This window comes from Schistocerca serialis, chromosome 6 (assembly GCF_023864345.2).
Source record: "Schistocerca serialis cubense isolate TAMUIC-IGC-003099 chromosome 6, iqSchSeri2.2, whole genome shotgun sequence".
NCBI lineage: Eukaryota > Metazoa > Arthropoda > Insecta > Orthoptera > Acrididae > Schistocerca > Schistocerca serialis.
In genome coordinates this window covers 532,234,532-533,209,900 of record NC_064643.1, presented here as the reverse complement: position 1 = coordinate 533,209,900, position 975,369 = coordinate 532,234,532, and the positions used below count along the sequence as shown (strand labels likewise).

General features: G+C 42.5%; 3 protein-coding genes across 5 annotated transcripts; 2 read left to right on the top strand and 1 right to left on the bottom strand.

Moving 5' to 3' along the window:
- Positions 1 to 143,577: 143,577 nt before the first annotated feature.
- LOC126485137 (protein mono-ADP-ribosyltransferase PARP16) lies at positions 143,578 to 186,428 on the bottom strand. Its single transcript, XM_050108788.1, has 6 exons — positions 185,249 to 186,428; positions 175,198 to 175,347; positions 160,127 to 160,330; positions 155,358 to 155,532; positions 154,855 to 155,011; positions 143,578 to 143,965 (listed from the first exon to the last, which is right to left on the bottom strand). The coding sequence occupies exons 1-6, from the start codon at positions 185,525 to 185,527 to the stop codon at positions 143,803 to 143,805; spliced, it is 1,128 nt and encodes a 375-aa protein (XP_049964745.1). The 5' UTR covers positions 185,528 to 186,428; the 3' UTR covers positions 143,578 to 143,802.
- A 35-nt stretch (positions 186,429 to 186,463) lies between these two features.
- Positions 186,464 to 722,553, top strand: LOC126485136 (aryl hydrocarbon receptor nuclear translocator homolog). Of its 3 annotated transcripts, XM_050108787.1 has the most exons (13): positions 186,464 to 186,674; positions 187,547 to 187,595; positions 510,846 to 510,926; positions 554,272 to 554,432; positions 677,615 to 677,787; positions 681,216 to 681,363; positions 681,872 to 682,066; positions 682,974 to 683,102; positions 684,526 to 684,684; positions 692,891 to 693,041; positions 706,977 to 707,143; positions 711,772 to 712,116; positions 718,817 to 722,552. In XM_050108787.1, exons 1-13 carry the CDS (start codon positions 186,644 to 186,646, stop codon positions 719,041 to 719,043), a joined length of 2,016 nt encoding a protein of 671 aa, XP_049964744.1. In that variant the 5' UTR covers positions 186,464 to 186,643; the 3' UTR covers positions 719,044 to 722,552. The 3 variants fall into 3 exon arrangements, with proteins under 3 accessions (XP_049964744.1, XP_049964743.1, XP_049964742.1); XM_050108786.1 differs by lacking the exons at positions 186,464 to 186,674; positions 187,547 to 187,595 and adding an exon at positions 241,407 to 241,668 and having other exon boundaries at positions 711,775 to 712,116; positions 718,817 to 722,553; XM_050108785.1 differs by lacking the exons at positions 186,464 to 186,674; positions 187,547 to 187,595 and adding an exon at positions 241,407 to 241,668 and having other exon boundaries at positions 718,817 to 722,553.
- A 139,377-nt stretch (positions 722,554 to 861,930) lies between these two features.
- On the top strand, positions 861,931 to 902,226 carry LOC126484434 (uncharacterized). The gene is made up of 5 exons (XM_050107951.1): positions 861,931 to 862,183; positions 869,982 to 870,376; positions 890,772 to 890,906; positions 900,142 to 900,302; positions 901,897 to 902,226. Exons 2-5 carry the CDS (start codon positions 870,004 to 870,006, stop codon positions 902,026 to 902,028), a joined length of 801 nt encoding a protein of 266 aa, XP_049963908.1. The 5' UTR covers positions 861,931 to 862,183; positions 869,982 to 870,003; the 3' UTR covers positions 902,029 to 902,226.
- The last annotated feature ends 73,143 nt before the right edge of the window (positions 902,227 to 975,369 follow it).

Here is a 975,369-nt window from a genome sequence, read left to right as displayed (position 1 = left end):
CGCACTATCGGGTGTCAACGCCTTTCCACCACGTTCAGAGCCTGCGGTTGAGTGTGCCGTCGTCTTCTTGTGTCACGTACGCTGGCTGTAGCCTCTCTATAGATACTATCTTGTTGGGTAGCACTTCCTTTCCGTCGTTGAAATTTGCAGGGCGATAATTTCGTCGTTGGCGGCCGACACCGTCACTTATCTGCCGCTTTTGGCATCTGGATACCCGCGTGGTTGTTCGCACTTCTTAGGCTGCGTTCACGGCGGCACTTCGCTATAGTTCGCCCGATAACATCGCCCGACAGCGTGGTCACAGTGCGTCCGATCTCCTTCGTCAGTTTTTGGCGGGGTCAAGAAGGTTAGGTTCGGTTAGAATCTATTCTATGTACGAATTAGATCCGATTTTAAGCTCTTAGAACGAAATGCATTCCAAGAAGTCTCTGTCCTGTCTCGAAAATAACAGGCGAGCACCGTGTACTCTGTCCTCAGTTATCGTAGTAACCAGGCACGTTTTATGAATATATGAATTGAAGGGAGAAATCTGTTACATACTCTATATGACTTGGGGTGGCCTTGAAAAGCAAGTTACAAACACTATGTTTCGCCGTATTTATTGTGAAGAGGTACATTAGTTAACATTCAATGATTGTCATCTGTTATAGTGTGAAAGACGAGCACAAGGTTTAGCACACAGTCTAATATAACAGTCGCGACACTCCCTGCTGTAAAGTTGTTACAGTTCGACAGATGGAGCGACACTAGCGCTTCAAGCGGCGAGTAAGGTGAACGTCAGACGGGTCGTAAGCATAATGTTTGTTTTGCATCCATTTCCCGCGTAATTTACGAAATATTTGAGTTATTTTCTTGCCTCCAAGGGTTTGTGTGGTATCAGTAGGCATACATGTTTCTAAAAATGTTTCTAAAATAAGCGCAAGTATGGGCAAAAACCGTGAATCGAGTGGCAAGCTTCAACACGTTCGTGAAGAAACACTTGAGACGTTGGATAGAACTGCAGCTTACCACGTTGATATCAAAAGATTATAAACACACAGATTCACACGTAAGAAGCACAGACAAGTACCTCTACATGCAAAAGCGATCGACAGCTCATTTATCGTTCCGTAGGCCTACCGTGTTTGTCATTGCCGTCGTCTGTTGCCACAAGTACGACCTTCATCTTTATGTTATTCTAAGTGGGGCAAGCAACTGCCGAATAGCGGGAGAAATATGTTGAAAACATTATGATGAGCTGATTTGATTACATTACATTTCATGCAAAACGAAATATTTGAATAATTTTCAAACAATCTGTCAGTGAATAACGCGCTAACAAAGTAGTGTCATCACACGAAAGAAGCTAAGTGACTAACAACAGAAGTGAATGAAATACATACCAAACATTACGCTTTTGTAAGACACGAACAACTGCATTTAATCTAACCACTTCATCGTCAAAGCAGGTCTGTGTTGACGATTCACACGAATCTGGCACTGATACATGGAGAGCTGAACTGACTGCTTCTGTGTCATAGGACTGTTTTACAACTTAAGATGGATTATCGAATCTTTGTGGCAGTTTCCTCTTCATAGTCAGTTGAGGTGGCTTATTTGGAATGTCAAACAGTGTGGGTACTGCATTCCACACGGATTTATTGTTGCCTGCGTTCATGAACTGGTTTTGTTCGAAATGTAGCGAACAAAACCTAATATTATTATACAGGTAAACTGGGTGTTTTTTCATAAGGTCTTCTCGTCTGATACTAACTAGCTATTTTCTGCTCCTAAAACGAAACATTAATCATTGATACACATGTAGTTTGCAAGTCAATCTCGACATTACAGTTTAGTAACATGATCCTTAGGAATCCTAAAAAAACAGCCGTGGTGTCTTCTTCCTGTTCTTGCTGCAATTTATTGCGCTACAAACGTCCCGCTTGTAAAAACCATTGTAGAAATCAAAATAAACAACCACTATTCGCTTTCACGATCGCGCCGAACTCACAGTTTAAGTTACTGGCCGCTTGAGGCGCTGCTGGCGCGGTAGGAAACAAAATCGAGGCGAGATGTCGCGAGTGTTATGTTAGACTGTGGTTTAGCATAAGATACTCCGAACACCTAAAGCACTGAAAGGTGGAAATACATACCGTCCGCCACATTTACAAAACCACTTCATATAACAGAATCTCTATCCCATTGGCATTTAAACGCTAGTGAGCAGTAAATAATAATTTGTAGACAGGCATGCCAACCTACCGCAATCCAAAGAAGATCCACTACAGGAACTACAAGCATAAGATACGCTACCCTTCCGACCTGAACAAATTATTTTTTGGCGTTACAGTTTACGCCTAAAATTTACAATACAGATTTTGCCTACTTGTGGTTTCCAGTTAACGTGCGATTTCAGTCCATAGATTCCGAACTATATGCCGAGTATGATATTTTCATTCTCAGGATGCCACAACCTCATTCTTCCTTGGACTAAATTTATCAGGCTGGCCGGAGTGGACGAGCGGTTCTAGGCGCTACAGTCTGGAGCCGTGTGACCGCTACGGTCGCAGGTTCGAATCCTGCCTCGGGCATGGATGTGTGTGATGTCCTTAGGTTAGTTAGGTTTAAGTAGTTCTAAGTTCTAGGGGACTGATGATCTCAGCAGTTAAGTGCCATAGTGCTCAGAGCCATTTGAACCATTTTTTTAAATTTATCAGTTTCTCACAGTCTATATTTCTTGGGTGAGAACCTTGGTCAGTTTGACTGAAGAAAACAAACTGATTTGAATTTCACCGATTATCGTCCGAAGTCTGTACGTTCGGGCGATGGTATCGTCTACAGTGTGACCGCGCACGTTATGGCGTACTGATTTGGAAACATCGGTCGTCTTCGGCCGATGTCGGTCGTCGGCGGAATCCATCGATATCGGTGACCACAGCCTCATCAGCCCGCTTCACCGAACCTGCCGTGACACGAACACCACGCTACCGAATTCTCCCTGCTCGTAAGAGGCTTGCAATCTTACTGTTGAGAAAACCGTGCCTCCCTCGGGTGCCGACTAGCGATGAATTCTTCCTCTGACATGGTGAAGCGGCGCTGTACGAGGCTCACGGGCTGCGAGCCCACTGCTTCGCACTGGGCTTCAGTAGTCTCGGACGAAACGAGGCCGTGACGACACCGCACGGGCCGGGCTGGGTCTCCTGCGGAGTGCGACAGGCCGTGTTGCGCTCTCAGCCCTTGAAGTCAGTCCGGCCCCACAGGCTGACAGCGAACTGCTTTGCAATGGGCAATAGACTGCCGGAGGAAGCGAGGCCGTGACGTCACCACGCGAGCCAGGCTGCTCCGCACAGTATTTTGAAGATGCTTACAATAATTTTGCCGTTTATTCCCACAATTGGGAAGAAATACATTATCTTTAATTTATGTAATTTTATTTCACAAATGAAATTTTTCTGTAACAATTTAATGAAAACTACACGTCGTGGGTGTCGCCTCTATAATTAGAGCTATGTTGGGAAGAACGTTTCATTTAACACTCGCAACTCTGTGACGTAACTACAGCATCTACACGGCGCTGCCATGTCGTAAGGCTCAGCTTAATCTTTATTACCGTTACCTACTTGATTTTTTTACTAATTTTAGCATAGCAAGGTTTCTGAAACTAGTTACAGTTTTCGTACTATCTGAAGCTGGAATATGACGAAATCAATTGTAAGAAATGTCGCGTCGTACTTGTATTTGGATTGAAAAAAACTGTAATTACTGTTCCATTGCTGGTGTCTGGCGTTGTGCACTCGCAAAAATTTGCTTCTGTTGGCGAAAGTTGTTGGTTTGGCTCCCTGTGTACATAAGACTTTTAAGTAATGATCATTTTTCCGATGTTGTATGCATTACGATTGGTTGTTTCACGTGGGGGGAGCGGACCAAACGCCGAGGTAACCGGTCCCATCGGATTAGGGAAGGAGGTCGGCCGTGCCCTTTAAAAGGAACCACCATCCCACCATTTGCCTGAAGCGATTTAGGGTCAAAACAGAAAACTTAAATCGTGATGGCCAGAGGCGGGTGTGAACCGTCGTCCTCCCGAATGCGAGTCCAGTGTGCTCACCTCTGCGCCGCCTCGCTCGGTATAAAAAAAAAAAAAAAAAAAAAAAAAAAAAAAAAAAAAAAAAAGGAGAATTCAGGGCATCTACATCTACATCACACGCCGCAAGCCACATAATGTTGTGTGATTATGTGTGGCGGAGGGTACTTTCGGTACCACTCTCTGATCCCTCCAACCCTGTTCCACTCGCGAGTAGTGCGTGGGAAGAATGAATGTCGGTAAATCTCTGTATTGGCTCTAATTTTTTCAATTTTCTCCTCGTGATCAATATTCGAGATGTATATGGGGGGAAGTAACACGTTGTCCGACTCCTCCTGAAAAGTACTGTCCCGAAATTTCAATTGTAAATCTCTCCGTGATGCACAACACCAGTGGAGTTTGTTTAGCATCTCCGTAACGCTCTCTTGCCAGCTAAACGATCCCGTGATGAAACGCGCCGCTCTCCGTGGAGGGTAGGGGTTGTTTGGGGGAAGAGACCAAACAGCGAGGTCATCGACCTCATCGGATTAGGGAAGGATGGAGAAGGAAGTCGGCCGTGCCCTTTCAAAGGAACCATCCTAGCATTTGCCTGGAGCGATTTAGGGAAATCACGGAAAACCTAAATCAGGATGACCGGACGCGGGATTGAACCGTCGTCCTCCCGAATGCGAATGCAGTGTGCTAACTACTGCGCCACCTCGCTCGGTGCTCTTCGTGGATCTTCTCTATATCCTCTAACAGACCTACGTGATATGGATCCCAGATAGATGAACAATACTCAAGAATCGGGCAAACAAGCGCCTTATAAGCCACTTCTTCCGTGGATGAGTTACATTTCCTTAAGATTCTTCCAATGAATCTGAGGTTGGTATCTGCTTTTCCCATTATCTGTTTTATGTGGACATGCCACTTAAGGTCGTTCTGATAATTACGCATAGATATTTTACGGCAGACACTGTCTCCAGCTGTTTGTCATCAATAGTGTAGCTGTACAGTTGTGGATTTCTTTTCCTATGTATGCGCAATATGTTACAATTATTTACCTGTGGTACTCCGGATATTACCTTTACATCTGTCGATTTTGTTCCGTTAAGAGTGACGTGTTGAGTTCTATCTGCAAGAAAGTCTTGAATCTAATCGCAAGTCTGTTCCGATACTCTGTAAGCTCTTACTTTTTTTCATTAAACGACGTTGCGGGACGGTGTCAAATGCCTTATTGAAATCAGGAAAGACGGCATCAACCTAAGCACCGCTGTCCACTGGATCTCATGGATGAACAGAGCGAGATGAATTTCGAAGGATCTCTGCGAAATCTATGTTGATTTTTATAGAGGAGATGTTCATTTTCAAATAGCGTCATAATTCTTGAGCATAAAACATGTTCCATAATTGTACAACAGATTGACGTCAACGATATAGGTCTGTAATTGTGTGGATCTGTCTTACAGCCTTTCTTCAAAACTGAGATGACCGTTTTTTTTTCCAGTCGTTCGGTGCCTTTCGTTGCACAAGCGATCTACAATAAATTACTGCTAGAAGGGGAGCAAGTTCTCTCGCATAATCTTTACAGAATCTTATAGGTATCTCATCTGGTCCTGAGACCTTCCTACTACTAAGCGATTGTAGCTGCTTTTCAATTCCGCGATCGGTTATCTCAATATCTGCCATTTCGACATTCGTACGACGATTTTTAAGGTGGGACAGTGTTACGATCTTCCGCGGTGAAACAACTTTGGAAGACTGAATTCAGTATTTCGGCCTTCTCTGTGTTATCTTCGGTTTCGGTGCCGGTGTGGTCGCTGAGAGAATGAATATATGATTTTGACCCATTTACTGATTTTACAAACGACCAAACTCTCTCAGGGTTTCTACTCAGATCGATTGACAACGTATTACTCTCAAAATCATTGCTTCCTTACGCTTCGCTCAGCTTTTGATTTTAGCTAGGTTTTTACTTCTCTTGAATCTGGGATGAAGTGCTCTTTGTTTATGCAGTGCTTTTCTAACACGACTTTTAAACCATGGTGGATCTTTCCCATCCCTTAAAGTGGTATTGGAACGTACATGCCTAGGGCATACTGAACGATGCCTTTGAATTTTTTCCATTTGTTCTCCACATCTTTGTCCTCATCGCCGAATATTTGATGCTGACTGATGAGATGTTCTGAAATTTGTATACTGTCACCATTGCTGAGCAAACATATCTTCCTACCTTTCTTACAATCCCTTGAAGGACCCGTCGTCATAGATGCTGTCACAGCCTTATGATCACTGATAACTTCCTCTACGTTAGAGAGATGTAGCTTTTACGACTGACCAAGCTACCAATATTATCGCTGCTCTTCGTGGATATTTTAGACTGAATTGTTCTTGTCACATACTGAACACAGTGCTAAGAAATACGTTAAATGTGCAATATGTCATCCAATTGCCCACAATTTCATTTCTTTCTGACTGCAGTGACGGAACTTGTGGCATTTGCAAAGCAAAGTTGACTAGTTCGTAGCCTAGATAAACAGTGGAGGAAATGAACGACATTCACTGGAACACTCAGTTGCCCATGCTTGAATCGATGCAAAGGTGGTACTCGGTATTATGTAAACAGCTCTCTGATAAATGAGAAACAGAGAGAATAGGACTGACATCATGTTGACGAAAAAACTGATTGCTGTTCTGAAGGTATGTATGCAGTCGTGTTCTTATATTAAATGGTGTTCTTCAGCACGTAAATTGTTGCAGTAATTATAAAGCAGGGATTTTTCTTATACCTCTTCAAGGTGACCTCGAAAGAACTGGAAACGGAAAAATCACCTACACTGCACCTCCTGTTGCCATGGAATGGCTCTGAGCACTATGGGACTCAACTGCTGAGGTCATTAGTCTGTTGCCATGGAATATGACACTCCTGAAACACTTAAGTAAAGAACCTCAGAACGGTGAAGCCTCTGAAATAAACTTGCGAATCCGCCTGAAAAATGACACCACGAGCTGGCACTTTCCTGTGGGCAACACTTCGCCATCTGAAAAAAATCGTTCAGATGGCTCTGAGCACTATGGGACTTAACTTCTAAGGTCATCAGTCCCCTAGAACTTAGAACTACTTAAACGTAACTAGCCTAAGGACATCACACACATCCATGCCCGAGGCAGGATTCGAACATGCGACCGTAGCGGTCGCGCGGTTCCAGACTGTAGCGCCTAGAACCGCTCGGCTACACTGGCCGGCTTTGGCCATCTGAAAATGGAGTCAATCTCAGAGGCGTGAAGTGATTGGAGAGATAAAGCATACAATTCACAAACTAGTACATCAATAACTTCGACTGAGCAGTCACAAAAGGACACTTCCTTATGAAGCGCCGTCTACACAACAAAACTAAATTCGGCCGCAGGAAAGGCGCCCGCCTCAGGTATATTCTCACATGAAGAATAGTCAAATATACGCGAAATATTTGTCAGTCTGTCCAGGTAGAACCTGAGAGCAACTTTGGCAAAGTCTTCAAACGCTGGAATGTAATTCAAATATTTTTAAGAACGGAACATTCGGTTTTTTTTCAGTAGTTCTTTCACATTTAGATGGTTTGCCAAACAGTATACTAAAGTCTTTGTTTTACCACCATGAACAAAAGTATATAAGTTTGCTTTGTGGGCAGATTGACGATCATTCGACTCCCACAGATGAGTTTGGTTCAAATGGTTCAAATGGCTCTGAGCACTATGGGACTTAACATCTATCGTCATCAGTCCCCTAGAACTTAGAACTACTTAAACCTAACTAACCTAAGGACATCACACAACACCCAGTCATCACGAGGCAGAGAAAATCCCTGACCCCGCCGGGAATCGAACCCGGGAACCCGGGCGCTGGAAGCGAGAACGCTACCGCACGACCACGAGCTGCGGACATTTTCAGTTTTCTTTTGCACAAAAACAAAATGCTTTGACACGGTAATAAACCGATTCACAGGAAAATTAGACATTCAGTATCTACTTTAAGGCAGTCGCAACAACACTCAGAAGTTTTGCTCTTATTTCTGTTTATTTGTTCGATCCAGCAGGGTAAACAATGCTTCTTTTTGGCAGATTCAGGTACTACCAGTGTCAGAACATTTCATTGTACTGGTCTATTAGTTGTCGGAGTCGAAACCTAATTTACGCGTCTAATGCCCGAGAAATCTATGCGAATGCAACACAGAGTTTTGATTATAATGAACATTTTCAAATATCGTGTAGGGCCCCCGCGCGCATGCAGAAATGCCGCAACACGTGGTATGGACCCGACTAATCTCTGAAGTAGTGCTGGAGGGAACCGACACCACCAATCCTGCAGGGCTGACCATAAATCAGTAAGAGTACGACAGGGGGGGGGGGGGGGGGGGATCTTCATGTCTGAGGAGTTTGGTGGACAGCAGAAGTGTTTAAGCTCAGAAGAGTGTTTCTGGAGCCACTCTGTAGCAATTCTGGACGTGAGGGGTGTCACATTGTCCTGTTGGAATTGCTCAAGTCAGTCGGAATGCACAATGGTGGACATGAATGGATGCAGGTGATCACACAGGATGCTTACGTCCGTGTCACCTACCAGAGTCGTACCTAGACTTGTCAGGGGCCCCATATCACTCCAACTGGACACGCCCCATACCATTACAGAGCCTTCACCAGCTGAAACAGTCCCCTGCTCCATGGATTCATGAGGTTGTCTGCAGACCCGTACACGTCCATCCACTCGATACAATTTGAAATAAGACTCGTCCTACCAGGCAAAATGTTTCCAGTCATCAACAGTCCAATGTCAATGTTGACGGGCCTAGACGAGGCGTAAAGCTTTGTGTCATGCAGTCATCAAGGGTACACGAATTGGTCTTCGGCTCCGAAAGCCCATATCGCTGATGTTTCGTTGAACGGTTCGCACGCTGACACTCGTTGATTGCCCAGCATTGAAATCTGCAGCAATTTGCGGAATGGTTGCACTTCTGTCACGATGAACGTTTCTCTCTTCTTGCATAATATTTTTCCGGCCGCAGCGATGTTGGAGGTTTGCTTTTTTACTGGATTGCTGATATTCACGGTTCACTCCTGAAATGGTCGTACAGGGAAATCCCCACTTCATTGCTACCTCGGAGATGGTGTGTCGCATCGCTCGTGTGCTGACTGTAACACCACATTCAGACTCAATTAAATCTTGACAACCTATCGTTGTAGCAGCAGTAACCGATCTAACAACTACACCAGACACTTGTTGTCTTATAAAGGCGTTGCCGACAGCAGCGCTGTATTCTGCCTGTTTACATATCTCTGTATTTGAATATGCATGACTATACCAGTTACTTTGGAGCTTCTGTTTATTAGCACTTGCGTGTATACAATTAAAAAGCAAACACCATTTCAAAACTTGCTTCGAACAAATTGTTGAACAATTATTAGGATGCATCGTGTAAAATGAAACTATTTTAGCATAGAAAAATATTTCGGACCGGCAGTTTCGTGTTACATGCTTTTCACGGTTTGAAGGGAAATCCCTCTCTGAGAGGAGGTAACAGCAGGTATATGATGATAGAGCTCGGTACGTAGCGCAGAATGTAGAGGGTGGTCCATTGATCGTGACCGGGCCAAATATCTCACGAAATAAGCATGAAACGAAAAAACTATAAAGAATGAAACTTGTCTAGCTTTAAGGGGGAAACCAGGTGGCTGCCATAGGTCAAACGGATATCAACTGCGTTTTTTAAAGTAGGAACCCCAATTTTTTATTACATATTCGTGTAGTACGTAAAGAAATATGAATGTTTTAGTTGGACCACTTTATTCGCTTTGTGATTGATGGCGCTGTAATAGTCACAAACGTATAAGTACGTGGTATCATGTAACATTTCGCCAGTGCGGACGGTATTTGCTTCGTGATACATTACCCGTGTTAAAATGGACCGTTTACCAATTGCGGAAAAGGTCGATATCGTGTTTATGTACTGCTATTGTGATCAAAATGCCCAACGGCCGTGTGCTATGTATGCTGCTCGGTATACTGGACGACATCATCCAAGTGTCCGGACCGTTCGCCGGATAGTTACGTTATTTAAGGAAATAGGAAGTGTTCAGCCACGTGTGAAACGTCAACCACGACCTGCAACAAATGATGATGCTCAAGTAGGTGTTTTAGCTGCTGTCGCGGCTAATCAGCACATCAGTAGCAGACAAATTGCGCGAGAATCGGGAATCCCGGAAATGTCAGTGTTGAGAATGCTACATCAACATCGATTGCACACGTAGCATATTTCTATGCACCGGGAATGGCATGGCGACGACATTGAACGTCGTGTACAGTTCTGCCACTGGGCACAAGAGAAATTACGGGACAATGACAGAGTTTTTGCATGCGTTCTATTTAGCGACGAAGCGTCATTCACCAACAGCGGTAACGTAAACCGACATAATATGCACTACTGGGCAACGGAAATTCCATGATGGCTGCGACAAGTGGAACATCAACGACCTTGGCGGGTTAATGTATGGAGCGGCATTATGGGAGGAAGGATAACTGGCCCCCATTTTATCGATGGTAATCTAAATGGTGCAATGTATGCTGATTTCCTACGTAATGTTCTACCGATGTTACTACAAGATGTTTCACTGCATGGCAGAATGGCGATGTACTTCCAACATGATGGATGTCGGCACATAGCTCGCGTGCAGTTGAAGCAGTATTAAATAGCATATTTCATGACAGGTGGATTGGTCGTCGAAGTACCATACCATGGCCCGCACGTTCACCGGATCTGACGTTCCCGGATTTCTTTCTGTGGGGAAAGTTGAAGGATATTTGCTATCGTGATCCACCGACAACGCCTGACAACGAGCGTCAGCGAATTGTCAATGCATGTGCGAACATTACGGAAGGCGAACTACTCGCTGTCGAGAGGAATGTCGTAACACGTATTGCCAAATGCTTTGAGGTTGACGGACATCATTTTGAGCATTTATTGTATTAATGTGGTATTTACAGGTAATCGCGCTGTAACAGCATTCGTTCTCAGAAATGATAAGTTCACAAAGGTACATGTATCACATTGGAACAACCGAAAGAAAATGTTGGAACGTATCTACGTTCTGTATTTTAATTTAAAACACCTACCTGTTACCAACTGTTCGTCTAAAATTGTAAGCCATATGTTTGTGACAATTACAGCGCCATCTATCATAAAGCGAAAAAAGCAGTCCAACTAAAACATTCATATTTCTTTACGTACTACACGAATATGTAATAAAAATGGGAGTTGCTATTTAAAAAAACGCAGTTGATATCCGTTTGACCTATGGCAGCGCCATCTAGCGGGCCAACCATAGCGCCATCTCGTTTCCCTCTTCAAGCTAGACAAGTTTAGTTCTTTGTAGTTTTTTCGTTTGACTTTTATTTCGTGAGATATTTGGCCCGGTCACGATCAATGGAGCACCCTGTATATTTGATAGGACGCCCAGCCCATTCCAGCCGAGTGCTGCGGCATCCAGTGCGGCCGCGTCAGCTGAGGAAATCAGGACGTGGGCGGACAGAGCTGCGCTGTGGGCCGCCGCTAAGTCTCTCAAGGTTGCAAACAATTTGTCGTCTTCTTTTTTCGTCTCTACACGCGCGGCTTCCGCTTTCAACTGTCCTGTGCTGCCCTCACGGGATATATCCTCCGATGCCCATTAACTGCAGCGCAGTTCCTTTGTACTGGTGTTGTTGGTGAAAACTGCAAGATGGCGTCAGTCTTTTTCTCTCATTCTGACAGCAACAGATCATCGTGGGCTGCCAGCACTAGTTCGATATTTATCGGAAGACGGTTGAGCCAAATGATACGTAATGTTTCATCCGAATGTAAGCTATGCCCTGTTAAGTTGTGAAAATGTAGGAATTCTGACGAGTACGATCTCGTACTAAAGACGCTGCATGCGTTCCTTCTTGGACATTAGCGAGCGTTTAATTACTGTGTCTTTGAAGGTTTCGCAAGACTGCTCAAGAACTAGCTTCGTGATGTCGGCTTGCGCTACCTTTACTAGCTTTCGGTCCATATTGCAGAAAATATAGCTTAACTTGTCGCTGTCATTGATTGCATTATGTTGCTGGAAAATTTTCTCCCTCTTATCAACCATTCTTTTCGTAGGATATTCCAAAATTTCGGCGAACCCAGTGTTGCAGTCGTGCTTCTTGTTGGCGTAATAAAATCGTTCATTTGTGAAGTAGCCGACAGGACGCTCGTCTCTTCACATTTTCCGTCATCGTCGTGTTAAAGTGGCTTTGTTTGTTGTTGGTAGTGTAGTCTTCTTCTTCTTAGCTCGGGGTCAACAATGTAGCAGTTCTCTATTTTCTGTAACAACTAGATTATTGATTGGTATCGAACCAAAAACTGTGCATCTATTTTATCTTGAAAACAGCATCAGAGCCTTTACAACTAGTAAATACAAAGAATAAATGTAAGCGCTGAACTCGTTGGTCGTATCAAAACCGTCTCTGGACTACTGTCGACTGTCGACATCCACATCCACGGTAAATCGTCGCCATCTGTGTAACGTTGAAGTGAACAGCGCGTAAAAAATTATTTCTGCACTGTTAAATTCGTTTACTAGTTAGTAATCACATTCAGACAGAGTCGTAGTTGACAATATTGTAAGCCATATCACGAAATCGTCTGTACTTGTCGCCCTTGTGTCACAATGTTCTAGGGCGTACCGAGGAGAGAGCGGTACCTCTTGCTACTTCCACGGTAAATGGCGAAATAATTTAAAGATTTCGCGTCAAATAGCTGTGAGTACACTTGCTACTTTTCAATATCCATTACGTGTTCTGAGTTCTTTCAACTGGCCTTAATGTTAAGTCACATAGTGCTCAGAGCCATTTTAAATGGCCTTAAACGGTTACGTCTGTGTACGTATTTAGATGGGCAGGATGTCAGTTCGGTTTGTGAAGATATATATACATTTTTCCCACATGTTTTAAGCTGCTTTTTTTCATAAAAAAATTCTTTATTAACAAAACCATTATAATCATACAAGTTAACCCACTTCCTTAATGCATTAGTGGGTCATAACAGTTATACATTTATGTTAAGTTTGCAGCTAGTTTTAGTTTTAATAAGTGAGCTACAGTTATTAACAACAATGGGCATTTAATATCTAACATCTACTGTTTATACCTAATTCCTATAACTACTTTAATCTGTATATATTCTGCAGCGCCACATGTGTGCCAGTGAAAAGATATAAACCTACTTGATCTGCCTTGCTCTTCGAGCTAATCCCGAAGAGCATGCCCCTGGCACTGGGCGGGCCTCGATGTTAAATTCGCTGCAGTTCCTATCGTAACTTCCTATAACTAAGTCCTACAAACTAACTTATCCTACGTCTTATCGGGTGTGTGTCACAATCGGTGGTGTTGACCCCCACTCCCCCTAATCCTGCACGTGGCGGATTCCAACTGAGATGAAGTCGGCCAGTCCACGCACAGGCAGCATGGGAACAGAGATCTTGGACGCAATCGGTGGTTATTGTCATTATTATTATTTAATGTATCTCTCTTAAGTATTCAGCTAGGACTTTTCGAGATACCTCGTTAGCCAATGTGTTTAACGTCTGAAAAGTTTCTTCTCGTCTGAGTAGTTGGTATGTGTCATAGTTGGGTAGTCTGTCTCGTAGTGTGTTTGCGATATCATTGAAGAGGGGACATTCGTAAACTACATGCTCGGGTGTACCCTCCGGATTGCCACAGTCACACGCTGGTGTAGCCCTCTTCCCAAATCGACATAAATATGTCGGACAGGGTCCATGGCCAGTGAGAAAGTGGATCAAACCTCTTGTAGGCTCAAAGTATTTCAGTTCCAGGCGTTCCATTACATCAGGTATAAACTGGAAAGTTCTGCGTCCAGCCTCTTCTGCTTCCCAGGATTCCTGCCAGAGCTCCTCCCCTCTTTTCCTTATTTCTCTTTTATCCCCCACCCTAATACCCATGATATCTACGATCTTCTCGTAATTTCCCTTTTTTGCCCAATACCAAGCCGCCTGTTCTCTTATCTTTATGTCCAGAGGGCAGAGCCCCATTATAAATAATAGGCCCCCCCCTGGAGATGTTCTATAGGCACCCACAGCTCTTAATACCATGCTTCTCTGGACCCTTCTCACTGCCATCGCGGGCACAACCCTCGTGAGCCTATGCGCCCAGACTCCCGAGCCATAGTCCCCAACTGAGGTTAGGATGCTATTATGATAGAGTCTAATTAGGTGTGGAGGAAGATGGAGTCTTTTATGGCCTATTGAAATGAGGTTATTTAATGTCTGAAGGGCTCTCTGGGTGACAGTATCAATGTTTTCCGAAACTCCACTTCTCATCAATGATAACTCCTAGGTAGCGTGTCTCACGTCGTCGGAGAACTGGTGAACCGTCTATTCTGACAGTCGGATTTCTAATAAGATGTCCTTTTAGCAACAGGTAAGTGGATTTGCTGGGCGATATCGTCATTTTAGTCGTGTGGCACCACTGTTGGAGTTTGTCTAAAGCTGTCTCTATTTTCGGTTCAATGTCTTCGCGGCTACGGCCACCAACCAACAGGAGGAGGTCATCCGCGTAGGCTATCACCTCTAGCACCTCATCACTTTGTTGTAGTCTGTCTAATAAAGGCTCCATATGGATGTCCCAGAAGAGGGGTCCTAAGACGGAACCTTGGGGACATCCTTTGGTAATTATCTTTCCAACTCTTTCGCTAGAGGATGATAGCCAGACCTCCCGATCCTTGCAATAGCTCCTCAGGCAACCGTATAGCGGCCCTGGACACTCTTTCTCCCGCAAGCAGGAGAAGAGCGAAGGCCACCACAGATTGTCGAAGGCGCCACTGATGTCAACCATGATGCCAACCACGTATTTGTGCGGGGTCGAGCCACAGACCTTAGCCGCCAGGGCGATTGCATCAGATGCCGACCGCCCCGGCCTGAACCCGAACTGCCTGTCACTCATCCCGCACATCACTCGGTGTGCTGTCAATCTGTCAGCCAGCAATTTCTCCAGTATTTTGCCAAATACATCCAGCAAGCGAATCGGCCTGTAAGATTTCACTTCTGCGGGGTCCTTGTCTGGTCCTTTCTTTATAATAACTACATTTGCCGTTTTGCAGCTCTTTGGGATTTTTTCTGTCTCAGGCATTCATTATACAGATGTGTTAATGGCGCAGTCAGCTGAGGCGCCAGAAACTGCACCACTTCCGCCACAATGCCGTCTGGCCCAGGTGCTTTTCCTTTTTGCAGTGGGTAGACAGCCGTATCATTAATGTATGCTTCTTGGTCTTCATCTCTGAGTTGCTTCTGCCCCTCTGTCTCCCCATCTCAAAGTGTGTAGGATCTTTGGTGGTGTTAACTCTGCCGCGTGAAGCGTGGGCAGAACAGTCGGAGTCTGGCGGGAGTAGCGAGTGGAGCAGGTGTGTTGTGTGACGCTCCCGCGAGTTGCCGCGCTTTCGGGGTTTGGCAGCATGTAACTGCGCTCGACTCGCGATGATAGTTTCTGACATGGTGTCGCGGACGGGAAGCATTAGCTGGCGCACATCAAGAGCCCGTTTCGCCTGGTGACCGTGTCGAGAAGAAGGCGCGCCAACATCCAGCTTCTGCAACAGCGACGGCCGACAATGAGTGACTGTCGCCACCTCCTCGATCGACGGCTTCGAACCTTCAATCAACCAACAAGGAAGACTGGAAGCACGTAAAGTTTTAGAACTGTATGGCAGACCTCAGCTTTTAATCTTGTTCCATTTGCCTCGCAAAATTACAGCAACTTAGCATGAACCTTTGTTGCTCATTGTCCCAATTGCATTGCCAAGCAGGGTCCCTTCCTTTTCCGAAATGAACCCGAGTGTCGTTGAAATTCAAACGCCAGCATAATTCCATTTCACTGCTTTAATTTCAAAGTTCAGTTAAAGTCTCAGAGCTGGCTACAATATTCAGATTACACAAGCACGAATTAAGAGTGCGAGCTTTGTTACCGTATTTTAGCTTACCTGTGACTGCAGCTCAGCTTGGTACGTACTAAATTTTACTATTGTTAATAGTTCAGAATCATTTAATTCAAGTTCAAAGTTAAATCTCTTGTTTCTAAATTGCGTAGAGTCAAGTTGCTTTTGAAATGATTGTTGAGTTAGTCCAAGACTAACCGTATTTTACTGGATTTCGATGTGCTTCAGAAAGAAAGCTCACTATTAACTTCAGTCACTAAATTAACTTTCGATTTTCCGGTTTTATTAATTCTTTTGCTAAATTAAGTCAGAGTGTAGCGAAATTTATTACTTCTGACAAACTTTCAGTTTTCACACTACACGTGTCAACCTTCAGTTGCCACGCTTCTAGTGTTAATTATATGTGTAATAACCTTTCTTTTTCAGTTACTATAGTAATTGTCCTTAGGACTGGCGACCGTGATTTCCCCCAAATCTCAAATATCTAATTACCGCTAGTTAATTGTTAACGTAACGGCCGCACATTTACTTTCTTTATTATCATTACCCCTTTTCAAAATTAATTTCCACCAGTTTCATTTGGGATTTTTTCTGTCTAAGGCATTCATTATACAGATGTGTTAATGGCGCAGTCAGCTGAGGCGCCAGAAACTGCACCACTTCCGCCACAATGCCGTCTGGCCCAGGTGCTTTTCCTTTTTGCAGTGGGTAGACAGCCGTATCATTAATGTATGCTTCTTGGTCTTCATCTCTGAGTTGCTTCTGCCCCTCTGTCTCCCCATCTGCATTGTCGTCAGGCAACAGGGACCGGAGGAGGACCCCCGCAGTCTCCTGCCAGGACTCCGTCATCCTGTCCCCGTACCTGACTGTTGATAGCTCCAGAGGAGAGCGGATTTTTTTCTCTCACCAACTTATATGGAAGCCCCCATGGGTCCATGACTAGTTGGTTGAGCACAAAGTTTTCCCAGCTTCTCATCCTGACTGCACGCAGTTCCTTTTGGAATTTCCGCTTTTCCTCCCTGTATAGCAACTGCCACCATTGTCGTTCCTGCCAGACGACACTGCGCTGGTAGTGCCTCCTCAGCCTTCTGACAGATTGACGCAGTTCTCCTAGTTCAGCAGACCATGGTGACGGAGAGGCCGCCATGGCCCTCCTCCTAGTTGGTACAGCAGCCCTCACCGCTCTTGTCACTGCGTTCACCAGTTCCTCCACTCTCTGGTCTATGTCCATGTCCAGATGCATGTCACCTTCCGGTGATGGAGGAATGTCACACTCCCTCGCTAGGCGTTCCCAGTCGGCTCTTCTGTAATTTAGTTGTACTTCCCACCCCGTGGCCCAGCGGCACTCTCTTTCTCCTAAGGTGAAAGTTATTAGATTGTGATCGCTTGTGGTGGCATTCTCTGTGACTCTCCAGTTTTGAAGATTGTTAGCTGTGTTTGGAGTTACAAGGGTGACATCAATATTTGTGCCCTGTCCTCCTCCTGCAGCGTAGGTAGGAGGATTGTCAGGCCTGTTGGCCACCACAAGTTGTGATGCCATAATAAGTTCCTCGACTTTTTCACCATTAGCATCTCTTGTGCCACTGTACCGCAGGGGGGATTTTGCATTAATGTCGGCTGTTATTACAACTTTTCTTCCCCGCAACGCTGTGGTAACTCTCGCTAGGTGGTCTATGTAATGTTCTATGTTGTCCCCATACTGAAAATACATGTTTATGAGAGTTATGATTCCCATAGGGGATTGAAGCTCCACGACTTTACAGTGACTAGTTGTGAACTGTGAGAGTGTGGTGACTCTCAGAAGTTTATTTGTGATTATAATCGCTGCCTTCGGGTCATCCCCTCTGCTGACTATTTGCCAGCTCGCAGCAGCAAAAGCTATTTTCCCAGCCAGGGAGTATGGCTCCTGCAGACAGAGTACATCAAGTCTCCTCTCCTCCATCTCCCTTCGGAGCTCCTGCATTACGAGTCTGCTGTTGTGAGTGTTAAGCTGTCCAATAGTTATTTTTGTCATTAGGGGAAGTACGTATGTATTCGGTCATGTGGCCAGGTCTTACTCCAGTCGAATGCAAGTCGTCCATGTGCTATTACTGATTGTTGGTAAATGTCGTCGAGATCAAATTTCTCACCTCGTCTTTCGAACACTTTCTTGAGCAGGTCTCGCAAGGCTCCGAAGTCGGTGGGGAGATTCACTGATTTTAGCTGGATTCTGTCAACAGCCTCCATAACCGAGAAGGTTATCTTCCTGCCGTCTTCATGTCCTACACGGACCACATGTCGTAAGGCAGTGGTCAGGGTAGCCGGCTGCTCCAGTCTAGATAGTTGCATGGTGTACTCCAAGTTGGGGTACACCCTAACCGGGTCGACCGGTGGTAGTCTAACTATTGGTGTGCCTTGTATAGTGGGGCTCATGCTTGAGCTTGTCACTATGTTTTCTTGAATAGGTTGTTTGTTTGTATTATTGTCTTTAGAAGTTGTCACAGCTACAGGATGCCCTTGCCGTTGTTGGTGTAGTTTCGGCTTTGTTCCCCGGCTTCCAGAGGAGAGAGTTTCAGCCATGAGGGGGAGATTGGTCTGTATACCTATGTCCATTGTTGGAAATTCAGTTTGTATAGCTTTGTCTTTTGTTTCAATTTTAGTGGCGCCCGAAAGCGACCTCAAAAAATCCTCGAATCTATTTGCCCTCATGGCATCCCTCCTCCTTTTGCTCGGGGACTTTCGCTTTGGTGTCCTGTTCGGTATGCCGGGCTCAACCATAATCAGTTCTGGAGATTAATCTCTGCTCCAACATTCTGTATGTCGGGCAATTCCTGCCTGTGGCTCCGCAAGACTTTTTCCCTCGAGTCGTGCATGGTATGCAAACTGCCGCCGCCTTGCAGTCCTTGCGGCTGTGACCGTTTTCCCCACACTTAGTGCACGCCGGATCCCTGGTGCACAGCCTTAAGATGTGATCCAAGTCACCACAGTTGTGGCAACGAGGTACCACGACATAATCCCTTGTGTTGATGGCATGAAAACCAACATATAGTCTGCCCATTGTTGTTATGTTCTTCCACATTGGCGTTGATACTTCGGCGACGTGATGAACAACATCACGACCCCGTGGCCCAGTCTTAAATTTTAACTTAAAGCAGCTCTTAAATTCTTCTTCATTTATTTCATCAAAGTTTTGTTGTCTAATTGTTTCTAGGAGTTCTTCATTTGTCATGATCGTGGGAACGTCATATAGTATGACGACAGGATTTCTTTTTCTCGGTGGTTCACATTTAACCACCGAGTTCAGTTTCTGGTTATTCAACAGTTTGTCTTTGTCTACCTCGGAGGCAACTTCGACTATAACAGAATTTCTGCTCGGTTTTACCTTTTTAATTCTGATTTTGTCTTTAACGGGGTCTATGTTTTTTGTAAATAGTTCTTGTATTTTCTTGACGCTTGTATCCTGCCCAGGCAGTGTCCTGAGGAAGACTGTTGTATCTGTTCTTTTTGTCAATTTATCAATAGTGTCTCTGGTCGTGCTTTGTGGGCGCTTAGTGGGCGCTTGCGCGGCCACGGCCGCCCACGTCTTTGCTGGTTGCCTCCTTAATCTGTCATTTTCCTTTTCAAGTTCTTCCACCCTACCTTCAAGTTTAGCGTGGGCAATAGCCCATGCTGCCAGCTCGTTTTTGATGATGGCAAGTCCAGCTTGGCTTATCTTGCCATTCTTTATTTGTTGCTCCATGAGCGACGTGATTCTGGAATATATCTGCATTACTGACTCATTCTCTGCCTGTCCCTGCTCGTCCTGGGGAGAGGGATCAGGCGCAGCGGAAGCCCGTTGAGGCGCACACGAATCACTCGTTTCATTTGTAGCCATGATTACAACGAGTGATGAAAAAGGTGGGAGCCCGTCTCTTGCCCCGGACCGGCTCCTCTGGCATGGGGGGGGGGGGGGGGGGCGGGGACTTCTGCAGCTCGCCCACCGACCTCGTCCCTAGGTCAAGGGCACTTCCGAGCTGCTGGGTTCAACGCACCGTTGCCAGTGCACTGGTCCCCCTCGGTAACCCCGTCATCGACGATTTCACGCGACGCTCCTCGGCAACTGCACCCCGCACTCCGGAGAGGCGGATGCACCTCTCGCCCTTCGCCGCCTACTTGCCCGAGTTTCCACCTCTCGGCCAAGGACCCACTCCTGCTCAGGTGGCGGGCCGGTCCCCCAGACGTTCGGCGGTCTGGACCCATCTAACCTGGCCCAGGCGATGTCACCACCTCCTGGGTTTGGCAGAACACGCCCCGGTTACCCAGGGGCGCGGTGAAGCGCCCTTGCCGACTCGCGCCGTGATCCCACGCCGACAAACGAGATCGCCGGCATGCAGAGCACGTGCTGGTCTGTGCCCTGCGAACAGAAGGGACTGGTGTTCGGTCCCTCGACACAGCTCCCCCTGTGCCACGCACCCTTCGCTTTCGCATCGGCTTGGGTCGCAGCTCTCCCTTTTGGCGCAAGGCAGAATGCCGAGCTTAACATCTGGCACCACGGGAAGGCGGAAAGAGCCACTTGGGAAGGAGAGGCTATGAGAGACGCATCACGTCCCGGAGTGAGTACTGCCGCGGCACACCCGACTGGAAGCGATACGCCCCAGTGCGAGCTTCCGTGCCTTACGGCGCGCCGGCGACGGGCAGGCCCGTGCCGAAACGCGCCGTCAAGCGACTGACCTCACGCCAGACTGCTTATTTGTAAGGTAGGTTATTAAAATACACTCCTGGAAATGGAAAAAAGAACACATTGACACCGGTGTGTCAGACCCACCATACTTGCTCCGGACACTGCGAGAGGGCTGTACAAGCAATGATCACACGCACGGCACAGCGGACACACCAGGAACCGCGGTGTTGGCCGTCGAATGGCGCTAGCTGCGCAGCATTTGTGCAACGCCGCCGTCAGTGTCAGCCAGTTTGCCGTGGCATACGGAGCTCCATCGCAGTCTTCAACACTGGTAGCATGCCGCGACAGCGTGGACGTGAACTGTATGTGCAGTTGACGGACTTTGAGCGAGGGCGTATAGTGGGCATGCGGGAGGCCGGGTGGACGTACCGCCGAATTGCTCAACACGTGGGGCGTGAGGTCTCCACAGTACATCGATGTTGTCACCAGTGGTCGGCGGAAGGTGCACGTGCCCGTCGACCTGGGACCGGACCGCAGCGACGCACGGATGCACGCCAAGACCGTAGGATCCTACGCAGTGCCGTAGGGGACCGCACCGCCACTTCCCAGCAAATTAGGGACACTGTTGCTCCTGGGGTATCGGCGAGGACCATTCGCAACCGTCTCCATGAAGCTGGGCTACGGTCCCGCACACCGTTAGGCCGTCTTCCGCTCACGCCCCAACATCGTGCAGCCCGCCTCCAGTGGTGTCTGCCAATGATGGTCGTATGCGTGTTTGGCGCCGTGCAGGTGAGCGCCACAATCAGGACTGCATACGACCGAGGCACACAGGGCCAACACCCGGCATCATGGTGTGGGGAGCGATCTCCTACACTGGCCGTACACCACTGGTGATCGTCGAGGGGACACTGAATAGTGCACGGTACATCCAAACCGTCATCGAACCCATCGTTCTACCATTCCTAGACCGGCAAGGGAACTTGCTGTTCCAACAGGACAATGCACGTCCGCATGTATCCCGTGCCACCCAACGTGCTCTAGAAGGTGTAAGTCAACTACCCTGGCCAGCAAGATCTCCGGATCTGTCCCCCATTGAGCATGTTTGGGACTGGATGAAGCATCGTCTCACGCGGTCTGCACGTCCAGCACGAACGCTGGTCCAACTGAGGCGCCAGGTGGAAATGGCATGGAAAGCCGTTCCACAGGACTACATCCAGCATCTCTACGATCGTCTCCATGGGAGAATAGCAGCCTGCATTGCTGCGAAAGGTGGATATACACTGTACTAGTGCCGACATTGTGCATGCTCTGTTGCCTGTGTCTATGTGCCTGTGGTTCTGTCAGTGTGATCATGTGATGTATCTGACCCCAGGAATGTGTCAGTAAAGTTTCCCCTTCCTGGGACAATGAATTCACGGTGTTCTTATTTCAATTTCCGGGAGTGTAGCTACCTGTGGTGTCACCACCAGACACCACACTTGCTAGATGGTAGCCTTTAAATCGGCCGCGGTCCGTTAGTATACGTCCGACCCGCGTGTCGCCACTATCAGTGATTGCAGACCAAGCGCCGCCACACGGCAGGTCTAGTCTAGAGAGACTCCCTAGCACTCGCCCCACAGTGTCATCCAACGAGGAGTACCGCGCGGTGATGGACGCCATCTGCAAAGATGGCCTCCTGTGCTACACGCACCCCTCCGAGCCGCTCAAACTTCTGAAGGTGGTATTCCGCCACCTTCCCTTCAAGTTTGGTGCGGACTACCTTCGAGAGGAGCTAGAGGACATGGGCTTCGGCGTCCGGTCCACCGGACTGAAGAAGTCTCCACGCACGCACCGCGACATGCCGCTGTAACAGGTTGTCCTCGCTGACAACCTGGAAAACCGGAAGATTTTCCACGTGCAGCGGGTCGGCCGGGTCAAGGTCGCGGTGGAACCTCTCCGGGCCAAAGGCAAGAGGGCCCAGTGCTTTTCCTGCCAGAGGCTCGACCACGTCTTCCGCTACTGCTCCATGTTGCCCCGCTGCGTCAAGTGCGCGGGACAGCACGAGAGCAAGTCCTGTGGGCTTGCTAGGGAAGAAAAGCCGACGTGCTGCAACTGCGGCGGCACGCACGTTGCCAGCTACAGAGGCTGTTCGGCCTTTAAAAGGGGCCGAAATCAACAGAGGGGAGGGGCTGCTCCTTCTCGTACGGTGCACCCGTCCACCAGCTTTGCTGCCGCCGCCAAGGGCGGACTATCAGCCTCCACCACCCGCAGTTCGGAACAGGTGGCGGGCGAGACGCAGCAACCGACCGCACCGTCCACGGCTTCGCCCGTGGGGGTGGCACGCAGAGCGCGCGGGTTGCCGCCACGCGCAGGCGTCGCCGGCGCGCGGGCCGGGCCACACCTGCCGCTGCACTACGGACTGCCGACGACACTCTGCCGCAGCAGAGGACGGCACCCGTGCTGCGCCGCAACCGCGACCGGCTGCCGATGCTCCACGGCAGTCGTCTACTACGGAGCGGCCGCAACCGGCCGCCCCAGTGGCGGAGGCCGCCCCAGCGGCCTCCACCGCCCCCTCGGCCACCGACGCAGCCGAGCTCCGATCGCTCTTGCGGTCGTTGAGCCGGCTGCTCGAGCAACTCCCGGTGCTCGTCACCGCGGTCACGTCGGCCCTTCAGGCCGGCGTTGCAACTCCACCGCGCCATGGATAATCGCCATATCCGTGGCCTCACCGTTTGCGCTTTCAATGCAAACAGTTTGGTCCCCCAGCAAGGGGAATTCAGGGAGTTCTTGCGCGACGAGGCAATTGACATCTGCCTCGTGTGCGAGACCTTCCTGAAGCCAGGAATACACGTCAAAGTGGCCAACTATCGGTGTTACCGCACCGACAGGTTGACCCACGGCGGCGGGACGGCTACTTATACCAAGGCGTCCCTGAAACATCATGAAGTTCAGCTACCGCCCCTCGCTGCAGTGGAGGCCACTGGGGTGGTTGTCACCACGACGGCGGGGGTCATCACCTTCGTTGCGGCCTACAGGCCGCCGAGGGGACTGCTTCAGGAGGCGGACTTCGACGCCCTGCTGGCACTGCGCGGGAAAGTCTTCATTGCGGATGACTTGAATGCCAAGCACCCGCAATGGAACTCCCGCATCACCAACGCCAGCGGCCGCCGCCTCCTTTGCGCCACACCACGTCTCGGCGCGATAGTACTGGGGCCTTACGACCACACTGTCTTCCCCCACCGCGGCCAGCCAGATGTGCTCGACATCGCCGTGCTCAAAGGTGTTGGGCACTTCACATCTGCCACCGTTAGATGCGCCATGTCGTCCGATCACCTCCCGGTGGTCTTCGACATGGACGTCATCGGTGCATCTATGCCGTCACACAACTTCCGTGGCATAGACGAGGCACGCTTTCGTGACGAGGTCCTAGACCGCCTCGAGGGCGCGCCAGATCCCGCTGTGCAAGGGGCTGACGAAGCGTTGGCCTTCTTCACGCGGCACACACTGGCTGCAGCGGAGGCGGCCACCCCCCAGGCGGCCGGGACGGCCGCGAGAGATGTCGCGCCAACTCCCGCCGCACATCCTAGAGGCGATCACAAACAAGAATCGCCTCTTCCGGGAGTGGCAGCTCACACGGCTGCCAGAGACGAAGCGCCGCCTCAACAGGGCGCGGCGCGAGATTCGGGCCGCCATCGACGAACATCGAAATCGGGACTGGGCGGGCCTTGTGGCCACCCTAACAACGACCGATGGTAGTGCTTGGCGGACCGCCAAGCGTTTCCTTCGTCGTCGCCGGCGAGTCCCGCCTCTCCATACGGGTGCGAACGGTGTCTGCGAGCCAGATGCGAAAGCCAGCATCCTCGCGGAAACGTTCACGGAAAATTTTCAACCCGCTGATTGTGTGGCCGATCCCGACCACGTCCGTCAGGTGGAGGACCGCCTGCCGGTTTTCCTCGCTGCATGGGAGGAAGACGACTCGATCGAGCTAATCACAGCTGAGGAAGTGGATCTGCAGCTCCGTCGACTCAACCCGAAGAAGGCGAGTGGCACGGATGGTGTCACCAACTGCCTGTTGAGGATGCTACCGCCGGAGGTACACCAATCTCTGGCGGACATCTTTAACAGCATCCTCCGCTCTGGGACCTTCCCTTCCCCGTGGAAACATGCAGAAGTGGTTCCCATCCCCAAGAGTGGCAAGGATCCACGCCAGGCAGCGAACTACCGGCCGATCAGTCTGCTCCCGTCCCTCTCAAAAGTGTTTGAGAGGTTGTACGTGGAGCGGCTGCTGCGCCACGTGACGGAACAGCAACTCATTTCCGAGGAGCAGTTTGGGTTCCGGAGCGGCCACTCTACCACGCAGCAGCTGTTGCGCCTCGTGGAGCAGGCGATGCGAGCGCTGGAGACGTGGGAGTACCTAGGGGCGGTGCTTCTCGACGTCTCCAAGGTCTTCGACTGCGTGTGGCACGACGGCCTCGTGTACAAACTTTTTGTGCACGGGGTACCGACGTCGCACGTGGTCCTGCTGCGCTCGTATCTCTCGGGACGCACATTCCACGTCCGAGCAGACGGAGGCACTTCCACCGACCGGCAGATTCGAGCGGGAGTGCCGTAGGGGTCGGTCCTCGGCCCCCTGCTGTACTCCCTGTACACCGCCGACGCCCCGCGGGTGGCACGCGTGGAGTTGGCCCTTTACGCCGACGACACGGCGTTGTTCACCCGCAGCATGAACGCGGCCGAGATGCGCCGCCGCCTCCAGCTCGGATGTGACGTCCTGGGCGCCTGGTCCACGAAATGGCGCTTAAAGTTCAACGCTGCGAAGAGTCAGGCTGTCATCTTCAGCAGAAAGAGGCTGCCGCCGGACCTACCGCCGATCACGATCATGGGGGGCCCCATCCCATGGTTGCGGACCGGCAAATACCTCGGGGTGACGTTGGACAGGCACCTGACGTGGACGTCCGACACTTCAGAGGGCGGGCAGTGGGGCGCCTTCGTGCGCTTTACCCACTGCTCAACCCTTCATCGACACTTCCTCCACGCCACGGCCTCCCCATGTATCTGTCCCTTGTCCGGCCGGTACTGGAATACGCGGCCGTGGTGTGGGGTAACGCGGCAGCGACGCACATTGCGACGCTCCAACGCGTGCAAAATAGGGCGCTGCGACTTGCGCTCCACAAGCCGCCTCGCTACCCGACGAGGCTACTACATGAGGAAGCAGGCATCCCTTTCCTGCGGGATCGCTTCCGGCAAATCGCCAGAGTGTTCTACAGCAATGCAGAACACTCTGGCAGCCGCCTGATTCGTGGTCTGGGCCAACACGTCCACCACAGGCCAACAACACGCTGGCCCGACCTACTGCGAGAGTAGTCTTCTCTTGCAGCCCGATATAGAAACAAAGGGCGTCACAATCAACGATACCCAGTGAGGACAGCTCAACACGTTAGGTCCCACTGCACCCCTCAGAGGTCAACGCAGGAACAGCAGCTCCGCTGCTTACACTGCCCACACACCTGGCAGAGTTTTAGAGCGAAGCGAAGCGAAGCAGTTGTACAGCCGACTTTGCTAGCGATGGTTCACAGTCTACTTACGTTCTCATTTGCACAGACGACAGTTTAGCATAGCCTTCAGCTACGTCATTTGCTACGACCTAGCAAGGCCCCATATTCAGTTACTATAATCTGAACAGATAATATTGTGAATCATGAACCGTCAAGAGCGACGTTCATCATTAATGGATTAAAGTTAAGTATCAAACTAATTACGTCCGCTTTCTGAATTCTAACTCCTTGGCATGTTCCAGACCTCACGTCAGTATAGTCCTTCCCTCCTCACTCCAGCCTGCGTGAGCTAAAACACGTGCATTTCGGCCTCCAATCGTAACACGGTGTTGGCTCTTCTGCCAATACAACACTACCAACCACTAATTTAAAGATGTTTTTGTTTAACACGTATTAATGTTCCTCTCCTTTACCAGTTTCGAACTTTTGTTCATCATGAGATGTTGCATTACAGGATGAACTGCTAATTAGATGTGAGCTGTGCCCTATCATGAAAATATATTAACTGATAAATAATCATAAAGGAAATGAAGATAAATAAAATTTCGAAGTTTCTTACTAGCTGTTTAGTACAATTACATTCGGTAAGTGTATCTTGATAGCTCTGAAGACTTGTGCTAAATAACTATTATTCAGTTTTCATATTTTATTCAACTTCATTTTCTTTATGAATGATTACCAGTTAATACTCTTTTGACAATGGGGCAACATAGCACACAAAACAACCCACATCTAATTAGCAGTTCATCCTGTAATGCAGCCATCTGATGATGTGCGGAATTTGAAACCAGTAATGATAGGAACAATAAAAGGTGTCGAACAAAAAGTCTTTAAATTAGTGGTTGATAGCTGTTTTTATAACACATCTTATAGTACAGACTCGGCGCTTTTACAAGTGTCAGCTACTGTCAAAATATCTTTTTACTTATTCATCTTTAATAACAAATAATTGCCTGCCATAATGATAACGTTTCTGGTGTTGTGAGGAGGAGGAGGTGGGGGATTAGGTGTGCTGTGTCTATGGTGGAGATTATCACTATGATTCATTTTTAAAGAATGAGCATTACGCGTTACAGGAGCTTCCAGATATGCATTTAATTTGTGGAGAAACTGTGTTTTTGAAATCAGAGAGAACTGGGCAAGGTCCTCGAGAGGCAACTATTCCACCAGTAGAATTTGACAAGATCATATTGGGTTGCATGGGAGAAAATTCATCAACAAGAACTCATCAGTTTCCTGCCAACTGCATACATTGAAGGATACAGTACTGGTGAAGCAAAGAGTAGACCTCAGTATTAAACTATGTGCACAACCAATTACACCCATGTCAAAAACAACGTGTGCTAACAATGGGAACAAATGCTCCTAAACCAGAGCGCAGGTCTATCGATGGATTACGTTGCAGTGCGTTCACTGAGACTGGCAGTCATCACTTTCAACAATTGCTGTGAGCATAATTTGTTCCTCTGTGGTGTGAGTTACCGATAACAATAAAAACGTTCAATTTGGAAAGGATAGATACTACTCGCCACATAGAGGTGGTGCTGAGTCTCAGACATGCACAATAAAAAAGAATACAAAAAAATTTAAGCTTTTAGACAAAGTTCTTCCTCAGAAGTACAGCTCTCACACATTCACACAGGAACAACAACATATACTGCAGGTACTGTCTCTGGGTACTAAGGCCCAGTTGCGACTGCATCTGATGTGAGCAGCAATCTGCAGGGTGGATGGTGGGGTAAGCAGGAGGCATGTGGCAGGGAGGGGGAGGGATGACAGGATAGGGGTCGGGGAAGAGGCGAGTGCTGCCTGTGGGAGCATGAAGGGACATGGCGGGCACAGGATAAGGCCTTTAGGTACAGCATTGGTAGGCTGTGCTGGGACGGGAGGGGGGCATTGTAGGTAGGGGAGGATGGGGCGGAGGAGAGACAAGAAGAGAAAAGGAATGGACTTGTAAGTGCAGTGACAGTGTATAAGGAGTGTGTGTATACTGTAGTGGGAGCAGGGAATGGGATAGGCAAATGGAGGGCAGGAACTTGTGAAGGTTGAGGGCAGTTGGGTTGTGGGAGCGATGGATATGTTGCAGGGAGAGTTTCCACCTGCAAATGGAGGGCAGGAGCTTGTGAAGGTTGAGGGCAGTTGGATTGTGGGAACGATGGATATGATGCAGGGAGAGTTTCCATCTGCACGGGCTGTGAAGCAGTGATTGAAGTGAAGCACATCATCTTGGGCGGCATGTTCGGTAAAGTGGTGGTGCGGCTGTCACTTGGCCACAGTTTAGTTGTGCCCATTCATGTAGACAGACAACTCGCTAGTAATCATGGCCATGTAGAATGCAGCACAGTGGTTGTAGCTAAGTTAGTAGATCACATGGCTGCTTTCACAAGAAGCCCTGCCTTTGATGGGCTAGGGGATGCCGGTGACAAGACTGGAACAGGTGGTAACGGAGGGATGTGTGGGACAGGTTTTGCATCTGAGTCTATTAAAGGGATATGAGCTATGAGGCAAAGGATTGTGAGCAGGGATGGAATAGGAACAGACAAGGATATTGCATAGTTTGGGTGTGTGGCGGAAATCACTGTGGGAGGGTTGGGGAGGATATTTCTCATTTCAGAGCAATCAGAATCTTGGCAGAGAATGTGATTCAGTTGTTCCAGTTCTGGGTGGTGCTGAGTCATGAAAGGTATGCTCCTTTGTGGCCAGACAGTGTACATGTGGGGGATAATAGGTGATTATGGAGACAAAGCAAGGAAATTATGTTTCAGACAAATTGGGGAGAGTAACTTCAGTCTGTGAAGGTCTCACTGAGACGCTTGGCATATTTAGAGAGGGACTCCATAACCACTACAGATGCCACGATCACAGATGGCTAGGCTTGTATGGAAGGGTCTCCTTTGTATGGAAAAGATGGAAGCTGTCAAAGACGAGCTATTGTTGGTGCTTGGTAGTTTTGATATGGATAGAGATACTAATGTAGCCACACTTGAGGTGGAGGTGGACACTGAGGAAGGTGACTTGTTGGACTGTGAAGAACCAGGTGAAGTGAATAGGGGAGAAAGTGTTGAGGTTGTGAAGGAAAGCGGGTAGGGTGCACTCAACCTCAGTCTAGATCATGAAGATGTCTTCAGTGAATTTGAGCCAGATGAAGGATTTTGGACTCTGAGTGGTTAGGAAGGGTCCCTCTAGATGGCCCATGAACTGATTAGCATAGGATAGCGCCTAGCAGATGCCTGTTGCTTTACAATAGATTTGTTTTCGGTGATGCCTCCAAAGGAGAGGTATTTATGGATGAAGATATAGCTGGCCATGCAGACCAGGGAGGAGTTTGTATGTCTGCAGTCTGTTGGGCACTGGAAAAGTTAGTGTTCAGTAGTGGCAAGGCCATGGGCATTGGGGTTCAAAAAATGGTTCAAATGGCTCTGAGCACTATGGGACTTAACGTCTAAGGTCATCAGTCCCCTAGAACTTAGAACTACTTAAACCTAACTAACCTAAGGACATTACAAGGACATTACACACATCCATGCCCGAGGCAGGATTCGAACCTGCGACCGTAGTGGTCACGCCGCTCCAGACTGTAGCGCCTAGAACCGCTCGGCCACCCCGGCCGGCGGGCATTGGGGATGTCAGTGTAGAGTGAGGTGGCATCAGCACAGGCCAGCAGGGTAAGGGAACAGAAACTGTGTGTAGTCAGTGGAGGAAACGGTTGGTATCTTTTAAATGCGAAGGTAAGTTATGGGTAACAGGCTCAAGAAGTTGATCTGAAAGGGCAGAGATTCCCTCTGTGGTGGCGCAGTAATCAACTAAAATGGTGTAACCTTGGTGGTCACATTTATGAAATTTAGATATTGTGTAGAAAGAAGAAGGATGGAATGCAGGGAGTGATGAGAGTGAGGAGAAAGATAAAGTTCAGTGGAAAGGTTCTGGCATGGACTTGAGGATTTGAGGAAGGACTGGAGAACCTACTGGACTCTAGGCTAATGAACTGGCGTCACTGTGGCAGAGCTTGTAGATAGATGTATCTATATAGATAACATTCCATCAGAATTTCTAAAATCATTGGGGGAAGTGGCAACAAAACGACTATTCACGTTGATGTGTAGAATATATGAGTCTGGCGATAAACCATCTGACTTTTGGAAAAGCATCATCCACACAATTCCGAAGACGGCAAGAGCTGACAAGTGCGAGAATTATCGCACAATCAGCTTAACAGCTCATGCATCGAAGCTGCTTACAAGAATAATATACAGAAGAATGGAAAAGAAAATTCAAAATGCGCTAGATGACGAACACTTTGGCTTTAGGGAAAGTAAAGGGACGAGAGAGGCAATTCTGACGTTACGGCTAATAATGGAAGCAAGGCTAAAGAAAAATCAAGACACTTTCATAGGATTTGTCTACCTGGAAAAAGCGTTCGACAATATAAAATGGTGCAAGCTGTTCGAGATTCTGAAAAAAATAGGGGTAAGCTATAGGGAGAGACGGGTCATATACAATATGGACAACAACCAAGGGGGAATAATAAGAGTGGACGATCAAGAACGAAGTGCTCGTATTAAGAAGGGTGTAAGACAAGGCTGTAGCCTTTCGTCCCTACTCTTCAATCTGTACATCGAGGAAGCAATGATGGAAATAAAAGAAAGGTTCAGGAGTGGAATTAAAATACAAGGTGAAAGGATATCAATGATACGATTCGCTGATGACATTGCTATCCTGAGTGAAAGTGAAGAAGAATTAAATGATCTGCTGAACGGAATGAACAGTCTAATGAGTACACAGTATAGTTTGAGAGTAAATTGGAGAAAGACGAAGGTAATGAGAAGTAGTAGAAATGAGAACAGCGAGAACCTGTTGTAGCTTCTAAATTTGTTGTCTGAGTGCGTGTTCAACATCTGTTTCCTGTGTGTTGATGGTGTTTGGCTCAGACCTACTCGCGAGCTCTACCTCAGCCCTATTGCTAATTCTTTGCCTGGAACGCCGCGGACGTACAGCTCGCGGGGGGCCGGCCTGCTCTCGGTCGGGCCCCTGCGTCTGAGGCCCTGGGTCTTCATCGTTCCCTTCGCTATCCATTCTATCCCCAGCTATTCCAGGGAGGCTGTCCTGAGTCCTATTTCGCCCTGTCAACCTATCGACACGACAATTCCGCAATACGTTCACAACGGTGCGATGTAAAAACGCCGCCCCTTTGTGACCGTCACACAGCTCGCGCTGCTCGGCGCCCGATGGACTGCCTGGTTGGTTCAGAATTATCGTGATAAACTTGATGTTTTCTTGTCATTTGGATTAAATATTCTGAATTATTCTCACTCAGGGATGACACAGAGGTAGCACGTTTATGGTTCTGAGTCCAGGAAGCTCGTTACAATGGGAACTGCAGTTTACTTCGCCATACACGCTGAAAAAGGTTTAGCCATCATCGGGACAACAAGTGAGCGATGTTCGATGCACTTGTATGCAAGCATAGCGGTGAAATGTTTGCCCTTCACGCGTAGTAGTTGCGTTAGTTTTCGTTCTAATCCCACTCGTGACAAGATTTTTACCTCTTCTGTGAAAAAGTCACAAGCAGGCAGCAAAGAATACGGTATTGCAGTGCTTGTGCTATTTCGAATTACGATGCAAAATTGCACAACACAAAGACTGCAATGTCGTATTTAACCGCCGACACCAGGCAAGTGACTTTCCCTGAACGGGAATATATGTAGTGGATGTACGAGTACACGCTGTAGACACATGGTTCACAACATACGGAGGTATGCGTGGGGCCGCAAATCGTGCTCCGATAGCTAAACGATAAGGCGATCACTCCCGTATCAGCGGGAAATCCGAGTTCGTGTCCTGGTCCGGCACTAATTTTCTTTGTTGTCGTTCCATTATACAGCTGATAGCTGTCCATATTCACAGCTGCGAATACATCTCAGGCATTCAGTGAAGAAATCCTAGGATAACTTCTTCCCATATGCTTTGCCGCTACCTTGATTCAGTGCCCCGTAGATGTGAAGGTGAAAAACTTCCTGAATTGCACATTTGTTAGTGCCTGCTTTTTCTGCTTTTGTCAATTGCACTTCTAAATTGTGGCATTGGACGATTTGTTAGTTGGGTTTTGTTATGTATCTACCACTACTCCTATATTTGCATACTTTCCTGTAACGCTACTTCCGTATGACTGTGGACTGAACGTATACAAAGACCGTTTCGAAGCCGATAGTACGTAATATCCTACTAACTCGTGCCAATTTGGGATGCTTTGTGTTTATTAAAAGATACTTTTTCCATAACTTTATAATGAAAATCTGTATTTTATTTGTATTAGTACGATGCATAGGCCGGCCAGAGTGGCCGTGCGGTTCTAGGCGAAAGAGTCTGGAGCCGAGCGACCGCTCCGGTCGCAGGTTCGAATCCTGCCTCGGGCATGGATGTGTGTGATGTCCTTAGGTTAGTTAGGTTTAATTAGTTCTAAGTTCTAGGCGACTGATGACCTCAGAAGTTAAGTCGCATAGTGCTCAGAGCCATTTGAACCTTTGAACGGTGCATAGTACGAGTAAATAACGTTTAGTTTACTGAACACTGTAGATAAACACAAAAGATAAATAAATCAGACGCAGTGTAGTCTCCCACATTATTTACACTGAAGCGCCAGAGAAACTGGTATAGGCCTGCATATTCAAATACAGAGATATGCAAACAGGCAGAATACGGCCCTGAGGTTGGCAACGACTACATAAGACAACAAGTGTGTGGCGCAGTTGATAGATTGGATACTGCTGCTAAAATGGCGGGTTATCAAGATTTAAGTGAGTTTGAACGTGGTGTTATAGTCGACGCACGAGTGATGGACACAGAATCTCCGAGGTAGTGGCCGCGCTGTATATCCACGCGGTCTCAGGCTCCTTGTCACGGTTCGCGTGGCTCCACCCCGTCGGAGATTCGAGTCCTCCCTCTGGCATGGGTGTGTGTGTGATGTCCTTAGCGTAAGTTAGTTTAAGTTAGATCAAGTAGTGTGTAAGCCTAGGGACCGATGACCTCAACAGTTTGGTTCCATAGGAACTTGCCACAAATATCCAAAAAATTTTCAAAAATGGGTCAAATGGCTCTGATCACTATGCGACTTCTGAGGTCATCAGTCGCCTAGAACTTAGAACTAATTAAACCTAACTAACCTAAGGACATCACACACATCCATGCCCGAGGCAGGATTCGAACCTGCGACCGTAGCGGTCGCTCGGCTCCAAACTGTAGCGCCTAGAACCGCACGGCAACTCCGGCCGGCAAAAATTTTTCCGAGATAGCGATGAAGTGGGGATTCTCCCGTACGACCATTTCACGAGTGTACCGTGAATATCAGCAATCCGGTAAAACATCAAATTTCCGATATCGCTGTGGCCGAAAAAATAATCTGCAAAAACGGAGCCAACGATGACTGAAGAGAATCGTTCAACGTGACAGAAATGCAACCCTTCCGCCAATTGCTGCAGATTTCTATGCTGGGCTATCAACAAGTGACATCGGGCGAACCATTCAACGAAACATCGTCGATATGGGATTTCAGACCCGAAGGCCCATTCGCGTTCTCTTGATGACTGCACGACACAAGCCTTTACGCCTCGCCTGGAGCCGTCAACACGTACATCGGACTGTTGATGACTGGAAACATGCTGCCTGGTAAAACGAGTCTCGTTTCAAATTGTGTCGAGCAGATGCACGTGTAGGGGTACGGAGACAACCTCATGAATCCATAGACCCTGCATGTCAGCAGGCGACTGTTCAAGCTGGTGGAGACTCTGTAATGGTGTGGGGCGTGTGCAGTTGGAGTGATATGGGACCCCTGATACGTCCAGATACAGCTCTGACAGGTGACACATGCGTAAGCATCCTGTATGATCACCAGCTTTGGAGGACTTACGGTCAAATAAGGCAGAAGGGATAGATAACATTCCATCAGAATTTCTAAAATCATTGGGGAAAGTGGCAACAAAACGATTATTCACGTTGGTGTGTAGAATATATGAGTCTGGAGATACTCCATTTGACTTTCGGAAAAGCATCATCCACACAATTCCGAAGACGGCAAGAGCTGACAAGTGCGAGAATTATCGCACAATCAGCTTAACAGCTCATGCATCGAAGCTGCTTACAAGAATAATATACAGAAGAATGAAAAAGAAAATTGAGAATGCGCTAGGTGACGATCAGTTTGGCTTTAGGAAAAGTAAAGGGACGAGAGAGGCAATTCTGACGTTACGGCTAATAATGGAAGCAAGGCTAAAGAAAAATCAAGACACTTTCATAGGATTTGTCGACCTGGAAAAAGCGTTCGACAATATAAAATGGTGCAAGCTGTTCGAGATTCTGAAAAAAGTAGGGGTAAGCTATAGGGAAAGACGGGTCATATACAATATGGACAACAACCAAGAGGGAATAATAAGAGTGGACGATCAAGAACGAAGTGCTCGTATTAAGAAGGGTGTAAGACAAGGCTGTAGCCTTTCGTCCCTACTCTTCAATCTGTACATCGAGGAAGCAATGATGGAAATAAAAGAAAGGTTCAGGAGTGGAATTAAAACACAAGGTGAAAGGATATCAATGATACGATTCGCTGATGACATTGCTATCCTGAGTGAAAGTGAAGAAGAATTAAATGGTCTGCTGAACGGAATGAACAGTCTAATGAGTACACAGTATAGTTTGAGAGTAAATCGGAGAAAGACGAAGGTAATGAGAAGTAGTAGAAATGAGAACAGCGAGAAACTTAACATCAGGATTGGTGGTCACGAAGTCAATGAAGTTAAGGAATTCTGCTACCTAGGGAGTAAAATAACCAATGACGGACGGAGCAAGGAGGACATCAAAAGCAGACTCGCTATGGCAAAAAAGGCATTTCTGGCCAAGAGAAGTCTACTAATATCAAATACCGACGTTAATTTGAGGAAGAAATTTCTGGGGATGTATGTCTGGAGTACAGCATTGTATGGTAGTGAAACATGGACTGTGGGAAAACCGGAACAGAAGAGAATCGAAGCATTTGAGATGTGGTGCTACAGACGAATGTTGAAAATTAGGTGGACTGATAAGGTAAGGAATGAAGAGGTTCTACGCAGAATCGGAGAGGAAAGGAATATGTGGAAAACACTGATAAGGAGAAGGGACAGGATGATAGGACATCTGCTAAGACATCAGGGAATGACTTCCATGGTACTAGAGGGAGCTGTAGAGGGCAAAAACTGTAGAGGAAGACAGAGATTAGAACACGTCAAGCAAATAATTGAGGACGTAGGTTCCAAGTGCTACTCTGAGATGAAGAGGTTAGCACAGGAAAGGAATTCGTGGCGGGCCGCATCAAACCAGAACGGATGACAAAAAAAAAAAAAAAAAATCACCTGCATCCATTCATGTCCATTGTGCATTCCGACGGACTCGGGCAATTCTAACGGGACAATGCATCACCTGACTCGTCCAGAAGTGCTACATAGTCGCTGCAGGAACACTCTTCTGAGTTTAAACGCTTCCATTAGACACCACACTCTCCAGAAACGAACATTATTGATCATATCTGGGAAGCCTTGCAATGTGCTGTTCAGGAGGGATCTCTACTCCCTCGTACTCTTACGGATTTATAGACTGTCCTGCAGGATTCATGGTGTCAGTTCCCTCCAACACTACTTTAGACATTAGTCGAGTACTAGCCACGTCGTGTTCCGACAGTTTTGCATACTCACGAGGGCCCTACACGATATTAGGCAGGTGTACCAGTTTCTTTCACTCTTCAGTATGAAATAGTCTCAGAATATTCGGATAGTTTTTCGACTTGACGCGTATAGCAATATGTTGATAGCACTTCGTCTCCTTCTATGTTATGCTATGTTAACAGATAGTAAAGATGGGCAGTTCAACACAATGATGAGGCGAAGGGCTTGCGAATTCTGTCACGGGCTGTACCTTGTGTTACACCCTTTAATCTATGCATATCTTTCCTGCTGATCATTGCTTCTTTCACGAGCCTTTCTTCCTCTCTGAGGCTTTTATGTGACCTGATATCTGTTAATAACTGTGACAGCCTTCCTAATTTGTAGCAATGTGCCCCTCATAATATCATAATTTCATTTCTTACTTTGCAGTCTATGACTCTAACTTTTTGCCATTTCGTCTTGGTACCACGTGACTGCTTAGTGTTCCACAGCCTACATGGACATCTGCATATTGTACAAAATCCGCAAACAACCTTATGGTGAGTCGCGGAGGATACCTTGCACTACAACTAGTAATTTCCTCTCGTGTCCCACTCGCAAATAGAGTGAGGGAAAACTAGTGTCTAGAAGACCCCATACGAGCCCTAATTCCTAACATCTTATCTTTAAGGTCCTTACGCGAAATGTACGTTGACGGCAGTGGAACTGTTTTGCAGTTAGCCTCAAATGCTGATTCTCTAAATTTGCGCAATAGCACCTTGGAGAAAAAGTATCGTCTTCCCTCGAGGAACACGATTAGCAATGTCTCATTGCATTGGGGTCTAATGCGCCCATATCGATTTTACCTGTAACATTTCAGTGTTTTACAGTACCGTTCTTGATAAGCTCATCTTTTGCACTTTTCACAAATGGTTATTGTTTCACATTCGGCTTCCATGTGCTCTGGTTTATGGCAGTGATAAGAAAAGTTCTGGGACCTGTTGGCTTCTTCTACTTTCATGGTTATCGCTACACGTTGGCTTCCCACAGTCTCTAGACACGTGACCCCTCTGCCCACGTTTTCCTCGTGTGCCACTTCGATGTTCAAATTCTTAACGATTCCTTCTCTGTAGCTGACACTTATCTTTCATGGACACTAACACGTTTTCCTCTTGCAATGCCACTTCCAATGTGTTATCTAAGCTAATTTGTTCTCCCCAGCTTTGTACAATTGTCTGAATCCTTTCGATTGCTGTACCCTGTATGAAGCCAGTGCGTCCTACCACTCATACCAGTTCTAATGCTCCTTGAAATTGTGCCGCCCCTGTCACTGTCTTAACGATTTCCATAATTCATCTGTTCGATTTCCCATCAAGCAGCTGTTCCCATGAGTGTTGTCTGGAAAGAAACACCCTACAGGTGTAAAAGTAAATGGTGAACTCATGGAAATAATTTTCTTCTAAGGTTACCATGACTTGTTCCCAATTGTGTCAACTGCTGTGGATTTGCTAGTACCTGTCAGGTCACCGAAGTTAAGCACTGTAGGGCGTAGCCAGTATTTGGATGTCTGACTGTCCAGGTACAATGCATAATTTTACCTTTTCCTTTAAGGCAGGAGAGGTGGTGGCATAAAGTTCCTGATCACCAGCCTTTGCGCCAATGTCCTGGAGTGTTTCATGAAGTGAGGGTATGCAACACTGTTGGCGGTGATCCGTCTGTCGGATGGGGACGGTAGGCTTGGCAGCCCCCTTGTTGCTATTTGAGAGGGGTAGGCTATGTGCTGGCACCAGCTTTCAACCTCTCCGTTCTCTCATCATCTTCAAGACGACCCCCCTCCCCCACACCACACACACACACACACACACACACACACACACACACACACACACATATATATATATATATATATATATATATATATATATATATATATATATATATATATATATATATATAGTGATCCATTTATCTTGACCGCCCTAAATAACTGTTTGTTCACATGCATATATTGCTGGTCGCTGTGGTCAAGTGGTTCTAGGAGCTTCAGTCCAGAACCGCGCTGCTACTATGGTCGCAGGTTCGAATCCTGCCTCGGGCATGGATGTGTGTGATGTCCTTAGGTTAGTTAGGTTTAAGTAGTTCTAAGCCTAGGGGACTGATGACCTCAGATGTTAAGTTCCACAGTGCTTAGAGCCATTTGATTTGAACCAGATGCATATTCCAAAATGTTTCAAGCAAATGTTCTTTAGCCGTCAGGGGGACATCAATCAGCATGATTGCCTTCGTTGTAGCTTTGTTTTTTTTACAAAGATATAAACAGCGGTATGGCTTTTTTAAATGGCACCCTGTATTTTTTATTCGGTAATTCATTTCCTCTCCTAAATGCCTATTCAAAAATGTATCACAGTGTACCATTCACTGAAACACAACGTAATTAATTACATAACACAACACTGACGTTGACGCTCCCAGCATGTAGTGCAGCACGTTGATGTGGTCCATTAGCCCGAGTACCTGCACTAAACGCTGGGAACGTCAACGTCAGTGTTGTGTTATGTAATTAATTACGTTGTGTTTCAGTGAATGGTACACTGTGATACATTTTTGAATAGGCATTTAGGAGAGGAAATGAATCACCGAATAAAAGATACAGGGTGCCATTTAAAAAAGCCAAACCGCTGTTTATATCTTTGTAAAAAAAACAAAGTTACAACGAAGGCAATCATGCTGATTGATGTCCCCCTGACGGCTAAAGAACATTTGCTTGAAACATTTTGTAATTTGCATCTGGACAAATAGTTATTTAGGGTGGTCAAGATATATATGTATTAGAGTCACATTAAACACATACTCTTACCCATGCGACTCTCACACTTCTGGAAGGAAAGGTGCGTGCAGACGCAAACATAACAAAAACCTTTCCAAATAAGCAGCTGGACCTGTTATTCTGGATCTCCCAGCCATTCGTGCCATACAACTTTACCTTTTTCCCCCAATTATTGATTCTATCACAGACGGTTATTTCGCTCTAGCTTCTCCTGTAATTTTAGACCTGATATACTGAAACAGCAACAAACTCCCTAAGTTCGGATTTAGCCTCATAAAATGGCTTATTTAGTAATGCAAGAGCATCTTTTACACTGATGACCCTAACGTCTAAACTACTGCCTAAAGACATCTTACATTAATACAATGTTATATACAGAGCTTAAAACTATTGCTGTTGTCACTTACCTGAACTCTGTGCGTTGCTGGTGCTGAAGTTCTGCTGGTTTCTCTTGTAGTTTCTGCTATAATATATGGAACTCAGATTTGTAACAGTCTTACTGCACCAGCATCGAAGTGTCACTCTGCAGTGACATCGAGACTTGGCTGTCTTACCGCTACTCCTTCAACTGCTTCCAGGTAATGACTCTTCTAACACATGGTACCAAGTCCCACTGTGCTGGCCGCTCTTCTAAAGATCTTCATATGGTGCGAAATGTTTCCAAAACATTCTGGCTGGTTCGTATGTATTTCTTCTGCTGGTTACAGTGACCTTGGTACGTCAAGACTACCCTGAGGTGTTTTTTCTCGCCAACAGTTACAGCCCGGCCGCTTTTTGGTTAGCTGTCGCTATGTTCTGACACCCTTCCTGGTGCCTACCAACACCACGCCTGTGTGTTGTCTTATACTACGAGGGTTGCTCAGAAAACAATGCACCGCATTTTTTTTCTCAGCCGAAAGCAATGCTACGAATGCGAAACGTTACATATGTATTATTCGAAGTCTCTTGAGTGAGTTTCCGTCACTTCCGGCAGATAGCGTAGCTGCAGGAAAGCTTCAAAATGGTGTTACAAGCAACATGCTGCCATTAAATTTCTCACTATAGAGAAAGAAAATGTGGGGAATATTCACAAAAGCTCGTGAAAAGTCTGTGGAGCATCTGCTGACGACATAAATACAGTTAGTCGCTGGGCACGGAGGGTGAGGTCATTAGAAGGCGAGTCGGCGGAGCTCCACGATTTGCAGCAATTGGGGAGACCATCCATGGCTGTCTCAACTGACATGTTGCAGCGAGATGATGATGTCATTCGCGGCAACAGATGCATTCGTGGAAGACATTTTGAGGACGATGAGGAGATTCATAGAGTGAAGAACTGGCTCCGCCACCACGACAAGGAATGGTACCGAAAGGGCATACACGCCCTTGTTTCGCACTGGAGAAAGGCCATAGAACGGGATGGAAATTAAATGGAAAAATAGGATGTGTAGATAAAACACCATTCTTTTGTATGTGTAATTCTCATTATGTTCAATAAAGAATCGTTGAAGAAAAGACGCGGTGCATTCTTTCTGAGCAACCCTCGTACTAAATAAAGTTTCTTTCTTTTCCTAGTACCCTGAAAAATCAAGAGGTACACACTCAGTCATCTGTGGTATCACACCTTGAACCAACACCATTCTTCTACAGTTCCAATCCGGAAGTTGACAGAGAATCAGTGCTGGTGATTTGAATTAATGTTGTGCATGGAATTTTGTCATTTCAGACATGGGCCAACAACAAACAAGGGCACTTGATGAAAATCTTCGTATTCATAGCTTTTAGCTCAGTCTGCACAGTGTTAATTCTTCACTTGGGACGAATTGCGTGACACATTCCACTTGTTATTGCTTCTCCATGGCTTGATCAGCCTGATGTCAGTTTTGACATTGCCAAGACACCTTCAAGGGAATTACAATTTTGTGATGCTACTGATGCTTTAAAAAACACCATTCAGCTGAACATATTTACTCTTACAAGATAAATAATTTGACAACATGCGAAGACCAATAAAATGGCTTCTGAACACTCGTTGGTTGTCCTTGTATAGGGCTGTCCGAAACTCCTTGGGTCAAAATTATGCGGATGGCACAGAATCCTAAATAATGTAATAATAATAAAGTAAGAAAGTAACTGGTGGCAATGAAAACTTAATTTTTAAATAGCGGAAACTACAGGATGGAAAAGCCCCAGAGTCCCTGCTCAAGCACGCACCTTATTGGTATTTAATCCAGTTTTCACCTACTGCCCTCTCCCGTTGACATTCGACCCCCTCGCCTGCACCCTGCTCTATTATCGCCTGCCGGTCTCTGTGGCCGAACGGTTCTAGGCGCTTCAGTCCGGAACCGCGCTGCTGCTACGGTCGCAGGTTCAAATCCTGCCACGGGCGTGGATGTGTGTGATGTCCTTAGGTTAGTTAGGATTAAGTAGTTCTAAATCTAGGGAACTGATGATTTCAGATGTTAAGTCCCATGGTGCTTAGAGCCATTTGAACCATTTTTATTATCGTCTTTTTATTTATTACATTTATCACTTTGATCTCATTCCGTTTTCAGGTCGATTTTATTTCGTTTGCAGTTTTCACTACGGGTCCTACTTGCCCAGATCTCATCTTTCCTCTCAATATGTCATTCATTTCGTTCTTTTATGGTTTTCCCATGTGATTATACGTAATTTTACATATTTTTAGGCGTTTTCATCTTCCACTATGGCAGGCCGCGGTGATCGAGCGGTTCTAGGCGCTACAGTCCGGAACCACGCGGCTGCTACGGGCACAGGTTCGAATCCTGCCTCGGGCATGGATGTATGTGATGTCGTTAGGTCCACATATTCCTTTCCTCTCCGATTCTGCGTAGAACCTCCTCATTCCTTACCTTATCAGTCCACCTAATTTTCAACATTCGTCTATAGCACCACATCTCAAATGCTTCGATTCTCTTCTGTTCCGGTTTTCCCACAGTCCATGTTTCACTACCATACAATGCTGTACTCCAGACATACATCCTCAGAAATTTCTTCCTCAAATTAACGTCGGTATTTGATATTAGTAGACTTCTCTTGGCCAGAAATGCCTTTTTTGCCATAGCGAGTCTGCTTTTGATGTCCTCCTTGCTCCGTCCATCATTGGTTATTTTACTGCCTAGGTAGCAGAATTCCTTAACTTCATTGACTTCGTGACCACCAATCCTGATGTTAAGTTTCTCGCTGTTCTCATTTCTACTACTTCTCATTACCTTCGTCTTTCTCCGATTTACTCTCAAACCATACTGTGTACTCATTAGACTGTTCATTCCGTTCAGCAGATCATTTAATTCTTCTTCACTTTCACTCAGGATAGCAATGTCATCAGCGAATCGTATCATTGATATCCTTTCACCTTGTATTTTAATTCCACTCATGAACCTTTCTTTTATTTCCATCATTGCTTCCTCGATGTACAGATTGAAGAGTAGGGACGAAAGGCTACAGCCTTGTCTTACACCCTTCTTAATACGAGCACTTCGTTCTTGATCGTCCACTCTTATTATTCCCCCTTGGTTGTTGTACATATTGTATATGACCCGTCTCTCCCTATAGCTTACCCCTACTTTTTTCAGAATCTCGAACAGCTTGCACCATTTTATATTGTCGAACGCTTTTTCCAGGTCGACAAATCCTATGAAAGTGTCTTGATTTTTCTTTAGCCTTGCTGTCCGCCCCGGTAGCTGAGTGGTCAGCGTGACAGACTGTCAATACTAAGGGCCCGGGTTCGATTCCCGGCTGGGTCGAAAATTTTCTCCGCTCAGGGACTGGGTGTTGTGTTGTCCTAATCATCATCATTTCATCCCCATCGACGCGCAGGTTGCCGAAGTGGCGTCAAATCGAAAGACTTGCACCAGGCGAACGGTCTACCCGACGGGAGGCCCTAGCCACACGACATTTCCATTTATTTAGCCTTGCTTCCATTATTAGCCGTAACGTCAGAATTGCCTCTCTCGTCCCTTTACTTTCCCTAAAGCCAAAGTGTTCGTCATCTAGCGCATTTTGAATTTTCTTTTCCATTCTTCTGCATATTATTCTTGTAAGCAGCTTCGATGCATGAGCTGTTAAGCTGATTGTGCGATAATTCTCGCACTTGTCAGCTCTTGCCGTCTTCGGAATTGTGTGGATGATGCTTTTCCGAAAGTCAAATGGAGTATCTCCAGACTCATATATTCTACACACCAACGTGAATAGTCGTTTTGTTGCCACTTTCCCCAATGATTTTAGAAATTCTGATGGAATGTTATCTATCCCTTCTGCCTTATTTGACCGTAAGTCCTCCAAAGCTGGTGATCATACAGGATGCTTACGCATGTGTCACCTGTCAGAGCTGTATCTGGACGTATCAGGGGTCCCATATCACTCCAACTGCACACGCCCCACACCATTACAGAGTCTCCACCAGCTTGAACAGTCGCCTGCTGACATGCAGGGTCTATGGATTCATGAGGTTGTCTCCGTACCCCTACACGTGCATCTGCTCGACACAATTTGAAACGAGACTCGTTTTACCAGGCAGCATGTTTCCAGTCATCAACAGTCCGATGTACGTGTTGACGGCTCCAGGCGAGGCGTAAAGGCTTGTGTCGTGCAGACATCAAGAGAACGCGAATGGGCCTTCGGGTCTGAAATCCCATATCGACGATGTTTCGTTGAATGGTTCGCCCGATGACACTTGTTGATAGCCCAGCATAGAAATCTGCAGCAATTGGCGGAAGGGTTGCATTTCTGTCACGTTGAACGATTCTTTTCAGTCGTCGTTGGCTCCGTTTTTGCAGATTATTTTTTCGGCCACAGCGACATCGGAAATTTGATGTTTTACCGGATTGCTGATATTCACGGTACACTCGTGAGAATCCCCACTTCATCGCTATCTCGGAAAAATTTTTGCCGGCCGGAGTGGCCGTGCGGTTCTAGGCGCTACAGTTTGGAGCCGAGCGACCGCTACGGTCGCAGGTTCGAATCCTGCCTCGGGCATGGATGTGTGTGATGTCCTTAGGTTAGTTAGGTTTAATTAGTTCTAAGTTCTAGGCGACTGATGACCTCAGAAGTCGCATAGTGATCAGAGCCATTTGAACCATTTTTGAAAAATTTTTGGATATTTGTGGCAAGTTCCTATGGAACCAAACTGCTGAGGTCATCGGTCCCTTGGCTTACACACTACTTGATCTAACTTAAACTAACTTACGCTAAGGACATCACACACACACCCATGCCAGAGGGAGGACTCGAATCTCCGACGGGGTGGAGCCACGCGAACCGTGACAAGGAGCCTGAGACCGCGTGGATATACAGCGCGGCCACTACCTCGGAGATTCTGTGTCCATCACTCGTGCGTCGACTATAACACCACGTTCAAACTCACTTAAATCTTGATAACCCGCCATTTTAGCAGCAGTATCCAATCTATCAACTGCGCCACACACTTGTTGTCTTATGTAGTCGTTGCCTACCTCAGGGCCGTATTCTGCCTGTTTGCATATCTCTGTACTTGAATATGCAGGCCTATACCAGTTTCTCTGGCGCTTCAGTGTAAATAATGTGGGAGACTACACTGCGTCTGATTTATTTATCTTTTGTGTTTATCTACAGTGTTCAGTAAACTAAACGTTATTTACTCGTACTATGCACCGTTCAAAGGTTCAAATGGCTCTGAGCACTATGCGACTTAACTTCTGAGGTCATCAGTCGCCTAGAACTTCGAACTAATTAAATCTAACTGATCTAAGGACATCACACACATCCATGCCCGAGGCAGGATTCGAACCTGCGACCGGAGCGGTCGCTCGGCTCCAGACTGTAGCGCCTTGAACCGCACGGCCGCTCCGGCCGGCCTATGCACCGTACTAATACAGATAAACTACAGGTTTTCATTATAAAGTTATGGAAAAAGTATCTTTTAATGAACACAAAGCATCCCAAATTGGCACGAGTTAGTAGGATATTACGTACTATCGGCTTCGAAACGGTCTTTGTATACGTTCAGTCCACAGTCATACGGAAGTAGCGTTACAGGAAAGTATGCAAATATAGGAGTAGTGGTAGATACATAACAAAACCCAACTAACAAATCGTCCATTGCCACAATTTAGAAGTGCAATTGACAAAAGCAGAAAAAGCAGGCACTAACAAATGTGCAATTCAGGAAGTTTTTCACCTTCACATCTACGGGGCACTGAATCAAGGTAGCGGCAAAGCATATGGGAAGAAGTTATCCTAGGATTTCTTTACTGAATACCTGAGATGTATTCGCAGCTGTGAATATGGACAGCTATCAGCTGTATAATGGAACGACAACAAAGAAAATTAGTGCCGGACCAGGACACGAACTCGGATTTCCCGCTGATACGGGAGTGATCGCCTTATCGTTTAGCTATCGGAGCACGATTTGCGGCCCCACGCATACCTTCGTATGTTGTGAACCATGTGTCTACAGCGTGTACTCGTACATCCATTACATATATTCCCGTTCAGGGAAAGTCACTTGCCTGGTGTCGGCGGTTAAATACGACATTGCAGTCTTTGTGTTGTGCAATTTTGCATCGTAATTCGAAATAGCACAAGCACTGCAATATCGTATTCTTTGCTGCCTGCTTGTGACTTTTTCACAGAAGAGGTAAAAATCTTGTCACGAGTGGGATTAGAACGAAAACTAACGCAACTACTACGCGTGAAGGGCAAACATTTCACCGCTATGCTTGCATACAAGTGCATCGAACATCGCTCCCTTGTTGTCCCGATGATGGCTAAAACTTTTTCAGCGTGTATGGCGAAGTAAACTGCAGTTCCCATTGTAACGAGCTTCCTGGACCCAGAACCATAAACGTGCTACCTCTGTGTCATCCCTAAGTGAGAATAATTCAGAATATTTAATCCAAATGACAAGAAAACACCAAGTTTATCACGATAATTCTGAACCAACCAGGCAGTCCATCGGGCGCCGAGCAGCGCGAGCTGTGTGACGGTCACAAAGGGGCGGCATTTTTACATCGCACCGTTGTGAACGTATTGCGGAATTGTCGTGTCGATAGGCTGACAGGGCGAAATAGGACTCCGGAGAGCCTCCCTGGAATAGCTGGGGATAGAATGGATAGCGAAGGGAACGATGAAGACCCAGGGCCTCAGACGCAGGGGCCCGACCGAGAGCAGGCCGGCCCCCCGCGAGCTGTACGTCCGCGGCGTTCCAGGCAAAGAATTAGCAATAGGGCTGAGGTAGAGCTCGCGAGTAGGTCTGAGCCAAACACCACCAACACACAGGAAACAGATGTCGAACACGCACTCAGACAACAAATTCAGAAGCTACAACAGGCACAACAAGACAGCAAGATGGCGATTTCCCGCAAAAACCAACCAACCAATGACGACGCACCACGACAGGACACAGAGTAAATCTCGACAAATGAAGACACAAATCAAACATACGACGAGGGCAATATTTCACAGTACTACCGTTCTTCAGAATCTGAGTCATCTGAGCAAGAAGACATGGAACAAGACGATGGGGAAGGGGATTTTCAAACTCCCCCCCTCGGAAAACAGCAAAACGGAAGAACACTGAAGACGATACAGCACCGCACAAACAATTCACCATTCACACAGAAAACCGATTTGAACCTCTCTCACCTCCAACACAACGAAGCAATAGTACAAGAAATCCAGCAACTGCATCCCAACCAACCCCATCATCATCAAACGCACCTCAAGCCATCCCAAAGAAACCAAGGATCCCGCCCGTTACTATCCAATACAAAGGCCACTACCTAACGCTCAACGCAGCATTGAAAAAGCAAATGGAAGGACCAATACAGGCTATCTGTAAAGGAGACACTATCAAGTATGACTTTGACTCAATGAAAGGCCAACGGACAGCACTCGACTTCTTTCATCACCACAACATTTCCAACTTTACTCATCAACCGCAAAGTGAAAGGCACCTGAAAGTAGTGATAAAAGGTTTACCAGAAACAGTCACAGAAGCAGAAGTAGACAAGGACTTACGATACCTCAACTTCAAGCCAAGAAACGTTCACCAATACAAGAAAAGAGACAATACTACAAAACATTTAAGACCCATGGATGTCTTCTGCGTAACACTTGACAGAAAACCTGAAAACGACGCCATTTACCACGTCCGCTACATACTTGACACGAATGTGACAATTGAATCTTATCAAAACAAAGACGGTCCACACAATGTAAAAAGTGTCAGGCATTCTTTCACACCGCAAACTATTGTTCTATGCCAACTCGCTGTGTCCGCTGCGGTGGCGCCCATAGAGCAAGAGAATGCAGCCTCCCAGTAAATGCTACATCACACAGCGAAAACTGCAATCAAGATGGCCACCCCGCGTCCTTTCGCGGCTGTGAAGAATTCCAAAAAGCAATACGCATTTACCAAGCCCAACGACCAAGAACCACCACTCCAGCAGTAGCAACAATTCAACAAGCCATAAAGAACACACCAATGCCAACTCCAGCCGAAGCCAGCCGCGGAGGGCGCAAAACATGGGCAAATCTCCAGACAAATCAGGAATCACCCTCAACTACCCAGACACAACAGGCACCAAATTCAACCTCAAACCAAACAACTGGACCTGCTTCCTTCCTCAACTTCCTGAACCATATTAAAAACTTCTGGAAAAATACACAGTGGACGAATATCATATCAATCATCACCACCACATTTCAGTAAATTATGACTGCACCAGACATACTATCAAAAATAATGGCAATTGTTGGTGGAGTAATGAAATTCTTTGGTACCGACAATGAAAATTAGACCTACGAAGAACAAAACCTTCGTTTTTGTAACTTTAACGCCTCAGGACTACACAACAAAAAAGACCTATTAAATGAATTCATAGAAGAAAACAAGATCGACATACTATTTGTCACTGAAACACGTTTACGTCCAACACAATCTTTTAAACTCAGGAATATGGTATGCCACCGAACAGACCGAACCAACCGAAGGGAGGCGGAACGGCCATCTTCATTCGCTCACATATACGACACAATCCTGAAATTACGCCACAAATAATATCATTAGAAGCCACAATAGTTAAAATAGAAACAGTACAAGGAAAAATAACCCTGGTGGCTGCATACCTCAGCCCCAGAGCAATATTCGAAGAAAACGACTTGCTACAAATATTTGATAACAACAACAAAATCTTACTGGCCGGTGACTTAAATGCAAAAAACACCACGTGGAATGCCCGACGAAACAATGCACGCGGAAACACACTATATAACCTACAAGGACGACTGAATGCTGCAATTTCCGCTCCTGAAAATATTACCCACATACCATTCAATCACCGCCACCAACCGGAAGTCTTAGATATCTGCATAACCAAGAACCTCGATCCCGACCTACATCTCCGAACCTTTCAAGATCTCACCTCCGACCATCTACCTGTAATCGGCCACATCGGTAACGCAATAGAACCGCCTCACCCACGACACAAAACCACAATAAATTGGGACCAATTCCAGAGATGGCAAAACAATAACATTCGTCCCACACTAGACCTAACAACTACACAAAAAATAGAAGAAGCCATCGGCTCTCTAACAGACAAAATTAAAACAGCCTATCAGAAAGCATCTACAACTAACATATTTCCTGAAACAAACGTTCACACTCTGCCACCACTTATACAAGATCTCAAGTACCTCAAAAACGCAGCTAGACGCCAATGGCTCCAAACACGCAATCCGAAAGATAGAAGACAATTAAACAGACTCAAAAAACAAATAGATCACCGTGTACAAGAATGGAGAGCCGAAGTCTGGGAAGACCGTATGAGCACCCTGCAACTCCGAAACAAAGACGATTGGAAGCTAATCAAAAACCTGCGACGCACAAAAACACACAAACCGGCATTACTGCACAATAACAACCTCATCTTCGACGCCTTCAGACAGGCAGAACTATTTGCAGCCACCTACGAACAACAAAATACAATAGAACTTCAAGGAAACCAACAACCTGACATACTGCAATATCAACAACATGTGACAGCTACAGCCCAGAATTATACGTCAGACACCACCTCGCGATCTACCAGAACTAACCACTCCTGCTGAAATAAAAACAATTATCAACCGACTCGGCACAAACTCCGCTCCTGGACCGGACCTCATCTCCAACATTCAACTCCAGAACCTGCCTAGAAAGCTCTTAGTCCTTCTGACCAGAATCATCAACGCCTGTCTAATCAACCATTATTTCCCACAAGCATGGAATATCTCCAAAATAGTACCTATCCCAAAACCTGGATAGGACCTGAAACAACCACATAATTACAGACCGATAAGCCTACTCCCAACGATGTCAAAGCTCCTGGAACGCATCCTGCTCCCAAGAATTCGACAACCATTACTTGACGGCAACATCATCCGACAATCCGACAAGAACAATTTGCATTCCAAGAAAAACTGTCAGCAGAACTCCAGATCCTCCGTATTACAGAATGTATTACTAAAAACATGAACCTCTCCAAGTATACAGCCGCAGTTTTTCTAGACGTTGAGAAAGCATGCGATAATGTATGGAAGGACAACCTTGACACGAAACTAAAAGACCAGACCGACGTACCTGAATGCTACATCTAAATGATTGACAGTTTTTTACACGACCGGAGATGCTTTGTACAGATAGATAGCAAACGATCAGCACACAAAGTACTACAGGAAGGTATACCGCGGCGTTCGGTACTTTCGCCAACCCTATTCACCGTACATGTAAACGACATCCCGAAAACAGAAACCTCGACAATAGCGCAATTCGCAGACGATACAGCACTTCTAGAAACGCACAGACGACTATCAACAACAATAAATAGACTACAAAAACAAGTTGATCACACAGAAAAATGGGCCAAACTAAACAAGATCAAAATAAACCCAGAGAAGACAGTCGCCATCATATTTACACGCCGTCGACCACAAACCCACGACCACATCGAGTTAAACAGAACGCAAATACCATGGACAATATCAGTAAAATACCTTGGCGTAACAATAGACAATAAAATGTTATTCAAGCAACACATAGAACAAAAACGACAACGCATATCAAGAACCATCCACGCAATTTACCCTCTTCTGGCCAGCAAAGAAATGTTTCAAAGAACAAAACTAAACATATACAAAGCCATAGTCCAACCAATGATGCTCTACGGCTGCTCGTCGTGGGGCATAACCAGTAAAACCAACAGGAAACCACTTCAGACACTTCAAAACAGATGCTTAAAGCTCATTCTTAACGCCCCATGATACACGAAGAACTAAACATGCCGACAGTGGACAACCAAATCAACACCTCCTCAAGAAGACTCATCGAAAAAATAGAAAGGCTCAGACCTACCAGACAACAATTACAAGAATTGGCAACTGTAGAACCAGCCCTTTGGCATAAAATAAGAGTTCCGCTATCCGTATTACAATACAACTAAGAACCAAGATGCAAATCAATCGGAAAGACCACAACAGAACAACGAAGCAACAATAAGTATATACAAAATACCAAGACTGTGGGCCTCAAGGACCAATAAACTGTGCCCAAAGGCTCTCAAATGAAGACAAGGTGTCCCATTTTTGTTTCAAATAAATGGTGTCCCCAGTAAGAAAACCTACCCCGCACACTTGAGGGACCAACCTCCTCCGGAGGTAGAGCCCTTGCCAACGAAAAAAAAAAAAAAAAAAAAAACCAGGCAGTCACATACTTGCCAAACGCATTCCACAATGTTACCAATTCTCCATTAGACTAGCGACAGGCGGGTTGCAGCTGCTCAGCCTATGTGAATCTTGAGCTAGTTGGCACAGTCTCCAAAGACGTGGTGTTGCCAGTTGCCACTGCATCCACTGAGAGCAGAAACACCTACTGTAGATGCGTGAGTTCTATTCGCACTTTTGTAACTGTGGTTTGGGTCTAAAGTGTAGTTACGAATAATATTCAGATGCATCGACTGCAACCTGAACATCATAAATAAAGAGCAGGGAAAATTATTTTGGAGGATCTCCTCTTCCGTAACTGTCCTAGACAGTGTTGTTTTTCTACAATAAGTGAACTGCAAACTGAAAAATTCATTGACTGGAAGTAGTTCACTTGTTAATCATCACCAGAAGCTGTTAACATTAAAAGTAAGTGACATTGATATTAATATCACGAAAAAGAAGCAGTTGTGATGAGAATGTGAAATAAGAAACAAAATGTGCCATCAGTAATGTGTCGAATATGTCAAACTTAACCAAAACCGTCATTCATTCCGTAAAATTCAAAGAGACAAAAAATATCGTCTAATCGTAAGGACTACAGTACATTTGCTGATGATGCTTCGTCAAAAACGGTGAAAAGCGCCTGATGAATGAGCTCTCCCGTTTTCAGACAGCTTAAGACAAAGAGGAACCAAAGGAAGAAGAAAATATTACACTAGGTGAGAGTGAGGCGGAATTTCTATGCATTATCTCGCTGTTGGCGCATTATTGCTCGTAGTTTACTCCTCGCTTGCTTCACACTAACGACAGTAGTGTAGTAATGTGGTTTCTGACATTATTTTCTGGCGTGCTGACCTCGTCGATGACGTTTTTGGTGAGTTATGGAATTCTCTGCCTCATCCCCTCGTCTCGTCACCGACGTCAACTGCGCTATGCATAAAATGGCGCGAAATTCGAATTTTGGCAGCAAATTCAAATTTTAGTGGGAAATCAAAAAAATAGCCTAATTGTGCTAGTATGTTCCCTGTAGAAGTAGGATTGTTGTTATAAGTATAAACTGAGGGGAATTCAACTGGTGCATTGTCATGATGGCTGACATGGAATACTGGGACAGATTATGACATCAGAAACCAAGACTTGGAATATGAGCACCACCGTAACTATGTCGTCAGGTTCCAAGATGGCTGACCTGGAATACAAGATGGCGGCTGGAGCATACTCATGCAGCACCATCACATTATAATCCAGTTCAGACCTTTTGGGGTATTTGTGACAGTGTAGAATTTCCACATACTGGCCTAGACATGAGATACTGGAACATACAAGCCCAGAGCTGAAATATTGGCCATGGATCTATGAAGTCACAACCAGCTCAAATCTTTTGGGCTTCTTCTTCTTCTTCTTCTTCACGAATGGGTCACTTAGGACCACGCGTAATCAACATTTGTTGGCCTTCCTTTTCGCCCAGTATTCCTTCATAAGCAACGAATGGGCTAACTTTCGTTGCATAGACCACGTATGTTAGTTAGTTTTTCTCTCTTCTTCCTCAAAACCCCGCGTGTTTGTGATTTTTATGATTTCATTTCTGTCATGTAGATTTGGAGACCCTAATTCTCTCAAGTCATTTTCTGTCTGTTTGTACCAGTTCGGTCTTGTAGTTTTGGCCTTTAAAATGTATGGATTTTGTGAGTTAACCTGTTTGAGTCCATTCTTTCTAAATACCCCACGACTTGGATTCTTCTCATGCACATTGTGTCTGTTATTTTGGAGATATTTTTATATATTTCTGCATTGGGTTTTGGATAATGCACACCATCTTTAGTTCTTGGTCCTAGGATTTTCCTCATTATTTTACGTTCTTTCACTTCTAATTCTCCTTTTAGTGTTCTGTGTTGAATGTTTAGTGTTTCAGATGCGTAGAGAGCTTCGGGTTTAATTACTGTTGGGTAGTGTCGTATTTTGCAGTTCCACAAGAGACTCTTTTTGTTGTAAACGTTTTTGGTAACTGAAACGCCGTCTCCATTTTCTGGACTCTTGATCTGACAGATTTCTTTTCATTACAATTGTCTGCAATCCATTCACCTAAATATTTAAATTCTTTTACTTGAGAGATGTAGTTATTGCCAATTTTAAGATCAGAAGGTGCATCTTTGATGTCAGTCATAAATTTTGTTTTTTCAAATGAAATTTGTAATCCTATTTTTGCTGCCTGCTCTTGTAATAATTCCAGCTGTTTCTGTGCATCGGTAATGTCTTTTAGGCTATTTTTATAACAGTGAAAAATACCAGCATACTGGGCCAAGCTTGAGATACTGGCTCAGTCCTACCCTCACCCCCCACACCCCATGAACACTACAGGGCCAATGCTGTGCCACTGCCTCTCAGTAACTGATGGGTCCACGCTAGGCCGCCATCACCCCATGGTCAGCATCCCCTGCAGTCTGCGTGCACCACGCCAGCCACAAGTGCATAGCCAGTATAGGGTGCTACTGCTGTTGTCGAGCTGTAGGCACTGCAGCCAACGAATACCACTGCCCTACCTGGTATTCTCTCTGCAGAACTATTGTTATGTCCACCCTCTGTCCGTCTGACTTTCAGGTATATGTGCTCAGTTTTCGACACTTTCGCACCCCTCCATATAGAAGGGACACAGGTAATGCAGAGGGCCTATTGGAAAAAAAACTGAAAACTTGATGCACGTGTCTCTCCTTATAGTAAAGTATTTGAAGTGTAAATGCATCCCTTCTTATAGAAAAGACAAGTGCAATACAGATGTAACTGCGCATTGTGTGTGTGTGTGTGTGTGTGTGTGTGTGTGTGTGTGTGTGTGTGTGTGTGTGTATGTAATGACATGGTTGAAAGAAGGAAAACAAATGACTATAGTTGAAAAGATAGATTTATCTGTTTGTCAAAATAGATGGTGATTGCTGTAACTACCAATTTTATGTGTGTGTTGCTTCATAGTTTGTGCATGAAGTTTGCGCTTGGTTCAGCCACTAGAGGCCGCCTTAGTAGTTAGATTTTGTAGGTTCTGGAGCACTAGACCAATCTTATAAAAAATAAAAAATTACTCATTAAAATTCGCAATTTTTTATTTTCCGTAAGTTTGATCTAATGATCCAGAACCTACGAAATCTAACTGCTATCCCTTTTATCGAATAATAATGCAATATAATATAATACAATAATAACTATAATAAAAAATCATTTATCTTGCATACATTTCCCATAGGTGAATGTAATGTAAATAAATAAATTAGGTAATTAGCTATTATTTTTAAAAAAAGCATTTTTACAACATTTTCTTAGCCCCAAAAAATGTCCTATTTTCGACTTTTGTGAAAAACGCGTTTTTGAAAATTATTTTTAAAACAAATTTTTAAAAAAGCATTTTTATATCTTTTTCTTAGCCCCAAAAAATGTCCTATTTTTGACTTTTGTGAAAAACGTGTTTTTTAAATTTATATTAAAGAATAAGTATATAAAATTATTTATTTTCTGCTTTAGCAGCCATAAGATTAATATGAGCTGTTGTTTGTAAATGTTTTTTGAGATAACACTTATTTACAGTTTTACCACATTTACAAGTAACTTTAATTTTACTACATTCCTTGCAACATTCTTTACATACATATTTATATTCACCTGTTCGATATTTATCTTTATGAAATTCATCAATACTTTTTTAAATCATACATTCACTACACTGTCTTAATTGTGGCTTGGCACAGCCTAAAGACTGCTTTAGCTGTCGCTTAGTGTTGTTCATTTAAAGAACATAATTTTTTTTTCACTATCTGTGTTTTGGACTTCTCTGACCCTATCTACACAGCACTACACGAAGACTAATTTCTGAATTAACAGAACTGCTTCTTTTATTCGGGCTGTTTTTAAGTACATAGGCGAGTGTGTTGGATATTTTAGCCAAATGGCTAGCACTTTCCACACAAATACGTTATAATGACCTTTGATATGCACACTCTCATTGGTCAACGACTGTGTGAAGTTTGGCTGAAGTAAAGGAGCTTGAAGAATGTATATATAGTTGAAGTTATACTAACAAAGTATCTTCTAAAAATCAACTTCTTCATCAATTTATTTAAGGCTCAAATTCATTATTTTCTTAACATTATTCCATTTTAAAATTGGAGAAAAGCCTGAACAATTGATTAATGTGATTTGAACAACAAAATTAGATACAAAAAATAGAGAAAATTACATCTAAAGTGAAGCATGTTCCCAAGTTATAAATAACTGAACTTTTTTTAATCATACATTCACTACACTGTCTTAATTGTGGCTTGGCACAGCCTAAAGACTGCTTTAGCTATCGCTTAGTGTTATTCATTTAAAGAATATAATTTTTTTTCACTATCTGTGTTTTGGACTTCTCTGACCCTATGTACACAGCGCTACACGAAGACTAATTTCTGAATTAACAGAACTGCTTCTTTTATTCGGGATGTTTTTAAGTACGCAGGCGAGTGTGTCGACAGAAGTTGGAATCTAGTTAGTTCAAACTACTTTTCACAGATGTCTCTACAGGTCTCAAAGTACAGCTCGAAACATATAAAATGCAACAAGTGGATAGCTTGAAACATATAAAATGCAACAAACCCAATTTTTTGTTTTAAAATGCAACAAACTGAATTTTTTCTTCAAATACGTTCATCCCATACTCACAGTAGGCCATACAAAGAATTTCAGCAAAATAACTTAATAAACAAAAAAGTTTATTTTCATGACTCAGCACTTTTTGACTTTACATTAAGTGACGATTTCTCAGTCAAATTTTAACCTATTTTGAAAATTCAAAGTGCTAACATAATCTACATAAAAATATCTATCTACAAAAAATATAATAAAATCTATTATAAATCATTTAATAAGTAAGATACTAAAATTTTCAGTTTTTATTTTTTCTATCTTTCTTAAAATGTTTCAGAAATGTATATCAGCAAGAAGTTAACACTTTTATAAATTTTTTAAGTTTCTCATTCATTTATATAGAAGCAAATGTTAATAATTAAAAATTTTCAGTAAGAAATCTATGTTGTGCATCGTATGTAAGACTCTTTTTGCCATACATAATTAACATAAGCAAGTGTATCATTTGGAATTTTATGATTAAAAGTTGTACAAAGTTTCATAGTAGTTTTCTGTGTAGTTAGAACATTCTTTCTGTGGTGTCACCGCCAGACACCACACTTACTATGTGGTAGCCTTTAAATCGGCCGCGGTCCGTTAGTATACGTCGGAACCGCGTGTCGCCACTATCAGTGATTGCAGACCGAGCGCCGCCACACGGCAGGTCTAGAGAGACTTCCTAGCACTCGCCCCAGTTGTTCGACCGACTTTGCTAGCGATGGTTCACTGACAAAATACGCTCTCATTTGCCGAGACGATAGTTAGCATAGCCTTCAGCTACGTCATTTGCTACGACCTAGCAAGGCGCCATTACCAGTTACTATTGATACTGTGAAGTATGTACCGTCCAGAGCGACGTTCACCATTAATGGATTAAAGTTAAGTATTCCACCAGCTACGTCCGTTTTTTCTAAATTCTAATTTCCTTGTTCTGTTCCAGACTTCACGCCAGCCTGCGTGAGCTAAAACGCGTGCCTTTCGGCTTCCTCTAGTAACACGGTGTTGGCTCTCCTGCCAACCACAACATTGGCGACGTGGCAACACTGTGTTCTTAACTATACTGCCCTGATTTACTTGTGTAATGGCTTCGCCACCATCTCCAGATCTACTGTCCGAATTTTATCGCTTACAGGATCAGCAGACGCAGGCCTTACTGGATGACGTTGGACAGCTCGTCCAGGGTCAACGTGCAATGCAAAACGCCGCTCCACCGCTAACGCAGCCACAACATGCAGTTGCACCAACTTTTCGTCCTTTTGATGCTGCACTGGAAAGCTGGATGGAGTGGTCACGCCAATTTGGATTCCATCTCACCGCCTACAGAATTCAAGGTAATGAGCGGCAACTGTTTTTGTTGCCTTCGGTCGGCATACAAACGTACCGTGTGATAGTCAAATTATTTCCCCGACGCGATGTAGCAACTCTGTCCTACTACGAAATTTTGTCTGCATTAGATGCATATTTCAAAGAATCAGTCAATGTAGTTGCCAAACGGTATACCTTCTTTCGTACAAAACATACGGCAGGTCAGACTAATCGGGAGTGGGTTCAACCTTGCAAGGCCTTACTCGGGATTGTGCTTTTGAGTGTCAATGTGGACTCCCTTATTCAGATACTATGGTACGTGATGCAATTGCACAGAACGTTTCTGATGTTCATATAAGGGAACAGATTTTGAAACTAGTCAGTCCCTCCCTTCAACAAGTAATGGACATATTGGATCGGCAGGACACACTTGACTTTGCTCAGGAATCATTTGAAACTTTGCCACCCGTGTGTCAGGTTAACCGGCCCGCCGGGCGAGCTGCGCGGAACAGTAAACAACCCTCGCGCCTGGCCGCGCCGCTGCCGCCAGGCTCTCCGCCACGTGTACTGCGCCGGCAAGCAAATGCAGTGCTAAAATCATGCCCGTGGTGTGCTACTAGACATTCGCGTGAGAGTTGCCCGTCACGCCAAGCTATTTGCGTTTACTGTAATAAAAAAGGACATGTTCAGAGTGTTTGCCAGAAAAAGCTCAGAACGGAAGATCAAAACCATTCCAGGCCCTTTGTTTCACGCCAGAATCGGAATCGAACCAAGGATACTCAGGCTCGCAAAACTTCGCCCATGGAAATTCATGTAGTTCATTCCACTCCGTCCAGTGCCACTCTCTCTAACTGTGACTGTGTTCATCCCACAAATAGTGTGCATCGACATCGCTGGAACTCCCGTCAAGTTGCAAGTGCTTTTGTACCAGTGTCAGTTCGTGTTGCATGAGACAGTTGCTCTTGTCGTCAGCAGGACAATAAACTTTTTGTGGACTTGGACATTAACGGCAAAGTGATACCATTCCAGCTCGATACCGGGGCTGCAGTTTCACTGATCAATCAAGACACTTACAAACTACTGGGCACACCTCCGTTGCGTGCCGCAACTGTGAAGTTAACTAGCTATTCAGGTCAAGAGATCCCTGTGTTAGGACAGTGCAACCTTCATGCAACATACAAGGGACAAACAAAACTTGTGTCATTTTACGTCCTTCGTTCTTCTTCTGCAGTGAACTTGTTTGGTTTCGATTTATTTCAGTTGTTTTTAACTGGTCTGTAGTAAATCAGGTCCTATCAGTGAACCAGACTGTGCCTTCCAACAGTGTTTCTCGTCTATGTGAATAATTTGCAGACATTTTGCACCGGGCCTCAGTTGCGCTAAGAACTATAAAGCACATTTGGACCTGAAAGTGAATGTGCAACCGAAATTTTTCAGGGCGCGCAATGTTCCCCACGCATTGCGTGATGAGGTCGCAAAAACATTACACGATTTGGAATCACAAGGTGTAATTGAACGTGTGCAGGCTTCTCTCTGGGCATCACCCTTAGTAATTTTGCCAAAACCTTCCGGAAAATTGAGACTTTGAGTGGACTTCAAGGCAACAGTGAATTCACAACTAGTGACTGCAACTTTTCCTTTACCCCACCCGGAAGATCTTTTTGACAAACTGTGCCCGGGTAAATATTTTTCGAAGTTGGACCTAGCAGATGCGTACTTGCAAATACCGGTGGACGAAGAATCCCAGCGCGTTTTGGTGGTTAACACGCATCTTGGTTTGTATCGATTCAAACGACTGCCATTCAGGTGTGCATCCGCCCCCACATTGTTTCAGCAATATCTACAAACTGTTTGTGCGTCGGTCCCTACTGCAGCAAACTATCTGGACGATATTGTGATCTCCGGAAAGACGGAAAAAGAACATTTAGCCAATCTCAGAACATTATTTCAGGTCTTACGACAAAATGGTCTTCGCTTGCGGAAGGACAAATGTGTGTTTTTTGCTCGTGACTTGCCCTACCTGGGACATGTACCCAATGCCCAAGGCATACATCCCAGTCCAGAGCACCTCCGTGCCATACAAGACTTGCCTTCGCTGCAGAATTTGAAGCAGCTACAGAGTGTGCTGGGATAAATTACCTATTATCACAGATATGTGCCGCATGCCTCTTCCATTTCAGCTCTGCTTCATCGCTTATGCCGTAAAGGTGTTCCATTCGTCTGAACGACGGAATGCGAACGCGCCTTTCACCAGTTGAAATCGGCGTTGCTTTCCAATACTTGCCTTACGCCATTCGATCCCCAGAAGCCCCTTTTGTTGATGGTGGATGCATCGGATTTCGGGATCAGTGCTGTGCTTGCACACAAAAATGGATCGCACGATCGCCCTATTGCCTTTGCGTCCAAATTGCTCTCGTCTGCGCAAAGAAATTATTCACAGATCGAGAAGGAAGCATTGGCTCTCGTATTTGGTGTTACAAAGTTTCATGATTTCTTGTATGGTCGTCACTTTACCATCATCACAGACCACAAAACTTTGACATCGCTTTTTCATCCGACCAAGCCTGTACCTCCACGTACAGCGCAGAAATTCATTCGCTGGTCTATTTTCCTCTCGCAGTACCGCTACGTTATCTTGTATCGGTCCACTGCTAAGCACAGAAACGCCGATGCGTTGTCCCATTTGCCTGTTGCTGAGGATAGAGCATTTGATTCTTCCGAACTTGCTTGCATGTTCATTGATTCGGAAACTGATGACGTGGTCGAATCGTTTCCGATTGATTTTCGTCGTGTAGCTACAGCCACAGCTGCCGACCCTATCCTTGCTACCGTTCTGCGTTTTGTTGCTATGCAATGGCCCTTGTCAAAGTCACGGATCGGGGATCCGTTGGTTCGCCGATTTTTTGCTCACCAGGAGAGACTTTTTGTACAACCTGGTGTTTTGCTGTTGCGTTCAGATAATGATCAGTCCGGGGTCGTGGTACCACGTTCGTTACAGTCCTCTGTCTTACAGCTTCTCCACCAAGGACATTGGGGTATAATGAGAACGAAATAACTTGCTCGTCAGCACTGTACTTGGTTCGGAATCGATGCCGCGATTACGAATATGTGCTCTTCTTGCATGGTGTGTGCCGAACAACAATCAACACCACCGCGGAAATTCTTTGCATGGCCAAAAGCCACTTCCCCTTGGCAACGCTTACACATCGATTTTGCTGGCCCATTCTGGAATGCTCGATGGTTGGTTGCGGTAGATTCATTCAGTAATTTTTCTTTTGTTGTCCGGATGTCTTCCATGACGTCATCTGCCACCATCCAAGCATTATCCGCTATCTTTTGCATCGAAGGTCTTCCACAGACTATTGTTTCCGACAATGGCCCACAATTCATGTCTGCAGAATTTCAGTCATTCTGCAAGGCCAATGGTATTCAACATCTGACGTCCGCGCCGTTTTCGCCACAGTCAAACGGTGCAGCTGAACGATTGGTCAGGACTTTCAAGTCACAGATGTTGAAGTTGACAGAGTCACATTCTTGGGAGGACGCATTATTGCTCTTTTTGTCCTCGTATTTCTCTCAGCCTGAGATGGTCACTCACCAGCTGAGTTGCTCCATGGTCGCCCTCATCGAACCTTGATGTCTTTGCTACATCCGCCGCATCAGGTTCCTGTGCAGCGGCAGACACCTGCTTTTGCTCCAGTCGAGGTTGTCTCCTACCGCCGCTATCGAGGTTCACGGCGTTGGCTCGAAGGGCGCATTATTCGCTGCCTCGGCCGCGCTATGTATCTGGTTTTGGGGGCCTCTGGTGAGGTGCGTCGCCATCTCAATCCGCTGCGCCTCTGTCGTCGCACGGGATCTGCCGCTCCCCGTCTGCTTTCAGTGACGGTGCCGTCCGGTCACCGCCCTGGGGACCCATCTACTGGCTCGCCTTGGCCCCAGGTGTTACCGACGCTGCCTACCATTTTGCCCCATGGCGACGCGCCGCCGCCGCCGCCGCCGCCTGTTCTCCCGCCGGCGACGCCCGCAGTGGACACGTCACTGCAACCACCAGGCGCCTTCCTGGGTCACGCGCCGCCGATCGCTTCCCGTGACCAGTTGTCCTCTGACATGGAACTCTTGCCTGCTCCGGACCGTATGTCGTCTTCGCCCTTCAGGTGCCCCGGCCCAATGGAGGTCGACCCTTCGGCCCCTCTTGTCTCTCCGCGGGCGCATACACCGCATGTTGGCGTGCACCCTGGAGCAGGTTTTCAGGCGTTTCCTAGCTCCCCGCGGTCCGAATGGCAGGGTGCGGGTGGCACAGCCTCGCCTGTTGTTAGTCTCCCAACCTCGTCGCATACGTCAACATGGGGTCCTCCCCACGGTGGACGGAAGCCTTATGCCACAACCGTACGCCGATTTGCGGGGGAGGAATGTGGTGTCACCACCAGACACCACACTTGCTAGGTGGTAGCCTTTAAATCGACCGCGGTCCATTAGTATACGTCGGACCCGCGTGTCGCCACTATCAGTGATTGCAGACCGAGCGCCGCCACACGGCAGGTCTAGAGAGACTTCCTAGCACTCGCCCCAGTTGTTCAACCGACTTAGCTAGCGATGGTTCACTGACAAAATACACTCTCATTTGCCGAGACGATAGTTAGCATAGCCTTCAGCTACGTCATTTGCTACGACCTAGCAAGGCGCCATTTCAGTTACTATTGATACTGTGAAGCATGTACCGCCCAGAGCGATGTTGACCATTAATGGATTAAAGTTAAGTATTCCACCAGCTACGTCCGTTTTTTCTAAATTCTAATTTCCATGTCCTGTTCCAGACCTCACGCAAGCCTGCGTGAGCTAAAGCGCATGCCTTTCGGCTTCCACTAGTAACATGGTGTTGGCTCTCCTGCCAACCACAACACTTTCTGCATGTCATATTATATTACATAAATTGGATAATTATTTGTAAAACTAAATGGACTAATATCAATATCTGATTTTAGTAAAGTAATTCTTTTAAAATCAAGAAATGCATCATATGCTTTAAGAAAATTATTTGGCGGATTAATATTCCACATTTCTGGAGGAAAAACTTCATTTCTACCATTTTTTAAATAAATATTCTGTAGATTAAGATGATCAAATAATGACGGATCAACTAATTGATTATTTTTACGATTTGTTTGAAATGTAACAAATACAAATTATGGAATATCAAATTCTGTAGAGTTATAGTAATTTGTTATATCTAGTTCAAAATTGTTTTTACCACATAATCCGGCAACTTCTTGTGTTTGAAGTTCATAAAAAGAAATAGGAATTTTCGTATTTTTAAGAATAATTTCACATTGTTCAACTAGTACAAGAATTTACATAGATTCTATAATATATTTACCTTCTTTAGGAAGAGTATCTCTTATTTCGATTTCAGCATCATTTTTATCAGACCAATGAAGAATTATGTCTCCAGAAGATGAACTACGTGTAAAAATATCCTTCCCATATAATTTCTCTATAATCTTTAAGAAATCCACCAAGTAACTATAATGTATAAAGTAGTTCATTTCTTTTACTATTTATTTTTCCCGTATTAATTATATGTCCTTCTAAACTTATTTTGTCAGTAACAGATGAAGTTAGATGAAGTAAAACAGATGAAGAAATAAAAGGATGTTCAATTCTAGATAAAATATTATTTCCTTTCTTTATCGTTATAAAATCAAACAGTTTCGCTACATAATTATCAATTAATTTTTTGTTTGATTTTCCATTATAAGTTGGATAATCTATGCCATTATTTCCAATAATACTAAAATTCATGTATAATTGTGCAAGATTTGGATGAAGCCAACCATGACCAATATTTACACTCCTGGAAATTGAAATAAGAACACCGTGAATTCATTGTCCCAGGAAGGGGAAACTTTGTTGACACATTCCTGGGGTCAGATACATCACATGATCACACAGACAGAACCACAGGCACATAGACACAGGCAACAGAGCATGCACAATGTCGGCACTAGTACAGTGTATATCCACCTTTCGCAGCAATGCAGGCTGCTATTCTCCCATGGAGACGATCGTAGAGATGCTGGATGTAGTCCTGTGGAACGGCTTGCCATGCCATTTCCACCTGGCGCCTCAGTTGGACCAGCGTTCGTGCTGGACGTGCAGACCGCGTGAGACGACGCTTCATCCAGTCCCAAACATGCTCAATGGGGGACAGATCTGGAGATCTTGCTGGCCAGGGTAGTTGACTTACACCTTCTAGAGCACGTTGGGTGGCACGGGATACATGCGGACGTGCATTGTCCTGTTGGAACAGCAAGTTCCCTTGCCGGTCTTGGAATGGTAGAAAGATGGGTTCGATGACGGTTTGGATGTACCGTGCACTATTCAGTGTCCCCTCGACGATCACCAGTGGTGTACGGCCAGTGTAGGAGATCGCTCCCCACACCATGATGCCGGGTGTTGGCCCTGTGTGCCTCGGTCGTATGCAGTCCTGATTGTGGCGCTCACCTGCACGGCGCCAAACACGCATACGACCATCATTGGCACCAAGGCAGAAGCGACTCTCACCGCTGAAGACGACACGTCTCCATTCGTCCCTCCATTCACGCCTGTCGCGACACCACTGGAGGCGGGCTGCACGATGTTGGGGCGTGAGCGGAAGACGGCCTAACGGTGTGCGGGACCGTAGCCCAGCTTCATGGAGACGGTTGCGAATGGTCCTCGCCGATACCCCAGGAGCAACAGTGTCCCTAATTTGCTGGGAAGTGGCGGTGCGGTCCCCTACTGCACTGCGTAGGATCCTACGGTCTTGGCGTGCATCCGTGCGTCGCTGCGGTCCAGTCCCAGGTCGACGGGCACGTGCACCTTCCGCCGACCACTGGCGACAACATCGATGTACTGTGGAGACCTCACGCCCCACGTGTTGAGCAATTCGGCGGTACGTCCACCCGGCCTCCCGTATGCCCAGTATACGCCCTCGCTCAAAGTCCGTCAACTGCACATACGGTTCACATCCACACTGTCGCGGCATGCTACCAGTGTTAAAGACTGCGATGGAGCTCCGTATGCCACGGCAAACTGGCTGACACTGACGGCGGCGGTGCACAAATGCTGCGCAGCTAGCGCCATTTGACGGCCAACACCGCGGTTCCTGGTGTGTCCGCTGTGCCGTGCGTGTGATCATTGCTTGTACAGCCCTCTCGCAGTGTCTGGAGCAAGTATGGTGGGTCTGACACACCGGTGTCAATGTGTTCTTTTTTCCATTTCCAGGAGTGTATTTCAATTTCAGTATCTTTGTTAGGAACATTTAAATTATTTTTAGTTTTCTCATTCACAGGAAATGAATAGAATTGATAACTTTCTATTTTATTCATGTGGCAGTCTAAGATTGTTTTAACAGTTACTTATTTATTAAGGAAAAATTTATTAGTGTCAGCAAAGCAGACTTCAGTCTGCGACTAAGATATTTCTAAAACAACTATTACAGTAACACCATTAAAATCAATTAAATTATCATTTTCATCAGTTATAATAACTACTAAATCTTGAATTGTATCAAAAATAGGAACATTTGCAGGATATTTTGTTTCATAAATTATCGGTCCACCAAATTCTGCATGATGTTTAAATGAAGCAATAATATTAGTTTCTTTATCAAAATGATCATTATGTTTTACATACATTCCATCAGCAAGATTAAAATTTATATTTATTAATTGAAAAGGAATTATTTTAGGAACATCTTTAGCTACAGCTTTTTCATTAGGTAAAATAATTTGATTACTAAAACCAAGTAAACTTCCAATACTATCTTCTATATCCATATATAATTTTACATCACTTTCAATAACAATTCTGTTTAAAATTTCATCTGCTTTAATGAGTATATCAGGCTTTTTCGAATGAATAAATTTCTCTAAATTTTTAAAACTATATTGACCTATAAGAATTTCTATTGTTTCACCATCACAATAAAGTTTATTATTTTTTGTTGTGAGATTTGGCGTTAAAAACGTTGAATAAAAACCAACTAATGAAACATTAGCGTAACTATAATGTATTGGAACTGTTAATCTTTTTCTAAGTATTGAAGATTTATCTCTAAGTTGAAATAATCTACTGATTTAGTACTGAAAAAAATTATTAAATAAATGAATAAAACAGATTGGGAACCTAAAGTAAGGATTCCAGAAAATAAGTTAAAAAACAAACATGGTAAACTTTTACCAAATTCTATTAGATGTGCGACAATTGGACCAAGTGGTTGTGGAAAAACAATATTAATGATTGATAATTATATTTTAGCTACAGGATGGTTAAATTAGAATAAAATTAAACATTTATATATTTATTCAAAAAGTTTAGATCAACTAAAATATCAAGAATTTGTTATACAATGTAAAAAAAATTGAAGATAAAATTAATGAAAATATTGTTAGTTTTATTGAAAATAACGTAGAAATTATTCCTTTAGATGAATGTGAAGATAATTCAGTTGTGGTATTCGATGATTTCATTTTAGAAAATCATGATATTGTAAGAGAATACTTTACTAAGAGGCATACACAAAGGTATAAATTGCTTTTATTTAGCTCAAACTTATTCGAAAATACCTGAACAGTTAGTTAGACAGAATCTAAATTTTTTAAATATCTGTCGGGTTCAGCTAAACTGGTGGCTGTCCGACCTTTGCTTAACGTGATTCAGAAGAATGAAGACCTTCAGTTGAGCAACAATATCTTTATTGCAAGCGCGTATCTGACGACGCCCGGCATGCATGGACAGATCGGAGCTATAAAATTTGCTTCCGGCCTATACAGAGGATCCTTAATCCTCGGAAACTTCCATAGTTAGGAGAGGAAACAGTACTCGTCCACACAAGTCAGGAGGCACGGAACTACTCACTAACTCAAAAAACAAGGAATAATAACAATAAACAGAACGTATATAAAAGCTAGAAAACACAGCGCCTCTAGAGGCTGAGCGCGGAACTACACTGACGTCGTGTACAGTAATTACGACCGCACAGCACTGCACTGACACACGCGCACAGCACACAAACACACACACACACAGGCGAGCTCGAATTAGCGCGCGGGAGCGTCGCTACATCAGCCCCCCGGGCGGAAGCGGAGCGTCGGCGTCGAGATACCGCGCCGGAAAGTGCACCCGACGTCCAGAACGGGTCGTCCTCGTCGGAGGAGGAGGAACAACGTCAGGAGGCGGATGTTGTGCTGCGTTGGGCGGCGGATGTTGAAGAGCCGGCGCCGGAGATGTGGTGTCAGTGTCTGGAACAGCGGTAGATGGATGCCTACGACGAGGTGCCGCTAGTGGGGTGTCAGGAAAAACATACGCTGGTTTAACCCGATTCAACGCAACAGTCGTGGTTTTGCCGTTCATTAGGATATCCATGGTGTGGGCACTGCGCCGTAGCACGTCATATGGACCAGAATAAGGAGCTTGTAGAGGCGTTTTAACGCCCTCAGTGCGGAGCATGACGTGACGACATTGTTCCAGGTCCTGGTGCACGAAAGTGGGCGGCTTGCCATGACGTGTGGCTTTTGGAGGGCGAATCTTTGATACATGGTCCTTCAATCGTCACAAGAAATCCGGCTGGCCAGTAGCAACTGTCTCTGTGGCATCAGCGTCTACAAAGTCACCAGGAAGTCGCAGTGTTTCTCCATAAACCAGTTCTGCCGCTGACGACCCCAGGTCTGGTTTGAAAGTCGTCCATAAGCCTAACAAGACCACTGGTAGTGCGGTTGTCTAGGTTTCTTCGTGGCACATCAGCGCGGCCCTCAAACAACGGTGCCTGCATTCGATCATTCCGTTGCTTGTGGTCTTATGGTGGGTGTAACCACAAAACTTGGCCAGCTGTGAGGACAGGTCTGATTCAAATTGCCATCGGCGGTCAGTGGTAATATGTAGTGGGCATCCAAATCTTGCCAACCAAGTCATTGCAAAAGCGGAAGCTAATGTGTCTGCTGTGATATTATCCACCGGCACTGCCTCCGGCCAACGTGTAAAACGGTCGATCATTGTAAACAGATATCTTTGCCCGTTCGAAGGTGGAAGTGGTCCGACTACATCTAAACGAACGTGGGCAAACCGGGCGGTGGTATCCGGAAAATCGCCGATCGGTGCGTGTACATGGCGGTTAATCTTGCAGCGTTGGCACTGAAGACAAGATTGGACCCACTCGCGGCAGTCTTTTTGCATGCCTGGCCACACGAAACGTTGCCATACTAGGCGGAATGTCGGGCGTACCCCGGGATGGCACAATCTATGTACTATATCAAAGGCTTGTCTTCTAAAAGCCGGCGTCAGAAAGGGACGAGGTCGGCCGCGAGAAACGTCGCAGTATAGCCGTGGATCTTCCCCCGGAACATCAACGAGTTTCAGTTGCAATGCAGAAGCCGTGTCTTTAACATAGGAAAGGAGTTCTTCGTCGTCTCTCTGTGCCTGTGCCAGTGCAGGGAAGTCTATGGTACTGGAAACACTGCTGATCCGTGAAAGGCAATCCGCAACAATGTTGTCGATCCCAGAAATATGTCTAATGTCGGTAGTAAACTGGGCCACGAACTCAAGGTGATGAAATTGAGGGGGAGAGCAGTTGACACTATTCCGACGGAAGGCGAACGTGAGTGGCTTGTGGTCTGTATATCGTGAAAGTTCGCGCTTCCACTTGGGGGGCGAAAATATTTCACTGCCTGGTATACTGCCAGGAGCTCACGGTCATATGTGCTCCATTTTCTCTGTGCAGGCGAAAGCTTGTGGGAATAATACGCCAGTGGCTGCCATGCGTTGTCGGACCATTGTTGTAACGCGGCACCGATCGCCGTCTGGCTCGCATCTACAACAATTGCTAATGGCGCGTCGAGCCGTGGGTGTGCGAGAAGCGCCGCTACGGCCATGCTCCTCTTTGTTGCCTCGAACGCAGAACACATGTCCTCTGTCCACTGTATCAGAGACTTGCTATTTACTTTAGGGCCTGATAATGCCGCCGTCAAAGGTTCCTGCAACTCCGCAGCGTGAGGAAGGTGTCGTCGATAAAAATTGAGCATCCCCAAAAAACGACGTAATTCTTTGATCGTAGTTGGTCGGGGTAGCTCCAAGATAGCGTCCACCTTCTCCGACAGAGGAAGAGAGCCTTCAGCAGAAATCTTATGGCCAAGAAATGTCACCTCAGACTGCCCAAATACACACTTGTCCACGTTCAAGACGACACCGTAACGCTCCAATCGCTCGAAAATCTCTCGCAGATGTTGTCGGTGTTGATCGCGGTCAGCAGAGAACACTAACACATCGTCCAGGTAGGCGAAACAGAACGGCTGCCCCTGGAGAACCGAGTCTATAAACCTTGCGTAAACCGAAAGTCATAAATTTGCTTTCAAATAAACCGAAGGGCGTTATTATTGCAGTCTTTGGAATGTCGTCATTGGCCACCGGAATCTGTGTATACGCTTTAGCGCAGTCCATAACTGTGAACACCGTGGCACCATGTAGAGCATGATTATAATCCCTCAGTAACGGAACGGGATATCTGTCCGGCACTGCTCGCGCGTTAAGCGCACGGTAGTCACCGCATGGGCGCCAAGCTCCACCCTTCTTCGGAACAAGATGTAATGCGGAGGACCACGGGCTCTTAGATGGCCGCATTATGCCCTCGCGAATCATGGCGTCAAATTCTGCCTTCGCTATCTTCAGTCGGTCCGGAGCGAGACGCCTAGGTCGGCATACTACTGGGGGACCATCCGTCGTTTGAATGTGATGCACCGTGTCATGTGGTATGAACCTGGGAGCGCCGGGCGGCCTGGTCAAGTTCGGATAGTTAAGCAGTAATTCAGTGTACTCACCCTCCGTAATATGGACCAGCTTGGCACTGTGCGTTGCAGTGTTGCGAGGGAAACCCGTGATTGCTAAGCCAGTGACGCTGTCTACCAAGCGTGCGTTCGCGACGTCCGGCAGCAGGTGGTAGTGCCCGAAGAGATCAGCCCCGACGATCGCCTACGTGACGTCAGCCACTGTAAAATTCCACTCGTACGCGCGACGTAGGCCGAGATTAAGCTCCATCCTCTGTGTGCCATATGTTGCGATGGAAGAATTGTTGGCAGCCGTCAGACGGAAGGCAGTTGGCGGCCGGCAACGATGTATGGCTGTTCGTGGTATGATACTCAGGTCCGACCCAGTGTCTATTAAAAACTTAACTCCGGAACTCCTATCGGTAACGAACAGGCGCTTGGAGGATAACTGGCAGTCGGTTGCGCCTATTGTCGACCGCCGGTGGCGTTTGGGTGCGAGCATGGCGATGTGCACTTCCTTGCCTGATCGCCGAATCGTCGGTGGTACCAGCACAACGGTACCTCGCCTTGCGGAGTGGTAGTACCGCCGGAAGATCTGCTTCTCGAACGCTGCCGTCTGTATCGGCTTCTTCTATTATTGTCGTCGTCACGTGCCAGCAGCGCACTGACCTGGGCGAACAAAAGCTTAACCTTGGCAGCGAGAGACTCATGGCCGGCTCGTGGTACAGACGCGGTACTGTTTGCACTGTTATCCAACGCCGTGGCTGCGCTGACTGGAGCCGGTGTGATCGCGTCCTGAATCCGGTCTGCTAGCTGCGCCTCGTCATCCAGCGGCATGTCCGTCTGTGAGGCGATTATGGCTTTTATTTGCGGCGTCAACCTACTGCTCCACAGCGTTCTGAGCAGACTGTCTGGCACACTAACGGTGTCAACTTTGCTGCGTAGATGTCGCAGGGATTGAGAAGGCTTCCTGTCGCCAATTTCTTCCTGTGTCAGAACCTGACTTATCCGGTCCTCTTGCGACGCGGCCACCCGTCGAATCAACTCTTATTTTAGCCTGGCATAAGCTCCAGCCTCGGGCGGTGCTGTGATTATGTCCTGCACCTCGGCTGCATAACGTTGGTCGAGTTGGCTCACAATCAGCACAAATTTAGTTGCTTCGACCGTTATTCCAGCGCAGCTAAAACTTGCCTCTGCCTGCGCGATCCAGAGTACCGGGTTGTCGGGCCAGAACGGCAGCAAACGGACTGCAATCCTGGAGACGGCCTGCTGTTCGGTCATTATGTGCTCGTTACTTACATAGCTCATGGCTGTGTCTTCTTAATCATGTCGGTCTCTGCTTGAATCACGTCGGGCTCTGCTTGAATCACGTTGGGGTCACCACTTGTCAGGTTCAGCTAAACTGGTGGCTGTCCGACCTTTGCTTAACGTGATTCAGAAGAATGAAGACCTTCAGTTGAGCAACAATATCTTTATTGCGAGCGCGTGTCTGACGACGCCCGGCATGCATGGACAGATCGGAGCTATAAAATTTGCTTCCGGCCTATACAGAGGATCCTTAATCCTCGGAAACTTCCGTAGTTAGGTGAGGAAACAGTACTCGTCCACACAAATCAGGAGGCACGGAACTACTCACTAACTCAAAAAACAAGGACTAATAACAATAAACAGAACGTATATAAAAGCTAGAAAACACAGCGCCACTAGAGACTGAGCGCGGAACTACACTGACGTCGTGTACAGTAATGATGACCGCACAGCACTGCACTGACACACGCGCACAGCACACAAACACACACACACCGGCGAGCTTGAATTAGCGCGCGGGAGCGTCGCTACATATCTTTAGACAATATGATACAAATTTAAATCATATTTATCATGAATTTGTTGGTGGAGATTTAAGTTTGATAATCTTAAAGAAATGTGTAGTAAATGTTGGAATGATGAGTTTGGATTTTTCACAATATATATGTCTAGAAAACCAAATGAAGGTAAGTTTAGAAATAAAATACAACATTTAATAAATGTTTAATTATTTTTGTCTATAATAAATGGACACTTTAAAAAATGATATTACATATCTATTAGACAATGATGATGGAGATTTACATGATCATATAAATGAACTTAAAGAAGCTCTTGATTACTTTAATAAATATGAAAAATCACAAAAAGTGGACTCAATTTATGGTCAACATTATACAGATTGTTCATGGTCTAACGATAATGCTACATGTGGACCAAACATTTGTGGTTGTTATTATTATGATAAATGTGTAAAGAAAATGCGTTATCTTATCAATTTTTAAAAACATGAACATGAACATAAACATAAACATAAACATAAAAGTAACATAAACATAAACATAAATGTAAACATTATCATTAAACATAAATGTAAACATAAAGTTAAATGTTAAACATAAAAGTTAAACATAAACATAATTAATGTTTTTTCTTCCTTAATAAATGTTTGCAAAGTATGATGAAAAAGTTATTAAACAAGCTAAACAAAATAAAAAGAAAGCTGAAGAATTAAAAGAATAATTTAAGCTATGGAAAAAGCAATGAAGAACAGAATATGAAAAATATTAAAAGGAAGATCGAGCTGTTATTGATGCTATTGAAAAAGTAAAATAAGGTATTTAAAGGATTAGGAGATAATGTTCTGTAAGCAATTGAAGAAAATAGAGAAGTTGAAAAACAAAAGATTCCATATCATCATCATATAGAAGATTTTGGAGATTTATCATAAATTAAACCATTAAAAGATTCGTCTGATGATATTCCTGGAAAATATGATTATACATTAAATCAATCAGAAATTCAAGATGTATTAAATAAATATCACCAAGAAAAAGAATCAAGTAGTCATCAAAATGAAAATAAAAAGATAAATGAAACTAAAAAGATAAATGTTAGTGAAAGAATGTTAAAGTATTTTAATCATAGTGAAGATAAAGTTTTTGGTTTAAAACCTGTTGGCATGTTTAAAAATGTTGGTAATTTACCTATTGTATTCAGTGGAGATTAATCAAAAATTGGTGAAAAAACATATGACAGTACAGATGGATTAATGAGACTTCTAACTGAAAAACAAATTACAATAGATGATATGAATGAAAAATTCGATGGTGTAGATTTATCAAATTATATAGATACATTATATAATTGTATTCTGATAATAATCCAAATAAAATAAGATCAAGTAAAGGTAATAAATATAAATACTTATTAAAAGAAATTGTTAATGATTATTTTCCAAACTTAAGGAGAAATTCAACTATACATTCTTCAAATTTTAGTTCTCCAGAACGAAAAGGTAAAGGTTTATTTAAAAAATATACAGATAAATCTATTCAATATGTTTGGATGAATGATGTTAGACTATTAATTGATAGACTAGCAGTAATTCATGGTGAAGAACCAGCTGGAATAAAAATTATCATAATGAAAAAGTTAGTATTGCACAAATGTTAACAAATAAATTTAGTGATTTTTTAATTGATAATCCAAAAGGAATTCCATATTGAATTAGATTTTTAAATAATCTTCCACATACATTTTGGAAAAGTGATAAATATGGAAAAGGATTAGTAAATACTTTAATTACCAAATTGCCATTTGAAATGCGTCTTCCTGGTTATAATTATTGTGGTCCAGATACAAAATTAGGAGAAAGATTAGTTAAAGGTGATGAAGGTATATATCCATTAGATGAAGCTTGTAAATAACATGATATTGGTTATAGAGATAATAAAGATTAAGTAAAAGGACATGAACTTCAGTTAGCTGCAAAAGAAAAAATGTATTCAGATGATGCTTTACTTGGTGAAAAAGTGGCAGCAGTTAGAGGAATAATGTATGTAAAACGAAAATTAGGTATGGGAATTAATATTAATCAAAATGGTTGGGGATTATAATTTTAAAAAAATCTTTATTAAATTTTTAACTATTTAAATGAATAACTTCACAATTGATTATAGTTTGCTACCTAGTGGCAAAACTAAACCAAAATCAATCAAATTAAAGTAAAATAATGAACAATTAAATGCAATTGAACCATTTTTAACAGATGTTCAAAAAAGAAAGAAAGAAAAGAAAGTAGGTGGAAACTTACTTATTACTTTAGGTATTCCTGTTGTTAAAAAAATTATTGAATATTTAACAAAAAAGAGAGATGGTAAAGATTAACACAACATGAAGGCGGATTTTTACCATTATTATTAGCTGCATTGTCATATTTAGCAACAATTGGTTCTTTAGCTGGTGGATCAGCAGCAATTGCAAATGCAGTTATAAACAAGAAGAAAGCAGATAAAGAATTAGAAGAACAAAAAAGACATAACTTAGAAATGGAAAAGAAAGCTGGAACTCGCATAAGGAAAACAAATAAATTTCGAAATAGTAATTAATAAATATCCTAATGCATTAAGTAATTTTGATACAGAAAACCTTACTATAAATTAAAATTAAACACTTTCATGGTGTATATATGATTGATGAATTACCAAATAAGCCATTTAAAATTGAATGTTGTATATTTAATTTAGATACATCTGATAATCCTGGTACACATGGGATTTGCTATTATAAATATGAAGATAAAAAATATATTTTTGATTCATTTGGTGGTAATATACCAAAACAATTAGACAACTATTTAGGAAAGAACGAACTATATTAAAGTACAGAAAGAATTCAATGAAGTAATATGTGGTCATTTGTGTCTTTTTGTTTTAAAATTGCTTTGTGAAAATATAATTTTAATGATATTTTAGATTTAATAAATTGACATTTATTATATTTGGTAAAATAATTTAAAATTGAATGAATTTTTTATCTATATAAATGGAAAATCATACTTCACATGATTATCATATTAATTGTCTAAAGTGTAAATAAATGGACATTTTTTGATATGAGATACATTTCTTTAAAAAAAGTGAACTTGTAGTTAATACATTCGATCTAGAAAAAATTGAAAATATGCAATTAAACAATTTCAAAAAGACTTAATGCTATTCTTAAAGTGACTAAAGGATATATCCGTTTTAAAAATTGAAGACTTGCTAAAGTAAATGATCCAATTGATGCAAAAGATGTAGTTAACAAACAATACTTAGAAAAACATTATGTTACAAAACCTGAATACACAAACATTTTAAAAGAATTTAATAATTATTTATCAAAAAAATAGAAAAATTTTTTTCAGATTATAACACAAAAACAGATTTAACTTCATACTTAGAACAGTTAAGTAATCTGAAAGAAAAATTATATGATAAATAAATAATTGAATTTACTTTTCCAACAGCTAATAAACTAAAAATGTATCAATTTGAATATCTTTTCATACTTAAAAGAATTATTTCTCTTGGTAAACATACAAACGGATATTTAGACTTTGATGATTTTGATGTAATGTAGCTAATAAGGAATTTTCAAATAAATAATAATAATCAATCAATAATTGTACACAAGTCAAGTTTTTTTTGTAGAATTAAAAGATTCTGTCAAAGATTCTTTTAAAACTTTTCCAGTCGATGTAAAGTTAATTATATTAGGCGAAATAATTTAAAATTTAATGAATTTTTTATCTATATAAATGGAAAATAATACTTCACATGATTATCATATTTATTGTCTAAAGTGTAAAAAATTTTTGTAAGTGCTGGTGAAGGCTTAAATAATATTCGTGAAAATATAATTAATGAATTACATAAACCAATGAGAAAGAATTTTAGAAGAAGAAATGTTTTTTCTTTTAGTATAGACGATTTGTGGCAAGCTGATTTAGTTGAAATGGATTCAGGTAATCTAAAATGTATTTCTAAAATAAATAAAGGATATAAATATTTATTGACTGTTATTGATGTCTTTTCATAATATGGTTGGGCTGTTCCTATTAAAGATAAAACAGCTAAAAATATAGTTAATGCTTTTCAAAAAAATTTCATAGATAGCCAACCAAATAATTTAGAAACAAATAATGGTAAAGAAGTCTATAACAGGGAATTTAAAGAATTAATGAAAAAAATATAATCTTAATCATTATTCGACTTTTTCAGAATTAAAAGCATCTGTTGTTGAACGTTTTAACAGAACACTTAAAGAAAAGTTGTGGAAGAAATTTCCTTTACAATGAAATTATAAATGCGTAAATTTAGTTAAAGATCTAATTGATGAAAATAATAACTTAAAACATTCTACAATAAAATGAAGCCAATAGAAGTAAATGAAAAAAATTTAAAAATAGGTAACATTGTGTATAATGAGGAAGCTAAATTTAAAAAAGGTGATAAAGTTAGAATTAGTAAACTTAAAGGACATTTTGAAAATGGATATACAGCTAATTGGACAACAGATGTATTTGAAATTGAAGATGTTATTTATTCTAATCCACTTACATTTAACTAAAAGATTTAAGGGAAAGTTTTATGAACAAGAATTACAGAAAACGAAATATCCAGATGTATACTTAGTTGAAAAAGTTTTAATAAAGAAAGATATTAAAGGTTATGTTAAATGCTTAGGTTTTGATATTTCACACAATAGTTGGGTAAATGAAGATACAGTTATTTTATAGTAGTTCAGTTTGATTAAGACCAATTAAATCATGAATCAATTGTTCTTGTGTATAGTTATTCAAATTATTGAAATAGTACATATGACAGTCAATCCTTAAATTTTCTTTCATTCTTTGATATAGATTTATTGAATTAGGATTATAATTAAAGCTTAACATTTCTTCACAATTTGGATGTCTATCTTCGATTTTATATAGTTGTTTCTGTAAATGTTTATGTTGTGTTCTAATGACATAATAAAAATATTCACATTCATCATAAATTAATTTTAAAAGAATGAATGTTGGTCTTAAGTTTTCGATAATTGTTTAGGGAACATGTAGTAACAAATTATTTATTTCTTCATTTTTTTTATCTATTATTTCCAAAACCATCTTAACTGTTTCTCTTAAATTTTCGATTTGTCTTTTATCCAGTATACGTGTTTCATTTCAAGATTCTATTTGATATTTATAATCATCAATCATCTCTTTTCCAATCTTATATTCACCATGTTTTCTAACTGATGGTAAAACTTCATGTGTAATCGATCTTTTAAATTGTTTAGCTCCTACTTTTTTAGACGAAAGAATAAGAGAAATAACCCAGACTCATTACGAAGTATTGAAGATCTTTCATTATTTTTAAACCCCAGGAATTTACCAGGTTTAGATAAATGTTCATATTTTACTTTATCATCAATATCACCATGTTTTCTAATTGCATCGTCAGTATCTTTATACTCTAACATCTGTGCAACGTATTTTGCTTTAAACCATGGATTATTTTCTTCATCAACAAGATAAAAAACATGTTTATTGTTGTATGTAAGCTTGTTGTTGAGCATATCTACAATCGATTCCATTTAAAAAAAATATTTTTTATTAGTTTTGCGAAAAATAATCATTGTGCGAAATTTTTAGTTTGTAATTATGATCAAATTAAATTGTAAAATGAAAATAACGTTATGTATTTTATCATTTTTTAATTCTATTTAAATGAAGATACTTCTGTTATTACTGTTTGTGAAAATAATAGTAGCTGCAACAGGCTTAGAACTGCAAAAGAACAAGGTAGCTAAATATTTAAAAGATATTGGTTACTTAGATATTTCACCAGAAACTGAAATAACCCAAGTCAGTGATTAATTATTAAGAGAATCATGAATGTTATTTCAATTAACACGCAATCTTGAGGTTACTGGTGAATTAAATGAAGAAACGTTATGTTTTATGAACAAACCAAGATGTGGTGTAAAAGATTCATTTGATAGTTATAGAACTAGTATGTATAAATTGAATAAAAAGAATATAAAATGGGATTATAAAGGAGCAAATAAAAGAGTATTGAAATTAACAAATCCAGCTTTTAATTTATGGCAGAAATATAGTAGTATTCAGTTTATTCATAATATTAATGATCCTGATATTTTAATTACAGGTGAAAGACGATTACATTTATATGTATTTAATGGTCAACATTGTCCAAAGGAGTTAGATGGAAAAGGAAATGTGTTACATCATGCTCTTTTTCCAAATAGGAATAATGATCCAAGAAGAAATACATGTGGATAAAGAAGAAAACTAGTACTTGGAACTTGATAAAAAATACACCAAAATATCAAACAAGTCTATTTGAAGTTTTAGTACATGAAATTGGTCATGCATTAGGTTTAGACCATTCAGATGATTTTGAATCAATAATGTATCATTATTATAAATGTTCACATTTACAATTATCTCAAGATGATATTGATGCTATTAAAAGTTTATATGGAACACAAACAACAACAACAACCTAAACTATTACTACTACTACTACTACTACTACTACTACTACTATGTCACCAAAATCAATTGAACCATTTGAATCAAATGTGAACTTAAGAAATTTGATCATTTGCAAATGAAATTTGTTTTTTTTTAAATAAGTGGGTTTCGATAAATGAGATTAAATTACAATTATTAACTAATTGGTTAACATTTTTACCACAAGGTTTACAGAAAATAGATGGAATATATCAAAGACAAAGTGGTGAAATTGTAATATTTATAGACAATTTGTTTTATGTGGTAGATTTACACACATTACAATTAATTTCAGGATATCCTACTATAGGATTGCGTAAAAAAATTTATTGAATGGTATAGTAAACACTTATTCAGGTAGAACATTTTTATTCTTTAACGAAAATATTTATGTAGAATTAGATGAATGAACTTTTACATACAAATCATGAGGAACTATAACTAGAAAATTTCCGGGATTACCACCAAAAATGAATTCTGCGTTTAGATACACAAGTGGTTTGTTGTATTTTTTTCAAAGATGATACATTCTATGAATACAGCGAATTTACAAAAAAAGTAGTTAGAGATGGTACAAATGATTTATCTTTATTTGTTATTGATTGTCTCAAATTATATGAATTAATTCCTAAAGTAATAAATATATTGAAAGATACAGTACAAAAATTAGAGAATTTAACTTTTTTATAAATCTAATAAAATTATTTCTTATAAATGAAGAACCAAAATGAAATGCAATCTAAAAAAAAAGATATTTATGAACTAATTGAGTTATGTGAAAAAGATATTGTTGTCCTATTTGTTTCAGTAATGAAAATAACAATCGATTTATTAAAACAAGCTGCAAGCATATTTTTCATAAAGAATGTATTGATGAAAGTTTAAGGAAAAAAGAAAATTGTTCACTTTGTAGAAGTATTATTAAAAATAAAGACCCAACATTACAAGATATATTAGCTTCACTCTATTCTTTACCATTAACTACTAGCTCTTTTGATCCCTTATTTGATAGAAATCGTCATTTTAGAAATCAGGACTACGGATCTGATGATGATCAGTGGTGACGATTAGTTTTAAAATAAATTATATGAATAATTTAAAATTAAAAAATTTACTTTTTTACAATTCAAATAAATTTTTTTCTATATGAATGGAGCACCATCAAGTTCTACAAGACTGTTCCCCAAAAACTAAATTTCGTAAGTATTGTAATGCAGAGAAATCAATTGATAATTTCATTATACAAAAGTATACAAAAGATCGTTATAGAACTATATGTAGACCATGTTTAAATAAATATCATGTAGAAAATTATAATAAAAATCGAATTCCTCATGTATGTGGAAAAAGTGTTGCTAAATATTATTTTCAAGAACACTTAAGACGAAATCCAAGTGAAGAACATACAAAAATGGAAAATGAAGAAAAATCTAAATCTACGATGAATAATGAAGAAGTTATAAAAGAAGAAAAAAGAAATGTAAAATTTGCCTAGAAAAATAAAGATTTAAATTATTTTTATATAAATCCATCACATAAAGATAAATATAATAATAAATGTAAGAAATGTACTTTAGCATATATTAAGAATAAGAAAACTTAAACTTTAAATAGTAATCGTTTATGATTAATTATCTATCCATCTATTAAATAATTATAATTTTTATTTAAAAAAATTAACATTTACAAAGCTAATGAATTTTTTTGGATAAATAGTAGAGCAAACTCATTGTTAAAATAATTATTTAAAAACTAATTGATTGTTAAACTAAATAATAAACAAATTATTTAAAAAGTAATTGATCATAAAACTGAATAATAAACTAATTCTCTTTTTGATTAATTATTGAATAATAATAATCCTTATCTATACATTATCATTTGATTAAAAAAAAATATTTTTTACAAACCTAATAAATTTTTTTGGAATAAGTAGAAGAGCAAAATGGAAAGTAACATTGCTGCTCAACTAGAACAACTCGCTAATCAACTACAACTTCCTCTTGTAAGACTTCGTGAATGTTGTAGAATAAAAAATTTATAGGGAAATTCAAGTTTACGTAAAGCTGACTTAATTAGATTTCCTATTAGTAATCATTTAATTATTATTAGTAATCGTCCTAATATTGTTAGAAGAAATACACCTGTAGTCAGTGAAAATAATAGAAATATTGTTAAATATAATACGTCTAAAAAAAGTGAAAATTATAAAAATTATTTAGCTGAAGAAAGTAAAAAATTTTTAACATAACGTTAATATTTACATACCTGAACACAGTTCTAAGACTGCGACAGCTCTCACTGAAGAAGTAAGTGATAATCAAACACATATTGTTAAAAATAATAAAGCTGAACCCAGTGAAAATCATTGGAAAAAGTTACCATTTTATGATAAAGAAGATAAACTATTAAAAGGAATGTTTCCATTTTCTACAAATATATTTGTAAAAACAAAAGATAGAAAACAATTAATGAGTAATTAGTTAAAAAGACATTTGGAAGCAGATTACGAACTATAAATTATATAATATGGATGCACTTGATCCTGATCATTTCTTAAATGCAGTAAAAACAAAAATTTTTAAGATTGTAGAAAGACTATTTGAAAGTACATCATGGTGTAAAGATAAATTTTAATTTATATTGTGAATATAAACTACAAACAGATGAAACAAATAATAAAGTTCAAGAATTTGGATAACAAACACCAATCTATACTATTTTAACAGAAAAAGTAATTTAATAAAAATTTCAAATGTGGTAAAAGAAATATTTTAGAGAATATATCTAATTTTCAATCACAGGGATCTGGATGGTCATTAAATCTAATAATTGGTTTACAATTAGCAATTAACAAATATGTTCCACTAAATCTTACATTGATTTACCAGGTAATATTAAAAATAAAAAACCATGTATTAATGTGAAAAATAATGATCAAAAATGTTTTCTGTGGTCTATAAAATCAGCTTTGTTTCCTGTAGATGATCATTCTGATAGAATAACAAAACATAAAAATATTGGTATTGGTCATGACAAAAAACCTGAAAATATTGTATTTCCTGTACTAGTTGATCATATTCCAAAAATAGAAAAAATAATTAATGTATCTATTAATGTTTATTCATTTGATGATGAAGATCAAAATTATGAAGTGTATCTGTTGAAAATAACAAAATCTAAAAAAGAAATACATGTAAATCTATTTAAAGAAAGTTAATAATTCACATTATTGTTATATAAAAATTTATCTAGACTTGTATCAAGTCGAATTACCAAAAATGAAACAGTAAAATTTATATGTCATTTAAGTGTCCTACATCTTTATAGTAAAGAAATATTAGATGAACACACAAAAAATTGTTTAAATAATAAACCATTAACAGTTGAAATGCCAGGTGAAGGAGAATATGTATATTTTCAAAATTATAAATTTACACAAAAAGTTCCATTTCTTATTTATGCTGATTTTGAAAATTTACTTTTAAAGATGGATAATTGTGAACCATATCCCGAAACACCATATACAATGAAATATCAAAAACATGAACCAAGTCGATTTTGTTATTATATTAAATATATATATATATATATGGAAATTATAAAGATCCTGTTGTTTATAGAGGACCAAATTGCCACAAAAAATTTATAGAATGTATAGAACAAGATGTTGATGATATTGGTTGAATTTATTCTGAAATTGAAGAAATGAAACCACTTACACTTGATGAAATAAAATGTTTCATAAATCTACAATTTGTAGACTATGTAAATGCCCTTATACAAAAATGAATAAAAAATGTCATCATGATCATTTAACTGGAAAATATTTTGCTCAATTATGTAATAATTGTAATTTAAAACTATGACAACCTGATTTTGTACCTACCTATTTACGTAATTTATGTGGCTATGATTCACATCTTTTTGTAAAGGAACTTGGTTATGATAATAAAGATATAGAACAATACCGAATAATGAAAATAAATATACTACTTTTAGTAAACATACAAAAACTTTAAAATTGAGATTTGTTGATAGATTTAGATTTTTGGCTTCTTCACTTGATAAACTTTCATCGAATTTCAAGAAAAGTCAGTTAAAAATATTAAAAACTATGTTTCTCCAGAATTATTTAACTTAGTAATTAGAAAAGGTTTTATCCATATGATTACATGGATTCTTGGAAGAAATTTGAAGAATTACAGTTACCAACAAAAGAAAAATTGTATAGTGAATTAAATGATTGTGACATAAGTGATGAAGATATGAACATGCAAAATTAGTTTGGGAAAAATTAAATATTAAAAATCTTTGTGAACATCATGATTTATATCTTAAAACTGATGTATTATTGTTAAGTAATGTTTTTTGAAAATTTTAGAAAAACATGTATAAATACATGTGATTTGGATCCAGCTTGGTATTTTACAGCACCAGATTTATCTTGGGATGCAATGTGAAAAATTACTGCCAAAAACGTGAATTATTATATGACTATGAAATGATTCTAATGGTTGAAAAAGGAATAAGAGGTGGAATTTCACAATGTTGAAAAGATATGTAAAAGCAAATAATAAATATTTAAAAGATTATAATAATAAGGAAATATCAAATTATATAATACATCTAGATGCAAATGATTTATATGGTTATGCTATGAATCAATATTTACTGTATGGCGAATTTAGGGATGAACCGAATAATTTTAATTCTACAAAAATAAGTGAAATGTCAAACAATAGTCAAGATGGATATATATTTGAAGTAGATCTAGCATATCCAAACGAATTACATGATTTACATAAAGATTTACAGCTAGCTCCTGCATCAAAACTTGTTCCAGGTACAAATGAATGTAAATTAATAACTAGTTTAGACAAAAAACATAATTATATAGTATATTATAGGAATCTTAAACAATATTTATCTTTAGGAATGAAACTTACAAAAATACTTAAAGTTTTAAAATTTAGACAATCTAATTGGTTAAGGAAGTATTTAGATCTAAACATACAATTAAGAACAAGAGCCACAAATGATTTTGAAACAAATTTCTTGAAATTAATCAATAATTCTGTTTTTTGTAAAACAATGGAAAATGTAAGAAATAGACAAGATATTAAATTAGTTTCAGATAGTAAAGTAGGTGATGAACTTGTAGCTAAGCCAAACATTAAACATAGAACTATATTTACTGAAAATCTAGCTGCTATTCATATGAATAAATCTAAAATAAATGTTAATAAACCTATCTTGATTTATCTAAAGAATTGATGTACGATTTTTACTATAGAGTTATGAAACCTAAGTATGGAGCAAATATTGAATTATGTTATCAAGATACAGACAGTTATATTTACAATATTAAAACCGAAGATTTCTACAAAGATTTGAAATCAATGATTGATTATTTTGATAGAAGTGATTATGCAACAGATAATATATATAATAGACCACAAGTAAACAAGGATATTCTTGGTAAAATGATAGATGAATGTAATGGAAAAATAAAGGAAGAATTTTGTGGTTTAAGATCAAAGATGTATGCTTATAAAGTTGGTGACAAAATAGAAAACAAATATAAAGGAATTAAAAATGTGTTGTTAAAAACAAAATAAGTTTAGAGGTTTATAAAGATTGTTTGTTTAACAATATAGAACAATATAGAAAATTTAATTAAATTAACAGTGAAAAACATGAAATATATACAATTCAAGCAAACAAAAAAGCCTAAGTCATGTTTTAGAAAAGAGAATAGATACATTACCATATGGTCATTACTCATTATTGAAAATCTAATAAATAATTATTATATATATGATTCTGATAAAATTTATTCTATTATGGAGACTATAATCAAGAAGCTTAATGATATTAGTGTCTCAAAAGAGATTAAAAAAATAACTGAACTAGAGATTAATGTTTTATATAATGTTACTGACTGTGAATATTTAAATACTAGACATGGAGAAAAAATATGTATGGAACTTCATAATGATTTCAAAGTTATTTTACCAGATTGATATTACAAATTAATTGATCATTTGGAACTTGAAATAATTAAAAAAGGACAAATGAAACTGAAATATAAAGGAATGAGGAAACTTAAATATAGAAATAATGAATTTCTTTATATAGTTTTCACAATGTAAAAAATTTACTTCTGTTAACTAAAACATTTACTTATTCACAATGTGAAATTATTGTTTCTCATTAATTTTATTTTATTTAAATTAACAACACCAAGCGACAGCTAAAGCAGTTTTTTGGCTGTGCCAAGCCACAATTAATACAGTGTAGTGAAAGTATGATTAAAAAAGTATTGTCGAATTTCATAAAGATACATGTTGAACAGGTGGATATAAATATGTATGTAAAGAATGTTGCAAGGAACGTAGCAAAATTAAAGTTACTTGTAAATGTGGTAAAACTGTAAATAAGTGTTATCTCAACATACATTGACAAACAACAGCTCATAATAATCTTATGGCTGTTAAAGCAGAAAATAAATAATTTTATGTACTTATTCTTTAATATAAATTTAAAAAACAAGTTTTTCACAAATGTCAAAAATAGGATATTTTTGGGGCTAAGAAAAAGATGTGAAAAATGCTTTTTTAAAAATTTGTTTTAAAAATAAATTTAGAAAACGCTTTTTTCACAAAAGTCAAAAATATAACATTTTTTGGGGTTAAGAAAATGTTATAAAAATGCTGTTTAAAAGATAATAGTTAATTACCTAATTTACGTATATACATTACATTCACCTATGGGAAATGCAAGATAAATGATTTTTTTATTATAGTTATTATTATATTATATTATATTTTATTATTATTAGGTAAAAGGGACAGTAGTTCGATTTTGTAGGTACTGGATCATTAGATCAATTTATGGAAAATAAAAACTTGCGAGTGTTAGCGAGTAATTTTTTATTTTTTATAAGATTGGTCTAGTGGTCCAGAACCTACAAAATTTAACTACTCACCTTCCCTGCTAATATGACAGCAGTTGCAACTAATGTCTCAAGGCTCTCCTGGCCACTTGTGTATTGCTAATTGTATTGTACCTTTTCTTCCATGTGTGTGTACTGTTCGAGCAATAAATTACAATGTTCTTTGGTTAGAGCACTTTTAGCGATGAGGATGGTAGACTCGACTCTACATGTCCTAGTTCATTCATTGTTCCTTTGAATTTAATTTCAGTGGACCAAGTGCTTAAATCTCTTCTCGAGCATCAACAGGCACTGACAGTTGCTATTTCCAGTTTAACAACTACAATGGCACAACCTGTGACACCAACAACAACATATCCGCCATCTTTCCCTGCTAGCAACGATGCAATAGATTATTGGGGTGCTTACGAAAAACGCCTGCACCCACATTTACAAGAATATGGGGTAACAGATGTAAACTTGTGCAAGGACCTTTTTTGGTCGTGGATTTTACCCCATGAGTATCAGTTGTTGTGTCAGCTCGCCCCCTTACAAGAAACTTCAAGTCTTCCTTTCAGTCAGAAGTATGAGATGGTTTCTACCTATTACTGTTACTACTGTTTGTGTGGAGTTTTACCACTGCCAAAACAGTCATACAGGGTATGGGCAGCAGAACTACATGGGCTTAGCCATTGTCATAATGTTGTGACGAATGTTCATAGGGAACCCTATGTAGATCAAACAGTTTATGATGCAATCATACGTTTTGCTCCTGATAGAGAAGCTTGAGATCAAGCTCTACAGTGTTAAAATCCTATGCTTACGGAAGTATTGCACATAGATCAGTCATTTGAAGTTTCATGAGCTACATATATTCAGATAGAAACCTGGTCCAAAGTTTCAAAAATCAATTACTGACACCCCTCCCACCATGCAGTTAGTTTGCAAGGGAACATAGATGCAGTACAGCAGACATCTCAGTATCGTATTGATTATGTTTATTTGCAACAACTGTCTGCATCACAATAGTGGGAGCCTCATGCTCCGCTACCGTCAAGCCCATACTGTTTCATTCAACACGAACGGACTGCGTGCCCCAAACAGTGGGCAACACGTAATAGGTACTATAATAAGGGCCATATTCCTTCTGTGTGTAACTCCTTTCCAAACATAAGTGGCGATGAAACGAACACGGGTGTGAAGAGTCTGTCTGCAGTGACAGTGTGTCAAAGTGTCTTAGAGCAAGCTATGCATTGAAGTATGTGTGTTTAACAAACCACTGAGAATGCAGGTGGACATGAGAGCAGTAGCAAGGTTGGTTAACTCTCAGACTTACGTGTCATGGAGGCTGATGAGTTAGAACAAACAACAGATTGCCATTTTCGGATAATTTTTTGCACCAGTGTTGTAGAATGCTGTGGTTCATTCACTAACACTCCTAGTAGCGGAGAATGCTTTTCCATCGATGGCGAAAAGTGCATTTGGTCTCTGATCAAGTTCCTTATCAACAGTTATATGCTCTCTCTGTGAAATTTTCCTCTTTGTTTTTTCCAGGCTTGGACTGTGCAACAGAATTTCAGATTTATATTGTGATGAAGTCTGCCTGCCCCTGTTTTTTTTTTCAGGGCCACCCAGTTTCAGTAACTTTATGGGACAAATAAAAACAGAACTGGATCGTCTTCAGTCTCTTGATGTTACTCGACGTATTCCTTCCAAAGACTGGTCAAGATCAGTGGTGATAGACAAAAAACCTACTAGTAAATTACGGCTTTGCGGTGATCTTAAAAACTCTATTAATATGCAGTCAATCATCGATACCTATCCTTTGCCGTGTCCTCACAACCCGTTAACAAAATTAGCAGAAGCGTATTTACAGATGCCGCTTGAAGTGGAATCTAAACACCTTGTAGTTATTAGTACCTCATTTGGGCTTTATCAATACCACCATTTTCCTTTTGGTGTGGCAAGTACACCAGCTATTTTTCGACACTTTTTAGATCAACTTATTGTCATGGTTTCTGGTTGTATCAACTATTTAGATGATATAGTAGTGTCTGGTGCCCATACAGAGGAACATTTGCAGAACCTTCATGCTCTGTTTCCTGCTTTACTCTCTGCAGGACTAAAGTGCAGTTCAGACAAGACATAGTTTGTTCAACCATCCATTTTTTATTTAGGTTTTGAAGTATTGCAGGCTGGCTTTAAACCCTTGCGCCAGCATATTGATGGTATTGCCATGCTGCCACACACCACATCCATCAAGGAATTACAGTCATTTTTAGGACAAATTTGCATACTACTACCAATTCATACCAGTTGCTGCTACTGTGGTGCAAATACACCATGCTTTAGTGCATAAAGATGTTCCTTTCCACAGATCTCTGGCTTGTTACTGGCCATTCAGCTTGTTGAAAACTGATCTGCTTTCAGCTGGTCCACCACCTTGTATTAGCTACAGATGTATCTTAGTTGGGCCTTGGTGCTGTCCTTGCTCATAAGTAAGCGGATGGATCTGAACGCTCTATTGCATATGCTTCTAAATCTTTAAATTCAGCCCAAAAGAGTTATTCTCAGATAGAGAAAGTGGCTTTGGCGATCATGTGTGCTCTAAAAATTTCATATTTTTTTCTATACAAGTCTAAATTTCACCTGATCTCAAATCAAAAACCACTTATGTCTCACTTTAACCCTTCGGTGTCTTTACAGGACACAGCTGCACATTGCTCACAGTGGTGGGTTCTTTTCCTGTCACAATACAATTATGAGATCATTTTCGACATATGGGGCAACATGTAATCGATGACGCCTTGTCACGTTTATTGATTGGCCTGGATCAAGAGTTTGATCAAAAGGAATTACTCTGTTTTCATTTAGACATGGAAGCTCAAAATGCTGTTGATGGTTTTCCTATTATTAACACTACAACTGCAGCTATGGTAGCCGCAAATCCTGCTTTAAGTAAAGTTGTTTGTTTTGTAGAACACAGCTGGCCGGGCAAGCCTCCAGACCATGCTTCTGACCCTTTCAGAAATTATTTTGCACTACAAAATCGGCTTTTTGTTTGGGATGGAGTACTGCTGTCGGCTACAGAGGACACTGTTTCCAAGGTTGTAGTACCATCCACCCTTCAGCATTATGCTATACGTTTATTGCATGTGCAGCATTGTGTTGTATCCTCATTTCCACTGTAGTGTTTTGCCACGAGGGATTAGCTGAGTGGTCTAAGGCGCTGCAATCATGGGCTGTGCGGATAGTCCTCGCAGAGGTTCGAGTCCTCCCTCGGGCACGGGTCTGTGTGTTTGTCCTTAGGATAATTTAGATTAAGTAGTGTGTAAGCTTATGAACTGATGACCTTAGCAGTTAAGTCCCATAAGATTTCACACAAATTTGAAATTTTTTTGTAGAGTTTTGTACCAAAGGGATCAAGGTAGAAGATGTTGTTTGGTGGCGGGTATCCCCTCTATAACACAACTGCACACGTGTATTAACAGGGTTCTTTATTTACTTGAACGGATAGCTGCTACTTAACTTTATCAGCGTCCTTGTGTTGTGGTATAAGCTCTTCAATATTAGTCCTTCTTAGCCTCACTGTTGGTGAAGCACAAGTCCCACTATGTGATGAATGACAGACGCGAAACTGGAGTGCGAGTTGGTGCGACAGTGATGGAGCTAGTGAGTGAGTGACTGCGATAGTGCCTGAGAATGAGACAGTGAGCTAGTAATTGAGACTGAGACAGAGCTCTCCCGTCAGTGGTGGCGATCTAAATACTTGCGGTCGAGAGGGCATGGCGAGTCTGTCTTTGGCCTCTCTCCTGATAGGCGCGCTTGATCCGGCGCCTTCTATCGATCTTCTTGCTACATCTATGCCGACCAGTGCGCGCCGGCCAGAGTGACCGAGCGGTTCTAGGCGTTACAGTCTGGAACCGCGCGACCGCTACGGTCGCAGATTCGAATCCTGCCTCGGGCATGGCTGTGAGTGATGTCCTTAGGTTAGTTAGGTTTAAGTAGTTCTAAGTTCTAGGGGACTGATGACCTCAGAAATTAATTCCCATAGTGCTCAGAGCCATTTAAACCATTTGAAGCAGCCTGAGTTGTTGCAGTCTGCCTAAAATGTGCCACCCATCACGCAGTCCCCGATCTTCTTTGTCACCGTGGCCAGATCCATAGCAGCCTTTGGAATGAATTCACGTCGATTTTGCGTGACCTTTTTTTGAATTTCTGCTGGCTTCTTGTACTTAATGCCTGTTCTAAGTTTCCATCTGTAGTGCATTCTTTGCTTCTGCAGCAGCAACAAATTCAGCTTAGTCAAAAGTATCTGCAATGGAATGTCTTCCATGTACGCCACTTACAGGTAATGGCCTCCAGTTCATATATCATGAATTTGATGATTTTTTACAAGAAAGTCGTGTTCGACATGTCACAGTGCCTTCGTTCCGCCCTCAATCGAATAGGGAAGCAGAATATCAGTATAACCATTTAAGACTCAGAAAAAATACGTTTCGCAAGCATCACTGGAAGTAGCTCTTTGATGGTTCCTCAGTTATTATAGGTACACCCTTGTTGGTGATAAGAGTCCAGCAGATCTGTTGTATGGTCATCGGCTCTGGACTATACTACATCATCTTAAGCCAGCGCAAGGCCATCTGCTGGCACTTGCACTGCAATGCTTCATTCCTGTCACAGGTTTGGGCTCGCAAGTCTGGTCACCGACGAAAATAGATGCCAGCAGTACAGAGAGTACCCATGGTCAACACTTTTGTATCATCCACAGGGCTTAGGGGAGCACCTCTCAACACTTCAGCCAGCTACAATCCCGCATGGACAGCTGCACAACAGGAGCACCTCCACCACTACCACGTCCTCAGTTTGCCTGGCCATCGAGGCTGATACTCTCGCCTTCTCCGCCACTTCTGTCAACGTTCTCAAAACTGTCTCCTCTGCTGTACGTGCCCCCTTCAGCTGTCAGGGACCACGGTGGAACCCTGGCTCCTGTGTTGTCACAGCCGACACATCTGCTGCTGCCACTTCCACCACAGTAGGCCACCTTCCTCCCTGAGGATCGACTTGGAACTATAAATGGAAGTGTCACCTTTCCTATGATGTGGCCTCTCACATGAGGGCAAGCAAGGTACCTATCTGCACTCATGCCACTTTCGCCCCTACACACAGGTGGCGCTGTGTTACAAGTATCAACAACCAATGTCAACCACACAAGAAATTGGCGTGAGCACAGTTCTCACTTCTTTGGAAAGGTAGAGGAGTGCTGTATTTACCAGTTATGTACATGCGCCACTTAGTACTTCACATGCGAAATTTTTTCTTGGTTCAGCCACTAGATGCCACCTGGGCTGCTGGTATGACAGCAGTTACACATGAGTATTGGGGCAAGGGCGATATGACGCCAAAGTACCATTATCCAAGATGGCGGCGATGACGTCACCCAACCCCATGGGGGGTATGACGCCAAAGTACTGTTATCCAAGATGGCGGCGATGACGTCAGCTGATGACTCAAGTACTGTTATCCAAGATGGTGGGAAAGTGCCATGCCCCTTGCCATGACCCCTCCTGCCATGCCCCCCCCCCCCTGGGTGGGAAGTTCAAATTCCATCAGAACAATGCAACCTCCATTAACAAGAAAATGGCAGGAAAGAAAGGTCGCTTAGGTTACCTCCACTAACCTAAGTCATCAGACCATCACCTCATCCTAGGAACTGGCGCCAAGTTTGAATTTTGGCAGGAAGATAGGTCAATTGGGCTATCTCTACTAAGCTAAGAAAATGGAGTGTAAGAAAGGACACTTGGGCTACCTCCACTAGCCTAATTCACCTAACTGTCACCTCGTCCCAGGAAATGGGAGGAAGTTTGAATTTTGGCAGTAAAGAAAGGTCACTTGGGCTAACTCTACTGGCCAAAGAAAATGGCAGGAAAGAAAGGGCAGTTCCACTAACCTAAGTCACCCAACCACCACCTTCTATTAGTAGGGATTGGTTGGGGAGAGGACTTGACTAGTGCTGGACATAAGCCTTTATTTAAACAATTTCATGTAGTACAGCCATCCAGTGTGTTCACCACGAGATCCGGTAGCCAACTGACTTAGTACACTGAGGGCACTCTCATCCATGATGTAATCCAAGATGGCGGTCATGACGTCAGCTGATGAAGCAAGTACCATTATCCAAGATGGAGGGAAACTGTATTCACCACAAGGTCTGGGTGTATTACACAGTACCACCACCAGAGAACACTGTAATCCAGTCCATGACATAATCCAAGATGGTGGGGGAAAATGGTGGGAAATAGTGTGCTCACCACAAGGTATGGACCTAGTACACACTATTATCACCAGAGGGCACTGTTGTCCATTCTGTGACATAACCCAAGATGACTGTCTGGAGGCGAAAATCACTCATCCTGTGCTGGGCTGCTGGAGAGATTAAGGAGTGTATTTTATTTATTTTGGAACAATTTATTTAGGGATGGATCTGAGACAGTATATTCATCAAACTGATACGAAACACATGTTCTGATGTGCTTGGGGTCAAGTTACACAGCTGACATACCTGGAGACTACTCCTAAATAACGCTCTGCAGACACACAAACAAATCCTAAATTACCTAAATAATTTCAGTACAGACATGCAAACTGTTGCTAAATAAGACAGTACACTGATGTGCAGACACGAAATCAACTCCTAACCTCTCCAAATAACCCATAGCACAGCTTACAGACTCACTCACAAAATAATGCAATAGACACGCGCAGATGCCACCAGCCGCCCCCTGTCCGCTGGACTGCACAGGAGGCTAGTGGCAGCCCCCACGAAGTGACGTGGCCATCAACTGCCAAGCCATGCACAGGTGCCCGTTCAGGTCCCTCAAGCATGAGGTGGCGGCATCCCTTTCATACTCAATACCTGACATATTGCTCTCGAAATACGTGATCACCCAAGCACCATTGCTGATGCAAACTCACATGAGTGAAGATCCATTTGCAGAGTGCAGATGCTCCAAGGGTGCATGTATGTAGACTCCATCTAAAAGACTGCCCAAACATGCTTGCTAATCGTCAACTTTCGAAATCATGCACTGCACACCCATTAACAAAATAATAAAACATACACCTAAACAATTACTAAGTCCTGAAACCATATTGCATATCTAACACTCACAGCGCTTAAACAGCAGGAAAAAATCCAGTGCACAAACACTCAGTGCATGTAAAAAACACTTCCAAACTATCATCAAGCACAGATATCAACCAGTGCGAGCCAGCGCAGGAGCGTGTGTTATACTGACATCACATGTCTGTCTATCTAAATATGCACCAAGTCATTCTCAGAGCCGCATGCATGTGTAAACGCTCTCTCTACCTACGGTCCAGCGAAGACCTAATTGCCTAGCGACTCACCCTCACAGACATTGTGGAAATCGTTACCAGAATATCACAGGGTCCTTTGTTCCTCACATTCCTAACGGAACATGCGAACTGTGTCTAGCTGTGCCTGCATACCCAGTGTGGCTCATGTTTCACAGTGGAATGTTTGTCCCGGTATCAATATATCACTCAGAAACGTTAAACGTTCACACAGATAAAATTCTGTGCACAATTACGAAAACATCCTTAATCATAAAAGCATTCTCCTTGTTTGGAAACAGATCACTATCTAAGCACAGATGGGGGCGATTCAGAACAGTTACGCAAACAGAGTTCGAAGCACTGTCATACAGAAGAGAAAAAAGTGTCATGAATTTTCACTATCCTACAGCTACAGGTCTGGAGATGTCCTAATGCCACAATGGCGGATGAGTGACAGCATCCCCACCAGAGATGGATGGTTGCTTCAACTTGTCTTTGAACACTTGCTTTCTCAAAACTTTCTGTACATACCTTGCCTTCATCTTGTTCAAATCAGTTTACAGACGCTCCTACGTCCTGTCACAAAAGATGTCTTGTGAATGAATCTAGCATTATGATTGGTTCTTATCGAATTTACCTTCCAAATTATTGATGCTGCAGATGTGGAAGCACCATCCACCTTTTTTCTTATTCCTGCAGACGAGACTTTCAGTGGAAAAAAAACTATTTTACACAGATAGCCATATTGCACCGTCAATTAAACCTTGCTTGCTAGAGTATCATGCCATTTTCGCTGTATTTCTCGATATCAAACACAAATCAATATCGCTTGCATAGCAGTACCGCTCAAGCGATATAATTCCAAAGATATAGACTGGAAATTATTTCTCTAGAGACCCGAAACTTTAGCTAGGTGGAGCGTGCTGTAAACCACTAACTAGAAACTTGTCACATCTGCGAAGACATTTACTTGGAAACTCCAAAAAAAATAGAGAAAACTGATATTTCCACTCGCGAATACCGATGTTGGTGATGTAGCAGATCCCAAAACACCCCTATAATTTACAAAGTCAACTAAGGTGTTTCTCATGTCTAGAGAACCGGCAAACGTGTCTTCCACATGCTAGATGCACACACCACAATCGATCTTCTCTCATCTAAATAAAGGCGCGAAATGTGCAGATGCAGTCAACCAAACAATTTACACGCGATCACGAAAGTTATCCAACACATACTAAGTATTAGTTCGCTATTCTGTGGCCTAGAGGACAACACAGTTAATTCATCTACATTCCTACACACCAATGGGCCTCTCCAGTCTGACAGCTCCAACCGTTAATGGGAAACGTGAATCACCACCGCACAGGTCAATGGCGCTGTGGGCTGAGCAAGCACAGGTAGAATCAGCATCCAAAGGAATCGGACACATATATATTTTATCCCTGTACTTACAACCAAATGTTAAGATCGCAGTCTCAGTTGAACGACATTCAACAATGTGCGAAGTATCGGAAATACACCCTCTGGACAGCTGTGGCTCTGGGAATTCTTATGGCTTGGGATACTCTTCCCTTTGCTATCACGGTACACGATACATGGTACACTCCTTCACCTGTTTTAAGGCCATAAGCGATGGTATGCACTCTTCTTTGACCAATGCCACAAAGCTTCCTGAAGAAAGCAGTTCACTTCATTTGAATAAACCTAAAAAGCATTAAATGTAGCAATTACAATGTTATTCCTCTAACACGTTTTATAAATCATAAATTTCACGATTTTTTACGTACATCATACTGCACTGTTAGAGCAGTTGGTCTGTTTTTCGGATCATTCCGTACTCTCCTGCACTTAGGACTGCTCACATTGAGAAGTAAGGAAAGCCTTTTATCTTGTTCCTTTTTGTCCGCTTTAGCAAACACTACCCTTTTAGTTTTTTGAAGGCTGTTAACAGGAATCTAACAACAGCAAAAGCGTCCTACTTTATGCTGGCGAAGAGGTTCGAAGCTCATATGCGGTGAGGATCCTTATCCCGATATCTGACAATAAAAAATTACAAGAGAAATAATTATACAGGTAAGTAGAAATAAGATTAATTTTGTATAGCTTTGCAATAACAGTAATTTTATTACTCTTTGCTCTTACCTGTTTTCATACTCTAATTACCTTTTTGATTTGCTATTCATTCATTTTATCGTTCCACGATTCATTTCCTCTCCAACAGTCACACATTCACCCGCTATAATACTCTGCATCTTAGCACAACAACGTTTTTACGTCTGACTTCTATTAGTCTAACAGACAGAATGATAAACGTTTCTGCACAATAATGCTGTAATACTGAAAATGAGTATTAACTGGTTATTATTGGTCAGTTAAGGGGTTTTGCTTTAGTCCAACAGTCTTACATTGTAGCCAACATAGCTTAATAAAATCAAATAAAGGCAACTGTTGAATTTAATGCAGTTTGATTCAATCATACTAGAGGACAAAATGCTATTTGTTGCATCTGCTACTTTTCGGCGTTCTTTTTGAAGGTGTTAAATGCGTTTGGACACAATTTGATTGCAGGATTGTGTAGTGTGGGTAATACAATACTGGATTTCATATCAGACTCAATTTTGTCCACCAGTGGACATAATGCATTTTGAAAATTTGCTCCTCAAATAGGTATCGTTGAAAATCAAAGGCCTGACCGCCATGTAATCGTTTCTTAGTGGGGTCATGGTACTGTTGTTAGCCTAGTTTTGTTAGAACCGAAAGAACCTGGCAGACTAAATTCCCATTGTAGCAAAATCAAATGCATCCATACCTAACGTTGTTACATAACTGTAAATCGGGCATTCGCAGTAAATATTAATTTATTGTTATTATTATTATTATTATTATTATTATTATCATTACGATAACGCCACCGCAACTGAGGAAACAGTAACAGACCTTACCTCGAAGCTGCCATTATGAAAAGAGGTTTCACGGACCACAGTTTGTGAAACGATACTATAGAGTAACACTTTCATACTGCTGTAATCAGACTACGAGAAGTCCACACGCACTTGGGGGAGGCAACTGTTTTTCCAATAAATATCCATCAAAGGTTATTAACTTGAGTTTTCTGCATGTTAGTTTGTCTCTCGCAGTAACGAGTAGTATTTGGTATGTTCTGCCTGTTACAATATGAAGAAGAACAAGCACTGTCTCACACTAGTCTCCAACTCTGAATAACGTATCTGATCGCATATAATTGCAATATGTAATAACTGATATTTTCTGTCTGTCAAGATATAAATAAGAACAAGCACTGCCTTGCAGTTGTCTGCAGTCATGGTTAAGATATTCGATTCTGTGTTGTCGCTACAAGTTCCAAACATAACGCTTGGCTCTGAAAGCAAAAGGAACCAGAAGTTGTTAGAAAGGCCTAACATATAGAGAGGTAGGCTGTACTGATTGATTTGCAAAGATATACAGCCACCATAAGATACCTCTTCAAATAAAGTTAAGCTATTAGTAAAATAAACTGGTCCTAAATTGAATCCATATTCACTTCTTACAAATCAAAACTTATCCTCTGTGTTACAGATTCATCTGTGTTTAGCATCCTGGGAGACTTTCTCCCTCTCACTCTGTTAAACGTAACTTAGCAGGCCTCATGATAAAAATATTGTCATCAAAATGCTGATTGTGCTATGCAGACCACACCCAACCTGGTGACACCAACTGTGCATCCATATGATAGTTTTTCTTTTTCCAAAACTATGTCTTCTCGACTTGATGGTGAACCATCTCAGTTAGATGTTTATGTCCATGAGTGTCTGCACATCGTCCACCTCACTGATGGTGAAAGAATGGACCAGCCAAATTACAGGCTAATATCCTAACATTGGTTTCCTTAAGAATCCTTTAACATATTATCAGTTCGAATATAATTTATTTTTTTTAGTCCGAGAAGCATATGTCCATGAATCACCATGTCTAGCAAGAATCGCTCGTGCGAAACTCAACTTTCGCTTCTCTCACATGATATACTGCAAACTATGGACGAAGGGCAACAGGTAAATTCCATATTTCTAGATTTCTGGAAAGCATCTGACATGTTGCCCCATTGCAGGCTCTTAAAAAGAGTGTGGGCATATGGAATAGTTCACAGATGTGTGAGTGTCTCAAAGACTTCTGAGTTACACAACCCAGTATGTTGTCCTCGGCGGCGAGTGTTCATCAGGGACAAGGGTATCGTCATGAGTACCCCCAGGGAAGTGTAATAGGATCGCTATTATTCTCTGTGTACATAAACGACTTGGCACACAGGAAGTGCAGCTATCTGTAGTTGTTTGCTGATGATGGTGTGGTGTTCGGTAAGGTGCCACAGTTGGTGACTGTAACGGGATACAAGATGACTTAGACAAAATTTCTAGTTGGTGTGATGAATAGCAGCTAGCTCTAAATGTACAAAGATGTAAATTAATTCAGATGAGTACGAACCGTAATGTTCGGATACAGCGTTAGTAGTGCACTGTTTGACACAGTTATATATTTCGGTGTAATGTTGCAGATCGATATGAAATGAAGAACGATTCTACTGCCTCCAACATATGTTGTGCCTAACGACTACAAAGATGACATACAAGAAATTAGGGCTCATACGGACGCATATGACAGTTGTTTTTACCTCTCTCTGTTTACGAGAGGAATAGGAAAGGAACTGAGTAATGGTGACATGGGGTATCCTCCGTCTCATGCCATACGGTGGATTGCGAAGTATCTATAAGGATGTAGTCATACAATTCCGCGGCCAGCACGATTGCCAGATCTCACTCGCATGGACTTTTTTCATATGCAGTTGGCACATGAAGCCTTTGTAAAAAGTGAAGACGAACAGGCCGATAAGGCTCTTCCTGACTTCCTCTTTGTACAATAGACAGTAGGTACATTTAAGAGAGTACAGCAAAACTGTTTGTGCCTTATGCAAGTACTGAGACTGGCATTCCTCATTTTGAACACTGGTTAGGAGGTCAGTTTAGCTAAGAGCTAAGTCGTTGCTATAAGATGAAAGTTTTGTCAATAAAAACCTAAATATTAACTCCTGAGAATTAGTTCCTTATCTCGAAATACAGTACTTCAAATCCTTTATCACCTCATTTGAATCAAGGCAGTCGCCATCAAACTGCGGTCCAAATCAAGTATTCGTGTGGCTCATGGCTCTCAGCCTATTTCATAGCGACGGTTTTTAGCAACAAGTATCTGCAGCCCGACGACTTGTCTGCTGTACTGATAATATTGTTTGCAGGGCACTGTGTAGAGTTATCATTAAAATTTGAGAACAACATTAGGCAACTGAATATTATCACTTTCGTATAAACGAGTTAAGCAGCAAACGGAACTTGCTGAGGTACTGCAGCTACAATGCGAGCTGTGCATTGAAGGCATCGCTCACTTGTCGCCGGGGCGAGCCTTCAACTTAACCGTTGTCGGCCTTCATTTTCTGAAATGAACCTCTTGAAAAATAAATATTGTAACCGGTTGTCCAGTCATTTTGAGTACTGCATGCAGTCGAAAGCACTCAAATATAGACATCAAAAAATGTACACCATCACATGTCACGTTAGTTAAGATTTTTTTGTACATTAGTTGGTTTTGCAATTAGAATGAATAAAAATCCAGATTCAAGAATGAACCTGTAGCTTTCTTGTACAGACTCTGGCATATGAAGGGCATCGGAAATGAACAGGCTCATCGGATTTTTGTTGTTTTGCAAGTTTGAGATTAGTGGCATTAAAATGGGTTTATGTGGCCATTTGAATAATGTAACATAATTTTTTAATGATGCAATTGCCTGATCTTGTATTAGAGGCCTTTGAAATCAACTCTAAAAACAAAATACACTGATCCCAGACTCGTTTTTGATTGTGACTCAAAATGATCAAATTACTAGTGTGTCCCTTTCTCTCCTGCACCCTTCATTTGCACCTGTCGAGAGATATGAACATTTGATTTGATTTGATTTGATTTGGTCCCATTTGATTACATTTTGTACAAAGTGTGTACTTGTAATATAGGACAAGTCAACTCTATTTATTACAATTTAATGCATCAAAGTGTCAATACTTTTAATAATGTTGCACACATTTTTCACCCATTTTTCGGCCCTGAAAATTATTTACATTATTACTCATATATACATTATACTCATATTTACATTCCTCTCTCAGTATTCGTGTTGTCATGTTATATACGTATCATAATATGTTCTATTAGCTTCAATACCTCTATAATAGCAATAGTAGCATTTTTCATTCATTGATACATACACTATGTGATCAAAACTATATAGACACCTTCGTGGCACCTTCCATCGGTAATTCTGGAATTCAGTGTGGTGTTGGCCCACCCTTACCCTTGATGACAGCTTCCACTCTCACAGGCATACATTCAGTCAGGTGCTGGAAGATATCTTCAGGAATGGCAGCCCATTCATCATGGAGTGCTGCCCTGAGGAGAGGTATCGATGTTAGTCAGTGAGGCCTCGCACAAAGTCAGCATTACAAAACATCCCGAAGGTGTTCTATAGTATTCAGGTCAGGACTGTGCAGGCCAGTCCATTACAGGGATGTTACTGTCGTGTAACTACTCCACCACAGGCAATGCATTATGAACAGGTGATCAATCATGTCGAAAGACACAATCGCCATCTCTGCTCGCTCTTCAACAGCGGGAAGCAAGCAAAACAACAAGGGGTGCAAGCATCCTCTATGAAAAACACGACCACACCATAACACCACCACCTCTGAATTTTACTGTTGGCACTACACATTCTGGCAGATCACATTCACCAGGCATTCACCATACTCACACCCTGCCATCTGATCGCCACATTGTGTACCGTGATTCGTTACTCCACACTACGTGTTTCCACTGTTCAACCATCCAATGTTTATGCTCCTTATACCAAGCGAGGTGTCGTTTGGCATTTACTGGCGTGATGTGTGGCTTATGAGCAGCCACTTGACTATGAAATCCAAGTTTTCTCACCTCCCGCCTAACTGTCATAGTATTTGCAATGGATCCTGATGCAATTTTGAATTCTTGTGTCATGGTCTGGACAGATGACTGCCTATTACACTTTATGACCCTCTTCAACTGTCAGCGGTCTCTGTCAGTCAACAGACGAGGTCAGCCTGTATGCTTTTGTGCTGTACATGTCCCTTCACGTTTCCACTTCACTATCATATCAGAATCAGTGAACCTAGGCATGTTTAGAAGTGTGGAAATCTCGCATACAGACATATGACACAAGTGACACCGAATCACCTGACACGTTCGAAATCCATAAGTTCCGATGAACGCCCCATTTTGCTCTCTCACGATGTCTATTGACTACTGAAGTCACTGATATGGAGTACCTGGTAGTACAGGGCCTAACAACTGGCCAGTTTTGAGCGCGAGTACTCGCGTCTGCTCAGGCACGTGCTCGTGAGCAGGTGCAAGGTCGCGGAGTAGGGAGGGAGGGGAAATGCGCACGCAAGTTTGAATAGGGCCGCAGCGTGCCTATTGAATTCGCGCCGACTGTGTAACGTTTAAAGTACTACTATCAGCTCTAACAGTCACTTCGCTGGTTACGAATCATGTCAAGTCGCCGTTGTGTAACCCCAACCATGCTTTCGCAGTTCAACCCCCAATAGGAGGAATTGTATCTGTTTACAGAAAAAGATGGTGTTGCAAAATGTTTAGTATGTCAGAAAACGCTGAATTCTTTTAGGAAATTTAATTTGCTGCGACATTATACACTCCTGGAAATTGAAATAAGAACACTGTGAATTCATTGCCCCAGGAAGGGGAAACTTTATTGACACATTCCTGGGGTCAGATACATCACATGATCACACTGACAGAACCACAGGCACATAGACACAGGCAACAGAGCATGCACAATGTCGGCACTAGTACAGTGTATATCCACCTTTCGCAGCAATGCAGGCTGCTATTCTCCCATGGAGACGATCGTAGAGATGCTGGATGTAGTCCTGTGGAACGGCTTGCCATGCCATTTCCACCTGGCGCCTCAGTTGGACCAGCGTTCGTGCTGGACGTGCAGACCGCCTGAGACGACGCTTCATCCAGTCCCAAACATGCTCAATGGGGGACAGATCCGGAGATCTTGCTGGCCAGGGTAGTTGACTTACACCTTCTAGAGCACGTTGGGTGGCACGGGATACATGCGGACGTGCATTGTCCTGTTGGAACAGCAAGTTCCCTTGCCAGTCTAGGAATGGTAGAACGATGGGTTCGATGACGGTTTGGATGTACCGTGCACTATTCAGTGTCCCCTCGACGATCACCAGTGGTGTACGGCCAGTGTAGGAGATCGCTCCCCACACCATGATGCCGGGTGTTGGCCCTGTGTGCCTCGGTTGTATGCAGTCCTGATTGTGGCGCTCACCTGCACGGCGCCAAACACGCATACGACCATCATTGGCACCAAGGCAGAAGCGACTCTCATCGCTGAAGACGACACGTCTCCATTCGTCCCTCCATTCACGCCTGTCGCGACACCACTGGAGGCGGGCTGCACGATGTTGGGGCGTGAGCAGAAGACGGCCTAACGGTGTGCGGGACCGTAGCCCAGCTTCATGGAGACGGTTGCGAATGGTCCTCGCCGATACCCCAGGAGCAACAGTGTCCCTAATTTGCTGGGAAGTGGCGGTGCGGTCCCCTACGGCACTGCGTAGGATCCTACGGTCTTGGCGTGCATCCGTGCGTCGCTGCGGTCCGGTCCCAGGTCGACGGGCACGTGCACCTTCTGCCGACCACTGGCGACAACATCGATGTACTGTGGACACCTCACGCCCCACGTGTTGAGCAATTCGGCGGTACGTCCACCCGGCCTCCCGCATGCCCACTATACGCCCTCGCTCAAAGTCCGTCAACTGCACATACGGTTCACGTCCACGCTGTCGCGGCATGCTACCATTGTTAAAGACTGCGATGGAGCTCCGTATGCCACGGCAAACTGGCTGACACTGACGGCGGCAGTGCACAAATGCTGCGCAGCTAGCGCCATTCGACGGCCAACACCGCGGTTCCTGGTGTGTCCGCTGTGCCGTGCGTGTGATCATTGCTTGTACAGCCCTCTCGCAGTGTCCAGAGCAAGTATGGTGGGTCTGACACACCGGTGTCAATGTGTTCTTTTTTCCATTTCCAGGAGTGTATGTCGTACCACGCGAAAGACTACGGGAGTGGAAAATGTGATGGACCAGATCGTGCACAGGAAGTTATTAAACTTAAAAGAAAGCTATCCGAAGAAGATCTGGACGACGAAGAAAAATCAACTGAGGCAGCTCTCAGAGTGAGTTACGAAATTGCTTTGCTTTTAGCAAAATCCCTGCGCCCCTTCACTATGGCGATTTAATAAAAGTATGTTTGGTAGTTGCAGCGGAACATTTGAGTCCATTTCAAGTTGAATAGTTTCGGATTGTGCCATTATCTCACATGGCCATTATGCGTCGCATACAGGACATGGCAGACGACGTCCAGAGCCAGCTTGCAAATATCTGTAAAGATTTTATGGCGTATTGTCTAGCTCTGGACGAAAGTGTTGATATCACTAGAACAGCGCAGCTTGCCATATTTATTAGAGGTGTTAATAGAGATCTTCAGGTGAGGGAGGAGCTCCTCAATGTAGTAGCCATGAAGAACACTACAACCGGAGGTGATATTTTAAGTAGTGTCGAAGAAAGTGTTGAAAATATAGGACTGTCGTGGAATTCTTTAGTTTCAGTGTCTACAGACGGCGCACCAGCGATGACAGGGAAAAAGTCAGGTTTCGTTGCACTGTTGAAGGAGAAAATGCAAAAACCATCCGTGCTGAATGAAATAATGGGCGTTCACTTTGTGATCCACCAGCAAAACTTATGTGCAAAGAGTATCACTCTAAAAAATGTGATAAGTGTTGTTGTTCGTACAACCAATTATATAAGGAAGCATGGGCTACAACACAGGCAATTTAAAAGATATCTTGAGCATGAAAGCCAGTATGGTAGCCTGCCTTATTACAGCGAGGTCCGCTGGCTTAGTCGTGGCGAATTATTAAATCGATTTTTTTGCCTATTAGATGGGATAAATATGTTCAAGGAAATAAATAACACGTGTGTCCCTGAATTGAAAGAGCCTTCATGGAAATGTGATCTCGCGTTCTTAGCAGATTTAACTAGCCATCTGAATGCTTTGAACATTTCACTACAAGGTAAAGATTTGCTAATTACTCATTTCATAGATCGAACACGAGCTTTTAAAATGAAATTGACACTTTGGGCGAGTCAACTGGAAACAGGAAATCTAGCTCATTTTCCTAAATTATCATCCGTGGAAGATGTCCACAAAGACTGTGAACGTTATTCACATAGTTTAGTTGCCCTTAAGGAAGAATTTGATCAACACTTTCAAGATCTGACAGCACTAGACAGTGATTTTGATCTGTTCTCCTCTCCATATTCAGCGAATATTGAAGAGATTCGTACTGAGCTGCAACTAGAAATTATTGACCTCCAGTGTGACAGAGAATACAGAGACAAATTTCAGAACAAGAAAAACATTTTGGAATTCTACAGACACTTCCCTCAGGATAGATTTCCTCATTTGCACAAATTGGCGGCTACAATAATATCAATGTTCGGTTCCACGTATGTTTGTGAACAACTGTTCTCTGCAATGAAATGTAACAAGGTGCGCCTGAGAAACGCATTGTCTGATCGAAATTTAAACTGCACGGTGCGCCTACAATGCACAAGAACAATTACTCCGAACATAGACGCAATTGTAAAGAGCAAAAAGTACAAGATAACCGGGAATCCCACACTTCAGTGACATCTTTTATTGTGTAACAGTTCACAAATTAATACGAATGTAGAGGCATAAACTAAGCTAATAAAATTATGTGGCATGTGTACATTCTCCTTTATTTGTTTCATTTGTCGCAGTAATAATTTGTGAGTGATATCCCTGCAGGTGGCCGCAGATTTACATTGACTGGCAGCAGCTGTTGTGTGCCCCACGTGACTCTCCCCACTCTCCGCTCTGGTCCGGTAGTGGGGGTAACGTGCTCGCGCTGCTCCGTGCTCGTGCCTTGCTACTCATAGATTGCTCCGCGAGCACGTATGTTGTGAAGCCCTGTGGTAGTAGGTGCCAGCACAATGCACCTGATATGATAAACGTATGTTTTTGGCTGTGTCCGAATACTTTTGGTCACATACATACTCATCTACACTATAAAATTCTTTTTCTATCAAATAATCCATTAAAAGCTTTTTGAAATTTCTTTTTGCTCACATTGTCCTGCAAACTCTTTGGGAGGCACTTTATGAGTTTGAAACCTGAGTATCAAGGACGTTTTTCAGCCACTCTCAGTCAGTCTTGTATAATTCTCAGTGGGCCTTTATTTCTTGTTTCATGTGTATGAACATCTGCATTTCTTTCAGGTACTGCATTTCCTTTAATCAATTATATTATTGTTTCATAAATGTATAGAGATGGAAATGTCAATATTTTTAGAGTATGTGAAACTGTTCTGCAGGAGTCTCTTCGTTTCTCGTTCAAGATGGTCCTAATAGCCTTTTCTTGCAATGTAAATATTCTTATTGTAGTTTTGCTGCTGGAATTTCCCCAAACAGTAATTCTATATTGTATGTATGCCTCAAGTAGAGCATGGTACACTGTACATAGAAGCTCCTTGCTGGCATAATGTGCAAACTGTTTCATAACACATATTGCAGTGATAAATTTACAGCAAACATTATCTACAGGGTGGTCCATATGAAGTTTTGGACGAGATTATCTCGAAAACTATGCATTGAGTAAAATTAATGAGTAAGACAAGCTCGTAATCTCAAAGGGGGACATCAAATGACACTACACGACCCCCAGCCCCCACCCCATTGGGTGGCGTGGGGGGCAACTTTTAAATCGTAAATGGAAATCCCAATTTTTTATTGCAGATTCGGATTCTCCATAAAAAAGTAATCAAGTTTTGTCTGAAACATGTTTAAACCATTGACAGATGGCACTGAAATCGAGGAAAATTAAAATTGGAAATTACTCCAATTTATTTAGAATGGTCTGAGGACTCATCAAACCGATACGAAATGTGAACAAATTCCGTCTTTACGCCAAATTAAGCTATTTTTTTACAAAATGTATCCTACCCGCCACAGTTTTTGATGGAGGGAGGCGGAATGGTATTAAAATCTCGTTAGGGAACTATTCACAATTGCATTACTCACCCGACTGTGGCAGTACCGTGGCCAAACTGCAAACTATGGCGCAGTATAAGGTCGATGCAATGCGATCAGATGCCACTTCACTTTCAGATTGTGAACCGTAAACATCAACCGACAAAAGTAAATTATTCTTTAGCGAAACATGGCTCAGAGTCCTCCTACAGAGATTGTTGATATGATGTTAATTTTAGGTGAATTCCATAACAATTACGCTGCAGCTGCACAATTGTATGTGGATTGATTCCCAAACATACAACATCCAAGCGAAAACATTATTCGAAATTACACTCAACGAGCTCGAAATGGATACATGCACTGTCCACCTCATCATTACGAATACAATGAAAATGACACTCGGACCATTGCCATTCTGGATACCGAAATCAACTGTTTTGAGGATTTTGGAGGCATATAAATATCATGTGCATCATATCACACTGACACTGGCGTTAACGCCGAGAGATATGCGAATATGCGTGCATTTCTGCCAATGGGCCTTGGAAATGATGAGTTGACGATTTTTTTTAGATACGTTATGTTCGCCAACGAAGCCACATTCAAAAACAATGGCGAATTAAATCGTCATGATTGTCATTATTGTTCCCCTGTCAGTCCACACTGGCACCGACCTGTTGACAATCAACACAAATGGTCGTTAATGGTCTGGTGTGGAATTTTAAATGGTTACATGATAGGACCATATTTTTTTGACCAGCATGTTACTGGGGAATCTTATTTACAACTTCTCCACGATGATTTGTTGGAGCTAATGGAAGATGCTGATTTAGGAACTAGGCAATGAATGTGGTTCCAACAGGACGGAGCAGCTCCCCATTATGCTAAAAATGTGCAGAACGTTTTAAATTTACGGTACCCTGGTCGGTGGATAGGATGCGGTGGACCAAATCAGTGGCCTCCACATTCACCAGACCTTACATCTCCTGATTTTTTCTGACAGCCCACAACCTGAAAAGATATGGAGCAATGCATTCGAAGAGCATGTGCAGCCATACCACGGGATGTGCTGCTCAAAACTGTGGACAACTTTAGCAGACAATTGACTTTATGCATTGGAGCAAATGAGGATAATTTTGAACACTTCCTTTATGGGCAAATCATTAATTAATCACCCACAAATTGTGAAAGGCAAGGGGACTCTCACTAATGAAGCGCCCCAACATGTGAGAGGCAGGACCCACACTAATGAAGCACCCCAACAAGTGAGAGGCAAGGGGACTCACACTAATGATGCACCCCAACATGTGAGAGGCAAGAGGACACACACTACTGAAGCACCCCATGGGAACATCATTCTACTAAGTCCATGTCGTCGTGCCTGGGTAACGCTAAAAGTAGGATACAGTACATTTTGTACAAAAGTAGCTTAATTTGGCGTAACGAAAGAATTGGTACACATTTTTTTATCGATTTGATGCGTCCTTCCCCAGTCACTCAAAATAAATCAGAGTTCTTCCACAATTGTAATTTTTCTCGATCTCAGCGCCATCGGTCAATGGTTTAAAAAATGTTTCAGACAAAACTTTATTACTTTTTATAGAGAATCCGAATCTGCAATAAAAATGGGTGTTTCCATTTAGGATTTAAATGTTGCCCCCCACCCCACCCAAGGGAGCAGGGACTGGAGATCACAAGTAGTATCATTTGACGTTCCTCTTTGAGCTTATGAACTTGTCTTACCCACTGTTTTTATCCGATGTGTAGTTTTCGAGATAATCTCATCCAAAACTTCAAATGGACCACCCTGTATATGTTGACTCTACAGGAGCTTATTGTCAACTGTAATTCCCAAAACTTTAAGTGTGATAACTTCTTCTAGTCTTGTTTCATCTGTGAATATGTCTGTGTGTTCTTCGTTTTCTCAGTTTGTGAACACCATGAACATGGTCTTTTTTTAGATTTAAAATCATGTCATTTTGTATAAGCCACTGTGCTGTCCTATTTATTAACACAAACGCACTTCAGATTTTTTTCTACATTCATTAGTGTCATGTCATCTGCATATAGTATTTTTTTATCTTCCTCACTGACATCAATATTGTTTACAAATAGGTTGAACAGAAGTGTGCCAAGTACAGATCCTTGAGACACTCTGTACTTAATAATTCTGATGTCAGATCTGCATCCAGTTTCTGTTTCCACATACTGCTTTCTGTTGCTGATGTATGATTTTATCTACTTGACTGCATGTCCACTAACACCATAGCTTTCAAGTTTTTTAATACGTGTCTTATGGGCGATTGTGTTAAACGCTTTAGACAAGTCCAGAAACACAGCAGACACAGAGTTTCTTTTGTCTAATCCATCTGTAAAGGATTCTGTCAGGCTTGAGATGGCGGTTTCTGTAGATTTCCCTTTTTGGAAACCATGTTGTGCTGGAACCAGAATACTGTGTTTCTCCAGGAATTTGTTCAACCTACTATGCATGAGCATTTCTAGTATCTTTGAGACACCAGAAATTAAAGACACTGGTCTACAGTTTTTTGGATCATTTATGTCTCCTTTCTTAAATATTGGTACTACTTTGCTTACTTTTAATTTTTCTGGGAATACTCTTCCTCTAAATGAGCAGTTTGCAATATCCAAAAGAGGTTTAATTATTACTTCATTCACACGTTTTACTAAATAATTTTATTTACTTCATCTCCTGCAGACTTTTTGAGTTATAATTTCTGGGTTATTTTTATGAGTTCTGTTTTGTCCCTGGTTCCAGGAACATTGATTGGGATGGTTAGCCAAGTGCTAAAGCGTGCTTTGGGCACTGATGATTTGTTTGGCATCTATAAAGTTGTTTAGTATATTAGCAAATTTTTGTTCCATCTGTAACTATGTTGTCATCAGTTCTCATTGACTTAATAAAATTGCAGTTTTTTTACACTTTTTTGTCCATATCTTTCACTGTTGATTATATCCCATGTTGTTTTACTTTTTTTTTAATTTGTATCACTCTGTTTAATGAAATGGCTTTTGCTTCTCTTATTAATTGCCTGCACTACTTCTGATATTGTTTATATGTCTCCATTTTCCCTGCTTGTCTGAGTTCCTTCACTCTAGTCCTGAGTTCAGTTATTTCTTTTGTAATACATTTCTTACTGTGACCCTGCTTTTTCTGATAGGCTACTCTGGGGAAGACTACATGAAAGTGATGTATTAGTGTGTTAAGAAAAGCATATACTTTCCATTTGTACCTTGTGCTTGCATTGTTTTGGCCCATTCTTCTTTCCTCAGTGTTGTTTTGAAAATATTTGTGTTTTGCACATTGACAATCCTGACTTCTTTCTTATCTTGCATTTCTTCTGCTTTTGAGCTCCTATTATGTGAATTATTAACCCCTGATGGTCAGAGACAGCTGTCTGTAGAAATTTTGCTTCACATTTACTATTTTCAATATTTGTGATTATGTTGTTAATGATGGTGTGACTATGATTAGTCAGTCTTGTAGGGATATCTATTATTGTTTTCATAATACACTTATTTATTGTCTCTTTCAATTTTTGTTTTGGTTTTTATTCTTTACCTATATCTACGTTATAGTCTCCACCTATTATAGCAACTTTCATTTTAATCTTCATTGATAATTTTTCTAATTTTTTCTAAAATTCTGTAATATTGTCACTTGGGGACCTGCATACACAGATAATTCTGAGCTCTTCATTCATTACACCAGCAACTGCAAAATCTTTTTCTATGGAAGCTGGAAGGTTTACATATTTACAGTATTCATTACCTTGTAGACTTAAAATGTTCTTCTTGTATATAGAAACACCTCCATCTTAATGTTTTGCTCTACAGAAATAATTAATCAAATCATAGTCTCTCATTATTAGGCCGCTACATTCTGCTTCATTTAGCACATGCTCACTGACGCATAATATATCCAGTTGTGTTTCATTCAGAACCAGGTCCACTTCAATTTTTTGTCTTGCCTAAGTACTGAATATTTGGTACAAGATTCTAACGTTTTTGTTCTGTTTATGAGTCCTGGGTTGCTGAATATCAATTTTAGTTGGAGCCTGATATGTGACTGTGCTGTATTCATCATCATCATCATCATTATTATTATTATTATTTCCTTTCTCAGACGTTATGTCTGGTTAAAAATGGGAAGTGCCGCGGATCTTGATCAAGTGTGACTTCCTTTTAACTGTACAGTATATGTTACATTTAGGAACTTTCAGGTAATTGAACATGTATCAATAATTACAGACTTCTGTAGTTGTATGTATATGTTTGGATGTAGCTGTATTGGGTTGATGTACTGGTGGATACTGTGTGGTATGACTCCTGTAGTTGATAGTATAATTGGTACAACGTCAACTTTATCCTGATGCCACATGTCCTTGACTTCCTCAGCCAGTTGGATGTATTTCTCAACTTTTTCTCGTGTTTTCTTCTGGATATTTGTTGTATTGGGTATGGATATTTTGATTAGTTGTGTTAATTTCTTCTTTTTATTGGTGAGTATGATGTCAGGTTTGTTATGTGGTGTTGTTTTATCTGTTATAATGGTTCTGTTCCAGTATAATTTGTATCACTCATTCTCCAGTACATTTTGTGGTGCATACTTGTATGTGGGAACGTGTTGTTTTAATAGTTTAGTTTTAATAGTTTATGTTGTATGGCAAGTTGTTGATGTATTATTTTTGCTACATTGTCATGTCTTCTGGGGTATTCTGTATTTGCTAGTATTGTACATCCGCTTGTGATGTGATCTACTGTTTCTATTTGTTGTTTGCAAAGTCTGCATTTATCTGTTGTGGTATTGGGATCTTTAATAATATGCTTGCTGTAATATCTGGTGTTTATTGCTTGATCCTGTACTGCAATCATGAATCCTTCCATCTCACTGTATATATTGCTTTTTCTTAGCCATGTGTTGGATGCATCTTGATCGATGTGTGGCTGTGTTAGATGATACAGGTGCTTGCCATGTAGTGTTTTCTTTTTCCAATTTACTTTCTTTGTATCTGTTGAAGTTATGTGATCCAAAGGGTTGTAGAAGTGGTTATGAAATTGCAATGGTGTAGCCAATGTATTTATGTGAGTGATTGCTTTGTGTATTTTGCTAGTTTCTGCTCATTCTATAAAGAATTTTCTTAAATGTAGGTTTTTTTTGTCAATAAATCCCCTTTCTCCTTCCTTTCTGCTTGATGTGAATCTTTCAGTTGCTGAATGTATGTGATGTATTCTATATTTGTGGCATTGTGATTGTGTAAGTGTATTGAGTGCTTCTAGGTCTGTGTTACTCCATTTCACTACTCCAAATGAGTAGGTCAATATTGGTATAGCATAAGTATTTATAGCTTTTGTCTTGTTTCTTGCTGTTATTTCTGTTTTCAGTATTTTTGTTAGTCTTTGTCTATATTTTTCTTTTAGTTCTTCTTTAATATTTGTATTATCTATTCCTATTTTTTGACTGTATCCTAGATATTTATAGGCATCTGTTTTTTCCATCGCTTCTATGCAGTCGCTGTGGTTATCCAATATGTAATCATCTTGTTTAGTGTGTTTTCCCTTGACTATGCTATTTTTCTTACATTTGTCTGTTCCAAAAGCCATATTTATATCATTGCTGAATATTTCTGTTATCTTTAGTAATTGGTTGAGTTGTTGATTTGTTGCTGCCAGTAGTTTTAGATCATCCATGTATAGCAAATGTGTGATTTTGTGAAGGTATGTTCCAGTAATATTGTATCCATAATTTGTATTATTTAGCATGTTGGATAGTGGGTTCAGAGCAAGCCAGAACCAGAAAGGACTTAATGAATCTCCTTGGTATATTCCACGCTTAATCTGTATTGGCTGTGATGTGATATTATTTGAATTTGTTTGGATATTAAGTGTGGTTTTCCAATTTTTCATTACTATGTTTAGGAACTGTATCAATTTAGGATCTACTTTGTATATTTCCAATATTTGTAGTAACCGTGAGTGGGGTACACTATCAAAAGCTTTTTGGTAATCAATGTATGCATAGTGTAGCGACCTTTGTTTAGTTTTAGCTTGATATGTCACCTCTGCATCCACTATTAGTTGCTCTTTACATCCTCGTGCTCCTTTGCAACAGCCTTTTTGTTCTTCATTTATAATTTTGTTCTGTGTTGTGTCATTAATTTCTGTGTAATGACTGAAGTTAATATTTTGTATGTTGTCGGTAGGCATGTTATGGGGCGATATTTAGCTGGGTTTGCTGTGTCTGCTTGATCTTTAGGTTTCAGATAAGTTATTCCATGTGTAAGTGTATCAGGGAATGTGTATGGGTCTGCAATGTACCTGTTAAATAATTTAGTTAGATGTGAATGTGTTGAGGTGAATTATTATTATTATATTATTATTATTTATCTTGCCCTTCTCTTTTGTTGGCTGTGAAATAAATCTTTTTGCTAAATAGTGGGGAACTGCTCATTCTGTGAAGTCCACATTGCTTTCCTTTCTATTTGTTCAACTTTTGAAGTTGTTGGTTGTATGCTTTGATGTGCTTTTTGTGGTGCTGTGTCTGATGGCTCCTTTATTACATTTAATCCACTCTCAGTTGTTTCTGTTAACACATTGTTATTTCCCTGTTTTTTCAGTGTTTGTTCCAATACTGTTGTTAATACTGTATCTGCTATTTTTTGTTGATTCAGTGTGGTCTCTCTCATTGTTAAAATGTGATGGTCCAGTTTTTCTATCTTCCTGGTTTTTTTTTTTTTATTCAACAGACGATTCCCCTACTTCTGGTATGATGGTTACTACCATGTTGTTTCCCCATGACTATTGTCTGCTTTTTGGTTGTTATTGCATACTTTAATTCTCTGCATAGTTTCTTTCTTCCTCTGTTGTTTATATGCCCTCCTTGCAATGTGAAATCTTATCTTCTAAGGAATCTATTTACATCTAGTACTGTGGCATGATTGTATTGTTCGCCTGCTGTTACAATGTACTTGTTCAGCTGATATATGACAATTTGTCTGCACCCTGTCTCGCTGTTATGGAGTAGTACACAGTATCACTCTTGTGTATAACATATTTCTGATTAACTCTTCTATAGCATTTCTGAAAATATGTCTTCTTTCAGTTTCTGCTGCCATTTGATACAGCACAGACTGTTAGTGTCTTTTCCTAGGTGTTTAATTTTACTATGAATGTCTCTTGTAAATTCGTTAAATAATGTGACTGGTTGAACAAAGGATGTTACACAGAGCGTTTCTTGTGATAACTCATTTTACAGGCTTGCACAGTTTCTGCTGTTTTCGTGAGTCAACATAAGAACTTCGGTTCCTGGCATACCTGTATTACATTTATTCCTGGTTCCTTTCGCTGCTAATTCGATTCTTTTTGTGCAATATTTACCTTTACTGGGACGTGTGATGTAACAATTATCGGAACATTCAGCAGTGTCGCTGTTTTGTTTTTTTTCTTTTGTAAATTTGGTCTACATTTTCAGTCATCTGAACGAATCGACGCACTGTTTGTCGCACTCATACAGTTTGTTCTTCTAGAGCCTTCAAGCTATCAGTAAGATTTGCAATTAGAGCATCCACTCGCGAAATTTCGTCTTTCATTTGTTGTCAGGAAATTTCTTCATGAGTATTTCCTTGTACCATTTTATTGTCTATTTGTTTAGTTTCGAGCCGTTGATTTCGTTCTGTGCCTTATGCTGACCAATTTACATACCGTGCATTACCTGGAATACTGGTACTGTTGTGTTTTCATTTCCATTTCGTTTGTGCACTTTAAACATATAGTTCAGAATTGTACTACACACTTATTTGAAAGGTTTTCGCTAGTACATACACTGATTTATATTTACACTGCGTCCACACTTCATACAAATTTCACTAGCTTGGTATGGTAAACTCTCTTAACAGCAAAAATTTCATCTCTAGGCTTGATTCTTTTCTAATTTATTTTCGCAGATTTAACTATATTGACAGTATTATTTCGCTAAGCACTTGCTATCTTGGTTTGTTTCATTATACAGAATGTCCGAAAAGTCTTTCCCTGATTACATAAATTGATAACTCAGGCTAGAAGTAAGATACAAATATGACACTGGTGTCTAATTGTTTACAAACTATCAAAGTTTCTTTCACACGTGAGTACACTTCCACATGAGCACCCTTGGTAGCACGTAGCACATCTAGGCGATATTCAATTTTCATCCACACATTAGCCAACATCACTGGAGGGATCGATTCAACAACTGTGGTTATCCATTGCCGCAGGGTTTCAAGATCTGGCATACGTGTTCGGTAGAACTCATCCTTGATATAATCCCATAAAAAGAAGTCTAATGGGGTTACGTCAGGAGAGCGTGGAGGCCAAACCGTTGGTCCATCATGACCAATCCATTGCCCAGGAAAGGTCATATCGAGATAGGCACGGGCGTCCAAACCCCAATGAGGCGGTGCACCGTCTTGCTGAAACAAGACATCGGTGTGATACTGAAGCAGCTGAGGAACAGCATACAGTTGCAACATGTCCAGATATACTGTGGATGTGATGGTAGGTAGCCTCAGCGCAGAAGAATGGCCTGATAATTCGATTGTGCAATAGCGCACACCAAACATTCACCTTTGGGCTGCCTCTGGTGCACTCCATGACCTCGCCAGGGGTTGTGGACCCCAAATGCGCACATTATGGCGATTCACTGCTCCACTGACAAAAAAGGTCGCTTTGTCGGAAAAGGCAATTCGTCTGAGATAACCATCATCATCCTCAATACATGATAGCATTTCGACTGCAAAGTCGTATCGACGTGTACTGTCATTGGGCAACAAGGCCTGAATGATTTGCACTTTTTATGCAATAAACACTTGTGTAAAATGTCAGGGAGAGAGCTTTTTGGCATCTGTAATTCACGAGACCCTGCGCACCGATTTCTTCGGACTTCACAGAAAAGACTGCCTTACAGCTTCCACCCTGTCTGCTGAGGTTCTTGGTCGACCAGACCTCAGAAGGTCAGCAACCCATCCTGTGTTCTTAAACATCTCATACCAGGCTTTAATGCTCTTGACATCAGGTGGATTCCTTCCAAATGTTGTCTGGAAGTGTCCCTGCACTGTGGTTGGTGATCGTGTCTCATGGTACCACAGGACACACTGTGCCTTCTCCTCATTGGTTAACATGGCTTCTTGGTCACTGCACCTTATCCACTACTTACGTACTGCGAACCTAAAACAGAAAAAAACTTTGATTGTTGTAAACAATTCGACACAAGTTTCATATTTGTATTTTACTTCTAGCCTGAGTTATCAATTTATGTAATCAGGGAAAGACTTTTCGGACACCCTGTATTTAACTGCTGCTACTTCCTCCTTTCCTCTATTTTTGTAATAATATGACGTACAATACACTTAGGAGCACTGTAAAAACCGCGACATCTGTATATAATACCTATTTTTCACTCTTTATGTTTATATTTGAAGTGCTAACACACACTCGCAATTTGTAGCGTCCGGAATTTTAAAGACTACGTAAGTCAGGTGAGTTTTCTTTTCAAAAAGATATGGTGGATTGGACTCAGAATATAATATGCCGATCTAACTTTCTTTTAATTTACTGAAAACTGATCATCAACACTTTACTTTCTACACTCATAAACATGCCGGGAGTAATTCTGTTGATGAAGGATCCTGGCATTGGCTGAAGCTACCACAACGATTATTCCATTCAGGATTAACTCTCGACTCCCACAAATACTAATTACACACTTGATTGTTGTCAAAGTGGCACTTGCCAACTAATGACTACCGACTCCCATGGATAAGCTATGTCCCATAAAATCTAATTTTTGTAAGACCAATGCACAGCGACTTAGAATTTTTACTCACTGTATTGCGTATGTGGCTGATCATTGTCAATAACTGAAAAATAATTTTGTTCAATGAAGGATTTAGTTTGAATGGTAAGTATTTATTCATCAGTTTCGAAAATACATTTCTGTTTGTTACAAGTGTTAACATTTGATATCTTCAGAACAAGGATAACTGATGTATATCCGAATCTGGTAAGGAATAAATTCTTACCATCTGCAACTGTTGACTGTACCTGATTCCTTCGACAAATCAAAAATATACTGGAAGAATTTTAGTAGATGAGCAAAACATTGGCCGATCACCTCACAGGTGAACCCTTGATAAAGGGGCAGACTTGTTGTTGCAGGGTGAGAGGACGTGACAGGGGGAATGTATTTTTTTCCTCTTTTCTTACAGTGTTGACAACTTGTGGTCGTGTGCACCTCGTAGCAATCACCTGCTGTGATATAAATTTCAAACAAAAGTAACATGATTTGTGAATGCACATTATAGAGATGGTCAGCATCAAATGTGGTGCACATTTGTAGCACGGAATATGAAATAAAATTAAGGCTGTTGTAATACAGTGCAATCAGTAGAAGAAAAATTAAACACATGTACAGTTAATACACATATGTGATTGTGCCTCATGTGACATAATGCATTTATATACAAGTACAAACCTATCATTCCCTAGTTTGTCAGACTAGTCTATTGGGGGCTCATGACATTCTGATCCATGTAGGTTACCTAGTAATAATAATAAGATCGATACATATGAGGCCCCACACTATCAGTACTGGCTCTTGAGCAAAAAAGTTGGGCAACCATTGCACCCTTATAAGCCAGAGCTTGTCAGGCTAGAGCGTTCACACTGAGCAGCAGCAATAGCTATGCAATGCACGCCATATCATGGCAAAGCTCTGTTATGTACTTGTTCCAATCATTTATTAAGTAGGACAAAGAATGGAAATCCACCATCATCCCTAGTAGCGCCACAAGTGCCCCAGTAACACAATAATTCTTATTTCCAGGTAGTAAGTCACTGATGTACCAAAATGGCTAAGTAAAAATGAACATGAACAGTCACAACTGCAAGAAACTTCTTTTTTATGAGGTAGCCAGTTTTGTTCTGTTTTAGACCATCTTCACACTGAAATATGTAAATACAATAGAATTACAGGGATGTAGTAATATATAAAATGCATCTGACACAACAAATAATAAAAGAAGAAATTACGCCTATGATGGTAGATGGTGGCTTGAACAAAGCGATTCCGTCTTTTTTTTTCTTTTTTTTTTTTTTTCGGGCGCAAAAAAACAACTGGGGTCATACGTGCCCAAGTCAAAACTATAAAACACGAACGCAGAGAGGAGTTAAACGACTACACGTCAGTCCTAGTGGACAGAATAGGAGACAGCTAAAAACAGGCTAATGGAAAAAGGGCTAAAAAACAGCATGCAGAAATGGAGGTCCAAAACTAAAAATTAAACGGTCTTCGCCATATTGCTTCGGTGGATGAAAAGTAAAACGCGGTTGACAGCCTGTGCGTATTCGCTCAAACGACTGATAAATCAGACAGCGAACCCAAGCTGTGATGAAAATTGTTAAAAAAAAAAAAGAGCATTCCAGCAGAAAATGGCAGACAGTTAAAATTTGGGTGCAATGTGTACAAAGTGGTGCACTGGCGCCAGTTAACAAATAACAATGGCTAAAAAGGCAGTGCCCAACACGCCGCCAGCAGAGGGTGGGACAGCCGAGAGGAGGTCATCCAAGACACTGGGAGAGGCTTAATTAGCCGAAGCTTATTCCTGTGAAGGGAGGACCATTGGTGATGCCAAATGTACACCAACTCTTGACAGACGGCAACATAAAGATCACGGGAGGGAATACAGGTACTCACAGGCTGAGGTATGAGGACTGCAGCCTTGGCAGCTGCGTCAGCAGCCTTGTTTTCCGGCAAATCGACATGACCAGGGACCCACAGAAACATGACACTGGCCTCCCGAAGAGTGAGCAAGTGACAGTTTTCCTGGGCCTGCTGCACTAAGGGACGAGCAGTGTACAGTGCACATAGACTTTGGAGGGTACTGAGCAAGTCTGAGCAGAGGACACAATTGGAAAGGCTGTGTCGCCGGATGTACTCCATGGCCTGATACAAGGCGAAGAGCTTGGCTGAAAATACTGAGGAGTGTGCCAGAAGCTGATTTCGACAGACCACGGGTGACAATGACGAAGGCACACCCTACCCTGTGGTCAATCAAAGAGCCATCAGTTTAGACAAAGGCACCATCGTGAAGTTCCATGTGAAGGGCATGAAACTGGAGGCGATAGACCGATGCTGGAGTAGTGTCCTTAAGAAGCGAATGAAGGCCAAGGTTAACATGGGCCGCTTCACGAAGCTGAAGTGGTGAAGGGTTCACACCCACTGAGAGAGTTGCAGGTAGTGTGAAGTCACAGTAGCCACCACAGCAAGTGGTGAAAGTGGACTCCAGGAGGAAAAAGAGAAGAGGGACGAGCCCCATTCTGACAATCAAAGGAATCATCAAAGTAGGAAGCATAGGAGGGGGATGGCCATGCATGGCAGACAAATGGCATGCATACCTGTTGAGGACAAAGTCACGGTGTTGGCCAGTGGGAGTTCAGCAGCTTCAGCATACAGACTCTCAACCGTGCTGGTGTAAAAGGCACTTGTGGCCAAACGGATGTCATGATCGTGGATAGACGCATAAACAAAGCACCCATAGTTGAGTTTCGAACAGACAATGGACTGGTACAAACAGAGGAGGGTGGTTCGATCAGCACCCCAGCAAATACCATTGAGGACATGTAGGAGATAGAGGGACTGCGTACAACGGGCTGCCAGGTAAGACACATGGGAGGACTAAGGGAGTTTCCTATCGAGCATGAGCCCCAGAAAGTTTCAACGAACGGAAGGGCAACAGGCCCAAGATATAGAGATGGTGGGAGAAATCATTTGTGCCGCCAGAAATTCAAACAGATGGTTTTGTCAGGGGAAAAGCGAAACCCATTGTCGATGCTCCAGGTATAAAGACGATCAAGACAGCGCTGAAGGTGCCACTCAGTGAGACAGGTTGTGGAGACCTGCAATTGATGGGAAAATCGTTTACAAATAGAGAGCCGGAGATGCCGGGCAGGAGACAGGACATTATAGGGTTAATGCCGATGTCAAAGAGGACGACGCACAGGACGGAACCTTGAAGCACATCCTTTTTCTGGATAAAGGTGTCCAACAAGGCAGAACCCACACGCACCTTCAAAACTCGGTCTTGTAAAAATGCCGAAAGAAAACAGGGCAGGCACCCACAGAAGCCCCACGTGTAAAGAGTATGGAGGATACCAGTTCTCTAGCAGGAGTCGTAGGCCTTCTCCAAATCGAAAAACACGGCCACAGTCTGGGATATCAGCAGAAAACCATTCATGACATCGGTGGACAAAGTAACAAGATGGTCAACTGTAGAACGCTGTACTCTAAATCCACACTGTACATTCGTTAGTAAATGTTGAGACTCGAGCCACCACACCAGCTGAGCATGAATCATACGTTCCATCACCTTGCAAACGCAGCTGGTAAGAGAGATGGGACGGTAGCTAGGAGGAAAGTTTTTGTACTTGCCGGGCCTTAGGTATGGGTACGACCCTGGCTTCACACCAGCATCCGGGAAATGTGTTCTCTACCCATATGCGGTTATACTGTTAAGCAGAAAATGCTTGCCCACAAGAGAAAGGTGCTGCAAAATCGGAATGTGGATGGCGTCTGGCCCTGGGGTGGAGGATCGGAATGAATTGAGAGCTTCCTCATAGTGAAGGCGGCACTGTAGCACTCATGATTCAGAGAACAGAAGGGTTTCGCCCAAGCCTCCTCCACTTGTTTATGATGGAGGAAGGCAGGGTGATAGTGCGAAGAGCTCGAAACTTCCGCAAAATAGTGGCCCAAGATGTTGGAGGTAGCAACAGGGTCCACAATAACATCGCCTGCTACTGTCAAGCCAGAAATTGGGGAATGGATCTTGGTCCCAGAGAGCTGTCAGAGGTTGGCCCAGACGACAGAGGAAGAGGTGGGATTGTTAGAATAACTAGTGAATGAAAGCCAGCTAGCTCATTTGCAATCCCGAAGGACGTGACGACACTTTGCACGCATTTGTTTATTATGAATGCAGTTTGCTATCGCAGGATGACAGTTAAAAACGCGGAGAGCACGTCCCTATGCGCAAATTGCATCGCAGCATGTCTTAGTTCACCAAGGGACTGGAACATGACATGGTAAAGAGGAAGTGTGAAGAATGGAATGTTCTGCAGCAGTAAGGATAACATCAGTAACATAGTCCACCTGGTCATCACAACTGGGGACATCTTGTTCTTCGGTCGACAGGGAAAAGTAAAGCTGCCAGTCAGCCTTAGTAAGCTGCTATTTGGGCGTGCATGTGGATGGGGTAGTAGTCAGCAAATGGAGAGCACACAGGAAATGGTCGCTCGAGTAGGAGTCAGAAAGAACAGACTACTCACGATAATGGGCAAGCTGGGCAGTGCAAAAGGATAGGTCCAAATGGGAATAAAAGTGGGTGCTCCAGTGTTAAAGCAGAAGAGGTTGAGTTGGTTACGGTCAGCCAAGAGGGCACCTCTCTGAAAGGTCCTGGGAGAACCCCAGAGGGGATCATGCGCATTACAAAGTAGCAAAAATGGGGGAGGTAGATGCCCAATAAGCTGAAGGAGGTCTGCCCTGATAACATCAAAGGACGAAGGTACATAAATGGTACAGAGAGAAAAAATCAGGCGGGAAAGGAAAAGGCGAACGGCAACAGCTTGAAGACGGGTACTCATGGAGATTGGTTGACTATGAAGGTCATCCCGTATGAGCAGCATAATGCCCCCACGAGACGGAATGCCGACCTCGGGGGGAAGGTCAACACGAATTGGTAAGTAATGTGAAAGCTCAAAGCAGTCGTAAGGGCGCAATTGCGTTTCCTGAAGGCAGAGTACAAGGGGATGCTGTGATGCCAAAAGCAGCGGTAAATCCTCTTTGTGGGACCAGAGGCCAGGAACGTTCCATTGGTGGAAGAGATGGAGAGGTGTCAACTTGGCGGCTGCCGAGTGACAGCCAGTGTAGAGTTGCAACTACAGGGCACAGGAGCAGGGGGATCCTGCTCCATGGGGTCCACAGAAGCAATGGCTTGCTTGTGCGGTTGGTCCGTAGAGTCCAACGCTGAAAAATGGTTGATGGTGCGTACCAGCGAGACAGAGGCCAGCCTGGCTAAGGTAGCACATGGCAACACTGTTGAACAGGATCTTCGAGTTGGCGAAGGAGAAGACTGTTTGCCTTTAGCGGACTTCTACGAGCCTTTCCGGCTAGAGGATGGTTCAAATGGCTCTGAGCACTATGGGACTCAACTGCTGCGGTCATTAGTCCCCTAGAACTTAGAACTAGTTAAACTTAACTAACCTAAGCACATCACAAACATCCATGCCCGAGGCAGGATTCGAACCTGCGACCGTAGCAGTCTTGCGGTTCCAGACTGCAGCGCCTTTAACCGCACGGCCACTTCGGCCGGCTCCGGCTAGAGGAAGACTCGGATGATGTTTGGCTGGAGGGACGGAGGAAGTCTACATAGGAGTACTCCTTCTGTCCTTTCCTGCCTACTGGTTGTGTAGCCAGTGGCTTCCCCCCCTTGAGGCGAGAGTTTGACAGTTTTGAGCTGTGCGTGGGTCATGTTCCTGCCATCATGTATTTTACACCCTGTTTTTAATTTACTTCCACCTCACTACATTAATTTTAATTACTACTGTCCTGAGTTGCTGCTTTGGCTCACCGTGAGCGCGATATATCCCCTCTCATAGTATCTTTGTTCGACTGCTATTACTTCCCAGCCGTAAGAGAGTTTGGGTTGTGAGAACGGGTCTGCCAGTCAGTCTGAACGCGTCTGGAGCGCAGTCCGGACTTGCCAGTTGGGGAGTTGCAATGCGGCACTAGTGCAGTTGGGTTGGAGCAGTGAGTTCTGCGCCGACATGGCTCGACCGACCATTGCCGCCACGCAAAACTTGAGCCGGGCCACGGTCTTGGTGGATTGTCAGTTAGTCGTCCTACTAAACGACGCATTTTGACTCGCCGATCGTTCATGAGTCGGCTGTGTGTGTGTGTGTGTGTGTGTGTGTGTGTGTGTGTGTGTGTGTCCACGCGCGTGCATCGACTCACAATTTGTCTTCGTGCGTGCTTAGTTACTGTTGGGTATCGTTCACGCCTTCATGCAGTGTTTGTCAGGTTGTGTGCGTAGTCGGTGTTATGTCCACTGACGACTATTTCAGATGTCTGCATTCTGCGGGAGTCAGTCGGTTGCTGCAGACGAGGGAAGTTATCTTCGTGCGGTGCAGTCGGATGGGTCCGCTGACAGTCCCTGCGGACTGTCGGAGCGTGTGTGGAGATGTCCGATCGCCACGAGCTTCGTGGTTTGCCGACCCAGGGCGTCAAAGTTGAGTAGTGGTTTCAACAACCCAAGCCACGTCCATTCATGTTGTGGTGGTTTGTTTCAGTGGTTCGCTGTTGGGGGAGTTTTCCTCTGAGTAACACTGAGTGTTTCTATTGCTGAAATTTAGTTGCCATGCAGTGCAATTAACTATATTGGTTGACCACAATTCGAGTACACCAGCGGAATTTTCTGCTAACTGCTAAGAAGAGCAATGTAGCTGTTACTTAAATACACGGCACTCTGTCCACTGCACACCAAATTACATCACCTGTAGCCAATCAGGCATACAGGACATCAAACAGCTGTTACAATAAATTACTGTGTATATAAAATTGTCACACGAAAGCTAGCTAATAACAGATGAAGAAATAGGTGCCTTATATTACGTAAAGTAATTGATACAAACAACATTACGTCAATCTGTGATAAAAATATATAAATCATAATCTCTTGTGAGAAATTAGCCATCGGTGGGGATTTATTGCAAATTCGTAGATTGTATGGCAGCAAAGATGGAGGTTATGCGATGCTAATCATTCCCATGGAGACAGCGTGTTCGTTGAGAGCTGCAATAGTGGCTGGATGTCAAATACATACTGGCATGCTGGTCGATATGTAAAAATGCATGCAAGTATAGTGTTTTGGTCTTAGATCATAGTGCCGGTGAAGATACTGCTTGACCAACGCCATTTTTTGTCATGGAAAGAGCATGGAGGTGACGATGTGCACGTTTTACAGGAGCCAACTTCAATGTTGCAACAGCGACTATTGTTAGCAACTATTGGCATGTAAGTAAGACGACTTTTTGTAATGGAATTTTAAGGAATGACTGAACAGCTATGTTTGACAGTTTTTTAAACTTCAGTTTTCTTATGCTCATTTTTTTATGTCTGACTACCTTGATGGTTCAATTAGATTTTGTGACATACTTCTTTTTATGTAACTTACATGCAGTTTTTTCCTTTTTTATGCTTTAGGGATTATACTTTGTTATCTTGTTAGTCCCCCCACGAACCATGGGCCATGCCGTTGGTGGAGAGACTCGCGTGCCTCAGAGATACAGATAGCCGTACCGTAGGTGCAACCACAATGGAGGGGTATCTGCTGAGAGGCCAGCCAAACATGTGGTTCCTGAAGAGGAGCAGCAGCCTTTTCAGTAGTTTCAGGGGCAAAAGTCTGGATGATTGACTGATCTGGCCTTGTAACACTAACAAAAATTGCCTTGCTGTGCTGGTACTGCGAACGGCTGAAAGCAAGGGGAAACTACAGCCATAATTTTTCCCGAGGGCATGCAGCTTTACTGTTGGGATAAATTATGATGGCATCCTCTTGGGTAAAATATTCCGGAGGTAAAATAGTCCCCCCATTCGGATCTCCGAGCGGGGACTGCTCAGGAGGATGTTGTCATCAGGAGAAAGAAAACAGGCGTTCCACAGGTCGGAGCCTAGAATGTCAGATCCCTTAATCGGGCAGGTAGGTTAGAAAATTTGAAAAGGGAAATGGATAGGTTAATGTTAGATATAGTGGGAATTCATGAAGTTCGGTGGCAGGAGGAACAAGACTTATGGTGAGGTGAACATAGGGTTGTAAATACAAAATCAAATAGGGGTAATGCAAGAATAGGTATATTAATGAATAGGAAAATAGGAATGTGGGTAAGCTATTAGAAACAGCATAGTGAACGCATTATTGTAGCCAAGATAGATACGAAGCCCACGCCTACCACAGTAGTACAAGTTTATATGCCAACTAGCTCCGCAGATGACGAAGAGATTGATGAAATGTATAATGAGATAAAAGAAATTACTCAGATAGTGAAGGGAGACAAAAATTTAATAGTCATGGGTGACTGGAACTCAATAGTAGGAAAAGGAAGAGAAGGAAACGTAGTAGGTGAATATGGAATCATAAAAGAAGGTTGTATACATGGAAGAAGCCTGGAGATAGGGGAAGGTCTCAGATAGATTATGTAATGGTAAGACAGAGATTCAGGAACCAGGTTTTAAACCGAAAGACATTTCCAGAGGCAGATGTGGACTCTAACCACAATCTATTGGATATGAACTGTAGATTAAAACTGACGAAACTGCAAAAAGGTGGGAATTTGAGGAGATGGGACATGGATAAACAGAAAGAACCAGAGGTTGTAGAGAGCTACATGGAGAGCATTAGGGAACAATTGACAAGAATGTGGGAAAGAAATACAGTAGAGGAAGAATGGGTAGCTTTGAGAGATGAAGTAGTGAAGGCAGCAGACGATCAAGTAGGTACAAAGACGAGGGCTAATAGAAATCCTTGGGTAACATAAGACAGATTGAATTTAACTGATGAAAGGAGAAAATATAAAAATGCAGTAAATGAAGCAGGCAAAAAGGAATAAAAACGTCTCAAAAATGAGATCGATAGGAAGTGCAAAATGGCTAAGCAGGGATGGCTAGAGCACAAATGTAATATCAAAAGCTCACATGGAAACCCAGTTCTAACCAAAGAAGGGAAAGCAGAAAGGTGGAAGGAGTATATAGAGGGTCTATACAAGGGCGATGTACTTGAGGCCAATATTATGGAAATGTAAGAGGATGTAGATGAAGATGAAATGGGAGATACGATACTGCGTGAAGAGTTTGACAGAGCACTGAAAGACCTGAGCTGCAAAAAGGGAGTAGACAACATTCCATTAGAACTACTGACAGCCTTGGAAGAGCCAGGCCTAACAAAACTCTACCATCTAGTGAGCAAGATGTATGAGACAGATGGAATACCCTCAGACTTCAAGAAGAATACAATAATTCCAATCCCAAAGAAAACAGGTGTTGACAGACGTGAAAATTACTGAACTATCAGTTTAATAACCCATGGCTGCAAAATACTAACACGAATTCCTTACAGATGAATGGAGAAACTGGAAGAAGCCAACCTCGGGGAAGATCAGTTTGGATTCCGTAGAAATGTTGGAACACGTGAGGCAATACTGACCTTACGACTTATCTTAGAAAACAGATTAAGGAAAGGCAAACCTACATTTCTAGCATTTGTAGACTTAGAGAAAGCTTTTGACAATGTCGACTGGAATACTCCCTTTCAAATTCTGAAGGTGGCAGGGGTAAAATACAGGGAGCGAAAGGCTATTTACAATTTGTACAGAAACCAGATGGCAGTTATACGAGTCGAGGGGCATGAAAGGGAAGCAGTGGTTGAGAAGGGAGTGAGACAGAGTTGTAGCCTCTCCCCGAAGTTATTCAATCTGTATATTGAGTAAGCAATAAAGGAAACAAAAGAAAAATTTGGAGTAGGTATTAAAATCCAGGGAGAAGAAATAAAAGCTTTGAGGTTTGCCGATGACATTGTAATTCTGTCAAGAGACAGCAAAGGACTTGGAAGAGCAGCTGAACGGACTGGACAGTGTCTTGAAAGGAGGATATAAGATGAACATCAACAAAAGCAAAACGAGGATAATGGAATGTAGTCGAATTAAATTGGGTGATGCTGAGGGAATTAGATTAGGAAATGAGACACTTGAAGTAGTAAATGAGTTTTGCTATTTGGGGAGCAAAACAACTGACAATGGTCGAAGTAGAGGGGATACAAAATGTAGACTAGCAATGGCAAGGAAAGCGTTTCTGAAGAAGAAAAATTTGTTAACATCGAGTATAGATTTAAATGTCAGGAAGTCGTTACTGGAAGTATTTGTATGGAGTGCAGCTATGTATGGAAGTGAAATGTGGACGATAAATAGTTTAGACAAGAAGAGAACAGAAGCTTTCGAAATGTGGTGTTACAGAAGAATGCTGAAGATTAGATGGGTAGATCACATATCTAATGGGGAGGTATTGTACAGAATTGGAGAGAAGAGAAATTTGTGGCATAATTTGACTAGAAGAAGGGATCGGTTGGTACTGCATATTCTGAGGCATCAAGGGATCACCAATTTAGTATTGCAGGGAAGCGTGGAGAGTCAAAATCATAGATGGAGACCAAGAGATGAATACACTAGATTCAGAAGGATGTAGGTTGCAGTAGGTATTGTGAGATGAAGATGGTGGTGGTCGTGGTTGTTGGGATGTGTAAGGGGGACTAAACAGCTAAGGTCATCAGTCCAGGGAGATGAAGAAGCTTGGACAGGATAGAGTAGCATGGAGAGCTGCATCAAACCAGTCTCTGGACTGAAGACCACAACAATAATGTGTAAGCTTTATTTTATGTATTGCTACATTCTGTCTAATTCTATTGTATGTACATATTTCAGTGTGAGGTCTGAAGATGTCTAAAACAGACAGAAACCGGTAACCACATTATTTTTTAAAAAACAATAATGTTTCTTGCCGTTGTGACTGTTCATGTTCATTTTTAAGTAATAAAAAATTGCTGTTCTCCAAGAGAAATGTTCTCAATAATTAAAGTGGCTTAAGTTGAAATTGTACCAAATATTCTAGAATAGTGTTTTACATGTCACCCCCCTTCCTACCATTCACCCAACCCCACCCCTAAAAGTTAAATGCCATCTGCATTGTTGACAATAAGTCTAACAACCCTGAAAATTGAGGCTTAAACACTAATATAATTAGTTTTCAATCAGTTTTAGATACCACATCCTTCATAACTACACCATACCTCTAATGGTGTCTAAAGTTTTTTTTCCCTGCAGCTAGCAATGCAAATACATACCAAACTTGGTTGAAATTGTCCCCTGAACATTATAAAGTTATGCTTACATGTAACCACTCTCTCACCTCAAAGCATCTTTTCCGCAGCAGTTAGCTCAGTTTTGTCGAAATTTCTCCATCTGTTCCAGAGACTAAGTTTTACCACAACCCACACCCATTGGAGTCTAAATGTTACTGAAACTGTCACCGATTACTCTAGCAACCACAAAAGCTATGGATTCCACACAGATGCAATTATTCTTATAAGTCTCACCTCTCATTCTCCCACACCCCTCCTCAGGATGCTGGGGAATTCCTTTACCAACAGTATATTTTTCTAAATACTACATAATTCTCAAGTGGCCATCATGCAGTTTTAATATTCAACTAAAAAAGCACAGGCAATGACCATGAAACTTTGTGATGGTCCTCTGCATACTAACATGAAAATGCAACATACCTCTTGTTGTGGCAGTCTGCATTTTTGCTGCTCAGAAACATTCCACCTTGAAAATAACCTCATCATTCTGGAAGTACTTGTCATGCAATGGTTGCTACATCTGAGGTAGAAGTCATGGTTGTGTCACAGGAATATTGAGAGTGAGGCAAAATTGTATAGCCTAAATAAGCAGCATTTGTGACCGTGTCCCATAGCAGTATGATCTGGGGTGTTGCCGTTGAGCATTGCCCTATAGCAGCCCAGAAACACTCAGCATCATATTGCCGAATGGTGGATTGGTCTTTGTCTTTTTACAGTGATAAACATTTGCATGGTTTGCTTTGCTCATTTGTCTTGAAGATTAAAGTGAAATGCCCAGCAACTGTCCACACTGATTAGATGGCTAAGAAGTCATCTGGACAGGCCTAATGCAGCTGCAATATTTACACTGCTACCTCGGTAGGGCAAGCTTTTTGAATCAGTCACAAAATCCAGTGGGCAGCGATCTTTGTCTGTGCAAAGTGCGTGTAAGATTTTGAAAACTTTTCTGTGGTTTAATCAAAATATCCGCGGGTGTACTGCCGGTCTACAGTGTCCAACGGGCACAATATTTCGGCGATCATACATGTCGCCATCATCAGGTGAACTGACGGACTGAGCTCCTGTGAACATGCTGGCATGGAGATCCGTACGCTATGGCTGCTCAGAGGGAACTGGGTTCTGTCACAGTGGCGGCCAATTTAAATAACCTCCGCCCGCGGCACGCTCCCTCCGCTGTCCGCGCCCCCCGCCACGGTCGCGCGGTGGAACAGATTGCGACGGCATCTGAGATGACGTCGGAGTGATGGCTCTGTCCGCCGTGGTCGTCACAACTATACATTTGCTAGATTTACTCTTGACTAACCCAGTCGCTGGTTCCCAAGTCTCGCTAAGATTATAGTCACAGTCACAGTTTATGAGGTCGTCATTGGTGTGAATTTCGATGGCCTCTCTAACAACACTGTCCCAGTATCTCGACGTCTGTACCAGAATCCTCGTGCGTTCATACTCCATAGTGTGATTTTCCGACAAACAATGTTCAGCGACCGCTGACTTGCTTGGATACATCAGCCGAGTGTGCCTCTGGTGTTCACAGCATCGATCCTCGACGGTACGCATCGTGTGACCAATATACGACTTGCCACATTGACACGGAATCTGATACACGCCGGCCTTCCTCAAACCGAGGTCACCTTTGGCGCTCCCCACCAGTGCACGAGTTTTATTTGGAGGACAAAAAACAGTTACGACCCGGTGTTTCTTCAAAGGGGAAACTCAAGAATCTTTCTGTGGCTTATTTTCACTTTTTCCACTATTTCCTAGATATTTATACGCCGGACTTTTGAGTACCAGGACCTCCCCTTCTCTTGTTGTTTCTGGTTCTTTACAGAGAGGTGGTCTACCATTCCATTTTTTTTGTTGGGAGTCCAAGACCAGCCAGCAACAAAGGGTGGTCAGAACTGAGGTACAGCAGCCACAGCAGCAGTGCAGGCATGTCAATGCCAATGCTGTCTCCAGATGGATGAGAACAGTAGAGCTCACTCACTGGCTATGAATGGACTGTTTTATTATGTACAGTCTCGTATCCAATCCACAGGTTCACGGGTTGTCTTATTCTCTAACAGGCCCAGTCACTGGCAAGCTTTGTGGCTGGTAATGGTAAGCAGTTATGTCACAATTGAGAGTAGGAGATGCTGGGGTAGTATGCAGCCATCGGGAGGGGCTTTGCTGTCCATGACAGTGCATGAGGCAGCGTGACAGTCACCTGCAATGAGCAGTCACCAAGAGGTGCTTGTTCCAGGGGGCAGTTCAACTCTCCCAGGGTATTTCGGTGCCATGTCACACACTGTCAGCCACAAAATCAACAACCACATGGCTCAGCATGCAACTTAAGGTAAGTGGGAAGACCTTAATTTACAATTTACTTGGGTGTAATGGAGAGAGACGACAGTGACAAAAGCAGCCTATTAGAGACCATGAGTGAAGCTAGTAGTGTTAAGCCAATTGATGAGACTGCAAGGAAGGACATAAATATGGATATGCTTCATAATGCATCAGTGGAATCACAATTTCAAGGATGGAGTATAAACAGTAATGACACTGAGATAGAGGGCCTACCTGATTGGTTTTGGGAAATAGCGAAGGTCCTTACAGTATATAGAAATGATATGAAAGTTAACTATCAGTCATTTACCAAAAACATTGAAACTAAATTGGACACTAGAATTAGAGTTTAGTTAGGCTCTAGTATTGCAGAGCTGAAGATTGATAATTAAGAACTGAGAACTAGTGAAATTGATAATTAAGAACTGAGAACTAGTGAAATTCTAAGACCTCTAAACCTATCATATAGATTTAAAATCTGACATGGAGACCCAAATGCAGGGAATCAAAAAGGGAGTCAAGGAGGAGTTGGGTTCTGTGCAACATCTTATTGAGGAGCACCAGCTCGAAGTATATAGACAACATCGGGGTCAGTTTCAGCAGTTCAAGGGAGAATTATCAGAGACCATTCATGATTTGCACAGTAAGACTATGGAGAGATCTGATAAGTGGGTAAAACAATTAGTACCACCCAAAATGAAGAATTCTAGTGAAATAGTGAGGAAGCAACACTCAGAGTTGATGGGAACACTGAATATTTTCTGAAGCAATTAAATGTGGTTGCGTTGGAAAGAGCGGTGATGACAGAAGCTAAATTGCTACGACAAACTGAAGGAATAGCAACTAGGGTAGAAACTCAAATTCAAGAGATGAGATGAAAAAATTACAATGGGGTTCCAAATACCACAACAAATTTAAGAAAATGTGTCTGCTCAGTGGAATCTTTTAAAGAGAATTAAGGTGTACAAGTGAGATTACTGAAGTGCATGATAATCGTAGTCCTAGGCATGATAAATGTTTAAGTTGTAATGAATATGCTGATGAAGATTTGAGTTTGGAGTTCACTCATGGTTAGGGAGTTTCTTACCAGTAGAGATGTTTATATGTGCACTAGCGTAAGTTTATTTTTTATTTTTATTTTTTTTACTACTCGCAATTGGGAGAATGAAATTTATTAGTAATAGAGGTTATGTAATGACATACACTCTACATTATTTAGTTGAGACATATATTCTTGTAAGAAATGAATGGTTTAATGATGAAGCAAAGAGAGACCTCAGGAGGCTATAGAAGACTGGGTTGCGGACACCTAAGAATCGTTACAGATGCAATGTGACTCAAGCTAACCAGTTGTCAAACTGCTGGAGAAAGGCGTGTGGTTTATTTTAAAGCTGTAGGCTGAATTTTATGATTTTATTTATTTTTATTAATTGCCTGAGGCTCTATAGTCTTGTTACTTGTTTATTTACTGGTTGTTTAAAGCTAAAGAAGAGGTTTCCAACAATATGGCGAACAAAGTGAGTGGCACTTTCCATTGTCACGAATTGGTTATCAGATTAAGATTAGATTAAGGAAGCGAAATACAGAGTGTGTCAAAACAAATCATCTAATTTTAAAATATCGTTAACTATTGAGTTTTAAATGGTTCTCACTATGTAGCAGCAGTGAGCGCCTCCTCCAGTTCTAGTAAAAATGGTGTTGGGACAACAGAAAGCATTTTGTGTTCTACATCTTGCAGTAACTGTTCAGTGTGACTTTCGCACTACATATTATTTGGCTCCTGCGGCACCCCAGAGCATTAGACAATGGAAAGAGCAATTCTGAGAAAACAGGTTGATGTGTAATGGCAAATCGACATGCCGTCCTCAAGCGTCTGACACAGATGTCAAATGCATCCACCATAATTTCACAAAAAGCCCACAGAAATCCATTCGCTGTGCAGTTCAACATGCCCCCGATGTCTGTCTGGCCTGTGTTGCGCCGACGTTTACACATGGAACCTTAAAAAATTCAGCTACTGCAAGCTCTTCATGAAGGTGACAAACAACAATGTGTGGAGCTCTGTAGTTTCATTCTTGGCAAGATGGAGGATGAAAGTTTTCTTCTACACTTAGTGTTTAGTGACGAGGCAACATTCCATCTAAATGGAAAGGTGAGCCATCATGATGTGAGAATATGGGGTATGGAACAACCACATTAAGTTGTACAACATGAGAGGGAGTATCCAAAACTTAATATAATTTGTGCAGTTTCATGGAAAAAGGCGTATTGTCCATCTTTCTTTGCTGAGAACACTGTTACAGGAAGCACATTTGCTTGAGAACTTTCTTTTCCCACAGTTGGAGACTGATTCAAATGACTTGATTTACCAACAGGATGGGGCACTGCCACATTTGGAAGTGCAGGAATTTTTAAATCACAGGATTACTGAACAATGGACAGGTCACACTGGACCAAACGAGTCAGCCTCACATTGCTGTCCTCCAAGGACACCCGACCTGATTGTATGTGATTATTTCTTGTGGTTTTTTTTTTTAAATGATTCTGTTTATGTTCCTCTGTTACCAACAACAATGAAAGCACAGAGAAATCGCATAACAGCAGCTGTGGAAGCTGTAACATGCTCCCTTTGACATATGCCACAGATATGAAGGAGGATATTGAACACCTATGAAAAGGTATGAAAAAGAACTTTTCACGTTTCCTGTTCATCATAAAACAAAATTTATTGTATATGTTTATTAGTTTCAAAAATATAGATGTGCCACATCATATGATTCTTTTTGATACACCCTGTATTAGGTAAATGATGCAATTAGCCATTGTGGCGTGTAGGGTGGTGTTTTCGTAGAAGACTACACCAAACACGAGTTGACTCAATTTTTGTGACAAAAATTACAATGAGAACTACATTGGGAATTATTTCATATTATATTTCTCTCATCTGGCTTCGGCTGAAAGAGACTGTAGTCGTGGGTGAGAGTTAGGTGTGTTTGTGTGTGTGTGTGTGTGTGTGTGTGTGTGTGTGTGTGTGTGTGTGTCATCCATTTTTGACAAAGGCCTCATTCGCCCAAAAGACTCAGCATATCTGCTCTATTTTTCACGGAAAATCGGGTATGGAAACGTTGGTTATGTATCGGCAAGCCTATACAACGATAATTGCCTGTCAAAAGCCCAGGTTTACAAGAGGGTGAAGACGCCTGTCGACCAGCAAAACAGATGAAAACATCAACTGTGTGCATGTTTTATTGAATGCTAACTGTCAGATGAGTGTCAGGATGATAACAAACAATCTCGGACTTGATAAAATTACAGTGCACAACATCATCACCAAAGAATTGGTGATGAGGAAGATCTGCGCCAAGATGCTCTTGAAGATTTTGTCAGACTCTCAAAAGCAAGCACGTGTGGATACCTGCCAAGGCAATCTCCAGAGCCTTGAAGCTGATGTGGAATCGTTAGAAACGTTATCACTGGAGAAGAAAACTGTGTGTTTCAGTATGACTCAGAGACAAAGCGAATGAGTGCTGAATGAAACACCGCAGCATCTCATAGTCCAAAACAGGATCGCATGAACAAGTCGAAGGTGAAAGCCATGCTGATTGTGTTTTTCGACATCAGGGATGTAGTTCATCATGAGTTTGTGCCCCGAGGCCAAACTGTCAGTGGTGCTTTTTATTGCAAAGGGCTCAAGAGACTGGAAGCCAAGGTCTATCGCATGAGGCCACCCATCGCCAATGATTGGAAGCTGCATCATGACAACGCGCAGAGCCACACCTGCTTCAAGGAAGGCCAAGAAAGGGATTCCAATGATTCCCCAGCCCTGCTACAGTCCCAATGCGGTCTTGTCAGACTTTTTTTGTTTTGTTTACCAAACTAAAAATTTCCCTGAAAGGACACCGTCATGGAACCCTGGAGGAGGTCCACGCCACCTTGATGAGGGCTTTGAAGGCCATCACGGACTCAGTGTTTGAAGTGTGAAAATCTCACATGCAGTGAGCTGTTGACTCTCAAGGATCAAACATTGAAGAGTACTAAGTGGTTGTAGCGATATCTACAATACATTTTGATTTACAATCTCAGTCTCACTACTTTTTATGCAAACCCTGTATATTACATAGTGTGTAAGAAGACTGTCAGAGGGCCAATGATTTTCAGTTCTGGCTGATGCCAGAAGATGAATGAAGACTTGTGGTCTTAATTAATTTGAAATAAGTTAGTGATTCAGTAAGATAAGAAGAAATCGAGAATAACTATCATGTGAAATGTTTGAAAGTATCTAGATGTGACAATGTATACCAAATAGAAGATGAATGAATATGCCAGGATAATTAATGTTTGGTGTGTGATGCAAGTGCATCACTATATACTAATTTAGCAAGTAACAATATAAGAAATTATTAGTAGAAAATGTATATTACAGGGTATAAGACACGGGTCCCTGGACACACTGATAACGAATACCCAAATCTACATACGGGAACGAAATATTGCTATGTAATTTTGTTACAAGACTTGGAATTAGTGTGTAAGGGAGAGATATACCATACCTACACTGAGACTGAGTTACGATGAAGGATTATGATTATTATAAGTTAAGACAGACTAATAATGGTTGCATAAGTGAAATGAAAACAGAAGATGTTTATTTACTACGTGTGCTAATTTAATTTATGATTATAGAAGGCAACAGAGCAATTTTTTGGGGGTGTATATCCTTAATGGAAAGGCAGTGGAATATGACGCGAGAGTGTGATTATGTAAATAGCTTCCTTTGTGGAGTACTCTTAAGACTGTGTCATTAAGGTTAGTTACCATGAACGTATAGGGAAGAGATAAGGAAGATTAAATGACTAGAGGATACAGTACAAAATGCCTAGATGACAGACACCTGAAGAAGTCGACACTGCTGACCTCTACAGGTGGTAGCAGTGCTGACTCAGCTGTCACCAAGATGTCATTTCGTCTAGGCACCAAGGTGTGTAATGGACCACTTATGTTGGCAGTCTTAAATTACTTTACCTGGAAGCCGTGCAACGTCGGCACGCAATGATGTGGAGTTATATAGACAGCTGCAAGGGAAACCACTGTTCGAACAAGGGGGATTTTCATTGTGTTAATAGAAATTGATATCCAGGGTGAACATTAATAAAACCGACAAACTGCAGGGACAGATTCCTGGCTGGAAATGTAGGGAAATATGTCCTATAAATGTGTGTCCAGAAATGCATCATTGCCACAGTAAATGGTGCTTACAAACGAAAGATCCTTTGACCATGAGCTGTGCATTCATTGTATATTGCAGGCTGTATGATTGACGCAGCTTACTGTAAACAGCAGAATGGTATGGTATTTATGTCGGGAACAAGCCGAGACAATGTTTGTGTATGGCCAAGCAGATGGAAACTGCCAAGAAGCAGCATGGCTATACCAAAACAAGTACCCTCACAGACACCAACCGTGTCATACAACATTTCAAGGCCTTCTTCGGTATTTGTGTGATCATGCGTCCTTTCAGACGAATGTGCAGGGAGGCAACGGACTGTGTGTACACCAGATTTGGAGGACTGGGTTCTACAGAATATACTGCCTCTTAACTGTTTCCATTGGCTTGGCAGTACACAAACACCATTTGTTGCCGACATGAATACACACCATTCTGCTATTTATGATATGCTGCATCAGTCACACAGCCCGCAACACACAAGGTACACATGACACATGGTCAGACCAACTTTCATTCATCAGTGCCATCTACTGTGGCAATGGTGCATTTTTGGACACATGTTCAAAAGACCATCTTTCTTCCACTTCCAGTCAGAAATATGTCCTTGTAGTTTGTCAGTTTTATTAATATTCACCCTGTATGTTGCAGGAAGTGTTTCCCAGTTCGTTATAACTAAACTGAGGGGATTCCAAGTGTGGCAGTGTGGGCTGTATTCATCGCAGGATCCGGAAACATCATGGGTATGTTAATTAATCAGTGCACTCACGGAGCATGCTGAATAATAGTTCCACTTTCTGCCACCAGGTGAAAATATGAACTATAAGCAGTCAGAGTGTGTGTGTGTGTGTGTGTGTGTGTGTGTGTGGGGGGGGGGGGGGGGGTGCGCGCGCAAGAAAAGGGAAGGAACTCAAACACACGATAACAGTTGTTCTGGCACATGTATTAGTATATGGTCATAAGTTACAACATGCTCAATATGGTCTCCCGACTCAGCAACATGCTGCATCTGTAGTATGGCACGGTTGACAGCTGCTCACAGCCTGTCCAGTGCAATCTGAGAGAGACGTCATTGTATGTTATCCTTTGGATCAGGAAGAGATGGGACACATCCTTGAAAGAATGATGTGGGAAGTGTCACACACACACACACACACACACACACACACACACACACACACACACACAAACGTAACTCTCACACACACGACTGCAGTCTCAGGCAACTGAACCCACACTGCAGGCAGCAGCATGATGGGAGTAACGACTGGGTGGGGGTAAGGAGGAAGCTATGGCAGGGAGGGGGAGGGATAGTATGGTGGAATGGAACAGGAAAGGAGCTGGATGGGTGGGGACAATGACTAACGAAGGTTGAGAGCAGGAGGGTTACGGGAATGTAGGACATAATGCAGGGGAATTTCCCACCCGCACAATTCAGAATAGCTGGTGTTGGTGGGAAGGATCCATATGGCACAGGCTGTGAAGCAGTCATTGAAATAGTGTCATGTTTGGCAACGTGCTCAGCAACAGGGTGGTCCAATCATGTGGAAAGACAGCTTGCTGGTTGTGATACCCACATAGAATACAGCACAGTGGTTGCAGCTTAGCTTGTAGATCACATGATTGGTTTCACAGGTAGCCCTGCCTTTGATGGGATAGGTGATGTTTGTGACTGGAATGGAGCAGATGGTGGTGGGAGGATGTATGGGACATGTCTTACATCCAGGTCTATTGCGGGGGTATGAGCCATGAGGTAAGGGGTTGGGAGCAGAGGTTGTGTAGAGATCGACGAGTATGTGTGTAAGTTTGGTGGACGGCAGAATACCACTGTTGTTGGAAGGGTGGGAAGGGTGGGAAGGATAGTGGGCAGGACATTTCTTATTTGAGGGCTATGAAATCCCAAATTCCTGGAACCCATAACACACATCGAAACTCTTGCCCTTCCGAAACTAAAGCAACATTCACAATGCCATCTCAAAAAGCTCTCCACCCTGCTCACTTCCTACTTCCACCTTGGAGTACCATTGCCCACCACCTCTACAACAACCTCCGAACTTCTCCCACACCACCGCATAGCTGACAAACCCTGTCTCACAGACATACTAAAATTTACCTCACCCTCCAAAATTCACTCCCACCACTGCACAGAATCCAGAACCTAAACAGACCTGAAACACAATCATGAACCTTTCCTCCAGATGCCTTAGCCCTACAGAAATATCAGTCCTTTCCAAAGGCCTCACTTTGCCCCATTCCCATATTCAATCATGTGCGACTTGTTAACGACCTCCTCTCCTTCTCCTGGTGCCTACAGTGGAAACATTTTTTCGCCATAAACCCTACCAATCAGACTCAACCAAATACCACAATGTCAAGCCTTACCTAACTCAGTTCACTCCTCTATCCAACTGTGATCCACCCCCACTGGCCCCAAATCACCCTCTGTTAACTTTCCAGAATTTCTTAACCTCGAACCCTGCCTCACCATCATTCCCCAAATCCCTCAACATGCAGACTAACCTTACATCTGAAGAAAGAACCGCAGTCCACCATTTAAAAACTGATCCTGATCTTACAATCCTACCTGCGGACAAAGGCTCCACCACTGTCGTTTTGAACCACAAGAATTACCTGGCAGAAGGACTCCGCCAGCTGCCAGATACAGGGTTGACATAAGTTTCTCCAAGTGGAATACCCTGATATTTCTCTGATTTCCATACAAGTTACAGCATTTTTCCATGATAAAATTTGAGATCTCAAGAGTAAGTAAAGATATAAGTTTCCAAAAAATGTAAATTTCTACATGTGTGAACAAAAATCTGAAGTACTAACATCAACATCTTTCGTAATGAACTGTTTTTGGATAAAGAAAGCAAGCCAAGTGGTATATGTGTTTCATTGAGACCAATGATTTTCATTTATTTCAAAAAAACGAAACACATTTGGTGAAAAAAATACGCATTTCATTGGAGTCGCAAGACAGATTTAAAATAACTTCACTGATTACAGAAATAACCTCAGAAAAAAGTAGGCTTCTTGATAGAAGTGTGTAAGTTGGGGAAGAGTTGTGTAAATGACACTATAGGTGACCGCGAATAAAATGTTGGTTCTAATATGTTCGTTACTTTTGGTTATTACTCGCTGTGTTACATCTATTATTTTACAGCTATTGTGCAACTTTTCTTTAAAGAAATACATGAGTACACAGCATACAAACAGCCAGTGACTGCCACAATTTTTTTCTTCTGATCGCCCATGCTTTCTAACGCTTTCTAACATATAAACTACTTTTGAAGTGCCAAAATGTACTAGAATAAATGTCTAAAATGCCACCCTGTACAATGTACTTGCAGTGAGGCAGCTGCATTTCCTGAAACCCATCACCTGTGGCGAGGAGCAGCATAGTCCTGGATCCACACACAAAACACGAAAATCTGCTGCATTACGCCATGCAAAAACCGACCCAGCCTGCGGGCAGATCGGTGAGACTAGACCCGACAGGCAGGGCCCGCACATTAGTGGGAAACTATGGGCTTTAGATCAGCAAGCCCAATCTGTTAGAGACACCCACAGAAATAGCTTGCGGTTTTGGCCCATCTTGGAAGTCCACTTGTGTGGTCAGCTATTCACATATCACAGACACTATGTTGATGAAATGACACCGCAGCAATCAATCCATGCAACAGATAACATGTGCAAATACACAGTCAATACTAATGAGAACAGGTAGCAACCCACCGTAAAGATTATTGCTGAGCCACATAGAAAAGACAATTACTTTCTCACAACTAAATTTTTGTACATAGCTTTTGTCAGGAAACGAGAGCGCACATACATTCACACAATCACTCAGACTCAACTCATGCACACATGACGGCAGTCTCCGGCCACTACATCTCCAGTCTCTGAGAATCAGATCCAAACAAACTACTTGTCGTGCCTCCCTGCCTCTTGTTGGCAGCTTCTAGGCTAGTGGGAAGAAATGGTAGCAGCAATGACTGCAAGATGAGGGGAGTGATAGAAAGAGAAAAAGCGCGAAGAATGAGAGCGTACGGAAGTGGAGCACGTACTCAGCTTCAGTAAACAAGCCATTTTTTCTACTGAGACAAAAATATATTTTTTCCAGTGTTTCTTTTGAATTTCTCTGATACATTTGAAATTCCCTGATTTCCAGAATTTGTGGCAACCCTGGATACATCCACCTACAAACCTTGCCTAGTGACCCCATTCTAAAAATCCAACAGCATCTCCAGTCACTCCGAAAATCCTTAGGCCCATCGCAGAGCCTCTCCCTGGAGATCATTTCTCTGCTCATCCCTACCAACCCCCACATTCCCACCTTTTACATGCTTCCTAAAGTCCATAAATCCAACCACCCAGGAAGTCCCATTGTGGCCGTTTTCTGTGCCCCCACTGAGAGAATCTCTGCTCTCCTAGACCGACACCTTAAACATATTACCCGCAACCTACTCTCATATATAAAAGATACCAATCATTTCCTCCACCATCTCTCCACATTCCGGTCCCTTAACCGCACGGTGCCCTGCTTGTCACTATTGACGCCACCTGCCTTTAGATCAGCAAGCCCAATCTCACTAACATCCCTAATGCCCATGGCCTTACCACTATTGAACACTACCTTTCCCAACGCCCAACAGATACCAAACCAATAACCTCCTTCTTAGTCACCATGACCAACTATAGCCTAACCCACAATTACTTCTCCTATGAAGGCATTACCTACAAACAAATCTGGGGTACGGCTATGGGCACCCGCATGCCACCATCCCATGTCAACCTATGGGCCATCTAGAGGAAACCTTCCAAAGCACCCAGAATCCTAAATCCCTCATCTGGTTCAGATTCACTGATGACATTTTGGCGACCTGGATTGAGGGTGAGAACACCACACCCACATTCCTCCAGAACCTCAACTTTTCCCCCCATTTGCTTCACCTCGTCCTACTCAACCAAACAAGCTACCTTCCTAGATGTTCACCTCCACCTCAAAGATTGCTACATCAGTACCTTTGTCCATATCAAACATACTAACCATCAGCAATACCTCTATTTTGACAGCTGCCACCCATTACATACCAAGAAGTCCCTTCCGTACAGCCTAGCTATCCCTGGTCATCACATCTGCAGTGACGAATGGTTCCTCTCGGAAATATACCGAGGGTCTCACTGAAGCCTTCACAGACTGTAATTATCTTCCCAATCTTGTACAGAAACAAATCTCCTGTGCCTTATCTGTCCAGTCTCCCACCATCTCTCAAAGTTCCACCGCCGGCCACAGAGGATCATTTCCCTCATAACTCAGTACCACCCAGGACTGGAGCAAATTAATTACATTCTCCACCAGGTTTTCGACTACCTCTCATCATGCTCTGAAATGAGAAATGTCCTGCCCACTATCGTTCCCATACCTCCCACAGTGTTATTCCACCATCCACCAAACCTATACAATATACTCGTCCATCCGTAACAACCCCTGCTTCAGATCCCTTAACTCATGGCTCATACCTCTCTAATAGACTTAGATGCAAAACCTGTCCCATACATCCTCCCACCACCACCTACTCTAGTCCAGTCACAAACATCACCTGTCCCATCAAAGGCAGGACTACCTGTGAAACCAGTCATGTGATCTACAAGCTAAGCTGCAACCACTGTGCTGTATTCTATGTGGGCATCACCACAAACAAGCTGTCTGTACACATGAATGGCCATCAACAAACCATGGCCAAGAAACAACTGGACAACCCTGTTGCTTAGCATTCTACCAAACAAGACATCCGTCATTTCAATAATTGCTTCACAGCCTCTGCCATATGGATCCCTCCCACCAACACCAGCTTTTCTGAATTGTGCAGGTGGGAAATTCCCCTGCAATATATCCTACATTCCCATAACCCTCCTGGCCTCAACCTTTATTAGTCATTGTCCTCATCCATCCAGCCCCTTCCCTGTTCCCATTCCTACTGTGACTCAGCATCTCCACTATATGGTAAGTAGTGACTTTCCTGTTGCATTCCAGCCTTGATTTTCCATTGTTTGAAAAATTAAAAAAGTTTTTCACACTCAATGTGGCTACGACACTGAACAAAATCTGTCTCCAGCCTATTCTGAAGTCACCACCTTGACTGCAACCACAACTCTCACACTGAAGACCTCACATCACTGACACATCTTCCTTATGTAGCATGGCCGACATCACACTTCCCTGCTCGTCACAATGAAATTTACTTCTATGGCCATTGCTCAAATATTGCAGATAAAACATTAAAATTACGAATATATAAATATAGCACTCTTTCTAGACTACAAATTACTTTATAAATCTATCAGTCCCCTCATTATTTAAAAAAAACACACATTAAAATATTTTTGCAACATTTGTTTACACAGAAGTGGTCAGTTATTCCAAGTTGTCTTTCCACAACCCTACACCTAACGCACTCAAAATTTACAATATTTGCGGCATACTCACATGACAAAAGCCTTTATTAATAATCAATTTAAATAAATTTAGTATAATTATTAAAAACACTGAAAACTGTAAAATAACTAACATAGGACTCGTTTAATGGATGTGCATACAATGTGCTGACTTCATACTACGTGTTACTGTGGAGATTAATTTGTTTAACTGTAAAACTGTTTATTGCTGGCAATGTTAAAACTATTTAGTGTATCATGGTACCGTCCTGACAGGTTATATTATAACCAGTAGATTTCCTTAACCATCTAGTTAGAGTTCGTAGCACCTGCAGTTCTCATACAATTAATTGGTTAAGGAATTAGTGTGAATGACAATTACTCTTGAGTAACTGGCATAGTTTTTGGTGTACAGAAACATTCTAAGTAGCAATGGAATTATCTCACAAGTGCTCTCAAATCAGTAGCTTTGGAATTAATGTAATGTTAAAGGATCTAGTGATTATGAATATCCAGGACTTTAAGACATATTTCATTTCAGTAAGTGTTCTTGCCATCACACCCCTTCTGTTTCATGTGGGCTTATGCGACACATTTTTGCAGCAGGGAAATACTTTGTGTGTTGTGTCAGTCTCATCTTTCCAATTACCTGAAACCCAGTAGCTGTGCTTAAGTTCCAACCCTTGAGCTAGACCAACACCACACCAAATGACAGATGCACATTTAAACATTAGAACTCCAGTCTAAGGCCTCAGCATTTGTTATCTTACAAACATTAATGAAAACCCAAGCAAATTCTGATCTTACATAAAATAACTTAGCAGATCAAAGAAGTCTACTCAGTGGCTCACTGACTTGTCTGACATGGCAATAAACGAGAACAAAAGAAAAGCTGCAGCTTTAAATTTTATGTTGAAGGAGATCATTTATGCAGGAGAATCAGACAGACATACAAACATTTAACCATTGCACAGACTCCTTTATTGAGGACATAGAAATAAATATCCCTTGTGTTGAGATGCTACTGATAAAGTTGAAAATAAGTCACCAGGTGCCGATGGCATCCCAATTTGGCTTTACGAAAAGTTGTCTTCGATCTTGACCCCTACACAGCTACCATTTATTGTGTATCTCTCATCCAACAAAGTCCCAAGCAACCAGAGAAACCCACAGGTGACTCATGTATAAAAGACAGATAAAAGAAAGGACCTAGAAAATTACAGACCTATATCATCAACTTCAGTTTGCTGCAGATTCTTGAGCATAATCTAAGTTCAAATATAATAAATTTCCTTAAGACAGAAAATCTTCTGTCCATATATTAGACCAGATTTAGAAAGCATCACTTGTGTGAATCCCTAAGGCTGCCCTTTTCTCATACACATACCCTTTTTATGAAATACTATTGAGAAATTTAAAATTTAGGGAACGGGCATTTGCAGGTGACTGTAGAATGATTCTGTTGCCACTAACATACATTTTGCTTAAAAGAGACACAAAAATAAGACAAATTAGAGCTTGTACAGAGGCATACTGGCAGTTGTTTTCTTCGCGCTATTTGCTAGTGAAACAGGAAAGGAAAAGACCAGAAAGGGTACAAGATGCCCTCTGCCATGCACCGTAAGGTGATGTGAAGAGTATGGATGTAGACATAGGACCTTGTTCACATATGTTCCTGGTTTGATGAACACTCAGGGACTCAATCACTTCCCAACTGGCACACTAAATTACCTATCCTCATCACACAGAAAATAACAGATTATTTGGAGCATAATGAATAAAAAAAATAAGAATGCGGATAAGCTGCTACAAACAACATAGTGAACGCATTATTGTGGCCAAGATAGACATGAAGCCCACGCGTACTACAGTAGTACAAGTTTATATGCCAACTAGCTCGGCAGATAATGAAGAAATTGATGAAAAGTATGATGAAATAAAAGAAATTATTCAGGTAGTGAAGGGCGACAAAAATTCAATAGTCATGGGTGACTGGAATTCGAGAGTAGGAAAAGGGAGAGAAGGAAACATAGTAGGTGAATATGGATTGGGGGGAAGAAATGAAAGAGGAGGCCGTCTGGTAGAATTTTGCACAGATCATAACTTAATCATAGCTAACACTTGGTTCAAGAGTCATAAAAGAAGGTTGTATACATGGAAGAATCCTGGAGATACTAGAAGGTATCAGATAGATTATATAATGGTAAGACAGAGATTTAGGAACCAGGTTTTAAATTGTAAGACATTTCCAGGGGCAGATGTGAATTCTGACCACAATCTATTGGTTATGAACTGCAGATTGAAACTGAAGAAACTGCAAAAAGGTGGGAATTTAAGGAAATGGGACCTGGATAAACTGACTAAACCAGAGGTTGTACAGAGTTTCAGGGAGAGCATAAAGGGAACAATTGACAGCAATGGGGGAAATAAGTACAGTAGAAGAAGAATGGGTAGCTCTGAGGGATGAAGTAGTGAAGGCAGCAGAGGATCAAGTAGGTAAAAAGACGAGGGCTAGTAGAACTCCTTGGGTAACAGAAGAAATATTGAATTTAACTGATGAAAGGAGAAAATATAAAAATGCAGTAAATGAAGCGGGCAAAAGGGAATACAAACGTCTCAAAAAAGAGATCGACAGGAAGTGCAAAATGGCTAAGCAGGGATGGTTAGAGGACAAATGTAAGGATGTAGAGGCTCATCTCACTAGGGGTAACATAGATACTGCCTACAGGAAAATTAAAGAGACCTTTGGAGAAAAGAGCACCACTTGTATGAATATCAAGAGCTCAGATGGAAACCCAGTTCTAACCAAAGAAGGGAAAGCAGAAAGGTGGAAGGAGTATATAGAGCGTCTATACAAGGGCGATGCACTTGAGGACAATATTATGGAAAGGGAAGAGGATGTAGATGAAGATGAAATGGGAGATACGATACTGCATGAAGAGTTTGACAGAGCACTGAAAGACCTAAGTCGAAATAAGGCCCCGGGAGTAGACAACATTCCATTAGAACTACTGATGGCCTTGGGAGAGCCAGTCCTGACAAAACTCTACCATCTGGTGAGCAAGATGTATGAGACAGACAAAATACCCTCAGACTTAAAGAATAATATAATAATTCCAATCCCAAAGAAAGCAGGTGTTGACAGATGTAAAAATTACCGAACTATCAGTTTAATAAGTCACAGCTGCAAAATACTAATACGAAATCTTTACACATGAATGGGAAAACTGGTAGAAGCCGACCTCGGGGAAGATCAGTTTGGATTCCGTACAAATATTGGAACACGTGAGGCAATACTGACCCTACGACTTATCTTAGAAGAAAGATTAAGGAAAGGCAAACCTACGTTTCTAGCATTTGTAGACTTAGAGAAAGCTTTTGACAATGTTTGTGGAATATTCTCTTTCAAATTCCAAAGGTGGCAGGGGTAAAATACAGGGAGCGAAAGGCTATTTACAATTTGTACAGAAACCAGATGGCAGTTATAAGAGTCGAGGGACATGAAAGGGAAGCAGTGGTTGGGAAGGGAGAGAGACAGGGTTGTAGCCTCTCCCCGATGTTATTCAATCTGTATATTGAGCAAGCAATAAAGGAAACAAAAGAAAAATTTGGAGTAGGTATTAAAATCCAGGGAGAAGAAATAAAAGCTTTGAGGTTTGCCGATGACATTGTAATTCTGTCAAGAGACAGCAAAGGACTTGGAAGAGCAGCTGAACGGACTGGACAGTGTCTTGAAAGGAGGATATAAGATGAACATCAACAAAAGCAAAACGAGGATAATGGAATGTAGTCGAATTAAGTCGGGTGATGCTGAGGGCATTAGATTAGGAAATGAGACACTTAAAGTAGTAAAGGAGTTTTGCTATTTGGGGAGCAAAATAACTGACGATGGTCGAAGTAGAGGGGATACAAAATGTAGACTAGCAATGGCAAGGAAAGCGTTTCTGAAGAAGAAAAATTTGTTAACATCGAGTATAGATTTAAGTGGCAGGAAGTCGTTTCTGAAAGTATTTGTATGGAGTGTAGTCATGTATGGAAGTGAAACATGGACAATAAATAGATTGGACAAGAAGAGAATAGGGACCGATGACCGTTGCAGTCTGGTCCCTTTAACCCCACAAACCAACCAACCAAGAAGAGAATAGAAGCTTTCGAAATGTGGAGTTACACAAGAATGCTGAAGATTAAATGGGTAGATCACATAACTAATGAGGTGGTAATGAATAGAATTGGGGAGCAATGGAGCAATCAACACCCTGCAGTTAGATATCACTATGGGGCCAAATCAACAAGTGGCTTTAATGGGATACGGCACACATGAACAAATTTGTGGACACTCTTCCTCATCAAACTGTGGCTGTTGTCAAGGCCAGGAGTGATGTTATGTGCTACTAGCGAACCCAGCAATTGTTAAATACGTTTGGGAATTAAACGTATGTCCTGATCTTCTTTTCTCCCTCTATCTGTCCATCTTCTCCACACCCGCACTTTGTCTACCTTCTCCTCCTCCTCCTCCTCCTCCTCCTCTTCCTCCCCCCCCCTCCTCCTCCTCTCTGTGTCCATCACCCGCTCCCACGAGATCATCTCCTCTTTCCCTCCATGTCCATTCCCCTCCTCTTCCTCTGTGTGTCATCTCCTCTTCCCTCCTCTCTCTGTCCATCTCCCCTTTGCCTCTCTCTATGTCCATTCCTCCCCCCCCCCCCCTCCTGTCCATCCCCTCTTCCTTCCTCTCTCTGACTGTGAGTCTCATTTATTGTTTTTGCAAATTCATAATCCATACTAGTATTCCAATCATAAGTCAACTGAGATACAGAAAATGTTGTTACAATATTTCTGAAATATAAGCAATGAGAGAGAACATACTGGTAGAACCAATCTGTCTGATTGCATGGAATAAACGAAAACCACACAACATCATAGCAGAGCACAGCACAGCATTTTCTTTCTCACAGTATCGCATGTAGGACTAATTTTTGTTAGTCACAAAACATTAGTGCTACTAAAGGAGACTTAACTGGTAAAATAATTCTCAGTTCTTAAAGTTCACTAAAATACTGTACCTTAAAAATTCCTTAGTCTACTTTCTGTTATCTTGATCCATGCAGGCCATTAGCAAAACATTTAGGTAAAAAAAAAAAGGGAGATGACACCTGAGTCTATGTAGAACTCACCTTGGTTCTAAAACATCACAACAGTACTCAGTTAAATAAATCAATCAGTACTTCATAAAACAATAGTACATAAATGTGCATAAAAACAGTGAAAAATATATAACTCACCTGACATCTAGTGTCATGTTGCAGAAACACCCTGCTCAATGCTGCCACAGAGTTAGTTTAGCTACTGAATTCGACAGAGGGTTAGAAACCAGGATAACACAAGTAATCAATGCAAGAAATGAGAGACACACACATTAGAGTATTAATCAAAGAAACAATGCATTAAAACATTAAGCACTGTGACTGTACTGAGATCAATATTTTAAAAATTCTCATCAGTGTTAATGTTGTTAAAAAAATATGGGTCAATAATTAGTTAAATGTCTTTCCAGTATGAAAAGTTTGTACTCTTCACTTCACAATATATACATGAATTTATAAAAAACAGAATTTGAAGAATGCCTGCACTCCGACACTCTAGATATTTCAGTGTCACAACATGTAACAATCACAAAGCTTCACTTGAAGTATACACACAAATTGCACTTCACTTATTATATTACACCTTTAATCATAATAAAATACAACTTTTTATGTATATCACAAATATTCAACTCCAATTCCAGTTGGGTCGACGAAATAGTAGTCTCAGGTGCCTCTGAAGAACCTGATTGTTGGAGAGACCAACAGATACGAGGAGGATGCAGTAGCCCATAATAAATGTGAGTAACTTATGATTCTGTACCCATGATGTTATGCCAGTCCAGCCAACCCTGCACATTGTTGAATGTAAATATTACATGTATTGTTCTATGTTCACAAATATACATTACAAGAATAAAATACAACAATTTACAAATTCTACTAAGGGTATGTCAGAAAACCATCTCCTTAAATGCAAATCATTTAAAGAAGAAAGCATGTGAAACTTGTGGAGTGCTGAGAGAGAGTTGGCAGCTGCAAACTAAGACTTGAAATTATAACTATGTATTAATCAATTAATTCATTTTTTAATCTGAAGTGTCTATGATCATAAATTGTATTTTTTATTTTTTGTGTGTTGGAGGAAAACGGTATCATAATGTTACACGAAATGCATGTAAGAAATAGTCAGAGGTATGAGTAATTTATCAATAATTATAAATGAGAACTTCTGCAAAAAGGAGAGTAATATGTCCACCCAGTTGTTGTTACTATTATCTTGTACCGATTTAAAAAAAAATAATGATGCTCCTCAGAAAAAATGTTTATTAAAATATTGATTGGGGTTGGCTCAGGGCAGAATATACTCCTGCTCAGAATAAAATAAACAGGTGAGTTGTACATCAGCTAACTACTGACGAGTTGGCATGACCACCATTACAGTAAAACACAAACTGATGGTAACATACCACCTAATGGAATAGCAGTGATCTTAAGGTTGGTTGATTTAAAAGAGGGGGGAGGGGTGACCAAACTGCTAGGTCATCAATCCCTCGTTCTGATTAAAACAATTCCAAAAAGGTGGGAGTAAAATAATCAAGACATACAAAACACGGCTGGAAGAAAGGAGAAAACCACAAGAATGACAGAAGGGCAACAAATGCTAAAATGGCCAGAATCGGACAAGAAAACCACAGAGAGATGCAAAAAACATGTAGAAGAGATCAAAACAAGAGAATAAAAAGGAGAAGCCAACCACTCTGTAACACAGTAAAACCTCCATCCTAAAAGCACTAGGATGGAGGACACAGAGGGACAAAGGACATGCACTAAAACTTAGATCAAATGATAAAACTGACATAAAACTAAAGCTGCTGTTGAGGCATTGTCACCAAACACCAAAGGTAGGGTGCTGGGAAAGTTAAAAGTCCGCCACAGAGTGGCTAAAAGTAGGCAGTCCAGCAAGAGGTGGACGACTGTCATTTGTGAGCCACAGTGACACCAAGGTGGGTCCTCGCGACAGAGGAGGTAACCATGCATTAGCCATATATGGCCAATGCGGAGCTGGCAGAGGACAACTGATTCCCTGCGAGAGGACTGCATGGAAGACTTCCACACATTCGTAGTCTCCTTAATGACACACAGTTTGTTGTACGTACTGTTATGCCCATTCTGTCTCCCAAAGCCAAAAAAACCTGCAGAGTATGACAAAACGCATGTCAGTTTCGGAGATACCCGTCTCCAGAAGCGATTTCCGCATAGCCCATCTGGCCAACCTGTCAGCAAGTTCGTTGCCTGGAATTCTGACATGTCCTGTGGTCCACACAAACACCACTAAACGACAGGACCGTTCCAGGGCATAGATGGACTCCTGAACGGACACTCCCAAAGGATGGCGAGGGTAGCACTGGTCGACAGCTTGTAGGCTGCTCAAGGAGTCAGTACACAGGAGAAATGACTCAAGGCACGAGTGTATGAGCTCAAGAGCATGAGATATGGCCGCCAGCTCTGCAGTGAAAACACAGCAGCCATATGTGACCATCAGCCATCGAGTCATCAATGTAAACCACTTCATAGCCCTGGTACATGTCAAGAATCGAAAGGAATTTATGGCGGAGAGCCGCAGGGTTAACGGAGTCCTTAGGGCCATGCAAAAGGTCCAGAAGAATCTGCGGCCTAGGTGTACACCATGGAGGTGTACATGAATGGACTTCGAGAAGAGGTGGTAACGGGAAGGATTCCAGTTCAGACAGAAGAGACTGGACGCGAACGGCAATCGTAAGCCCTGACCTGGGCTGCCAATGTGGGAGATGGGGAAAGGAGACGGTAATTTGGATGTGCAGGGCAACTAAGAACGAGTGCAACGTAACTGGCGAGCAGTTGTGCACGCCTAACCTTCAATGGAGGGACTCTGGCCTTCACCAGGACACTGGTCACTGGACTCGTAAAAGCTGCCATCACTAGGCAAACGCCACAGTGGTGCACTGGGTCAAGTAAATGCAATGCTGAGGGCACCACCACTCCGTAAACCAGACTCCCATAGTCAAGGTCTGATTGAACAAGGGCTCAGAAGAGCTGCAGCAGTGTAGAGCAATATGCTCCCCAGTTGGTGTTGCTCAGGCAGTGGATGGCATTGAGGTGATGCTAGCACTTTCGCTTCAGCTGACGAAGGTGAGGTAGCCAAGTCAATAGGGCATCAGAAACCAGTCCTAAGAATCATATGTCTCCACTACAGTGAGCGAATCGTAATTAAGCTTAAGTTCTGGTTCTGGGTGAACAGTGTGACGCCAACAGAAATGCATGACACACGACTTCGCGGCTGAAAACTGAAAGCCACAGGATAGAGTCTATGACTGCGCCTTGAGAATGGCTCCTTTTAGGTGCCGCTCAGCAACACCAGTACTGGAGGAGCAGTACGAAATGCAGAAGCCATCTGCATACAGAGAAGGGGAGACCGATGGCCCTACACCTGCTGCCAGACCGTTAATAGCCACAAAAAATAGACACTCAATCAGAACCCTGCAGAACACCATTCTCCTGAATACAGGGGGAACTATGGAAAGTACAGAGCGACAGGAAGTTCTGCATAAAAATCTGAAGCGGGCCCCGGAGACCCCGCTCATACAATGTGGCAAGGATATGATGTCGCCTGGTTGTGTCGTATGCTTTACGTAAGTCAAAAAAGATGGCAACCAGATGTTGGCATCTGGAAAAGGCTGTTCAGATGGCAGACTCAAGGGAAACAAGATTATCAGTGGTAGAGCGACCCTGGCGGAAGCCACCCTGACATGGAGCCAGTAGTCCACGTGACTCCAGGACCCAACCCAACCGCTGACACACCATGAGTTCCAGCAGCTTGCAAAGAAAGTTGGTGAGGCTGATGGGCCAGTAGCTATCCACATCAAGCAGGTTTTGACCGGGTTTGAGGACCAGAATGATGGTGCTCTCCCGCCATTGTGATGGAAAGATGCCATCGCACCAGATCTTGTTGAAGATGATGAAGAGATGTCGCTTGTAGTCAGACGAGAGATGTTTAATCAGCTGACTGTGCATCTGATCCAGCCCAGGAGCTGTGTCGGGGCAATGTGCAACGGTGCTGAGGAGCTCCCACTCTGTAAATGGGCGTTATAGGATTCACTGTGGCGTATAGTGAACGAGAGGACTTTCCTTTCCATTCGCCATTTGAGGGTACGAAATACTGGAGGGTAGCTCTCCGTCACAGAGGCTCGAGCACAGTACTCAGCAAAGTGCTCGACAATCACGTTTGCATCGGTAGATAACACGCCATTGATCGTAATTCCAGGGACACCTGTTGGGGTCAGGTACCCAAAAAAACGTGTGTGATCTTCGTCCAGAATTGGGAAGGTGACGTATGGCACCCAATGGTCGAGATGTATCTCTCCCAACACTTCTGTTTCCATTGTTTTATAAGCTGGTGAACACGGGCACAGAGCTGCTTAAAGGCTATTAACTGCTCCACAGAAGGATGCCGCTTATGTCGCAGTACAGCTCACCAACGCTCTAATTGTCTCAGCGACTTCCAGCACCCACCAAGGGACTGTCTTTCGCCAAGGGCACCGTAAAGAACAAGAGATTACATTTTCCGCAGCAGAAACAATTGTTGTAGTGACCTGCTCAACATCAATGGCACCATGCAGGGGAGATTCAGCGGTGACAGCAGATGTGAAGGCTTCCCAGTCTGCTTTGTTTAAAGCCCATCTGGGTAGGTGTCCATGGGCATGGTGCTAGGGGAGTGACAGAAAGATGGGGAAGTTGTCACTACCACACAGATCATCATGTGCTCTCCAGTAGATAAATGGGAGAAGGCCAGGACTGCAAAGCGAGAGATCAATGGCCAAATATGTGCCATGTGCCACACTGAAATGTGTGGGGGCACCTGTATTTAACTCGACCTCTGCCACCCCTTGTCCAGTAAGCATGGTGCCACCCCACAGGGGTTATGGGTGTTAAAATCTCTTAATATTAGGAAAGGTTTAGGGAGTTGATCAATCAGTGCAGCCAATTCGTTCAAGGGTACTACCATCTGGAGGAAGATATACATTGCAGACAGTTATTTCCTGCATCGTCCTTATCCTGACAGCTACAGCTTCAAGAGGGGTTTGAAGGGGCACAGGTTCACAACACACTGAGTTCAGGACATAGATGCAAACTCCACCTGACACTCTATTATAGTTGCTACGGTTCCTATAATATCCCTTATAGCCACGGAGGACAGTGGTGCGCATTGCCAGGAACCAGTTTTCCTGGAGGGCAATGCACAAAGCAGGTGTAAAGCTTAACAGTTGCCATAGCTCAGCCAGGTGGTTGAAGAAACTGCCGCAATTTCAGTGGAGGATTATGTGATCGTGAGACTGGGAACCTCAGGGTCACCTGCTGCCATCAGATGAGTACCTGTGCGATTGTCATCCACTCTGTCTGAGGGCCTCATCCTCAGACACAGAGCTTGTAGGTAGTGGTGGTGTGTGTGCGCGCCACTGCAGTGCCTTTGTTCTGTGGGGTCTTTTTCTTTTTAGGTTTCTCTCACTGCTCCTTAGGTTTGTCTGCCTGAGAGGGCTTCATTGATTCAGTCTCGAGGACTGAGGAGGACCATGAAGCCCTACCTGTGGTTGCTTCAGGCACTGGCGGTTGTCAGCTTTGCCTCTGGTAGAAACCTGGGAAGGGAGTGACCCAAGGGATCCCTTTCTGGCGAGAGAAGCCGAAGACTTACACTTCTCCGACTGAAAAATGGGGACAGATGTCCCCGATGGTTGGGGTGTGTGTGTGTGTGGGGGGTGGGGGGGGGGGGGGTGAGGGGGGGGGGCAGGTGGAGTCTGACGGCTCTGAGAGCCAACTGTATGCGGCGGAATGGAAGATGGTAGAACTGCTAACGTAGTGGCAGCGTAGGTTGATGTCATATGCACAGGATGCCTCCCATATTTTCTCTTAGCCTCAGTGTAGGTCAGTCGGTCCAGGGTCTTGTATTCCATTATTTTTCTTTCTTTCTTGAGAATCCTGCAGTCTCGGGAGCTAGGCAAATGGTGCTCTCCACAGTTGACATAGATGGTAGGTGGGGCACAGGGAGTATTGGAATGTGACAGATGTCCACAATCCCGACAGGTAATGCTGGAAGTACAGCGGGAAGACATATGGCCAAACTTCCATCACTTGAAGCACCACATCGGAGGAGGGATATATGGCTTTACGTCACAGTGGTAGACCATCACGTTGACCTTCTCGGGTAACATGTCGCCCTCGAAGGTCAAGATGAAGGCACCGGTGGAAACCTGATTATCCCTCGGACCCCGGTGGAAGCATCAGACAAAATGGACACCTTGCCACTCTAAATTGGTGTGCAGCTCATCATCAAGACTGCAAAAGGAGGTCCCTGTGAAATACGACACCCTGGACCATATTTAAGCTCTTATGGGGCATGATGGAAACAGAAACATCCCTCAGTTTGTCACAGACAAGGAGTGCCCATGACTGGCCAGAGGATGCTGTTTTGATCAAGACCAACCCTGACCGAATTTTGGACAAGACCCCCACCTCCCCAAATTAGTCCTCTAAACGCTCCACAAAAAACTGAGATTTCATTGACAAGAAAGAGTCCCCATCAACTCTCTTACATACGACGTACCGGGGTGAATAAGCTTCACTGCCGTTCTTAGCCTGGCGTTCCTCCCATGGTATGGCCAGGAGGGGAGGGGGGGGGGAGGGGGGGGGACAATTTGGGGTTGTATTTCTTAGCATTGAAGTTAGGCCTTGACCACTTAGAGACTGCTGGTGTTTCACCATCAGCAAGAGATGACGTGCTATGCTTCATGGCGTGTCATCTGCCCTGATGCCACCCACTCCAACCAGGGGCCACCCCCACGGGTGCCACCCAGGTGCAGCAAAGGCCACCTGGCAGGATGGCCATTGCTGGGAGTCCCGATGCCCCAGGATGACGCGCATCTACTCCTTGGCATATGTGCATCACATAAAGGCCGTAACGTGTTAAGACTCCTTTTAGTCACCTCTTACGACAGGCAGGAATACCTCGGGCCTATTCTAAACTGCGGACCCGAAGGGGGGGAGCAGTGATCTTAAAATACTGGATGAGATAGGAAATGGTGAGAGGCAACAAAATTGATGGTGAAATTATAAAAGGTAGTGTTTCATTGCATTTGTTCTGGAGAACAAACAACAATTATATAACATACAGTCAGTGTTATGAAGAAGAATGTTTACTGAAGTACCTTTTGCAGCATACAATTCTTCTTGTTCTGCTGCTGTGTATTTTTTAATTTCACCACTACATCATCTTTATTGGATGCAGTTAATTATTTATTTAAACAACTGAAGAAATATACCATATTTGGTGAGATTAGCTCGGCTTGATTAAAATCATCATTTGTGGAATGCAAGGCATCAAATGACTAACAAAATAATACAGGGCTATTACAAATGATTGAAGCGATTTCATAAATTCACTGTAGCTCCATTCATTGACATATGGTCACGACACACTACAGATACGTAGCAAAACTCATAAAGTTTTGTTCGGGTGAAGTCGCACTTCAGGTTTCTGCCGCCAAAGCGCTCGAGAGCATAGTGAGACAAAATGGCGACAGGAGCCGAGAAAGCGTATGTCGTGCTTGAAATGCACTCACATCAGTCAGTCATAACAGTGCAACGACACTTCAGGACGAAGTTCAACAAAGATCCACCAGCTGCTAACTCCATTCGGCGATGGTATGCGCAGTTTAAAGCTTCTGGATGCCTCTGTAAGGGGAAACCAACGGGTCGGCCTGCAGTGAGCGAAGAAACGGTTGAACGTGTGCGGGCAAGTTTCACGCGTAGCCCGCAGAAGTCGACGAATAAAGCAAGTAGGGAGCTAAACGTACCACAGCCGACGGTTTGGAAAATCTTACGGAAAAGGCTAAAGCAGAAGCCTTACCGTTTACAATTGTTACAAGCCCTGACACCCGATGACAAAGTCAAACGCTTTGAATTTTCGGCGTGGTTGCAACAGCTCATGGAAGAGGATGCGTTCAGTGCGAAACTTGTTTTCAGTGATGAAGCAATATTTTTTCTTAATGGTGAAGTGAACAGACACAATGTGCGAATCTGGGCGGTAGAGAATCCTCACGCATTCGTACAGCAAATTCGCAATTCACCAAAAGTTAACGTGTTTTGTGCAATCTCACGGTTTAAAGTTTACGGCCCCTTTTTCTTCTGCGTAAAAAACGCTACAGGACACGTGTATCTGGACATGCTGGAAAATTGGCTCATGCCACAACTGGAGACCGACAGCGTTGACTTCATCTTTCAACCGGATGTTGCTCCACCACACTTCCATCATGATGTTCGGCATTTCTTAAACAGGAGATTGGAAAACCGATGGATCGGTCGTGGTGGAGATCATGATCAGCAATTCATGTCATGGCCTCCACGTTCTCCCGACTTAACCCCATGTGATTTCTTTCTGTGGGGTTATGTGAAAGATTCAGTGTTTAAACCTCCTCTACCAAGAAACGTGCCAGAACTGCGAGCTCGCATCAACGATGCTTTTGAACTCATTGATGGGGACATGCTGCGCCGAGTGTGGGAGGAACTTGATTATCGGCTTGATGTCTGCAGAATCACTAAAGGGGGCACATATCGAACATTTGTGAATGCCTAAAAAAACTTTGAGTTTCTGTATGTGTGTGCAAAGCATTGTGAAAATATCTCAAATAATAAAGTTATTGTAGAGCTGTGAAATCGCTTCAATCATTTGTAATAACCCTGTATTTAATGATCAAGGAGCTTGCCACAAACAGAGGTGATAATTTCTATCACTTAAACAATGGACATGACAGTTACACCAGCTGAATTTTGTATAGATGGAAAGATACACTGATTGATAGAATTTCAGATTTTCAATTTGACTTCTACGATATTGTACTAAGAAATCACGTGACCCTACTTCTATTGGAACATGTTCTATTGCAAAATGTTACGTCAATGATGTGACGACTGGAACAGTAGTTATTGGGTGGATCCATATGATGGGTTGACATCTGTATTTTTCACAATGATATTTCATTAGCTAAGTGAGTAGGTGATACAACATTACTTTGAACAGATGGCAACCAGTTTGAAGAGCGTATTTATTATTCAGGGCACAACAATGGGTAGTTAAAGGTAAAGCACTGGATGTGATTCAGCTGTTCCAGAACATGGTTGTACTTCATAATAAAGGCAATGGTTGTTATGGACTGATTAACAAGTGTATACAAAACATTTGGAGCATGCAGCCTGTCGTCCATTTACAAAAAGCAGTGCTTGTATGCAAAGGCCCCTTCATGATCTTCAACATAATGGTAAGAGGACTCGTCAGCATTGCAGATATGTCAACAGATGGCACACCATATGATAGGGACTTTTTCCTAAGGAAAACTAAGTAACACACTGGTGTTGCATATTGGCGTATGTCTGTTTCTTTCATACTTTAACTATGTTCTCATAATAACATCTTTCATAAAAACTGATCACCTACGTGGCAGTGGAAGAGTAGCTTGCAAAAGCCACTAACTTGCTCTCTGTCAGAAAATGTTGTGTACCAAACCTGACACAAAATAAACAAGAGTGACATTGCAAATGTATGTGCTTACCAAATATGTTCAAAGCTAGAATCCTTTGAGTCCACACACATTTGCATTTGTTCCTCCCACAGCTCAAAGGCATTTCTGCATTGAGTTTACCATTAGGTTGTATAGTGGGTCTGCTGCTGACTCCTTCCAGTAAAGCACAAGAACACACCTGCCACTGAGTTAATCCATATGGGCAAACTCTGCTACCACATAAATACGCAGTTCACAATTTAAGAACACACATACCGTATTTACTCGAATCTAAGCCACACTTTTTTTCCGGTTTTTGTAATCCAAAAAACCGCCTGCAGCTTAGAATCGAGTGCAATGGAAGCGGAAGTTCTGAAAAATGTTGGTAGGTGCCCCCACAACTAACTTCTGCCGTTGAATATATGTAGCGCTACACAGGCATGCTTTGTAGGCACAAAGATAAATACTGGCGCCAAAACCTCTGCGTCAGTAAATAAATTTTTTAAAAAAGGTGGAAGACGAGCTTTTTTTCTCCTCCCCGAGTTTCGACCACCGCATTTTCAAACATTATCCAACGAAGCAAATACAAATTCCGTATTGTTCATCTTCGAATGTAGCAGAATTTCAATGTAATACCGAAATCCGACTGGCAAGACTGTTACGGATGTTTGTCAATATGGCCAACTCTACGTTCTGAATTTTTTCCTACCTGTGAGAAGAGATGGTTGCTAATAGGAACCTGATGAAATATGAATCACATGCAGCATTCTCTTCACCATAAGAATAATACAAATATAAACATTTTGCCATATATTCTTTCATGTTTGCTGCTAACTCATTTAAATCCTGTCTGCCTAACAAACTACGAAACCAGAGTGAGACAACAGCAAACGCGGAAGAATATACATATCATGTCATGTTTACATTCATATTATTCTTATGCCTAATAGTGATACAGTCAGAAATGAAGCACGGCAACTGACTAGATTTTGAAATCCGAGATGACTAATTTCTGTGCAGAATTTAATGTACTAAAGAAACGGCCACAAAGATTTTTCAAACGGAGAAAAATTTTCGCCTAACTCTCGTTCAGAGCATGTTCTATCATGCGCAGTCTATTATTTGGTTCTTGTTGATCATTATCAAAGAAAGCAGCAGTGTAAAGCAAAATAAGCAATTGATTCAAACCAGATGAACCACGCGAAAAAGGAAGCGTTCCCCTATGAATACGGACGGAGCGCCTGACGCATAGCAATGGCTACCTGGTAAAGCTTAACTGCAAAGCTTACGATTCGAACCAAACTACTGTAGCTGTATCGTCATTCATTCGACCTAAATTGTGTCTCATATTACAATGGACCAACTTTGTTTCGATTTGGAGGTGCAGCCTAAAACTTTTCTCTCCCCTCGAATTTCGAGTCTCAAATTTCACGTGCGGCTTAGATTCGGGAATTTTTTTTCCCTTTATTTCGAGTCTCATTTTTCAGGTGCGGCTTAGATTCGAGTGCGGCTTAGATCCGAGTAAATACGGTACACTAATATACCATAGCCTGTAGTGCCCTAGTAATACTAAGCATTCTTGTTTGTTTTTGTAGGATATAACATGAGCGGATGCTGTTGTCAGCATCTTTTAGAGTGCATTATTCAGTGCTATATTACTCTAACTTTGACTGTCATAGAAAATCCCAGATCCTCTGAACTGTGTGTACTCTTAAAAGCAACTGTAACGCCTAGGAATTCTTAAACCTCAAAGATGTGTGCTCCACTTATAAAATTACTAGAGCAGTACTTCTACAGCGGAATGGTTGCATACATGCTGCAAACATCAAGGCCACTTCTTTGCAAGAGATACCTCCTGTTTCCCCTATTTGCCAAGTTTACTCAGTGTATCTCAACTATGACACCCATTCAAAACTAGTTTAATTTGATCACTTCATGAATGGAGCTTTTTCTCAGTGTCAGGCACTTAACTACATGATTATTTTGGGCATGTAGTAATGGTTTATTCCTCTGTGTTACTGTATGCCATATATAGACTGTTTCGCTATTTCCAGCGATTTTTTCATATAATCTCAATTTTCAGGAACATACAGTAGAATAATGCCAACAAATATAACAATTCTACACAGTTAAATCTCACATATACTACCTACCTTTCTGGTGACGCTTGTGGTTTATTGTACACCAGTAAGTAACGCACTCTGACAAGATCACTGTTTGTCACCAATATATATTTTTCAGGCACTTCTCCACCAATGCTATCGGGTGGTGCCTTTTGTTTTTTGCGAGAAGGTGCTGCTGCTGCTCCTGCTGCAACAATAAAAGATCAAGGTCAAAAAATGAGCTCATTAAATCAATAACACTGTATACGTAAGTTGTTGGATATTTCTTGTCAACATGTTGGTTAAATTATGTGACAATAAATTATTTTTAACTTTGAAGAAAACGGTAAATGTATCAATCACATTGCTTGTACAACTACCTACCACTTATAACTATTCTGGGGGAGAGGTGAAAATATCTGGATGCTATAGTTAATAAGCGTCATTGGACGTAGCTTATAATTCAATATTTCCATTTACAGATTACAATGTATTATTCTTAAACATAATGCTATGCATATAGACATATACCAACACCTGTCAGTTTAACGTACATTTATTGACTGGCCGTGGATAATGTACATCAGGATGGTCAATAGCTTCACAAAGAGCTACAATACTCAGAGATGGCCCTAGTATACTCTTTCCCCACCCGTAGCCAGTTGGACTGTATGGAAGGCTCATTGACATTTCAGTAGACAGATAAATTCCAGAACCAAACAGCGAGTTCTGCAACAAGAAAACGCTGGTTTTAATTATGTGGAAACTTATTTCAATTTAACAGTATGAACTGTAGCAAGAAAGCACAACAGTACCAACCTTATTTAACTGTTGGTGGCAAACGTTGAAGCATTAGCTACATTTTACAAATATCTGACACACAATAAGTATAGGTTTTGAATCATGGGAATAAGGTAGGTGAAATCATTATTTAATTCTCATTGTTTTCTATAATCTACAATGACATTTTTAATCTATGCTAATTTTCGGAAAATTTATAGGAATTTTTTCTTGCATGAAAACTCATAGGCTCTGACAAATGTTTTGGTAAAACAGCCTCCAAGTGTTACATCATCTGGCTTTACACTTTATTTCAGTTGGACTAATGCTGTTATCTTCTAACAATAACAATGACTACGGTCTTAAACAAAATGAGTAATTTATTGTTAACAAGACAGTAGCTGAGCAAATGCTGAGAAATTATGACAGTGTACATGATAACATACCATAGCAAATGTCTTAAAGAACAAATATCTTAGAAGTGAAACTGCTCTTGGCTTATACATAGTGTAATGAGCAGCAGTGCTGCTTTGCCAACTTTCTACTGGTCTGTACAGACTTACATTTTTCTTCTAATATTGTCCTGAAACCAAAGTGCAACTTTTTCGCATCTACAGTTAATATGGCAGTTCTTACACAGGGACAAAGAGGTGCATATCTCCAAATTTTAAAACTCAATACCATTTTCCACTAAATCAATACTTACCTGCCAATGTTTTCACTACTTGTTCCATACACACATGGAACACGTATTAATCAGAATGTGACAGTGTAACCAACCAAATTATTGCAGCAAGAAAATGTGTACATGTTTAATTTTTTTAACTTCCAAATAAACATTAATAATCCAGCTCTGAATTAAAATGGTACCCAATGGGACATGAAGAAATCAGGAAAGCATAAATCAAGTATGCTCCTTTTGTCAGAATTCGCCTTTACTACTACTACTACTACTACTACTACTACTACTTGTATAATGACAGGTTTTCTAAATTATGGTTCTGCAGAAAACTGCCGAAAGAAAGCTGAGCTCCCGATCGATCCAGCTGTATATGTTACAATCTGTGACCAAGCTTCGTAGCATATCATGCTGTTAAGGGTGGAGATTGCTGCTGGTCTGAAGGCATTGGCTTTTGTCACACACTTTCCAGTATATCATTAAATGTGAACTGAACCAAAATAGTGACTTGTCAGCTCTCTACCTCAAAAACCACCAACCTCTCACAGCTTTTAACATCAACTGAAATGCTGCATTTCGAAGGCTTCTATGAAATGACTGAATACTGATAGGTAGTAAAAGTAAAATGTAGCAATGCTGACGAAGTAATTTCTATCAGTAGAGCAGTTACATCCGTGTAGCTCCATTACTTCTGACTTTCATTGAAAGCTCAAATTTTCACTGATAATTACAAGTGCTCCTGTGGACTGATAAACAGAAAATGTAATTTTATATGAAACTTTAAGAAGGAAGGTACTTTGATAGTTATTTAAATCCATTTTGTAATCTTTTATGAATAGCGGGTGAACGAGTGCACATTTCCAGACTTCGGGAAGTTTTCTGTCAACCAATTCTGTCATGATTTGTGTGAGTTCTCTAACAGAATTTGGTTTCAAGTCTATAGACACTTGAGAGTTCCCGTACAGTGTAAATAACACTAAAAAATTTCTAAGTTCTGAGCACTGATGCTCAAAATAAATCAATGTCCAGCAGACAGAGAACAAACACAATTCCCAGTTGCTTCTTATACCACAAAAGAGCAGTCCAATGAAAACTGAACACCAATCACAAGTGGGCCATGGAATGATTCCAAGCAGAAGTAACCACCACAGTGTTACGACATTTATGCCACTGGGAGATGAGATGATCAATTCCTGCTTTACAGAATGCTGTCAGCCACTGACAGATCCGCTACCAAACCCATCCTTGGATTTCCTTGTCGCACTGAAACCAAAATCCATGCATGTCTTTCTTCAGGTCATCAAACATGTTAAATTTCCAAGGTGAAAGATCCAGGCTGTAGGGAGGATGCTGTAGTGTTTCCCAACCAAATAGTCTTCATTTGATTGGAAGTGTGGGGGGCAGGAATTATTGCGACTTCCTCCTCCGACTGCAGAGGACCTCTGCTCATCGAGCTCAATCATGGAATCACAACCAATGTGCAGTGCTCTGAAGACACTTTGCACGAACTGTGACACACCATAAAGTCAAAACTCCCACGAATGCTGACATACAGAATCACCCTGTTGATTCATATCACCCGTCCCCACACTACCAATCAGATGAAGTCTATGCTTTAGCGATTTGGTTGTGAAGCACTGCAACATCCTCTGCACAGCCTGGATCTTTCACTATGTAATTTTCGCATCTTCAGCAACATAAAAGAAAGACATGTGGCCAATGGTTTCAGTCAGTCAAAGAAGTGCAAGAGTGGGCGAGGTTGTGGTTCTGTCAGCGGTCAACCACGTTCTACAAAACAGGAACTGATTATCTTGTCTCCCAGTGGGATAAATGTCTTAACACATGTGGAGATTACTTTTCGGTGGAATCATTCCATGATCCTGTTGCTGTCAGTGTTCGGTTTTCATCTGACTGCCCACCTTTCTTTCTATAACAGCTCACACAAAGTCATCCCCTGAGTGGGTAGCAAATAACCAATTTTGGGGATAAGAGTTTTTCTTACATTGTGTACTGCATCAGTTTGGTTTGGTTTCTTCAGTTTTCCTTCTAAACGTACAGACGTCCAAGTCTTTTCTAGTTTAGTCGTTTTTTTGCATTATCTCTTTGGTAAATTTTTTTTTATAGCACAAAGTTATTACAGTTTTGCTTCAATAGTCATGGGTCTGTTAAATGTGGTATGCCCTTACCTTCCTCAGAACTGACTTACCCAGCCAGTCTGGGGGTCTACAGTTCAAAGTAGACTCTGAACCATGATGTAACTCTGCAATTTACAGATTAACAAACACGGTTAGATGTGAAAGAACTGATAATTAACAGATAAAAAATTCTTGGTCAGTGGAGGGGTTAAGAGACTGAACAGAGAAGTCATCAGTGCCTAAGCCAAGAGATAGATCTCTGGAGGGAGTTATGTCTTGAAATTTGATCAAATTACGATGTGGGAGTGGTAAAATTGAGGCACTGGAAGCAATATTGATGCCAGAGCTGGGAAATAATTAAAGGACGTAAAAGTATATGGGACAGTCTAGTATGCAGGTTAGAACTGACATGGGCTCCTCTAGGAGGTATACCCACATCTGACCCCTGCCAACCCAATTAAGGGCTAAGACAGTTACAAAGTAAAGAATGCCTTTTAACTGGGAGGATATGTTACAGCCAAAGGGAGAAAGCCAAAAACGATGTAATGAGCATCAGTTGTACTGACAATAATAAAATAAGGTGAGAAAAATAATCACATCAGTAGATGCGTGAGTGAGGACAACATGTGGCAACTCAGCACGCTGGACACCACCCCCCTCACAGCTGTCCCACCAGCGATCTGTTACAGCCAACATGTTAAAGATGGGAACAGCACTCACTATTTTCGAGGAAGTATAAAAACCTATTCACCTGTGGGGTGGGTGGCGTATTGTGGGAAAACACATTATAAGTAGGTTAGGCAGACCTCCAACCTAGGGCCTTCACATGCACTTCAACTGGAACACAGACCTGAGAGCAGATGTCAGTGGGTTGATGCTCCTTGTACGCAAAATGAATCCAATAAGTTAGATGATTAGGAAATTTTTGCATAGTGACTGCATAAGTGAGCAAGAGTTCCTACCACTAGGAATGAAGAGGGAAGACCCCTGCTTCAGCAAGGAGACTGCCAACGGGACTGGTCAGGAAGACACCAGTGTCCAGTCGTATTTTACAACAATGGACTGGGTCCAACAGTTTCGTGGCTGAAGGTCTCACTGAGCCATAAATCTGGCAACCACAGTCCAACTGGAATGAGACCAGAGCCCAGTAAATATGGACAAGAGTAGCACAATCTGCATCCTAAGAATTGTATGCAATGAAGCAGAAACCATTAAGCTTTCACATGCATGTAACGTTTACTTGATGAATACAGAGCAGCCATGCCAGCTTTTTTTCAAAGAAGAGTCTCAAAAATCAGGACTGTGAAACAACATCTAAGCACTTGGTACCCAAGTACAGTTCTGGATCCAGATAGATGATGGTACCACAACAGAAATGCACAACGCGTTTTTGCAGGAGAGACTTGGAAGCCACACTTATTATTAAATTGTTTATATGTTTATCTCTATGCTCAACATTTTACATTATCTTAATGATTCCTTCTTTAATTGTCCAGTATGATCCGGGCTGGTTACAGTTTCATTACAAGCGTATAAAAGCAATTCAGCTTAATGTTTGAAAGTTTATTTGTAAATATGGATTATGTAGTACGTATACCACCCAAAACTGACTGGCAATGCTTCCTGTGCTAAGGTATTCCTTGTGATATGAAACAAAAGTTATAAACACATTTTAAAAAAATAAACTGCAGTACAAAAGAGGTCATTAAACAAATGTCACAAAACAGACCTTATTTAATAACTGTTGCAAGCCATACTGAACAATGGAGTAGAAATTCTCAAGTCGGCTGCCATGAAAGGCAAACAATGTTTTCCTCCCTGCTGACAGGTCGGACCAAGCTTCTCTTGCTGCTTCACTCAAGGTGACAGAGAAAATATGAGCAGGTGGTTCATATGGTATATCACACTTCACCAGTGATAATACTGAAGAAAACTGTAAATAATAGAAAATGTCTTACTCATCATCTATGCAATATAAATAATAGAAAACTTCTTACTCATAGTGCATGCAATACACTTACAAAACTTTCTTTAAAATCTACATAATAAAGTGGAATAAATAACAAATATAAAGGCTATTGTTGACCTTTCGCACTTAAACTACTTTCCAAGTATAAGTAATGCATTCTCACTTCTCACATACTGTATATGCAATGCCAAGGCAGGGGGGGGGGGGGGGGGGGGGGTCCTTTGAATATATTCACATTTTGATATTTATTTTCACATTAAGCCTCTCCCCGGTGTTATTCAATCTGTATATTGAGCAAGCAGTAAAGGAAACAAAAGAAAAATTCGGAGTAGGTATTAAAATCCATCTTACTACAATTATTGTATTACCATCAACTACAATATTTTAAGGTATATTATTTAAAATGTTTATACTGCCAGTCCCCCCCATGAACCATGGACCTTGCCGTTGGTGGGGAGGCTTGCGTGCCTCAGCGATACAGATATAGCCGTACCGTAGGTGCAACCACAACGGAGGGGTATCTGTTGAGAGGCCAGACACACGTGTGGTTCCTGAAGAGGGGCAGCAGCCTTTTCAGTAGTTGCAAGGGCAACAGTCTGGATGATTGACTGATTTGGCCTTGTAACAATAACCAAAACGGCCTTGCTGTGCTGGTACTGCGAATGGCTGAAAGCAAGGGGAAACTACGGCCGTAATTTTTCCTGAGGGCATGCAGCTTTACTGTATGATTAAATGATGATGGCGTCCTCTTGGCTAAAATATTCCGAAGGTAAAATAGTCCCCCATTCGGATCTCCGGGCGGGGACTACTCAAGAGGATGTCGTTATCAGGAGAAAGAAAACTGGCGTTCTACGGATCGGAGCGTGGAATGTCAGATCCCTTAATCGGACAGGTAGGTTAGAAAATTTAAAAAGGGAAATGGATAGGTTAAAGTCAGATATAGTGGGAATTAGTGAAATTCGGTGGCAGGAGGAACAAGACTTCTGGTCAGGTGACTACAGGGTTATAAACACAAAGTCAACTAGGGGTAATGCAGGAGTAGGTTTAATAATGAATAGGAAAATAGGAATGCGGGTAAGCTACTACAAACAGCATAGTGAACGCATTATTGTGGCCAAGATAGATACGAAGCCCACACCTACTACAGTAGTACAAGTTTATATGCCAACTAGCTCTGCAGATGACGAAGAAATTGAAGAAATGTATGATGAAATAAAAGAAATTATTCAGATAGTGAAGGGAGACGAAAATTTAATAGTCATGGGTGACTGGAATTCGAGTGTAGGAAAAGGAAGAGAAGGAAACATAGTAGGTGAATATGGATTGGGGCTAAGAAATGAAAGAGGAAGCCGCCTGGTAGAATTTTGCACAGAGCACAACTTAATCATAGCTAACACTTGGTTTAAGAATCATGATAGAAGGTTGTACACATGGAAGAACCCTGGAGATACTAAAAGGTATCAGATAGATTATATAATGATAAGACAGAGATTTAGGAACCAGGTTTTAAATTGTAAGACATTTCCAGGGGCAGGTGTGGACTCTGACCACAATGTATTGGTTATGACCTGTAGATTAAAACTGAAGAAACTGCAAAAAGGTGGGAATTTAAGGAGATGGGACCTGGATAAACTGAAAGAACCAGAGGTTGTACAGAGTTTCAGGGAGAGCATAAGGGAACAATTGACAGAAACGGGGAAAAGAAATACAATAGAAGAAGAATGGGTAGCTTTGAGGGATGAAATAGTGAAGGCAGCAGAGGATCAAGTAGGTAAAAAGATGAGGGCTAGTACAAATCCTTGGGTAACAGAAGAAATATTGAATTTAATTGATGAAAGGAGAAAATATAAAAATGCAGTAAATGAAGCAGGCAAAAAGGAATACAAACGTCTCAAAAACGAGATCTACAGGAAGTGCAAAATGGCTAAGCAGGGATGGCTAGAGGACAAATGTAAGGATGTAGAGGCTTATCTCACTAGGGGTAAGATAGATACTGCCTACAGGAAAATTAAAGAGACCTTTGGAGATAAGAGAACCACTTGTATGAACATCAAGAGTTCAGATGGAAACCCAGTTCTAAGCAAAGAAGGGAAAGCAGAAAGGTGGAAGGAGTATATAGAGCGTCTACACAAGGGCGATGTACTTGAGGACAATATTATGGAAATGAAAGAGGATGTAGATGAAGATGAAATGGGAGATACGATACTGTGTGAAGAGTTTGACAGAGCACTGAAAGACCTGAGTCGAAACAAGGCCCCCGGAGTAGACAATATTCCATTGGAACTACTGACGGCCGTGGGAGAGCCAGTCCTGACAAAACTCTACCATCTGGTAAGCAAGATGTATGAAACAGGCGAAATACCCTCAGACTTCAAGAAGAATATAATAATTCCAATCCCAAAGAAAGCAGGTGTTGACAGATGTGAAAATTACCGAACTATCAGTTTAATAAGCCACAGCTGCAAAATACTAACACGAATTCTTTACAGACGAATGGAAAAACTAGTAGAAGCCGACCTCGGGGAAGATCAGTTTGGATTCCGTAGAAATACTGGAACACGTGAGGCAATTCTGACCTTACGACTTATCTTAGAAGAAAGATTAAGGAAAGGCAAACCTACGTTTCTAGCATTTGTAGACTTACAGAAAGCTTTTGACAATGTTGATTGGAATACTCTGTTTCAAATTCTAAAGGTGGCAGGGGTAAAACACAGGGAGCGAAAGGCTATTTACAATTTGTACAGAAACCAGATGGCAGTTATAAGAGTCGAGGGACATGAAAGGGAAGCAGTGGTTGGAAAGGGAGTAAGACAGGGTTGTAGCCTCTCCCCGGTGTTATTCAATGTGTATATTGAGCAAGCAGTAAAGGAAACAAAAGAAAAATTCGGAGTAGGTATTAAAATCCATGGAGAAGAAATAAAAACTTTGAGGTTCGCCGATGACATTGTAATTCTGTCAGAGACACCAAAGGAGTTGGAAGAGCAGTTGAACGGAATGGACAGTGTCTTGAAGGGAGGATATAAGATGAACATCAACAAAAGCAAAACGAGGATAATGGAATGTAGCCGAATTAAGTCGGGTGATGTTGAGGGTATTAGATTAGGAAATGAGACACTTAAAGCAGTAAAGGAGTTTTGCTATTTGGGGAGCAAAATAACTGATGATGGTTGAAGTAGAGAGGATATAAAATGTAGACTGGCAACGGCAAGGAAAGCGTTTCTGAAGAAGAGAAATTTGTTAACTTCGAGTATAGATTTAAATGTCAGGAAGTCATTTCTGAAAGTATTTGTATGGAGTGCAGCCATGTATGGAAGTGAAACATGGACGGTAAATAGTTTGGACAAGAAGAGAATAGAAGCTTTCGAAATGTGGTGCTACAGAAGAATGCTGAAGATTAGATGGGTAGATCACATAACTAATGAGGAAGTATTGAATAGGATTGGGGAGAAGAGAAGCTTGTGGCACAGCTTGACCAGTAGAAGGGATCGGTTGGTAGGACATGTTCTGAGGCATCAAGGGATCACCAATTTAGTATTGGAGGGCAGTGTGGAGGGTAAAAATCGTAGGGGGAGACCAAGAGATGAATACACTAAGCAGATTCAGAAGGATGTAGGGTGCAGTAGGTACTGGGAGATGAAGAAGCTTGCACAGGATAGAGTAGCATGGAGAGCTGCATCAAACCAGTCTCAGGACTGAAGATCACAACAACAACATACTGCCAGTGCAATGACATTAATGCAATTTCAAGGTAGAGCCTGTCTGATTTAACAACATAGACACTAATTTTACTGTCTTTCTTAGCTAAAAGTTTGTGCTCATAATCCCACTGCACATGGATAATTTTGTTTCATAAATACGAATGTTGGGTCTGGAATTAGGCAGTGCAAAGTTACAGTAAAATGAGGAAATTTTAGCGTAAGAAGATTATTCAGAACTACCTGCTAATCACATTATCGCTTAGTGCAAGATTATCTCCTTTGAAATATGCTATTGGGAAACTACAAATTTCTGTGAACATATGCAGCAATCCACATGTTACTACACTTTGCTGCCACTAACGCGACACATATCACACAATTTACGTAGCGTGCCATTTGGATGCTCCAGGTCCAGTGTCTCAATTGCCTGCAGCCGAGAGCCAGTGGCCCCAGGTGGGCAAATGCACTTTATACTGCTGTGCACCAGCTCTGGCTGACAGTCTGTACCTGTCACCAGTCTGTAAGTATCAACAAGCCTGCATTCATCACTCACCTCTATGTATCTGTATTTAGTCATCTCTTGCCTGTACCTGTTCTGTACACTGTCACTCGTTGACCTGATAACCATTAAATTGTCACTCCACGGCCTAATAAACTGTGGATTTCATCTAGTTGCATTTTTCATTGTGTTCCGAAGTCACATCACAAGTGGCGGCAAGTCAAGCTTTGGTCCTTTCCTGTGCTCCACTTAGAAACTTGTGCGAGCACAACTTTGGTGATTGTTTTTTCCTGTGCTTCTACAACAAAAGCAACTACATATGGCTGCCTTTGACCACTTCATGGCTACACTGACAGTACAGATTCCACTGTTTTTCAGTGCGCCATCACAGTCTTCCTCCACCTGACGACAATTCTACAAATTGGCAAGTCTCTACCACAGATTGGAAAGTCTCTGCCACATGACTCTGCCTCCAATTCCATCACATTTCGGGTTTGGCAAGCTTCTGCCTACAGCTCCACCAACACTCTGTCGTCTTTCGAGTAATGGACATGGACACTGGTAGCATTTTGTTTTTGTTATGGCCTCCTTTTCAGGAATGACCTGCTCCTGCTCCTCTGTTACGTTCATTGGCTTCCTTTTCAGGACCAGGCCTTCCTCTCTTCATTGTAGTAGACCGTTTCAGGATACGGCCTTCCTCTCTTAGTTGTTCTGTTCAGAGGCCTCCTTTTCAGGACCAGGTCTCCATCTCTTCATTCATTAGCCCCCTTTTCAAGACTGGCTATGCTTTTCCCTGTAGTCATACTGTGCCTGCAGTATTCTTCTCATTGCTCAGGCACCCTGACTTTTTCCAAGTTACACACTCCACTGCATCAGTCCCAGTGTCCTTTTCTTTCACGAACCCCATCACATCCAATGATCTCACCATGTTTCAGGGATGCAATGCCCTACCTCACGCCCAACAAAGTCATTCGTCAGTGCATTCCTTCTTGTTGGGATTCGTCCTTGACTGCCGTTTTAATCAAAGCGGTGAGGGATGGCATGGTCGCTTTTCGTGGAACACATCAGATCGGCACAACAAGCCTGCCAGGTGAAGAGGAAACTGCTGCAAACCCAGCCAGGAAACCTTGCTGCAATGGACAACTCCACCGTCAACAATGACGAAGACAGCACCACGAACACTTCCCTCTTGCTTTGTAAAATATGAGAGAGCTGCATGTGGACACCGGAGCAGCTGTTTCACGCTTCAACTCACAACCACATGCTTGGCTGGGCTCCCTATCAGGTCCCATCAAACACTGTCTGACAAGCTACACTAAATAATATTTTCCTATTCTTGGTTGTGGCCTCCCACAATCCACAATTGGCACCACAATCCACAATTGGCACCACAAACAGTACCTTGTGACAGTATCCTTATCACTTTTGTTGAACATTTTTCAGGCATTTGTTGGTTGTTTGATGCCCTCCATTCTTCCTTATCTTATTTACTGTTTGTCTACTGTAGTAGATGCAACTTTCGCGGCACTGTCATACATTTTTTTGGTCGAAGGCTTCCCTTGTACAGTGATTTTTTGGCTCATTTTCTTTTACGATTCTTGCTTCCACCACAACATCCAATACCCTCACAGTTCCCTACGGCAGCACATCGCCCCAGCTGTGCCCGCCCACCTTCCTGCCGGTGAATCACCCTCGTGCAGACAACACAGTAAGGCATCTCAATGCCTCTTCCAATGACACGGGCACCTATTCTGCTGCAGGCACCTCCTGCAGTGACACGGCTGCCCCCTCACCAGCTGCAGGGCCTCCTGCACAGACACAGTCACCTCTCACCCCAATGTAGATGATTTATGCAATGATGCGGGTACCTCCAGGTAACTCCGCCACCACCCCAGACACCTCCTACACTGCCACATGCACCTCCTGCTCCTCCGCAGGTGCCATCTGCACCTAAGTGGCCACCTCTTACCCTACAGAGGCACCTCGAGCACCTATGTGGACTCCTCCCACACTGATCCAGGCACCTCCTGTACCAAAGCGGGCACCTCCCACACTGACATGGGCACCTCCAGCTTGAGGATGGGTGCCTGCTGCTTCCTGCCAGTGCTGCCTAACCTCCCACTGGACACCACAGCTCCCCATCTTATGAAACCTAGGGATGACTCTTGCCTAGTGTTGCTGGGGTCATCCACCGGACTTTCCTAGAGGGGAGAAAGGTGCAGGGCCACACTCCATGCACTACCACCCCTGCTCACACGTCCAGGACAACTGCTTCTGACACTATGGATGTGTCATCCATCAGCATATCGTAAGGGAATGGGAATCTGGTCACTCTTCCCACCCAAGGAAGGAGGGGTGTAGTAACCATACTGTGGTATGTGGTACACATACTGTGGTACACATCACTGTGGTACACTACTACTGTGGTACACATCACACAGTTTAAGTAGTGTGCCGTTCAGCTGCTCCAGATCCCCACCAGAGGTCACCAATCATGGTCCAGCACCCAAGTCACCTGCAGCAGAAAGCCAGCATCCCCTGGTGTGCAAATGCTCTTTATACTGACGTGCATGGGCTATAGCTGGCACTCTGTACCTGTCACCAGTCTGTAAATGTCAACAAGTTAGTAATAGTCAATTGTGTGTACCTGTCTATCTGTAATCATCTCTAGTCTGTACCTGTTCTGTACCCTGTCATTCCATGACCTGTAAAATTTAAAATTTTCCCGGTGAATCAACAGTTCAAAGAGATTTTGGGCTTGCAGCTGGTCGCCGTAAACTTCATTGCATGATATTTCGGCTGGACAACTGCCAGCCATCTTCAGGTGAGCCGAATGAGGACTGACGAAGACATTGTCCGCTCTGTCTTATATAGTGTGCTGACCGTATTGCCACGCATGCACTGAAGTCGCAGAGACTGAAGGACCACATTGCCCAGCGACAGCGCCCTCACTGGTGAAACTGCAACACTCAGCTGCCTTCAGTATTGTCGCTGGCTGCAGCTATCGATGTCTTCTGGCATCTTCGCCTCTAGCAAATTTCGGAGAGACAGGATTCCACGTGTTATTCAATTGGTAACCACTGTCATGGTTCATTAGATTTCCCGCGATGTATATTTCAACGGATTCTTTGATAATGGGTCTCAAAAAGTTTTTGCTGAGGCCAAAATCGAAGTTTTATCGTACTCCATTGAATGTCGGTTGGAAATACAATGTTGTGCAATTGCAGACTTACTGGGTGGCAGTAGGCAAGTGCAACGTTGATGATCCGTACAACGCTCTTCCACTGTACGCGTTGTCTGTCCTATATAGGCCATACCACATTGACACAGAATTTTGTAAATTCCCACCTTCTGCAGTAACAAATCATCCTTCATCGATCCCAGCAAATCCGAAATCGTAGAAGGTGGACGAAAAACCACTTTCACATGAAAATTATTAAGAATCCACGCTATTTTGAAGGAGATATTTCCAATGAAGGGAAGAAAAGCTAGGGACTTGGTTAGTGCGTTCTCCTCTTTATCCACTTCCCGGTTCCTGGCTCTAGTTGAGAAGGCCCTGTTAATTTGCCAGGTCGAGTATCCATTGTCTCTGAACACCGTCCTCAAATGTTCAAGTTCCTTGGGCAAATTCTCTGCATCTGACACTGTATGTGCTCTGTGAACAAGGGTTTGAAGTACACTCATGGTTTGGGATGGGTGATGGCAACTTGAAGAATGCAAGTACAAATCAGTGTGTGTGGGCTTACGATAAACAGAATGTCCCACTGAGCCGTCACTCTTCCGTTTAACCAAAACATCCAGGAATGGAAGGAAACCATTTTTCTCTAGTTCCAGAGTACATCAAATATTCTCATGGATGGAGTTAAGACGATGAAAAAATTCCATTAACTATTCTTCTCCATGGGGCCACACTATGAAAGTATCATTGACATATCTCAAAAAGAGGTTGGCTTACAAACTGCTGATTCAAGTGCTCTTTCCTCAAAATCCTCCATAAAAAGCTTAGCCACCAGAGGAGACCGAGGAGGAAAGAGCATGTCGAAACAAAGCAGTGATGTCCGATTCAAACTGTTGACCAATTAGCGTCACGGAATCCGCAAGAGGTACTTTTGTGGAAAGGGAAACTACATCAGAACTCACTATAAGATCGAACTACTTAAATGGACAGCCCTCAGTCTATTGATAAAATCAGCAGAGTTCCACATATGATGTGAACATTTGCCAACAAATGGTCTCAGCAAAGATTTTTTTTTTATTTTATTTATTTATTTATTTATTTTTTTTAATGGTTTTAGGGCGCAAAACTGCTACGGTCATTAGCGCCCAGTCTATGACTTAGGAAAAGGCAGAAATGGGAACGAAACTTAAAAAATTGGAGAAACTAAAAATAGAAGGAAAGCTTAAAAAACCACTATAGAAAGGGGTTGTTGTCCCCAAAAAGAGCTTCAAATGACTGACGTCAACTCACTGGCACTAATAAACTCGAGAAGGCGATCGGCTGAGCGCGTGTCATCTGCTAAAATGGAAGATATATCAGCCGACAGCTGTAGACGGACGCGTAACGGAGTAAAATAGGGGCACTCAAGTAAAAGGTGTCTTACCGTCCACAGCTGAGAGCAGTAGGGACAGAGTGGGGGAGGATCACCACTTAAAAGATGTCGATGGCTAAAAAGACAGTGACCCATCCAGAGTCTAGTTAAAATTACCTCCTCCCAACGATACATTCGGGAGCAAGAGGTCCAAGCACAGGGAAGAGCTTTCACGTCCCGCAATTTATTATTGGGAAGTGTCGACCAATGTGCGTGTCATAAAAGAGCAACATGACGACATAAAACACCCCGTAGATCGGCGAAGGGAATCATGCGAATAGCTGGCTGAAGAAGAGAGACTGCAGCCTTGGCCGCTATATCGGCCGCCTCATTTCCACAGATACCAACATGTCCTGGGATCCAGAGGAACGCCACAGAGACGCCCCCCACGTGGAGCAAGTGGAGGCAGTCCTGAATCCGGTGGATCAGAGGGTGGACAGGGTAGAGAGCTTGGAGACTGAGGAGAGAGCTGAGAGAATCTGAACAGATAACATACTGTATCTGCTGATGGCGACGGATGTATTGGACAGCTGGAGAACAGCGTAAAGCTCCGCAGTATAAACCGAACACTGGTCGGAAAATTGCAAGACCATTGCCTATTGGAAAATTAGAGAGACCTTTGGAGAAAAGAAAACCACCTCTATGAATATCAAATCAGCTGGAAAATCAGACCTAACCAAAGAGGGGAAAGCAGAAAGGTGGAAGTAGTATATAGAGGGTCAATAAAAGGGCGATGTACTTGAGGGCAATATCGTGGAAGTGGAAGAGGATGTAGATGAAGGTGAATTGGGAGATATGATACTGCGTGAAGAATTTGACAGACCACTGAAAGACTGAAGTCGAAACAAGGGCCCGGGAGTAGACAACATTCCATTGGAACTACTGACAGCTTCGGGAGAACCAGCCATGACAAAGCTCTACCATCTGATGAACAAGATGTATGAGACAGGCGAAATACCCTCAGACTGCAAGAAGAATATAATAATTCCAATCCCAAAGAAAGCAGGTGTTGACAGGTCTGTAAATTACCAAACTATCAGTTGGGTGAGTCACAGGTGCAAAATACTAACATGAATTTTTTACAGACGAATGGAAAAACTGGTAGACGCCAACCTCGGGGAAGGTCAGTTTGGATTCCATAGAAATGCTGGAACACACGAGGCAATACTGACCCTACGACTTATCTTAGAAAATAGATTAAGGAAAAGCAAACCTACATTTTTAGCATTTGTAGATGTAGAGAAAGGTTTTGACAATGTAGACTGGAATACTCTCTTTCAAATTCTGGAGGTGGCAGGGGTAAAATACAGGGAGTGAAAGGCTATTTACAATTTGTACACAAACCAGATGGCAGTAATAGGAGTCAAGGGGCATGAAAGGGAAGCAGCAGTGGAGAAGGCAGTGAGACAGAGTTATATGCTATCCCTGATGTTCAGTCTGTACATTGAACAATAAGTAAAAGAAACTAAAGAAAAATTTGGAACAAGAATTAAAATCCAGGGAGAAGAAATAAAAACCTTGAGATTTGCTGCTGATATTGTAATTCTGTCAGAGATGGCAAAGGACCTGGAAGAGCAGTTGAATGGAATGGAGAGGATCTTGAAAGGAAGATATAAGATGAACATGAAAAAAGCAAAACAAGGATCACAGAATGTAGTCAAATTATATTAAGTGATGCTGAGGGAATTAGATTAGGAAGTGAGGCACTTAAAGTAGTAGAGGAGTTGTGCTATTTGGGCAGCAAAATAACTGATGATGGTTGAAATAGAGAGGATTTAAAATGTAGACTGGTGATGGCAAGGAAAGTGTTTCTGAAGAAGAGAAATTTGTTAACATTGAGTATGGATCTAACCATCAGGAATTCTTTCCTTGAAGTATTTGTTTGGAGTGTTGGCATGTATGGACGTGAAATGTGGACGATTAACAGTTTAGACAATCTAGAATAGAAGCATTTGAAATGTGGTACTGCGCCGTAAAGACACGCCTCAGTGTTGGCGTGGCACCCAGTTGACAGTGGCCCAATATTCTTCTGCTATGTCCTTCTTTGGCTGCCCTACAACTTCATCTTCGGTTGCCGGACTCATTATCATTGATTTTAGCAGACAACGCCTCATTGGCTGATTTGGTTTTACGTATCATCTGTGAGGGTGGGTTTTATCATTCGATCTGAGTTTTAGCACCTGTTCTTTGTCCCTCTGTGTCCTTCATCCTAGTGCTTTTAGGGTAAGGTTTTAATGTGTTGCAGGGTGGCTGACTTTTCCTTTTTATTTTCGTGGTTGGCCAGCCACTGTAATCTGCTTCCTTGTTTTACTCTCTTCTAACTGTTTCTTGCATCTCTCTGTTGTTCTCTTGTCCTCTTTTGTTCCTTTCAGTGTTCGTTGTCTTCCTTCGTTCTTGTGGTCTTTTCTTTCTTTCCGTTTTTGTGTTATATGTCTTGTTTATTTTATTCTCACTTTTGGCATTGTTTTATTAGGAACAAGGGATCGCTGAGCTCGTAGTTTGGTCCCTTCCCCCCTCTTACCAACCAACCAACCACCTGGTCGCCACTCCCACCATGTGCTGCTGCTCGCAGTCTGACTTCAGCAGCCAGAGATTATGGTGTGTGTGTGTGTGTGTGTGTGTGTGTGTGTGTGTGTGTGTGTGTGTGTGTGTGTGAGAGAGAGAGAGAGAGAGAGAGAGAGAGAGAGAGAGAGAGAGAGAGACAGACAGTGTGTGAGTGAGTGCGCACACATGCATGTGTATTTTCGACTAAGGCCTAGTTGACCGAAAGCACACTTTTTGACGGGCTTTGTGTTGTTCTTATCTGGGACTCAGCATCTCTGCTGTAATTTTTTGAATCATTTACTGTAACATACTTCATTTTAGACTGGCTGGGAGAGAAATGGAAAAAGAAGCAAAAACTGGCATGCTGTGCAAAGCAACATCCTGGCTCCTGGAGAGTATGACATGACTAATTGTTCATTTTGTCCAGATGTTGCATAATTATGTAGGTGTACCTTGTTATCATTGTCATGGTGTAGGTGCCAAGAAATTTGGCCCACTTAAGGGCATTTTCACCAGAAGTGTTCACTTGAGATCTTGAAAATTGGTAAATGATGGATTCCAGTAACTATGGCACACATTTTATTATAATGTAGTTGAATAGATAAAGCGGCAGAAGGAGAACACACACATAAAAAAAGATTTTAGTTGTGCAAATTAGTTGTGCAATGGTCTTATCCCTAGTGTTATTTGTCCTCTAGCCATTCCTGCTTAGCCATTTTACACTTCCTGTTGATCTAATTTTTGAGACATTGGTTTTCCTTTTCACTTGCTTCAATTACTGGATTTTTATATTTTCTCCTTTCATCAATTACATTCAATATCTGGTGTGTTCTCCAAGGATTTCTATTAGGCCTCATCTTTCTACCTATTTGAACCTCTGCTGCCGTCACTATTTCATCTCTTAAAGATACACATTCTTCTTCTACTGTATTCTTATCCCCTGTTCTTGTCAACTCTTCCCTAATGCTCCTTCTAAAACTATCAACAACCTCTGGTTCTTTCAGTTTATCCAGGTCCCATCTTCTTAAATTTTTACCTTTTTGCAATTTCTTCAGCTTTAATCTACAGTTGGTAAACAATAAATTGTTCATAAACAATAAATTGTAGTAAGAGTCCACATCTGCCCCAGGAAATGTCTTACATTTTAAAACCTGGTTCGTCTCTGTCTTACCATTATATAATCTATCTGAAACCTTCCGTTGTCTCCAGGCCTCTTCCACATATACAACCTCCTTTCATGATTCTTACACAAAGTGTCAGTGATAATTAACTTATGCTTATGCTCCGTACAAAATTCTACCACGCAGCTTCCTCTTTCATTCCTTACACCCAATCCTATACCCTTAAAAACCCATATTAAAACTATAAGCAGAGTGTTAATCTTGTTTTATTTTGAACTGTCTAAGCTGTAGGCCTGTCAAGTATCCAGGGGTGGTACTTACTCCACCCATTTTAAAAGATGGTATGTCTGTGACACCAAGTCACTTGAGATATTCCTTCGTATAGAGAGAATGTCAGATCTCCACTGTACGAAGTTTTAGTCCCAATACCAATAACAAGATGTTTGGAAATGGACCTCACTTTGTATGTCACACCATGTGGAGTTCTTGCTAAATGGTAAGAGGTGGCTCACCAGCCTCTGCACAGAGGCTACGAATAGGACTGGTTTGGTAGGCCCCAGGGGCAAGTCTAATGTCTTCATGGAGACAGCATCCAACTTACTATTTAAAGAATAGCTATCTGATACATACACTATGCTGCCAAAGTCACATCACATGCAGAAAAAGGTGCTATACAATGTGATCAGACTGGACTGATCTGCCCTCCTTCCCACTCGATTCTTACCACAATGACATTTTACGATGTTTAGTGCCTTCAGACATTTCACATCATTGAAATGTGGCAGCCATGTTATTCTCTGACTAACAATAATGCTCAAGAATAACACTGCAGTCTTAAAATCCAAGATGGTGCCCTCATCTGAATTTCTGATAACACAAAAGACTGATGTGAACAATTAAAATAAACACAAAGAAAACTCCAGGAGGAAATAATGAAAATATTATGAAAAGGGTAGTTGGTACTCACCATATAGCACAGAAGCTTCCTTGCTGACAGTTTCTTAGTTGTGCCTATATGCGACTCAGCATCTCCGCTATATGGTGAGTAGCAACTATCCTTTTCATAATAATGTTAAACCACAAACAGTTTTTTTTTCTCCGTAGAGAATTAAAACCAATAGTATTCGCCTAATCCTCCACCCTGCTAGGGTTCAGCTATAGTTGCCATATAGTATTTATGAGACGGGAGAAAGAACAGAATGCCACAAAATCATCCACAAATAAGGAATTTTTGACTGGGTTCCTTGTGGAAGAGGTACTACTGACTGCTACAACAAAAAGGATGATGCTCTGAAGACTGCACTGAGGAACACCATTCTGCAGAGGGAATTGGTTGGAGTGCATAGCACCAACTCGATACCAAAGTACCATTCAGCAATGAAGGATCACAGCAATGTGGAGAGACACCCACAGAAGTCCCACTTATGAAGCTGATGGGCAACATTATGCTTTCTCCAGATTGAAGACGATACCAATAAACTGCCGTTTGCCTAGGAATGACTGTTGCATCACTTCTTCCATGTGGAATAGGTCATCTAGCGTGGACTGGTATTTCCGAAACCAAGATTGGCTGCTTAACCTCCTGGTTTCAAGAATCCTCACTAGCTGTTGGTTTAACATTTGCTCAAAGGTCTTTCCTATACAGGTAGCAAGCACAGCACCCCTACAACTAATTAGAGATAAACTGTACTTCCCTGGATTCAGAATTGCCTCCTGCCATGGATCTGGACAGTAGCCTTCACCCCATATCTTTTTGAGGTGGCATAGGAGAAAACCTGTGCCTCCACATTTAGGTGTTGTAGCACGACATATGAATCCGAACGGATCCTGGAGCAGTGAAATGTGCAGTAGCTAGCCCAGTCTGCCATACTAACACTATGTTTTCTTACAAGTCACTGGCACTTGGATCCATTAACATGTGTAGACATGAGGATGTGGAATGAATGATATTTTCTTTCAATGACAACATTACACCAATTTTGACTTCATTTGCCACAGTGCCTAGAACACTTTGAATAACTCTTTTAATTGCTATATTGTATGGTTACAGGGAAGTGGCTGACAGATTGTGGACTTAAATCACAGAATAAGGGAACAGGAGAAAAAGGGGAAAAGAGACAGAATACACAAGACAGCGAATTTGACAACAAATACAAGCCAGAAGAAAGAAATTAGAATGATAATGTCTTGAGAGGAATAGTTTTACTTTGCTCCCTTTCATCGCTAACAGATAAACAAATATTCCTCAATGAAATAAATGAAATCACTTATTATGAATCAGTCGCATAAATATTCAATTCAAGGATAAACACGCAAGCAATATGACACTTTGTTAGTGATACAATTACAAACCACTATGGTAAAAGTAAACTAAACAAACCTGTTTTTTTGGTATACGTTTAAGTTGTTGTGTCCCTTTGAGAACCCAGTGGAGAAGATCAACAATATTTGGATCTAACTGGTGAACGTCAGGATCTTTTAGGATCTGAGACAGCAATTTCAGTGATGGCGTACGATCAACAACATCTCTCTGAAAAAAGGTTTCTTGTTAGTTACTTTATGTTTTGAAGAAAAGTAATGTTTCATAACAGAATTTATGATATGACAGCATCAGCACATTTTTTTAAAAAAAATTAAATAAGTAAACGTTACAGATGATTCTATATACCTACACTAATGCCTGAAGAACAGTCGGTGTCTGGTCACACTAGTGATGTGTTCATACAATTTCACTTTGAAGCACAAAACAAATAAAAACCAGTTGAAATTTATACTTTATATAAATTCACTTATTTCCCTAATGCTTGAGTTCACAGCCTTAAACAGACTAGAACCACATGAGTGCAAGATTACATATTTGTGTTACATATTTCAGTTGGTTCTATGTGTGAGCATAGTTACTGGGTATTTGTTTTGTAGTGTAATTTGTATTGCCGGCCAGTGTGGCCGAACGGTTCTAGGCGCTACAGTCTGGAACCGCGAGACCACTACGGTCTGGAACCGCGAGACCGCTACGGTCGCAGGTTCGAATCCTGCCTCGGGCATGGATGTGTGTGATGTCCTTAGGTTAGTTAGGTTTAAGTAGTTCTAAGTTCTAGGGGACTGATGACCTCCCATGTTAAGTCCCATAGTGCTCAGAGCCATTTGAACCATTTTTGTAATTTGTATTCAACTGTATCGATGATGTGTTTCAAACATACCTTGGTATATTCTCTTTATTTTCGACTTCATACACAATTTAGTAGAACACGTACAATCATACACACAAGTACACTTTTAAAATTTTAAATGACAGTTTGGTTCAAATTGAGCAATAGGGATTAATAAAGTACCTTACACAAGTAACACAGAACCTCAACAGGACCATAACTTCTTATAACTGCATCACCCACCCCACATGACACAACCCCTCACCTCAGTACACCTGTTGAACTGCAATCCTGGCATTATGTATTCAGCTGTGTGTCTTTGTTGTGGTGGCAGTGGCTGTCACCGCTATTTTGTCTGAGGCTGCAACACAGCCAAGCTCATTAGCAGCCATAAAATTATTAATCAGTTTTGTGTATATTTATTAAGACAGGTCTCATGTATAAAAGTGATTGATGTTTTATAAGCGGAGGACGTTGATGAAAAAACACACTATTTCAAAAATGCACCAAATCCACAGTTTTGGAGATGTTTCAATGAAATTTTGTACCACACTTTACAGGAAAGTAACACATTTACATATAAAATCCTTTGATTATATACATATTCATCTATTTTTTAAATGAAGTTTTATTTTCAAAAAATAATTTATGTTCCTTTTTCTCAGAAAGTATTCAAGAGATTTCTACAAAAATTTCTCTGTTTCATCTCTTTATACGTTGTAAGCTTCTCTCATGAGTTTTTTGGAATAGGTACACTTGTAGAATTTTCATATTTTTTTAATTATAATTCCACAAGTACAATTTTAAATTCATGCAAAATTTCAAGCACTTTGCCCCATCTCAGATTGCAATCAGAATTTCAAAATTTGCTCTTGAGACATTTATTAGGTTTACAGAAATGTGTGTACAAAATTTCATAATTCTAGCATTAATAGAAGCTGAGGAAAAGGTACATAAACTTTTAAAAAATAAACTTTTCTGGAAAAGCAATTTAAAGTTCAACCAAACTTTTTCCCTTATGTCACTTCTTCAGAAGGCACCACATTTGTACTCTGGGTCATCTTTCCCTTCAAGGCTTCTCTTCAGGATTCTTGTTGTCTGTCTTCTTTCCTTTACCAGGTCTTCAACTGACTTTTCAGCTGCAGAGACGTGCTGTAAATCTATTTTTCTCAGGATGTCTTGAGTAAAATTTCCTATCTTGAAGCCCATTCTTTCTAATACCTTCATCCTCCTGACATTCCCATCATTAAATACAATAACTGCATCATAAGTTGCAATTCTGACAACTGCAGCAGATGCAAATGTGTTTTTAGGGCATCGTTTCCATATGAGTGAACTTAGAGACTCATTTGGATTTTGGGTTTTGCCACGAACACACTTTTTGAAAAGTGCAGGATCAGCCAAAGATGATCTATAAAACCAAAGAGTACGTGTATCACGGTCTTCTAGATGTATGCCGTACATGTTTGGTTGAAAGTAATACACAGGTCACTGAGCTGGTATTGAAGTGCTGCTTCAAAATGTGCGCGTGGCATGGAGGCCGCATCACACTTTTAATTAATTTTCAGGCACTTCAGATGCGATTTCAACATTGAAACTTTGGGAACTTATTGTTCACGAGTTGTATTAACAAATAAAAAATAAATTGAAAATTGACAGATTTGGTCAATTTCATCAACATCCCCCCTTAAGGCTTTACTAAATATCTGAACTATTATTTGATAGGCCAGTAACTATATGCAAAAAAAGAGCCTGAGTATGAAAAAAATAGGGGAGAGATGAAACCTTTTGAAATAGCTTCAGTTTGATGTTTTAGCTAACATATTAAAAGTCACCGAAGCTTCAGGCTGTGGAATTGGGGTTAAAACGTCATCAGTATGGTTGCCACAAGAATTTCTATAGTAATTTTTAAACAGCTATAAACTCCCATATAATAAACACAAAAAGGTAGTTTTTGCACCAAATTATAGAGAAATAGTTGAAAAATGTCTATGTAGCAATATCTAACATATATCTAAAATTTCTTCTGAGTTATATTGACAAAAAAATAAATAAATAAATAAATAAAAAATAAAATAAATTTAAAAAAATCAGTTTTTCAACCGTTTTCGAAGTTTGTCTATTAATAACTAGGTAGTTATGCAACATAATGACAGTGTTATTTCATTAACTATGTAACACATTCTTAGAGCTGTAAACCAATACCAACACATTTTCACTATCATTAATAATAACAGAGTTATCTGAATTTATTTACTGTAAGGTGTGGTTATTCACTAGCCAGACTGATTTTGTAGTAGAATTTTCCTACATTTTCTCAAGCAGATATTTTTAGATCTTATGTTAAGAGTTTCTATTATATATGAATAGTCTCCAGTGATAGGGAAAGACATGTTTAGTTCATCACTGCAGTATTCCTCAAGAAGGCATATGAATATCTTAAACAACAGGCAAAAGGGTGTTAATGAAATTTGTGTTGAAAGGCTGCTTTCACAGCAATGAGTTTGGGGACTTTGTTGTTTAACTGGAACCTGATACTGAGACTACCACTCGGGATTTTCCTATTTGTTGCCTTTATTATTGAACTAACAAATCTGTGCATACAAGGACCTTTAAAATGTCCACAATATTTTATCGCTTTTGATTTCTAAGTTGAAAAACTATGAATAAACTTAAAATTTATTTGTGTTGGTGTGTTGCTATGTATACTTTAAATGCAGGTGTATACAGTATCTAAAATAAATGATGCTCCTTTTGCATCTTTCATGTTTCTGAGTAACTGGTCAATTATTTTGCATTGTGGATATGGAAGAGATGTGCCTTATTTGCAATGAGACCTTGCTGTCACAAGAAGAAACAGTAACTGCTACTCATGATATCAAAACTCTAGTGGAAAGCAGTCTACAGTGTATACATGGATTACTGAAAAAACTGGAGAGTGTTGCAGCTGTCCAGGTACATGTGAACTAGCGTAGAAACTACATGCGTCTGAGGAGTATTGTGACTTGACGAAGGCCTTACTGGCTGAAACCTGTATTTGTGACAGTCCTGTTTTTGCAACTATCTGCGAATCAGCATCTCCACTACATGGTGAGTAGCAACTTTCCTTTTCATTAGCTCTAATTTTAGCCACCAGGTGCAAGGCTGGCACTGATACTGAAAGGTAGACGTATAGAAATATTTCCACCTGGAATCGGTTAGGAACAGAATATGGGCAGAAAAGATCAAAAAGGTGAGAAATACATAATGTTCATTTTATTTTCAATCGCCACTAACATAATTTTGTTCAATATGAGCATCAGAGACGTCAACGAGATGCTATACAGATCCGTATTTGCACCTTGGGGCCAGTATAAATCGGTTCTGCATTAATGCATTAGCCCATCTACCAAGTTTCACTGCCATACAACAATTACACAGCCCATTCTGGACCTCAGTGAGTAGCTGCACTTTAATTACAACCACCTGGTATATGCCTGAAATAGGGGCATTCACCATCTTGACATTATGGGTCAAAGCTGACAGACAGTACCGCAATCTTATGTTGCCCATAACAAACTAATGACCCTAAAAATGTGAGTATCATTAAGAAAGAGATTTATTGCAGATGTTAAGTATAGGAGAAGCATGGTCAAACCACTGTCTGACCATATAAGACACAATTTCCTAAATTACTTAACATTCCTTAAATATGACTAAGAGCAAAAATAAAAATCTCAAACAATTCCAATTATTATGATGTTAATACTGCTATACATGAGAAAGAATGCTGCATACTATTCCTGCAGAACTTATAAAATCTGTTGACTGAACACAAATGTGTATGCATTATATTATTTAGGCTGGGAGGCAACAATTTTCAAAGGTGCTGGGTGCTTTCTTGTTTTCTGGTTTATTTAGCACACATTCATTTTTCTATATCCTACAATATCACATTTTGTAGCAATTCTGTAGATTCATGATGAATTTTCTTATTCTAGAAAAGAACGTTCCAAACAATTTGCAGAGTTACTTCACAATCTGTGTGCAAGCCATTGCACTTAAATAAAGGTGTATAGCACTTTGCAAGTTTCCTTAACAGGCTTACGGCAGAAATGAGTCCCCCAAGTTGAAAAGTTTCCTCGTGGCACATTCCTTTCATTCTGTCCAATGTTCTCTGCAGCAGTTTTCCCTGAATTACATACAGAATCATTCTATGGCCAAGTAAGCTTTGGCTCACTTGGTGTCACAGACCCCAATACATCATATAAAATCAATCAGAAAACGCACAAGAGGAAGATCACAAGGCCGATCACAGCAAAACTAATAATGTTTCTAGATGCAAGGAAATATCGAGGACAGCATTGAAATCTCGAGCAGATCAGAACCTAGTTTCCTTGACCTGTTATGCCAATGTGTCAAATAACAGAAGGTGATTTCCCAAAATAATGACATATGTTACACTGGTCAATACATGTGAAATCCACCAATAAAAAAATAAAATTTGAACCTTTATGATTCAGAATTTCAGTTATTTCATTTTATTCTATCTATTAGAATGAGATAAAATTCAGAATTAATGATTTTGTTGGCCAATTTCATTTCTGATGTACCATACTCATTTTTAAATTTTCTGAAATTGTCTGATTTTTAGCACATTTTTAACCATAAAAATGGCCATATCTCAAGAACTATTTGACATACAGACTCAACATTTATATTATTTTGTTCACTTTATTATATGCTTTAAAAATATGTGCTACTTGGCCAACTCCATTTTAATGCTAAATTTTCCCAAACCAAAAGTTTTTTTTTAATTTAAAAAACAGTACATTAGTCATACATTATTTGTTAATACAGAATGAAATTTTCACTCTACAGCGGAGTGTGCGCTGATATGAAACTTCCTGGCAGATTAAAACTGTGTGCCGGACCGAGACTCGAACTCGGGACCTTTGCCTTCCACGGGCAAGTGCTCTACCGACTGAGCTACCCAAGCACGACTCACGTCCCTTCATCACAGCTTTAATTCCGCCAGTACCGCGTCTCCTACCTTCCAAACTTTACAGAAGCTCTTCTGCGAACCTTGCAGAACAAGCATTCCTGAAAGAAAGGATATTGCGGAGACATGGCTTAGCCACAGCCTGGGGGATGTTTCTAGAATGAAATTGTCACTCTACAGCAGAGTGTGCGCTGATATGAAACTTCCTGGCAGATTAAAACTGTGTTTATTTGTTAATATGTATGACAAATTTTATGATAGTGTTCCAAAGGGAACAGACTGAAATTCTATTTCACTACAATTGCCACCTGTACCTCAGCTGCACAAGGTTTACAGCTGGTTCATAAAAACTACAATTACAAGGAAATTAGAGAGTATTAATTAACCACTCTTAGGTTCATCATTTTAAAATTTTACTAAACCATGCTTAATAACAATTAACACAAATAATCTAATGGATAGTACACCTTTTTCACTTTACATAACTTGATTTATGTAACTGTTCATATTTATAGAACAACAGAAAATATATGTATTACCAATATGTACAAAAACATTCATTTCCACTGACAGTAACTGTTCTTGTCATATTCCAACATGTACATTCTACTTTTTATTAGACAATCAAGCACCTTAAATTGTGTCACTGGCACATTTTTGCCATTTTGTCACATGAAGATGTTCATATACAGTTAAACAAGTGGCATAATAAATGCACCTAACTAGGTGGTTTTCTTCACACATGTATTAATCAGATGTGAAAGCATAGCATGACTCAATATTACCTTTCGCCAAATTGTTTGAATGGATAAAGCACGTATGTTATCAGTCACTTTTTCTATGTGACAAATGATGTGCATGCAATATAAAAAAGGAGACTGGCAAAAAGATTTTATAAAGCCACAGCAGTCACAGAGAGAAGGATTATGCATTTATTCCTATGAGAAAAGCCAAAGGTTAAGCAAAAATTGTTTCTGATTTTAAGGATTTTGATGCTATAAAATTCAAATACATCCAGGTGCAGTGTCACGCTTCTGAACAGATTACAGGGCTTATTGCTTGTGCCTATGACAACACACAGTATATCACTTCATCATGAGATGAAAAAGGAGAAGTAAACCTTTTATTTACGCATCCTTGCGGATCAGCACTGTCTTTTTCCTAACAAAGATGACCAGATAATTTGACTGTACCAAAAAAAATTCACACTTTGTAAATTAAATCCCACAACTGTCAATGGAAGAACAAACCTATTAAATAAAGAACTGCAAAAAGTCTCCCAGATTATATTGGAAAAAGACATGTTGTTACATCAGTAATTTATCATCACTGCTCAGGAGAACTAGGTTGTCTTATTTGAAAGAAAACAGCGATACATAATTCAACTTTAAAAATATTGTTCCTGGATGACCATCTCAAGTTGCAGATGAGTGAAAAGTTTATCACTGGAAGGCATTCAAATAACACACTGTTACATATAACAGCTACACCACTGTTTAATTAAAAATAATACTGATTAACATGAATGTATTTTTAAAATTGAGGTATAATTAAGTGAATTATTCAGTCTTTTTTGAGCATGTGTTGTAATAGTGAAAAAATATTTTCATTTTAATGTGAAAAAGCCAAATCTGAATTTCAATATGTGTGTTTAATTATAATGATGCAAAAAAACCAATAGTCACTACATAAAAATCAATGATTTGACAGCCTTCTGTGTTTCGAACTTTAAGGTTTGCATGACAACTTAGAAGGAAGTCCAACAGACTATGTACCAGTTTCTGCGTTTAGCAGTAAAATGAAATTTATATGAATATACGCTATGTGATCAAAAGTATCTGGACACCGCCAAAAACACGTTTTCCATATTAGGCGCATTGTGCTGCCACCTACTGCCAGGTACTCCATTTCAGTGTCCTCAGTAGTCATTATACATCATTGAGAGTGCAGAATGGGGACTCCGCGGAACTCATGGACTTCGAAAAGTGGTCAGGTCATTAGGTGTCACTCGTGTCCTACGTCTGTACATGAGATTTCCACACTCGTGAACATCCCTAGGTCCACTGTTTACGATGTGGAAACATGAAGGGACACGTACAGCACAAAAGCGGACAGGCCAAAGTCTTCTGTTGGCTGACAGAGACCACTGACAGTTGAAGAAGGTCGTAATGTGTGTTAAGCAGACGTCTATCCAGACCATCACACAGGAATTCCAAACTGCATCAGGATCCACTGCAATTACTATGACAGTTAGATGGGAGGTGAATAAACTTGGATTTCTTGGTTGAGCGCCGGTAAATGCAAAAACAACACCTCGCTTGGTGTAAGGAGCATAAACATTGGACAAATGAACAGTGGAAAAACGTGTGGAGTGACAAATCACAGTACAAAATGTGGCAACTCAATGGCAGGGTCTGGGTATGGCGAATGTCTGGTGCACGTCATCTGCCAGCGTGTGTAGTGCCAACAGTAAAATTCGGATGCGGTGGTGTTATGATGTTGTCATATTTTTCATGGAGGAGGCTTGCACTCCTTGTTGTTTTGCATAGCACTATCATAGCACAGGCCTACATTGATGTTTTAAGCACCTTCTTGGTTCTCACTGTTGAAGAACAATTCGGGGATGATGATTGCAGCTTTCAACATGATCGAACACCTGTTCACAATGCACAGCCTGTGGCAGATTGGTTACACAACAATAACATCCCTGTAATGGGCTGACCTGCACAGAGCCCTGACCTAAATGCTACAGAACACCTTTGGGATGTTTTGGAATGCCAACTTTGTGCCAGGTTCACCAACCGACATCGAAACCTATACTCAGTGCAGCACTCTGTGAAGAAAGGGCTGCCATTCCCCAAGAAACCTTCCAGCACCTGATTGAATGTATGTCTGCGAGTGTGAAAGCTGTCATCAAGGCTAAGGGTGGACCAACGCCACATTGAATTCCAGCATTACCGATGGAGGGCACCACGAACTTGTGAGCCATTTTCAGACAGGTGTCTGGATATTTTTGATCATATGGTGGATGTTACCATGGGAATATCAATATGATATTTGTCACACACGTGAACAAAAATATACAACTAATGTACCTTTTTCAATAAATAAATCTGATTTTGAAATTTCCAAAAATTAACAAAAGCCTGATTTGGGAAAATTGTGCACTATTATGAATATCATCAAGTAGCAAATACTTTTAAAGCTTGTATGAAACTAAATAATGTGGTGTAAGTTTTAGTTTTGCAAGTCAAATAGCTTTTGAGAAATTGTGATTTTAATGTTTTAACAACCAACAAAATACAAAATTATGTAAGCTTTAAAAATTAATAACTCAAAAATGAAAGGTCCAAAAGATTTTTAGTTTTGATTTTTTCTGCAAACAACTACCAATACAAATGTACAAAAAAAATTCAGAATCTGAGACATCAAAGATCAGACAAAGTTTGTTTCACAATTTGTAGATTGGTCCAAAGTAGGCTACTACCAATCCACAAATGAACATGCAAATAAATCATGTTTATTTGCATATGGCCTCCCCATCCTAGCCTCTTGATGGCAGTCAATAAAGGAACTGAGAACATAATAAAAATTCACAGTCCCTTCCACCAAGCAGAAGCATTGCATTATAAGGTGATCATTCACATGCATAGAACTGAACTAAGAATTGCTTGGGGACAAGAAGGGAATCAAAAAAGTCTACTAAAATTGTTAATGGGCCCTTCTATTCTTCTTCTAGGCATATGTAGCCTATCTATATGGGATGTACTTATTTCAAGAATATAACTGCAGGTCTCAGGTTCAAACATGCAGAAGCAGCATACAGAGTAGCTGATAAGGTCTTAAATTAGATAATTGCAGACAGCTGTCTTACAATCATGTAAAAACCCACATTATGCACTACTACAACTTTTCTTTTTACAATGTAGTCGCTAAACAAGACATTCTACAACACTCTTTTCAGCATGCAGCAGTACATTGAACTAATGTATTTTGATTAAATTACAAAGCAGTTTTAAACCCACTAAACCAATAGCCTTTCTTCATACGTGCGGGCATAAATTGCAAAATATATAAATTATCCGGGAAAGCTCTCAGAATGACTCAACAATTCAATACGATTCGCTTCCTGTCAGTGGCATTTACCACACACATTCTATTTCCTCATACATTCTACTTATTTCGTATTTAAACTGCTTTATGGTTTATTAAGAGTTTGAAATAATCTTCAACAATGTACTACTTCCTAATGAGTATGTTCTTGAGCAACCTTAACATTACACACAAAAATAAATACGTACCAATGAATCAATGTCTTTACTGTCTTCTTTAAGGAACTTCGGAGGGAAAGGTTTGAGACAAGTGTCATGCCTGTAATGTTGACAAGCAGCCACAAATAAACTCCATTTCACGTCCGCTGCTAATAAATCTTTTTCCAATAAGAGTCTAAGACTAGCCAGTTTCTTATCCGCAACTGTAGCATCGTTTTCAGACTCTGGAGCATCGTCTTTCGGCACTTCAGCAGGAGGAATATCTAACGCTGATTCTGCGGGGACATGTTCAGCCTCGCTCTTCTCCATGAGAAATTACTAGTTTCGATAAATGAAACTTCTATTGGGCAATTTTGTTAACTCGGTATGGCTTGTTATGTATAGTAAGGCAAACTTTCACATTGCAACAGGATTTTTATGCACCCAAACACAATTTGATGACCTCACTATCGATTTTGATAATAAACATCCAACGAAGATTTCAAAATGCCAACATTGTATCGCTGCAATACTGCCAAAGAGAATCTGTTCTACAAATTCTTTGCATATCCGAACCATATATCAGTGGCCTAAGTAGATTATACATTTTTAGTATCCATATTCCGTCCAATGCATGAAGTTAAAATTTTAAATTATGCCAATTTTCGTACTAATCTGTTTAGTATATCCCACAGCAACAATGACTTGTATCGATGACAGTTTTAATGTTTTGACATTAAAACTGTTTATTACCAGATTATCATCTCTGTCGAACCTGCCTACTTGGAACAAACGCTTGATTCATACTGATACAACGGAGGAGATGTCAATGAAAGCAGCTGGTTCACTTAGTGTGATTGTAGGCTAGATTTAAACGAACACTAATATGCTACGTAGAACACAGACGGACTTTTCTTGCTATAATGCAAAGGAAAGGTGAGAACGCTTGCTTCCCTGTCTTATATGAAATATGAGGTAAAGTAAGATATACAATGGAAGGAACAGGGAAATCCTTACTGGTTTCAACTCGTGAGGAGGAACAGGAAAATGAATTGACTGAAAAGTAATAACTGCGATGCGCGGGCTGGACTTTTGTGTTTTGCTAACATCCATAAAAACAACTTTCGTCTGACTGCGGTTCTGCATGGTATTATTTGCCCCGATTTCGAGCCTCCTACTATAACACGTCCCTAACCTTATACATTCTAACCTGTCAAAACAAACCCTTGCTCTTGGTTATGACCAAAGATGGCGCATTTGATCGTGTGTTCTCGGAAATCCACGGTAAACACGAGAAATGAATATGGCCTCCATGTTGCTGTAAACAATGTTTTTGACTTTTTAGGCGTTTATAGTGTGTGCTTTTCAAATCGTTCTGCTTGAAGGATTTGTAAGTGTTCGTGAGTTTCGAAGAACATCATTACTGACGCATGCATACGAAGTCAGATGTCCGCATTAACTACTCATTCTGTACCAGGTAAGATACTTTAATGCAGACGTCCTTGATTGTTGTGAAATTAAAATATGTTTCAATAATATTAAAGTTGCTTTAAGGGAAAATAAGATACTTGGAAGGTTTCTGTAGCTTACACTACCCTGCTAAAAATGTGGACCTGAAAAGCTGCATTGTACCGAAGCATGCTGTTACGGGATTGTGGTAGTGTCACCACATTATGTTTCAGCTTGTGAAAACATTAGGTCGTTAATGTTTTCATATGCTGTTTATATATCTATCAGGTTTGAAGTTTATGCCACGTCCTCTTACCTGTATTTTACATTTTTTTACGGATTTCCATTCTCTCGGAGAAGAAAATCTGACATGAGTAACGAAAGCCCTCCTGTCAAACAGGAACATAGTTGGTTAAGGCATTTGAGAATTAAGGTATTCATTTATGCGGATAGGCGTATTGGTCATGTTAATTTTCTCCATCTTTAGCGAGCAGAGTCAGAAAATAATTGTATCTGAAGTGTACAAATTGGGTGCAGTTCATAAAGTGGCAGATTTGTGATTGTAATGTTCTTGGTCGAAAATAATTAGTAACTTATAGGATTTATAAGAGTGACCGACATAATGCACCAAACAAAGTCGAAATCTTCGTTACGGCAATACATCTTGGCGTACAGTCATGTCGGTGTGTAGTCAATTTTATTAATATGTTTCATCGTAGTTGAATTCGATGGGCACATCGTCGGTCGTGAAATTAACAGAAAAAATTATAATCTCTTTGTCACATGTGTTCTAATAAGAGATAAGCTGATATCGTGTGAGAGGTTGCATGCAATTTTCTTATCAGCTGTTCGACGATGAGCACCAAGTAATAGTCTGTTGCACGCTTTTTCTTTTTGCAGGGACTGACCCTACCAAGGTCATCCAGAAACGTCGTGCTGGCTCAATAGGGTAAGTAAACATTAAAAGAGTGTGAAGACTTGACACAACTTTGTTGACAGTACTTTTGCTATCGCATTAACAATTCTCTTCATGATTTCACAACTTTATCCACGGTCCCTACTCAGTTATGCAGTGGAAATATTTTTTTCCTTTTTCTACCTCGCATCTGCAGTTATTTCTCAAATTAAAAATACGATGCGGTAATAAACTCCTATAGGAGGACGAGCAATAGTAACATTGGAACCTCCTGTACATTTCCATCTTCCCACTGTGGTTTCTACTTTCGCCGCAAGGTCGCGCGTTAAGACTCCAGCTGTTCTTGAAGGTAGATGGCGCGTGCATTCGCATGGCAATTGGCAATGTGTAGTGGAAATGAATCCATCAACTTCCGTTATCGCTGTGTAACCATTGTACTTACGAAGGTACTCCTGTTATAGGGTATAAGATTCTTCCTCAACCGGCATTCATCTTCTATCCGTCAGTGTTTCGTGTAAGAATTTATTTTGTGTTCAGATGCCTGTGACATAGATATTTCTCCACAACACAATGTAACGCGTTGTCAGACGTACTTACATGTTGCGGAGTTAAAATGTTTTCAGAACAACCAAAGGCTGCATACATTGTGATAGCATAAGTATCGAAGACTATGTAAATTGCAGAACTTTAACGAAGAATAATTGCGAAGCTGCAGACTATGTGACAAACTTGCGACGAATCACTTCATTTCAAAATTCAGCGTTGAAGGAGTGCGTGAAGGAGGCTTTCTCTTTAACAAAGGCCGACCAAGTAGTGCATCATATCTCCCGCTCACTGCCAAAAAAGGTTAGAAAAAGGAGTTGTCGTGTGTATTTTATTATTGTGGTTAATTGTGGATACAAAGGGTTATGAAAAATAATGTTATTGAAAATGTAAACCTGGTATAAAATCTATTACTGCAAAATAAAACTATTTTTCAACTGTCAGACATTGAATCGCTGCTGCAAAAAAAGGTGTAATAATCGGTAACCGCTTTTCAATGATTTGTTTCTTTTTTCAGTAAACAATTTAGTTCTGGACTAAATCTTTCACTTAATGTAGCGCGTTTTATAATCTTGTGATAACTGTACAGCAGTCTTATGGAACTAAAATAAACATGTAGCCCACCTCGATGATGTGCAGCATAGCTTCGTCCAGAGTACGAGGTAAAATAGCAAAAACATGTAAATTTAAATGATAACAGCCTGTATGATTCTTAAGTGTACCTATCAAACGTTAAACTTCAGTAAAACAAAAGTGATAAAAGTATAAAACAGAACACAGTGTATGGTAACTCAATCATGTGACGTACCATGTATGAAAGCAACAGGCGTGCAAAGCAAAATAATTATACAATCTTCTTTCAGCAGCTTTTTTTCCTGTTTCTTTCACGCTTCCTCATCGAAATGAGCTAGCATTCATTCTGTAAAGACACCCATGAACACATGTCAATCGGAAAAGAAAATCGTAACAGAAATGTATGCGGCTTACTGACGAGGCTCGGCAGATTTAGAAATAATTCAGTGAAATGAAAACAATAATGGAATGAAACAGAACGTATGTATAGAATTGTTTTACTGTTATCATGTTCACACCATGTAAGTTCGTGTTTGAACATGCCAGCAATGCCACGAACGACTTAATGACTGCGAGGTGCCAGAGAAGCGGAACAGTCGTTACAGTCTGTGTGAGGATGATCAAGAAACGTATTTAGTGACTGTGTGAGGATGGTCAAGAAGCGTATATCAGTGTCTGAGAAAAGAACAATCGACGCCATGTGCAGCATCCTAATTAAGTGTGATAGCCGACTCGTGAAAGAAAAAAAGAAGCAAAATTAACAGAGTTGAGAGCTGCAGTACAGACGACTGCGAGGAGGAGACAGTTTCGAGTGAGTAAGTTGCCCCCTCCCCCCAAGCTCTCAGGGAATGGAAACCACATATCATAGTCAGGAATTATTCTTTCAAGAAAATGATTTAAAAGTCGACATTACATGGATTTTTAACAGGATCGGAAATGGTACTTTTTACGGTTACTTACAGGTTGCCATTGGTCTTCCAGAATATTAAGATACGCCATAACCCAAGGTCTTGCCCTTCCTCCCTAAAAATTGTCGTAGGGCATCCTTGACTTTAAGCTGTGTTTGAAGCTAAACGGTATGTATCATAATTAACAGCGAAAACTCACTGCGTGTAATTAGGGCCGGCCGCTGTGGACGAGCGGTTATAGGCGCTTCAGTCTGGAACCGCGCGACCGCTACGGTCGCAGGTTCGAAACCTGCCTCGGGCATGGATGTGTGTGATGTCCTTAGGTTAGTTAGGTTTAAGTAGTTCCAAGTTCCAGGGGACTGATGACCGTAGATGTTAAGTCCCATAGTGCTCAGAGCCATTTGATTTTTTTTTTTTTTTTGGGGGGGGGGGGATTATACGATATAGAAGCAGACACGTTCCAATAAACATAGGTCTGCAAACGAGCTCTTTGCGAGAAAAATTGGTTCAAATGGCTCTGAGCACTATGGGACTTAACATCTATGGTCATCAGTCCCCTAGAACTTAGAAGTACTTAAACCTAACTAACCTAAGGACATCACACAACACCCAGTCATCACGAGGCAGAGAAAATCCCTGACCCTGCCGGGAATCGAACCCGGGCGTGGGAAGCGAGAACGCTACCGCACGACCACGAGCTACGGACATTGCGAGAATAAATGACAGTGTGTGAGTTCAAGGAGTCCTTGAATTCAGTATGATATGTTTTCCTAGTTAGTACAAATATGTTTGAAATGTGGGCTTTTCAATTAAGTCTTGTAATTGAGGTGCAAATGCCCATTTTATACCTTAACAAGAAATACAGTGCTACTTTAGCGCGATAGTTGCCAAAGTTCGCTGTACGCTCAAAGAATCTGTTCCACGAGTCATCCTTGCATTGGGACGCAATACGGCACTCTCGTTTCTGCGATGAGTTACGAATTCGTTCAAGCACCGTCGGATCATCACATTTCGCTTCTCCAGTTCTTCAACAGTACCAACGGGAGTGCTGTACACTTCACTTTTGATGTCACCCTAGACTGAAAAATCCAGAGGACTGAGAGTGGGGGCCATGGTACGGGGGCCCTGCTCGACCTATCCTTCACGGAACGTATTGGCGCGTTAGACATCTTAAGTCCGCAGATAACTGTACAAGTGCCCTCATCACGCATGTACCACATTCCCAAACAGTGGGCCATCGACATCTAGATCCATACTACGCAAACCACCGCGAAGTGCATAGCAGAGGGTACTTCACATTGTACCAGTTATCAGGGTTTATTCCCGTTCTATTCACCGGAAAAATGATTGAATGCCTCTGTGCATGCAGTAATTATTCTAATCTTATCCAGCGATCCATATGTGAGCGATACGTAGAGGGTTACGGTATGTTCCTGGAGTCATCACTTACAGCCAGTTCTTGAAACTTTGTTAGTAGAGTTTCTTATGTTAATTTACGTCTGTCGACAAGAATCTGGCAGTTTAGTTTCTTCTGCATCACTGTAATACTCTCTAACAAGTACAATAAACATGTGGCCATTCATGCTGCCGTTCTCTGTACACGTTCAATATCCCCCACCATTCTATTTGGTATGGGTCCCACATACTTGACAAGTATTCTAGGATGGGTCGCGCCAGTAATTAGTAAGCAATCGCCTTTGCAGATTGGTTGCACTTCCAATAAACCGAAGTCTACCACCTGCCTTACCCTATGTGATCATTCCATTTCATATCCTTACAAAGTGCTACACCCAGGTATTTGTATGAGGTGGGCGATTCCAACAGTGACTCATTGATATTATAGTCACAGGATACTATGTTTTTTAGTTTTACGAAGGGCACAATTTTACAGTTTTGAACATTTAAAGGAAGCTACCAATCTTTGCATACTTTGAATGCTTATCGAGATCTGACTGAATATTTATGCAACTTCTTTTGGACAGTACTTCATTATAGATTACCGCATCATCTCCAAAAAGCCTAAGATTGCTATTAATATTGTCTGCAAGATCGTTAATATAAAACATGAACGTCAAGTTCCCTGGAGCGCACCCGAAATTACTTCTACATCTGACGACGACTGTCCATACAAGATAACATGCTGTATCCTCCTTACCAGAAAGCCCTCATTGCAGTCACAACTTTCACTTGCTACCCCAAATTACCGTACTTTCGACAATAAGTGTCGATGTGGTACTGAGTCAAATGCTTTTCGGAAATCAAGAAATACCGCATCTACCGGACTGTCTTGATCCGAAGTTTTCAGTATGTCATGTGATAAAAGTGCGAGTTGGTTTCACGTGATGGCTCTTTTCGGAATCCACGCTGGTTGCCATTGAGGAGGTCATTCTCGTTCGAAACACCCCATAAGTTTGAGTTCAGAAAATGTTCTGGGATTCTACAGCAGATCGATGTCATTGTCGAAGGTCATGACTGAAATGGCGACTTAGGCCCTAATCAAAAAATTTACGTTTTAGATACATTAGCACTAACTAGGATACGACCACAGGTGTCAGTTTTCGCTGCTAATTATAATACGCCTTGTTTAAAGGACCAGCGTGTGTACGTCAAAGAGTATTTTTGTTTGTACAATCGCACGAAAAGGCATTTAGAAATATTTCTAAACTACATGGCACATCTCACACTTGCTTCAAGTACCCTACGTTGTCAAGCAGCTATGCATGGGTCCTTCCAGCTGTCTTAACCACGGTATAAGTATCCGAGTTACAGAAGTTCTTATCTTTTGTAATTGTTTCAGGGCCCTCAAGAGAATCCTCGCTGTTCGCGACGAACTGACAACTTCTGGCGGGTCTGATTTGGAGCATTAGTTTTTAAAATCTCCCATTGCTATAAGGGTTCATAAATCTAATCTTTTAAAGTTTGAAAGAGCAACGAAATCAGCTATACAGCGAAAGATTTTCGTAACGAGATTCTAAATTTTGTCGTTTATGATTACTTCTAATTGTATATTTGACCTGGAGCGTCGACACGAATGCGAAATTTATAAAATGACGTTTCCAGAATGTTAATAAAAACCACGATTGTTGTCATTACGTGTGAGTTTATTACACCACAAACGGTCTTGTTTTAAATGAACACGTTCAGGTGACGAAATACAACAACACGCAGCGCTTTGCTGGACGTTTATTCAGTTGTGGAAGCAAATGATCAAGATTATTTACTCTTTCTCGTCTTTAGCGACGATGTTGTTCCATTGTTTATTGGCACGACGCGTTTTGACAGCAGGCTGCCTAACTATTAAGGTGCGTTTACACTGCCATTTGTATCGGCACATGTATGAGATACATGTATATGCGATTTTGCGACATGTATCGCGACTTGTATGAGTTGACAAGTATCAACCTTATACGTGTATGAGCGTGCGTTTACACTGGTTGATATGTATCACTGTGCGATAGCTTTCGACGACGATTTGGAAGATTTCACGTTTTTATGTGCTGGTACACTTGCTCTTTTGGAAGATGATAGGAAGAAAAGGCGGAGGAAGCGTAGATGGTGGCAGAGAGAGTTTCTCGCGAATTAACGCTAAAGGATGGCGCATATTTTAGAAATTATGTTAGGATGAGTATGGAGGATTTCCGCGGTTTGTTATCACTTGTGGCTCCTCTTGTGTCCAAAAGCAACACAAACTTTCGGGAAGCGATTCCACCAGAGGATCAGTTGGCAGTAACACTCCGTTTTTTGGCCACTGGGGATTCCTCTTGAAACGAAGATTTCATTACAAAACATTTGCATTGTCGCGCGATTGCTAATGCCAACGTCTCACACACGATTGTCGGCATCCGTTGTCAACATTATCACGCGAGGCCGCCGGAATAATAGCAAAAAATTGATATACGTGCCAGATGCATGAAAAAATTGTAGAATGTATTACATACTCTGATATATATAAAACTTTTACCTTCACTTTCCAAACTTGCACAATGGCCTCGCAAACACGAAGAATAATGTTGCATATGGCACTTTTTGATGTTCTATGCAGGTACATTAACGTCGAAACGATAGTCGGCACCTCCAAAACTCAGCCGCCAACGAGCCTGGTACTACGCATGCGCTAATCATCAAAATAAGCGGCAGGCGACAAGACGACAGGAAATGATAGTACTGGGCATGCGCGAGTTCTTCAAATGTCGCTCATACATGTCGCGTATATGGCCAAAAAGCGATATACAAAATGTATACGCGACATGTATGAGCTCGAGGGTCCGCATACAAGTTCCGTGAATTTTTGTATGAGGTGATGTATCGCGACATGTCAAATTGACATGTCGCTCATACATGTCGCGATACATGTATCCCAGTGTAAACGTACCTTTACTTATACGTTAGTTGTTAATTACAAATTCATGAGAAGCGTGAAAAGATTTTTTGCTGTGTGTAGCAGTGAGACAATGTTCCGAAATGTTACTGCCTCTGTGCAAAAGGCATAATTTATATAATCTCATTGACACTTTTACTTACATGTCGTGCGAATATATCATTATCTGGCACACGGAGCGCAGAACAAGCACAACAGCATTACGTCACACTTTCTCATACATTTATTGACACGAGAAATTGTAAAGTAATGTCGTTGTGTTTGCTCTTCTACTTTGCAAAATATGTTAATGATCTCTCCTGAAGTGGGAGTTATTTCTGACACTCCCTTGATACCGTGGTTATGTTGTCCAGATTGCAGTGAATCACTGTTTGTCTTCCGCTTATCCAGATGCAGCTAAAACCAGTGTACCGACGAAAAAGCGAATCGGCTTGCTTTAATAGGGACTTTCACGTCCACCAGCGAACAGCAAGCTCGTGTCGTTAGTTTTATGGATAACTGTAATCGCCGGTTCCGACTGTCAGAACACAGTAATCAAGCACTGGAGATGAGGCTCCTGATGCCGTTAGCAAATTATCAGCTTCAGAAACGCAGAGGAAAGAGAAATTAGAGGAAATTAGGAGTTCTTGCCGTCGCAAATGAGTTCGTGATGTACCCGAAAAAATAGTCAAGCCCGTTTTCGTTCACCAAACTAACAGTGTATGCCGAGACACAAAAAATCGGTTAGTGGTGAGAGGGTGTGGTAGAAGTATTTTACTTGTTAGTGCAGCTGACGTCGCATTCACAAACTTTGCATGGTGTTAAATGTTTCTGCGGACAAATATTTTTGGAGCCACTTTGTTATTGAACGAGTCGCTGTCTGTGGTATACTGCTGTGTCAAAATATTATGACCACTCCCACTGCGACGTTGGATGCCTCCTGGTGGCGTTGCGGGCATGTTATGTGGTAGCCAAAGTACAAGCGTATGTAAGCGGAACAGACGCGGACTGGGGATCACTAGCAAAGGTAAGAGCTGAAATTGGGGAAATGCATTGAAATAAGCAATTTTGACAAAGGGCAGATTATTACGAGGGCGAGTCAAATGAAAACCTTAAATTTGTAATAACACATCGAAATTTCGCGCCGTTATCCTGTAAGTTGGTAAGCGTGCTACAAACAGCGTGCAGAATGGCCTGTGTGTGATAGCATACTGCAGATGCACACATACCGTCTCAGTATCAGTATAAAGATGGCCGCACCACTTGCGACATGCACCGGGGAAGAACAGTGTTCTGTTATTCGGTTTTTGCGTAGTGAAGGTGCGAAACATATTGAAATTCATCGACGAACGAAGGTTCTGTACGGTGATGCATGTTTGTCACAGCAGCAAGTCTACGAGTGGAGTAGGAAGTTTGCAAAAGGTGTAACTTCAGTGGAAGATGCTCCTCGTCCAGGTCAGGCACAATGAGCTATGACTCCACAGAACGTTGCAGCAGTTGAAGCCATAGTGAAGGAAAACCGTCGAGTGACACTGAATGACATTGCAGCATGTTTACAGATTAGTCATGGGTCAGCACACCATACTGTGCATGATGTGCTCCAGTTTCACAAAGTGTCTGCAACATGGGTGCCACGGCAGCTGACTCCTGAAATGAGAGAACGACGTGTTGATGCTTGTGAAGAACTTCTTCTGCGCTTTGAACGAGAAATTGATGGCTTCCTTGCAAGAATCGTTACAGGGGACGAAACCAGGGTTCACTTACAACAACCGGAAACGAAAAGAGCGAGCAAGGAATGGCGCCATCCCTCATCACCAAAACCACATAAGTTTCGGACAGAACCATCAGCAGGGAAGGTTATGCTGACTCTCTTTTGGGACGAAAAGGGCGTCATTTTGGAGCATTACATGCCTAGAGGACCACTGGCACCAGTGAATTATACACAGATCTCCTAAAAAATCAACTGCGGCCTGCAATCAAATCAAAGCGACGTGGATTGCTGTCAGCAGGTGTCCTTTTGCAACATGACAATGCAAGGCCCCACACTGCCCTTACAATAGTTGCAACAATCACAGACCTGCTTTTTGAGTGTCTTCCTCATCCACCATACTCACCAGACCTTGCCCCAAATGATTTCCATATGTTTGGACCACTCAAAGACGCAATGGGAGGAAAAAAGTTCCGTTCTGATGAAGAGGTACACCATGCGGTGGATGAGTGGTTGCGCGGACTACCAAAAGAATTTTTTTTTTCTAAAGGAATTTATGCACTTTTTAAGCGCTGGAGGACTTGCGTTGAGCGTGGGGGAGATTATGTTGAAAAGTGATACAGCTTTGTACCACTTCTGCTCAATAAATAATATTTTTTAAAAATATTTAAGGTTTTCATTTGACTCACCCTCGTATCACGCAAGCTTGTGAACGAGTATCTCGAAAACGGCAAAGCTGGTCGAATGTTCACGTGCTACTATCATGAGCATCTACGAAAAGAGGTAGAAGATGGTCGGACATCCACGACTCGTCACAGAACGTGGTGTTCGGAGGCTAATCTGCTCGGTGAAGTAGCGCAGTCGGTGATCTGTGGCATCTCTGCCGAAGGAGTTCAAAGCTGGTGCATTTACAAGTGTTTCGGAGTAAACCGTTCATCGTACATTGTTGAACATGGAGATCCGCAGCAGACAATCCCTACGTGTTTACGTGTCGTCCCAACGGCATCGGCAGTTGCGATTGCATTGGGCACGGGGACATCGGGATTCCACCGTCGATCAATGGAAACGTGTCGGCTCTTCGGGTGAATCACATTTTTACTACACTAGCTCGATGGTCCTCTCCACAAACGCCATCATCGAGCTGAACGACGGCTCAAAACGTCTCTAATGACCTCATTGTCGGCGGGACGTTAAACACTAAACTCCTCCTCCAAATGGCTCGCTATCGGGCGCCATCACCGCACCGCGTACGCAGATCAGCGGTCCGTTGTATTACATGACCGGTGCGTAGACATCTAATGCCACTTACCTCCACAACATACCAACAGACAGTCGGATCCCTGATGCGCAGAATCAGGGATGTATTTCGTTCCAAAGCCGGGCAAACAAGCTATTAAGAAGGTGATTAGTGTTTTGGGTCATCAGTGTACATTTTACAGGTAAAAGTGCACCAAATTTCTGTACTTCGTGAAAGAATGATTTGTTTCTACTGGTGGTACATATCCAACGTGGATGCTGACAATATATAATTACGTACGACATTGATATACATTTCCCAATTTGCTCTTGGATACCTGCCCATCCTAAATTATAAAGTCTCTTGAATGCCGTACAATCCACTATGGTTCCGGCACAATCATACCACACACGTCCTCCACAAGATTATCAACTTCTTTCCTTGAACTCTCATCGTTTCCGAATCGTATTTAACCCTGGGGCAATGTCAATTCTGTAAGATTTGTTTCTCTTTCGTGTCATCTAAAGCACACATCTTATTCTGTATCACGCGAGGCTTCGACGGGCTTTGTTTTCTGATCAAAGAGAATCGCATCCACGTCTATACGTCGTATTAGCTACCGTCACTTTTTTCCCTTTTGTTTTCGAATATCAGGGCTCTGTTATCGGTAATATACATACTCCCAGATCCAGCCATTTACTTACACCACCGACAGCACACAACAGCATTCGTATCACTAGCTCAGTGCCAAGAGAATAACTCCTCTCCATCAATATACTTAATTATTTTCATCGTCTGAGAATCGTCTTTTACCCTTCTTAAAACTACGCTTGTTTCTAGAAATATAATTTATTTTATATTTTTAAAAACCGGAGACGTCAGAGCATTAGTATGACCGGTGACACACGCCTACCTTAAAAGCACGGAGGGACCGGTCCAGCGTTCATAGTAATGCACTTTTAAGACGAAATAAAAAAGACGCACCACGAAGGAATTATCCGAATTGGACGGAAATCGATAGATGTGTTAAACATGTACAGACAAAGAAATGATTAAAATTTCAGAAAAAAGGATCATTTACTCAAGAGAGAAAGAGCTTCACAATCTGAGCTAGTCAATAACGGGTTGGTCCACCTCTGGCCCTTATGCAAACAGTTATTCGGCTTGGCATTGATTGACAGAGTTGTTGGATGCTCTCATGAGGAATACAATGCCAAATTTTGTCCAGTTGGCCCATTAGATCGTCAAAATCCCAAGGTAGTTGGACGCTCAAAGCTTTCTCAATTTAGGAGAGATCCGGCGACCTTGCTGGCCAAGGTAGGGGTGGCTAGCACGAAGACAAGCAGTAGAAACGTTCTCCGTGGGCGGTGGAGGGGGAGGGGGGCATTATCTTCCTGGAACGTAAGCCCGGGATGATTTGCTATGAGAGGGAACAAAACGAGACGTGGAAAAATCGTCAACTTAACGCTGTGCTGTGAGGATGCTGCGGATGACAACCAAAGGAATCCTGCTATGAAAAGAAATTGCACCCCAGACCATCACTCCTCGTTGTCAGGACTAGTTTTCTGCTTGGAATCTCACTGCTTGTGGTGGACTTCTCTTCACTGATGAGTCCAGTTTCTAATTGACCCCCGACGACCTTCTGTTGTCACAGAAGTTTGTCGCCTATAGTGCGTTTGTTGTTATCGATTAAATACACTGTCTGCCAAAAACAGCTAAAGCACCCGGAAGGGGAGGAGGAAACGAAATGAAACTTAACGGTTTGAGAGGTTATGTCATGATGTTATTTCAGTTATTACAAAATCGAGTTAAATTTACACAGAACTTGGAAGTATGAACCCGCTGATCAGTATGACGTTACACCCCCTCTAGCCTGTATGTATGCATTATGGGACGTGGCGGAGGTTACGCTGTACCACTACCAGTCATTTCCTTTCCTGTTACACTCGAAAATGAAGCAAAGGAAAAACGACTGTCGATATGCCTCCCTAAGAGCCATAATTTGTCGTATCTTTTCTTCGTGCTCCTTTAGCGCAACATATGTTGGAGGCAGTAGAGTCGCTCTGCAGTCAGCTTCAAATGCCGGTCTCCGTTACTGGGTGTTGTCATCATCATCATCATCATCATCATCTCATCCCATCGACGCGCAAGTCGCCGAAGTGGCGTCAACTCAAAAGACTTGCACCAGGCGACCGGTCTGGCCGACGGGAGGCCCTAGCCACGCGACAATTCATATCTAAATTTTCTCAGTAATGCTCCTCGGAAAGAATGTCGCCTTCCCTCCAGCGATGCGTATTTGAGCTCCCGAAGCATGTCCGTAACACGTGTTGTTCAAACCTACCAGTAACGAATCTAGCAGCCCGCTTCTAAATTGCTTCCATGTCTCTCTTTAATCCGACTTGTTACGGATCCAAACACTCGAGCAATACTTAAGAACAGGTCGCACTATCGTCCTACATGCGGTCTGCTTTACAGATGAGCCACACTTTCGTAGAATTCTCCCAATACGCCGAAGTCGACCACTCGCCTTCCCTACCACCCTCATCACGCGGTTGTTTCATTTCATATCGCTTTGCAGCGTTACACCCAGATATTTAAATGACGTGACTGTGTCAAGCAGGACACTAATAATGCTGTATCCGAACATTACGTGTTTGTTTTTCATACTCATGCGCCATTTTTCTGCTAGCTGCCATTCATCACACCAACTAGAAATTTTGTCCAAGTCATCTTGTAACATCCTACAGTCACTCAAGTTCGACACCTCACCGTACACCACAGCATCATCAGCGAACAACTGCAGATTGCTGCCTTTCCCGTCCACCAAATCATATCTGTATATAGAGAATAATAGTGTCCCTATCACACTACCCTGGGCCACTCCTGACGATACCCTTGCCTCGGATAAACACTCGCCGTCGAGGACAACATACTGGGTTCTGTAACTATCACATATCTGTGAACCTATTCCATATCCTCGTGCCTTCTTTCACAGCCTGCAATAGGGCGCACTGTCGGACACTTTCCGGAAACCTAGGAATATGGAATCTGCCTGTTGCCCTTCATCCATAGTTCGCAGTATATCATCTGAGCAAAGGACAAGCTGAGCTTCGCACGAGCGATACTTTCTGAAACCATAAGATTCTCGGTCTCAAAAAAAATTATTTTATTCGAGGTGAGAATGTGTCAAAGGATTCTGCAGCAGACCAATGTTAGGTGTATTGGTCTGTAATTTTGCGGGTCTGTTCTTTTGCCTTTCTTATATACAGGAATCACCTGTGCCTTTTTCCAGTCGTGTGGGACTTTGCGCTGGGCGAGAGATTCACGGAAATGCAAGATACGCAAGGGGCCAATGCTATAGACTCTCTTTAAAAGCCAAATTGGGATTCCATCCGTAGCTGCTGACTTATTTGTTTTCAACTCTTTCAGTTGTTTCTCTACGCCAGTGATGCTTATTACTGTGTCATCTATTCCATACGCGAAGTGTGTCATATGTCCGTTCTGTCGTTTCTTGAAGCAAGCCAACCCAAACTGTTGTAACTGGTCTTTGACGTACGGGTTACTAGCAATGGAACGGAGTTGACGTCCCAGCTCGTCCCAAACATGTTTTATCGGGAACAGATATGGGGATCTTGCTGGTCATGGGACTACATCAGTATCACGAAGCCAGTTGGTACAGACGCATACGATGTATGGGCGAGCTTTGTCATGAAAAAATGGCACCACAATACTGTCGCATGAAATGTAGCACATGAGGATGCGGGACATGTCTGACATAACGTTGTGCTGTCTGAGTTCCCTCAATCAACACCAGCTGTTATCTGAAGTCATAACCGATGGTTATCCACACCATGATGTCAGGATTAACTCCGCTGTGCCTCTTCAGAACGTAGGAAGTATGGGACCCCCCTCTAGGTTACCACCTCACAGGCCGACAGTGGTCATCCTGGGTAGCGCAGAACCGCGATTCATCACAGTGTAACGCCATTCATCAGTAGCCTGTGTTTCCCGGTCGCGATACCACTTCAAGCGCATCTACATATACATCCGCATCATACTCCGCAAGCCACCTAATGGTGTGTGGCGGAGGGTACTTTCGGCGCCACTCTCTGATCCCTCCAACCCTGCTCCACTCGTGAATAGTGCGTGGGAAGAATGATTGTCGGTAAGCCTCTGTGTCGGCCCTAATCTCTCGAATTTTCTCCTCGTGGTCAATACGCGAGATCTATGTGGGGGGAAGTAATATGTTGTCTGACTCCTCCTGAAAAGTGCTGTCCCGAAATTTCAGCTGTGAATCTCTCCGTGATTCACAACGCCTCTCTCGTAACGTCTGCCAGTGGAGTTTGTTTAGCATCTCCGTAACGCTCTCTCGCCAGCTAAACGATCCCGTGACGAAACGCGCCGCTCTTCGTCGGATCTTCTCTACCTCCTCTATCAGTCCTACCTGATAGGGATCCCAGATAGATGAACAATACTCAAGAATCGGGCGAACAAGCGCCTTATAAGCCATAACTTTCGTGGATGAGTTACATTCCTTTAAGATTCTTCCGACGAATCTGAGTCTGGTGTCTGCTTTTCTCGCTATCTGTTTTATATGGTCATCCCACTTTAGGTCGCTCTGAATAGTTAGGCCCAGATATTTTACGGCATACGCTGTCTCCAGCTGTTTGTCATCAATAGGGTAGCTGTATAGTAGTGGATTTCTTTTCCTATGTATGCGCAACATGTTACATTTATTCACGTTCAGAGTCAACTGCCAGAGTCTTCACCATTCATCAATTCTTTGCAGGTCATTCTCCAAATTCTTACTATCTTCTGGCGTTGCTACGTTGGCATAGACAACTGCATCATTTGTGAATAGCCTTAAAGAGCTCCCGACGCTTTGTACTAGATAATATATATATATCGTAGACAGCAACGGTCTTATCACACTTCCCTATGGTACTCCGGATATTACATTTACATCATCTACATGGATACTCTGCAAATCACATTTAAGTACGTGGCAGACGGTTCTTCGAGCCACCTTCACAATTCTCTATTATTCCAATCTCGTATAGCGCGCGGGGAGAAAGCACACCTATATCTTTCCGAACGAGCTCCGATTTCCCTTATTTTATCGTGGTGATCGTTTCTCCCTATGTAGGTCGGTGTCAACAAAATATCTTCGCATTCGGAGGAGAAAGTTGATGATTGGAATTTTGTGAGAAGATTCCGTCGCAACGAAAAACGCCTTTCTTTTAATGATGTCCAGCCCAAATCCTGTATCATTTCTGTGACACACTCTCCCATATTTCGCGATAATACAAAACGTGCTGCCCTTCTTTGAACTTTTTCGATTTACTCCATCAGTCCTATCCGGTGAGGATCCCACACCGCGCAGCAGTATGCTAAAAGAGGACGGACAGGCGTAGTGTAGGCAGTCTCCTTGTTAAGACCTGTTACATTTTCGAAGTTTCCTGCCAATAAAACGCAGTCTTTGGTTAACCTTCCCCACAACATTTTCTATGTGCTCCTTCCAATTTAAGTTGTTCGTAATTGCATTACCTAAGTATTTAGTTGAATTTACGGCTTTTAGATTAGACTGATTTATAGTGTAAATCTGTCGATTTGGTTCCGCTAAGAGCGACCTGTTATGTTCTATCTGCAAGAAAGTCTTGAATCCTACCGCAGGACTGCTCTGGTACTCCGTATGCTCGTATTGTTTTCATTAAACGGCAGTGCGGAACGGAGTCAAATGCCTTACTGAAATCAAGGAACACGGCATCAACCTGAGCGGCGTTGCCCACTGCGCTGTGGATCTCATGAAGGAACAGAGCGAGCTGAGTTTCGCATGATCTCTGTTTGCGGAATCCATGTTGATTTTTATAGAGGTATAGAGGAGATGTTCATTTTCCAAGAACGTCATAATTCTTGGGCATAAAACATGTTCCATAATTCTATAACAGATTGACCTCAACGATATAGGTCTATAATTGTGAGGATCTGTCTTACGGCCTGTCTTTAAAACGGGAATGAACTGCGCTTTTTTCCAGTCTTTAGATACCTTTCGTTGCACAAGCGAATTACGGTAAATTGCTGCTAGAAGGGGAACAAGTTCTTTCGCATAATCTTTATAGAATCTTATAGGTATCTCATCTGGTCCAGAAGCCTTTCCACTATTAAGCGATTGTAGCTGCTTTTCAATTCCGCGATTGGTTATCTCAGTGTCTGCCATTTCGATGTTCGTACGACAATTGAAAGGAGGGGCAGTGTTACGACCTTCCGCCGTTTGTGTCGTGGTGTTGACGGCAACCTAAGCGTGGGACGGTAATGCCCTAGTACGGCTGCTGCTAGTCCCCGACCAGTGGTGCGGGGTGACACAGAACAATGTGCTTGATGCACAGTACGGCGATCGTCAGACTTCATCAACCGAAACCTTGAAGAGGAGTATGCCCGTTCTCACATTCCCATGCAGTCCAACATCAGACCACTGGTGCGTCCATATGTTTCGCAAACACGGATACGGCACGGTTCGACTAGCTGGCCAAACGGAGACCCACAACGAGGGTACTTTTACTTTGTCAAGTACTGGTAATGTCCCACGCAAGCACGTAGCATCTCTTGTGTTCTTCACAGTGATCGCTCATCATCTGACGCTGTTCACACTTCTTATATACATCATCAGACCTGGTGACAACCGTAGTGCTCTCTGGCGGCCGTTCATCCTTCACAGGGAATTGCAGCTCTAATCATTTACGTTCGTGTAGGAAGTTCCACTGACATCCGACCTTGTCTTTTGGGTCTTCATATTTTTTTGTCAGTTACGGGAAGATTCTAGCTGAAACTCAGAGATTATATTATCTGTTACTGCCAAAAGGCTACCAGATTCGCTATTCCAACCGACAGTCGTCTGTATTATCAACAGCGTTATGCCTTCCTGTCACATTTTCTTAATGTTTAGATACTAATTTTACTAGCAAGGGAACCTCCCCATCGCACCCCCCTCAGATTTAGTTATAATTTGGCACAGTGGATAGGCCTTGAAAAACTGAACACAGATCAATCGAGAAAACAGGAAGAAGTGGAACTATGAAAAAATAAGCAAAATATACAAACTGAGTAGTCCATGGGCGACATAGGCAACATTAAGGATGACGTGAGCACAAGAGCGCCGTGGTCCTGTGGTTAGCGTGAGCATCTGCGAAGCGAGAGGTCCTTGTTTCAAGTCTTCCCTCAAGCGAAAAGTTTACTTACTTTATTTTTGCAAAGTTATGATCTGTCCGTTCGTTCATTGACGTCTCTGTTAACTGTAATAAGTTTAGTGTCTGTGTTTTGCGACCGCACCGCAAAACCGTGCGATTAGTAGACGAAAGGACGTGCCTCTCCAATGGGAACCGAAAACATTTGATCGCAAGGTCATAGGTCAACCGATTCCTCCACAGGAAAACAAGTCTGATACATTCTACACGACACTGGTGACGGCGTGTGCGTCACGTGACAGGAGTATGTTGTCGATCCACCTAACTTGCACACTTGGCGAATGGGTAAAAAGATTCTTCTACCTTGCCCGATTTAGGTTTTCTTGTGGATGTGGTAATCACTCCCAAAAAAGTGGTGAAAACATAAGAGTGTGTCACATAAACTGCAACAAATGAATGCAACAGTTTCACAGTCGCACAGTTTTCTCTGTGCTCTGTCAAAACATATGTTTTTAACGTTTTCAAATTTTTCCGTGTGTAGACCGTCAAACCCTGCATATGTCCAAGCAAATCTGAACATGTCCTGGAATTTTGGAGAGCGAAGTTGATTATGTGTGAGTGCCTGAACTCTGATAATTGCCTGAAAATAAAAAATTAAACTTTTCACTCGAGGGAAGACTTGAACCAAGGACCTCTCGTTCCATAGCTGCTCACGCTAACCACGGGACCACGGCGCTCCTGAGCTCACATGATCCTAAATGTTGCCTATCATACGCATGGGCTACTCAGTTTGTATATTTTGCTTATTTTTTCATGGTTCCACACAACTTTTTCCTGTTTTCTCGATTGATCTGTGTTCAGTTTTTCAAGGCCTATCTACTGTGCCAACTTATAACTAAATCTGAAGGGGGGTGCGATGGGGAGGTTCCCTTGTAAGGTTTGAAGCTCCTCTTTTCGTTCTTCCGTGTTTGTGATTTAAAAACTGGCTTGTTTTGGAAATCAGCGTCAATTAGTTTATTTTTATATTTACCCAGACATATTTCGACACCAATGTGTCATCTTCTGCCGGCCGAAGTGGCCGAGCGGTCCTAGGCGCTGCAGTCTGGAACCGCGCTACCGCTACGGTCGCAGGTTCGAATCCTGCCTCGGGCATTGATGTGTGTGATGTTCGTAGGTTAGTTAGGTTTAAATAGTTCTAAGTTCTAGGGGACTGATGACCTCAGAATTTAAGTCCCATAGTGCTCAGAGCCATTTGAACCAATTTTTTTTGTCATCTCCTGTGGATCAAATTTTTATTTCTTAAAATTACATCGCTAACTGAACTGTATTATTGTACATCGATTTTAGTGCTCGTTTTCATCGTTTTTTTTTGACAGCATGTCATCAGCAAAATTTTCCATCCTGTTTCGTATCCCTGGTTGTTGTCCCAATCAGCTGCTATTGTTTTCATTAACTTTTTCACAAATTTCCGCTCGCTACATCACCTCAGATGCACTTACACAAAATGTGGCGAAATGTGATCTGAGCAGACACTTCTGACAACACACTCAGTGAGAGGTGTCATGTTTATAGTTTAACGTAGGAGTTCATTCAAGAGTTTCGCACCTGGACACCAAACATTTCCATTCCCCTTACAGACCAAGTGTCACGTAAGTTCTCCTTTTTTTTCCTACGTGAGGTTAAATCGACTTGCTTGCGCTGAACAACAACGCAAATCTGCGGGTTATCCGTGTCTTCGTTGATGATGGGTGTTAGTGGTATAGGCAATCACATTTGCATGTTCAGCGAGACCCTGTTATAATCAACCAGACGATGTTGCACACACCCCAAAATATATCCTATGTCAAATGACGACGCCTGCATTTCCTGTGAATTAAATATAACGGAAAATTTAAAAAATTACCACTGGGTGTTCCACACTTCCAGTAAGCGTGGTCTCAATCAAGCGTTGAATGTTGGCAAATGCAGCTATTTCTGAGAAATGACAGCGCACTCGTAACCACTCACATGTTGTTGGATCATTCCGCTAGAGGAGGAAACGGTGTCAGTGGACAGTGTCCTGTTGATTTGATTTTATTGGCCTTTAGTTTACACCACATAGCCAACTCATACTTTGCTGATATTGATAGAAAATTAGTGGTTCAAAAAATGTGTGTGAAATCTTATGGAACTTAACTGCTAAGGTCATCAGTCCCTAATCACACACACTACTTAAACTAAATTGTCCTAAGGACAAACACACACACACACACCCATGCCCGAGGGAGGACTTGAACCTCCGCCGGGACCAGCCGCGCAGTCCATGACTGCAGCGAGGCCCAGACCGCTCGGCTAATACCGCGCGGCAAAATTAGTGGTACAATAATTGTTTGCTTGTATGCACACACACCTTATAGACCTAGTTACAGACCAGTAACATAATAATAATAATTGTGAAATCAAGTGTTAATGCTTTTGTGAAGTCCATTGTCTGCATCAATAGTGAATCTGTGCAACACGTAGAAAAGTGTGTGATCTTGCGTTGCTAATAAAGCCACCACGCAGGTTGGCAATGGATGACCAGTCTTCACAAGCTAGTTCTTGTAAAAGAATTGTAGCACGTCAGTGTAGTCCGGAGTACTCAAAGAAAAGGTGATCTGCGCCCTCTTCTTCTCCACAAGAGCTGAAAGGTGTCTCTACCGTGTGCAGCCTGTGAAGATGTTACGGAAACGTCCGTAGTTAAATTTGAGTGTCGTTATTAAAGAGGCGAAGTGTCTGGGCATTGAATTTGTAAGAGTATTCGTGGAGTAGGGGACCGACGGGTCAACTGTCGCGTTGCATGGCGTAAATAGTTGTGTCCTATTCTTAACGTGGTGAGCATTATTTCTTTCCATCGGTGTGATTCGCAACATCTGATTGTTTGATTGATCGCTACTTATTGTTTACCGCCTCAAATCTCGCGCCCTTGCAAAATGGTTCAAACGGCTCTGAGCACTATGGGACTTAACTTCTGAGGTCATTAGTCCCCTAGAACTTAGAACTACTTAAACCTAACTAACCTAAGGACATCACACACATCCATACCCGAGGCAGGATTCGAACCTGCGACCGTAGTTGTCGCGCGGTTCCAGACTGAAGCGCCTAGAACCGCTCAGCCACAACGGCCGGCTAAAGTGCAGTTGTTGAGGAAATAATGGCCTTAGTAAGGCGTGTACTGCGAGCTCATGACCGTTTGGTTAGCGGTGGTTACTGCGTGTTAACTAAATACCGACGAGCTACAGGGCAGATTTCAGTAAGTTGCCGACTCGAAAATGCTTCAGCGAACAATGTCCGGAAGAAGACGTAGTCATTCTCCTCAACATTCGATCTTGTAGCGCTATCGAACTAGACTGTATCTCTTTAATTACTAAAATAGACATTTTTTAAAAGTCTACCGGCACGTACAGTGCCTATACCACTGAAAACTAGGAGAAATGACGTAGACAAATAATGGGTTAGGAAACCATTGCAGTGACGTATGATCCTTCTGACCTACAACCTTTAGGTCTTCGTATACTTCGGTATCATAACTTTTTAGTTGTTCCAGAGGGGTAATATATCAGTTTCGGTACACAGTATTTTAATTCATTGTTAAATATGCTGACACACGGGCAGTTCTCAACGTAGCTGGAAATCTGCCCACCGTCCTAGCCGACAACTAAACCAGTAGAACACGCATTTTAAAATTTTGTGACGCCTTGAGCCTCTACTTGGAAATGCTTGGGAGAGGTTACAGTGAGTTCCTAGTGGATAGCTCGGCCCTTGTTTTGTATTAAGTCGTCAGCTGTCCACATACAACAGGCGGTTTTAGCTTTTATGTAGGTGTGTGTCGTTCCAAGTAGCATCTCAAGGCAGGGTCAATACATTTTTCTTCAACAAAGAAGACGCCAGTGTGAGTGAAGACTCAGTTTTACCATCTTCTGTGGAAACAGCGAGCTGAATATTTAAAGCGAGAGAGAGATTTTTCTTTTTTGAGGGGAGGGGGGGGGGCGGATTTACGAATCAGTGAATAGATAACGGACTTACGTTAGAATGTAATTTTCGGAATACATTGTTTTTTTTAACTCCATGTGTTAAAAGATGACTGGATAAATGATATCAGAACTTCTAGGCCCTTACCGTCATTAATTGACAGTACACTGTTCCAGTGTCCCTAGACCATTGTGGTGAGTAGGAGCCACAAGCTTATGTTCATTTCTTACCAGTAGTGGAGACTAACATTATGTGATCAGTTCTCGTTTTCTTTATAGCAATGATTTTCCATCCATAATCATAAGTTCTTCATTGTAATATAGCGTTCCATCTACTGAAAAGAACGAGCGTACTCAGATTTGGTAGCATCGACAGAGGACTCGTACGTCGACCTACATACAAAATCATTCCACTGTTTGAAGTGATTACAATATTCCACGTTCATGAACCAAATATTTCAGTTCAGCATCATGTGACTAGGTCTGCTGCCAGCGTTACCTCGTCAGCGTAGCACCGACTTCAGGAAAGACTAGCAAAAAAGGACAACGGTGAATGCTCCCGGTACGTGACCGCATAAGGTGCATGAGCCGTTCAACTCTCCGGTAACAGTGCCAGCTGAAATGAGAACATCAGGGACTGAACACGAAATGTGCTGTGCGCCGAGAGGATTATGGGATTTATGCAGAGATGTCAGACTTTCAGCCCAGGAGGGGCGAAATCCATATTCCAGCCACGCCAAGGTGTAATCCGCACCAGACAACGATTTTTCCCGATTTGAGGGTAAGCCGGTCTTTCCCCGTCATAAACCGGCAGCACGTTACCGCGGCTCAGAGCGAGAGCTTTCTCTGTCGGAACTCAAGGGCAGTTTGACCGGTGAGCTCGCGTTGGCCTTCCGGACAGCATGGCTTTCCCTCAATTTCGTTTGTGCTTATCCTTAGGTAGCGAGGTGACACGTATCTTAAAAAGCTATGGATTTTTTTTGGCAAATGCTCTAATAGAGAGTACTAAAAAGATGCTCATAATCTGCGTTTGCTCAGCACTTCGTAGCAACGATGAAACAGTTATCATATCATTCATTCATTTTCGATGTTATGTATAGGCCGTAGCGCAGTAAGAGTAGTTCATTTTTAGTACAAGTGAAAGCATACGTTTTAGCACGTTTATAAGCCCGACATCTTTTGCACGAGGAGACAATTATTTCTAAAGCACATTGTTAATGTAGTACCCTCTATGCTTGCGGACTATAGCTCATATCAGATAGAGTGCTGATTATTCAGATTTGTGGCACAACACTGGTCATTGTATTTCCCTCTTGATTTTAAATTGCTTGTCCAGAGTAGTCTGCACTCAATTTCCGAATTGACAACTGTATTACCTTTTGTATTCTAGGAAGTAGAGTGACATAAAACTTTATAGCTGGCGTGCAGCCACATATCCTTTTGTTCTCACGTGTGATTAGCGAAACAACTGAAGTATGTGAGTTACTGCGTTAATTACAGCGTAGGACTACCTGTAGTTTATTGTGCAGTTTTGATTCACCACGGAGTGGATACAAGCAACCCACGACTTGTTAGCGGAAGATTTTTCTATCAATTAGCGTGTAGATAAACACTTAGCGTCAGCAAAACTACGAAGGATTCTTTGCTCTAAAATAGACGATAACTAGTCAACAATGTAAGGTGGCTGGACGGTTTAGGGAGATGATGTAGCTCAGTCGGTTGTTCACCAAGCTGCGCTTGACAGAGATGGCGTATACTTCGAGGTTTTGTCACCTTGGCAGGCTTCAGACAGCAAAAAAGAAAGATTTCTGTTGTTTGTTCAGGCACCTAACTGAAAGGAACTTCTTCCTTCACGCCCATCGTAATTTTTTCTTTCCGTTGACATCTGCTCTACGTTCTGTAGAATATAGTGCGTAGTTGTGTTTTTTTTTATGCAAAGGTACAGCTGAAATGGAATGCGATACCAAAGCATCGCCTATCCTTTCACCAAGGAGGCCGTAGAGCGTAGAACTTTCATGGAGAGTGGTACATGAGTGATTTGATACGTCTGGTAAATTTCCATGAAAGAATGCTACATTTTTGTTACCCCTTCATGGTTGATGAACTTGATTATTCCAAGGATCGTATAAAGAATGTCAGCAATGTACAGCGTTCAGTTCATTGTTGACAGTCGTTGGAAAATGGAGAAACCGAGTTTCGTGTTGTTATTAAACATTTTCGTTTGAAGGGTTGGACTGCCACACAAATCAAAACAGAATTGGATGAAGTTCACGCGGACTGTGCACTATGATTGAAGACAATTTTCTTTAGGATTAATGAATTTAAACGTGGTCAGATAAGCACTGAAGAAGAAGTGCGAGTCGGCCGTCCAATTGAGGTCACTATAAAAGTAAACCATTGACAAAAAAAATTCATGAGATTGCCTAGAATGTAGCTACTCAACTGAGCGAGTGCAAATATCCTGTACAGAGAATCGGCTATGAAGAAGCTGTGTGCGAAATGGGTACCGCGACTGCTAATTGTCGACCAAAAGCACATCTGGCACACAATTTCAACACAGTGTCGGGCAATGTTTAATCGCAATCCGCAAGATTCTTTACCCGGATTTGGGACTATTTATGCAAACTGGATCCATCATTACACATCAGAGTCAAAACTGCAGTCAAAACAATGGACAGAGGCTGGTAAAAGTGCACCGAAGAAGACAAAGACCATTTTGCCAACTGGTAAGGCGATGGGCACTGTTTTTGAGACTGCCAAGGAATAATCATCATAGATTACCTGGACAAAGGCAGAACCATAACTGGAGCCTATTATGCTTCGTTGTTGAATCGTTTGAAACGTGCATTGGCTAAAACAAGACCAAGGCTGGCACACAAAATAATACTCTTGCACCATTATAATGCACCATCCTACACATCTGCGAAAATAATTGCAAAAAGTGCAAGAACTGGCCTTTGAATTGGTTCCTCATCACCAGACTTAGAGCCCGCAGCTCGTGGTCGTGCGGTAGCGTTCTCGCTTCCCACGCCCGGGTTCCCGGGTTCGATTCCCGGCGGAGTCAGGGATTTTCTCTGCCTCGTGATGGCTGGGTGTTGTGTGCTGTCCTTAGGTTAGTTAGGTTTAAGTAGTTCTAAGCTCTAGGGGACCGATGACCATAGTTGTTAAGTCCCATAGCGCTCAGAGGCATTTGAACCATTTGAACCAGACTTAGCCTTAGCCCCAAGTGACTTCTTCTTGTTCCCTAACTTGAAACTTAAGCTTACTGTGAAGAAATTTTCATCAAATCTGGAAGTGATAGTTGTAGTCAACGAGTATTTTGCAGTGTCTGAAAAACCAGTTTTTCTGCTGGGATGAAAAAGCTGGAGGATCGCTGGACCAAGTGTATATCCCTCAAAGCAAATTTTGTCGAGGAGCAAGGTGAATTGTTTACGAAACAATCATTTTTCTTTGATTTTTTACCAATCTTAACCGTCCTCGTAGAACATGCCTCGCTGATAACAACAGGCTAAATGCTACGGCCCTTCGACAATATATGTTATGTGCGACAGTTACAGAGACCAAAAAACAAAGAAGACATCATCATCCGTTACTTATATCTAGCGTGAGGTATTTGCTTCAAATGGGATATTAATGAACATTTGACGCAGATTGACTTGATGTATTTCGTACGGGTCTGATCAACTGTTACGTGCCTGAAAAAAAAAGGAAAAAAAAACCGGAATTTGTGATTGAGTAAATCCAGACCCGTGCACTGTGTCCTCATCCTTAACAGACAGAATTTATTTTGAGCATCTGTAGATAGTATCCGAGTTAAAGACTAGGGGTGTACATCCGGAGTACGTCACATTATAGAAAGGTATAGAGGATATATTTGAACCTCTATGAAATGGGACGGAGACGTAAGATAAGTTTATTGGCAGGCCTTGCGGAAGACTTGGATTTGTTGGAAGAGCCGAAAAATGTCGGTGTGCTTCTGTTAATGGAAATCGCACACAAGACGCTAATTCAACCTGTTATGGAATACTGCTTCAGCAGTTGGAGATCGGAATCCGTATCAAGTAGCACGATAGAAAAAATCAAACGAATTCAGAGACGCGCTGCTAGGTTCGCAAAACGTTGGTACAGTACATACGAAAGTGTTACAGATAAGCTCTGGGAATATAAATGGGAACATTTAGTAAAAAGGCGAAATTTTTCTAGCAAAACCCTGTTAGGTGAATTTAGGGAATTGGAGTCGAAGAAGACTGCTGCCAGTATCGTATATCTCGCATAGAGCCCATAAGAGAGAAATAAGATGGATTAGGGCGACTACAGAGACTTACAGTTGTTTACTCCACGCACACTATGTGAATTAAATAGTATAAAATTTCGTAATATTGGTACTTCACCACACGTTGTACAGCGTATAGTGGAAAAAATCTGTTGTGTCCATCTTCTCACCTAATTTTCTGTTTGCATTATACAAAAGCGAATCAAGAAGAAAAACGTAGCTCGTGCCATTAGGAAGAAGACAAGAGCAGCAAAAAATACTCGAGGCAGATGATATGAAGTTTAAGAGATTTCACCACGTCAAATACTTGGTATATTGGCTTAGCAGCAACAACAGTATAGAAATGTACATCGAAGACAGAATAGCAATGGGAATGAAATGCATGTATTCCCTCAGTGAGACGCACAGCTCGAAATCAATATCAGCGAATACTAAGATGAGAATATGTAACACAATGACACGCCCAGCGGTCAAGTACTATCCAGAAACCTGAAGCATGATTGTGAACGAGAAAAGGAAAAAACTATTAATATTTGAAAGAAGAGTGGGGACGGATTTTAGATAAAGTAGAGCGGAAAAGGAGGAAGAATGAGGAAATCTATCTATTCATGCAACAGCCAACAACCCTACATTAGCCGATGAGCAAAAGAATGTAGTGGGCGGGACGTGTAGCCCCTATGCCAAAAGAAAGATAGGTGAAGAAAGCACTTGAGGGGAACCAAATACCAGACGCCTCATAGAACGAACAAGGCAGCGCTGGATGGACTACCTGGCGAAGGACATGGCAGCCCTGTGGACTGGAGACACCTATAGGAACCGGCCGCTGTGGCCGAGCGGTTGTAGGCGCTTCAGTCCGGAACCACGCGCCTGCCACGGTCGCAAGCACGAATCCTGCCTCGGGCATGGATGTGTGTGATGTCCTTAGGTTAGTTAGGTTTAAGTAGTTCTAGGGGACTGATGACCTCAGATGTTAAGTCCCATAGTGCTTAGAGCATTTTGAACACCTGTATGAACCGAGCAAGAAACAGAACGGCATGGAGGCAGTTTGTGGAAGCAGCATGTGGTTTGCAGGGACCGTGACCGCTGGATTATCCAGTTACATTTATGATCTTCACACTGTCCCCCTCTCCCTAAAGTAAATGTGTATTGGTGTGTGTGCAGCATATACGATATCTCTCTCTCTCTCTCTCTCTCTCTCTCTCTCTCTCTCTGTATCTCTGTCTCTATCTCCCCTTTTTTTTAGTAACCTCCTGATATCCATCACATATCCATTGTTATCTAGCCTTCCTGCATTTCCCGTTAATTTCATTTCTGCGTGACCTTTATTGTTGCTGTTCACTTCCAATATTTTTACGTTTTCGTAAATTCTGTATTAATTTCATGACTGTCTGTTTATTGCCTTTTTGAGTCCTGGTACGTTTTGTACTGAATTTAGTACCCACATTTTAATGTCATTGAATCAGTTTTACTCTCTCGCGTCTTTATTCCTTTTGGCAAGACAGGTTTGAGATTTCGGTTCCTTGATTTTGCTTAGTTTCCAACGTATCATGTACTTTCTACTTGACATTCAGGTAGAATTTAAGTTAATGTTTACTAGATTTAGATCAGTGTTGTAGTCTGTAAGTTGACTCCAAATATTTTGTTTTACCAAAATACAGTCAATCTCATATCTTCTTTGGTCCCCTTGAAATGTTGCGCATGTGCTTTCTTCTCAAGGAGTTCTCGAGAAATGTATTCACAAAGAACGGGGCTTGGTAGCGCTCTAGTAAGACAGTGGACTCGTATTCGGAATCTAGGATGATTCCTTTCAAAGCCGGCTGCGGTGGTCGTGCGGTTCTAGGCGCTTCAGTCCGGAGCCGCGGGACTGCTACGGTCGCAGGTTCGATTCCTGCCTCGGGTATGGATGTGTGTGATGTCCTTAGTTTAGTTAGGTTTAAGTAGTTCTAAGTTCTAGGGGACTGATGACCTAAGATGTTAAGTCCCATAGTGCTCAGAGCCATTTGATTCCTTTCAAAAGGCATGGCCGATTTCCTTCTAATCTTTTCCAAATACGAACTTGTACTCCGTTTCTAATGACCTCATCGTCGAAGTTAATCTTCTTCCTTTCTTATTCGCAAAGTCTAACCCGTGCTTTTATTAGTAATATGGCACTTTTTACCTGATCTGAATCGCCCACACGTTTTCGTTGTTATTTTGGTCGTCATACGTAAGGTTGGTATGATTCAGTGGCTTTTGCTAGCTAATTAATCTCTGTAGTTCAGGGTGTGTACGACTGGGACAACCGGGAAATACGGGAAAAATCTGGGGATTTTTTTCATCCGGGAATTTCTTAGAATTCCAACTTCCTGTAATTTTGACTGGTAAGAACTGATACTCCAACAAAGACAGCTACTGCAAAATAATATTACAGCAATAAAAGATAAATGAGAGAATAACGCCAAAATAGAACTTTAGTTGCAAGTAAAATGCACCATTTATCGCAAAAATGTAAGGTGCACACACAAGCGTCCGCCGACAACAAAAACGCTTTAGGACGAAGACTATGGAGTATTTCGTTGCAAATAACTGCTTTCAATGAGCGTGACGTTACAACTGTTTACATTTCTAATAGGTCACGGGAAAACAGCGAATATTGGTCTCCGAAAAGTTTCTTCCGTAATAAATTTCCGTTTACACAAGATGAATACGTGTGACAATGTGCGATGAATTTCTTAAGTCACGGAGCATTTGAATCTCATTCAAAACACTTTGAGAATGGGCCACGTAGAAAAATTTCGGGCTCAGAACATCAGCCATTTATGCCATTATTTAAAATTTAGCGGCACTTTTGTGTTTACTGCATCTTAAAGAGTAACACACGCTTGAACAGGCCAAGCGCGCAAGGCTAGTTTTTCATATTTACTTTAGTTCTTTGATAGATTACAAATTATGCAGTAACGATGGCAAAAAGTATAATTATCCTTCAAAATGTTCCAGGTGAATTCTTGAGCAATTTCACACGTAATTGGCTTTTCTATGGAAAAGTCAAAGTGCTGGATAGAGCATTTGTTCAGCCAAGCAACCCACGAAATGTTTGGGTCACAGCAGTGAAATTTATAATAGTGCTTGTCAGAAATAATCAGGTACTGCAATTTAAGTTGTGCTCTTAGGATCTGGCATAACCACATAAGACAGCAAAAAAATTTTGCCCACCAGTGTTACATGTGAAAGCTTAGCTTTTCTTGTAGCTGTACTCTGTGTATATTAATTTACACCATTAACTCCTCCTGCCTGTGTGTTCGCGCAACTTGACAGTGATATTGCTATTGGCTCACAGCATCACATTTCGTATGCTCTGAATATCTGGTGTCATTGGCTGGCGAATCACGTGACATGAGCTACAAGTGGCTGACAATAGCGCATTGCAATCTCGATTTCAGTGCTTCGGAACCTACCTGCTGCATTTGGTGGACTTCATATTTAAACTCCTATACGAAAATAAGCAGTGTACATGTTGCCACGCATTAAAGATCTTCCCAAAACACTTTTTTTCTGGGTTTCGTTACCTTAAGCGCCGGGATGTTCTACGCCAGTGTATAAAACATTTAACAGCCAAAGGAATTGTAAGCTCTACAGCTCTAAAGGAAAGTATACTGTCACTTAACACTTAAAAATGTAATTTTACCAGGACATAGTGTAGTTTCATTCGGGAAAAAGTGTATTTTTAAACCGGAAATAAATCGTGATTGTGTTTCTTCTCCGCGTCTACACCCTGTAGTATTTTAGTATGGCGCCGTGCATCCATGGCTGTGAATACAAGCGTTCAGGGGTCATAGAATGGAGTTCTACAGATCTCAGTTGTAGATGTGTGTTACCCCATCCCATGCTACAAGCACATGCACGCAGTAACCGCAGATCGCTGGCTAGAAGTGGAGTCATGAGGACTTCCTTCATGGCATCACACATTTCACGATCGGGGAGAGATCGAGTGGTTTGGCTGGCCATGGCAGAGTATCCACAGCAGCAAGGCACGTTGGGGACGTGAGGACAAGGGTTGTGCTGTTGAAATAGGACATAACGGAGTACACACATTTCATACACAGCACTAACCGAACACTATTGGATCCTTTTGCAAATGACTCCATTCAGCACCGCATATACAGTTATTAAAATCCCGGTGATCAGCGTACATAAACTTCGCACGACATTGCGTGAAGCCGAATTTTAGATAGTAGGCTGCAGTTCATCGATGCAACTGAGTCACCAGGGTTGTTGTTGTTGTTGTTGTTGTTGTGGTCTTCAGTCCCGAGACTGGTTTGATGCAGCTCTCCATGCTACTCTATCCTGTGCAAGCTTCTTCATCTCCCAGTACCCGCTGCAATATACATCCTTCTGAATCTGCTTAGTATATTTATCTCTTGGCCTTCCTCTACTATTTTTACCCTCCACGCTGCCCTCCAATACTAAGTTGGTGATCCCTTGATGCCTCAGAACACATCCTACCAACCGATCCCTTCTTCTAATCAATTTGTGCCACAAATTTCTCTTCTCCCCATTTCTATTCAGTACCTCCTCATTAGTTATGGGATCTACCCATCTAATCTTCAGCATTCTTCTGTAACACCACATTTCGAAAGATTCTATTCTCTTCTTGTCTAAACTATTTATCGTCCACGTTTCACTTCCATACATGGCTACACTCCATAGAAATAGTTTCAGAAACGACTTCCTGTCACTTAAATTTATACTCGATGTTAACAAATCTCTCTTCTTCAGAAACGCTTTCCTTGCCATTGCCAGTCTACATTTTATATCCTCTCTACTTCGACCATCACCAGTTACTTTGCTCCCCAAATAGCAGAACTCCTTTGCTACTTTAAGTGTCTCATTTCCTAATCTAATTCCCTCAGCGTCACCCGACTTAATTCGACTACATTCCATTATCCTCGTTTTGCTTTTGTTGATGTTCATATTATATCCTCCTTGCAGGACATTGTCCATTCCGTTCAATTGCTCTTCCAGGGTAATAACAATAATTACTAACACAGTGTAACGGTGTAGGGCAAGTCATAGGTTCGGATCTCGTCAAATACAGTGAAGTTTTTTTATTTCTAAATTTAATCAAAATACCCTGATTATTTTTTATCCAATTAATTGGTTTAACGTTTTTTTTTAATCCCAAATACTTTGCTACTTCATTTTCATCATCGTACTGCCTTTTTTATTTACTCGTATATTTCTCTGTATCGTTCGGTTTTCGTTTGGAACCTCCCTGTGTCGCCTATAGTCTACAACCAAGTGCCAAGGAGGACTGCTCGTCAGTTAGTAACGTGGCAGCACGTGTAACCTGTGTCAGGACAGTTTCAAGTAACCAATGAGAGCGAGTAATTACAGTTTGCCTTTAGCACTGAAACTTAAGTTTTGCTGCCTCTAGTTTGCTCGTGAACAGAGTGATAGTGATTTTAGTTCTGCTGCAGATTGTTGACCGCCGTTTTATCGGATACATTGCACACCAGAAGCTGTGGCTTCAAAACGCGTCGTCTGCCGCATTTCAGTCATTGGTCTCTTAAAATCAGCTGTTCACAGAGGACCTCGCATTTCTGTCACATTTCGGCGGCGGCTCCGCGTTACACATTAACAGCATTTGTGAAGTGATCCGCCGTGTTAGTGTGTCGCCTATAACCGAGCGGTAGCTTGCAGCCGATGTGGCAACACTGTAGCGGCAAGTGACAGACGTCAACTGGCAAGTAATATTAATCGGACTATAGCGCTTACAGCAGGATGTTGCAGAGAAGGCAGAACAGCCCGCTGATTGGCCCCTGTCGTTGCCGCAGGATCTGTTCCCTCGTGGTAGACAATTCGTCGGTTCTCCCACTTTGTGGCGCTTGTCGGACGCCCAAATCCCGAATGTCGCGCATTCGTGCCTTCTTGTGCCTATTGTCGCCAGTGGTGGTATCCGTACACTCGGTCTGGAGACAGCAAATCCCGGTGCACTCGGCTAGCCTCGGGTCTGCAGGTCATAGCGCTTCCTGGTGGCAAACAGCGAAAGCTTACGTTCTCCTTTAGGACCAGGAACTGTTTGATTCATTCCGCGCTAAATTCAAAATTGTTGATTACTGTAGTTCTTAATCTCGTGTAAGTTGTCACGATCTCCACAATGTGTGAAATGCCTAAGCCAATTATGCCGTTTTTAGGACCTACAGTTTACTTCACAAAAAATTCCTCGAAAATACACCCCACGATTTAGCACGAAGTGAAGTTTATATTCTCCCCAAACTCCAAATAATTATTTCGTGAGAAATTATTTTAACTGACTAATTCAATATGTTTTTGGGTATAGAGGATTACGCAGGTAGATTGGTCTGAATCCCTTGTTTATCGCCGATGTCTGCGCAAACACAATGAATACTGATTTCCTTCGCCAACGTGGAGCTAAATTTGTTCTCTAAGTAGCGGAGCTTTATGTACTTCTCTCGAGAAGTTCATATCAAGCTACCCCAGTTTACGAGTAGCCATATGGTTTTGTGTAACATTCCTTTCAACGGCTTGAATGTGCCAACAGCGCAAAGACTGTAATTGCATTTCATAATCCTGGAGGTGGAGAAGTAGTTTATTAGTGTACTGAACTGGAATGGAGAATCAAAAACAGCTGTAACTTTTTGTGATTATGCCAGTTAGCTTAATGAGTCTGTTATTAGAGCAAGATATACACAATTCCAGTGTTTATGTACTTTTTATAAGTGTTTGAACTATTTAGACAATTGAACGAATTGTTTCTGTTGTCCATAGTCGCAATAGTAGTAGCATAGAAAATTTCCTTTCTGAAGTGTTTGGATGAAGGAATTGCCTGAAGTTACACTATGTTGCAGGGATTCAGGTTCATTTATATTAAGACCAATTTATTACAACTGTCTGTGCTGACTGATAATAAATAAAAAGCAAATGAAAATTGCCACTGATAATAGCAGTGAGTTAAAAAAGTGAACTCAATTTTTACAAGGAGAACCCTGATAAAATATGTGACATTAGTTTCGCTGATACCATGTATAACCTTTTAAAGGTCTCAGAAACTAGATTTTTTCAATTGCGCATACTGCAAATGAGACATTCTGTATGAGATTCTTCAAATAAATAACTTTTTTGTTTCATCAGTTTCGATTTTTATGAAATTTTGTATAACTTACACACATGAGAAGCCTGATATTTAATATGTGGGAAGAAGAACGTTGTGGCATCGTTCTTTCCATAATTTTCTTTAGTAGCAAGTTTGAGGCACTCAAGATTACAGGTCAGGGAAAATAATCTTGAAATGTAATTTGCAGTAACGTCATGCAGGTTAAACAGAATCCTGTATTTCTCAGCTTCCCAAACGATTTTCACTCTCCTAAAGTAAAGGAAAAAGTTCGAAAGAACTGTTAAGTTTTACGTAAATTTTGATTATCGTGCCTGTATCTTGGACAGTTTGGCGATATAAACTTTTATTACTGCCCTATGTTGCAGTACACAAATTTGGACTATATTTTTTCCTTTTTCGAATTGAAAGTTCCATTAAACTTAGAAGTGTATACCAGGATCACTCTGACCCTAGAGCTTTCTGTTTGTTACTGTGCATGAACCACTGCACATACACAGCCCACTGCCACCATGTCAATTTAGCATTGAGTGAGACCTAGTAGAGGACGGACGTTCCGAGTTGTGAGATAGTGTTGTCTGATTAACTTGACAGAAACATTTTTTTTAAAGGGTCATTGTGACCCTGGAGTACACATTGTGTAAATGTTCGGTCGTTGAGCGTGAAGTTCATATATATTAAAATGGTGAATGGGAATGACATTTTTACTAACGGAAGATGCTACATGGAAAGCACTGTGAGAAGAACTCAATCGTGAAAGTGACATAAGTGAATTTCGTGATGAAGGTGATTCTGAAGCTGATGCTCCTGCACCAGTTATGGACCATGCCGAAACTCATCAGACTGCCGAATCTTCAGACAGTAATGAAGAAAATACAGTCGTGCACGGGAAGAACGGTCCTTTTTGGAATACAGTTGCCCTTGCCCCTTGTAGAACAAGCCTGTCAGCTACCGGTAACATTGTAGTCCATATTCCAAGGGAGTGAAAATAATGAATGAACGGATCTTACAAATAACTGAGAAAACCTCAAAATAATCCTGTACTATATGCATTTCATTAAATGAATACCGTATTCTCCTAATTGAACCGCAAATAACATCTTTAGATCCGTACCATTTTCCAGTTTCTTCATTGAAAACTTTCCATGACAGCCTTTACGTAGGTCGAATTTTGGATGCAATAATGCTGATTGGGAAAGAGGTGAAATAAAATGCACTTAGTATATGAGAGTCCAATTTCATTATTGAATATTCGTCTTCTGGCAATTTATTCAATTGAGGGTCAGCGTGAGCCTGGTGTACACTACTAGGTTTAATATAAACAAACGCACAATAACCAAAAAAACGCAGACAGTACGCAGAGTACTGTTAAGCTTTCGCTGTCTGACACAGGAAAGCGCTACGATCTGTAAAACCCGAGGCCAGCCGATCGGCCCACCCGACTGGCATCAAGCTTTGCTGTCAGTAGACACCGGAGTGGCGGGCAGTACGACTGTTCGACCACCCAGCCTCCCACAGTTCCACAATGCCCCACCCCCGCCACCCCCCTGAACTCGTCTAGCTGGGACGCCCGCTGTCAAAGGTGTCGCCTGTGCATATTGCTCATTCAGATGACACTCTAGCCGCTGACTGTGCTCGCTGTCATGCTGGAGCCCTCTTATATCAACCGGTGGACAGAAATTCACGGCACTACCCACGCTTCCCAAATGTGCAATCGATTGTACAAAAGCAAACATTGGCAAAGCTGCAACATACCCAATCAGTTTGCAATGGGTCGGTTGGGTCCTTCTGGATGTAGCTTTTTTTATGGCGATGAGTGTACATTAAAAAAGGATCCAATGAGAGCATGCCCGTCACTGACCCACTCTCTGTCTGAAAAAACGTTATCACAATTATGTGCTCCTGCAGATTTCACGTGTATTCTGAGAGGCACAGACCACACGAGCCGCAAGCAGCCTGCCGCTGATCTGACGGCTGCCCACCACTCACCGTACATTCTTGTAAACTGTTTGTTAATCATTTGTGCACTGTGTAATCGTGCAGAAGACTTCGTGACCAAAGCAAATAGGTTTTGAACCTGCCATGAAATTTATGATTCTAACAATTAATTTCCCAAAAACCTCATGGTTTCGGTCACAACCGGTTTTAAACTTCCCTTAAGATGTTGGCAATGCATACGGCGATTCGATTTTTTACACAGAAATAAGACGGCTAAGTTGCGATAAAACGCAGGAGCGGTTTCGGAAATTAATTCATGAAACCGTAATTTTCATTTCAGGAAAGAATAGAAACAAACAGCCTATCTCTGAGTTAAAAAATACGAATTGGTAATGGTGACTCAGCATTTCTGACTGACGTTACCAAGCAGTTATATACCTTAAATTGGAGGCTTCAAGGCTAAAGTCAACTCATAACGCAACTATATGCCCCTATTATGTTTTTTCTGTATACATTCATGTTTCAAACTCGACTGAATTCGAGCTGTTATGTCAATTTTACTAACTATAAGGAAGTGTCAGAACAGTTGAAGGCCAACTTTGAAGTTACATACAACGAGCCTTCAAGGCCCGTTTCAGTAATTTTCACGAGGAGGGGGGAAGAGATTACTGTTTAACACCCCGTCGACAACGAGGTCACTAGAGACGAAGCACAAACTCGTATTAGGGAAGGATGAGGAAGGAAATCAGCCTTACTGTTATCAAGGGGGCCATTCCGGCATTTGCGTTAAGCAGTTTAGGGAAATTACGGAAAACCTAAATCAGGATGGTCGGACGTGGGTTTGAGCCGTTGTCTTCCCGAATGCGAGTCCAGTGTGCTAACCAGTGTGCTACCTCGCTCGCTTACTGTTTTTCACAAGATAAAGCCATTGCTCGATTTATTTAGCAACTTTTTTGCCTGTTTATCTGAGAAAGCGCCCGAAATAGTGCAGCTAAAACTTATCGACATGCAAAATGATGGAACACTGTGAATTACCCTTGACGAATAAAGCTGTTGAATTTCTATCATTATATCGATGGAAACAATTATTAGTTATTGGTACATAACGTATTAAAATGCGATAACCCCTTTGCATCAACTTATATATGTAATCAAACTTTTTCCACAGTGAACATTAACAAAACAAAATATAGGAACCACTTGACGAACGACAATTTAGAGGCAGTTTTGCACTTGTCTTCGACAAAAATTGAACCAAACATCAAAGCGATTGTGAAATCTAATAGAACGTCATGTTTCAAATTCGGTTGAGTAAATAATGTTACTGTAAAAATACGTTGTTGTTATTATGTTCGTTAAATAACACCGATATTTGTGAAGGAAATGTGAGCTAATTATGTATAAGGAATCTTTTTTTCGCTCTTGCGTAGCCACCGTGAGGGGCTTGCGTCGCGCAATACTAGCAGGTCTGTACATACCTGCTGTAAATGGTTATACTGAATTATCTTAGATTTCTGTCCATTGTGCAATAAATACGTCTGTAAATTACAAAAAATTGTGTCTGTTGAAACCAGAGTTCTTATTTATAACGCTCTCTAAAAACTTTTCTTTCTGAATTTTAAATTACTGTAACGCTTCTAGTTATTTCCCTGTAGTTTCTTTAGAGGCGTGCCTGTTGACACGAAATACTGCATTATGGACAGAGGCGCATAAGATAAGAGACTTCCGAGAAGTTTACAAGTAACGCCGGCTTGTTGAATCGTACGGTGGTCCTGCCAGATAGGGCAGAGCTGCTAGATCTTACTCGGAAAGTTCGCGGTTCTCGGAAGCGTATCCGATTCCTCTTTGTTCCCGAGAACAACATTCTTGATTCTTAGGAGTTGGCGACTGTGGCCATCAGTAATTTGACAAGACGTTGGGGTCTGATGCATTCCTCTGACAAAGAGGAGTATGTTTCCGCAGATTGTCTTTGCTGTACTCGTAGTATTTTCGATAACTTCGGATACATCATGACCAGGAAGAATATGAATTTCGTTGCTGCTTGTTTCACTCGCGGCAGTTTTAAGCTGTCCTACGTTCCTCCCTAACTATAGACTGGGAAATCGCCACGCATTGGGAAAGAAACAACCAAATATTTATTTCGTCCTTCATTTTCTAATCAGACTGAAATGAAAATAACATAAATATTGCAGAAAAGACTTATATTACATTCATAAGAAAGTCTCAGCATGTCCGAAAAACGCTAAGACGAAAAAAAAATTGCATAAAGCGGGATGCGAACGTACTGTCTTCGACTCTGTAATCCACGTCTTTATCCACTTCACTACGACGAAGGTATGGGTTTTCCGTCTTTTGCGATGGCTATAATAGTATCTATCGGAGGCTTATATCGTTGATGCATAATTACTGGAGATTGCGCTGTACCGAAACTACGGTAGTAAATGGTAGGATTACCGGTAGTAAGGTAGCGTTCGTAGGAAAAAAACATAAATGAATGTGTGAGAGGGAAACTGGGAGCCAACGACTTCTCGTTGTTTATTATTTGTTCGTTGTTTGTTTTGCATGTTATTAGGACAACACATCGTTCAGTGTTAGTCCATTGTGTACTTTATATCCTCATGGAATACAAATTCCATTTCATAAGTAATAAAGATGGGTTGATGGCGTAACTTCCCCGATTTTACGTAACCCAAGGACTTACTTGTGGTGCGAGTACAGCTTATTGACAAATGCGAAAGTTGTTTATAAATTACAAACACGTTTTATATAAGTTCGAAGAAGTATTGAAGCGATGTTTGACATATTTTTGTTTTGGTTTTTTTTATTTTACCTATTTTCTGAGAAAATCGCGTTTTCCAACGCAGTGTGATATATCTGTAGTTTTTTATGTATTATTTTTACTATAACATCCTCCTGTTTCATGTTACAAATCAACAATTTTCGAAAAAACCTGAATTAAACATTGATAATTTCAGTTTTGCTATAAACAAAGTTCAAAATTCAAAACCATCGTACAATATGCATTAGATAAGTATGTGCCAAGCAAGATCGTAAGAGATGGAAAAGAGCCACCGTGGTACAACAACCGAGTTAGAAAACTGCTACGGAAGCAAAGGGAACTTCGCAGTAAACATAAACATAACCAAAGCCTTGCAGACAAACAAAAATTTTCAATGAATTCGAAAGTAAAGTTCTATGTACTGACTGCAGAAAATCCTAAGAAATGTTGGTCTTATGTCAAAGCGGTAGGTGGATCAAAACAAAATGTCCAGACGGTCTGTGACCAAAATGGTACTGAAACAGAGGATGACAGACTAAAGGCCGAAATACTAAATGTCTTTTTCCAAAGCTGTTTCACACAGGACTGCACTGTAGTTCCTTTTCTAGATTGTCACACAGATGACAAAATGGTAGATATCGAAATAGATGACAGAGGGATAGAAAAAACTATTAAAATCGCTCAAAACAGGAAAGGCCGCTGGACCTGATGCGATACCAGTTCGATTTTACACAGAGTACGCGAAGGAACTAGCCCCCCTTCTTACAGCAATGTACCTTAGGTCTCTAGAAGAGCGTAGCGTTCCAAAAGATTGGTAAAGGGCTCAGGTCATCCCCGTTTTCAAGAAGGGACGTCGAACAGATGTGCAGAACTATTGACCTATATCTCTAACGTCGATCAGTTGTAGAATTTTGCAACACACGTATTATGTTCGAGTATAATGACTTTTCTGGAGACTAGAAATCTACTCTGTAGGATTCAGCATGAGTTTCGAAAAAGACGATCGTGTGAAACCCAGCTCGCGCTATTCGTCCATGAGACTCAGAGGGCCATAGACACGGGTTCCCAGGTAGATGCCGTGTTTCTTGACTTCCGCAAGGCATTTGATACAGTTCCGCACAGTCGTTTAATGAACAAAGTAAGAGCATATGGACTGTCAGACCAATTGTGTGATTAGATTGAAGAGTTCCTAGATAACAGAACGCAGCATGTCATTCTCAATGGAGAGAAGTCTTCTGAAGAAGAGTGATTTCAGGTGTGCCGGAGGGGAGTGTCGTAGGACCGTTGCTATTCGCAATACATATAAAGGACCTTGTGGATAACATCGGAAGTTCACTGAGGCTTTTTGCGGATGATGCAGTAGTATATCGAGAGGTTGTAACAATGGAAAATTGTACTGAAATGCAGGAGGACCTGCAACGTATTGTCGCATGGTGCAGGGAATGGCAATTGAATCTCAATGTGGACAAGAGTAATGTGTTGCGAATACATAAAAAGAAAGATAAAAAATATGGTTCAAATAGTTCTGGGTACTATGGGACTCAACATCTGAGGTCATCAGTCCCCTAGAACTTAGAACTACTTAAACCTAACTAACCTAAGGACATCACACACATCCATGCCCGAGGCAGGATTCGAACCTGCGACCGTAGCGGTCACGCGGTTCCAAACTGAAGCGCCTAGAACCGCACGGCCACACCGGACGGCAAATAAAGATCCTTTATCATTTAGCTACAGTATAGCAGGTCAGCAACTGGAAGCAGTTAATCCCATAAATTATCTGGGAGTACGCATTAGAAGGGATTTAAAATGGAATGGCCATATAAAATTAATCGTCAGTAAAGCAGATTCATTGGAAGAATCCTAAGGAAATGCAATCCAAAAACAAAGGAAGTAGGTTGTTGGCCCACTGCTTGAATACTGCTCACGGTGTGGGATCCGTACCAGATAGGGTTTATAGAAGAGATAGAGAAGATCCAACGGAGAGCAGCGCGCTTCGTTACAGGATCATTTAGTAATCGCGAAAGCGTTACGGAGATGATAGATAAACTCCAGTGGAAGACCCTGCAAGAGAGACGCTCAGTAGCTCGGTACGGGCTTTTATTGAAGTTTCGAGAACATACCTTCGCCGAGGAGTCAAGCAGTATATTGTTCGCTCCTACGTGTATCTCGCGAAGAGACCATGAGGATAAAATAAGAGAGATTAGAGCCCACAGAGAGGCATACCGACAATCTTTCTTTCCACGAACAGTACGAGACGGGAATAGAAGGGGAAGCGATAGAGGTACTCAAGGTACCCTCCGCCACACACCGTCAGGTGGCTTGCGGAGTATGGATGTAGATGTAGAAACACTGTTTATCTATACGCAACAGACTGGACGATAACCATGTAAAACAAAAATGTTCCGTAGGTTGCATGGCCCTTTATATACGCTTTATAAACCACTCAACTCCTAGACAGTTTATCGTTTCCGGTTTCTAGCGGAACCTAGTAAGACATTGATCGCGTAGATAAAGAAAGCGATCGTTATGGGGTACGCCCGACAGGCATACAACACAACTAACGTATAAAAAAAATGGTTCAAATGGCTCTGAGCACTATGGGACTTAACAGCTGTGGTCATCAGTCCCCTAGAACTTAGAACTACTTAAACCTAACTAACCTAAGGACATCACATACATCCATGCCCGAGGCAGGATTCGAACCCGCGACCGTAGCAGTCGCAACTAACGTATAGATAACGCGTGTACGACCTTAACTCACCAAGGCTACTAGGAAAAACTACCTTAGTGTACGTTTACTTACGATACTCAGCGGTAGACTACAGTAGTTTTACAACTCCAGTCATTACTGACATTTACTTATAAGGATGACAGGTTAGTAATAAATCTTCAGTGCGCTGTTGCCTCAAAGCAGCATACCAGTAGACTAGGGTCTTTGGAACACGAGTGCAGCAAAATGTACTCCTTTTTGTGAGAGGATTATAAGGTCCCAGCGCGTACTGTAATGTGACGTCTCTCGAGGCTCGCTGGCGGGCCGCCACGTGAGTCACAGCCAGCGCAGAGTCCAGCTCGCGGCGGCCGTTGGGCAAGCTCGCGCCTGCGCCGCGCCGCGGCGCGCCACACGGCGCCTCTCTTGCGCAATTGGCCGGCCGCGGCAGGTCTGCTCCGTTCCGTTCTGTCCGCCGCTGGCCCACCGCCCGACGATGCGTCGCCTTCGCTTGCGACATCGCGCCCCGCCGTTCCGAGCTGCGAAAGTGACTGACGGCGGCGCGCGAGCTGGCACACTTGTCAACAGCCTGCGATCTTGCAGCTTTCTCACCTCTCTTGCTGCGACAGTACTCACCAAGATGACAAAAGTCATTGGGTAGCGATATGCGCAGATTTTATTTATTTATTTTTAGAGTCCAGCACATAAAATAATTACAAAAACTGATAAGTATTGATTCACATAAATTTGCAAAATTAAATATATACAGTAGTATTTATGACACAGATTCAAAAATGTGTACAAACAAGCAGCAGATAAACAAGCAGCAAGATGATTACATTTTTTGACGAACCCAGTATTCGGCGGTTACCACAGCAGTTTCGCTGGCTGCAGCAGGATCACAGATAGTGCATGAAGCCGGTAGGTTCTTGCAGACTAGCAGATGTTGTTCGTCCTGTACGTCACCACACGGACAAGTTTCCTCCTCGTTACTGAAGCCCTACTTCCTGAGGTTGGCTTTGCACCTTGACACCCCAACTCTCAGTCTGTTCAAAGTCTTCCAAGTCACGTATGACAGGTGTGATCCTTCGGCTATTTCCTCCTTGACCGTTACGTGATTGTCTTCAACTAGGGAGTCTCCCCAAAGCTCCTCTCTGCGAATTCTGGGAGGTGAACGAATTGCCACAGTTTTGTGTAGGAAGCTTTTTCTTTTCCTCAGTCTTGGCTGTTGAGGGTCATGTCCGAACAAAGGATGTCTAGGGTCGATTTCTTGTTTCTTCTTCTCCACTTCTGTTGCAGCTTGCCTTAGAATGCGTGGCGGTGCTATACCCATAATTTGGTACAGCTTATTGGCAGGAGCAAGTCGTAACCAGCCTGTTACAGTGCATCCTGTCTCTTTCAGGGCTGTATCTACATGTTTAGCATGTGCACAGTTTTGCCAGATAAAGATGGCTGTAGTTCGCGTATGCAAGGTATAAAAGGCCAGTGCATTGGCGGATCTGTCATTTGAACTCATGTGATTTATTTGAAAAGGTTTCCGACGTAATCGTGGTCGCACGACGGGAATTAACAGACGTCGATCAATGGTAGTTGGAAACATTCAATTGGGAGGTTACTCTAGATTTCCATTCCGGAAATCGTTTGGGAATTCAGTATTCCGAGATCCATAGTGTCAAGAGTGTGCCGAGAATACCAAATTACGGGCATTACCTTTCACCACGGACAACGCAGTGGCCGACGGCCTTCACTTAACGATAGAGGGTCTAGCGGTTTTAGGCGCTCAGTCCGGAACCGCGCGACTGCTACGGTCGCAGGTTCGAATCCTGCCTCGGGCATGGATGTGTGTGATGTCCTTAGGTTAGTTAGGTTTAAGTAGTTCTAAGTTCTAGGGGACTGATGACCACAGCAGTTAAGTCCCATAGTGCTCAGAGCCATTTGAACCATTTTAACGACAGAGAGCAGTGGCGTTTGTTGTCAGTGCTAACAGACAAGCAACACTGCGTGAAATAACCGCAGAAATCAACTTGGGACATATGACGAACGTATCCGTTAGGACAGTACGGCGAAATTTGGCGTTAACGGACTATGGCAACAGACGACCGAAGTGAGTGACTTCACTAACAGCACGACATTGCCAACAGCGCCACTCCTGGGCTCGTGACCGTATCGTTTCGATCATAGACGACTGAAAAACCGTGGCCTGGTCAGATGGTAAGAACTTATAGTAGGATTCGAGTGAGGTGCTGACCCCACGAAGCCATGGACCCAATTTTTCCACAAGATACAGCTTATGGTGGTTCCATAATGGAACATGCTCGCGTTCTTTGATCGACTTTATGGGGGGAGGGGGGGAGGTCATGTTTCATTCTTCTTCTGAAAGCTGCTGTTGCTAAAAAAAGGCGTTCATTGATGTCCCTAATCTTAAGGAGAAATAGAGTTTTGCGTGGTCACTTCTGGCTTGAGATAGAAGTTACCCTAAAATTGCAACTGATGCGAGAACAAACATGTTATGTCCACAGGCATCACATTTTCCAAGGCATCTCATTCCTGGTAAAACTTCAGGACTTAACCCAATTTGGGAGGCAGAATCTCGATTATTCAATTCAGCTTTTATCACCCGGAAAAAAATATTGCTCACCTTATGACCGACCATCCACCATGCTTTTGCATAGGCGTCGCAGCCGGCCGAAGTGGCCGTGCGGTTAAAGGCGCTGCAGTCTGGAACCGCAAGACCGCTACGGTCAGAGGTTCGAATCCTGCCTCGGGCATGGATGTGTGTGATGTCCTTAGGTTAGTTAGGTTTAAGTAGTTCTAAGTTCTAGGGGACTGATGACCACAGCAGTTAAGTCCCATAGTGCTCAGAGCCATTTGAACCATTTTAACGACAGAGAGCAGTGGCGTTTGTTGTCAGTGCTAACAGACAAGCAACACTGCGTGAAATAACCGCAGAAATCAACTTGGGACATATGACGAACGTATCCGTTAGGACAGTACGGCGAAATTTGGCGTTAACGGACTATGGCAACAGACGACCGAAGTGAGTGACTTCACTAACAGCACGACATTGCCAACAGCGCCACTCCTGGGCTCGTGACCGTATCGTTTCGATCATAGACGACTGAAAAACCGTGGCCTGGTCAGATGGTAAGAACTTATAGTAGGATTCGAGTGAGGTGCTGACCCCACGAAGCCATGGACCCAATTTTTCCACAAGATACAGCTTATGGTGGTTCCATAATGGAACATGCTCGCGTTCTTTGATCGACTTTATGGGGGGGGGAGGTCATGTTTCATTCTTCTTCTGAAAGCTGCTGTTGCTAAAAAAAGGCGTTCATTGATGTCCCTAATCTTAAGGAGAAATAGAGTTTTGCGTGGTCACTTCTGGCTTGAGATAGAAGTTACCCTAAAATTGCAACTGATACGAGAACAAACATGTTATGTCCACAGGCATCACATTTTCCAAGGCATCTCATTCCTGGTAAAACTTCAGGACTTAACCCAATTTGGGAGGCAGAATCTCCACTATTCAATTCAGCTTTTATCACCCGGAAAAAAATATTTCTCACCTTATGACCGACCATCCACCATGCTTTTGCATAGGCGTCGCAGCCGGCCGAAGTGGCCGTGCGGTTAAAGGCGCTGCAGTCTGTAACCGCAAGACCGCTACGGTCGCAGGTTCGAATCCTGCCTCGGGCATGGATGTTTGTGATGTCCTTAGGTTAGTTAGGTTTAGGTAGGTCTAAGTTCTAGGGGACTAATGACCTCAGCAGTTGACTCCCATAGTGCTCAGAGCCATTTGAACCATAGGCGTCGCGTCACACACTGACGCTTCATATGTTTTCCACGAATTCTACGAAGAAACATTCAACAATGGCTTCCAAATACCTCAAACTTAGATTCATCCGTGAATAACACTTTCGACCATTGCTGCACGCTCTAATTCTTATGTTACTACGCTAACCGCAACTTTTCAACTTATTTTGTTTGTGTAATAAAGATTTTGGTCGCTGTACACCCCTTTAAACCGTGTTCACGAAGACGACGGTGCACTGTTGAGACGCACTGTTGGATCTGCTCGCATACTGTTTACTTCGTAACAAATTTCATGTGCAGTGCGAGCCCTTTGAAGTTTACTCTGTACACATATAAACTGATATTCCCTGTCCGATGTTACTCGGGGTCTTGCAGATCGCGAGACATTTGCATTGGCACCATTTTTGCCTGAACAGCTACAATGTATAGACGATTATAGATTGGGCTGTCCAACTTTTGTTGCTATTGTCGTACTAGAACAGCCTTCATGATCCAGAGTTACAATTAAGGCACGTGTTCCAATTCCAGCTTTCTGCTTTTGCCCTGTTAGGAGGTAACATGGTACAGGAGGTAATATGGTATGAATTTGATTAGGTATACTAACATACCGCTAGACAGTGTACTGTAAAGTAATGCAAACTGATTGCTAAACAGGCAGCTGAAGGAGTGAGACCTATTCAAACGGCACCGTCTTATGTAACGGCATGTCAGTGTTTTGGATACTCATCAGCGCCGTTCTAAGTGAGCAATCAGTCAAACACAGAACAGAGGTGCTTAGTCTTTACACGTTTCTATTGTTTTATTATTGGAACAGTATTCAAAACGAAATTCCTGATTTAATCACAAATCCATAGTTGTAGTAGCTGATCGAAATTTCTGATCTGTAGTGAATGTGAAGTGGGAAAGTTTATTTATAAATTTACAAGCTCGACAGTTTCGACTCCGTTAACCTTGCATGGAATGGCAGATCATAAGGCTGTTATGGTACAGTACTATGTGTGTTAAAAGGAATGTCAAGAAACATATTTCTACTAAGCAAATGAAGCAGGAAACAGATTGCAGATAATCTTTGCGGATCACATCAAACATTCATCGCTGGGGACAAAGATGTAGATTATTTTTCCCCGTGGGGTTACATTGAATCATTATACGAAACCCCAGTAGAAATTGAATGGGAAATAATTGAAAGGGTCTTAATTATCTGCCCCATTATACAACAGACTATAATGATATTTGTCAGAAGCCGCAAAATTGTATGTGCATTTGTAATGCATGCATTGATGATGATGATGATGATGATGATGATGATGATGTTTGGTTTGTGGGGCGCTCAACTGCGCGGTTATCAGCGCCCGTACAAATTCTCAACCTTTGCTCAGTCCAGTCTTGCCAGTTTCATGAATGATGATGAAATGATGAGGACAGCACAAACACCCAGTCATCTCGAAGCAGGTACATGCATTGAACAGTTGCTATCAGCTTACATTATTGCTATTAGTTGGAGATTGGTTATAGCTATGAAAAATTAAATATTTGTTTTGATCATTATCTCAAATTCTCAATTTAGTGTTCTATACCATCTGCATAATTTTGATCTAAAGGTTTGGGACACGCTGTGCAACCGGCTATGACAACCCGGAAAATTCATCCAAAGTCTGTCATGTCTTGGTGAAAGAACGGAGAACGCTTCTGGATCAGATTGCCAAAGTGGAGGTCGTGCTTTGCAACGTCAGCACTCTACTCTGGGTGTAAAGAAGCATCTTAATACCACTGTTAACATAATTGCATAGATGTCCCAGAGACTAATGGTCTACTGGCAGCTTTGCATTGCAAATTCATCTTCAAAGAACATTGTAGCAGCCTGTTTTTTATTCACGAACACGACCGTTATATCCTTGCACAGTAACTCTCGGTTCACAGTTTCAATTGTAATATTCAGTTTACTGTAAAAATTAAATCTTAGACATTGTTTTATATGACCAATATTGGTTGCACGTTTGCTCGATACTGATTAGTAATAAAATAAATTATTATGCAGTCTTAGCTGATATTTTATTGAAAATTGTGTTCTTCCAATACATATAAGCTGCATAACACCGAGTGTGTAAAACTTACTTTTCTATATGTAGCAGCTAGTGTGGCTGATGTTGGCCAAGTCCGTTTTGTAATGTTCAACTACATGTTTTTATTGTTGTTCTTGTTTCTCTCATTTGCGCATGCTTTGCATGTATTAAGCAGTTCGGCCAGTAATGAAAATACGTTTTATTTTGCATGTATCATTTTTTTCGTATTACTGTTTAAAATACACTTATGTGAGGTTAAATTAAAAATAGATGTGTTGGAGGACCACAGCTGGTGTAGACTCTGTGGTACAAAATTGGTGACACCAGACGTAGTACTTGCCGTCTAAGTGACAGTCTCGGACAGGGTTGATAAGGAACAAGTTCCCAGAGCTAGACGAATATGAAACACTCCACCTGTGGAAACGGTATTAACATCAGGTTAGGCGCGTATCACCATCTCCAGGTTCATATGTAGCCATAACTGCTGCTACCGGATTCAGTCGCACTTGTGGATTACAGGAATCACTGTCGACTGTCTAGCAGTGGATAAGCTTGTAGATGGATTGCAGTGATGCACATCACTCGCCACTTCAGCACATTTAGAGCCTCCCCTCCCCGTCAGTACTACACAGCCACACGTGGGCAGCCACGCACCTAAAAAAATTTCAAAGCTTTGGTATATCAAAGCCGATTATCATTAGCTTACATCTGCTAACCGCAGATCACAGGATACAGATATTAGGATAGGCACAGCAATGCAGTTACTGGATGCCCGAGACACGACAGAATATGGCTGTCGTGGATGAATCTGGTGCAGGTTTGCATTAACATTAAACAAGTACACGATATTGTGCATTTTCTCGCGGAAAGTGATATCCCCGTATGGTATGGAGGGGATAGCAAACGCGAGCAAAAGGATGTGCACAATATATAATATATGTGTATCATTAGATGGCATTTACAGACCAGACTTTATTATCCAACCTCTATATAACGTTCGTTGCAATGTTACTTTATGAAGCACCAAAGCGGACATACATAATGAATTGGTAGACAGTTTCCAAGTGTCGGCACAGTTTGTGTGAAGCCAGAACTTAAGCTGCCTGTGTTTAATCTGAATTGGCTCCAGCGACGGCAATATCTACATCTACATCTACATTTATACTCCGCAAGCCACCCAACGGTGTGTGGCGGAGGGCACTTTACGTGCCACTGTCATTACCTCCCTTTCCTGTTCCACTCGCGCATGGTTCGCGTGAATAACGACTGCCGGAAAGCCACCGTGCGCGCTCTAATCTCTCTAATTTTACATTCGTGATCTCCTTGGGATGTATAAGTAGGGGGAAGCAATATATTCGATACCTCATCCAGAAACGCATCCTCTCGAAACCTGGGCAGCAAGCTACACCTCGATGCAGAGCGCCTCTCTTGCAGAGTCTGCCACTTGAGTTTGCTAAGCATCTCCGTAACGCTATCACGCTTACCAAATAACCCTGTGACGAAACGCGCCGCTCTTCTTTGGATCTTCTCTATCTCCTCTGTCAACCCTACCTGGTAGGGATCCCACACTGATGAGCAGTACTCAAGTATAGGCCGAACGACTGTTTTGTAAGCCACCTCCTTTGTTGATGGACTACATTTTCTAAGGACTCTCCCAATTAATCTCACCTGGCACCTTCTTGACCAGAGTCTTGACTACGATGAAAGGAGGTTAGTGCCGCTGATAAGGGCATAGGCAGCCATTTCGTCTCTCTAAGTTTCAGTCAGGTTGCATTGAGTGATTAATCCACAGTATTGCCCAATGGCCGCGAGTAGGGTCGAGACTTGAATTTCCCTTGCCTCTGTGGATTACGGCTCCGATGTGTAGTTGAATGCAAATTTGCATTGTATTTTACCAGTTTTTTCGCATGTCTTGTTATCCTTCAAAGTTCAGGAGAATGGACATAGACTAACACTGGTAGCCTCTCAAGAGATGTGTGTTTGAGGGTTCTTGGTACTGCTCTTATTGTGTCCTTTACCTGATGAGTGAATTCGTTGAGTGAAATCATCTTCCAGCATCTCTCACAGTTAATGAGACGGTCCCGCGCCGATCAGCAACATATTGTCTTTTCTGATGAGTCACAACATGAAAGGACTATATCATCTTACGCTAATGTCAAAAAGTCAGGCATAATCAAGAAATGAAAGTAGAGTTTTGTAAAAAGAATGGTGGGGAGATTATAGAACTAGTTATAGTTTAATCATGAGACATATAAGAATAAACATGTAATTAAAGAAGTTCTGCAACCGAACGTCCATGTAAAAATAGAAATTAAAGATATGCTTATCTCTAGCCTACTCATATGCTTCACAGTGAGAAGCTTCACGAGCTCTATTGACAATCGATCCCTTTTCTGAGAACGAGTCGTAAATGGTCTTTAAATGGTCCGGTTATAATTACTTCCCATAAAACTCCAACACGTGATCCTCGCTGATGAGACCATGCGGTGTATATCTTCACTTTCTCTAAATTCATTCAACAGAGCAGCTCGATGCTGATGGGTATTAACGTCCATGAAGAGAAAGTCTGGTTTGAAACGTAGTCCTCCAGAATGCGAGTCCGAGGTACTAACCACTGAGCCGCTTCGCTCGGTGTTGAAAGTAAAAGCGGCTGGGTGCGAAAATTATCGCACAATCGGTTTAGCATTGCAGGAATATTTTATCGAAGGATAGCAGGTAAAATGGAACGCAGATTAGGGGAGGAACAGTTTTGTTTTAAAAGATCTATTATGTTTTCTCCACTTTCGTATTTCTAACTTTCAGAATTCTTGAATGTCCGCCCGTGTCACGACGCGGTTCCTCCTCGATACTTCGGCAAGCAGACCCGTTACGATCTTCGATTGGACCCTGATGACCGGCGGAGCGGTAGTCATCAGGGACCACCTAAAAATGGCAGCGAGACTGTTCGATATCGCGAAGGAATAACTACGTAACCGGGGACAGCCGACAATTCTGCTAAACCCACTGCGGTTAATAGCAGACGTCAGATTTTGGAAGAAAAAAAAACGAGCATAGCGCTCGTATATTTGGAAAAGGCAGGTGATAGCGTAGAATGGAATCAATTTTTTGCATTCTTTGGCATGGAGATATCAACTACACAAACGCGAAGCAGGCTGGAGTAATTAGCATTGATGGAATAATAAAGAGGCCAGACTCAGGAGAAGTGAGAGACACGATTGCCGTGTGTCAATACTGCTCTTTGATTTGTATATAGAAGAGGTCTTGAGTGATATAAAGGACTGTCTCTATGTGGAACTCGTTTGTCATGGACAAAAAATCAGTCACACATTTCGTTGATGACACAGCAGTGGTCGATCGAAATGAACAGGAACTGATCTGGGTGGGGTGGAACGGGACGAGTGCTAGCTGATAGCTGTAATATGCCCATGTTGTGTGGTTAACAGTTAAACTAGGACAATAATCTCCTGAAGAGGTGGACGAATTTTGCTATCTCAGAAGTAGAACAGATTCTTTAAAAAATGAAGATGCAAAAAAGGTCTAAAAGCAAGAACTGAACAAGGAAAAATGTCTTCCTGTAAACAGAACATTTAAAAATATGAAACTTTGTTTGCTGTTTGAGTCTTTCCGGATGTAGTAACTGCTTCATTGGTTCACGGGCGTCGCGTCGGATAATGTTGTAGAAGCTGCACAATATTTCAACTAGACAGCTGCTCGTTATCTTCAGGTGCTTAGTGCAATGGCTCGCCAATATATACGCTGACTCGCTAGAAAAGCGCAGGCGCAAGGAGTGGAGTTATAACTTCATCGTAGAAATAAGATGCTGCAGGTAAGAGAATAATAGCGTTTCCCTAATTTCGGCAGGATGAAGGATTTACTGCAGGACTCAGCGTATCGTCGTCCCCAGAAGGATCCAACTGACGCAATACAACGGAAGTCATCCGCGCTCCTCAAATCCAAACAGTTTGCTGAACTTCTTAAAAAGAACTTAAGAATATAAGCGCCAGTTCCATCACGACTTTATGGGCTGCCTAAGATCCATAAGGAAGGGGATCCACTTCGTCCCATCGTGAACAGTATCGGAGCAAATCATATGGCTTCTCTTCTAAGCTCACTGGTAGGAAAATGTGAACATCACATTCGAAACCGGAAGATTTTATAGAAGACCGACTTTGCGTCTCGTATCAGCTGACGTATTAGTGAGTGCCTTTGGTGGATTCATTACAACTTACGGGAACTAAGTTGGAGGAGGATATCTTACATCAATTGAAACATGTGCTTACCTCAATTTTCATTTAGCGAACAATATTTTGAGCAGACTGACGGTGTTGCTATGGATAGGCCTTTGTCTCCCATTGTAGCCAACCTTTTTACGAAGACTTCGAGGAAAAAGCACTTTAAAAAAATGGTTCAAATGGCTCTGAGCACTAAGGGACTTAACTTCTGAGGTCATCAGTCCCCTAGAACTTAGAACTACTTCGATCGCGCGGTTCCACACTGTGGAGCCTAAAACCGCTCAGCCATTCCTGCCAGCAAGAAAGCACTTCAGTCAGCCATGTTGAAACCTAAACATTTCTGGAGATATGTGGACGACACACTGTTGTAGTTTGACCACACGGAGCAGCGCGCTTCCTGGATTTCGGAAACACCTTACCTCCCTCCATCCAAGCATTTGTTCACCATGGAATTGGTGCGCAGAAAAGAATGTTTTTGGGTCGTAATGTGTTTCGTAAACCGACTCATGCTGACCTATATCTACGAGCTACCGTCGCCCATCTCAACGCAGTGGCATGTTACGGACTCTCGTTCGTAGAGCTAGAATTATATCAGATGCAGGGAGCTTATCAGCAGAGCATAGCCATCTTCGCTCTGTATATGTACAAAACGGGTACTCTGATAAAAAGATTCGTAACGGATTTAAACTTGCACGCACTAAAGCTCAAGAAGAGCTAGAAGTAACGGAGAACTTCACAAGGATTGTTTTTCTACCGTACGTTGGCAGTGTGTCCTTTAAGATTGGCAGGCTGTTCAGAAAACATAAAATAAAATTTGTCTTCCACCCTCCAGCGCGAGTGCAAACTATGCTGGATTCTGTTACAGACAACCTAAATCTAAGGATACTAGTGATATATAAAATCCCTTGTCCGTGTGGGAAATGATACATTGGCCAGACGTGTCGCGCTGTTAAGGATAGATCCCTGAACATAGTCGTCATACCAGTCTGTATCAGCTAGAAAAGTCTGCTGTGGCTGAACACTTTTCTTGACACGGGACACGGCGTGAAGTACGGAGAGACAAAGATCCTTTTGTCCGCTTCCACGTACTGGGACTCCTTCGTTAAAGAAGCAGTCGAAATACGTATAAGAACCAATAGAACCACGGGATTTCTCCTCAGCAAGGCATGGGAACCAGCATTGACGGTACTAAGGCATCGCCGGCCGCAGACGAACGAATCCGAGTCAACACAGGCGGAGAATCAGAGTCCGCAAACTTAAACTGGGTGCCAACACACTACCCGCGCGCACGCTGGGCTGGTATTTACGGCCGCGCTTTTCCCGCGCCGCGAATGCGAAGACCGGACTCGTTTCACCGGCAGGGGCACTGGATGTCTCCTTGCTCTGTGATTCGTCTACGATGATGCTATAGCCCCACCCCTTGGCGCCTGCGCTTTTCTAGCGCATCAGCGTATATATTGATGAGCCATTGCAGCAACACGTTAGGAAGCGCCTGAAGATGACGAGCGGCTGTCTCGTTGAAATAACGTGCAGCTTCCACGTTATCCGACGCGATGCCCGTGGGCCAATGAAGCATAAAACCTCATACTTGAAAAAAAAACTTCATGAGAAATTTGGATTGGATCACAGACCTGCATGGGCGTCATAGGGGATGACAGAAATTAAACCACAAGAAACCTCTGACCATGAGACTGTTGAAGATCATGATTGATCGAGTAAATTATGAAGACGCTGTACAACGAGTAATAAATTTAATGAAACGAAGAGGTACCATAGAATGCCTGGACACGTATTACGGTAATAAACTTAATGAAACGGAGAGGTAGAATGCCGGACACGCATTATGACATGAATTGTTGCTGAAAACAATAGTTTAATTGATAGTAGAGGAGAAAACTCACTCGGAAAATAGTTCAGTTGAAGGTAGATGGCAAGACTGTTAGGGACAGCTCTAGATATGAATACAATAGGCGAGATGCGGTTGTTATACCGAAATATAAGAGGGTACCTGGAAAGCGATAAGTAGGGAGAACATCGAACCAGTTTTAGGGCTGATGACAAAAACAAATTTATTCAGACGTTTGTATTTGCGTAAATTCGTGGAAAAAATTACGAAAATCAGATTGTGATATTTGTATCAGCGATAAAACGAATGAGTTTATCCTATTTCGGTATACATTTATATTTAAACGACGATTTTGATAGACTATCTCAAATGGTTGTTCGTGTAATTTTTACTCTTTTAGTTATGCAAAATGTTAGCATTGTCGTACAGTGGAAAGAAGCCACAAAGCGACTTTGTCCGCAGCTATGATAAATTTCTGGAATAATAAGTTGCCGCACTTGTGACTGCACTGTGCAACAATTGTTTTTGTAGCACCTTGTACCGTGTCTAGCATTCGAAAGTCTAGCCATTCACATACTGCTTCTAAACTGTGTGACGTAGACAAGTACGCCGATTGTAATCCTCGTTTGTGCGGGTGACAGGCGATACTCTACACTTGAGAATGGCAACACAGCCGAAACTGCGTATAGTGAACAGTATAAGAGGTTGGTTTAATCCTAACAATAACAGCCAGTACAGCAAACTGATATCATTCAAGTAACCACAAATCATTTACCTTCACGCCACCAGAAAGAATCATACTGAGAATCATCATCATTCTAATCCGTTTATAATCCACTGCTGGATATACCCCTCTTTCAGACTTAGCCGTATATTACGATCTTCAGCATCTCATATACACGTTTGTCTTGGTTGTTCCTTTATGAACTGCTCGCCCGCTTGTTGTTTTCAGTTATGAAGTGCTCGCCCGCTTGTTGTTTTCAGTTGTCCTAACTATGAAAAGTTGTCAACTGTTTCTGTGACTTCGTCATTAATCTTATGCTATTTTCTATCGGGACACTGATTATAAATTATTTAATCTTAATTGTAATTAATCCGTGGGCCTACTTTGCTTTGTTCAGTTACTAAACTTTTTGCTGAAGTTCGCCTGGATTCGAAGCAAACAAAACAATATTGTCACCCACATATCGAAGGTGGTTCAAGTAAGATCCGTTTATGCTTACTCCTTCTTCCTTGTAGCTTCATGATTTGGAGTCCTCTTCCAAGGCTGCAGAAAAGGTATAAAAAGATTGAAAACTGCTTTTGGGCAGTAATTGTTGATTAATTTATGCGCTCAGATATTTGCATAAAATCGAGAATAGTGAGTTTGCTTGGCCATAAATTCTCTCTCTCTCTCTCTTTTACACACACACACACACACAGAGAGAGAGAGAGAGAGAGAGAACAGAAATGGGAAATGAACGGACGTGAGTTTTCAGCGTGTACTTCGTTGGGTGGTGGTAAGTTCCTATGGGACCAAACTGCTGAGGTCATCGTGCTGCAGACCACGCGACTACGCCGCGCGGCATACTTCGTTAGGTTCACGGTGTTGCACTGCAAAGCGGGACATCCGTGTTCAAGTCTTACTGATGCCCCTTCTCTCTCTCTCTCTCTCTCTCTCCACGAAATTATGAACTTCCTGTCCGGCCATTGACTTGTCTGTTCTCTTCTGTAGTCTTGGCAATTATACTACACACTGGTTATAGAATATGAGCCATATGGTAAGAATATGTTACCGTCACAAGTAAATGTGATGAATAGCGAGAGCAGATGAGATGCCACGTAGACCTCTCACAGAAATGAAAATAGCAAATAAACGGGTGCGACCGATGTTATAACATAGGAATTCAAGAGTCAAAACATCCCCAACGGAGCGCAAGACTTAAAACTTGTGGTTCTTATGTAGAACAAATTGGAGGTACGTATGTCCGGAGATCTCTTCCTTACACCTCGCTGCTGCAAACGGATGTACACCACAAAACAGACACAAATTTGAATACAGCGAACAGACACGTCAACAAAAAAGAAAAGGAAAAAAAGGACACGAGGGAGATATGAACAGGCCCCCTTCACTGTCCAACACCGTGACCACATAACTACGACGTCGCGGCTCTTCAGATTTGCTCGATGTGACATATCTTGAGCTTGGGCCGTTCGCTGTTTCAGTATCGCTTCTTTTTCCACATTTCGGTACAGTTTATTCGTGTTTTCATACTTGATCTGTGTTCAGTTTTTGACGGGCCATCCACTGTGCCATCCTACCACTAAATCTGAGGGGGGTGCGATGAGGAATTTCCCTGTGTCAGTAATCGCCCAAGAATACAGAAACTTTACTTTGGTGCTAGAGGCTTCAGGAAGTCGACTGCAAGCGCAGCGCAGCGACAGCGCGCCTTCTGGCCGCTCGTGTAGTTGGCAGCAACGCCGGAGTCAGGTTGGCGGGCGTGCGGGTGGCCGGCGTGGCGTATTGTTGCGGAAGGTTGGCAGCATTGCTGCGGGCGTCGCGCCTCGGGCAGCAGCCCGACCCTTCCCCAGTGTGAGCGCGGCCGCGTCGGCGGTCAGACATAACGCGTGACTGTGTCGTATCGTATGTTAGTGATACGCGAGTGCGAGTGCGTGTGCGCGCCATGTACTCGTACAGCGCGGCAGCTGCTGCCGCCGCGGCAGCCGCCGCCGCCTCTGGGGCCGTGCCGCCCCCTCTGCCGCCGCTGCCCTACGCCGGCTATCAGCTGCAGCCGCCCCCGGCGCAGCCTCCCGCCCCTCAACAGCCGCCGCTGTCACCGGGAAGCGTCGCTTCCAAAAGACGCAGGTGCGCGCGCCACGCCGCCCTCACTGTCGAAGCCAATGCATTCGTTGTGTACCGTTATAATTGACCGTGCCTCGTGTCAAGTGCACACTGTGTAGAACGCCGACTATGGTGTACAGCTACCTTTATAATGTTTCTGTTGAAAATTTATGCTAAAAATTGATTAACGTTCGACAAAAGTCGCAGCGTCTCTACCGTTTCTCGTCTACCTGAAAGACAGCGATAGAGATTTCCATTTGTGAAATGTTGCACGAGTGATGACAATCCATTTGTCAGAAAAGTTCACGCCTTTCTATTTATGGACAGCGTTTTTAGAGTTTCGCTGCGGATCTGTCAGTGAATTGCTGATGAGATTGCTGGTGTCCGATTTTCATTTCATAACAGAAGACAGAAGGAACGAGGTAATGGTCCAGACGTCGGTTAAATTTAGGATTTTTTCCAACGTAGCCGGCAGAAGTGTTTCCGTGGTTGTTACGGAAAACCTGTTGCGAAATTTTAAAAACATTATTTTCATACTTTCCTCTCCACATTCCAGTATGATTTACATATTATGCAACAAGTAAATTACATCGCGGCATCTTCCCATTACGCGAAGCAACATGTGTTAAATCTTTTACTGATCACTGTACGACATGAAATGACTCGGTTGTGTCTGGTAGGAGTCTCCTACAACTGGCCAGGGACACACTTCGACAAAAAAATATTCCTTCGTGTCTTTATTACTGCGTGCAATATCCTCACTTCTATCTAAAAGTAGTCCATTAGTATAGAAAAAATTAATTATTTCGCATTATCTTCATTGTTAGTTGAAATGAATTCTGTCGCAATATATTCATTGTTAGTTGCTAGGAGTATTGACCATCAGTTACTACCTACATAGGATGGTTTACCGAGTCTTCAGACTCGCAAAATCGTCAGTGGCCAATTCCAGTATAAATTATGTATTCGGAAGTCGTCTACAAAAGAAGTAATTTTTCTTCGGGCGAAAGCTTTATTGTACCGAATGTGGGCAGATTAAATTGATTTTTGTTGAATTGGCTGCCACTCTTTGTTTGCTTCCACTTCAGCTTCTGGTTGAGATAGGATGATTTTGGTGTTTTACGTTACTGTGCCCACTAAATTACGTTTTCGTCACTCCCTTGCAGTATTTGTTAAAGACAGTTTCTTACAGCTAATCCCGTTTGATTCTGAATCGACTTAACGGCCTCGCGTATCTCCATCCGCTGTTTCATCTTTCTCAGTTTCGATTCCTTGTTAATATTAGGAAAATGTGAACCAATAGAGAGGCTGCGTTTTGAGTCTGGCTTCTAAATACTTGAATATGAATTTTTCTGTTAGCTTCTCGTGTAATAAAAGTCTTACCTCTTCCATTATTTCATTGCATGACCACAACAAGTCACGTGTCAGTGTGAATTGAATAAAATGGCCATATTTTGATGTAGGAAGCCTCAGTTTATTTTCTCCTCCGATAAACTTTTAGACGCTACGCACTTGAGCACTAGTGTAATGGAGGAAAATTTCGAGAACCGGACTTTGAAGCTGACTGGAGAACGATTCTACACCCGCCATCATAAATTTCGCGTTAGGACCACGAAGACAAGACACGACAAATCTGGACTAGTACGGAGGCACGCAGACAGATGTTTTTCCCTCGCTCTATTTGCGACTGGAGCAGGAAAGGAAATGTATAGGGTACCCTCCACCACGCACCAGACGGCTTACGGAAAATGTCTATAGATGTAGAACTCATAGCTAATAAGTTGCTAGCAGTTTTCCACACTCTCTGAGTCTATAATTTAATCTTGGCTGAGGCCCAACAATGAACTGGATTCGGCCGCTCGTCTTCCGTCTCGTAGGTCAACTCTTGGCATTTCGCTTCTTAATGCATCGCGTTCGCTTTCCCACTTACGAGTGGACGGTTAATTTTTTGAAACATTGACTTCAGGAAGGTTCCGATAGCGCACTTCTTTTTCCGCTTAGTTTCCGTTGCTGTTTTGTTGAAAATATGTATCCAAGTTCGAAGTGACTGGAGTATATAAATGAAGCACCCTCACAAGATTGATCAAAACAAACTGCAAAACGATTTAGAAAAAATATCTGAATGGTGCGAAAAGTGGCAGTTGACCCTAAATAACGAAAAGTGTCAGGTCATCCACATGAGTACTAAAAGGAACTCGTTAAACTTCGGTCACACGATAAATCAGTCTAATCTAAAAGCCGTAAATTCAACTAAATACCTTGGTATTACAATTACGAACAACCTAAATGGGAAAGAGCACATAAAAATGTTGTGGGGAAGGCTAACCAAAGGCTGCGTTTTATTGGCAGGACACTTAGAAAACGTAACAGACCTACTAAGGAGACTGCCTACACTAAGAATACTGCTGCGCGGTGTCGGATCCTTACCAGATAGGACTGACGGTGTACATCGAAAAAGTTCAAAGAAAGGCAGCATGTTTTCTATTATGGCAAAATATGGGAGAGAGTGTCACAGGAATGATACAGGATTTGGGCTGGAAATCATTAAAAGAAAGGCGTTTTTCGTTGCGACGGAATCTTCTCACGAAATTCCTATCACCAACTTTCTCCTCCGAATGCGAAAATATTTTGTTGACACCGACCTACATAGGGCGGAACGATCACCACGATAAAATAAGGAAAATCAGAACTCGTACAGAAAGATATAGGTGTTCATTCTTTCCGCGCGCTATACGAGATTGGAATAATAGAGAATTGTGAAGATGGTTCGATGAACCCTCTGCCAGCTACTTAAATGTGATTTCCAGAGTATCCATGTAGATGTAGAACGTTTCAGCATTTTTCAACTAGACTAATGTCACGTCCCCTAAAGATTTAAATTAATCACTCAAATCGAATACTTTCCTGCGCTGAATTGTGCAAGTTGGAATCTTTGAGCATAAATTTGTAGAAGGTAAAAGTTTTCGTGGTTTGGTCGGTCTCTGATGTGTGAGGTATTCCTAACGGCATTTTTGAAAAAAGTCTCACTTTTTGGAATTTTAAATGCTCGTCATGTGTCATGGAAAGATTTTCCGTGATGCAATCGGGTACCAGGATGTTGTAATGTGTAGGCTTCAAAGTTAAGCAGGCTTGCAGCAGACGGCTGCTGCCCGACAATTTCAGTTTTTGTCACCTGTTGCTGACTGCAGTTAAGTACCAAATAACGTGATATAAATCTGCTGCTTACGTATTTTTTATGTTTAAAACCTCAAGTAACGTGGGTGCAACTATCCAGCGAACAGTTGCTTGAGCCAAAATTGAAACTGAGACTCAAATGATAATGATGAAAGTCCTGCCTTGCACCGAATTTCTAATCACAGTTTTCTGGTGTTTTTCTCTCAGACATGTCAAAAATTTGAGTTATAAGTCAGTAAGCATAATGAATACAGACAGCTTGTTTTTTCTAATAACAGGATCGTTTCTCCTGAAAGCTGTTGCGTTTTGTGAGCTATGTAGTGCTGAGTGTAAACGGAATTGTTTGTAATACATGGAGTGGACAATCTTATTTAGTTTCTACGATGATGACTTCTCGCGTCAACCTGTGCAATGAACAGCTGACTCTTGTTCCTCGAACTAATTGTAATCTGTCCCTATTCACAGCCATCATAACTGACAACGTCCTTGAGCCAATAAGGGTATTCAAATGGGTGTTTTGCTACCGAGCCACTTCTGCAGCAGGGGGTGACAAAGGCAACCTCCTAAACAGTTATAGATTCTACAGTATTGTACTCTCCTTTTAAGTCACTTGTTATTTTCGTGAGAGTTGTGTCAGAGTTTTCTTTTGTCAGATCTTGTCATATTGTGTCCTCGAGGTGAGGGCTTAGATTGTTCTGAAACATTTAGAGAGCTGTCTCCTTGAGACAGACTTTTCACTTCAATTAGGTATACGTTGTTCTCTGATGGTATATTAACTTCTGTCAGTACTTTTTTCTATTCTAGGAACGAATTCTACCTTTTGCCTTACTTGATGTAGGATGTCCTGTAAAAGAAACGCCTCTAGACTGGCGCCTTCAGTCTGGAATCGCGCGACCGCTACGGTCGCAGGTTCGAATCCTGCCTCGGGCAGGCATGGAAGTGTGTGATCTCCTTAAGTTAGTTAGTTTTAAGTAAAGCTAAGTTCTAGGGCACTGATGACCTCAGATGTTAAGTCCCATAGTGCTCAGAGCCATTTTTAGTCTGGCGCCTGTTCCTGTGGTATGTCGGTGCCATTGGGAACAGTTCTGCACTACACTTTTTAACTTTCTATATTTACTATTAACTTAGAGCCATATTAGTCTGAGTCCAATCCAAAGATACCTCCATTTTAGTTTCTACGAAAATGCAGTGGCGGTTGACTTGCCCACATAAGCGGGTATAAACAAACTGAAAGCTCTGCATCATTATGATTAAACACTGTGGAAGACTATTTTGTCAGTGATGCAAAACATCATGAAATGGGATCAGTCTCGTCTGCTTTGATTGTGTCATGTTGCTAGCGAAAGCTCACTGGTAACGAGTTAATGAGGACACATACGGTAGACGAACTCTGTGTGCGTGTAGTGAGATATATCTGGCTGATGTGGCAAGTAAGACGAGATACGCATTCGTTACCCAGTGCTTAATGAGAACTCTCACATTCTTAGAAATTTCCTGAGGTAGTGATTACTATCGCCAGTTTGTATCGTCAACGATATCCCGCAGCTCGTCATAGCATCAGGCCTGCTGTTCATCTTGTTAACCCTAAAAAAATGCGTGATGAACATTGCCCTGAGCCAATGGACGCCGCCATAGGTTACGGTGGCCACAGGGTACGGCAAGTGATTTGGTGACTGGCGACGGCTAATGGTGTCGTTTTATTTGCAATCACTTAAAGAGGTGGCCACACATCCTGCAGGTAACTATTCTGTTTCTGCGTGCAGTGTAGAGGATCATACCGTATGAAACTCGCTTCTGTAGCCGAGACCAGTAACTCCCGTTAGTACGCTAGCGCTCAACCTGAAGCGTCTGGTTCTAATCCAGGCAGTGAAAAAAAAAAATAGTTACCGAGATTTGCCCAGTAATGGGCGGCGGAGATGACAGAATGCAGTCCCTGGTATGTGATGTGTGCCAGTGAGCTGGATTAAACTCCAAACGTCTCCGCAGTTCCCATGAAGTGGAAGCATTGATGGTGGTTAGTTCTTTGTATGGGGCCGTTAAGCTCGGATGTTTCTTTGGTGCTGTTTAAGAGACCTGCGTACCGTCACCAGGCATCACTTTATAATTTTAGTATTGCAATATAGTTAATCAAGTAACTACAAAACTCGGAATGTGCCGGTGGTACGCTAATTTACAGATTGAGATTTCTTCCAGTGGTTGATACTCCAATAACTACTTTGTACGCACCATTTTCTTCTGACCCCATGACCCCGCATCAGGCGTCCTTTCATGCTTAGCTCGGTGCAGCCCTCTACTACTAACAACCAGTCCGCTTCATCTGGTCTTCATATCTACTACCAACTAATCCCGCCACCATTTACTGATAACTAAAATTATGGGCCAAAATAATGATTACTGCCCACCGCGAGGCCGAATTGCGCCTGGTGGCACTGCGTGCATCTGACATGGTAAAGAAAGTACGTAGGCGTATCACAGATGAGTGACGAATCGTTCTAGCGGCTATACGGGTGACAATCCGTTGGCATAAGCGACTATTACAAAGGGCAGGTACAGAGGTTGGACAAAAATATAAAAACACAGCGAGATATGCGTGGTTGAATGTAAATCCCGAGCCTGCGGGTTGCGCTCAAATATTTGACCACAAACGGCACCTCATAACGTGGCAAGTGTCAGTCGTGGTCAGAACAGTGTTTTTTGTAGTTGTGAGTGCATTGTGTCGCAGCTAAGTGAATTCGATCATAGGCAGTTGTTGGTGCTCATATGGTCGGTGCTTCCGTAATAAAGGTAGCCATGATCAATGTTTCAAGAGGACCAGTGTCTAAGATTTTTACAGTACTAACTGTTACCTGCGGCTGCGCTTGCATGTCAGTTATCGTGGGTAAGTAAGCTATTGTACATGCAGTAACGTCAGCTGCCCTCACTCTCCTCTCCGTCCAGGTAAGCACAGTATAGCCGAGTAGTGCATGCAGACAGCTGTGGGTATATTCACATAATACCTTCCCATAGATAACTTCCAACAAAGTCGATTTGACGTCTTATGGGAGGAAGTTTTTAATTAACATTTTTCCAAACTTACTCCTGTCTGCGTCGATGGGTAATTCCTGTAAATTGGGTACTGAAACACTTTTTGGCTTAAAAAAGCTATGGAGTGGGCGAGGGATTTTTCTCCCTTGTAACATGCTATACTCAAATACAAATGCACATAATGCCACGGAGGTTCTGTGTCGGGCACAAATGTTGGCGGTAACGTGTCGAGTGGACCACAAGGCCATGAGGTTCAAAAATGGTTCAAATGGCTCTGAGCACTATGGGACTTAACATCTGAGGTCATCAGTCCCCTAGAACTTGAAACTACTGAAACCTAGCTAACCTAAGGACATCACACACATCCATGCCCGAGGCAGGATTCGATCCTGCGACCGTAGCGGTCGTGCGGTTCCAGCCTAGAACCGCTCGGCCACACTGGCCGGCTGACCATGAGGTGTTCATGCACATCAGTACTTTTGTTATGATGAGTAATGGTGACAATACTAAAATCAGATCTGAAGTTTCTGAAACAAACGGACGAAGAAAGAAATTTAGTTCGATGCAGCGCAAATTTTATAATATTTATACATGCAATAACGTCAGCTGCCCTCCCGTGTTACCCGCGGCTGCGATCGCATATCATAATCAAATGCAGCCTCGCTAAAAGTCTCGCACGTTCTGCATACAAAGGCACGACGTCTCTGTTTATCATACAGCGTTTATATGACGCCTTTGCTGCAAGTACTCAGGTGTCTCACAAGCTGTAAGATACACGTGACACTTGGTGGCTAAAATGCGACGCACTTGTGACTAACATGAGTATCGAGATATGAATTAAACGCGTTGAAGATCATTTAAGCATTGTATTTATTATGTTGAATGGTATTGTGTGGAACATTTTCACAAATATGGTAACGTTAGAAAGTCACACAGTAAATAGCTTTTTGAGAGAGAAAGTAGATCTACTTATTACGCGTTATATCCTTCAAATTAGTAAATTTCTTTTACCTCATGCTTTCTAAAGTAGCCTGTGTTATTCCTCAGCAATCATGCTATGTGCATACCAGATTTCATCAAAATCGGTTCAGCGATTTAGTCGTGGAAGCTCAACAGACAGAGTTACGAGGAAAGCAGAAAAACATCATCCACGATGTTACAGTGCGGACGAAAACGTGTATGTGGAGTGATCGTGATTGACGGTCATTAAAGAGGATTGTGGCGAAAAATAAAGGGACGACGGCTGCAAAAGTCACATCAGAACTGGATGTCGCACTCGCGAACCCTGTTCAGAACTACTCATCAGTGATACAAATGCCCACAACAGGAAAATGTGGTGCCAGAGCCATAAACGTGCAGTATGGAGCAATGGAAGAAAGTCATTTGGGCAAGTGAGTCTTGTTTCATACTGTTTCCAACTCCTGGCCGACTTTAGGTCCCGAGAGCGAAACGAGGTGAGAGTTCGGTGATTTGGGCTGCCACATCGTGATATTTCGTGGGTTCATAGTTACTCTCCAAAGTTCGTTACTGCCAAGGATTATGTGAGCATTTTGGCTTATCAGGTCCATCACAAGGTACAATGCAAGTTTCCCAATGGTGATGCTGCGTTCCAAGAAAACAGGTCCCCGACCGACACAGCTTGCAGCGTCTAGTACTGGTTTTGTGGGATGAATTGTCGTAGTTTTCCGGGCCACCACCGTCACCAGATCACGATATTATTGAGAATTTAGGGCCTACTTTGGAGAGAAGGGTGCATGATGATGAGTCTTGTTTCACACTGTTTCCAACTTCTAGCTGAGTTTAGGTCCCAGGATCGAAACGAGGTGAGAGTTCGGTGATTTGGGCTGCCACATCGTGATATTTCGTGGGCTCATGGTTACTTTGTAAAGTTCGTCACTGCCAAGGATTATGTGAGCATTTTGGCGTATCAGGTCCATCACAAGGTACAATGCATGTTTCCCAATGGTGATGCTGCGTTCCAAGAAAACAGGTCCCCGACTGACACAGCTTGCATCGTCTAGTACTGGTTTTGTGGGCTGAATTGTCGCAGTTTTTCAGGCCACCACCGCCACCAGATCACAATATTGTTGAACAATTACCGCCTACTTTGGAGAGAAGGGTGCATGATCGGTATCCACCTCTATCCTCGTTATCTGGAATTGCCACTACTTTGCAGATAGATTCTCTTATTAAACACCCTACGGTACGTGTATTTATCCACGACTGGAATCTGTTTTCAATGCCAATGAGTTTCCTACACCATATTAAGCATTAAAATGTGTAATATTTTTGGCGTTTCCATATTTTTATCCATCCCCTGTACTCTTGGCTCGGCTCTTTGGAAGAATATCTCGGAAATGGTGAAGCCTGTTGCTGCTGTGAGAATCAGTGAAAGGTAATTAAATAATTCACGTTTATTGTTACACCAGGTCGACAGTCGTCTCCGGACACCTTGTCAAATGGTTCAAATGGCTCTAAGCACTATGGGACTTAACATCTGAGGTCATAGTCCCCTAGACTTAGAACTACTTAAACCTAACTAACCTAAGGACATCACATACATCCATGCCCGAGGCAGGATTCGAACCTGCGGCCGTAGCAGCAGCGCGGTTCCGGACTGAAGCGCCTAGAACCGCTCAGTCACAGCGGCCGGCGACACCTTGTCATCCCAGGCAAACGGCACCTTTTAAAGGTGCACCGCGCCCCGGACGTAAGCCGTCAGGGGCGGTATTATGCTATAGGGAACACTCGCCTGAGCTGCCAAGGAGTCTGCGGTAATAATCGAAGGCCTCATGACAACTGTGGGCTAAGCGAACATTATTGCGAACTGCCTGCATCCTTTCACGCTTGATGTCTTCCCAGATGGCGCAGTGGTATCTTCTAACAGGATAGAGTGTCATGTTACAACACTAGAACCACGCTATAGTTGTTTTTAGGAGCAAGATAGTGGACTCATCTTGACGTTCAGGCCACCAAATTCGCTTAATCTGAACATGAGGGATCACGTCTGGGACGCTATGGTGCACCAACTCCATGCTCACAAACCACCGACACGCAGCTCACAGAAATTGCGCGGCCTGTGCAGTGACATCTGTTGCCACATACCACCGGAAACTTAGCCATGGACTTGTAGAATCAGTGCCCCACTGAATCGCATCGGTATTGAGTTCCAGAGGCGGACCAGCCCGCTGTTATGCAGGAAGTCATACTATTTTGGCACTTTATGTTGTAAATACTCACGACTTACCGCAATTCGTTGTGTATAATGTTCCATTTTATTCTCTTCCGGTAAGTCTTCCATTATGTAGTTTTCTTTTATCACACATCGACAGTGGTATATGCGAGATTTCGTCTGTAGACAAACTGTGCACTTATGTGCCAAAGTATTAAATGCAACTGCAGTGAGTCGACCAGTATTCACATAAGCTAATTGCGACATCAGGTCTTGGGCGACATGTCTTACCATTGGATGAAGAAAAGCAAGTACACGAGGATGAAAGAACATTCGAGACATTCTGTCAGTCAAAGCAAAAAGTGGGAAACACTGTACATACGATGTACGTTCTGGGGGATATGTTTATGAACTGAATATGCAGCTAGCTCATGATTCTTGAAATTTGTCTCCGAGGGAAATTGTATCAGCTAGCTCATGATTCTTGAAATTTGTCTCCGAGGGAAATTGTAAAAGTTCATCGATCCACGTAGAAAACTATCAGTGCTGTAGGGTGACGGCCTTTCTATGCCATTAGCGTTGTTGGAAACACGAGACACTACAGTCTTGGAAAAGAAAGTTACTTATAGTATTTCCATCTGTGTCATGTAATAAACTTGGTTCTGCTTTGCTTGATGGCGCGCACTCGAGTTTCTCTTTTTGCGCTGGTCATGTCAAACGGCGTCACGTACGGATTATTTCACGGAACTGCTCGGGTCCTTGCACTTTACTTTCTAGGTGTCGAAAAAGTAGTACGAAATGACGCCACACATAAATGTGGTTAGTGAAAGCAGATATCGAATGTTAGGACTTTGTGGATTGTTGTTACGGCCGGGATGAATCAGACGATTATCTGCATTGCTACATGTAGTCTGACTGATACGTTGGAACAACACTGTCTCCGATTACGAAACAAAAAATCGTCAGATTTTTAGTAGTAGTTTTCATTCGTATGCTGTTTTGTCTCGCCACTGCTAGACCTTTACAGGCAGGATGAATCGTAGTGTGGTGTTTCACTGATAGTCGGTCGAAGCGACGCGTCGTGTGAGCATTTCCGGCTAGCAGTTGTCTTCGGCAAAGATCACAGATAGCAGTGAGTGCTGATATAAGCGCTCGACATTCTCGATCGATAATCAAACGAAAAGATGTCATGTATATATGCAGGCTGAAACTACAAATGAAAACTTATACCAAGGCCAGGTTTCGAACACGGGTCTCCTGCTCACTACGCAGATGTCCTAACCACTACCCAAGCACGCCTCCCTCATCAATCGAAATTTCCATTCTCGCCTGAACCCAGTTGGTATTCCACCTAAATAAACTGTAACAACATTGTGCAGGGTGACAGACGGGAGACGGACGGTTTTTAATGAAATAATACTCAGCCAACTTTAATGCATGTTTATTTACACAAAATCAAAGCTCATTTTTTGCCATTTTAGTTAACAAAGTTATTTGGGAAAAATAATGTCGTCAAGGTGATGTCCCATCATTTCGAATGCAGGACTCAAGTCTCTTATCAAAATCGTCCATCACATGGACTAAAATCTCTGCAGGGGTGACAGCAATTTCTTGAATGATTACATTCTTCAACTCGTCCAAATTTCGTGGTTTGTGGTTATAGACACAGTTCTTAAGATACCTCCACAGAAAAAAAGTCACATACTGACAAGTCGGGAGACCCGGTAGGCCAAGGAACTTTGCCAAAATGTGAGATAATCCGGCCAGGAAACATGCGTCTAAGAACTATCATTGAAGTGTTTGCGGTGTGCGATGTTGCCGCATCCTGCTGGAACCAAACGCGTTTTAAAGGGATTCGTCGTCTTCTTAGTTTTGGTTTCAAGAATGTTTCAAGCATACGAATGTAACGAACCGAATTAACAGTAACTGTGGCCCCGTTCTCTTAAAAAAAAAATAAGGTCCAACAATGCCAAAAGAGCCAAAATACACCAGACTGTTACTTTTTCTGAATTTAGAGGACGCTGGTGGATAAGGTGTGAATGCTCTGGAGCCCAGTAATGTAGGTTCTGCTTATTCACGGTCCCGTTTAAATGAAAATGAGCTTCATCGCTCATCAATTAAATTTCATTTTCATTCGATCCCAAAATCACTTGGATTCTGTAAGCGAAGTCTTCTCATACAGCAAAACCAGTTTCCTTAAGTTGTTGGACAATGAGCATTTTGTAGGGATGGAATTTTAATTCTTTATGCAAAATTCGTGTAACCTATTCACAATTGATTCGTAACTCATTAGCATGACGTCTAGCTGACCGTCCTGGGCTTCAGACTGCCTCTTGCCTTACCCTTTCAACATTTTCTGGTGTCTTTACTCTGCGCCTCGGGCCAGGATGCTTCTTATCCAGTATGTTTCCAGTTGATCTGAAGTTTTCCACCCATCTGAGGATTGTGTTACGGCTCGGAACAGCTCCATGTCGACCGACTTTAAACCGCGCACGAAACAATCGCTGTGTAGCAATAATAGATTCACCACTTTTCACGAAACTGTCATAGACAAACACTCGACGTTGCAAGTCCCTCTGCCCCATAGTGACTGAGTAAATGAAATGGCGTCTTGTGTGGATCAGAACTATCCCCATCACGACCACCTCCCACCACCGCGCCCTCAGTACTACGCAGTTCAAAACCGTCCGTCTCCCATGTTCACCCTGTATTTAGGGGGAATACCAAGTGGGTTGAGGCGTGAATAGGAATTTGGATTGAGGACGGGGGCGTGCTAGGGTAGTTGGCGTAGATGTGCAGATCCTCTGTGCCAGGGTGGCGTAGTGGTTAGTGCATCTGCCCAGTGAGCAGGAGACCGGGTTCGAATCCTGACCGTGGACAAAATTTCATTCGTCGTTTCAGTCTGCATATTTACATCGCAGAAGTTCGAGAGTTAAAAAGGTCTCTGAAAACATGTAGTTTCATTTGAGAAAAGATGTCGCTTCAGTCTTACACTCGTCTCGTACTGGGGAATGTCTGCATCGTTATCGGCGGACCTTCACAGGTTGTGTGAGTCACAGAGTCACATTTCGCTGATAGCCGCTTGAGACGACGCAACGAGGAGCGTCGTGTGCTTCCGGGCAGCAGCTGTTTGGCGTCATGCTGCTGACGTGAGCGCTCCGATCCTAAGGCCGCAGCGCACGTGCTGGAGACGCTCGAGTCTCAGGAACAAGATCGAAGGATCGCCTATAACACGTATAGATTCCGTATGATTTTACGTGTCGACGTTTAATTTCGCTTCGTTTCTCTTGCGCTCTGACGTTGCTCACAGTTCACATTTTTCGCTCTCGAGTAGAGAATCGACGTACAGGAAAACAGAAAAATGTGTTTCATTTCCTCTCCATATCACGTCCGGTGATAGACTAGTAACGCCCCTCCATGAACTGCAATTGTAAAATAAATCCTGAAATTGGGTAAGAAGAACGTGCTACCTTTGTGAGTAATTAAAAACTCTATCTTTCATATGCATTTTACATGTTTTTGTGACGTGTAACGAAAACAACAGTAGGCTGGTGTTTCGTGTAAAATAATAGGGAAACTAATACACTATGTGATCAAAAGTATGCAGACACCCTCAAAAACATACGTTTTTCATATTAGTTGCACTGTGCTGCGACCTACTGCCAGGTACTCCTTATCAGCGACCCCAGTGAGAGAGCAGAATGGGGTGCTACGCGGAACTCACGGACTTCGAACATGGTCGGATGATTGGGTGTCACTTGTATCATATGTCTGTACGCGAGATTTCCACACTCCTAAACGTTCCTAGGTCCACTGTTTCCGATGTGATAGTGAAGGGACACGTGCAGCACAAAAGCGTACAGGCCGACGTCCTCTGTTAACTGACAGAGACCGCCGACAGTTGAAGAGGGTCGTAATGTGTAATAGGCAGACATCTGTCCAGACCATCACACAGGAATTCCAAACTGCATCAGGATCCACTGCAAGTATTGTGTCAGTAGGCTGGAGGTGAGAAATCTTGGATTTCATGGTCGAGTGGCTGCTGATAAGCCATACATCACGCCGATAAATGCCAAACGACGCCTCGCTTGGCATAAGGAGCGTAAAAATCGGTCGATTGAACAGTGATAAGACGTCGTGTGGAGTGACAAATCACGGTACACAATGTGGCGATCCGATGGCAGGGTGTGGGTGTGACGAATGCCCGGTGAACGTCATCTGCCAGCGTGTTTAGTGCCAACAGTAAAATTCGGAGGCGTTGGTGTTATGGTGCGGTCGTGTTTTTCGATGGAGGGGGCTTGCACCCGTTGTTGTTTTGCGTGGCCTACCACAGCACAGGCCTACATTGATGTTTTAAGAATCTTCTTTCTTCCCCCTGTTGAAGAACAATTCGGGAATAGCTATTCCATCTTTCAACACGATCGAGCACTTGTTCATAATGCATGGCCTGTGGCGGAGTGCTTACACGACAATAACATCCCTCTAATAGAGTCCTGACCTGAAACCTATAGAACACCTTTGGGATGTTTTGGAACGCCGACTTCATGCCAGGCCTTACCGAGCGACGTCGATACCTCTCCGCAGTGCAGCCTTCCGTGAAGAATGGGCTGCCATTCCCCATGAAACCTCCCAGCACCTGATTGAATGTATGCCTTCGAGAGTGGAAGCTGTCATTACGGCCAAGGGTGGGCCAACACCATATTGAATTCCAGCATTACCGATGGAGGGCGCCATGAACTTGTAAATCATTTTTAGCCAGGTGTCCGGATACTTTTGATCATATAGAGTAACTTTGCCCTTGGATCTGTGAATGTCCACTCCTAATATTGCAATGAAAAACCTGTTAATGCACTGTTAAAGTGTAGCTGTAAGCACTATGCAAAAAAGAAACACTAACAAGGGAACATCCCCATCGCACCCCCCTCAGATTTAGTTATAAGTTGGCACAGTGGATAGGCCTTGAAAAACTGAACACAGATCGATAGAGAAAACAGGAAGAAGTTGTGTGGAACTATGAAAAAATAAGCAAAATATACAAACTGGGTCGTCTGTGTGTAATATAGGCAATATTAAGGGCAGTATTGGTCGAAGAGCGCCGTGATCCCGTGGTTAGTGTGAACAGCTGCAGAACGAGAGGTCTTCTGTTCAAATCTTCCCTCGACCGAAAATTTTAACTTTTTATTTTCAGTTTATGTGAAAAACTCTTATGTTTTCATCACTTTTTTTGGAGTGATTATTACATCCACAAGAAAACCTAAATCGGGCAAGGTAGAAGAATCTTTTCACCCATTCGCCAAGTGTACTAGTTAGGTGGGTCGACAACATATTCCTGTCATGTGACGCACATGCTGTCACCAGTGTCGTATACAAAATATCAGATGTGTTTTCCTGTGGAGGAATCGGTTGACCTATCAAATGTTTTCGGTTCCCATTGGAGAGGCACGTCCTTTCGTCAACTAATCACACAGTTTTGCGGTGCGGTCGCAAAACACAGACACTAAACTTATTACAGTGAACAGAGACGTCAATGAACGAACGGACAGCTCATAACTTTGCGAAAATAAAGAAAGCAAAATTTTCACTCGAGGGCAGATTTGAACCAAGGACCTCTCGTTCCGCAGCTGTTCACGCTAACCACGGGACCACGGCGCTCCTCGCCTCACATTGCCCTGAAAATTGCCTATCTTACGCATGGACGACCCAGTTTGTATATTTTGCTTATTTTTTCATAGTTCCACACAACTTCTTCCTGTTTTCTCGATTGATCTGTGTTCAGTTTTTCAAGGCCTATCAACTGTGCCAACTTATAACTAAATCTGAGGGGGGTGCGATGGGGATGTTCCCTTGTAAGCACAACTCTGTATAACGAGTTGCCATAAACTTGAGTGTGGCGCGACGTGGAGAGTTGCGGCCAAACGCCAATACATACCCTTTGTTACTGGGGACTGGAAAGAGATATGGCTCCCGTCCCAGTGTTAAAAACAGTTGCCATGTGTTAGCTACAATTCATACACAGTAAAGTATTACCTAAAATGAACCAAACGTAAATTGGCCAGCGACAAATTTTTCAGTGTAAACTTTTCGAAAGACGCGCGATGTTTTCTTATTTTCGGAGTAGCGTGTAAACTATGAGCAATTAGGAAAAGAGAGCCAATTCAGTGTCCGGCTGCGATATATAAGAAAGAGTCCGTCTGCTGTTGGAGGAGACACTCCGCTCGTGTGGCTCCTGCCTTAAAATTTAGCGCCAGCACACTGCCCGCACGCGCTGGTCTGCAATTTGCGGCCACGCTTTTCCCGCGTCGCGCATTCGAAGACGTGGCCAAGGGGGCCCTGGATGTCGCTGTGATCTATGATCCGGCTACTGTGACGTCACAGCCCCATTCCTTGGCGCCTGCGCTTTTCTGGCTAGCCAGCGCATATATTGGCGAGCCACTGCAGCGACACGTCACCAAGCACGTGAAGATGGCTAGCAGCCGTTTCACTGAAATATTGTGCAGCTTTCACATTCGACGCCCGTCATCGAATGAAGCAGTTATTACGTCGCAAAATTCTCGAACAGCTCATTCGAAATAGATGTTGTTCTGGCAGCTGTTGCTCATAATCCACATATTAGCTCCTGAGAAATTGAGAATGACTGGAGTAAGTGAACACATTGTTGTTCGCATCTTGCGTGCAAACAGCTTCCATCCGTATCATGTGTCACCCACTCCACCAAAATGTTAACCAGTGCCATTGTAGAAGATGTGTGGAATTCTGTCGCTCGGTTTTGTTGCGACATCTGGACAATAATTTCTTTCGTCAGAGATCTCTCTTTACCGATGAAGCTACCTTTACAAATAATAAAAAGCTGAATGTAAGAAATATGTATTATTAGGCCGCTGAGAATACACTGGATGAGGCAGGTTGAACGTCAGAGACAGTGGAGTGTGAACGTGTGGTGCGAGATTATTTGAGATTACGTGATTGTCCCCCGTAATTCATTGAAGAAAGCGTATCGAGTAGAAGTATGTACAATTTTTTACCGAAGTGATCCCAGCCTACATAGAGAAAGTGCCACGTGAAGTACGTGTATGTGTGTTGCGCCAGTACGATGGCTAGCTCACTACTCGCTTGTGGCTAGGAAAGCGCTCAGCCATTTCCTTCAAGGTCGCAGAGCAGAACGTGAAGACTTTATTAGTTGGCTCACACATTCACCTGATGTGACGTAAACTCAAAAATGAAATTTTTGCACGAGCTCCACTGAACCAAGAGGATTTAAAACACCCCATTCTTGCAGCATGTGAAATAATATCAATGGAATCTCTTCAGCCTGTCCAGAGCTCATTGTGCTAGTGGCTGAAAACCTGTATTGCAGAAATCAGTGGGCATTTCGAACCCTTGATGAAGTGCATATGACCACATTGTTTTGTGATTTCCTTTCTTGTTGCTGTTTCAGTTTTCCAACGCGTGCATCCTGACATTAAACTCATGAAGCGAAGCTATTATTTAACATTTCCAACCCATGTTTTACAAATCCATTCAGTTTTTGAGGTGTTCCTTTCCTTAAAGGCCTTGGCGGAAACAAGAGCAGAATTATTACGCTTATATGCCACTCCTTTGCCTTCTAGTTGGTGTGTCGATCCAACCAGATGCAGCCAGATGTAATCAGTATCCATTTTAAATTAAACTTTTCCCCATATTCCGCTTAGACTATCTTGAGCTGCGTCAAGCCGTTCAAAACAGATAAATCATAAATTCCGAATGCTGTAATTTCTCCAGAATGACGAATCGGATTTTGAAGAGTGAAACGTCGTTGTATTCGTCTCACTTCTGTTTTAGAACTACAATAGTAGCAGCAGAAACTAGTATAGCTCCATTTGAAAATCCGAAGTTAATAGCGATATCTCTGTAATTAATATATGTTTGAGAAGAGACTAACCGACATTTAACTGAGGAATTTCGCACAGTTCGTGTGAGGGAAAATAGAATTGTGATACTGTATCGTAAACGGTTCCGGGAGTAGATGAATTGAACAGCTTAGAATCACGCTGTCTGTAGGAATGGGTAAGAAGGGGTAAGATGCTCACGACTAAGGCGATAGGAGCTGTTTTTATTGAACGTCTCTTGGTACGAATGAGTTTTGGAGTAGCTACATATTTTTATGCGGCACAAACGAGAGTGCGGCAATCTGTTTAAAAGGTTAAATAACGGTAATAGTGGTGAGAAGGTCGTCGGAATAATCAGTCATTTGCCAGTCCTCCGAGAAAGAATATTGACGCTAGTAGAGCTTCGTGGATAATTTGAGGTTGAATTCATCGCAAATATTTTTGTAGTGGAGGATTAAATATTGCCGAGGATTAAATATTGCCAAGGTAGTTAATGCCGCATCTCATTACTCATTTTAGGACATTTCAGAGCTGTTTGCAAGCTACCCAAAGATAGTCTCAAATTCGAATAACAAGGGACATTCCACAACACTGGACAGAAACTATGTTAGTGTCCCCCTGAAGTGACGAAAGTGAAATATTTCATCGTGATTTAGTAAACACCTGAGTGACGTTCACTGCACCACAGCTCCTCTCAGACGCATAGACAGTGTACGCTGTTAGGTGTGAAGGAGTCCGTTCCCTTGTGGATCGTGCTGCTCTAGGGAAAATAATTGGCGATGGCGCAGGCAGATTTGGAAAACCTCGCGCACAAAATAGAGAAGCAGCCCTTCCATTATAGCAAACCGTGCCGTAAAGTAAGAGCTTATCGGTGTTTTCACAGGAACTGTAGTGTGCCATCCCTAACGGATAGCTCTATCTCACGAGCTGTTCGCGTTACTTGTTCCACACTCACGAGGTTCGGTCCTGTTACGACACAGCCAGTGTTGCGCTACACGTCGTGCAGTTCTAGGTTTGACAACTCGCCAGCCCACTTCCCTTTATTCCGTGTGTGTCCAGTCAACCAGGCTGTAATGGACCTGGTGTGTAGTGGAAAACGTTTTATATGAGATCTGTGGTTTCTGAAGGTATAAGAATTCAGTGCCATTTAGAAATAAAGTTTTGTGACGGTCTCGGGATGCATTTCGAGAACTATACAGGGTGTGTCAAAAAGGACTACACAACTTTGGTTCAAAAATGGTTCAAATGGCTCTGAGCACTATGAGACTTAACTTCTGAGGTCATCAGTCCCCTAGAACTTAGAACTACTTAAACCTAACTAACCTAAGGACATCACACACATCCATGCCCGAGGCAGGATTCGAACCTGCGACCGTTGCGGTCGCGCGGTTCCAGACTGAAGTGCCTAGAACCGCTCGGTCACACTAGCCGGCTACACAACTTTGGAATGATGCAGAAATTTATTGAGATAACTTACAGAAAAAGTAGATGTGTCTTTTTGTAGCAAACAACCTCAAGTTCCACTTAAAAGTGTCAAGTGTCATGTTAGCTTGATGTTACTACCATTTGTGATTCGGTTCGGCAAACACCCCACCCATAATCAATCCCCCGCCCGCATTCGTTGTATCAAATCGCGTAACTTGTGCAGCGGCGGCGTAGATTCGATTTTTGAGATCAGCTAAATTGTAGGCCTGCTTCGAGGTTCTGTAGCGTATTCGGTGAGAATTTACGCTGAACAGTTATTGCACGCTCCGCGCCAGTGGCACATTTTTACTGTGCACTACGCTGGTGCTCCTGGTGGCGGAAAGGAGTTCTGATGTACTACGTGAATCAAACTAAAGGTCGGTAGCTGCAGAATGACACATCTACCGGTTCTGTAAGTTACCTCAGTATATTTCTAAATCATTCCTAAGCTGGAATGTCCTTTTTGACTCACTCTGTAGTATTGTCGGCTTTCAATACACTGATTCAGAAATGGACGACAAAGTAAAATGATAAGAAACTGAAAATTGCCACAGACCTTCTTGAGTACTGACAGTAGCAGGTCGGTGCGGATAAGTAGATAACTTCCCTCTAGTATTTGGGAACAGTGCAACTCGTAGGCACTGTTCTCGTTAGTCTATTTGTCTTCGCATTAGACGTTTTGTAACTAATGCTTCTTATTTTTCGTATACGGGAGAAGAAAATAAAATAGGAATTAAGCGTCCCATTCAAAGTTACGACTTGGCCAACAATGGGAAAAGAAATTGGGCGTGTTCTTTTCAAACGAACCACCCTTGCATATTCCTTAAGTGATTTATGAAAACAAAGGAAAGCTAACTCTTGCGGTCCGGACGCGGATTGCAGCACATGCCGGTCACTTCAGGGCGGTCTTTGCATTTGGCACGAAACACATCAAAAAATGGTTCAAATAGCTGTAAGCACTATGGGACGTAACATCTGAGGTCATCAGTCCCCTAGAACTTAGAACTACTTAAACCTAACTAATCTAAGGACATCACACACATCCATGCCCGAGGCAGGATTCGAACCTGCGACCGTAGCAGCTGCGCGGATCCGGACTGAAGCGCCTAGAACTTCTCGGCCACTGCGGCGGCTCGAAACACTTCTTTTGAATGCTGTTGTATTCACATGATAGTTTCCTGCAGTAAGGGGACCTGACGGCACTTTGCTGGAACTTTCTGCTATTCTATTCTAAATCAAATTCCTACGTATAGAACTGTATGAGTAAGAACTTCAAGCCTTCGCATTCATTGAATATATGAGAATTTCATACCGATGTGTCGCGAAATCTTATGACAACTTCCAATTTTTTTTGCCGGGTTTCCTGGATTAACCTGGAATGGTAGCACTGACGATTTCCAGTAAGTATTTGTCCATTATACTAACTGTTGTAATTTAGGTTTTTCGGCATTAATAAATACTTTATCGGTATGAGGTGCTTAACAGCTGTTAATTTGTTTTAAACTGTGCGATAATTTACATAGTCTGTATTAATGTCAACCATTGACGTTTTGATATACAAATAACTGAGATCCGTATTTTGCTACCACCATAACATCTTCGTTGCATGAAGTACTCACTACGCATGCTTGCTTTCGCTAGGAACAGGTCTGCCGGCGGCGGCAGAAGTCGCATTTAGTCGTAACTGTCCGGCTGCTGTCACGTTTGCCGTATTCCTGACAGTTAAGCGTAGCGTTTACGGTACGAGATGAAGGCAGTTTTCTTGCATGACGTTCTCTTTTCGTATTTCAAGCAGTATATACTTACGTAGTACTTCTTTATATTGGCTGCCTAATCTTTAATATTTACGAAACGTTTCTTTGCGCTCACATGTTCTTTTTCTCGTTTCGTGTAAAGTGACTCGTTAGCTTGCGGATTGCCGTTTCTGTAAATGAAGCACTTCACATCCAAAATATAGTCAAGAGACGAGACAGGTATTAATGTAAATCAATTACTGAATGCAATATATTGAGCATGTGACTTATTTTCTGCTGATAGATATTGGAAACGCCGAGGTAAAGTGACAAGATTGACCCGTAGGTGTTGCTGCTCTTCCTTCTGACATTAGACGCATCCCAGTCAGCGGATACCCCTCTGAACGCGTTCTGTGGAACGCCAGGCAGTCAGTCAGCACCATTTTCTTTCCAAATATGTCAGTCCAAACAGGCCTCAGAATTTCGGTCATTTCACAGGAGGTTCAAATGGTTCAAATGGCTCTGAGCACTATGGGACTTAACTGCTGTGGTCATCAATCCCCTAGAACTTAGAACTAGTTAAACCTAACTAACCTAAGGACATCACAAACATCCATGCCCGAGGCAGGATTCGAACCTGCGACCGTAGCGGTCTTGCGGTTCCAGACTGCAGTGCCTTTAACCGCACGGCCACTTTTCACAGGAGGGTTTCCGTGGAAGTTACCTGTGTTCGTGTGCGTAGGTCGTCCAGAAAATAACGCCTTTTTTTTTTAATCCAACAGCAATGTTGCTAATTCGAAACGTTCGGTATGAATTATATGAAATTTCGTGAGGGCACGCGCGAAGTTTCCGATTCCTCCCACAGACAGCATACGAGGGGCGTTTGAAAAGTTCGTGCAAAAATAAAAACTACTTACGTGTTTGGAGTAAACCTTTTTTATTTTTCAACATAGTCTCCTTTCAGACATATAAACTTCGTCCAACGCTGTTCTAATTTGTTGATCCCTTCTGCAAACTAGTTATTAGTTGCTGCAGTCACCTCCTCGTTTGAATAACATCTTTGCCCCGGAAGCCATTTCTTCAAATTGGGGAACAAATAGTAGTCCGAGGGAGCCAAGTATGGAGATATGGGGGATGTGAAACGAGTTAGAATCCTATTTCCAATAATTTTGCTACCAGAACTGCTGAGGTGTGTGCTGGTGCATTGTCGTGGTGGAAAAGGACTTATTTACGGTCCAATCGCCGGCGTTTTCTTGCAGCTCGGTTTTCAGACGGTTCAGTAACGATGAATAATATGCTCCTGTAATAGTTTTACCCTTTTCCAGATAGTCGATGAGGACTATCCCTTGCGAATCCCAAAAGACAATCGCAATAACTTTCCGGCCAAAGGACTGGTCTTGACCTTTTTTATTGCAGATTCTCCCTTGCTAACCCATTGTTGAGATTGTTGTTTGGTCTCAGGAGTATAGTAATGTATCAATGTTTCATCCACAGTGACGAAACGACGCTTAAAGTCCTGCGGATTTTTCCTGAACAGCTGCACACCATCCTTGCAACACTTAACACGATTCCGTTTTTGGTGAAGCGTGAGCAATCGCGGAGCCCATCTTGCGTATAGCTTTCTCATGTCCAAATGTTTATGCAAAATATTATGTATCCGTTCATTCGAGATGTCCACAGCACTATAGTTGAATTCTTTTATCTTGGCGGCTCGCGCATGCCCGCCCAGACGCGGGAGAGTGCTGCGTTGCCAGTTGCACACGACGCACGCGCCAATAGAAGCAGCGCCATAGTATAGCTAGTTTGCAAGCTTACGTTTAAGGGGGGAGCGCGCAGTTCATGAAGTAAAGCCACCACGGCCGCATTAACCCTTTCGCTGTTACAAAGACGTGCTCCCTGCATTCCGCGCTGTGCGCGATTTTGTCACTGCACTGCTCGCCTGTGCAGACACATGGTGTTCCCACTGCTTTGACACACTTATCATTCGATTCCACAAAAACTATTTGGCCCAAAAATTAGATTTTTACATGTCTTCTTGACTGATACCTTCCCCCCATAAATGACTTAATTTTGTTTCGATGTTCAACGCAGTTATTATGCAGCATTAAATGTAGTAAACCATTGCACGAACTTTTGAAGAGTTTGCTTTAAAATAAAGCCAAACGCGTCCTGTGTAAATAAAACTTTTATTACAGTCGCGAAAGACGGAATATTTCTCAATATTACATACGACACCTGTGTGGTACTTAAATTAAATGAGATATTGTTATACAGTAAATTTTATATGAAATTTAGGTATCTTGTCCACATTTCATTCTCAAGATTGTGGCAACTAAAATCGACCATACGGAAAGTATACGCTATGGACTTCTACCTCTGCAAACTCTTCAAAATTTCGTGCAATGGTTTACTACATTTAATGCTGCATAATAACTGCGTTGAACATCGAAACAAAATTAAGTCATTTATGGGGGGAAGGTATCAGTCAAGAAGACGTGTAAAAATCAAATTTTTGGGCCAAATAGTTTTTGTGAAATCGAATGATAAGTGTGTCAAAGCAGTGGGAACACCATGTGTCTGCACAGGCGAGCAGTGCAGTGATGACAAAATTGCGCACAGCGCGGAATGCGGGGAGCACGTGTCTGCAGCAGCGAAAGGGTTAATGAAGATACAAAGCACTAGAAATTTCAAAAAATTGCATTCAAACGAATATAATTCATGAAGTAAGGCACTTCGATATTGTTTTTAAATAATTAAAATATTAAGTTCCGCACAAGGTTTGAACTCATTACCTTTCACGTAGAAGTCCAACACCTTAACCATTACGCTAACGCAGATCGTCTGCCTACAGAACACAGGAGGAGTCACAACACGTTACGCAAAATACTGACAAACACTTTTGGTATGACTATGAATGATTCACGCTTCGTCGAAGTACAATAGGAAATAAACAATTACCGCTCTTCTTTAGTGCGAAAAAGCGGTTCGTGAGATTGATACAAACACCTTTCCTTCCTATCGCCTGAATTAGGAGTCTTATTGCTTGATTGGTTTAATTAATTAATAGAATATGAAGCAATTGGTATAAAGAACGCTTTTTCCAAACTTTCTATAAAAGAAAGTCTGCTATCAAGACATTGCTTTTGTTCTATTACTTTATTTATGACTGAACGTTTCTAATACTGAAGACACTCGTCCATGCTATGCACTGCAGTCGAGATCTGGCAACGTCGTCCTCTGTTCATTGGCTGACTGTGTTTTGTGACGTCAGATGCGCAGAACGAACCTAAACTCGGCCGCCAACATAAATGACGCGCACTTTAGTAATGTCATGTACCTTAACTCTTCTGTCATCCATCTCCATATCATGGATTTTATCAATGATTTCTGGAGTCGTAACCTGCTCAGGGCGTCCAGAACGTTGAGCATCACTTGTGCCCATATGGTCACTCCGAAAATTTTGAAACCACTTATAAACTGTTCTAATCGAAGGTGCAGAGTCACCATAATGTTTATCAAGCTTCTCTTTAGTCTCCTGAAGCGTTCTGCCTTTGATAAAGTAATGTTTAATCACCACACGAAATTATTTTTCGTCCATTATTTGACAGCCGCTCGACTTAGTTGATTCATACGAATGCCAAACACAAAGAAATAGACCAATATGGCTGAAACTTGGTGTGCATTCTTTCCAAAGATGCTACTAAACATGACCTCGATACGCGCCGGTGCTGCCATCTCTCGGACTTTGCACGGACTCGTAGCTGTAATAATGTGTCAGAATGTCGTATATAAGTGATATAGCGTATGTTACGGTCTATAGGACGCACTTTTTTCTTCGAAAAATTTGCTCAAAAATTCAGGTGCGTCTTATACTTGAAATTAATATAAAACGTCCTTAGTTAGATTTAAAATTCCCGGCAGTTTTAAAAATGGCCCATGATGCGTCATTGCAGTCTACGGTGCCAATGAACTTGAATTGAAAGTGGTTTGTATTATCTGTACAATATTTTTGTTAGTAACTAGTTACGTAGTGGAAAAAAATGAAAGTATTCATATAATGCGGGCGCTAAATTGAAAGTAATAGTATTGCAGAAGAACGTGGAAACAGAGCAGCATTTTGGCCCTACACCAACAGAAATGACCATTCACGATTGGCGGGCTAGTACAAAAAAAAAAGAGGAAAAATAAATGTACAAATAGAGGACTGAACGTAAAAAGGCCAAAAGTAGAAGATGAAACTTTCAGGAACTCTAAAGATCAGTTCGGTTGTATAAACTAGGATTTTTTTTAGTCTGGCTAGGCAATCTAATGTTAATAATGTTATTTTTTTTAAAATTCTTAAAAATTAAAATGCTTCTTATAGTCCATAGCGTCTTATACTGCGTAAAATGGTTCCTATACTGGAAACGACCGAGTGGAAAGTTACAAGGGAAAGCCATTCTGATACCTCTGACAGTGGAACACGTGTACCGGTACTGTCGTTGTTAAGATTGTAGGGAGGCAACGTTCACAGTTGGCACTGTGGACCAGAACAAGAAAAAAAGTCTAGAGCTATGAGCAGTTGTTCAATAGAGGAGATGTGTTCCACATTAGCGAAGATGAACTTTGCTTTATCGACTCTCAGTTTTAGTGGTAAAGGCTCTCGTATACAATCAAAGGCTGGTGACAAAACATTCGCTAACTTTGTGCGGAGGTCTCTGAACATGCATTTAGTCATTAGGAAGTTTTCTAGCTCCAGAGTGTTAGAATGTAATAATGTTCCACCAGTGATGACGCGCTCTGAAGAAAAAGTGGGAAGAGATCTAGGTGACTGTAATAAAAACAGGTTGGCAGTCATTAATTTCCGTGATAATGGTTTTGAACACCTTTTATTGAAGAATCAACTCTTCGTCGTGCTTCTCTTCGTTATGTGTTCACTCTCTATATTAAAATGATGAAGGAGGCATTGGTAACCACACTTAATCGCGTTGAAGAAATCGTAACCGTTAATTTGCAGGAAAAAGTCGTTTAAAATACGTTCAGAAAACTGAATGTAATAGGGCTTGCAACGTCAAGTCAGGCCTAATCTATAAGCACGATATTGAATGATTGTCACCACATTTGTATGCGACACAACTTAAGGAAACTTCGGGAAACAGTGTCAAGGACGTTGTATCTTTGTTTGTTGACAGAAAAAGTATGAAAGTTTCTGACTGATTAGAACTGTGTGCCGTGCCGGGATTCGAACCCGGAACCTCGCATTTCGCGGACAATGCAATGCCAGGAAGTTTGAAAATAACTACACTACGCAGCAGAATAAAATATTCTTCAAGGAGTGCTAAACCAACAAAGTAGACAGGAAACTTCCTGGCAGACTAAAACTGTATGCTGGACCGAGACTCGAACTCGGGACCTTTGCCTTTCGCGGGCAAGTGCTCTACCATCTGAGCTCCCCAAGCACGACTCAAACCCCGCCCTCACAGCTTTACTTCCGCCAGTACCTCGTCTCCTACTTTCCAAACTTCACAGAAACTCTCCTGCGAACCTTGCAGACCTAGCACTCCTGGAAGAAAGGATATTGCGGAGACATGGCTTAGCCACAGCCTGGGGGATGTTTCCAGAATGATATTTTCACTCTGCAGCGGAGTGTGCGCTGATATGAAACTTCCTGGCAGATTAAAACTGTGTGCTGTACCGGGACTCGAAAGGCAAAGGCCCGAGTTCGAGTCTCGGTCCAGCACACAGTTCTAATCTGCCAGGAAGTTTCATATCAGCGCACACTCCGCTGCAGAGTGAAAACATCATTCTGAAAGTAGACAGGAGTTCTTCAGTGAAGAGTGGAGTGTAGGGGAGCGGTGCTGATGGAAGTAAAGTTGTGGGAGGTGAGTTACGCTAGGATAGTTCAGTCAGTATAAGACCATTGTTCGGGAAATTAAGGTTGTGGGTTAGACACCCAGTCCTGTACACACCTGCCAGAAAGTTTCGAAACAGAAGCAAAGCCCCCTGAAGAATGAAAGATTACTTCCGGAAAGTTGTCAGGATGAGATTGTCGATAGTGTGGGGAAAGGCCCGGGAAGAATTTGGGTGGGGTGCTGGCGAAGGAAGAGAAGAGCTAGAGCGACTGGTAGGCTAGGCTGCCATGGCCAGGTGTGCTGGGCGCGCGCGGCCTTGCGCTGCCGGCTGCGGCCCGTTGTTGGCGGCGCGGGCGCACGCGCCACGTCTTGTTTGGGCGGCCGGCACGTTCCGCGCACAACACGCGCCACCTCAGAGCTGACGTTGGCCGCGCCGCTCTCGCCTCCGCCAGCCCTGCCTGAACCGCGTCACGTGTTGCGAACGTGACGTCATCAGCTAAGAGACGCGTCTTCCTGTATGCGATTCAGTCGACTCTTGCTAACTGAAGCCTCGATATATATAATTTGTCGATTAATCGAACTAAAGTTCGTTTAAAATTACTTCATAGTTGACGTCAGTCACTTGGCTCTACATTTTTGCCACATCTACTACCGCTCGGTTAAAGGCGACTCGCAAACACTTACTCCGTAAGTAATGAAATGCTGTTCATTTAAGGCAGAGCAGTGTTGGACGCTGTTGCCATCAGTCATGGCGGGAACGCGAGACACTTTTTGTAGCCTTGAAATTGCACTCGTGCCCGAACGTAACCACAACCTCTTGATATACAGTGTATCCAAGAAAACGGCGGACAGGAATCTGCGGCAGAACTATTAATCACTCTCGCTTTGCTCACGACGATTAAATCTGCCCTCTACGAACAAACTTAAGACAAAAAAAAAGTTTCAGCGGTAAAAGCCAAGTACACTACTGGCCATTAAAATTGCTACACCACGAAGATGACATGCTACAGACGCGAAATTTAACCGACAGGAAGAAGATGCCGTGATATGCAAATGATTAGCTTTTCAGAGCATTCACACAAGGTTGTCGCCGGTGACGACACCTAAAACGTGCTGACATGAGGAGAGTTTCCAACCGATTTCTCATACACAAATAGCAGATGACCGGCGTTGCCTGGTGAAACGTTGTTGTGATGCCTCGTGTAAGGAGGAGAAATACGTACCATCACGTTTCCGACTTTGATAAAGGTCGGATTGTAGCCTATGGCGATTGCGGTTTATCGTATCGCGACAATGCTGCTCGCGTTGGTCGAGATCCAATGACTGTTAGCATAATATGGAATTGGTGGGTTCAGGAGGGTAATACGGAACGCCTCGTATCACTAGCAGTCGAGATGACAGGCATCTTATCCTCATGGCTGTAACGGATCGTGCAGCCACGTCTCGATCCCTGAGTCAACAGATGGGGACGTTTGCAAGACAACAACCATCTGCACGAACATTCGACGACGTTTGCAGCAGCATGGACTATCAGCTCGGAGACCACGGCTGCGGTTACCCTTGACACTGCATCACAGACAGGAGCGCCTGCCTGGTGTACTCAGCGACGAACCTGGGTGCACGAATTTTTTCGGATGAATCCAGGTTCTGTTTACAGCATCATGATGGTCGCATCCGTGTTTGGCGACATCGCGATGAACGCACATTGGAAGCGTGTATTCGTCATCGCCATACTGCCATATCACCCGGCGTGATGGTACGGGGTGCCATTGGTTACACGTCTCGGTCACCTCTTGTTCGCATTGGCGGCACATTGAACAGTGGACGTTACATTTAAGATGTGTTAGGACCCGTGGTTCTACCCTTCATTCGATCCCTGCGAAATCCTACATTTCTGCAGGATAATGCACGACCTCATGTTGCAGGTCCTGTACTGGCCTTTCTGGATACAGAAAATATTCGACTGCTGCCCTGGCCAGCACATTCTCCAGATCTCTCACCAATTGAAAACGTCTAGTCAATGATGGCCGAGCAACTGGCTCGTCACAATACGCCAGTTACTACTCTTGATGAACTGTGGTATCGTGTTGAAGCTGCATGGGCAGCTGTACCTGTACACGCCATCCAAGTCTGTTTGACTCAATGCCCAGAGGTGAACGTTCTGGGTACTGATTTCTCAGAATCTATGCACCCAAATTGCGTGAAAATGTAATCACATGTCAGTTCTAGTATAATATATTTGTCCAATGAATACCTGTTTATCATCTGCATTTCTTCTTTGTGTAGCAATTTTAATTACCAGTAGTGTAATACTTTCCGCTTTTGCTATGCGAGCTGACGCGATACCGACCGATGAGCGGTCCCGGTTGTATCTGATTGACTGGTTGTATGCGACACAAGCCGATTCTTATGATTCCATAAGAAAGAAGATTGATGGGAAGAAAAATAATAGCAAATTAAAAAATCAGCTTACGGTGAAATAGATGCCACAAAAGATTGAAAATAAAAGAAGATCGAAATCAACTAACAAAAATAAATAATAATAATCAGTCGTTTAGTAAATATTTAAAAAAAAAAAAGATTATCACATGGCGATATTCAAGCACGCATCCTTAGGTACCGCAAACTATTAGTTTAAACACCGCGTAACGGTATACCTAAGGTTGCCAGAATTTGTTGCTAGCAAACCGGGACGTTTCTCTAAAATTAACTACAAAGGCCATAAATTCGTGAATCATAAACCGGGACTAAGAGGAAGAATGACTTAGGAGCATCATACAACTTCTTTACTCTCTCTGCCAACATCAAACAAAGGTAACCAACTTGTTTTTGTATGTGACAACAATGCATGACACTCGATGTCCACAAACTCACAAAACGTCTTTAGACGCTCCATTCGTATTGTGTGTATGGAGAAGTAAAAGTTCAGATATGAAGGTTTCTACGTCAACACTCATCGCGTCAGCGGCTGTCTTGGCAGCATTGTGCAATTGTGAGCAGGGCAGTCAACTCCTAAACGATTTTCGTTTAGACTTCACCTTTCCGTCTAGCAAATACATTGTTTGTACCTGCTCGTCGCAATTCTCTAAAATTACTGTCAGCATTGTCACTGCAAAATGCAACACACTTACTCTTATCATTTTTATTTTCTTCTAATACCGTAATGCAGTACGTACTTACTGTAGAGGCGGTTTCAGTTGGCAGCGAAACTAATTTAAGCAATTTCCCTTGAATGCCATTCTGAGGAGGAAAATATTGAACAATTAATGGAAATATTTTTTCAGCTTTGTGATTAATCGCATCTGTAGCTATTGAATAATAGCGGACCAGTGGACGTCGTCGCATATTTATTTGACAGTGTCACGTGCCAAAATTGCTTTCAGAAGTGCTGTTGTTTTGGTTCTGCCCACTCTTTGCTGACAAAATCGTTAAAAAGATTGGAGCTTAGCCCAGAAGTACAGTCTGCAGATTTTAAATACATATGATGTGTAACGGTATGATAACACATTTTTAATTGCGCTGCTGCTACTGATAGGCTGTGTTTTGATGACTTTGAAATAAAAAGGTCTTTTTTTTTACGTGCTAGCTGAGCACGTTTGATTTATGCTTTTGATTGCCTAAATGATCTGTAACATCTGCCCTTCCTCCATGTGAAGTGGAAACATAGGACTTACATAATCCACATTCCACTTCATAATCATGTATTATGCTTTTGATGAAAGACCATTCTTCTGTATATTTGTCTTGAAAGGAACACTTTCGCTTTGGAATTTGGAGCTCACTTCACACACACACGCAAATATGAACTAAGCACAATGACCCTCGGACAGAGAATAACATAGTTGCTACCTATTAACTGAAATAAATCCCAAGACAAGAGTTAATAATAGAAAGATGCGCTACGCTCAGTAAAGGCCCTTGATGCAACGATGAAACAAAAATCATTTTGCTTAACAGTGACAGTTAAAATACAAATCCACGCCAGCATTTGTATGTATTTGGCATCACAAAACCGAAAGCAGTATTCGGGACGCTCATTTTTTAAATCCGAAACCGGGACTGTCCCGGAAAACTGAGAAGTCTGGCAACCCTAAGAATACCTTCACATTGTTGTAAAATATTTATTTATCTATAGAACCAGTTGTAACGATCAATTTCTGCTTTCAAAATGTTCTGTTTTACACCATGTCGTGTGAAGTTTACCTACTGTAGGCCGCTGTCTGTGATTATTTTCGAATATGTGAAGCCAAATCACGTCATATGCGAAAGAATTTATTAAGTTTTGGCTAATGGTGTGCACAAAATGTGCGGATTTCGGTACCAACGCTTTGTTTGTATATTTGTGTTGTTTTGGGCGTATTTATCATGTGTGAAGAAATCCGAAATAAAATTATCGAATTCAGGATCCAAACACAAGGAAAAAAGCAAGACAAGGAATTGTAAGTTAACTGACAATTTGTTGTGACAGTTTGACAACGGCGAACAGTTCCTGACTTAGAGCGGTCGATTGGAGGAAGACACCTCCAACACGTGAAGTATCAGCTATCAAGTAATTTTAACAGACCGTAGCTGTCTGCTCCGTCGAAAAGCATTTTGATAAATCGAATTACTCCTACGTGTTTTGGTACATACTATAAATGGAAGAAACCGTCGTTACAGCCCGTCTCGCAAACACTCGTAATTCGTGATTCGAAGTCAGCAGCTATATAACATTCGCTAATTCGAATTGTTTCGTCAATTGTTTCGATAATTATTTTGTCTTCCGACGCTTCACGACACTCCTTCATTTTATCTAGAATGCATAACTTATTACAGAGCGTCCAAATTGTAACGAAGACTTCAAAGAAGTACGATCTTGACAGAAAAGAAGCAGGTTATTGAGGCCGTAGAACGTGCAGTGGGAGAACTTGTGAGCGTTTATTACAGTTTATTCAACACGGAAAAATCCATGAAGCTGAATTTCTCTTAGGTATTCTTGAAAAATTATTAAGTATCTCGTTTGAAATGTTTAAATAAAAAGTGGACCAGATGCGAGTAGGTCTCGCACACTGAGGGTTCCGCACAGACTTAATTATGTATGAAGACAGTTCATCCATTTCGGGAATCGAGAACCTCGACGATTTTTGACTGTTATCGACATTCATACTTGCAAGATATCGGTTCCAGACATTTCAGCACTTTCGAGGAGACGCCAATGGGAAGTAACCCATAGGTTTTAGTGAGCCATTGTACGAGTATTAAAATATGCGACATAATTGGCCATGTCTCTTAGTTACGTTGACTTTTAGGCTTCGTTTTATTACATTCCCAAGGGACTATGGACATTAGTAAGTGACATACATTTCGACTTTTTTGGACGGAGAAAAAAATGGTACTCTAAGGGTTCCGTTTTTACCGACTGAGGTGGTGGTGGTGAGGTCCCATACTCAGAGGAGCGTAGGGGACGATGCGGGAGACCCGCACCGCCAACTAGGCAAGGTCCTAGCGGAGGTGGTGTGCCGTTGCCTTCCTCCGACCGCAACGGGGATGAATGATGATGATGAAAACGACTCAACATCTAGTCATCTCGAGGGAGGCAAAATCCCTGACCCCGCGTGGAATCGAACCCGGGACCCGTGCGCGGGAAGCTTGAAGGCTACCTCAAGACCACGAGCTGCGGACACCGCCTGAGGTACGGGACCATAAAAGTAGCTAAGTAGGTAAAAAAGAATTAACTTACTTTTGAGTTGAGTTGTTCTGTCACCCGTATTTATATTCCTATCCGCGAAGTATGTAAGGACAACCATTTGGAAAGAATTGCATCCCGGAACATTATTGCGACTCCAGATATTTGTTGATATGTGCTCCGACGACTCTGTGAGAGTGTTGTAATTTGACTCAGTATGTAGTACATTTATTTGCAAGAAGCTATGGAGAAATCTAGGTCGCGCTACGGTCGCAGGTTCGAATCCTGCATCGGGCATGGATGTGTGTGATGTCCTTAGGTTTAAGTAGTTCTAAGTTCTAGGAGACTGATGACATCAGATGTTAAGTCCCATAGTGCTCAGAGCCATTTGAACCATTTGAAAAACTAGATCGATGACAACAGTCATAACTTCGTAGAAGTCTGTTAGAGAAGTGGAACCTGTTCTTCATATCTCGTATCTTCTGCTCTTTGGCGCAACGTCGCAATGTTTGCGAAATCAGTCAGCAAGATGTGCCCGAAAATCAAGTAGATATTCGGCAATCATCGTCCACGGAATATTTTCATCGTCCTAAAGTTTAGTACCATCCTCAGAAATTGTGTAGAAAGTATCAGGAGACTAGCTCTAATAATGATCGGTAGGCACTGCCGTAACTTCAACCTATTTTTGTGTTTGTGTGGGGATTCAGTCCAACTAAACGAAATCACAATCACTCACAGAACGAAACCTGCCGTATAGTGCAGCAAATGCGAAATTGAAAATTAATGAGACATATAGTCTACGGTTAGTACTAGTCTCATCGGATCAGAAAATTATGACGAAAACAGGTGATGGGACCGAAAGTGGTTGAAGGTATATTTGTTTGTTTTCAATGCTAGAATCTTGTGGTGTTAGACCATTTCGTTTATAACGTGTCACCAAACTTAACGGGAGTGTTTATGGTATGGTAGTTCCGGATAGTAAATTTCACGCATGTTCAAATGGCTCTGAGCACTACGCGACTTAACTTCTAAGGTCATCAGTCGCCTAGAACTTAGAACTAATTAAACCTAACTAACCTAAGGACATCACACACATCCATGCCCGAGGCAGGATTCGAACCTGTGACCGTAGCGGTCGCTCGGCTCCAGACTGTAGCGCCTAGAACCGCACGGCCACTCCGGCCGGCTTCACGCATGTGTGCGTCGTCCTGCTACTCGTGGAGATCCGGTAAGCTCCAGTTACAAGGGCAGCCCACGCATCCCGTATCGCCTTTTCAGCCCGACAGCCACTTCATCGTCCCTCCGGCGGAAGCGCAGATGATACTCGCTGTGTGAACCGTGCCCGTGTTCGTGCTCTGTAGTCGCGTATTCTTACAAAAAGTCATCTTGCTTTCCTTTAAGCTGTGGCGGCTTCTTGATATTAAATTCCTTGAGTAGCAATGATACTCTCGCGTATAAATAGTTGTGCTCACTGATTGTGTATCGTTTCAGGCTAGTAAATGGCATAAACCGCACACTCTGATGATTTATTAGCAAGTGCATAGAGTGTAAATATGCTGATACATAAGCGAAGTTTCCATAAGTCAGTATGGCGATTCGAGGATTTTCGTTTCCAAAGCCTGTGATATTTTCCCTTACCTATGTCTCATCCTAACGTGTGCTCCAATTTAATGTACTAGTTCTCGTCGGACACTGAACCTTACTTTTTTTTTCACCCGAAGTAAAACACGTTCTATTTTAATTGCGTTCCAGCTGACACTATATAAATCTTCTCTTTCTCACAGACTTGACTGCCGTATTGTTTATGTCCACCTTTCTTGTTTACCACAGTAAATCATTACGTATTTACGTGTTAAACGTTACTAACTTAGCGAATGTTCATTAAGACCGTGGAAAGCTACAGTTTTTGTACATTGTGGCTCAAATGTCCCGGTATATCTTTGTATCTAAAAGATCACTTTCATATGTACTGAGTACTATCTCTGAACCCCTGGGTGTTCTTCCACTGATTCTACATGGGCAGTAAATGTTTTGGCAAATGCCTTCTTCCCGCGCCTTTCAGTGTAGCATCTGTAGCACGTTTCATCGGTCTGTGCAGTAGTACCTAAATATTTGCTTCTTGTGACTGATGCTATTTTGTGGAAAATGACACTGCGGCTGCCTGAAAATGCTGTCTCTGTGGATTCTTCCCGGAAGAAAAAACTGCAACCAGCCATTGTTATTTCTGAACAAAACATACGCCGCTTATGGCTATCGATATACTCTGAAGAGCCAAAGAAATAGGTACTCCTGCGTAATATCGTGTAAGGCCCACGTGAGCACGCAGAAGTGCTGCAAAACGAGGTGGCAAGGACTCGGCTAATGTCTTAAGTAGTGCTGGAGGGAATTGACACCATGAATCCTGCAGGCCTGGCCATAAATCCGTCAGAGTACGAGGGGACGGAGATCTCTGCTGAACAGCAACGTACATGTCTGGTGCGTTTGGTGGCCAGCAGAAGTGTTTAAACTCAGAAGAGTGTTCCGGGAACCACTCTGTAGCAATTCTGGGCTTGTGGGATGTCGCATTGTCCCGCCGGAACTGCACAAGTCCGTCAGAATGCACAAAAAAATGGCTCTGAGCTTTATGGGACTTAACTTCTGAGGTCATCAGTCCTCTAGAACTTAGAACTACTTAAACCTAACTAACCTAAGGACAGCACACACATCCATGCCCGAGGCAGGATTCGAACCTGCGACCGTAGCGGCCGCGCGGTTCCAGACTGTAGCGCCTAGAACCGATCGGCCACACCGGCCGACTCAGAATGCACAATGGACATGAATGGATGTAAGTGATCAGACAGGATGCTTACGTACGTGTCATCTGTCAGAGTCGTATCTTGACGTATCAGGGATCCCAACTACACACGCCTCATACTATTGCACTGCCTCCACAAGCTTGAACCGTCCCCTGCTGACGTGTCGGTCCTTGGATTCATAAGATTGTCTCCGTACCCGTACTCGTCCATCCGCTCGATACAAATTGAAACGAGACTCGTCCGACCAGGCAACATGTTTCCAGTCATCAGCATTCCAGTGACGGAGTTCACGGGTCCAGGCGAGGCGCAAAATTTTTTGGAAATTTGTGATTAGGTCGTATGGGACCAAACTGCTGAGATCATCGGTCCCTAAGCTTACACGCTACTTCAACTAACTTACGCTAAGGACAACACACACTCCCAGGCCCGAGGGAGGACTCGAACCTCCGATGGGAGGAGCCGCACGAACCGTGACAAGGCGCCTCAAACCGTTCGGCTACCCCATGCAATCATGAAGGGTACACGAGTGGGCCTTCGGCTCCGAAAGCCCATATCGATGATGTTTCGTTGAATGGTTCGTATGCTGACACTTTTTGATAGTACAGCATTGAAATCTGTAGCAGTTTGTGGAAGGGTTGCACTTCTTTCACGTTGAACGATTCTCTTCAATCGTCGTTGGTCCCGTTCTTCAAATGGTTCAAATGGCTCTGAGCACCATGGGACTTAACTTCTGTGGTCATCAGTCCACTAGAACTTAGAACTACTTAAACCTAACTAACCTAAGCAGGATTCGAACCTGCGACCGTAGCGGTCGCGCGGTTCCAGACTGTGGCGCCTAGAACCGCTCGGCCACGTTCCCGTTCTTGCTGGATCTTTTTCCCGCCGCAGCGATTCGGAGATTTGGTGTTTTACCGGATTCCTGATATTCACGGTACACTCGTGCAGTGGTCATACGGGAAAATCCTCACTTCATCGTTACCTCGGAGATGCTGTGTAGCATCGCTCGTGCACCGACTATAACACCACGTTCAAACTCACTCAAATCTTGATAACCTGCCATTGTAACAGCAGTAACCGACCTAACAACTGCGCCAGACACTTGCTGTCTTACATAGGCGTTGCCGACCGCAGCGCCATATTCTGCCTGTTTACGTATCTCTGTATTTGACTACGCGTGCCTATACTAGTTTCTTTGGTGCATCAGTGTAGTTATAGCTGCGACTGCATTTTCAGCAATTTAAAATTGTGAATTATATACAAGGTGTTTGAAAACTCGACGACCTTCAGAAATGGATTCTAGCATATATCAAGAAGAAAAAAATCTAGTAAACATGGTACCGAAAATGCGTACCTTAAGAGCTATGAGCACTTGCTCATCTTGGCTACTGTAAAACCCATCTTTCCTACTGACCAAATGCTCATAGCTCTTAAGGTGTGCATTTTAGAGCCCGTGTTCACCCGATTTTTTTGATTCTTATTTTGGTCCATTCTGCCTCTTCCCAAAATATGGAAAGGAAAGAGCTTGCAATAGAAGGGATTTGCTTCACGATGTCGAACATGAAGAGTTACACACAGTTCTTAAAATACGCATGTAGAACCCATGTTCATTAGACTTTTTTTCGTTGTTGTTATATGAGGAATACATTCCTGAAGTTTGCCGCCGAGTTTTGAAACACCCCGTGTACTACGAATACCAGGGTACGCGTTAGTAATATTACTAGCAAATAAAAAGGTTAAGAATCCATCTGATGACATTTGCAGTTAAAACTAATAACTATACTGACGGAAAAAATCGCTATACCAATGTAGAGTAATGAAATTTCGGTAGTACATTTGTCTAGGTGACGTATTTAAGCGATTAACATAGCAAGATCACACGTTAATGTAAGGGCGAGGAAAGCTATTGCAGATGTGAAATGATGGCACATTAATAACTGGAGTAACGGCCAGAATGTTGAATGCGTGCACGCAAACGTGCATGTATTGCGTTGTACAGGTGGCGGATGTCAGTTTGTAGGATGGAGTTCAGTGTCTGTAACACTTGGTCGGTCAGTACAGGAATGGTTAATGCTGTTTGTGGATGACGCTTGTTTTGTAATCCGATGATGTCCTTTATGTTCTCGATTGGAGACATATTTGGTGATCGAGCAGGTTAAGGCAACATGTCGACGCTCTGTAGAGCATGTAGGGTTACATCAGCGGTATGTGGGGAGCGTTAAATTGTGGGAAAACACTCCCTGAAGTGCTGTCCGTGAATGGCAGAACAAAAGGTCGAACCTCGAGATTGACGGACGACCTCACATTCGGGTGCATGGAGTTACCGCGAGAGTACGTCTACTCCTGCTGCCACACGAAATCGCACCCCGAACCATAACTCCAGGTGTAGGTCGAGTGTGTCTAGTACGCAGACAGGTTGGTTGCAGGCCCTCAGCTGGCCTCCCCCTAACCAATACACGGTCTTCACTGGCACAGAGGCAGAATCAATTTTCATCAGAAAACACAACAGAGCACCACTCTGCCCTCCAACGAGCTCTCGCGTAACACCACCGAAGCCGCAGATGGCGGTGATTTGGGATGATGATGATGATGATGTTTGGTTTGTGAGGCGCTCAACTGCGCGGTCATCAGCGCCCGTACAAAGACCCAATTTTTACACAGTCCAAGTTTTTTTATACAATCCTACCTAGTCACCGTCACGAATGATGATGATGATGATGATGAAATGATGAGGACAACACAAACACCCAATCCCCGGGCAAAGAAAATCCCCAACCCGACTGGGAATCGAACCCGGGATCCCGTGATCCAGAGACAGCAACGTAGCCACTAGACCACGAGCTGCGGACGCGGTGGTTTGGGGGTCAGCGAAATGCGCGCCACTGGCTTGGAGCTGCCCTTGAAGTAACCGAATTGTAACATTTCGTGCGTCACTATGGTGCCAACTGTTTCCCAGATTACTGCTGTAGATGCAGTACGACGTGCCAGAGCCACACGCCGTACACGTTGATCTTCCCTCACTGTAGTGCTACCGCGTGGTTCAGAGACCGGTCTTGTTCCGTACATTCTCGTGAACACCGCTGCCAAAAGTCATGTACACTGGCTACATCCCTCGCAAGTCATTCTGCAATATCGTAGAAGGAACATCCGGCTTCTCGTAGCTCTATTACACGACCTCGTTCAAACTCAGTGAGGTTTTATAATTGCGTCTTTGTCGCCGTAAAGGCGTTCTTGACTGACACCAACCCATCACGTCCAATATTAAAGGTAACTAACACTCACTATCATGTATTCAAAGTAAACCTTCTTTGCATCCTCATAGTGGCGCTGCTAGCGTCAGTCATCTGCTACTGGCGCGAAATCTGAATAGACATCTTTCAGATGTAGAAACATGCCTACCATCTTCCTTGTATGCCGCACAACTCCTTCTTGGTGCTGCGATTCTTTGGTTTCTTTTTTTCCGTCAGTGTATAACGACAGAAAGTATATAAAGGCTGTGGCTCTTTCCAAAACGAAATCATCTATTGTAAAAAATATATTCAGCTATCTGAATACGTATCTTCGTACATTTTTTTCACGATGGGTGCCACAGCCATAAACTTATTACACCTAAAGCCGAATTTTACTACTCGGCTGTTCTGATTAAGAATCGTTTCTCTTTCCAGAAATTAGATACGACATTTTAAGCCATTATCCAGTGAATCTGTATTTTTTTAAAAAAAAAGGGCCACTACATTACCGCTACAGTTTGACAGGAACGGACGGACTTGCATCATCTCAGTATTCTGCCATTTTATATGTACTATGTAACAGTCTTTCCGTTAGGCGACGTTCACACCATTCTCTAAACACTCAGTAGCAGCTTAAAAAGCCGAAACTAAGGAGAAGTCTAAATAAATACAGCCTAAGGGGGAAAATGCCGTCGTCATTTAACGAACCTGTCGGTTTGAAACCGACAACGCCGCTGTTTCGCTATAAATAGAATAATTAACAGTGGCTGATTGCTGCTTGCCACGTATGTTGTGACTAACATTAATTACTGTTCCAGACGGCAAACACGGACAATTTAGGAAGTTATCCTCCATTTGTTTACACTGAATCATTTACTGATAATCTTCAAGACTTTTTGCATTTCCATGAATGCGCAAGGTGATTTTTTTTTATGTTGACAAACTGACAGGGCACATCGGGCATACGACAAGGATCAGTAATCACATAGGGACAGAGGGAGTCCGCAGCTCGTGGTCGTGCGGTAGCGTTCTCGCTTCCCGCGCCCGGGTTCCCGGGTTCGATTCCCGGCGGGGTCAGGGATTTCCTCTGCCTCGTGATGACTGGGTGTTGTGTGATGTCCTTAGGTTAGTTAGTTTTAAGTAGTTCTAAGTTCTAGGGGACTGATGACCATAGATGTTAAGTCCCATAGTGCTCAGAGCCATTTGAACAAAAGAGACAGAGGGTCGCAAAAGCCACCAGAGGGCGCTACGGTCACGTGCGGGCTGCCATCGTCATACTCTTTAATTGGGGCGTACATTCTTCCGGACCGAGGGGCTTGATTTGGTGGAGATGACTAAACAGCGAGGTCATCGGTCTCATCGGATTAGGGAAGGAAGTCAGTCGTGCCCTTTTAAAGGAATCATCCCGGCATTTGCCTGAACCGATTTAGGGAAATCACGGAAAACTTCATTCAGGATGGCCGGACGCGGTATTGAACCGTCGTCCTCCCGAATGCGAGTCCAGTGTGCTGACCACTGCCCCACCTGGCTCGGTCTTCCGCACCGACTTGATGGTCACAAGTATCTCGTATTCCTGCGAGAGGTTCTACCAGACATGCTAAATGATGTTGCATGCCATTCGTCGCCGCATTCGATTTCAGCACGACAGAGCTCTCGCATTTCAGCGAACAAGTGGGGGCACATCTTTAGGCAATCTTTCCCGACCGCTAGATTGGTCGTGGTGGGGCAGTCGCATGGCCACCACGATCACCCGATCTGTTCCCAATCGATTTATTCCTGTGGCGGTATCTGAAGGGCCTTGTGTATAAAACACCTGTTACATCAACGGAGGACCACACACACACACACACACACACACACACACACACACACAAAACTTCGAGTATCTCCTGAAATGGACGTCCATTTTTAGCATGTGACTAAATAACTGCAACGGCATTTAGTAACCTCGGATGACTATTGCGACCCCTGGTTCCTGTGTGATCATAGATCTGTTATACGTCCGATGCGCCATGTCAGGTTGTAAACTTTTTTTTTTTTTTTTTTTTTTTTTTTCCCACCACGGAACAATTTCACAGAGCTGCTGACGTGATCTACTAATTCATTTACCATCATAGTGAATAGTGAAATTCGCCGCGCGGGATTAGACGAGCGGTCTGAGGCGCTGCAGTCATGGCCTGTGCGGCTGGTCCCGGCGGAGGTTCGAGTCCTCCCTCGGGCATGGGTGTGTGTGTGTGTGTGTGTGTGTGTGTTTGTCCTTAGGATAATTTAGGTTAACTAGTGTGTAAGTTTAGAGACTGATGACCTTAGCGGTTAAGTCCCATAAGATTTCACACCATTTGAACATTTAAAATAAAAAAATAGTGAAATTCTTTACCTATTGGGAACGCACAGATCAAATTTCACTTCTAAAATGTTCCTGAAATCTTATGGGACTTAACTGCTAAGGTCATCAGTCGGCTTCACTTCTAACTATGACGCTTTATTGAAGGTGAGGGGCTCAGCCCTGTGCCCTAGGGAGCCACCAGTATCTGATCGGTATTCTTTAGGAACATAGATTGTTTCTTTAGCTACATTGTGGGATTGTTTGAAGAAGTTGGGTCTTATAACTTATTTGCGCCCTTCCGCACCTTTGTGCGGCGACAGTATTCTCTCTCAGACCTATAACGACAGTTTACGATATGAATATGGGCTCCTAGTGTCAACTGGCTGACAGCAGCTGGCGGTTCTGTGTACAGTAACGTCACGCTCGACCTTGGTTCCAGTTGCACTTGCATGCTGAGCTGCCAGCGGTGGTGCAACAAGTAGGAGTCGTAGACGGAGCGTCCACTTGGGCTAGCTCACGGTCCCGGTGGAATATTCAGATGACATCTCAGTCAGAGAATAGTGCCTTGTCCGCCCATCTCTTAGTACCGTTTTAAAACTGCGTTACAAACGAGAGTTACGCATTTCCTTGTTCATTTAGTCCCAGTCATGCATCAATTTGTATCGCTTGGTATTATTGAAGACATGTTTTCTCCAAGGGTATAGCTTTCTTGTCGCTACAGATATATTGAAAAATCTTTACACCATTGTGGCCTTGGAAATGGTTACTTATTTGGGGAAAGGAAAATATTGATGTTAGAGAGTTAGGGCAATTATAAGTGTGTAACAAAAAAACCTTACCGCAAGTATCAGCTTCCAAAAATACGATACGAGATGCATAGAATGTATGTTGTACAAAATCAGTTTCACTATGCATCTTCTACACAAACCTAATGCATCTTCGATGGACGAGCTCCCAACCTTCCCCACCGATTCTTACACTTTGAAATTATTTCCTGGTGGCTTCGTCCACTGCTCTCGATTTTCTTTGCATTTCGTATCAGAGTGATAGTTCCTTGCTCCAACTCTGAAGAAAGTCAAACAAGTTTTGAGTAGGCTACTATGCTGAAGTACAGGTTACATGACTTGTACAATCAATAATCGCCGATGTTCCCACATAGCCTAACGTGATTGGAATTCGTTGATTCAGGATTTCGGCAGGAAGAACAAACGGGTGGCTGTTCTGCATTGCAACCTGGCCATTTCTGCATATCCACTCTTTCAAATATAAGGAACTGGGTGATCTCTTAATCAAATGTGAGGCACTGAGAACAGGCATTGAACATGTCGAGAGGCGTATAAATTCAAGTTCCTATAGGAACTGGTTATGCGAGCGAATTCAAATATAAAGATATGGTTTTCATCTATCGCCTAACAAATTACGAAATGTTGTGGATCGCTTAAAATTAGTGTTAGTAGGAGTGTAGCAGGGAATTCGTTACGGAACGTGGCACCATGTACTGTCGGTATCACTCTGGATGCTGTGGAGAAAAGTCTGAAGACTTTGCTCATGTGCTATTCGGGTAGGTAACCTTTGGCAGAAAATATGTTAGAACATGGGCATCGAATTATCTCTCATATTGCCTTTGTCGTTACTAAGAGAAACTACTTCTGAGCAAGGGTGTACTCAGCAAGGGGTAGCTGCCCCACTCCGCCTCCCTGGAAGGAAAAATCTTCACGAAACGTACCCTCATAATACCCTAGCAAACAAAGACTTATCATTTCCACATCAAATCGAAGAAAACAGAATATAATGTTCATTAACTAGTAACAACGGTACCCAGAGTCGTGAAATTTATCGTCGCCAAAAAACATGAGGTGCATTCTCCACCCCCCACCCCAGTCGCAGCATTGGTCCTTGGTACACTCTTGCATCCGGGATGGTCACTTCAGTGCTACATTTATAAAATAGGACAGCAGTCAGTATGCTCCAATTAAGTCTACTTCGGGCACAGCCAAACCGCAGTTGAACTGAGGTCTGTAGGAAAGAAAAAAATACCTTGCACGGCTGTGACGAAGGTACCAGCACGTGAAGCTTTGTAACACTGTTTTAGAAGACACAGCCGTCAGCCACAGGGCTGTGAACACCACCCGACGGTGGCGAAGAACAACACGGCCGTATAATTTTGGACTAACGTGTATACTTTCCAAAATTCATCTGTAAACGGGTAAACCACGACTGTTCGCCGTGAGGTTGAACACGACCGTGCTATACTGCTTGATCTAGAAGTATATGTATAAAAGTAGCTGCTAGCAGCTTGGTGCTAGTTTTACAAAAAGACCTGGGCTGTTAGTGTAACAAGGAAAATGTCTGTATATACATCCATACTCACCAAACCGCTATGAAGTGCGTGGCACAGGGTACTTCTCATTGTACCACTTGTTAGAGCTTCTTTCCGTTCCATTCATATGTACTTAAACTCCTCCGTGCTTAGTCTAACGTTGTTTCGCACATTTATCACTTGCTGCAAAAGTTATTCTTGAATCTATGTGAGTAGGCTTTCGCAGGATAGGAGGCGTGTACCTTAAGATGTCTAGCAGTGTATGTTTCTGCAGCATCTCCGTGACTCGCTCCCAGCAAATCTGTGACCATTTGTGCTGACCTTTGTATCCCTGTTAACACTATTTGGAACGAATTGCAGATTCCTGAACAGTTGTCTAAGATGGATCCCAGTAGCGTTTTTTACGCAAGCTCTTTGTGTAGATTGATTGTATTTTCCCAGTATCCTTCCGGTGAACCGGCTCCTGCTTTACCTATGACTGTGCCCATGTGATAAGTGTACGCACAGAATACCGTGTCCGGTAGATGCGAAACGGTAGGGCACGTATGGGGGGAATAGTAGTTATGGGGTTTGAAGGCGGGGCTGTACGGGAAATGCCGAACGCTGGAGGGGAAGTGCCATTCTAAGACTACGCTCAATTTAAAAAAAAAAAATGTGAAATAGAGCCCCTCCACGCTCACACTTGCATGGTGACCATTCAAGATGATTTGCTGTCACCTCTAGTGTGGCTAGCGTCTGGAAAGAATTCCGCTGAAAATGTAGCAATTTATTTTCGCTTGGCTTGTTAACCATTTGTAGCTTTCAGAGAAGCGTCATGAGTGGTGAATTTTGAGTAAATCATACACTTTCCTCTGTTTCTATGTTAAAATTTGCTTCTTCTGCCAAAACACAGCGAAGTTTACGCAGTGTCGTCTCACTAACATGGTGTGCAAAAGCAATTGTGAGGGGATTCTTAAACAGTGATTTAGTAAGTGACGAACTGAGGAAAAGCAATGATAATAGCTTATGAAAAAGCACATCTTCGGCACAGAAATCAACGTGTAATGACTTCACTTACGTTGTTCTAAAACCCATAGCATTTCTCCTTTCACCAGCTGTCGATGGCACTTACCATTCTTTCACCGAAAAAGTCCGTAGTTACGGGAATAACACAGTGGATAATGAAGTTGTGAATAAAAATCATGGGGCGAAATACTGTCTTCTTTATGTGCTGTCATTTGTCAAGATCTGATTTCGATATCTCAGATCATTTATGAAATGTGAGGAATGTTGTGTATATTTCACACTGGCATTATCGCTGCTGCGCGCGATCGCAAACGAATGTGCTACATCACAAATTTCATGTGGGTTATGCAATATGCACCAAACGCAAAATCGTTGAGACCCCTATTTTTATTGCAAACTTTTTCGAATTTCACATAGTGTCTTACTTGCAAATGTCACAGTAAGTGCCACCATTAACGAAATTATGGGCACATTATAAAGAAGCTGGCGTATAAAGTATAAGTAATGCAAAAATGAAATTTTTTACTGAATAGTTTCTGTAAAATCGTTTGAGAAAGCTATTCTGTCAGCGCCGACCGGCGGAAAGGGGCAAAACGCTGTCGGCCTCCCCTTTCGAACAGACGAATGAACTTGTCCAGCTCTTCAGACGAAAATTGGTCACTGCGCATCAGCCCCTGTCCTGTGCGTACTCTACCAGCCAACAGGTTGTTACGGTGGGTGTTCGTATAAGTCGATGGATTGTAGTTCTGACCCAGTGATATTGTAGACAGAGGATATTACGTTTTTTCGTGTTGTGGTGTGCACAATTGTAAATTTCTAAACATTTAAATCAAGTTGTGAATCTATGCACCACTTTGAAATATCATGAACATGTAGAGAGATTTTCTGAACGCTGGCTATTAATGAGGGGCAGCTACACTGACTTGCGTTCAGCCGTATCTGTATGAGGCCATCTTGGGTAATTCTGCACTCTCTTTCCTGACGAAGCACGACCCCATGGATTAATATTAATTCTGTGACTCTCCGTAGGCTACTTTTAAGAAGAGTCTGGGACGTGATGTCAGCCCGCATCTCGTGGTCGTGCGGTAGCGTTCTCGCTTCCCACGCCCGGGTTCCCGGGTTCGATTCCCGGCGGGGTCAGGGATTTTTCTCTGCCTCGTGATGGCTGGGTGTTGTGTGCTGTCCTTAGGTTAGTTAGGTTTAAGTAGTTCTAAGTTCTAGGGGACTGATGACCATAGATGTTAAGTCCCATAGTGCTCAGAGCCATTTGAACGTGATATCAGTCGCCTATTCAAAATCACTGCTGCAGATTCTCTGCTTTGTGGATCACGGCTACAAAGTCTTCATCTAGTATTGGTCGGCAAAACGTAGATCAAGGCTGAGCAATTCATCGTAATTGAATGTTAATGTCCGTCCGTTGCTATTGTTTCCAACGATAATGCTCAGTACACAAGCACGTTAAAGAGCGCAACTGTCGAAGTAATGCCTCTGATTCTTTTCAAAATGAACTACTTGAACTACTGTTGTATTTGTAGCTTTAGTACAGAAGTCAAACTATCTTTTACAGCCCTACGCCAGACTATTTTCATTTCATTTATTAAATTTCATTTATCATAATTAGTAAATGACAAAGATATGATTGTTCATAATTTTATGTCGTATTGAAATCAGCAATGATTTACTGAAGCATAATGATTATTCCGATGTTTATGTATTCACCACACTTCAAATGGGCTCACACGTTTTAACAGACTCACACAATACTAATACATATTTTTTACATCACAACATCTCACATTCGTTTTATTTCTCGTCATTGATATCGTATTACAGTATGCCATGTATTTCGAATAAGCAGTTCCTTAGCGTGAAGTTATCGCGGCGAACGACAAACGGACTGACTCGATTTTTAATACAAGACGTTAATCTTTCAGTGTGAACAAAGTTACCTTTTTGGCGATTAATTAACTCAGGGTCCGCCCCCGGTAGCTGAGTGATCAGCGTGACGGAATGCTAATCCAAAGGGCCTGGGTTCGATTCCCGGCTGGGTCGGAGAACTTCTCCGCTCAGGGACTGATGTTGTGTTGTCCCAATCATCATCATTTCATCCCCATCGACACGCAAGTCGCCGAAGTGGCGTCAAATCGAAAGACTTGCACCAGGCGTACGGTCTACCCGACGGGAGGCCCTCGTCACACGACATTTCCATTATTAACTCAGGAAACAAATGCAGTGACGGCGGTTCTTCTTTCGGGACTGTCGGTTCTGTGTCAACGAAGTCAGACATTGAGCACGTAACACCCGCATCGTAAATTTCGTCGTCGTTGTTTTTGTTTCCGCTCGTACGTGGAACTAACAAAACAAAGCATGCGGTAGTATTTAACACGATCTAACCGTATTTACATGAATAACAGTTGTTACCATATAGCGTAATGCGCTTTCGAGGACGTGCTGTAGTCTTGATAAATATCGGCACAACGAGAATATGATGTGTACTCCCTACCAATGTGTGTCCTCCACTCACAGATCATCGTACTTCCTTTAAGAAGCGTCGTTGTGGTACTCGTTCACATGTTTCTTCGTGGCCTTCAAGGTACCATTTACGGAAAGAGCTATTCGGGTTTCAAGTGACCGTATATTCGGAATCCGTGTTTCTTGGCGAGGAGGAAATTAAGAAATGGCTCTGAGCACTATGGGACTTAACTTCTGAGGTCATCAGTCTCCTAGAACTTAGAACTACTTAAACCTAACCGACCTAAGGACATCACACACATCCATGCCCGAGGCAGGATTCGAACCTGCGACCGTAGCGGTCGCGCGGTTCCTGACTGTAGCGCCTAGAACCGCTCGGCCACTTTGGCCGGCGGAAGTTAAGAGATATGGGGATGTGTGTGAGCTATGGTTTTACAAGAGCGACTTTCTGTTCAAAATCTACTACTGGGAAGTGCATGCGCCTTTCGTGCCTACGTATAAGTCAGCAACAAACCACGACGCGAGTATGCGTATGACGTCAATAATCGATAGATTGTGCTGAAAGTCAAGTTCTAAATTTCGGAGTATGCTGCACACTGCGCGTGCGCAGAGACAAGGGACTATGGCGGCGTCTACTAACATCGGAAGTTATAACCTATTGGGTTCGAGCTCCTATTACAGAAATTGATTTTGTTCTTCCGTGTCTCGTTAATCTTTACTCAGTTGTTTTCCTTGTTTTCGTGGCAATTGAAAGTTGCAGAAGGTCCTGCTATTTCTTCCTACTACTGTTCGTCCAGTCTACAAGAGAGACGAAAATCTGAGAGCAAAAAATCACTTACGTTTTGCAGAGAAAAAAAACCTACACTGCACATAAATAAGAAATTCTATAGATAAAGTTGTTATTGAAAACTGTTTCAACAGTAAAAAGGTAAAAATTGTTGGTCAAGAAAATTAATTTTCGTTGTTTGGCAATTAGCAAGAAAACAAGATACAAAGGATCAAGCTAAAAGGCGCTATTTACTGCGTTCTACATATTGTCTGATGTGTTCGCTAGTATATATTTTCCCTACCAAATAAATGTATATCTTCTGAAATGTTTGGATGGCACTTGCTATTCTTTCAGTCATCAGGAATGTGAACAATTTATCGCACGACATTTGACGAGAATTTCCACTTTGAATTCTGATTTGGTCATTAATAAACCCTGTTATCATTGCTTGTTCCTATAGTTTATTACTATATTTCGATTTTTCTGTAAAAAAGATAGGCCCTCATAACCTCGCTTTACGGCAAGTGAAAGAGAGAGATAGATAGCGAGAGTGATTTACGTGTGTATAACAAAACTCTTCCTTCGAAAATTTCCTTTCTTCATACCTCCTCCGTGTTACCACAGGTGACGTGTAACTGCTCTCATTTGTGCTAAAACTGCGGTACACGCGAGGTGCCTTGTTGCTTCCAACGCTCCGAGTGGAATGCATGAAGTTCTGAATAATATTAACCAACCTGCAGTTTTCTGTAGTTGTCCCCTGCACAGAGAACAGCACGTAGGTCGTGAATCCGCCGTGTTGAGGCTGTGATACAGTTAGCGAGGAACTATATTGCACAAATAATTAAATTTTGAACTGGTTTGTTTAAAAGGAATGCCACTCGCTTTTTATTAGCAGAATACGAGAAACTGCACTATTATAGTCCACTTCATGAAACACAAGTAATTACCATTCTTCACAGTTTCACAGAAAATAAACAAAATAATAAAGTGCGTATAAGCGTATTCACTACCAAATTGTTCTTAGTTACATGTTCAGATAATCAGAGACTGCTAATTAAGTGACTTTTCCTGGCAGATTGAAACCGTGTGCCGGACCGAGACTCGATCTCGGGACCTTTGCCTTTCGCAGGCTAGCGCCCTACCATCTGAGCTACCCAAGCACGACTCACGACCCGTCCTCACAGCTTCAATTCTGCCAGTACCTCGTCTCCTAACTTGCAGTTAAGTTCTTAACCAATACACACCGCGTCAGGCATCATGTCTGTCCTCCCGAGACGCTGATCGAGCTCTGCTCTAACAGCCGAAATCACATCGTCTGCCTTTTGGGTTAGCAATTGAATGATAGCCTGCTATTGAGGGGTGCTTCTACACGAAATGCAAGTAAATTCACTGTTTAGTTTTTCTAATATTAATAATAGAAGTCCTTTCATTTTAGCGCGCTACTTCCCAAGAGAGTAGCCAGTCGCGGAGAGGGACCATAATTTAGGCAGCCGCTCACACGATACACGTACGGAATAAACCATCTGTTAGGCTGGTATTACACTATCAAATTTCTTTGTCAAAGATTTGATCAAAGATGTGATAAAATATTCCGTCAAATATATTTGACAAAGATCTTTGACGTAGCGCTGGAAGGGGTATTACACTATCATATTTTTCGTCAAAGTTCAAGATGGCTGACAACAACAACTTGTTATTAACCGCAGCAGTTGCATGTGCCACAATTGCACTGTGTGCACATGCGGAAGAGAAGCGGGTGTAAAAAAGGAAACATACCTGGGTGAAGCCGTGGGTTTTACGACGACACGATAAAAGCATTCAACAAAACGTGTTACGTGAGCTTATAGTGAAGGACGTCAAGTCGTACATCAATTAGGCCCTACTTAAGAATGGATGAGCATACATTTCTGTATGTGCTCAGTGAAGTGTATCCTCATATCACAAAGCACAATATTCACTTAAGAACTGCTACATCTGCAGAAGACAGGCTCACTGTAACACTCCGATTCCTTGCTACAGGAGAGGGTTAGGTTAGGTTATGTTAGGTCAGGTCAGGTCTGGTCTCCAATCTTCTTTATCTATTTTTGTATTAAGGGTGCCTCACGTTGTAAAGCGCCTCATCAGCTTCATACATCTCTATTAATTTTGCAGTTGTCAGCACACACCAATTGTATTTACCGGCAATGTTTATAAAAACACTACAGACGGCAGAACGCTGCAGCGTTGCTAGCGCTCCATGTGGTAACATGCCACATTGCAGTGAACAGAAGACAAGCGACTTCTTTGATCAAATCTACAGCGAGGCCCTAGATTCGATCAAATATTGGACGACATTTGACAAAGTTCGCTATTATACCATCAAATATCTTTGACAAAGATTTTTGACAAAGAAATTTGATAGTGTAATACCGGCCTTACCGGCACCTCACACGACATTACGTCATATTCCCACTGCTGCCTTCTCAACTGCTCCGGGGAGAGCTTCTTGCAGCTGGATATGATTGCTGTAAAGCTAGGAATATTTTACGACTTTCCCCATTGAGTTGCCCAACAGTTCAGCAGGCAGCTCTCACACTCAAAACACCGGCTGTTTTGGCGCTGACCTGTAAACGAAAACAGACGAGACTTGGCACGGGAATAAAACGCCAAGGACGCTGCAGTACGCACTTGTCTCGAATGTCAGTTGAGACAAGAAAATCGATCGTGTGAAAGGGACTTTAGAAAACTGTCAACCACGGTTGTGTCCTGTGTGATACGTAATGAGACGGTTTTGTGTGTGGCGCGTTTTGGTCGGCACGATCAGCCGGCGTCGGAGGGCGCAGATTTGGCAGACGGCGCGAGTCGGCGTGGGGCCGATCAGCGGGAGTACGCGGTGCCGGCTGGCTGGGCATTGTTCTCTGTGCAGTGCCGGGTTCCCACGGCGTACATCCGGCAACGCGGCGTGGCGCGGCGCGGTGCGGAGCGGCCGCTGTTCCGCTCGGACAGGCAGGCAGGCGGGCGGGCGGGCTGGCTGGCTGGCTGGGCGAGCGCCGGCCGGCCCTCCTGCAGCGCCACCTCGCGCATTGTTGCGGCCACGCGGCTTCTGGCGGTTCCGTCGTGTTAATTGCGCAAGGGACGTCGAAGTCGCACCTCAGTCTCATTGCTTGCCCTTCCTTCAAAGGGAATCTGCAGGCAAACATTCAAAATTTTTGACATTTTGCAAAACAGCGCCTAAAGTATTCTCCATTCTTTCCTGGACAAATTAGCATCTAACGTGTCTTTGTGACGTTTGAAGTATTTTATTTTTAATTTTACTGTATTACTTGCGTATGTCCGAAACTACCCAATTTCGAACTTGCGTCTCTTTATATACGAATCTAAAACGTGTAGTTTATTTGAATCAATAGGAAAGTGTGGAGTTAAAGAAACTGGAATTCAATGGACACACACAAAAAAGTGAATGGGCACACGCCTCGTAAAATTAAAACAAACTCATCGCACCACTCATTGCCAGGCGGTAGGTCACGGAGTGGTTCACTGACCGATAGAACAGTAGGTCAACTAAAGCAGTATTATGGAATGGCCAGCAAGTATACCGGAAAATGATTCAGAAAATATGATGAAAGCAGACTTGGCCTCAAAATTTTCACCAACTCTCGGCTGACAAAAAACTGATACATTCACTTTGCTCACATGGATCTGGTATAAATCTCGGAAGGCTGAAGTTTCGGGAGTGTATTTTGAAAACAAGAACTCTGTTCCTGAAGCGGTTCTTGAAGGCCATCGAGCGGATTAATAAGAGCCCAGCTCACCCAGACCTGATCCGAAAGCTAGCAATATAAGTGCCTACCAGGTGTAGAAGTATGAAACCGGAATTTGGTTGCAATTATTACACGTCTGTTGTTTGAAACTGATAAACAATATTTTATTCAAATTAGTCTCCTTTGCTATTTATACATTTCTCTCACCTCTCCGGTACGCTATGAATGCCACACACAAAAAAAAAAAAAACAATTGTTCTTCTTTTGAAATTAACCAGTCAGGGAGTCATTTTCGTACATTTTCAAACGAACTGAGTTCAGCGACAGATTGTCCCATTGATGCAAATAGATGCCGGCCGCGTTGGACGAGCGGTTCTAGGCGCTTCAGTCCGTAACCGCGCTGCTGCTACGGTCACAGGTTCGAATCCCGCCTCGGTCATGGCTATGTGTGATGTCCTTAGGTTAGTTAGGTTTAAGTAGTTCTAAGTCTAGGGAACTGATGACCTCAGATGTTAAGTCCCATAGTGCTTGGAGCCATTTTGAATGTAAATAGACGATAATCGGATGGAGCAAAGTCAGGAGAATAAGCCGCACGTCCTAGTATTTCCCAACTGAACGCCTCGATCGTTTCCCTGACCCATTTTGCTGAGTGTGATGGGGCGTTCGTTATCATTGAGCAGTATGTCTTTTGTTGCCTTTTTTCCTTATTCCGGTCGTTTTTCACGTAATGCTCGATTTAAATCGATCATTTGCTGTTGGTAGTGACCAGCGTTAACGGTTTCACCAGGTTTTAGCAGCTCATAATAGATGTCACCCTTCTGATCCCACCAAACACAGAGCATAGTCGTCTTTCCAAAGGGATTTGGTCTTGCAGTGGATGTTGATGGTTTGTCTGGATTCACCCATGATTTACGACGCTTAGGATTCTCAAAATATATCCATTTTTCATCATCTGTCACTATTCGATGGAGAAACGACTTTCTTTTGCATCTGGCGAGCAGCATTTCACAAATGGTCTTTCGATTTGCTTGCTGTCTTTCATTCAGTTCATGCAGAACCCATCGTGACCACTTTCTGCAGCTTTCCGATAGCTTTCAATCTAAGAGAAACGGCTTTCTGCGTCACATTCAATTGTTCTGCGAGTTCATGTTGAGTTTGAGTAGCATCTTCATCCAATAAAGCCTGCAATTTGTTGTCTTCTAACGTCTTCGGTGGTTTCCCTCGCACATTGTTTCTCACGTGAAAAGGACCACTTTTTAATTTTTTGAACCACTCGAAACACTTCGTTTTCCTAAGAGCATGTTCGCCGAAAGCTTCGATGCGATCCTGCAGCAGTTGTCTTCCAGTGATAATAGAAAACCAATACTGTCCGCAAATCGTAGCTCGTAGGCACAAAACTCGACATATTTACGGGTTTGAAACAGATGTCGATGTATATGGACTTGGGTTACTGTGCGTTGACATTCGTCGTCAACCGTTACAGGAAGCAGAAGGCGCTGCAGACGCGGTCTCACGGCCGTACAGTGATGGCTAGCACTATCTGTAGTGAAATTCCGGTTTCATACTTCTACACCTAGTACAAGGCGGACTCAACATCGCAAAGAGTCTTTCAATAATATTATCTGGATGAGAGTGCCAAAAAATGATTTTAGGGTTAAATAGACTGAAAAGGAACGTTAGTGGGAACTGTGTTAACATTTAATGATGAATATATGGAGAGAATTAGAGTTCTATCTCGTCTTAACATCACCCAAGGCTGTCATTCTGAAGAGGCGTAGTGTGCAGCCGAGTTCACCACCAAAGGAGCAAGGTCAACCAGAAGGAAGAAGCTTTTAGAGAAGGAGGGTGGCAAAGATGATGGGATGCTGACTATGCTGCTGGGTGCTTTAGAGCCTTAATTTAAAAATATGAGTGAAATTTTATAATTTTAAACGCGATTTTCTCTAAGTGAGTTTTTTTATACTTATGTACCTGTGTATCAAAAACTACTTGTGATAGCTACGTGAAACTTTGTGACTTGTTTTATACTGTACCTACTAAAGCACCATCATAATACTGATTTGAATAGGTGTGAATCTAGGGGCTTGCATGTACAAATATTCACAGTAAAAATGGCATAGTTAAAATTATATCTCTGTTTTTGTATATTATCTCTTAATTATGCTTCAGTTGACATAAATAACATGCATAACGTACCTATAAAAATTTTAGATTCTATTCTTCATTAGTTCCAGAGTTAAAAGTACACAAACTTGCCGTACTTAACATAGACCACATCGGGCCTGCAAACTTCCCTTTAGTGGCTTCTAGACTGGCAACAATGCTGTACAATGTCGACATCGCTGTCGATAAGATAGAAGGTTGTGCAATATGTTGTACAATATATTGACGGCTCTGCTGAAATTAGATTTTTACTGCGCAAACTCGTTGTACTGTACGATGACTGGCTAATATTGTATATCTTTGCCAGTTCAACCCCGTGTGCCAGACTTTATTTTGTGCGGTTACTTGTGTAAACCGAACTGTGGAGATCACTTCGAAAGCTGCGCAGCATTCATTCATTTTAGATTTATGGTAAGTCCATCGACGTTTGCTATCTTGTGGCGTGTAAAACCAAGCTCGTTTAGTAAATATCGTAAGAAAACCCAGCAGTACGATCAGTTGTCGAAGTACAGGGAAACGTATCGGGAAATCATTTTCTCTCAGGGCAGTGTGTTAGCTCTGTTGCTGTTAAATATATACACAAACGACCAGCGAACGCATCACAATGGCATGCAGTTTACATATCGTCGCTAGGCAATGAAAACTTCGTAACTCAAATTGGTCAATTTTTACAGGAGAAACAAAAAACTAATTATTGAAATCACATGGGGACCTGATTAGTCAAATGTAGTGGTTTCTGCTACACAATATGGATCCGGTCATTGGTACATAAGACTTTATTGTGCACTTCAAATTGTCTTCCTGTTTTTGGAGTTACGTTTTAAAAAGTACTCACTTAAAGTTTGCATTATTTGTGTATTATGAAGCATCTGTAAGGTTACATTATTACAGATATACAGTGAAATGAATAATTTCACATTGATCAAAATATTGGAATCTGGATGTTAATAAATTACAGTGTTTAAAAAACAGAAACGATGTTGTTAACTTTAATTAAAATTTTATTACTGTAAACATTTGTGCAGTTTATTAACATTTATTATTATTACTATTACTGCTACTATCACAATCACAGTCATAGGTGGCTGTAAAGAAGTTTATTTTCGGCTGCATTTTTTTTAGGCACGGACATGTTCTCTCATTACAAATGTGAGGCAGTGTGTCATAAAATGAATGCACATCCTTTGGAAGGACCAGCTTTAATTGTTGCAAATGCGTTAACTTTTCTGCCCTGATCTTTAGTGGTGAACTGTAGAGAGGGGCACTGTAAATAAACTGGGTATATTTGACATCCTTCTTAGAAGTGGTTCCCACGTATCGCTGAATTTCCATTTATATTCCATTTTTCCGGAGGGATCATACTTGAGACAACGGTTATCAGTCACTATTGGATCCCCAATCTTGGATCCTGGCTGAATAGACGAATACGAGAGTTTATCATAGGACTTAAAAAACGTGTGGTCCAAATAATTGACAACATAAGGTCTAGGACTTTGTCTTGCGGTAGTACAAACTTCTACATAGTCAGCAGGAGTATAAATGTGTCTGTTTTTTAACTTCCTTTTTACGGTGGAGTGCATAGAAATACACTCCATTTGAGTGTGACCTTTCTCCAGAAATTTTTGCACTATTGTAATGCCTTTCTGATTGGTGAGATGAGCCAGTGCATTACTCATGACTGAGCTTCGATTCTGGTACGTGCATTCGTTGCTATAGAAAATAGCTTCTGAATATTTTTGGACATACGCTTCTATAAAATGCACGAGTATATTGGCAAATTCCGAAGCTGTTAGTCCACCTTCACTCTCTTGCCAAAGGTAAAAATAACCATCGTTACTTTTTAAATCATAGATGGTAAAGTTGTGGACCTTCAGTTTGCTTTTATAGTATAGTGCAGATGCTTTTAGTCTGGGAGAAAGCAGAAGTGTTTGAAGGTCCATAGTAAAACACTCTAGCTGGTCCTAATTTATCACCATTTTTCGCTTCCCTTGCCTCAGTTTTTCGGGCCATATGCAAAGAGTATTCATTGGCTGAGAGATTGCCTGTCTGGTGAGAACAACAAAGATCGCATTGGTCCTTTTTAGGCATAAATAAGTTAAGATTATTTTCATCGAATACCTCGCAGAACTGTTTGTAAGCAGCTGGGATTTGTCCTCTTTTCTTGCAAAATTCTATATATACCCTATGTAGTTCTGATTTACTCTGCCAGTTAGGTTCCAAGTAGAGTTTTGTGGAAGAACGACGGCAGTGATGCGATTCCAGTTTCGGCAACTCAGCAAAAAAACATCTGACGCTGATTGTCGTCCACTTGAAACTTTCGTTGGTCTCCTGCATTTGAGGCCCGTCTGCAAGCGTTCTTCCTGATGCACTAGATGCCCATGTTCTGACACTCCATTCGCCTAACCACAAAGTATTCAGAAACATAGTCTTGCAGACAGTTTTTCTCTGTCCTATTACAAAATTGTAATATAGTGTGTTAGAACGGTGAGATTTATTAGATTCTGAATTATTTCTTTTAACTGGAACAGAGTAGACATGGCTTCACCCAAGACATCCTGCCAGAAATGATTAAATATTAGCTGTCTCTGCTCTTCTGTAATATCCTTGCAATTCCTGTTCCGATTTAAGGAAGAATGTTTTCAAGTACATCGTGGTTTCATTTCCCTCCTCCTTCTGCTCATTGTTGGTCTCTTTTTGCCAAACTCATCTTTTTGCATTCCTAACTAATCCTGTCCCCTCATACGTTTCTCTTCTTGCAAACTTTGAAGTGATTGATTGCTTTTCCTTTTACGGCGCCGCTTAGTACTTTTTACTCCCACATCAACTTCGTCATCGTCGTCTTCTGTGCTGTTGTTACTGCTATGGTCATTTTTGTTTTTATCTGGATCATACACATCACTACTGCCACTGGAGATTATCATCCTCGCTGATGTGTTCGAAAAGACTTTCAAACTCAGAAGTGGAATCCGCCTCTGTATTGGCTTCTTTTTGCGCATTATCTGTAGTGTAAACCAGAATGTCATCAATTATATTCAAATAATTTAATCACCTCAACTTTCAAACAAGGATCTTACTTGAAGTTACAGCAATATAAACTACGGTTTGCCTTCATTTTGTAGGTCTACTCTTTCTTTTGGTGGAGGACAAGGAGGAACCTGACTAGAATCTTCTTCCGGTGATTGTATACAATATGACCCGTTGTCGGCTTGTTTCACAAGGTGAAGAGTGAATTTACTTTTTTTACCCATAGCTGAAAACAAAGTAGTTAATGTAGAATGTATAGGATTCTGTGAAGTTCTAAAATTAAAACCTCGTATGTACCGAGTGCAGTCTACTTTACGCGCGATGAAAAACTCATAAATCAACATTGTATTTAACGAGGTCATTATTAATTCTGTATATTAAAATACAATACATAACTATACCTAGAAATACTAACACGTACCTGTAGCAATAAAGCAGTGTTCGGTCTGTCAGTCAAAAAGGTTACTATCCACATCAAAAAACGTTTTAATGTCGGAGCATGTGTTCGCCCTGCACACTAACAATGGCGATTACCGGAGATGCGAGGTTTACAGCACAAACTACATATCGCTGGAGATGTGAGTTTTTCATTATTGCCGCTAGATGGCGACACCGTACAACTTGAAGAAGGAAGGTTTCAACAGGCTATTTGGCATAGTTGTCTACATTTGGTACTGGAGTTACGTGGATTTCATTGTCAGATGGAGTTACGAGGTTTTTCATTGCCTGGCGACGATATGCTGATGACACGGCCGCGGCTTCCCAACTAACCACCTTCGAGGAAGTGGAGGAGAAATTAACCAGCAACTTGGAAATACTGGGCGATTACTATAACTGAAATCACCAAAGATGCAAGTTTGCAGTTTGCACCTGAGAGTAAGGAAGCCAAAAGAAAACCCCATGTGAGTTGGAAAGGGCAAGAGCTAGGCTATTGTTACTCTCCCAAATACTCAAGCGGTAGGATGGACAGAACTCTTGTCATTTAAACAGCTCTATGTGGGCACTAAGCAAAAGGCCTGTGCTAGGAGTGATATCATTTGTAAACTGACTAACACAAACTGGGGTGCTGACCCACAAATGTTTCGAACAATAGCCGTTGCACTCAGTTTGTCGGTAGCTGTGTATACCGCGCCTGTGTAGATTAATTCGGCCCACGTGAAACTCATTGATGTGGCCGTAAATGAGTCATCTCGCATCATATCAGGATGGTCGAGGCCCACACCGACAGAGAAGAACTATCCTCTCATAGGGATAGCTTCCCCCCAGTATACGGCGGCAAGTAGCTGCCGAGATGGAAAAGAAGAAACAGATGATAGATAATCGTCAACCTCTACACGCCAGGCAGCAACAGCAGGCTGCTTCCCTCAAGAAAGAAACTTCAGCTATGGAAGGAGGCAACACCAAATCCTACCCTGGAGCTGAAGCGGCTGTAAGTAACAGATTCTTCGAGGCTCTCAACAGGCTGAGGACTAGCGTCTCATATTGCAAGTATAACCTTGCCAGTTCGATGGGGAAACCAGTATGTGACTGTGGGAATGTCCAAACGGATGACCACCTTCTGACATGTCCGAACCTCAGCACAAGCTGTACTCCGTAAGATTTGCAATTAACTAATGATAATGCCTCTGTTCCTGTAACAGATAGATGCAATATCCGTACGCTGCCCTAAATCTGATACCATATTCGTATATTAGCTGATTTTTGCTTCTTCAGTTGCACTTGTCGTATACAGAACGTTAACGAACGGTCGTCCTTACATTTTTACTCCTCCCTCAAAATAGTGCCCAGTGTCAGTCGCCAAAAATGAGTAATTGACATTCTCTTTCCTCACTCGAGTGAAACGATCACTCAGTTTCATAAAATGAAATGTCAGTTCTGACATTTGGACATTTAAGACTGAATTGGCGTATAATATGATGGTGTCCGTTCATTTGTCGCCCAAAACACTATGCAGATGGCATAGCGACATTGAATAAGAGATGCTCGCCTACTTCTAATTTTCGGCGTCGTTTTAGTTTCTTGTCCACGAGAGGAAATTTCGATAATGTCCAAAAAGCTCAGTATGTGATTCACAACATGGGTCCCTGACTTAATGCGTCATGTAATGCTGTCGGTGACAGTAAGATGCAAAGAGGCAGTGTAGTCCGAGGGTGACAAAAAATATAAAGAAAAGTTATAGCGCCAGTTAACGCCATGTAGGTAGGCAACACAACTTCAAACACAGCTCAGTCTGATGTGACTCTGCAAATTAATTTGTCTAGTTAGGTAAAAACACAGCAGGCTACGAGAAATAACTGCACTCAAAATTGGTAAAAAAATACTACATAGTAGGAGCTGTAAGCTTACCACTATTTACCAAGGTATGTGTGCATCAGGTTTATTTTTTTTTTTTCCAATTGGGAACCATCTTGCCCCACTTCGAAATTCGCCGAGAATTGTCTGTAATGAAAGAGTTTCACCATGCTCCGTCCGGAATTGGAAGAAAGTTATATACGAGGAACCAACATGAGGATGCCTCTTGCAGTGTGATACACGATCAATAGCTCTGAGGCATTTTCATTAGACAGCTCATTAGATACAGCGATATTAGTTTACCGCTGTATACATAAACAAAATAAAAATTTAATGATTTTTTCACGGTAGTTAGTTTTGATCAGGATGTCACCACGAAATAGCTCATTGTATATTTTATTGTTACTACCAGTGTCCTAGAACATTTTGAGCACAGTCAGCGTAAAAAAATCGTTACTGTACAGGAGAACTTTGCTGATTACTCATTATTGGAAATACCCTCAGGGAGTTATTTTATTTATTTATTGCCAAATTATAGACCTTTTACCTGATCTTTAAAACAGGTCGTACATCTTACAATTTTCGTTTTTCATCTTTTCATTAGGGAGTTAGAGAGACATGTAATAAAAATATATCAGATCCTTTTAAGACAAACTGCATGGTGTGTCCTCAAGTTTCTGTTGTTATCGCGGCTGGCCATTTATTCTTCGACGTGTGACGTGGCGCGTAATTATTGTTGCTCTACTGCTTCCAGGTTGGTTGCTCTTGGCGCAGACTGATATCTTGGCCGTTACCCATCTCAAATGCATTCGTCGGTGTGAAAAAGGGCAGCCATTCTTCATTTCTCTCTCTCTCTCTCTCTCTCTCTCTCTCTCTCTCTCTCACACACACACACACACACACACACACACACTCTCACTCTCACTCATCTATTCATCTATCAATTGTGTGGGGCACTTGTGACCGTTGTTCGCCCTCATATGCAGGCGAGACAAAGAGCGACAATTCTCCGCCTCTCAGCGTTATCTATCAGGCGAAAGATTTGGTCTATCGTTGGGTAGAGATGCCAGCATCTCATATGCGAAGGAGAGAGACGATGCCGGGTAATCGTAGACATGGGCGGTCAGTGCGCCCTCTGAGCACAGCTTTTATCTCGCTCTCGGACGAATAGTTCACCCGAGCTGACCGCCGTTACCAGATAACGCGAGACGGTGGCGGCGATAGTTCCCACTTCGGCAGCTGCCTGGCGAGTCGCCTATGACAACAGAGACGATTACATACAGTTATGGAAATAAGTATTCATACAGTAGGTGGTGACAAACTACGATGGTGTTGGGATAGTAAATCACCCACAGCGCCGATAGGAATAAGTACGATGATAAAGCGTCAGATAACCATTTTCTTGCTAATGAAGCTTCCCGTATGCCATGAATCTAATCTGGGAAAATAAAATATGTTACACTCCGCACGGTGTACGATTGGGCAAAATGTATTCATACAGCGGACTACTTTCAACCAAACAAACGGCTGACGCAGCCCCGGAGTGCATGCCACACTTGTGCAGTCGTGAGGCGCCCGTGAAGCAACAGCACGTCGGACGTGGGTACCGTGGAACAGCAAGCAGTATGGGCCGCTAGGGGAAGGAAACGACCATTGAGGAACGAAACGTCGTTGTCGCCCAATATCTTCAACACAAGTCGTATACCGAAATTGCGAACATCATAGGACGAAGCCGAGCGACTGTGCATTCTATCATTAAGCGATATAGGGACAGACATGTAGTAATAAACAGTGAACGACACGGTCGTCCACAGAAGCTTACAACAAGAGAGACCGGAATGCTACTAAGAATCATCAAGAAAAACCCGAAAACTACAGCGTTGGCACTATCCGCATATGTACACGGCCACTTCCGAAAGGACATCACTCCAAGGGCAGTTCGTACCATTCTCAATCGTTCGGGCTACAGAGCCAGGGTCCCGAGACGAAAGCCCTACATCAGCAAAAAGAACAGGAAGTGGCGGATGGAATTCGCGAAACAGCATGTATCCAAGACAGCAGACTTCTGGGATACTGTATTGTTTAGTGATGAAAGCAAATTTAATATCGTGCACAATGATGGTAGGATCTTGGTCTGCTGAAGACCGAATACAGACCTCGACCGAAAAAATATTCGACCCACGGTGAAGCACTGAGGTGGTGGAGTGATGGTATGGGGCTGTATGTCAGCCTCCGGTGTCGGAAAATTAGTGTTTGTGGAAGGTACCATGGACAGATTTGTGTATATGAACATTCTCAAACAGAACTTACAACAGAGTGTTGACGCCTTGGGTTTTCCTAGAAATTATTACTTCCAACAGGACAATGATCCCAAACATACGGCGCAAATTGTCCGGCTGTGGTTGCTCTACAACACTCCACACACTCTTAAAACACCAGCTCAAGAGTCCGGACCTGAATCCTATCGAACACTTGTGGAGTGAGCTGGAGACACGAGTGAGAAAACACGACATCCGTAGTAAGGCCTCTTTGAAAGAGGCTCTCCTTCGAGAATGGGAAGGTATCACGTCGAAAACTAGAAGAAAATTGGTCCATTCCATGACACGGAGGTTGCGAGAAGGAATACATCGGGAGGGTAAGCATACGAAGTGTTAAACATGTTCTGGCTTTGTTAGAAGTGTCATTTTCTGTTGGTGTATGAATACTTAATTCCCAGCGCAGTAGAGAACTTCGCAGACGTTTTTGTATTTTGTTTTGTAAAGGCTTGTTCATTCTCGTTCTATATACCAGCATAGCTGCATTGGCGACTGGCCAATGTGTATAGTGCATATCCAATTAGTGTTTTTGGTTTCGTATTATCAATAAAGGCAGTTTACTTTTCCACGCTCTACTGTATGAATACTTATTTCCATTACTGTACGTGATTGCACCTCTCATTTTTTTTGTTTGTTTTAAATAAAGGGCTTGCCCCTATCTGTTTCCAATTGTGTACAGCGTAAATTTGGCGCTGTGTTGTATGTGTACATACCTGTATTTTTTTCCACCGTTATTTTCAAGTATACTATAATCCTGTAGTGTCAGACTCCTCAAGGCAGTCTTACAACGATGTAGCGCAAAGACAAGCTGCTCACGAACTTAGTCCATAGTAAGATCATATTTGTTGTAGTGTGCTAGTTGTTTAACAAGGGATGGCGGTGTATTGTTAAAATATCGCTCTGTTCTAACTGTTTGACGTGGGATATCAAAGTATTTGTTTGAAATGTATTGTTTAACATTTTAAGTCTCGTACATAAGTGTGTCCTAGACTGTCTTGAAAAGTGTGAGAAAATCGGCGATATGGCAGCAAATTATCCCAAATTTGTTAATAACAATATGAGATGGTCATACTTTGGAGTGCTTACAGAAAATGCCATTGTTAGGAATACAGTATGACATCACGTGTTAATAATGCAGAGACTTAGTATGTAGCATTAGGTTATTTGTTTAAATAACGCACTGTGGTAATTGTTGAACATTAAAAGTTTCATATTTACATGTCTCTTTCGATCACGATCTTAAAAAGTGGATATTTGGAATACTGGGAGAGCAAGGGAGAGACATTGGCAAAAAAAGTAACAAATTACCCCAAAATAACAATAGGAGTTGGTCATACATTGGAGCACTCACAGAAAACGCCGTGACATCATTAAATTATTGTAATTCAGCCATATCCCTTCAGATTTCCCATTCACACACTGTAATGGTACAGTGTCTGACATTGTAAATTAAAATAATATTTAGTTCAATTTTTTAAGTATGATGCTACCACTTCATGTTGATCCTTTCACTACGGTGCACAGATCTCGGATGACGATGCTCACACAATCAACGAGCTGCTCGTTCAAGACCTGAAGGCCCGACGGACGTCTGCCGGCCATCATATCATCCACTGCCTTGTGCCGTCATACGGATTTGGAATGGAGGGGCATGTGGTCGGCACACCGCACCGCACTTCCAGCCGTTTTTCAGACGTTCCAAACCGGGGAGGCACTACTTTTTCATCAAGTAACTCCTAATTGGCGTCACGATGCTAAGTGCACGCTGTATCAGTGCTCCCGCCAAGGAAAAATGGTTGGCAGTACTTTGAATCGAACCCATGTCTTCTTCTGTGGAGGCTGCCACACAGTTGGGCTAGAGGAAAGGCGAAGACGAGGGAAATTTGTTTTCTCCCATTTTTAAGTCTTTATATTGGCTTAGGTCAGTTAGCGGGAGGGTGACCTTGATTTTTGGGCCAAAACCCGCACAAAACCAGATGACAGGAGACAGTGGCTGCGGCAGCAGTCCCTTCGACAGCTATTTAGCGAGTTGCGTACGACAATAGAAACGATACTAAGAGTTGTCGGTGTTTTTTGGTACACCACGTACACACGCGTTCATGCTTATAAAAAACATTGAATCGGTTACAGGCACAAATACGGAGAAAGCTTCTTAGTTAACCACCTTTGACTATGGACGTATTTTGTTGTCCGGTCATGTGTATGTCAGTGTTATTCGTCGAAGATTCACATGTTGGCATTAGGAGAACTGGATGAAAGATGGAAAACCATTTGAAACTTCCTGGCACACTAAAACTGTGTGCCGAACCGAGAATCGAACTCGGGACCTTTGCCTTTCGCGGGTAAGTGCTCTACCAACTGAGCTACCCAAGCACGACTCACGACCCGTCCTCACAGCTTCAATTCTGCCAAGTACCTCGTCTCCTACAGTTGGTAGAGCACTTGCCCGCGAAAGGCAAAGGTCCCGAGTTCTAGTCTCGGTTCGGCACACAGTTTTAATTTGCGAGGAAGTTTCATATAGCGCACACTCCGCTGCAGAGTGAAAATCTCATTCAGGAAAACCATTTGTAAACCACATTACGTTCGACGTACGTGCCTCATTGAAGAACGCGAATAGCGGAATGTTGTTGCTGCTCCGTCTCGTGGCTTGATTAATAGTGGAGTACATTGCTAGTGTAGGAACAGTAATTCGGAACATTGTTACCATTAAGATCGTCACCGGGCGACCCATTCGTTCAAAACAACGCCGTTAGTGCCCATTATACAGTACAACTAGGCATGTCAAGGGCATGCTGTATTTCGGGAGACGCCAGCTTGACACGAACGACACACTGGCAGAGGTGGTGCAATGATTACGCCATCGCATTAGAGAGAAGCGGGGCCCAAATTCCCGACCAGCCACCCTCGTTTAAGTTTTCTGTTTCCAAAAATCACGTAAAGCGAATGTTTGGAGGATTTATTTGTAAAAGCTCACGGCCGAATTAATACACCGTTGTTGTTTTGTCCGAGCGAATTTGTCAGTACCCGGTGACCACGTCATGGAGGTTTAATGCCGTATCGGCGTCAAGCTCATTACAGAGTGAGCATGCGCTCCGATTTTGAAACGAAGGGGAAGCATATCGCCCCTGCCCATTTTTCTGTTGAACCATCTCAACATTTGCCTTGACCCATTTACGAAAATCATGGGAAACGCAAATCTTCCTGTTCCTCAGAAATGCGAGTCCAAGGAAGCTACGTCAGTATTATTGCTACGGAGCTGCATCGGTTCACGTCTGACGTCTTATCCACCAAACATGTCATTTTCTAGCATGACAGTTGTTCATGCTACGAATCACAATCGCGCCGGTGTGATTTTCGGGACGAATAAGTTTAATTCTAATTGATCACAGAAAAGAAACCACCACATCGCATCGTCTGGAATTGTAGCTCTATTGTGTGGGAATTCGTTGTAGAGTACCCGCAAGCATGCCACGACGAACTGCAGCTTCTTACGTACCGTACCAAGACAAAGATGATGTACAGTTCTTCTTTTGCGGCAAATTAAATTTAAGGCGTGCAGCCGCTGATACTCCATTTCTTCAACTGAAATTATGGCCGTATGCTTTTCGGCCATATTACGAAATAGGCGACAGACTGAAGCTACAGTTTGTCGAACATGTTATTTATATCACAGAAGCACCAGAGACTTGTAATGTGACGTAGTTTTATTCAAAATAGCGTTGTTTTAGATCTGGATGATTGTTTGTTTGTGTCACTGTCATCTGTAACTTGTTATATCGTAAATTCTGTTAGCCAATGGCCTTGCCGCAGTAGTAACACCGATTCCCTTCAGATCACCGAAGTTAAGCGCTGTCGGTCTGGGCTAGCACTAGGATGCGGTCTGCCGAGCGCTGTTGGCAAACCGGTGCAGTCAGCCCTTGTGAGGCAAACTGAGGAGCTACTTGATTGAGAAGTAGCGGTGTGCTGACCACATGCCCCTCCATCTCCGCATTCAGTGACGCCTATGGCCGGTATTACACTATCAAATTTCTTTGTCAAAGATTTGATCAAAGATGTGATCAAATATTCCGTCAAATATATTTGACAAAGATCTTTGACGTAGCGCTAGAAGGGGTTTTACACTGCCATCAAATTTTTCGTCAAAGTTCAAGATGGCTGACAACAACTTGTTATTAACCGCAGCAGTTGCACGTACCGCAATTGCGTTGTGTGCACATGCGGAAAAGAAGTGGAAGAAAAAAAGGAACCATACATACGAGGTTGACAGTCTTAAATTCCTGGGATTACAACTTGATAATAAATTCTGTTGGGAGGAGCACACCACAGAACTGCAGAAACGCCTTAACAAATCTGTATTTGCAATTCGAGTGTTAATAGCAGACATAGGCAACATAAAAATGAAAAAGCTTGCATACTTTGCCTACTTCATTCCATAATGTCATATGGGATAATATTTTGGGGTAAATCTTCAAGTCAAACGAAAGTTTTCAGAGTCCAAAAGCGTGTAATACGTATTATTTGTGGAGTAAATTCACGGACGTCCTGCACAAACCTCTTCAAAGAACTGGTTATATTAACTACTGCCTCTCAGTATGTTTACTCCTTAATGAAATTTGTCCTAAATAATATATCTCTTTTTCCAACAAACAGCTCAGTTCATACATAAAATACCAGGAACAAAAATGATCTGCACAAGGACGTAAAAGCACTTACTTAAGTTCAAAAATGGGTCCACTACTCAGGAACACTCATCTTCAATAATTTGCCAGCAAACATAAAAAATTTAGTTACAAATAGAGATTAGTTTAAAAGGAGCCTGAAAGACTTACTAGTGGCCAACTCATTCTACTCCATTGACGAAATTTTTAATAGAAACAAATGATGTATTTATTCATACTATTAGTATTGTTATTTCAGCTTTAAAAAATTGACATGTTTCACATCCACAAGGATCTCCTCAGCACGGATCTATGGAACGAAAAACTAATCTAATCTGGGTGAAGCCGTGGGTTTTACGACGACACGATAAAAGCATTTAACAAAACTTGTTACGTGAGCTTACAATGGATGACGTCAAGTCGTACATCAATTAGGCCCTACTTAAGAATGGATGAGCATACATTTCTGTATGTGCTCAGTGAAGTGTATCCTCATATCACAAAGCACAATATTCACTTAAGAACTGCCCATCTTAAGAAGACAGGCTCAGTGTAACACTCCGATTCCTTGCTACAGGAGAGTGTTATGTTATGTTAGGTTAGGTTAGGTCAGGTCAAGTCTCCAATCTTCTTAATCTATTTTTGTATTCAGGTTTCCTCACGTTCTAAAGCGCCTCATCAGCTTCATACATCTCTATTAATTTTGTAGTTGTCGGCACACACCAATTGTATTTACCGGCAATGTTTATAAAAACACTACAGACGACAGAACGCTACAGCGATGCTAGCGCTCCATGTGGTAACATGTCACATTGCAGTGAAGTGTGAACAGAAGACAAGCGATTTCTTTGATCAAATCTACAGCGAGGCCCTAGATTTGACAAAATATTGGACGACATTTGACAAAGTTCCTATTACACCATCAAATATCTTTGACAAAGAAATTTGATAGTGTAATACCGGCCTATGGGCGGAGGATGACACGGCGAACGGTAGCAATCGTTGGGCCTTCATGGCCTGTTCGGGCGGAGTTTAGTTAAACTGTCTGTTAAGAGTGGAGATAAATCATCGGTTTTCTCAAGGATAAGGATGTTGTGTAAACAGTTACTGGTATTCTTCTTCAGTCACCTCTGGTTTTATTTTAAAACCACAACAGCATTCAATGGTCATGTCATCGCCACTAAGTCTGTGGAGCAAGCCCGTGACTCGCTATTGGTAGGTGGAGTACAGGCTTTCTTCGCCGCGCCAGTAGTGATGGCAAAAAGGGGGGGGGGGGGGGGTGAGCGTCCCATCACACTGGCTGCCTTTCACCTCCGAGAAAGGTCTCATATACTCATTTTATAGCCGACTCAGTGGACCCGAGGCCGTCTTGGATGGACTGGAACGAGGAAAAGTCCTCGCTCCTGTTCGGGATTGAACCAGGGACTTCCAGGACTGGAGTCCAGTGCTCTGCCCGCTAGTCCACGCCACAAAATATGTTCACACTGTTGAATTTGTTTGTGACGTATACATGTGTTGTCTGTTTGGCAGACAAAACTGTACAGGGTGGCTGTGTGTCGTCTTATGTGAATATCTGGGCGAATACGATTGCTGTATGCCGTCATCGCGAGCTCAACGTGTTTGTCACTACACACTTTCCAGTACTAAAACATGTCCGCCTCCGCGGCAGAATTCCATGTGACGGGCCCGGGTTCGATTCCGGGCTGGGTCGGAATTTGCTCCGCTCGGGGACAGGGTGTTGTGTTGGATTCATCATCATTTCATCTTCATCGACACGCAAGTCGCCGAAGTGGCGTCAGGCGAAAAGACTTGCACCAGGCGACCTACCTACCCGAGGGGAGTCCCTAGACACACGACATCTCATTTCAGTACTAAATAATTCTAAAATAAAATAAAACAAAGTTCTGGACTAATGGTGTGAAAACATTCGCAGTTCTTAACAAGTAATCCATAATGGACGACTTCTAACACACAAATCAGTTTATTGGGCGAAGCAGAAGACGTTTTCAGACTTCTTGTTAATATGTGTGTAGATGGATGGCTCGCCTAGAGCAGTGGTGGTCAGCTTGGTCCCCACCGCCCGCTACTGGGCGTTACCGGTTCATGATGGGGAAGAAGTGGTAGGGGTTTTAAACATATTTTCATTAGTTTTGCATGAAATGTTGGAGCACTTGAGGCAATACTGCCCCTACGACTTATCTTAGAAAATAGATTAAGGAAAGGCAAACCTAAGTTTCTAGCATTTGTAGACTTAGAGAAAGCTTTTGACAATGTTGACTGGCATACTCTCTTTCAAATTCTGAAGGTGGCAGGGGTAATATTACAGGGAGCGAAAGGTTATTTACAATTTGTACAGAAACCAGATGGCAGTTATAAGGGTCGAGGGGCATGAACGAGAAGCAGTGGTTGGGGAGGGAGTGAGACAGGGTTCTAGCCTATCCCCGATGTTATTCAATCTGTATATTGAGCAAGCAGTAAAGGAAAAAAAGGGAAAAAAAATCGGAGTAGGAATTAAAATACACGGAGAAGAAATAAAAACTTTGAGGTTCAGCGATGACATTGTAATTCTGCCAGAGACAGCAAAGGACCTGGAAGAGCAGCTGAACGGAATGGACAGTGTCTTGAAAGGATGATATAAGATGAACATCAACAAAAGCAAAACGAGGCTAGTGGAATGTAGTCGAATTAAATCGGGTGATGCTAAGGGCATTAGATTAGAAAATGAGACGCTTAAAGTAGTAAAGGAGTTTTGCTATTTGGGGAGACAAATAACTGATGATGGTGGAAGTAGAGAGGATAAAAAATGTAGACTGGCAATGGCAAGGAAAGCGTTTCTGAAGAAGAGAAATTTGTTAACATCGAGTATAGATGTAAGTGTCAGGAAGTCGTTTCTGAAAGTATTTGTATGGAGTGTAGCCATGTATGGAAGTGAAACATGGACGATAAATAGTTTGGACAAGAAGAGAATAGAAGCTTTTGAGATGTGGTGCTACAGAAGAATGCTGAAGATTAGATGGGTAGATCACATAACTAATGAGGAGGTATTGAATAGGATTGGGGAGGAGTTTGTGGCACAACTGCCGGCCGGAGTGGCCGAGCAGTTAAAGGCGCTACAGTCTGGAACCGCACGACCGCTACGGTCGCAGGTTCGAATCCTGCCTCGGGTATGGATGTGTGTGATGTCCTTCGGTTAGTTAGGTTTAAGTAGTTCTAAGTTCTAGGGGACTTATGACCACAGCAGTTGAGTCCCATAGTGCTCAGAGCCATTTGAACCATATTTTTTTGTGGCACAACTTGACTAGAAGAAAGGATCGGTTGGTAGGACATGTTCTGAGGCGTCAAGGGATCACCAATTTAGTATTGGAGGACAGCGGGGAGGGTAAAAATCGTAGAGGGAGACCAAGAGATGAATACACTAAACAGATTCAGAAGGATGTAGGTTGCAGTAGGTACTGGGAGATGAAGAAGCTTGCACAGGATAGAGTAGCATGGAGAGCTGCATCAAACCACAACAGAGACTGAAGACCACAACAACAACAAATTTTTTATAAAGCATTTGATAAGTAAAATTATTATATTCTTCACGTTTCTATAACTGTAATTTATAAAATCTATAAAGTAGAATTAATTCATACTCTATAAATCACCGTTACTGTGGATCAGGATGGATTGTTAGAAAATTTTACTATTAACAGAGATAAAAAAGTGGGTGGTAGGTAAAAAAGGTTGACTACCCCTGGCGTAGAAGCTACAGCACTCGCGTCCGCATTGATGACCTCGCCACTGCCAGTGCGGTCACAGGTATACAACAGCTATAAATATTCGTCAGCATACTGGCTCTGGCTACACATTCCATCCGCGCTGGAATATCGATGCACTGCAGTAACGTCTTTGTGAATTGATCAAAGAATACGCTGGATTCCATGCGCGCTGGGTTCCATGCGCGCTGGATTCCATGCGTTGTCCAGGATATCTCTGTTGGTATTTGTTGAGAATGCTCTACTGATTAGTGTCAGAATACGACTTCCACCCAAGGCTTGTTTTGGCTGGCTGTGTTAAGTTTCTCGGGTTGGTTGAGAATTCTGCCACCTCGATAAGATAAACTGATTTGTATGTCGGATAATATGACCGGAATTCTGTTCTTTCAGTTTTACTGCTGAGACAGAATAAGAACGAAGAGTGTTATAGAGCTGTTGTTTTTAACCAAAAGCGGCCTGAAAACAAGCAACATAGATGGCTGTATTTACATAGACTGAAGTAGGTCAGTCTTAGAAATAATAAAAATACTGTAATGATGATGATGATGATGATGATGATATTGGCGCAGATTATAACACACAGCTCAGTCAGCACTTGTAGGATGCACTTCCCCTAAAAGTAACAGTAGGAAGTTCCACGTAAATACGTATCTATTTTTAATATGATTTCTGCTAACATGTGTTTTTTTACTACTATAACGATCCATTGCTGCTCTTCATCCTGAGTATAGAACTACACGCAGTGGTGGTCACACATATGCGTAGAGCATTTCTGGAGATAGTTACTGCTTCTCTGAAACTTTAAAAAAATGGATCAAATGGCTCTGAGCACTATGGGACTTAACTTCTGAGGTCATCAGTCCCCTAGAACTTAGAACTACTTAAACCTAACTAACCTAAGGACATCACACACATCCATGCCCGAGGCAGGATTCGAACCTGCGACCGTAGCGGTCTCGCGGTTCCGGACTGCAGCGCCTAGAATCGCACGGCCACTTGGGCCGGCGCTACTTATAGAGGCGTTGCAGCGTAGCATTTGGCATACGAGAATGACCTGCAGGAGGTTATGGATTCTAATTTCGTCAGATGCTTCAAAACTTTTCATTTTTAAATAATTATTTTTTTAATTTGTGGTAATAATTATAGAAATGACTTTGATCATTATTTTTATTCATTTAATTGCTTTAAATGTATTTTTTTAATTTTTTGATCTTCTACCACATTTATTTTCTCTTATTTTTTATTCCAAACATTCTGTTTTCATTTGGAATCTTTGTGCATGTGATTTTAATTATTTTCTGTAACAATATTTAAGCGTTTTAAAATGCTAATCTATCGATTAAAAACGAAAACACGAAATAATTTATGTATATTGATTATGCAACGGTGTCAGAAAATGTATTTTTCGTTACGTACAAGATGTAAATTTTGTGGGTTGTATTCGCCATAAAAACATTGGAAATATAAATTCCTGTTGTACTATGGACAAAATAACACAGCTGAAGATTTAAACGAAAAAAGGGATTATAAGTAAGTGCGTAAAATGAGGAATAGAACTAATGAATGCATTTACATGGACGAAAATGTAATTAATACTATGATTAAAATTATGTTACAAAGGGTTAGAAATTTTTAAAAAAAAATTACAATTTGAAGCACATGGCAGGATTTGAACCCACAACCTTCTGGACGCCATGCTCGTATACTAATCACCACGCTTCATCTCAGTACGTAGAAAAGTGTATATTAAGTCTCTAAAACATCACGCAAAATTGCTATTCTTTTTCTTGGTTACTCGCAAGCGGGGATCCACCAGGGTTAATGGCTGCAGGGTGTAATACCAGGGATCCTAACCTATATCACCTTATAGATGGTTTCAGAAACTGGAACCCAGCGCAGGGGTGATTTGATACAGCTCCCTGCGCCAATCTGTTTTGTTCAAGCTTCTTCATCTCTGCAGGACATTGTAATGTACACCCGCTTGAAACGTTTTATAGTGGTCAAGGCTTGGTCTTCCTCTATAGCTGTTACCCCCTTCCATTTCCCTCCACAACAAAATTGGAGATGCCTTAGGATATGTGGTACTAAACGATCCCCTCTATTACTCAAGTTAGTACCACCTGCTTAGTTACCCGATATACCCTCTTATCTTCAGCATTATTTTGTAGCACCGCAAGTAAATAATTCGTGTTCGCATTTTGCAGCCTTTAGGTACTTGCGTGATAAGGCTGATTGTGGCTGTGAGTCATTGATCATGTACACAGAGGCCTCCAGGCTATTAATTTCCGTGAGGTACGTAAATTAATGTTTTTCAGCGTTTCCTATCTTTTTTTGTCAGTTCTTGCATTAAGTTATTAATGTATCAAGATCTGAACTGGTGTTTACAGTATTTTAATCGGATGAAACTTCCTGAACAAATAGAGTCCATGATAACATGTCTGTTCTTCATATTATTCGAGAATCGTATACGTTCCAGCGGACTATTTCTGTGAAACACGTTAATCTCCCCACAAAGACGACAGTAAAGTTGGAAGTACGCGACCAACTGAAAACCGTACCGTTAATTACGTGCTGTGCTTCGGCAATTCCCCCGATCGCGGAGCGGTGCGGCGCGGCCGCACTCGCGATGCGAGTTGCGTGTCTCGCGGCGCGGCTGCCGGGCGCTGTTCCTTTCAGCGGCAGCTGCGTGTCGCGTGTAGGGAGCCAGGAATGCCTTTGTTGCGGGCCTGGCACCCGCAGCCGCGGCTTGGCTCGTGACTGTCGCCTGGAAATGGGCCCGCTCCACACAACGGTACCTCTCTGCACACCGAAGGACGCTCGCCGGCTGCGGCCGTCGCTCGGAGACAGCCGCGGCGTGGCTCTCCACGTCATTAGGCCTGCTGATTGGGTCCGTAGCGTGCGGAAACACGGGACCTCAGAGACGGGAATTTTATTCAGTGAGGAACTGGATAAGAGTTCCCAAAAGGACACTCCATGCTAACCAGCTCAGGTTCCCAAAAAATCAACCGTGCGAAACATAGCTAGCGCTTTTCTCACATGATCTGAAAGCCACAGATCACTACAGTCTGTTGGATGCAGTATTTATTGTCTTATGGAAAGCATTTGACTTGGTCGCACGTACGGCTATTAACAACAGCACGATTACATTATAGAATGTGACTGGATTGAGGATTTCTTTTAGGGGGGGGGGGGGGGGCGCATGATGCTATCTCGGATGCACGGATGTAGAAGTAATTTCAGGTGTACCCGATGGAAGTGTTGTCGGACCCTTGTTACTCAGCCGGCCGCGGTGGTCTCGCGGTTCTAGGCGCGCAGTCCGGAACCGTGAGACTGTTACGGTCGCAGGTTCGAATCCTGCCTCGGGCATGGATGTGTGTGATGTCCTTAGGTTAGTTAGGTTTAAGTAGTTCTAAGTTCTAGGGGACTGATAACCACAGCAGTTGAGTCCCATAGTGCTCAGAGCCATTTTGAACCTTGTTACTCATATATTTTACAGGGTTAACATTCATAAAACCGACAAGCTGCAGGGAAATGCATCTTTGTCACGGTAGATGGCGCTGATGAACGAGAATTCGTCTGACCACGTGCCGTATGTTCCTTCCGTGTTGCAAACTGTGTGATTGATGCTGCGTACTGTAAGTCGGGTGATGCTGAGGGAATTAGATTAGGAAATGAGACGCTTAAAGTAGTAAAGGAGTTTAGCCATTTGGGGAGCAAAATAACTGATGATGGTCGAAGTAAAGAAGATATAAAATGTAGACTGGCAATGGCAAGGAAAGCGTATCTAAAGAAGAGAAATTTGTTAACATCGAGTATAGATTTAAGTGTGAGGAAGGCGTTTCTGAACGTATTTGTATGGAGTGTAGCCATGTATGGAGGTGAAACATGGACGATAAATAGTTTAGACAAGAAGAGAATAGAAGCTTTCGAAATGTGGTGCTACAGAAGAATGCTGAAGATTAGATGAGTAGATCACATAACTAATGAGGAAGTATTGAATAGAATTGGGGAGAAGAGGAGTTTGTGGCACAACTTGACAAAAAGAAGGGACCGGTTGGTAGGACATGTTCTGAGGCATCAAGGGATCACAAATTTAGCATTTGAGGGCAGCGTGGAGGGTAAAAATCGTAGAGGGAGACCAAGAGATGAATACACAAAGCAGATTCAGAAGGATGTAGGCTGCAGTACGTACTGGGAGATGAAGAAGCTTGCACAGGATAGAGTAGCATGGAGAGCTGCATCAAACCAGTCTCAGGACTGAAGACCACAACAACAACAACAACTGTAAGCATCACAATGGTCCGGTATTCGTGTAGAGAACAAGCCGAGATGGTGTTTGTGTGCGGCCAAGCAGATGGAAACGTCGAGTGACAGCACGGCTGTACCAAAACAAGTATCCTCATAGACTCCAACCACATCACACAGTATTTCAAGCCCTTTTTGGACGTTTGTGTGGTCATAGGTCGTTTCAGACAGACGACCGTGCAGGGAGGTGGCGGACTGTGCGTACATCAGATTTGGAGGACAGGGCTCTACAGGATATTGAGACTTAACCTAGTACTTGCTTCAGGCAAGTGGCCCGCCAATATAGTGTAAGCCAAAGTACGATTACGCGCATCCTGCATGACAACCGCAACTATCGCTATCACCTGCAACGTGTGCAAGGATTATCAGTAGCGGACGTGATGCAGTTCTGTACTGTGTTCCAGGACGATTTGTGTCGTTGCACGCACACCGTCCATTTCCGGACACATGTTCATAGGACCTTTTTTCCTTCATTTCTAATCAGAAATCTGTCTCTGCAGTTTGTCGGTTTTGCTAACGTACAACCTGTATAAACGAGTTGGCAGACAATAGTAATAGTAACTTTTTGCACACGATGCAATTACTTATAATGAAGACACAAAGGAATTAAAGACATTAGATACCTTGGGCATTGTTTTATATCAGTGGGGCAAGTTGAAAATATGCTTCAGGACGAGATTCGAACCCATGTCTCCTGCTTACTAGGCAGATGCGCCAACCAGTACGCCCTGTAGACACACTGGTCACTACAACTACACAGACTTCCATAGCACGGCTCCAGTCAAACCCAAATTCTCAACTTATAGCACACATTACTGATGTAGTGCTCTTGCGCTTTAGCCTCATTACTCACTACATCTCGCTGGTTCCCGTAAGTCGTAAGAGTTCGAGCTTCATGTGCATCTGCACCGAAGGTATCCTTGACCGTCATCGCCGTAATTATAGATGTGGTATCTGTCCTACAGAACATGTCCGAAAGAACAGACACCATTTTAATGCTGCAGCCACTATGAATCAAGACACTAAGGAATTAAAGACAGTAGCTATCAGTGGGCTTGGATTTATATCAATGGGGCAAGTTGAAAGTTTGTGCCGGACCGGACCGAACCGGGATTCGAAACCGTATGGCGTAGTGGCCTATGCATCTGCCTAGTAAGCAGGAACTCGGGTTGCAATTCCAGCCCGGCAGAAATTTTCAACTTCCCCCATTGGTATAAATCAGTGCCCACTGGCAGCAAATGCCTTTTAATTCCTTTGTGTCTTGATTCATAGTGGCCTCAGGCTCAAATTTATAATGAAGTTCTATCTGAAAGAAAAGCTGCACAAACATCGATTGACACCTTTATAAGAAGTGAGAGTGGCGCAAAGATTTAAACGTTGTGAAGTGTCTATTTGCACGCTTCACAGAACGCAACAAGGAAATATGGTATGGCTAAAACAACAGTAAGTTACAGTTGGAATCAGTCGATTGTTACAAACACCTGTGTGTAAAAGTTATGGAGTATAAAATCGAACGATCACGTAGACTCAGTCGTAGGTATGGCAGGTGGCAGTCTTCGGTTCATTGGCAGGACATTTGGAAAATACAATCAAAGAAGACTGCTTACCAATCACTTGTGCCTCCCAGCTTAGTATACTGTCGACATTATTATGAAAATGACAGATTGCTTCTCACCATATAGAAAAACCGTTGAATTCCAGACAGACGCAACAAAAGGACTAAAATACATTTCAGCTTTCAGCGAGAAGGCGTTTTTCTAGAGTAGAAAACTCATACACAAGCACAAATCGCACATCCGCGACCACTGTGTGGCTGGTTCAGCCAGGGTGGCCAGTGTGTTTTGTGCTTGTTTGTGTTTCCTACTTTAGAAGAACGCCTTTTGGCCGAAAGCCTGATTGTACAGCAGTCTTTTCGTTGTGCCTGTCTGCAAGTCAACGGCTCCTCTGTGTGGTGAGTAGCGATCTATGCTTTTCATAATGGTATCGGTTTCCATCCTCGGTACGTTGAACGTTTACAATGAATGGCTGCATGAATGGTCACAAGCGTGTTTGACTCAATGAAGAATGTAACGGAAATTCCGAACACGCCAATTATCCTGTAAGAACCTGCTTAAAAAGTTTCGAGAACTTGTTTTAAGTGAAGAATCTGGAGATATTATTCATACTCCAACATATCATTTCCGTAGGGACACTGAAAAAAAGTTTAATTACGGCACGCACGGAGGCATTTAAGCATTTTCTTCCCGCAGTCCATACGCGGTTGGCACGGAAGGAAACCGTAACATGATGTTATCATACTAAGTATCCTTTGCCAAGCACTACACAGTGGTTTGCAGAATATGTAGTCCGTGAGCCCAAAAATTGTCGAGACTGGATTAATAAGAAGTAGAGGAACGTTAAAATGTTTTCAAGGTTCAAAAAATGGTTCAAATGGCTCTGAGCCCTATGGGACTTAACTAATGATGTCATCAGTGCCCTAGAACTTAGAACTACTTAAACCTAACTAACCTAAGGACATCACACACATCCATGCCCGAGGCAGGATTCGAACCTGCGATCGTAGCGGTCGCGCGGTTCCAGACTGTAGCGCCTAGAACCGCTCGGCCACTCTGGCCGGCTGTTTTCAAGGCTTCAGGTGTTGTACAGTCTCTCCCCACTTGGGGAGGAGAAGGAGATTAGTGTTTAACGTCCCGTCATTACAGACACAGCACAAGCTCGCATTAGGGAAGGATGAAGAAGGAAAGCGGCCGTGTCCTTTCGAAGGAACCATGCCGGCATTTGCCTTAAGGTACTTCCGGCAATCACGGAAAGCGTAAATCTGGACGGCCGGACGCGGGATTGAACCGTCGTCCTCCCGAATGTGACTCCAGTGTGCTAACCACTGCGCTACCCTACTCGGTCTCTCCTGCTGGAGTACAAAGCACAGAATTTTCATACAACGTTATGAAACTCTCAGGGAAGTCCTTGTTCGTGATGTTCAACTCGTGCGTCACATTGCCTTGAAAATCGGTACGTCGTCATAGCGTGTACCCCTTATGTGAATTTCCGCGCTTTGTCGTTGTGTGGTAGGTGCATATTGATAATAGCGAGTCTCGTCACCGGTGACGCACTTTATCCAGAAAAGAGTTGACCAAGTCGTGCATTTTAATCAAGTCGCGTCTCTGTTTTTGTTCGGGAGACAAAATGTGCGGGGCCAACTTTGCACAAACTTTGCCCATCTTTTTGAGAAAATTTGATTTAGAAATGTTGCTCCATTGCGATTTGCGACAACACCGTTGATAACTTACGGTTATACATGCAGTACTTAACAGTATCTGCTCACCACTGACTCGTCGAATGCACATAGTGTTATTTACAGTGTAGTTAGTTCTAGGTACCAACATAGGTACTGCGCTGACGTCGCTTATAGTCAAGAAATAAAATCAGTGTTGAAACTTTTTAGATGGACGTTGTATGTAAATGTACAATAGAGGGATGTAGAATAGGGCAGACAAATGCAATACAAGGTGTTCCAGAAGGAATGGTCAATATCACCTACATGCAGAAACGATCCTGCGTAGCAAGAAAGTCTAGTAAACATGGTCTCTAAAATGCATGCCTTTAAGGGCTATGAGCACTTGTTCATCTTCACTGAGGTGAGTCACACCTCTTCTTCTGAACAAGGACTCATAGCTCTGAAGATATGCATTTTAGAGACCATGTTTACTAAGACTTTATTGTTTCGCATGATCGTTAAAAATATCTATCATATCCGTGAATACTGGCCATTCCACCTGAGACACCCTTTATTTTGGAGTGAGGACTGCACCTAGGATCTGTGCTGATGGGACACGACGACTTGCTAGTTTGGCGGTGAATATCGAAATAGTTTTGGGCTCATACATGGCAAGTTTCTACGGCGTGTTTCACTACCGAACCTTTCAACTCCTTGTGGAGTGTAAAGACGAAGATAGTTGATTTTCAAACATAAACAAGCACAGCAAGAAAAATGACACTCAAAATAAGTAGGTGACCAATTAGTAGCAAGATCGGTAGAGGAAGGTGTGGTAAAGTGACCAGGAAGAGGAAAGTGGCCATTGCATATTTTTTTACTCTCAACAGCGCTGCTGCTTGCCGAGAAGTGGTGGGTCAAGTTCCAATATACGTTCATCGCCATTGTTAGTGAGATTGAGACTGACAGAGGAAGCTTGTTTCGTTATTTTTTTAGAAGAAAACTTTTTTCTTTTGAGTCATCCGATGTTTCGTAAGTCATTTATATTATTGTTGTTACCTCATTTGCAGGGAGAGTAATAATTTTTTTTACAAAACCTGTATAAACAACGTATTTTTGGCGTACAAATGTAGTTCCTTGTTATTTGTTTCAGTTTAATAGTTTCTTCTGTGGATCACTGATGCCGACATGGCGTCCGATCGGAAAAAGTGGCCATTCTACACGTCGGGAAAAGTGGCCAAAGTGTTCACCACAGTAAGAGTTAATTACTTGCAAAAAAGCACACACAATACAGTATACAAAACTGATTTCTAAACCCTCTTATATACAAAGCATCTATCCTCTGCAATTTTATCCCTTTGTAACAATTCTGAATTAATTAAGTAATATTATTTAAAACCGTCTCAGTTCTGTTGTACTTGGCCTCATACAAAAATCTGATTGAAAACGGTCTGCTGCATTCGGTTGGTATTTCTTTCGTAAAGGCGCCTAGAAAATGTGTCCGTAAATCAGAAAAACAAACATGGGATCCTGTTGCGATGGCATTGCCGACATTACTCGCTTACGTACGGAAAATTGGTCGCTTTGTAAGCCTTCAGAAAAATGCATGTATTTCAGTATCTTCTTTTTCAGTTAAAAATATGTCCGCAGCTCGTGGTCTTGCGGTAGCGTTCTCGCTTCCCACGCACGGGGTCCCGGTTTCGATTCCCGGCGGGGTCAGGGATTTTCACCAGCCTCGAGATGACTGGGCGTTGTTGTGTCGTCTTCATCACGATCATTCATCCCCATTACGGTCGGAGGAAGGCAATGGCAAACGACCTCCGCTAGGACCTTGCGGTGTGGGTCTCCTCAGAGTATGGGACCTCATCATCACTTAAAAATATTTAGTGTGATAGAATATGTAGATTCAAAATAAGTAAATGGTAAGCCATCAGTAACCATGGTGGAAAGTGAAATTATAATTGAATGTCCACTTTAAAACCCCTCTCCCCGCCACAATCGTTCTTGTGTGCCCAAGTGTCGCCCTACACGCCCTACAGTGTCAATATTGGCTCTTAAGGAAGGGAAAAAAGTTTCGACCACTGCACTAGATATTGGTCAGTGTCCGTTACATGCTCTAGTTTTCTTCAGTGTGCTACTGAATAATTTGTCTTTATGCGAGACTGTATACTAATTCCGATTGCGAAGACTTTTTTGGGTGGAATGGGGGGGGGGGGGGAGTCAGCTGTCTGGGTACTATCTTTTCGTACATGCTGTTCGTTACGTAGAGGGTGCACACGATTCCTCTGCACTTAACAGATGGTTTCGCCGAACGGTGTGCTGCAGTCGTAAGGCACTGAACTAGCGTTCGGAGGCAGTCATTAGAACGTTGTATGATACAAAAAGAAAAGAGGAAAGATACACGAGTACCTACTTTCACATTTTGTACTGTAAAGAAAAATACGAGAGATAATGAGAACCAGAGAAACATATTTTATTTTCGTCTCGTTTGTTTCCTTTAAACCAAACGATATATCGACGATATTGACTACTGTCCCAGAGGAGCGGACTTTTGAGCCACCGTCCGTCCATCCATATTTAGGTTTGGCTTGGTTACCGTAAATCGCGGGAGACGAGTCTGGGATGGTTCCTTCAGCAAGGCCGCGATGCACTGACGAGGAGCAGTTTCCCTCTAATGACTTTGACTTCTGCTGTTCGTTAAAGTGTGCCTACCTTGCAATTCCACGTTTATTTTTCAATGTCCATTGTTAATATACAGCTCGACATCTTCTTTCACCACTCGATCACATGGACACAATGTACTGGAACATAAGCGATTTTATCTTTTATTCTTTCTAACGTGAATACAGCTCATCGAGCAACGTGAGAAAGTGGTGAAGATACTCAGCTCGCATTCGAGCGGACGACGGACCAAATCCCTGTTCGGCCACTCAGTTTTAAGATTTTCATGGTTTCCATAAATCGCTTCAGATAAATGCCTGAATAATTGTGACCCATTTCCTTCCGAAGTCCGTCTCTAATGACATCGTCGTCGACGGGGTGTTCAACCATAATCTTTCTTTAACCTTCCTTTCGAATGCAATTCGAAGTTATCAAACGGTGAAGAAATATATAGACATGAACAACACTTGCCTTTTCTTAAATGTGAAAGTTTGAGTGTGTGTGTGTGTGTGTGTGTGTGTGTGTGTGTGTGTGTGTGTGTGTGTGTGTGCGTGCGTGTGCGTGTGCGAGAGAGAGAGAGAGAGAGAGAGAGAGAGAGAGAGAGAGAGACTCCTTCACGCTGAAACGACTGGACGGATTTGGATGTAATTAGGAATGGAGATAGCTTATGCCCTGACTTAACTAATAGGCTGCGTCATATACAGGATGTTCAAAAACAGTGTCGAATACTTTAAGAGGTGGAAGCACTCATCAAAACAAGAAAAGTAAGTCCAGTAAACATGGGTCCGGAAACACAGACTTTCCGGCATAAAAACGTGTATATAGCAAGAGCTGCGCGATGCTTGGTTGCGGATATTGACACAGTCGCTGCATTGGCTCTCCGTCAGATGTGTCGGTAGGGTATTATGATGTCTTATCCAAAGTACTGTATCTACCATTAGGTGGTCTGCAGTCAGCCGTGTGGTTCGAGTCGTGTTGTAGGCTGCGTTAGTTTTCGTCGTGTTTGTATTCCTTATAGTTACTGTCAACCCAGGGTACGTATCGTGATGTTCTACCTTCTTCCAAACGCGGACTCATGTATGTATTTTCTGTTATTACGCTGTTTGTACATACAAATGGTGTAGTACATTTACATTTTCTCTCTTCTACTACTTGTTAGCAAAGAAAGCCGGCTAATTGACAAGTGAAATGGCGTATATGACATTCTGCTATGGTTTAGAAAATGGACGTAGCCTGCGAGCCCGTGCCCTGTACGCTGAAAAATATCCACAGCGCAGAGTGCCCTCTAATAAGCTGTTCGGTAGACTTTTCCAGCGTCTGAGGGACAGACACCCTTCCACTTCGGAAGACTGACAGTGGAAGGTCCCGCACAGTCCGCACGCCTGACATGGAGGAGTCCCTGGGACCAGTGTGCAACGATTAGCAGCAGCAGGAGGCGTGTCTCACTCTCTTGCCTGACGTATACTTCACGAACAATTGCTGTATCCGTTTCATCTGAAGCTCGTCCAGGTCTTAAGGCCACAGGACCATCATGGCAGACAGCGGTTCCGTCCATGGCTGTTGCAGAAGCGTGCCGCAGATCCACTGTTCATATCCATGATTTTATTTATCGACGAGGCGGGGTTCACAAGAGATGGTGTTGTGAATTTCCATAACCAGCATGTATAGACAGCTGTAAATCCCCAAGCAGTTTAGGCAAGAGGGCATCAACACCGATTTTCAATCAACGTATGGGCAAGGGTACTTGGCAGTAGATTAACAGTGCCATAGGTGCTACCACAAACGCTAATTGCGGCGCGTTATCTGGACTTTCTCATTAATGTATTGCCTGTCTTGCTGGAGGTGTTCCTTTGCAGCAAATGTGGTTCATGCGCACAAGCACTCTTTAGTCACAGTGAGCGCGAACATCTGACGCAGGGATTTCAGGACAACTGGCCGAGGGAGGGAGGACACACCTTGGCCTGCTCGTTCCCTAGACCTCAGTCCGCTAGACTTTCGTTTATGAGGACACGTGAAGGAATTAGTCCACGCCACGCCAATCAACGATGTGCGGATACTACAGGGTCGGGTCTTCAATGCGTACCAGCAGGTACAGCAATAACTGGGTATACTTCAAAGGGTGCGTCATTCATTACGCCGGAGGGCAGAGGGGTGCATTGCCATGAATGGACGCTACGTTGAACACCTCTTGTAAACACAGATTCGTCGCAGAAAGTATGCATTTCCGGATTTATGTTTCTTGGATTCATTTTTCTTGTTTCGATGAGTACTACCACCCGTCAAAGTATTCGACACTTTTTTTGAACACACTGTATACATATCTATCAAAGGGACGGGGGTGATTAAGGAGTGTAGTACACGACGCGCGAATACCCATACTTTATTCATCCAGTATTTGAGAATGAGAGCACTTAGTGATTTGCAACAAACTACACATATTATCAAACCTTCAGGAATCGTTTTCTCGCTGACAGCCCCCACAAAATGAGAAAAGGAAACAAAGTTTATCGTCTACTACATCTACGCTGTTCGTGCAGTAAAATTGCCCATAAAGCTTGACGTTTTAATTTCTAACTTCTTCACTATTATCTGCATTCGTAACACATTTCGCAGACAGTGTCCACATAGGCCGCTGAATGTAGCTAGAAAAATCTGTCATTGTACGACTCACAGTTCAGTAGATACGACGTTATAAGCACTGACATGTGTGAACAATTGCCGCATAGGCGTGATAGTTTTAATTTTTTACTTCTATACTACACTCCTGGAAATTGAAATAAGAACACCGTGAATTCATTGTCCCAGGAAGGGGAAACTTTATTGACACATTCCTGGGGTCAGATACATCACATGATCACACTGACAGAACCACAGGCACATCGACACAGGCAACAGAGCATGCACAATGTCGGCACTAGTACAGTGTATATCCACCTTTCGCAGCAATGCAGGCTGCTATTCTCCCATGGAGACGATCGTAGAGATGCTGGATGTAGTCCTGTGGAACGGCTTGCCATGCCATTTCCACCTGGCGCCTCAGTTGGACCAGCGTTCGTGCTGGACGTGCAGACCGCGTGAGACGACGCTTCATCCAGTCCCAAACATGCTCAATGGGGGACAGATCCGGAGATCTTGCTGGCCAGGGTAGTTGACTTACACCTTCTATAGCACGTTGGGTGGCACGGGATACATGCGGACGTGCATTGTCCTGTTGGAACAGCAAGTTCCCTTGCCGGTCTAGGAATGGTAGAACGATGGGTTCGATGACGGTTTGGATGTACCGTGCACTATTCAGTGTCCCCTCGACGATCACCAGTGGTGTACGGCCAGTGTAGGAGATCGCTCCCCACACCATGATGCCAGGTGTTGGCCCTGTGTGCCTCGGTCGTATGCAGTCCTGATTGTGGCGCTCACCTGCACGGCGCCAAACACGCATACGACCATCATTGGCACCAAGGCAGAAGCGACTCTCATCGCTGAAGACGACACGTCTCCATTCGTCCCTCCATTCACGCCTGTCGCGACACCACTGGAGGCGGGCTGCACGATGTTGGGGCGTGAGCGGAAGACGGCCTAACGGTGTGCGGGACCGTAGCCCAGCTTCATGGAGACGGTTGCGAATGGTCCTTGCCGATACCCCAGGAGCAACAGTGTCCCTAATTTGCTGGGAAGTGGCGGTGCGGTCCCCTACGGCACTGCGTAGGATCCTACGGTCTTGGCGTGCATCCGTGCGTCGCTGCGGTCCGGTCCCAGGTCGACGGGCACGTGCACCTTCCGCCGACCACTGGCGACAACATCGATGTACTGTGGAGACCTCACGCCCCACGTGTTGAGCAATTCGGCGGTACGTCCACCCGGCCTCCCGCATACCCACTATACGTCCTCTCTCAAAGTCCGTCAACTGCACATACGGTTCACGTCCACGCTGTCGCGGCATGCTACCAGTGTTAAAGACTGCGATGGAGCTCCGTATGCCACGGCAAACTGGCTGACACTGACGGCGGCGGTGCACAAATGCTGCGCAGCTAGCGCCATTCGACGGCCAACACCGCGGTTCCTGGTGTGTCCGCTGTGCCGTGCGTGTGATCATTGCTTGTACAGCCCTCTCGCAGTGTGCGGAGCAAGTATGGTGGGTCTGACACACCGGTGTCAATGTGTTCTTTTTTCCATTTCCAGGAGTGTATTAACTCTATTCATAACATATTCCGCAGACAGAAGCGCCACATACACATACACACACACAAACACACACACACACACTGGATGAGCCTGCAAAATTATGTCATTCTACGGCACATAGTACAGGTGAAACGACGTCATAAACATTCATCTGCGTGAAAATAAAACTGCAGGTCGAAATTCGCTAAAGGTACAGGTGAAATATGTGTACAGATATATGTGAAGTAGATTTGACATGTGCTTACGCGGGCAAAGCAACGGGTAAAAAGCTCGTCCTAAAATCCCGGAACGACATATTATTTGCGACCTGGAAACAAATAATTGTGGGGGCAAGAACTTCCAGCTGCCTGTTGGGGTGGGTGTGATAACGTGGGGAGAGAAAGGGATAGGAGGTGATGGGCATACAGACAGGGTCAAGGAAGAGATGGACTAATAGAAGATTGGAATAAACGGCGGGTACTCAGCTATCTGTACATATACGCAGAGAACAAGAAACCTCAGAATGTTGGTCTTCTCGTGCTAAGCATCTCACAAACAGTCGTAAAATTATTCTTTTTCTGGCACATTCTGTAATTCGCTATTCGATCGCATAAAAATATTTTCCGTGAAATAAACGGGTGAGTTGCGAGCGACATGAGTTCTGTCAGCTTTTCCCAGTGCCTCTCTCGCCCTCTCCCTCCTGCCCTGTCCAACCCCATCCCCTCTCCTTTCTCTTTTGCCCCTAACGTTTGATGGGCCGCAAGTGGCTCGAACCTCAATACCTCAACAGATAACTTTTGTGATGGCGCATACCCGTGGATAGTGTGTTTCAGAATTAACAATTTTTTATATAAATTACTGTTTAACCGTGGGTAACATCGCGGGGCGCAGCTAGTGTCAAATAAATTTAAGAAATTTTCTTAGAATGTGCAAAGTTTCGCAGCACAAAATGATTCGTGTCTGCATTTATGCTCCCCAGACGGATGCAGACATTATCGTACTAGCGAAAATTTTGCTACACCATAAATTTCTGCGTATACAAATAAATTTGTCTAATATTCAGTCAACTAACTCAGTGCTTATGCCTTTGACATTCCCAATACACATCTGTTGCCTTAATTCCTTCGGTACTGCTTAAAATTTATATTGTCGTTCTGGTGCATACATGATGGGTATACTACAGTGACTGTGAAATTATGACCGTCGAAGTGAAGATCTACATCATATAATTTCATTGTGCATTGAGAAGTCAAGAGAACCGTGTTTGGAATATTGCTGTACGGATATTTCACCACACATTTAGAACTAGTTCAATACCTACACGATAAGGCGTCTTACTTTATTCTCACTTACAACTGTGAGGCATTTGCGGATGTTATAGAATCTGTAGAACCACTCATTGTATGGTTGGGAGAGGTGCAACTATCACTTTGTAAACGTAAAAACCACTAACACATTAGGCCTTAGACCTCCTCTGGCCCACAGCTGCCTACATGACATTCCAAGGAGCGATGTCTGACTGTGGCTCATGTGATAAGAATCAACTTTTTTATATAATATTTTCATTAAATAGTTTCGCTTTCTAAGACGTGTACGTGCTCAAAACTGCTTAAAATCACCAAAATGATGCTTATGTCGGAGATTGTTTCCTATTTCGAACATGAAGACGTGATATTGTACCATCATGTGACTCTTTCGAATAGGAGGTAATAATACGAGAGTATGATATAAATTGGAAATTGTGTGGGAATCGTTTCGACGAAATGTGTCAGTAGGTGAATACTCTCCCAGTTCCTGCGTATTGAGAATTTTCATTCATTCGTTAACATCACGGTTAATTTAGCGGGATCTGTGCGCAATAACTTCATTGCATCTCCACAGGAGGAAGTTTTCAATACGTGAATATTGTGATGTGGAGCATCCTTGCGACGAGAGGCCGGGCGCAGCTGTTGGGGAAGCCCAAGTCCTCACTGCTTTGTGTCCAGATCTCTTAAGTGCGTTCCCATTGTGCAGGAAGACACTCACTTCCTTCGAACCGTTAGGCTTCATTCCTCACCAGTTTTCAAGGGAAACTATGTGTCATTTTTATCGATTACTCAGTTCATTGAAGCTTAAGCAACAAATCGATCTGGGACATTTGAACACTTCTTAATCCGCTCGATTCGACTGTTGGTGATTTGATTGCGAAATGGAAACGTGAAGGGACAACCACTGCTAAATCAAGACCACGCAGACTTCTGATTGACAGGGAGCCTCGTGCATTGCGGAAAGAGACTAAAAAAATTGCATGCAACCAACGGAGGGAATCACTCGCGAGTTCCAAAATGCTACCAACAGTCCACCTAGCACACTTAGCGCAATGACTGTGTATAGGAAGTCAGTGCTAAGCGACGCTTAAGCTGGTGTAAAGAGCGACGCCAGTGGACAGTAGATGATAAGAAACGAGTGATTTGGAATAACGAATCGCGTTATACCCTCTGACAATTCGTTGGGAAAGTTTGGGTTTGGTGAATGCCTTGAGAACATTACCTGCAATAAGTGTAGTGCCAATAGTGAGTAAGAAGGTGGTGGTATTAATAGTATGGGTTGTTTTTCGTGCTTAGGGTGTGACATCCTTATTGCGCTTAAGAAACTGGAAATACTGAAGGCGATGAACACATTTTACAGTATCGTGTACTGCGTACATTCGAGGCACAGTTCGAAGACGATCAGTGTTTTTATCAGCATGCCAGTGCACGCTGTCATAAAGCAACATCTGTGAGGTAATGGTTTGAGGACAATAGCATTCCTGAAATGGTATGGCCTGCCCAGAATCCCGACTCGAACACAGTCGAACACTAATAGGTGTGCCGGCCGGTGTGGCCGAGCCGTTCTAGGCGCTTCAGTCTGGAACCGCACGACCGCTATGGTCGCAGGTTCGAATCATGCCTCGGGCATGGATGTGTGTGATGTCCTTGGGTTAGTTAGGTTTAAGTTGTTCTAAGTTCTAGGGGACTGATGACCTCAGATGTTGAGTCCCATAGTGCTCAGAGCCATTTGAACTAATAAGTGTCCAGAAACTTTTGATCACATATGGTGTGCGTAGTCAACACAGTGAAAATTCTAAAAACACGATCAAGACAGTTGAATAAAAAATGCCTGAAAAACATTCAAGTACCCACAACTAAATTTTTAGCAGTGTTGGAACAAAAACCACTGCAAGAATATGATTGTAAGAATATGAAAGATCATAATTTTGTGCGTTTGCACTATCCACAACAGTAGGAAGGATCAGAAAAGTCACAGACAGACTATTGACGTACGGAAGTTAACCTCTCTCTCTCTTTTAATATATACACTGAAGCGCAAGAGAAACTGGTGTAGGCTTGCATATTCAAATACAGAAAGATATAAACAGTCTGAATACGGCGCTGCGATCGGCAACGGCCATATAAGACAACAAGTGTCTGGCGAGTTGTTATGTCGGTTACTGCTGCTACAATGGCAGGTCATAAAGATTTAAGTGAGTTTGAACGTGGTGTTATAGTCGGCGCACGAGCGATAGGACACAGCATCTCCGAGGTAGCGATGAAGTGGGGATTTTCCCGTGCGACCATTTCACGAGTGTACGGTGAATATCAGGAATCCGGTAAAGCATCAAATCTACGTCATTGCTGCGGCCGGGGAAAGATCCTGCAAAAAAAGGGACCAACGATGACTGAAGAGAATTGTTTGACGTGACAGAATTGCAACCCTTCCGCAAATTACTGCAGATTTCAGTGCAGAGCCAGCAACAAGTGTCAACGTGCGAATCATCCAACGAAACATCATCGATATGGGCTTTCGGAGCCGAAGGCCGACTCGTGTTCCGTCGATGATTGCACGGCACAAATCTTTACGCCTCACCTGAGCACGTCAACACCGACATTGGACTGTTGATAACTGGAAAGGTATTGCTTGGTCGTACGAGTTTGGTTTCAAATTGTATCGAGCTGATGGACGTGTACGAGTATGGTGACAACCTCATGGATCCATGGACCCTGCATGTCAGCAGGGGACTGTTAAAGCTGGTAGAGGCTCTGTGATGGTGTGGAGGTTGTGCAGTTGGATTGATACGTCTCTGACAGGTGACACGTACAGAAGCATTCTGTCTGTTCACCTGCATCCATTCATGTCCATTCTGCATTCCGACGCATTTCGGCAACTCCGCGACACACCACATGTCTAGAATTGCTACAGAGTGGCCCCAGGAACACTCTTCAGAGTTTAAACACTTCCGCTGGTCACCAAACTCCCCAGACACGAACATTATTGAGCATATCTGGGATGCCTAGCAACGTGCTGTTCAGAAAAGATCTCCACCCCCTCGTACTCTTACGAATTTATGGACAGCCCTGCTGGATTCATGGTGTCAGTTCATTCCAGCACTACTTCAGACGAGTCCATGCAACGTCGTGTTGCGGCTTTTCCGCGTGCTCACGGGGACGCTACACGATATTAGCAGGTGTACCAGTTTGTTTGGCTCTTCAGTGTGTATATATACACTGCTCAAAACGATTAGGGGATGAGTTTACTTGAGGTTTACATGGATTTTACGTAGAGCGAGGCACCACGGGGCTACCATAATAGTGAAACAGTCATTCGCGTTGTCCTCTAATAGGGTGTGTGATCACCTCGGACGGCCAGTACGGTTGCACACCTTCCTGGCATGGACAGTATGAGGTTATAAATCAGCTCTTGAGGGATATTTGGCCATTCTTCCATAAGTGCAATATTTAGCGCTGCACTCATGTGGGAGGTGCTGGTCTGGCTGCAATGCGTCTGCCATGTGCATCCCAGACATGCAAAATCGGCTTTAAGTCCGGTGAACAAGCTGGCTGCTCCATTCCTTCAATTCTCTCAGCTTCAAGCATGTTGTCCACCAGTGCAACTCTGGGGGAACGAGCGTTATCGTCCAACAGAAGGAACGCATCTCCTATGGCACCAGCGTAGAGCACAACAAGAAGTCGAAGGATCTCGTCTCTATACCACTGAGCAGTCAAAGCGCCATTCGGAACGGCGTAGATGGCCGTATGTCCACCAATACTGACTCCTGCCCACGCCATTCGTCCACCACCGTGATACGGTGATGTTTCCTGTACATAAGCAGGATTGTTCGGAGTTCCACGTTCTCTCCAGATAAGGGAACGACAGTTGTCCGGCTGAACACAAAAATGTTGACTCATCTGTGAACAGCACCCGGCGCCATGCGTTGCGACTCCAATCCTGATGGTCCCGTGATGTACCTTCTCCCGTTTTCTGCTGACTAAGTGGTGTCGTGGTTTTAATGGGACACACACCATAGGCCTCCGAGCATAGAGGTCACATTTCCGAAGGCGGTTTCGGACTGTTTATGTTGATATTGCGCGACCTGTTGCTACCTGGAGGGTGCGATGCAGCTGAGTTGCATTCAACCTCCTGTCTCGACGGGCTGTTAACCGGAGATAACGGTCATCTCTGCTGGAAGATCTTGGCTTTGCCTTCTTGTAACGGTTCCTGTTGTCTGAAATCGCGTCCAGGTCCTGGAAATAACACGTTGAGACACTCCAATAGCTCCAGCCACCTCCTACTGTGTCTGTCTCGCTTCCAACCGTCCTATGGCTCTCCATGCCATAGCTTCGTGTAAGTCACGTTGTTATTGCATTGCACTACCTGCTCACTACACTGTCTGAATCCAACTGCTTGTGCAATTCGTTTGGTAAACACAAGTCAACACCAACCCCCTCTGCAGCTACTTTCCGGTATTACCACTATCTCGGTGACCGTAATGCTGTTGTCTCCACTCCGTAGAACCGACGGAAAGAGGTCGAACCATTTTAGTTCATTCCGCCGATACAGTACTTCAGAACCTAGATATCTCAACTGATCCCCTAATTGTTTTGACCAGTGTAGAACGTAAGATACGGTTCAATGTGTATTTAACGAATGTTTCAGGAGGGAGTGCTCCTTATAGGACGGAAGTTGAAAATACGCGACTTGCTCAATACTCTTCGAGCACCAATTGCCGTTCGTAGCAAAGACGCAAGCATTTTCGACTCTCCCACAGCTCAATTGCATTTTCATTAGCCATAATTACGGCTGTACACCAGTTAGTTCACTGATTCATTAGTTTGTTTTCCTGTCTCTCCTTGCTATTCCCAACTTGCTTCTGTCCATTGTTCAATGAGCGACCATCAGAGTTTGAGTAGTTTTTATATTAAAAGTCCAGGTCTCACTCCAGTAATGCAGAACTGGTAACACAAACTGATCGTAAACTTATCGTTTCAGACACATCTGAGCTGTAGTTCTGAAAACCTTGCTAATTTACAAGAAGTACTCCAGGCCATTTTTACTGTTCAGTTGGTGTCTTTGCTGTGCATCCAGTCGTCTTCAATTACCGTAAATTTAAAAACCCACCAACCGGTTTTGTAAATTCATTCTTTATTTCTGTAGCTTTCTTTTCTATGTGTTCATTGTATATTATCTTACTGTTATTGTAACTGATTTGCGAAACTACTTTCAAACAGCCTTTATTAAGCCCTTCCTTTCGTTGTTGTTTATCTGCACTTGAGTTAAACAAAACTCTGTAGTCAGCAGAAGGAAGATGTTTCAATTGGGTCCATTAACCTTTAATCCTTCTTCAGTTTCTTATTTCAAGCATTTGATAACTTTCTAGTATCCTGATAAGTTGGCATATATTTTAGGAAAGTGGGGTTCATCTGTAAAGGAGACTGCATGTATTACGCTAGTGCGACCTAATCTTGAGTACTGTTTTAGTGTTTGGGATCAAGACATCGAAGCAATTCAGGGGCGGGCTGCTAGATTTGTCACCGATAGGTTCGTACAACACGCAAGTGTTACGGAGATGCTTCGGGAATTAACTGGGAATCCCTGGAGGGAAGGAGACGCTCCTTTCGATAAATACTATTGAGAAGATTTAGAGTATCGGCGTTTGAAGCTGTCTGCAGAACGATTTTGCTGCTGGCAACATACATTGCTCATAAGGACAACGAACATAACATTCGAAAAATTAGGGCTCATCCGGGGGCGTACAGACTGTCATTTTTCCTTCGCTCTATTTGCGAGTGGGACAGGTAAGGAAATGACTAGTAGTGATACCTGATACCCTCCGCAACATTTCATTGAAACTTAGTAAAACGTTATCGAAATTTGTGAATCCTAGACAAAATGGTAACTCCTAATCATTGCTCTGTTGCGTTATTTTATATAGTTGCAAATGGTCCATTGTACTATATCCACTTGTCATGCGTGTTTATTTTCATCATTAAAACCTTTTTTTTCAGTTCGGTTGGTGATAATTTTAATGAATATTTTTGTTCATTCCGGAAGAAAGCAGGTGGATCTTAGTTTTTTTAAACGTTTTGTCTCATTTCTTGCGAAGTAGAAAAATTACACTTTATTACAATTTCGGAGAATTGTCCTTTCTCTCACAAACATTCTGTTTACAGAATATTGTGCTACTGTCGTAGCTTTTAATCCCAACTTCTGATACATCGGAGGATGAAATACACTCCTGGAAATTGAAATAAGAACACCGTGAATTCATTGTCCCAGGAAGGGGAAACTTTATTGACACATTCCTGGGGTCAGATACATCACATGATCACACTGACAGAACCACAGGCACATAAACACAGGCAACAGAGCATGCACAATGTCGGCACTAGTACAGTGTATATCCACCTTTCGCAGCAATGCAGGCTGCTATTCTCCCATGGGGACGATCGTAGAGATGCTGGATGTAGTCCTGTGGAACGGCTTGCCATGCCATTTCCACCTGGCGCCTCAGTTGGACCAGCGTTCGTGCTGGACGTGCAGACCGCGTGAGACGACGCTTCATCCAGTCCCAAACATGCTCAATGGGGGACAGATCCGGAGATCTTGCTGGCCAGGGTAGTTGACTTACACCTCCTAGAGCACGTTGGGTGGCACGGGATACATGCGGACGTGCATTGTCCTGTTGGAACAGCAAGTTCCCTTGCCGGTCTAGGAATGGTAGAACGATGGGTTCGATGACGGTTTGGATGTACCGTGCACTATTCAGTGTCCCCTCGACGATCACCAGTGGTGTACGGCCAGTGTAGGAGATCGCTCCCCACACCATGATGCCGGGTGTTGGCCCTGTGTGCCTCGGTCGTATGCAGTCCTGATTGTGGCGCTCACCTGCACGGCGCCAAACACGCATACGACCATCATTGGCACCAAGGCAGAAGCGACTCTCATCGCTGAAGACGACACGTCTCCATTCGTCCCTCCATTCACGCCTGTCGCGACACCACTGGAGGCGGGCTGCACGATGTTGGGGCGTGATCAGAAGACGGCCTAACGGTGTGCGGGACCGTAGCCCAGCTTCATGGAGACGGTTGCGAATGGTCCTCGCCGATACCCCAGGAGCAACAGTGTCCCTAATTTGCTGGGAAGTGGCGGTGCGGTCCCCTACGGCACTGCGTAGGATCCTACGGTCTTGGCGTGCATCCGTGCGTCGCTGCGGTCCGGTCCCAGGTCGACGGGCACGTGCACCTTCCGCCGACCACTGGCGACAACATCGATGTACTGTGGAGACCTCACGCCCCACGTGTTGAGCAATTCGGCGGTACGTCCACCCGGCCTCCCGCATGCCCACTATACGCCCTCGCTCAAAGTCCGTCAACTGCACATACGGTTCACGTCCACGCTGTCGCGGCATGCTACCAGTGTTAAAGACTGCGATGGAGCTCCGTATGCCACGGCAAACTGGCTGACACTGACGGCGGCGGTGCACAAATGCTGCGCAGCTAGCGCCATTCGACGGCCAACACCGCGGTTCCTGGTGTGTCCGCTGTGCCGTGCGTGTGATCATTGCTTGTACAGCCCTCTCGCAGTGTCCGGAGCAACTATGGTGGGTCTGACACACCGGTGTCAATGTGTTCTTTTTTCCATTTCCAGGAGTGTAGTTTGCATTCTTCCTGAATCACGATGAATAATTATCATCAGGTCATGGGGTGAGATGATCAGGTACACAGTTGATGCATCCATTGGGCTTCAGGTCGGAGCTTTGAGTTCGCCATTTCAGCAAGTCCTTTGTGGACAGAGAACGCTGGTGCGTCAAAGACCGCATTCATAACTGTTGCACAGAGTGGGATGCACGTTGCCATTTAAAATATTCTCAAGAACATCCGGGTTTCTTTTAGTATAGACCAAAAGTAATAGTTCTAGTTCAGAGTAGGTAAACCGACCCCCGACCATCTGTCAACATCCACTGACTTTTTGCGCTCATCACGTTCACACTCGTGTAGATGCCTATCATCAGGCATTCGTCAGGACCACGCACTCTCATCATTGTGCCACGTAAGGTACCGTTACTTCTTGTTGTCCGGAGACTGGTTTGATACTGTTCTCCACGCTAGTCTACGGGTAGTACACGTTGAATATGAAATACAGGAATGTGAAGGAAAGGGTTGGGTGGGAAACCAGTGACTTCCAGCTACAAAGGGTATTGTGGAAATAGCATGGCAAAAGTTGAAAATTTGTGCCAGACCGGAACTCGAAGCAGGATATACGGCTTCTCATGAGCGGTTGCCTTAACCGCCTCGACCATTCGGACACAGGTCTCTGGCCGACCCAAATTTCCAACGTATCGGAAGCTGCAATGCAGCATCTCTCGTCCATTACTCCTCTACTGGCAAACTATTGATTCCGGTATCAATTCCGACGATATTAGTGCACTGAAGCAAACGTGACGGAGCCGTCACAAGTGTCTATTCTGTCGGACATGCTTTTGCATCCCTGATCTACCGCGTCTCATTAGCAGTTACCTTAACGGCTTGATGTTCATCTTATTTTATTTCTTTCAGCGGCTCTTCCAAGTCCTTTGCTGTCCCGGACAGAACTACAATGCCGTCAGCAAACCTCAAAAGCTTTAGTGCATCTTACTGTTTTCGCGGGGCAATGTCGGCTGTATTAAATTTCGGGTTTGCAGTTACATAAATTCCGCTGTTTCTTTTAATATTTCGGCCGTATACCGTTGAGCCACCTTCAGAGTGTGCCGAATGACTGACGCTACAGCACTGACTCAGTCCTTCTGAAGTGACAGATCGCGCCACTGCGCATGCAGTCACAAATACACAGGCACCAAGGACGTTGATCGGCGGCAACGAAGTACACACAACGTGAAGTACGTAGATCTGTGGAACGGTCAATCCACGCTGGGAAGTCAAGGTATTACTGTCAACTGCACTATGGCTACGTATTTGCTAGTTTATTAAAGAACGCGCCGGATTCCACAGCTTGTCCAAACTCTGTTAATTAAATTCGTCGCTATCGAATTTCAATAGCTTCTCTCAACACAGAGTCCCTAAAAGATGAAAAATTGCTCCAGTATGGTAACTTGTACATCAAAATTGAAAAATTCAAAATGGCCGATCCAGTGTGGCGAAAAGAATTCTGAAAAAATTAATGAAGTGGACAGAAGATGTTTTCGGAGAACATTTGAAGTTTTAATGGTAAACTTATTACAAAACTTGCTCCATTAACGCAAAAAATAGTAACAAAAATTGAAAAGTTTGATTCCATGGGCTAATCATGTCAGAGGTTGAGTGCGAACCCACAGTCGCATGTCCATATACAGTTTTTAATGTTTTAAAATGTTTGTACTGAAGATGGCCAGACTTGATCGAAATCTAGTTATGCAATAAACGTCATTTGCGACTGATGCTGAACGCTTCAGCACTTGGAAAATGAAAAGTTTCATAATAAGTCTTCTTAACTTTCTTCTTTTTGGGCTTCATGGTCTTTATCTTCATATCCTTCTTTATCTTTTTCTTCGCTGACATAGGTATCCTCTTCATCACCTGCAGCATGTATCTAGAGGGCAACGACGACAAAATTTCCACTTTCCTCAGAGATGGTTTCCGCAAAGAAGGACGTGTAGGGACCGGTTGTAGCCCCAAGTCTCCGGAACACATTCTTCATATTTTTCATGCGAGAAGACTTTCGAGGAAAGTTTATGCGATATTTCCTAATGAACTTGTTTGTTGATACCTGCGCGTCTTCCGACACCTGACAGATTAGTAAAAGTGTAGAAGCAATTACGTATGTCCGGTTCGTGGATCAACAATTTATGGGCTCTTGTTGGCATATTGTACCGTGAGTATTCTTTAACATAATGCCTGGCTATTGCAATTGCATAGCTTCAAAACGTTTCGGCGTCAGTTTCAGTTTTCTGGGCGTCAATAGCGGTATTTTGCAACTGTGCTTAAAAATGGCTCAATGCCAGATTTGCGGTTAGTAGTTCGTTTTTAATGCTGATTCGCGAAGATATTACTGATGAATACGAAATGAAAAAGAAGGCGGAATGTCGTGAAATCCAGAACTTATCTTTCTTTTTTTTTCTCTCGTTTTACAGTTTTCTTGCCCTTAAGTAATGATTAAATAATGAAATAAGTGCTTGTAATTAAGTACATACATTCTGAAATAGTCCCATTTAAAAATAAAAAAATGGTCTGATTTCACTGAATAAAAATATTTCATCCTAACGCCTAGTACTTTCCCAGTCAGGGTAGCTCGGCGGGCGGCACACAAATGGATGCCGCGTTGGAACTGAAAACAACCTTCGGAAGAAACAGCTATCCGCTTCTAAGACGGGTATTCAGTATCTCCAACATTACTCTAGCCAGTTGTTTAAAAGAAATTTCTTAACTCCAAACTTCTTTTTTATTTGTGGCTACTTTTCGGGATTCTGACCAAATGTGCGACGCTGAATTCCGACGTTTTCAAACAAAAAGGAACTGACCAGCATTACTACAGTGCTCTGCCACAGGCGATTTATTGGGCTGTATGGGCTGGGTGCACCTACGGTGTTCGGTGCACCTTCCATGGACTGTACGACTCTTCTGTCCGGTGTATGAAAGGCCACACTCGCAGGAGATCGTGGAAGCACCTGGCTTCCGTAACATCAAATCATCCTTAACGGAATCCAATAGTCCGTCTTCGTTGTAAGGGATAAATCACTTTACTTTGCGCTTGCGGAGGATCCACCCTATTTTTGGCGAGGGTTTCGCACATATGACAGAGAAACCATGGACTAAATCTTTCTTTGCTTCTTCTGTATTATTTATACCCACCTTCGGTTTCATTCGTAGCTTCTTACTTAGCGCCGAACCAAGACATCAATAAATGAAAGGCATCCCTTCTTTTCGATTTCCGTTGTTCATGAATACATTCAAATGGCTTAAGGATTCTTCATCATGGGGCCCCACTACAAACGTGTCGTCAACATTTCTCCAAAATGCTGTGGCTTAAGCTAGGAGATTCTAGCGCGAAAGTTACTGGCAAAAGTTTTGATAAAGAGATTTCAGCGTTGTTCAAACATATTATGAACTCGACTTACTTTCTATTTCGTAACGAATTTTTTGAACAGAGTGGCGGGTGTCATCGTCGGTAGTCCATTTTCGCTCTTGGTGACCAATTTGTTTATGGAGGGCTTCGAGGCCATTGTCACCCTTGGTGACCAGAGTGTTTATGGAGGGCATAATTCCCCTTCTGAAACACGGCGCCAATATTAACAAAGAGCGGTACATCGACACCTCGCCAAATACACATATATAAAAAAAGTTTTGCATCACCCCAATTTCCAGAACCCCTGAAGATAGATGTTGAAGTGGATATTGTATCGCAGACACAGTCCCTCTGACTGTTCAGAGATGTCGCTAAACCCGCCCAAAGACGTAAAGAACAATGCATGAGCAGCGCCTATTAGACGGAGGGGGTCCGACAGTCGATCAGTTCCAGTCATTCCACCAGGAAGAGGTACACGGCTCGTGTTGTCTGTAGTTCAACCGTGCCTAGACGGTCAATACTGCGGTTCGATCGCGTTTTACTTTGTGCCAGGAAGGGCTCTCAACAAGGGAAGTGCCCAGGAGTCTCGGAATGAACCAAAACTATGTTGTTCGGACATGGAGAAGATACACAGAGACAGGAACTTCCGAAGACATGCCTCGCTCAGGCCACCCAAGGGCTACTACTGCAGTGAATGACAGCTACCTACGGATTGTGGCTCGGAGGAAACCTGACAGCAACGCCACCACGTTGAATAATGCTTTTCGTGCAGCCACAGGACGTCGTGTTACGACTCAAACTGTACATAATATGCTGCATGATGCGCAACTTCATTCCCGTCGTCCATGGCGAGGTTTATTTTTGCAACTACGACACCATGCAGCGCTGTACAGAAGAGCCCAACAGCATGTCGAATGGACCGCTCAGGATTAGAATCACGTTCTCTTCACTTACGAGTGTCGTATATTCCTTCAACCAGACAATCATCGGAGACGTGTTTGGAGGCAACCCGGTCAGGCTGATCGCCTTAGACACACTGTCCAGTGAGTGCAGCGAGGTGGAGGTTCCTTCATGTTTTGGGGTGGCATTATGTGGGGCCGACGTATGCCGCTGGTGGTCATGGAAGGCGCCGTAACAACTGTATGATACATGAATGCCATCCTCCTACCGATAGTGCAACCATATTGGCGAGGCATTCGTCTTCATGGACAATGCGCGCCCCCATCGTGTACATCTTGTGAATGACTTCCTTCAGGATAACGATATCGCTTGATTAGAGTGGCCAGCATGTTTTCCAAACATGGACCCTATTGAACATGTCTGGGATAGATTGAAAAGGGCTGTTTATGGACAACGTGACCCAGAAACCACTCTGAGGTATCTACGCTGAATTTCCGTTGAGGAGTGGGACAATCTGGACTAACACTGCCTTGATAAACTTGTGGACAGTATGCCACGACGAATACAGGCATGCATAAATGCAAGAGGACGTGCTACTGGGTATTAGAGGTACCGGTGTGTACAGCAATCTGGACCACCACCTCTGAAGGTCTCGGCGTATGGTGGTACAGCATGGAATGTGTGGTTTTCATGAGCAATAAATGGGCGGAAATGATGTTTATGTTGATCTCAGTTCCAATTTTCTGTACAGGTTCCGAAACTCTTGGAACCGAGGTGATGCAATACTTTTTTTGATGTGTGTATAAACACGCTATGAAGTCTAAACGCCGAGGAGTGTTGACGGGGTACATTATTCTGTTGTAGGACAATGCCACCCACATGTTGTCATAGTTGTTTCGACTACGCTGCAGCTGGGAAGCCCTTACACATCCTCCATACAGTCCCGATGTCTCCCCAGCGATTTCCAAATTTTTGGAGCCCTGATGGAAGACATTCGTGGCCGTCTATTTGCTTCGGACAAAGAGCTGCACGCCTCGGTGCAAACATGATTCCATAGGCAGCCGTAAACATTTTTCCATGAAGGCATTCACCGTGTTGTCTCGCAGTGGGATAAATTTATTAACAGTTATTGCGATTGCCTTTGGAATAATAAACAGTTTACTTACTGTTTCCCGTCTGTCTCGTTGTCATTTCACAGCCCTTTACAATAAGCATTACTCGACATCTTCATCCTTGTCTACTCGCTTTTCATTCTATAGCATAAGTCCAAGTTGCGGTAATCACGTCCATAGCGATTCGCGCATTTGTCACCACAATATGCGGGTCAGATAAATGAAATGATCGGATGGCATTATCGGCTTGGGGTTGTTCGATCACCTGGTGCACTCTTTCTATTTGACACCGTTCCGGCGACTTGGTGCGCGACAGTGAAGTGAGGTAAAATAATTAGCACAACACATACATCCAGTACCCGACCGAAGAAAGTCTCCGACCGTGCCAGGAATCGAACGCGAGTCAGCGCCGCGAAACACTAGACCACGAGCTGCGGCGTAGCGTATTGAAGCAGGTCAAAGATAATCATTATGATTGTTTTACCAGTAACTGAAGTCGGCTGAGCACCCACGTTTGCTATAACACACGAGCAACACTGCTCAAAGCAAGTAGCCGTTGATCCTATATAGGACATTAAACTGTGTAATTTGTTCAATTTACTCTGAAATCAGACTACGACGATATGTGCTCCGATAGAGTATAACGCTCAGTGATGTGATTATGTAGTGGTGTGTAATTAGTCTGTCTGGTTCACGACGTGATTCAACAAATTTAGTAATAAAACTAAACCAGAGATGCTGCAATCGGCCACCGCTTCTTCGTATCTACTTGCCATGGAATTAATGAGATAATATAACTGATAGTTCTCGAGAAAAGCACACTAGAAGTGTCATGAGAGGCGTAGACGTAGATTCAATAGGCTTTGAAAGCAGGCCCCATGTTATTCGACAGGATTCAAGTCCGTAGAGCACTGTGCTCGTCATCATCGTCTTGAGATCTTTTCCAAGAAAAGGAAAAGATTGTCATTGACATCAACATCCAAACTGCGGCAGAGTAAAGGGACACCAAGAACTCTCTACATGAAGTGACATTTTCTGTCTAGTCTGTTATGAAATGCAGTTATTTATTGACGATCGCGATTTCGGCTACTCGCAAGTAATAGCTCACCATTAGGTGTGTCATTGCATATGCGTAAGAGAACATAGCGAAGGCAGTGGAGGGGCATGTAGATAAAAAGACGAGGGCTACTAGAAATCCTTGGGTAACACAAGAGATGATGAAAAGAGAAGCTATAAAAATGCGGCAAATGAAGCAGGTGAAAGCGAATACAAACGTCTAAAACCAGCCCTAAGCAATAAAGGAAAAGCAGAAACATCGAAGGAGTATGTGAAGGGAAGTAGAGGAAAGGTCCCTAATACGAGACACACTTTTGTAAACCCATTTGATAGACTTAAAAGTAAGTGCAATTGTATTTTTTATGATGATAATAACATCTTGCATTATTTAATTTTATCATACAATTATCGTATTTGCAATAATAAACAATCTTTCAGAGTAGTTATTAAATCTTCACAAAGAAGGCATTTCGTTGAAATGAGATCGAGGTTTCCCAATATGAGACAGTAATAATATTTTGCTTTAATTATTTTATTACTGAATAATGACATATGAATATACAATTTTTACATGTTCATTCATTTATGTTATCCTTCACTCACTTCACACTACTTAGGTTTATATTAACGACATCCGGGGCAAACAAAATTGTCTTCTCTGACACCGCAATCTTCGTGAGCCCAGCGATATCGTTTCGTACACTGTGCCCATTTCTCCCAGTGTTTGTCTTCCGAAAAGCGCCCAGTACAGAACAGACACTCTGCGTCATCGTCATCACTGCTGTCTGAATCCCCACTGTCATCAAGATGGACATCGGATGCCGAGTCACTAGACGATTCTTTTGCTTTAGGTCTACGATTTGAAGATTTTCTACTCTTCTCCCCAAATAACTTTCTGGCTGCTTTCTTAGCTTCAGCCTCTGATTTCTTCTGTTTAGATTCTTGCAGTTGCTTCACATAAGGAGTTGAGGTTAGTAACGCAGCAGAGCACGAACGCGATGTTTGACCTATTTGACTATCTCCAGGTGGTTTTGCGATGTGTGGGAGAGATCTGATGTCTGCCGGGCTGACAGATTGACCATCACCGTCAGTAGTTTCATTTTCGTTTTTGGCATCTCTTTCTTGAAGAGCGTCAACATGGCGATGAGCTGAAAATTCATGTTCGCGTGCTTTATCTAACACATCGAGATTCTTTGTGTGGGAATAATGCCCATCAAGAATCAAAATGACAAGGTCATTTGAAGATGGCTTTACATGACTCACAAAATGATCAAACCACTAAGTAAAAATGTGAGTTTGTAGCCAGCCACTTGGATGACAAGCTGATATTGATCCTGCAGTTGCACCGTCTATCAATTCCTGCCTGATATTCTTCCTTGGGAAGACGATTAGTGGTGGAACATAAGTGCCAGCAGCGTTCATACACGTTACAACTGTGATGAGAATTCCCATTTCTGCTGAAGTCAAGGCAACAACTTGTCTCTTCCCTTTCATAGCAATAACCTTGCTGTGTTTGTGCTGCACAGACGTCACCCCAATTTCGTCAACATTGAAGACTCGATGCGGGTTATGCTTGACTTTAGATAGCACAGATTCGTAAATATCAAAAAATCTCCCCACATTCTCTGGAGTGAAAGCTTTCACTCTTGCTGCTGCAAGACCCTGAGGAGTTCTCATTGATAAAATGGGATGTCTCTTAAGGAAAGCTCGGAGCCATTTCTTTCCTGATGAAGCGTTTTCTGAACTGAAGGGATTCTTCAGCCTATTCCTGACAGCTAACTGGAAGGCCATGCTTCGTATGTCCTTAAATTTAAGAGCATAAAATCGCTCTTCCATTACAAGGCAGTATTTCACTAGTTCATCTTCCAGTTGAGATGAGGGAACAGGCCTTCTGCCAAGATTAACACCAACGAGCTTCTCGGTTATACGAGTTTTATCCTTCACATACCTTTCCAAACTACATTTTGGCACAGCAAAAACTTTTGACTTTTGAGGCTTTTAAGTACCCCATTTCGCCATTTCTCACACATGTAATGGCACGAACCATGGTGTCTTTTTCCTACGTTTTCCTTTTAGACGCCAGTGCCATGTACAAAGAATAAATACAATAATCAGACATACTTCTTAAAGGACTTCAACTACTATGATTTTATTTGTTAGATTTTTTTTATAAGTACTGTGCACGGAGTACTTTGAATTTGGAGTAATATTGATCAACTTCTGAGAAAACTATTGCCTTGCAGAAAAGTTCCAGAAAACATTCCAATTTCTGATCATAAGACTAGTCAAAGTAATCCCTGTTTATGATAATTTAATCGAATTAAAATAAACGCAGTAGCCAAAATTTTACTACAATAATGATAAAATATTGTTATCTCATTATAGTATAGCGTAAATTACTTATAACAAATCGTGAGAGAAGGAGTTCCCCCAATATGCGATAGGTATCGTAATATGCGACACTGTCGCGTATTTGGATCCCCATACTATCGCATATTAGGAATTTCGCCGTCTTACAAAAGAATCACGCACTTGCTAACAACGTTCGTTGGGAAATGAACCTAATTGTCAATAATTATAGGTAATACCGTCACAAATAACAACAATAAAAGAGTGCAGTAATATCCACTCAGCTTTAAGCTGAAATATTGTCTTAACACCGATGTCGCACAAACTCCAAACACAAGAAATTTTGTATCAACCCCTACGTACTGTGTCTGGCTCAACTATGGCGTCCTACTCGCTGTGTCGTCGTCCGGCACGCAACAGACGTGTTTCAGAAACTCTCCACCAGAGTGCAAACCCTAACATGAGCACAGCGGGGGTGTCTCATTTTAGGGAACTATCGCATAATAGGCACCTTTCCTCTATTATAGAAATGGAAGAGAACGTAGATGAAGATGGGATGGGAGATATAATACTGCGTGAAGAATTTGACAGAGCATTGAAAGACCTAAGGCGAAACCAGGCCTCGGGAGTAGACAAAATTCCGTTGTAGCTTGGGAGAGCCATTCATGACAGAACTCTTCTGTCTTATGAACCAGATATATGTGACAGGCGAAATACCCTCACATTTCAAAAAGGATATAATAATTCCAGTCCGAAAGGAAGCAGATGCCGACAGATGCGAAAATTATCGAACTATCAGTTTAATAAGTCATTGTTGCAAAATACTAACACGAATTCTTTACAGAAGAGTGGGTAAACCAGTAGAAGCCGACGTCGTGAAAGATCAGTTTGGGTTCCGGGAAATGTAGGAACACGCGAGGCAATAGTAGTAAATCTGCGTTTGTAGACTACGATAAAGCTTTTGATAATGTTGACTGGAATACTCTCTTTGAAATTCTGAAAGTAGCAGGGGTAAAGTATAGGGAGCGAAAGGGTATTTACTACTTGTACAGAAACCAATCGACACTTATAAGAATCGAGAGACATGAAAGGGAGGCAGAGGTTGAAAAGGGAGTGCGACGGAGTTTGTAGCTTATCTCCGATGTCATTCAGTCCGTACATTGTACAAGAAATTAAGGAAACCAAGGAAAAATTTGGAGCAGGAATTAAAGTTCGCGGAAAAGAAATAAAAACTTTAAGGTTTGCCGATGACGTTGTAATTCTGTCATAGACAGCAAAGAACTTAGAATAGCAGTTGTACGGAATGGACTTTGTCTGGAAAGGAGGAAGGATGTAAGATGAACGTCAACAAAAGAAAACTAGGACAATGGAATGTAGTGGAATTAAACTAGATGATGCTACAGGAATTAGATTAGGAAACGAGGCACTTACAGTTATTGTTGTTGTGGTCTTCAGTCCTGAGACTGGTTTGGTGCAGCTCTCCATGCTACTCTATCCTGTGCAAGCTTCTTCATCTCCCAGCAACTACTGCAACCTACATCCTTCTGAATCTGCTTAGTGTATTCATCTCTTGGTCTCCCTCTACGATTTTTACCCTCCACGCTGCCCTCCAGTACTAAATTGGTGATCCCTTGTTGCCTCAGAACATGTCCTACCAACCGATCCCTTCTTCTAGTCAAGTTGTGCCACAAACTTCTCTTCTCCCCAATCCTATTCAATACCTCCTCATTAGTTATGTGATCTACCCATCTAATCTTCAGCATTCTTCTGTAGCCCCACATCTCAAAAGCTTCTATTCTCTTCTTGTCCAAACTATTTATCGTCCATGTTTCACTTCCATACATGGCTACACTCCATACAAATACTTTCAGAAACGACTTCCTGACACTTACATCTATACTCGATGTTAACAAATTTCTCTTCTTCAGAAATGCCTTCCTTGCCATTGCCAGTCCACATTTTATATCCTCTCTACTTCGACCATCATCAGTTATTTTGCTCCCCAAATAGCAAAATTCCTTTACTACTTTAAGTGTCTCATTTCCTAATCTAATTCCCTCAGCATCACACGACTTAATTCGACTACATTCCATTATCCTCGTTTTGGTCTTGTTGATGTTCACCTTATATCCTCCTTTCAAGACACTATCCATTCTGTTCAACTGCTCTTCCAAGTCCGTTGCTGTCTCTGACAGAATTACAATGTCATCGGCGAACTTCAAAGTTTTTATTTCTTCTCCATGGATTTTAATACCTACTCCAAATTTTTCTTTTGTTTCCTTCACTGCTTGCTCAATATACAGATTGAATAACATCGGGGAGAGGCTACAACCCTGTCTCACTCCCTTCCCAACCATTGCTTCCTTGTGTCCCTCGACTCTTATAACTGCCATCTGGTTTATGTACAAATTGTAAATAGCCTTTCGCTCCCTGTAATATTACCCCTGCCACCTTCAGAATTTGAAAGAGAGTATTCTAGTCAACATTGTCAAAAGCTTTCTCTAAGTCTACAAATGCTAGAAATGTAGGTTTGCCTTTCCTTAATCTACCTTCTAAAATAAGTCGTAGGGTCAGTATTGCCTCACGTGTTCCAATATTTCTACGGAATCCAAACTGATCTTTCCCGGGGTTGGTTTCTACTAGTTTTTCCATTCATCTGTAAAGAATTCGCGTTAGTATTTTGCAGCCGTGACTTACAGTAGTAGATGAGTTTTGCTATTTGGGGAACAAAATAACATGATGACCGAAGTAGAGAAGATATAAAATGTAGACTGGCAATGGCAAGAAAAGCGTTTCTGAAGAAGAGAAATTTGTTATTATCGAGTATAGATTTAAGAATCACGAAGTCTTTTCTGAAAGTATGTATATGGAGTGTAGTCATGTATGGAAGTGAAACGTGGACAATGAACAGTTTACGCAAGAAGGGAAGAGCTCATGTAAGTAATGGTAAGGTACGGAATAGAATTGGAGAGAAAAGAAATTTGTGACACAATCTGACTAGAAGAAAGGATTGGTTGTAGTACACGTTGTGAGACGTCAGGGGATCACCAGTTTAGTACTGGAGCGAAGTGTGGGGGAGGGGGGCTAAAAATCATAGAGGAGAGCAAGAGACAAGTGCACTAAGCAGATTCAGAAGGATGTAGGCTTTCACAGGTTAGAGTAGCATGGAGAGCTGCATCAAACAAATCTTCGGACTAAAGACCACAACAAAACAAGAGAACATCGCCGTCGTATCAACTGTATTTTCGTGTCACAAGACTAGAAAACCAGGATTTCACGCCATCAATAAAAAAGGCGTAGCTAGTGCTTGAGATAGCACAATAGCCGAAATCACTATCGTAAATAAAGACATTTAACATCAGCTCATGCGGAAACGTTGGCATTTTAAAAATACTGTATCACTGTGGACGCAAATGAGCAGAACATTACTTCCATATTACGTGGACGGTCCGTCACTGCTGATTTCTGCACATTACATCAGTCCGCTATCACGTTGTAGGAGAATTTCAGGCACACAATTATGAGATTGACCAATCAAAAAGATGTGCGTGTTCGTGCCGAGAAAAAAAATAGGGTTCTTATGGCGTTGCAGTAGACGATACTCGATCCAGTAGCCAAATAGAAAAATATTCTCAGATAATTTTACCCGTTTGCGGAAGAAAAACGAGAAGAAAGAAGACTAAATGCAAAGACATATTGAACGCTACTAGTAAAATATTCCCAGACCTCGAGTCTTTGCTTGTTAATATTTTTATGCAATCAGCGCCAACAAAGAAAACATTTCTCCGTCACAGAAGCGAAACTCTTTTAATCGATGTATGAAAATTACGTAGGAAAAGAATTGCTTATGGCAGTATTAGATAACTTATCCCTCGCTGCAGAAGTGCTGCTGATCGATGAATTCTTGCTCGTTTGAAATGCGTAAATAAGAAGAGCGACGACATACTAAAGATGAGAGTGTCGCCATGTAATTTTACTTAATGCTCACAGAGATTAAAAGAAACACGATGTCTACCAAATTATATCGCTAGTCACAGTACCATCATCATCCGTGAGTGGTGGTCGAAGGGATGATACGGATCTGATGCTGCGCAACGCATTATAACGTTATTTATATTATTCTACATAAATTTATCATACATATATTGAGATTCAGTCTGTATAATCAGATACATCGGCGTATGTGTTGCTTAGAAGTATCGTCTTATTGTACGGTGGCAGATTTTCCGTAGTATTATAGAATGTTAAACTGAAAGTAATATCGTCCGTAGCATGTTTTGGTCCAATGTGACCGAAGGATGATTTAAGAATGCAGAGATAAGCTACACGTCTTTTCTCGGCTACGAACGTTAAAAGTTTCCATTGGTTACTGTCCTTGGACACTTGGAATATAATTATAAAGGTTTAGAGATAATAAGGCGACATTGCGTGCAGGAATTTCGCTGCTTCGTCAGTGGCTGTGTGGCTGGCGTCTTCGCGACCGTCGTAGTAGGATTGGCGGTGCCAGCGACGGCGGCAGTGGTGGGGGCGGGCCCAGGCGATGGCGGCGGCAACCCACGCCTGCCGCCATTGGCCACAGGTCGGCGATGGGCGGACTGACGGTTGCAGAGACACGCCCCTCACACCACACGCGTGCAGGCACGTGTCTCAGTCGAAAACGAACCTTCTTATTAGTTCAAGAAGAGGGACAAAAAAGTTACGACCGCGATTAGGACTCGTACACACAAGCAGTCCGCTGCGTTCCCAACAATTAGGCAGTGCGGTTTTCCGGCTGCGCGATATGTTTGTTGCACTCTTCACAGCGTCAGTTTTATTTATCGTATTACAGGGTATTATTATGTAATGAAAAACTCTTGCACGAAGTTATTGCATGGTCTAGAATGTCTCGCTGATGCTCCAAGACGGACCCGACACTTTTCTGTTTGAAATGAAAGTAGTTGCATATCCTGTGGTTTGTACGGATTCTGTTTGCTGTCCTCCACTTAAAGTTTGGGCAGCTCGAAGCCAGCTAGTTTAATAAAGGTGTTTACATCTGTTTGTACTTGTGGAGGTGATTGCTGGACCTATATTTGCTGTCATTTATGGCGTACGATAAATACTTATTAAATAAGTTCAGCATCATTTTTTATTGCACGTTGGCTGAATTTTACCCTGTCAGTACTACATTGGATGTAGTACTGAATGGGAAGCTCGGGGTTCTAAATGGTTCAAATGGGTCAGAGCACTATGGGACTTAACTACTGAGGTCATCAGCCCCCTAGAACTTAGAACTGCTTAAACCTAACTAACCTAAGGACATCATACACATCCATGCCCGAGGCAGGATTCGAACCTGCGGCCGCAACGGTGGCGCGGTTCCTAACTTTGGCGCCTAGAACCGCTCGGCCACTCCGGCCGGCAGCTCGGGGTTAATCCATTATCTTAAACTTTTGTATCATAGCTTCCTGCCTTCTGAATCCAGTTGGAGAGATATGGCTCAGAGTAGGGAGCCAGTAAGTGGGTGTAGTTTATAAACGGTATGTGATCGTATTCCCTGTTGTATTATGTGTGTATCGAGCTTATTGATTTGGTTGCTGTTTAAGTGCGCAGGAGCTTACTATTTTGCTGTACTATACACAAATTCCAATGCATAGCAGTGGAGCTTTGCAACAGTTGATCCGCTAATGGTACCACATTTGCTTCAGATATTGTTCCTAATGCGAACATTGGCCGTCTGCGATGGGTCGAGATTCTGACTATTGGAACGTGAGGACATAGATACATTATCTGTCATTCCTGTAGCAGTATTAACGTATGTGGCGACTCGAACTCAGCCCATGTAAAACAAAATGCTTGTGTTGCCATGTCAATAACAGTCAGGCCAACTGCCAACTGCAAAGGGAATCCGTAAAATATAACCCTCAATGTTAGTGTCACTGGCATATTTCAGCGCAGATCTTGTAGAAAACTATACTTACAAGGGAACCTCCCCATCGCATCCCCCTCAGATTTATTTATAAGTTGGCATAGTGGATAGGCCTTGAAAAACTGAACACAGATCAATCGAGAAAACAGGAAGAAGTTGTGTGGAACTATGAAAAATTAAGCAAAATATACAAACCGAGTAGTCCATGTGCAAGGTAAGCAACATCAAGGAGAGCTTCAACTCAGAAGCGCCGTGGTTAGCGTGAGCAGCTGCGGAACGAGAGGTTCTAGGTTCAAATCCACCTTCGAGCGAAAAGTATAATTTTTTTATTTTCAGACAATTATCAAAGTTCAGGCACTCACACATAATCAACTTCGCTCTCCAAAATTCCAGGACATTTTCAGATTTGCTTGGACATAGGCAGGATTTGACGGTCTACACACGGAAAAATTTGAAACATATGTTTTGACAGAGCACAGGGGAAAGTGAGCGACTGCGAAACTGTTGGATTCATTTGTTGCAGTTTATGTGACAAACTCTTATGTTTTCATCACTTTTTGGGAGTAATTATCACATCCACGAGAAAACCTAAACCAGGCAACGTAGAAGAATGTTTTTACCCATTCGCCAAGTGTACAAGTTAGGTGGGTCGACAACATATTCCTGTCATGTAACGCACATGCCGTGACCAGTGTTGTATAGAATATATCAGACGTGTTTTCCTGTGGAGGAATCGGTTGACCTATGACCTTGCGATCAAATGTTTTCGGTTCCCATTGGAGAGGCACGTCCTTTCATCTACTAATCGCACGGTTTCGCGGTGCGGTCGCAAAACACAGACACTAAACTTATTACAGTGAACAGAGACGTCAATGAACGAATGGACAGATCATAACTTTGCCAAAATGAAGAAAAACTTTTCGCTGGAGGGGAGACTTGAACCAAGGATCTCTCGTTCGGCATTGCTCACGCTAACCACGGGACCACGGCGCTCCTGAGCTGAGGTTGTCCTTCATGTTGCCTATCTTCGCATGGACTACTCAGTTTGTATATTTTGCTTATTTTTTTCATAGTTCCACACAACTTCTTCCCGTTTCCTCGATTGATCTGTGTTCAGTTTTTCAAGGCCTATCCACTGTGCCAACTTATAACTAAATCTGAGGGGGGTGCGATGGGGAGGTTCCCTTGTTAATATCATGACACTTATTGCATGCTGAGAACGGAGAATCAAAAACCGGCCAGTATTAACTTGTTTCGCTCAGTGCCAACCTTTTTATCAAACAGTTCTATTCACAGTAGCGTTGTGAAGTAGTATTTCGTTTCCTGAAGCTACAAGATTTAAGTGATGAAATGTTTACTAGTTGCATGGTTCCTACTTATATACACACGAGAGGCTGAAAACTATTTTCTGACATTCACAAAAATCCTGTTTATTGTAGTACAGGGGATAAGTTAATTGATTTATGTAACAGGAAAATATTTATACTTTTCAAAATCTGATGCTAGATCTGCACTTCCCAAATGCGCGGTGAAGTATTTTTGAAAAGAAGAATTTTAGTCCACTCGTATTTTTATGTGATTCTCAACGATATGTTTGTATCTGCATGTTGTCAACAGCGTCCGTGTTGCTTTGTATTGTAAGCCCATGTAATGATACAAAAAAACAAGTAAAATTAAGTTTGTTCATTCGTCCAGAACTGATTGTCGCATGAATCACACCGAGCATTCCCCCAATCACTGCAATTGCAAGACACATACATGCCATAATTAAACCTTCTGTTTTTGTGTATATGCGTAAGTCAGGAATCCAGCAGCAAATCTTCCAGTCGACACGAAAATAGAATAAATCTTGAAAGACACCTCCTAACCTTACCAGAAAATTACCACAGATACAAAAGAAAGCCTGAAAAGAAGCCACTACTAAATGACCAAATGACTAACAACTCACTGTTCACACCGACTGATCCTGTTTTAATAGAAAGTAATCTCAATAGATGATCACAAAATCTCATTTCTCTCTCAAGTATATAAATGAAAAATAAAAGTATTAAAAATAAATGAGGGAGTAAATAAATAGTAATTAAAAAACGAAACACACACACACACACACACACACACACACACACACACACACACACACAGAGAGAGAGAGAGAGAGAGAGAGAGAGAGAGTTGACATCAGCACACACATAGTTAAAAAAAATGAAAGCAAAACCTGAGAAGGTTGGTAACACTTACGGAAACAAATAGCACTGTGGACACAGAAAGTGGCAGTTGCAGTGCTATATTTTGAAAACAGTGACATCAAGGAAAATGGCGCACTTTCAACCAGGTTGCAACATGAGAGGAAGCTCTTTGTGTTACAAGTAATGAATTAGACGCTGACGTGTTAGTACTTTATCATTGTATTGTAAAAACTTCTGTGAAATGTTTGAAATGTTGGTACACAAGTTAAACAAAAAAGCTTAATGTGCTGCTTGCAAAAGGCGTTTTTCTTTTGAACTACTGCAATTATTTTCCCTTTTAAAATCTGAAAATCCAAGAGAAGAAAACCTACCGTATTTTCGGAGCCATCGAAATTCTCAAAGTTGAGGCGTTGAGAAAATGGTTTATGTGCTAACTTGGTTTATTTTGCTCACCAAGATACTTAACAGTATTACCATTTGCTTTCGATAACTGTACTGCACCACGTTCTTGTCACTTGTCTCGTGGCAGTAGACCACCGAGGAATTGAAATGCAGTCGGTAACTTCTAATTACTGAAATAGTCTATTTTTATTAGGTAGATCTGAGTTGAGAGAACTTTACAGTAGTATCATATATTGTGAGAAATATGAAAACTATTTGACAGATCTGAGTTGAGAGAAATACGAAAACTATTTGACATTACTTTTGTAGACACGATCGTCAGCATATATCTTTCTTACGGTGAATATTTTACAACGTCTCAGGCTAGCTTTGTCGTATTTATTTGTCAAACTATCGGGATTTTTGAGTTCAAAAGGTGGGCGTGCAATAGGTACTGTTGCTGAGTCAGGAAGCCGCTATGTATAAAGAATGTCATCATCGAAGGCGTTACCTAATAGTTATCTTAATTTAAGTCTGACGTAAGAGTACTTCCAGCCGACATCTCGGAAAAAAAGCACTATAGCCTCGGTTACACTTTATGGGTGGTTCCCTAACGCGCTAGCTTCTTGACGCTGCAACTACTTTCCTCATGGAAATCAGTGTAACTTATTTACCTTATAAATATTTTATACCTAGATAAAAATTATCATAAACGAGCTAGCTGTGTTCAAAGCTCGAAGCTCCGTGGTAGAATATGTATAGCTAATTCCAGTTGTAAACTACGCATCTGTGCGCTTTTATTGATCGGTCATTGCGCCCTGCTCCTAATTATATGATCTCGGTTTGACCTACCCCTATGGGCACTGCTTAATTTTATGTTCTTAATGACATAGGGTCGTCGTGCAAACTTATGGACAAATAACTAGAATTGTAGCTTCACTAATACTTTCCACTAAATCAGTTGTTACTTATGATAAGTAGGCTGAGCGATATGTAAGAGTACGACATAGTAGATAATAGTTCATTTACTCAAACTTTCTTTGAAATAGAGTTTTATGTGATCAATAATGTGCTGACAAATGAATAAGTGTTTTTCTCTTACAGGTGAGTGCCCATATCGTGTCGTTACTGCGTACTTACGTAAGTAAAGATAACCAGCAATCTTGTGACCTATTAACAGTACTTGTAACAAAAAAAAAGGCAGTCGAGTAGTTGCTTATTTCTCGTAGCACACACAAATGATTTGGTGGGAAAACATCTCTAACTAAAATTTAAATAACTGCAAAGTACCATATCTGCAGGAATAATGTGCACGCGCTTATGTTACAGGGATCTAATAAAAAGAATGGAATAGAACACAGTATTGTTCGTATAAGAGTGTCTCATGCCTGCTACATTCCGTTTTAATAACCTTCAATCACTTAAATGCATTGTATTAAATGCATAAATGCAATTTCGCAAGTGCGAAATCTGTTAATGTAGAGAGGACATTCGCACCGGCTGGCTTGCCGGATGTAGCTATCCTTACTTCGGATTTTTCGGATATTATCAGGAAATTTCAGAGAAGTTGCTGCCCGTCATTAGAATATGAAATGAAGTAATTCCATATAATGTGCGTTTATTATTTTCGGTATGTGTTTCACTCTGAATTTCCTAGTTTCATATTTTATTTAAATATGTTTTTATATCTTAGGGTACGTATTATGACATTCATTGCTACCTTTTTGGGTGCGACTTTTTAGCGACGTGAGGCAAGAGACGGGACATGCTGTCACAGTACTAATTTTGGTTGTGTCCCGGAGCCTTCATGAAGCGTAAACATCTTTAGTTTTTTAAGCCGCCATGCTCACAGTGTTACCACAGTAGGCGTTTCTCGCAACATGTTGAATTGTGCTTTAATAATTCAAAATAGCATAGCTTTTTGTCCTATACAGTCGTTAGCGCGAGTGTTAAAGATTACTGTAAGCAGCCATCGTCTCTCTCCACAACACGCAGCCTGTACCTCAGTGTTTCGAGTTTTGGCTTTCGCAATGAGTTCAGCACAGATGGTACGGGCAGATGTTCGCTTGTTCACCAGCGACGACTCTAAGCTGGGGAGTTTACAGGGCCAAGCCCAGCTGCTCTGCGACACTGTCAGAGACCACTCTGCCGCCCACATAGCTTGTGGCGCCCAGGGTTTACTCGCGACCTTTCTTCTTGTCCCCGTAGGATGCATTTACGGCGGACAGTGCCATCCTAAGGTGACACTGCGAACATGGGAAACCTCTCGGCGTTAAATTCACAGTAAATGTAAATGTCGTGTGACTAGGGCCTCCCGTCGGGTAGACCGCTCACCGGGTGCAAGTCTTTCGATTTGACGCCACTTCGGCGACTTGCGCGTCGATGGGGATGAAATGATGATGATTAGGACAACACAAGACCCAGTCCGTAAGCGGAGAAAATCTCCGACACAACCGGGAATCGAACCCGGGCCCTTAGGAGTGACATTCCGTCGCGCCGACCACTCAGCTACCGGGGGCGGGCAATTCACACTCAACCATTTATTAAATGAAACCGTTTTCCCTGCAAGGGTGCTTTTATTGTACAGATTATTTTTTAAATTTTTAGTGTCAGCATCACATTTGGCCAAATACTCGTTCTCAAGTGCACCATCGTCGGACGACTGTACTATCAGACAATGTTTGTTTTGATGGATCGCTTGCAGGAGGAAAGCGATCCCCGCAGCCAGTCGCAAACAAAGCAAAGCAGAAATAGAATTTTTCAGTATTGCTCCTATCAATTCCCAGTTGCTAGTAAGCTGATATTAATGATTGTCAGGTTATCGTTGCATGTGCGTAACTGAATAAATGCAATTTAAGTTTTGGCAGACGCGTTGCACTTTAATTTATAGAGACGTTTTCAGTTTCCTGAAGTTCACACACATTTTCACGTAAATGCAGCACATTATTTTTAAATATGGTACCGTTGTACATACAAGTTACAAAACAGTTCTGGCTCTGGCACTTTTTTGCTCAGCTGATCAAACCTACTTAAGTAGGTCCTGCTTCCACATAAATAAACACGATGGGATAATTTTCACACTTTCCCTACGTACTTATGTGACTTAAATTTTAAAAGTGCAGTTTACCAACATAGTGAAAACACGAAGTATTACATTCCTTTACTACCTGTTCCCTGAATTTAAGGATACAGAATTAAAGTAGTTGCACTCAGGTACCAAAATTAAGTAGACTATGTGTTACTGAAATGTACACCGATTGGCCAAACATTATGACTACCGCCCACCGCGTAGGATGCCGCCTGTTGGCGCTGTGGCACGTGACGCGATAACAAGAAAGAGTATGTAAGCGGAGCAGTCACGGACGGGATCACCCTAGCGATGATATGGGCTGCAAATTGGGAAATTCATTGAGATAAGCTACTTTGCCGAAGAACAGATTATTATTACGCAGAGCCTGTGAACGAATATCACGATAACGCCGAAGCTGGTCAAATGTTCACGTGCTACTATCATGAGCATCTACGGAAAGAGGTAGATCACCGGTGAAGGCGCTAAATGGTTGATGTCCAGCACTCTTCACAGAACGTGGGGTTTGGAGCCTTGTCTGCTCTGTAAAGTGGGTAGACAGTAACTTGTGGCATCTCTGCCGAAAGAGCAGAATGCTTGTGCACGCAATTGTGTTTTGGAGCACACCGTTCATCGTGCATAGTTGAACGTGGAGCTCCGCAGCAAACAACCCTACGTGTTCACATGTTGATCCACGAATCATTAGCTACGACTGCAGTGGGCGCAGGACCATCGGCATTCGGCCGTCGGTCGTGAAACGTGTCGGCTCCGGGTGAACAACATTTTTGGTGCACTAAGTCGATGGCCGCTTCCCAAACGCCGTCATCGAGGTGAACGGCGGCTCGAAACGTGAAGCACACCACGTACGCAGGCTGCTGGGAGCAGTGTTTTCGCTATGGGAGACATTCTCCTGCGCTCGCATGGGACGTTTGGTGGTAATCAAAGACACGCTGACAGCTGCGAACCACTTGCATCCATTTTTGCTTGATGTCTTCCCCGACGGCGATGTCATCTTTCAGCGGTATAATTGTCCGTATCTCGGAGCCAGAGCCGTGCTACAGTGGTCTGAAGAATAAATATTATAGTGAGCTCACGTTGATGTCTCGGCGACTAAATTATTCGCGTGATATAAATCGTATGGAACCCATCTGGATCCCTATCGGGCGCCATCACCACATATGCGAATCAGCAGCCCATTCTTTACGCGGATTACATTACATGTAAAGCCACATACTTCCACAATCTTACCAACAAAATATAGGATCCTTGATGCACAGCATCAGTGATGTGTTTCGTTCCAAAAACAGACAAACAAGTTGTTAAGCAGGTGGTCATAATGTTTTAGCTCATCAATGTATGTGAACTACCTGGTTTTTACTGATGACAGTTTACTGTTTGCCTCATGTGCGGATAATATCTAAACAACAAATATAATTTAATAGAGCAGGTTTGAAATAATCCCGGAAGAGAGCTATAACAGTATTAAAACAATTTGTAATCAATACATCGAAGAGAATAGCACAAATTAAACACTCAAAGAACTATTTGCCAAGTTTCTTCTGTTCCTACGTCAGATGAAAACAACGACTGAATTCGAAGCGAAAGAAATGACGTTGAATCCTTTTGAAACACTAAAGAGCGTTTTCAAAATTAAGCTTTTTACGTGTCTTTAGTCGATAGTTCGCAACCAGTGTGTATTACCCGTTTTGGCTTCTGGACATTTAATGTGCAAACCAGTCCATAACTGAGGGCTGCTAAATGATAAGTGAACAGCTGCATTTCGAAACTTACTAGGAGAGACAGGGAACAAAATGAATTAAACGGACTGGAGTTGAGGACGTCGTTATTACTGTCATTAAAATGAAATGGAGTTTGAGTGGAATAGGTTGCCAGCGAATGAGTGATAGATGGACGAAGGTAGTTCTTTACTGAATTCCAATAGAGAACAGAAAGGACCAACGCGTCTTACCACATGCGACTGCCAACCACAATGGGTACTGACCTTTACACTGCTGTTACGTCGGGGGCAACAACGCTATTTGGAATGTAATGCGTAGATAACAGTGGAAGAAAGAATGGTTAGCTGGCAGGTATATTTAGTAGCTGGGGAGTAGACATGTCCAGATGATATTAGCTGAGCAGGTAATATGGCATTGACTTCATACGGCTTCGGACAACCAAGTAGAAAATTTAGAGAACTGGGACAGAATTAAATTTTTCGAGATACGTTAGGCGTAGGATATGCATATATCGAAATTTTTAAAATTAGTGTCTTTTCACTTTGTTACCTTGAATATAAAGATACTGAACTTCGTGTCATTCAAAGTTAAACTTTTCAGTGAACCAGTGAAATTAAAGGACCAGTCAGGTGATAAATACAAACATAATCTGTCATTGAAGAGCCCTTTTAAACAACTTATGAACTCATAAATACATTCACAGGTTTGGTAGTTCAGAGAACTTAGAACTAACTGGAGTGAAAAGTAACCAACAATTTTTAGTTATTCTTATAGTGTTTCGGCTGTTTGTTTCTTACATTTTACACATCCCAATAAAAAATGCGTGATGTCACCTGCAACTGTACAGTAATCGAAACGGGGAGGTTACTAATTGTAACCTACGTTTTTGTTGGTAGCTATGTGCCCTGCTCTTAATCTCGTAATGGTAGCTATCTCCTCCCTCTTAAGAAACCATGGAGTATAAAGTATGTGTTAGGAGATAAGTTAGTGCCAAGTTCCTTGAAGATAATGTCCTTGTTACATAATGATGACCTTCCTTCTTTTGCCCTACATGCAAGCCGTCGATAGTCAACACAGTGCAGAAGGGATATTAATATATGGGTGCGAATCGTTGCACGTTCCTGGCGAGCTGGTCTGTGTGTTCGTTGCCTCTTTCGCCGATGTTGTCCGTACCCAGTTGAAACACGTCGATATATATAGAGAGATCTTAGGATCTCGAAAGAGATCTTAGAAAGCTGTGGACAAAATAGACTGCAGTTGTCCCAGAAACTGCTTACGCAAGGAACAGCGGAGCGCACATAAACTCGGCACATATCAGGACCCTGTCGACTTTCATGAGGGACAGTGATAAAGGGTTTTCCTCGAAAAATTCAAGCTGTGAGAACTGAACTTGGTGACGTTTTAGCCCTTCTCAGCGTATTCGCCCTACAGTGCAACGCATTTTTGCCAACGATGGGTGACTTGGCGGATATCATTGTTCTAGAAATCTGCATTTTGAGCGTTCAGAAAACGTTGCAGAGCTTTCAGAAAACGTTGCAACTTCAAAAATCACCTCGTCGTTATTCTGAAAACGCCACCCACTCAATGATTTCTTCATCCAGGAAAGAGGGAGGAGATCAGCTTGATACCACGTCAGAAGAATACGGGAGAGAGGCAAAATATTATAGCCCAAAGAATCACCGTGTGTGTGTCCTGTGCAGGATGAGCTGGGGCGGTGGTGGAGAGAACACGCACCCTGGGACAGCTTTCTGCGTCTCGCCAGTCTCCTGTAACGTCGTCAGATTTCAGTGGCGTGCTACTGTAGTCCAGGAGGCAGGTAGGCCTACATTGGACCTTAACAAAAGGTTCGAATTCTTTTTAACTTTTACTATATTGTATGTAGTTTGACTTCGTGTAGAATCCAAATTTTCGACGTCGAGGACCTTGTGCTAACTCGAGAGTAGTCGAAAAATCGCAAAATTTTGACATTTTTTTGTTTATTTCTGTAATTTTTTCTGATGCCCCCTGGAACAAAAAGTACCATGACCCTACTTGCAGAGCGTTAAATTTTCTACAGTTTGCACTGGTTACATGTACGTTTTACATCATATACATACCAACGCACGGAGCTCCAAACGAACGACAAAATTATTAAAAGAAACTGCCAAAAAGACAGGCTTTCGAATTATATTTTAATTGTACTATTTTTGTTAAAGGGATAAGTGTTGTGGCCTCAAATGGTCAACATTTAACAGCAACAGTAATAACACTCCACTCCCCCCCCCCCCGGTCTCTACCCCTGTTCTGTGTGGGATGCTCTTTTCTGCTAAAATTGCATAAAAATGGTAAAACAAACAAGTTCTTCATGGTAGTGCTTCTAATTTTCAGTGTTTAACAACCCGAACAACACTCTTTCCCCGTCTTTAGTGATTCAGTATAGATATAAAAAGTACACAGAAAGACGCAATTTTTGATATGTACAGTGCATATTATATAAAAATTTCCGTTACATTCAATGCAAAGTCATGACTTACCAGAAAAATATATTTTTCAAAAATTCAAATCACTTCTGATTAAAAAACGAACAACGGAATAAAAAATCACTCAAAAGAAGTTAACGCTTCTTTGGTTCAGATTGGAACCAGATTGGGCACCAGCTTCTTCCTCCACAGCGATGATGTTGCCAGTTCAGAGTTTCGTAACCCGACTCAGTCCGCCTCCGTAATTGAGCCGGTCAACGTAGATGGCTGCTATGGGGAGGATGCGTGTTCGATTCCAATACTAGATTTTTTGTTGGTGGATGGACTGGTACAGCGTGCACTCAGGCTCGTGATGTTGATTGAGAGCTACTTGACAGAGTAGTAGCGGCTGCACCGTCTGGAAAGTCGGCGAATTGCAAGGAGAGCGGTGTGTTGACCACATGTCTCTCCATGGCGCATCCGCTTGACACCGCAAGGCAGAGGACGCCAGGTGGCCGGTCGACTTCCCTTATGCCTTCACATCCTGGACGAGGAGCTTGTAACCCCCCACCCCAGCATCCTCCGTATTGGGATCCTGTCCGGGTGAATTCTCGCAAGCAAGGGCACAACAATATTTCCAACCAAACTGGTAGAATCATTTCTTTCGTAACAGCCATGTCTGTACTTGTAGGTAGGGACAAAGTAAAATGCTGAGGAGCGTGTCGGGTAGGCGGCAATGTCGCGAATCGGAATTTTGGTTTTGCCACAGATTCAGAGAATTGTTGGTAACGAAGGTCGTCCATTGTATCTGCGATCATGTAACCACTGCACAGTGTCACAAGAAACCAGCTTCAGGAATTTGGAGTGATGTTGCGTCACAATACGAAATTAGCACCTAAGACAGCCAGAGAAAGGTTGTCTTGTAAACAGTATTAACTTCCCTTTTCCAAAGGGAACTGAAGTTGTGTCATACCTGCTAAATGACATTAGCTCGTTTCGCGGGCTACGGTGGATATTCAGGAAACCATACAATCAGCTTCTCAGTATCGAGATTAACCCCGGTTACCACGCAAGATCTCATATCTACACATTGTTCAGATGTTCCTGAATATAACTCAATGAACATCTCTGTTTGTTCGGAGACACACATCGTTTCGACGCGTCCGACGTACAGAATACAGCCCCACATTCATTAAGCTTTAAACTTTTTCAGTAGGGTACACATGCAGAAGTACTGAAACAATATGGTAACAGTAGGACCACAATACTAAGTGAGTAAGTCCCGTTTTCAACAACTACGCAGACGGGGATGGAAGACGGTGAGAGGAGGATGAAGAGCATCGACGTCTTCGGGTCCCACAAGGACAGCCCAGCGGTCCATGTTGTTACCGACCCCACGAATGCCAGGAAAAATTAATACGGGGCGCGGTTCCGGGTTAATAAACGCTGCCATTACAGCCACGTTTCCCATATAAGTTATAACGCCGAAACCTGCATTTTTGCAGTTTCTTTCCGTGGAAGTTCTGTATTTGGTAAGAATCGCATGTAAACAGACGTTTAAGATGTTCAAATTGGAGGATATTTAACGCTCTACAAGAATAGTCGAAATACTTTTAATCGTAGAACTCAGGGAGAAAGTTAAAGACAAACAATTGCAAAATGTGCCAAAATTGCACGGTTTTTCGGTTCCCACCTAATAACCAAAGGGTTCTCATGGTCGAAAACGGAATCTAGATTATCTTACAGACCACCTGCGTACAACGCACTAAAAGTTAAAAAAAGTCGTACCTTTTGTACCGAAATCCCTCTTTCTTATTAATACCTATCGACTTAAATATGTCGCTGCTGTTTGCCCTCTAAGAGCGGAACCGTTGAGCACCGCGCCAGAGCAGTACCGAAAAACACTCAACACCATCTTACGCTGTGGTGGCTGAGTACTCACCTTTCGGCGGTGCTATTAATTTATTTTATGAAGTGTGATCGCATCAGAAACATACACCACAGCTTACAGATTATCACAAACATTAAGATATATGCTCCAAAGAGATAGGTACTGTGTCATTTTCTACTAACATTTAATGGCATTGGCTAATTGTATGCTACACAAATACATATTAAATACACTATATGGTCAAAAGTATCCGGGCACCTGGCTGGAAATGACTTACAAGTTCGTGGCACCCTCCATCGGTAATGCTGGAATTCAATATGGTGTTGGCCCACCCTTGGCCCTGATGATAGCTTCCACTCTCGAAGGCATACGTTCAATCAGGTGCTGGAAGGTTTCTTGGGGAGTGGCAGCTCTTTCTTTACGGCGTGCTGCACTGAGGAAAGGTATCGATGTCGGTCCGTTAGGCCTGGCACGAAGTCGGCGTTCCAAAGCATCCCAAAGGTTTTCTATAGGATTCAGGTCAGGACTCTGTGCTGGCCAATCCATTCATTACAGGGATGTTATTGTCGTGTCACCACTCCGCCTCAAGCCGTGCATTATGAACAGGTGCTCGATCGTATTGAAAGATGCAATCGCCATCCCCGAATTGCTCTCTAACAGTGGGAAGCAAGAGGGTGCCTAAAACATCATTGTAGGCATGTGCTGTGATAGCGCCACGCAAAACAACAAGGTGTGCTAGCCCTCTTCATGAAAAACACGACCACACCATAACACCACCACCTCCGAATTTTACTGTTGGCACTACACACACTTGCAGATGACGTTCAGTCGCCAATACTCACACCTGCCATCGGATCTCCACATTGTTCAGTCGTCCGATGTTTACGCTCCGGAGACCAAGCGAAACGTCGTTTGGCATTTACCGGCGTGATGTGTGGCGTATGAGCAGCCGCTCGGCCATGAAATCCAAGGTTTCTCACCTCCCGCCTGACTGTCATAGTACTTACAGTGGATCGTGATGCAGTTTGGAATTCCTGTGTGATGGTCTGGATAGATGTCTGCCTATTATACATTATGACCCTCTTCAACCGTCGGCGGTCTGTGTCAGTCAACAGACGAGGTCGTCCTGTACACTTTTGTACTGTACGTGTCCCTTCACGTTTCCACTTCACTATCACATCGGAAACAGTGGACCTAGGGATGTTTAGGAGTGTTGAAATCTCGCGTACAGACGTATGACACAAGAGACACCCAATCACCTGACCATGTTCGAAGTCCGTGAGTTCCGCGGAGCGCCCCATTCTGCTCTCTCACGATGTCTAATGACTATTGAGGTCGCTGAATCCACATGCTTCCACTGCATGCTATGCTCCTCTGTCTTTTTGTCTTAATGATACAGCAAGCGTTCGTCCATGGTGATCAGCGACTAAAGGAGTCATCTGGATTGGCCTGACACAGCTGCCTCGATTCGACGGCCATTTTGAGTGGGTGGCAGCATCTACATCTACATCTACATCTACATTGATACTCCGCAAGCCACCCAACGGTGTGTGGCGGAGGGCACTTTACGTGCCACTGTCATTACCTCCCTTTCCTGTTCCAGTCGCGTATGGTTCGCGGGAAGAACGATTGTCTGAAAGCCTCCGTGCGCGCTCTAATCTCTCTAATTTTACATTCGTGATCTCCTCGGGAGGTATAAGTAGGGGGAAGCAATATATTCGATACCTCATCCAGAAACGCACCCTCTCGAAACCTGGCGAGCAAGCTACACCGCGATGCAGAGCGCCTCTCTTGCAGAGTCTGCCACTTGAGTTTATTAAACATCTCCGTAACGCTATCACGGTTACCAAATAACCCTGTGACGAAACGCGCCGCTCTTCTTTGGATCTTCTCTACCTCCTCCGTCAGACCGATCTGGTACGGATCCCACACTGATGAGCAATACTCAAGTATGGGTCGAACGAGTGTTTTGTAAGCCACCTCCTTTGTTGATGGACTACATTTTCTAAGCACTCTCCCAATGAATCTCAACCTGGTACCCGCCTTACCAACAATTAATTTTATATGATCATTCCACTTCAAATCGTTCCGCACGCATACTCCCAGATATTTTACAGAAGTAACTGTTACCAGTGTTTGTTCCGCTATCATATAATCATACAATAAAGGATCCTTCTTTCTATGTATTCGCAATACATTACATTTGTCTATGTTAAGGGTCAGTTGCCACTCCCTGGCCGAGCAGTGAAGGAACCCATGTTCAAAATGTCATACAAGACGTTGAAAATTGATCCATCACTAATTTTCCCTTTTTACTTTGTTGTTGTTGTTGTTGTTGTTGTTGTGGTCTTCAGTCCAGAGGCTGGTTTGATGCAGCTCTCCATGCTACTCTATCCTGTGCAAGCTTTTTCATCTCCCAGTACCTACTGCAATCTACATCCTTCTGAATCTGTTTAGTGTATTCATCTCTTGGTCTCCCTCTACGATTTTTACCCTCCACGCTGCCCTCCAATACTAAATTGGTGATCCCTTGATGCCTCAGAATATGTCCTACCAACCGATCCCTTCTCTACTCAAGTTGTGCCACAAATTTCTCTTCTCCCCAATTCTGTTCAATACCTCCTCATTAGTTATGCGATCGAGCCATCTAATCTTCAGCATTCTTCTGTAGCACCACATTTCGAAAGCTTCTATTCTCTTCTTGTCTAAACTATTTATCGTCCACGTTTCACTTCCATACATGGCTACACTCCATACAAATACTCTCAGAAACGACTTCCTTACACTTAAATCTATACTTACGTTATTACTTCGAATGTGATGTGTCGGTCTTCGAGCACCAGAGGCTGCACTTCTCATGTGATTCTCGGCCCTCCACAGAGAGATGGTCTGCCACTTCCTTCTTTTTCATTGTTATTTGACAGAACTGGAAGCGTTCGGACACCTAATGGCTCTGTTAGTGATAGTGGATTTGTGCCATACACTTTACCAACTCAGTAGGCATATGGAACATCCGCAACTGAGCATTATACCACAGTTTGAAAATATCACTACAGTTGTAAAGTTCTTTTACTTAGAACACGACCGGTTTCGGCCTCTTATATTCCCATCTTCAGGTGTAGTTAGTGTCGTACTATGACCCCGAGCGCTGCGGTGGACTATTACAAGACGCGGTGTATTACCAGCGAGCGCGAGGTCCGTGGTCTGCGCTTGCTGGTAATACACTGCGTCCTCTAATAGTCCGCTACGACCGCAGCATGAACTAACTGCACCTGAAGATAGCGTATGAGAGACCGAAACCGGTCGTGTTCTAAATACAAGAACCTTACAACTGTATCGGTATTTTCAACCTCTGGCCAGTATGGATTGTTGCAGCATTCTTCTCTTTCAGAGAGAGCGAAGTGGCGCAGTGGTTAGCACTCTGGAGTCGCATTCGGGAGGACGTCGGCTCAAACCCGCATCCAGCCTTCCAGCTTTAGGTTTTCCGTGACTCCCCCAAATCGCTCTAGGCAAATGCCGCGATGGTTTCATTGAAAGGGCACGGCCCATGTCCTTCCCCATCCTTGACACGAGACAAGCTTGTGCTCCGTCTCTAATGACCTCGACGTCGAAGGGACGTTAAACACCATCTTTCTTCTTTCCTTTTCTCTTTTAGACGCAGAAAACGAATTACCAAACGACGCTTCACATAACAGTGGGCTGCCCCTTGTGTTTTGACTCTTCCAGCGGCACAATACACTGAGCTAACAAAAGTCTTGGGACACCTCCTAATATCTTGCCGGACCTCCTTTTGCCCGGCGTATTGCATCAGAATGATGTGACATGGCCTCAATAAGTCGTTGGAAGCCCCTGCAGAAATATTGAGCCATGATACTTTTGTAGTCGACCATAATTGTGAAAGTGTTGCCGGTGCAGGATTTTGTGCACGAACTGACTTCTCCGTTATATCCCATAAATGTTCGATGAGATTAATGTCGGACGATATAGGTGACCAAATCATTCGCTCGAATTGTGCAGAATGTTATTCGAATCAATTGCAAGCGGTTGTGGCCCGGCGATAGGGCGCATTGTCATCCATAAAAATTCCATCGTTGTTTAGGAACAAATGGTCTCCAAGTAGCCGAACATAACCCTTTCCAGTCAATGGTCGGCTCAATTGGACTGGAGAACCCAGTTCATTCCATGTAAACACAGCCCATACCATTATGCAGTCACCACCAGCTTGCAGAGTGCCTTGTTGACAACTTGGGCCCAACGCATTGTGGGGTCTGCGCCACACTCGATCCCTACCATCAGCTCTTAACAACTGAAATCGGGACTTATCCGACCAAGCCACGGTTTTGCAGTCGTCTACGGTCCAGCCGATATGGTTACGTGCCCAGCAGAGGCCCTGCAGGCGATGTCGTGCTGTTAGTAAAGGCACTTGGCGGCGGTCGTCTGCTGCCGTAGCTCATTAACGCCATATTTCCCCGCACGGTCCTAACGCATACGTTTGCCGTAGGTCCCACATAGATTTCTGCAGTTATTTCACGCAGTGTTACTTGTCTGTTAGCACTGACAACTGTACGCAATCGCCGCTGCTCTCGGTCGTTAACTGCTGGCCGTCGGTCACTGCGTTGCCCATGGTGAGAACTAATGCCTGAAGTGTGGTACTTTCGGCATGCTCTTGACACTGTAGATCTCGGAATATTGAATTCCGTTACGATTTCCGAAATGGAATGTCCAATGGGTCTAGCACCAACTACCGTTCCGCGTTCAAAGTCTAGTAACTCCCTTCGTACGGGCATAACCACTTCGGAAACCTTTTCACACGAATCACCTGAGTACAAATGACAGCTTCGTCAATGCACTGCCCTTTCATAGCTCTGTGTATGCGATACTACCACAGCCTGTATGTGTGCATACCGCTATCCTGTGACTTTGTCACCTCCGTGTAAGGTATTGTGGCGCGGTGATTTTCATGTGCACGAGGACTGCAGACAAGATGCAGCAAGGAAACATAGGCTTCAGCTGATAATTAAGACTTTGTGACTACCCCTCGTAGCCCTAGTATTTTATGGCATGGAAGATTGCAAATAACTGAACTGTGTTAGAACAGGCGTGTCTGTGAGTAGAACAGCACATCACTGACTTCCGTTGCCATCGCGTTGTTGTGCGGCCTGGCCGGGCAGGTCACGGCGCAGCGGCGATTGTTGTGTTGGCGGCTTATCTGGCAGCTGTCGTTAATGAGGCCGGGATCGATTGTCGCAGAGGCACAGGCAGAGCAGGCTGCATATCGAGCGAGCGGCAGCAGGTCGGCCGCGCGACGTCTCGGCGCCACACACCGCCGCTCGCTCACCAATTAGCCGGGCCCCCTGCTGCCGCCCAACGCTAAGCGCCGCCACCCGGCTCGGCATTCGTATTTCGCGGTCACTCCTCAGGCACAGTTTAGCTGTCATTATTGCCAAGACGCAAATTCGATCGCTGAGCATAAAATCTAGAACGCTCTTGACAGATTGAAATGGCACGGGCTTACCGCGCTGGAAAGGTATGCAGTTCCCTTTGGATTTTTTCCCCCTACTTCACTAAATAATTCCCGCCCCACGTCCATCCGTGCTCACTGTGAGACGAGGCGATCTTGAAGTTTAGGGGTGCAGTGTGAGATCGGTACGCCGCTTACGCTGTAGGAGGTACTCTCGACGAATATCACGTCGCACAACTGTAACTAAATTGCACCTGCTGAAAAGGAGAACGCTAACCGCGATTTGTTGCTATCTTATCACTATCTCGATTCGATGCACATTGAATGATGAATGAGCGAATTAGCCTGTTGCACCAGGCAGGCACCTACCAGCAGACAAATGATCGACATGGCTGGCGCGAAGGTGAACCTATACTTCCGACGTGTAAGTTAAAATGTATCCAAAGTTTCTATCTTCATTCATCGACAAGAACTACACGGGGTGGACAAAAACATGGGAACACCAAAAACACATTACCATGTTTCATATGGTGTACCAAACCCCTCTGCCATCCAGAACAACTTCCAGTCGCTCCGGCATGGATAAATAAATGTTCTTTATGGTCTTCAAACGAATCTTGTACCATTTTTTTCCTGCAAAATAGTGGTAAGTTCAGGTAACAATGATTGATGTGGATAGCGATCAAGCACCCTTCTGTCCAAAGGTTCAACGGTATTGAGTTCTGGTGATTGCGGTAGAGACGTGAGATGCGACGATTTATCCTGGAGCTCACAAACCAGTCCTGGACGATGATAACTGTATGAAAAGTGGCCCTCTAGTCTTGGGACACAGCATCACGATTGGGGAACAAACATTGTACCTTGCGGTGTACCTGATCAGCCCGAATAGTCACATAGTCCTTGACAGTAATGTGATTCTGCAGAGTAACCATGGTTCCCATGAAGTACCACGATGTAGCTGCCCAAATCATCACCGAATTCCCACCATGCTTCACCCTTGCGACGTAAACTCGTCCAGAAGTTGGAAACCGTGCGAAACAAGACACATCTGACCAAACGACTTCCTTCCCTTGCTCCATAACCCAGGTTTTGTGGCTTCGGCACCACGTTTTCCCGTTACGGGGAATTTGCATCACTGGTGAATGGTTTTGAAATTCCGGCTCGTCTGCAGTTCGTTGCTTATGGAGCTCCTTTGTGTTGTTTTGGCACTGACAGCGTTCGCGAGTGCGACATTCAGTTCTGCAGTGACTTTTGAAAACTCTTTCCCTTGTTTTTCTTCATAACCTTCTTCTCATGACCGTCTGTCATGATTATTCAAAACAAACTTTCTTCCGCATTGTGACTTAGCGGATGATGTTTTTCCGCTTTTCTTGTATGCGGTATAAATCTTCGATATTGTGTCTTTTGAAACACCAAATACTTCGGCCACCTTGGCCACGGACGTGTCCACGATAGACGCACAAACAATTTTCCACGTCATTCCTGTGCAAAATACTTTGTAGTCAAGACAGCCGAAGCCTGGGTATATTTACTGTATAAAGAATATTTATAAGCAATTTGCTTATAAATGAAACACACCTGAAGCGGTTTTATCTTCAATTTTGTTCCTACATAATGCACGCACAATTACAGAGAACAATGTTGCGACCACGACTGACACCTGCAATGAATTGAGGACATTGCACACCTGCTGTTCATGGTCAAATACGGCAGCGCAACGTGCAAGCTCGGCTAGTATCTGCATTTATACACAAGCATGCGTGTTCACATATTTTTGTCCAGTCCCTAGAGTCTTGTGAAATGGGAAGAGTCTTTTGAAACACGCCGCATTTATGTGTGCTTTTGGGTTTTACAGTGTAAGATGACAGTGTGAATGGTATCGCGATCAGAAGGAAGTATTCTAGTAGAAACGCTAAAATCCCCGTGATCCGTTTTAATATAGTGTGACATGCATTATAATTGACTGTATTTCCGCAGAGAGCTTCCGAATCACTTCCTTTGTGTGACTACGCTCTTGTAATCATCAAGTTACCATCTCTCTATGTTGTATAGACACCACACGCCATTAATTTAAAAAAATGTAGATGATGATGAGTTATATTTGAGCCATAAAGTATACCACAGAAATTTGTGTGGGAGGTATACATAAGATGAGGGCGTGTTCCACGAAGTTTAATATCAGAGAGATTTATAATATTGAACGAATGCATCAGCTCGTCACACTGTGCCACGGGAAACCTAAAATCAGAACGGGGATTGGTCTTTGCTTCTCCAGAGTAAGAGTTCTGTGTTTTAAGCCAGTGCTCCGCCTCTCTGTTGTCTCGAGGCTGGAACGCTAGGCTATTATATAAATAGTATAGAAACTCAAATCAGTTCATGACACATGCCTGATATATCATTCTGTAGAACAGTGCCCGTGAAATGTAAAGATTTGCATATTATTTACTGAGTTAATATGTAATGTGGGTCAGCAGGCATTTGACTTCATAATGTGTGTGTTGCCCTGTAGTTTGTATTGCATTCGGGCAGTCTCCGGTATTCCGCTTTGAATTGTACTAATCAGTGAAATGGTAGGTGATGATAGCGTGGATCATTACTACAGGGCCTTACGCAAATTTGTCTTTTCCTGCTCGTAAGGTTTGTCAGTCTCAGCGGTAAGATCGTTTGGTTATTTACGCCTCATGCAGCATTGAACCTTTAAATAAAATCTTCTCCAGCGGCCAAAATACTGATATGAACGTTATTGCTGTCGTACACTGAGTTATGGCCACCGCCTCACTACTTAAGTTGCTCTCCTTCCGGCCAGAGAATAGTTAGCCGGGCTTTTCGTAGCACAGTTCGTTCCTAGTCTGTAGCAAGACGGTCACGTGTCTCTCTTGGTGCTGTCATTACTACACTGAGCCTGATATCCCAAAAACTGGTTACTGTGTTTCAAAATATGAACCACGAGGCTAAACACCTATGCTCTCTAAATGTTCCAGCGGGAATGGTCGGAGGAATGTGGTTAACATATATAAGTAATTTAGAAGTTACTGATTTATGATTCTTTATTCTAAAAAAAGCAAGATGGAATTAATTTGACATTTTATGTATGTTATCGATCGTGTGATAGTCACTTCTTGAGCCGCATTGATACGTGCTAAATCCCTGCTGTAGAACACCGTTGCATAGTCTGTATCCATAATACCTTATAACGCTCCCCCCCCCCCCCAAAAAAAAAAAAATTGTAATTGCCTATGGGACTGGCTATGTGAATAACTTAAGTAGGCCTAGTGTCTGTCTGGGATTGGGATGTTTTTAATTGATTTGGCTCTCAAGAACTCATTCATGTGGACACCAAGTTGTGTTACATCTTGCACCAAAATCATGTTTAAAAAGTTAATTCTTTCTTGTTCTTGGTATGGACTGACAGTGAAGTATAAGGAATAGTTCTCGTGAGTGTGTGGTAATTTCTGTAAATCCATTCAAGGTACCAAACGCCGGCAGAGTTTTAATATATAAAACGTTCAGTTGTTGAGGAAATAATGGCCTTAGTAAGGCGTGTACTGCGAGCTCATGATCGTTTGATTAACGGTGATTACTGCATGTTAACTAAATACCGAAAAGCTACCAGGCAGATTTCAATAAGTTGCCGGCACGAAAATGCTTCAGCGAACAATGTCCGGAAGAAGACTTAGTCATTCGCCTCAACATTAGATCTTGTAGCGTTACCGAACAAGACTGTATCTCTTTAATTACTAAAATAGGCATTTCTAAAATTCTACCGTCACGTACAATGCCTGTCCCACTGAAAACTAGGAGAAATGACGTAGAAAAATAATGGGTTAGGAAACCATTGTGGTTACATTAGATGTGCAGTCCTCATACGTAATTTCTTAAGCTTTGTAAAAAGAAGAAAAATTTAAAAAAAATAGTAACGAAGGTAGAGATGTTTTGTTGTGGATCGCAGTCGTCATTCGGAGCAAGACGACGACGGTATCAGCTCAGGAAAACGAATTGTGACAACGGACGTGGAGTAACAGGTCTAAACTGCTGCTTATGGCGGTTTCGGATTCGGTGGTCCACAGTGTATGTCACTTTGCAGCCCCAAATCATTTCAAGAAGTTAAACATAGCTCTAGTTTCGTAGTTGCTAAAGAATTTTAAGGCATAGAGTTAGAAGTTGAATAATCACAGAATCCACATTACTGAGCAACTTTTGAATCTTCAATAAAGAAAGTAATATGTTTCCCTATTTTTGTTGGAATGTACGCTCTCCAAATTTCAACTTAACGTCTACCACTGGAGTTTGTTTGAGCATCTCTAACGCTCTCTCTCTCTCTCTCTCTCTCTCTCTCTCTCTCTCTCCCTCTCTCTTCTATTAATCCAAATAAATTTCAGTAATGCCTGATGTGTCTTGGAAACTTCTTTCGTCTATGAATTACGTTTGCTTAAGATTCTTGTAATGATTATCAGCCTAGCGTCCGCGTGTGCTACAGTTTGTTTTACGTGTTCGTTCCACTTTAGGTCTTCCATAGTTATTTTATGGTAATTACTCCTTCCAGTGATATGTCGGTAATAATAAAGCCGTAAGGCATGAATGGCTGAGAGACCCCGAAGGGCTAGTTCAGCCACTTCATTGGAAAGGTTTTGGTTTTTCTTTTATATATATATATATATATATATATATATATATATATATATATATATATATATATATATATATATATATCCTCCGCGCTCGCAGTCACCTTCCCTCGCGAAATATGAGAGCTGTTTGTGTAAGTGCATCTGTTTAATGTATATAGCTGTAATGGTGTGTGTGTTTCGTGTTGGTGTTGGGGATGATGAGACAAGGGAGAGGGTGAACACCAAGGGGCCACCGAGCTTAACTTCCCCATCTAACGGATCCAACAGTGTCGCATTGGACATTGCGAATAGATTTGGAATTTAATCGAGGACATTGGTGCAAGGAGTGGTGATCAGGGGCTTTATGCCAACACCCCTCCTGTCCCCTCTGTGATGAAAGTAAAGGGTAAAATTGTCAATAGCTCGCGGCATACCCGGACTGTCAACTAGCCAAGTAATGGCAACGCTCAACGGTGCTTAATCTGGGTGATCTGAAGGGGACCGGTGTATCCACCTCTGCAATAACGTAATCTAACAGTAGTGGGCTTCTTGACGTGTTTATTCGCAATACGTTACATTTATTTACGTTCAGGATGAACTACCATGCATCAATCATCGATCCTGTGCAGGCCCTCCTTTAATCGTTACAGTCCTCTGGTGTTGCTACATCCCAATGGGCTTCAGCGCCTGCGAATGGCATCATGGAGCTTCCAAAGCGGTATACTTAGTAGCAGCCCCATAAAGTTTCATTGGGGTACTCCTGAACTTACCTTTACATCTGTCGATTCTGTTCTGTTATGAACAACGTGTTGAGTTCCATTTGGTTCAAATGGTTCAAATGGCTCTGAGCACTATGCGACTTAACTTCTGAGGTCATCAGTCGCCTAGAACTTAGAACTGATTAAACCTAACTAACCTAAGGACATCACACACATCCATGCCCGAGGTAGGATTCGAACCTGCGACCGTAGCGGTCGCTCCGTTCCAGACTGTAGTGCCTAGAACCGCACGGCCACTCCGGCCAGCTAGTTCCATTTGCAATGAAATCCTGAATGCAGTCAAATATTCTGGACCGATGCTGGGTAAGCTCTTATTTTGTTCCACCAACGACAGTGCGGAGCCGCATCGAATGCATTCCTGAAGTCAAGGTACACGGCATAAACCTGAGCGCCGATGTCTCATGACGCTCTGGATCTCAGGGACGGACAGAGCGAGCTGCATTTCGAAAGAGCTCTATTTGCGTGTTCCTTGTTGATTTTTAGGGTTCTGTGCCTTAGTCTGACAAACGGAACCCTTACTGGAGTGCTTTGTTGTCTGTCTGTTTGTCTGGTCAACTGTTACGACGGCTTTTCTCAGGAGCGAGTAGACGTATCAAGTTGAAATTTATGCCACATTCTGAGGTCAGTGGTCACTTGACGGTGTAAACATTTTAAGCTTCTAAGTTAATTCAGTCAGAAGATACAGCCTTTTATGTGACATATTTCGATCCTCGCAAAACTACTCATTAAAACTTATAAAGTACTTCCCGATGACCTAGAATCATCAAATATGGCAAGAAGCAAGGTTTCACAGTACATATAAAGGGAAAAAATCCGAAAATTTTTAATTTGTAATTATATCACACGAAAAAATATTTCTTTTGTCATTTGTTGTCCGACTTCAGACTTGAAATTAAAACATTCTCGTAGGTCTTGGAATCCCTGGGACCGATATCTTGCCACTATCAGTGTCGATAACAAGCAAAAATTGTCAATATCCTCGATTCCCGGAATGGCTAAACTGTCTACATACATATTTAAATTTGTACGGAACACTTAGTGCACGAATTCTATACGCACCAGCCCAGTTTTTATAAAGGAAATTTCCGTTCTCCAAAAACGTCATAGTACGTGAGCGCAGAAAGTGTTACACAAATCTAGAACAGAGAATATAAGGATATAATTATGTACACAACATATACGGCTACGCGTTGTGTCAGCGTCGGAGCCTTGAGGCAGGTTGGCGCTTCGGCCGTCGGGCCGGCGCGGCGGCGGACTGTTTGGAGGTGGCGTGCTTTTCACGGCGCGCTTGTTGTGGGCGAGATGCTATCGGCGCGCCTGCTCGCTCACTCACCAGCCGGCCGCCACGTCAGGTCGATAATTGAAACACACAGGGCGGCCGCGGCTTCGGGAACCGCCTGCACGCGACGCTGCCGCTGCGTCCTCTTTGTGCGCCGTCGCTGTTTCGCTTCCTGCCGAGCCCGCCGATGAAGTCGTCAGCCTACGCAGCTCACTCTGTACGCGACGCAGGACCGTACTGGCGCACGCGCGAGCTGACTGCACACCGCCGGCGCTGCAACATGCTCGTTCAGAGGAGAACGGCCGATAATCCTGTGAGAGTGATAAACAGACCAGCCACGGACAGAATTACTTGCGAGTCTAAACGTGGCGTATTAGAGCAACTGTGCCACTGAAGACAAGTAACAGTCTGTCCAAACATCACTATCATTTCACTACGCTTTCGGGAACTGTGTTCAATTAAATGGAACGCCTGACACTATCGTGAAGGGAAACTCATCGAAATTTGTTACGAACAAAATATACGGGGGGTTTATTCTTACTAACTTTTAATAGCCCTTGAAGCGGCGTAGGTGACGCTGAGACAATTAATATAAGATACATCGGGTCGCAGTTGTCGGAAAATTCACATCTACATCGATACCACGCAATCCACCGTACCCTACTTCGCAATCCACTCACGTACCACTACTAGTCGTTCCCTTTCCTGTGCCACTCGCAAATAGAACGAGGGAGAAACGACTGTCTATATGCCTCGGTATGAGCGCCAATTTCTCGTATCTTATATTCGTGGTTCTTACGCTCAGTGTACATTAACGGCAGTAGAATCGTTAGGCAGTCAGCTTCAAATGCAGGTTCGCTAAATCTTCTCAGTAGTATTCCTCGAAAAGAATGTCGCCTCCCCTCCATGGATTCCCATCTGAGTTCCCGAAGCATCTCCGTAACACTCGCATGTTATTCAAGCCAACCAGTAACAAATCTAGCAGCCCGCCTGTGAATTGATTCGTCTTGCTTCTCGGCTCTGGCAGGCATTGTTTTTTGCGCTGTGGCATGCAGTTATATGTTTCCGTTGAGGTAAGATTTATTATTTTGTTCACCGATCTTGCGGTGTCCGCCAATTCATTGCAAAGAACAGTATAACAAAAACCTACTGAATCGCGTCATAAGTATACAAGCATCGTCTTCAGAATTGCGTCGTTACCAGTAAATGGCCCACGTTCTCTACGCTAGTCGGTAAACCAAAAATAAGAGTGACAAAATGAAAGAAACACAAAATGAGAAAATCTTTTACAAAGTTACTTCAGCCGCTATTCTAAGTACCAACACTCCAGGGACCTTCTATGTACGTAGGTAAACAATCATGAAATAAAGTGAGATACGAAAATATAGAATGAACATAAATTCCACTGAAAAAAATTTTTTCTGAGCATTTTGGTAGAAGGCCCCCCGTTTTCTCCTATACCTCGTTACAAAGTAATTGCATTTCTTTTGGTTCTTTCCTCCCCCAACCCTGTCCCATTTATTTTGCATCTGTAGTGGCTGAACATTTCTGCCCAGCAGAGCGAATTCAGGTGGTGTTAATCGTACGTTAAGAGTGATACACAGCAATATTCGTAGGTTTACTGGTGAAAGAGTTGAGCGAAACGATCGACGCTATGCAGAGCTGTTCCTGCAGCGTTGGCAACAACACCACAATACTTTTGCGTTACACCGTGTTTTGTGTACTACGTTTTGGTCTTGCATATTGCAAAAAGTGGTTCAAATGGCTCTGAGCACTATGGGACTTAACATCTCAAGTCATCAGTCCCCTAGAACTTAGAACTACTTAAACCTAACTAACCTAAGAACATCACACACATCCATGCCCGAGGCAGGATTCGAACCTGCGACCGTAGCGGTCGCGCGGTTCCGGACTGGTGCGCCTAGAACCGCTCGGCCACACCGGTCGGCCTGCATATTACAAGCTTTATGACTGTTATCAAGGTATTTTCACAGAAACTAAGATAACTAGAGTAAGGAGCACATGAAGTCTTAATTAACTTATAACCATGTAACAAGCCACAGGAGATAATGGTCCTCTTCACCAAAATACTTTAAAAAATCCCGAACAACCTTAGAAATTGTGTCGGTGGAGTTAGGATTCACTCTACAAATGTAATAACAGTAAAAGAATATTCAGTTTACACTGCAGTTAAGTGGTGACGTTGTGGAATCCAACAATCGGAAATTCGTGTCCGTGAGTGGTCATAAGCCATGGACATCGTTAATACTGCCAGACGTTGCAAGTAATCATATGAATCTTTAACTGTTTGGGTAATGTTCACTTCAAGTAGTACTCAAAAGAATGCACATGATGTTATATCCAACTTTACCCAAGTACCCTTTTTGTGAAGATATCACTTTAAAGACGACAAGGAGACGCTTCAGTCGACGTTTTTGAACAAATTACAAAAACCACTTGTAGAATTTTTTTGTATTAACCGCATGTCCAGTTCGCAACTACTTGTCTATAATCTTACAAAAGCAAATAATTTTCCCGAATGTAACGTTGGGACCCGGAATGCATGCACACAATCACTTAAAAGTCTTCTAGCATTGGTTAAAATTTCTGTGTCTCAAGACATGACTTGCCAATGGGACAATAACTTTGGAATTTGGTACTGTGATCGCTAGTCGTTTTAAGGTAAAACAGAGCACACAGATGCCTAACAGTGTTTTGAATTTTCTATTCTTTAATGCAAACATTCTGTTTGCGATAAGCGAAAGAGAGTGTGCTAAGTTCATAATAAGCTGTGCTATTTGTCTCACATTCGTGTGCATTCGTTGTCGCACATGTGAATAGTTTCATTTAGTACAATTTTAATGAATACTTTCCGGCCGTTGAGCCCGAGCGGTTCTAGGTGCTTCAGATTGGAACCGCTACGGTCGCAGGTTCGAATCCTGACTCCGCTATGGATGTGTGTGATGTCCTTAGGTTAGTTAGGTTTAAGTAGTTCTAAGTTCTAGGGGACTGATGACCTCAGAAGTTAACTACCATAGTGCTCAGAGCCATTTGAACAGTTTGAATGAATATTTGGTGAGATGAGAGCTGCACTCCTAACAAGGGAACCTCCCCATCGCACCCCCCTCAGATTTAGTTATAAGTTGGCACAGTTAATAGGCCTTGAAAAACTGAACACAGATCAATCGAGGAAACAAGAAGAAGTTGTGTAGAACTATGAAAAAAATAAGTAAAATACAAAAAGTGAGCAGTCCATGCGCAACATAGGCAACAATCTAGGAACCTCCGTGGTAAGGAGCGCCGCGGTCCTGTGGGTAGCGTGAGCAACTGCGGAGCGAGAGGTCCTTGGTTCAAGTCTTCCCGCGAGACAAAATTTTATTTTATTTATTTTTGCAAAGTTACAATCTGTCCGTTCGTTCATTGACGTCTCTGTTCACTGTAATAAGATTAATGTCTGTGTTTTGCGACCGCACCGCAAAACCGTGCGATTAGTAGCCGAAAGGACGTGCCTCTCCAATGGGAACCGAAAACATTTGATCGCAAGGTCATAGGTCAACCTCCACAGGAAAACACGTCTGATATATTCTATACGACACTGGTGACGGCATATGCGTCACATGACAGGAATATGTTGTCGACCCATCTAACTTGTACCCTTGGCGAATGGGTAAAAAGATTCTTCTACCTTGCCCGATTTAGGTTTTCTTGTGGATGTGATAATCACTCCCAAAAGTGATGAAAACATAAGAATTTGTCACATAAACTTCAACAAATGAATGCAACAGTTTCACAGTCGCACAGTGCTCTGTCAAAACATAAGTTTTTAACTTTTTCAAATTTTTCCGTGTGTAGACCGTCAAATCCTGCATATGTCCAAGCAAATCTGAACATGTCCTGGAATTTTGGAGAGCGAAGTTGATTATGTGTGAGTGCCTGAACTTTGATAATTGTCTGAAAATCAAAAATCAAACTTTTTACCTGAGGGAAGACTTGAACCAAGGACCTCTCGTTCCACAGTTGCAAACGCTAACCACCTTTTTTTTATCTCGTTTTGTTCGTTGCACCTGCTCGGGGCGGACGTCGCAAGACACCCGTTTCAGTTCGTCGTTGATCCATTAACTAAGTTTTTTTTTTTTTATTACAGAGGGCAGCTAACCCTCTGACCGAACACGCTGAGCTACCGTGCCGGCTGTCCACTGGACCACGGCGCTCTTAGGTTCTTCATCACCTTGATGTTGCTTATGTTGCACATGGACTACTCGGTTTGTATATGCTCATTTTTTTATAGTTCCACACAACTTCTTCCTGTTTTCTCGATTGATCTGTGTTCAGCTTTTCAAGGCCTATCCACTGTACCAACTTATAACTAAATCTGAGGGGGGTGCGATGGGGAGGTTCCCTTGTAAGATTCACACAGTCATACAAGACAGACCCTGTCGGAGTGTTTTCGTCGTGAATAACAGCCCCATTACTCGTTTCAATGTCGTACTTAAATCATCAGACTGCTGCAGTTCATTAGTGTCCTTAGTTGTGTAGCACTTCTGCACTATAGCACATCGAGTAGCAACTCTGCCCAGCGGTTTTTTCTCTCAATTTGTACTCTTAGAGTGAAACGCCACTTAGTTCCTACTTTATTCTTTCGTAACAAATTGGCAGTATAATTCATAACGAGACTTTCGTAATGAAAATAGGTAATAATGTATGTACAGAATTTAGTATAATTTTTTTCGGCACCTTCTGTTGTTTCATACGGCACATAAAAGTGATAATGATAGTAACTAATATCTAATAACTTGAATACAACGTAGTAATGTTCCACAACAATATTTGTTAGTTCGTTATGAACCGACTTTGGGCTTCTTAGGCCATCGCCAGATAACGTAATGCTGAGCAGATAGTCCATACAACTTCAGCAAGAATTTATAGCTGTACAAAGCATGCTGTACAAAGATAAGTGACATTTTATGACTAAATCGATACAAAACACAAGCACGAAGTAATACTTAAAGCGGCACTGAACAAATAAATCTTATGTTACAGTACATTTAAATATTAAAACTATGTGAGTGTATAAAACAGAAATGTTCCACTAGTGAGTAATGGCATAGGCTACTATGTCATATGGACAAATATGGGAGGGGAAGATATAACAAGCTTATTAGCTAATGATGATATGAATAACAACTGGCTGCTACTTTAATAAGAGTCGGTAATGGAATTGTGTTTGGTCGTTAAGGACCAGCTCAGGATTCTTTGATTGGTTTTTATTAATGGCCAGACTTTCAAGTAATGTTAGTTTTCTGCCTTTAGTTCGTTTATGGAGAACTTCACATTTCACATCATATGAATGACATTTATTAAGAGCATGTTCAGCAAAGTTAGAATCTTTGTTTCTCAATCTGTAACTCCTTTCATGCTCAATCAGTCTAATTGTTATAACCCTACGTGATTGACGTACATATAATTTGCCGCACAGATTTCAGGAAGTTCTATAAATTCCACTCGGTTCTAAAGGTGGAATCTTATCTTTCTTGTTGAACAGAAGGTGGGCAACAGTATTCCCTGTGAAAAAAGCTGAAGTATATTTCCTGGGTTTTAGTTTCCTGGCAAGAAGCTGTGAAGTCCTACCCACATGTAGCATGGGGGCCCATTTGCTATCACTGTGATTTTGTGCTGTCTTAGGTGAATAAAGGAGAGCTTTTATTCTCTGTTTCTTCTTTTTACTGAGTGTATTGTCGATCAGTATAGGACTGGGGTGACTAATTTTTGTTGTCTGGAGTGCTTTTTTCGTAGCTAAGTTAACTTATTTAAGGCAAATGCTTTTCAGAGCATAGCTGGCCGATACTTCTTTCTTCAAAAACTAGGGCGTCGGTAGGGAAATCGGAGTGAGTCAGCGTGCTGTCCTCGCCGTGTGTTTTAGCGCTCTGGTGACAGCCATTGAGTAAGTGTGACCTGGCGACGTACGTGTCCAGGCGGTCGCCGTGACTCGCTCAAGGCTGTGGCTGTTGGGCTCGAACCCGGAACTCCGCCACCGCCGCGCTGAGGCGTGTTCCACATATGGCGGTAACGTTTCGTGGATTGGGGAGTCACGTGCTGTGTTACAGTACAATAAAATGTTATCCAATGTCAATCGCACTTCTCCTTTCGCCTCTCCAAGCTTTTAAAGACTGGCCACCTATAATATTGGGCCCAGTTTCGACACGAGCTTGTGTGGTTCCGCTGATGCAGCAGTAAACGCAGAGAGACAGATACCAGCGTTCTAGTACTGGCCCGACACACATTTGGCAGTGCACCTTCCTCTTCTTTTCTATGACACTACTGGTGGCTGATCACTCGAAACAGGACGTACCGTAAATTGCCTAGAAGTTAAGACCCAAGGTAGAACGACCACTTAAAACGAATCATAAGAAGGGCTTGAGGTTCAGTTGAATATATTGAGGAAATAACATTTTTTCGTAAAAAAAGTGGCCTACAGAGCACTTGGTCGATTTATTCTGGAGCGTTTAAGACTACTGTACAGAGGTTTTCTTTCAGTGACACGCCACACACTGACCGGTCTATCCGCTCTTACAGACTGCGATTTTCGATAAGGATCACTGGTACAAACACTTTGTTGCCCATGGTAGTGGACTCAGGAGCTAATGATTTGCTCCGAATCGAGGCATACTCACGGTACAACATGGACTCAACGGCAAGTGAAAAGTCAGCAAACAAAGTGTCCATGCGTAGGGTACCCACGATCAGCCCGGGATCATCTGCACTGATATGCGCCGCTTGCCCATCCGTTGGACTGTGACGCCGATGGACAGTAAAAGGTCGGATGACACGCCGAACTATTCAGTTCTCTGTGGCGACAGCTGCGATCTGCCTTCGATCCTCTGCTGCTCATGAATGTAAGTTAGAGAAAGTAATACCTATTTCTTGCCTCGTATTGGATCGTAGTATCTAGAAATTTTGAGAATAAGACTTCAGAGATGAATACCTCCCTTCTTTTAGAGCAATTCTGTGTCGCGATCGCGACGACTGTAAACAAACCTCTAAAAGCGCACAGCTCTTCTCTCAGTCTTCTCTATCGGTCCCGTTAATCGGACTTCTTAGAAGTCCCAGACCAAAGAACAGTAATCAAGAATTGATCGAAAAACTGTTTTGGCAGAGAGAGCTCATTCGTGGATAATTTCTTTTAGAATATTCCAGATAAATCTCAGTTTGGCACCTCCATTCCCCACGACTAGATTTACGAAGTGTTTCCAAACCACTCCTGACTTTTATTCCTATAGACTGGAGTGTTGTGACTGGACTGGAGTGTTGTGACTGATCCTGTGTAGTCAGCCGATATCAGGTGTGTTCACGTTCATTACACTCTTTTCACCAAGCGCTGACCATCCTAAAGTCTTCATGCATTTCGTAACAAAAAATTATACTATTGGAAGTAGTTAACTTAAGTTTCTTCAGCGCCGGTGTTTGAATCGGTTCGGTAGTCGTGACCTCAGTTCTTAGATACGAACATCCATTTTCTGCCACGCCTGTTGGTCTGTAGACGGTAGCGTTGTGACCATTCGTTTGGGAAAACTGCAGTCGAGGCCAACGTGTAACGTGGTGCGGGCCTTCTATACACACTACAGACTACTTGCTGCGACCTGTGATACATGAGCGTCTCCGGTTGTATCAGCAAGGAAATGAATCAGTGGGATAGGTTATTTTATACCTTTGTAAATATTGAACTGTGGATTATGCCGCAGTCTTTCGCCACGAAGTTTTTTTCTCGTACATTTTGTCTATGTATTTTTTGCGCATTGATATTTACCTTCGAATTTAGTTTTCGTACTGGAATGCTCACAACAGTTACAACTGAATCGCCAGCACATCGAAAGATGTAGCCCATAGTGAGACATTAACGTGCCTCCGGAAGAAAAGGAGTCAGTGAAAGATGTTGCGAGCGAATGGTTCGAATGGCTCTGAGCACTATGCGACTTAACTTCTGAGGTCATCAGTCGCCTAGAACTTAGAACTAATTGAACCTAACTAACCGAAGGACATCACACACATCCATGCCCGAGGCAGGATTCGAACCTGCGATCGTAGCGGTCTCTCGGCTTCAGACTGTAGCGCCCAGAACCGCACAGCCACTCCGGCCGGCCTGCGAGCGAATGACAGGGTAGTGTATGACAATGAAACAATAGACCTTACACTATAGCGTAATAATCAGTGCGTCGAACCTAAATAACAAGTTTAACGAAGATATGAGACGGTTAATTAGTAGGAGACAGGTTTAATCATTTCGGGTGGCTTACTTGTGCCGACGGCTGTATAAATCCTCGATACTGTTCGGTCTGTCACTTGTGGCGTGCACGCTAATGGAGCACAGATACGGGTATTGTCGCGCACTTAGCTATCGCGTCACGTACCTGGGCTGATTCAGCATTTCGCCGTTCGAATGGCTGCTTCCACCACACGTCACGCCTGCTGCAAACAAATAACTACTTCGGTTGGGTTGCATCATAAAACAGTCATCCCGAGTCACTCAGTAGTAATTGCTCTGTGTCACATACTGTCACGAAACTCTACTCGTAGTTGCACTGTCTGTGATCTTAAGTATTGTTACAGTTACGTGATAAATTTTGTGACAAAATTTCACAAGTTTGCTGACCGTGATTGTTACATCGATGCATGCTCACAGTGTACGAAACAAGTACCAATTTTCCACGACGTCGTGATATAGGATCGAATACGGCTCTGTTGTTTTGTGTCTGTCTACAGCAGTAGCGATTCCCACCGAGCGAGATAGCGCTGTAGTTAAGACCCTGGACTTGAATTGGGGAGGACGGCAGTTGAAGCGCCTGTCCGGTAATCCAGATTTAAGTATTCTGAGATTTTCCTAAATCGTATAAGGTAAATGCAGCTTTAAAAGAACACTGCCGAGTTTCTCCCCCCATCCGAAATGTCGGGGCTAGTGTTCCGTATCTGATGGCTTTGTCGTCGACGGGGCGTTAACCCCAAATCTCAGAATTTTTTCTTCTTTTCGGAGTTCCTACTCACGACGATTCGTAAAATAGTCCCGTTGGTCGCACTAGCTCTTTATAAATGCGGATAAATGCGAAGCCTTGTGCACACGAAAGGCGCTGCGCACAAAAGAGCGGCACAGAACAGCGCAGAATGGAGCAATGTGTTCCTGGGTGACAACCTTTAATATTTAACATCCTACAAGTATTTAGTGGCAACACTAAGAAGCTATAAGAAATTGAAAGACCGTGTAAAATTAGTTTAATGCAGCGCACCACCGGCCGCGCCGCTCAAAACCAAGAGGTTTAGCGTCCGGTGTGGACGACAAACCGTGCCGCTTTGCGCAACAGCGAACAAGTCCTGCGCTGTGTCGGTACATCAGAGGAAATGGTTCTTTGGTGCGCGGCTCCGTTTGGATGGCGTTTCTCGATTTCCATTTTTATTGGTGCGCGCGCGCGCGCTCCCACACGGTGGAACATTGTTGCACACTACGAACACTCTGCTACATTCTGCGCTATTCTCTGCTGCTCAGCGCCACGCGCTCGTGCGTGGCACAACGTTGTGCGACGCGGCGTGTCTGGTGTGTACGCGTCTTTAGACAAAGCGAATAGAAGATTTAGTATTTGTTGAAGGGTTCTGAGAAAATGCCATACATCTTTTAGAGCATCTCATACCAACAGTAGTGCGAGCGATTAAGAGGGTTGTTCCAGCGTATTGGGTTGTTATCAAGGGGACATGACAACAGACATCAAAGTAACTGAGGGACACGCTGCTAGGGTCGTAGCAGGTCGGTATAGCCCATCCGAATCTATAACAGTACTCTCGGGGAAATTAAATGGGAATACTTGCGAAAGAGGCGACATAGTTCTCATGATATCCCTTTGAGAAAATTGGCTTGGACAATATTGGAAGAGGACTATGTGACGATTATGCTGATGCCACCATCGTAAGTCTCGCATAGTATTCACTGGAATAAGATGTGAGGCATGTAGACAGTCATTTTCCCTCTCTTAATACGCGCCCCTCTCTTAATACCCGAATGGAATAGGATAGAAAATCGCACTGCGTGATGGCTTTTACAGTATACAGGGTTAAAATTATTTAAAGCGACAAACTCTGAGAGGTTGCACAGGACACTGAAACAAGTATTTTTTTAATGTCTTATTTTCCTGTGAGGTTTTTTTAAACAGGTAGAGGGAGCTTTCTGCGGATGAAAATTAATTAAACTAACAAACTCTGGGAGGTTGCATGGTACAACGAAAAAGCTTTTTGTAACATGTTTTCCTGTGAGGACAAAAAGTAACACAAACAGGTTATAATTCTTTATTACGAAGAGACAACGACATTAACACAACACACTTACTTCAATTACATAAGAGGCTCTAAAATGCCTCCACTTGTAAGCAGAGGTTACACCTGTGGGTTATGTTCTGTCTAATAAGATCAAAGGCTGCAGGAGTGTCCGTAATTCCTACTGCTGCTGCTACTATCTGGGCAACCACGTCCTCTTATTCAACACGAATTTTGCAAACAAATTTGCACGTCTCCCGTCACACAAGAAGTCCAGAGGAGTCAAATCAGGGAATCGAGTAGTAATCCATGGTACACGACCGCCATCAAAAAATGTTCAAATGTGTGTTAAATCTTATGGGACTTAACTGCGAAGGTCATAAGTCCCAAAGCTTACACACTACTTAACCTAAATTATCCTAAGGACAAACACACACACCCATGCCCGAGGGAGGACTCGAACCTCCGCCGGGACCAGCCGCCAGTCCATGACTGCAGCGCCTCAGACCGCTCGGCTAATCCTGAGCGACCGACCGCCATCACCAAACCAGTTTTCCCAACTGTCGGTTGAGGAATCGACGCACAAGACGACCGGAATGTGCCGGCGCTCCGTCATGCTGGAAGCACAAGCGCTGTCTTGTAGCGCGTGGCATGTCATCTAGCAATTCTGGCTATTCTCTAGCGAAAAAATTTAATAATGGCTCTCATTTAAGGGTTAAGGAAGGAGATATGGCCCAACTAAAGTCACTAGCTACAACCTCTCACACGTTCACGTAGAACCACAACTGATGAGTGCGAACAAATCTGGCATGTCCGTTAATCTCACTTAAAACGGGGGAATTGTGGATGTTGAGCACCAATCACGCCCGAACGTTGCTTCATCTGTAAACAGCACAGAAGACGGAAATGTAGGCTGCACTTGACAGTGTTCCGGGTACCACCGCAAAACCCTTGCTTTGAGTGGATAACCATCTGGTTCCAGGTTGCGGACACGCTGTAAGTCAAATGGATTAACAGCTGCCGATAAAGGGTGTTTCTTACAGTCGTCTGATTCGTCCCCATGTTATGCACAAGTGCACGAGTGCTGTGAACGATTACCCCCTTTACAGGATTGAAAAATGGTCACAGGTAATTATGACACTAGAGAAAAGAATTGGTTTTGGTGTCGGTGCAACCTACCAGAGTTCGTCGGTTTGAATAATGTTGACACAGTATGTACAGGGTGATTGTTACTAACTTTTAAAAAACGACGAATTGACGTAGATGACATTGATACAAGTCATTTGACATATATGGGGACTCAAAAATCGGTAAGGGCTCTAAAAGTGGTAAATGTGACATCACCAGATGACGAACCTCACCGGACGTGCAGCGGTTGGGCTCGTCGAGTATACACTCGCTGGTAGGAGGCGGAGCTACACGTCGATGCACAACGACGCAGGTTTCAAACACCTTTTCTAAATGTGATCTGTCGCAAACGTGGAAGTTAGAAATTTCTGTCGTCGCTGCAGCCAAGCAAAAGCTGTTAACGTTTTGTGTTTCTTTCTCTTTGTCTCTTCCTTTTTTCTTCGTCCCTTCTTTTTTTGTTTACAGGCATTATGTAGTAAAGAAAACGTAGGTTGTTTATTGTTAACGCCGCAGTTCGGAAGCTTATACCAATTACTTGTGACGCGATGCGGTAGTTTTTTGTTGTACTGTACTTTGCGGAGACTGCAAGACCTGTTAATAAAGTAATAAATCTTATCTCAATGTAAACACTTAATTGTATAACGCAATGAAAAAAATTATTGCCTGCCAGACACAAGACTCGAATCCTGGGATGCACTCACTAAAGCCCCGGAGCCACACCGACGTGAATACTTGACTCGGTTGGGGACGATCAGGTGCGAAATACCGATAGGCTCAACCGCTGTTCGTGCGGCGACGTACGTCATCTGACAACTTCACATTTTCAACATTTATCAAGCACTTTCAGGGCATTGACCGACATTTGCGGCCCCATGTGTCTTCAAATAACTTGTCTCAGCGTCAACTCCGTCACTTCGGAGGTTTTTAAATTTTAATGACATTCACTCTAATTAGGGGTTGAATCGTCCGCCGCCATGTAGTAGCTCCAATCGAAAAATGCTGGGATAAATCGAACAGAACTGCCACCGAAATGCAGATGAATGAGTTTTGAGTCACAGTCCAGGGTATTGTTTTTTAAACTTTTGTCGTACTAATAACTTCGATTGATCATCTTTTCCCAATGTGTCGAGTAATTGGTTTGCAGCCTCGGTAGGATTCTGTAGCTACAATCAATCACTCGGAATGTCCAGGGATGAGAGATGTTCGAGTGGAGTAGAATGCGAGAGCAGCAGGAGCGCGGCGCACGGCTCGGTCTTGTCTCGGCGCGGCCAGCGGCTCGGGGCTGGGCCGCCGCCTGATAAGCTGGCACGCGAGGCCTCCATTCCCGCGGAATAAACAAAAAAGCGACATCTGATACGCCGCGCACATAAATTTCCCCATTATGTGGCAACCTGCGCCCCGGGGACGCCCGCACTGCCACAAAAGCCGGACCTGCGTTCTGAGCGGAAGCGGCGCCGCAGTGAGTGACCTGCACTGCCACTGCGGAGCTGACCGGCTGTTCTGGGCGTTCGCCCATCTGGAAGTGGCTAACAAGTTTCATGTCTCACAGATTGTCGAATAAGTCTGTTAATTTGATGTTGCGGCCTCCTATCGATCAGTTAATATAAAAATAGCTATTACGTGCTCTAGAGTGTCAGTGGTGTGATTGTGAAGACTATGCGCAGACCCACGTGCTGATGGCCAGGGACCTTCGGGCAGTGCGGAGGTGGCTATAAAAAATCGTATGAAACCAGCGGAAGGACTCACTCGTGAGTTCCAGTGTGCTATCAGTCATCCGATCACAGTGACTGTGCGGAGGGAGTTTAAAAGAGTGGCGTACAGTGGTCGAACAGCTCCTCATAAGCCACTCATTTCTGTAGTCAGTGCTAATTAACGCTTGACATGGTGCAAAGAGCGACGCCACAGGACAGTGGATGATTGCAAACAAGTGATTTATAGTTGCAATCCGTTGGAATGGATGGATTTGACGAAAGCCTGGTCAACGTTACCTGCCATCATGTGTAGTGTGAACTACGAAGGAGATGGTGTAACGGTGTGGGATGTTCTTTGTGCTAGGGGTTGTGGTCCCCTTATTGCTCCTAAGAGAACCGCAAATGCGAAAGGATATGAACACATTTTACACCATTGTGTACTGCGTACAGTGGGGGAACAGTTCGAAACAATGATTGTATCATTACAATGAACACTGTCGTAGAGAACCATCTGTGAAGCAGTGGTTTGTGGACAATATCATTCGTGAAATGGACTGACGTGCCCACATTTCCGTCGTGAACCCAAATGAACACCTTTGCGATGAATTAGAATGACGGTTTCGCTCTATGCCCAAGCGGCCAACGTCACTTCCTTTTCCGGTTTCAGGTCTTGAGGAAGAATGGGCCGCCGCTCCTCACAGATACCTTCCAGGCAATATTGGCGTGCCTACGTTGTTTCAGAAGTACGACGCGTTGCGGTGACTACAGCCATTATAAAATTAAAATTCATGAATTATATTCGCAGCTGTATAATGGAATGACGAAAATTAGAAAGCCGGCCGGGGTGACCGAGCGATTCTAGGCGCTACAATCTCGTACCGCGCGACCGCTACGTCGCAGGTTCGAATCCTGCCTCAGGCATGGATGTGTGTGATGCCCTTAGGTTAGTTAGGTTAAAGTAGTTCTAAGTTCTAGGGGACCGATGACCTCAGAAGTTAAGTCCCATAGTGCTCAGAGCCATTTGAACCATTTTTTTTGAAAATTAGAATTTGTGCCGGACAGGGATTCGAACCCCGATTTCACGCTTATCGCGAGCGGTTGCATTACCACTGTGCTACCCAAGCACGACTCACGGTCAAACCGAAACTTCCGTATGTCGTCAACCACGTGTCTACAATCTGCACTCGTACAATCATTATGTATATTCTCGTAAAAGAGAGAGACATTTTTTTAGTTGAAAGTCCGTTGTCAGCGGATAAATACGCATATCCGAAGGAACATTGCATCGTACTTCTGAAACAGCTCAGGGACTGCAATGTCATATTTATCCGCCGGCACGAGGCTGCGACTTTCAAATAAAATACACTCCTGGAAATGGAAAAAAGAACACATTGACACCGGTGTGTCAGACCCACCATACTTGCTCCGGACACTGCGAGAGGGCTGTACATGCAATGATCACACGCAAGGCACAGCGGACACACCAGGAACCGCGGTGTTGGCCGTCGAATGGCGCTAGCTGCGCAGCATTTGTGCACCGCCGCCGTCAGTGTCAGCCAGTTTGCCGTGGCATACGGAGCTCCATCGCAGTCTTTAACACTGGTAGCATGCCGCGACAGCGTGGACGTGAACCGTATGTGCAGTTGACGGACTTTGAGCGAGGGCGTATAGTGGGCATGCGGGAGGCCGGGTGGACGTACCGCCGAATTGCTCAACACGTGGGGCGTGAGGTCTCCACAGTACATCGATGTTGTCGCCAGTGGTCGGCGGAAGGTGCACGTGCCCGTCGACCTGGGACCGGACCGCAGCGACGCACGGATGCACGCCAAGACCGTAGGATCCTACGCAGTGCCGTAGGGGACCGCACCGCCACTTCCCAGCAAATTAGGGACACTGTTGCTCCTGGGGTATCGGCGAGGACCATTCGCAACCGTCTCCATGAAGCTGGGCTACGGTCCCGCACACCGTTAGGCCGTCTTCCGCTCACGCCCCAACATCGTGCAGCCCGCCTCCAGTGGTGTCGCGACAGGCGTGAATGGGGGGACGAATGGAGACGTGTCGTCTTCAGCGATGTCGCTTCTGCCTTGGTGCCAATGATGGTCGTATGCGTGTTTGGCGCCGTGCAGGTGAGCGCCACAATCAGGACTGCATACGACCGAGGCACACAGGGCCAACACCCGGCATCATGGTGTGGGGAGCGATCTCCTACACTGGCCGTACACCACTGGTGATCGTCGAGGGGACACTGAATAGTGCACGGTACATCCAAACCGTCATCGAACCCATCGTTCTACAATTCCTAGACCGGCAAGGGAACTTGCTGTTCCAACAGGACAATGCACGTCCGCATGTATCCCGTGCGACCCAACGTGTTCTAGAAGGTGTAAGTCAGCTACCCTGGCCAGCAAGATCTCCGGATCTGTCCCCCATTGAGCATGTTTGGGACTGGATGAAGCGTCGTCTCACGCGGTCTGCACGTCCAGCACGAACGCTGGTCCAACTGAGGCGCCAGGTGGAAATGGCATGGCAAGCCGTTCCACAGGACTACATCCAGCATCTCTACGATCATCTCCATGGGAGAATAGCAGCCTGCATTGCTGCGAAAGGTGGATATACACTGTACTAGTGCCGACATTGTGCATGCTCTGTTGCCTGTGTCTATGTGCCTGTGGTTCTGTCAGTGTGATCATGTGATGTATCTGACCCCAGGAATGTGTCAATAAAGTTTCCCCTTCCTGGGACAATGAATTCACGGTGTTCTTATTTCAATTTCCAGGAGTGTATACCCCTTGTACGAGACTTACATAATATGGATATGGGTACAAGTTGTGACGCAGGAACGACGAGGTATCTAAGTTCGGGTCTGGCCGTGAGTCGTGCACGATAACCAAAGCGGTTAAGGCGACAGTAGGCGTAAAGCGGGAAAACGCGTGTTCGAAATCCGTTCCGTCACAAATTTACACTTTCGTGATTCCATTATACACCTCATGCCTGTCCATATTCGCAACTGCGAATACATTTCATGTATCTAGATTTTGATTTTCAGCGATTTCCCTAAATAGCTTAAGGCAGTTACAGAAATGGTTCCTTCGAAAAAGACGTGACCGATTTCTTCCTCCGTAGTTCCGTGTCTCTAATGACCTTGTTGTCGGGCGGACGTTGAAGTATAATCTTCTTTCCTTTTAATTGCACGGCGTACCAGACTTTGTCATTCAGCGAAACGTCACAGAACCTAAACCAGTTCACATCCGTGTATAGTCCCACTTAGACCAACACAACTACACTACTGGCAATTAAAACTGCTACACCAAGAGGAAATGCGGATGATAAACGGGTATTCATTGGACAAGTATATTATACTAGAACTGATATGTGATTACATTTTCACGCAATTTGGGTGCATAGATCCTGAGAAATCAGTACCCAGAGCAACCACCTCTGGCCGTAATAACGGCCTTGATACGCTTGGGCATTGAGTCAAACAGAGCTTGGATGGCGTCTTCAATAGGTGAGAGATCTGGATAGTGTGCTGGCCAGGGCAGCAGTCGAACATTTTCTGTATCCAGAACTGCAACAAGCGGTCGTGCATTATCCCCCTGAAATGCAGGGTTTCGCAGGGATGGAATTAAGGGTAGAGCGACAGGTCTTAACACATCTGAAATGTAACGTCCACTGTTCAAAGTGCCGTCAATGCGTACAAGAGGTGACCGAGACGTGTAACCAATGGCACCCCATACCATCACGCCGGGTGATACGCCAGTATGTCTATAACGAATACACGCATCCAATGTGCGTTCACCGCGATGTCGCCAAACACGGACACGACCATCATGATGCTGTAAACAGAACCTGGATTCATCCGAAAAAATGACGTTTTGCCATTCTTGCACCCAGGTTCGCCGTTGAGTACACCATCGCAGGCGCTCCTCTCTGTTGATGCAGCGTCAAGGGCAACCGCAGCCATGGTCTCCGAGCTTATAGTCCATGCTGCTGCAAACGTCGTCGAACTGTTCGTGCAGATGGCGGTTGTCTTGCAAACGTCCCCATCTGTTGACTCAGGGATCGAGACGTGGCTGCACGATCCGTTACAGCCATGCGGATAAGATGCCTGTCATCTCGACTGCCAGTGATACGAGGCCGTTGGGATCCAGCACGGCGTTCCGTATTACCTTCCTGAACCCACCGATTCCATATTCTGCTAACAGTCATTGGATGTCGACCAACGCGAGCAGCAATGTCGCGATACGATAAACCGCAATCGCTGTGGGCTACAATCCGACGTTTATCAAAGTTGGAAACGTGATGGTACGCATTTCTCCTCCTTACACGATGCATCACAACAACGTTTCACCAGGCAACGCCGGTCAATTGCTGTTTGTGTATGAGAAATCGGTTGGAAACTTTCGTCGTGTCGGCACGTAGTAGGTGTCGCCACCGGCGCCAACCTTGTGTGAATGCTCTGAAAAGCTAATCATTTGCGTATCACTGCATCTTCTTCCTGTCGGTTAAATTTCGCGTCTATAGCACGTCATCTTCGTGGTGTAGCAATTTTAAGGACGAGTAGTGTATATGCAGCCGCAATAAAAACACAAATGAACGCGTTCAGAAACGCTTTTAATCTCGGACAAACATTTATTTGAATCGTGCTTTCAGTTTCTCCTTGATCTGGCAAAGAGAATGAAATCAAGAAAGTTCTAAGAAGAGGTGGTGTGCTCGGTGGCGCGGATGGCGGTCCACGTGGCGGCGGAGGCGGCGGCAGACGGCGACCACGTGCTCCCGGCTGGCGGAAAGACTGCAGATGAGGCGGGCGTGCCGGCGCCGGGCGCGCGGGGATCAGCGCCGCGGACACCTGCTGCGCGCTCGCGTGCCCGCTGTTTGGGGACGCATTACAATTACCGTCCGCGCTAAGCCCGCGCTTCATAAACGGCACGTAGCGGCGCGCCGTCCGTGATCCGGGGCCGTCTCTCCCGGCATCACCAACAATACCGACAAAAAGTATTAAGTCCGGCACCCCATAATTTTAGTGTTTTGCAATTAGTTCACGTAATTGTCTGCTACATGGTACATTATTATGCGACCCGAGAAAAGGCGTATGTTGCCAACTGACATTGGCGGATGGCGCAAACTGGGGCTGTTTTTGTACAAAGTAGAAGTAAGAAACTGTTTGTGACACATCCATAAGGGCGAGAATCGGGTAACAACAAGCAGAGTAGACAAACAGCTGCAGCGTCCAATTTGCTGTCGACTTTCTGTGTACTGACTGAAGATTCAAATACATTACTGGCCATAAAAATTACTACACCACGAAGATGACGTGCTACAGACGCGAAATTTAACCGATAGGAAGAAGATGCTGTGACATGGAAATGATTAGCTTTTCAGAGCATTCACACAAGGTTGGCGCCGGTGGCGACACCTACTACGTGCTGACACGACGAAAGTTTCCAACCGATTTCTCATACACAGACAGCAGTTGACTGGCGTTGCCTGTGGTGAAATGTTGTTGTGATGCCTCGTGTAGGGAGGAGAAATGAGTACCATCACGTTTCCAACTTTGATAAAGGTCGGATTGTAGCCTATCGCGATTGCGGTTTGTCGTATCGCGACATTGCTGCTCGCGTTGGTCGACATCCAATGACTGTTAGCAGAATATGGAATCGGTGGGTTCAGGAGGGTAATACGGAACGCCGTGCTGGATCCCAACGGGCTCATATCACTGGCAGTTGAGATGACAGGCATCTTATCCGCACGGCTGTAACGGATCGTGCAGCCACGTCTCGATCCCTGAGTCAACAGATGGGGACGATTGCAAGACAACAACCATCTGCACGAACAGTTCGACGATGTTTGCAGCAGCATGGACTATCAGCTCGGAGACCATGGCTGCGGTTACCCTTGACGCTGCATCACAGGAGTGCCTGCGATGGTGTGCTCAACGACGAACCTGGGTGCACGAATGGCAAAACGTCATTTTTTCGGATGAATCCAGGTTCTGTTTACAGCATCATGATGGTCGCATGCATGTTTGACGACATCACGGTGAACGCACATTGGAAGCGTGTATTCGTTATAGCCATACTGGCGTATCACCCGGCGTGATGGTATGGGGTGCCATTGGTTACACGTCTCGGTCACCTCTTGTTCGCATTGACGGCACTTTGAACGGTGGACGTTACATTTCAGATGTGTTACTACCCGTGGCTCTACCCTTCATTCGATCCCTGTGAAACCCTACATTTCAGCACTATAATGCACAACCGCATGTTGCAGGTCCTGTGCGGCCTTTTTGGATACAGAAAATGTTCGATTGCTGCCCTGGCCAGCATATTCTCCAGATCTCACCAATTGAAAACGTCTGGTCAATGAAAGCCGAGCAACTGGCTCGCCACAAACTCTTGATGAACTGTAGTATCGTGTTGAAGGTGCGTGGGCATCTTTACTTGTACACTCCATCCAAGCTCTGTTTGACGCAATGCCCAGGCGTATCAAGGCTGTTATTACGGCTAGAGGTGGTTGTTCTGGGTACTGATTTCTCAGGATCTATGCACTCAAATTGCGTGAAAATATAATAACATGTCTGTTCTAGTATAATATATATGTCCAATGAATACCCGTCTATCATCTGCATTTCTTCTTGGTGTAGCAATTTTAATCGCCAGTAGTGTATGTATCACGCTAATTGAAGATGGGTGAAAGCACGAAACGCGTAATAATTTACGTACGAATACATAACAAAATTGCTCATTGCTGTATTTATTGCCGGCCGTTGTGGCCGAGCGGTTCTAGGCGCTACAGTCTGGAACCGCGCGACCGCTACTGTCGCAGGTTCGAATCCTGCCTCGGGCATGGATGTGTGTGATGTCCTTAGGTTAGTTAGGTTTAAGTAGTTCTAAGTTCTAGGAGACTGATGACCTCAGAAGTTAAGTCCCATAGTGCTCAGAGCCATTTGAAACATTTTTTGCTGTATTTATTAAAATAATATATTTCACAGCTAGTAAAATTGATAAATTAGTGTCGTACGTTGTGTTTATGACATGCAGTAGCTAATCATCTTTCTCATCCTAGGCAACAGCATTTTCGAAGCTGCATAGTTATGATCGGGCGATATTCGAGCCCACTACGTCATGAGCGAGAAATAAAGCTCTATTGAAACTTCAAGATTACCTGTTGTTGTTGTGGTCTTCAGTCCTGAGACTGGTTTGATGCAGCTCTCCATGCTACTCTATCCTGTGCAAGCTTCTTCATCTCCCAGTACCTACTGCAGCCTACATCCTTCAGAATCTGCTTAGTGTATTCATCTCTTGGTCTCCCTCTACGATTTTTACCCTCCACGCTGCCCTCCAATACTAAATTGGTGGTCCCTCGATGTCTCAGAACATGTCTTACCAACCGATCCCTTCTTCTAGTCAAGTTGTGCCACAAGCTCCTCTTCTCCCCAATTCTATCCAATACCTCCTCATTAGTTATGTGATCTACCCATCTAATCTTTAGCATTCTTCTGTAGCACCACATTTCGAAAGCTTCTATTCCCTTCTTGTCTAAAATATTTATCGTCCACGTTTCATTTCCATACATGGCTACACTCCATACAAATACTTTCAGAGACGACTTCCTGACATTTAAATCTGTACTCGATGTCAACAAATTTTTATTCTTCAGAAACGCTTTCCTTCCCATTGCCAGTCTACATTTTATATCCTCTCTACTTCGACCATCATCAGTTATTTTGCTCCCCAAATAGCAAAACTCCTTTACTACTTTAAGTGTCTCATTTCCTAATCTAATTCCTTCAGCATCACCCGACTTAATTCGATTACATTCCATTATCCTCGTTTTGCTTTTGTTGATGATCATCTTATACCCTCTTTTCAAGACACTGTACATTCCGTTCAACTGCTCTTCCAAGTCCTTTGCTGTCTCTGACAGAATTACAATGTCATCGGCGAACCTCAAAGTTTTTATTTCTTCTCCATGGATTTTAATACATACCCTGAACTTTTCTTTTGTTTCCTTTACTGCTTGCTCAATATACAGATTGAATAACATTGGGGAGAGGCTACAACCCTGTCTCACTCCCTTCCCAACCACTGCATCCCTTTCATGTCCCTCGACTCTCATAACTGCCATCTGCTTTCTGTACAAATTGTAAATGGCCTTTCGCTCCCTGTATTTTACCCCTGCCACCTTCAGAATTTGAAAGAGAGCATTCCAGTCAACGTTGTCAAAAGCTTTCCCTAAGTCTACAAATGCTAGAAACGTAGGTTTGTCTTTCCTTAACTTCTATGATAAGTCGTAAGGTCAGTATTCCCTCACGTGTTCCAACATTTCTACGGAATCCAAATTGATCTTCCCCGAGGTTGGCTTCTATCAGTTTTTCCATTCGTCTGTAAAGAATTCGCGTTAGTATTTTGCAGCTGTGACTTATAAAAACTGATAGTTCGGTAATTTTCACATCTGTCAACACCTGCTTTGTTTGAGATTACCTATACGCTTCTAAATCAACGTAGTATACGTAGCGTAGTCACAGTCATCAGAAATTAAAGTTATGTTTTCAGTGTATTTTTGAAAGTAGATATCTGCTGTCTTGGTAAACATTGAAATCTCCGCGCCACGTACGAGGTACTCTAAAATCCCCCTTACGTCAGTAAACATACCGTTTCCATGCTATAACTATTTGAGAAAATGTTGATGACGCTACCACGTTTACAAGTAATTTTTTAGAGGTGATCAAATACATCATTTGTTTTACAACTCCACTCATTAATAACCAAAGAAACAGAAACACAACTTCATGAGTTTTGGCAAACGCTGTTGTTTACTATGCGCCGTCTCCTTCGAGTAACAGTCACATCTGCTGACGGTGAAGGTATCCTTTCTCGAAGCGTTGCGTAAATGAGGCGAAACACGTATGCGATTGAGTCGAACGTTGTGGAGAACGATCTCGATAAAGGCGATGAGCGGCTCTTCCATTACCGTGAGCTTCGCCATACAGAAGGATCACGTCGGTGTATTCTGCAAAACGTGTACCCAACCGTGTTGCTCTAACATTCACAGACACGTGAACGAGGCTCGAGCGAAGTCAGATTGGCGAGATACACGTCAAATGACATCAGCCGATCTGAGGTAAGGGTCCCCCACCGTGTCTACCCTGTTGCATTGCTACCTATCAAACATATTTTCAAACGATACGTTTCCGAACAAGGGTTCAAATTCATGATTTGTTTACTCAGTCCCCTCTACACGTCCTAGAAGTTTGTAAGGATAATGTTCGAGCACCATGTATAAAGCACTGCAGAAGATGAAAATTTGGTTGCACGACAGAAAAAAAATTTCAGGATAAAAACCAAATCGTGCACCAAACATTTAGATTATTCATATGAGGTTCAAGTAACATAGGTATCAAAATTTCCTATTTGCGAGCTGGCTTCAGATTTCTTTGGTATTGGCCACGGAGCGGCAACTGATACTAGGTGATCCAGGCTTGAAGTAATCATAGAAACAAATGGTCATCCGCGGGCCGAAAACTGTCGACATCCTTCTCTGCTCGGTGTTTGATAAAGTTTAAGGGCTTTCAGTTTTCTGCTAGCGTCTATTACTATACTAGTCAGTATGTAAACTGTCACCAAGCAGAAGGTTGGTTTCAACATCACAGTGCTTTATTAGACACGGTCCTATTGGAAGGGGTATGCTAGGTTTGCCCTTGGCTCCCTCCGACCTTTGAGCTTAACCATTGAGCAATAAAGGGACATGTCGTTCAGCGTGAACTCCGTACTAGGGTGCAACTCGGCATTTTTCACGTTGCCAAACATAGAAAGAAGTGATAAGTGACAGTTAAAAGTCCTTGTAATGAACTGCGATCGAACCCCCAGACACTTAGACCCTAGTGTGATACCGATCCACCTAGCTAACCGTGCTCAAATTCTATACCTATCGAGGTGGTGCAGTGTTGAAGGCTTGCATATGGGAGGATGGATACGGTCACCCTCGCGTTTTCCCATGCAGTCCAACATAGGGCGACTGCCCTACAAATCTAATTAGTGTACGATTCTACCGGGTGGCAAATCGAGAACCATGATGAGGCTTCTTTCAAAATTCTTGTCAAGTGCTTGTAACGCTGTTATAGACGAGTACACGGCGTGTGCGTGTCCTTCACAGTGATACTCAACATATGGCGCCGTTCACGCCATTTATATACACTACCACAATTAACACAAAGTACGAACAACACTGATGTTCTCTGGTCGCCGTTCTACCTGTCACAGAAAATTGCAACTTTATTCTTGATGCTTCACTTTTTATGGGAGATGGTGTATCAACTTGGACGGCCGCGGTGGTCGTGCGGTTCTAGGTGCTGCAGTCCGGAACCGCGGGACTGCTACGGTCGCAGGTTCGAATCCTGCCTCGGGCATGGATGTGTGTGATGTCCTTAGGTTAGTTAGGTTTAAGTAGTTCTAAGTTCTAGGGGACTGATGACCTAAGATGTTAAGTCCCATAGTGCTCAGAGCCATTTTGTATCAACTTGGCTCTCTGTTTAGATGTATCAATGTTTCCCTAATCGTCCACCATATTCAGTATTTTTATGAATGGGGGAATCGTACAAACAAAAATAGAATTCCTCTTCGTCCTACCAGTGCCTTCTGTTCTGTATTTTTATGAAGCCGTAATCGCAAAACCAAGGATGGAATGTCTCTGCTAGGGAATAGGTGCAGTAATTCTTCTGCAGTGATTTATGTGTCACTATTATCAAGCAATTGCTCTGTGACTATTGGAAAATCGTTGTGAAGAATGGGACAGAGGCGAAATACTGTTGCAAGAATAAAGACCGTTGCAGAATTGTTTCAAAGAGACCGACTAGCGGCTGGTTAGCATGCAAACCTGTTGCATTGGCGCCGAATAGCAACTGGCGTGAAAGCCGTACTATGTAAAGTCGCGTGGTTGCACTATAGAAGAGGTCATTTTAACTGCCATTGTAAGCTGGTCTTTCCTTCCTTTAATCGAACGTCATATAGTCTCCTAACTATTGTTGAAATTAAGGTCACGCGGGATTAAAGTTCTTTTAAGTATGTAAGAGAGAATCAAATGCTTATACTACTCAAACATGTTTCTGTAATAAATGTATTAGCGGAAGAGTCACTTGCTATGAGTAGTGCAGGGTACCAATGGTGGTGTTGAGGACGAGCAAGGCTGAGTAACTGGCCGCAGAGTATCGTCATTAAAGAGCGCACGTGCCGGCGGCCACGCCCTTTCTGGCTCCGGACAGTGACTGCCACAGTCTAAATATCGCAGTGGCTTTTCTTGTCCCCGTCACAGTGTTGATATGCACGGTGATTCACCTTTTCCAAGTGAGAGAGGTACTCCAGTAATGAATCGTTATGGAATGTAAATCTGTGATTTTTCCCATAATGGTTTAACAACACTGTGACTGTATTATATAAAAGGTATTTCAGAAACATCCATCCGATTTCACAAGACTATGTCTTCTAGATGTATGAAGATACAAACCGGGGCAAATTTTAACTTACGCATCGAAAGTAAAAGCTTACATTGGCTCTGGTTGTGAGTCGCCGGACCTTGTGGCTGCAGGTAGGGGTCACGCTCGTTCATTACCCAATTTTCATCGAGCCGAAATGGTGACAACACAGCAGCAAAAGGCATTTTACTTTCTCTGTCTCCACACAGGCAGTTACATTTCAATTACGGGGCGTGCCGATGTCGTTTTGCATCATTGGTCGACTAGGTCACCTGAGGTGACGATATGTCATTTACTTTGTGGTGGTTCGTGAAAACCTTCGTCTTTGTGCTTCCCTTTCCAAAGAGTGAGTTGTAGGCTGCGTAGTAATAACAGTTCATGCAGTACCTAACTCCAGACATGTTCGCAATAGTGTGGGACGAGGTTGAATGTCCGGTGGAGGGCACATTCAACATTTGTGAAAGGTAAATAAAAACTTTGGTCCTAAACATAATTGTAAAATCCATCCCAGCATTTGCCTGAAGCGATTTAGGGAAATTACGTGAAAGCTAAATGAATGCGAGTCTAGTGTGCTAACCACTGCGCCACCTCGCTCGGTCCCAAGTTTTTATCTTCATTCATGTGGAAGATATAGTCTTGAAAAATCGTACGAATCTTCTTGAAACATCCTGTACATCACTGAGAGGAGATGGGGGAACCCACAATCAGTTTTTTTTTTTTTTTTTGTTACTGCAAATACTTCGTCGAGTATTCTCACGTCACACTTTCTACGATACCAGCAAGTGAATTAACTGTAATTTTAGCCATAATTTACCGCAGATGCCTTTAGTGTAAAACTACTGCCGTTTGTGGGAAGAGAGCACCCACACGGAAAAAGACAACAGTCGTGGACCATTGTAATGTTTCACATAACTTTCTATGTGAAAGAATTCAAAAGATAATCCCCTCCTTTTTAAAAATGGCCTTTTCTGTAGCGTTTAACATCGATTTTTAAAACATAGATCGTATGAAACTCAACTAGCGATTTTTACACATGAAATTTTTCGAGGTAAGTGTATGGATTCAGTTTATTGATTTGGTAAATTTATTTTCCTGGGTACCACACTGACGCCTGTTAACAAAAGCCTTTTCACAGGGAGAGATTAGCACAATATATTCTGGGTGGAGAGTCATCTTCAGACATAGCAGTAATGTCAGTATTGCTCTAGGGAATGAGATACAACCTCTGAAATCGGCGTTTGGGCATTTTGGCTGCATTTATTTAGACGTCTTTTTCGTGGCTTTGTAAGCTATTATCCAGTTTTTAGCCAGAGGAAGGTGCCATAATACTATTGTTGCTCGGTGTATTTAAAGCGAGAAAAATTTCGTACGTATTGCAGTTGTGCTAGTCAAACACTGGATAATGGCTTAAAAGTCCAAACTAGTCGTCATGGAGGTATAAATAAATGCAGCGTAGCGGAAGAATACCGCCTACACGTAGTAAATTTACGGCTAACGCATCCACTACGAAGAAAATCTGTTGTTCATGTTTTATACAAGTGAAAAGCGGATGACTTTAGTTGCGAAGTAAGATTCTGATTATGCATTAATGACATGCAGTGGGAGTCAAGTTACACAAATCTTCGACCCCGCGAATTCAGTGGAGTTCAAGTGCTAAGATTTTCAGTATTACACTTTTTAGGTCCGTACAATGGACCTGATTATAGACATTACATGAAATCTTTGCAGTTTTATAGGTGAGAGTCAACAAAACTGCGTGCCTATGGAATATCGCCTCAGTTGTGCGCCTGGATTCGTGATTTCCGGTCTGAAAGGTCACATTTCGTAGCAACAGAAGTAATATCCGGCGTTCCCCAAGGAAGTGTTATATGCCCTCTATTATTCCTCATCTATATTAACGATATAGGAGACAATCTTTGTAGCCGTCTTAGATTGTCTGCAGGTGGTGATGTCATTTACCGTCTTGTAAAGTCATCAGATGACCAAAACGAGTTGCATAATGATTTAGATGAGATATTCTATGGTGCGAAAAGTGGCAGTTGACCCTGAATAAAGAAAAGTGTGAAGTTATTCACATGAGAACTAAAAGAAATCAGCTAAATTTCGATTACGCGATGAGTCACACAAATCTGAAGGCTGTGAATTCAACGAAATACTTAAGGATTACAGTTAACGAATAACCTAAATTGGAACGATCACATAGATGATGTTGTGGGTAGAGCAAACCAAAGACATCGGTCTCATCGGATTAGGGAAGGATGGGGAATGAAGTCGGCCGTGCCCTTGCAAAGGAACTATCCCGGCATTTGCCTTCATTGGCAGAAGACTTACAAGGTGCAACAGGCTACTAAAGAGACTGCTTACACCACTCTTGTCTGCCCTATTCTGTAGTATTGCTGTGCGGTGTGGGATCTGCATCAGGTGAGACTGACGGATGGCGTCGAAAAAGTGCAAAGAAGGGCGACTCGTTTTGTATTGTCACGAAATAGGAATGATACGCGAATTGGAGTGGCAATCATTAAAACATAGGCGTTTTTCGTTGCGACGGGATCTTCTCATGAAATTTCAATGACCAGTTTTCTCTTCCGATTGCGAAAACATTCTGTTAGCACCCACTTACATAGGGAGAAATGATAATTACGATAAAATAAGAGAAATCGGGGCGCACACAGAAAAATTTAAGTGCTCGTTTTCCCCACGCGCCGTTCGAGAGTGGAACGTTAGAGAGACAGCTTGAAGGTGGTTCATTGAACCCTCTGCCAGGCATTTTATTGTGAATAGCAGAGTAATCACGTAGATGTAGATGTTTTAGCATTCGGGGGAGAAAGTTATTCACTGAAAGTTCGTGGGAAGATATCGCCGCAGTGAAAACGCCTTTGCAAATCATTAGATTGCCACCCCGACTCGTTTATCATATCCGTGGCACTGTCTGCCCTATTTCACGACAATACAAAACTGACTGTCCTTTCAACTTTATGTCCTTCATCAACCCTTCTGGTAAGGATCCCATACTGCGCAGAAGCACTCCAGAAGAAGACGGACAGTCGTAGTGTACACATCTCGTCAGTAGATCTGTTACATGTTCTAATTGTTCTGCCAATAAAAAGCAGTTTTGGCTTGCCTTTCCCACAATATTATCTGTGTGATAGATCCAATTTAAGTTGTTCGTGACTGTAATTGAGGGTTGATTTTGTAGAGGATACCAAACTGCGAGGCCTTCGGTCTCATCGAATTAGGGAAGGATGGGGAATGAAGTCGGCCATGCCCTTGCAAAGGAACCATCCCGGCATTTGCCTGAAGCGATTTAGGGAAATCACGGAAAACCTAAATCAGGATGGCCAAACGCGGGATTGAACCGTCGTCCTCCCGCATGCGTGTCCAGTGTGCTAACCACTGCGCCACTCGCTCGGTGACTGTAATTCCCAGGTATGTAGTTGAATTGACAGCCTTTAAATTCGACCTCACGTAATTTATTTTTCAGGGTCAGTTGCCGTCATACTGTGCTGTCCAGATAACTGATGGTAATTACATGAATCACCAACGCTGAGATCTGTGGTGCTTGAGTAGCATCTCCGCCTTGTTAGCGTAGGTTACGAGGGCGTGTCTGGCTTCGTGCTAGTGTGTGATTTTAGAGCTGTCGGAGAATTACTTTGTAATTAATAGAATAAATTGAATGCGAAGTTTGCATATCTTTTATTTCATTTTTGATTAAGCGTGTTGGAGGACCATGTATTTATGAAGTAGGAGAAGGTGATTAATGCTTGCTCGAGTGCGATAGTGACGTCCTCCCACCCTCCCCTCTCCCTCCCCCCCCTCACACACACACACACACACACACACAGATATATATATATATATATATATATATATATATATATATATATATATATATATATATATATACACTCCTGGAAATGGAAAAAAGAACACATTGACACCGGTGTGTCAGACCCACCATACTTGCTCCGGACACTGCGAGAGGGCTGTACATGCAATGATCACACGCAAGGCACAGCGGACACACCAGGAACCGCGGTGTTGGCCGTCGAATGGCGCTAGCTGCGCAGCATTTGTGCACCGCCGCCGTCAGTGTCAGCCAGTTTGCCGTGGCATACGGAGCTCCATCGCAGTCTTTAACACTGGTAGCATGCCGCGACAGCGTGGACGTGAACCGTATGTGCAGTTGACGGACTTTGAGCGAGGGCGTATAGTGGGCATGCGGGAGGCCGGGTGGACGTACCGCCGAATTGCTCAACACGTGGGGCGTGAGGTCTCCACAGTACATCGATGTTGTCGCCAGTGGTCGGCGGAAGGTGCACGTGCCCGTCGACCTGGGACCGGACCGCAGCGACGCACGGATGCACGCCAAGACCGTAGGATCCTACGCAGTGCCGTAGGGGACCGCACCGCCACTTCCCAGCAAATTAGGGACACTGTTGCTCCTGGGGTATCGGCGAGGACCATTCGCAACCGTCTCCATGAAGCTGGGCTACGGTCCCGCACACCGTTAGGCCGTCTTCCGCTCACGCCCCAACATCGTGCAGCCCGCCTCCAGTGGTGTCGCGACAGGCGTGAATGGGGGGACGAATGGAGACGTGTCGTCTTCAGCGATGTCGCTTCTGCCTTGGTGCCAATGATGGTCGTATGCGTGTTTGGCGCCGTGCAGGTGAGCGCCACAATCAGGACTGCATACGACCGAGGCACACAGGGCCAACACCCGGCATCATGGTGTGGGGAGCGATCTCCTACACTGGCCGTACACCACTGGTGAGGGGACACTGAATAGTGCACGGTACATCCAAACCGTCATCGAACCCATCGTTCTACCATTCCTAGACCGGCAAGGGAACTTGCTGTTCCAACAGGACAATGCACGTCCGCATGTATCCCGTGCCACCCAACGTGCTCTAGAAGGTGTAAGTCAACTACCCTGGCCAGCAAGATCTCCGGATCTGTCCCCCATTGAGCATGTTTGGGACTGGATGAAGCGTCGTCTCACGCGGTCTGCACGTCCAGCACGAACGCTGGTCCAACTGAGGCGCCAGGTGGAAATGGCATGGCAAGCCGTTTCACAGGACTACATCCAGCATCTCTACGATCGTCTCCATGGGAGAATAGCAGCCTGCATTGCTGCGAAAGGTGGATATACACTGTTGTACTAGTGCCGACATTGTGCATGCTCTGTTGCCTGTGTGTATGTGCCTTTGGTTCTGTCAGTGTGATCATGTGATGTATCTGACCCCAGGAATGTGTCAATAAAGTTTCCCCTTCCTGGGACAATGAATTCACGGTGTTCTTATTTCAATTTCCAGGAGTATATATATATATATATATATATATATATATATATATATATATATATATATATATATATATATATATATATATATATAAACAAATGAAATTTTGATTGTCGTGGTAGACCGTTCTGCATCGTAACACGAGGTGTACGTCGTCGTGGACAGTTTTTGGTCCATGTTTAATACAGTTCATTATGACACTGTGATCCTTGCTTTGTTATTGGTTAGGCAATTTCTAATTTCGTTATGAATTTTCAATTGCTAACATTAACTTCATGTGGAATAGCGTTTACTTTTGTAGTTGTATCTTCAGATTCAACTCATTCTTAGCTCTCTAACACAATTCATCATAAACTTCAACTATTGGGCAATAAATATTTGCATTTCTCGTAATATAATTATAAAAACTTAACGACAAAAAAAAAAGATTTAAAAAAAAGTTTCTCTTGGAGACTAATATAGAATAGATGGGTCGTATGAAATAAGTTTGTAAAAATGTAGATAATCATTTACGTTTGGGAAAGAAACATTTTTTGTACACAAAATGCAATTCAGAAGTTGCTCTTAATTTAAATTCTTAATAGAATTACTTACCAGTAACAGAAAAATAATTTGATGTGATGACAAATCTGTTAACTTCAAATTAAATGCTCTAAATTTAAACTCTATTACTTACCAGTGACAGAAAAATAATTTGCTTTGATAACAAATCTGTTGCGTTTATTAACTTCAAATCAAATGCTATACAATATTTTGGTGTTCATCAAGCCCTGTAAAAGGAAGTTGCTATTAAGGACAAGGGAAGTATTAGGGATGTACAATCGCTAGCAGCGTTTGTGTGTTGAAAGTTGTCATTTTTTCATTTATATTTCTTTTAAACTTAGTTGTGTTGTCTAACATGTAACATTTATCAGCAGCAGAGTAACGCAGCTTTTAAAAAGAGTTTCCTGGTTACTGAAACGTAGAAAACAAGTGAGAAATTAGACGTATTCTGCGTTTTCAGCCCTGCAGACGTGACTCTGCTGGCGCTATAATTGACAGTATTAGCTACGGGATCATCCACGGACTATAATTGCAGGGACTAGAGGGTGAGCACGGTCGGCGTAACAGTAGTTTACGCCACTAGCCGTGCGCTCGTTACGTTAAGTTGGGCAGCGGGTCCCGTGGGCCGGGTGCAGGCCTGCGGCAGAGCGAGGCACGCGCGCTTGCGGTCTGCGGTCGGCCGCGAGTCGGCGCCTAGACGCCGCGCCGTGTCACCGCGTCCGTCCGCCAGATACGGCACGTCCCACCTGCTGGCCCGCCGCCCTCTTAAACCAAACTAGTGCCAGTTTGTCTCGTTGTCAGTCATGTAAAGATGCACAAGGCAGTGGCCAGTTGAGAATTTTTTTCCCCTTTGCGAGCAACAGAACCCCTGTATTACTGTCGTAGGGTCATTAGGTAGTCCCCTGAACATGAAATTAGTGTGCAATACACTACCAGAGACCACGACCAACTACTTAGAAAACGCGGAGCAAGAATCCTCCCGCGTGGTCATAGTTATTGTGAGCCCCTGGCTGTGTACAGAGAAAGCCCCGGGCGCCGGCGCCACGCCACGGCTCGCCTCGGCACTTTCTCGCCAGTTATGTGGGTTACTTACGGCGGCACATCGCCACCGCCACAGCCGTCCAGCCCTTCCTATCTCCTCAGACATTTGACGATAGACCGTAGATAGATACACTGTGATGACAAGTCGTGGGATACCTCCAACTATTGTGTCTGACCTGTTTTTGCTCGCCCCTAGTGCAGCAACTCGACGTGGCACGAGTCATGAGATACCTTCTAACGTCGTGTCGGACCTCCTTTTGCCCGTCCTAGTGCAGAAACTTGACATGACATGCACTCAACAAGTTGTTGGAAATATTGAGTCGTGCTGCCTTTGTAGCTGTCCATAATTGCGAAATTGTTGCTGGTGCAAGATTTTGTGCACGAACTGACCTCTCAATTATGTCCCATAAATGTTCGATGAGATTCATGTCGGGCCAACTAGTGGCCAAATCATTCTCTCGAATTGCCCCGAGTGTTCTTCAAACCAGTCGCGCACAGTTCTGGCCCGGTGACACGTTTGGTAACATGACGTCCATGAATGGATGCAAATGGTCTGCAAGCAGCCGAACATAACCATTTACGGGCAATGATTGGTTCAGTTGACCAGTTATTCCATGTAAACATAGCCCAAACCATTATGGAGGCACCTCAGCTTGTCCAGTGCCTTGTTGTCCGTGCCTTCGAGAGGTCTGCTTCACACTCGAACCCTACCATCAGCTCTTACCAACTTGGGACTCGTCTGACCAGGCCATGGTTTTCCAGTCGTCTAGCGTCCAGCCGATATGGCCATGAGTCCAGGACAGGCGCTGCAGGAGATTATGTGCTATTGGCAAAGACACTCGCGTAGGTCGTCTGCAAGCATGGCCCATTAAGGTCACATTTCGTTGTACGTCCCATATTGATTTCATCGGTTATTCACGATGTGTTGCTTGTCTGTTAGCGTAGACAACTCTACACAAACGCCGCTGTAGTTAAGTGAAGGCGTTGTCCGTGGTGAGAGGTAATGCCTGAAATTTGGTGTCGTCGGCACATTCTTTGGCACTGTGGATCTCGGAATATTGAATTCTGTAACTATTTCCGAAACGGAATGTCCTATGCGCCAACTACGATTCCGCATTCATTGTTTGTTATCCCCGTCGTGCGGCTATACTTGCGCCGAAAACCTTTCCACACGAATGACCTGAGTACAAACGACAATTCCGCCATTGCACTGCCTTTTTATACCTTGTGTGCGCAATATAACCGCCGTATGTATACGTGAATCTGTATCCCATCATTTCGGTCACCTCAATGTATAGACTGCGGATGCTCCACTATCTCTGCCGTGCAGCTGTCTGAAAACAACATCTGTGTCACGTGCCGGGTGGAATAAACGCGAGTAACCCGTTGTCTCCTGTTGACAGATGTGTTGGCGCAGTTTTTCTCATGTATGACAGAAATCGAGCTCTGTTTTTGAAAACTGAGTTCCGCACAAAGAAGTACATAAAATTTTCTGTATATCCCCAGGCGTAAGTACGACGAACCATGTTCTAATTGACCGAGGACATTGTGGAGAGAGCCCGCATCTCGTGGTCGTGCGGTAGCGTTCTCGCTTCCCACGCCCGGGTTCCCGGGTTCGATTCCCGGCGGGGTCAGGGATTTTCTCTACCTCGTGATGGCTGGGTGTTGTGTGCTGTCCTTAGGTTAGTTAGGCTTAAGTAGTTCTAAGTTCTAGGGGACTTATGACCACAGCAGTTGAGTCCCATAGTGCTCAGAGCCATCGTGGAGAGTAGTCATGGAGATTTTTCCGACGGAAGCTGTAGTAGAGCGTTGAAGTTATCAGTGATGCGAGTTTAAAATTTGTGCCGATGCGTGTTGAAAATTTGTGCCGGACGAGGATCGGCACAAATTTTCAACTCGCATCACTGATAACTTCAACGCTGTACTACAGCTTCTCTAAAACGGTTGCTTTAACTGTCTCGGCCATCTGGACACGTTCCCCGGCCGACCCGTATTCCCAACACGCCATACACCAATGCAGCACATCTCTTCTCGTACCTCTCGGTCGCAGCGCGACCTGAACACGTTGAACATGTACGAAGCTTTCTTGGGGTAGATATGAATCCGATCTTTTTTCAAACTACGTCTGAAACTGTCTACCAGGTGGCGAATTAATGCTTAAAGCATGGTCCGCTTTGACAAGAATAAATCGGAAGGTCAAATAGTGAGGCAGCGCTGTTAAGATAAAATAGGAGAACGCCTCACGGTATAAAAAGATCTCCTACATGACTAGAACAAACTTTCGGAAGATGCAAGAATAGTTTATTACTAGGCGATATGTAACACAAGCTCATGAAGAAGAAGAAACGGGAACACCAAAAAAGTGCCGGCCGGTGTGACCGTGCGGCTCTAGGCGCTTCAGTCTGGAACCGCGTGACCGCTACGGTCGCAGGTTCGAATCCTGCCTCGGGCATGGATATGTGTGATGTCCTTAGGTTAGTTAGGTTTAAGTAGTTCTAAGTTCTAGGGGACTGATGACCACAGATGTTGTCCCATTGTGCTCAGAGCCATTTGAACCAAAAAAGTCGGTTGATAGCCATCGAAGCATCAAAGTCGCCATGCTCCTTCTTCCAGGCCTCAGGATTTACCATAGCCGTCTACAACGACGTGCATTCCTTCTAACGAAGTAGGCTAGTGAAGTGGTACCACAATTTTATCCCTTTAGTGGTGGAATTAAAAAATGCCGAAACATGTATCTTTTATTTTCTGATTGAGAAACCAAATACCAACTTTTGTAGTTCTAGCTTCAAAATTCCCATAACAGCAACATACTTTCAAAAAGCCTTTCGTCCCGTAATTCACCCTCTAGGGAGTGGAATTTCGGACAGTGCCTTCTTAAACGATGTCAAAAGTATAAGATTCATACCCTCTCCAAACTAAGTTTTTGCCCTTAGCGGTTTGGGCTGGGCGACGACGAGCCAGTGAATCAGTTTGACTCGTATTTCATCCCCATAGCGGTTGAATTTTCAAAAAAACAGTGGTTCAGGTGGTTTTTCATCTTAAATCGATAAGCCAAACAGCAATTTTTAAAAATGCTTTCGCTATGAAATATTTTCATAAAACGTTCCATCCCCTATTTCACAACCCTTAGGGGTTGAATATCCAAAAACAGTGACATGCGTATTTTTTACTTCAAACAGAAAAAACATACAAATTTTCGTATATTTAGCTTCAAAAATGCTTGCACAATGAAATATTTCCATAAAAATTTCATCTCCCATTTCACCCCATGCGGTAAAATTTCCAAAAACAGGGAAACACTTTTTTAAATTTCTAACAGAGAAGCCAAATTTAGATTTTTGTAGATGTGGCTTTAAAAATGCTTTCATAATAAAATATTTTTATAAAATATCTCATTCGCTATTTCATCACCTTAGGGTTTCAGTTTCAAAAAAACACTGAAATACATATTTTTTTATTTGTAACTGAGAAGTCAAATACCAATATTCATAGATGTAGCTTTATAAATACTTTGGTAGTCCTTTAATAATGATACATTTTCAAAAAAAGCTTTCACCGACTATTTCACTCCCATAGGGTTAAATGTCCAAAAACGTTGAAACACGTATCCTTTATTTCTGACCTAGAAACCAAATACTAATTTTTGAAGGTCTAGCTTGAAAATTACCTTAATAGAGCGACATATGACATTTAAAAAAGAGAAACCTTCGTCCCCTATTTCACCCCCTTAGGATTGAAATTTCGAAAAATCCCGTTGTTAAACGACGCCTACATTATAAGATCAACACCTCCAAATTTTAAATTTTTAGCCTGGGCGATCATGAGTCAGTCACTGAGTCAGCCAGTCAGGACACTGTGTTTTATATTTAGAGATCATTAAGGAATTAGCTTCTTTCGTGACACTTGAACCGTCGGATGATATCTTTCAGCTTGTAAGATCTCGTGCCTGAACTTCCAAATCATATTCCTGCTCATTCGCTCTCGTTGCTGCTCGTTTGGTGGTCGTGCAAAGATAACTAAAGACAATCAATTCCTTGTTACAAAATTTGTATCACGATGTGAATAATTTTCTTCACGTGTGCACGGTATGTCTCATCATGCATGGAAATCACCGTCACATGTAGCGCTACGTCGTGCCTTGCCCTCCAGTGTACTCTGCACTTGTAATTGCTCAGCACAACTGATTGTACTGGCTGCATGTCAACGCTTTGTTCGAAAATGTGCCAGCGTCGCACCCGGCCCACATTTCGCTTCTCGTGCTACACGCACTGAATGGCCGAAAGCCGTGGGAAAGCGCCGGATGTGATGATCGTCGGATGCTGGAAGCCTGTTCGGTGAATTTGCCTCCGCACAGTCGTTGTAGAAATGTGTTCTTTACGCCCCCTATTCAAGTCGGCGTCGATCTGTTCAAAAATGTGTGTGAAATCTTATGGGACTTAACTGCTAAGGTCATCAGTCTCTAAGCTTACACAGTACTTAACCTAAATTATCCTAAGGACAAACGTACACACCTATGCCAAAGGGAGGACTCGAACCTCCGCCGGGACCAGCCGCACAGTCCATGACTGCAGCGCCCCAGACCGCTCGGCTAATCCCGCGCGCGGCCGTCGATCTGTCTATGACATTGGGCCGTCGATCGCCCTGCATAGCTCTGTGGATGTGCGTCTAAACACTTGTGGTCACCATTTCTGCCTTTTGCAGAAGCATTGTCTCTTCGTTGCTGAAAATCGGCCGTAGATACTGCTAAGCTCGGAAAGCTGAATTCTTGTGGAATCTCTGATACGCTGTACGAGCGCATCCTGCACCGATTACCATCCCTCGTTTAAAGTCTGTTATCTTGCGACTTGCTGCCATGTTCACTGCACACTGCCTGTAACAGACTCCTCAGATACGGTGTCCACACTCACTCCATACGCCGCATCTAGCAGCAACATCCGGGTGTCATAAACCGCACGTTTTCCCCTCCTGTGACTTACGGCCTCTCTGTTTCAATCGGAGTGTTCTCTGTGCAGGGTTTCCAAACTCTTTCTCTGCAGAGTTTCCAATCCCTTTCGCTCGAATTTACAGTAATGTTTCTCCCAATTAAAATTCAAAATATTCCAACTGTGACCGTCATAGATGCAAACAAAGGCTTCAGCCGGCCGTGGTGGCCGAGCGGTTCTAGGCGCTTCAGTTCGGAACCGCGCGACTGCTACGGTCGCAGGTTCGAATCCTGCGTCGGGCATGGATGTGTGTGATATCCTTAGGTTAGTTAGGTTTAAGTTTTTCTAAGTTCTAGGGGTCTGGTGACCTCCCATAGTGCTCAGAGACGTTTGAACCATTTGAACAAAGGCTTCCCCATGGACACATGGCTGTCGGTACTGCTTTGAAACTATCAAGAAGCCTCTAGTCTGTGCCATCACGATGTGGGAAACTTTGCCACTTCAGCAATAGAGAAATAGTTAGTCTGACGATTGGCGTTTCTTCTACGAATTAAATAGTATGTCAGCAGTCACACCGACATCGTAACTGAAGTATTTGCTTTGTGAATAAGAAAAAAGGGGCGTTCGTTTAATTTCCTGTTTTGGTGACTTACCCAGGAAAGAGACAAGTAGAGTCGCAAGATTTTGAGAAGGTTCGTTATTAGTAAAGCGATAATTTGGTCTCGAGGTTGCTCTAATACGCACAGCGTGAACGTCACATCCTGTTCACATGGCTAGAATTTCATTCTCAAGCGGTCAGTTATTAACATCTTCGTCTTTCAGTTCATGCTGTTTTGCCTGATTTTTTGCAAAACTTTCAGGACCTTCAGTCACTAAATACTTTGATGTTTTCCATGCTTGAAATTGTCTGCTACTATAATATTTTGACTTAAAATTCAAGGGATGTGTAAGACGTTTTGCTTTGTGCTTTATTATTGTGTTTCAGAAGCTCGAAAAGCGTATCCTCAGTTCGATGATTTTAATCTCATGCCTACGTCCAGGACTGGTAAAACAAACTGTACAGCTAGATGCAGTCAATTTTAAAATTGCAAAGCCCATTTCCCTGCACTGAAACTACATTTATAACGAAACTGCCTGGCAATTTAAAACTGTGTACCGTACCGAGACACGAAGTCTGGATCTTTGTCTTTTCGGGCAAATGCTGTAGCTAGTTCTAATCATCCCCCCAGCTGTGGCTATGTCATGTTTCCACAGTATCCTTTCTCCCAGGAGTGCTAGTCCTGCAAGTCTCACAGGAAAACTTTGGTGAAGTTTTGAAGGTAGAGACAAGGTACTGGCGGAAGTACGGGTTGTGAGTCGTGCTTGGGTAGCTCAGCGATAGAACAACTGCCCGCGAAAGGTAAAGGTCCCGAGTTCGAAAGTCCTTGCGGCGCACACTCGGCTGCAGAATGAAAATTCATTCTAGATACAACTGTACAATTAGAAAAGGGAACTTGTTAGAAGTGTTTGTATCGACTATGTTCATTTAAACAGAGCTGATCAGAACATTTTTCAGTTTGAGCAAGCATGTATGTATTAAGTTTCTTTGTATTTTTCGCATTAAGTAGAAAACGGTTCAGTTTATAGTTATTACATTTGGCATTACGAAAAATGTTGTGATATACTATACAGGCAGGAACGCAGCCAGCATGTCCTTTATTACGAGACATTATAAGCTGGATGAATAATTATGTTGAAAAAATCGTACTCCAAGGAAAATGTGAATTTAGGTAGTCTGTAATATTTATCTGTCGTTAAGTGTCATCCACGAGAATATCTTACCACACCAATAGGAGTATTAAACAGATACTTGGCGATGTTTTATCGACTGCGCGCCTTGTTAGATGTTTTGGCAGCAGCTTCGGATGGTTAACAAAGAAGCTATCTTTGTAAGCGTAGCACTATCAAAACACCAGGGTTGCGTAAATGCCAGTGATTGTGGACGCACTGGGTTTACGACCTGCTGTTTTCGAGTTCTCATGGTATACTTTCTGTCGATCTTCTGCAAAACGATATATTCAGCACTTCTTTCCAGTTCGCTCATTTCGTATCTGCAAACAACTGGGTTGCATGCTTAAAAGGAATGACTATATTTACTTTTATTCGAGAAATCTGCCACCAAAGACTTCAAACTCTACTGGACAACGTGTATTTTGTAACAATGTTAGCGATTTTTTGCAGTGGGGAAAAAAAAACAGCTTGATAATGTCTAAACAGGGTTAGCGACGTCGAACCTGGCAAAATTTTCCATATAACGTCGGGAGCGCATCTTTGTGAAACTATTGCCATAAAATTACAGAGACGAGCGCGGCGACCTATGTGCATTTAGAATAACTTGCCCCAGATAATATCTTTTATGCTAAGGAGCGCAGTTGCTAATTAAATTAACTGAAGATAATGATTTCCTTTCAGAGCCACACCAAAGTTAAATTCCTATCCATGGCTGGCTACGCCAGATTCAGATTTGCAATGGAGCTCGTTTTTTTTACGGGGTGAAGTCAGGATGTAAAATTAGAAACTTTAAAAGTACCGTAACGCCACCAATGTGTTAAGTATATATGTTGTACTGCAGAAACTACGCTGTAGTGAAGTGGTCTTCATGTGGTATTGTAAGATACAATGTTATTTATAACAAAATTTAAGGTCACATGTTTTAATGTTTGCTACAGTACAGATCAAAAAAATGGCTCTGAGCACTATGGGACTTAACTTCTGAGGTCATCAGTCCTCTAGAACTTAGAACTACTTAAACCTAACTAACATAAGGACATCACACACATCCATGCCCGAGGCAGGATTCGAACCTGCGACCGTAGCGGTTGCGCGGTTCCAGACTGAAGCGCCTAGAACCACTCGGCCACACCGGCCGGCCAGTACAGATCATGAACGAGCTTTTATTCTAACGAGTACAATAGATCAGTAAGTGTGAAGCAGGAAATTAAATTTTCTATACCTTGCTTTTCTCAAACTGTCGCTACAAAATTGACGTTGTTCTACTCGCTCGAAAAATGACCGTAGTTCTACAACGGTGTATTTCCGACCTGTGGTTAACTGGAGAAATTTGTTCGAGTTGATCGCGTTGTTTTTGTACACCCTGGATTTTGAATTTTGCCATCTCGCAGTGTATCCACTGAACTCCATACTGCCCAAATGACTCGGTAATCACTGTGAGCAGACGCGGAGAGCCCAACACTAGAACCAGCCAGAAACAGCGGCGCTTGATGTGGTGGTAGGCGTGGCCCGCCGAGTTTGGACAGGGCTGGCGGCGGACGCGGTTCGCGTGCCCGCGGGCGCACGCACGCTCGTTTTAACTGCATAACTCACTCGCCGCCATTGATGCTTCCCTCCGTCTCATTAGCGGGCAGGCGCTAGGTGCGAATAACCCGCGCTCGTGCCGTGTCCTTACGCCTTGTCATAGATTACGCACCTTACCGCTCTGCGTGCCACGCTGACTGTGTACGTGTCACATATTCCACGTTTATCCCTCCTAGAATGCGACCGGGGACTAGTACTTATCCATCAATCGAACTATTAAACAAACTATATTTTTTTTATTTACAAGTGTAATGTAGATTCTCATGATTTCATCTGCCAAGGCTGTGACGGAATTTTCGTACGGCCTCGTAAAGTGTAAAAATAAGAACTCTTTTCAGTTCCTATCACGCCATCTTTGTCGATGTTATTAGAGAGGGGGTAGTAGTTCAGTTGAACAACAGCGGTATCTTGTTGAAGGTATAATCATAGTATTGACTTGAAGTGATTTTAAAAAAGCGATTAAAACATTTAGTTTTAAAACAAACGAACTAGTGCGAATTGGACTTGTGCTCTGAGGGTTTCCCACTAACTTGATTATGTGTATAGATAGTCATTTATAGGTTTTGATAAGTGAGTTTGCCAGTGACATAAATGGCCGTATCTTTCGATTGCATTGACTTGGAAGCTTATATTTTCTACACCGCCAAGGGGTTGTTAACTCCACACCTCAAGCCGTTCCTTATACAAAGGTGTCTTAACAAACAGACGGACATCAAGGTGATCATATAAGGGTTCCATTTTTACAGATTGAGGTACGGAACCCCAAAAAGGAAAAATATGAGTTACATTCAAAAAGTTTCGGCCTGACAGAGAAAACACATGAATTCAAACATAGTTACTTATTTTTATTTCTCAACGTAATCACCTATTTGCAAACTAGCTTTGTGAAGAAACAAAAAACTGCTGCTTTCTTCCTAGATCTGAGCCACAGCATACGACACAGTCTGAAATTCTAATGAAACTGGTCAGGATACTCCCTGAAAAGAAAAATCCTTCCATTGGACAATATGCTGAGTAACCGCATGTTTAAAGTGTACTGCGACCACATGCTGAGTAAATTCCACAAACTATAAAACGGGCAGCTTCAATGTTTTGTTCTTTCTCCTTCACTGTTCGGTCTTTATATTCACTACCTGCTAGAAGTTTTGTCCCGCGAACTTATGGATGGTGTTCGAAAAAAGGTCGAATATTTTGAATGGTGTTAGTAACGATCAAAAAATGGTTCAAATGGCTCTGAGCACTACGGGACTCAACTGCTGAGGTCATTAGTCCCCTAGAACTTAGAACTAGTTAAACCTAACTAACCAAAGGACATCACAAACATCCATGTCCGAGGCAGGATTCGAACCTGCGACCGTAGCGGTCTTGCGGGTCCAGACTGCAGCGCCTTTAACGGCACGGCCACTTCGGCCGGCTAGTAACGATCAAAACAAAAAAAAGAAACCCAATAGGCATAGGCTGTGAGCACTTACTGATATTCGCTACTGTTAATCACGTCTCTTCTAATAAACAAGTTCTCATAGCTCTGAAGGTATGCATTTTAGAACCCGTGTTCACTGAACATTTTTCTTGTTTTGTGTCCATACTACTTCCTTCCAAAATATGGAAAGCAAAGAGCTTGCAGTAGAAAAGATGTGTTTCACAGTAGCGAAAATGAACAAATGCTGACAGCTCCTAAGGCATGCATTTTAGAGGCGATGTTTATTGGACTTTTTTTTTAGTTTTGATAGTTACTACCACCTCTCAAAATGTTCGACGCTTTTTTTTATTTTTTTTAGCACCCTATATGCGCCGTTAACAACTGTGTAGTGACCCAACGGTTATTTTATAGCATTCAAGAGTGCTTAAAAAGTGGCGTATTTACATTTTTACAATTTTTTGAATGTTCATTTTTACTGTCTTCCCGAATGTTCTCGAGTGACCTGGGATCTTCGCAGAAAACAAATGAAGATAAAACCATGCGAAGAGAGCATTTTTCAGCTAGTTAATAGTTAAATAGCAGAAGAGGAACAAGAATTTCAGTTTACAGGTCAGAGGTATAAGAGACTGCTGGGGTGCGCGTCAACAAGACTGAAGTAGAATTCACGTTGTGCGATTTCGGCCAAATTAGATCCAGCCTATCCGATGATGATGGCCACGGCTTAGCAGAATCATACATATAGGATCGGTAACATCTGATGACGGTGCTACTGACACAGGCGTTACGCCGGCCGGTGTGGCCGAGTGGTTCTAGGCGCTTCAGTCTGGAACCGCGCGACCGCTACGGTCGGAGGTTCGAATCCTGCCTCGGGCATGGATGTGTGTGATGTCCTTAGGTTAGTTAGGTTTAAGTAGTTCTTAGTTCTAGGGGACTGATGACCTCACATGTTAAGTCCCATAGTGCTCAGAGCCATTTGAACCATTTTGAACACAGGCTTTACTCATTTGGGTAACCACAATAAGTGTCACACGCCTACTGGAATCTCGTATGACTGAAAAGTGCCCATTCGAATGAAAGACGATGTATAAAAACAAAACATTACACTAGTGTTGAGGTAAGAACTACTTTCAGCAGAGATGCGCGTTTTACTATGATTATTCGAACTCACGTGTAGGTGTAAGATCCATAATGAATGCGTGAAAGATAGTTTGAAAATAACACCAGTTGCCTTATCAGATTATATAATCGCTCATGAGATGGTAAGGCATGTTATCCAGACCAAACAATTACGCCATGAAGAAACGTTTCCGTCACTGCGTGTAGGAGAGCAAGAAGCACATTCTTAGCGATCTCGCCATTTGCAGAATGGACGTAAAGAAGAGGGTTGAACGAACAGGATGCATACCAACGAAGCAGCTCGCGCCTTAAGATTAGAAAACTCGATCCTGTACAACGTAACTGTGAGAAAAAGAAGAAAGAGAAAAAGAAGAATAATAATAACAGGAACAACAACATACATACCTAAAAAACAAACATTAATGTCAAACGGCTCCGTCCTTTTAATGCCCTCAGCAAAATAAAATTTGTCCAGCTGTGCATCATTAGACTCTGTCTCAGCTTTAGCGTCACCATTTGATTTGAATGTGAATGTTAATCCTCGAAACGATTTCAAACAAGATTATCCTTTAGTCTGTCGAGTACTGAAGAATAGAAGTGTTACTCACCCATGACGATTTTGCATTTGTGGGGATAAGTCTGTGAGTACCACGCGGTGAGAACCCCAGAAAACGGTAGCCATGATTTCTCCTGCAGGTGGAAACGTTTTTGATTTATTTGATGGAACTTCACCTTCTGTCACCCACTTCTTGACTGCACATCCGTCTCAGATATGCAATGATGAATCGATATTTTATCGGTTGTTATGAGATTTTAGTGAAACCCACTGATATGACGTTTAAACAAGTTCACACACAAGGGAGGAATGTCCATTCATATGCGTTTTAGCCTATGGTCGACAAACGTGAGTTGTATCGATGGAGCGGAAATACTTGTCATGAATTAACTTCGTACCACGAACCAGCTCCATCGATACCACTCACGTTTGTCAACCATAGGCTGGGCGCTGCCCAGCAAGTGTCGGCGAGCTCGTGTTCATTAATCGACAATACATGAGCACGGAATTGTGAATTTATGCCCGAATTGTATCGATAGTGCAAGTTAATGGACCTGTTGAGAGCTCATCTTCTTCAATCGCGCTTTAAATTCATCGAAAAGGAAGCGGGATAATCCTCAAATGTCTGAAACAACTCTTTTTTTATATATGTTTACCATATACATAGTCATCAAAGTACTTTCATCAAAGCTTGTAATTAAACTTGATCTATTCTTCAGGAAGATCCCATAACTTGATCGTTTACGCGATCCCCTCATTGAATTAGTAACCGACTAACCCGGTTCGTGGTTTCACAGTCTCAGCTAGAGGTGGCTTATCTAACGGTTTCCAGGGGCAACAAAAACTTGATTAACAGTATTTCATATAATTAGTGACATAATTTAAAAGTGTTAGATGTTCCCATAATCTACCCATTAAGAGGTATAATCGTATATATACTGCGAATATGTCTTGAGACATCATAGCACGCTACGTGCAAATTACGACTGTATTCAGCTAGTATTCAGAATGGGAGCACTTAGCTGCTTCCAACAATTTTAAATACGATTTTAAACCATTATGAAACTTTTTCTCGCTGACACCCACAACAAAATGTTGAAAGGAAAAAGTTTATCACTTGCTACTTTTTCGCTGTTCTTACAGTAAAACTTCAGCATCAGGCATGACGTTTTAGTTTATTAGTTATTTACTACTAACTCTATTCGAAACACATTTTGCAGACAGTGTCCAAATAATACAACTGAATATACCTGCAAAATTACCTCATCGCACGACACACAGTTCAGGGGACAGTCTGTCGTGGACACGTAGGTGCTTGAAATACTAGCTTTTGCTTAAAATGGAGCGCAAATTACATTTATACCGCGTTTCGTAATGAGAGCACTGCGATTTCCAACAACTTAAGGCATAATTTAGAACCTTTTATAAATTTTTTCTCGGTTACGTTGCTAACGACTCATCTCTAACACATTAACTCAATTGTAAAGTAATCTGACGTCTGCAGCGATTTATACAATGGACTTCGATTCTCTCGAGACTCTGTGGTTTACTGGTAAAAGCAACTAAACATTGATCTGGGCCAACTAATGATCCTGTTTTCTTATCCTGTTTTCAGTTTTCTTTCTGCTCCGTATCATTCTCGTTCTGTTCGAGAACATTCTCCGTCCATGACGAGGACAGGATTTCCGAGTTTTGGACACTCCACTTCATTGTGTCAACTGTCGGCAATTCTGGCAGAGGATGTGTTAGAAATATGGCTCTCTCGTAAAAGTACCTGACTGTCTTACCTTCGTTGGATCGTTGCTTCCAGTGGTGTTGTTATATTCTATTATCTAAATCACAGTTTCGTCTCTCGCCGTCATACGAAAAAGAGCGAAATCCTCCACATAACAAACATTAGTACTGTATGTGGGTACATTCACGTTACTCGAAATGCATTTGCTGCCTTCTCTGTTGCTGCTGACCGACAATAGGCCGTTTTGATGAACCGCCCTCTAGCCGGAATGTTGACTAGTTGATACGTGTGTCGTCGGATCCCGCCGCATGACAGGCAGACAGCTGTTACCGCGCGGACAAGAGAGCAGTTCCAGGTAGACTTAACATCTAATGAAATAGGTTAAACTACAATGACTGGTTTAAACCGCTTAAACTACGGAGTTAGTTTGTTACTCTCGGCCATTGCAAAAAACGCTTACTTATGAGTTTGTCTAGAAGGAACAGAGGACCAGCGGAAAACGTCTTGTCTGTATGCCACTACGCGCGGCTACAATGGCTGGCAAAGGCAAGTTCCCGCCAAGAGCACCCAACACAGCAAAACTTACCCTACTCGTAGAGGATACGTACGCTCGGCCAAACTTTCCTTACGATATAATAGATGTGGCCTACTTGTTGTAATTGATTACTTACGGTATGATAAAATCTTCTCGGGTTGACAGCCGAGTCTATGCGTTGTTCTCCAGCAACGTTTCAGCAAGTTACTTGCTTGCCATCTTCAGGCAAACGTTGCTGGAGAACGACGCGTTGACTCGGCTGTCAACCCAGCAAGATTTTGTCATCGAGGTTCTCCGAGATAGCCTGTGTTCTCTTACTTACGGTATATTTAACAGAGGCAGCACTAATCTGTCTGTTAAGATGTCAGGATAAGTACGGGCACTAAGAATCACTGGTAAAAGGAATCGTCTAGCGCGAGTGTCCGAAGTGGACTGAAAAAAAAGAGGCTATATCGGTTACTAATTCCTTGTGGTTAGAGATGGTCCGCGGCTCGTGGTCGTGCGGTAGCGTTCTCGCTTTCCCACGCGCGGGTTCCCGGGTTCGATTCCCGGCGGGGTCAGGGATTTCCTCTGCCTCGTGATGACTGGGTGTTGTGTGCTGTCCTTAGGTTAGTTAGGTTTAAGTAGTTCTAAGTTCTAGGGGACTGATGACCATAGATGTTAAGTCCCATAGTGCTCAGAGCCATTTGAACCATTTTTTAGTTAGGTTTAAGTAGTTCTAAGTTCTAGGGGACTGATGACCGTAGATGTTGTCCCATAGTGCTCAGAGCCATTTGAACCATTTTTTTGGTTAGAGATGGGAGCAGTGGCAGGTATCGATGCCGTGGTCGCCACGGGCAGGGCATCCGGCTGACCGCGCGCCTCTGGGCCCGCGCTGGGCGCTGTGGCAACGCTGGGCGCCAGCCGCCCGCCGCCGCCGCCGCCCATGACGTCACCGCGCGCTGCTCACCACATCCTGCTGCTACCGCCCGGCAGCCACTGGCGGCGCTCCCGCGTCCCGGCGCTCGGCGTCCGCCCAGACAGTCTGGCTGCGGCCTCTCTGCACGTGACTCGGCAGCTTCTGCTCACCTCTCACACTCTTCGCACTTCCCTGGGACCACCACAAACTGTCCAAAATTGTTTGTCAGGACTGATAAAGTATGTCATGTACGATGTGGTCAACGCCTTCACCACACTGAAGGCTCTGCTTCCGCTTGGCCGTTACTCGCATAGATTCTGGACGCATTCACTGAGTCACTGCTTGCGCTACTGTTTCCAAGTCGATACTCAGCTTTTCGTACGAAAAGACGATGATCCGACAGTCTGATAATATCTCTGACATTTTTATCTTTTTAGACAGCATATGAGTTAGAAATATAATGTCTGTTTACAGCAAACCGCTTAGTGATTATTAAATGCTGGGGAGAAAATTAAAGTTAGGGAAGAAGAAATAAAGATTATACACTGAAGCGCCAAAGAAACTCATATAGGCATACGTATTCAAATACAAAGATATGTTAACAGGCAGAATAGGGCGCTGCGGTCGGCAACGCCTATATTAGACATCAAGGGTCTGACGCAGTTGTTAGATCGGTTACTGCTGCTGCAATGACAGGTTATCAAGATTTAAGTGAGTTTGAACTTGGTGTTATAGTCGGCGCACGAACGATGGGACAGAGCATCTCGGAGGTAGCGATGAAGTTGGGACTTTCCTGATGAAGTTGGGTTTTCTAGTACGACCATTTCACGACTGTACCGTGAATATGAGGAATCCGGTAAAACATCAATTCTCCGACATCGCTGCGGGCGGAAAAAGATCCTGCAGGTACGGGACCAATGACGACTGAAGAGAATCGTTCAATGTGACAGAAGTGCAACCATTCCGCAAATTGCTGCAGATTTCAATGCAGGGTCATCAACAAGTGTCGGCGTGCGAACCATTCAACGACCTTGCTGACTACACGACACAAAACTTTACACCTCGCCTGGGCCCGTCAACACCGACATTGGACTGTTGATCTCTGGAAGCATATTGGCTGGTCGTACGAGTCTCTTTTCAAATTGAATCGAGCGGATGGACGTGTACGACTGCGGAAACAACCTCATGAATCCATGGACCCTCTGCATGTCAGCAGAGGCTCTGTAATGGGTTGGGGGACGTATGCAGTTGGAGTGATACGAGACCCCTGATACGTCTAGATACAACATGTGACACGTATGTAAGCATTCTGTCTAATCGCCTGCATCCATTCATGTCCATTGTGCATTTCCACGGACTTGGGAAACTCCAGCATTAAAATGCGACACCCCACATGTCCAGAATTGCTACAGAGTGGCTCCAGGAGCACTATTCTGAGTTTAAACGCTTCCGCTGGCCACCGGACTCCCCAGACATGCACATTGTTGAGCATATCTAGGATGCCTTGCAACGTGCTATTCAAAAGAGATCTCCACACCCTCGTACTCTTACGGATTTATGGACAGCCCTGAAGGATTCATGGTGTCGTTTCCCTACGGCACTACTTCAGACATGCCACGTCGTTTTTGCGGCACTTCTGCGTGTTCGCGGGGGCCTTGCGCGAAACTAAGCAGTTGCACCAGTTTTTTTTTTTTTTTTTTCTCTTCAGTGTATATGTTTGACATTGCGTCAGTCCATGGGGGGCGATCTGAAAGTTGTGTTACTCTTGAAGAATCAAGTTTGCCAAGATCACTAGCATATCTTTTTATTCCTATGACCGGTTTCTATAGATCTACGCCATCATTGTGGTGTCAGTCAATTGGAGTATGCTGAGACATCAGCACAACATGTTGTATATTGTAATTGTGTGTTATTTTAATTGTGATATGCTGATGTCCCTTGCCACTTTTGTTGCAATTTGGCGCAACATCACTATCTGACTTTCAGTGATGTAACAAGCATGTACGTGTAATAATGTTACAAGATCCACGACAGGGTAGATCTGTTGAAACCGGTCGTCATAATAAAAAGAATTGCTAGCGATCTTGCCAAATTTGATTCTTCAAGAATAGTATACAGGAATAAAGACTTCCAGGTTGGCCAACGAGTATATAATTCTGTCAGAGACAGCAAGGGACTTGAAATAACATTTGAGTGGAATTGATAATTGCCCGCATCTCGTGGTCGTGCGGTAGCGTTCTCGCTTCCCGCGCCCGGGTTCCCGGGTTCGATTCCCGGCGGGGTCAGGGATTTTCTCTGCCTCGTGATGACTGGGTGTTGTATGATGTCCTTAGGTTAGTTAGGTTTAAGTAGTTCTAAGTTCTAGGGGACTGATGACCATAGCTGTTAAGTCCCATAGTGCTCATAGCCATTTGAACCATTTTTTGAATTGATATTTTTTCGAAAAGAGCTTATAAGATAAACATGGAATATAGTCCAGGTAAATCATCCGAAGATTAGGATATTTGATTAGGAAATTAGACTCCAAATGTGGTGACGAGTTTCCCTATTTGAGCAGCAAAATAACCGATAATGCCCAGAGTAGAGAGGATATAAAATGTAGACCGGCAATAGCAAGAAAAGCATTTCTGACAAAGAGAAATCACCAAATATTAATTTAATTGGTAGGAAGTCTGATGTATTGGTATTTATGTGGAGTGTACCATTGTATGGCATTGAAACGTGGACAACAAAGCAGTTCAGATAAGAAGAGAATAGAAATGTGCTGCTGCAGAAAAATGTTGAAGATTAGGTGGGTAGATCGAATGGTAGTGGGAAAGTACTGAATCGAAATGGAGGAAAAAAATTATGCAATTACCTAACAAAAAAGGATCGCTTATAGTTAATGCTTCTTTGTGTTATTGTTTTCGTGTAAATGCGTAACTGATACGATATTAAATCATTTACAAATTGGCTTTTGTTCCGTTGGTACTTGCCCTCCTCCCTATTAAAAGTTACCGAGCGAGTAGCCGCATTGGCGAGCTCTCTGTACTGGCATTCGGGAGGACAACGATTCAGATCCCCGGCCGGCCATCCAGATTTAGGTTTTCCTTGACTTCCCTAAATCGCCCTGGCAAATGCCGGAATGGTTCCTTCCAAAAGCTCACGGCCGATTTCGTTCCGCATTGTTTCGTAATACGACCTTGTGCTCCACCTCTCTAATGACCACGCTGTGGATGCAACGTTAAACTCTTAATTTCTTTCCATTTTCTGTTAAATTTTAGAGTGCTTGGTTCAAATGGCTCTGAGCACTATGGGACTTAACATCTGAGGTCATCAGTCCCTTAGACCTGAGGCTATCAGTTCCTTAGACTTAGAACTACTTAAACCTAACTAACCTAAGGACATCACACACATCCATGCCCGAGGCAGGATTCGAACGTGCGACCGTAGCAGCAGCGCGGTTCCGGACTGAAGCGCCTAGAACCTCTCGGCCACAACGGTCGGCAAATTTTAGAGTGCCTCTGCAGTCTACTATAGGCGGCTGTCAAGATTTCTAGCTGTTTTTTTCGGAACTTTTATGTAGAAATTTGCTTTCAATATAATAACTCTTAGTTCGTTATTGTGCTTGGTTTTTTTAAGGACTCATAATTTCTTTTCTTCTCCTTTCTTAAAACTTTTTTAAACATCTTTGCATGATCGATATTGAGGTTTGTGTCGCTGTCAGTGGCTGTCAATCCCTCTGAGTAGTGTTGTTATGGTAAACATTGTGCCCATACGACCTTTACTGGACAATTTCCGTGCTCACGAGATAGCCTCGCTACCTCGAAAAGCGGAGGTCATGGGTTCGAGTCCCGCCTCGGCCCTGGGTGCGGGCCTTAATTGAGCATACGCTATATGTTAGGTCTTAATTCTGCTTACTCTACGTGTTAGTGTTTTTCAGTTCAGAGGTGGAACTCATAACGGTGCGAATAAACGTATATGTGTGTGATTGCTTATCAGATAACGGACCCGACTGACTGCACAAATATATCTATGAAAACCATTCGAGTTTATTGCATCGCTTAAAATAATTAAAAAAGCGTAAAACATTATCGTTAGTCAGTTACATCATTATGTGAGGTGACCAAACTTTCCAGTTTGAACTTAGCGACAAATAGGCCTACATTATTTAAATGTTTAGTGATCCAGATAAGTCATGTGTACTAAGAGCTCCACGGAGTTAGAACGATAGTGAATGATGGTCAGTTTTGTTGTCCACTGTTTGATGTATTCTCCGTTGATTAAATGCTGGTAAATATGGTCTCGTCTGTCTTTTTGTGCTTCAGCATTTGATTTTACATTGTTTTGATTTTAGCGACGTCTGTCATACCATAAAGTTACAGGATAGCAGTCACGGTAACAGTAACTTCGAAACAGGACTCGTTTTCGGGAGGATCGCATTTCAGATTACGTGCGGGCATCCCGATTTTGCTTTCCGTAGATCCATTAAATCACTTGAACTGGCATCGATGCGTAATTATGATAATGCACTGTACAAATTCCCCCCTTGACTCTTTATAAGAATTTTCATAGCTGTTGCATCACACTGAGATACAAAATTAGACGATTATAACGCTCATTGGTGCTTTTTTTATCCCACTGTTGTTTAGTATAATTTACTTGTTCGTGAACCGTAGGGCGCAGCACGTTAGCTTGCGGGACAAGGAGGTGAACCACAGCCGGATCGATTCCGCGCGGCGGATTATCGACCGTGGCTGGTGCACCAGCCAGCCAGAAAGTGTTTTTGGCGGTTTACCACGTTCGTTTAGACATATGCTGGGCTGATCCCTACATTCCTCTTCAGAAAATACAATACGCAAATAGTTAAACTACAATAAAACGCAGAACAAAGTTTTCACAGTTTACAGACAGGTGACGCACACGACGTCTCTGTCTTAGGAAACTGGCGGCTGCGGTGTCAGGCAGGGCATCTGGCCGCAGAGCTGAATAAAATAAAATTGCCATGTCATTGAGCGTATCGGAGCCCCTACTTGACGGGATTAACAATATCTAAAAGAAGAGAATTGTTTTGTATAATATCGTTACGTTTTGCGTAGTGGCAGAGGGCGATATTTACAAGGACTCGAGCGCTTGCTGACCAAACTTAAGAAGTCAGTACTCTTTAAAGCAGAAATACGACGCACCACGAAGAAATTATGGCTCTGAGCACTATGGGACTCAACTGCTGAGGTCATTAGTCCCCTAGAACTTAGAACTAGTTAAACCTAACTAACCTAAGGACATCACAAACATCCATGCCCGAGGCAGGATTCGAATCTGCGACCGTAGCGGTCTTGCGGTTCCAGACTGCAGCGCCTTTAAGCGCACGGCCACTTCGGCCGGCACGAAGAAATTATCCGTATGTGATGGAAACCGTTGATGCAATATACGTGTACAGAAAAACAAATGATTACAATTTCAGAAAAATTGCATGATTTATTAAAGAGAAAGGGCTTGTGTTCAACGCAGTTGTCACTGCTTTTATCAGTAATGCCTGCTGGGTCAATTAGATGTTGAGCGCCAGGCCCTTCTGGTCCATTTCCGTGGTGGCTGAGAGAGAACCCATCGGCCGGCGCGGCACAAACTGCAGGCGCCGACCGCTGGCCTCCAGATAGTGAGCCCAGTATCGGGCTGACCCGGGGTCAGCGGCGCTTCCTTTTTGCCCGCTTACGACTTTTATTTCCCAGGGGAGGGGGCACTTTGGGCGGCATCTAGCTCGTGATTGGCCGCTACGGTTTTCAGCGGAGCGTCACGAAACGCCGGCCGGTGCTCGCTCGTGGCCTCGTGCGCCGCGCGGGGGCGTTGATCCTGAACCGCTCGGTGAGAAAGCGGGCACTACCACGCTGCCCGCTGCCCTCTGCCGCCGCTGCCCTGTTTTTACTCGGCCGGCGCCGTGGGAATCCGGAGCCACACCGTGTCCCTCTTCACATGTGCCTCCCTACTCAATCATTTCTCCATTGGGTACTTTGTAGGAAGAAGCAACATCGTTCGGGATACTCCTTAATTACCAGAAAAATGCAACCGCGCGAAATGTTGTTTGCAAGCAGACACACTTCCAGCGCGCGACACGTGATCGAAGTGACGCACGGCATGAGGCATATCGATAGTAATGTGCGCTAAAAGATACGCTGGGAAGTTTGCGACATGAATACCAAGATGTATCCGTGGTTGATCTTGTTTTAATACTGAGGATAACAGATTTAAAGGTGAAGTATTGAATTTATCATTTAAAAATGTACGTAAGCCAGAGAATAACACCCTACTACAGTGTTACCGCCCCGCAGAATCACAATTGAAAGATCTAAGCACCCCTGGTACTCAGTACTCAATATGTTGACAAGGCGTATTCCAAAACTAGATCCGTTTGGTCGTAGAAAAAAATAAGCTCATTTGAAAAGGTTTTTATTGACAATGGTATTTTACTACATATCTACTTTACTTCCCGACGTAATCGCCGTTCACATATATACACTTTCTTTAGCGATGCACCAGCTTCTTTGAACCCTCTACAAAGAAGGCTGCCGCCTGGGAATTGAACCAGTTGGTAGCACGAGCCCTAAGTTCATCGTTGTTTTCAAATCGTTGTCCACCCAGCCAGTTTTTGAAATGCGACAAGAGAAAATAGGCGCTTTATGCAAGGTCGGGACTCTACGGAGTGTGCTCAAAACGTTCTCAACGAAAATCTTGAATCTTCTCCTTAGTTTTGGCAGCGGTGTGAAGGCGTGCGTTGCCCAGGAGGAGGATTATGCCAGACAACTTTTGATGGATTTTGGATCACACTTCTCAGTTTGGTTAGCGTCTTACGGTATGCGTCAGCTGTAACTGTTGATCCGCAGTTCATGAAATCAATCAGAAGGAAAACGGTAGCCGTCATTTTTCGATTCGAGACCAGATATTACTTCAACTTCTGTGGTTTGAGTGAACTTGAATGGCGCCATTACATAGTGTTTTGTTTCGATTCCTCGTCGGTGGGCGATATCCACGTGTCGTCGCCCGTAACAATGTGGGAAAACGAATCATTCCCGTCTTGTCTGTATCGCTCCAAAAACTGTCCTGCACTATGCGTTCTTTGCTTTTTGTGATCACCCTGAGCATTTTACCTACTTCGCACACAGTGTGTGATATTCAAGCTGTTGAGTAACAATCCTGCCGGCTGGTGTGGCCGAGCGGTTCTAGGCGCTTCATATTGGAACCGCGCGACCGCTACGGTCGCAGGTTCGACTCCTGCCTCGGACATGTATGTGTGTGATGTCCTTAGGTTAGTTAGGTTTAAGTAGTTCTAAGTTCTAGGGGACTGATGACCTCAGATGTTAAGTCCCATAGTGCTCAGAGCCATTTGAACCATCATAAATCGCAGTGACTTCAACATAGTTATTGTCTTTGAATGATAGCGTCATTCTGTTCATCCCATTACGTATTTCTTTCAGTTCCTTTCTGTACTGTACTTACTGTAGCAGTTCTTTCTGTGTGTGGTCCATATTTCATGGAACTCTGTTACGTGGCAGTGACCCATCATGCGAGAGTTAAAAGTTTTGCACACAAGCATACATTTACTTACCGTGTGTGGTGTCCCACGCGAGTGACATGCAGAATGAGGCAATACAGGATACACAACCGTACTGTGGAGCACTCTGTCCAGAAAGGCTTGTCCTAATGCTTCTCCCTGTTTGACAAAAGCCCTTCGGAGATAAGCGTCGGCCGAGGACAGTGGTACTGATGTGCGTCCACATCGTCGCTAAGGCTTGCAGGTTCAGGAGAACCAAAGCACGTGCACCAAACGTGACTGAATGTATGCAGTTAATGCATATGCAATACGCCATCCTTGTGTTACCAGTGTTCTCACAATTCATATAAAATTCACATTGCAAAATTTAATTTTTCCGCTTGAAAAGGTAATAATGTTTGTCTCTAGGCAAGGTGCAGCTACTCTTACTCTTTATAAAGGTGTCAGCCTTTTTCGTTAGTTGGAAACTGCTGATTAATTTCCACGTTTGAGCTCTAGTTTCGTGTTTGTAAGTACATAGTACTTTTCCTTGACTGTATTGTTCTTGAAACTGCAAATTACGCAAGGAAGGTTCTAGGTGACTACGAAATTTTGTTCAGCTTTATTACATTTCTCGTTTACCGCTACTGAAATGGCTTCATGGCAATACTTGCAAATGTATATAAATAAGAGAATAACATAACTTATTATTGACTATGTATTGGGGTTCTGAAACTATCAACGTTCTGGCATTTTGAGACAACTGGCTCGACATAGATAGAAAATGAAATTCAGAGTCACTACCACGCTGGCTCTACACAGATAGAAAATGAAATTCAGAGTCACTACCACGCAAATACATAATAAATAAATTTATGTAAACCTTCAATTTACACTTTTATCTCGGTTTATTAGACCTTAAATTTCTTGATTTGTTGACCGTGCAATCGTATACTGCCATAAATGTGTTGTTAAAATACTCTTCAGAATTGATACACATCGCGGAGAGAAACACGCAAGAAAATACTACTAAAATATGTTGTAAAAAGGCAAATTTCGCTTCGTTTCTGTCTACCAAATAGTGCGCGAGATTTGCAGCAAGTACGAGATACTACACCCTTGGGCGCGCAACATCCGTTTTCGACTTAACATACGCATGTGCGAAAAGAAATGAAATATGCATGTGGCATATTTACTCTGGAGTTCCCTTCCGAGGAGTTCGGTTGTCTGGTGCAAGTCCTCTTACTTGACGCCATTTCGGCGACTTGCACGTCGATTATGATAATAATAATAATAATAATAACACACGCCCAGTCTCGAGCGGAGAAAATGCCCGACCCGGCCGGAAATTGAACAAGGGCTCCCATGATTGAGAGTGAGTAACGCCAACCGCAAGAGTTCATTGCGATGTAGAAGGCATCAAGCGGCTGCGTATAGAGTCGAACTAAACAATCTAAGCGTAGACGCATCTCAAGGGCTACACCTCTGCCTAAAATTTTACATGCATGTTCAATCGAATTTAAGTCAAAGGAGCAAGTTAGCCACACTACCCCGCGATGCCTTCATGTTGCTTATGCTCTTCCATTAGCGTAGGCATTTGTGATTGAACATTATCATCATTCAGCAGAATCTGTAGCTAAATCCACCACGAAGATTACCCACCTGTAGCTGAATGAAGTCACCCATGTAGTACACATACGTCAGGGCAACGGCAGCAAACACATGCAGTGGCGTTCATGCTCGTAGCATGCTTCTGCCGTAGAAGAGAAAATCCCACCAGCGAGGCACTGTGCTGGAAGGAAATTTTCGAGCGGTTAAGGTGAAGATGTGGTATGGTCTGTAGCCCGTGATCGACCTTACCCGTATTGCTGTTGAATGTTTTTTGGAATAATCTCCACGGCCGTCATATGAGAGCTAGGGGTGACCTTTCATTTCGGGCTAAGTATTTGGAGACAGTATCTTCGCCCGCATCTCGTGGTCGTGCGGTAGCGTTCTCACTTCCCACGCCCGGGTTCCCGGGTTCGATTCCCGGCGGGGTCAGGGATTTTCTCTGCCTCGTGATGGCTGGGTGTTGTGTGCTGTCCTTAGGTTAGTTAGGTTTAAGTAGTTCTAAGTTCTAGGGGACTGATGACCATTGATGTTAAGTCCCATATTGCTCAGAGCCATTTGAACCATTTGACAGTGTCTTCAGTTGTAAATTTTTGTTGCCAATGGGTACAGGTCCATTTTCCAATCGACTAAATGTGCAAGTAGGTGCCGCATTGCCGTTGGAAACACAGCAGCGTCGTCAGGCTGTAACGGCAGGTACGCAGTATACGATTTGGGGCACCTTACGTGAAAATTTTACGCGGCGATTGATTTTAAGATCAGTAGTGCATAATGACGACTTCTCGACGGTCTTGCATGGTTTTATTTTCTTCGGAAAAGAGAGTAACCAGCTCACTTACGTGGCTAAATATGAAGCGTTCATTGTTGACATGTGACGTTGAACACTCGGTGATTCTTCGGCTGCTACATCGGCAGTTACCATTGAGAATTATTATCGAATTAATTAATTGGTTACACGTATAATAATTACTGAAGTCACTGCAGTTGCTCTCATTGTTTCACCCAACATATGATGCGGAATGGATCCGTATTTTACATGTTTACTCCTGTAGAGCGGAAACATGATTTGTTATTCACATGGATTTTTATTATTAATTCTTTTAGCTTCTTAAGCTGAGCATAGGGCTGCAACGAAGGATCGCTATCTTGCTCTGTCTTTTGCCAGTATTTTCACTTCTTCCCACCGTATTCCTTGCTGTTGACCTTCTGCTTCAACTGATCTTCTCCATGTCATTCTGGACCTGCCTCATCTCCGTCGTCCCTGCAGGATCCAATAAAGTGCTTCCTTCACAGTGTCCTCATTTGGTCTCCTAAGTGTAAGTCCTAACCATCGTCACTTCCTGCTTCTCATTTGCAGCTCAATCGGCTTGTGTTTGGTTCTTTCCCAGAGTGTTTCGTTAGAGATGACATGTGGCCACCATATCCCCAGGATGTTCCTCAGAAATCTTTGTTGAATGTCTGCAGCTTATGATTAGCCTCTTGGCCACTTTCCATGTTTCACATCCATATAGAAGCACAGCTTTTACATTACTTTCAAATATCCGCAATTTGCCCCTCAGTGTTACTTCCCTTGATCTCCAGATACAGCGAAGAGCTGCAAAAGCGCTTTTGGCTTTGTTGATGCGGCTGTTAATGTCCTCTGTTGCACCACCATATGGTGTAATAATGCTTCCAGGGTAGCAAAAGTTATCCACCCTTTCGATTACCTGCCTCCCGAGCTTAAGCTCTGCTGTGTTGTTATCATTTGCTCGTATGTCTTTCGTTTTTTGGGCATTAATTTTCAAACCGACTTTCTTCGGCGCAGACCTCATATCTTCTAATTTCTCTTTCATGTCGTTGAGGCTGTGGGATAGAAGGCAAACGTCATCTGCAAAATCTAGGTCTTCTTGCTCCATTTTATTTCTCTTGCTTTATACATTGCTTGCGTCTATACAAGATTGAGTACTGTGGTAAATAGTATCGGTTAGAGCAGGGCTTCCCAACCTTTTCAGCTGGTGGACCCCTTCTTCAGTCGAAAATCCATGGCGGACCCCTAGTCAGTCAAGAGCACAGTAACTTTAAATTTCAGAGCGAAACCCATGGGAACTGAAGCTTCTTAATGCAAGTTCCATTTTCTCAATGACCCCCCCCTCCCCCCCCCCTCCCCCGAAGTATCAATAGTCTTTGGTTTAAAGATGAATGAAAACAACTTGAAGGTCAAAAATATACTTATGAAATTGGTAGTGCACTGACAAAGCAGGTTTAACATTTAATGATGCCTGGGGCCGCATATGTGCCAACGAGCGCTGTGATTGGTCGACAAAGCTCGCTCCGCGCATGCGTAAAAGGTTTCAGCGCATCTACCGCCGTGAGCCGGCGCACAAACGACCCCCTTATTGTTGCGAAATGTCGATCAGAGAAGTCGCATTCTCCGGCACTAAACTGTGTATGCGTTCTCACTTAGGAACCGCAAAGGCTGCTTGGGAATATGACCTGAAGTAAAATTACACATGTTTTTCACACGAAAAAAAATAGTGATGAATTTGATTTTCCCATTTTTATTCAATAATTTTACTCATTATTTTACACGATTTGGTGAAGGGTGGCCGCGGAAACCCTAGAAAGAGCCGGCGGACCCCTAAGGGGTCCGCGGACCACACGTTGGGAAGCCCTGGGTTAGAGCATGCAACCTTGCTCAACTCCTGTTTTCACTGTTACTGGACCTGGAAGTTGGCCTTAATGTTCAACCTGGCTCGTGTAGTTTTCATAAATGCTCTTAACAGGGGCAATTATTTTCTTGGGAGTTCCAAAAGTTTTCAGTTAGCTCTTTATTTTTATTGTAATTATACTGTCGAACGCATTTTCAAATTCTACAAGCAGCATGTAAAGCGGCGATTAGTATTCGTATGAATGTTCAGCTATTTTTCTCAATGAGGTTTATCTGCATATCCTTTTATCCTATTTAGGATTATTCACGAGAGAATCTTGTTTGACAGAAGGTGACGCCTCTCCAATTATCACAAACCGATAGGTCTCCTTTCTTGGAGAGCTTCATAAGCATGCCCCTGTTCCAATCATTCGGTACTTTTTCATTCATCCATATGGCTGTCAGGACTGGATGTAAAATTTCTGCTCTTATAGAGGGATTTGCTTTGAATAACTCTGGAGTGATGTTATCCAGGCCCGGCCCGTTTCCATTTTTGTTGGCTACTTTAGCGATTTCTTCTTCCGATGGCTTTTCGTCGTTAATTGACATATGTTGTGGGAGTCCTTTCCCGTGCATATTTAGCTGAGTTACAGTGTCATCTGTATTTTCACGGTGCAGAACGTTCTCAAAATGTTTTATCTTCTCGATTTCTGAGTAGTTTTCCTTCCTCGTCCTTGATCGGCATATCATTCCCAGATTTCTTATTTGAGTGTTTCCTTGTGATTTTATATACGGTCTAGTTATCGGTTCTGTTAGCTGTTGCCTCCGCCATAGCTGCGAGATTATGGATGAATGTTTTCCCATCTTTTCTGAAACTCCTCTTCACCATTCTATTTAATATGCTGAATTCCTGTTGGATTTCTTCTTTTACTTCCCTTGTCTGTGCGCAATTTAGCCGGAATTTTCCCGGCCTCCTCTGCTATATTGCATGCCAAGTATGGTCAGAGATCCGTTCTTGTCTGCCGTGGTCCTTTGTTCCAAGTATTTGTTCAGCAGTCTGTGCATAGGCCGTTACCACTGTGCATCCCATTGAACCTCAGTGTCGTTCTCTTCGGTGCCTCTGCGCAGCATTTGGACATCCACAGCAAACTCTCAAAAGCGTGCAACGTCAATTTAGAAACTCGAAGTATTCAGAGGCATTGGAGAGTGTAAGTTTATTTTTACATCTGCAGTCCACCTTCACTCACTTCTGCGATTGTTCTGAGCATTCACAAACTCGGTTTGCATCGACGCGGAGTGAGGTTACAGTGCGCAACCATGAGCCTTGAAATTGATGGGGCGACTGTCACGGTTTATGGCTTCCGTTACTAGGGCGATCCAGGGCGTGCGGTTCAGTCCTCGAGGCCAGATTTGGGTCTGAACTGTCGAGTTGCCTAGTATTCTAGTAGAATCATTTAAATTCGGTTAGTCTTACGCTTATCTATTAGCTGTAAACTGAATAAAAATGCAATACTGTGTTAACTGAGGAGCTTGGAAATCAGTTTCGATTGTTTATTGTGTCTTCCGGAAAGGCAATCAGTTTGTTGCCATCTGCCATTTGGCATTGTACATAATAAAGTGTTTAATGCGCCATTAAACTTTCAAACTTCGTATAGAACCCGATATGTACTATAAATTACGTAGCCACAGAACATTAGAGAATGTTACTCTTTTATCCCTTTATAGTGAATACTACTTTTCCTACCAAGTAGCAGTAGGCCCTAAGCTTTTGTTAGCAGAAGAAGTTATATATACGTACTAGCAGATTTTGTAGTGTAAGGGACTGTAGTGTTTAAGAGATGTCATGACTGGTTGCTTTGCTTACGCTTGCATTCAGGCCCATCGGAAATCACCAGCTGTAACCGGTTCGTTGTCCAGCTTGACTTGTGCAGACGATCTCAGAAAAAAATGCCAGGTAAAATAATAATGTAAAACAAGTAATTCACTACAATGTACCACTAATTTCTATTTAAGCGCGGACCCTTTTTTCCACTTGATTTTGATTGGTTTGTCACCTGTCATTCATTTACAAATTAACAGTGTACGTTGCGCCCCTGAATTGCAAAAAAATGGGGAAGTTTAACGTATCCAGTTTTGTTAATACCAGCGACTTCCGAAGAATCATCAAGAATTGTCGAATAGTTATAATACGTCTTGCAAGCTGCTAGATGACGTAGAGTCGATAGAAGTATTGCTCCAATGAAACAATATTCTGCATCAGTCGCATTTTCATTCTATGTACGTTATGGTTGGTGGTGTGACCATCGAAGCACTAAGTGAATACACTGCGCGTGTGACTGACACAACATTGTTTTGTTTGCGCATTATTATACCCACTGCATGCTTTCCGCAACAGTCCATTGAAGAAGAGTTGATTGATATGAAGCCTTAACTGTATCTTACGCCAAGTTTCCAAATGAGAGACGCTCGCTAGAGGAATGACTGAGCGAGGTGACGAAGTGGTTAGCACACTGGACTCGCATTCGGGAGGACGACGGTTCGAATCAGCATCCGACCATGCAGATTTAGGTTTTACGTGATTTTCCCTATATCGCTCCAGGCAAATTCCGAGATAGTTCCTTTGAAAAGGCACGGCAGATTTTGTTCCCCAACCTTGAATCATTCAGACCTCGTGCTCCGTCTCTAATGTTCTCGATAAATGTGAGTGTATGCTTTCCCGGCGTATACAGCTGGCGAAGAGTTCTCGGGCTTCCAGCCGGGTGGCGGTGTCTTCAAACAGCGACGTTTCGACGAGTGACATACTCATCATCTTCTGGCGAAGTCAGAAGATGATGAGTATGTCACTCGTCGAAACGTCGCTGTTTGAAGACACCGCCACCCGGCTGGAAGCCCGAGAACTCTTCGCCAATGTTCTCGATGTCAACGGGACTTCAAACCCTAATCTTCCTTCCTTCGGGAGGAATGACAGGTATGTTTAAATTCGATTTGCTTTCATAGTGTTCTTGTTGTTGACGAATCTTGGGTTTTACTTTTCGAGGTATTGATAGAGAAATAAGACCCTTGGATTGTATTTACTTGAAATTTAGGACTGTCATCGAGAGATATGAGTTAATCTCTGTTGGTAGAATCCCTTTCAGATTTTGACCGCTTTTATGGGCTGTTAACACCCATATTGATTTCGATTTGATCTTTCTCATTTTTTTAAAAATAATGTAAATGAATTCGTAGTGAAATTTCAGAAATTGAAATAAATCGATTATCTGCTCCAATTTGCTGTCACCCTCTTCTCATGGACATCTTTTATTTTGTAAAAACTCCACCAATTGAATAGCCGAGAATTCAGAAACATTCACGAAGTGTTGGGGCATATTTAGAGTGTTACCAGAGCGTAGGAAAACCTCCCTTACGACGTAACATGAAACAGGAGCCGTAGTGTTGGACCGACCATCACGTCACTTAGCTTTCCTTGTAAATTTTGAATAGTGACGCGCCACCAGCGTTTCCGAAAAACAAATAGATATTCGGAGAATCAAGTTATAACTAACCGTATACGATGTTGCAGGTGCACACATTACGGCGGCGCTCCACTCGAAGGTAGCCGCCTCGAATCCTGGGGTGGAGGAGAATTTCGTCGTTGATGTTTGCGGGAAAGGGGAGGAGAGGTGGTGGCGTGAAGTTTCAGAGGGCACTCCGTGGGCTAATTGTTTGGATCAAATGCCAAAGCTCTTTGCACTGTCAAGTGGATTGATGCCGTGTGAAGTTTTTGACAAAGATGCGTGTCAGCGCAACCTTTGGGCCTTTGGGAGGGAGAGGGTAATGCAGACACGGCTTTTACTCTGTCGCTGTCTTTTGTCCCCAGCAAGAAGACGACACTACATGTTACCCCACAAAGCAAGCAGATGACCTGACCGGGATGGTAGCTCTGTCATGTTTACGCACAGCATGGAAGGGAGACATTAGCCAACAATTAGACATGGACTGTAGTTTTGTTCCACAGTAATCCTCGCACACTATCGTTGTGACAGGATTTGTTCACAGTGTAATGTATACGACTCATGTTTCGTCTGAGTAGATCACTGGCTACTTTGATTCCGATGCTTTACTTTTTCGCAAAAACTAAATTTTTACAAAACTATGTCGCCTCTTTCGTACAAGATCATTCTTTAGAGACATCTTGTAAAACAAAGTACCACACACAGAACATGTATCCCGTGTTTTATCGCCAGCGTAGAAGTCTAATTCTGTGCGACAGAAGCTGTGAAGTTTTCACAAAGTTGTTATTTGTTTATAGTGTCATCACATAAATCCATTTCGTCAGTGGAATATGTGTCTGCCTTACTTCTTTTTGTTTGAGATACGTACTTAAATCCCACTCCGCTGAGCATCGTGTTCCTCCTGCAACAGTTTGCGCGCCTTAGATTTTCTCAGCTTTAACATTTTGTCTCCTTGTTTCTCCACAATTTCCGTCAGCACTAACACTCTATTCTCCTTCTCGTCGTCAATAGCAAGCCCTTACGGCTGCCCGCGAAGACATTTTCCGCGACCACTCTCCGTGCTTTGATTAGGAGACACTGTTTTGAACTGGTTCTTAGCTGTTCTAGACAGGTGACCGCGTTAGGTCCCGCTAGGGATTTTCGATGATCACCGGTATCGATGTTGGGACTTTAAGCTTCCAGGTTTTATCATCGATTCTGAAGTCTTTGAATATCTTAACATTGATGTTAAAGATATTCGATGTTGGCAAAACTACCGGGCTGCTTGTTACGATTATTAGTATTTTTATGTCTTTAAAGCAGATCTTTGAACTTCAAGAAATAATCCAGGTAAAATATTCAGACAGCCTGTGAGAAAATCCTCTACAACCTCCGCATCGTCAAAAACGATGGATGTTGATAGCAACAGCGAATAAGATAAAAGTAATGTTACAGATTCAGTGTCCAAAAGTTCTCTTCAACCAACGTGGAATTCATATCTCTAAAATATCTAAGAATATGCTTTTAGAAACTAACGTAATCGTTTCTAAATCAATTTTGAAGACGATTCGTAAAGATCTTCAATTTTTTGAGAAAGGCTAAAACTGCTGAAAGCCGTTCCACCTATTTATGAAGTACAGTCGAGACACGCATTACTGTAGTATGTTATATATCCAAATATCTGGCAGGTAAGACTATTGGAGAGATTCTGAAGAGTAATGTATCAGAAATCAAAAAGCGCTTACTATCATCTGAACATGATAACGCATTAGCCATGTCAACGTTACTCGATCCTAGAGTCAAGAACTTAAAAGATGTTTTAGCATGTTCTAAGGCAGTCAAAACTGTCTACGTTTTGCTTTCAACTGTTGATACAACTGTAAGTGAGGGTCGGCAATCCATTGATTCATTACAGGAAAATAGAGAAACAAAGTTTGATTTGTAGAGTGAGCGTTACAAAATAGTGCCCAAAATAATAATTTGCGAACCGTCATAGTTCGGCGGTTATCGCCTAGTAGATATTAAACAAAGATACCAATTGAAATATGGAACTATATCGTCGGCACTACTTTGCCAAGACTGCACTTAAATGTTTGAGCTGTATTGCCACGTCGTCAGCTTCTGAAAGAAAGTTCTCAGAAACAGGATATGCGCTCTATCAACAATGCTATGGACTGAACGGGAAACGTCTCTGAAAACTGTTTTGTTTGGTCTATAGACAAATCATTGTGGGGTATGTAACGTTAAATTCTGCATTATGGATTAAATATATTAGACATACATTGTGTGATCAAAAGTATACAGACAACTGTTATGGACACTAATATGTGGTTTGTCCACCATTCGCCTTAATGACGCCTTAAAATCTTCTGGAGACACTTTCACTGATGTGTCCGATTGTCTGTAGAGGAATGGCAGCCCATTAGTCCTCAAGAGTCGAAACCAGAGAAGTTAATGATGTTCGACACTGTGGTATGGAGCGAGATCTACGTTCTAGCTCAATCCAAAGGTGTTCCGTAGATACAGATCGGGACTCTGGGAAGGCCAGCAGTATTGTCCACAAACCATTGTCTTACAGATGGCAGCTTTATCACGTGGTGCATTGTCACGCTGATACAATCCATCATCGTTTGTTTCTATGCTGTACGCAGCACACTCAGCTGTAAAACGTGTCCATTTCTTCCGCATTTTGCATTTTATCAAGCGCAGTAACGGGACCACACGAAAAATGCCCCCGTAGCATAACAGCACTGTTGGCCCTACACACGTTGGGAGGTAACGTTCTCCACGAGTTCGCCAAACTCGAAGCCTCCCACCGGTTTCCCTCAGGGTGTAGCGTGTGTTATCACTCCAAATCACGTCCCCAGGCAGCCTCTGGGACTGTCCAGTGACGTCGCTCTGGACATCACTTCAGGTGTCACGTAGCAGTGCCTACAGAATTCTGTGGCTTTGAGGAGCGGCTCGAGCATTGTGTCCCATTCTCTGTAACTCCGCACACACAATTGTTGTCTTAGCTCGGGTACTGGTACCACTTTGGAACACAAAAGTGATTCCTTCCGCTGATTTCGTGCAGTTGCCTGGGAGCCAGAACTATGACAGTCGAGTTTAGGCCCATTCTGCACACCTACGTTACGCGTTCTGCGACAGCCCGTGGGAGTTCGGTAGTGTTCTGAGCGCTCTACTGTGAGTGTCGTAGCCAGTGCGACCATTAAACGTGATCGTAGCGGGTTATTTATTGAATGGAGGGAGTCGTATGCAAGACAGCACACGTGAAACAAACACAGTTTTGAGAAAATTGGTTTTTTAGTTGCTTCGTTGTTAAATGTACCTAGAAATTTGATGTTTCTTGGCAGTGCTAGTCTAGAAATGACTCCCGGAAAGGTTGTGTGAGAGTATTGGTTCCGTACTTCTAATGACTTCTTCTAACAAAATATATTAATAACGTGGACAACTCTCTATATTTATAAAGAAAGATAATGACCATTTGAAACGAAAAAGCGAAGGTTCTGAGAAAATTACATTAAAAATATAGTGATTTACAAACTTATAATCGCTGTCAGTATCCCAAACTTCACTACCACTTTCTGCATTATCACTCGTAAGGTTTCCGTACTTACTTATCGGTTCTTGAAATGATTATTTAAACTCACTAGGGATACTGTCTACCTACTTCATCATGTCTTCACTTTCTGCACATTCGGCGCTATTTCTTCTTTATCGGCATTATTAGCGCCGTTCTTGGGAAGCTCAATGTTCCTCAACTTGAAAACTTGAGTGAGTATATTGCTGGCCAATGTTGATGTAGTCATAGTACTATCTGTATTTTATGTTGTTTTGTAAGAAGTTACAGCCCACTTCTTTCTGTCCTTGGAACTTGTATGAACATGTTTGGGAATTATTTTTCAGAAGTATGTTTTGTAACCCATGATCATATCTTGATTATCTTCAGCATACGTGGCATTCCCTGAAGACGCTGACTTTAAAATATCAGGCTACTGTTCTGCAGTGTACACAGTATCCTTTTTTTTTAACAATGCCAAGCGACCAAAATCCCTGTTACAAGGGACGTATGAATGCCCACGTGTCGTATATACATGGCGCACAGCTTCAAAACGGCTTGTTTTCAGCAGAGAATGAAAAAAAAATCACAACGGGATTGTTTCTATGCTATGGCGTGAAAGCATCCGTGAATATAAACAGTTTCTTAATGTTGAGACTAATGTTATCGGGTATGAAATCTGCAAGAAATGAAACCACTTCATTTAAGACTTTTCTTGCCTAAGAGTGCGGATAAAAGAAGGCATCACCATCTGAAAGCCTTGTGTATTCCAAAAACATACAACAGTTGGCGACAGTTAAACGTCTCACTGTCTGGAATACGCGAAAACGGTATGTTTTGCATATAATCAAAACAGATGCACTCATTGGTTCCATGCACAAGACCACCTTCTTGCTGTAGTTGCTCTTTCAGATCCTGGTGAAAGTTTGCAGCTTTCCTTTCATGGATCTTTAGTTCTGCTTGAAGTTTGTGTCGCATACTCCATTGTTCTCTCCCTATACCTTGGCTGTAAGAATTTCACAGCTAGAATAGACAACTGTTCTTTGACGGTCAAAAGGGTAATTAAACTCTTCTTTATAATAATGAACAAAATATTCATACTTCACTTCTGCTTCAGAACTGCCTTCCTCGTTCACCTCTTTCTGATAAGCAACTGGTTCATATTATCGTGAATATTGCACCAACAGTTTATATATACTTAAAGAACTGAAAAGATACATTGTGTTTTTTCCCGTCTTCCTCTGAAGTGTCTCTCGAATTGAGTAGATGCAAGCAACTGGTTAATATTTTCGTGAATGTTGCACCCACAGTTTATATATACTTAAAGAACTGAAAAGATACCTTGTCTTTTTTCCGGTCTTCCCCTAAAGTGCCTCTCGAATGGAGTAGATGCGAACCCTGATCTTCGATATTAGCCTTTGTCTGAGGTTTTATACAACTGTTTCGACGTAATCCACCCCTTAAATCTCTTGGAGACACCACACCTGGCTGTACGAGGTTGCAGATTCGACGAAATCGAGATGTTACTACGTATAATAAAAAGAAGCAACCTTACACACTACCTTTACACAGCCATCATATTTCTTCTGAAAAACCAGAGTGTATAAATCATCTAGCTATAATGAAGTAACAGTACAGAAACTGTTTCTACAACAATAACATCGACCAGTGTTATTGACAGCTGATGCGGGATACACCAGTCAAATGGTTCAAATGGCTCTGAGCACTATGGGACTTAACATCTATGGTCATCAGTCCCCTAGAACTTAGAACTACTTAAACCTAACTAACCTAAGGACAGCACACAACACCCAGTCATCAAGAGGCAGAGAAAATCCCTGACCCCGCAGGGAATCGAACCCGGGCGTGGGAAGCGAGAACGCTACCGCACGACCACGAGCTGCGGACACCAGTCAAATATTGTGTAGCTTCCCCTGTATCGTATTTAATTTTCACTGATTTGCATAGCATTTTGTGACATTCAAAAAGGTGTTTTGTTACTGTTGCTTATTTATTAAAATGTTACCACTGTTACTGTCCGTTATTATTTGAATTTCTTATTTGCAATATCATTATTTGTATTATTATTATTATTATTATTTCTTTTCTCAGACGTTATGTCTGGTCAAAAATAAAAGTGACGCGGACCTTGATCAAGCGTGACTTCCTTTTTACTGTACGGTATATGTTACATTGCATTTAGGAACTTTCGGGTTATTGAACATGTATCAATAATTACGGATTTCTGTAGTTGTATATATACGTTTGGATGTAGCTGTATTGCGTTGATGTACTGGTGGATATTGTGCGGTATGACTCCTGTAGTTGATAGTATAATCGGTATAATGTCAACTTTATCCTGATGCCACGTATCCTTGACTTCCTCAGCCAGTTGGATGTATTTTTCAATTTTTTCTCCTGTTTTCTTCTGTATATTTGTTGTATTGGGTATGGATATTTCGATTAGTTGTGTTAATTTCTTCTTTTTATTGGTGAGTATGATGTCAGGTTTGTTATGTGGTGTTGTTTTATCTGTTATCATGGTTCTGTTCCAGTATAATTTGTATTCATCATTCTCCAGTACATTTTGTGGTGCATACTTGTATGTGGCAACGTGTTGTTTTATTAATTTATGTTTTATGGCAAGTTGTTGATGTATTATTTTTGCTACATTGTCATGTCTTCTGGGGTATTCTGTATTTGCTAGTATTGTACATCCACTTGTGATGTGATCTACTGTTTCTATTTGTTGTTTGCAAAGTCTGCATTTATCTGTTATGGTATTGGGATCTTTAATAATATGCTTGCTGTAATATCTGGTGTTTATTGTTTGATCCTGTATTGCAATCATGAATCCTTCCGTCTCACTGTATATATTGCCTTTTCTTAGCCATGTGTTGGATGCGTCTTGATCAATGTGTGGCTGTGTTAGATGATACGGGTGCTTGCAATGTAGTGTTTTCTTTTTCCAATTTACTTTCTTCGTATCTGTTGATGTTATGTGATCTAAAGGGTTGTAGAAGTGGTTATGAAATTGCAGTGGAGTACCCGATGTATTTATATGAGTGATTGCTTTGTGTATTTTGCTAGTTTCTGCTCGTTCTATAAAGAATTTTCTTAAATTGTCTACCTGTCCATAATGTAGGTTTTTATGTCGATGAATCCCCTTCCTCCTTCCTTTTTGCTTAATGTGAATCTTTCTGTTGATGAATGTATGTGATGTATTCTATATTTGTGGCATTGTGATCGTGTAAGTGTATTGAGTGTTCTAGGTCTGTGTTACTCCATTTCACTACTCCAAATGAGTAGGTCAATATTGGTATAGCATAAGTATTTATAGCTTTTGTCTTGTTTCTTGCTGTCAATTCTGTTTTCAGTATTTTTGTTAGTCTTTGTCTATATTTTTCTTTTAGTTCTTCTTTAATATTTGTATTATCTATTCCTATTTTTTGTCTGTATCCTAGATATTTATAGGCATCTGTTGTTTTCCATCGCTTCTATGCAGTCGCTGTGGTTATCCAATATGTAATCTTCTTGTTTAGTGTGTTTTCCCTTGACTATGCTATTTTTCTTACATTTGTCTGTTCCAAAAGCCATATTTATATCATTGCTGAATACTTCTGTTATCTTTAGTAATTTGTTGAGTTGTTGATCTGTTGCTGCCAGTAGTTTTAGATCATCCATGTATAGCAGATGTGTGATTTTGTGTAGGTATGTTCCAGTAATATTGTATCCATAATTTGTATTATTTAGTATGTTGGAGAGTGGGTTCAGAGCAAGGCAGAACCAGAAAGGACTTAATGAGTCTTCTTGGTATATTCCACGCTTAATCTGTATTGGCTGTGATGTGATATTATCTGAATTTGTTTGGACATTAAGTGTGGTTTTCCAGTTTTTCATTACTATGTTTAGGAACTGTATCAATTTAGGATCTACTTTGTATATTTCCAATATCTGTAGTAACCATGAGTGGGGTACACTATCAAAAGCTTTTTGGTAATCAATGTATGCGTAGTGTAGCGACCTTTGTTTAGTTTTAGCTTGATATGTCACCTCTGTATCTATTATCAGTTCCTCTTTACATCCTCGTGCTCCTTTGCAGCAGCCTTTTTGTTCTTCATTTATAATTTTGTTCTGTGTTGTATGTGTCATTAATTTCTGTGTAATGACTGAAGTTAATATTTTGTAGATTGTTGGTAGGCATGTTATGGGGCGATATTTAGCTGGGTTTGCTGTGTCTGCTTGATCTTTAGGTTTCAGATAGGTTATTCCATGTGTAAGTGTATCAGGGAATATGTATGGGTCTGCAATGTAACTGTTAAATAATTTAGTTAGATGTGAATGTGTTGAGGTGAACTTCTTTAGCCAGAAATTTGCTATTTTATCATTTCAAGGGGCTTTCCAATTGTGCGTAGAATTAATCGTTTGGGTGACTTCATGTTGCAAAATTATCACTTCAGGCATTTGTGGTATTATCTTGTATGAGTCTGTTTCTGCTTGTATCCACCGTGCATGCCTGTTATGTTGTACCGGGTTTGACCATATGTTGCTCCAGAAGTGTTCCATGTCTGTTATGTTTGGTGGATTGTCTATTTTAATGTGTGTGTTATCTATTGTCTGGTAAAATTTCTTTTGGTTTGTGTTGAATGTTTGGTTTTGTTTCCTTCTATTTTCACTTTTTTTGTATCTTCTAAGTCGTTTGACCAATGCTTGTAATTTCTGCTTCTTTTCATCTAATTGCTCTATTGCTTCTTGTTGTGAGATTTTACCTAACCTTTTTCGTTTTTTGTCTGATATTTCATTTCTTATAAATTGTGTTAGCTGTCCGATGTCTTTTCTCAGTTTTTCTATTCTGATCTGTAGCCTGTGTTGCCATGCTGGTTTTGTGGGTTTCTTCTGTGTGTTGGTTGGTTCTGATCTCTGCCTAGTGTGTATATTTAGTGTAGTGAGTGCTCCTATATAAACCAGTAGTTGTAACTCTTCCATAGTTGTGTTTTCATTTATTTTGTTGTGTATGATTGTGATGATAGTTTTTATTGTTGTTTCGACTTGTGGGTTATTTGGCGGTCTATGCAAGAATGGTCTAATATCTGTATTTGTGTCTTTGTATTCTATATATGTCAGCTGAAATTTTTCTTCTATATCTAACATGTGTCACTTGGTGTTCTATTTGTGCTTCTTCTGGTGGCTGTCTTAAGATTTTGTTTTGCTCTGATTGTTTAATTGATGCGTGTTGTTCTTTGTTTATTTGCTCTGGGATGTTTGAGTCCATTACTGTATTTTCTTCTTCTTCTGATTGCACATTATTTTGTTCCAGTATTTGTTGTACTTGTTGTTTGATGTTTTCTAATTCTGACTGGGGTATCCTGTTATTTTTTATTATTACACGGATCTGATCAGCTAGTCGTTGTTCTGTTAAAAATTTTAATTCCGGGTATCTGGTAATAAATGTTGTGCATACTTGTGATCTGTATCCAGTTGTGTTGGTTCCTAGGTTTGTTGCTTGGTAATAACAGAACATGAGGTGTCGATTAACTTCATCTGACCATCTCATCCTCTGCCTTTGTTTTCCTTCTAGGGTGGTTGCAGGAAGCATATCCTGCAAAACACCTCTATTTGGATTTAAATCATTTTCCAGTTGGCTAGCAATGTCGTTACCATTGTGGGCGGGCATAGGGTTCAAGCGTCGTCCCCGACCATGACGGCGCTTGTCCGAGGCTTCTTTAGTTCTGTCCTGAACCAAGTAATCACATTAAAAAGGGGGGTTAGCCCTATTAGTGGTTTGTTCTTTTCGTCGCCTTTTACGACTGGCAGAACATACCGGAGGCCTATTCTTTTCCCGGGCCTCCACGGGAATTATTATTATTATTATTATTTTCATTATTACTATGAAGAATAAGTTTACCGTATGGTGAAACAAAGCACTGTATTCTGCAATAGGCTCATCTTGCCGAGATCGCTCCTTTGACATAGGGTTGCTGAAACCAAACCATCCAAATATGTATCCTGGAAATTTTTATTCTGCATTTTATTGAAGAGCTCCAGAATAGTGTGTCTACTTTCTATGGATATGTTGGCCGTACAGAGTCTCCGGCACCTTTAGTGAGAAGCATAACATGTGACGCACTAGTGTATGATATAATACAGATTTATGCACTAATAGTGTAGATTAAAGTATCTAAAAATGGTTCAAATGGCTCTGAGCACTATGGGACTTAACATCTATGGTCATCAGTCCCCTAGAACTTAGAACTGCTTAAACCTAACTACCCTAAGGACATCAAACACCCAGTCATCACGAGGCAGAGAAAATCCCTGACCCCGCCGGGAATCGAACCCGGGAACCCGGGCGTGGGAAGCGAGAACGCTACCGCACGACCACGAGCTGCGGACATTTAAAGTATCTGTCATTAAACTATTATTTTAATTTATACGCATTAAAACAAAATAATCTCTACAGTAAAAACTTGAAAATATTATTATAACACCTACAATAGGCACCAGTTATCCGGGCGGGAACAGGTTTTCTCGCGTGGTTCACATGAGCTACGCCTGCGACTTCTTTACGTTGAATTAACTTCCAAGTTGCAGGAGCTCCACGTGTTTTTGTAGCATGTCTTGATTCATTCACCAAAAAGCTGTAAAATAGCTGAAATAGTTCCATGTTTATCCTGTTTCTGACAAGCACGGTCAGCTAATGAAGCTGGAAATCTATGCGTGCGCTCCTAGCGGACGATTTCCCATTGACGTGTGCTTTTCTGCTACGGACCTCGCTTAGGGCGCGCTTTGGAAATAGCAAAACATCACAGGACCAGAGCAGCTTCTGCTTTGCAACTGCCTTAATTTTCTTCATACGGCTCTATGAACTTCCTAACGGAATTTATATTGCTTTGCACTGTAAATAATGCGTAGCTGTATAAAGATTTCTATTCCGGTCTCAATTCGTTTACAGTCTAAAATGGACTTTTGTGGTTTTGCAAGTGCCTTCTTCTGTTTTTATTCCATTTGCCGCGAGTTCTCATGGCTGATGACGGTGGTAAGCAACAAATTCTGCATAAGCATGTGTGTGGCCGTATCGCAACTGTCCGTGGCTAGAGTTGCGCGGACCGCCATCGTTTGTGAATTGCAAGTCGTTGTGCGGTAAGTCCCGTGTGGAAATATTGAGCTGTGAAGCCTTTGTAGCCGTCCATAATTGCGAAAGTGCTGCGGGTGCAGTATTTTTTGCACGAATTGACCTCTCGATTATGTCCCATAAATCTACAATGGGATTCATGTCGGGCGATCTGGGTGGCCAAATAATTCGATCGAATTGTCCAGGATGTCCCTCAAAGCAGTTGCGAACAATTGTGACCCATTGACATGGTTCATTGTGATCCATATAAATTCCGTCATTGTTTTGGCACGAGAAGTCAGTGAATGGCAGCAAAGGGTCTCCAGGCAGCCAAACGTAACCCATTTCCAGCTAATGATCGGTTCAGTTGGACCAGAGGACCCGGTTCATTCCATGTAAACACAGCCCACACCATTATGGAGCCGCCACCATCATGCACAGTGACTTGTTGATATCGTCGGCCATGACTTCGTGGGGTCTTAGCCACACTCGAACCTTATTATCAGATCTTACCAACTGGGATCTGTACTCATCTGACAAGGCCACAGTTTTCCAGTCGTCTAAGCTCCAAATGACATGGTTACCAGCCCAGGAGAGGCGCTGCAGGCGATGCTGTGCTGTTAGCAGAGGCATTCGTGTCTGTGGTCTGCTGCCATAGCGCATAAACGCCACAGTTCTCCGCACTGTCCTAATGGATACGTTCGTCTGACGTCCCACATTGATTTCTGCAGTTACTTCACTCACTGTTGCTTGTCTTTTAGCTCTGACAACTAAGCGCAAACGCCTCTGCTGTCGGTCGTTGAGCGAAGGTCTTCGTCCACTGTGTTGCCCGTGGTGAGAGAGAAGCCTGAAATGTGGTACGCGCGGCACGCTCTTGACACCGTGGATCTCGGAACGTTCAGTTCGCTAACGATTTCCTAAGTTGAATGACCATGAGTGTAGCTCCAAGTCCCATTCCGCGTTCGAAGTCTGTTAATTCCCGACGTGCGGCCATAATCTCGTCGAAAACCTTTTCGCATGAATCACCTGAGAGCAAATGACGGCTGCGCCTATGTAGTACGCGATACTACTTCATATGTATAAGTACGAAGGTGAGTCAAATGAAAACCTTAAATATTTTTTTAAATATTATTTATTGTGCAGAAGTGGTACAAAGCTGTATCACTTTCCAACACAATCTCCCCCACGCTCAATGCAAGTCCTTCAGCGCTTACACAGTGCATAAATTCCTTTAGAAAAAAATTCTTCTCTTCATCAGATCGGAACTTATTCCCCCCCCCCCCTTACCCCACCCCCACCCCCCAATTGCGTCTTTGAGTGGTCCAGACATATGGAAATCACTTGGGGCAAGGTCTGGTGGGTATGGTGGATGAGGAAGACACTCAAAACGCAGGTCTGTGATTGTTGCAACTGTTGTACGGACAGTGTGGGGCCTTGCATTATCATGTTGCAAAAGGACACCTGCTGACAGCAAACCACTTCGCTTTGGTTTGATTGCAGGCCGCAGATGATTTTTTAAGGAGATCTGTGTATGATGCACTGTTGACAGTGGTCCCTCTAGGTATGTAATTCTCCAAAATGACTCCTTTTTCGTCCCAAAAAAGAGTCAGCATAACCTTCCCTGCTGATGGTTCTTTTCGAAACTTCTTTGGTTTTGGTGATGAGGAATGGCGCCTTTCCTTGCTCGCTCTCTTCTTTTCCGGTTGGTCGAAGTGAACCCAAGTTTCGTCCCCAGTAACTATTCTTGCAAGGAAGCCATCACCTTCTCGTTCAAAGCGCAGAAGTTCTTCACAAGCAACAACACGTCGTTCTCTCATTTCAGGAGTCAGCTGCCGTGGCACCCATCTCGCAGACACTTTGTGAAACTGGAGGGCATCATGCACATTGTGGTGTCCTGACCCATGACTAATCTGTAAACATGCTGCAATGTCATCCAGTGTCACTCGGTTTTCCTTCGCTATGCGTGCAACTGCTGCAATGTTCTGTGGAGTCACAACTCGTTGTGCCTGACCTGGACGAGGAGCATCTTCCACTGAAGTCACTCCATTTGCGAACTTCCTACTCCATTCGTAGACTTGCTGCTGTGACAAACATGCATAATGTACTGTACCTTCATTCGTCGATGAATTTCAATAGGTTTCACATCTTCACCACGCAAAAACCGAATAACAGAACGCTGATCTTCCCTGGTGCATGTCGCAAGTGGGGCGGCCATCTTTATACTGATACTGCGACGGTATGTGTGGATCTGCACTATGTTGCCACCTACAGGCCATTCTGCACGCTGTTTGCAGCAGACTTACCAACTTACATGATAACGGCGCGGAATTTCGATTTGTTATTACAAATTTAAGGTTTTCATTTGACTCACCCTTGTACATATCGCCCTGTCTCATAACTTTTGTCACCTAAGTGTATAGAACAGGTTCGGAGTCACTGAGCTCTTCTGACCGACCCATAATGCTGTTACTGCTTCACTACTGACAACAAAGTACTCTTCACCTACTTTTATACTGACGTGTCCGCCTCTCATGACGTATAGTGGTCAATTCCGCATTAAATAGGGCATCCGGATACTTTTGGCCGTATAGTGTATTTGTATTTTTTCATCATCATCATCATTTAAGACTGATTATGGCTTTCAGCGTTCAGTCTGGAGCATAGTCCCCCATATAAAATTCTTCCTTGATACCCTATTCAGTGTTAACACTGGTGCCTCTTCTGATGTTAAGCCTATTACTTCAAAATCATTCTGAAACGAATCCAGGTACCTTCTCCTTGGTCTACCCCGACTCCTCCTACCCTCTACTGCTGACCCCATGAGTCTCTTGGGTAACCTTCCTTCTCTCATGCGTGTAACATGTCCCCACCACCTAAGCCTGTTCGCCCTGACTGCTACATCTATAGAGTTCATTCCCAGTTTTTCTTTGATTTCCTCATTGTGGACACCCTCCTGCCATTGTTCCCATCTAATAGTATCTGCAATCATCCTAGCTACTTTCATATCCGTAACCTCAACCTTATTGATAAGGTAACGTGAATCCACCCAGCTTTCGCTCCCATACAACAAAGTTGGTCGAAAGATTGAACGGTGCACAGATAACTTAGTCTTGGTACTGACTTCCTTCTTGCAGAAGAGAGTAGATTGTAGCTGAGCGCTCATTGCATTAGCTTTGCTACACCTCGCTCCCAGTTCTTTCACTATGTTGCCATCCTGTGAGAATATGCATCCTAAGTACTTGAAACCGTCCACCTGTTCTAACTTTGTTCCTCCTATTTGGCACTCGATCCGTTTATATCTCTTTCCCACTGACATTACTTTCGTTCTGGAGATGCTAATCTTCATACCACAGTCCTTACATTTCTGATCTAGCTCTGAAATATGATTTTGCAAACTTTCAATCGAATCTGCCATCACAACTAAGTCATCCGCATATGCGAGACTGCTTATTTTGTGTTCACATATCTTAATCTCACCCAGCCAGTCTATTGTTTTCAACATATGATCCATAAATAATATGAACAACAGTGGAGATAAGTTGCAGCCTTGCCTTACCCCTGAAACTACTCTGAGCCATGAACTTAATTTACCATCAACTCTAACTTTTTTTTTTTTTTTTACGCCAGTCAGTTGATTCATAATTTAATATCGATGTTAAGATCTCCATAATTGAAATCTAAATAGACGGTTTGACGACATTGCACATCCCTAGTCCCCGCTACGTTCGGGTCTGTTTTTTGCATTATCGAGTAATTATTGATTAACCAGTAGCTTCTCGTCTCCTAAATGAATAGATTGAGGATAGAGTGGCTTTTTAGACAGCTTTGGCAGACCGGCGCGGGACATGCCGGTTGTGCAGCGTGGCGCGGCACAGTCTGCTACTGCCTGCTGGCGGCTGCGGCCTGCATTGCGCTGCTCAGCGCGTGCGACGGCCGGCGCACCGAGGTAATGGTAGAGCGGCAGTGGCAGCAGCAGGGGCCAGGGGCAGGCGGCGTGGTGCGCACCGGGCACGCCCCCACACCGCGCCAGCAGTGTTGTTAGCCCCGCTAATGAGCCCGCGTCTGTTGTCTCTCACAGCCACGGCGCCCATTGTAAATGGAAATTACTCGCCCTCCCTCGCTCAGCCGGCGTCCGCAGCTACCGTCCGGCCGATACCTCGTGTGTGCACCGCAAGGGCGGCGGCATCGTTATCTGCCTCCCACCAGCACCACATGTCACCACTACTGACTGTTTTACTAGGCAAAAAAGTACGTAAAGGTTCGCCGGGTGAGAGTAAATTCCTCGGAATATGCAGGTGAGCATGAAGTCTTTCCCCGATTATAAAAATTTATTTCTAGGGAACTATGCTGGATACAGCTATGGAATCTTAACTCAGAAATCCTTTTTTCAGTACACTTCTGCATACGAGGTGCAATCAAAAAGTAAAGGTAATTTTTTAATTTCGCTGGTTTTATACGTCCGATTTTCAAAATATTTTGTCTTGTTGGTACAAATGTTCCTGATGTATGTTTGCATATTCAGCTGTTTCGATTATTTAGTGTATTGTTGACAGTCGAAAAGGTTACACGTGTTTTCGTGTGGTCGGCGAATTTTTACTTTCGAGAAAGATGGCTCGAAGAATTTATATTAAATTCTGCTTGAAAAATGAAATAAGTGTGTCATCGCATTCGAAACGTTGACTGGATTTCGGCGAATTTGCTATGAGTAAGAGAAGAGTTGTAACGTATTACTATGTTTACGACGTTGCTCATCGAGCCATATACGTTATCTCGCATTTCTAGCTGCTTCTCTCACACAATTAATGATAAAAATTAAGAAATTCGGTGTCGCCACCAGCCCAAGCCCTTCCTAACCATTTAGGAAAAAACAGAGCTGGAAAATTATTAGTTTAATTACTTTAATAATTTAATTACAAGTACGCAAATTTCTTTAAGCAGCCAGATAAATAGCATTCCATGTCGTGCATGAACCAACTTGATTTAATTCAGGAATGGAAATCAGAGTAAGGGGGTAAGATCGACACCAAAGAATTTATCTTTCATGTAAATTATTTATTGTAAATAAATATTTGGTTGCACATCCTAACTACACATAACTGGTGCCTGACTCGAAATATTTATGTAAGAATAACGAGTGAATGAAACAGAGCACAATTTAACTACAGCAAGAAGAAACACAGAAGACGGGGCTGGGAGACAATTATACTATCGTCTCCTTTGCATTAATACCATGTTGTTGTTGTTGTGGTCTTCAGTCCTGAGACTGGTTTGATGCAGCTCTCCATGCTACTCTATCCTGTGCAAGCTTCTTCATCTCCCAGTACCTACTGCAACCTACATCCTTCTGAATCTGCTTAGTGTATCCATCTCTTGGTCTCCCCCTATGATTTTTACCCTCCACGCTGCCCTCAAATACTAAATTGGTGATCCCTTGATGCCTCAGAACATGTCCTACCAACCGATCCCTTCTTCTGGTCAAGTTGTGCCACAAACTTCTCTTCTCCCCAATCCTATTCAATACTTCCTCATTAGTTATGTGATCTACCCATCTAATCTTCAGCATTCTTCTGTAGCACCACATTTCAAAAGCTTCTATTCTCTTCTTGTCCAAACTATTTATTGTCCATGTTTCACTTCCATACATGGCTACACTCCATACAAATACTTTCAGAAATAACTTCCTGACACTTAAATCTATACTCGATGTTAACAAATTTCTCTTCTTCAGAAACGCTTTCCTTGCCATTGCCAGTCTACATTTTATATCCTCTCTACTTCGTCCATCATCAGTTATTTTGCTCCCCAAATAGCAAAACTCCTTTACTACTTTAAGTGTCTCATTTCCTAATCTAATACCCTCAGCATCACCCGACTTAACTCGACTACATTCCATTATCCTCGTTTTGCTTTTGTTGATGTTCATCTTATATCCTCCCTTCAAGACACCATCCATTCCGTTCAACTGCTCTTCCAAGTCCTTTGCTGTCTCTGACAGAATCACAATGTCATCGGCGAACCTCAAAGTTTTTATTTCTTCTCCATGGATTTTAATACCTACTCCGAATTTTTCTTTTGTTTCCATTACTGCTTGCTCAATATACAGACTGAATAACATCGGGGAGAGGCTACAGCCCTGTCTTACTCCCTTCCCAACCACTGCTTCCCTTTCATGTCCCTCAACTCTTATAACTGCCATCTGGTTTCTGTACAAGTTGTAAATAGCCTTTCGCTCCCTGTATTTTACCCCTGCCACCTTTAGAATTTGAAAGAGAGTATTCCAGTCAACATTGTCAAAAGCTTTCTCTAAGTCTACAAATGCTAGAAACGTAGGTTTGCCTTTCCTTAATCTTTCGTCTAAGATAAGTCGTAAGGTCAGTATTGCCTCACGTATTCCAGTATTTCTACGGAATCCAAACTGATCTTCCCCGAGGTCAGCTTCTACTAGTTTTTCCATTCGTCTGTAAAGAATTCGTGTTAGTACTTTGCAGCTGTGGCTTATTAAACTGATTGTTCGGTAATTTTCAAATCTGTCAACACCTGCTTTCTTTGGGATTGGAATTATTATATTCTTCTTGAAGTCTGAGGGTATTTCGCCTGTTTCATACATCTTGCTCACCAGATGGTAGAGTTTTGTCAGGACTGGCTCTCCCAAGGCCGTCAGTAGTTCCAATGGAATGTTGTCTACTCCGGGGGCCTTGTTTCGACTCAGGTCCTTCAGTGCTCTGTCAAACTCTTCACGCAGTATCGTATCTCCCATTTCATCTTCATCTACATCCTCTTCCATTTCCATAATATTGTCCACAAGTGCATCGCCCTTGTATAGACCCTCTATATACTCCTTCCGCCTTTCTGCTTTCCCTTCTTTGCTTAGAACTGGGTTTCCATCTGAACTCTTGATGTTCATACATGTGGTTCTCTTATCTCCAAAGGTCTCTTTAATTTTCCTGTAGGCAGTATCTATCTTACCCCTAGTGAGATAAGCCTCTACATCCTTACATTTGTCCTCTAGCCATCCCTGCTTAGCCATTTTGCACTTCCTGTCGATATCATTTTTGAGACGTTTGTATTCCTTTTTGCCTGCTTCATTTACTGCATTTTTATATTTTCTCCTTTCATCAATTAAATTCAATATTTCTTCTGTTACCCAAGGATTTCTAGTAGCCCTCGTCTTTTTACCTACTTGATCGTCTGCTGCCTTCACTACTTCATCCCTCAAAGCTACCCATTCTTCTTCTACTGTATTTCTTTCCCCCATTCCTTTCAACTGTTCCCTTATGCTCTCCCTGAAACTCTGTACAACCTCTGGTTCTTTCAGTTTATCCAGGTCCCATCTCCTTAAATTCCCACCTTTTTGCAGTTTCTTCAGTTTTAATCTACAGGTCATAACCAATAGATTGTGGTCAGAGTCCACATCTGCCCCTGGAAATGTCTTACAATTTAAAACCTGGTTCCTAAATCTCTGTCTTACCATTATATAATCTATCTGATACCTTTTAGTATCTCCAGGGTTCTTCCATGTATACAACCTTCTATCATGATTCTTAAACCAAGTGTTAGCTATGATTAAGTTGTGCTCTGTGCAAAATTCTATCAGGCGGCTTCCTCTTTCATTTCTTAGCCCCAATCCATATTCACCTACTACGTTTCCTTCTCTCCCTTTTCCTACACTCGAATTCCAGTCACCCATGACTATTAAATTTTCGTCTCCCTTCACTATCTGAATAATTTCTTTTATTTCATCATACATTTCTTCAATTTCTTCGTCATCTGCAGAGCTAGTTGGCATATAAACTTGTACTACTGTAGTAGGTGTGGGCTTCGTATCTATCTTGGCCACAATAATGCGTTCATTAATACCATAAAAATATCTAAATGAGATTTGCATTACGATTCTACGCATGCTCTATTCTGGACAGAGGTTTAACCAATACACAAGGTTGTGCGATAATTATTTAACATACTAACTGCGTCTGCTGCTTGCAAACGGCCGAACTAAAGCACGTGGTGCAATCTGACTCAAACTGTTGTGCTGCTTTGTAGAAAGCGCACGAAAGAACAGATATTCTTGCAGAAATTGTAGCTCATTAAACAAGCAAACTGTTAAAATAAAGCCTATTGCGGTGCCGTGGTAAACCAGAAGGGTCACAAAATCGTGGCACAAAATCGACACGCAAAGACAAAAGCAATTTCCACAAAATATAAGATTAAAAATCATTAAAAAAATAACTCGCTTCACACACTCCAGATAAGCTAAAGTTTTTAAGTATTTCACCAGTTAAAAATAACGAAGCCCTAACTCAACCTGATTCCTATCACCTGAAACCCCCCTTAAGAGCTACGATCCGTACTCACTCAAGCGTTCACCGAAGAGTGCCCTTTTCTCTTTCCAGATTACCTAGCTCCTCGTGCAACGGAACGACGACCACCCTGGAAGTCCTAGCACATCAATTATAGACGACAGAGTGGAAGAAGTAAAGAATATGCTCCTGGAAAATCGCCGAATCACCGTCAGAGAGGTTCCTGATAATGTAGGCATATCCTTTCACTCATGCCCAGCAATTTTTTCGGATGTTTTGTTCCAAAATTGCTGAATTTCGACCAAAGACGACGTCGCGTACACATCGCTGAGGAATTGCGAGATGAAGTCGACAACGATCCACAACTTCTAAAGAAGGTTATAATAGGTTACGAAACATACGTATACGGGTATGAAGTGGAAACCAAATTCCAATCGTCCCAATGCAGACTGCCTCAAGAGCCAAGACCGAAAAGAAATCGACAATTTCGATCACATGTGAGGAAGGTTCATATCGCTGTTTTCTTCGATTACAATGGCATAGGTATAGTACATCATGAGTTCCTGCCTTATGGCAGTACGGTCAATAAGGAAATACTACCGAGAAGTTATGCACCGTTTTCTTGAAGCAATCCGAAGAAGACCAGAACTGTAAAAAACCATTCGTCTAAATTGTATCACGATAATTATTCTGCTCGCACCTCAATGCTTGGTCCTGGTTTTTTGGTATAAAACAAAACCATTATGTTGCCTCAGCTACCGTATTCGCCGAACATAGCCCCCTGCGACTTCTCTCGATTCCCGAAGCTGAAGAGAACAGTAAAAGGACATGGTCTTGCCACCGTTGATGACATAAAAAAAATCGCTGAAGGAGCTGAACATCATAGCGAAAAGTGAGTTCCAGAAGTGCTTCCAACATTGGAAAAAGCCCTAGCATTAGTGTATTATATCTGAGGGGAATTACTTCGCCGCGCGGGATTAGCCGAGCGGTCTTAGGCGCTGCAGTCACGGACTGTGCGGCTGGTCCCGACGAAGGTTCGAGTCCTCCCTCGGGCATGGGTGTGTGTGTGTGTTTGTCCTTAGGATAGTTTAGGTTAAGTAGTGTGTAAGCTTAGGGGCTGATGACCTTAGCAGTTAAGTCCCATAAGAGTTCACACACATTTCAACATTTTTTTAAAATTGCTCTGAAGGGGACAAAATTGATGTTGATGAATAAATAACAATTCTTTAAGAAAAACAAAAATTCTTTTCTTTTTGATCACATCTCTTGTGTTTCGGTTTCTTGCCCATAAAACGCTTAGGCGATAGTCAATTTCTCTCCATTTCGTTGCCAACATCTCTTCTATCAACGCCTCTGTAGCATCTCCTATTCGTAAGAGTTTGCGCTTCAGCAACTGGTGAACTGAACGCTTTGTCCGTATCGTAACGCAAACAAAAATGATCCTGGTGAATTTGGGGGCCACGATATTGAACCGTCTCTACCGATCCATCTGTCCGGAAGGGTTTCATACAAGAACAGCGAACTAATAACCTCAGTGTGGCAGCACACCAAGTTGTTCAAACACTTTGATGTTTCAAAATTTTGTACATGGCTGCACGTTCAGAGACCGTGAATAGCTGCTTGAATACTGCTCACCAGTGTGGGATCCGTACCAGATAGCGTTGATAGAAGATATAGAGAAGATCCAACGGAGAGCAGCGCGCTTCGTTACAGGATCATTTAGTAATCGCGAAAGCGTTAAGGAGATGATAGATAAACTCCAGTGGAAGACTCTGCAGGAGAGACGGTCAGTAGCTCGGTACGGGCTTTTGTTGAAGTTTCGAGAACATACCTTCACCGAGGAGTCAAGCAGTATATTACTCCCTCCTACGTATATCTCGCGAAGAGACCATGAGGATAAAATCAGAGAGATTAGAGCCCACACAGAGGCATACCTACAATCCTTCTTTTCACGAACAATACGAGACTGGAATAGAAGGGAAAACCTATAGAGGTACTCAAGGTACCCTCCGCCACACACCGTCAGGTGGCTTGCAGAGTATGGATGTAGATGTAGATGTAGATTGAAAGAAAACGGCCCTCGGTCACTATTTTTAACGAGTTAACCTGGTTTAAACACCATTCTTTGATTTAAATTCTGAGGAAGACACTCCTAGCAGTGTTGAAACCCGGTTAATTCGTTAAAAATAGTGGCCGAGGGCTGTTTTCTTTCAATTGTAACTTTAATGTCTTCTCAATCTTCTCTAGGTTCCCTATCGTGGTTTCACTGTCACCCATCAACAGTAAGTTCAAAGCTGATGTAACAGCGCCAATTCGTAATGCCCGTTCCTCAACCTACATTTTATTCAACAGTGAATATTTTCAACAAATTGACGGTGTTGCCAAGGGTGGTTGTGTGTCCCTTTTTTATGGAATACTTAAAAGAGAGGGCACTTGACTCGGCAGAACTTAAACCAAAAGTAATCTGGCGATATGTGGTTGATACTTTTGTAGTGTTGCCCCACGGTGAAGAAGAACTATCATGCTTTTTGCAACATCTGAATTCTATCCGCGAGAATATCAAATTTACGATGGAAGTGGAGAAGGGCGTCTGTCTGCCATTTCTGGATCATTGAAGCGTTCTGTTTACCGCAGGCCCACACTTACAGACCTGTAATTGCATGGATCTAGCTGCCACCGCCCATCACAAACTAAGGGGTCCTTCGACCGTTGGTGCATCGAACACATGTCGTGCCTGATGGAGGCAGTCTTGCTAAGGAACTGAAACACCTATAATCTTTGTTCAAAGATAATGGATATTCTCCACATCAGATCAGAAAAGCTTTAAGGAAGAAGTAAGGTGACAACCCACAAAATCAAGAGGGACATTCACCACATCAGATCAGCAAAGCTTTAAGGAAGAAGAAAGGTGACCGCCCACAAGATCAAGAGGAGAAGGAGCGGTTCAAGTCCAGGGCGTTTCTACAGTATGTCGGCAATATTTCGCCAAAATTAGGCAGGATCTTAAGGAAACATCATGTCAGAGTAATCGTCCGCCCACCTCCAAAGACTTGTGCTCTTCTCCTTTCGGTAAAAGGCAGTCTGGGATTGCGGTGGGCTGGAATCTACAGAATACCTTTCCAGTGCGGCAAAGTATACATTGGTCAGACAACGCGCAGAGTGCGGCAAGATACATTGAACTTGGTCGTCACCCTCGCCTTTCGCAGCCCAGTGAGTTAGCCATAGCCGAGCATTTTATCTCTAAAGGACATTCCATGGATTATTCTGACACGGAAAACTTGGCCCCGACGAGTTCCTTCTGGGATTCAGTTATTAAAGCATTAACTGTCATGATGGCTGTTCGGGAATCGACCAGTATATAGCGTTTACTTGTAGGCTATTTCATTTTTTTTTTAAATTTTACATTCATTTTCCTAGTATCTACGGCAATCAGGTAACCCAAAAATAAATAGGTTGCAGAAAAATAATTTGGTCTCTACGTCAGTCACGTAATACTAAAATAAATGTAGGTTGAAGAAAAATAATTCGGCACTTAATGGGTTAAGGATTGGTGGAAACACGTTTAGCACAAAATCTTATTAATCGTGATGGCTTTTTTTAGCTGGACAATGCTTGGAACCCGGTGATTTCTTTAATTTCTTTAGAAAGAAAACTTTTTATGACCCATGACACGTCTAGCGACAGTTAATCTTATTGATTTTGACATATAATTTCAACTCCGTGATTACTCCTTCCGAGACAGAGCGCGTATGTAGTGTCAACATTACGCATGCGCCTTCCCCCCACCGTAGAGGGCGCGAAGCTCGCTCGTGTAGAACTAGCAGTTTCCAATTGAACACCCACTTTCGGAGGGTGGTATGGGACTTCCAAGTCCCAACGTGCACCTTCAACGTGCAATACAATGATGTCATTGTAAGATAGGAAGATTTTACTCCCACACCAAGGCGGTTAGACCGTTGTAAAATTGTAACGCAGTTCTGCAACCTTCTTTTTTAAAATCAATCTCCAGTGCGAAACACGCATGTGAAGATAGGTTGAATGGTTGTTAGCGGAAGTATAGTGGCAAGAAGTCGCTGTTAAGCGGCTGCAATGTCGAAACTTCATTAGAAACCTCATACCTGTCGCCTGGGTAGTTCCTTAGAAATAATTTTTTTATTCAGGGGGAAAAAATAATGTTCGCCCTGTACATTTTGTCTAGAAGAGATTCATCCTATTTCAAAAGATAGTAGAAAGGAAATTCAGAGTTTAACGTCATTAGAGACGGACCCCAAGTTAAGATTAGCGAAGGATGGGGAAAGATATCGGCCTTGTCTTTTTCAAAGAACTCAGCCCTGCATTTTCCTTAAGCGATTCAGGGAAATCACGGAAAACCTAAATTTGGATGGGTGGACGGGTATTTGAACCATCGTCCCAAATGCGAGTTCGGTGTGCCAACCACTGCGGCACATCGCTCGGTCTCAAGATTTTATACGTCCATAAGGATAGAAATGGGGTTAATTATATTTGTAACTAAACTAACTCGGTAAACAGTCCTAGTAGACTGAGCAATGCCGATCGGCCGCCGTGTCATCCTGTGCCATATGGCGTTATTCCGATGTGGTATGAACGAGCATCAGGTCAGCACACTGCTCTTCGGGCCGTTGCGGGCTTTCCTGACCTTATAGCCCTTACTCCTCGCTCGCTTAACTCCTCAGTTTCCTTTACGAAGATAAGTGGACTTCGTTTCAGTCCTTCCTCCAAGGAAAAATACCTAGAAGTAATGGGAATTGAAGCCGGATCCTCTGCATGAATCAGACGCATCGATCTCGCGTTGCGCCATTGGCCTGCAATGTCGGTTCATCTTAATTGTTGTTTTCTGGGTGAGAGGTTGGGGATGGAGTGGGAGAGCGCGGTTCCAGACTGAAGCGCGTAGAACCGCTCGGCCACTGTTCTTACGGTTAAACTAAAATTTACCTCAAGTTTCTAACTTCATGCATGTAGAAAATATAGCCTTGTGAAGTCGCATGAATCTTTTTGGAAAATCTGTATATCACTGAGGAAGGTCTCAGACCAACCATTTCTCTTAGCTGCTGCAAATACAGGGTGTACATAAAGTCCGGGAACACTTTCAATTATTTATTGACAAGAACTAAACATTGTACAGACTTTTTTTTTACAAACATTCTATATGCGAACCATGGGTGACCCGGCAGATGTCAATACGGTAATCGAATTCTTGCCATACCCGTACCAGCATGACATCGTCGACTGTGGCAGTCGCTTCCCGCACTCTCTCCCGGAGCTCTGGTACATCATGTGGTAGAGGCGGTACATACACCCGATCTTTAATGTTCCCCTGCAGAAAAAAGTCACACGGAGTGATATCTGGTGATCGGGGAGGCTTTTTCAGGAAATACGCTTGTCTTTGTCGTCGTCATTGACCTGCACTAGCTCCAATTTGAATGGTTTCATAGACAGCTTCTATCTTTGGACTTTCCACACTGTCATTAGAGCCATTTCGAGTTCACGGGATGCACGACGCACCAGTTGCTTTGGGCACCTTATGAATGTCTCCCGTACGCGCTACACATTCACTTCACTCACACTAGGACGTCCGCTTCTCTTTGCCGGACACAAGCAACCCGTCGTAACGAATTTGTTGTGCCTATGGTAAATGGCCTTCCTTGTTGGTGGCTTCTTACCGTACTTGGTTCTAAGCCTCCATTGAACAGCTGTAGCACACCTGTTCTTGTCGAACTCCAACAAGCCGGCCGGAGTGGCCGAGCGGTTCTAGGCGCTACAGTCTGGAACCGCGCGACCGCTACGGTCGCAGGCTCGAATCCTGCCTCGGGCATGGATATGTGTGATGTCCTTAGGTTAGTTAGGTTAGTTAGGTTTAAGTAGTTCTAAGTTCTAGGGGACTGATGACCTCAGAAGTAAGTCCCATAGTGCTCAAAGCCATTTGAACCATTTTTGAACTCCAACACACAGAAAGCTCGCTCCGCACCTGAACACGCCATGTTTGCGATTAGCGCTGACTATCTACAAATTACCAATCTACTCTATGACGGTAAAAATGAAAAAAAAAAAACTGTCAGTGTTTCTCTTCAAAATGACATATGTATGATATCTGTACAATATTTTGTTCTTGTGCAATAAATAATTGAAAGTGTCCCCAAACTTTATGTACACCGTGTACTTCCTCAGCGAAATTCAGGTAACCTTCTTTACGCTACCTACAAGTAATTAACGCTGCTTCAGCCCCAATTTACCACGGACATCTGAAGTAATATTTACGGTGGAATTTTTGTAACGCATATTTGGGTGATCTTTTGCGATCTGAGTAATTTCTTTACAATAAATGAACTTCGACACATTTTCCCTGTGAAGGACTGGCGATGCTGATAATACTTGGGTTATTGTGCTACAAATGCCAACGTCCACGTGCTACTGATTTTATCCGAAGCGTCCACGAAAGACGAGAAGGCGAAACGTGCTGCAGAGCTGCAGTATCGGGCGGTTAACGGCCAGGCGGGCGAATAATCTTGAATGAAGAGCGGAAATCCCATGTCTATTTGTGGCGCTCCATGGAAAATTTTAATCTGGTCATAATACACTATTGCACTCAAAGGCAGGTGTTGTCATCTGACGCAGTATATTTGAGAAAGGAAGCAGTTAACGATGCCGTTATCAGACAGACGTAGCACGCAGCCGCGCAGCCTATGCACGCTGCACTGTAGCGTTCCCTGCCATAATTGAGCTGCTTCTTGCGCTCAATAGTGGACCAAGGCTTACAGGTTGTACGTTTACTGCACCATAAGCGTTATAATACTACAGCGAAAGGCACGTAATTCACAACAATGCCATGAACATTCGGTTCTCTAAGGGGGCCTAATGGTACGAAATTTTTTGGTAAGCAGAAAAGAATTTACAAATCTTCAAAAATAAATAAATAAATAAAATCCCTAATGTCTCCAATCAAACACCTTCGACCTAAATGTGATGTGATATCTGGTCTTCTAATACAGAAATTGCAGTAGACTTTGTCAAGGCCTTGTCGTTAGCCTGTCCTTCAACTGTAGGCGACATTGCTGCTAGCTCCTCCTCTGACACTAAAGACAGTACGCTCTCACCCAACTGAGGGCGAGCCCTTCACGTTCTCAGATGTTTCCTCCGATTGTAATGCACACGCAGCATTTCGTTGGACAGCTGTTGTTTCACCGCTTCTCACTCCGTCCCCATAAAAACTATCAAGGCTGTAAACAGAGCTGTTATTTCTCAGTCGCACAGTTCACACTGTTGGTGAGTCAGTGCTAGGCTCATGTCAGATATTTGCTCATGTCAGTTATTTGATCGGCAAGTAACTACCAGGCTCTCGGAAAATGAGCCTTATATTTCTCCAGCTACAGAAGAGGACTCGGAGAGTATTTCTGCTAGAAAGAGCAGAAAAGGAGTTGATAGCCTCCCACTTAGACACTGGATTAATATAATTTAATTCCAGTATGGCGGATGTAGAGGAATTATGGGCAAAGTTTAAACTGATTGTAAATCGCACTCGATAGAAATGTGTGCCGAGTAAGTATATGAAGGACGGAAAATACACACCGTGGTTTAATTACAACAGTTGGAAAATGTTGAGGAAGTAGAGGCTGTTGCTCTTGCTGTTCAAAAAAAAAAAAAAAAAAAAAAAAAAAAAAAAAAAAAAAAAAAAAAAAAAAAAAAAAAGCGCAAATTACGACAGGTAAAAGTTGGTAGAAGTTCGTGGGTCTATACCGCAGCAAAACATCTTGCTTAGAGTCCAAGAGAATACCGGTCCTAACAAGGGAACCTCCCCATCGCACCCCCCTCAGATTTAGTTATAACTTGGCACAGTGGATAGGCCTTGATAAACTGAACACAGATCAATTGAAAAAACAGGAAGAAGTTGTGTGGAACTGTGAAAAAATAAGCAAAATATACAAACTGAGTAGTCCACAGGCCAGATAAGCAACATCAAGGAGAACATGAGCACCGTGGTCCCGTGGTAGCGTGAGCAGTTGCAGAAGGAGAAGTCCTTGGTTCAAGTCTTTCCACGAGTGAAAATTTTACTTTCTTTATTTTTGCATAGTTATTATCTGTCCGTTCGTTCATTGACGTCTCTGTTCACTGTAATAAGTTTAGTGTCTGTGTTGTGCGACCGCATCGCAAAACCGTGCGATTAGTAGACGAAAGGACGTGCCTCTCCAATCGGAACCGAAAACATTTGATCGCAAGGTCATAGGTCAACCGATTCCTCCACAGGAAAACACATCTGATATATTCTATACCACACTGGTGACGGCATGTGCGTCACATGACAGGAATATGTTGTCGACCCACCTAACTTGTACACTTGGCGAATGGGTAAAAAGATTCTTCTACCTTGCCCGATTTAGGTTTTCTTGTGGATGTGATAATCACTCCCAAAAAAGTGATGAAAACATAAGAATTTGTCACATAAACTGAAAATAAAGAATTAAACTTTTCACTCGATGGAAGATTTGAACCAAGGACCTCTCGTTCCGCAGCTGCTCACGTTACCACGAAACCACGGAGCTCCTGCAGTCCCGATGTCCTTGTTGTTGCTTATCTTGCCATGAACTACTCAGTTTGTATATTTTGCTTATTGTTTCACAGTTCCACACAACTTCTTCCTGTTTTCTCAATTGATCTGTGTTCCGTTTTTCAAGGCCTATCCACTGTGCCAACTTATAACTTAATCTGAGGGGACTGATGACCTCAGTAGTTAAGTCCCATAGTGCTCAGAGCCAACTAAATCTGAGGGGGGTGCGATGGGGAGGTTCCCTTGTAAGTAAAATCGCTAAGGGCATCGAAAGCTTTTATCCAGTCACTCGTTGATCAGTCTGTTGTGACAAAAGAAGACAGCAGAAGGAAAGCTGAAGTTTTTAATTTCGTGTTTACGAAACCATATTTTTGTTCACTGCGTTTGTATACTCCGCAATCCACTCAATAGTGCACGACGGAAAGTAATTCGCACCAATGTTATCGACTTCTGATCTCGATTCGCGTTTTGAGCTAGGGAAAAAAGATGGTCCGTATGCGTTTGTAAGCGTCTTAACCTGTCTTTATTATGTGCAACTTTGGCAGCATAATTGTCGCACAACGTTTTCGGAATACAGGTTCTCTGAATTCAGCCAACAGGATTTCTCGAAAACTAGGTCGCCTGTCTTCTAAGGATTCCCATTGAACTTACCAGAAAATTTGATATACAATTTCGTGTGGGCTGTTGCAGTCATATAGGATCGTAGCATCGCCCCTCTGAATTATTTGGATGTCTGATGCATGTCCACTTTATTAGAACTCCAAACACTGGAACAATACTGTAAAATTGATCGCAGTAATGTTCTGTATGCGATTGGCTCTACATATGCACTGCATTTTTCCAACAAATCTTAAGTTCGCCTACTGTGATATTGATTTCACATTACGGTGTCATTTCGTGTCGCTTCTTAGTATTACTCCTAAATACTATGCGATGTGACATGCTGAAGATGATCATCAGTAATTTTGTAATCGGGGGCTATCACTACTTTTGTTATAGACATTATTTTATTATCATCCACATTTAATGAAAGCTGCCAATCATTACATCAAGTGTAATTTTTTCCAAGTTTTTCTGCAGTTCCTTACGATCGCCCACTGACGACAATTCTTGTACGCAACAGCATCAGCAGCAAATAATCTTGTAGTATTGCTCATCCTAAATAGTTTTTACACGTCCAGAACATTAGAGGTTCTGTTATGCTCATTTAGGGCACTTTTACTGTTGTTTCCGTGGAATATTCGCCGTCCTTTATAACTACTGGATTCTGGTACTCAGTATGCCTCGAGTCAGTCACATGTTTTTGAAAATACACCGTATTATATGTCGAACCCGGAAGTTGATTTGTGAAATGACTGCGCTTCTAGCCCTCCCGTTTCACCGCTTACTCCATCTCGTTACGACAAGCTGTCATATACACAGAGGTGACAAAAGTCATGGGATAACGATATGAACATAAAATGATGGCGGTAGTACACAGGGTATAGAAGGGCAGTGCTTTGGTGGAGCTATTATTTGTACGTAGATGATTAACGTGAAAAGGTGTCCGACGTTATGATGGTCGCACCAGAGGAATTAACAGGCTTTGAACGCGGAATGGTAGTTGCTGCTAGACGCATAGGACATCCCATTTCGTAAATCGTTAGGGAATTAAGTATTGCGAGATCCACAGTATTAAGAGCCTGCCGAGCATACATTACTTCTCACCACGTACAATGCGGTGAACGACGGCCTTCACATAAACGACTGAGAGCCGTGGCGTTTGCGTTGAGTTGTCAAGTGTCAACAGACAAGCAACACTGCGTGAAATAACCGCAATTTGGGGCATACGACGAACGTACCCGTCAAGAAAATGCGGCGAAATTTGGCGTTATGGGCTTTGACAGCAGACGACCGACGCGAGTACGTTTGCCAACAGCACGACATCGCCTGCAGTGTCTCTCCTGGGTTCGTGATCATATGTTGGCCTTAGATGACTGATGAAAAATCGTGGCCTGGTCAGATGAGTCCCGATTTTAGTTGGTAAGAGCTGATGGTAGAGTTCGAGTGTGGCGCAGACCCCAGGAAGCCATGGACCCAGGTCGTCAACACTATGCAAGCTGGTGGTGGCTCCATAATGGTGTGGGCTGTCTTTACATGAAATGGAGTGTGTCCTCTGGTCCGACTGGACCAATTATTGCCTGGAAATGGTTATGTTCGGAGACCTTTCGCAGCCATTCATCGACTTCATGTACCCAAACGTGTCACCGGGCCAGAATTGGTCGCGATTGGTTTGAAGGACATTCTGGACAATTAGAGCGAACCATTTGGCCATCTAGATGGCCCAACATGAATCCCATCGAAAGTCTGTGGGACATATGCGAGAGTTCTGTTCGTGCACAAAATCCTGCACCAGCAACATTTTCGCAATTATGGACGGCTACAGAAGTAGCATGGCTCAATATTTCTGCAGGGAACTTCCAACGACTATTTGAGTCAATGTCACGTCGAGTTGCCTCAGTATGCCGGGCAAATGGAGGTCCGACACTATATGAGGAGCTACCCCACGACTTTTGTCTCCTCAGTGTAAATAGGAACTTTTTGTTTCAGGTTTCAGTTAATACATTCCCATTATACCTTGGGACTGAACGTACAGTCATGGAAATAAGTATTCATGCAGTAGGTGGTGACAAAAAAATGGCTCAAATGGCTCTGAGCACTATGGGACTTAACATCTATGGTCATCAGTCCCCTAGAACTTAGAACTACTTAAACCTAACTAAACTAAGGACATCACACAACACCCAGCCATCACGAGGCAGAGAAAATCCCTGACCCCGCCGGGAATCGAACCCGGGAACCCGGGCGTGGGAAGCGAGAACGCTACCGCACGACCACGAGCAGCGGGCCGGTGGTGACAAACTACGATGGTGTGTTGGGATAGTAAATCACCCACAGCACCGATACGAATAAGTACGATGATGTAGTGGCAGATAACCATGTTCTTGGTAACGAAGCTTCCCGTATGCCATGAATCTATTGTGGGAAAATGAAATATGTTACACTCCGCACGGTCTACGACAGGGCAAAATGTATTCATACAGCGCCGGGCGTTGTGGCCGAGCGGTTCTAGGCGCTTCAGTCTGGAACCGCGCGACCGCTACGGTCGCGGGTTCGAATCCTGTCTCGGTCATGGATGTGTGTGATATCCTTAGGTTAGTTAGGTTTAAGTAGTTCTAAGTTCTAGGGGACTGATGACCTCAGCTGTAAAGTCCCATAGTGCTCAGAGCCATTTGAACCATTTTTTGTATTCATACAGCGGACTACTTTCAACCAAACTAACGGCTGACGCAGCCCCGGAGTGCATGCCACACTTGCGCAGTCATGTGGCGGACGTGAAGCAACAGCACGTCGGGCGTGGATACCGTGGAACAGCAGAATGGGCCGCAAGGGGAAGGAAACGACTATTGAGGAACGAAACGTCGTTGTCGCCCAATATCTTCAACACAAGTCGTATGCCGAAATTGCGAACTACATAGGACGAAGCCGAGCGACTGTGCAATCTATCATTAAGCGAAATAAGGACAGACATGTCGTAATAAACAGTGAACGACACGGTCGTCCACAGAAGCTTACAACAAGAGAGACCGGAATGCTACTAAGAATCATCAAGAAAAACCCGAAAACGACAGCGTCGGCACTATCCGCATATGTACATGACCACTTCCGAAAGGACATCACTTCAAGGGCAGTTCGTAACATTCTCAATCGTTCGGGCTACAGAGCCAGGGACCCGAGACGAAAGCCCTTCATCAGCAAAAAGAACAGGAAGTGGCGGATGGAATTCGTGAAACAGCATGTATCCAATACAGCAGACTTCAGGAATACTGTATTGTTTAGTGATGAAAACAAATTTAAAATTGTTCACAATGACGGTAGGATCTTGGTCTGGAGAAGACCGAATACAGACCCGACCGAAACAACATTCAGCCCACGGTGAAGCACGGAGTGGTGGAGTGATGGTATGGGGCTGTATGTCAGCCTCCGGTGTCGGAAAATTAGTGTTTGTGGAAGGTACCATGGACAGATTTGTGTATATGAACATTCTCAAACAGAACTTACAACAGAGTGTTGACGCCTTGGGTTTTCCTAGAAATTATTACTTCCAACAGGACAATGATCCCAAACATACGGCGCAAATTGTCCGGCTGTGGTTGCTCTACAACACTGCACATACCCTTAAAAGACCAGTTCAGAGGCTGGACCTGAATCCTATCGAACACTTGTGGAGTGAGCTGGAGACACGAGTGAGAAAACACGACATCCGTAGTAAGGCCTCTTTGATAGAGGCTCTCCTTCGAGAATGGGAAGGTATCACGTCGGAAACTAGAAGAAAATTGATCCATTCCATGCCACGGAGGTTGCGAGAAGTAATACATCGGGAGGGTATGCATACGAAGTATTAAACATGCTCTGGCTTTGTTAGAAGTGTCATTTTCTGTTGGTGTATGAATACTTAATTCCCAGCGCAGTAGAGAACTTGGGAGACGTTTTTGTATTTTGTTTTGTAAAGGCTTTTTCATTCTCGTTCTATATACCAGCATAGCTGCATTGGCGACTGGCCAATGTGTATAGTGCATATCCAATTAGTGTTTTTGGTTTCGTATAGCCAATAAAGGCAGTTTACTTTTTCCACGCTCTGGTGTATGAATACTTATTTCCATTACTGTAGTTTACGATGTAACTAATTTTATCATATAAATAAACGGAAAGTTCTGCACAGTGCTGTTGTTCAAAAATGATAAGGACCTAACTACTAACGTGCGCCGCTACATGCCTGATTTGCAGTAGACTGAGGGAAGCCCGGGTCGACTCGCAGAGAGGCAGCGGACATGCAGACGCAGGTCAGGTAGGCGAGGCGCGCGCGTGAGCAGACGCTGACTCGGCGATCGCCGCCGCAGGCCATAAATCGGTCTGGCCAGCCGGCGCACGTGTTGCTGTTTACGTCGCCGCTTCTCGGAAGCTTCCAACCGCCATTGTGGACGAGGAGAACGCGCAGATTTAACTCGCCGCGTTGCGACACCGCAGCTCCCTGCGTCAGGGGAAGCGGGCCGCGGGCGGACGGACGTCGCACGAGTCTAGTCGGCCTCTTTCTGTCTACGGGCCGCCCCGGTCCGTCGAAACTCCTGCGACTCGCGCCACGAATAAGGCGTCAGCGTCTCCTGCCCCCTTCCCACGTTCCCTTCTCTCTTCTGTCTCGGTGCTCTCTTCTCTTTCGATTGAAACTACAAGTTTACTCTTAGCAATCGCGGTTTATTTTATTGCTACTACGTGTTGTATAGGTTGACAGGTGGATTTGTATTATTAAATACATGTATTTACCGCTTCTACGACTTAGGATACCCTCTGCCAGTAAACACAACACATCTAAATCTACATCTACATGATTACTCTGCAATTCACATTTAAGTGCTTGGCAGAGGGTTCATCGAACCACAATCATACTATCTCTCTACCATTCCACTCCCGAACAGCGCGCGGGAAAAACGAACACCTAAACCTTTCTGTTCGAGCTCTGATTTCTCTTATTTTATTTTGATGATCATTCCTACCTATGTAGGTTGGGCTCAACAAAATATTTTCGCATTCGGAAGAGAAAGTTGGTGACTGAAATTTCGTAAATAGATCTCGCCGTGACGAAAAACGTCTTTGCTTTAATGACTTCCATCCCAACTCGCGTATCATATCTGCCACACTCTCCCCCCTATTACGTGATAATACAAAACGAGCCGCCCTTTTTTGCACCCTTTCGATGTCCCCCGTCAATCCCACCTGGTAAGGATACCACAGCGCGCAGCAATATTCTAACAGAGGACGAACGAGTGTAGTGTAAACTGTCTCTTTAGTGGACTTGTTGCATCTTCTAAGTGTCTTTCCAATGAAACGCAACCTTTGGCTCGCCTTCCCCACAATATTATCTATGTGGTCTTTCCAACTGAAGTTGTTCGTAATTTTAACACCCAGGTAATTAGTTGAATTGACAGCCTTGTGTTAATTCATGCAAAGCCATGTGATAGTGGAGGTTAGAATCTTTGATACGCGTAGTGGAAATAAAATGTGATTGGTAACAGTATACTTGTAGTTTCAGTCGGTATCAGTAACTGTCACGGTAAAACCCAGTCTAAAATGATGAAACTCTCCTACATCTGCAACTACACTCCTCAAGTCCCCGTACGGTGTGTGACGGAGGGTACTTTGTGTACCATTGTCACTCTCCCCTATCCTTTTCCAGTTGCGAATAGTTCCCGGAAAGAACGATTGCCGGCAAGCCTACGCGTGCGCTCGAATTTCTCTAATTTTATGTTCATGGTCTTTTCGCGAGATGCACTTAGGAGGAAGAATTATATTAGTTGACTCTTTTACATAATTTTAAAAGTCGACCATACCGTGACGCAGAACGTCTTTCTTGCAGCGTCTACTACTGGAGTTGGTTGATCATCGACATGAAGCTTTCCTGCCTGCTAAAAATGAACCTGTAACGAAACGTGCTGCTCTTCTTTGGATCTTCTCTATTTTCTCGATCAGTCCTATCTGGTTGGTTCAAATGGCTCTGAGCACTATGGGACTCAACATCTTAGGTCATAAGTCCCCTAGAACTTAGAACTACTTAAACCTAACTAACCTAAGGACCTCACACACACCCATGCCCGAGGCAGGATTCGAACCTGCGACCGTAGGAGTCCCGCAGTTCCGGACTGCAGCGCCAGAACCGCTAGACCACCGCGGCCGGCTTCCTATCTGGTACAGATTCCGTACTAACAAGCGATATCCAAATATTGGTCGAACGATGGATTTCATTTCCTGAGGACTATTCCAATGAATCGCAGTCTGGCATCCGCCTTTCCTGCTTGCTTCCACTTTAAATCACTCCATACGAACACTCCTAAATATTTTATGGAAGTAACTGCTTCCAGTGATTGTCCTACAATCCTGTAATCAGTCGTACAGTAATGGGGCTTTCTGTCTATATATTCTCAATAAGTTACATTTGGTTATGTTACATGTCAGTTGCCACTCCCTACGCCATGTGTCCTCTGCAGATCGTCCTGCATTTCGCAACAACTTTCTAGGGCTGCGACTTCTCTGTATACAACAGCATCATCCGCGAAAAGCCTCGTGGAATTTCTGATGTTGTCTGCTGTGTCATTCACGTGTATTGTGGAAAGTAATGGATCTGTAACTCTCCCTTGCTGTGCGTCTGAAGTCACTTTTACGCCTGACGACTTCTCCATCGAGAATGATATACTGTCTTCTGTTTGGTGAAAACAATTTAATCACAGTTTTGGTCTGATAATCCCTAAGCTCGTATTTTGTTCACTAGGCGGCGGTGCGGAACTGTACCGATACCTTAGGAAAGTCGAACACATCTCTCTGGGCGCCGGTACCTGCCACCTTCTGGATCTCGTGGACGAACAGAGCGAGCTGGGTCTCACGTGACCGTTGTTTTCGGAACCTATGTTGATTTCTGCAGAGGACATTTTCGATCTCCAGAAATTTAGTAATGCGCGAGCTCTGCGGAATTCACTTGCAGGCTTTTGGCCCCGGATTGGTACATTTAAGTTTTGAGCGTGTAATGCGGCAAGACTCACTGCCCTCCGCTTATTTCCACTCCACAGTGATTAGAGGGAACACAACTTGTTGCGTCAAAATGCTTTATTCCCTATTACTTCACAAAGTGAAATAATTCTACTCGGTAATACCTCACAAGGTGAGTTGCGGCCCTCTGTTGGTTGAGACATACGTCTGCTCGCTGCAGAATCCCCACATTGCCTCGCGCGTCCGCTCACTGCGGTGTTTTCCTGGCTGAGACACACCCTCGCTGCAGATTCTCTCGGGTAACTGCCACGTCCGCTTGCTGTGGCCCCTCAGCAATGCCTGCCTGCCCTGAACAAAGGGACAAGTAGGCGCTCATAAATGCTGTTGCGTAGATCCCGGCAGGGAGCGGCTTATACTATTCAGGTTGACCAGTCCAGTTTGCCAAATTCGGAACTAGATGCCGCTAGGAGTGGCAGAAGTGAAAGACAAAACTCAACACAAGCATAAAATATGTTCCAAAACTCTACAACTGATCGTTGTCAGAGATCTAAGCCTACAGTTCTGTGCATCTGTTCGACGACCCTTCTTGAAAACGCGAAACACCTGTGCTTTTTTCTAATCATCAGGAACACTTCGCTCTTCCAAAGACCTTCGATACACTACTGCCAGAAAAGAGGAAGTTATTTCGCGTACTCTTTATAGAATCTTATTGTCATCTCCTCAGATGCAGTGCCATTCCGTCTGTTGAACGATTTCAGTTACTTTACTAGCCCTTCGTCACTTATTTCTATATCATTCATTTTGTCGTTCGTGCGACAATTTAAAGGAGGCACTATTGTGCGATCTTCCTCTGTGATACAGTGTTGGAAAACGATGTTTAATATTTCGGACTTTTCTGTGTTGACCCCCATTTCAGCGCCTTTATTGTCACAGAGTATCCGGAGAGATTGCTTTGATGCTTTTACTGGTTTAACATTGATGAAACCTTCTTAGGATTTCCTGTCAAGTCGGTACACAGAATTTGGCTTTAGAACTTGTTGAAGCCTTGCGCTAATTTTGGCTTAGTTTAATTTGTGTTTCTGTTTGAAGTTTTGGCTACGTTTGATTTGCAGTGAAGGTCTCTTTGCTTTTGTAGCTGCTTTCTGACATGGATGTCGAACGACGGTGGACACATATCTTCTAGCGCGTATTTTACGATGCTCTTGAACTTTTCCCACTGGAAACGAAATTTTCGTACTGACTGGTCAGGTAATCTGAAATTTGTTATTTGACGCTTTTGCTAAGCAGAACGATGTTCCCACCTTTCTTTGTATTCCTTCTTAAAACTCTTCTCTTTCCCTTTAACACAATTAGTATACCAATGTGCATTCAAGTCAGTTTTCATTAGATTCATCCATTACTTCCGGCAGATTTACAAATTTGAAATTTTGACTGTGGTTGTAGGCTAAAGCTAATGCAAGTGTATAAATTTCCAAGGAGAGGGAACTTTCGTAGTTCACATGTATCACTATTATTTACCGATCTGACAGAAAATATTCAGAAGTTCTGATCTGTCCAGACACTTAAGTGACTACAGCGGCATCGAATCGGGAGGATGACACAGAGAAGGGGGGTATGCTAAACGCCTTTTTCCAAAAATTATTTCACTGAGGAATATCGTGCTATGATTCCTCCTTTTGTTCATTGCTTCGACGTCATAATGACGGATATCGAAGTAAGTGACCACAGGAAAGAAAAGTAACTGAAATCGCTCAACAGAGGAAAGGCGACTGGACCTGATGGGCCACCTGCAGAATCTCTATAGAGTATGCAAATGAACTTGGCTCCTCTTCTGGCAACAGTGTAGTCTATATTGCTGGAGCCGGCCCAGTGGCCGTGCGGTTAAAGGCGCTGCAGTCTGGAACTGCAAGACCGCTACGGTCGCAGGTTCGAATCCTGCCTCGGGCATGGATGTTTGTGATGTCCTTAGGTTAGTTAGGTTTAAGTAGTTCTAAGTTCTAGGGGACTAATGACCTCAGCAGTTGAGTCCCATAGTGCTCAGAGCCATTTGAACCATCTATATTGCTGGAAGACCGAAAAGTTCCTAATCAGTGGAAAATTCGCAGGTCATTCCTGCTTTCAAGTGGGGTCGTCATATGCACACAACTAAAGGCTTATTTATTTGACGTCAGCCTGTTACAGAATTTTGGAACACGTTTTATGCTCGCCTACCAGTTCCCCCTGTTCGGCAAAGAGATCCAGATAGCGGTAGTTATAGACACCTACATTGATGTCATGTTCTCGAATCCCAGAAGGCCGTTAATACAGTTCACACTGTCGCCCGATGAACAAAATATGAAGGAGAAGTCGCTTGGAACAAGGATTGGCAATGTAACATACTGCGTACAAATAGGCGGAAAAACCCATTATTGTATGATTGCAAAAGAATCACTAGTAGCAGTCACATCCTTGAAATGCTAGGAGTAAGCGTGCAGGCAAGACAATGCTAGACTGAGAATCATTGGAATAATCCTCAGCAAGTATAGTCCAGTCACTAAAGAGGTAGCTTACAACACGTGTGTTTGGCCGATACCTAAGTATTGCTCGTGAGTCTGGGACCCATACCAGAAAGGATTGATACAGGAAATGGAGAAGACCCAAAGAAGAGCAGAGCATTTCGTAACAGATTCGTCCAGTAAGCACGAAAGAGTCCCGGAGGAGTTCATTCAAGTACAATGGCAGACCTTACAAGAGAAACATTGTGCATGAGGATGTGAATTACTGTGAAAATTCCGCGAGTGTTCGTTAATAGAAGAATCTACACTACTGGCCATTAAAATTGCTACACCAAGAAGAAATGCAGATGATAAACGGGTATTCATTGGACAAATATATTATACTAAAACTGACATGTGATTACATTTTCACGCAATTTGGATGCATAGATCCTGAGAAATCAGTACCCAGAATAACCACCTCTGGCCGTAATAACGGCCTTGATACGCCTGGGCAACGAGTCAAACAGAGCTTGGATGGCATGTACAGGTACAGCTGCCCATGCAGCTTCAACACGATACCACAGTTCATCAAGAGTAGTGGCTGGCGTATTGTGTCGAACCAGTTGCTCGGCCACCATTGACCAGACGTTTTCAATTGGTGAGAGATCTGGAGAATGTGCTGGCCAGGGCAGTAGTCGAACATTTTCTCTATCCAGAAAGCCCCGTACAGGACCTGTAACATGCGGTCGTGCATCATCCTGCTGAAATGTAGGGATCGAATGAAGGGTAGAGCCACGGGTAGTAACACATCTGAAATGTAACGTCCACTGTTCAAAGTGCCGTCAGTGCGAACAAGAGGTGACCGAGACGTGTAACCAATGACACCCCATACCATGACGCCGGGTGATACGCCAGTATGGCGATGCCGAATACATGCTTCCAATTTGCGTTCACCGCTATGTCGCCAAACACGGATGAGACCATCATGATGCTGTAAACAGAACCTGGAGTCATCCGAAAAAATGACGTTTTGCCATTCGTGCAGCCAGGTTCGTCGTTGAGTACACCATCGCAGGCGCTCCTGTCTGTGATGCAGCGTCAAGGGAACCGCAGCCATGGTCTCCGAGCTGATAGTCCATGCTGCTGCAAACGTCGTCGAACTGTTCGTGCAGATGGTTGTTGTCTTGCAAACGTCCCCATCTGTTGACTCAGGGATCGAGACGTGACTGCACGATCCGTTACAGCCATGCGGATAAGATGCCTGTCATCTCGACTGCTAGTGATACGAGGACGTTGGGATCCAGCACGGCGTTTCGTATTACCCTTCTGAACCCACCGATTCCATATTCTGCTAACAGTCATTGGATCTCGACCAAGGCGAGCAGCAATGTCGCGATACGATAAACCGCAATCGCAATAGGCTACAATCCGACCTTTATCAAAGTCGGAAACGTGATGGTACGCATTTCTCCTCCTTACACGAGGCATCACAACAACGTTTCACCAGGCAACGCCGGTCAACTGCTATTTGTGTATGAGAAATCGGTTGGAAACGTTCCTCATGTCAGCACGTAGTAGGTGTCGCCACCGGCGCCAACCTTGTGTGAATGCTCTGGAAAGCTAATCATTTGCATATCACTGCATCTTCTTCCTGTCGGTTAAATTTCGCGTCTATAGCACGTCATCTTCGTGGTGTAGCAATTTTAATGGCCGCTAGTGTATATTACAGCCTGTGTTTGTTGCAGTTCTTGTGACGGTTTAGACGCGTTGTAAATGAGTTTGTCACTTTCATAAACATCGAGAAATTGTAAAAAAAAAATGACAGGAATGACTAGACCAGTCAGTACAATTGAATCCTGTGGGTAAAAATATATATGAAGTGAAATACTTTTACACAACAGCAAAAGATGAATTACAAAGACGACAGTTAATTTTCTCTGTACCTCTTATTCGTACCTGCCTTTGACTGCACTCGTGCTGCATCTTCACCCCGACACAGAATAATGCCTTACGCGCGTACAACATCAAATGTCTTGTCCCACGGAACCATATTCCGCTTTGAGCGACTGTCGCTTGGCAGTAGGCATTGACTGCTGACACCAACCGCCGGGAGTCGCCTATTCCAGGAACAGATGCCACATGCGTGGTGCGCTGTCAGTGGGTGCGACGCTCCTTCCGAACTGAGTCTGCAGTTCTCAGCCGCTGACTGCGGGCCGAAGCTCGTTTATCAGCGGCAGTATAGAGAATCCCAGTCTCCTCGTCCACTTACTTTCAATAACATCAGTGGTCGTCAGCAGCATTTTGTGTTGAGTGCTAGGCGGTGTCTTCGTGTGGATAACTGAAACAGCGAGTGAACAGAGAGAACAAAGGAAGTCACAAATTACTTCGCTTGCATGTTATTTTTTACTAGGCAATCGCTGTGTCACGAAGAATGGCTCAACAGAGTTCAGCCTTGCAGTCAGCACATTTCACGGAAACCTCTACAATGCGTTTTTCTGCTAAAACCACAATGCGCTATATTAGTGATTCCCCTTTTAGAAAATGACTAAAGTCAGTAAAAAGTACACCATTTTTTAAAAAAAATCTGTTGCTGGAATAGCCCGAATGTCAAAAAGTATCTCTTTATACACAGCGACTTACCCAAAAGTATGTTTCATCGTCCTGAGCCGGTTGTGGAATTTTTGTAGGTCTCCACGTTACATTATTAAATGTTCCTGAGTGGAATGAAATTAGCCTCTTTGTCTCTTCTTCCCTACCCCCTTCTCTCTCCTTTTTACACTTCTACAGAGCATTTTTCTTCTGGACGAGGGCGTAGTGTGCCTGCTACTTGATTCGCTGGCCTTGTGGCGTGTTCGTACACGTCACTGTCAGCTTTGCTACGGATGTGCTGGGCCCATTAAATAGCTATCAGCGCTGCTGTTGATGACTATTACGCAGCCTTCGCAGCAGGCGGAGCGTCCATTAACAACGTTTCTTCCGGAAATGTTCTCGAGAATTCTAGTTACACGGTGTTATATCTGCGCCCTACTTCTCATGTTTCTATTTCACAAGAGACTCCTAACAATGTCAGCTCAGCAGGTTACTTTTCGCCGTTCTGCTCTCTACCATTCAATCATTACAGCCTCTTGGTATTGTAAAACATTGTATACCCTTTCTTTTGCAAATGCTCTCCACATATTCTAATTATTTTCAACAAATTTCTTCCATTCACCAAGAGCAATTGGATTCAAATCCCGATTATATAATACTTCTCAAAATAGTTCACAGTTCCTAATGAACTCTTATCAACGGGGGACGTACGGGCTAGTGAAATAAAAACATTGCATTTTTGATAATGATCATTCAAATTGTGCAGCAGTTTTGGACCGGAATTCTCACATCAGTAATACGTCGTCTTCAGCACTCGGGATGTGAAAGGCTCGCAAACCGATTCTAGTAAATGGACTTAATCAACACAGAAAACGTCCATGCAGATTATTTCCAAAACTTGTACTGAGATAAAAGATAGGTGTCGGTTTTTTCCCAGGCAGGAAAGCTATCAAAGGTACGGTCAGACCTGCGATTGGTTATCATCATCACCATCACCACCATCATTATCGTCAGCAGCAGCCATTTGACTTCCACTGCTGAATAAAGGCTACTTCAGCTGCACATATACACGTTGTCTGTGCTTGTTTTGTAGTATTTATACCCCCTTTCCACGAAGTCCTCTTCTCATCGTTTTCTGTTTATATCCAGAAGAAAACTTCTTTGATCCATATACAATGCAGTCGCGTAGCTAAATGGATCTCCGATCTCCATCTCATTATCATTCTGTCAATAATTAAGTCATTCCCCCAAATTTGTCCCCTGTTCTCCTTTCTCTCCTAGCAATTCTCATCAGTCATCCCATCATTTACTGAACAGTTCTTGTGTTTTAAGTTCATATCTCACTGCCATAACCAAAAACTAGTAATATACGATGATTGTAACTTTCCTTATGAGACACATCAGAAGCGTAGTTTTGAAATCGAAACTAGATGAGACAGTTTTTACCATTCTGTTATTTATTTAGATGTCCATCATTCGTTGTTATTAACGACCTTACCACAAAAATTGTCACTGATTTTACGACTTCATTGGAAGTGTGCAAAGTTGCCTTTTCGGCATGTTGATTTATGAACCATATCGTAACCGATTTCCAAGCTTACTTTAAAAACTGTTCAGTTAAGGTCCTCCGTTTGCTGTCGAAGTTTGTTTTTAGTAGAAACAAACAGCACAATGTCACCAGCGAAACAGGCAGTTCAGGTGTTTTGTGTTGAGGGGGTAGACCAGGATGACGCTCGATTTTGGAACCCGTATTCTTGATTTTTTCAATAAAATAACAAATTTCAAAACTGACTGTAGACCTTTATTGTACACCCTTAAGATTCTATTACGCACACCCAGAGGACACTACACGATACCGACGATAGGTCTTCGCGGTATGCGAGGACAGTTGAAGGGAGTTCTGATGGCCACAATTTTCAGCCTAGAAAAAAATTTCAGAACCAGCATTGATACTAATGATATTGTCTAACCTAGTGAGTAGGAGTATTTAAAAAATGCTTTTTAACCAAATGACCGCACTCTGAAATAAAAGTAAATTTTTTCGACAAAAAGATCGTTATTAAAATGCGCATCATAATCGAAATTGCAATATATATATTGCAAGAATCCTACGTACTTCTGTAGAAAAATGGCGGCCCACAAGTTACAAAAAGGTCTAATGTAATTGCATGTATATTTTACGAGTTATAGCTCCCGCGAACTTGAAAAATGAAGTTTTAAAACAATAAGCGCTTGATGGTCCAACTAGTGTTTCTCAGTATGAAATTGAGCAAACTTTTAATCGACATTTCCAGCACTGTACAGTTGGCCTTCTTTTTGTCAATGTCGTAACTCTCATTTTGACGAAATCTTATCGATTAACTGACATCCGCTTACCAATCGGAGCGGTGTCTGCACGATTGGGATTACATTCCGAACCTTTTCTTATCCGTATAAATACGGTTGTTTGTCATGTTCAACAACGTCTTATTTCGTATAAAAAACAAGCGAAATGACAAGCAGACGCGAGACAAACACGTGCTTTCAGACTGTTTACCATAAATGAATCGTGTTAGAAAGAGAAATCTAATTGAGAATAGTTTTTCAGGTGACACTGATGCCCTCTGTGATATTATGCGAAACTAACAGGACCTCTATTCCGTCGTTGCTTATTACAGTGTTACATCGGCTGCGTTCTAGCTCTCGTGTGCGCCAGAATTATAACAGAGCAGTAAATCGCGGTTTCGACGTATTTTAACATTGGCGGCACACTTTATATGAATGAATCTTGAAAATAAACAGTTTAAGGAACATTTTAAGCTAAAAAATTCTACCCTGGTCTACCCCCGTAACACATATTCCTGCTTCGTTTTCCTTGTTCAGCTATATGAAAACTGCTTCTAGGTCTGCTGAAATAGTTTAGGTAACATACGATCTCCTTACTTGAGTCATCTTCCAATTCTGAATTTTTTGCTATCCTGATAAAGAAAAATGGAAGCCGTAGCGTTGATGTATATATTCTTCAGTATGTTAGCGCACGTTGGACCAGTGCGATTCCATTGAAATGAGTCAAAATCTTTCTCAGAATCTTTAAACCACCATACTTATTGCTCCGTTCTGTAATTTTTATCACGGCGTACAAATCGTTCAAAAATGGTTCAAAGGGGACTAACGTCTGAGGTCATCAATCCCCTAGAACTTACAACTACTTAAACCTAAGTAACTTAAGGACATCACACACATCCATGGCCGAGGCAGGATTCGAACCTGCGACCTAGCTACAAATCGTCTGTTGTGCTTTATCCTGTTATATATAGCCAGGTTGTTCATTTGTTGATTAACTTGCAGTGTATTTCTGTTCTATTACATTTGTGATCGTTTTAATTACTGAGAGGAGGCAGGCAGGTGTCTAATTTTTCCATAAGTTCTTTCTTGTGAAGTAGAATAATCACAGCATTCCGTAATAGTTTTGCAGGTTTCTCTTGTATTACTTTGCCTAACTAATACAGCCATTGAAACAAATCATCTCCAGGCGCTTAGAGTTTTTTCATACCTCAAGTGGCGTTATATATGAAATCTCATTACCTTCATTATCGACTATACGTGTTTCTGATTCATTGTTGGAAATGTACATTGGTGCAGAAGCACCTGGGCGCAGATGGAAAAAATTTCGTGACCTATGCGTCAGCCTGCAAGGCACTAAGGTTGTCTTCAGTCCAAAAACTGATTTCATGCAGTTCTCAAAGCTACTCTATGTTGTGCAAGCCCCTTCATCTCCGAGTAACTACTGCAACGTAAATCCTTCTGAATCTGCTTACTGTGGTAATCTTTTGTTCTCCCTGTACAATTTTTACCCCTCACGCTTCTCTCCAGTGCTAAATTGGTGATAATTGGTGTCTCAGAATGTGTCCAACCAACCGATCCCTTCTTCCTGCCACACTTCTATTCAATATCTCTTCATTAGTTACGTGATCGACCTATCTAATCTTCAGAATTCTTTTGTAGCACCACATTTCAAAAGCTTCTGTTCTCTTCTTGTCTAAACTGTTTATCGTCCATGTTTCACTTCCATACATGGCTACGCTCCAGACACATACTTTCAGAAAAGACTTCCTGTCACGTAAATCCATTCTCGATATTAACAGATTTCTCTTCCTCATAGACTATTTTCTTTCCCTTGCCATTCTACATTTTATGCCCTCTCTACTTCGATTATCATCAGTTATTTTGCTGCCCAAATAGCAAAATTCATCTGCTACTTTAAGCGTCTCATTTCGTAATCTAATTCGCTTAGCATCACCTGATTTAATTCAACAACATTTCATTATGTTCGTTTTGCGTTCGTTAACTTTTATAGCCTCCAGTCAAGACACTGTCCATTGCCTTCAACTGCTCTTCCAAGTCCTTTGCTCTCTGTGACAGAATTACACTGCCATTGACAAACCTGAAAGTTTTTATTTCTTCTTCCTGAAGTTTAATTCTTACTCTAAATTTTTCTTTGGTTTCCGTTACTGCTTGTACAGCGTAGAGATTGGATAACATTGGGGATGGGCTACAACCCTGGCTCATTCCCTCTCAACCACTGGGTCCCGTTCGTGCCCCTCTGCTCTTATAATTGCCGTCTGGTTTCTGTATAAGGAGTAAATAGCCTCCCTGTAGTTTACGTCTGCTACCTTCAGGATTTCGAAGAGAGTATTGCAGTCAGCATTGTCTAAAGCTTTCTATATGTCCACAAATGCTATAAAAGTAGGTTTGCCTTTCCGTAACCTGTCTTGTATGAGAAGTCGTAGTGTCAATTGCCGCGCTTGTTCCTACATTTCTCTGGAATCCAAACTTATATTCCCCGAGGTCCGCTTCTACCAGCTTTTCCATACTTCTGTAAAGAATTCGTGTTAGTATTTTGCAACCGTGACTTATTAAACTAATAGTTCGGTAATTTTCACATCTGTCAGCACCTTCTTTCTTTGGAATTGGAATAACTACATTCTTCTGGAAGTGTGAGGGTATTTCGCCCGTCTCATACATTTTGCTCACTAGATGGAAGACTTTTGTCATGGCTGGGTCTTCCAAGGCATCAATAGTTCTAAAGGAATGTTGTCTACTCCCGGGGCCTTGTTTCGACGTAGGTCTCTCAGTGCTCTGTCAAATTCTTCACGTACTATCGTAACTCCCGTCTCATCTTCATGTACATCCTCTTCCATTTGTATAATACTGCCCTTAGGTACATCTCCTTTGTATAGAACCCCTACATATTCCCTCCACTTTTCAACTTTCCCTTTTTTTGCTTAGGACTGTTTTTCCATCTGAGTTCCTGATATTCATACAGGTGGTTCTCATTTTCTCCAAAAGTCTCTTTAATTTTCCTGTAGGCGGCACCTGTCTTTCCCCTAGTGATATATGGTTCTAAATCCATACATTTGTCGTCTAGCCGTTCCTCCTTATCCATTTTGCTCTTCTTGTCAGGCTCTTTTTTTTATACTTTTGTATTCCGTTTCGCCTGCTTCATTTAATGCAGTGCGCTTAGCTTAGTGGATTAGATAGATGCACTTCTTTCTGAACCAAGAGCATAAACAGGGTGGCGGCTTGCCTGGAAAATATGGAGAAACGGGAATTCTGAGAGGAACTGAATTTCCTAATGTCGTGGGACAGTAAGACGAATCTCGGCGAATTCTGAAACACTCGTGCTGTGTGTTGTGGGGGGGGGGCTGAACAGTACACTTTTTTTTTCCTTATTGCGTATCCTTTTTTTTTCCCTTATTCCGTATCTTAATCTGGATGTGACATAGTGTGGCCGGATGCCCTACCTGTAGCCGCCCCCCCTCCCCCCCCCCCCCCCCCCCCCTGCGCTTCGTGCTCCTCGAGACGTATCTAGTGTTATCCGTGAGGAAGAGTGAGAACGTTTCCAAAGTGTTTGAGAATCGTGAAACCAAGGCATCACGTTGGTACCAGCCCGGTACTCTCGTATTCGGATGTGGGAAACCGCGTAAAAACTACATCCAGGCTGGCCCACACACCGACTGTCGTCTTCATTCCGCCGGGCCAATCCGATCCTCGGCCGGCGCGTCTCCCCGATTCGCGGAAGCGACTTTCTAACGCGTGAGGCCATTTGGGCGGGTGAGGTGTTGAAATGTGCGTTATACAGAGTCATTTTGTTGTAAACCACTCCGCTGTTCTGATTCGGAAACAAGTTGTTCTTAAAAGTAAAGAAAGGGAATGTTTTGTGCTGTATTGGGCTACCTCCGTCGTACTTACCAATATCGGAAATCTTCCTTATTATCCGTGGGTTCCTGTGTTGTTGGTCAGAAACTGTCGTGTAACTGAGAACTCACCATCGCACAAAAGCAAAGAAGCTTTTTAATTAATAAGAGGTATAAATTAGGATCTATATTTTTAAACCATATTCGTAGATCAACATTCAGGTTTCAGTTTCTTTTTACGAATCTCATTGCAAAGTAGAACTTGGCTAACTTTCACGCAACGTCATGCAACGTGGCGTTGTCGTTATTCTCCTGTATTTCTTTTAGACTAAAAGTTGAATGATCCAAAATGATTAAATAAAAAAAATGGTTCAAATGGCTCTGAGCACTATGGGACTCAACTGCTGAGGTCATAAGTTCCTTAGAACTTAGAACTACTTAAACCTAACTAACCTAAGGACAACACACACATCCATGCCCGAGGCAGGATCGAACCTGCGACCGTAGCGGTCGCGCGGTCCCAGACTGTAGCGCCAGAACCGCTCGGCCACCAGCGGCCGGCAAAATGATTAAATAACGCAGCTTTTAAGTGAAGTACGAGTTTTTTCAGTATCTGTTTAAGTTTATTGCACTAATTGTTTTACTTGGTATTGCAGTAGAAAATTATTTCTCGAAAAAGAAGAAAAAGCATGATTTTTCGCACATGTATCTTTTTTTCAATCCTGAGAATCTAGGTTACTAAACGGCTAACCTGATGCATTGTCTTTAATTGCAGGTTGCCTATCTAACGGCTTGCAAGGCAACAAAAATTTAATTTTCAGTGTTTCACTTAAATATTGACCGAATTTAAAAATTTAAAATGTTATCATAATCTGCTCAGTAAGAGGTATAATCTTATGTTAAAGCTTTAAAGTAAGACAGGTATTACAGTTAGAATTTACGTATATGTTTGAGGCAGCGTTACTCGCGGCGCACAAATTACCCCGACTTTATTCGTGCAGTATTTGAGAATGAGATTTCTTAGGAACTTTCGACAAACTTTAAACATAATTTCAAATATCTTGTAAACTTTTCCTTACATGTTCAAGTCACATATTTAACACATTAACTAATTCATGAAGTAATCAGACGCGTGAAGCTGTTTTATAAATATGAATTCGATTGTTCAAAAAAAGAATCAGAGTGGGGTGGTCTTGCTCTCAGGCACATACAACATAAAATGGTTCACGGAATTTTCAATTTTCAACCTGAAAATCCCGGGGGTGTCTTTCAATGAAACAGAGTCGCCGCCTGAACCCCGCGTAGGCAGCGTCGGAGGGGGGCGTGGGAACGCGCTGGCTGTGCTTCTCCCGCCGCCCTGTTTACGGCGCGGTCACTCAGAGCCGCCTCTGGATAAATCTGACCGAGGGACGCTCGACATCTGCCCGCTCGTTAACGCACTTGCTGCCAACCTACCACACGTACGAAGTCGCCGTCTTAAAGCTGGACTGTGCGCCAGACGGAGCCACAACGTGAATCTATCCCTTATAGCTCAACGTCATAATATCTCAACTGTGTGGCACAAACCGAAGGTCCAATGATTCATCCCCAGTCTGTCCTGTGATTGTCGCTATTCACCTCTGCGGTCATTGTAAATGCGAAAAATTGCGAGTTGCTCCTTGGTTTGGGTTCCACCTTACGCTGTTTCTTGCCTTAATAACAGTCATCCTAACTCGACTAGTTCAAACCAGTCTTCCCGTTGAGGACCCCTTTACATACTACCTCAGCCATTCTAGCGTGTCTAACAAATTAACTCCTAACTTCTATCGACTAGAAGAGGTGGAGGCCGTGAAATGAAATTCCACGCGTTGAAAGAATGTGTGGTTTTCTTTTAGTGAACAACGAAATTAAGCAGTACCTGGTCCCTTGTCAGTAGGATGTTGCAGCCACTTGGGTCTGGGTGCATACTGTGATTCAGCTGAGAAGGTGCCATGCCCTTTCTTAAAGTAATGTACTCACAACTGTTTTAATGCCACTCGATATCATGGATCTGACACTAGTAAGGAACTGATGTACGAACTGGTCCCGCATGTGAGTACATGTCGTAGTTTGGCCAGTCAGATATTCAAAATCGCGCAGGCAGTTCATTGAGAGACGTTGCTTGTGTGAACGAGTATTGTCCTAATTAAAGATGTCAGCAGTATACTATCTCGTGAGAGGTAACAAACACATGATGATACAGGATGTCTCTGACTTACCACTGTGCCATTACGGTTCCCTTATCGCTACCAGAGGTTGCCCGAAGTTTTACCCGAGGTCTGCTCTCACCGTGACGCTAGATGTAAGACTGGCGTATCTATCCCAGCAGACTATGTCACGTCCATTCAGAGATCTCAGATGACGGCTATTCAAGATAGTACAGAACCGAGAGTCATTGCTGAAACTCAAATGACACCACTCCTGGGTACCGCTCCACTCAAAACGCAACTGTCTGTGTGGCAATGTTAACGTCAGCTTGGACTAGGGACGGCGATTTTGTAACGTCGGTCATCCCTATAGGCTGTAGCCGTCACAGTACCGATCGGAAGCATAATCAGTAGTGTTCATGACGTAGCGTATTTTCGGTATCCCTAAGATCCCATAAATTAGGGACATAATTGTAGGTATGAAGTTTTGCGCACTTGAGCTTTAAGCCTTCTTAAAAATTGGAACGATATCTGCATGTTTATAGTATATGAAACGTTCTGTTTCTCCAGGCATGTATGGTAAAGTGTTCTAGAAGCTGTTGGATGTTAGTCAACGTACTAATCTAATTCATGGTGAAGATCTAGGACGGGACTTTCAGCTGTAAATCAGAAGCAAGATTTGATTCCCTCTTGTGCCAAGGCTCGTAACACCAAATTTGACAAAGACAGAATTTTCAATGATGAACGCACAGAACCCTCGGATTCTTAACTAACCAATTTTGTTTCATCTGATTAAATCACATCGTACATACTGGTACAGACACCATGTGGAAGATACAATCCAGAAGGATAAAAACAGGAAATACTATGTGAATGAACTTTGCAGGGACGGTAAGGAGCTGTAATGGTAACACTTGAATCTCGGCCATAGTTTATAGTGTAGGTAATATTTCTCGTCTGTGAGGATATGTAGCGAACTCGTCAAAAATCTCAACAAAGCGTCACGAATAATCTGTGGGGCTTAGAGCTACAACTGCACCCTGGTTTGCAGTGCTACCTGTGATAGATTTTACCCGTCTCTGATACATGCAGACTGTAAAGGAGAGAATAGACTATTAATAAAAATAGTAAATTACCAAACCACGAGCCCCTGCAATGCAGTAAACACCTCAAGTGCCGAAAAAATGTGTTTCGTTGATGTAAACCCTGTTACCCCTGACGATTGAAGGTACACTGGGAGATGGAGGAGGCTCATGATCAAATGCTGATAGATGATTAAATTAAGCAAGTACCCGTCTACGAATTTTACCGAAAATTGTGGACCACATAATAAGGGAGTAGAGTTGGCGTGTAAAGATGCAGATGGTGAAGTGGACTTGTCATCTTGTTACGGTGGGGAGTTGCAGAGAATGGACCCTGTTCTAAGAATGTAGGAATTGCTTTAGAGTTGGTGATATAGGGGAGTTGCAGAAGTTGATTTCAGAGTTTGTGGTATTAATTTCCTATACAGCAATCTTAGATACAAAGTATTAGCTGTACACAGTGTCAAGTATATCTTATCTAAATGTACTGTCCGTGTTATCTCTGTTGACTGAGTAAATAAGAGCGCCTCCACTCGCCTGAGGAAGGTGGTGAGATGCAGGTGAAGTGTGAGCCTTGACCTTTGGCAGCATTGGGATGCACAGGGGAATCCCACGGCGCGGGCTGTGTCGCGAGCGCTCGGAACGGAGCGCGGCGAACTGCGGTTAGGTCCGCTCTGGTCTGTGCGCCAGCGGCCAGCGTTGTCGGATCTCCATCCACAGCCCGGGGCACTGGCCGCCAGCTACCGCAGCCGAGAGCCTCACCACGCCGTGGCACGCCCCCCAGCGGCGCCGGCGGGAGTCATCCTAAACGGCTTGATTGTAAAATAAGGCGAAGCGATGCCACCTGTCGCACTTCTGATACTACTACTAGTAGTAGTAGTAGTAGTAGTAGTAGGTGGGTTGGGAAGAATAGGTGACTTTACTATTGTCATCTTTAGACGGCTCATCGCCATTGGGTAGAGAGGGAACGCGACCTGAACAGCTAATGGAGAGAAGGAGAAGGTGAAGTTGGTGTATGTGGTCCCCGCCAAACATGTAAGAACACTGAACCAAAAATTTGCCACCCTGCCAGGGGTGTAAAACTTGCTAATGGCCTCACTTCGACGAGGAAGACTGTCCACTGCTTCTTAAACTACGCGTATCCAACGGAAGCCACTTATTGATGGAAACTAAATCCAGTAGAGCTACGAAACTTGGAGAACATTGTTTGCTACGTTTCACCTCCTGTTCCAGATAGTACCACAAATTTTCTATGGGGTTAGTATAAAGTGATTTAGCTGGCCAGTGGAGGTGTGATAGGATCACTGAGTATTCCTCAGACCAGGAACGTATGGTTGCAGATATGTGAACTGGGCTATTGTCATCTTGAAAGGTGAGGGTGCCACTAGCATACTCGTGAAGAAGATACACCAACACTCGGTCACCGATACCCTCAAAATGAACATCCTTGTGCAATTTGACGGTAACCACAATAAGTGGATTCAAGATATGTTACAAACAGCTTCGCTGGAAATAACAAGACCACCTCCGACCTGAACTACATCCTCTACATACAGCAAATCAAACGCCTCATTGGGCTGTCGGTACACTCGACGCCTCGCATCGTTTCTAAAGAGACAAAATCGCAACCCGTCGGACCACACTACGTGCTTCCAGTCAGCTACTGTCCAGTTTCTGTTTTGTTCGGTCCATTGAAGTCGGGCAGCTTAATTTACCGCTGTGAGGTACTCGTCCCAAGTGCCCACTGCACGTGCATTTTCCTTCGCAAAAAAAGATGATTGAGTTGGTCCTGTATTCAATGATGGCGGCAAATCCTGTCCAATTTGAAGCCGATTGTCATTGACAAGGCGAGTCACTCGTCTCCGACCCCTGTCGGTTAAGATCTTTCTACGACCAAGGTTCTTAAGCTGTGTTACATGTCTGTGATTTGTTCTCCATTCCTTGTAGATACGTTGAACAGACTGCGTCGTTAAACCAAATGGTTCAAATGGCTCTGAGCACTGAGCACTGAGCCTAGAACTCACAACTACTTAAACCTAACTAACCTAAGGACATCACACACATCCACGCCCGAGGCAGGATTCGAACCTGCGACCGTAGCGGACGCGCGGTTCCAGACTGTAGCGCCTAGAACCGCTCGGCCACCCCGGCCGGCCGTTAAACCAAGAAATAGGGCAACTTTATTTACGACATGGTCATGGACACCCCAAAACACGAAACATCCGTCCTTTCATTCTGTCGCATCTCCACATTGACCCGTACTACTGCACTGATTTGATACAACCGATTGTCATGACGTAAGTCAGCAGTGGAGGGTCATGTGACCGCCTGGTACATGGTCTACAGTACTCCAAAGCGACCGATCTGCTTTTCTAAGGGGGTCACTAACGTTTTGTCAGCGAAGTCCGTATGTCGGCTCGATAGCAGGATTAATCAAGCACATTATGCCACACCTAGTCACGTTGGTGATTTCCTTTTTAATTTGTTTAATTCGTGCTGCACTATCCGCATCTGCATCGTACACACTGAAAATTAATGCTGAAGTTCTTTACCTACTGCGACAGTCCATTCTTAGGGTCCCGTACCTCAATTGGTAAAAACGGAACCCTTATAGGATCACTTTGTTGTCCGTCTGTCTGACTGTTCAAAACCCTTTTTCTCAGGAACGGATAGACACATCAAGTTGAAATTTACGGTCCTACGGTCCCTTGGCGATGTAAAAAAGTGAAGATTCAATGTCATTACTAGACCACGGATTTTTAGGTCGTAAAAAAGTGTGTTTTAGGCACCTAAAATAGGCTTCTTCAGTAGTTCATTTAGGCTATATAAAACCTAAAATAGGCTCTAATAAAAATGATGCAGAGAAAATAAAAATAAAGTAAAATACACAGTGTTGACAGCATGAACATCATATTAGTCATTAAAACAAGGAGAATGAATATTTACACAGTTACAGAGCACAGCAATCTACAGCATTAATGTTGAACATAACTCCAAATATTTTTTAGTTCCGTAAAAAAGATGTGGCAATAGTTCTACATCAACAGATGTGACAGGGGCGTACTTCATTTTCGGCACATGTTGGACAGGAATGCTGCAGTCAGGAGTGCTGGATTTTCCACTAAGTACGTCGGCAGCTGCACACAACTCCTTCAGGCCAGTGTTCTTCTGCAAAACCGTTTGCATACTTAGAAAAAAGCATTTAATGGATCTTTTTAGGCCTTACGAGTTTCTATAACAGCCATTGTTTCTTACTTATTTAAGAAAAGCCGGTTTTTTCAACGTTGCTCATTTATTTGGCCATGTTCACCATCTTGGGTCGTATTTAATAAAAAAATCAACTCATTGCAAATTTAATTTCCTATACACTCATTTTTTTTGTTTTCAGGTGATAATTTTTGCAATCACTTCCCCGTAACGCTTGGACTGCACCCCCTGTAGCCGGCCGGCGTGGCCGAGCTGTTCTAGGCGCTTCAGTCTGGTACCGCGCGACCGCTACGGTCGCAGGTTCGAATCCTGCCTCGGGCAGGGATGTGTGTGATGTCCTTAGGTTAGTTAGGTTTAAGTAGTTCTAAGTTCTAGGGGACTGATGACCTTAGATGTTAAGTCCCATAGTGCTCAGAGCCATTTGAACCATTTTTTTTAACACTCCCTGTGTCCTGCAAGGACCCTTCTGTTGCCATACTGGGTGGCTGAGACGGTACTGACGCAACGGCGTCGCCGTGATCGTTTGTAAACTCCGTAGTCGCGTGCGAGTGCAGGGAGGGGGCGCAAGCTTATCAGATGTTGGGGCAGCGCTGAACATCTGGTGGCGGCGGCTGCGTCTGCACACGCGGGAACAACGGCGTGGCGCAGGAGAGGCACAACGCCGGTGCCGCCCGACAGCGCGGCGTAACGGCCGTCACCCGCGGCTCTTTGTCCACTCGCCGTACTTGGCTGGCCAGCTGTCACTGTAGTCCGATTTAAAGCAGTTTGCCATTTGACAGACAGCTGGATAGACTGCTCCCGCCACCTACGTGTCAGTGTGAGCCTGGCTTCTCCAACTACCACTGCCGATCTGCAAAAGTTTTGTGCCTGACATCTCTCAAGTAGGAACTTTTCTGGACACAGATATTTCGGCTGTTTCTGCTAAAAAGCGTTACCTCAGCCCTAATGAAATTTGACAGTACATGTCTCACATGTTAGGAGACTCTGTATAGAGATTTATAAATTTGTACGTGAGGAGATAAATATGTCATACTCCATCTACATCTATATACATACACCGGTGTTCAAAATTAAAGCAACGAACGAAAATTTCGCAAGGTTGCGTTTATTTTGTCACAAAAAATATAAACAGGCGATAGTAATGTAGAAACAGTCAGAAGAATATAGAAAATGTAAACAACTGTAGTATGCATAACAGTAGACAAAAATGCTCTTCGTTTTTTCCAACTTAGCAGATTTGCACACACATTCCGACAGTTGGTTAATGTGGTCAGTATGGGGTGTGACAATCTCTGGCATTAGTACAGGCCTTACAACGGGTCGTGCTGTGAATGATGTCATCAGTCTCATTTTGAGGCAATAACGCCCATTCTTCCCGCAGAGGTGCTCGCTAGCCTTGGAGAGTGGTTGGTGGATGCTGACGTGATGCATTCCGTCTCCCTAGTGCATCCTAGACATACTCTATAGGATTCAAATCGGGACAACCGCACAAGAAGTCCCAAGATCTAGTTACGATATCTGACAGCAAATAAACCGTGACTATTCACTCGTACAATATCCTGAAAAGGTATTCAATCGTACACTTTCGTGAAGAGGTGTTCGAGTGATCATCATAATCCCTGCCCACATCATTAGGGATCCACCTCGATATCGGCCCATTTCTACACTATTTGGATCCCGAAATCATGTGCCATGTTTCCTCCAGATGCGAGTCCGTCGAGAATCACTGGACCACTGCTCGACCGTCCATGTGGCATGTTGACGACTCTGCTCTAGACGTTCCCTTCTGTGATGACGCGTTCAAATGGCTCTGAGCACTATGGGACTTAACTTCTGTGGTCATCAGTCCCCTAGAACTTAGAACTACTTAAACCTAACTAACCTAAGGACATCACACACATCCATGCCCGAGGCAGGATTCGAACCTGCGACCGTAGCAGTCGCGCGGTTCCGGACTAAGCGCCTTAACCGCGAGACCACCGCGGCCGGCTGATGACGCGTGAGAGGCACACATATAGAAGATATCTAACAATAAAGGCCACTCTACGGAAGCCTTCTGTACACCGTTTGCGTGCGGTAGCGTTCTCGCTTCCTACGCCCGGGTTCCCGGGTTCGATTCCCGGCGGGGTCAGGGATTTTCTCTGCCTCGTGATGGCTGGGTGTTGTGTGCTGTCCTTAGGTTAGTTAGGTTTAAGTAGTTCTAAGTTCTAGGGGACTTATGACCACAGCAGTTGAGTCCCATAGTGCTCAGAGCCATTTTGTACACCGTTTGCGTCGATATAACACGTCCAGTACATGCTGATAGGGCAGATGCCAGTTGCCGTCCCGTACTAAGGCGGTACCGTCGTGCCCTTACAGCCAAATAACGATCCTCTCTTTCTGATGGCACACGTGGTCGGCCCTGCCCTGGTCTTCGCAATACAGTATCGGTCTCTATAAACTGCCGCCACATCCGAGAAACAACAGAACGACTCACATTAAGCTATCAGGCCACAATATTTTTCAGTTGTCCAACTTCCATTCATCATATGTACCTCCACAGCAAAAGGTATGTTAGGCGTCTTCTCTGTGCCTTACTGCACCGCCTGTGACTGTGTACACAGCGTTTGTGGATGTGTGACTAACCGGCAAACACTCCCCCGTTTGATAGGTGCCCGGACGTCATCGTTGGTGTGTTTGTCCGTAGGCCGGAATGCCATCTTAAGTGCAGAAGGTTGTATACATGGAAGAAGCCTGGAGATACTGACAGGTTCAAAAAAATGGCTCTGAGCACTATGGGACTTAACATCTGAGGTCATCAGTCCCCTAGAACTTAGAACTACTTAAACCTAACTAACCTAAGGACATCACACACATCCATGCCCGAGGCAGGATTCGAACCTGCGACCGTAGCGGTCGCGCGGTTCCAGACTGTAGCGCCTAGAACCGCTCGGCCACACCGGCCGGCGATACTCACAGGTTTCAGATAGATAACATAATGGTAAGACAGAGATTTAGGAACCAGGTTTTCAATTGTAAGACATTTCCAGGGGCAGACGTGGACTCTGACCACAATCTATTGGTTATGAACTATAGATTAAAAATTGAAGAAACTGCAAAAAGGTGGGAATTTAAGGAGATGGGACCTGGATAAACTGACTAAACCAGAAGTTGTACAGAGTTTCAGGGGGAGCATAAGGGAACAATTGACAAGAATGGGAGAAATAAATACAGCAGAAGAAGAATGGCTAGCTTTGGGGGATGAAGTAGTGAAGGCAGCAGAGGACCTAGTAGGTAAAAAGACGAGGGGTAGTAGAAATTCCTTGGGTAACAGAAGAAATACTGAATTTAATTGATGAAAGGAGAAAATATAAAAATGCAGTAAATGAAGCAGGCAAAAAGGAATACAAACGTCTCAAAAACAAGATCGACAGGAAGTGCAAAATGGCTAAGCAGGAATGGCTAGAGGACAAATGTAAGGATGTAGAGGCTTATCTCACGAGGGGTAAGATAGATACTGCCTACAGGAAAATTAAAGAGACCTTTGGAGAAAAGAGAACAACTTGTATGAATATCAAGAGCTCAGGTGGAAACCCAGTTCTAAGCAAAGAAGGGAAAGCAGAAAGGTGGAGGGAGTATATAGAGGGCCTATAACAGGTCAATGTACTTGAGGACAATATTATGGAAATGGAAGAAGATGAAGATGAAATGCGAGATACGATACTGCGTGAAGAGTTCGACAGAGCACTGAAAGACCTGAGTCCAAACAAGGCCCCGGGAGTAGACAACATTCCATTAGAACTACTGACGGCCTTGGGAGAGCCAGTCCTGACAAAACTCTACCATCTGTTGAGCAAGATGTATGACACAGGCAAAATACCCTCAGACTTCAAGAAGAATGTAATAATTCCGATCCCGAAGAAAGCAGGTGCTGACATGTGAAAATTACCGAACAATCAGTTTAATAAGTCACGGATGCAAAATACTAACGCGTATTCTCTACAGACGAATGGAAAAACTGGTAGAAGCTGACCTCGGAGAAGATCAGTTTGGATTCCGTAGAAATGTTGGAACACGTGAGGCAATACTGACCCTACGACGTATCTTAGAAGCTAGATTAAGGAAAGGCAAACCTACGTTTCTAGCATATGTAGACTTGGAGAAAGCTTTTGACAATGTTGACTGGAATACTCCCTTTCAAATTCTGTAGGTGGCAGGGGTAAAATACAGGGAGCGAAAGGCTATTTACAATTTGTACAGAAACCAGATGGCAGTTATAAGAGTCGAGGGTCACGAAAGGAAAGCAGGGGTTGGGAAGGGTGTGAGACAGGGTTGTAGCCTATCCCCGATGTTATTCAATATGTATATTGAGCAAACAGTGAAGGAAACAAAAGAAAAATTCGGAATAGGTATTAAAATCCATGGAGAAGAAATAAAAACTTTAAGGTTCGCCGATGACATTGTAATTCTGTCAGAGACAGCAAAGGACTTGGAAGAGCAGTTGAACGGAATGGATAGTGTCATGAAAGGAGGATATAAGATGAACATCAACAAAAGTAAAACGAGGATAATGGAATGTAGTCGAATTAAGTCGGGTGATGCTGAGGGAATTAGATTAGGAAATGAGACACTTAAAGTAGTAAAGGAGTTTTGCTATTTGGGGAGCAAAATAACTGATGATGGTCGAAGTAGAGAGGATATAAAATGTAGACTGGCAATTGCAAGGAAAGCGTTTCTGAAGAAGAGAAATTTGTTAATATCGAGTATTGATTTAAGTGTCAGGAAGTCGTTTCTGAAAGTATTTGTATGGAGCGTAGCCATGTATGGAAGTGAAACATGGACGATAACTAGTTTGGACAAGAAGAGAATAGAAGCTTTCGAAATGTGGTGCTACAGAAGAATGCTGAAGATTAGATGGGTAGATCACATAACTAATGAGGAGGTATTGAATAGGATTGGGGAGAAGAGAAGTTTGTGGCACAACTTAACTAGAAGAAGGAATTGGTTGGTAGGACATGTTCTGAGGCATCAAGGGATCACCAATTTAGTATTGGAGGGCAGCGTGGAGGGTAAAAATCGTAGAGGGAGACCAAGAGATGAATACACTAAGCAGATTCAGAAGGATGTATATTGCAGCGGGTACTGGGAGATGAAGAAGCTTGCACAGGATAGAGTAGCATGGAGAGCTGCATCAAACCAGTCTCCTCTTCAGATAAGCTTTTCTTGCTATTGCCAGTCTACATTTGATACCCTCATTGCTTCTGCCATCATGGTGATATTACTGCCCAAACAGCAAAATTCATTTACTGTTTTTAGTGTCTCATTTTCTAATTTAATCCCTTCAGCATTGCATAATGTAATTCGACGCTTTCCATTACCGTTGTTTTACTTTTGTTGATGTTATCTTATAACCTCGTTTCAAGACACTGTCCATTCTGTTCAACTGCTCTTCCATGTCCTGTGCTGTCTCTAACAGAATTACAATGCCATTGGACACCTCAGTTATTATTTCTTCTCCATCAACTTTTAATTTTCTTCTCAAATTTCTCCTTGGTTTCCTACATAGCTTATTCAGTGGTGGTTATCGGGATAGCCTACAACCGTGTCTCACTCCCTTCTGTCCTAATAGCTTTTCGCCCCCCCTGTATTTTATTCCTACTACCTACAAAATTTCCAAGCTTGAGTTCCAGTCAGTATACTCAAAAGCTTTCAATTAATTACAAATACTATAAACATAGCTATGGTTTTTTTAGCCTATGGTGTAAGGTAAGTCATAGGATCAGTATTGCCTCGCATGTTCCAACATTTCTCGGGTGTATCCAAACTTATCTTACCTAAGGTAGGCCTCGGCCAGTGTTCTATTTTTCCTCTTTCGACTTAAAAATTGACGTAATTCGAAATAAAACTTTTTTTTAGATTATACACACCAAACGCAATGCAATACAGATCTTTTTCCTCTTACAACTTAAAAATTGACATAATTCGAAATAAAACTTTTTTTTAGGTTATACACACCAAACGCAATGCAATACATATCTTTATAAGGATTATTACCGGTCGAAGTATTTTACTAACCAAGGAGAAAGAAAGTATTTCTGCGAGCTCGTTAGTTATCAAAAAATGGCGTCGTACGTTTGAAGCTGTTGCGGGAATGAAAAATTCAACGGGTCACAACTCCTCGTTTATGCTTAAATGTCGGCTTCAAAATTGCGTGTGATGTGATAGCTGTGTGATATACGGTCTGGCACCCTAACGTCGTAAGTGAGGTTGTAAGGGACCGTCCTTCGTACAAGAATCGAAATATAGTAACTGGTTAAAAAATTGTACGGAGGTTATTAATACCCAAAAACAAAACTCTTAGCGAATCTTCATATGGTAAATTGTTCACGTTGCTGAGATCTGCAAAAGTAGGAAACGTGTCGTCCAAACATTTCAAAACAAAACTTAGCGTCCTTTTACTTTGCCATTTGTAATTTGTTTTCTTTCTAAGAGCTAAGTACAATCGACAGCTAATCTTCTCATTAAACCTACGAGAATTTATCACTGTTGAAACAGGTTTCGTTAAAACGTTTATGTGTTTGCATTCGTATTTATGCACATTGTAGAAAATGTTGTGGGGAAGTCCAACCAAAGACTGAGACTTTTGGCAGAACCCTTAGAAGACGCAACAGATGTACTAAAGGGACTGCCTACACTGTGGTTATTCGTCCTCTTTTGGAGTACTGCTGCGCAATGTGGGGGATCCGTACCAGATAGGATTAAAGGAGTGCATCGAGAAAGTTCAAAGAAGAGCAGCCTGTTTTGTATTATCAAGAAATAGGGGAGAGTATCACTGACATGATACAGGATTTGGGTGGACAACACTAAAATTAAGGCATTTTCCGTTGTAGAGGAATCATATCGCGACATTTCAATTACCGGCTTTCCCCTCCGAATGCGAAAATATTTTGTTGGCGCCGACGTACATAGGTAGAAACGATCACCATAATAAAATAAGGGGAAACAGAGCTCGCACGGAAGGATGTAGGTGTTCATTTTCTCCGTGCGCTGTTTGAGATTGGAATAATAGAGAATTATAGTGAAGGTGGTTCGATGAACTCTCTGCCATGCACTGAAGTGTGATTTGCAGAGTACCCATGTAGGCATTTTCTTTGTACATGTACCGTAAGACCTTAGACACCTTTTTTTCTTTCACGTATTGAGTCGCTCCTGTAGAAGAACACTAGTACGAAAAATATCAAGCCCCCATGCAACCTTTGCAAATTTATCACGAAAAGAAATCACACAACGACTAAGAAGACACAAAATCTATTCGTGTAATAAGAATGTGCGCGGCGGGAACAAAAATAGTTCAAATGGCTCTGAGCACTATGGGACTTAATTTCGGAGGTCATCAGTCCTCTAGATCTTAGAACTACTTAAACCTAACTAACCTAAGGACATCACACACACCGTGCCGGAGGCAGGATTCGAACCTGCGACGCAGCGGTCGAGCGGTTCCAGACTGTAGCGCCTAGAACCGCTCGGCCACACCAGCCGGCGAAAGGTGGATGAGAAAGTGACTTTCTCGCTATTACAGCTGTAAAGGGACCTCACACGCCCGGTATTTATCGTGAAACAGTTTTGTGTTAATATATTGCGAAATCACGAGCTGTGCAGCATTATTGCACAATATTTATGTGATGGACGAGTAAATCTGAAAAGCTTCCAGTAAACATTTCAGTGGACAAGGGTCTCCTTCACTGCAGCGTAAGTTTGTATACCACAACAACGACTAATTACAAGTTAAACAAATGACTTGGAGTAATTTATCCCATACATATGCTGCTGTCTTTGTGTTTCTGTTCTGTAACAACTTAAAAGAAAAATAATGTATGGTCAGTGGACAGCTGACCTTGATCTTATTTGCCTACTATTCTGAAAACTGCAACATTTCTGCTTACTTTCATGATCCATTATCTTGTTTCCTTTGCTCAAGTGGACAACGAGGTATCTGGCTTTTCGTAAACAGTCGGAAATATCATTTTTCATAGGTGGTGTTTTAATACTCGTATACATCTTCGAGCACATTCAATGATCTTTTGTCATTAACTTTTTTCAGTTATTTGCGGAAATTCGTACGGAGCGAACGGAATTTCCGCCTCGGCAGGACCTTCGCTCATTGTGCAATACTGCCCTTACATGGTGCAATATATTGAGCGAGCGTTAATATTTTTAAAGCTCTGCTGTCTCATTCAATATATTGCGCAAACCTTCAATACCACTCTTAGACGGTCAGTATTATTGCGCAGTACTAAGTATTGCGCAGTAAAAATTGAACACGTGAGGTCCCCTGCAGCACACTGACCTACTGCGTGAGGCACAGTATAGCGGTTACTTTCCGGATAGCCCGCGCACGTTGCGCGCAGGAGGGAGTGTTTAGCACTGACACTCGCTCGGAAATTAGGTCGTATGCCGGGCTGCCGAATCAGGGGGCGCAAAATGGAGGATGTCTTAAAACTTGCTTGACCTCTGCAGTCCGACACCACTTTAGCACGGCCAACGCCGTATTCCACGTCCAGATTCTTTGATAATATCCTCGTACAGCGGTCTTTCAATAGTCTGCTGAATGTAGCAACAGCGTCACTTTATGGGTCTGTGATTACTATGTGGAAATCACAGCCTGTTCGATACTAGTATAAGAAAAAAGTAACATGACTGTCACCTACTTGAAGGGTTCAGTTGACGATCAAACTCCCATATGTGGGGAAGTGAGTCTCCCTGAATTAGAGAGACGGTGTTGCTCAAAACAATCTTTGCGTTAACGTCGATACGGGATGAGAAATTTCATTCTTTACAACTACTTTAACTGGGTCAAAATCATCTATTCATTCTCTCAGAGACCACACCGGCACCGAAACGGAAGAAACGGAGAGAAGGCGGAAATACTGAATTCGGTCTTCCGAAGTTGTTGCACCTCGGAAGATCGTAACACTGTCCCTACTTTCAATCGTTCGAACGTCGAAATGGCAGATATTGAGATAACCGATCGCGGAATTGAAAAGCAGCTACAGTCGCTTAATAGAGGAAAGGTGTCAGGACCAGATGAGATATCTATAAGATTCTATAAAGATTGTGCGAAAGAACTTGCCTCCTTCTAGCAGTAATTTGTCGTAGATCGCTTGAGCAGAGAAAGGTAGCTAAAGACTTTAAAAAAGCGCATTCCCGTTTTTAAGGAAGACCGTAAGACAGATCCACACAATTATAGATCTGTTGTGGAATTATGGAACATGTTTTATGTCAAGAATTATGACGTTTTTGGAAAATGAACATCTCCTCTATAAAAATCAACATAGATTCCGCAAACAGAGATCCTGCGAAACTCAGCTCGCTCTGTTCCCCCATGAGATCCACAGCGCAGTGGACAACGGCGCCCAGGTTGATGCTGTGTTCCTTGATTTCAGTAAGGCATTTGACACCGTCCCGCATTGCCGTTTAATGAAAAAAAGAAAAGAAAAGCACGAGCATACGGAGTATCGGAGCAGACTTGTGATTGGATTCAAGACTTTCTTGCAGATAGAACTCGACATGTCGTTCTTAACGGAACAAAATCGACAGATGTAAAGGTAATATCGGGAGTACTACAGGAAAGTGTGATAGGGCCGTTGCTGTTTACAATATATATAAACGATCTAGTATTAAGCGTCGGATGCCCTTTAAGGTTATTCGCAGGTGGTGCTGTTGTCTATACCAAAGTAGCAACGCCAGAAGATAGTAACAATTTGCAGAACGATCTGCAAAGAACTGATGATTGGTGCAGGCTCTGGCAGTTGACCCTGAAGGTAAATAAGTGTAACATATTGCGCATACATAGGAAAAGAAATCCACTACTGTACAGCTACTCTATTGATGGCAAACAGCTGGGGACAGCGTCTGTCGTAAAATATCTAGGCGTAACCATCCAGAGCGACCTTAAGTGGAATGACCATATAAAACAGATAGTGGGAAAAACAGACACCAGACTCAGCTTCATCAGAAGAATCTTAAAGAAATGTAACTCATCCACGAAAGAAGTGGCTTATAAGGCGCTTGTTCGCCCGATTCTTGAGTGTTGTTCATCTATCTGGGATTCAGGTAGGACTGATAGAGGAGATAGAGAAGATCCAACAAAGAGCGGCACGTTTCGTCACGGGATCGTTTAGCTGGCGAGAGAGCGTTATGGATGTGCTAAACAAACTCCACTGGCAGACGTTGCAAGAGAAGTGTTGTGCATCACGGAGAGAGTTACTGTTGAAATTTCGGGACATCACTTTTCAGGAGGAGTCGGACAACATATTACTCTCCCCCCACATGCATCTCGCTTGTTGACCACGAGGAGAACATTTGAGAAATTAGAGCCAATACTGAATCTTGCTGACTATCATTCTTCCCATGGTCTACTAGCAAGTGGAACAGGGTTGGAGCGATCACATAGTAATACCGAAAGTACCCTCTGCCACACACCATTAGGTGATTGCGGAGTATGATGGAGATGTAGATGTACTCGTCGACTATCACAAACCTTCCTTAATGTGCTTGAATATACACTGATCAGCCAGAACTCTGACTTACTATCGAAATAAACCCATCCACGCGATAGTAGCATCACCTGGCGAGGAGTGGCTGCTAGTCAGACACACACACACACACTCTGCATGTATTATCTTAGTGAGCGTGGTGTTCGTATGTAGAACAGGGAAGGCGCGTGATCTGTCTGAGTTTGACCGAAGGCAGATTTTGATGGCCCGGAGGCATTGCACGACTTGTCGGGTGCTGTTGTGAACATCTTCAACAAGTGACGAAACCAAGGTGGAACCACGTCCAGACGTCGTGGGCTTGGGCGACCACCCTTCATTACAGATGTAGGACGTCATAGGCTGGACAGACTAGTAAAACGGGACAGGCGGCAAACTGTGGCAAAACTAAAATCAAACTTTAATGCTGGGCAGAGTACAAGTGTGCCTCAACACACAGTGCACCGAACACTCTAACGATAGTCCTCTGCAGCTGACGACCCATACATGTACCAATTTTAACACCACGGCATCGGCAACTACGACTGAAATGGGCACGTGACCATCGGCACTGAACGTTGGCGACTTGGCAGGGTCTGATGAGCTCACCTTCCTGCCATCGCTATTTGCTGCTTTGTCATTGGGGTGTAACAAATGAAACGCCAATCTTGTCACTTCGCTCCATTTTGTATTATGTATTATCGTCATAGCAATAGCGTTCTCCAATGACTTCGCCTGCTAAGTAGAATACTGTAAGAAAAATTGATACAAGAGAGCATTAAAAGAGGATAGCTTTCTTAAATTAGAAGACCATTCCTACGAATGTGACTATTGAACTTAATATGCATCTATAGAGCGTTGTCACCGGAGGGTAGTAAGAGGAAAACATTAATGATAGACCTGCTGTTTCCAAAGCTCTTGTAAACCAGGTATATCAGTAGAATAGGAACACATATGGATGAGACCGGGGGAATACCGACATGCCAGGCAATGGAGACATCATCGTTTTCTCAGCTGAATACTGCTGTAGTCAGTGGGAGATAGTGCCAGAAGCAGGTTGCAGTGGCGATGAGTTCTTGTAGCGGTAGCGTTCTCGCTTCCCACGCCCGGGTTCCCGGGTTCGATTCCCGGCGGGGTCAGGGATTTTCTCTGCCTCGTGATGACTGGGTGTTGTGTGCTGTCCTTAGGTTAGTTAGGTTTAAGTAGTTCTAAGTTCTAGGGGACTGATGACCATCGATGTTAAGTCCCATAGTGCTCAGAGCCATTTGAACCAGCCATTTTGAGTTCTTGTAAACGATAGTTTTATTGTGGCGCAAAAAATTAATTTTTATTGTATTTTGTTGTTATTTTCGGTTTATATTAAATTGTGGTAAACGTTTCAATACCTTTTTTAACTGTAACAACTAGAATGTTTGTAGGTAGTATGTTCTGTTACGCATCTTTTAGCATGTGTTTAGTAACTCTTGAATGATGTCTGAATGGGTTAGCCGCGTGATCTGGGCTGTCTTGTCACGGTTCGCGCGGCTCTCCCCGTCCCGGTCGAAGGTTCGAGTCCTCCCTCGGGCATGGGTGTGTGTGTTGTCCTTAGCGTAAGTTAGTTTAAGTTATATTAAGTAGTGCAGAAGCCTAGGGACCGATTACCTTAGCAGTTCGGTCCCATAGCCCTTACCACGAATTTTTTCTGGGTGGGGTAACATCGACGGACGAATACAGGGCAATGTCGATTGGGTGTCGATATTTCTATGTGCTGCAAACTCCAGAAAAAAAGTTATTTACGCATAAGTAAAGTCTTATATCTAATTTCAGATGGCGAGGACAAGAAAAAGGAAAACAAAGTGGTCTAAACGGACTGATCAAACCCTGAAAAAGCATTACATTTAGTGAAATCAAGGAGATGACTGAACAGCGTATCAAAAGAGCTGAACAGATCAATAATTACACTTTATTTTCGAGTAAAAACAAGCTCAGACAAGATACCTTCCTTGGGAACATCTGCTTTCACTCCTGAAGAAGAACAGGAATTCGTCAGCCATGTGACTATATTGGAATAGTTATTCTGTGGAATTTCCCTGGTTGAGGTTCTGCTGGTAAACTAGGCGCTAAGCACAATTTTAATAATAACACTACCAAAACGGCTGGAGAAGACTGTGTTGGTGGTTTTCAAAAGAGAAATCCTAAAATTCATCAGGAACAAGTATCAGTAGTTCTTGGTTTCAGCGGAGCTGAAGCTGATTCATTTCTTTCGAACTTGACCACCTTTTCGAAATCATGCTGTATACGTATTTTGATATATGTTTAAGCAATAAAATGTGTTACTTTCTTAGAACGGGGATTTTATTCTGTTTGTATTTCATACTGCTGGTGTTAGTCTGTAAGGGTGTTGATATTACCCAGGTTCTCTGGACAGTACCGACATGTTACAGACTTAAGAAAATGTTTAAACAGCTCCGTCCGTTGGTACTAAACATTTTTCGATTTTTTTGGTACCACAAGTGCCTGGCGCAGTTGTTAAATCGGTTACTGCTGCTTCAATGGCAAGTTATCAAGATTTAAATGACTTTCAACGTAGTGTCATAGTCGGCGCACGAGCGATGAGACACATCATCTCCGACGTAGCGATGAAATGGGGATTTTCCCGTATGACCATTTCACGAGTGTACCATGAACATCAGGACTCCGGTAAAACATCAAATCTCCGACATCGCTCCGGCCGGAAAAAGATCGTGCAAGAACGGGACCAACGACGACTGAAGAGAGTCGTTCATCGTGACGGAAGTGCAACCCTTCCGCAAGTTACTGCAGACTTCAATGCTGGGCCATCAACAAGTGTCAGCATGCGAACCATTCAACGAAACATCAGGGATACTGGCTTTTGGATCCGAAGGCCCGCTGGTGTACCCCTGATGACTCCATGACACAAAGCTATACGCCTCGCCTGAGTCGGCTAACACCGACATTGGACTGTTGATGACTGGAGATATGTTGCTTGGTCGTACGAGTCTCGTTTCAAATTGTATTGAGCGGATGGATGTGTGCGGGTATGTAGACAACCTTATGAATTCACGGACCCTGCCTGTCAGCAGAGGACTGTTCAAGTTGGAAGGGGCTCTGTAATGGTGTGGGGCGTGTGTAGTTGGAGTGATATGGGACCCCTGATATGTCTAGCTACGCATTTTGACTGGTGGTACGTACGTAAGCGTCCTGTCTGACTATCTGTATCCGTTAATGTCCATTGTGCATTCCTACGGAGTTGGACAACTCCAGCAGGGCAATGCGACACCTCCACACGTCCAGAATTGCTCCGGAGTGTCTCCAGGAACACTCTTTTGAGTTTAAACATTTCCGCTGGCCACCAAACTCCCCATACATGGACACTATTGAGCATAACTGGGATGCCTTGCAACGTGCTGATCATAAGAGATCTCCACCCCCTCGTACTCCTACGGATTTACGTACAGTCCAGCAGGATTCGTGGTGTCAGTTCCCTCCACTACTTCAGACATCAGTCTAGCCCATGCCACGTCGTGTTGCGGCACTTTTGCGTGCTCGCGGGGACCGTACACGATATTAGGCAGGTGTACCAGTTTGTTTGGCTCTTCACTGTATATATGAAATATACAATAGTGATACTTTGTTAGCAAACAGGAGAATTGGATTATTGGTTTATGATTTGAATATTACTAGAGAACCTGAATTTGCTGTAGCAACAAAAAAGGTCAAAGTGAGAGGGAGAGGGAAAAGGAGATTGACAGAGAAATGGTCATAGAAAACGGGAAGGAGGAGATGGGCAGAGGGGGCAGAAGGAGATGGAGAGAGGGGGGGATAGGGGAAGATGAGGAGAGTTAGGGGGAGGAGGTGATGCACAGAGAAGGGGAAGGAGGAGGAGATGGGGAGAGAAAGGGGAGAGAACGAGATCAGGACGTATATCCAATTCTCATACGTATAGAGACGTGTACTTAGGCGTGGCCACGTACAGCTAGTTGTGGATGAGAAGGTTGTCTAACTCAGTTGCAAATTATGTACAGAATATGATAGGTAGACCTGGAAATGTGTTCAGTTTTAGCGATTTCAGATGTCTCTCAATGTAAAATATTTGGGTTACGCATTACGTGGGAGGATGAGGACAAGTTTGGATGCCAAACGTGATGTGTTGGTATTACGTTGCCTTGCTCGTGCACGTGGAAGCGGTGTTGGACAGCGGCGCCCAGCCGCAGGTAGCAGCAACAGCAGCAGCAGGTAGCGTCGCGTGCACAGGTAGCCGCGACACACGCCCGCTGCTAATCGGCCGCGTCACGCCATCGCGTCTCTCGCCCATCCCCGCCTCTCCCACACCTGCACGCCCCACTGCTTCTACGGTTTACAGCCGTAGGGGTTTCGATACTTCGATACTCGAGTGCAATAGCAATAGATGGGCGACCATTTTGCTATCACCATAAGATTTATCGAAGAGCTTAACTGGCGAAATGATTGTCAGGAGCTCAGATGACAAGCCGGTACTAAGCGGGAAGGCGAAAAGAGAGCTTCCAGAAGGGCAAGACAAAGAAAAGAAACTCGATGGCAGTATTATGTAGGGGGAGAGGACATACATCCAGATTAGCTGAGAGATGTGATATTGCGAAAAGAATTCAATAGAGCATTGAGAAACCTAAGTTCAAAAAAGACCCCTGGAGTAGACGTTTCCTCAGAATTATTTGATATCTTTTGGGAGCATACCGGCTGATTATATACTGAGGTGACGAAAGTCATGGGATAGCTATATGCACATAGACAGATGGCGGTGGTATCTCGTACACAAGCTATGAAAGGGCAGTGCTGCGGCGCATTCGTGTGAAAAGGTTTCCGACGTGATTATGGCCGACGACGGAACTTACCGGACTTTGAACGCGCCGGCCGAAGTGGCCGTGCGGTTAAAGGCGCTGCAGTCTGGAACCGCAAGACCGCTACGGTCGCAGGTTCGAATCCTGCCTCGGGCATGGATGTTTGTGCTGTCCTTAGGTTAGTTAGGTTTAACTAGTTCTAAGTTCTAGGGGACTAATGGCCTTAGCAGTTGAGTCCCATAGTGCTCAGAGCCATTTGAACCATTTGAACTTTGAACGCGGAATGATAGCTGGAGCTGGACGCATGGGACATTCCGTTCCGAAAATCGTTAGGAAATTAAACATTCCGAGATCCGAAGTGTCAAGAGTATGCCGAGGATACCAGAATTCAGGCATTACCTCTCGCCTGGGGACAACGCAGTGGTCAACGGCTTTCACTTAACGACAAAGAAATAGAGGTATTTGCGTAGAAATGTCAGTGCTAACAGACAATCAAAGCTGCGTGAAATAACCACAGAAGTCAACGTGTGATATACGACGAGCGTATCCGTTCGGACAGTGCGGCGAAATTTGGCGTTAATGGGCTATTGCAGACCGTATCGTTTGGATCATAGATGACTGAAAAACCGTGCCCTGGTCATATGAGTCCCGATTTCGATTGGTAAGAGCTGATGGTTGGGTTCGAGTTTGGCGCAGACCTCACGAAGCCATGGACCCAATTTGTCTACGAGACACCATGCAAGCCGGTGGTGGCTACATAATAGTGCTTGCTGTGTTTCGATGGAATGGATTGAATCCTCTGATCCAACTGAACCGATCATTGCATGAAAATGGTAACGTTCGGCTGCTTGAAGACTATTTGCAGCCATTCATGGACTTCACGTTCCCAAACAACGGTGTAATGTCACCGGGCAACACATGTTCGCGATTGGTTTGAATAACATCCTGGACAGGTCGAGCGAATGATTTGGTCACCCAGATCGCCGGACGCGACTCCCATCGACATAAGCGAGAACAAAATCCTGCACCGGCAATACTTTCGCAGTTGTTGACGGCTGTAGAGGCAGCATGACTCATTATTCCTGTAGGGGACTTCCAATGATTTGAGTCCATGCCACGTTGAGTTGCTGCACTACGCCGGGCAAAAGAAGATCCGACACGTAATTAAGAGGTATCCCATGACTTTTTTTTACCTCATTGTAATTAAACTGACGGTGTTCCGAATGCTGCAGTGCGGGCTTTATACAGCACACGACGCTGAAACATCGTAGGTATGTTCATTAATCGGTTCTCTCACGGAGTATACTGAAAGAAATAATAATTACACTTTCCGCTACCAGGTGAAGATAATGGCGCTGTAAGCAGTTAAAATGTGGTGTTGGCGCTGGAAAAGTGGAGAAACGATCAAACACATGATAATGGTGTTTCTGGCAAGTTTATTAGGATACGATCACAAGCTACAACGTAAGTTTAATGTCACGTCCCAACTCAGCATCATGTTGCACCCATAACACGGCGTGGTCGACAGTTGCTCCGAGCTTTTTCGGTGTCATCTGACCGATATGTCATCGAATGCCATGCTTCGGATCAGGAAGAGTCCAGATACATCCCTGACAGATACGATCTTTCAGATATCCCCTCATGGGTTTAGGCCTATAGTTAGGAAGGTCATACATCTTGAAAGTGCCTAAAGATGATGTAGTCGCTACCGAAGATTTCTCGAAGCAAATATTTTCACCTGGCAAGCAACATGTGATGTTTCCCATCCTGCATGAGCTTACAGAGCTGAAATCACGTGTTGGACAACGAGGTCCTTATTTATATCGCGCAGATGTCACTAATATGCCGGCAAGATGTCATCTCCTCAACGAAAAACGGACCGAGAATGAAAGAGCTTGTGAAAGCACATCACACAGTCACACAAGCTGAGTGCAGTGGATGTTTCTGTGGAACATGTGGAGCATTAGAACTGCATATGCGACAGTTTATGCATTCACAGCACATTGCAGAGTAAAATGTGCCTCATTCGTTCAAAGAATATTCCGCACCCACGTGTCATCCGTGCCAAAAAACGAACGGTAAAGTCATGGCGTTGTAGCCTATCTCGTTGGTGCACATTCTGAATCTGGTAGTGATACCAGTGTAAATTGCATCGTAAAATTTTTTGAACTGTTGACCAGGGGAAAGACATTTCCCGTGGCACAGCTCGAGCACTAACTTCAGAATTTGGGGCATGTGCTGCACGGGCGGCCGGCCGCGGTGGTCTCACGGTTCTAGGCGCGCAGTCCGGAACCGTGCGACTGCTACGGTCGCAGGTTCGAATCCTGCCTCGGGCATGGATGTGTGTGCTGTCCTTAGGTTAGTTAGGTTTAAGTAGTTCTAAGTTCTAGGGGACTGATGACCACAGCAGTTGAGTCCCATAGTGCTCAGAGCCATTTGAACCATTTTTTTTGCACGGGCGGCTGTAGTTACAGCAGCTTCAGCAACAACTGCCGTGGGAATGAGCTGTGTCCTCCTCCATGCTGCACTACCTGATTCACCTGTTTCTTCAAATTTCTTCATCATTTTCTTAAGCGTCGTTATTAACATGGGGTCTCTTCGCAGCTGTTTCTGCCGGTGATATTTCCGCATTGCAGCGCTGCTGTTGCCGCCGTTCTGAGAAACCACTTACCAACCGCGCACGGTCTTTCTTCTCAATAGCCATTGCGTTTCGTACGGGAAACTTCATCGTTCTTAATCCTTTACATCAACAGCCACTTCACAAAAGAAATCAACACACGTCGTCAAGCCACAAACAGCATACTGACGTCATAACAGCAAGCGTTTCACATCCTGACGGCTTATAGCGCCATATCTTCACCAGGTGGCAGAAGTTGAACTATAATTTTTTCAGCATGCTCTGCGAGCAAACCGATTAATGAACATACGTACTATGTTTCAGCGTCCTGGTACAACCACCACTGCTACAGTTATTTCTGCTGGTACGGAAGACGAAACAGATGAAATTCCCTCAGACTTCAAGAAGAGTGTAATATCTCCAAGTCCAAAGCAGCCGGGTGCCTGACAGGTGTGAATATCACCGAACTATCAGTATAGTAAGCCATGGTTGCAAAATACTCGTACAAAAATTGTTTATAGAAGAATCAGAATACTAGTAAAAGCCGACCTTGAGGAAGAGGAAGAAAAAGGAAACCAAGGAAAGTTTTAGAATTAAATTAAATGTTCAGGAAGAAGAAATAAAAATTTTAGTATTTACCGATCACACTGTACATCTGTCCGGGACGGCAAAGGACATCGAAGTCAGTTGAACAGAATGGATAGTGTCTTATAATTTCAGTGAATATTAATAAAAGTTAAACAAGGATAATGAAACGAAGTCACATTAAATCAGTTGATACGAGGAAATTAGATTAGGAAATGAGGCACTACTGATTGGGGAAAACAACCGACGATGTCCAAAGTGTAGAGGATATAAAATGCAGACTGGTAGAGGAAAGAAATTGCGTTTCTGCGAAATACTGACGGAAAAATCAATTAACATGATAAATTTAAATTTAGGAAGTCTTTTTTTGAGGTATTTATCTGGTATACAGCTCTGTACAGAAGCGAAACGGGGACGATAAGCAGTACAGAGAAGACAAGAATGGAAGTTTTTGATTGGGGGCTCTACACAAGAATGCTATGGATTAGATTGGTAGAACGTATAGCTCATGAAACGGTACTGAATCAAATTAGGGACCACAGAATTTTGCTGTGTGCCTCTTATTGTTGACACTCGCAAATAATGCGAAAGGTATAACCTTCCGAAGAAGGGCACTAAGTGCCCGTTACCGCTAAAGAAATCAAATTTTATGCAACTGGCTGCCTATTATTTCGTTACATATATGCCACAACTTTACTAAAATAAGTGTTTGGTTGGTGGATCACATTTTGAGGAACCATGAATATTCAGTTTGACTATAGGCGGAAATGTGGGAGATACAAATTGCAATCAAAGATCATAGCTTGACTACAGCAAGCAGTTTCGGGTTGACGCGGACTGGTGTAGTTATTCGGAAATGAAGAGGCTTGCGCAGGATACACCAGCGTGGAGAGCTGCACGAAACCAGTCTTCGGACTGAAGAACACAACAGCAGTGACAACAAGAAGTCGCCCTACTTGAACAGGCACAGATTCTGCAAAGACCACTTAGCTTTATGATCCTACTTAATCTCTTGCGTAAAATGTTCACTGTACCATAAAAAACGTAGCAGTGCTCTCGTGAACTTTCACTGTCTTTCTTCAGGCGTTTCCCTTCATATTTCTCCATTACAATGCACAAAGTGTCAATGTAAATGTGTGACAGGACAGTGGATAGAGGGGGGAGGGGGACTGCTGACATGAAGAAGAATGTGGTGGCAGTGACTGCTGATCCAAGCAAACGTCTTGCTAGTTGAATGTTGCTAGAAAGGCTGTCAGGCTGGAAAAGGAGGGTGAGGGGGAGGAGGGAGGTTATAGGGAAATAGAGTGTGTGTAGCTGTCTTCAGTTCGAAGGTTGGTTTGACCTCCTATTGGAGGTAGTATGCCCTTGCCTCCTTCCGACTTTGAACTGAGTTGCCCAGCCAGGTATATGGGCACTTAACAGTTCATGATGGACTTTGAACTAAAGTGTAACGTAGTATTATTCATTTAACCCGATCATTGCAAGAGTTTAAATCATTGCAAAATTTGAAAGAAAGCTTTGCATTTGTAATTTGGCACTTACAACTCGTCCAAAACACAGGGTGACAATGAGGCACAAATATGTAATTTGGACCATTCTTAAGCGGGGAGAAAGCCGGCCGCGGTGGCCGTGCGATTCTAGGCGTTTCAGTCCGGAACCCCGGGACTGCTACGGTCGCAGGTTCGAATCCTGCCTCGGGCATGGATGTATGTGATGTCCTTAGGTTAGTTAAATGGCTCTGAGCACTATGGGACTCAACTGCTGTGGTCATCAGTCCCCTAGAACTTAGAACTACTTAAACCTAACTAACCTAAGGACATCACACACATCCATGCCCGAGGCAGGATTCGAACCTGCGACCGTAGCAGTCGCACGGTTCCGGACTGCGCGCCTAGAACCGCGAGACCACCGCGGCCGGCTCCTTAGGTTAGTTAGGTTTAAGTAGTTCTAAGTTCTATGGGACTGATGACCTGAGATGTTAAGTCCCATAGTGCTCAGAGCCATTTGAACCATTTTGAAATGGGGAGAAACAGCAGACGCCCCAAACATGCTAGACAGAGAAAAAGAACACGCCATCTAGCATCCGCGGAAGGGTATTATAGGTTTTGCAAAACTCTCAGATTCGAGAGTTTATTGCGGGAGTTTTATTGCGGATCTATGAAAGAGCTATCAAAGAAAAAAATTCCAAAACGGAATCTGTGCTTAGCCGGTGCGACTGAACGAGACATATGAGTAAGGTCAGTGGAGTCTCAGACTGCGATCAGGTCAGGAGTTTGTCTATAATCTATATGTCAGAGGTAAAGCAAGGTGTGTAATCTTTGATACTCGTATGTCATTCTCAGCAGCCTGTGTTTAAAGAAGCCCAAAGGAAGGTGCACGTGATTTTCGATGGAACTGAAGTACCCAATAACTATAGTCCCGTATATCCAGGAATGACTCTGAATCAGTGTTTGGCATTCAAACAACCATTCCTCCAGTTATCTAAGAAACTTGGCCCAGAAGTGAATCTGTTTCGCAAGATTGCCGGAAGCAGACGGAATGCGGCGAGCGCCAATACTCTACGGTCTGCTGCACTTGCTCATGTGTATTCTGCTGGTGAATATTGCACTCCTGTGTGGGAAAACAGTGTCCACACAACGAACATTGACATGCAACTTATGAGGCCATGAGAGTTGTCACTGATACTGTTAGATCTTGTCCTCATTCAGTGACGACCTGTCCTAGCTAATATTGTTCCACAAGATCTAAGGAGGAAGGCAGATAAAATAAAACTTGCTCGAGATGATCACATATCGTAAGTACTCTCCCCTGTACGGGGCTATGTAAGATCCACCGACAAGTCGTCTGAAATCCTGTAAACTTCCTTGGGTTGCTTCGGAAAGTATCAGTTCTTTTAACGTGACCTCCAAGAGGCGACGTCGAACGTCCACCCAACAATGCTCATCTGGTTCAAGATCCAACAAATAGGTTGAGGGATTCCAACTATCGCGCCAAACCTGGTCGAGGCTGAATCGTATTAGAACGGGTCAAGGGAAGTGCGGCTAGACATTGAAGAAGTGGGGTTTCCGTTCATATGCGACTACAGAGAGGAGGAGCAAACAATAGAACACATATTTAAGGTGCGCCCATTTCGAACATTTGAAGGTGACCTGAGAACTCTACACCAAGCGACTCCGAATGATCTGGACTGGTGTCACGTTTGGATATTTCCATTTGATTCTAGATACTTTCGTGTACTTGTAAAACCAAACGATAAATACATAAAATAAGTAACAGGGTATCAACCTGGTCCGAAGTTTGTCAACTGGATTTGAATGTAGAGCAGTGGATTAAAAAAGTACAAATATTTTTCTTACTCTGTAGGAGTCAGACGTGGAGTCAGTCATGTAGTATAAGTACTTGAGAGTAACCACAAAGAGAGATATGAAGTAGAATGATCTCACTGTTCATTTCTAAGTAAAGCACGTGGCAGGCATCTTTTCATTGGTGCGCCGCCGTAGATTGTGTACTGGAGCGAGTGCATTTAATACACTTGCGCGGGCTGTCGTGGAATACTATTCAAATGTGTGGAATTCATATCAGATTGCACGGACAAGGACCATGAAGGTAATTAAAAACGGTAAAACGAATGGATGTAACTTTTTTTTAACTCACGAGAGAGAGTGAATGAACAGTGAAAATATATACTGATCGATATTCGGAAAAATACATGTAATTTGCAGCACAGACCTACCAAGGAAACTCGAAGAAATTTTTTTAGGGCGGAATGTATCAAAATTGATCATTCAATTGAATTGCATGAAACTCCTGCAGGGGCCGTGAAAACAAAATTAGGCTAATAACAGCGTATACGGAAGCGTATAAGGGGTCAGTCTTACCCCAATCGGTGTGGAATAAAAAGAAAGAAACCTTAAACATAATATTTTAAAAAAAACGCCCATTCGGTACTGTACGCTAGTTTACCGATCACAGGTGAGTTAATTGTGTCAGCTGGACGAAGGCAAATTCACGTCGTTTTAATAGTCTTGCTAATTCATGTATGCAGCGAAGGTAAACAGTAGGCTAACGAGACGGAGCATGTCAACTTCCTTTCTGGACAGTGCCTAAGCCCCGCAATTGTTGACAGTCATTATGGCCGTGATGGATAAAGCAATATTAATTAAATGAAACAAAGAGTATACTGTTACCAGTCACTGTTTATTTATCTCGACGACGCGCTTCAAAGATTTAAACTTCCATCAACAGGTGGATTTACGTTTGTTAGTATGACATTTGTGTGTGTGTTGTGTTGCGATTTTTTTGAGGAACTTGGGGCAATGTCTCCAGTGGTCGCAGTTTCCTTTCACTGTATACGTGTGATGTGTTACGACACTGAAAGGAACCTGTGTTCAATGGAGACGGTGCCACAAGTTCCTCCAAAAAATCGTAACACAACACACACACAAATGTCATACTAACATATGTAAATCCACCTGTTGATGGAGGTTCAAACCTTTGAAACGCGTCGTGGAGATAAATAAACAGTGACTGGTAACAGTAAACTCGTTGTTTGATTTAGTGTCAATAACAGTCACGGTAAAGCCTAACCTAAAATGTTCGCATTTAAAGCAATGTTAACTTTATATTTTGTTGACAAAGTAGTTTTTAAATTTGGTTAGTTTTTGCGATTTCCCTTTTATTTATCTATTTATTTTTTGAAAAAGTCTGCATACTTTTAATGAGTCTTGCCGTGTTGTGTGGTCGTCTTATATTTTACTCGTGCCAGCGTTTGGGCACAAGTGTACGTGTATACTGTCTCAATCCATGATCGCACACACACACACACACACACACACACACACCAGGCGAGGATGCATGGATTTCAGCATCAGCTGTGTGTATTTCTGAATGTACATGTATCGTTTACAGAAGTAATATTTCGCAGGTACTGTGAGGTTAGTATTGTTATCTTTCTCGTGTTTTGTTAAACCCACAAGCGAAAAAATTGTTTTAGTCTATAGTTGTAATTTTTTATTTTGCTTTTCTAGCTTTCAGTTTCGGTACACAGAACCATTCTCAACCATCCTATGATCAAAAAATACCAGCACAGAACATAGTAATCCAAGAGAATTCCAGTAAAACAGCAAACGCACGGTATAGAGTGCAACCTTGTATTCTTAAGTTGCATTCTATAACATACGTTTGCTATCATAGTGAAAAAATCTTTCGTAAATTTGTCTTCTACTATTATTCTACGTGTTGGAATTTTTTGATTATGGGATGGCCCGTAGGCAAAATGAAAAAATTGCAACTATAGAATAAAGCAAGTATTTTTTGTGATTGTGTTGGTCGCTGTTTCAGCCAACAGTATGTCAGGAAATGAAACCTACTGGAGTTTCGTCAAAACGCAGATAATTTGAAGTTTTTGTATTAGATATTTCTTGTAGTGTAGCTAACAGTATGTCTCTCAGCAGTGTGTTTTCTCCACCCTCAACTGTAGGCCTTCCAAACGCAGGAGCTGTTTTTTTTCCTATCCTGTACGTCTTTTGAAGCTTTTGTCTGCATTACCTTGACTACGAGGAGTATTTAAATTCAATGTATCCGCTGCTTCGAACCACAAGCCCTTTACTCTTGTGTGTCTTTTTTTATCGAAGTGCTTGCACAACAATCGGATTACACTAAAAGTTATCTCAAGCGCCACCCCCAATGAAAACTTCCATTTTATTTATCTATTTTAATGTGAAGCGCCGCTTGCACCTCGTTCAGTAAAGCCCCATGTTTCTGGAGTCTCTTAGGGATTCATAAACTTATTGCTATTCAGCATGTGGTGAAAGTTTCGAGGCCGTAGGAAGTAAGGAGAAACAGTCACACAATCGCGTTCAGTTTTAAAATATCGGTTTGTTGTTTATTGTTTTAATTTATAACAACTACTGGCACATGTTTTTCACTTCAGAATACTAATTGAGGTCAGTCAAAAACTGACGTTCTAACCTGATGGAGTGTCTTACTTTTCTGCACTCGTCCACAACTTGTTAAAAGTAGCATTGTACTTAAGCATCTTCGTCTATTTTCAGGTCCGATGAGGACGACCCGAGCGTTAGCAAGTACAGCCGGATGGAGGAAGACAGTATACAAGACAAGGAACGTTTCGCCAGGTGAGTACCGACTCTGGGCTACCATGTCCACTAACTCATTTACCAATGGACTAACACAGTCAGACCTAAGAGGAGAGCACTGCAGTAAGTGGGACAGCTATTGCAGGAGTGCCTAACGAGTCAGTGCCTTGCAAATGTTAGTCGACTTCAGTTTCATCTTTATTCTGGGTTTGTAAAGAGAGCCCACTGGACAAAGTGTAGAACAGTCATTTCTCATCTTTGGCACTCAGCCACTCTTCATCGCCCTACTTGACAAAAATCATTGATAGGCAGAAATAGAGCGTCGTACCATCCAGGTGATGGGTGTGTGAGAACACTGCACGTGCTTCATATTGTCCTTCTGTTCTCTATTTGCTCCAGTGCCATATTTGATGCATAAGTAAAGTCTGCAAGGTCTTAGAAGCATGGGTTTTCATTCCGAGTTTAGATGTTGCTACTTTACACTCTACTGGAGTTGGTGTTAAATTTTTTGCCAAATTCATTAGTCTTCGGGTGTATGTTTTAACGAATAGCTTGTTCCAAGATATTACTTGCATGGTGAAATATTTTCACAGCTAAACATAGCCAAACTGATGAAGGAACACATCGTCCCCTCGACGATGGTGTCATTAGAGACGCAGCACAACCTCTGATTGGGAAGCAAATCGACCGTGCCCTTTCAAAGAAAATATTGACCCTAAGCGATTTATTGGCTGCTTTCTGGAAATGCTGACCTGACACGGAAGTCACGATTGAATGACGGAAAACTAAATTTGGATGGCGGTTCAGTTTCGTGTCCGGTGTCTTACCACTGCGTTCAGTATCTAACCACTGCGCCACCTCGTTAGGTCCAAACTGTTCGGTAGCATCTGGTGATACTTCAGTCGTGTCTGCTCGCAAAACGAAATGATGAGGATATGAAATCTACCTTTTAAGTAACTGAGCACCAGCTCATCAAATTTCCACAAACTGATGCATCTTGTAAACGCCTTAGAGCTTGAGACTGCCGTATTCAATGACTATAAACAATCCAGAATCTCGGTTATTTTTTTAGTTATGCACTACTATTGATATCCCCGAGATCAAAGATTATATACAGAGATGGAAAGAAAAACCCATAGTAACCGTGTCTAGCGAGCCACCAGCCGGGCATCCCTGTTCCCACGTATGCCAACACTGCCGCGCTCTTGAGACGTCGACCGATCTTGCGACGAGCTGCCATTACAGGAAATATGCTTCACGACAGATAAGCTGGACGTGTGTGCGCGCGCTGTTGCTTTCACTACACTCTTATCCAGTATCATTCCGTATGTAGTATTTTCCTCACCTCCCCTAAGCCCTCTACGTTAGCATAGGTTATGGAAGCTCGATGAAATAGAAAGAAAGGAAAAGTTAGCATTGTAGAGGGACAGAGGAAAATGTGTTTTGGCCTGTGTCTATTTTTCTGATACCCTACGGAGACCTGATCGGGACAAATCCTGTATGAATAGTTAATATTAGTGTGTTGAAAATTGAATTTCCTGTAAATGGCACTGTCTTCAAGTCCAAAACGTAAACGTAAAATTTTGCGAATAGAGTGATAACAAAAGATTTTTATGATACTGTAATACGAATTCATAGTTAAACTATCAATATAAACCTCACTACTCGGTAAAAGAGTCAGAGTCAGGGCAAAGTTAACTGCATGAACGTTCGTGATCAGTATTCCGTAAAGATGTGGCCATATTTGTGGTCATTGGATCTAATTTCCTCCGAATAGGACTGTGCTGCACTATAACTTGTTTTTTATGCACGGCTATTGATGAATCTTCAAGTTTTTGACGAGTTGAGGTTCTAGACTCACAGATGCGTAGTCTTGTGCAGCTGTTTCTCGTATTTCTTGCTGGTTCGGACTTGCGTTGGCGATTACTGATGTTGTGCCGATCATTACTAAATTGCTTGTGCTTATCCTAGCATTTCCTGTACAATGTGCTAAATCTAATTTTTATATCCTTCCTTTCTAATTGCCCGCATCTCGTGGTCGTGCGGTAGCGTTCTCGCTTCCCACGCCCGGGTTCCCGGGTTCGATTCCCGGCGGGGTCAGGGATTTTCTCTGCCTCGTGATGGCTGGGTGTTGTGTGATGTCCTTAGGTTAGTTAGGTTTAAGTAGTTCTAAGTTCTAGGGGACTGATGACCGACCATAGATGTTAAGTCCCATAGTGCTCAGAGCCATTTGAACCATTTCCTTTCTAATTCGTAACGTCCTCCATGTTTTGTGCGCCTTTGAAAGCAATAAGAAATAACATGTAAGTCAAACGTAGCTATGGAGTCAGGCACGATGATTTTACATGGTCTGGGACGTGCAGGTCTCTTCCTTCCACACACATCGTAAATATGACGACCGTTCTTACCGCACAAATTTTATGCTCGGACGGCTGCAAATGTAATGTCATTCTTCTCGGTGTCAGGAAAGCCAAACGAGTATATACAATACCCGAGAGAACACAATTATTATTTAACTTTTGGAATGAAGATTGTAGGTGTGATTGTAGCTGCGGTATGGAGTCTGTCCTTGGGAACGATGTGTGCGGAGAGAACGGACTATTAACCGAACGGCACAGGCGGTGTCCTTAACATCCTCACCTCCTCCGTGCAGGCAACTGAACTCCCTTTCAGGGACAAAGTCCCTCTCACCTTCTCTGTGCTCTTCTGACACATGCAGCTATGTTACACCAAACGCCTAGTTACTCTTTCCAAGGTAAGAAGTGTTTGGTCATTGTTGATTCCTCCGCTATTACAGGTTTGTTCCATTGATCTCCTTAGCCAGCTTGCAGATATGTGACTGAGTAACCTCCGTATTAAAATATTTTTTCAAAAAGATATTACATAGGGAATGATAAATGTTACTAATACGGCATAGGAATTGACGTCGAAACAGCCACCCACACAATTTATTTTATCTGGCTTATTGTGATAGAGGTTTCTGCTTACTGTGTGATGTGGTGAAACTGATCGCTAAGATTGTTAGTTATTTCTGTCTCCATTACCTCCCATTTTTATTTTATAACCTTTTGCTGTTTTATTTTATCACAGATGCTGTTTTACATTTTCGTTACAATATTTGCTTATGTAATATACTCGCAGGCTTGGTATTCAGGCCACAAATTAATAAAGTTTGGGTAGAACCAATAAATGAGTACCCGATGTATATAGTTGACCCTGTGTAAATCACAATTCCTTCAGGTTGTCACAACACTAGCGGAATGTTTGTCTTTGCGTTTTAACGACGGTCATACTGTAAGTCAACTTCACTAGAAATTTCAGTCTTTCAAAACTGAAGGGCAGTTCGATGGAAATTCGCGGTATAAGTACCGTTTCCCGTTTTCATTATACTGGCTTCGTTGACGGTGTTTTGCAGATGTGTGATGATGTTGCGCCGTCGCACAATTTCGGTGGGTGCAGAGTCCGCAGCAAAATGATAGGCGAGCCAGCCTCCCTTTGAGGCAGTGCAATGGCATTCCTCGAACATCCAACGTATTCAAAAATTCGGGAGGAAAGTTTACACTTTATTATTCTGCGTTCATTGTGCCGATCGAAGTGACCTTTTCTCCAGAGTGTGTAATTTTCGGTGATGTACGGGTATACTTTGCGAATGAGTTGTTGGGTGGTTTCCACGATGTTCTGCAACTCATTCATCAACACTATTTGCCGAAACTTTTCTCCACTCGATGGGTCTCTGCTCTTACCTTCAGGAGCTTTTCGGCAGATACTTGCGGTTATCCGTCTCTCCATTTGTTCCCTCTTATATTTTGTGGTTCTTCCATTTTTTCACGTGCTGTCAGATGGTAGATAGTGTTTTAAGCATGCGCCTATTTCGTCGGCTGTCGTCGATCTCGGAATTACTGACAATATTTGACTACAGCCACCCGATATGGTACCTACCATCAGACTCGTGTTGTTTCGTAGGTGTTGGAGTGTTTTATTCGGTGCCATTTTGCGACCTTTGTGCGTTTATCTCGTGTGGTGACGTTGGCGAAATTTCCCTTATATACACGTTCGAGGGCTGACATTTGTAGTAAGTTATCATTACAGTTGCCGGTTAAGATTACCTTTAGAAAATTCTAGGACATTCCATCTTGATGATGAAGTCCTCTCGGGTTATCAGCCGAGTCAAGGGCGTCGTTCTGCAGCAACTTTTCGATAAGCTTGCTACTCGTCATCTTCAGGCGAGCTTCGCTCGAAAATGACGAGTAGGAAACTTGTCGAAGCGTTGCGCAGAACGATTTTTCTCGCCCATCTGTCCCTTTCGTATACAATTGGTCTCACTCGCACTTCTACTCACCGGCTCATTCGGCCACATAAATTCTCAAGCATTCGCTGCCTTTTCATAAGAACGCCGTGTGTTACAAAGAGATGCATTCCATCTCGCTACACGTTATTGACCCCACAAACACCACCGATGCAGCGCCCGAGCCCCTCAACCACGACTGGTTGGCCGTGGTTGGTTGAAGAGTATTACAACAGGGTTTATCATTCTTGCTGCAAACTGGCAACCATTTAGCTTCCCTCCAACAATTACCAAAACTGACGTGTTGCAATATCCAGTAGCGCTCTGCCTCCCCCTTTCCTACTCCTGCCCGTTGACCTCTGGAGGTTGAGAGATATGGCCTTCGAGATTCGCAGCTTCCTGTGATCATTCACCAGGTCGTGTAGGAGAGGTTTTCGTGATTTGGCTGCCTCAGACAGAACTGAGACGCGTCGCTCGCCATCTCAAAATGCTTCTCAGTGTGCCATTTTACTCTGGCTCTGCACCACGCAAGATTGTTCGAGGTAACAAGCTGCCTGTAACCTCTGACCGGACTAGTACGGCTGTTATCATCCACCTTTTCGTCAGGGCCAGTCCATATGAAAGGATCAGTGCCCACTCTTCTTGCCACACTGTTGTCCTGACTCCATCTCGTCACCACCCAATATGCAGAATCTACACTACAGACAACAGTCTGTGCGATCTTTCAGTGTGATGCCCCCATATTTCTGATACCAGTGATTCGACCTTTCCCAAAGCCCAGAAGATGGCGATAAGCTGCTCGTGCGTCCTCTGGGTACGCTGTACTGCGATCTCTACTTGAAAAGTTTGAACAACGTTAAACACATCCAACAGCCATCAATTACTTGCATCATTATTCATCTGTAGGGATGTCTCTAGATGTACTGAAAATACTGAAAATTAGCTCGCATAAGTATGAAATTTTAGTCTGCACTCAACCAAAGGCATGGAACTACCAGTTTTGTAGAATTGGATCGATGTGTTTTTCTAGTATACACTGAGGTGACAAAAGTCATGGGATACCGATATGCACATATAATGATGGCGGTAATATTACGTACACAAAGCAGGAAAGGGTAGTGCATTGGCGGAGCTATCGTTTGTACTCGGATGATTCACGTACAAAGGTTTTCGACGTGATTTGGCTGCACGGCGGGAATTAACACACTTTGAACACTGAATGGTAGTTGGAATCATTCCATTCCATTTCGGAATCGGTAGGGAATTCAATATTCCGAGATGCACAGTGTCAAAAGTGTGCCGAGAATACCGAATTTCAGGCATTAGCTCTCACCACGGACAATTTAGTGGCCGACGGCCTTCACTTAACGAGCGAGAGCAGTGGCGTTTACGTATAGTTTCCAGTGCTAACAGAAAGGCAACACTATGTGAAATAACCGCAGATATCCATGTGGGACGTACGACGAACGTATCCATGTGGATAGTGCGGCGAAATCTGGCGTTAATGGGCTGCCGCAGCAGACGACCGACGCGAGTGCCTTTGCTAATAGCACGTTGCCAGCAGTGCCTCTCCTGGGCTCGTGACCGTATTGGTTGTACCCTAGCCAACTGAAAAACCGTGGCCTGGTGAGGGCAGCCCAGTTTCAGTTGGTAAGAACTGATGGTCTGGTTCAAATGAGGCGCAGACTCAACGTATCCATGGACCCAAGTTGTCGACAAGAAACTGTGGAAGCTGGTAGTGGCTGCATCATAGTATGGACTGTGTTTACGTGGATTGGACTGAGTCCTCTGGCCAGCTGAACCGATCATTAACTTTCAGTGGTAATATTCGGCTACTTGGAGACCATTTGCAGCCATTCATGGATTTCATGTTCCAATTTTCAATGGTAAATTCGGCTACTTGGAGACCATTTGCAGCCATTCATGGACTTCATGTTCCAAACAACGATGTCATGTCATCAGACCACAGTTGTCCGCGATTTGTTTGAAGAACACTTTGGACAGTTCGAGCGAATGATTTGGCCACCCAGATCGCCTGGCATGAATCGCATCGGACATTTATGATACAAAAGCGAGAGATCAGTTCGTGCACAGAATCCTGCTACGGCAACACTTCCGCAATTGTGGGCGGCCATAGAAGCAGCTTGGCTCAATATTTCTACAGAGGACTTCCAACGACTTGTTGAGCCCATACCACATCGAGCTGCTGCACTACGCCGGGCAGGAGGTCCGTCACAATATTAGGAAGTATCCTATGACGTTTGTCACCTCAATATAATTCTACTGCAGTACACGTAGTGTGTACTGCGATATTTCCGTCCTACGGCATGTTGCTGAAGCGTTGCTTTTCTGGCCATCCGTCGTACGCCGTAAATCTCGGTATCGGCCGCTGCGGGTGTGCCGTGTCGTGTACCGTGAGGAAGCGCCGCGGGGTCTGGGCCGCGCTGCCTCCCAGTAGCCCGGCTGCGTGACGGCCCCGGGCACGTCGTTATAGCCGTAATTGCCGCCATCGGATCTCCTCTGCTTTTCTTGCATTTCTAATGAATACCTCACCTACTCATCCCTTGTTTTTTTTCTTTTTTTGTTTATGAAACCGATGTAGAATGGCCTTCATAATATCCAGTTTCCGCCTTCCCATAATTAAGCCAAAAAGAAGAGGAGGATGACGTTTTTTCGGAACACTTAGCGTCTGCTCTTTTTATATTTTCATTCGTTCCAGATATTTCTTGTAGTCGGAAATTTCGAAACGGGACCATGGGCCATCAGTGTCATGTCGCGACAATGCCATCAGTGTAAATGCCGACAACTGCAAGTTTAAAAAAATACAGCTTTTATTCGGATCTCGAGTTTGTGCTCTACTAGAAATTTTCGACTGATTAAATGATTTGATTGTGTACCCCCAAGACGCGGAAGACGAAGACTAGGCCGGCCGGTGTGGCCGAGGGGTTCTAGGCGCTTCAGTCTGGAGCCGCGCGACCGCTACGGTCGCAGGTTCGAATCCTGCCTCGGGCATGGATGTGTGTGATGTCCTTAGGTTAGTTAGGTTTAAGCGGTTCTAAGTTCTGGGGGACTGATGACCTCAGAAGTTAAGTCCCATAGTGCTCAGAGCCATTTGAACCATTTGAACGAAGACTTCCTGTCGTATCATACGTTAAGGTTTCTTCGTGATGCACTCGCGTATGGAGCTTAGAAAGAATAACTGTTTACATTGAGAACAGCATTACGCAATACACAGCTGTATCAATATATTTCATTTGAGACGATCGATTTCGATCTAGGGTCAGACCATATTTGGGCCCAAATCACATCTCAGCTATACATTTGTGTAATTGGAATAACAGTTCTCTGATGTACATCGTTGCATGACGAATAGTTGCTATATATACGTAATATATTGTTCATTTAACCTCGTAGACGTTTGTGTGGTAGTGGCCGAATATACGTAACATATATGCCCATTTAACCTCATAAATGTTTCTGTGACAGACACGGCTGTGAGGTTAAGTGGACATATGTGTTACGTAGTACAGCTATTATTAGTCATTGAACAATGTACATCTGATAGCTGTTTCTCCAATTACGCAGATGCATAGCTAAGACGTTTTTTGGACCCGAAGATGGTCTGATCGTAGACGAAAATCAATCGTCGCTAATAAAATATACTGATGCAGATGTGTATTGCATAAAGCAATTCTTAACATTCATTTAATTTCCACATCACCACGTCCATAAGATATTTAAACACCTATGTGTGCTTAAGCGCCCGTGTGAGCGCTGTAGTTGTCTTCCCGAACCTTACGAGAGTAAGATTCCTCCATTAAAGTTGGTTCTTGAAACTTTGTGAATAAACTTCCACAGTATAGTTTGCATCTACATTCAAGCATCTGCCAGTTCTGTTTCTTCAACACCTCCCTGTAGCTCTCACATCAGTCATAGAAACCTGTGACAATTCGTGTCGCCCATCTGTGTATACGCTGCGTGGTATGGGCCCTGTACACTTGATTGAGAAATCCTTCCATATTTGGCGCAAGCGACCGTTAAGATTTGACACAGGTTACAATTTTGGAAACTTATTGTTCGCAAATTAATTCATCCACCGTTGGGCGTTTCGATACGTCGTCCTATAACTAAGCTGTGGCGAGTACAAGCAGTAAAATAGAAGAGATCCTAATGAATTTTTTATCCATAATACAGCAATTTCTACTCCTACTTACAGTAAAATACAAGCAAAGCTCACGAAAGTGAGAATATAAGCCACTGAAAATAAAACTCCCATACCTGTGGAGTTAAGTGCCAAACTGCTATTCACCGATAACGGAAACATCACAGACGCCAGGTGGCGTTAACAGTCATACAGGGGATAAATTAAATAGCAAAGTGCAGCTCTCTAGTATGAAATGATAATTAAATCAAGACCCTAAGCGGCCGACAGGCGTTGATATACATCAACAGGGACAGTTGAAAATGTGTGTCCCGACCGTGACTCGAACCCGGGATCTCCTGCTTATATGACAGACGCTCTATCCATCTGAACCACCGAGGGCACAGAGGATAGTGCGACTGCAGGGATTTATCCCTTTCACGCTCCCCGTGACACCCACATTCCCAACTTAATGTCCACACACTAGTCGAGTCCCGGTCGGGGCACACATTTCCAACTGTCCCTGTTAATGTATATCAATCCCTGTCGACAGCTTAGGGTCTTGATTTAATTATCATTTAAATAGCAAAGAACGTGACCTCTATGAAAAAACTAAAGCGACATATCGATTAACTGTTACATGAAGTTGCAACTAAAGAGGAACCATACAGGTAGTGCATTAAAATGCCACAGTAATAAAATATTACAAGGGAATTTGTATCATGTAAATGTTGATAGTATATACAGTAGGTGTGTAGACGTCGACATAGCATTACGTACAAATTACACAATAGGCACGAAACGGAACAGTTCACCGTCAATACAAAAATGACAAACATGATTTTTTATCGTTTGCAACCTAGCTGCGACAAAGGCACTAGGAAAAACGCCCCAGTGGTACTACGTGACAATAAAACCAATGAATTAAATTGTACATTGACATGATAATAACTAAACAAACAGAATAAAATGTTACAGCAAGAAGGCACCTAAGCTTAGGCAGGTAGAGAATCGTTGGTCATCTATGGATGATACCTTAAGATTACTAGTATGAAACTGTTTGTCACTGAACTTTTTTGGTTTTGTGCAAAGTTTGTCATATTTACGTAGACACTGTAGTCCTTCCACTTATTTGTTGCTGAACATAATGTTCAAATGGCTCTAAGCACTATGGGACTGGGTCATCAGTCCCCTAGACTTAGAATTACTTAAACCTAACTAACCTAAGGACATCAGACACATCCATGCCGGAGGCTGGATTCTAACCTGCGACCGCAGCAGCAGCGCGGTTCCGGACTGAAGCGCCTAGAACCGCTCGGCCACAACGGCCGGGTGAACATCAGGTTCATGTTGTTGCTTATGGCTGTGAGCACATGTTATTTGGTACGTGTCTAATCTTAGTTGCCCTATTCCTATAACACTTTACATGTTACTTTGGCAGTACGATTTTTAATTTTTCTTGGTATTGGTGCATTTTTAGCGTCTTCGTCACACCTTGGTTGTAAACAATAAAAAATTTTGTTCCCATTTTTGTATTGACGGTGAACTGTTCCGCTTCTGTGCCTATTGTGTAATTTGCACGTAATCCTGTGTCGATATCTACATATGTACTGTATATACTATCAACATTTACATGATACAAATTCTTCTTTAATGTTTTATTACTGTGGAATTTTAATGTATTACTCCTGCATGACTTCTCTTTAGCTGCGTCTTCGTGTAACAGTTAACCGATACGTCACTTCAGTTTTTTCATAGAGGCTCTTTGATATTCAGTTTATCCTCTATATGACTGGTAATGCCATCCGGTGTCAGTACTGTTTTTGTTATATGTATGATATCGGTGCATAGACATTTACACTTGACTCCATAGGTATGAGAATCTTATTTTCAGTGTCTTGTATGCTCACTTTCGTGGGTTTTGCTTGTATTTTATTGTAAGTATGAGTGGAAATCGCTGTATTATGAATGAAAAAAATTCTTTACCGTTTCTTACGTTTTATTTCTTGTTCTCGTCACAGCTGTGTTCTGATGAGGATGTGTCGAAACCCGTTAGGGCGAATAAATTAATTTGCGACGTTACCAAAATTGTAATCTGTGGTACACATTTAAACCATATTCTAGCATGGGTCGAAGGAGTGTTTTGCAAACAATCTTCTTTGTGAACTGTTTACATTGTCCTAGTATCCTGCCAATGAATGGGAGTCTGCCACCTGCGACTGCCTATGTGACATTCAGCTTCATGTAGCTACAAACTTCATGAGTTCACCGATTTCAACTATGACTCACTCGTGTTATACTGAAATGATGCTCCATTTTTTCGTTTTGTGAAGTGCACAGTTTTACTTTCTGATCACTTTGGCATTATTAAGTTGCCAATTTTTGCATCATTTTGAAATCTTAAGATCTGACAGAATAATTGTGCAAGTTTTTTTTACACAGGACTTCATTGCAGATAAATGTACCACTTGGAAAGGGTCTGAGGTTACAGTTGATATTGACTGCCAGGTCCTTAATATATAACATGAACATCAAGGGTCCCAACACACTACTTTGGGCACGATCAGTCACACGTTTTCTTTGATACCATATGCAATCGTGCTTTCGATAGTAATCGAAGATGTGGTGCTGAGTCAAATGGGTTTCGGAGGTCAAGAAATACTGCATGTACCTGATTATCCTAATCTGAGGGTTTCGAGATGTCATATGAGAAAAATTGTGTTTCGCATTGTCGATGTTTTCGGAGTTTATGCTAGTTGATGTGGTGGTAGTCATTCTGTTGGCTATACCACGTTACATTTGAGCTCAGAAAGTGTTCTAAGGTTATGTAAAGGGTGGATGTTAATGAGATACGCGCAGTCCGGAACCGCGGGACTGCAACGGTCGCAGGTTCGAATCCTGCCTCGGGCATGGATGTGTGTGATGTTCTTAGGTTAGTTAGGTTTAAGTAGTTCTAAGTTCTAGGGGACTGATGACCACAGAAGTTAAGTCCCATAGTGCTCAGAGCCATTTGAACCATTTAATGAGATAGGGCCGTAGTTTTGTGAATCACTTCTGGTACCCTTCTTGTACACGGGTGCTTTGTTCCAACTACTAGGAATAGTTTTTTTGCCCGAAGGATGACAGTATGTTACGGTTAAAAGAGTTTCGGATCGGCACACAGTGCCAATCTGGCAAAACGATTCTCGACATTCCCTGTTTGTTGTTTGGTTGAAACTAAATATTGACACCACCAGCTGTGTTTAAAGAGAATAATTGAACAATAGCAACAGCATACTATTTTCTAAGCAAACAGTAGTATAGTAATTAAACCATGACCTGTGAGCAACGGTAGGAACTGCGCTTCCAGAAACCAGTAGTGGGATTACCCTTCAAAACTAAGGGTAGCAACGTAATGAGCGGAACTTCTATAGATAACTTTGAATAGAATACTTTCAAGTGTAGTAAATGCCATTTTTTGCGACTAAAATCATACAACTGTATGGCACACGACTTTAGGCGACACTGGGAAGAATACAGCAGATGCTGACCCCAAGGTGTGCGAGTTGCGTTTACTGTTGGAGCACGTCTGGCGTTAACCTCCTTGATAATGGAAGGGGACAATCTGGTGTTAACCTCTTTGATAATGAAAGGGCACGGCGCCTTCTCTCTCTTGCTAAGGTTTCCACATTCGTACACTTGTTTTTCCCCAAGCACTCTATTCGTCAAGCTTCTCGTTTTACGTCCTGTCTTTGTTCGCGGAAAGAACTCCGAACCTGTCTGATCAGCAGGGTAATTGCCAACACACTTTACGGATTGTAAAAGCACAAGGTTTCAGCCCTGTCCGATTAAGCGTCACGGAAACGACACTGAAGAACATGCGTTTCGCACTGAATGATCATAGGTGGCGTTGTGTATAGTGCGAAGCTCGCGACGCCTGTTTGCCAGGCCGCGGCTGCCCGCACAACGTATGCCCGTAACCTCATTACCAGGCTGTGGAGGCAACACCTATTGTCCCCAGTCGTGCAGTACTGCCTGCCGCAGGAATTCACTGTCTAACTGTCCCGTTGTCTACCTACACGCTCGGGGAGAAGAGGACAATCAGTACTAGGGCCTTCTTTACCACTTTCACACTTAACCACGCATTCGAGGCAATTCTGAAACATTTTATTCATTCTGGTGTTGCTGCCTCAAAAACATTGTTTTAGAGGACTTCCACAGTTTCTTAAGGTGTAAAAATCGTCATGCATCCATTTTTTCTTTTCTTTTTTTTTTTTATAAAAGGAAACAAACAGAAGATGTTAGGCAATAAATCAGGAGAATAGGGCAGTGAATCATTAATTCAATGTTTTTATGCGTCAAATAATCAGTCGGTTATTGACGTGCATTGCGACAGCTGACATTGTATTTCGTTGATAAATTGTGGCAAACAAATTGTTTTAGACCATTTAGCATTAACTATTCTTCGATCTTCTCAAGTAAAGGCCACAGAATGTCCAGTTTAAGTATCAGTCGATGGTTTTATTGCAAATGCTTCGCGAACGAACCACGTTTGTTGGTTTCAGTTTGTCTTGGAACACCCAAACAGTTGATAGCTGCTCAGTTACTGGCTCGTGTCTGCGTGGACTGAAAGGGCAGATGTAGCAACCAAGGAACGTGTCGCGATCGTCAATTATTTCGGTGCGTCATCCCCCTGCATACTATCGCCTCGCTGTTGAGATACCGAGTCTTGCGTCGATGGGAGGATAAGTGGCTGGAAGAGCAAACGATAAGCTCCGTCTAATAAAGCCCACGACGCGGCCGTGACCACCTCCTTGCAGCACTCGTCTTCGCATAGGCCACAGCCCTATGACGCAGGGCGTCTTGCTCCGGCAAGAGGACCCTCCAATGTGTAATGCTTGTGTCGTGTATATCACTGTGCGCCACATTTTATTAGACTGTATTTTATTTTCAGACCATAGGGTAGCGGCAGATTTGCCGACAGACCTGTCCTCTATTTTAAGCAACTTCCTAACCAATGTGTTTTGAGTTTTAAAGTTTTGTGAACTGTCCAACATTTTTCCCAAGATTTTAGGCAGATGGTCTTAATATGTTGACAAGGTGACTGGCTCACCTCTTTTCTTTTAAGCGGTCAGCCGGTCACATTTGCCTGTGCCGTTGTTTTTGCTCCTCTGTCGTTTTATTTGTGTTTTGATGGCTGGTATAGAACCCTTATCCGGAGTCTTTAGACGTGAGAGGTACAGTGATTGTGTGAGTGAGGTGGGAGTGAGTACACGAGTGTAGTTTTGTAGGTTTCATCATCACTTTGTACAACAATTTTAGTGGCTGCTGTCCAGGAACAAATAATTCCTTGCGACATTCAGTGTCTTCCATCACTATTGGTCGGAGAACAGCAGCAGTCGGACTGAAGAATTACCGTCCCACGCGTTACTGCTATGTTTGGGTTGGCGTCGTGAGCAGGAAGTGTGGACTGCTGATGAATGGTGTCGCACTGTTTTCAGCGATGGATCGCGACTCTGCACCACCCAGGATGATCATCGTCGGCAAGTATGGCGGCGACCATTTCTCCCGATGTTTTGTGGATGCATAGCGGTTCCACTCCTTTCATCACGGTGCGGGGGATCCATCGAGTGTGATTTCGGGACACAGCTGCTATGATCGAGAGAACTCTGACGACACGACGGTACGTCATGGAGAACCTGCATCCTCATGTGTTATCTCTCTTGCGACAATATCTTGGTGCCTTTTGCAAGAAAACAATGCTCGCTGTATATGGCACTTGTTTGTGAATTGACTGCGTGACGTTGACGTACTCATATGGCTAGCAAGATCCTCAGATCTGCCCCCGTGAGAACGTGTGTAGGGCCAGATCCAATGTCGGCTTCGTCCCAGTTCCTTTCCTCCTCTCCTCCTGGGTGCTTCACTTATTTTGTCAAACAGCGTGCTACTCAGAGCATCGAAGTTTCCTGGAAGAGAAAAAAGGATTTTGGTCGATCCATTGTTGTAGAATCACACTTTTACGAAAATCATAACAAATCATCCAACGGAACGTTAATGTAAAATTTCCATTTTTTTACAATATAATTTCTTTAAATTTTTCCTGTAAACAAGTGGAGATTTTGAGCTGACATTGTTTTCACAGTAACAAATGAAAATTTTAAAACTGTAGTAATGCCACATCCCGTTAACACCATCTAGCAGTCGACTGTAAAAACGTAAAAGGCGGCTCTAGTATGAGGTGTCCTAACCTTCCCTGCGAACACGAACAAAATGCAGCGGTGCGTATCTCAGTGTATAAACTTTTGCAGGGCTGCTAGGGAGACATCTCACACCTTCATACATGTATCGTTGCTGGCGGTTTACTAATGTTCTACGTGACGCGTTGATAGTTTTTCTACAACCATTTCCTGAAACTTTTTGCAGTCGTTATTTCATGAAATTTCTTGGAGATACAAGTTTTTCTTATTCAGACAAATTTATGGTCAGTCTTCAAATATTTTGTAGTACTGGCAGGTTTTGTAGCCCTTTTTTGCAACTGTTCATAGACATTTTAGTGTTAGTCGTCTCTTCCTTGAAGACAGAAAACGGAAATCTAGCAATTAAGATTTTATTAGCTGCTTCGAACAAGAAAAGACACGCGTGTGCATGTGAGTGAGAGTGTGTGTGTATTAGTGAGCATGTTTTTCCTACAAATTTGAAAAAGGAAGTTCATTCCGAAAGATAGCAAAACGGTGTACCTGTCGACGACGCAGCGCTTCTGCCTTTCAGTGAGTTGTATCCTTTATTCCTAAATAATTCGTTAGGTGAGTCATATCCTTTATTCCTAAATAATTCGTTATTATTTTATTTGCCGCATAAAGGTTCGAACTTAAGGTTATCCTCAGATGATAATTCAGAACACATTGTCAGTCAATAGTTCAATGATAGGAATTAATTGCGAGAAGATAATTTAATCTTTGATGATTAATGTGCAGCCGGCCGGTGTGGCCGTGCGGTTAAAGGCGCTTCAGTCTGGAACCGCGTGACCACTACGGTCGCAGGTTCGAATCCTGCCTCGGGCATGGATGTGTGTGATGTCCTTAGGTTAGTTAGGTTTAATTAGTTCTAAGTTCTAGGCGACTGATGACCTCAGAAGTTAAGTCGCATAGTGCTCAGAGCCATTTGAACCATTTTTTGATTAATGTGCATGGCAACAGCCCATCTATCGTATGTCACAGGATGGTATCTACACTCCTGGAAATTGAGATAAGAACACCGTGAATTCATTGTCCCAGGAAGGGGAAACTTTATTGACACATTCCTGGGGTCAGATACATCACATGATCACACTGACAGAACCACAGGCACATAGACACAGGCAACAGAGCATGCACAATGTCGGCACTAGTACAGTGTATATCCACCTTTCGCAGCAATGCAGGCTGCTATTCTCCCATGGAGACGATCGTAAAGATGCTGGATGTAGTCCTGTGGAACGGCTTGCCATGCCATTTCCACCTGGCGCCTCAGTTGGACCATCGTTCGTGATGGACGTGCAGACCGCGTGAGACGACGCTTCATCCAGTCCCAAACATGCTCAATGGGGGACAGATCCGGAGATCTTGCTGGCCAGGGTAGTTGACTTACACCTTCTAGAGCACGTTGGGTGGCACGGGATACATGCGGACGTGCATTGTCCTGTTGGAACAGCAAATTCCCTTTCCGGTCTAGGAATGGTATAACGATGGGTTAGATGACGGTTTGGATGTACCGTGCACTATTCAGTGTCCCCTCGACGATCACCAGTGGTGTACGGCCAGTGTAGGAGATCGCTCCCCACACCATGATGCCGGGTGTTGGCCCTGTGTGCCTCGGTCGTATGCAGTCCTGATTGTGGCGCTCATCTGCATGGCGCCAAACACGCATACGACCATCATTGGCACCAAGGCAGAAGCGACTCTCATCGCTGAAGACGACACGTCTCCATACGTCCCTCCATTCACGCCTGTCGCGACACCACTGGAGGCGGGCTGCACGATGTTGGGGCGTGAGCGGAAGACGGCCTAACGGTGTGCGGGACCGTAGCCCAGCTTCATGGAGACGGTTGCAAATGGTCCTCGCCGATACCCCAGGAGCAACAGTGTCCCTAATTTGCTGGGAAGTGGCGGTGCGGTCCCCTACGGCACTGCGTAGGATCCTACGGTCTTGGCGTGCATCCGTGCGTCGCTGCGGTCCGGTCCCAGGTCGACGGGCACGTGCACCTTCCGCCGACCACTGGCGACAACATCGATGTACTGTGGAGACCTCACGCCCCACGTGTTGAGCAATTCGGCGGTACGTCCACCCGGCCTCCCGCATGCCCACTATACGCCCTCGCTCAAAGTCCGTCAACTGCACATACGGTTCACGTCCACGCTGTCGCGGCATGCTACCAGTGTTAAAGACTGCGATGGAGCTCCGTATGCCACGGCAAACTGGCTGATACTGACGGCGGCGGTGCACAAATGCTGCGCAGCTAGCGCCATTCGACGGCCAACACCGCGGTTCCTGGTGTGTCCGCTGTGCCGTGCGTGTGATCATTGCTTGTCCAGCCCTCTCGCAGTGTCCGGAGCAAGTATGGTGGGTCTGACACACCGGTGTCAATGTGTTCTTTTTTCCATTTCCAGGAGTGTAATTCGTCCATCGTTGAGAAAACTGAATAGCACTTACTAATTTAATTATTTCGTTATAATATATGGGATCTCGTAAAGGATATACATAGCGTTCCGATTATTACATAATTGCGGTATCTTGCTCATTTCCTGACATGGCTGTGTAGACGAAGACAACGAAACCGTACGGTTCATTTGAGGAAAGTGGTTCTTTGTGACTCTGCTCGTATCTGTACTACTCTCTGCTTGTGCAAGTCGTCCACCATATACTGCAGTGAGCGCTTTATTTATTTTTTAATTTGACAGATACCTTTCAATTTCTATAAATCTAACATGTGTACATTAATAAACAAAATAAATCGATCCTCTGGTTACTGTTCTGGTGAGGTATGGATGTCATTTGAATGGGTTATATCGTGATCATAACGTACAAACCCGGATAATCGCCTAAATACGAGATAATCTTATGATAATACTGTGTGTCATCCGTACACTGACCGAGCGAGGTGGCGCAGTGGTTAGACACTGGACTCGCATTCAGGAGGACGACGGTTCAATCCCGCGTCCGGCCATCCTGATTTAGGTTTTCCGTGATTTCCCTAAATCGCTCCAGGCAAATGCCGGGGTGGTTCCTTTTAAAGGGCACGGCCGACTTCCTTCCCCGTCCTTCCCTAATCCGATGACCTCCCTGTCTGGTCTCCTTCCCCAAACAACCAACCAACCATCCGTACACTGAAGGGCATCCATAGTTGACATGGAGGAGAGACTGGTTGTAGAATAACTATACTGTCTGCTTTGGAGTATAATATATGGGATTATTTCGTTATAATATATGGGATCTCGTAAAGGATATACATAGCGTTCCGATTATTACATAATTACGGTATCTTCCTCATTTCCTGACATGGCTGTGTAGACGAAGACAACGGAACCGTACGGTTCAATGATAGGAATTAATTGCGAGAAGATAATTTAATCTTTGATGATTAATCTTTGATGATTAATCTATCCTGTACAGGCCTTTCATGATTTAGGATGTGTCCTGTCAACTGATCCTCTGTCTTGTGCTATGAATTATTCGATCTACACGCCTAACCTTCATTATTATCCTGTAGCACAACATTAGGAAAACTTTATTCTGTACAAACCGTCAATCGTCCACGTTTCACTTACGTACAACTCTACACTTCACCCTCATACTTTCACGTAATACTTACTAACACTTAAAATTATAGTCAAGGCTAACGTATTTCTCTTTTGCATAAGAGATTTTCTTGTTATTGCCAGTCTGCGTTTTATATCCTTTGTTATTCGGCCTTCGTCAGTTATTATGCTCCCAAAATAAACTTACATACTACTTTTCGTGTCTCATTTCCTAATCCATTTCCCCCAGCATAGCCTGACTGAATTTGATTGCACTACATTACTCTTGTTTTACTTTGCCGATGTTCATCTTATGTCCTGTTTTCAAAACGCTACCCATTCTGTTAAACTGCCCTTCAGTGCCCTTCGCACTCTCTTACAGAATTACAGTGTCATCAACATAGCTAAAAGTTCTAATGTCTTCTTCCCAAACGTTAATTCCCTTTCCAAGTTTCTACTCGGTTTCCTTCACAGTTTGCTCAATGTGCCCATTGAAGAATATCTGTGATTGGAGTATTATTTAAACGCAAATTGTCTTTATCGTATTCCATAAATGGGTAACCAGTATTTTTTATAATTCTTAATTTTTTACAGCATTTCAAGTGCGTACCGAAAATACCATCCACTTCGATCCGGCCACAATGCCCAGAAACTTTGTATTGACGTTTTTCTCCTTTCGCTCACAAGTTGAATGAGAATACCTCCCTGCATTAACCCCAAAACAGCTACATCGCTATTATTCGAAGGATGACAGAAATTTCTGTGCTGAAGAAAGGAAAAATAAGACATGACAGGTTCTTTTCCCAGAATAGTGAGTTTGTACAAAGTTTTTTCCATTCCCAAAGATAGAAAATGTCTAATTATTCAAATATTGTGTGTTTGAACTTCCACGCCATTTAATGTGAATCTACCCATCGCTTTATGTTTTGGAGCAAAAAGTGAATTCTGGGTGCCAAAACTGGCGAATTCGTTGGATTTAGAAGCACTTCCAAGCGAATATCATAAAGTTTTGCGCCAACGATACGAGACGTATACGTTTAGCGCGGATCGTACCCCTGACTTTCTCTTGTGGCGGAGCGTATTGCTACCGACCTACGGTTGCGGTTGTGGGGTTAGTCTCTTGACTTTTTCATTGATACACTTCTATCGTTGTTTGTCTGTTTGAGCTGCTTCTTTATCTGTGACGCGTAATGATCAATACATGTTTCACCTACTGTTATTAAAGGTAAGAGAAACGCACCGCACCTTTGTTTAAAGGAAGACTGTTCATTCGAATGACGAATGATTAAAAGATGGGGCACCTATAGAGCAGAGGGCTCCGTTGTGCCCAACACATCGAGTAAAATGTGGTGGATACTGCTCGTCTCAGCTTTCACCCAGAGATCACCGACTACCGGACTATGAATTTTTGCCATATTATCTTACATTGTCCAGGTTATTAGTCGTTCTGAAATATCATCATTGTCCAGAAATCATGACAACACTTGAACTGAATAACGCCCTTCTTAACCTTTGAAAACGTAGGAGAATAATCGTTTTTCTCTTATGATCTGTGGGATTAAACCTTATAAAACGATATGCCTTATCACAACTCTAATCCAGGTTTGTTTTTTCATGTCGGTCTCATAATTAATTGATTTCAGGAATTTAAGTCTCTTACACTTCAGAACTGACCTTCTAAAAATACTCTACTTTCCAAAGATCATAGTATTTTCTTGAGATTCGTGCCATCTTTGTGTTGGGCCAACAACATTTAGAACGTGTCTTGTACGTAACACCAGAGACAAAAAGACTCTAAATTCAAAAAAAGAGAAAAAAGACAAGGCCGATGCTCGTCCAGGAAGCAACGTTACCTTCTTCTCAATGGCATGTGACCGACGTTCGCAGTCGTCGCTGAACTGCGTCGTCCTCTCTCCCCCGAGGGGACGTAAGTGGCCATCCGTGCAGCGTGTCGCAGGTGCGCAATTAAAGCACAATTGCCAGTGTGGCTGGGCTGTTAATAACGGTGCCGCAGCGCAGCGCAGCCCAGCCCCCTCAGGTCCCGGCTCTCCAGCCGGGCCGCTCCGTCTGAGTGCTTCCACGCGGTGCCTCTTTCTGTTCATTTCACACGCACTTTACGTTTTCCGCGGCGGAACTCACACCCTGTTAAGAACATTGTCCCGCAGTTCACAGTGTATAGGGGAACGTCATGAATCGCAGTGAGTTAAGTGTGATTATTGTCTTTGAATAAAAGTGTCATTTCTGTTGGTCTCATTGCGTCTTTCAGTTAACTTCTGTACTATACTGTAGCAGTTCTTTCTGTGTATGGCTCAAGTTTCATCGAGCTATGTTACTTGTCGGAACACAACATGCGAAAGTCCCTTTCCTGCTTAAGTGTAAATTGAACAAAAAGTAATCGAGAAATAATAAAAAATTGTATTTTTTATGATAATAAGCAAATAAAAAATTCCGAGGACATTCAGATTGAAAGAAACGAAAACGTAAGAAGTTAATAATTTTTTTATACGTGTAGGGACATTAACTACAGAATATGACCTAAGATGTTAAGTCCCATAGTGCTCTGAGCCTTTTGAACCATTTTGAACTACAGAAGACAACAGATGAAAAATTCAAATCGGAGAAAGATTTGCAAGTTAACGTGCATTCAGTGAATGAAGATAACTAATAGTGAACAAGTTGTTTCGTGTAGAAAAGAAAATTTGTCAAGACGATCGTATAGAGTGTGCTTCAGATTTGCTATGATAGCTGAGCACTTCTGAAAACATCACAAAAACTTAATAGCAATTATCCATGACAGGAAAACATAACTTTTTGGACATCAATACGTTTTTAACAGGTTAGTTGAAAGGAAACAAAATTCTGAGAGAAAACCAAGAGTAGCCCAAGAAAGGAAATACTCGAAGATCACAGAGTGCCAAAATTATCAAGAAATGAAGAGGACAGCGCAAAATAGGGAAGGATGGTTGCAGCGACAAAGTTAGCTTTTCGAACAAGAAGTTGGCGACAAATTATATTTTTAAACAAAATCTTTAACCATTAATGCCTAACGATGGTTACGAAATGTTTGTTTGAGTGGTGCTAATTTTTTACGAAATGTTACAATTTTTACGATTTCGAATAATTTCCGATACTACACTCCTGGAAATTGAAATAAAAACACCGTGAATTCATTGTCCCAGGAAGGGGAAACTTTATTGACACATTCCTGGGGTCAGATACATCACATGATCACACTGACAGAACCACAGGCACATAGACACAGGCAACAGAGCATGCACAATGTCGGCACTAGTACAGTGTATATCCACCTTTCGCAGCAATGCAGGCTGCTATTCTCCCATGGAGACGATCGTAGAGATGCTGGATGTAGTCCTGTGGAACGGCTTGCCACGCCATTTCCACCTGGCGCCTCAGTTGGACCAGCGTTCGTGCTGGACGTGCAGACCGCGTGAGACGACGCTTCATCCAGTCCCAAACATGCTCAATGGGGGACAGATCCGGAGATCTTGCTGGCCAGGGTGTTTGACTTACACCTTCTAGATTACGTTGGGTGGCACGGGATACATGCGGACGTGCATTGTCCTGTTGGAATAGCAAGTTCCCTTGCCGGTCTAGGAATGGTAGAACGATGGGTTCGATGACGGTTTGGATGTACCGTGCACTATTCAGTGTCCCCTCGACGATCACCAGTGGTGTACGGCCAGTGTAGGAGATCGCTCCCCACACCATGATGCCGGGTGTTGGCCCTGTGTGCCTCAGTCGTATGCAGTCCTGATTGTGGCGCTCACCTGCACGGCGCCAAGCACGCATACGACCATTATTGGCACCAAGGCAGAAGCGACTCTCATCGCTGAAGACGACACGTCTCCATTCGTCCCTCCATTCACGCCTGTCGCGACACCACTGGAGGCGGGCTGCACGATGTTGGGGCGTGAGCGGAAGACGGCCTAACGGTGCGCGGGACCGTAGCCCAGCTTCATGGAGACGGTTGCGAATGGTCCTCGCCGATACCCCAGGAGCAACAGTCCCTAATTTGCTGGGAAGTGGCGGTGCGGTCCCCTACGGCACTGCGTAGGATCCTACGGTCTTGGCGTGCATCCGTGCGTCGCTGCGGTCCGGTCCCAGGTCGACGGGCACGTGCACCTTCCGCCGACCACTGGCGACAACATCGATGTACTGTGGAGACCTCACGCCCCACGTGTTGAGCAATTCGGCGGTACGTCCACCCGGCCTCCCGCATGCCCACTGTACGCCCTCGCTCAAAGTCCGTCAACTGCACATACGGTTCACGTCCACTCTGTCGCGGCATGCTACAAGTGTTAAAGACTGCGATGGAGCTCCGTATGCCACGGCAAACTGGCTGACACTGACAGCGGCGGTGCACAAATGCTGCGCAGCTAGCGCCATTCGACGGCCAACACCGCTGTTCCTGGTGTGTCCGCTGTGCCGTGCGTGTGATCATTGCTTGTACAGCCCTACATCTACATCTACATCTACATTGATACTCCGCAAGCCACCCAACGGTGTGTGGCGGAGGGCACCTTACGTGCCACTGTCATTACCTCCCTTTCCTGTTCCAGTCGCGTATGGTTCGCGGGAAGAACGACTGTCTGAAAGCCTCCGTGCGCGCTCTAATCTCTCTAATTTTACATTCGTGATCTCCTCGGGAAGTATAAGTAGGGGGAAGCAATATATTCGATACCTCATCCAGAAACGCATCCTCTCGAAACCTGGCGAGCAAGCTACACCGCGATGCAGAGCGCCTCTCTTGCAGAGTCTGCCACTTGAGTTTATTAAACATCTCCGTAACGCTATCACGGTTACCAAATAACCCAGTGACGAAACGCGCCGCTCTTCTTTGGATCTTCTCTATCTCCTCCGTCAACCCGACCTGGTACGGATCCCACACTGATGAGCAATACTCAAGTATAGGTCGAACGAGTGTTTTGTAAGCCACCTCCTTTGTTGATGGACTACATTTTCTAAGCACTCTCCCAATGAATCTCAACCTGGTACCCGCCTTACCAACAATTAGTTTTATATGATCATTCCACTTCAAATCGTTCCGTACGCATACTCCCAGATATTTTACTGAAGTAACTGCTACCAGTGTTTGTTCCGCTATCATATAATCATACAATAAAGGATCCTTCTTTCTATGTATTCGCAATACATTACATTTGTAATGTATTGCAATTGCTCGCAGTGTCCGGAGCAAGTATGGTGGGTCTGACACACCGGTGTCAAAGTGTTCTTTTTTCCATTTCCAGGAGTGTATATTAGCTAATAGGCGCTGTTATTCTGTTATTTTTGTACGTATCAAACTACTGTCATGAAACATTTTCATTACATGATAAATGTAATAAAAGTCAATTAGATTTGGTCGTCATAAAGTACATCTCTCTTATATTTTGCAGATGCAGGAACGGAAATGCAGTCACACATAGTAGCTCAAACATGGATATAAATAAACAAGCTTAATCTCCATAGAAATTGCATTGCACACAAACTTGTCTTTCCTAGAGACCCACATTTTATCAGTTTTGAAACAGAATACCTAACTATCGCGGTGGCATTTGACAGCATCCATCTGTACGTTAAGATCCACAAGCTTTGTGTTCGTCGTGTGCTCCCTGATAAAACATTGTGCTCTCGAGACCGAGATGCTGTGTTGCCGTAATGTGGAGCTGCTCATCTCAGTATTGACCTGTTCTGTTCCTGCTTGCAGATAATCCATTAGTTCCTAGGATTTAACAGACAAGGCGATGGTAAGCATCAAAACACTCGATTGGGACGCCGCTGTTTGTAATGCTTCTTTCGGACGCACGCTCGGCGCTTTTTAAGAAAATTGGCAATATGTACCTTCACGGAGTTTCGCCACATCACTTCTATTCAATACATACTTACGCATAACACTAACACGTCTTTATTAGGTTGCTTTTTTGTGTCTGTCTGTCTGTTCGGTACATTTTTTGCAACTGATTTTGGACTAACTTTCCCATCAGCAAGACACTTCAAAATTTAAACATAGCTCATACTCAGAACTGATGACAGTGCAATATTAACTCGCTTTTTTGTTGGTATGTTTGTTAGGAAGCTACTGGCATCATTGAAGCTATGGGGACGGGTCGTGAGTCACTCTTGGATACCTTAGTCGGCACGGGCATTGTCCACGAAAGGCGAGATTCTGGATACGAATCCCGGTACAGCACCAAATTTTAATCTGACAGGAAATTTCAAAACCGAGCACTCTCCGCCTTGTACTAAAAGATTCATTCTGCCAGTAACCTTTTCATGAGAAGTACCACAAGGACAGCTGAGCTTAGGTTGCCCCACCAGCAGCCGAGACGTTGTCGTAGTCACACGACCGAATTCTAATGAACCTTGTGGTATGTTTAGAATACAGCTCTGAACATTGGCGCTTTATTTGTTTATCAGTACCTGTGCGCTCGTGCCCCCCTCCCCCGTCCACCCGTCAAAACTGATATGATGGAGCTTGTTTGACATCAGTATTCCAACCGCCAACCCTCCAGTAGATCGTTTCCGTCCTATGTATCATTAGTGCTGTGCACGATAAAGGCAGTTACAGATAAGTGAACGGTGGATTGTATTTGCACGGTACCCTTTGCATGTGCTGTAGTTCGGCATTACGAACACAACTAGCGGTATACAAGTTACGGGAGCTGATCTTGAGCTGTCATTTGCAGTGTCTATGCAGGAAATGGCTTCATCTTTATGTTGTCCACACCGGATAATGGAGGGACATGTTCTCGTGTGCTAAAAATACGGCTCTCGAGACCGTTCATCTTCGACAAGATTGCCTCTCTGAGAACGTGGTGTACTATCGGCAACACAAGCTTTCCACCAGGATCGGGTCTTGAAGAAATGTCTTCGGGGATGTACTCGTAGAGGATGCTGTTGACCGGCAGGAGCATAGCGGCCTGTGGCTTTCCCGTAGTTTATCAGTCGACATTTAGGGTCCGTAGTTCTGTGTTCTCTAAAGGACAGGGACCATCGCTAATCGATGTGCTTTCGGTGATGTGCCGCAAAGAATAATTAGAGTATGTATAAAGCTATTACTGGTTATCACGGGCGCTTTATTAGATTTTGTGCTAGCGTGGCGCCTGAACATCACTCAGTTTCACGCCGTAATTAATGACTTTTAGTCCCGTATGTAGTTTATCTTGGATAACGCTTTCAAGACGTCCTCCGCACTTGTTGTAGCTATTACTGAGTAGGTTTCTTGTTTATATTTAAATATACAGCGTTACTACAAGTTAATGGACGATTTCGTAATGCTGTATTATCAAGAACACTCTATAGCGTGATTACAAAATAGTTTACGATTTTATAGTTTTACAGGTTTCTCTTCTTTCAAACAGATTATTTTTTAAATTAAAATACACAGCTATACAACAACTGTTGTAGTGTCATGTACTAGACTTAAATTGTCCAAAATGGCCACCGTCCGCTGCACTGTATCGTCGACAGCGAATTAGAACAGGGCGACATACCATCGTGTATAATCGAATGGTATCACAGACCTAATGGACTATATCTCTCAAATTCTGTGGTGTTTGTGATGATTCGGCGTACAGTGTGCTGTCTAAAGTGTCCCAAAGATAAAAGGATGCGGAGGCTACATCCAGAGATGGATATGGGTACTACACAACATTTCTCCTTCTTTTTATCCGTTTAGTAGGGAATGTGCGATTGAGAGAAATGCACATATCGACTTGAAAGTGAGATGGTGCCCCATCCTGTTGGAAGTAACAATTTTCAACAGTAAAAATGTAGCTAAGACCGGGCGTGATAATATGCAACATTTCAAGTGACCTGTGACAGTCTGTACAGAGAAGTACTGCTCGATCAATCCTCTGGAAAACTGACCACATCACAGTGATACTTCTGGTATATTAATATGTTTCTCTTCCGTTGTGTGGTTCTCGTTAGCCCAGTAAGCGCAACTACAACGATTTACTGTTCCGTTGAGCTTACACTTCGCTTCATCCGACCAAAGAATTGAACTTTGGAAACCTGCTCTTTCTTCACAATGTTGATAAACACAAAACTGGTCATTTTTCGGGATCATCCTCGCTGAGACCACGGAGGCGTCTCGCAAAATTCTATGAACAGTTGCGTTGCTAATCTCCTGTCTCACGAAAATATTGCCTCACAGACTTACTTGGGGATTGTGGGAAAACGTGGACCACCACAGCACTAGCAGATTCAACTGTCCAACGTATCAAAGTATCACTGTACTCTGCTTCCCAGTAACTTTGTTATCCATTTCCATTGTTCAAATCATAATTGTACATTCGCAGTGCTTGGTGACACGCTTCGTCAGTTCTGGCAACGTTATTGGAAGTAGAGTGATGCAAATTGTGTTTAATGAAATCTCGCATTAGAGGTCGTACGCTGCAGATACTCTGTGATTTGGGGGCTATGTGCAGAAGTTATCGGCAGCAGGCGGTGTGCGCCCAGTTATCGATGTAGTATGGGGTAGATTTAGGTACTCCTGGACGCGAGCCCCAATATTGCGTTCTCCGTAATGAGATGCGTTATTTTCCTTTATTCCCTGTCCAAGTACACGTGCCCCGTTAGCGTTCTCCCGATGAAACATCACGAAAAAGATATTTGCTTGTGGGCTGTCCATTCGGTCTCAGGAAAAGCGCAAGATTACTTTCATGCCCATGTGAGAATATTGTGCATTTTCCAGGTAATTTAAATGCCACTTCATCTGTGGTTCATTTTAGCGAAGCTTCATTATCTTTATTTATACAATTTATGCAATTCTCACAAATGCCTGCCAGAATTACGGGATCGTTTGTTTACCAGTTACAGTCCATGAGAAATTCTCGCTGTCGTTTGGTTAGAATCTTCATTGCCATTGATGTTGGTTGACTGCAACTTTGAACTGATTTTCTGCATTGATCCCTGCGTGGAAAACTTTCGCACAAGTTTTCGACTATGTGTTTATTTACAGTCGGCCTCACAGCTCGTTTTCTTTATTTGATGAGAGTAGATTTTCTGTCTTATAAGTGTTCATACCGTCTTTGGATTGTGTCGGAGAACGAGCAAATATCCAAAATAACGTCTAGGGGCTCTTCAGACTTCAAAAGCACCCTCTGTTACATATTTTCGAGCACACATCAATTGATCGATTGATAGCGCCGCCATGTTCTCCTTTACTTTTTCAAACTTCCCGCGTTGAGATGGTTAGACAACCACATACTGATGTTGATTATCTGTGAAAACAGAGTGTAATGAAATCGTTAAACTATTTATTGTAAGTCCAATATCATGTAGAAATTCATTTAGTGTTAAACCAACTTACCTTGATGAGAGCATTGAAACCGTGCTTGGTAACATGAGCCGCAAACTTCACACCACTCACATTCTTCTACATTTATGAGCAACAGATTAGAGATAGCTGCTGTGTTAGAGAGAGAATGCTCCTATAGCCACAGGAAATTGCAAGTAGCTGGGTGACGTCAGACCATCTACTGGCCGTCAGCTTGACAGAGGAGCGCGGGATGGGCTAGGCGCCGGCCGCGGTGGTCTAGCGGTTCTGGCGCTGCAGTCCGGAACCGCGGGACTGCTACGGTCGCAGGTTCGAATCCTGCCTCGGGCATGGGTGTGTGTGATGTCCTTAGGTTAGTTAGGTTTAAGTAGTTCTAAGTTCTAGGGGACTTATGACCTAAGATGTTGAGTCCCATAGTGCTCAGAGCCATTTGAACCATTTGATGGGCTAGGCGCGCGACTTCAGTGCATTTGATCGCGGCGAGACAGTGGTATCTGGTGTGTGGATACTCTTATATCCGGGGCTTCAAGCATTGGTCTTTTCACGTGCCACCGTATCAAGGTCGTACCGTGAGGACTTAGGTTCAGTAAATAGTGCTGCTGACAGAGTCAACTGGCATGAGCAACAAAATTATAACGCAAGACTGATTCTGACAGCAGACCACGCCGCAGTTCAGTGCCGGACAACGATAGTCAGTTAGCAGCTGTACCGTCCAGAACTTACCTTCTTCCTGAGCAGTACAGAAGCCACCGCCCCACACGCGTACAGCTACACACCGCACGCCACAGGACACGGAGATTTGCATGGGTGCACCTCATAAGACGCTCACAGCATGGGAAAATGTAGTCTAGAAGAAACTCGTACACGTTAGTAAACGCCTCAGTATGACGAAAACCACGAAACCTTCTCGCCAACAGGCAATGCGCAGAAGATGGTGGAGGTAGTTCTGTTGTGGGGACCTCACACATTTTCCATCGTCTTTCACAATACGGGAACCTTCTCTCCGATCGTGTGTATCTGTTTTTCCGCCTACACCAGACTTCAGGCTACCTGCAGTTTCAGCAAAACAAAGAACTGCGCCGTCCCAGTGGCGGGCGGAATAAGTCATCTGTAAGAATATGAGATTTGTGGGTCCGGCGTAATGGATACACGTTGTACAAACTAGTTACGTCATCAGTAAGATTTCGTTAAAAAAGAAAAAAGTCACATGAAATATTAAGTGAAATAAGTTTTATTTGAATAATTTTCAAAATCATGATATGCGTAACAGCTGAAAATCAGTTTACTAAAAGCAAACAGTTACAGTCGAACAACAGGCCTTTCTCAGGTATCCATGTGCAATGAAAAATGGCCGTGCGGTTAAAGGCGCTGCAGTCTGGAACCGCAAGACCGCTACGGTCGCAGGTTCGAATCCTGCCTCGGGCATGGATGTTTGTGATGTCCTTAGGTTAGTTAGGTTTAACTAGTTCTAAGTTCTAGGGGACTAATGACCTCAGCAGTTGAGTCCCATAGTGCTCAGAGCCATTTGAACCAATTTTTTTTTTTTTTTTTTTTTTTTTTTTTTTTTGCAATGAAAAAGATTATAATTAGAAACAGTGATCACAAACAAAAACAAACATTATACTATACAGCATTCTTCACATAATACGAGAGAGGGCTGAAAAGTTATGTTTCGAATTTTTTATTCTGTTCTCATTATCGGTTGAGCTATTACATGACGTGTATATATATTGCTCGGTAGACTTTCTCGCTGCGCTGACGCAATTTACAACTCTCTGCCGCTAGAGGGCTCCGAATTGTAGTGTGTAACATGGCGGTGTGTAAAGTAACTATATCGGTGCGTGAGAAAAAGCGGTCTGTAATCCAGTTTGTAACCCCTGAAGAGTTCGTCCACACATGAAACACCTCCTTCAGCATGAAAATGCCAGATCACTCACGAGCGCTGCGACATCTGCAATAATCCGACGCCTTGGGTTCTCTCTCATTGATCAACCTCCATAAAGCCCCGACTCGGTCCCATCCTATTTTCTTCTGTTGCCAAAACTTAAAAGAAAAAAAAAAAAAAAAACACCTTCAAGGACTCCACTTTGATAGGAGTGGAGCAGTGCAACGAGAGGTGAGTCAAACATTCTACAGTGATGGCATCGGGAGAAATGTGTTCGTCGCTAGGGTGACAGTGTTGACAAACATGTAGACATCAAGAATAAAGATATAGAAGGTTAATAAGATTTGTTTTATTTGAAAACCTGTAAGATTATTCATATAAAAAATTCGGAGGTATTACTTTTCAGCACGCCCTCGTAAATACTTTATAAAACGATATCAACTACAGGAAACGTATCAAATCACGGTGACTTGTATTTAGATCAACTCTTCAGACCAACTCACACATAATGTAATTGGTTAATGGACTGAGACGCATTGCCACACAATGTGGCATATGTCCTTTTATCGCAGAAACAGTGTCAAAGAGTGTAGAATTCATTCCAAAGATATTCTCTATTGATTACTTACTAAGTATGCGAAGTGTTATTTCCGGTGCCAGTGAAGCGCTCACATTATTTATAAACACTTAACACGTGGTTACTCCTACGTCATATTACCAGTTAAAATGTGCTCCGCACCGAAGTGTACGCCAAGCATAATAATGTGTTCATTTTAAATGTTGACGGAAAAAACTGCATTTTGATGTATCACAAGTTAAATCGACGCATTTTATGTTCTCTTAAGCCTCAGATAAGCAGCTCACCACTGGAAATTTGAAGTTGCGGAATATGAACGTTATATAAAGTCAACAGTAAATTGCAGTAGGAGTAACGCCCGTTGTACGGATGTCATACTGTTTGAGGGTACGCATCTGACGAAGTTGTGATATTAAATGAACGAAAGAGGAAAATATGCTGTTTTGAAACACAGAACACAACAGTACGCAACTAGTTACAACGACATTTAAAATGAACGTAATGCCACCGTCCATCTTTCTAAATTTCATGTGTATTTCGAATAGAATCCTAAAGCTAGTTTGAGTATAAAAAATTGTTTCTTCAAGTCTCGTCCACAAAGCATGTATTATTTTTCTGCAGATATGCCTCAATCAGAAGCAGATTTTCTGTAGTAACAAAGCTGTTCACAGTCCACAAGACACCTCATCCGCAGGTTCGAATCCTGCTTCGGGCATGGATGTGTGTGATGTCCTTAGGTTAGTTAGGTTTAAGTAGTTCTAAGTTCTAGGGGACTGATGACCACAGATGTTAAGTCCCATAGTGCTCAGAGCCATTTGAACCATTTTTTTTTTTTTTTGAACACCTCATCCGCGGGTATGGTATGTGTGAGACAACTACATGAGTCACCTGTGAAATTAATATACAGCAATCATTCCCACGTAGAAACTATGTGGAGTAAATTACTGAGCTTCCTGTTGTGCTGCAGACCCCGAATCTTTGTCATAGTGGCAATGTTTACCGTATCGGTGTTTGTACAGATACAAATGTTACTATAAAGCAAAATTTTGCAATACGACGCAACAAGTAAGTCGGAGGAGCTGATAGTTGCTATGTTCTGAGAGCACTTCATACTGTACTTGCATGCAGCCGCTGTGCCAAGTCTGTGGGCACAGTCGTTCTCTAACAGGGTCAGTTTGAAGTCCTTGCTGTGGCATCGTGGTGTCACGAAATGAAATTCGGACAGTTTTGCGGTACAACTTTGCGCGAGGTGTAAACATTGACAAATGCTTTGAAGAATTGACTCTTGCACTCGGTGATGTGTGTCCACATCGTACAACTATATTCAAATGGTACAGAGAATTCCGAAGAGGAAATTTCAGTCTGAGGACGCTGAGAGAACGGGAAGGCCACGATCATCAGTTACGGAGGAAAACATTGATGCTGTGACGAAAATGTTAGACGAAGACAGGCGAGTGACCTATAAGCAGATAGAGGATGCCTCAGGGCTAAATTCACCAGAAATTCGTTCCATTCTGCATGTGCATTTGCAAGTAAAGAAACTTTGTTGTCTGTGGGTGCCGCATAGATTGACGGAAGAGCAGATGACATGACGTGTGATTTGGTGCCGGGAGATGTTAAAGAAGTTTTCAAATGGTTCAAATGGCTCTGAGCACTATGGGACTCAACTGCTGAGGTCATAAGTCCCCTAGAACTTAGAACTACTTAAACCTAACCTAACCTAAGGACAACACACACATCCATGCCCGAGGCAGGATTCGAACCTGCGACCGTAGCGGTCACGCGGTTCCAGACTGTAGCGCCAGAACCGCTCGGCCACCAGCGGCCGGCAAAGAAGTTTTCAAATGGACAATGTCAGTATGTGAATACCATCGCGACAGGCGACGAGACTTGGCAGTACTATTATCACGTGCCGATGACTGAGACTAGAACAAAGTTTGGGTCTTTGAAAATAACGTCATGCCCATAGCTGTCAGAAAATCCTGATCAGTAAAGAAGAAAATGGTAGCTCTTTTTTTCAAATCGAGTAGAATTGTGGAGCGTGTTGTTTTGGACGCACAGAAGACAGTCACAGCTAAGTGGTACACTGAACAGTGCCTGCTCAAAGTCATCCAATCTTTGAAGGACCTGCGACCGAAGTAAAGAATGGATACGTTGTTCCTCCATCACGACAACGCCCCAGCTAACTGCACCAAAGCATGCACCGAATATTTGCGGGGTACAGGGCTGAAACTTCTTGACCACCCTCTCTGCGGTCCAGACCTTGCTCCTTGAGTGAAAATAAAGCTTAAAGGTGTGGAGTTAACAAGTGATGAGGACCTCATGAGGCTCTACAGAAACTTGGGTAAACTTGTTAGGGATTTGTTTCGTAGGATGGAGAACTGTATTCAATTTGGCGGAAATTACTTCGAAAAAATTAAATAAATAAAGCTGTGTTGCAAACTTTCCTAGTACCCTTTGAAATTTGTTCACCAACGTCTGTGCGTAGTAACAGCTACAACGTAATAATGAACGCCGTCTGCAGTTTATCGTGCAGCGTTGCGAATTTGTGCAAAAACAAGCGATGGGGCAATAAGTTTATTACCTCTTGAGACATGTTTTAACTTCGTCAGTATTTGCTACGAAGTCAGAAAAATAGGTAGCAATGTTGTTTTTGGGGGTACCGTTTGTAAATTTCTGTTTGGTACATTTCCGTCGTAAAGAGCTTTCTACCTCTGCTCTCCGATATCACTCCTAGGAAATTGCAAAGAGAAACTGCGAGGGTTATGGGCTGTCCAGTTCTGACGCTACGTGAGCACCTTCGAAAGTATTGAGGGAACTATTCTTGCGCCTGTCACCGTCCATGAAGTCTGTGTTCCTTACGTCTTGGTATTTAGTAGTTTACTTTTGTACGGGGTGGTCAAAGTGCCAGTATCACCGAGCACATACCGGTAGACGGCAACTTCTACCCCCTTCCTCTTTCCTCCCCCTCCCTCTTTCCGTTTCATTAAAAAGACACACGGACAGACGTATTGATCCTGTATCGGTTTAAATAAAGAGTGAACATATAGTGGACACTGGCTTTCATTCAACTTGGATGGTATTCGCTGTTGCTAAATAATTACGAGTTGGCAGAGTTTAAAATGTATTGCTTGTAATATTTTTGTGAAAACCAATGCAATATTGTTTGAGCTGATGTACACTGCGACACATATCAATTATTAATGCTGCAGTGGCTATTGCCACATAGAGATAGATCAGGACTAGTAGAAGCGCGCAGGAAGGTGTCTGCAGATGTGCTCAGTAGGTCCTTGCCCACTTTTTGGGAGGAAAATTGTAAAAAATTCCCAGGCACCAGTGGGATGTTGGTCTAGGGCAGGGTTTGCGAGACTGTTTTCCGCGAAATATTCCGCGAAAAATTGTTAATAATGTGGCTAATTTTTTTCGACATTTTGACGATACTAATTATTTTTAAAATTTTATTATGACTTCTGTGTTATTAGTTATGAAATCTTCAAAATAAACGAGGTGTTCTATCAAAGAACAAGGATTCTCATATGTTTGGGAGTCCCTGATCTGGGATACATCTTGTTCCAACCTGTAAACTACGAACAGCTTGCGTCCATGTACTTCTCAAACGCATAATCCTCGGATACAGTGAGAAATGAATATTTATTAACTGGACTGTAAATAAATGTAACAGGTACTTCGTATACTTTAGAGCACGAATCATACTTCAGCTTTTCGTAATAATGGAGGTTTTCTTTGCCCCAAATATAAACTTTGCGATTACATTACTTGAATGACCCGAGCACTCGTTTGAGACGAACGTTTCTTTATGCTACGGGAGAGCCAAGAACACCTCAATACTCAAGTAGCAAGCGCCATCATTTTAAGACAAGAAGTTCGCCAGATCTTTTCCGAAATATCAGTTTGGGAGATCCTGGCACAAATTCCCTCTCTGCTGGTCCTCTATTGTGCTCTCTTCTTACTTAATGCGAAAAAGTTCCGAAATTTTTGTGTTTAGTGCTGGATTTCTTTTGAAGGAATGCCCTTCTTGAATTTGGACACGAAGTCCCGCTGCACATCCGTTATCTTCCTTCTCGTCTTTCGCCGTTAGTGCACACGCCGTTCGTTGTGCTACGAGGATCATATCAGCAATTTACAGTGAAACGGAGAAACCTCTCAAGAGAGTGCTTCAGTACATTAAACGCATAATCAAGTGCATATCGATACAACAAACTTAGTAGAAAACGACACCAACCCAGAAAGGAGCCTCACTCTCTCCTAGGTGGCGGTGAGAAGCTGCCCAGGCTGGCATATGTTCCAGTCAGGCGGTCGTTAATCCGGCTTGCAGATTCGGTTCTGCTCCGGCTCACCTTCCTGCATCGGAAGCCAGCGATTGGCTCATCGCGTTAGCCGAGCGCATAGCCCTCTGGCTGCTGATGCGACACATGCATGTAAAACGACTAGGCACGCAACCGTGACCGTTGGCTTCCTAACGAATTCTTCGTACCAAAGACGGCATGCGCGTGCATCTCCTCGTGTGGAGAAAAGGACAAGGCAGGCCATGTCTAAATATCGATTCGTACTTTGGACTCACCGGAAAAGAAAAACATTTCTGCAATTTCATAGCCCTCATTTTCATCAGAACGCAACCTGATCTTGACAATTCGAAATCGTTGGACAGCGTTTGTACTGTGAGGAAGAAATATTAAGAGTTCAGCGGTCAAACTTCGTCATGTAAATTTCTTCTTGTAGCATTGATAGCACGATGCTATTTTGTTCAGCCACAGAACTTGTTTCAGTTTTAACTGTCTTTTTGTGTTTGGTTTATGATTATAGTCTGCCCGCGAATTTCTGGCGTGTTTTGATGTAGTGATATTATAATCATCACCTAGTGTACCTTTCCAATACTCGAATCTAGTCGTCCTATGTAGACAACATACGGACTACGTAATCTATCATTTTACATTACTGGTAACTGTACTCTGATTCAGTAGGCGCTGTCCGACGTTAAGCCTTGCATCCATACAAATTACCCTTCGTGCTTTTTTAATTTGACGTTTCGGATCTGTTAACTATTTGTTTTAGGTGGACGGATACTTGTTTTCACGTCGCTTCACTTTTATCTGCCTGTGGTAGATTTTATATTTTGAGTCTCTAAAGCTCTATTATAATATCTTATGAGTTCCAGCGAGCGCACTTACAGCTTGTATGACAACGTCTTTAACTGGAGATAGCCTTAGTGCTCCACTTTTAACTTCCTGCTATGCCTCCTCCCTCTACGTACTGATCTCCGTACACTGTAAGTGACTGCTGGGATGCCGTGACGCTGTGCCCTTTATTAACACCAGTAGTGAACTAAAGATGCCCTTCACATTTCAAATGGCCAAAAAAATTCAGTGCTACCAGAGGAGCGAACTTCGTTTGCGACTTCTACAGAACGACACCGTAACCACACACATTTCCATAATGTTGTTCGTTACCACAGCTATTGGAATAGTAGAGTTTGTAACCGACACTTTCCTTCTGTTGTGGATAGTTTTCTTATCCCCAGTTGAATTCCTCAGCAAGGATAGAGCTTCTGTTCACAAATTACAATAACTATTGGCTTTCGCTATTAATATTTGCATAAGCTAGATTTTTTCCTAATTTCGTATTCATGATGTTTGTTTTGATGAAAGCTGTTTGTGGCATTACGCGACCTTGGATTACAAATTTCCCAATTTTCTGAACATGCCTATTCTCGTTCTCATGAACGGAAAATTGGTTGGAATGTCGATATGAGTGAAGCATTTATGATGGTGGTTGGTATGCCATGAGATAAGGACTATCCATCCTTCTTGCATTTTATGTCCTCAGTCCACTGTTGCATATCTGCATGGCCTGTCAAAAAAAGTGAGCCACGTAGTAGGAGAGTAGGAAAGGAAGCTTAATGGGTTGAGAGAGTATGTGATGTTCTTTCAGAGATTACAAATTCTAGTTAAATTCACAAAGAACTCGGCAGCACGGGCCGACTTATCAGTATGACGGTACACTGCCTCTGGCTTATATGCAAGTTCTGATTTGTTACGGAAGGGTAGAGCCGTTGCATCCCCTCCGGAGGCAAGCTGACCCGCAACAGTTGTAACTGGTCTTTGATGTTCTCTATACAAAGCACTGGAAACGAAGTTGGCGACCGAGGTACTCCCTCACCTGTTCTATAAGAGACAAATCTGGGGAGCTTGCTGGCTACGGGAGTACCTCAGCATCGCGCAGACAGTTCATAGAGACACGTGTCATATGTGGACGAGCATTGTTGTGTCGAAAAATGGCACCAAGATACTGTCAGATGAGAAATAACGCGCGAGAACGCAAGACCTCCATGACATATCGTTGTGCCGTCGGAATTCGCTCCGTGACCTGATCATACCCAATGGCTCCCCACAGCTGGACATCAGGAAGACGTTGGAAGAAAGGGACCTCTCACCAATTAGCTGCCATACGTGCCGACCATTGTTACCGGGGTAGTACAGACCCTAGTTCATCCCTTAATACAGCGCGACACTATTCATCACCAGTTCTTGCTTCCTGGTCACTACACCACTCCAAACGCATTTTTAAAAATTTTTTTTTTAATGTTTTGGTGTTAACGGAAGCCTAGCCATGGGAAGGTAATTCCCGAGTCCGGCTGCTGCGAGGCTCCGACCAATGGTGCAGTATGACGTATGTTGTTGGAGGGAGTCCATGACTTGTTTTGGATGGCAGGCGCAGATGTGCCGGGGTTACGATGTGCGTGGTGCACAATACGGCCATCCTACCTGTGGTGTTCACAAGTGGTTGGCCACAACCTTGACGAAGAGTATGCCTGCTCTGACGTTCCCTTGCAGTCCAATATCGGGCCGCTCTCACATCCTTATGCCACACGAATGTGTAAACTTCACGATTCGACCAGCCGGCCAAATGGAGACACACAATGAAGCCCCAGTCAAGCGCCGAAAACGCTGTCTCATACGAGTAGGCGGAATCTCTGTGTCCTTCACCACTGTCGCTCCTACTAGGCCTAGTACCATTAAACACGAACGTGTACGAAGTTCCATTGATATCCGAGCAATTCTTCTAGGCGCATTTTTTAATTTAATTGTGTATCTATTTATTTTTTTCTTTCTTTAGGCGGTGTCGCTTCATCTTTCGTTTGTGAAAGTTGTTAAAAAAAAAAAAAAAAAAGTTCAAATGTATGTGAAATCTTATGGGACTTAACTGCTAAGGTCATCAGTCCCTAAGCTTACACACTACTTAACCTAAAGTATCCTAAGGACAAACACACACACCCATGCCCGAGGGAGGACTCGAACCTCCGCTGGGACCAGCCGCACAGTCCATGTCTGCAGCGCCTTAGACCGCTCGGCTAATCCGCGCGGCTGTGAAAGTTGCAAAAGCACTAAAGGCAACAAAAATCTTCATTTGGCGGTAACATTTCGTGCCAAAAACCACACGTTTTTCTTGTCCATCAGTTGTCAAGCTTCTTTTATTAAATCTCTAGGCAATATGTATTAATACTGCACAGCTTGACCACAGCAAAGAAATATCGTATATTGTGTAGTAGTTTTTTTTAACAGCGATGCTGCAACAAAAGAACAGTACAGGAAAATATTAATAGTACGACGTTCTTACTCACGCTCACGCCACTTGGGAGAATTGCCCTGCCATGGCCGTACGTACAGTAACAAAGAGCTACAGCCAAAACGGGTATTATACGATGTGGAGAAATGCCATTTAGTTTCATTCATCGTAAATCACTCTATCAAAAGCGACAACAGCTGTCCCATGTAGAGTAGATAGTTGTTAGGGTTTTTTCGTGAGGAATCTGAAGGGGCTGTGAATATGAAGGACGATTGCACAAATGTGTAGTGACTCACACTAAACTTCACACTCATGAGAATATAGATCCTGCAGAACGTTGGAGAGTGGCACAGTAAATCTAACTGTCGCAGCAGTTTTCATATATTTTAACTAGAACTGTCCTCATATCAAGGAAAAGGTATTCACACTTCAAGTTGCATGATACGAATACGATTCACAGATGTTTGGGACTTTTCCACTAGGTATTCAAGAACTCTGTACATATGTTGGATCTCTTCCTTCACTGCGTGTGGCAGGTCTCAAATAGCCTGAGGTAGCGGCATGCTCGACCGTTTTCCTACTCATGCTGAACTGAATTCCAGTTTGGCTGCAAGCAGGCCACTTCATTTGGGCATGTCACGAGAGTGAAGTTAGATTCTACATCATGACGAATAATTCGAACATATCCCTCCACTATTTCGACACAACAGCGCTCGCTTGTAACCTGCTCTGTCGCAAAGATACGAAGTCCTATTGTTTAATCGTATACGGCACTCTCTTAACCGATGTGTCCACGACCACAGTGACTATCATGTTCCAGCGTATTTTGTGCGTGGCTACGTGTTCCTCGAGCTGTATTGAGCCGCTTGTGTCCAGAAACACTTATTACATTAAACCAGGATTTATACGAGAACGTCACCATTGCCCACAGCCGTTGGTCCGAATGGCGTTTCCAACTCCGCCCGCAATCTATACGGCCGTAAGGGGGGGGGGGGGGGGGTTAGGACAAAGCATTACGTGGAGTTACCTGAGCATAGACTTGACTATGCAGTCGTCGCGAAACGACTGTGTGTAAAACGTGACTATGAGAAGCACTAAAGGGTCCACTTCGCCTTTTAGGATGCTTTAGGTCCTCCTCCGCCTACTGTTAACATGCTAGATTGGGCAGTGGTTGGCACACCGGAGTAGGATGCTGGAGGACAGTGGTTCACATTCTCGTCCGGCCAAGGTTTTCGGCACTTTCCTTAAATCACGTAAGGCAAATGCCAGGATGGTTCCTTCAAAGTTCATACAGCCGATATTCTTTCCCAATACCAGTTTCTGTTCCGCCTCTAATGACCTCTACGTTGACGGGACGGGACGGCAAACTCTAATCTTCCTTCCGCCTGCTGGTACCCACGTATTTCTTTAGACAGTGCACAGGTATACCTGTCTCTCTGCTCACAACAGCTTTGCCTGTGTCATGACACTCACAACGGTGGTACCGCTTTGATCGGTCTCATGACAACCAACTGCCCTACTATCATATGAACTCAGGGGGTACCTTGTAGCTATCAGTAAATAGATTATGTACAGTATGTAGTGATGTAGCACTACAACCTGTTGCTTTTGCCTTCGACAATATCCTTGGATCGCGGTCTATACGCTGACTGCAACAGCTTTTTTTTCTTAATTTATTGTCGTTTAGTGTAAATACTATGTAGCCAGCATCGTATTAAAAAAGGGAACCCATGTAATAAATCTGCGTAAGTACAAATGCAAACAAAGCAGATAATAACTGACAACATAACACAATAAGAAGAAATTAACATTTATGACGAAAAAGTTAAGAGCAGTACTGTTACACCTAGATGTTTTGAAGAAATATACAGCATTATCTATTGGTGGTGCGCTGGCTTGTGTAAGGTAAAGATAATGATAATGTTAGTTATGGCATTATCCACCGATAGTTCTCGGTGTTGTATAGAAACTCCCCGTAGGGGTACAGAAACAGCTACATGTGCAAGTTGCAATCTCTTAAAAGACTGTGATGATTCTACGAGTTCTTGCATTGTGTATTGTTGGGATAAGGCTAACATTAACGGGGAATCCGGTATTTCAATTTGCTTAGTCCCTTGCAGAAAGTTGCCTTGCTAATCGAGATGCCACTCATACGAAAATCAGTCTCTGATGTTGGATCACACGAACAAGTTGGGGAGTTTCGACGCATATTTTCCTGTAGATGTGACTGGGAATGTTATTCTCGCTGGCGCATGTTTACTATTGTAGCCGCGACCTTCAGGGTGTCTGAGTGGCAGTGGAGGGATCGGTTTGCAGATTATTTTATAGGTGACCCCTCTGCCGTCGTATTTCTCTTCGTATTCCTCTTCCCATGCGTTATATGCTGTCGCTTTAAGTTGGGGAATGCGTTAGTGTTGTGTCTTTTGGGAGGAGGTCCATGTTTTCATTCTTTGCTGCAGTGGTGTCCAAATAAAGTCCGCAGAAGTTTCAAACTGATGTAAGTCATCTTCTGCAAGAGATTGTCGCCGATAGCGGAGATTCAATAGAGCCGTTGCGTGTGCAGCTAAAATACAGCGTCGGTGACTGACCTCTACCAGAAACTTCATGCAGGTATGTCGCAGAAAGCGACAATCGATAAGGAAATGTCGTTCTTCCCCAGCAAGTTTTTTTTTTTCGTGCTATTATTTCAGTTCTTCAAGAGGAGCGATGGACTGGCAACGGATAAAACTGCTCTTCAGTCGAAGGTATATACATGTATAGCAACGTTTTAACTGTACGGGGTGTTCGGAAACTTCTTTGCAAACTTTTAGGACTTGTAGAGGAGTGAATAGATAATATTTTGAATTGGGACCCACGTCCGGAAAGTACCGTTTCCATGCTACAACCATTTGAAAACATGTTAAGAGTGCGATCACTTTTATAAGCAGTTGATTAGGCGTGACTCACTATACCAGTTGTTTCATAATTCCATTCATTACTGTCAGAGGAATTGCCCGTGTTCCCGTTGATGGGTCCTCTTCAACGTGATGCAGTACGGCTTCTTCCAGTTCGGCTGTGCGGCGTTTCCTTTGACCACCACAGTCCCGCCTGGTGACGGTGAAGCTAACCTTTGTCGCAGCCACTGCGTAATTGTGGCGAAAAGGGTGTGCGACGGAGTCGGATGTTGTGGCGAACGATCTCCATAAAGGCGACGAGCAGCTCTTCCATTACCGCGAGCTTCGCCATTCAGAAGGATCATATTGGTATATTGTGCAGTCGTGTACTCAGCCATGTTGCTCTATTCACTGACACGTGAATAAGGCTCAAAAAATGTCAGAGAGATAGGATAGAGACGTTCAATGACATCGGCCGATCCGATGTAACCACCCCCCGTCATGGCTACCGTGTTGCTTACCTCCTTAGAAAACATGTTTTCAAACGGTACTTTTCAGGACATGGGAGCCTATTCAAACTATTATGCACTCACTTCCTTCTACAAGTCTTAGAAGTTTGTAAAGTTTGTAACGGCAATTTCCGAACACCTTGTATAAAATTGATGAAGTAAATGTGTAGCGTTGTTGACAAGGGCTGGAAGAAAGGCTGTATCTCGAGACGGACTTCATCGTTGGGTGGCGGCAGCTGATTGGTTTCGTATGGGGGAGGGTACCTGGATTTGTGAATAGTGAGTGGGATAATAGGTGTTGGAACTGGGTTTCCTGATTAGTGTATTGGGTCCGAAGGTGCCCCAAGAATAGAAGAAAGTGTGAAAATAGAGGAACTGCTATAGGATGCGAGTTGGGGAAGGAAGGAGGATGCGGAAGGCGAAGTGGAATGCATGCTTTCCCAGAATTTAAAGAAATTAGCAGAGGGAGAGATCCAGCAACATTGGCAGAAGTTTGAATGGCGCAGATGAGGGATTTATAGGTAAGGATGATAGTAGAACTATGTAACTCCAGATGTTGCCAGTTAGTGGTTTTAGTCAGTTTCGGGCTTTGTTTTGGTTGGTATGAAGGTGTGCAGTCAGTGTTAATTTTCTGTCGAGGGTAGCCCTCAATACTTAATTGTGTTAGTGAGCGAAATTAGGTGGTTATTGATGGAGAGGTGGAAATCTGAACGACAGAATCGCCGAGCGTTGGACCAGAGATGGTATCTTGACGTTTCATTGGATTTACCTGTAGTTAGCACGTATTACACCACTCGATCAGGAGTGACGTTGGAGGGAGGCATGGGAGAGTTGGAGGGTGTGATGAGTAACTATGTAGGCGGGTTTGTCAGCTTATTGCATGAGAAGATGGAGAGGGGTGGTGGGTTTGGAATGTCTGCAGAGTACAAAATGTACAGGAGGACGTCAAGACAGCTCACCATCTACATCTGTCTACATCTACATACATACTCCGCAATCCACCATACGGTGCGTGGCGGAGGGTACCCCCCCGACTGTGTCAAGCGCTACACTTGACACAGTCACGTCGATTAAATATTTGGACGTAACATTGCAGAGCGATATGAAGTGGGACAAGCATGTAATGGCAGTTGTGGGGAAGGCGGATAGTCGTCTTCGGTTCAGGTAGAATTTTGGGAAGATGTGGTTCATCTGTAAAGGAGACCGCTTATAAAACACTAATACGACCTATTCTTGAGTACTGCTCGAGCGTTTGGGATCCCTATCAGGTCGGATTGAGGGAGGACATAGAAGCAATTCAGAGGCGGGCTGCTAGATTTGTTACTGGTAGGTTTGATCATCACGCGAGTGTTACGGAAAGGCTTCAGGAACTCGGGTGGGAGTCTCTGGAGGAAAGGAGGCGTTCTTTTCGTGAATCGCTACTGAGGAAATTTAGAGAACCAGCATTTGAGGCTGACTGCAGTACAATTTTACTGCCGCCAACTTATATTTCGCGGAAAGACCACAAAGATAAGATAAGGGAGATAAGGGCTCGTACAGAGGCATATAGGCAGTCATTTTCCCTCGTTCTGTTTGGGACTGGAACAGGGCAATAGGATGAAAAATTCGGCGGCTGGTATGGGTGATAGTGCGGCGGCGGAAAAGAAAGCTATAAAGTTAACTGAGAGTGTGTAGGCTTGTAGCTTGAAGAGCAATGTAGTAGCCGGCCGGAGTGGCTGTGCGGTTCTAGGCGCTACAGTCTGGAGCCGAGCGACCGCTACGGTCGTAGGTTCGAATCCTGCCTCGAGCATGGATGTGTGTGATGTTCTTAGGTTAGTTAGGTTTAATTAGTTCTAAGTTCTAGGCGACTGATGACCTCAGAAGTTAAGTCGCATAGTGCTCAGAGCCATTTGAACCAAGCCAGCAATGCAATAACCAACGGCCGGCTCTGGGTGCTGACGAGTCCTCTCCATTTGGCTCGGTCCTTCAACCACTTTTCTTCCTACACTTGCTGCCAGGTCACATCTCTCCTTTCCACAGATATTCTCACTCCAATTTTCCACCGTGTTCTTAGGCGCCCTCTAGATCTTTTCCCATCCATCTTTAGTTGTTCCATAATTTTGGGGAGTCTCTGCCTATGCATCCTCTTAACATCCCCATACCATCTTAATCTCTTTTTTTTCAATTTCTTCTCTCATACTTTCTTGTTTAAGGTCCTTTCTAATGTCTACATTCCTTGGATTTCGGGACAGCCAAATATGGCGGATTTTCGTATATTTTTTTTGTCAGATAAGGAGGTTGAGGTGAAGGAAAGTGTCATCGATGGAACGCGGCAAGTTTCAAATCGTGTACCTTTGGTGTAGTAGTAAAAGTAAAAGAGGTATAAAAAACTGAACCGATTTGTAGTTAATTGATTGTGTTGCTGTTGTTGTTGTTGTTGTTGTTTTTTGTTGAATTACTGCGTTTACCGCGTGCGTCTTGTTGCCGTTCTACTGCAGGGAGAATCACTGCGAGATTGAGCGCCGTCGGCGGAACAAGATGACAGCGTACATCACGGAGCTGTCGGACATGGTGCCCACGTGCTCGGCGCTGGCGCGCAAGCCCGACAAGCTCACCATCCTGCGCATGGCCGTCGCCCACATGAAGGCGCTGCGCGGTAAGTACTCGCTCTGCCCTGCCCTGCCGCGCTCATCACTCCGGCCTCTGAAGCGGACCAGGCTACTGCTTAAGCCGCCTTCACACAGCATACGGCGCGCAGCCGTGGTCCCCACCACGCTGCTGCACGATCACTCGTTCATACGGTACGTGTACCGCGACGTGACCAATGCGACCGCAGCACGCTCTAGCGGCCACAGGCTATGCACGCGAACTACACACATGTTCTTGAAGTGGAGAAGCGGAAACTAGTTTTTCATTTTCTAAAAGGAACGCGATAGAGTCTTCGCGCGACGTTCTTTGTTGTGGTTGTTTGTAGTTTTATCTATATACAGGAAATGTTCTGCTTTAAATCCGTATGTCTATACATATAATTCTCTCCATATTCAAGCAGCGGTGATGCTTTTTATTTACTTAAAACTAGAAGTAACCTGTATTTTACGTACGTGGCGTTCGTCCATTTGGTCGGTCTACGTTCGAATGCGCGCTCGGAATACATGAAATGCTTTGTATTGCTCAATAATTCAAGAAGACTCCACAACGTCCGTTTTCCACTCTTTGACGTCAGATACTCGTCACGTTTCTCGCTGACATTCGAATTCACAACCCGTTTGAGTTTGGCTTTAGACGATGAATCAGCGACTACCAGTGTCTGCTGACGTTTAACATCCACACAATCCACCAAGTGGGTTGTGGAACACAAATTCCGTTATTAAGCTGCCAACTAGCAATGTTTTTACACAGACATATATAATCTGCAAACTACTTAGCAGAGGGCGCTGCCATCGCATCACATGTTAGGTTTCCCACTATTCCATTCGGTGTGTGGGGCACGGGAATAGTGACTGCATAAGTACTTCTGTGCGCGTTGTTATTAGTTCCTGCTGATAGTCGAGCACCCGAAGCTACATCGTAGTCGGGAGTCACGGTATACCTAAGTTCTATTTCACTCACCTTTGCGGCAGACAGTGACAGCTGGCAATTGACTACTGTTGTCAGGCAAAGCAACTAACCAGTTGTCACAGGAACTATTCGACAATCAGTTATCGTGATGTCACCGATTCGCTGTAGCAGGTGCTGAAATCTGGCAGTCATGCTGCGACTATCATTAAATACCATGCACATCATATCCTATTTCAGTTACAAGGTCAAAGAAAAGTTTTGACGATGACGATGAGGATCAACTACACTCCTGGAAATTGAAATAAGAACACCGTGAATTCATTGTCCCAGGAAGGGGAAACTTTATTGACACATTCCTGGGGTCAGATACATCACATGATCACACTGACAGAACCACAGGCACATAGACACAGGCAACAGAGCATGCACAATGTCGGCACTAGTACAGTGTATATCCACCTTTCGCAGCAATGCAGGCTGCTATTCTCCCATGGAGACGATCGTAGAGATGCTGGATGTAGTCCTGTGGAACGGCTTGCCATGCCATTTCCACCTGCCGCCTGAGTTGGACCAGCGTTCGTGCTGGACGTGCAGACCGCGTGAGACGACGCTTCATCCAGTCCCAAACATGCTCAATGGGGGACAGATCCGGAGATATTGCTGGCCAGGGTAGTTGACTTACACCTTCTAGAGCACGTTGGGTGGCACGGGATACATGCGGACGTGCAAGTTCCCTTGCCGGTCTAGGAATGGTAGAACGATGGGTTCGATGACGGTTTGGATGTACCGTGCACTATTCAGTGTCCCCTCGACGATCACCAGTGGTGTACGGCCAGTGTAGGAGATCGCTCCCCACACCATGATGCCGTGTGTTGGCCCTGTGTGCCTCAGTCGTATGCAGTCCTGATTGTGGCGCTCACCTGCACGGCGCCAAACACGCATACGACCATCATTGGCACCAAGGCAGAAGCGACTCTCATCGCTGAAGACGACACGTCTCCATTCGTCCCTCCATTCACGCCTGTCGCGACACCACTGGAGGCGGGCTGCACGATGTTGGGGCGTGAGCGGAAGACGGCCTAACGGTGTGCGGGACCGTAGCCCAGCTTCATGGAGACGGTTGCAAATGGTCCTCGCCGATACCCCAGGAGCAACAGCGTCCCTAATTTGCTGGGAAGTGGCGGTGCGGTCCCCTACGGCACTGCGTAGGATCCTACGGTCTTGGCGTGCATCCGTGCGTCGCTGCAGTCCGGTCCCAGGTCGACGGGCACGTGCACCTTCCGCCGACCACTGGCGACAACATCGATGTACTGTGGAGACCTCACGCCCCACGTGTTGAGCAATTTGGCGGTACGTCCACCCGGCCTCCCGCATGCCCACTATACGCCCTCGCTCAAAGTCCGTCAACTGCACATACGGTTCACGTCCACGCTGTCGCGGCATGCTACCAGTGTTAAAGACTGCGATGGAGCTCCGTATGCCACGGCAAACTGGCTGACACTGACGGCGGCGGTGCACAAATGCTGCGCAGCTAGCGCCATTCGACGGCCAACACCGCGGTTCCTAGTGTGTCCGCTGTGCCGTGCGTGTGATCATTGCTTGTACAGTCCTCTCGCAGTGTCCGGAGCAAGTATGGTGGGTCTGACACACCGGTGTCAATGTGTTCTTTTTTCCATTTCCAGGAGTGTATTAGAGTGTGTAGTTATCATGTTATGTATACTTAGTAATATAATAATTTCAGATATGTACTTGCCAAGGATTATGCTTTGGAGAGTTTAGGAAGCGCTGTTAGAGCTTGTTAGCATATCGATGATTTCCCCTTTCAACAGAAAAGTTAGTGCCATATTGCAGTCCATGTTGTAAACTCCCGTGCGTCTTCCTTTCACAGAGGCTAAGACCAGACTGAGCTCTGTTGCTGCTATGTAGAGCAGTTTCAACGAAATATGTAGGCAATAAACTGTCGGCAGCTACAGCTGGTGCACACTTCCAGCTGCAACGACGAGAAGTAGCAGCGAAATTGTTCCTTTCTTCGCTTTCGTATAACAGATACTGTGTGGTGTTCTGTAACAGTGAGTGGACAGTATTCTTTTAACGGACTGAAAGAACTTGCATTATTAACCTGAGAACTTATATTTTCCTTCTATGCAAGCTGTAAATTAAAGTTCCCCGCCGTCATTATCGACACTTCGTCTAAATACCATTCAGGCGTAACGTTCAGCGTAGTACCTCAATACGTCACTGACTGTCTATTTTTGATATCTGATAACTTTCTCAGTGTAATGCATAAAACTTCTCTCTATATATAAATTGAAGTTCCCTGCTCGCTTCTGTCTGTATGTAGGGGCTGATTTTAGGAACTACTCTATGTTGATCCAGTATCAACATGCCCATCACGCAGGGCAGCCTATGTGGCAGGGGCTACAGAAAAACACGTTTTTCCTGTATCTCAGCTCCTGTATGAGCTGGGAAGCTATAAACCCCACAGTGCTGCTGCTCGTGGGGGCTGCTGTGTCTTTTCCAATATAAATTTAAGTGCTAGGAAGTCCTCCATCAAAGTGTTTGTCTGGAGTGCGGTCTTGTGCGGAAGTGAAATGTGGATGATAAACAGTCGCGACAATAAGAGAATTACAGCTTTTGAAGTGTGGATGGATAGATCAGATAAGTAATGAAGAGATACAGTATCAAACCGGAGATAAAAGTGCTTAGTAGTATAATTTGAATGGGAAAGAATAGTTTGGAGAGCTCCATTAAGGAATTATAAGAGTACAACTATAAAAACGACAACATACTATCTCCTCATTGCTGTTGTGAAAATTAGGGCTGAACAGTTTTGATTGGTGTTGTGAGAGAACAGTTTTGATTGGTGTTGTGAGAATGAGGGCTGAACAGTTGTGTATGAAGCTTTCAAGTAGTCTAGGATTTATCTACTTTATATTATTCCGAAGTCTTAGTCCCTTCTCGACAGCGACCACATGCCCTCATATGGTTGGATACCTAGATTTGTTTGATTATCGGTGGCAATGGTATTTGAACATTTAACAAGTCTGCAGATGCCGGATGCAATGTATTATTGTATGAATAACGTGATGAACAATGTTAAAAGTTTCTATATTGTCTTTTGCTTTTCACTTGGGGTTTTCAGGGTATATAAAATCAAATGGAACGTCATGTATTTATCCACATAGATGTTGTAATTGAAAATCTACTTTTGCATGATGGTGGACAATAAAAATCGAAATTAGTAGCAATAAGAAAGATTTTCGTAGCAGCTGATTGTGTGCAACACGATTTTTGCCAAAAATCTGCAAACTGTGGGGCACCAACTACTGATAGTATAAATAACATTTACAAGATGGCATATGCCGATAACAGAGAGGTCATATGGTTGAACCGTGTGGCTCTCTTAAGAAAAGTCGTTTGTAACGCTTTTCAGTGCCAAAAACTTGTTATCTTGAAGTTAATAGTACATGTTTCGATATCATGTATTTTTTTCCCCCAGAGATGGGGCACTAAATCCAAGAGCTTATAACGTCATTGATAATTGCCACAGAAGCCTGCGTTTTTATTGCATTATGTTTCTCAGGTTGCTGTAGATCCACTCCATTTCCGTGTCTGAAGAGGCTGAACAGAAAACTATGCAATCTGCAACACAATACAATTTAATTTCCTGGTTTTAAAGTAGCACTACGCATCGTTACTTTTTCGTTTCATATCTTTTATATTTGATTAGGCACACTCTCACTTGAGCAAAATATGTTTACAGTAATGATATATTTTCACTTGTCACTAATGAAGAATGAAAAATATATTAAAAGAAGAATAGCATTCTTTCCCTTAATCTGTGGCAGTCCTGTCACGGTCACCAAATCTTATATAAATATCTACTTTTCCATTCTTTTTTTTGCTTTCAGCTGTTGAGATGGCTATTGGTAATATACTTCCACAGATAACAGTATTGAATGATTGGTTGTACATCACATAAGGTAGGCAACGCAAATATGCACTACATGATTTGCGTCCAGTCTACAAGACACTAGAAAAACGAGCTGATCTTACATGCTCTGAAGGCTCAAGGGATGTCGACCAACTGCCTTGTTATTCTCTGCCATTCGGCGTCATAGGGATGCGAAATGAAGGGCCTGCCCTCCCTGCCGTTTTGCCAACTTTCCGGATCTTGCAGCCACGATCTCTCCTCAAGTAGCTCCTCAGTTGGCATTACAATGCTGAATACACCCCATACCTGACCTCTCACCATGGAAAAATCCTTGGCAGTAACGGGATTGAACCCATGTCCTCTGCACGGCAGCCATGTACGCTGATCACTCAGCTACGGAGGCGGACTGAGACTCGAGAAGAACTGTCATTGTTTGTAACAGAGTTATTATAACAAATGGCGAATGTTAAAATATTCGCTTTGCCTAAATTGTTTCAAGTATAACTAATCATTTATTTTATTACGAGGTGACACGTATGAGTAGCAGCTAGCTCAGCAGCCCAAATAAAAAAAGAGTGGAAGGACTGTGATGCATGTACTGATGACAGTTATTGAACTACATGAAAAAAACTGAAACAAACTACGGCATGCACACATTTTATTCAACATCTGAACGTCGCTACATATATTCAGATTTAGGTTATGACACGTTCGATATGCCTGCCATCATTGGCGATGATGTAGCGCAGACGAATAACGAAATTCTGCATGACCCGCTGAATTGCTGTCGGTGACATCCTGAATGACTGTTTTCAGCTCAGCAATGGCTTTGGGATTATTGCTGTACACCTTGTCTTTAATGTAGCCCCACAAAAAGGTGTCGCATTTGTTCAGATCTGAAAAATATGGCGGCCAATCGAGGCCAATGCCAGTGGCATCTGGGTATCCCAGAGCCAGAATGCAGTCCCCAAATTTCCCCTCCATGACATCAAGCACTCTTCTTCGATGAGGTTGATCTCCGTCTTGTATGAACCACAGCTTGTCGAAGTCAGGGTCACTTTAGATAATGGGGATGAAATCATCTTCCAAAACCTTCATGTACCGTTCGGTAGTCACCGTGGCATCAAGGAATATCGCACCGATTATTCCGATCGAAATGCGGATTCTCAGTTCCCCCAAATGCACCAGTTTTGATTATTGACGAGCCCGACCTTTATCAAAGTCGGAAACGTGATGGTACGCATTTCCCCTCCTTACACGAGGCATCACAACAACGTTTCACCAGGCAGCGCCGGTCAGCTGCTGTCCTCATGTCGGCACGTTGTAGGTGTCGCCACCGGCGCCAACCTTGTGTGAATGCTGTGAAACGCTGATCATTCGCACATCACAGCATCTTCTTCCTGTCGGTTAAATTTCGCGTCTGTAGCACGTCATCTTCATGGTGTAGCAATTTTAATGGCCAGTAGTGTAAAAATGGGCTTCGTCGCTAAACCAAACCGTGCATGCTCATAGCAATTCCCATCGTGCCCCGCGGCCAACCGTGCAGTTTGAACGTCCTAACGCGTACCGTTCAGAAGTTGTGACAATTTTATTTCATATAGTTCAATAATTGTCACCCTGTAAGAACGTCACATTAAGCAATGTGCAGTCTTAATATTCGCGAGTCACTGCTAGGGGCGAAAGTCGAGCTAAATAGCAGAAAATTTGGCTGAATGTAGGAGCGGTGCCTGGGGGGAGGAGAGGCCGTGGGAACGGCGAGGGTCCGGTGGCGAGTGCGTGTCGCCGCGAGGAAAGTTGGCAGCGGACGCGCCGCCGTGGCCGTGGCGTTGCGACGCTCGTCACGTCGGCGCGCACAAAGGGCGACGCTGCCAACTCTGCGTGCCGCGCCGCGCCGCGCCGCGCCACTCACAAACCACTTGTTGGCGGCCACGTGTCTTCGCGGCCGCGCATTCCGCCTCGCGTGACGCCTCGCCGTCGTGTCACCTCTAGCACGAGACGCGCCCTGTTTGGAAGCTTTCATTTATTTCTTACGTCTAAACGAGCCGCTCTACTGTGGCTAATGTGTACTGCTGGCCGGTAAAACTGCACCACCACGAAGACCTCACCTTAGCGTGAAGTGTACTTCGAGATGGCGTATGCAAACGACTGGTATTTCTACGCGGCTGCAAAAAGTAGACACAGGTAATGCCATATACATTGGCGTCCAAAATTAAAACGACAAACCGCTATTTTCCCGTCCTGTGTCTAAATCACTATGTAATCATACAAACTGTCAACAGATGTCCGTAAGATTGTGTTCTGCACGAAAGAAGGCATTCTGGTGAACTGACAACAACGCCGACGATGATGTCAGAGCACCTATCAAACGGGGTAATGCTTTCCGGGTAATCTCACATTCACAGTCGCTGCGTATGCAGTCACAGACGTTGCAGTTTGGCACAGAGAAGACGCCTACCAGATTCTCTGCTGTGGAGGGCCAGAGGAAGAATAGAAGCAGGGCAGTCGCAAACTGAAGTGGCCTGAAGGCTCATTGTGAATCTTTCTGTTGTTTCTCGGATCTGGCAAAGTTTATACATATCGAAACTCTATCTCGAAGACCAGGGCAGGGCCTACCACGTGTGACATTAGAAGGAGAGGATCGTTATTTGACTGTAACGCCACGACGGTACCGCCTTAGTACTGCACGGCAACTGTCATCTGACCTCGCAACATCCATTGAATACACTAATGGCCATTAAAATTGCTACACCACGAAGATGACGTGCTACAGACGCGAAATTTAACCTACAGGAAGAATATGCTGTGATATGCAAATGATTAGCTGTTCAGAGCATTCACACAAGGTTGGCGCCGGTGGCGACACCTACAACGTGCTATGTGAGGAAAGGTTCCAACCGATTTCTCATACACAAACAGCAGTTGACCGGCGTTGCCTGGTGAAACGTTGTTGTGATGCCTCGTGTAAGGAGGAAAAATGCGTACCATCACGTTTCCGACTTTGAAGAAGGTCGGATTGTAGCCTATCGCAATTGCGGATTATCGTATCGCGACATTGCTGCTCGCATTGGTCGAGATCCAATGACTGTTGGCAGAATATGGAATCGGTGGGTTCAGGAGGGTAATACGGAACGCCGTGCTGGATCCCAACGGCCTCGTATCACTAGCAGTCAAAATGACAGGTATCTTATAGGCATGGCTGTAACGGATCGTGTAGCCACGTCTCGATCCTTGAGTCAACAGATGGCCACGTTTGCAAGACAACAACCATCTGCACGAACAGTTCGACGACGTTTGCAGCAGCATGGACTATCAGCTCGGAGACCGTGGCTGCGGTTACCCTTGACGCTGCATCACAGCATGTACTCAACGACGAACCTGGGTGCACGAATGGCAAAACGTCATTTTTTCGGATGAATCCAGGTTCTGTTTACAGCATCATGATGGTCGCATCCGTGTTTGGTGACATCACGGTGAACGCACATTCGAAGCGTGTATTCGTCATCGCCATACTGGCGTATCACCCGGCGCGATGGTATGGGGTGCCATTGGTTACACGTCTCGGTCACCTCTTGTTCGCATTGAGGGCACTTTGAACAGTGGACATTACATTTCAAATGTGTTACGACCCGTGGCTGTACCCTTCAAATGGTTCAAATGGCTCTGAGCACTATGGGACTCAACTGCTGTGGTCATCAGTCCCCTAGAACTTAGAACTACTTAAACCTAACTAACCTAAGGACATCACACACATCCATGTCCGAGGCAGGATTCGAACCTGCGACCGTAGCAGTCGCGCGGTTCCGGACTGCGCGCCTAGAACCGCTAGACCACCGCGGCCGGCTGTACCCTTCATTCGACCCCTGCGAAACCCTACATTTCAACAGGATAATGCACGCCCGCTGGTTCAGGTCCTGTACGGGCCTTCCTGGATACAGAAAATGTTCGACTTCTGCCCTGGCCAGCACATTCTCCAGATCTCTCACCAATTGAAAACGTCTGGTCAATGGTGGCCGAGCAACGGGCTCGTCACAATACGCCAGTCACTACTCTTGATGAACTGTGGCATCGTGTTGGAGTTGCATGGGCAGCTGTACCTGTAAACGCCATCCAAGCTCTGTTTGACTCAATGCCCAGGCGTATCAGGTGGTTGTTCTGGGTACTGATTTCTCAGGATCTATGCACCCAAATTGCGTGAAAATGTAATCACATGTCAGTTCTAGTATAATATATTTGTCCAATGAATACCCGTTTATCATCCGCATTTCTTCTTGGTGTAGCAATTTTAATGGCCACTAGTGTATGTTGCATCGAGTCAGAACGGTGTGCAGAATACTTCGGCAGAGTGGCCTTTATTGTCGGAGACCTGCTGTATGCGTACCTCCGATGCATGTTCACAGAAAGGAATGTCTAGAGTGGAGTCGACAACATCCCACCTGGACGGTTGAACAGCGGGCCAATGTTCTTTTCAGAGATCAGTCCCGATTTTGTCTGGAGAGTGATTGTCGACGTATTCGCTTATGGGGGAACGCGGAACACTATTGCGAAACTCAGACATTGCGGAAAGGGATCAGTATCGAGGAGGATCCCTAATGGTGTGAGCAGGGATTTTGTTGACTACTCGAACACATCATCATGAAATGGTTTGGGTGAATCGGCAAGGTGCAACTGCTGTCAGGTATCGTGACGAGACCTTGGAACCTCATGTGAGATTGTTTCGAGGTGCTGTTGGCCCAGATTTAGTTTTGGTGGACGATAATACGCGACCCCATAGACACGGGCGGTTGATGTTTCCTTGGAAACGGAAGATATTGCACTGCATCGCGCCAGTGACCACCAACCACTCTCCAAGACTTGCGAGCAGCTCTGCAGGAAGAATGGGCGGTATTGCCTTAACATTAAATTGATGACATGTTCACAGCATGCCCGTCGTTGTCAGAATGCAGAGGCGTTCACACTCCATACTGAGCACATTAACCAGTTGTCAGAAAATATGTGCAAATCCGTTAAGTTGGAAGAAACGAAGAACATTTTAATCTACCGCTATGCATGTTGCTGTTGTTTACGTTCCGTATTCTTTACATTGTTTCTACTTTACTATCACCTGTTTATACTGTTTTGTAGCAGAATAAACGTAGCCTTGCAAAATTCCCGTTTCTTGCTTTAATTTTGCGCACTAGTGTACATTTTAAACAGGGCGTTTCAAAAGTATCTAAGCACGGTTCGTGGATGTAATGTGTGCATCAAAATAAAGTATATTGTACATTTACCACAGAACACGGACATCAAAAAGTTGTCCATGTAGATGAAGACAATGACGAGCACGGCGTCTTACTGCTCTTGGAATGTTGGAGTTCCCATTCATCTCATTCTGAACATTTCACAGTCATTTTCAATTTGCTGCTGCTGTTGTGCTACATCCATACGCGAGCTCCTCGAGACAGCCCCAAAGATACACGTTCACGAGGATAACATCCGGAGAGCTGGCGGGCAAAGCAATTGGCCCTCTATGACGGTATAATCAACGTTGAGATACGATCTTGCCTGCCGACTGAAATGTGCAGGGGCACTGTCGTGCATAAAGAATACATTGGTTCGTGTTGCGAATGGGACATCATGAAGCAGCCCACCAATTCATGTTCCAAAAACTGTCGATACACTCTGCCAATCAGGTGCTGTGGAATAACATGCGGTATGAGTAACTAGTGGTCCACCATACCACTCGAAATGTTCACTTTAAAACAATGTCGATATCCTGTACTGTAGTCATGTGACTATTGTCATATGCTCACACGCGCATGTTATGAGCATTCATGATACCCGCACGGGTAAACAGGCTCTCGTCCACAATACCCGACGACCGAACAGTGGATCATTAGCTGGGCGCTCGAGTGACCACTGACGGAAATTCTGACGTCTAGGGTAGTCTAAACGTGTCAGCTCCTGTACCTTCTGCAGGTGAAATATATGCAGCTGCTGCCTCTGAAGCAGGCGCTAAGCAGTTGAGGAACCCCTACAGTGCCACTTACACGGTGGTGGTTTATGGTCGGATCTCGTCTACCATTGTCAGGATGTTCTCAACACCCACTTCGTTCAGTTGGGGCCGACCTAACTGCTGCGCACCACGAATGCCGTATTTCTTTAAACGCCTGTCCACAGCTGTTAAACTCCATATACTGTCATCTTGCTGCTCGTGTATTGCCTACTGCTGCGCCGTAAAAGACGTGAATATCCGCGTATTCACCTGAGTGCGGCATCGTATCGTACACAACGACTGTGGTCTTTGAACTACCGACAGAATGATTGTACAAAGTACGTCTGGTACCGCTACACTACAACAGCGCCAGAGAGTACAACGGACCACTCCGAAGTCAGCAAATAAAGGCATTTCGTGCCAAGCGGTGTAGAGAGATATACAAAATGACATTGTGCATCATAACTCGGAAACACAGTAGTTTCAGACAAAACTTTGTTTAGCATTTTACTCTTGTTCTAATGCATACATTACACCCACCAAGTGTGTACAGTTACTTTTGCACAGCCGTATATACATCGTGAAGATTAATAAAATACACTGGACTCGCATTCGGGAGGACGACGGTTCAATCCCGTCTCCAGCCATCCTGATTTAGGTTTTCCGTGATTTCCCTAAATCGTTTTAGGCAAATGCCGGGATGGTTCCTTTGAAAGGGCACGGCCGATATCCTTCCCCATCCTTCCCTAACCCGAGCTTGCGCTCCGTCTCTAATGACCTCGTTGTCGACGGGACGTTAAACAACACTAACCTAATCTAACCTTAATAAAATAAACTGCAGGGACGGATTCCCGGCTGAAAATGGATGAAAAAAGTCTTATGAATATGTGTACGGAACTGCATCGTTGCCGCAGCAGATGGTGCTGACGAAGTAAAGTTCCTCTGACCACGTTCCGTGTGTTCCTAGTCTTTTGTAGGCTGTGTGATTGACGCAGCGTACTGTAAGCAGCAGAATGGTCCGGTATTCCTGTCGAGAATATGGTCAAGCAGGTGGAAACGGTCGAGAGGCAGCACAGCTATACCAGAACAAGTACCTCACACGCACCAACGACATCACATTTCAAGTCCTTTTCGGGCGTTTGTGTGATCATGGGTCCTTTCAGACGTGCAGGGAGACGGCGGACACTGTACGTACACCAGATTTCGAGGAGCGGGTTCTCCAGGGTATTGACACGAACTCTAGTACATGCTCGAGGCAGGTGGCCTACCAGCATGGTGGTGTAAGTCAAAGTACAATTATATGCATCTTGCATGGCAACCGCTGCTACCCTATCACCTGCAACGAGTGCAAAGATTATCAGCAGCGGATTCCTATCCACGGGGAGGATTTTGTCGATGGTTTTTGCACCAGACCATCACAATTACACGATTTCTCAGCCCTCTTTACCGACGAAGCAACCTTTACCAGGACTGGCATCATCATTCTGCATAATCATCATCTGTGGGCAACAGAAAGTCCTCGAGGAATGGTTGAGGCGTCTCATCAGCATCGATTCAGCATCAATGTGTGGGCAGAGATTCTCGGCGACCACATACTTGAACCCATTATTATTCCACGGTACCTCGACGGAGGAGCTTAGCTGGACTTCTTTGCCTGGGCTGCTTCATAATGTGCCTTTGGCAGTACGAAAGGTTATGTGGTTTCTGCGTGATGGAGCACCACTTCACTTCCGCCTTACAGTTCGCCGACACCTCAACAGCATCTTTCCCGGACGTTCGGTAGGACGCGGAGACCCTGTAGTATGGCCTGCTATATCACTAGACTTAAACCCTGTGGATTCTACATCTACATGTACATAGGCACTCCACAAGCCACCGCACGGTGCGTGGCGGAGGATACCCTCTACCATTACTAGACGTTTCCTTTCCTGTTCCCCTCCCATATAGAGCGAGGGGAAAACAACCGTCTCTAAGCGTATGAGCCCTAATTTCTAGTAAGCACAACGTATGTTGGCAGCAGTAGAATCGTTCGGCAGTCAGTTTAAAATGCCGGTTGTCTAAATATACTCAGTAGTGTTTCTCGGAATGGACGTCGCCTCCTCTCCATGGATTCCCATTTGAGTTCCCGAAGCATCTCCGTAACACTGACGTGTTGTTCGAACCTCCCGATAGCAAATCTAGCCGCCCTCCTCTGAATTGCTTCTATGTCTCTCTTCAACCTGACCTGGTACCGATCAGTACTGAAGAATAGGTCGCACCAGCGTCCTATGTGCGGTCTCCTTTACAGGTGAACCACTCTTTCGTAAAATTGTTGCAATAAACCAAAGTCGACCTTTCGCCTTCCCTACCACAGTCATCACATGCTCCGTGCATTTCATATCGCTTTGCAAAGTTACGGCCGGCCGGGGTGGCCGAGCGGTTCTAGGCGCTGCTGTCTGGAAGCGCGCGACCGCTACGGTCGCAGATCCGAATCCTGCCTCGGGCATGGATGTGTGTGATGTCCTTAGGTTAGTTAGAGTTAAGTAGTTCTAAGTTCTAGGGGACCGATGACCTTAGAAGTTAAGTCCCATAGTGCTCAGAGCCATTTTTTGCAACGTTACGCCCAGATATTTAAACGGCTTGACTGTATCAAGCAGGGCACTAGTAATACTGTATCCGAACATTACAGGTTTGTTCTTCCTACTCATCCTCATTAACTTACATTCTCCCACATTTAGAGGTAGCTGCCATTCATGACACCAATTGTAAATTTTTTCTAAGTCATCTTGCATCCTCCTAAAGTCACTCAACTTCAACACCTTACCGTACACCACAGCATCATCAGCAAACAACCATAGACCCTGTCCGCCACATCATTTATGTGTGTAAAGAACAACAGCGATCCTTTCACACTTCTCTGGGGCACTCCTGACGAAACCCTTGTCTCCGATGAACACTCGCTGTCGAGGACAACATACTGGGTTCTATACTTAAGAAGGCTTCGAGCCACTCACATATCTGTGAACTTATTCCATATGCTCGTACCTTCGTTAACGGCCTGCAATGGGGCATCATGTCAAATGCCTTCCGGAAATCAAGAGATATGGCATCTGCCAGTTACCCTTCATTCATAATTCGCAGTATATCATGTGGGATAAATGCAAGCGATGCTTTCTAAAAGTATGCTGATTCGTGGACGTAAGTTTCTCAGTCTCAAGAAAGTTTGTTATATGCGAACTGAGGATATGTTCCAGGATTCTGCAGCAAACCGAAGTTAGGTAAGGATCTGCTGCCGTAGAGTACTTTTTGTAAGACCGAAGTGGGATTCCATCTGGACCTGGTAATTTATTTGCTTTCAAATCTTTCAATTGTTTGTCTATGCGAGGTATGCTTATTACTATGTCGTTCATAGGCATTTTATATCCTCGCAACTTCGGTCAACGTCAAGTTATTTAGCTGCCCAAATAACAAACCTCATCTCTTGCTTCAGCAGTCTCATTTCCTAAACTGATTCCCTTACCGTCGCCTGATTTTATTCGACTACGTTCCCTTACCCTTCTTTTACTTTCGTTGATGTCCATTTTATAACATGCTTTCAAGACCCTATCCAACCCTTTCAACTACTTTTGCAAGCCCTTTTCCAACCGTGACGGAATTGCAATGTCATCGGCAAAGCTCAAAGTTTTATCGCTTCTCCTTGGTTCCCTTTAATACGTTCTCAATGTACAGATTGAATGTCATCGGAGGGAGGCTACAAGCCAGTCTCAGTCTCTTCTCAACTACTGCTTCCCTTTCATGTCCTTCGACTGCAGTCTGGTTTCTGTACAAGTTGTAAATAACCTTTCGCCCCCTGTATGCTACTCCAGATACCTTCAGAATTTCAAAGAGTGTATTCTAGTCATCATATCAAAACCTTTCTCTAAATTTACAAATGCTATAAAGGAAAGTTTACCTTTTTTAAAACTTATCTTCTAAAATAAATCGAAGCATCAGTATTGCCTCGTGTGTGCCTTTACTTCTCCGAAAGCCAAACTGGTCCTCCCGATGTGGGCTTGCACCGGTTTTTCCGTTCTTCTGTGAGTAATTCATGTCAGAGTTTTGCAATTATGAGACATTAAACTGGTAGTCCTGTAACACTCACACCTATGGGCAACTGCTTTCTTTGGTAGTAAGATTATTACAGTCTTCATATACAGCGGTTAGATAAAAATATGGAAACTTAAAACACAATACGTTCTGTGCCTGGTAACTATCACTCAACACGCACTTTCGTCCACGTTGTAACTTAGCGGACGATGCTTTTCGTTGTTCCTCGTACGCGTTATGAATCTTAGATACGGTGTCTCTTGAAGCGCCAAACGCTTCGGCTGCCTTGGTTACAGAAGCACCCACCATACCAGCAACAACAATTTGCCTGCGTGCCAAGTCACTTACTCTTTTTGAAGACATCGCACACGTGCCGTTTGTGATCAGATACAACAGCGCAGGGTTGCGCTGTTGTATATGCTTGGCTAGCATCGGCATTTACTTCAGATATGCAGATCTCGCGGTATTTTTGTCCAACCCCGGTATCATGTACACCAGCTGGAATAGTTTTGTCATGACGCTCTCCCAAGGATATCAGTAGTTCTGAGGGAGTATCGTCCAGTTTAGGGGCCTTTTACGACTTAAGCACTGAATGGTGTCAAATCTTCCGTCTCGTCTACAGTTGCTTCTTCTTCCCTTTGTGTAACAGAAGTACCATGCCTTCTAGTTCATTTCCGTTGTGTGGCACTTCTATACATTCCTTCCAGCTTTGAACATTCTCTTCCTTCCTTAGTACCGGTTTTCCATTTGAGCTCTTGATAGTCATACAGCAGTTTCATTTTTCTCCAAAGATCTGTTCTTCCTATAGGGGATATGTATCTTCCTCCCTAGTCATTCATGAGTACCTTGCATTTGTCCTCCAGCCACTCCTCATTAGCCTTTTGCACTTTCGAACAAGCTCACTTTTAGGCAGTTGTATTACCTTCTGCCTGGCACATTTGCTGCATTTTTATATACTCTCTTTTCGTCAGTTAAATTCAGCATCACATTCGTTATCCAAGGATATCTGCTGGATCTTGTATTTTTGCATATTTGATCCTCTGATGCCTATACTGTTTCATTTCTCAAAACCATCCATTCCTCTTCTGTTGTGTTCCTTTCGTCTGGTTCATTTGATCTTTGACCGATGCTCCTTCGAAAGTCTCAACTACCTTTGCTTTCAATTTACCTAGCTCCAATCCCCTTAACGCAGTTTTGCCTGAATTGAAATTTTTCTGTTTTATTTTGTGCAAACATTTAAAATGTACTTAATCTGTTCGAGATATCCTTACTATGATTTTTGATTTTGTAACAATGGTTTGGATAAGAAAACTAATAAGAAAACGTTGTTACGAAATAGGAACACCAAAGTCAGATGCGTCGTACAAATAAAAGAGTAAGAAAAAAATGGTTCAAATGGCTCTGAGCACTATGGGACTCAACTGCTGTGGTCATCAGTCCCCTAGAACTTAGAACTACTTAAACCTAACTAAGCTATGGACATCACACACATCCATGCCCGAGGCAGGATTCGAACCTGCGACCGTAGCGGTCGCGCGGTTCCAGACTGCGCGCCTAGAACCGCGAGACCACCGCGGCCGGCAGAGTAAGAAAACGCATTTTATTTTCAGTAATATTCATTTATTTAGCAAAACAAAAATTTTAATAAAAGTATTTATTACACATAGCCAATAAATACTGAAGCTAATTTTTAGAACGGTAACTCTTGAAACAATGCTCATGAGGAGTTATTTTTTCATTTTTCGCATGCTTTTCTAGCTTTTTTTGCCAGTGTCGTCAATGCGTAGTGTGTTAATAGTGCTTTTCGGTAATTCTTTGATATCTTCGGTCTTTATTTCTCCTAATATTGGTGGTCTACCATATTTTCGCAAATGCATTTGCGCTATGTTCCTTCAAGTGAGAGGCTGTCAATAGTTTGATTATTTTTTTATTTCCTGTAAAGTCGCTATGCCTTTTGCGTGGACAAATCAATACAGAAAACATAGGCCCCCACCATTTTTTATAGAAGTACGATAACAACCTGAGTGCATCTTACAGGCATATCTTATGAGGTGAACAGGGTCATATATTGATATTACGGTTCTCGTTCCAAATAGCTATCACTGAACCTGAATTTTTTTTCTTCTGTAGTTGAAGCTACTTCAAGAGGACTTCGCTATTTTTTTATCGTCTACAGGGCACTTTCGTAGTACGACGTTGCTCATTATTGTACCCGAGAACCCCATTCCATTATCTCTCAATTTTTTGGCCGAAGAAACTGAGGGAAAAAAAAGCTGTGTGATTAGATTTTGTTTGGAGTTGGTGGCAATTCTAACTAATTTCAGGACGTATGTTCACCCAACTTAATGTTTTTTAGCCGATATCTTTTCCGTTGTTAGGAAAAAGTTGTACCAGATATCCAAGTGCCTTGCAAAGGCACCACATCTTGAAGCCAGTTCCTACGAACATACCGCTGAGGAACTGGTTTGTTCCTTGCCGACCCTAATACAATACCAACCTCTCGCCAACTGATAAATGTTACCTAATTGACCGTGAGACATAAAGAGATCATTCAGAAGATTTATTAGGAATGCTGATTTATCAATTTTAGTCCGTGATGGCATTTTGGAGTTATCAGCACTGTGAACAAAGTTTTTTATTGTTTCAGATTTGTTGCGCCGCATTGCTGAACTGGCAGATGCATTGTATGTTTCTGTGTTGACTTCCCACAACATTCTCCATCGAAAAACGGTTAGGTATCTTGACACGAGGGTTGACTGAAAAGTAATGCCTCCACCTTCGTAACTCTTCAACAGTTGGCAGCATTGTTATGCGGCAGGTATTGACTTTTTCCGTAGGCTCTTCTCTACAGCTCCAGTTGGCGGGAAGCCATAGCATTGAATGGTTGTGTTGTTACAGTGTAAAGGATGGAACCCTGCGCAGACGGTCGGTCAATGCGATTTAAGCAACGTGCAGTCATTGATTTCTTGACAGCAGAAGGTGTCACCCCAAAGGAGATTTGTCAGGTAATGAAAACAGTTTGTAGGGGACTGATGACCATAGATGTTAAGTCCCATAGTGCTCAGAGCCAGAACAGTTTGTAGTGATTGTGTTGATGTGCGTCGTTGGGCGAGTAAGTTTAAAGGTTAGGTTAGGTTGAGGCGGGAACATCTGACCTGCGTGATAAACAGAGAATTGGACGTCCTGTGACAGCAACCACCGATTTTCGCAAGGAAAATGTTGACAGATTGATTCAGAACGATCATTATCTCGCTCAGAGAGAAATCGCAAGCAGCACAATCGGCATTTCACAAGAACGTATGGGTCACATTATGGCTTTGCTTAGCTATCGGAAGATCCGTGCACGATGGGTACCCCGGATGCTGACTCCTGAAATCCAGAAATCTCACCACTGTACGGCATCCCCCATACAGTCCAGATTTCTCACCGTCTGACTTCCGTGTGTTCCCGATAATGAAATACGATCTGCGGGGACATCATTATGCTTCTGATGAAGACGCTGAGAGAACTGTGAAACTGTGGTTGCGGAAACAGAGTGCTGACTTCTTCCTCGGCGGCTTCAGAAAACTTGTTCATCGTTGGCAGAAATGTATCCAATTGGCTGCTGATTATGTGGAAAAGTGAATATTGGTAATTAAGGATCACATTCTAAGGATTATTTCTACGTTTGATTTATTAAAATATTCCCATCCAGGCGCAACTAACGAAGGTGGAGGCATTACTCTTCATTCAACCCTCGTAGGATCAAAATTGCCAAGAAACATTTGAGTTAGTCGCTTGAAATTTCTAAGCTATGGTCACCTTTGTGGGAAATAATAGGGTGTACTGTTCTCGCAATTCTCGATGGTGATACAGTACACTGTCATCAACATAGAGTTCAAAGCACTCGACAGGATTAGAGGGGAGTAATGTCAGCTTTCTCCCAGTAATAAGAAGATGAACTACCACCTGAACATAGTTTAGTACTGCTTACATGATTATAAGATTGAGGTTCTGGTTCAGGTGAAACAGTTCTGCCTATATGCTCTGTTCTGTACCGTCTGACGACTTCTGCTTCAGCTGCTGCTAAAAGTTGTCGATCAAACAAATCGTCGGCAGGCCACATGTTTCTTCGTATCCTCTGTATTCTTCTGTTTCTCACCCATTATCTGTAGGATCAGTACATGATGTGTGTCAGCAAAATCATTATCTTCCTCCAAAATGACTAAAATTTCAGCAGCAGTGAGAAACCTAAAAAATAATGTTTAATTGAGTTAGTGACTTTTTTTTGTCTAACAGAGGGCCACATGTGCCTGATGATCCCATTTGAGAACAAGCAAATGTTTATGATGCGTGTGAATAAACAAATAAATATGATTAATGTTATATGGAACGCTTCTTCACATGTCTAATATGTTGTTATTAACAAAATCAAATCAAGGAAAAATATGTTGCTGTATAATACTTACTTTTTGAAGTCGTGTTAATGACTGCCAACTTTGGCGTTTGACGGTTGTGTGCTTACAAAGAATTTCAATACAAAGCACTAACAGTGAACTCACAAGGGGACCGCGTCTACTCGTCATCACCGATTTCGACCAAATTTATGGTGTACGCAGAACTGGACAGAAGTGAGAGCTCCACATGGTCAAACATTTGGGGGGGGGGGGGGGGGGGGACATTTTTAGCGCGGTTCGAGTGAAGCATGAGCGTTCTTCCACGTAGCTGCTGACGAAGTGAATGGAGTACAGAACGCTAACCCAAGGTTCTTGGGTTCAAGTTCATCTGGGAAAACGATATTTTTTTCAGTTTTTACGTTTCTTACACTGCATCAAAAAATTCTAAATAATGTTCAATATATTATGATTATTAACATTTCCATAAAAAATTAAAAAGCAAAGGAAAATGTGGTACTGCAAATGAATTTCCAAGTACACGAGGACTCTGCAATACCTTTGCAAGAAGGAGTTGTAATTAAAGCGTCAGGTCAAACAGGTACGTCGAGAATTCTTGTTCGGCGACATCAGTCGAAATATTCTTTTTAATGTCACGTATAATAAAATATTTCCATTCATTTATGTTCTCTGTCCAGTTTGCCATAACTAATCCGAACACTGCACCATAACCGAACGCTGCACCATAGAGGGGCAATAATACTTCTCGAGAAACGAAGTAACCTACTCGTACACAGTGCAATATGTTATAACCCTTTCTGGAAAATTGTTGTCGACCATACACAAATGCCAAAAGAATTTACTGGCTCTTTTGGAGCGAGGTTTCAAAAATAGTGAAAGGGTACACGGCAAAATACAGGAGTTTCGTCATTGCTTCATCAAAATGTGTGAGACTTAAAAGAGCCTTATACAGAAAAATTGTGTTAAACGTGATGAATCCCTACGTGCAGGAGAACAAATTTCATCTGCTGATTGACTCGTGCTAAGGACAAAAAAAATCCAGTATTATGCGACGAGATTTTCGAAGATGATTAAGGATTGCCACTGTGCAGTATTGAAGTGATTTCCCACCGCTAGTGCAACTCAGCAATGTCTGTTTATATGATTAGCTAAAGAATTTGATCAAAAAACTTCGAAACTACTACCGTCAAGAGAGGAAAAGTAATCACATCCTTAGAAGACTACATGAAAATACAGTCCATTGTACATCAGCACTATCCTCGCCAATAGTTGGCGATATGTTCAGATGTATGTGAATTCCTAAGGTCATCGGTCCCTAGACTTACACACTATTTAAACTAACTTCTGCTAGGAACAACACACACACTCATGCCCGAGGGAGGACTCGAACCTCCAGCGGGAGGGGTCGCGCAAGCCGTTACATGGCTCCTCTAACTGCGCGACCACTCAGCACGGCCTTGGCGATATGATGCGTTAATTTGGCGATATATCGCGTTGCGCGTGATTTGCTGTCAAACTGTGCGATAGAAAGAACTTTTTATGGACGTAAACCAAGTTTGTTTTTCTGTAGAAACTTTAAAACAGCCATGTAATTGAAAAAAAAAGAGTCATTTACAATGTGTACAACATACTGAGAAAATTACTGCTCCCCCAGTTTTTCTGATGAATGTCACCGCAACATGTATAAATCATCAACTGTTAAATTTTAAAATTATTTATTTACGAATTTCTCCTATGCGCCTAACAATCCCTTCCTGAAAATTTACTTTCAACACCAAAATTCCTTTTCATACCATTTATGATAACATAAATAAATACAAGATATTGGGCAGTATTTTGGTTTATTTGCAGTGTAGGTAAAAAACTAAAAAAAAAAGATTTTCCCAGGGACTCGACCCAAAAACCTCAGATAACCGTTCCGCACTCTTTCCTCTCCGCCGACCGCTAAATGGAAACAAAGCTAACGTAGGTGGTTTGTGGCTCGCCCGACCCGCGTCGAAAATGCAATTTTTTTTCTAAACGCCTGGCCATCTGGAGCTCCCGCTTCTGTCGCTTTCATTTCTGACCAAGCCCTGCATATACCACAAATCTGGACGAAATCGTTGATGACTATTGCGCGCTGTCTCCTTATTAGATTCCAAATCAGCAGTCTGAAAAGAAGTTCATTAAAAAAAAATTACATCACTCGAAATAAATTATTAAAAACCTAAAAAAAATATTGTTCTCATTTGTGAACACCGGGAAAAATGGGCAAATTTCCAACCATTCTGTAATAACTTCAGTTTTAATTTGTAATTCATAATTAGTAAGTTATGGTCAGAGTCTACATCTGCTCCCGGAAATGTTTTTCAGCTTAAAATACGGTTTCGAAATCCGATATATCTGTCTTATCATTGTATAATCTGTCTGAAACCTTCCAGTGTCTCCAGACCTTTACGATGTATAAAACCTTTTTAGATTATTCTTAAACTAAGTGTTAACGACGATTGAAGTATGCTCTGTGCATAATTCTATCGGACTGCTTCCATTTTCAGCTTCCCCTCCCTCCCCCCCTCCCCCACCTCCCTGTCCACGTCCTCCTACAATTTTTCCTTAACTTCCTTTTCCTACCGTCTTGCTACTTTTAGCCCCTCATCACAAATAAACTCTCGTCTCATTTTACTCTCTGAATAGCACTCCGTCTTCAGGCCACGAGTGGCCTACCGGGACCATCCGACCGCCGTGTCATCCTCGGTGGAGGATGCGGATAGGAGGGGCGTGGGGTCAGCACACCGCTCTCCCGGTAGTAAGATGGTATTCTTGACCGAAGCCGCTACTATTCGTTCGAGTAGCTCCTCAGTTGGCATCACGAGGCTGAGTGCACTCCGAAAAATGGCAGCAGCGCATGGCGGCCTGGATGGTCACCCATCCAAGTGCCGACCACGCCCAACAGCGCTTAACTTCGGTGATCTCACGGAAACCGGTGTATCCACTGCGCCAAGGCCGTTGCCACTCTCTGAACAATGAACAATTTCAATAATGTCTTTCATCTCATCATTCTTTCAATCCCTTCATTATCACCGGAGCTAGTTAACATAAATAACTTTGTGACATAAATAACTTTGTATCACTGTGGTGGGTGTTGGCTTCGTAGCTATTTTGTTGTTCAGTATTAGTCCTTTTCCTATGTGATTTTATGTTGATACGCCTGCACCCTCCGGAACAGAAGCCCTGTTCTTTCTGCCACTGCACTTCAGTAATTCCCACCATATCTAAGTCCAACCGACCCATTTCCTTTTTTATATTCTCTAACCTACACGATTCAGGAATCTGATATTTCACCCTTCAATCAGTATAATGGTTTTGTTTTTGTTGATGATAACGTCTTCCTGAGTAGTCCCCGCCCAGAGATCCGAATGTGGAACTATTTTTCATGCCGAATATTTTACCTGAGAAGATGCCTTCACCATTAAGCCGTACAGTAAAGTTGCACGCCCTGGGGAAAAATAACGGCTGTAATTTCCCACGGATGATAGTCGTTCGTAGTTCTGGCACAGTAAGGTCATGTTGGCTAATGTAACAAAACTAGATTGTTAAAAAAAATGGCTCGAAACACTATGGGTTCAAAAATGGCTCTGAGCACTATGAGACTTAACATCTTAGGTCATCAGTCCCCTAGACTTAGACGTACTTAAACCTAACCAGCCTAAGGACATCACACACATCCATGCCCGAGACAGGATTAGAACCTGCGACCGTAGCTGCAGCACAGTTCCGGACTGAAGCGCCTAGAACCGCTCGGTCACAGCGGCTGGCCCCGGATTGTTACCCCTCTTCAGTAATCATAGGTTTGTCTAGCCTCCCAACACTCAACCCACCGTCGAGTTTGCACCTACGATACGACTATCTGTATCGCTGAGGCAGTACCACCCCATCTCAGCTAGGTCCACTGTTCAGTGGGGGGAAAGGAGGGGGGAGGGGGCGCTTCTGTTGTGCTTGCTATGAATGACCATTGCGGTGATATTGCATACGAATACATGCGAACGCGACGTACAGCGTGTTCATAACTTCATTACGACAGTTCGATAGTGGTCTGGTATCTTCCGATTCTTGACTGTAACCAGCTAAAAATCGTGGAGCACAAGATTCCAGGACCCCTAGTCGATATCTGCCCATATGGAAGATCTGACTGCCAGAATTGCAAAATATTGTTGACACTGCCGCCAAGTAATTGGAAGCACGCCTACCGTAGTAAAATCTGTGTTAAAGCACATGTGTGTAAATTATAGTAAGATTAGGCTTTCGGCAGTTTCCGCTAGTATACATTTGTGTTTAGTTCATGTCAGTACCATGCCTGTGATAAAGATAATGAAGTAACGTTATTGTTTTGGGTGCACATCTCATCTTATCGTTTTGATTTCCCGTCGGGTATTTTTCTAGAAGTAAGACAAATTGGAAACACGTTTTAAATACTCCTTCATTGGAAGGAAAGACCTGCTTAATTTGTATTTGTCTCTAATTAATGCTCTCAAATAAAGAATGCATTGATTCATCGTTTAGTTTACGTGATTATCGTCCCTTGCCCAAACATTTCGTGTTACAATCCGTTATATATTTTTGCGAAACTGTTCAACCGGAGACAATCTTTCCTAGAGTGTATTATGTTTGAGCGTGCAAAGTGAAACTGTCTGTAGTTTCCTGCTGCTGTCCCCTCGCTATTACTTCCAGACAGAAGAAGAGCTTGCACTTCTGAAAGATGACCACTGGCATGTTCAGATGCGCAGACGCTGCATTTATCATGCGGAGGTGTGCGTGTACAGTGTCCTGACGCAAGGTGCGTGACGCAACTGGTATGGACACAGACGATAGCTGGTGACTGGCCCTATGAGCTACGGACAGACTCGAACAGTTCACAACGTTCTTTGCAGACTGCGTTTCGCACATGTATCTGTGCAGACGTTTTTTGTAACAGCACCACCACGCACAGTATCTGCAGTAATGCCTTTGTGCAGCAGAATTTGTATCTTAATTTGGTTAAACTGCAAACAGGCTAAGTGCGATGCGGTAGAGACGCAGAATCTTAGTTTGCTTATGAAGACGCGTATATGCAACGGGAATATAAATGGGGAATAAAGACGTCGTCTTGTTTCGGGATTGCAAATCTAGGTGTGCGAAATATTTACGAATGCACGCTCGCGAAGGGCAATCGCCAGGTATCGAATTTTCGATGGTGACTTTTCCTGTATTACAAGTACCGACCATAATGTAATCAAATCACTTGATTTGATTGTTTTGACTACAGAATGTACAGAGTCTGTATTTAAAATGTTAGGAAGAGTCGGCATCGAAAATTAGATGTGCGTTGTCCCTTTCCAATACCCTTTATTTTGTGCCCTCTAACGATTGTTCTTCGTGTGCGTGCATTCGTAAATATGTCGCACTTCCAGAAATATGTCGCACTTCCAGATTTACAGTGCCAAAACTAGACCACGTCTTCGTTGCCCATTTACGTTTCCGCTGCATATGGACGTCTTCACAAACGACCTTCGAAATTGTCTCTCTAGCACAAAATAAAAATGCATTTTATTTTTGCCATAGTAACCTTTTAGGTCAGTATACGTTTCCAACTGTTTGCAGTGAGTAGTTTCCACCCCTGAAGAGAGATTCTGGAACATCAAGAAAACGCCCAACTACGCCCAACGACAGCCACTCCAATCACTTCATTGGACTCAAAACGTTTCAAAATGTTCAAATGTGTGTGAATTCCTAAGGGACCAAACTGCTGAGATCATCGGTCCCTAGACTTACACACTACTTAAACTAACTTATGCTAATAACAACACACACACCCATGCCCGAGGGAGGACTTGAACCTCCGGCGGAAGGGGCCGCGCAATTAGTGACATGGCGCCTCTAACCGCGTGGCCACTCCGCGCGGCTCAAAGCGTTTCCCATCAAGACTTTCGTAGTACATTCCATTTTGGTTACTTTGCGCAGGGCTATTCAGTAATTAGAATTCCTTTCGCGCCGCAGAACAAAGTGGTCGTAACCTTCCTGACAGATGAAACCGACATCATTTTTGGTTCAGGGACGCCGGCTTGCACTGATTCATTTGAATATTGTTTCACGTTTTGTGTCAAATGGTAAACCGAAGTCTTATCCGTAGTAACAAATCGGCGCCTGAAACAGTTGCCGTATTTTCAAAACAGTCCGAACATTGCCCAGAAAATAGTTTTCGCACTTGTTTTTTGGTCAGTGACGCACAAATGTTTCTCATTGTTGATCAGTCTTGTGAAATGAAACAACCGCTTTCTTGTGATATGCCAGTTGAATCTATTTTACTACCGATTATCAACTGCCATTTGTGCACAGCTTTCTTCTGATATGCCAGTTGAATCTATTCTACCACCGATTATCTAATGGCATTTGTGCACAGTTTCGACAGTTACATGTCTTGTTTTCGAACGCCTCACGCGCGGTTCACCTAAAAAGGAAGTACGACTAAATTTTAATACAGCTGCCAATTTCTTAACTATTGAAAATGGAGAAACAGTCTTCGCAGACCTTAACCAATCTTGACAGAGTTTACGTTGGCGATTAACCGTCCAAAATAAGAAAAAAATTATGACGTAACGGTAGTCTCATTCATCCACTTTGAGCAAAACGCGCGCTTCACGACTTTATGAAAAAACAAAATTATTCCATAGATCAATTTGATACGTGACATATTACTCTACAAAGCGAACTCCAGACCCGGTAGTAGCAGGAATTTACGTGGTCACGTGACTAAGTACAACCATATTCCACTTCAAAGTAGCATATGCTTATACTTAGCAGTGCCAGCATGGAAAGTGATCGTGGAAAATACGCTCGCGAGCAGCCACGATTGGTTTCCATTAACATCATTAAGTTTATCAACTATGAGCAGAAGAAAGGAGTGACACTAAGTGCAAAGTGAAACCAAAAAATTAAAGCTGAGTGAGTCGATGGTCTGCAGATTACGGCAGGACGGACACGATGCTGGAGGAAGTGGAATTCAAGTATTTATCCCAAAGCAGAAAATGCAAAGCCCACGCAATAAATATTCCAGTTTTGCGAAAACTTCACACCTTTCATCGCACAGAACAGAACTTCAAGGCTAGCAAGCAAACTGAAAGAAGTTGTTCTGCCTCTGCAATTCTGTGGTAATGGCCCCAGAATAAACGAGTCATCATGTGCGAATGAGACGACATAGTTTCAATAAAGGCGTACTACTTTAGATTTTTACGAAAAAAAATTAAGCATTAGAATGAAAACGCCGAGTTGTTTATTCCTTACGAAACTTTGATGTTTTACACCGCGAATAAACATTGTCACAGTGATGCTGTGCAAGATGTATTGCCAAACAGAAGTACTGGTCAATTCTTGTGTCTCACCACGCTGTTTAGCGCCCGAAAACCTCAAACCACACACACACATAATTCTTGTGCAATACAGGGCATTTGCTTATATACGTGTAGCGTTTGACAGCACTCCACCTGTTAAAGTAACGGAATGTACTCTGTTACCATCTCCAGTACCTGTTCTCGAGCGTAAACACGACACTGCTGCCACCCTGGCGAAGCATTGAGTTTGCTGTCCTAGTAAACAAGTAAAAGCTACACTGACTTTTGCCGATCACGTCATTACGGCGTCTGCGTGCTTGCTCTAAAAGAAAAATGTCTTAAATGTTTCCTGCGGGTTGCCGCTGGAGTCTGAATTTAAGGATCCACACAGCAGGCTCCAGATCTTTTTTCCCTGCAAGGTGCTTCTTGTTTTCGGAGGGAACTGTGGTGTCACCGCCAGACACCACACTTGCTAGGTGGTAGCCTTTAAATCGGCCGCGGTCCGTTAGTATACGTCGGACCCGCGTGTCACCACTATCAGTGATTGCAGACCGAGCGCCGCCACACGGCAGGTCTAGAGAGACTTCCTAGCACTCGCCCCAGTTGTACAACCGACTTTGCTAGCGATGGTTCACTGACAAAATACGCTCTCATTTGCCGAGACGATAGTTAGCATAGCCTTCAGCTACGTCATTTGCTACGACCTAGCAAGGCGCCATTACCAGTTACTATTGAGATTATGAATAATGTACCGTCAAGAGCGACGTTCACCATTTATGAATTAAAGTTAAGTATTCCACCAGCTACGTCCGTTTTTCTAAAGTCTAATTTCCTTGTCCTGTTCCAGACCTCACGCCAGCCTGCGTGAGCTAAAACGCGTGCCTTTCGGCTTCCTCTAGTATACCGGTGTTGGCTCTCCTGCCAACCCACAACAGGAACCATCGTGCTGTCGGGCTGAATGAGTAGTATTTACCAAACATCGGTTTTTAATGATTTGGTTTCACCCTCTCTCCGTAGTGAAAAACCCCAGTTTGGCAGGGACAGTTCCAGGCACAGCTTTGTTGTGGAAGCGTCATCTGTTTATTCTGCAGTGAAGACCTTCCTGCTTCCCAAAAAGTCACTTATATTTTGTTGTTGAAACTAGGGTGCTCGTGCTGTTCAGTTGCAACAGTTTCGATCACTCTGTAAGCAGCGATTAAACTGTGTATGAAACAAGTCATTTTATTTAAATGGTTATAAATAAAAGAGATGGTATCGATTTTTTTACTATTATCAATTTCCCTCTTCGTAACTTAGGCACCGAGCGAGGCGGCGCAGTGGTTATAGCATACTGTACTCGCATTCCAGAGGACGGCGGTTCAAATGCTCCACCGATCATCCAGATTCAGATATTCTGTGATTGCCCTAAGTCATCCAGGCAAATTCCATGATAGTTCCTTTGAAAGGTCCCGGCCGATTTGCTTCCCCATCTTAAACAAGACTGAAGAGTGTGTGCTCCGACATAAAAGAACTCGTTGTCAACAAGACCTTAAACTCTAAATCTTGCGCCGGTCGGAGTGGCCGTGCGGTTCTAGGCGCTACAGTCTGGAACCGAGCGACCGCTACGGTCGCAGGTTCTAATCCTGCCTCGGGCACTGATATGTGTGATGTCCTTAGGTTAGTTAGGTTTAAGTAGTTCTAAGTTATAGGCGACTGATGATCTCAAAGTTAAGTCACATAGTGCTCAGAGCCATTTGAACCTTTTTTTTCTAACCTTGCGTCCTTCCTTATAACTTAGGCTGGTAGCAAATAGGTATAGTACCACCGTGAATTCCTGCATCAACAGCGGAGCATGCGTTGGAATGGACCTTTCTAGCAGTTGAAACCTGCGAGGTAGACCAGTGCTTCCTCTGTGCTTTTTGTACAGGGCTTACTCAAATTGCTTCTTGTACAGGGCTGACTCAAATTTTACTCACTGCAATCGAAGTGTGCACGTTAGAGGGCCTCATCAGGTAACCGTAACCTAAACTGCCAAGTAACCGTCATCCAAACTGCGACTGGATTTTGCGTTCTAAGGAATATCTGAAGGGTTTGCAAAAATGCTGCGAAGATTTGTAGCAGATCAAATCTTTGTGGCTGAGCGACGACAGCTTAGTTCGTGGGTGGACAGCAGGCGGCCCGCGGGCCGCATACGGCGCGCGATTGGTGTCAATCTGGCCCGCGGACGATTGGTGTCAATCTGGCCCACGGAAGGAATTCTGGGTGTACATAAAATGAATATACTCTCGAAAAGACGTGTTTTGGGGCATAATTTGTTGGTTTGGCGTGTCGGGAAAGATGTGCCATTCGTATTGGTGTGTTACCCCATAAACGTTAACGTCACGGACGCTATATACCGAGGCGACAAAAGTCATGGGATAGCGATATGTTCATATACAGATGGCGATAGTATCGCGTACAGAAGGTATAAAAGGATAGTGCATTCGGCGGAGCTGTCATTTTTCACAGTGGTCAAGGAAGCACATGATCTATACAGGGTGTTTCAGGATAGAAGCGATAGGACACCCAATTTCTTGTTCATCAACGAATTCTTTATAGCCCATCGTTTCTGAGTTTTGCTCATGAGACGTCTGTTAAGTCCTGAGAAAAATAAAATAACAGGCTACGTTCGGTCAAAAGGACGAACGATGAAATTTGCGACTAATGTTAATGTTCGGTTTGTCCTGAGCTCCATTACGTGGTTGATAGATTCACAACGACTGCTTACGCTGAGGTGACATAAGTCTTAGTGTAGCGATATGCATACATACAGATTGCATTTGCGGTGCTGTCATTTGTAGCGAGTTGATTGATGTGATTAGGTTTCCGACGTGATTGTGGCCGCGCGATGGGAATTAACAGACTTTGGACGCGGAATGGTAGTTGGAGCTATAAACATGGGACATTCAATTTTTCGGAAACCGTTTGGGAATTCAGTATTCCGAGATCCACAGCGTCAAGAGTGTGCCGAGAACACAAAGTTTCAGGCATTACCTTTCATCACGGACAACGCAGTGGCCGATGGTCTTCACTTAACAACCGAGAGTAGCACCTTTTGCGTGGGCCAACGGACAAGCAACACTGTCTGAAATAATCTCAGCCATCAATGTGGGACGTACTTCGAACGTATCCGTTAGGACAGTGCGGCGAAATGTGGCGTTAATGGACTAAAACAGCAGACGACTGACGCGAATGCCTTTGCTAACAGCACGACATCGCCTGCAACTCTGCGGCGGCCGCCATTTTGGACCCAAGCTGCTATAGCAGTGCTATGGACAGAACTGTTAAATTCTCATTTATGAGGAAGTGAACACGATTATATGTGCATGTGTTACAGTGCCTAAGTTAAACAACGATGTACAGTTTTCAGTTGTTTTCTGGTTTCTACTGGAAAGATAATGTGAAGAAAATGACGACTTTCGTAATTCCATAACTGAAATCATGGTATTTTTTTTTCTTCATTATAATACGGGCAAAACTTGCTCGCACTTAGGCCTGTAACTAATACGTGCTCCAGGTGTGTTAGCATTATATGTGATGCCCATTCAATTTGTTTGAGGGAGATATTAGTGAATTACAGACCATATTGAAACGCAAAAGCATACTTCTGTTTACATGTCAAGATATGAAATTTTCTGTTTGTTTTGCAGATTATGACTCGTTTTACATGCATCTAACATAAGAAATTATCGACCTGGTGCCTGCCTCTTAAAATAACATTACCGCATTTCTCGTGGTTTTACTTTTACTGCTACTTTTAGAGTGGCGTCTATCTCTGCCCGGCGGCTATATTTCCTCCAAAGAATATACCCTCTTTTGTGAAAAATGTATGTACAATTCTGTCTGTGACAGTGGGACAAGACGGAATGCTATGAAGGAGTTCTTTGGCTGCTTTACGTGCATCTTCTCCAGTACTTGAAGCAACAACTTCGATTCCAAAATTTGTGTTCCATTAACACGGTAAACTTTTACTGTCATTTGAATAATGTTTAACGCAGCTTCAGATTCACGTTCTAAGCTGTCTTCGGTCGGGTAATTTTGAGTTCGGTTTATCTATGACTGTTCACTTGCTGAAAGTAGTTTACAGTATACATCAAATTACACGTATTTATGCTTTAATTGTTTTACGGTTCTTCCGGCTAGATAATCCAGAATTGTTCTTATTCATGTGAAATGTTACCTATGTCGCTTATGTCTGAATTAGAGGCATGGCTGCATCGTAGTTGCTTTGTGGCTCATCAGAAGTACGCCTGTATTTTAGGTGGTTGATGAGGAGTCAAGCATTTTCTGTCAAGTAATTGCCGTGGTGACTGATACGAAAACATTGTGACACAGAAGAAACCCGCAGAATTGTTTTAAAACTGAAGGAATCTGGAACTGGGGTTATTTACTCGAAGCACGCCAAAACGTTTTTCAAGGGCATCTTGTGAAGGCCTGCATAATAAAATACAGTGGAAACCTTTCTCATTCAGAAGTTAATTCTGATTGTTAATTGTTGTGGTTGTTATCAGAACTACTTCTGGTTTGCAGCCACCTCTTTTTCAAATTTTCAAACTGCGTAATAACAGTCATGGCAGTTGCAGAAAATCATCGTGTTTGCCTTCGCCAGCTTTACACATTGCAGTTTTTCTGTTCATCCAGTTCATTAAATTATGTCTATAAAATGTGAAGTTGATGCAGCAGAACCTTAAAGTATCTGTTGTTTTATTGCATACTTAACTGCTGCTGAAGCACTATCAATTAAGAGTGGTTAAGCGGGACCAATTTTCATTTTATCGTAATGCCCTGGCCTTAAACATAATTCTTGTGATTCATCTCAAACTGATCAAATGTGAAATGAAACTAATAAATGAAAATAGATATTAAAATGTATTACATAACTCTATTACGAGTAAGTACCCATTACGCTGCTAGTGATAAGTTATCTACAATGAGAAAAATGCTTTTTTATTTCACATAATTTAGCAGACTCGTTTGGAAATTTATCTTTCCCGCCAATTCAATGCTGCCATATTTAGCATCTTTCTGCAATCCTTTCACCTTGTGGAATAAAAAAAAATAATAAAAAACCTGCTACCACCCAGTGCTCTCGAATAGCGGTTTACTGTACAACACTGAGGCATTCTTCACCACAGAGAAATTGACACGTTTTAGTGGGCTCTTAATTTAAAATAAAATGAGTTTTTATGTTTCACACACTCTTATATATTAAGATAACCGCTAATTAGGTCAATTCTTTCGCTTACTGTCATGTAATGCTTGGGTACGAAAGGGCTGCCTTGTACCACGTGACGTTCAACTGCCCAATGGCGACCCTCAATTGACGCCAATCTACGGATAAAAGGTTGTCGCTACTTTCTTTATTCAGGGCTTTAGTCGTGACGAGGCGGTCCGCGAGCTTAAATATTTGAATCAGGCCGTGGGTCACCAAAGGTTGTCCCATGCTTGGTTGAGCCGATAGACCAGCGCCTGCTTACGAAAGAGATGTTGACCTTTACAGCAGTCCTTAGTTGCCATCTGATTAAATTTAAATTGAAAACACAGATGGCGAATCTACATACAATAGTAGAACATTTACAATTTTGTAAATTATAGAAAAATGCAGTACGTGAAGGAATTATGCTGATGACGCGAAAATGTGAATCTTAAATTGCATACAGAGGTTGGAAAGAGTCTAGTTTGAATACAAGGGTGGCGGTTGTTTAATGTGCTTTGGAATTGCAGCGTACTTTATTATTTTGTTGTGTATGAGTAAGATATGTGATTAAAAGAACAGGGTACGTCCTCAGCCAGAATGTGGAATAGGACATGTGATGAGACATACGTGATGCACAAGCCTGTGGCGAACTGAGAGCTTCATCTTGAGAAGTAGCTCAGTTTTGTAGTAGCCCTCTGCCAAAAATGTGCAATTTTGGACTGGTTCTAAAATTCGCCGGCATCTGTTATGACAAAACACACGTGTACACATACCTTTGCGGAGAATATCCCTGATGTCAAATGAAAGACTGCTCTGTCCACCGTTGGCAGTGGCGTGACGATAAAGAACGAATTGCCTTTTATGATAAGCCTGGCTTCAATTTGCTGTGTGATGGAGACGGATTTGTCTCATATAAGGCGACGTCTTAGGGATAGTATGTGTGTAGACGTCAATCCATGTAATCAAGCGTGATATTGATCCACGATCGCAATAAGCAGCGAGGTTCGCGCTCAAAATCATTGATTATGGAATTGGTAAGTATTAAATACACCTATTGGCTCTAAATACTCATCAAAACATAATCATTATTACCATTGTGAAGTTTGCTGAAGTCTTCGATTACTAGTTCGGGGCGATATATCACAGGTCTGCCTGAAATGTAGGGAATTAGAGAGGGCCGACCGCGGTGGTCTCGTGGTTCTAGGCGCGCAGTCCGGAACCGTGCGACTGCTACGGTCGCAGGTTCGAATCCTGCCTCGGGCATGGATGTGTGTGATGTCCTTAGGTTAGTTAGGTTTAAGTAGTTCTAAGTTCTAGGGGACTTATGACCACAGCAGTTGAGTCCCATAGTGCTCAGAGTCATTTGAACCAAGCCAAATTAGAGAGGAGTTCTTAGCACTACAGCAACCTGTCTTTCCCGAGATAAAAATAGATTAAACCACGCTATCTGTAATGTTTCTGGTCGCATACTACATTGTTGGCTGTTAAAATTACAGTAGGAAGAAATATAGGGAATAACGAAAATTTCCTTGTTAGCGTATACTACAGCATCCGAGGGCATCTCGCGGGGTAGCCGTGCGGTTTGAGGTCTTGCCACGATTCGCACGGCTCCCCCCGTCGGAGGTTCGAGTCCTCCTTCGGCCATGGGTGTATGTTTTGCCCTTAGCATAAGTTAGTTAAAGTTAGGTTAAATAGTGTGTAAGCCTAGGGACCGATGACCTCAGAATTTCCATGTGAGGTTTCCCAAGGTCAAAATAGAATACAAAATGTATATGGTCGCACACTCCACTGAAGCGCCAAAGAAACTGGTATAGGCATGCGTAATCAAATACAGAGATATGTAAACAGGCAGAATACGGCGCTGCGGTCGGCAGTGCGTGTAAGCCGTCGTCGCACTGTCTGTGTGGGTACTTGTTTTGCGGAAAAAAAAAAATCTGTGCGGACTTGCCGTAAGAAATTGCACGGCCGAGCGAACAGTACGTCTTTGATCGCGGGTGTTAATCGTGTGGAGTTAATCTAGTACGGCCCTCCTGGGGTCACCACGGCAGCCGTATCGCTGAACGAAAAACTACAGCCTCAAGAGGCGACGTTACTGCCGTTGTCGAACTGCGACACGTGCTGGTACACGTCTCTCTTTCCTTAATCGTCGGATAACACAACCTTCTCTCTTTTTCTCTCCTGCACGTACTGTGTGCGGCTTCTAAGCAAGTGGTAGCCGAACGGTCTAAGGCGCTGCAGTCATGGACTGTGCGGCTGGACCTGGCGGAGGTTCGAGTCCTCCCCCGGGCATGGGTGTGTGTGTTTGTCCTTAGGGTAATTTAGGTTAAGTGGTGTGTAAGCTTAGGGACTGATGTCCTTAGCAGTCAAGTCCCATAAGATTTCACACACAATTCTAAGCAAGTGGTACACTTCACGCCAGTTTGACATCTGTTGCCTGCCGCCTTTATAGTGTCGCAATTTTAATATCTGGCACTTGTATACACCGCCCGAATAAAATAAAGTAATCGAACCTGAAAACTTGATACGGCGGTACATTAGCCCAGAAGCGTTATAAATAATTTTCAGGTGCACGTAGGCTTTACCTGCCTAATTGGGCAAAATCTTAGAAAGTCTGTCAGAAATGTGCAAATGGTCCTCAGACCGAATGAGAGGATGCAATGGTCAAGAAAGAGGATCGCATTCAGTACAAATCTCGCTCAGAATTCGTCAGGCACTTCCGTACGTGGTTAATCTCTCGTATTTGTATTATTCGACTAGTCCCATGTCTTGTGTAAGAAAGTAAAGGAGGGTTATACTTTCTAGATACAGTGTACACTCACTAGATAGGACATCCCGGAGCGACAGGCAAACACTTTGTTTTTCTTCATACCGGTGACATCTCTGGGAAATCTGGAGTTCTCAGATTAACTCGAATTTACTGTAGAAGTCAGAGAAACATCATGAAATTCTGGAATACTCAGGAAATTACAAGAGACTCTAGAGAGGACTGAACTGTTCGTCGATGGAAAAAAAATAAGCAGAATTATTTCGTTCCAAGTGATTTTGAGATACTGGTTTGTCTCGTAACAAAGTAAGAAGGACGCAAATGTCTGTTTTAATGCTTGTTGCTCGATCGTCGGCATAGCCAGAGCCCTCGCTGACGTCGTGGATCTTCGTTATTGTCCGTGGATTGTCGGTCCCCAGGTTTGGTACACGTGCTTCGTGTAACGTGCGCTCGAGAATTTGACACATAGCTGGGTTATCGTCATTCGTACAAAAGCAAAATTTCTTTTTAATTTTATAAAGGCTGTAAATATTGATCCACGTTTGAACAGACAACTTTTTTTGATCAGCATGAATATCTAGATTTTGGTTCTTATACAGTGCAAAGTAGTAATGACTTCGTAGATTTTCTCAGTGTGTCATGTTTCTAGTGACCGGTGATCAGAATGTGAATAACGTCCGGTTTGAAACGTGGTTGGTCGTAGCCATTAAATTCTATTGATATTTCATTCCATTTACAACAGTTCGAAGTGTGCTCCAGCACTCGTATACTTGAGATATCGCACACTGATACGAAATTCTAACGGACGACAGTAATGATGGAATTTCTGTGTAGCTCACAGAATTATTAACAAAAAAATAGATCATTGCTAGACTTAGAATTATCACAAGTAACTCAAAGAATTTCATTTGCGATCGTGAATACTAGTAAAGGTAGTATATGCTGTCGCCATTTAAACTTTGAAGTACCTTGAAATCTAAGGGAGTTTTTTTGTGAAACAATGTCGGCAACCTGGCTTTTCATTCACGAAAGTGGAGAGTAAGGACATCAGACTCCAGCATTGTCGTCACCTTTCAGACCGTCAGTCTTTATACAGCGTTTGTCAACCGCTTCGTGTGTCGCGTATACATGTTAGATGTGTCGCGTAATTTTTCATGTTTTGCAGTCTTCCATAGATAAAATGTCTAGAACATAAAAAAATTTATCACGAAATCGTTTCTCGGAGTAGCCCAATTTGCAAGAAATTGTTCAAGATTGTACGTTATTATACGCATAATATTTAAACAAATTATTGTATGTACTTTATGTGTTTTTTTGGCATCTAGGAAATAAAAAAATCACGTGTAGGTGTGTCGCGAAAGTTTGAAACGTACTTTGGTGTGCCGCAAAGGAAAAAAAAGTTGAGAAACGTGGCTTTACTAAATACGAGTGTGTCCTACAGACTCACTGTAGGAAGCAAGAAAGCTGAAATGAGAAACGAGAATAGTGCCAACAGCGCAAGTGCTGCAGCACAATGGGACAGTGAACGAGAGGAAAGGCGATCTGGCGCTGACAGAAGAAAGGCGAGACGTCCGGCGAGCAGCCGCCTGCGAGCGGCCCTGTCGTGAGTAACGATCAGAGCGGGCGGAGCGCGGCCCGCGGCTCGTAGCCCGCTTCCGCGGTTTTCCCTCTGTCTGGCGCCCGCTCACCGCCAGTTATCGTTGTTTTTTTCGCTCTGCCGGGGGAGAGTTCCTGGAAATTACCCCCGGGCTGGCGGCCGCCCCTCTACATAATTTCCTGGCAGCCCCCGTCCTGCCTCCGTGCTCGCTTCTGCTGCCTAGGAACAAAATGCGCTACCACCAAGCGTCGGGTTTTATTCTTCTCTTTTCTCTGTCGTGTCTGCGCCTCGTTGTTGGATCTCGTGCAGTTAAAACGTCCCAAACACCAGAATTCCCAAACTGATACAGAAGGCAAGTTGTACTGTAGGTACTTACTATGTTTTAAATACTACATCGAAACAAGCTGCGTCCATGACACGTTTTGACGGTGTTAGCCCTTGTCTGCGTACACTGACCAGCTAGAACTTTATTACCACCGAACAACCATCGATGTAAACCAGTCCACGGGATAGCAGCATTACCTGGCGAGGAATGACAGCTAGTCGGACACACACACACACACACACACACACACACACACACACACACTGTGCATACACTATAAGTGGCCGGTGCTTGGCACTGACACTCACTCTGAAATTAGGTCGAAGGCAGGCTTGCCAAATCAGTAGGCGCGTAGTGGAGGAATTCTTAAAAGTTGCCTGACCTCTGTAGCCGACGTCAGTTTAGCACGCCGTATTCCACGTCCAGCCTCTTTGATAGTCCTCACCTACAGCGGTCTTTCAACAGAAGTTTCAAAGTCTGCTGAATGTAGCAACAGCGCCACTGATTGCTATGTAGAAGTCACACCCCGTTACCCCGTTCGATAGTAGTATAGAAAAGAAGTAACATGACTGTCACCTATTTGAAGGTTCCAATTGAACGATCAGTATCCCATATGTGGGGAAGTGTAGTCCCCCTGAATTAGTCGGAGATATGGTGTTACTCGAAACAGTCATCGAGTTAATGCCAGGACGGGATGAGAAATTTCATTCTTTATAACTGCTCGTCGACTATCACAAACTTCCCTCAATGTACTTGGATATGCACAGATTAGCCAGAACTCTGGCCTTCTATCGATATAAACCCATCCACGCGATAGCAGCGTTACCTAGCGAGAAATGACTGCTGGTCGGACACACGCACTGTGCATATAGTATAAACGAGCGTGCTCGGGTGTTCGAGGAGAGCTGTGGTGAATGTCTTCAACGTGCAGGGAACAAAGGTGGAACCACGTCCAGACATCGTGGCATTGGCCGGTCACCCCTCGTTACAGATTAGGGCTGTTGATATTTTTAAAAATATCGGTAATCCAATATATTGATATTTTAAAAAATCATAATCGGCTCTCGACATGAGAAAAATATATAGACTTACCGACCTATAAAAATATCGGATGCACATTGTAAATACATTGCCGATGTTCGAGCTTTATATTTAAGTATTGATTTATTATTAGATATTCTGTTCGTCAACAAGCTAGCAGCCTGCTTATCACCCTTCGAGCAAGAATTGAAAGGAAAACGATGCACGTTCACGCTTGCCGATATCCATTTTGCTAACGATGGTAAGTGCATGTAAGTAGCACAGTAAAAGGTACCCCATGGGTACGTCGTTAGATTTCGCTACACATGGATTTGTCCGGAACACTTCATGTCGACATCCCTGTGTGTTTTTTTTTTTTTCCATTTCTGCAGACTCAAACAACCTGGCAGTTGTAGTGTCAAAATTGTGTTGTGGAGTTGAACCATGCAGTTTCTGTTGGTAACGACGAGCGCCGATTACGTCAGCATTTCGCCTCACAGGTCTCCACCCACCGCAAAGACCAATCTTGTCATGTAGATTTTTGTTGATAATTTTCAGACTGTTTTTGAAGGATTCCGATATGAAGAAATAGCACACTAGTTGCGTTAAGAATTGTTGTCGAATCCCACCGCCACCCATAGTGCAGTCGGACTTCTTCCTGCCTCCTATACTTACTTAACACAGTCAAAGAGAAAGACGATGTGATGAAAGCTCAGGAGCTGGTAAGGCAATGAAACTAAAATTATTTTCTACTACAATTTCAAAAGAACAATTTAAAATATTTACCGAAAATTGAGAAAAAACGTAATGTAAAAGAAAATTTTGCATCTAACGATGGGCCTCCGCAGCCGATGACCATGCATGTGCCAATGTTAACATCGCGACATCGGCAATTATGACCGAAATGGGCAGGAGACCATTTGCACTGGACGATGGCGCAATGGCAGAGCGTTGCACGGTCTTCTTCATCATGCTGGTGGGAGGGCGCGAATTCTTCCAGGGGAACAACTCCTTGAAACCTGTACTGCGGGACGGGAACAAGTTGGTGGCGGCTACATTATGCTCTGGGGAACATTCACGTGGGCATCCTTGAGTCCAGTGGAGCTCGTGCAAGGCTCCATGACGGCCAAGGAGTATTGTACACTGGTTTCAGAACACGTACTCTCCTTCGTGACGATCATATTTCCCGACGGCACTGGCATTTTTCAACAAAATAATGCGCCGTCTCACAAGGCCACGAGTGTGATGAAGTGGTTCGAGGAACACAGCGGCGGGTTCCATTGAAGTGCTGCCCTCCATCTCGCCAGATCTGGTTCCATCGAACACATCCGGGATGTAATTGAACGTGGTGTCAGAGCTCATCGGACCCCTCCCTGGAATTTACGGGATTTAGGTGACTTGTGTGTGCAGATGTGGTGCCAAGTCCCTGGGCGATCTAACAAGGCCTCTTGCTTCCATGCCACGATGCGTCGCCGCTGATACAGTGCAAAAGGTGGACGTACTGACTATTAGGTAGATGGTCATAATGTTCTGACTGATCAGTATATTCACCGTTCAATGTGACAGATTTTTCCGACGCTGGATGGCTTGGAGGATTTGATTTTATAAGACTCTTTTTGGGTGTTCAAGAACCGTTGCATATCGAAACTCGTCTCATAGTCATTCTGGTAATGCCTGCCGCGTAATGTCTTTTTATTTATCCAACGAAAAGGGTACAGATTACATGGTGCCATTTCAGGATCATACGGGGTTTGAGCAAAATTTGACAGTCCAGAAAGGCAGCATGTACGACTGTGCTTTGTGCAGAATTAGCGGGGGCGTTGTTGAGCAAACACACCTCCTTTGGACATCTTTTCGCGACGCTTCTCTCGGCAGCCACCCATAACACCGTCAGGATATTCGGTATTACCTGTATGCGCCTGTGGCTGTTTGCCCTTACAGGAGCATAATCTGTTAGCACCGCGCCATGGCAGTCTCGAGAACCAGTGAACATCGTCTTGCTCAGCAATGTTGGGGTTTGGTCAATCCACATGTTCCCATTGCTTGCTTTCTTCCTTTGTCTCCGACCCGTGGTGATACACATAGCACTCGCGTGGCGATGAGGTGGCTAAATATGTCACGTGGATCAGCCGTGATAAACTACCGAATTTCCACTGCTGCCTCGGTTCGGCGTGCTTTTGAATGGGTAGGAGCTGTAGTACCGTAGCCTGTCGAGACTGTCGGCGCCGGCGCCTCGAAGATTCCTGCGGACGCCGCGAGCGGCGCTTTGAACGTCACCACCAATCAAGAACCTCCAGCCCGCCGACCAATGAAGGCCGTCAGGACGGTTTGTAAGCGACGGCCACCTGGGCTAGTCTTCTAGTTCAAGATTATTTCTGGTTGCTAGTTGGTGCCGGCCGCAGTGGCCGAGCGGTTCTAGGCGCGACCGCTACGGTCGCAGGTTCGAATCCTGCCTCGGGCTTGGATGTGTATGATGTCCTTAGGTTAGTTAGGTTTAAGTAGTTCTAAGTTCTAGGGGACTGATGACCTCAGATGTTAAGTCCCATAGTGCTCAGAGCCATTTTTTTGTTAGTTGGTGCCGAACGTTCCACCGAGTTGTGATACTTAGCTCTATCGGCAAACATTCAGTGCACTTAGACGCGCGCCCTTGTCGGGCCTCTGCTTATAGCTAGCCACGGCTGCCCCAAGTTGTCAACAGTGTAGCAGATCTTTCTCACAAATGGAGTAAGTATTTATTTAAAGTGCACTTGCGTCACCTAATGTTTTGCTTGCTTGTCCACATTCTTACGGCGACACGTCCTTTGGCCACCTTCCAACCATTGATCGTTAACAGCGTAGACGTGACATTCGGCTCATCGGAACATAATGGTTACCTACTCACAGCATAAAAGGAGCAGTCATGGAACCCAGCGGGCGGCGACCTTTGTTAAGTTCAAGACGTCGTGCAAGATATACACATCAAAAAAAGTTTTGCATCACCCCGGCTTCCAGAACTTCTGAAGATAGACGTTGACTGTGGATATTGTATCACAGACACAGTCCCTTTGACTGTTCAGAGATGTCACTAAACCCGCCGAAACATGTAAACAACCATGCACGAGCAGCGTCTATTAGACGGAGGAGGTCCGACAGCCAATCAGTTCCAGTCATTCCACCAGGAAGGAGGCACACGGCTCGTGTTGTCTGTAAATTGAACCATGCCTAGACGGTCAATACCGCGGTTCGATCGCGTCCACATTGTTACTTTGTGCCAGGAAGGGCTCTCAACAAGGGAAGTGTCCAGGAGTCGCGGAATGAACCAAAACGATGTTTTTCGGACATGGAGGAGATACAGAGAGACAGGAACTGCCGCAGACATGCCTCGCTCAGGCCGCCCAAGGGCTACTACTGCAGTGGATGACCGCTACCTACGGATTATGGCTCGGAGAATCCCTGGCAGCAACGCCACCATGTTGAATAATGCTTTTCGTGCAGACATAGGATGTCGTGTTACGATTCAAACCGTGCGCAGTAGGCTGCATGATGTGCAACTTCGCTCCCGACGTCCATGGCGAGGTCCATCTGTGCAACCACGACACCATGCAGCGAGGTACAGATGGGCTCAACAACATGCCGAATGGACCGCTGAGGACTGACATCACGTTCTCTTCACCCATGAGTGTCGCACATGCCTTCAACCAGACAATCGTCGGAGACGAGTTTTGAAGGCAACCGGGACAGGCTGGACACGTTAGATACACTGTCCAGCGAGTGGAACAAGATGGAGGTTCCCTGCTGTTTTGGGTGGCATTATGTGGGGCCGACGTACGCCGCTGGTGGTCTTGGAAGGCTCCGTAACGGCTGTACGATATGTGAATGCCATCCTCCGACCGATAGTGCTACCACATCGGCAGCATATTGGCGAGGCATTCGTCTTCATGGACGACAGTTCGCGCCCCCATCGTGCACATCTTGTGAATGACTTCCTTCAGGTTAACGACGTCGCTCAACTAGAGTGGCCAGCATGTTCTCCAGTCATGAACCCTATCGAACATGGCTGGGATAGATTAAAAGGGCTGTTTATGGACGACGTGACCCACCAACTACTCTGAAGGATCTACGCCGAATCGCAGTTGAGGAGTGGGACAATCCGGACCAACAGTGCCTTCATGAGCTTGTGGATAGCATGCCACGACGAATACAGGCAAGCATCAATGCAAAAGGAAGTGCTACTGGGTGTTAGAGGTACCGGTGTGTACAGCAATCTGGACCACCACCTCTGAAGGTCTCGGTGTATGGCGGTACAACACGCAATGTGTGATTTTCATGAACAATAAAAAGGGCGGGAATGATGTCTATGTTGATCTCTATTCCAAATTTCTGTACAAGTTCCGGAACCTTCGGAACCGAGGTGATGCAAAACTTTTTTTTAATGTGTGTTTTTGAAACTGATTCATCGCTTATTTTCACATTTTCGCTATCGCCTTGATAGAGATACGAAGGTCTTCGATCAACAGGGACTCAACTTCTCTTGCAAAGAGATACTCTGCCACTTCGTTCCTCGTCGTTCAGAGGTGTTGACCGCAGGATACTCCACTTTTTCAATGAACTGTACTTTTTTTTTTCCTCCTCCAGTAACGTGCTATGAAACTGCGACACGTGGATTTGAATATCTGCCAAGACTGCATAGACGTACGTACAAACAAACAAATAATTAATTACGTAACTTTATTTTTGCGAGGTGATAATTAATACTTCATGACCTCCCCTCATAAACTGTTTCGTACTGAAATAAGAGTATTAACAATTTTTTTAAAAAGTTGGAATAATAAGGATATATGGCATGTCTTAAAGCCTTTTGTAATTAGAATAATATATAATGGCTCAAAAGTAAGATTAGTTTCTAAGCTGTATTCAGTGCATTAAATTCTCGAAATATACATATTTCTAAGGGAAATATAAAGCATGTACACTCATTGAATATAGTTTTACGCGAATATTTAATTCAGAGGAGTACGACTGCTATTAACAGTACTGCGAAGTGCTGTTTGCAATACAATTTTGCTCCTTTGGCTGTATATATGAGTGCATGTCTTACTATTCTACATCTACGTCTATACTTCACAAACTGTCTGACAGTTGTGGCGGAGGTTACTTCTGGTACCTTCCCCTTTCATATTCCATTCAAGAATTAGAAGATCGATGTTGGAAACACTCCGTATAGCTTCGATTTCTCTTCTTCGTCAGTCTCGGAGGAGGAGGGGAGGAGATTAGTAGGTAGGTAGGTAGTTAGTGTTTAACGTCCCGTCGACAACGAGGTCATTAGAGACGGAGCGCAAGCTCGGGTTAGGGAAGGATTGGGAAGGAAATCGGCCGTGCCCTTTCAAAGGAACCATCCCGGCATTTGCCTGAAACGATTTAGGGAAATCACGGAAAACCTAAATCAGGATGGTTGGAGACGGGATTGAACCGTCGTCCTCCCGAATGCGAGTCCAGTGTGCTAACCACTGCGCCACCTCGCTCGGTGAGGAGATTAGTATTTAACGTCCCGTCGACAACGAGGTCTTGTCGTTTCGCGAGATGCATGTGCTGGCGAAGTAATATACTGCCTCACTTTCCTTGGAACGTACTCCAATCAGAATTTTAACAGTAAATTCCGTCGTTATGCACATGACTTCTTTTAACATTAACATCCTCTGCTTCTGTATATACTTTTTAATGACGTCATGTTCGGTTTAAGCTATGGCTGACATTTATTTCATTATTTGAATTTCGGAATTTGACTGACTTCAGGCTACGTAACAGTTAATATATTACCATCCAAAGAAACACAGCCGTACAAGAACGAAGTAACATTTCGTTAGGTTTCTTACAGTGAATCAGGGTCAGGCACCTCCTTTGCCTACAGCATACTTCTATATAGTCGTTCCACTTAAGGACACTTCTGACGGTACTTCCACCTGTTTTACTATTGTTACTGTTTCAGTCGAAATTAGCGCCGGTACTGTAACCGAACAGTAATGGGCCATTCCGCCTATTAATGCGAAACACGTTAGTTTGATCAACTGTCAGGTCCTGCATTAAGCGTCGGATCATCTGCAAGTACTCGTGCATTTCGCCGTGTTGTGTTCTATCGGCCCTGAATCCAGTCGTGAAGTTGTTCCGATATTCCGTAAGCTCATATTTTAATCAATAGGCAAATGTGCGGAATTGTGTCGAATATCCTGCGGAAATACATTGGCAATGAACCATACAGTTGTCATTCATTTGTGATTGTTTCAGTGATATTCACTTTAAACTTAGACGCGCCTACCACAATTTCAGAATGTTGGAAGTATCGCGAACCACAGTGATGTGTGCAACGGTATAAATTTTATCCTGTAGCGTTTGGATTATATCATACGATATCGAGAGCGAAATCCGTAAGGCACTGCAGATACTATTGGAGGAAATACTCGGTTTGCCCTCTCTTTACAAATCAGCAAGACAGTTATGTACTGATATGCAATTTTTCTCTATGATGATGTCCATGTCGGCCAGTAATGTACTCTGTTTCTTCTTGAGAGTAGAGGACATGGAGGTACAGTACATAACTGCTCAAAACATTGTTAAGTGCGATTAAAATGCATGAATCGGAGTAAAACCTCTTAAATATCTTAGATCTTTCAATATATAACTACTACTCGTGTAAGACCGTGCATGCGGAATAATTTGGTATGACATTTAGTTCTAAATCACTCGAACAAGATTCTGATGAAACGCTCCTTTTTTCTTCATTTAACATGTTCTCTTTGCCCACCTAAGAACATTATCATTGATTCAGTTTTCATGAGAAAATAATTAAAAGTGATGATTTTTTTTTTCCAGACACACAAGTACTTGCTAGGAGTAAGGATAGGTTTTGCGTCAGAAGTAGTTCCCTGTGACGGTCAGGAATCGAACTGGCAAACCCGGTTCCCTCTGAAATTACGCACATACAAGAAACTTATAATACTGCATAACAGTGAAAATTTTGTAGCTAGCTCTTTTTTTCCCTCCTTATAGTAGTTCATAACGGGAAAGCGATTTATGTCGTGACTGTGGAGTGATAAATCGCAGTATATGATGCACATTTTTTTTTTAATAATACTACTTTCCAGTGGTCTGGAAGTAGCAAGATTTTCACTTTCTTAAGCCGATAATATGTTTCAGTTTTACGGGACTCATAATGCGTTCTTACACCCCAAGTAGCCAAGTAATTCACAACAGTCGTATGACACAAAGACACGTTGTAGCTGCTATGTCTTAAGTAGTCTCACTCATATTTAAGGGGGGTAGGACTTCAAACGGGCCGACTTGGAGCAGGAGAGGCACCACAGGACATTTTAATTTCCACTGTCTATACTTTCACAAATAAATTCATAAAACTTTGTCAGCATGACCAGGAAGGATTCAGAATTCACACTCTTAGCAGTGGATGTTCGAAAACATAACGAAGTAATTATTTTTACATGTGAAATTTCATCATTTTTTTCACTTACTAATGGCTGCATTTGCTGCTATAGGTACACTTTTCTTCATAAGTAAGGGAGTTTCTTCGATGAATTTTGCACAGCATACAAACCATACTTAAAGGTGCATGAAACTCTAGAATTTTCAAAATCTATTAAAAACTGTGGTAAAAATTGAGGTAATTAACTACAAAATTTGTGTTTTTTTCTAAACATGAAGTTTAAAATATAGCAGCTCATTCCTTTTTTCATAAAAAAGATAAATTCTAGAGTTTCATACACCTGTAAGTATGGTATGTATGCTGTGCAAAATTCATCGAAGAATCTCTCTAACTTATGAAGAAAAGTGTACCTATAGCAACAAATGCAGCCATTAGTAAGTGAAAAAATGATGAAATTTCACACGTAAAAAAAATTACTTCGTTATGTTTTCGAACTTCCACTGCGATAAGTGTGAATCCTTAATCCTTCCTGGTGATGCTGACAAAGTCTTATGAATTTATTTGTAAAAGTATAGATCACTGGAAATTAAAATATCCTGTGATGCCTCTCCTGCTCCAAGTCGGCCCGTTTGACGTCCTACCCCCCCTTAAAAGGCATTCGTGTGGGCGAATATTGTGATCAGTACAATTATGAGTCAACAAACCAAACTCAGCAAAACATTCATTTTGCCTTCTCTGCGGTGAGCAATTCTCAAGTTGTGCGATAACACGCTCGTTAAGCAATGACGCACCGCGAAGGAATTATCCGAATGGGGCGGAAGCTGGTAGATGTGATGTACATATACAGACAAGCAAACGATTACAATTTCAGAAAAATTGGATAATTTACTCAAGATAAATCCCACCACTGTCCGGGGCGTCTCCAGGCACGTCTTCGGCTTGGAATCTCATTGACTGGAGGAGACTTGTCTTTGGTGATGAGTCCCGCTTCGAATTGGTTGTCATCCGCGGCACCCTTACAGCACAACTGTACTTCGACGATACTCAATCCCGGTTTTGTTGCCAGGGCTTACATTTTGGCACTATAATGCTCGCCCGAGCACCTCGAGAGTTTCTATTGCTTGCCTTCGTGCTTGCCAAATCCTACCTCGGCCAGCAAGGTCGCCGAATCTCACCTCAGTTGAGAACGTTTGGAACATTATGGGCAGGTACCTCCAACCATCTCTGGATTTTGACGATATAACGCGCCAGTTGGAAAGAATCTGGCACGATACACCTCAGGAGTACATTCTGCAGGTGTATCAATCAATGCCAAGCCGAATAACTGCTTGCATAAGAGTCCGAGTTGGACCAATGCATTATTGATTGGCTCACTTTGTGAAGCTTTTTCTCTTGACTAAATCATCTAATGTTTTCTTACATTGTAATCATTTGTTTGTCTGTACACGTACATCACATCTACTTATTTCTGTCCCATTCGGATGCGTCGTATTTTTGTCTTCGATTATATGTAGCTGCGTATAGCTTTATAGCGAAGTATGCTGTCAGTGATCATAAAATGGAAAATAAATTTTCGGTTCCTGTTTCTCCACATCTGTATGTCTCACATTCTTTTTCCTTCCTTCATACATTGCATGAATTCTCTTCAGTGTGTCACCCGTGAACCTTGTGAGCCGACTTCAAATTTTCCATCATATGATATGCCCTTTTGTAATGCCGAAGAAGTGATCGAACGTCATATGAAATGAGAACAGTTACCGAAACTGAATCGAAGGACGTTTGCTCTTTTTTTTCCGACAAACTAAGATACAATCCAGAATTTTCACGAGGTGCTTGTTTGCATCTCTGATTGAACCATTCATTTTTGCCAAAGAAATAAAGGTCATATTATCAGGCTGAAAGTTACAAACAATTTTTCGTCTCTGATGAACGCCCTACGATTCTGTCCCTGTAATATTCTGCTGTAATAAATTGCAAATAGCCAGCATGCAGTAAGAGCGTCAAAACCTACAGCTTTGTATTATTTCGAATGTGCACGATGCCTTAGTATTTGAGAGAGTAATAGATAAATACGAATGTGCATGTTTTGTTGCATGTAATGTTGCATGCTATTTTCACTGGGGTCGTTCCCATATGACGCCGTATTGCTTTTCTTCGAGTGATTCTAAAACGACAGGGCGAAGGGTGTAACTGTCGCGTCATACGGTTAGATGCCGTCGTTAGTTTAAATGGATTGAGTGACGTCAGTAGTTTGTTGAGTGAAAGATTATTCGGTGAATTATGTTGCTTCGTACATTGTTTTCACATGGTCCGAGGCTCTTCTCCAGCGCAGCCTCTGTCCGTCGGGTGGTTGATGACATCAACATTGCGCCCCTCCACATACACACACGCCACCACCACATCAATTCTACTACAACCTCCGAAGCTACCTTTCAGAATCCAAACGATGTTTTCATATTCTTTCACTTCTTTTTTTTTTTACGGCTTCAAGATAGATCTGGGAAGTTCTACTAAGAGTACTTATAAATATTTTAATTATCACCTCGGAAACATCAAGGTATGAAATGGAAGTTCTTTGTGGAGTTAGTCTATCTCTACCTATTCACCTTCCAATGCGACACATTTTTCTGACGATGGCTAATGTGACGGAGATAGTAGTTGTGGAAGTCCACATATTGGCTGCCAGGAAACGTTCTACTTCTAGAATCACCTCGTCGTCATTCAGAATGTGTCTGCTTCATCCGAGGAAAGAAGAAAAAGTCACTGGGGAGAAAATGAGACGTGGTTTAAACTTTGATAGTCCAAAGAAGCAGTATGTGTTGACTGTGCCCCGTGCAGAATGAGCTGGAGCGTTGTCGTGGAGCAAAAATTCCCCCATAGCAACCTTCTGTGACGCCCAGTCTTAACCGTAACCACGTCTGCAGATTTCGGTAATACGCTCCTGTGAGATTTTACGTCCTACGAACATAATCCGTCATGGATCGTTATAGTGTTGTTCCCTTTAAATGAAGGACACGAATTACCTCACGATACTCTTATTTTTTTGCTCCTTTAATGGTGTGGCACAGTACTGTGACGCGTGGGTTTCAGTATGTTCCGAGACCGAAGACATGTGCTAGCAAAACTTTTCTCGAGGTGATAATTAAAACTTTACAGCTACCGCTCAGACTCTGGTAGCATTGTTAGTACTCGATGTGCTGTCTTTGCAGAGTCAGTGTGTCTTCTAAGGCGTTTCATCAGAGATTTCGGAGGTGGCCTTTTTTCCTCCTAGTGCCTGTAATTTTAATGGTGCGGGGCAGCGAGCTGAGAGTGTATGCAGTTTTCGGACTGCTTGACGCTTGAGAAGTGGAATGTGTCATAACGCTGGCACACGGGTGTATGATGGTGATGGCGCCGCCTCCTGCGGCAGAGTTAGCGGCGTGACGTGGGAACGGCCCGCCTGAGCGCGTCGCGGCTGAGCTAACCGGCTGTTGGTTGCTTTGACAGGTATTGATGAGCGGTCTGACGCCGGCTCCCTCCCCGGGGGACACCTCTCGCACGGTGAGTGCGCTAGAAAGGTCGCCACGCGATCCGGTAAGCCCTGGCCAGTGGCCCCACACTCCACGACGCGCCCATCCATGCGGCGCTCGATCTAACCTTCGAGCACTCATCAATCTCCGCTTGTAACCATCATTCCTCACAACACATTAGGCACTCGCAGATTACAAGACGTAAGGCTGCAATTCTTCTTGTGACGGAAACGAAGGAACGTAATCCAGTTCTTTCTCGTGTTCTTCACATCAGAGCATCTCAAAATGAGTCATCTTGTTTAGTGGTCAATTCCTGTGCCTCACATTACCCGAGGATGTAATGGGGAAGGCTGAGTAGTTCCTTTATTTGCGCAGAAAGAGTAAAGCCAGAATTTTGACAGGTTTACTTTCGAAATGAAGGATGCTGGGAGTTTCCATTCTGGGAAAGCTGCGAGAAATATCCACCAAGCAGAAAACTTTCTGGGTTGCTGTTTGTCAACTTCCTACCATTAATAACAGACGCTGTGTCAGTCTGACAGGTCGGGCAACTTACTCAACCGATACGCAGTGCTCCTTCTGCGAATTGCATGACTCCTTTATCGGTACAGTAGATCGTTAATTGATGTGATTGCCTTTCAAAGCCGATCACACGAAAGCTGTTGAAGCTAATACAGGGTGGCGCACGAAATGTGTTACCAATTTTTTCTTTCACAATTTACGACGCACATTAGATATCCCGCTGGGATCTCTACGAGTTACGAAATGACGTGTAATTCACGATACTGCCGCTTGGAGACTAATAAGCAGCAATGGCTGACAATGGAAAACTGACGACGCACAACAACGATCGGCAATTGTGTTACATTTTCATGAAACGAAAAGCCTTGTTGTGACTCAGAGGCGTTTTCGACAACAGTTTAACACACGATGGGTCCCTTGCAAGAAGACCGTCCACAGGTTGTACGATAAATTTGTACGGGAAGGAGCAGTATTGGAAGCGAAGCGACCTCGGCCTAGGCCTGTTTGTTCGCCGGGGAATATTGAAGCGGTACGAGTTGCTGTACAGAGAAGTCCCGGGAAATCGTGTAGAAAGGCAGCAGTGCAACTGGGAATATCCAGACGCTCCGTTCAACACATTTTTAAAAGTGACCTCCATATGTACCCATACAAGATGACCTGTGCACAGAAGCTCACTGAAGAACACAAGCAGCAGAGACTACTGTTTGCTCAGTGGGCGGAGGATAGGGAAGAAACTCTCAACAATGTTTGGTTTTCAGACGAGGCGCATTTTCATTTAGACGGTGTGGTTAACAAACAAAATATACGCTTTTGGGCCACTGAAAACCCACAAGTGCTTCATGAACGACAACATTATGCTCCGAGGATTACAGCGTGGGCAGCAATTTCCAGTCACGGACTTATTGGACCCATTTTCTTTGAAGAAACTGTGAACAGCGAGCATTATTTGAGCATGCTTCGCGATAGCTTCATTCGACAGCTTCTTGCTACTGCCTTGCCCTTCAACACGCAGTGCTTCATGCAAGATGGAGCAAGGCCACATACTGCAAACACTGTGTTGGAATTTTTACACGAGCATTTCGACATGGGATCATTTCACTCTGGTTTCCAGGTCGCTGCAATGACGGACAAAATTGTCCCCCCCCCCCCCCCCCCTCCCTATAGTCCAGACCTCAATCCATGTGACTTTTTTCTTTGGGGGTACCTAAAGGAAAAAATTTTCCCGAAACGTCCACGTGATTTAATGGAGCACAGAAGACTTATTCTTCAAGCTTGCAGTGAAATTACGGAAGAGATGTGCCGTAGGGTAATCACTAACTTCAGTGTTCGTTTGAAGGAAGTTAGGAAACGAAATGGTGGACATATTGAGCATGTGCTGAGTTAGAACAAATCTCCATGGACGGCTCTTCATTGTAGTATATGTTCCTTTCTGATTGTATTGACAATAAAGTTTATATTCAAAAACAAAATGGTAACACATTTCGTGCGACACCCTGTACTTTGACAATGCATGCGATGTTGCATCTTACACGTAAGTCCTCTAAATGCTATCGAATATCTCGTTTGCGCTAGTGCAGTGTAGAAACTCGATGCTTTTGGTAAGTACCATTGACATATTTCCCCACCGCAACCAAAATATGAAAGGAACCACTGAGAGTTTAGAAATACGAATTGCGACATGTTTGTAGTTTTAGAACCCTTTAGTAAGCGAAGTAACAGCACCGGCAAATTTTGATGAAAGAAATTCTGATGCAAGCCTTTCCCTTTGACGCCACTATGGCAGCTTGCGTGTTAATTTCCCTCCTTGTTTTACCAAGAAACTTCTCATTTAACCTTACGAGGCTGAGTGAACCTTGAGCGCCACAGATAAATCTGAGATGGTTCCAAGGGCTCGAATTTGGAACCTCTCCCAACAACTCTTCCCCCAGGCCACATCACTTCCTTTCATTTGTGAAGTGAGGTAGGCTGCACATTAAGCTGGAAGGTTTTGCGTCTTGTGTAATGGCAAGGAGAACGTTTTCACAGATTGGTCTCTACCGCAAGCCATGTGGCGAGTGGAAACAAAAAGAAAGTAAACCGATGCCCGAAAACGCGTTGAGTGCGGAAGTTGCGACTCCAAGTAACTTAAGCCCAAATCAGCACCGATGAACAAAGTTAGACTCATGTTACATAAGAAAACAGAGTCAAACAGAGTTTAAAAAGCATCAAGTCCATTATAGCGAGGTAATACTTGTATTCGAGAATTGACGTAATACGAACTGCTGTTCCACTTGCCGCGCCTGGTATTTATATCCTATAGAGTGCTAATGACCATATCCAAGTGATGTGTTTGCTGTGTCCTCTGCGTTCGTGACAGTCAATGGCGTAAGTACGCTATGTGATCAAAAGTATCAGGACACCTATTAATGTATATTAATATGAGATGTGTCCACTCTTCGCCTTAATGACCGCTTGAACTATCCTGGGGACCCTTTCAATGAGGTGTCTGGATGTCTGTGGAGGAAAGCTAGCTCACTCTTCCTCAGTATCGAAACCGTGGAAGGTAGTTATGATGTAAGTAGGGGTTTGTAGCGAAGTCGACGTTTTGACTGATGCCAAAGGTATACCATTGGGTTCAGGTCGAAACAGAACAGTCTACTGTAGGAATGGTATTGCCCTCAAACCATTTCCTCACAGACGCTGCTTTATGACAGGGTGCATTGTAACGGTGATACGAATCATCACCTCCGAACTGTTCCTCTACTTCACGCAGTGCATAATGCTGTAAAACGTGTTCGTATCCTTCCGCACTGACCGTTTTCCTAAGCACAATAAGCAGAACAGACTCTAGCAAAGAAAGACACCTTCATCCCGTAACACCATCTCCTCTGTACTTTGCTGGCACGATGGCAGGTAATATTCTCCAGACATTCGCCAAACCAACCCCTCCATCGGTTTACCACAGGGAATGGCGTGATTCATAACTCCAAATCACTTATTGCCAGTTATCCACTGTCCAGCGGCGTTGTTCTTCACGACATGTCAAGGTCGCTTAGCACTGACTACAAAAATCTGTTGCTTATGAGGGGCTGTTCGACCATTGTATCCCATACCTTTGAACTCCCTACGCACTGTCGTTGTGGTCGCTGGCCCGCTGGTAGCACTTTGAAACTCTCGACTGATCGCTTCCTCTGATTTCGTGTGATTTCTTACGGCCACCCTCAGCATGCCCGACAGCCCTGCCCATCAGTACATGAGGTGTCTGCTTCGCGCGACCACTTCACAATCACATCACCAGCAGCCTATTTTCGCAGCCTTAGATGGGTTGAAATGTCCCTGATGGATTTGTTACTCATCGAGCTCCTCGTCCTGGCCGTGAAGGCCCAAGGGATGTTTACCGGCTGCCGTGTCACGTCTGCCTTGCGGCGTCGTGCGCATGCGGTATGAAGGGCCATGGGGTCAACACACGGGTGTCCCGGCCGTTTTGCAGACTTCCCAGACCACAGAGCCGCTACTCATCGATCAAGTAGCTCTCCAGTTTGCATCGCGAGATTGAGTGCACCTCGCACCAGTCCTCCCACCAAGATAAAAGTCTTCGCAGTGCTGCGAATCAAACCCTGTCCTCCGCACCTCCGCATGGCAGCCATCTACGTTAACCACTCAGCTGCGTAGGCAGACATTTATTACTCAAGTAACATCCAGTGACTAGCCCACGTTCGGAGTCAGCGAGCTCACCTGATCGACCCATTCTGCTGTTGCAGGTTCTCTACAACCGATACTCTCCGTCTCCTTTTCTTGGCCGTGCCATCACGATACTCCCCATCTTCTCTTATACTGGGCAGCTCGTCCGTCGTGACGTCTAGTCGTGAATTCCGCATTACATTGGGGTGTATGGATACTTTTGATACGATAGTGTATGTGCCGCACAAACGATATCGCTGCAACTCTTGGGCTGTCCCTCCATATCGCCAGAGCGGCCTGTGTGAAGGACTGCGTTTCACCTAAAGCTGTTACGTTAGCTTGACTAATGCCACAGCCTTTTAGCTGAGTTTCATCCCTTTGTTAGGAAACCTGAGTTGCTAATGAAGTTTTGCTAACATATCAGACCTACAGCTCAAGAAACAGGGATGGCTCCTTTCACGATTCGTCTCTTGCATGTAAAACGAGCAATGAGTAGTTGCATGTTGGAAATTACTAAGAAAAACTAATGATTCATGGAAAAGAACAAGAGCTGATTGCGATGAAAATGAAATGGAGTTGGGTGGGGCATGTCGTCATAAGGATGGATGATAGATGGGCAAAGCCAGTTCTTGGCGGGATTCCATGGAATAAGAAAAGGTGAGTAGATAACATTAAAGGAGGCCACTATTTAGCAGAGAATGTCGAATGTCTGGTTATTATGATGAAGATGGCCTGACTGTGCTAGGGGCACTGGTCTCCTATCGCCTGTATCGGCATCACGAGCGTATTTGATGAAAGTTTCATTAGAAACTTAGTTTCTGTTTCCGCGCGCTGTTTACAGTACTTTTGTTGCGTCAAGCAAGGGCTTGTGTCATGGAACGCACAAGTACGTTACCTTTTACCTTCTTTTCAGCCTTGTTTGTTTCTTTGTGTTTGCTTTCTTGGTACCGTTTCCGCTTTTAAAGGTTATTAATTGGCGCAAACAATTTTTATAGGTAATTTTTTTTATTATTTCCAGCCATAAAGAATCTCTTGAAATAAAAAGACAAATGGAGGTGTAACAACATTATCACGCTAGTTAGTGAAAGTTTGGAACACTTCTCAAACAATGAAATTTATATTTCTCTCTCTTATAAGCTGAAAAAAATCTTGTGGGGCGGCGGATAGAATTCCATTGTTATATGATTGCTGTATAAAAATTCTGTAGAATGTAGAAACATTGCATTTCCCGGCCGATTAACCATATGTGCGGCGGCGGGTGGAATTATTGTTGTTAAAATGTTCCTATTATTTATAATGTTATTTATGCTGTCTTTCGCCGTTCTCAACACTGGCTCTCTAACTACAATATTGGCAACCAGAAAGTGATTAGCAAAACGTGAAGCCTGTAATTAGAATTCCTAGTGCCCACTTCATCTGAGAATACACTTATAATTACAGCTTATAGCTCTGAGGAATTAGGAGATTGTCCGGGATTTATAATCAAAAACGGTCTTAAATATAGTTGAGTATATTCTGAAAGTCACAGATGAAAAACAAAAGAATCCACACAACCTAACTAACGGAGCAGTTCAGAGTCTAATGCGCTGATGCAACTATAAGTGTCCAAATTGAATATTTAAATGAATGCTCGCCATAATTTGATGATTAGGTTCATCAAACGCCACGCTAAATAATGGTAGAATGTTTGTCCCGCGGCGGCACGTGAAAATACGACAATACGCAAGCTGAAGATTGATAACTAAAGTCATCCCAGAATTAACACTTCACTCGAAAATGATTTCATGGTTACGCGTATCCCGAGTAACTTAATACGGCATCCGAGGCTGTTTATAGCAATGATCCCGACGCGACGCGACTCTCGACACAGATCGTGTGTTATTCAGCGTCTGGAGAGGACTGGGGCCTTTCTTCCTCGCGCAGCGTTCTTATATATAAAGCCGCGGTGCGGACGGCTAAGGGAACGCCTGATCAAATCGGCTCTCCCGACTAGCCGCTGGGCTAGTAATGCACCACTTTAAGTTACCGAATAAATCATAGCTTCTTTTGCTGATGGCCGATGAAGCTCTCAATTTAAATGTGCATTCAACACACAGGTAAGTAATCATAATAAAAGTTTGACGTGGCTAAGCTAAATATTTTGGGCGAGAGAATTAATTTAATTACACTGCACGCAGTAGACGAGCTCTCAGCTGGCCCTTTGGAGATACGCTATCGCTATAGTTTTATAGTTATTCAAATGAAACTTGTCACATCTTTATGGTTATAGCGGATCTCCATTCTACTTAAATATAAACATCCTAGCCTTATTTATTAGCCTACTTAATCTATCTTGCTTCCTTAAGTTTTAAGACGAAAACCAGAAAATCATGAATTTCCACTAAAATCTTAATTTGTGAAATCCAAAGTACTGTTTTTATTAAATAATTATGAAAAATGAATCTAATTATAAAATTTTAATTCTCTAGCTCTTTTCTGTTGCGCCAAGAATTTTTACAGAAAAACGTCCAAATTTCGAAAATGGCTAAAGTTATCGAACTGATATTCAACACACATTAATTTAGTATTACTCCTGACATGCTAGAAACATTTTAGTTTATTTATTTGATTTTTAAAGTATTGCGCAACATTTATGACGCCAGATCTAGTTACAGCGGACTGGCTGGCACACAATGGAAAGACTGATGTGAATTTACTACAGCATGAGTAGGCTGCTTCCCTACAATCTGCTCATTCGAGTAAGATGAATTAAGGAAATCAGCATTTAAGAAGAATCATTACATAGCTACCCTATTCCGTGGAAAATGTAGTCAACTTTTCGTCTCCTTGCCATTGCTGTTACACGTCTCGGAAAATATGAACAACTCAAATGAAAGTTTGAGTTGGTTGGTGGAAGCCGTTTGATATGCAGTAGATTCATCCCTGTGGATTGGACGTATTATTTTGTTGTTTATTCAGTAATAAATGTCAGCGGAGCAGTCACTCCATACCTTTAGGTCATGACTCAGATGATAACAGTTAAATGTTACCTCTTTAAATAACTGACAGCATCGTATGAAAAAGAATAATAAATAAAATCCGTTGGAGATCACAGAGTAAGTGCTGAAACGGGTTGGGAGAAACTAAAGTAACCAAACGATGGCTTCCATAAGCCGGAATTTCTCTCCAATTTTACACATGTTATGCTTATAGTTGCTTTTGTCTTTTATTTTTTGATCGATGCCGCTTTGGTGACTCATTGGGTGCACAGCTTTTTCGTTTAGTTGGCTTATTAGTTCAGTGTAAGCAATTCCAAAACTTCTCTTCCTCGTGGAGGAGGTTTCTTGACATATGAACATCAAACATTTTATTTCCTGACTTTGTAGCTAACAGTTAGGCTAAGCTAACTATCAACAATGAGCTGTGCAACTTGTGTTATTGTGTTCCGCCTTGTACATGCTTCTTTTTGATTGCATGCCTAGCAAGGTCACACATTGGTTAAGGCTCTGGGGCCCGTATTTGAGAGGTACGAATCTCGGTAGCCTATCCTATCGCCGAGATTTAGGCTGTTTGTGATGTTGATATTGCAGTGCATGTGTTATTAAGAAGTGTGATAAGTCCAAAAGAACAGACACTGCGGCGACTACAGCCATCATGAAGAACATGAAATGTATTCCCAATTCCGGATACGGACAGGCATCAGCTGTATAATGGACTGACGAGAATGTAAATTTGTGCCTGACCGGGACTCAAAACCGGGTTTCCCGCTTTACGCGAGCGGTCGCCTCAGCTTTGTACTATCCATGCACCACTCAACGGCCAGACCCAACTTCCATATGTCGTCGTAGATGCGTAACATTCTCCATTTGTACACATTATGTAACTATGATTGCCCGTATTCGCAACTGGGAATACATTTCATGTATTTCATGACGGTAGTTGCCGCAGTGCCTGTTCCTTCTTAACAACACAGGCACTGCAAATCGTATTTATTCGCCGACACCAGGCAGCGACTTTTCAATTAAAATGCCCTACCCCAGTACAGGAATTACATAATGTGTACGAATGCGGTTTGTAACGTACGAACGTCAACGTATGGAAGTTTGGGTCTGGCCGTGAGTCGCACACGGATAGCCAAACGGATAAGGCGAATGCTCGCGTAAAGCGGGAAATACGGGTTGGAGTCCCGGTCCGGTACAAATTTTCGTCGCTCTCATTCCATTAGAAACCTGTGGATAGGGCCAGTTTTCTGTCTAGATTTTATAACTTTTAATGTTCTCCCATTAAAGTGTTACGTTCTTTCCATGCGTAAGATCTAGTAAATGGAAGAGCAACTGCTGCAAACTGGTCTACTCTCCATAGCTGAATATGTTAGGCCAAGAGGTTTAAAGATTCTGCAAATGGCCAAATGTTCTGCCCAACATCGTGGAGCGAGTAGCCAACAAGTCAGTCTTCCTGCGCCCGCATCCACGAGTTAAGGACGTGGAAAGAATGCCCCCTCCGTTGTTACGGCGAGCAACGGCCCTGTAATAGTGTTACAAGTTTATTGGCATTTTTACACGTTAACCGCCGCACGTGGAAGCATAATAGGGCTCTCAGTCCACACGAATGCTCTTCTTTGTAAGTACCTTCAACGGGTGCGTTAATGCAAGAGATTACTGTACGCTCCTCGAGGCCTCAAGAAGAGTTTTTGATTGGAATATTTGGTCAGGCCAGCCCCACAGTGGCAGAGGCGCGCATTTGGCGCTCTCCTCGCCTTTCGGCCGCCGTCGGAGTGGGCGTGTGACTACCTGTGTGGGTGCGCTCCCCTTGCGTTTCGATCGATCGCCGTGTTTCTTTCCGGCAGCAGGCGCGGGCTCATTTCACTAGGCCAGGCGAAGCCACACCAGCCGAGACCATACGTGTTTACAAGTCACACGATCGAGGGCTACGTATTTGGTTTCCTCGCTTTCCCTTGAATCGCTGAAGGCGAATGACAGCATAGGTCCTGTTACAAGAAAGCGATTGATTTTCTTCGTCAATCCGAGCTTTTGCTCAGTCTCTGACATCGTCGTCGTCGAGACGTTAGAACCTTATCTTTTCCCTGTTCGTTGTTTATAATTATTATTTTTTTTCGTATGTTGTAGTTTCCCATTGAAGCCGTCTTCAAACAATAGCTTTGGCAGTCCCTTTCATTCCTCCCTCCTGCGTGAGCGCCAGAATGGGGAATAATCACTACACGTGTACCACAAGGATTGATAGTGGTTTCACTCTTGTTCTTGTTAGCTAAAGGGTGGCCAGAAACAGTCTGAAAAGCTTTTAAGGATGTTTCAGGGTAGGTTGTTCTGAGAAAAAATTGTTAAGAAAAGAATCCTATACGTTGCGCAGTTTTCGATTTAATTAGCATTGACGTTAGCCAATCAGCTCGTTGCTCACACAAATACAAGCACTTGCCCGCGCTAAAATGCGACAATGCACAGGCATCTGAGGGTCGTGAGTTACCACTTTTCCAAGTGCTCATTACCAGTTAAAACTGTGCCTTTTTCGGAAGTGATAAATTAAAGCTAGGTAGGAAAAACTACGTTTGTTCGGTTTGGGGAAACCAAACGAAGAACCCGTTTGGCGACACTATGTCTGGGAGGCTCCTCAAATTTGCGCGCGCAGCGTCCTGATTGGCTGACTTCAATACCAGTTAAATCGGAAACGACGCAACGTATCGAATTTTTTTCCTAACAATTGTTTCTCAGTACAACGTACGCCGCAACACAATTAAAAGCTTTTCAAACTGTTGCTGGTCACCCTGTATAACTGGTGACCATAATACATCCAACAAGCAGAAATACACTGCTGTGCAATAGTTAACAAGGCACGATGTGTTACTGCCAAGTATCACAGCCGATGAAACTTGGGCCATACACTGCAGTATAGTACAGGAAGTAACTGGAAAAAGTAAGCAATGGGACGAACAGAAACGGCACTTTCATTCAGAGACAATAGTTAAGCTGACGTCGTCTCGATTCGTGATGGTCCCCTGGGCATTACAAAAGGTAGGACACGATTCTTAATAGAGCGGCAATGGATGACCTGCAACGTGCTCCCATGTTGGCCGCAGGATTGGTAAGGTCGTCTAATGGTACGGCCTTCCGTTCCTCCACTAACTCGGTTGACAAATGCTGGATGGTTGTTGGAGCAAGTTGATGGGCTGCAGTACATCTCCCCAACGCTGCCCAGTGGGTTTTAAGTAGGGGAACGCTCAGGCCAGTCCATTCCCATCGACCACGCAAGGGATGCTTACACACATGCAACATTATGCTTCCGCACGCCTAGTATCGAACATTGTCGTTTTGATGTGGGGAGACATAATTTTGCATGAACACGGCACACTCACCGGTCAGCTTATCGTGACACTGTACTCCCTCTCCATGTCCACATATGCATCTTTTCAGGGGAGCATTCGTCCCTGACTTAACTTTTTACCGATGAGAATGCAGGACCGCAGGTGGAGGAGCTTTCAGAACGAGAGGATATTCGGCGAATGGACTGATCTGCCCGTTCCCTGGGCTTAAATCCCACCGAGCATGCAAGGGATGCGTCGGGGAGACATATTGTATCACGTCCACATGCAGCGACGACCATCCAGCAGTTATCTAGGATTGGTAAGGACCTGCTAAACTCGTGGCAAGCCTTGGGAGCACGTTGCAGAGCAAGCCCTGGCTTCCGTGGTGATCACACACCCTATTAAGAACCCGTCCGGCCTTTCGTAATGTCCAACGGACCATCGTCAATCGAGGTGACATCAGAGTAATATTGTCTTTGAGTAAAAGTGTCATTTCACTCACTGCGTCTTTTTTTTAAAGTCACCTTCTGTATTACAGTGTAGCAGTAATTTATGTACGTTCCAAGTTTCTTCGAACTTGACAATGATACATCATGCGAAACTTACTTTCATCCTTAAGTTTTGTACACCATTCTGTTGTCGTAGTGTTTCGCCTTTCTCTTATTTCTAATTTATCTAAATTACAGTTCAACGCAAGGCATTCACTTGCATACAAAAATTGTCACTACTGTACTGTAATGCCTTATTTTTGGGTGTTTAGACAGGCATTTGTTATTGTAGAGGGCTTTAGTTATACCATATGCCCTCCCCATTTTAAGTATTCTGTCTTCTATAGCAACTTTTTCCATACCATTTTGTTGGATTATTTCTCCAAAAAATTTAAAATTTGTAACCTTCTGTGTTTAGCTAATATCTGTTTTCAGTAAATTCTATGCTTTTTTAATAGAATTTTTTTTTCAGTAGAAATTTGTAAGTCAATCCAGCTAACTATTTCCTCAAAATAATTAATTTGTGTTAGTGAAGACGTCGTATTTTCAGAAAGTGTAGCAAAGTCATCTGCAAATGCGAAACAGTTTATTCTAATATTTTTGTTTCCTTTTCCCAAACTTTGTGGTGATAATTTAGTTTTTCATCCCAACATCTCACAGTTTTTCTTGACACAATGGAAGTTCATCCAGAGTTTGCTCCTTCCATTTCACCGCTTCCGAAATGGGCAGCTGAATTCATAAGCGACTGCACGTGAACATGATTCACGCGAAGCGCGTCCAAAACTGAAAATAGAGATTGAAACATCTAGAAACTGCACATTGGGGTGTTGGAAGAACGGCCTTTAGTGGGATATGCCTTAGGCATTAAGAAACATAGTATATGTTACATTAAGCATCAACGGCGAGATAGCCTTGTGCAGTATGAGCGTGAATTTAATGTACAGAAAAGGTTATATTTATTGTTTTCTTTGGAACAGAATGTAGTGTACTTAACGATTACTATACTGTGGTTAAAACTAAACTGGTAAGCACCACCAAAACGTCCTGGACCAACTGAATGAAAACATTAATGATAAGTGGGAAAAACAGCGCTGCTCGTCAGTGTGGTGGTTCGGCAGTGGAAAAACTGAAGTACAAGTTGTAGGAACATGCATTGTGTTCCGAAGATTTGCCACCCTCTGCTTTTCGCCTGTTGTAGTGTAAAGGTCAAAGCTTCAACTCGCAGTTCTTTACTGGGCATGATGTTATTCAACTGACTTAACTCAGCTGGCTATAGAGGCACCTACAGTTCAACGTGAACTCTCAACAAAGATAAAATGTGCCGTTTTTCACAAAGACAAGTTGAAGACAGGGTTTTAAAAAACAGAAACTAAAAAAAAAAGATCGTAGGACCGGCTGCGTATTGTACACACTATATTTTATTTGTTATCTGGCACTTACTCACTTCATAATTGAAGTCATGACGTCTGAGGACATTGTGATCCCTGCAGATGAATTGATATTCGCACTAATTAGATATGGATCTGAAGGTGGCCTATAACAAAGTTCAAAACCGGTAAACCGAGTGAACATTAAAGGTGACGCAGACCGTGTCTGTCTTTTTTCTTTACACTTACTTAGCCATCGAGCCACGCTTTCACCACTCAGCGATGAAATGTACCTGTGGAAAAACACTGTACAAAATATATTTGTTTAAAAGGGGACGTCGGGAAAAAGCTATATGTTTTATTCAGAAACGTAGTCTTTCACTGTCAGGCTGAGAACTTTTCACCTTGCTCTTGTGTATTGCCAATTACAGCATGTGCTTCTGTATGACAACGTATCCCAGTGATGATAACACTTCGTACATTTATCATATAGGGTGTTCAGAAATTCCAGGTACAAACTTCTAGGACTTGTAGAGGGGAGTGAGTACATAATATTTTGAATAGGAGACCATGTCCGGAAACGTCATCCAACGACGCTAGAGAAAGTCGAAGTTACAAGGCCGACGCCTGTAAATGTATGTATACACAGGGTGATTCCGTGATGGTGTTACAAACTTTCAACGATAATGGAAAATGATAAATGTGTAAGTTTGAGATAAATGACCTTGTACCGGAAACGAACGAGTCGGAAGTAACAAGCGGAAACCGTTCTGATGTCTCTGACAGTGGAACACGGAATACGTGTACCGGTGCTGTTGTTCATAAGAATGTAGGGTGGGCAACTTTTAGAAGTGGTAGTATGGATCAAAACAAGAAAAAATGTCTGGTAAACATGGTCTCTAAAATGCATACTACTTTAAGAGCTATGAGCCCTTGTTCCAGAGAGGAGATGTGTTTCACACTAGCGGATGAACGAATGCTTATAGCTCCTCCGGTATTTATTTTAAAGCCCGTGCTTATTGCAAATTTTTTCTTGCGTTCATCCATACTACCGCCTCTGAAAGTTGCATACCCTTAATTCTTAGCAACAACAGTACCGATGCATGTGTTCCATTGTTGTACCTCATACTGATAGATTTACCCGTCTCCAACGTAATTGAACGTCTGCAACATCATCACGGAATCACTCTGTATGTACATACGTTTACAGGAGCCATCGCCTATAACTTAGAAGCTCTGTTGCGTCGTTACATGACGTTTCCGGACAGAGTTCCTGTTCAGAATGTTATGTGCTCACTCCCCTCTACAAGTCCTAGAAGTTTGAAATGGGAATTTCGAACAGTCTGTACACAGAACATTAGCAGAGGCTGTAGACACTTACGGCGACTGAATAAAGCTCTGTCACCAGTCACGTATCGAACCAGCACAGCTTTGTATTCGTAATCTGACAGCCAGCACTTCATCCAGTGAGCCGAAGTTCAGTGTGCCTCGCATGCCTGATAAGCGACATATAGGATATTAACAGGAAAGACACGTAGATGTCGTTACAGAGAAGGTCTGGGAGTGTTTGAAATTACACGTAAATGAACACAGTGCAACGCGCCAGAAGACTAACAGAAATATTGAACAGCGCATGCTTAGCAGTTGCAGTTTCTTCTTGCGCGAGGGAATTCGACGTCCTTGTACAAGGCCGCGCGCAGAACAAAAATGGTTTTAAATGGGCTGCAGCAAAACAGCCCATCAGAAGTGAACTCTTTTCCAATTTCATCAAAACGTAACATTCTTTAACTTAAAATTAAGCCCTTGCGAGTTAGAAATTTCTTCCGTCGAATCCTCAATTACGCCCTGTGGGGAATCTTAAAAGTTATCAATTTTATCTTCGGGATTTAATCTTCGATAGAATTTCCAGGTTTATTGTATTGAAAACATTTTCATTTCCTTATTTCTCCATTCGCTATAGCTGACAAACCGCATTGTGTAAGAAGATATTGGGAAGATGATAACGGCCATGAATTGGTCCACAAAAGACTCGCTTAAAATGTTGACAAAGAGCTGACACAAAAGACATGGAAGCTCCTATTCATTTCCTTCTTGTTCCGCGCTGTAAAAGAAACGGCAAATATCAAAGTGCGAATACCCACGTCACGAGTTCATAAATAGCAGGGTCGTGAACACATTTGCTGCAAAATTCGTGCCGGCCAGAGTGGCCGAGCGGTTCTAGGCACTTCAGTCTGGAACCGCGCGACCGCTACGGTCGAAGTTTCGAATCCTGCCTCGAGCATGGATGTGTGTGATGTCCTTAGGTTTAAGTAGTTCTAAGTTCTAGGGGACTGATGACCTCAGACGTTAAGTCCCATAGTGCTCAGAGCCATTTGAACCATTTTTGCAAAATTCGTCTGTCACCATAGGAAGGAGGTAAGGATTGAACACAACTTCGACCACAAGCTCGGATAGGATAAGAATGGGAAAGGAAATCGAAATACCCTTTCCAAAGGAACCACCCTATTATTCGCCATATTCGATTTAGGAACACCACCGAGTCTGGATGGCTGCTCATCCGGAATGCGAATCCACTGCCGTCCCAGCTTAAGAAACACAGCTTCTTCAGAACACACGTAAAGAATCAGAACCAATGGAAAAAGCGAAGGCAAGACCTATGAGAAATAAAAGAGACGCTGTGGCATAGTGTCGCACGTTTATTCGAGAAAGGAAGGGGTAACATCAGTCACGTCTGTCTCCGAGACTGAGGAAGTCACACGGACCAACAGCTGAGGTTGACGATAACTGGTCTTGTAGTTCTTGTAGAAGTCCCTATGCTGATGAAGTGAAGAAGAAGCGTGTACATTGAGCCTTTTGTTTTCTACCAGATCGTCTCGTTTCTTAGTATCCAGTCACTTGGCAGCAGCGTATGCTATACTAAATGCAAAATTTGATTCGTGTTGAATGAATAACTGACATGCTTCAAATACCATAAATTTTTCATTAAATACACTGACGGAAAAAATCACAACAAGAAGAAGTAATTAATGTAGAGTAATGAAATTTCGGGAATACATTTATGAAGGTAACATATTTAAGTGATAAACGTTGCAAGATCGCGGTTCAATGTAAGTGCGAGATAAGCAAATGTGAAATGCTGTTTCATCGAATATGCATGCATTGAGTTGTAAAGGTACCGGATGTCAGTTTGTGGGATGGAGGTCCATGCCTGTTGCTACTTGGTCTCTCAATACAGGGACGGTTAATCCTGATTATGGATGACACAAGAGTTGTCGTCCGATGATGTCCCATATGTGATCGATTGGAGATAGATCCGGTGATCGAACAGGCCAAGGTAACATGTGGACAATCTGTAGAGCGTGTTGGCTTACTACAGCAGTTATCCTGTTGGAAAGCACCCTTTGTAGTGTTGTTCATGAGTGGCAGCACAACAGCAGATTGGCGTACAGTTTTGCAGTGAGGGTTCGTGACGTACAATTTTGCAGCCAGGGCGCGTGACATAACCACGAGAGTGCCCTGATGTGATAGGAAGTCGCACCCCAAACCATAATTCCAGATGTAGGGCCAGTGTGGCGCACGCAGACAGGTTAGGCGCAGGTCTCAACTGGTCTCCTTCTAATCAACGTACGGCCGTCACTGAGCTTTCATCAGAAAACGCAACTGACCTCCACCCTGCCCTCCAACGATCTCTCTCTTGACGCCACTGAAATCGCGAATGGCGGTGGTTTGGAGTCAACGAAATGCACGCTACAGAGCGTCAGGCTCAGAACTGCCCTTGAAGTAATCGATTTATAACAGTTCGTTGTGTCACTGTGGTGCCAACTGATGCTCAGATTGCTGCTGCAGATGCAGTACCATGCGCCAGAGCTCCACGCCGAATATGATGGTTTTCCCTCCTGGTAGTGCCACGGGACCGTCCGGAATCCATCTTCTATCGACTGTACGTTCTTGTGAACCCCACTGTCAGCGATCACTTACAGTGTCCATATTCCTGCCAAGTCTTTCTGCAGTATCGCGGAATGAACATCCAGCTTCCAGTAGCCCTGTTGCGCGACCTCGATGCTGCTAATGGCGTCTTTGTAACCTTAAAGACCTCAACAAACGTCAACTCACGACGTCCAATCTCAAAGGTAACTAACGCTCACGACCGTTACAGAGTGTATTTAAAGCAAATTTGATTTGCATCTTCGCTACGACGCTATTAGGGCCACTCTCATGCGACTGGCGTGAAATTTGCATAGACGTTGTCTTTCAGCTGTAGAAACACGCCTACCAACTTTCGCTTATGTTGCTCAACCCCTTCTTGTGTTGCGATTTTTTCCCGTCAGAGTATTCTGAAAAATACGCAACGTATCGTTTATTCCCGAAGTTAATTACGTACTCATCTCAAAAAAATCGTCTATGTAGTATTTGGTATTTTAATGAGCGTTTAAACTGCAACTTACAGCAGAAAAGTTCGTTCATTTATAGTTGATTCTATTAATGAGATTTATGTAATTAGACAAGTCCATCCGTGTTAGTGAAAAATAATTGTGAATCTGTCGCAAATAGCCATTCTACCCTTTACCTTACGTAATCAAGGATGGTACAAGTCAAATTTTAGGTTATTGAATACGGAATGAAAGTAGCCTTCAGTTCTTGGAAATCGACTTTGGAAATTCGGGGCCTGTGTAAAGAGCGCAAACGCAAGGAGCACGTAATCGTGACAGTTAATGGTATCCGATGCGTTGCCAGGGCGGAGCGGCGCGCCCAACGTTTCGTTTGGCGTCGTTGCTATCGCGTCAGTGCAGGTCGCGCCGAGGCAGTTAGGAGGCAGCTTATCGTAGTCACGGCACGCGACGCCCCGCCGGTAGCTGCTCACAGGCCTGCCGCCTGCGATTGGGAGCTGCGCAACACGTCTTCTGCTTTAAAATCTTTGTTACGGGAAGGGGTCGTAGCACAGGCGGTAACAGCCTGAGGTATAAGCTTAGTCTACTGATGAAACTTCTCTGCCACCGAGTCTGCTTTTACGCTACGCAAAGCGTCTACAGAGATCAGACTAAGTGACATCGGCATACAAATCCAGGGACGGACCACTTTTCCAACCTCAAACAGCAATAATCCTCCTGCAGACCGATGAATACACACTTGATCAGCCAGAAAATTATGACCACCGACATACCATTGTTCAGCTGGGGAATGGCTGCTAGTCGCAAACACGAACGGTGCTGATAGCATCAGCGAGCGCCCTGTCAGCGTGTAGAAAAGGGAAGGTGCGCGATCCATTTGAGCTTGAGCTAGGGCAAACTGTGCCGTCCTGGAAGCACGGCACGAGCATTTCGGAAACTGCGCAACTTGTCGGATGTTCGAGGAGTGCAGTGGTGAGTGTCTTCAACAGGTGGCGAAACCCAGGTAAAACCACGACGAGACGTCATGGAGTTGGGTGGCCACCCCTCATTTCAGATGTTGGACGTCGTAGGATGGGCATACCGGTAAAACAGGACAGACAGCGAACTGGGTCGGAACGAACATCAGACTTTAATGCTAGGCAAAGTACAAGTGTGTCTGAACACGCAGTGCAGCGAACCCTCCTAACGATGGTCCTCTGCAGCCGACGACCCCTGCATGTACCAATGTTAAACCGCGTCGTTGGCAACTTCGACTGAAGTAGGCACTTGACCATCGGCACTGGACGTTGGCGCAGTGACAGAGCGTTGCGTGGCCTGATGAGTTCCGATACCTTCTTCATCATGGCTCGGGATGGCGCGAATCCGTCGTCTTCCAGGGGACAACTCCTTGACACCTGTACTGCGGGACGGGGACGAGCTGGTGGTGCCTCCATTATGCTTGGGGAACATTCACGTGAGGATCCATTGGTCCAATGGAGCTCGTGCAAGGTACATTAACGGTCAAGCAGTGTCGACTGGTTGCAGACCACGTACACCACTTCATGACGATCATGTTTCCCGATGCCATGGGCATTTTTCAACAAGATAATACGGCATGTCACAAGGCCAGGAGTGTGATGGAGTGGTGTCGAGCTCCAGTTGATTTGGTGGTCCCACTACTCGCCAGATCTCCACAACTCGCCAGATCTGAACCCGATCGAACATCTCTGGGATGTGACTGAACGTAGCGTCGCCCCACGCTCCGGAATTTATGGGAATTAGGTGACTCGTGTGTGCAGATGTGGTCGCAAACCCCCTCCTGCGACCTACCAAGGCCTCATTGCTTCCATGCCACGACGCGTCGCGGCTGTTATCCGTGCCTATGGTGGACATACCGGCTGTTAGGTCGGTGATCATAACGTTCTGGCTAATCATTGTTGATCCTGAGCAACTGTAATAATGTAAGTCCTCAATAAATTATGAATACTGGCGAATGGGATTTTATGTCATTGCTTATGTAAATTTGGTACAGCCCCTCGAGAATTCCTGGAGGAGGACAACAGGACCACAACAATTTTTCTGTTGCATAAAGCAGTGACACGTTGGTGGTTGTATTATCGTGAAAATGGGATCCCCTGCTGGGAATAATATCAGCCCCTTGAAAGAACATAGCCGTCAGAAACACTTTCGTATTCTTTACGAGCTAATTTCCTTTTTCCTGTGGTCGTACGATCCACTGGACGTTACTGCGAAAGCTTAAATTTTTTCACATTTGGAAGAAGATGGTCGGAATTGTGCGCTTTTCTTTGGGCCCTTGAAACGTAAGCATTTTCTGCAATGGTGAAGATTAAGAAGTGACTTGTCGGACTACGTTGCGGTTCTTTTTTTTTAGCTTAAGTACGTAGTGTGTGTTCTTTCGGCGGCCATGTCCGAAAGACGGACACCACGTATTCATATAACTGATTCGCCTTAATGGACAATGTATCCACCACCTTCAATGTGGATGCACAATTACGTCCGAGGTCCTGTGGGAATGTCAAAGTAGCGAGCGTGGAGGACGTGGATAGGATTTGCAGGTAGGTGGCAGTAAGTGGGAATGTGGGTCGGCCGAAAGGCGTGCCGAGATAGTCCGCGCAATTGCGATAAGCACTGTGTCACGGATGGTGTAGTGGTCAACGCAACTGTCCAGTAAGCAGGAGATCCTGGGTTCGAATTCCGGTCCGGCAAACATTTTTCACTCGTCACCGCTGGTTCCGCATGAAGTCCCAATGCAGCCGACATCAATAGTCCCTTCCTTTTCTTTTTCACCCCCCTCCCCCTTCAGTTTACAAAAAAATACGTATTTTCATTGGACTGTACTAAAGTTATAATTCCGCGTTCTGGCCCGACCGACCGCTATCTCATCCTCTGCTAGTGCGTCACAGGGTGCGATGTGAAGGGGCATGTGGTCAGCACACCGCTCGCTCGGTCTTTGTCGGGTTTCTTGACCGTGGAACCGGTAGTAATTGGTCGAGTACCTCCAAAGTTGACCTCACTTGTCTGAGTGCATACGCTCTCTCTCTCTCTCTCTCTCTCTCTCTCTCTCTCTGTCTCTGGCACACACACACACACACACACGCACACACACACACACACACACACACACTCACACTCACACTCCGTTCGAATCGAACCGGGTCCTCCGCATGGCAGTCGGCGGCGGACAGTTTTAATGGTAGTGGTCTTTTTATTACAAGTAATAACTGTCTTTAAAGCCGCACCCTGTAAAAACTGGCTATTTAGGCTTTTCTTTTGCTGTTGTGTTTAGCGTACCACGTTTTCTCGTAGATGCTGTGTACCGTCATGCACTGAATACGGTTTAACTCTAGCTACCATCAATAGAGTTGCGACGGTTTTCACGGATGCACGTACTAAGTCGGCCCCGATAATTCATCTTCGTTGGAAGCCTGGAATGTCGGACATGATCGTAGGAATCAAAGGTATCAAAGATGTAGTGGCAGCTTAAATCACGAAGATTTTACAGGAGAAGGGAGGATTTATGTCACAGGATTTTTTAGTGCAACAAACAGAAAATGTCAATCCTAAATAGACAAGCTCGAAAACAAGCTACGGAAATAAGCGTTCACAGCAGAAGCGTCATACCGCAAAGAGCTCCGCGTCGCCCGTCGTGGTGTAGCTGGTAAGGTATCTCTGGCGACTTGCGGGCTGTTATGTTCACCACGTTTTTAAGAACAATAAATGGTAAATATGTTCGAATAAGCGAATATATGTCGTGATAGGTTAAGTAAAGCTCATACAGAACACGTATGTTAAAAACACTTTGATTACTTTATTGTACAAACATGTGGCCCTCATGACCGCGAAAACCAGACTTAGTCCTGCTATTTGCTCAATTGAGTCCTTCCTGCGGGCCGGCCGGTGTGGCCGTGCGGTTCTAGGCGCCTCAGTCTGGAACCGCGTGACCGCTACGGTCGCAGGTTCGAATCCTGCCTCGGGCATGGATGTGTGTGATGTCCTTAGGTTAGTTAGGTTTAAGTAGTTCTAAGTTCTAGGGGACTGATGACCACCGATGTTAAGTCCCATAGTGCTCAGAGCCATTTTGAACCTTCCTGCGGTCACTGTCTGACCTTACATACGCTGCTACATAGAGTACGTTCACTGCGTATTATAACAAACACACCTTTGATCACATGTTACTATTCATTATATTCAAATTGATGTTGTTTGACTCGTGTTGTCACAGGTTTACCCCGCTTCTTGCAGTTACTTATCAATCGTGCAACACGACGGTGTCATTGCTTCAGCTGTTTGAGAATATTGACGAGAGGTACTGCAAAGGAAACGAGGCGCACTAGAAGATGGTTCATAGTATAAAGCATATGCAGACGACTGGTTCTATTCCCCCAACCCCAGCAATTATTTATCATTTCACGTTTGTAAATTTACAGGGTTCTACTATTTTCATATGGTGAAATATTGGTATTTTTTACATTTTGTGTAAGTACGATTGTAAGCACTCTTTGTCGAGGCAAGCAGTTCAGCTTCGTCTGTACTTCCGCGTGTGCTCAGTAAACGTCCTCTTCAGGGTCAAGTGTTAGTTCCTGCTCTCGTAAGTGATAGGAAACGGCGGTTAGTACGGGCCATAAAACCAAAGTTGGTATAAAACTTTTGTGTTTTGAAATAAGGTGTAACTGCATAAAATCTTTACTAGAACATTTATTTTGCTGTAGAAGGATGAAAAGAAGATTTTCAACGAAAACGACACACAGCAAGAAAAATTTTCTAAGGCTTACATTCAAGATGTTGACTACTGTATCGGGTAGTATGGTCCATATAACAACAAAATATAGGTTTTTAAACAAGAAAGGTGTTTTTCTGGTTTGCAAGCGAGTTGATCTATATGCACATTCTAAGGCAAAACGGCCTCCACGAAGGAATTATCTAAATGGGACGGAAATCCGTAGATCTACAGACAAACAAATGAGTACAATTTCAGAAAAATTGGATGATTTATTCAAGAGAAAGAGTTTCACAAATTGAGCAAGTTAGTATAGCGTTGATCCACCTCTGGCCCGTATGCAAGCAGCTATTTCGCTTGGCAATGACTGATAAGAGTTGTTGGATGTCCTCTTGTGGACAGCTTTTGAAACCCAAATTTTATCTAGCGGCATTAACCTGGAATCTAAATCACTCACGTCTTGTAGAAGCCTTTCTTCATAATTTTCTTCAAAAGTTGGTTTGAAAACTATCCTCTGGGGTGTCATGGATGTCTGATGATCCCAGACAGTGATTTTAATATCCTTTGCAGCGTAGTTCTAGGAGCAATAAAACGATCGGGTAAAAAAAGCTCGTTTCGGTCATTTAGCCTTCCAAAACACTTGAAAATGCTTGCTTCATTGGAGCCCCAGACACTTCTCCTCGATGCTCAAAGAAATGGTTCAAATGGCTCTGAGCACTATGGGACTTAACATCTGAGGTCATCAGTCCCCTAGACTTAGAACTACTTAAATCTAACTAACCTAAGGACATCACACACATCCATGCCCGAGGCAGGATTCGAACCTGCGACCGTAGCAGCAGCGCGGTTCCGGACTGAAGCGTTTAGAACCGCTTGGCCACAACAGCCGGCCCTCTATCCTCACCGTCACGTGGCCGAGCGGTTCTAGGCGCTTCAGTCCGGAACTGCGCTGCTGCTACGATCGGGCCAGGGTGGCCGAGCGCTTCTAAGTTCTAGGGGACTGGTGACCTCAGAAGTTAAGTCCCATAGTGCTCAGAGCCATTTGAACCATTTTTGCTACGGTCGCAGGTTCGAATCCTGCCTCGGGCATGGATGTATGTGATGTCCTGAGGTTGGTTAGGTTTAAGTAGTTCTAAGTCAAGGGGACTGATGACCTCAGATGTTAAGTCCCATAATGCTTGGAGGCACATCTACTGCAGGGACTTAAATTTTTGGGTTAAGTTTATCTGAAAAAAATTAAAAGATATTTGAAATCATTAAAAACTTTTTTTTTCAAAATTGTGAAATATAAATTAACTGACAAGATGACAATCTTTTAAAAAGGTGCCCATAAAGTGAAACTCCCACCCCCTTGGCATAGGGGGAGGGGGGTTAAATATTAATATTTAATTACTTCTTACCACTGAAAGTATAAACTTTTGCACCAGCTTCGACACTCGAAAACAGATGAAATTTATTTGTGACACAAACTCAATAGCTACATCACTCAGGCTGTAGCAAATGCCGGAGTGATATCTGTGCTTTATTCCAAGCACTGTATGTGTCCGCTGTTTTGCGGCAAACCGGAAAAACACAAAGTGGCCTACACTACTCGCCGACACGTACTAAGCGCCGTTCCCCTTCTCATTTTCGGATTCTGTGTGATAATATTATTTTTCTCAGCCGGTACACACGTGTCACTGTACTGTGTAAGCCGTAACTATTTTTCATTTCTTAATCGATTCCTTTCCTGATAAGCGATCTGATGTGTTCCAATTATATTTCTAACTTTTAGAAACACCCTATTGGTTTCTTTTCGGCAGTTTAAATTATTTTATTTCTTGAGGCACAAGCAGTAGAATGGTTACAATCTGCCTGAAATAACTAGTTTGGTAAATTTATGTAGGAAAATTCTATTGTAAGAACGTCACTAGCAGTCACACGCTTCCAGTAAAAAGTCGCCAGGTTACTCGTGGCGGATTAAAAATCAATACAGTGTACACTCCACTGGAGAATGGAAGACTGATTCTGGAATCAAGACTCAGCCATTCGTTTACACTTTAGCTCTGATTCAACCAATTGTATTGTACTATTATAGCCTTGATTTCCTCATTGCAGTCGAGCCAACGAGCTAAGAATGATCACAAGATTTAGAGACAAATTTCAAAATGTGAAATACCTATGCTTTCTGTATTGGAAATGTCAGAAAAGACAAGCAAGAAATGCATGAGGTATTTGCTATCTGGGTTATCTTACGATGTATGGAGAGACCGAAACGTGCATCCTGTATCAGTTGACATTTAACGTATATTCTTCGATGAACGATACAAATCACCTTCGAACGCTCCACATACAGATTTTAAGAGAATTTGAAAGATGTCGCCAGCTGTTACGTGTGCAATATCGTCTCGTCAGAGTGCAATAAGCACAGGTGTCAGTTCGTCCATTAAATAGCCACGACGGAGAAAAATATATGAAGTAATGTGAAAACGTAGCGATACCTAGGAAGAGTTTTAAACATATAGGCCTTTCCGGGTTCTTAAGGCCAAACTTTAGGATAACTAATTGCACAGCAAAACAGCATCCATCAGTGGGACTTGGGGTCTGGTGTACTCGTAAATGCGGTAAAGATTGTTCGAGATGCACCTTTATGAGCTAGCCACTTCACATTGGCAGAGGCAGGTTGGGAAATGAAATGCGGAGCAGGTAGGAGAATGTGGCATTACGTTCGAACAGAAGCAAATTGTGACATCCCCTACGAAAAGAAAAGGAAAAAAAAGTGACTACGATTTCAAGGGACGTGACGTAAGACTCGTAGGAAAGTGCCTCAAGGATATCGGCGGCGGTGACATCGGGGCTACCTATGCAAGAAAGTTCAGTTGGACTATTCGGTGGGCGTCACGACGGGCTCGTTTTTACATTCGAATGGCTCGGCGCACGTCCTTTGTGAAGGCTAGCCAAATAAAAAGGTTTACGTTCGCGCGAAGTATGCTGAGAAATACAGAGAGTGGCGGACTCGCTTGCTGTTTTTAGTCGAGGACAGTTCCTTGCGTCCTGCTCCAGTAGCAGATCTGCACTGTAGTTCCCCTCAGACAAATCCCACCACCAACAAAAGAGCAACAACCACCCTCGGACGCCTGTTAAACGTGGTAGTGGGGAAGCACTTCCATTTGGCAGCTGCGATTGGAATCATAGTTTTGGTTGGGACTAATCTGAGCACCATAGTGTGTCTAGTTTATTACACTGTTAGAAAACTGGAGATTGTAAGTGTGACTAGATTGTACGAAAACTTTCTCGAAGCAGGTCCTACGTTACCTGATTGGCACCATTCCTGGACGTTGGATTGGAAGATGAGGAGCAGAAGATGAACTTCATCGCCGATGGCCTCCCATGTCTCCAGACCTCAGACTTTGCGACTTTTATCTGTGGGATTACGTAAAAGACCGTGTTCTTATTCCCCCCCCCCATACCTGACACTTTTGAAAGTCTTCGACTTCGCTTTGTTGAAGCTGTGAATTCGATAACGAGAGACCAGTTGCTTCATGTGAAGCAGGAAATGAGCCACCGTTTTGATATTTGTCGTGTAATACATGGTGCTCACATTGAAAGCATTTCTCTTTCCAGGAGCGTTGGGATTATGTTTGTATCTTTTGTAGTTTGGAAGCAATGAATGTTTGAAATCTGTTCCTTCTTTTTGAATAGCCCTGTATGTGCAAGGAGTTACGATAACGGATAAAGATTTTAAAAAATGAGAAGATGGCTCCTCTAGATAAATGCCTAGAGAATAAACCGTTAAAATTTGAGCAATTTGTTGCGGTTATTTGTTATTTACATTTCGCCTCATACCGGATTTTCGCTTGAAGAAGTAGGATATGAGCAATTTGCTGTGGTTATTTATTATTTATATTTCGCCTCATACCCGATTTTAGGTGAAGAAGGGGGATAAGTTTGATCCTCTGTATCTTGGAAACGGCTGAAGATTCAAGAAGATTTCCAAGATTGTTCGACATATCGTAAAAATTTGAGCCGTTTGCTGTGCATAGCCGTCTAGGAATCCTCGGCTGGGTTTCCATCCGCCTGTGACGGTGAAAATATAGCAGAAAATCTCTTTTGTGGGTGGTTTCCCGAGGCAGCGCTCATGAACTAATGATGCCTCCGTTAAATCCCATCGAGCCCACCGTAGACCACATCAGACGCAAAAGAACCAACTGCTTTGCTCCATTTACCTAAGCAGGAGGAATGTGTAATATTCATACTCTAACCCTGTACTGTGGAGTAGTGACACTGAGGCGACCTGTCTGTTGGGTATACAAGTGGTCCCTAGTCGAAGAGCTATCCAAAACACTTGACCCTACCTTTTTAGCACCAATAGAACCCGAGATATAAGCCCGGAAAATCTCGTTTTTATGCGTGGTGTTTTGCAACTTATTAGGTACGCATGTTGTCGCATGCATATCGATTTTTAAAAAATGCAAAACGGTAGCTGTGTTTCCGTATTGCAGTAGCCTGTGAATGGTTACTCATCTCAACGCTGTATAACACGCCTTCAGGAAAAAAAATAAATTTCTCACAGGCTTCTTCTGGATATAAACCGCGCTCCAACTATCGGTGGTCTCAGCATGTAGGCCACAGAGCACAGGATGGCATCCAGTGAACGACCATCCCTTCTCCTACAGGTTTTGCCCGAGTGACCTAAGCCACGCCGTGTTTCGCTGAGACATTAACGTATTGTATTACCATGTGGCGTCGTGTATGTTGGGGCTGTGAGATGAGCGCCATGTGATACGGCCGGCAGGCAGCGGGGGCCGAGCGCTCGCTTCCTGCGGCGCCGGTGTTCTTGACCCGCGGCGCGATGCGGTGTATTCCCGTCAGGTGCGCGACAGGAAGCGACCGTCACAAAGACACCTGCACCGCCTCCCCCGCCGGCGATGCCTCCAGTCGTAAATTTACGTTGCACACTCTTTTTCATCACCGCGCTTCGTTTCCGACGCGGCACAAAACATTCCTCGCTCTCGTCGAAGCGCCTTTCCATACGTCAGCCTGCCTGCGAGATTACTGTCCTGATACGACGGACCTTGCTTCCCTACTGCTTAGCGCTACTCCGAGCGGCGAAGATCCAGTGACGTGTCGTATACAACGTCTTTCTCGCTTCCCCTGTCGTGATTCTAGATGCATGAAAAGGTAGATTGCATAAAATTTTCGCGTCTTCCCATTTCATTTTAATTATTATAATAATAATTAGAGACCGGATTATAAGCATTTGTATATTCGACTCCTCGCTGGCTACAGCTTATTTTACCTGGACCGCGACCTAGAGCTGCGTGCAATCGTCAATGCTCCTGCGCCCGCGCCCCCGGTTAATCCCCTCCGCAGTCATACCGTGCGCGTCGGCAACAATTAAACTACGGAAGCTTTTAGTCGCACATCTATTGTTTCAGTTTAGCTTTCTGTTTACTTGTACACAGTTGAGCGTGTTTACGACGTGTGGCGTGTAACGTGTTGTGCGCCATGCCCCCCCCCCCCCCCCCCCCCCGAAAAAAAAAGTCATTTCGTGGGTAGCTGACCGCCCTGGAACATTTACATATGACAGAATTGTTTTAAATTTTCGAGTTTTCGAGAGAAACGTTTCGTGGGAAAAAAAAAGGTTCTAACAGACCAGCATGTCAAGACAAGTCTTCATATCGCAGGAATGTAGAAGAAAGGACCACGACAACAACTTCTGACAACAGCAAGTTGCAGTAGCAGGGATTTGTCCTCTTCACAAATTTACAAACCCTATCCTCAAAGGCTTCCTGCGCAAATATTGCTTAAATCAAAATATATCAGATGAATCAGCAATGGGTAAAAATTACAAACCGACAATTTACGTAAATGTTCTGGAAGAAATACGCATTGACTCAAGTACAGCATTATCTGGATTTCAAAAATGGTTCAAATGGCTCTGTGCACTATGCGACTTAACTCCTGCGGTCATCAGTCGCCTAAAACTTAGAACTAATTAAACCTAACTAAACTAAGGACATCACACACATCCATGCCCGAGGCAGGATTCGAACCTCCGACCGTAGCGGTCGCTCGGTTCCAGACTGTAGGGTTTCCCGGCGGGGTCAGGGATTTTCTCTGCCTCGTGATGGCTGGGTGTTGTGTGCTGTCCTTAGGTTAGTTAGGTTTAAGTCGTTCTAAGTTCTAGGGGACTTATGACCACAGCAGTTGAGTCCCATAGTGCTCAGAGCCATTTGAGCCAGACTGTAGGGCCTACAACCGCACGGCCACTCCGGCCGGCCTGGATTTCAGTTCACGAAACTACAGACATTTGTGGCCGTTACATTGAGAATTTAATTGTTGGTGCTTTAAAAGAAGAGCCTTCTTCTTCCAATTTAGAACTTGAAAGAACTTGAAAAAGTAAATCATTCTACGATCGCCATATTTGTGAATGAGGGTACTAGAAAAATATTTCCAGAATCTTCTGCAGATGAAACGGTGTTTGTATATATATGGATGTGCCTTTACCTCCTGAACCAGCGGTAACTCATTGGGGTACGTGGGTCGAAGCTGTGTTGTTTTGCTATGAACATTTCGAGGCCATTAGAGGGGTTGTAAACGAATTCGATAGTGGAGAGGCTTAACAAGTTTGTCAGTGCAAGCAAGCTTTTAATCATTCCGGTATTAAAAAAGACATGGCTGTGATTAGCACTCATTTTCCCGTATAGCTGCAACTACACTCCTGGAAATGGAAAAAAGAACACATTGACACCGGTGTGTCAGACCCACCATACTTGCTCCGGACACTGCGAGAGGGCTGCACAAGCAATGATCACACGCACGGCACAGCGGACACACCAGGAACCGCGGTGTTGGCCGTCGAATGGCGCTAGCTGCGCAGCATTTGTGCACCGCCGCCGTCAGTGTCAGCCAGTTTGCCATGGCATACGGAGCTCCATCGCAGTCTTTAACACTGGTAGCATGCCGCGACAGCGTGGACGTGAACCGTATGTGCAGTTGACGGACTTTGAGCGAGGGCGTATAGTGGGCATGCGGGAGGCCGGGTGGACGTACCGCCGAATTGCTCAACACGTGGGGCGTGAGGTCTCCACAGTACATCGATGTTGTCGCCAGTGGTCGGCGGAAGGTGCACGTGCCCGTCGACCTGGGACCGGACCGCAGCGACGCACGGATGCACGCCAAGACCGTAGGATCCTACGCAGTGCCGTAGGGGACCGCACCGCCACTTCCCAGCAAATTAGGGACACTGTTGCTCCTGGGGTATCGGCGAGGACCATTCGCAACCGTCTCCATGAAGCTGGGCTACGGTCCCGCACACCGTTAGGCCGTCTTCCGCTCACGCCCCAACATCGTGCAGCCCGCCTCCAGTGGTGTCGCGACAGGCGTGAATGGAGGGACGAATGGAGACGTGTCGTCTTCAGCGATGAGAGTCGCTTCTGCCTTGGTGCCAATGATGGTCGTATGCGTGTTTGGCGCCGTGCAGGTGAGCGCCACAATCAGGACTGCATACGACCGAGGCACACAGGGCCAACACCCGGCATCATGGTGTGGGGAGCGATCTCCTACACTGGCCGTACACCACTGGTGATCGTCGAGGGGACACTGAATAGTGCACGGTACATCCAAACCATCATCGAACCCATAGTTCTACCATTCCTAGACCGGCAAGGGAACTTGCTGTTCCAACAGGACAATGCACGTCCGCATGTATCCCGTGCCACCCAACGTGCTCTAGAAGGTGTAAGTCAACTACCCTGGCCAGCAAGATCTCCGGATCTGTCCCCCATTGAGCATGTTTGGGACTGGATGAAGCGTCGTCTCACGCGGTCTGCACGTCCAGCACGAACGCTGGTCCAACTGAGGCGCCAGGTGGAAATGGCATGGCAAGCCGTTCCACAGGACTACATCCAGCATCTCTACGATCGTCTCCATGGGAGAATAGCAGCCTGCATTGCTGCGAAAGGTGGATATACACTGTACTAGTGCCGACATTGTGCATGCTCTGTTGCCTGTGTCTATGTGCCTGTGGTTCTGTCAGTGTGATCATGTGATGTATCTGACCCCAGGAATGTGTCAATAAAGTTTCCCCTTCCTGGGACAATGAATTCACGGTGTTCTTATTTCAATTTCCAGGAGTGTATTAAAAAGCTTGTAACTCAAGGTTTGGCGTTGAATCAATCTATTCAGTTAATGAATAAAATTATTCTAGTGAACTTCTCATTGGGAGAACCGATAGAGGTACTCAAGGTACCCTCTGCCACACAGCGTCAGGTGGCTTGGCGGGGTATGGATGTAAATGTACATTGCCGGAGGTATTCCCAAGAAAACTTAAAGAAAAGTTTGAAAATAGTTTAAACAATAACCCAGGCTTTGAACCCTTGTGTCAAATTGATAGTCTTATTAATGGGATGTGTGAACCTTTCCAGAAACTGTAAGTGTCAACGTAGCACCCAAATTCAAATACTGCACAGTTACCCCAGTTGTTTTAGAACGGTCCTTTTCTGCTTATAAATATGTTTTGAGTGATCGAAGAGACAATCGTACTAGAGATCATTTGAACAGTGATTAGTCGTTTATGTTTACAGTAGTAGAAAAAGTAAGATAAATTGTAAACCTTATGTACAGTTGATCCAATAGTATTAAATTAAAGATAATGCTGTTCAAAAAATTCTTGATTGTGTATTGTTTTTTAAATGAAGTGTTACGGAGATTTTGAGCGTGCCCATCTGCGTGCGATATATTTCGAAATTGGTCCTGTACATATCGATTGTTTCGCTGCGACTCATTCGCATCGCACCCGCTTGTTACCAGCAACAATAGCAATGGAGGGACAATTTTTGAAACACGGTATGTGTTGTGGCGTAACAAGACAGCTACGCCACACTGAAGTAGCCGAAAGGCACGCGTAATCTTACGTAGGCTAGAGAGAGGTCTGAAACAGGATACGTAATGAATGGTAGCAAGAAAAGTACGTAGCTGCTCTAATACTTAACTTTTAATCCATTATGTGTTTACAGCATTCCTTGATGATACAAGTGAGACTCTATCTTAAAATGGTTAATGGCGCCTTGCTAGGTCGTAGCCATTGACTTACCTGAAGGCTATTCTAACTATCTGCTCGGCTAATGAGCGATGCTTCGTCCGTGTAGTCGCTAGCAATGTCGTCGTACAACTGGGGCGAGTGCTATTCCGTATCTCGAGACCTGCCTTGTGGTGGCGCTCGGTCTACGATCACACAGTGGCGACACGCGGGTCCGACATGTACTAATGGACCGCGGCCGATTTAAAGCTACCACCTAGCAAGTGTGGTGTCTGGCGGTGACACCACAGTATGCGTCCCCATTTTGCAAATATTTAGAAAATAATCCCAGGAAGGCCCCCTTCCTAACCTCTTTTAGAGTCCCCACATCGCCTAGGTACTTCGTATATTTATCGTTATAAACGGGCACCGAACTCTGAAATATTTTTAGAGCTCCATCACACTTCATACCTCCACTGCAACCATCATAATTCTTAGAACACTGATTTTTAATATGTCTTTCAGTGTTACCATATCAGGTGTGGCAGTACTTAGATAAGCACTCAACATCAACAATTTTTCCATTCTCCAGAGAAGTAGCACATACAACACCATTCAAGGAACGATGTCCTTGACGCTGCCATGTCCCATCAAGTGCAACAGCAATGTCCCTGGTTCCACTAATATTTACATTTTCTTCTACTGCACGTTTCATAGATGCTTAAGATACAACCGTCAAGGCACCTAGAACTATTCTTATGTACTTGCTGAGTCTACTGGGAGGAGGAGGAAGATCCAGGAAACCACAAAACGTTTGAGCAGACTTTTTTCCTTTTCCTATTGCACGCATTGCATATACTAACTTCAGAGTCATATCATATGAGTTATGCACAATGTTCGAAGTCATTTTCGAGGTTGATTTATTGCAGGGTCTGCACAGAACAATTACTTTTGACGCCAAACCCTTCCTGCTACTTTGTTGTTCAGTTGTTTCCATTCAGCCTACACCATCACATTGTTTACATTTCGCGATTTCCTTTATCAAAGAAGATAAGATGCCCGCATCCACAACAAGTCCACTACAAACCGCGTCATTGTTAACACAAAAATATGAAACACCAGGAGGCGTGCCATGTGGGAGTTTCTTCCCTGAAGAACTGATACATAGGTTACTTTCAACAGTGTGGCTTGCTTTGTTTATGAAATGATTACCACGAAATTTCCTTTTATTGAATTTCTTGATGCGTGGCGTAGTTCGTATTTATTGCACACTAAAGGATATGTACTTCCACAAATATATGTAACACTTGGGCAACAAACATTCAGTAACACGTGAACAAACAGTTTCAGCGAAACAAAAGTAAATACTAGCGAATATAAATCGTTTACAGACTCTAGAAACCTGCACTGTTACGAACATATACAATGTATCGTACGGATAATCGCTGGAAACAGAAAGTTCACAGTTCTTTTCGAAATAATACTGGTTTCTGTAACAGAAATAAAGGGGGCGTGGCGGCATACCTGACCATAACTATAAAATTTTGTATATATAGGTAATTTTTCATTTGAAACCCTATAATGTATATATCAATGTAATCAGGAAAGACTATAGTATTTAATAACGCCATAAAAAATTTCGATTTTTCCACCATTTATAAGTACTCTGTATCCTTAAGCATTTTTCATGCATATTTATATCCATGTTTTAATGTTTTTGGGATGCATATAATCCGGTTTCTAATAATAATAATCTGATGTACACTATGAGCAAAGGAACTTTTTAATCGCAAACTCGGTAGTATGAAGAACTCCAACATGGGAAACATATAGGCTTAGCTTCTTACACTGACGGAAAAAAAATCACAACACCAGGACGGAATTGTGCGACAAGAACGAACGTTGTTAGGTATGTCTCTACATCTGAAATATGATGTCTATTTATATTTTACGCCGATCGCGTTAGAGTGGCGCTAGTAGCGCCACTATGAGGATGCAAATCAGATTTGCTTTAAATACACACTGTAACGGTCGTGAGCGTTAGTTATCTCTGAGATTGGACGTTGTGAATTGACGTTAGTCAAGAATGCCCTTATTGCTACAAAGACGTCGCTGGATGTTCATTCCGCGATGTTGAGAAGGACTGGGCGGGAATTTAGCCAGTGTAACTGAGTCCCGGCAGTGGGGGTCACGAGAATGTACAGTCGAAAGCAGACCGGGCTCTGTCAACACCCACTTAAAGGAAGTCCTCGGCGCTTGTTGGTGACGTCACGTCAGCTAGGCACGGCGAACGTCAGGTCTGTTGCAGGCAGAAACGCCTGGGCGTGCTTATCACTATAAATCTCTTATTTTTGGACAAAATGTTTGGTATTGTTTTGGATTCTGCAGTTTTATTTAGATGAAAGATTTTCTTACTATCGTAAAGCTACAAATGAAGATCATAGTACTGTATTACTGAATCCTGTCGAAACAAACGTAGATCAATATGCGAAGACGCTTTGCCCCATTGCAAGCTTCGGAAGTTTTACATTCAAGTAACTATATTTACTTGATCCATTTTGCTATCGAAACTTACCCCAACCCCCTTACAATGAACTCGTTTCCTTTATTTATTTATATATTTTCGTTTGACATCGTCACTGGAAATGTGAAGTAATTTACATGTGTAAATGTCCAACTGTTGCCAGTCATTAGATTACAGTCGTTTTCAACGAAAGGAATTCTAAACAAGAAACAAAATAGCTTCATACATCGAAAATACTGCTGAGCTTAAACTTTTTTAAACATGCACATTAGAAAAGATAAATATTCCCCTCTTGCAACTGAAAGGAGAAACTGTATAAGATAAAAAATGTGTTTTTGATAAAACAAGTATCTCTCTTTTGCCTCTTCTTCTGTCCCCCACCCCCTCCCCTAACGTGTACAATCGCAAGATATTTCATTAACATTCAGTGTTCCTCACCCCATAGTAACCAAGATACCTAAAGATGAGCACCAATATGTTCACGGTTTCTTGTAAAAGCAACCCAATACAAACGTAACTTCCTCAGATTTACAAATAAGGTAAAGAAGCACGAATTCTGTTGCTGCTGGACCATGAAGTTGTTTTTGTATGTCAATCCGAAAAACAGGTGGAAATTTAAGTTCAGGAGTACACTATTTCTTAAGAAGTGTAATGAATTGCACAATTAATTGATTGCAGAAATTTCTCAGAACAATGTGTGTTGGTCAACTACCGCCAATAGTTTCACGTTTTCCTGTGTCAAGGAGGGAGACACCACCGTTATGTATGCCTGCAACAGACCTGGCGTTCGCCGTGCCTACCTGACGTGACGTCACGAACGGGCGCCGAGGCCTTCTTTTGGGTCGGTGTTGGCTCTGGACGGCCACGTGACACTACCGAGACTGGGGAACACTACCTTGTTCGCCGTACGGCTCTGGCGCTTCGTACTGCATCTGCATCAGCAGTTTGAGCAGCGGTTGGCACCACAGTGACGCAACGAACGGTTACAAATTGTCTACTTCAAGGACAGCTCCGGGCCTGGCGCCATGTAACGTGCATTCCACTGACGCCAAACCACCCCCATTTGCGACTTCAGAGATGGCAAGCGGGAGCTCATTGGAGGGCAAAGTGGAGGTCTGTTGTGTTCTTCGATGAAAGCTGGTTCTGCCTCGGTGCCAGTGATGGTCGTTCGTTGGTTAGGAGGAGGCCATTTGAGGAGCTGCACCCAACATGTCTGCGTGCTAAACACTCTGGACCTATACCTGTAGTTATGGTTTACGGTGCGATTTCATATGACAGGAGGATATACTCGTGGTTATCCCATGCATCCTGACTGTAAATTTGTACGCAAATCTGCTGGTTTGACCCGTTGTGCTGACATTCATGAACAACATTGCAACAGATGCTTTCCAATAACATAACGCTCGCCCACATACGGCTGTTGCAACCTAACACGCTCTACAGAGTGTCGACATGTTTGGCTTGGCCTGCTGGATCACCAGATCTGTCTCCAGTCGAGCACGTATGCGATATCATCGGACGACAGCTCCAGCGTCATCAACAAAAAGCATTAACCGTTCCTACGAGGTGCATTCAAGTCCTAAGGCCTCCGAATTTTTTTCTAATTAACTACTCACCCGAAATCGATGAAACTGGCGTTACTTCTCGACGTAATCGCCCTGCAAACGTACACATTTTTCACAACGCTGACGCCATGATTCCATGGCAGCGGCGAAGGCTTCTTTAGGAGTCTGTTTTGGCCACTGGAAAATCGCTGAGGCAATAGCAGCACGGCCACGGAGAGTGTCTTTCATTGTTGGAAAAAGCCAAAAGTCACTAGGAGCCAGGTCAGGTGAGTAAGGAGTATGAGGAATCACTTCAAAGTTGTTATCACGAAGAAACTGTTGCGTAACGTTAGCTCGATGTGCGGGTGCGTTGTCTTGGTGAAACAGCACACGCGCAGCCCTTCCTGGACGTTTTTGTTGCAGTGCAGGAAGGAATTTGTTCTTCAGAACATTTTCGTAGGATGCACCTGTTACCGTAGTGCCCTTTGGAACGCAATGGGTAAGGATTACGCCCTCGCTGTCCCAGAACATGGACACCATCATTTTTTCAGCACTGGCGGTTACCCGAAATTTTTTTGGTGGTGGTGAATCTGTGTGCTTCCATTGAGCTGACTGGCGCTTTGTTTCTGGATTGAAAAATGGCATCCACGTCTCATCCATTGTCACAACCGACGAAAAGAAAGTCCCATTCATGCTGTCGTTGCGCGTCACCATTGCTTGCCAACATGCCACACGGGCAGCCATGTGGTCGTCCGTCAGCATTCGTGGCACCCACCTGGATGACACTTTTCGCATTTTCAGGTCGTCATGCAGGATTGTGTGCACAGAACCCACAGAAATGCCAACTCTGGAGGCGATCTGTTCAACTGTCATTCGACGATCCCCCGAAACAATTCTCTCCACTTTCTTGATCATGTCGTCAGACCAGCTTGTGCGAGCCCGAGGTTGTTTCGGTTTGTTGTCACATGATGTTCTGCCTTCATTAAACTGTCGCACCCACACACGCACTTTCGACACATCCATAACTCCATCACCACATGTATCCTTCAACTGTCGATGAATTTCAATTGGTTTCGCACCACGCAAATTCAGAAAACGAATGATTGCACGCTGTTCAAGTAAGGAAAACGTCACCATTTTAAGTATTTAAAACAGTTTTCATTCTCGCCGCTGGCGGTAAAATTCCATCTGCCGTACGGTGCTGCCATCTCTGGGACGTATTGACAATGAACGCGGCCTCATTTTAAAACAATGCGCATGTTTCTATCTCTTTCCAGTCCGAAGAAAAAAAATCGGAGCCCTTAGAACTTGAATGCACCTCGTATATTGACTCCAGCCCACAAACTGACATGCGGCATCTGCAACTTTCTGGTACCGGCATTTCACATTTGCAATGGCTTAAATTCCGCTTACGTTAATCTGTGATCTTGCAATGATGATTACTTTAATATGTTTCCTAAGCAAATTTATTCCCGAAATTTCATTACTCTACATTAATTATTTTGTGGTTTTGTGACTTTTTTCCGTCAGTGTAGATCTACATAAAACCGTACTGCCTGTTATTCTACCGTGGCTGCTTGCTAAAATTTATAAACATTGCTAAAATTTATAAACAGTTTTTTCAGAAATCTCTACCATGTTAACTTGCTTAAATTGTTGAATATCAATTACGTATGTTCATGTTAAATTTTTTCCAATCGCTTTTTTGCCTGATAATGAGGTTATACCTCGAAACATGGTGCGTCGTTGAATAATTAATTTCTTAAAAGCATTGGCTAAACTATGGGCAGCTCTTGCGAGGTCGTCCTATTGTAATACAAAATCAGTAATTTTTTTTATAGTTGAGTGACTGTAATCTACAATCTACTGTTGGATGTTGGCTGTTGTTGGAAGTGGTCAGGAGGGGTGCCACGATTTTCTGGACGATGAATATGCCCTTCTTAAGAGCTTTAGTCTTTCTCGTGATCTTTTCAATAAAATTCTTCTGGTTTGTAATCGTGTAGTCATGTTATAAATAAAAATTTCCGACGTTTTGACTACCGTTGCGGCAAGCTTCATGACTGAACGTTGGTAGTTTTCCACATCATGACACGGCTACAGCTCCAGGAGAAATTTGTGGATTAAGTGAGCTCTTGTCTAGCTGCACTTGTTTTGGAGCAGTGCACGAAAGCCTGTTGCCGGCAAGGTTGGGACCACGCTGTCTTTTTTTCCCAAACAACTTTCACAGTATATCACACTGGGCTACAGCTTTCACAGTCACACTGAGCTACAGCTTTCACAGTATATCACACTGGGCTTCAAGTTTCAAGGCATATATTTTGTACTAATTAGTTGGTTGATAAAGCATATTGTGTGAAAATTAGTGAGAATTCTTAAACCCGTATGGATTTGAAAGCAGCAATGGAGAAACGATGCAGTATCACGTATCTCGATTGCCACTCGCTAAAGGCTTCTTTCAGCAGTCAAGGAAGCGCGTGAATTACATAGGGTGTTTCAGGATAGAAGCGAAAGGCCACTCAAAGAGGGTCATTTCTTCTTCATCAAAAAATTATTTATAAACCCCCCCCTCACCGCATAAAAAAAACCTCTGGTTACGTTTGGTTAAAAGGATGACTGAACAAATTTACGACTTATGTTCGGTTTGGCATGGGTTGATGCATTCGCAACGACTGTTCTAGAAACGTAGCATATTGTCCGATTTTTCAGTGTACGACTCAAAAGTAGTGATACCAAGGCGTTAGTATGTAAAAAGTGTATGGTTTGATGTCTTGAGTGCAGATATTGCTTTTATACCGAAAAATGTCGGGCTGTAAAGTATTGGTGCTACTATAAGAAATTCATGGAGATGCAGCATTTAGGAAGTTTCCATATAGTTATTAATGTCACACTGCAGAGCAACGTTCGCTCTATTTCCGTACTCCATTGATTCGGATTTTATTAAATGTGCGGCTGACTGCCGTGAGGAAGACCCGTGTTGGGTTCCCTGTATTGCCAGGGATTTTTCCTTGGTGGGAGGACTGGAACGGCTACACTCAGCCCCGTGATGCCAACTAAAGAGTTACTTGACCGAACAATTGTGGCTCCAGGTCACGGAAACTGACAACGGCCGGGAGAACGGTGTGCTGACCCCACACCCCTCCGTACCACATCCACTGACGTCATTGACAGAGGACGACACGGCGGTCGGTCGGTGCCGATGGGTCCGCCATAGCCTGTGGACCGAGTTCTTTGTGAGGGTTTAATTTTCGTCTGAATTACACAAGTTACTATCTTTTGGAAATTCGTACCTATGCTAAGCAAGTGCTTCCGGGTTTTTTAATAGTCATAGTTACCGTATATACATGAAATGTCGTGCTCGGATACCGTAATGGTAAGGCGACAACTCGCGATAAGCGGGAAATCCGGTTCGAATCCCATTACGGCACAAATTTTCGTTGTCATTATTCCATTATACATCTGATGGTTGTCCATATCCGCAACTGCGAATACATTTCACCTATTTCATATTGGCTGTAGTCGCAGCACGCCCGAAGAAACATTATTTTGTATCCCGCCTGGAAGGCGGCGCGTGGGTCTGCTCCTGAAAACTGAAAGGTTGGCCGAATGACGAATGCGAGTAAGAGCAGGTGAGGTAAAACACGTCGGCACTGCAAGAAAGTAAAAGTGGTTTACTGGTGCATGAATATATACAGAGGCAAACATAACTTTGTACAGATGAGCACATAGGTGCGAAGCCTTAGATCCGTCGTAAGTAGAGGAAAGTCTCTGTATGAAGCGAAGTGTCCCGGCCGTCTGCTCTTGATCAAAATGGGCTGTATTCGGAGCGACGCCCGTAGAGGTCCCCAACACCGGGTAGAGGGCGCTGTCGTCGGTGTCGGTGTAGTGCCAACCTACGAGCTTATCGTAGCTATCGATACAACACATTACATCGTACTTCTGAAACGCCACAGTCAGTGCAATGTCGTATAAAGTTGCCGTAATTTAGTGAAATCACTGAATTCTGAGATTCGTAGTACAGAAACTATCCAAAGTAAAATTCTGGAACGAAATTCAAAATGAAGGTAATATTGTATAGTTTGAGGTGGTACTGATATGGTGTTTTTAGAACTTAACTTTAATGTTAGTTTTCACCTTTTTTCGTATTTATTCTGAAAAGCGGAATTTTAAATGGAATAAGAATTTGCCAATGTTCAGCATTTGAGTTAAAAGAATATCATAAAACTTTTATTGTGTGTTCAGTGGAGAGCTGTACTAAAAATAAAAAGCAAAAAGAAATAGCGGGAACACCGACGAACATGAAGTGGCCATTCTCGGTCACGTGGTGTTTATGTTTCACTGCATCGCATCTCAACCTAATTACAGTGTGAGCTTCAATATTTATTATTTAATTATGTTGCCACACGTCGGATGAGGGGAGTCGTAAGAATAATAGTGAATTAACGTGCAATACAAAGAGGTTCGAGCCTATCTAAATTTAATCTTTGTGAAAGTTGTGTTTGTGGAAGTTAGTGGGAAGGTTTTATGGGACCAAACTGCTGAGGTCATCGGTCCCTAAGCCTACACACTACTTAATCTAACTTAAACTAACTTACGCTATGAACAGCACACACACCCATGCCCGAGGGAGGACTCGAACCTCCGACGGGGGAAGCCGCACAGACCGTGGCAAGACGCCTCAGACCATGCGGCTACCCTGCGCGTGTACTAGGAAGTGTACACATTCACCTGAAAACTATAATCGGGGTTTAAAGTTGTGAACAGATTCATACCACGCACATGACTCATTCATACCAAGCGTAGGCCTCTCCGTGCTATGCGTGTTATAAATCTGTTCACAGCTGTAATAGTTCAAATGGCTCTGAGCACTATGGGACTTCGCCGGCTGGAGTGACCGAGCGATACTAGGCGCTACTGTCTCGAGCCGCGCGACCGCTACGGTCGCAGGTTCGAATCCTGCCTCGGACATGGATGTGTGTGAGGATTGGATTGGATTGTTTGGGGGGGGAAGAGACCAAACAGCGAGGTCATCGGTCTCATCGGATTAAAGAAGGACGGGGAAGAAAGTCGGCCGTGCCCTTTCAAAGGAACCATCCCGGCATTTGCCTGGAGTGATTTAGGAAAATCACGGAAAACCTAAATCAGGATGGCCGGACGCGGGATTGAACCGTCGTCCTCCAGAATGTGTGTGAGGTCCTTAGGTTAGTTAGGTTTAAGTAGTTCTAAGTTCAAGGGGACTGATGACCTCAGAAGTTAAGTCCCATAGTGCTCAGATCCATTTTGAACTATGGGACTTAACATCTGAGGCCATCAGTCGCCTAGAACTTAGAACTACTTAAACCTAACTAACTTAAGGACATCACACACATCCGTGCCCGAGGCAGGATTCGAACCTGCGACCGTAGCAGTCGCGCGGTTCCGGACTGAAGCGCCTAGAACCGATCGGCCACCGCGGCCGGCCGCAGCTGTAATCCCGATTACAGTTTTAACGGTATTGTGCCTCTGAAGCCTGGACATTAACAACTAAAGATATTGAAACACTGGATTCATTTGAAAGAAAGGTACTTAGACGAATTATCGGCCGAATCTGTGAAAGAGGAAGATGGAGGAGGAGATACAACCATGAGTTGTATACAATATACAAAGACCAACCCATCAGAAGGATAGTGAAATCATCCAGACTGAGGTGGGCGGGACATGTGGCTCGCATGAATGATACAGAAGTACCAGAAAGAATATTACAGGGAAAGCCATGAGGGCAGAGAGGACGTGGTCGACCAAGAGCCAGATGGGAAGATGGAGTAATCGAAGATCTTAGGAAGATGGGCTATAGAAACTGGAGAGTATTGGCAAAGGACCGAGAGAGATGGAAGGAAATTGCAGAAGAGGCCAAGGCTCATCATGAGCTGTAGAGCCAAGAAAGAAGAAGAAGAAGTGTACACTCCCAAGAATAGTTTTTATAAACTGACGACAGGGTTTATATTACGATATGATAACAGTGTATTATTCATGGTTTTATCACACGACGATAACGATTTTACATTTCGCGTAACATGATGCTGTAAATACTTGTATGAACAAGTTGACGGTCAAACGACTGAGACTTGTTGTATAAATAAAGTATTTTACGAGCAGCTCGAGGCGGTAATATGATATTTTTCAAATAAAGCTCTTGAGTTATACGGCAGACAAATTGTCGCGTTCGGAAAATAACGCAAACTTTACCGAATTTTATCTCGAAAACTAGTAAACTTTTAAGAAGTGACTTTATGAAAGTCGTTTTCTTTTACAGTAAGTGACACATGTAAACATTGCTAATGATTTAAAAAAAAAAAAAGGCAGCTTTCTCATTTTTCGGCCGATTTGAAATGGAATAGCCTGCACAAGAATAGACTTAAGACCGTGGCCAGAATCCCAAGAACAGCATTTTACGAAAGATGTAGACAGCAACTCTGAAAGCATGCGTGGTATGGATGAGTAGTGGAGATTGTTCGTCGTTCTTGTGAAGTTGGCAATGATACCCAGAAACGGCATCCTGCAGCCTGTGAACTCTTCCTCAGTGGTTTAGACAACACAAAAAAGTTATGCGCCAGACGATGAACACGGCTGGTGGAGGAGTCATAAAGCAGAAAATGTCATTCCACGGTACAGCTTGCGGCGGGCTTCCGAGAGCCATTAACGCCGGGAGTGGCTAAGAAGCGGGAAGAGAGGCGAGCGGCTCCTGCCGAGTCCGAAGTTTGCGAGTACGTGCGCCACTACCCGCAGGGGTCACGATTCGGCCGCGGGGGTCACGCGCGGCGCGCATCTGTCACAGGGTGAGCGGGCCGGGCGCAGCCACAGCCACAGCGGGCAGGGCGCTATCTGGCTGCCTGGCTCATTAGCGGCGCCTGATAACGGCGCGCGAAATACGCGGCGCGCGTGCCGGGCCAGCTGGCGGCCGTGACAGCCGCCGCTGGCGAGTGTGCCGCGCGGCTCCCCCCTCTACCACAGCCTGCATCCGCCTCGCCAAGCGAAGGGGCCCGGGTTCGATTCCCGGCCGGGACGCAGATTTACTCCGCTCGTGGAGTGGGTGTCACGAATGACATTGCAGTAGAACGTCGCTAATCCGACATTGATGGTCCGATTCCCTTCTTAGGTCGCGGTCATAGTGGCACCGATATCAGTTGATTCTGACATCGGCCGAGGACGGCCGATCTTTTCTAATCAGTACATCAACACCTCTGTGTTCACGCTGTAGCCGGTCTCATCGTCCGAATACAGATATCGTACGACAATCGGTGAATCTCAAATCTCTTTTCTTCGGTCAAATCGACAGACGTTCTCAAACACCGATTATGGACTGTGAGAAAATGGTAAATTAAATCCAAGAAAGTGGGTTTTGTGACGTCCTGAGGATGACAAATATAATAATAGGGATTTAATTTCGAAACTGTGGACTGAAATCGCTGGTTTATGGAAAACCGCAAAAATGGCTCTGAGCACTATGGGACTCAACTTCTGAGGTCATCAGTCCCCTAGAACTTAGAACTACTTAAATCTAACTAACCTCAGGACATCACACACATCCACGCCCGAGGCAGGATTCGAACCTGCGACCGTAGCGGTCTCGCGGTTCCAGACTGTAGCGCCTAGAACCGCACGGCCACTCCGGCCGGCTATGGAAAACCACAAGAAGGAAAAATTTACATCGGAAATTTTCGGTGCAAATTATAATCTCAAAAATATTTTTTCAATGAGAAGGGTGGCCTGCTTATGCTTAGCGTTACTGTAGTGAATCTTTTTTGGATTGTGGTAGCTTCGTATTATCTGCCTAAAAATTATTATTGCTGCTTATTGGCGTTTTTATATTAGTTTCAATTTTGTTATATGAAGTGGTTTCCAAATGTGCTGTATATGTTCCTACTTTTCAGTGCTTTTTTTTCAAACTTAATGTTTGTCTTTCACACTTGTGCTGAATGACAGTCGTTGAACGTTACTTGATCTATGTCAGCACAACTTCAAATAATTTCAGCAAAACAGAGTCATTGTAATCTTGCTTTTCAGTGTTACCACGAATCATCTTGAGTAGTAACAGAACGTTTCTCCCTTTGTCTCACATATTCGTAAAACTTGTCGCGTTATTCCGATAACTGAGGACAGATTGTACAGAACTCGCCATGTTTTTTTCGAGACAGACGTAGCTCATTCACATGCATTCGCCTTAAAGCAGCACTCGTCTCCGAGCACAGAGATGTCGTGGTATCGATCCCACTTGAGATTAAAATCTAACGTACTTCATACATGGAGTAGATTCTATCCTAACGTAGCCTCCTCGACCCCCGCCAAAAACTGACGAAAGGGAATCGGGCGTACTGTGATCAAGCTGTCTGCCGATGTTACCGGGCGACCTCTGGCGACGGTGCCTGGCAACTGTGGTCGGTGCCACCGTGAACGCAGTCTTCGTCCAACCATCCCATATCCGGTGTGTACGTACACGGGCCCTGCTGCAGTCAGGACTGGATTTGCTCACACATTTGTTTTATAAATTAGTGACTGTGTCTTCTTACAAATAAACAATTGTGGCACCAACTAAACGTGAACATGTGACGCTGTCTTTGCAACTGGACTTTGAGCCCAGTGACGTGCGTGAGTGGATCAGTACAGCTGACGCTGAACGCACAGCGGAAGCAGAATTAACTGGCAATCAAATCAGTGACGCTTTATTCGAACAACTGATGAGAACGAGAAAGATGATAACGAAACGAAGGCAACGGACCAACGGCTCGAGTATCACATACAGATGCTAAAATTGCAATCGATATAGCCCTTAAATTCATCGAACAATGCTCTGCGTCTACCCGCCGGTCGTTGTGGCCGAGCGGTTCTAGGCGCTTCAGTCTGGAACCACGCGACCGCTACCGTCGCAGGCTCGAATCCCGCCTCGGGCATGGATGTGTGTGATGTCCTTAGGTTAGTTAGGTTTAAGCAGTTCTAAGTTCTAGGGGACTGATGACCTCAGAAGGTAAGTCCTATAGTGCTCTGAGCCATTTGAACCAATCTGCGTCTACCCCAACAGACTTTTATGGAACAGGAAATGGCGGAACATCGCGATAAAATCAAGGTTGTCGTCTGTTAAGCGAGCATTTTTTCGTCCTGCTTAAAAACAAAAATTTTTTTCTGCCGTAACGGGACGTTAAATCCTAATCTTCATTTATTTTTTATTTTTTACCATGTGATTTCGTATGTTTTAAACAGTTAACTGCAAATCAATTGTGTATCAATGCAGGGACTCACACCTAGTGAGTACGTGGCTGGCGACCACGGGGTCCCGAGCTGTGTCCTGGCATTGGTTCCACTTACTTATGCCAGGCTCCTCACTTTTATCCTTCCTATTTGGCCACCCTCGGCCAACTCTTGTTCTTTTCCGACCCTGACGCTATTAGGTTTCAAGGGCTAGGGTTCTTCCATCCTATACTTCTACTGAGCCGAATATCTCCCGGGCTAAGGAGATTACCTTCTATCAATTGCCAACGGCCTTCTAGGAGGGCGGATGAGCGGCTAGAAGGAAGGGCACTCCTTGCCCTTGGGGTGGGAAACTGCTCCTAAAGGCGGAGGAGCCACAAGGTGGCCAACGGCATAGAATGGAGAAGGCAACGGGAAACCACTCCATTAAAGACCCGGGCGGCTATCCCAAGTATCAACAGCTTATGATGGAAAGCTCTTTGGTTAAATTCTCCGGAGGTAAAATAGTCCCCCATTCGGATCTCCGGGCGGGGACAACTAAAGAGATACCAAAATCCAAAACCATTAATGTAAGAAGGATAGCAACATGGAACGTCAACTCACTTCTTAAATGTGGTAAACTGGAAAACTTGAAAATGGAAATGAAACGAATGGATATTGATGTACTGGGAGTCTCAGAAATGAGATGGCCAAACGCTGGCGACTTTTGGTCAGGGGATTACAGAATCATACACACTGGAACAGCACAAGACAATCCCGGAATTGCAGGAGTGGGAATTATCCTCAGTAAAGAGATGGGGTTAAGAGTAAAAGGATTTGTTCAACATAGTGAGAGGATAATTTATGTCCGATTGGAAACTAAACCAAGAGACACAATCATATTCCAAGTATACATGCCAACTACGAGGCACGAGGATGATGAAATCGACATGATGTATGACCACCTTGAAGAAGTAATTGGCAGAATTAAAGGAACTGAAAACCTTGTCATCACGGGAGATATGAATGCCGTTGTCGGGGAAGGTAAAGAAGAGGATGTGGCAGGGAATTTTGGATTAGGATTAAGAAATGAAAGAGGGGATAAACTTGTAGAATTCTGCCAAAGAAATAATCTTTGCATTACAAATACCTTCTTTAATCATCATCCAAGAAGAAGATATACTTGGAAAATGCCTGGTGACATTAACAGATATCAAATTGACTTCATATTAGTGAAGCAAAGATTTAAAAACCAAGTTTAGGACAGCAGATCATATCCAGGCTGTGATGTGGAAAGTGACCACATACTCGTTATGATGACGATTGAACTAAAATTCAAGAACATTAAAAAAAGAAGTACATGTAAATGGGATTTGACAAACCTGAAAAACGAAAATACACTGAAGCACTATCAACTAGAAACAGACAAGAAAACAAATACACAAGGCTGCAATGGCACCCAAAGCAGCTGGGAAAAAATAAAAGCGGGTATTTTAGAAGCAGCAGAAGAAGTAATAGGAAAAGAAAGGACAGAGAAAAGGAAGGAATGGATCACTAATGACCTACTAAATATGATGGAAGAAAGAAGGAAATTAAAAAATTCTGTGAAGAAGGAAGACCAAGAGAAATACAAGAGTCTGAAAAACAGAATCAACAGAGAGGCAAAACAAGCAAGAGAAAAATACCTTGATGATCTCTGTATTTCAGTTGAGGACAACATGAGCAAGGGAAATATCGATAAGGCCTATAAATGTGTGAGACATTGCTTTGGAGACAGAAGAAACAAGTGTAGGGCTGTGATGGATGAAAATGGCAATATGTTGGATGACGATGATGAAGTTGCAAGAAGATGGAAACAATATATAGGAAAACTGTACAGCGGACCAGACCTGTCTGAAAACATCATGGAAGAAGAAACAGAAGTAGATGCACACAACATAGGTGAACCTATATTAAAGGAAGAGTTTGAACTAGCTCCGAAAAAATTGAAAAACAACAAATCGCCTGGTATAGACAATATCCCAGCCGATCTTCTGAAATCTGGAGGAGCAAAACTGAATCAGGAGTTGTATAATCTTCTTTTCAACATGTACGAGCAGGGTAAAATTTCTACAGACTTTGAGAAAAACGTTATGATCCCCATTCCAAAGAAGGCAAATGCTACAAGATGTGAAAATTATAGGACGCTCAGCCTAGTTACGCACGCCTCTAAAATATTAACCTCAATTATCCTAAAACGCATAGAACAAAAAGTCGAAGCTACACTCTCCGAAGACCAGTTTGGATTCCGGAAAGATAGAGGAACCAGAGAAGCAATATTTGCTCTAAAACTAATAATAGAGAAACGACTAGATAAGAACCTGAAAACATACATAGCTTTCGTAGATGCAGAGAAAGCCTTTGATAATGTTAAATGGGATAAGATGTTTGAGGTACTCAAAAAAATAGGAATAGACCAGAAAGATAGAAAAACGATATGGAACCTGTACAAAAACGAGAAGGTTGCACACTATCCCCTGTTATCTTTAACGTATACATTGAAGAGGCGCTGAAAAAAGTAAGGGAAAATTCACAGACAGGTGTAGTAATTCATGGCCAACGAATAGATATGATAAGATATGCCGATGATATAGCTGTCCTGGCTGAAAGTGAAGAGGATCTTGTAGTCCTACTGAATAGAATGGATAAAGTTATGGGTGAAGAATATAATATGAGAATTAATGAAGCAAAAACAAAAGTATTGGCATGCGACAAAGAAGATCAAGTGAAAGTCCAAGTTCATGTAGGCAATGAACTGCTTTAACAAGTTGATAAATTTACTTATCTGGGCAGTAATATTACCAGGGATGGAAGGAGCAAGGCAGAAGTGAGAAGTAGAATAGCTCAAGCAAAGGCTGCTTTTAACAAGAAGAAAAACATATTAACATCTAAGAGCATCAGCCTTGAAATCAGGAAAAGATTTTTGAAATCATATGTGTGGAGTGTGGCATGCTATGGGTGTGAAACATGGACTCTCGGGACAGAGGAAGACCAGAAGCTAAATTCTTTTGAAATGTGGTGCTATAGACGCATGCTCAAAATAAAATGTATCGACAAGGTCACAAACGAAGTGGTTCTGGAAAGAGCAGGTGAGAAGAGAAACTTCTGGAGTTTCATTGTTAAAAGAAGAGTGCAATTTACAGGCCATCTATTAAGACATAAAGGACTCCTGAACACAATCAGAGAGGGATATGTCGAGGGAAAAAGACCAAGAGGAAGGCCACGACTGAGGTACATGGATCAAATCGTGAAAGATGTGGGATGTAACACCTATAAAGAAATGAAGAGAAAAGCTGAAAGACGCACAGAATGGAGACAAGCTGCCATTGTAGCTGTTGCAAACCAATCCTTGGATTGCTACAGAAGAAGAAGAAGAATCAATGCAGTATTGTAATAAGATATATACAGGTGGTAAACTTTTATTCACAATAACATTATCTTACCGTATGATACACATGTATTTTACAGTACAGGCACTGCTGTGCATTACATTTTCGTTTAAGATTTTTTACTGTGTCAGTTTTTTCGTATTGTTAGTGTTTTGACGTGGAACAATATTTCAGGCAGTATTTCCAGTTGAAAATTAAAGTTGTACTGTAGTATATTGCGACGTTACATGTCAGTAAAAGTGTTCCTCTGATAATCCGACCTTTCTGCGTTGAGACCATGCTCCCGGTCCCGTAGAGGACGGATTAGCGATGTTCTGCTATACTCTTTAGTTAGTTGAATGGGCACGGTCCGAAGAAAAAAAAAAAAAGAAAAAGCCTGATTACTCCGTTGAAGCCTATTCCCTTCCTCCGACCAGAGGACCAGCTCACTCAGTGATCTATAGTGTACTTACAGATTTTTGGGGAAACTGAGTCAAAGTGCCAAATCTTATTTCAGCTACGGAGAAGCAATCAAAGTCGTATCCAGTCGCTACTGTATGTTTTCCTAAGGGGACATGTTCATGTAAAGTGACTAAAAATTTGAAAAAAAAATTCTGCTCTATAGAAAAAATAATTTAATGCAGATTACATAAGTATATACATTACGGACATTTTCATTTTCCGTTCATTCCTAAATTTAATTTGAACATAATGTTGCACAGGTGCCAAGCCCCTCTGTCAAGTGCGTCAGAATAAAGACACAAGGAAATGAGTGACGTTAGATGCCAGTGGACATTGATGTAAATCAAAGGAAAAGTTGAAAAGTTTGTGCCGGATGAGGATTCGAACCCGGGTCTCCTCCTTACTAGGCAGATACGCAGACCTCTGCGAAATCCAGACGCAGTAGTCATTGCACCTACATCTGTAGTGTGTGAATGAGTTGAAAATTGGGGTGCGATTGGAGGCGTGCTACGGTAGTCCGTGCAGTTGCGCTGCCCACTGTGTCCGGATAGCGCAGTAGTTAGCCCATCTGCCTAGTCAGCAGGAGGCACGGCTCCAATCCCGGTCTGGCACAGATTTTTCAGCTTTCTCTATTAATTCATATCAGTGCCCACTGGCAGCTAATGTCATTCATTCCTTAATGTCTTGATGCATACTCGCTGCGAAATCTAAGTTGTGTTTGTTCTTTCGCTCATGTCCGAAGGAACAGACACTACATATATGCGTCGCAGTACGTCATGTATTCTTCTGTTCCTTACGGTTTCAGCTTTTGAATGTGCATCGCAAACACAGGTGTATTCTAAAAGTCTCTGACTACCGGAAACTAAATATCGGCGTATCTGCAAGGGTGTGGCTTAGCTGCAATCAAAGATCTTACGATATATTTGTTTACTTCTTGCTGTCGGAATTTGAAACAAGGGTGCTTCGTAGATCTTACTGTGTTGTTCTGTTTCAGCGTGTGTGTTTCCCGTGTTATAAATGCCGACAGTAAAGAAATTTAACACCAAATGGAGGTTTCAAGGCAACCAATTCAAAGCAACATCGAATAATACACATCATTTGATTCAACTATCTACAGAAATTGGGTGTACATGAAGAAAAATACTCACAAGCATTCCTGAATGTTGGATGCAGTTAAACCTAAATAAAGGGATCTGGCAAATATAAATCTTCTTAGGAGATATTTCCATGGTCTTTCACAGAAGCCAAACGAAAGCTTCATCAGCTGCTTAGGGGAGCGAATACTGAAAACTGTGTTTGCCGGGTTGACTGTGTTGAAGATAGGTATAATGGATGCAGCAATAATTTTCGATGATGGTGCAATTTCTAGGATTCATGTTCTGAAAACAATAGATTTTGTTTTAAGTTCCAACTGTTAATGATCAGCTATGGGTAACCAAAGCGGAGAGAGCAGTATAAACTGCTAGCAAGGACGCTAGGACAAATAAAAGGGTGAAGACAAAAAGAGTATGGAGGATAAAGAAACAGGTGACCAACAGGAAGATGCAGCTTGAATGTACTAAATCTACGTATGACCTAATAAGTTCATAAATCTTCTTTTGCAGTTTACCAGAAACGTGAATTTCAGTTTTCTCCTAAACGACTGAAGTTAAATTCACCAAAATTGGCACATGTTATTAGAATTACCTTCTGTACCTCCCTTGTCGACTATTTTCAGAAAGTGATGAAATGATGATGGTGATGTATGTGATTATTCATCCAAATTTTTAAATATATTTCTCGTGGTGAAGTAAATTTTGTGTGTTTTTCACAGAGTAATGTCACAAGAGTAAATTGGAGTCATAGTATACATTGGTGTCCAAAATTAAAGCAACAAACTGCTATTTCCCCGTCCTGTATCTAATTAACTATATAATCATGCAAACTGTCAGCAGATGTCGTTACGATCGTGTTCTGCACGGAAGATGGCATTCGGACCAACCACTCCATCAATGACGTCAGGGCACCTATCAAGCGGGGTAGTGTTTGTGGGGTCGTCCCACATCCACCATCGCTGTGTACTCAGTTACAGGCGGTGCAGTATGGCACAGAGAAGACGCCTACGCACTCTCTGCTGTGGTGGACCATAGGAAGAATGAAAGCAGGAGAGTCGCAAACTAATGTGACCCGATAGCTTAATATGAATCGTTTCGTTGTTTCTCGGGTGAGGCGACAGTTTATAGCGACCGAAACTGTATCCGGGAGACTAGGACAGGGCCGACCATGTGTGACATCAGAAAGAGAGGACTTTTATTTGACTGTAAGGACACGACGTTACCATCTTAGTACTCCACTGCTACTGGCATCTGATCTCGGACGTGTTGTATTGAGGCAAACGGTGTACAGGTGGCTTCTGCAGAGTGGCCTTTATTGTTGGACATCTGCTGTGTGTTTATCTCTGGCGTGTCTTTACTGAGGGAACGTCTAGAGTGGAGCCGTCAAATTGCCACCAGAACGGTCGAACAGAGGGACAATGTTCTTTCTACTGACGTGTCCCGATTTGGTCTGGAGAGTGATTCTGGGCGGATTCACATCTGGAGGGCACGTGGAACACGATTTCGGGATCCAAACATTGTGGAAAGAGATCGATATCCAGGAGGATCCCTAACGGTGTGGGTAGGGGTTATGTTGACCACTCGAACACCTCTTCATGAAATTGTACAGGTGAATCAGCAAGATTTATCTGCTGTCAGGGACCGTGAATAGACCTGGGATCTGATGCGCGGTTGTTGCGAGGTCCTGTGGGCCCAGATTCGTATTGATGGACGATATGCTCGACCTCATAGGTTTTTTTTTTTTTTTTTTTTTTTTTTTTTTTGAAACAGAAGATATTGCACGCATGGCGTGGCCTTCCTTGCTCTCCGGTTTGAATCCCAAAGACCATATCTGAGATGCACTAGGGAGACCAGTTGCATCACGTCAGCTTACACCAACCACACTCCAAGACTTGCGAGCAGCTCTGCAAGAAGAATGGGCGTTATTGCCTCAACGTGAGATTAATGACATCATGTCCCGTCGTTGTCAGGACTGTACCGGCGCCAGAGGTGGTCACACCCCATACTGAGCGCATTAACCAGTTGTCAGAATGTGTGCAAATCCGTTAAGTTGGAGAAAACGAAGACCATTTTTGTCTACCGGTATGTATGTTGCAGTTGATTACGTTCCGTATGCTTTACATAGTTTCTACTTTACCATCACTTGTTTTCAATGTTTTGTGGCAAAATAAACGGAGCCTTGCAAAATTTTCGTTCGTTACCGTAATTTTGGACACCAGTTTACTTCCCTGAAAGTTGTCTGGGGCCTGACTGTTTTTCTAAGCTGTGCAGTCAGTGGTATCAAAGAAAATGTTGCCTCAGTTAAACAGTGTTCCGCTTTTTATCCTTTAATAAATATTGTAATCAACATCACAATATTATAATAACCGCCTGATTTTCCCTGATATCCTTTGACTAACAACCCTAATTGTTTTTGCAAATTTCGACCTACTTCTGCTTTATAGATCAGTAATACTGTGGGGGGGGGGGGGGGGGGGAAGAGAATGTTAAAAACTCACCCCGTTCAGAGACGGGGCCCCTTAGCACGCATCGTTTAAACCGCAAAGCCACGTTCTACATCTACTTGGATACTCTGCAAATCACATTTAAGGGCCTGGCAGAGGGTTCATCGAACCACCTTCACAATTCTCTATTATTCCAATCTCGTATAGCGCGCGGGAAGAATGAACACCTATATCTTTCCGTAAGAGCTCTTGATTTCCCTTATTTTATCTTTGTGATCGTTCCTTCCTATGTATGTCGGTGTCAACAAAATATGTTCGCATTCGGAGGAGAAAGTTGGTGATTGGAATTTCGTGAGAAGATTCCGTCGCAACGAAAAACGCCTTTCCATCCCAAATCCTGTATCATTTCTGTGACACTCTCTCCCATATTTCGCAACAATACAAAACGTGCTGCCTTTCTTTGAACTTTTTCGATGTACTCAGTCAGTCCTATCTGGTAAGGATCCCACACCGCGCAACAGTATTCTAAAAGAGGACGGACAAGCGTAGTATAGGCAGTCTCCTTAGTAGGTCTGTTACATTTTCTAAGTGTCCTGCCAATGAAACGCAGTCTTTGGTTGGCCTTCCCTACAATATTTTCTATGTGTTCCTTCCAATTAAAAGTGTTCGTAATTGTAATTCCTAGGTATTTAGTTGAATTTACGGCTTTTAGATTCGACTGATTTATCGTGTAACCGAAGTTATACCTTTCATCCATTTCCGTAGCATTTGCATTGCATTGACAGATTCATCGACACTTACTTGTGTTTTTTCCCCACAGTGTTTCGTAATGAGTTAGTTCACGGTGACATTTGAAGCGTCAGACATATTTATTGCTCTTTTTGTTGTTGTATGGTTTAAGGGCCACTCGATAGGGGCGTCCTAAGGCACACAGTGTGCAGTATTTTTCAAGAGGTGGGAGAATAGCATATTCTTTTCAAAAATGTCACTGTACAACAAACGAGCTATTTTGCCTTCTGTTTTGATTAGAGGGCCAATTCCATGTCTAAAAAAAAAAAAAACACCTCCACACCATGACGCTGCCACCACCGTGGTTAATGGTCGGTACCTGGTACTTTTTGTTATCCCTTTGCTATTTTTGGTCGAGGTATATTCTGCACACCATCAGAAGAAAATATATTACATTTTCTTTCCTCACTCCGTAAAACCTTGGACCAATCTGTAGCATTTCAAGTTCGATTTTTTTTCAGCATATTCTGTCCTGGTCTTCCTTCTTTTGTGAATTTCTGAGCGTCTACGTGACGATCGCTTGAATCACCTGCTACTAGGCGACGTTTTGCGGTAGAAACATGTAGGTTCAGTCCATGATTCTGCTCCAGATCATTCCAAATTTGTCGAGCCGATTTTCTGGGATGCAGCCGACTGCTAACAAATCCTTCTGTCCTCCATCCTTGTCCTTTCTCGAGGACAACCTAATATTTGCTTATTGGGCGAGTGTTCCTTCCTGGGCTGTTTTTTTTTTTTTTTTTTTTTTTTTTTTTTTTTTTTTTTTTTTTTTTTTTTTCCGGTTGACTCCACACACTTATAGTTGTGATATGCTATAGTCTCTAACATCACTAAGCTGCGACTTTCCCTTCTTCAAAACATGCAAAACAGCTTGTCTTACATCAACCGGATATTCTTTGTTTTTTGGAATGCTTCTAGTTGTCTCAGAAAATATACAGACACTATATAGTTTATGAATACTGTACCACAAAAAATGGTTCAAATGGCTCTGAGCACTATGGGACTTAACTTCTGAGGTCATCAGTCCCCTAGAACTTAAAACTACTTAAACCTAACTAAGCTATGGACATCACACACATCCATGCCCGAGGCAGGATTCGAACCTGCGACCGTAGCGGTCGCGCGGTTCCAGACTGTAGCGCCTAGAACCGCTCGGCCACCCGTACCACAAAAGCATACTACAAAACACATTGTTGTAACACTTACATTGTTGTTGTTAACCACAGCGGCGCTTGATGAAGTAACACAGTTGTATTGCATTGTATTGAACCGGGGACCTAGAAACGACGGAGAGGCTCCGTCCCCGCCGTAGCCCGCCGTGGTACACAACCCCACAACAGGCTACAGCAGTCCACTCACCCCACCGCCGCCCCACACCGAATCCAGGGTGATTGTGCTGTTCGACCTCCAGTGGACACCCCCCCTCCGGGAACGTCTCACATCAGAACGTGTAGAGTAGAGTAATTATGGAGACAGTGTTTGCGCAGCAATTGCCGACTGAGGCGGAATAAGGGGAACCAGTCCGCATTCACCGAGTCAGTTGGAAAAACGCCTTAAAAACCACCCACAGGCTGGCTGGCACACAGGACCTCTACACTAATCCACCGGGCGGATTCGTGCCGGGGACCGGCACGCCTTCCGCCCCGGCACGCCTTCCCGCCCGGAAAGCAGTGCGTTAGAAGGCACGGCTAACCGGGCGGCGGGCAAGTAACCTGCATTGCTTTGTTGTGGCTGTATGCAAACAGTACAGGCAGTATAACGCCGCAGCTACAAAATACTTTTGAGCGATCTGTACGTTGTTTGTAACAGCTGTATTTGTTATCATGCAGCTTACTCTCGTTCCTTAGAAAAGTCGATTATTGAATATTGTCAGCCCGGTGGAGGGGTGGGGGTGGGGAATCCTTATGAGATAGGATTGATTGGGGAAAGAAAACAGATCCAAAGAAGAACAGCGCCTTACGTCACAGGTTTAGTAAGTAAGTGCGAAGGCGTCACAGAGACGTTCAGCCGACTCCAGTGGCAGACGCTAAAGACAGGCGTTCTGCACGGTGTGGTTTACTGTTAAAATTCCGAGGACGTACGTTCCTGGAAGCGTCAACCGATGTTTTGCTGCCTCATACGTACAAATCGTGAAAATACCACGAAAAGGAGTCGAGCTCACTCGGGGCTTACCAACAATCTTTCTTCCTGCAGACCAGTTTCCGACTGGAACTGGAAAGGGGGAAATAACAGTGGCACACATAGCACTCTCCGCCACACACACGAGGGAGCTTGCGGGGTATAAAAAATGGTCGTGCGGCATTGTTGCCCGGGAACCCCGCCCGTGAAAGCTCGGCCTCCGGGTTGCAAGTCTTACTTTAGGTGACGCTACATTGGGCGACTTGTGTGTCTTGTACAGCTCGGAATCGAACCAGGGCCCGCTGCCTGTGGTAGGCAAACACGTTACCACTCAGTTAAGCAGGTGGACTGCGGGCTATAGAATAAACAGTACTTCAGCAGCGACCGAATAGCGCTGCCCTGCACTGTCTACCTCCGCCGTGCAGCAATGCTACTCATTGCTGCTGGAGTACAGGTTATTCTTGGGGTTTTACGGCGCTTTTTAATAGATATTAATAAAACGAATATCGCACTAGACCAATCAGTGACGTCTGTCTCGAGCGGCTACATACAATTCCGTTTTAAAAATGATTTTATTTGTAATGATAAACAAACCGACGCTTTACGTTTGCAGTGGACGTCACATGAAAGACATGAGAGCAGTATTTGTTTGGGCTGACTCGAGCTGCACATTGCAAAAACCAAACTCCATATGTCTACGACGTATATGCAGGTTTTTTAGAAAGGATCTTTGTAACTTTGATCACGCATATTTCAGAAATGGGGATAGGTGGAAAGGTGCAATTTGCGGCATAATCTTCACTCACACCAAACGTTTTAAGAGCCGTTCAACAGAACTCAGTGTGCAAGCAGTCTGTAGCACGCAGGATACCTAAGCGATATTCCAGTTGCTCTCATGTCCGGATCTGCAGAAACTGCGAGCTCTCATCAGAGCAGCAGTTCATGCAGGTCCCGCGCCGGGATCTGGTAGGCAGCATCCTTCACAAAGCTCCAAAGAAAAAAAAATGTTTAATAGGACTATGTCTGGAGACCTTGAGGGCCAGAAAGTGGGTTCTTTTCTTCCAATATAGCGACCTTGAAATGTGTCTTCCAAAGCCTTCTTAACGATCGAGATTCAGTGAGGAGGGGCACCATATTGCTGCAGCACGAATGTTAGGTTGCAGTACTTCGACCTGTGGAAACACACACTGTTCCGACATGTCCAGAAAAACAGTCGAGGTTATTGACGCCTGTACAAAGAAAAACAGTCATGAAGCAGACCACACCACACGTTCATGTTTGGACAGTCGCGCACAGTGTCCATGCTAAAGAGGGGCTTCTCCGAGTCCCATATCCTCCCGTTATCCGGACACATTAAAGAAACCGTTTGAAGCGCATGCAGCAAGCACTTGCACTTTGTAGGTAGAAGCTTCAGTCTCCTGTCTAGCGCCCTATGTAGCGTGGTTCGTGGTAGCTACAGTGGTACGGACGCTGGACGGATTGATTTGATTGGGCTCAGGATAAATGCCTGTTGCACCCGTTCCCCATCTGCGTCACTCGTGCTCGGACGCCCAGAACTTGTCCTCTTCTTGACACTTCGGGATTCGTTGAACCTCGTGTAACCGCTGTCTGATGGTCAGGCATGATGGCGCTGTGCTTTATTATGTCCGGAAGTTCCACAGGATTTGGGCGTCAGATTTGGTCTTTATCAACTATTCCACAACTGTGCCATCTGCTCGGGGGGCTATTTTCATCAATAACTACTTTTTTTCCTTTTCTTATTTTTCTTTTGATGACAACTGTTACCAATCCGCCTCCGTGAAATTCACCTTACTGTTCCACATACTACAGCGTTTTCATTAACCTTGATGACTGGTAGCGGATACTTGTCTTACTTGCGGGATGCTGAAGAGCAGTGCGTTTTGATTCTGTGTTTAGGAAAGATGAGAAACAGTTTAACGGTTTTGCGAGAGCATATGGGCTTAAATCGATTCCACCCCCTTGTCGGGAAGGAATCGTAGGGGAACTTGATAATGCATTATCGATTCGACACGAACTGACAACATGATAGTCTAGTCACGTTTGTAATCCCGACCATATATAGAGCTTCGCGAAGTATCTGCTGTTTCTGTCTCATCATGTGTGCGGTACCTGCAGAATTGGAGATACGTTAGTTATCCACGCATCAGACCGCTCACAAGACTGCACAAAGAGCGCGTTGTTGATGGCTCCCACCATGTTTTCATTTGGGGGTAAATATTTTTATCGATAGTCTGTTGCTGTCACGATCTCATGGCTTGAAATATACACGCGGTCTTTTTGTTAGTCTCTCTACTTTTGTATCATATAAGTAATCTCAAAAATCTGGCAGTTCTGTATGTATATTCTAATTTACACATTCAAGTTCGTGATAATTTTGCTGTATTTTACGTGCACTTCATAATAGGTTTTGGGAAAATATTTTTCAAGCATAAGTATTTCCAGACTTTTCTTCAAAAGCAGTGTAAAAAGGAAAAAAAAGATGATAAACTTACTCTGATGAATAATCTTCGTTTATATGGTGACCTTAATTTGCTTACATTAATTTTACCCGTATTAATATTGATTGAGCTCCTTGGCTGTGGACTAAATTACTTGAGGAAATACAACAACCAGACACTTTTGTATAGCTTCATTATGCTAAGACACGATTCGTGCTTTCACCTATCGTCGATAGGTGTAATACATTTATATCTTCTTCAATACGGGGTGTACGTCAAGTCCGGGAACACTTTTAATTATTTATTGACAAGAACTGAACATTGTACAGATGTCATACATATTGCATTTTGAAGAGAAACTCGGAAAGTTTTCAAACATTCGATGTGCGAACCATAAGTGACCCGGCAGACGTCAGTCCGGTTATAGAATTCTTGCCATACCCGTCCCAGCATGGCGTCATCGACTGTGGCAGTCGCTTCCCATATTCTCTCCCGGAGCTCTGCTACATCACGTGGTAGAGGCGGTACGTACACCAGATCTTTAATGCGTCCCCACAGAAAAAAGTCATACCGAGTAAGATCTGGTGATCGGGGAGGCCATTTCATGAAACAGCTCGCTCCGCACCTGAACTAGCCATGTTTGCGGCTAACGAGGACTATCGGCAAATTACCAAACTACGCCGTAGCGGTATACATGGAAAAAAAAACTTTCAGGGTTTCTCTTCAAAAGAACATATTTTTGATATCTGTACAATGTTTGGTTCTTGTGCAATAAATAATTGAAAATGTTCCCGGACGTAATGTACATCCTATAAAGCGCTTTTATCGGCCGCATTTTGATCGCTGTAGCTGCCCTCTGCAAAATAACAATTCGTTTAGCTACCGCGCTTGTCCAGTTTTCTGTTTACGTTTAATTAACAGTTAGGTGCATTTACTTTTGTTCTGTAATTTGTGGCTTCATTGTTTTCCTTCACAGGCACGGCACAAACACTTCTTGTTTCACTGTTGCACTGATATAGCGCAGCGTTCGACATATTGTGTTTGTTTATGTCGGAAATTACAGTTGTTCCCAACCTTTTTTACCTGGTGCCACCGTTTGCAACCCCATATCATCAAGTGCTCCCTATGTTTATTATTTATTTGGTTCTTTCAAAAAAACTTTGACAATAATTTGCAATCCACTCTTTAGTAAAAGAGGGTTGTCAAATGTAGAGTAATACAAAACTATAGTTTTCAAAGGACTTGACAACCGAAATTGAAATGTTTATATGGGCTACTTAAATACCTAATGATGTACTTTTCACTTGAGCAACACATTTCACATCCAAACTTTTTTTTTTTTTTTTTTTCGTGATGAAAGCCACAAGAGAAATTCAGAACATCAGTGAGGTAGCTGAACCTTCCAAATTAGCTAAGCACGTCAAAGGTCACTCTCCATGTTCAGGCGACTGCGGCGATTTGTTCTCACAATGACTATAATCCGTTTAAAATTACTTGGCAGTTGACACTTCACGCGTTTCCTCCAGTCAGAGCTCTCAACGTCACGCCGGAACCGTTCGCCGTGCGAAACTGCCACAGCCATTGGTCAGTTCACTTCCAATTCCTTGTCCGGCATTCTTTCTTGACGTGTTTGGATTCCAAATCATGGGTCTGCCACTTTTGTTACGTATTTCGTAACACATGATAACCGCCAAAAAACCGTAAGCACGCGCGTAAACACACACACACACACACACACACACACAACAATGCTAATGGAAAACGCAAGTTTCGTACACAGCGCTAACCAAACGCTACTGGAACACTTTCGCACAAGACGCGATTCAGCGCCACATATACAGTTAGATCGGCTTACATTAGGTAAACTCCGCACGACATTACGTGAAACCGAATTTTTTAGGGCGCAATTCATCGTTTTGAGTGGATCACTAATGTCATATATATAACATTTTATTTTACGGAGTGATGTGGCACAGCGCAGTGGTTAGCTTATTAACCCCAATTGTAGAAGGATGTAGGTTTGAATTTCGTAGAGTTTTTTGTTTTATTTCTGAACTTAACCAAAAGAGTTCTTTATTATTTTCAGTCACTTTAATTGATTTAAATGCATTTTTTTATTTCTAATCTTTGCCACGTCATTTTTCACCATCGTATTGACTTTTTCATTTACTCTTATTTTTCTTGCTGTCATTCTATTTTCATTTGGAATCTGTCTGCGTCGTCGGTAATCTGCAACATTGTGCCACCCAGGACAGTTCAGCGGTTGGTAACCCGGCAGCACACGTAGCCAGTGTGATATCGCGTAGCCAGTGTGATGTCTTCAGGTAACTAGTGATAGCGAGAAATTACAGTTGCCTATCTAGAAGTCCCTTGAATCGAGGGAATTACGAAAAGTTAGTTAAGGGAGCATCCAGGCGACTCTTCCATTGTTGTATCTTTTCGAAGAAGGCCCTTATGACTTCATTATTGTGGTTTCTCTACCTTGTCCTTTCAAAGTCAGATTATTCAGGGTTTCAAATAAATCTGAAACGTATGCTCAGCTTTCCTTTGACTTAAAATAAACATTTCTACCTCTTGATTTCAATTCGTACAGCCTGCTTGGCACAGAGTCCTTCGAAAGCCACCGGACTTGGTTATGAAAGATTCATGATTGGTGTTCACCATTGAGATCATTACGTAGGACTCGGAAAAATGAATTACGCCTATGATTAATTACACTTATAATCATTTTCAGTGCAGTGTTCAATTCTTCCATTACTTTCTTCTCAACCACAAATCGCCAGTATTCTATTCAGTTACACTCTCGTGCTCTATTGGTAGAATCGCCACACTGCAAGGTAAAAAATGGAGACATTTTCAGTATTTTAACTAGCTGTTTTTTCAAATTCAGGGTCGTTTCTTCGATCCTATATTGCACACTGTTCTTTCAAAGAGGTATCTTATCCATTTTTCACTGACTCTTCTCCAAAAACAATTCTGGTTGCTTTAAAAATGGAAGGTTTGCTTAACGTTCCAGCAGTAATTTAAGAGGTTTTTTTTTAATTAATTTTATTTTTGTTGTTGTCGCTATTACGAGAGAAATTTCATATGTTGCTTCAATAACTTTATCATTTTCCTGCTGAAAGATTCCATTAGTATCCAGTTTCATGCGATTTAAAGAATTTCTTTTCCAACAAAAAACTCTTTTGGTTTTTTTCGTATGCTGGATGAGTTGATGTTAGATGGGATCCCAGATGTACAGGCCTCAGTGAGTAGTCATTGAGGACATGATAACACACAACGCACTGTGGCAGTTGGACATTGTCTATTTCAGTAAACATGATTCCATGCTTAATATATTATTCATATAAGGTCTTCTTTTAATAGACTTTTCACTCAACGTACAAAACCAATAAAAACACTTTTTACTTCTACATAGCACAACCGGCGTAATACTGAGTTGAGATGGCAGGGCGAGGACTGAAAAATGTGCTGTGTCAGCAGTAACTTGGTAACGCGCGAAGCAAAGCTGATGCTGCCAACTCCACATAAAAAAAAAAATACGTTCGCTAAGTATAATAAGAATAGAAAAGCTTAGGCTTGTCTGACCGCATGTTTCCGCTTTCTGGAATCGGCCACGTCCTTTCGAAGAAATCGTCACGGCATTTGCTGTAGCGATTTAGGGAAATCACGGAACATTTAAATTCGGATGGCAGAACGCGGGCCTGAGCCATCGTCCTCTCGAATTGCGCCACCTCTGTCTGTTTCAAGGCTGAAGTCTTCCCCAAAGGCCATTGCAGTTCGTACTAGGACAACTTCTTATTGTTGAAATTTGGCAGCTTGGCTCAGACAGCCATTTCATGTTTTAGTAGTCACATACGTCGTAATAAGTGTTCTTCTCGCCTTGGTGTTATATTTTGTTTGTACAATTTGTATTCATGTCAGGTACACGAATGCACACTTGTAGTCATTATTTTGTATAACTGTGGGGGATATACGCAATAACGAGTGCAGAAGTCATATTAAGCCCGATACGGCTCTAGAACTTGTGATTATCGCACTACGAGACAACGAAACGGCAGAATGCGGTTACGTGGTGATGAATTCCTATCGGAAATAGCTGGATATCACTGACCATCAAGTCATAGATCACGAAAAACGTCCTCGTAATGCATGTGAACTGCGCCGACAACGTTAAGAATTTGTGCAGCGAAGTTTTGGTGTAATAAATCCGTAGGCTTCAGTGGCTCGTTACAGAGCAATTGCCATTCTTGCCCGTTGTTCTCCGGTCATTTAACGATCAAGTGTGTGCCTGGGAGCAACGACGGAAGCTCTGTGACGCATTTTGCTCCCGAGGGAAGGGTTTGGGGCTTATTCCTCTGCTTAGGAAGAATGAAACATGTAGCAAGTAGTATGATGTTTTATTGTTCGCATTATCCCGCTCTCTGAAATAGGAATGTGGAGGAATTAGGACAAGGCACCTCTGGTAATACAACACTTGACTTGTTGCTAAAATGCGAGAACATACGTATGTTATGTTTTCAATTTATGAAAGACGAAGCAATGTTTACGAGTGGCGGCACGTTCAGTAGTCGGTACAGCGAAATGTGGAATGACGCAAATTGGCGTGCTCCCGTGTGTCGAGCGCTTCAACCGAAATTTTTGTCAGATGGTTGGATTGATGTGGAAAAAATACCGTCCTTGACACTGAACAGATGCTACATTAAACGTTAGATGAACGCATCCTCTCGCACTTCTTGTAGGGTGCAACGCTGGTAATTACACTACTGGCAATTAAAATTGCTACACCACGAAGATGACGTGCTACAGACGCGAAATTTAACCGATAGAAAGAAGATTTTGTGATATGCAAATGATTGGCCTTTCAGAGCATTCACACGAGGTGGGCGCCGGTGGCGACACCTACAACGTGCTGACATGAGGAAAGTTTCCAACCGATTTCTCATACACAAACAGCAGTTGACCGGCGTTGCCTGGTGAAACGTTGTTGTGATGCTTCGTGTAAGGAGGAGAATGCGTACCATCACGTTTCCGACTTTGGTAAAGGTCGGATTGTAGCCTATCGCGATTGCAGTTCATCGTATCGCGACACTGCTGCTCGCGTTGGTCGAAATCCAATGACTGTTAGCAGAATATGGAATCGGTGGGTTCAGGCGGGCAATACGGAACGCCGTGCTGGATCCCAACGGCCTCGTATCACTAGCAGTAGAGGTGACAGGGATCTTATCCGCACGGCTGTAACGGATCGTGCAGCCACGTCTCGATCCTTGAGTCAACAGATGGGGACGTTTGCAAGACAACAACCGTCTGCACGAAGAGTTCGACGACGTTTGCAGCAGCATGGACTATCAGCTCGGAGACCATGGCTGCGGTTACCTTGACGCTGTATCACAGACAGAAGCGCCTCTGAAGGTGTACTCAACGACGAACCTAGGTGCACGAATGGCAAAACTTCATTTTTTCGGATGAATCCAGGTTCTGTTTATAGCATGATGATGGTCGCATCCGTGTTTGGTGACATCGCGGTGAACGCACATTGGAATCGTCTATTCGTCATGGCCATACTGGCGTACCACCCGGCGTGATGGTATGGGGTGCCATTGGTTACACGTCTCAGTCACCTCTTGTTCGCATTGACGGCACAGTGAACAGTGGACGATACATTTCAGGTGTGTTACGACCCGTGGCTCTACCCTTCATTCGATCCCTGCGAAACCCTACATTTCAGCAGGATAATGCACGACCGCATGTTGCAGGTGCTGTACGGGCCTTTGTGGATACAGAAAATGTTCGACTGCTGCCCTGGCCAGCACATTCTCCAGATCCCTCTCCAATGGAAACGCCTGGTCAGTGGTGGCCGAGCAACTGGCTCGTCAGAATACGCCAGTCACTACTCTTGATGAACTGTGGTATCGTGTTGAAGCTGCACGGGCAGCTGTACCTGCACACGCCATCGAACCTCTATTTGACTCAATGCCCAGGCGTATCATCACCATTATTACGGCCATAGGTGGTTGTTCGGGGTACTGATTTCTCAGGATCTATGCACCCAAATTGCGTGAAAATGTAATCACATGTCAGTTCTAGTATAATCAGTGAATACCCGTTTATCATCTGCATTTCTTCTTGGCGTAGCAATTGTAATGGCCAGTAGTGTAGTAACCGTAGCCAGTTCCAACTTGAGTGGACGTCGGTACCCGTCATTCACGGCTTAAGCGTTCGCTTTGAGCTAGGGTGTGGGTAATGAAGGAATGATCGAGATGTTTCTATTCGGTATGCGTCTCTGTCACCAGATACGACGCTAATTCACTTCTTCTCGTGGAGGGACATTGTCAGGAGCGTAGATTACAAGGCTCCAGTCGCTACGAGTTGTGATGTGACTGTTAAGATTGTCGCACTCGCCAAAGCTTACGACAGTTTCCATCCTCAGGCGTGAAAGCGTTGCTGTTTCGGTAAGTGGAGTTTCTAGATTCAAGCCATGCTGTGTGTGTGTGTGTGTGTGTGTGTGTGTGTAAGTAAACAGAGCCTTGATGAAATGGTAGAAAGAGCAATAAGGAAAGGTATCCCGTATGTAGAGCGTGTGGGGCAGTCAGTTATGTGATGCTGTACAATCCGTTGGTACACTGGTGAATGACCTTCGCGCAGTTACTTTAAACAAACATTTCTGTCTAATAACAGAACTCATATTGTGCTGAACTGTGACAAAACATAACAATCAGTGCATGTGATGTTGCAGTTATCAGAAGGTAAGGAGTAGTTTGATTGATCTACGAGGGCGCGCTGAAAAGTAATGCATTCGACTTTTTTATGCGAAGACTCTTAAAGTATTTTAAATAAAACAAGTGTTTTTAACATTCTACATCTTTATTCCTCATGTCTACGTATTTGGAGCCCTCTGCCGCCAGAGGGCTCCGAATTGCAGCGTGTAACACGACGGTGTGTAACGCAACTATGCCGGTGCGTGAGCGACAGCCTGTAATAGTGTTTCGAATTCGAAGAGTTCGTCCTTCAGCATGACAATGCCAGACGACACACGAACGCTGCGACATCTGCAACAATCCGACACCTTGGGTTGACTGTCATCGATTATCTTCCATACAGTCCCTATTTGGTCCAATGCGATTTTCATTTGTTTCCAAAACTTAGAGAACGCCTCCGAGAACTTCACTTTGATAGTGATGGAGGGCTGCAAGCAGAGGTGATGTTATGGTTCCGTCAACAAAGTCAAACATTTTACTCTGACGGTGTCAACAAACTGATCTCTCGTTGGGAGATATGTATTCGTCGCCAAGGTGACTATTTTGAGAAATAAATATGTAGACCGGAAGAACCAAGATGTAGAATGTAAGAGTTTTCATATTAAAATTTCGCAGGCACTACTTTTCAGCACGCCCCCTCGTATTTGTAGTATCCAAACCCTTCTTTTACGGTTCAATGGACACTGCGTACATAACAAGTCAGCGTCAGAATACTCGAAGGGAGGAAACCAGATTAGGGTTTAATGTCCCGTCGACGACGAGATCGTTAGAGACGAATCAGGTTATTCGGTAACGAGTCATTGTAGAATATCAACTCCTTGTATTGAGGCGATAGTTCTCTTTGAACGCGTGAAAGACAGGTGATCTTCATGATTCCTTAAAATAAAAAGTAACCCTAAATAGGATTGTATAGTTTTATTCCTTACACTTTTGTCTGTAAGAAGTCATTTTTGTATTCACATCGGACGCCCCCTGTAGTTGCTGCACCAAGTGGAAGAACTCCTTGCAGCCGGAACATTGGTCATCCGCGGGAATTCCCGAATTTCTCGTATTGGACCTGAAACAGAATAATTTTGTGTAAGTCATTTTGAAAATTTTTCTGTTAACATACACAGGATAATTGAAAAATATTAAGTTCTAGCAAAATGGTGACGTGTTGAAATAAATGTCATGCTTTTCGAGCTACCTTTCGAGACAAAAACGGGCACCGAAAATAGACTTTTGCAGATACGCAAACGGCTACGTACGCTGATAGAGAATTCAGTGTAGAGTGCCGGCATCAATCGTAAGGACCGTTGTAAGTTATATTTCCCGCCAGTTTGAGAAATGCTTTATCGAAAAATACGCGGGTAAAGTTTTGGATAACATTTTTTGTAGTTAGGTTAAACACGCTTCTAGTCAGCGATCCGAAGACCGTACAGGAATCGTTTCATAACCAAAAGGAGGTTCTCCTCCATCATCTTGGTGGCCATGGTTGTCCTAAGAGCATCTTTGGCAACTATTGTCGTCTGCTTTTGTGAAAAAGTTCTAACAAGCTGGTCCGATCTCAAGTTCGAACAGTTCCATAATTATCTTAACACCTGAAGGCAAAATAAAGTAGTCATCTGAGAGAATATTTTGAAAAAAGAAAAAAAAGAAAACCAACAAGTAAAATTATGTAGGGATCATACACATCCTGCATAATAATTTCTCAGCATATGCTATCTACGCCTATTCACCACGAATTGCAGCTGTTTGGCGTCCTATAGCTAAACAAACATGCTACACCGCCCTCTTTGTCTGATACCGACAAGTGTGGTAACAGTGGACCTGAAAATTGCCAGTTCGAATCACGGTGATCTCTGATGTAACAACGGCACGACCGGAGAATGTGCCACCACAGAGTGTGCTTTTCATCGTTGGAAAAAGCCAAAAACCGCTAGGAGCCAGGTCTAATGAGTAAGGAACGTGAGAAACCACATCGAAGTTGATTACAAGAAAAAACTCTAGCGTCGTGTTCGGCCAATGCGGCTATGCATTGTATTGGCGGAAGAGCACACGCGCGGTCTTTTCCGGCCTTTTCTCGCAGTTCTAGCACTTGTTCTTCAAATATCTTGGTAGCTCGCGCTTGCCACCTTTGGAACGGAATAACATAATAAGGATTACGCAATCGCTGTCCCAAAACTGCCCACCAGCATTTTTTTCAGAATTCATCCTTACTCAGTATTTTTATTTTATTTTTTCCGATGAACTTTTATGCTTCCACCGAGATGACTGGCCATTCGCTTCAGTATTGAAAAACTGTATCCACATTTCATCCATTTTCACAGTTGTTGAAAAGCAAGTCCCGTTCCTGATACGTGTCAACATCGCCTGGTAAAATTCCACGCGCACAGACTTGAAGTAGTCCACCAGCATATGTAGCAACCCATCCCCCGAGGAAGCTTTCCAAATTTTCAGTTCATCGTGCTTGACTGTGCACAAATTCCATGGAAGCGACCGCTACGGAGGCGGTATCTTTCACGCTCAGTCGACGATCCTCCAAAACAACTGTCTCCACCTGCGTGACATGTCGAGACCAAACCGTTGTGAGGCCGAGATTCTTTTGGTTCGTTGTCGCACGACGTTCACCCTTCTTTGAACTGTCACATCCACGAACGCACTTTCTTCACATTCATGACGCCATCACTACACATCTCACACAATTGGTGACGAATTTGGATGGGTGTCACACAACGCAGGTGGAGAAACGAACGATTAATCGCTGTTCATGTAGTGGAACCATAATCATTTCTGATATCAGAATATCGTCTCACTCTTACCGTTGCCGTTAGTTCTTTGTAGCTGCCAACTGTGTCACGCATATCCAAAGACTGGCCGCTAGTTTTAAGACAGATCGCAAGTTTCTGTCGTGTGACGGTCCTTTAGAAATCGAACGTTCGTTGTACATTTCTGTTGTGCCGTTAAGTGGGGACTGATGAGTGCGTACGGCTCTAGATGCACAGCACATGCGCCCGTGCTATCTAAATGCACAAATGGTCTGGAATGGCTAAGGCGGGGGACGTCTGGGCGCGCTACCTGTTGTGCCGCTACAAGGTCGCGCTCTCGCGATTTTTGTAGCGATCGATAGGTCGCGGGCGGCGAGGAGCCACGCACGCGAGCCCCACGCTGCGACTGTGCGGATTCCACTCTTAACACTGTCCCGCCGCCCTGCACTCTGCCGACAGCGTGTTGAATCATTCGTAAGTTAACGGGCACTGTGTGGTGGGACGCGTATTCACTCTCGATGTGTTTGGAAATCCATACATAAAATCTACCAGATTTTAGTGGTTAGCACACTGGACTCGCATTCGGGAGGACGACGGTTCAATCCCGTCTCCGGCCATCCTGATTTAGATTTTCCGTGATTTTCCTAAATCGTTTCAGGTAAATGCCGGGATGGTTCCTTTGAAAGGGCACGGCCGATTTCCTTCCGAATCCTTCCCTAACCCGAGCTTGCGCTCCGTCTCTAATGACCTCGTTGTCGACGGGACGTTAAACACTAACCACCACCACCATCTACCAGATTTTAACTGAATTTCACCAAAACATATTAGTTTCATATTTACTTAACACAATATAGTTACAGTGACAGTCTTCCGTATAAGCTTTGTTTTTTGAATTTGACGAATTCGCCACAGATATAGTCTGCATCACACTGTAAATCTAGTGTTTCGTTCCCAAATTACGTAGTATCTGTATCTAAGTTTCATGGTTGAGCAACTCCAGCAAAACCAAAACAGTTAAGATAACATTTTCACACGAGAAGAACTTGGAGATAAGCAGTGTCATTAAATGGTTCAAATGGCTCTGAGCACTATGGGACTTAACATCTATGGTCATCAGTCCCCTAGAACTTAGAACTACTTATGCCTAACTAACCTAAGGACAGCACACAACACCCAGCCATCACGAGGCAGAGAAAATCCCTGACCCCGCCGGGAATCGAACCCGGGAACCCGGGCGTGGGAAGCGAGAACGCTACCGCACGACCACGAGATGCGGGCTGTCATTAAATAATTGCCGTCATCAGTACAACTCTGAGCTGAGATACATTATTTTAACTTGTAGGAGCAACATTGTGAAGTGACGCGGAGTGGAATGAATGTACAAAATCTGCCATAGAAGGGCAAATAAACAGTGAATAAGAGTCTTCTGCTACATATTACTAATTACTTTTAACAGTTTGGAGCCCCACCATGCCAAACTTCAAGAAGAGAAACAGAGAATTCAACCTGGCCAGTATAAAGTGTAATCTATACCTCTGTCTTAATCTTGTATATGAAATGTAACAAAAATAACTTTTAGTGGCAATGACATAACAATTTCCTCCGTGTTCATTTTGTGATTTGTACATTGATGTAAGTGGCTAGTAATGAGACCCCAGTGTACAGTGAATACAGAGTCCTTCCTTTCCGGTGCCCTTTGTTCAACCAACGTCGGGTCGTAACTGGTATGATACGTCTGTCTGATTTTGAGGGAACCAGCAGTACCCGTATAAACGCTATTACTGTTATGGGGTCGCCACTCTTAAACGCATTTTAGTGTTACTGCCAACCGCATCTTGACAAAATCACGTCGGTTAAATGTCCAGGCGTAATGTTGCAAAGCGACATGAGCTGAAAAGAATACACAACGTCTGTTGTAGGGAAGGTGAGTGGTTGACTATTGTTTACGGGAAGAATTCAAGAAAATTGTAGCTCATCTGTAAAGGGTACCCCGCACAGAACCCCCGGCGGCATATTCTTGAGTACTGCTCACATATTTGGGATTCCCACCAAGTCGCATTAAAAGAAGATATCGAAGCAATTCAGTGTCGTGCTGCTAAATTTGTTACCAGAAGGTTCGATCAAGACGCATTGATTTGATTTAATCAGGGAGACAAAAGAAAGTAGTGGGAGACCCTGTAATAGGTCTTCGTTAGACACTGTTTCTTCAGATGTTAGTGCCACAAATATTTTGTGTCCATTGGCCTCCAGTGCTTCGCACTGGAAGTTCAAATGTGGTACTGTTTAATCCCCCACATCTCTTAGTCTGTACTTGAGGGCTTTTTTCTCTAGGGCCCAAATTTTACCATCGCCATACTGGTGATTAAAACAGAACCCTGTCCAACAAATGGAGTCTTCGCCCATGTCATAGCCTCTTTATCAGCTTGTTCATTATCACCAATTCCTAAGTGACCACGGACCCACAGGATGTTTACCGTGTTGCTTTCCCCTAACTTCACCAAAGATTCGTGGCATTTTGCGACCCTCTTTAATCTCGTTGCGGGCTTTATAGACGTTTCAGAGCTACTTCGCTGTCCGTCTGACTGTAGACGCTACAGTCTTTCTAGCAAATGCATAGATTCTTCTCCGCACACAGTCTGGTAATGAATGTCTCCGCCTGGAATACCGCTGCCAGCTTCTCTCGTCTAGGTTTTACCCTTTATACTGCTGTCCCAGCACCTTTGTCTGTTTTCGACCCGTCGGTAAAACAGTGTCCCCTTCGGTTCCTTACTTACAAAATCTATATTGAAAGGCTTTTTGAAGCAGCTAGAAGCTATCTGACATTTCCACGACTGGTCATGTTATTAGTGTGGGATTCTGGATATCTTAAACGTTCCCAGTCTTTAACCTGTGCACCCCTACTACTGTCTTCATTGTAACTCCCAAAGCTGTGATGGGGACATGTCCAAGATGGTCTCCATCCCAGCAGTGAGTTTGCTACTAAGCCTAACAGGCTGCACCTTCCAGAGGTCCTTAGCTGCCCCTTTCTGCTCTACTTTATTCCACAATACTGTAGGCCCCATAAATCATCACACGTCTTTTACAGAGGGGTATATGCAGTACATGCTCCTGACCCCAGTTTCTGCCAAAGACCCATCTAGTGCACGTGAGAGCAATCTTGGCTTGGAACTGAGGTCGAGTTAACTGTGGATCCATGGCTACCCCTAGGTATTTCATCACTACCACCACGACTGGTAGAATTTCGTCAGATTTCTTAAGATTCTAGTATATGTGCTGGATACACTTACCGTTAACATTACTAACTACAGTTTTTCTGGAACTAACCATGAGATCCTGTTTCTTACACCAGGTTTGCACAATGTTCAGAGTGCATTGTGCAGTTGTTCTAATGGTACTTGCAAATGTGCGAAGTATTACTGTGACTAAATTGTCTGCACATCCTTGGCAAAAGTAACCTCTACCTAAATCTTTGAAGAGTTCATTCACCACTAGTTTCCACAGCTGCAAGGACAAAACCCCACCTTGCGGGCACGCATTGGTTGTGTCAGTCACCATTGTCACATCCGTCATAGTGACTTCTACTTTCGTCTGCTCTATGTCACCTACATACAGTGGTCTTAATGCCACACTGTTATGCAGCTCCAACTATGGTTTCGAATGTTGTATTGCTAAAAGCCCCCTCATTGTCAAGGAAGACGCAGAGAGCACTTTACTGAAAGTGTAGAGCTTTTCTATCTTTCGAACAAGTTGAAGTGCTTCTTCACATGATTTGCTTGGTTAATATGCGTGTCCGTTTTCCTGTAGAGCAGGGGTGGCCAAGATTCGGCCCGCAGGCCGTGTCCGGGCGCAAGTGTCAAAGCGCTTAGCCTCGCTTCACATCACCCGCCGCCACACGGCGCTGTCTGAGCGCGATGAGGGTCAAGAGGGGAAAACGGCTAACGTGCAGCATTTAAATGGCAGTATAGTCGTACTGCATATGGCGTGGTTTTATATTTCACATTTCTCAACAACATAGATCACAAACAGAACAAGATTTCAATATTAATTAATAATTTATGGCCCACTGAATACATAATATAATTTTTATCTTGTGCAAATTGTCAGCACATGGACAGATGCAGACAATTTCAGAGTTTAGCACTCAAGTTTTCACGTAATCGTGACTTATTTAGTTTCATAATCGAAAGAAGGTCTTTCATACAAATATTTCAATCGAAATACTGTAGCATTTTTGCAGCCTCGTTATGGAGGCTGGAAAATACACCTTAGAAAAGCATTGTAGAGGTCCTGGACAGTTTTAGTGTAAAATGATTTGTAATTAAAACTGGAATTACGTTGCAGATCAATCAGTTACATAGCATATAGACAGGGGGCGCTTTCAACTGAAACGGCAAACGGTCTCAGAAACAGATGTAAGATTGACAGTGTCCTCAAAACCTTTATAAAACTATCGTTCTAATTCTTCGAAGACCACAATGAATTCTTCAAACCTCCTGCTTTCTTTAGCACTGGTGTGTTTAGGAACTGGATTGTGTTTGTCAGATTGTGTGCCTTCTACAACGCGATTTTCTTTTCAAATGCATCCCTGTCAAATCAGAAAGAAATTGTTACTGAGGGCGGTATGCAGCCAAGTCCACTTAAAATGCGGTCTGCAATCCATTCCGGATGCCGTAATTTTCGTTTCCATACCGTTCATAAATTTAACAATAGCGAGATTTAAATCGAAAAATCGTTCCAGGCATGCCGCTTGATTTAAGCAACACACTTTGCTGTAATGTATGAAGTCTCCATACTCTTCGTTCACTTCCATTGAAAATCGTTGCACCAGAAAATGGGATAATGGGTGCGATTCCACAAAGTGCTTCTTGATGTACAGAACAATGAATCCCCTCTGTCGATCGTTGTAATCTTTTGCTCTTTCCTTGTCATCTAAAAGTTTAAATTATTTCTGCATGGTACTATGATGTCGTTTCGTAGCAAATAAGCAGTACCTGTCGCTTGTTTGAATTGAGAATTCTCATCCCTCTCTTCTGACATTCCCATTCATTTTAAAAGATTGTGACGACAGATCGCTAGACTGCCTCTTTTTGTGCAAATAGCCACTGGATCTGTAAACTTTCTTCGTACCACGAACATGTGGCGAAGAGTAAACAGTGCTGATACCACGATACTGCCGAACTCAGAGTTGTGTCGACCGCAAAATGCCTCATCGCAGTGCTAACTTAATGTAGCGCCGGCCGAGTGGCCCAGCGGTTCTAGGCGCTACAGTCTGGAACCGCGCTACTGCTACGGTCGCAGGTACGAATCCTGCCTCGGGCATGGATGTGTGTGATGTCCTTAGGTTAGTTAGGTTTAAGTAGTTCTAAGTTCTAGGGGACTGATGTCCTCAGTGGTTAAGTCCCACAGTGCTCAGAGCCATTTGAACCATTTCTCTGAAATGTCGCCAAGTTCCGGATACTTCCTGAAAGGACTGAGGAAAGCCGAGTGACGGGCTGGGCCTTGGCTCGCACGCTGGCCACACACGCTGCTCGCATGAACTCTGGCGCGCCGTGGCCGGCCCTGCTGTGGATGGAACTCTGGTAACCTCCTTTCCCTTAACGTGCACATTAACCAGTTTTTGTAATGTCTTTAAAAGAAAGGAGGACAGACTGAATGGTCTCATATCCTTAGCCTTGGGATAATCAGTTCTCCCTGCCTTTGGAAAGGAAACAGCCTTCACAGCCTTCCATGCATTAGGGGAGATTCTAGGTTGCTAGATTGCTAGGTTAACCCGAAACAGACTCTATAGGAGCCTGATTGATCCCTCTCCTACTTGTTGCAGTAGAGCCGGAAAAGTTCCACCTGGGCCTGGTGACTTGGAACGATTGAATCGTTCCCTCTGTTCGCTGGATTTTTTTATTTTTTTTTTATTTTTTATTTTTTATTTTTAAGTAGACACATACCCTGACATATTCCCAGTTCTTCCGTTGGTTACCTGCAAACCAACGCCTCACAGAGACTGAAACTTTGTATTGTCTCCCAGAGTGCATTGAGGAAAGTGAGTCTGGAAAAGCGTATCCGATATCCCCTGCAGTGTCCATGTATACCCACCATCCTTCTTCCTTAGTGTGCCTCCTGGATTAGGTGTATTCTAGTGAGGATTTTATGAAGTCTAGCGCAAGCAGCTGTACCTTCCAACTCCTCACAGAATACATTCCAGGATGATTGTTTCGCTTGCTTAATAGCAAGATTGTACTCTTATTTGGCAAGGACCTCCTGATATTTTACCCTTGTCCTCTCCTTCTTGCAGAGTTGAACAGTTTCTCACCCGCTTCCTTTGGAATTGTTCCATAAAAAATGCGTTCTTATTTGTTAACTTCTTTGCGATTGGACAGTTTTCCACATACAAGGTCACAGTGGCAGATGTCGCTTCAACTGCCGTTTCCTCTAAATTTACTGGATTTCTTATCGATGTTTAAACTTCATTGGCGTGAGTTCAGATGTTTCCTTTATGAGTCACAGCTCGTTATCCTAAGATTCTTATAGACCATGGTCTGTTCAGCACCCAATTCAACTCAAAAGTTACGTAATTACTTCGTCCCTCCTTCTGCTTTTAAGTATAGGATCCTTAACACTATTCAAGATCTCGGAATGTTCTCCAAAGGGTATTCAAGCAGTTAATGTCGTTTTGGTACTTCTCCACACTAGGTTATGGGGACTGGCATTGCACCAAAACAGCAGTTGTTCATTCCGCAACACAGTCCTCTTAAGGGAGGTAAGCTGAGGTCAGTACAGACTCCGTCGTACTCCCTTCATCGTGCTGTTTTATCCTGTTGGTCGATAAATCCCCGGAACTGAAGTTTCTATCAGCATGAGTAAAATTCAGTTCTTAACACAAATGCAATTCCGTGTTTTTTTTTTTTTTTTTTTTTTTACTCTGGTGTAAATCAGCTTACCTCCAGTTCCTCCAAGACTTGATACGCTCATGTTGTATAAACAAGGTCCGTGGACCAGGGCCTCATCCACTTCCTGTCTGCCCAGAAAGCGACTCTAGGAGGCAGTTGCCCTCTCACTGAGTTGCAGGTTGCCGTCATTGTCACTTCTGATGTCGTTAACAACTCGGACAGTAATCCGCGAGAACGCTAAATACTGCTGTAGGTTTTGCTTTTGCATTACATCCACCAGAGGGCTTTGACTGTCAGATGCAACCTTCCAGTTAATTATCGTGCAATCTTATATCCATACTTTATGGTTCTGCGCCTGTGCTTTTTCGAACAGGATCTTTGGAGAAAGATCTTTAAGTAGTTTAGGTACCCAGATTGATATTTTCACGGTCGTGAAGACTTCCTCTGTCGTCTTGGCCAGCAACTTTGGCTCATCCCGTGGAGGAACCTTGAGCACCATCTCCTTTAGCCAGTCTCCTGTTCTCATCCTCACACAGATAAAGATTAGAGCACCTTCGTCCAGATAGACCATCCTGGAGTGGAGCCCTTGACTTAGATCTTCCACAGTCCTTTGCAAGATAGCCGATCTGAACTAACTTCCATGTTAACAAGTGAATGACTTTGGTGAATTGCTGCCATCCAAAAAACCGAGACAACAGAACTGTAGGTCTAATTCTTTTTTTCTAGCTCAGCTTTTTCTGGGTCTGGTTATCCTGGGGAGTGGGAGTAATCGTCTCCTCTCCTGTTCTCTTATTCCCTTGGAAATGGGCAGGGTCCATTTACTCACTTCTCTCTGAAGACAGTTTTTTCTCAGAGTTCTGCCGATTTGTTCTTAGGAAGCAATTCTTTGCCTTCCTTTTCTCATAGAAGTTTCCTCTGTGTCTCCAAACAAGGCTTTGATCTCGATCTGGTCCAATTTCTCACTGATGTTTTCCACTTCTTGGACTGGTCTGGTGTTCAGTAACATTTCCATAATACTCGCCTGTATTGTCCAATCTAAAGTGTGACATGATCTATGCTCAGGGGTGCTTGGCAGTTGGAAAGCTGTGTCATGGATGGAGCTTCAGGAATACTGGGCAATAACCCTGAGACACTAGCCTTATAGCAGCATAGGGCTCTACTGGTGATGACCTGATGTATTCCCAATTCCCATGGGACCAAAATGGATAACACATAAACTAATTTACCAACTGTCGGACTTGATGATACTTCGAATAACCAAACATCAGGTGTTGAACTGATAGGAGATTTTTTCCACAATTGGATTTCCCTAATCCAATTCATCTTCACTATTGTGAAACACATCTCATATACTGAACAAATGCTCGTAGCTGTTCAAGGTGTGCAGTTTAGAGCACAGTTTACTAGACATTCTTTTCATGTTATGGAGTATTTATGTTGATTTAAATAAAAGGCATTCTTCTGTCCCTCTCTTTGAGCAATCAGTCACTTGTTTTATGCGAGCTTTTTATCCCGTACATTCCCCATATATTTTGTCTTCCTTTCCACACTTTGCCTTATTCCTTCTCTCTGCACAGACATGTTTTAATCCAACTCAAATTCAGGCTGTTACACAATATGGAACAGTAGAATCTTTACTCATCCATTTGTTCCTCTTCTGCTATCTTTCAGCACTTTTAAATAGCATTACTAATTTTCAGAACTGAAATCACTGTCTGATTTGTTTGAGTAAAGCCTTATGCGGTTCCTATAATAGAGTTTTTGTTGTTGAAGTGTATAAGAGAGATGAAAGAAATCAAGTGATAATAAGGTGACATGTAAAAGTGATAATGCTAGATTTGCGTGGACTACATTACCATATTATTGTTTCAGGCACTGGCAATACGAGCACGGATGGGACATACAAACCATCATTCCTCACAGACCAAGAACTCAAGCACCTTATCTTGGAAGCCGCAGATGGTTTCCTTTTCGTTGTAACTTGTGATACTGGTCGTGTTATTTATGTCTCGGATTCAGTGGCTCCAGTGTTAAATCAACCACAGGTATGTATTTTTGTCTGTATGGGAAGAAATTTGTATTGATTATTTTAATTAGGAGAGCTAGATTGGTTGCCAGTAATTCCTTTATGCAATTGCGTCGAAATAGTGCAATGTTCCATAATTGAGGATTATTTTTTCATTCTAAAAATCCTGTTTTACTAATTTACTCCTAGTTTTAGTATTAAGCTGATTAAATGTAATTTTTTACATCCAAATGATTTTGATTACTTTTTGAGTCTAGTAGTACATTCAATACAAACATGCTATTTTAGCACTTTATGTAGAGAGACAAATTTGTGAAATTCATAAGACTGTCTCATCATGTCTTCTTGTATAAAGATGATACTTAAGTTCTGGAATTTATAAATTCACCATCAAACAGATGCATAACTTTTGGGTTCACTTGTAGAGTATACCAAGTTGGTTATTACCTTGATTCTACTATAAGGCTGTGAAACTTTGACCCTGCCCCTCTGTGACACTTACCAAATGCGGTGGCACAGTGGTTAGCACATTGGACTCACATTCAGGAGGACAGTGATTCAAATCTATGCTCTGCCATGCAGACTTTAGTTTCCAGTGATTCCCTAAATTGCTTAAGCCAAATGTTGGAATGGTTCCTTTGAAAATGACAGTGAGTTTCCTTCCCCATCTGTTCACATTCCTAGCTTATGATCCATCTCTAATGTCTTTGTTGTCAACAAGACATTTAACTTTCATCCTTCTTCCTTCTTTCTGACACCTCCAACAGAAACTTAGAGTCTTGTTGGTAAGAGTGGTATAATAATATCAGTCCACATCAGGGAACATTGCCTAGAATAGTGGCTCTCAAACATTTTTGGTTCTTGATTTCTGTTGGTAAGAGTAATGTAATAATATCAATCCTCCTAGGGGAACAGTACTTAGAACTATGGAACTGTGGTTCCTAAACGTTTTAGGTTCTTAGTATCCTCAAAGGTGTTGTTGTTGTTGTTGTTGTTGTTGTTGTCTTCAGTCCAGAGACTGGTTTGATGTAACTCTCCATGCTACTCTATCCTGTGCATGCTTCTTCATCTCCGAGTAACTGCTGCAACCCACACACATCCTCCTGAATCTGCTTAATGTATTCATCTCTTGGTCTCCTTCTATGATTTTTACCCTCTACGATTCCCTCCAATACTAAATTGGTAATCCCTTGATGCCCCAGAACGTGTCCTACCAACTGGTCCCTTCTTTTAGTTAGGTTGTGCCACAATTTCCTTTTCTCCCCAGTTCTGTTCAGTACCTCCTCATTAGTTACATGATCTACCCATCTAATCTTCAGCATTCTTCTGTAGCACCACATTTTGAAAGCCATTCTCTTCTTGTCTAAACTATGCTCTACCATGCAGATTTTAGCTTCCAGTGATTCCCTAAATTGCTTAAGCCAAATGTTGGAATGGTTCCTTTGAAAATGACAGTGAGTTTCCTTCCCCATACATGGCTACACTCCATACAAATACTTTGAGAAAAAACTTCCTGACACTTAAATCTATACCCCATATGAAATTTCTCCTCTTCAAAAATGCTTTCCTTGCTGGAGCCAGTCTACATTTTGTATACTCTCTACTTCGACCATCATCAGTTATTTTGCTCCCCAAATAGCAAAACTCATCTACTGCTTTAATTGTCTCATTTCCTAATCTAATTCCCTCAGCATCACCTGATTTCATTCGATTACATTCCATTATCCTCATTTTGATTTTGTTGATGTTGATCTAGTATCCTCCTTTCAAGACACTGTCCATTCCGTTCAACTGCTCTTCCAGGTCCTTTGCTGTCCCTGACAGAATTACAATGTCATCAGCAAATCTCAAAGTTTTTTATTTCTTCTCCACGGATTTTAATTCCTACTCCAAATTTTTCTTTGTTTCCTTTGCTGCTTGCTCAGTATACAGATGGAATAATATCGGGGATAGGCTACAACCCTGTCTCATTCCCTTCTCAATCACTGCTTTCCTTTCATGCCCTTCTACTCTTATAACTGCCGTCTGGTTTCTGTACAAATTGTAAATAGCCTTTACCTCCCTGTATTTTACTCTTGCCACCTTCAGAATTTTAAAAGGAATATTCCAGTCAACATTGTCAAAAGCTTTCTCCAAGTCTACAAACACTAGAAACCTAGGTATGCCTGTCCTTATTCTATCTTGTAAGATAAGCCATAGGGTCAGTATTGCCTCGCGTGTTCCAACATTTCTACAGAATCCGAACAAATCTTCCCCGAGGTCAGCTTCTACCATCCATCTGTAAAGAATTTGTGTTAGTATTTTGCAGCCATGACTTATTAAATTGATAGTTCAGTAATTTTCACACCTGTTAACATCTGCTGTCTTGAGGATTGGAATTATTATATTCTTTCAGTGCTCTGTGAAATTCTTCATGCAGTATGATACCTCCCATCTCATCTTCATCTACGTCCTCTTCCATTTCCATAATATTTCCTTCAAGTACATCACCCTTGGTTAGACCCTCTACATACTTCTTCTACCTTCCTGCCTGCCTGTCTTTGCTTAGGACTGGTTTTCCATCTGAGCTTTTGATATTCACACAGGTGGTTCTCTTTCCTCCAAAGTTCTCTTTAATTTTCCTGTAGATAGTATCTATCTTACCCGTAGAGGTATATGCCTCTACCTCCTTACATTCGTCCTCTAGCCATCCTTGCATAGCCGTTTTGCACTTCTTGTCGATCTCATTTTTGAGACGTTTGTATTCATTTTCACCCGCTTCATTTACTGCATTTTTATATTTTCTCCTTTCATCAATTAAATTCAGTATCTCCTCTGTTACCCAAGGTTTGGAAGGTAGGAGACGAGGTACTGGCAGAATTGAAGCTGTGAGGATGGGTTGTGAGTCGTGCTCAGGGTGCTCAGATGGTAGAGCACTTGCCCGCGAAAAGCAAGGGTCACGAGTTCAAGTCTCAGTCTGGGACATAGATTTGATCTTCCAGGAAGTTTCAATGAGAGATGTATTTTAAAGTCACAAGCAATTAGTTGGGCAGATTTAGTACCTTTTGTACTTCTTCTATGTGCCAACTAGTAACTATTATTTGCAGTTCAATTTATAGCTGGTGTACACTAAAGTTTTAAACACATTTTATCACTGTATGCCCATCAGTTATTATTATCTGCCCATCAGAATTGACTTATTTCTCAATGATTTCTTTGTATTACCATTTGATGCAAGTTAGTAAGAAGGAGAATCTTAGCTCAGAGTCATGAGTTACACCATGGTGTGTCTTTTGGTTTAATGTTCAGAAAATTATCACCTGTAGTTAGAGATGCTGATGGAATCCTAGTCCATCCACATTTTTTAAGTTAGTGTATTAGGACTCTATGGTGAGATTGGATCTCTGTTGTAAAATGTATTACAGCTCTGTGAATATTAAACAGTGTATAAAAAAAATTTGTTTCCAGAATGAGTGGTTTGGTTCCTGCATCTACGACAACATTCATGCTGAGGATGTGGAGAAGGTCCGTGAACAACTCTCAACACAAGAGCCTCAGAATACTGGCCGCATCCTTGACCTTAAGACTGGGACTGTCAAGAAAGAAGGTCATCAGTGTAAGTTTAATTAAAGAACTGAAATATTATGCATTTATTGGTTGAACATGAAAGGAACTATTTCATTATATGTGAAAAGGCAGCAATAATGGGTATTCTGTGTATAATTATTATAGAAGAAGATAATGCTTAAGTTCTGGAATTTATAAATTCACCATCAAAGAGATGCGTAATTTTTGGGCTCGTGTTTATCTGTACATGCCGTGACAGTGTTAACACACTTTTAATTCTGAGTTATGATTATATTTAAGTTTTCTGTTAGATTCATACTGAAGCCAATGATTGGTTATTAATATTTGTCTATTAGAGAAAGTAGCATTTTCTGTTTAGATGCTATAGCTAACGGTATCTTTATGCATCAGCATTGTCATAGCAATGAAAGTTCCTGGCTTTGATGGTTCACTTCTACTGTTAAGCAGATTCAGATATATTTTTTGTTTCTTATGTCAAATTTTCTGGCATGATTTATAGTAGTATATTGAGGACTTGTGGTTTTCCTTGTTAACAGCTTCCATGAGGTTGTGCATGGGGTCACGAAGGGGTTTCATCTGCCGCATGAAGGTGGGAAATATAGCAGCAGAGAACATGGCAGTTGGACATCTCAATAGGCTAAAACAACGTAACAGCCTTGGTCCCTCCCGTGATGGCCAAAACTACGCTGTTGTGCATTGCACAGGTTACATTAAGAATTGGCCACCAACAGGTAAGAAACATACTTCAGCAGCAACTATTTGAATACACATTCATGAAGTATTTTCAGTTATTCCTGGACTGTTATGGCAGCTTTTTGAAAACTGCATTTAATTCTGTTCTTAAAGTATATATCGTATTCCTGCACCAGATGATTAAAAATATAATGCACAAAGTTATGTGGTAGCATTTAATATCTATTATCGTGTATTTATCTCATATCTAAATGTGCATCCCCCTCCCTCTCTCTCCTAGTTAAGTTGCACAGTGTCAAGACAGTGAGCTTGTATTCAGGAGGTCAACAGTTCAAATCCACTTCCAATCATCCAGTTCTAGGTTTTCTGTGACTTTCCTAAATCTATTAAGCAAATGCTGGGATGATTACTTTGAAGGGGTAATGCCAATTTCCTTCTCCAGTCCAAGCCTGCACTCCATCTCTAATGCAGACAGCACAAAAAATCTTAAAGTAGCTTCCTTCCTTCTATCCCCCCTTCTTCCCCCCCTCTCTCTCTCTCTCTCTCTCTCTCTCTCTCTCTCTGTGTGTGTGTGTGTGTGTGTGTGTGTGTGTGTGTGTGTGTGTGTGTGTGTGTGTGTGTGTGTGTGTCAGTCTACCTATTTTCTCTTTTAGTCTTACAATGCTTATAAATAGCATCACAGGAAATTACTATCTTACATTTCCTGTAGAGAATAATAAAATGGCTGGAAATTTATGACAACACAGGAAAGAAAGAGAAAAATGCATGGAAATAAACTACATCCAATATGTAATGAAGCTGTAGTACTAATGAATTAGTAATGTAAACAGTATATTATTGCTGTACTGTAAACTCATTATAGGTAATTCCATGACTTTCTTTGCTCACCTTGTAAAGAACAGAGATTATCTTAATAATGTTAAAATTCGCTGCTGTCATCACCAGGTGTACAAATGGACCGAGGTGGTGAAGAGGATGGGCATGGTTCTCATTGCTGTTTGGTGGCTATTGGCAGGCTGCAGGTTACTTCCACTCCCAACACGAGTGATCTTACTGGTTCCAATAGCAATGCAGGTATGCCAATTTTTGCTGAACACTGATATTTTTTAAGTTCATTGTAGACAGATTCAGTATCAGACACAGTTTTTGAAAACAGCGTTGTGTATGAAAAGTGAAAAAAATTGAACTGTATTCATTGCCTTGTTGCCAATCACATGTATGTTTGTGACGTCAACTCCTTTCGCCTGCTTCCATGGAGTTGCTGTAACAAAATTTTTTTCATTCTGAAAACTTTTCATTTCTGTTACTTCCTATCAATTTCATTGTATATCCCATCATACAAACTACTTTTACTTTGAGGAACACATTCATAGAACCACCATGAGTCTCATGCAGTTGCCTTCACTCTGTATTTGTGAATGAGTGGCCCAGAAGGAAATCTATCTGTAATCCCAAATGTCAATGTACTTGTATGATGCAGATGAATTAATCTCATCTGTATAATTTGGACCTCTTCAGAAATTACTTTATTTTAATTCTTCCCAAAGCCCAAAGCATTCTCCCAAACTTATTTGATGTGGTCCTTTGCTGTTTAATAAGTCATTTTCTTTTCATGTCATCAAAGAACCTAGAATTTTTCTGATCACTGCTCAGAATTAAAATAAACTGTCCCATTTAACTTGCGAGTGGTATCACTTCATGCATATGTTATGGGTTGGAATTTGCCCTTCCTCACTTTGCTGTCTCAGGATCATACTAAAAAATCCAGGATTCATCACCTGTGATCACTTGACTGAACCGTTTGTGGTCATTGGCAATCCTCTTGAGAAGATCAATGCACACATTTCTTTAATTGACCTTCAGCTTAGTTGTTAGGTTTTACGGCAGCATTTTGGCGCAAACCTTTCCCATGTGCAAAACGTTGATCAGAATTTGATATACGGTGAAAGTGTTTAACAGGTCCTTGTTGTTAAACATTGGTCTGGTGTCACAAGAGAACGCACACATTCAACAGTTTTATCAGTTTTTGAAGTTGAAGGTGTCTCTGAGTGAGATTCATCTTCGACTCGTTCTCAGCTTTCCAAAAATGATTTGAGCCAGCGAAAAATTTATGTTCTAGATAATAAGTGTTCCCCATAGACTCGTTTCAACTTTTCAAAGGTCACACTTGCCAATTCCACAAGTTTAACACAAAGCTTGCTGGTATAACATTGCTCTGAATTCCGCAGTATCGCTTTCGTAACATGTAACAAAAATACAGATTCACTGATTGTGCTCTCAGAAATCACGTGATGGCTGTATTGAGCTGAAACTGAGACTGAGCATCGGGAATGGATGATCACAGCACTCTACACAAGTAGAGCAATGCAGCATTGCCACATCACTTGCAGTGTTGTCAGTCTCACTACTTTTCTCACACACCTTATAATTAAGTATACATTAATCTTGAACAGTATATTCATTGCAAATCTTTTTATTTTTGAATGTTGTGTTTCAGAGTTCATTTCTCGACATTCTGCGGAGGGAAAATTCACGTTCGTTGATCAGCGGGTAATGGGATTGTTGGGGTATGCACCACCAGAACTTTTAGGAAAGTCATGTTTTGAGTTTTTTCACCCAGAAGACCAAACACACATGAAGGAAAGCTTTGAACAAGGTGAGCTCCACATACTTGATAAGTCATAATCTTTAGGAATATAATGTTCCATGTAACACAGATTGTTATCAGATAATGTAAGGAAATGTTACAGAAAATGTCAACCTTATTTTCCTGTTTACAGGAGCTTGAAAGCAGTTACAATTGTAGTTACTGGTGCCCCAGATAAACAACACATTATTGTGGGCCCCAAAGCGCAATGTATTTAGAGAATGGTATTTTGGTTTTTCTATTCCTGTAATTTCTGTTTCTGGAGGTAGTACTTGGATGACTAGCTATCCTTGCAGTTAGTCACACAGATTTTGGTGGCTTTGATGCTTTTGCAAACAGCAGTAAACACACACACACACACACACACACACACACACACACACACACACACACACACACACAAATGAATGAATCTACCAAGAACTGGGAAGAGCCGTTATTTATATCTTACTGAGGATTGATGGAACCAGCCACTGTAGACCGCAATGTCCCCATTCATACATGTATGTCGTACAATGTTTGATGCTTAACGAATTGCTTTATCAGAACAAATACGGACATACCCACACTGACAACATGATTAGTCAAAGACTGCTGTCCTCTTGACGGAGTGTATTGCAAGTGACACAAAGACTCACAGAATGTTAAATGATGGTATTAGCTGAAGACTTAAGGGCTGTGCTGACATGTGACCAGTGTGCCGACTGGTCCTGTTGACTGCAGGTATTCAGATCTGGGCTGTTCGTGTGTGTAGCCAAACACTGCCAGCAAGTTCCTGGAAAGGTTGAGGCAGTGAGCGAAGTTGTTTTGCTGAAGCAGTGTTACTCCCTGCCCCATGTCTTAATGTTTAGTGATATAGACTCCTCTCCTCGTGGAGTGGCCAGTAGATTGTCAGATCCAAATTCCTACCAATGCCAGTCATTTTAACTCAATGTTGCCCTTATAATTCTTTCTTCAGATAAGTTCTTGTTCTGTGTATACTGTTTTTATTTTTGAAATAAACACTTTATTTGATGATTTTTTCACTATTAGCTAATTTCACCCATTTGAACATTTTAAAGCTGCCTGGCAGTGAAACAAATGACGAAAGTTATAGCAGATTCAAGAATAGAAAAATAAAATCAGAAATATACATAAAAATCTTGTAAACACCGCCGTCACAGTGAAAAACTGTAATCACATATCTTACATTTCACCTAAAGCTATCACCAAGTTTGCTTATAAATGTGATTATAATTGGCACAACTTGCATATACATCACTAGTTAACACAGTTCAGATAAAAACCATAATGATATGAATTACATTTGGTATTACCTTCAGATTACATTAAAACTTTATTTACACAGATGTGTAAAATGAAAAAAATGCAACACTTAACATGTCTTTGTCGATGTGCCAGCATCAGTCACACTGAATCTGTTGGGTCCCATTTAAAACAAAACTACACATGATATTATCAACATCTAAAAATCAGATGGCATACATATCAGCAAATTTAACTGTACAGTTGTGTCATCAGAGAAAAAAAATTGTGTAAACAAAAGAAAATCAAACAATGGAAACTCCAGGCTGGAATGTCAACAATATTTGGAAAAGGATAGATCGCTACTCACCGTAAAGATGATCTGTTGAGCTGCAGACAGGCACAACGAAAAGACTGTTAGCCATTAATAGCTTTTGACCAAAGCCTTCTTCAGTGATAAAAGCACACACACGTTCACACAAGCAAGCACACCTCATGCACACATGACGGCTACCACCGGCAACTCCTATCAGATTCCGGTCGGAGCTGCCAGTGGTAGTGGTCATGCATGTGTGAGGTGTGCTAGCTTGTGTGTGTGTTTTCTGTGCTGAAGAAGACTTTGGCCGAAAGCTATTAATGTGTAACAGTATTTTCATAGTGCCTGTCTGCTGCAGTGGCACGGTGTAATGTTAAGCTCTCTCTATACAACTTAAGCGTTTTCATGGACTTACTTGTTGAAGAATGCTGGTTCTGCTTTCTTGCAGTGCCAATGTCTTCTGCTAGCACTGGACACTTCTCCGAAGATGTCACTGCTAGGAAGGGGAAATTTTCACTCTCTCGCTCTCTCTCTTCTTATTTAAAAAATACGCTACCCTTGGAATATCATTCAATGTACCAGAACATATTTATTTCCACTTTGTACAAAAAAACAACTAAACTTTATGACGTAAGCCCACACATTACCGGGCACCCAGAATCAGTTAATTACACATTTTTGAACACAATTAATACATAAGCTTTTATCACGGCTGACTATCCACGTCCAGTCCACGTACTCTCAACCGCAGTTCAATGTCTAATAAACAATCACTATTTTGAGTTTCTCCATTTGTTTTTTAACAATACAATGCTACATTACTCTTTGCAACCGGCCACAGAGGTTCCGGGCCATATTTTCTTATTCTTGGCAGGTCGTGCCGAACACTTGCCAGCACCGACGAATTATCACCCTTCCAGTTTCGCTTGCACATACAATAAATGGGTGCAGTATCCCATGCTCATCCTTACGCCCTGCTTTAAAATAACATATGTTTGAAACAGCTGTAACACAAGTGTCTCCAGACTTTCATAAAATTCTGGGGGCACTACAATGGGTCATCTTTACGGTTAAACAAAAGAAATAAACACTTGATCAAGGGCTTTACTGCCTATTCCTAAACTAAAAGTTATGTAAAAAATCTTTCCATTCCATATGAGAGGGAGTAAAAAGTCGGCAAAAAAAAAGAAAAAAAATTACATGTTTGAAACAAAGACAGTATTCTCAAAGTCTTCTACCAGTTTGACAGGTGACTGCATGCTATGCTTGCACAGCCAGTGAGACCATTTCATATAATTGCTGCACATTATCTTGCAAAAGGGATACTTTTAAAACTTTAGTATAGATAATAAACAAAAGGTTAAAATGGATACAAATATGGACACAACACAATAAAACAAAACTGCCTCAAGTATATGGTAATCATACACCATTCGTAGGAGGAAGGTTCACATAATTGGCAACAATTATATTTGAAGCCACTTGTGGCAGGAAGGTCTATTATAAAAAGTTAAATCTTATACACTTTTATAGCCCAAGGGAAAACAGCATAAAATTGTACCTGTTTCAAAAGTTGTACAGAAATGGTCTACAAATCAGTTATTTTTCAACTTCGTCTCTTTGTTTTCAATTTGTTCTGGGTGTTTATTATGGTTATAAATCTCAATCTTTTCTAAAATATTCATGAGACATTTTTATCAACTTTAAGAAATATGTGCAGAGTGTCATCAGTGTCTTTTGTAACATGGCTCTTTCTGTGTAGGTGAGACTTCAATGACGAGGCATTGCTGTCGTTAGGAAGAATGTGTTTCCTGAATCTCTTGTTAAATGATCTGCCCATCCGTCAGATGTAGAAATTGTCATGAGTGCCACACTAGCTTTTGTAAATTCCCAGCTGGGTAAACAGGTTACATTTTTGTGTGGCATGCCAGATTGAAAGCTGGTGTGCATTCCCATCTTACGGAACAAACAACCTATTCTATCAATAAAATAGAAAGAAACATTCCACATGGGAAAAATATATTAAAAACAAAGATTCCATGACTTACCAAACTAGTCCCCCTTAAACGTCCCAACAACCACCACCACCACATACCAAACGGGAAAGCACTGGTAGATAGGCACAATAAAAAAACACACACACAAAATTTCAAGCTTTCGCAACCCACGGTTGCTTCATCAGGAAATAGGGAAGGAGAGGGAAAGATGAAAGGATGTGGGTTTTAAGGGAGAGGTAAGGAGTCATTCCAATCCCGGGAGTGGAAAGACTTACCTTAGGGGGGAAAAAAGGACAGGTATACACTCGCGCGCACACACACACATATCCATCCACACATATACAGACACAAGCAGACATATTTATGACTCCTTACCCTCTCCCTTAAAACCCACATCCTTTCGTCTTTCCCTCTCCTTCCCTCTTTCCCGATGAAGCAACACAAACATACACACAAAATGCAAGCTTTCACAACCAATGGTTGCTTCATTGGAAAAGAGGGAAGGAGAGGGAAAGACGAAAGGATGTGGGTCTGCTTGTGTCTGTGTATGTGTGGTTGGATATGGGTGTGTGCGAGTGTATACCTGTCCTTTTTTCCCCCTAAGGTAAGTCTTTCCGCTCCCGGGTTTGGAATGACTCCTTACCCTCTCCCTTAAAACCCACATCCTTTCGTCTTTCCCTCTCCTTCCCTCTTTCCTGATGAAGCAACCGTTGGTTGCGAAAGCTTGAATTTTGTGTGTATGTTTGTCTATCGACCTGCCAGCACTTTCGTTTGGTAAGTCACATCATCTTTGTTTTTAGATATATTTTTCCCACGTGGAATGTTTCCCTCTATTATATCCATATCATTGATAAAAATGTTATGTTTTTAAGAAATTACTTAAAAATTAAGGTGTGTCTTATAGTCAGTAGCATCTTATAGTCAGTTAAATATGGTGTTCGACCATGATCGTGCATAATGGAAAAGTATCGCACTGTTTTTATTTCTCTAAAGATATCTATTGAAAGAAAACAGCAGCATAACAAATGGGAATCGAACCAAGGTTCTATTGGTAATCAAGTAAACCATAATTAAGTAAAAGGAAATTGTCACCAGCCTTGTTAGGCGAAGTTGTACCAAGTAGTAGCATAGTTCATAAAAAAGGTTAACTATTGGGAATGACTTCTTGATGCTGAAATTGTGTTTTGCAAATAAGATAACAAGCAGTAATGCAATTTAGGAAGCAGTGTGAGAGTGGTTTGGCATGAACAACACCGAAGAAATATTAACTGTTTTTGTAATGAGAGGCTGTCAGTAACACTTGCTATCCGTATATTCAAGCAGAAAGCTAATAATAATTATAGGAAAATAATTACCAATGGTGGAGCAATATTAACATGGACAAGAGGTTCTTTTATCAGCTTAATTGTTGGAAGATTGTGTCCTCAGGTAATTACTCTCTCTATTCTTATTGTTATTTGTATTCTCAAGGACCATTCACTTCCTTGCACTATTTAGCTTAAATGGAACATGTGGTACAAAGATCTAATGTACCATGTTTACCTGAGTATAAGATGACCCTGAATATAAGACCCCCCCCCCCCCTTGTTTTTAATGCTCTGTAAAAAAAAAAGTTTTTGAATGTATTCTGTTTAATCAAAATTACAAACTTATGTCGACATGAGGTCTTTGCTAACAAGTAACATTACACCTATTCGATACTTAGACCATTTATTCATTGTTCACATTTTGATAATGCAATAGTAATAAAATAGACAAAAAGAAATGGTTTTCATTCATTTTTATCTTTACTGCTTTTTTTGTTTACTTGGGCTGCAGCCTGTGGTACTGTCCAAACAGGACAGCTGTGAAACTTATATCTTTGTTGTCTCAAATATTTGGCTATTTTTCCAGATATTATGTGATTTCTGTGGCTGTGGTTACAGTGGAATCTGAAACATAGTGGCTTTCGCTTCTTTATTGATGTGAGAATGTTGCAGTATCTGTTGCTTCAAAATATACCTTGTGCCCAGCACTCTCTCATTGGCTTTGTAAAACAAGGAACTGCCACACTCCCTATCATTCCCATCATACCTCACTGTGCGTGTTGACAACATTGGTGCATGAAATATGAAAATATGGAACTGGCCTCAATCTAGACTTTCAGCACCTCCTTCAGAATTGTACGCTGTTGTTGAGTATTTGTCCAATTTTAAAGGCTATTCGATTCTGAGTACAGATGGATTCAGGCCAACTGCAGTTTAAACACGGCAGATGTTCATAAACAGCCAAAGTATGCAATATAGACTCCCATAGCTGGCAGCACAATGAAATTTGCTGCCTGCTCACTGCTCCCCACCATGTGGTCGGGCGTCACTGTCCCCCCTCCAACCCTTCCACAGTGCTGTGCTTGCACAGTAGTGAAATGCGGTGTGCTACCTTCTCGGGTGTAGGTCATATCCAACAGCTGCAACTAATACATGAATAAAAGATCACTATTCAATGCAGTTCTCGAACTTTCCCTCGTCCTGTGATCTAGGGACATCTGTTGGTATTACCTCCACAAAGGGTTTTTCTGCTGTAATTTATTCTTGCAGTAACAATTGCAGTCAGTTTATGCAGCATGTTCAGTAGCTGGTTGGTCTAGCTGTCTCATGGCTACAGTAGGTTGATGGTCATTCATGCAGAGTCAGCTTGTTAGCTGTCATGTTAACATAGAAAGCAACACAGTGGTTGCAGTTTAGTTTAGAGGTCAAATGGCTGCTTTCACAGTTAGCCCTGTCTTTGATGAGATAGAAGATGTCTGTGGAACAGGTGGTGGTGGTGGTGGTGGTGCAGGAAGAGGAGGAGGAGGAGGACTTATGGGGTAGATCTTGCATTTAGGTGATGAGCATTTCAATTCCAAATATACCAAAGGCTTTGTACAGTAACAAATCTCCCATGTCTTGTTTCTCCTGTCACCTAACACCTCCAATATACGTACCATTCAGCCATGAAGGGCGCTCCTCTCATGACTCAGTACCATCCAGGATTGGAACAACTGATTCATATTCTCGGCCAGAATTGTGACTGCCTCTTGTCATGTCTTGAAATGGGGAATATCCTACCCACTATCCATCCCACCACTCCCACAGTGGTATTCTGCCACTCACCAAAAATACACTATATCCTTGTCCATCCCTACTCCACATCTGCTCCCAATAACTTGTCTCATGGCTCATAACCCTGCAATAGACCTAGATGCCATGCCTGTCCCATACGTCCTCCCACCACCACCAACTACCACAGTCTCCTCACAGTTATCTCCTATGCCATCAACACTCCTATGTCATACCTATATAAGCAGCCATGTATCTACAAACTAAGCTGCAACCACTGTGCTGCTTTCTGCGTGGGCATGACAACTAACAAGCTGTCTGTCCACATGAGTTCCCACTGCCAAACTGTGGCCAGAAGACAACTGGACCAGCCAGTTACTGAAGCTGCTGCCCTACATGATGTACTGCTTCAAAGCTTGAACTGTCTGGATCCTTCCTACCAACACTAGCTTTTCTGGACTGTACAGGTGGAAACTATCCTTCCTATTTGTATCCTATTCTCCCGTAACCCCCCTTACCCTAATCTTTGCTAGTCCATGTCCACCTATATATCCCCTTCCCTGTTCCCACTTCAACACTACATAGGTGCCTATTCCACCAATGCACCCACTACTTTTTTTCTGCTTATCTCCTTTTCTGCTCTCCCCCCCCCCCTCCTCCCCCCCAAACTGCACCTAGCAACCCTACCCTTTCCCCTCCATGTCCCTGCACGCTCCCTCAAGCAGCTTCACACCTTCCCCCACCCCTACCCAGCTCCCCTCCTTTTTGCCCTCACACCCAGGCCAGAGTGTTGCTCCCATCAGGCACAGTTGCTGTCTGCAGTCTGGCCACCACAGCCAGAGACTGGTGTCCTACACATGTGTTTTCTGTATGAGAAGAAGACCTTTTGAGCAGAATCTTAAATGTCTAGCAATCTTTTCATTGTGCCTGTGTGCAGTTCAGTGTCTCTTCTATATTGTGAGTAGCAATCTGTCTGTTTCATAATATTGTTGTTAAAAAGAAATAAATGTAATATAAGGTTCATAAATGAGAAAGGTGTGAAAGTATAGCCGGCCGTGGTGGCCGAGCGGTTCTAGGCACTTCAGTGCGAAACTGCGCGACTGCTACAGTCGCGGGTTCAAATCCTGCCTCGGGCATGGATGTGTGTGATGTCCTTAGGTTAGTTAGGTTTAAGTAGTTCTAAGTTCTGGGGGACTAATGACCTCAGATGTTAAGTCCCATGCTGCCCAGAGCCATTTGAACCATTTGTGAAAGTATAAATGCCCATAACTAGAGAGAAGTTGAGCTTTTTTTAATTTTACTGGTTTTATTATATTGTTTATGATTTGTAACTGTTTTAATTACAAATCTGTCATCACATTTTAGAACAGATACTGCTGAATATGGTAATTTGCGTCAGTATCTGCAGTGTTTATGTTTACTGTTATTCTTTCACATGTCATAAAATTCTGAATCTGTACAACATTTAACCAAGAAACCACAAATCAGTTAGTAAAAAAGTATCATAATTTCTGGTATATTTGTACCACAATTTTGTTTTGTATGTTTAAAATGTCTACTGCTATTTTGTTTACTTGCAGTTCTGAAGCTGAAAGGACAGGTCATGTCAGTCATGTATCGTTTTCGTGCAAAGAGCAGAGAATGGGTGTGGCTACGGACTTCTGCTTTTGCTTTCCTTAACCCATACACTGATGAAGTGGAGTATATTGTGTGTACAAATACGAGTGCCAAGTAAGTTTAGTTTGGTTAACTACACTATATTTACCAATATTTGCTGAAGATAGCAGATTTTTTAAATATTAGATCTTAATTTCTTTCCTTCGGCAGTTGTATACCCTTCAATGTATTTATTTATTCTTCCTCTTATCATAGTTATTGATTCAAGAATGCACACAGAAATGAATACACTCATATAAAGAGAGTGATCTGTGTGAAGTCTTGACACAATGTTCTCTACCACAGAGTTATTAGCTGTATAATTCCACATATTACTTATAGTAACATTATTTCCCTAAACTTTAATTAATCTTTCATCTTCATAACTATACATTTTTAATTTGTATAAAACTAACAGCCTGTTGTTCTCCTCTTTCATTCTCTTGATTGTAGCTTTTTTTTTACAGTCTTCTTTCAGAAGAAGTCAGACAATTTCTACTTTGAATTGAAAATCTGCGACAGATTAAAACTGTTTGCCAGATGAGGCTCTAAACCAGATACCCGCTTTTCAAAGGCAGTACACTACTATTTACACTACCTAAGTACTCCCACAGTCCAGCTCAGCACTTCAACTTGCCACTGGTGTTTGTCCATATGTTTCAAACACCAGGAATTTCTTCTTCCTCTCCTCCTATCTTCTTTGTTTTCACTTATTGATGAAACATTATGTTGTGTTTGTACCTGTAGAACACGTGAGTAAATATTAATTGCCCAGTCTTAAAACATTAATGGTGTCTGTCTGCCCCTATTGCTCTCATTGACCAAAGCAGTTATTACATTCCCACAAGGGCCAAGGCCCAAGAAGATTGCATATCACGGGGAGTGCTCTTACAATGCTCTGGGTTCAAGTCCTTCTTTGGTACATAGTTTTAACTTGCCACGATATTTTGAAACAATGCACAAGCCACTGCAGTGTGAAACTGACAACAGTCTGTAAACCGTACCTTGATTGCCATTAAACCATTTCCCTGCGACATCATTTCTTCAAAAGTACTGCCCCAGCAAAGCATTCCGGAGAGCTTATGTGAAGTTTGGAAAACAGGAGAGAGTTAGTGACAGAATTGATGAAGTGAACGCAGCTCATGAATCATGCATGGCCAGCTCAGTTGGCAAGAGCATTTCTTGTGAAAAACAAAGTTTTGAGTTTCATTCCGCAAGGGAATTTCAGCTCCAAGGCAGAGTGAAAAATTACTTCTTGTATAACCAATCTCAGAGACCACTCTCTGCACCTGCTTATGGCTCTCTGTCCATTAAAACAATACCGGCCACAAACATTTTGAAACAGGCCATGCAACAAGTAATATTCATTACTTTACAAATCAACCAGGAACTTACGTTTTCAGGTAGACGAAGGCACTCCACTTTCTTCAAAAAATTATGGACGTATAGACTCCTGACAGCTAGAATGAACTAAGAGACATCTACTTAGTTGTAATGTATGCACATACTCCAGTGTTGCAAGTTTGCTTGCAGACAACCTGTGAACTGCTGTAAGAAACATAGGACATTGAAGTCGTAGCCACCACGTACATTTTCCAAAGCTATGTTTGGAATAGATATTGTAAAATGGGGTGAATAGAAACAGTTTTCAACTTGATAATTTTGAAAAGAAATATGAAAAGCAAAATTATATCGGATTATAGGTCTTGCGTGTAATTTATAATTAGATTTAGGATCTAACTCGTGTTTTTATAACATTAAAAATAAAAATCTTGGCATTTCTATTCACCATTCAGTGTTAAACTTACTATTTTTTCTATTTATTCATCTTTGGGATGAGTAGGGACATGTCAATATCTGTTTTGTGTCTGGGAGAATAAGAAACAAAATGTATCTGGTTAAAAAAAAAATTATTCAATACAGACTTAAAATATTGCATGAATTGTGTTTTTTATTCTGTTTTCCAATTTAAAATTTTTGCATCTTTTATTAATTTATTGTAACATTAGTTTGTTAATCCGTTTAGTCACTGGCATCATGTTAAAAATGATGTGTTTGAGTCTACAAGTCATTCCCCCAGAAGTAATGAAGAACTTTGAACAACAGATGAAAAAATGACTCCTCATCTGTTAAAATAAATGTGTTTAATCGGCCTTGTTTTTTCAAAAAAACAACAATATAACTTTTTACTTCTAAATAAAATTTTACATGTATACAATCTAAATGACTGCTTACTTTTTCCATATACTTTAGCTTAATCTCCTGGATTGAGAACAGTGGAAGGTGGTTCATCATTGCTGTCAAATTCTTGTTCTTCTTCTGAAGAAGCACTGATGATTACTATTTCTGTTCACCCCACTAATTCTGAAAATACAACCCCAAATTTTGAGTTACAAGAGTCAGATTAAAGTACACCTTAAAATTTAAGTTTTGGTTAATGAAATAGTATTGTACATTTGCTTATCATGTACTTAAAACAACACAATTTAGATTGGTATTCACAAGTAAAATTCATAGTAAATAAATTCAGTACCGTGTTGAATGTTTGTCCGAGAGTGAACAGAACACCTACTGACAGTGTCACCAACATCGAAATTCATAATTTCTCTGTTAGATTGGTACATTATCAACATAGACAAGCAATTATTTGAATTCTTTTCTTAAAGTTTCGTTTCAGTTCACCCCATTGTTTCTTTAGTATCCTTGCCAGTGAACATTGCTATGGATGCAGATGTGCTGGCATGGGTAGCACAGCAGATTAGTGCAGACAACTGGTATGGAAGGCATACGCTGGAGGGCATACATGATGAGTTGTCTGAGCAGACCTGCTGATAGAAGTGTTCACCTGCAGGCAATAGCAATTGACAGCTTGAAGGTGGTTCATTGAACTCTCTGCCAGGCACTTTATTGTGAATAGCAGAGTAATCGGGTAGATGTAGATGAATAGTTAACTTGGGAGGGGGCAGTTCTAACGCTGAGTTCAACCACTGCAGACCTCAAATTGCACGTTGTGCCATATGCTGTTTGTGTGTGTTCAGTTGTCAGCTGCCCATGCCTGTCATGTGTCTTGTTCATTCCTGGGCATGTCTCTTTGCAGTTTCAGACTTTCGGCTTCCCCATAGGTTGACTTGAGCCGCAAGTTTTTGTTGCCTCCGCTGTAGGTCTGCTCTCCAACTTGTTGTTGAGCCACCGTTGGTCCGTACAATACCTTGTGCTGACAGTGTTGGTAGCAGCATTGTTTGGCTGTGCAGGTACTGAATGGAATGAGGGACGTTCTTACATGTGTGACACTTCGCTCCCTCTCTCTCTCTCTCTCTCTCTCTCTCTCTCTCTCTCTGGGCTACGATGGGCCCATCATTTCTACTGTGCTGTGCTGGCGGGAACAGTTGCACATATAGAAGGAGCAGCAGCAGCATGAGCAGATGCAGATGCTGCTTAACCAGCTGCAGAATTGCTTCGTGCCCAATCAGATGGCAGTTGTAAGAGTCGAGGGACATGAAAGGGAAGCAGTGGTTGGGAAGGGAGCGAGACAGGGTTGTAGTCTCTCCCCAATGTTATTCAATCTGTATATTGAGCAAGCAATAAAGGAAACAAAAGAAAAATTCAGAGTAGGTATTAAAATCCACGGAGAAGAAATAAAAACTTTAAGGTTCGCCGATGACATTGTAATTCTGTCAGACACAGCAAAGGACTTGGAAGAGCAGTTGAACGGAATGGACAGTGTCTTGAAAGGAGAATATAAGATGAACATCAACAAAAGCAAAACGAGGATAATGGAATGTAGTCAAATTAAGTCGGGTGATGCTGAGGGAATTAGATTAGGAAATGAGACACTTAAAGTAGTAAAGGAGTTTTGCTATTTGGGGAGCAAAATAACTGATGATGGTCAAAGTAGAGAGGATATAAAATGTAGACTGGCAATGGCAAGGAAAGCGTTTCTGAAGAAGAGAAATATGTTAACATCGAGTATAGATTTAAGTGTCAGGAAGTCATTTCTGAAAGTATTTGTATGAAGTGTAGCCATGTATGGAAGTGAAACATGGACAATGAATAGTTTGGACAAGAAGAGAATAGAAGCTTTCGAAATGTGGTGCTACAGAAGAATGTTGAAGATTAGGTGGGTAGATCACGTAACTAATGAGGAGGTATTGAATAGAATTGGGGAGAAGAGGAGTTTGTGGCACAACTTGACTAGAAGAAAGGATCGGTTGGTAGGACATGTTCTGAGGCATCAAGGGATTGCCAATTTAATATTGGAGGGCAGTGTGGAGGGTAAAAATCGTAGAGGGAGACCAAGAGAGGAATACACTAAGCAGATTCAGAAGGATGTAGGCTGCAGTGTGTATTGGGAGATGAAGCAGCTTGCGCAGGATAGAGTAGCATGGAGAGCTGCATCAAACTAGTCTCAGGACTGAAGACCACATCAACAACAACAACATGCCACATAGCGACCCCGGATCTATGACTAGGGCAAAAATTTGATAGTGGCCCCGCACCCCGCTCCCCCTTGAACATTTGAGGTAGGACGTCCAAAAAAAAAAAATGGTTTTTCAAAAATATGTTTATTTTGTAGCACACATCTTTCTCAAGAGTTTGATGTATAAAAGATAAATGTTCGAGGGAATGTAAGGCATGTTATTTGGTCTTAAGTGTACCAAAGTGCAGTGTGCCTCTTTACACACCATTCTTCTATCACACCTCACTGTACTTTGCTCTGTGAAATTCAAACATGTATGTTTTTTAATGGAAGCCATCAAGCCTGTATTCAGGACAGTGGAAATGAAAATGTCCTGTGGTCCTCCCCTGCTCCCAGTTGGCCGGTTTGACATCCTGCCCCCCTTAAAACAAGCTCATAATTGCTACTGGATGGGATTATTTGTGACCAGAAAATTTCTCTCCCTCTCTCTTGCGTATTAGCTAATAACTTTCTCTTTTGTGTGACATACAATTAAATGTAGGAAACATAAAAGCAGTAAAGACAAGAGACAAGCAAAACAGTACACATTTCTTCAATCCTTAGGTCCCAGCATTTCTTTCTCTCTAATCTTATTACAGCTTTACACTGCGTGCTTTCCTTTCTGCGAAAGAATCTATTACCTCATCAAAATTCGTCAAACGTTTTGCTACATGAAAAATCAAAATGTCATCTAATACCGAAAAAGCTGTTAGTACAAATAGTACCCAAGAGTGGTGTGGTTTCTCGATTTGATTACGTCTGTTTCATTACTGTCTGGTAGATAAAACACACCAAACAAGCAAGACTGTTTTGTCACAAATGGTCATTTTCATTTATGTCACTTACATAAATAACATGAAATACCAATATCAAATGCTATTAGGCCTACTACTAGCAAAAAGTCTTATGTTAGGAAATACTTTCACATTTAACTCATATGCTCCAGTTTATAAAGCACGAGATCGAAAAGTAGTAGTAGTAGTAGTAGTAGTAGTAGTAGTACATAATTTTCATATAAATTTGGAATCATTATATTGTCTCACATAATTTGGTGTGAAGTCCCCATTTCTTCTCCTTCCTCATTCTAACAAACCATCTTGTCGTCACTAATACTGGAACTGTTCTTGCTGTTGTCAAAACGTATTCTCTGGTTAACTTCACTAAATCACCGGTTTAGTTATGCTACGTTTATTCCCTGGTTAGGCATTACTACATGTTAGTACAACGTGTTTTCCAGTCTCTGCATCTGCTGACTGAGGACTATGCAACTGGCCCTTAGTAGTGTAGCAATCTGGCAAAAATTGTCTGTCAGAATTTCATAATATGTAATTACCTGTTATTCCTGTTAGTCATTAATTTCTGCTGTAGTAGTCTGGGTCTATGGATGTCACTAATAATACTAACAACTCTTAACATTTGCAGACCAAATCAACCACATAAACAAACCGACTGGCATTCCCCCGTTCAGGTTTATTCGCCTTAGCTCAATATAGCCCTGTCCCCTTTTGGCTGTGGGAAAGCTTTTTATTTGTAGATGCAACAGGGATGACAATTCCCATAGCACAGACATCACATACCTGGATGCTAGGTACTTTGTGAAACAAGGTTTTTTTCTTTGAGAATGTGAATTTGGCACCCCTGAAATTGCCACTCGGAGCAGATACCCTGGTTTGCCACACTACCCCGCCCCCCAATCCCTCCTCCTCCTCCCTATATCCAGGCTTGCCACACAGGTAGCAAGCGAGGTGCCTGTTGTGTAGTTTTCTTCCACGCTGCTAACTCTCTTTGGCGGTTTGGGTGAGTCTCTGGAAAGGGGGGTGCTTTGTGCATTGCCAGGTAAGACGTATTGTTGATCCAGTGTTGATCCAGTTGATAAAACTGCCTTGTTATTGTTGAGAATTTTGAAGCCACACACTGAGCTGCCAAAACTCCCATTTGGTGAATGTTGCAGGTTGCTTACATAGTATTTAAGAAGTCAAATCCATGCAGTGGCAACATGGTTCCAGTTTAACCAGCACTCCAGGCAGTCATGTGTGGCCTTGATTGCCGATTTGTGGGGTCTCATGCCAGTGTCATTTTGAGTATGGTACTTCATATGCAGACTAACTGATTTGGGACATGATTGATCCTCAGTATCAAACTGGGCTTGATTGATCCTGAGTACCAGACTGGGCCAGTGGCATTATCCCACTCTACTTTAGTTGATGTTGCCCAGATTGCTGAACATTCATCAGTTTTCATGTGACACACTTAGATGTACACAGTCAACAGCCCCCAGTGCCCCATTGGGTTTCCCAGGTGGCCTACTCTCCCAGCAAGTCATTGTGTTGATGCCGTTGATGATTCTGGTGTTATGTTGTCACAGTGCTGCCCTTCTTCGCCCCTGTCAAGCTCGGTGTGTTTGCATCATTCACAGTGTTATAATTCCTGCCCATGGCATTTTTCAGTTCCTCAACTTCATTCTCCTTCCACTCATTGGGTGAGCTAGCTGTGCTGCCCTGATTGTCTTTTGGTGCATGTTCAATTAGATTGCCTGATCTCGGAGCTCACGTATGGGGTATGCAGAGCAGAGTCCTCTAACTGGGGTGTATCAAGCCTGATGTCCCCACAGAGCTCAGTCTTGGATCCCTTGTTGTTCTTAACATATATTAATGACTTGCCACTCTATATTTATGAAGATACAAAGCTACTTATTTTTGCTGATGATACACGTATAATAATCACACCCAACAAACAAGAATTAGCTGAAGAAATTATAAATAATGTTTTTCAGAAAATTATTAAATGGTTCTCTGCAAACGGATTCTCACAAAACTTTTGAGAAAACACAGTATAAACAGTTATGTACAGTAAATGGCATAACACTATTGATAAATATAGACTTTTAGCATAAGTCTATTACTAAGGCATAACATTCAAAATTTCTGAGTGTGTGCATTGAAGAGAAATTGAATTGGAAGAAACACCCTGATGATCTTCGGAAATGGTTAGGTTCAGCAGCTTATACTAACAAGGTTATTGGAAATTTTAGTGATTAATGTATCAGTAAATTTGCCTTCTCTGTGTGTTTTCATTCATTGCTTTCATATAGCCTTATATTGTGGGGTAATTCATCATTAAAGGAAAAAGTATTCATTGCACAAATGCACGTAATCAGAATAATAGCCTAACAGACATTTATTCAAGGAACTCGGGATAGTTACAGTACCTTTGTAGTATAGATATTCACATATGAAATTTGTTTTTCATTATCCATCCAAATTAAAAAATAATAGCAAAGTGCATAGCTACAGCACTAGAAGAATGGATGATTTTCACTATTCTGGGTTAAATCTGACCTTGGCAGAGAAAAGGGTTAATTATGCTGCCACAGAAATCATTGGTCATTTGCCAAATAGCAGTAAAAGTGTGACACATAGCCAACCAGCATCTAAAAAGAAATTAAAAGAATTTCTGAATGACCTATCCTCCTACTCAGTAGATGAATTTTTAGATATGCAGGAGTGATGCTAAATAATAATGATAATAATAATAATAATAATAATAATAATATATGTTCCACATCATTATGAAATGTCTTATTCATGATCTGTGGAACAAGTATTAACATAATGTAAATGCTGTCAGGTAGGTCATGTAGCAACTGTTCGTGACAGTCAGTGAGTTGCTGATTGGTCATTGGGTGTCCCTGCATTTTCACTGAAATCTGGGATTTTCTCTGACGGCCTGCATCTGTTGCCCTAGCGTATTCTACTGATGCTGGTAGTGGATGGGTGACTGACTGAATTTCAAGTAAACATGGGAGTGGCAATTAGATATGTACAGACTCTTGGGCTGCCCAGCACTGCAACAGCTGCTACTATGAGTTGTATCATACCATAAACAGTGTATTCCTTTCTGTCTCTGCATGGTATAAAAGAGTGGAACAGCAACTTACATTGTTAGTGGTTGATTCCCATTGCTGCAAAATATTTTTAGGTTAGCCGCTTTTTCTTTTTTTTTTGCTTCCAGACAGTTGACAAAGTTCATTTAGTGTCTCATTCGGTCCCTTTTCAAGATTTAGACTCAGAGCTTCATTTCTCTTATTTCATCGAATCAGTGGCCCACCACTCTGTTGATGTTTCAGAAGCCCAACAGCACTGGAGGGTCCAGTATCTTTCACGCATTGACTTGCGTGATGCGTACCTGCAGTTGCCGTTGGTCGTAGCTTCTTAGAGTTTGTTGACAGAACCCCCTTTGGGCTTAACCAGTTCAATTGCTTGCCTGTTGGAAACTCTTCTGTGCCAGAAATTTATCAGTGATATTTGGAGCTTTTGATCATGACATACCCTGTTGTGTAAACTACCTTGGTGACATCTGGGCCGCGGGCTCTACATCAGAATACCATTTTTGAAATCTACAGAGAGTTTTTCAATGTCTTCTGGAGAATATCCTGCTGTGAAGTTTTCTTCCCTGCTACCACTGACTCTGTTTGCCGGTTTTGATTCATCTACGGAAAGGGGGCTCTTGCTGCATTGCCAGGTAAGGTGTGTTGTTGATCCAGTTCAAAAACCGCCTTGTTATTGTTCAAAATTTTGTAGCCACACACTGAGCTGAGAAAGTGCAGTTTTTCTCCTAGAGAGTGCCGTCTGTTGGGACTTACGCTCAGTAAAGATGGCTTCACCCTATGGATGATAACATCTAGGTCATCTTCAACTTGCCGACATCTAAGAACCTGAATGAGCTAAAGTCTTTTTTGGGCAAGCTTTCATATTATGCTAAGTTCGTTCCCCAGGCCACACACATCTGCCATTCCCTTAAATGTCTTTGCCAAAATGGCATTAATCTTGTTTAGTCTGAAGATTGTCAACAGGGTTTCAGTGCCCTAAGCAGTAGTTTTGCTCTTATCCCTTTTTGGCTTCTTTTACATTGGGAAACCTTTAACCCCAGTGTGACATGTCCCAGTATGGCGTTGATGTGCTTCAGTCCCATCTTTAACCCAAATTACACCAAGCAGACCATTGCTTACCTGTCAAAGACACTTTCCATAGCACAATGTAATTGTTCACAGGTGAAGAAAGAGGTTTCTGGCTATTGTTTTCGGAATTAAAAAGTTTCATGTTTTCTTGTGTGTGACAGGGTTTCCTCCTTAACACCATCCACAAGCCACTGGTTTCCTTGTTTGGCACTCGTTCCAAGATACCAGATAGGACTGTCCACCGATTGCAGAGGTGGATCCTCTTGCTCAGTAATTGTTGCTATGTCATTCATTCCTGCCTCAGTGTCCAGCATGCAAATGTTGATCTGCTATTGCTACTGCTGGTGGGGCTCAATCTGGAGTTCAATCGGCTGAAGGCTCTTGTGTTTCTGTTGGATGATAACCTTGCAGCAGATCTTGTCGGATTTTCAATAGAAAGTGTAAGAGGTCATGAGCGCTATTGCTGCTGAGCTACTTTTCCGTAAAATCATTTCGGCTGTCCAGATGGGCTGGCTGGACCGCATTTCCCGGGGTGTTGATCCGGCATGGTGTATGGTTTTTATCATATGTGATCATATCAGTGTTATCCAAGGGGCCCTCTTTCTTGCCACAGGGGAGCAGCCCTGTTAGCTGGTCCCCCCCCCCCCTTTCCCCTCTCCCCCATTGTTGTGTCCCTTCATACTCCAGCTGCTGCATGTGTCAGATTGGGATATGACTTGTATGGAGGCATTGGTGTGACGTCACATCTACAGGTTGGTGGTTGATCGCGATGTCGAACATCTGGTGTGGGCTTGCGGGACCTGTGCACAGAACCAGGCTGCATCACTGTACCACTTTTCCCGTTGGCAGGTCGCAGAGCTCCCTTGGAACAAGATGCATGTCGGTTGCATGGGTCCATTTTTGGGCTGCATGTGTTTGTTGATGAGTGATGACTTGTTAAATGTAGTGTAGGATGCTAGACTGTCTTGCACGCCATTGACTATCAGTCTTCATGTGTTGTTGGTCATTTTTACCATCAAGGGATTCCCCAGGACCATTGTGTCTGATAATGGTCCACTTCCATCCTTCTGGTGGAGCCAGCAGCATCTGTGTTGCCTACTTTGGTGGTCGGTCCACTGCCTGAGTCTCTGACACCCTCTCTGGTTCTGTTGTCAATGTCACGGCCCAAGCCCAAATTGGCTCTATGTGACTTTTCAGGGGTTGGGGGATTTAGTATCCCTGCCAACAGACATCACAATTTAGACAGATGAGCTGGTGTGTGTACTGCAGCGGACTAGTGCAGAAAACGACTGTGAGGCGATGCATGTGACATACTGCAGGGGCAGGCCCGCTGATGGAAATGTTTACCAGCGTGTGACAGTTAGCCAGGCAGAGCAGTTCTACTGCCGAGTTCAACCCCTTGTGGACCTCGCCTTGCACCTCATCCTGTGTGCTGTCTCCATGTGCTCAGTCGTCAGCTGCCCACAGCTTCCATGTGTTGTGCTCACCCCCTTGCACATATCTAGTGGTTTTGGACTTCTTGCTTCCCTGTAAATTGACTCGTACTTCAAGTTTTTGTTTCCTCCTGCAGGGTTTTGTTTCCTGGCTTATTACAGCCCATGGAGCAAGGTGTATTAGAGCGTTTCAAACTATATTACTTAAGAGAATTGTTATGTAAGTTATTGTTAGAATGAAAAGAGGAGGGAGAAGAAAGTCTGGCAGTAAATCATAAAAATATTCATTTGAAACATGCGTCCTACATGATAGGAGCAGCATGGGATGGTGTAAAGGATCAGAATTTAAAACAAATGTGCAGTAAAATTTTGGGTACAGCAGAAAGGTCTCAAAGTCTGATTGAAAATGGTGAACAGAATGTTATGTCCAGAATGCTCAAGATACTTAGAGAACTCAATTGCCATGGAAGTGATGAATAAGATATTCAAAAATGAACGAGTGTCTATGATTTACAAGGTGCATTCAAGTTCTAAGGCCTCCGATTTTTTTTCTAATTAACTACTCACCCGAAATCAATGAAACTGGCGTTACTTCTTGACGTAATCGCCCTGCAGACGTACACATTTTTCACAATGCTGACGCCATGATTCCATGGCAGCGGCGAAGGCTTCTTCAGGAGTCTGTTTTGACCACTGGAAAATCGCTGAGGCAATAACAGCACGGCTGGTGAATGTGCGGCCACGGAGAGTGTCTTTCATTGTTGGAAAAAGCCAAAAGTCACTAGGAGCCAGGTCAGGTGAGTAGGGAGCATGAGGAATCACTTCAAAGTTGTTATCACGAAGAAACTGTTGCGTAACGTTAGCTCGATGTGCGGGTGCGTTGTCTTCGTGAAACAGCACACGCGCAGCCCTTCCCGGACGTTTTTGTTGCAGTGCAGGAAGGAATTTGCTCTTCAAAACATTTTCGTAGGATGCACCTGTTACCGTAGTGCCCCACAATTGGTAAGGATTACACCCTCGCTGTCCCAGAACATGGACACCATCATTTTTTCAGCACTGGCGGTTACCCGAAATTTTTTTGGTGGCAGTGAATCTGTGTGCTTCCATTGAGCTGACTGGTGCTTTGTTTCTGGATTGAAAAATGGCATCCACGTCTCATCCATTGTCACAACCGACAAAAAGAAAGTCCCATTCATGCTGTCGTTGCGCGTCAACATTGCTTGGCAACATGCCACACGGGCAGCCATGTGGTCGTCCGTCAGCATTCGTGGCCCCCACCTAAATGACACTTTTCGCATTTTCAGGTCGTCATGCAGGATTGTGTGCACAGAACCCACAGAAATGCCAACTCTGGAGGCGATCTGTTCAACAGTCATTCGGCGATCCCCCAAAACAATTCTCTCCACTTTCTCGATCATGTCGTCAGACCGGCTTGTGCGAGCCCGAGGTTGTTTCAGTTTGTTGTCACACGATGATCTGCCTTCATTATACTGTCGCACCCATGAACGCACTTTCGACACATCCATAACTCCATCACCACATGTATCCTTCAACTGTCGATGAATTTCAATTGGTTTCACACCACGCAAATTCAGAAAACGAATGATTGCACGCTATTCAAGTAAGGAAAAAGGTCACCATTTTAAGTATTTAAAACAGTTCTCATTCTCGCCGCTGGCGGTAAAATTTCATCTGCCGTACGGTGCTGCCATCTCTGGGACGTGTTGACAATGAACGCGGCCTCATTTTAAAACAATGCACATGTTTCTATCTCTTTCCAGTCCGAAGAAAAAAAGTTGGAGGCCTTAGAACTTGAATGCACCTCGTACTTCCAAGGCATCAAAAAATGTAGTATATTGAATTTGTAAATCTTGTCACTGGTAAAGTACCTCATCAACTAGTGGTCCAGAAAATGAAGATCAAAACATACCAGCTCCTTTTGAAGCATTTACATGTTTAGATACTGACTTGCAATGGTTTGAAGCCCAAGAAGAAATTGACCAGATTCAGATATCTATCCTGAAGAAAGTGTGCAACTTAGTGGCTCGTAAGTGGGTAAGCTTGCTTAGAAAGAATTCAGTTAAGGATTTTATAAGTGTTAATCCTGTACATGCAGAGTGATTCCATGTTGATAATACAAACTTTCTGTGATGATGGATAAGGATAAATGTATCAACTTGAGGTAAGGGAGCTTGGTCCGGAAACAATGAGTTGAAAATTACAAGCGAAACTTGTTCTGATACTTCTTTAGTGCAAGCTCTTTGCTTTTCATATCCTGGGAGAAGGTAATATGGATCAAAACAAGAAAAAAAGTCTTGTAAACATGGGCTGTAAAATGCATGTATTTAGAGCTATGAGGACTTTTTCAGTAGAAGAGATGTCTTTCATAATAGCAAAGATAAACAGGTGCTCATAGCTCTTGAAAGTATGCACTTAAGAGCCCATGGTCCATACTTACCACGTTTTGGATATGGTAAGTAAAGAGCTTATAGTAAAAGAGGTCGCCTGTTAGAGATAACAGAATGATTTCCACTTATAACTTTCAACTTGGTCACATCTGGACCAGGTTCCTTTACCTCAGATTGATACATTTACTCTTTTTCGTATTTCAAAAGTTTGTAATATCATCACGGAATTACCCTGTCTGTACTGAACATGGAAAATGCAAATACATTACATATTTTGTTTACTAGGCTGTAGTCCATACACTCCTATTGTACACTTTGTAATAATAAAAGAGATCCATGTTGTAAATATATGTAGTTTTTATTGGTAAATGTAAGTATACAGTTTGATTATCCAAATAAATTATTTTTCGGAACACCTATGTCCCTTATTTAGTTTGGATAATCGATGCTATACTGCAATTCTTCATTTTTTGACAAAAAATGTACCACAGTTACCAGGAGTGCAACATCAGTAATAACCAGCAAAATGTCATATTAAATGTATTACAATGATATAATATGTATTTTTAATGTTTGCTTGATTATGAACTGAGGTTTGAAATGCATAGTGATAAAACTACGTAATAATAAACTGCACGTCAGATAAATCATGACCGGTTTCAGAATTCATCATACTGGCTTCATTTTTTCCTCCCAGTAACATCTAGGCTGATATTGTGGAACACAGACATGATTGGGCATTTGCTCTCTGTGCAGGTCACTACATGGGCAGGCTGATAACACAGCCGGAGACCCTACTGATCAGGTCACCAGTTACCAGTCTGCAGGTCCAGGCCCTGGGCTTGATTACAGTTTGCAGCGTGCTCATCGTGCTGCAGATCAGGTTTATCCACATATGATGACAACAGCACCTCATATCCAGGGTAAGTATTGGGAATAGATGTAATGAAGTGCATTCAATGCTACAAAATGATTTGGAGGGAAAATGCCTTTATAGTCACTGCAATGAGATATGGGCCACATACAGGAAGATTTTATTTCATAGCCAAAAGAGGAAGAGCTGGTAGTAAAGAATGAAAAATTTATAAAACACTGGAAAATAATGTCCAGTAAAAAATAAGTAACATTTTAGTGACTTTCCTAGCAGATATCAGAGTAACAATTCATCGATTTACTGTTGTGAAAAGCTGCAGAACCCTGACATTAAATTCCGCTCTTAGAAACGTGCAGTGTTATTGGTGTTCTGCACCAGTTATCTTTTAGATAAGGGATCCAAAAATGCACTAATCAGCCAGAACACATGTCTGTGCCTAATTCACATGGAAGGCACATCATGTGATACTAAAGACAAATATATCAGGTCCCATCAAACTCCAAACCACTTCTGTGGTTCAGATTCATTGATGATATCTTCATAATGTGTACCCAGGGCCAAGACACCATGTCCTCATTCCTCCACAATCTCTATGCCTTCTGTCCCATCCACTTCACCTGGTCCTGTCCAACCCAATGTGCCACTTCGTTGGAAGTTGACCTCCACTTCTCTGGTGGCTCCATCTGTCTCTTTATCCGTATTAAGTCCAGTAACCACCAACAGTACCTTCATTTTAACAGCTATCACCCCTTCCACACCAAAAAATCGCTCCCATACAGCCTGGCCACCCATGGACACCATATCTGCAGTGACGAGAATCCGCTTGGCCAGTATGCCGAAGGTCTGACAAAGGCCTTCACAGACAGCACTACTCCCAAATCTAGTCCACAAACAGATTCCTGCACCATTGTCTCACACACCTCTAACCCTCCCATCACCCCCAAGACTTGGGTGCAAAGAAATGCCCCACTCATCACCCGATATCAATCGGTTATGGAGCAGCTAAACCATGCTTTTTGCCAGGACTTTGATTATCATTCATCATGCCTGGAAATTAGAGAGTTCCCATGATAGTTCCCACCACTCCTAAAACAGTATTCCAATGGCTACTCAACCTACATAGCATTCTTTTCCACCCTCATGCTCTTCCTCAGTGGTCATATCCTCATGGAAGATGCATTTACAAGACCTGTCCAATTCACCAAACCAGCACATTGTACTCCAGTCCTGTCAAAGGCTTATCCTATCATATCAGAGGAGGGGCCACCTGTGAAAGCAGCCATGTAATATACCACCTCTGCTGCGATTTCTACGAGCGTTTTATGTGGGTATGACCACGAACCAGTTGTGCACCATAATGATTGGCCACTACCAAACTATGGACAAGAAAAGAGTTGACTTCCAAGTGGCACAAGATGCTGCTGAGAACAACATGCTGGATTTCAATGGCTGCTTCACAACCTGTGCCATATGAATGCTTCCCTCCAGCACTACCGTATTTACTCAAATCTAAGCTGCACCTGAAAAATGAGACTCGAAATCAAGGAAAAAAAAAATTTCCCGAATCTAAGCTGCACCTGAAATTTGAGACTCGAAATTCAAGGGGTGAGAAAAGTTTTAGACCGCACCTCCAAATTGAAACAAAGTTGCACCATTGTAACATTAGACACAATTTACGTCGAATGGATGAAGATACAGCTACAGTAGTTTGGTTCGAGTCGTAAGCTTAACAGTTAAGCTTTACCAAGTAGCCATTACTATGCGTCAGGCGCTCCGTCTGTATTTATACGGGTACCCTTCCTTTTTCACGTGCTTCGTCTGGTTTGAATCGATTGCTTATTTTGCTTTGCTCTGATAAGTGCCGTTCTCTTTGTTATAGGTGTTTATGTCACTCTAAGCTGGAAATGCATTATTTTACTGTGTCATGCATTGTTTGTCGCATTCTGATAATGAGTGCTTACGACCTGTCACCGCTCATGGCATGGCTTTCTTTTGTGCGCAATACCGCGGCTTACAATAAAAAAAGGAGAGGAATTGTCTCATAAGCGAAACAATGGCACAAGACTGCTGTTTGTTGTTACTTACACTGTTGCTTTCTTTGATAATGATCAACAAGAACCAAATAATAGACTGCGTATGATAGAAGATGTTCTGAACGAGAGTTTAGCGAAAAATTTTCTCCGTTTGAAAATCTTTGCAGACGCCTCTTTAGTACAATACATTCTGCACAGAAATTAGAGTCATCTTAGATTTAAAAATCTAGTCAGTTGCCATGCTTCATTTCTGACTTTATCACTATTCAGCACAAGAATAGTATGAATATAAACATGACATGATGTGTATATTCTTCCGCGTTTGCTGTTGTCTCACTCTAGTTTCGTAGTTTATTAGGCAGGCAGGATTTATATGACATAGCAGCAAACACAAAAGAATATATGTATTCTGCTATGTGAGTTATGTACCACTATTGTCTTCTCTCGTCATACACCATCTTAACATAATTTTTCAAATTGACTTGTGTGGTGTCACCACCAGACACCACACTTGCTAGGTGATAGCCTTTAAATCGGCCGTGGTCCGTTAGTATACGTCGGACCCGCGTGTCGCCACTATCAGTGATTGCAGACCGAGCGCCGCAGGTGTAGTCTAGAGAGACTCCGTAGCACTCACCCCAGTTGTACAGCCGACTTTGCTAGCGATGGTTCACTGACTACATATGCTCTCATTTGCAGAGACGACAATTTAGCATAGCCTTCAGCTACGTCATTTGCTACGACCTAGCAAGGTGCCATATTCTTCAAGAATGTATTCTGAACTGATAATATTGTGAATCATACCTCACGTCAGTATAGTTCTTCCCTCCTCACACCAACCTGCGTGAGCTAAAATGCGTGCATTTCGGCCTCCATTAGTAACACAGTGTTGGCTCTTCTGCCAATGAAACAACTTGTCCTATATCATGATGTGCTTTGCTGTACAAATTGTATGATCTACAGGACCAATAATAAATCAAATCAAATACATGGCATAATATTTACATTCTTCTACCTTTTCTTTTAATTTATTTACGCACGCAGAGGTTTTGGCGCAGTATTTATCTTTGTGCCTGCAAAGCATGCCTGTGTAGCACTACATATATTCGACGGCAGAAGTTAGTTGTGGCGGCATCTACCAACATTTTTCAGAACTTCTGCTTACTTTGCACTCGATTCTAAGCCGCAGGCGGTTTTTTGGATTACAGAAAACCGGAAAAAAGTGTGGCTTAGATTCGAGTAAATACGGTAGATTGTCTCAGCTATGTAGATAGGAATTATCCTCGCAACACGTCATTCACTCCCGTAATCATCCTGCCCACAATTTCCACTAACTCACTAGCTCCATACCCTCTGTCAAGCAGTGTTCCATTCCTCTGTCCTGTTACTCCTTCCCAATCTACACCCTACATAATCTACATTGTGCATCAAATGGACTGACAGGCTCCGGTGGCCATGTGCCACATGCCTGGCCCATGTACCTGCCACCTGTTCCATCCGCATTCCTATCCTGTACACTTGCTGTCTCCCTCAGAGTTGCTAGCTTTCTGCCATGAACTCCACCTCCTGCTTCCTGCCTCTTTCTTCTGCTTACTCCACCTGAAACAACCCCTACCCCATTTCACTTGCCAGACTGCAATCCTGGCATTGTGTGTCCCACCTCTGCTTGTCTGCTAGTCAGTAAGTAGTCTCTTTTTACTGATGTATAACTTTCCTGTGACTTTAAAGGGCTGCATGCTGTAAAGAATCGAGAACAGTTTGAAAATAACTGTAGCATTCATAAATAAAACACTAGGAACAAAAATTGTAGTGACTAGTAGTGTGTATGTTTTGTAAGTATGAGTGTAATTTCTAACATATGCTTCTTTTTAGTGGTGTATATCTCATCCCAGTAGATTCCCCTTAGCCACTTATTGTGATACTTGATAAATAAAGCAAGGTTTAATATTTCCTTTGTAAATATGTGTCATGATGTTCTAGTTGATCATTGCATATAAGGAACGAAATGCATTGCACGAAGTGGCACATACTTTGTTTCTATTAATTAGTTGCAGATCACATACATTAGTCTCGGTTCATACAATATTGTATTTAAAAATTAAAGTAAAGTGGTGAAGTTTTTCAATAAATTGAAGGAAATGAAATTTGTTTTAATTTAATTCGTCTAATGAGCCCTGGAAGGAAACATTCATTTACTGCTGTTAGTGTTTAGCCATCTTTAAAAATTCCACTTTCCATGAAAAGTTTTATCACACACAATTATAAGAAGCTATAAATTACAAGTGGTCATGGTACCAAAACTTCAGTTCAGTACTAAACTTCTAAAGATCCAAGATATGTACCACTGGAATAATACTTCTGCATATGATATTTATAAAGGAAGTGCGAATATCATAAACATACAGTTTATTATCATAGTGTCACAGAGGAATTAATAGGCAGGAGCTCTTTTAATCTCCAATTGAAGTGATTGAATCGAGACATTATGTAACAAGAACTGACAATATTCGATGAATAGAAATCTAAACCAGAGAGTTAGCAATTTATGGATTATTAACTTTGAAAGAGTTTTCATGTAATTTGTTTCAGTAATATCTGTTGTTTCTTTCTAAGCACAAGTTCACATGAAAAATATTATATTCAGTAGGTCCAAGCCCACAACAGCAACAGCAGCAGCGACCGAGTAGTGCTTATGGAGGATACGATACCTCACATTCACATTCACCTGCTGGGTATGCTTCCCCTGTGGCCAGTGTTGGCCGTGTCGGTAAACCTGCAGCTGCTAGTCCTGCCCCTGCACCTGCAGCTGCTCCTGCACCTTCTGCAGCATGGAGCCTCAGACAGCAAGCTGAAGGTTATCAGTATGGCCAGTTGAGTCCGTCACGGTCTCCTGGTGGTCCAACAGCTCCGACAGCACCTACGTATACTCAGCTAGCACCTGGCCAAGCAAGGGCAGCAGCCTACCATGCTCCAACGTCATCTGCGGCAGGTGAGTCACGTTTGTCAGAGACAAAGCAGCAGTACTTCATACACACAGCAATTCAGTAGAAATTTAGTCAGATCCCTTCATTAGGTGTTCCTCTTCAGGAGAAGAAGGTATCTTGGGTGACTGTGCACAAATTGTCAATATAACTGTGTGACAGAGCTAGTGGAGTACGTGTGTAAGAGAGCAGGAGCAGCAGTAAAAAAGGAAGAAGAAGAATACTTGTGCTGGGACTCCTGACCCAGATACGTTGTGTTAGTTGCACATTGCTGTGGTGGATGGTTGGAGGGGTAGGATATAGGGAAGTGAAGAGGGTAACATTGTCCTCAACCCAAAGGTTAATTTGAATTTTACAGTGATTTATCAGGCTTGGTCCTGTTGAGTACAGCTCAATTTGGACTGTCTGACCGTTGCACAATGTGAACACACTATGACAAGGTTTACTGGAACAAAATACTTTATTGCGGCAACTGTATTTAACAAACAGGGTGAACAGAGAGCACAGAAATTATTACTGATCATCAAATATTTATTGGAATGTGAACTCTTAAGGTAAACTATTGCACAGGTAAATCATTCTGGAATGTACAAATACTTGGGAGGGAGTCAGTAAGTGATTACCAGTCTAACCTGGAGTGACAGAATCAAGTCAGAACATGACACAGAAATACGAGACACACAAAAATTCACAGCAGGGAATAAACAATGCACTGAGACATGAAAACTTATTAGAAAACACAGCACCCCTGGCGGCTGGCGCGGAAGCTGCTTGACAGCTGCAATTTGCTCGTTACCACAGTGAGCAACGGTCTGTCCTTTTCATAATATTGTTGATATTTCAATGTAAACTTTCCATTGTTTGTTTCTTTAAATCATGGTTTGGCTAAAGTACACTTCCAGAGTGATGTAGATTCAGTATTTTATTTTATTTTTAAGCCTTGTAAGTACTTGTGCCTGACAAGTTAATCATTTGCTAAAAGTTAAAATACAGCTTGATTGATTAATTGATTGATTTTAACAGGAGAGCTAAAACAGCTTAGGTCTGACCCACCACTGCCCGCACCGAAACTAGGTTTATTGTGTGGTATCGCTCCCTGTATATCTAGTAAAGCCAACCAGTGCCCTTAAATAGTGCAAGGGGCCCCTCTACCAGTTTTTTGTTAGACACAATTTCTTCAGGTCTAGTTGTCCCAAAGATTCTGTATCTTTTACTCTCCAATGCCATGCATTTGAAGATTAGGTGTGATGCAGTTTCTTCACCCTCATCACAGATCCTACATTTAGGGTCCTCTTCCATTATACCCATTGTGTGTAGGTGTTTTTTGAAGTTCTCATGGCCGGTCATCGGTCCAGTCATGAGTTTGATCTCTTTCGTGTTCAATCCCAGGATTACAGTTCTTTTAAAAGATGGCTTGGGCATCATTACCTTACCATGTTTTTGTTTATGGACCTTGGTCCAATATCCTACGTGCTGTTTCCTAAGCCAGTTCTGTAGTTCTAAGACAGGTTCCGGTCCAATAAATGGAGTTGTTGCCCCCATCCTAGCCTATCTATCGGCTTGTTCATTGCCGCAGATCCCTGAGTCGCCAGGGACCCACACTAGGTACACCCTATTGCTTACCCCTAGCTCCACCAGAGCCCTGTGGCAATCTGCAACAATCTTAGATCTTGTTGCAGGAGCTGCCAATGATTTCAGGGCTGCCTGGCTGTCTGAATAGATGTAGATGCTACGGTCATTGTAGCACCTACTCATATTCTCCTCCACACATGCCCTGATTGCAGTAATTTCTGCTTGGAATACAGAGGCCAGTTTGCCTAGAGAGATGCTGCTCTCCAGTTTTGGCTGAACCCCGTACAACCCTGCCCCAACGCCTTAATCTGTTTTTGACCCATCGGTGAATCAAACGATGTCCCCCGTACAGTGTCAAACTGTTTTCTCCCACTGCTCCCTACTTCCAATTATTATGTTGTAAGACTTGTCGAAGCAGTTGGGAGTTACTATATAGTCGGCAGGCATTTCCCCAGCCGTACCTATATTTACCTCACTCACTATGTTAGTGTGTGATTCTGGATATCTGAATGAGACCCAGTTTTGGCCAGTTTTAAGTCCGTATGCCCCAGCTGCTGTCTCCATCTTAACCCAAAGATGAAGTGGAGGCATATCCAGCATGGCTTCGTGGCTTCCATTCCAGCGGTTGGTGTGCTGCTAATTCCACCCGTTATGGCTAAGCAGGCCAATCTCTACACCTTAGCAAGCTCTTTAGCAGCAACCCGCTGTTCTACCTTCTTCCACCACACTACGACCCCGTAGGAAATCCTAGGTCTAACCACTGTGGTGTATATCCAGTGCATACCCCTGGAGCTTAGGCCACAGTTTTTGCCACAAGCTCTCCTAGTACTCACTAAAGTACTTTTTGCCTTGGAGCAGATACTCTTAATATGAGGGGTCCAAGTTAGCTTCTCATCCAAGGTTACCCCTAAATATTTCACTGTCCCCTTCACAGGTAGAGTTTCATCGAAGAGCTTTAAATTCCAACTTGCATGCTGAATACGTCTCTTTGTAAATGGCACCACAACAGTCTTCTTAGGATTAACTCTCAGATCCTGTTTAATGCACCATTTTTGCACAATGTCCAAACCTCCTTGTGTCATATTCCTGACTGTGTCAGTGAATTTTCCAAGTGTTACTATGACAAAGTCATCTGTGTATCCTTGGCAGAATCATTGTGCGGAATTTAGTTCCTCAATGAGTTCGTTCACCACTAGATTCCACAATAGAGGAGACAAAACTCCTGCTTGTGGGCAGCCTCTAGTGATCTTAATTACCATCTTTTCATTCATCAGGGTAGCCTCTACCTTCCTTCCACTAAGCATGGCTCTGGTCCACCTACATATAGTGGTCCCCAGGTCATGCACCTCTGCTGCCCTTACCATGGAATCGTAGGTCGTGTTACTAAAGGCCCCCTCGATATCCAGGAAGATGCAGAGGGCTATTTCTTGGAAGTGAAGTGCTTTTTCCATCTTCCCAACGAGTTAGTGGAGAGCTGTCTCACATGATTTACCTGGTTGGTATGCGTGTTGGTTCAGGTGTAGAGGGACCCTACTTAGCCTCTTCTCCCCAACATATACATTAACCAGTTTTTCCAATGTTTTGAGAATGAAGGAGGACAGACTGATTAGTCTCATATCCTTGGCCTTGGTATGATCAATTCTCCCTAGCTTTGGAATGAAGACAACCTTCACTGCCTTCCAAACATTCAGTCTGGAACCGCCTGACCGCTTTGGTTGCAGGTTCGAATCCTGCCTCGGGCATGGAAGGGGCTGATGACCTCAGAAGCTAAGTCCCTTAGTCCTCAGAGCCTCCAAACATTGGGAATGATTCCTACTGAAGCTAACCCTGAATAGCCTGCGTAGGACTCTTATAAGCTTTCGTCCAGCCTGTTGCAGGAGAGCTGGAAAAATTCCATCTGGGCCAGGTGACTTGGACGGTTGGAATGTTTCCACCCCCCACTGGGTTTTGTTGAAGTTCACACAGTCCTTGACCGATTCCCAGTCCTCTCTTCGAGTGCCTGAGAACCGTTGTCTCTCTGGGGTCGCGTACTGGTCTGTGTTATCCGCCCAGAGCATATTGAGGAAAGTGAGTTTTGAGGAGCAATTCCAGCGTCTCATGTGCTGTCTTTGTATATTCCCCATCCACCTTCCTCAATGTACCTCGTGGATCTCACCAACCTCCACCACTAGGGTTCGTCCTTCCGGAACAACCTTCTGGTTAATCAGTCTCCAATCTTTTGTCGGGACCTTTGGGTTCTGGGCCGCTATTTTCCCAAACAGAGTCTTGGGAGAGACTTCCTTAAGGATCTTGGGTATCCATAATGATATCTTCACGGTCTTAAGAAGCTCTGCTGCAGTCTTGACTAGCAGCTTCGCATCTTCCCACGGGGATATCTTGGGCACCTTTTCCTTGAGCCACTCTACTGTGTGCCCCCCTCTCAGACAAAAATGAGTACACCACGTTCTAGATAGAACATCCTGAAGTTGGGACCTGGGCCAGCGTGTCCCCCCCCCCCCTGCCCCCCCACCAACACACCACCAATCTTTTCAAAGAGGGCCATCTGTACTAATTCCTCTGCTGCGAGGTGATGGCCACCAGTGGATGACCTTCCTGGATTACTGCCACCCTAAAACCCGATACTGCAGTACTGTAGGTCTGTTTCCCTATTTCTTTCCTCGGTTTTTTGTGGACTCGCTTATCCAAGTAGGAGGGAGTCTTTGATTATCCACTTACTACCTGTCTTTGACGTTGTGGGGGTCTGCGTGTCCCCTTCAACCTGAGACAGTTTTTTCCTGGGGGTCTTGGGTTCTAGTCCCTTTACTTCCCTCCACTTGTGTTTAGGAAGCCCTGAGTAGCTTCCTCCTTTGGGCCCAGACAAGCCTTTGATCTTAATCTGGTCTAGCTTCTCGGTTACAGTTCACACTTCTGGCTCAGGTCTAGACCCTGATTCATTAGTGGAAGTGCCTTCCATTGGTTCAGTCACCAATGTTTGGGTATCTGAGGTCTCAATTTGCCCCTCAGTTTCTTTTTCTGTAGTCGTGTCTGTGGTGTCACCGCCAGACACCACACATGCTAGGTGGTAGCCTTTAAATCGGCCGTGGTCCGTTAGTATACGTCGGACCCGCGTGTCGCCACTATCAGTGATTGCAGACCGAGCGCCGCCACACGGCAGGTCTAGAGAGACTTCCTAGCACTTGCCCCAGTTGTACAATTGACTTTGCTAGCAATGGTTCACTGACAAAATACGCTCTCATTTGCCGAGACGATAGTTAGCATAGCCTTCAGGTACATCATTTGCTACGACCTAGCAAGGCGCCATTACCAGTTACTATTGATACTGTAAAACATGTACCGTCAAGAGCAACGCTCATCATTAATGGATTAAAGTTAAGTATTCCACCAGCTACGTCCGTTTTTCTAAAGTCTAATTTCCTTGTCCTGTTCCAGACCTCACGCCAGCCTGCGTGAGCTAAAACGCGTGCCTTTCGGCTTCCTCTAATAATACGGTGTTGGCTCTCCTCTCAACCCACAACAGCGTCCATGTTGGTCCCACAAGATTTGGGGATCTAGAAGGTCCATACCACGAATACCCCGCGTGGTGTAAGGCTAATTACTCTGGGAGGTCGCCTGGTATCCCTGAGGCTCCGTTTGCGACACATCTTCCCATGTGCCACGCACCCCTCAGCTTGGATCGCATCACACCTTGGGTTGGGTCACGGAATAGGGTAGGTGTAGCAGTGGATAGGGAAGATGGGACGACGTGGGACACTCTTAGTCTGATCCATCGGCTGAGGCCTTTGTGGCAGTAGGTCCTCTACCTTCGGCATAGCCCTCAGCTTCCCACGAATACGCAAGCCTCTCCACCCGCACGGACAGTGCTTCGTCAAGGTGGTGTCCCCCGTATAAAGCTTAGTATAAAGATAACTTATCCTCAGTATTTACTAATGTGGTGTTGGCAACACACATTTTTCATGGAACATACGTAATCATTAAATGGTGTCTTGATTTAAAGCAGTCATCTAGAAGAAGGAATTGTTTCATTCAAAAACTGCGTTATTCCGTAATGGCGTATGATGAACACGATTGCTAGAGTAGCTAAGGAAAAATAATCAGTCTTCCATATTTTTAAAAAATTGAGAATATTAGTTTGCTTCCATCTTCCATTGTGAATTGCTAAAAGGATTTGTTGCTCCAGCTGATTGATGCTGACCAAGAACTCACTCATTTGCATGGGAGGAGGAAAAATGGCTCCTGCGAGTATTAAGTCCTTTAGTAGGTGGTTGGTATTGGCAAAGCATTTCCACAATCACCATTATCTATTTCAGCACAATCCTTTGAAAGCATTTCACACAGCTTAATTAAGTATATACATCTAGGATCTGGAAGACAGGATGCTGTCTTCATATAAAACTAAGTCCTAGCTAAAACATATGTGGTGACATTACATTCTTGTTACGAAATAGTCTATAAAATGTCATTTTCACTACTTCCTTTTCCTCCAGAAATTTTGTGGACCTCTGCATAACGACCATTCTGTACTTTGCTTTCACAGAGTGAATTATGTTCAGTTCCAGAGGTTGCGGGTAACTTGGGTATTTAGTAGAAGAAACATATAAAGTTCTGGAGAAATTAGTCTACCTTTTAGTATGTGGTCCATCTGTCAGTAATAAGAAAACTCTTTCTTCTTACTGCTCCCATTTTCATGATTATCAGTGAACTTGCTAAAAGGAAGCTTTAAATTAACAATCAAGAAACTATGATTGAACTACCTGCCAAAAGAACGGATAACTAATTACTGCAGTTTGATCTACTAAAAATCTAATTTTACCTGTTTGAAAGTAAATGGAACAGATCTTAAAAATACACCAAAACTATTTTTAATTTTGTCGTATTAATTCCACAAAAGTGAACTTTCTCATAAACAAAGTTGTTTAAAGATGAGTTTCAGTAACTTTGTTCTCATGACAGATTCACTGGAACCGATGAAAATCTTCATTTAAAGAGAAATTTTTTAACAGCATGTTCATTAATGCATATTTTAATTGTAGTACTACAATTCCACATTTTCTACAGTAACATGCACTTGTCATACAATTAGTTATTTATTGGAATTAGATTTCAGTATATATGTATATGTGTGTGTTTCATTTTCAGGTATGTGGGGATGGCAACCACAACAGCCTAGTGGTGGTCAGGGCCCCGACCCTGGTCAAGGCCCTGGCTCTGGCGGCCCTGGAGCTCCCGGCAGCTCAGCAGGCGGTGCCGGGCCCGGGGGCCACACACACAGCGGTCACGAGCTCAATGACATGCTGCAGATGCTCGATCAGGGTGCAGCTTCCTCTTTTGAGGACCTCAACATGTTTAGCACCAATTTTGAATGAGTGCCTCTCAAGTGTCAGCTAAAGTCATTTTTTGCATTTACATTTATGATTTATGAGCGAAACACGATGCCATTCCTGACCCTGTTTGCTGGCTGTTTTCCCAGTGTGTGCCTGTGCGAATGATGTGACTTGACCTGAGCACGATTACGACAGTTTCCACGTCGGGACCCCAGGATTCTGTGTTTTAATAAAGTGCGTTAAGTTGTGAAATTCTGATTGTTAGATATCTGGGAAAATCCTCAAAACAGAGGTCTGTCTGTGAACCATAATTCATTAATGTGCAATACTGCAACGAAGACCTGTTAAACAGGTTATTGTGCTGTGAAAAGTATGTGTGAATGTGTGTGAGAGAAACAAAAACATTGCTTCTCCAGATTTTGTAAGTTGCTTTTGGCATTGTTAATGAAGTTAACTGTTTTATGCAAACGTGATCAAAATTTTTCATAAATGCGAGTTTGTGTTGTTTGTGTTCTGTAATGTTATCCTTCTGTGAAGTGAAAGAAAAGAAGTTATTTCCTGCATTGAGGATGAAGCAGGACTATCTGTGCCATGTCTTGTATCAGTAAGTGCTTAAAATTTTTGTGTCACCTTGCAATCGTTAATATGTATTTATTAGTCTTATTTGAAGATAAGCTACAAAACAGGAGTATCAGTGTAAAATACCTACAAGTGCACACATAAGGAGAGGTAGCTGTGCACTGACCGTGTAACATCTGCCGTGTGCCTGGCATTACTTAATCACATAACTGTATCTAGTGCCAATTAGTGCAATAACAGCAGCAAATGACAGAATCCATTATAAGAATCACAGATTACCAATCATCGTGGAGTCGCAGATTTTAAAAAGGAAGGCACAAATCAGATCCTTCTGTGCTCAGTGTGTTCCATTTGTTGATTATGATTTCACCTAGATGAGGTTTTACTTGTTATCATTAGAATTCCTTTATATTGAAAGAGCATTCTCTGCAAATGGAAAATAAGAACAGTACTGTTGGGAAATAAGTTTCATGCCTCTGTAAAACACAGTAAAGTAATTCAAAATTTTTCCTTTATCCATCCATGCATGACACAAACAATTTACAAACACACTATATCCATAGGCAATTTGGAAACTAAAATGACTATTTGAATAAAGTGTGATTCAAACTTCTATCAGTGACAATAAAATTTCACTATGTTCCTGTAGTCATCATACCTGCCATTCTAAATACTTGCAGGTATCATTTCTCTCTTTTTTAAATTTACTATTTGGTGTGACAGATAAGTGATAGTTAAATGTGATACTCATAGTTAATTTATATCTTTGTTGAACATAATGACAAATGTATTGACATGTCACATTGAGTTCATAATGTTTGATTTCTCTCAAAGTATGTAATTTTATCAGAAAAACTTCTGAAAAAAAGAACAATGTATGGGTTTATTTTGGACTTTTCATGTTATTACTATTTTATATTAATGCTGTTGCACCTACAAGGTCATAACAGCCTTTATTTTTGTGCAGTTTTTGTTTATTTGCGTCACTTTTGCCCAAAGAGAGAAAAATTTATCATAATACAGTGCTGATAAATCCATGAGTAATTCTAATGTGTGTGTGTGTGTAACTATAATCCCCTGCATTTCCTGCACACCCACTTTCATTGGCGTAAATGGTTGGTATCATACTTCAAACAACCATACCAGAACTGTAATCCTTAAGTAGATCTTTCTAAATAAGAGAGTTGTCAGTCATTAGTTACCAGATGTTTGTGGATTCCATGGACCAAATTGTTATTTGAAATTTTTTTCTTTGGTTAGAAGTTATATTTGATTTGTGAACATCTTGTTTCTTCAGTTTCCCACTACAACTTTGGCTCACCAGCTGCTCTTTGTAGCATACAGTACTGTGACAAAATAATATAAAGTCACTTATTAAAAACTGATACATAAAGTATTGGAGTATTAATACTTCACATTTCAGTTTTAAATATGTTCCTCTGCCAACGCTCTTGCCACAGTGGTAACACGGTTCCCATCAGATCACCAAAATTAAGCTCTGTCGAGCTTGGCTAGTTCTTGGATGGGTGATTGTTCGGTTCTACTGATTGCTGTTGGCAAGTGGGATGCACTCAGCCCTTAAGTTGAGGAGCTACTTGTTGAGAAACAGCAGCTCTGGTCACAAAAACTGACCACAGCTGGGAAAGCAGTGTGCTGATCACAGGCCCTTCCATATCCACATTCAGTGACACCTGTCAGCTGACGATGACACGGCAGTCAGCTGGTACCGTTTGGCCTTCCAGGCGTGTTCAGTTGGAGAGCTTAATTTATGTTTCTCCAAGCATGACAGAATATTCCATAAATATGATGTCACTGTGCAACAGTGCACTGCCTAGTATCTACATTACTGTATCTTACAGTGTCTGAAATGACAACGCAATACCATACGCATCCCATTCCGTCCTTTCCATTTGCAACTGGCTGCTCCATAGGCTGAAATTTCCATTATTTAACTTAGGCTGAAATGTCCATTATTTTACTTTTTAGGTCATTTACTATCTATGTTGAGAAATTCAGTATGAATATTAGAAATTACAATCTACAACTTTGTGGATGCGTCACTGAAATGTTATTGTTGAGAATTTGTTTCACCAGTCTTGGGCACTTTGGCACTAGATAATCCAGTTGATATCAAACTGTTGTGGTACCTTGAACACATATCATTAAATGGGAAGAGAATTCAAAATAATACATTTTATTTTGGAATCTACTTAATTAAATAAATGTACAATTGTCAGAGAGTGTGGAAAGTTTTGAATTTGCCACAGGCAGAAGTATTACTTTTTTTCCTTGTGAGCAGAGTTGTTAAAGAAAACATTCAGTAAATTTTGAGGCATATTCCTCAGTTGCTTTTATTGTTCTTTGGTTTCCTATCTTTTCAGCTATATGTAACAAGTACAGAGATTATTCAAAATAATGTGAATATTGTCGACTATTTTACCTATTGCACTTTTGTACCAAGTTTTGTCATTTCATTGCAAGGCATGAGGTGCGAGCTGTACAGTTGTAGTGGAGTGGAAAAAAAAATTAGTCAGTGTTTGGCACTCGTCATGCTTCTTTGAAACATTTACTTTTTCAGAAGATGGATAAATCTACTCTTTCATCCAAGTATTGTAGAAGTGTTAATTTATTTCACTTTCTATGTACAAAGATATAAATTGGAAATAATTGTATTGGAATTCGTATTATTTTTGTATTGCAATGTCAGAAAACTACCCTGTATTGTACATAATGTAAAGTGCAACATCTTTTGTTGGCAAATTATTTTATGTAAAGTGGAAAACTGTCAGTAAAATGACTTATTTGTTCAAGCTGTTGCTTGAATCAGAGTGAATTTTGTATTTTGTTTGAAGTTATGTGTAAATGATGCTGAATAATTATTTGAGAAGAAAAACATTTTCTTTAAATATACAGTTTTATTTAATTTTTTCTTACTTCTGAAGCCTTCCAGAATGTGTCATCTTCTGTAATTATTTTGTACATTGTTAGGCATTTACTATGTCAAATTAAAGATATTTTTATCCAACATTTCTGGTAAATTATATTTTGTTATTGAAGAAGAGTTGCCATTACGATTAGGGTTTTTTATGTCACACTTTTGTCTCTGAAGTCCAAACACTATAGTTATTGTTATCAGGTTTTTTACTATGAAATGTACGCGGATATTTGTTTGTTATTCTTTTTGATAATGACACAAATCTCAGTGATTTTCCATTGCAACTGATTAAGTTCTCAGTATAAAGCACTTAAAAATGTGCATTGAACTGTTCCTACAAGTAAACCTACATGGATTTGATCGGCTTTGAATATGTTGTAGAGTAGGACAAAATAAGACACACACATTTTTTATACTTTTGTCCATATGATTATTAAGGGGTGAACATCCCCTTGAAAAAAAAAAATTGAGTTTAATATTTCTGAATGAATACCATTAAAAACGGAGATAAATACGAAAATACACTTCAAATAAAAGATTATCGTTTTTAAAGTATGTTACCAAGGTGCAATAAGATTTTTTGAAAAGTTCATTTTTTTTAATCCTCTTGCTTGGTATGCAGAAGTGCATTTAACACTTTTTTTTTACCCGAACAATTCTGCATTACCTCATTATTATACAGATTTATAATAAAGTTACAACAATAATGTGCAAACAATTTTGAATATAAAATAATTAATTCTGAAAATGTTACAGCTCGGGGGGGAAAAAAACGCTCAAATACAACACAGTATTAAAAGATAAATAAAATTAAAAGAATGTATATATCAGCATATGTAGAATATGCATTTAGAATATATTTGTATGGGAAATACTTATTAAACAACCCAACATGTCAACTGGCATTGAAGGTGGACATACATTGGGTGCGTGTGCAGCGATATACAGATGTTATTAGCTTATTTCTGACAAATGCGTCTTTGGAATACCACTTTATCGTACATGGCTGAATCTGGTAGTATGAATGCTATGCGTTTCACTGTTCATTGTATGTTGTGTGTGTGTGTGTGTGTGTGTGTGTGTGTGTGTGTGTGTGTGTGTGTGTGTGGTTTGGGGATATTATGGGTGCCCAACAATGAGGTTATCAGTGCCCTAACAATGATTAAAATAAATGAATGTGGATAAGAGCGAAAACTGTCATACATGCATGCACAAGAAATGACAACACAAATACTCTATCGCACAGGCACTCCCACATGCACTAAAACCTATGAGGAGGCAACAAAGCTAATCAAGAAATTAAAACAGAGGGAAATCAAAACACAGAAGAGCTAAAAGAACAGCATAGGGAAATGTGACTGGCTGACCACTTACAAAAAACTTAAGTGAGTCAGCCACCCTGTTGACACATTAAAAATTCTCTCCAAAATCTTCTTAAAAACATGGGACAATTCACAAAACTTTAAAACGCGAACCACATTCATTTGATCATTGCATAAAATAGACTGCAGATCTGCCTGCAAATCCACTGCAGTGCACTGGTTAGCAAATAAAATACAGTCCAATAAAATGTGGTGCACCGTGATCTGCCTGCTACAAGCACCACACATCAGAGGGTCCTCATGCCGCAGTAAAAATCCATGCGTTATAGGGCTGTGGCCAATGCGAAGACGAGTAAGGAGGACCTCATCCCATTGACATGGCTTGAAGGAAGTACGCCACGGCCGAGTTGTGGGGTTGATGACACGGAGCTTGTTGTCGCTCACTTCTAGCCACTCATGTTCCCAGCGAACAGGACTTTACACCGCAATAGCGAGGTGAGGGCATGCATGGGGATAGCACTCTGAAAGACTTGATAGTCACAACACACCTCCTTGGCTGCTCGATCAGCCCTTTCATTCCCCAGAATTCCCATGTGCCCTGGTACCCAACAGAAAGACACCTCCTTCCCCAGTTGCTGTAATTGGAGTAGGGTGTCCTGGATAGTCTGGGTTACTTTATCTGCTGGGGTACAAACACTAGAGAGAGGAAAGGGCACTCAAAGAATCTGAACAGACGAGAAATCTTACACTGGGAGAATGTCTCATCTGCTCCAGTGCCCACACAATTGCATATAATTCTGCGTCAAAGATGGTAAATTCAGGAGGCAGCCTGACCTCGAGGACACAATCCGGAAAGACGACAGAGTAACCAAAGGAGTCACCCTGCTTAAACCCATCTGTAAAAACAGCTACATGGTCATGGTGCTCAGATAAAATGGCAGAAAAGACTGCATTAGAAATGGAAGCAGGAGCGCTATCTCTCCTGTACACACCAAATCTAAAATCACTCTGGGCTGCTCCAGTAACCAGGGCGGCAGACAGTTAAAACCCAGGACTTGGGATTGCACTGGAGCCACATCGAGTGACTCCAGCACATGCTGCACCCAGATCCCAAATGGCATCGTGGCTTGTGGATCGTTGGAAAATAGGCGCTCCGGATGTGGACGAACAACAATATGGTGTGCGGGTGAAGTTGGAGCTGCGAGAAACTTAAATGCTTGGCTCTCCATGAGCAGCTGGCGCCGGATGGTAAGAGGCGGTTCCCCACCTCAGCGCAGAGGCTGGGTATGGAACTGGTCTGATAAGCACCTGTGGCAGCTGAATTCCCTCATGGCGGACAGCATCAGTGATCCACAAAGAAGAGGGCCTCACTGACCCATACACCGTGCACCCGTAGTCCAGCCGCGAGCGCACACAAAAGCCCAATAAAACTGGAGGAGAAGTGCCTTGTCTGCTCCCCAAGATCTGTGGCTAAGGCACTTGAGGATGTTCAGCACCTTCAGGGTTTGGGCTTTTAAGTCTCACAAGTGTGGCAACCACGCCACTCTGGAGTCAAAAATGAGGCCCAGAAACCGCACTGTGTCTCTAAAATGTAGGATGGTGTCCCCCATCTTCAGGGCAGGCAAATTAAAAAGACGATGAGAAAGATTAAAATGAACACACACACACACTTATCAGCAGAAAACCAAAAACCCGTCTCTGCAACCCACTCCTCTAGCTGTCGCACTGTAAGTTGCAACTGATGAGTCACCGTTGCAACACTGGAGAAGGAGCAGAAAGCAGCAAAATCGTCCACAAATAAGGAGCACTGTACAGGACTCCTTACCGTAGATGTAATACTGTTGATGGCTATGGCAAAGAGGGTAATGCTTAAAACACTGCTCTGAGGGACACCATTCTCCTGCTCAAATCGATCAGAGAGTGTGGCACCAACCAAAAAATCATTGAGGCAAGAAAGACCGAATCTACACTATAACATATTCAAAGCTAATCAGAATTGAAATGTATCCTATGGGCTGGTTTACTTGTTAGATGCCCACTTGTATTGATTTTTTAAGAAAAATTATCCATCATAAAATTACCACACTAATATTGGTCAAAGTATGATTTAATAAAGGAGATCATGCATGCTGTCATTAAGATGAGTGAGTAAATGCTGCATGTGGCCACATCTCTTGCCTGTTGAATAAACATTAACTTTCATTTTAATTTAACTCCCAATAATGCTTCAGCAGTGTAGTTTTAACCATTATATTTCACTCCTATAAAGACTGCAACCATTTTAGACAGTAGCAGAATTACAGATTTCTGTATAGTGATTGAAATACACTCTGCTCCAGCAATGAGAATTAATTTTCTTGGCTGTAAGGAATTATATCCAGTATAGGTGAACATAGGAGTATTGACAACTATATCAGCCCAGTTTGAATCCTAGGACTGATTGGTATGGATGGACTTAAAATGTCACATATTTTGCAGTCATAACTGCTGCTGTGTTTGGGGTGGGGGCAGGAGGAGAGAAGTAGGGCGCAAGTAATAGGCTGAAGGTGTTAAGTCTTTGGGTTTATGGACTTAGGAAGTATGTGGAAGGAAGAAGTGTGGGGAGTGGTAGGGGTGATTAGAGAAAGGGATTCTGGGAGATGTGCTGGGATGGGCCTAAGGATTTGAGGAATGACTGGAGGTCCTGCTGGATTTCTGGAACAGGATCACTATGGCAGGTTTTCTAGGTGGATGAAGTGACAGCAGGTGGAGTCCTTCTGCCAGGTGATCCTTGCGGTTCAAGACTACAGTGGCGGTGCCTTTGTCTGCAGGTAGGATTATAAGGTCGAGATCAGTTCTTAGGTGGTGGATTGCCATTTTTTCTTCTGATGTAAGGTTAGTTTGCATGTTGAGGGATTTGGGGAATGAGGGTGAGGCAAGGTTTGAGGTTAAGAAATTCTGGAAAGTTAATGAGATGATTTGGGGTGGATCATGGTTCGATGGAGGAGTGAACCGAGTCAGGCAGGGTTCAACATTAGTCTAATTGGTAGGGTTGGGGGCAAAAAAGTGTTTCCATTGTAGGGACCAGGAGGAGAGAAAGTCTTTAAAAAGTCCTGTGTGACTGCATTTGTGAATGGGGCAAAAGGTGAGGCCTTTGGAAAGGACTGATATTTCTACAGAGCTAAGGCTTTTGGAGGAAAGGTTCGTAACTGTGTTTTGGGTCTGTGTTTAGGTTCTGGATTCTGTGTGTTGGTGGGAGGGAGTTCTGGAGGGTTGTGTAAATGTAATAGGTCTGTGAGACAGGGTTTGTCGGCTATGAGGGGTTGTGGCAGAGGTTTGGAGGTTGTTGTAGAGTTGGTGGGCAGTGGTAGTCCAAGGCAGGAGTAGGAAGTGAGCAGGGTGGAAAGTTTTCTGAGGTGATGTTGTGGATGTTGCTGTAGTTCCTGGAGGGCAAGAGTTTCAATGTGTGTTACTGGATCCAGGAATTTGCGATTGCATAGCAGGAGAATTTTACGGATGGAGAGAAGGTATTGCAAGGACGTTTGGGCTTGATTAATATCCTTTTGTACGACTATGTTTGTGAGGGCTAAGGATTGGCAGAATCTGAACGAATTGAAGGTCATTGTGAAAGGAGGGGTCGCAGCTGAAGATGGGTAATTTAATGATAAGGCCATTTTGGGAGATTCCATGAGCCAAGCAACAACACATGAACAGTATGCGGGACTTGGTTCTGGCTAGGGATAAGGAAACTTTTCTGTATTGACACAGATGGAAAGAGCGAGGAGCTATGGTGGTGGAAAAAATGTGAAAAAATACATGAATAATGTAGAATTACATCTGAAAAAATTCACGGAAAACACCCAAATATTTGAGAAAAATCATGAAGAGGATGACACGGATGAAATAAGAGGAAACAAGAAGAAATCTGAGGGAGTGCTTTGATAGTGAAAGGCGAAAAACCCACTGAAACTGGCGTGAAGTTATACACACAAAAAAAATATATATATATATATATGTGACCTACCAAACGAGAAAGCACTGGTAGATAGACACAATAAAAAACACACAACTCACACACAAATTTCAAACTTTCACAACCCAAGGTTGCTTCATCAGGAAAGAGGGAAGGAGAGGGAAAGACGAAAAGATGTGGGTTTTAAGGGAGAGGGTAAGGAGTCAGGAAAGACTTACCTTAGGGGGAAAAAAGGACAGGTATACACTAGCACACTCACACACACACACACACACACACACACACACACACACATCCGCACATATACAAACACAGGCAGACATATGTAAAGGCAAAGAGGTTGGGCGGAGATGTCAGTTGAGGCGGAAGTACAGAGGCAAAGATGATGTTGAATGACAAGTGATGTACGAGGGGCGGCAACTTGAAATTAGTGAGGTTGAGGCCTGTTGCGTAACGGGAAGAGAGAATATATTGAAGGGCAAGTTCCCATCTCCAGAGTTCTGATAGGTTGGTGTCAGTGGGAAGTATCCAAATAACTCGGACGGTGTAACACTGTGCCAAGATGTGCTGGCCATGCACCATGGCATGTTTAACCACAGGGTGATCCTCATTACCAACAAACACTGTTTGCCTGTGTCCGTTCATGCGAATGGACAGTTTGTTGCTGGTCATTCCCACATAGAAAGCTTCACAGTGTAGGCAGGTCAGTTGGTGAATCATGTGGGTGCTTTCACACGTGGCTCTACCTTTGACCGTGTACACCTTCTGGGTTACAGGACTGGAGTAGGTGGTGGTGGGAGGGTGCATGGGACAGGTTTTACACCGGGGGGGGGGGGGTTACAGGGGTAGGAGCCAGAGGGTAGGGAAGGTGGTTTGGGGATTTCATAGGGATGAACCAAGAGGTTACAAAGGTTAGGTGGACGGCGGAAAGACACTCTTGGTGGAGTGGGGAGGATTTCATGAAGGATTGATCTCATTTCAGGGCAGGATTTGAGGAAGTCGTATCCCTGCTGGAGAGCCACATTCAGAGTCTGATCCCGTCCCGGAAAGTATCCTGTCACAAGTGGGGCAATTTTGGGGTTCTTCTGTGGGAGGTTCTGGGTCTGAGGGGATGAGGAAGTGGCTCTGGTTTATTTGCTTCTGTACCAGGTGAGGAGGGTAGTTGCGGGATGCGAAAGCTGTGGTCAGGTTGTTGGTGTAATGGTTCAGGAATTCAGGACTGGAGCACATTTGTTTGCCACGAAGACCTAAGCTGTAGGGAAGGGACTGTTTGATATGGAATTGGTGGCAGCTGTCATAATGGAGGTACTGTTGCTTGTTGGTGGGTTTGATGTGGGCGGATGTGTGAAGCTAGCCATTGGACAGATGGAGGTCAACGTCGAGGAAAGTGGCATGGGATTTGGAGTAGGACCAGGTGAATCTGATGGAACCTAAGGAGTTGAGGTTGGAGAGGAAAGTCTGGAGTTCTTCTTCACTGTGAGTCCAGATCATGAAGATGTCATCAATAAATCTGTACCAAACTTTGGGTTGGCAAGCCTGGGTAACCAAGAAGGCTTCCTCTAAGCGACCCATAAATAGGTTGGTGTACGAGGGGGCCATCCTGGCACCCATGGCTGTTCCCTTTAATTGTTGGTATGTCTGGCCTTCAAAAGTGAAGAAGTTGTGAGTTAGTATGAAGCTGGCTAAGGTAATGAGGAAAGAGGTTTCAGGTAGGGTGGCAGGTGATCGGCGTGAAAGGAAGTGCTCCATCGCAGCGAGGCACTGGACGTGCAGGATATTTGTCTATAAGGAAGTGGCATCAATGGTTACAGGGATGGTTTCCGGGGGTAACAGATTGGGTAAGGATTCCAGGCATCAAGAAAGTGGTTGGTGTCTTTGATGAAGGATAGGAGACTGCATGTAATGAGTTGAAGGTGTTGATCTACGTAGGCAGAGATACATTCTGTGGGGGCTTGGTAGCCAGCTACAATGGGGCGGCCGGGATGTTTGGGTTTGTGAATTTTAGGAAGTAGGTAGAACGTAAGGGTGTGGGGTGTCGGTGGGGTCAGGAGGTTGATGGAGTCAGGTGAAAGGTTTTGTAGGGGGCCTAAGGTAGTGAAGATTCCTTGAAGCTCCACCTGGACATCAGGAATGGGATTACCTTGGCAAACTTTGTATGTAGTGTTGTCTGAAAGCTGACGCAGTCCCTCAGCCACATACTCCTGACGATCAAGTACCACGGTTGTGGAACTCTTGTCAACAGGAAGAATGGCGATAGATCGGTCAGCCTTCAGATCACGGATAGCCTGGGCTTCAGCTGTGGTGATGTTGGCAGTAGGATTAAGGTTTTTCAAGAAAGACTGAGAGGCAAGGCTGGAAGTGAGAAATTCCTGGAAGGTTTGGAGAAGGTGATTTTGAGGAAGAGGAGGTGGGTCCTGTTGTGATGGAGGACGGATGGGTGTGAACTGGAGTAGAGAGGAGAAGGGGTGGGGACTGTTTGGTAGGGTGAGATACAAGATTGTGTGGCACAGGAAAGGTGCGTGAAAATACGGGAGAATGACGCAGGGCGAGTGATCAATTTAAAGGTATAGGATAAATGATATCGGTGGGAGTCATGTGGGACATAAGACCCTGCGTCAACAATCAGTGTGGTCTTGTAGCCATCTGTTATGCAAGGCCGAGATGGTTGATACAGTGTGGCTCATAAGTAGAGTGTGCAGTGCAATTTATCAGAAACACAGGAAAGGAGGACAGGCATTGAGTATGTTGATGCATTAGAAAACAGTAACAAACCATTCCCCACCCTTACCCTGCTATCCCTCCCAGCCTTTTCCTTACCCCCACCCAGTTGGCTCCCCCATCATGCACTGCTGTTAGTAGTCTGGCTTCAGCTGCTAGAGACTAGAGTGTGTGTGTGTGAGAGAGAGAGAGTTGCTTTTGCAGGAATGTGTGTGTGTGTGTGTGTGTGTGTGTGTGTGTGTGTGTGTGTGTCTTGTTGGCCAAAAGCGTATTGTGTGATGTCTTTTTGTTGTGCATATCTGTGATTCAGTATCTCTGCTATATGATGAGTTTCAGCTATCCTGTTCCTAATATTGTTACTGTTTATAGTTGAGTTTAACTTCCATTGCTGCACGGGGTAGCCGTGTAGTCTGAGGCGCCTTGTCATGGTACGTGCAGCTCCTCCTGTCAGAGGTTCGAATCCTCCCTCGGGCATGGGTGTGTGTGTTGTCTTTAGCGGAAGTTAGTTTAAGTTAGATTAAGTAGTGTGTAAGACTAGGGACTGATGACCTCAGCAGTTTGGTCCCATAGTACCTTACTACAAATTTACAAAAAACTCCCAGTGCACACTACTCCCTTTGATGTTCTTTTGTTTTTCAAAACCTCTACTGATATTTTCTAAAAAACATATTCCCTTTGTGTATCCCAGGCTGTTATAAATGGAAACCTCCATCCCAGTTTATTAGATTTTACTACGTCATTATTTTGATACAATTGTAAGTTACGCTGTCCCAGAAACTTGACATTTGCAACAAGAAAGTAGTCTCCTTATGTTTCATTTCATGATTATATTTGACGCAGTGCTGGGTGACAACTGATTTGCTTTGTTGTTTCAGTCAGGTGTGTTGCTGATGTTTCTCGCCTCTTGCTGCAATAGTGTGCCCATACAAGACATGTTTTATTGGCACAGCATGCAGTACCCTAAAAATTAGGTTTTGGGAACCTTTATTGCCTGTAACATAACAAAGAGGACTTATTATCTATGTTGACAGGAGTGAAATACACCAGATGCCAGAGTCTACTGATCTTTCCAGAGATTGGGCTAGCATAAGGTAGATAAGTGATTCTTGGCTTCTCTTTATCTGTCTCAATCCCAACGCATTCAAGTGAATTTGTGGCTATGTGTAGACAGCACATTTGCAGCTCCATTCATATTGTACAATTGTACACCATCTCAGTTAACTGCAGCTTCGAGATGTGAACACTTTGATCAGTTTTGAAACAGTATCTCACTTAACAAGAGTCCCACTTACTCAATCGCTGCAACTAATTGTGGAAAAATTTGATGATTGTTTCACGTACTTTTTTATGCAAGTTATGACATCAACTTGATGGCATAGTGACAGGTAATTCATTATTGTCTGCCGTAGCAAACCAATTTGTGGAACACTTTGAAACAAGGGCAGTAGAAATAAAAAAATCTTGAAGTATTAACTGAACATTTAAACTCTGTCCATCCTAACATAAAATTCATGCTGGAACTTGAAAAACAGACAAGCAACCATTCCTCAACATGTTAGTTAAGAAAAAACTGGATGGCTCACTGGCCATCTTGTAACAAATAAATTCAATGCTAAAGACTCTGGTCCATAAAGATTTAACCCTTTCAGTTAAAGAGAGCTGCACCATAGGATTACACCACCTGTAAATAGTGTTTTGTAGGAATGGGTTCTCAGATCATCAAACTGAATAGGTCTTGCAGTCAAAATCAAGAACACCTAAGAAAGAAGTTGAGGCTAAGACGGAGAAAAATAAGCTAAGAATTGTATATCTGTCTTATGCAAGCCCAGTATCTGGAAAGATCAGTAGCCTCCTATGGAAACATGGCATGCAGTGCATTTCACTTCATTCAACAAAAATAGAAGCTCGTCTTTTTTATGTTAAAGACAATCAAGGTGTCCAAAAGCCAGATGTGTACAGTCCTGCATTCTGTGCAAATGTGACCTGTCTTACATGGGGCAGACTACCTGAAAAGCAGAGAAGAGATGCAAGAAACATTAGTGATACAGCTGACTAAAACAATCAAGCGAATCTGCTGTTGCCTAGCAAAGCATAAAATATAACGGTGAAGTGAAATACTAGGAGACCAGTATCATGATGCTATTGCCAAGTTTCTGGGATGGCATAATTAAGTATTGTATCAAAAGAAAGATACAGGAAACTGTAATAAACTGGAATGGAGGTTTCAATTTACACAAGGCTCAGAGTCCACAAATATAGCCCAATTTGCGCAGGGGCCAACGTTCATAGGGCCTTCTGGTGGATAGCTTGAATGAGCACCATCTTAAGTGATGAACTCCAAGTAAGGTACTGAGGCACAATCAACTGTACATTTGGATTTTAGAGAGGGTAGAATACCATCTCTATTAATTACAAGAGTAGCATTCACCATATCTGTACTCTGTCATCAGGTCTGCCACAGATCACCACCTATCCTGCCTTAGAGTGCATGCAAGCCTCCAATCCCTATGTTCTTTGATGAGATATGGACATCCAACTTCTTGTGGTCTACTTGTGGTTTCAGGATTCTTCAACCATTCTGCACAGATGCTGATGACAGTAGCATGTGAACAGCTGACCAATTTTGCCATTTCCAAGATGCTTGCTCTTAGGTGCTGGGCCAGAACAATCTGGCGGATTTTGTCAGAGTTGCTTAAGTTGGCAGATTTCTGGATTTGCACAATTATCATAGCTAGAATGACTCCCCAGTAGTCTTTGCTCTACTATATATTTCTCCTATTGTGTCACGTGTTGTCAGCTTCATCAGGCAGCGTACAACCTCATGGTGAGCAGTGGTCATAATGCATAGCCTCATCAGTGTACTTCCACATCTATGCTCTGCCAAACACTGTGAAGTGCTAGCCGGTTGCTGTGGACGAGCGGTTATAGGCGCTTCAGTCTGGAACCGCGCTGCTGCTACAGTTGCAGGTTTGAATCCTGTCTCTGGCATGGATGTGTGTGGTGTTCTAAGTCTAGGGGACTGACGACCTCAGATGTTAAGTCCCACAGTGCTTAGATCGGTTTTTTGTGAAGTGTGTGGCAAAGGTTATGTCCCAGTGTACCAATTATTATGGCTTTTTCCTGTTCCATTCACATATGGAGCACGGGAAGAATTATTGATTGCCTGTGTGTGTGCTGTAATCAATCTAAACGTGTCCTCACAATTCCTATGGGAGTGATACATATCGGGCAGTAGTACATTGCTAGAGTCAAAATTTAAAGCTGATTCTTGATACTTTGTTGGTAGGCTTTTTCGGGATAGCTTATTTTCAAGAGTCTGCCATTTCAATTTCTTCAGTATTTCTGTGGCCCTCTCCCACGGGTCAAACAAACCTGTGACCATTTGTGCTGGCTTTCTCTGTGTACGTTGAATATCCCCAATTAGTTCTATGTGGTATAGGTCCCACACACTTGAGCAGTATTCTAGGATGGGTCAAACAAGTGATTTGTAAGCAATTACCTTTGCAGACTGGTTTCATTTCCCCAGAATTCACCAATAAACCAAAGTATGGCATCTGATTTACACATGACTGAGCCTTTGTAATCTTTTCATTTCATAACCCTACAAAGTGTTACACGTAGGTATTTGTATAAGTTGACTGATTCCAACTGTGACATGTTGATGTTATAGGATACTATGTATTCTTTCATTTTGTGAAGTGCAGAGGTTTACATTTCTAAACATTTAAAGCAAGTTTCTAATCTTTTCACTACTTTGAAATCTTACCAAGATCTAACTGAATATTTATGCAGGTACTTTCAGACAGTACTTCATTATAGATAACTGCATCATCTGCAAAAAGTCTGAGGTTACTATTAATATTGTCCACAAGGTCATTAATGTACAACATGTACAGCAAGGATACTACACACTTCCCTGGGGCTCACCCGAAATGAAGTTGCTTCTACTTCTGTCAATGACCCTCCATCCAAGATAATGTACTGCATCTTCCCTATTAAAAAGTCCTCAGTCTGGTCTCAAATAATAATAATAATAATAATAATATTTATTCAACATCGAATAATCAAATACAATCCCTAGAAATAATACAGTTTCAGGACATCATACAGATTATTCTTCTGACTACATCAGTTTTTAAATTACAAACTAAAGATTTGTTTGTATTAATAAATTTTACATTTTGATGGATTTTACATTTGGTAGTATACAATCACAATAATACAAATATTGTTCTTATCAACATTATATTAGTTGTAGGTTGCTTAAAACTATGAGCTTGACATACTTATGAAGCACTTTTCATACAGATATAATACTCGTCTAGGGAATAAAAAGGGTTTTCAATTAGAATTCTTTTTAGCTGATCTTTTAATGTGTTAGTAGGAAGGGCTTGTGAGACTTTTTGGTAGGGCATTGGCTAGCTTCAGCCCAGCATGAAGTGCATTTTTTTCATATAAAGCTGTTCTGTGGCTATTTACACGGTATCTGAACTTTTGCCTTGTATCGTACTGGTGCAGGTAACAGTTGAAATTTGGATTTATTGTTTTCACAAGCAATATAACTTTCAATATGTATACACCTATAATGGTAAGCACACCTAATTTTGGAAACAGATTCCTACATGATTCTCGAGGTTTGGCACCACAAATAATAATGATAACTTTTTTCTGTAGTATTAATAATGTACTTAGGTTGGCTTGAGTTGTTGCACCCCATATTTCTACAGCATAGTTTAAGTTTGATGAGAATAGGGCATGATAAGCAGTTTTTAGTACACACATGTCCTTACAATATTTGCTAATCATATTTATAGCAAACACATTCTTCGAAAGCTTACATGCTAAGGAATCTATATGCATGTCCCATTTGAGGCTGTCCTGGATTGTAATTCCAAGGACTTTGTCCATTTTTCCTTTTTTACAATGTCATTTCCTATGGATAATTTCATGTCAAATTCTATTTGTTTCCTTGTGTTAAATTCCATCATTGCAGCCTTTGAAGCACTTACATTTAGATGGCTTTCATTAAAATACTTGACTATTTCATTAGTTACACTGTTGCACAGTACCTCCAGACTCTCATAGTCTTTGTGTTTACACACTATCGATGTGTCATCTGCGTACAATATTTTTATACAGTTAGGAGAACAATACTGTATATCATTAAAATAAATCAAGAAAAGAAGGGGTCCCAAGACAGAACCTTGAGGCACTCCATATTAGGTATCAGTAATTTTAGATTTGTAAGACCCACTGTTTGATTTAAGCAAGATAAATTGTTTTCTATTGCTCATATATGATTTTATTAGCTCATAGCCAGTTCCTCTGATACCCAGGTTCCACAGCTTGTCAAGTAATATGGTGATGTTGACACAATCAAAAGCTTTTTCTAGATCAAGGAACACCCCAGTTACATACTCCTTGTTCTCTATGGCCGTTATTATTTTGTCTATTAATTGTGCTGCTGCTACTGATGTTGACTTGTTTTTCATAAAGCCATTCTGATTTTCAAATATTAAATTGTGTTGACTCAGGAAAGTCATTAGTCTAGTATAAATAACTTTCTCAACTACCTTAGAAAATGCAGGTAAGATTGAGATGGGGCGGTAGTTTTCAATTTGAGATTTATCACCTTTCTTGTAAATCGGAGTTACTTGTGCTATCTTTAGACTATCTGGGAAACAACCTGATGCAATTACATCATTTACTGCTGTGGTCATGGCATCAGATATGTTGTCTATGCTTCATTTCAGTGTACTGATAGACAATCCATCATAGCCCGCTGATTTTGTATTTTTTAATGACATTATTATGTTTTTGACTTCCTTGTTATTGGTTGGCACCAAGTATATGCTTTGTTTGATTAGAATGCCCCTATATCTATGCTGAAGATTCTTAAAATGGTCATTGACAGATTTTCCAACAGAAGAAAAGTACTCATTAAAAACATTTGCAATCTGACATTGACATTTCATGATATGCCCTTTATGGTTTATAGTAAAATCATTTGTTGATCTGTCCTTACAGTCCCTAAAGCTATTTATTACTTTCCAAACAGCTAAACCTGTGTTAGTAGAGTTTCTTAACATTGTGGCTACATATTTACTTTTCGTTTCTAGCAGAAGATCTTTATAATAATCCTGATAGTTCTTAAATTCTACCTTTAGTCTATTATTATTGTTATTATTTATCATTGCATATTGGAAAAGTCTCTTGCTGTTTTTACTTCATGATTTATCCAGTTATTTTTTTGTATCTTTTTGCAGTCATTTACTGTAAAGGTCATTTCTGGACATGAGACATTGAAGCAATAATAAAAATCTGATGAAAAATCACTGAAAGTAATGCTGTTTTTTTCACCCCATTGTAAGCTTTTCAGCAAATTGTTGAAATCTTTAACGTTGTCATCATTGGTGATTCTTTTTGTCACATATTGCTTCTCTTTTCTATTGACATGAAGATTTTCAGCTTCTGTCAATACCTGTACTGGGTGGTGGTCAGAAATGGCAAGCTTCAGAACTGATGCACTGCATGTAAAGTGGGACACGTTAGTTATAATGTTGTCAATGCATGATTTTACACTATTGACCTCTCTAGTGGGCTCGTTCATGTTAAATTGAGCTAGTATTAGCATTAGTTTTTTAGATACAGAATCATTGGACAGTAAGTCAATGTTTATATCTCCAGTCAGTATTATGTTAACCCAGCCATTTTTATTGCAGTGTTTACTGTCAATGTCAACAAGCAGGTCATTAAGAACATCAAATAAACTATCTAGGCTACCAGATGGAGGTCTGTATAGGCCTATAATAATTAAGTTCTCTTTCCCCCACTTATAATTAATTACTGCTAGTTCTATTACACCCTCAATGCTGAAAGCACTTACATCTATTACACTATAATCACTACCACTGGCTGCAAAGATAGCTAACCCACCACCACGGTTCTCTTTTCTACTGAAGGCAGAGCAAAAGCAAAAGATCATGGAAACTGGCTTACATACACTGATTAGCTCATCTGTGTACCAGTGTTCACTTATAACTAAAACATCAGGGTTATCAATTGCTGCAATGGTATCCAACTCGTTGTGCTTATTTCCAAGACTTTGAAAGTTCTGCTGAATTAATTTGAAAGTGAGTTTGGATTGTTGAACGCTTGATGTCTTAGATACAGTGAAACCCCGCTTTTGCATTTTTCAAGGGACTTCAAAAAAATGGTGTAAAATGCGGGAAAATGTAAAATGTGGGAAATAACGTTTTAAGCTGTAAAAGCTACGTATAGGATATCCCCGTGACACTGTATGATATATTTACTACATAACAAGAATCAAAAAACTTGTCAGCGACTTTATCGTTTAATAAAGGTTTATTATTTAATAAAAACCGCTGATGTAACTGGAAGTGATAACTGTCTGGGAAGTGGAAACGTTTGACTTAATTTCAAACGTGATAATCGATATTTTTGGAAAGAGTGCAGCTGTCATTCATTATTTAAATTATGAAATACTGTACAAGTTACGTTTTTTTTTTTTCATCCTTAACAACGCTTTTCGAGAATTTTTAATTTGAAACGTCATAATCTATGTTTTTGGAAAGCCTGCAGCTGTTATTCATTATTTAAATAATATAGTGCGCGTCATTTACGACGGCGGCCGAGTTTAGGTTCGTTCTGCGCATCTGACGCCACTAAACACAGTCGGCCAATGAACAAACGACGTTGCCAGATCTCGATTGCAGTGCAGAGCACGGATGAGTGTCTTCAGTTTTAGAAACGTTCAGTCATAAAGAAAGTAATTGAACAAAAGCAATGTCTTGATAGCAGACTTTCTTTTATAGAAAGTTTGGAAAGTTGCTTCATATTCTATTAAGTAATTAAACCAAACAAGCAACAAGCCTCCTAATTCAGGTGTTTGTATCATTCTCACGAACTGCTTTTTTGCAATAAATAACAGCGATAATTGTTTATTTCCTATTGTACTTCGCCGAAACGTTAGTAATTCATAGTCCTACCAACAGTGTTTGTCGGTATTTTGCATGATGTTTTATAGTCCTCCAGGAGATCGATTAAATGACTAGTTGCGTTAGTGTAATAGATAAGGTGTTTGGCTGCTAAGAGCAAGGTTCACAGTTCGTTCGGTGCTTAATATTTTCTTTATTTAAAAATAATATCGAATTGTCTTACGTCATGAATTTTATTTGTTTGAATGTAATTTTTTGAAATTTCTAGTGCTTTATCTCTTCATTACAATCATAATAAGTTTTCGGTTTTTCTAATTTTGTCCTCCAATGTTTCTTTTCTCAGCAATTAAAAACAATGAAAAGGCACACATACAATATTCATGTTATCTGTTTTGTTGGTATATTTTCTCTTCTGCAGTCGCTGTTTTACTATTCATATTGAGATATATTCTTTTGTGACAGTATTAAAAGTATTCTTTAGAGTAGAATTTCGGCTCGTATGTTGCCGAGCTACTTGATTGTCTGACACAATTCTTTGCTTCGCCGCTTTGGCAACATCATATTCAATGTTTTGGCAAGTATTTGCTGTCCGTTGTGACAAACACAAATTGTTTGCGAACTGCGCCTCACTGACAATATATTTTAGTTTCTATGTTTTATTACGTCCGCAGTTCAGTTTTGTGTACTTCACCAACTTTGTGTTAATCAGAACGTTTTAGAAAAAAGCGAAATGACTCTGGTATAAATAAAAGTTTTATTACAGTCGCGAAAGACAGAATATTTCTCAATATTACATACGACACCTATCTGGCACTTAAATTAAATGAGATATTGTTATACAGTAAATTTTATATGAAACTTAGGTATCTTCTCCACATTTCATTCTCAACATTGTGGCAACTAAAATCGACCATACGGAAAATATACGCTATGGACTTTTACCTCTGCAAACTCTTCAAAATTTCGTGCGATGGTTTAGTACATTTAATGCTGCACAATAACTGCGCTGAACATCGAAACAAAATTAAGTCATTTATGGGGGGAAGGTATCAGTCAAGAAGATATGTAAAAATCAAATTTTTGAGCCAAATAGTTTTTGTGAAATCGAATGTTAAGTGTGTCAAAGCAGTCTGAACACCATGTGTCTGCACACGCAAGCAGTGCAGTGATGACAAAATCGCGCACAGCGCGGAATGCGGGGAGCACGTCTCTGTAGCAGCGAAAGGGTTAATGCGGCCGTGGTGGCTTTACTTCATAAACTGCACGTTACGTTTGCGAACTATACTATACTATGGCACTGCTTCTCTTGGCGCGTGCGTCGTTTGCAACTGGCAACGCAGCAATCTCCCGCGTCTGGGCGGGTGTGCGCGAACCGCCAAGAGCATGAACACAATACGTAACCGGCGCCGTTTTTACACTAAAAACATTTGAGCAATGCAAAGTGAATGACGGTGTTAACCATTGCTCCACGTGGCCATACGCCAAAACACGCTAAATATAGTTCGACAAAGGTGTCACGATGATCACAACAATCACGAAACTGCATTTGCGCAGTAGAGACAGTTTAGAAATGGTTGTGATTTGCTATGATATCTTCATTCGAGTGAACCTTGTTAATCCTATCAGCCACCATGCCAAGTAGAGCTTGGCAGCAGCGGGAGCCACGGCACGAATTGTTACAACTTTTACTCGTTTACCCGTTCAGATCCGCTGAATAAAGTGCACTGGTGCCAAGAAACTTAACCACTTAATATTCTGCTCAAAACATTTTTTCGTAATGCGTAAATCGCGGTAGAATTATGAATATGTTGACGCAAAATCAGGTGCAAATTAACATTGTAGGCATAGGAAATTTGACGGGGCCGATAAAAAATGTCGTAAACGGCGGGAAAACGTTCTCCACGCTCGCAGAAGCATGGTGACCAACTCAAAAGGTCTACTGTCACCTCTGCATTGTTAGTGTTTAGAATCGAGGAGATCGCAGGAGCGAGGAACTGCGATGTTATCCGTACGCCTGGGTAGGGTTACCCATTAATATGGGCGCATCTGAGTGATAGAAGTGGTCGAAAAATCTCGACAGAGTCAAGCTTGAAAGAAGTGCCAAGGCAAGTGCCAAGGGAAAAAAACCTCTGCGACAGTGTCAGGTTGGGTAGTAAGGGCAGTAGCGGTTTCTTGCTATCTGCGACAGATCGTGCAAGGTAGGGTTCTGTTAGCGTTTGAGTATCTTGCATCAGTACCATAGAAGTAATGCCAGATTGTCATGGAATAATCAGTCCTGTCGAGGAGGTGAGTGCTGCTGCTGCTGGGCGGACGATGTCTCCTGGGCCAGCTGCTGCTGCTACTGCTGCTCCTGTAACATAGCCATGTCGTTTTAGGTTTGCCAGTTCGATGGTCCTCAAAGGAACTGGCAGTGTGATATGTGTTGGGAGTTTGTTTGTGTGTTGTGTGTGGCTTCCCTGCGATTGCCAGTTCTCATGGCAGAGGCTCAGCTAGCAAGCTAATCAGTGGCTGAAGTGCAGGGGCTCGCCTCATTGTGTCGTTTGCGTAGTTACGAAGTTACCATAGATGGGTAGTCCCTAAGGAGTGTCTTTGGGCGCTTGTGTTTCCATCTATGGTTGTGATCGTAGTTACCCAGGTGTAGGATTGTTCGAGTGACTTGATTTCTTGTACAGTCATGTGGCGAGTTTTTTGAATACCTCCTGGAGAGTCTCCAGTCGGTATTCTCGGTGAAGGTCCGCTGTCCGTGTGTATTGGGGAGCATTGCTTATGATACGTAATACCTTGTTCTGTATTTTCTGGAGGCGGTCCAGGTGTGTGGACGCTGCGTATCCCTAGACAGGAGCTGCGTGTGTCATCAACGGTCTAATCAGTGTCATGTAATGTCCTAGACACCCTCCTATGCAGTGTACAGTTCCTGTTGAGCACAGGATAAAGTTGTTTGAGCCTCGCATTTGCCCTGTTGGTCATGTGTTGTATGTGGTCCCCCCATGTGAGCTTCTGGTCTAGCCAAACACCGAAGTATCTGACTTTCGCAGCGAAGGGTATTCGGCTTGCATGTAGTGTTATTGGTCTGCAATTTTGGTGTTTGCACAGTAATTTCAGCCCGCGAGTGAACAGAACTGCCTCGCACTTGTCGACGTTTACTTTAATATGCCACTTCTCCAACCAAGGCTCGACAGTTCTGAGTGCTGTCTATAGTCTGTTATTAATGTTTGACGGTTTCCAGTCTTGCGCAAGGATGGCTGTGTCATCCGCGTAGATGGCAACCGTCGTGTTTTGTGTCGTTGGGATATCATTAATGTAGAGATTAAACCAGAGGGGCCCTAGGATGCTGCCTTGGTGACCCCTGCTTGGATAATATGTTGTGTCGATTGTTCACCCTGAATGTTGAATGTCAGTGTTGAAACTTCTGTTGGTGAGGTATGAGTGTGCGAGACATACGAGTCCGTCGGGGAACCCAGCGTCTGTGAGTTTGCGGATGAGGCCATTGTGCCAGAGACGATCGAAAGATTTCTCGATGTCAAGGAACACTGACCCTGTTGCTTTGTTCATGTTGTAGCCGTGTGTTATGTATTCTACAACTCTCAGTAGTTGTTGTGTTGTCGAGTGGTGGCTCCAGAATCCGAAATGCTCCGGGCGCAGGATGTCATTGTCTCCCCTAATGCAAACAAAATCCCACCAAATTTGACCGTACCCCATGAAAGATCAGTTAATTATATTACACCATGTTTATTCAGAAAAGCGAGTCCAAGAATTGCACAATAACACTCACCAACATGTGGCAACTCCTCCAGCTTCTTAATGCAGCAGTTGAATCTCAGAGGGTTTCTCCCACCCCTCATGACTTTGCTCGGTGCACAGTTGTGTAAGGCGTACTGTACAACTTTCTTAAAATTAGTTCATTTAATCTATGTTTTTGTTTTCAAAGATGAATGTTTGATGTTGGCGACCAAGTAAACTAAAATTGCACTTCCTAAGCAGAAATATACGCATAGGAGCTGCACTGAAAACTAAAAAAAGTGTTTCATCATAGATTTGTACCTAGATATAATCTTTTAGACAAAAAAGAATGAACGAAGCTAAAATGAGGGCAAGGAGTGAAGAGTTCAGTGAATTTGAAAGTTGAAGTGCTACATCTGTGTCCTCAGGCAGTGAGGTTGATTGTCTGTGGTGTAAGATGCAAGAATATTTCGCCTCTGGCCGACAAAGGTGCCTGTGAGCAGTTACATGGACCTGTCTGCTGACATCATGTTGGGAATAAAGCTGTCCGACTATTTTGCCAGCATGAGCTCATTTCGTACTGTATTTTTTTTCTCTAGTACCTCCCTTGCTGACAGTGTGCATACATAAGGAGGCTGCTTATTGGGTCTCATTTGGACAACTCTTTGGACTTCAAATACACGGGCACTGATGGACTTGCGTGACCACAGACTATCTGGAATTTTCTCTGGGTGTGTGACTACAACTTTACAATGACCCAGTGTGGACTGGTTTTATGAACTACCAAGTGATAATTGTGTATCCATCCTTACTGTGTAACAAAGGGTGCTTGTGATACTTTAGCAGATGTAATATTGTTGGTGAGTACTCGAATTTGGAGTTTGTATTACAAGAACAGACGAATTGCAGTGGATCATGGCTCCAGAATTTATGAAACTGTAGCAGGAACAGTTGCAAATTCAAATGGAGCAGCAGAAACCACCAGAATATTATCAAAAGCAACAGAAGGCGCAACAAGAACAACTACAAAACCAAATTCTGGAACAACAACAAAAGTAGCAAGTAGCAACTATGGAACACTAGCATGATATACTACAGCAACTCGTCAAGCCAGAACAGCATTCACCACCACCATTAGCGCCATTTCATCCAGAAGATGAAGTCTGGTAACTATAGCGTAGCAGAATGGGACAACATTTAATGAAAAGTACGTTTCCGAACATACCAGAGAATGTGATGCTACCATGCAATGTTAATGTGGAGTTAAATAGATTCAAAAGGTCCAACTATAGCTTTGCTGGATTACGGTGTTGATGACAATGAGATGACTTGAGATGAATTGTGATCAGTGAATTATGCTTAATTTATGGAAATACTGCACTGCAAACTAAAAATACGTCAAAAATAATGTAAAGAAAAACGCATTTTCATTGTAGGTGTGGAATTCATACGTGAGGGAGTGATAGTATTTACGATACAATCCTCTATAAGGACATAGGATTTATGTTAGGTACAAAAGTAACAACGTGTTTGTTTGTTGAGTAGTTAATAGAAATAATTAAGATTTGTTGCTGATGCACATTTTACGTAATTTTGATATGAGAACTGTAATATGACTACAAAGTCTTTCGCGACGGAGTGCTTGCATAAAAAGTTCTCGGTTTACTTGCCGCGTCAAATTTGGAAAAAACTGTAATATGTCGGTATACCAGCTGTATCAGAAACATTGTAATGAATTGTAAAGCTAAAAGTCCTTAATCAGTTTTCTGAAAGCATTCAAATGTTAACAGTAAATTCGATCACATTCAATCTGAACAATGCATGATCTAACTTTGTAATTGTTGTAATCCATGTAAGCAGAAACGGCGGCAGTTGAGTTAGTATTGCTTCATATTTAATGTCAGTTTTATGTCAACAATTTGATTAGACTCTTCTGTGTTGTGATGTAATTAACATATTTTAAAAAATAATGTGTTCATTTTGGCTACGTTATTTTCTGGTTTGCTTGACATAAATTGCCTTACGTAAAACTGGACCCAGATGATATTATAGATGGGGGACTTACAAGAAACTTGACTTACACATCTCTTCTACAATCAGCAAGGTAAGTAATTGAAATGCAGCCTCGAAAGATGATTACGTTTTAGACTCATTGTATGTGTGTATTGTGTATTAAACCAGGGACCTAGAAACGACGTAGAGGCTTCGTCCCGCCGTAGCCCTTAGTGGTTCACAGCCCCACAACAGGCCCCCCCCCCCCCCCCCACACCACCGCCGCCACAACACACAGAACCCAGGTTTATTGTGCGGTTCGGCCCGCAGTGCCTCCCCCTCCCCCCTCCTCTACCCAGGGACGTCTCATACCAGATGAGTGTGGTAGAGTAATTATGACATCAGTTGTTAAGTCCCATAGTGCTTAGAGCCACTTGTACATTTGAAAATCAATATCGATATTTCATGATAATGAATCTATGTTTTGCAGTAAAGATACTGGGAACAATGAAAATGTATAAATAGATTTTTATAACCTTTTAATCCGGTTTGAGCCTTCCTATAAAAAAGAAGTGGATGGAGACTTATGTGTCTTATAACGTATTTCTGGTAAACACACACATCAAAAAACAGTTTTGCATCACCTCGGTTCCCAGCACTCCTGAAGATAGATGTTGACTGTGGATATTGTATAACAGACTCAGTCCCATTGACTGTTTAGAGATGTCACTAAATCCGCCCAAAGATGTAAACAACCATGCACGAGCAGCGCCTATTAGATGGAGGGGGTCCGACAGCCGATCAGTTCCAGTCATTCCACCAGGAAGGAGGTACACGACTCGTGTTGCCTGCAATTCAGCCATGCCTAGATGGCCAATACCGCGGTTCGATCGCGTCCGCATTGTTAAGGAAGGGCTCTCAACAAGTGAAGTGTCCAGGAGTCTCGGAGTGAACCAAAGTGGTGATGTTCGGACGTGGAGGAGATACAGGGAGACAGGAACTGTCGATGACATGCGTCGCTCAGGCCGCCCAAAGGCTACTACTGCAGTGGATGACCGCTACCTACGGATTAAGGCTCGGAGGAACCCTGGCAGCAACGCCACCATGTTGAATAATGCTTTTCGTGCAGCCACAGGACGTCATGTTACGACTCAAACTGTGTGCAATATACTGCATGATGCGCAACTTCCCTCCCGACGTCCATGGCGAGGTCCATCTTTGCAACCAAGACATCATACAGTGCGGTACAGATGGGCCCAACAACATGATGAATGGACAGCTCAGGACTGACATCACATTCTCTTCACCGATGAGTGTCGCATATGCCTTCAACCAGACAATCATTGGAGACAACCTGGTCAGGCTGAACGCCTTAGATACACTGTTCAGCGAGTACAGTAAGGTGGAGGTTTCCTGCTGTTTTGGGGTGGCATCATATGTGGCTGATGTACGCTGCTGGTGGACATGAAAGGTGCCGTAACAGCTGTATGATATGTGAATGCCATTCTGCAACCGATAGTGCAACCATATTGACAGCATATTGGCGAGGCACCAATTCGCGTCCCCATCATGCACATCTCGTGAATGACTTCCTTCACGATAACGACATCGCTCGACTAGAGTGGCCAGCATGTTCTCCAGACATGAACCCTATCGACATTCCTGGGAGAGATTGAAAAGGGCTGTTTATGAATGACGTGACCCACCAACCACTCTGAGGGATCTATGCCGTTGAGGAGTAGGACACTCTGGACCAACAGTGCCTTGATGAACTGTAAATAGTATGCCACGACGAATACAGGCATGCATCAATGCAAGAGGACGTGCTTCTGGGTGTTAGAGGTACCGGCGTGTACAGTAATCTGGACCACCACCTCTGAAGGTCTCACTGTATGGTGGTACAACATGTTGTGATTTTCATGAGCAATAAAACGGGCGGAAATGATGTTTGTGTTGTTCTCTATTCCAATTTTCTGTACAGGTTCCGGAACTCTCGGAACCGAGGTGATGCAAACCTTTTTTTGATGTGTGTATATGCTGTTACTGATAACCAGACCACTTATTTTAGTAGCATTAGCATCCCTCCATAACTGAAAACATAATTGTTCATTTTCAGAGATTGCAATTAGTATTGTTGGCCGCTATTTCCAAAACGATAGACTTTTTTTAATTACGCCAACATTACGTAACGTAAAGCCAAAATGAGATGGTTTGCAATTAATTTCTTGAATAAACAGACTAAAGTCAAGTTAATTCCATTCATTTTGCAAAGTAGAATCGGCATCAAAACAAGTTTTTCTGGTTGCCGCTTCACAGCTATCTTTTGTTCAAGTGACGAGATTTTTCACAGTTAAGAAAATTCGCTTCTTTGAGTCACTAATAAGTGCACCACACAAAAGGTGTTTCTCCACCAGAACCTAAGAAAGGATCACACACACACACACACACACACACACACACACACACAAACACACACACATGTAAAATATACCAAATTGATGCTACTATAATTCTACACACCCATATATACACAGAAAATCACTGTTACTCCCATTACCGTACCTCGTCAATGTAGGTGCCAATACAATTCATTCCTGCCATTTCCCAACAGTGACTGAACACGCGTGCTGCCATAACAGTCAAGCAGTCTATCACAGCCTCCACCAGGACTTCGCGCGGGAAGCTGTCTGGCGACAGGCGCCAACTGAATATGATACCAGGAGTTGCAGCATGTAGGGCCATTCTTTTGGCTATCCTGTGGAGCTCCGAAAGATCCCAAACAATAGCAGAAGCATGGCGACGAGCTGGAGCTTTCATACCCAAAACACGAGGTTTTTGCGAGAAAACTCCCCCTAACCATCGTAAAAGACAGCGATTGTCCGTTACTCGGGCCCCTGAGACCTGATATCAAAAGACAAAGGCGCCAGCTATGGGTTAGGATTCTGTCCGCAATTCCCAGTGACTGGATGTCATCCCACCTCCTGCTATTGTGAGTGGTTGGCCTCGTCATAGCCCAGAAGCTTCCACTCGTCTCCTACAGGAAATGAACAGAATTGTGATATGCATGCATCCTACTACCGATCATGCACATGCCGATACATAGCATCTGATTACGTGCTTTACATGAGAGTGTAATACAGTAGCGAAACGACGTTAATTTGCATGAACGAAAATTCAGATTTTGGAAGGCTGCTTTGATGGCCCTTAATAACAATATGAAGAGGCCAGAGGGCCTGCCATCTTGCAAGGTCACATAAACTGACAATGGCTGGGAAAGCCACGTACTGATCACAGACCTCTTCTGCATCCCATGACGCCATTGGTAGAGGGTGACATGGTGGTCAATCGGTACTGATGGCTCTGCCATGGCGTGTGGTCAGTGTAAAGAAAGAAGTAAGAAGATTTATCTTCCACATTCACAGTGCAGTAAGTGTGATCAGAACTCTTCACCTTCGTCAAGAGTCTTGGGATTCAAAGCCTGACGTCCATTTAGGGAGAAAATCCAAGCAACAAATCAGTAGCGACATTTATTTGACTCTCAATCTTCACATAGTTCCTATACCATCGATCCTCATTATAATAACAGCAGGATGCAGTGCCCAGATAGTTTAAAGACGTACATTCACTCTGCATTCGCGTAAGCAAGCGTGCAATTTAAAATTACTGGCGAAGTTGTCAACCAGGGCGTTCGCTTTCACGTCATGTTTACAGATGGTGTTTGTTGACAAATAGAAGTCGTGGGTCTTTGCATGACGTTTTAGTTAACAGTTACGTCGCTTTCCATACTGTCTCATCTTCAAATGACAGGTTAGAAACACTGTCCATGAGTGAATTCTGTGTTCTTTGACAGCAGCTTTAATTTCTCTCCACACCCTGTTGAGCAGTCGCTTAGTGTCCAGATTGCAGATGAGTTGCCATTTTCTGACGACATTATTACTTTCCTTGATGGTTCAAACACGTATGTAACGTAGCAGCGATGGTGAGGCATGATAAAATCTTTGACCAGAGAGCCTTTTATCGTGGTTAGTCTGCGCTTGACCGCGCGAGTGTTGCGAGCAGCACTCTGTCGGTAGCAGTAGCTCAGTTCAGTTGCGTCCAGTAGTCGGTCGGTAGTAGTCGTGCAGTACAGTTGCGAGCAGTCTGTCGGTGGGCAGTCTGTGAGCAGTGGAGTATGTCGGTAGTAGTAGTCGAGTGCGGTTGTGTGTGAGGAGTCGGCGGGCGTCGACACGGCATTCTGGTCAAGATTCAGGATGAGGTATATTATTTTTAAATGCGCTCAGCTAATAATGTAAATTAACTGTAACTAATTTGTGCAATAATCGCCCCAATAATAATCTTGATTTCAAAGCAATTTTTACAAAAGAACCTTTTAATTGAACCAACGATCTCCTTCCATTTCCTTTAAAGAAAAGTTTCAGTTAAATTAAAAAAAAAATATTATTTGCAATGCATTTCCTCCAAGCCGTGGCCAACAATAAGAGCAGAAGCCTGACATGCAGTTATACTGAGGTAAGAAATTAATTCTGATTTTTGCACAGGGCCAAAGACCGATATTTCGGTTTAATTGAATTTTCATTGTCACTGAAGTTTCATTAGCACTGAATTATCCTTGTTATATTTTTTGTGGAAGCTTACACCAGAGTCAGATTGCGAATTTCACATTTTTATTGTCATTGTCAGTACATTTCATTGCAGGGAGGTTACGTTTGGCTCCCATTTCTATTAAATATTATCTTTTTAAATTTTTGTGGAAAGGTTACACTTGGCGACACCCAGTCCAGGATCGTATTTCGTTGAGAATCTTTTGAACAACAGTCAGATATCTGCTCTTATTTGCTTAGATATAATTAGGATTTGGCGCAACGCTTTTACTAATATTGTGACTTTCTTTCTACAGGTCAACGGCAATTCGTTGCTCTGTTGTATTTGTTTGTTGCCTTTTTGTATTTGTGCTTATTTCTTTTGTGAATAATTGTGACTATTGTGAAAATGCCGCGAAAGACTGTGAATAGTGTATCGCGAGGTATTACGAACGAAATTACCGACTTAAACAACTTAACCGATAGTAATTGTGACACGCAGTGTAATGATGACAATCCTGCGTTCACTAACAATCAGTGCATTCCAACCGCTAATGATGACTTCTATCTTAATGATGAACAAACGAACTCAACTGTCTCTTCTGTTAATTTGACGACAATTGATGACGCAGAGCGGTCTATTGTAATGAGCGCTGCCGAGCTTAACACACCCGATTTAGAAAATTCAAGTAACGTACAGACAAATTTTTCGAATGAAAATGGTCAGTGTACAGAAAGTAGGACGGATCTATCTAATTCCGAAATAATGACTGACAGTGTACGTTCGACTGACAAATCTTTTTACAAATTACGGAATGACCAAATGGTCACACAGAACGTGACAATTGCATGTACTCCATCACAGAGCACTGAGAATGCAACTGTTACTTTTGATTTGAATCAATTTATGGCAGTAATGCTACAGTTTAAGAACGACCTTACTGTAAATTCCAAACAACTTAGTGTAGATATCAAACAACAGAGTGAAGATTTCAAACAACTTAGTGAACAGTATAAACAACTTAATAAAAAACTTCTTGATGAGCAGAACAAACGACTTGAAGAAGAGTACATACAATTTAGAGAACGGAACAAACAATTTTCTGAAAGTATTAAACAGCCGAGAGAAAAACACGATAATGTTAATGAACAGAACAAACAAGTTAGGGAAGAGATTACAGCTGTTACCGTCCAATGTCAGGACACTAAAGAACAATTACGTGTGGATACTGAGGCTTGTGCTAATAACAGTAATAAAGAAGTTGGCACTGTTGCACAAGAATTAAGTAGTACACGTGTAGGCACAACAGAATCACATGAAGACGAAATTAATGCAGTCACTGAACAATGCCCTAAAAACGCAGTACAGATACGCGACGAGTTTAATTTAAAGTCACTGGAAGTTTCACACACTGTGAATACGGAAGTTGTTAATAAAAGTGAACGACACAACAACCAAATTGACAGAAGTTTTAAAGTAACAGAATTAAAAAGTATTTCAGTCACCAACACGTCACAGAATCCGCCACGTTGCGAGCATTTGTCAGAGTCACGCAGCGTGTATTATGTGAACAATTTACAGAGACTACGCGAATTAAAATCCGAAAAGCTATGCGACTTGAAGTACGAAATGACACAGACGAACAGATTCACATACAAACCCGAACGTGTTTACAAATTCAATGACGAGAACGTAGATTACGAGCAATTTTTATCCGCAAGAAAATGTAAAGAATTTAATAATGAGAGAACACAGGTACACGCTTTGAGCTGTATACGACAATTTATTTTTGTACCTTCACCGCTATTGCCTGTAATGCGGAAGCTAGCTTTGAACCTGATGCGACAATTTGTTATTGTATTTTCATTAGCATTGGCTGTAATGAGGAAACTTGAATTAACATGGTTACAACAATTTGGTTTTGGAATTTCACCGCTATTGCTTGCAACGCAAAAGCTAAATTTTATTTGCAGTGCGTAATAGACCTCAGGGGATTCATTACGCTTTAATGAATATGTGCCGTAGCGTGCATAGGGCTCCGAGCTATAGTAGTGCTATTTCATCTTTAGTTTTCTGCACTGCTGCCTTCTCTTCTACTATCCTTTATATCTATCAAAACTGCTCTTTAACTATTACTCTATCTAGGATTAAGAATATGTAATGAAAACCGGATATGACAAATCTTTACCGAATGTGACAATTTTATTAAGCACTCCCGTAATGACAACTACCGCCGTAATTTTGATAACAGATAAAATCATAATCATCAGTATGTATAAAATTTTGAGCAATCGGAACCACATTTTTGTAACAATAGACGTTTTTCACTACAATAGCATGAAAGTCAGCCGCTTAGCATACCTAACCAACAATGCAGTCTACAAGGTCAACCAAACTTTAATGTTTCGCCGCGTGCACGTATAGTCCCAGATCCAATAAATAGTAACGCACGGCAGCAAGGAAATAGCTACGTACAGATAACTCAGTATTTCAATTCCTATCGCAATGCACCGTATAGGAATGACTATTACGACAGACGTAAAAATAATGAGCACAATTATCAGCGTACATATAATAACAGTCTATCTTATCAGCAGCAAGAACATTAGCAACAACAAATAATCACGAATGAACCAGGCAATAGGTGTCATCTATAGCGTAACACGTCAGTAAGAAATAACAGAGCAGTTCAAATAGTCGAAATGCCACAGCATCCTCCCGTAAATAATAGCACGTACGACAGAATTTGACCAGACACAGTACAGATTGCATATTCCAGTAACGTAAGCAATAATTTTCACACGCAGAATCTTGTTCACGAGAATGTTATTTGAAACATGCTTTGTTGAATGCACCACTTTTATCGCAGCCAGATCTTATTAGAAATTTTTCCATTGCCACCGACAGTTTTAACACGGCTTTAGGCGTACATATTTTCCAGGAAATTGAAGAAGATGGTTCAATAGTAATTAAAAACATCGCATTTGCAAGTCGCATTCTGTCACCTGCTGAGCGAAATTATTCTGTTACAGAACTTGAAACATTATGTGTTGTATGGGCTTTTACGAGATTTCGGCATTTTCTTTATGACAGACATACTACCGTTTACACAGACCATAGAGCTATACAATTTTTGCTTTCAGCTAAATTTACTCACGACAGGTTAAGTAGATGGAAACTTTATTTACAAGAATTTAATTTTACGATTGTCCACATTCACGGCACACAAAATGTTATAGCAGACGCACTATCGCGTTCCCTGAGCAACAATCAGCAAGACATAGCAACCAACTTCTGCAAAGCAAATTTCAGTGTCATGTACATTCAACAAGTTGCATTTGAAAACTTTATTTCATCGTCATTACAGGACATAGCAAAGGAGCAAAATAAAGACAACGTGTGGAAAGAAATTAAACACCTTTGGCAAGATAAGAAGAACGTTACGATTAGAAACCATTACACTGTACGCAATGACATTCTGTTTCGCCGCTCTCATCCTGACAGCAACAATTGGTTATTATGCATTCCTGACGAACTGGTTAACAAACTAATCTGGTACACTCATTTAAGTTACGCACATTACGGAGCACGAAAATGTTTTCTTATACTGAGACAGAACTGTTATTTTACCAACATGGAGAAACGTATACGACGAGTTTTAGCGTCTTGTAAAATTTGCCCGAAAGCTAAATCAGACACCACTTCACATATTCCTCCTTTATATCCCATTGTACCTGTTAAATTAAGACATATGGCCGCAGTAGACATTTTTGGTCCAATTCCGAGAACTAACAGAGGTTTTTGCTACATCTTTGTCGCTGTTGAGCTCACTTCAAAATTTGTTACTTCCACTCCGTTACGCAAAGCTACTGCTAAAACTGTTTCGAAAGCATTTGTAAAACATTTTCTATTTCATGTAGGGCATGTGATGAAAGTAATTTCTGACAATGGACCACAATTTCGTTGTGGCATATGGACACGCATGATACGAGCTAGAAACATTTCTCCGATTTATATATCCAAGTACCATGCTTCTTCGAACCCTTGTGAACGGTTAATGAAAGAAATTGGTAAGCTGTGCCGAATATACTGCCACAAAAGACATATTGATTGGGATACACACATATTCTCATTCCAAGATGTAATTAATTCCATTCCAAATGAATCCACTATGCTATCTCCGTCTGTTATACTGAAATACGTTGAACCACCAAACAAAATTAAAGAATTAGTAAACTTCCCTAAATGTCGTCGACTAAGACACCACGAAATAATTGACATTGCGCTGAACAACATCAAACGTGCCGCAGAGCGCCGGAGAAGACAGCAAAAACAGGTTTGTACACGCCGCGACTTTCACGTTGGACAGAAGATATTAGTATGTACACACTATTTATCCAGCAAATTAAAAGGTAAGTGCAGTAAATTTGAACTTCTATACGCAGGTCCATATCGGATTCGCAGCATTCCTCATCCCAATGTTATACACGTCGAAACTTTGAGAACCAGAAAATCGAAAGGCAACCACCATTGGTCAAATATTATACTCTTTATTGAATGAAGACACTTTATGATTCGACACACTATGATGCCATTTACTAATTTTTTTATGACCACTTATGCAATTATATTCACATGACTAATTACTGATGATTATCATATTTTTTCTTGGCAAGTGCCCGGCAAGGTAAGGTTAGCAGGTCGCTTTTCTTGTCGTTACACATCAGACCGTGCATATTTTTCCAGATGAACTTACGTATTTTATGAATAATTATGCAATTCTATGTAATGACGTATCAGTTTTATCAAATTCTCTCTCCATTAAAGTCTTTAATTCTCGCCTCTATTAACTACACTACATACAAGTTGAACACAACGAACGTCACATTTTGTCTTTTTATATATGATTGTATTCCAGTTTTGTTTATATGCACTGTGAAATAGTTAAGATATAACACACACCAGTTGACTTTGACATTTTTGTTGCCCTATGATATCTCAACATCGTGACTGTTTTACATTTTTCTTTTTGCTGCTGCATTGTGATATTCTCTGTACATTTTGCCTCTGAACACTGTCAATGTCTTTGACATATTACGTTTTCTGTCATGTTATGCTGTATGCTGTATGTCACCATAAACCAGTCATTATTTAGTGGGTATATGATTTAAATGCAAGACATTAATCTTTGTTCATCAATTTCAGAAAGAAATGATGCGTGTAAGAAATAAATTAAACAGAAATGGGAATTTCACCTACGGAATAAACGAAAGAAGATGCAATAATTTTATGAGGAAGAGTAAATGGATCAGGATTAACAAGCATTAACAAGAATATACTATACTCATCGTGGAATAGCAGTCTTAACTAATTTTTCTTTCAGAATACAAGGCGATTGATGCAGGCTGTCAGACAGAACTACACATCTTAGTTTTAGTGATGAAATATGCTAGAGATAAGGAATAGTTGTGTAATGAGTAATGAAGTGATTTTTTTTGCAGATGATAATGAATGCTGATGAATAATGATGAAGGATATGCTGTTATGAATAATGAAGTTTTTCTTTATAGGTGATGATAATAATGAAGTTATGATAATATGGATAATGAAGTGATTGATAATGAAGTTTTTTCTTTACAGATGAGGATAATGTTGAAGTTATGTATTTATGCTATGTAGTTATTTAAGTATTTGTTGCAGTTTGCTTTGACAGCAGGTGTTATATTGCATAGTAGGATGACGGAAAGTTTTGGAAAGGACAGCTATGGAACACATTTTTATACACATTTCACTACCTGTTAATTCGAAGTTCACTACTTTTCAGCATAGTATGCGTTTTTTCTTTCAGCTCAATAATCCATTTTGTATTTTTTTCCAGGAGAAGCTTTTCATGATACTTACTAAACCTGTTACTTATTATACCTGTTCTAGTACTTGCATTTTTATTTTTTACCGATTTGTGTCTATCATTTATAAATGTGATCACATATACTGCCTTGTTACATAACCTTGCTACAGCTGACTCATGACAAATGACGTTACCTATCCTCATTTGCAGCAATAGGTCAAAAGCAAATATTGTTATGCCTCAGCAATTAATTATCGATCCCAACGCAATGCATTGCTAACAAAAAAAAAATGTATTACCAGTCCCACATAATGTCACTAGTTTATGATAATTCTGAATAATACTGATTAGCTCTGAATAGTATGTCACTTGAGTAATGACTTCTTAATGAGACAAAAAAAATTATATATATAAAATAATGCTTTGTAACTGGCTAATAACTGCCACTGTTTATTGTAATGAGACTACTTATAATGCCCATGATTATTAATGCTATGATTGTAATTAGCTGATTTTTAATAATGACTTCTTAATGATCTGAATAATACTGAATGATGAACAATGTTTTATTCTATTCAATACTTGCTGGCCACTGAGTGCCAATAATTAATGTCACTAAATGGATTATGTTATTAATTATGCCGTTAATTAGCTCTTGTTTTCAATGTTGACTTTTCATGTTTTGCCAAATGGCCAATGGGTGCCAATAATTTGTATCACTCAATGTATTATGTTAATGCTAGGCCAATAATTGACTCTCCTTTTCAATTAAGACGTCTGATGAACATTATTCTGTCATACTAAATATGCTTTGTAACTGGCCAAGGACTGCCACTGTTTATTGTAATACGATTACCCATGATGCCAATAATTTAATTTTATGAACATTATTCTGTAATTCTGCATACTTGGTTCAGAAATGTTCAATAACTAGGCTATGAATGCCGCAAACTACTACTGTAATTCTCAATATTATGTGACTTAATATCCTTCACCTTATGAGCTAACTACCCTGAATTACTGGAATGTCGATTTGTCCTGTCCATCCTCATGATCATGGAGCACTATATTTGGTTTTTGCACTAATTCTACGTTGGTGTGCCTTGTAAGAGCGTGGTGTTGACACGACATGCTGTCCACCACCGTGAGCGATGAAGACGTTATTATGGTCGCACTGTTTGGTGTACCTAGTGTACTGCCAAAATGAAAACATGGAATATTACTATGACAGTTCAGTGTCTTGGCTACGCTGATAAATTCTGATGGGAAAAGAACTTCAAATTGTGTCACTTGGTGTTATGCTTCTGTGGAAAGATATGGACTTTCAGAACAGCTGTGTGCAATCTAAAGTGCTACAACCATGATGCAATCCTTCCCTTTCCTATCCTAATTCTTGTCACATAGTGAAGATCATTTTTTGCTAACATCATTTATGTTCATGGGTTATACATTTTTTTCGATTTGCTGAACTCCAGTGCGAGTACACTTATGTCACTTGTCGACATGATTTTTTGCCATTATGTTTATTTGTTGTGAAAATGCTAAAGACATTTTTTCGATTTGTTCTGAAGTACAGTATATGTGCACTCTTGTCTTTTATATTGTATATACATTTTTATTTTAATGATATGTTCTGAACTACGGTGCATGTGCACTTAGGTTATGTGTTAATATGTTTTCTACTGAACTTCAGTGCCTGTGCACTTTTCTCATTTTTCAATATGATTTGTACTCATTCTGTATGCACTTATGTCATTTGTTACTCATTGTATATACATTTCGTCATTTGCTGATATGTCCTCAACTGCAGTGCATGTGCACTCATGTCACTTGTCAACATGATTTTCTGCCATTCTGTTTATTTGTTCTGAAAATGCTACAGAATTTTTTTCAGTGTGTATGCACTCTGTTATCTGTCAAATAATTTGTATATACATTTTTCTGATTTGCTACTATGTTTTGTACTCACATTTTGTCTTTGTCTGATATATTTTGTACTTGGTGCGTGTGCACCACATTTAATTTATGTACTACATTTGAATATTCTGTAAATTGTAAAAATTTCTTGCAATGGCAAGTCCAAATGACTCACCATCACTGCCAAATTTTTGCCCCCCCCCCCCCAGTGGAGGGTTATGAAACACGTATGTAACGTAGCAGCGATGGTGAGGCATGATAAAATCTTTGACCAGAGAGCCTTTTATCGTGGGTAGTCTGCGCTTGACCGCGCGAGTGTTGCGAGCAGCACTCTGTCGGTAGCAGTAGCTCAGTTCAGTTGCGTCCAGTAGTCGGTCGGTAGTAGTCGTGCAGTACAGTTGCGAGCAGTCTGTCAGTGGGCAGTCTGTGAGCAGTGGAGTATGTCGGTAGTAGTAGTCGAGTGCGGTTGTGTGTGAGGAGTCGGCGGGCGTCGACACGGCATTCTAGTCAAGATTCAGGATGAGGTATATTATTTTTAAATGCGCTCAGCTAATAATGTAAATTAACTGTAACTAATTTGTGCAATAATCGCCCCAATAATAATCTTGATTTCAAAGCAATTTTTACAAAAGAACCTTTTAATTGAACCAACGATCTCCTTCCATTTCCTTTAAAGAAAAGTTTCAGTTAAATTTAAAAAAAAAAATTATTATTTGCAATGCATTTCCTCCAAGCCGTGGCCAACAATAAGAGCAGAAGCCTGACATGCAGTTATACTGAGGTAAGAAATTAATTCTGATTTTTGCACAGGGCCAAAGACCGATATTTCGGTTTAATTGAATTTTCATTGTCACTGAAGTTTCATTAGCACTGAATTATCCTTGTTATATTTTTTGTGGAAGCTTGCACCAGAGTCAGATTGCGAATTTCACATTTTTATTGTCATTGTCAGTACATTTCATTGCAGGGAGGTTACGCTTGGCTCCCATTTCTATTAAATATTATCTTTTCAAATTTTTGTGGAAAGGTTACATGGTGTCCAGCAGGTGAGGGTGAGGCGTTGTCCAAGCATGCATTGTGTAGTTCCAACAGCACTGCCTTGCAACAGCTGAACCCTTTTACAATACAATTGTATAAGTTTTCTGTCCCACTAATGATCAACCACCAGTAAATAAATATTCTTTTTGATATTGACTTGCCAGTTTCTATCATTTATGAGGAAACCTGTGATGATGATCATATTGGCTGGGAGATCCTGTCTGGGATTGCTCATCTGCCTTGTCCAATTCTTTCTATTTGACATCACTTGGGCTACAACAGAAACATCCAACCCCCAAGTAAAGAAAATCTTCGACCTGAATGGGATTCCCACCCAGGAATCTGCAATTTAGAGGCAGTCGTGCCAACCAAATTCTTTTCCCTCCATTTTGTTCGTCTGTGTTCTTATCATTTGGTCTAGGTGGACGTCAAAGGACACCCCAGAAATCGATTATTCAATACTTCACTCAGACTTTTTATTACAGGAGGCAGCCAGCCATCTGACCAAAAACGCTGAGCTACTGTACTGTGCCAGCAAACCACCAGCCCACATGCTGCAGGCAAGGAAACCTAAGCTCATATTGGTTCTCTGCTGCTTCATTCGACATCACAAAGGAACAGTCCTATAGCAAGTACCACATAGTTTTACACCATCAATACGCAGTAGTTGTTTCTTCACCTCAGGCACAAAAAGTTTTTGGGATAGATGTTTTTTTCTCGTTTGGTTTTAGAATAGTAGAAACTTCAACATTGTATCAGTAGTAGTACAATTCGACGATCTTGATTCGCTATGTACTGAATTTTCAGATCTATTTCTACTAGGCTTAGGGTGTACAAATTATTTCGAAGCTCGCATTCAGTTAAAGTCCTCTGCAGCACCTCACTTCTTTAGAGTAAGATCAGAGCAAATATAGTTCACGTCATGTCGGAAGGCGCCGCATCCCCCACCATTAACTGCTAATAGCCAATAAAATTCGCTCTCTTTCCGAGCGGCTAGCCGCGAGTTACAAACTGGCCTGCGAGAATCTATCTCCCACATGCTGCGCTGATGTCATATTTTGCTACAATGCAGATTCGTTCACAGAGCGACCGAGTTATTCACTCAGATGTCGATTTTACAAGGGTGAGTCAAATGAAAACCTTAAATATTTTTTTAAATATTATTTATTGTGCAGAAGTGGTACAAAGCTCTATCAGTTTTCAACATGATCTCCCCCACGTTCAATGCAAGTCCTCCAGCGCTTACAAAGTGCATAAATTCCTTTAGAACAAAATTCTTTTGGTAGTCTGCGCAACCACTCATGCACTGTGTGGCGTACGTCCTCATCAGAACGGAACTTATTTCCTCCCATTGCGTCATAGAGTGGTCCAAATATATGGAAATCACTTGGTGAAAGGTCTGGTGAGTATGGTGGATGAGGAAGACACTCAAAATGCAGGTCTGTGATTGTTGCAACTGTTGTACGGGCAGTGTGGGGCCTTGCATTGTCATGTTGCAAAAGGACACCTGCTGACAGCAACCCACGTCACTTTGATTTGATTGTAGGCCGCAGATGATTTTTTAGGAGATCTGTGTGTGATGTACTGGTGACAGTGGTCCCTTTAGGCATGTAATGCTACGAAATGACGCCCCTTTCGTCCCAAAAGAGAGTCAGCATAACCTTCCCTGCTGATGGTTCTGTTCGAAACTTCTTTGGTTTTGGTGATGAGGAATGGCGCCATTCCTTGCTCGCTCTCTTCGTTTCCGGTTGTTGGAAGTGAACCTAGGTTTCGTCCCCAGTAACGATTCTTGCAAGGAAGCCATCTCCTTCTCGTTCAAAGCGCTGCAGAAGTTCTTCACAAGCATCAACATGTTCTCTCATTTCAGGAGTCAGCTGCCGTGGCACCCATCTTGCAGACACTTTGTGAAACTGGAGCATATCATGCACAATGTGGTGTGTTGACCCTTGACCAGTCTGTAAACATGCTGCAATGTCATTCAGTGTCACTCGGCGGTTTTCCTTCACTGTGGCTTCAACTGCTGCAATGTTCTGTGGAGTCATAGCTCGTTGTGCCTGACCTGGACGAGGAGCATCTTCCACTGAAGTCACACCATCTGCGAATTTCCTACTACATTCGCAGACTTGCTGCTGTGACAAACATGCGTCTCCGTACTGAACCTTCATTCGTCGATGAATTTCAATAGGTTTCAGACCTTGAAACACGTATGTAACGTAGCAGCGATGGTGAGGCACGTTAAAATCTTTGACCAGAGAGCCTATAATCGTAGTTAGTCTGCGCTTGACCGCGCGAGTGTTGCGTGCAGTACGCTAGTAGCCGTCATGTAGAGCAGTACGCGAGTTGCAGTAGGCCAGTGCACTCTGTCGGTAGTAGCAGCCCAGTGCGGTTGTGTGATGTAGTCTGTCGGCAATACTGGTCAAGATGCTGAATGAGGTATATTGTTAATTAAGGTAATCATCAGATAATGTAAAGTTTATTTATTGTAATTAATTTCCAACAAGTGCCCCAATAATAATTTTGATTTCAAAAGCAATTTTACAAAAAAAAAAAAATTATTTAATTGAACTAACGATTTCGTTCCACTTCCCTTAAAGAAAAGTTTCAGTTAAATTAAAAAAAAAAAAGAATATTATTATTTGCAATGCAGTTCCTCCAAGCCGTGCGCAAGAATAAGAGCAGAAATTTGACTAGCAGTTACAATGAGGTAAGAAATTAATTCTGATTTTTGCACAAGGGCCAAAGACCGATATTTCGGTTTAATTGAATTATCATTATCACTGAGATTTTCTTATCACTGAATTGACTTTCATTATTTTCGTGAGGAACTTATACTTGGGTCAGATTGCGATTCTCACTTTTATTGTCATTAAATTTAATTGCTAGGGAGGTTACGTTTGGCTCCCATTCATTTATTATTTCTGTCTTTAAAATTTTTGTGGAGAGGTTACACTTGGCGACACCCAGTCCAGGATCGAATTTCGTTGAGAGTCTTTTGAACAACAGTCAGATATCTGCTCTTATTTGCTTAAGTATAATTAGGATTTGGCGCTACGCTTTTACTAATTTTGTGACTTTCTTTCCACAGATCAACGACAATTCGTTTGCTCTGTTGTATTTGTGTGTTGTTTTTGCATTGTGCTTATTTGTTTTGTGAATATTTGTGACTATTGTAAAAATGCCGCGAAAGACTGTGAATAGTGTATCGCGAGGTATTACGAACGAAATTACCGGCTCAAACGACTTTACCGATAGGACATGTGACACGCAGTGTAATGATGACAATCCTGCGTTCACTGACAATCAATGCATTCCAACCACTAATGATGATTTTTGTCTTAATGATGAACAAACGAACTCAATTGTCTCTTCTGTTAATTTGACGACAATTGATGACGCGGGACGCTCTATTGTAATGAGCGCTACCCAGCATAACACACCCGATTTGGAAAATTCAAGTAACGTACAGACAAATTTTTTGAATGAAAATGGTCAGTGTACTGAAAACACGACGGATTCATTTAATTCCGAAATAGTGACTGACAATGTACGTTCGAGTGACAGATCTTTTTGTAAATTACAGAATGACCAAATGGTCACACAAAACGAGACAATTCCAGATCGACCATTGAATAGCACAGAGAATATAAACGCTAATTTTGACTTGGTATGCCCGCATCTCGTGGTCGTGCGGTAGCGTTCTCGCTTCCCACGCGCGGGTTCCCGGGTTCGATTCCCGGCGGGGTCAGGGATTTTCTCTGCCTCGTGATGGCTGGGTGTTGTGTGCTGTCCTTAGGTTAGTTAGGTTTAAGTAGTTCTAAGTTCTAGGGGACTTATGACCACAGCAGTTGAGTCCCATAGTGCTCAGAGCCATTTGAACCATTTGACTTGGTACGAATTATGACAAGTTTGCTACAACAGCAAAGTGAGAAAATAGACAATAATTTCAAACAACTTAATGAAAAACTTGATAAACAGCACAAACAACTTAGCGAAATGATTGATAAAAGTTTCAAACTCACAAACGAAAAACAAGACGACCTTAAAGAACAGAACAAACAAGCTAGCGAACAGATTACAGGTGTTACCATGCAATGCCAGGACATTAAAGAACAATTACGTGTGAATACTAAGACTTGTGCTAATAACAGTAATGAAAAAGTTGGCACTGTTGCACAAGAATTAAGTAGCACACGTGTAAGCACAACAGAATTACACAAAGATGACATTAATGCAGTCACTGAACGATGTTCAGCAAACGAAACACAGAAACACGAAATTAATGCAGTCACTGAACAATGCCCTAAAAACGCAGTACAGATACGCGACGAGTTTAATTTAGAGCCACTGGAAGTTTCACACACTCTGAATACGGAAATTGTTAATAAAAGTGAACGACACAACAACCAAATTGACGGAAGTATTAAAGTAACAGAATTAACAATTATTCCAGTCACCAATACGTCACAGAACCCGCCACGTTGCGAGCATTTGTCAGACTTACGCAGTGTGTATAATGTGAACAATTTACAGAGACTACGCGAATTAAAATCTGAAAAGCTACGCAACTTGAAATCCGAAATGACACAGGCGTACAGATTCACAACCAAACCTGAACGTGTTCTCAAATTCAGTGACGAGAACATTGATTATAAGCAATTTGCATTTGTAAGAAAATACAAGGAATTTAATAATGGCAGAACACAGATACACGATTTGCACTGTATACGACAATTTATTTTTGTACTTTCTCCGCTATTACCTGTAATGCAGAAGCTAGCTTTGAACCAGATGCGACAATTTATTTTTGTATTTACAACAGCATTGCCTATAATGCAGAAATTGGAATTAATATGGATACAACAACTTGCTTTTGGAATTTTACCGCCATTGCCTGCAACGCAAAAGTTAAAATTTATTTGCAGTGCGTAAATGACCTCAGGGGATTCATTACGCTTTAATGAATATGTGCCGTAGCGAGCATAGGGCCCCGAGCTGTAGTAGTGCTGTTTCATCTTTAGTTTTCTGCACTGCTGCCTTCTCTTCTACTATCCTATATATCTATCAAAACAGCTCTTTAACTATTGCTCTATCTAGGATTAAGAATATGTAATGAAAACCGGATATGACAAATCTTTACCGAATGTGACAAATTTCAGTAGGCACTCCAGTAATGACAACTACCGCCGTAATTTTAATTACAGATAAAATCGTAATCATCAGTATGTATAAAATTAACAGCAAACGCATTTTTTTGGTAACAATAGACCTTTTTCACCACAATAGCATGAAAGTCAACCGCTTAGCATACCTAACCAACAATGCAGTCTACAAGGTCAACCAAACTTTAATGTTTCGCCGCGTGCACGTATAGTCCCAGCTCCAACAAATAGTAACGCATGGCAGCAAAGAAATAACTACGTACAGATAACACACTATTTCAACTCGTATCGCAATGCGCCGTATAGAAATTACTATCATGACAGACGTAAAAAAATGATGAGCAAAATTTTCAGCGTACATTTAATAACAGTCGATCTTATGAGCAGCAACAACATCAGCAACAACAAATAATCATGAATGGAACAGACAATAGGTGTCATCCATAGCATAAGACGTCAGGAAGAAATAGCAGAGCAGTTCAAAATAGTCGAAATGCCACAGTATCCTCCCGTAAATAATAACACGTACGATAGAATTTAACCAGATACAGCACAGATTGCATATTACAGTAACGCAAACATTACTTTTGACATGCAGAATTTTGCTCACGAGAATGTTATTTGAAACATGCTCTGTTGAATGCACCACTTTTATCGCACCCAGATCTTGCTAGAAATTTTTCCATTGCCACCGACAGTTCCAACACCGCTTTAGGCGTACATATTTTCCAGGAAATTGAAGAAGATGGCTCTACAGTAACCAAAAACATCGCATTTGCAAGCCGCATTTTGTCACCTGCTGAACGAAATTACTCCGTGACAGAATTGGAAACATTATGTGTTGTATGGGCTTTTACGAGATTTCGGCACTTTCTTTATGGCAGACATACCACCGTTTACACAGACCACAGAGCGATACAATTTTTACTTTCGGCTAAGTTCACTCACGACAGATTAAGCAGATGGAAACTTTATTTACAGGAATTTAATTTTTCAATAGTTCACATTCCCGGCACACAAAATGTTATAGCAGACGCACTATCGCGTTCTCTGAGCAACAATCAGCAAGACGTAGCAACCAACTTCTGCAAAACAAATTTCAGTGTCATGTACATTCAGCAAGTTGCATTTGAAAACTTTATTTCATCGTCATTACAGGACATAGCAAAAGAGCAAAATAAAGACAACATGTGGAAAGAAATTAAACACCTTTGGGAAGATAAGAATAATGTTACGATTAGAAACCATTACACTGTACGCAATGACATTCTGTTTCGCCGCTCTCATCCTGACAGCAACAATTGGTTATTATGCATTCCTGATGAACTGCTTAACAAATTAATCTGGTACACTCATTTAAGTTACGCACATTACGGAGCACGAAAATGTTTTCTTATACTGAGACAGAACTGTTATTTTACCAACATGGAGAAACGTATACGACGAGTTTTAGCGTCTTGTAAAATTTGCCAGAAAGCTAAATCAGACACCACTTCACATATTCCTCCATTATATCCCATTATACCTGTTAAATTAAGACACATGGCCGCTGTAGACATTTTTGTTCCGATTCCGAGAACTAACAGAGGTTTTTGCTACATATTTGTCGCTGTTGAGCTCACTTCAAAATTTGTTACTTTCACTCCATTACGCAAAGCTACTGCTAAAACTGTTTCGAAAGCATTTGTAAAACATTTTCTATTTCATGTAGGGCATGTGATGAAAGTAATTTCTGACAATGGATCACAATTTCGATGTGGCGTATGGACACGTATGTTACGAGCTAGAAACATTTCTCCGATTTATATATCCAAGTACCACGCTTCTTCGAACCCCTGTGAAAGATTAATGAAAGAAATTGGTAAACTGTGCAGAATATACTGCCACAAAAGACATATTGATTGGGATACACACATACTCTCATTCCAAGATGTAATTAATTCCATTCCAAATGAATCCACTATGCTATCTCCGTCTGTTATACTGAAAAATGTTGAACCACCAAACAAAATTAAAGAATTAGTAAACTTCCCTAAATGTCGTCGACTAAGACACCACGAAATAATTGACATTGCGCTGAACAACATCAAACGTGCCGCAGAGCGCCGGAGAAGACAGCAAAAGCAGGTTTGTACACGCCGCGACTTTCACGTTGGACAGAAAATATTAGTACGTACACACTATTTATCCAGTAAATTAAAAGGTAAGTGCAGTAAATTTGAACTTCTATACGCAGGTCCATATCGGATTCGCAGCATCCCTCACCCCAATGTTGTACACGTCGAAACTTTGAGAACCAGAAAATCGAAAGGCAACCACCATATCTCAAACATTAAACCGTTTATTGAATGAAGACACTTTATGATTCAACACACTATGATGCCATTTACTTATGCAATTATATTCACATGACTAATTACTGATGATTATCGCATTTTTTCTTGGCAAGTGCCCGGCAAGGTAAGGTTAGCAGGTCGCTTTTCTTGTCGTTACACATCAGACCGTGCACATTTTCCATTTTTTTTTGTGTGTATGATTGTTTTCAAGTTTTGTTTGTATGCACTGTGAAATAGTTAAGATATAACGCACCAGTCGACTTTGACATTTTTTGCCTTATGACATCTCAACATCGTGACTGTTTTACATTTTTTGCTGCTGCATTGTACTATTCTGTGTACATTTTTGCATCTGAACACTGTCAATGTTTTTGACATATTACGTTTTCTGTCATGTTATGCTGTATGGTTAATTATGTTACCATAAACCAGTCATTATTTAGTGGGTATATGACTTAAATGCAAGACATTAATCTTTGTTCATCAATTTCAGAAAGAAATGATGCGTGTAAGAAATAAATTCAACAGAAATGGGAATTTCACCCACGGAATAAACAAAAGAAGATGCAATAACTTTATGAGGAAGAGTAAATGGATCAGGATTATCAAGCATTGACAAGAATATACTATACTCATCGTAGAATAGCAGTCTTAACTAATTTTTTCTTTCAGAATACAAGGTGATTGATGCAGGCTGTCAGACAGAACTGCACATCTTAGTTTTAGTGATGAAATATGCTAGAGATAAGGAATAGTTGTGTAATGAGTAATGAAGTGATTTTTTTGCAGATGATAATGAATGCTGATGAATAATGATGAAGAATATGCTATTATGAATAATGAAGTTTTTCTTTACAGGTGATGATAATAATGAAGTTATGATAATATGGATAATGAAGTGATTGATAATGAAGTTTTTTCTTTACAGATGAGGATAATGTTGAAGTTATATTTAGGCTATGTAGTTATTTAAGTATTTGTTGCAGTTTGTTTTGACAGCAGGTGTTATATTGCATAGTAAGATGACGGAAAGTTTTGGAAAGGAGAGCTATGGAACACATTTTTATACACATTTCACTACCTGTTAATTCGAAGTTCACTACTTTTCAGCATAGTGTGCATTTCTTCTTTCAGCTCAATAATCCATTTTGTATTTTTTTTTCAGGAGAAGTTTTTCATGATACTTACTAAACCTGTCACTTATTATACCTGTTCTAGTACTTGCATTTTTATTCTTTACCCATTTGCGTTTATCATTTATAAATGTGATCACATATACTGCCTTGTTACATAACCTTGCTACAGCTGGCTCATGACGAATGACGTTACCTATCCTCATTTGCAGCAATAGGTCAAAAGCAAATATTGTTATGCCTCAGCAATTAATTATCGATCCCAACGCAATGCATTGCTAACAAAAAAAATGTATTACCAGTCCCAAATAGTGATACCAGTTTGAGAAAGTTCTGAGTAATGCTGATTAGCTCTGAATAGTATGTCACTTCAGTAATGACTTCTTAATGATAAATATATATATATATATATATATAAAATAATGCTTTGTAACTGGCCAAGGACTGCCACTGTTTATTGTAATACGATTACCCATGATGCCAGCTAATGATTAATACTATATTGGAATGACAAACGATTAATTAACTATGCCATGCTTTGTAATTGTAAATGAATGCGATTGTTTAATAATGCTTTGTAATTAGGAAAAAGCTAATAATTCTTACTATATTCAAATGACAAATGATTAATTAACTATGCCATACTTTGTAACGAAATGAATGTGATTGTTTAATAATGCTTTTTAATTAGGAGAAAGCTAATGACTCTTACTATATATTGAAATGACAATTGAAAATGAATGCGATTGTTTAATAATGCTTTGTAATTAGGAAAAAGCTAATAATTCTTACTATATTCAAATGACAAATGATTAATTAACTATGCTTTATAATTGGAAATGAATGTGATTGTTTAATAATGCTTTGTAATTAGGAAAAAGCTAATGATTATTACTATTGGAATGACAAATGATTAATTAATTATGCTATGCTTTATAATTGGGAAAGAATGTGATTGTTTAATAATGCTTTGTAATTAGGAGAAGGCTAATGATTCTTAATTATGCTTTGTAACTGGAAAAGAATGCGACTGTTTAATAATGCTTTGTAATTAGGAGAAGGCTAATGATTCTTACTATATTGAAATTACAAATGATTAATTAACTATGCTATACTTTGTAACTGGAAAAGAATGCGATTATTTAATAATGCTTTGTAACTAGGAAAAGAAGGCTACTGATTCTATGTAAAACAATTAATGAACATTTTTCTGTAATACTACATACTTGGTACAGAAATGTTCAATGACTGGGCTATGAATGCCGCAAACTACTAATGTCCTTTACCTTATGAGCTAACTACCCTGAATTACTGCAATGTCCATTTGTCCTGTCTATCCTAGTGATCATGGAGCACTATCTTTGGTTTTGCACTAATTCTACGTTGGTGTGCCTTGTAGGAGCGTGGTGTTGACGCGACATGCTGTCCACCACCGTGAGCGATGAAGACGTTATTATGGTCCCACTGTTTGGTGTACCTGGTGTACTGCCAAAATGAGAACATGGAACATTACTACGACAGTTCAGTGTCTTGGCTACACTGATAAATTCTGATGGGAAAAGAACTTCAAATTGTGTCACTTGGTGTTGTACTTCTGTGGAAAGATATGGACTTTCGGAACAGCTGTGTGCAATCTGAAGTGCTACAACCATGATGCAATCCTTCCCTTTCCTATCCTAATTCTTGTCACATAGTGAAAATCATTTTTGCTAACATCATTTATGTTCATGGCTATACATTTTTCAATTCGCTGAACTCCAGTGCGAGTGCACTTATGTCACTTGTCGATATGATTTTTTTGCCATTATGTTTATTTATTGCGAAAATGCTAAAGACATTTTTTCGATTTGTTCTGAGGTACAGTATATGTACACTCTTGTCTTTTATATTGTATATACATTTTTTTTTGAGGATATGTTCTGAACTACAGTGCATGTGCACTTATGTTAGGTGTTAAAATGTTTTCTACTGAGCTTCAGTGCATGTGCACTTTTCTCATTTTTCAATATGATTTGTACTCATTCTGTATGTTCAATACTTCAGTGTGTATGATTTTTTTTTTTTTTTTGCCATTCTGTTTATGCTAAAGAATTTTTTCAGTGCGTGTGCACTCTGTTATCTTTCAAATAATTTGTATATACAGTTTTCTGATTTGCTACTATGTTTTGTACTCACATTTTGTCTTTGTCTGATATATTTTGTACTTGGTGCGTGTGCACCACATTTAATTTATGTACTAAATTTGAATTGTAAAAATTTCTTGCGATGGCAAGTCCAAATGACTCACCATCGCTGCCAAATTTTTGCCCCCCCAGTGGAGGGTTATGAAACACGTATGTAACGTAGCAGCGATGGTGAGGCACGTTAAAATCTTTGACCAGAGAGCCTATAATCGTAGTTAGTCTGCGCTTGACCGCGCGAGTGTTGCGTGCAGTACGCTAGTAGCCGTCATGTAGAGCAGTACGCGAGTTGCAGTAGGCCAGTGCACTCTGTCGGTAGTAGCAGCCCAGTGCGGTTGTGTGATGTAGTCTGTCGGCAATACTGGTCAAGATGCTGAATGAGGTATATTGTTAATTAAGGTAATCATCAGATAATGTAAAGTTTATTTATTGTAATTAATTTCCAACAAGTGCCCCAATAATAATTTTGATTTCAAAAGCAATTTTACAAAAAAAAAAATTTATTTAATTGAACTAACGATTTCGTTCCACTTCCCTTAAAGAAAAGTTTCAGTTAAATTAAAAAAAAAAAAGAATATTATTATTTGCAATGCAGTTCCTCCAAGCCGTGCGCAAGAATAAGAGCAGAAATTTGACTAGCAGTTACAATGAGGTAAGAAATTAATTCTGATTTTTGCACAAGGGCCAAAGACCGATATTTCGGTTTAATTGAATTATCATTATCACTGAGATTTTCTTATCACTGAATTGACTTTCATTATTTTCGTGAGGAACTTATACTTGGGTCAGATTGCGATTCTCACTTTTATTGTCATTAAATTTAATTGCTAGGGAGGTTACGTTTGGCTCCCATTCATTTATTATTTCTGTCTTTTTTAAATTTCTGTGGGGAGGTTACACTTAGCGCAATGTCCATTAGCATTTCTATATAATATTATCTTTTAAAATTTCGGTGGGGAGGTTACAACCTTCACTACGCAAAAACCGAATAATAGAACGCTGTTCTTCCCTGGTGCAAGTCGCAAGTGGGGCGGCCATATTTATACTGATACTGCGACGGTTTGTGTGCATCTGCAGTATGCTATCACACACAGGCCATTCTGCTCGCTGTTTGTAGCACGCTTACCAACTTACAGGATAACGACGCGAAATTTCGATTTGTTATTACAAATTTAAGGTTTTCACTTGACTCACCCTCGTACTTGCTTGTAGCAAAGTAGGTGTGAATATGTATCTGTAAACGTGTTAGTGTGATTTCCAAATCAAAATGTCATGTGACGGCAATAAAGGTGAAGTTCCTCACAAGCAACTTTAATTAAATTGCGTGGCTCTGAAGTATCGTCTTAGTCGTACCTCTGGTTTCCTGTCAGAAAGATTGGAAAATCATCGAGTAAAACACAAGTAATAGAAGGCGATAGAAGTGGTATCTAGCGTTTGCATGGAAATGTTATAGGTGCTCCTCTGTTCCTGATCTAATAAACGATCCAGGAGACAATCTGAGTAGCCTTCTTAGACTTTTTGCAGATGATGCTGTGATTTACCGTTTTATGAGGTCATCAAAGATTAAAACAAATTAGCAAACGATTTGGACCAGATATCTGTATGGTGAGAAAAGTAGCAATTGACTCTAAATAATGGAAAGTCTGAAATCATCCACCTAAGTATTAAAAGGAATCCGCTAAATTCGGTTTACAGCATAGAACACACGATTCTAAGGGCTGTTAAGCTCGGCTAAATATTTATGGACTATAATTACGTATAACTTAAAATGCGAATATCACATTGATAACGTTGTGTGGAAAGCAAACCAAAGACTGGGATTTATTGTTAGAACACTTAGAAAATGCAACAATCCTTCTAAAGAGACTACTTACACCATGCTTTTCCGCCCTCTTCTGGAGTGCTGCTGTCAGATGTGGGATCCACAGCAGACAGAATTGATCGAAAAAGTTCAAAGAAGGGCAGCTCGTTTTGTATTTACGTGAAATAGGGGAAAGAGTGCCACGGATATGATACGCGAATTGAATTGCAGGATTTTCTCATGAAATTTCTGTTGCCAACTTTCTCCTGAGTGTGAAAATGTTTTGTTGGTGTCCTCCTGAGTAGGGGGGGGGGGGGGGGGAGGGGGGGTGGATGTTGGTCATAATAAAATAAGAGAAATTAGAACTCTCAAGGAAAGATAAGAGCGTTCGTGTTTCCTGCACGCTGTTCGAGAGGGCAACGGTAGAGAAAAATATTCGTGAAATGCGTAATGAAATATGAATATTTGAACAAAATTTTGAAAAATACAGCCCTCAGTCGCGAACACAATTAATTTGTGACCTAGGTTTCGGTGTCACAAGGAACACCTTCTTCGGACAGAATTAATTGTGTTCGCGACTGAGGGCTATGTTTTTCAAAATTTTGTATTGTACAACAGTCGCTGATTGACAGCCATGTTAAAAACCTCATGGATGTTTTAGTTGGACTACTTTTTTCACTTTGTGATAGATGGCGCTGTAATAGTCACAAACATATGGCTCACAATTTTAGACGAACATTTGGTAACAGGTAGGTTTTTTAAAATAAAATACAGAACGTAGGTACGTTTGAACATTTTATTTCAGTTTTGTTCGAATGTGATACATGTACCTTTGTGAATTTATCATTTCTGGGATCGCATGCTGCTACAGCGTGATTACCTGTAAATACCACATTAATGCAATAAATGCTCAAAACGATGTCCGCCAACCTCAATGAATTTCGTGATACGTGTAACGACATTCCTCTCAGCAGCGAGTAGTTCTCCTTCCGTAATGTTCGCACATGCATTGACAATGCGCTGACGCGTGTTGTCAGGCGTTGTCGGTGGATCACGATAGCAAATATCATTCAATCTTCCCCACAGAAAGAAATCCGGGGACGTCAGATCCGGTGAAAGTGCGGGTCATGGTATGGTGCTTCGACGACCACTCTACCTGTCATGAAATATGCTATTCAATACCGCTTCAACAGCACGCGAGCTATGTGCCGGACATCCATCATGTTGGAAATACATCGCCGTTCTGTCATGCAGTGAAACATCTTGTAGTAACATCGGTAGAACATTACGTAGGAAATCCCCGTTGCAGCATTTAGATTGCCGTTGATAAAATGGGGGCCAATTATCCTTCCTCCCATAATGCCGCAACATACATTAACCAACCAAGGTCGCTGATGTTCCACTTGCCGCAGCCATCGTGGATTTTCCGTTACCCAATAGTGCATATTATGCCGGTTTACGTTACCGCTGTTGGTGAATGACGCTTCATCGCTGAATAGAACGCGTGCAAAAAATCTGTCATCGTCCCGTAATTTCTCTTGTGCCCAGTGGCAGAACTGTACAAGACGTTCAAGGTCATCGTCATGCAATTCCTGGTGCAAAGAAATATGGTACGGGTGCAATCGATGTTGATGTAGCATTCGCAACACCGACGTTTTTGAGATTCCCGATTCTCGCGCAATTTGTCTGCTACTGATGTGCGGATTAGCCGCGACAGCAGCTAAAACACCTACTCGGGCATTATCATTTGTTGCAGGTCGTGGTTGACGTTTCTCATTTGGCTGAACACTTCCTGTTTCCTTAAATAACGTAACCATCCGGCGAACGGTCCGGGCATTTGGATGATGTCGTCCAGGATACCGAGCAGCATACATAGCACACGCTCGTTGGCCATTTTGATCACAATAGCCATACATCAACACGATATCGACCTTTTCCGCAATTCGTAAACGGTCCATTTTAACATGGGTAATGTACCACGAAGCAAATACCGTCCGCACTGGCGGAATGTTACGTGATACCACGTACTTATACGTTTGTGACTATTACAGCGCCATCTATCACAAAGCGAAAAAAGTGGTCCAACTAAAGCATTCATATTTCTTTACGTACTACAGGAATATGTAATAAAAATGGGGGTTCCTATTTTAAAAACCGCATTTGATATCCGTTTGACCTATTGGCAGAGCCATCTAGTGGGCCAACCATAGCGCCATCTGGTTTCCCCCTTCAAGCTATACCGAGTTTCGTTCTTTGTAGTTTTTTCGTTTGATGCTTATTCCGTGAGATATTTGGACCGGTCACTATCAATGGACCACTCTTTAGATGTAGATGCTTCATCAGCAGTCGAGGAGGTTTATGTCGCGCATTTATAACTTCCTCAAATCTGAAAGCGATACTTCTATTTTGGACATTTTGAAGCCCCAAGAACGAAATGTAGAAGCACGTGTCAGCAAGAGAACTGTACAGAAAATAGTAAACATAAGTGTCGGAGCTGAAGAAACCTCTGGAAAATTTGTTTTTGTGTCGCCTGAAAATCATCGAAAGCACAAGAAACTTGTAACACAAATTGGCGGTTTTGACAACGATGTTTTAAAGCGCTTCGTGTTTGAAGTGTATATATGAATATATGAAGGGAATACCCAACATCACAAAAAATTGTTACAATTATGCCTGTGAAAATTGCCTTCAAAGGTAGCAGTTCGTCAATGTTAAGAATTTTAAATTACATTGGTTGAAAACATGTTAAGAAGAAAGTTTTTAATTGAAAGAAGTGACATAGAAGCAGCTCGAAGCACGTCCGTTAAAAAGAGGCACGATACAGAAGTAGGAGGTACTTCTACAGTGTATTACCGTGACAAAACATGGGTGAATCAGAATCATTGCATGAATGTCTGCTGGAAAATGAGTCATGGTACTGACAGTTTTAAAGTTCCCTTAGGAAAAGGTTCTCGGATACTTATTCTACATATTGGCTTTTCTTCTGATTTGGTTCCTGAGAGTAAACTTGTATTTACGTGTAAGGACTTGTATTTACGTGTAAGGAAAACAGTAGCGACTACCATTCGGAAAGAACGCTGTCACTTCCAAAAAGTGATTCACTGAAAAATTCTTCGAAATCAATCACTGTAATTAACGTGCCAGTTATCGTTCAGCTGTTACAGAGAAATGACCAAGAACAAGCACCAGGAAAGAGGATATTGTGCTCTGGCTGAAAAATTAAAATATTCCAGACAATATAAGGTAGACTGGTGCTGAACTCCTGCAGCTCGTTAACTTACAAAAGTCAGGCGACAGAAGGTACAAATTTGACTTTCTTGCATGTGAATGTGGTCACACAGCTTTGCGTTTACCCACATATTACTGTCAGTATAATCCGACAGAATTAACTTGCGCACAGGTTACAAGCTATGAGGGGAAAAAAGGAAGGGTTACCTGTCGAGATGTTGGTGGTTTTCGACGTTATCGGTCAGCATTCCGTCGAATTATTCCCAGAAGGTAGTTAATCGTTAGCTTGTTCAATGGATCATAGATGCGTGCTCCCAACTTAACGTCGAACGAGTTAATTGAAACTCAATGCCTGTTGACACCGGAAAATATGATAACACACTGACAATTTTTACGATAGTCTTTTCCACTAGTGTTTGCTACCAGTAATTCTTTTTTACGCATATAGCATTGTGAGATGACCTCAAGATGAAATTAGATCGTCTGGTGCAACATTACATTATCAGACGCACCGCATCAAGACAGTGGGCAAAACCACTAGTAGTTTTACACAAACCAAATAATTACCTCAGTGTCTGCCTGCTTAGCTGAGTGGCAGTGTCCAACGGTCGCACGAGAAGGAACGGAGAGGATTCGCGGGGAAAAAAAAGAAAAAAAGTGGTAACGTGCTTGCCTCTCATGCAAGTGGTCCCAGGTTCGATTCCTGGCCGGGTTGGAGATTTTTTCCGCTCATGGACTGGATGCTGTGTTGTCCTCATCATTTCATCCTCATCACCGGTGCGCAAGTCGCCCAGTGTGGTGTCGAATGAAATAAGACTTACACTTGGTGGCCGAACTTCCCAGGGTGGGGCCTCCCTGTCTACGATGCTATACGCTCGTTTCCAAATGTGCAATCAGAGATTGATGTTTATCCCATCCCAAGACCAGAAGAGCTCAAATAAAAACTATCAAGTGACCAGTATTTCTCCAAAATTGATGTATCAGACGTATATTTTTAATTGCCACCAGACGAGTCGTGCCAATTCGTGGTTATTGACACCTCATTTGGAATTTTCTGGTATAACAGGCTGCCATTCGGAATTGTTAATGCACCAGCAATTTTCCGATTTTTTTAGCAGCTAATTCGAAAACGTTTGAATATAGCAAACTATGTGGATGGTAATATTAGTAAGTGGCGTTATAAGAGAGCAAGATCTTGCAAACTTATGTCTCCTGTTCAAGACACTACAACATAATGCGCCAAAGTGCATTCTACAAAAATGTGAATTCTCTAAGAGCTTATGGAGTACTTAGACCACATACTCAGTTGTAAAGGACTGCACCCGTCTCAGCAATATGTTGAACCATAGAAAAAATTGAAGAGTCTGCCAGCTTAACAGTCTTTCAGTTATTTCTTGGCAAAATCGATTTCTATGCCAAATTCATACCAAATGCCCTCCACATCGCCACACTTCTTAATAATTTATGTAAGTAAGGTGCAAAAAATGAATGATCACATTACTGTCACGAGGCTATTGAAAAGCTGAAGTAATCTCTAAAGCCCTCTCCTTGTCAGGTGAACTATGAGTCATGTGGTGAAACGTATCACTCTAAGTCTACTTGACCAACAAGTGATCATCGCGATCAATAAACCACCAAAAATTTAGTAGTTATAAATAAGAAGCTGTTTGTAGGTTTTTTGTTATCTGTTTTGCATGTGACTTGTATACGGATGGACACCGCGCACCTTATAGGTGGGTAGCCGATCACAGTATTCCCATGAGTTGCGGTATCTGTGTAGGCTTTGTATAATCCCCATTAGTCAGTTTTGCTATTTGGGGAGCAAAATAACTGATGATGGTCGAAGTAGAGAGGATATAAAATGTTGACTGGCAATGGCAAGGAAAGCGTTTCTGAAGAAGAGAAATTTGTTAACATCAAGTATAGATTTAAGTGTCAGGAAGTCGTTTCTGAAAGTATTTGTATGGAGTGTAGCCATGTATGGAAGTGAAACGTGGGCGATAAATAGTTTGGACAAGAAGAGAATAGAAGCTTTCGAAATGTGGTGCTACAGAAGAATGCTGAAGATTAGATTGGTAGATCACATAACTAATGAGGAGGTATTGAATAGAATTGGGGAGAAGAGGAGTTTGTCGCACAACTTGAAAAGAAGAAGGGACCGGTTGGTAGGACATGTTCTGAGGCATCAAAGGATCACAAATTTAGCATTGCAGGGCAGTGTGGAGAGTAAAAATCGTAGAGGGAGACCAAGAGATGAATACACTAAACAGATTCAGAAGGATGTAGGTTGCAGTGAGTACTGGGAGATGAGGAACTTGCATAGGATAGAGTAGCATAGAAAGCTGCATCAAATCAGTCTCAGGACTGAAGACCACAACAACAAGAAGTTTGGAGTAGCGTGGTGCGCTGCCGAATAAAAACATGCGCCGTGACAATGCTGTATGACGTAACAGCACAACATGAGATGTTTAAAAAACTGTACTAAATGTCATTAGTCTGATTTCAAGCTGTACTGACAAGCAATGTTCTTGACATTGCCTGTCATAGTATTGTATATTGGGATACAGTATAAGGAGTTGTTGAAAGAAGAGGTATTTCAAGGTCATTTGTAGAAAGTCGCGAATTGGTTGAAGTTTATTATATTTCTGCATGACAACGACTGCAGTGGTATCGAAGTCTCTGCTACACGGGCATGGTCCAAGAAGAAAATTTAAATGTGGGCGCAGAGGTTCAGAGCTTCAAGATAACAACGGACTTGAATCTGAACACGCATATATTTAGAGAGGAACATTGCATTCTGGTGCCCTGGTGGCAACATCTAGATTAGTTTGTGCTGAAAATCAATAAAAATCAAGAATCAAGAAATAAAATAAAACGAAATATAAGAAGATACTGGTATTTTCACAGAAAATTTATTGGAGATTATCACAGTTATCATAAGCAACCAACTCAACAGCAGAACTTAATGACAAAGTGCTTAAATACGAGGTTAATCTCAAAAGTAAGGTCACCTAATTTTTTATAAGTACATAGACCTGTTTATTTCTACAATGGTTTACATCAGTTTACAGCTTGAACATTTAGCTATTTTTCGACATAATCACCATTTCTGTCGATGCACTTTTGTAGACGCTGTGGCAGTTTTTGTATGCCCATGTCATACCAGCTCACCGCCATGCTGTTCAGAAATTTATGAACCTCTCCTTTTACCTCGTCGTCGGAGCTGAATCCCTTTCCGGCCAAATGTTCTTTTAACTTCGGGAACAGGTGATAGTCACTAGGCGCCAAGTCAGGACTATAGGGTGGGTGAGTGATTATGTTCCACTGAAACTGTTGCAGGAGAGCAACGGTTTGCTGAGCGATGTGTGGGGGAGTGTCATGGAGAATGTGTACACCCTTGCTCAACATTTCTCTTCTGCGGTTCTGAATTGCCCATTTGAGTTTTTTCAGAGTATCACAGTACCTTTCAGCATTACCTGTGGTCCCAGTGGGCATAAAGTCGACCAACAATACCCCTTTCCGATCCCAAAAACTGGTTATCATGACTTTACCGGCACACTGAGTTTGTTTGAATTTCCGCGGCTTTGGTGAAGAAGGATGCCGCCACTGGTGTGATTGTTGCTAGGTCTCAGATGTAAAGTGGTGTGCACAGGTTTCGTCACCCGTCACAATTGAGTCCAGGAAGTTGTCCTGTTTGGCTACAAGGCAGTGAAGAAATGCGCGGGAAGCATCAAATCGTTGCCGCATGTGGTCCTCAGCCAGCATGCGTGGCGCCCATCTTGCGCACATCTTCCGGTAGTTCAATGTTTCCGTTAAAATTCTGTGAGCTGTGCTTCGGGAAACCTCAGGAACCAACGTGCAGAGATCATCCAGAGTGATCCACCGATCTTCATGAATGCTTTGCTCAACCTTCAACACTGTCTCCTCAGAAATTGACGGTCTCCCGCTCCTTTGTTCGTCATGAATTTCGGTCCGACCAGCTGCAAATTCTCTACACCCCTTAGAAACATTTTTGACATCCATGCACGACTCACCATACAATTGGCGATGGATTTCAATCGGCGCAGTGCCCTTTGCGTTCAAAAACCGAATAACTGCGCGCAACTCGCACTTGGCGGTAACATCCAACGGGAGCCCCAATCTGAGCGGCTGCCAAGCCGAGACTGAGCGCCTCAGCGCGGCGTGCACATGTTTACACACAGCGCGTGAAGCACTCTTCATAACATTGCGACCAACTGCCACACAAACAAGTTCTGTACTTATATAAAAAGTACGAGATCTTACTTTTGGGATTACCCTCGTAATTACATCGAAGAAAGATAAAAAGAATGCAGAAGAAATAAGTTGTAGAAGAACGAGAACTAAATTAACTGGCAAGAATTACATTGCAGAACACTTGAAAAAGTCCACGAGTCGGAAGATCGGCAGCCGCTATTATAAAGAACTACAAGTGTTTCATCAGGTCCAAAACTATGTCACAGCAGTTGGCAGTAGTAATGACAGCTGTGTGAATTTTCTTTACAAAAATGGCAGGGACACACACAAACACACAGCACATCATAAATGAAGGAACATGTTTATTTTAACTCATAAGTAGAACATAGTTTTACAATAGGTCTTAACATGAAGACAACAGTGGATACATCAGAGTCCTCAAGAACGATGGTTTACGTAGGTGACACTTTGTCCTTGACCCCATCTGTGTGACAGTTAGCGACATTTCTTCTCACTTGCAACATATTGCAAACTTAACGTTGTTGACTTCCACCTCCTCCCGCACAAAGAAAATTTTTAAATTCATTTGCTTGGTCCTTTTTTAGGTCTCGCGATTTTCACCTGGTTTCGCTGCACCTCGATTATCGATGAAAATCTTCATAGAATGCGACAGAAAACAATCTTGACCAATCGCACTAAGAAAACTCCATCCACATCGCTTCTTTAACAGAGTCACTCAGTGCAGCAAACTCTGCTTCAACAGCACTTAGGGCAACAGTTCGTCGTTTTCTGCTGCCGCAGCTTATAGCTGCACTATAAAATATTATCAAATATTCTCAAAGGGATTTACGGTAATCCGGATCAGCTCTCCAGTGTGCATCGGTATGCATTTTAATTTTCTTACCAGTTTTGCGGAAAGTAAGCGGATCAATTATCGTACCTCGTAAATAACACAGTGTCTGCTTGTCACCACCCCAGTGCTCATCAGTTGGACGGCTGCTGAATTAGCTTAAATAAGTCGCTGGATATGCTAAATCTGGCCTTGTACACATTGCCGTGCTCTGCGTATCCCAAACACACACCAGAGACTTTCGGAAATAAGCTAGCTATAACCAGGTTAGGGAGAAAAAGGAACCACACTTTCTAAAGTAGAATCTCCAGTCTTTATAATTACGAATTTTGAAACCGTGAATTGCTTTACTATAGACCTTCATTGTTGTTTTTGTGGTCTTCAGTCCAGAGACTGGTTTGATGCAGCTCTCCATGCTACTCTATCTTGTGCAAGCTTCTTCATCGCCCAGTACCTACTGCAACCTACATCCTTCTGAATCTGTTTAGTGCTTTCATCTCTTGGTCTCCCTCTACGATTTTTACCCTCCACGCTGCCCTCCAATACTAAATTGGTGATCGCTTGATGCCTCGGAATATGCCCTACCAACCGCTCCCTTCTGCTAGTCAAGTTGTGCCACAAATTTCTCTTCTCCCCAATTCTATTCAATACCACCTCATTAGTTATGTGATCTACCCATCTAATCTTCAGCATTCTTCTGTAGCACCACATTTCGAAAGCTTCTATTCTCTTCTTGTCTAAACTATTTATCGTCCACGTTTCACTTCCGTACATGGCTACACCCCATACAAATACTTTCAGAAATGACTTCCTGACACTTAAATCAATACTCAATGTTAACAAATTTCTCTTCTTCAGAAACGCTTTCCTTGACATTGCCAGTCAACATTTTATATCCTCTCTACTTCGACCGTCATCAGTTATTTTGTTCCCCAAATAGAGAAACTCCTTTACTACTTCAAGCGTCTCATTTCCTAATCTAATTCCCGCTGCATCACCCGATTTAATTCGACTACATTCCATTATCCTCGTTTTGCTTTTGTTGATGTTCATCTTATATCCTCCTTTCAAGACACTGTCCATTCCGTTCAGCTGCTCTTCCAGGTCCTTGGCTGTCTCTGAGGGAATTACAATGTAATCGGCGAACCTCAAAGTTTTTATTTCTTCTTCATGGATTTTAGTTCCTACTTCGAATTTTTCTTTTATTTCCTTTGCTGCTTGTTCAATGTACAGATTGAATAGCATCGGGGATAGACTACAACTCTGTCTCACTCCCTTCCCAACCATTGCTTCCCTTTCATGCCCCTCGACTTTTATAACTGCCATCTGATTCTTGTACAAATTTTAACATTCTTATTAAAATATAAATTAAAAAATGCATACGACCAGGCGTTGTGCCTGTCGATATGCCACCACCGCCGCTCAGTGCAGTGACCTCCCCCAGCCAAAACAAATGACTGCGCACTGAGCAGTTACACCTCGCATACTGCCACATCCACATAGGAGCATTTCATGTAATAGTGCTTTTAACAAGTTCGTCTTCACTACTATCCTAGTCGTCCCAACACTCTATACTGCAAATAACCTTCTCTAACTCCACCAACAATGACTGCAACCGGACTTCACGTCACCGATTGCACACATGAATGTAATCTCCTCTTCGACTTGGTTTCTGGTCTGTGTTCCGCGAGGCTTCCACCTCCGCTCGTCCCATCTGCGAGAGCCGCGTTTCCAACCACTCCGCCCGCCTCATCGCCTCAAATGGACCACATTTTGGCAGGCATCAGTTTTGATGTCAACCCTGTATCATTAGAAGGCTCATCAATAATACTTGAACCTACGGCATTGCAACTGCACGAAGCTGCCAGCTCTCTGATTGCAATGCACACATCTGTGACCAGAACCCTACAACTGTCATTGTCTCACCACCTTACATGGCCATTGTCTATTAAGGGCACCGTACAACCGAACTTACAGATACAATTTTTATGCCACTTTCACCTCTATCTGGTCGTATCATGTGCCATGCTCCTGAACTTTCACACTTGTCACTGCATCACACGACCTTCCGCCCTGGCGCCTCCACCCCAATGTGTACAACGAATGTTCAAGAAAAACTACAGGAAGACAATTATACATCCATAGACACAATCAAGCAGTGTGCCTCCTCAGCTGACTACCGTGCATCATCGGGCACACTTCATATGAAGAACACGTTGCTTTCACTACATAATAACGACATATCTGGCGGCCTCGTCACACAGCTCTCGCCTTGACACACAACCGTCATGGCAATGGATGTGAGAGCACACATTTGGCACTGATGCACTGACCGACTGAGTCCACCCAACGTCCAACTGCTTCCACTGCTCTCTCCCGAGCGTCTGAATTGTCACCGCCCCTGGCACACAGTGAAGCACTCACATTAATAGACCGCACCCCACCTCACAGCCTGGCTACGCACCACTCACACCACTGGCATCATCAGGTACGCCCCTCTGGCTGTACAGCACACCACTGCATCGTCTCTTTCACATAACTCACCCTTATGCAGCTCGTCCACCAATCTTCAAATGATGACACTGACTCAACTGTCTACATTCACCTGCTTCCACATACCTACCACATGTTGACGATATTGTACGACGCCACATTCAGGGCGCATAGGAAGGATTCAATACAGCGTGAAATTTCTTCGATCTCCTCTACTTACGCAATTTGCCTTTAACTGCCACTGACAACTTTAATTCCTCTTCCCAAAACGACCGCAACACAATAATGCTTAACTCTGCAATAATGTCTCCACCTACACTGGCTTCAACCTTGGCCTCTAATGGGTAGGTACTCGGTGTTCTTGCCTCTTCATGGCACTCAGCCTACCAGAGATGGCCACTGTGCTGGCCTCGCCCATCAAAGTTTGCACATGATAATAAATTAGCGGCTCATGTCAACCACACTGCCCTCTCAACATGTGCCATCACTTTGATCAGATCAAAGTTTCTCTGGCAGTAGTGGCCTACACATGCTGACATCCTCGTCACTGACACCCCACCCCTGTCTCTTTGCTCGTACCACCTGAGTCCCATGTAGACACTCCAGATGCTTCCCACAACAGTTACAGCCCTACCACCTGCTCGACACTCATGCCACACCCACCATAACATCGAGAAATGGTTCGGTCATGTCTTGCAAAATTTCTAGCCGAAGCATTACTATTCTCATGCGTTTGTGCAGCATCACTTTGAGAAATAATACAGTCATGTGTCGTGAAAGAGCCAGCCATGGCACGAATTGTCATGTGTATCTGTACAACATCACTTTGAGAAATGGGTCGTGTCTTGTGAAAGTGCCAGCCATGGCACAACCAGTGATACAGTCGTGTAGCCACCACTCCAGCAGTCGCTGACCCCACCCACGTTGTCCCTTCAGTGTTCTGCACTATAGGTTGGGGGGCTGTGTGGGGACATCCGCTACGATATACATCACTGACGTCATGTGAGTGGAATATGGCTCAAATGGCTCTGAGCACTATGGGACTTAACATCTGTGGTCATCAGTCCCCTATAACTTAGAACTACTTAAACCTAACTAACCTAAGGACATCACACACATCCATGCCCGAGGCAGGATTCGAACCTGCAACAGCAGCGGCCACGCGGTTCCAGACTGAAGCGCCTAGAACCGCACGGCAAGACCGGCCGGCTGAGTGGAATATCTGTGACTTGCTCAGAGACTTCAATTCGTTTCTAGCGCCTGTTGTGAACAGTCATGTATCTCTTACCCACGTATATATTCATCCAAAAAAAGTAAGACTATCGTACTGTGTCGTACTTCATTTGTATATTACTTGCACCAACATGTCTTCCACAAATGTAAATGCAGACACTACAGTTTTTGGTGCTACATTTGACCGTGGACGGTACTTGTGCAGTGTGCAATGTCCTCAATACATTGCATGTGTCAGTCGTGATCAGAACAGAGATCTGCATAGTTGTGAATGTATTATGTCAGAGCTAAGTAAATTAGAATGTGGACAAATTGTTGGTGCTCATGTTGTTAGTTCTTTCATAACCAAAGGGGCCAAAGTATTTAGTCTTTCATGATCCACCGTACTGAATGCTTATACTGCATACAGCGAAAGTGGGAAAACATTGCCCAAATCACAACGCGGACGAAAGTGGGATGATCTTGACATGGTTACTGGACAGAACTGTGACCAAAAATAAGACGGCAGTGGCAAAAGTCACTGCAGAGCTTGATGTCGCCAAAACAATGTGAAGGGAGCTGCATAAGCAGAGAACTGCAGGGAGACCTGGAATTACAGAACCATTCGTCACTTATATACTTGCCTCTAACAGGAAAATGTGGTGCTAAAGCCTTGACTCCTGGACTAAGGAGCAATAGAAGAAAGTCACTTTTCGGACTGGTCTTGTTTCACACTGTTTCCATCTTCTGGCTGAGTTTGCATCCCGAGAGCGAAACATGGGAGGGGGTGATGATGATTTTGACAACCATATCGTGGTATTCCTTGGGCCCCATGGTTATTCTGCAAGGTTGCATTACTGCCAAGATTATGTGACTGCTTTGGCTGATCAGGTCCATCTCAAGGTACAATGTCTGTTCTCCAACGGTGACGTGTGTTCCAAGACGACAGCGCCCCTGTTCACACAGCTAACATCATCCAAGTCTGATTTTCTGAGCAGGGGGATGAACTGCCGCATGTCCCCTGGCCACCACAGTTACCAGATCTCAATATTATTGAGTCATTGTGTCCTCCTTTGAAGCGAAGGGTGCGTTATTGCTTTCCATCTCCATCATAGTGAGCTGAACTATTTTGCAGGAAGAATGGTGTAAGGTTCCCCTGGACATCATACAAGATCTGTATTTATCCATTCCGACTGGAAGCTGTTTTCAATATCATTGGGTTTTCTACACTGTCTTAGACATACAGGGTGTCCGAAAAGTCTTTCCCTGATTACATAAATTGATAACTCAGGCTAGAAGTAAGAGACAAATATGAAACTGGTGTCTAATTGTTTACAAACTATCAAAGTTTTTTTACACATCAGTAAACTTCCACATGAGTACCCTTGGTAGCACGTAGCACATCTAGGCGATATTCAATTTCCGTCCACACATTAGCCAAAATCACTGGAGGTTGTCCGACTGTGGTTATCTGTTGCCGCAGGGTTTCAAGATCTGGTACACATGTTCGGTAGACCTCGTCCTTCACATAACCCCATAAAAAGAACTCTAATGGGGTTATGTCAGGAGAACATGGAGGCCAAACCATTGGCCCATCACGACCAATCCATCGCTCAGGAAAGGTCATATCGAGATAGGCACGGATGGCCAAACCCCAATGAGGTGGTGCACTGTCTTGTTGAAACAAGACATCGGGGTGATACTGAAGTAGCTGAGGAACAGCATACAGTTGCAACATGTCCAGATACACTGCAGATGTGATGGTAGCCTCAGCGAAGAAGAATGGCCCGATAATTCGATCATGCAATAGTGCGCACCAAACATTCACTTTTGGACTGCCTCTGGTGCACTCCATGACCTCGCCAGGGGGTTGTGAACCCCAAATGCGCACATTATGGCGATTCACTACTCCACTGACAAAAAAGGGTCGCTTCGTCGGAAAAGGCAACCATCATCATCCTTAATACGTGATAGCATTTCGACCGCAAAGTCATATCTACGTGTACTGTCATTGGGCAAAAAGGCCTGAACGATTTGCACTTTGTAGGCGCAAAACAATAAACGTCTGTGTAAAATGTCGTGGAGAGAGCATTTTGGCATCTGTAATTCACGTGAGGCCCTGCGCACCGATTTCTTCGGACTTCGCAGAAAAGACTGCCTTACAGCTTCCACCCTGTTTGCCGAGGTTCTTGGTCGACCAGACCTCGGAAGGTCAGTAACCGATCCTGTGTTCTTGAACTTCTCATACCAGGCTTTAATGCTCTTGACATCAGGTGGATTCCTCCCAAATGTTGTCTGGAAGTGTTTCTGCACTGTGGTTGGTGATCGTGTCTCATGGTACCACAGGACACACTGTGCCTTCTCCTTCTTGGGCACTGCACCTCATCCACTACTTACGTACTGCGAGCCTAAAACAGAAAAAAAACTTTCATAGTTGTAAACAATTCGACACAAGTTCCATATTTGTATCTTACTTCTAGCCTGAGTTATCAATTTATGTACTCAGGGAAAGTCTTTTCGGACACCCTGTATTAACATGTTACGCTTTTGGGTGTTTCCATATTTTTGTCCAACCTTCGTACAGCAGGGCAGTGTTTTGCCCCAGTAAAACACCTGGTGCTGCTGATGTTTTGGACCGGAAACTGATATCACGTGACTAGCTGCTGTGCACCCCTGACTGCAACGACAGATGGGCATCTGATGTGAAACTCTATGCTCGAGTAGAATATGATTGCAAATTCATAGCTAAAAAATTCTTGTACTTTTCCTCATTTTGATCCCTCAGTTATCTATATGCAATAAAGAAATTAGCAAGCATACTAAAATGGCTGACTGTGTGTGGGGTGGTGGGTGGAAATAATTGTGATTAAAATGTTCCTATTATTTATGCTGTTGTTTGCCGTTCTCAACACTGGCTCTCTAACTACAATATTGGCAACCAGAAAGTGATTAGCAAAACGTGAAGCCTGTAATTAGAATTCCTAGTGCCCATTTCATCTGAGAAATACATTTATAGCTACAGCTAATAGCTATGAGGAATTAGGAGATTGTCTGGGATTCATAATCAAAAACGATTCTCTCTAAAATGTTCACTATATTCTGAAAGTCACAGACAAAAAAAAGAATCCACACAATCCAACTACCAAAGCAGTTCAGAGTCTAATGCGCTGATGCAACTATAACTGTTCAAATTAAATGTTTAAGTGAATGCTCGCCATAATTTGATGATGATGTTCATCAAACGCCACGCTAAATAATGGTATAATGTCTGTCCCGTGGCGGCATGTGAAAATACGACATACGCAAACTGAAGATAGATCATTAAAGTCATCCCAGAATTAACACTTCACTCGAAAACGATTTCATGGTTACGCGTATCCCTAGTAACTTATTATGGCATCCGAGGCTGTTTATAACAATGATACCTACGCGACGCGCGACTCCCGGCACAGGCTAATCAGCATCTGGAGAGAACTGGGGCCTTCCTCTCTCGCGCAGCGTTCTTACATATAAAGCCGCGGTGCGGACGGCTTAGAGAACGCCTGATCAAATCCGCTCTCCCGACTAGCTGCTGGGCTAGTAATGCACCACTTCAAGTTATCGAATAAATCATTGCTTCCTTTGCTGATGGCCGATGAAGCTCTCAATTTAAATGTGCAATCAGCACACAGGTAAGTAATCATAATAAAAGTCTGACGTGGCTAAGTCATATATTTTGGGAGAGAGAATTAATTTAATTACACTACACGCAGTAGACGAGCTCTGAACTTGCCCTTTGGAGATACGCTATCGCTATAGTTTTATAGTTATTCAGTTGAAACTTCTCACATCTTTATGATTATAGCGGATCTCACTTCTATTTAAATTTAAACATCCTAGCTTTATTTATTCGCCTACTTAATCTATCTTGCTTCCTTAATTTTTAAGACAAAAACCAGAAAATCATGAATTTCAACTAAAATTTTAATTTGTGAGATCCAGAATACTGTTTCTAATATTTAATATGCAAAAGGAATCTAAATATAAAATTTTAAGTATCTAGCTCTTTTCTGTTGCGCCAATGATTTTTACAGAAAAACGTCCAAATTTCGAAAATGGTTAAAGTTATTGAACTGATATTCAACACATATTGATTTAGTATTACTCCTGACATGCTAGCACCGTTTCAGGTTATTTACATGATTTTTAAAGTATTGCGCAACATTTATGACGTCAGAGTTAGTTACAGCGGACTAGGCTAGCACACAATGGAAAGACTGATGTGAATTTTATAAGGCGTGAGTATGCTGCTTCCCTACATGTGGTTAAAGGGAAAAATTTGGTGGTAAATTACATTTCGGTTGTGCTTAAGAACTTTCGCCTGATAAAAAGAAAATGTCTGAGTGCTAGTTTTGTAACACGTGTGTGACCCCATTGTAGAAGTAGACTTACGATTAAACAGTAGCCAGCATCTGTTGTAAAGCACTTGGTCAAGTTAATTATCATTGTGCATTATGTATTGAGAAATGTACGAGGGTAATCCCAAAAGTAAGGTCTCCCATTTTTTATAAGTACATAGACCTGTTTATTTCTACAGGGGTTTACATCACTTTACAGCTTGAACACTTAGCTATTTTTCGACATAGTCACCATTTCCGTCGATGCATTTTGTAGACGCTGTGACAGTTTTTGTATGCCCATGTCATACCAACTCGCCGCCATACTTTTCAGAAAGTTATGAACCTCTTATTTCACCTCGTCGTCGGAGCTAAATCGCTGGGACCACAATTAACGCTGACAGGTACTGTGAGACTCTGAAAAAATCAAACGGGCAATTCAGAACCGGGGTAGAGGCATGTTGAGCAAGGGTGCACACATTCTCCGTGACAACGCTCGCCCACACTTTGCTCGGCAAACCGTTGCTCTCCTGCAACGTTTCAGTGGAACATAATCACCCACCCACCCAAAGTCCTGACTTGGCGCCCAGTTTCCTACGTTAAAACAACATTCGGCCAGAAAGCGATTCAGTCTCGACGACGAAGTGAAAGAAGAGGTTCATAACTTCCTGAACAGCATGGCGGCGAGCTGGTATGACATGGGCTTACAGAAACTGCCACAGCATCTACAAAAATCCATCGACAGAAATGGTGATTATGTCGAAAAATAGCTAAGTGTTCAAGCTGTAAACTGATGTAAACCATTGTAGAAATAAACAGCTCTATGTACTTATAAAAAAAATAGGAGACCTTTCTTTTGGGATCACCCTCGTATAACGGTAGGCCTACTGAAGTTTTCTCGCAAAATCAATAAAGCAAGACCTTTCTATATGCTACCAGCATATTGGGGGATTGCTTTAAATACAATTTTATAGAAATTTTAATAGGAATTATTACTCTATGCTCGTAGATTATTTTAACGTGGTATAATTGTTAGTCTAAAGAAAGTGAAAAGCATTCACATTTCATAAACACTGCTCTGTTAGCTCTTGCCGTATGACACGAAACTCAAATATTTTTCTAGGTGTCTGTATCACTAGTAAAGGTAGTTCACTGGCATCTTCATCCCATTAAAGTTAAAACTATTAAGATTTATTCAGTCAGAAAGCGGACTCTAGATTATAACCACTACTTGTAGGACCGCGTCTGTGTACATCACGTGTTTGTGATAATGCCTGGCCGATCGCTGTGGGCGAGCGGTTCTAGGTGCTTTAGTCTGGAACCGCGTGACCGCTACGGTCGCAGGTTCGAAGCCTGCCTCGGGCATGGATGTGTGTGCTGTCCTTAGGTTAGTTAGGTTTAAGGAGTTCTAAGTTCTAGGGGACTGATGACGTCAGATGTTAAGTACCATAGTGCTAAGAGCAATTTGAACCATTTGACTCACTCATCCAGCTTTTGTTTGCTTTAGGAATTAGTTATTTTTAGCGTACAGTGGTAATACAATTAATGTTGCAAATCACTGAGAAGGGTGGCCTATGTGATCCAGTGAAGTATTCAATATTTCTTTGATAGCCCTGTTTATTTTCTTTTGGCGCAAGAATACTGTTAATGTACATTTTAGTCTCCATAGATACCAATACAAAGAAGAAAATTTAACAGCAGGAAGTGTAGCACGTGAGCAGCTGTTTTTCACTTACAACGATTCCTACTTTGTGAAGGATGAAACTACTTTTAATAGCTTACTATACACCTACCAAGTGGGTACCTACCATGTTAATTTGAGATCTAGGTGTGTGGCTAGCCATCTGACAGAGCATTCTTATTGACTTCGTCATTGGGCTTGTGATGGAAAATGTTAAATTCAACGTTATTTAAAATATGGACATCATGTGAAGAAACAGTTAAGAGCATCTATTGTGCCTACTTTCTTTCCTAGCTTAAATACGGGGTCGTATGCTGGGTAATTTGACAGCAGCTAAACGAGTTTTTAGAATAGAAAAAAAGCCATTGGTGTTATTGTTGTTGTGATATTCAGGCAGAATACTTGTTTGATACAGCTCTCCACACTACTCTATCCCGTTTAAGGCTGTTCATCTACGAATAACCACTGTGACGTACATCATTTTGAACCTGCTTATGGTAATCATCTGTTTAACAGCAAAAACTGCACAACAAATAAGTAAATTCCAGCAGAAAGTATAAAACAGCAGAAACAATAACAAAACATGACAAAGAGAGCAAGCAAAATGACATTAAGCAAGTGATATGGGAGTATGCAAGTGTAGCACGCTCCTTAGCATCTACTTTCAGAATAGAAGAACACAGGCAGCCAGGTGTTCTCTGAAGCTGGATGATTATGGTCAGGTGATGTCAATGTTGTTGTGTTGCTGTTGTGGTCTTCAGTCCTCAGACTGGTTTGATGCAGCTCTCCATGCTACTCTATCCTGTGCAAGCTTCTTCATCTCCCAGTACGTACTGCAGCCTACATCCTTCTGAATCTGCTTAGTGTATTCATCTCTTGGTCTCCCTCTACGATTTTTACCCTCCACGCTGCCCTCCAGTACTAAATTGGTGATCCCTTGATGCCTCAGAACATGTCCTACCAACCGATCCCTTCTTCTAGTCAAGTTGTGCCATAAACTCCTCTTCTCCCCAATTCTATTCAATACCGCCTCATTAGTTATGTGATCTACCCATCTAATCTTAAGAATTCTTCTGTAGCATCACATTTCGAAAGCTTCTATTCTCTTCTTGTCTAAACTATTTATCGTCCATGTTTCACTTCCATACATGGCTACACTCCATACATATACTTTCAGAAATGACTTCCTGAGACTTAAATCTATACTCGATGTTAACAAATTTCTCTTCTTCAGAAACGCTTTCCTTGCCATTGCCAGTCTACATTTTATATCCTCTCTACTTCGACCATCATCAGTTATTTTGCTCCCCAAATAGCAAAACTCCTTTACTACTTTAAGTGTCTCATTTCCTAATCTAATTCCCTCAGCATCACCCGACTTAATTCGACTACATTCCATTATCCTCGTTTTGCTTTTGTTGATGTTCATCTTATATCCTCCTTTCAAGACACTGTCCATTCCGTTCAACTGCTCTTCCAAGTCCTTTGCTGTCTCTGACAGAATTAAAATGTCATCGGCGAACCTCAAAGTTTTTATTTCTTCTCCATGGATTTTAAATCCTACTCCGAATTTTTCTTTTGTTTCCTTTACTGCTTCCTCAATATACAGATTGAATAACATCGGGGAGAGACTACAACCCTGTCTCGCTCCCTTCCCAACCGCTGCCTCCCTGTCATGCCCCTCGACTCTTATAACTGCCATCTGCTTTCTGTACAAGTTGTAAATAGCCTTTCACTCCCTATATTTTATCCAGTCTTAAACGTCAGCGCACAATTGCCTAAAACTCGTAGGTACGTCTGGCACTCAGCTGAAACTGGAAAGCGGTCATGTGCCGTCTCCCACTCGCTACTTTTCAGCCACCATATTGGGATTCATCATACACTGCCAGAAAAAAGTTAGTAAGGTACGCACTTTTAAAGGTTTCCAATCCACTCAAGATTTATTGTTGCAGCAGAAGCACTTCTAGTACATGAAATAATTACATTTGCGGTCCAGTAGCACAAGCGGTTCTGAGGTACCAGGTATCGACCCATGCTGAAACAGACATGTTAGTACGTGGTGCGGCCTCCATTGGTGGCAATGCATGCACTGCTGACTCTGGGATCCAGTCGATCACACAAGCAGCAAATACTGTCCTGGAATACATTACACCACGCCTGCTCGACCTGTTCCAAATGGTTCAAATGGCTCTGAGGACTACGGGACTTAATATTTGAGGTCATCAGTCCCCTAGATCATTGAACTACTTAAACCTAAGTAACGTAAGGACATCACACACATCCATGCCCGAGGCAGGATTCGAATCTGCGACCGTGGCGGCAGCGCAGTTCCGGACTGAAGTGCCTAGAACCGCCCCCACCCGCCGACCGACTTGCGCGTCGATGGGGATGAAATGATGATGATTAGGACAACACAACAACCAGTCCCTGAGCGGAGAAAATCTCCGACCCAGCCGGGAATCGAACCCGGGCCCTTGGGATTGACATTCTGTCGCGCTGACCACTCAGCTACCGGGGCGGACAGTCTGATCAAGGAACTCGTGTCACTGATGTCCAACAGTGGTGAAACAAGTAATTTGGGAGCTCCTTTCATATCCACTATTGTCTGACCCCAGTTGATCCCCTCACAATTGGAGGTAGCTACACTGTATGTGTTCATTAATTTGCTTAAAGCACAATTACTGAATGCAGCACAAATCTGTCGTGGTGATGGGTTGCTACAAAAACCACCTTTATGCCTTATCACTGAGAAAACGTTTTCCAGTGGATCTTGATTAATTTTGCGTGTTAATAAATATGACTTGGTTCCATCCAAAACATCATCAACAAACATGTTCAAAGCAGTTATGTTACCCAGATGTCCTTTAACACACTTAATCCTAGATGAAAAATCTTTCCCAACCACATCTACAAATTTCCATGACTGTACCTATGGCTTCAGTGTCCTTAATATTTTCAAATGTCTTGAGGCACTTGTAACGCAGTTCCTTAAGGATACAGGCCGTTTAACACTATATGCATTAAATATGTCAAAAATATCGTTTACTTTTTGGCAAAAATCTGCAGTAGCAGTAGTAGATGATGAATGGTGTCACAAGTAACGAGTGTCTCAATGCCTGCTACTGCTGTATGACTCAACACACGAACTGCAGTGCTTACCTTCATTTTTGAAAATGCTGGCAGTTGGACAGCTCTTTTAGTGAGCTCGGGGCCAACTTGTACTTCCTTTCACAATCGCTTGAGTACAACTGACAAATGTCCTTCCATGAAGCACTGCCAATCCATCGTTCATCTGTTGTGTGGATAATGTTATACCTGAATAAATTATTACGCATGCTTTTTAACAAGTGTGGGGTGTCATAAAAAAATAGATGTTACTCCCTTCGTGTACTAAGCATGGAATAACTGGTGTGATACCGTCTGTACCTCCACTCCACAAAATTCGAGCCTTGGTCAGTCACACATGTTTTCACAACCAACGTATCTCTGTGAGTTTTTTGACAACTTCAAAAAATATACGCGTCAGATGGGTGGCTCCTACTGGTCCTTTGGAGGAATGGCTGTTTACAATTTGGGAAGATGCCGTTAATCATTATAACTAATGCAGTATTGGCAACCACAGATGTACGTATGAAACCCATGTCTTCAAATCCAATAACACGATTCCTAGAGCTGTCATATATAAAATTTTCCATTAGTGACATCTCATCCATAGACAAATTAACAATTATATCAGTTTCTGGTAACTGCTCCACTTTCTGCTTTAAAAGATGAAGTATGTTATTATTTATCCCACAATTTAATTGTATATCTTCTACATACTTCTGTAAGGTATGTACTGATGGAAGGCTAAAACAGTGCGATAAAAAACTGTATGCCTGAGTACTATAATACAACAAATTAAGTGCAAATAATTTAGTTTCATCTTTCCATCTTGCACCACGTTTTCCATTCAGTGGTATACTGATTTGGCTTATCAATAAATCGAGAGCATCTTCTTTCAAGTACTTGGAACCAATACTTTTTAAAATGAGCTTGTCCTTTTGTACTTGTGTCCTGTGACGTTGTGGTTGCAGTTTATTCTTACTATGGGCACTTTCCTTGCCACGTAGTAATTTTGTACGAAGTCTAATGATTTGTACGTTTTTACATTTCACACGATTTTCCAACGCACGAATAACTTCACGTAATCTAAGCATTTCCTCTTCAAAAGATGTCTGTGTTGCAGATTCCGTTGTTAGTGATTTTATGTATGTCTCTCGTGTAGGAACACTTGTGGTAGCTGTTTCTTCTGTGTCAGGAGACAGTTTTATTGTTTTTGCAGTAACACTTTCACGTTTGTATGGCAATTTTCTCTTCATCGTCACTAGTTGTGGCTTATTCGGCACGTGAAATAACGTAGGAAATGCATTCTATACCAATGTCTTCTTTTCCGCGCTCATGAACTAGTTTGACTCGAAATGAAACGCACAAAACTTCACGTTATTGTGCAAATAAAGGACATCTTTTTGCAGCAGGTTCTATTTTCTACTATCTATTAACCATTTCTTGTTCCTAAAAAAGAAAAACAAATTCAGTAATTAAATACAGTTTAGAAAAAAAATCGTATATAAAGTTCTAGGCGCTACAGTCTGGAACCGCACGACCACTACGGCCGCAGGTTCGAATCCTGCCTCGGGCATGGATGTGTGTGATGTCCTTAGGTTAGTTAGGTTTAAGTAGTTCTAAGCTCTAGGGGATTGATGACCTCAGAAGTTAAGTCCCATAGTGCTCAGAGCCATTTGAACCATACATAAAAAGCGCTCTAATGCGATGTTTCATATCTCACAGGGTCCTTAGGAAACCTGAAGAATGACAAATGTGGTGTCTTCTTCCTATTATTATTGCAATTGATTGCGCTACATACGCTGCGTTTCGTAAAAACCATGTTAAAAATGAATATAAACGATACTGTTTACATTTACCGAATACCGTATTCAGCAGCGTAGCTTCTCCACCGCTTGGGGCACTGTTGTCGCGGTGTATAACAAAAATCAGTGAGAGTGGCGCGACTGTATATATTAGACTGTGGCAAGTTCATCGAGCACCATTAATTACTGCCTTACAGTTCTCCACAGGGACCATTGAATTTTCAATGACATACAGGAAGGAGTCCAATCAAGAGCATTCAAGACAGTGAAGGGACCTGTATTTTCTCTGATAATGACGAACGAGTTTTAACTCAATTGAACTTTAATGAGAACCTTTCCTCCCAAAAAAACAATTTAGTCTCAACGAGCTTGCATATTAGTTAACTTCATAATTACTTATTTCAGGCGATTATTTTGTTCAGGAACAGGAGTAGTAAAGCATGAAACAACAATTAATTATTTATCTAATACCCCAGCCACTTTCTGAACTATAATTAAATGTAATATTTTAAGTGTTCGACACATAACAAGACTAGGAATTAGCGGATTACTTGGAATTATTACTAGCATGTTACTACATTACTGTGATTGTTGTCTTGTATCTGTAATGTATGTGAATTAATCCTGGCGTGTGTACTGCTGCGTGCTGGATTAAAAAGTAGTGGCAAAAACGTCGTAACATGAAGAATGTGTGTTTCACAGGGTAATTATAGGTAAACTTTCAAACTGCCGTGGAAATAACACCACTGGTAAGAAGATGTCAAATTGCAAAGGAATATTATCGGAGAAGGGGGAAACGTACGGCAGAGGAAAAATATTTTTAAAATGTAGAATAGATGGCGCTGTAGGCTTCATAATTTCATAGTGGTCGACTACAAATGACAAATGAATCATACAACAATGCCTAAGGTGTACGTCTGCCGTCAAACAAACTGCACTACTCAGTGTGCATGGATGTACAGGTGTGATGTGTTTGTTACTTCAGCCCACCCACCACAGCAAGGTTATATCTCATCAGATGTGAAAAATCTGTTTTTAATTGTCCTGAGGCCAAAAACCGCATAAAAAGCATCGCTCACATAAGTTTTTAATTGTCGTGAGCCCAAAAACCGCATAAAAAGCATCAATCACATCGGTTTTTAATTGTCCTGAGGCCAAAAACCTCATAAAAAGTATCAATCGGAATAAAATCGGATTATTAATTTCCATGTGATTGCACAAAACACGTTCAATATGTTGTCCACCGTTTTCTGCAACAAGTTGCAACCGAGAAACAGCATGTTCCTCAACTGATCGAAGTGTTTCTGGGGTCACATTCAGAATGTGTTGCACAATGCGTGCCTTCAATGCAACTAAGTTTGCAATTGGAACACCGAACGCAACATCTCTCAGATAGCCCCACAGCCAGAAGTCACACGGATTAAGATCAGGTGATCGGCACGCCCAGGCTGTAGGGATAATTCTAGCATTTCCGAAATGGCGCTTCAGCAGCTGCTGAACTGAATTTTGAATGTGCGGAGGCGCACCATCTTGCACAAAAACGATTCCATCCACATATCCACGCTGTTGGAGAGCTGGAATGAGGTGGTTGCGCAAAAGACACTCATAGCGCTTACCAGTGACAGTACAGGTAACAGGACCGGAAGCACCAGTCTCTTCGAAAACATATGACCCTATGACAAATGATATCATAAACCTGCACCACACAGTGCTCGCACTGACATAACTGCGCAGTGCGCGAACTCTTAAGGTCCTATTTCGCTGCAACTGACGGCCGTAGCGGTCGGCAGTGACTGCGGGCGGTTGACTACTGCTCTTAAGGCCTGGCCAGACAGAATCCGGCCTGCCGCTGCGACGGACTTCGCAGCGTTGGACCGGATCCGTCAGCGGCCAGGGACGCCACACAGGCAACGGCCGGCCGCAGCGACTCTTGATGCGTCAGCTGTTACGCTGTGGAAGGGGCCGAAACCCATTACGAAGCTTGCATGCGTAGCACGATTGTCTTGCGTTAGACGATTTGGAATCTTCACGCGGGACACTTTATCTTTGTGCGAATTCATTTCTTTTTTTTAAATTGCAGAAATGAGTAGCTTGCACTAGCGATACGAAATGGCACCAAAAAGAGGAGATGTTGGGTGCACGACATTGATAGCAAGAGAGAAAGCTTAGGAGAATACCATCGTCTCTGTATTTATCTAGAGTCTGACGAAGATAGGTTCTTCAAATATTTTCGTATGTCGCGAGAATGTTTCGAGGAAATGCATCGCCTGATAAAAAGGTAGCACCGAGAAGTGCACAACGAACCGGAGAAAGCCAATTGATACAAGGCACAGACAAGCCGTTTGTTTGAGGTAAGTTTTATCGTTTGTGGCCTCTTTGTGCTTGAAATAGAAGTCATATAAATTATTCCATTTCAGTTTTGCTGTATCATATGAAAGGTTCGGCGGAAGAAAGTGCTATCTCACAACATAGTTACGAGTGGAGTGATAAATTTATCTGCATTGTTTACGAATACAGCAAACGATAGTAACATCTAGTTCCGTATGTCCCGCTAGAGACATTGTATTCATAACATTGTCATTGAATTTAAACAAACATATCTTTGGTCGTTAACTTATCTATTCGTTCTATCGGCATAATTAATTTTAATCTTTCCCAGATACTTGACTACAGGCGACAGTAACCAGACCATAGCTTTTTCTTTTCGGTTAGTACGTTCAACAGTCTCAGATATTGTGAAACAAGTGTGCCAGGCAATATGGACTGTTCTACAGCCCAAGTATTTACCTACTCCTACAACAGAGATGTGGAAGAAATCTGAAGAGGGATTTATAGAACTGGGGGTTTCCGAACTGCCTTGGAAGCACAGACAGAAAGGCTATCAGGTTAAAATGCCCGAAGGATAGTGGATCCCAGTTCTTCTGTTACAAACAGTTCTTTTCTCTAGTTCTCCTGGCGATCGTTGATCCATACTACCGAGTTTACAGTAGTTGACATTGGAAGTTATGGACGTCACAGTGACAACACTATCCAGCTTTCTATCAAGAGTATATCGAGGACAAAAGTATTCTACCTCCAAATCAGGATCGCGTGTATCATACAAAAAGTTGTATTCTCTCACCTCCTCTATAAGTTTTTCTGTGTGCATGCACTACGAGCTGCAAGACAAAAACCGCCTCACGCCGCTGCTTCCAGTCTGACAACAGAACAGTTGAGTGGGTCAACAGTGGCAGGCAGCCGCTCCGGCTTGCGGCGAATCTGTAATCTGTGACAACCCGGCTTCGGCCGGTGCGGCAGGTCGCGTGCCGGTAAAAAATGGAAATGTCGTGTGGCTAGGGCCTCCCGTCGGGTAGACCGTTCGCCTGGTGCAGGTCTTTCGATTTGACGCCACTTCGGCGACCTGCGTGTCGATGGGGATGAAATGATGATGATTAGGACAACACAACACCCAGTCCCTGAGCGAAGAAAATTTCCGACCCAGCCGGGAATCGAACCCGGGCCCTTAGGATTGACAGTCTGTCACGCTGACCACTCAGCTACCGGGGCAGACTGCGTCAGAGCCGCACTCTGTGTGACCGACGCCATACAGTAACGAGCGATTCAACAGTGCGGCCTGCCGGCTGCGGTTCAAGGCCACAGGCCGGACGGCCAGGCCGCATTCTGTCTAGGCCTGGCCAGACAGAATCCGGCCTGCCGCTGCGACGGACGGCGCAGCGTTGGACCGGACCCGTCAGCGGCCAGGGACGCCACACAGGCAACGGAACATTGTCGTTGTAACTGCTCCGCAGTCAGCGGTCGTGACGTCATTGCGACTGTCGCGTCTCGGCCGCTGCAGAAGCAGTCAAGCAGTTGGGCCGCGACTGCCAGGTGTGTGACGACTGCAGAAATCAACGACGCGCTATGTCGAAGAAAGGTTTTCACGATGACGACGACGAACAAATAGTGGAGTATGTGAGCAGATACTCTATACTGTATGATCATAAGCATACAGATTTCAGAAATGTGATCGCAAAGGATAAGGTGTGGAAGAAGATAGGAGAGCAATGAAAAAAGATGGTAAGTGTTTTGCATATAGACATTCATTTATTTATGTTTTTTTCCCTACTGTGACAAATTGTACAATATGGAGGCTACAACAATGCTTCCATTCTTTCTGTCACCAAACGATTACAACAATAGTCGTTACGAGTAGTAACAATAATTTATTTCCTTTATTTGAGCCTTAGTTCTTTCACAGGTTGTAATCATTGATTTGTAGGTTCACAGAAGTAGAATCCCCCTGTTCGGGGCGGGGGAATAATGTTCAATGGTAAACTCACGTCATGGTCAAGTTCATAAAAATCTCGTCCTCTTTTTTTCTAATTAGGCGTCCCTGAGGAGATTGTGTAGACAGCAACAAGCTGTAACGAGTTTATCACATGTGTTAGGTTGAAGATTCAGATTTGTGTAGAACACTCGAAATACCTGACACCAAAGTCCTAAAGCGTTTTCAGAAACTCGGCGCGCTCGTGACAGTTTATAGTTGAAGGTCGCTTTTGCTGGGCAGACGGGCGAGTCTAAGTCTTGAGAATATGCTTTCACAAGCGGAATGCCTCGTCGCCTACTATAACAAATGGCATCTTGATGTCAGTTAATGGAAGCTTTTCATCTGCTGGAAACATGTCTCCTTTCAAGATAATTTTCCCCATTGCTGACTTATTAAATATGCCACTGTCTCCTTCCTTCCCATATGAACCTACGTCTATCGCAACGAATTTACAGTTCACATCAACCAATGCCAAAAGTACTATGAAGAAGTACCCTTTGTAATTCCAGAAAAGGGAACCACTTTTTACAGGACACCGTGTCCTTATATATTTCCCATCAATCACAGCACAGCAGTTAGGGAAACCCCAAAGAGTGTAAAATTCTTTCGCGCCTTCCCTGAAAGATTCTCGAGATGGAGGAGGCAGGAAGGTAGGTGCCAAGTGTTGGCACATAGCTTCTACTGTTTCGTGAACTATGATGCTCACGTAGCTTGGTGATATCCGGAAACCATATCCAAGGGACACGAAACACTCCCCTGTAGCTAGAAACCTGTAACACAAACCATAATTATTATTAATACATGAAACATAAATAATATGTCTTGTCCTAATTACACAGCTAAACAAATATCGTTCCGTTTTAGGTAACCAGTGTAAGAAGAGATGGAAAGACATCAGAGATAACTACTGGAAAACTGTTCGAAAAGAACAACTGCAAACAGGTTCTGCAGCACCAAGTTCAACAACAAAATGGGCGTTGTTCAACAGACTAGACTTTTTGAGAGATGTAGAAATGGAGCGGTCGTTTTTTTGTAGTGTCCCGCCAAAGGAGTCAACAAGTGTTGAAGGACTGCTATCTGATGAAGACGGACAAAATGCCAATGAAACAGGGCCTGACACTCTACAATCCATTGCTTCCTTGTCCTCTAGTGACATAGCTGCTGCCAACTCTTCCATCTCAGCTCGCAGGAAAACACACTGGGATTCAATCAACCAAAGGGGCCAACAACGATTGGAATTGCTGCAGCGCTTGGCTAATAATCGGGAGCCGGAAGATGATGTGGGGCCGTTCATGAGAGGCATCGCAGCGTCCATTAGGAAACTACCACGTCACCTCATTAATAAAGCGAAAATTGACATTTTAAGCTATGTTACGAGACTTGACAGTTCTTCAGAATCATCTCTTGTGCCACTACCTGTTTCATCAGTCCTTCCGGCTCGTCTTCCCTTTCATCCCCTTTTGAACGAACTTCATCGGTTGGAGACGATACGTACACTTTCACCCCATTAATAAACGTCGAACCACAAGCAGGTGACACTACTTTTGAAAATAATTACTAATCATAATGTAAACACAGTGTAAAGATAATGTAAAAGTAAACGACAATCTGTACAGGCCCTGAGTCGTTTCCAAATAAACCTATTATTTTAATAGAAATTTATGTTATTTCATAGAGATACAAAATTATCCATTTTAAACCATTGTTGATGAATACGTATGTTTTTCTACAGCTACTTACTGTAAAGTCACTGCCATTTTTTCGTCAGCTTCTATTGGAGTTTGCACTGCGCTGGCAGCTGTTCCTGCTACTATCTTCTTTCACCAGACTTAAAACAAAAAACTGAGTCTAAAGAAATGTCTGAACCTCTCTTCATCGTTTCGCAAGTGACCGGTTACTAAGTTAGCATAAATTCCTTCACTTTTCCGTGTTTGGAAAATGCTGTGGGGAGAAGATCTTGTAAGCATTGCAATAATTTCCTCTTCTTCTTCCTCGTCCACCAAAAATCAAGAACAGTGTTAGCATCCACGTTGCGAACTCGCGTGCGTGTTCCTTTCACAGAGGTAACTCACTGAGTTAAAAAATGGTTCAAATGGCTCTGAGCACTATGGGACTTAACTTCTGAGGTCATCAGTCCCCTAGAACTCAGAACTACTTCAACCTAACTAACCTAAGGAAATCACACACATCCATGCCCGAGGCAGGATTCGAACCTGCGACAGTAGCGGTCACGCGGTTCCAGACTGTAGCGCCTAGAACGCACGGCCACTCCGGCCGGCAACTCACTGAGTGGCGTGGCCGCTGTGGTCAGCAGTCTCAACGAAATACACAGCCAGTGACGGCAACGAAATACACAGCCAGTGACGGTCGGCAGTTACGGCTGGCAGTTACTGCCCGCCGCTACGGCGGACAGTCGCAGCGAAATAGTACCTTTAGACACACGCGCTACACAGACTGATCGCTACGCTTTCTCGCCAGTATGGCACTTCATTCTCCAAGGGGTGATGTGTGTGACGGCCGTATTACAGAAACGCGCGAATAGCAGCGCTGCAGACGCAAGAGACACAAGCAAACTGCACCCGCAATCACCGCCCTGCGCGCGCAGATTAACTGTTACATCAAATTTTGGCAATGGTGTGACGTGCACCGGCCCGCTCGAGACAAAGCAGGCAGGCAGTGCGAGCCGGACAACGCTACGCTACACACGTCTCCGATCTTTCTTGCCATATGGCACACGGGTTGAGTTAACATAACTCTCCACAAACATATAAATGAAGTTTCATGATCTCGTTCATTCCGTGGTGTCTTTCATCCGTATGTGGGAGACATGACGCTCTGGGGCTCTACCGAAAACTCACGGTTCGGCGACGCTACCTTTGTTTCACGTGGTCGTGCAACATGCTTATCGCCAGAGTGTGTGCTCTGCAGGATTGGTGACTAGCCGTACCACTAGTACAGTGTGCCAGTACGGTCATTAAAGACACGAGTTTGTCTGCAACACCTAGTGAGGCATGCCAAAACAAATGTGTCACTAATAGAACAACTGTCATCAATTTTCGTCACGTTCCTGTCATCAAGCGTGTTTCACGGGCATAGTGCATTGGTGCAGCAGTAAAGCTGGTTTACTGCACGTTGAAAGGTGGCTACACTGAGCCACAGCGCCAGAGATTGCGCCAAAGAGTATTATTCAGCCGCCTCCACTGGCAGTGCTTGGGGAGAACTCGTAGTAGTGAGTGCTTGTTGAGATGTGCTAGTGAAAAGTGCTGGTCGAGAACTCGCAGTAGGCAGTGCTTGCTGAGATGTGATACTGAAAAGTTCTTGTTGAGATGTGATAGTAACGGGTCGGTGTGGAAATATTGTAATGATTAGAGTGCTTTTCGTCAATATATGAAGGTAAAAGAAAAAAAAAATTTTTTTTCCTTTTTTTTTCATTATCTCAGTGTCTTAAATAATGTGTCATTACAGGTTCAGTCAACAAAGCATCTGGGGTGTGTTCTTGTATTAGAGTGTAGTTCTGGGTTTCTTGCGCAATTATAGTATTTCTAATTTTTTTTTTATCACGTCAGTATAAATGATATTTGAAATTTCTTGTCTTAGTGAAGAAGAACCGTGCCAGATGTGTACGTTGAATCACACTTCCACACACAGAACAGTTATACTTGTGCTTTGGTTTCGTAGGTTTTATAGTTGCTGGGGACTTAATTAATTAATTGTGTTAACGAAAATTTTCATTTCATTCTTTGTTGTTGTTCTATGCAGTCAGATTGCGTACTAAAACTAGTCAGGGCCAACCGTTTACGAGACACAGCGTAATCGTACATACAGTCACCAAAAAAATAAAAATCATTATCAAATTTAATAATAATTAAGCCCCCATGCACGTGGCGACCGCTGCTTCGGATCGTCCCTTGGAATTCTTATGATTGTAAAAATAGTAGACAGTAGTATTGTTGTAGTAATTTGTAGTTTAGTAATTGTAGTCTATTTTGCATGTGTAGATTTGGTAATTGTCATTCTTCTAATGGTATTTTTTTCTCAGAATTTGATTTGTTGTCTTGCATACGCGTTTGACAATTTAGTGCTATTATTTCAATTGTTCGTTAATCGTGTTTGAGGGAAACATTTCGTGTGAATGGTATTGTTGGAGATAAGGAGTCATTGTGTGTAATTTTCGTACAGTGACGAGTTTTGTATGTTTTGTAAATGATTACGCGATCGATGAAAAAGGCAAAAATGATGGATAGTGAAAATGACGAAATTGTTAACATGGCGAACTCGCCAACAGAGGAAAACAGTATCATGAATAATGAAGTGGAAAACAATTTAATAAGTCGGGAAGGTAGTCTGGAACCATTTCAAAATTTTTCTCAATCAGAAAATTCACAGAATACGAGATTAACGATAGAAGATTCTGGAATAGTATCGAACACAGATAGCTTTACAGCTATGACGAACGAAACTGGTTTTGCGGGAAATGTTAGGGGCGAAAAGAATTTCGAGCAAGTTAATATGGAGCAGCTGATTAGTGCAATATTAAATTTGGGATCACAGTTACGATCTGAATTAAAAACAGATAGGGGAACAATGGAGCAGTTTCGATCTGAATTTAAAACAGAGATAGGAACAATTAAAACTGAGATGGGAACTTTGAGATCTGAAATTAAAACAGAAATGAAAGCAATGACAACACGGTTATGCTCAAAAATAGGATCAATTAAAACAGAGATGGAAACAATGACAACACGGTTAGACTCACAAACAGGGACATGTTTCAAAAATATGAAAGATGAATCAAATAAAGAAAGTAGAGAAGCAGTACAACCGATTTTGAATGCTCACAATAATAGTTTAATTTCAATAGAAATTAGACAAGAGGAACAGGACAGAGAACAGGAAGAAAGAGATCGCGTGATAGTACAAAAATTTTCAGAATTAAATTTACAACGTGCACACGATAAGGAAGAAATAATTGAAAGAATCGAGGAATCCATACCAAATGACAGAATAAATAACTTAACGCAACAGTGTGAACAGTTAACTACTAAATGTGACAACACCGAAACCCGAGTCGCGACATTTACAGAAGACGTAAATAAACAGAAAGAACAATTAAGTGACTCATCGGAAAGAGTTGAGGAGATCTCAGATAAATTGACAAGTGTTAGTTTAGCAGAAGGGTTTGAAGAAAATAATTTGTTTCATTTATGTGATGCAACAAGAGAGCGCCAGGCGCGTGAATTTAACAATAATCGTCATTGTGACTGGGACAGACGCGGTAGGTCTTTGTCGCCACGAGGCGAAAACATTGACTGTAAACACTTCTTAACTGTTCGGAAATTTAAGATCTTTCGTAATTCTAAGGATGACATACATCCATGTTCATGGCTAGATCAATTTATGTACGCACTTCCGCCAAAGCTGCCATTAAGTCACAAACTGGAAATTATGTGCAGCTATTAAAGTCCTCAGGGGATTCACTACACTAAGTGAATATGTGCCGTAGCGTGCATAGGGCCCCGAGCTGTAGTGGTGCTATTTCCCTTTTAGTTTTCTGCACCGCTGCCTACTCTTTTACTATTCTTTGCATCTGTCAAAACAACTCTTCGACTATCAATCTATCTAGACAGTAGGTAAACAATAACCGGATATGACTATTTTACCTAAAAGTGATTTCGGAAATTACCGTTTGGACTTACTATATTTTCTGCAGCATTCATTCGTAGCTTAAACGAAATTTTACCTGTTTATCTTCGTAACAATATTACTTCATATGTTGACGACATTCTTATTGCTAAACATTCTTGGAGTGAACACAACAAAATTTTGGATTCATTATTACGTATCTTTGCAAGAGTTGGCATTACTGTGAACTTGGAAAAATCTGAATTTGGTCGTTCTCAGGTGAAATTTCTCGGTCACATTATTTCTACAGAAGGTATTCTTGCTGATCCAGAGAAATTAGACGCTATTCGTAACTATGCTGTTCCTACCACAAAACGTGATGTTCGTAGTTTCCTTGGTGTCTGTCATTTTCTTAGACGCTTTGTTAGATTGGACAATTTGGCAACACCTCGTTTTTGCGAACTATCTGGAAACTTCTTTTTAAACGAAAATCGGTCGACAACTCTGTTTGGTTGGTTTGTATTCCTGATGAGTAGGTTAATAAGCTGATTTGGTATACGCATTTCAGTTATGCACACTTTGGTCCCAGAAAATGCTTTCATAAATTACGGGAAAATTGCTACTTCAGTAATATGGAAAAACGTATTCGATCTGTTCTGGCCAAATGCAAATTATGTCAAAAGGCTAAGGCGCCAACAATTTCTCACAGAGCACCGTTGTTTCCTATCATTCCAGCGAAATTAAAGGACATGGCTGCAGTTGATTTGTTCGGTCCAGTGGTTCGTTCTACTAATGGTTTTGCGTACATTTTCGTAGCAGTGGAGTTGACATCAAAATATGTGTGTTTTACACCGTTACGCAAAGCAACAGCTCGTTCAGTATCTAATGCTTTCATCAAACATTTTCTCAAAGAAGTTGGTCATGTTGATAAGGTTATATCAGATAATGGATCACAGTTTCGTTCTAAAATTTGGCTTCGTGCTCTACGGCGTCGTAAAATTAAACCAATTTTCATTTCACTTTTTCATCCTCAATCTAACGCTTCAGAGAGATGGATGAAGGAAATCAATAAATTGTGTCGTCTTTATTGTCATCAGAATCACAGAACGTGGGATCAGTATCTTCATATTTTTCAAAACATTCTGAATGAACTCCCTAATGATTCAACTTCTTTACCGCCTATACTGATATTAAAAAACAAAGCACCGACAAATCGCATATCTGAAATCGTTGCTTTTCCGCCTTCACGGAAACTGCGGCATTCTGAAGTTGTGAACATGGCTCTGCAAAATATTGCATCTGCGGCTGCTAGAAGAGAGAAATCAGCTAAACATCCTGGTCGTTTAAAAATCTTGTCAGTTGGTCAAAAGGTGTTAATTAAGTCTCATAGTTTGTCTCACAAAGGAAAGGGCTTGTTTCGCAAATTTTCTCTGCTTTATAACGGTCCATATAGAATTCGCAAATTATTCATGATAACACTGTCGAAGTAGAAACTCTTAAATCACGACGCTCTAAGGGAATACATCGTATATCAAACGTTAAAATTTTTGTGGAATGACATACTTTCGAGAAACCAACAGTTTACGTAAACATGCAGAGAATACAAGGATACCGCGCTGTGTTTTGGCGGCGGCACATACTCAAAGCAACAGTCAAGTCTGCGCGCCGCACAAGGCAGTCGTTGACCGCAAACAATTGCTTCCTACGTCACGCGCCTACAGCTGATCGAGCGCTCAGTGCGAATGTACAGACAGCCGTAAACAAATACACAGTCTAAGTTCTCCGACTAAATTCAGTATAAAGCTATAGTGACTTGATGAATTATGTTATTAACATTCAGTATTTTTCAGGATACGGTTGTATAAGATATTTAAGAACTTCAGGTAAATTCTGTGTGTCTCCGACGTTAAAAGGACTTGCTATCGAGAAAATTTCAGAAAGAATGTAATTTCCAAGAAGAAACTAATAAACTAAAAAGGTAACTATTAATTGAGTTTATTTTTCAGGTAACATATTTCCACTTAGGTACGTACTTTAGACGTAATTTGCTGCTCGCAATTACGTGATTCATACTTTGTGCTAATTTCATGTTCTATGAAATTACTTGTGAAGCGACGTGCTTGCGTACGTTAACTGATTTTGACAATGATTATTAATGAACTGGCTTGTAACTTGTGTATATTATGCATCGCTTGGCTGCACTGCTTTTTCACTGATGTCATATTTTTTTATTATGTGCCTGCTGTGCTTATTTATTTAAATTATAATTGTCACCTGATTAGTTGTGCTGATATGTATGTAAGTTATACTTTGTGATTTATCTGCTTGCGCCTTCATGTTTACTTATTAAGATTACATATGAACATTTATTTGCTTATGCTGATATGATGCTAATGACCTGTTTATTATGTTAGATAACATATTTGCTGCCTTGCTTATGGATTGCATATTTACACATTTCTGTTTTGTTGTCATAACTACTCTTTAATTTGGTATATATAAATGCTGATATACTGTGAATGAACATAGAGTTTAGGTCACACTATTGTATTAATTATAGATTGTTCGCTTGGCAGAGCCTCGTTGTAAGAATTGTGCTGCATCCACTTGTTGACATTCTGTTCTCTACTGGTATATTTACTCGCTATTGCTTGTTTTGCTTACGCTCAGTGCTTTATATTTTTAAGATAGGAAAATGAACTGCTATAATTCGATATAAATGACATTAGTACAAGAACCTTCATAGAAGTCACATGAGCTGGAGGTTTTATGAAAGCTGTATAAATGTATGCTAATAGGAATGAAGCTAACGATATGACATACCAAAACTAGGTTTAGACCATTGACAGTTATTACTCTGCATTTTTCGTGAGCAATTGAAATAGGAAGTGACACTTGACACAAGAAATGCTCCACATGTTTGCTTCTGTTTGCCATAATTCTTGAAGTGGTGTACACACTGTGAAATATTATGATCATTCACACTCCGTAATCGTACTTAATTACTGAGAGTTATTCGAACTAAGTCTGTTAGAGGTCATGTATGCATTTCTTTTGTTTATAATTCATAATGAGTAGAAGATTTGGGTCAGATGGATTACACAGAGGTTGTGTGTTGACAGTGTGTCTTCGGATTGTACGGGATGATGAGGTTTGCATTAGGATTTTATCTGTACTTGTTCGAGGAGACTGACTAGAGGAAAGAGTTGTTATGGAAGTGAAATGATATTGGCGATAAGGTTTATTTGTGTCGACGTATTGAAGAGGTATTATTGAGGTATTATTGAGATTATGTGATGCTGATGATTATTGGAGTTTTGGTGGATAAGAGGTAAAGTAAATGAGGAGCATATTTTTTTTTTTGTTGGTCTATATGGAACAAGGAGGATGAAGATAGCAGACTAGAACACTAAAGTGGAAGGAAGATTGTCTACACACACTTTGTTAAATCAATAAGCAGTACATATTTTTTTTGGAGAGAGGAAGTAATTGCATATCTTGGCTCACTGACAGTTGTTCAGCAACCGTACATTTTGATCTGGCTTGGCAAACATTGGTCTTGACATGATGACTATGACGTTGACTAACTATTATTGACTGTTATACATTGCTGCCACTCCTACTTGATACACATGATGAACATCAAATTTTGACAGAATTGCATTTACACAGTTAACACTATTCAATTACACAGTAGTACTTAATGTGGACGAAAGATGAGTGAGTGTGTTTTGTGTGTTTTCCTTTCCTAATCCTACCCACCTATCTCCTAAATATTATTTTATTTGTTTGTAGTGGCTTGCACTGACACCCATAAATATTATAGGTTTACTGGTATTTGAGTATTTGTAATAGTTCATATGACAATTATCTGATATCATTTGTGTGTTTATTAGAATTTATATGTTTAGTGTGTAAAAGCATTTGTATGTGTATTCAAACTATTGTTCATGCCTGAACTGTCTGATTAGTGATGGTGAATATTATGAACTGTTACCTGCACTTTTTCAACATAATGGGTGCCACTTAGAAATGATTAATTTCTGCTGATGAACTGTGTGATTAGGATAGTGAATATTATGGACTGTTACTTGTACTTTTTCTACATGATTGGTGCCACTGGGACATGTTTAATTTCTGCTTATAAACTCTGATGAACAGTGTGATCAGTGATAGTGAATATTATGGGCTGCTCTATGGACCTGCTCATCATTGCTAGGTGCCACTGATGGACTGCTTCTACTGCAATGATGTCAGTTGTTGGTGTCTGCACCTGTTCTACATTGCTGGGTGCCACTAATGGAACTGCTTCTTCTGAGAAATGTGACCTGTTGCTGTGTGCACCTGTTCAACATTGCTGGGTGCCACTGATGGACTGCTTCTACTGAAATAATGTCACTTGTTGGTGTCTGCACCTGTTCAACATTGTTGGGTGCCACAGATGGAACTGCTTCTACTGAATAATGTCACTTGTTGGTGTCTGCACTTGTTCAACATTGCTGGGTGCCACTAATGGACTGATTCTACTGAGATAATGTCACTTGTTGGTGTCTGCACCTGTTCAACATTGCTGGGTGCCACTGATGGAACTGCTTCTACTGAACTAATGTCACTTGTTGGTGTCTGCACCTGCTCAACATTACTGGGTGCCACTGATGGACTGCTTCTACTGACATAATGTCACTTGTTGCTGTCTGCACCTGTTCAACATTGCTGGGTGCCACTGATGGACTGCTTCTACTAAAATGATGTCACTTGTTGGTATTTGCACCTGTTGACCATTGCTGGGTGCTACGGCTGGAACTAATCATTGAAAGCATTTTATGTGAACATTTGTATAAACTGATTTTTTGTGTATTGTGTAAACTATTATGTAAAGTCACATGTATGAAAAGAAGTTGTATTGCTTACTGTATTTTATATATTAGGTTATTTAAAGGTCTGTGCAAAGCCAAAATTTTAAATAATTATGTGATATTTAGGTATTAATATTATCTTTTATTTTTGTCTGTATTTTTGTGGACGAATTTGGTGGTATTTTCACCACCAATGCTGGCAAAAATACCATCAAATTCTGGCCCGTGGAGGAGGGGCATATGAAAGGTGGCTACACTGAGCAACAGCGCCAGAGATTGCGCCAAAGAGTATTATTCAGCCGCCTCCACTGGCAGTGCTTGGGGAGAACTCGTAGTAGTGAGTGCTTGTTGAGATGTGCTAGTGAAAAGTGCTGGTCGAGAACTCGTAGTAGGCAGTGCTTGCTGAGATGTGATACTGAAAAGTTCTTGTTGAGATGTGATAGTAACGAGTCGGTGTGGAAATATTGTAATGATTAGAGTGCTTTTCGTCAATATATGAAGGTAAAAGAAAAAAAAATTTTTTTTCCTTTTCTTTTTATTATCTCAATGTCTTAAATAATGTGTCATTACAGGTTCAGTCAACAAAGCATCTGGGGTGTGTTCTTGTATTAGAGTGTAATTCTGGGTTTCTTGCGCAATTATAGTATTTCTAATTTTTTTTTTTATCACGTCAGTATAAATGATATTTGAAATTTCTTGTCTTAGTGAAGAAGAACCGTGCCAGATGTGTACGTTGAATCACACTTCCACACACAGAACAGTTATACTTGTGCTTTGGTTTCGTAGGTTTTATAGTTGCTGGGGACTTAATTAATTAATTGTGTTAGCGAAAATTTTCATTTCATTCTTTGTTGTTGTTCTATGCAGTCAGATTGCGTACTAAAACTAGTCAGGGCCAACCGTTTACGAGACACAGCGTAATCGTACATACAGCCACCAAAAAAATAAAAATCATTATCAAATTTAATAATAATTAAGCCACCATGCAACGTCTAGGACTGCAACAACACTCGCTTCACGATCATGTTCAGAACTGCAAAAGAGTCAGTTCTATGTCTGGATATTACCAGGAATTTGAGAAGCCATTTTTAAACCGTTATTGGTCAAAATGTAAACAAGAAAGACTTAAAAAGGAGATCTATAATCCCAAAGCATTTTCATATAGGAATGAGAACTTAGGTAGATACTTCGAAAATATTTGAATGAAGCACATTATTGGGATGAACCGATCAAACACAAGGATATTTTAGGAATTTTCAAGACCAAGTTATCTGTGAAAATAAGAGAGAACTAACACATGTTTCAGAAGAGAATTTGTAAGATTTCATGTTGTCCTTTGTTACAGGAGGATGTAAGAAACACAACAAACTACAACAAATTTTATCCTCGTGGGAACTGCACGACCGCTACGGTCACAGGTTCGAATTCTGCCCCGGGTATGGATGTGTGTGATGTCCTTAGGTTAGTTAGGTTGAAGCAGTTCTAAGTTCCAGGGGACTGATGACCTCAGATGTTAAGTCCCATAGTGCTCAGGGCCATTTGAACCATTTTTATCCTCATGATAATACGGAATCCAATTACAATGTCAATCAAAGCAGAAACAATGAGCGAGAGATAAATAATAGTGGTCTCTGAGCAATAATAATGGACGTCAGGCAGGACAAAGGCCACAGAATGAGAATTTTAGACAAAACTGGAATAAACAAAGGAGATAGAAGATATAATCCAGGATACAACATCCATAATAATCCGCAACAGTGGAACTACAATTTCCCAGAACTGAGACTCTTCAGGTAATCAAAGAAGGAGAGGAGAAGCGCCAGTAATGTCAGAGATACAAGAGGATAGTAATTCAACTGGGCACAGACTTAGACAACCGGGTCACACCTCAGAGGATCGGGTAATAAATACGCTATGAGGGGCTATCAACCACGATATTTACTGCTGTAGGCACAATGATGGTATGAAAATGACTGAAGAACTAACAGAAGATGTAACTCCTAGTGCATAAGTACATCCAACAGTACCAATTCAGCTATATGCACTGGAATATTAGATGTCGTTGTACAAGTAATACTTGATACTGAAGCGTCTGTGAACGCAATATCAAACAGTTTATTTAAAAAATTATCCCAGAAGGAAGAGCTCTCAATATTTCCCATCCATAATAGCAAGATCATTGGAGTCATCGGTACCATGTTGTAAAACGTCTGGCTTACTTACAATGCTGGCGGTTGACACAGAAAATGCAGGTTTGGTATGCGTGCTGCATATAATTCACAAATTAAATGAGGACTGTATCATCAGATTAGGTACCATAAGACAGAAGGACTTAAAATAGACTTCACCACTTGTAAAGTTCGGTTTTGCGACAGTCGAACTATAGCCCAAATAGATCTCATCAGGGAGGAAAAGGGTCGTGGAAGATACTGTCATGGGACTGGAATATATGGTTACGGTACTCAGGACTCTAGAGAGTACCACACCACAATCGACAAGCCACATTCGAAACACTTGTAGTGCAGCAGTTGTATGGATTGGCAGTACGAAATATACTGAGGTCCATCAGGGCCACTGCTACCAACTCATCGGCATCACGTGTGTGGATAGTTATTGGTCGATGCCTTATTAAATACCAAAGCACTGAGTTATGGCAGACAGTTTTCCTCAGTTTGCCGAGTCATGTACTGTCTCTAGTTACCGCCAAGTCTACAAGCTGCAGAGGTCGTCCATCATCTCAGGGACTTGGAGTCTGCAGGCATTGCAGGCCAGCTCTGGACTCTATGTAGGTATCACTAAGAGGTACAATGACAAGACTTTAATATTTTAGAGGATTTGTAATAATTTCATAATTCTAATTTTGCTGGATACTTCTTAAGAAAAGTATCATTTAAGTTGAGTATTTCTTCATATTTAATGAATATAATTTTATTATTAATTGTTGGCAATCTTTCTGATTGACGATAATCTATGCCGTCCTGCATTACCAACAGAATACAACTTATGTAAAACCAAAAGGGATGGAAACACTCATTTGAAGAAGAAAGTATGAAGCTGCTTGGCATATCAGAACAGATGCAAGACAAATCCAATGAAACGGGGGGTCTTCACTTAGAACAAGTGGAACAGTTGGTCAATACTTAAAAAATTAGAGGGAGGTTTTCGAAGAAAAGCCTGGAATAATATTAGGATTTACCTGCCACATACATACCGCAATAAGTTCTGTCCTATTCATCGGAGGCAGAGGAAGCCAGTAGATGAAGAAATAGTGAAATTGAACCATCAACGAGCCCTCATTGCAGTCCTCTTCCAATTGTGCCTGAACCAGGTGGAATAATGATATTAGCGTTGGATGCCCATATCACAAATACAATAATTGTGACAGTCAAAACCCATCTGGGAAACGTTAAAGAACTCATACATAAATTTCATGAGATCAAGTACTTTACAAGCACAAACCTTCATCTTCATACTGGCAGATTAAGTTAGATGAACAGTCACTAATGTGCACAACTTTTGTACACGCCAGGAGAAGTTATCAATTCAAGGTACTGCCTATCAATCTCAATGTAAGTAGAGGTATATTTACAGTGGTTCTCGATGCAGTTTTGGGAAGTCAATTAAGATTATTTGTCGATGACACGTTAATAGCGACAGCGACATTTGAAGCGCATTTAGAACTTCTAAACTGATTACTGAAATTCTTACAGACATCATGCATATCTCCAAAAATCACATTTTGGGCTGAAAAGATAGTTTTTAGGGCATCTGATCGACGAAAAAGGCATTCCATCTGATACCGTGAAGATAAGTGCAATAAAGGATTTTTCGGTGCCCAAAATCAAGAAGCAGCTAAAATATTTTTAGGATTGTCATCATTTTTCGTCGATTCATAAAGTAGCAGTCCATAAATGCAGAAACATTAGTCTGTCTGCTTAGCAAAAATGTATCTTAGCATTGGACATAAGAATGTAAGGACACCTCTGAAGCAATAGAAAATGCCTTGACTAAAGCCCAACTAGTACATCATCCAGATATGGAGCTGGAATTTGGATTGATGATGGATTCGTCTAGTGCAGGTTTAGGCATCTGCTTATTCCAAACCAAGATAACTGAATGCCAACCAAATTTTTAGCTGATTGCATTTTCAAGCAAGGTATTATCTAGTTATGAAAGGTGACATACAACTACCGAGTTACAAGTGTTAGCTGTTATATGGCCATTCAAAAAATTCAACTGTTATGGTGCAGGAACTGTAGTTTATTGCGATCAACAAACACTTACATTTTTGCAAATTGCTTACACCAAGATTGACATGATGGACATTAGCGTTGCAGGAATATAAATTTCGTACAGAATATATCAGGGAAAAGGAAAACCTAATTCCAGATGCCCATTCAAGACAGACAGAAGGATTAGGACAGGAAGAGCAGTCGAATGAACAACTGGGAGAATTCTCAATATTATTAATGAAAGAGCAAACAGCAAGAAGATATTACTTAGAATTCTGTAAAAGTATGGCACAGCTGCAAAGAAGAGAGCCGAGATGTCTCAACATACAACAAAAATTAGAACAACCAGAATATGAGAAACTAAACCAGTACTTCAAGATACAGTGCTCTTTCACCACCACGATGATAAGAATAATAATTAGTGTGTGTTCATTCCCGAGGGACATAAACCAGATTAATCCAATACACACATATGGCTTGGAGTAATTTTTGGTTATTAAAAGTGCAAGCAATCTTAGGTTACATTATTACTTCTCCAACCTGTGAAGAAAGGCCCAACAGGTATTAAGATTCTGCATTGTGTGTTAAAAAACCAAGCCGAATAATAAAGGCAGCAGTGGATTGCTACATTCAATCTTACCAGAAGAACCCTTGCCCCTAATATCAGTAGATATATGTGGACCATTACCCAGAACTAGGGGTGGATGTAAATATATAGTAGGTTTTTTTGATGTCTATAGAAATATGTGATATTGTATTTATTAAAATAGCTACAACTGAAACCATCATTCAAAAATTAGTCAACGATTATGTACCACAAATGGCTAAGCCACAGTCGATTTTATCAAATAACATAGTGAACTTTACATGTTATATTTCATGATTCTGGTATTATACAGATACTAAATTCCGGGAACCATCACGAGAGAAGTCCAATAGTGAGAATATTTTGAGAGCTGAACAGGTTCACGTGTTTAAAAAGGAAGGAAGTAATGAGTGGCTTGATAAATTACTGTTGTTGTGGTCTTCAGTCCTGAGACTGGTTTGATGCAGCTTTGCACGCTACTCTATTACTCTATCCTGTGCAAGCTTCTTCATCTGCCAGTACCTACTGCAACCTACATCCTTCTGAATCTGCTTAGTGTATTCATCTCTTGGTCTCCCTCTACGATTTTTACCCTCCACGCTGCCCTCCAGTACTAAATTTGTGATCCCTTGATGCCTCAGAACATGTCCTACCAACCGATCCCTTCTTCTAGTCAAGTTGTGCCACAAACTCCTCTTCTCCCCAATTCTATTCAATACCTCCTCATTAGTTATGTGATCTATCCATCTAATCTTCAGCATTCTTCTGTAGCACCACATTTCGAAAGCTTCTATTCTCTTCTTGTCCAAACTATTCATTGTCCATGTTTCACTTCCATACATGGCTACACTCCATACATATACTTTCAGAAACGACTTCCTGGGACTTAAATCTATACCCGATGTTAACAAATTTCTCTTCTTCAGAAACGCTTTCCTTGCCATTGCCAGTCTACATTTTATATCCTCTCTACTTCGACCATCATCAGTTATTTTGCTCCCCAAATAGAAAAACTCCTTTCCTGCTTTAAGTGTCTCATTTCCTAATCTAATTCCCTCAGCATCACCCGACTTAATTCGACTACATTCCATGATCCTCGTTTTGCTTTTGTTGATGTTCATCTTATATCCTCCTTTTAAGACACTGTCCATTCCGTTGAACTGCTCTTCCACGTTCTTTGCTGTCTCTGACAGAATTACAATGTTATCGGCGAACCTTAAAGTTTTTATTTCTTCTCCATGGATTTTAATACCCACTCCGAATTTTTCTTTTGTTTCCTTTATTGCTTCCTCAATATAAAGATTGAATAACATCGGGGAGAGGCTACAACCCTGTCTCACTCCCTTCCCAACCACTGCTTCCCTTTCATACCCCTCGACTCTTATAACTGCCATCTGGTTTCTGTACAAATTGTAAATAGCCTTTCGCACCCTGTATTTTACTCCTGCCACCTTCTGAATTTGAAAGAGAGTATTCCAGTCAACATTGTCAAAAGCTTTCTTTAAGTCTACAAATGCTAGAAACGTAGGTTTGCCTTTTCTTAATCTAGCTTCTAACATAAGTTGTAGGGTCAGTATTGCCTCACGTGTCCCCATATTTCTACGGAATCCAAACTGATCTTCCCCAAGGTCGGCTTCTACCAGTTTTCCCATTCGTCTGTAAAGAATTCGCGTTAGTATTTTGCAGCCGTGACTTATTAAACTGATAGTTCGGTAATTTTCACATCTGTCAATGCCTGCTTTCTTTGGGATTGGAATTATTATATTCTTCTTGAAGTCTGAGGGTATTTCGCCTGTCTCACACATTTTGCTCACCAGATGGTAGAGTTTTGTCAGGACTGGCTCTCCCAAGGCTGTCAGTAGTTCTAATGGAATGTTGTCTGCTCCCGGGGCCTTGTTTCGACTCAGGTCTTTCAGTGATCTGTCAACCTCTTCACGCAGTATCATATCTCCCATTTCATCTTCATCTACATCCTCTTCCATTTCCATAATATTGTCCTCAAGTACATCGCCCTTGTATAGACCCTCTATGTCCTCTTTCCACTTTTCTGCTTTCCCTTCTTTGCTTAGAACTGGGTTTCCATCTGAGCTCTTGATATTCATACAAGTGGTTCTCTTTTCTCCAAAGGTCTCTTTAATTTTCCTATAGGCAGTATCTATCTTACCTCTAGTGAGATAAGCCTCTATATCCTTACATTTGTCCTCTAGCCATGCCTGCTTAGCGATTTTGCACTTCCTGTCGATCTCATTTTTGAAACACTTGTATTCCTTTTTGCGTGCTTCATTTACTGCATTTTTATATTTTCTCCTTTCGTCAATTAAATTCAATATTTATTCTGTCACCCAAGGATTTCTATTAGCCCTCATCTTTGTACCTACTTGATCCTCTGCGGCTTTCACTACTTCATCCCTCAAAGCTACCCATTCTTCTTCTACTGTATTTCTTTCCCCCATTCTTGTCAATTGTTCCCTTATGCTCTCCTTGAAACTCTGTACAACCTCTGGTTTAGTCAGTTTATCCAGGTGCCATCTCCTTAAATTCCCACCTTTTTTGCAGTTTCTTCAGTTTTAATCTACAGTTCATAACCAATAGATTGTGGTCAGAGTCCACATCTGCCCCTGGAAATGTCTTACAATTTAAAACCTGGTTCCTAAATCCCTGTCTTACCATTATATAATCTATCTGATATCTTTTACTTTAAATTACTGAAGGGACCTAATAATGGAAAGAATTGGGAAGAAAAGGTTTAAATGGCGCTAGTCAAATGAGTGCCAAAGTAAGGGAAAGGAAGCTACAATATAACAAAAGAAGAAGAAGGATCAAGAATTTTTATGTTGGTCAAAATGTGTTGTTACATACTAATCCACAGGCCTCATTTGTGACAAGACAAAATAAGAAATGGCAACTCTATTACAAGAGGCCATTACAAATTATAAAGATACCGGAGCAAGTTTCCCATCTACTAGCATATCCTGGAACAGGAACACTGAAGGGGCATTTTTCTCACGAGGATACTAAGGAATAATTTTGTGAAAGGAAAAAATTGTTCAATAGATGTGCACTGTGTTGTGAACAATGAACTGTTGTGATAATTAACACTGAGGATAGATATAGAAGGAATTAAAATAAATTGTTTCCAAATTAGTATATTAAATTGTTAGTTGTAAATTATTAATGCTGAAATTATTTCGGATATGCATAGTGTAGATCACTGCCAGTATTTCTGTAAATAATATTTGGTTATAAGTGTTTTAATATGCTTCTTTGTGGAGAATATTTTGGAATTTATCTAAGTTGTTTGAATACTTATTGGAGATAAGAAATTTTAGAACTTAAAGGTGGTAGGAATGTGGGAGTCTCTTGAGGATAGATTCGTTCCAGATGTATGCTGAGCACAGAAATTGTTCAGAAATTCGATTATTACCCCAATAAAGTAAATCAAATGTGGGTGTGCATGTGCCTCTCATGTGGTTGCCTTGAGCATTCATTGGTGTACTATTATTTCATGCCTTAAAATTTTTATTCAGTGTAAAAAGGTAAACTAACGGTAGCTGCACTGAAATATATTAGATTACAATATAAAGTCTGTTACAAATCTGGACTTCAGTAGAAGCACAATAATTCTTCAAGAATCATAGTGGCAGTTATATGATCACGTGTTATCAATGCACATGTACAGTGAAAATTCCTGAGAAATGCGATTCAGAAGCGAAATGTGCAGAGGGAAGATGGTGTGTCTCTGTTAGTGCCCAAATGCTAACCTGTCACTGTTGACAGGGTGCAAGCAGAGCACAATAATTATTGCAAAATTAATAGTCTTCAAGTATTATATCTGTCAATGGCTGACAGTCAGCTTGTGTCTGTGGGAACAGTAATACAATGCACAATGTTAAGGCTTGAAAAAACAGTGCTTTATACGTAACGAAAGGAAGGAAAGGTAACAGAGACTGGAAGCATCTGTCCAAATCTCTCATTCCAGTGCAGACACAAATTAGCATACCACTCCACTAACCCCATTACTTTCAGGGTGAAGAAGTGTAACAGGTACAGGATTGTCAGTATTCATATCTTTCTTTTATTTCATGTATTCAACATCCCACATCCTGATGAGAGCAAATAGCCACCTTGTCCAACCAATGGTGTGGCCTGATCCAGTCCATCTATCATGACATCCAGGCATAGTTTCAGATGGACATCCACTGCCACAGATCCTAACTTGCATTTTCCAGCTTCTCGGTGCAGACAGTATCATTCTTAATATGTTAAGGGAAGTAATTATACGAGATGCTATCCAAAATTTTCGCGGACTGGTGCTGTCATCTGTTGAAAACCTTACCTTTGGACTAATAGTCACCATCATCTTCGAAGTAGTTCCCATCCGCACATACACACTGGTCCCAGCGCTTCTGCCACTGCTCAATCGTTTTCTGTAAGTCCTGTTCTTTGAGGGTGTTTATCGCCACCAGCAATGCTTTTGGAATCCTCTCTATAGTGTCGAACCATGGCCTTTCAACTTGAGTTTCAGTTATGGGAATAGCGTGAAGTCGCAACGTGCCAAATATGGCGAGTACGGTGGGTGGGGTTCAACCACCATGTTGTTTTTTGCTAAAAAGATCCTGGTGAGCAAGGACGTGTGACAGGGCGTGTTGTCGTGATGCAGCAGCCAGTTCCCTTGACGCCAAAATTCGGGCCTTCGTCGCTGCACGTTTTCACAGAGCCGTCGCAAAACGTCACAGTAGTACACGGAATTCACTGTATGGTTGGGTGGGACGAATTCTTAGTGCACAATTCCCTTGGTATCAAAGGAAACGATGATCATGCTCTTCACTTTGCTCTTCACCTGTCTCGCTTTTTTGGGTCTTGGAGTGCTTGGGCTCTTCCACTGGGATGATTGTTGTTTTGTCTCTGGGTCATAACCATAAATCCAGCTCTCGTCGCCGGTGATAACCTGTGACAAGAAGGTTGGATCATGAGATGCGGTCTGACGAAGGTCCGTGTGCACTTCAACACGTTGTGCCTTCTGATCGGTAGTCAAGATCCTTGGCGCAAATTTTCTGCGACACGATGCATGCCCAATTCATCAGTCAACATTTGTTGACATGTCCCATAACCAATACCCACATCATCCTCAAGGTCTTGAATGGTTCGAAGACGATCTCCACCAACCAGTTGTTGAAGTTTGGCAACAATACCTTGCGTTGTGTGGCTAACGGGCCTTACAGTGTGAGCATCATCTTCGACATCTGTACGGCTGGCCCTGAACCGAGCATACCACTCAAACACACGCATACAGCTCATGCTCTATACCCCAAACACTTCTTGAATAATTGCAAGCGTCTCTGTAGCACTTTTCCTGAGATTCGCACAGAATTTGACACACACGCGCTGTTCTGTTTGCGGATCCATTGTAAAATCACCTTACACCAAACACAGAGTATTACAGAAATCACTGTGGACACGCAGCACGTCCTCCCAGCTGAATACCACTCCGCACACTGACTCATCAGATATGCAGCTCTCGCCACCTAGCGATGGAAAGGTCTATTACTCCTACTTTCCAGATGGCAGCACCAGTCCCGAAAATTTTGGATACCACCTCGTAATAGGAAAGAAGCAACTAAATGTACGGTACAATAATGTGAATCAATAGCAGTAGTAGTAAACCAGAACATTTATTCAGAGAAAATTCTAAACAGTCTGATTTCGGTCAATTGTTCATTCCATAACATATCTTTCGTAATTGACAACATATAAATCAGGAGAACCAGTGAGGCTGGGGGACCTTATTCCTGGCTTTCAATCGTTTTCCTTGGAGCCTTCGCCCGAATGGGAAGGTCAGCCACCATATTAGCCATGGACATACCAATCGCTGATTACTGAAGGGCGCTTGCCAATCATATTCCAAACTTGTTTCGTAAGTAGCGCCGAACTTGCTACTTAATAGGTAATATGGCACTTTTACCTTGAGCACCATAGTCAAAATCCATTGAGTAATCTGATGAAATGAAGAAGTAAAGTTGAAAAGAAGAAGTAAAGCGACTAGTATAGTGTTGGTCACGAAAAATTGTTGTTTAATATTTTCGCTCCCTCGATGGACCCCGTAAAATCCCAGCTCCAAAGATTGTGCTAGGGTCCGATGTTTTATATAATATCTGTTTAGGAATACGATCATCTGATGACTTCAACTAAATCTCGATTGTTTTATCGATAAATTCGCAAATACGATTATGCACCTCATTCAATCTGCGAGAGAGGTGCGTTTACTCTTTGAAGTGTAGTTGCTCCTTGCGTGCACAAATCTTGAACATAATTGTTACTCATTGTTTTTTGCCATTAAAGGCAGTTTTATTTTACTTTGCTATTGTGACGGATGCATTAGAAATACTGAAAAGAAGAGACTATAATTTTCCTCAAGGATGTAAGGGTCAACAGAAGCGTCCGATCTTACCCGTCGGCTTTGACCCGTGACGTAAGCGTGTTGTGGTGTGTGACGTCATTACGGCGCGGAGTTTGATTTGCGATTGTGGCGTTTTTGTAGATGTCTTGTTTTTGTTTGTCGTGCTCACATTGATCTGTAGCGTAGCCCTGAATACGAGGTTAGGTTGGGAGTTTTTTTTTGGAATGCGGCCGCGGCAGCGGCCGCCTATGATTCGAAAATATTGATTTGACACTAATGAACATGTATACGTAATATGAAGCAATTTGATGAACATATTGATCTGTAGCGTAGCCCACTTGAGGTTAGGTTGGGAGTTTTTTTTTTGGAATGCGGCCGCGGCAGCGGCCGCCTATGATTCGAAAATATTGATTTGACACTAATGAACATGTATACGTAATATGAAGCAATTTGATGAACATATTGATCTGTAGCGTAGCCCACTTGAGGTTAGGTTGGGAGTTTTTTTTTTGGAATGCGGCCGCGGCAGCGGCCGCCTATGATTCGAAAATATTGATTTGACACTAATGAACATGTATACGTAATATGAAGCAATTTGATGAACATATTGATCTGTAGCGTAGCCCACTTGAGGTTAGGTTGGGAGTTTTTTTTTGGAATGCGGCCGCGGCAGCGGCCGCCTATGATTCGAAAATATTGATTTGACACTAATGAAGCCTGTGGGGGGATGGGGGTGCACTGCAGACTCCCCCCACCGCATAACGACACATGATGATCAAATTTTGAAAAAAAATGAAAAATTTTTTCCGTACCTGCTAAACTGCATAAGTGCCGATGTATGTAGGTGTAAGGGAAGCTTTCGTTTCTTAGTTTTCTATTGGGGGATGTGATCGGTAGGTTCTGTTGAGCTATATAGGTTAAGGGAAGTGTCCGATTATGGATAGGAATGTGTTTTTTGGTATTTGGTCACTTTTGTGATGTTGATTTATTTCGTTGTTTTGCGTGGTTTTGAATGGCGGTCGGTGGCTACATTTCTGTATATTTAGTTTCTCCGCACCCAAAAACCCCTAATTTCCCACGCTTGTCCCGTTACAGTCATTAGGCTTTTTGTGAAACTTGTGTATTTCAGTGTTTACAATACGTATGCGATGTTTTTATATCCGCCATATTGGAATTGTTTATAGTCGTTTCCGCGGTATTTGTGACATCATGGGTCAAAGCCGACGGGTAAGATCGGACGCTTCTGTATTTCCGGATGTAATACAGTGTTGAAAAGTGAAAATCTGCAAGACGATGCGAAGGTGTATTTACCGACGATTGAAGTAATCTGGCTACGCATCGTCGAATCAAATGATAACTGAATTGCACTGGATCATTCCTAAATAGTACTAACAATTTACAAGCGGAGATCTGCTGCTTCAAAAATGGTTCAAATGGTAACATCTGAGGTTATCAGTCGCCTAGACTTAGAACTACTTAAACCTAACTAACTTAAGGACATCACACACATCCATGCCCGAGGCAGGATTCGAACCTGCTACCGCAGCAGTAGCGCGTTTCCGAACTGAAGTCTGCAGCTTCTCCTACATAAAAACATCGTCGAGTACCATTAGCTACTGTTTTACATTTCTCTCGGCAGGGACTATTGAATTTTCAACGATGTACAGGAAATAGTTTCAGCAAGAGCACTCAGGCCAGTGAAGAGAATCTGTATTTTCTCTATTCAGATAATAACGAACGATTTTCACTCAATTGAACTTTAATGAACAGGTATCCTGTGACAAAATAATTTAGTTACAAGGAGCTAGCACATTAGTTACCTTCATAATTACAACATTATTTCGTTCAGGAGTAGGAGTGGTAAAGCAAGTAACTACAGTCAATTATTTAACCTCAAGGCGACATTTTAATTAAAATTAAAGGTAATATATTACTCTCTCTTTTTGTGACTTGACTCTGATTAAAAGCGTAAGATGAAACTACTGCGATTGCAACAAACAGCGATGGATGACATTTATATTCCTTCTTGTTAAAAATATTTGACAGTTTTTTCCGAATACTTCGCAACTTTCGAGGGTGTGGTTAGGGAGGAATCTCAAAGTACCGCGTAAATTGGTGGAGGTAGAACGAGCGGCGTTGATATATGTATTCTCGCCTGTCAAAAATATTTGGCTGTTATTTTCGGAAATCTCCGATGGCGTGTTTAGGTAGGAACCTAAGAGTACAGCCTGAACATATAGTCCTGGCTTGTCACCAATACTTTACTGTTGCAACACGCAGGGGATTATAGTATATACCTAGAGTCATCTCTTGAAGCCAGTTCTTTGAAACTTTGTTATTAGATTTTCTTGGGATCGTTTATGTCTATCTTCAAGAGTCTACCAGTTCAGTTCCTTCAGTACCTTTGCGACACTCTCCCACAGATTAAACAAACCTGTGACCATTCGTGCTGCCCTTCTCTGTATACGTTCAACATTCCCTGTTAGTCCTGTTTGGTATGGGTCCCCTCAACACCGACTCAAAGGAAGGCCTCGGCGCTTGTTGGTGACGTCACGTCAGCTAGGCACGGTGAACGCCAGGTCTGTAGCAGGCAGAAACGCCTGGGCGTGCTAATCACTATAAATCTCTTATTTTTGGACAAAATGTTTGGTATTGTTTTGGATTCTGCAGTTTTATTTAGGTGAAAGATTTTCTTAATATCGTAAAGCTACAAATAAAGATCATAGTTCTGTATTACTGAATCCTGTCGAAAAAAACGTAGATCAATATGAGAAGATGCTTTGCCCCATTGCAAGTTTCGGAAATTTTACATTCAAGTAACTATATTTACTTGATCCATTTTGTTATCGAAACTTACCCCAACCCCCTTAAAATTAACTCGTTGCTTTTATTTATTTATTTGTTTTCGTTTGACATCGTCACTGGAAATGTGAACTAATTTACATGTGTAAATGTCCAACTGTTGCCAGTCATTAGATTACAGTCGTTTTCAACGAAAGGAATTCTAAACAGGAAACAAAATAGCTTCATACATCCAAAATACTGCTGAGCTTAAACTTTTTCAACCATGCACATTAGAAAAGATAAATATTCCCCTCTTGCAACTGAAAGGAGAAACTTTATAAGATAAAAGAAACTTTATTTGATAAAACAAGTATCTCTCTTTTGCCTCTTCTTCTGTCCCCCATCCCCTGCCCCAACGTGTTCAATCGAAAGATATTTCATTAAAATTCAGTGTTCCTCACCCCATAGTCAACCAAGATACCTAAAGAAGAACACCATTATGTTCATAGTTTTTTGCAAAAGCAACCCAGTACAGACGTAACTTCCTCAGATTTACAAACAAGGTAAAGAAGCACGAATTCTGTTGCTGCTAGACCATGAAGTTGTTTTTGTATGTCAATCCTTAAAACAGGTGGAAATTTAAGTTTAGGGGTACACTATTTGTTAAGAACTGTAATGAATTGCTCAATTAATTGATTGCAAAAATCTCTCAGAACAATGTGTGTTGGTCAACTACCGCCAATAGTTTCACATTTTCCTGTGTCAGGGAGGGAGACACCACCATTATGAGTATTGCTGTAACAGACCTGACGTTCGCCGTGCCTATATGACGTGACGTCACGAACAAGCGCCGAGGCCTTCCTTTGAGTCGGTGTTGGTCCCCTACACTTGAGCAAGAACCTGAGGCGTGGCCTTATACTGCTCCTGTCTAGAGTTTGTACATCGGGAGAATGACTTATGCGTGCACATTGACAGATGGTCTGAAGCGGGTTCAATCGAGTACGTAGTTCTACGAGGGTTATTCCAAAAGTAAGGTCCGGTTATAAAAAAAAAATCAAAACTAAAATGTTTTTTCAAAACAATTGTTTTATTTACATTCCTTACATCTTTATCTACTTTTCTACATAACTTCCATACTTATTTAAACATTTGTCACATCGTTCAACAAGCTTTTGAATGCCCATGTTATAGAAATCGGCCGCCTGTGACGATAACCAGTCCTTAACTGCTTCTTTCACTTCATCATCTGTGTCGAAGCGCTTGCCGCCGAGAAACTCCTTTAAGTAACGGAACAGGTGGAAATCACTTGGCGCCAGGTCCGGACTGTAAGGAGGATGGTCCATCTGTTCCCATCCAAATTTCTTGATCAGAGCTTGCGTTTCATTTGCAGTGTGGGGTCTGGCATTGTCATGCAACAACAAGATTATAGACGACAAAAGACCACGTCGCTTATTCTGGATTGCACGTCGAAGTTTAGTCAGGGTAGCGCAGTAGGCGACTTTATTAATCGTTGTTCCTCTCTCCATAAAGTCGACTAACAATACTCCACGTCTATCCCAGAACACGGTCGCCATAACCTTACGTGTTGAGATTGTCTGCTTTGCCTTGACCTTGACTGGCGATGACGTGTGACACCATTGCATTGACTGACGTTTAGACTCTGGAGTGATGTGAGAAACCCATGTCTCATCCCCTGTGACAACATTGTCTAAAAGACTGTCACCTTCCTTATGATATCGCTCCAAAAAATCAAGAGCAAAAGCCATTCTTTTCATTCGTTGGGGCTCAGTAAGCAGCCTGGGAACCCAACGGGCACACAATTTGTGAAACTTCAAATGTTCAGACACAATTCTGTACAAAGTTGTTCTACTCACATTCGGAAAATGCATGTCTACGTCTGTAATAGTGAATCGGCGATCTTCACGAATTTTTTTGTCAACCGCATTGACCAAATCGTCTGAAATCACTGATGGTCGGCCACACCGTGGTTCATCGTGCACATTATCCCGTCCTTCATTAAAAGCTCGCACCCACTTGCGCACTTTACTGTCGCTCATTATGTTAGGACCGTACACTTCAGTAATCTGCCGATGGATTTCCGCCGCTGAATTGTTTCTTGCAGACAAAAACCGTATCACTGCCCGTACTTCACAATCGGCGGGCTGATCAATTGTCTTAAACATTGTAAAGTGACACTGTGAACTACACTCAGCAACAGTAACAAAGCGAATGGCGGCGTTTGACGCGCAAGGCTTGCCGGGAGTCGGCGCGCATGCGTGTTTTGTCATTGGCGCCAAATTTCAATAGTTACGGCGAATCGGACCTTACTTTTGGAATAACCCTCGTAATTTTCATCGGCTAGAGGACAGTAGTGCGCAGAGACCTTCAAGAAACAGGTCAAGAGAATGTTTTTTGGATTGTTCTGTTTATTTCTTGAAGGCTTTTTGTTTATATGTATTTGCACAGTTTTGTATATGCTTTTAGTAGCGTGAATGATGCGAGAATGTCGTCGAAAGTAAATATGTAGATCATTGTTCTACTGATGAACTCAGTACGAACGAGTGTGAGAAAGTTTTAAAGCAGTGTGAATGCAGACGACGGGGAATTTTGTATCATAATATGTTAATTAAGTTTATGGTAAAAGGAAGGCTAATTCGAGCGCAAATGCAAATAGTTAATAACATAAAGCATAAACAGAATATCAGAATTTTAAATATTTATTTCAGGAAGAAATACAGTTCGAAAGTGTGTTATTTGTTGATCGGTTAGTCATGAAAAGTGCGGACTAACGCGAGAGAATAATTGTTTTTCTATTGACCTTAAAAAAAACTGACCAATCAGAACGGAGTCTTCTCCACACGTCTTTTCTCTTTGAGATATAGAATGCTTGCAGCAATCTTAGGTAGTCGGAGCCCCGCCTTTCAATGGTACAGCAGTGTGTAGTATAAGCTCTGAGCGACGTTATAATTCGCCGGTTTTAGTTGTGCAACATGTTTCAAAAGTGTTTTAAAGTGCAGGTATATTTATTGTGGTGTGTTTTTTAGAAAGTACGGATTTTTTAAAAGTAGTTTTGTGTATGAGACAGTAATTCTGCGTGGCATATTGATCAGATCGGCGACTAAAAACTTGAGTGCATTAAACACCGATAAACTTAACAGTATGACGAGCATTTTCATTTCAGAACAATCCGTGCTTAGTTGCTGTTCAGATTCCCGGAAATACGTTACCTTTCTAACATGAATGAAAGGGTTTGTGCACGACTGTGTTGAGATTAGCATGGCCTTGGTAGTGAAAATTGGTAGTGTAAATTATCAGGGTTCAGAATAAAACGAAGTTTTACCAGTATTTCCACTTTTCATTCAAAATCAAGGCCTTTTACCGATAATCGGTAACAACAAATTGTGTGATGACAGTGTGAGTAGTGTTACTGCAACAAACGTGTTAAATGTGGATACCAAATTTGGTATAGTACGATGGAACAAGGTAAACAGGAAACAGTAATGCAGAAAATAGAACCTGAAAGTATCCAAGAAATGTTTGCAGCATTAATGGGTTCTATAAAAGATGGACATACTAATTTGGCTGAAACAATTGGTTAGAAAATTGAAAAGCAAACTAGTGATTTTAATGAAAAACTTGAAAAGCAGACTGTGGTTTTATAAGAACTGTAGAAAAATGATTTGAAGTCGTTAGAAAGTGAAGTAGATGGCAAAATTTCTCACGTTGAGGATAACTGCCAACAATCCATTGAAACTGTAAAAAGTCAATTAACAGATGCCTAGAAAAAGTTGCTTTTGGAAACATACAAAGAGTAGATTTGATAAAAAGAAATGTGCAGAAAGTAGAGGTCAAAATAGCGTCGGTGGAATCTGTGAGTGTAAATGATCAAAAACTGTTAGACAGTAAAATCAGTTCTGAATATGCCAAATGTATGAATGAAGTAAAAAGTGTGTCTGACCGAGTAGGTGTGTCTGAAGAAAATGTTCTTCAGCTAACTAACCAGATAGAAGAGATTGAAAATAAGTTGGATGAGCATAGCAGTAGATTATGCCAAGTTGAAGCTAACTTCAGACATGTAACTAACAGTAGTGGGTGTAGTGTGTAACGGAGGCGGCGCTATCCAGCATATGATAGGCGAAGTAATGGGGAGCAGGTGCACAATTATCGATCGTATTCTCCGGTGCGAGAGGATGATGTTGCGCCAAGGCGACAGCAAATGGAAGTAAACGTAAGAAATGGTACAGAATCCCAGAAACCGTTAAACTAAATGCTGGCTGTGAAAGGGCTAGCGTTTATAAGACGGGAAGTAGTAATTTGAACCTGCTAACAAAACCCTTTGTACGTGTTAGCACTAAACAGGCAGGGATTATACACGGTGATACAAAAAGGTACGGCCAAACTTTCAGGAAACATTCCTCACACACAAAGAAAGAAAATATGTTATGTGAACATGTGTCCGGAAACGCTTACTTTCCATGTTAGAGCTCATTTTATTACTTCTCTTCAAATCACGTTAATCATGGAATGGAAACACACAGCAACAGAACGTACCAGCGTGACTTCAAACACTTTGTTACAGGAAATGTTCAAAATGTCCTCCGTTAGCGAGGATACACACATCCACCCTCTGTCGCATGGAATCCCTGATCCGCTGATGCAACCCTGGTGAATGGCGTATTGTATCACAGCCGTCCACAATACGAGCACGAAGAGTCTCTACATTTGGTACCGGGCTTGCGTAGACAAGAGCTTTCAAATACCCCCATAAATGAAAGTCAGGAGGGTTGAGGTCAGGAGAGCGTGGAGGCCACGGAATTGGTACGCCTCTACCAATCCATCGGTCACCGAATCTGTTGTTGAAAAGCATACGAACACTTCGACTGAAATGTGCAGGAGCTCCATCGTGCATGAACCACATGTTGTGTCGTACTTGTAAAGGCACATGTTCTAGCAGCACAGGTAGAGTATCCCGTATGAAATCATGATAACGTGCTCCATTGAGCGTAGGTGGACGAAACTAAAATGAGCTCTAACATGGAAATGAAGCGTTTCCGGACACATGTCCACATAACATCTTTTCTTTATTTGTGTGTGAGGAATGTTTCCTGAAGGTTTGGCCGTACCTTTTTGTAACATCCTGTATATGAGGAGCAGAAGAAGGTACTACCAACAGACATAGCGAACTACATAAAAATCTGTACTTTTAACGGAAGTTTAGGGGATTTTTTGGGCAGACATAAACAAAATAAGCAATTTATTGTAGACGAAATGGGTGATGTATTAGCGGAAAATGTGACAGAAGCTGATTGCCAGAAAGCCTTTCAGAAATCAAGCCGAAGTCGAGCCATGTTCTGGAGAAGGAGAAAGTGCAGAAGCTGCACAATTACGGGAGATTAGTGATGTTAGTGTAGAAGAAATACTAGTGTCTATAAATGACGACATTTTTGAGGCTATAAGGGAGAGGCAGGAAAATGGTAACGAAAGTGCTGGTCATCCAATTAATTGTGGAAAAAAGGAAGAAAGAGAGGAAAGGGAGAATGGCGAAACGCCGGGAAAAATTTTGAGCTGTCATTAGTGAACAGAATAGTTAGTTTGGGAAAGAAAAGTTATGAGGGTAATTCTGCAAAAATCTGTGTAATTTCTGGAAACAGGGTAGGTTTCGATAGAAAGGAGGTTGTGAACGATTCGTTGGAGGAGGGTTCTGACACTAGCAATGAAAGGAAGGTGTTGAGTCAGCCAGTCTGCAAGTGTGTATACATACACTCCTGGAAATGGAAAAAAGAACACATTGACACCGGTGTGTCAGACCCACCATACTTGCTCCGGACGCTGCGAGAGGGCTGTACAAGCAATGATCACACGCACGGCACAGCGGACACACCAGGAACCGCGGTGTTGGCCGTCGAATGGCGCTAGCTGCGCAGCATTTGTGCACCGCCGCCGTCAGTGTCAGGCAGTTTGCCGTGGCATGCGGAGCTCCATCGCAGTCTTTAACACTGGTAGCATGCCGCGACAGCGTGGACGTGAACCGTATGTGCAGTTGACGGACTTTGAGCGAGGGCGTATAGTGGGCATGCGGGAGGCCGGGTGGACGTACCACCGAATTGCTCAACACGTGGGGCGTGAGGTCTCCACAGTACATCGATATTGTCGCCAGTGGTCGGCGGAAGGTGCACGTGCCCGTCGACCTGGGACCGGACCGCAGCGACGCACGGATGCACGCCAAGACTGTAGGATCCTACGCAGTGCCGTAGGGGACCGCACCGCCACTTCCCAGCAAATTAGGGACACTGTTGCTCCTGGGGTATCGGCGAGGACCATTCGCAACCGTCTCCATGAAGCTGGGCTACGGTCCCGCACACCGTTAGGCCGTCTTCCGCTCACGCCCCAACATCGTGCAGCCCGCCTCCAGTGGTGTCGCGACAGGCGTGAATGGAGGGACGAATGGAGACGTGTCGTCTTCAGCGATGAGAGTCGCTTCTGCCTTGGTGCCAATGATGGTCGTATGCGTGTTTGGCGCCGTGCAGGTGAGCGCCACAATCAGGACTGCATACGACCGAGGCACACAGGGCCAACACCCGGCATCATGGTGTGGGGAGCGATCTCCTACACTGGCCGTACACCACTGGTGATCGTCGAGGGGACACTGAATAGTGCACGGTACATCCAAACCGTCATCGAACCCATCGTTCTACCATTCCTAGACCGGCAAGGGAACTTGCTGTTCCAACAGGACAATGCACGTCCGCATGTATCCCGTGCCACCCAACGTGCTCTAGAAGGTGTAAGTCAACTACCCTGGCCAGCAAGATCTCCGGATCTGTCCCCCATTGAGCATGTTTGGGACTGGATGAAGCGTCGTCTCACGCGGTCTGCACGTCCAGCACGAACGCTGGTCCAACTGAGGCGCCAGGTGGAAATGGCATGGCAAGCCGTTCCACAGGACTACATCCAGCATCTCTACGATCGTCTCCATGGGAGAATAGCAGCCTGCATTGCTGCGAAAGGTGGATATACACTGTACTAGTGCCGACATTGTGCATGCTCTGTTGCCTGTGTCTATGTGCCTGTGGTTCTGTCAGTGTGATCATGTGATGTATCTGACCCCAGGAATGTGTCAATAAAGTTTCCCCTTCCTGGGACAATGAATTCACGGTGTTCTTATTTCAATTTCCAGGAGTGTATATACCATAAGGAGATCTTATAACGTTATTAAAGGAATAAGATATCAGAATAGCCTACTCATGAGCATCGGAATTTCGTAATCCTTACCAAAAATCATAATTCGGCTTAAAGTGCACATTTGTATGTTCAGATTCACACTGAAGTACCTGGTATTTACCGCATGTTCTATTTATCTGATGAGCGCCTGCCCGGGGTATTGGAGGCCGGCCACGAAAGCCGCGCCCGGACGATCGAATGGCTTCCGCTGGACCGCACACTATGCCGCTCCCCCCTTTTTCTGTGGGTTTTAGCTTGAAGACCGTACAGACATATGCGCCTGGAAGGCCAGTGTAATTTGAGCAGTGAAACAGGCATCACGAGTGAAACAGTGAAGTTTGCGGACGCAACAATCACAAGAGCAAATTATTCAATTCCACTATGAGTGTTTGTTTACGATTCGTGTGTGCATATAGACTCTGCTCGTTCTGTTCGGAGATTATTTGAACAGAAGTTTCGAAGTATTCGAGTTCTTGAGTCGGGATGCAGTTCACAAATTAGTGAATAAATTTCGTGAAATGGTAAGTGTTCAAGACAAGAAGCGTAAACTACGATGTACAGTGATCACAGAAGTTTGTCTCGATGTCGATGCATACTGCCTGGAAAATTCCTGTAAAATGTTTCTTAGACGTCTTTCGCAGAAAACAGGAACGTCGTGCACCTCTGTACAAAGAGGTACTAAGCTGCTTGGACTAAGGTCCTATGGAGTGTCAGTAGTACAAAAACTTTGACCTGGTGTTCCTGCGCACTGGGTTTAAAACAGTTAAATGACGGTGAAGTGGATGTTTACCTCATTCTGTTTTCAGACAAAGCTTGGTTCTATTTACACAGGTACGTTAATTCCTAAAACTGTTGATACTGGAGCGCAGATAGACCTGTTGTGCTTAATGATCAGAAAATAAGGATGTGATGTGCATTTTTTTCAACAGGACTCGGCACAGGCTTATACGGCCAATCTTTCTCTGCACGCAATTCACGATGTGTTCGATGAAAGAGTCTGGCTTGCTAGAAGTCCTGATTTAACTCCGTGCAATTTTTATTTGTGGGGTCCACAGAAGCATAAAGTGTACACAACAAATCCTCACATGAAAGAGGAACTTAAGGATAATATCTGTGAATCAATTAATTCAATATATCAGACAGAATTACATCGTGTAATTAATAATTTCTTGAGTAGACGTCAGCAAAGCATGGAAATTAATGCCAGGCAGTTCCAGCATCTCCTTTCATGACATGGGCGAGTACAAAATTTATTTGCATATATTTTAAATGTAATCATGTCGTACCGTAGCAGAAGGTGGGCGACATGGCATCTGATAGACGGGCAATGGAGCACACACTGCCTGGAGTCTACTGCGCTGCACAGGCGGTGAACAGGTAAATGGAGCACTGTACTTTTCAGATGGTTTTTGGGATGCCAATTTCCTTGGGGGACCAGTACTTTATTAGCTTACATTTGGTTATTTATTGTGGCATAATGCTATACATAGGAGAAAATGAAAATGTGAATAGTGGGACAAGGCCTGTGTTGCCCCACTCTGCATTGTTGACAAATTTATTCAAAATGGTGGATCCAAGATTTGGGAGATATATGTGGCAATGTCACAATGACATTACAGCAGGAAGTTCAAATTTTGGCGGGAAAATACGTCAATTGAGCTACCTCTCCTGACCTAACACCCTCCCCCACTATTTCTCTCCCCTCCTCAAAAAATAGTTGGAAAATTATGGTGGGATAAAAGGGCACTTGGGTTACCTCCACCAAATGAAGACATCCAACCACTACCTCTTCCTTGGAATTGGTGGGAAAAGGACTCAATCTGTGCTGGGCTGCTGGGTAGGGTGGACAGAAGTCTTTACTTTGCATACATTGTTTATTTAAACAATTTGAGTAGTCATAGCCAGTAGCTCCATCCAGTGTGTCCACCATGAAGTATAGATTCCAACTGACATTGTACACAGTACTGCCACCAGAGGGCGCTGTTGTCCCTCCTGTGGCGTAATCAAAGACTGCAGTCTGGGGAAAAAAACTCTGGAAGAGGACTCAGTCTGTGTTGAGTTGCTGGAGAGGAAGGAGTGTACTTTATTTATTTTCAGTGATAAGTTGGAACAATTTATTTAGGGATGGATTTCATGTAGTTTATTTATTAAGCTGATACAAAACATTTTCTCTGATGTGCTTGTGGTCACAATAAATAGATTACAGACCTGCTAACTGGTTGTAAATAACCGAAATAATGCAGTACACTGATGTACAGACACACAAATAACTCGTAAATTGTCAAAACAATGCATGTATAACACTCTGCAAACACGCTCACAATGCTTAAACAGCCAAAATAATGCAGTGCAGAAACACTCATTGCATGTAAAAACGCTTTGGAACTAAGGCTAAAAAATTCGACCGCAACTTATCAGTGAACTGTTCCCCAGAGAGGTCCAAAGCGCATGTGTTGGGGTGGCACATGCAAGCTGGTCCAGCTTGTCACACATGCGAGACCTCTCTGGCCACACTTGTGTTTACCTAACCACTGTGGCTGATACATCGCCATTGTACCTGCGGGTCCAGCGCCAGCCTAGCTGCTGAGTGAGATATTTGCCTAATGACTCACCCTCGCAGGTGCAGCTAAAAGGCTGTCAGTGTTATACTGACGACTCATATCTATGAAAGTAACAGCCAAGTCTCCCTCTGGATGCACTACAGAAATTTTTTGCAATACTTTCAGGAACTGTTTACGAAAATATCCCAGAATGACACAGGTTACATTCTTCCTAGCGATCCTAATGGGACAGCCTGTCCATTACGTATCAACCCTTCCTGGAAATCGTAAAGTGTTGCAGAAATAGTTAACGATCGCTTTTGTTGTTGTAGCAGCTCTCGCGATGTCTCAGCTTGTCTGCACGGGAATTCGTGTCCTAACAGGACTTGTTTACGAAAACAGCAGAGAATAACACCAAATATATTCTTCCTGTTGGTCCTAACGAGGCACGCCATCCATAACGTGTTAACCTTCCCAGAAATCGTAATGTCCTGCATCCAACATACGTCTCAGGAACATTAAACTGTAGCTCATGCTTTCACCAATAAAAGCCTTCATCATATCAGTGCATGCTTATGAAGAGACCATTAATCATAAAAGCATTCTTGTTGTTTGGAAAGAGTGCACTGTCTAAGCACAGATGGGAAAATCAGAACAGTTACGCAAACAGAATTCGAAACACTATCCTACAGAAGAGAAAAATGGCTGGAATTTTCGGTGTCCTACAGCTGCTGGTCTGGAGTTGTCCTAATGCTACAATGGCGGATGAGGGACAACATCATGCCAGAGATGGAAGGTCTGCTTCAACTTTTCTTTGACGAATGTGCAAGTGGCGTACAGAATATACACAATCAGATGGTGTTCGTTTTGAATACGGAAAAATGGGAGCCACTGAGAAATACGACGAAAATGCCCATAATTTTACTACACTGAAACACTATGACATTACTGATGAGTTTAAGTTCTTTGCAAATAAATATGACTCTGTAATTATTAACAAAGAGGGCATCACATTACTCACAGAACTATCCATAGATACCTTGTCTCCATCCAGTCTGTAGAGGCTCCTATGTCCGAGCATAAAGAATGTCTTGTGGATGAACGGAGCATTCTGATTGGCGATACTGATTTACCTGTCAATCTGCTGCTGCTGCTGGTGGTGGTGGTGTGAGAGCACTGCCCGCCATTTTTTATGCAGACGAGACTTTGTGGCAAAACTATTTTGTACAGATCGCCATATTGCACTGACAGTTAAACCCTGCAAAACTGGTTGACAGATCGTCAAATATGGAAAGACAATTCCTCAGTTACACTGCTCTGCTATTGTTGAGCAAAGCTTGAACATTTCAGTGTGAATTCGATCTCCAACCCTCCTACATCACCACATATATCGATGTAGTAAACACACAATTTAAATCCTGTGCCATACAAAATCGCCACTACTGCAACATCCATATAGCTGTCGACCACCAGACACTCATACATATACCATGAAAACAGATAGCATAAGCACATGCACCGCATATACTCCTTGCAGTACTAGATATTTCTCACAAAGTCGGGCAGTCATCCTCTGCAGATGATGGTCACAAGTCATCTGCCCCCCCCCCCCCCCCCCACACACACACACTCACTGGCCCAGTACATGACCAGAAAACTCTCAGCCGACCAAGGTCACTCTCTGAACTGTTGTACGAATGTTCCCCTCAGCACAAAGGCGTTACTGTTTCTGACCCCGAGCTGCTTGCTTGCTTTCTGCACCCGTCTCCAGACTCTTGGATAACAAGAACATAGGTATTTTCACATGGTTTACCAGAATATCATACCATTTACATGATACTTCTGGTTATCAAGCACATAGAAATATCACTTGCATAGCAATATCGCTTGTACAGTATAATTCTAAAGATAAGGACCAGAACTTATTTCTCTAGAAACCTGAAACTTTTGTGTGCTGCAGCAATGTGGAACGTATTGCAAACCACTAAGTAACTAGAAACATATCTCGTCTGCAAAGACTTTTACGTGAAAACTCGAAAAAAAATGAGTAAACTGATAATTCCACTATTGAACAACGATGTCGGTAATATAACAGATTTCAAACCATCCTTGTAAGTTACAGAGCCAACTAAGGTGTTTCTCATGTCTAGAAAGCGAGCAAACGTGTCTTCTACCCATTTTTAACCTGCTAGATGCACACAACGAACACTATAATTGATGTTCTCTCAAAATGTGCAGAAGCAGTCAACCGGACAGTGTACATGGCAGGGTATAATGGTCCGGCCCAAACACATGTCCATATTGAATCTACTCAGATTTCCACAGAGAACTAATGCGATCTCAAAGGCTGCCCAACACATACTGAGTGTTAGTTCCCTATTCAGCCGTCTAGAGGGCGACACGATTAGGTTAACTATATTCCTGTACTGCGACTGGCCTTTCCATTCGGACGGCCGTAAGCCAGAAACGTAAATCGCTCTCACCACAGGCCACCGCCGCCTCACGCCACGCACCCTCAGACAGAATAGTCCGAAGAAACCAGCCACTTATATATTTGATCACCGTACCTACAATTAAATATTACGATTGAAGCCCCAAGGAGAGGACGTTTGACAATGAGCGAAGTACCAGAAATACCCTCTCCAGACGACTGTGTCTCTGGAAATAGAAATATCTATACCATTCTTGTGGCTTGACATAATTTTCAAGTAAAAAAAAAATCTTTCATTCACTTTCCGGCTATCGCAAATTTCCACGTCAATTCCATATCTTTCCTTATGACAGGACATATCTGTTTTCTTTGCACGTGCTGGAACACATATGTACTTTATAAACATGATGCTCAAGGCGAATCTATCACACATCCCCGACAACTAAGTATATCACTTCGTCAGTAACTGAATGCTGGCGACACGAAACAATACTGAGCGTAAATCAGCGATGGGTAGACATATCTCATGCGAGTGGTGTCACTGTATCTTAGAAAGAGAAACGTGATCGTCTTACAAGCCGCCAGATGTTGAAAACACGATCGCAACAACTATGTTACTGTCACAACCGTTCTTGGTTCTACAAGTGCTCACAAGTAGCAGTATCGATATCCATGTTAAAAACTGCACAAGTCTTATAAATCGTGATATGGCATTACCTCCAAATGAAGTGGTTTTTCAACACAAATACCGCAACACTGAATATGGATGATGAATGCCGGACTGTGTATTAACAGACTGAATGTGCGGTTACATGTTGTCAATGGTGTAAGCTTGTAATAAAATCACCGAATTTAGAAAGTGATTCGGCTAAGGAACGTGGTATAAAGTCGGTATTTGCAACTCCCTCATGCCGCCGCTAGATATTTCTCCAGTATTTGTAATGCATTCTCTCGAATATCAGAGGTTCTGCGATATATGCACTGACCAAGTGCATGTTGCGAGGTGCCGGGGCTAGCAGTGTATTTAACACTAAATTCTTGTAGAATCTTCATATGGAAATGATGCTTTAAGTCCCCCCTTTCCTAACTCCGACTTTTGCTGTTGCACATGGCTTAAGAAGAAACGCGAACTGACTATAATCGACCCTGCAAGTGGAGTAGAAAAGAGTTTGGCGCTTGCAATAATTTAATTTGATAGAAATTAATTTCATAAAGGAAAGTTTCATTAACGTAGTGTGAAATGAAAGGGTTGCTTTACCGATCGACACAATGAAAGTTCTGTCCAAAATAAAAATTTGATTTATTATGACTAAACTCAAAATAATAAACAAAACACATGAAACATTTACAATACGTCAAATTGGATACTCAAATAAATTCTATGAAGGTGAAGTTGTCCATAAACCAGATTGTGACATTTATGACCAAGTGCTATGTGGAGCCAATTCCTTGCAACTCAAATCTTAAATGAAACACTCAGCCAACCCAACATTAATTGCTGCTACTGTAGTGAGAACTCAGACAATGAACACCCAAGACAGAACCACGTTAGAAAAGACTAGAACAAGTGCGCTCTGCTGAGCTCTGATTGTCACATAGCTAAATTGCCTAATCTGCCGGTGCTGCAGACATACATTACCAAGCTGTCTTCTTAAATGCAAGGACACGATCTGGCATACCAGAGGCGTGGCTGGTTGCTTTGACGTCCCGTTGTGGTGATAATAATGTCGCGAGTATAGCCCGAAACAAATTATCCTAGTTTGGTTGTTCCAGACTAAAGACTTCCTAGCAGCCCAAATGCGCCTCTGAGGGAGACGAAGAAGGCTCGCTACACAATCACTGATGGTACAGTGATTGATTTTAACAAGCGAAGTCACACAGTAGCTACGATACAGTCAACTTTAGCCAAAACCGTTCAAGACGGACAACATAGGCCGCTTGTACGCAGAACGCTCAATTGCCAACTGTACTCAGAAAGTTACGTTAAAGTCGAAACTGCAGCAACTTCGTCAAACAGTTACAATTAAATGAAAGTATATTAGACAGCCAACGGAAGGCAGACTGTCCAGAGCAGCGAGAGCTCAGCCTTGTAACCTACTCTGACCGAAAGGCGAGAGCTGACTCTCTCAAGAGCACCCGTACAAGACGAACACAGAACATTCCCGCCCCAATGACAGTGGCCGTGGTTAAAACGTGCCAATCAGAAACTCGAAAACCGGCGGAAAATTCCACTCTAAAGCACTACTATTCCACCAATGGAGATATTTGGCGTCAATTTTTGCGCCGATTTTGCTACGTCACGGAGCTATCCCCTGAGCAAGCCAATCACAGTTATGATTTTGCAGAAAACGCAGGAATTTGCCTGCCAAGACTGCCTGGGAACACAGGTCATTCCCACGCCTCGCTGGTAGCCAGTCAGAAAGTGTTTTCACTAAGTTTCTGCGAAGTAATGGAATCTATAGCTTCAGCCGCGCCTTCAGGCCCCTGTGGGCGTGTCGCCCCCGCTCTTATGACAATGTCAGCGTCTGGAAGGCATCCACTCGACTTCCTCACACCTGTCGGTATAACCCTTTCAAGGTCAGCAGAACCCGCCGGTCACCGGACCACCCGGGTGACGAGAGACGCTGCGTGGGAAGTCCGCGTGTGAAGCAATAGCAACTTTTCACCACATGCAATTAGAGAGGAAAATGTTCATATCTTCTGAGTTCTCAATACTAGCCTTGTAATGACAATACTCGGCCATACTTCCCCAAATCGAATTACTCAGAGTAAGATATAAATATGAGAGGGGCAAGTCACTGTGTGCATCTAAAGGCATGCCACCTCTCAATATATTGCAGAACCTCTGATGTGGCATCGAGACAGTGCATTACAAATACTTGAGAAATATCTTGCGGCGGCATGAGGGAGTCGCAAATATCGGCTTCATACCACATTCCTTAGCCAAATCACGTTCTAAATTCAGTGATTTCATTATGAGCTTACACTGTTGACAATGTGTGACCTCTCTTTCAGTCTGTTAATACACACTCTGGTAATTGATGTCTGCGTAAGCAGAAGAAACTAATGATCAAAGTCCGAAGACAATTTATTGGACTGATCAATTAACCAAAACTAATTCTCCAAGTATAACACCAACAAAAAACAGTGATCCATCTTCGAATCACAACTACATACAAGAATAATATAGAAAACAACTGAAATAATTTTCTACTAGAGTCTGCCAGAGACTTCTCCGATATACTAAGGCTAATCCAGAGATCAGCAAGAAGATCCAAGCTGGGCTGCCAGGGCGGCAGCTATCCACAACTGCTGGCAGTCGATGAACTGCTGATGTGCGGCCGAGCGCCGGCCTTTATAGCGCTTCGGCGGATGAGTACCTCAGAACTATTTTCCATCCGTGGTTTGACGTGTGAAAATAGTTCTGGGATCTGCAGCGACATCTTCCTTATGTTTATGTGGGCCAGTAGTGGTCCCTGGTGGCCGCTGGTGTCTTTGCTGTGTTGTTGTTGTTGTGGCCGTTCATCAATATTGCCTGTCGGTTGTGCAGTGCTTCGGTGTGCCTGCGAAGTGGGCAACCCACGGCTGCAGGGGTCAGTTTGGTTGATGATAAAACTCTAGGCGCCGTGATGTCTGGTGGAGAAGGCCAAAGCAGTGATCACCGCCTATATTCAGTGTCGCGGTATTTGTGTGGAAAAACTACTTCATTCTGAGGTTATTCAATACCTCGATTTATAAGGCTTGCATAGTTTTTAACTTGGATATCGTTAGCAATACTTGTGAGAACGTGTAGAACCAAGACCAATGGTGACAGTAACATAGTCGTTGTGATCGTGTTTTTAGCATCTGGCGGCTTGTAAGACGATTACGATTCTCTTTCCAAGACACAGTGATACTACTCGCAAGAAAAACTTATGAGACATGTCCACTCATCGCCGAATTGCAGTCACTATTGTTCCGTATTGCCAGCATTCAGTTATTAGAGAAGTATTATACTTAGTAGTAGGGGATGCATGATAGATTTGCCTTGAACATCAGGCTGATAAAGTATGTGTGAATGTTCCAACATGTGCAAAGAAAGTGGATATGTCCTGCCGTAAGGGAAGGTAGAGGAAAGGTGCCTATTATGCGACAGTTCCCTAATATGAGACACCCCAACTGTGCTCATGTTAGGGGTTGCACTCTGGTGGAGAGTTTCTTAAACACGTCTATTGCGTGCCAGACGATGACACAGCGAGTAGGACGCCATCGTTGAGCCGGACACAGTACGTAGAGCTTGATACAAAATTTCTTGTGTTTGGAGTTTTTGCCACATCGGTGTTGAGATAATATTTCACCTTGAAGGTGAGTGGATATTACTGTACTCTTTTATTGTTGTTATTTGTAATGGTATTACCTATAATTATTGGCAATTAGGTTCATTTTCCAACGTACGTTGTTAGCAAGTGCGTGATTCTTTGTGTAAGATGGCGAAATTCCTAATATGCGATAGTATGGGGATCCAAATACGCGACAGTGTCGCATAATACGATACCTATCGCATCTTGGGGGAACTCCTTCTCTCACGATTTTTGATATGTAATTTAAGCAATACTATCATGAGATAAAAATATTTCATCATTTTTTGTAGTAAAATTTTGGCAACTGCGTTTATTTTAATTCGATTAAATTATCATAAACAGGGATTACTTTGACTAGTCTTATGATCAGAAATTGGAATGTTTTCTGGAACTTGATGGACGGTGCACCTGCAGGAACAATATCAGCTTGTCATCCAAGTGGCTGGATACAAACTCACATTTTTACTCCCTGGTTTGGTCATTTTGTGAGTCATGTAAAGCCATCTTAAAATGACCCTGTCATTTTGATTCTTGATGGGCATTATTCCCCACAAAGAACCAATATGTGTTAGATAAAGCACGTTAAAACAATGTTCATGTTGTATGTTTGCCACCTCACTCAATGCATAAAATGCAGCCTGTAATGACACAGCCCGCATCTCGTGGTCGTGCGGTAGCGTTCTCGCTTCCCACGCCCGGGTTCCCGGGTTCGATTCCCGGCGGGGTCAGGGATTTTCTCTGCCTCGTGATGGCTGGGTGTTGTGTGCTGTCCTTAGGTTAGTTAGGTTTAAGTAGTTCTAAGTTCTAGGGGACTTATGACCACAGCAGTTGAGTCCCATAGTGCTCAGAGCCATTTGAACCATTTGTAATGACACATTCCTATGCAGAGACATACAATATCTTAAAAGGTGCGCCAAAGATAAATTGAGAGGCATGTATATTATAACCTTTGTAAAGTTCACATTGGATTCTCTTTTGTTTGATACTCCAAGGAGCTAAGAGACACTTTCGAGTGTTGCCTTGTGGAGGATGGATGTGATTTTTGGACTGTGTGGAAAGGCAGCCATATGGTTGGTAATTATGGTTTGTGCGACGAGCACAGCAAGTCTTATTGTGTTGTGAATAAAAAATAGTGAAAAGTATCGAAGTGTTACGAAAATTATTTATAGCGACGTAGCATAGTATTCCTTGGTTTCCACCGTCTTCGTGAAGTGAACCGATGCCGACTCATGATGGTACACACGGTCAGCAAAGAGAAGAATATCGATGGCGACTAATGAATTAATATTGTGGCAGAAGGACTAATTCTACGTCTAAGGTGAGAACTCTGATTAAATCAACAATGACGTGGAATTTAAAATGTAAAATGTTTTTTATTTTTTTCGCCACACTGGCGACCGCTGACAGGGACAGTGCTGGTGGAACAAAGAGTAAGTACTTCATTGTTGTGCTACAAATGTACTTGTACTAATTACTGTTTCTCTGTTACATGACGCACATGGAAAATGACGAATAAAGTGAAACAGTATTAACTGTATAAACGGATGGCACAATAACCAGAAGGAACAAGGACAAGGATTTACAAAACTAACGTAATCGTGAGTGACGCAGTTCAGCCGTAATTAAGGTAGGAAAGCGCAAACGCATGCAGTGGCTGCACCTTGGCTTAGCTCCACTTAAAGCAGAACCTTTTCCTGTCCATATTAAAATCCTGGTAGTGTTTGTGGCAACACACAATTACACTTTGATAATTACTTTTTTATGTTCAACAATCGCAGAATTAGAAGACGTAGTGCGCCATCTTGTAAATTTCCGACGCGCGACAAATAACAATCGCGAGATATTTTTATTAATGCAACTGCGAGAGAATTTAAAGATTTAGATTAACAGTAAAGTACAGATAAAAATAATATCTTCACAATTGAATCGGAGAACTTTAATTTGACAAATGTTCATGGACACGTCACCGATTCTGACAATAGATACGTAAATGATGACGCAATTAGTTTTTCAGCACAACATAATGTAGAGGTAAATACAATTCAATTGCACTCCACAGGGATTAACAATAACGAACCACTTGCAAATGAAACCTTGTGCACAGTCGATGAAGCATCGATTACCAGATCAGATGAAAATATTTCGCGTGAAATCAGTGAACCTAGCCCGGTTTCGATTCAATCAGACCGTGGCAGAGAAACAATGGCAACAAATAATGGCATAAATACAAACACACAAGCTTCGTCAGTTACGCTTGAGGCATTATATAGTCTGATGTCAAACGTGAGCGAGCAATTATCTGATTTAAAGATCAGTCACAACACAACGAACACAAAACTGGCGAACATGCACAGACATTTCGATCAACGCTTAAATAAACTCACCAATGAAATCGATCAAAAGATCGAAGACAAAGTCATCAAAACCGTCAATAGTGTATACAATGTATTGGCAAATGATTTAGAAAAGAAATTGTCAGATCTTACAAACAAACAGGAACAGGAACTATCAGAAATAGTAGAAACACACAATCAAACACAAACCGTACAAAAAGAAATACATGAAAACGTACAGGCTATTCAATTAAATTTAACAAGAGTACAGTCCGCATGTGAAGAAATACCTGACCAAGTTAATAAAGTTAACGAAGAAGTCGGTTTTCTGAAACAGGAGACTCGACGTATCAACGCCGACATTATCAAAATAAATGAAACTTTAGAAAACGGTAATGTAAATGAATCAATAACTGACGGGGAAACAAAACTTTTTGAAAAATTAGGTAATGAAATCAAAGTAGCCGAGGACAGAATACACAAGGAAATTGCTGGTAGACTAAACGTTTCAAATGACTTGCCTACGTCAAGCAGCAGGCAGCGCGACACTTATTCGCCCGTGCCAGATTACGATGTCAATAACGCAGAACATCAGGCGCCCAGTCCGGAGTATGTGCACGCACCGGCACAGGCAAACAATGGGTATTCGCCAAACGCGGTGCTGCAACAGGCAGTAGGCGTGTCGCCTTGCATCTCGACGATTCTAGTCGATGAGAGCCTGTTGAAACATAGACAGTTTCCAGTTTTCTCCACAGAATCCAGAAAAACTCATCCAGTCGTATTTGTAAGAGCATTTAAAAATGTCTTACCAAGAAACTGGACTGAGGCACAGAAGATTAGATATGTAGTAGGCTTCACACAAGGCGACGCACTTTTGTGGGCCACAGACATGGCTGAACAGTGCGTCACCTACGAACAATTTGAACGGGCTTTCTTGGAGAAATATTGGTCTGCTGGGGTCCAAGAAAGACTGCGCCGTGAGGTATTCAACCCACAACCGTTCAACCTCAAAAACGGCGGGTTGAGAAAGTATTTCGAAAAGTACTTGAATAAGACGCGCTATTGGAACAATCCAATACCGCACGTAGATGTTCTCAAAATTCTGAAAAACAGACTACCCGCGAACTTACGCGAAAAATTGGTAACCATACCGGAGAACGACCTTGAATACTTTCTTTCCGTGCTTGACTCAATTGATCTAATATACGAAGAAGAGCCGAGCACAAGTAGTTGGAATGAATATTCCGGAACCAATCAAAACAACGGTAACGGATATCATTTTAATGGCAGTGGACAAAACCCACACAGTTGGCATCCGTATGCGACAAGGCCAAATAATGGAACCTGGAATTACGGGAATCGGAGGAATTCGGCGCCACAGAGACGTGAAGACCAAAGGTATAGTACAGATTACGGTCCACGGCGGTATGGAAATGATAGAAATCACGTGAATGATTGGTCAGGCCTGCGTGATGAAAGGCGGCACACAAATGAAAATTACAATAGTTACAGTAATAGGAATGACAGACCAAGGAGGAATAGCGACGGCCGGTCGCAAGAAAATGTTGCACGCAGCGGTCCGGAAACTAATTGGCGACAGAATAACCACTCAGTACACTTTGTAGAGGTAACGGACAGTACTGAAGCAACGCCGTTGTCTCCCCCGGTAAACAACAATCGGTCGTAATGAGCCCCCACCGGCCGACCGATTTGACAACAGGGGGCACAAACAAGCACACCAGAACGTGCTTAAGCACAAAACACTGTACATATTAGGGTTATGCTGCATATAAATGATTATTTCGTGCATTTTCAGATTTTATACGCAAAAAACCGTAGCATACGCGTAGTCGTTGCCACTACCCTAAGTAGAAGGTAGAAAATTCCCTTCCCAAGCTTCAGTGGAGCGGCTACAGCTGTATTCTCTGCATGCTGATGCATGTCGTTGCGTATGAAGAATACGTAACGGAGGTAAACCTTAACTTATACTCGAGTTCAAGAAGGAAAACAAAGGACTTGTTCCTTCTAACAGATTAATGGAAAAAGGCGAGTGTGTGTGTCAGTAAAATCCAAGTCGAAGAAGCCACTATGAGTGGTCAAAAATTTTTTCAATTTTAGTCGATAGTTTTTTCCTGCAGTTAATGTAAACAATGTATTATATGTATTATATGTTATTCCATTGTATGTGATGTATTTTGTATTTCATGCCAAGTCCCGTGACTTACAAATTATGTACATTGACCAGAAGTATTGAGGGGAATGAATCTCAGTACAATAAGTAAAAGGGGTTAATGCGAAGAAAAAAAGTGTAGTGAAAAGGAAGTTTCGATCGCAATACTCGCGGTTAAAGTGGTGTGTGTAGAAATTAAAATTGTGCAAAGTAGTGCTACGTTGCAAGTGTCAGCAAGCCTAAACAAGTGACATCGAAAATTGAAGCTTGTATCGTCAAACGACCCATGGCGTCACAATAGGAAAGGACAATGCCAAACAAGTTTGACATGGTACGCTTCTTACCAGGAGCTGCATCGACGGGATCGTCCTCCGCCTCGCACATAGTGTGGTGTGTTCTTCGGGGCACATATTCCAGTGTACCTCGTCGTATCCAGTCTAAGTACTGGAAGGAACTACAAAAGGCACACGCATACTGAGGTTTGGAATTCTCGACAGTACCCGCACGTCGGTGTATATTCAGTGCACTGGCGCGCGCATTCAACCAACGTCGCCTGCTAACGGACGACCAAACAATCAGGCGCGCGTATCACCCGCCCATATTCAACACGGGCTAGCGAACAAAGCTCGTCGCCCCAGAATAAATACAGAAAGCAATACAAGGACTTAATTTTCACCTCTGATGAGGAAGGAAACATTTGAATGTAACGTTGTATTCATTGTATATTTTATTGTACAAACTTTACTACATGATGTCATTTTCTCAGTATTAACCAGAAATTTGTATATTAGGATTAAGGTTTGTAAATATTAGCATAAGTATACCAAAAAACTGACACACACTCAGAAATACCAAAGAATTCACAGTGCCATGAAAATAAGACAATAAAAATGAAGTTTGTAAATAAAAGACCCCCAAACCTATCAATAGCAAGGTCGACTACTGTATCCTGTCAATCAAATAAAATTTTCTAGTGACAGTATACAGTAGGGGGGCAGTTGTAATAACACATTCCTATGCAGAGACATACAATATCTTAAAAGGTGCGCCAAAGATAAATTGAGAGGCATGTATATTATAACCTTTGTAAAGTTCACATTGGATTCTCTTTTGTTTGATACTCCAAGGAGCTAAGAGACACTTTCGATTGTTGCCTTGTGGAGGATGGACGTGATTTTTGGACTGTGCGGAAAGGCAGCCATATGGTTGGTAATTATGGTTTGTGCGACGAGCACAGCAAGTCTTATTGTGTTGTGAATAAAAAATAGTGAAAAGTATCGAAGTGTTACGAAAATTATTTATAGCGACGTAGCATAGTATTCCTTGATTTCCCCCGTCTTCGTGAAGTGAACCGATGCCGACTCATGATGGTACACACGGTCAGCAAAGAGAAGAACATCGATGGCGACTAATGAATTAATATTGTGGCAGAAGGACTAATTCTACGTCTAAGGTGAGAACTCTGATTAAATCAACAATGACGTGGAATTTAAAATGTAAAATGTTTTTAATTTATTTCGCCACAAGCCACTTAATGTAGGATTTATGGGGCCTTTGAAAACCTACTATGCTCAAGATACAGAAACGTGGTTGGCTAGTAACCCAGGCCATCTTATCACCCCATTATTAATAGCCAGGTTATTTGGGACAGCTTACAACCTAGCAGCAACAATGGAAGAATTTGTGAATGCCTTCAGAAGAACAGGTCTCATTCCACTTAACGGAAACATCTTTAGGGAACATGAATTTTCAATTCAGCGCCATGCTGACGCTCTTCAAGAAAGAGATGCCAAAAACGAAAATGAAACTACTGATGGTGATGGTCAAGCTGTCAGCCTGGCAGACATCAGACCTCTCCCACACATCGCAAAACCACCTGGAGTAAGTCAAATAGGTCAAACATCGCATTCGTGCTCTGCTGCGTTACTAACTTCAACTCCTTATGTGAAGCAACTGCAAGAATCTAAACAGATGAAATCAGAGGCTGAAGCTAAGAAAGCAGCGAGAAAGTTATTCGGGGAGAAGAGTGGAAAATCTTCAAATCGTAGACCTAAAGCAGAAGAATCGTCTAGTGACTCGGCATCCGATGTCCATCTTGATGACAGTGGGGATTCGGACAGTAGTGATGACGATGACGCAGAGTGTCTGTTCTGTACTGGGCGATTTTCTAAAGGTAAACAAGGGGAGATGTGGGCACAGTGTACAAAATGTTATCGTTGGGCTCATGAAGATTGCGGTGTCACAGAAGACAATTTTGTTTGCCCGGATGTCGTAAATATAAACCTAAGAAGTGTCAAATGAGTGAAGGATAACAGAAATGAATGAACATGTAAAAATTGTATATTCATATGTCATTATTATGTAATAAAATAATTAAAGCAAAATATTATTACTGTCTCATATTAGGAAACCTTGATCTCATTTCTACAAAATACCTTGTTTGTGAAGATTTAATAACAACTCTGAAAGATTGTTTATTACTGCAAATACGATAATTGAATGATAAAATTAAATAATGCAAGATCTTATTACCATCATAAAAAATACAACTGCACTTACTTTTAGGTCTTTCAAATGGGTTTACAAAAGTGTGTCTCATATTAGGCACCTTTCCTCTATGGGTTTGACGTGAAAAACTGTGATAGCTGCAAATGGAATGAAATTTTTTTTTACTTGGAAAATCATGTCAAGGTATTTCTATTTCCAGAGCCACAGTCGTCTGGAGAGGGTATTTCTGGTACTTTGCTCATTGTCAAATGTCATCTCCTTGAAGCTTCAATTGTAATATTTAATTGTAAGTACAGTGATAAAATATATATACAGGGCTATTACAAATGATTGAAGCGATTTCATAAATTCACTGTAGCTCCATTCATTGACATAGGGTCACGACACACTACAGATACATAGAAAAACTCATAAAGTTTTGTTCGGCTGAAGCCGCACTTCAGGTTTCTGCCGCCAGAGCGCTCGAGAGCGCAGTGAGGCAAAATGGCGACAGGAGCCGAGAAAGCGTATGTCATGCTTGAAAATTCACTCAAATCAGTCAGTCATAACAGTGCAACGACACTTCAGGACGAAGTTCAACAAAGACCCACCAACTGCTAACTCCATTCGGCGATGGTATGCGCAGTTTAAAGCTTCTGGATGCCTCTGTAAGGGGAAATCAACGGGTCGGCCCACAGTGAGCGAAGAAACGGTTGAACGCCTGCGGGCAAGTTTCACGCGTAGCCCGCGGAAGTCGACGAATAAAGCAAGCAGGGAGCTAAACGTACCACAGCTGATGGTTTGGAAAATCTTACGGAAAAGGCTGAAGCGGAAGCCTTTACCATTTACAATTGCTACAAGCCCTGACACCCGATGACAAAGTCAAACGCTTTGAATTTTCGGCGCGGTTGCAACAGCTCATGGAAGAGGATGCGTTCAGTGCGAAACTTGTTTTCAGTGATGAAGCAACATTTTTTCTTAAAGGTGAAGTGAACAGACACAATGTGCGAATCTGGGTGCTAGAGAATCCTCACGCATTCGTGCAGCAAATTCGCAATTCACCAAAAGTTAACGTGTTTTGTGCAATCTCACGGTTTAAAGTTTACGGCCCCTTTTTCTTCTGCGAAAAAAACGTTACAGGACACATGTATCTGGAGATGCTGGAGAATTGGCTCATGCCACAACTGGAGACCGACAGCGCCGACTTCATCTTTCAACAGGATGGTGCTCCACCGCACTTCCATCATGATGTTCGGCATTTCTTAAACAGGAGATTGGAAAACCGATGGATTGGTCGTGGTGGAGATCATGATCAGCAATTCATGTCATGGCCTCCACGCTCTCCCGACTTAACCCCATGCGATTTCATTCTGTGGGGTTATGTGAAAGATTCAGTGTTTAAACCTCCTCTACCAAGAAACGTGCCAGAACTGCGAGCTCGCATCAACGATGCTTTCGAACTCATTGATGGGGACATGCTGCGCCGAGTGTGGGAGGAACTTGATTATCGGCTTGATGTCTGCCGAATCACTAAAGGGGCACATAGCGAACATTTGTGAATGCCTAAAAAAACTTTTTGAGTTTTTGTATGTGTGTGCAAAGCATTGTGAAAATATCTCAAATAATAAAGTTATTGTAGAGCTGTGAAATCGCTTCAATCATTTGTAATAACTCTGTATGTATGTGTCTGGTTTCTTAGGACGATTCTATCTGGGAGTGCGAGGTGCGCGGCGGCGGTGGGCTGTGGCGGGGACGATTCATGTTTCTGGCTTATGGCAGGAGCTGTCCGAATGGAAAGGCCATTTGCAGTACAGGAATGTAGCTAACTTAACCATGTCGCCTTCTAGACGGCTGAATAGCGAACTAATACTCAATATGATTTGGACAGCATTTGACATTGCATTTGTTCTCTGTGGAAATCTGAGTAGATTCAATATGGACATGTTTTTGCGCTGGACCATTATTCCCTACCATGTAATTTTTCTGGTTGATGGCTTTGTAAATTATAAGGATGATTTGGAATCTGTTATATCACTAACATCGGTATTCACGAGTGGAAATACCAGTTTCCTATATATTTTTTGGAGTTTCCACGTAAAAGTCTTCACAGACAAGATAAGTTTCTAGTTACTCAGTGGTTTGCAATGCTTTCCACCTCGCTAAAGTTTCGGGTTTCCAGAGAAATAGTTACTGGTCTTCATCTTCGGAATTATACAGTGCAAGTGATATTGCTATGCAAGCGATTTTTCTATGTGCTTGATAACCAGAAGTATCACGTAAATGGTATGATATTCAAGTAAACCATGTGAAAATACATATGTTCTTATAATCCATGAGTCTGGAGCAGGGTGTAGAAAGCAAGCAAGCAAGCAGGTTGGGGTCAGGAGCAGTAATGCCTTTGTGCTGTTCGGAGATGGTTTGAACAGTTTACAAGTTATTTGTGTTTCTGTACATCGGTGTATGGCATTATTTCGGTAGTTTACGAGCGGTTTTCAGGTGTGTAGGCTATTAATTGTGACCACAAGCACATTTTATGTTTTATATCAGCTTAATAAATAAACTACATGAAATCCATCCATAAATAAATTGTTCGAACTTTCCACCAAAATAAAGTACACTCCTTCCTCTCCAGCAACCAGACACAAACTGAGACCTCTTCCTGCCGTTTTGTACCCAGACTGCCATACTGGATTATATAATGGGAAGGATGACAGCACCTGCTGTTGGCAGTACTGTGTACTATGTCACTTGGACTCTATACTTCATGGTGAACACACTGGATGCAGCTACTGCATATGACAACTCGAATTGTTTAAATAAACAATGCACGCAAAATAAGGACCTCTGTCCACCCTACCCAGCAGCCCAGCACAGACTGCATCCTTTTCATGTAGCAGCAGGATGTGGTGAGCAGTGCATGGTGACGTCATGGGCGGCGACGGCGGCGGCGGCGGCGGCAGGCAGCTGGCGCCCAGTGTTGCCACAGTGCCAAACGCGGGCCCAGAGGCACCCGGTCAGCTGGTTGCCCTGCCTGTGTCGACCACGGCATCGATACCTGGCACTGCTCCTATCTCTAACCACAAGGAATTAGTAACCGATATAGCCTCTGTTTTTCAGTCCATTTCAGACACTCGCGCTAGACGATTCGCATTTACCATTGATTTTTAGTGCCTGTACTTATCCTGACATCTTAACAGACAGATCAGTGGTGCCTCTGCTAAACATACTGTAAGTAAGAGAATACAGGCTATTTCGGCGAATCTCGATATAAAATCTTCTTGGGTTGACAGCCGAGTCAATGTGTTGTTTCCCAGCAACGTTTATCAAGTTTCTTAGATTATAAAATCTTCTTGGGTTGACAGCCGAGTCAATGTGTTGTTTGCCAGCAACATTTCAGAAAGTTTCTTACTTGCTTTGCCTGAAGATGGCAAGTAAGAAACTAGCTGAAACATTGTTGGAGAACAACGCATTGACTTGGCTGTCAACCCGAGATTGTATCATATTGTACATAATCAATTACAACAAGTAGGCCACATCTATTATATCATAAGGGAAGTTTGGCCAAGTGTACATATCCTCTAAGAGTAGGGCAAGTTTTGCTGTGTTGGGTGCTCTTGGTGGGAACTTGCCTATGCTAGCCATTGTAGCAGTGTGTAGTGGCATAAAGACCAGACGTTTACTGATGGTCCTTTGTTCCTTCTAGATAAACTCTTCATAAGAAAACGTTTTTTGCAATGGCCGAGAGTAACAAACTAACTCCATAGTTTAAACGATTTTAACCAGTCATTGTAGTTTAACCTATTTCGTTAGATGTTTAGTCTATCTAGAACTGCTCTCTTGTCTGCGTAATAGCAGCTGTCTGGCTGTCAAGATGTGGGATCCAATGACACATCTATCAACTAGTCAACATTCCGGCTAGAGGGCAGTTCATCAAAATGGTCTATTGTCAGTCAGCAGCAACAGAGATGGCAGCAAATGCATTTCGAGTAACGTGAATGTACCCACATACAATACTAATGTTTGTTAGGTGGAGGATTTCGCTCTTTTTCATGTGACGGCGAGAGGCGAAACTGCAATTTAGATAATCGAATATAACAACACTATTGGAGGCAACGATCCAACAAAGGAAAATCAGCCATTTACTTATACGGGAGAGACATATTTCTAACACATTCTCTGCCAGAATTGCCGACAGTTGACACAATGAAGTGGAGTGTCCAAAACTCGGAAATCCTGTCCTCGTCATCGATGGAGAATGCTGTTGAACAGAACGAGAATGATACAGAGGAGATAAAAAACCGAAGTGAGGACAAGAAAACAGGATCATTAGTTGGTCCACTGTCAAGTTTCAAAGATCAATGTTTAGATGCTTTTACCAGTAAACCACAGAGTCTCGAAAGAATCAAAGTCCATTGTATAAATCGCAGCAGACGTCAGATTACTTTACAATTGAGTTAATGTGTTAGAAATGAGTCGTTAGGAATGAAAGCGAGAGAAACTTTATAGAAGGTTCGAAATTATGCCTATAGTTGTTGGAAATCGCAGTGCTCGCATTACGAAACACAGAATGAATATAATTTGCACTCCATTTTAAGCAAAAGCTAGTATTTCAAGAACCTAAATGTCCACGACAGAGTGTCCCCTGAACTGTCTCTCGTGCAATGAGGTAATATTGCAGGTATATTCAGTTGTATATTTGGATACTGTCTGCAAAATGTGTTGCGAATGGAGTTAGTAGTAAACAACCAATAAACTAAAACATCATGCCTGATGCTAAAGTTTTACTGTAAGAACAGCGAAAAAGTAGTACGCGATAAACTCTTTCCTTTCATCATTTTGCTGTGGGTGTCAGCGAGAAAAAGTTTAATAAAGGTTTAAAATCGTATTTAAAGTTATTGGAAGCAGCTAAGTGCTCTCATTCTGAATACTAGGTGAATACAGTCGTAATTTGCACGCAGTGTGCTATGCTATCTCAAAACATATTCAGAGTTTTTAGCCTTAATATTTATCTTACCATGTCAAACCCTTAACATACGATTATACTTCTTAACGAGTAGATTATGGGAACATTTAACATTTTTAAATTCTGACACTAATTATATGAAATATTGAGTATCAAGTTTTTGTTGCCCCTATAAACTGTTAGATAGGCCACATCCGGCTGAGACTGTGAAACTACGAACCGGGTTAGTCAGTAACTACACTCCTGGATATGGAAAAAAGAACACATTGACACCGGTGTGTCAGACCCACCATACTTGCTCCGGACACTGCGAGAGGGCTGTACAAGCAATGATCACACGCACGGCACAGCGGACACACCAGGAACCGCGGTGTTGGCCGTCGAATGGCGCTAGCTGCGCAGCATTTGTGCACCGCCGCCGTCAGTGTCAGCCAGTTTGCCGTGGCATACGGAGCTCCATCGCAGTCTTTAACACTGGTAGCATGCCGCGACAGCGTGGACGTGAACCGTATGTGCAGTTGACGGACTTTGAGCGAGGGCGTATAGTGGGCATGCGGGAGGCCGGGTGGACGTACCGCCGAATTGCTCAACACGTGGGGCGTGAGGTCTCCACAGTACATCGATGTTGTCGGCGGAAGGTGCATGTGCCCGTCGACCTGGGACCGGACCGCAGCGACGCACGGATGCACGCCAAGACCGTAGGATCATACGCAGTGCCGTAGGGGACCGCACCGCCACTTCCCAGCAAATTAGGGACACTGTTGCTCCTGGGGTATCGGCGAGGACCATTCGCAACCGTCTCCATGAAGCTGGGCTACGGTCCCGCACACCGTTAGGCCGTCTTCCGCTCACACCCCAACATCGTGCAGCCCGCCTCCAGTGGTGTCGCGACAGGCGTGAATGGAGGGACGAATGGAGACGTGTCGTCTTCAGCGATGAGAGTCGCTTCTGCCTTGGTGCCAATGATGGTCGTAAGCGTGTTTGGCGCCGTGCAGGTGAGCGCCACAATCAGGACTGCATACGACCGAGGCACACAGGGCCAACACCCAGCATCATGGTGTGGGGAGCGATCTCCTACACTGGCCGTACACCACTGGTGATCGTCGAGGGGACACTGAATAGTGCACGGTACATCCAAACCGTCATCGAACCCATCGTTCTACCATTCCTAGACCGGCAAGGGAACTTGCTGTTCCAACAGGACAATGCACGTCCGCATGTATCCCGTGCCACCCAACGTGCTCTAGAAGGTGTAAGTCAACTACCCTGGCCAGCAAGATCTCCGGATCTGTCCCCCATTGAGCATGTTTGGGACTGGATGAAGCGTCGTCTCACGCGGTCTGCACGTCCAGCACGAACGCTGGTCCAACTGAGGCGCCAGGTGGAAATGGCATGGCAAGCTGTTCCACAGGACTACATCCAGCATCTCTACGATCGTCTCCATGGGAGAATAGCAGCCTGCATTGCTGCGAAAGGTGGATATACACTGTACTAGTGCCGACATTGTGCATGCTCTGTTGCCTGTGTCTATGTGCCTGTGGTTCTGTCAGTGTGATCATGTGATGTATCTGACCCCAGGAATGTGTCAATAAAGTTTCCCCTTCCTGGGACAATGAATTCACGGTGTTCTTATTTCAATTTCCAGGAGTGTAATTCAACGTGGGGATTGTGTAAATGATCAAGCGATGGGATCTTCCTGAAGAATAGATAAAGTTTAATTACAAGCTTTGATGAAAGTACTTTGATGACTATGTATATGGTAAACATATATAAAGAAGAGTTATTTCAGACATTTGAGGATTATCCTGCTTCCTTTTCGATGAATTTAAAGCATGATTGAAGAAGATGAGCTCTCAACAGGTCCATTAACTTGTACTATCGATACAATTCGGGCATAAATTCACAATTCTGTGCTCATGTATTGTCGATTTAATGAACACGAGCTCACTGACACTTGCTGGGCAGCGTCCAGCCTATGGTTGACAGACGTGAGTGGTATCGATGGAGCGGAAAGCTTTGTCATGGATTAACTTCGTACCACGAAGTTAATCCATAACAAGTCTTTCCACTCCATCGATACCACTCACGTATGTCAACCATAGGCTAAAACGCATTTGAATAAACGTTCCCCCCGCGTGTGTGAACTTGTTTAAACGTCATATCAGAGAGTTTCACTAAAATCTCATAACAACCGATAAAATATCGATTCATCATCGCATATCTGAGACAGATGAGCAGTCAAAAAGTGGGTGTCAAAAAGTGAAGTTCCATCAAATAAATCAAAAACGTTTCCACCTGCAGGAGATATCACGGCTACAGTTCTCTGGGGTTCTCACGGCGTGGTACTCACAGACTTATCCTCACAAAAGAAAAATCGTCATGGGTGAGTAACACTCCTACTCTTCAGTACTTGACAGACTAAAGGATAATCATGTTCGAAATGGTTTCGTGGATTAACATAATTGTACTAGGTGGACAGTTTTTATATACCTTTGTGTGCTCAATGGGTTGGAAATTATCCCAATGAATCGCTGAAAGTCATTTCCGACGCAGATTCGCATCTTTCGGAAAGGAAAACATTACTTTCGGTTGAGTTCCGTAATTCCCACGACACCTTGCGACACAACATTTGTAAACCATGTTCACAGTAGATTCACTAGAAGTAAACACTATAATAACTAGTTTTAAGCACAAATGTAGCACTCGATCCAACAAACGTATAGATAAACAAACGCTTCGAAACACAAAATGGTGGCCTGCATGGAGTGGCGCCACGACCTGCTATGAATTTCCATGGAGGTAGAATAAGGGGAGATGGCACTACAGACTTAAGTTGCTTTGAAGCCAGTGGGTGGGGCCTGCCGCCATTTTGGGTCCACCAAAACAATAGCGGACGAGTGTTTACAATTGCTTCTTGTTCGTTATTTCTGTCGTGTGCACGCGATATTCGTTTTATATAGTAAATGTTACACTGTTTTAGTGAACAACACAGCATAAAGAACGCAACTTCAAACGTTTTTCTGGTCTTACATGCGTATTAGATACAGTAATCGACACGAAAATATGACGCTTCTGGCCTCAGTACTGTAATTCCTTTTTGTTTATACCCTTTGAATAACCGAGAAGGGAAGTATGTGCTATGAAAAGCGTGCTTTCGTAATCCAATTCTATTCACTTTCATTGTGTTTATGTCGATAATTGGTAAAGCCAGAATTCTAAAAGCAATGATTGTTAGTTTAGAGGCACCGATTTGTATTCGTTGTATTTTTAAGTCAAATGCAAATTTTAAATGTTCAAGTTTGCAAGAAACTTGCCTTATTTCCCATGGTGTCACATAGATGTATGCAGGGATGATATAAACAAGCCATCTGCCATGTCAACAAGATGAATGATTCGGTAAATTACGAAGGAAAAGAACTGAATTTACGATTGACAGGCCCACTGTAGTTTACACATCTGCTTTGTTTTTAAATTGTACCTACTACGTGACATTCAGTGTGGCAAATAACAGCAATTTACAGGGTAACACGACAGGACAGTGATTAATGTTATGATCTAAATAGCCCGGACTTAGATAGGGAACTTATAATTTAACCACTGTAACAGGTGTTCTGCATATTTTACTGAAGATTTAATTAACTACATATAGTTACATTACTTTTATATTAAATTATTTCATTTTAAAATATTAGTCCCATTTCAGGATATTTCTTGCCAGAGCTTTCCAGTTACTTGGGAATAGCCAAACAATGAAAACCAAGTTTATTGCTCACCTCCTTCCAATTAATTTTAAATACCATTTTGATGGTTTTAGAGTACACAGAGTTACAGCAAATCCCATGCAACTACTTTTATTTATTCATTCCTTCATCCATCCATCATCTGGATACATTTAGTACATTGGACATTTTCAATACAGTACGTTAGTGAACGAAAGTATGAAAAATAATTTATTTTTTCTCTATACGGAGTGGACAAATGCTGACATGGCAAAATGTATGTAAGCAGTCAAGACTTTACTTTTTACAGACTAAACTAAAATGAGACAAAATTCATGAATGTAAAACAAGCTGAAGAAGAAAAGCAATCTTTTACACAATAATGCTCTAAGAGAGAATTCTCCAGTTTTAAATTCGCATTTCAATTGCATGACATTTTGTGCCAACATGCTGCCAATTTTGATCACTTGTACTTGAGCAGGTTACACAGTTATGTGATTAACATTTTAAATTTTAAGTGTAAAAAGTGTTTTGGTTGATTATATGTCTTAACTTATAAGGGCCATTCTTTTATATATATGTGTTTGGTTTCTTTCAAAAATGCAACTGGTAGTCTACAAGATCTGACACACTGACAAATTTTGAATGTGCTTCCCAAAAATATTAGTAAAGTCAACTCATGTGGGCATAGGCAAACAAATCTCAGATGACACACAGCGTTAAAAATCTTAAAACATACTTGGGAAATTGTTTAAATAGAAACGGAAGAAAGATTTAAGGAGCAGGCTATTGTACTTAATGAACAGCATTTTACCATTATTTATGGTGTATTAACAACAAGCAGAAAAAAATGCTCCATTCAGAGTGCTAACGATACCGCAGATTAAATTTCACACATCGGCCAGCTCTTGTAACTACTTCTTTCTTGAAACCGGGCGGTGCGTCACATGTGTCAGTGGTTGTGTCAGGGAGTGGTGTAGTAGTCCTCGACGTCGGTCTCGGTGTTGCAGTGACTGGTGTTCGCTGAGTGTTGCGGTGTTCATGGGGTACAGGAACACACCTTGTAGCTTCTCCTGTCTTCTCTGGTTTGTGTTCAGTGGTAGCTGTGGTGTCTGTTGCATCCGGAAATGCAGGCTTGATACAGTCCACTGCAACTGTGGTGGATGTACCGTTAATCATTATGCGGAAAGTATTGGTATCCCTACTGACTACCAGATATGGTCCGTCATATGGTGGCTGCAGTGGTTTACGTACAGTATCATTGCGTAAGAATACATGCGTGCACTTGTCTAGCTCCGCAAAAACGAACGAGTGTCTTCCAAGCTGGTTTCTAGGCATTGTTGGTCTCAATTGGCGCATATGCTCTCTTAATCTTGTGGCGAATTCTGAGGCTGTGATTATATCATCTGCCATGCTGTGCAGAAATTCTCCAGGTAGGCGTAACGTTTGTCCATACACCAGTTCTGCTACTGTTGCTTTCAGATCACTTTTGAATGACGTTCGTAGACCCAAAAGTACGATAGGTAGTGTCTCTGTCCAGTTCGGCGTTGCGTGACATCTCAGTGCTGCCTGTAACTGTCGATGAAGATGCTCAACCATGCCATTTGAGGCGGGGTGGTATGCCGTGGTGCATATGCATTTCGTACCTAATAACAAAGCCAATGCTTTGAAAACGTAGGCTTCAAATTGTCGTCCTTGATCAGTTGTAATTATCAGTGGAACTCCAAACCGGGCAATCTAACCACGAAAAAATGTTTGAGCTATAGTTTCTGCAGTGATGTCCTTCATTGGAAATGCCTCAGGCCACCTAGTAAATCTGTCAATCACCGTGAGGCAATAACTGTAGCCTTCCGATGTCGAGAGTGGGCCGATGATGTCAAGATGCACATGGTCAAAACGCTGATTTGGTGGAAAAAATGTGCCTATTGGTGCCCTGACATGCTGTGTGATTTTATTCCTCTGGCACGCCAAGCATTGCTTCACAAATGTTTTACAGTCTGTGTGCATACATGGCCATACAAAATTTTGTTTCGCCAATCTGAGTGTGGCTCTTACTCCTGTGTGTGACAGATTGTGCATTGATGCAATTGCCTGTGTTCTGAATTGCTGTGGCACAAATGGACATATCTTTCCTCTTGCTACGTCACAGTACAACTCAATGCTTGCCTCAGGAAATGTCACGAGCTGTAGCTTCAATACTTTCTCTTGTTGCAATAGATCACGCAACTCACTATCACATTGTTGCGCATGCGTGAGGGCGTCATAATCAATGGCCTTTGTCACTGCTTCCACCTGTGCGATGTCATCTGCTACTGCGGACACTGCTTCTATGCGAGAAAGTGCATCATCTGGAACATTTAGCTTCCCTTCCAGATACACAATGCTGGTCGTGAACTGGCTGATATAATCTAAGTGTCGCAGCTGCCTGAGCGATGCTTTCTCTGGCTTTACCTTAAAGGCATAGGTAAGCGGTTTATGGTCTGTGTAAATCGTGAACTGTCGCCCTTCTAATGCATGTCTGAATTTTTTTACTGCCGCATAAGCGGTGTACAGCTCACGGTCATATGTTGCTGAGATGGTGACAACTTATGACTATAACATGCAATGGGCTGCCATAACTGATCAATTTGTTGCTGAAGTACGGCACCAATGGCAGTGGACGAAGCATCAACCATGAGAGCGAGTGGAGCATGCGCGACCGGGTGTGCTAATTGTGCGGCCTCTGCTATAGCTTTTTTTATAGCGTGAAACGCGGTGTCCACCTCGATAGTCCAATGCACACTGTGGTTAGGTTTAGGTGCGCCTTTAAGTAGTTCATTCAATGATTGCTAATGAAGTGTTGGTAGAAATTCACTACTCCAATGAATCGTCATAATTCCCTGACTGTGACAGGGCGGGCGTATTTGTTTATGGCCTCTACTTTACTGTGTGGCGGTCGAATACCCTGTGCATTCACCAAATATCCTAGAAAGTTGTCCTCTTTCTCACCAAAAGCACACTTGGCAGGATTAATTACTAGTCCATGTGTGCATAGGCGGTCAAATACTTGGGCCAAATGCTGTAAATGCTCCTCTTCCGATGCAGACACCACCAATAAATCATCTATATACACATAGCAAAAATCTACATCTCTTGTAACCTCATCTGTAAAACGTTGGAAGGTCTGAGCGGCATTACATAGTCCGAATGGCATTCGGGCGAATACAAATAGACCGAATGGTGTTGTCACCACTGTTTTAGGAATGTCTTCTGCAGCTATAGGGATTTGACAGTAAGCTCGAACTAGATCAATGGTAGAAAATATAGTCTTACCGTGAACATTTGCAGAAAAGTCTTCTACATGTGGAACTGGGTACCGGTCTGGAATGGTCCTGGCATTGAGTTGGCGATAGTCACCGCAGGAGCGCCATCCATTCTTCTTTCTAGGCATGATGTGAATTGGGGATGCCCAACTGCTACTAGAAACTCTGCAGATACCTTGTGACAGCATGCTGCGAAATTCCTGCTTTACCACTTTTAGCTTTTCGACCATTAAACGTCTAGGCCGAGCGTGAGTTGGTGGCCCTGGCGTGGTCAAAATGTGGTGGACGGTTGTATGCTTGACTGGTGGGAGAGTAGGCGATTGCTGTGTGATCTCAGGGTATCCTTTCAGTCTGTGACTGTGCGTACCTCTAGTGGTGTGATACAACGCCTGTGACTGTGCGTACCTCTAGTGGTGTGATACAATGGACTTTTCCTGTTGTATGCAGACTAGTAGTCAAATCTATTAGTCGCTGACATCACAGATCTGGCAGTAAGTCGTAGAAGGACAAAAAATCGTCTCCGATAATAGGCTGTGATATATCTGCCACTATAAATTGCCATTCAAACACAAGGCGTAGCCCCAAGTTAAGGAATAATGTTACTCGACTGTATGTTCTAATTTTGGAGTCATTGGCGGCGAATAGATAACAGTCGTCCCAGCCCCATGTCAGAAATAGGTCACTACAAGAGAAACCTTTCAAATTCATTGGCCCTTAAAAAGCACAAGCTTTGTGTATGCTGATCTCAACTTCTTTGCATGTAATGCATCTGTTGCACATTTTGCAGAGTGTTTCTGCCGTGTCAGCAGATACCTTTTGGCAATCGCCTTGATCAGCAGCAGTAAATGATTGTCTAATGGGTGCTTATCCTTCATGTTTTCTGTCAAGTCAGTGAATATTGGTCTGCACAGAAATTTTGTGAGTATTTCTGACACACATTTAGAATATAGACGTTTCTTTGGGACTTCCCAATCTCCAGCAGTGTATTTTCTAAATGTCTTTTCTGCAGAAAGGCAAATCTCAACAACATCATTTGATGGTGAAATTAAACCCCCTCTACTCTTCATATGTATAAGGGAATATAAAGTATGACTGCCATCACCTCGCAACACAGATAAGCATTGTTCACACTTAAGTGTACTTTCTAGGTGGCGAATGACAAACCCTGTCAATGTAAAGTACAACGCAGTCACTTCAGAGAGAAACACATCAGCTTCAACAAAGTCATAGTCATGAGTCACTAAATAGCTGTCCATGTCTACTAACTGTGAGCGAGTTGAGGTGAGATTTGTGAGTTCTTCAACAATCTGGTCACAGTAAGTCAGAATAGAGATATCTTCATGTGCTACACAATTGCCTTTCTCAGACTCGCGAATCTCATTGTGTACTTATAGCCTTTTGTAGGCAGACATGAACTGACATGCAGTCGGGTTATTGTTCCACCCACCACGACTACGAATGGCACTGAAAAACATTTCTCAGTGGTCTTGAGAGCACTTGTAAATTGGTAGGAATTTCAGCAAAGGCGCAGAAGATTGAGGCTCAACTAACTTTGTATACAAGTGTAAAACGCTGTGTGTACAAATAATAAAGCCAAAAAATCCCGTCTTCCAATTGGAGTCCACAAGTTTTGTGTTATGAGGCACTGGAGACACTGAAAGTGTTTTGATGTACTTCCCTGCATCCAACAAAAATCCTTCCACAACTCTAAAGTTACGAATTGTCAGAGGTTTCTTCCACTGATTCTGGATTAGGCTCCTCGAATTCAGCGCATCAAAGAAGTTATTGAATGTGCAGATAAATTTTATAGTTGCAGATGTATCATCAAAGCCGGGGATCTTCATATCATGACAATGCTGCATTGCATCTGCCACGGAGTTGCTGAGCAGCTGGGCTGCTAATCTAACTTTCATTTTGTTGTGTAAAAAATTTATATGATAGCCTGTAATAATGTTGCCTAAATGAAGTCCTTCTTTTACCTGTATCTTATGAAGTAGTTCAAAAAGGTGCCAGGAAATTACACCACCTTTCTCATCCCAGAAATGTTTCTTCTTTCCTAAGGAATTTCCCACTAATTTCAGCATATGTGGAGGATCTAGCATAAACGCCACTTCAAAGTGGTACCTTCAAAGATAAATGTTGTCTTTAAATTGTGAAGGACCAGATTGCATCCCAAGTATTTGACCTTGGATAAATTTGTGGTACAACCATCACAAGACAGAGAGACCACCTGAACACCACTGCCATTGGCAAGGCTAGTGAATTGTTGAACTACTTGAACTTTCCGCTCCTCTGTTATCCCACAAGTCAAAAAGTACCCTACTGGTAGCTTCCAAGAGGCATTAATAGCGCACAACATCAGTACAAATGCCTCTTTAGTTACAGGTAGGCTATCCATGGCTATAGAGGACCCTATGTCAACATAGCCATAGTACTGACTACCATCGAACTCAATGTGTTGCCTGATTGCAGTCTCATCAACCAGTAGGCTGCTGTTTCTGATCCTGTATGAAATGCTTTAGATCTAATTATGGCAAAAGGTTCGGAAGTAAATCCAGGTGCCCCTCCCACACACGCATACCACCTTTATAATGTTCTAGGATGTGGCACACATGCTGTATGTTCTAGGCACACTCTGAAAGTTAGCTTTTGCAGTTTGCCGTTGCGCTTCTGCATTCCAGGAATACTTTCCAGGGACAGTATGGCCACTTTCACATCAATAAGATTATTTTTCCTAAATTCATTAATAACACTGTTCAAAGATGTTACTTTCTTTTTTAGACATCGTTTTGACTGCTGAAGAACTTATTTTTTTCTTGTATTCTTCATTTTTTGATAACAAAAAAACTCACATCCCTCTTGAGGTTTTTTTTTGTTGCCACAACTGATGCTTCATCATGTCTACCACTCAAACAGTGTGGTCTCAGCAGCAAGTAATGACACTTCAGATTCAGTTGCACTCTCAGTGGCTAGATCTGCAGTACTTTTTGTAGCCACCTACCTTTCTGCTGGTGGTGGTCTCTCCCTCCCTTTCTAAAAAAAATGAAAACAAAAAACTTAGCTAAAACATTTCAACTGAAATGTGTTGCATTAAATAAACCAAACTTGCCTCACAGCAATCTAGAAAATCCAAAGTTAAATGTAAAATGTGACATTCTCATAGAAACTTATTAAATAAACGTAATAATTATCTTGTGCACAAACAGATTCGGTGCACTATCAGGAATAATGAAGGGACGTGCATTTATGGTAGAGACGACACTGAACACTGGGGTTTAAAGTTCATTAATCAGCTAGGGAAATTTCTGCTACAGAACAAAGGTAGATATAATTGCGAAAATGGAAATGATTGCGCAGTAAAAAGTGAAGGACGTGTCAAAGTGCTAAGCTGACACAGTCTGTAGTTATTTGGCAATCTTGATTTTTTTGCTAGGAATGGCCTGCCAGTTTAAATGCAATTAAATATAAATTCTTGTTTAACATCTATAGCAGCAGAAATAAGATCTGTGATCTTGCTAGAAAATTGTCAAACAACAAAATAGGACAATAAAGGACAGTAAATGTTGATTTAATTTGCTTGAAAACTTCTAGTTAAAACAAACAACTACCATACAGTGTAGGGCACACACACACACACACACACACACACACACACACACAAACTGGCATTAATGTAAATGAACTCCTTCAAATATTTGTAATGTGTATTACAATAACAAAGTGAAAATAACATATCTATTAGCAAATACGAAACTATTATTACAAACAGGCAATTCCCTTGCAATCCCCACATTTCAGTTATTACACTCGTGTAACTATTGCAATTGAAATCTCCAGACAAGTAGTTCCGGATATTGTTTTATACCGTAATTTTATGGCAGCTTAATTCCATATTAATATGCTACATTTCACGAACCTTTTGCAAGTGAGGAGGATAAGCGGGAAAAATTGATGGTAGGCCTACAGCATCTTCCCTCATGCGGACTGACGAAACTGATGTTCGATCAATATCTTCCTCCCTGAAATGTTGCGAACATATTTTACTGTACTTGCTTGGTTTCCAATCTTTCCTTCTCGAAGCGTTCACCCTGAGAGCTCTTCGCGTTTGATTGATAGGAAATCTAAAGTCAAATCACAGAAATAAAACCATACAGTAAAACTTTACAGTGCATCAGAATTTCAAGTATATATAAGAAAATAGCGCTTAAATAACTTCACTTACGAATGAAATGTGATTTTTTTTTAAACTTTAGACTACAGTCAGAACTATTAGTACACAGGTCGCAAGCGGAAACTTGCGTCTCGCGACCCACTGCTCGCGATGCTGCTTCTGGCTACTGTATAGTGTATAACTGTATTGTATAAGACGTCATGAATTTAACTTTCAGCCAATCAGCATCGCGACCAGCGATTCGCCAGACGCAAGTCGGGGAAAGACGCTGCTCATACACATCACGTCTGCGCATGCGCAACAGCCCGCTGGCTACTGCTCAGTTTTTCGTGAAGTACTGTCGAGTTTGTGCAGTTCATACGGAGGATGCAACGGGTGATTCCGATTGGTTTGTTCTGGATGTAAGCAGAGCCATCTACAGGTGGCTTTGACAGATTGCTGCGATAGAAACAGGTCTTTGGGAGCAAACAGGTGTATTTGAAGTTAACAAGTTTGAATGCGGGAAGTGTTTTTAAATGTTTGGTGGATGCAGTGCAATACGGCGTTAAACAGTGAATATCATCAAGGATTCGAAGTGATAACTTGCCGGTACTGTTCATGAGAAGTGTTACTAGTATTAACCTCTAACATTAATATTTTACTCAGAGTAGTTAAACCAGCAGGAAATGTTACATCCGCTTGTGGCATCGGATTTTATAATATTATAACATTACTAGAAGAAAATGATTGTTCCCTTTTTTTCTTGTTTTTGAGTTTGGCCTATCGAGAATTGAAGCATTATGTTTGTGAGTGGTGTCTCCTCCTTGTGAGATAGCCCTTTACCCAGAAGACATTTACTTATGCCAGGATGCGGGTGCTTACATATTAACGTATCAGCGTTTTGTTTACTCTTTTCACATCAGTTGTTAGTTGGAGCTCGCCAGAATTGATTCACTCGTGTATAGATGGATAGTTATAATATTTTTGTTGCAAATTGATTTCCCAAAATCTTGCTTAGAAACACCACTAGCGAAATGCAAGATTTCGCTTACTATCATGATATTGTGGGCGAAAGATATCGTATAATTTCAGACTGTCTTCTGATTTTTTAGTTCTTTAAGCTGATAAAGATACGGTACAATCGTAAAAAGTGTGCGATCTGCACGATACTACATGCTCCTTGTATCGAAAGTAACATGTTCAATAAGAATGTAGAATTAAATAAATTTTTGGTATTGGTAAATTTTACTAAGCTACACAAACGGCAATTGAGTCGTACCAATTGTTCCGTGATTACTGGACGTACAGGAGGATTAGTGTACCTATGAAAAGAAACAATGTACTTTTAAGAATTTAAAGGTTTGCATCACAGTTGACACTGTTTGGGTCAGCCAGCATTAGTCCTAGACCTAATAGACATTCTGGGAATTTACTTGGTGATAGTTGGAAAATGCATACTATTGACTCATATTCGGTTTTGTGTTTAGCAGCCGACACCACATTTCTTCAGATTTTTTATTAAACTTTTGGTACATGCAGTATACGCAGGCGGTATGGGCCTACTTAATTTATTAATTCTCATTAATATGAAGTAGTTGGGTAGACGTTAGAGTGGACCCCCTTGCATTTTGTTTTCTGAATTTACATTGCAACTTTAGTGTTTATTATGAATAGCGCTTTCAGTGTGTCGAAGTGCATTTAAATAAGATACAAACGTAAACATTAGGCTATGCTATATGTCGCTCCATGACCACAGTCAAGATTTCAAGACGTGTCGATCATTACACTCGAGCCAATAGTTGAGTGTATTGAGCTTTTGTAAGAATTTTTATCCCAAATAAAGTAGGTTTGCTAACAAGCAACTACCCATCATTTTAACAGCGTTATTGGCACACTTACGGTGTATATGGAAAAGGACTTCTGTGTAGAGGTGGCTATTAGTTTTTTCTGATCTATTTTGTGATAAAACTAGAGTGTACGGAGTATGGTGTTATACTCATTGATGGCTCACATTGTGTTCACTTTTTATTCTTGTGACTACTCTAATTGGCACCCTCTGGATTATATGAATGTCTTCTTCTTTTCCTTCATTACAACCTCTGTAAGTCTACAGGGAAGCCTATCGTGGATTGTTTCTTCCTCTTCTCCTCTCAGTACCCATTCATACTTTTCCTTCTCTTCACCTTCTCTTTTCAGATCAGTATCCTCTTTTGTCTGCTCAACTTGACTTTCTTTTTCATATCATTGATCTTTGTCACACTAGTCAGTGTTTACTTGGTTCTCCAGCTTTCCATCCCATCCACCTTGATCCTCATCTGCTACCAGTACTTCCAGTATTCAACAATGTGCTTTGTTTGTTTCTTTTCGCTTGACCTGTCTGTTGTCTTCCATACTCTTGGCAGTTCCGTCCATATTCACCCTGAACAAATTTCAAGGCAAATTTAGCCCCCTTCAGTCTTTCTCCTGATTTGGCTGTCATGGTCTAATACAGTTCTTCCCTAGGTCCTTATATCCATTTTTCACAACTTTTTTTGTAGGTCCCAGTGTAGTTATTAACTGCTGTGTCTTCCTAGTGTTATTGTTTCAGGTGTGCATGTAGTACCAAAGTCATCATTGTTGCCTTGTAGTCCCTGAGCTTTGTATCTGTAGATATATTGTTTTTACTGCATACTTCTCTGGCCGTACACACAGCTGTCATCGTCTTCAACATCTCTGTTATTCCCTCATTGCCTTTGTTTCTTCGTGTTATATATTTTTCTAGGTATTTAAATTATCCATCTGTTGCAAGCTGCCTTCTGGTGTTTCCAATTTCCTGTAGTATTCAGTTTGTTGAGTTGTTTCTTTGCTTCTTCTTCCATCTCAGTTACTGTCCTCAAAGCCCAGGCAGTCCACCTGGACTCTGTTGTTCAAAATCAGATTACTAATTTAGTTGAAATTACAATATTTAAAAACACAGGATTTATCTGTATTTAACATGAAATTGACATCTATCATATGCAGACGTTAGTATTGTTGTATGGAATTTTTGCCTCTGGTTGCTGGGAATTCCATTTTGATGCAGCTCAGAGAGTATACTTACAAAAATGAAAAAGCAGGGAAAAGTTTTGGACTGATACACCAACTGGAAGGCATAGGACTAGGTTTCTGCAGTGAATTAAGAATTGGTCATGTAGGCCCCAGTAACCCTCTATCAGGTATTCACACTCCATTGTCTCTGATGTTCAACTTGGCTCAGCAGCTGCAGATGCTCAATGATCCAATAATGCATATTTCTTACATTCAGCTGTATGTGAGCTGAAAAGTTAACATCTTTGGTAAGACAGGAATCTCATGTCCAGATGTTATGTCGGAACTGAGCGACAGAATTCCATACCTCATCTGTAATGCTGCTGGTTATCCGCTGGTGAAGCAGCATGATACGGATGGAAGCTATATGCCCACAAAATCCAAACAGTGTTGGGCTGCCTTATTCCAGAGGCAATTGTTACTTCTCTGGACCTACCATATGGATTATGAGCAAAAGGTGCCAGAGGATCTATTTTGTTCACTCTGCTTAATTCAGGCCTGCTCCTTACCCTCATGTGGTGTTCCTGTGCCGTTTCAGTATATTACATTAATGCTTGTTCCATGTTGTTGTTGTTGTTGTGGTCTTCAGTCCTGAGACTGGTTTGATGCAGCTCTCCATGCTACTCTATCCTGTGCAAGCTTTTTCATCTCCCAGTACCTACTGCAACCTACATCCTTCTGAATCTGCGTAGTGTATTCATCTCTTGGTCTCCCTCTACGATTTTTACCCTCCACGCTGCCCTCCAATACTAAATTGGTGATCCCTTGATGCCTCAGAACATGTCCTACCAACCGATCCCTTCTTCTGGTCAAGTTGTGCCACAAACTTCTCTTCTCCCCAATCCTATTCAATACTTCCTCATTAGTTATGTGATCTACCCATTTAATCTTCAGCATTCTTCTGTAGCACCACATTTCGAAAGCTTCTATTCTCTTCTTGTCCAAACTATTTATCGTCCATGTTTCACTTCCATACATGGCTACACTCCATACGAATACTTTCAGAAATGACTTCCTGACACTTAAATCAATACTGGATGTTAACAAATTTCTCTTCTTCAGAAACGCTTTCCTTTCCATTGCCAGCCTACATTTTATATCCTCTCTACTTCGGCCATCATCAGTTATTTTGCTCCCCAAATAGCAAAACTCCTTTACTACTTTAAGTGTCTCATTTCCTAATCTAATTCCCTCAGCATCACCCGACTTAATTAGACTACATAGGTCATGAATACAACATTTCATAATGTTGTGGAATGTGCCAGTATGAAAGAAGTAAGTTCTAAATGTTGTAATTACTCTGAAACTAATAACCGGATTTCGAAAAGTGAAATGTTGAATTTGTCTCATTTCTAACTATGAATGACTGTAGTTGGGTCAACAGAAAGATCCGATCTCACGCGTCGGCTTTGACCCGTGACGTAAGGGTGTTGTTGTGTGTGACGTCACTACGGCGCGGAGTTTGGTTTGTGAGTGTGGCGTGTTTGTAGATGTCGTGTTGTTGTTTGTTGTGCCCTCTGGTGGTATGTTCATGGTTTTCGTTTGTATGGTGTGTTGGGCTCAGTTTGCTGTTGCTCAGTGGTGAGTGCTGCTTGCGTCATTTTGAAGAGGAATTTGTATCAGTGAGTTAACGGTTTTGTGTGATGGTTAATGTAATGATGATTGCTGTACGTCGGGTGAGTCTGTTATTAAGTGTGTTCGGTTGTGGTTTTTTGTTCAGGAATGGATATGAAAGACCGGATTAATAGTGCTCGGTTGAGGGCTATGATGGGGGAGACAGCTATAGAGCTGATCAAATTTCTTCAGCTATTTGGCTTAATTGCCGAAGTCGTGAAGTGCGGTGTGTGCCGCGAACCAATGAAATTGGTTAAAGTTCCGGCCTCTCGGACCAGGGACGGTTACATGTGGCGCTGTCGTAAAGATGACATATGGCGTTCCATACGGCGCGGTACCTGGTTCGAGAAGTCTAGATTGGGCATGCGTGAGATTGTGCTTGTTACATATTATTTTTGTTATAGATCCCCACAGAGTTTTTGTGCGCATGAGACTGGTGTGAGTGAGAGGACTGTTTTAGATTGGTATTCCTTTTGTCATGAAGTGTGTTCGGAATTTATTAAGTACAGGGGTAAGTTGGGGGGGCATGGGGTGGTTGTGGAGGTGGAAGAGACACAGTTTGGGAAAAGGAAGTATGGGAGGGGGAAGTCTGTGGCTGGTCTTTGGGTGTGGGGGGCTGTTGTTCCGGGGGGTGGGGGTTCCGAATGTGTTTTTAGGGTTGTGGGAGGGAGGTCGAAGGCTGAATTAGTGGGGTTAATTGAGGAATATATAGAGTCGGGGTCCACAATAGTTTCTGATGCTTTTTCTTCTTATAGGGGGTTGGGTGAGAGGGGATTTAATCATTTAGTAGTGAACCATAGTTTAGAGTTTAAGAATTATGATACAGGGGCTTGTACTAATACAATAGAGGGGATGTGGGGGGTGGTTAAGTCAGTTCTTGGGAGGGGGAAGAGGCGCTCTTCCAACCTTCAGTCTCATTTAGATGAGTTCTGTTGGCGGAAGAGTGTCCCAGAGGGCTATTGTATTTTTCGGGTTTTTTAAGGGCTGTGGGTAAAATGTATAGGCCGAAAGTGGTTAGTTAGGGGGGGCTGGGTAGGTGGGTGGGTGGCTGTGGTTCAGGGTGGGGAGGGTGGTTTATTTTGTTGTATAGTGTTTGTTAAGGTGGGGGGGGGGGAGGGGGAGTGTGTTGGTTTTTGTGTTTTAGTTGTGGAGGATCTATTTTGTTGAAGTTTTTGTTGAGTTGTAGTGTGTGATTGAGATGTTTTTTATGTTGTATTTGGTTTTTGTTTGTGGGTTTTTTATTTTGGGGTTGTGGGGGGGAGGGGGTTTAGGTGTGGGTGGGTTGGGTTTTTCTTTTGGTTCAGTATTTTTTCGTTGGTTTGTGTGTGTGTGTGTGTGTGTGTGTGTGTGTGTGTGTGTGTGATTGTGGTGGCCAATCTAGTTTGTGGGGCTGGAACTTTCTTGTGGTAAGTTCCCTTTTGTTTTTGGCGTATGTGTTGTGTATTGGGGTATAGGGAAGTGTTTCAATGAAATTTGTGGCTGTGAAGGTTGATATTGGTATTCGTATTGGGAGATGTTTGAGTTACATAGGTCAAGGGTAGTGGTCGATCCTAAGTCATGGGATTGGTAGCTGCTGTTGAGCTATATAGTTGGAGGGAAGTGTTCAATCTCAATGTTTGGTGGAGTATGTTGATTTTTGTAATGGGAGATGGGATCGGGGGTTGCTGTTTAGCTATATAGGTCAAGGGAAGTGTTTGATCCCAATTTATGGGATCGGGAGCTGCTGTAGATATATGTAGGTCAAGGGAAGTGTTTGTTCGCAATGTTTTGCGGTGTATTTTGATTTTTGTATTGGGGGATGGGATCGGGAGATGCTGTTGAGCTATATAGGTCAAGGGAAGTGTTCGATCCCAATTTATGGGATCGGGAGCTGCTGTAGATATATGTAGGTTAAGGGAAGTGTTTGTTCGCTATGTTTTGCGGTGTATTTTGATTTTTGTATTGGGGGATGGGATCGGGAGATGCTGTTGAGCTATATAGGTCAAGGGAAGTGTTCGATCCCAATTTATGGGATCGGGAGCTGTTGTAGATATATGTAGGTTAAGGGAAGTGTTTGTTCGCTATGTTTTGCGGTGTATTTTGATTTTTGTATTGGGGGATGGGATCGGGAGATGCTGTTGAGCTATATAGGTCAAGGGAAGTGTTCGATCCCAATTTATGGGATCGGGAGCTACTGTTGATCTATGTAGGTCAAAGGAAGTGTCCGATTCCAGATAAGATTGTGTTTTGTGGTATTTGCTGAGTTTTGTGATGTCGTTTTTTTTCGTCGTCTTGCGTGGTTTTGTATGGCGGTGGGTGGCTAAATTTGTTTATATTTAGTTTCTCCCCACCCAAAAACCCCCAATTTCCCACGCTTGTCCCGTTAGAGTCATTAGGCTTTTTGTGAAACCTGTGTGTGTGTTGTTTATCTGTGTATTTTCGTCTTTATGATACGTATGGAACGGTTTTATATCCGCCATATTGGAATTGTCGTTTCCGCCATATTTGTGACGTCATGGATCAAAGCCGACGTGTAGGATCGGACGTTTCTGTACTTCCCTGTAGTTCCATATATATGGCAAATGACCAAAGATTTTTGTGGCAGTATAATTCACCCCTTCCTGCGCCAAAGAATAGTGAAGATCATCTTTTGTTTTAATGTCGTAGCTGTGCACTTCACTATTATTTTTTGGATTGGATTGGTTTATTGATAACAAATTTCATAAATGAATGTATGTGTTGTGATGGTACTGTGAATATCCCAAGTCTCTTAAATAAATATCTGCAAGATGATCTTGGGTGGGCATGTTGGACACAATCTGTCCAGATACCTACGTGAATACAACTTGTCTGTTCTCTTGGTGTTTCTGCATTCTTCATTAAGAAGTGGCATATGTAGTTTTCTCTTGGTTTGCGAAAGAAATTTGTTTTCCAACGAACCAGCACCTGACACACGTGAACAACAGACAGAATGAAAGCTAAATTTCCACTGTCCCTCATGTATGCCGGTATTGGGACAGTTCTGCACTGTTTCCTCCATATTCTGTCTGAAGTATTTCCTTGTTTGAAAGTGAAATCACAAACTTCCACATAGGACATCAATGTTTTCATACCTGAAAGAAGTAAGTTCTAAGTTCTAAATGTTGTAACTACTCTGAAACTAATAACCAAATTTTGAAGAGTGAAATGTCATTAAATTTGTCTCATGTCTAATTATGGCAACAGCAGAAATTACTGTGGTTCCATTTGGAAATGCAAAGTTGATATCAAATCTCTGTAAGTAATATAGCTATAGAGAGGGACTATACATCTTTTAGTGAAGGCTTTCTCACAATTCATGTGGGTCAAAACAGAACTAAGACATCCTAAGTGGTTCTGAGTATGTGTGAGGTGGACAGCTTAACTTACTAACCCTGCAAGTATGTATGTAATCTTTCATTTTCTGTATTATTCATATTGATTAAGTAATCAACTAACAGAGTATACCTACATTAAGATGGAGGAGCTGATCCAGACAGGTAATATGGAATATAGTGCCCAAATCATATTTAATATAGCAGAAAGAGGTACGATTTTTACAAAAGTGAAACACCAACTGTGAAATTTTGGTAAACAGATTTACCTTTACTTTGCAGTATTATACTGTTTTGTGTAAGGGATTACTGGTATTGTTAAGGAATTTTAATGTTCAGGTAGGCATTTCTAAATACAACTGTTAAATAGATTAAGTGCTGTTTTTAATTTGCAGGTGACATTGATAAGATAATAAAATGACATCTGAAGGTAAATCTGCGCCACAAACAGCAATGTTAACAACAGATGCTGTCCCTATTCCATCGGCAGAAGTTCAGAATGCACACGCGGAGATGGTGCCGGTACAGAATGAGTTGGGAGAGAATGACACGCGTGAGTCTGAAGAATATGAAGATACACAAGAGGAGCGTGTACCTAGAGGTGATGAACAAGAAATTGAAAGTGTAAAACTGATAGACGATGTTGAAGTGAGTAGTCCACAGGAATTATCACAAAAAGCAAAGGAAAGTGTGGAAACTCCGATGACTAATAATCTGACTGAAAAAAGGAAAAAACCTTCTAGTGATAAAAGAATAAGGAAACATGATAATTCACCAACACCAGGGCAAGGTATGGAATATCTCTTAATGTTCTTTATAGTAAAACACTATTGCATGTTGTCCACATAGTTGTTATTGTCATTGATGAATATTCATATCTGGATTAATGAAGTGAAGGGTTTCTCTAGAAGCATTCGTTTGCGACATGGGTTCCTGAGCTGTGGAATGGTGAGCACCACCAGTCCTCTGTCACCATAATGTCTGGGCATGCTTCAGCGACCTTTTTGTGGCATATTGGTGGAACATTGTTTTTCACAGGGATCAGGGATCTTGGTCTAACTGCCTGGCTCAAGAGGACAGTGGAAACCTCTCTAAAAAAAATACTGAATCTTAAGATATGCTTCATGCTGATGAGATGTATGGGCATTGATGTGGAACAGTTGTTAGCACTTGACTTTGGGGACCTGTCGTGTCTCAGTTCTATAAAGCTTACACAGGCAAGCGGGACTCAGTCTGAACGGATTCTTATTTGCCGATCTACACGTGGGACTGAGATGGACAACCGGACTCTCAGCATTATGGGTGTACCATCTGGGAGTACTCACACCCACACATACAAATGAATGAGAGGCCTGTCCTCTTGATAATCAAATTACATTTAGTAATGGGGCTCAAGGAAGTGTGAATCAGAATGTGTTTCTAGTGATCAAGATGAAGGAGGGAATATTTGAAAAGTGTATATTAAGCGGTTATGAAATGGTTCCTTGTTGGTCGAGACTAACAGGGCAGAGTAGCTGTAACTTCTTAGGAAGTTAGAGAAATTGGGTGACTATGACATAATTGAGTTGCGTGGCACCCTCAGCTGAAGCAAGGGTGTGATCGCTTGTCGTGATATAACGGACATGGACATTTCAGAACTCAAACAGGGGTCAGTGGATGTGGAGGAAAGGGTACGAAGGAATAATAAAGATGTTGTTGTTGTGGTCTTCAGTCCTGAGACTGGTTTGATGCAGCTCTCCATGCGAATCTATCCTGTGCAAGCTCCTTCATCTCCCAGTACCTACTGCAACCTACATCCTTCTGAATCTGCTTAGTGTATTCATCTCTTAGTCTCCCTCTATGATTTTTACCCTCCACACTGCCCTCCAATTCTAAATCTGTGATCCCTTGATGCCTCAGGACATATCCTACCAACCGATCCCTTCTTCTAGTCAAGTTGTGCCACAAACTTCTCTTCTCCCCAATCCTGTTCAATACCTCCTCATTAGTTACGCGATCTACCCACCTAATCTTCAACATTCTTCTGTAGCACCACATTTCAAAAGCTTCTATTCTCTTCTTGTCCAAACTATTCATTGTCCATGTTTCACTTCCATACATGGCTACACTCCATACAAATACTTTCAGAAACGACTTCCTGACACTTCAATCTATACTCGATGTCAACAAATTTCTCTTCTTCAGAGACGCTTTCCTTGCCATTGCCAGTCTACATTTTATATCCCCTCTACTTCAACCATCATCAGTTATTTTGCTCCCCAAATAGCAAAACTCTTTTACTACTTTAAGTGTCTCATTTCCTAATCTAATTCGCTCAGCATCACCCGTATTAATTCAACTACATTCCATTATCCTCGTTTTGCCTCACTCCCTTTCCAACCACTGCTTCCCTTTCATGTCCCTCGACTCTTATAACTGCCATCTGGTTTCTGTACAAATTGTAAATAGCCTTTCGCTCGCTGTATTTTACCCCTGCCACCTTTAGAATTTGAAAGAGAGTATTCCAGTCAACATTGTCAAAAGCTTTCTCTAAGTCTACAAATGCTAGAAACGTAGGTTTGCCTTTCCTTAATCTTTCTTCTAAGATAAGTCGTAAGGTCAGTATTGCCTCACGTGTTCCAGCAATTCTATGGAATCCAAACTGATCTTCCCCGAGGTCGGCTTCTACCAGTTTTTCCATTTGTCTGTAAAGAATTCGCGTTAGTATTTTGCAGCTGTGACTTATTAAACTGATAGGTCGGTAATTTTCACATCTGTCAACACCTGCTTTCTTTGGGATTGGAATTATTATATTCTTCTTGAAGTCTGAGGGTATTTCGCCTGTCTCATACATCTTGCTCACCAGATGGTAGAGTTTTGTCAGGACTGGCTCTCCCAAGGCCGTCAGTAGTTCTAATGGAATGTTGTCTACTCCCGGGGCCTTGTTTCGACTCAGGTCTTTCAGTGCTCTGTCAAACTCTTCACGCAGTATCGTATCTCCCATTTCATCTTCGTCTACATCCTCTTCCATTTCCATAATATTGTCCTCAAGTACATCGCCCTTGTATAGACCCTCTATATACTCCTTCCACCTTTCTGCTTAGAACTGGGTTTCCATCTGAGTTCTTGATATTCATGCCAGTGGTTCTCTTTTCTCCAAAGGTATCTTTTATTTTCTTGTAGGCTGTATCTGTCTTACCCCTAGTGATACATGCTTCTACATCCTTACATTTGTCCTCTAGCCATGCCTGCTTAGCCATTTTGCACTTCCTGTCAATCTCATTTTTGAGACGTTGTTATTCCTTTTTGCCTGCTTCATTTATTGCATTTTTATATTTTCTCCTTTCATCAATTAAATTCAATATTTCTTATGTTACCCGAGGATTTCCACTAGCCCTCGTCTTTTTACCTACTTGATCCTCTGCTGCCTTCACTACTTGATCCCTCAGAGCTACCCATTCATCTTCTACTGTATTTCTTTCCCCTATTCCTGTCAATTTTTCCCTTTTGCTCTCCCTGAAACTCTGTACAACCTCTGGTTTAATCAGTTTGTCCAGGTCCCATCTCCTTAAATTCCCACCTTTTTGCAATTTCTTCAGTTTTAATCTACAGTTCATAACCAGTAGATTGTGGTCAGAGTCCACATCTGCCCCTGGAAATGTCCTACAATTTAAAACCTGGTTCCTAAATCTCTGTCTTAAGATTATATAATCTATCTGATACCTTTTTGTATCTCCAGGATTCTTCCATGTATACAACCTTCTTTTATGATTCTTGAGCCAAGTGTTAGCTATGATTAAGTTTTGATCTGTGCAAAATTGTACCAGACGGCGTCCTCTTTCATTTCTTAGCCCCAATCCATATTCACCTACTATGTTTCCTTCTCTCCCTTTTCCTACTGTCGAATTCCAGTGACCCATGACTATTAAATTTTCATCTCCCTTCACTACCTGAATAATTTCTTTTATCTCATCATACATTTCTTCAATTTCTTCGTCATCTGCAGAGCTAGTTGGCATATAAACTTGTACTACTGTAGTAGGCATGGGCTTCGTGTCTATCTTGGCCACTATAATACGTTCACTATGCTGTTTGTAGTAGCTTACCCGCACTCCTATTTTTGTTATTCATTATTAAACCTACTCCTGCATTACCCCTATTTAATTTTGTATTTATAACACTGTATTCACCTGACCAGAAGTCTTGTTCCTCCTGCCACCAAACTTCACTAATTCCCACTATATCTAACTTTAACCTATCCATTTCCCTTTTTAAATTTTCTAACCTACCTGCTCGATTAAGGGATCTGACATGCCACGCTCCGATCCGTAGAATGGCATTTTTCTTTCTCCTGATAACGACGTCCTCCTGAGTAGTCCCCGCCCGGAGATCCGAATGGGGGACTATTTTAGCTCCGGAATATTTTACCCAAGAGGACGCCATCATCATTTAACCATACAGTAAAGCTGCATGCCCTCTGGAAAAATTACGGCTGTAGTTTCCCCTTGCTTTCAGCCGTTTGCAGTACCACAACAGCAAGGCCGTTTTGGTTAGTGTTACAAGGCCAGATCAGTCAATCATCCCGACTATCTGTATCATTGAGGCACGCAAGCTTCCCCACAAACGGCAAGGTCCATGGTTCATGGGGGGATAATAAAGATCATCATCTTCATTGTGACCTTCAGTACTGTAAGACTGCCTTAATGCTTTCCTCCTACTTAGGGATAGGCCTTACATACCTAACACTATGCATTGCTACAAATGCTAGTGTTTTGGTACTAGAGTGCTGAGTTGTGGGTGTGAAGCGACTTATGGGAAGTGTGGAAAGGCAGCCCATAAATCTGGGGCTTAATGCCCTTCTCCAGCAATAGGCATTAGCTGCTCTGGGACACATCCAGTCTGGATGCGTGAGCAACAGTATTATGTCCACAATACAGTGTCTTGTACTGTATTCCGTGTTTGTGGATGACTTCTCCATCTCCTGTACATCCTCCAGCGTTGCTAATGCTACTCTGCAATTACATTTGATGATCAGGTGTTTGGAGAAATGATCTAACACCACAGGTTTTGAATTCACTTTGGAGAAAACTGTTTTTGTGGATTTTGATCACTCCTGCTCTCGTTTTAATGCACCCATTTAAAAAGTGGGGATACTATTCCCACTTTTAAGGAAAATGTGAAATATCTAAGCCTCACTTATGATGATAAGCTAATGCGGCTGCCACACCTTAAAGAACTAAAACTGAAGTTCTCAAGGCTTTAAACATCCTTAAACGCATCAGTCATAGGTCCTGGGGAGCTGACAGGGCACGTTTGATCCAACTTCAAAACTTTGTGCAGCCCAGCTGGAATACGGTTGCAAGTGTGGCCTCCATACTTCAAAATTCTGGATGCATTTCATCAAGAGGGCATTAGGCTGTCAGCAGGGGCTTACCACACAAGTCCAGTTTCTAGCCTGTGTGCAGAGGCTGCTGGTGAGCCTTCGCTGTCTTCTCCCCATGGCATGCCAAGCTAATAGGCCTTGGTCCTTTCCAAAATTGCTAGCAGCCATCTCCATTGCACAGTTACCATTGGACCAACTGTTCCATCATTGTCCATAGGCAGGGAGGGATCTGTGTGAGGGAGAGCCTTGAGTTACTACAGGTGGTCCAAAGTCACGGGTGGCATACGACGCTCCCCTGGCTACTACAGAGGCCCAGGCTACTTTTCAGATTGACACTTGCACCAGGAATTGTACACCAGACTATATTTTAACATAAAATTTAATAAGATTTTACATCACCACCCGGATTTTATTCCCGTTTAAACAGACTAGTTTAAGCAGGGGGATTTTATCCACTGTTCTGTCGTGTTCACTACATTGTCCTCAGGATAGTGCCTCTAGAGCAGTTTTCATTTTATTATTTGGAATTGTTTACTATCCTGTGGACACTGAAGAAGATGAGATAGCGTCATGGTGAGAAATTTTCCCGCTCAGATTCCCACAGGACCCTTCTTGTTGTTGGTCAGATGTACCCAGCAGATAGGTTTGTGCAAGAGATGCCAGACATGCTTCTTCTCTTGCAAAGGCAGGACAAGGATGTAATTTTCTGCTGGGTCCCAAGGCACATAGGAACCCAGGGAAATGAACTTGGTGATGCAGCTGCCAAGGAGGGTTGTTCCATTCACCTCCTGCTTGCTGTTCAGCCCCCCCCCCCCCCCCCCCCCCTGCGGGTCTGGCAGTTAGAATAGGCCCAAGGTATTCCTGCCTGCCTGCCATAAGAGGCGACTAAAAGAGTCTCACACCTTTTGGCCCTTATGTGATGGTCCCCTTTAGGGTTTGACCTCCATTTTTCAAAATTTTCCCGAAGAGCGGGCCAGTTGGGGAAGGGTGTCTTAAATGGTGCATCATGTCCATTGTGCATTGAGATCTTCAGCCCACTTTCTTGTCGTAGCATTGCAGTCCCGCTCATCCCCCATCTCTTAAGTGAGGACACCTTCCTGTGTGACCATGGAATACTTTGCACCTCACATCCAGCACGGTAGCCAGTCTGTTGTGATGGGGTCACCATGTACCCTGTAGGTTGTAGCCCGCTGACTATACAGGGATCATTCTGCTGATGTCTGCACTGTTAACTCCCCATGTATGCCAAGGAGTAGATGCCCGTCGCCCTGGGGCATCGGGACTCCCGGCAATGGCCATCCTGTCAGGTGGCCTTTCCTGTGGCTGGGTGGTGCCCGTGGGGAGGGCCCCTGGTTGGAGTGGGTGACATCAGGGCAGATGACTTGTGATGAAGCGTATCACGTCATCACTTGCTGGTGATCAAATATCTGCAGTCTCTAAACGTTCCAAGTCTCAGTACAATGCAAGGAAGTATGATCCTAAATCATTCCCCTCCCTGGCCACACCATGGGAGGAATGCCAGGCTAAGGATGGCAGCTAATCTTATTCGCCTCAGTATGTCGTATGTACGAGAGCTGATATGGACTTCTTTGCCTCGATGAAGCCTCAGTTTTGTTTGTTTTTTTAGAGGACAAGTTTGGGAAGGTGGAGGGCTTGTCCAAAAAGTGATCAGGGTCATTCTTAATAAAAACGGCATCCTCTGCCCAGTCATGGGCATTACTTGCTTGTGACAAGCTGGGGGATGTTTCTGTTATCATCACGCCTTATTAGAGCTTAAATATGGTCCAGGGTATTATGTTTCACAGGGATCTTCTTTTGCAGTCTCATGACGAGCTGCGTGCCAACTTAAGAGTGACGAAGAGTTCATTTCGTCCGGCTCGGCTATTGGGGTCCAAGGGATAATCAGGTTGCTACTGGTGTCTTCATCTAGGCCCTCAAGGGTGACACATTACCTGAGAAGGTCAAGATGATGGTCTACCATTGTGATGTCAAGCCATATATCCCTCCCCCAATGCGGTGCTTGAAGTGCTGGAAGTTCGGCCATATGTCTTCCCGCTGTACTTCTAGCATCACATGTTGATGTGGATGTCCATCCCATCCCAGTACTCCATGTGCTGTGCCTCCAATCTGTGTCCACTGCAGAGAGCATCATTCCCCTTGCTCACCAGACTGCAGGATTTTACAGCGAGAAAGGAAAATCATGGAATACAAGACCCTGGACCGACTGACCTACACTGAGGCCAAGAGGAAAATTGAGTGCCTGCATCCTGTGGCTGTGACCTCCTCTTTAACCCCATCAGTTCCGTGAGTTCCAGTCGGCTCTCAGAGTTAAGACTACACCTGCCTCCTTGATGGTGGGGGGCACTTCCCTCCTTGATGCTCCCGCAACACCTACCTCGGGAGCACTGTCCCCCAAACCATTGGGGACACCAGTCCCCACTTCTCAGCCAGAGAAGCATAAGTCTTCTTTGGCTCGTCTCGCTAGGAAGGGGTCCTTTGGGTCACTCCCTTCCCAGGTTTCTGCTAGTGGGAAATATGACACCCACCAGTGGCTGAAGTGCCCAAAAGCAGCTGGTCGTGGGGCTTCGCAATCACCCTCAGTCCCGGAGACTGAGTCAGTGAAGCCCTCCCAGGCAGAGAAACCCAAGGATCAGTGAGAGAAATCCAGAAAGAAGACCCCCAAAACCAAGGGAATTGTGGTGGCACCCACACTACCACTGCCTACAAGCTCTGAGGATGAGGTGAATATTCTGGCATCTGCTGAGGACGTAGATCTCACCCGACCCTCAGACAAAATGGAGATAGCCTGTTCAGGAAATAAGTCGGTGGCAGCAGGTGACCCTGAGGCATAAACTGCCTCATTAAGTGTTTCATGCCTTCCCAGTCTCATGATGATGTCATCCTCCAGTGGAATTGCAGCGGTTTTTTCCACCACCTGGCTGAGCTACAGCAACTGTTAAGCTTTACATCTTCTTCTGCAGTGCCTTCATGGACACCTGGTTCCCAGCAATGCGGACCCTTTTGGTTGTAGCCTCCTGACCCCTAAGGCATCGGTAAGGGGTAGATGCCCATCCCCCTGGAGACATTGGGACTCCCGGCAATGGCCATCCTTCCAGGTGGCCTTTGCTGCGGTTAGGTGGCACCCGTGGGAAGAGCCCCTGGTCGGAGTGGGTGGCATCAGGGTGGATGACACGTGCTGGTGGTTAAACACCAACAGCCTCTAACCGTTCATGGGCTCAATTCAATGTGCAGAAGTATGGCCCCAAGTCGTTCGCCTCCGTGGTCACACCAGGGAAGGAATGTCAGGCTAAGGATGGTAGTGGCTCTTTTTTGCCCCGGTACTTTGTATGTTTGAGAGCTGATGGGGAATCTTTCATGACGATGAAGCCTCAGTTTTTTGTTGAGAATTTAGAGGACAAGTTTGGGGAGGTGGAGGGCTTGTCCAAAATGAGATCTGGGTCAGTCTTGATCAAGACAGTATCCTCTGCACAGTCATGGGTGTTACTTGCTTATGACAAGCTGGGGGATGCTTCTTTAGCCATCGCGCCCCATAAGAGCTTAAATATGGTCCAGGGTATCATATTTCAGCGGGACCTTCTTTTGCAGTCCGACGATAAGCTGTGCACCAATTTAGAACGACAAGGTGCACATTTTGTTCGGTATGTCCACTGGCGTCCGAGGGATAATCATGTTGCCACCAGTGCCTTCATCTTGGCCTTCGAGGATGATACATTACCTGAGAAGGTCAAGGTGATGTTCTATCGCTGTGATGAAAACCCTATATCCCTCTCCCAATGCGGTGCTTTAAATGTTGGAAGTTCGGTCGCATGTCTTCCCGCTGTACTTCCAGCATCACATGTCGAGATTGCAGGCACCCATCACATCCCAATACTCCATGTCCCTTGCCTCCCATCCGTGTCGGCTGCGGAGAGCACCATTTGCCTTGCTCGCCTGACTGCGGGATTCCCCAGAAAAAAAGGAAAATCATGGAGTAAAAGACCCAGGACCGACTGACCCACACTAAGGCTAAGAGGAAATTTGAACGCCTACATCTTGTACACGTGACAGTGTCTTACGCTGCCGCCACAACAGTTCTAGCCCCATCAGCTCTGCCAACACCAGTCACCTCTCAAATCGTCCTTGATGGCGGGGGGGGGGCACTTCCCTCCCTGTTGCTCCTGCACAACCTAATTCAGGAGCAACCACACCCCCCCTCCCCGGCCATCCATTGGGGATGTCTGTTCCCAATTCTAAGCTGGAGAAGCGTACAACTTCTTCGGCTGCTCTCGATAGGTAGCGGTCCCTTGGGTCACTCCCTTCCCAGGTTTCTGCTAGTGGGAAAGATGACACCCGCCAGTGGCTGAAGAGCCCAAAAGCAGCCGGTTGCAGGGCTTCACGCTCATCCTGAGTCCCTGAGACTGAATCAGTGAAGTCCTCCCAGCAAGAGAAACTCGAGGAACAGCGAGAGAAATCCAAAAAGAAGGTCTCCAAGACCAAGGGAATTGCGATGGCACCCACACCACCACTACCTCCAAGCTCTGCATCTGTGGATGAGGTGGAGATTCTACCATCCACTGAGGACCTAGATCTCGCTGGACCCTCAGACAAAATGGATATAGACAGCTCAGGCAAAAACTCGGTGGCAGCAGGTGACCCTGAAGTGTAAACTGCCTCATTGCATGTTCCATGCCTTCCCAGCCTCACGATGATGTCATCCTCCAGTGGAATTGCTGCGGTTTTTTCCACCGCCTGGCTGAGCTACGGCAACTGTTAAGCTTTACACCTGCTTTCTGCATTGCCCTCCAGGAAACCTGGTTCCCAGCAATGTGGACTCCTGACCTCCGCAGCTATAAGGGACACTGCAGGAACAGTAGCAACTGTAATAGAGTGTCAGGTGGAGTTCGCGTTTATGTCCTAAACTCAGTCTGTAGTGAAACTGTACCCCTTCAAACCCCTCTTGAAGCTGTCTGTCAGGATATGGACGATGCAGGAAATAACTGTCTGTAATATTTTGTCTTCCCCCGATCGTGCAGTACCCCTAAATGTATTAGCTGCCCTGATTGATCAACTCCCTAAACCTTCCCTACTTTTGGGAGATTTTAACGCCCATAACACCTTGTGGGGTGGCACTGTGCTTACTGGCTGAGGCAGAGATGTCAAAACTTTACTGTTGCAACTCGACCTCTGCCCCTTAAATACTGGGTCTGCCACACATTTCATTGTGGCTTGAGGTAGTTACTCGGCCATTGATTTATCAATTTGCAGCCCAGGACTTCTCCCATCTATCCACTGGAGAGCACGTGACGACCTGTGTGGTAGTGACCACTTCCCCATCATCCTGTCACTGCCCCGGTGTCAAGACCACAGACGCCTGCCCAGAAAATCTCCCATCTGCCTACAAGCGACATCTCCTCTTCATCTTCAACCGGATCTGGTGCAATGGCATCTTTCCATCACAATGGTGGGAGAGCACCATGATTCTGATGCTCAAACCCGGTAAAAACCCACTTGATGTGTATAACTATCGGCCCATCAGCCTCACCAATGTTCTTTGTAAGCTGCTGTCCCTATCTATCTCCAACTGAGCTTTATTTGTTGCAGTGATACTTTGTTTTACATGTTGTTGTCCGTACATAACTAAAGAAATAAACACAGTAGACTTTGAAATGTCAGACCATTCCTGTTAATGCCTGCCTGCACAAAAAAACTCTTCTGCAGACAACTTAGAAAGGGGGATGTCTGTGTACCAGGAAATTCTAAGTTGAGCATAAACTCCAAACATTTTTATAGGCAGCATTCAAAACCAAATAATAAAGGTTTCCGAATACTTTTCATTTATGTCCACCCCCCAGGGTCGAAGCATTCGTTTACTGAGTATGGGCTTGTTGACCCCAGGGTTCCTGAACTGGGGACTGGTAAGTGCCATCAGCCCTCTGTCACTGTAAGCTCAGGGCATGCTTCAGCGACCATCGTGCGACGCAGCGTCGGACTATTGAGTTCCAGAGAACGGGGGGCCTTGGCTTCACCGCCTGGTCTGTGAGGAAGGTACACACCCCTATAAAAAAACCCTCAATCTCAAGGTGTGCTACGTGCTAATGAGATGAATGGCAGTTGAGGTAAAACAGTCTCTAGCGGGCAACCTCTGGGGCACCTGCCACCCTCCTGTTGTATAAGGCTTGCTCAGGCATGCAGGACTCTTCCTGGGTTGACGGCTGTTTCGCTGACGTCTTGTGGGATCCGTAGGAAATGGTCTAATGAAATTACTACTACTGACGGGACAGGTATACCGTCAGGTGGTGCCTAGACATATTCATCAGAGAGAGCTTGGTTGGTCAGTTCTCCCAAAAAGAAGTCTTGGAATCATAGTAACAGGGCATTACTGTGCCATAACACTTTCACTGTAAACAAGTGAACAGGGGGACCCTGGAGAAGGTCTCCCCATTTTATATTCACAAGGTATTGCTGGGTCCCTAAAAGTGTCAAACAGCTTCGTAATGGAACAGTTCTAGTTGAAACTGCTAATTTATACCAAATATCTAAGCTTCTGGGATCGTGGCCTTAGATGACTACCCTCTCGAGAATGAGTTGCATAACACCCTTAACTTTAGTAAGGGTGTGGTTACATGCTCTGACATAATGGAGGTGAATCCCGCAGAGTTACGTGAAGAATAGAAAAATGTGGGTGTAACACAAGTGCAGAACTATATGAGGAGAGTCAATGGCAAATTGAAAACATTGACAACATTTGTTCTAACATTTAATACTTCAGAATTGCCTGAACATATCCGTTTTAAGGTTCGCCCGTTTGCTCTCAGCCCAATGTGGTGCTTCAAATGTAAAAGATTTGGTCATACCACTGTAGGATGTAATGGGAGGGCTACGTGTGGTAATTGTAGAGGCTCAGCTCACGAATCAAGCAATTCTTACATATTTCCTCGGAAATGTATACGCTGCTCCAGGGATCACACAGTGTGGAGCATAAAGTGTAAGGTTTACAACGAGGATGCCAGTCACAAAGTGTGATGCCTCCACACAAACTCAGACTACAGATTCAAGTACGAGCACCTACACTTGTCAGTGAACCTGTGGGGGAAACACTCCACTTGAAACAGTAGTCGTTTGGAAGCCATTGGCAATGGGCTTACCACCTAAACCACATACCACTGCCCACCATCAGATGCTAATTAAATTATGCCCGCAACCCAAGCAACCACCTCCTCCCATAAGTAAAGAAAAATGTGCTTCAAAAAGTAGTTCAAAGTCCAAGAAAGTGGTAGTTAAACCTTAGGATTGGTGAAGTCTCTCAGTCTCTGATGAGGACTATGCTCTTGAGGATACGTACTTCCAGTCGGAGGAACCAGAGAGCCGAGAACTGGCTAACGTTCCCCCTGATCTCCTCAGTAAGTCACCATCTCCGCGGGAGAAAGTCATGAACAACCTTTGCTAAACAATGGCTTCCACAGGGACTTCTGTGTTGCAGTGGGATTTCAATGCATATTACTTACATTTGGAAGAATTACAGCTACTGGTCCAGGAGAAACTGTTCATCATCTGCTTACAAGAAACGCATCTTAAAGTCACCAACACACCTTCATCATAGGGTTACCATGCATACAGGAAGGACGATATTACTGGAGACAGGGCGAAAGGTGGAGTGACTGTTTTCATTGACGACAGATGCCACTCCTCTTCTGTCCCTCCTACCACGACCATACACGCAATTGCCGTGAAAGTTCTAGTACCTGTTAATAACACGGTGTGTTCTTTGGGTCTTCCATCTAATGGTGCTTTGGGCACAGACGTACTGACAGAACTGTTCCGGGGACTCCAATGCCCGTTCCTTCTTGTGGGGGACTTCGGTGCACACAATGAGCTGTGGAGCTTGGCTACCACTTGCTACAGGGGTCAGATGATAGAGCGACTTTTCCATTCTGAGAATATCTTCCTTCTGAACGTGGGTCAGATGACACACTTTTCCACCGCTTTTTCAGCCATTGACATGTTTTTGTTCACCAGCTATTGCAGACGCAGTTCAGTGGGAAGTAGCTACAGATTTACATAGTGTGGATCCACCTACTGATTAGGACAGTGGCTGATAGGAGACCACTCAGATGGATGACACAAAGTGCAAATTGGTTGTAGTTCAGTTGACAGGCTATTTTTGAACAAAAGGATTGTGCACGAGAGATAGTGGCCCATATCACTTGTGAGATCCAAGAGGCTGCTGCAGAGTCCATCCCCGGTCTAGTAACCACCTCAGATGACAACGGCCTGTAGCTTTGTGGAATGATGATTGTCGACTGGGAGTCAGGCCAGATAAACGAACAGCTCTGCGGAACTTCAAACATCGTCCAACTACAGAAAGCCTTCATGCCTTCAGATCTGCGAGAGCACATATGAGGCGAGTGATTAAAGAATGGAAGAGTGCTTCCTGGAAGGAATTCATGACTTCCATTAATTGGTCCACTTCCACTGCGCGAGTTTGGAACTCAATAAGACAAACTTCAGGCAAGGGCAGTATATGTCCCGTTACGGCCTTGTCAAGTAATGAGGTCTTGGTGGGCATGCCAGAAGACATGGCTCAGGTTGTTGCTTCATTGTCACTTTGTCATCCAGACAAGCTCCTGTTTTTCAGGTGTTCTGTAGGACTGCAGGGATGAGGAAGTTCAGTTTCTTCTCACATAATGAGAAAATCTACAACCTTCTGTTCTCTCTGTGGGAACTGGAATCGGCTTTGTCTGCAACCAGATACACTAACCCAGGACCTGATGAGATCCATTATACCATGCTTCATCTGTGCCCTGAAGCGAAAGGACAACTCCTTTCTTGTTTCAATCAGATCTGGTTTGAAGGACAGGTCCCCACAATTTGGAAGGAGGTAATGTTAATTTTATTCTGGAAACCAGGCAAGGACCCCAGCAGTGGAGTGTAGCCCTTACCAGTCATATGGGTAAGACACTTGAACGCATGATCAACTGCCGCCTCGTCTGACTGCTCAAATCCCGAGGTCACCTGAGCCACTCCCAGTGCGGTTTCAGGTGCTCCCATTTCACCCTTGACAACTTAATTCTACTGGAGACGGTAACACTGGAGTCCTCCTTACGCCAAAACCATTTGGTTTGTGTGTTTTTTGACTTTGAAAAAGCATATGACACTGCTTGGAGGTACAACATTGTTCACCAACTTCGAGAGTGGGGACTATGTGGATGCCTGCCACTTCTTATCCAATCCTTTCTCGAGCACCATCGTCTTCGATATCACGTTGGCAAATAATTGTCTGTGACTGCTATGTTCAAGAGAATGGAGCCCCTAAGGTAGTGTCATCAGTGTCACATTGTTTGCCATCGCTATCAATGGCATTTCCTCTGCAATCAGGAGCTCTGTCAAATGCTGTTTGTTTGTGGATGACTTTGCAATCTCCTACTCTTCCTCTGATTTTATAATGATGACAAGGCAGCTACGGCTGACCATTAGGAGGCTGGAAATTTGGGCCAAGACAACTGCTTTTCGGTTCTCACTTGAGAAGACGACATGTGTCAATTTTAACTGTTCGTTGAAGCTTTAACCAATCAGTGCTCACAACGGGGGGACAGTATTTTACGTTTTCAAGAAACCGCGCGCTTTTTGGGTTTGTTGTTTGTCTCGATAGTAACTTGTCTCTCATACTTGAAAGATCTATGAACAAAAGGCTTCCAGTCATTGAATATTTTGAAATGCCTCAGAGGAAAAACATGGGGAGCTGACAGGTCCTGCATCCTGCAGTTTTACAGGGTATTTGTTTGATCACATTTAAATTATGGCAGCGTGGTCTATGAATCAGCCCATACCTGCTACCTCTAGATGTTATATGCTGTCTACCGTGAGGGCATTTGGATATCAACTGGAACCTTTTGGACCAGCCCAGTTCTGAGTCTATGTGCAGAGGCTGGTGAACCACCACTCTGGATTTGGTGCTGTATCCTTTTGGCTCCACAGGCACTGAAAATACCTGTGTCACCTCAGTCATTGGCATTTAGTGCAGTGGTCCAACCCATCTTTGAATGGCTTTTCAGGAATTGGCCCTATGTGTCCAAGCCATTTGGAATACATTATAACCTGCTCTGCATGTGATGACAGCCTTCGTCCCCACCCATGAGATTGGCATACTGACTTTTTGTGAGGGCACTGACCATGATGATGAGTGCCCCTCACCTAAAATCATCATCATCATCATCATCATCATCATCATAATCATAATCATAATCATTGGTGTCCAGTAAGAGTTATGAGCTGGAAGTAGACAATTATGCATAATCTTGTTTGATTGACATAGTGTATACTGCCTCTCTTAATTTTTGTATTTGTGGAGCTTGTATGTTTTTCAGCACAGTAACTTATCTAGAGAGTATTTTCAGAATTAGGGAGTCTATGTGTGTGAATACCATTTACTCCTGTTGTATATATATTCCATCCTCTTGTCTGATTTTGGCTTTGGACCAACATTGCCAAAACTAAAAATGTCTGTTTTATTTTTTACTTATTTATTTCTAAAGAGCAGTATCACTGTAACATAATATATCCTGTGAAGTTATAAGTGGTTAACGATAAGCTGTGAAATGTGACACAGCATATGTTGGTGTATTGCATGTTCAGTATTGGTACTGGGTTCCCCAGCATGCCATGTTTTTTCAGCGCACTGCACATTGATGCATTGATGTACCTTTCTTTGAGTTTTCACTCTCAGTAATATTTGTAAGATGTGTCTCAATGTAGTGTAGTGGATCCTTGTCATCAGAGTGCCTTTCTTTGTTGGCTTTAGCTGATGAATGACAAAAGCTTCAGTAATTATTTGTATTACTAGGGACAAATTAAATTCTACTACTAGCTTTTTTCCCCTGCATCTAAAACATGCAGTTTCAGTATCTACCACAAAAAACTTTTTTTCACCAACCATTTCACAATATTCCACATTGATTTGACTGACCTCAGTAGCATGTCAGTACAGTCACATTGTAATCTGACACACATTCTGGTTTTGTGGTTGTTTCACCACTCTGTCAGGCTTTTCCATGTCAAACTTTCTGTGGTATTTCAGTGGTCAACATCCAGAACTCGCTTTTAGTGCAACACTTAATAGCAAGCAGTATATCAGTGGACACAAACTGGATCTCTCTTCATTTCATTTTGTCCTGTAATTTCGGCATGTTGTGCTTGTTCCTATGAACAGAGCTACATGCAGGTGTTCCATGACTGTGGAGTCCGAGAAACTGATCTGGACACAAATACCAAATGTCAGCATAAGATATGTCTCCTCATCCCTGTGTGCCCAAATTGTGGAAGTTGATATCTTCATTGTTGTGCCTGTGCACACAATAAAACCCAAGATGTAAGAAGTGTGATAGTTGCAGAGTACAAATGTTTTTATTACAAACCTTCTTTTGGATGGAATATACTTCTTGAAATGTGTTTGCTCTTTAAACAACCCAGTAGGCTTCTGTCAATGCAAATCTTTTAATATGAATGAAATGCAGCGTGGACTGTTGTAAATACTTTAGAACCAATTTTTCTAATATTTAATAACCCATTTTCTTTGTAACTGGCAGAACTGTTACTAAAGTGAAGCAGTGTCAAAACTAACATGATTTTGCTGAAAACTGGAATGTTCTAGAGTGTGTCTCCAGACTGATAGTCACTAATTTTTAGCTTTTTCATGCGAGCCACAAGCAGACAAGTCCCAATGAAGAACTACTGTTCCTGAAATCCCGTTTTCTTTCCACCTCGATAATTGACAATGTACTGATTGTCTTATGTTGCTTTCATGTATAAATGAAATCATTTGGTTTAATGTGCTGTAGATTTCATAGGATCTGTGATTCTTGCAATTTTCCTGGTATAAAGAGTATTCCATGAAGTTTCAGGATTGCGGTCAGATAATGTTCAGTTCTTGCCATTATATTTTGTCCGACAGCCATTCAGGTATCTTCAGGTGTGTGTTTTGCACTGGAGTTTTCTAGTTCACTTCGCTAACTTTATACCAAAAATTGAAGTGGAGAGACATGCTCAAATGCACCCACTACATGAGCGACCTCTGTAGAGTTTCACGCCCTCTTCGAATTTTGCTCCATTTGTGATGCATAGGCACGTGCATAATGATGATACTACATGCTTACTCTCTGTCAGAATGTGCACTAATGGAGCTAAAATTCGGATGTAAAAATTAATAAAATTAACTGTCACTAGACATGTCATTGGTAAATTCTGCATGCCTACAAAGACTTACACTGTTCTCGGATGATATGGGATTGCAGAGGACTGGAATCTACAGAGTACTTTGCCATTGTGGTGAAGCCTGTAGTCTGTGAGGCAAGTAATTGGTATTGACAGATCAGGCAGACAGACTCCAGTGTTGTCGAATGTGGCTTACGGCACTCCGCACTCAGTCTCTTCTTGTACGCATTCTCTAGTAGCAGAAATAAAAGCTTCGATAACATGCAGGTCATATTTGTATGCATGAATTTATTTACAGTTACTACCTGTAATATATAATCTCGAAAAAATTGGGAAGCGCTATTTAGTATCTAATATGCTGAAATATCACAAAATTATTTGTCAAACTTTGCAATATAAATGAAAACTATTTTTTCAGATCGTTATACATTCAGAGTTTTTGTTTCCGTTGTTAAATATTATCAATATTAATCAGTTCTACAATGACTAGATGATTAATTTGACAGTATATTAACAAGTATAATCTGAAGATGGTACTCACAATATTATGATGAATCAATGGCATGCTCACTCATTACATTCTTGAGTGTGTTGTAGTTATACTAATGGAAAAATACAACCATTACTGTCAGAATCTGATCTAAAATAGTCTTTTTCCGCACTACCCAAATTATCATTGCTCCCTCCCAGTTATATAATTAAATTTTCTATGCTTTCTTCCCCAATGCCTTTGTTTTTGGCTGCCTCTTTGATGACACTTGCAGTGCTGTTCACAATCTTTGTCCATGTCTCGCGTGTCGCTTGATAGCTGCTACAAGCAGAGTTTCAACTTTAGAGATAATGATTTTTTTATTGTTTACAGCAATGTAATTTTCTATTTTTGCCTTTAACCCTTTAATGGCATTGAAGTGACAGTGGTACAGAGGAAGCTGAACAGTTTCATGCTTGTGCTCTTCGGCAATCTCATCGACTACTTATGTAGGAAATTGCGGTTTCTATTGTATCACAATTCTCAGTAGTTCTGCGTTCTTCATATCTTTGTTGAAATCCACTTTTCGTTGTTTCAGCCACTGAATAGTATCTTCTTTTTTCGTTTCCAAAGTTAAGTGTCCTATTATGAACAGTGGAATGATACAGGGTATTGCCCATGATGATCACTGATGGACTTGTCAGATTCGACATAAGGGATGTTTCGAAACACTTTTGAAAAACCACACTTTTCGTCTTTTCGTGGTAATCACCTGTCTTTTTTTAATGAAATGTTAACAGGCAGTTTGGCACATAACTGTCCGTTGTACTTGCATGTGAAACAATAATTCACCTTCCTTTTCCAACAGACACTGCATTGCTCCGCTCTGGTGTTCCATCACTCCGGCCCCTATGTAATGAATCGCTGACATTAACCTACGTTTCATCTATGCACACTATATTTCCAAATCTCACGCCCACGATTCTGTGCAGAAATCTGCACTGCAGTGCAACCACATCTGCCCTTTCCCTCAATGTTTTGTGTCCGTTAAACACTGACCAGCTGAAGCCTATGTCTTTCAGCACTGTACGTAATGAGAATTTGCTTCGCAAAGATCATTGTTCAGAAGTGATGTGAGTAGAAAGGGCTGTTGCCTTCTCTAATAGTAGCCATTTGAATGACTACGAATGGGATCTTTCTGGAAAGCTGTCACTCGCTCCTTCCTTGGCTGTTTCTTTCCTGGGGTATGCAGCCTTGCTGTGCCACTCTCGCCACGGTCTATGCTGTACTGTTCTTTCCGTATTGTAACAACAGTATTCTTGCGTATTCTCAATGCTGCTGCTGCAGACCTCTTAACAGCTGAACAACAGGAAATAAGGCTCACCTTTTTTCTTTTTGTTTTCAAAGTAGTTCCTAACTGAACACAGATTTGCAGACCTGGCTGTGTAGCACACTTTCCTTCCTCCGTTTCACTTCATGTGTTGGGCTGGCACTACTCATCTCGCTGGGCACTGTTTAAAAGGAAACAGAAGTAAATAAACACTAACAACAACAAATACAAAATAAACTAAGAACTTACCTATTAACACAAAGGACGACCAGTTGCACGTGAGACACTTACTAGTATGCTTCCAACACGTGTGTGTCAGTTTTGCAGAAAGGCAATTTAGATCTTGCTCTCTGCTCGAGATTGCAGTTTTTCATTGGCTGGCTATCTGCGGTCGCTAGACAACAGGACGACGTTACTGAGCTGTCAATACCAAAGACTCATCTCCCAGTCTATATGTTGGTCAGACAATAGGCACAGTGCATGAAAGAGGTGTAGAACATGATTGCCACACTCACCTTTTGAAACCCAGTAAGTCAGTCATAACTGAACATCGTCAGGACATTGCATGTATTATTGTACCTTGGAAATCTTGATCCTTCTGGGATTCAGAATCAGTGGAAATAAGTTTAGTGAAAGATGGGACCTGGTGATATCTTTAATCTTTTTAGGAAGAAAACATTTTATGACCAATGACACATTAGAGCGCTAATTTTGATATCTGAATTTTAACTCTGCAATTGCGCACCCTAACAAAGAGCGCACATGTATCACCATTACATATGCACCTGCACACTATAGATGGAGCAATATTCATAGAAGGCACAAAACTCGACAGAGTCAGAGAGTCACTCATGTAGCATCTCTGCATCAGTTTTTGGTATAAAGTTAGCGATGTGAACCAGCAGCCTACAGTGCAAAATAGTCACTTGAAGATAGGTGAATAGTTGTTAGTCAAAGTATCATGGCAAGAAGTCTACATTATCCGGCTGCTGTCCCAGAACTTCATGGCATACTCCTTAAGATATGTTACAAATTGGAGACACTGATAGGATCCACATTTGTGTTCTAAGGCTGAATCGTCACACATGCACACTGGATGAAAATCACTTTACTTTCAGTCAAATGTGTCACTAAACCATGCTCTTTTCCCGAACATTTCACACTCGCTTTCAGACACAGTAGATGGATCCTGAAGAATTTTAATTTCTCTTAGAATTAGATGGATACCAGCTTACGTACATGGCTGACAACTGGTACTTGGAGATTCTGTCGAAGAAACATCACAATTGGAGAAGTTCATTCTCCCTGCTGCTTCTAGTGATAAATTACAAAATGTATTCCTCTGTAAAAGGTCGATCTTGTACCATTTTCTTCCCAAAAACAATAAGATGGAAACAGCAATACCAGACCACAGCTGCAAACACGCATAGGGATCCCAATTGAGCTGTATAACATAAGCACTTTCTGAAGTGCTCAGGGGGATGAGGGAAGTTGACACGCCTCTGCGTGTTAACGTATCCATTGCACAAAGATACTTAAGGAATCATGACTACATCTAGAGCTGTCAAAAATTTAATGAAGTGCTATTACTGTTGATAACCAGAGAATATTTCATCAATGAATTAATTGAAGCACATATTCAAAATAAACATTCTAAATGAAATATTATTTTTCGGTACATTGTTTATCTGTTCCATGACTAATTGCAAATACTGTAATAGATTTTAAGAGAGAAGTTTTTTGTGGACTTACTTTCCAAATATCTCATTTTCTCTTTTTCTGCGTGAGACTTATGGAGTTTGTTTTTTTCATAACAGCATCGTCTGTTATGTACAGTATAACAAATGTAACGGGACCATTTCAAATTGGCCATAAAATTACAATTAATATGCCATCAAAACAAGAAAAATCTTCAAAGACATCGCCCAGGAGGATACCTAAGGCTGTAGAAGGTAAATGTGGTAATTATTTGTATACTTATATGTATCATAATGTGAAAAACTTTAGTGTGTGTTCATGTTTTACTGTATCTCCAGTACTATTGAAGGGGTGGAGCAATGAAAAAGAAAGAAAACTGCACACCACAAAAAATTAAAAAATTAAATTAATGTAGATGCTAAAGTGGTGATATATCTAATAATTATATAACATGTGAAACAAAAACGCATGTCCGCGCATGCGCGCGCGCACGAATACGAACACACACCAGTGCCATGGGCTTTATGATCAGTTGCTTGCATAGACAAGATGTGGCATGGCTACTGGGAAAGTGGTGACTGTGTGACTGTGTGACTGTGTGACTGTGTGACTGTGTGTGTGTGTGTGTGTGTGTGTGTGTGTGTGTGTGTGTCAAAATTAGGATAATAATGAAAAATTGGTGTGGGGGAGGGGGCAGCAACATCTGTTTGACGAATTGAAGCACATGCCTCATCAGGATTAATCCTGCTAATGGGTGAGCATCATGTAATGCACAATGTTGAGTGTGAGATTGTCTTACTTTTTTTGCTCAGTTGTAAGAAACGCTGCCTTAGACTGGATTCACAATGCGCACAGCAGGATTTGATGCCAAGTTTAATTCGCAAACACACTTGTAAGAATGAAAAGAACATTAGCTCTTCTTAAAAGACAGCTTTTTTTCTCTCCTTGAACCAAGAAAGGATCACACTTGCTCAGGTACGAGCAGCTAATGTACCATCTTCTTTCTGATTTGGTTGCTCTTATCGGCTTGCTTGCCTCAGCGATACAGATAGCCGTACCGTAGGTGCAACCACAACGGAGGGGTATCTGTTGAGAGGCCAGACAAACGTGTGGTTCCTGAAGAGGGGCAGCAGCCTTTTCAGTAGTTGCAAGGGCAACAGTCTGGATGATTGACTGATCTGGCCTTGTAACAATAACCAAAACGGCCTTGCTGTGCTGGTACTGCGAACGGCTGAAAGCAAGGGGAAACTACAGCCGTAATTTTTCCCGAGGGCATGCAGCTTTAAAAAAGAGCTGCATCAAACCAGTCTCAGGACTGAAGACCACAACAACAACATATCTCAAAACAGATAAACTGTCGACTGCCTTAGACAGAACAACGAAGTAACTTTGAAGTCTTTCTTCAGTCAGGTGTGAGGTCTGAGAGGGTATGTTTATAACATTACCTCAGTGAATGAGAAGTTTATTAAAATTGTCACTCGTCTGCAGAAAACGCTACGCATACTGGTTAACGTAGATGCTTCTGAAAGGGATATATTGGTTGCCATCCAATGGTAATTCCTTGTAGTGCATTTAGCATTTTGTGTACTTGGTGTTGTCGACATTCTGTAAACTCACTGGCAGGTGTTAGAGTTGAAACATGCCTATACTAAATGCACACACAAAAACAATACAGTACAACCCTGCTTTTACCTTCCCGGAATTAATGTTTTCCCCGCCGTTTATGACGTTTTTTGTTGGTCCTGTCAAATTTCCTATGCCCAAAATGTTAATTTGCACCTGATTTTGCACCAACATATTGTCATGACGAACACTAACTTCACTTAACGAAGGTTTATTCAGCACTTGCACATACAAGAGTGCGAAGTGAACTGCCTCCGGCCAGAACACATGCAGTATATATACAGCTACAGAACATTCCAGTACAATGATTTTTGCCATTTGTGGATACTTCTAGAATATACTCAAACTGAATATAGAAATTAAAATTGTACAGTCCATGTGAGTTTTGAGCTCACAACCATCCATGCAACAGTTTAATATCATAACCACTACACGACACTGCTTCTCAGCTTCTTCTGCGACATTGCTCCCTCCGTAAGAGAACAGCACCTCTGTGTTATGTCCCCCTAGTCCGGGAACAAATCATCAGTCCTGCATACTCTGATTCTCGATGACTGATGCTCACCCTGCTGGTGAGCTTAGAACTTCTTTTGCCGCTACCCTCTTCGTCACCTTTCCGCTTGTTGCTTGTCGCTGGAGGTTCAAATTTACCGTGGGTTGCAGGTCATCTGGGAAGAACCCATGAATTTTTTCATCCGGGAAAAAGCCGGGAATTTTTTTAGAGTTCTACATCTACATCTACATCTACATTTATACTCCGCAAGCCACCCAACGGTGTGTGGCGGAGGGCACTTTACGTGCCACTGTCATTACCTCCCTTTCCCGTTCCAGTCGCGTATGGTTCGGGGGAAGAACGACTGTCTGAAAGCCTCCGTACGCGCTCTAATCTCTCTAATTTTACATTCGTGATCTCCTCGGAAGGTATAAGTAGGGGGAAGCAATATATTCGATACCTCATCCAGAAACGCACCCTCTCGAAACCTGGACAGCAAGCTACACCGCGATGCAGAGCGCCTCTCTTGCAGAGTCTGCCACTTGAGTTTATTAAACATCTCCGTAACGCCATCACGGTTACCAAATAACCCTGTGACGAAATGCGCCGCTCTTCTTTGGATCTTCTCTATCTCCTCCGTCAGACCGATCTGGTACGGATCCCACCACTGATGAGCAATACTCAAGTATAGGTCGAACGAGTGTTTTGTAAGCCACCTCCTTTGTTGATGGACTACATTTTCTAAGCACTCTCCCAATGAATCTCAACCTGGTACCCGCCTTACCAACAATTAATTTTATATGATCATTCCACTTCAAATCGTTCCGCACGCATACTCCCAGATATTTTACGGAAGTAACTGCTACCAGTGTTTGTTCCGCTATCATATAATCATACAATAAAGGATCCTTCTTTCTATGTATTCGCAATGCATTACATTTGTCTATGTTAAGGGTCAGTTGCCACTCCCTGCACCAAGTGCCTATCCGCTGCAGATCTTCCTGCATTTCGCTACAATTTTCTAATGCTGCAACTTCTCTGTATACTACAGCATCATCCGCGAAAAGCCGCATGGAACTTCCGGGAGTTTTTCATTGTTTTAGTTAAATTTTTGTAATTTTGACTGGTAAGAACCGATACTCTAACAAAGGATATTACTGTATCCCACTACTGCAGAATAATACTTATGTAATAAAACATGAACGAGAGAGGAGAAGAAGAAAAAAAAAAAAACTTAAATTGCAAAGGAAATGTGCCATATACGACGAGGACACACAGTGCTCAGGCAAGCGTCTGCCAACAGCAAAATGTGTCAAAGGCTTTAGGAAGACTATGCAGTACTTCATAACAACAAATTGCCTCCAGTGAGTGTGAATACACAACTGTTTACCTGCTTACATTACATTCATTTTAGCAGTTATGAGCGGGCTCATGCACATGCGCAGTTGAATTGCGTTTGAGTAGTAGATTCTCCCGCTTCTGGTTACAGGAATGTGGCCATTGGCCCTGCAAGCAGTTGCAGCAAGTAGCTAGATGCTACCGGGAAAAGGGGGTGCCAAATTCATATTCTTGAGGAAAAAACTTGTTTCACAAAGCGCCTAGCATCCAGTGCACGTTTGTCTCTCGATTATTCATATGATTTTGAAACGCTTCCCTGTTGGTTTTTGAACATTTTTGAACACATTTTAAGTTCATTTCTGAATGAACCATAAGTTGATTTTTTAATGTGTGCATAGTGTACTTGATGTCTCTGTCAGGAGAATCCTCGTCGCATCTAGAAATGTGTAATTTCTTGCTTATCTCTTGTTTTTATTGGATTTATGTATCTTATATTTAATTTTATGTCACACAAAACAGCAAGTTATTAGCTAATAGGCAACGAAGAGTGCAAATGTTTGTGAAGAGTTCTTGTTCTCCCGATTACAAACAATCCCGTCCGCTGTTAATTGCGAGGTGTTCTTTTTTTTAAAAAAAGAGGGGCAGGCTGTCAGACTGGCAGACTGGGAGCAGGAGAGACACCACTGGAAATTTCAATTTCCACTGTCCTGAATATAGTTTGATGGCATCAGTTACGAAATATACACGTTTCAATTCCACAGAGCGAAATACAGTGACGTGCGGTAGAAGAATGCTTTATGAAGAGGCGTGGCACTACACTTTGGCATACTTAAAACCAAATAATATGTCTTACATTTCCTCGAATACACGTTCTATGTTTCAGCCTTTTCAGAAAGATGTGCACTACAAGATGAACATACTTTTGAAATTTTTTTTTTTTTTTTTTTTTTTTTTTATAATAATCCGTTTTTTGCAAATTCCATAGATCCGGGGCTGATGCGCAGAGCAATCTGAGTTACAGTGGGTAGTCTCGACATGACCCGTGTTTAAATTTAGTGAGTTTGCTGTTTCCCATTCATTTACTCTGATGTTAAATTTAAAAAAAAAAGTGAATTTCTGTGGCCGGGAGCTATCAAGTGAATTAAAATACATTCACATAATTACGGAAGGCTAAAATATGTCATTAGTTTCAGATTTTATTTCCACCTTTCTGACAGTCAAGCATTAATCGCCTTGCAGAACAATGAAGTTATTTTTGTGTGTTTGATAAAGAAATTTGACTTTTATTAACCTTTTCCACAGAGGCAGTCAATGTATTTGAAACAAATCTTTTATTCCACAGTACTGGCTAGTTTCAACTGTTTGCTGCATTTCAAGTGCACATTTTCATTTTGTAGCATGTATTGCATTATGCCATAATAAAGAACCAAACATGATGTAATACAGTACTGGTGCTCCAATAAAACTTACATCCCGAAAACCACACTGAAAAGCCATATACGACGACGACACACAGTGCTCAGGCAAGCGTCTGCCAACAGCAAAATGTGTCAAAGGCTTTAGGAAGACTATGCAGTACTTCATAACAACAAATTGCCTCCAGTGAGTGTGAATACACAACTGTTTACCTGCTTACATTACATTCATTTTAGCAGTTATGAGCGGGCTCATGCACATGCGCAGTTGAATTGCGTTTGAGTAGTAGATTCTCCCGCTTCTGGTTACAGGAATGTGGCCATTGGCCCTGCAAGCAGTTGCAGCAAGTAGCTAGATGCTACCGGGAAAAGGGGGTGCCAAATTCATATTCTTGAGGAATTCTTGGGAATCTGGACGTATGAATGTGCACTTAAAGTATGCACTTTAAATGTGCACATTTTAATATGGTTCATGAAATTCCGATGCTCTGGGGGTATCCTGTGATGTCTTGTTTCTTTTATGAAATAATGTATGATCTTTCAATGTTTTACATGTACGTACATACGGGCTTCCTACGTCATGATAACTGCGCAAGTGCGGTGTCGCCTGTTGTCTGTGCTCTCTGGCAACTGCTGAAATGAACCTATTTCTAACAGGTTGCGGGAAAATATTGCAAATGGTGGCTTAAAAAGCGTTACTTTCATAGTAAATATCCTTTCACATAAGTTGAACTATGTGCAAGAATGTACCATAAAAATCACAGAGCGTTTGACTCTCATTTAAAAATCAACTCTTTGATAACGAGCCATTTAGAAGAATTTCGAACCCTGAGGATCAGACATTTATGTCATTATTAAAAATTTTACTGGCACATTTGTGTGATATATCTTAAAGTGTAACACGCGCAAAAAAGATCGAAATTAATGCGAAAGCTTAGCTTCTCTTGCAGCTTATTAATCTTAGAAACCAATATTATATGTGAAAGCTTTGCTTTTCTTGTAGCAGCACTATGTATATTAATTTAAACTATTAACTTTCCATGTTTGGGTGTTCGTGCTATTTAACAGTGATGTTGCTGTTGGCTAACTACATCACGTGTCCTATGCTCTGAATATCCGCTGTCTTCGGTTGGCGAGATCACATGACATGAGCTATGACTGGCTTACAAAAGTGCATCGCAATCTCGATTTCAATGATTCGGAAAGTAACCTGCAGTGTTTGGTGGAATTCCAATGTATACTTTCGTAATTCGAAAATACGAAGCGTATGTGTTGCTGCACATCAAAGATATTTCCAAAACGTGTCTTTTTCCCTGAGTTTCGTTTTCTAAAGTGCCGGGAAAGTTTACGCCCTTGTGTAAAACCATAACCATTCAAAGGATTGATAAGGGAAAATATACTGTCACTTAACATGGAAAAAGCATGTTTTCACCTGGGAGAAAATGTATTTTTAACCGGTAAATCGGGGAAAAACCTGGGAATTTTTTTTTTCCGTGTCCACGTGTACACCCTGTGATGGTGTCCAGCAGCACACTACTAATGCTGTTCTTGAACAGTATGGGTATGTTTTACCTACTCATTTGTATTAACTTGCAATTTTCTACATTTAGAGCTAGCTGCCATACATCACACCAACCAGAAACTTTGTCTAGATTATCACGTTATCCTCCTACAATCCACTCAACACCACTACCTTCCCATACACCACAGCATCATCAGCAAACAGCCACTGACTGCTGCTTACTCTGTCCACCATATAATTTACGTATATGACAATAACAGCAGCTCTGTTACACTTCTCTGGAGACACCTGACAATACCCTTGCCTCTGATGAACACTCACTGTCGAGGAAAAAATACTGAGTCCTGTTGGTTACTGGTTTTATGAGTTTTAGAAATTGTGTACAATTTTTGTGCCCAAGGTGTGAGGAGCTAGACAGACTTCAGTATGTAGTTTTGGAAAGAGATTTGAGAAGAGACTGAAGCTCATGGTAAGACTTTTGAAGTTGAGTCACTCCAGTAGGGCATTTAAGTGGTGCATTGGAGAGCTGCTGGAGGTCCTCCACAAGATCACTGTGGTTCATAATAACAGTGATGGAGTTACTGTGTACAGAGAGAGAAAAGGATTAGTTTTGGGGTGGTTAGTACTAGATGAGTGGGGTGCAGAAGAATGAGTAGCAGCAGAGAATAGTTCTCAAAATAATACCTCTCCCACCCACCCCAAAATGGATTTTGACCACCTGTAGTCTCCTTATCTTTCCTTAGGCCACTCTTGCACATAATCCCCCCCCTCCCCCTTTCCACTTCCGTCATATGTCTCGTATCTGTATGGAAGACTAACTTGCAACATCTATCGCATACATTCTCCCATCACCTCCTGTTTTAGCCCAGCTTCAAGCATCCCATACACCATAAAGTGTGGAGCCCACTTTGAAAATGGCAACGTCGTGTACTACACTGCACAGCTATCTGTGTAGGTACAACTATGAGAAAATTATCTACCTGGATTAACATTACTCAAGATTACACATTTGTGGAGCATACTGCACAACATAACAGTTTTGACTTAAACAGCCACTCCATTACTCGTGCTGTATTAATTCTAATCTCAGCACCAACTTCAATGAATTAGGCAGGTGAACACACTCCCTGCAAAAGAGCCATTATTCCCACAACACATCCTGGATGTCTCAGGTAGTCTGTCAAGCATTTGTTTCAACCCCCTCTCCTGTTTTCAACCCATTCCATTGACCTGCTCCCAAACCAACTTATCAGTGCACTTCTTACTCCACCCTAAACCCCTCTACCCGCCCTTTGGTTCCTGCTGCATTGGATCACTCACCTTTCTGCTCCATTCACCATTCCACATCTCTTCCATTTCATTCACCTCAGTCAAGATCACTTCTTGCCCCAGTCAGATGACAGCGTTGTCTTAGGAAACAACACTGTACGTTTGGGAGAAAGGGGGGGGGGGGGGGGGGGAGAGGAGAGGAGATCATGAAGCAATGTTTCAGCCTTCCTAAAAGGCTGATGCCTGTCCACAACTAAGCACATCTTCTATATTCTAGTTTAAATTTATCCTTATATACATATAACAGTAAATCCTGGCTTGCCTGTCAGTGCATACTGGCTTTTGTTTTGTTATTTAACTGTTGAACAGTACTTTTCACAGTAAGTTTTTAGAACCAGTATTGTATTCTTTGGTGTAGATGTCTGAAGAGTGCTGATAAGTGCATGTAGAATATCCTAATCCCACAATTAGAATCACTGTAGAAAATATGTAATTTTGAAACATTTCAGTTATAATATGTGCAGGGAGGAAACTTCCAGTGTGAATGAGTGTGATACTTAGGATCATGTTAGAATGTAATGGTAGGCAGGATGCCGGTAATAAGTGTGTGTGAACAATTTTTGAATTGGCAGTAGGTCACAAGATATTGGCAAAAAATTGCAATAATGTGAGAAGCACCCTCATACTGTGTAGAATGCATAGTTATTAAAATATCTTATGTTTTTAATAATTTGTGTTACTGTTGACTTTAAAATAACAATTTTTCTTCTGTGAAATGATCTCAGCGTGATGGATTCTTGCAAAGTGCAGAATCAAGTTTGCCATATTTGCTACCACAGGAGTAAAACCTTTATACTAAAAACAATGGTTAAAACTTCTATGTCTCACAAGATTTCTGACATTTACTTGGTTTCCATCTGGGTTTGACTTCAGACTAGCGGTTGTAGGAGATTCCACAGGCTAGGCTTGTAACCCAAAGTTCTTGTATTTTAGTTCACAAAATAGATGTAGTTACAGGTATTCAGAGGTATTATGAGGAAAATGGAGGCCTAACTGTCTGTGTGTGTCTGTATCCAATGACTGACTAAAAGCTTTCATTTGAGCACATCACAAATGGTGATGGGTAAATAGGATTATTTTATTTGTATGTTTTCATGAAGATGAAAACTCGGATGTATCTATTTATGAGAAACCCGTTGTTGTTCGATAATCATTCAGTAGTCTGATAAAAGGAGACCATGTACTTTGACACGACCTGGGACCTTAGATTCGAACATCATTTACTGCATTAGGTATGTGGAAGGTTACAGTGTCAGAATGCCTAACGTGTGTTAAAAAATTCTGGACTAACATTTATTTTAGGTATATTGTAAAATTGTAGAGCTATGTTCTATTTTTGTTTACTACTTAAACAGAATCTGCACTTCATGTGTATACTATTTTCTGTTGTTGCAGGTGCTGCCTATAGTGAAATTTTTTTTTTACCAGTCTTATCCCTTGCATTCCAATATCATACGAAACCTTTTTTGCACTTTAAAGATAGACCACAACTCTCAAACAACTAGGCAATGTGCTTTACCTTGAATTGGTTCCATATTTGAATAACTCTGGCTGCAAAGATAAAGCATTTCTGGTGTAAATTTTAGCTACTATGTAATGTAGAAAGACAGACAAGAAGAAGATACAGGCTTTTAAGATTATTCAAAGATATGGACACTTTACTATAAACATTACATATTTTATGTTATCATTTGCCTATCATATCAAAACAACTTGAAATACAGGTAACAGAAAAAAAATTGTGCATTAAAAAGTGATATGATTTGCAGATACCTTTAAGAGCACAGAGACAGTCAAAGAAGAAGATCTGGATACAGTGGCTCCACATGTTGGCAGTGCGTGGAGGAGAGTTGGCAGACTGCTGAATTTCAGTGATGGTGAACTAGATCAGTTCAAGATAGATTATAAAACTGAAAGTGGCATGAAAGAGGTAAATAGAGTCCATAAATGTAAGCTTATCTTAAGTCATTTTTTATGGTATAGATGAACATGTTTGCATGAAATGAAAATGTTGGCTTGGTTGCCAAGACAGTGTAGTGGGAAATAAGAGCAACCCCACTGAAATGTGAAAGTTATGAATTAATTTTGTTTTGCTGTTGACGAGGTCATTTATTGTCTCATAAATAGATAGCCAAAGAAGGTGTTACCATTTCCAAAACCTTCAGCCATGGCTAATTCACTCTTAAGAATATTACATCTCATTGCAGATGTTATCAAGTTAATGTGGTTAAGCAGTAAATCTTGTCTCAGGAGTTACCTTTTTTATAGCAGAGTCCTCAAATTTCATCTGTGCTAGCTAGTCAATAATTGAACACTCTCTGCCAGGAAAGTAGACTGTAATAAGATTTATATCACAAGTACATTTTGTTAGCCAGTCTGAGGTGTACTTTCAGAAAAGTTTACTAACTACAGCATCCAGTGTGAATCAAAATGCAGTGAGAGAGGCACAATTGTTGATGACCATCCATTAATTCACATCATTTGCAAGATTTCAGACAAATTTAAGACATCACCTTAAAAATGTGGTACAGTGTAAATATATTACAGATACATACTTCATCTCTCAGATACATTTTCAATGTGATCAGCCATCTGAGCATTTTGCTGAATTAGCAAACTTTGTTGGAAGCCACAGCCTATGCCACTTGGATTCCATGTGAAAACTAATGTGAAAAAATCATGAATTACCAAATTGAAAATATTCCCTTTATATCACCACTGGATTTCATAACTTTGGAAGAGTGTAATGTTACTGGTATTGTCATTTGCTTGCCCTGGCCTCCTTTTCCCATCCCCTAAATATAAGAAAATTATTTATCTGTATCAAATTGTTGCCCCACCGACTGGATATTCAGTTGTAAAGACAAACTTAAGTTTCTTGTGTGTCAATATGTACATACGTATACGTAATTTAATTTTATGATGTGTCTGTCTTAGCCATACGCAAAATAAATGTTGTCCCAGTCAAGTCCAGGTCATCTTTTACCAACTGCATCATTTCTGTGCTATGAATAACTCATACTCCTACCTCACAGTAATCCTTGATGTTCAATCATTTTGAACACTGTTCCTTCTTGTTTTGTTCTTAGCAACTGCAATGGCAAATAATCTTAGGCAGATGTAGTTTCCTGGCATCTTGCTGATTGTTGCAATATCAACTTTATATCTCCAATGTCAGTTTTCCTTTCAGGCTTTTTCTTCCAAATATTCAGTTTTGCCAAGAAGTAAAAGGCACACTGCCATTATGTAACAGCTTTTAACCTATTGAATAAATGTGTGCACAGTGGATTTAACAGAGTACATCATGCTAGCAGAAACTCTTGGCCTGGATACAAAAATTTGCTTTGAGGGATGTGTGCACACCTTTCTTATGTACAATACATTCCTCCTCCTCCTCCTCCTCCTCCTCCTCCCACCACCACCACCACCACCACCACCACCACCACCACCACCAACAACAACAACAAAGTCACAAATTTTTGAATACGTCTCTATAACACAAAATTTCATCTTTTGTCTTCCAGGTTATATATCAGATGTTACTTGCTTGGAAAAGAGAAATGAGTAGTAATGCAACGCGCGGCATTCTGTGCAGAACTTTGTGGTCTGCACATGAGTATGATGCAGCAGAAAAACTAGTTCCGGACATAAATTGAAAGTATCCTGCACTGTTCCAAAGGTTGAAAAGAAGAGTATGTTTGTGAATGAATGTGCAAGAAGATGAATATTTTTATTGTCCACTTTTATGTGTGGTGTATGTGTTTGTACAGTCAACTTAATTTTTGTACTAAACATAGTTAATTTGATTTGTATTATAACCAAATATCAAAATAAAATATCAAAAATTTTTTAAATATATTTTAATGTTCTTCCATCACCAATTGCAGGAATAAAATCTTCGGCAATGTAACTGAAAATTTTGCAAGTTATTTAATAAAATCAGTTAAGTCTGAGGACTCAGTAGCCTAATCAAACTAGAATTCTGGAGAAAGTTGCTATACAGACTTCTTGTCAATTTACTTGCTCACTTGGCATTGTGTTAGGCTTAAGGAAGAAAAGTGGAATGTCTTTGTTGGAGATACATTATGTCGATGTAATTCAATGGACAAAATTTTCAACATTGTTAGTTTTACTTGTGGATGTTCTTTGGCTTTGAATTTTAGTGAAAATTCCACTATTTCAACAGAGATCCTGCCTGTCATGATTCGGTGCTGATGCTGTCTGTGGTGAGACATCTCAGGTGCATGGTAATTTCATAGTGAGATGTGGTTTTTGCAGAAACTTGGGTCATAGACATATGCCAATGAAAGGTGACACAAACAGGTCATCAGGTTGGATGCCGAATTTGATACCACTAAACACCTTCGAACTTCCCTGGTCGTGTTGAGTTTGTAGGCAGTTTGGTTTTAGTACAGCCTCTGTCAGACCCCAGTCCTCAGTGTACCCAGTACAGTGTCACTTATCAGTTTTTCAGTTGTGTGGACGTAGATGACATCTTCAATTAATTTGTCAGTTCTGTGGATGCAGACTGCTTCTTTCATATGTTCTTCCCTGAAAGATAACTCAATAGGAGATATTTATTGTTTCATTAAGTTATCCGCCTGGTCCTTTCTCCAAGAGTGCTTGGTAATTGCTAATTCTGTCCAGCGGCCTTTATTTACATCTCTTGTGTCATTAAGTGTGGCACGTTTGACCCATTAAAAAATGTGCTCTGGTACAGGACATCGATAACAGTGTGCTTTCTGAGAATGGGATTGTGCATAACAACATCCAGAAGGGCACAGATGCAAAATGCAAGAACCACACATTGTTTCACACAAAATATTGTGAAACATGCACTATATTGGAAAAGCAAATTTTTATACTTCTGAAATTGCAGGATATTTAACTGAATAATATGGCTAACTAATTGCAGCCTCTATATTAGCTTCTTCATTACCAGTTCTAGTCCTTTTACAGTTTTTACTTTGGAGTTCATGTAAGTAAGTTGCCATGGTCGTGTTATTGCTGACTGTTAGACATTGTGTTCTTAAATTAGTAAATTTGAAAAGCAATGATAGTTCTTTACTTGTTTTGGGAACATGAGTTCTCATAACCTTTGATTATCAGGAGGAGGAAGGAGGGGGGAAAAGTATGAACCATACTCATTTGTCTTCACACAATGACATGTAAATACTAAAGCAGAACAAAAAACCATTTTGCTAATATTACTAAGACAGGCCGATTTCTTTAAAAAGACACTGTTTTAAACACATTCATCTACACGTACTATACATATGCATATAAATGCCAGCTAAATACACAGTGAGCCCCATTTCCATTTGGACAGCTTGTGTAAAATTTCAGATTACGAGGCTATCTCCTGGCTAGTTGTGGTGATAAAATCCTTGAAGTTTCAGTAACAGTTGTGTAGGTCAAAGTGCTAGCATCACTTCAGCTGCTGTCCTTGCTGTGAATGTAGCACTATGTCTGACACTTATCGAAAAATGTCGGTGGAGCCGTGAGACAACATCAAGTTCTGTGTTAAGTTTCCAGTTTGCGGGAAAGAATTCGTTAAATTCGACCTGAATAAAGAGAGACAGGTTCCTGGTTGCTCCTCCATTACAACTGGTTGCTCTTCCACGATAATGCTCTGACCCACAAAGTGAAGATCCTGCACAAGTTTTTGACTAGCTAAAAGATCACAGTCCAGGATTAACCATTGTATTTGTTGGATTTGGCCCCAGCCAACTTCTGGTTATTCTCCTAATTAAAGCTGGCAGTGAAAGGCCACCATTATGACACAATTAAGGACACACAGGAAAACTGTACCGCATTACTAAATGCAGTTCCAAAGAAATGACTACAGTAACTGTTTCAAAATACTTTTGAAGCGATTTCAGCTGTGTGTTGATCCAGGGGGAGACTATTTTGGATAAATAATTATTTTGTGACTCTTATTGTTCATAGTCACAGTCCTAATGGAAGAGAGACACACTGTGTACATCCGTACAATGTGAAGATTTCTCCCCCACGAACTATGGGCCTTGCCGTGATAGTGTGGCCTGCATGCCTCATTGATACAGAGAGCCGTACTGTAGATTCCACCAGAATGGAAGGGTATCTGTTGAGAGATGAGACAAACATGTGTTTCCTGAAGGGGGGGCAGAAGCCTTTCCAGCTGATGCAGGGCCAGCAGTGTGGATGATAGACTAATCCGGTCTTGTAACATAACCAGCTTCGTACAGTGGTGGTACTGTGAACAGTTGAAAGCAAGGGGCAACTACAGTCTTTTTTTGTCCAAAGGGCAAGCAACTTTTCTGTATGATTAAATGTTGATGGCATCCGTTTGTGTAAAATATTCCAGAGATAAAATAGTCCCCCACTCAGATCACTGGGTGGGACTACTCAGGAGGATGTAGTCACCAGGAAAAACAAAACTAACACTCCACGGGCCGGAGTGTGGAATGTTAGATTCCTTAATTGGGTAGGTAGGTTAGAAAATTTGAAAAGGGAAATAGATAGGTTGAAGATAATATAGTGGATGTTGTGGCACCCAACACAAATGAACACTGGCTTTTATAATCTGTTTATTGGTAGACTAAGGCACAATGTATGAAACTGCCCAGAGGCAATACAGCGTCAGGAGCCTAACAACATCCAAATCATGAAGGCTGCACAATAAGTAGCTATTTACAGCATGGCATAGACTGAAGCTGGGAGGCTCACATCAGCATGGATATAGATGTGTAGACATCACTGATGTTGATGGTGGAAGTTTTAAGTCGGCTTGCACAGCCAGTGTTGTAATCTAGTGCTGGAGGCTAATGGTAGAGCCTATGGTGTCAATCCTCACATCATAGCTGGTGAGCCTTAGCCCAGTGCATCGAGTAACACACGTGGTGCAGTCAGTTGCACGTGTGGCTGGTGCAGCATATGGATCTCAAGGAGGGCAGATGGTGAAACGTCTTGGTAACTATGGGTTTACCACAGCGGAAATTAAGAAAGTTTGTTGGTAGTGTGAACAGGACTTCTGGTCAGGTGAGGACAGGGCTACAAATACAGGATCAAGTAGGGGTAATGCAGGAGTAGGTCTAATAAGGAATAAGAAAACTGGAATGCAAGTAAGCTACTGTGAACAGCATAGCGAAAGCATTATCGTAGCCAAGACAGACCTGAAGCCAACGCCCACCACAGTAGTACAAGTTTATATGCCGACTAACTCTGCAGGTTTCGAAGAGAATGCAAAATTTTTGATGAAATAAAAGAAATTATACAGATAGTTAAGGAAGAGGAAAAGTTTGATTGTGAAAGGGTTTGGAATTCGGTTATAGGAAGAGGAGGAGAAAGAAAAAAAATAGTAGAGGAATGTGGCCTGGGGAAAAGGAATGAAAGAGGAAGCCACTTGGTAGAATTTTGCACCAAGCATAATTTGATCATTCCTAAAACTTGATTTAAGACCCACGAAAGATTGTTACATATGTGTAAGAGACCTGGAAAATATGGAAGATTTCAGATTATATAATAAGGCAGAGATTATGGAACCACATTTTAAACTGTAAAACATTTTTGGGGGCAGATGGGGACTCAGATCAACGTTTATTGTTTATGAACTGTGGATTAAAACTGAAGAAATTGCAAAAAGGTAGGTAATTAAGAAGATGGGACCAGGATAAGTTGTGAGAACCAGAAGTTGTTGAATTTCAGATGGAGCACTAGGCAACAATTGACTGAAATAAGAGAAATGAATACTGTAGTTGACAAATGGGTAGCTTTGAGAGACGAAATAGTGAAGGTGGCAGAGGATGATACAAGTAAAAAGATAAGTTCTAGTAGAAAACCTCATATATCGTAAGAGAGATTGGATTTAATTGATGAAGATGAAAACATAAAAAATGAAACACACAAAAGGGAATACAACTGTGTAAAAGAACGAGATGACTGCAAGTGCAATATAGGCTAAAAAGGTGTGGCTGGCGTAAAAATGTAAGGTTGTAGACTTATATACTGGATGAAAATTAATAAAACTAACAAACTGCTGGGCGGATTCCTGACTGGAAAGAGAGGAAAAAAGATCCTATGAACATTTGTCCGGAAATGCATCATTGCCATGGTAGGTGGGCTGACAAATTAAAGTTTCTCTGACCACGTGTCATGTATTGCACACTGCACTATTGACGCTTCATACAGTAAACAGTAGAATGGTCTGGTATTAATGTTGGGAACAAGCTGAGACAGTGTTGTGTGCTGCCAAGCAGATGGAAATGTTCGAGGGGCAGCATGATTGTGTCAAACCAAGTACCCTCGCAAACCCCAACCACATTATACAATATTTCAAGCTGTCTTTGGGCATGTGTGTAGACATAGGTCCTTTCAGAACGACAAATGTGGAGGGAGGTGCTGTATTGTGTGTACACAAGACTTGGAGGACCAGATTCTACAACTGCTGTAGAACCTGCTTCTCAAAATCTGGTGCAAACACAGTCTGCTGTCTTCCTGTGCGTCTGTATGTTTAAAAGGACCCATGATCCCATAAGCTCCCAAAAAGGTCTGGAAATGCTATGTGATGTGGTTAATATTTCCGAGGGTACTTGTCTTGGTCGAGCCGTTTTCATGTGCTTGGCTGTACACAAACATGGCCTTGTTCACGACATGAATACCAGACTATTCAGATTACGAGGCTATCTCCTGGCTAGTTGTGGTGATAAAATTCTTGAAGTTTCAGTAACAGTTGTGTAGGTCAAAGTGCTAGCATCACTTCAGCTGCTGTCCTTACCTGCCTACTCACGCCTTATAAAATTCACATCAGTCTTTCCATTGTGTGCCAGCCTAGTCTGCTGTTACTAGCTCTGACGACATAAATGTTGCGCAATACTTTAAAACTCAAGTAAATAACCTGAAACGTTTCTAGCATGTCAGGAGTAATACTAAATCAATACGTGTTGAATATCAGTTCAATAACTTTAACCATTTTCGAAATTTGGGCGTTTTTCTGTAAAAATCATTGGCGCAACAGAAAAGGGCTAGAGACTTAAAAATTTATATTTAGATTCTTTTTTCATAATAATTTAGAAGAAACAGTATTTTGGATCTCTCAAATTAAAATTTTAGTTGAAATTCAATATTTTCTGGTTTTTGTCTTCAAAATTAAGGAAGCAAGATAGATTAAGTAGGCTAATAAATGAGGCTAGGATGTTTAAATTCAAGTAGAATGGAGATCCGCTATAATCATAGATGTGAGAAGTTTCAACTGAATAACTATATAACTATAGCGATAGCGTATCTCCAAAGGGCAAGTTCAGAGCTCGTCTACTGCATGTAGTATAATTAAATTAATTCTCTCGACCAAAATAATTGACTTAGCCACGTCGGACTTTTATTATGATTACTTACCTGTGTGCTGATTGCACATTTAAATTGAGAGCTTCATCGGCCATCAGCAAAGGAAGCGATGATTTATTCGATAACTTGAAGTGGTGCATTACTAGCCCAGCGGCTAGTCGGGAGAGCTGATTTGATCAGGCGTTCCCTTAGCCGTCCGCACCGCTGCTTTATATATAAGAACGCTGTGCGAGGAAGAAAGGCCCCAGTTCTCTCCAGATGCTGATTAGCACACCATCTGTGTCGGGAGTCGCGTCGTGTCGCGTCGGTATCATTGCTATAAACAGCCTCGGATGCCGTAATAAGTTACTCGGGATACGCGTAACCATGAAATCATTTTCGAGTGAAGTGTTAATTCTGGGATGACTGTAATGATCTATCTTCAGTTTGCATATGCCGTTATTTTCACGTGCCGTCGCGGGACAAACATTCTACCATTATTTAGCGTGGCGTTTGATGAACATTATAATCAAATTATGGCGAGCATTCACTTAAACATTTAATTTGAAGAGTTATAGTTGTATCAGCGCATTAGACTCTGAACTGCTCTGGTAGTTGGATTGTGTGGATTCTTTTTTTTTTTTTTTTTAAAAAAAATCTGTGACTTTCAGAATATAGCGAACATTTTTACAGGATCATTTTTGATTATGAATCCCAGACAATCTCCTAATTCCTCAGAGCTATAAGCTGTAGCTATAAGCGTATTTCTCAGATGAAATGGGCACTAGGAATTCTAATTACAGGCTTCACGTTTTTTTTGCCGGGAAATGCATCTCATCTACTTTACAAACCAAACATTATATAACAACAATAATTTCCACCCGCCGCCACAAAATATTATTAACATCACTCCACCTGCCGCCCCACAACGGCCTGTGTTCAGAGGAACATCCATTCATCAGCGCCATCTACCTTGGCAACAATGCACCTCTGAACACATGTTCGTAGGATCTTTTTTCCTCCATTTCAAGTCAGGAATCTGTCCCTGCTGTCTGTCCGTTTTCATTAATGTCCACCCTGTAAAAGAAAGGGGAAAGATAAAGACCACTTGCAGAAAAATTAGAGACCTTTTAAGAAAGTGGAAGCAACTGTAAGCTCAAATGGAAAACCAGTACTAAGTGATGAAGGGGAAGCTGAAAGGTAGTAGTAGTGGAGGGACTGTACAAGGGAAGTAAACTTCAAGGCAATATTATAGAAAGGAAAGAGAATGCAGATGAAGATTAGTACAGGCAAAATACCCCCAGACTTTATAATGTTACAATTATCACAGCTCCTCAAACAATTTTATAATATTCCACTGCTTCTGGGTATAAACCTGAATACTTAAATTTAATTTGTTTCTCATCAAATGGATGTCAAGGAAATGAATAATCAACCCCTTATGAATCATGCCTTTTATTTTATTCAGTGTATTTCATGTAGCTGACACATTGAAATTACTCTTCACTAACTTGTTTCGACAAAAACGTACACCAAAATCTCGCGTAGTTCTAGCACAAAACTGGCCTAAACTGACGCAATACTATCACACGACTGACTGGTGCAATAGTGAGACCATGCTGACACAACATGGCTACCACCACTTATCGTTATATAATGTTGAATGGATATTTCTGGAAACGATGGAAATTGATTAATAATAATTGCTTGAATAATTAGAAAAAATGATAGGAAAGAATAGTTGAAAGAAATTTGGAGATAATTTATGTATCTGCACACAATCCTGTGTGAACTTTAACTGATACCAATATCAACAGACCTTCAATATCAATACATTCCAGGTCAATATACATAATTCGTATTACGTACTGCTTCACATAATTTCATTGTGTTTAGTCTTTATCATGACAATATTGATGCTGGATTGCTCCTCCCGATATCACGTAAGTTGTTCTTGTCTGCTCCAAACCTCCTGATGCAGGATGTAGGAAAAAAATGATCGACACATAGGATTGGATGCCTTTAAATGTGTGAATAACTGGCTTTTCTAATAACCTTTTATAACATTTTTAATGTGTGGTTGAGATACACATTTTTAATAATTCTTGTACAATGGGTCCAAGCATACGTCCGAACACTACCACTTATTGAAACAAAAAGGTAAAGATACAGGAACAAATAAATTGAAGAGCATAGTTCTTATTTTGTTTTAGAAAGTTAGTGAATGATGTATCAAAACAACTCATTAATTTCCCAAGGGGGGGGGGGGGTCTATAACCCATTCAATTTATATAAAAGAAAAGAACAAAAAAATAAAATGATTCAGTACAATTGTCCCACACTATCCACTGACGTCATACAGAGGTGTATTGTGCCTGAACTTATTTCCCTTTTTGAAAGTTGATAATCCTGGCCTTTATTTTTGGTCATTGGAGTTGTCCTGAATGGTTATCGATTTATATGGGGATGTCAGCTTCTTTTAACACATACATATATCAGTTTTCTCTCCTAACAAAGTGCTTGCTGCAACCGCAAAGTCCTATTGTTATTAGTCAGCATCTGCACAGTGTTTAGCTTGCTAAGTATGTGCGTGTGGTCCATTGTCCCTTATTGTCACAGTTCGCGCTCACATGTTCAGTACGAGGCAAGAGTGTCATGCATTTACAAGCTTTCACTGCACAAATTCGTGAAGCTCATGTTCAGCGGCATGATCCTTTGTGAAATCTTCGATGCGGTGACAACTGGTTTCCATATCAGCGGCTCGAGGATTTTATTTCACCTCGTCGCTCCCACTTAGTTAGTGGGGAGACCAGCCATACACCTGACAGCTATCAACAAGGTAAGTTCATTGCCGCTTTTACGATGTAGTCGAGCACAGAAAATTCATGCTGCATAAAGTATTGCCAGTTTTAGTTTACCACACGCACACCCCTATTGTTTTAACATGTGCAGTTAATACTTTGCAGCCTTGTTTCGTACGTTTTTGATCTTTGTTTTTGAGCGTCTTTCATACAGTTGCATTATATAGTTTTTGTAGTGTCCTTTCCATATAATATACACATAACATAAAAAATACAATTACAAAATACACTTAACCTATTCATTTTCTGACATGCCATTATGGTGGCTTATATACATTATAGTCTGTAACATATTCTCTCCCCTTTTTGTGGATAGGATCATTACTTGTCATTTTGTTTTAGTACATTTGTTACATTAAGAGATTCCGATTATGCGAGTACACATTTTTACTTTCGTTTGGTTATACATGCTTCATACAATAATAGATTCTGTTTTCATTTCTAGCATAAATTGACATACATTTCATTTCAATTTACAGTGACTTCTTGTTGGAGCATATTTATTAATTCAAAAGAATCAAAGAAGTAAACAATAGCCATTACAATAGATACTACGCACCGCTCGGATAATTATGCATGGCCTCACCTCACTATCATTCTCCAGGAATGATCTACACATTACAGGGTTGAGGAAATTCTGTGGAAAGGCATTTATGTGCTCAGCTATGTCTCATTAATAGACTTAACTGTGATCCCAAGAACAAAATTGTTTGTTGTTTCTAAGTGCAACTCAAATCTGATGATATCAATCATATCAAATTCTTATTGGCTCAAATGGCTCTGAGCACTATGGGACTTAACATCTGAGGTCATCAGTCCCCAAGAACTTAGAACTACTTAAACCTAACTTACCTAAGGACGTCACACACATCCATGCCTGAGGCAGGATTCGAACCTGTGACCGTAGCAGTTGCGCGGTTCTGGACTGAAGCGCCTAGAACCGCTCGGCCACCGCGGCTGGCAAATTCTTATTCAGTGTTGAAAAGTGCAGCTCAGTATTTACTTGTTATCTCCACTGAATAAAGGATAGCCGCTTCATGTGCTGAGGTTTACAGAGTTGTATCATCGGTACGATATGTTACGTATAATGAGCATAAAACAATGTTTACATAAGTAACAAAAGCGTGTAAAAATTTCAGTGTAATTCAGGTGTTTGACGCTTTCATGGGTAGAGGATGCGTGCAGTAATTAGGTTTCAACCCCTTAATTATTTGGTAGTACTCAACCTTAGTTCATGACTGTGATGTGTGACATCCTGCAACTGTTTTCTTTTTCACCTACTTTCACACAATCTCATTCATATGTATCATAAACTTACTTCTATATTCACTCGGTGCGTGGTTTTTTCCTTATGTTTACATAGTACCTAAAACACTTCAAGCATTTGTCTTTCTTTGCTTTAGAGCATGTCGATGAAGCATTTCCTGGAAGAAAAAACTTAATACTAACTTAAAACTAAATCTTCGTAGATAAATGTATAGTGGCTTGGTGGCTACTAATACCTTTTTCATATATCCAACCATGTATTCATTCACTTCAGTGTGCAGTCTTGCTTTCACAAAACTTATTTATGTCACGTGTGCATCTCTACTCACCTTATGAATCTGAAAGATAAAATGTATTAGAAGTGTGGTGTGACCTTTTATTCAGTCTTCCACTTATACTGTACTCACTTGTTTACCTGCAGCAAGACATTTCTTGTCCATCAAGTATAATTAGTGTGTGCACTTTCAGTACTTAAATTTGTAAAAATTGTGCATATATAGATATGACGTACTGTAGCGTAGCTTAAGTAAATATCTCTTGGTTTAGTGTCCCTTTCCTGTATATATATAATCCCTTAGCTTATCCTTGTGTTTGTGTGTATTGTGTAGATAGTCGCAGTTGTAGTGTAGACTCTCTCTTAATTTTCTATGTCCCTGTTTATTCAATAGACTTTACAAATGCTTGTGTGGGCTGTAGCTCATCAGGTTTGTTTGTTTTGGGTGCTCCAACACTTCCAGTTGCGTCTGTCTGGCACGCACGCGCTTGTGGTTTGTTGACTAGCTTGCTTCCTAATGCGCATGGGCTGCGTCATTCTGTTACGACTTGCGTCGCGGAGATTTGTGTATTGCATTGCACGCTGCCATGCGTTTCACAAGTTCATTTATTTGTTTACAACTGGGCTACGAGCAAGGTGAAGTGTTGTATTTAGAGTATCATCATGTAGACATGTAAAATTCTTCCTTGTTACAGCCACTCATTGTTTCACATTCGACAAACAAGAAAAAAACAATTAACAACATAAATTCTGGAATGTGATTTTCCAGCATCCCAAATCTAATATTATTATATGTATATACAAATTAGAGGGTATACAGCTCTTCTTAAATATATAAACATTCTCAAACAAGTCTTTGTGTGGGTAAAGGCCCTTCTCTTTACCGATATTCATGTGTACCACTCTGTATGCACCTGGGTATGGGATTTTAATAATAATGTGCGTTCTGGTGTATAGTAGTTGCCACTTACGGTTCAGTTTTCCAATTTTTGTGGATTTGTGATGTGTTCTAAGTAACGCCTTTTGCCCTAAATAAAATTGTGTTGTACGTTTCAGCTTTCTGTCATAAATTCCTTTCCTATATTTAGCCCAGATTTCAAGGTTGATTACTGCTTATTGTATTTTATCCTCCAGTGATAATATCAGTATCGGTATCTTGGGCAAACTCCTTTCGATTTCTGACTATTGGCAGTTTGTACCTTGCAATTTTGCACTGGCAGTGTATATGCCCACGTTTCTACAGTTCTTGAAAGAATCCCTGTGACATCAAATTAGTTGTAGCACCTGCGTCAAGCACAATGGGTACATCGAGGTCAAATATTTTGGCATTAATTTGTACCTTGCCCTCTGTCAAGCTTTTCTGTGTACCTTCATTACTTTGATATAGATCGTCTTTCACATCACTACCTTGATTGTACCTGATAAAGCTAGTGTCGATCGAGCTCTTGCCCCCACTCTCCTCCCAGGTCACATAACAAGGGCCTACCACGACCGGTTCAAGTTTTCCAGTGCTGCAAAGGCATCGGTCTCTCGGTTAGGCATAACTTCTATCATATGGACTGTTGGTGTGTGATTATTCCAATTAGTATCTTGTGAAGCTCTTGACTAAAATTGTCTTTGCCTTGTCATGTTGTTCTGTATATGTGCCTTACTTTGCTCACCAAATTCCGCAGTCTGTGGATTATTCGGCTGTCTGGTACTGTTTTGTGTTTGCTAAGCGATTGGCTGATTATTGCTGATAGCTTGTGTCTGTATGTATTCTACAGGCTGGCCATACTCTACTTGCCTACCGAGCGAGGTGGCGCAGTGGTTAGCACACTGGACTCGCATTCGGGAGGACGACGGTTCAATCCCGCGCCCGGCCATCCTGATTTAGGTTTTCCGTGATTTCCCTAAATCGCTCCAGGCAAATGCCGGGATGGTTCCTCTGAAAGGGCACGGCCGACTTCCTTCCCTGTCCTTCCCTAATCCGATGAGACCGATGACCTCGCTGTTTGGTCTCTTTCCCCAAAACCAACCAACCAACCAATCTACTTGCCTGTCGTAGTTGTTTTTGTTAAATTTTTGCCCATTTCTTGTGTGTCCATCATGGAATTTACGGCTGTTGTACTACAAATTCAATTGTTCACTTGTTGGTCCATAAATATCTATGGTGCTACCTGTGTATTAACGGGCTTGGATTGTACTGGTCTCTCTTTGTATATCAAATCTATTGAGTCCAATACGGATAGAAAATATCTGGTGTCGTGTTCTGGAATGGTAATGAGTTTTTCCCTAATGTGAACAGGAAGACAACTCGTTAAAATTTTCAGCACGTCTACTTAAGATACCAGGATCATCCAGTATGTGGTTTTATTCAAATATTTTTCAAAATAGCCCTTTAAGCTTCCATGTTTGCTATTGAATGGAGCTGAGTTGAATACTTCATGCCTGAACCTCTCTTGTACGGCTTCAGACCAATATTTATCCAGAAAGCTCTTTCAAACTGTTCAAAGTAGTGGCAACGTTTCGTCATGTCCTTAGCCCATAGTAGAATGTCACCGTGAGTGTATCCAACAACAAATCTAATTTTCTGTGCTTCATTTCAAAATGGTCTGATAAAGACCACAAGGTTTGTTATTGTTCCTTCAGAGGTAAATACCAGAAATTGTCAATGCCTATGTAATCCCTTATCTTCAAGTAATGTTGACAAACATGCTGCATTGTTAGTGACAGGTGGGTTTATGTTCACTTGTGGGGTAGCGCATGGCAATTGCGCTTGCTTGACAGGTACAGCTGCCGGCAAGTGTTGCTGCATTCTGCAACCTTCGCTATTTTCCTTTGACGGGCTAGCCACATATTGTGGGTAACCAGTGAAAGTATATAACTAATGTAAAAGCATGAGTTTGTTTTCTGTCAAATGTTATTTTGGAATGTAAGTAGTCTTAGCAATACTTCCTCGTAACCATTCCTCTGCGTTGTTTAAACCCGAATCTATTTTAGCTAGAAATTGACTTTCTTTCTCCTTTAGAGCTGCTTCTTTCCCAGTGAGAACTGAGAAATTGTTCATCGAGCATCATAGAAGTAACATCATGATTAGTTATATTACCAGTCTTCTCATTTATTGATAGTGGGATGCCACCATCCTTGTTGTTTTGGTTGACATTAGTCAGTTCACAAGTTGGCGCGTTACTTTCAACTGTTGCCAAACTCATATTCGGACATCTTGGCATATTGCATTTTGTAATGAATTTTCAACAATGGCCATTTCCTTTGACTCCATTGTAAATAGTACTTTAAAAATTATGAATAAGTTTTTTCAAAAATGAAATTTTGTCTGTATCAGTACTTTTTAATTAAAGTAGGTTTAGCTGCATATTCACTAATGAACCTGATTATTATCTGACGACCAACTCCAGCAGCTCAGGCCAGAATGCAACTGTCATGTGGGATGGAAACACCAGTCTGGAGGGATAGGGAAGGGGAAGGGATCGTAATGCATGAATGGGGGGACAGAGGAACACTGACTGGTGGAGTGTGCAGGGACTAGAACACCAACAGGTGCGGCAATGAGGAGGTTGCAGAGCATTGAGGTGGGGAGAGAAGGACCAAAAAAGGACAGGAGTGGGGATAAGATGGGCAGGTGCATTGGCAGAGGCCAGAAGACAAGAATGGAGAGGAGATGATAGGCCAGAGAAGGTGAAAACTGTTGGGCGGAGGATGTGTGGACAGTATGTTACCACAGGTTGTGCCCGGGATAATTACAGGAGCGGAGAATGTGTGTAAGAATAACTCACATCTGCGCAGTTCGGAAAAACTGGTGGTGGAGGGGAGGATCCAGATGGCTTGGATAGTGAAGCAGCCATAGAGATCAAGCATGTTATGTTCAGCTGTGTGTTGTGCTTCAGGGTGATCTACACTCATGCTCATAAATTAAGGATAATTGCAGAATGTGGTGCCACACAACGTGGCACAAACAAAACTGGCGCTAGTAGCATAGGCAAATAGGGAACACACAACACAGATCTGTAAGTCCACAGTATTGGTGATAAGTTGAGAAAACCATCCTGAAACACATGCCACAAAACGCCCCTGTTTCTTGCGCATGTACCCCAACATCAATATGGGATATGATCACCGTGCACATGTACACAGGCAGCACAACAGGTTGGCATACTCTGGATCAGGTGGTCGAGCAGCTGCTGGGGTATAGCCTCCCATTCTTGCACCAGTGCCTGTCGGAACTCCTGAAGTGTCGTAAGGGTTTGAAGACGTGCAGTGATACATCGACCGAGAGCATCCCAGATGTGCTCGATGGGGTTTAGGTCTGGAGAACAAGCAGGCCACTCCATCTGCCTGATATCTTCTGTTTCAAGGTACTCCTCCACGATGGCAGCTCGATGGGGCTGTGCGTTATCATCCATGAGGGGGAAGGTGGGACCTACTGCACCCCTGAAAAGGCGTACATACTGGTGCAAAATGACGTCCCAATAAACCTGACCTGTTACAGTTCCTCTGTCAAAGACATGCAGGAGTGTATGTGCACCAATCATAATCCCACCCCACACCATCAAACCATCATCTCCATACAGGTCCCTTTCAAGGACATTAAGGGATTGGTATCTGGTTCCTGGTTCACACCAGATGAAAACCTGGCGAAATTCACTGTTCAGGCTATACCTAGACTCTAAACTTCCTGGCAGATTAAAACTGTGTGCTGGACCGAGACTTGAACTCGGGACCTTGCCTTTCGCGGGCAAGTGCTCTACCAACTGAGCTACCCAAGCACGACTCACGCCCCATCCTCACAGCTTTAGTTCTGCCAGTACCTCGTCTCCTACCTTCCAAACTTTACAGAAGCTCTCCTGCGAACCTTGCAGAACTAGCACTCCTTTCATTCTGTATACCTAGACTCGTCTGTGAACTTAACCTGGGATCACTGTTCCGATGACCATCTACTGAGTTCTTGACATCATGCTTTATGGGCTCTCCTGTGACCAGGGGTCAGTGGAATGTACCTTGCGGGGCTCCAGGCAAATAAAACATGTCTGTTCAGTCGTCTGTTGACTGTATGTCTGGAGACAACTTTTCCAGTGGCTGCGGTAAGGTCCCGAGCAAGGCTACCTGCAGTTCTCCGTGGCTGTCTGCGGGCACTGATGGTGAGATATTGGTCATCTTGTGGTGTTGTACGCTGTGGATGTCCTGTACTGTAGCGCCTGGACATGTTTCCTGTCTGCTGGAATCATTGCCGTATCTTGAGATCACACTTTGTGGCACACGGAAGGCCCGTGCTATGACCTGCTGTGTTTGACCAGCCTCCAGTCGCCCTAGTATTTGACCCCTTATAACATCATCAATATGTGTTCTTTGAGCCATTTTCAACACACAGTCACCATTAGCATGTCTGAAAACGTCTGTACACTTACTCGCTGCACTGTACTCTGACATGCACCAACACACCCCTGCATACGTGGACTGCTGCCAGCATCACTGTACGCCGACCGCAGGTCAAATGCACCACATTGTCATACCCCGAGGTGATTTAAACCTGCAAACCGCCCACCAGAGTGTTGTTTCACCATGTATCAGCATTATCCTTAATTTACGAGCATGAGTGTATTTTACTCTTGGTCACTGTTTGGTGGTGGTCATTCAATGTGGTGGACAGCGGGCTGGTAGTCATACCAATGTAAAAAGTTATCCAATTATTGCTGCAGAGCTGCTAAATGACATGGCTGCATTCACAGGTGGCCCAGCCCCTGATGAGAGCATGGGTGGGTGGATTGGGCAGGTCTTGAATCTGTCTCTCCCATAGGGTTATGATGCTTGTGGCGAGGGGTTGGGAGTAGCATAGGGACATTGTGTAGATTGGCTTTAGTGAGATCCTCAGTATAGCATAACGAGTGAGGAAGTTCGCGTCATTACAGAGACACCGTTCTTGGATGGCCGGGCTGTATGGGAAAGGGGGGGGAGGGGGATTTTTTGGCATGAAAGGGATGACAGCTGTCGAAATGTAGATGATGTTGGTGGGTTTAATGTGAAAGGAGATGCGGATGGAGCCATTAGAGAAAAGAAGGTGCAATACCACAATCTTTTGGGATCCTGTATCCTTTTCCAGTCTCATCCATACTCTCCCGAAGAGGCATATGTGTAATATCAGTAATTTACACAAATTTAAACTGCTGCTTTTTTTCTTTTCCGGTTATCTGGATCTGAATACACTGAAGGTTTTTTTTTTTTTTTTCTTCCCAACAAATTAGTAATTTGCACTAGTTGCAGCTATTGTTTTGATATTCTTTACATTGGGCCTTGCCGGTATGCTTCTGCATAGGAAACATGTTGGTTTAAAAGCTGATGTACCATCACAATTTGTACGTTATGTGAACTTCAGGCTCGTGGTAGGAATAATTTTGCTATTGAAATTATAGAGTAATTAATGATTAAAGTTCTGATATTTCTAGTCATTCAAGCAAAAAATTGTTTCTATCCCTAATAGAAATATGAAATGATGATTTTTCAGTCATAACCAAATACGCTCATGTTCTAATTGGTGTTAGTTAACAGAAGTGTAATTATGGCTACATATATAGAAATGTAAAATTTTACTAGTGCAAAATTTAATCAACTGAATTTAGTTCTTTCGTTCAGTAAAACTAATTCCTCTCTTCACTTGAAAATGATAGGGTGATCATTCTTTAAGTGAGTAAAGTGAAATATGCAAATTAACGAAATATATTGTTGCAATGATAAAAAAAAATGTAATATATAGTCTTAATAGAAACAGATTCTTTCTTGTCTTTGTATGAAATAATTAACTTTTATTTCATGTAAATTTCTATGTAATTTGGGAAGATGTATGTAAAAATTTTCATTGTATAAATCAAAAATTTAATATGTGACAATGACGGTAACATGTTTAAAATCATGTAAATAGAGGTGATGTGTACACCGCTAGAGGTCAGTAGTGAGGTCAGTGTTATGTCAGTCATGAGACAGTGTTCAGGCAATTTTACCTTTGTAGTATGCTGCCGAACATCTAGCACATGAAATAAAACTCTCTGTGAACAAGAAAGACTGGAATTTTTTTTAACCATTGTGTGATTCCCATGTGGCGATGCAGTAATGTCAAGGTGAACCTCTGCCAGCATTCAGAAGCACAACCCTGGATTACACAAGATAATGTATTATTTATTTGGTGGAGGATGTCCATAATATGACGTGGTGTTCTGTTTTTCTTGTGTTAAGCAATAATACACATCCCAAACTTCACCACACAAAAACATTTTCACCACGTTATATTACAGAGGTCAGCATCCAGGGAGGTGGCACACTGGGTTAAGGAGGGGCAGGTGAAGTGGATGGGAGAAAAAGAGTTGAGGTTGTGAAGGAATGACGGTAGGTTGTCTTGGCCCCGAGTCCAGACCATGAAACTATCATCGATGAACCAGACTAAGGGTTTCGCATTTTGGAAGGCTAGAGAGGTCTCCTCAAGACGGCCCATAAACAGGTTGGCATAGGAGGGTGCCATGTGGATGCCCATGGCTGTGCCGCAGATTTGTTGGTATTCCTTCCCTTCAAAGGAGAAGTAGTTGTGGGTTAGAATAAAGTTAGGTGTATGAGGTAGTGGATTTGGAGTCTGAAAGACATTGGGAAAGATAGTATTTAAGGGTGGTAAAACCATGGGCGTGAGCGATGTTGGGGTATGGGGAGGGGGCATCAACAGTGATCAGTAGGGATCCAAAAGATAAAGTGATGGACCTTGCCGTTGGTGGGCAGGCTTGCATGCCTCAGCGATACAGATGGCCGTACCGTAGCTGCAACCACAATGGAGGTGTATCTGTTAAGAGGCCAGACAAATGAGTGGTTCCTGAAGAGGGGCAGCTGCCTTTTCAGTAGTTGCAGGGGCAACAGTCAGGATGATTGATTGATCTGGCCCTGTAACACTAACCAAAATGGCCTTGCTGTGCTGGTACTGCGAACGGCTGAAAGCAAGGGGAAACTACAGCTGTAATTTTTCCCGAGGACATGCAGCTTTACTGTATGGTTAAATGATGATGGCGTCCTCTTGGGTAAAATATTCTGGAGCTAAAATAGTCCCCCATTCGAATCTCCAGGCGGGGACTCCTCAAGAGGACGTCGTTATCAGGAGAAAGAAAACTGGCATTCTACGGATCGGAGCGTGGAATGTGAGATCCCTTAATCGGGCAGGTAGGTTAGAAATTTTAAAAAGGGAAATGGATAGGTTGGAGTTAGATATAGTGGGAATTAGTGAAGTTCGGTGGCAGGAGGAACAAGACTTTTGGTCAGGTGAATACAGGGTTATAAATACAAAATCAAATAGGGGTAATGGAGGAGTAGGTTTAATAATGAATAAAAAAATAGGAGTGTGGGTAAGATACTACCAACAGCATAGTGAACGCATTATTGTGGCCAAGATAGACACGAAGCCCATGCCTACTACAGTAGTTCAAGTTTATATGCCAACTAGCTCTGCAAATGATGAAGAAATTGATGAAATGTATGATGAGATAAAAGAAATTATTCAGGTAGTGAAGGGAGATGAAAATTTAATAGTCATGGGTCACTGGAATTCGACAGTAGGAAAAGGGAGAGAAGGAAACATAATGAGTGAATATGGATTGGGGGAGCGAAATGAAAGAGAAAGCCGTCTGGTGGAATTTTGCACAGTGCATAACTTAATCATAGCTAACACTTGGTTGAAGAATCATAAAGGAAGGTTATATACATGGAAGAATCCTGGAGATACTAGAAGGTATCAGATAGATTATATAATGGTAAGACAGAGATTTAGGAACCAGGTTTTAAATTGTAGGACATTTCCAGGGTCAGATGTGGACTCTGACCACAATCTACTGGTTATGAACTGTAGATTAAAACTGAAGAAATTGCAAAAAGGTGGGAATTTAAGGAGATCGGACCTGGATAAACTCATTAAACCAGAGGTTGTACAGAGTTTCAGGGAGAGCATAAGGGAACAATTGACAGGAATGGGGGAAAGAAATACAGTAGAAGAAGAATGGGTAGCTCTGAGGGATGAAGTAGTGAAGGCAGCAGAGGATCAAGTAGGTAAAAAGACGAGGGCTAGTAGAAATCCTTGGGTAACAGAAGAAATATTGAATTTAATTGATGAAAGGAGAAAATATAAAAACGCAGTAAATGAAGCAGGCAAAAAGGAATACAAACGTCTCAAAAATGAGATCGACAGGAAGTGCAAAATGGCTAAGCAGGGATGGCTAGAGGACAAATGTAAGGATGTAGAGGCTTATCTCACTAGGGGTAAGATAAATACTGCCTACAGGAAAATTAGAAAGACCTTTGGAGAAAAGAGAACCACTTGTATGAATATCAAGAGCTCAGATGGAAACCCAGTTCTAAGCAAAGAAGGGAAAGCAGAAAGGTGGAAGGAGTATATAAAGGGTCTATACAAGGGCGATGTACTTGAGGACAATATTATGGAAATGGAAGAGGATGTAGATGATGATGAAATGGGAGATACGATACTGCGGGAAGAGTTTGACAGAGCACTGAAAGACCTGAGTCGAAACAAGGCCCCGAGAGTAGACAACATTCCATTAGAACTACTGACGGCCTTGGGAGAGCCAGTCCTGGCAAAACTCAACCATCTGGTGAGCAAGATGTATGAGACAGGCGAAATACCCTCAGACTTCAAGAAGAATATGATAATACCAATTCCATAGAAAGCAGGTGTTGACAGATGTGAAAATTACTGAACTATCAGTTTAATAAGTCACAGCTGCAAAATACTAATGCGAATTCTTTACAGACAAATGGAAAAACTGGTAGAAGCCGACCTCGGCGAAGATCAGTTTGGATTCCACAGAAATGTTGGAACACGTGAGGCAATACTGACCCTATGACTTATCTTAGAAAATAGATTGAGGAAAGGCAAACCTACATTTCTAGCATTTGTAGACTTAGAGAAAACTTTTGACAAAGTTGACTGGAATACTCTCTTTCAAATTCTGAAGGTGGCAGGGGTAAAATACAGGGAGCGAAAGGCTATTTACAATTTGTACAGAAACCAGATGGCAGTTATAAGAGTTGAGGGGCATGAAAGGGAAGCAGTGGTTGGGAAGGGAGTGAGACAGGGTTGTAGCCTCTCCCCGATGTTATTCAATCTGTATATTGAGCAAGCAGTAAAGGAAACAAAAGAAAAATTTGGAGTCATTATTAAAGCCCATGGAGAAGAAATAGAAACATTGAGGTTCGCCGATGACATTGTAATTCTGTCAGAGACAGCAAAGGACTTGGAAGAGCAGTTGAACGGAATGGACAGTGTCTTGAAAGGAGGATATAAAATGAACATCAACAAAAGCAAAATGAGGATAATGGAATGTAGTCCAATTAAGTCAGGTGATGCTGAGGGAATTAGATTAGAATATGAGACACTTATAGTAGTAAAGGAATTTTGCTATTTGGAGAGCAAAATAACTGATGATGGTCGAAGTAGAGGGGATATAAAATGCAGACTGGCAATGGCAAGGAAAGCGTTTCTGAAGACGAGAAATTTGTTAACATCGAGTATAGATTTAAGTGTCAGGAAGTCGTTTCTGAAAGTATTTGTATGGAGTGTAGCCATGTGTGGAAGTAAAACATGGACGATAAATAGTTTGGACGGGAAGAGAATAGAAGCTTTCAAAATGTGGTGCTATAGAAGAATGCTGAAGATTAGATGGGTAGATCACATAACTAATGAGGAGGTATTGAATAGAATTGGAGAGGAGAGGAGTTTGTGGCACAACTTGACAAGAAGAAGGGATCGGTTGGTAGGACATGTTCTGAGGCATCAAGGGATCACCAATTTAGTATTGGAGGGCAGCGTGGAGGGTAAAAATCGTAGAGGGAGACCAAGAGATGAATACACTAAGCAGATTCAGACGGATGTAGGTTGCAGTAAGTACTGGGAGATGAAGAAGCTTGCACAGGATAGAGTAGCATGGAGAGCTGCATCAAACCAGTCTTAGGACTGAAGTCAACAACAACAACATGCATAGTTGTCTTCTTTATCTCTCTTTCTGGAGCCATTGGACTATCAGGTTATGAAACTGTGTGCTCTTAATGTTGTTTTACAATAATATGTAATAATAGCTTAATTATGTTTCATTTTAAAGTACTATGTGTAACCCTGTGGGTGTATAACCCTGTGATCCTGTAAACAATGAAATCTGTTATGTACACTCCTGGAAATGGAAAAAAGAACACATTGACACCAGTGTGTCAGACCCACCATACTTGCTCCGGACACTGCGAGAGGGCTGTACAAGCAATGATCAAACGCGCGGCACAGCGGACACACCAGGAACCGCGGTGTTGGCCGTCGAATGGCGCTAGCTGCGCAGCATTTGTGCACCGCCGCCGTCAGTGTCAGCCAGTTTGCCGTGGCATATGGAGCTCCATCGCAGTCTTTAACACTGGTAGCATGCCGCGACAGCGTGGACGTGAACCGTATGTGCAGTTGACGGACTTTGAGCGAGGGCGTATAGTGGGCATGTGGGAGGCCGGGTGGACGTACCGCCGAATTGCTCAACACGTGGGGCGTGAGGTCTCCACAGTACATCGATGTTGTCGCCAGTGGTCGGCGGAAGGTGCACGTGCCCGTCGACCTGGGACCGGACCGCAGCGACGCACGGATGCACGCCAAGATCGTAGGATCCTACGCAGTGCCGTAGGGGACCGCACCGCCACTTCCCAGCAAATTAGGGACACTGTTGCTCCTGGGGTATCGGCGAGGACCATTCGCAACCGTCTCCATGAAGATGGGCTACGGTCCCGCACACCGTTAGGCCGTCTTCCGCTCACGCCCCAACATCGTGCAGCCCGCCTCCAGTGGTGTCGCGACAGGCGTGAATGGAGGGACGAATGGAGACATGTCGTCGTCTTCAGCGATGAGAGTCGCTTCTGCCTTGGTGCCAATGATGGTCGTATGCGTGTTTGGCGCCGTGCAGGTGAGCGCCACAATCAGGACTGCATACGACTGAGGCACACAGGGCCAACACCCGGCATCATGGTGTGGGGAGCGATCTCCTACACTGGCCGTACACTACTGGTGATCGTCGAGGGGACACTGAATAGTGCACGGTACATCCAAACCGTCATCGAACCCATCGTTCTACTATTCCTAGACCGGCAAGGGAACTTGCTGTTCCAACAGGACAATGCACGTCCGCATGTATCCCGTGCCACCCAACGTGCTCTAGAAGGTGTAAGTCAACTACCTTGGCCAGCAAGATCTCCGGATCTGTCCCCCATTGAGCATGTTTGGGACTGGATGAAGCGTCGTCTCACGCGGTCTGCACGTCCAGCACGAACGCTGGTCCAACTGAGGCGCCAGGTGGAAATGGCACGGCAAGCCGTTCCACAGGACTACATCCAGCATCTCTACGATCGTCTCCATGGGAGAATAGCAGCCTGCATTGCTGCGAAAGGTGGATATACACTGTACTAGTGCCGACATTGTGCATGCTCTGTTGCCTGTGTCTATGTGCCTGTGGTTCTGTCAGTGTGATCATGTGATGTATCTGACCCCAGGAATGTGTCAATAAAGTTTCCCCTTCCTGGGACAATGAATTCACGGTGTTCTTATTTCAATTTCCAGGAGTGTATTTTTCAACATGTGAAATTGGTTGGAAGTGGTCAGCTTGGTGATGCAACGATTGCACACAATAAGCACAGAATCATTTTCATGTTTCAATATTTATAAAGTCAAACCTGAAATCCATGTTTTCAATGAAGTCTGATCATTATTACTTTTATTATGCAAACCACTTTTTTTTTGCATTGAAACCCAACAGAAATACTTGATTTTATTTCACCAAGTCCCCCACTTTACAACAAGACTTCAGAGACTGATGCTATAGATTCAAAAAGAGAACAAGTATTTAATTGATTTAAACTGGTACGTGCAGCAGGAGGACGTTCAGTAGTTTCAATTCATTAATTCTAAAGCCTAAATTTCTGTGTGTGTTCATTATTCTCTTGTTGTCATGAATGTAATGTGAACTTCCTTCATGTACATTTTATTTGCTTATTTTAAAATATTTTTTAAAAAATTGCCTGGCAGAAGCTCACCAGTCTCAGTGTGCAGGGTCAGTATGGGCTGGTTCTAAAGGCCTCAGTGATGAGCCCAGTCCCTTCATCTTGCGCTCCAACATTTTTAAATAAGGCAGTCTAGCTTACACCGTGCACCCGTAATCAAATCAAGATTCCGCAAAGAGTCTTTAAAACTCTAGCAGATACATGGTTGGCTCCTCATGAATTATGGCTAAAACATTTTAAAATTTTGAGTGGTTTGAGGGCTGTATTTTTTCAGGTCCTAAGGTGTGGCAACCATAACTTTGCGAGTCAAAAGTGAAGCCCAGAAATCTCACCATGTCTTTAAAATTAAGAGCAATGTCCCTCATCCTCAACTCAAGAAAGTTTAAAATAGTACATTAATGGTTAACATGAATGCACACAAACTTCTTGCTTGAGAAACTAAAATCGCTCATCTCCAGTCATTTCTCCATCTCTTGAAGAGTCAGTTGCAGTTGACAAGGTGATGTTGCAAGGCTGGAGGAGGAACAAAAGACAGAATCTGTCAACAAGCAAGACACATTGATTATGACATTTAACTGCTGACATTATACTGTTAATAGCCATGACAAAGAAGTCACACTTAAAACACTATCTTGCTCATAGTTCTCAGATAGGACATCATTGATTAAATATTTAAAATAGGGTGGTGAGAGGAAGGACCATGGTTGAGACCAGAAGATATCTTTGAAAACCCCATTCATGGATCTGCCTAAGGATATTATGGCACCAATTAGCATCACAGCCCTTCTCATTGTCAAAAAATAAACCCGGTTTTGTAGTGGTACGTGTTACTCTAAAGCATAGCAACACATCTCACTTTCCTTCTACTGGACTGATGAAAGATGTGCATGTCAAAAATGCAACTTTAATTAATAGTAGCACAAAGAGCATCTACTGTGCCCAGGTTTGTTGCAAATTATGTGCAGATATGAGAAGAGAAAATGCGGATTCAGTGCAGAAAGTGACGATGGATGTTAATTTGGATTGGCTAGTGAGACATCACTTGCACTTTGCAGTTGTGCTTTGGGGGTGCTGTGAACTTTGAAGGAGAAAGAGGCCAGACGACAATGGTCAAGCACTAAGAAAAATGGATGTAATTATATAGACTTCATGCTATGCTATCTCGAGTGAAGTATGAACTTATGGTTTTCATCAAGAACTGAAGCATCATATATGAACATGTTGTCTGAAAAGCTTTCTTAATTATTAATTATTATGAGTTGAGAGCTTGTCTGAATATAGAAGAATTATGGAAATCATGTTTTGTGGGTTTGTAGTGAGTTATTTAAATGTAGAAGCTCTCACATAGCCCTCACCCCTCTGCAACGGCAAAAGAAGTCGGCGGCCAAATATGTGGTACTGCATAGCAGATAGTGACTGGGAAAATCAGAAAAGATGGTAACTGTTACTACATGGAACAAATAAAGACTTGGCATCTCGCAGTATATTGATCACTTAAGATCAAGCCACAACAAGAGAAACACATCAGGTTTTAACAGTGGAATTAAAATTGTCTCTTGCTGCGAGTTGTGGAAGTGTCCTGGCACCCAAATGAGGTTAAAGAGGATGAGGAGGATTTGTGTGCTTCCTCTGACATGTCACAAGTTGGAATGCAGACTCCAGCTCACACATGAAAAAGGGGCAGTTTTATTCTTCAGCAGTGTTGGAACTGAAGTCCCAACTGCTTCTCTCAGTGGTCACTCTGTTGTCAGAAATCTGCATCCTGACTGGCAATGGTGGTAACTGTTGCAAAACAGACTACATTGTCTGGGCAATGACTCATGGTTGGTCTAGAGACTTCCATTCCCAATTGCAGCAGCCACTGGGCACCTCATTTCTCTCGCATAAATTCTCCTGAGGGTCACCCATATGACTTTACTTTAAGTGGAATGGTTAATGATGGCCAGGAACTGTTGCCACGATGTCTTTTTGTATTTGCTAATAATTTGGTGATTTGTCGCTCTTGCTGTCTGAAAGCTTGTGATATTCCCCGCAGTTGGCTGGGATTTGAACCTATGCAGTGCCATGCACCTGGTCCTGATTGGGGAGCAGCATTTGTCACTCCACCGAGGGACATGCTGCCATTTTAGCTGACTTAAAGACTGTCGAATGGGTGCTTCAGCAGCGTAGAAGTGTCCATTCTGCCTTACTGAGCACCTATCATGGCAGCTTTCTTTCAGGCAGCACACTGTCTGGTAAGTGAATCCAGATTGGGAAGTGATCACTTAAGTGCAAGTCATCGACCACTTTCCATCGAATGGTGTGTGGGAGGGCCGGAGAGCGTACTGTGAGATTGACAGCAGTGACTGATGCTGTTGCAGTGCTGAAGTGTGTGCTCCACTTCAAGTTCAACAGAGATACATGTGATGACACGACAAGGCTCTCAACTGCCCTCCCCCTGGGGCAGAGCCCCAAGCTTGTTCTGTGCATTAAAATCACCACAGAGAAGTAAGAGGTTCTGAAAGTCTTTTCATCTAGCATCTCTTGGGGGCAGGTAGAGGTACTGTATTGTGAACCTATGATGCACTTGCAGCGATACAGTGACTGCTTGTAGATTGGCTGTGAGGGAGAGAAGTGAGGAGTGGTTGGTGTAATTTACGAAAAGAATCGCTGCTCCTTTAGATCTCTCTCCACTAAAATTGCCCCTTTCATGGGGAATGTAATCTTGCAGTACAGGAGCATTAGCTAATTTAAAGTGAGCCTCCTGAAGACACAACGCCAAATTACTAGAGAACAAAAAGAGATTGTGGCAACAGCTCTGGATCACTTTCTGAAGACATAGCTCATCTACAAAGGAAACTGCATATAGAACACTTGTGTGACCCGCTCTTGAGTACTGCTCAAGTGTTCAGTTTCCAAGGCAGATTGGATTAAATGCAGACATCAATGCAATTCAGACGGGTGCTGCTAGATTTGTTACCTGTATGTTCAATCAACACTGAGAGTTACAGAGATGCTTTGTGAACTTAAACGTGAATCCCTGGAGGGTAGATAACATTCTTTTCACAAAACACTGTTGGAAAAATTCAGAGATCTAGCAGAATGATTCTACTGCTGCCAACATACATGTTGTGTAAGGACCATAAAGAAAAGATAAGAGAAACTGGAGCTCGTACAGAGGTATATGTACTCAATTTTCCATTGCATCCATTTTGCAAGTGAAATAGGAAAGGAAATGCCTAGTAGTGGTACATAGACTATATGGTGACTTGCAGAGTATGCAAGTAAATGTAGATAAACTCATTGGTCTACTCTGAGCTAGTAGATGTAGTTATTCCACATGTCGCTTGAAACCATCCAAGTCTGACTGAAGTATGGAAGCCATCTTAATAGTGAGTTTCTCCTCTCTGTTTCCCTGTTATGCTTCCATAGTGGGAAGATTGCAGTGGAGGGACTCAGCAGCTCCCTCAGGCAGAAGTTAACATCCATACCATTGATAGTACGGTCATCATCCGACCCATCGTACTGGAGCAAGATCCCTAGGTCTGAGACTTTGGACCTGATTGTTTAGCCTCCTGTTTTTCATCCCCAGTCCAGATTTTGGGTCAGAGGTATGGCTGTGCAAACAGAAATATTTTTGTGATGCTCCTCCTCTGTCTGCTATGAAAGTATGTTATCCATTCTGACATTAGATTCTGCTGCCACCATTACTCTGGCTGAGGTAAGCCAGGTTGTTGGACTAATGGTACAATATTGCATTCTGAACTTAAGTGGCCCATTTGCTTTTCTGTTCCTCTTGGAGCTCATTGGTACATATATCCATAATGTCCTGGTATGTTACAACTCCTTTACAGTAATTTAGCCAAGTGTGCAGCTCACTCTCTCCAAGTGATTTGCCATTTAACAACTTCTTTACTTTGATAGCTTTCAGTGTCTTGATCAGAAGTGTACCATTGAACAGCCTCTTTATAGATTTTGGTTTCTGTGAAAGTCCCTCTAGAGCTTTGTGGATGTAGAAAGGTGACAGTTTTTCACATGAATCTGCTACATGTTTAAATACATTACTTACCACAGAATGTGATCCTTTACTATTACTTGCTTTCTCTTGTATTCACAGACATCATGGGTGGACTAGCCACACAAGTTCTCTTTGAAGTTTGGATGTTAATATTGCTCAACAGACCACCCAACCATTGGGAATATAAGGAAGAGCTTTAGACTTCATGGATATTCCTTAAGCAGCTAGGGAAGTAAGTATCCACCCAGATAGAGCCCCACTTACATGGGTAAGCGTGATATGACTAAGATGGAGGTTCCCCAGAGATTGCTCACTAATGACTGTTCCACTTCAACAGCCCCATGTCTCATCAGCACACAGCACACCTTGAAATTGAGGGCTTTTCTTGTGATGCAGGCAGTTAAGTCAAGATTCCTGTTCCCTCTGTCACACAACATACTGCTGCACCACACAGTGCTCCCTGAAGCGTGCCCTGAGCTTATGTTAACAGTGGACTGGCAGTGCTGACCACCCCTCAAGCTCAGCAAACTTGAGTTCCTCTAGTCCATACCTGGCAAATGAATGGTGAGCTCTCTGAGGTGCTTGCCATTTAGAAGAAGCCTGTGAGGCATGTGTGACTTAATTGAAAATACCACAGACACAGGGAGCATTAGCCTGTGGAGGCTCCATATAGTGCAAATTAATTATGAGAATTGTCAGTTATGACTATAATATGTGATACCATAATTATTACAGTAATTGTGAAATACTGATGAACTTGTCTGATGATTAATAATCAAGCAGCTGGAAGCATACATCTGTGAGATGTCACGGTGACTAAAGACAAACTAGGGTGAACAGCACCCTACCTTCACTACAAGAAGCATGGAGGGGAAAGGCAAAAAGACCCAGCAAGGGAAAGGGATGACCACCTGGAAGTTCACAGACATCTCACAGACATATGATACCAGTTAAGGGTTAAAACAGGGTGGATGATATTATTTCATTACAGTAGTTATTTTGTTTGTTTATTTTCATTCAGTAATTGAAGCAGGTCCCAGTGCCTATGACATATTGTCATGCAAAATGTCCCTCATTTCCAGAACTGTTAAAAAAATAATCTGTGACAATGGTAACAGGGATTTCCAAGTGCATCAGTTCAAAGAACAAATGGCAGTTCATTAATAAGAGCCCAAAGTTTAATACAGGCTTTTCATAGCCTGCTCACTGACCATTTTTTGCAAGGAATTCACAAACAGCAGTCAGAATTTCTCATTATCTAGATTTTTTCCAGAAAATGTCATTTCAAAGTTCATGCATATGATGGCGTATTTATTAGGTGAATTCTCATGTTTGTATTATGTGAACAGTTGACTAGTTACTAGACTTTTCTCCAGAAATCAGATACACATTTTCTAGGTAAGCTTGCACTATGTGAGTTATATAATAACTTTACAGTTGTTGGCTAGGTTGTATAAGTATTTATTTATTTACATATTTATTTATTTATTTATTTAATGTCTTTTGCAACAGAAGATGCTTTTTGTATTTTCAGTTGAAGGCAGTCATCCATCACTGACCATCAATTTGTAGGATCATTGAGAGATAGGGAAGATGAATGAGCTCAAATATGCTGATGTTGCATAATGGTCTCCCACAATATTAAAATGTGATTATTGAGTGTCTCTCAAGTATGTTCCTTATGCAACTCCCAATTTCAAATCATCAGTGCTCAAACTTGCTCTATAACATTTAAGTCAGGAGACTTTGTGGGCCACTTAAAACCCAATACTTCTGGGTGCATATTCAGCCAATTTTTAATTGTTTTAAATGCGTGAAATCTGCTGTTATATGCATGAGTTAGATGATACACATTGTTTGTGCTGGATAAAGAGATTGTACCATTGGCAGCATACATCCTACAACGTGAGTGTACTCTTCTGAGTACATCCTGATGAAACTTCAACCAAACACTCAATTTTAGATGCATCATCCAACCCCTAACAGCAAAGCTTTTGTTACTACTTTGAGATGTGGTAAAACTGTGATTCAGAGAGTAGTGAGTGTCATCAAGTCTCCATAAAGGCAATCTGCTGTCCTCATTAGATCATATCACCGAGTCCCAGAAATCTTTGCCCGCTGGAATGTACTGCAAACAGAATGTGAAACGTTTTTGTCATGTGCGCTTCTTACCACACATAGGACTGCACTGCCACTATTTTTCAGCACTACTGAATAAAATAGTGACACTGTAATGCCTACTGCAAAAGGCTGTGGGAGATGGCTTGTTCAGCACTGACCAAATGCTGTTACATCAGATGAGACTGGTCAATTATCCACACTGCAGGCCAGGCAAGGGTCCAGCACCACAGTAATGATTACACATCAGAAAGCCAGAGCCGCTGCAGCATTGGTAGGCCTGTTACTACACATACGACCCACGGCCCCGTTACAGCCTACATTGCAAAAAGCAGTGCTTTGCCAAAACAAATACGCACTGAGCCAATATAAATACTTGTCATTTTAGTCGATGTGCCTCCTGTTGGCTCTAACTCTGATGCTGTGGATTTAGCATTTTCCAGCCAGTGGGCCACTTCTGTGCTCACTCCAGCTTCAGCCAGCTTTCTGTCCCATAGGGCAGCCATTCAACCACCTATGCCTGTATGGGCCTACTGTCGGTGCATGCCCCTTGTGCAAGGGAGGGTGCTACTGCTGAGGGCTGTCTTCCTCTGCGAGGACCATGACGTGATACCATGGTGTGTCCTGCCCTGGGTGCAGAGCTGTGCCTAGATGGCACACGCACTGTTGCGTACTCAGCATGTTGGTGTTCCTGCTGAGCCGTGGCTGCCTGCTGCGCCAATGCCTTCCCACTCACTGTCTTCAGTATACAACCTGGAGGCCATTTCTGCTACACAATATCACTAAGAGTGTCGTAGTTTGTTCTTCAATAAAATGAATAACAGTGATGTGTCTCTGAGCGACCATCGGTCATATCCTGATGGTAACGCTGACCTCAGGTAAATCCGCACCATGCCTCTACATATGTCAAGCTTCTCTGTCTCTCAGTCTCTGCAAACAGTGAATCTATATTTCTCAGTAATGGAAGTGCACTAGAATATGAAGTTATGCGCATGTTAATTAAAAAACACAGACATGCGGCATTGTTATTTATGGACAGTTTATTCTCACAACATTTATGATCTATATAATGCCACAGTCTATACACTAATACAGTCTCAGAATACATCATCATCAACTTGAACAGTTTCCATCTCCAGGATGGGTCTGTTTGGTATGTAAGCCTCACCATCTAGACCTGTTTTCCCACCATCTTTGTGTGTTCACTTTGGTACAGTCCTTGCCTCTTTTTACAATATACACCTTTTGGCTATCTATCTACTGAAAAGGGTCTCAGTCTTCCTGGGCCATGATAGCTTGAGACAAATATACTTCAGAGTAATACATCCACATCTTCAGTACAGTATTGAGATAGGAAGTGGGGCACCAGCTGTCTATACAGACAGGCTCTTCAGACTACAAAAAAATGGCAGTAAGAGTGGCAGCCAAGATAAACAGGAGAGAGCCTTGTAGTGAAATCTTCAGAAAGTTTAAAATACTAACCATCTACTCTATGTACATCCTGCAGGCAATAATGTTTGTGAAACAAAATTCAGGATATAATGTAACAAACAGTAATGTACATAGGCAATACACAGGGAAGGGAAAATTTTCACTGAGGAATCATCTTTTAAACAAACTTCCATCTGACCTCAAGACGGCTAATTTAAACACTTTAAAGAATAAACTTAAGCATCTATTAATAGGGAGAGCTGTTATTCAGTAGAAGATTTCAAGCTGTAATCTCCCTTTATAAAACAGCATATGTAGCATAAGTTTGTTTTTGCAACACAAAAATGATAATTTCTGATCTTCAGATACCATCAATGTATGCATTTATATTTCATGTTGTAAAGTGCCTCTGTAAAATAGTGTGCATAGCATACATTTGTTTTTACAACAAAAATGGTAATTTCTGACCTTCACAGTTAACCTTTGTATATGTGAACGAAAACTAAAATCTATGACTACGTCTGAAAACTGATTCTTATATGGACAGGAAACAAAATATTTTTTCCCTTCCCATCATAGTCATTATCTCATCTAAGACCACAAGGAAGAGGAGACGTGACAGGCTGCCCTGTTCTACACCATGTTTTTCTGGAATCCATCCATCCTTTCATTTTCCACTTTCACACAATTCAAAATTTCACAGGACATCTCCTTCTCTCTATTTGTCATCCCTTTTCCACTCCCTTCTTCTTTAATGCTTCCAAGACATTTCTGCTACAGACAATATCAAATGCCTTATCTACATCATGTCTTTTGTGATACTTGTGGTACAAGGTACCCTCTGCCACACACTGTATGGTGGATGGCGGAGTATGTATGTAGACATAGATGTACATGAAGGCCATCACAAGGCCTTCCCAAAATTCATAATGGTGCTCCTGGACCTGCCTTACTGCAAGTATGAGGTCAAAAGTTGACCTTCCAGGTCTGGAGCCATGTTGCTCCCCTCTCAATTTGTTCTCAACTCTTGTTCGGATTCTACTCCCAAGGGTCTTTTCATATACCTTGACACAGTGTGACTCTCCTGTGGTTTCTACAAACCTCCCTACATACTTTATTGCAGGTAGGGACAATTAGTTTCCTCATCCAATCTTTTGGAGTCTTCTCATTCCATGCTGTCCTCATCACATTATACAGCCACTGTTTCCCAACCTCTCCTACTGCCTTCACCATTAAGTTAGTGGGTCTCGAAACACAAAAAGGGCTTCAGTCTCAAAGGGTGCAGATTGAACACAGAAAGAATGTAGATCCAGGAACCATTAGTATAACAGTTGAAAATTGTCGTAGCTGTGTTGTGAAAGTACCAGAACTACAAGTGCTAACAGAAAGCACTGATGCTCAAATAATTATGGGCACTAGAAGCTGGCTAAAGCCAGAGATAAGTTCAGCTGAAATTTTTGTGAAGGACCTAATGGTGTTCAGAAAAGATATGCTAAACACAGTTGGTGGTGGTGTGTTTGCTGCTGTTACAAGTAGTTTATCTTGTAAAAAAATTGAAGTGGGTAGTTCCTATGAGTTAGTATGGGTAGAAGTCATTCTTGGCAACAGAAACAAAATAATAATTGGATCCTTTTACTGGCCTCCCAACTCGGATGATATAATTGCTGGAATGTTCAAAGAAAACTTGAGTCTAATTTCAAACACATACCCAACTCATACAATTATAGTTGGTGGTGACTTCAGTTTACCCTCAATATGTTGGCAAAAATACATGTTTACACCAGAGGTACATATAAATCATTGTCCGAAATGTGTTAAATACATTCTCTGAAAATTATTTCAAGCAGCTAGTTTATGAGCTCACTTGAATAGTAAACAGCTGTGAAAAAATACTTGAGCTCTTAGCAACAAATAATCCTTAGTTAATAACGAGCATCAAAATGAATTCAGGGATTAGTGAAAACAAGATTGTTGTAGCAAGACTGAATATTGTAACTCCCAAATCCTCCTAAAACACACAAAAACATCCCTATTCAAAAAAAGCAGATAATAATTCACATGATGCCTTCCTGAGAGACAACCTCCACTCCTTTCAAACTAACAATATACCAGTAAGTGTAGACCAGATGTGGCTGAAATGCAAAGAAATAGTATCGACAACAATTGAGAGATTTATACCAAATAAATTAGCTAACAATGGAGCTGATCTGCCTTGGTATTCAAAACAGGTCAGAACACTGTTGCAGAAACAATGAAAAAAGCATGCCAGTTTTTAATGAAAGCAAAATCTCCTAAACTGGTGATCTTTCACAGAAACTCAAAATTTAGTACGGACTTTAGTGTGAGATACTTATAATAGTTTCCACAATGAAACCTGGCAGAAAATCCAATGATATTCTGGTCGTAGGTAAAGTATGCTAGTGGCAAAACACAATTGATGCCTTATCTGCATGAAAATACTATCAATGACAGTGTGCCACAGAGGCTGCTTACACTACATTTTTCTGTCCTCTTTTTGGAGTACTGCTGCATGGTGTGGGATCCTTACCAGATAGGATTGACATAATACATCAAGAAAGTTCAAAGAAGAAGAGCAGCACATTTTGTATTATTGAGAAATAGGGTAGAGAGTGTCACTGACACGATACAGAATCTGGGGTGATCATTAAAACAAATTGAGGGGGGGGGGGGGGGGGGGGTCAACCTCTTTCCCATTTTTATCCATCGTTGTTGCATCCTCTCTCAAACTTCTCATCTCTCTTACTTTTGTCCATTCTGTGTACTACTTTCTCACTTCCTCTGTTATCTTCCTCTATCATCTTTGTTTAGTCTTCCATCCACTTTCTTCTCTCCTCAGTGACTGTTTTGTTTGTCCTCTTTCTTCTCTTTTTGCACCCCTCTCTCTCTAGTTCTATCTTTTCTTGGAACCACAGTCTGATCACCTTGTTCTTCCTTCCAACTACCTCCTTGACTCTTTCATTCCATGATGGTGTCTCCTTCCACCTTCTTCCACTTGTCCTACAGCATACAGCTACTGTAGTTTCTACCATAGCACTTTTAAATTGTTCCCATTCCTCTTCTCCTGTTTTTGGTTCATCCTTTCGTAACCTTTCCCTTGTAATCTTGTGGTTTCTTCCTTGACTATCTTTTCTTCAGTTTCCATACTCTGATTCTTCTTTCCTGTTTCTCTGGTTTCTTCCAGGCCTTCAAGATTCTCATGCTCATCACCTGCAGCCTGTGGTCACTGTCCAATGCCTAGTATTACCTTTATATCCATTTCATTTTGCAGTCACAGTGCATGTAATCCAACAAAGATTTCTGTGCTAGAGTCCTGCTGTGCCACATTACTTTGTGCTCTCCTTTTGAAACCAGGAATTATCTACCACTGAACCATTTCTCTTGCAGAGTCCCAGCAATGTCTTTCCTTCTTCATTTCTACTTCCCCATCCTTCTGCTCCCAGTATATTTTCATACCCTTGTCTTTCACTCCCTACAAGTACATGCAAGTCTCCCCTGGCTATTACCATTTGTCCATTCAATTGCTTTTGTAGTTCTTCCTCAAAGTCCTCCTCCTCCTATTGAGATGTACAGCCCACTTGAGGAGTATACAGCTGAACCACCTACATAATTCTTCCCTTTGTCATTATTTTGATCTTCATTATCCTGTCTCTTTTCCACTGTACCTCTTCTTTTAGATCATTCCTCATGTCTCCCACTCCCTTTTGTCTTCCTTCATCATTTCCACTCCAATATAATCTGTAATCTTTCCTCAGTTCCTTACTGCCTTCTCCCTTCCATGTTGTCTCTCCCATGCCTAACTTATCCAGTTTCCTGCTTTCCATCATATCCACTATCTCCTCTACCTTTCTTGTCAGTGGGCAAATGTTTAAAATTACAATTCATAATCCATTTGCCTTGCCAGTCATTGTCTTTCATATTCATCTTTACTGAGGCTAGTCCCTTTGTTGAAAGTTAACTGTTGAAATAACTGAAAAACTAATAAAGCTAGGCATATTACAGCTTCACCAGAGCCCTGTTAGCTGTCACTTTTTGAAGTTCATACATGTCCTTCATAGCTACTTATAGGTCTGACAGCACTCAAAGCCCCGACTGTATTTCACCACTCTAGGCTATCCCCTACATTGTGGCATTGCCCGTCTCCTATGACGTGGATGAGAGGTTGGTCTCTGCTTTTCTTGTTCACTGCTCAGTTATATGCACATTTAGGTTAAAAGGTTCAGTACTTATAATCTTGCCTGCCAACCATTATCATTGCATTAACAATAAATATATACACCATAATAATTGTTATAATTGTTCACTGCTTAGATACATATGTGCAAGGGCGGATTCATGGGGGGGAGGGGGGGCATGAGGACACATGGCCCCTCCCTCCAGACAGTCAGAGAGAGAGAGAGAGAGAGAGAGAGAGAGAGAGAGAGAGAGTCCAGACAGTCTTAGTGAGAAAGCCTAGAACTAATGGAATATGTGTGACAAGTGCTGTTGTGCCTTCTTGTATCTATTTCGTGTCAGAATTTATAATAAAAGTGCAGTCAAACATGAGGTCCTTTATTGTTTCGTGATTGCTGAGTAGATAAGTGAACTATTGTGTAGGTTTTACTTGCTATGCTAATAAAGTTAAATCTTTTACTTTTTCAGAAATTTGTAAATTTCTAGGACTGTGCTTAGGCTCATACATTCAGATATTTTTGGCAAATATTTGATCTCTCTGGATACTTTTCATAGATAATAAGAAACAGTACTTGCATGAGTTACTACTATAAACAGCTTTCTTTGAAGCTACACATTTTGAGTTTTCATCATCATCAGGTTTCTTACAATCAGTACATTTGTTTTGCTATGTGCTTTGACATTTTGCTGAAGTCCTCTTGTTGACAATTAGTACATTGTTCCTGTTTGCCATTTTTGTCAGGAACCAGTATATTTCAGTGAAGATATGGCTGCTCACTTCTTGTTGAAAGCCACAGTGGGTAATCGACAAGGTACCAATATTGTAAACGTGACAGGAACTCTGTCTGTCACCCTTTTCACAGCAGAACTACTAAATCAAATCTGATGAAGCTCAATTGGAAAAAGAACATAGGCTACTTAAATAAATTAAATCAGTAGGAAGCGGTGATAAAAGTCAATAATAATGAATCAAGGCAGCAAAATCTGGTATTGGCGCATTGCACAAGTGATAAGAGTTATGTCAGATTGGAAAGTACAAAACTGTAGATCTCAAAAAGATGTACATAAAAGTCCATGAGAGCCTGTGATTAGCTTTTATGGCTCAACAATAATAAATTTTGTCTTTTGGTTACACCTGGTACAGTGAATGTGAAAGATATAACAAAAAAGGCGATCATGGGTGAACCCTAACATATGTTATCACAGAATATTTTATAGAGATTTTTGAGATCTATATTGTAGTATGACATCAAATTATGTGCCACATATTGATTAGGCAGTGTGTTGCTGCTGGCAAACTCTTTATATATGGGAGATTACCTTTAAATGGCTGAACAAACTTTCATCAAACATGTGTCACAACAATTATGATTAAACTAGGCTTCAAATGAATAAGAAATCTGCACTGACATTGATGCATACGTGTTGGTGCTGTAGTGAGGTAGACATACCTAGATTTATAACACCTGACTTTATGTGATGGGGCAGTGAAGGGGACAATACACATTGCGAGACGTGCTTCTCCAATACTTGCTTATTGTAACAATACTGCTGATATGCAAATGAAGCCATGGGTAAAACCTAATTGAATATATAAATAAATAGACACTATCACTGTTTGAGGTAGAACTTTTGGAAATGTTTACAGATGGCACTTTGCTTATGTAACAGTGTACAACTATGCTTTGTACAGACCACCAGAACCAATTTTCAGACACTGCCTGCAGAAGAATATTACCATTCTTGGTCATTTGTTAAATGAAATGTCATTAAGATACCCTACAGCTCAGCTACAAAGAATCATAAACATCTATGAAAATTTCTGTCACAAAACTTTAGTGATAAAGATATAGAGCACGTTTTGCAGTGTGCTGAACCATACAATCTGCCTTATTTTGTAGCTTTGAAGGGAGAGCCACAAGTTTGGCACTAAATGGACAGAAATATGGAAAATTCTCCAATAGAGGCCCATAAAAGAGCAATGGTGCTGCTAAATATTAGATTCTTGTGTTAGTTGTTCAACAACTGTAACAGCCAGCACTGCAGAGAGATATTTCTCAGTCTTATGCCCTCTAAAGAAGTATCTTTTTCAGGATGACAGAATATCATATAAATGCTGCATATCCATCAAAATATTGCATCAACAATAAACACTGAGGAAGTGTTTAATATCTTCTGTAGGAAACACAATAGGAAACTTTCATTGCATCATATGTTATAATGACTGTGATAAAATTACGACTTGTAAAATTAATTTTGTGTGTGTGTGTGTGTGTGTCTTCCCCCATGAACCATGGACCTTGCCGTTGGTGGGGAGGCTTGCGTGCCTCAGCGATAAAGATGGCCGTACCGTAGGTGCAACCACAACGGAGGGGTATCTGTTGAGAGGCCAGACAAACATGTGGTTCCTGAAGAGGGGCAGCAGCCTTTTCAGTAGTTGCAGGGGCAACAGTCTGGATGATTGACTGATCTGGCCTTGTAACATTAACCAAAACGGCCTTGCTGTGCTGGTACTGCGAACGGCTGAAAGCAAGGGGAAACTACAGCCGTAATTTTTCCTGAGGACATGCAGCTTTACTGTATGATTAAATGATGATGGCGTCCTCTTGGGTAAAATATTCCGGAGGTAAAATAGTCCCCCATTCGGATCTCCGGGCGGGGACTACTCAAGAGGACGTCGTTATCAGGAGAAAGAAAACTGGCATTCTATGGATCGGAGCGTGGAATGTCAGATCCCTTAATCGGGCAGGTCGGTTAGAAAATTTAAAAAGGGAAATAGATAGGTTAAAGTTAGATATAGTGGGAATTAGTGAAGTTCGGTGGCAGGAGGAACAAGACTTTTGGTCAGGTGATTACAGGGTTATAAATACAAAATCAAATAGGGGTAATGCAGGAATAGGTTTAATAATGAATAAAAAATAGGAGTGCGGGTTAGCTACTACAAACAGCATAGTGAACGCATTATTGTGGCCAAGATAGACACAAAGCCCATGCCTACTACAGTAGTACAAGTTTATATGCCAACTAGCTCTGCAGATGATGAAGAAATTGATGAAATGTATGACGAGATAGAAGAAATTATTCAGGTAGTGAAGGGAGACGAAAATTTAATAGTCATGGGTGACTGGAATTCGTCAGTAGGAAAAGGGAGAGAAGGAAACATAGTAGGTGAATATGGATTGAGGGGAAGAAATGAAAGAGGAAGCCGCCTTGTAGAATTTTGCACAGAGCATAACTTAATCATAGCTAACACTTGGTTCAAGAATCATAAAAGAAGGTTGTATACCTGGAAGAGTCCTGGAGATACTAATAGGTATCAGATAGATTATATAATGGTAAGACAGAGATTTAGGAACCAGATTTTAAATTGTAAGACATTTCCAGGGGCAGATGTGGATTCTGACCACAATCTATTGGTTATGAACTGCAGATTGAAACTGAAGAAACTGCAAAAAGGTGGGAATTTAAGGAGATGGGACCTGGATAAACTGAAAGAACCAGAGGTTGTACAGAGTTTCAGGGAGAGCATAAGGGAACAATTGACAGGAATGGGGGAAAGAAATACAGTAGAAGAAGAATGGGTAGCTCTGAGGGATGAAGTAGTGAAGGCAGCAGAGGATCAAGTAGGTAAAAAGACGAGGGCTAATAGAAATCCTTGGGTAACAGAAGAAATATTGAATTTAATTGATGAAAGGAGAAAATATAAAAATGCAGTAAATGAAGCAGGCAAAAGGGAATACAAACGTCTCAAAAATGAGATCGACAGAAAGTGCAAAATGGCTAAGCAGGGATGGCTAGAGGACAAATGTAAGGATGTAGAGGCTTGTCTCACTAGGGGTAAGATAGATACTGCCTACAGGAAAATTAAAGAGACCTTTGGAGAGAAGAGAACCACTTGTATGAATATCAAGAGCTCAGATGGCAACCCAGTTCTAAGCAAAGAAGGGAAGGCAGAAAGGTGGGAGGAGTATATAGAAGGTTTATATAAGGGCGATGTAATTGAGGACAATATTATGGAAATGGAAGAGGATGTAGATGAAGATGAAATGGGAGATAAGATACGGCGTGAAGAGTTTGACAGAGCGCTGAAAGACCAGAGTCGAAACAAGGCCCCGGGAGTAGACAACATTCCATTAGAACTACTGATGGCCTTGGGAGAGCCAGTCATGACAAAACTCTACCATCTGGTGAGCAAGATATATGAGACAGGCGAAATACCCACAGACTTCAAGAAGAATATAATAATTCCAATACCAAAGAAAGCAGGTGTTGACAGATGTGAAAATTACCGAACTATCAGTTTAATAAGTCACAGCTGCAAAATACTAACGCGAATTCTTTATAGACGAATGGAAAAACTGGTAGAAGCGGACCTCGGGGAAGATCAGTTTGGATTCCGTAGAAATGTTGGAACACGTGAGGCAATACTAACCTTACGACTTATCTTAGAAGAAAGATTAAGAAAAGGCAAACCTACGTTTCTAGCATTTGTAGACTTAGAGAAAGCTTTTGACAACGTTAACTGGAATACTCTCTTTCAAATTCTGAAGGTGGCAGGGGTAAAATACAGGGAGCGAAAGGCTATTTACAATTTGTACAGAAACCAGATGGCAGTTATAAGAGTCGAGGGGCATGAAAGGGAAGCAGTGGTTGGGAAGGGAGTGGGACAGGGTTGTAGCCTCTCCCCGATGTTATTCAATCTGTATATTGAGCAAGCAGTAAAGGAAACAAAAGAAAAATTCGGAGTAGGTATTAAAATTCATGGAGAAGAAGTAAAAACTTTGAGGTTCGCCGATGACATTGTAATTCTGTCAGAGACAGCAAAGGACTTGGAAGAGCAGTTGAACGGAATGGACAGTGTCTTGAAAGGAGGATATAAGATGAACATCAACAAAAGCAAAACGAGGATAATGGAATGTAGTCAAATTAAATCGGGTGATGCTGAGGGGATTAGATTAGGAAATGAGACACTTAAAGTAGTAAAGGAGTTTTGCTATTTGGGGAGTAAAATAACTGATGATGGTCGAAGTAGAGAGAATATAAAATGTATACTGGCAATGGCACGGAAATCGTTTCTGAAGAAGAGAAATTTGTTAACATCGAGTATAGATTTAAGTGTCAGGAAGTCGTTTCTGAAAGTATTTGTATGGAGTGTAGCCATGTATGGAAGTGAAACATGGACGATAACCAGTTTGGACAAGAAGAGAATAGAAGCTTTCGAAATGTGGTGCTACAGAAGAATGCTGAAGATAAGGTGGGTAGATCACGTAACTAATGAGGAGGTATTGAATAGGATTGGGGAGAAGAGAAGTTTGTGGCACAACTTGACTAGAAGAAGGGATCGGTTGGTAGCACATTTTTTGAGGCATCAAGGAATCACAAATTTAGCATTGGAGGGCAGCGTGGAGGGTAAAAATCGTAGAGGGAGACCAAGAGATCAATACACTAAGCAGATTCAGAAGGATGTAGGTTGCAGTAGGTACTGGGAGATGAAGAAGCTTGCACAGGATAGAGTAGCATGGAGAGCTGCATCAAACCAGTCTCAGGACTGAAGACCACAACAACAACAACAACGTGTGTGTGTGTGTTTATTTTAAAATTAGACTCTCAAAGCCTGTAAGGACATGTTCACGCTTCTAATCTTTGAGCCCCACAAAAAAATTTTGTATCCGCTCCTGCATACACACACACATTAAAAGTTTCAGTTCTTAATTTTGCTGGCCCATCCTTGTCATTACATTAACATAGTTCTCAACAATTGTGATAGTATCCCTGCATGGTACACTTCACATGGTGTTTCATGATTACTACTAACAAAGTTCATGCTCTCATGAATTCATAATCCAATTCCCCACTCCCAGCTCATGTCCTGCTGTTTACACTGATGAGCCAAAACATTATGAATACCTGCTTAATAATTGTTTGCCTGTCTTTGGAACCAAATACATCACTGATTCTGCATATCAATGATCCAACAGTTTGTTGATAGATCTGTGGAGGTATGTGGCATTAGATGTTCTCTCACCATCATTTAATTTGCGTAAATAATGGGCCACTGATTTGTGTATGCAGTGATAGTACTTGATGCGACCCAGAGGGGTCTCAAGGAATTTACATCAGGCAAATTTGGTCACTGAGACATCAACAAGAGTTCACTATAATGCTCCTCAAATCACTGTAGCATGGCTACGGCTCCGAGACATGGACGATTATACAACTGAAATATGACATTACTGTTAGGGAAGACATCAAGCATGAAGGGATGCAGGCAGTTAACAGTTGTCTGCATGTTTTCGATTGCTACCACAGGTCCCACACAAGGACAGGAGAATGTCTCCTATAACATAATACTGCTCTCATCAGCCTGCATCCATGGAGCACTGCGTGCTTCAAGCTCCCATACAACTCAATGACAGCATTTGTGGAGACAACTTATCGACCTAGTGTAGCAAAAATGTGTTTCACCTGAAGAGATGACATGTTCCCATTGATCAATGACTGAGTACCAGCGTCCTGTACCCACTGCAGTCATAATTGACAATGTCGTTGGGTCGACATGTGAACACATAGGGGTGGTCTGGTGCGGAGCTCCACCTTCAACAATGTACGATGAACCGTGTGCTCTGAAACACTTGTGTGTGCACCAGCATTGTGCTCTTTAGGCAGAGATACCACAGATCACAATATATCCTACTTTACAGAGCAGACAAGCCTCCAAATCCCACATTCTGTGAAGAGTGGTGGACATCCAGCCATTTAGTGCCTAGTGGTAGTTTCCCTGTCCTCCTACCTCTTTTCATAGATGCTAATGACAGTAACATGTAAACATTCGACCAGCTTTGCCATTTTTGAGATACTCATTTACAGGCTCTACATAATAATTTGCCCTTTGTCAAAGTCACTTATTTTAATGGTTTCCCTATTTGCAGCTGATATCTTTGCTATGGTGATCACCCATTTATGTCAGCTTCACTCACATAGTTTTGTTACCGCATCACATGCCCGCAATGCCACCAGGCAGTGTCCAGCATCACAGTGGGCATTTGTCATAATGTTTTGGCTAATCAGCGTATAGCCTCAGCCTTTGCCAGTTATGCCTCAATCCCTGGCTTTTAGTCATTTACAAGAGAATGATACGTTAAGTAATGGTGCAAAAGGGAGAAATTATAAAGGTAATCAGCCCAGATTTCTAGGACCATTTACTTCATGTTTCCAATATTTTGTATCCTTGTGTTTTACAGAAACCAAAGGCATTACTTTTTGACTTTGTGATCATACCATATCTTCATGTTCAACGAAAGTTCCCCAATTTCTAAAGAAGCTGCCATTTATAATTTATTTAACAAAAGTTTAAACTTTTAATATTTTCTTTAAAAATCAAGCTGTGGGAAATCTAAGAACATTGCCATACTAGGAAAATATCCTGTTTCAGTATTACCAGAACAGAATTTTGAAATAATACAAGGTATAAAAATGGGTATCATCTTGAAGTTGTATCTTAATAACTTTTGAATTACTGAAATTTAAGCTAAACAAGTCACTTTCTTGAATGAGATTTTCACTCTGCAGTGGAGTGTGCGGTGATATAAAACTTCCTGGCAGATTAAAATTGTGTGCTGGACTGAGACTCCTTTCTTCCAGGAGTGCTAGTTCTCCAGGTTTTCAGAAGAGCTTCTGTGAAGTTTGGAAGGTAGGAGACAAGGTACTGGCAGAAATGAAGCTGTGAGGGTGGGTTGTGAGTCATGCTTGGGTAGCTCAGTCGGTAGAGCACTTGCCCACGAAAGGCAAAGGTCCTGAGTTCGTGTCTCCATCTGGCACACAGTTTTAATCTGCCAGGAAGCTTCAAGTCACTTCACTGTTATTATGAATAATTGGTTTTACAAAGCTGACTAGGTTGTTTGTTCTTAGGTTTCAAATTTGACATATGTATTTTTGCTTGGTACTGAAATTATATCTTCAAATTCTGACATCTCCTGAATTAATTAACTTGAAGTGAAAACAATTATCCCACACCGTTCACTGTTGGGAGATAGGTAAGCTGTAATAATGAGAATATGAAAATCCTTACCAAATGTAAAAGTTGATAAATTCATGTACACTTATGAAGCAATCACAATTCTATATTTGTGATAATAATGGGTGTTAGTTTCAAATGAGTCATGTGATTCTTTATTATGAGACATAATGGCCTGTTTTCTTGATGGCTTTTGGTGGTATAAACCACCAATTAGAAGGCACTGGGAAATGGAAATCACACCCACAAGCAAATTTAGTGTTTTGACCACTTCTGTAGCTAACATGACTGGATGCTCAAAACACATCTAAAATGGTTAAGTCGGATCCCTAGGTGTTGCTTTAGGACTTTTCACTTTTTGACTAGTGCAAAGAACTTCTTCGTCCTCTTCCTGATTTCCTATTATCAACTACAGCTACTTCTGTGAGGCAACTTGCTTTTTCAGTATAAGCAATGATGCAGCCGCATTCCCACATTTTGACAATGCAGCCCTTATCCACCTCAGATAAGTAAGGCTCAGTTTCATAACAGCTACTTCCTGTCATTCATTTCGTCATTTTTATGAGGTAATTGATCTAACTCATTCTTCTTGAATAAATCTGTTGCTGCAATGCCAGATGCAATAAGTGTGTGTGGAGCTCGACTTTATTGACAAAACCCAGTAGGAAGAAATGTCCACAGTTTCGACTTCGGCTAGTTCACACCAACTACTGTAGAAGTATCACTTGTCTCCACTCCACTTGTTATAAATTGTTGAGGCTTTTGTGGCCTCTTGTTGAAAAATTGCCTGTTGGCTTCTGCTGATGTTTTTCTGATGACTTTTCTGATAGTTCACCAGCACTAGTGGTTGCCATAGTCATAGCTTCACCCTCCATTGCTGGTCACTGAACTTGTCACCTTTTACACCTGAGATGTGGTACAGGTACGTCAGTGACACCTTCATTGCATGGAGCCATGGTGACAAACTGCTCGGTGACTTCCTAAGATGTAAACGGTATTTACCTCAACATAAAATTTCCTGCGGAGGTAGAAAACGACCAACAGCTACCCTTTCTAGATGTGCTGGTTGTGAGAAATGGTGAGAATTTGGGACACAATGTGTATTGAAAACTGATACACGAGGATCAATCTTGCACAAACTGTCAAATCATCACCTGAGCCAGAAAAGAGGGATGATTAAAATGCTTGTAACATGCACGAGATGGTTACATAAGCTGTAGCACATTGGGCACAAGATTTACTGCCTGTAAAGTGCTCTGGTTAGCAATGGGTATTCCACCAATTGCATAAGAAGTATCACAATACCTAACCCTTGATGAAGTGATATGTCAGAAGAAGGAATGTTGGGTACTGTCTTTCTACTGTACAACCCCAGGGTGACAGACAGACCTGGCTGAACATCATACAAACATGGTGTAAAGACTATTTACAAACTGCCAAGAAGCTCAAAGAGTGTCTGAGACTCGCAAAAGACAAGAGGGATCCACTTGCGAGTTGGGAATATACCGCATACACTGTACATGGGGAAAAGTCTATGCTGAAATGACTGGATGATCCATCAAACTAGGATCACTGAACATAAATGGTATTGCAGGTTGGGATAGGTGCAGAAATTGGTTGTGGCAGAGCACATGCAGTGAGAGACCAACCACACAATAAAATTTGTTGGTACTAATGCTTTTGTTGTGGAGAAGAGTTAAACCATCTGCTTGCTCAGGGAAGCTATGTCAGTCCACAAACATGACAATAAATTCAGCAAGAAAGAGAAAAGCTTCAAGGTGGATGGAACCTGGACTCTCATGCTGCAATAAATGATCATTGCAGGTAGCATGGGGAGAACAACAGTTGTAGTGACCAGGGAAAAGCCCACAGACACTGGAGTGACAGCTACATATAATGTGTAGCTGAGAGCTCCACTCCAGTCTGCCACCAGCAATGGAGAGTGAAGTTTTGACAATGCCAGGCACTTGTGATGGCAAAACATAAAGAAAAAATATTGAACAAACATCGGCCAAAGAACTCCTGACATAAGCCAACAGGTAATTTCAAAGTTTTGAGACTCTCTCACATCTGAAAAGGGCTCCCAATGCCAAACTATTCATAGCATTTCCTCCTCCTCCTCCTCCTCTTCCTCCATCTCCCCTCTCCCCATAGCCATGATTTTAACTTGATTTTATCTGCTGTTTAACATCTCTATTTCCTGTCTGAGATTATGAGTGAGCTTCGTCTCCTTTCCTATCAACACACTCCTTGTGTACCCTGTGACTGCAGGTATCTTGTTCCACAATTCCCTGTACACTACTTTTACGCCGATACTTAGGAAACCACTGTGATAAACATGACACAGAACCACACATCAAAATTTCTTCTCATTTCATTTGTGTATGCACATGGGAACAATTGTTGCTTGAATGTTTCTGCTCACACAGTAATTAGAATAACCTTGTCTTCATAGATCATGTGGGAGCAGTACATAAGGTGAGGCACTACAGGTATGGATAGGTGTACGCGCTTTTGGTAGATGACAGAATGTAGTGCGAGTTCTAACACTGGCTAGCATTGCTCATGAGGAGGTAGTGAATGGATTCATCTCCTAGCAGCAGAAGACATGTAGTAGTAGTAGTAGTAGTAGTAGTAGTAGCTAGTGTCTGCAATTAGTGGAAAGATAGTTCATGAAGTAAGCAAGCTACCAGAAGGGCAGCAAGTAGACCGGAGAGCTACTGTGAGTTTGGGTTTTTCTCATGTGTTTGGTTGTTGCAGTACACTGCTTGTGGTGTGGTGCCACCATGGCATGGAGTCAGAGGCCAAAAACTCATTTCACAGCCACAAAATATAAAATCCAAATCATTATAGTTACAACTTAGGCAAGAACACCAAATGAAAGATAAAAATGAGATAAGATAGCATGCCTATATGCCCACTCAGTAGACAGAATAGTATGTAAGGTACTGAATGTATAAGAACAGAAAATATTTATTGACTTAGGAAATTTTAAAGAATGAAATTTCCACAGATAGCACTTGAACAGCACTATTTAAATACAGTTTCAGAATTTTTATTAACATATTAAATTTTTAATTATGAGCTGGAATGAGAATAAAAATACTTATCTGAGCAGAAAAGAACTTAAAAATCAGTAAATGCATTGGCAATATGAGAATTATACTACCATAGCTAATGGTAGTCATTATGTTTAATAGTAAGTAATAGCAAATATGGGTGAGCTAGGTATTTTACTGATAAAAATGTAGATCACTAGAAAACCAATGACTCAACTAAAAGCTAATAATACTACAGGAAATCTGGTGAAATTATAGTATTAATTCATACATAATACATGTAACAAGAATAAGGTAAATGTAAATTTGAGAATTTCACACCAACAAATAATAACTATTTTAGGGTGGCAGCCATACTGGCTTAGGACAATTCACTTCAGGAGTTGAGCAAAGATGGACATATAGTTTTATGACATGTAATATAAACTGGACTCGTAAATTTCTCGACCGTTAGTTTCATGGTTATTAACTCTGAACAGAGTCACACTTGGACTTTTAAAATTTTACTGCAGCCTGGTACGAAGGCTTGCTGAAAAGTAATGCCTCTAAATTTTTTATTCTGTCCTCAACATCATTTGAGGTATTACATGTCATGCATATTACTTGTTCAACTTTTCCACTTCACTAAGCCAAGTTGCAATGCTCTGTCACCAGAGGGCTCCAAATTGTTGAGTGTAACGTGGTAGTGTGTAACACAACTTTGTCGGTGTATAAGAAACATCTTGCAGCAATTGAGTTTCCAATTCGAAGAGTTCATACACACATGGAGCACCTTCTCCTTCAGCATGACACAGCCAGACACATTCGAGTGCTGTTATATCTGCAACAGTCCAACACCTTAGGTTCACTATTATCGATCACCCTCCATACAGTCCCAACTTGGCCCTATCTGATTTCCACCAGTTTTCAAAACTTAGAGAATGGCTTTGAGGACTTCACTGTGATAATGATGAAGTGGTGCAAGCAGAGGTGAAATGTGATTTATTCATCTCATAATGTACATAATTTCAGAATATAAGTCTGATGTACAGGAGACGTATCAAGATTACAGTTCACTTATTTGAAATTTTGTCACACTTACAATATCACTTGGTGAAGAATTTACTTATTTAAAATTTGCCAAACTTACAATATTACATCCACTATAACTAGCATAAATTTTTATTCCATTTTAGGAATCCAGCTCAAAGTCTCATGAAATCTTCCACTGAGTAGTAGCATCTTTTTATTAGAAAATCATGTAACTTGCTTCTTAAAATATTTAGCTTCATATTTGAAACATCACAAGCTTTTATTTTATTGTGAATTTTCATGGCTCTATAGCGAGAAGCCTGAGTGTAAAGTTTTCTTTATAGTCTTGTGTTGTACGAGTGTTCAAAACATTTTTCTTAATAGATCAGCTCTGCTGCATAGGAAAAGAATCACTTCAAAGACATATAAAATGGGGACAGTTAATATTTTAAGTCTTTAAATAATGGTCAACATGATGCCCTAAGCTGTGCGGTGCACATGTTGTGAATGATTCTTTTTTGCAACTTCAATGTTTCCTCAGTGTCCCCCAAAAATTATGCAATTTCTAATAACAGATTCAAAGTAGCTATAGTATGCTATTTTCTTGGTGTTGATTTGAGTGGCACTGGCTAAAATTTCCATTGGAAATGCAAGGCTATTTAATTTAACGGGTGGTTAAAATTAAACTTTCTCTGTTTAACATGTTATAACATGGAAACTAATTACCATATGAGTACCAAACCTGGTAGCATTAATGTTAAGGACATGGGGAAGAGAAATAATGCAGAATCATTTCAACTGAAACACTTTTAATGTGCTGCTACGGTACATCATACCATTACATACTGATACCATTACTGCTACAAGAGGGGCTCAATAATGTGCCCATAAGTGTCCAGAAGAGTCTGAAAGTGCAGGATTGCATTTTGCACAGCAGAATGAAGCATGCCAGTAGGTATGTTGGCTACCTCTCTTGATATGCTCTACTATGTATCAGTCCTTCAGGTAGCCCCACAACCATAAAACACAGGGAGTGAGAGATCAGGTGATCATGCCAACCAAGCATTTGGAAATGATTGGCTATTAATTCGATCATTTGCAAATGTATTTCCAAGAAGCAGGTGAACTTCATGAGTGATGTGTGGTGGGGCCCCATCTTGCATGGAAAATGTTAAGTTCAACGTGTCTCCCTCCTGTAGGGCGGGTGTGACATGCTGGCGAAGCATATTGCAGTAATGCTGGCCAGTCAAACTGCACGTCTTTGGTCCCTGAGTGCTAACCTGTTCAAAAAAGAATAGACCAATGATGAATGCAGCCATGAAATCACGCCATACAGTAACACATTCACCATATAGAGGAACTTCATGTAGAGTGAATATTGGTGAAGATCCCCATACTTGGCAATTCTGTGTGTTCACCTCACCCATCAGAGAAAAACGAGCTTCATCTGTCTGTAGGATGGTCCAAGGCCTTGCGAGAAAGTGGACAGCGAATTCAACACGTCGCTGTGCATCCTGTGGTGCATACTGCTGTACAGTATCCCCATACTTGGCAATTCTGTGTGTTCGCCTAACCCGTCAGAGAAAAACAAGCCTCAGCTGTCCATAGGATGGTCCAGGGACAGCTTCAACAACTTCATTTGGCAATTCTGTGTGTTCGACTCACCCGTCAGAGAAAAACAAGCCTCAGCTGTCCATAGGATGGTCCAGGGACAGCTTCAACAACTTCATTTGGCAATTCTGTGTGTTTGACTCACCCGTCAGAGAAAAACAAGCCTCAGCTGTCCATAGGATGGTCCGGGGACAGCTTCAACAACTTCATTCCTTGCGAGAAAGTGGAGAGTGAAGTCAACATGTTACTGTGCGTCCTGTGGTGCATGCTGCTGTACGATATGGATCTTGTATGGATACCATTTGAGAATGGTTTGAAGCACCCGTACAGTGGACCATGGAAAGTTAAATTGTCATGATGTAGCATGTGCACTGTCTCGCAATTGGGAATTGCACATATTGCACCTGTGGTGCAACTGGATGTTGGCCTCTTCCGAGAGCGATGTCCAGCTCTCCAGTTGAATCGAACTTCTTCTTCATGCTCCGGACAGCAGGCTGAGAAAGAGAACCCTTCCGTAATCCTTTCAGCCATCAATATTCTTGAAGAGCAGCTACAGCATTACTGTTGTTTTGATAATAGAGCTTCACCAATAATGCCCTGCTCCTTTCGTCCAAGCTCATGTTGACATGTCAACAAGTGCACGTGACTGGTCAGGTGTGAGACTATGAATCATGATAATTGATCACGGCACCTGGTGACCATACGTGGAACTGGAAAGTGGTGCTGTGACACATGGAAATCATACCAACATACTCTGGAAATTAATGTTACCAAGTTTGGTACTCATACAGTGATTAGTTTCCATGTTATAACATGTTAAATAGGGAAAGTTTAATTATAGCCACCTGGCCTTTGGTAGATATTCTATATGTGAATTCCAACTCAAATTTCTGTCTTAAGTTTATTCCTAGGAATCTGACTCAGTAACGTTCTTCGATCTTTTGATTATTGTGTGTAGTACAGATTTCTTCAGTTTTGGGCTGTTTGGTTTTAAAACTTATCATGTGGGTTTTTGAAACATTTAGCATTGAGCCATTTACATTGAACCATGTTTCTAATCTACTTAATGTATTCATGACACTCTGTGGTATATTGTCAGAATTTTCATTTTCAATTAGGGTGGCAGTATCATCTGAAAACAACATTAGTGAGTATTTATATTGAGAGGCAAGTCGTTTATGCAGAACAGGAATAAAATTGGTCCAAGGATAGAGCCTTGAGAAACATCTTGTGACACAGTTTTCCACTCTGAGAAGTAATTTTCTCCATTTGATGTGATTATTATCCTTTGTTTCCTATCCATGAGATATGATTCAAACAATTCCAAAGCAGTATCCCTTATTTCATACCTGTTGAGCTTGAAAAGCAGGAGGGCATGGTTTACACAGTCAAATGCTATTGTAAGATCACAGAATATTTGTGCAACTTTAGTTTCCTATGTAATGATGAAGTAATTTCTTCAATAAACTCACTTATCACATCTACTTTATTTTTATCTTGTTGGAAGCCAAACTGGTTATTTGAAATGATATTATACTGTGTGAAGAAGCTTTGTATCTATAAAGGAGCAATATCTTCAAGTATTTTTGGTATGACTGGGGGTATAGAAATGGGATGATAATTTCCCATCTAATCTTTTGAACCTTTTTTACACAAGGGTTTTACTTCTACATATTTGAAGAGACCAGGGAAGTAGCCTTCCTCAAATGATTTGTTTATTATGAGAGAGGAAGAATGAGCTATTATGTTGTAAACATTTTTTATTACTTTGGTGGGTATACCATCCCAATCTGCAGAGTCTTTATTTTTAAATAGAGTAGACATTTTCAACCAATTTTGTTGAGACTGTGTCGAATTTTTTAAGACGTTCATTGATATTATGTTTCAACATAAAACTATTTACTTTGTTGTTGTTGTTGTTGTGGTCTTCAGTCCTGAGACTGGTTTGATGCAGCTCTCCATGCTACTCTATCCCGTGCAAGCTTCTTCATCTCCCAGTACCTACCGCAACCTACATCCTTCTGAATCTGCTTAGTGTATTCATCTCTTGGTCTCCCACTACGATTTTTACCCTCCACGCTGCCCTCCAATACTAAATTGGTGATCCCTTGATGCCTCAGAACATGTCCTACCAACCGATCCCTTCTTCTAGTCAAGTTGTGCCACAAACTTTTCTTCTCCCCAATCGTATTCAATACTTTCTCATTAGTTATATGATCTACCCATCTAATCTTCAGCATTCTTCTGTAGCACCACATTTCAAAAGCTTCTATTCTCTTCCTGTCCAAACTATTTATCATCCATGTTTCACTTCCATACATGGCTACACTCCATACAAATACTTTGAGAAATGACTTTCTGACACTTAAATCTATACTCGATGTTAACAAATTTCTCTTCTTCAGAAACGCTTTCCTTACCATTGCCAGTCTACATTTTATATCCTCTCTACTTCAACCATCATCAGTTATTTTGCTCCCCAAATAGCAAAACTCCTTTACTACTTTAAGTGTCTCATTTCCTAATCTAATTCCCTCAGCATCACCCGACTTAATTCGACTACATTCCGTTATCCTCGTTTTGCTTTTGTTGATGTTCATCTTATATCCTCCTTTCAAGACACTATCCATTCCGTTCAACTGCTCTTCCAAGTCCTTTGCTGTCTCTGACAGAATTACAATGTCATCGGTGAACCCCAAAGTTTTTATTTCTTCTCCATGGATTTTAATACCTACTCTGAATTTTTCTTTTGTTTCCTTCACTGCTTGCTCAATGTACATATTGAATAACATCGGGGAGAGACTAAAACCCTGTCTCACTCCCTTCCCAACCACTGCTTCCCTTTCATGTCCCTCGACTCTTATAACAGCCATCTGGTTTCTGTACAAATTGTAAATAGCCTTTCGCTCCCTGTATTTTACCCCTGCCACCTTCAGAATTTGAAAGAGAGTATTCCAGTCAACATTGTTAAAATCTTTCTCTAAGTCTACAAATGCTAGAAATGTAGGTTTGCCCTTCCTTAATCTAGCTTCTAAGATAAGTCGTAGGGTCAGTATTGCCTCACATGTTCCAACATTTCTATGGAATCCAAACTGATCTTCGCCGAGGTCGGCTTCTACTAGTTTTTCCATTCGATTGTAAAGAATTCGCGTTAGTATTTTGCAGCTGTGACTTATTAAACTGATAGTTCAGTAATTTTCACATCTGTCAACACCTGCTTTCTTTGGGATTGGAAGCTACACAATCAGCCGAAGTACAACAAAGATCCTTATTTTGTAAAATATTGTAGGAACTAGAAAACTATTTTTAAAAAAAATTTCAAATGCTTGAAGACAAATGGCAAATAATAAATTAATTCTAGGGCAAAAAATAAAACAAGGGCAATATGTTCTGTAGTTAAGTCTGAATTAGATGTCAAAAATTACAAGCAAGACATTTCGAATATCAAACTTAAGGAAAAATCTGTTGTAGATCCAGCTCAAATATCTGAGTGCTTCAATGAGTACTTCATAAATGCAACAAAATCTAATTTAGATGTAGCAAATTATGAGCATAAAGTAAACAGTTTAAAACTGAAGAAACTGCAAAAAGGTGGGAATTTAAGGAGATGGGACCTGGATAAACTGACTAAACCAGAGGTTGTACAGAGTTTCAGGGAGAGCATAAGGGAACAATTGACAGGAATGGGGGAAAGAAATACAGTAGAAGAAGAATTGGTAGCTCTGAGGGATGAAGTAGTGAAGGCAGCAGAGGATCAAGTAGGTAAAAAGACGAGGGCTAGTAGAAATCCTTGGGTAACAGAAGAAATATTGAATTTAATTGATGAAAGGAGAAAATATAAAAATGCAGTAAATGAAGCAGGCAAAAAGGAATACAAACGTCTCAAAAATGAGATCGACAGGAAGTGCAAAATTGCTAAGCAGGGATGGCTAGAGGACAAATGTAAGGATGTAGAAGCGAGTATCACTAGGGGTAAGATAGATACTGCCTACAGGAAAATTAAAGAGACCTTTGGAGAAAAGAGAACCACTTGCATGAACATCAAGAGCTCAGATGGAAACCCAGTTCTAAGCAAAGAAGGGAAAGCAGAAAGGTGGAAGGAGTATATAGAGGGTCTATACAAGGGCGATGTACTTGAGGACAATATTATGGAAATGGAAGAGGATGTAGATGAAGATGAAATGGGAGATATGATACTGTGTGAAGAGTTTGACAGAGCACTGAAATACCTGAGTCGAAACAAGGTCCCCGGAGTAGACAACAATTCGTTAGAACTACTGACGGCCTTGGGAGAGCCAGTCCTGACAAAACTCTACCATCTGGTGAGCAAGATGTATGAAACAGGCGAAATACCCTCAGACTTCACGAAGAATATAATAATTCCAATCCCAAAGAAAGCAGGTGTTGACAGATGTGAAAATTACTGAACTATCAGTTTAATAAGTCACAGCTGCTAAATACTAACACGAATTCTTTACAATCGAATGGAAAAACTAGTAGAAGCCGACCTCGGCGAAGATCAGTTTGGATTCCGTAGAAATGTTGGAACATGTGAGGCAATACTGACCCTACGACTTATCTTAGAAGCTAGATTAAGGAAGGGCAAACCTACATTTCTAGCATTTGTAGACTTAGAGAAAGATTTTAACAATGTTGACTGGAATACTCTCTTTCAAATTCTGAAGGTGGCAGGGGTAAAATACAGGGAGCGAAAGGCTATTTACAATTTGTACAGAAACCAGATGGCTGTTATAAGAGTCGAGGGACATGAAAGGGAAGCAGTGGTTGGGAAGGGAGTGAGACAGGGTTTTAGTCTCTCCCCGATGTTATTCAATATGTACATTGAGCAAGCAGTGAAGGAAACAAAAGAAAAATTCGGAGTAGGTATTAAAATCCATGGAGAAGAAATAAAAACTTTGGGGTTCACCGATGACATTGTAATTCTGTCAGAGACAGCAAAGGACTTGGAAGAGCAGTTGAACGGAATGGATAGTGTCTTGAAAGGAGGATATAAGATGAACATCAACAAAAGCAAAACGAGGATAACGGAATGTAGTCGAATTAAGTCGGGTGATGCTGAGGGAATTAGATTAGGAAATGAGACACTTAAAGTAGTAAAGGAGTTTTGCTATTTGGGGAGCAAAATAACTGATTATGGTCGAAGTAGAGAGGTTATAAAATGTAGACTGGCAATGGCAAGGAAAGCGTTTCTGAAGAAGAGAAATTTGTTAACATCGAGTATAGATTTAAGTGTCAGAAAGTCATTTCTCAAAGTATTTGTATGGAGTGTAGCCATGTATGGAAGTGAAACATGGATGATAAATAGTTTGGACAGGAAGAGAATAGAAGCTTTTGAAATGTGGTGCTACAGAAGAATGCTGAAGATTAGATGAGTAGATCATATAACTAATGATAAAGTATTGAATACGATTGGGGAGAAGAAAAGTTTGTGGCACAACTTGACTAGAAGAAGGGATCGGTTGGTAGGACATGTTCTGAGGCATCAAGGGATCACCAATTTAGTATTGGAGGGCAGCGTGGAGGGTAAAAATCGTAGTGGGAGACCAAGAGATGAATACACTAAGCAGATTCAGAAGGATGTAGGTTGCGGTAGGTACTGGGAGATGAAGAAGCTTGCACGGGATAGAGTAGCATGGAGAGCTGCATCAAACCAGTCTCAGGACTGAAGACCACAACAACAACAACAACAAAGTAAATAGTTTTATGTTGAAACATAATATCAATGAACGTCTTAAAAAATTCGACACAGTCTCAACAAAATTGGTTGAAAATGTCTACTCTATTTAAAAATAAAGACTCTGCAGATTGGGATGGTATACCCACCAAAGTAATAAAAAATGTTTACAACATAATAGCTCATTCTTCCTCTCTCATAATAAACAAATCATTTGAGGAAGGCTACTTCCCTGGTCTCTTCAAATATGTAGAAGTAAAACCCTTGTGTAAAAAAGGTTCAAAAGATTAGATGGGAAATTATCATCCCATTTCTATACCCCCAGTCATACCAAAAATACTTGAAGATATTGCTCCTTTATAGATACAAAGCTTCTTCACACAGTATAATATCATTTCAAATAACCAGTTTGGCTTCCAACAAGATAAAAATAAAGTAGATGTGATAAGTGAGTTTATTGAAGAAATTACTTCATCATTACATAGGAAACTAAAGTTGCACAAATATTCTGTGATCTTACAATAGCATTTGACTGTGTAAACCATGCCCTCCTGCTTTTCAAGCTCAACAGGTATGAAATAAGGGATACTGCTTTGGAATTGTTTGAATCATATCTCATGGATAGGAAACAAAGGATAATAATCACATCAAATGGAGAAAATTACTTCTCAGAGTGGAAAACTGTGTCACAAGATGTTTCTCAAGGCTCTATCCTTGGACCAATTTTATTCCTGTTCTGCATAAACGACTTGCCTCTCAATATAAATACTCACTAATGTTGTTTTCAGATGATACTGCCACCCTAATTGAAAATGAAAATTCTGACAATATACCACAGAGTGTCATGAATACATTAAGTAGATTAGAAACATGGTTCAATGTAAATGGCTCAATGCTAAATGTTTCAAAAACCCACATGATAAGTTTTAAAACCAAACAGCCCAAAACTGAAGAAATCTGTACTACACACAATAATCAAAAGATCGAAGAACGTTACTGAGTCAGATTCCTAGGAATAAACTTAAGACAGAAATTTGAGTTGGAATTCACATATAGAATATCTACCAAAGGCCAGGTGGCTATAATTAAACTTTCCCTATTTAACATGTTATAACATGGAAACTAATCACTGTATGAGTACCAAACTTGGTAACATTAATTTCCAGAGTATGTTGGTATGATTTCCATGTGTCACAGCACCACTTTCCAGTTCCACGTATGGTCACCAGGTGCCGTGATCAATTATCATGATTCATAGTCTCACACCTGACCAGTCACGTGCACTTGTTGACATGTCAACATGAGCTTGGACGAAAGGAGCAGGGCATTATTGGTGAAGCTCTATTATCAAAACAACAGTAATGCTGTAGCTGCTCTTCAAGAATATTGATGGCTGAAAGGATTACGGAAGGGTTCTCTTTCTCAACCTGCTGTCCGGAGCATGAAGAAGAAGTTCGATTCAACTGGAGAGCTGGACATCGCTCTCGGAAGAGGCCAACATCCAGTTGCACCACAGGTGCAATATGTGCAATTCCCAATTGCGAGACAGTGCACATGCTACATCATGACAATTTAACTTTCCATGGTCCACTGTACGGGTGCTTCAAACCATTCTCAAATGGTATCCATACAAGATCCATATCGTACAGCAGCATGCACCACAGGACGCACAGTAACATGTTGACTTCACTCTCCACTTTCTCGCAAGGAATGAAGTTGTTGAAGCTGTCCCCGGACCATCCTATGGACAGCTGAGGCTTGTTTTTCTCTGACGGGTGAGTCAAACACACAGAATTGCCAAATGAAGTTGTTGAAGCTGTCCCTGGACCATCCTATGGACAGCTGAGGCTTGTTTTTCTCTGACGGGTGAGTCGAACACACAGAATTGCCAAATGAAGTTGTTGAAGCTGTCCCTGGACCATCCTATGGACAGCTGAGGCTTGTTTTTCTCTGACGGGTGAGTCGAACACACAGAATTGCCAAATGAAGTTGTTGAAGCTGTCCCTGGACCATCCTATGGACAGCTGAGGCTTGTTTTTCTCTAACGGGTGAGTCGAACACACAGAATTGCCAAATGAAGTTGTTGAAGCTGTCCCTGGACCATCCTATGGACAGCTGAGGCTTGTTTTTCTCTGACGGGTGAGGCGAACACACAGAATTGCCAAATGAAGTTGTTGAAGCTGTCCCTGGACCATCCTATGGACAGCTGAGGCTTGTTTTTCTCTGACGGGTGAGTCGAACACACAGAATTGCCAAATGAAGTTGTTGAAGCTGTCCCTGGACCATCCTATGGACAGCTGAGGCTTGTTTTTCTCTGATGGGTGAGGCGAACACACAGAATTGCCAAGTATGGGGATACTGTACAGCAGTATGCACCACAGGATGCACAGCGACGTGTTGAATTCGCTGTCCACTTTCTCGCAAGGCCTTGGACCATCCTACAGACAGATGAAGCTCGTTTTTCTCTGATGGGTGAGGTGAACACACAGAATTGCCAAGTATGGGGATCTTCACCAATATTCACTCTACATGAAGTTCCTCTATATGGTGAATGTGTTACTGTATGGCATGATTTCATGGCTGCATTCATCATTGGTCTATTCTTTTTTGAACAGGTTAGCACTCAGGGACCAAAGACGTGCAGTTTGACTGGCCATCATTACTGCAATATGCTTCGCCAGCATGTCACACCCGCCCTACAGGAGGGAGACACGTTGAACTTAACATTTTCCATGCAAGATGGGGCCCCACCACACATCACTCATGAAGTTCACCTGCTTCTTGGAAATACATTTGCAAGTGACCGAATTAATAGCCAATCATTTCCAAATGCTTGGTTGGCATGATCACCTGATCTCACTCCCTGTGTTTTCTGGTTGTGGGGCTACCTGAAGGACTGATACATAGTAGAGCATATCAAGAGAGGTAGCCAACATACCAACTGACATGCTTCGTTCTGCTGTGCAAAATGCAATCCTGCACTTTCAGACTCTTCTGGACACTTATGGGCGCATTATTGAGCCCCTCTTGTAGCAGTAATGGTATCAGTATGTAATGGTATGATGTACCGTAGCAGCACATTAAAAGTGTTTCAGTTGAAATGATTCTGCATTATTTCTCTTCCCCATGTCCTTAACATTAATGCTACCAGGTTTGGTACTCATATGGTAATTAGTTTCCATGTTATAACATGTTAAACAGAGAAAGTTTAATTTTAACCACCCGTTAAATTAAATAGCCTTGCGTTTCCAATGGAAATTTTAGCCAGTGCCACTCAAATCAACACCAAGAAAATAGCATACTATAGCTACTTTGAATCTGTTATTAGAAATTGCATAATTTTTGGGGGACACTGAGGAAACATTGAAGTTGCAAAAAAGAATCATTCACAACATGTGCACCGCACAGCTTAGGGCATCATGTTGACCATTATTTAAAGACTTAAAACATTAACTGTCCCCATTTTATATGTCTTTGAAGTGATTCTTCTCCTATGCAGCAGAGCTGATCTATTAAGAAAAATGTTTTGAACACTCGTACAACACAAGACTATAAAGAAAACTTTACACTCAGGCTTCTCGCTATAGAGCCATGAAAAGTCACAATAAAATAAAAGCTTGTGATGTTTCAAATATGAAGCTAAATATTTTAAGAAGCAAGTTACATGATTTTCTAATAAAAAGATGCTACTACTCAGTGGAAGATTTCATGAGACTTTGAGCTGGATCCCTAAAATGGAATAAAAATTAATGCTAGTTATAGTGGATGTAATATTGTAAGTTTGGCAAATTTTAAATAAGAAAATCTTCACCAAGTGATATTGTAAGTGTGACAAAATTTCAAATAAGTGAACTGTAATCTTGATACGTCTCCTGTACATCAGACTTATATTCTGAAATTATGTACATTATGAGATGAATAAATCACATTTCACCTCTGCTTGCACCACTTCATCATTATCACAGTGAAGTCCTCAAAGCCATTCTCTAAGTTTTGAAAACTGGTGGAAATCAGATAGGGCCAAGTTGGGACTGTATGGAGGGTGATCGATAATAGTGAACCTAAGGTGTTGGACTGTTGCAGATATAACAGCACTCGAATGTGTCTGGCTGAGTCATGCTGAAGGAGAAGGTGCTCCATGTGTGTATGAACTCTTCGAATTGGAAACTCAATTGCTGCAAGATGTTTCTTATACACCGACAAAGTTGTGTTACACACTACCACGTTACACTCAACAATTTGGAGCCCTCTGGTGACAGAGCATTGCAACTTGGCTTAGTGAAGTGGAAAAGTTGAACAAGTAATATGCATGACATGTAATACCTCAAATGATGTTGAGGACAGAATAAAAAATTTAGAGGCATTACTTTTCAGCAAGCCTTCGTACCAGGCTGCGGTAAAATTTTAAAAGTCCAAGTGTGACTCTGTTCAGAGTTAATAACCATGAAACTAACGGTCGAGAAATTTACGAGTCCAGTTTATATTACATGTCATAAAACTATATGTCCATCTTTGCTCAACTCCTGAAGTGAATTGTCCTAAGCCAGTACGGCTGCCACCCTAAAATAGTTATTATTTGTTGGTGTGAAATTCTCAAATTTACATTTACCTTATTCTTGTTACATGTATTATGTATGAATTAATACTATAATTTCACCAGATTTCCTGTAGTATTATTAGCTTTTAGTTGAGTCATTGGTTTTCTAGTGATCTACATTTTTATCAGTAAAATACCTAGCTCACCCATATTTGCTATTACTTACTATTAAACATAATGACTACCATTAGCTATGGTAGTATAATTCTCATATTGCCAATGCATTTACTGATTTTTAAGTTCTTTTCTGCTCAGATAAGTATTTTTATTCTCATTCCAGCTCATAATTAAAAATTTAATATGTTAATAAAAATTCTGAAACTGTATTTAAATAGTGCTGTTCAAGTGCTATCTGTGGAAATTTCATTCTTTAAAATTTCCTAAGTCAATAAATATTTTCTGTTCTTATACATTCAGTACCTTACATACTATTCTGTCTACTGAGTGGGCATATAGGCATGCTATCTTATCTCATTTTTATCTTTCATTTGGTGTTCTTGCCTAAGTTGTAACTATAATGATTTGGATTTTATATTTTGTGGCTGTGAAATGAGTTTTTGGCCTCTGACTCCATGCCATGGTGGCACCACACCACAAGCAGTGTACTGCAACAACCAAACACATGAGAAAAACCCAAACTCACAGTAGCTCTCCGGTCTACTTGTTGCCCTTCTGGTAGCTTGCTTACTTCATGAACTATCTTTCCACTAATTGCAGACACTAGCTACTACTACTACTACTACTACTACATGTCTTCTGCTGCTAGGAGATGAATCCATTCACTACCTCCTCATGAGCAATGCTAGCCAGTGTTAGAACTCGCACTACATTCTGTCATCTACCAAAAGCGCGTACACCTATCCATACCTGTAGTGCCTCACCTTATGTACTGCTCCCACATGATCTATGAAGACAAGGTTATTCTAATTACTGTGTGAGCAGAAACATTCAAGCAACAATTGTTCCCATGTGCATACACAAATGAAATGAGAAGAAATTTTGATGTGTGGTTCTGTGTCATGTTTATCACAGTGGTTTCCTAAGTATCGGCGTAAAAGTAGTGTACAGGGAATTGTGGAACAAGATACCTGCAGTCACAGGGTACACAAGGAGTGTGTTGATAGGAAAGGAGACGAAGCTCACTCATAATCTCAGACAGGAAATAGAGATGTTAAACAGCAGATAAAATCAAGTTAAAATCATGGCTATGGGGAGAGGGGAGATGGAGGAAGAGGAGGAGGAGGAGGAGGAAATGCTATGAATAGTTTGGCATTGGGAGCCCTTTTCAGATGTGAGAGAGTCCCTAAACTTTGAAATTACCTGTTGGCTTATGTCAGGATAGTGAAAAAACAAACTCAAGAGACTATTACAAAATATTTGGCAGACAATTACAAAGATATGATCCTCCAACATTAATGTTAAAAGATAAAGATAATAACCTAGCCCATAGCAATAATAAAAATACAGAAATTCTAGCAGAAACATTTAACAAGTTACTAAATTGTGAAGATCCCCCAGAACTTCTTCAGATAAACACAGAAACCCCAATTTAAACACCTGCAGAAAATATAAATCCACCTACAATTAATGAGGTCCACAGAGCTTTGAAAGAACTCAAAAACTACAAAGCAAGTGGAGAAGATCAAACGTTTGCTGAACTTTGGAAATATGCAGCAGAACCAGTAAAGATAGCATTACACCAATGCATAGTAAAAATCTGGAATGAAGAGAAATTACCAGAAAATTGGACTACTGCTATAATACATCCATTACATAAGAAAGGAGAAAAATCAAATCCAGACAACTATAGAGGAATTTCCCTTTTGGACTGCACGTATAAGATCATGTCAAGAATACTATACAACCGCTGTAAAGATCAATTAGAACTGGAACTGGGAGAATATCAAGGAGGATTTAGATCCTGGAGAAGCTGCCCAGAACAGATAATCACCTTGAAGTTAGTTATGGATGTCTACAAAAGAAGGCAAAAACAACTAGTCATAACCTTTGTAGATTTCAAAAAGGCGTATGATTGCATCCATAGATCTTCAATGATGAAAATATTAAGGAATTTTGGACTTCGTCCTAAATTAATAAAAATGATACAGTTAACCTTAACAAACACCAAATCCAAAGAAAAATTTAGAGGAGAAATATCTGAACCATTTACGATTAAAACAGGGTTGAGACAGGGAGATTGTTTATCACCATTGCTATTCAATTGTGCTCTTGAATATGTAATGAGATAATGGTACAAGGAAAATCCTATGAATATTAAAATTGGAACTAAGAAAGATAAAATAAACCTAAATTGCTTGGGATTTGCTGATGACCTAACATTACTAGCTAATAATATTCAGGAAGCCACGAAACAAATAACAAGCTTACAAAATATAGCACAAAAATTAGGACTCCAGATATCATTTGAAAAGACTGAAATAATGGTAACGGATCCACTTGTAATAGATCACATCACAGTGAACAATAGGGAAATTAAAATAGTGAAACAATTTAAATACCTGGGTGAAATTATAACACATAAATTGGACGAGAAACCTGCATGGCGAGCAAGAACTAATAAAATGATAAAAGCTCAAAAACTAACATGGTCTACGTACAATAAAAAATGTCTATCAATTAAAACAAAATTAAAACATTACAAGATGGTGGTTCAACCAGAGGTTACATACGGAAGTGAAACTCTTTTTAAAGTCACCCAGAAAAACAGAATTGACAAAATTTTAAAAGTAGAGAGAAGAATTGCTAGAACATGCATAAATAAGAAATATCAAAAAGCTGGGCAATGGCGGATAGTTCCAAATGAAGTGGTATACAGAGAACTGGAGCCCATCACTGATACTATACGAAAGAAAAGGATCTCTTTTTGTGGTCACATTCTGAGGACACCAGAAACCAGATTATCAAGGAAAATTATTGAGAAACTCTGGAATTTGAAACAACAAGGAGGATGGCTTAAGGAAATAAGAGAGGATATGGAAGAACTGGAAATAACTCTGGATGATTTGCAGAACAAAACGCCAAATTTAAAGAAGTTGAGGGACACAGAAATAACATTTAAACCAAAAATTGACAAACGACATACAATGAAAAGGGTATTTACAGATAAGGAACGACGAAAAGCATCAGAACGAATGAAGAGATACTGGGCCACTCGGAAGGGGAAAATACCAAAGAAGAGGACCAGAAATGATTGACTGAAGTGGTCCAACGAGGCCATAAAAGCAGAAGAAGAAGAAGAAACAACATGGATTCATGAATAAGAGGGTAACGATAACTGCTATTTATGAGTGCATCAATTCCATCCTAAACCTGATAGCCAAAAAACAGGAATCAGTGGGCGTATTTATTGACTTGTCAAAAGCTTTTGACATGGTGGATCATAAAATTCTCCTATCGAAGTGTGAAATATATGATATTCGAGGTCTGTCCAAAAAATGGATCAGTTTATTTCTGTCTAATTGTAAGCAGACACTGTGCATCAAGCACACAAATATTGAACAAAAAACTGTATCCAAACACTCACCTGACTCTAAACAAATTAAATGTGGTGTACCACAAGGATTAGTAATGGGACCCCTTCTGTTCCTTCTGTACATAAATGATCTAAACTTAAATGGTGATGCACATAAAACACTCATATTTACAGATGACATCACAATTCTACTAAAAGGGGACAGCAGTGAACAGTTACAGCAGACAGTAAACATGGCCATGAAACAACTTAGCAGCTGGGCACAAAATAATCAGCTCGTAATAAACTGTAAAAAAAACCTATTCACTATATCTAAATCTACATCTACATCGATACTCTGCAAATCACATTTAAGTGCCTGGCAGAGGGTTCATCGAACCACCTTCACAATTCTCTATTATTCCAATCTTGTATAGCACGCGGGAAGAATGAACACCTGTATCTTACCATACGAGCTCTGATTTCCCTTATTTTATCGTGGTGATTGTTCCGCCCTATGTAGGTCAGTGTCAACAAAATATTTTCGCATTTGGAGGAGAAAGTTGGTGATTGGAATTTTGTGAGAAGATTCTGTCGCAACGAAAAATGCCTTTCTTTTAATGATTTCCAGCCCAAAACCTGTATCATTTATATGACACTCTCTCCCATATTTCACGATAATACAAAACGTGCTGCCTTTCTTTGAACTTTTTCGATGTACTCCATCAGTCCTACCTGGTAAGGATCCCACACCGCACAGCAGTATTCTAAAAGAGGACAGACAAACATAGTGCAGGCACTCTCCATAGTAGGTCTGTTACATTTTCTAAGTGTGCTGCCAATAAAATGCAGTATTTGGTTAGCCTTCCCCACAACATTTTATGTGTGTTCTTTCCAAATTGAGTTGTTCATAATTGTAATACCTAGGTATTTAGTTGAATTTGTGGCTTTTAGATTAGACTGATTTATCGTGTAACCAAAGTTTAACGAGTTCCTTTTAGTACTCATGTGGATGACCTCACACTTTTCATTGTTTAGTGTCAACTGCCACTTTTCACACCATTCAGATATTTTTTTCTAAATTGTTTTGCAGTTTGTTTTCATCTTCTGATGACTTTATTAGTCGATAAACGACAGTGTCATCTGCAAAAAACTGAAGACAGATGCTCAGATTGTCTCCCAAATCGTTTATATAGATAAGGAACAGCAAAGGGCTTATAACACTACCTTGGGGAATGCCTGAAATCACTTCTGTTTTACTCGGTGACTTTCTGTCAATTACTATGAACTGTGACCTCTCTGACAGGAAATGGCAAATCCAGTCACATAACTGAGACGATATTCCAGAAGCACGCAATTTTACTATGAGCCGCTTGTGTGGTACAGTGTCAAAAGCCTTCCGGAAATTTAGTAATACGGAATCGATCTGAAACCCCTTGTCAATAGCACTCAGCACTTCATGTGAATATAGAGCTACTTGTGTTTCATAAGAACGATGTTTTCCAAACCCATGTTGACTGTGTGTCAATAGACTGTTTCCTTTGATGTAATTCATAATGTTCGAACACAATACATGTTCTAAAATCCTGCTGCATATCGACGTTAATGATATGGACCTGTAATTTAGTGGATTACTTTCTTGAATATTGGTGTGATGTGTGCAACTTTCCAGTCTTTGGGTATACGGTCGCAGAACCGTCTGAGCCTCTGATTCAGACCCTCCACTCGGCTCTGTACCAGAGGTCCGCAATCGGTCCTGTCGACTATGCTGCAAATGGTCAGTTCTGCTTTCATCTTGCAAGCAAGACTGGCAGCCTTTACCACATCTGCTAGCCGCTCAAAACCAGAGAGAATTTCTTCTGATCCAAAGCAACACACTTCATTGGTACCGACGTGAGCAACCACCTGCAGTTGGCTGCACCCTGTGCTCTTCATGGCATCTGGGAGGACCCTTTCCACATCTGGAATGACTCCACCCGGTATGCACACAGAGTGCACATTGGTTTTCTTACCCTTCTTGTCAGCCAAGTCCCTAAGGGGCCCCATAATGCGCCTAACGTTGGAGCTCCCAACTACCAATAGTCCCACCCTCTGCGATTGTCCGGGTCTTGCAGGCTGAGTGGTTTCTTCTGAAACAGGACAGGCAATAGCATCCGGCTCAGCAACAGTGTCAGCCACAGACAGCACCTGGAACCTGTTTGTCAGACAAACCGGGAAGGCCTTATGTGCGGCCGGGCCGCCTGGGAAGTCTTTCGTTGCCTGCTTCACCCTGGGGCGACCTCCCACTCGGCCACAGGTGAGGGGTCAGCCTCAGTGTGAGCAGTAACTGGGTTGTCCACTGGTGAGGACCTATCGGGGGACTCTGATGCGCTGGACATCCATTGGATCCCCACGGCCAGCCCACAACAGTGATGCCCATCCACTACAGCCTCAAGCTGTGTAACCGAAGCCATCACAGCCTGAAGCTGAGAGCGAAGTGTCACCAACTCAGCTCGCATCTGAACACAACAATCGCAGTCCCTGTCCTTACCAAAGACCATGGAAAAGAAAACTATGCAGATAAACGGACTATCGGCACGTGCTGTGCAACTCTAATGTGGACCCAGATGACAATGCACGAACTGTGTCTAGTAATATGCAGATATTCAAGAACCTAACTACTGAAACACTCAGGTGAAACTAAATAATTTGCCCCTGATAAGGAACTTGTAATATATCACAAAATCGGTTTACTTTCTGACGCAAATGAAAACGCGAGATTTGTGGCTATTAGATTTTAAATTTACATGTAGAAACTCAAGAAACTAAACTATTAAAGCACACAGATGATATAATAAAATTTGCTCCTGGTTAGGAACTCATAAATGTCACAAAGCGGTTTACTTATCTGTTGCTGTGACTGTCACGGTCGGCTACTGCTGCCTGACTAAAATTCCACAATGCTCCTAACTAGGACACGTTTATCCTATGGGCCTCTGTCAATGACAAACTAGTTGATAACAGTAGTGAAATCAAATTCTTAGGACTCTGGCTCCAGAGCAGCATCAGGTGGAGTAAGCATATTGAATATCTCAATCCAGAACTGAGCAAAACATGTTACCTTCTTTGCTCATTAAAATCATGCTGTAGTGAGAAAATAGAAATGAATGCATATCATGCCTATTTTCATCTTCATCTCAGGTATGGGTTCACCTTTTGGTTCACTCTGAAACAGCTAACAGCACTTTTAAACTCCAAAAAATAGCCATTAGAATCTTGTTTGGGTGCAAGCCTAGAGTCTCTTGTAAACCTACTGTGATTTACATGATCACTTTACCAGACAAAACAGAAACTTACGTATAACTCAAATCAGCACAGCTCTGTGTCAAAAAGGTACTTTCCATATGTGAGTTAAGCTTTATAACAAACTTCCTGAAAACATTAAAGCTATTACTGAGGTCAGTACCTTTGGAAAAATGTCTAAAGTCATATTTACAGCATCACTGCTTTTACTCAATTGAAGAATATTTACATTTATGAAGTGAAGTGTGTTATATAAATACTTAAGTTTAAGTGTATTGTTGTAACCTTAAATACGTAAGCCTAGAAATGACTTTCAGCTGTATATTTATAACTTAACTTGTCCTGTGTTTTATGCATAAGATGCATTGTGGACAACGGCACCAATAAATACATCATCATCATCATCAACAACAACAACAACAACAACAACAATAACGCTGAACAGTAATGTGGTGTGCCACACTTATCACTTCCATAATAGTGACTGACCCTATCTGTTGTTGTCTTGCTCCTATGATAACAAAATTTTAATAAACAGTTTTATTTATAAATGTTAACCAGCTGGTGTTCAGAAAATTTTTATTTATACCACTGGCCATAATTCTGCTTGAAATTAATAATTATGAAGAAGTTAACAGAACTATTTATTGAGTAATGTGACAGGCCTGTGGCCGTCTCCTAGACACCAGTGTAGCCAATGAACATTAAATTAGTCATGCACTTAAACCTTTTCACTTGCCAGAGTACTGTGGGAATCAAGGGAGGAAATACATTGCAAAGAGGGCTGTAGTATATTCCTAGTACCTTACTTCATATGTGTACTGAATCTCTGTAGGTAGCATTTCATGTGATAGTTGATGTTTACCTTCCGGCATTTGACAATTAAGGTTTCGCAGAGTTTCTGTGACACTCTCTCATAAGTCTAAGTAAAACTGTGGTTATAATAGAGGGAAACTTTCCACCTGGGAAAAATATATCTAAAAACAAAGATGATGTAACTTACCAAACGAAAGCGTTGGTATGTTGATAGAGACACTAACAAACACAAACAAACACACAAAATTCAAGCTTTCGCAACCCACGGTTGCTTCATCAGGAAAGAGGGAAGGAGAGGGAAAGACGAAAGGATGTGGGTTTGGGTTTTAAGGGAGAGGGTAAGGAGTCATTCCAATCCCGAGAGCGGAAAGACTTACCTTAGGGGGAAAAAGGGACAGGTATACACTCGCGCACACACACACTTATCCATCCGCACATATACAGACACTAGCAGACATATGTACTGACTGCATTTTTTCAGTGTCACAATAATGAAACAAAATCAGATTTAAATTATGAATGAGCCTATATGATCATTTCATTTCATATCCTTATAAATTGTTACATCCAGATACCTCTATCTATAGTACTATGTTTTGTTTTACACCCACTGTCTAGCATTTGTCATTTCTTTATTAAAACTGTATGTCAAGAACGATCCTTTCCATCGTGAACAGTTCTGCTAGGTACATATCCATCAAGAGCTTAATAAGTTATTGTCCTAAAGCTGAACCACAGTTCCTCTACATGCTTCTGCACCAAACAAAATGTTTCAGTCTCCTTTTTGAGATATCTCCATTATTAGACCTGTATATTTTTCTACTTGCTGCTACAAATTCCTCATTGTCAATGCCAACAGTTTCATTCTGGACATCCTCAGATAGGTCAGGTGTATTTGTTGCCTCTGGATCTACTACATTTCTATCATGAGTAGGTTTCTGAACTCTCTCTTATATGTAGTTTTCAGAGTGTGAAGGCAACAACGCATTTACAATTAATAAATATTCACAACAGAGTTGTTACATATGTAACACAGATATTACTAAGTACCCAGTTAGTAATAACGGTTGCCACACGTCAGTAGACGTACTACCAGCCACTCACTAAGCTACACCCAACAACTAAAGTGCTCACTTGTTGTTTGTTAACTTTAGAGACCAACAACAGCATTTACAACTATGCCAATAAGCATTTACCTTATGATATCACTCAAGTACCACTATCACTGTCACTATCACTAACTGGCACTAGCCAAAGCTTAATCTAGATTTTCAGTTTAGAGCAGGGACTTAGCCCGTTTATAGCTAGACAGGAACTAGCCTGTTCAGCACTGACAGTGGTGTAAAATCTTACAGCAATAGCCCTTGCTTGTAACTTAGCAAGCAGATGAACCACAGCAACACACCTACATTGTTCCTTACAGCTGGTCTTAATGCCCAAACTCACGACAACAATACATAAGCCAGACACTGGGGGACACAAGGCACAACATAAAATATATACACAAGTGTATGTCCAATAAACATAGCCAGAAAGATTGAGAAACAAGACATGCCACGAGAATATTCGAACAAACACAAGCAGCACAAGGCTACAAAATAACTAGATACCTACCAAGTTCATTCAGTACACAGAAAGCCAACAAGATTAAAATAATTCATAAAACACAGCCAGCCGAACTAGATGTTCATTCTGACACGACTATTGCAAACTGCACATCCTCGGACAACACTGAGTCTCAGTAATAGTTCGAACGTGAGATGTTTATATTTTCCCACCTCCGCGTTGCAAATGTTTCGAGTGAAATGCCCAGTCGATGCGCTGTTGTTTTCACGTCAATTCTACCGACACTGAGAGTTGTTTAGTTCTTGGGGTTTTGTAAAATTCCTGGATTCGTGTCTTGTCGCTATGCAGCCTATGAAAAGGATTGCAGAAGACTCCCAAATAAATTCCAAAGTACAGTGCAGTTTTAATACCAATATATTTCCAGGACTCTGGTGTCCGAGCCTGGTGAACTGTACCAGTTACATCAGATGTACCCAAAGTTGACATCAAACGACACCGAGTTCACAACAATCGACCAACGAGTGAGCCTTCAATACATTTGCTTGCAACACTAGCCAAAAAACGAGTGCCCAAAGGCACCTGCCCGACCTCTATTTATACTTTTGTTAACAATTACATACAATGAAAATTACAATTTTATGTAAAGTCACAATTAAAAGTTAAACCAAATATGATACACACATTGCTAAAAATTTACAATCTCAGTGCTGAACAAGGTGAACCTATTTTCAACTTAGCTACGAGTTAATATAACATTTTCTGACCAATTATGTTGCAGGTAACAATCACATTTCTAAATTTGTTTATAACAAATCAACTAGTGCCCGAATTTTAGTGCTAACATATATCGGAGATTCAATTAACGTGCTTTATTTATATGTTCTATTTAATATATTGTAGTAATTTTATACTGATAGGTTTACTGGTACATCCTAACCATGTGCTACATTTCTTTCAATTAGTTACAGTATTAATTTCACATTTATATTATGTTTCTCACATAAGAACAATGTTAATCAGCAAAGCATCGTTTTCGAATTATATGTATACTGAAATAGTGGTTATTTTTGTATGTAATTTGGAAACAGGTCACTTTACAATTGGACAATTAGGACTGGTGTTTATCTTTAATGCTCTCCGAGGGGTTCTGATAGGTAGCAATGAGATACAGTAATATTTCAAACGACAGAGGTGCAGTTGGTCTTAGTTATGACAACCACATCCAAGTATACTTGCTCGAGCTTCTACATGGTATACAGATGAGACTCATTAGTAATTTCCTCCTGAATGACATACAAAATTCATTTCTCCATGAACAAACTCACTAATTGTATCATGTGACCATAGATACGGGGAATCAACAGCAGTTTTCCATTGGATTCCACAAAGTCAGAGACCTCAAAACAAAATAGCTAGTACAAAATGCCAGACAGACATACTATTAGTGATAATCCTCCACTTCGTTTGCCTGGGAGGAAAAAGCAAGACATAACCATCCTGAATCACCATCAATGCATCGTTGCTGGAACAGCTGCAAGATGTGATACACGGCTGATCAGGAACACATACACACACCAAACTTAACATTGAATCCCTCACAGATCAGCTTATTGGTGCCTGCAGCTGGAAACGATCACTAACCTGCTACTCACAGAACATCCAGTATTTTCATAGACCACACGTGAATTACAAAGCCATGTGACACAGAGAAACAATTGAAAAACACTCCCAATAAGAGGAACATTCTGCATGGTATCTAACGCCCAGCAGATCACTAAACTCACGACATAAGTGGTGCAATCACTGATGTATGGAATCAGTACAAGAATTCAATGAATTCCACCAAGTCAAAGAGATCAATTGATGATGGTACAAGGCATCAGACAAATTAACTTTTGGCCCCTTATCTCACACATGGTTCATACACACACAGAGAGAATATAAATGTCTCCATTAGCAACATGTCATTGTGGTAAAAGTCGCAAAGCAAGCCAGCCCCATCAAATATGATGAGTATAGCCAATGTTTTACCAATTTGCAAGTGTGTAACCACACCATTCGACAGCTTACCAAACTACACTAAGTACTTCTACTTCTTAGGAGAATGCTGGACAGCATGCAACGCCATTCTGCTACACATGATGAGGTAATGGGAACCTGTCACAACTACATGTACATATTTGACTTTATGCCTCAGCCACTGAAGGAGGAAAACCTATCTCCACAGCTGCTAGAGCAGGTGCATACTACTGGCTAGTCCCACTCTAATGGAATTCACAAGAGGTAAACACTATGTCCCTGGCTACTGCAAGCTGCAGGTCAAGAATACAGCCAGCAGAGAGAGTCACTTCAACAGAGCACAATGTGTGGGATTTTGAAATCTTCAGAAGCCAAGATCACTTTGCTCAAGGGAGAAAAAGAAAGTTTTTTTTGTTTCACAGAATGTCTGGCATGCCCACCATTTATCAAACTGTAATTGTCTCAGTTGATTATTCCATGGTTAAAGAACCTTTAAATAAAGACAGTATGATGGTGGAACATCTGTATTAGCAAGCTAAGATTTCTCTAAATTTTCAATTACAATGGGGAGTGAGTCTGGTGCTTGACAATATCCACACACACTCCGTGATCAAAAGTATCCAGACTCCTGGCTGAAAATGACTTACAAGTTCATGGTGCCCTCCATCGGTAATGCTGGAATCCAATATGGAGGTGGCCCACCCTTAGCCTTGACAATAGCTTCCACTCTCGCAGGCATTCTTTTAATCAGGTGCTGGATGGTTTCTTGGGGAATGGCAGCCCATTCTTCACAGAGTGCTGCACTGAGGAGAAGTATCAATGTCAGTCAGTGAGGCCTGGCACAAAGTCGGTGTTCCAAAACATCCCAAAGGTGTTCTTTAGGATTCAGGTCAAGAATAATTGCAGACCAGTCCATTACAGGGATGTTACTGTTGTGTAACCACTCCGCCACAGTCCGTGCATTATGAACAGGTGCTTGATCATGTTGAAAGATGCAATCACCATCCCTGAATTGCTTTTCAACAGTGGAATGCAAGAAGGTGCTTAAAACATCAATGTAGGCCTGAGCCATGATAGTGTCACACAAAACAACAAGGGATGCAAGCCTCCTCCATGAAAAACACAACCACACCATAACACCACCATCTCTGAATTTTACTTTTGGCACTATGGTGGCTCCACTTGGTATGATGTCCACAGGGTTCCATCTTGGGTGTTTGAGTTTCTTGTCTCGTGACAAACACAACCCCCTTTTTTTGATAATCCTATCCTTCAGACATACATTTATATTTACCTAAAAATATCTCACTGGTGTCAATACAGATGGAACCTGAAGTTGTGTGGGAGACCATTTGGGCAAGACTCTGTATCAAGGGTGGACATAAACTTGTACACTGTGTGACCAAAAGTATCTGGACACCCCCAAAAATATACGTTTTTCATATTAGGTGCATTGTGCTCCCACCTACTGCCAGCTATTCCATATCAGAGACCTCAGCAGTCATTGGACATAGTGAGAGAGCAGAATGGGGTGCTCTGTGGAACTCATGGACTTCGAACATGGTCAGGTGATTGGGTGTCACTTGTGTCAAACGCCTGTATGTGAGATTTCCACACTCCTAAACATCCCTAGGTCTACTATTTCCAATGTGATAGTAAAGTAGAAATGTGAAGGGATATGTATAGCACAAGAGGGTACAGGCCAACCTTGTCTGTAGACTGACAAGACCACCGACAGTTGAAGAGGGTCGTAATGTGTAATAGGCAGACATCTATCCAGACCATCTCACAGGAATTCCAACTGTATCAGGATCCACTGCCAGTACTATGACAGTTAGGCAGGATGTGAGTAAACCTGGAGTTTCAAAATTTCTCATCTACTGTGTACTTCCTTTGCAATTTATTAGATTCAACTGAGCTGGCATGATCTTAACTAGCATTAAGCAGAATAGTGATACTTTATCATTAATTCAGTGTATAGATAAGTTTCTATGATTTGTTTGTCATTTTTTAACGTATATCACTGAATGTTCTCGTTCTTCAATGCAATGTACAGAATGTGGTGGAGGAATGGATGAATAAATGATTGTCCATCATTGGCACATTTCTTCTCATTGTTCATGCAGTAAATTCTCTCCAAATATAGTGCCTGTAGCAGTGTTTTTTTGATTTTGTGGAATTGTAATTTTTCCATTTACGTAACTGTGATTGATGGGTGTTGCATTATTGCTGCCGGTTTATCATCATGATCAGACCAATAATTTATTTTTTATGTAAAATAAAGGTGGTACTTTTCACAAGTGCTGAGACTTAAACTGTGATGATTTATAGATATGATCCTTGAATCATTATTACTAAGTGCAAGACTATACTCTTCTTTACCAACATAGTAACACCAACTCAGCTCTTTAACATTTTGCTATTTGGAATGATATAATCATGCTATCTCATTGGGAATGCAATGGGTGCTTACTGGATGAATTCAGTGAATTACATATTGGTGAATCATTTACAACCTAAACTGTAAACAAAAAAAGAAAAAAAGAGAAAGTCACACTGTGAAGGAATTATCCAAATGGGATGGAAATTGATAGATGTGCTGTACTTTTACAGACAAATGAGAAAAGTTGTATGATTTATTCAACAGAAAGAGCATCATAACTTGAGTATGGCAGTAATGCATTGGTCCACCTCTGGTCCTTATGCAAGCAGTTATTCAGCTTGGCATTGATTGATAGTGTTGTTGGATGAACTCCTGAGGGACATCATGCCATATTCTGTCCAATTAGCTAATTAAATCATCAAAATCCTGAGATGACAAGAATGCTTGCCCATAAAGCTCCAAACATTCTCAATTGGGGAAGGTCTGGCGATCTTATTGGTCAAGGTAGGATCTGACAAGCATGAAGTCAAGCATTGGAAACTCTCACTGGTTTGTGTGTGTAGGTGGAGGGTGGGAGGGGCATTACTTTGCTGAAGTGTAAGCCTAGGACGGCTTTCAGTGAAGGATAACAAAACAGGGCATGGAATATTGTCAACATACTGCTGTGCTCTGAGGGTGCTGCGGATAACAACCACAAGGATTCTGCTATGAAAAGAAATGGCATCCAGACCATCACTCCTGAATGCCAGGCCATATGTTGGGCGACAGTCAGGTTGGTATCTCACCACTGTCCGGGGTATCTTCAGACATGACTTCACTGGTCATCAGTACCCATTTTGAAGTGGGTGTCATTACTGAAGACAGTTCTACTTCAGTCAATGAGATTACAGGCTAAAGCATCAAACAGAGGAAATTAACAAATATGTTTTCATTTCATTAGATGATGAAACAAAATTTAAAAAAAGAAAAGATTTTTTA

Bases quoted from the DNA above. Each gene is read 5' to 3' on its own strand.
- LOC126485137 (XM_050108788.1), bottom strand. From the start codon at position 185,527: ATGGAGAAGAGCGAGGCTGAACATGTCCCCGCAGAATCAGCGTTAGAT. The intron at 160,331-175,197 runs GTTTGTTTAGTT...TATTATTTACAG, and splicing joins AACGTATACCAAAAAAACAG to TTTTCTTCAGTATTATCACT. The intron at 143,966-154,854 runs GTAGGTAGTATA...AACAATGTGCAG, and splicing joins CCACAAGCGTCACCAGAAAG to GGTTGGCTGGACTGGCATAA.
- LOC126485136 (XM_050108785.1), top strand. From the start codon at position 241,487: ATGTACTCGTACAGCGCGGCAGCTGCTGCCGCCGCGGCAGCCGCCGCC. The intron at 677,788-681,215 runs GTATGTATTTTT...ATTTGTTTCCAG, and splicing joins CAGTGTTAAATCAACCACAG to AATGAGTGGTTTGGTTCCTG. The intron at 684,685-692,890 runs GTGAGCTCCACA...GTTTACTTGCAG, and splicing joins GAAGGAAAGCTTTGAACAAG to TTCTGAAGCTGAAAGGACAG.
- LOC126484434 (XM_050107951.1), top strand. From the start codon at position 870,004: ATGACATCTGAAGGTAAATCTGCGCCACAAACAGCAATGTTAACAACA. The intron at 870,377-890,771 runs GTATGGAATATC...TTTTCATAACAG, and splicing joins TTCACCAACACCAGGGCAAG to CATCGTCTGTTATGTACAGT. The intron at 900,303-901,896 runs GTAAATAGAGTC...TTTGTCTTCCAG, and splicing joins CTGAAAGTGGCATGAAAGAG to GTTATATATCAGATGTTACT.